The sequence below is a fragment of the Triplophysa dalaica genome, chromosome 20, assembly GCF_015846415.1.
Source record: "Triplophysa dalaica isolate WHDGS20190420 chromosome 20, ASM1584641v1, whole genome shotgun sequence".
NCBI lineage: Eukaryota > Metazoa > Chordata > Actinopteri > Cypriniformes > Nemacheilidae > Triplophysa > Triplophysa dalaica.
Window position 1 is genome coordinate 6,969,523 of NC_079561.1, and position 1,047,978 is coordinate 8,017,500.

Consider the following 1,047,978-nt stretch of genomic DNA (forward strand, 5'->3'; position numbering starts at 1 on the left):
GTATATTTGGATGCATTTCAAATGTAATGCTTTTAACTCATAAACCTCTGAGAGAAACTGAACCCACAAGGCGGAGTCTGTCCTTTAATAAAACATAATGGACAGGGATATACATTTAGCATGTAATGGAATAAGTGGGCAAGGTGTACTTAAAGTTTAGCCACAGTCACTGAAACCCAGATTCACCTTTTTTCACATGCTCCGAGGAAGCAATGTTCAAAAAAAAGTTTTGAAACAGAAAGGAGAATTTTCAAAACGTATACGGTAGTTGCTAAAGTATTACATCCTAAAGTAATCACAATATCTAACTCAATACAGTACATCACAACCCCATGACCGCAGTAACACAATCACAGCACAGAGTTTGAACCAAAGCCAAACTGTTGGAAAGTAAAAAGTTATCACCCATAAGAAACTGGATATCCTACATGTGACTGATTCATAGCATACAAATACACATGAAATACATCTTCCTCAGGCATTATCTCACATTGCCAACATGGTTTCCCACAAAACAGGATACGATTTTAACACCTGTAGCATCGTAGAAGGCAAGGGTTCATAAAAGACATCAGAGAAGAATTTCTGCCTTCTGTAGGTATTTTGCTTAAAACATGAAAAAAAAGACACAACAGACGAATGGTCTCTAGATGTAGAAAACAGTATTTAAGAACACATGCAGTTCTGCACTCACCGGTGTCTTGCTGTCCGATAACTCCAGCTTGGCTTTCACTGTAGAATGCAGAATCCTCTGTGAAAGGTGTACGATAGAGAAAGGAAGAGTAAGACAGGGAACGGAAAGAAAGGGAGGAGTGTGCTCAGGATGTTGCCGCTGCTTTGGCTAGCAGTAATGTATTCCTCTCCAAACTCAGCAGTCTGCTACCCTGGCTATGCAGATCATCAACTCTGTGTGTGTGCTTGTGTGAAGATGTACTTGAGGGTGAAATACACAAAAACAAAAAAACAATGCTGATTTTCTTGTCTAAGTGTAAACTAAACATTGAACCCATGAAGCTAGTGCACTGATATTGGAGAGAGTTATTCTACAAACCATTGTCATCTTTGTCTCTTTTATACCCTGACAAAAAACTCTATCCAAAATTTTCTTGCCATATATGCGATTACATATTTTGTGTTGGAAAGAAAATAAAGTCTAGGATTCTGTCTTTATTCTCCTTTATTATTGTTCAAATTGGAAATATTAATAATGATAAAATATTAATTTAGCACAATGTAATTAATTCAAATGTAAAGTAAGACTAACTGAATGTTTAAAAAAGTTAAATTATAAAATGTAATCTAAAAATGTATTTAATTTTAATTAGTCATTTATGACAGCTGCAAATAAAGTAAAGTAAATAAATAAATAAAATACATTTATAACTAGGCAGATAAATAATGAAATAAAAGAAAATATTGCTTGAAAGTAATAATAAAACACAAATGTATCTTTTTTTTTTTTGCTGTAAAACAACTCTCATCAATTACATTTATACTGATGAAAGTGTTAAGAGCTCTAGTCTGGTAACCTAGCAAAGTTTAAACACAACCCAGGGCATAAAACATAATAACATATATTCAAAAGTTACCTTAAACAGAGCTTTTAACTGCATTTCACAGAAAAGATATATGGTGTGTGCACAAACATGAATCATCTTACAGGTTCCACCAGGCTAAACTATCACTTTGCTGCAGGGACACAGAGGTGAAGGAACACTTTCTATAGATAAGCTCTGGTTTCTGTCTGCACGGTCTAAAGTGACGCAGCATCACAGGATTTGTTTCATCCAACTAAACATTCAACACTTCACTGAAACTCTCACCCAAGACTCAAAGAGCATCACTTGAAATAGATGTGATAGCTGCTGAAGGTGATGACAGGCTCAGCTGAAGGCCCTGTCCTTGAAGTAGAGAGATAGGAACGTTTCAGTTCTCTCTGTCAATTCGACTCGCACCGATCTGTTGTGATAGACTTGCTGGAAGCAGCCGAAGTCTGTCATGTCATTGCACTTACGTCACGCAAAAGGGAGAATGTGATAACAACAATTCTTTGGAGCTGTAAAAAGTTAAACTAAATATGTATGCTGATCCAACTGTAAAACACCGATCTATTCTAAACTCTTCTGCCAACAGTCAAAAGACCTGGACATATAAGACAGCCTTGCATTCTGTATTTTGTTCCCAAGGGGCATGTGCAAAAACATTGTACAAGGTTTTTAAGAGTGGTTCTGCATAATCTGCTTTAGCTTGGGCATTACATGAGGTGCAGAATGGACAGCTGCTTTCATCGAGCTTCTCAGGACCGTGTTTAAAACAAGTGTATGTCAACCAAAGTCAATAGTGTTGAGCTAAAAAACCATGACTGGTGGAGATATATTTTGAAGTGCTGCCTGTCATTGCAGATTGAATTCAGTTGGAGGTCTAATGCTGATATTTTAAAATGGCTCTGAAATCTGAAAACAGAAATCTGATGCCTATTTTACAGCATACACTATTAAATCCATTATTACATTAAAAGTAGAAATATCCTTTTTTTTTTGCAAGTATCCATTTCTAAAATTGCAATACACATAGCACAAAACTGACAAAAGTTCAACCAACACACGTGCCAGAGCAATTACTTGTTCTGTTGTATATTATAATGTAAAATTGCAATAAAAACTTTTTTAACAGTTTTGCGTTAAGGGAGACCAAGACAACATAAAAGATATAGCATCAATTTAACCAATGAAATATGACAACCTAGGGAACCAATGACCAAAGAGTTTAAAAAGGTATGATGTTCAACTTCAGCTCTTATGTACTGTATAACTTCACTTCACACAGGTTAGGACAGGGAAATGCTTCCAGAAATTATCATGGTTTAGCAATTAGATGAGCTATACATTACATTGCATGTAAATGGCGCTAAAGCTCCCATACAGTAAAACGTTTGGGCTATTTGCATATTTGGCTATGCATAGTTAAAATACACAATCACTGCAATTATGACGAATCTGCTAAAAGTCCATTAACGTTACTTAAGGAAAGTTTCAAGAGCATTTATCACCATGGCTCGTTTTTTGTAAACATCCTGGATCGTACGGAGAGGAATTCAGGTGGCCCCTTTAAGCCAAACGTTATATGCTTACGTAACACATTTTACACCTGACTGCAGTTTCTCACCGACACAGTCTATCTGTGAACATGCTCGCATCCTCGTGCACGAGCAATTCTTACCTCAAACTGCTGAGACGTATGCGAGTTCTCGTCTGCGCGCCGATTTCGGGGAAGTCCTCATGCAAAACAACAAAAGCGGCATTGAAAACATATCGTTCCGCTGTCATCTCGACAACAAGACAACCCTACATCGCTAAGTGTAGCCTCTAGCTGCTGGACGTCAGAAATAAAATGCAAGCGTGCCGTTGTAAATGACACCATTGGGCAGAAATGGCTGTCTATGTAATACGCATAATGATATGACGTCACCGCGGGGTTTCTACGGATTGGATATGCTTAATAAAATGTTTTAAATAGTACAAATAAAAATAGTGTAATCAATTGATTTATGTAATTAACAAGAAAGCGTTAGAAATACAGTGCGTAGAGTAGTAAAATAAATTTGGTTTTGCATTTAGTGTAGATTAGTCAACTTTATGGCGTCAGATTTATATCAAAAGTACTTGATTTTAAAAAAGCTCCGGAATTTATGACCTCAAATTGTACTCTTCTTAATTTTATTACTTTAAAATATTTTTGTTTTAAATCATCGTCCTAAAACAATCGGGTTGTCAAATTCAGGTTTTCATTCAAGTTCACGCTTTCACAAATCGCTGCACAGGTTTTTAAACGGAAACGGTGGTGCGGTTGAACACTGCTGTGATGACAAGAGTTGAATATGGCAGCTGAGAAGATTATTTGTGTTCTTAATGAAGTATTTTCGGGGCCTGATGAAACCGGTATGAACATCCTACGTGTTGAATACAGCGGACATATTTGTAAACGACTTTACTTGGACCCATTGCACGAGCTGTCACTTTAATTCCGCGTGGGTTATATACATGTTACTGCTGATTGGGCTGACATTCTTGACACCTAACAAACAAGAGAAAGCGTATCTCAAACCATAGACATATATATATATATATATATGTCTAGTCTCAAACCCTGTTGCACACCGTTTCCCGGAAAACCGTAGGATAACGTTGTGCACCGGTTTGAGTTTGAACGTGCCCCTAGTGATATAATCTGACGCCACACAACTTCATTATTTTTGATTGGAACACGATCTTTGAACTCATTCGAATCAGAAAGCATGGGGCATTATACTTTTTTATTAATACATTTTCCACACACAAAAAAAGATTTTTTTCCTAACTCATCCACTAGATGGTACCATATGCTTGTTCAATAGTGAACGTGGATCAGACAATGTTTTTTATTTGTGTAATGGCCAGACTATAAATGTATACATGTATTACATTAGTATAATATAATATAATTTATCAAAGAAAATAATGTGTATAAAACCAAGGTCAAATCTGTTTATTTTAGGTCAGAAAGTTAAGTCTGAATTGAGTCACCCTGTATATAATACAGTTCAGTGCCATTTTGTTACATTGCATGATCACAGATTTTAGGAGATTTTATAGCCAAGTGTTTATGATACTGTAAATATGAAAAAGTATCCTGTAATGCAATAATGAATAAACAAATCATTATGATGAACACTGCAAAATGCATCAGGGCTGTATATTTTCCTGAGCTTATGATTTGCATATAATCAAGCATTTATTAAACTTGCTTGTAATGCAGGTAACCTCATAAGAATGCGGATTAGATTCAGAAACATAACGATGCAAATACCCTCACTGTGCTATCTGTATAACGCTGCAAACTTAAATCAGCCATAGCATGGCATTCATCTAAACATTCAACTTTCTTTTCTAGCCTTCTTTGTTGTCGTAAAGCAGGGAAAAGCCGCTCCAGACACAAAGAGGGAAGAAACAAAAAGCCTTTTGTCAACTAATTACACTCTAAGCTATTCATTTCCCTAGCAAATAAAAACATCTTTTTTGTGATTAATTCAGATTTGTTCTCAATGAATCTGACTTTACCTACACAGCAGAAATTAACAATTTATTGCATTATGGATCATGCAGCAAGCCCCAAAACTTTCTTGTTTGTCTTTATTTGAGAATACAGATTTTATTTATTTTTTGAAGTTTGGAGTTTTCTATTGACTACAAAAATGTCACACCAACACTCATAAAAAAACTGTAAATGACCCACATAAGTTAGACTACTTTGAAATCTGAATATTTTATATAATTTAGGTTTTGGCTGGGTTGCGGTAACTGTTTGGCCAGCCAAGGGAAGACATGTTCAGAAAACCAGTTAGACTATTATAAATTTGGCACACACTTTAATATTTTACACTTCTAACAAACTGAAATGAATATCAAAATGTACATTTATTAACACACATAAGTCCTGTAACATAATTTACTGCAAAAAATTCATTGAGAACCAGCAATATAAAGCACTGTGTAAATGCACATAGCTGGGTGTTTTCATAAAGCATTCAACAGTTATATAAAATATTCGTGACATTTACGCCTTCAGAGGTTTTCTAGTTTCTTCACACAACAGCCCCATGTGCCTTGTATCACTATCACCTAACATCAAATCAGCACCTTCAGCTAGCTGCCCTCGGCCTCCATTACAGCACCGCGTGGAGAAGATAACTCATCCCGTTGCAGCGCACAGCTGTAGGAAATGCTGCTGTACGATGTAATAAAGACACAGGGATTAAAGCAATGACTCACATCCTTGCTGCTCATAGTGTCCCTCCTTCTTCTCGCCATCATGGGAGAGACTGATGTCTTTATGAGGTGATGGTGATGAAATGTTGCATAGCGCAATTCTTACGAATGGAGAAACAAGTTGGCTATTGAGTAGGAATCTGAGGAGGGCTGGATAAACCATGATTAGATTTACAGGGACAGAATAAATCAATTGGAATTACTCTAAGCAATAGGACACAACGTAATATAGAGCTGACCCTCATACGGCCTCATCTAGACATTTTTATACTTCTGAAGCCATCTTGTGAAAATATTTTTGTGGTCCATACAAGTATAGAGCTGATTACAGAATTTACAGATGACAGGTTAGCAAAAAGTTAAACATCATTACAGGTTTGTCATCCGATAGACAGACATTGATGTATTAATGTTTTGTCATGTCATGACATGGCATTTCTGACTCTAGTCTTTGTGCAGGCCGCATTTGCCGTCATCTGGTTGCTGGCTCAAGTTTTGTAATGCCACTTATAGAAGATCCTGACCGCCATCAACATATGGACTCCATCGATTTACCATCCCCTCCTCTGAAAACCTCAAAATCCTCTTACACACGGGAGATTTACACCCAAAACATCATGGTGTAATGTTTCTCTCTCTCTCTCTCTCTCTCTCTCTCTCTCTCTCTCTCTCTCTCTCTCTCTCTCTCTCTCTCTCTCTCTCTCTCTTGTTGTAGTCTTCCTGACTTGCATTTGGGCTGTTGGTCATGGTACTGTGGATTCACATAGCCCTGGAAATGGAGAACAGAGGCTTCTCCGTTAAAACTTGGCTTGGTTTACATGTTTATTCACACCTCATTAGCCAACAGTGAGAGGTCCTGCTCTTAACACCATTCATACAGTATGTTCAAAGACCAACACACATTTATACAGTAGCACAGTTTTTTTGTGAACAGATAATTTATGTAACATAATTAAATTGAACTCTTTCATTATTGCAACCTTTTTGTGAATTTGTGCTATATTAATCTTAATACATTAATATCAAAGATCTCAAATATTATTATTGTATTACAAAAAAGTCAAATAGTTACTATTTTTATGCTTTTTATATAAATGTTCTTATAAGACATTTTGTTCAAATTAATATGATTTGAATTACAAACTCATAAAATGACTAAGTGAGAAATTGTAGTAGTGAATTGCTTAATAAAATAAATTTACGAATATTTAAATATTGAATTAAAATCACTTCATAAAATCAGATGATACTTTTTAATGTGAAAATGCAAACAGATGTAAGGTTAATCCTGATATTGGGTATTAACACTTACTAACGATTTGTTTAATTCAATTTATTAATTTAGTCACATTTCTGTTTATTTAAAAGTAAACTAACATGTCAGTTTTAGATTTTGCATCTAATATCGCTTCTATTCTGAAATGTTACAATAATAACAAGCTTCCAACTGCTTCTGCTATCACTTATTTCAACAAAACATCCAACCTTAACAAAATCAAGAGATCACACTCAGCCCAGGTCCCAGCCTTTCTTCCTGTGAAAAAAATAATTTCTCCCTTCCTTCACTGAAGACCAGTGGATTAAAAACAAATGTGCGCTGAGAACAGTTTTTCCACAAGTGAAAGAACAGTCAAAGAACATGGCAGATGTTTAGTATCTTCATCCTTCTCTTTTCATTAGACAAGTTAGCTCCGTCAAATCTGCGTCTCCAGTGAGTCATTCAAGATTATTAGATGAGCACAAACATTCATCTTTTGCTCTCTGGCTGCCCAATGTTTTGCATCATAGAGATTGATGTCAGTGGGTTGATCCAGATAATATCATTTTCAAAATGTCCAAACATACTTTGTTGAAAGACCCACGCTGTGTATGGTGGTGGCTTATCCCAACCATACTTCTCAATTATTCTAACCACTGTTTCTGTTATTTAGCTGGTAGAGCATTGTGTTGGCTGTGCAAAGATGTGGGTTTGATTCCTCATTCAATACTGATGCATTGTATATTACTTTGGACTTCACTAGCAAAAATGTAAATATAACCAGCAAGCCATATACTATAGTCCAAAATTGTTTGGACAGACTTTATTGCTAATTGTCCTATAACTGAATTTATTTTAGACCAAACTAAATTAGAACATTCAGGAAAACATCAGATGTACAGTGGCCACACTCAATGTCTCCCTCATATTAACCACTAAAAACATCCCATAATGTTTGTTCTTATCCTACTGTAGTTGGAAAGGCTTCCAAAAACATTCCACACTGATTTAGTTTAAATTTTGAATGGCTGTTCGTCCCACTTAAAAGGGTGAATAATTGATGTTTCAGCCAATTGACCAATAAAGACATTTGGAGTGCGTATGTGTCGTGGCTGCATAGGCTGGATGTGATGTTTTAATGCAGGCCAGTGGAGCTGGTGTCCAACAGGCCTCTTTCACAAAACAGATGGACTATCATGTGTGCTTTGTGGGACACACTGGAAATAATTCATCTGATATTTGCTGAAATTGAAGCTTCTGTATGGCCACTTTTACTCATACAGTCGGTTAATGATGTTTTTGTGCAACTGTTCGTTATTTCACCATTAAACTGTTGTGATGTTTAATGTGATCAGCTTGTTGTGAGAACAATTTCTTTAAAAGCTTAAGTTGACTTCATGGCCATGGACTTTAACTACATAAGTAAATATTGGAATATTTAACTGCTCAGATTTAATAATAAATGTGTATTTCAACTGATGGTCATCATGACAACATAAACGTTACAGTATATGTGGCCCAAACGTATCTTTCAATAAACCTCTATAAAACTATTGAGTAATTTTAATGTAATTTACTACAATTAATTAATATACAATATAATTATCAATACAAAGTGATATAAATAGAAATTTCACATAAAATAAATTGTTCAATTAAAAGCAAACGCAGACCGGAAGTTAACTTAGGGCCATCCGCGTGCCTTCGATTAAACCGTCTATAAGCATGTAGGCGTACATGTAAATTATGTCAACGACACTTTCGATTCTCTTTGGTGTTGCATTGAAACAGTTGCAATACAACATCATGTCAACAGAGGGCAGCCTTATCAATTATAGGGTACTCCAAAGATGTAAGTAGAGGATGTGACCCAAATATGATCAGGCAGGACTTTTCAGCCTAAACAGTGCTCACAAAATCCTCTCCAAAAGATATACTCGCTTGTTTAAGGAGGTATGTACCACGTTCATGTTTTTTCCAGCAATAAAATGCTGGGGGCTAATTCACCGCTCACCTCAAAACTACAGCTGGACACCGAATCGTCCTTTCTGCGTTCTTCACAAAATATGTGTGTGGTGGACATTTTCCCGACATAAAATATGTAATCTGGCGATCACAAGGATCACAATGCTAGGACTGGTTGAAACAGCTGCACATCAAGCAGGTGTTTGGACGAATCACACAGTACATTTTGTTGATATTGTACCATGAGAATATATTTCACACCCTCACCAACAAAACATAGTCACAAACCCAGTCCTCAGCGTTTATGTGACATAGAAATGGATACCCAGCGCAAAATACCCAACTAGGCTTTGGCGCGGACGTGAGGAGAGCTATCGACATGCCGGTTGTCTATCTTTATTAGCCAAATCCAAGGCAGAAATCCTCTGCTTATCAGCCTGGTGCTCAGTGCTCACTGTGGCTGTTCGCGAGCCAGAGGTCAGAGACATGACACCATATTATGGGCACTGTATACTTATTATATTGATGGAGAAGATGAAGGAGAGAGAGACGGGGCAGAGGGAGGTTGTATAAGAGGATACTGAAGATTAGGAAGGGAATTGCCGCAGGACACTGGCTGCTTTTGTGAGCCCTGCACTGTCTGAGGGGAAAATATCTCTTGGGGCAAAAGCAGTCTGCCACAAAGCACTAGTCCTATTATAGATACAACAACTTGTTTTCAGACTCGAGACATGTTTGAGTGGTAGTTTGGAGAGACGGGCATGTGAGCAAGGTCATGTAAAATCATTTTGGGACACAAATAGATGGGGGGTATGCGTTTACAGACAAACTGTCAAAAACATTAGCTGAAGGGAGATTGCAAGCGCTGCATCTACTGTATGTGGTCAAGACAGCCAGTCAGTTGTTTGATCAAATATGAAGTGTATGAGTATGCGATGGTTGTAGTTAAACCAAAAATTAATACAATTTCTGACATTATACATTTAAAGTAGGATTTTATTTTTGTGTGCAAATATAAGAAGTATATAATGACAGTTATTTCATAGTGAATCAGGAAGTGTTGTGATGCTTACCTCCTCAGGCAAACACGTCAGTTTGGCAACAGGTGAAAATAAGCACTCTGACTCACTTTTAATCCGACTTTAGTGTTTTTCTGACATGTTTGAAGTCTCTATAGAGGACAAACGTACAACTTGTTGTAAATTTGTCTAACTGAAAGACTTGTTATGACTTGTATACAGATACGCAATGCAAAGGCTTATATTACTGATCATCACATTCAAAAACAAACAATAAGTCCATAGACGGTTTCAGGTGCAACAACATAAATAAACATTATGTGGCCCAAACTGAACTTCCAGTAGACCTCTTTGAATAATCAATAACAGTTTGAGTAGTTTAAATAAATGAATTACAACTAATAAACTATAAAATATTCATATAAATGAATAATAAAATGAATTAAATATAAAATAAATTGTTGTATTACCAGCCAGACCGAGAAGTTAACTGCATGAGAGATGTGTATACGTCCAATGAAACCGTCCGTTACTGTATATCAATGTTTATTGAAGGTGAAGTGTCTCGTATGATTACAATGAAACCTTTTTAAGATAGAAAGGTAGTTTATAGTCTCTGGAGGCTACTTTGAAATGCTCCACTTATTAAAAAGCAGCACTGGGGTCCCTGAAGTGAAGCAGTATGGTCTATACACACAGGCACAGAAAAAGATATGTTTGCTTTACGTGGTTCATATTAGCTTTGGCGGTGAGCTAAGCTCCATAACGAACATCACAGTGTGGTCCTATCAGACCTATTCATCTCCTCAGAAATATATGATATAGATCTGTGAGCTTTCTCCGTATGCATTCTCTACATGAGAAAGTTTAACGTTGAAGGTAAAGTTGCTCTTTACTTGAATTCCTCAATTTCCTGAATAAGCTTTAAAGCACCTGCTTTTTTATAGGGAACTAGTATGATCATTAGGTGCACATACTGTATCTGCGCTTGAATAACATCTAAAACACTGCATGCACTGGATTTTACAGTGTACATAGTACAAGTGAGATTTAGATACCTGAACTGTCACACACATTTATGTGAGCAAACAAAGATTTCTAGTATTCAAAACCTAGTGTGCTTCTTAAAGGGAAAAAAAATAAAAATCTCTAATCATTTACTCTCTCTTATGTAATTTATAAGCTGTATGACCTTTTATATTCTGCAGAACATATATAAATATAAATATATAAATATATATATTGAGGAACGTTGGTAACCAAGTAACATTTCCATTGTTGATTTCCATCGTATGGACACAAAACCATTCAGACATTTTTCAATATATCTTCTTTTGTGTTTCACATAAGAAAGACTTTACAAGTTTATACCACATGAGGGTGAATATATAATGACACAAGTTTTACTTGAACAATCTGAACAATCTGTTCATTTCTGATATCGTTAATATAATATCTGTAAATCAGGTAGCAGTAATGAAACAAAACCAACCCACCTCAACTTACCTATGTAACTATCAACTCTCTCTCCTGCTCTCACGCTCGTACACTCTCGCTGTGTTGTCTACTGGGGGCCAGCTGCCCTCTGATGACATCACACACCCTTCCAGCTGCATTACGGCTGGTGATATGAGCAGATGTTGGCTTTTGGGGGGCCTGGCAAGCACAACTTTCTCTGCCCACCTCCTGTTGCGGAGCCAAGAAAACTGTTGACATCTGCTCTTAGCATTTTACTCATAATAGAGTTAGCGGCCAGGACTGAATACGCTGGAAACCACCCTCCAGCTTGCCCCGTCCCATAATTTTAATTTTTTTATGGCGCTTTAAAGTTAAGTTTGTTCTCATGATGACTCCCAAAATGCATTTAAAAAGCTTAGGTGTTTAAATTCCTGAGTGTCACATGGTCATATTTTTGGAAACTGATCATATGAATACTATTGTCCATATTAAGAAAATTGAAGAGCAGGAATTGGGTTTTCTTTATTATTCTAGTGTGACGTAATACAGTAAAAATACAATTATTTGATAAGCATGCTTTCTGTATGTTGAAAAAGGCAAACCGCGTTTTTTTTCTTCTGCTTATAATGCTCCTTAAACTTTTGTCTTTATTTATTCACCTCATATTGCTTCAAACTCCCATGGCACAGGAAAAGAAGCAGTTGTTAAAATTTCGAAGCTCTTTGCTCTTCCAAACACCAAAAACAAATAGTGACAATGGCTGCCAGGTTGCAATTTTGCATTGATTATTATTATTAGATTAAATCAGGTGCTCTGAAAAAAGGAACTTTGCTCCTTGTCCAATTGACTTATTTTATACAAGTTAGTACAACATGAATTTCATGTTTAATCATCAAACTTAATCAATTTAAGTTGTTACTACTTGAATGATGTGTGCTGTGTTAAAATAGAATTGTTGAAACTGGACAGAGGATGTCCAGTTCCCAGCATGCTTTATGCAAGACTACATTAGGAAAGCAAATTTTTCATGTGCTTACAAGTGAAATGTTGTTAATTTTCACTTTAAAATTTAGAAGTTTGTTCTCTTATTATTTCTCCAACATATTGGAAAAGACTGGCAAATATTTTGGTCACATTAACTTATAAAGATTTGAGTTCAGAATTTAAATCAAAATCTGAAAGTTCTACATACAAAAATCATGTTCTGCTAATAAACAAATTTGGCAACATTAACATGGACATATTTCAATACTAATTAAAAAACTTTTAATGTGCAATCCATTTTCTAAATTAATTATATATTTATGTTAATCCAACATATTTGTTTTCTAAAGATAGACATCGCCAGCTAGCTACCACATTTTGGTAAAGAACCATCAAATCATTTTTTATCATCTTATCTCACCTACGCACCAAATAAGTTAAAATAGCCATTGGTGCCCCCTCCAAAAAAACAACCCAGTGGCATTCACCCATGTCTGCTGCCAACACAGGGTGTCCAAGAGTGAAATGATTTTGACATGTAATCAAAAGTCAATCATTCCCCTTACACAGAAAACAACAAGAACCATTAGCATATCAATCAAAACGGAAATCTATATACACTGACAGTGAAGATGGACCGATGAGCTAGTCAGTCACCAGGAGAACCAAAGGTGCAGCCTCCCTCAAGCCTTGAGGTTTGGGTACCCACACCAACGTGCGGAAGGAGACGCAGCTGTTTGTCCGATCTCTCTTTATGCATGTGGGAGAAAAAACATTAGGCAGAAATGGGCAATCTCCCCACTTTTCTCATTACACAACTTTCCCCGTTCTGGCACAACATCACAACCTTCTCTCCCTCACACACATCTGCGGGCACAATGAGCTGTCTCTGACCTAAAGGATGGGGGGAGGAAAGAATCTCAGCTGTTCTAGTTGTCAGAACCCTGGGAAAGTGTTCTCTCCTCTTTCTTTCCTCTGTTCTTCTCCCTCTTTATTTTCTCCCTCTCTATTTCTCTTTCCCTCCCCTTCCCCCTGGTCTTTTTTGATGCCCCTGTAACCTGAGGCCTTGCCTCTGATCAGGATTTTAAGTAATACTCAGTGAGGGAGTGACGGAACAGAGAGAGGTACCGAAGAGCTTAGAGAAACATTTATATCAAGGCACGAGATCCCTTTAAATGTGATTGATTGCAAGTTCTGCTTTGAGTTGTGATATTGATCCCACCTCGATCTGAACAGGCAGATCTGTTTGATGGCCAGTACAGCTGTACACATTTTGTCAGCACTATGTCTTATGTAGCCTACACATAAGAATGTACTGTACAAAACCAGCCAAGGGGGAGAAGTATTTCATGTTGGTTTTAAGAAAATAAGATATTGTTTTAGTCCTATCATAAAAAGTCTACATCCCTCAAACAAACAACAAAGCAAGGAAATATTGAAATATATTGGAAAACATAATTAAATATATAAAAAACATGTACGTATCATTGTTGTCCTTCCATAACCATGAATGTCCAAATTAGCTGTTTTTTTGAGGAAAAGTAAAAAGACTGTACTTTAATAAATATAAATTATATTGTATTATTATACAAATATATATTAAATACTTTAATAATAAAATTATTTAATATTGTGTTGTCAAAGTTCACAAGCACTTTTTATTGGTTAGATGTTTGCAAAACCCAATGACAAACATAAAGGGTGACTAATAATAATGATTTGTAAAAAATAAAAATCACGAAATATGGAGGATGAAAAATTGTCAATACATTCGATAAATATTATTTTGTATATTTAAATTAACGTATATTCTGTAATCTGTATATATATTATATGATTTAATGTATTAACAGTTTATATATAGAAACTTGTCTTTTCTTTGTGTTAGGGATAGCTTGATAACTATACTAGAAGAAAATATGCTGGAGAATGTTTGCGGTTTGATTCTTATGATCCGCAGAACACAAAAGAAAATATTTTGAAGAATCATGTTAATTCGCACCCATTCACTTGCATTGGTTTTGTGTCCATACAATAGAAGTTATGGGTGACGGTGCTGTTTGGTTACGAACATTCTTCAAAATATATATTTTTGTTCTGCGTAATAAAAGAAAGTTATAAAAGGTTTAAAAGGCTGCATGATAAATCGTTAATAAACAGCATCCTATTAAGCGACTTACTACGATTTAGTTGCACAGTTCTTCGGTGAAGTATGGTTAAATACTGCTGCATCTGAAATCCAGAGGGCACTCTCGCAAAGAAACTCCAAATAAGCACTGCAGGCCTGCAGAAGATGTACACCACCACATGTAGTTCCAGAAAATTGTTTTTGGGATCTATTTAACAGTAGCTGCGTCCCAATTTGCATACTATCCCTCCAAAATAGTTTTCGAAAATAGAATTTATAGCCTATGTCCCAAATCATAGTATGCTGAAATAAGTATTGTCAAATTACTCGGATTGTCTACAGTTTCCGGTGAAAAGTCGAAGTATGAATCCATGGACACTTCATGGCTGATATAACCCACAACTCACTGTGAGTGGGCGGAGTTTAGAGATGCTACACTGCATTAAAAAAAGATATATATATATATATATGCTTACAGTAAACATTTAATATGAAATAATCAATGAATATATACTTAAACGCACGGAAGAGCTGTATTTTTATGTTTGTGACAGTTAAGGATCACAGTGTCATGTAGGCAAAACGGCCGCTTCCGTTTCATGTTAGTATGCATTAGTGCGTGCATACAGTTTTGCTATGCACTAAATTGTATATACTTTTCCGTAACAAAAGCATACTTTAAGGGAATAATATAAGTAATCGAATTGGGGCACAGCATCATTTTTCAAGCCTTCTCAGGTAAAGTATATTTATATGGATGATGTTTGACGGATCCAAACACCAATAAGAACCGCTGAATAATTTGTAATATATCGTTCTTCCTAAATGCAACATTTTCAGGTTTGATCCTACACCAATTTTAAAATGAGCGCGCACATTTTAATAATCCAATTGTGTTTGGAAACCTTTGACAGCATCATGTACAATCTGGCTGATCTCTGTGGCTCTAATCCTTCAAATTAAAATGTTCTCCCCTACTCTGCTTTTCTCAGATCAGTACCAAATTGCCCATGTGTGCGATTGTAATGAGGGTGGAGAATTCTATAACTGATATAAGGCCTTGTAATCCCGCTCTCGTCGAGATGTTAAATTCATTTGTAATTGCCCTTTCTCAAAAATACGTCTGCTTCAGATGTTCAATATTCCCCTGACTGCATGAAGGCACAATGAGAGGCGGATTTCTTATTTTCATCCCAATGAGACTCCAGAGAGCATAATAGATTTAATACAGGTGTTAAGCATAGGAGACAGACTGCAGCCGATTTCGCGTCTCAAGGATTATCATATTCTTAAACGGTGAGGGATAGTCCCACTAGCCATTTTGAATATGTTTTCATAATGAAACAGTGACATAATGCAGACAGAAGAGGGAACATTGGTTCGCTCATAAACCGCAAACTACTATTCGAGTGTTTCTTTGTCTATTACTCAAATCATACACAATAAATACTAGGCACTTAACTTATGAACAAGAAAAGCTTCTGTTATTATTCATGTGTGCATGATTTTCTGTTATTAATATGACTTGTAAGCCTCAATATTTGCACTATCAACGCTTACAAGGAACTCAGAACAATGTGGCTCAGCAAAAAAATTGGGACAAGAAAAGATCTACACTGAATAAAAACATACTTAAAACTCTTCATCTCTCAACACTTGAGGCTTTACAAGACATATGGGACCCTCATCACAAATACTCTTCCTTCCATTCAAACTTGCACTCCTCGAAAGAAAAAACACTCATGTAGCCTGGAGAACTAGCGCTGCTTATGTCTCCACACATTGTAAATTGCACGAAGACTCGGCCCCAATGTCCAAGAGTCTGTTGGTGCTATACACAATGCATTCCCTCCAGCTTGAACGCTAATAAAAACAAGCCCCCGAGCAAAGACGCAGAGAAAGATTCCTTGCACTGGCAGAGGCTTACTGGCACAAAACAAGCACCTTTTATTACCGTCATAATTAATGACCCGCAGTGTCGCGGATCTGAAAGGAGGCCTGTCTTCCTATAAGGGAATTAAAAAGAGCCAAATGACGGCCAAAAAGAGCTCAATTAATAACAAAGTGAGCACGGCTCTGGAATCACATAACAAACAAGGCAGAACATCAGTCAAATGCGCAGACATGTTGGATAAACAAATGCTCGATTCATTTCTTTAGGCCGATGGGGATGCTGTTGAAATTCGAAAGCTCAAGAAGCGACAGTCATGCTGGAGGATAAACAATACTTACTGGTGTATGTGCTACTGGGGGGAAACAGAAACAGAGAAACATTCAATGATGTTTAATACAGTTCCTAAGCCTCATTTGGGTCAAAGCTAAAAATATTACATAAAGAGTACGATATTTGAAAACAGGGGAAATGTTTACTTAGATAGACATTAGTGAAATAGTATTTTCTTCACAATCATTGTCCAAACACGATGATCATTTTGATAATAAGTGTAATTATTGGGGCAATTTGCAATCCAAACATGTTAATTAGAAAAGTATTAAATGTTCCTTAAAGGCGTCATGAATGTCAGACTAAATGATCAAGTTCAATCGGAAATGTATTGCACTGTAAACAAAACAAAACACAATATGCTTTACATTTAGGTTACATTCAATTTACTTTAATTCATTGATAATCAAAAGGTTAATCAACAAGAATATTGCATTGTGGTAACTTTTACATGTATAATGTGGTAACAGCGTTTTTTCACCAACTAAAGTTTTTTTTTATATGATTAAACCTTAAAAAATTCCAAAAAGGATTTAAAGCCTTTCTTTCATCGGCAGAAAACAACGAAGATATTTTGAAGAATGTTGTCAACTGGGACCCATTCACTTGCATTGGTTTTGTGAATGTGTTCCGGCACTGTTTGGTTTTGGTTACCATCATCCTTTAAAATATCTTTGTTTATGTTCTTTAGAACACAGTCATGCAGGTTTGGAATGACAAGAGGGTGAGTAAATGTATGAATTCATTCATTTGGGTGGACTACTACCATTACTTTAATGGTATATTGAAATGAACAAATGATCACAATCGGTAGGTAAAAGTTAATTGAGATAAAATGCAATTCTTATTTTTATTTATTTCTTTTATTTTGCCTTTGATACATTGCTGAAAACATTCCAGCTGTTTTATGCAGATGTTTGTCTTTCATGAAAAACAAAAACGTTTGATGTTGATTTCTGCAGACCTCATGCTGGGCTTTTCATTTTGTAGGGTTGATAAGCAATTTTGCCCAATCACGGCCTCTTGTGTCAAGTTTGCTGATTTTCAGATAATAGGAAGGTCATGACTGAATCTACATTGGTTTTGGTAGGACATTAGGGGAACAGAACTGTAAATGGTTTTGGGAAAGGGGGTTGAAATAGAGGAAAATTCTCTTTGAGCACTAGTAACACTGAAGAATGAAATACATTTTTCATCTTGATGTGTCACATTAGATTTTCAGAAGTGCTCAGTTGCAAGTACATGTTATTATTGGAGTAACAGTTTTGATGAAATTAAATGTTTAAGTCAAAAATATCTGATTCCATGCCTGTGTAATGTGAAAGAGGATAATTTTAGGTTAAGGACATTTAGGTTTTTGAATATGAAGGAATTATCATTATAATAAAAACATGTTTTATGTTTTCCATATAAAACCTAAACTGTATATTCAATTTATATTTAATAGTGCAGAATTTTCAATCTTTCTATCTTTTTGTTGCGTCAATTTGTTTTCTTCTATTGTGCCCGAGCATATTCAAAGCACACATCTATAAGTTTGAAAATAAAACCATCAAAAACATGACTGTTGAAAACAGAAGGTCACAGAGTCTCACCCCGTTTTTAATACCTTGTTTCAGATATGCCGCAGAGCCGTGTTCTCCTCCGGTTTCTTTAGCCTTCTGGTCCTTGAGTTGAGGTGGTCAGGGGCTTAAGCTTTCAGCGGGAGAACGTCTACATTCCTCCAGTTTCCAGCAGCCCTGTTCTTGGTTCGCCCCCTTTGTAGCTCACAGTGTGGTGGGGATAGAAGACTGCCGCCTGAGCTGGCCGGAGCCCAGAGCTTCGGCCTCAAACAACTCCACTGTTAATTTCCCTTTCATCTTGTGTGTGAAATTGCTGCTGGTGTGGTGCTGACCCCTAGCATTATGAGGTCAAGTGCTGAAATCTGATGTGCGCCTTTCAGGCGGACGGCGCATGGAGATAGATAGAGGAGTGGGTGGGGAGGTACGGGTCGGGAAAGGGAAAGTCTTCACGAGTTCTCTCCTGGCATTGTTATGAAGAAGAGAGGGAACAAATCCATCACATCCTCCATCATTTCAGACAGACAAGTGCTGCTATGAGCCTTCTGTGATATTCAGAAGTGCAAAAGATAGGCTGTCGAAACTATGAAGGAGAAGATGTAAGGTCAGGAGGGCCATAATTTGCATGCGAGGTGGTGTTGTGATATATGTTTCAATTTGTTCAGAGAACAGATTTGTCTCCGTTGAAGCAGTTACTTTCAATATGTCTTTGCAGATACATTTTTTATTATCATTTATTATTTTTGCATCAGATATAAGGAGTGTTGCCGGAGTCTGTATTTGCATTTAGATGCCACCCGATCGTCTATCCCATCATGCTCAGCGGCCTTGCACACCTCAGAATTACACGCCTTTTCCTTTGTGCTGCCTTCACCCAAACTTCTCGAACGAAATGCACAAGTAAACATCTTTTCTTCTAAAGGTATTCATAATCATAAATAAATGCAGAGAGGCAGTGAAACATCTGAGCCGATAACCATTAGATATGATTTTCACGATAAGACTCTGTAATTTGCCTTTAAGAGATAACTCCAGGGGCTGTCAGGCTGAACGGCAGCGATTTACTGTTTGTTTTATTCTCCCCCGTCCTTTTTTTACACATTTTTATCTTTCCCGTCAAAGGGCTTTTTATCATCGATGATTTTCCTTTTTTTCTGGCTCCAGAAGGTGAGATCAGAAAACTGGCGTGTTTTAAAGTGATGGACGAAATACAAATATTTGGGAATGTATTTCATGGTAATTATATCAGGTTTTATGGCCTGGGCTGTGCACTGAGGCGCCGCCTGAATGCCTTGATTTGTATAGAAATTGTAATCATTTGTTCATTTCAAGGTGAAAATTGCATTTTTTAATTTAAATTGTATCCTGCGTGATAGGCTATTATCTAGAAAAATTGTCTTTGTGTATTAGACTCTATACCCAGGCGTCACGCTTGTTATAAGCTGACTGGTTTTCAAAAAGAAGGTTTATGTATGTATCTCCACACAGAACGCGCCTCATTCACGTTTTGTACTGTTTCAGCTCGATTGCATTTCCGACCATTAATATGAATCGGGAAGCTGACGTTATGTCTCGAGAAACCTGTAAACAGGTCTCCACTTATCTCTTGGATTTACAGCTACATGTTCACCTTAAAATCCCTCATATTTCTTCTCACTGAGGTAGGAGTGGATAGAGGAAAACAGACGCCTGGGGGACATTAAAGGGAGATACGTGTGGTTTGAAAAAAAAAAGTGTTGACTGCTCCAAGATTCCAAGAATAGAGTGTATTGAGAGCCTTTGAGAGCGAGCGAGGTTAAAACTCCCAGCTCCCTCACAGCTTAATTTTGCAGTGATGCTGGAGTGTAGAGATTAGAGTCTGGGGGCAAGGAGGGGCACACAGAGGCTTGGTTGAGGGATGCCAGGGTTACTATGGGGGACTATAATCTTGTATTAGGTGCCTAGAGACGGCAAATGAAAGGCTGGCTTTAAAATGGGAAACTTCGTATGATATAGAGGGAGAAATAAAATTGTCTTAGCCTATTGACATCTGTACTGAAGAAATCCATTTTATTAGCGCACAACGCTTTAGAGAAACAGAATATGGCGAACAATGGAGTCTGTCAAAGGGATACTATAAGAATCTTCTGCTAAGCAGTCTACCAATCCAGGTTATTAGGCAATCATGCGATCTGTCTGTGTAAGCTGATTGTAGGAATGTGGAATCCCTTCAGTGAAGATCAGACACCCGGGCTCAGGTACATAATGTATCCTGGAATAATTATGGGATTTAAGGAGATGTTAGGCTTTGTAAGTGCTTTCTTTGTTACATTTTCCAGAGGTTTACACTGCAGAGTTTCTTAAACATAATAATAACAGCTGAAGTGATGGGGTGGGGGTGACAGGTAAAATTCTTTAGACATGTTAAAATCAGTCTGTACATCGTGGCATGTTGCTTTTTTGAAAACTACAGCGTGAGTGACCTGAATTACCCATTTATCAAGAAGGTACACTTTAAACCTTCAAAATGCTTGCACTGGACTTTTTGATCCATTGACTTTCATTTATATGCATGTGAAAGTATGCTCATGCGAAAAATGCAGGTTTGTGACTCATAGAAGACTGATGTGAAACAGCGTGACCTTTTCAGGTAAATAGGAAACACTGAATTTAACAGTATCAAAAAATCCCGTTTTGTAAAATACAACTTTAAGTTGACAACCATAGAAGTGCAAATATGTAAAAAACCTCATAAGAAACCCCAAGGTTGTTTTTTACCAGTTGCATAGGAGACATCTGCATAGAAATGTCACATTCTGAAACTCCCGTTTGACCGGGGCACAACTTGTATTCTTCATAATTTAATCCTTTCGATTGAGTCACAACTTGCAGAATTTTGAAGTCTGCAGTATATGTTTTCTTATAATTACTTTTGATTTCTCAGTTTCATACAATCACTACAATCTCCTCTTTTTATTGTGTATGAGGCTGTCACGATAGGCGATTTTTTGGCTGGAAGAATTCACAATATTAACACGGTATCTGTTGCTTTCATCTTTAACTTTGTTTATTTTGTGTTTTTTTCTCTTTTTTGGCCAATGATCTGCTCTCAAAATACGAGTGTAGTAAGGCGGACAGAAAAATAGTTTTCAACAAGTGTGGCTCCTAAGGCAAACGTTTAAACAAGTTCTAAATTATTTACAATAGTATCATGTGTAAAATGAACATGGTAACGATATTTATGATTTTTTATATCATGGTTATTGTCAATACCGGTATATTCTGACACCTCTATTGTGTATCTGATAAATACTCAAAAAGATCAAAACATGTAATTTCATAACATTTTAAAACAAATAACTCTTTTCAAATCATACAAAAAGTAAGTTTGACTATTTTCAAATCAGTCAAAGCAGCTGTTCCCCTAATAGTAATATTGCAAATATCTGAAATGTTATTTGATGACATCATACTCCAATGAAGACAGCTGAATCATAAAGAGGGATTCCTGAGAGCAAAATCACATTCCAGAAACGTTTCCTAACTGTGTGCATCTGTTAAACAGACCCAGATGGTCAGACTCTTGTTTGCATTAATAGTCCTATGAAGTTCTTACTGTAATTAACAGGAAAACTACAGACTGAGGGTTTGTAATCCATCATCAGAGAGGTGCCCGTTCTGAATAGAGCAGCGCCACACGCCCGCATCTTCTTCATCACGGGGAATATTTAATACCATTATACATTGGATGGTATTCAGTGCCCAGACTGTGCCCCCATAGAGAGAAGTGCAGTAAATGGCCCCGGGGCCCTGCGGATCACACAAGCCTTCTGTGAACGCAGTGCTCTGAGGGTCTCTGTTGTGGCACTGCCTGTCTGTAACTCATCACTATTCAATTCCAGTGCAACTCAATTACTGGAAACTGATATTTTTAGTATCTTAAATCACCACAACTGTCATGATGTTCTTGACTTCAAAGGGGCTATAAAAATACTGCATTGTTAAGACGGGGATTAAATCATGATTATAGTTGACAGCGACATCAAAGGAATGAAAAGACTGTATGTGGTAAATGTCAATAGATTTTTATGTTTTAAGCAGTATTGAATATGAATATTTAAGATTAAAAGGCTTGTAACGGAGCTGTGTGAATTTAAAACTATACTGTAGGTGGTAAAGAAAGACAACATGATACTTCGGGGCATATTTCATCACGGAGTGATCTATTAAATGCTTGCATGTTTATAAATAAAAAGCCATGCTTTTAACATATGCCTTGAAAAAAACAAAATAATCGTCATGGGATTATAGGATGATCCACATGGTGACATGGTTTCGTTTAACTTTCAAATGAACATAATTGAGAGTGTTGAGAGAGAAAGAAGGCATCTTTGTTTATTTCTCCAGTTTTTGAGCTTTAATCCATAACAGATATGCCAGTGCTACAGAAAAGACACCAACAGGCTGAAGGTAGTAAATGCCAAATACAAGTTCCCACTACGCTAGTAGTTCATAGAGTTGAATAAATTATGCCATGATAATATACACACATGCTGAACGAAAATATATCAAAGGAAATTACATATGCAAAAAAGGTAAACAATGAAAGAATAAAGAGCAACTGAGGTTGGCAAGATATTTGGAAAAGGTGTTTTAACCCGTCAGATAGTGCTTTAAATATCCCAAAGGTAGATTATTAGAAATGAGTGCTAAACACTAAAAACATACTCTTTTACATTTTTTATACATTTTTTTACATTGTCTTTTTACCCACTACAAAATGTCGGAAGTGTTAAAATGGAGATGTCCTCAGTCTTTAGTTGGCACAGGGATGCGTTTCGTTTTAGAAATTGTCCTTAATGTATATGGCATCACGGGGCATATCCAGTGTCGATAGAGCATTTGGTTCAATCACAGTTTAATCTCAGTTCATCTTGGTCACAGAAATGGTTAAGAACAATAGAGGAGATAAAGGAGACAGGGTGGCAAACAATAAACAAGAAGAGAATGAATGTGCTCATTCTGTGTATTCATCTACATCCCTCAATTTTACATTTTTGAATAACTTTACATTTTTTATGGTCTCACACAAATTTGATAAAGGTGCCACAAATAAATCTTCTTTAAGACAACATTAGGGAATATCAAACTCTTTGAAATGTAATACGGCAATGGGGAATACCTTAATAAATTGAGTCCCACGATTCCATGGTCATTACAAACTGCTGGTCCTAAAACACACGATTCTCATTTTACATTTGAATTCACTTTCTTATTTTACAGTGACAAATTAAATTCCTTATACACAAAACGTGCTACCAATTTATACTTTAAAAAAGTTTGTGTTTTGTGTTTGTGATAGCTTTTCGGTGGCTGATATTCGAATGTTTGTTGAAGTTTTTCAATTCTACACTTGCTATAATGGCACAAAAGCATACTGGAAATCCCTAGAATTCCATTACAGGCTAAAAATGTAATTTGCCTGTTGGGGCTCTTGACGTTTTAATTTCATTATAGAGATGAATGGCAATTATATTGTGGCCACAGAGAATAATTTGTCTGTGTGCATATGTACGTTTTCATTTCAAAATTACAAGAATGTGAATGATTGCGATTTGGTCATCATACTTCAGGATAATGTATCTTTTTCGGAAAACTTAGATCATTTTATCCGCCTGCCCCAGTGACACAAGTCTTTCGGAATGTGAGGTTTAGGATTATGATGAACAAATTATGAGCACTGTGTCTCTGGGCATCTCCATCAGAAGTGTAATGTTACAAAGCAAGGCCTTGTAATTAAAATTAAAACATGAACTAAGCAAAATTGAAATGAAACATGTAAACAAAGAGTAATTACAATAGTAAATGTAACTGCAAAAGAAACAACCACATTATAATAACAAATATAATACCATCATTTTGAGTCTTATAAACAACATGGTCCAAACAGTTTGGAATGGGCAAGTGGCTATGTAACTGTTGCTTATGTTTGCAAAGATTGGATGAAGACGGTCACGGCTCTTTCCCTTGGCGTTGTCCTCAAAGGGCCCTCAAAGGGTCTCTTTGTTGTGAAAGAGAGCGAAAACAGGGCGTATAAGCAGATGCGGCACATTAGCGTCCGTCTTTTGTATTCACGCAGACATAGTATATTATGCCTATGCCCGTCAAATCGGCCTCACGTGGGCAGTGCGGAAAATGGCGGGATGCTGGTGAAATCAATGGATGTCCAGATTCATCAATATGCCTGTCCCGTCTCCACCTGTAGCAGTCCGAGCACAGCCGAGTGCTCCCCCAGCTTCATCCTTCTCTGCGTGGACAAGCTCACATTTTTTGCCAGATAATCCACCGCAGCTGCACACAGAAACAAAAGCAAATTAATCTCTCATAGATATAAAACTGATGTATAAAAAAACTCATTTGGGTTTAGACGTGATGAGATCTGTGATGAGAACATGCGACAGCGCTAAAAATAGATCACCTGTTCCCCACGGTCAGTTATACTGGACATACAGTAGTTGGTCTACCTTCACACAAGCTTAATTCTGTTTGTCAACCTTATTGATTCCATGCATGTCATTCCCGTCATAAACAACACAAGTTCCGTTCAAAATCATCTTTTGCAGTTAAAAAACTGTTCATCTGAAACTTTTCCAGCTGTACCGAGTAGATTTTGATAATGAGTCCACTCCATTTTCTACGCTTTTGAAAAACTGTTACTATCGATCGAGATATGCATCTGTTTGGCTGCACAAGATGCAATAGAAGGAGAGGGATGGTGGAAGAAGTGGAGAGATTCCCACCAGATCGGTGTAGCGCACAAAACGGTGTGACTAACACAGCACCTGAGGGCACAGCTCTCCTTGCATTGATCTGGAGTCTGGCTTTGCTGGGAGATCTTTATCAGGAGCACGTGTCGGCTCTATCCTGCGGGCTAATCCAGGGTCAGAGGGCGCCCCGAGTCTCGCCCGCAACCCGGGACCTCTTCATTGATCCGCCTCGCATCTCACACGGTTTCAATTTAAATACATAAGCGAAAGACATTAGAGACGTTCGATTGGTGGAAAAAGACGAGTGAATTGTGAGGACAAACCAAGGACAGGATGGAAGCGGTGCGGGGCAGGGGCGAAAACCGGGGAAGTTCCAATTAACCCCTCAAGCCACTTTCCTTTTTGAAACAGAAAAGCAACCCGGGCCTCCCTTGCTGTTTGTCCTTGAGTCAAACTGGAATTGGGTAACTTATTAAGTTAGCAGCGGGCTAGTTGTAACCTTCAGGTAATTATTTGCATAAAAATATCCCACCCCCATTCTCAAACCAAAAATGAAGAAATGAAAGAGGGAAACAGCCAAGCGGGAGGTTAAACCTGAGGGCTTTGCATTTCAAACTGACAGGATTGAGTTTTCGTTGCTTGAGCGTTTTTTGCCTTAGCGGCATACCTATCGCCGCTCCTTTTCCGACAAGCGGTAAACATAATGATCATTCGATCAAAACGTCAACAATAATGACAAAACGTATCATTTGAAGCTCTCGACACAGACGTCTGTGATTAATGGATATAAAAAAGGCTTCTGAACGAGAGCATTAGCGTGCTGGCATTAGCTGTTGGCATGACGTGAGTCTCTGATGTTTTTTGGTCTGGGGCCCTTTGATTATTTCGACTGAGGAGGTGTTATTTGAACCTCTCCTTCCTTTATTCATCATTAGCAGAAGTGTTGAGGCGGAGCAGAGCGAGGGTTTGCGGACGGTGCCAGACATCTGTCAGTGTGACAGTAAGCGCCGCGCTTTAGCGTCTGTAAGCAACAGTAGAAAGGAAGCTGTCAGGGACCGATGCCGTGTACGGTAGCAGCCGCGCACCTGTGGGTGGGCTAGCTGTCTGTATAGAAGACGTTAGCGCTGACAGCTAGCAGAGAGAGTAAATCACAGCTCATTTAACCTCTCTCCTGTCAGACACGTTTGCTTCTTAAATCCCACTTAGACTGACTCTTTTCCTTTTCTTTACCAGAGGAATCTGCTCTCTGACACTCACAGTCTCTGACACTCACAGACACTCAAACGTACGCACAAAGCGCGCCCGTAAGCCGAATTTCAAATAAATAGTAGACAGGTAGGGTATATAATGATATGTTAAGCCATTTAGTTTATAGTGGGGAGACACTTACTCTGGCCGTATTGACTGTATTGGTAGCCCGCAGTGACGGGGTCCACGCTGTAGCTGGTGGTGCTGTACGTTGGGTGGCAGTAGGACTGGGAGGAGGAGAGGCTGTCGGCAGACTTGATCGGATCGCTGCGCTGGCTGCAGCTTGCCGAGATGGGGTTGGAGGCCTCCAGGCTGCCGTGCAGGGGGGAGATGGAGAACTCATGCTGGTGTTGGGGGGCCACGGCACTTGGGTTGCTGAGGATGCTCATCACCTGGTGGATAAAGAAATGGTGTGAGTCAAGACATCGAAAATACTTCAGCAGGCTTTTTACCCTCATGTTAGCTGTAAATCAGTCATGATACAACTCATGGTGATGCAAACAGTTCAAGGCCTCAACCTTGATAGGGGTTAAGCATCTTCACAACCCTTTCCCACTTCCCAAGGGAACGTTTAGCAGTCTATAAACAACGTCAGACTAAATAACAAATAGAGCAAGAGGGGAGAACATGGGGCCTGGTGGTGGTGGCAGGTGGGCGGGGGTGTTGTCCTGAGGCTCTTCTCATAACAAGCTCCCAGGGAGAATTTAATCTGGAGCCTTCAGCCATCCCAGTCTCAGGCCTCATGAATGATTTAAATAATAAACGTTCGTATTAGATACCCCCAGAGATCGGGAGATCAGGCTCTCAACAAGGTATGTCCTTGCTTCATGCTGTATTTCATATTAAGCGTCGACCCAACACATTATAAAACTTGTTTATAGTATAATAATAAATCAATTTGTATTGGTGTAACAGTATATTTTGATTCTAAAAATGTATCATATCTTAAGAAAGTTATCGATTGACCTGCAGCAACATACTGTATATAATTGTTTACTATCTAGTGCTTTAAAGAGTTATTTTTATTCTTTAGCTTTCTTAATTCCTTTTTGTTTACTAAATTTTGATTACCATCGTAATTTTTTCAACTATGGTAGTCAATGGTGGCTAAGAACTGTTTGGTTACAAGCATTCTTCCAAATATCTTTCTCTGTGTTTGTCCGAACAAATACGTTTTTATAGATTTGGTACAACTCGAGGGTGATTAAATGATGACAGAATTTTTGAGTGTATCATGACACCCCTTCAAAATTACCAAAATAACTACATAGTATTGGTACGTACTACAGTATTTCCAAAATATTTCCATAAATATTGACTAAATTAGAAAACTGGTAATTTTGCAAATGCATGAGCAATATTAGGAGTGACACTGAGTAACAGAAATTCTAGGCCAAACTTTTTCATTAGTTTAAGCTATATAACTTAGTGACAAATGAATTTGTGCCAAAATACCAATAGTCCTTTAATTTTCTCTTTAAAATGGTATTACTTCGCTATCCTGACGAAACAATGTTCAAATTTGTTGCATTTTATTATTATTACTCAGCCATATTTTTCCATGCACTTTTGAGCTCAAGAGATTTCAGTTAAAATGGCAATAACTAAAACAATGCTGCGGTAAAAGTAATATTTACAAAACTATTGACAACAAACACCGACCTCTGGCAAGAAAATACAAGTTGAACCATTGTTTGTGTGTGATAGGTTAACATTAGGGTCATTCAAAACCATTTGAAGCTGATTTAAAGACACCGAACAGGATGTACAGATGTACAGAGACGCTGCCGGTAGATGTTGCTCTGCCTGCCACATGCTGTCCATAAGCAGACAGAAACAAAGCATCCTTCTGAACATCAGGTTCATGTTGTGGCTCGCTACGCCCCGCTGCCCTTTGGCCGTCTCAGGACCCAACCTGCTAAACCAATTAGTCCATCACAGAGCTGCTGTGAGCAAAATCAAGCCCACATGCATCATTCAAACCACATCCATGGTCTATTTGTTGAAGTCTGATACAAGCCCGCAGTCAACAGAAGACTTCAGAATGGTCAACAGGGTGTCGTGAAATAAATCACTCTCCACTCTGATTCGTGGGCTAAACAGCTAAGTGAATTTAGACTAATAACCTCTTCCTGATGTTTCCAGGAAAATGCACAGCACTTGAAACATATTAAATACATAAAAGGGCACTTGAAACCAAGCATGTTGAACTATACGAGTGCGGAAAGTCCCTCTTTTTCATGTGATATTTGATATAAACAGTGGAAACAGACTTCCTGTGATGAATGTGGTGGAGAGAGAGAGAAATGTGTTAATTAATGGGCCAGCGCACGTCGGGCTGTCACGCTGCTGAGCGCTAGTGTATGACCCTGGACACGGGGCACTGGGTCAGGGGCAAACCGCCCGCCCGACAGGGGGCTGAATGGGCAGCTGGAGGAGAGACGGTCTTAACAGGCGCTTAATCGAGGTCTGATTAAATTCAGCTCTTGCGGTTAAATTAAACGCCTCTCTTAGCATACAGCACTATTGGGTGGAGTGTGTTATATACAGAATAATCTTGGTTTGTTGTATTTTAAATTGTTTAAAGCAGGATCTTTTGACAGAAATGCAATATAATATACATAACTATGTCTTCAGAGGTGTATAAAGACCTTACGTAATGAAGATGTTAATATAACCTTAAAATTAGCTATTTCTATTAACATACACCGCAAGTCCCCTTACATGGAATTCACCATGTTGTTTCTGAAGTAGCCCTAAGCAGACAAACTGCTCTACAGAGCGCATTTCGTAAATACGTTATCTCCTTCAGCAAAGAAGCGAAAACGTGATGACATCTTAGCTGCCGTACTCTATGGAAAAGGGAGAGGGAAGCGGTGGAATGAGCCGTTGGTTGCAATTCACAACCTCACTGCTAGATGCCACTAAATTTCACACACTGGACTCTAAGAGAAGAAGATGTTTGTCATTTTTACACACGTTCCAAACATGTACATTGTTTTTTTTCTTTATTAAGCTCCAAAAGGGGAAAAAATCTGTCATAACTATGCAACAAATCTAGTCTTTGTGCTGAACAGAAAATATTGTGAGGTCACTCCAATAAAAACTGAATTTTTATATTTTTCACAACCTTACCCTTTAAAGTTTTATTTCAGTCCCTTTTAACTATATATAGAATTGCAATGAAGTCATACCATTGCATAATCCTCCATATTCCTCAAATACTGATGTTTCACTGTAATATGTAATAATTTGAGTTAATACTGAAGCTTGAGCCTATGTAAGTTCAGCATCTCTGCAGGAGTGGGCTTTTAATCAGATGAGCGGGGAAAGCAGACACAAGGGGTGTCAGTCCAGAATATGGGCAAAGAGGTGGGCGAGTGCCGGGTGCCTGACACCTCCATTCAGCCCCACGTTTAAGCAGCCTGTAGCCCGGGTGATACCATTATTGTGCCAGAGTGCAAATTATTCAAATCTTCAAATTTAGCATAACCTTATTGACATCAATTAAAGTGGCAAACGGAGAATATTCCTGCTCGGCGAGAGGAACAGCCTGGCTTTTATCGAGAGAGGCGACACGTGGTGAAGCTATTGTCAGCTCAATCCTCTTGCCGTAAAGCACACCGTGTAGAGAGGTCTGCCTTAAACACCAGCTCCCAGCCAGCTGTAATTGGGACATTTAACTTAAAGCGCACATAGAGCCACAACACAAACAATAACAAACAGCAGGGCTGCCTGTGAACTCTTTACATGGGCTACTGCACTCACAGTGGGACAACCACCAAAACAGAGGGGCCAAAATCTGGATCTGTTTAAGAGAGGACTTCATTGATAGCCCCTTTTAATCTAGAAATTCATATTTCTTTGTAAATTAAAGGGACAGCTCCCTCAAAAAATGAAAGTTCTGTCATCATTTACACTCACCCTCATGTCATTTCAAACCTGACATATGACAAAGATATTTTTAAGAATGTTGGTAACCAAACAACTTTGCCTCCCATTGACTTTTATTGTATGAACTCGAACCACTATAACATTTCTCCAAATATATTCTTTTGTGTTTCATATTAACAACATAAACAAACTTTACTGTGCAAGCACACTTTGTTGGCACCAACTGAACTTCCGGTACACATTTACAAAAAATAGAAAGCCTGTAGATTTTTTTCTGATAACAATCAAAAGAAACCAAGAAGAACCCTTACTTGGCTAAACTTGTCTCTCCAATATTTTGAATTTAGACTCCGATACAAAGCTCAACCGCTAGATGTCAATGTACCCTACGTTTTGTTTAAATGTGACCAAACTACAGGACCCATTCAACAAACTTTTTCTTTAATAAAATGAACATACAACAAAATTCAACAAATCGTTTAATTTATCCAATTATGATACAGTAAAATAAAAATGCAAATTAATATCAACATAAATTTAATTAAATATAAACAGATATTATATTATTAGACACTAGCCAAACACAAACCGGAAGTTAACTGGGGGTCAGCAGCGCACGTGTGTCCGAATAAACGTCTATATAGGTTTTCAGATTCAAGAGTAAAAATGATAACAAGGAACTTATTTAACCTTGCCTGAGGTAACAACTGAGCCATGAAGACATAAGAGTGAGTGGATCGACAACCCAAGCCAGAAAATTGTAATCTATTATTTCCCTCCATACTACCATTGCTAAGTAAAAATCAATATTCTTTCCACATGTCTAACCTTTTTGTATCTGATACGGCTGGTGGGAAGAAACCAGAATGTTTGCCAATCATCCAGTCTGACAAACAACATCCCCGGGCAATACGACCCTCCAGGTCCAGGAACACCAGAGGACAAATCATCCCCCAACACACACCCCAGCTGAGACACACTTAACTTTCTTGAGCCCTTTCAAAGTCCCCCCCACACACACCATTTCCTCTTTCTGTCTTGCTCACTCCGTTTCTCTAACGCTCTCGTTCTGTGAAGCTTCCCCCCAGTAGCTAGGCTTTCATTTGGTGTCGGTCTGTGTGCGAGCTGCTAGAGCAGATAATGCCAGGCAGGATCCAGTTTAAAGGACATAGCTCCAGGCAATTCTCTACTCTCGCCTTTTCTCTTGCTCTCTCCTTTTCACTTTCTGTCTCTCGACTGATAGATAACTTTATAAATAAGAATATAAAGTAATTAATTCCCTCAACTTCAGAGGCCTCCAGCCCGCAGCGGTGTGAATGTAAAACTGGAAATTGATACAATGTGCATCCTTTCAGATAAACAAACAGCGCGCAGGCATTGAAAAGAGAAGGCTTTCACACCGCCGTAATTTCCTGAACTGTCAAATTATATTTTTTGTCTGCGTGAACGTTTGACGCGACTTGGGTCTTTGTTGGGATTTTTTGCCGATATGGAACCAGGCTCATGCTTAGCTGGAACAAAACTAAAATGTAATGACAATGATCTCTCTCCTTGTCTCTCTTTAAATGGGAGAGGCTTAAATATTGTTTGAACTGTAACTAAACTGATCCATAGAAGAAGACTTAATAACGCTCAGTTTTAATGTCAATGTGATATGTCAATGCAAATGACAATACACATCTATAGAGAAAATTAGGGTGGGGGTTATACAAACAAAATGAGATATCACTTATTTTACATGCAAAAGATTGATAACTGAACCGATGAAATGAAGCTGATTTGACTAACATGAGTTTTACTGTGTGGTAAGGTGAGTCCCTGGCAGATATATATATATATATATATAAAGAGAGAGAGAGAGAGAGAGAGAGAGAGAGAGCGCAGTATAATAAATGTTACACAAACACATGCACAATCTCTCTCTCTCTCTCTTTCTCAAACAAACACATAAACACACACAGCTTAATCTGTCCAAGTCCGGATTTGCCAGAGTGTAGGACACCAGCAGCTCTTATTTCACTGAAACATAGACAAACAGATGCCTGAATGGTGTGAAAATGTCCCCTGCGCAGGGAATGACAAGGGTTGATGTCATGAGGTTACACCACATAATGTAAGATTTCCAGAATTCATCTCAAACTTGCATACAGTAAATCAGCTAAAGTAAACAAGCTGGGATACGGGGGGTGGATGCAGTATGAATAAATTACAAACATAAAAAAGACACATAATATTGGATTCAAGGATTAGGAAACGGAGCACAGTGTTCTCTTGAGTGACATGAGTATAAAACCAGTCACAGACTTTGGCATCACATTTCAAGGCCAAAATCTGATGCAACGCGGCTGTAATTAAAGAAACGCTGACATTCTTTGTCAGGAAGTTGCTTTTCAATGATCCATAATCCTCAAAATCCTCAAAAAACACCCCCAATCCCAGAATCAGACAGCAAACAATGTCAATGCACAACATTGTGAACATAAATGACAATTTGGTGCTTTCGGAACGCCATGATGTTTGTGATGCAATTCCACCTGGATTTGGGCAATACAACAACATCATGACTCAAAGCTGACTAGATCAGAAATGAAAGATGAATTTCTATGCCATCTATGCCATTCTATGCCATTGAAAGTCAATTTGTGAATATTTGTTTTTAAGTACTCAGTTACTGCATCGGTCAAACCATCAGATTGAAAAATAAATATTTATAATTATCATAATTTAGCTGAATTTTTGAAAACACCAAACACACATGACCTCACATTGCAGCATCACCCTATAATGACATCATAACCTTTGGGTCAAGGTAAGAAGACGAAAATACCATCCAACAGATAAAAAGGCAATTTTTTAAAATAAACGCTATTGCATAAAATCAATTACAGCCGGAACTAAAGGTGGATAATTACAAGTCCCATCTATTTAAAGCAATGATCTCTCTCTCTTTCTCTCTCTTGCCCTCCTCCCCTAGTGGCAGAGAGCAGATGACAAAGATGATTTCCTCCGCTGGCTCTGTGTCACTGCGTTAATTGGCCACAGCACATTAATTGAAAGTGAAAAGAAGAGGCCGCCAAAAATGAGGAGGATGTGTTGGCGAGCGGGGAGGGGATGGCTGTGAGAAGGAATGGCAAAGTCTGTCTGTTCAGGGAGTCTTTAATTGTTTCAAATTAGGCATGTGATTGACAGTGACAGAAAGTGGGCATTGACAAGCTGGGGCCAGATGAGAACGATTAGCGTGCAACCAAACAAGCTGTCGCTTCCCGCAACATGTTCGCTGTAGGAAATATCGTGCATATGGCGCTTATAACCCTGTGTAGCAACCCAGGGCTTTGACAGCAAACTCTGATCTGCGAATGATGGGAAGCAACATGCTAATATTAAAGATGACACATTAAGTACAGCAGCTAGAACACAGGAAACACATAGGCTACTTAATATTAATGTCAGTTAACAGATGTCAGTATCGAGGTGCCTTCAAGATGCCACACATTTGCACATTGAACACTTAACGTATAAATCGATCATGCGATTTAGTTATAAATATCAATATTAATAATATATTATTAACAATTGGCTTTCTGAATTTTTGCTGTTACACCATAGGACAAATTCAGCTACCCATATATTTAAGGCCGTTAAATGTTTAATGCCGATTAATCGCATCCAAAATAATGGTTTGTGTGTACATAATATATGTGTGTTTACTGTGTATATTCATTTTATTTATAAACACATACACATACATGTATATTTTAAGAAAAATATAAAATATAAAACTCTAAAATGTTTATACTTCATTTAAATAATATATGCATATAAATATATACAAGCAGATATTTCCTAAATACGTACATGTAAGTGTATGTGTTCATAAATACAAAATAAATATGCCCAGTACACAGAGACATATAGCCTACCATGGAAACACAGACTTTTAAACTGGATGTGATTCATCTTAACGCGATTAATCGTTTAACAGCCCTAAATTTAAGTGACCTATGGTATGGGGAAATATTATTTACGTTACTATAAGTTACTTTATTACGACGGCGTTTAGTGCCACGTTAAAAAGAAACATTTCGACTTTATTCTCGTAACATTTCGACTTTATTCTCGTTACATTTCGACTTTATTCTCGAAACATTTCGACTTTAATCTTGTAACATTGCGACTTCTCGTAACATTTCGACTTTAATCTCGAAATCTTTTTTTTTTTTAACGTGGCACTAAAACGCCGTCGTACTTTACAATAGGTAACTTTAAGTGACAATAATTTATATATTTGAATTAGCATAAAATAAATCGAGTCATCTACCCAAAATGTTTACGAAAAACCTTTCTCTAGGATTTTCTTACATAATACATTTGTTAGCGGCAGCGAAAAACAAGCAGCGTTAAAAAGTCTGTTCATGAACGCTAAATGTGCCAAAGTGTTACAAGGCCTCGAGCTAACCAAAGGTTAATGCTTCCTATCAGTCTCACAGAGGAACAAACTGTGAGGTGCAATCTGATTATTTTATTCAATGTTTGCGGATGTGTGAGATGGATTCAGTCACATCGCAAAAACATCCCCCTCTGACCTCTCATCCCACCAGCAGCTCTTTTCACGCCTCGCGCTAACGCCGCTTTCTCTTCAGCCAAATTAAACGTCTGCTTTGAATGATTTCACGAGGAGCGGCTCGGCATCAGCCGTCGCATCCAAAAATAATGCAAGGTGGATGTGAGAGTTGGCGGAGGCGGCGGTTGGAGGGGAAGCGGGGGTGTCTGTTTGCTTAAAACAGTGGGATGCGGGTCTGGTGAAGAATGTCAAGTCAAATTGTTCTCGACACTGTTAATATCTGCACCTCATAGGGATAATTACATGTAAATAAATAGCGAAATAGCTCTCAGCTGGAGTCTGAGAGGAAAGTGTGCGCCAGCTGGGGACACCAGCGCCACGGTCGGTACGTACCTAAGTGTGGGGATGGGGGTGGGGAAGAGACAGAGGCAAAATACGAAGCAGTAGCCTCCAAGATGCTCAAAAAAGCATCACAGCAAGTGTTCAAGTTTTGTAGCTTTACATACAAAATCAAAACATCCAGACTTGTGATAACTGCAGAGAGTGGAGGCTGTAGTATTAATCATAACTTCACACCTGTCAGAATGGCATCTGGAACTAACAGGAAGCATGTGCATGAGGCCGACCCCCCAATTCTTCCTGTTTTAGGCAGGTTCATAATTGTTGGAAGATCTTTTCTCTGTTTCATACTCTCTCACTGCATACTAAAGCTTACTGTCACAGCCGGGTGGCAATGTGTACAACAATCCATTCTTCAAATATGCAAGATTGCAGCAAATTACAGGATGTGACCTCCACCTGTTCACTCATCCTTTGTGGATGTAGTAGTTTATATAAATGAAACTTTGTTTATATGTGAGGTATATAAGTAATTTTATTTACAAATGCCCAGTGCTGATTTGTGTGTAACGGAAATGCAACAAACCAAATATCAGACTACATTAATGTTTTAAGAAAATAATACTGTATAAAATGTACATTAACTTACAGTATGGACTTTATATAGTAAGAAGACATTTGAGAATTTCACTATTCACAAGCAAATGAGATTAAAGAATTATTAAATCCATTTTATGGATTTTTTTCAAGAACACATTGCTCAAGCACTGCCTTGAACCCACATTGCAACGTGTGTATCAGTCTCAGCCCATCCTTACTATAAATCCCCATCTAGCGGGATTTACTGAAATGTATATTGGCTGCCTCTGTGAGATAAATGTAAATCACGTTCCCTTATATTTTTTATTTATCTACAGTAAATGCATCAGTGCCACAATGCATTTACAAAAAATGTATAACAATGCCTCGCGCGCACACACAAATACCCAAAATTTGAATATCACTTTTATAATATTTTGTCTATGTAAGTGAATAAGGATCCTGCTCTGTGTAGAAAGAGAAAAAAGTTGGAATAGTTTAAATGAGATCAGAGATGATGTTAATGAAGAACAGCCGTATATTTAATAAACATACGCCCTTGATAAAATTAGATTCATGACTTACTGAAATACTGTATATACTATTAATTTAAGAATAATTAAATCTTTCAACTAAAATTTACAGCTGCGGCATGCCAGCAGGAGCCACTACATGTTAATTTTACACATATTTGAGTTTCCTCAACACACACATACACTCAAGACTCCAATTCACTCAGTCTGCACTAAAGAAAAAAAGATACGAAGAGAAACTAAATAAGTGAATGCAGGAAACATTCTGCCAGTGGATATGATTTAAATTCCCCTGATTTTCTAGGCAGCTTCGGAGCAGGTCTTTTTTTAAAGCCTCTTACTTTTCAACTCTTGCCAAATTGAAACAGCATCTGTATTTAAGACGGGTTCTAATTAACAAGTATTTCTCCTCTGCACTCGGAGTACGGGGGTGATGTAAATACGCATTTATTTAGTCTTTTGATTGGTAGATGGAGACTCGTGCCAGCTGACATCGTGCCCAGCGAGCAGCTTAATACCGCAGTCTTAATAATAGCAGAGACGACACACAGATTCATTGATATTCAGGTGCACAATGTCTTCCTGCAGAAAATAAGGGAAAAGGAGTGAACTAAAATTCAATCTTTTTCCCCCAACCTATCTCTCTCCCCCTCACTCTCTTTCTCATATAAATTTGTCTTTTTTGGCAACCCCTGTGCAGGCGTCTTAAATATAATTCATCCAGTTTAAAGTGGCTGTTGTGGTAATGGAAGAGAGGAGAGAGGTTGGAGTCCCCCTCCCTTATCTCTAGCAGACAGTTGTCAGGAATCACTGGTGAGGACTGAGTTGTGCGCGTGGCTCAGGCAGGGAGGCCTGGGGATACGGATCAAAGGAAGTGTTGGTGAGCGCCACTCTGCCTCTGATCCCCCAGTGCTGAAACCCAGCCTATTCGCTCTCCCTTCCTAACATCAAATGCTAGCCAGAGTCCTTCATTCCAAAACACAAATCTTCCAGGTGCATTGAAGGAGGCAAAAAAATTATGGTTAATATTACAAAATATTATTACTTTTTCCTTTTCAGCTCTGTTACAAGTTTATGGTTGTGTTTGTACAAGTATGTTATATTACATTATTTCGGCGGGGGGGGGGGGGGTTGCAATAAAACAGAACAAAACAGAAAAAACGTGTAAACCAGGTATGACTGTTTTAAATACTCATTTAAATATAAAAAAAATATTTTACATATTAAATTATGAATATAAATTAATATTGCATATTTATATTAATTAATTAATTCTTTATTTTATTATAAAAGTTATAAATAATATATATGTATTGTATAATAGAAAAATATATAAAAATAATTATAAGTATTTTTAATAATATTTTTTTTTCAATATTAATCTCGGGAAAAGCAGCAGAATATAAAAAACGATTTTTTTATATAATATGAAAATATCTAAAAATCAGTGGACTAGTGTAATAACAACAACATTATTTTAAGGTACTCATAAAATTTCAGTCATTTTATATTTAGAAGGACACCCATTTAATGTCATCAAAATCATTTTCTGTCTAAAAGAATAAAGATAAATTACTCAAATAGCATGTCAAGTTAATCATTTGTTAATATTGTTAACAATGTGTGGGCAATACTGTGCCCCAGTTATCACCTGACACAGACTAATGCAATAATACTGCAGAGAGAATGGATGTAATGCTCATTAATACTGGCACACTTATTTTTTTTTTGCTAGCTGACTCCAGTGCCTTCAGGCCTGGTGTTGTTGCTAAGGGGCCCAAAACAAAAAGTATATTGATTCTACTGAATAGTTGGTTTCAGTAAAACCTGTTCATTAAAAACGGCTGTGGATTGTTTTCCTCTCTGGTTACGACTACTAACAACAAAAATGCAAACGTCAGACACAAAGCATCTGCTGCACACACAGAGAGTGATTGTAGCAGCCTACAGCTTTATTAACCCCCTCCATTCTTTCTACATATGTCCAATGTTTGGACCGGTCTTAATGTCCACCAGAAGATGAAACATAGAAAAGACATGCAGTCAAGGCCATAGAAATCCATTCATGGCTCTGACCCTCTCCAAAAGTGGGTTTATTGGAGATTAGGTCTGGCATTGCGTAATTTTTAGCCTCACTGAGCTGCAATGCAGTTTAATGTGTTTTCCAGAGGTGCAGTGAGAAAGCGCTCTGCTTGTAAAGGGTGTGCACCTGTTGGTGTTGTGAACCCAGCAGGGTTGGATTTCATTCTGGCGAGCTGCCATTGCAGCACATTTACTAAAACCCACAGGTCTTTCTAGTCTCGGTAATGGCCATAAAGCAGTCCATCGACACAATGAATGATTTTAAAAGTGCATCTGAATATCAGCATTCTAGATGTCATGCCATGAAAATGCTGCTCATATTTTCTCAACTAAACACAGCAGGGTCATTTATAATATAAAGTATACTTTTTATGTCATACGTCTGAATAACAGATCAAATATAAGTCCCAATTTATAAAGAAGTTAATCATAATAGGTTTTTAGCCCATTTAACAAAAAAGTGAACATGGGGTACATTTTAAAATAACAAACAAAAAAGGACATTCCAGTCCTGTCCAGTTGTTAAATCTTTTTCTGATTAAAATTTTTCAAGCAAAACAGATATTTAGTAATATTTTTACTAAATATATAAATAAGTAATATTTTATAATTTACCTTTTTAAGTTTTTATGTCCAACTTGACACTAGTATGTAAATAAGCAACTTTTAATTATTATTTAATTATTAATTTAAAATATGATTTTTAGTCAATTTTAGAAATATAAAGCATATTCATTTATTTTTGCCTATTTCTCAGTAAAAGAATAACAATGGTTTACACACGCATGAGAAAGTCGAAAGCTGGGCGGATACTAAATGTTAAATGGCTGAAAATAAAAGTACTGAAGGAAATTAAAGTGAACACAAATGTTTCGTACAGAAAATCCTAAAAAAAGATTATGCTAAAACTGTCAGTTAAATGTGTCACAAAAATCCGAAAAATGTATTAAAAACAGTGTCAAAGGAGTTTTTGTCAAGACACATAAGAGCGAGCTTTAACACTAACAACTTTAGGCTATAAAGCTTTTTAAAATGGCTGATGGGTTTTCCCGAGCAAATAAACCAAACAAAAGCTCTCTTTGCATTCTGCCGCACAGCCCTCTAATATCGGAGAAATAGGAAAAACAAAAGGAAAGGAAACCGTTCTGCTACATTGTTCAACAAACTCTGAACCACACAGATGTTTATATAAGCGATGAATTAATTAAATTCTACATATCCATACAGAATAATTTAGCACACACACAACATTTGCATTCATTTGAATGAATTGTCGTCATTGAAGATTAAATTAATGTGCTGAAATAAATTACCGGAGGGGGCGATTATAACTAAAAGAAAGCGAGTAGATCAGACAAATGATGGCGAAAATCATGATTTACAAAAACAAGCTTGTAAGATCTGCCATGTGGGCTGCCTGTAGAATGATGGGGGGGGTGCCTTGCGGAGCACTGGCGGCCCTTTCATGGACATTGAGGCACAGTGTGATGCTGGGGTTGAACTATGATACTCCTGTCAAAGAGAACATTAATTTTTCCTACAATAAGGGCCTGATGGAATAGCCACATGTGACATGTGGAACCGGCAGAGTGAGGCTGGACTGGGGAGGAGAGGTTAGGGGGCTCAGGAGGGGTCGGATGAACCATCTTAATTTCAAAACCCACCCAAAAAAATAATTGCCGTTAAAGAAATTTATAATTTCTATAAAATCATTGTTTAAAATTTTTTGTTTTAACACTATTACTGTGAATAGGAAGCAAAATACTGCAGCATATATATATATATATATATATATATATATATATGCAATTAAAATAAACTGAAATTGTAAACGTGCACAATAATATAAAACAAGAAAAGTAGTTATTGTACATTTGACCCTTTTTATAGCAGGATATGAAAAGACACTTTAACCCAATAAACGACAACCATGTTCTATGTTATTTATGCAGGTTTGCAGCGAGAGCATTAGTACTTAAAGCCCCTCCACTACGATTAACAATCAAACATGCTGAGAAACGCTTGTGTTATCCCCAACTCTGCGCTACAAGAGAAAATCTCTTTTTTTGTCATCAAATCCCTAATTCTTTCCTCTCTTTGGAAAAAAAACGAGAAAGAGAGTAATACCAGTTCCCAATCTGCTTTGAGAAATATTTGGCGAGGGGGGAGAAAGTAGCCATAAAACGTGTGAACAAGAGGGTAATTGTGGACAAATGCAGTATTGAATTTCATTTTCAACAACTTACGCACCATTTCAATCTTATTTTCTGCCTGTTAGTCAGATCTTCTTGGTTGTGGTGGGCAGAACTGCCCACTGTTGGTGAATAATTGCTTGTAATTGACTCTTTACCAATGATGTAAATCAATGGCAGTCATTTTTCTATTTAGAATTAAGGAATCATCCCTGAGCGGAGTCTTTTCTTTGCTTTCATTGCTCAATAGCAGGCATGGAACGGATTTTTAACAATCTTGTCGTACACATAAACCAATATTCTCTATGAGAAATCCCTCCAGGAAACACATAAATGAAACCTGTTAACATAATTTAAAAGAAAAAAAGAAAATAAATGTGTTAAAAAATTAAATTAACAATAGCTGAAAATATGGCAGTTCGTACTTATTGAACTGAATGGCTTATGTCTATTTAACTCTAAAACATACAGATCTAATAGTTTTGTGCGATTACTTCCTCCTTTCTCATTGACACACAGGACTCAGATCTTCACTACGTCTTCAAAAAGCCATTATTCTCTTGAGGCTATCCTCTATTGTTTTAAACTCAAGCTGTTATTTTCTCTGAATCAAAGTATTAAAACATTATTTTAATTAGGAGCGTGGATGAAACAAAGGACTATTCATTACAACGCATTATCTTACGAACACTTCACCAACACAAGGGAACACAATTTCTCCCGTCTGCTCGGTACACATGAGACGCATCTAATCACAAAACGTACACAGTAGCAAACAAAGAATATGCAGCTTCATCTTCAGAGAGATCTCGTAATTCCACTTGAAAGACTACTTGACATCAGGCTATAGAGAAGAGCTTTTAAGCACTGTGGCCAGTGACCCTTACTGACCTGTGGAGATAGCCCATTGCTCACTTGGTTCATGTGATTGCTGGATGCTGATTGGCTCATGAAGGAATCGGTGTAGCTAGAGAAACCGTGCCGGTTGGACGAGAGGCCGTAGGCGGAGCTGCTGTCGCTGGTGAGCCCGCCCTGATGCATGGTGGAGGGGGGCAAGGGCTGTGGACGATGCAATGTGCCGCTAACATCTGGCATGAACAACACATTTAATTCCATTACTAAATGTCTCTTATAGTCATCACAGGAGCTCTAAATTAGCCATGTTCTTGGAGCTGATTAGAAATCTTCTCAAATAAAACACATCAGTGATGAAGTTACTGGTTAACTTACCTTGCGGTAATGTTGTTGATGGGTAGGTGGACTCTGGAAGCTGGTATGATTGTAAAGTTGGCATGCCCGTGGGAGGGAATCCTCCTGGCAACAAGTGGTTAAACGCTGCCAGTTGATTCGCTCCTGCTTGTTTACGCCACCTGGCTCGTCGATTGCTGAACCAAACCTGGAATTCATAAACATGTAAAATGTTTAGACAGATTATAAAAAAGTATTATATTATTTTGTATTATTAAAATACAAAAGAAAGAAATGAAGATGAACCATTTTTTGTATTTCATTTATTTTTAAAAGAATTAATAAAATGTTTAGACAGATAATAAAAAGTATTTGAAAGGATTATAAAGAAGATAGTAATACAAAATACAAATTTGAGATGAAGCATTTTATTTATTTTTAAAGAATTCTTTATTTTTTAAAGATTAAACAATCATTTTTGGAGAAAATATGATTAAAAAAGATTAAAAACTAAGAGATGAAGAATTTTTATTTTTTCAGGAATGTTCCTATTTAATTTATAAGAATTTGTTTTCGATTGATAACCCTTTTAATTTATTGTAATGTATTTTGCAAAAAAGAAGCAAAGCGCCTGCCACATTAAGACACGTTTTCAAAGTTTTATTCTAATGTGACTGGCTGAAAGGGAGAGCATGGCCAATAACCTGCACCTCTCAGGGGCCGAGGCGCTGGCCCTGTGTATGCAAAGGACTGAATGACATTGATCTATGCCTCAGAGGGGCCATTCTTCAGACTTTAATACACTGGCAGTGCAGTTAATCTACTGTTGTTTTTCAAATGGTCTCCACCATTGTGAGTGGAAGTGAAAGAGGCTGACAATGGTCCTTCAATGAATCAGAGCACAAAGAGAGGGCGTCCCTTTTTAAACAGCTCCTCAAGAATGAGGCTTTCAGCCAGGGCATTGATCAAGGGGCTGGCATAGACATACTGTATGAGTACACGCTCTTTCCCTCTTTATCCTCCCAGGCTCCCCTTTAACCTTTGTATACAAGAGGAGCTGAATTAAAGATAAAAAGTGTCATTCAACATAAATTCTCAAGCATATTTATGTAGTATCTTATAAATGGGCGACAGAGACCAGTCAAAATATTTTGATAAATGCATTACAGTCAATTGTTTCTTTCTTAAATAGGCTGTCCAATGGTAGTGCCGTGACTTATTAAAGTTTTAAGTCAAAAATATGTAGTTCATTGAAATGGTAATTCCCAAATTGATAAAAACAGTTCCCGTGGAACCAACGCAACAATTTTGAGATTCCTTAAACACCATTCCCATCAGTCTAATAAAGATTAGGAAACACCTTTAAGACCTTCATAATTATCCTTATTAACACACCAGGAGACTAATTACTGCTTTGAAAATGATTAGCGGCAATTTTCTACTTGCATACGCATACCATAAAACACCCAACCTGACAATCTCAAAGATCACACGAATCAAAAATCATAGAATTACTTTATCGTAGCGAACTGAGATTTCAGATTTTTCTCTTGGGAGACATGTCCAAGTAATCATGAATGTTTCCCCATACAGGCTTTCAGATTTTTTCTATGGTTGATCTCAACAGAACCTCACATCACGAATTGTGCTCAGATGTGTCAATGGAAAAAGGTTTGCTATCAAAAGTATGCAGATCTCAACATGAGCTCAAACCAAGAAAAACGAAATTTTCCAAAAACTGTGCCCTCAGTTTTAATGCATTACATTGTTATGCCAGTTAATCTCACTTATTACCAATTTTTTTCCCTAAAGCGTTTGAAAGAATGCTTCTATAGACCACTTCTGAAAATGTAAGCAACGCTAATTCAACGCTGGTCCAGAAGAACTACCCGTTTGAGGTTTTTTACACAAACATTTAAACAAAATACAACAACCAGAACATTTAAACAGAATTCAAATATCTTTAAGATTTCATGATGTATGTAAGATTTAAAAAGAAAAGAAATGAAACCGTAAGTGTTTCTGGACCAGTGTTTACCTCTTGCTCAGTGGTCTATAGACCATAGGATGACAATTAATCACTTCCTGTTCTAGTTTTATTTATTTTACTTAACATATATAATTAGGCTTTAAAGAAGTTTGTTTAACGTTTTTGTTATAAAAGTTTTGTTGGTTGTATTTTGCTCCAAGGTTAGTGTAGCGTTAAAATCAGAAACCGGAAGTGCTTCCATACCAGTGTTATGTACGTCTTTTTTGTCTTTAATGTCTTTTTTATTAATTAACAAATCATTGCGGTGTCACACTACCCCCCTTTATCTTCTCTTCTAACAATTTTGCAACTTATCATTGACCCTTCACATAAACCCCAAGTCGAGCTGACACAAGCCCCATTACTTCTCGTGTCTTAGGGTAGGGTGGCTTCTGGTATTAGCGAGAAGTAGACACACACGAGGCATTAGAAGCGCATATCTCAGTGTTAGAGGCTAGAGTGTTTGCCGCCCCACTCAATGGATCCCCATAAAAGGCTTGCTGTGAGCAGGGGCTCCTGAATGCTCCATTCTGGGACTCGATGGCAAAGGCACCTTGAGCATGGATTTTCTCTCTGCTGTTCTTTTTAATTCCCCACTCTTCTCATTCCCAGCTGTAGAATAGACACAAAGCATACTGCCCGGCCGAGATGGCCGACTCGTTTCGTATTTCCAAAAGAGTTTGAATAATTTGAATGTAGCCACTAGGCAAAACATTTAAGAGAGGAGATATCTTTGAGCTGTTGTCTGATTGCGTTCGGTTCGAAGGGAATGGAAGTCAAAAAATTCAATATACTTCCAATCTCCCAGCGATGCCCAATACAGGGAGAGAGAAAGACAGAAGGAAAGTGGTAAATGTAAGACAAATCTGATTGTGGACTGTGTCGTGATTTGACAATCCCACTTGAGAGATTCGAGCCGAGACGGAATCTCGCGTGCTCATCCGATATCAATCATCCGGCCACCCTATCAGTTCCTCTCCCCATCTGTATCTCTGATAGTGACAGTCATACGTCTTTCTTGAATTTCCATTGCCATGCACGGATTCGTTGGTGAGGAAGACAACAGTAAAACCTGGATGTGATTGAATTTCACAGCAAAAAAGTAGAACATAACAGTGGTTGAGAGGCGTAAAAAAGGCCAACATCGTGCAGAGGGTTGCTGGACAGGGAGCGTGGATGGGCAGTGGCACGGGATGAACTGGGCGGGGTCAGGGCCCTGAAGGTAACACTGCGGCCAGACCCTGTGAAACAGGGCCTCCCTGCAGGAACATCTGCAAAATTCAACTTTTACTGCTCCCAGATGTTTATGGTAAAGACACACACTCTCTTTGTTTAAAAAATCATGCATGTAGACGTACATATGTGTATCCATAAATATAAAACACACAATCTCATATATTTATTTATCCCTGTTTATTGAAGCTCTTCTTTTATAGTAGGACAGGAGTGCAAGCTAGCACGGAATTATTGGCTCCAGATTTTGCCGGGACCGTTCGCATGTGATACGACTTACAACAGTCAACTGTGGGCCGACACTTGTGGCCTGGAAGTCTTGTTTCCAGATTGGATCAAAGGGCGCTAGATTAGAGGGGGGAAGTGGAGACATCTTCACGTCTCCTTGTGAGGAACATGTGGAGGACTAACAGTCCTTAGTTACTCAATATATAAAATAAGTCATGTTTCAGATGGTCATGTTTAGTGGATGACAATTGTTTACATAAGAATAAAAATATATGCTATAAACTTAGGTCATAGTATTATATTTATTTTAGTATTTCATTTTTCATGATACAAAAAGCCACATATACACCCAGAAGGAAAACGTTTTGGCAATAGCGCTGTCTTTGAGTAACTTTCTTCTGTAGAACACAAAAGAAGATATTTTGAAGAGCGTTGGCACCCATTAACTTTTGTAGGAACACAAAACAAGTGAATGGGTACCGTTTAACCACATTCTTCAAAATATCTTCTTTTGTGCTCTGCAGAAAATAGAAAGTCATACAGGTTTAAAATGACAAGAAGGAGAGTAAATGATGACAGAAATTTTATAAATAGCCCAGCACATTTTAGTGTGTGGAGTTTTTTAATGATGGGGAGAGCACATCCCACAGAATATGCATTAGTAGATGATACTAAATTCACTAATCTTACTCTTTCATTTCATGTTGTCACACCATCAAATATGATATTTTAGCACACCACCACTAACTGCCACTACTTAAGAAATTCATTGCAAATCATCATTAATTCATCTTATGGTCCTGTCTTTCTCTAGTCTTACAAAGCGCAGTGATCCAGAAACACAGCAGCAGTGCTGTAAGACCTGGAACCACTTAACCCAGAGCTTACTCAGATATGGATCACTTCCCGTGAGGTGTCACAGACAGCAGTAAAACAGTGGAAGCAAGAGTGAAGTGTCTGTGGTTAAAAATAACCACACAGTGACTTGCTCAATAAAGACAGATCACAGATCTTAGTAAAACCTCACAAATATAAATGTGAAAAATGCCTCGACATCCTCACTGATCCACGTCTGACTTCCCTCTCTAACATTCTCCCTCTCTCTCTATCTCTTTCAGACATCTGGATGCCGTGTCGGTGCAGCTGCATTCAAGTGGGTTGACACTGGGGCCGCGGGGTCTGCCAAAAGCCAACAGGGTCAAACACCTTCCCCTCCACAAAAGCAATGATCCCAGAGCCCTGGCATCTCCATCTGAGCCATCTCCAGCCAAAGAGCTGACACACACGCAAATGTTCATCTGCTCGGCCTCTCAACAACCAACTGCTGGTCTGTGACAGCGCTGAGAAAACCAAACGTAAGTCCTCGAGCCAAGACATTGAGGTTGTGGCGGTCTCAAATGACTTTTACTATAACTTTATTTCGTATGATCTTTGAAATCATTTCTCTCTCCAATCCGATTTTCTTTACATGTTATTAGATCTTCATTTTTTCAAATAATAATTCAGTCCCGACACACGAATTTCTAGCAAAAGGCCACTTCAAAACTGATGTCGCTTTTCAGTATTGTTTATTCACTTGTCTAATTAGCATCTGTTGCCATAAACACACAAAAGGACCTAATGTCCCATGGGGCTGCTTACAGCTCAGGGGCCAAATCCCTGACAGCAGGGTCTCTGACTCTGGCAATAAGAGAGAAAATTTCTTTACTAAAAAGCGTTTACAAGGTCACTGTGAGCCAACTATTTGTAAATGGAGCCATTGCTAAAAGTTTTACATTTATCATCAAATTTTGAGCACCAGCATCTTTTGACGTTTTCCAACCAAATGTATAGGTTGTTATAAAAAAGCTGAAAATAATTGTAAAACTGCTTATTTTATAGAAAATGAGCTACTTTCAATCATGAGATATCATCTGACATACAACTACTGAAAAAGTCAAGAAACCATTCCACATTTTCATGTAATCATCATTTCTAGATGTATTGTGGCCATTCCAAGTCCAATGTCTGTTTAATTTCCACAAAATTCGTTTTCTACAAATATGTGCTAATAGAAAAAATATTTTTATTTGAAATTCGGATAAAAATATTGTAAGTAGCTTTCCTGTGGCTCAATTGTTAGAGCATTGCGCTAGCAACGCCTAGGTCATGGGTTCGATCCCAGGGGATTGCACGTAGTCACAAACAAATGTTTAGTACAATGTAAGTCACTTTGGACAAAATTGTCTGCCAATCCTTAAATGTAAATGTAGTTCACAGTATGAAACAGAAACATATAATTTTACCTAAAAACATACTTACAAAAACTGAAATAATTTTGAAATGGTCTATTTTTCTTTCACGGCTGTATAGAGTAGCTATTTACTTTAAATACAATTAACCTTATCACACAACTGAACAACAAACACACATTGGTTTTAAAGGATTTCCCCATAATTTACAATACACATTACAAGCCCCACAGCATTTTTTTACTGACAAATGTAACTGGTGAAGAGGGATATCCATGAGTGAGTGTGGGCTGCTCTTAGTATAGCGCAAATTTTACGAGAAGCGGTGGTGGGCTTGCAAGTGGTGGGAAGAAAAGATCTCGGCCAAAAGCTGAAGTGAGAAATCCACAAGGAATGTGCTCTCGATCTTTTTATCCCCCTCCCTCGGCTCCCAACAGCTGCTGCCATAACTCTACTGTATTTTCCCTCCTCATTGTTTCAAATATCCACATGGTTGAAGAGCTGTCAGTTGAATCCAGTTGAGCCAGTACCCACACTACTACAATATTTGTGTTTGTTTCGCGCAAACAAATGATTTTATTTAGAATAATGAAATAAGCATTAATTTAGAGGTATAATTTTCTATTCACATGCATGTTAACAGAAGAAGTGCCATGTAGGCCACATGATCGTGTTTCTGTCTTCATGGGCGTCCACTAGGACACAGCTGACAGGAAGGGGCCTACTGTGCTGTTCACGAGCTCTCTTTAAAATGAGCAGTCGCATTGTTACACGCATCATCAATCAGAGGACCTCAGTCCAACGGTTTTAGTGACATATCAGAGCTCTATAGACCTCTAAGCTGAACTCCGACTGAGCTCTCATTGTGAAATAGCATCTACGTCCCATCTACAAACTAAGATCATCAGTCTTACAAACCTTTGACATCCCTAATAACCTTCATACAGGAGCCTTTATTTACAGAATAATGTTGGCAATGACTCTTGATGCAAATTGCATCACATCCAAACCATGTGCATTGCAGGGAGCATTGCTGCGTAGCGTCCTACCTGCACTCTGGCCTCGGTGAGTTTGGTTCTCTGGGCTAGTTCCTCTCTGGTGTAAATGTCCGGGTAATGTGTCCTCTCGAAAGCCTTTTCCAGCTCTTCTAGCTGCTCGGCTGTAAAAGTCGTCCGACTTCGTCTCTGCTTCCTTTTCAGGGGCAGATCTGGTTCTGACTCTATATCCGAGCCTTCATCCATTCGACCTGCCGCAGAGGACAACAAAACTGAGTGTGTTGTTCACGCTAACAAAATTATAGACAACTATAAAAAAATTAGCTTATCAGAAAGCTCACTGCTCACAAACACTGTCATTATATTCATTTTGTTGCTTTGGAGCGAATAGGTGCCAGTGAGTTGAGATGATGTGTATTTATGTGGCTTTTAAGCAAATATTATTTCAATGCACAGCTATTTATATAAGTGAGGCTCTGAACACAATCCCACATTGGCACATCCTATCTGGCCCTGAGGCCATGGAGGAAAAATAAGAGTTAATCTCTGCCGACCACCTTAGCGTTTTAACATCATTCTCGAGAATTAAAACTGGCACTGGTGTTTATTCCATTAAATTGCATCTGCGGTATTCTCAAAACACCAGCAGAGGATTATCATGCAGTCAAGTGCAAATAACTATTGCATTGCTGTTTACTGGTTAGTTGGATAGCTAAGGAAGAATGAATTGGTGCCCATCTGATCTCATGCAAACCAGAGATCTGTGACTATGGGTGGCATAGAAATGGCACAGAGCCATACGTGCTTGCTATACAGCCTATACAGTTGTACTTGCAAAAAGCATTCACATTTTCCTGTTAAAGCATTTAATTAAGAAGGATTGACAAGTACAGCATCAAATAACGTTTAAAAAGATCTACCTTCCTCCCTTTTTATTCAGAGCCCTTTTTGTCATTTGATTTTAGTTAGCTATTTCCACATTGCCTGGAACTGGGCTGAGCCGCATAAATCCCTTCGGCGGTGATGGGGGTCTTGCTCCGCATACACTGGCCCTAATCCAGGCCACGACTTTCTTCTAAATTGATGCGATTTTATATCAGTAATGGCTGAACCCTGACTTGGTATATGGACTCGATCGCTGCCATGGTGGAAGCACTGTATCGTTTCCGATGCCGTGGGCTCAACCCAAAACCCTGTACACCCCATTCTTTAAGAATCACAATTATTTTACCACTCATTGCGTTAATGTTGCGCACAGTCAGATCCAGCAACAGAAGAGTTCAGGTCTAGCCGTGGGTTTAAAAGAGCCGTCTGCCCATAAGCCGCAAGGAGAATGATTGTTCCAAGTGATACGATTTAATTCATCTGAAAAAAGATGATGGACATGACTGCATGTGACATTTCATGCTCATTCAGTTAACCCTTCTTCGATGCCAGACATAGACAGTTCTAGTTTAACAAGCCCAAGGCATGAGAGGCACAAGAAGGAGAGCTGAGCTATTTTTCCTCTATGAACAAATCATGATTCAACTTTAAAATTTCACATCCTAAACACTTGGTTTGTCCATTGAAAAGGTGTACACTAAAGTAAGAACAGTTTTTTTCAGGCCAGGTGAAAAACAAGATTGAATTGAGAGGTATTAAAAAAGCAATAGAACTCATACAGACGACAGCAGATTCTGTTCAAGTTCATTCTGAGTCCACACTACTACCATGAGGACAGCAGTCAGGTGAGTCGAAACAAAATAAGATTGTATAATATGTTTAAAAAGAATTAGATGCAAGAGAATGTTAATGTTTTTAAATGAATATACTGTATTTTTAAAACGAGTTATGTAAATGGTTGTAACCTTCATTTTAAATTGAAACAATTTGTCTATTTTAAATATTTATACATATTGTTTTGAATGTCATTTAAAGGAACAGTTTACCCAAAAATAAAGTTGTTTCAAATCTGTATAAATTTCTTCTTTCTGATCAACACAGAGAAAGACATTTGGAAGAATGCTTGTAACCAAACAGTTCTTGGTCAACAACAACAAAAAACACAGGATTGGAACAACTCGAGTCAATATTAATTTTTGGGTGACCTGTCGTTTGTAATTCTTAATAAAATATAACTTGAGTACCTGACATTGGCTTGATCACAACAGTAAATCCAAACAAAGCCAACACCAGACTACCAAAAGTGTGTCTGCTTGTCTCTTCAGCGTTTGTTTACATGTTTTTGTTTGCCTGAACAAAGGCTGGACATAAAGAATCCAAAAGCAGCCTCCAAACAGAAACAAAACAACGTAAGAGCTATTAAAGGGTCTCAGACTTCAGGCCAGCTCTGTCTTTTAATTAAACAAGGAATTATGGGATTACAGAGAGGTTCCCATTACAGGGCACTTGAGGAGTCTTCTGGTTGATGTCTTTTTGTTTCCCGGTGCTCACGCTCAGGAATTCTCAACGGATTACATGTGGCCGTAGGACATGAGGCCGCATTAATTAAATCAATTCCTTTGCTATTTCTTTGGGCCGAAAACTCTCCGTCCGCCGCAACACTGTGGCAGGAACCTCAAGTATACATATATATTAGAGCTCATCTTTAAATCCTGGTTTTGAAGAGATCGGGACAAAGTGATTTGCTTTTGACTTGCCATGAAGACACTTGAGACAGCAGCATCACTTTCATTTCAGAGACAGCATGGAATTTATTTGCTATCCTCAACATGCTGCCAGATTTTAAAGGCAGGTTCAGCTTTGCCTTCTCACATTGCTCATGTTTTTCTTTCAAACAGAAAAATACTAAATCAGGAGAACAAATTTACCAAAACTCAATTTGACATGTTCAAGTCGGGACACAGATGCTACGGCATGACTGATGAGTATGTATTCTGCCACATCCCATTCTGCCCACGTCACAACAATTACAACCCACAAGCTGCTCCTCAGCACAGACAGAGAAATACTGAATAAGTTTGACAGCACTCTCCTGCTAAAGGTCAGCATAATGGAGACAGGATTATGGAAATGAAACAGACGCTGGCGAAGATACGTGTCTAAACCTGGACCTCATCTTTGTCTCCGTGAGATCCCACGATTGACATGCTGAGTCGCATCATACGAACGCGACCATGGCGAGTACCCAGACGTGTCGAATGTGCTGCAGCATAAACATTATCGAGTAAGACACATTTTGTCTGAGTGAGATCTTTTGAATAAAGGTGAAGGAATCGAAACTTATTATTTCAAATGTTTTAAAAAGAGAGAGCACTTCGCCAAACCTCGTTTTAGAATTTCAATTACAATATATGACGTCACTCAAATATATATAAAAAGATCAAGGGATGTTGATTAAAAATGTTTAATTAAGATTTACGGTGAATAAATTATTCCTCTATTAAATGTGTTTCTCCAGGGATCGTGCAATGTTTCCGACAAAAGGAACAGGATGTGAAACACAGACATCATTTCATAATTGAACTGCATAATCTGACAGTAAATGAGTGTTTTCTTTCTCACAAGCTTCGACAAGTTATGCATACTCAAATCCTACAGTCATCCAAACTTCAAATTGTCTCCCTGCATCCAATCTGTTATTAACATTAACTGCGCCCCATGGGATCAACCTGATTTGTACTGTAGCACTTACACTTCAAAGGCACCTAAACAAGTGAGATTTGCTCTAATGTATCTCAAATATGTATTGAATTGTAAGCCGTTGGGTAAAACTGAAGCCATAAGAATAGCCGACAATCTGAACTGATTCACTTTATTCAGCCAAACTGACTGATCTTGAGTTGACAGCTGAGGGGTAAAACTCTACATCCAGGACAGTGATTAAACACTACGGGTGAGGAGTGACTAAGGCCACAGAAAAGTCATGACCACCCTACATAAGATCTTCTCTCAACATAAGATCCCCCAGACCACTTCCATCAACGATGATCCAGTGAGCAGATGGGATATTCATCATCACGGCCACACTCAGACCTTCTTCCCCCTCTGTTGCCTTTTTCCCCTGTACTCTCTTTCTTGTTCCCTCTCTCGCTAACCTTTCCTGTCACAATCTGTATAAAGAACGAACAGGCCTGGGGTAAAGTGGCCCTCCACAGCTGCACATTCCACCAAGCTTAGCATTGTAGAAAACATTTAGGCATTTGTCTTCATCAGAACTGGCTCTCAAAACAACATTATACCCGAGTAGAGTATTGGAGGAGGCACACAATTGGGTACTTCATTTTTTGACAGTCTGACACAAGAACAGTCAACAAAACTTTCATCAATTTAGCTTCACTAAGCAGTGTAGCAGAGTGTCCTATTTTACTAAAACCGATATCATTTTAAAATAGTATAATAATTTTATTAGAACTATTAGTTGGTACTACTTGTTTTGCTTAATAGTCTATTCAAGCCATGAACAAATTCACACACGTTAACAATCTCAGGCCAATCTCAGGAAAAGGTAATGTATGTATATAATTTTTGTCTTTGTATATCAAATATATCATTTTGGCTTTCCTGTAGCTCAGTGGTAAGAGCATTGCGTTAACAACGCAAGGTTGTGGGTTCGATCCCAGGGGATTGTATATGCCTAAGTATAAATGTATAGGATAATGCAATGTAAGTCGCTTTGGGTAAAAGCGTCTGCCAAATGCATAAATGTAATGTAAATGTATTCTCATATGTTACATATGCACCTGCTTTTGCACCATCTCTGTGGTTTCAGAGTCTCTCTTGACGTTATTTCCTTCATAATGCAAAAGTAACTACATATCCCTGCTGCCCCTTTGAAACCTCCAACTTCTATGTTTCGTGATTTAATTTTTTATTGTTAGTCACCCTTTATGTTTGTCACTGGGTTTGGAAAATATCTATCCAATAAAAAGTATTAAAAAGTGCTTGTTTACTTTGGCAACACAGTATGCAATCATTAAAAAGTTCTGTGTTTTTTCCTTCCTTAAAAACAGTGAATTTGGATATAAATGGGTTCTGAAAAACAGTGCCGATATTATGTATTACCTTTTTGCCGACCTGCTACGCTTAACTAAAAGAAAATTCGCAATTTAAAAACATATTTTTATTAGAGATGCACCGAAACCAATTTCCTCCATTGATATCAATTTATTCATAATGTCTGTCGATACCGATTCTGAAAATGCAATTAATATTTCTTAACTTTCTGAATGTTATTTATTCATATATACTATTAATATTGAAACGATAGCATCCGATAGTGTGAAATGTTATTTGTTATTGGACGATACATCGGTGCATCTCTAATTTTTATTCAAACTTTTTCAAATTACACAATCACATAACATCTAAACCCAACAGACCTGTGCACACACAAGTTTCATTCACTTTCCACTATATCTTCATATTTCTCATTCACTGAATAAAAGGATAGTGTCTCTAAAAGAAGCGGCAACAGTTGCAAACAGAGACAGATTAAGTAAAAACGGAGGGAACGCTTCATAATTTTGGCTCCCACAACAAACAATTAGCCCTCCTTTCTTTTTTGCGGCATTGAAAAACATTTGAGAGAAAAAGCGAGAAGATGTGAGGGAGAAGTGATGGGTGATGCTCTTTTGTACATCTCATCATGTGCATGAAGGCTCAGTGGGCTTTTTGTCCGCCGTGTCTGTGTGAGAGTGTGCTCACCTTAAACAACAGAGAGACTCGGGGGCCTCCATGCCCTTTCAGGCCCCATAGAAGACGCACCTTAGGGGGCCATTTAAGCCTGAAAAGAGGCCTGACAACCCTGTGCAGCTCTGTGGGGCATCAATAAATGCTGACATATTGACTCTCTGTGCCCAAGCGCCAGTGGAAAATGCTGCCTGAATATGAATCCATTTAAGGGCAGGAGAGGGGGTAGCTGCCCTGAGAGATGGGGAGCTAAGGATGGCTTGTGTCTCTTAGGTTTGGAATGTTCTGGAATGTGGAAACTTAGAGTTTTGATAGGGAATCTTCTGATAAAAGGCTAAACAACAGGGGAAAATATGAACGGAGAATGTGTTTGGATAATAAATGTACTTAAGGGGCAATTGCACGAAAGAAATCTAATTTTGCTGAAGTTATCAGATTGAAACATGAATGTGAATGTCAAATCTGTTCTGCTGTATTAGCTGAATTCCACTTTTTCCCTATTATAGAATGAATCTGAAATGGTTCTTAAAATATCTTTAGGCAGTAAGGGGGAAAATAATTTTAATCAGTTTGCCAGAAAGTGCTGACTTGGTCAACAGAAGCTGGATGGAGTTCTAATTCTGTTTCGAGCTGTGAGAAACCGAATAGCAGGTGTCCATTTACATCAAGTTTCATTATTTTCTTTTTCAAGGTTGAGTTTTACATTACACGGTCTTGAGATCTTGCTAATTGAGGTCAAAAGCAATCGGAACCGTGCAACTTAATCAAACATCTAAAAGGTGAGAAAGACGGCAAGATCAGCCACTTAAACTAGAATGGCTATAGCTTATTAAACTTTAATGTGTGTCAGAGAACACCAAGAGGCATGAACATACTTCAACCTTCAGCAAATTTTAGTCAAACGTGTTAGACACGGACGGCTCTACTTTTGATAAAATGTCATTGTGTCTAGTTAAAGGAGCAATTCAAATAACTACGGTGGCTCTCAAAGGCGTTTTTGCTGAAGAAGATAACATACTATGCAAACACGCTCTGTAGAGAAGTTTGTCCGTTGAGGGCTACTGTACAAACAACATGGTGAATTCCATGTTAGGGGACCCGTGTTGTATTAAGATAGAAATATCTCATTCCAAGGTAATAAAAGCCTAACACATCATTATGTAAGGTCTATATACACCTATGAAAACATAGTTATGTTTATTGCATTTCTGACAATAAATCTTCCAAAACATTACACATAGCACCTTTAATAAACACAATACGGGGACATGCCAAATGCAAGCGTATGCCAACCATTAATTAAAAAAAACTAGCAAAGTTCTGGAAAGCAATACTAGGGAACTTTAGGATACTTCATGTGAGGCCTTACTGTAAATACTAAGAGTAAGACTACAGCTGAACTAAATTCCATCCTCACAAAGATGTTTGCGTTATCATGACTTTGTGTCTTAGCAAACTACCATTTATTCAATGCAAAGCTTTTATCCCCTTTAGGCACAGTGGTGGCGTGTGTCTCTTCTTGAGATAAAACAGTTGCATAAACAAAAAATGCTGAGTGTCAATTTCACCACTGATTTAGCTTATGGGAAATAAATCTTAATATAAGTGGACAGCCTAAGGCTTAAATACAAACGCCGAAAGAGAAAATAAATAAATAATAGCAAAGGGCATAATCTTATTTAAAAAAAAGAATGAAGCATTGCGCTGATAAATAATCAAAGATGAAGAAAAAGTGATTTAAAATGAATCCACACAGTGCTACTTAAGGAATGGGTAAGCCGTTCTTCAGAAGTCTGTCAAAATGTGGGTATAAGAAGTAACCCTTTAACATAAATTAGATGCTGTAAACAGTTTAATGGGGTCCATGATAACCGAGCACCGAGACCAGAACAAAACACAAATCCAGTTCGGCTGTTTTTAATGACAAATCTCAAACCAACAGATCCAAAAATATAAGGAAAGAACAGTCAGCAGTGCTTTTGTATAATGAAGGGAAGAAGGAAAAAAGTCAGTGTGAAAAAGTGTAGCCTGAAGAGAAAGCAACAAAGGCCGCAAAAATAAGCCCATTAGTTAAAAATGTACGACAAGTGCCCTGTTTGATGCCTGTGTGGGGAGAGGGACGCGGGCAGACTCCCTCACAGCTGCCTGGCCCCTCTTCAGCTCTCACACTGCCCGCCACATTCAACACTTAAGTTGGTGGAAAATATCTGAGCAAATTTCTGATTTGCAACACTCTAGGAACATGTTTATTGTCTTTGTGCGAGTGCAAAACACACATATAAATAAAGCTAATGAAGAATCTTGGGGTGAGGCCGCTGAAGAGCATAAAATGGGAAATTTTATGGCCATAAGTAGCGTGGGCTGATGGTGATTTCTAAGCTATTGGGCCATGTTGTGTAGCCCTAATTATAGGACTGATGCGGTACAATTTCCCTCGCCACTTAATTACTGTTACCTATTACATGGGCCATGCTTTTATTGTCATATAAATTGGTCTTAACTTTTGTGAGGCCATTCAATTCGTAAGGCTTATTTTGGAATATGCTACTTATAAGCAGTTAGGGTCTTTATAGAATTAAAATCTAAGGTCCATCATTTCTATACATTTAAAACTGTCCTTAAACTTTTATTAATTTAGACATTTTAACTTTTTAGTATATGTCTACACTGTGGGTCAGAGGTAAATTAGACTTTTTCTGCCAAAATTATAGCGGCGTTTGCACTAGCCTTCTTGTGTTGCCCTTAACATCAACTTATTTTAGACATGGACACAAAACATATGGCAAAGTTGTTAAGCGTTCTTGTAAATAACTCCAGGAAGGCAAACAAACAGCAACAACCTTCTGGTTATCTGGTTCCTTCTTTGATACCCATCTCTAACTGCCTCCATTGCTCTGATAAATCTGCCAGGTGGAAGGTCTAATACAGCACTTGCCAAATCTGCCAAGCTGGTGGACATCCCTGTCACTCCCGGTTCATAAATACTTTAGCTGCTAAATCTTTCTTTCATCTTGTTACTTGGTACATTTGTTCTTAACACTATATACTGCAGCTAAATGTGCTTCTGATTCTATGATGAAACGTATTTACCTCTAAATTAAAATTATGATTTAAAATAAGATATGATTAAAAATCACAGAAGAGTGCCAAGAAGTATAACAAAAATGTTCTAAACCAGTTAATAAATAATTGTTTGTAATTTTTGTATTTTTAAATATCATAGTATTTACATTTTAAGTGGGCATTTGAAAATAAATATAAATGTTATTGAATTTGATTTTAAATATGTATTTATGTTATCCATGCAGTGTGCAGTAAAATGTGTAATAATAAATCAATATAAATCTCTTGTCCACATTTTTGAAAAATGTTAACCTTTCCATGGAAGCCCTGTAAATCCTTTTCCAGCATTAAGACAAACTCCAAACCCTACAAACAGGCAATTTCAAGTCATTCACTTGGAAAATGCTCTGTTTAAAATGTCAAAAGGAGGGTGACTCTTTTCTTTTGCGCTTAGATTACCATATTTCTCGCAGCCTTGTGACACCTGCAACCCACCGAGGGCGTGCAGAACATAGGACTTTACTTCAAACAGCCTAAAAGGCTGTGGGTTCGGGTATTGACTGGGACTGAGCCCGTCCAGCTTGGACCCCTCCTACCGCAGATGTACATTAATGCAGAAAATACAAATCTGTGAGGCAAAAAGAAAGGCCGTTCCTTTTAACATGCTGTTGTCTAGCTTGATCGTGTCAGTTTGAAGGAACCCATTCAAAGGTATTCATGCATCTGGCTTTGAGGGACAATAGCAGCTAGTTTATAAACTGTCTCTTTGGGCTGCCTAAAGCCTTTAGACTCCATTGTTTTGCTCTTCTTAATAAACTTTTGGAGGAGTTCATCAACTTGCCTGAATAGCCGACGCAGAGAGGCCAAAGACACAAAATAACAGACGGTCCTTTTTCCCTTTTCTTTCTCTCTTTAGAAGTGACTGTCTTTAAATCAGGAAAGAGGGCTGTCAGACACCAGAATAATTTTTGCTCAAACAATAAAAGGAACCCCTAAAGGAACAAAAGTTAATTCACGCAAGAATGGGGGACTTGACTTTTTAAATAAAACTGATAAAGCTGCACCTGAAACACATTTTAGATTCTCTCAAATCTCCCCAACACCACATGGTGGATTTGTTCTTACAATAATTAATGAGCTGAATGATAATTAATGGCCTTCATTAGGCTAATCTTGATGGGATTTTTGTTGCTTGAATTTAAGTAAGCTCTTTACATGTGTTGAAAAGCAATGTTCGCTGTATGGTGAATAAATATTGGCCTGTTTCCTGCAAGTCTGTTAAAAACATTTTCAAATTTCGTGAAAAAATGATAAAACACATTTTAAAAAACTATAGAAATAAGTTATAAAAAGCACTGTTTTATAATAATTTGTAACCTATATTTTAAATCCATATTTCAGTTAAAATATTATTAAAACACCAGATTAGATTTCTTTATATCATTTAAAGTGACATAATCTGGCGCAGATTGTTTTTTGGGCCATGACAGTGGAGATATTTTTTTATTTTAAATTTTTAGGTACAGGAACATCTTCAGTGTAGGCTATACCACAGCTTGGGCAGGTTCTCAATTGCACAAGCGCATAGGTGTGCCTATGTTTGGACATTTGTGTTCAAAATGTTAGATCTATGAGCAAAAGGTTCATTTTCCTTTGGTCTGTTTATGAGTTCCCTGAACCACGATTGGCAGTCCTGCTTTGTGGATGGATTCCCTTTTGTTAGCTGATCAGTCTCCCATTGGGTCTCCAGACAGGATTCTTGGCATTTGTCGGCAAAAATGAAAGCAGGATTAAGGAATGGCTACTGAACACTCCATGGTAAAGGAGTGGGCAGCAATTGCCCAAATTCACCCCCCTCCACTTTGGTAACTCCTCTTTTCATATATTTGTATTCCCAAAGAGGCCATTAAAGCTGGTTTGAAAGCGATACGAACAATAAGATCAAAATCAACAAGTCAAGTAATATGTTGAAGGTTTGTTTGTTTGTTTCCTTAAATTGCACATTACCTTGTGTTGAATATACAAACTATTTTATATTATTTGGGTTTTTTTATTCGTTATTTTTATATTTGTTTATGAAATTATGATTTATTTTGTCCGATAAAATGTGACTTCATTGTATAATTTAATACGCCATTTCGAACTTTTACGCATCTATTTACAAAAAAATTACGCAATATTACTAAAAAATGTATTACGTTGTTTTTAGATAGAAAACGTATATTTATATATATTAATACCTACATCCAAGTCTTCGTTTGGGGTCACCAAGAGTTCCGTTGACATTCAACTTTAAAGGGACAGAGTTCAGCACTAAAGAGATGGCGAGTCTAGGGCATCAAAAACACTTTTGTGACATCACATAGCCCGGAGGCAAATCTTTTATTAGTGTCAGCGGGAGTTTTTCCTTGTCGTTTGCTCGTTTTGTTCTTTTGGTCCAACAGGATGCCCCCACCCTACAACACAGTGCCCATCTTCTCAAATGACATGTATTTTTGACCACCTAATTGCTCAATTTACACGAAATATCGTATTTTTGTTAGGGCTTGTTTACAAACTTTTGGGGGCCTCTTTATTTTGGACAAATAAATGGGATATTAAAGTGGATCTTTAAAATGAATTTTTTCATTACGAACATGTTAATAGTATATTTAGTATTTTACTACAGGCCAAAATGGGAGATCGAGTCCTTCAAACTAGCGCGCACACACCGGCGCACCAGAGATCCGAAAAGCCATTCAAATAGCAATATGTGCACGCCGGAGATAGTCCTTGTCCCACATGGCCATACTTTAATTAATAGACAGGCAGTCTTGAAAGCAGCACTGCCAGTCTGTAATATGATGAACTCCTATTGTCGTGGTGTCACCACAAATGTTTCTGATAAGGAAAAGCACCCAAGGATCAAAGACTATAAGCCTCTCAATTTCCTCCAGACGCCTCTACTTTTCTGAACCTACTTTTTTCCTCTCTCCCTTAAACATCTGAAACACACAAGAAAATCCTCTTCATAGCATAGGATACGCCCCAAGTTAACAGGTCAGCAAAGCTGTTGAAAATAATTGCTTATGCATATTCTCTGCAAGAGGACATGCGCATGTTTACGCAATTTCAATGTCACTCTTGAATTGTGAACTGTAATGACACGCTACTCTGACACATAGTCCATTCGTTTATATTATTTTAAAGGTATACTGCTTTTGTTGTTTTTTTGTAGTTATAGCTACTTTTACTATATTACATTGCTTTTTTTTCTTACAGTCTATAGAATAAATATGTATCATCCATTAGGAATTAGGGAACCTTTACATCATTTAACCAAAGCGGAACCAAGAGAGTAACATACCACGCTGTCAAAGAAGGAAAAATAAGTGGACAGGATATGGCGTTTTCCCACATTCGATTCGTTCCACGAATTAAGGATCTTGGTTGGGTGCAGGCCTATATTTGTATACAATTTATCTTGAGGGAACGTTTAAAAAACAATTTACACGACAAAGTTAACTACCATGTAATTCAGTAACAGTGCAAATGTTTCACAAGGGAATGTAGCCGAAATTACTGTCGTGATTTTCGGATTAGCAAAATTCACACACAGTAAAAAGCGTATGGTGATTATGATGACCTTGCAACGAGATGTTCTATTACTTCACACCATTGTTACTGCCCATCATACCCCAGCAATCTGTTGTGGGTAGCTACTACTACTACTAAATAATAATTATAAATAATAATAATATGTAATTAATATTACTTTTTTTACAAAAACGGTTTATTTGCACCAAATTGCAACGAAATGTGTTGGGTGGCAGTGCAGGGGAAAGGGGAGGTTAATCCGAGTTTAATACATTGATACAGAGCGCAGGACCGCGCCTGTGATGATTGTGTTATCTCTTCCCAACATTTGGGTCTCCCTCAATTTCAGCCCAGCCAAATAGCTGCAAGAAAGTGTAGATGGAGTGACTCTGGATGCCCGAGGAAAAAATATTAATAGCTAAATAACTTCCTCATACTTTCACTAAATCTCTCTCTCTCCACTCCAGATGGATTTGTTTGAAGTGGTCTCCCGAATCATCCTATGGTCCCCTTTCTTCAAACGAGGCTTATTTCAGAGTCTCTGATATAACTTCATTTTCTCCATACGAAATAAACGGAAACTGCCCACGTTTAATTCGATCTTTTGCAACCTTCTGGAAACTGCGTGTGTTCATTAAACTCGCTGCTAAAGGCACGAGGCAAAATTATGTTTTAATTTGTTCGATTTTATTCTATGTGTCCCGTTTTCATGATTTTCTAAATATTGTGACTGCCATGACTGAAATCTGTTCCATATACACTTTCAGCAAGGTCACTTAACATGTTAATTGGTTAGCGCCAACCTAAAAAATCGTTGACAAAGCATCCACTAGTTTATTAAACGCCCTTTGGTTTACGAAACTGAAGTCAAATAAAGATGCTGGGTTGTTTTGGACCCATCTTTCGGTAAAATATGTACAAAACTAACCGTAGGGTTGTAAATTGCCTTATTTTAGCAGCATATATTATTTTCCGAATCAGTAAATGTTATTAATTGACTAAAGAGTTTTTCATTTGGTTAACTGGGTAGTTTATTGGTCGAGTAAAGCACATGTGGTCCATGCGCCTCAGATGGTGCGTAAAATAGCTGTCCTTAAACGGAGAGTTTAGGATATTCCAGAAAAGGGAAAAAAAAAGCACAACATCAGCACAGGGAGAAAAAAATCCTTAAATGCATCATGACAGGTACGCTTTGGGAACAAACCCTATTTCAGCTAATTTAAAATTGCCCATGTGTCAACCCATACATGATTATGGACAAACAGTTAGTGAGGGTTTTGTTCAACAATGTCATCCTCCCAGTAATACAAAAATGCCCCATTTGTTCAAATAGTGTGCTTGGAGTCTTATTCCGTTTCCATTACAGTTTGCGCGTCGAATCAACTGAAAATAATCCAAGATACAACGAAACAATATTATCAAATAAATATATGAATCCCTAACAAGTGTGTGCAAAACGTAAAATCTCATGAATTTGTGCCGAAGGCTAACCAGCGAGGGCCGTTTAAAGATGAAAGAGAAGAGAAAGAAAAGGCTCAATTTAATCTGCTTTAAAACCCTTCAAAATAACGTAGTGCTTGAAACTCAGCGAGTGAGAGCTGATTGGGGATAAATAAGTTTCTTACTATGCCTGTGAGCTATTACACCCGTCTCCAACACATGCGCATTTTAAAAAGACACGTTTTCATTACAAACTCTAATAAGTCTTAACATTGTTAAATGCCTGTCGAATGATCAGCGAGACAAGCACCGAGAAATGTCCTGAAAAAGATAGCATTTTGGTTCCATCTCGTTGGAATGACCGTGTGAAAAGACACTCGACAAATTGTAAAACAAATGTGGAATGAGATATAGGTAAACATTATTGACATTTACGCAGATGTGAAGATGGTTGTTCGTGGTTCTTGACCAAAATACATGCATGCATCAGTTTTAGGATATGAAGCTTTCATATTCCTAATACACTCGGTGTTTGAAACTAATCTAAGGCAGTGGATAAAATTTCTAATAGTGGATTGTCACTTCGTATATCCGTAATCCAATAGCTGTGACTCTTTCTGCGCTCAACGCCAGGTTATGAATGCGCTGTGTTTAAACGCGCACGCATACACAAACACAAATGGGGTTTAGACAAAGGCAATTCTTTTTTAACTTTATAAAGTTAAACACACGTAAATTGTGCATAATTGAGAGACAACACAATCGCAGTTAAATAAAAGAAAAGCCCTAGTGCAACATGAAACTGCAGTTGCTCGTCATTGTAACACATCAAAATGAAAATCATCTGTCGTTTTTATTGAGTGCGATGACACGAGGGCTCGTTAAAACTGACCTATTCCCTATACGAACTGATGTTGAAATAGCATAAGCATAACTACAAACTGAGCACCCCCTACCTCTTAACCACCTATCCAAACGTCAGCTAAGAAACACAATAGTGATTTCCAAAAAAAGAGCAGTGGGCATTTCCAAACAAGAATAAAACATTTTGCACCCTCCAAATCTCATTCTATTCCAACAGACGATTCGATAATATTACAAAACTATCTACCAGCGGGGTGTATTGAATAATTCATCTCTCTATAGTTCCCCTCTTGGCCTTTTGTGACAAAGTTTTTCCCCCCTTTTACGGAGTTTTGAATGTGAAAAGACGGGTTCATTCCTCCATCTAAAGCCTTGCTTTTAGGCTTTACTTTGTAGCACAGATTATTTTCATTCGCTCAAAAGAGCTTCAATGAAGCAGAGATCTTTAAACCGAAGTTCATCTTCAAGTTTAAGAAAAAACGGTCACAAAATAACGTTTTATAAGTAATTTTTTGTTATATTAGTTTAAATAGCTAAGCAAACAATACGATCGCTGGGGTTTTGTATAATTTGAACAATAAAATTGTCTGACTGCGACGGTCGACATTGGTAAATATTTATTACGTTACCGATTTAGCTTACTTTATAAATGTAGGGGAAATTCTATAGCATTACAAAATTTGTAAAAAATTTAAAAACGGGTTGAAATCTTTACGTGCGAATAAAAGGTCTGTATTATTCCGTGAATCATAGGGCAATGCCGAACCTACGGTCTGTAATTGAAATTGATTGCCACATCGGTCATCTGTCAGTTACCATTTTCAAGGGACCGTTTACTCGGCGTCAAATGAGTGTGTTGTACAAACAGATCAAGGCCTAAATACCATCCGTCAGGGCCAGTATAAATACACAGTAAATCGAATGACTAAATGGTCATTTAACAGGTAGTGTTTTGGAAGACGCGGAATACAGACACAAAAAACGATTTAATGTGTAAACCTCCAAATAATCTCCAAATAAAAATGATCTGAAAGCAGCAATTCGGTAAGATTTTCTGCATTGTAAACTCAGAAGAATGTTTAATTTATTTACCTTTATCTCCCAGTATACCGTCAATGCTGTGCTTAGTTTTTTTCTCCCCACTTTCATCTTTTTTGTCGAAATCGTCATCATCGTCTTTCTTGCCGAACCGCGCGCGCAGAACGCGGCTAATAGAACTTACTGATGGAACAAAAAACTAAAATGAACAACCACGTTGAACATAATAACAACAATAATAATAAGAGTTCAAAATATAAAAAAATATAACCTATAAAATAAAATTGGGGGTAAGTTAATAATAATTAGTGTTATTATCCATAAAGGACATAACATAAATGTGATGGAAACTGCGCTTAAGATCTGAGCTGAATGTGATGTTTGCATGATAGAAAAGGGGCTGCTTACCAGATGAGGCCTCACCTGAGGGAACTGTACTTCTGTCACAGAGACCGTCCTTCAAAAGTTTGTCCCGAATCTCCCAACTGAACATTCCGGGATTTTCGCGCTTATATTCTTCGATTCGCTTTTCCACGTCAGGTGTTGCCACTTGCTTTATATATAATACAGCAAGAATAAAACGTAGATGCGAATAGAAAAAAAGAGAATAAGTGAGCACAATAAATTAATCTACAAAATGTAATACATTAGTGTGCCCAATAAATATACATTTCCTTGCTTTATTTTTGTATTTGTCCTCGACAATTGTCTGTGCAAAATATATATATAATATAATAATAGTATTTAAATACTCACTCTGGGTTTACTTCCCCCTATTGCTCCTGGGCGGATTGAGCCAGTTTCTTGATACCGGCAAAGGATTTTGGACACGCAGCCGTGGGAAACGCGAAGTTGTCGGGAGATCACACAGGGACGGATGCCGTGGTGAGCCATCTCAACTATTTTGTGGCGGATATGATTTGGCAAAGGCCTGCCGTTGATGAAAACTCCGCCAAGCTGATTCACCCGACCTTGACCCAGAGGAGTTGAAACTGTCCGGTAAAGAAATATGAATTAAATCTAACTTTGCCAGCATATTCTCCAGATTTCGTTCATTATTATCGTTTCAAACACATATACAACTTTCTCAAAAGAAAGGTTGATATCATTAAAAATCAAATTCGTTTGTTACAAAGTAACAAGTTAATTTTTATTCCAAAAATACTTTTACTGAAAGAACGAAAATGTTAAAGAACAATCTTATCATTTATATAAAATATTACATTCAATTTGATATTTTAAAATATACATTTGTGTTAACATTTTCCATTTAGAAGTTGTTCAATATCCTCACGCGCGTCGTGTATTTATGCAAAGAAAAATTACGGCTGATTTAAAAAAAAAAAAGATTTCTCTTGAGTGGCGCATTGGGCCTCTAGAAGCAGGACGCGTCCTGCATTATTATTCGCGTTCATGCTGTTCAAATATTAGTATAATCCTTTGATATGCATAGTTCATTTGCGCCAGTAGACCACTTCACTAAATCCTGGACTGACGAGAGGCTTAGAGTTTGAAAGTTTTATTTGAGCCACTTAAACACGAACCTTGGCTGTAAAAGATGCCTTGAAAAAATGCACGCGAAATCTATTACTTAAAAGCATTATGTAGTTTAATAAAGTAAAAGAAAATAATCATTAAACCATTTTGGTAATATATTTTAACCTGTATGAAACGAATTTGGCTATTGCGAACACCACAGTCTAAACAGGCGCTTGCGTAAGAGTACAACAAATTTTAACATATTTGTCAAAAATAAACCAGTAAAGTATAGGCCTACCTGACTTGCAATATTAATTACAACTTAACAAGATGCATCCTACATCTGTCCAACAAACCTTCCAGGGGGAATCCAGTGCGAGGATAGTTCTGTCCTGGAGCCGGTCGCATCATTCTCGGTACTGCTCCCGGTATAGATGACATACTGCTTTTAATAAATGACGAGGCACAATAAGGCTGACGTTTAAACTGAGAAAACGCGTCCAGATTTGATGAGTGTTTCCCTGATGACTAAAATGCATTCAAGTCCTCTCTTTTAAAAAGAGAAAATATAAAAAATATCCAACCAGATTACTGCGGAGATAAGAGACCTCCAAAAATCTAACAAAGATAAACACTTCTGTCGTCTCGTGCGGAGGGGGGCATGAGCAAAATAACTACTGCTGGAACAAGATGCAGCGCGCGCCAGGGAGGGGGTACACTCCAAACGCTCTCCACTGAACAAAGGTTACTTAATTCTTTGCAGTGTTTTCTTAAAAGGTCTGATAGTTTTGGATGACAAAGTCTGCTTAGGGGTTGGGAGTAGCTGAAGTGGACAACTTTAGCGTGCGGTGTAGGAGGGGTGTCGCGCGCGCCGATAGGCTCTTGCAGTCCTCTTTTATTCATGTGGGCATGGAGGGGAACGAGCAAGTTTTTTTGACCAATCACAAAAACCAGAGAATAAGACAAACACACACGCAGTGCCCTGCATTTCATCCACTTTACCTTTAAGCAGAAAACAATTGATTGATACCTATACTGACAAGGTCAAAAAGGAAAAAGAAGTCTTGTTTGCTACTTTTCTTACGTTTTTTTATTATAAAATGTACGCGTCTATATGTTAAAAAAACATAGCCTGTAATGTATTGTAAAACATTAATTCAAGTCAAAGTGATGACAGAGGTTAGTATACACGACCGATTTAAAAATATATATGTATGCAGAGGTTTGTGCTATCGAATTGTTCTGCCAAATTATACAAAAACATAAAAGGATAGATAATCTACATTTGTACATTGGAAACCTAGAATTGTTTAGCACAGTTATGTTTTTGGACGTATTAGCTATTCGTGCGTAAAAGTCGTTTTACGCATTAAAAGTAGGCTATAACACAAATTTAACGCCAACCTTCTTCAGAAACGAAAGTTCGTTGTATCCTTTAATTCAGATTGACTAACAAAAAAACGATTAGAAAATAAATTCCAGGTTCATTCAGATAGTGGAAAGCTCAAAATCATTCGACGAAGGAACATGACATTTATAATAACGTGGAAAAAAATACAGGGTGAAAATGGTCTTGTTGCATACACGTGTCCAGAATAAATACTAATTGAACAATTGAATCAACTTTGCATGTAAACTATAACACCTCATCATGGACTTCATAATAACTTAAAAGATCAGTAATTTATGTACATTCAAACACCTAATATAAAAACACAAACATTTTGTGACAGTTATAGGCCAATCTGTTCAGCATATGTTAGTAAGGGATAGAATACATTGTTGTCATACTGTTACTATAAATAGCCAATATTAAGTTATTTTAATGTGTAACCAAACATTGATTCAGGACCCCGCATCAGGTTATGATACTATCCAAACGTTACCATAACCCTGTTGGTGTAGTTTTATTTTAAGTGTAAGGAAGAATCTTGTTGAATTATAAAATATACGGTTCATCTGATTAACTGCCGGCAAAACTACGATTAGTAGCCTAATTTACAAGAACAAAGGAGTGTTTAGGCGTGCCTGTGTGTGCCAAAATTGTTTAAAAACATCAAACATGGCCATTCAACTTAAAGAACAGACAGGCAGCAATGACTTGAAAGCTGCGCTTTGTTGTTAACAAAGCCATCGTTAATTTGTGTGCATTGCTGGTTAATATATAGGCTACTTCCACATGACTACGCATGTCTCATCCCAAGGGACCAACAACTTGAATGGCTTTGTGGTCTCTTTAATAGAAAAAAGAGTAATGCAAGTGCGGATCTCGAAAACTGTTGTTGTCACAAGTTGGGCAAAGAGTTCATATTTTCAAAAAATCAGTATGCATAACTTATTTGGTTTAGATAACGCACGATGTGCCAAATTTAATGTAGACTGTTATATTGAGTTGTTGAAATGACGACTGGGCCTTTTCAGTGTAACGTTTTACCCTATGTCTATTTTAGCCAATTTTGTTCTCATTTGTCTGATTTGGGGGATAATCAATGAAATAATGAATGAATCGGTTTTACCCCATTGCTCAGGTAGGCCTACTCCTAAATGCTTTACAACTTTTCTGTATACGATAGATAAACAAAAAGGTTGTTTCTTTTTGGACTTGAGCTGAATTAAAAAACATTAAAAACCTTTTGTCAAGGTTTTGCGTGGTTTTGTGACTAAGATAACATAGCCTACTATGAAACACAGTGCACCCCGAAACAATAACCTGAAACAAAAAATTGAAAAACACTTCTTGGTTCTCAAGAATCATACAATATTATAGAGTACAAATAATACAGGTTATGTATTGTTTAAAACTTCTCAATGGAAAATGACGGCCATATTACTTACCACAAGATGGCAATAAAGTACCAAATATTACAATTCGGATAGAGATAAGGTTTTATCTTTTCTGGACTGGTTTGAAATTAGCTGGTTTGCAATATTATAATTTGTTTGTGAAGGAAACATGGTGTCGTTACTGTGGTAAAGGGCAAAATATATTTGAGAAACGACTATTTACATGTTAGAACTGATTGATCAAATCTTAAAACCCAGCAACTCCTCACAACCTTTTAGTTCCTATACGGATATTGTAAATCATGTTTGATCTAATGACCAGATGTTGCAAAAAAAACGAAGATCCCTATTCTAAAGGGTTCTGCGTAACAAACGGAGAAAAAAAATCAGAATCCCTCATTCACAAACATTCCACATTTTTCAATTGGTGTCATGTTGAAAGGCTAAGATATAAAGTATTTAGACTATATTAAGGTAACAACAGACCATATATCTATAATATCCAGAATACACCGTCAACCACACTAAAACCACATAAATTTGCAAATCTTCAAATGTTCAAACTTCAAATGTTATTTACCCTTTAAGGATAAATGCCTATGCGTGGATAGAACTTGATGCAAAGATGTAATTTTAAGTAAGCTAAACTTATTTTTTTGTTTCTTTCATTATACATATTTCTTAATCTTTTATGAATAAATCAAACACCTTGACTTATCCATCATAAAATGAGCAAGAAGAGACTGGTCGAAGAACTGGTATTACCACAGTTATTGCTCATTGGTGAAACAACGCATGTTACAGATTACATTTGGCCTTGCACTGATCAATGTTAACCACCAAACTGAAAAAACTTGATCGAACTCTTCTGCATTTAAGATTAATGAATATCAAACACTACAAGTCTTTAACTTTAACTTGCAAAGCAAGGGGAGCCGGTTAGCAGGTGCACTAGATCACACAAAGCCCACCAGACTGATGTTGAATTCCATATGACACTTTTACCATAGAGGCAGACTAACATTCCAGATGGAAGTATTTAAGGGCATTAAATCACTTGCTTGGTAATGACATTTTGTCCCCATACACCAATGAGGTCAAGGAAAGGAATTTCTGTAAGGTAGATTTCTTGTAAGCATTCCTATCTATTTCTAGCATAGTATCTTAGTGAACTTCCACTATTTAGGTTAAGATGTAATAATATTTTAATAATTCAATTCAATCAAATACGCAAATACTATTATTATAAAAATAAGAAACAAATATACCCATAGGTGTTTAGAGTTATTTGTCATTCAGGCCCCAGAAAATTAACATTCTAGACATCCAAATAAACAAACATATTTATCCACTGAAGGAAATATTTCAGAATTACTGTTACTTCTATGTTATATGGTAGACTAAAAAAAATAAGTACACGCTAATGAGAAAAAAGACTATTCAGTCAGACGGTCAGTTATTATGATTTGATGGCAAGAAGCTATAGTGCATCAAAAGTGAGTCAGAAATGACCTCAAAAACAAAAAGCAAATTTTGTTACGATCTGCAAACCAAAACATAGGGAACGAAATGTCTGGTAATATCCTCTCGAATGCAAAGAAGCTAGCTTTAACAATAAAATAAATAAAATTTCAATTCAAGTACAATGACAGATATATTATTCTCTTCTCCCCCATCTTTTATTCACACATAAAATTCACCATGAAGGCTCTCGGGATGCACCCATATGCCAAGCATGTGATTTCGTCAAACAACACCAAACCACTGCACCATGAACTCGTGTCTGTTCCACTCACACGATACCTCCTCTTTTGTTCAAAGTCTTTCATGTGCTGGTGTGTGCTGTGAAGTCTGATGGTGAGACATGTGCGAGCGTGAATAGGTCATGACCGGGAAGGTCATGCTGCGTGGGGTGCTGTTCTCTGTCCCTAGCATTCTCACTTAACCCCGTATACGCAGGGGCTGTTAACTCATCACGGCATACAAACCAGAGGTCATGTTCAGACATTAAAGTAACCCGAGCTGATTCACAATCACTCTGTGCCACTCAGAACCTGATGCATAATATCATGTAGCTGATAGTACTGGCCCTAGAGAGCAACACACTGACTTAGTCCAGTTTTGTGAGGGAATTAAAAATGAACACAAAGTCATAAATACATGAAAAAAGATACAATTGATTTAATTTAAAGTGCGAGCTGTTGACAATTATTACGTGAACCACATACATATTAACCCTTAAACCCTTAAACAACAGTGTCCAAAAGTGTTCGACCCAATTCTGTATTTTTGCATATTTTTATATAGAATACGATTTATCATATGTTTAATCAATCCTGTAAATGCATTATAATGACTCCTCATAAACAAAACACAGAGATTCGTTATTCATACATTATCTATCTTCAATTAATTTGTTCTCAAAGTGAATAAATCAAAATTGGACCTTTTTGGTTGACACTGGACACCACTGGGTTTGCCAAAAATTCAACATTCAAATTATTCTTGTGTGTTTCGTTCATGAAGAATCATGTTTTCAAAGGTTTTGAGATGGAGGCTCTTCTGACACAAAATACAGAAAACCAGACATTGTTCAGTCATCACAACTGTATGACAGCATCAAATATGCTATGTTTAATAAATACGGTCGTATAGTCTGTATGAAATATTTATCTATTCCTAAATAAAAAACGTGAAAGCACAATTGAAATTCAATCCAATATTCTGAAAAACATCAATGTTAATCTTTTTACTGTTTATCGGTATGGTAAGCTTCATGCAGATCTGAATAGATGGCTCAGTAGCATGCGAGTGGAGGTCACACCCCTAACAAGATGTTTCTCAAGGTTTATCAGCATGTGATAGACTGGACGTTCTTGTGGCGTAATCGGTTTGTCCGGACCTTTCTAGAAAATGTCATAGAAGAAAGAAGTCTGTTTCATGTGGATGAAAGTAACCTCACCAATTTTACATGCTTCCCCAATTGGTTTCACTAAATCAATCTGAAAGACTAACGCATGAAGAGGATCATTTGATGCCCCTTGTGGCTCTCCCTAGCTCTGACTTTTGCCCCTTGTGTGTATTTGCTCCTATAAAATAAAATGGCTTTAACTTAAAACGTCAGTCTCAAAGGTTATGAAAAATCATCACACAAGATACCTATAGCTGCCTGACAACAACAGAACAAAAAGTTCTCTGTCAACTTACATTTTTATCAGTTTCAAGAATTTTGCCACATTACAACAATTGAAGAAATCGATTGTTAAATTACATCAAATGTGATCTGTCTAGAAAACCTAAACATTGATTTAATCCCCTTTTTATCCAAATTAGTCTGAGTTAGCTGGCAAGCATTAGACAGGGCATCAGCATTGAATCAAATCAAATTACTCTGTAACATTTGTCTCCGTTTAGTTACAGCAAACGCTGAAACACAAATGTTGGTTTAAATGATAATCTAATTGAAATAGAGGAAATGTTTCTCCATACCGCTCAAGAAGGCCTCGGTTCATATATTAGAGAGGAAAATTATGGGAGGTTCTAACCTTGTCCATTTTTTTAACAACACTCCTCAAAACATGCTTCACGATGCCAAAGAACAACCATTTTCGGCTGAATGATTTAATTAGGAGCCTTTAACATCCAAAGAGCCAATAATGCGTTTTAGGATGATAAAAAGGGATTGTTCTGAGAAGAACCTTTAAGGTTTTTTGTCTTTGGGGAACCAAATTAGTTCTTATATGCCATTATATATATATATATATATATATATATATATATATATATATATATATATATATGCATTAGAGTACACCTTGTCTGAATTGTTGAATTGTGAGATATGATGTTCCAAAAATGCCCATCATTAAATGCAAAGGGTTTACATTAGGAAAGTGTGTAAACCTTTCACAGAAATTTCACCAAAAGTTTACCACCAATTTGTTTTACACATGGGGCCATATAAGCAAGTAAAATCAACCCTTCTCTTTCAAACATGCAAATTCACTTACTGTTTTAAATGATATTATGCATATTTATTGGGTCCAAAAACTAAATTTTCAAGTTTTAGCATTTTTTTACTTTCATAAATAGACATAGTGTATATAGCAATCAGGCCAGCCTAATGAATAATAAAACATTTTCTATATAGCTTATAAAACACACAGCCTTGTGTTCGCAAAGGGTTGTAAACATAGCTAATTTAGTATGGTGGGTTATTTTATGCGCTTGATGAAGTTTTATCAGGTCATCCCAGCATCTCTAACTTGTTTTTTCATACATGATTATGACTGGAACAGACAGCTTTGGAATCCAGAAGAGCATGAGACCTTCATGCGGGGATGAGCCACCTCCGAGATCAATGTCTGCATTTTGTTGATCAAGGACTGCAGATCCACCATGCAAGATGCATTTTGTTTGCTAAATAATTATCTGAAGTCTCTATTCATTTGCTGATTTTTCACACAAAAACAGAACGCATGATAATGACGTTGTATGGTTGAATAACATTTCTAGTCTTTATTTGGCACAATAGGTGATTAATGGAGCGAAATCGCTTCTGGTAATTTTTCCCTTTACCGCATGCATTGACTTTTAAGATCATTTACGACTGAACAGAATGCAGAAGCTACTTTTAAAATCGTTCAATCTGGTTTAAAGGATGTCAACTACTGTATAAGATAACGAAACTCGCCTTAATATCCTAAATGTATTTCCTTACCATGGGTTAACTTACTTTATATTTATCAGTTATTGTGCAAACAGCATTCTTATTACTCTTAAGAGTTTTGTGTGGCTTCAGCTTCAATACAAACAATATCCTAAGAAATGCAAAGCCTGTATGGTTCTCAAAGTAATAGCCTACTTCTGAGTTTGTATATACTGTCCATTTATTATTACCACATTCTGGACTAGCAATTTACATGTTTATACAATATTTATTTAGACTTTATTCATTTTTCATTCAACAAATCCAATAAATGGTCTAACACTGAAAAAAATTAACAAAATATTAAAAAACTTCAGTAGCAGTTTCTAAAAAATTTGTAAATAGTTATCTATTACTACAAATATGTATTAATTATAATGTTTATAGTTGCCCGTCATTGTTTCGTGTTGCAAAACACAACACGGAGAAAGTAAAAAATAAAGTATTTTACTGCCATCTGCTGGAAAAATCAAGAGCTACATTTACCTTAATTCAACAAGTTGCTTTGATGCATTCAAGCAAAACGCTCGGACGTTTCCAAATGAATAGTGGATCGAACTGTAGAGCTGAATTACCTTTACAGTTTAATTAAAGAGGCCCAAGAAGACAATAATCTTTTATTGGCTACACAGTACCAAATATCTATAGGATAAATACGAGCATATTAATATTATTATTAAATTAAGTTAACGCGAATTTAAAGACATTTAATGTAGGGAAATTGAGAAGCTCCATGTCTCCCTTGTAATTCTAGTTGAGTTTAACGTTATTTTATGTGTCTAATAAGAATGAGAATATAAAAAGAAATATTACCTCATCCGAGATTAAAAATGATTCAAATGTTGACTTTCGGAATTCGGACACAGAGGATCCCATCGACGTTGCAGGGAGCAGGGTGGGGTGCAGGGTGCAGGTGCAGAGCAAGGCTAGCACAACTGCAACACGAAGTCGAGCGTTAACTGCCCTATGTATTTAACACAAAAGAACAGATTAGTCAAAATAAAATGGATTATATCCTAACACAAGATGCACCGGTTACAGAGAAATCCATCGACGTCTCGGTGTATGCAGAGACGCCAGATAGCTGTTAGTTCAACACCAGGTCAAGTAAAACAGGCCTATGGGTTTAATCCAAAAAACAGAAGAAGGGCCTCAATAAGATCTCTGTATTCAAGATGTCTTGTTTGTTAACAACGTTATCAAAATTTGTTAGATTTTGCAAATCAAACTTATGTTCCCTGCTCACCTAACGTTATACGACTAGTTTTGAAAGTTGCATGGCAACATGGTTCACACAGACAGGGTGTGGAAGAACCCAAGACATTTCCTGTTACTTTTAGATTACAAAAAAATACATAAATTATTGTCTACAGCAAACAGTTGGAGATTACACTGCCAAGCTGGGCAATTCCGTGAAAATGTCACCTTAGCCAACCACGAAAAAAAATACGTTTTTACCAGCGGGTTTTACTATGGTAACAGCACAGATTTTAACATTTGGTGGTTCAAATACCCATATGAGATCTCTCTTCAACTTTGTTAAGCATTTGTTTTATTTTAGTGCATGATTTTTCATAGTCAGGTGCCATTTTCAGGATTGTCACATCCATAACGGTGCATATTCCTCATGAATGGACACATGAAAATTAATATAAAGTAACTATTTTATGGTCTATAAAGAGTCATCCCTTCCCCTGATAGCACACATACAGCTGTCTTACGTCTATTGGACGTCAGCATTTACATCTGCAAGACATCTACAATACATAGTTTGCTCATCTGCATTACGTCTCGGAGATGCCTGCTGTGAGACGTCATGTAGACATCTAGAAGACGTCTGTAAGATGTTTATGATTTAGAATGGATGTAAAGCTGCTCTTTCTAAGATATTTAGTAGATGTTTTTACGCAGCAGATCTCCAAATCTTTAGCAGACGAATAACAGACGTTCTGACGTCTCCGAGACGTATTGCAGATGAGCAAACTATGTTTTGTAGATGTCTTGCAGATGTAAATTCAGACGTCAAATAGACGTAAGCCCGATGGATTGTGCTATCTGGGTCTCCATTCATTGGGTATATCGCTTCAGGATTGTGTATTTAATTTAAATCCTACAAAGTTTATCGTCTGCCAAAAACCGCGTCCTTGTTTTGTCTAATCCATAACGCGTGTTAATTTATTTCCCTTTTTTTAATATATATTTTTTTCATAGACTGACATTTTTTATGTTTAGACTCTATCGAAGAGGGTTCAGTAAAATATAAACAGATGGTTCAATGTAATCGAAACAAATTCACTCTCTGAGCATTTTTATGTCACGTCCATAACGCAAAATGTCACGTCCATAACGCTGGAATTGCCCTGCTGGCATATGATAAAATGGATAATGTACTGTAGCCTACTACAAGATTTGCTGATCTGATTTTAGATAGCCGTTATGAGCATTGAGTACTTGGTTAGTAGGGCTGGGTTAAAAATATCGATTCTTCGATATTAATCGATTTTCAAGCACGGTAGCCAATGGACCCCAGCGCTCAGCGACCCCAAGTCTGATGTGTGGAAGCACTTTATGTTTAAAGGCAATGAAGGCGAAGGTGAGGACGAAAAAACAACTGTGCCCGCAAGAGCTACGATTTTGCAACAACACAACAGACCTACGAAAACGCCTGTCGAGTCTTCACCATGACTATCTGGTTTATGCGATTCAGGACTGCAACGGCTAGACATTGATTTGGCCTGCAAATTACAGTCAGATTACCTCGCGCTAAAAAAATAACTGATGCTATAGTAATGATGATTTGCAAGGATTTACGCGATAGTTGAGAACGAGGGATTTCACAATCACAATGTTTTGGAGCCGAGATACGTAATGGTGACACGCAAGTACCTCAGTGAAAAGGCATAACAAGTCACTATATCCTGGGCAGTGTTGGGTGTAACTAGATACTAAGTAATTAGTTACTGTATTTTAATTACTTTTCCCTTGAAAAAGTAAAGTAAGGGATAACTTATATGTTTTCTGTAATTTAATTACAGTTACTTTTGATGTACTTAAACTAAATACTTTGTGAAATATATGCGTGTGCAATAGTGTAATTGACATCAAAATTCAAAGTCGTACTTTAAAATCTGTGCTCACATTTGTAATACTTTGGTCAGTTAATAATAATATTTATTTGAATGAATTAAATAAGCCGTTTCATGTCTATCCTTGAATCACTTAACTAATCAAGGTCGATGTAGGATATAGAAAGTAATTAGTAATGAGTAACTAAATACTTTTTGGACAGAGTAATTTGGACAGTAATCTAATTACAATATTGAATATGTAATGAGTAACTAGTAATTCATTACTTTTTCAGAGTAACTTACCCGACACTGATCCTGGGATGCACATAAGTGGTGCGCATGCGCTACCAAAATTAAAAATGCGCTCTCTAAATAAGTTTATGAGTTAATTCCCTCTGTGAATGTCAGGATCTGCACTGCGCTGCACGTCGATGTGCGGTCTGAAGTGCAGTTCCCAGCAACCTGCCAAAAACCAAAACGGTTGTCGTTTTAGGTTTCAAATTTGGTGTTGAAAAGCAAGCATATCCTTAAATGTGGATTTAATGCATGCAATATTAGCATTTGATTGAAGTAAGAATAACTAATCGATATCGAATCTAAATTGAATCGAATCGAATCGAAACCATAAAAACAAGAATCGAATCGAATCGCCACTTTGGTCGCAAAACCCAGCCCTATTGCTTAGGCATGACTGTGGACTATTTGTGTGCACTGTGAAGGGGATTGATTTGCTGAATAAGAGCCCAACGCTCAAGGTTTTAAAGGATATAAACACTAGGTCAGTGTTTTTGACTCATCAATGGTGCACACATCATCTGTTGATCAAGATGATTGAGTAAGGAAATGCATGCAGGTATGCACGAAATTTTAACTTAACTGCAATTTTGTTGTGCTTTAGGTTATATGGCATTGCGGTTTGTGCTGTAAGTCATTCATAATCAGAAATCATGTCTAATAGTTTTGTCACCCTGTTCTAGATCATTTGTGGAGACGTCTGCCAACCTCACGAATTCAAGATCTCATTGAGGAATTGGCACACCACATTGTGTCATGTTCTGAGTTCATACAGAACATCCAGTTTTCATGAGTTCATCATTTCCTAATTACTCCTCATTATTTTTGCATGGTTCACTATTTATAATGTATTCTTAATTTATTTATTTCATAAATCTTCTCTTTGTTTATAGCTCTGTGTTTTCTGTATTAGTTTGTTGGTTATTGTCTTGCCCTTTATGCTGTAAAGCTGTTGCATTTGCATTGGAATACATGTTCATTATCTTTAATTGAAAAGAGCTGCATCCTGGGGCCCATTTCAGAAAGGAGGCTGAGTGAAAAGTCTATTAAGTATATTAACCTTGAAATGAGGGAAACTCTGGGTTTTCCGTTTCAGAATGTGAGGTATGTCAAACCCGAGAAAACGGGGTAACTTAAGCCCATTTCTAAGAGAGAGGTCACTTATACTCAAGAGTCAGTAACCATAGTGACTTACTCTGTGAACCTAACCTGGTCAGAGCAGGCTTTCTTTGTTAAACCCGGAGCTTCTTTCCATCTCCTCCCCCTTTTTAAAGCACAAGTGGTGTAACTCATTTTTTTAATGAATTAATTCATACAGTCATTCATGGAACACATTTTGATCACACAGAGACCATCTCTAGACCAGGATCTGTGAAGAGGCTGCATTCATTTATAGGGATGTTCTTCGATTTCAGGAGAGCAATTTAGAACCAGAGTGGAATTTTGTCATTATCCTGTGCATTTTTATTAAAACTTAATTTTTCATTACAGTGAATTAGACATATCAAAATATATCTCATCCATACTTACATCACATCAACCATCGTGGCCGTGTATTACTTCATAGCAGACTCTTTCCCTTACATGTTCTCACAAATGTTAGTTTTCTATGGAGGTTATGAAATGACTTAATAAAGAGTGTAAATAAAGTGCATGAATAAGGAATTTAATAAATACAGACAAATGCAGAAATGAAGTGATAAAGGTATTAAAGAATTAATTTAGACGAGGAGCCATTCCTACTCAAACTGTTTCTCTAATTCATGCTTTTTAATTTAAAGTCTGCATTGTAGTACATAATCCTGGATGCCCCGTTTGACTACTTTTTATTAACATAATGTGAATTGTACTCCACCAAAATTTTAATATAGGGTTAAATTTCGCCCTTTTACTCTTACATATTACTATGACTTTTATGATAGGCCTACAATTATTCTGATAACATGACACGTTTCAGAGTTTAGACAGGAGGTGGTGCTGTTAGACTGTTTAAATCTGACTCTCAAATCTCTCACAGAAACACTCATGCAAAATATATTATTGAAATACAAAGTATAACCTTCCTGAATTTTAACTTGATTGTTAGATCATTTAAGTCCTGTCTATATTGCCTAAGTCTATAATACATATTTTCCCATTAGTTAGGTGGTCACATGCATAGTAGCCAAATGATTCTCAGTTTAATGTAAACAAAAAAAACATGCAACAGTGGTGACTCAATGTGAGCAAATCTCTTTAGAAATATTCCACATCTCTGTTACATCTGATATATTGATTTGTTGGTTCTTTAAAGGAAGTGACTCAGGCTAAAGTTTCGAAAGATTAACTTTCTACTTATCACTGTTTCTAAGAAACAGCACAGAGATATGACACACAGCATCCACAATAAAGCTGATACCACTAGTGTGAACACGTCCTCCATTCTGTTAAGGGAGTGTAGTGCGATACCTAAATATCCAAAAGTAACTGTATAATAAGAGTCCTTTCTTTAAAGATCCAATACGTAATTTTTAGGAGGATCTATTGACAGAAATGCGATATAATATACATACGTAACTGTCTTTAGAGGTGTATAAAGATCTTACATAATGAAGCTTTATGTTTTCATTACCTGAAATTAGCCATCTCTATTTCCTTAGAATGAGCTATTTCTATCTACGTACACCGAGGGTCCCCTGGAATTCGCTGTGTTTTTTCTACAGTAGCCCTAAACAGACAAACTGTTCTATAGAGCGAGTTTCATAAATACGTTATTTCTTTCACCAAAAGAAGCAAAATCGTGATGACATTTTAGTTCTGTGTCAGCCACCTTAGAAGGGTGGGGTGGAGTGAGCCGTTCAGGCGCGGATTAACATACAGGCTTGCCCAGGCTGCAGCGTAGGGCCCCATCGGTTTAGGGGCCTCTGATTGGCCAGATTCTTTATTTTAAATTTACTTCAACTCGAACAAAAAATAGACCCTCAGTGACCCATAAGAAATATAACAAAAAAATAAGCCAGTTAATGGATAGATGTGACATTTGGGTCACATCTGTCCAATCAGCTGCTGGTGAAACCATATCAATAGTTTTCATTTACGTCACTGCTATTGCTAAACGGTATAGCGGCAATATGTCTGAAGAAGGTACAAAAGTGGAGCACAAAAATGTAAAATACAAAGGTTAAAAGAACAACGTGACTATGACAGCAACAGGAGGATTAGTAGCTTGCATTGGCTAACATCGGGGCTGCGGTTATAACAACTGCAGTGGGATCCAAACCAATAGTAATGATAGGTAGACCCACCTAACTTGCATATACATTTGGGCGGTCTTTGTCAAATCATACCACAAACTGACATAGATTTGTGGGGGTGTGGTTGCACGAGGCGTTTCAGGCAGGTCTGGGTGAGCATTTGCTTTTAGATAGATTGCATCTTTTTTTTTCGACGTTTAAATTGTAGAAATTTTTCGTACATACATGTGCCATTCATTTGCCGCTCTGATTCCACTCGAAAAACCGTCAGGCTCACTCTTGCTCAAATCCAAGGTAAATAACAATTGTATCTTCTCTTACATGTGTTTTATTGAAGTAAATGCATTGTAATCAGCTGAAGCACTGCTTTACAGCTTTTACATTAGCCATTTTTCATGCAAACCGTGCCCCGTTCCGAACTAAACTGCAAGCATGAAAGGCACCGGAAAGCCACCTAAGGGGGGCCTCACCCAAAGAGCAGACTAGGAGCCCCTGACCACCTTATCCACCCCTGGAGCCGTTGGTTGTAACCTCACCTGCTAGATGCTGCTAAATTTCATACAATGGCCCTTATTTGAACGCTTGCCATAATCAAAAAACTTAAAATACATTGCACATGTGAATTCACCATGCCTTAAGAAGGAAACAATGCATGTATAAATAAGTTACTTTATTTATTTAAATAGATAGATGGTGTCAAAAACTACACCAATACTGTACATTTTAGAAATGTTTCCTCTGTGTTCGAGACAAAGGTCAGTTAACAATAAGCATCACAGAAAACAAATGTAAATCTGTTGGACAATAATAATAATAATAATAATGATAATAATAATAAAATGTAAACAGTTATTGGTTTGATAATTGTAAGATCCTAAAAAGGTCAAAAGACTAAAAGGACATTTGGTGAGAAACAAAAAAACACAAGGTCAGGAACAACATGGCCTTTCTAACCTCCTTTCATAATCTCTTCTTCAGTAAAACAACTTCATGGTGAACAAGTATAAATATACAGTAAAATACCATTCATCAACTCATTTATGTCCAGCGTTCTGGACTCCAGATGGAGCAGTGGCTATACTGCCCCTGTAACAGACGCAACTTCGAAAATTATATTGCTCTTAGCAAACATAAAGTATCACTTCTGTTCAATTAAAATTATATTTTGTCACATCTGAGAGGTCAAAAAAAGCAGCAAAGGACAAAGATATCAAAGACAAGATGTGATTAACAAACCTCACTAAAAACGTCTAAAAATCAAAATCTATCCAATCTTGTCTAGTGCGCTTTTTTATGTTTGATCAATGCTATTGCTACAACTTTTTCAAGAATCATGTCATTTGTGTGCATAGTCTTAATAGGGACAGCTTTTTAATTCACAATAAGACCAGCTTATACTCAGGGTACCCAACAGTGTTAAGAGTGTAACGGAGTATCCCATTCCTTCATAAATGGATACTGCACACTCAAATGTAATAAAAACACACACACACACAAAGTGCCAAATCCTCCATAAATGACACATCCAACAGAGCTGCCCTGCAGTGGTAAACTATCAATCCTTTGTAGTTTTTTTGTGTGTGTGTGTGTGTGTGTCGAGTCCAAGAACACACTGTTCAATTGCCAAAAAGGCCAGTTAAGTGAAACACTGCAAGAATTCATTCAAAAGTCCAACAATATTTTAATCTAGCTTCTATATCCTTCTTTTTCAATTCTAACTGTTCCACTTTGGCTTATATCCATTACGAGCGGAGTCGGACTCCTTTCCAACCTTTCCAACTTGTCCAAGTATCCGGGTCGATGGGGAAGGAGGAAGTAATGGGTATTGCTAACTTTTTTCCCATCCTCAATGATAGGCAGTATGCAGGGGGTACGGGGAGCTGTCAGACCCTCACAGCTCGGCTTTGGTTGAGCCTTGCTGACGTACTCGGGATATGGAGCGAAGCTCTGAGTCGGAGGCATTACACCATTGACATAAATGGGGAGACATTTTGGACTGATGGCACGTGGTATGACTTGAGGGATGGGCTCCCTGGGTGGAACTTCAGGGGGTTTGTCTGCATCATCGTCATCAGCTGATGGTTGTCCGCCACCCGTGCGCTCCCCAGGGCGAGGACGGATCGGAATGCGAGGCGGGACTTCGGGTTTCTCATGTGGGTGGTTCTGGGGCGTGTGGTGCCTGAAGTTGCCAGCCTTAAAGGATCTAGCAGGTCCAGAATGGGAGCGGTGAAGCCTGCACGGAGGTCTTTCATGCGGTCCGTCTCGGTCTTCCGTTACTGTCTGCTCCACTTTCTGTTGTTCTTGTATCCCTTCGTAATAAGCAAAGTTAACCTGACCGTTTCCCCGGAAACTTCGCCTGCCCGGGAAGCCGTACTGGAAGGATGAGGTTTTAGAGTAGCGCGCGGGCACCAGACACTGGTTTTCAGAGGTGCTGGAGAAAAACTCTACCTCGCTGTCGTCTGCTTCATCAGTGGACAGGTCATCCATGTCTGGGAGGGGAGGGAGGGGTTTGGTGTTTCTCCTGAGTGAACAAGGGGGTATGTGCTCGTAAACAGAAAGTTTCTCTAATGATGGAACAACCTGGTCTCGCGCAGGTGGGTGGGAGCGGGAGGAAAACAAGAGCTGTGTAGGATTTGATGTCTTGGGAGACAAACACGGAGGAGAGCACGAGCCAGACATCCTTCCTATCAAAATACAGAGAGAGAACATAAATGAGAATTCAGGCCATTGTATATTGACGCATTTGGCAGACACTTATATTTGAAGACTACATTCATCTATGAGCTTGTGCATTCGCTGCTAGGTATCAAACCCATGACATATGGTGTCTATAGTGCCACGATCTACCAGTTGAGCTACAGTAACAGTATACTGTTCTGTAATGCCCACGTAAACCAACCGAGCCATAAACATCATTCCAGCTGCACCCTAATGGGAGTAATTTTGCAACGGCTTTATCTCCCAAGATAGTGTCAGCCACAACAAGGGGTTTATCAAAGGACTTGTTTATCAGCAGAGCAAATAACAATCTTACAACTTCCTATAACCTTCTCCGCTTCCTGGGATACATGCGTACACATGCTCCAAGAGCAGAGGGTAACTAGACTGTGATACGCAATATTAAGGCGCTGATAGGATTGAACATCAAGTAGCAACTTACTTTCAAAGCCCACGGCAGTAGAGCCTTGCTGATACATTCTCAAGCTGTGATCCATGGACTCAAAACACAGTCTGCAAAACACAACATAGGAAGGCTGTTCAAATCTTGCGGTGACTAGATAGGTTCATAGAGACTCATTGTCATAACACAAAATTCACACTTACCGGTCCATGGTGTCATGGTGTTGATCCCAGTATGTTTGGGCAGAGGCCATACCATTGAAGAGAGTGGAGGACAGTTCTCAAATCGGCAGAACTCATAATTTTCCCATCAGTAAGCAAAACAGGCCTTATATACTCTATTACAGCAGTTACAGTATCTGTAGGGAGAGAACAGAGTTACATTCAGGTAAAGGTAAAAGTTATCCTTAATTGAACTGACAAAACCTGTCCATTCAGTTCAACACTGGATCTTTCTCTACTTTAAAGAGACAAGTTACCCAAAAATAGGGCTGTCAAACAATCACATCCATAATAAAAGTTTGCATTTACATTATGAACACACAAGTAAAATGTATATATTTTTTAATATAAATATTAATATATACGTGCATGTCTTTCCTTTTATAAATACAACATAAATATGCAGTGCACAGTACACAGACATATTTACATGTCGGTTTATTTATTTGGCAGATGCTTTTATCCAAAGCGATTAACATTGCATTATACTATACATTGTTTCTGAGTATGTGCAATCCCCTGGGATCAAACCCATGACTTTGGCGTTGCTAGCACCAAGCTCGAACCACTGAGCCACAGGTAAGCACATTAAGGATATATTATGTAAACAAAAACGTGTATTCTTGATGTGATTAATCGCGATTAATCTTAATCAGCCCTACCCAAAATCATATTTTTTCAATTATTCACCCTCGAGCCATTCAAAACCTGTAAATAATTATTGCATCTGTGAAACACAAAAGATATTATGAGAAATTTCTCAGTGTTTTTCTGTCCGTACAATGAAGGTTAATGGGGTTAATTGTATATCGATGCATATTTCCCCTTATAAATTATTCTAGCACTTGTCATGACTAGAAAAATGTATATTCGTTCTAAAACATAGAAATAGTTTGATTTTTTTGTTTGTAATTCTTGTTTTGTCTCATAAATAGCCAATAAATATTGAAAACCCCTTAGACGTTTAAGGCTAACTAAAAATCATGCTTCCAAAAATATTTGTATTAAAAGTAACATGTGTACATCTTTAAATAATTTTAAAAGTATATATGTACGGTTGTATACATTGTAAAATATGGGCAAGCTGATATAACAAACAGCTGAGCTGAGGCTTCGGTGATGCAACTTCAGTTCTATTACACCCAAACACAATAGGGCATCTGTGTTAGAAAACAAAACCATTCAGTGAGAAATGTGCTGGAATGCTGGGCACAAGTCAAAATATAATCAATGAAATACCCATGCAGCCTCCATTATGCAACACATCACATGTTGTGCCTCAGTCAGAACCGTGAAAGGCAGAAAGTAACAATCGTCAATTCTCCAAGTAAGAACCTACATGCAGATGCTGCGTTAAAGCATAAATAGTCGCTTGTGCTTTTGCTTTACAGCATCGGGAAGCTCTTATCCGTGAGGTTAAAGCCCTGCCATAAGGCATGAAAGAGGTGTAAGGTAAAACGTCATCCAGCGGCTGGGAGAAGAGCTAAAATGGACACACACCCACTGTTGAGTTGAACTGCGCCTACACTATGCCAAATGATAGGACGTTGTAGTCACGTTAATTAAATCCTTCCCTTTATTAAATACGTAATGCTATACAAATTAATCCTATAAACACGCATCCGGAGCACATGACCGTCCCAAATCCAGCAAAATTACACAAATGCAATCCCGTCTGAAAATACACACTGACGGACTATGAGAATTCATTTTAAATGTAAGTCCTTTCCTTTAGCAACATTACTAATGGTTTCATTAAAGTGAAAGCGCGTACGGTACGTGACGGATCGATTAGCATTTTATTGCCGCAGTTTTGCTACAAACACATACTAAATTATCAATGTGTGATATAGTTAATAGCATCGTTGTAAATCATGGTGATTTCATAAGATCTATACACAACACACATATATTTATCTCGGTTTATGTGTAACGCCAATTACGATATGATTTTCGTGTGTGACAATGAAGCTATTTTCTTTATATTTCTACGTAATCTGCTGCTGTAGGAAATAAAGATAAATCGTATAAACGTATGCAGAAAATCGGTTGTTAGCTAAATCATGTTTGACAAACTGAAGCTAATTCACTGTATAATACGTGCATGTCGTCAGACATCTGGTGGTAAATGATAAACTAGACTACTACAAAAGAACTGGTCGTACTCATTCACGCTGTCGGTGGTGTTGTAAACAGATCCCAGGAGTGACGTGGGACGTGTACGAAAAGCACAAGATCGCTCCGATATGCGGACAGGTTGTCAACATCTACTCCGACACACACCCACTGACAAACCCTTTATGCTGCGTCTGACTCGGGTGCGACTCGTCTCAACTTTATTCCAGTCCAAAGAACAAGCTCGTCTGAACAAGCTAAAATTGTTCTTCACAATATGTTGACAAACGTCTCTGAACGCGCCAAAACTCATACACAACATTGAAGTGTACTTACTAGTGAGGTAATTCTTAAGTGGTCTGTTTCTTGTGTCTTTCTTATATCCAGTGTACAAGGGGACGAGTAATCCCACCGTATCGCTCCCAAAATCAAACAAAACACACGTGTGAGAGACGATTCTGCCGCGCAACTTGCCGCTTTCATCATGGAAAGCTGCGCGAGCTGGAAACTATTTATGTGAGCCTCTACGTCATCCTGCAAGCCCCGCCTACCGCCTTAAAGGTACCGTTTAGTGGGACTTTACGGCATCGTTTGTTATAGAAATAAATCGCGCTTTGCTATCGGAAGTGTGAAATTGTTCTTCAAACCAAACAACTGTGAAGACGTTTCTTTGAATAACCTATTTCAAACGTTTCAAGGGAATCGGTTAAGGTACACGCAGATCTGTCAAAGCATGTGGGCGTGGAGAGTGGGCGTGCGAGGGTGGTTCCGTGGAAGTTGCGCGTTTCCGCTGGTTGCGTCTGTCTTCCACATGAAGTGTGTGGTCTTGAATCACTGCTCTAGAACGCAGGCGAGGCTAAATTACAGTTATATTAAAACATCTCCGTGATTACTGTCATAAAAAGTCTTTACATAACCTAATGATAAGCATGAAACATTAGACATGCATTTGAATCATGAGAATCTTTAAAGGTCTACGTGCACCATGACAAATATTGCATGGAGAACATAATTACATCACATTGCTAAGAAATACTTCAATCTAACGTAGCAGAAGAATGTTTGAAGTATAAATCATGTTGGAAAACAACCCCCTTTATCATGAACTTGATGTGCTGTACTGCTTGTGTCCATAAAGCCTGTGATGATTGTTGAAAGAGGTTGAAAGCCACAGTGGGACTGAACTCCCTAAGAGAGGGTCAATTCATTTCCTGTCCCTGGTCCCACACAGCTGCTGGTACCATGCGTCCCAAGTGAACAGCCTCCACGGATATATTATATCAAAGCAGACCTATATCAGCTTCAGTCAGAGAAACAAGTGGTTACAGTTCCTTTTTCTTATGCTTGATATAACATCACTGGTTAATCTTTGCCTTAAAATTTTAAAATATATTTAGCTACAGAAATAATGATAAAACAATAAATAAAACAAATGAAAAAGCATGTTTGAAATAGAAGTTTTAAAGAGCAAAGGTTCTTTTACATTTTCATCACTTTCATCCGCAAAGAAATGTTGCAAGTGTGAAAAATAGGCCATGATTACTTATGCTACATTTTTTTTAACCAAAAAAGAATAAAAAACATAATAGTTAAAATAGTTTAGCGTATTTGTAGCCCAACACTATCACAGCCTTTAATGGGTAACAAATATGCAACAGTAAGAAAACTAACACTAAGAAACGAAAGCAATTATTTTACTGTGCATTCAATGTGGGTTTTTTTTAGGTGAATCACAAGATATGGAAATAAACTTGAATATCATTGAACTTTATCTTGAAAATGTTTGACAGGTGTGATCGTAAAATTGCTTACATTCCTAATCAGGAAATAAAATTGTTTTATTGATGAGGAAGGACTGAACTGTACAATCAATGATCGAAGTAAATGGGTTATGAGTCATGATCTGAACATACAGTAACTGAAAATCGACCTACAGTAACCTACAATCTTGTGGTAGTACATATAAAGACCATATAATGTAACTCCAGTCTCATATAACTCTTCTAGCAGTATCCCACGTGAACCTCTTGGTCTTTGTGACTTAACCAACTTCCTGTGAAAACCATGAACAATAGGCACCCCGTGGGCCTCATATCAACCCTAAAATCAGCCTTCAGAAACACCATATCTTGAATATCGGTCCTTTCGGAGAATCAGCTGTGGGTGTGTGGTCAAAACGAAGTGCTCCCAGGTAGGCGAGCACAGTGCATGACTTTATCTAAAAACCACTAATGATTTCTCCAGGAAAGAAATATTTAAATATTATGTCTTGATGTACAAAATTGATCCAAATTAACCTGTTATGTTGTCTGAAGCGGAGCATAAACATTTAATCATAAATAAAATGTACAGGTCTATCAGAGGCAATGGAGGAATTACGTGCAATAAACTTCAAGGCGAAAGTTTAACAAGGACTGCTCTCCATGCATGTTTTGTCAATTCACAGAGTGTTCCCCTCAACATACATGCTTCTTTTTAGTTTATGTTCCAGATGTTCTGGCTGAGTTCTCTGATGCATGAGTGATGGCAGCTGGAGAATATTTTGCATGGCAAAGGGGAAAAGAACATCCAGGTGACCATAAGCATTTCCTACAGCCGGATTTTGTGCTCTGGAGACATTCTTTATCTCTGGGGCAAAGCTGGATCAACAGAAAACAACTGAATGGAAATGACATTATTGAACAGTATGCATGTGTTCAAAAACGTTCACTTATGCAACATATGTTTTTCTAAATTTCCTGTGCATAAAAATCATATTTAAATAAACAAATGAATCGGATTGAAAGTAAACATCAGGTGTTTTAATTTAACCCCTTACCTGCATATACACTTTAGTTTGATTTGCCGGGTATTAGAAATGCAACTTCTTTTTTATTCATTAATTTATAAGATTATAAATTACATTGTTTGCTTGCCAGGATGTCACCATCTATCTGTTTCAAAAGAAAGAAAGAAAGAAAGAAAGAAAGAAGGTAAGCATATTTTTCCCTTTTTTACTTGATAGACCTGAGTTAGTATAGGTGGCTGAACCTGAATGGGCTGTTGAGTAGCTTTTTGTCTTGTTGTTTTAATAGGCCGCAGCGGCTCAGATCACCCACTGCATTTTTTCTTATGAGTAAGACTCTTTGTAACCGAGCACACCAATAAGCTTCAGGAAGGCGGAGTCATGCAAAGACACTGGATGCCCGTCACTCCATGGCACCACTGTACTACTAAATATCTGCTCACGTACACACACACACGTGTAAAGAATCTATAAAAAAGACCTAAAATGGATAAGAAATTCGAGAATGCCATTTAAAGAATATGGTTATTGTAAAGACTCCTTACTCAACTCATATACTAATGTATATAAAAAGAATAGTAATATATAGGGATTTCAAAGTTCTTTGTGTTGTTTTTATTCTTACATGGCAAATAATTAAAGTATTACATAAAATTGTATATATTTTAAATCGTTTTTGAAGGTTTGCTTCTGGTATCTTTAGCATAAAAGGTTCTTGGCGCACTGTCAGCACTGTAGAGGAGATCAATTCAAAGGCTCTGTTTAACTCTAAAGACAATCTGAAACTCACATGCTTTAAAATAAAATCAGGACAGGTCAAATTAGTTTGCCCTTATGTGCTTTTAGTAAATCAAAACAGCACCACACTCAAATGTGTTGTAAGACAAACAACCCAAAAGCTCAAAGTCCTGTTTGCATTTCTGTGAAAGAAGGTTGAGATGTTCTAGAAACAAATCAATTTTTGACCAGAATAAAAAACTAAATAATATATAAATCTGTCCAGTCACATTAAACAAACTGTTTTTAATGACATTGTGGGTTGCATGTAGGTTGATAATGATTTGCTTTCATGAATAAGCAGTTTTATTAGGGGAGGATTCATTTCCGACGTATCTGAGTCACTCAGATGTGACCTTGAGTAGGGAGGCAGCTGCAGTGATAGTAAATGCTACAATATCAATCATGACAAGCAGGACCAAAGAGCGAATGGAAGTATAGATGTTTATTTTTATACCAAGCAGCTGTTATATAGATAACAAAAAGGCACTTATTGGTTTCCTCCGTTCATTCAAATATTTTACGCTATAAAATCACAATGGCCATGTAAAAGCAACACTCCAAAGGAGTTTGGGACACACACACACACACACACCCACACACATACCCACACACAAACACTGAGCTCCAGTCACACAAATACAAGGCCATCCATTCTCAAGTCACGCACACTTTCCCAGGATGCTGACGGAACTGAGACAAAGAGAGTCATTTAATTGAATAAGTGTGCTAGGAAGGAGCAAATGATTTGAGGACAAAAAACTAATGATTTCATTTATAACAGAAACTATGAAAGAGCATTTAGGCTGAAACGTCGAAAAGAAAGAGGTAATTACTTTTGTTTGCCTGGGATAAGGCAGGACGGGTCACTCAATTGCCCATGGATCCAGGCAACAGAAGGGGCATGAGGTTTACTCACCCAGAGGGGTGCCTTCCGCAGTGCATTGTGAAGAAAAGGCCAGCACATTAATCTTCTCAAAAAGTGCTTTTTTCTTTAGGCTGAGCTCCAGAGAATCAGATCTCCAGAGAGGAATACAAAAGAGGCAGATATAGAGGAATAAGAAAGCAAAAGATAACTAGGATCATTTAAAGTAATTCATTTACTTGCATGTGTTGTGTTTACAGAAAAGGACACGTTTTTTAAACATTATAATTAATAAGTTTTAATTACAATAGTGTCACAGTAAGATTTTTAATCGCGAAATGTGATGATTTAGAGGGCATTAAATGACCATCCTTTATATTTGTATCCTTTATAGTTTCACAGCTTTAGCAGGTAAGCTTTAATGCTCCTGAGCATGCAAAATGAGAAACAAAGGAAACTAAAAATCAATGTTCTGAAAGAATTTTTAAACATTTTGTGAAATGATAATAATTTTCACTGACTTTATCACAAACAAAAATCAACAACATTGATGTCACGGAAGCACTTTTCCTCTGTATGACTTTAAGATGACAAAAATTATCGGAATAATTTTAATCACATTTATTTTCTAAGTATGTTTATGCTTTTTAAGGCCAGAAGAGATAAGAGGTAAGGGAGTGAATACTCATGTGTGGAACTGACTGTATCCGCCTATAAATACGGAAGCAGTCTTTCTGTTTAGTCCAACTAGTTTCCTCTGAGGTCCCAGCCAGGAACTTGTTTTGGGATCCGGGGAGGCGACTGCCTCCACTCACCTCACAAGCTACATCCTGTGACTCACCAAATCAGAGTCATGTTTAACAGTAACTCGAATTCCTGGCCCTGCTTTTTGCTGATTCCATCCTCTCGACGCACATAAACAATTGAATGAACATAGTTTCACAAACCTTCCAGATTTTTTTTAATATCTGTAAAACTGCCATAATAAACGGCAAGATAATAAAACGACCTGCAACAAAACTATGCTTTGATTTTGCAATGTCACATAACTCAATACAAACGATGCATGCATGTATAACCAACTCATCAAGAATCCGATCTAAAAAAATCTGCTTTTCCAAAAATTCTTCTTTTGTATGAGTCAACAGCTGTGTTTGATGAACCACAAGGTTCTCTAGCTGAGCTCACGATGATACATCCTGATTTTGGAAACCATTTGGTCTTGGCCATTCAGATTGGTTTCTGTGGGCTCTTTGGCAATTATACAAATAATCAAATCCATCTTTATAATGCTCATGATAAAGGTGGGAGCTAAGCCGTCATCTGATTCATTACTCATTCAGTGAGTTCATGTGTGTACCCACCTTCAAAGTCATAACAAAACTATGCAAGTTGTAAAGTGGCCAGTGAACAGAGTGGCACAATGTGGCTAATCCTGTATTATAAACGTTACGTCAAGAAGACAGCGTTAATTTAACATGTGAGTCAATTAATTGATCAAAATGCTTGCAGAGGTGTCATGGCTCTCAAGAAACATAAAAGGACTGTAACAGAAGAAAAGCCATAAAAAAACAAGTACACCAATCTCCAAACAAAACACATATCGTGAAACTTTGTTTAAAAAAATCTGTGTGTATAGATATTATTTTATGATTCTAAACAAAATATATGAAACAGACAGTTATACAATTTTTTTGTATAGTAAGTGGAATTTCTTACCCATGGATGTCTGATGTGTGTTATGTGTAATTGTTTTGTAATCTGTTCCACTGAGATAACCAGCCCACAGAGGCTGTAAACAGACAGTTGGGAACTGTGTGGACAGACTGCAATGTTGTGACTTCAATATGACGTCATGACTGTGACACTAAACTCACAGTCCTGTCAAAAATCCCTTTTCTGTTGACTTCTTTCATCTGTATCTTTGGGGAAATTGTTTGAAAAGCTTTCAATGATCTCTACAGCAAACAGACTTTGTTGTTTTTGGTGCTAACTCTGCCATCTACAGGACGTTAACAAAATTACAGTTACAATGGATTTCATAACCGGCAGGACAGAAGGAGTTTAATTTTCTCCCTTTAGTCCTTTTATTTAGACATTTTTATTTCCTATGCAAATGAAGAGAAACATTTAGATAATTTTTGTTCATCAAAATGTATTTTACTTTTCTATTATTCTGTAAAGTGCATCTTTACATCAACATTTGAACGCCAGCTAAAAACTATTAAAATGTGATGATAACATCTATTGTAACTATATAAGCTTCCTTCATTTTTATCAGTGCTCTCATGATTAATAGCCTTGTAACTGAAATATGAAACAGGCTTTGTTATTGCTTTTATAGGCCACATCAAGGATGTTCATGGTTCAAAACAGGAAATGTTATTAAAAACGTATTAACTGATTTAGTTTACATTTGGTCCATTTTTCAAATCACTGAAAAACTGACAAGAGATTACAAGTCACATACAGTACGTTAACAAAATAATGTTTGCAACAAAGTGAGTGTGATTTAGGAGTGAAGTGTAAACATCTTATCCATTCATTAGCTCTTCTGCTCATCACAGAACACAACTCTGTTCTCCAGTCGAGCACGTTCAGCCGCAAACACAAGTTTATGACTTGCTAATGTCTCCTCAGGACCGGATCGAATCAGAGCCGGGTCTTTATTCTATATTGATGAATTAAACATTAATATTTAAACATTAGGAGTTAACAAATTACAAAAATTATGAAGAATAGAAAATGAAATGGCAAATGAAATGACTTTGAAATGTATGCAATAAGGTAGAAACTACATATATGTGTATTTGAAGAGTTTGGTTCCAAATTAAGACTCTGTTTTCAATTTCTTTCCAAAATCATGTTTTTTTTATTAAGTTATCATGCTTTATTGTGTTTTATTGTGATATTAGCTGTATTTTTCTGGTTATTTTGACTTATATCAAAACAAACCATCTGCAGTTTGATTGATATTATTTTGGAAATGCACAATAAAAAACATGATTTAAAAAATAAATAGAGTAATCTCATTTTAGAACCAAACATTTAATTTATCTTAATATAAAGATGAATCACATTGCCATAGATCTGTGTTCTGATACTGAGAATAAAGTATTTTTAACTATGACAATTAAAACAGTTAAATGACAACATGCTGAAATGATTTATGAAATTAAAAAGGACACTGACTTAAAAGAAAATGTGGGTAAATCTTACCATCACAGCTGCAATAAAGGAATCGATCAGGTGATAATCTGCAGACCCATGACCCCCTTTGCTAAAGTTGCCTGGAACATTCATATCCGCTGTTTGCTTTGTTGTCTTAGATGTGAGGAAGTCAAACACTTTGATCTCATGTCCATCATATGTCAGTTCCCCCTTGTGTGAGGATCAAAAAATACCACAGATGTTTAGCATGATTATACTCATAATGAAGTGCTGACATTTTAAAAAATGATACTCACCTTACTACCATGAATGCTGGTTCTGCGTTTACAAATTTCTTCTGTAAATGCAACCATAGTTAAAGCAGCAGTCAGGCCTCCTTCAAATTCCATGTTTACCACCTGGAATAAAGGGCCATTAATACTTACTTTGCACCTTATATTCTTTGTTTATGATACACACGTCTACATTTATAGGTCTAAACCAAAGGAAACATTTTATTTATATAAAACATTTTATTTTATAATAAACATTAAATTATCTGAAAATAAGCAGAGAAAGAGGATGATATTCCAACCTGATTTGAGCAGACATCATTATCACATTCATAGACACAGCGCCCATAAGGTCCAGTTCTGAGGGCTTCAGTGACAGATTCAATATCAGGAACTGAGTTGGAACAGATCACCGATACTGGCCATCCATTATGCCCCTAATTTATGATTAAAATAACACTTGATGAACTTCTCTACAAAACCATGTCATACGTGATCCTGCTAGCAAAACCCCAGCTTGTTTGGTTTGTGGTTTCATTTTTGTGGTTTATTGTTTTGTTCATAAAAGCATCTAACATAATGTAAGTAATATCAAATATTAAAATCATAGTGAATTATTGGTTGAAATCAAACTTTGATGCTATTATCTCATAATTAGATTATGAGACTTTAGTTGAGTTTTCACAGAGAGGGTCACGTATACATTGTGATGATGACATTTAAAAAAGCAGAGAAAAATAACTCATGCATAATTACTGTTATAAAAGATATATTTTTACTTTTTTCACTCGATCCAAATAGATTTTCTTTGCAGAGTATGCACAATCACCCTCTACATGGCAGTCTAAACATCGATTTCCTGCTCCTGCTGGCTAAAACAGCAGAATAAATGTTAACAAAAAGCTCACATTACAAGCAGAATTTTATATTTAATACTTCTTGGCATAAAGCCCAACCTTGTTCTCTTTTCTGAAGTGGCTAAGGGATCCAAAAGACGAAACTTTGATGCACCTGTAGAAAATACATTTCAATATTAAAACAATTCTAAAGATTCCTGATGATCATTTGTGGCGGAAGAAACATATTGTTAAAAGCAGAATAAGCCTACGCTAAACTCAAAATTATTCCAGTCCAGATATTGTGAAAAAATAACAATCCGTCACACAAAAAGTATCAAAATATTATCTAAATAGGTTAGGTAAGATCAGCACAGTACAAAAGCACACTCTTTTTTCAGCTCAACATCACTAAACATGCAAACGTCATGTTAAGCACACCTTCGTCCACCAGCCCAATGATGAATGAGGTCCAAATCATGGCAGGACTTGGCTAACAGAGCAAAAGAGCTTTCGGCTTCATTTCTCCAGTTCCCTCTAACAAATGAGTGAGCAAAATGATAAAACCCCACCTGTTAGAGAAAGCAGACTTAACATAAAACAACACTGCAAGAAGCTCACACACTTACAACACATCTGTAGTTAAGTACATCCTACCGGTTCCAAATGCTGAATGTGGATAACATCTCCAATCACACCTCTGTCAATTAACACCTGAATACATGGCGGAAACCATAAGTATGTCACATTTTTTTTTGAAAAAATTATGCTCATTCATTCAAATTTAAAGGAAAATGTTTTACTTTAATTTTGTGAATCACAGGGTCGTATCTGAGGACATGGCACACTGTCAGCATGACTTTACTCTGAATGCAAGTCTCTACGATCTCTGAGCAGTCGTCCTCAGTAACCTATAAACACGTTATGAACAAATGTTTATTAATGTGTTCATAGAGCTTCATGGTCACAGATGCATATGGAAACTTACAGCCATTGGTTTCTCCAGCAGTATATGATAGCCTTTCTTGGCTAAAGCAACAGCAGGATCCTGAAGAACAATAACATAGTTGGGCAGTGAGTCCAAAACAGACAACTTGTCGTGCAAGATATTTCATTACCAAGTTAAGGAAAGAGCTTTGCATACAATGTTGTTCTGCCTGACTCCTATCATGTGAACACTGACCCAATGAATGAGTTCCCACACACGTCAATGAGTTCAATGTCTAAAAATGATGTCAGTTTTGCTCTCGACACACATACCTTATGGAGGCGATCAGGAGTGCAGATCAAAACAGCATCTGCAAACTTTTCTCTCTCCACTATACAACGCCAATCTGCAAAAACCAAACAAGCACTTTAAAAAGATACAGATGCAAAACTTTTATGTAAAAGCACAAATCTGGGCAGCAAGGATTGGACATACCATCAAACGTGTTTTCACTGGCAACTTTGTGACGCTCCTGGATTTTCTTTCTAGCAAAATCCCTTGGGTCGGCAATTCCTACTAACTTTAAAAAATTCAAAATAAAATGTTTTTATTCTAGTGATGATGAAATGACACTTAAAATGTTTCTCCTGATATGAGATGAAAACCGTAGAAGTCATACCCGCATGCGGTCAGGATAAATCATAGCATAGTCGGAATAGTTTTCTCCTCTGTTTCCAACTCCAACCACTATAACGTTAACAGGTGATGACATCTCTGCAGAATGCTGCAGATTTACAACACACATCAACATCTTACACATTACAAATATTACTGTATAAATCAGAGCATGTTAAGGCTTACCATGCGAAACGCCTTTTTCGAATGCAGGCTGTCAGATCGGGACTTAGCTTTATAGGTTTTGGCTTTCTATTAACTTTACATGAATATAAAGGTCAGTGTGAATCATGTCATGATGGTGTGAACACTAGTTAACAGAGTAAATCATTAAGTGAAACGTGAAAGCAGCTTAAAACGTTTAAAACGAATCTTTGCAAAACAAAAACAGACTTAAGAATAACAGTAATATACAACTATGGTCAACTTGTCATTGTGATAGTGTCTACAAATGGAAAGGACCGAAGCTTTAGCAGAAGCAATTACATCAATCTTGTTGATCATTCATCTGGTAAAGTAAATGATCCAGTGAACGCATTATTACAGAAATGCCATACGTTGCGATATTTATGTACAGGAAGAGTACAAAAGACGGTTTAGACGGGAGCGCTCAGCTACTCATCAGTTACTTCCTTGTTTACGTTTGCGCGATGACGTTCGGATGACGCAGTAGCAAAACTGGAACATTAAGATCATTTGACCTCCAGTCAGTTCAGACGCACATTCTGCACCAACACTTAAAATAATCCGTTTTGTTGGCAAGATGCATGACGTGCCAGACACAGAGCTTTTTTATTATACGTTTTTTCCCCAGAACAGAGAGTATGAGTCAGTCTACAGAATTCGTGCAAAAAAACACATTTAAAAAGCATTCAAGTATTAAGTTGTTTACTAAGATCCTTCTATAATCTATCGAAACCCACAATAATATTTATAATAGGCCTATCAGTAAGCTTAAAATGCTGTATTTAAAATCATCATTTATTGGGTACTTTCAATTGGGAGACGGGTGTCCCGAAACCCAAACCCCCAGATTTCAATTTATGAAAATTGTAACAGCATTTTTTCCATTGTTGTTTCTAAATATATATATATATATATATATATATATATATATTATTTTTAAATTATTAAACTTTATGTCAAAATTGTGTCCTTGATTTTCACCGAAAACAGGGTATGTTTTAGTCTATTGGTTGAGACTGATTTTAGCCACACCCATACATTTTTGATCAAGAAACATGTCCCTCTCTCTAATAGCTACATGGTTAATTGATCGGTCTCATTATGTTGAAGCAAACGTTTCCAAAAATCTCAAAATCTGTGTGTACTTTATGGAACGCTACTACCAAACATCTTTGTTCTGCAATTAAGCAAACTTTTTGGGGCGTTATTCATAAAATTGTGTTTTTATGTGTGTACATCTGTTCAGAACTGTGCACTTGATGAATAGCATCTTTGAGATAGGCTCAAAAGTATTCAAAAATTGTCATGACCTAAACATATAACTGGGTATAATTGTTTCGGTAGTGACAAAATTGTATCTAGTGAGAAAAAGGTAAACTTAATTTTTTATTTGGGGAAATAAACAAAACTCTGTACAGTTATGCAAATCACAAGTATTTAGTTTGAGAATTGATATTATATGTGAGTTGTAGGTTTTCTAATAGAAATTTACTGCCAGATGCGTCTCTGCTACATGTGCTGGCTGGGTATGTCCAACATGCCTAGTTAAAATTGTATTAACATAAAATGTCTGATTTTCAAACTTTAATATTGTGATCACTGCCAAAACATTAATATCACTACTGAAAATGTGTGTTTCACGACCGCAACATGGGGCGTTTTGTCAAAAATAAAGTATATTAAATTATCAACGAAGATGTAATGATAGTATTTGGTTCAATGTACAGTATATATTAAACTTATGAATCCTTAACATAGAAATCGGTATGATCAATTTTATGCCTTTTACAAAAGAAAGATTGGATTCGAAATAAAACAAATCTCATAAATAACACTTGAAATATTGTTTAAATTGTAACTGTTATTGATTAACATGTGGAAAAAAAATGCAAACAGCAAAAAAATACTTAAACAGTAGATTTAAACAAAATCTTAATATGTAAATGGCAGCATGTAATAACACATTCTGTTATGCATTTTAAAACTAATTTTTTATCCATTGTTACTCAGTGTTGGGTGCAAATAGTTACTAAGTAATTAGTTACTGTAATTTAATTACTTTCCCCTTGAAAAATAAAGTAAGGGATTACTTTTTCCCTGTAATTTAATTACAGTAACATCCGATGTAATTAAACTAAATGCTGTGTGTAATATATGTGTGTGCAGAAGTGGAATTGACATCAAAATTCAAAGTCTAACTTTAAAATCCGTGCTTAAATATAATCCTCACGTTTGTAATCCTTTGGTCAGTTAATAATACTACTTTATGTCGTTTTACATTATTTATTTGAATGAATTAAAAGAGACGTTTCATGTCTATCCTTGAATCACTTAACTAATCAAGGTTGATATAGGATATAGAAAGTAATTAGTAATAAGTAATAAAATACTTTTTGAAGAGAGTAATTTGTACAGTAATCTAATTACATTATCGAATATGTATGAGTAACAAGTAATTAATTACTTTTTCAGAGTAATTTACCCAACACTGTTGTTACTTTAATAAAAAAAAGTATGTTCAATGGAATTTCATAAATGTGTTTTTGATTGTTATCAGTATTACTTGACAGCCAAGTGAATGACAGAAATGTTAAACAAACAGGTTAAGGTTTATTGGTAATATTAAAGACTCACATTACATATATTGCTTACAATTGTGTGCAAATCTATTATGTGTACTTTATTTGTCTACAATGTACTGTGTCTGTAAATGTTAAAAAAAGATAGCAATATCGAAAGATTTGGTTGAAGACAGCAATACAGGGGCACTCGACTATTTGCAGGATCTGTGTTATTAATTATATAAGTCACGGTTCCTGATATCTTTAGTGAGATTTTTTCGGTATCGTATGTATACTTGTTTTACTTCTGTTTCTCCAGTATGATGATTTAATTGGTCTTTACTGTACCGCTCTGTATACTTTCAGTTCACAGCTCAATATCAGTGATAACTCCAAAATGGGGCCCCGGTGACGTGAATAAACCCATGTGTCTTACAAAAGCCGATTCAATCATCATACATTTTCATGACCATAACCCAAAGCTGCAATTCTCATCATCATCAAGGGACTTTCCATTAGCTGTCATAATGAATCATCTCAGTATGTGTAATCTCTAGTGGACTGTACATGGACCTGAGACCTCTCGTTTGATTCTAGCCTTCAGCCTACGCAATTCTGCATGATCGCCCTCTACTTTAAGTCCGTTCTCTGTCAGAAGCCAAGCCTTGTCAAGCTGCTGCTCTCCAAAGTGCTGCAGGGCAAAGCGCAGAAACAGTTCAGCCAGCCGTTGTCTTCCGGGGCCAGCCTCCACACACAGCAAAGCCTGTTCCTCATGCAGGTCCAGGGCTTGAGAAAAGTCTTGTAAGCTGGACTCTTCGCGGCGGCACAGCAGGAGACTGCGGCCTCTGCGGCACAGGTCCTCTGTCCTGATCGCATGTTCCTCGCCATTGTCATAGCTGTGACCTTCGATGACCTTGTTGAGATCATACACAGCCCTTTCATGAAGGCCAAGGTGCGACAGACAGGCTGCACGCTGCCTAAGATAGCGAAGCTTCTTATCGTTGACCGCTCGTCCTGCCAACGTCAGCAGGGCTAAAGCGTGTTCCCACTTGCCGCTTTGGGAAACACTGCTGGCCTGCTGAGATGCTACCTGGAAGTCCGCAAAAACAATCCTTGGCATTCAAATGGTCCGTATCCAAATCATCAAATAAATGTATGTGTAATACATATTTGTTTGCGCTTGTGATTACCTCTGCCACTCGTTTCCTTTGAGACATCTGCATAAGACCGATCAGAAAGTCCAGTGTTGCTGGTTCTTTCTCAGCTACCTCACTCAGATAGTCGGCTGCCATTGTGTAGTCCTGGTCCCAGGCCTTTACCACACCCCACCTGGCTTTAGCTGTGGCCTCCCTAGGCTCCTGACCAAACACTTGCTTAAGATGTCCACCTGCTGCATTCACCTCCCCTTTGTAAAGGACAATACATTTTATATCAAGTTACATGATTTGTTTTCTACACGAGTGACATTTATATCTTCTGCACCACTTACCTTTGGCAAGTAGTGTGTCTATGTACAGGAGGTGCCACCTAGGTTCCCTGCAGTCAGTGTTCATTAGTGCTCCACCAATCAAAAAGGCCTCACGAAGATGCTCCTCCCTGCAGGGTACAGGGTTGGCCAATAGGATCTCTGCTAGGCTGCTTTGACAGTGTTGGCCCAACCATTCACTAATGAGTTTTCGGGCTTTGTCTTTAAGGGACAGCATGCTCCGAGTGACCTCTTCAGCATCGGACTGTAGGGCAACCAGTATGTCTTGAGTGCATTCCTAGAAAATTACAATGAGAGTTGACTATGAGTTTATTACACGAAAATGCATCAAGCTGTGCACTTTATTTGTGATTGTATGCCCTGGGATCAAACCCATACGCTTGGCATTGGCACGGTCTGCCAGATGAGATACAAGAAACCTCATGATAATAATACCTTTTGCTGGTTTAGCATAAGATAAGTGAATCCTCTGCCACACAAAGCCTGCACATGATCTGTGTGCTCCTTTAGGATGGTAGTATAGTCAAAGATTGCCGTCTTCCATTGGCCCAGTAAAGCATAACATCTTGCTCTCTCCAGCAGTGAATCTACTGCTCCACCACCTAAGGAATAGACAGTATATTCAATTGACATGCAGCTTCAAAACAAGTTATATTTTCTTAGTTTACTGTATTCTTTCTGTTTCATGAAACTTGCATGAAGTGATTCACAGTATGAAAAAAAGGTCTGAGGTTGATTTGGTTGAAATTCAACAGACAATGAACTGGTAATAAAAATTTGTAATGGTCTCTTAATTTTTTCCACGGTTGTATGTTTCATCCACTTCAAATCTAAGTCTATGTACTGATGAGTTTAAAAAAAGTCCTTAGAATCAATTCCAGGAGACGAATATTTACAACAACAAATATTTATCCGACAAATATTAGAGCTCAAGAGGAGGCTTTGTTTTAAGAGAAAAAATGTCATTTAGATAAAATCAGTAGTGTGAATTCCTGTAAGCACAAAACTGCTCTTTTTTTCTGTGCTGGAATACATGAAGTCCTACACAGATTCATGTAATCTAATTATCTAACGATATTTGTTTCCTGCAAAATCATATAATTATAAATAACATATTTCTAACATATACCTGAGGCCATAATGGCGATGGACAAATAGGCCACAGCTTCCCTAATGGCAGTTTCTGCTTGTTGGCCACACAGAATACGTTTTGAGGCATTGTGACAATGGTTTTCCAAAAGGACTCGGTCTTGCGTAGATGTTACGGAGAGAAGTGGGCGCAGACAGCTAGTGTCTCCAGAATTAATAAATTTTTTCAAAAGCTGTAGGGCGAGAGACAGTTCATTATAAAGAGGACAAACCGATAAATTGTTGTTGTGGAAGCATTTTATTTGTTTAAATTTGTGTTGCTTCTTAAGAAAAACAATACGCAACCTGATAGGCATCGTAAAGGAAGCCGCGATGCAGCTGCAGTATCGCTAGGCGGGCGAGAACAGGAGGCCGTGGAGCTGTGCGCTCAATGTTAAGGAGAAGCCGGTAAGCCTCCTCAACCCGACCCAGCTTGTACAAAGCATCTGCTGTAAGAATCTGAGGTCCATCTGCACCAGGTTGCAGCTCGGTTAGTAGAAGGGCGAGAGCGTGCACACCAACTGCAATCCTAAAGCATGCACAGGAAACCAAATAAGAGATAAGACAACAAAGATAGCGAGACGTTGAGAACCTCATGTACCTTTGACTGTTGTTGCTGTGCTCGTGTTCCTGTACTTGTTGTGTTCTGGGATCTGAGTCAGCTTTCTGCTCGCCGGTTCCCTCAAGCATAGCTCTCCCCTGTTCCAGCAACACGGTGCACAGCAAACCACGGTAATTCCACGGTACCAGGCACCTCACGGTTAAAGCCGTGTCCTGCAGCTGTAACCGGCTCGCTGTGATATAATCCAGAGCCGTCAGGTAATGTGAGCCGTCCATCATACGGAGGATACCCCTACCACATAGTGCACGCACGCAGCTGGGGGGATGAGGAGCATTGTGCTCAATTACGGCCTGGAAATCCTCAAGAGCGCTTTTTTGGTCGTCGGTAAAGAGATGGGAAAACCCTCTTAGGACTTGCACCGTGTTCTGATAGCTTTGTTGGGCCGGGGCTGCGGTGGCTAGCTGGCTGCTTATGGAAAGGGCTTCTCTATGTTCCCCACGCATAAGGAGACAATCTGCCAAACGTACGCGCAGTTCCCTACCTCCTCCACCTGACTCTAAGTGACAGAGAGTTCGTAACTGTGCAATGACGGGATCCAACAACTCCACTCCTTTGTTCAAGCGCAGGTCGGGCCTCGTAAGAATAGCTTCTCTGAATTCTGTCACACCTTTCTCTGCCTGTTGACGTAGTCGGATGCAAGCTGCCACCCCTATGTCACTGTCTGAGAAAAGGCGTTGGAACTGCTGTCTCGCGGCCGCTGGGTGAAGTCCAAAAGCATCACTGAGGTCTTTGCAGACTTCATCTGCTCTCCCGCCTGCTGAGAAAAGGGCGGCTGCCCGGCCCACCATTAAACTAGCTCTTTTCTGTGGTGACATCGGATGCTCCAGATAGCCATTACATGTGTTCGTCTTGGTTTGGGGTTGAAGAGTCAGGGTCAAAGCATCCACACTTTCCACAAACCTTTCTGATGAAAACAAAACTGCTGCTTGAAGCTCTCTTATTTGGATGTCATCTGGTGAAACGGCAAGCAAAAATTCAACCGCTTCATAGGGATCAATACGTTCACTTTCCAGTGAACTTTCCAATTGGTGCTTATCACTGAAAATACAATATCTCTGCGACATTTGCTGGTAAAAAGCTTTAATTATTACAGGCACATGCTGCTTTTGCCTTTCTTTGACAAGTCTAATGGTTTCCGATTTATTTCCATGAAAGGCCTGCAGATAGAGCTGAGGACCTTCGGGATTTCGCAGGTCTGAAAGCAAGCAGGCCAGTGCTCTTGTGAGCTCTAGAACTAACCGTGTTTGGCCTCCTGGTCTGGACATTTTTTTTCCCTCTAAAAGAGTGGAGCACCGCGCAAAGATCTCATCCGAACCATGACCTGCTCCCTGCAGGACAGACTCCATTTTAAAAACAGAAGCAGAAATATTATTGGGGCATAACGTGGACAGGAATACAGCCACAAGACCTTTGCTAAGCCCCTCAATTGAGTTAGGGGAAACTACATTAAGCCAGGCTTCCAGCATCGAGATCACCTCCTCCAAACGGCACGGGTGGAGACCGCGCATGTGTGCCACAGCCGATCCGGCATGGTTTTGGAAAGCATGGGTGTACAGAGCTGCAGCTTTTCCAGGATCACCAGAAAACAATATTTTGTCGCCCTCTCTGCACAGTTTAGCAGCTTCTTGATGGATGCCATTCATGTCTTTTCTCTATTCACATTTGTATTTCCTCCACAAGGGTCCTCGAACAACTTTAATTAAAAGTATATAATTAAAAAGCATTCCTTTTTTATTAACACCAATGATGAGACAGTTAAATGTTAAAATAGCATTCAAATAATATGATATAAACTGAGATGCACACAATTCAACACACGTTTATAAACTAGGACAGAATCGGTCATAATTATTTCTATTACTCACCAATGGGGAGAGAGAAAACAGTACACGGTGACTTAAATTAGTGAAACATTTTCTGTGACGTCAGAAATATACTGTCCTTGTCGAATAATAGTGTGGCATTATTTTAAATAATAGTGTGGCTGTTTGGTTAAAGAAATGCCTCAATCTGACCAGATGACGAGCTTACTGAAACTCTATATGCTGACCCCATGAGTGAACGACGATAAGACACAACACAAAACACGATTACATGGAGAAAACAAAGTTAAACTCTTAAAGATGGGATATTTTTACCGCGTTCGTAGCGTATAAACAACGCCTCAATGACGGAATTCAAAGTTTTCTGTAAATGCTCGTTCACTCCCATATAAAAATAATAGTAACCAAACTCGAGACAATAACAGTAGCCTATAGTAGCAATCTACATGACAAAACTTTATGGAGAAGTTCGCTATTATTAGCTATAATTAGCTATTATCGCTATTATTAGTCACCTGTTTAGTACTTTGTAACATCCAAATTCCAAAAGCCTTGACTACATGACGCACGCGCCGCGGACAGCATGTGTTCACTGGTTGCTATGGACACAACAAACTAACGCTTCCCTTTTCCTGCTGATGTCACTTGTTTGACAAAATAATGGCTCTTTACATTTCCAACAGAAAATTCGTTTCCAAGAATCTGGCTATAATCATAGATGATTTTACCATTGTGCTGTTGTACGCATGGAAATGTAGAAAGAACGAAACTGAAAAAAAAGAAAACAAACAAACAAAAACCTAGTCAAAATGCGTTTGATGTACATTGTGGTTTAAACTGAAGTTAGATGAACCTCAAAAGGAGGGGAATTTCCTTTTCAATAGTTCAGAGGCCTCAGTAATTGAGTGCTGACATTCAGCAAACGTAATGTCAGTACTTTTCTTTGTGTGTAGAACTGCCAAACACTTTTCCTGTCACACTTTCCACAGAACTATGTGTAATCTCTTTACTGTCAAGATCTGAGCCATACTTATTCCACAGATTCATCAAGTGTATAGATTTATTTCAAAAAGGGAAAATTAACACAACTGTGTTGGTGAGTATGCGATACTTACATAAGAAATTCATGGATACGTTCAATATGAATGATAACATTTAAGCACCTGTGTTATCCTCAAAGCCATTAGTCTATTAGTATAAAAACACAAACATTTATTTCTTACAATGTTTTGAACCATTCAGTTACTCTTGAAATATTCACATCTGTACAGTTCTGTGATATTAACTGAGACAAAGATTATTATCACTTTATACAAAGAACTGATGAAACAACACATTAGAGCCAAATAACTTAGAATTGTTAGTTATGAGTGACATGTCAATAGCACAACGTCTAATGGATGTGCTAACATTTATGTGAAAAAAACGCTCTCACACATGAGGAGATGAGGTCAAGATTTCACACTTTGAAAGCTGCAATTGCTCCAACTTCTCTTGCAGTTTCTGAGCGCAGCCTGACAGGTTCATGTAGTGTAACGTTGCATAAATGTTCTCTAGCTTTGCGTCGCCGCTCTGGCTCCACAGACGAAGCATCATGTACTGCTTTTCTAAATAGGACGGGCCTGCCTCCAGTTCAACTCGTTCTATCTGATCATCGGACACAGAAAGCAGTCGTAAAAACTCCTTCCAACGCTGCACAGGGATCTCTCTTATGACGGTGTAAAGCACCGGTGCTGGCCACAACTCCTTCTGCAGTATCTGCATCACTGTGAAAAACATATAGATTTGGTCTTTAGATAAAGATATGGTGTAACTTAAATGTTGTATGAAAGGTTACGAAACGTGATGTGTCAACAGTGTCAGGGCTTATGTTCCTATGCCTCCTACGAAATAAGTTTAGGCATTTAAATGACTGAAATTACACAAAAACTACAATAAAACTAGAAATGAAAGAAATAAAAGAGATTTTGTTATATTAAAGCTTACTAGGCACAAAACTGTTGAAATATAACTAGTAAAAAGACCAAATGTAAAAAATTTAGAAATTCAGAACATTATTTAAACTACAATAAAAGCCATAACTCTGCTCATATCTGATCGAAACTTGGTAAAAACATGAAAAACAGAACTGTTGGGCCCTTTTTGATGCCTAGTCATAATAAATAAGAACCTTTCTAAGAAATTTCATATAACCTTATACGATAAACCCACATAGTTTTTTTCCCATAATTTGAAAATTATCAGTGTTATTTAATCTGCAAGCTTTAATGTTGTCCTGTAAACGTGACGCTGTAGCCTATTCTGGGACACTACCTAACACGTGAGACTTATTAGAAGCTTGAACGCTCTGCCCTATCTGATCAGACAATTCTCAGAAATCCTTTGACTTTGATAACCTAGCACGAAAACTTTAACCCGCCTACATGTCTGACAAATGGATAAGAGTTAGAGTTGACAAGAAAGACTTGTCTTTACTATTAACTGGGAACAAATTGGCAATTACAGTGTAATGTTAGGTTTTGCTTATATAGATTTTTTATTACATTTTGGGTCTCCTTTTGCAATCAAGGGGGTCATGATACTCTGCAGATCTCCATTAAAGAGCCTGTGTGGGTGTCTGGTCGCTGGATCTCTAGAGGAGGGTTTCAGGTGGGGTTCTCTGCAGGCTGAGTCATCTTTCACCTTTATGTGCAAACAAGTGAATATCATCAAACAACGCTTTATTCATCAAAAAGTCAGAAAACATAGACATTCTACAACAAAGAAAAACAGCGTTGCTGAAAATACAAACCATTGTTGAAGGAACATTGAACAAGTCATTAGGTTGATCTGAATAAACAAAGAAAGATAACATTCACTACATTATTAGAATGGGAAATCTCCAAAATGGCCGATAAGAAAAGCACCTCACTCATTTAAATAAACTGCATGTGAGTGTATTCATACCTGGTTGAACCTCAATGCCAACAAGCCAGTTTTTCGCTTGCCAGCAAAACCTTCTCCGTCTGCAGCACCATATGGGGAGAAGACACAGAACAACGCCCAACATGACCAGTATTATCAAAGACAGCAGCAGGAGCGGGACAGGATGAGATGGCTCATCTAAAAAACACAACATTGCACCATTGGTACTCAAAAAATGTGCTTGCTACATAATCAAATAATATTTCTACTTAAAGGGATACTCCCCCCAAAAATGACAATTCTGCCGTGAATTACTCAAGTTATTCCAAACGTTTATACATTTCTTAGTTCTATTGAAATTGGAAGTCAACGGTGCACCAGAGCTGTTTGCTTCCAACATTCCTCAAAATATCTTCTTATACAATCATTTATCCTACTTTGGTCAATGGTGCCTCAGAACTGTTGCTCAGATTCTTACAAATAACTTTTTTGTGTTCAACAGAACAAAGAAATGTGCAGGTTTGGACTTGAGGGTGAGTAATTCATGAAACAATTTTGAATTTTTGAGTCTATTCTTTAGGATGTTATAGTTGTTACCTTGTTTAATACAAAATGATTTACATGCCTCGCTCTTACAGCCAGATCTGAAACATCAAAGAATAATACATGAACAAAGACAACTGATTGTAGTTTCAGCTCAATACACTGTTCGATGTGCTGGTGAAAGTTATATCATAACAGAATGAATATTTTTAGGTGTGCTGGATATTGTCATATTCGGTTGCTATATCTTGGGTGAATAGCAAGGAGGATTATCAAAAATACAGGAAATTCTGATGCTTATTACGCTAACCTTTGCACAGGAAAGCCACAACCCAATAACCTAAATATTTGTAAGCCTTAAATAATTAAACCAAAACTTTTGAAGATCATTGTTGTTGATATATTCCATTATACTTATGAATTCAGTACGTATACCGTATTTAGATTTCTACAATATACATATAAAAGTAGCTTGAATTGTAAAACAGCATACTTTGTACACTCCTGGCACTGTCCGTCAACCAGAAAATAGCCAACCTTACAACTGGTTGTTGTGGTTGTAAATCTGTTTTGTTGATTGCATTTATCTCCACAGCTAATACCTGAGGGATATAAAAGAAATCACATACAGTATTTAGTTTCATGTCCACAAAAGGTTAAGCTCGGCATATTGTATATTTACAATACAAATTATTTTATTTTATATACATTAAATGATACTTACATTCTGTGCAGTTCTGACACTTTTCACAGGATTCGCAATAAAATGTAGATAAAGTTTTCTGGGTTATATAATATCCAGGATGACATCCACACTCTCTGTTTTGTGTTAATGTACAGGGTAGAACTTCTATTTGATCAGCTGTAAACCAGGACACTCCTTATATCTTACATCCAGATAATTTTGTCCGTTTTGATTATTTTATATTAAAAAGCAAAAACTACATAAATTGCATTTATGCAACTGTAGAAAAATACTTAAAAATGTTCAGGCATTAACTGAGTCTTCTGTGATGTTCAACCTACCGCCAATGTTGTCACATGATGTGCAATCCAAACAATAAGGCAATTTATTTCTGAACTTTGTATAAGTACCATTCCTACACAAATGACATTTATTTCCGGAAACGTAAGATCCTGTTAAAAATGAAGATAAAAGCTTTAGCACTTGTTATGATAGTGAAATGTTAAAGACGCTATAAAAATGTATATGCCAAGGAGGTGGAGGTCAATCTTTTAGGAGTGTTTTCCTGTGGTTTTGTTATTATTTTAATGAGTTCTTGAAGACTCACCTGCTGGACACTCAAGGATGTTTTTACTCTGGCATTGAGAGTTTACAGATAGTATAAATATCTGCAATGAAAAAATAATAAGTGGCCTTGAAACAACACAATGAAAACATGACTTTAATATGTAAAGAGACATTATATATATTTTTGAGAGAAAACATGTTTCGAGCTGTTGCTTTTAAATTGTGTTTTTAAAAGCTGACAACGGCAATTTTTTATACAAAATATTTAATATCCTGATCACATTTTATTTAATTGTATGCTTTTCTAACACTTGACAACTTCATTGACAAAAAAATCAATTTTGGGACACCAAAGTTCAATTTTGACAACTGATTTGTGAAATCAACTTACTATACATAGACAACACATTATTTTACTGAAATTACAAGATCCAGTAAACCAAAACAATGAAAAAAATCCACAAAACCAATTCAGAATTTTGCTATAAAAGCCTACATAAAACAAATGACCTATACATAGCACACATTACCTGTGGCATTTGCAAAGGATAGTTTAAATTCATCACATTTGGCAGTTCAAAGACTTTCAGCTGTACAAAACTTACACAGGGTTGGACAAAATAACATAAACAACCATTGCTTTAGGAATAAATATAATTTTGTACTGTGAAAAAAAAACATTGCAGTTAGTTTTGTTGCTATACATGTTGTATGGGATGTATGCCCTAAAGAAGTGTTAAACAAGTTGTGTTTAGCAGTGGTAAGTAGCTACTAGAAATTGATGAAATTGGTGACTATCATGTGGGAGAACTGTGGTTGCCAGTTAAACAAGAGCATCTGCAACATTTAATATTATTTAGTCCAACAACCAAACAATAGCCAAGTTAAATCCTAAAAAATTCAGCTTGTATGAGGAGTAGTGTTTAAGAGGGAGGATGTTTTAGAGAAAAGTAACAGGTCATTCAGACCAATTTAAAGCCTAAAATACTTTCAATCAAGTTAGCCAGCATAAATTCCTAAAAATAGTGAAAATGCCCAACAAGTAAAATTCCTTAAAATCTTAATTTTCAAATCTAAGTTCTCTATAAATCCCTCTTTCTCATCCTTAAGATTCAATGTTTGTTTATTTTATTTACACATTAATTCCGTTTCAGCTAAACACTACAGATGACGATTTCACACACAAAAACTAAGTAACTAAATAATATTACAAAAACATAATTTACCCTTGGTATATATGGCATCTGCCAAATGCATACATATAAATGTATATAATATGCTTACATAAGAATATGTCCAAAGATATGATTATGTTTCTTGATTCATAATGTACGAAAGATATAAACATTAATAAATTAGAGATTACTTATATATAATATTTTATTATTAAATAATAGATGTACTTGAAACTGTACTTTCCAAATCAGACATAAAATGTGTATAATGATAAAAACAGAAATTATTGTAGCATTTCTCAGCAATGGTAATCTCAACAAAGCTGTTAAAAACTGGTACTTACCAATTTAAGACACAATGTAGACACAGTCATGATAAAATAGTGGTTTAGATTCAGCTCAGGATTTAATGATGATAATTACGATATAAAAAAAAAACAGCATTGGATTTTACAGAATGGAATGATCCAAATCTACTACATGTCAGCATCTGTGGCATTCACCTTCTATCTCACTCTCACACAGCATCTGTTTAGACAGGAAGTTAAGTTAGCAAACCAGAAAGCTTTACGGTGAAGATACAAGGAAATGTGAGTGATGAGAAACAGGAAAACACGTCACAATAATAACCTCAACATGCTATGATTGTGTACAGGTTTCATTTACATTATACTCTATTTCATATAAAGTAAATACAATTAATCTTACTTATGTGCATTATATATTACATTTGCATTGACAATATAGTGTAACAACAATATTAAAACAACATATTGATTAAACATCGAAAGAACACACTACACAAGTTGAAACAGTGACATCCAGTAGAGAACAAGAACCATCTTCACTTTTTATTCTGTTGCATATTTAGGTGAGACATTCATATTAAAATGAAATGCAACCACATGCATGTTTAATGTTCTACTGTAGCAAAGCAAAAAGGATAGATTGACATGGCCACAAGACAACTTATGGTCATCTTGATCTAGCTAGCTAGATGCATATAGACCGAAATGGTCTCTGTATTGGTCAGCATCCGTAATTTTACTTTCACACTGAGTAAACCACTCGGAAACGAAGAATGATAACCACATGGTGACTAAAACACTGCCATGTATTAAGAGAGCAGTTTTAAATCTTACCCAAAATAAACCATTTTAGTTGCTGCCTATCAGGGGACCCCATTTATCCTACATGGTAACACAAGTGTCCATTAAAATCGATGTTTACACTTTATTGTACAGTGCCCGTGTTGCAGTATTATACTGTATTTAACTTTTGAGTAATAAAAACTACATGTATTTATAGGATTAGGGTTTGGTTCAGGGTAAATTACATGTAATTGTGCATAATTTATAGTAAATACTATAGTAAATACATGTAACGTGTGTAACAAAGGCAAGGCAAAGTGTAAAGTGTTGTCATATAGATGATTTGTTTGATGCGTTACAATGAATATAAAATCTAACCTTAAAAGAAAATCACATATTACTGTGCAGTATGGTAGAATGAGAGTATCATACTGTTTAAAATGTGTATTTACAGTAAGAACTGTACTTATTGTGATGTACTTTAATATACCACTGTAACTTTTTACAAGAGAAAATTCCCAAATGTCTGCGTATGTACAGTATATGTGACAAAAGGAGCACGAGTAAGTGCACAACGAAAAGAAATGGAGAAACCCCACAAATCAAATAAATCTCAAAGCAAAGCACCACATAGTCACACGCATTACCAGCCCCAGATCTCTGCTAAAACGGGAGATTTTGGTGTACAGTACCCAGAAGTGAACAGGCTGACCCGGAAGCTGTGCTATCTGGAGGCGCATAGAGAACATCCAGCCTCTTTTCTGCTCTATTAAAGCATCTCCTGCAAAGAAAAACACACTGCGACCGCTACGAAAGGTTTGTGCCCATATGTCGTCTTTTCTTTCTTTTGCCCACACGGAGTCGTCATGTACATTCTGCATGATACAACAAGTGACTGTCTGACGGGCGGCAATTTATCGCCTTTGATCACCACAGGTTGCGAACAGCGGAATATATGCGTGTACATTTCATTTCGTGAACGCATTGTGCATCCATATACGTGTATGTTGTGTAGAGATCTGTTATAAAGCAGTCGGAATAGTGGACGTGGTGAAATCACACAGACGATCGCCGCTTGTAAGACGTTTTGCACGGCATGATTGTCGGAAGTGTCATTTTTTTCAGAGGGGGGCCGGGCAATTCAAAGGTGCAAGCCTTCATAAACAAACACACACATAACCACAAACATCTCGTTCGGCGATCGTTTACGATCCTATAAAAAACCGACCGAGTGTGAATTTTAGGGTCTGCAGAATATGGCGCCCTTATGAAAATATAACAGGCTGCCATTTTTGTTTTTCTTTTGTCTGAAATGTTTTTGCTTTAACTGCAGGAATCGCATCGGTGTTTGTCAAAGAGCAACACTGACTGTGCGGATGCAGAAGAGGGACATTAGAAAGTTTCTCAATTGCTGTTTTCTTCTAAATAAGCGAAAGTCTTTTGTCGTTTTTGTGCGATCTCGCGTGTGGTTTACTTATAAAACAATTGCTTATGGTTAAATGTGACGCTAACGTTAGAAAGTTTTGAGAAATGATAACTAAAATTTAATTTATTTGGTGCTGTGATTTCAACTCAAGAGAACTTAAAGACATTTACCACAACTTTTAAGTTTGACTTTATACCTCGAAACATTTGGGCAACGATTTACAATATAAATATATATATTATATTGTAAATCTATTATATTGTAAATCGTTGCCAAATGTTTCGAGGTATAAGGTCAAACTTAAATATATATATAATATATATAAAGTTTTAGCTAAATATACTTAGTGCAGTTTTTGCTACTACAGATACAGTAAAACTGTTTAACTTGATAATATCCACTGTCATGAAAAAAAACTTTTCACAGTATTTAAAGGGACAGTTGACCCAAAAGCGAAAATTCTTTAATGAACGACACACACTCAAGTTGTTCCAAACCTGTGTATGTATTTGTTTGGTTGAACACAAAGAAAGATATTTAGAATAATGTTAGCAACTGACTGACAGATCTGGGGCACCATTGACTACCAAAGTAGAAATGATTATTGAATTATTGTTACTGTTGAATACAAATAAACTATTTTGAAGAAGGAAAACAAATAGTTCTGGAGCATCTTTGACAACCATTTTAATGGTCTCAGTGGCTAAAATTCTTCCAAATATTTTTCTTTGTGTTCAACAGAACAATGAAATGTATACAGGTTTGGAACAACTTGAGGTTGAGTCATTCATGACAGAATTTGCATTGTTGGGTGAACTATCCCTTTAAATTAAAATCCTGAATATGTTTTATGTTTTGTCTTTTCTTAAATCAGCTTATTCAGCGTTTTAAACACATTCCAATAACTGTGACTACTAACTGTACAATGAAACTGTAAAATTAAGATTTTTATATTATATTATATGATTTACAAACACTACAGTTGTGTATTTATCCATTAAACCGTGGTACTAAAGATGCAAAACTAAACTATAGAGTGCTGGTCAAAAGTCCTAAGCATGTTAGTATTTTTACCCCAAAAATTATTTTAAGACAGCTATTTGTACAAAATATGAATGTGACTTGCACAGTACTGTACATGATTATTTACATAAAAATGTATTTATTTTAGTTAGAGCTAGGGCTGTCAAAAGATTATTCGCGATGAATCGCACCCAGAATAAAAGTTTGTGTTTACATCATATATGTCTATGTACTGTGCATAGTCATTTTGTATTTATAAATACAAATACATACACATGTATACATATTTAAGAAATATTTACATGTTTTTATTTATATTTACCAATAATTGAAATCTTAAATATGTGCATGGATGTGTGTGTTAATAAATACAATAGTATTATGCACAGTACACAGATATCTATTATGTAAACACAAACTTTTATTCTGGATGCGATTAATCGCGATTAATCTTTTGACAGCCCTAGTTAGAACTAATGTATGTATTCGGGTTGTTGATGTTAGATATGCCTTATGGTGTACTAATTGACACTTATTCTGTTTTTATTAGAAAGATGGCAGAGCCTCGATTCAATAATCCGTATTTCTGGCCACCTCCTCCCTCTATGCCTGGTCAAGTGAGTATTTTGTTTGAAGTAGCAAAATTAAAAATGAATTCCAGACCTTTACTTTTTTTCTTCATAGAGAAAAAAATAATTGTAATAGTTCCTTGAAGCAAATAGTATGTCAGAAATTTCATAACACACATAAAATCATAGTAAACAGAGATGATTCTTATATGTTTCTTATTAGTCGTGATAGAATGCATGATAGAAAGTGAAGTCGCAGGCATGTTTGCAGGTTTACATTGTACCTACCAGTGCGGTTTACCAAAGTGCATATCGAAAGTTCCCCTCCAAATTTTCCCCCATGTTCTGCCTGGTACAGTGTCGTGACACGATGCCCTTTCAAATGTAACCCTTGACTTTTACAGCTGGACAACCTGATTCTGATCGACAAGATCAAAGAGCAGCTGATGGCAGAGAAGATAAGACCTCAGCATTTGCCACCCACCACTCTACCCTCTCAGCAGTCCCTCTTGGTGGCTTCAACAAATTCAGACGGGGGGCAACATGTGATGTCCATCCCCAAGCTGCAGCAGATGCCGGGTCTTCAGGCCCACAATTCCTCTCAGCCTGACATCGCCCTGCACGCCCGCCCAGCATCCAGCATAGTTTCAGGTATTGATATCAGGTTCACGTAAAAGTCTATATAGAAGTATTATGAATGCATTCACTGACTGTTTTTACTTCATACATTTAGATCTGAACATTGATGACAAGTCAAATGTAAAGACGAAGGGATTATGGGAAGACTGGCACATGCGTCAAGCAGTGGATCAAGCCACCCGAATACACCATCGCTCAGGTGGACCAAAACAAAAACACAAATATGTTTTTAGTATGCAGCAGACGAAATGTTATAAACTTATTTTCTATACAGGTCTTACTTTGTCATCCCGCACAGAGAGCCACAACACTTCCGAGGCCATAACGCCCACCACCCCGACATCAAGCAGTCAGAACCGCTTGGGCGGAGCACCATCCCTAAACACTATCGCCGGCCTGGCCTGCGGTCCTGGAATGGAGCATGTTAAAAGCGGAAGCCTGGTGGGGATGCTGGGACCACAGCCCAAAGCTCCACGGGGTCGCAAGAAGATTAAAGCAGAAAACAACACGGGACCCCTGCTGGTGTTACCTTACCCGCTTCTGGCCTCAGGTCCCGACCAGGCAGTCACCATTGCTAAAGAAGGAAAAACATACAGGTTTGAACTCATTTTATTGAATGAATGTCATCATCAGCAGAAGGTGGATTGAGGGTCAATGTAATTCTGTTTTACGTGTCATGCAGGTGTAAAGTTTGTCCGCTCACTTTCTTCAACAAGTCAGAGATGCAGATCCATTCCAAGTCCCACACGGAGGCCAAACCCCATAAGTGCCCTCACTGTTCCAAGTCTTTCGCCAACGCCTCGTACCTCGCACAGCACTTACGCATTCACTTAGGCATTAAGCCTTATCACTGCTCTTACTGTGAGAACTCCTTCCGCCAGTTATCACACCTCCAACAACACACCAGGTAAACAGATCTGAAGTGATCAAAACATCTGAAAACTAGAGCTGTTTTAGATTTGGAGTGATGATCAATTTCTTTTTAAGGATTCACACTGGTGACAGACCGTATAAATGTGCCCAACCTGGATGTGAAAAGGCATTCACACAACTCTCAAACCTACAGGTGAGCACTTCATAAAACTTAGTTTTGAATTCCAGGTTGTTTGGTTTTGAGGCTCTTATAGACAGTTTCATCTTAACAACATAAACAAACGTTACTGCGCATGTGCACTTAACTTCCGGTACAAATTCACAAACAATAGAGTTCCTGTAGATTATTTCTGAATTTTAATTCTTTTTTTTAATGTGACCGAACTACAGGACCCATTCAACAAATTGTTTACTTAATAAAAAAAATGATATATAACAAATATTAAATACAATTATTATGCAGTAAAGTAATAATACAAATAAATATTAACAAAAATAAAAAATATTGTAAATAGTTGTATTATTAGACACTAGCCAAACACAAACCGGAAGCTAACTGGGGGTCAGGTGCACGCGCACGTACGATAAAACAGTCTATATTATTTGTTCTCCGTTTAGTCTCACCAGAGACAACACAACAAAGACAAGCCATACAAATGTCCGAACTGCTACCGGGCCTACACAGACTCCGCCTCCTTACAGATCCATCTCTCAGCACACGCTGTCAAAAATGCTAAATCTTACTGCTGCAGCATGTGCGGCCGTGCATACACCTCTGTGAGTACTGTTATATCAGAACTTCAACTATTGTCTTGTTGTTTTTATCATGCATTCATATAACGCTGTGTTCTATTTTTAGGAGACGTACCTTATGAAGCACATGTCTAAACATACGGTGGTAGAGCATCTTGTAAGTCATCATTCCCCACAGAGAACAGAATCTCCTGGCATCCCCATCCGCATCTCACTCATCTGAGCTTCCCTGCACTTCCTTGCTCGCTTTTTTCTTCCATTAAGAGGTATTTTATTCACGCGCCGGTCTTCCGATGAGAAAAAAGAAGGCCATGTTAGGTTGGTGCACAGCACCCTAGACCTCGAGAGGAGACATCGAGTCTTCTGTTGTTACTGCCCGTCTAACTGTTTGATGTTATTATCAGTCACAGCAACGTCTGGATTGAACTGTTCATGGCAACAAGAAATTGACTTTTCCAAAACAAATAGTTTCCAAGTTTTATCGTTTTATTTTAAATGTGTGTAAGGGAGATTTCCAAAGATACTCTTGAAGCACTTTGCGGTTTTTGGGAGCGTTTTTTAAAAATGGGAGCAACTTTCTCGCTTTGGGCAGCTATGAGAGCTCCGACTTTGTTCTAGAAAGCGAGACGGCTGTTTATTCGCCTCCACCTCACATTTTCTTTAACATTTTTATTTTACAGTGGATGGGCTTCCACTGTAAGTTTCTTTTCTATCCTTTATAATGGATATTAGGTCATGATTGAATAATGAAAATGAATGTTTGCTGTAATGTGGCATCTGTTAAATGATTTTAAAGCCGAACGTGCGTAATGATTTGACAAGCACGGTCATTGCCCCTTTATTTTTATATTGGCAAAGCAGACTCCAATTTGAGAAATTCTGAGAATGTTTTGCTTTGATAAAAGAGCGTCAGTGAGACACGGCGCTCTCTAAAATAATTAGTGGTGTTTTTTGCATCATAGACGTTTTACTTGTTCGTTTCATTTTTATGTGTCGAGATTTTTGTGCAATGCCATAGGAATCTTCTAGATTATTCCTCCCCATCCCACATTTTGAGAAAAAAAGTGTCCCTTTGTCATTATTATTATTAAATATAACATAATGGCATAAATGCATCATGATAATGTCCATTAAATGGGTGTTTGTCATGATGTTACAGCAAAAGTGTGTCAAAAAGTGAATCACACGTACGTGACCTCACATCAAGTGCTGATTACCTCTATTCCTCCACTAACACGATGCAAAAGCACCTTGAGACATGATCATTACTTTTTAGATTATGACCCAATCTGTACCCCATAATCTAATAGCAGTGGTCTCATTCGTGGCCGAATCGTCTTTGTCAAATTAGAAATCTTTTACACTCAAAATATTGTATTTAAATTAGAGTGAAGTCTAATTATTGTATTTTACAATCAGAATTGAGAATTGAATGTAGTCGAGTTCAGAGCTCATCCAAAACTAATAACTCTTACATGTTCAACAGATATCTTTGTTTATATCAGCACGCATGCTGATAAAGATAATATAGCAGTTTAACATTTTTCACCGAATGAAAGCAACCATGGTCTATTGAATTATTCTTGCCAAATTTGATCATACGTGATCATGTACCTACTGTCCTTGTGTGACATCGACAGGCCACAACCCTGCAACTGTAGAGCATTAATTTACTGCATACCAGTCATTTGTTAAGCTTCTCCTTTCATTTATTTGTGGGAAAACTGCCTGAGGTTTTTTTTTGCAAAGGACCAAGTTGTTGCTTTGAAATGCTTTTATATATGTTGCCGATTTGTTACATCATAATGGTTTACTTAATCAAACAGGATTTTAAAAATAAGCATTTGGTAATGTGACCAATATGTATCACAACTTTAGGTGACTTTCCTTCTTGGTGCTTTTATGAGGAGGACTACAAAACCTCATTGCCAGAAATAGATTACAGAATAATCCTGGTTTATTCAGCCTTAAACGTTCCCCAAATCAGTAAAATGTGTACATTTACTATAAAATATACCCTGTATTCATGAATAGTGAAAACTGCAAGGTTTAGATACTGTATATTGTTCATTTTTGTATCCGTTTAGTATTTCAGCTTATTAATATTTGTTTTTTCTGTAAGTACTGATCATTGTTTTTCTAGACATCCTCGTCTTTTTTACATGTACACCTTCATTTGAAAGACTGGTTTATTTTTCTCCATGTCAGTGTTTTTCAGTATTCAGTTTACTTAAGCCTTTTTTCCACATGGAACACAGTAATCATTAATTATTATTATTAACTGTTAACGTGTATTACAAATGACATTGTTATATATGTCCTGAAATAATTCACTTTTTTTTCTTCGTCTTGCATTGTGGTTCCATATACAGATTTTGTTTTTTATGCACAGACAAGACTGATAGATAAACTAAGAAAATATCAATGTCAAGAACACTTTGTATCTCTATCTTGTTTATTAAATTCAGACTGTTATACCTGAGACTGTGTTTTTTATTGACGGAGTATATCAAGATCATGTATTGGCGATAGTGTTAACACCGAGAATACAAAAACATCTGAGGGTTGTCTCTGGAGTATTTTAAAGTAGTATTGTAAAATTAATTCATAAATATAAAGAAAAGACACGAGGAAAATGTAACAGTTTATTAAGAAAATACATGCTCTTTCAAAGTGTACAATGTACAGAAATGTCTTTTTCTCACATAAGCCCTATATGTAAATTTTATGAACGTTGCATCCTAATATTATATAGCAGCAGGACACAATAACGTACAGGCACAACTGCAGGAATTTCATCCTTATGCCACAGTTCAGAGTGGTATTACAATATTTCTCCTTAGAATTATTCTGCTACCAGATCACAGGTCAATTCAGTCTATGAAGACTACATACAAATAAATAAAAACACGAAATAAAAACTTAATTCAAAAAACATATTCACCTTCCTCAAAATAGCATATGGCTGGTAATGCTACCGGTTTTATGATGACAAGACAAGCTGTGTGTCTGCTTTGATCAGTAGCCAAACAAAACCCAAAGACTGGCTTGTTTAATAACTCATTATCATACGCATACACTACACCTAAGCAAAAGTAACATTAACTATGTAGCAAACGTGAACTTGTCACACTTAAGTACCTCAAAAACATGATTTTATCAACTCCCAAATAGAAAACAAGGAAGCTTCTGTCTTTACACAGTGAACTAAACCGTTATGGCCATCTCAGACACTGGACCAACATAAGGTTTCTGACTTCATTGATCTGTAACATTTGTAACCTGCTGGCATTTCTACCAGATCTCATTAAGACAAACACTCTTCGTTTCAAATACTTGTGCTTATCCAAAGCAATAGTGCATTTCAGTTGTAAACACTTGCAGATAGTTCCATCTAAACAGGTTAATAGTGCTTTAAGTGCATCACTTGTTCCTTATGAAAGTAAATCTGTACAAAAATTATGGCATCATAGATGTGCCACAGGAAATGATTTTCCTTTCCGCTGGCAATGGCCAAACATAATAATCTAGATTATATAAAATCTCAGGCATTCCACTTCGATGAAGTACCAAATACAAAGTATCATGATCACGGGTTCGATCCCAGGGGATTACACATAGTCAGAAACATATGTATAATACAATGCAATGAAAGTCGCTTTGGATAAAAGCGTCTGCCAAATGCATTATTTACATTTATGCGTTTGACTGACGCTTTTATCCAATGTAAATGTAATCATGGTTTAACCATCACTGTTAAAATACATGCATCAATACATGGTGGGGCCACACAGCCCAAGTCAATCAAACTAGTATATTACAGTTTTGAAGCCTTTTCAGATGTACCTTTTCTCTGTCAGACACTGTAGTCTCTTAGGTCTCATCGCTGGTGGCACCGAGACTCCCTCCTTGCTCTGATCTGGGGTTGGGAGTCACAGGCGAGGTCACGTTTAGATAACCCACGTCAGTGGATTGTGAGATGGGCACAGGTGAGATCTCCAGGCTCTTCGCTCCAGGCTCGCCCACTTTGCGAATGGCATCTAATATTCCCCACGAGTCACAGAGCCCATGTATTGGACTACAGTAAGATATTGCAATGTAAGACATTAATGTGTCAGTGTTCAAACTGGGCTGGTGCTTTTAAACACTGTGTAAACTGGTATAATAAAAATGATGGGATCATACCTTGGAGTGGACGTCCGCAACAGACCATCGGCTCCAGAAGGAAACAATTTCTTCACCTCCTAAAACAGACGTGCACACAACACTGTGTCACCATTGAATGCTAAATAATTAAGAATATTCCCATAAATCCGAATCTTTTTACCACATAAATCAGTACCTCAGCAGTACACACAGACTGAAGCTTTCTCAAAGCACGGTCTAAAATTCCTATGTGATTGGCCAGTGTTAGTGTTTTATCTTGCAGCTGTTTATTCTCCATCTCCAGGAATTTTACCCTTCAGAGAAAACAGAAAGAGAAGAGGTTTAGAAATCTTCTCTGGTTGCTCGTCGAGTGCTGAGAAGTGCATGAGATGTTTACCTCTGCTGGATGGTAGAGGCTGTTCTCAGTCCATTGTTTCCCATCTCTTCTGCCTCACTTATACGCTGCAGAAGTTCTCGTCTTTCCAGGAGAAGCTGGTCGTTTTCGTCCGTCGCAGTCCTAATCCAGTCCTTCTCCTGTTCATAGTGTAACACGCACTCTCGAGGTGAAATAAATGTAAAGGCGATGCACAGTATTGCATTTCAAATAAAATGATGTATTAAATGTGCTATTTTAAACCTGTATTTAAGGTCCAGTGTGTAACTTTTAAGGAGGACCAAGTTACAGAAATGCCATATAATATACATAAGGGCGTGTTCTGAGGTGTATAGAGACCATACAAAATGAAGCTCCATGTATTTATTATCTTATTATTTATATTTCTATATACATACACCGCGGGTCCCCTTGCATGGCATTCCCCATTTTGTTTCTACAGTAGCCCTTTACGGACAAACTGCTCTACATAAGGTTTTTCGTAACCACTAGGGATGTAATTATTGACTAGAAGAAGGTAGAAAATCAATTATAATATATGACGATTGGAGTCAGTTGGGATGTAAAATGAATCGCAATAAACGTTTTGAACAGCAGGGGCTGCTGTGTTACCTGCAAACTTGGAAATCATGAATATGCTGATATTTCTTAAATGTAAAATGTCCAAGAAAATCACAGGCAATGGCTGTGTCCGAAATCGTCTACTTCCATACTATATTGTAGGCGAAAATGAATAGTATGTCCGAAACCTCAGTATGCAAAAAACAGATGGCGAGAAATACCCGGATGGTCCACTACTTCTGCCGAGATTTCACGAGTGTGGATCGGATGGACACTTATATTTTGTAATATATAATATATATATAAAAAATTTGGGTGAATTGTACCTTTAAGTTCTGAATCTCATAAATAAGATCTCACCTTTTCTGAGAGGCTTGTTGCTAGAGCCAGATCATTCTCCAGCTGCTGGATCCTGTGTTCATGTTGAGTTACTGTCTTCATGAAGATCTGTTTAGCTCTGCGTAACTTGGTTTTATGCTGCGACTGTTTCTCATTGTGTCTCCTGCCGAATAGTAACAAAACAGTCTAGTTAATCTGTCAGTATACAAAAGAGCATCTTGTGTCCTTTTAACCCAATCTCTGACCCAATCACCCAGAAATTGCACAAAACATTAAATAATTCTTCATTCTGCATCAAAACCTGCTAAAAATGCGTATTTCTTTTCCAAATGTTTATTCCCTACATTCCCTACTCATCAGCTCAACAGTAGAGTGAATTTATTTATTTACCTGATGTTAATGTCAAGTTGCTGGACGACCAGTTTGAGTTCCTCTTGCAGTCTCTCAGACTCGTGCTGAGAGGAGAGAAGTTGCTCTTCGAGCCTATGGCAGCTCTTCTGACTGAGTTTATGCTGCGGAACACATGGGGATCCGGTCAGAAGCTTCACTGATCATATTAACCCTGCTACAAATGCATTCTGGGATTGCGCTACATTCAGTGATGCAGTTCAATAAAGTTTTTTGAAAGACATCATAATGTTGCCTTTAGTCTGTGCTTTAAAATCTAAAGCGTTTGCTCACTGGGTTTTAAAACATAATACATTATAATTATAACATTTTACTTTTGACATATTACACTACAAACCTCATCTCTGGTCGTGTTGAGTTCGCTCTCCAGCACCTGCAGCCGAGTCTCCAGCTCATGTACCCGATGAGACAGTTCAGAGTTGGCACGCGTCATATTCGCCTCCTTCGCACGCCACGAACGCACCTGCTGCTCGAGTTCCTCATCTTTCTGCTCAAGCAATTTCCTGTTTGAAAACACAAGCAGCAGAGAAACCGTAAAGTCATTATGACCTCAGGCGTGATGTCACGATACTTCAACTGGTGATGTGAGCTGACCTCTGCAGCTGTTCCTCTTGCATTCTGGCTCTGAGGGCAGAAAGGTTATCAGACATATCTCGGGTGTCTCTTTCCAGTTTGCTGGTCTCTCCTGCTCGGGCCTCCTCCAGACGCAGCTGGTGCAGAGTGTTCTTCAGCTGCTGCTGAAGATCTACAACCTGCAGAAGAGTTCACAAAACTATGAACCGATGAGCCACGCTTGCACGAACATATCTATGATCGCGCTGGGAACGAACCTTCTTGTCGGCAGCGATCACGCGTGCCCTCTCTGCATTCAGTTCCTCCATCAAGCTGCTGTTAGTCTGTCTGCTCTGAGAACTTCTGGCCATCTCCAGCTCCAGATCTCTGGCCCTCTGCTGCAGTTTCTCCAGCTCTGCCAGCTGCTCTAATGTACTTCCTTCCATCTGGGACGCTTTGGCCTGGGCCTGCTTCAGCTCTGCACATAGCTAGAGAACACAGGAGGTACGAGTTTACATAATTTATCTACTTTAAAGGACACTCAAAACCCGGGATTTAAAAGCCCATTTCAACCTAGAAACAACCATTTCAAAACATTTAAAAAAGCAGAACATCACGTGGGAGTTCTACCTTGAGCTTCTCTTGCTCCAGCAGTGCATTGTGTCTCTTGAGGTCTAGATTTTTCTCTCTCTCGTAGCGTAGCTCTCGTTCAGCAGAGGTGAAAAGGTGCTGGATTCTTTGCAAGTCTTGTTTAAGCTGTTTGTTCTCCTCCCCTTTCTGCTGCAGGAGCGAGTCTTGAGCCTGTGGCGACCACATCATGTTCACATTAATAGTCACGTTGAATAAAAGAATAAAATACATTTAACATTAGATATAGGTTATAGGAACGTTATAACAACGTTCAGTGCATGCATTTTTTACATGTAATAAAGGTGTCATGAATTAAGACATCAATTTTAACCCAAGCTTTTGTTACATAAGAGGTAATAGTATTCAAGCGAACATCCTCTAAGTGTCAGAATTGAAAATGCCCTTGTTACTGAAATGGCAACTTTTATTATATCAACGACTACTTCTCTAGCGCATGACAAAACTGAAGTAATACAAGTCGCGCGGAACCAGATTGTGCGAGCAAGCATAAACATGCCATTATTGTGCGAGCAAGCATAAACATGCCATTAAAGATCGCAAAATAGTGTGGATTCCTCACTGTTGCTTTGTTAGAGATCGCTTGATATGTCCTGATAAGTGGAACCTAACGTAACGTGTCTAACTAATTTCGCAGAAGGCTCCAACTAAATTTACTACGAAAACTGATATCCAATCAAAGCAGTGGCTGTTTACTTAGTCTTCAATGCGGCTCGCCCATTAAACACGGAGCGTTTGTCGAGCCGGCCTCAATACCAGGATAGAAAATATTACTTATTGATTTTGATGTCTTTGAATGTAAAAACCATGCGGACGTCAGAAGTAGACTTAAAGAAACAGTATAAAACAATAAAAAGGTCCAGTTCGTGACACCTTTAGAGGGGTCATATGATGTAATGCAATGTGTATACACGATTTAAGGTAAAAAACGCTGCATTTCCCACATATCGTGCATGTTTGTAGCTCCTCTTTGCCCAGCCTGTCTGAAACGGCACATTTTTTACAATGCTCATAACTCTGAAAAGCGAGGTGTGCTATGATTGGCCAGTTAATCAGTGCATAGTGATTGGTCGAATACTGCAAGCGTGTGACAGAAATGTAACGCCTCTTAACATATTTGGAACATCACGTTCCAAAGCAATTATTGTGCTAACAGGTACACCCACCTAACTTGCGTATACATTTAGGCGGTCTTAGTCAACTCATATCACTGACATAGATTTGTTGGGGTGTGGTTACACGAGGCGTTTCAGGCAGGTCTGGGTAAGCATTCGCTTTTAGATATAATGCATCATTTGATCCTAGTCTCCGACACTTACATTTTTGCAATTTTACTTGTCTAATACATGCATGGCAACATATAACACACCAAAGATACCACAAAACACATATTAGCGCAATATGACCCCTTTAAGTGATTGTATGGACATTGGTGGCAGATCTGACCTTAGCCCGGGCCTGAGCTTCACTGATCTGGGCCTGCAGGGCCAGCAGGTGTTGGCCGGCCAGCTGTCTCTCTTCCTCCAGCGTGGAGTTGAGTTTACTCATCTCTGACTTCACACAGGCCAACTAGAGGAACAGCAAAATGACACAAAACAGTTTAACTTCAGCTAAAACCCCGAGCACTCCACATACAAGTCACCACGTCAGGCAAGTATTGGAGAATTGATATTGTCTCACCTGACACAGCCCCTCATTTTCTGCGATGGGTATAAGGTTGGTTGTGTGCTCTTGTGAAGGTCTGGCTATCTGCTGGAGCTTCTGTTTAACATGCTGGAGCTCCAGAAGGAGTCTTTCCCTCTCTCCATCGGTCTGAAGCCTGACCTGGGCTTTCTCACTTAGCTCCTTCTGTAGCTGCATCACATGACCACGCTTCTCCATCAGCTCGTCCCTAACCCACACACAGCACATCTCATTAGGTGCTTTTCTCTATAGACTATAAAGTATGACAACTATTTATGGGTTCTGGAAACCCACAGACTGTAAATAAGCCGTGTTACTTATTTCACAGAAGAGAATCCATTTACGTATAAAAATCTTAAAGGTACAGTAGCATAAAAAAAGGTTAAATATTAGTGTCATAGAGATGGTGTAAGAATCAGGTAAACCACACATTAAATATCATTATTCTGATTAATAAAAAAGTGCGTTACCTTAGTCTGTTGTGTTCCTTCTCCAGTTGGGTCAATTCTGTTCTCAGCTTTTCCACCACTGACTTCAGCTCTGCCACCTGCGCCCTGCTCTCTCTCAGGTCCTCTTCGGTCCGACTGTTCTCCGTATGAAGTGTCAGGTTGTCTTGAAGTCGCGACTGAGCGCGTTCCAACTGGGCCACCTGCAGAGTGACAAACATGACGTCAGTGAGGAAATTTGCAGGCAATATTTATTCACACGAACACAAAGTCTACAGTTCCAATAAAATACATGACCTTGTCTTCCAAGATTCCCTTTTCTCCTTTAATCTGCGTGAGGTTTTTGTTAAGCGTCTTGCCCTGTCGACATTCTGCCTCCAGTCTCTGAACCTCCACACGCAACCTCTTCAGCTCCTCGTGGTCTCTTTGCATGACCTGTTTTAGAAATAATGTAGCAATTGCGTTTTGTTTTCATTTTGCCTCGTCAGTTCAAAGTCAAAGATCATTCGATTACAAAACTTCCAAACATCTGCATAATGCGAAATGATTTCAATGACCTCTTTCTCCTTTCTAAGAGCAGACTGAGCTACGGACAGGTCCATCTCAAGCTGTTTCCTCCAACCTTTCTCCTCAGCAAGCCGACCATCAAGAAACTGAAGTCTTTCTTGAACGCTCTCTTTAAGCTATTATATGAACGAACAATGAAAGTGACACGTAACTACACAATCAGAAAGTGCACAGAAGGATGGTGTTACAACTTGTCCTGACCAGGCAGGATGGAAGCTTGTCACGGCATGTCTGAGATTTGTTTTGCTATTACCTCTACACCAGATTCTTTAACCTGATCTTCACTGTTCTTCTCAGGTTTCTTAATGTTCCTCCTATTCATCTCGTGTTCTATACTTTTAATCTAGGGTAAATACAGGTCCCATATTAATGTTCAAGCTGTCATTCAATCAATCGAATCCATCCCAGTGTGCAAAGACCGACCAAACGCAAACTCACGTTTCTCTGTAAGCCCTCCATCTCACACTCATGTCGCTCTCGCTCGGCCTTTGCCGCATTCTGCGCCTCCCCCAGCAGCGCCTCCAACTCCTCGTTTCTCTCCACCAGCTCCTCGTGCTCCCGCTGCTGTTTCTGTAACCTCCTCTCCAGCTCGCGAAGACGGCTGTCCTTATCTTCAGACGCCCTCCGACACCTGCCAACACATCACGGTCCCATCAGAATCCTTACAAAGGAATTGCATGCCGTAAAATGATGTGTGGCTGTAAAAATAAAGTGGGGTGAGGGTTTACTTTTTATGAAGTATCTCATCCTGTGTAGCTGGAGAGGGATCTGGATCGACATTTTTCCCTTGATTCAAGTTCATCTTTGATTGTTCAACCTGTGTCATATATGACTTATTATAAATGTGCAAAGTTGTATATTTTCTGAGCTTGCATTGACGGTGAATATACACATGTGAAATATATTTATCCTTGCCAGTTCAATAAGAGTCTTCCTCTCTGTGTCCAAGGAGCGAACTCTATCCCGCAATACTCGAATCTCCACATCCAGTCTTTCATTGCGTTCCTTGGCCTTCTGCAGCTCCACCATATCTACCAAACATTTGTGTTTATAACCAGAACACATTTTATTTGCAAACGCAAATGTGAAGAGGTGGAACCCAGGATATATCGATGCAATGACAAATGATCTCACCACAATGTTTAAGCTTGTCCACTTCCTGTTTTAACTGCTCCACTTCTTCTCCAGTCCTCTGCAGGTCTGGTGCTGTGGATATGATGTTAATAGAGCTCATGAGGTCTATGTTGATAGAGCTCAAAGACACAGAACACATGTTCTGTGTCTTTGGTGTCTTATAAGTTGCCCATGCATGTATTAGACAAGTGTCGGAACAAAAAAAGCATTCTATCTAAAAGCGAATGCTTACCCAGACCTGCCTGAAACGCCTCGTGTAACCACACCCCCACAAATCTACGTCAGATCGTGGTATGATATGACTAAGACCGCCCAAATGTTTATTCAAGTAATGTGGGCGCATCTGTCAGTACAATTGCTTTGGAACCTGATGTTCCAAATATGGTAAGAGGCGTCACATTTCTGTCACACGCTTGCAGTATTCGACCAATCACTACCCAGTGGTTAACTGGGCAATCATATCACACCTCGCTTTTCAGAGGCGGGGCAAAGAGGAGATACAAACATGCACAGTATATTAAAAATACAGCGTTTTTAAACCTTAAATCTCGTATATACATTGCATAACATCTAAAACAAACGATAATATCCGTTTTATCTGCATCATATGACCCCTTTAAAGAAACAACAGTAAACAAATAAAACCTACCATCCAAATTCTGGACCATACGAGCCACATCCAGCTCATCTGTTAGGTGGCGAATCTCTTTATGTGCCATAGCAAGACGACTTGATGCCTCTTCCAGATCCCTCTCCAACCTCTGACGCTCTGTGCGCTCTCTATTGAGCTCATCATTGTGGGTCTACAAGAAAACAGTGGAAAATAAATCCATCTGGACTTAGTAGAAAGTGTGTCAGGATCCATGAGTGGTTTACATGCAAGTCCCATAGACGTGAAGCCAAATGTCAAACAAGTTCAAGACGTTTAATATGTTTTCTTACAACCATCAGAACTCTCAGAAGACAAAGACCCTCTGGTTAGTAACCCCCCTTAAGCAAATGTGGAGCTGTTAATGTGTTCATTCCAGACTCAGCATGTGAAAGCCATTTTCAAATTGAATGAACCATGATGCAAGACATGCATTATTTCATGAGGTGAACAACAAAAAGACGTCATAATGTGCATCAAATGGATCATCCAGTCTAGAAACTCTCTGCAGATTCACATTTCTCTTTAGATCATGCTTTATTTGCGCATCAGCCCAAGAGGGAGCACGGATATGACGGGAACATACAGGAACAAGGTTCTGTGCTCTAAGTGTAGCCTTTCGCACACCAAAGAACTTCCTCCAAGGACTTTGAACTGATGATTCCTGTCCATTTAAGGAGGAACGCAGAATTGGCACAAACTATGATGTAGAAAACACACGGAAGTGACACAAAAAAAGTGGAGTGAGACACTGTCGGGACGACACATTCTTTATTGCAGCTTATGGAAGATCTTCTGGAAGATCCCCTCACCTTGTTTACATTTTCCTTCGCATGCTGCATGGTTTGCCTTAGTTCCTCTTCCGTTGTCTGACGGATACGATCCAGCTCCTCCTGATTTCCATAAGTGGGAGATATCAAAATTACCATAAAACCTGTATGCCACCTCTGTTGTATAAAACGCATTTATTTCACTATGATTTTAATCTTTGACATGGCCTTACTCAGTCAATATTAAAGATATTAATGTTATACTTTCTCTAAATGACTTAAAGCGACACTATGAAACTTGAGGCTAGGAGGCTGCTCAGGAGAAGAATTCATAAAGTTAAAAGAGTTGTTCTACCACATTATTTTAAGGTAACAAAACTACAAAGTGTTGCTTTAAGCTGGGATTTCACAGACTGGGTCACACATTTCTTAACTATATACATGTATGTTTGTGTATTTATATGTACATATACATGCCACAGGCGTACATTAAATAAACACAAACACTGCATTTGGAAGCGATTAATCGTGACCGCACTAATTCTTTTACTTTAACAAGCATTTGGCATTATGCATTCAAGATGACTAATAGCATGTACCAGTTAGAGTTCACAACATCACTACCATACCCAAAAGAATTCATAGTAACGACATTATCGTGATATCCTTAACTTCAACTTGATTTTCCATTTTGTGTGTCTCTTTTTGTCAATGAATCACACTGCAGAGGCATTGAGAGAGAGTTTGCAACCATTGTGACTCTTATGGCAAAATGTTTAGCGTGTACAAAACTGCCACCTGCTGCTTCAACCAGATCCCGCAGCTGAATTTTTACAATATTATTATGTGTAGTATTACCACAATGTCAATAATCACGTTTATTATTATCATGATTCTTATCAAATACCATTATATTGTCACCACGCTAATTCCTGGTATACATGTATTAGTTATGCGTGTTCCCTGGGTATCAAACCCATGACCTTTCTGTCACAAGCGCCATGATCTACCTGCAGATGCACCTCTCTGAGGTTGCCGGTGAGTGTCTGAGTGTCCAGCTTTCTCTCAGCAGCCTCCAGTCTCTCCAGCAGTGTAACTCTCTCGACCAGCAGGTAAGCCACCTGCTCGCTGGCGCTGCTCTGGCTGATCTCTGCCAGACCCTCCTGCTCCAGCATCTCCACCACCTCCTTACACTGAGAGTCTGAAACACACCAGCACACCTAGATCAGAATATTCTCGTCGGGAAACATACCGGACACAAGAGCTGTTCCAACCCAAAAGTCAACCTCACCCTGCTGGTGTTTCATCTGAGCGAGCTCAGCACGAAGCTGTTCGTTCTCACGCTCGTACTCGGCCGTAAGAGATTCACGCTCCTCCAGCATTCTTCGAATATGCTCCACGTAATTTTCAACCTTTTACAAAATCAATAAGACAGTCATACACCACAACAAAGCTACAAAGCTAGTTTGTGAACACAGTGATCATGTTACAATGTTGATAAGGTAGACCATCATTAGCTATTCTTCGGGGTATCAGCCCGCGTGCCATATGCTGGCTCACCTCTCGCATCTCGGCGGCCTGCTGTGTGCGTAAAGTTTGCAGGTCCTCTGTAGCTGAGGTCAAACTGCTCTCACTGGACTGGAACATATGCCACAGGTGGCGCTCACGCTCCTCCAAGGGAGCTTCGGGGGACAGACCATCCCTGCGCAAGCGGAGGCTGATCTCCTCCAGCTCCTTTTCCTTAGAAGGAAACAATTTGTGTTCTGAATGCCTGAGCTGTTATCGGACACCGTCTTGAACACACGATCACCTTGTCAAAAGTGCGTCTAGCCTCATTGCTCGGTTGCTCTCATTGCTTGAGAAAATGTGTTCTTGTTTATTGTATCTTGCTATTACTGCATCACAAAGGTATTTTATTATGTCTTAAAGGGACGGTTCATCCAAAAATAAAAATGATGTCATCATTTATTCACCCTGTAAATGAGAAACACAAAAGACATTTTGAGAGTGGTTTTGTGTCCGTACAATTGAAGTCAGTGGGGGCCGATGTTATCTGGTTACCAACATTCTTCAAAATATCTTCTTTTGTGTTCTACAGAAAAAAGTCATGCAGGTTTAGAATGACATGAGTGCGTAAACGATGAAAGATTTGTAACTAAGTGCAAATTATCGTTTAATGAAAACAAAGGAAAAGAAAGAGTTTTCATTATTTTCAACATGAACAACACATATTGTTATTGCAGGCACATCACATAAAGTATTTTTATTTACTTTATATTTAAGAGATGATTGACACATACCTCTCTTTGCTCCATGGCCAGTTACAGCACAACTGAAGTTCGTGCATCACTTGCAAATCAGCCAAAGTGTTTATGAGAACAAAGTTCAGATTGTGGTTTCCAATATTTGCCAGCCAAAGCGCCCATGGCAGCGTCCGACCCAACTATCACTTTGGAATAAAACGCATCCAACACTAGATAACTGTGTTACGAGTTATTCAAGTGCGCATGAATTAAGACGAACACAACTACATACTGTGTGTTCAAACCCCTTTAATGTATTATGAAGAACGCCAACAAATGGCTCTGCATAATGTCCACAGCAACAAACACGCCCTCAATACCGTCAATCAAATGTTGTCTTTTTATCCAGACTAATGTTGCTTTGGTTATAAAATTAAAAGAATTCCGTTCTCGTGTTATGATTAATAAAACAAAAAGTTTTCGGACTTAAGTGTTCGTCCGCTAACTTTGGCTAACGGGCTAGTTGCGCACGCGTCACGCTACAAATCCTCCAGACGACTCTTAAAAATAAAATAAAACCTGATTGTTCCTGTGCTTTAAGATCGATTAATGATGACTATTGGCCTGCGAATACCGAAGAAGCATCAGTGTGATCGTGTCCACAAAGGCCTACCAAGTATTTTGTTGCTGCGGCAGCAGTAGCTTGGCTCGAGCACCTTGGCAACGGGTTAAACCATTGCGACAGCGAGGGGGAGGCTCATGGAGGGGGGTTGAGCTATCATAATATTCCAGCAGATAGCGGTGTTTAAACGATGCCTCAATATACAAGCGAAAGACTGCTGCGACTACTCAAAAAAGTACATATAATTATTTTATACTTTTATCATATCTGCTTTTTAAAAGGATGTATTCGATTATATTATATATGTCTGTCGGAATTTGGCCCTCACAAACTCAGGTCTGCTAAAATAATTTACATCTACAGCTGTTATTTTATTAATTACATTATTTTGTAGTTTCATTAGTATCTTAAATTAGCGTTATTTTCATGTTAATTTTATTTTATAGTTTTTGTGCTTTTGTCATATTACATATTACTATTACGTATATTTTAATATTTAATATTTATTTCCAGTTCCATAACTTTTGTGCCTCTACTTAAACTTATTTCAGTTTGTAATAGTTTTATCAAAGAACACCTATTTAGGCCTACATTTCAGGCTTATTTGAATTCAATTAACAGAAATTAGTTTTGATAGATTTAGTTTTTTGTTTTAGTAATAACCTTTGACTATAACTTGAGTCAGTTGTTTAAAGTATTAATTTATTTAAACATTTTTACACAGTAATGCGGTTTTCTGAAGAAAATACAGAATATTACTTATGGCCTCTCAATACATTTGTAAGCGAAGAAACTTAAAAAAGCTTTTGTTTTAAATACAGATTTAATTGACACATTTTGTACATTATTTCCCCGTTTTTCTCAATTAAATCAGATCGATAAAATCCACATAATCACAAAAATAATATTGGTTCCATTACATGTCTATAGATTTTTTACAACATATACTATCACATCAGGTTTAGTAAAAAAATATTCAGAAACATGATGAAAGTGATCACAACAATTAAGATAAAAAAGTCATTTTTATCTCAAAATCGTAGTGGTTTAGTTGCATCTGAAGCTTTGCCTGATAATCATTGAAGTCTCCTGTAACAACAGATTTCTATGATGACATTTCTCTTCTTATTCTGCCGACACTGCAGCTCTTAAGTTCATAGAAGAGAACATAAGCCTGATTGGACTGAAGTTTCTCCTCCTGTATTGTACTTACACTGTGAGTAAAAACAACCTGTTAATGTTTAAACATTATCATTTACTGTGAGAATTATCCTTAATTATGACAGACATGAGGTCAGAGTAAAAGCTTACCCACCATGAGTCATTGTAGCAGCGCCAGCCCTCCTCCTCTCGACATACAGCTGTGTAGTGACCCATATTTACAGTTCCTGAATGATTGCACACTGCATACAGATCATACAGCACTGGACCTAAAAGAAAACATCAAAGCATGTTGCATAAACCTCCAAACAGAACATTTATTACTGGTATGTGTCTTATATATCGTTAAAGTAACGCAGCTCACCGCTGTCAAATGGTCCAAATGGTCCCAAATCCAACCCAGTCAAAGGGAAGGAGACGGTCACTGAGCTTTTACAGATTGAATATCTTGACATGGTGAATCGATTTAAGTCTGTGATATCAAACAAAGTCAAGGGTAATAAATATAAACCTTCAGTAAAGTATGTGTAGTTACTTGGCCAATGTCACATGCAGCATACTAAGTACAGAAACAGCCGGAGACCTGTCAAAAATGCAACACACCATAAATAATCACCAATAACTATTTATAAAGGATACGTATCACAAGTATTCTAGGGAACCTTTGAATGGTCAGTCTTTTTGTGCTCTCAGTACGACGATTACAACACTCGCACATCTAAGACACAGATTTTTACATAAATGTCCATGTCACATGCAAGCATGATACAACAAACGGGAACATTTTGTTACATTTCTTTACTTACTGGTGAATTTTCCTTATCGAGTTTTTCCTCCTGTGAGAAGAGATCTAAACACTCCTTCAGGGTGACAATTCGGCCATATTCACTCTTCTTTAGCAACGAACAACATAATTATCTAACTTTGCTCTGTATTTATACAGTATGTGTGTGACGCACATATACATAGACACATAATCTGCACACACCATAAAGGACGTGAAGAACGTTACCTTTGGGACGGGAAGTGACAAGTCGCAAAACACGTCAAAAGTGTTGGAGTAATGAGAGCAGATGGAACAGTGCAGGGAACTGTGCAACTGACCTGAGAACAAATCTGCGGCAGTGAAAATGTGTGAAAATGTGACTTTGATTGACAGGTGTTGAGAAAAGAGTTTACAGGTTTGCAAACACAACACAAAGTGTAACAGCTCTTCATACCGACAATCTTACTGTCATCCCTGTTGAGATGTTTCTGCCACATGGACAAAGCCTCCTCTGATATCCTGCAGGAGAAAACAGAAGAAGTGATTCTTAGCTGGTATGTCGCGACCCCAAAAATGTATTCAGAGATACAGTACAGTGCACATACGGTACAACCGGAGAAAAACGATGGTTTAGGCTAAACACAAACCAGACTTTGCATCTCATGTAGACTACCTGAATCGTGAGTATGTTGATTCTTTATTTGGAATAACTGCAGGACGTTGGGAAGGACGACGGTTGATTTCTGTGTGTAGTCTGTCTAGAAGGAACCGTAAGAACTCCTGGGCATCTTGTTGGCTGTGTGAGAGTATAAAACACATTATGTAAGGATTGTAACATTTCAGGGACATACAACCATTATACATTATTTTAAAGGGATAGTTCACCCAAAAATGAAAATTCTGCTCTCATTTACTCAACCTCATTTTATTCCAAATCTGTATCAATTTCTTAGTTCTGATAAATATTTTTGAAAGAATGCTTGTAACCAAACATTTTATGGCCACCATAGTAGCAAAAAATGCTTTATAAAAGCAATTTATATATATATATATATATATATATATATATATATTGTTCTGTTGAACACAAAATAAAATATTTGAAGAATGAATCTGGGACACTTTTGACTATCATTGTAATTTTTTCTACTATGAGAGTCAATGGTGGCCAAGAACTGTTTTGTTATAACCATTCTTTCAAATACATTTCTCTGTGTTCATCAGAACAAAGATGTATACACATTTGTAACAACTTGACGGTGAGTAGGCCTAAATTATGACAGAATTTTTATATTTGGGAGAACTATTCCTTTAATAAATGTTAATACATTTACATACACTGTATTTCCATTAATCCAATTTGCAGAAGCTTTTATAAAAAGGACGAAAAGTGCTTTAAAAAGTATTTATTTGATTAGCTTGTGTGTTCCATATTAGATCAAATTCATGACATAAACTTGTGCATGGGAAGTACAACAATAAAACGCATTAAACTGTACACACCTGTAGCCACTGAAGTGAGGAACTGCCTCCTTAAAAAAGCGATAAAACTTCCCAGGGTTCACTGTGGTATCTCCACTATTACATTCCCACAGAGCAGCCAAGACTTTGGAGAATTCTACATTTCAGTCACCCACAAAATAAACAAAGATATAAATAAATGATAACAATAGAAAATAGCTAAGACACCGGCATGCTTATATTAGTTTTAAAAAATGAGTACATTTAAATCTAAGCTATGGCAAAACTGAGCCATGTCAGCAAAGTTATATTATAATATTGGGCGGATCACCATTCATGAGCACAGGCTCTCGGTTGGAATGCTTGTCCTGAAGATACGCTTTCATCAGACAATAGTCACGAAGACCACGAGTATGAGAGAGACACTGCACAATTGCATTGAGGAAACACTGTAAATCAATAATGATATACATAAGAGAGAGATACTGACAAATAAATATAGAATTTAAAAAAATATCAAGTTTCTTTTGTGATAGAGAAAGGAACAAAACCATATTTTGTGAACTGAGACATACAGTGTTTCCAACGTTGCACAGTCCAACTTGTCCACTCCCCAGCTGAAGCTCTCTCTGAAGAAATACAGTAGTTAGTATCACATGTTTAATTACATCACACCCCTAACAGGTATGTCCCAACATAATGTGATCTAATGTTTATTTATAGGGCTTTGATCCAATTACAGCACTGCAGCGAGGAAAGATACTATCATCCAGGTTAAGACCAGATATACTTAACTCACCGGAGAACGGTTGAGTCTGATAGAAATATACACTATAACACAAATCTTACTGTATGTATCAAACCAAACATGGAGTAAAATCATCATTTCAATAATGCACTCTCTTACCTCCTTTTCCGTCACCAGTAGAAGTCCCATAATGGAAGTGTATAGAACAGACTGTGATATGTCCACGTGTTCTGGCTGAAGGCCATTTTGAGTTACTAAAGTGCGGCACAAGGCCTGACACGAGTTGTCCATGGGAGTTGATTCGACTCTTGGCGTAAGCAAACCTGTGCACCAAGTGACTCTGCATGTGAATGGGACATGTGAATGAAATTATATCTGTAATAGAAAATTATAGGCCATGTGTTAATAAGCAGCTACAAAATAAATCCAAAAATATTAAAAAAAATGCATTTTAAGGTAAAGATCAAGAGGATCATTGAGCCTCTTATTATAAAGAGGAAAACATCATTCAATTTAAATAAAAATGTAAATAATACATTTACCTAAATGTTAACCCATTTTTACCAATCATAAAACATTGTTTACTCACCCTTACATGCCCACTATTGTCCACCAATTTTCCGTGATAACCATGTTTTTGTTGATCCAAAAATTACCTCAATTGTACGATTTCAATGCGTTTAGTTCCCTCTCAATACACCTGTTGTACTCCTGGCTGTCCTGTTTGCGAAGCTGCTTTAACCATCCCTAATCTTTCCTTTCTCCTTTCACAGCTTTCTATTTATAGCCATGTCTTTGTGTTTGATTAAGAACAGCTTTGGCACTAACAGACTGTGTCTATCCACTTACTGTCATTATATTAAACAGCAGTTAGTACATATATACAATAATTGGAAAACATGTTATGTTGATTAAATACGGGTCTTAAATAAGCAACCCATTTTTCGACTTTCTTTCTTCTGCCGAACAAAAAAGACAATATTTCGAAAAGTTTTAACAACAGAAAACTGTTAATTCTCATTGACTTGCAATTGTTTTGTGTCCATACAATAGAAGTCAATGGGGACCAATGGTTCTTGGTTACCAACATTCTTCAAAATATCTTATTTAGTGTTATGGCAGAAGAACGAAAATCACACAGGTTTAAAATGAAAACAGGGTGAGTAAATGACGACAGGATTTTCATTTTTGAAGATGAACTATTCCTTTAATCACAGTTTATTAATATTGACAAACACAAATCAATTATTCACCATACAAAGACATGCACATAGATGAAAGTCTCAAGTTTATGGTGCAACAAAACTACACTGGTTTTATCTAAGTTGTCAGTTTATTGAAAACCAAATGGTAACCAATATGTATAACAGGGGGAAATGAACCAAGTACCTTTGGAAAACATCTCAGAGGACCTTTGAGTTCAAATGATAACAATGGCAAAAACCGGCACATCTGAGCTACATTCAGGTTGTGTCTACAAAAAACTACAGTCAAAATGATTATCTCTCATACTGCCAAAGTGCAATGATGACAAGCATACATATATATAACATCAGATACCATTCAGACTGAATGAACTGTTTATTAACCAGATCAGATGGAAAAGGAGGCTCAATTTAAATAAATAAGAAATTGAGAGCTGGTTATTATGTCTAACAATTCATATATTCATTCTCATATCATTCACAACCGAAATTATACAAAAGCTAGAAGCACAAATCTAATACACAATATGTCCTCAATGTGACATCAGGCACCAGCAAACATTTACATATGTGAAACATGAATACATATTGCTACACATTCTCTAAATAAGGTTAAGACATCGGCTGTGGTGATGTCTTTTGTCCTGAGGAAGTTTGTTGTCACTGTCACAACAAAATGTGTTCACTGACACAATGAACAAAGAGACCATTTTAAGCCTCGGCCTATGTGTCTTGCATCTCCACATCAGAGTTTAAGTTCATTTCAGCAATGTTGTTATAGAATGCAGGATCGGGGCTCAAACGGTCAGAGGGGTTGTATTGGCTGGCTTGAGCCTGTCTGTCTCGTGATTGGACCATTGCTTGGCGCAGACAGGAAATCCATTGCTGCTTATTGAAGGAATCGTTGGCCTGCAGGCTGTGAGACTGAGACTTGGAGCGTCCTGTGGTGCTTACACGGAAACAATTCTTCACTGAAGAAGTCAGAAGCAGAAGCGGGAGGTGTGGAGGATGGAGAGAAATTGGCATAAAATGAAACAATTAGAAAATGGCCATTTAATATCAAATGAAGAGGAAAGTACATGAAGTATGTTTGATTTCATTTTCTATAATAAAAACATTTATTTATAAAATACAGCGATTCCTTTTATGTATGTGTAATAACAAAGAATTATATAGTTAATATAGTTTAACTATATAATTATATAGTCAATATATATTTATTTAAAACATTAAAAAAATATAATAAATATAATATATTGTTTAAATTCATTTGACTTCATTTTTAAGAAAATACAATATCTCTAAAAAGATGAGAAATAAAATAATAGCAGTAAATTCTACACATATGCGAAACAGATATCCTAAAGATGGTGCACAACAACAGATCTTTTTTTATCAATGAACACTAGTATACGTATTAGATCCGTTTTAGAACAGTCTATTTACGGTACAATGTGGCATTCCCTTCTATTTTTATAACTTGGTTAGAGACCTACTTAATTTTTTAACCATTTGATTGTGTTTACCTTTGGAAGTGTTTATTTGAGCTTCAGAATCCACTGACTATCCCTCTGAAATGCTTATCATTCATTCATTGATTTGTTTTATTTTTTATTACATATTTTTATATTATATTATTGTTTTTTTTCTTTCATTTTATCATGTACTGTTTCTGCATAGCATTCAACTGTTTTAATGTGCTTCATAAATAAAGATGGCTTGCCTATTAATCATCACCTTGTTCTTGGTGCTCTCTATTTGCATTAAATACTTACACAGTGCTACCCTGAGGCAACATCACGCAATAGATGGTTAAGATAAATATAACCCACAACGTCACTATAGTCTGCAGTATTGCTAAACATCAGAAACAGTGCTATTACCCTTATCATTTCCAGTAAAGGCTCCACGAAAGGATCCAGAACTGCTGGGTTCTCCATCGGGTAGGTCCTCCAGATGGAGGTGAACGGCGGGGAGGGGCTGACGATACACCTGAAACTGGACCGGTCCTTCCCTGTCCTGTGCCACCAGTCGAGTCAAAACCAACACCAGCTCAAAGAGGAACACATGCAGCTTCTAATGAGAAAAAAAAACAGAAAACAATAAATGATTCCTAAATATGTGCTTCAAAGGGAGCATACTTTATGCATTTACTGGGAATTAAAATAAAAGAATATAAATATATATTAGGAAAAAATATTTTTATTTCAAAAGAAATCTAATTACATGTCCTTTAGTGCTCTTCAGTTCACCATGACAGTATAGAAAACGAGAGGCCTGAATTTCCGGAACCCTCTGACTGTCTTCTGAGTAACACAGCCCACGTCGGTAAAACTGACACTCCGCCTCTCCAGTCTTAAGATTCACTTCTGTAATGATCCTTTGGATAAGATCCATCTGAGGGAACAACACATGATGTACAAGTAGTCATGAAGATATTCTACATATCTTGGTGAAATTACATTATATTATTATATTACATATTCATATATGGAATATGTATAAATATGAATATATGCAGTGTTTGTTAAAACATAGGCTATAAGTGTGTGTCATTCACTTTCTACAATTCATGTGTCCTCATAATCTTGAATCAAAATCTGAAAATGCACTTCTGCCCTCTAGTGGCTATCCGTCTCAGATGAAGTCAGTTAGACGGCTTGGGCAGGGCAGAGCCAGTAACTCCTCCCCTTCAACTGTCAGTCTGCTGCTAGTTTCCTTCTAAAATGCATTTCCTGTTTTTATATATCCAATAGCAATGGAAAACACAAGCCACGCTCACTATTTTTCTCCGTCGATATTCCATTGCACTAGGGAATGCGTCAGAATACGAAAGTTAACTCACAGCCAGTGGCAAAACTTCTTCATCCGGATGATCAGGTGGAGTGGTCTTCTGAATTTCCTTTAACAGCAGAGGATATTTTACCAGCCTGCTACGAGGCAAGTCCAGAAAGTTCCAAAGATCCAGTTTTCTGCTAAATGACGACTCCTGACACAGCCGTAAGAAATGCTCTACACGACGGTCCTGCTTTTTCTGATCCAGCAGAGCTTTTGCCCCAACCTGATTACAGCAATATGTGATATACGCCTCCAAACAAGGAAACTATTAAGAGGGCGCAAAGAAGAAAAGTTTAAAGTTGCCACCTTATAATAATAATTATAAATAATAATAAATACATTTTATTTTATAACACTGACCCAATCCATCATTGTCGGGCCGACCTCCTGCACAGTCTTCTCCGCTCCACGAAGACTTTCAAGACGGGCTAAAAGATCTGAAAGGACCAGGAAAATAGCGCTGAATACATCAGTCCACGGAAACATCCATAGTTTGGGTTACAAGATCAAATTTACCTTCATGTAGAGGTATTAAAGAATCAAGGGTTCCAAAAATCTGTCCAAGTTCACTTTCTGTCAAAATGTCTAATTTTAACATAGGCTCATAGTATACCTGTAAAAAACAGTACAGATTAAAATCGTGTCTGTAAAAACACCATTGAGTACAATTCCACTGACTGAAGGACAAACCTTTTTCACTAGACTCAGATCTTCAATGAGCTGTTTCTCTCCCTGGGTCAACTCATATATGATCTGCAAAGATATCATCAACAAGTGAAGCTAAATACAAGACCCCAATGGTTACGTGATCATTTTTGCAAGCACAACATTTCAGACCGAGGTGGATATTGTGGTTAACATATTTGTCTGGTTTACGAAACTATTACGATTTTTGATTCCAAATACTTCTGCATATCAGCTTAATAAAGTTCTGCCATTGAGTTGAGTCAGGTATCTCATGCAAACTCTTTTGGCATTTCAGTCGTACTCAAAAGTAAGAAAACACGCAGGTAGAGCCACAGAGGAAATTCTGCGACTGAAATAGAGAACATGGCCTCACATGCCAGCTCACTTCCTGTTTCACAACTAAGGTAGTGAAGACAGAGTTGGGCAGCCGAAACTCTTGTGAAAAGGTGCAAAGTAAGCCAACACTCCAACGCTTCACATTAAATGGTACTAGTAAATAATTAACAGGCTTTTTTAATTGCAACGTACAAAAATAATCTTCAAAGGTTGTGAGTTCAAGTTCAAGCAGTTTATCTCACCTCCTGTCTCTTGATCTCTTTGGTGGTGAGCACCTGACTCTGACTGCCCACTGTATCGCTCCACAGCTGGCTGCTCCGCCGCCGCGGAAACGACGAGGCCTTCTGGCGTGTTCTTATTGGCATTGGGGGCAAAGGTCGAGCCTCTGTTCGGAAACTGATGGAACGCTAAGGGTGGGGGGGTTAAAAATAAGACATTGCTCATTTTCAATGTTAGTCAATTAAAATGCCTTATGATACTTAGGGTTAAAATTGGGGGTTCACGTCACACAATCTGAGCGGTGAACATACGTGATGTCTCAAATCAATTGGAGAAATCAGCTTTTAAACCTAGAAATCTTTACCCTGCTGACAATAAAAGTGCTAACCTACAAAATCCCATTGATGTACAATAATGTAGGGACCCAAGCCCTATTAAGGGACCAGGAGGTGGGATTTTGTGACCCGCGCAAACACCTTGCAACACACTCAGCCATACAGTAACACACTTTTAACAACTGTGTATTAGCATAACTCACCTGTATTGACTGACCCAAGCGCTTCAGAGCAGGGGTCTTTACTGGTGTTATGATACCAGTAACGGAAGAACTTTTGTCAACAGGTTTGACTCGTTTGTTACAGGGACCCTGTAGGCCAACAGCAGAGAAGCAAAGCTGAAATTAACTTTCTGACAAAGATATCAACTGAAACTGAGAAAATTAACTGACAGCTCACCACAGACATTTGAACTTTCAATTTCATATAACGAAAAATCATTAGGCAAGGATCACAGTTATTTGACTTTCATCATGAGGTTTTGGAAAATATTATAAAGGTTTATAAGATAAAAATAGCTACCTTCAATAGATAAATATATTATAAATGAACAAACAGTGAAGGATATACCTCAGAATCCTGTATGAGGTCATCGATGGGAAAGTCGTCATCTTCCTGTAAGAGACGTGTATTTTAGTACAGAGTTCAACATCGGCACATCACCACAGGCAATAAAAAAAATTAACGAAATAGGTCAACATGTAAGGAGTTCAATCTATTCTAATATACACATCAGAATCAGTTGACAAATAATACAAAACAGCATGTCTGTTTTAAGAACAATAACAACACACACAGATACAATCACACATAATATTTGTTCGACCAATTTTAGCCATTGCTCTTAAGTTTAACCAAAAGTCTGGACGCTTTATCTGTGCAGTATCGTCTAACAAATAAAGAATCAGTATCTTAACAATTTTCATGATAAAATATGAAACATGATATGTGAAGGAAGCACAAAACCATATTTAACTGTAAGTATTTACTTGTTAAATGGATGGGTGTTTAGGATACATAAAAAAATTGAATTAAAGTAAACCGTAGCATGACATAAACATAATTTTTTTTTTTAATACGTAAAAATTTGACTAGTGAAAAACTAAAGAAAATTAAAAAGGCCTGCTGTCTTTCTGAAACCTTGTATCAACATATTTCGTGATTTAAATTTTTGCAATAAATCATTATTATTAGTAAACCTTTATGTTTGTCACTAGGTTTTGCAAATATCTAACCAATAAAGAGGATTAAAAGTGCTTGTCAATCAATCATTTCCTGTCAAACAAAGAATTCTGACACAAGGTTTCAGCAGGACAGGGACGATATATAAACGGTACATGAAAGAATCATGTATATCCACTGTTATCCCACACATCAAATAACGCAATGACAGGTGAAGCACGATCACTTAATGGGGCAAAGTGGATGTGTTCTGTGAGAATATGTACGCATGTGAAGCCTTCTTTCCGGATAGATACAGGAAACCGAGTTGTGAATGTCAGCTTTTTACACACAGCTGAGCACTTCATTCTTTAACTCATGTCTGTAACCGTCCGTATGAATATAATTCTCTTGATTGTCTTTTGCATAACAGATATGTCCAATGACAATGAAAGCTACAGATTGGATGGAGTCAACAAGTCTCAAGTTTCTTTTAAAGACCACATACAGTTAAATAACAAAGTGCCAAAGTGTAAACCCGCTTCCACCTTTATCAAACATTTAACAAAATCAAAGATAGAAGATTGAGGAATTTAATATTCAACATCAACAACACCATAAACAATTTTTACGATATAATACACTCGTTTGATAGACTTTGACATAAACTACAACTTACACAGTCCTCCAAGATTCGGGATGAAATTTCAGCATCATCTGGGTCTTGTTTTCTTTTCTTCTGCTCAAAAAAAACAACCGATGAACACTTCAGTGTCCCTCAAAAGAGGTCTACAGGTTAATGAAATAGAATTAGCTGCAATTTAGTACTACATATGAAATCTTACCCCTGCAATATCTGGAAGGTTGGCACAGGTAAGGAGTCTTTCTCTAGGTTTAGGAGACCTGAGCGAGACACATATCAAATAAAACTGTCATGAATAAACAGTATAAACTTCAGCATAAATAATCTCGAATAAAGCAACTTCAAACTATTATAAATGAATAACGGTTTGTTGTATGCCAAGAGACTCTGAAATAAAGGGTGTGTACATATATAGACTCTTAACAGTTGATCGGAATGACATCAAAACAAAGATATGTCTTCAATCTTTAGGTTTGTGCAAATAGTGCTCAAAAAAGTCATACCAGGAAGGTATTGAATCAACCTCCGTGTCCTTAGGCTCCATCTTGGCCTCTCTCATTGCATCTTCAAACACATTTATAAAATAAACTCCGGCAAAAAATGAGAATTATATAAAAAATCAGATCATAAATCTTAGAAGCACCTGCTCCAACTTTTAAAAAGAACAAGATAGCAAGACAAAAAATTGATGTGCACCCTCTCCTAGCCCTCCCCTCTTCCTCTTACACTCGCATGTCTAAAAACCACATCCTGTGCAGAAAAAAAGGTTGTGCTTCCTGTTGTCAGGCAGAGCGAAGCCAAACAACCTCTGTTAACAGTATAGATCTCCACAAATGACTTCTCTGTAATAACACCATCCGGTATATAAAAGCATGACTGAAAGGAAAAGGACGGTTTACCGGACCTACTGTCCCCGTTCTGTGAAGTCTACAGTTCAACTGATCTGATCGTGACTGGATCAGTGACATAGACAGGAGAAAGATACCCATGACTCATATATTTGGCGAAATCATTTTTAGATGTTTTGTTAAAACAGAAACATGCTTTCACAACCACTTGAAAGAGAAGTAGGAAGAATATTCTTCGATGAAAAAACATATTTGTGGGCCAAATACTGTGAAACACATCACATGACGCAAAGCACAAAAGTGGCAGCATCACTCTTTGAAGATGGTTCCCCGTGGTAGGGATGAGATCAAAAAAAGTCAAATGTGGTACAATGTGTAACAAACAAAATTATGGTTAGATGAGCCAAAATGAAATAGATTTAAATTAGAAAGTTCAACGCCCTGAGGCCTCATTTATACAACTTTGCATAAAGTTCATAATTTTTTGTTTAAATATGTCTCATAGATCCAAAATATTCATGGGGCTCTTTTGTAAGATTTACAAAAAATTTTTTTAAAACCCTGTTCTATACTATAAAAAAAAAATGGGCTAATATATTAGTTCTTATTTGTGGTCTATGAAAGTAGGCATTTCCTCCAAAGCAGTAATTCCTGTACATTGTCTAAGCCCTCCCCGCATGTATAACTTCAGACTTGTTCTCAACATAGAAATAATAGCGACGAGCATTTAACTGCAGAATTTATTTATTAGACTTATTAACGTCATAGACACATTTTCAAAACAACTGTAGTAAAGAAAAGACAATAAAAGCAACAACGTTTCCCATTACAGAGTAAAATCACGTTTCGTACTGTAATGTTTGTTTTGGAGTTTAACAAAGTAGAAAGAATACAGAGTTTATGTTCTACAAGGTGTACACCAAAGTCTGCCAAAACATAAAAAAGGAAAATAAAATAAAAAGTTATGTGCAAGTTCCTGAACCCCAACCAAACAGAAGCCAGAGCGGCAAAGGGATATTCCCACCGGAAGAGCAGGAGTTCAATAAACCAACTCGCTTTGAGACCTCAGCCAAGAGCTTTTTAATATTACAAAATCCACCAAGAGCACGGTGACAACATACCAATGCAGTGAATCTGTAAAAAAACAATCTGTTTATTTTGTATGTTTTCCCCATCATTCAATATTTTATTCAATTCAGTGTTTTCAGAATACAAAGCAAGATGGTGTCCACAAAATATATCATGAGGGCAGGAACAGAGAGCAGTGTGTTTATAAGATGATTGACGATCAGTTTACAGATAAATTCATTCACTGAAGTTGTGTGTTAGAACGACCGGTTTAAATAAGTTATAGCCAAAACTTCACATGCTCCCCGTGAACATTTCATATTCCTTCTTAAAGCTATCCAGCCTAAGATTGAACCATACCCAAGAGAGCTCGACCAATAAGAAAGAGGGGTGTTTGAGATATAATACTTGTATTATCCAGTAACTGATTAAAAAAATAGTACCACCCCTCTGTTGATTTTTCTTTGGGTTCTCCAAATTCTCCGATGCTCTCCAATTGGCTCCACATCCCCAATGGGCCCCCTCTCACTCCTCCAACCCGTCCCTCCCTACCCCTAGAACCTTCTCAGCGGATGGTGTATCTGACATAGGGCACCTCCACGTCCTCTTCTGTGTCGTCATTGCAGCAGAGCTCAAAAACTAGTGCTTTAACATGCTTGCCCAGTTTCTTCTTGGACACCTTGGTCACTATTTCAGTCATCCTATGAAAAACAGAGGACGAATAATATTAGCATTGCTACTGATGCTGCATATTACTTCTGATAAGTCATTCTGTCTCCTCGAACATAAAATGACGCAGACTTACGGCAGCTCCAGCCTTTCTTTCAGCTTGGCTGCAGGCATGAAGAACGAGTAGAGCATTGAAACTCCCTGAGACAGCATCGTGATCTCCAGTTTGTGTTCATTCTAAGGACAGAGGAGAGTACACAAGGTCAGCCATAAATAATTATTCAATAATAAGTATATTGAGCACCTTAACACATGATTTACATCAAACATAACTTGCCTTGAAATAGTCCAAGAACTGTCGCAGTGTCATTTCCTCCCCGTTGGGCTGAATGCCCTTCACTTCAAACCGATCCCAAAGTGTCCAATCAATATCATAGTACTGTCAAAGAAGGTTAAATGTTAAAATAATTCAGAGAACATAGAAGATCACGATTAAGAATGCTAATTCTACTACGTACCTTGTGCTTGGGGGCAGCTATGGGCTCAGAAAAGGCGAAGAAAGGCAGAGCAAGGTTCATGAAGCCGTTCTTGTACGACTCGAGCTTCTTGTGGTTCTGAATGATCTTCAGCAGCTCTAGACACACAAGACCCACCACGGCAGCTGTCGTCGTGGCGATGGCTGGAATGATTTTTCCAGCAATAAGTTTGCTCTGAAACGAAAAAAGGAACGGGAAGGTTAAGAATGGGTGGATTTAAAGCAACACTAGAGAACTTTTGCTTTTGGTTCCTTCATGTGGTGGAAAAACCTAATTGTCTGTTATCAGTACCGTAAATACTGTCGCTGTATCAGCGTCCCCTTGGACAGCGCAACACACGTGAATTTGTTGACTAAGCAGAAACCGGCGTTACATCATGTCACTATATAAACTGTGCATGAACTAAAGCACACTGTTGGCTCCAACAGGGTGCAGCTGCTTGTATGCCGTAAGCGCATATCGTTTTAGCTACATAGCAGCTAATGTGCTAACTTAGCACATTTGCAGTCACCCAACACATGGACGTCAATGTGTTCAGTAACCAACGAAAATCATTTTCTGGAGTTCGGGAAAAAACACACGCGACCAGAGGTTGTGCTTTGTGTATCAGGTGCAATCAATAATTTACACTCAACTTGTTGCCATAACTATAGATACCGATGACATTAGTCTACGTGCGTGATTTAAGGAATCATTGATTGTGGTTTGGTAGTCGTCGTTTAAAACAGGGGTCATCAACTACTTTTCTTTGAGGGCCAGGTTTCGGAAAGTTTTTTTTGAACAAATAAAACTGTTTTGTAACAATTTTTCTTAGTCCCTTATTGGACAATTCTCCATGAAAAGCAAGCAGCACACTATGCAATACTACTCTATAGGTACTCGAGAGAATATGAGATTGGCAGAAACCCTGCGCTTTAAAATATGCACACAAATATTGCATCCAGTATATACCTTTTCATGACATTTAATTAAAAGGGATATTGTCTTTCTAATTAATACGTTAGTTTACCCAAAAATGAATTTGCTGTTAATTTACACACCCCCAGTACTTCCAAGATGTTTTTTTAAGATATTTATGAAGATATTGATTTATGAAGATTATTTTTTATGAAATAAAAAAACGCTTTTCAGCACAAAAGTAATCCCTGCCCCTTGACGTTAAAATGGTGTCTTATAAAGCGAATCAATCGCTCTGTGCAAGAAATTGAATGCTATTATCAAACTTTCAGGGGAATTCCAATCGCATTCATGTGTCCCACGCACTTGTATGAATGACCCTTCAAAGTACATGTTCTGGAGGGAGCAGCTGTATTGGTAAATACTGCTGTTTAAATCGTACATAATGAATGAAAGTATCTAACTGAAAGTAGCTCCAAAGTACAGTACAGAAAGAAATTTTAAAACTTTCAAATCCAGTAGCAGGAAAGCTAGGTCTCCATCCGTTTTGCAACATGTTGCCTCTTGCAGCTCGCACCACCGAGTGCAAGTCTGTATGAATTTTTTTTGTGTCCGGCCTCCTGTCTGATCGCTCTCTCTCTTTTCCTCTAATGTTTTTGCTGGCTCTGATGATTACCCAGAGTACGAGGAAAACGTGACATATGCAGTTAAGGTGATGGGCGGGACTTGTGTACCTACCTACACACCAAATTGAGTTATTTCAGCCGATAGAGGGCTGCTATGTTAGAAGCGGCAGTAAAATTCCAGTTATGAGTTGTCCTACAACTTAAATACTTTTAGAGTGATTATTTTAAGGTAAAAAAACTCCCCAGTGTTGCTCCAACATTCAGATAGCATTAAAAAATTGATAAACGCACCTTGTGTTTATCTGCAGGTGGAATGTCGTAGTTCTCTGCTCTCAGATTGGAAGCCGCTACAATGAAGTCCATGTGGAAGTTTGTGTCATCGTCCTGATGGAGAAAATTTTATCGGCATTACTAAAGAGTTCAAGAAAGCTCTACAGGCCTGGAAATTTGGGAAAGCAATAAGTCGTACCTTCTCAAATTCAATAGGACAGAGTTTGAACTGAGAGGTCACTTCTGGGGTAGGCAACTGCGTCTTCAGTTCTTCAAGTCTAGAGTCATCTAGAAATAGATCAATTGACATTAGATCACCAAAATGTAACGTTATCAATGCTGTGTAATGGATACAAGCAATGCAAAGAGGGTAAAAACTTGCAATTTAAAAGCTCTGCAGTTTTACAAACAAAAAACAACTTTGCAACTATTCCAGAACAAAATCTGCCAACCAGATGTTCTGCAACCGCTCTCAACCTACCAACAGATGCATTGGCACTATGCAGCTCCTGATCGGACACGTGGATCTTCACTCCTGACCTTGGGGTGAACTCAGGCACTTTAATATCCTGCAGAAGCTTGGCCAGAGCCACCCTGTCTTTGCTGCCGGGCAGGCCGTATGATTTGGCATACAAGTTAGCCCCAGACAAAACGTAGTCAATGTGAAGATCCTGTGAGTGAAACACAAATTCAAGATGCATGTTTATTTTGCCTTGTTTTTCAGGTTAGCCCATCCAATTCATTTATTTTCAGTCTTTCATGGTGAACACCTACATTGCTAGTGCTGAATTCTAATGGATGAGGACATCTTTTTGGACCAGACCAGAATGGTGCCCCGGAGCTGGTAAGCTGTCAAGAAAAAGAAAGCCATTGAGATTTTTAAAAAGAAATGAAAGATTTCAGATAAACGCGCATCTCCAACTGAACTTAATGCTCAATATCATGTTACGTCCACTGAGAGCTGATCTAAAGAAAACCCACAGACTGGTCTCACCTGATTCGGAGGGAAGTTGTGCAGCAGCTGACGGATATTGTTGTTATATTGACACTGCCAGTGGTTGCGGGCCCAGGTTACGCAGTCCTCCCACTTGCGCGGGTAGTCTGTCACCAGGCATTTGTACACGGCCTCCACCACTTCCAGTGGCTGAGCTCCAGGAAGCTTCAGTGTGCGCTCCATAAATTTCGCGTCTCTGGAGAGGGATGACAACATCGCATATTAACCTCCAACGTTCCAGCTTTCTGGAAAGTCCTTGGGGGTTGTTTAGAGTGACTGTAACTTACGTCAGATACTGCAAGGCGTTTTCGGCAGGCTGTTTGAAAAGTCCCTCAAACTCATCACGTGCCCACTGAGAAAGAGAAGGCAACAATAAAGCAACAGCTTTCTACAGTATCTAAAGGTGTAAGAGATGTTAACATTGTGTATTCATCAGAATATTGGTTGTTACCTGCAGGGTGTGTTCAATCGCATTGGGGAAGTTCTTGAGAGTGCAGATAGGAATGGACTTCTCTGGAGGATCCTGACTGGAGCTGTATGACTCGGTGACGAAAGGAATGACCACCTGTACATTTCCCTTAGTGCCTAGAGTACCAGACTCCAGCAATGGCTTACAGTAGTACACACACCTCCGATCCATATACATACCTGGAAGAATATGTCAATAAGTTTTCATTTTACAAGTTCAAGTTTGACCAATGATTTCTGGATTCTGAACACTCAAGTCATACAACTACTTAACCTAATAAAGACTACACTATATGTAACAATTATGATAAAAGGTTTAAGCAGGGTTCTTACACCTTTTAAAAAGTCAAAATCCTGCAATTGTTCAGTAATTTCAATGTTTGCTTTCATCATACACCATGCCCGATTAGCAAAGACTGAACGCTTCTTCAAGGTTAAAGCGCTCAAGCAGACCATTTACAGAACTAGCTGGATGTGTTATCGTTATGCAGACAACTATAATCTTTTATATTGTAATCCATTTATTTTCAATAGTTGGCATGTTTGTGTGCTGCTGCACGTTCCTCTGTGTGTAATAAGCAGAATGTACACATGCCTAGTCATATAACTAGCGTGGTCTTTAAATAACACAAAAAAATAATCGCACACTTGACTTAAGACCAGGTTTCAGTTGGTAATAGCAATGCGCCAACAATGCAACTGAACACACCTCGTTGGGCGCACAAATGGGCATAAATGCATTTCCTATTAAACAACATGGGGCAGGACATGAAAACCGCATCGGGCTGAATGTACACAGTACACATACATTCTGCTTATTACACGCAGATGAAAAAAAGCAGCACACAATAATCCCAAATAAAAGGATTACAGTGTAAAAGATTATTTTGTACATATAAAAACTTGTCTACTTGTCCTCTGGTCTCCTCACACGTATTAACTTCACGCTTGAGCAAACGTGTTTCCTCTTTGGAAAAGCATTCAGTTGCTCTTGCAAATTCCGCCATGTAAATAGCGAATCCACATTTTTTATCAGGTTCACCCATTTAACTTTACTTCCAGAAAAAACAGATATTTCAGACCAGGAAGTATGTGGTATTTTGGGGTTTTGAAGCTAAGATATTTGAGTAACGTATACAATGTGTTTGGTGGAGAGCGTTCACTTAACATCATAATCTCATTGTTGACGGAGGTTGGTTTAAGAGGGTTTTGCATGTGAACTCTTCGACACGTGCAGAATCAGAGCAGCAAGAGCAGTTCGAGCAGAATGTTTTTAATGCAAACAGCAAACGCAATAAGAACTTTTCAATTATTTGATCCAAGAAGTGAACTGCACATACTGATTTGATATGAAATCAAGCAATTAAAATGTCAAGGAGCTTCAAGCCCTTTATCCCAAATACAAGCATTTTTTAACCTTGAAAACACAGCATTAAAAATCAATCATTTTTCAGGATTTCCAGCACCTGTACAAACCCGGTTTAAGTCAAACTACTCATTTTGACTCCCAAGTATGGGTACCGAGAACTGGTACTATTTTGGACCGGTACATAATTGGTAAGCTTCATTAAAAACGATACTGTTATCAATACTTGCATTGTTTTATATCCGTGTTTTCGAGTGTTAAACAGCAAATTAGATGCTGCTGCCTCTCATTTTCCATCCTTGAATGATGTTTACTCAACATATGTGTGATATCTAGGGCCATACGATTTACGCCATGTATTTGTAATCTGCTTGTTTTGCGTGTTTATGAGTTAGAGTGGCATGGTTGGGCTTGTGGAGCTTTCAGCATCCGCGTTTCACTATGAGAAAGCTTCTGTCAAACACCCCTCTGCGGCAACGCTTCAAAATAAAAGTTGTTTATTTGAGAACAAGTTATAACATTGTTTTAAATCATTTCGGCACGGAGTATATTTACTTACTTTAGTTAATTTAAGTAAATGTGCTGGTCAAATTATTAAAAATATTTAGATTTATGTAGACCAAAAACCTAAAAGAAAATACTACCCGCCAAATAACCACAGTGATGTAAAGTAAACATGTTGAATTACATAATGATATGCGCCTATGCACATGCAAAGTGCCATTAGTGGTATGCGAAGGAACACACACAGGTTTTGTTATGAGTCATTTGTGTCAAACTGCCGTTCTAAAGCTCACGTGTAATAAAGAAACTTAAAATGTTTAACATCTTTTCACATCCTGTGTTTTTGCATAAAATTATAGAGCGCGGTATCGATAACAGTATTGGTAAGTACCGATATCGATAAGCAGTATTAATATACGGTACCCTCCTCCAAAGTACTCCGAGCTACTCATTTTTCCTGACCAAACACTTGGTGATGTTCTGCAATCTAACTTACGGGCATCTACATTGTCAAGAGCATTTGCCACCCCATCCAGGTTATCGAAGAAGTCATCATCATAGACCTTCTCCGTGTCAGGTCCTACACGGTTTTGATGGCTCGTCACGCGGACTGACGGGTTCATCTGTTTCACAGCTGCGGCAGCTGTATCACTCTTCATCTTCTGCTCAGACAAGAGACATTGGAGTCAGCAACAACTCAAGATCACAAACACTCTTGACAATCAGAGGGAATCAACAAAGCATCAATTCAAACTAGATGTTTGTATTCACAATAAAAACACTCACTGAAACGTCCCACGGCCTGAAGAGAAACTGACGATTGAGATTTGACTTCTCTATGGTGTCCATGTCTGTCACTATGATCTCTCCTTCACCACCGGCCAGGCCCATCACAGCAAAGTTCTTCAGAAGCTCACAGCCAATGGCACCAGCGCCAACCTTAACACAAAAAAAGACTCTAAAATTCCACATCTACAAAATCTAAAGGCAAACTATGCCAAGTGACAGGACAGTGGTATTGCAACAGTTAACAGCGTGAACATGGACCCAATACATGTTGTATGCATCACTCATTTTGATACCCAGCCAACCTTAGTTCCTTACCAGAAAATATCGCTGTTTGGCTAACAGGTCCTGCAGCTTAGATCCAAAGACAGCAATCTGAGAATCATACCGGCAGTTCCTCTGCAGAAAACAGACATTAATAAATGAGATCGTTCTTTGCATCAAGCTGTAAGCATTTTGCGAGAGCCACAGTTTCAAAGTAGCTTCAGTGGAAAAGCCCTTAAAATGAATTTAAGTATTACTATTATCATTATAATCCTTTTTTATGTCCAACCACTGGTATGTTAAGACACAAAAATGTTTTGCACTAGTATGAGTATGGGGTAATTTGTGAACAATATAAAAATCGGTATATTTATTGTATGATTATATAGATATGTTCCCACCTCAAAATGCTTATGTATTTAGTTATTATTTTTTACATTTATGGGTATTTAAATACATAATTTTTTTCTAATTGTTAAACACCTATACTCTGGATGTTGGATGCTCTTGTTTTTTATGAAAAGAAAAAAAAAAATAGGAAAAAATCTATATTCATTTTAAGGCTGATAAAATAACCATGTAGGTTGGATGGACTCACAGGTGCACACTCCTCCTCTGTGAGAGCAACGTCATTCTCAGGTAAACACTCCAATGCATCAAAATACAGCCACTGTTTGATGGGCATAAATTTCCCAGTGCAAGCCTGTGCATATACAAGACAAGCAATAAATAATATGCCATGACAGAACAAAAGTATCAAAATCTTAAATCATAAATAACGGTAAGTTTAATGCAATAACAGGACACGGCATTACCTTCATAACCTCCTGGGCAGCAAGCCCACCAATGAAAGCATTGATAGGTGCCAGGTCTCCAGCAGCCACACAGGACAGCTTTTTGATGACTGCCTGATCCAACTGCTCCTGCTTGGCAGATCCAGTCTGTGCAGCATTCAACTCTTCGGCCAGAGACAGAAGCTCATCTGCATCTGCCTGCAATACAGATAGAGTGAGAGAGAGAGATTAGACTGCTGAGTCACTCACTTTGATGTCCAAAGCTCAGCTCTCAAATGTAATTAAATGTAACACACGATCAATCTTTTAGGACCACAACCTTGTATTTGGGAAGACTGTCGGATTTCTAAAGATTAATGTCTACAATTGATGAGTTTAGGAAGTACAAGCCTATTAAATGTCTGAAGCATATTACACATTTAGAGGGTTTTCACACTTGGTCCTTTCAGGGGTCTGTGCACGGTTCACTGCATTTTTGGCCCATATGCGAACACTGCAAATGATCTCTCTTCGATTCTCTCTCTCTCTCCTGATAAATACCCTATTTGTTGGGCCCAGGCAGGAATGCGGGGCTCTATGGTTATTCATTGCACGTATTTGTCTGTTTTTAATACACATGATCTTCAATATAGCACTGTAGTTTTAGTTAATTCTCCATTTAGTCCCTTTTTACAGTGCACAAACTCTTACTATATTTTAATTTATACTATATTTACTATAATTAAACCATCATAAATTTTCCTACAGATTAGTTCCCCCAAATAAATTTGAATATGGACAAAGAGGTTTTGGTCCCCTTTATTACTTAAGTGGACCAAAAAGTATCAGAGTCCTCTTTCAGTGACAGAGACAGTGTGAACATAAAAACAACTCTGTCCTTTTTTTATTTGGTTCACTTAAAGAGGTCTGAGTGCGGCTCTTTTAAAGAGGACCCAAGTGTGAAAACAACCTAAAACAACCTTTCAGAAAATCACAAGCCCCATTCTAACTGGCTGCCTGATGGATAAATGTTGTTACCGGGTTGCTAAAACAACACAAATTCACCTAATCCAAAGTTAACCAACCTTTTATATAATAGATAGAAGGCCCTTTTGTAGTCTAAATTTGGCTTAATGAGACCTACAATTGGCCATGGCCATTTATCCATTATGAAATGTCTTAAAGCAGTCAGGCATAGTTTCTACAATGCACGGTGCTCACCTGATTCCAAGGCTTCGGAAGACGGCTGTGTTTCTTCTCAAAAGCATGCAATGCCTGAAAGCCTATGTGCAGATGTCCTGGCCGATCAAACTTGGCAAAATCGGTCAGCAAGAACTCTGGATCAGCCATTGAAGAGGAAAGGGATTTCTGGGAGATGAAACAAGCAAATGAATCTAACAAAATATTCACTTTCAATATATTTTGGGATATTTGTGTCAGCGAAGGAATCAACTTACAAATTGGACCTTCTTGGGCATCTTGACCTGTTTGACAATACCACCTCTCACGTAGTCTGTAAAGGAGCTAGTGTCACAGATGCTGAAGGTGTAAGGACCTGATGACAGAAGACATTACAGCTTTCAACACTTGATCTACCAACACTTGACTTTAGGTCGACTTAGCTTAAAGGCATACTTCATAAAAATGAGCGATAATTCGTGCAAAACCTGATAATTCATGTTATTCTCACTATGATCTGAAAATGTTCCAGAGAGCATCTTGTGTCTAAATTGCACCCTGATTTTGATAATCTGACCAGAATTTAATCTAAGCTTTTTTTAAATAGTTCCTTTTTCACATTCAACACCCTACTGGCTTCTATGGCTAGTTATTAAAAAATATATATATTTCTAAAAACCTCCTTTGAATTTATCAATAGAAAAAGTTCTTCTTGTGAGTCTAGAGGGACACTCCAGCATTGTGTACGATCTGATCGATATGCCATTTAACACTTGCATAACTAAAACATACACTTATGTTGTAACTTAAATACGGACTAATTATTTTTTAGCCCTCTTGTGAAGAGAAGGTGACTGATGATGCGATCGGTATTCAAACTAGTGATTGTTGGCTGTCTTACATAGATCACAGAACAAATATTTTTAAAAAGTAAGCCTGCATTAACTGTGGCAAATGCTTGAAAGCTGCCAAATAAATAGTCAAGAGGTCCAGACGTCTGGAGCTGTTGCACACTTGCCAAGATGATGACACGCACGCATCTTAACACAACTAGAAAGATGAAATAAAAAAACATCCAAGCAACATCCTCTAACTCTGCACTGAAAATAACCAAATATCTTTCAATTAATCACCAAAAAATCTAGATGACACTGTAGGTTTCGTGAAGAGGTCACTCCAAAAAAAAAAAGACTATTAGAGATCTTTGACGCTTTTACAAAAAGAGGTTAACATTCCTGCAAAAGTGTGATCTAGTCACAATTGACCTTGACGCATATCTGAAGCCCGATATTTCTACATTAGTCTCTGTGTTGTCTAGATATTGTCAGAATAACTTAACTCACCCAGTGTCTTGATCTCTACTGGATCACAGTTATTGAGGTCTGTCATGCCCTGCACTTCTGTGAACGTGACATAGTCCCCACTCTCGAACCCATGGCGTGCTTCATCCAGACACGTGACCACACCAGCACTGTCCTTTACACATGCAAAAAAAAAAACAGCAAAAGGTTCAGGTGAGCAGGGCCAGTATTCATGAAAAATCTTAGCTCAAAGAGTTGCTCCTAGTGACAAAATTCTAAGGAAATTCTTAATAAAATGTGGCCGTTTTCATTTCCCCTTAAAATTACAGAAAAGTAAAATGTAATTCATAAACCATATAAACCCTTAAACGAGCTCTTTAAACATGAAAAGTGAGAAGAAATGTGTAACAATGCATTACAATTAACATATTACCTTTAAGGTTGATCAGATTTTTTTTTGTGTCTCTTCAACTTTAGTTTTTCTTGGTTTATGTTTTCTTGTATAGCTGCTTTAATGCATTGCAAATTGTGAAAGTTCTATAAAATAAACTAAAATTAAACTAAATGACAGTGAGTGAATAGGACAACACATTAGATCATGTAGGGTTTATGTTTGTGACCGATCCTATTAGAGACACGTCAACATCTCCAACATCGAACAAATGCCATAGTGACAGAAATAGAAATAATAAAAAATGTATATTTAGCAACAGGAGAAATGCAGCTATAAAGCAAAGATGATTTGGTTCGGTCACAACCTTCTATAGTGATCACACAAACAATTACAGCACTTACAGAAACTTATTGTGTCACTGTTCATTTTCTATCAAATACGTTGACATTAACAGCATGTAAAATAAAAAAATATATAACGTGCATGTGTGGTAAATATGGTAAAACAGGAAAAAATACATCTGCAATTTCAAAGTAACAACCCTATACTTAAAAGCGCTCTTTTTTCTTCTTGGCCAACAAACCAATCAGTCTGTAAAAGATTGTGTCATATATAGCAACGGTGTCAGCCCCACCTCCTCCCTTAGATAAAAGATTAGTCTTTTCCTTGTTCAGAGTTGCTCATTGGTCCTGAATCGCTTTTAAGCCAAGACCACTAAGTAGACGTTTTTAAGCTAAATTTTGAGCTTTCTTAGAAGCTTTAAGTATAAAGCCCAGATGTTCCAATGTCTTATAAGTAGTTTCTGGATATCTTCAAGCTTTCTTTGTGGCTCAAGCTGACACAGTTCTTACCTTTGTGATCATTGAGATCATGGCGCTCAGAGGCTGCTCTCCATTGGTGTCCAACACAACCATATCATCTCCAAAATCGCAGAACAGTTGCCTACGGAATACATGTAGAAAAACATCTTTTGTAAATAAAATAAAAACCAGGCACCAGAAATGCTACATCTAGCCAACACTTACTTAAGTACTCCACAAATACAGTTGATTTTGAAAAATATGCTTCATACTTCCGATGCTAAAATTAAAATAGTTGGACAACTTAATGTTGTTTGTTCGAGTTTTTATTCTTTAACTAAAATTTTATTTTCAGTAAAAAACAGATTACATTTTTTGTTAACTTACATACTGCTTAACATGTTCTTGTTCATGAAATACATTTTAATGATTCTATTGTATCGCAAAACCGAGTTTATTGTTAGACCCTTTCTGGAAGCTTTTCTTACCCAAACAGCCCGCGTGTGTCAGCCACTATCAACTTTATGTTGTCACTGTGGCAAAACTCCCCAAAGCGCGTCTGTTCTTCCAGACTGCAGCTGGTGAGCACCACAACCTGGCAAATCACAAACGCTAATTAAATCAAACCCTGTTCATCATTAATCACTGCAATGTTATTTATGCATGTGGGAAAAGTATCAGTGAGCCCATTTGTTCAACTGCGTGAACACTGCAGTACCTGAAACTGGGTCAGGTATTCATTGGTGAGGGTGCCAGTGTAGGCAGTTACGGGCACATAGCTGTTCAGTTCTGCCAGTCGAGTCTGGCTGACCTCTGCACGGTTCTTCCCGAGATCCTCCTCACGCAAGTAAAACTAAAACACAAACACCATGTTAGTCACACACCATGAACAGAATACTGTAATTTGGTAAAGTTTTTGATTACTTAGCCTATAGCTTAAATACAAGTGGTGTAACAGATCACGGTTGATCTGTGATCCATGGGGATCGTGCTCTATGGTTCAGAACGCTTGTGAACCGTGGATGATGAAGTTTATTCATCATTGAGTAAAAGATAGTTTAGCGCACACTCTCTCCCCCTGTCTTCAGTATATGGAAAAGTAAAATTTTAAAACGCATTCTCGCATATAACTTTTTTTGCTTGCATACTGTATAACATAGCCTAGAAGATAAATTATAATGTTAAATAAATCTGTTGATATCATCTAGGTACTTTAACCCCTTATGCAATCGCCCCTATTTTGGAGCATTTTATTTGTTGCAAAAACAAGTTATTATAGTTATTATTATAATAAGAGATGCACCGATTGCAATTTTCTTGAGCGATTCCGGTTTCCGATTTTGTGAACCATGTCGATTCTGATTTTTGCAGATTCCAATTTTCTATCCACAAACTATAATTGACTGTACAATTATAAAACCTTATTTACTAATCAGAAAATCACATATATAGGTAGATATTTTATAAGTCGTGTTTTTCAATATGATTTTATCTAAGTGAAAATACCGTAGTTTTAATGAAAGACAAGCAATCAGGTTGAATGGAATTTACATTTGTTTTATACAGAGTGAACGACTTCAACATGAGTTTGGTATCACTGTTAGCATACATACCCCAGTAGACAGAGCAAACGAGAGATGAATTAAAATGCACCTTTTTGTCTGTACAGTTCATGATGCACGTGTACGCATGCAGTCAGCAGATATGAGAGATGCGTGTCGGTCAGCGTGTCAGAGACTCGCGATACGGTGGACCCACATGAGAGCATAAACGAGCCATGAAAGACAGGCTGAGCATACGCACATTCACATGTTTACTTGCGGGTTTGAATGTAATGATGGCAGTGATGTTATTGACTGTGCTTGCGAGCAGCAGAAGATCGTCTCGGTCTCTGGTCGGTCAATCGGTGCACCCCTTATTATAATAATAAAACTATGATAAGCATTTACATGAGATGATATGAAAAATGATCCGACCAGTGACCCAAAATCCGTAAAATGATGCGAACCGTTAGTTTTGTGATCTGTTGCACCACTACAAATATCAATTCATAGTATAGTCATAGAATAGTCATTGTCGTATAAATAAAAAGTTGTAATGCAGTCATTTCGTTGCATTACCACCTTGTGTCATTCATTAAACGTACTTGGGTTTTCAAAATTAACAATGATGCATCTGATTCACATTCACGCATTTATGCTCGACTCATGACCAATTACTGACCTGTGAAGAAAGGTCCTTCCACTCGGCCACGCCTTGGTCGTGCACAGTTACACTCTTGACTCCAGCCAGAATTACATTCTTTGCGATTTCTACACCCAAACCTCGCATCCCTGAGATCAGGACATTGGAGTTTTGCATGCGCTTCATAGCCGCATGGCCCAGCACATACCTAAGAGACAAATGTTAAAATTAGCAACCGCTCATGAACGGGTCTCTCATCTTTATTTAAAAAGAATACTGATACATTAAAACAAGACAGTGAAACCCACAGTTGTCTGGAATACAGGCCCTCATCAATCTCAGCATCATTTCCATTCTTAGCCATGCCCTACAGAGACGAAAATAACAGTTAGTGCACTATATTTAAACATGAGCATTCCCAATTACAGACGGATGTTCAACAAGTCAAATCTGATGGTCTGATCGTGAGGTGAAAAATATTTAATGTATGACAGGAGTTATTTAATTAAAGTGAGCATACGTTAGCTGGTGTGTGTGACTGTTCGGTTCTGACAGAGTTAGAGGAGGAGCAGTGGGATCCCGTCTTCGTCTCTGATCCTGACACGCGACGTTTCTTGGACAGCGGCGAGCTGGACATCTAAAGAGAAAAACTGAAAACTCAGCTTCAGTATTTTCCAAATTGATAGAATGAGCATGTAATATCTGATTATTGCACAATGCACAAAGACGCTGCATATCACATGAAACCTGCAGATCTAATATAAAGCAGACTGTCTTGCCGCACGTTTCATTTAATCAGTACTGGTGTTTAAAGAAAGAAACAATTAAATGAATATTTAAGCAAATTTACATTTAAGCATAAGCTTAACAGCCGTTTCAGTTTGCTCTAGGACTTGGCAATAGCTTTCGTGCCACCAAAATAGCAACTCTCGGGTGGTTTAAATAAATAATTTAAGGTGCACACATCTGGATAAAAATAGCTCTACAAACATCTCTATATTATGGCCGAAACTGAATTAATACAAGGTACATATTTTATGATCTTGCAATACAATTTTGAAGGGCATAAAAATTCTAGTAACATTTTAAGAGACTGAATTATTTTTAAAGCACAAGCTTCCATAGTCAGGTAAGTGCCATTTTCACAATGTGAAGAGTAAATTTTCCTTAAAAAAGGCACATAAAAATTAAAACAATGACTATTACATTCTATGAAGAGCCATCTCTTCTCCATTTGTTGGGTATTACTGTATCTAGTTTGTGCATTTTAATTCAACGAAATCCTAGAAAATACAGCACTCAAAAGCATGTGCCCTTTTTTGACATATCCATAACACATGTTTATTTCCCTCATCTTAAATAGAAAACGTGTATGACTATCTTCTTCCTGATGTCTGAACTACCAACAGGGATTTAGGAAAAAATAAACAAAGTGGTTAATATAACGGTTATAAATATGTTTACATTTCTCATTTTGACAGCAAACGTCACACTGATAATGCTGGAATTACCCTAATAAACATCTACTGGACTGTTAAAATGTTTATACTAATAGTTTTAAATTTGATGTTTCAGCACTGGACAGTTCCTTTACAATAAAGAATACAAAATCAATAGTATCACAATCCAGTTTAGTCAGACACAAAGTCACAGTCACACAAAGTCTATACACAAAAGCAAAAATTGGTAGAAATGAATGTTCTTACATCGCTTTTAAACCAGCAGGGCTTATGTCCCTGAGAGAATCCAGCGAAGAAAAACTGACCATGAAAACCTCAAGCCAACTTCAAATAACTTCACGTTTGACATTAATTTGAAAGATCTTGCATTATTATTTTACCAATAATGTATTTGAAATAAGGCGATTTGCCTTTACACAACACATAGTCAGATTTCTGCCGCAAGATGAAGCACCTTGGCTATAAATAGCTCACGGACCGAAGCATTGTGTTTATTGTGGAAAGCTCGTGAATCCACTGACTCGCCCATTCAGCCTTTAACAAAACCGCTGATTCATTAAAACACAACTGCAGTGTGGCTTTTCCACAAACACAAGCTTCATTATGCTTGTCATTCATATTACGGATTTAAAAAGCATTCACAAACCGTGATGCGATTAAACGCACGTTTAATAAAAACATTAACCAAATTCACAAAATGATGGGTGGGCGGAACAATAGGAGAAGCGCTATGGTTTAAATCACAGACACGAAACTTACAAAACAGTGTATTGCTTTATCGTTCAACTCTACGCGATGCATACAGTTCATTCTAGAAACATTACAACCGAGAAGCTGCCCTAAAGCGGAAACTACGCATGCCGATGCAATCGTGCAGTACAATCATGCTACAAGATAATGCACATTGAAGAACAACGTCTAGAAACAATTACTTTACGTAAAGGGTAGTTAATACTGACGTAATCATTTACAGGAAGGACTTTATTACTTCTCTAGTAGTCCTTTGTGAGTACAGGTACGGATTTTTTAATGTGTAAATGAACCCTCAGAATGAAAAGTAAATGTAAATGATTTTTAAAGTTCAAGGTTAAGTTCAACTAAACGTAACTATTCTTAAAAGAAACGAAAATGTCTTTTAAATGTTGATTTAAATGTATCGAACAAAAGTCATGTTTCAATGGCGTGATTTTCAGCGAGTGAGCGTTCAGTTGCCCACCCTCACCATAGCGAAATCGAAACAGGAATAATCCGACTGCATGACATAAGCAAAAATATAACGTCTTACGTTACGAGAATTATTAGCTCGACATGACCTGTAGCAACTGCTCTGTCAAACTCAGTTCTTCACTTTCATTTCACGGGAAAACAGCATAGGCTGTATGTCAAAGCATTTAACATTCAAATCAAACCGAACATCAAATGATTAGTCGATTATAAATTAACGTGACCAGGGAGATCATCTAGCAACTAGCAAGGATCGCGATGTGATTTCTTGGACACCTACGGTTATGTTAGCTAGCCTGCTATATGCTTTGTATTAGTTGCTGCATGCAGTTTACACAGCCAGGTCTGCGGCCTAAGTTAGCTGTCACAAGTTCGCATGCTAATGACTGAATGAAAGAACTCTGCGCTTTTACAAACGAGAAGATCCGATCCGTGAGAATTATAAATGACATCACAACGCCGACTATTCATAAGTGCTGTCGATTAAATAAACCATAAACACACGTTTAAGTAACGTTAGGCAGCTGCTCGCACTGAGTTAGCATGTTGAGAGGAATGATTCGGCTCTTACCAATAATCCTTCTCAGTCCACGCTCAGTGTCAGCAAACCGCTCCTCGTGTGAAACTAACTCGCGGATTGCAGACTGATTTAGATGAGAGGGAGGATACGACGACAGCACGAACAGCGCTGGGCGAGATGCTGTGACTGAATCCCCTTCACTATCCTGCCGAGTCACTGTCGTCCGGTCTGCACCCTGACTGTCTCGCGTTTCTGGTTTTGTCTCTGCGAACGGAACAAAACCAAAATGGCAGCTGTGGCAGAGGGGCGGAGCCGCTCGGATAAAAAGGAAGAGGAAAAGGCGGCCTCGCAGAGTGTGCTGCAATCCTCTGCGGTCCCTCATTGGCTACCCTACCTATGACATTACGGAAAACCCCGCCCACTTTTTGAAGTCATCGCTTAATGTGCTGGGACACTATGGCCCGGTTTCACAGGCGAGGTTTAAGGCTAGTCCCAGACTAAAATGAACGTGCTACCATCTTAACTGAATATAACTTTACCAGACTTAAAATTGATCAGTGCAATCGTTTTGACTCAAGATGCACAACGGTAGATTTACCTTCTTAGGTATTTTTATTAAAGCGACATAAGTATCTTAATTCAACTAAAGCATAGTCCTGGCCTAGAATTGACACTTTGTTGCGTATTGAACTGAACCACGCTAGCAATTGTCATAAAGCTACAAACAAAAACACACAGCCCCTGCTTTATGGAGTCATTTGGCTGTATTGAACAGATATTGCGTTTGTGTACAATATTTTAAAGAATAATATAGTTTAAAGACTAAAGACAATAATGAGCTCATTTTACTAATTTAAGAACGGCACCCTTGACAAAAACACATGGTCACATCACCTGCAGGACTTTAAAAATAAGATTTATTTGATGGTTACAATAAATAGACTAAACTAACAGTCCTGTGTTCTTAACTCTATATTTTACCAACTTGTAAAAAATAACCATCTAACTAAGCTGAAGACCAGCAGGTTGGTGGCAGAGAAATCAGAACTGCGTTTTTGAGGTTCGACAGCATTAACACTAAGGAGGTTTAAAGCCTGATTGATTGTTAACATTACCAAAACCAGGCTTGTTGATAGGTGACTCTGTTAAGTAGGTCACAATTGTTTACCAAGTATGTACGGACATACTGGACAGGCTACGAGGAAAACCATTTCACTAATGCTGGTGGTGAGAGAAAACGATTGGAATTACAGAGTGAAAGATGACAATTCAACAATCGTCTGTTAAAATTATCCAAAGTTTTTGTTTATTTACCACCTCACTGTAATGATGCTTTAATAACTTCTGAAGAGCTCTCTTAAAGCCACACGTGCAAGGTTTATACATGCATCAACAATCTGTAAAAACTGTATCTTGACAGGGGCTGCTAAATTAAGGGTTAGGCATGGGCTTTCTCTTGTTAATGAGAGGAATAACCGTTGGGGGATGGGATGTTACCTTGTGACAAAGGCCCAAGTGGGCCTCTTATTCTCGCATTAGATGCATTAAAACGACAAACCCTGCCAGAGTTCACTGTTAAGCAGGTACAAATAATGTAAACAACACACAGTATCTTCCATCAAGGCCCCTGCACTTGAGAGTGAAAATCCCTCACTCTGTAGTGTGAGCCATTTAGCTCCATGTTAAACACCTTAATGAGATGAAACTATCAGATTTGCACGCTTTCAACAAAAAGAGCATCGTGTGACCTCATAAAGCGTCCTTTATGAAATGACGTGTTTGCAAGTCGTTTTTCAGCACAGACTATTAATGCACAAGGCCACACAAACTGAATGAGGTTTGATCACTGATCCAAGCATGAGAAACAACGCAGTGAGTACCCCATATTCAGACAGTTTATTCTTTTGATTGTAAAGCTTGAAATACTTTTAAAAGACTGTCTTTCTAAGTCCCCTAAAGATCTGAGACCAGCTTGCCAACTAGGTGTCAGATTATCTGGCTATCTTTCAAAGCTGCTGCTAGCTCTGGGAAACGATGCGAGGAAGCAACACTGGCATGCCGTAGACGTTGTGCACGGCTCCACTGATAACATTAGCCTGTGAAAAATGAAGCTCGTTAGCTTAGCACACTCTTCCAATGCATGAAGGGTTTCTGAAAAACAAGCCAAACCATATGACGTGAGAACTTTTCGCAAACATGAGGATGTCTTTTAGCCCTGGCTCATAATGCACGCATGGAGCGCATTGTCTTGCGCATGTGGTAAACTGGCTCTGCCTAAAGTAGCCAGCGCAGATTTAAAGCCACATTTTTGCGTATGGTTAGCTCACCGTAACGGTAAAAACTTGTCTGTCGCTGGCAGCAATAGTTTTCTTATGGACACGTTAGCGATTTAGCATTAGCTAGGTACATAAGTATGCAGAACTCACCACATCCGATATTACTTGGCCTCTCCACGGTACTGAATACAGAGATACCTCGCAGGCAAAAGATAAACAACAGAAAATGTCAAATCAAACCGTTTCTGTAACTTTATCCCTGGAAGCGGCGTGAGCTCCGTGACTTTCCAGTCGGAGGGGAGGCTGGACGGTTGCCTAACCGGCTATTCCATGTACCGTTAACAGTACTCTCTCAGTTCAGCAAGTGTTCTTCAGTTCACGAAGGTAGTACCAACATGTGCAGAGTTTGAGTTGAGAATGTGCTATTATTTAAGATACATGGATGCAACACAAAAGCGTTTTCGTCGTTGACGGTCAAATACATTCACTCGGCAGCATATCACTTGCTAAAAGTTTCACGTTTTAGTTAAAATAAGCGAAATCGTGTAATTCTTATGAACGTGAATCTAGTTTGTGGAAGATCTTAATCGTATCTTTGAAATCTCCCCATTTAGGAACACAATGGACTCGCCCGGAGCGTGGCTTACGCTGTGGACTATGGGAAAAGAAGTTTTTAGACTTCTACTGCTAGTAAGAAATCATATTATACGCTATACTTTTATTGTTTTCATCAAAGCGTTGTTACGAGCACGAAGTTTGGCTTTTCTAGTCGTTTACGACGTTTAAGTGATTTTGAGAACATCGTAACTCAGTGAATGTAAAGCAAATAACAAGTGTCTTTGTGTTAGCCCTGTGCACGGTGTCCTAAGCAAATGTAGCACACTTGCTGAAGAATGATGTAAGTTGAACTTGAAGATTTTTGTTACAATTGTTATGCTTTTATCCAGAGTTTTCAAGTAGTGTCAAATAAACAGTCTATAAAACAATATGGTTTGATTTGAGTTTTATTGAAATTTTCACATGAGAGTGCAAAAATAGCTTGAAAGAATATTCACATCACCAAAACTATAATATTTAGGAAAGTGGAAGCAACAGGTACATTTCACATACATTTGCAGCATATACAGAAGACATTAGATATTTTAAGATATATTAGCAAAATTACTATTATTCATCATCATTTGAGAAAAGAGAGCAGGGGGGTTAGATATAAACACACCGATGGATACGTGAATGCCAGAATAAATCAATTAAAATTAAATAAAAGAGCAAATGCTAGTCTCCTGTATTCCTTTTCTGTTAGATTTTGTATTTCCTATCAATAAAGATTATGCATGTCAGATTCTTACAGAAAGATCTGTACAATTTGAGAGTATATAGATTGAATAGACTGATTGTTTTAAATATACTACTGAATGTAGAAAGTACGCACATGCACTGCTTGGACTTCTACCATCTAAGAGCAAAAATCCAAGACCGATGATGTGAGAAAATAAAAATATCCCCCAAAGTCACTGCTTGGCGAAGAGCAAATGTTTGCTGTTTAATTAAAGGTGATGTTTTTACGCAAATTGATCTTGCATCCAAGTAAACCATATCAAGCTTGCATTCTCAACAGGACATAACAACTATGCTATCATCAATGATAGTGCTGATTTATTTACAACCAGTCAAAGTAGTCTTAACTGTTGGATTTTATACTACAAAATATTGTTCCGCCTCAAACCTCTAAGACACGTTCTTCTTTAAACATAAAAAAGCCGCTTATCAATTAAATACAATCTCTTAATATTTCAGCTTGAACCCCAAAACATTGTACAGCCCCCAAAGGTATGCTCTAATTTCATGTCAGAAACCCTCAGGCAAAAGATTTTATTTTAGTTGGTTGACCTACTTCACTGTTTAGCACACACATTCTTATAACATATTTACAACCCTTTTCCTCACACACTTCCTTTTGGTGACTGGCCAGACCGCATTGTATCCCTTTGGCCATCACTGTTATCTTCATCAGCGGTTGGATGGCTGTGACCCTGGACTTGACTGGGTGGAGAGGGTGGTGGGTAAGCAGGAGGGGGGATAGTTAGATGTGGCAGAGAGGGCATCGTTGGACGTGGTGTGGTAGGAAGAGGCGGAGGGGTCGAATGATGTTGTGTTCGAGGTCGTGGTGAAGGTGAAGAACTGGCGCTCTTGGCTCTCGGCAGGGTCTCGGGATGATCGCTGATCTGCTCTAGCAATGAAGGCATTTCTCCCTCAATCTTCTCCAACACGGCAGCCATTTGCTTTTCTATTTGTTCAATTACGCTGTCCATTTGCCAATCAGCACTGGCTCCTCCCCCTGGTTCGAGACCACCGTACACAGCCCCGCCGCTAACAGAATAGGCAGGACAGTATGGATTCCCATATCTAGACGCACCGTGGATCTCTTGTACATCTTGCATGAATGCTTTTTTGTCACGGCCGAGGCTTGTTGACCCGAATCCTTCGTATGAACACTGGATGTTTTTCACTGACTGGCTTCCCTTGTCTGTTTTTGCTTTCTTTCCATCCTTGCTCTTGGGCTTAACCTCTCCGACAGCCCCAACTTCTACTGGCCTCTCTGCTACTGCCTCTGGAAGTTGTGTTTGACACCAGCTGCTCGGTTGTACATCCGGCACCGCTTCTGTCTTCTTCTCTTTTTTAACAGACTGTTCCTTTCTGGTTGATACCGTCTCAGTTTTCGCATCAGAACATAAGCAATGATCCATCGAGAGATTGGCAGCCATTTTACGCGGTTTTGGCGTCTCAGTGAAAGATGACGATTTCTTCTCAACATTGTTCTCTCTGCTTGAGGTTTTCATGGACTCGGTAGGTGCTGATTTCTGGCTCACTTCTACTGATGCCTTCTCCTGGCCTGCAACAACGTCCTTTTCGTGAGTTCCTTCCGTAGACTCTTTCTTTTCATCTTTCTTCTGCTCCTCTCCTTGTTTTAAAGAGCTGTTTGATTTGGCAAGTGGCTCTGCAAGTTCTGAAGTCTCCTTCTCTGCTTTTCTGTGTCCTGATTTCTCTTCTTGATTCTCCCCGGGTCTGCTTTCAACGGTCACCTCATGTGACATGTTCACTGCCGAGTCAGTTTGTGGTCCCTTACCGTCCAACCCTTCTGCTCTGACCCGTTCACAGCGGCCCTCTACAGCTCCATCAGATGATCCTAATTCTGAAGCTCTGAGACGCTGCATAAATGTAGTCACACGAATTGCTTTCTGTGAATGAAATGAAGAAACCAGACATTTAGTATTCAATGGATTAATTAAGTAATTTGAAGTCTTCTGCTATTGAGTTGAAATTCGTTGTCAACTTTTTAGAAGTCTTTGGTACTCTTGAAGACAAAAATAATTTACTCAAGGGACAGTTCACTCAAAAATAAATTATTCTGTCATCATTTATTCGCCCTCAAATTGTCTAAATTTCTTTGTTCTAATGAACACAGAGAAAGATATTTGGAAGAATGCTTGTAACCAAACAGTTTACCATTGACTACCATAGTAGGAACATTTTCAATGGTAGTCAAAAGTGCCCCAGAACTGTTTGCTTTCCTACATTCTTCAAAATGTCTTCTTTTGTGTTTCAACAGAACAAAAAAATGTTCCTCCTAATGGTGGACAAGACAAATATATTCAAATATCTTTCTCTGTGTCTATCAGAACAAAGATATATATATACAGGTTTAGAACAACATGAGGGTGAGTAAATGTAGACAGAATTAAAATGTTTGGGTGAACTGTTACTTTAATAAGCATATTTTTCTTGTGCAAATATGTAAAATTCACAAATTAAGGTATACTTACTTGACAAAGAAAGTTACCTAAGACCCGGTTTCATAGACAAGGCTTAGCCTAAACCAGGACTGTGCCTATTTAAGTCGCTTTTATTGAAATCCCGTAGAAAGCAGCACAACTGTTATCCATCTTGAAAGAAAACAATGGCACTGACATATTTTAAGATAGGTCAGGGCATATTATTTTCAGTTAAGACAGCTCAAAATTAATTTTGGTCTGGGACTAATCTGAAGCCTTATCTGTGAAACCGGGGCTAAGATATCTAGTCTTGTTTTATGAAAGAAATATCAGAATTAAGTGAGGTTTTTTTTCAAACAGGCCAAAAATCTACGAATCGTGTAAGAAAAATAAACTTGAATTTAGTTTCTTTCAGATTTTTGACCGGTTTTTAACATAAACTTACTTAAATATCTTAGGTCACTTTTCTTATCAAGTAGATGTATCTTCATTTAAGATATTTGTAGGTCTACTATAAGACCGGACAAAAATGCTTACAAAAATGTAAGAAATATCTGTTTGCAGTGTAGCAATTTTCACTCGCTGTATCCCTTATAAAATATTTGATACTGGTTGGGTGGTTCCTCGACCTTAACTAGCATGAGTTAGATTCCCAAGAACGCACACATACTGATAAAATGTACTGTATATCTTAATTGCACGGTAGGATTATATAAGCATATGCCAAATGCATAAATGTAAATGTATTTTTGCTGTTGCATCGCATATAGTTAAGCAAATAGCGTTATGAGCGTTGGATTTTTAAGACAACATGTCAAGGTAAAACTTGACTTTTAAAATCCTGTCTCAAGGCCCTCAGTTGTTTTTGAATAAAAATAAATGACCCTCCAATCCAAAGTAATATCCATCTGATCTTAAGGTATCAATAAAAATGACTAAATTAAATATGAGAGAACTTCCTTACACACAAACACAGGGACAACTCCTCATACACACACACATGACACAACAATGAATATTAAATTTGGAGATTTGTTTGAGTGAATGAAGGACTGACTGGAGCTCGAGCTGGAATATTGAGGACACTGTGAGTAAAAGCCAGACGGCGTATGATTGAATGCACATGGGACCAGCTGGGCAGTGATAAATTTGTTAGTTACTGGTGTGCAGGAAGGCTTTTAAGTACAGGGAGAGTCTTTCCAACAATCAGACTTGAACAACATATTTCCAACGTGTTGTTTGAAGAAACAGGTCAGGCCATGAGACACTAAAGCCATGATGCTAGAGGAAATATGAGTGCCCAAGTGAAAGATTGTACTGTATGCGAAAAGAATCTCTGCCTCTAGGCTGACCCGAGAATAACAGTACCTTCAAATCCTGGGTATCACATGCAAGGAAAAAGCAAACATGAATATAATAATAATCAGAAACATTTTTGTGAAATTAAACAACTGATTCATTGGCAAAACCATCTTTACAGTTAAAGTCCTTATCCAGTGGACTACAACTAATTGCCCTGTTTGCAAGAAAAGTAACTAATGCAATCCTTCAAGGAAAATGGCAAACTGCAAATTACTGTTGTATGATATTAGATTTGTCTTACCCTCCACTTGGCCTTTGCAAAGTTTTTCTCAAATTGAGCACAAACGCCTTCCTTCAAATTCTTTTCCGAAGCCCCATTTCCAGCGATCCTGTATATAATACATGCAAAAAACAACATTTAAATCAATAATTTCTAAGTACACTGCAAAAAAAGAATTTATATGTAAAAAGGATGTTTTCTGGGTGTTCAAATGCTATAGGCCCTTAGTGTTAAGTATTTTTGGCCTTACCATTCATGCGATAACGCATTTTGGGCACTAATTCTCAGCATCTGGTCGACGTCCATCAATCTGCACACCAGCTCTTTTGCTGTGCCACATGACAAAGAAGAGATTCATTTTAAAGCACCAAGAATCATTTGAAGTATTCACAAAATTAGGAACTTCTCATTTCCCGATCTTAATACCAGCGGGTGAAATGTCGTCCCAATACGGCGAATCAAATTCAAATTCTCCTCCAACAATACGGCAGAAGATGATCCTGTTGTGCATGTCTGTGTTCTCCTCCTCTGTTTCATCATAGAAGGGGGGGTTTCCAGACAACCTAAAAATCAGTTGTCTGTGATTTGTATTGCGTCCTGTTGTTTTGCATTACACATTCTCACAGGCATCATTAAGTGTTTATTTATGTGTAAAGACGTGCTGTGGAATTTGCACATTAACTTAATTGAAAATGTTTCAAAAGGCAAAATAACGGAGAATCCAATTTACAGTAATACAACTTACAGTATGAACATAATGACCCCCACAGCCCAACAATCCACCGGCCTTCCATACCGATGACGAGCCACCACTTCAGGGGCTGAAAGGTTAAGAAGGAATTAAGTAAACCTGATTTCACCATATATACAAATAATTAGCGAAATAACAACATGAGATACCAAGGTACTCAGGTGTCCCACACGGCTCTGTGATCGAACCGTTCTCAAACCTGGACAGGTAGAAATCCCGCAACACAACTTTGTTGTGGTTACTCTCTCTATAGTACATAAGGTTCTCCAGCTAAAAGGAAGAAAAGACAAGGTATAAAAAATGTTTATAAAAAGAATCTATACTTTCATATGCAAGTGATGATAAAAGGGCATTAGGGGAAAGTATGATTGAATAAAAGATCACTTTGCGTATTGTTTACTTTTTTAGACGGTCAGTACAGAGAAGGAACGCATCCTCAACGTGCTTTCAGTGTAAAGAATGAGCTCTATTATAACAATATCCATTTCTGAAAACACAACCATTTGTAATAAAGCCTTGCTTATGACATTTCAGGGTTACAAACCCTGTTGTTGCACTAAGACAAAAATTCTCCACTTTTTTTTGTATCCTGTACCCATAAAACCCTGTAAAGCTCAAGTGCCGATAAACTCACACCAAAACGTGTTTCATTAAACTCATATAATACTGTATTTAAATTCAAAGTAACCAGATGTTTATTGGACTACTGAAGAAATACTTAATAAATTAAGATTAATATAACAATCTTTTGACTGCCGTTTAAGCGCCCGCTTTAACCTTCTGATGTACCCCCTATGGTACACATACAAGCGATGCTCTTAAACAGAGCAACACAGCAACAACATGCATTACTTACAAGAGAAAATATTTTTTATTAAACCAATGCTAGGCTTCTGACTACACCATACATCAGTCTCATAATTCATCTGCTCTCATTGGAGAACCTTTTTTAAATAATCAGATGCAGGCATACAGTATTAACAGAGAATGTCAAAAAGTGATTTTCAACACAGCCTGATGCAATAGATTCAGGAACGATTGCTCCATTTATGTGCACTAGAGGGCACTACAAACACATGTTATCTCATGGCAAACAGCCGTATAACCTTAATGACTTTAGCATGAGGGATAAGAACCACAGAGGAATGCAATACTGTTTATTTCTTTCATATTTGTTTTGCACATTAAGGACGCCCACAGGGAGAATCTGCAATATTACAGTCATACAGTGTTATGAGTGAAAGAGGACTAGGCGTTTGATTAATAAAAACTGATTTCATTTAATCGTCTGCAGATCGGCACAAACATGTACACACAAAATACACACTAACATGGGTAAATGGATTACTGTGAGATGCAATCGGCGAGTGCCTCACATTCAAATATCTTTGCATTAAATGTGCATAAAATGAAAACAAGGAAATGCATTGTTGCAAATCTTTTTTGTTTTATTTATGCACCCAGTTGAAGTTCAGTGGATATCTCATACATAAGTATAAACAACATAACTGCAAACCCACCTTTAGGTTTCTGTGGACTATGTTGAGGGAGTGAAGATAGGCCACAGCTTCCAAGACTTGACGGATTACATTGGCCGCATCTCTCTCTGTGTAGTTCCCCTGATCTAATATCCAATCAAACACATCTCCACCTGTGGCCCTGTCAAAAAACAAAGAAGCATTGCAAAATTTCCTTTAATGCTTCAGTACTTATTATTTTAAATCCAAGAAATATATCACACATAATCACAATTCAATGTAACAAAGAGTTCAAGCATCCAGGTTCATGTATCACTTTCTGTTCAGGACCAGGGTATTACGTTTAGCGGCATCTAGCGGTGAGGTTGCAAATTGCAACTAACGGCTCACTCCCCCCTCTATTTCAAAGCACAATGGTGCCTGATACAGGACTAAGATGATGTCACATTTTCACTTGTTTGTTTATGGAGATAAGTATTTACAAAACATTTGTCCGTTTAGGGGTATTGTGGGAACAACATTGTGAATTCCATGTAAAGGGACCTGCGGTGTATGTAGATTGAAATGTAGATTTTTACACCTCGGAAGGTATATAATTAAGCATATCTGTCAATAGATCCTCCAAAAAAATTCACACATTATCTTTAAGGGTTAAATAAAAAAATGTAATTCTTCAATTCACATCAAATTTCTCAACTAACTGTATTATACATGTCAATCCGGAGCTGAATATTTTGGCAGAGATGTACACAAGTGAAAGTGTAAAATCTGCATGTGAGAAGCAAACGCACCAACGTAACAACTGACAGAACTGTGATAATGCTCTTAAACTGTCAAGGTTTTTCGTTCTCAACAAAACATCAATCCTCCCCAAAGAATACAAGATTAAAACAGATCTTTAATATGTAACCTCAGCTTTACAAGTACAAGCCAAGTAGTTCTCAATCCTGCTCCAAAAGAATGTGTATCACCAAGACACCGTTCCAAATTATTATTCGTTCGGTATTCTTTTAGTAAGGTTTGTTTTATTTACTGGAATGGAATAGCTACAATACATATTCTTATTAAATGCAAAACTAGAGTGGTCTTTTCCACAGCTGTATATTCAGTATGCCTTTATTAAAACTCATTATCGTAATCCTACGTATAATAGCATGTTATTCATGCAAACCCAGATGACAGAGTTTTAATGGACTTCTAGCTTTGGTTTGATGTGTCTATTTGCATTATGAGCAGAGACAGGGGGAGATGAATTTTCAGGAGTGATGTTCTGAGAGAGAGAGAGAGAGAGAGAGAGTCCTTGGCCTCCTGAATGACACACAGTAGAAACATGACTGATCACAGCAAACAGAGGTCAGACTCACAGCTCTTGTATGATGAAGAACTCTTTCCTGGTCTCAAATGCATCAATCAGCTGGAGAATGTTTGGATGTTTGACCCTGAAATAAAAACATCATGACAGAGAGTTGAATAGACTCGTTCTCTCGAATTTAATACAGAAAAGCGCTTCCAAAACAGTGAGAGAGGACATAGACAAAAATCACACCAAGGGCAATGCATTCATACCTTCTCCATATTTCACACTGTCTTCCTACACCCTTTCTTAACCATTATGTTATTTTCCGATGGATTTGATATTAGGGGTCCCAGAAACCTCAATGGTGTGTGTGTGTGTGTAAAAATAATAATAGCAGTTACATTTTTTGTGACTTAATCAAAACCCAGCAGTTACATATTATTAAAGCATTTCCTCACTGTTGTACCACAAATCATATTTATGAAAAATATAATTCATTTTAACATGATTCATTTTTGATTCAATTGTTTTTTACTGATCTAATAGATATCTGATCATGAAAAGACCAAATGTCCCTCCAAGACGCCTCAGATGATTGCCACAGGAGGCGCATACAAGATGTGACTCGCCCAAGTGTAAATGCATCTGGTTGTTCAGGCAGGAACAGTAGATTTGTTTTCCTTTTGCCGAATCACATTTATGCGTCCGAGCGTTGACAGAATACCAATCCGATCAATCAACATGCATGAAGTGACTTGTGCAAAATGTGCAATTTTACCGTAATAAAGAAACAATGTATAAACAGAAAAGGAAATCTAAATAAACAATAGTTAATGGAGGAGTGTTCTTTGTAAACACCACTCACAGAAGTCATGACATTTATTCATATCCATCGTCTCTGAGACCCCAAACAGATTAGGAAAACTCATTAGGTATCATCCAGACACCTCAATGTTAAAGATATTAAAATGGCCTTGAGGTCCGTTGGACCCCAAACACAACATGAGGATTGAAATCTCCCAGCTGGTGTCTCGGATCAGCCTCACAAAACTCTACATCATCTGCCGATGCTTCCAGTCCCCCACGTACATTTTCAAGATCATGATCTCGTTCTTGGCAGCCTTGCGCACTTTTCTGCCATCCTTCTTGAGGAATTTCTTGCACACGTAGACCTTCTCCGTCTGCCGTTCCTTTACTAGACACAGCTCGCAAAATTCTTTCCTGCAGAGAGAGAAAAGATGCGAGTGACGCATTTTGCGCTACAGTTAATGCCAGATAATTCATACTAATGTAAATCATTTAAGTCCAATGTTGTGACAAACACGTTCAAAGTCAATTTTTAATAGGGTCATTTGTCTGTAATTGATGGATTGGCTTTTTTAAGGACATGATGACAGATCTATGCACACTCACGCCTTGAGGACCTGTCCAATCTCGTATTTGTCGGTGATGTCAGACAGGCTGTTGTACGTCCGCCCATCCCGCAGAGCAAGGCACCCAAATGGCATGACAGCATCCACCTGTCCAGAAGCAAAAACACACACATACAGATCACTCTCAATAAAACTAATGTCAGTCTAGAGGCGGATAGCCAGGCCTTGCGGAGACGGATCCCAAACAAAAATAGTGAAATGCTATTAAATGCTATTTAAGTGATATGGTGCTATAACAGATATGGTTAGTGAAATTTGGTCTGTCTGAATACAATAAAATGCATCATGATCCTATTTTTTTAATTTATAATTTGCTTGAATTTTGTTTACTTGAATGTTATATTGTTGCAGTCTAGACGTACACTGTGGCATTTATGATCCTTAAAATATACTTAAAATAAAACTTATATAAGACATGTTCTTTCTTAAATAGTTTTCCTAGCATAGCTAGACAATTCTCGAATATTATGTCATTCCAAACCTGTATGACTTTCTTTGTTCTGCAAAAGAAGATATTTTGAAGAATGTTGGTTTCCAAACAACAGTAAACGTCATGTCTTTCATTGTATGGACACAAAACCACTGAGACATTTCTCAAGATATGGTCTTTTGTGTTTAACAGAAGAACGTTTAAAATGACATGAGAGTGAATAAATTATGATGTTTTTTTTGTCTGGACAGCCCCCTTTACGTACTATATTTGTAAAAAACAACAACAGCCAACTCATATTTGTATCATATTCTCCAGAATTGATCTGATGTTTTTCAATAATACAAGATCACAACGGTCAAGTGAAAATTGTTGGGAGCGATGTGACAGATGGTTGCTTAGATATATATCTCTGTGCAGGGCAGCTAAAGATCTTTAAGATGGAAATGCTGATGGTTATCAGTGAGAAAGAGGCCAATAGGAGTGATGACCGGCACCGAGAGCGCTGGACTGCTGGCTGTGTAATCCAGATCCTGCCTCTAATCCCTAATCCCCCACATGGATCTATGCAAAGGAAAGGACAGAATACAGTAGAAAAGGTTGGGAACTAGTAAAAAATTACATAACCCCAACACTGGAAAAATACAGAATTGATCTGATATGAAGCACTGAGATGTAAATGTTTCGTTCTGTCAAAATGGAAAACGTAAAGGCAAATTACAGAGACACTTCTGAAGTTTAGGTAGCCAGCTGTTCATCCTGAAGCAATAACAACGAGGCTTTCTCATAAAAACTTCTTAGTTGTTTTTGCATAGCTATTTATGTTACCTGCCTTCTGGTAGCACAAAAACAACCTGATAACGGTCAATTAAAATGATGCTGTAGTGATTTGAACGTGACAGGCGTGTAAAATGAACATTTTAACAAATTAGACATGACAGACAAAAAGCATGATGTCCTGACAATGATGTCTTATTGAAGACCACATTATCATTTATATTACATTAATATTATTTATTTGACAACTACTTCAATTTATACAACGGATAAATTTGATCAAACCCCTGCCTATGCTGCTAACATCTGTAGCGGTAGCAACAATTGATCTTGAACCACACAAGAAAATATAATAAACTGCTATGGGCTTAACTTTGAAATGGGAAAGGCATAAAAAATATATTTTTAAAACCGCCAGGTGTCTTATTTTCCATCTATAGGCACATTTAAACATTCTCTCCATATGTCATTGAGGCTGACAAGAGTCCCAGGCTTCCCTTCGTATTGCATGCAAATACTAGAGGTGACATTCTTTCACATTAGGGTTTTGATGGGTGCCCATGTTTTGATGGTTGCGTTGGATTGGAAGGATGGATCACATGTGACAGCCCTTGCCCATTCAAAGAGTGTTTTGGGACTCGAGAACACAATAAAGACGGGTGAGATCAACCGACCTCATTCCCTCAAGTGAACCTTTGATGGCAAAACTTAATTAATGCTTCATTACAAATATGCACAAACCTGACAAGGGAATGAAGAATAATGAGCGATCAAAACTTCTCAGATCAGTTACGGCAAAACTAAATGTAGTTTTAATTGAGGCCCATACATATTCATTATGGCTATTTTTACACATCTACCCCAATACTCACATACACACACATACACATGTGCACACACCCGTATTTCAACCCGAAATTCGCATTAAAACATTGACTATAGCCTGAGTCAATGAAAGTGACAAAGATGCCCCAGATATTTGAACGACGGAAGTAGCGCTGGGTGCTATGAAGGTATATATCCAATTATCCATATTATCCATAAATGATGTATACCACGGTATGTAAATAAGTGGGCGTGGCTAAATCACATCCTGCACTCCACCCAAAAATATTCACTCAGGTTTATGGTTTAAGATGTTTAATCGGACCTACGCGCCTGGCCCAAAGTTAACTTCCGGTCTGTGTTTGTTGATCGGTCTGGTTAGCGGCTAATAATATAACAATTTATATTTCATTTAATTATTAATTTATATCAATATTTTATTGTATAACAATTGTATTAAATAAACAATTTGTGGAACGGTTCGTGTAACTTTGTCGCATTTAAATTTAGCCAAGTATCGGTTCTCCTACAGGTAACCCAAAATAATACTGGATAGACATACTTTTAACTTGCTAGCTAATGTAATTTACTTTATACTTTTGCTTGTTTTCAGAAATAAACGGTAGGGACGTGTACCAGACGTCATGCGCTGGCGCAGTAACGTTTGTTTATGTTGTTGCTTTGAAACCATCTATATCATCCCAGTCATTGAAGTTGCTCTTAGTGGGAAGCAATAAAGATTTTTTTTTAACATTATGATATTTTATGGACCTAGAGTTTCAATTGACTTTATGGACAACATGCTGTGTATTACTGTACATCCTAACCGAGTTTCAACAACAAACCGAGTCATTTTTACCAATTCTTTAGTCATCACAGTCGCAGCTGGTTACGTTTTATATATATACATTATTAAATGTTGGAAAAACATGCCCTCATAACAGTAAAAATGCACCTTAAACCCATTTCCACCAGGCAAATACTTAATGAAAGCTGTAGTTTCATAGTCTGAAAGGCAACGCATCCACCAGAGACCGAGTTCAAAAAAGAGATGGAGACAAAGAAAGTGTCAGAAGGCTCTGGGGATGGGGGGTGGCTCTTCTACAAAGACCAGCTCACAACAGATGCCTCCCTCCATCATTAAAGACCATAAGAGCGGAGAAAGGCATCCTCACCATCACACTTCCCCAGGATGCTTCTCTGTAATGGTGCTTTCTTCTCTCTCCTGTCGGCTCTGCTCTTATTAACGCAATGAATCTTCATCTCCAGAGACACACACATTTAACACCAGAACCAATCCCACAGGATAGATGAGAAGAGCCCCGCTGGTCTGAAAACACATCGGAACCCAACAACACACAAACATCCACACAAACCAGTAAGGCAACAAACCTGAAGTTCAAAAGTCATAGCGTGAAGAGAAGTTCTTCCTAGTGCTTAATCTGGTGTTAAATTACAGCATGCGTTCCTGCTTTTTTCCACCTCTCAGAGACAAACATCGTAATCATTATCATCCTGCTGGCTTTATTATGCATTTGGTGTTCTGAAACAGAATTTTGGCACCCCTCGATGAAATACTTGCCAGAGCTTTGGAAAACGCTTTAGATGTACTGAAAATATTGCGAAATGACTCATAAGCAGATATTCTGCATTCAGATTCTTTTACTGTGGCACATGTACAACGTGAAAATCTGCAATCTGAGGGTGTAAAAAAATCTAAATATTGAGAAAACCGCCTTTAAAGTTGTCCACCAGAGACGCTTTAGCAGGCATTTGCTAAGAAGGTTTGTTTTATGCTCTCAATTGGCTTACCGCTGTAATGACGTTGTGGAGAGTAGATGAACCCGAAAGTGGAAACTTTATATAGATGTAAAACTAGAGTGGTAATTCTCAAAGAGCAGGCCGCAGTGAGTGAAGTTTGTAGGTGTGCTTCCGGCCTTTTTTGTTTGCGATTCTGCTGCATCCATTCACAAAAATAAAGTTGTGATATATTTCTGTGTGATATTTACAAATGTCTTCATGGAACATGATCTTCACTTAAAATCCTTCAGATTTTTTGCATATTTAAACATAATGTTGACCCATACAATGATTTGTTTGCTATTGCTACAAATATACCCATCGTATACTTATGACTGGTTTTGTGGTAGGCTACAGTATCACATATGGGGGCAATTCCAGCGTTATGGATGTGGCATTTTGGTTATGGACGTGACATAAAATGCTCAGAGAATGAATTTGTTACGATAATATTGAACCATCTGTTTATATTTTACTGAACCATTGTTGAGTCTAAACATAAAAATGTCAGTTTAGAAAAAAATATATATTTATAAAAAGGGAAATAAACTTAAAGTTACTTTATATTCCTTTTCATGTGTCCATTTATGAGGAATATGTAGCGTTATGGATGTGACAATCCTGCAAATGGCACTTACCTTACTGTGAAAAATCATGCAGTAAAAATAAAACAAATGCTTCACAAATTTGAAGCGAGATCTCACATGGGTATTTGAACCACCAAATGTTAAAATCTGTTCTGTTAACATAGAAAATATCGCTGGTAAAAACTTAAATTTTTTGTGGTAAGGTTGACATTTTCATGGAATTGGCCATGGGCATTCCAGAGTTATGGATGTGACATTTTCAATCAATCTCGAAAAATGTATTTGTCACAAATAGACTGAATCATTTTTTATATTTTAGTAAACCTTTGATGATTGAGTTAATCCAACAGAAAAATATCAGTCGATGTACAAGTTTTTCAATTTAAAAGAGAGAAACATTTATGTGTTATGGATGTTACAAAAAAGTATGCAGGTTTTTGAGAGAATCATTGCTGGATTTCTGTGGATTAAAATGGAGAAGGGATGCACTTCCAAGATCACAAAATAGTTACTATATTTAAATGTGTATGTGTCAATTTATAAGGAATATGGACCATTATGGATGTGACAATTCACTTAAATTTAAGAAAGAGACAAATTCTGAATCTGAACCACCAAATATTGACATCTGACCTATCAGTATGGTGAATACCTTTAGTAAAAACTTGGTTGGCATTTGCATGTAATTTCCGACAAACATTTGTTCCTCTTCTATATGCATAAATAGGACCCTAAACATAATTTGGGTATTTCGTTTACAAGTGGTCAACATTCTAACACCACCTCCGAAGACAATGAGAAAAGCATGTGACCAAATTTCCTTCGTAGTGTAAACGCAACACTGAACAGCATCAAGGACAAACTATTCAATTACCAACCATCCATTTTCTTAAAACCAGGATTTTTAACTCTGCTTGTTACATGGAAAGTCAATACATATGCATGCACGATCAATAACGCATCCAACGGCATGGCCAGTTTCTTGGAATTAGCCGTAGCGTGTGTGTACAGTAAAAGGGGCAGTCTGAAACCCACCCAGACTGAGACAGTCCAGCTGGTCTAATGCTATAAGAGCAGCTGGATGCTCCTCACATCAGGGACGGGAGGGGAAAAGGGATCTCATTCACAGACAAGATGCTCATCCAAACTGTCTGCTCCTCAGGAGGGAGGCTCAGAAATCTGGAGCTGATGCAAAAGGACAGCCTCCACACGGGGCACCGAAGGCCTGCATTAAATCAATCTTTCACCCTTCAGGTAGAATGCTACCAATTGAAGAAAACTGATGGCACATTCATGATGTGTGTGACTGGAATGTTACAATGTATGCTGCTGAAGACTTCCTGAAAGAAGCACAAAAAGAATAACAGGAGAACTTCTAAAATGACCATTACGTTGAAAGAAAGCTAAATAACTTAAGACGTACTTTAATATTTTTTTATGGAACGTGGATTATATATTTTTGATGTTTTTTAAGGAAAGTTATTAAAATACTGTCGGTACAAATACAAATTTCATTCACCGATGACAGAAGCCATCAACGCTTTCATTCATCTCTCACACTGGGAATTCTCAGTCTCATTACCTTTAGTTACCAGTGATGACACAAACCCATTTTGTGCTTTGGCACAATTTATAATAAAGCACTCCTGTGGTCCTGTCCTCAATGCAAATGTGTCTTTTTAAGCTATTTATCTACTCTCCGCATGAGAATGTGCCCTGCCCATTTATAATCACGATCTCCACACAGTTCATAGATCCATCACCACCACCGACCCGTCTGTGAGCAGAAAATAACTTGCACTCGCTTTTTTAATAAGCAAACTTTGCTCACTGTAGGAACGCCGGTGCTATATTTTTGTCTGAATTATGGACGTATCTTGAATCCTAGCTGCGAAAATATGCAAATGAAGCACGTAAATGGATGGCAAACTAAAAAATGATAAAACTAAGCTCGAAGACCCCGAGCTGTGAATGAGCCCATGTTTTTTTGCAATGAAAAACATTTCTTTATTCACATTAAACCCATTAGTGCAAATCAAATGTAAGCGAACCCATTTAAAGCTAGAAGATGGTTTTAACCACACACTAGTACAGCAGGAGACACGACTACTGCACCCGTTTGCCGTACGTTTTTAAAGCATGCTGACAGTAAAAGAGCCTTCATGAGACCCTTCTTTCAGCAATTCTGCCTGTGTCCCGGCTAGCAGAATCTAAATGAGGTCCCTGGGGTCCTGCTCATCCAGGGCTACATACAAGACATCCGCATCATTACTTTTCCCTGTTCCTCCACAGTTATAGATACTCTATATCTCCCAGTGGGGAGACAGCGGAGCTAAAACAGGAGTCTGAGCGTGTAACCTTTGGTCAATAGACACCTGAGGATAAAAGCGGCCTCTGACTGAGAGCAGGGAGCGGAAATCAATTTGACTAGTGAAGAACAGCTACAGCACAAGACAAAGATATTGGAGGAGGAAGGATACGGCAATGATATAATGCGTTGAGGTGAACGTTTTACAATCGTCGGAATCGTTCATTTTAGTTTGATGATTAACTGGAGTATTTAGTTTTGATGGATTGTGAAAAAGGACTAAAATAGGTTTGATGGAGTGTTGGTGGGGTAAATGTGCGTTTGCTTGCAATTGTGTATGATTCATGCATCAGTATTAAGTTGATTATGGCTGTAAGGCCATAACTCATGCTTGCGTGTTGTTGTGAATAAATTAATGAGATAATTTATAGTTATGCACAAACCTTAGGGTTGCTCTGTGTTTTTTTTGTTTTTCGTTCACCCAAATTCTTTTATTGTCATTTATTCACCCTCATTCAAAACCTGTATGCATTTTTTTGTTCTGTGAAACACAAACAATATATTTTATCTTATTTATTTAGATATTTATTTGAGGTCAATGGGGGCCAATGTTGTTTTGTTAATAACATTTTTCAAAATATCTTCTTTAGTGTTCTGCAGTAAAAAGAACGTCATACAGGTTTGGGTGGTATGATGGTCAGCAAAATTAACGATGACAGTCCCTTTAAATCTTATTTAATTGAAAATGTTTCCAACACAGCCATGCACATAGTATATACATTCAGACACATGGTTACTGATAATTTTGAGGTCTGGTTTTGGTGTATTGTATGACAAAAAAATGTTAACCCACCCACAAACTTTTCAAAATGTATCGTTTTACATGTTTATTGTTTTTCCCTGTGGATCACTTACTGTATGTCCTTTATTTTTTTATTTTCATTCCACAGTGTATGACCGAATCGGAGTCGAAAACTTTATAAACTGTATTTGACCCATAATATTATTTTAACAGGCCATTTTGGCTGCTTGTGACTTAAAGGACATGAGTAACAACGCTAACATATGGGTTGTGGGTTTGCTGTCAGGTCCAATATATTCGGTGCTCCCACATCTTTCAATTACAGCCTCTTTGTAAAGCCTACTTTGTGACAGGTTCACAAAACAATTATCAATGTGATATGTTATGAAAACTGTAAAGTTTATCTTCAGGCATCTTGGTAAAAGAATGGTTGTAGGTTCAATGCAAGTTAAAGGGATAATTCACCCAAAAGTGAATTTTCTGTAATTATTTACTCACGTTGTTCCAGATCTGTATACATTTATAGATATTTGGAAGAATGCTTGTAAACAAACAGTTCTTTGCCACCATTGACTTCAATAGTAGGAATATTTTTATTCAAAATTTGTATTCTATTGAAGATATTTTGAAGAATGTAGGAAAGCAAACAGGGCTTTTGACTACCGTTGTAACGGTTTGGAAAATTCTTTGAAATATATTTCTTTGTGTTTTATCAGATGAGAGAAATATATACAGATTTGGAAGAACTCGAGGGTGAGTGAATGAAGCATTTTATTTTTGGGTGAACTGTCCCTTTAAGGGGTCATATTAAAATAAAAAATAAAATAAAAAACTGTCTGTCTGTTGTAATGGACAGCAGTCATAAATATTTTAGATAGTGCTTACCTTGTTTTAAAGCTGGAATATTCTGTTTTGTATAACCTTATTCTAGTATATAATGAAAAAAAATTGCCTACAGAATGGAATGACTGGCCAGTCAGAATCGAGTATTCCAGAAAGCACTGTAATAAGAGATAATGACTTTAGCTTGCACAAAGTGTCGATATTCCCTCAGAAAACACCTTATGGAGTAATGCATCTGCTTACAAAGGCATTCATGTGAACAAAGCCCCTTCGGCTCTGCTCGTCTTAGTTTATTGGTCATTTCAGAAACTATAATTGGCCTGTCTACTGATATATTTAATGGCAGATTAAAAAACTAGTGGTGTAATAATTATTGATTGTCTCTGGGATTTATAAGTACTTTCTCCGAAACGTAATACTGAGGCTCATTGAACAACTATTGCATATGTGCATGTAAAATACTCAGAATACCTACAGGCATTGATTCACATGCACACACGCATGCACACATACACATACACCCTTCTGGCACTCTCTTTCACCAGCTGTGATACTAAACTAACATTGGAGACTGTTCAAGATTCTGTTTGAAAATCGCTCGAGCTATTCCGCTTTCTACTACTTTATTATTTTTATGGAAATTTCCCTATTAAAGAAGTGGCGAAACAAATCGAAGCCCAATTAATGAATGCATTATAAACAGTTTGTCTACATACTGTATATCTCTCTGTTTTCCTCAAGCTTTGATCCATTACACTATTGTTCATTTCCCCAGCTCGCCCTCTCCTCTGTTTTCAATTGTGAGAGTGGAAAGAACACACATAATGCTAGAGAATAAAACACAAAACCGGGGACTCTACAATATTCAATTTTAAATCAGCCCCGGACAAAGGCTTTATGTTGAACAAATCTTACACAAGGCGAATCTGGCAACAGAATCGGAGAGCATCTGTTATGCACAGCCAATTAAAAATTGTTATGTCATTCATTGTTTGCCACAATCACACAAATGCTAAATGAAACAGTCACAGATAGCTTACACCACACCCATAAAGCAGTTTACAGGGCAAATACTACAATTATTAAAGGGATAGTTTAGGCAAACATGAAAATTATTTTGTCATTTACTCACCTTCATGTCATTCCAAACCTGTTTGACTTTCTTTCTTCTGCAGAACACCATAGAAGATATTTTGAAGAATGTTGGTAACCAAACAACATTGGCCCCCATTGACTTCCATATGAAAATGAGGCATTTCTCGAATTATCTTCTTTTGTGTTTTACAGAGGAACGAGTCACATACAGGTTTTGATTGACATGAGGATACATAGATGATGAAAGAAATGTTATGTTTGGTTGAACTGTCCCTTTAAAATCCAACCAACATGGCATTATATATCACCGCTGTCCATGATTCCTTCAGAACAGACCCCATTTCTGAGCTGGAACCCAGCAAAAGAAAAGCAGTGCTCTAAATAACCCTTCATCTTCACGATCCAACCTTCCTATCCAACAGGATCTTACAAAGAAAGCCAATGACGAACCTGCCAACAAACCAGAGCATCTGATCCAATAAGAAATCAAATTCGCACCCGAAAAAACTTTTCACCGTTTCCGACACTTGGCTGCAGCTGCAGTGAATTCAAAAATAGCTTTATGGTCATTTAATGAGGCCAGTCGTACGGACCTACAACAGATGATAAATAAACTACATAAGTTGAGGTGTATCTGGGATACGAAAGCTCTTATTATGCGAGTTTGAGAAACAACGTCGGTGTGTGTGTGCCCATTTGAGAACAGCCATGTCTTCTGAGGAGAATTAGGTCAGTCAGACTCCTGGGAGAATCAGAGGGAAAAAAGAGAGAGAGCGAACAAGAACAAGCAAGTCAAAAGAAGACAGCAGGGACAAGGGACGGAGGGAACAATGTAGAAGGTTATAAGTGAAGGATAAATGAGAGAGAGAGACCTGGAATGATCAGTGGAGGGTACCGAGGGAACAACACATCAGTTGCGATGCTTCATAAATGCTATGAGCTTTAATCTATTTACAACACTGAACTTTAAAAAACCATGTGACTGTGGAAGTGTTGTGTTTAAAATGGTGTAGACAGAGTCCAAAATAAATTTTGTTGGCCACATTCCACTATGGGTGGGTGAATTGAAAATCCTTTAGCATTTTTTCCTGCAAATAAAACAGTTTTTGTGTTATTGCCTTAAAATAGTTTTGTCACCATCTCTTTGGAATTATTTATCTGTTAGACATAGCTGAAGGTCATTATTGTAATGTGACTGGCAGCATCATATTCAAGTCAGTCTTAAAAGTGAAATGGTGCCTGTTCCGAAACCACTGAGACGCATCTTGATTTTGTTCCTGGTTTTTTCTTTTCAGTGGTTTAATGCCAGGAATATGTCTCCACATGGCATGACAATAGTTGCTAATGCACTTCCTAACTAAACAACAAATTTGATGTGGTGCACCATCTGTATGTTTTTTATTTTGTTGGGTCACATTGAGTATTAGATTACTATTTAAGCCATACGTTATTTTACGATTTATACAAACGTTATTGCCAACTGGCCATTGAGTCGTTTAATTAAGCCTACGTGCCAAATCCTGTTTGTACTTACATTTGGAAAGTGTTCATTTTGGACCTTGGGTGTAGAGATGGGAAAGATTCAAAAGATAAAAGTTTTAAAATCAGACAAAATGATAGCTGTGTTACAAAAGATTAGACACCAGGAAGACCAGACACACAACGCAATTCGGAAAACAGTGATGTTTTGATATACCAAAGTTTTACAAAAGGTTTTCACTGTACTGATAGGTCAATGTTTGGTGGTTTAAATACCCGCTTGAAGTTTTTTTAAAGCATGATTTAACATAGTCAGGTGAGTGAATTGTCACATCGATAACGATAAATATTCCTCATAAATGGGCACATTAAAATTTTTAATAAAATAACTATTTAATGGTCAACGAAGTGCCATCCCTTCTCCATTCGTTGGGTATTATTGCTTTGGGTTTGCACATTTCAATTCACAGTAATTCTCCTAAATATGCTGTCTCAAAAATGTTCGTCCTTTTCGTCACATTCTCTCTTTTAAAATAGAAAACTTGTGCAAACACTAATAATTTTCTGATGTCTGGACTCTATAATTAGGGCTTTGGTAAAATATAAACAGATGGTTCAATATATTGGCAACAAATGCATCTCTGAGAATACATACTGTATATCAAGTTTTGACTCAAAATGTCACATCCATAACGCTGGAATTGCCCACCTATCAAAATTATAAAAACAATTTCAGTTTTTCCACTATACTGTAGGCCTTGGTGTTATTAGTCAGTGGCTGGAAAAGATGTATGAAATATTTAGTGCCCTCCAACGGGACTGAACGTCAAATGAAAATCTCGTTGACCTTCTGAAAATGTGCCAAGTAGTAAAATGTATTAATATGCATATTAATTAGCCCCAACCTTATTTCAGTGCTTGGCCACAACAACCAATAGAAGATAGACACTGTAAAAATGACCATCGATTCTCCCTTGTTTCCTGAGCTGAGGTTTTACTGTGATTCTGTCACTCAAATGACAGTCAAATCAAGCAACGTATGAATATTTATTATGATCCAAATGACTTTGCAAAACAAAACCCTTAAAATATAAACGCCGGTCAATCTGAAGACACAAAATCGCTGTGTTTAGTGAATGTGAATGTTTTTCTGAGGAAGGACATGTTGGTAAGGTCCCCAGCATGAGCTTCGGAGATTGAGGACCAGGGAGGCCTTGAGAAAAGCAGCAGAGCGGGGGAAATGAAAGGGAAGAGAGCAAAAAGGCGAGTGTGAAATATTAAACACTGAAATCCGCTCCCTGAAGAAAGAGATAATGACAGAAATGAAGATAATGCGGCCACGTTACGAAAACGTCATTTATGGTCTTCATGCCCACCGAGCGAAATAAGCCAATTGTGCCGAACACTTTCCCACACCGTCTTAAAGCATACTTAACAAGTCATTAACTTCTTGTAATACAGATTCTGATGTTTGCCCCCTGATGTTTGCGTTATGAAATGCTTGCCTCTACAGTCCTTCTTTATGCACATCCCATACGCAAATTAGCATTTCAAAGATAGGAAAACACAGCGACTGTAAGTCACAAGTGCGGACCGAAGAGGAAAATGAATCAGCAGGCGCAGACGAATGGCCAAAGTCATCTTTGCCTTCACTGGAAAGTGCCCATCTGGAGAGTTTGGCTGCCTGCTCTCACTGTAAACTGATGGAGCCAAAACTGCATCTGTCACATCAACACACAAAAACTCCCCTATCAGATGATCCATCACCGGCGAAGGCACATTGGTAATAAAGCGGCCAAATATAGGATCTATGGGCGATGATTCAGAGTTCTAAGTAGGTGGATTATCAGAAATCAGGTCAGTCAAAGGCATCGCAGTCTAATTTCTCTCGACTTTCTGTTGCATTCACTCGATAGTCTCATAATCTGTTGCGCAATACATCCCCTCTTTGTTAGAACATTGCAACTGGAGTCGTTCGTCTCTGCCTTCTCCATAACTAGACCGTCAGATTAGACATCAAAGGTAGAGCACCCGGAGAGGGACAGAACGCAGGAGTGTGTGTGCGTCGAAGGGTGAATGGGTTTTAAACAGAATACATTAACAACAGAGCGTGTGCTTGAGGATACCACCATGCAACAGTCGACTATCATGGATTTATGCTTACGTCCCAACTGCGCTTCTTTGGAGCGAAGGTGGTAAGGAACCACGGCAGAAACGAGGACAGAAGAAGGAGGGAGAACAAAGTGATAAAAAAACAAGGAGACGCGAGGCCGAAGATCTGTAGGAGGGCTGAAAACATGAGTCAGATTCTGAAAACGATGAGACGGTACATTGTTTGACCATACACAGATATATTAAAATCATCAATCATTTCTTTCTACAGTTGATAGGAAATCGTTGCATAGTCATTTTCTTAGATTTTTTGGCCTCTGTATTAGATCATTGAGTCAATAAAATTGGTAAAGAACATAAAGTCAGGTGCACTGCTGTTTCATGATTTAGATCGCAATGGAGAGCTGACATGTCACTGAATTCGCTATTTTTAAAGCAGGAACTTTAAAACTTAAAGTTCAATAACTTCACACAGTGTTAACACATTCATGTTCCAAGTGATGTCTTAAAGGGACAGTTCACCCAAAAATCTGTCATGTATCCAGCATCACGTTGTTTTAAAACTGTATATAAAAAAAACTTTTTTTTTCTGGAACACAAGAAGATATTTTGAGAAAAGTGGTTTTGTGTACAATGGAAGTCAATGTTGTTTGAATTCCAATATTCTTTCAAATTTTTTATTCTGTGTTCCAAAGAAGTCAGAAAGTCATACAGGTTTGAAATGACATTATGGTGTGAAAATGATGAAAGAATTCAACTGCGTTAACTCCCTTCAATGACATTTATTTTCCACATAAAGGCGATGCTGAACAAGGGAAACATATCATATACCATATGTCTTGTGCAGTCACTGAACCTTCTAGGTGTACTTCGGATTAAACTCGCAAAAATGAGTAAACACCACAAAACACAACATTATTTATTCTGTTATTAACATCATTTCTGTAGATTGTCAATTTGTATGCCAGTAATCTTAAATTATTGTCACTGAGAAAATATATACAGACGGAGATGAGTATTATAGCCTTCGGAGACTTGCCCATAAACTTTAATGGATTAACAAAACCACAGAGACTTATCATTGTCTTTCTTGTGAATCATAAATAGGATTAGACTTGGAGACATTCATATTATAAAGAGAAAAAAAAACAGGAGTAATTTCATTTCAAATATTGCACTGTTTTGATTTGCTCCACAGATAAATAAACAGGAAACTGGAAGATTATTGTTGAACGATGCTTAAACAACAAGCATATTGAAAGCAACACTGTCATAATGTAATAAGGATGAAGTATCCAACGGCGAAATCTTCATCGCACTCCATTTCCCATCTCATTCTGTATTCTCTTTTATTCTGCCTCTCTTTATCCCAAGTTGAGAGTTACGGCGGACAAAACAGGGCTACCGGGAAGAGTCCTCATTCCTGATTTATGTTTGGTTCTCCGTCCCCTATGTATTTATTATTACACCGTGAATGCAACAACAAGCATCACAAAAGCGCCCAGCGTTGTCTTAAACCTCAACGTATCTTGCGTACAAAGCCTTGTTTCCAGCTTCCCTCCACCGTATCGCTTTCTCTTTATTGTTTTGTTTTGCCATGACTGGTGAAGTGGATGCTGCTTCTATTGTCACATGCAATCGGAAAACAAAATTACGCAGAAGAAGGTGGTCAAACGCGGTCCAGACGGCAGAGAGGTTCTCAGATCTTTTTTAACGAGTCGTCAGAAATTATATAATGTGGCTTATTAAAAGTAATTTGATGGAGAGAAAGAGAATGCGCACGTATCACGATTAAACTGTAATTGCTAGTCTGTCCTAATGGTAATTTCTGTTGAACGGCAGTCGTAACAGTACCTTGCCACGTGCTTGAGGGACAGCGACTCATAATCTGGAGCTTGTGACTGCATATTAGCGAGAAATAATTAAATTTTGTATAATATGTTTTTCAGGAGTGCTACAGGGGGTGGAGTGATTATCAACACTGTTACAGTAGACTTATGGCATCTGAGCCATGAAGTCATCTAAAAAAAAATGTTGTGCCCCCTGGAGAGAGTTCACAGTAAGGCTGTGGAGATAAGCCTCAGCTGTTATGAAAAAGGACAAGCTGGGATCAACAAGCAACATTTTCACTAATAAATTCTGGACACATTCTTAATCTACCAAAATTCCTAATCGATCAATATTCCTAAATCTTTCTTTATTTCTCATACATACACGTAACAGCTATAAGTGTTCACACAGGCTACACGAAAATCTATGGGAATATGTTTCACAAACATTTTATAAATCCTTTTCCATTTATCATTATAGACGACTGTTTGCGCAGATCACACAAATCCATCTTCAAGGAGAGATCATTAGTTACGGGCGAATTCGATTAACATGTGTTTTCCTCATTTGCCTCAACAGCACATAAGAGATCGAAAGTAATATTGGACGAGAGGCTTGGACACCTGAAGTACAGTACACCCAAACCCATCTGTGGGAGGTCTGTACTGTAGCGTGTAGGCAAACTGTAAGAATCTAACTTGAAAGTGCGTTCTATATGTAGTGCAGAATCATGATGTTTCAGAGTTGTTTAAATATTTATTTACAAAAATAAACAGAAACTGAGAAAATTCTGCGTGACCACATTGTGAACTGTGTATATGAGGGGTTGATATCAAATACTTTTGTTAAGTAACACAGTAAAATGCTGGGTTATTTTAAACCCATAACAGAATGGACCCCAACTATATGGTTATGAATAAACCTATGCTGGGTTGTTTTTACCCATTTTTTGCTAAAATATGAACAAAAGACCCTTTTTGACCAAATGATGAAACAACCCAGAATTTTAAGGGTGTATCGTCCCTGCTGAATTTTCTTTTGAAACCCAATAGAAACCATCTGATGATTTCCTTTAAAACAGCATTATGAACCATTTGATTTTCCATTAAAGGTCCTAGGTTTGGAGGATCTCTCGACAGAAATGCAATATATACATAACTATGTCTTCAGAGCTGTATAAAGATATTACAAAATGAAGCGTTATGTTTTTATTATTTTAGAATGAGCTTGGCATTCGCAACCTCACCCCTAGATGCCACTGAATGTCCTTCACTTGACCTTTAAAACCATTGCAAAATTCCTGTTTTGTTGTGTGTTTTGGGCATTAAGATATGTACATCCCGCCAATAGAATCCATCACATACCAGTAGCCACCATTATAGTTTCCTTTTAAACCAATTCCATTCCCATTACAACCATGATATCCATTACATTTTTACATCCATTACATTTTACATATTGTGCATTGGGCAGGGTTTAACACGGATGTTTACACGGGCATGTTATCAACTACCCATGTGTGCGTCATTTTCGCTGAATATATTACAAAATTAAATAACTTCATTGGCACCATCCTAGAAGTGACAACAATGTTGAGCGACACGGTGCTAATGGGCATTAACATGTCTATAAATAACCAATTCCATATAGACTAAATATGACTCATTGATTGTGATCTCCCTCCACTACTGTTACAGAAATGCCATACGCGTGCCATTTAAAAAGTGTTTTTCCACACCGTGATAACAAGCCTTTCCAGAAATGTGAATGTGGTGGCATTGCTCTCGCTGAGGTTACCCACTGTCTCTGCACTTACTCTCATAAGTGCTCTAATTTGTTGAGTATACGGGATGATAGAATAAGAGGGTTTGAAAGCTATTGATTTAGAGTTTCTTCCAGTAGGAAAACAGATAATGATGCTGACATTCAGCTCTGGGTGCCGTCTTCTGCGCACATTAGTTACTTATACAATGACAAGGACGATGCATTTCTTTTGATCAAGCCAAATGTCATCTTTTATGAAGTAAAAGCTAAAAGAGAATTTCATCGGCACTGTCCCTCAGCTGGAGTTTCAATCCTGTGTGGGTAAGTAATAATCATGACAAGGTATGAAAAACCTGCATAAATCTAAAAATTACAGGGAAGAAATTTTGAATGAAGGGATTTATTGCTACTCCTGTATAAGACCCTCCAATCTTACAACAGTCAAACTCTCAAATAGTTGATTTATTTTAAACTAATAATATTATTGCTGCATTGTTATCTATTTTTGCATTTCATAAGAATACTTTTCTCTTTAAATCTGTTGTATTCTTGTAACAAAATTCCATTGCAATCGAGCTAATCCAATATCCATACAGTAGCAACATTTATTGGATTTGTTCATATATTATTTGCTAATCCCCTGTGTTCCATTTCCTCTCCCGCTCAACCCCATTTTAGCACATTTCGAATTGGAGTCCATCACAGCCATTAACTATTATAACAGCATTTGTGAAATGCTGTAAATGAGTGTTAGCTGGGAAATCCTGCATCATGCCGCAATGTGTTAAGAGGATGTGCAATATTTCAGTCGGGTTCACAGCTCACCTGTGGGTGCGTCTGTCACATTCACAAACACCTCTCTGGCTGCAAAGACTCTCTAAGTGTCGCACAGGGTTTAAACAATCCCTGTTTCACGAGCTACGACCTGCAGCCGCGAGATCTAGAAGATTCTCAAGAAATCTTTTCGTTCAGATAATCTGTGCTCATCCTTATATAAGAAAGCGAAGCAAACAAAAATACTATCCAATTTTGACATAGAAATGCATTTTATGGTTTCATATGGGTGTATGAAAATCTCACTCACATTTTTCTGTCTGTCTACAAATGAATCATTTAAAATAATTTCAGTATGCCTGACAGTCAACAGATTAGATAAATACAGAACCAGATGTGCAACAGCATGCATGTTTGCAATGGGGCCAACGCATTAGAATTAATGTTAAGTGTTCAAAACCTCACAATGATAAATGGTAAAGAGAACAACTTGAAAGGTTGACAAACACACATACATGTTTGATCCGAGTGTTACAAAACAGAATATTCTACAAACAGAATACCATAAAAATGTCAATGTGACTCTGTGGCCATATGCAAAACCCACAGTCACAACACTCACACATAACACCAACCTTGCTGTAAGGTTCATTGACCCTGGATTTCTCTTTACCCCAAAACATGTTCCCTCCAGTTAAGCCTACTTGTACGACAAATTGCTGAACGCTTGAGTAATGAGAAGGACAACATGACAAAAGAAAATGATGCGACAAGTGGCCACTCCTGATAACTTAGTTGAGTTTATTAATAAGCTAGAAATAAATATTAAAAAATATTTCATAAATAAAACTAAATTTAAAAATTAAACAACATTAATAAACCACTAGAAATAATTTAAACAAAATTAATAAACTCACATGCATCTCTCTATATTCTTTGAGGTTATTGCAATAATCGCAGAGCATTTGCTTTCTAGACATTTTTCAAAATATTTGTTCCAAACCAAGCGATGCAATGTCGCAAATCTGAAATGATTTTCTTCTAAGTATCTGATTTTTTAAAGAATTTAAAGAGCCCGTTAAACGACTTTTAGCTGTAAATGCGGCAAGAGATCTCATCAGCCTACTCCTGGAAACATAATAAAAAAACATGCAATCGCTCCCAGACAGTATCTCTCTACATCATATGCTCACGATCGACAGGTTGGATGCTGAACTTAAATGCATAAAGACATTATGTTCCCGTCCCACCTGGCTATATCCCGTCATATTTTCAGTTCTGTGGAAAACCATACACATATAAGACGCCATACCGGAATGTCTAAACTTGGTTTACCTGCTCGGGTTGGCACAAAGTACGCGCGGGCTGTGTGAGAAAATCCAAACTTTGAAGGAGCCCTCGATCGGGTGTTAACGTCTCGCGAATGACAGACGCATCAGATCGGCGCGCATCTGACAAGACTGTCGGCGTTGAATGCTGCTGCCTGTCCTTCCCTCCCTCTTTCTACCCCAGAGAAATAAATAATCTCTGCTTTCATCTGGATCTCTCTCTCTCTTTCTCTCTCTCGCTTCTCTCACACTCACTCGCGCGCGCACAACAGGAATGAATTGATCGCATTGCCTAAAACGGCACAGGTAAGCAGGTGTGTAGTAATATACGACGCTCTTACCTCCCGTTTCGGAGGAGCGTTGCGCGCGATGATTTCAGCGCGTTAACAGGTTTGTTGCACTTTAATATTTAACCGTTGCATTGCATAGGCCTACGTTTTCCAGTAAACCAACAGGACGCTATGCTTTTGCAAGTATTTAATACTTTCTAAAGGCGGTGAATAGATTACATCGGATTAAACCGCAACAACCATCATTTCATTATATCTGCGCATGGCGCAGTGATGAAAACATGGCAGTGATTTTTTTTATAAACATGGACACTTTTTATCACCCCCTTAGTGGTCCACAGTGGAATTCAATATGTGAATTAATAAATGGTCAATGAATCACTTTCTTAATGACCCGTTGTAGTTCTGTGGAGTTTATGATGTCATTAAAGCTTTAGACACCAATAGTCTCGCGCAAATGAAATAATACTGGCTTCTCAGCATGTAAAGGCTATCTGCCTGGTTCCACACCATTATGAAGTTCTTCAGTCAGTAAGATGGAGAAGTTGAGCTGCTGGTGTCATCTTAATGGGATGAAGCATTGAACCACACAGAGATCAGGGCAGCGATGCTGTACGGGGTCTTTAGTGTGCCAACGGGATACGGACAGATGGCTGTGTAATTACTCAGGAACTAACCCCATGTGCGCGCGCGTCGCTTCCGCTTTTGATAGTGAATATGGCCATTCTTGTTTTTGAAGTTGTTTACATATTCTTATAGCCCCAGGAGTTGTAAAAATGGACCCATTTACCAAAGAGACTGAACTTGATACTGTAATCTGAAGAAACTAGTTTTAATGCATTGACTATAAGCATGGATGAGATTTCTGCATACTAAAAAGTGTTCTCATAAAAATACCAAAAATAAAATATAACAAAGCTTAGTTAAAACAGTCTCGTCTTTGACCCGCAGTCCATAAAATCAAAAGCTCTATAATTGGGTTTTAAGAAGGGAGAAAATGGCCCCAATGGCAGGGCTGTATGAGACAACCTATAATTGGACAGTAGGCACACCCATCGAGTCCGCTACACAGTGTCCCTGTATCATGCCTTACCATTTAATTGTAATAATTAAATTGCCCAAATGAAGTTGCAATACAATCCGAGTAAGAGATCACAATTTAAATGACATTATGTTTATAAGATAGATAAATTATAGATAAATAAGAATGAAAGCCATCAGTATGTTGAATGATTTGCATACATCCCCAGTTGTGTTTGTGTTTCTCTGTAGGCAGTGTTTTCAAGTATTCGTCACACGTTTATTTGCTGTGCTGGATTTAACACGGATTTGTCTTTTCTCAGATCGCCTTTCAGGGTGAAATTTGACATTCGCCTACACAAGTTGATACCGTGGCCTTGGATTTGTGTGACAAAGTCTTCTTCTCAGAAAAAATACATCCTTTAGAAATAATACAATTCTACAGTAGCTGTGAATATACGGTTGGTTAAAGGCATAATAGGTTACATTTACATTACATTTGCCAGACGCTTCCAAAGCGAATTACATTGCAGTGACCTATACATTTATACTTAGGTATGTGCAATCCCCTGGGCACGAACCCACAACCTTGCGTTGTTAAAACAATGCTCTTACCACTGAGCTACAGGAAATCAGAATGGTTGAAAGTTCCATCTTTTTCTTCCAGACAAAAAAGGGAAAGAGCTCCAATATTACTCCAATAAATCCAACTCAAAATAATGAATGAACATAGAATCCTATTTCTTACAGTTTTATAAAGTTTTCTGATTGAACATTATGGTTAAATGGAATCACTCCTGGCTAATGGGTTATTGGTCACATGTTCTAGATGACCTTAATTATAAAGCTATATTTGAGTGGGGATGTAGGGCAGGGATTACTCTTACATTAATGGAGGACAGAGGTAAATCATAAAATGATACATCCAGTGTCACTGTAGTGTTAAGATCTGTCCTGCAAGATCAACCCTGATCCAATAACCGAGCTCATTCACAGTGTCGTCTTTGTGTAACTTTAAAGTTCTTAATTGGCTGTTCGGTGAGCGTGTCAAACCCAGCAGCACGTATTGATTGAAGTGAGCTGTGTGGGCTCATTAATCTCACAGAACGCTGAGAAGTTCTTAGAAATATGGGACGGTCTGTGAAGGCTGATTTTTGGGAAAAGGTGACATTTATTTTGAAAACTCAATATTTTGTCTTTATTGGGATTTCTAAGGCTAATTCATATATACAGGCTATTTTCAGACTTTCATGTGCAAAGCTGTCTTATCTGCAGACAGGGGTCTCCAATTAGCCTGCTCTCTCCTCACAAAGGCCTTAGAAATCTACAGTCTTACTCTACACATTATAGTGCGTGTGTACACTGTTTTTGTGTCTTGCACAAAAATAAAATGTGTGCTAATACGGGTTCAAATGCATTAATTTTTTTCATTTCTGTTTTGTAGCATAGAAAAAATGCAGGTGACTGTAGACAGAGCATTAAAGTTTTAACTTAAATCCACATTGGGTCTATGACTAGCTACTCTATTGGTTTATTTTTTACTTTTATTGTAATACAATTGTTTATTAAAATATTTAAAAAGGTAATTCATATATAAAATATGTATAAATATCATTTATTTATTACAAAATATGATGTATGTATTTATTTTACCACAATATATCTAATACTCTTTTATTTACTTATTTTTATTTATAATGTTTTTTTTTTTTTATGGGCACTTCTTAAATGTGATCGTTCACTCCAAAATGAAAATTCTTTAATCATTTATTCACCCTCTTGTCATTCCAAACCTGTATGAATTTTCTTCTTCGGACCACAAAAGATAAGTGAAACAGTGAAAAGATATTTTGAAGAATGTTGGTGACCGAACCAAAACCAGAGGAAGTCAATGGGAATCGATGTTGTTTGGTTACCAACATTCTTCAAAATATCTTCTTTTATGTAGAAGAAAGAAAGTCATACATGTTTGAAATGACACAAGGGTGAGTAAATGATGAGAGAATTTTTGAATTTGGTGGAACTTTAAATTGTAACAGCTGGAACCTGTTCCTGTTAAATTTCCCCACGAAGTTCTGCAAAGAAAGCCAGAAGTAAGAGACTGTAAATGAATGTATTTATAAAATGAATGAATCCATACCCAGAGCAGTCTCTCCTCTAGATTTAAGAGGTCACTAATAAAAAGAGGTTTACCCTGAAGAGAGAACACCCAAACTGGGTCAGAGAGGAGTTGTTTTAACTCCGTAGGTGCTCTTACGAAGACTGCCTTAAAAAAGGGAGTTAAATAAAGTAGGTGCATTCAGAAACACGATCGAAAACACATACATTCTAACGCTGACATGTTAAAAATACAACAGGGAGCTTTCATACCCTTGTCTCTCTCTTCAAATAGAAATACATTAAATACACCTTCCATACTGTAAAAATATATAAAACAATAGAAATGGAATGATGATATGAACATCATGCATTCAAATACAGGCTATAATAAACAAACATTATATTAAAGTGATTGTTGCTTGCAGGCATCAGCTTCATTTATTACACCTCATATCAATTTGTCAGTAACAGGTTTCTGTACAAAAACATTTCCTTCACACGCGTCCCACTCAAGGTTCTTGTTTTGTCTCCAGTCTGGCTCATCAAATTTTTTAGCGAGAAATGTCAGCGCTAACCTTTCACTTGCACACCATCAGCACCTTCTTTAGTCTTGACTGAGGCTACGGCGTACGCTTTTGTATGTTGTCTCTCTCAAACTATTCCGCTGACCTTGAGCTTGTATTATCAGGGGAATAAAAGCTGTTCTGAAGATGCTCGGAGTCATGGTAAGGCATGAGATCGACTAATTGAAAGCGGTTTCTATCAAGCACCGTGCTTTAACTAGTTCTGACATCAGGCACAAGAAACCTATGAACTAGTGAGAGAAAGTCTAATCTATATATTGTAAGTATTCTTTGGACTGAGGCCTTGGATACGGTTGCTGAAATGAATGTGCTGCAAGTCACCAGTTAAAAGCAAATGCAAAAAGATCTGAAGGTGAAAATCTATCATCAGGTCCAAGTTACAGCCAGAAATTTTGCATTATGAGCAGAAGCGGTGAAGACTTGAAATAAGACGCAAAATTAATTCATGACTCAAAGGCCCAGGGAAAATAAATACATTTCTTATTGCGTATAGAACAAGTTCTTCTAATGCAAAAAATCAATAAAACAATCTAGTGACTAGAGAGGATCAGATATTACAAACGGGTATAAATCCTACAAATCCATTTCAATCCTTTGCTCTCTTAGGATTGATGTGCAATCAATAATCAATAGATTATAATCAAATGAACCAAATTATTGATAAACAATAAACAAATTGATTTTCAGTATTCATATTGAGATGTTATTTTTGAGTAGTTAAAGTGATAAACCGACCATGTTTATAGTTCCGGCCATTGGGACAGATCAGGGCACAGATTGCTCTTGTGGCCATGGACCAAACAGAAGCAGAGTGAAGAATGTTCCAACTGTGAACATGTATGGTCCACTGAGATGCCCCCTTACATAAGCTTTCAGAAATCTCTTACCTGCAGTATATTACACCACTAATTGAACCTATTACATCACCCTCAGGCCACGTAATCCGGCTTTGGCATGTTACGGTTGAAAAGTTGAAATTTTCTTAAGATATATCTATACTGTATCTATCACATATGGGTTGCTAAATTCAACAACGGCACGAAATCCCCTAAAGAATGCACCTTTCGGTTCCTGTCTCATGGATTTCTTGGGAGTGACGGACAAGCAACATTTGTGTGTGTTCAGAGAGAGGCCAGCCTTTACATGGCTTTATAAAGCCAAATGCTACAAAACTGCAGTTTTGAGTTGATCTCATGTGTGAACAGCAGATGTTTTTAATGAGGAGGCTACCGGCACGTATTTCAACACCAGCTCTTTCGTTCAGTGGTATTTTCACTCTGTGTTATTTTTGGCTTTAGTTTTCAGGCCAAACTCTTATTGCAGAAGCATTTTGTCATCGGGTGCACAACACCCTTTTTATAACACTGCCATCTAGTGATGATAGACAACTAGCTCATCCTGAACCTAAAGTTTTAAAATCTCCTAGCAACCCTATTCAGTTCCATTATATTCATGGAATTCATAGAAAATTCAATTTGCGCTTTTCCTTGATATGTTGCTTTATTATGATTAACTTCACTGTCCTTCTGAAATCTTGGATGTCCAAATTTGCTCTTTTTTAGGAAATGGAAACAACTATACTTTTTAAATAATGTAATTCTGTGTTGTCAGAGTTGACAAGCACTTTTTTAATGCTTTGTATTGGTTGGATGTTTGCAAAATCCAGTGACAACATAAAAATGGCGACCTATGGAAATATAAGGTTTTAAAACGATAGCAGCGATATGTTTAGCCATTAGACCAACCATCACAGTATTCTGCAGAAAATGCAAATATTTTATTTAAATCTGAGAATTTTGATGAAAACATCAAAAGAGACTAACTTTGTTAACACGGTAACTAATTAATAAATTCTTAATTTGAACATTCAAGCAAAACAACTACCTAAATTTATTTTTCAGTCTAAAATACAAAGCCTGTCTGACTTTTACTCCACATTAAGAGACTCGAATGTTCTGAGATTCAAACATATCTGATCCCAAACACATAAAAGCTTCTTTCAGCAGAAAAAGCTTTTGAGAGATTTTATAAAATAGTACGGCAGCTACAACCTTTGGTTTCATGCAAGGCCTTGAATGTTTTGTGAAGTCAAAAAACCTCTTTGCATTCAGCAGGCTTTGCGCTGTGTGCTGACTCTCTTGTGTACAACATTAGCTCTGCCCTGACCATGACCACAGGACTCCACGGTTTATGTTTTTATCTAATAAACATCTTTCTTAAGCTAAGGTTAATGTTTTTAAGACCACCAAGCTGCCAAAGCGAGACTGCAAAACAGTCATATTGTTATATGGTCAGAGTGACATCAATAATTCTTTAAGCACCTCATAGGTCTGTTCCCTGAAGATTATAAATAAAAACAATGCAACTGGAAATTAAAATATATTCACATCTTATTTATAGGCTGAGTAATAAACTATCTTAACATGAAATAGTGTGTGGATAAAGGATTCTTGTCAAGGCATCTAGTCAAGTCTAGTCAAACACCAATCACCTGGATGGATAACTGATGGTACTTCTCAGTATGCACTGGATGGACACTGTTCAACCACAGGACCCGAGGACCTGCCAAATTCATAAAGGCAATAGATTAAAAAAAAGTGCAAATCTGAGCTGGGAAGATTTTTCATGTGTATGTCAAAGAGGTACCAAGAAATGTATTATTTGGGGTTTGTTGCACTTGCACCATACTCCATAAGCAGCATCTGCAGGGGCAAAGCTCCTCTCCGCCTGCTGGGGGCACTATAGAGACAACTCAATCTGTCTCATATGTCCTCATATAGTCAAACTCATTCTCCCTCCCCCATTTTGATACCGCTCTGAAGAGAGGAGCGCAGGCCTCCATCAGCCTCTCATTGTTCTTTGTGGGTGATATCTTCTTTCATCCACATATAAGTCTAGTAATAACAGAGGCAAAATGGGCTGCTATTGATCTTTTCAATTAACACTATTGAGAAAAGCTACACTGGATGTTTATATATAAAATCCATGCTTCTTAATTAAAATCTCCAAAATATGACATGCGATTGTACACACGCCTATTCTCTTTTTCCATCCGGTAAATGTGGACAGTCTAAGGAAATCGGTGATGCTTTATCGACTTGGTGGAGACAAAGAGTGCATTTGATGGTGTCTTTGGAGGCTGCATCAAGGCATCTCCAAAGTCCAAACACAACATTTCTTTGTTGTCTGCTAGGATGTCGTCTGGTACGGAGATGCTGATCAATACATAAAGACACGCATCTTTCAATGAAAATTTCAATAGTGTCTGAGAAAGTGGTTCAAGAGAGAAATTTAAAGAGATAGTACTCATAATATTCTTTAATTATTCACTCGCCCTCATATCATTCCAAATCTGTTTAAATTTTGCAGAACATAGAAGATATTTTGAAGAATGTCTGTGCCTCTAAAACATTGTATCTTTTGATGTTGTATGGGCACAACGAATGACATGATGATGAATAAATGCTTACAATATTTTCATTTTTGAGTGATCTACAATCTTCTACAACGTTTTGATTGTTATTCTACATAGAGATAATGCCCAATTATTGCCAACTAGCTCTTTAATTTGATTTCTAAAATAATTTCACAAGGACTGTTAAGCTGCCTATGAAGTCTGCACAACATGATTTCCATAAGTGCACAGGGCATTACGGCTACAAGTCAGCTTCATAAGCTTTCAAACGTTACCAATGTAGCCATTAACCTCGACTTTTGTCCACCAACAGTTTAAGTCGCATTCTATGGTTTGTAACAATATAGCATATGAAACTAGTAGGCCACCACAAAGTATACTTCAAAAATAAGAAATCAACCCAGCAAAAAGGAGAGAGAAAAAGACAAATACAGTCCAGGGTTAGAAGCATTGTGAAAAGCACAATACGGCACTTTATTCAGAAATGCTTGCAGTGACAAAAATGTAGTAAATGTGGGAAAACAAAACAAGCTGGAGGTCACATATTTTAACATACAGAAATTTAGACTGAACACTTCAACAACTCAAAAAAATCCTTCATCAGATGCTGAACCAAACACAATTCACTCTACTTAACCCAATGCTGCAGAGATCAAATAAAATAGCAATCTCTCTGTGGTGAGGGCTGACATGGATGTGTGAAAAGCAGCTCGGAACGTAAAACACAACTTACAAGATTGTAAATATATTTATTAAAAAAGACACTTTAAATAGAAACAGGCAAAATAAAAGCAAGAGATTATACTCTCTTCAAATAGCATTTTTATACTTGTGTATATATTTTTAACAAAATTCTCTACTTTAAATAAAAGTAAAATAAAATCAGCCACCAAAGCCACATCCATTGTCTCTGTAACCCAACAAAACATCTGACGATTAAGCGTGAGCACCCAAAAAATTTTTTTTCAGTGAGTACACCTACACATCTCTTTAGAAGACTGTACAAATATACACTACCTGTTCTACATGGTAACATGAAATTCAAGAATACCTGTGGTTCCAATAAACACTCCGTGTTTAAAAAAACTGCTTATGTTAAAGAAACTAAAGGCAGATCAGTATTTTCCTTCCCTATGCTGAAAGAAGACAGACCCCCAGCTTCACAATCTTTGCATTCATAACTGCAAAATATGACTTTTTTGCCTTTTAAATGGCTTTGAGGAAGGAGCATATACTTATATAAACCGTCTGCAACCGAACGTTCAATGAGGCAGCATTGTTGGTGTTCATGAAAGACAATGTGCATTTAACAACCCTGTCCTGAAAATAAAACACCAGTCGCTTGGTCTGATTGTTCAAGCTCATTTGTGATCCGTGTCTGGCATTCGCCTTTTTGATGCTGTCTTTCGCTTAACATGTCAATTGTCCCATAACCATTTTCGTTGTGGATTTCCTCCTTGATGTCGGGGTCACTCCCATGCACTTTATTATTTATCTCTGATTCTTCGCTTTTAACCAACTGTGTAATTATCCTAGAATTTTCTAACTGTTGAACAACATTATCACTATCCGAGTCTGTTGGTTCTGACTTGATGAGTGCATCCGATTTGAAGGTGCTTATAACTGAATCATTGCAGTTATACTCAACGATGGCCTTTTGACCATTCGAGTAGAGCGAAGCTTTGGCAGACAACCTTTTCAACGCCCCTTGTTTCTGTTGTGGGTCACCGTTGGCTGTCGCCATCTGCTTCAAGCGAATGGAATTGGCAGATCGGCCGATACGAGTTCTAGAAGTTCGTCTTATCTGTTCATGCTTGTGTCCCTCAAAATGCCACTTTGAGTCAAAGTTCATTGGATGACTGAAATGTACGACATCTTCCATTTTAAATCCGAGTAAGACACGAGCATTTAACGTTTCGCAATTAAGCGTACAATTCCTCCGACGATTTGAGAAGTGGCTCGCGATGTCAGACTTCCAAAGCCAGAGGCTAGACGCAAGCTTCTCCACCTCTCGTCGAGTAGGGTATGGCTGCCTGTTGAAGTACTGGGTGAGGAAGACTTTACGGGCTTCATACGACTCATTCTCATGACCCTTTGGGTCCAAGGCGAAGACCACAGTGTCTTCTTCTTTGTCTGTTGAGGACGATGGGGTTTGCTCAGCTTGGTCATCTGTCCCAACTTTTTTTTTCTTTGGCTCAGTTTGGTCAAAGTTAGCTAAACCTGCCCTTTTAAGGCCAGCCCCCTGGGCCTGCGTGACTCTTGGAGAGGGAGCGGGTCGGCCATTCTGAGCTTTGCTGACACCGCGGCAATGCACTAGATGCAAGGTGATGGTGGAAGCCGTCATGTTACTAGTATACACCCCGAGGCAGTGGATACACTTGTACGTCAATTTCTTCTCCACAGGATGAACTGTTTGTATAACTTGATGCCTTTCACGCAAATGGTGAGCTAGAGAATCTGTGATGGGTCCCTTGAGAATCGAGAAGCAAAGCGGACAAAGTGTTTTGCCGATATCTTTCTTGTAAGGTACAGCCGTTTGAGGGGTAGCTTTAGGTGGCACAGCATCTGTTGAGGCATCTTGAGGTATCTTTGGGACTTGTGGCGTAACATGTTTACTCACATGAGATGATGGCAAGGTGTTATTTTGCGCATGGAATGCCACCGACTCCTCAGGAGCATCGCGCATGTTATACGTGGTGACGATCAGCTGGACGTTCTTCGGATTACCCTGCTGGAGCGTGAGGTCAAAAGTAAGCGGAGAGTCCATGCGTGGCTCGACTGATTCGTTGGGGTGCACCCCTCGCATGTGTGTCACCATTTTTTCGACATCGTTGAACGTGGCTCTGCAGTGTGGGCAGGAAAGGCCATGAATCAGCATGTGGTTAAGAAGCGTGTCACTAGGCAAGTACCGGTTGCAGTATAAGCATTTGCTAGTGAAATTGTGAATTTTCATGATGTAGTTGGCAACTGCCGGCACCTTTTCCGCTTTGTGCTCCTTTTCGAAATGCGAGCTGTACACATTTTCCGGGAAGAGCTCATTGCAGATGGTACAGATCTTCCATTTCTGAGTATACGATGTGCCAATGATTGAGTTGACTTTCTTAGGGGTAACAGATGATACGGTAGTGGCCGCTGCCTGAACACGTGAGGTCAGCTGAGGGATCTTCAGTATGGTGGTGGACGCTGATGCAGAGCTGCGCAGACTGCCAGCAGGGATCTGAGGTTTGCTTGTTTGAGACTGCTGTGGTATTGAGAGTTGCACTGGTTGTCCTCCAATAGTCAAGGATTGGGTAATCCCAGGCTTTAGACCAAACACACCCGGTTTCAGATGAACACCTGACAGTAGACCGGTTGAGTTCAAACTTCCTTTTGGAATGACAATTCGACTGAGCTGTTGAGCGGATAAAGGTCGAACCCCAGCAGTCACTATGGCACCCTTTGGCATTATATTTATGACACCCTTATCCCCTTGAACTTTAGGGGACACCATAATTACAGGCTTGGCTCGGGGTACCACTACATTTGTATGTCCAATCATGGCAGTCACCTGATAACCAATACGTTCATGGTCTTCAATGACATGTTGCACAAGTGCTTCATAGGTGCGTGGAACAAACAGGCATCGTTTGCAATGGATAGTGGTGCTTGTATTGTTGGGACCACCAGCACTGCTATTGGAATCAGCATTGCTCGATGTCCCATTGGTTGGGGTGGTCTTCTCACCTGGTCTTACCAAGTACGGCGCCGCTACATGTTGGAAATGTTCTCGGTAGATATGCTTGCGCACTACATTATATAGTGGGTCTCTGTAGGTGCACTTTTTACAGTAGTACACCGCCTGTTCTATATTATCCCGTGTCTTGTCCTGGCGAGCACCATCCTTCAAGCCAGCCCCTGTACCTCCAGCAGTCTGGCGCACAACATTAGGCATGTGAAACAACCTAATGTGTGTCTCCAATGTCTTTTTGTTTCCATTGTAAGTGCAATAGGGGCAGTTCAGGAGAATGCGATTTTCAAAGTCCTCGCTGTGCACATTGCGAAAGTGACTCTTGTAGGCAGAGAAAAACTTAGAGGAGAATGTGCATCCTGAACAACAGAAAGGCTTTGAGCGGTAATCCTGGGAAGACAAAAAAAACCAATAAGTCATTACAATTGGGAATTGCCGATGATCAGAAATCTGACAAAAGACTATGAAAATATTCAGCTTTATAAGACTTACTTGGGATTTGGTCAGTGAGGGATCCCACATGCAAACATCGTCCCATGTTGTGTTCTTAATGTAAAACTCAGTGGGAACATAGTCTTTGTAGTCCTTAAGAGGGGAAAAAAAGGAGCGTCAAGTGAGAAAGAATGTAGAATGTTGTCTCATTACAATAAGATCAAGGCTTCATAAAAGACATATTTTGTGCATGTAAACAGTGTAGTACAGTAATTAAAAAGAAAAAATATATAGGATGTTGCAACATTGCATTGTATGTTTATAAATTAGTCCAGCTCTATATAGGATAGGGAAATTTTATATTTTCTGTTAATAGTTGCATATATTGAATAATTGCTTACAAAGCTTATGCCGATGTTGCAAAATTTAGATGCAAGAATTAAAGGAATGAAATAGTAAAAAGCAAATATGTTTTCCCTCGGACTGATATTTATACATTTTTCCATATGCAACAACATATTCAATTAACTTGAAAACAATTTGTATTATTTTAAAATAAATTTGGGATATTCCAATATTCCATAAAAAACAATTCATGGGGATTACAGAGAGATGACAAAAGTGAATTTTGGAACTGTGCTTTGAACTGATTAACTGACTAACTTTTTCTACTAAGGTTTGAAACAGATGTGTTGTAAATCAGAAAATTGCCCTTATCAAAACAAAACAATAATTTGTAAATAATAACAAAACATGCTCGAAATTTTATGAGTAATAAAAATCAATGCCAGTTTTATTACAACATAAAATTGATTTCACCTTAAATAACATAAAAATGAGTTATAAAATGAACCAAAAAACAACACTACAGAACTACATAATGGCCATGGTCTTTAGAAAACTTGATGAACCAATGATAAGAATAGTAAATGCCATTTTCATTTTTTAGGGGTAGATCTTCAATATAAAACCACACAGCTCACAAAGACATTCCTTCACTGTGGCGCAAACAAGATATTTTTAAAGACAGCAGAAACAGTCAATTTTCTTACACACAACTTTGAAACTGACAAGATCAGAACAACATAGTAACATTTAAAAATGTGCTTGATCTCACACATTCCACCTATTGTTAGACTGGATAGAGCATAAAACCATTTATAAAGGCGAGACTGATGGTTCATGATTGTATGGATTTAGATACGTGCCAAAATAGACATTTAACTTGTGCGTCTTAAAAATCAGATAGACTTACATCAATATGCTCCTTGCAAAAGTCCAAGCCAATGTCGCTAAGCACTTTTTTCACATTTTTCCTCGCTTTCCTTAGACTGCTGATGTTGTTGACTGGGAGTTGAAACATTCTGCCCACCTGGACACAAATGAATGAATTCATTAATTTGGGCACTTAAACATGCTTCAAATGAAATTATCATAAATTATCATAATGATCATGTTCAAGCCATAAATGTTCAGCATAATATCGAATAATACCAATTTTGTATGACGATCTTGATACACAATCATGGTGATGGTTATTTAAGGGATCTGTGATCTGGTCATTTCAGTAATCCAGTAAACACTAAATGTTCAGTCTGCTATTGCATGAAGATCATACAGATCATAGTCCACAGTTCATCAGAAGTTCAAAATGGTTACTAAGATGAAATGAAAACACGAAGGTCTTAAGCAAAATAAACATGTCATTACCTTCCAATTAGACCTTATTACAGCTTGTGTGAATGAGCTGTATACCAATACAGAACACAAATGCTAGCTTACTATTGACACCACACCGTATCACTTCCATTTTTATGACGGCACACAAAACCCACCCAATGAAGTCGTGCCCACAGAAATGGGGTCAAAGATCGACAAGGGTCAAAGGTCACGATCAGAAAAACCCGACTTAGCTGTTGGCCATACACATGACAAGCATCACCATCTCCACTGCATGAAGAAGCAGTGGCAGCAGTTTTACTTCAGAACTGAATGGGGGCTCTCTCACTGTGGGTTGTGTTCCTTATCTCCCTGACTTTGTAGATGGCGCTAGAGAACAGTCCTTCCTCCATGTTATATAAGCCTCTCCCTGTTGTGCCTGCCCTTTTTCCGCTCTCTTTTTTTATGCACTCTTCTGCATTATACTCCTGGAATGGCGCCTCCTGTTGAGGCAGCAGCAGAGGCCAGACTGTGGTATCCTAGATTTGCATTTTGCTTTAGGAGTTGGTTATGTTTTGATGTGAACAATCGAATATATACGAATACACAATCTAAAAAGCATTTATAACAAATATTATAAAGGTATCATCTCTTACATTTTTATATTAAACATAACTGAAGGTCTCTACTGACATACTCGTGGACCCCTTGAATCCAAATGGTAACGCATAAACCAATGTCAACGTAGAGAAACAAAACATCTCAATGAAACCTATGGCATAACAAACAGCTTGCAAAGTAACATACGTGTGATGAAAAAAACACGACATGCTTATCATTAAACATCTGACACGAGCATTGCAATTTTGCTGGGTTTACTCCGACTTTAAATGAAGCTGCAAATATAATTCACTCTGAATGTCATCAACTGTCATATCTAAGAGAAAATCTTACAATCTAAAGTAAATACACTTTATCACGTGGACCGTTTACAGTTGCATACACGCAATGCATCCTAGACCACACAGAGCAACAACAAACAAAGTGAGAATGACAACACACCGACGAGCAGAGCAACGCAGCATCAGTCGACTCATTTCAGAGCAATAAGAGTTGGTTTGTTTAGTTTGTTGACTTGCCAATGTGACAAGACATGTAAAGTGGCGACTTACATTCACTACTTAAACACAACATATGCTGAGCTGACAGTACTGCTTGGTTACCGCATCATTCTACATGTCAGCAAGCGCCCGAACCGCCAGCTATTCGCTTCGTGTGTACCTGTCAAAGCAATGAGAGATGTAACAGCAAACTCGTGTCTAATGATAAAGACCACCGGCAAAGTACCCCGTTAACAGTTAACGGTCCAGATAACTTACATCACCAAAAACTTTAAATCCGCGACCTGGTGCACCGTCCATCCTTCATCCCTTTAACTTGAGCAACTGCATGACACGCGACTAGCTACATTTCATTAGGTTTCACACAGGCTTTCGTGGTTAATTCGGAGTGGGTTTCTCTCGAACGGCTCTCCGCTGTTTAACTGTATCCAATACGCGTGTCTGAAAGAGACTTTACCTGACTAGCACAAAGCAGACGCCCGCAATCTTTCCCTCTTCTCGACCCGAGCGCCTCGTTCGCCGCCTCACGAGCGGACACACCACGCCGAAAGAGGGAGCCCGACTACTGTCACGGGCCGACCCGGAGCTGTCTGTCCGCCGGGGATGAGCCGCTGCATATAGCAGCTCCTGGAGTGCCTGTGGTTGTCTGAGGGTCTCCTGGAGGAAGGGGGAGTGTGAGCCGCCGAGCGCCCGCTGCGTTGTCGATGATACACGGTCCACTCAGACGCGCAATGACGATGTAATTGAGAGCAATTAACGTTATCCGCCATCCACTTACAACAATACGACCTGGTCCAGTACCTATACGATCCAAAATGGCGTGTGAAAAAGGGCGGAAGTGACATGTGTGTTTGATTTGCATAAAAAGCCCATTGTGAGCGTTGGGTCTGGGAATCTGTAGTGAAAGGTACCGGGCGACCGTCAATCAAACCCGTACAGTAATACAATTACTTACCTGAATTTCCCAAGGACTCCGACAAGAGTGTCTATGATGTTTTTTTCAATGCTTCCAATACTGGTGTAAACAGCCCGAGTGCAGTTTCACGAAAATAACCTATAGGGGGCGCCACTAAGCGGGAGTTGATTGGACAGAGGCGTATGCGTCAATTCTGCATCTGTTATCTACCCCCGCATAGAGTCGGATGTATACAGTGCCTCAGTACCCACCGAGCATCGGACTCAGTGCTCAGGTGGTGGCGCTGTAGCGCTCGTACACGCAACTCACCGGGTCTACTTGTGAATGTGAAGTGCTGGGGTTGCAGACGGTGATTTCCCGACCCACTGGGCCTTCAGCACTGGAAATAGTCCCCCACCCCCTATCCCCTGGCCCTTGAGCTATTCCTCCTCCCTCCGGGTCCTCTCACCTTGATGCTGGCATCACCAAACTCATTCCAAGTAGTTTTCACATTATGATACATTCATTGAGTGGCGTGTGAGTCTGCACATTGTAAACCCATGGAGAAGAGAGGAATGAGTTTCTTTTGTAAATATCATGGTAGGGTCACTCACTTTGAAATGACTGGAAGGATGTTGCATGTGATATTGCAGTGTCAACTCTATTAACTGGGTCTACTCATCTATTGCACTCTTCAATAAGTGCATTAACTGATCTACTGCAATGTAATCTTAATAACCGCATTAACTCATGTACTGCACCGTACCTTTAATAACTGCATTAACTCATCTATTGCACTGCAACTTTAAAAGCTAATGTCTATAATTAATGCACACTTAAGTCACTTGCACTATTGTATAGTCTAAATTGTTATCTGTTCATGACCACTTGTACATTAATGTCCACAGTATATAGCCTTCTGTATATATTGTTCATAATACATACCGACTGTCATATTTTCATAGTACAAGCCTATTGTATAGTATTTTTCCTAATATTGTATTCTGTATTTATTCACACTGTATATCCTGCACTTGCTAATTGCACTTCTGCTTAGACCTAAACTACATTTCGTTACACTGTATTTGTATATCTGTAATGACAATCAAATTGAATCTAATCTAATCTATGGCACAAGTCAAAAATCTTTCACATCATTACATATTTAAATATACTGCATTAACCGAAGGATTTTGCAAGACGTTTTTATTTCAGGGCATACATCTCAAAGATACAAAAATGTTCATTGGGGGAAAAAGTCATAGATAACTTTGTAAATGTGAGGGAAATAACTCAATAGATATGAAATGAGAGTTAAAAATGTTTTCAGCAGTCTCAATTTGGTCCTGTTGGTTAAAATAACTGACATTTTTGATGTAATTAACAAAGAAAATTGCTTATTAAGTCCCGTTCTGAACATTCCGCCATGTATGCAGTCACATCTGTGGGTTTTATGGCACAGACCCATAACATAGAACTGCGATTTAAAAAATATGGAGCATCATTGATTAAACAACTACTTCTTGTTAAACATGCATGTCAGTTGCATTGCAACGATGATAAGCACCGATCTAAACAAAAGCAAATGAGGTCAAAAGTCATGTGGTGGCAAATAGAGTGAGCAATCCTTTTAAAAAGGAGACGATTTCATTTCCACCCAACTTGGACTCCCCATAAACACGGTCCACAAATGAAATGGGAACCTACGTAATAAACAAAACCACTTTCAGTAATACGTATCAAAAACACTTGCTACTTTAAAAAAGTGTACAGTCATATATATAATAAAAACAATAAATGTATATAAATAAGTAATTATGAAATAATAGCTTTACTATAGTGTAGTTAAATATGTATATACAAAATAAAAAAAAGACCTATATATGACTTTATTATTTATTAAAACAAGCAATCTGACCTCTCCAATTGTACAGTCCAATTGTCTAGCACGGACAATCATCTCCATTTGAAAAACATAGCCTTTTGACACACATCGCTCTACCAGTTTTTCAAGCACCTCTTTCTTATACAGCCTGAAACACACAATATTAATATTATACAATAATGAAATACATGAATATTGTGTTTTTAATATTACCAAAACAATGATTCCGTTAACATACCTAAAACTTCCTGTAAGATCCGATGCTCCTGGTCTGAGCAGCACTTGCGTGACGAAGTTTGCTCCTCGACTAAAAATAAAAGTCACTATGATTTAATTTATTCAAACAAAACTAATAAAATGTCACAAAGACATAGCTGATAGACACCACCCATACAGCCAGTACTGAACGATTAATCTAGTGGCCCCCTTCATCCCCGACTACGTCCATGCATAAATCATTACTGTGATTATAAATGTTATTTAACCATGCACCTGTCAAAATCACAATAGCTGTATTATTGGACTTGGGGCTCAAATTGTAAGCATAAAGATTTCAAAGCCAAGATCATGACTGTGTTAGAGAATGTTCGGACATTATAACCACACCCCTTTAAAGGTGACGTGTGTAAATTTTTGAAGGATTTATACAATGTAATATACATTAATATGTATTCAGAGGTGTTTAATACATATTAATAATACAAAAAAAGTGTGATGTTTTTATAACCTTAGAATGAGCTATTTCTATTCACATACACCGTGCATATCTAACATCCCCTTACATGAAATTCACCGTGTTGTTTCTAGAGGTCGACTGATATGCGTTTTTCAGGGCCGATGTCGAAATCAATTATTACAGGCCAAGTAGACGAATAACCGATATTTTGAACCGATATATATGCCAGGTGTAAAAATGTAAAAAATTCATAATTCCGACAAAAACTTTGCCCAAAAACAATGGTTACAACACGTTTACTATAGTAACACCATGGTAAACTGTAAGACACAAAAAAAAAAAAAAACAGTTGTTTAATCAACATATTTAACGAAGAGTCTTGCTGTTTAGTTGTGCCATTTTTTGGGGCTTGGGCAGATCATGTGAAAGAGAGCGCTCTGGCAAGGATGTGATCACAAAACAAGCTGATGCGGGCGAAACTGCACCTGTCTTTACTTTCATACAGTATATAATCCGAAAATATAAATTGGATCATTTAAAAGTACACACTTCAAGCTTTCTTTAGACATATGCTTAACGTTTCTATGATGAGTATTCTCAGAGTTTTCAATCTGTTTTAATGACGCGTTTCAGAAAGATGCACGCGGAGAGAGACGGCTGAAAGCACAGCCTGTATATAGTCATTGTTTTACAAAAGCAAAACATTCTATAGATAATGAGTACACACAAATCACATTTTCGTACCATGTATTAGTCTTATTTGTATGACCCCTAGTTGTTTCTACAATAGCACTAAACGGACAAACTGCTCTACAGAGCACGTTTCGAAAATAAATTATCTCTTTCGGCAAAGAAGAAACAACATATTTGTCCTGTAAGAGCAACCATAGTGCTTCGAAAGGGAGGGGTGGAGTGAGCCATTGGTTGCAATTTGCAACCTCAACACTAGATGCAGCTAAAATCTCCAAACTTCTCCTTTAAATGACATTTTCCCACTTCCAAGATATCCAGATGTAATTAATGCAGGCACGAATTGTCACCTTAAATTTATAATCACATACCTGATTAGTTTCCTTCGCAGATCCCAACCATAGACGCCCCCATCTCCGCTGTACCTTGTGCCAGACACCAGGTCATATCCACCTTCCTTCTGTTTTCTGAACATTTAACAGATGCATATACAATTCTTACAGCTATGGCATGAGGCAATAGAAAGAAAGTTACTTACGCAATGAATTGTGGGATAAATTTTGGCTGCAGGAACAAAGAACAAATATTGCACAAATTACCCACAATGTTTTGCTTACCAAAACTTCACATAGAAATTCATTTTTATTCCCCCAAAAAGGAACCTACATGATGTGAGAGGTCTGCATCCATAATGATGACAAAGTTTCCAGTAGCATGTTTAACGCCGTGGATGTAAGCCGTTCCTGAAAATAAAGTAGCTCGAGTTAACATGACTCCTTTGCCCTCATTAAGGATTAAATAAACACACACATTTACCTAATCCCAGTTTTTGTGCACGCGGTCTCAGGATCTGGAGAGAACAAAGTTTTAATGATTTAACTGCACACGCAATGAGATGGAAACAAAGCGTCACAATCGACTCACAATCTTGTCAGATCCGTAAATCTTCTGCAACTGTTCTGCGATCTGTAAGGTTCCGTCTGGACTGCCATCATCAATCACTATAATCTCGTAGTTGTAGCCACTGCATTACAACATACAGGTGATAAGACATTTTATGTCGATGTAAATCGATGAAAAACATTAATATCTTAAACACCAAACAAATATCTTAATACTCTTAATTTCGCATAGCGAAGTTTGGCGTAATCAGGTTGTTGTTATGATGTTTACACTGACAGCTCATCAAAGCAACAGCTGTATTCTAACTCATTCTCCTTTAGACAACACCTTACAACACAATTACCTCTCGCCGAAGTATTTCACCAACAACCATACAATCAATGGTAGGTTTTCTCGTTCGTTGTAGGTTGGCAGCAGAACAGAATATTTGTCAGACTGCAGGTGGGTCTTCGCATTGCCTCTCCGGGTCGCCATGTTGGCGTTTTCAACGTCACATAAACACCGGAAGTGTGGCATAGAATGTTGTCCTTGAAAACCACCAACTGGATCCTTTGGTTCCAGGGATATTTATAGAATTTTATAAGCAATACAAGCAGTGTGGGCGAAATATAAAATGTAAAGTAATACTACTACTACAAATAATAATAATAATTAAATGTCATTCTATTCTATTTATAAGATTATTAGATACACTTTAGGGTTGAGCTTTGACTTGTTATTTTTTATAATTTTTATCATGTTAAATAATTTGGGATTATTATTGTGCATATTATCTATCTTTGTCATTTTGCACGTATCTAGTAAAATATTAAACATGTACATTTTATTAATACTTTTATTATATTTTTCAGTAAATCAGAATAGTTATTGCTTTTACTGGCACAATATCAACAGAAACGACCACATGTTTTCTTGAACAGTTCCATTTCATACAATCTGTACATAAACACTAAACAAAAAAAGAAAATCAAAAGAACAATTCTCTCTGTATGATCATAGAAAATAGTATGAACAGCATATGTAGAAAAGTCAAATAATACAATATCACAGTGTATTTCATTTTGACAAATTGCTCTGGCAAAATATTGCTTATTTAATATTACAATAGTACTTTATATAAAAATCAGGAAATAAGAGATAAAAACTGGAATGGAAAGTATTTAAACCAATATGCCTTCAACAAAATACATTTAAAACACATACGGTGAATTAAATACAATAAAATACAAAAAGTACATTTTAGGACATTCTTAGTGCGGATTGTAGTTATTATAAGGTAACACGCTAGTTACTCAACACTAGTTAACCAACACGTCACGTTTCCCTCTATAAAACAGAGTCTGGGTGTGTTGTGACGTCATCAGCTTCAAGCAGAACATCGGTGCAGCACAAATGAAGTTCTACACGAGAATCTGCTTTTGTCTTGTAGCAGCGGATCAAACCGAATAGTGAGTAACATAAACAGGAGTTAAGAATGATCAGTGCTTTGGTGATCTCAGTATGAATGTATGATCAGTTTGGAGAGTCTAGTATACAGGCTCATTAAAAGTCATCCTCTGGCAGATTCGGTTCATAAGTTACTTCCCACAATTCCTTTCCAAAGTCTGGGGGCAGAGATGATACTAAAAACTTGGAAATACCACCAAGTCTACACTGATTTCTCAACTCAAGGTTGGTATCCAAGGTACGGGTCCTCTGTATAATGAAATAAAAACATCAGAAGAAATTATACATACATGAGCTAAATATCTGCATGGTGTACAGGTTTTACACTTACATTTAGTCATTTAGCAGACACTTTTATCCAAAGCGACTTACAAATTAGGTAAACGATGGAAGCAATTGGAACAACATAAGGACAACAAAAAGCAGAAATGCAATAAAACTGGTCTCATATAGCCTACCACAGTATACAGAGCAAAGTTTTTTTTTTATATATAGAAAGAGTAGAAAAGAGGTAAAACTGATCGGTCAGGTGCTGACGGAACAGATGTCTTTCCAGCCGATTCTTAAAGAATCTGCCGATCTTGTGGGCAGATCATTACACAAATGTGGAACCGATCCAGAGAAGCTACGTGAGAGCCATTTACCTGGAACAGGTCCACCCTGATAACATCCACTGCTGTCACACACACCAGGGGGGCCAATTTCTCCTTGCTGTCCCGGGGCACCTGGAATACCCTGAGGTCCAGCTTTACCATCCTCTCCTTTGGGGCCTGGTTCACCTGTTTTGGTTTCTCCTGGAGGTCCTGGTAAATTAAAAACAAACAGTGCTGCTAACAAACACACTTTACTATTAAAAGACTTTTAATGAGATTGTAAGTGTGTGATCGGATTACAATACCTGCGAATCCTTTAGTTCCTTGCGGTCCCAAGACATTGTCGCCTTGATAGCCCTTCTCACCGGGAATACCCCTGCGTCCTAGAAGTTAGAACAATGCAGAATTGTAGAAAAGTGACCATACATCAGATGTGGAGTTTGCCAAACAGATCTAAAAGCATCTAGACTTACCCTGCTCACCAGGATACCCAGGTTTCCCAGACTCCCCTCTGTTTCCTTGTCTTCCCTGAGGGCCTCGTGGTCCAGGTGGACCCCTTCCCCCTGGTATGCCAGGCTCTCCTGGTGGCGCCACCGGTTCCTGGATGGGCACTGGCTTCCGATTGATCTCATTCAGGAAGACATCCAACTTCAGCACCTCACCTAGAACATGATGAGCAATTATAAACTGCGTCTGACTGTAGGAAACGAATAATAAATGGATGCAGTTTCCTACATACTGTGCACAAGCTTTTCACAAGCTTGGGTAACAAGCTGGTAGATCATGGCAAGAGACTGTGGCTCTCCCTTATAAAAGAAAAAATGATAAAAACCACAAAAATAACCACTGTTCATTTACAAATAACATGTAAATGAATAAAAAAACATTAACTTACCTTCTCTCCTCTCTCCCCTTTGCTTCCAGACAGGCCCTGCGAAAATAATATCACTGTGTATTAAACAATCCGTAAGATTGAATACACATCACATTGTCAAAAAAAATTTGTAGTGTGTGGGGGCTGTACTCACTGTGGGCCCTACAGGACCTAATGGGCCTCTGTTTCCCATTGGCCCAGGATGGCCAGGCATACCCTGAAAACCCTACGAAAGGCAGATACAGAAATATAAAAACAAAGTTGTAAAGCATGCAACAGATATTCCTTAAATGTGTGTAAGTAGGGCTAGCTTACCCTTGCTCCAGTAATTCCTGGGGGTCCTATGTTACCTTCTGGTCCTCTGACACCCTGTGAAAAAAAATATATAAAAGATAAATGACAGTCTGAACATTCTGAAAATCAGAACATGGTACTAGAAACACCAAAGCCATGGGGTTGAATCCTAAAGAAGACACACTAAATAAAAGCTTGAATGCAATACATAAAATGCATGTAAATTGTTACCTTAGGACCAGGGTTGCCCTCTTTACCCTCTGGGCCAGGAGGCCCTGGTAACCCCTTCAGATGCAAAATGAAGAAACAGTAAGTAATAATATGAAAATAAAATCTGCTAGAAATATGTGCTGGGTAAGGAAAAGCAGAGAAGGTGGATGTTAAATCTCACTTGATTTCCAGGCCTTCCAATGTCTCCTTTTTCACCTCTTACTCCAGGAGGACCCTGGTGTACAGATGAAAAGAGAGGATTTCAATCTACTCTGCATGATCTATAGATTATATACTTAAGACTGGGTACACATAACACTTGTGAACATACCACTTTTCCCATTACAGTCATTCCCCGTGGACCAGCGGCTCCAATAGCACCAAAGTTTCCCTCAAGACCCGGTTTGCCTGGTGGGCCCATCTCACCCTAAAAATAGGCAGATAAAAGGAAGAAATTCAAGGATGAGACTTTATACTGTATATGAAATTAACCCCTGATGCCTTTCTAGCTTATCATACTGTGGTTATTTTATATTTAATAGTATTTTTCATCAAATAATAACGATAAGGATACACGACAGTGGAAGCGTCAATGTACCTTCTGTCCCAGCTCCCCTTTCTCTCCCTTCTCCCCACGAGGACCAGGTTTTCCCTAAAGAACAAGCATTGGCCTCAGTTTATATCATTGTCAATTCCAGCAGCTTTTCATAAGCTGTTTTGTCACACATGCACTGTGTCGTTGACTCACAGGAGGGCCTGCATCTCCAGGTGCTCCGGGCACATTGGTGCTACAGGTGCACGCATAAGCAGGTTCTGGACAGCTCTCCTCGTCCCTCTAGAGGATAGATTGTGATACTCAAAAAAACAGCAGGTATATGTATGTGCACCCTTAAAGCTAAATGAACAAGTGAATCTCTTATACCTGTGAGGGCAGATCACAGCATCCGTCTTCTGATGGCCATGTGGTGTTGCACACTATCTCAAAAGACTGCAGCTGGAACTAGGGTAAAAACAGTATCACAAGCGTTGAGATTTCAAATTGGCCATATGTATGGCCCCAGTACAGTATGTGTCTTTATATAATGTTTCTATGATGTTTATGACTCACAGCTGCAGATCCGCTTTGAGGTCCTCGTGTCCTAACTAGCTTGCCCAGCATCTCAAAGCCATCAGTAGGCACAGTTCCTAAGGGACGAGCAGGTCTCTCACCTACCTGCTGACAATCTACATACAGCGATACGCTCACCTGATTGATAGACAAATGGATCTGCCAAAAACATCGAAGAAAAAGATTAGAGATTATCGTGTGTTATTAGGTGACTTTGCATCTGGTTAAGACATGGTATTAGGATTTTAAACTTTTCTTATAGTTTCATATAGTTTTGAAAGAAAAAACTTGTCTGAACTAGAAATATACGCACAGAATATCTGTGGTTTGCCTGACATCAACATGTAATGATACACGAATCACACACACTTGCACACAAACCTTATGAAAGCTGCCGTAAAAGAGAGAATGGACTTGTGATTGGTCAAAGTTCAGTTCTTGTATCTCTCCTCTGTAGTCCAGACTGAAATACAGCAGCATCTTCTTTTTAGCTGACAAACAGAACAGAGAAAAATGAATCTCATGAACCTGACTATAGATACACTAATAGAATCAAATAAGGATGCATTCATTTCTTTTGGAATTAGTTTGCCCAGAAATGTATAATTTTTATCACTAATTCATTATAAATTCATTATAAATACAGTGTGTATACACACACACACGCATGTTTTATTAATTAATTTAATTAATTATTAGGAGTAATACACTAATGTAACCCCAACACTCCAAATTTAAACAATTGTCTAGCATTAACATGAGTCTAATTTGACAATTTGACCTCCACTCACGGTCTAGCACAACCCCCATCTTAGGCTGGAAGTCATTGTCTGTGAGCTGCCAGAGGGCAAAGGGTTCCTTCGGTGAATCCTGCAGGAGCCTGAAGGCTATGCTGATGGTGTGTTCTGGAGCAAAGCCAGCCGGGTGGATGAAGCTGAGACACAGATGTACACAGAGAGCTGAAGCTGTTTATATTAATGTGCTCATGTTAAACTCTTTCCCGTGAGCCTATTATATAAAAAGTTGCCAGTCAGCACCAGCTTTTTCGAAAATTTTCACTACAATGTGATGGCTGATATTTTTTTAAATAAAATATCAAAATGAAATAGACTAACATAGTCTATGCTTTTAAACAAAAGAAACCGTATTCTTGCATCTTCATTTGTTCTTTTTTTTAACAGTTGAGATAATTAGATTTTTTTTGTCATGGACTCCTCACAGATTATATTAAAGATTATTATTAAAAACTGCTAAAATATTTAACCCCAAAACAGATAAAAAAATATACGTTCTTTCCAAAGATGTGTAACAGCGCAACCTGCTGTACAAAAGTACAAACAACGATTGCCATAATAACTCTTTGGCGGGGAACTCATCACTTGCAGGGAAAGAGTTAAGCATGTATGTGCTTGTGTTTCTCACCCTGTGCTCTGGGTCAGTTGTACGTCTCTATAGAGGGTGTAACTGGGTAAGGTGCTGAAGATGAACGGTTCGGCCGCCACACCCTCAACAGTCGAGTGAGCTCTCTGAGTCAGACCAAATGCCTCCATCATGTTGAAACCTGGAATACACACAGAAGTGTTTTAAAAAAGCTAACTTGCTACAGTCTTTTATGTTGCCACATGTGTCCAAGAAATTAAAACTACGACTCACTGGCAATCTTACCTTTAACTACATGATTTCTGACTGCCATCTCAGGACACACTGAAAGACAGAGAGAGAGAGAATCTTGCTAACTCTTTATATTCATAATAAACATATGCGTCTGGTTTGAATAGGCCTTAAAGTGGTAGTTCACCCAAAAATGAAAATTCTGTCATCATTTATTCACCCTCTTGTCATTTCAAACCTCTATTGCTTTCTTTTTTCTTAATAACACAATTTTTTTCTTTTTTAAAGAACTTTGGCAACCAAACAGTGTCAGCACCCGTTCACTTCTATTGTATTGACACAAAACCAATGCAAGTGAATAGGTGACGGTTAACAACATTTTTCAAAATATCTTCATTTGTGTTCTGCGGAAGAAGGAAAGTCATAAAGGTTTGAAATGACAAGAGATTTTTTATTTTTGGGTGAGCTATCCCTTTAACCTTTTTATATCTTACCCTCCTTCTGTATGGGATGCAGTCCAGGGGGAACCTGAATTCTCACTGGAGCCGTTGCTATATAACAAATTACATGCAATTACAACTAAGCAAAAAATAACAATTGTACTTTTGAATGAGGTATGCCGTTAGCAGGATTCTAACCTGTGGGGTGAAGAATGGTGACAGCGGCGCCATCTACTGTTCCCAGACGAGAATGAACACTGATACGGTATACTGTCTCAGGCTGTAGCTCAGAGAAACAGTGACTGCTGCTGGAGGCGTCCACTATGTCCTCTTTAGTCTGTTTATCTTAAATTATACATACAGAGAAAGTGAAGATAAAGCTTTGGAGGTCCAAAAGACCACAGAGGGAAATATAGGAATAAAATCTAGAAGTAAAACTTTGGACGTAAAATAAGCAAGAAATAAATCCAGGAATATTTTGAGGTATTTGTGACATTGTTGGTGCTTTTGAGTCCCAGTTTCAACTGTACATGTTAATGATTAACAACAATTTGTGGTGTGTTTGGGCAACTGTGGTACCTCTGAGAGCCTGGATGACTATACGATAACCGCTGACTGCAGCTACAGGCCTCCAGGACACACAGATGCTGAAGTGATCAGACCGCACAACACTAACGCTGCTCACCCTCAGACTAGCTGCATGTGCAGATATGAAAATACATTCAACTGTAGTTAAAATACATTTACAAAACATTGTCAAGAAGAGGGCAGTACAGTCTATACTGGCCAGGCATGGATTAAGTTTATTGAATAGTTGTGTGACGTACTGGTCTTCCCCTGAGCTGTGGCACTCCCTCCCTCTCGGTTGCGGTACTCGGCAGTGACCAGAACACTGTACCGAGCGTCAGGCTGCAGATTCTGAAGCAGGACCCGCTTCTCACTGCCTTGCAACGACACCTATAAACAGATAAACAACAAGACTACATTACACTCTACCAGTACAGTTCTACCAGTTGAGTTTTGTTGTGGCTTAAAGTGATAGTTCAACCAAAAAAAAAAAAAAAGCATTTATTCAAAAAACAGTATGATTTTATTTATGATGCAGAACACAAAAGACGACATTTTGAAAAATATTAGTACCAAACAACATTAACTTCCATTGATAGGGCTCAAAAACACACATATAGATGGTTTCAAAGTGACAACATAAATAAATGTTACTGCTCATGCGCACGTCTGTGGGCTTCGGTTAACTTCCGGTACACATTCACAAACTACAGAGTGCATGTAGATTATTTCTGATAACAATCAAAGGAACCGTTACTTGGCTAAACTTGTCTCTCCAATATTTCGAATTTAGACTCCAATACCAAAGCTTATGTAAATGTTCCATGTTTTTGATAATGCGACCAAACTACAGAACCCATTCAACAAATGGTTTATTTAATACATTTATTACACAGTAAAATAAAAATACAACTGAATATGAACACAAATTAAATGAAATATAAATAGTTATATTATTAGACACTAGCCCAAAACAAAACGGAAGTTAACGTGGGGTCACGCGCTCACGTCCGATGAAACGGACTAAAGAAGCCCCGCTATTAAAGTACTCACTGTGTTCTCTCTTGCATCTCCAGTGAGGGGTGTGTATGAAACACGGTACTGCAGCACATGGGCGTTAGGTGGAACCCAGGTGACCAGCATACTGACTGGAGTTTCCTCTGAGATGGATAAACTGCTGGGACCGCCTCCTGATACTAACACACCAAACATACCAAATCTTTGTGTTTCAACGCTTTAAAGTTTGCTGGTTTACCTTTAACATGTGTAAATGTGTGTGTATACTCACAAGTGCTGTATCGTATTGCCACTGCCTCGCTCTGAGCCCCATCAGCATATAGTGCAGACAGTGAGACCTGATATTCATTATCCTCCTCGACTCCCTCCAAAATGGCTCCCTCACTCTTCCCATCTACTGTTAGCTGGAATACAAAATTGCTTCTAATCATACTAACCACACACTCTTTGAGAAATGAACACAGGAAGTGCTAGGACCAGGAGCTGACCTGCCTCAGGTCTCCTCCACTGAGGGAGATCCATTTGATCAGGTACGAGACCACGTCGTCCGCCGCGGCTTCCCAACGCACGGTGATGTCACTGCCAGAGAAGTTAGTGACTCTTAGATCTGAGGGAGCCGGTACCTTCACTGCGAGACGAATAGGTATGTAAAGCTTTACATAAATGGTCAAATGGAATCTCAAGGGTGTCATGGGTTTGCATGTAACTTACATGTCGTGACATTGGCTGTGATAGGAGTTGACAAGCCTTTCTCATAGAGCGACTGGACTGACACCAGATACCTGGATAAGGAAGAGAGATTCTGCAACAACGCCGTGTTCACACCTCTGACTTCCACCTGAGAAAGACAAAGAGACGACATGTACAGAGAGATAAGAAACAAGCGCTTTAAGGCAGAACAATTTGGAATAGAGAGACTTGATCACCTGTTTCACATCACTGCCGTGATTGGTGCTGTAGATGATACGGTGGGCGGGAACATCCACAGCCCCAGGGACCCATGTGACCTTCAGAGCGCTGTGACTGACCATGGGAAACTGCAAACTGACAGGAGACGGCAATGGAACTAGAGAATTTTTTTTGAGAGAATAGAGATAATGAGCTGAGAATATAGCGGCACTGCACTGTAGTTCACAGACTTGATTTTTTATATATTTATTTTACATGCAAGTGTTGATAATGAGTTTGAATTTACAGGTGGTGCCGAGGGCAGTGACGGGATCACTGGGGTCCTCGTCATATAAAGCATAAAGAGTGACTGAATAATCTGTGGACGGCATCAGATCCACCAACTCCACATCCGTCTGAGCAGGTCCAAACTTCACCTGGCACAAATAAAAACAGGAAAGATATAACGTGATTCGAAACTGTGAATCTAACTATCGACACATCTTACCTCTTTGGCATCATCAGGTTCTCCATCAGTAAGCGCTGAATACAGCGCCATGTACTGTGTGGCTCCTACGGCCGGCTCCCAGCGCACACGCAGACTGCTGGGTGAGGATGCCGTGACCTCCAGAGCCTCAGGCGTGGCTAACGGCACTGGAGGAAAGGATTTATATGATATACGGGAACAGTTATGACCCTTTTACCTGCCCCTGGTACTGGGGTCCAATAGTCTAATAAAACTCCACTATTGAATATGCATTAAAAAAAATGATGTTAATCTAACCAGAGACTCACATGTAGTAAAGGTTCCTCTGAGAGCAGAACCCACATTGTTCTCGTAGACAGGAAAGATGGACAGATGGTACTGTGTCTGCGAGGCCAGTCCTGTCAGTAGTGTTGTTGAATGTGTTCCATTCACCACAACCTGACCATCAAAAATATAATCAAATGCATTGCATATGAATTAATAAATATTAACACTGTATTCACTGATCATAAATCAGTCTTGATAAGTTTCAAACAGCAAAACGAATCAGCTGTTTGCAAATCCATGACATGCAACATTAACGTCAGTTTAAAAAGTGTCCTGTAGGAGGCGCCAAAAAACATTTAATCTCCTTCAGCGTTTTGCTTAAGTGACTTCATGGTTGAAGAGTTCAAGGATAGTTCAACCAAAAATAACATCTATGTATTAACTTATTTTTAGGATGTCTCAAACCTGTATGAGTTTCTTTTTTTCTATAAATATAACAATGCAGTGCATGCGGATAGTCAAAGCTGCGTCACAATTTCAAGTCCTCCGGCAAGTCTTCATTGTTTTCCAATTATATTATATTATTGTTTTCCAAATGGGTGCTTTAGTCCTTAGTCTTCTGAAGAAAATGAGTGAATTTGGCTTGGGTCCTGTCTATTTATTCTATTTTTACCCAATGATAAAACCTTGTACAAAATATTCAAGTTTTTTTTTAATTCATTGGAATAATATATCAAAAACATTAAACTTACGTCTGATATCTGTTTTCTGTCATAAAAAGATTTCCATATCCACCCAAATTTTTTTTAATAAATGCAACAAAACAGCTAAATAATAGATTATTTTGCGTGCTTCGCATTTGTCGGGTGCACACATCACCAAGGTTTGTTATTCAGGTTTTATTTGTAAAAAGCAACTGTTATATTTCAAGGTAAGAATGACACTACGATGATTACGTTTAAGATAAATACATTTTAATTTTATAATGTTTTTTACTGAAATGAGATAACCTCGATGACGTATGCGGATGACAAATGCGACCTCCTGAGCCTAGGAATTGAGACGCATCTTATGAAAGTGAATGGTGACTGAAGCTGTCAACTGCTAACATCCAAACATCTCAATAAAAAGTCCTACTTCTTTTATAATGAACTATCCAATTAATGATAAATATTGGATATTCAAAAAGTGTTAAATCAGCCTTAATAAATCTGACAAAAGCCTTTAAAGCTTCAGAACACGTTTACAGTAAAACAGCCTTGCTCAATTAATAGAGTTTATTTAGCCTCAAAAGGAGTGCTAGCGACTTTGCGACCTGGCTCACCTCTTTTAGACTTTGTCCTTCAGACGTGTGATAAACCACTCTGTACTGCTGGAGACTTTTGCTTGGAGGGGTCCAACGCAAACGCACCTCCCTCGAACCAAGTGCCACGTACAGCAGATCAGTTGGGCTGGGGTAGGACAGAACTGGGTCCTGAGTGGGACGCTCCATTCCTTCTCAACAGAAGACACACACCTCCATTATATTTTGAGTACATATGATATTTCTACAATTTAGGATGACAATATTTATTGGAGGTCTGTTCATTACACCAGTTTTCACATGTGTGATTGACTCACTCTTGGCTTTAATGCGATCTTCGATCTTGCCACAGAGGATGCGAGCTAGTCTTCCCACCAATTTGCTAAGAAGAGGAAAATCATTCACATTATAGACATTCAGCTCTAGAGGCTCAGACGCCACCTGTCTCAATTCTGCCTCATCTGCATTCTTTACACCTGGATGTGGGAAACAGAGAAAATATTACATATATATAGATACAATGTAAATATGAGTGCATAATATTTAATATATAAACATTATGGGTGTAAATATATATATATATATATATATATATACATATATATATATATATATATACATATATATATACATATATATATATGTGTGTATGTATGTATATATTACTGTTTAAAGGCTTAGGGTCACTTATTAATTCTTGTAACTTATTTTTCAACATTTTATGTTAATACTAAACTCATGAAAACTATGAAATACCACAAATGTGACAATGGGAAATTCCCAAAATCTTAAAAAACCTCAATCAAAAGTTAATCTTCAATGTAGTCTCTCATTGACAACAGTTTGTATCAATACTCTCCACCAGTGCTTTAAAAGTACTAAAGTAGTTCCCATCATTATTCAATAAAGGTCAATCAATAAAAATCGAGTAACTTAAATTAGATAAATCTCTTTAAATTGTCTACAAAACCAATTTCAAGCATTTGTGAGTATGCTTTAGTTCAAAAGGTTTGTTAGGGTCAAAAGAAACTCACTTAAGTAACCCTTAACTTTGACTCACATTTTAAGATATGTTTCGAAAATTGACTAGAATTAAGTTGCATTGCCAAAACTAACACTCCACACATCCATTAAACTGATGTAGTAATGAGGATCTCACCTATAGCAATGATCTCCACGCCAGCATTCTTCAACCTGTTGGCTGCAGCGATGGCATCATCTTGAGATTTGCCATCGGTCAGCAGCAGGAGGAACTGTGGTGTGTTGGGACGTGCTCCAGCCTCCTCCTTTAGATTGTTCTCAAGAGCATGAATGAGTGCTTGACCTAAAGTTCACACATGATGATGTTAAAAATAAGAGGTCTGGTGTTCACAGGTGCTCTTGAAATTGTCCTTCATATAATACAAACAATTCGTGTGACATCTACACTTACCTGTGAAGGTGTTGCCTCCCTTATACCTGAAGTTCCTGATGGCCTCCAGGAGTGGCTCTCTGGAGGTGAAGTTATTAAGGTTCCACTCTGTGCGTGGATCTCCGCTGTACTGCGACAATGCTGAGACCACAATAAAAACGAATAACATTTACAGTACATCACACCATAATGTGTATGGCATTATTTCAAGTTCATAAGTCTTTGACATGACAATATAAATACCCATTAAATAGCTCACCTATCTGCACGCCCTCCGGGCCGATGTGAAAGGGAACAGCCAGGCCCTCCAAGAAGTCACGCACCTTTCTGAAGTTGGTGCGGCCGATGCTCCATGATCCGTCCACGAGAAGAATTAAATCTGCCCGTGCGGCGGCACTGCATTCAAATGGCTTCCGGGTGGATATGGCTGAGACCCATTCATGAGAACCAAATGGACAGGTTAACAAACGATAAAGCATTTAAGGATAGAAAAGATAAAGATCTTTCAGTCTGTGCATGTTTTTAAGTATATATTGCTGTAAGCGATACCTGCTAACATTTTGCAATCTTCTCTGCTTCTATGCCAAGCTATTGTTACACCCATTTATTTCAATCATGTGTGTCGACATGTACAGTATATGTGTGTGTTCTTACAAAGTGCATTCGTGACTCCATGTGTTTTTTGTTGGAAGGAAGTGTGGGACCAGTTTCAGGCCTGAGTGCCCACAGGGTCTATGATAACAACCTGAACAGTGTCATTAACTCTATTTAGTACCTAATACTGCTATTAAGCCTCTGCTATACAGACACGGTGCATTAGCTCGGTCAAGCTCTGAGGGAATTTAAGCTTTTTCACTTCACTGATGGAAGGTTTGGGAGCCTTGCAGTGCACTTGTGATGATGTTTGATGTGTTGTATGAGTATTACCTGTGACAGGTTGGGTAGGGGTTGTTTTCCTTGTTTTGTCAGTATTGGTGATCTCTTCTCTTACGGTCTTTAGTTTGTTATCCTCTGGATCATTTTTATCTTCCGTCTTGGATCGGTTCTTGTCTTTCTTCTTCTTCTTGTTTTTAGGATTCGTGTCAGTTTCTGGCTCAAGCTCAGGAGGAGCTGGAGGTTCTAAAACAGCACGAATGACAATCAACATGCACTTTATTGCACAAATAATATCACTTTTATACAAATTCTGTCTTGCGTTTCAAAAAGAAGACTAAACATCCTTTATCCTATTTGCTTATAGGTAAACAAATTTAATTCAGGATTAAGGACGAACTAATAGGAATGGTTTGGTTTGATACCGATTTTAAAAGACAAACTTGTCAATTCCGATACTGATATTTGTCATTGGCTTACTTAGGGTCCTTAAATGGATCACTGTTTTGATCCCAAATAAGCAAAAACACATAAGGTACACTAGCCAGTTTATTGTTCATCAAATCATTCTTAACTCATTCCCCGCCAGTCTTTTTAAAAAAAGTTGCCAGCCTACGCCAGCGTTTTTGAATATTTTCATCCAACTTTAATGGCTCACAGTAACTTTTCTTTAAAGAATTATGGACAAACAATATGTCAAATGAAAGAACAGTGAAAAGAACAGCTTTTAAACTAAATAAACCGTATTCTTCTATATTCATTTGTTCGTTTTTTATCACTCCGTAGATGTGGGTAGGTTTCTTAAAAAATGCATCATAATAATAATAATTAACGTTTTTTGTCAAAGATTCCGACCCAGATTACACTCAGAACAATCATTAAAAACCGCTAAAACATATACGTTCTAGGTTCTGGGATTCTGTACTTTTTCTCAAAGGTGTGTAATAGCGCCATCTGCTGTAAAACAGTACACACACTGATTGCCGTAATAACTCGTCTTTGGCGGGGAAGCTTTATTTTTTTAAATGAGTAGATAACTCGTCAGTGGCGGTGATAGAGTTAAGACTCAACAGACCAACATTGCAAAAAAAATACTTGATCTGCTATCAAGTATTTCAATTACATTTTGGTTTGGCAAGTATTTCCTTATTTTGCCCAATAAAAACGTTGGATTATGAAACAGAAATAACTCATGCAGTTCATTTCATAAAAAAAATAAATTTTTAATGCTATAGCTGTTTGCCAATGGTTTCGAACTCAAAATCGTATGCCGATATATTTGTGCAGTATTACGCCCAAAACTTAACGAAAGCATTGAATTGCTTACACTTACATAATTTGGCTACAGAGAGTAACAAAGGCTAGCGATTCTGTCTGTGTTCCCATACCCCACCTTGTTGTAAATAAACACTCAGCACCGATCTATAGCATCCCCATCATGTCCTTTTCTGCCCCCTGTCCTATTACTGAACCTTTGATGACAGGGTTGGGGTAAATGGACTCTTATTAATAGGTTAAGTCAAAGAGCTGGCGCCATTCCAACCATCTAACCCTCCACCAGTAAAACATCTATAATAACAGGGAGACAACAGGACAGAAGGCTTGGAGATGTTCTGGCGGTCTGAGTTTGCAGGTTCTCTACCTGTTGTTGTTGGTTCTCTGTAGAGCACCGTGGGCAGGGCAGCTAGAGCCTCTGTGATGTCATCCACCTCCCCAGAACCGGAGCCAATGGTGTGTGTTTTCTTCTTATCCTCTCTGTTCCCGCTACGAATCAGCTCCTCCTCACGCAACCCATCAACTGAGACATGGACGGATGGAGGGGGAAGAGGAGGAAATGATGTAGAAGTCATCATAATTATCATCATAAATGGATAATAGGATAGACCCAAAGTTTTTACCCAACTTGGGTTTATATAATTTATTATTTTATGTATTTATTTCAATTGAATTATTTATTTCTAATATCATCTAGTTATTCTGTTAAATTCTACACAAAGAGCTAAATAAATGGCAAATATTATGTGAAAAAATGGTGGATGCTTTAGTTAACAATGGAATAATCCGACAAGCGAGCAAGGCCCTCAGGCCAAACCCTAAAACCGGCCTGTCCAGACCTGCCCGGCTCGACATAGTAACCACTCTCTCACCCTACACGCAACGTTTTATCCCACGGCATCACAGATATTTGGGATTATCTGCATCTTTTGAGTTTGGACGATGAGATCACCCTCCCATCACAAATCTCTGTTTAGGATGAAGCCTGATCTCCCATAATGCAATGCTTCAATCTCTGTTGCAACTACTACTATTCTTATTTTAGAGCATTAACAGATGTATTGTAGAAGGCTCGTACAGCTTCTCCATTAAAACATTTCATCATCTGATATCAAGTTTCTTTCAGGCTGGGTGACCAGCTGCTCAGTTTCAAGGGAATTCCACCAGTGTCTCGTGCTTGTAAAGACACAAGTATCATTCCAGAGTTTTCCTCACTGTGTTAGTCACAGCCTGTAATCCGTCAGGAATCTACCATTAGACATTGTCAATTACAGACAGCGAGCCCTTAAACACTGTGTGTGAAAAGAGTTTCATTGGCATACCCAAAGGATTCTAGTTTGGGACTGTGTGTTGACAGCTCATGACTGGTGGAACTACTTCAACTGACGTACAGATTTCTGTTTCTGCCACAAATACGGCACTTAACTGTGAGAAAATCACAACCACATCCAACAAAATCTACAAAGAGTCAAAAGGGATTTAAAAAAAAAACTAATATAAAAAGTTTAAAACTCTACCATTTTTGGTACGATACCTTGAATCTTGCAAACAACCCACAATACCCTCACATCCCAAAACATACATACAGTCAAGCACCACATCTTCTGGTTAAATCCTTAGATGTGTCTCTTACTGTTGAAGCGTCTCTTCGCGATGAGTTTCTCCTGCGTTCCATTGAGCACCAGGACTTGCAGGAGGTATTCCTGTCTGGAGTCCAGGCCTGCCACCGTGGCTCGGCCGCGTGTGGTCGTCAGCATCAGCTCTGGCTGAGGAACCTCTGGAAAAGACAGAGTAAAAACGATTCATATTTTGAGCTTATTTAGTCACGTGTGGACGGGAACATAATACATCACTGGACAAACGCAAAATAGCTGCACATAGGCTCTGTGAATCTCATCGGGTGTTGCGTGTCCTGTGAGATTTATGGAGCCTGGAAGGACGGCATATGCGCTTGGAAGGACGTCATATACAAATTGGATGTGTAAACTATGAGCCAAATTTTATTTTTCATTGAAAAATTCCTTTAAATTGAAAAATAAACAAAGCAACTCCCAATAAAACATGGTGGGATATATTGAAATTTTGTGTTAAACAATTTTGTGTGTTTTGTGTTTTGTGTGTTCTATGAAATGCTCACAACCACCACAAGTGCTTTAAACACTTGTAGTCTTTATTAGTCAAATTGTACCACTTTACAATAAGGTTGTATTTTTAAACATTAGTAAATCCATTAACTAACATTGTTACACAGCGTTCTGGAATACTTGATTCTGATTGGCCAATTCCAATAGATGTATGGTTTGTTAAGATAGGACGATATTGGAAGGCCGAGATACAATTACTTGAAAATCTGGAATCTGAGGTGCAAAAAAATCTAAATATTGAGAAAATCGCCTTTAAAGTTGACAAAAATAGGGTTTTGAAATATAAAAATATATAAAATATCAAAAAACATATATATTTGCAAGTGCTGAAATGCTCCGCCCTAGACGTCTAACATATGTCCTTTAAGATGGGTTGTCATAAAAGGAAGGAAGTACATTTTCAGATTTTAACTAAAGATTATGAGGGCACACAAATTTAAAAAAAGAGAATGACCCACATTGACAATTGTCGATTTACAATAAACGCTACAATATTTCATGAAAAAATAAGCATTGAAATTTTTAAATTCACTGGGATTTTAACAAATACAACCTTATTGTAAAGTGTTAGATAATTCCATATAAAAAAACTAAATTTGACATTTAAACGTATTCAAACATTATATGACTTCAAACCAAATTTTAAAAGACCAATGTCCCAGAAAATCCAGAGCCTGGAATTGTGTTTTTGAACACAATTTTCCATGATTACAACCTAGTATAATAACAGAAAATACATGTGTTTAATAACATCTCAAAGCAGACAGTACAGTCTGAGAGTTTATTATCACACATGATAGCTGTCAAATATGCTGTTAAATTTCTGTTCTGTCAACACTGTGGGGATGTGCGGGGTTTGTTTAACTGTGTGAACTTTTTCAAAACTAAAGAAGACCTGTCTGGACTCACCTAGCCAAGAACAGGGGCGGAAAAGCAGATAAGAAAGACAAAGATAAAGGTTAAAAAAGAGAAACCCACACATAAGAGAAGGGCTTTAAGGGAAAGATAGAGACTGAAAGAGGTTGAAAACAAAATAGGTTTGCCATGTCAGACAGAATTGATATGGATTCATAACATGGGTGACTGCAGGCCTCATTCCATCATTGCTGAAAAATCCTTCTTTTCCATTCCTTACCTGTTCTGAAACACTTACTCAGTGACACAGGAATGTACTAGAAAGAACGACAGACAGAAAGAAAGATAGACAAAAAGAAAGACAAAGTCTCTTCGGGAGTGGCTTGTGGGTGTCGGAAGGAATAGATTTTTATTAGTCCTGGTTACAAGGTCTGTGAGCAAGAACGATTCACTAAATTACAGTTAGGCCTCTTCAAACACTTAACCTTTAAACTGTGTACGTTCGGTGTTCTAGGTTCAATTATGTATTTAACATCCTCATGAAAACTAGTCTATTGTAAAAAAGTTTTTTCAAGTAACCAAAAATGTTTCATGTGGTTTGTCTAAATTAGCTGCTTTTATCCAAACAATAATATTTTACATATAACTAACGCAACCAGACTACATTATAGTCCAGGTGAAATCAAAATGTTACTCTTAAAGTGACCGTGAACTTGAAATGGACAACTCAAATTTTATATGGAAAATTGTAGTGTTTTTCTATAAATTACTTTCCTGCACACTTTATTATTATTTTAATACATGTGCCCTCAATATCTTTAATCAAAAACATGAACATCCTCACAAGCAATGGTTCATTTCTGCCCAGCAAAAGATTAGGTGATTACCAATTGACAACTCGATGTACCAAATCAAGTCCCACCCTAAAAATGAATTTTAATTTCAGAAGCCGTTCACTCGGATATAAATCACAATATGGAAAAGAAGACAATCGCTACTTCAGTTTCATCCCAAGTTTGGTTATCTATAAGCTAGTTTGCTTCAAAACATGACAAAAATCACATTTATATAACACATACAACTCTCACTTCCATAAATAAAAAAATCGTACAATTTTGATGTCATCATTCTTCACTCCCCTCACCCCAACATGATAAAAGACCCTGAAGCTATTTTTAAAAAAAAAACACGCTGTCCATTGTGACAAATGAGTATCCAACCCATTTAAAATCCACACAAAAAGTTTAAAGTCTGTAGAGGAGATCAAACATCGCAAAGGGTTCCAACGCTGCAGAGTGCACGTAGCCATGATTTGAAGAGTTTATTTCCAAAATGAGATAACTTTTAAAATCATGTTTTTTATTATGTTATCGTGTTTTTGATGTGTTTTATTGTGTTAGTTAGCTGTATTTTTTTAGTTATTATGGCTCAAATCAAAACAAACCAACTGCAGTTTGATTAATATTACTTCTTTTTTATCTCATTTTGGAAGCAAACTCTACATTTGTTCAACCTTTGGTTGCCTACTTGAAACTCTTGAGGCATTAAAGCATGACTCACTGTAAAGCTGCTGTAAACAACATGAATTACAAAAAATGTAAAGAGTTGAAAAGGATTCACCTGTGAGGGGCCGTACTCGGACCTTGTAGCCTTGAACTGGACCTTCTGCCTCCTTCCATTTAATCTGCAGCCGATCTTCAGACAGAACGGTCAGCTTCAGTCGACCTGGAAATTTATACATAGACTTCATGGAACAAGTTTTTTGGAAACGTAAGTTCCCAACATATAAATAGTAAAGAAAATAGCCTGAACACTTTGTAACCCCTACCGGATGGACACACAATGGGTTTGAATAGCCTTCGATGAAGGACAAAACAAGCTTGTAACTGCCAGAGAGAATCATGGGAAAAGTCTGTATGTGAGACTTTAGGGGTGACGCTCAGAGACAAACGTCTTTAAAGATCAAAGTCTTCCTCTACAAGCTTCTAAATGCCTTTTTTCCCAACTTCCCCTCTGAGAAGACGTAATATTTGAATATTCAGTCTTGCTTTCCCTTCATAACTGTTCTCTTGCTCAACTCTCCCCTTGTGCTCGGCCTATCTGCATAATTTCCACATGCCAACTTGGTACAATATCCTTCTTTCATGTCCCACGCCGCGTCCTTCCCTCTTCCCAGCTGTCTGTGAACGCTCAAAGCACCCTGTGATTCCCTTCAGGGTAACAGGGGGTTGAGGACCACAGGAAATCTGCTTTTCGGTGGGGTTGAAGGTCAGCCTGAAGGGGTTGCTTGCATGTAATGTCATGCTCCAGAAGAGTGCAACAATGGGGATGACCCCGAAACGCACAAAGATCTTTGTAGTATCTTTATGAATTATGCTATCGGGGACAAAAAAAATGTGCTTCATGCGGTAACATCCAAAAATACTATTATTTGGTATGAATACATTAAGCTGCCTGCATTACAGTTGGTTACAACAAGGAAAGTCACTTTTAAGGATAGACTTAAGGATAGGACACTTTCACTTTTTATAGTGATGCAAAAGAGAAATATCAACGCTCTGCATTAGCTGGCAGCGGATCTAAGAGAAGCTTTCCAGCTGACACCACAGCACCACCAACCCAGAAGTCAACAAATGCGCAGCCAATAGTGGGAGAAAAAACACACTTGCAGCGTGTTTCCTCCAGGGAGGACAGAGATAACATGAGGACACATAAATTCTTACAAGAATTTTTGAGGCAAATTTCTTTCCCAAATGTGGCAACGTCTACTAGGGGCTGTGTGCAGTTGTCTAGGGAATTTGCAATGTTGCACAATGGCCTTAAGCAGTAAGTCTATTCTTTTGTGGTTTTCTTCTTGCCAAGAATTTTCTTCCCTTGGGGAAAGCTGGTACTTAGAATGTGCAATTGCGGGAGACGGAATGAAAATGTTTCACTAAAATTTCAACACGCCACTTAGAACCTAAAATATTAGTTAGTCTGCAGCAGAATATTTTTTGTTGCATGGTGGTTACAATACATATTTCTAGCATACGCATTGGTGCAATCGAATGGACTTAGAAGAATGCAGATGACATTTCTCAAACAGAACAAAAGCTACGTGTTTGCTGTCAATATTTTAGGATGATCACAAATCACAAAGCTGACACAATAATGGAGAGATGTTAATCAATTCAAGATACTATCTTAAAATATATACTTTTTTAACAGTAGAGACTGCACATAAAATTGCGATAGATAAAATATTTAATTACATATATATATTATATACTGTATAAGAGTAAAAACTGACAGGCGTTGCATTTGGTTTAACAAAAAGAAAATCTAATAATCAAATCAGCATTTTTTAGACGTAATCTGGCCAATTCAGTCCATTGTCAACCTCAGGAGGGATATAAAGTCATCCAACAGCAATGTAAAAGACTGACTGACATCATGACAAGACACATAACATTTGACTGATAGTGTATGTTAAGTATGAATGTTTTACATTCATTTGGCAGATGCTTTAAAGTCCCATTGAAATAAAAAATTACAATTCTTATTATTTTCAGGAAATATTGCAGCGTTTATAGTAAATAGCGCATCAAGGTGGGTCATATTCTTTTTGAAATTAATGTACCCTCATAATCTTCAGTTAAAATATGAAATTGTCTATCTTCAGGACAGCTTGGGCGGAGCATCCGTTAACCCCTCCCCTTCAACTATCAGTCTGCTGCCAGTTTCATTTCAAAATGCGACGGTTGTTTTTAATACATCCAATCAATTCGCTATGAAAAGCGAAAGCCACGCCCACTAATTTTCTCCTTTGAAATCCTTATTCACTCGGAAATGTGTCAGAATTCGGAAGTAAAAACGATCCCAACTTCCGGTTCACGGGGACTTCGAGTGTGTGTTCCCTGGTACGGATGAACTCATAAAATGTGTTGTTTATCATGTATGTGGGAAATAAAACCCACAACCGTTGCAAGTGAAATACATGAATCCTCACCTTGTGTATGAACTTCTGAAACCACCATCAGAAGAACCGTTACCAGGATGAGAGACATCTGGTCTGACAAAAAAGGAAGACTGTGTGCCGTCAAGACTGTTCTGGAGTCTGTTAAAAACCTGTGGGAAAAATGTCAATGTGAGCAAGCTATAAAACAGAACATGACTACTTGACATCACAAGCAGTGGTGCTCAAAATAACAGCAGTGATAAATGATCATCCAGAGACAAGCTGTATGCTGATTTTTCAGATGATCCCAAATCCTTTAATGCCTTTACACTACGCTTTAAGTACAGCCTCTTATACAATAAACACTTATAGAAAAGGTTACAGCTTCAATGGTCATTAAGGGCCCACTAAAGATAATAATACGACAAATTGAGGGCAAACCAAACACCTGTTATAACAACCCATTAACCAGAAGAATGTGTTACCTGCAAAATCTGAATGGAGTTTCTGTAAATGACTATAATTTAAAATCATATACTGGATTATCGGTAGTGAGTTGACCCGCATACTTTAATAACAATCCCCAACAAAAATTATGGAACTAACAAAACAAGCATATTAATATTTGTATGGGGCTTAACGTTACATGAAAACAAACTTGACTGTAAGTGTAAACCTGTAAAATCAAAATCATTAGATGAGCAATTACTTGACACCTTTTTTTAATTGAACACAACCCTCCATGCTTTAGGGCAGCAATAAGAGGGAATTCACATGCATTGGCTTGTTCTATAAACACACTGGATGATTCGGGACATTTAATTCAGCGTTGAATCTTTTCTGATACCACACCTACAGTTATTAAAGCATGCACGCGAATTATGAAACCAAAAATTAGAAGTGCGCATTCGCACAGGTGAGACTTCACACTATATCTCAATACTCATTGAAATAAAGAGACAACGGCTTACACACTATACATTAAACAGCAAGACATGTAAGTCAGTCAGGTATGTAAACCATCACTGTCAGCTACCAACAGCGATTAAAAGAGACCATGTACAAACTTAGTTTCCAAAGAAGAGAAGGCGAGGGTTTTGCCTTCTGCATTGCTATGTGGGAAAAACACAGATATTTGGAGTAAGTAAGGGTCGGTCGGAAAAAGGGATTTACCTGAAGCTGTGCTCTGATGTCCTCGCGCATTCCACACAGGTAAGAGATGTTAACACATTGAGTCCCGTTCACTGACTTCCCATTTGTAGCCGTCTATTGTGGAAGGTTAGGTGTGAAACTTGATACGGGGTTTCTTTGCCCTCCTCTTGGGATACAGAGGCGGGGAATATATTCAGGGTTTTGAAAAACTCTGGTGCAGTCAAGTGAGTGTAGCCTACTCTGAAGTGTCAACTTTTTGCTCCTAGTGCATGTGTTGGTCTTTATTAGTCTAAAAAAAGCACATCCCATGTGAAATTGCACATAAAAAGTTTGTAATCGCTTACCTTTATTTAGTTGTTTTTTAATGCATAAGAGCTGGTCAGGTACGTTTCTGGCTGCACAGAATTAAGAGGAAATGTTGCTGCACTTCGCGTTTGACTCGTAAGGAGCAGCATCGTACCACGACAAAGTGGTTCAGCTTTAAGATTTAATAAAATCTTGAAATCGCTGTCTATCAAAATTTAACGAGCTGACCATTATATAATTCACTATACAGACTAAACAAAGCTAACAATTTTCCCCCAGAAAGCAAAGATACTTGATTAATTGATGAATCAATGTTAGATGTTTCAAGTCTGCTAAATCCGTTTTCCTACCAAAAGAATGGTTAAAATAGGCTAAATGAAAAATATTAAGGTATAATTCACCCAGAAATGGAAAATCTTTTATGATTTAATAACACTCATGTCATTTTAAACCGGTGGGACTTGCTTTCTTCTGTAGAACACAAAAGATATTTTGAGAAATGTCGGTTATCAAACAAAATTGGACTCTACTGACTTCCATTGTATGGACACACGATCACTGAAATATTTCTCGAAATATTTTCTTTTGTGCTCCACAGAAGAAAGAAAGTCAAGGAGGACGACATAAGAGTAAATCAATTACAACAAAACATTTATTTGAATAAAGTATCCCTTTAAAGGGGTCATATGACACGGCTGAAACTAATAATCGTTTGTTTTAGATGTTATACATATGTACACACGATTTAAGGATAAAAAGCTGGATTTCCACATACTGTGCATGTTTGCATTTCCTCTTTGCTCTTCCTCTCTGATGATTGTTTACAAAGCTCATCGCTTTGAAATGCGAGGTGTGCCATGATTGGCCAGTTGACAAGCGGTTAGTGTTTGGTCAAATACTGCAAGCGTGTGACGAAAATGTAACAACTCTTACCATCTTTGGAACACTGCCTTACTTACGTATACATTTGCGTGGTATAATACCACGAACTGACGTAGATTTGTGGGGTGTGATTTCACGAGGCATTTCAGGCAGGTCTGGGTGAGCCTTCGCTTTTAGATAGAATGCATCTTTTGTTCCTTTACTTTAATGTTTGGAAGTTTACTTGTCTAAAATATGCATGGGCAACTTATATCACACCAAAGACACGTATTCGCGCCTTTAAGTACAAGAAGTCGAAGCTCCATCAATGTGTATAGTGCACAAAAACATGAAATGATTAAATAATTTCAATCATTTTATTAAAAACACAAGTAACCATGTCCCATTGTATGGTTTTTAATTAAATAATTATTTCTCAAAAACTGAAATATAAATTATCAAGTAAACAGAAATTTCAAAGGTCACTTGGGTATTGGTCCAGTGCTGAGACTGTGGAGTTGTACCCACTCACATATTTAGAGTAATCCTACCAAAGAGTGAAGAATTTCTCTCAAACGAGTCAAGCTATATCTATATAGTCTGTTGATTAGATCCTATGTTCATCCATCTCATAGATGAGGCCTATTTTTTATCTGTGGTCAATGTGACCAACAAGTACTCCCTCAAAGAGAATAATTCATGGCTCTATTCAGTCCTCTTTACTGTAGGGATAGGACTTCATATATTTAAGTCTAATAAAGAATCTCATGTTCCTCCTCATCATTTGTCTCTTCATTATAGTCCTCTTTAGTCTGCAGAAGTGGAAGCTCAATGTCTGGGTTGTCTCTTCCTGGTAGCTGTCTTACCATCGAGTTAGTTCCTAAAACAAAATACACACATACTAAGGACATAGCTTGGATTTAGGTTTCTGTTATGTCATACAAGAACAAATCGCAACAGTTCTCTGTTCAAATTCTGAATAGACACAACTAGAATATGTCATACCTTTATTAGTGTACGTTTTGAGGCCAATATGCAGTGATATCCCAGACAGACAGACAGTAAAGCCAATCCAGTTTACCATGCTCATTTTATCTCCCATGAACTCAACCGCCAGCAGCAGAGTGCAGATTTCCTATAGAGAGAGGGAGAATAAGTTGGATTTTTATCACCTTAAAATAGAAAGAGACAGGGCAGGGATGTCTTATTAAATAATCACAATTTCTTACCAAGAAAAGATTTGAAACGGCTGAGAAAAGTTTAAAAATAAGAAGCTATGAACAAAAACACGATACAAAGGTAACTAGAAGTGAACGCAACTCGTACTTATATTCTTACCTTAAAAATGCCTGCAATGGAAAGTGTGAGGCTGGAGGTGCGGGACACAAGCAGGAACTCAGAGAAACCCAGCCCAAAGGCCAGCATCCCACCCACAGACAGTGTCAGCAGACTGTAGAGCAGGTGAGAAAGTTCAGTGACCCGGAAGAGTTTCTCTGTGGTGCTCACACTGAGCCCTGCATATGCAGAACACAGAATGTTTAAATTGAGTGATTGAATACATTTCCTTGTGTGACTCAACTTAAACTGCACTGTGAAAAGAGTACGAGTTATCACCAAAATAAAATGGCTTATTTAAGCAAAATACAATTCTTCATTACAGAAAAAAGCTACAAGCTACAATTTAATAACCTGCAAATGAAAACGTAATGGGATGCTCTTTCTTACTTATATGCAGGTTTTCTGCCTGAGTGTGAAAACACATTCAAACATAACCAAACCGAAGTTAAACAAAACTGAAACACAGGCGTAGAAAAATAATTCCAGTTGTCGGACTGACCCTCATTGAACAGGAACAGAGGAAAGAGGCCAATGAACATGAGCGGCTGCAGGTGATACATGGTGTCAATGGGGTTCTGGAGGCCTGTGTGTGCCAGAGATAGAGGCTATTGTTAATCATAGAGGATTAACACAGGTAATGACCAAATGTGACAAGGTTTAGTGAGCGGAACAAAAAATCTAGTCATTTCCTTCTTAATTTTTGACCACAACATACCAAGTTCAGCTTTCTGCATGAGGATCTGGGTCAGAGTCCAGCGGATCCCACCAATGAAAGAGGCCAACACGACCATTAGGAAACCCTCCAGATTAAACTGGGTGGACTTCAGTGTGAACATGAACAGACCGCTGGCTATCAGTAACACCACCGGGATCAGGAATGGATTCTGTTGCATTAAAAGGACAGAAGACTTAGGGGCTGTTTACACGAGACCGTTTTAAACTAAAAACGGAAAAGTTTCCATGCGTTTTGGCTGTTTATTTACATGAAAACAGCGTTTTGGGGGACTGAAAAGGCAAACAAATGGGTCTCAACGTGCAAGTTTTTAAAAACAATTAAATTATGATTTATGTCGCTGGTACTTTGTTCAAATGTCCTAGAGAATGCCCACGAATAAAGATTTTCCTAGTCGACTAGTAGTCCTTCATTTCAGCAATTAGTCGAGTAATCGCACATTTATTATATTATATTCGTATGTATACACAAGGAAAAGAATAATCTAAGTTTACCGGCTGAGAAAATTTATTTATAACACTTCCATATTACAGAGAAATGCTAAAACATAATAATAAAACATTTAAAATATAAATTAAGCATAAATCACATAAATGAGCCGCAGCAACACCGGAAAACGTTATAATTATCATGTGTTGGAAAAACAGACTGTCTGTACATTTCAACAAATTACTAACAAAAATACAAACTATATCATCAGTTACATGCCAAAGGAACTTGCCAACAAAATAACCATTAACATAAGAAAAAGTCAAACAACTTTGTGCAAAGCAAGGCAAACAACATAAATAAATGGCAAAAGTTGAAGTTTCCAAACAGAATAAAAATAACCTCTATATTATATCAAGTCGAATAAATAAAAACAGATAGCAAACAGAAACACGACAAAAAGGGGAAATTAAGCTACCGTCACTATTTTTTATTCATATCCTGAATGTAATCCTTTACTCAAAGATACATTTAGTATATCATCAACTTACCGGCTCCTCTAGTTTGAAGACAAGGGAGAAAAAGAGAATGAACAGTACAGCTGACGACTTGGTCATGGTGTACCTACAGAAAAAACATTCACATTTACATGGATTTATTTAGCAGACGCTTTTATCCAAAGCGACTTACAGCGGAGAAAAACAACAAGCAATTAATCTTAAAAAGAGAATAGTCACGACACGTGCCAGGATTACAAAATTTAAGATATATCAAATGGATTGTATAAACCTGCATACAGAAATTGAGAAAAAATAGATGAAGTCAAAATATGAAATCAAACGTAATAAAATAATCACAAGTAAACGGGTACTAAATGTAAGAGTAAATAATATTGATTCAAAGTAAATAATTATATTATTATACACATAGGTCATAATATAAATTTTTGTTTAATCTATTTAAGTATTTGCTGAATCCAAATTAAGAGAAGGTGGATTTAGATCTCGCTTGTTCTGGCACAACTACCCATTGTCATTTTAAACCTGTATGTTTTTTTTTCTGCAGAAGACAAAAGAATTTATTTTAAAGAAAGTGGGTAACAGAACAACAGCGGATTTGTGTCCATACAATAGATGTGAATGGGTACCGCTGTTTTTCTGTAACCAAACATTCTTCAAATTATCCTCTCTTGTGTTTTGCGGAAGAAATCTCATACAGCTTTGAAATGACAAGAGGGTGAGTAATTCATGAAATAATTTTATTTTCTGGGTGAACTATTCCTTTAAACCTGCACATCTACAGGCAGTGTTTTGGAACGGAGTCTGTATTTGCTTGACATAGTGTGCAAATTCTGCAGCAAATCCAAAATATTTTTATGAAGCGACATAAAACAGCAAAACTTTTTCTTTAAAGTAAATCTGACATCTGACAAAAACATGTTTATACAAAACCTACTGCTGCGTTTGTGCCAATGCTCTGCTAGTACATTCTTAATATTTGCAAAAATTAAAATGCTGCATCAGATCAGTGTTGCTGTTGTTTTGACAACTATAATGGTTGAGGAACATCAAAACATTGATGACTTGCAAACATGGTTAAAAAACATGCTTACAAACTGATTGTGATGAAAAGGAAGCTCCAGTTGGATAGTCCAATATCCAGCGCTGATGCCAGTGCTGAAAACGACAATAGCATTGGTTGAACTACAAAGCTTTTTTTGACAATAACAAATTATCATTCACAATGTACAGACTCAATGTATAGACTTTGTGATCAATCTTTTTTGGAATCAAAATATATACGATGTATAAAAACCGACAAGTGGTATTCAAGCTGAATAAAACTAGATTCTCATTTTATCCACATTGAATGAGTGTGGACTTTTATAAATTACTCTAGCCCAACTGTGATCAAGTCTGTTATTAGTTCCCTCTCTTCAGCCCACCTGTTGGAGCCACTTTTGAGAGGTAAACTTTCCAGGATAGGGTTACTCGAAGCTTTCCGCTCCAGCACTGCATGGCACAGCGTATCAGCGTAGAGAAACAGAATATTATGATGAGGTGGACCAGGGTCATGAACAAAGGAAAATGGAAGTCCTAAAGTAAACGAAAATGACAAAACGGTCAAAAACCTTCTGGATAAATGCATGCAAATGTTTGAAATGTAGAGTAGCAAGCACATTTTCATATAGTGAATAAGTTACCCTCATCAGCCATTTGTTGTAGAACGTTATCCCAATGGAAAACACATAATAGAAAAGCACAAGGCCAACCGTGCGCAACGCCTTGAGGATGAACTGCATCGGGCACGCCATCATGGACAATCCGGATGTGAAAAGTGCGGCTTTCTCGAGACAGTTCTGTCTATATGACCAGAGGTATAAAAGAATCAGAGCCCGTCTAACAGTGTTCAAACTGGCGACCACTGTATGGTAACATATGGAGAGCTAAACTTTGAGTGTTTAGATAAGAACAACAGTTGATCAGCTAGAGACGTAACGTTATTGATCAGAGAAGCAACACGTTAACACATGACAACATAGAATACTGTGTTTTAACTGTTAGAACTATGCACAGTTGGCGTCCTTACGCACGACATTTACGCAACGCAATAAGCTTTAAACGTTACGTTAAACATTTTCCTAAGCACTGGGAATCGCGATCATTGATGCACGTGACAGGTTACCTATGCGGACTATGCCATAGAAAGCTAATAGTTAACTACTAACAGGTCAACGATCACATATTTTCTTACCTCACTGTTTACATAGTTTGTGCACTCGCATCTTCACAGACAGTCTGTGGCGTGGCATGGCTCTGCCATTGACTTCCGCTATTCAAATCAAACAGCTGTTTATTTTTGTGATCCACCATGCACCCCTGTTTACGTACTGTGACGTGACGTGGCTCTGGTTGACGCATGCAGTTCATCCCGGGAAAATCTGAATTATATCAGGTCAGAAATCTTTTCAATTAAATGTTTGCTTTTCTAACCTCGAGAAATCCTCTTATTATTTATCCGATCTTTTATGAACTGTGCAAGATTTTTTAAATATATATTTTGATCTTGGAGTAAAAGTTGTTTTTTTATTATTTGATTCATCCTCAACGCTAGGTGGCGCAGGCGGTTTTAATGCCATTTTACTGTGGCGCGTAAAATGTGAGTGAATAAGAAATTTACTTCCCCTCTCTGCTGTGTGGATTATTTGGATGTTTTGATCGTATTTCGTTTTAACGCGTAAGTTACACACATTATTGTAAGTATTTAACTTTTGAAATAGCTGCAGGGATTTGTTTGCGTTGACGTTTAACATTACATTTGTTTCTTTCTTTGTTCCTAATTGTTGAATTGGCGGGGGTCTGTGTTTGGTTCATAGAATGGCTGAAGAGGAAGAGGATCCTGGCTTCGAGGAGGATACTGAGGACGGTGGTAACGGCATAGACTCTGGACATGGCAAAAGAAAGCGACTTTTTTCGAAAGAGTTGCGCTGCATGATGTATGGGTTTGGTGACGACCAGAATCCGTACACGGAATCCGTGGATATACTGGAGGATTTGGTCATCGAGTTTATCACGGAGATGACCCACAAGGCGATGTCTATAGGACGACAGGGCCGTGTTCAAGTGGAGGACATCGTCTTTCTAATCCGTAAGGACCCTAGAAAGTTTGCAAGAGTGAAAGATCTACTTACAATGAACGAGGAACTGAAGAAAGCCCGCAAAGCTTTTGACGAGGCTAATTATGGGTCCTAAAATATTTGTTAAGCTGTCACGTTTTATAAATGTAGTTTTGCTTAATTGTGTTGTACATGTTTGTATGCTAGGGCGACATTTATTTTGGTCTGTGAAATTAGGCATAAGAATTCGCAGGTGACTGTAGGCCTTAAACTGTGGAACATTTTTCAGTTTTGTCTGAAATATTATATGTTTTTAATGAACAATAAAGACACGTGGTTAAATGTTGTATAGGAGAAAAGTGGATTTTGACATACTTCAAGTCATTTGCACACATTGATGGCGTAAAAGTTGAATGTCATTTTTCCATATGCTTAAACTATGACAGTTTTCTGAAAGTTTAAAATAATTTGTTCAGTTAATAGTTTCCAATGCTGAGTATTCACAATGTTTGCAAACATCAAAATTTGACAAAATAAAGAATGTTGTGTAAATTCAAGACACATTTGTGTTTTGTCAAAGCATTGAAGCTGCATTAAAATACTTTAATCTTGTGGTGGTTGAAGATGTAAACATAAAAGTGGGAAGTTAACTATTTCATTTTCAATGACATTTAATTTATATCTTTTGCATGCATGGGTTGTTTAAAAGTAATATTGGCTAATAGGCTGGAAGATGTAACACATTTTCTTAAGATGTTACCATGTGCCATTTTTAGTAAACATAACTTTTCACCAAAATCAATTATTTGCAATTAATTAGTTGCAAAAACCTATAAATTAAAATAATACTCAACAGCCACTGACCTTATAAACAAGACCACATTTACTGTTTACAAACTTTGATGCACAGAGAATGTCATCCTAAAAAAATATGTAATATGTGCAAACAAAAATAGAGCGGTTTCCTATGAATAATGAATCTAATTGCTTATTCAATTCAGGTTGATATTATGAATGGTTTTGCTTGTAATAAAAAAGCAATAGTTATGTTTTTATGGTACTATAAACAGAAAACTATCTGGGAAACTAAGAGAACATACCAGAAACTTCTCAGAAAAAAATAAATGTTTAATTGATAGATTGCTCAAAACAATACCATACAAATCAAAATGTCAGACCAACTAAATATGAGTGTGTTTTATTTTTTATTCTGTTTCAAGCGTTTGTTCTTTAATACAGTGTTTGTAGCTTTAGCATTGGTCTATACAGCGATAACAAGCTGCTGATCTAGATTAAATCTAGACTAAACACCCACTAAGATGAGGTCTACCATGGCATGTGCTTCTAGTGAACTGAGTACCATCATATATGATGAAGTTAAGAACCACATCACACCCTTCGGTCTTGAGGTATGAGGGTCAGTGGGAGCCCAAAATAAAGAGCATTGCAGGCTGAACCTTGGTAAACCACACACAGGTGTTTTTCTGTCTGTCTGCTGAAGAGGTGAGATGGAGGCAGTAAGGCAAATGAGGACAAAAGGGGAAGGAGAGTTTGAGTGGCATTAAAGGGTAAGAGGTGAGAGGGGAAAGATATGTCCATGAGTTTCTGTTTTACTGCACATTCTCCATCATCTTGAGGAATTCTGTGGAAAAAAGCGGAGATGTTATTTCCTTGGTCACCACTCATACATACTTTAAAATTGAGGGAATGATTTAAGGTCATACCATCAAAGTCCAGCATGCCGTCATTGTTCTTGTCTCCGTCTTTAAGCAGCTCATCAATCTCTTCATCTGAGATGGATTCACCAGTACTACGGATGATCTCAGCAAACTCATCTCTGTCGATGTAACCGTCACCATTCCTGCAGAATAAATATAGTAAATAAAGTAAGCCTGATGTCTGATTCAAACACACACAAATAAAAAGAAAAACATCAAATGACATACTTGTCCAGCACACGGAAGCATTCAGCCAACTCTTCCTCACTCTTGCCAGCCTGGTCCTCCTTTAGGAGTCTCACCATCATGACCAAGAACTCTTCAAAGTCAATGGATCCGCTGCCTACAAGTTTACAGTATGAAACACATGAGCTGTTGTACGCTACATTTTTGTTTTTTATGTTTAATTGGTAAACACATTATTATGTTCTGTCAAAAACTGTTTACCGTCTTCATCGACCTCCTCAATGATTTCTTCCAACTCTTCTCTTGTTGGATTCTGACCCAACATCCTCATCACGGTACCCAACTCTTTGGTGCTGATATCACCGCCACCGTCGGTGTCGAACATGTCGAAGGCAGCCTTGAACTCTTTAAAAGCGACAAAAACGCAATGGAACAAATTGACGTATTTAATAACATATAAGCCTCTGTAAGAACCAGAGTTAAAAAATAGAATTGTTCTGGCCACCCACCGGCAAGCATCTCCTCGCTCAAGTATGAGCGGGCCTCCTGTTGCGCGTCAGTCTGTAAAACGACAATGGTTACAATGTGAGCGGTTAACACGATCATTTTGATCTTGGACATATTGTCAATATATTTTCATTCACAAACAACAATGTTTTTTTAAACCATGTCTGCAATTTATTTATAGTAGGCTTATAACGAAAATACCAGATTGCTGTTGCGTTATGTTCTTTTCAAGATCTGATTTACATGTTATAATATACTATTTTAATTTGATTTGATACCAATTTTAATTCACTTCTTATACAATAGTTGTTGCATCATATTTTACATTTTTAATGTGTGTATTTAGGCCTATATTCTTTGATTAAAATGTTCGTTTATAATCCAAAACTCATAATGCATTAATTTGAATAAACGAGATAAAAGGCTCATTCTAAAAAGAGTATTTATTTCAGCTAGTTGCCCATCTGGTGCGTTAGGTGGTGGGCCTTGCGAGGAGCATTTGGTGTCCAAACCCCTGCTATGCAATTTTGTTACTAGGCCTATTTTAAGACTCAACATATTACCCCCCCCCCAGTCAAATTACTGTAAATGGTCATTCCGAAATGGAAACCAAGGAATGTGTCGCCCAAGCTTTTAGTTAACTTACTGACCCGCTGACTATTTCCATATCAAATAACAGTAATCAATATCAACATCTTCACTTTTATTTTTAACACTAGCACGCTAATAGCTCTCAGATAGAGTTTTACGAACAAATACGCACAAAAGTAAAAAGAAAATATATGCTATATATAAATATATTAAATTATGTAGGCTATTATGATAAAACTTCGGGGATAAACTATTTGAACACAAATAAACAAAATGTTAATGATAATTTGCGGGGCAGGAAAAAATAACATAAGTCAAATTTTTAAAATACAATTTCAAAGGTTTTTAAAATGCACTTTGCATGGGACCTTATAATCATATTTGTATTAATAACGAACAAACCGATACATGCAATTTCAATTGAATAATTATTTTTATTTTTCACATTATTCACACTATTAGCAAAGATGACGATTTGAATGTTTAATGTCTTACCATGGTTGTGGATTAGTTTCCTTTATATCCACGAGACAAGAAGTGGTCAACGCACTTACACCCCGACAGAAAGACTAAACGTCAAGTGACAGTTCAGACACACTTTAAACAGGCCACCCAAGACACGCCCACAGCCGGTAACAGGCCTCCGGATTTAGAACCCTGAACTTTTAGGGCTCGGTGGGTCCCGTAAGCCAATCGCAATGTGAAATGAGTACATTTAGCATATATTCTTTCTTTATAAACAGTATACAAGAACACGTGAAATATACAACTGCTTCATTCTGCTGTATTTATACTATATAAAAAGAAAACACATTGGTACTGAGAGAATTTTAAACTGTGATTTTTTGTGGATATTTCAGCATATTTGACAAGCTTTTCTGAGGCTACCAGTCCCTGTAGTTGTGGAGAGCTTTTTTGCACTTTTCTTAGTTCACCCCAAAACATCTGTGTGATTCAGTCTTGTATGAAACACACAATAATGTTGTATAATATTAAGCAACTTTTCAGTCTTATAAGCGAGGGAATAATATTGAGCCTTTTCTTAAGTGTACAGACAGGAGTTCGTTTTTAAAATGGTTACAGCGGATAGCGTTCCGTACCACAGCCCCCTTTCAGTGAAGCAGAGAAACCCTAAACCTCTTGGGAAAGTGCTGTGCTGCAAAACTTTTGTGTGCTCTGAATAGCAAACGATTCTGATCTTCACCCCACCCAAAACCTAAAAACACAGGTACCCCATACCCTGAAGAGCCTTGTATGGCATATGCTTCCTGACTGAGGAATATTAAGACGTGGATTGGAGAAAGATCTACTGTAGGGGGAACGAGGAGGGTGTTGTCAACTATATACCTTGCGGAAGAAATGAAGTGATTTAAAATGAGAGTTTAAGGGGATGATCTGACAGCGGAAAGGTTCTGTTATGAAGTCTGTTGCCTGAATCATCTCAAGGTACCTCCTGAAGGATAATTATGATCTAAGCCTATGGCACCTTTCCATTGCAGTTCTGGAAAATGTATTCACAGCATCAACATGAGAAAATACTTTCACAACCTGAAGAAAGAGGTGTCAAGAGGATCACAGCGCTCTACCACATGAAGAATTATTTGACAACAGCTTTTCTGAAGAAAAAATGGACATTTTTTTTACCGTGAGAATATTATATATCTCTACAGTATATGTGGGCATGCTTTTGTTGCAGTAGTTTGCAAGGTTAGGATTTACAATGTACCTGTTGCTTGGCAATGTGAAGTCCAGTTTGTTTACATCAGTAGGCAGGGTAAGTATGATAATTTTGAAATGATTGGAATATTCCAATAAGAATTGAAAGACCAACCGAAAAACATAACTGTAGCCTGATTCACTGAATGGCCAAATGTTTTGTATTTTGGACATGCGTACTGAGATGAGGTAGTACTAAGCACGTTTTGTCTTAAAAATAGATGTTGATGAAAGGATAACACCACATGAATATCATTACTGCTTTTAGATAGTTTTAGATACATATCCTTGTGAAATGAAAGTTGAAAATAGATGTTAAAACAATAGGAAAGAATGGCAATTAGCTGTATTGTTCATGGAGATGACTTTAGTAACATTTCTTGTTTTATTTGCACTAATAAAAGACATAAGGGCCAAAACAAGTAATGTGTTTCTATTTGTGTGACAATTTTAACCCGAGGTTCCTTATTGCCATGACAACAAAACGTTCTAAGGTTTCTTTGAAACACATTTTATTACAGAAGAAAATGGAAGGGGGTCTTGGGAAGAAGTTGGTGTAATGAGACAGCTGGCGGCTTATGATTTAGGTGGGTAGGAGGTTGTCTCCTAAAAGGTCTGGATGGTTATTTATAGACACCTTCACAACCCAGTCCTTGAGAGACATTTCCAAGAAGACAGTACTGATCCGCCATCTTCACTCTCAAAGCAAATGCCACTCCATTGTTCTGTTAACAATTAAAACCCGGGGACTGAATTTCCTTGAGCATGTTTTCCTTTAAAGATTGCAGAATGGCTTATCCTGGTACATCATTTGGGTTGGGAGGGGACGGAATGTTATATTGATTTTATTGGACATTCTCCATCATTTTCAGAAACTCTGGAATGACAAGAAAAAAATCTAAATGTCATATATTTCACTGAAATATAATACATTACATCCAAGTACAATTCAGTAACGTTGACCCGTAAAAATACACTTTTTGTCTAAATGTATTTATTTATATATTGGGATAAACAATACACTTCATCTCCAAATCATCTTTTTCTGCAAGTAGAAATGCAGAAATGCCTTTTGTCTTATTTTGTCATGTCTGTAAATACTTTCTTCCCGCGTTAATACCTCATTAAAGAGTTTTAATAAAATAAAATAAGATTTACATTACCATCAAAATCGATCTTTCCATCTTTATTTGTGTCTGAATCTGCCATGAGTTCATCAATTTCTTCTTCTGTTAATGTCTCTCCAGTGGCGTGCACAATATCTCCAAACTCCTCACGATCAATGAAACCATCTTGGTTCCTGTTTATTACAATAATAATGAAAACAAATCAGTAACCTGACATCAGTAAAATCAGCTTCATATCACCAACAAACAACTCTTGTACCAAATTTCCCGCTCTAGGAATTACCCACTCAAGTTTGGTAGTTTAGAATTTCCTCTTTCAGATTCATCTACTCTTCACAACATCATTATAGCGGTAAGCCAATAGAGAACATTAAAACAAACCTGTTTATTCTTTGTAACCGCTGCTAAAGCACCTCTAATTAATAACTTAAACTTTCTTTAATTTTCTCAATATTTCTCTAATATTATCTCTTATAATTATATCTCGATCAAATATTGTCCTATTCTAACAAGCCATATATAATATGATGTATGAATCTCAATTTTCAATCTCAAGTTTATTTGTATTGGGTCACAAAAGTATTTGTTTAGCCTGGACAAGTAAAGAGAAATGACTAAAATCTTTATAAGATAAACTATTTGTAAGAACATTGCAGTGCATACTCAGTTAGCCATAAGCTAAAATGTTAAACAAAAATCGTATGAAATCTTCAACTAATAATAACAACAACCTTAGCTTTTTTTTTGCTAAAGTAAATTATCTGAACAGTGTTTTTGTGAATAATGAGCCAGATTTCATTTCTAACAGATAGAAATGTCTAATATGCATCTCATATCTTCTGTTCTTTACATATTATTAGAGTTATTAGAGTTATGTTTTATGGAAACATTTGATATTTTAATGTGGACATGCCAGAAAATCAGGTGGCCATCCAAGGACATTTTCCAGTGTTTCTGCATTTTTGTTGAGGGGCATTAGGCTTTGTGACATACTTGTCAAAGATGCGGAAGCATTCAGATAGCTCTTCTTCAGACTTCCCAGCCTGGTCTTCTTTTAGCTGATGTACCATCATGACCAAGAACTCCTCAAAGTCGATAGTGCCACTGCCTGAGGATAAAAAACAAGAATTGATTTAACGATTTTACTGAACTGTGTCTGTTTGTGTAGTTTAACTGGTAGAGCATATCAGCATTGCCACTGTGACATACAGGGGAATTCAAATAGTCAGATAAATTTGATATGTAAAAAAAATAACTTACCATCTTCATCAACTTCTTCAATGATGGCATCTAACTCTTCTCTGGATGGATTCTGACCCAACATCCTCATCACGGTACCCAACTCTTTGGTGCTGATATCACCGCCGCCGTCCGTGTCGAACATGTCGAAGGCAGCCTTGAACTCTTACATGTAATTTTTTTTAAGATAGAATATTCAAAAGCTGGATGATAGGACAATTTACCCCAAAAAATTCAATTGCAGGACATTTGTTTCATGTGGGCAATAATACGAGCACTTGGTTTGTACTCCTGAAGCTCATTGTGATGTATAAAAATAGTATCACTACTGTATTTACACACTCACCAGAAATCATTTCTTCGCTCAGAAAAGAGCGGGCGTCGGCTTGGGCATCAGTGGGCTAATAAAATGAAATAGAGTTAAAAAAAGAAATTACAAAAACTACCATTTACAACATGCATTAAAAATATGCAAACACAAACAATGTACAAACAATGTATATATAGTATATATTTAAAAAGGTATATTGCTGCTATCCTCCAATGTCCAAATTATCGTGTTCAGTGTTTTTCATGAAATGGAAAAAACACTGTTCTTTTTAAATTATTAAATGTTAAACTATCAAATCAAATAAAAAGCACGAATGAATGCTTGAAATCTTTTTAGGCCTACATTTAAATACATATTTGCATTTGTGGTCAATTTAAGAGAATAAATAAAACCAGTCCAAACTTTAACATACAAAGTCTGTCTGTGATATATTTGCATGAAAAAATTCACTAATATTTAACCATACAAAAACAATATGCAGAATTTCTTAAAACAAACTCTTTTGGGAATTGTGGGATTGTTTCAGACAAATTTCTTTCAAACCATGTTTAAGCAATTACTCCTCAACTAAACTACAAGAGCTCTGCCAAAACAACATGACTTCACATATTCCTGTAGTGCACACATTGGCTTAAGACACTACACAGACAAAAGTATGTGGACGCTTCTAATGAAACATGTTTATATATCCTAGTACAAATATTAATTCTATAAAACCATATATGATTTTTTTTTCCATTTTTGTTGCAACTGTTTTGTAAGGGCCTTTTTCTGTTCTGAAATGACTGTACCCCTGTGTACCCAGTCATTGATGAGTTTAGCTCTCTCATCCCTGCTTAAAAAAAACATCAATGTCCATGATGGTCCAGCCTGATGTTCACTGTAAACAAACTCAATAAAAATTGGGCACATTGTACTCTATTCATTTTACAGAATTTTCCGTATAGATTTTTTTCACAGCTGTTTCTCCTGTATTAAGACTTTTGCACTTCACTGAGCTTAAAATTAATTAAAACGTCTGTCAAAAGAATGTACACCATATTGCAGGTACATTTTCAGTTTTTTACAGTAAATGCTGGATATTGTTGGTCTGGACCAACACAGCAAACATGAAGCTGCAGGTTAGGAAAGTCAGAATACCTAGAAAACTGCCTCCTGCTGATGTCTGCCTATCAAATCTTGAAGACCTACAATCTCACTTATTCTATGTCTGTGCTCTGTGGTCATTAAAAATCCCTGTGGTCCTTATATCCTTTGAATTAGAGAAGGGGTGTAATCCTGGCCAAATTAGCCCATTGACCTCTACACATCATGGCCTCCTAATGATCCCCACATGTACTAATTGGCTTGGCAACTCTGTCTCCTCTCCACATCATCCAGGTGGATGCTGCAAGTTTCCATGTAAAACGCTTTGAGTGTCCAGAAAAGCGCTATATAAATGTAACAAAGGATAATTATTAATTATAACTAACAGGAATATATATGGAACACTGTTCCTTTGATGCTTTTAAATGTCAAAGTACCAAGATAGGCTCAGGACTGTAATTAACTCTTATGTTTTCTCTCTCTCTCTTCTTTGATGATGGGGGTTACATACCCCTTATCTCCAGAGACCATAAACAAGACAAAACACTTTCAAGCATGCATAACATCACGTAGTAGATATAGCTGACAGCACGCCTTCCAATCATTTGTAGCAAGCACACTAAATATTTAGTATTCTATTACTTGTATTACTGGCCTGCTGACTTGACCGCTGTGGATATTACTTGAAGGGCAAAGAGTTTGCAAACAAAACAAACACGCAAAACCATGTTTACATTTAGTGTGCATATACACCCGATATAACACATGAATCATACAAGTAAATTCAATTATAATGCAAGTTCATTATTCAATGCACATTCTGAATTTGACATTCAACTATTAACCCCCAGTTACAGTGTGAAATGTATTTAAAATCCTCAACCAGGCATTTGGAAAAATCCATGTTGTGCGCTCATGCTAAAAACATCAAACACAGCATGACGCTTCTGATCCATATCCATTAAAGAAATCTTACCATACTGACAGCTGGTTAGTGAGACCTGTTTAAAAACACAAGTAATATGTGGTCTTCCAAAAAATAAAATGATCTTCTGTGCACCAAAGACCTCCAAAGTGCTCCAGGTACCCAAACGGCTCCAGACTCCTCTAATAAGACCTCATTTTGCTTCACCTTCCGAAAAATGTCCAGGATTGGACAAGAAACTTCAGACATGGAACTTGTTGACCAATGTCTGCACAGCCCTGAAAAAGGCTCCACCCCTCTCCTTCATCCCTTTCTAATCCATCCCCACCTCTATGTGCCCTCTATTGCCCCATATTTAGCTAAAGGATGATCTCAATGGCATTTCTACCCTCAACAAATAGAAAGGGAAAGCAATGAGACGTTGTTTAGGCATTGGATAAATAGAGAATCTAGAAACAGATGTAGGCTGCACACGCAAAGACGCAACCACTCGACAAGCGTCGGGGTGAGATGTATGTGCTTGAATCACTCACATGCCTGCATTTCTATCAGTCCTTAAGGTTTTATATTTGTTGATGAATAAGAAGATATTTTGAGAATTCTCTTTGTGGTTTGTGTCCAAATAATGGAAGTCAATGTGGTTCAGTGTTGTCTGAAAACATCATCTTTTGTGTTCTGCAAAACGAAGAAAGTCATCCAGGTTTGAACTGACATGAGCATGTGTATTTTTATTTTGGGAATGAACTATCACTGTATTATGTGGATTTTTATAACAATAATAGTGTTTTGTGTCACCAGATGAAGAGAAATATTGTACTGGCAATGTTATTCGGGGGTTGGCATGAATGCTACAGCACAAGGAGTGACCTTGTCACACTCCTGAGGATTCACATCCCTAGCCCTCCAGGCGTTCTCCAGTTTCTCATAGTAATCCTTTGACTGCTAGAGTTTCTTTGGCTTTGGAAATGTATCTACTCTGAGGCTGTGTCTTGAAGTTAAACATGGTACAGATGCTTAACACTCACACAGACTAACACACACTTTAGTCACAAATAACAATCAAGGTCATGACATGTTGAGATGACACAGCCATATGATGTCACAGCCACAATTATAGGTTGATGTGATTTAAAGTGCATTTCTGGACAGGTAGCAAGTCATTACATGTGATAGGGAGTGCGAGTAGAGTAAAGGCACCTACAAACTCATTAGAGGGAAGATCGTGGGACCTTTTATGTAAATAAATTGAGTCGCTAGTTCCTTACTGAGCGAGTAGGTTGTAACGCCGACACAGATATTCTTTTGTTAATGAAATTTACTACCTAACCCAACCCACTCCACTTCACTCAAAATGATAAACGTATAACAATGTCATAATTCAATCTTTTTCATCCAACTCATTTATTTCAAGTAAATATTTCTCACGCACAACATGCACACAAACCTATATGATTTGAAAAGTAATGCATTTACTTATAGTTCAATCTTAAGTGATTTTTTACTGTATATTACCATAAACAGAAATAATTCATGATAATTGGAATAATTAATAGAAAGCGCTCTTCAAATCCTAGATACTATGTCTCTTATTTTTACTGATGTGGCCTTCATTATCTTACTAAATTCATAAAAGGGTTATTATGCTTTGTTGCTAGGTAACACACCGGAGCACGAAAATTATGAATGCCTTTATTTCCAAGCGCACTTATCCTTGGTATGTTGTTCCTCTGAAAAAACATTTTCTATAGGTTCACTGTAAAAAAAAACATATTTACAAAAGATTGTTTTATTCCACAACTTATTTATAGATTTTTGTAATACGGTAATGTATAACAGAAATGGATGGCAAATAAACAAGATGGTTAAAAATCACATGAAAAACATGTAATTTAACTTGACAAAAACTGTGATTTTACAGTATTACTGGCACCCCAGGTGCCATAAATTTTGTTCTTTGAACAAAATTTTGAACTCAGTAACAACATTTTCAGAATAGCAACAGGTGTGTGACGCCGAACCGAATGACATCAGGAACAAACAACAGCTCATACTGTAAATATTTAATGATTTTCTACCTCTTATTAGTTCATTAAACTCATGTATACACTAAAAGTATAGAGGTTTTCATTGTAGTACACGTTAGTGAATTTGTTCATCAAACTAGAAGTTATAGATTTAAGTAAATTAAATCACAAATCACTCAGTGAAGAATTGAGTGTCCTGTCATCACAGTTTTTAATCCTAGTGTAAGCACAGTCTCCAATGCTCGGCCCTCCCTTTATATCCTTAACACAGATTGTGACGGTAGTGCAGCAGTAGCCTATAGATGATCACTAGGGGCTCGGTTATAAAAAGCATTATTTTCATGAATGACTAATGTCACCCCAAGCTCTCCAAGAGGCTAAGCGGAGCTAAATGACAGCACCAACTGCAAACTCTGTCTTTTCCTCCCCCCCACACTATTCTCGGACATTCTTAAGAACAGCAGCTGAATCTTGGAGAACAACTAGACATGTAGCAAGCTAAATAAGGAAGGAGCAGTGAAACACTCTACGACCTCCAGTACTAAAACCAATTGCAGATATTAAAGTGGCCAAGTATTGTGGTCATCTATTACAGTCCACTTTTGCTAGTGTTTGTGAATCTGCGTATGTGATGGTGATGGTTGATATAAACCTGCACAAAATGTTATCAAATGGTAAAAAAATGCAAAAGTACAAGACAACCGGTCAATGTTTATTTGTGATGATTTCTAAAGCTTCCTCCTGCCAGTCACTTCATGAAAGTATGTAAAACACTGCGATATAGAAAAAAAGACACGTATTAATGAATAATACTGTAAGAAGTATAAAATATTTAAAACAATTATAATATAAAGTGACCTTTGCTATGGATCTATATAGGACTGGATATAGATTTGATTTACCCATGCCATTTTATAAAGGCTTTTCTTACATTCTCTCTCTCTCTCTCTCTCTCTCTCTCTCTCTCACACACACACACACAAACACACGCACGCACGTTAAAACTCAAACTATAAAATAAACTTTGTCAGTTGTTTGTGTAAACAACAAATAGCAGGAAGCAAATCTGCTAGAATCCTTTAAAATACTAATTTCCAACGTACACGCTAAACAGTTGAACTAAATTCTGTTACGATAACTAGGCCAATTGCAAAAAAATGTCAACATATAAAAGGCCACTTACTAACGAAATTCTACTTAAATATAAATGACAGCATAAAAACATTCGCAATACTGCCAACATCACAAAAGCAGCTCAGTCTTTTCCATCAAGTCTCTGTACCCCTTGTGTTTGTGAGACATTTGACCTAATAATAGGCCTATAAGCCCCACCTTCCCTGAAGTCACTTACCTGCCAGCATCTGTCTCGACGCACCCATCTGTGGGCACTCAATAAATTCAAGGATATCACTGAGGGAGTCTTTGAAAATCCCAAGCTCAGTCTAAACAACGCACATAAGCTATTACCATTACCGTCGGCTAGATGCATTTTAAACACTTCATACCTTTCTTCACGCTATGGACTGCTGTTTCTGCATGCGCTAAACAGCTGGATGACAATACCACCATTGAGACTCTCGAGCTGTTAGAACAGGGACGTTGCCTCTTCAAATCCATCCTACCCTCAAACTCAGCAGTGCAGGTACTGGTTTGTGTTATTGTGATAATGACCATCCTCTCGCTTCTTGTTAACAGTTGCACACTGCTCATTCTTGAAAATTCTAAAGACTTATCCTGGGAGCCACGCTTTGCTTTGCTAAAAAATCTTATTATGAGCGATGTTATGCTCATTGTTACCCAAGGTCCAACAGTGATGCACTGTCTGCTGCAGAAAACCACGCTGCCGTACGGGGCTTGGTGTCTCACCCAGTTTTTCATTAACACGATGTGTGTTTTCTGCACCGTGTTAACTATCAGCTGCATGGCTTTGGAGCGTTACTTGTACGTGTGCCAGGCCATCTACTACCTGAGTATTCTGACCACTAAACGCGTAAACCTCATAGTTGGGCTCACGTGGTTTATTTCAGTGTGTCTGTCTGCAACAATAACAGGACTTCTCACTTTAGGACACAAGCCCTCATTGGTAGGAAAACCAACTACAGGACTCCTTTGTGAACCAGATACCATCGAGACCCACTTGGGGTTCCCACGAGCTCCAGCAGTCTTTCGTAAAGTGGTAGGGCTCGTATTGACTCTATTTTGCATCTTTTCATATTTTTTCTCCTATCTGCGGATGTATCAAGATGCACGCAATGCCATACAGCCATTCCAGCAGGTTAACAGAAGGGCGCGCAGGACTGTGGTCTTTTACTGCTCCATGTTTCTTCTTCAACTGCTCCCCATCTTTCTTAAAATAGTGTCAGATGCTTTGTGGGAACTTGAAGGCACCGTGGCAATGATCCGCTCGTTGAATTTCCCTCCAGGCTGGACGTCTGCAGGGACCCTGCACATCTTATTGGTGGTCCTGCTTCAGGTGCCACCTTGTATAAATCCACTCATCTACGGTCTGCGTAACAGGGAGGTAAGGGAGGCTCTGCGTAGACTATTGTGGTGGAAATATTCTTAAAAGGTATAAAGACCACCAGATCTGACCACCTCTTTTGAGAAGTTAAGGGGATTTTTCGGCATTAAACTAAAATGTTTATCGCTGGGCCGTTTTATTTTACATGTGCTGGTATTTTTAGTTTATTGTAACAGTTATTTAGATACATGCTTTGTCTTAAAAGATGCAACCGAAAATATGTACAGTGTATTGACCTTAATATAACTGTAAATTGTTATAATTATAAAATGTACAATACTTTTTGCAGGATACTTTAAATCCTAAATTGTGACCATGCCTGTATACCTTCATTTCATGATAATAAAAAAAATTGACCTTACTTTATATTTAGGATATGAGGGTTACATTTTCATAAAATGTTTTTGTGATGTTAGGTTAAAAAATATTAGTAAACATAAACTCAGATGTAGCATATGTATTTATAAGTATTGTTATGTACATATTAACAAGTTGCTTTTTAATAGTTTTGCAGTGATGTATAAAGCACCTAAAAGCAATCTTGTCAGAAAATTATTTTGGTAGAAGTAAAAGTAACCTTTCAAGAATATGACTTGAATATAAAAGTCTTAAAGAAATACAGATAAATAATGTACTTTCTACTAAAGTATCAAAAGTACTTTTCATATGTAAAACTACTTAAGTGAACTATTTAAAGCAAACTTTGTTAATACAACTTTTTTTTCAAAAATGGTGCTTACACATAAACTTTTGAATCCATTCCCGTCCCTACTGAAGGAGACTGTTTAGATTAAACAACTACAGACATTCCAACACGTTTTTATTAAATGTTTGGGTCACTGTGTAGTCATTTAACCGTCGTCAAAAAAAATTTGACAAATGTAATAACATCAATGCAAGTAAATGACGTAATAATAGGGATCGTTATACAGTGTACACACATTTAGTTTGTTAAAGCATATTAAACAAAGAAAAAATATATGTAATTCACATACATCTGAATATGCATACACACGTGCTTTAGTTCCGCATACCCCTCCCCCCGCATTGGTCGTATGTTTTCGTAAATAATCATACAGCTGCATCTGTCTTTTATCAATGTGATCACACTAAAGACTCTACTGATATTTCAAGTGTACGAGACTATTCTGTAAGTACTCAAGGTTAACATAAGATATGCAGAAAGTGTCTGAGTTATAGTCACTTTAAATGTGTCCTCCATTGCAGCGTGCCTGGTAAATAATTCTTCTATGCTTCCTGGTGTGTTTGAAGAACTGAATTATCTAGATGACGATTAGCGGGATGAGGTCATCTCGGATGTTTAATTTGATTTTGAATTTAGCATGCGATGTACCGAGAACGGGCCCATGTCTCGACTGTGGTTAAATGCTTATTATTATAATATATATAAATTCTATTATGTCTTAGTTTGTCAAAGATTAAATGTGTGACACTTTAATGAAGTGCACTATAATAAACATATTACTTAAAGGTCTCTTTTTTCACGCATTAGTTTTGTACTTAATGGCAAACATTTTTAGTAGTAGTTATTAACATAAACATAAGTTTATGTGTACTGAACTGAGCTATTTTGAGACATCATGACTCTTTTTGTGGTACCCTTACAAAAGAGATCTTTGGAATGCTAAGGTGTAGTATAAAATTAATGTGTGACAATATACAGTAGTACTCTAAGTCCATTATGGAACTGTATTTTAGTGCACTTTTACCGGGGTTCTTCCTCTCAGGTGCCATCAGACAAAAGAATGAGGAAGTGATGAGCCATTGTGCAATGAGTATCTTAACATTCACATATTACGGAAAGGGAAATTAAACAGACAGATTATTTTACGCACAAGCCACTGAGACCAAAGACAAGCACACAGGTAAGAGTTATGAATGCAGTTATGTCATATAAATGAATAAATATAATTCTGCTGCTGTAATATAAAAATCTTGAAATAGAAAAACTTGACCTGTTGACCTTGACCTGTTGGCTTTTTGGTAATAAACTTTATTAGCACTTTATGTCATTATAAAAAGTTGTACGGAAGTCAAATGCAAAATGTGTGTATTTATAATCCTTTTTGTGAGCACTAGTCTTTCAGAAGACTGTACATAGCCTCTTGGCATGTTTGCTAAGTAAGGCACAGCTTAAGAAGACTGATGCGTTCTACAATAGTTCGAACCAGATTTGTTGTGAAATAATGTTCTTAAACCTAAATTGGGATTTGAAAACCATTTTTGACCGGTAAAAATATATATAATCATGCGTAGTGATTTGACAAGTTATAAAATCACTTGGAAATTAAAGCAACTTCTGGTTTCAAGAATTTGTCACAAAGATGGTCTTTAGGCTCTAAGTCTTCTAACAACTAAATTTTGGAAACTGTTTTGTAGTTTGATAGTTGGTCCTTGCATTATGAATGGTTACACTCTATATAACAAATAATTAGTAATTAGGAGTTTGTTAGCAATTGTACTCGCGATCAACCAGAGGCATAAAGAGACCATTGTGACTGGAAATCCCAGTTTAGGGTGAATTTATTGTGCAAATCCAGACAGATTTTGAATCCTCATTGACTACCATAGTAGGAAAAATACAATTGTAGTAATATAAGTAATTTTCCTACTATGGGAGTCAATTGGGGGCAAGATCTGTTTGGTTATAAGCATTCTTCCAAATATCTTTCTCTATGTTCATCAGAAGAAAGAAATTCATAAAGATTTGGAACACCTCGAAGGTGAGTAAATGATGACAGAATTTTCATTTTTAAGTGAAGTATCCCTTTAATAGTGAGAATTGGACCCTTTTCTAAAATGTTATCGTTTTTTTTGGTATCTTAGTATATCTTCATATTCTAGTATGGAGAACAAAACAGAAGCATTTCAGCAACAAGAACCTCTCCTCAAAAGAAATCCTGAACGCCTGCTTTGCTCTGATCACAGTCTGGTATTCATTTGCAAGTCACCTCCTAGTGAAGGTGGTTTACAATCAGTAGACAGCCAGCAGCCTCTTCAGGTCAAACTGCCATCGCAGTGTAACGTCCACCAGCTTCGTGTACGCCTGTGCATGTTAGCGCAGGAGACGAACCGATATCCTGATCCATTTGCGCTTCTGGACCCAGAGCGATACAGCTTGTTGTACCTTAAGGATGAAGAGTGCTATGAAATCTATGATGACTTTCAGGTATTGCGAACTTTGGATGCACCCTGGTCTCAGAGTGCCGATGGTCTACAGACCCTCAGTGTCACTGTGCTGGCTCATAAGGCTGCATCTGAGGAGAGAATGAGCTTCCAGTGCATTCTGAATGAGCTGATTGGATATGATTTAGATTCAGATATTAATCGTTTAAGTGAACCTTGCTTTGCCAGAAGAAAGTTTGCGACACCGAGAAGGGAAGAGCTAAAAAAACGGGATCCTGTAGCATATGCCACTGAACCGTGGACGACTTCTGCGGCACTTCCTATGGACCACCAAGATCAATGCAAACTGTCTGTGAGTGTTTATCATAAAAAATCAAGCTTTTCTGTTCAAGTTAGCATAAGACATACTCCCAGTGATCTCCTTAAGATCGCATGGAAATCATTGGCCGTGATAGACCATTCATTTGAAAGATGGTCTATGGAACATGTTCTTAAGGTGTGTGGTAGAGAAGAGTACTTAAGTGGAGATTTCCCGCTTTCAGACTTCCTGTGGGTCAGACACTGCCTGAAAAACACATTGGACCTACATCTCTCAGTGGTTCCTGTCTCATTTCTTCCGGACGACACAGTAGGACAAGAGTACTGGCCGCTGGTGGACGCTCTTACTGGTCTGTCAGATTCCCATGAGGAACTTTCTGTGACCGGAAAGGAAGTAGAAGAAATTGTAACGATTTCTCTGTGGGACTGCGAGAGAAAATTTAGAGTGAAACTCGTGGGGTTTGACATTGCAGAGCTGCCAAGTAAAGTACCGCAGTTTGTTCATGTGGAGGCCACTATAATCTACGGCAGCAAGATTGTGTCGTTAGTTCGTTCGGCTTCCAAAGAGTTCACAGATGAAGTGCTCTGGAACACCTGGCTGGACTTTGATATTCTCATTAGAGATATCCCTCACGGAGCAAAATTAGGCTTCACGATTAATGCCGGTGCCGTGGATAGCTCCTCAACCAAGGCAACGAAGACAAATTCTTCGAAACTTCCAGAGTACCGGAAGGAAAAGGGGAAAGTGTTATATTTTGTAAACCTCCAATTAATTGACCACAGATCTCTTCTTAGCCAGGGCATTCACACGTTGCATATGTGGCCATTCCCTGAAGTAGACGAGGAGGCGTTTACTTATAAGGCTGAGAAGCTTTCGACTGCCACCAACCCTGATATGGCCAAATCTATGGCAATTACTTTCATGTTGGATCGCTACAGCTTTCCTTTGGTACTGCCCAATAGTGGTACTTTTGCACATGGTAGTGGTACCTCTACTGTATCTGATTCCTCAGAATCTGGAAAACATTCCCTCAAGTGGGTCAAAGAGGAGAGCGTTCACTATGCCTCAAATTTACCCCAGTTTCTTCGCAAAGTGGATTGGATGCAGCCGGGTGCTGTCCAGGATGTCCATTGGCTCCTGAGTCACTGGGAGCCAGAGGACATAGAGCTATCTGTGGCCCTTGAGCTTCTTAATGTAGATTACGCAGATATTAAGGTCAGAAGGTTGGCTGTCCAAAGGTTAGAGATGCTTTCCAATGAAGATGTGCTTAAGTACCTGCTTCAGCTGGTTCAGGTAAAGCCATAAAGTGTAAGTGTATAGGTTTAGTAATATAGTATAAAAGTAGTCTATTGATGTTGTCAGTACAAATAAGACCAACGTTTAGGATTTCACTTGGAGATGAAACAGTATGTTTTCCCATTTAGACCCTTAAAGTCGAACCGTATCACAACAGCTGTCTGGCACAATTCCTCCTCAGTAGAGCTCTAAGGGTAAGTCATTTCCTTCCATTTATGACTTTCAAATAGAGGATTTAATGATTTATCGTATCGTACCGGCTACTCACTGTTTCTCTGCTATACACAGAGCAAAAGAATCGGACATTTCTTTTTCTGGTACTTGCGGAGTGAGGTGGCAGGATGCCCGTTTTTTCGTCAGCGCATGGCTGTCATACTGGAGGCCTACCTGTTAGGCTGTGGAAAGGCCATGTTGGAAGAGTTTCAGCTTCAGGTACAAGCTGTCAAGTGCTTGCATGATGTAGCCTTAACAGTGAAAAGCCTCTATCCGGACAAGACAGATCTTCCACCAACAGGTACGATTCAAACACCTTTGCACTGAATATTATTTGTTAGTGGCTGTATCACTATGTGATCATGTGTTTGTATCAGCTCCTCGCAAGCTCCAGGATCTATTGGAGGCGTGCGGTTTACCTTCTGACTTCCAGGTACCTTTTGATCCTCGTGTCAGAGCTGGAAGCATAATAGTAAGCTTTTGGTTTGAAGTATATACTTAAATATTAAAACTTTAACCTTTGAACTGTAAATGTTCTTGAAGTTGATCTTTCTCGTCACCCAAACCTTCCAGAGTGATAGTTTACCTGTATGTGACTCTTTCTTCTGTGCGACACTAAAGAAGATTTTTTGAGAAATTTAAGTAATTGGGGGGTAGCAGTGTTGTTTGGTTACCAACGTTCTTCAAAATATCTTCTTTTGTGTTCTGCTGAAAGAAAGTCAAACAGGTATAGAATGACATGAGTTTGAAAACGATCAAATCTTCATTTTTGGGTGAACAATTTATTTAACTATTTAACCTATAAAACCTAACCTATTTAACTCTGACCCAACATTACCTCTCTAAAATGACTCCCTGACCCAAACCCTTCCACACACAGCTCAGAGATTGTAAAGTGTTGGCATCAAAGAAGAAGCCGCTTTGGCTTGAGTTCTCCTGCATACATTCAGAAGCTCCAGCAATCCCTCCGGTAGGCATCATCTTTAAACACGGAGATGACCTCCGACAGGACATGCTCATCATCCAGGTAAATAATGAACCCCAGTCTAAGCATTCTGATTACAGTGATGACTGCAAACTTCCTTTTGTAGTTCAGAGATGAACATTTTGTATATTTTCTTTTTCAGACACTCATGGTGATGGACTCCATTTGGCAGGAAAAGGGTTTAAACTTGAATCTAGTGCCTTATGGATGCATTTCAACAGGATATAACATAGGTACATGACGTGAGAAGTATATAGGAATTCATTAAGAGAGCTCTTCAGAGAACTGACAATTGCTGCTTTTAATGGTCATATATTTTTTAAATTCTCCACGTAGCTGTGCCATTCGAGTAATGAATCGTATTCGAGTAAAGAATTTTTTTAAAGCTTACGTGTCATATACATTATGTTGACATGTCAATTTCAAAAAGCATTACAATAAATCTCTTTACTTTTATTTGCATGTCTGTCTTTATCTGTCTTTGCACAGGTATGATTGAGATTGTAAGAAATGCAGTCACTATCGCTTCTGTCCAGAGGAGTCAGGGGGGCATGGCGGGGGCATTCAAAAACAATGCCCTGTATGACTGGCTTGAGAGGAAATGCTCATTACAGGAAAATGTAAGCAGACTTGTGAAAACTCCCCCGATGTGAGCCGTCATTTCCCACTCTGCTGCAATCCACCAGATTTTTTATCACACTTAGCATCATGTGAAGCAAATGGACCAATTAGAATTTGATCATTCTTTTTTTTACTTGTTTTAAACTTCAATGCAACAGCACTTTCAGGCTATGGAGAAGTTTGTGAACTCGTGTGCTGGGTACTGTGTGGCCACATATGTGCTGGGTATTGGCGACCGCCACAATGACAACATCATGATCACTGATCAAGGTAAAACCAAGGGAAGCTTTTATCCTGTGACTTGAAAAATGGAATCATTCACTTCCAGAAAGCATGATTTTAAGTAAACTTGTGAACTAAAGGAACAAAATTCAATTTTTTGGAGGATCTATTGACAGAAATGCAATATAATATGCATAACTATGTCTTCAAAGGTTTGTAAAGACCTTACATAATTAAGCGTTCTTTTTATTACCTCAGAATGAGTTATTTCCATGTACAAACACAGTGGATTCTCTGACATGGAATTCGGAATGTTATTTCTAAAGTATCTCTAAAAAGACAAACTGCTGATTCATAAATTTGTTATCTTCTTCTGCAAAGAAGTGGAAACATAATGACACGTTTGTCCTCTTTCATTTGCTGTAATGCTTCGAAAGGAAGAGGGAATGGGTAGAATGATCCGTTGGTTGCAATTCGCAACCTCACAGCTAGATGCCACTGAAATCTCCCATGTTGCTCCTTAAAATTATTATGTTATAGCTGGATATATTTAATCATTTCACATATTTGTCATACTTTAGTTCTGAGTATTATTATTGATTACATTAGAAAGGATTTATTATACAATAATCAAAACAAATATGTATTACAGAACATGGGAATGAATAAATGTACCAGAACTTAAATTATATATCAATTTATTACACGGCTCGTTGGAATGCTAAATTCTGATTGGCCTGTCACAACATATTCGTTATTCCCAGATAACAACCTCTCAAAACTAATAACACATGTTAACCCGGATACAGCAAATCGTCTTGACAGGCTTTTCTGGCATATTAAATACTTAAATATATATATGACATTATTTTTACAAATGATTAAACCAAATTGCCTGTTCCTGACATTTGAATGTCATTTATTACCTTAAAACCAAAAGTAAACAGCTTTCCCTCACGAAAGGTCTCCATTCCATAAAAAATTAGATAATAAAATAATTAACATTTCATGTCCAGGTTTTATCTCATGTGGCAAGTAGCCGTGTAATATGCAGGATAATTTACAAGCAGCAGGCTGTTACTATGGGAAAAAAAACTTCAGTGTGATAAAAGTTCCTTTGCGTTGGGTCCTGTTCACACTGTTGGGGCTTGTTTCTGCGATAATAACTGGCTGCCTGTACATTATCCCTTACTTAGAATCTGACTAGTATGCTGTTTTTCTCAGGGAATTTGATCCACATTGATTTTGGACACATCTTGGGACATACCAAGAGCTTCATGGGGGTAAACAGAGAAAGAGTCCCCTTTGTTCTTACCCCTGACTTCCTCTACGTTATGGGCAGGGTAAAAGGTCGTCCTAGCCTCTACTTCCAGAGATTCAGGGTATGTTCTGCTTCACCGTTTCTCTTCAAAACCTTCAAGGTAGCTCCTGTTAAAGGTCCACAATAAAACATTGAATTTAGGAAGCTAGACCTACCATTTAGCCACACAAACACAACCGTCTTAAAGAGGCCAAAAAAGTATTCGCACCTGAGTTTAAAGCGCCTTACAGCAGATCAGAACCACTGTAAACCTTACTATTTGTTCTTTCTTTTAGGACACCTGTATCAATGCTTATCTTTCCCTGCGCTCTCAGTCTCGCCTGCTTGTCACGCTCTTTTCGCTCATGCTGCTCACTGGAATTCCTGAGCTTAGCACGTCGCAGGACATGCGTTACCTGACTACAGCGCTGCAGCAGGATCAAGTGGAGGATGAGGCTCGGAAACACTTCCTACAGCAGATTGCCCTCTGTGAGCAAAAAGGTTGGACTGTGCAAGCGAACTGGTGGTTTCACATGATGGCTGGAATTAAATAAAATGTAATTAGCATATAAAACCTGAAAATGTAAAAAAGATCACAAAAAATGTATTGTGTAAAAAAGATGACGCATTCAAATCTATACAATTTTAGTCAATTACACAAAATATTGTTATTTCTATTGTACCCACTTTTTATTTAAGCCTATAAGATCCCCTTTGAAACATTTGTATGGATCTTATGGGTTTGTACAAAATCCAAACTTTTTGGTTTTATTAAAAACAGCTTTTATCTTGTTTGTCACTGCTTTGTGCAAATTTTTATCCATTTAACAATAATCGAAAAACATGTGTCACAAATAACAGAGAGAAAAACGTCTTGGTTACGTATGTAACCTCAGTTCCCTGATGGAGGGAACGAGACGTTGTGTCGAGAACGACAGATGGGGTTCGCCCTTGAGAACCAATCAACTCTGACTACTATAGAAAAGGCCAATGAAATTTGGCGAATGCAATTTGCATGCCGGGCTCCGCCCCCGGAAATCCGGTATAAAAGGAGGCCGGCGTGCAGCATTCACTTACCTTTGTTCTGAAGAGCCTGAGACCTCTCAAACTGCAGCAGAATACGATACGTGTTCGTGGCATAAGGGACACAACGTCTCGTTCCCTCCATCAGGGAACTGAGGTTACATACGTAACCAAGACGTTCCCTTTCTGTCGGTCTCTCGACGTTGTGTCGAGAACGACAGATGGGGTTGCCTATGGAAAACGCCACAACGCTGTATCGCGTCACAATCTCTAGCGAAGCGACGGTAACAAGCCTGGGCGTGTCATCTCGAAGCTTTCGTGAGACTGTAACCTTCCAGTGTGGTGGTCGGGGGGTTCCAGAGCTTTCTTGGAGAAAGATGGGTACAGCCCTGACCGGTAACTTTCACGGACGGGGCCTTAGCTCTCTATAGGCGAGAGGCCGTCCAGATCAGTTTACACCGGGTAAGCGCGACTCTTAATCAGAGAAGCGCTACAGAGGCCACCTCCTACCCGTGGGGAGGAATATGGTGGATATAGGTATGGTCTCGTCCTTGGAGGAGAACGCATGGAACGTGCGGACTGAGTAGTTAACCGCGAGGTGGAGGCCCACCTGGGGAAGCTCATGGGTTACCAGGAGTGGGAACCATTCTCATGAGGATACATCAGACGGAACAGCCCACGGAGGGGGTGTTACAGACGTCCGGTAGCACTAGGTCCGGTTAGAGCTATCTGTGATAGCTCACATGGTATCCCGGCCTAAGGGGGAAGGCTGCTCTGCCCAGCCAGCCCCCAGGGGGTGCTTGTTTGGTGATGGATGGAATGCCTATTCTTAACCAGTGTCTGGGTAAGAAGGGAGGCTGGTGAGGTACCAGTTTCTTAGCGATGTGTTCGGGTAAGAAGAAAAGGTAAATAGCACACTGACCCAACCTGTTAGAGGGTGGAAAGGTGCTTTCGCAGGCATACGCCCCCCCGGATGCCAGTCCTACATGTCGCCACGCAGGACGTGGGCTGACACCGGGTTTACGCGAAGGTTGTTAACCCTTGCGAAGGTGTTTGGGCATAGCCCAACCCGCAGCTCTACAGATGTCTGCTAGAGAGGCGCTTCTGCCAGTGTCCAGGAGGTGGCTAAACTCCGTGTGGAGTGAGCCCTCACTGCCAATGGGCATGGGAGATTCTGAGATCGGGATGCCGTCGTAACGGCGTCCACGACCCAGTGCGCCAGCCTCTGTTTGGAGACAGCCTTCCCCTTCTGCTGTCCTCCAACAGACACGGAGCTGGTCAGAGCTTCAGAGCTCTGCGTGCGGTCCAGTACGTACTGGACACAACACTAATCGGGTTGGGTCTTCCTCCCCTATGGGGAGCGCCTGCAAGTTCACCACTTGGCCCCGGAGGGAGTAATGGGAACTTCTTGGGCACGCATCCGGGCCTGGGTCTCAAGATAACGTGAGAGTTTCCAGGGCCGAGTTTAAGGCAATCCAGGGACACGGAGGATGCTCGGTGGTCCCCTACCCTCTTGAAGGAAGTGAGCGCCGTCAGGAGGGCCGTCTTACTCTATGAGGAAGATCGGAACCTCCGAGGGGCTCTTTGGGGGGGCCCTGAGGCTCCCCAGGACCACTTAGGGTCCCAAGAGGGTATGGAGCGGAGATGAGGCGGATTCCGCCCTCTCGCTGCTTAGGAACCTGGTGACCAGGTCGTGTTGCCCTAGAAACTTTCCACCGACTGAGTCGTGATGAGTGGCAATAGCGACTACATACACTTTCAGTGTGGAAGGGAGATGTTAGTCTCCAGTCTCGTGAGGAGGGGAACACAATCCTGATCAAGCACCTCAGTGGGTCTTTCTCGTTGAGAAAGACACCAGGACGAGAAGAGGCACCGTCTAGAGGCGTGTAACCGCCTAGTAGATGGGGCCCTAGCCTGGGTGATGGTCTCAGCCGTATAGGGGGAGTAGCCATCTTAGGATCTTCTCGTCCCGTCTAGAGACCAGACATGGGTGTTCCAGAGGTCTGATCTGGGATGCCAGAACGTGTCCTTCCCCTGAGAGAGCAGGTCCTCTGTCAGGGGAATGGTTCAGGGGGAGTCGCTGTCCAGAGCATCGGCTCTGAGGCCAAGTGCGGTTAGACCGGTGTGGTGTAACCAATAACACTTGGTGCTCCTGCTCCCTGACCTTGCACAGAGTCTGTACAAGAAGGCTCCTGGGGGGGGGAAGGTGTGCTTCCGCCCATCCCGCGGCCAGCTGTGCGCAAGGATATCCGTGCCGAGGGCAGGGACTATCAAGCGGGCAAATGGTGGTGTTACGGGAGGTGAACAGGTTTTACCTGGGCCTATCCGAACAGCCTCCAAATGAGCTGGACTGCACGGGGGTGGAGTCGCCACTCTCCACGAGGCATAAACTGGCGAGAAAGCACGTCGGCTGTCTAGTTCAGTTTGCCCGGGGTGTGTGGCCTGCAGGGGACGAGTCACCTGTTGACTCCACCGGAGGAGGCGTCGAGCAAGTTGTGTTTAGCTGCTGTGTGCGAACGCCACCCTGACGATCTGTATTCGCTACAGCTATAGTGCTGTCCTCGGAACAGCACGTGCATGTCTCGCACGAGAGGCCGTAGCCTGCTCAGTGCAAGTAGCATAGCCCACGACTCTTGGCAATTGATATGCCAGCGCAGGCAGGGGTTCGTCCAACACCCCACCTGCGTGCCCGTTGCACACTACACCGCACCCCTGCAGGGAGACTTCAGTCGTCACCACGACCTGCCTCATAACCTGCTCAAATGGACCTGAGTCCGTCGAAAAAGTCATAAAGACTAGGGGTTATGGTGCGTCGGCAGCAGGGCGGCATCACCATGCGCCTGCTGCCGGTGTGCCACGCTCTCCTCGGGACTCGACTCTGAAACCAGTGTTGGAGCGGTGTCATGTGCATCAACTCGAGGGGTATTAACCCGCAAGGACGCCATGTGTCCCAGGAGCCTCTGAATTGTTTCAGGGGGACCGCTGTCTGCCTAAAATGTTCATTTCAGACAGTTCAACACTGGTTGGGCACAACTGCGGACAGGTGTGCCGACATGGTGACAGAGCTGAGTTCCATACCGAGAAAGAGGATGCTCTGCACTGGGGAGAGCTTGCCCCTCTCTTGGTTGACCTGGAGTCCCAATCGACCTAGGTGCCGGAGCACCAGGTCCCTTTGTGTACATAACAGATCTCGCGAGTGTGCCAAGATAGGCCAGTCGCTGAGATAGTTTAGTACCCGCTCGCCTTCCTCCTCTCAGGGAGAAAGGGCGGTCAGGGACAGACCGAAAGGGAGGACTCTGTACTGATATGCCCGCCTCTCGCACGCGAACCGTGGGAACGGCCGGTGTCGAGGAGGATCGAGACATGAAAGTAAGCGTCCTTCAGGTCGATTGCCACGAACCAATCCTGACACCTCATAGATGTCAGGACGCGCCTCTGTGTGAGCACCCTTAATGGCAGCTTGTGAAGGTGCTCTGTTCAGGGTACGCAGCCTTTGGGGGCAACCCGCCGTCTTTCTTGGGAACGATGAAGTGCGGGTGGTGACCCACTGAACATCTTGGTTTTGAGGGACGAACTCGATGCCTGTTTTGCCAGAAGGGTGGTGACCTCTACCCGAAGTACGGAGGCGTCCCTGCCTCTGACAGAGGGAGAGATGATGCCCCGAAACTTGGGTGAGTCTCTGGCGAACTGGATCGAGTAACCAAGACGGACCGCCCTCATTAGCCAGCGAGACCGTGTGGGCAGCTCTCGAGCTCCCAGGGACTGTGACAGGGTGACCAAGGGGACGGTCTGCTTCATCATTCCCACGGGGGGTGGTTCGTCGGCTGGCGGAGCTAACCATGTCGCGGGGAGTCCCCGGAGGGAAGGTTTTTGCTCCGCCTGCTTACCTGCCTGGCGGGACAACGGCACGCACTGTCGGTTTGAGAGTGGTGACGGCTGTCATATGTGTACGACCTCACGCCTCGCCAGGGTGTGAGGTCGGTTCGCCGAGCACAGTCCAGTGGAGTGTGCGATCGGCTGCAAGTAAACCCGGGGAGAACAGAAAACTCAGTGAGTAAGTGGGCGCCAAGCCCTAACAAGGGCCCGGCTTTGGTGACGAGGCAGGATTCGTCCCGTACCGACCGATCAGAGCCGTGGCTGTGAAGGTTCGGGCCCGATGTTGTTCTCCCTGGGGTCTTCCCGTCAGTGTCCCTTCTCGCGAGGAGGTTGCTGACGGGGTGGAGGTTTCCCCCTCGACCTCTGCTTCCGGGGTGCCGCCTGTGGGGGCACAGGAACCGGAGCCGATGTCGAAAGGGTCCTGGGTTGCAGGGAAGCAGACGTCACGTGAGATCTCGGAGGCCTGTAGGCGGCCGAGTCGCGGCGTGAAAAAAATGTGGTTAATTGCCACTGTCTGCTTCGCCGTCAAAAAACTGCTGAGCGCAGTCCTCGATGGTGTTACCAACAACCCACCCTGCGAGATGAGTGCATCAAGAAAGCGGACTTCCTTGCTGTCACTCTTCTGCACAAGGTATAGCCGGGGGTGTCTCTCCTGGACCACTACCGTGGACATCGTCCGACCCAGGGCCCGTGCCGCCGCCTTAGTCGCCCGTAGAGCGCTGTCAGCGGTGGCACGGAGATCCTGCATTATACCCGGGTCGGCCTTACCCTCGTGGAGCCCTCTCAACGCCCTGGCCTGGCGGACCTGCAGGATGGCCAAGGCATAGAGAGAGGAGGCAGCCTGGCCCGCAACATCGCAAGCTTTCGACACCAGTGATGCCGAAGTCTTACGTGCTTTGGACGGTAGGAGTGGTCGATCCCCCCCCAGGTGGTAGCCGTCCGCGGCACAGGTGCACCGCAGGCGGACGTTCCACCCGGGGGATCTCGACGCAGTCCTTGGCTGCCTCACCATCGAGGGAAGTAAGGGAGCCGGAGCTGGTTTCACTGGAACGGTCCGTGAGTGGAGCGTTCCAAGTTTTACACAGCTCCTCATGCACCTCCGGGAAAAACATGGCACCCGGGGTGGGCGCGGTTTGCACCGCGCACCGACCTCGGGAACCACGTATCCCCGGGTTAGCACGGATGACATCACTTCTGCTTCCTCCTGAACTCGACCGCTGGGGGTGGAGTTTGGATTCGGCAGAGTCGGATGCCAGTCTCCCTCCGATGCTGCGAGCGACATCTCATCTACGTCACACATCGTTTCCGAGTGTGTGCGTGAGGATCCGGACGGTATGCCACCGCCGGTTGGGGAACGTTCAGAAGAGCGAATCGGGGTGCGATCGGCCCGTGAGCACTTGGCTGGCGGGTTTACGTTCGCAGAGTTCCCCGTATCACTAACGCTGCTAACGTGGGTGGTCATCGGGGCCGTAGCCACAGATGTCACAGCCCGGGTAGCAGACGAAATGGTGGCTGGTTCCCGTAGGAAGACAGCCACCCGTGACCGCAACTTCTGAATGACAATCTGCCCGCAGTGCAGGCAGATGTGTCAACAAACGCTGCTTCAGTGTGCTGGACGCCCAGACACCTAATGCAGCGATCGTGTCCATCCCCCTCCTCGATGAGGGTGCCGCACCCAAGAGAACAGCGGGACATGCCACGCTGGAGAATGCTCAGTTAGTCCTGAAAAGGACTTTTAGAAAAAATCTCTAACACCTCCGGAACCGCCGAGACGCCCAGGGGAAGGTCGCTGCAGGAAGGGACGATCCGCTGTAACACGTCGTAGCACCAGCGTGTAGTTGTAGAGGATTGAATCCTGAGTTGTACTCATGAGCGATGGCTCTGAAGAACAAAAGGTAAGTGAATGCTGCACGCCGGCCTCCTTTTATACCGGATTTCCGGGGGCGGAGCCCGGCATGCAAATTGCATTCGCCAAATTTCATTGGCCTTTTCTATAGTAGTCAGAGTTGATTGGTTCTCAAGGGCGAACCCCATCTGTCGTTCTCGACACAACGTCGAGAGACCGACAGAAAGGGAACGAATGACTGATTCAGATGGTGAGAAAGACCCTCAGTTGGTCAGGAAATGAGACAAGAGTGTATTTATGGTCATTGCCTTTAGAGGGCACCCATCTCCATATTCCCTCCACATGGGTCAAGATAAAGAGATAATTGCTTGAAATTACAAAAGACTATGAGATTTAAGGTTTGTTACTAGTACTACTGTATTAAAAGTGTCCGTCAACACCTCTCCCCGGCCCAGCAAATACTGTGCTTGGTGGGTATTCTGCTTCTTTTAGGATTGGTGGGCAGAGAGGGGAGGGCGTGTAGGGGTGTTGTCACAGCCAGCAGTTTGGGGGGTATGGGCGGGGGGCTGTCAAGTCTGTCTGAGAGACTGTTGCCAGACAGGCGAGTCTCCATCCTGCATCTCATCTACTGCATCCTCTTCGGTTTCTTACAATCTTTAATAATGCATTTTTTTTCATTGTGATTTTTTTATCTTTTATCTTTTACATTTTATCCTTCTTTCTCTCTCTCTCTCTCTCTCTCTCTCTCTCTTTCTTTCTCTCTTTCTATCTTTCTTGCACACGCACACACAAATACACGCACATGCCCAGACTGCATTAATATGAGCACATGGTTAGACCACTGGCTGTCTACATTGGGATGGGAAGGTCCATTATGTACAAAAAGAATACCCTTCAAAGGTAAGACTATTAGACTAAAACATGCTTATCTTTGTAAATATTGTATATACAATACAGCGCTATTTTTAGTTTATTTTTTAAATCATACATTGACATGTCCAATATCTTCCCCCAGGCCAGAGTAGATGTTACACAGATGGATTTTTAAGGTAATCATTTATTTTATGTAATGTAATACAGATGTGTGTAGTGTTTACTTGCAATTAAATTTACTTACAAATGTGTATAGCAGGGATTAAAAAAATAAATGTGGTCCTTAACCTTTTAGCTAATGTTCATAGAGGTACATATGCATCAGAGTCAAACATCTTATGCCCTGATTTAAACCCGCATGGATGTGTGATGTAAAATCATCATGTGCTCTATATGGGGTCACACCCTCAAAGAACCTCCCTTCTACAAATCAAAGTAGATGTTTGGTCGAGCCCCATTTTTATAATTGAGGATATTTGAAAGCTTCAGTCATTACTGCTGAGGGTTTGTTAGAGGGCAAGTCAGGTCATATATGTGCATTGTCTGTGTGAACCTTGGTTACTGAGTGTACATGGAGGACCGATTCAAGCAATAATGGTTTCCTGTGCTGAAAAGATCACTGACCTATTTAAGCATCCCCCTAATTCCCCAACACACTGCGTTCGTATGTTCTGCTAATATTTAATCTTTTTTTATGATTGCTTTTTGAACCATAGTTTTATAATGATCAGCCTTTTGCATTTAATGTTCATGCATCTTAATGACTTTTATGCTGAAGTCAGTAGCACGGGTCATGTTTTTCTGTTACCCTTGTTTCTAATCTGCCCTAGTATACTAGAAAACAAGCTTTCCTGTAGCTCAGTGGTGAGAGCAAGGTTGTGGGTTCGATCCCAGGGGTTTGCAGATACCTAAGTATAAATGTATAGGATAATGAAATGCAAGTCGCCTTTGATAAAAGCGTCTGCCAAATGCATAAATGTAAATGTAAAACAAGACATAAGGCTTACTTAAGCGAGAAAATAATGCCTGTTGACTTCAATATCGTCACTGCAAAAAGAACTGACATAAAATTACCAATACATTTTCCTTTATTTTAAGGACATTTCCAGTAATGCTAAAATAATTTAATGCTGTGCAAAATGTAAAAAATAGTTAAAACAACAGTAAAACAGAAATACGGAAAATTATATGAATACAGTATATTGTGCCCTATTTTTACGGATTATTTTAGAGGGCTGATAACATGTAGAGAACTTGATTAAGAATATAACACAATGAAAAAAGCAGCCTCATCTGAAATAACTCTTTGTACTCTTTCTGTGATACTGTGACAAATGTGACATTAATATTAGTCCTACTGGGGATTTGAAAATGTGTTACACTTGTGTGTAATGTGCTCAAACTTTTGTTAGATCCGTTTCTAATTCTGAAAAGTACATTTGAAATAATTTGCATGTCTGTTGCTTTCTGTTGAAAACACGTGATTTAGGAGGATTGTTAAAATGGCTTGAAATAATTTTCTGTCAACTTTCTTACTACATGTTAATGGTGATAATGAAAATCATAAAGAAAATTGGGTAACACTTTACAATCAGGTAGTTTTTGTTAACTTTTTTAAGCATTAGCTAACATAAACAAACATTACTTACAGCATTTTCTAATATTAATTTCCTCATTTGCGTATACATTTCTAAATTAACCGTTGTAACTGTAAACATTAGTTAATGCACTATAACATGAACATGAACATGAACAATTGTACTGACATTAACTAACATTGATAAAGATGAATAAATGCTGAAAAACTACACAGTATCCGTTGACGTTAATGAATGCATTTACTATTTAAAAAAAAAAAACTTATTGTAAAATGTTAGCTGAAATTGTAAGAAAAACTTCACACTGTACATCAGAAAAATGCACAATAGAATAATTTTAACTGGTGGTCTAGTTCACCTACTCTACACAACTAATCAATTTTATGATTTAAATTTTAAAATATCTTCCTTTGTTACTCTCATACAGAGCGCCACCATGCTGGGATAAGGTCTCTCTTTTCTGCACTGATGGTCCGTGGCTAAACTGCTACGACACACTGCAGCGTCCTTTACAGAGGCCCTCCAATTATAACAGAGACACACCAACTACCATCAACAATGTAGATGCTGTATGGAAAAGTCCTCAGGAAGCAATCCATAAATCAGTATGAGCAAATGAGACTGCCACAGGTCAGGATGTTCATCAGAATCTGTCTTGGCATTTGATTTGATTTGCCTTTTAAATGCATGAGCTATTTATTTAAGCTACTGTGATGCCCCATGGATATAATCAAATCTTTTGCTGTGATTCTGCCTCTTGCAGCGTGACTGATTTCCTCTGGTGTTCAGAGTGGACTGGAGTTTTCTAGCACCATTTGAAATCGGTCGTGCTGAAAGGCATCACATCCACTTCATAATGACATTCCAAACTGCAGGTCACTGTTGAGAAAAAGGGAAATTAAGTGGTGCGAAAGGTGTTCAGTTAATCCACTCTTAATAAAAGTGAAAGAGCCTAAATAACTTTCAAAAACAAACTTTTCACTTTAATAAAAAATAAAAGTTTGTCCTAAAATCTTTTTTAAACCTTTGTTTACTGGAGCACTGAAATACGGGTGTCGGTACTGATGTTTTTAGTTAATACTAAACTAAACAACTGATGTTTTCTGTTAAAAAACAAATACAAAATATATTTTTTTTTCATTTTATTTAGATAAAATACAATATCATTAAAAAAAATTGTTGCTTGTTGTTATTAACTTTTTCAAGTCTTTGAAAAAATGTTAAGGTCTACGGACTTGTTTCTCAAGTCCAGCTTTGGGTTTGACTTTAGAAGAATGTTGAATCTGTGTAAATCACTTTAAAGATTCTGCTTTTGATTCTTTATGTTATTTTGAAAGTGTTAAAAGTCTACTTCTTGAAAAACTATTATATAAAATAACAGCTGTATAAAATGAATGAACTGTTTCTTTACTTTCTGAAATCTGTTAGTTGACCGTGAACATCTGTTTTCAATATTGGTATCTCTAAACCATGATATTTGGGGTTTTTTCGAAGTCTTTCTTTTTGTGAGTTTTAGAATTAACAGAGCATGTTTGGACCTGCAGCTCTGGAGTCAATTATTAAACGCACACGGACACATCACTTCTAGTCCGACACGTACTACCCCACATTCCCTGGGAAAAGTGTCAGAAGGGATGGGACTGTGTTTATCTTCATTCCTCTGAGGAATCAGGTGCTTTCTGTCACCTGGGAAACTGAATCTCCATGGATGTCACAACCAACCCGCTGCCTGAACCGAGTGACACGGCCCCACCGAGATCTGTAACATCAGTATCAGGCAGCTGGATAACATTCACAATGCTTTGCGAACTGGCAGCAAGAAAGGCATACGCAGGTAAGATTGCTAGTCCCGCTGTTTTTATATTGTGACAGCTAAAAGTTCCAATTTTGTTCAGACATTGTCTTGATAAATAATTTTAGGTCATGTCGGATTAAGAGGGGACAGTACTTATTAAATCTTTGATTCATTTGATGGCTTTTGAATTTTGTCTGCTCACAGTTGTGTTGACCAAAAGCCTTTAGAACGATGGAAGAAAATGTGAAGAACGTCCAGATGGAAAATAAACCGAGCGAGGATGACTGTGATCTAAAGTGCAAGCAATATCTTATCAGGTCTGGTGTCTTAAATCACAGCATAAGAATGTTCTTTTTTTGGTAGTTGTATATCAAAGTTGCATTTGATTGACGTGACCCTTGTAGTTATTTGATCAGCTGGAAATCTGTCTTTCAGTTTGTTTGGTGAATCAACAGCTGAGTATTTTCTCAGCCCTTTTTTTCGCTCAAAGGATGTACCTCATTGGTTTTCCCAGCTACAAGATGACATGAGAGGTACAGTACGACAATATGCCTATACTGCAGAACTACAGAAAATGTAATCTGTCTGTGCACAATGTAATAAATCTGTTTGAGAGAGATCTAAGAGTATTGCACTCTTAAAGCTGAAAACATAAAAAATACTTAAAATGCAAAGGAATCATAAGAGTTTGCATGCATTCATCCTGTATATAATGTCTTATCATTAGATGACATGAGTGCAGGAGCCCTGTGGGACGCTCTGACACAACGCTCTACACAGATATCACCAGAATTAAATACAGACCTATCAATGGTGATTATGAAGTTCAGTTTCTCATACACCAACTATTATCTTTATTGAACACTATGAGTCATGTTTTGGTTTTGTTCATCAGATTGCGAGAAGGGTTGTAGATTGGAAGATGCTGAAGGAACAGGACCATTTGATGCACCTGTCAGGGGTCAGACACATGTTCCGCACTGCTCAGCGTAACCAGGCCATCACAGCCCTTATTTTCCAACATAACCCTCGTTTTAACAGTGAGATGAATATTGATAAATAATGAAGCTGAGATAAAGAAGAATGGTTGAATGCATTTATTTTGACATTTGTTTGACTGGCATATGCATATATTGGGATAAAAATGGTAAAGAGTGTTGAGTTGTTGTGAAGAAGTGTAAGTGAACTGAGTATAAAGAACTTGCAGAAATTGGTTTGTGTATGAGTTTTTATACATACTTCTAAGAGTATTTTTCTTTAAAAATATTATATTAATTGTCAGGCCAATATATAAAGCTATTGAAAAAATTAGGAGACCATTACAAAAAAAGTGACAAAGATGCAATGGTTGCATATATAGAAAACAAGTTTGTTCATTTTTGAACAACACAATACTAATGTTTCACATGTATTTTAGGATCAGTTCAAAATTTTCTCAATCTTTAACATTGCTGAGGTATGTTTCTGTCGGAATTCCTCAGACACTGGAATGGGTTAGGGACACTGATGAAAGGCAAAACTAGAGTGGTCTTTTAGTACAGGAGTAGGAATTGCCATCATCCACCAAAAGGGGGCAGTAAATACTAAGTTATCAGAAGTAGTTAATAAATAAAAATCCCCCAAAAGCTATTTAGTTACCTTTTATTACCTTACTATTAAGCTTACCAACAAAACAGGTTGTGTATGTATATCAGAGAAATATTACTGGTTTAAAGCCTCGATTTCCATTTACTTTTGACATGGAGGAAAGTCAACATCAAAAGACAGAATAACACAAACTAAACCAAGGAAATTCACCTTGTTGAAAAATGTTGTATCTAAGCATCTGCAAAGTAGCCACCTGTTATGTTTCAGAACTACAAAGCTAGATTTGGAGTCACAATGTTGTTTGATTTATGCAACTGAATGAGAGGGAAGAAACACTTCCGACTGGGCTCAATGACTGTTGGCAGCTTTCAATCTCACCTGTCTGTGCATATTGATTTATTTATCCATGCTTCCTGAAGACATTAAATCAAAGCGTGCACTGTTCTTCATGAGGCTTATTTTATTACAAACCACACTGTCGTCTTACAAACACTGTTGCCTGTTTATAACGCGAAGTTCATGTTCAGACGTACTGAGTTGACTCCTCCCTCTGTACTAGCGCTGTGTGTAGTATAGTGAGCGCATTTAAACAGGTGGACGCGCAGCTCGCGGGAGGGCTGAACCTTACAGGTAAGAACACATGTAGTTGTTTTGTGTACTTTATTCTGTTTCATTTTCCCTTTATAGTAAATGCTCCAGTAAATGCGTTTAGAGCTTGTTGTGAAATTATTATCGTGCATCGAGATCATTTACTGATGCTACGAGCTTTAAAGTTCTGTTTTGTTGCGTTACAGATGTATTTGCCTAAATACTTTTTTTTTCATTTGACCTTTTCTATAGAGTTGATGTTGGTCAACAATCCATAGCCTATTCTAATAGGAATATCTATGCATCTATGCATATCTATGCATTTCTGAGACTTCTCTTGCTTTCAATCAAACTTTTTTTTTCAACTGTGTTTAAAAAACTAAATCATTCCAAGAGCAAGACATGTAAATAATTTACCATGCATGTATTTGTTATCGGTTTAATTGGACAGGGGGAAAGTCTGATTTATTAAAAATATATTTAACTGTAAAGTGTCTGGGAAGATGTTTTATTTTCATCATCATTCTCGGAGGCCTATGTTTCTAAACATTTCTTCCAGACCTGCTCATAAAGGGAACAGCTTCTCTCAAACTGTTTTTCCTGACTTAACTGTTCTTTCCATTCTTCATTCCGTCATTCAATACACAATTTGATTATCTATTTCGATCTCACAATCAAAAGCATGTTTACATTTTTAATTCTAACTATTATTTAAAAACAGCGTTACATTCATGGCGACATCTGGAGCCTCGACCTTGTAGCTCTTTAGGTGTTGTCTTTGTCCTTTTTAAAAGCATTGGACTTAAAAGTGACTTTGTAGCTACTCTCGTCATTGGTCAGCTCTGTGTCAGTTGTAATAAAACCTTGCATTCCATACAGATTGTACTTTTGTACTTTCACTCTCCAATGCACGTAGACGTGATCTAGACTGTCATTTACCAGTGCTGTAAAAAGTGCATGCATATTCTGATTAGGTGTTTTAAAAACGGCATATAGACCGATATATTGTATTCTTATACAATAATACACTATTTGGTATAATATTATAAGGTTCATGACATTAAAAGAATTCTCAGATGTATGTCACATGAAAACTTGTTGCAGAGCCGAGTCATGAAGCATGGGAAACTATTCCTGTTCCTGAGTATAGCTTTGATCAGCTTTATGATGACCTTTAGCCCCATTGCTGCGGATTGTAGCGAAGTTTAAGTCCTTCTCCTCAGGCTCAGGTCACACCGAGACCAAAATCACTTGTAATGTTGTAATATTTGTATTATTATTATTTGGGACGTGTGCATTTGGCAACACTCATTTGAGATTAGTTTAAACGTTTCGTTAAATGTTTGATTGCATTGATGGATTTGTAATTATTACTCCCAGCTGCAGGAAAGCTGTCAAAACATATAATGTGTCTCTTATGATCGATCTGTTGGCTGTTCATTCTTTCTGGAGCTTTATTTAACATGTCAGTCGTCTGATTGAAGCAAATGATGTCATGATTTTAGAAGCGATCAGGGGATAGAGGAATGATGAGCACATCTTTGTCAGAGAGGAAGGATGAAATTATGATATTGAATGTGAAAGTGTGCTTATCTGGTTATGAATTGCCTCAGAATAGATTCACAACAGTTCAGTACTTTAAGGCGGTGTAGTACTTGTATTGTTTAACCAATAGCTGTTTTCGTCATTGGGAATATTTGAAAAAAGCACATTTTGTATCCCCATCTTCTGCATACTGTAGTTTAATGCAAAAATGTTTTGTTGTATAATCTTAAAGCGTATCGACAACTGTTCTTACAGCTATAACATGATAATGTTTACTTCTAAGGTCTTGATGTGGAAATATCTTGATCCACCATATCAGACTGGGTGAATTGTTTTATGGCACGTGTTGAATAATGTCCCTTTCTGGCAGTCTCAAAGGAATGCAGAGAATGATACAGTTCCGGAATATCACTCATCACTTTACTGAACATTCTGGAATGATGCTCTCAGAAAGACCCGGGCTGTCTCTCAATCAGCTCCCGAGGTCATGAATCTGTATATGGTGTACAAGGGTTCGGACACTGGTAAGAATCCTGGCTCGCTTCAAATCGGGACACTGTTCACTTATTTTCATTTGACGTGACTGTGTAAGCGCATTTATTTATTAACCGGCAAAACCAACATCCCCTGACTTTTTTTTTAAATACTGCGCTCAAAATGTGTCAATTATTAAGTAGATTGGGTTCCGTGGCCGCCTAGCTGTGTGTGTTGACACATCAACGCATGTCTTTTCAAAAGTTCTATCGCGTTTCATTGTGTTTATTGAGTAAACTTGTTCGATTTTAGTTAAACGGCTTCCAAACATGTCACATGATTTCCGGTAAGGGAACATAGGGAGCATGGATGCTCCATTTTTGCGTTGCATTGTTGTGGGAATTGTTAGAGAAAAGTTTGCAAATGGCTGATCAGTGCCCTGACTACTGAACAAGGGAGCTGAGTGAGACACACCCCTGGTCATCTCATTCTTAAATTTTGTTGAAGTTCAAAAGTGTTTTACAAGAAAAAAAGAGGAGTTCTTTAACATGTAATCGAATCTTTGATCAAACACGTACTGTATCCCCCAAGAACCCCTAGGGCAGGAAACTTTCTGATATATTGTTACATGAAGACATCAGTTTGCGTGTGTGGGTGTTACTCTATAGATGTTCAGAAATGTCCTCTGTCTGTTCTATTGTCATTCTTTTTTTTAAGATATTTCATTTTTTTGGTCATTATTTCAGTGTTTGCCATTGCCTGGTCACTGTAGACTCACCGTGTCTCTGAAGGTTAGACTGAGCACTGAGTCGGGGTTTAAGTTGACTCTTGGCTTCTGTTTGGTCCTGTGCTCCGAAAAGGCCGTAGGGTGTGAATGAGCTCGTGTGAGCACGTTCAGGTTGTGTGGTTAGAGATTAACCCTGCTGTTAGAAGGCATTACTTAAGTGAGCCAGCCAGATTCTCTTGTCCTTCATTGAAAGTCACTATCCCTATGCATTGTACTGTAAGCGAGTACAATGCAAGACACTTTATGACGAATGTAATTACCCAAATGTACATTTTCATGTGGTCTTAGATTAGGAAGTTCATGGGACAATATGTCTTCGACCAAGAGAGTATCGTGGCTAATTCAAGGTCATGCACCACCAGCTTCAAGGTCTTCTAGAGAATGTAAACATTGATTTTCAGTGTTTTTGTAATACAATGTGCAGGTCATTCTGACATTGTGCTCAATGTTTACTCATTCTACTGTATACAAGCTGAGCCTAATCAGAAAGAATACTGGTCCAATCTTGTACAGTGTAATGGGAGGGAATGAAGGCTTTGGTCTGTACATGTCTTTTTCCTTTACAGTACCTCCAGTTGCGTTCATCCGTACAAGCTCTATGTCACTCGCAAGCTTTGCTTCACTATTATTAGATATTTTTGTTGTGTTATGTTTAAAAACACTAGTGTCAACAATCTGCATCTACATGAGTTAACAGAAGTAAAATTTGGCTTTTAAAATGAGTCTCTCGAAAATAATAATAATCAAATAATCTCAAAACTTTTTCAAATAATTGTCACATTATTTGCAGAAGTTTTGTGCGTTGATATTTTTATCAAAGTACTGTATGTGTAGGATGAATGGTTTAATGTTTGTGAATTCGCAAAACATTTTGGTTTTTTTATTTAATCTCTTTAATCTAGGCAAAGGAATGTACAGTACAATACTGTAAGTAATACCACTATGGTTTCACAAAGCCATGAGTTAACAGATCGTATAGATGCGATCTATCGTTTTCTCAGACAGTTTGTATGTGTTTTTCTGTAGGATAAAAAAGCAAGTTAGGACAGGGAAATGTAAATATAATGTGTGTGCTTCACCTTTGCCTGATATATATAAGATCTCGGCGCCTTAGTCACATGGGTGGAAGATGTAGATAGCACGTACAGGAATTAGCTATCATACTGAATCATACTTAGTATTATTGAACAAAATAAACATGAGATTCCATCAATCCCAGAATTACAGGGTTGACTGTTGTGTTTCATATCATGAGGTATGTTGTATTTATAGTTCACAACATAAATTGCGAACTTTTTAAAGTTTGGGATCAGATAAGGGGTCTTTTGGGAGCATATGCAGTATGTATTTTTCTAAAGGAGCAACGGAAATGGTAGAATGCCAAAAACCTGTCAGTCAATGCTTGCTTTGAATGATTTACTTTATTACAAAATGAACATTTTAGACATTTCCTTATTCATTCAAATGTTATCAGTGATATAATAGTACAACAAGTTGGTACAATATGGCAGCGTTCAGTTTTGACCTAAACCAAAATAAATCTCTTACCGCTTTTACCACATCGCTCACATCCATCAAAGGTTTTTCAGTGACCCAGTATAGATTTGTAGTCTTCAATTTGGCCTCCAGCCCTGCATAAAGTCATTTAGCTGTCATTTTATGCTACAATATAACTAAAAATGCCAAGTATTGTTACAGTCAATTGAATATAAGACGTCCCTTTAACTGTGAATGTGTAAAGGGAGTTTGAAAGGACAGTTCACCCGGAAGTTAAAAAAATTGTATGTGTCCATACAATGGAAGTCAATAAGGGCCAATTTTGTTTGTTACTAAAATTCTTCAAAATATCTTTGTGTTCTGCAAAGAAAGTCATACAGGTTTGAAATGACACGAGGGTCAGTTAATGATAAAATCATTTTATTTTCCTGTGGACTATCCCTTTAATATGTTATGCATTAATATTGAGCTCTCTTTCATCTGCGATAGACATTAATACTTTAAATTCCATTCTCATTTAAATGTTTTTTGTAAGACTGGTTTGTTTACTTTATTGAGCAGTACAGACCGATGATGTGTATCCTATTTTACAATTCTATCAGCAACATCTGAAAAAACACACAAGGTTGGGAAGTTCATGATTGACTTGCTGGTTAACAATAATTTGATTTTCAACTCTATCACAGAGAGATGCTGTTGTTAGACGTCTCCAGTTAAGCATCTCATTCAGGTTCTTACCCGCGAGTTCAGAGGGTTGTATTGGAAAAGAGGGGTTGTGTGTGTGGTCAGAAAGAAGCGAAAGCAAAGTCTGCCCCCCACTATACTTCTTAACCAGTTCAACGCCCCCCTAAAGAATGGTTCAGCGCATTCCCTCAGCCTGGAGACGGGCTGCCCCCTTTCACGCACTGGCTTTTAAGAGTGACAGCTGAATTTAAATGAGAATCGGTCTCCATTCAGCCCATTGCTGTGGGGACGGGGCGGGGGAACGTTACCCTGTTCTCTGTGATTGGCTTATACCGTTCATTCCGAAAGGCCAGTTGTGCTTGTGAAGTTTTCTCTGTGCTCAACTTTGCACACTCAGGCTCATTTTTATACACACTGGGTCTCACACAGGGTCTTCCCTGCACAGAGATTTTATCAACTTGGTTGCGTAAGTACTATATCTCATCTATTCTAAATAAATTCATTTTGATAAAGACTCAGAGACCCTGTCAGGTAGTATATACAGATGTAGACGGTGCACTGGCTTTATTTCCACTTTGCCAGGCAGCTTTGACTCTGTATCTGTAATTCTTATGACTTCATAGTTATACCTTTTATCTGTATCTGTTTTCATCTTCTTTGATTTGAAAGTGTTGTGTTGTGTGTCTATGAGGCATGATCACTGAATGCCCTGTGACGTCCTATCAAGGCTTTCCTGTAGCTCTGTGGTAAGAGCATTGCGTTAACAACGCAAGTTTGTGGGTTCGATCTCAGGGGATTGCAGATACCTAAGTATAAGTGTATAGGATAATGAAATCTAAGTCGCTTTAGATAAATGTAAGGCAGATTTTAGAGACAGAATTACATTTACTGTTGCATGATACAGAAACTTTTTCGTTGCATTGTAGAATACCGTGAGTCAAGTGATTCAAAGTGATTTCAAAAGATTATATAATAAATGTAACAAAGCAAATGCAAATGCAAATTTTAACTGCTTCACAGCCATATAATTGTGAAAATCACAGTTGGCATGAACTTACTTTATTAAAAATGCTGTTTTTATGATAAGCCATTATCGATGGTTTGAAGTAATTGTTCTCTGTTGCATATATAAGTGAAATAAGCTGCTCTTTGTTGTAGTGAAGTGAGTACAAGAGGATTTTGTGGCAGTGAAATGTTGAGTGGTGTTGGGACTGAAGTATGGAGGGTGTGTGGGAAACTGGGGCTTATGGTATTGTGTGCTATAGCTGACCTGCCAGTCCTCTCACCAGCAGCCTGGGGCCCAGTGCTCCTCTCGTGAGCTCACACGCTCAGCATCCCCTCAGATAAAAGATGCCAACAACACACATCCTCATGTCTTATGTGAAATGTATTGAATAATCCAGTTAATTCTCTTTTTATTGATTGCCTTTTATCTCTTAGAGGATCAAATTGTGTATTTTGTATTTGATTCGAGTTGACTATACAGTGAAGGAGGAATGATGTGTACAAATTTGTTTACAGTCAGAATAGCACCGCATTTGAAATGGTTTTAGTCACGCATGTTTGTCACTGAGCAAATATCTAATGAATGAAAAGTATTAAAATGTGCTTGTCAACTTTGACACGCAGTATTTATTCATTTTAAAAGTACAGCGCTTTTTCCTGAAAAACAACAAATTTGGACATCCGTGGTTTGGAAGAACAGCCACGAAACATTTGTTGTTTGCAGATCTTGCTGTTTTTCCTTATATTAGCTTTATAATGTAACACTGTTTGTGCATTAATAACTGGAGCACAGATAAACTTGTATAATAGAGCAGTGCATTCTGGTTAAGCACAACATGAGCATGATTCACTGAATGATGACTTTCAATAGACAGAGTTTAATGGAGTCACTACATTGACCTTGAATATTAAATGCTGTTTTTTATTGATTGTGTCTTAAATCCACAGTGCTGTGTAAATGCTCACTCAAGAATTATTGGAAATTTGGGAGTTATTAAAAGCTAAACCAATTTCATTTAGGATATAAGAAATACTTTGTGGTTGTTGATAGATACAGCTAGTCCTGTATGCAGCTACAACTTGTGACAGTCTGTAATCCCTTACGTATAGTTTTAGATGTTTTCTCCAAACATTTTTTGTTGTATTTCAGGTCTCTGGATATCAGCTGCTAATGTGATAACCAGTGAAGATGACCAGATATTTCAGTATCCTCATTCTAGGTAAGCCACAGATTACATCATCACATTTTATCAAACATGGTTGTCATTTCCACTCTGCCTTCCAGACATCAGACAGACAGTCTGGATCATAAAACGACTGATGACAAATCGGATAATCCAATGTGATTATCAAAATCAGAATCTCCAGTGAGCTGAACACGCAGGGTAAAAGCCTCTTAAAGAGACTGAAGTTGAAAACACACAGACCCCCACCTGTTCCCTCATGCGGGAGGTCTTTCATGGTAGCTCCAACGGGAGTCCTTTTCAACACGGAACAATCTAGAGTTAAACAACAAAAACATGACCAGCCTGTTACCCCTTTCTCTTCTGTAGCATCTGGACATATCCTTTCTCTTATTTAACTCACTCAAGAGCAATAATCAGAGGTATTGTGTGTCATTATGAAACCGTACACCTGGACCAAACGCCGCTCAACAAGCGAGGAAAGGTTCCTTCAGCATTTGCACAACGCTTGGGGATGACAAATAGCTGTGACGGCCACCCTTAACAAGCACGCACGGACAAGTCGCACAATATTTAGCCATGTTAGTGATTCAATAAGAATTGCATATTTGTTTTAGTGAAATGAGTGCCAAACAATGCAAATAAACAACACATTCATCAAACTCAATGAATTTTGTGTTAGGGCATATCAGAAATGTGAGTTTTACCCACTCTGTCTCGTGACATGTCACTTATTGTTTACTTTCACATTGCTTTCACTCCCAGCCATAATGTGATAATCTGCAATTTCCCAAACACATCATAAGTATTTAATCTCTCCCAAGTTGGCTGTGTAAAGGTGAACAGAGACAGCTGAAAGAAGATTCTTTATTCTTTCACTCTTATGATTTACGGTACATACGTTTTTGCAAGTCTTTTGGACACCTATAGCCCCTGAGCTCTTGCAGGTGATGCAGGTTAAATTCTAGTCTGACACATTTTTAGATAAAAACCTCAATTTTTTCAAAATAAATTGTTATGCCGCGGTCACAATATACTTTCAGAATGCAAAATTTATACAAAACCCTGTGTAATCTTCTATTGGTCACATGTCCTAATGTGATGTATTCGGAGCTCAGAGTTCACCAGACGTGAACTCGGTAACGTTTCTGATCTGCCACATGATTGTATGAACGGACGTTAGTGGAGTTAAAAATGTATTTTGTGACTGTGCTGTGGCATCATAACTCTTGCTCATTAACAGTAACAAATAAAAGCTACACAAAAATATTTTAATTATTAATGTAAAATAGCAAATTCAAACAACGATGAAACTAAATGTTCTTAAATATTACAGAATTTATTGTTTGTTGATGGTAAGAACGAAATGTTGTTCCTTTAACATAGAATTTGGGTAAACTTTGAATGTAAGTGGCGGTGCACTTTTCTACATGTCTACATTTAAAAAAGCGAACTTGCGCGTCCAAAAGACGCCAAATGTGAATCGCGCCGAACAAATTTGAATACAAATCAATTTGTATTCAACCAAATCCAGATCATTTTGTGTGTATGTTTGTTTTGGTTGACCTGACGCAGAAAGTAAAAATGTTCATGCACATCTCTGCTGGGACTCTAAGTATGTGCGCTTCACAAAGATTGGAATGAAAACAGTGCTGTGGAAGACCATTAGTTGTGACATGAGAACAGGTTCAGTCTGGTCTTTTATTCTTATTATAGCTCAATGCTTTATTTTATTATTTCACCAGGATCCTTTGTACTCAATCATCACTCGTTTGTTCAGACGAATAACTGAGTTAAATAACTACACTTAAAAGATTAAATTAATGGAAAAATTGAATGGAAATCAGCAAATCCTGTTGAGCTGTCTGGGCATCATACTGTAGGTGCACTGCTGTTCTATACAACAAAAATATGCTTCCTTTTCATTAAAGATGTTAGGGTTGTAAGGATTTTAAAATCTGAACATTTCAGTACAGTGACTCGTGATATTGGGATGAGGAGGGTGTCACCGATGTTTTTGGAATAACAGAGCAGAGGTTTCTGGATGGATCATGTATAGCCTAGTCCCAGACACACCTGCTCTGATATTGAATCCCTTAAGAATGTGAAATGGGCAATTCCATTCAAATGTCAACCTTAAGTTGAAGTTTATAATCAAATGCTTTCACCATAGGTCAGATGTTTATATTTAATGCTTTAATGTGAATTCTCTCATAAAGATTTTTTATCTTTTTTTTGTTGTTGTTTTAAACCATAGTTTTCCAAAGTCTGGTAAGTTAATTGTCAGATTACAGAATTGTCATATTCATAACGGTAAATATTCCTCAAAATAAATGTTCTGTAAGCAGCCATCCCTTCTCAGTTTGTTAGGTATTATTACTTGTGGTTTGTACATTTTAACCCTAGAAAGTATGTTGTCTCTCAAAAACGTCATTTTCATCCCATCCACAATGCATGAATTTTTCTCTCTTTTAAAACAGAAAACTCGTGCATAAACTGATATTTTTCTGGTGTCTGGACTTTATCATAAGGGCTTTAGTAAAATATAAACAGATGATTTGGTATATTGGACATAGGTATGGGTTAGTATGATATTTTGACTGTATGATAACCTTTCGCAAAAGTGTCACGGCTTCACAGTATTGCAATTAAAATACTTAAATGTGTCGTTTTCAAATGTCTGCGTATTCAAACAACAACTTTTCAACTGGACACAAATACATCTTATTTTTAACCATCATTCATAGAACATATATGTCTGGTAAAAATAAAGCCTGAAAATTGTAATACTCTTTCAAAAAATATATTTTTGTCAAAGCCCATATATTAGGCTTAAACATCAAACATTGCATCATTTGACTTAATTACGTATTTTTGTGTAAACACAGCTCATAACTTAGAAACGTTTTTTTTGTGGTTTTTGTGGTTTTGAAACCTTGACTCTTACAAACCTCGGTATATCTTGAAACCGGTATTCGGCACATGCCTAATTGGTAATAAATACATTCTCTGACAATGTGAATTTTTAATTTTGACTCAAAATGTCACCTACATAAAGCTGGAATTGCACTAATCTGAATATGTTTCATTTATCTGAAGTGTGACCGTGTGTGATATTCTACATACTATTTGTCTTTTGACACCTTTTTTCTGTCAGTCCGAAAGCAGTGTTTAACATTTACTGTAGAAGAATTCAGAGCATGAGTGGAATGTTGTGGAAATGATAACAGCCTCAGGTGTGTGATTTCCATAAGTGACTTTTAAAAAACACATTTAAGTAGTGACTTGGAAAACCTTTTTTTTTTTATTTTAAGGCCCCAGTAAAAAACATGCAAAAAACACTCAAAGGACACATTTTAAGGGTTTGGAATAACATGAGGGTACGTAAATTCAAACAGAATTCGATTGCTAATTCTGAAAGAGAATACATGTTGTTATTGGCACAAAAATGGTCTTTGACGCAACGTTTTATCTGGATCTGTAAGCTTATGACTCAATGTGGGTCAGAGAGACTATTTGTTAATGATTGGACAAGGAATATGATCAAGGTGTGTGTGTTTACATTGCATATAATGAGATGTCACACTCTGGCCTACATTGCATATAGAAACATCTATAGGTCTACAAGCTTTAAGATGCAATGTTTAGACCTTCTGGGGCCACGGACACAAGCACAGTATTCTACCATTATCGGCTGGATCTATATAGAGAAATGATCTAGCGATAGTGATTTTGTTTAATTTCAAACAAAAATCTCTACCATGCTTTGTCTGCGCCTGCATGTTCAATATCTGATTTTAAATCACATTCCAGTGAAGGGTTTCACAATTTGACTGAAGTTTTTCTTGATGCATTATTTCTCCTTAATATAACATGGCTCTCTGGAATACTTGATTCTGATTGGTCAGTTGGGACTTTGGATGTATTTTTGTCTACGGTAAAGGCCGGTAAGTTGTGTATTTGACTGTATCTCATCGTCCCGCTGGGTCTGACGTTGTAAATAACGCTGTTTGGAGTTGATGGGAGGAAACAGCAGCTTCTTCTGCAGCAGTCTCAGCTCCTTTGTGACGGCAGTGCGGCTTGTGGTGGCTTGTCCTTGACTTGAGGAATGCCATTCCTTAGCTACAGATGAACATTTTGTAAGAGCACGTGTCAGATGCTTTTACACCTGGAATTTTTCTCTTAATGAATGACATTTTCCTGGCATGCCATACCTGTGCTTCTGTTGCCCATCTGTCAGTGGAGTCAGATACACTGTTGTTAGTGTGCAGGTTCAGACAACCTAACTGAGCAGATGTTTATTCTTGTTCTTGTTTACAGTTTGTTCTATATTTAGTTATTTACATTTTGAATTACAGCACTTTCTGCACTGTCTTCAAATGTTTTTAATTGCATCTCAAGACTTTCTAAACTAAAGGGAATCCACCAGCCCACTGCATTTGATTTCCATCGCTTTATTTTATTGAACGTTTAGTCTGTCTCCCCGTCTATCTCCATTTCGCTCTTTTTTTCCAGGTTTGTTTTGACAAATTTCGAGAACACACAGTCTCATTTAAGTCTTGCCAGTCAGAACACGGGAAGTCATGAGGATAATGTGTTCAACACATCCATGACCTTAGGGAAGCTGTTACGAGGGATACATCAGTGTCTGGTCTCATAAGGTAGAAAACTGTTCGTGTAGACAAGGGATTTACTGGTGTGTGTGGGGCCTGTAAAGAAGAACCACAGTCTGTCTTATGAAAGTTCTTCAGACTCCCGTCCTGTAATTATAAACATAACAGATGAAGATGACAAGTGAACGAAAGGGATGCCTGGGAATCCCCATTGCAAGGTTATTGCAAAGTGCTTGCTATTTCAAAGCTCAACAGCAATTTATTGCAATGTCTTGGGATCTTCTCCTGAGGTTCCTTGGAAGAAATAAACATAGCCACATATGAGACAATTATTGACGCATAGTTATAGAGTATAGTACAGACAGTGTGAACTCGCCTAAAAGCACATTATAACTTTTAACTGTATTATTCTTACCAGTTACTCATTGTCAGATTCTCACGTTTAGATAGTCACGCCAGTCTAATCACCCTGTTCACAGCCTATAGCATAAATGTTTACTCAGGGTGAGTCGGATGTATGCCGACCCACATTCCAAAGATCACGGCTTTTATTATGTTAAGTGGAGTTTTACTTTACAAGAGTTTTAACCATACTGTCAAAGCACGTACTGTACGTTAATGCTAGCCAATGGAATTTATGGCATCTGTTTATTCATATCATTGATATGAGATGTGTTCTGATACAGTCATAAGCTTACCTGCACGCTCATACGAGAACAAGACTGACATATGTGACCCTGGACGACAAAACCAGTCTTAAGGTTAATTTTTTTTTCATTGAGATTTTTACAATATCTGAAAGATGAAGAAATAAGCTTTCCATTGATATATGGTTTGTTAGGATAGGAAACTATCTGGCGGAACAACAACTGTTTACAAAGCTGGAATCTGAGGGTGCAAAAAGCACAATATTGAGAAAATCGCCTTTGAAATTGTTAATCTGAGGCAGGCCATCCACTCACAAAGATATTTTTTTATATATTTACGGTAGAAAAGGTTTAAAATATCTTCATGGTACATGATCTTAACTTAATATCCTAAGATTATTTGACAAAAAGAAAAATCGGAAATCTTTACCCCTACTATGTATATTTTGCGATTACTAAAGAGGTTCCCGTGCTACTTAAGACTGGTTTTGTTGGCCAGGGTCACATATTTGACATACTGTACTTTTGAACATCTATTTTCTTTACTCAATAGATCTAAGGCAGGGCAATGTAGCAAAATACATCTCTTTGTTTTTGCTTTTTAACAAAAAGTGTGATTTATATACATATTCACATGTTTAGAAAATCACCAGAGTAATGTTATAAATAAATATCTTCAGTATCATGATCAAGCAGAAGCACATCTTGCTTAATTTTATACAGTAACCGGATTCATCAGCATTATTTATATTGTGACTATTCAACATATTCTCTCTTATAACATATGGTCATTATGTTTACATTTTCGTGATTTTTATTAAAAAAAAAATTAAATCATTACTATTACTCATACTTTATGTTTGTCACTGGGTTATGCAAATCGATAAAAGGTTTTGAAAATGCTTACTATTTAATAATTTCAAAAGTAAAGTGTTTTTTGCATTTCCTGAAAAACAGAGAATTTGGTCATACAAGGTTTCGGAAGGACAGAGACTATATATCCTTTGGCCTTAGTGCCAGTTGACATATAAGAATATTCCAAATCCATGAAGACCCCCCTACACACACACACCTGTACCTAACAATATCTGTTACCCATAATGATCTGTGTGGGTTTTGAAAGCCAGTAGCAGTGCATTTTGAGCCCTGCAAAGTTAACCATGAGGAACAAAGCCAGTTATTTTCCAACTCAATGGGAAACCAAACACTCTCACTTTGATTGTGCCGCCCGGATGGGACACGTGAGGTCATCAAACATAAAAAGCTGCCGGCGGGTGTGCCTGTGCCAGACCTTGACTGTGATGTGTGGTGTTTAAATACATGTATTTGTTTGGCTTTTGTACTGTATAATCTTAAAGAGGATAAAGTTCAATTGCATTCAGCTGGAAGACACAATAACTTATTTCATCAACTTCCTGTCTGTGCTCTTTTAAGTTCTTCCAGTGATGGCTCAGGAACTCCCCTCAGCCCCGCACGGCTGCATGGACGGTAGCTGTTACCCGGCAACCGGGGACCTTCTGATTGGCCGAGCTATTAACCTGACTGCGACCTCCACCTGTGGTCTGGATGGACCTGACCAATACTGCATTGTCAGTCATCTGCAGGTAACTTTATCCAGTTTGTCCTCAAAATCCAAATCTTTTCTGCGCCCCCTGTAGTCTTTGTCCTTCATATAGACACACAAATCCGTGTAATTGATGTTGTGATCTCATGCAGTGTACACAGCCTTGGTTCTTATGTCTGCCTCTGCATGCATGGCCTTGCCTTGCATTCAGTGCTAATGGAAATTATATGTCATGATGATGGATGTACACGTACCTGGCACAATTGAATCACACGTTTTTTTAAATGAGAAATACAATTTAAATTATTTGATAGTGATCATATATTATATAACATAAAGATGTTTTTACCATCATTAGGCGAACAATGTTGGTACAACTGAATACACCCTTCTCTCTTGCACGTGTCTCATTTACTTTGCCACACCTTTTTTACTGCTCGCTACATGGGTGAGCTCACAAATCTCACAGTCATCCCTTACATCTACCTGTTTGCTTTTCTCTTTCATCCTGAAACACCCCTCCCTTTTCCCTTGTTTTCTCCTCATAAAATGCACATGACTGACCTCTGTGTATGTGTGATGTTTTGGGTCTATAAATACCTGTTCAAAAGTCTTAGTTAAAAACATATCATACCCATCATTTAAGCATTTTAGAAGCATAAAACTGACTAAGAGATGATTTAACTGCCTGGAGCCATCGCACATCCTAAACATTGAGTTACACCCATTTTGTCCTCAGCGCAGATGTTACCTGTCAGCATCTGTCAATTTATTTGTCGGAAGAGTGTCTGCAGAGCACCCTGGCTTTCCGTTTGTATTGTGACGCATTCATCACGGACTGTTTGGTTAAATAAACAGCTTGTTTGTTGTTTAGTGACACATGGTGAGGCAATTATTACTGCTGGTGAATTTCAGGGGGGGGCAAAGAGTTCCAGTTCAGAATACAGAATAGCCGATGAAAAGAAGAGGAGACCATTTCAAAATCAGTTTTGCTGAATTTACTATTTATAGGTATGTGTTTAGATAAAATGATAATTTTTGTTTAATTCTTTGAACTATTTACAATATTTCTCCCAAATTTCAAACAATAATATTGTAATCGCATTTATTTGCTGGAAAACAGGTCAAAATAACAGAAAATATGCTCTGTATTTTTTCAGACCTCAAACACTGCAAAGAAAATAAGTTTGTGTTCAATTTTATGCAATTCACCAGCAATATTTGTATTTAAGAAAAGTAAAAAGAAATGTTTTATGTGATAACCTTGATTTTTATCACAGTTTCATGTGTCTTGTCACGCTGTCAGTCTTTCACATTGCTGTTAGATGACTTTATGTCACTCCTGAAGCTTACACTGGACTGGAATGGCCACGATACATCTAGAAATGCTGAGTAAATTAACATTTGGAAAGGTTGTCGAAAATTTTCTAGATTTTCTGGATCTTTGACGTCTGATTTATTTGTTTGCTTATATAAAACAAAATACATTGTTTGGGATTAAATGTTGTATTTAGTCCCATTCACACCAACAAAAGAGATAATTATAAATCTTCTTCTTAAATTTAAGAGAATAGTAGACTTCACATCACAGCTATAATGACAATGATACAGAAGAACTTCATCATTGAAATTTTTTTAGAGCAACGAAACAATGACAGCCAATAGAAATTCATTTGAATTTAAAGTGCTTGGACATTTAAAATGTAAAACTGCAGCAAGCAAACTAAGAATAGGCATAAATCATTGTTGTGGGTGCCAGATTTTGTTACGTACTTATCCCTGTAGTTCTTAGGGTGCGTTCGTATTTCAAGTTCGGTTCTGTTGGTTCTTTTGGTCCGGACCAAAAAGAAAAAAAAGATTTAGTCCTGGTTCGCTTGGCGTTCAGACTGGCATTTTAACAGCGAACCTAAAAATATTGAACCTAACAGCTTACATGCAAATTCGCAATGTGATTGATTGGACAGATTTTATGATTTGTATTTTAAAACGGAACTTACCGGACATCCAAAACAATGATGTGTGCTGGTTATACATGCTCAGCGCATATGAGAGTATTTTAGCCAGCCGGTAACTCGCGAAGATTTCATGAAGTGCTTAAAGCAGTCCAAACTTCACCAGGAAGACATCTGGGACATGAGCAAGCACATTTACATTTACGGATTTGGCAGACGCTTTTATCCAAAGCGACTCACATTGCATTTTCCTATACATTTATACATATATATAAAACATTGTATTTGCAATCCCCTGGGATCGAACCCACAACCTTGTGATGTTTCTTTTATGAAATTGTATTCTGTGTGAAACCACAGGATCTTGTCCAGTGGTCATAGGTAAAGGTATTAAAAATGTGTTTTTGCCGGACGAATTCCTGTAGTTCATAATCAGGTGGATCACTGCTAATCCTATTGTTGGCAGCTCACATTCAGACTTCAGCAGTAATACGTGTATAAAGTCAATCTGTGCACACATCCATCTCCTGCAGAACTTGTGAAGACTTTGCTTTGAATAATAGCATCTGCTGAATTAACACATGTAAAAGTTAAACTATCTGAAACAGGGTGGTGGTGTTTTGGTCTTTGCTGTGACCTTCCGAAACGTGCTCAGGGAACACACGTGTCTCTTTGTTTAAAGACGGGCCTTTGCCGAACTCTTTGTTGCCCTTGACAACAACCCAGTCTAGACAAAGTGTTCTGGATTTCCTCCTAGTTAACTCTCATGTTCTGACCTGAATCCAGGAGGCCCGTTAACTCCCCCCCCCTGCTCTTTTCTGTTGCCCCTTATTCTGCCTGAACATTTTGCCCAGCCTATGACCCAGATTTTTTTTGTATCTTTTGGCAGTTACCTGAGCCACCGACACCAACTGAGTTAGTCATTCTATCTTTTTGGCAAAACCGTGCATTATATTTCTTCTCTCTTTCTATTTGCAGGAGTCAGATAAATGCTTTGTATGTGACTCTATGGAGCCATACAACCCATATTATCGCAGAAACAGCCACCCGGTGGAGAACGTCATCTACCTGAGAGACAGCAGAGGAGATTTCACCTGGTGGCAGTCTGTGAATGGTGTGTTGTGAATGTTATTTATTATTTTTAACCAAAAGTTACAGATTCCATCGGAGCCCTTTTTGAGCCTACACATGAAAACGCATGTTGGAACTCAAATGATGGTAACTCATGAATTCTTTGGAATACAGACTAACGGTTGGTCTCGTTTGAAAAAAGAAAAGTAGCTGATTATTGCAACAAAAAAATCTTTATAAAAAAGAATCAATAACTCTCCCTACATAAATTATTTAAAAAAACACCAAAGAAATCTGTATTCTTGAGTCTTAGACCTTTCCAATGATATATAGTTTGTCATGATTCGATTAGAAATTACATGCACAATATTGACGCAAACTTAGGTGTCCCGTATACGGAACAGGTGACAGTTAACAGGCTACGAAGGTAAGAATTAAATGTTGTCTGTGGGGTGACTGTATACTTGTATATTGTGACAACGTTTGTGATGGCATGTTCCTTCATTTGTGTTCAGGTGAGGAGAAAGTCAGTATCAGACTGAATCTTGAGGCAGAGTTCCACTTTACTCATCTCATCATGAAGTTTAAGGTACAAATGAAAGTGCACGTCTGTATAACAGAAAGGAAGCTTCCTCACTGTCAACCAGATTACTCTGTCAAACTTTGTCTTCTTCTAACATCTCCACAGACGTTTAGGCCCGCTGCTATGTTGATAGAACGCTCTGCTGATTTTGGCCGCACGTGGAGGCCGTATCGCTACTTTGCCTACAATTGCACCAAGACTTTCCCCACAGTCCCTGCACACTCCCTTCTCTTTATTGATGAAGTCATCTGTGAGGAGCGTTATTCTGACATCGAGCCTTCTACTGAGGGAGAGGTGATGTGCATACACACATTTCTGCTTTCGTTGTTACTTTTGAATGCAGTGTTCACTTGTAGTCACACTAATACTGGAGATTTTTTGTTTTAGGTCATTTACAAAGTGCTTGATCCGGCAATCCATGTCAAAGATCCATACAGTCTTGAGATTCAAGGTTAGTGTGGTACTGCATCCTATCAACGCATTTTATAAAAGACATATATAACCAGAGTCCACAATTAAATATTTCTGGCCATAAAACTTGATTTTGCATTATTACTTTTTGCTCCTTTTTGTCGTGTGTATAGCAAACAGCACAGGTCACTGTCTGAATCATAGCATGTCAAATGAAACGCTTTCTGTGAACCAAAAAGTGACAGAACTGCTACCCCAGGGGTTAACATTTTTTTTGGGGGGGGGGCGGGGCGGGGAGACAATTTTCCAAGAGGACCCCCTCAAAATAATCACAGTTATTAAGCATACGTTTAACACAATTTTCACTCTTACTAAAGCATGTTTATTGTTTCTTAAACCACATACTCACACATTTCATGGTGATAAAAACATATTTTCATTTTGAATTATTTGAAAACCACGTATCCTTTCAAAACTATTTATTTAAAAAAGGTTTCTTTAGGTGACTTAAGTGTTCTAATAAAACAGCAACATATTGTTATGTATAGCAAATGTGACCCTCCAGGCAAATTGAGTCACAATGAGTAAAAAAAATGGTATGCTTGTTTAAATTATTTAGCGGACCCCCTAGCTATGGACTGCGGACCCCACTTTGAGAACCTCTGTGATACACATCAGTGATTTTGTTCCTAATATTTTGAATTTATTTACTTAATGTGTGAAATAATCCATAAATGTGTTCCAACACTGATGATGCATTTTCCAGTCTCAGAGTTCCATGAAAACCTTCCAGGCAGCTGTTGTTTTGTTTACTGTCAAAAAACATTTTTTATCCTGTGCACCAAGCAGCTTTCAAACAAAAGCCCACTGACAATCTACTCCTCAGATTTGTTGCGGATCACTAACCTTCGGATAAACTTCACTAAACTGCACACTTTGGGTGATAACCTGCTGGACAGACGGCCTGACGTGCTGCAGAAATATTACTACGCGCTGTATGAGTTGGTGGTGCGGGGGAGCTGCTTCTGCTACGGTCACGCATCAGAGTGTGCACCTGTACCTGGGGTCACCACCAGGGATGCCGGAATGGTAGGTGATCTCATACTTACACACAATCGAACTATTTAGTATCAGTGTTATCATTGATCAATTTGTCCTAGAATATTGAATCGTTTCCACTTAATAAATAGATTCACGGACGTTGCGTGTGTAAGCATAACACAGTGGGATTAAACTGTGAGCGTTGTCGAGATTTTTACAATGATGCACCTTGGAGACCAGCAGAGACTGATAATGCACATACCTGCAAGGGTAAGACACACACACACACAAATATTTAACAAATTAATCAACTATTATTTAAACCAAAATATGTATTTTTTTCCCCAGAATGCAACTGTAACGGTCACTCCAACAAGTGTCACTTCGACATGGCGGTATATCTGGCTACGGGTAACATCAGCGGAGGCGTGTGTGACAACTGTCTTCACAACACCATGGGCCGCAACTGTGAGACGTGTAAACCTTTCTACTACCAGGAACCGACTAGAGATATCAGAGATCCGGCAGCATGTATCCGTAAGCTATTCATGTTTTGCTTTTAAAAAATCCTAATACATCCGGATTTTAATTTTATGAAAGAGTACTCTATCACCTGTCACTCATGCTGTAATCTTGCATGTTGTGTTTCCTCTGTGTTCTCAGCCTGTGACTGTGACCCCGTGGGTTCTTTAGCGAGCGGAGTTTGTGACAGTCACACCGATCTGGATCTAGGGATGATTGGCGGTCAGTGTCGTTGCAAGCAGAATGTCAGGGGTCCGCGTTGTGACTACTGTAAAGAGGGACACTATGGACTCAGCATTGATGACCCACTGGGATGTCAGCGTAAGTATGCGTGTTAGTTCGCTTTGCGAGCATTTACTACTGTTTATGGGTGACGTTTAAACTGTCTTATCTCATTTGCAGAGTGTAACTGTGACCCCCGGGGTATCACAATGACGGGAGCCCCGTGTGATCAGATCAGTGGGGACTGTTCCTGCAAGAGATACGTGACTGGCCGCTACTGCAATCAGTGTCTGGTAATAGTTCATTGTCTCTTTAAACCAGTACTCTCCCATAAAATTAGATACATCCCAAAAGAGTTTCATATGTTCTCATTGAATTTGTAAGTTATAATATCGAAAATGCTAAATTTACACTAGTGTTGTCACAATGTCAGATTTCCACTACACTATAATTTTTTTTTTTTAAGTAGAAAATTGTATGATTCAAAATAATCATGAACACTGTTTATTATGTTTTTTCTCTTTTCTTTTTTTGACATTGAATTATGCTCAAAATATGAATGTTGTGAGGTGGAGAGAGAGGGTTCGTAACCAATCATATGTGTTTAAATTTAACACGTTATCTGTAATTGTGTTTTTTTTATATCACGGTTATTGACAATGCTGATTCATTGTGACACCCCTCATTCACATAAAGTTTACATCCAAGTTCAAAATTTTATAAAATGTCCAAAAAATCGTGTCCAATATATCTGTGCAATAATATGCATCATTTTTCTAATATTAAAATACGAAAAAAGGTAAAAGAAAATTCGAATTATTTCTTAAACATTAAGGATATTAGTGGACATATGGTTTTGGATCATTGTCTGCTCATCTCAGGTGCTCATGTGCTTGTGTTTGTGTACAGCCTGAATTCTGGGGACTGAGTAATGATCTGACGGGTTGCAGACCCTGTGACTGTGACTTTGGTGGAGCAACCAGCAACAGGTGAATCAAGTTTGTGTTTGTTGTGTCTGAGTTGAAATGCCTGGTTAGCAATAAGGAAGTGTCTGTTATCTGGGTGTAACTTTTATATGCCCTGTATTGATCTGGGGTATGAATACGTTTTGTGCATAAGTAATTCAGGACTGAAAACACAAGACTTTAATAAAAATAAAAGATTTAAGATTCCTTGATGTAAGCTTTTGTTTTGCACTTTCAGATGCATGATGGACAACGGTCAGTGTGACTGTCGGCCTCATTTGATTGGCCGACAGTGTGCCGAAGTGCAACCTGGGTATTTCTGTGCCCCTTTGGATTATTATAAATATGAGGCAGAAGGAGCCATCGGACGCGCCCCTGATGACATCACACTTCCAGTGCGTAAAGCTCAAATACAGCTCACTTCCTGAAATCTACTAACTAACACACTGATGCTGGCAAATGTTTATTGTTTTAACTGTTGGCAGTCTAAACTCTCAGGGGTCATGTTATATTATCAGGGCACTGCCATGAATCTTCCTCTGTTATGTGAGGAAGTGCTTATCTGCTGTTTAAAGTGATGCTGGTATGGGTCATGTGGAACAGAATCAGGCACAGCTCTAGAGAATAGAAGTGTGAACCCTATGATGATAAAGTTGAGCTGCTTCTTTTGGCCCATAACCTCCTATAAAGGTTCTTTGTGGGACATTTAGTCCCCACACTGTAGGGTTTACCAGGACAATTTTAAATGCTGACTGTGGCAAACCCTGTGCTTTATTTCTGGAGTTTATCATTCTGTTAGTCACGTTAAGGGTGTGAGGGTTTCGAACACTTTCAGGATACATTGGTGGCTTTCACAATGATGGTTGCACAGAATCCTGGTAGCGCACACACAAAAATGCAGAATTCTGCCTTGAGTCTATGGCTGAAGTGACCCAGAATGAGATCAGAGAGCAGCAGAGATGCCAACATGTCAGACAGTGTTATTAATGCCTGCCTCACATACATACACAAACACTAGCATTGTCTGCTTCACACAGTCTGAAGCTTAAGCAAACACACTGTCTGTGTGCCACTTGTTTCAGAATGGATGAAAATTGTATTCACACTGGGTACTTAAGTATAACATGTTTGGATTACTAGAAGTACTACTTACTGCATACTTGTAACTGCCCAGTACATGTTGTGGAATGCTTGCTATTTTAAATTGCATGTGACAGTATGCAACAGTACATTGTTGCCATCTAATTAATACAAAAAAATATTAATAACCTAAGAATGAATTTAGCCATTTTTATATAACGTGTGCTTTGTTGTTTAGGGCAAGGTGAGGCCTCAGGCTGAGACCGACTGCGTTCAGCATCTGAATAATCAGCTCAGAAGACATCGCCGCCACCGGCGCATCGCCACAACTCAGCAACAGAGGGCAGCACTGAGACGCATTCGACAGCTGCAACAAACTGTGAGGTTTAACAAAAATAACCACATTAGCCTTTAACTAAACACCTGTACTTAGTTTGATATCAATCTGTGTGGATTTTTAGCCCAGCGTGAGCACAGTCCACAGGGAGAGACAGCCCGGTCAAATGGTCACGTGGACAGGGCCGGGCTTCGCTCGGGTTAAAGATGGCGCTGGTCTTGAGTTTACCATCAGTAACATCCCTTACGCCATGGAGTATGACATCATGATCCGATACGAGCCAGAGGTGTGTGCCCACCCAAAATAAAAAAATATATATTTTTGGGTGAACTATCCCTTAAATAATCATAATGATCTACGTGTTTATATACAGTCTACAGAGGACTGGGAAGCAATTGTGAGCGTCACGTCTCTGAATCTGCCCACTAGTCTCCGCTGTGGAAACATGCTGCCCACAGAGCAGCTGTACACGGTCACATTGCCCCATCACAGGAGGTAATTCTGTTTTTGTGTTGTTTGTGTCTGTGCTTGCCTGTGTGTTCATCTGATACGTCTCTGAATGCTTTGTTTTTGGATGCCAGCTCACATCATGCATACTTTTACAAGTGTAGACTTTTGCAAGAGTGCACCGTTTTTTCTCTTGCCTTCATGAGAAACCGTAGTTGTTTGGATCATTTTCCTGCATGGCAGAGTTTTTAGGTGCCATTGTAATCGGACTCTAATCTCATTTCTGGCCTCTTCCCAAAGCTCAGGGAATGCAGGAGCTGGCTGGTGGCTAAACTAGTTTCAGATAAATTAGTCAGAATCTACATGTCCTCTTGTGCAAACACAGAGTATATTAAAAACTACAAGACTGATAGAGGACGTGAGAGAGGTGTATGAGAGGAAGAGAGAGAGAGAGAGTCAGGTGGGTTCAGTAAGTTCACCCTGGGTGAATAAGAAAACCTGTTAACAAACACCAGGAAGGAGAAGGTGCTTTTTTGGCACTGGCAAGAGTAGGTGAATGTTGCAACAGTGTCTACTGTACTTCATCACCATTACTCTGGAATGTTGTGATAGGATACAATATAGTCACATTATCAAGATGGGTGTGATCCTTAAAGTCCAAAGCCCATGTTTGACCACCAAACAGAATATTGTGTGCATACGCTGGTGGGCTACTTTCACTTGGTTACAATCACCTCAAGTGGCAACTCAGTAGTTGTAGTTGCAGAAATACATTGTGAAAAGTTTTCCTTCAAAACCATTCACCATAGCTGTGTGGTGGGTTGCCAGATCTCCACCAACACCAGCCCAATGGCAAAACAATCAAAACTAGCCCACTGCACGGCCCCCAGCCCAAACCCAAAATATTCCACTACTATACCTCAAATACATCAATTTACAGTCACTGTTATCCATGCAACACAATTTCTTCTCGAAAATCACTGTATTGTAGTAATCATAAGCAAAGTCTCTTTCCACAAAAAATCATCTTAACTTAGAAAAACAGAGGATTTGGCAACCCTGGTGATCTGACCAGCTTTGATTTGTTCAGCTCCATATCTGATTGGCTGATTTTGCTGCTTATGTTCTGCTGTGGATTGCCAGCTAGAGCTCAACCTGTACCACAAGACCAACAAAGTGACACCATATCTCTGTGTCTGAGATTCTTTGTGTATTTTGTGACGATCCATGTTTTGCATTCAATAACAGTAACTTTCAATCGTAAATTATCATAAATATGTGTTTGTGAAAGATTTCTATTTGAAAAGAAAAATGAAAGAATTCTATTACAATTGTTAATGTATCCTCGTTTATAACTTTTGACAGGTATATTCAGATGCCGAGGCCTTTCTGTTTTGAGCCTAACAACCGCTATGTGCTGTCCATCCGTTTCCAGCGTCATGGTGTCTCTCACCGACATCTCACAGCCTTTATACTCATAGATTCTGTAAGGTTTCTCTCCTTTTACCATTATCAGTCACTTTTCTGTAATGTTAAGAAAAGAAATCTGTTGTAAAAACAAACACTGCCCCCTTCTGGTGTAGTTATTATGAGGCGTTAACTTTTGGGTGATCCAATGATGTGTAAAATTGTAAGCACTTCTGTAATGACGTCAAATGCTTCATCTTCCTCTCTCTATCTTCACAGCTTGTGTTGGTACCCAAGTATGAAGAGCTCCAAGGTTTCACCGGAAACGACAGCCCGGACGAACGTCGGCGTACGGAGATGGAGCTATACATGTGTCTGGATTCCTTCATGACAGTGCCAATGCCTGTGCTGGCCGAGCCATGCACAAATCTCATCTGCAGCATCTCAGCTATAATTCACAATGGTGCCGTGGGTAAGTCACACAATGAAGAGAGTCACAGTGTCTTGTCCAAAACAAAATCCTTCTAATGAATATGAATATCTCATACTGCTTTTAGATTCTAGGTTCTTTATTGTTGTCAACATAATTTAAACTTCTCTGTCTCTGCAGCATGTGAGTGTGACCCTCAGGGTTCCCTGAGTACAGAATGTAAAAAAGTAGGAGGTCAATGCCACTGCAAACCCAACGTTATTGGCCGTAAATGTGATCAATGTGCACCAGGATCATTTGCATTTGGGCCAAATGGCTGCACTGGTAAGAAACATGTTATTGTCAGAAACTAAGCATTTTATAGATATTTCAAAATCATAGACTATAAGATTTTTAATGTATATACATACATTCTTATACTGCTTTGTAATGTCATTAAAATAGTTATTAGTAATGTGCAAAGTCAAATAATTTTATTTAGCTAAACTATAGATTCCATTTTATAGTTAAATGCAAATTCTCATCATTTTACTGCTTTTTCCTCTTTCTTCAACAGTATGTGACTGTCACTCACAAGGGTCTCTTGGACAGCAGTGTAACCCGGTGTCGGGCCAGTGTCCTTGTCAGCATGGAGCCGTTGGGCGTAAGTGTTCAGAGTGCCAGCCGGGTCAGTGGGGATTCCCCAACTGCAGGCCGTGTCAGTGTAATGGACATGCAGAGAGCTGTGATCTTGAAACAGGTGAATGCTACGACTGCAGAGACAACACATCAGGGGAGCTGTGTGACAGGTGAGGGACTGACTCTGGAAAAAAATTATAAAATAAATAAATCTGGACGTAAACCTAGAGCAAATTTTTCAATAATTTAATAGACAATTTACATGTTTAACTTCAAAAACATGTGTTTTTTATCTGCATTGAGTTTTTTTGTAACTGTTTTATTTGTAAACATTTCTTGGCCATACTTTTTTTTAAAAGTAAGGCATCAACTTGTATGTACTGGTAGACAATATACAGCTTACCTCACCAAACCCCCTGCAATTCCCTTGTGAACCACCAGGGGTTCGTGAATCTCCTACACGATCTCCTACAAAGGTATATTAACTATCCTCTCCTTTCAAACTATAGTTGTATGAATGGTTTCTATGGAAACCCATTAGTGGGTTCTGGCGAACACTGTCGACCCTGCCCATGTCCAGGCCCTCCCGACAGCGGACACTCAAATGGAGCATCGTGTCATGCAGATTATTCCTCCAACCAGATTCTCTGTCAGTGTAGCGAAGGATATGCAGGTAAATTAGTACCCGTATTTATATTATTTAAAAAGAACAAAAATTCTGTCATCATTTATTCACCCTCATGTGGTTCAACACCTGAATTGTTTTTCCTGTCAAACACAAAAGAAGATATTTTGAGAAATCTCCATGTAAGTCAATGGGGTCCAATCTTGTTTGGTTACCAACGCTATTCAAAATTTCTTCTTTTGTGTTCTGCAGAAGATAGAAATGAGGATAACTGAATGATGAAATACATTTTGGGTGAATCATCCCTTTAACTACGCTGTAACTATAACATTCTTATGAGGTAGGTGAATTACCTTTGACCTCTCTTAGGTCCACGCTGTGATCAGTGCGCCCCTGGTTACTACGGTAACCCAGAGCAGCCCAGCGGGTTGTGCCGTCGGTGCCAGTGCAGCGGGAATATTGATCCCCTGGACCCTGAGTCATGTGATCCACGCACCGGCCAATGCCTCAAATGTCTGTATAACACAGGAGGCCAGACCTGCTCTGAGTGTAAAACCGGTTACTATGGAAATGCACTTGCCCAGGACTGCAGGCGTGAGTACAGTAACTCTACAGCTTTATATGAACTAATCTTTCGAGCAATTTATCCAAAATTCTGAATTGTCGTCTTGTCATGCAGGCTGCACTTGTGTAACCGCGGGCACTTTAAAAGCACACTGCACTGATGGAGTGTGTCACTGTGATAGTCGCTCTGGCCAGTGTCCCTGCAAACCGAATATCATGGGCCACAACTGCGACCAGTGCGCCCCCAACCACTGGAACTTCGGCTCAGAGGGCGGCTGTGATCCCTGCGGATGCCTGCTTCCAAATGCCCTCAGCACCCACTGCAACATGGTACAGTATGATGTGTGATTTCATGTGACAGAGATTTCTCTCTGAATTTAGCATTTGATAACTGTCCTGTCGTCTTTATATTGATAGTTCAGCGGTCAGTGTCAATGTCAGACGGGTTTTGGAGGGACGCAGTGCAATGAGTGCGAGATGTTCCACTGGGGGGATCCCAGAGTGCGATGTGATGGTGAGTATTGCACACACACAGTGTTTTCTGCTTATAATTCTGTCTTTCTTCCTTTCCGTTTATAAGCCCTAACTTTACTTTGTCTTCCTCAGAGTGTAACTGCAACCCGCTGGGTTCAGAAATGGATCAGTGCAACCGCGTAACAGGAGCGTGTCAGTGTAAAGATGGAGTTGCCGGACGGAGCTGTGACACGTGTGCCCGTGGCTTTACCGGAACCTTCCCCAATTGTGTTCCCTGCCACCCCTGCTTCCACCTGTGGGATGATGCCGTGTGCATGCTTCGGCGGGATCTCACCCATATCAAGGATGTTATAGCCAAGATTGTGGAGAAGGGCGAGGTGCCCGGCATCAGCGACTCCCGCATTCGGGATTTGGAGAAGAAGCTGGAGCAGGTGCAGGATCTGATACGAGATGGAGACAGAGAGGGAACCTTTAACTTAATCAGCCAAACTATCGATGACTTGAGGTAAATGTCATTCAAATGAGGTGGAAGTCAGTATGTGGCGCTTTCACTTTAGGAAGATTTAAACTTTCTGGTCGTCTCCTCAGAGCTGAGATAGCGTTTACCGATGGCCGTTTGATGGGTGTGATTCGAGAGCTGAATGGGACGGCAGAACAGGACAATGCTTTGAAACGTAATCTAACAGCATTGGAGGGAGAATTGAAAGACTTGAATAATACACTTCAACAAATGCACAAACAACTGGAGAACTACCTCACAGCTGGGTTGGAAGGTACAGCGGATAAATATGAATTTGTATGCTTTTAAATATTAAATATTAAAATAAAAGAAAGTCCTACAGGTAAAGAATGACAAGAGAGTGAGTGATGACATCATTTTCATTTTTGGGTGAACTATCACTTTAAGTCTCTTAATTCTTAGATGTTACTCAAAAAACGGCAAAAACCTATTTTAATCGTATTGTTCAAATACACAAAGCATACAGTATGGAGGTGTATTGATATTGATATTTTATTGTTTCTTTGAATTCTTCCTGTTTCTTTGACTTTCAAATCAAGTTGATGTTTTTTGTCATTTCCTTCTATAGAGACATTTGAAAACGTACGCAAGTATTACCAGAGTTCACTGAATTCAGAACTCCGTTGTAATGCGTCTGTATATGGACCTGAGAGTCCAGTAGAACAGTCTCAGGACACACGCAATCGTACAGAAGACCTGCTGAAAGAGAACAAGGAAAGCTTTCTGCGTACACTCGCTGCCAAAAATAAGTCCCTATCTGAGCTGGACAGAAAAGCTCTTGAGATGGAGCAAAAGGTCAAGCGCCTAAGCAACAAGGTAGACACTTTGTCAAATGATGTGCAAAGTTAAATATGTGCTTAAATAGCAAAGACATCTTAAAAAATTGTCAACGAGTGCAGTATACTGTATGTACATTACATTTAGTTCATACAGTACTTGTGTTTGTTTTCTACAAAACAAGAACATATGTGAGATGTTTGTCTTTTCTTTAAGGTTTGTGGTGGTCACGCCAAGACTAGTGCAAACAGCAGCTGTCCAGGTAGTCCATGTGGCGGTGCTGGTTGCCGTGACGACGAAGGTGCGTTAAAGTGCGGAGGAAGAGGATGTAATGGCACTGTCGGTGCATCATTGGTGGCCCTGGGCCACGCCGATGATGTTCGGACGAACCTGACAGCTGCTAGTGAAGAATTACAAACAATGCTTAAAAAGGTAAAACTATGCTTTTGTAAACCTGTACAGTGCGCTCTTGTTTGTAAAAATAAATGTGAGTAATCTCTACCTTCCTCTTAGCTTCAAGACGTCACTGTACTCACCCAAAACGTGAAGAGGCAAGCAAAGAACACTCTTGATAAAGCTCAGAGCAAGAAGGAACTCTTTGAGAACTCCAACAAGAAACTGAAAGAATTCATTAAGAAGATCAGAGACTTTTTGATGGGTCAGACTCTTTATGCCATTGTGTTTTAATATAGTGGGATACATCGAATGAAAACATTTGGTGAGAATGATATTTTTTTTGCTAATTATAAAAAACTTCTATTGATATGTTCAGAGGAAGGTGCTGATCCAGAAAGCATAGAAAAGGTGGCCCAGCAGGTTTTGGCCATTACCCTTCCAGTCAACAGGACAGTGGTTATCAACATAGTCCAGCAGATCAAAGACAACATCGCCAACCTCACCAACGTTGAAGGCGTGTTCAACCAAACCTCAGAGCACCTGGCCAAAGTCAACGATTTGCTTAAAAGAGCACAAAACGCCAGGTAAGACATAGAGAGAGAAACGTTGTTTCCTTTTCACAGAAATCTGTATACAGCCAATGACTCTGTGTGTGTGTGTGTTTTTGCACAGTGCCCGAGCAGAAAAAGTGGGTGACAATATAAATATAACTAAAGAGGCGCTTGAAAGCTCTCAGGCAGCCATAAAAAAAGCTGAGGATGAAATGAACGGAGCGCTGGAGAACCTGAACACTGCCCAGAACATCACAACCACGGTACAAACAATCTGTGATCAAATTTTTTTTCCATCAAATGTATACCTTAAGCACACTGTATGTCACTTTGGATAATGAAATGCAAAAGTAATAAAAACTGAGGATGGAATCCATGAAATTATGTACTTTTGTGGTTTCTAAAATTCTGGATCTCATCTTTTACTTTCTACCACAAAATCCCATAAACAGGTTGACAACAAACTATTACATCTCAACAACACTCAGATGGATGTTACGATGCGATTGGCCGATTTATCCCGTGCAGTGGAGTTATTGAAGAATAAAACAGAGCAGAACAGAGATATGGCAAAAGATGCTAAGGCACAGTCGGTTAATGCTACTCTAGAAGCAGCTGGACTTCAAGAGGTACGTGTGTTTGTGTGTGTCCACCTCAAGTTGTACCTAATTCTGTTCACATAGCTGCTTAGTCATTAACTTTAAATGTTTATTTGTGTTTCTTAGGAACTTACCAATGCTGAGAATCTGTATAATGACCTAAAGAAGAAAATGGACTCTATGGGTGGAGCAGATGGAAATGTTAGCCAGAAAGCCACAGACATGAAAAAAGATGCAGAGGAACTACTCAAGAAAGCCACCAATGGCATGGAAACCCTTAAAAGTATGTGCACTACTGTATTAAACCTTGCTGAAAGTGACACCGTGTCTACACCGGACGCAATCTGCGCGAAGCACCACTACAACAACTTGTTCTTAATGGGCTTTTGGTGTTGGGCTTTTGGTGTCGCGTCCGGTGCAGACACAGTGTCACCATGAAACACAGGTAGTTTGCTATAGTGACAATAGTCAGTTATACACTTTATTAACAATTACACAAAAATATTTGACTCAGAATCAAGATTTATAGCTGTAAAGGGATTAGAAAAATTATTGAAACATCTTGACTTGCGCTGTTGTTTACTATTACATTCAACTTGCAAAGTGTTGCGAATATATCTGATCATACTTGTTAGTTTTTAAGTGCCTATGTACTTGGCTGTTTTCTCATCCGTTTATTTTTTTCTTTCTTTGAAGAACTGGAGAGAAAGTTACAGAAGAATGAACAGAGGATGCAGCAGCAACAGGACGAACTGGCAGATCTGGAGAAAAATGTTACAGAAATCAGAGAATCTATCCGCATTAAAGTCATGAGCTACAACAACTGTCAGTAGAGATACTGAACTACAGCAAATCTGAATTTACAAATAGGCAACCAAGAATAAGTAACAAGACTCCTGCAAAAATGTCAAGTTTAAAAATGACTTGCTGAAGGGATTTAGAATTTCCAAACTTGAATATAAAACACCCGTTTGTGTAATTGGGCTGATTGGGTAGGGTTCATATTGTTATCTGAAATGACGTATACTTTATTAAAGAGTACAAAACTAGGGAGTTTTAAGGTCCTACTTTGGTTTATGTAGTGTCCAACAACAAGCTAATGTACAGAGAAGGTGTAAAAACACTATTATTTCGTAATAATAGGTAATTTTTCTTACCTTACTTCTTGACTGACTCTCAAATGGTTCGTCTGTCTAATCCCCTCCTTTCCGCTAGTCTGATGTGATTGGTCAGATGGTCTAGTCTGCTGTGATTGGTCTCCCGCGAATGCTACATTGTTTGATGGAGAAGAGTGAAGTTTTCGCGGGCAGTCCTAGCAAAAGAAGGCGGGGACTATCGTGACATAAATCAGCGGCGGTTCGCGAATCGGACTAGGGACGACTCGTTTGCGTGATTCAGAGTCGACTCCCTTTTTTCCGAGCCAATAACTTTGTTTTTTTTTCATTCACCTTCGGATTTACAACTTGGAATTGGCACATTTCTTTCAAACACGTCAACATGACACACTGCATGAGATGAAATTTTCATGATCTCAAGTTATGTACTCTTTAAGAAATGTAAAAGAAGTTGTGGTAAACCGTTGCATGTTTTGTGGAAATATCTGTTTACTGCCAGTGACAAAATGTTTCTTTTCAGGACTAAAACATTTCAGCATTAAGTAATGAAAAATATCATATTGATGACAAATTTGGAATGAAGCACTAGGTCGTGTTTACCTACAGTAGCTATTGCACAAATGCATACGTTTACACATTGTGCCTATGCCCATATAATGTTGATCTATACTGAGTGAAAACATGGATGCATTAAACACCTATTATATGGAATCGAAAAGATGTTGTTTAAGTTATTACAAGACCATGTAGTATGTAGTAAATCGATACTACAGGTAGGGGGCGATAGAGAATGTCAAATAATGCAGATTCTAATAAAAGACTGGGACATATCAACAATGAAACTAGTGTTTACTATTTTAATCCTTATTCCGGAGTGTCAGGACATTTTACGATATTCCCTACTGAAGCTTCAACTTCTTGCCCGATCACCATGTCATCTGTGCCTCCCTGAACTTCCCGTCATGCATTTATTCATGGTCAGTAATCCTCTCTGTTTGCATCGGTGGTTTTGACTGAAGATTTGTACTTGTTGAATCACGTGTTACAGCTTTTTATTTACAGTACATTTCTCTTGACTGATCTGACTAGTCCTTTACTAACTCGAAAAAGGAATAAAATTGCGTCACATTCTACACACTTCCACACAAATAATCATTACGCTTTCCTAAACTCAAATCTATTTAAAACAATAAATGTGGTATTGTGTAACGTTTGATGAATTTTGTAAATGTAGAAGAGAATCGTTTAAATATGCGCGCATTGCTGTTCTCATACGCACATTCAGCGCAAAAGGCTTCAGGGAAAACGTGAAGTGGAATTTTACTGATGGCGTCACTGAAGATGTCCGAGGACTGTGGTGTAAGTCCGCTCCAGGATGAAATCCAGAACGTTGTTTCTATCAATCGTTCACACAGCTGTAACAAGACTTCAGAAAGTCCGTCTGTGTTTTTTGAAAGCTCTGAAAGTCTCTGGCGCTTCTCATCTCAATGGATTCATAGCATAGAGCAGACTGACCATTGAGAACAATCAAAACATACGTGTGAGTACTCGCTTGTATAAAAATATAATGCAATGTGAATAAACGCGGTGTTTTGTTGGCATTTTTATAGATTATTATTGATATTAAAGAGTGTTTAATGTGTAAGTACACTTTGTCCAGTAGTTACCCGTATGGTGATTTATGAAGATGTAAGACATATGAATGCTTATTTTCACGTAGAGGCGCGCGACAGTACAAGAAGGATAAAGGACCATGCGCGCATTTCTCCTGCTCTTCATCTGTGGTGAGTGTAACAGAATTGATCAACATTGTGTGATGTTGCTTTGGCTTACTACAGTACTATAATAGACTGTCAATATTTAACAAGAAGCTAATATCTTTCTATGTGGGTCAATGACAAATAAGAAAATGTCAGGTGGTGCGACCATATATTAATTTAAAATAATATACATTTAATGTATTTAGCACTGAGTATTTTTCCCCTCATATATAAGAAATTTAACATAAAATCATGCCAAAATATTTTATTAAGAATTTTATTGAGAAAATTAACATTTATTTCTCAGTTTTGTTCTCTGTTTATATGTTCGGAAGGTCGCACCACCTGACATTTTTGGTCTTTCAAACACCAAAACTCAAAAAATCTATTGAATTTCAATAAAATGAAAAGGGTTTCTTATAAAGGACATATTGTAGATCCATTTGATATATGACATGTATTTATTCAAATTCTTTTTAGGAAAATAATGAATTTGGACACAAAAAATACATGTCACGTCATTGATCCATATATCTTCATGCAAAAGTCTAATGTTTCACTTTCTTATATATAATGGTTTAGTGCAGTTATTTTTATTAAATCGTTTTTTCACTCTGCTTTGTTTCCTCTCTTTTGAATGATGGAACTTTAGAGGACATAATTTACACCATTTACACATCACTGTTTGGAAATGACAAATTTCTTTCATATTAATAAACTTTTATAAACATTGTTTATTTAGATCTCACTTAAGGAGTTGAATAGGATGTGTTCTGTCAGGATATGATAACCGCAGATCTTAAAACTCTACCATGTGCTAGTCACTCGTCTTAATGTACTGTATTCCCGAGTTGAATCATTCACAGAATGTTATTTTGGATAAACGGGACCCATGATGAATCTTTCTCACCTGTTTATACAATAGAAGTTATCAATTTCCCAGTACAGTTCAGCGGACCTGTCTGAAAGGTCTGCAGACCATGTTATTACCCCTTCCAGCACCCAATTAACTTATTTTGTTTTTTCTTGATGTCCAGTTAAGGCGAAAATACATTTACAGGCATACTGAAAGGTAAAGAAGAGGTCGACTGGTGGATGATGCGATATTGATTTAATGAGTGGCACTTTTAACTTAATTTGACCTTATTGAGTTAGCTGATATTCTCTCATCTTTATAATAGTGTTAAACGAAAACATTCTTCATTCTGTGTTCTTTGATGAATGAAAACATCCTATTTGGAAATCAGACATTTACCCGTCTTTAAAGAACTACTGGACGTTACAGAGCAGAGGTTACATCACCAGATGTTATTAGCGAATCTAATAAGCTTTATAATGTGACACCCACTTCGCAGTCTGTTTCTCTGTTTTTATCTTGTACACATGTTATAGTCTTGAAGTTGTCGGATATATGTGCCATATTTACTTGTTGGTTCTCTGGTTCTCCTGCTTTACTAGGCTAGCTCATTAAACCACTTTCTCCACTGTGGATTTACAGAGTGCCGTATTTCTTTCTGCATCATTTAGCGTTACTCTCCAGCTTTCCTCCGCTGTGAGTTTGTGTTGGTAATGGGCCGCAGGGTTCAGCAGGAGCCTCTCTGTCTGAGATGATTGATAAAGCTGACATGTGGAGCTGTGGAGAACGTAAAGGTGTCAGAGGAAGAGCGGTAATGAGACTTGTGGGAGTGTTATTTTTGGTAATGCTCTAATGAAAGGAGCAGCCGGGTGGTAGGCAGACAGCAGTTGAGATGCTCTGATTTAGTTCTAGTCACATTATACAGTGTCTACTGCCCGTCTGAGTTTAATCTGAATTTAAAAGCCTTTGAAGCCGTCGTACATGGATTGTGTGACTTGGATAACAAAGTGTTCACTAACACTGATGGTGGTGCACTGGAAAAAAGGACTTTCTTTCTTAGCATGTTATTCTTGTTTTCCGGTACAAATGTCTAAGAATCAATATGCATTTTCTTGATGAGAAAACGACCCATGAAAATAAGTCTTGTTTTTAGAACAAAATTCACTGAAATTTCATACTTTTTTCTATGTTTTGCGGCGTATAACAGGTCGTCAGTAACAGCGACGGTCACAAAAAGTGCATACACGTACATACCCAGGTTATGAAATGGATTTAATTTATTGTTACTTAATAAAAGTGTTGAGTTAATTCACCCCAGCATCATGGATTTGATGGAACTAACATGAAAAGCGAACAGAGTCTTTTTATATAATTTGCTCCTAAGGCAAAGCTTTGGTTCAGTGGGAGGCGAGAAAACTTCAAAAATCTCTTTCTTCTAATTTGCCTTTAAACTTCCTTTTATTCCATTGATGTGTGGTGAGATCATACATCCCCCAGTGTGCAGCTGTGTGATAGGGATGCAGGTCACTATCCACAGTGGTTGAACACCGTTTCCAGAACCCTGAACTCTATTACAAACAGGCATTAAGAAACTTAGATTGAGAATGGAGAAAATAGGACATGTTGAATAAATGGGGGTGGAGAGGTGCTTAAAGATCCAACGAATGAAATGTAGCGGCATCTAGTGTAGGGGTTGCGAATTGCATCTAAAGGCTCACTCCACCCCTCCCCCCTTTGAAGTACTATGGCGGAAGTTTGAAAGGTTTTTTAACCACAATCATAGGATCTGCGTAACATTAGTTGTCACGTTTCGTGCACTTCAATGCCCTTTATGTCCACTTCACAGGGCTCTTACGGGCAAATTGAACAAACCTCTGGCGCGGTATAAAAACGCATACAAAATATGCAGAGCGGCGCGTCTTGAGGACCACAGTAGCTCAGCGGCTTCCAGTCAACCATTGGGTTACCTCTACATGACAAGGCGGAGTGTTCGAGGGTGAGAAAATTTTCTGTTGAGAAAAGTCTTTTGACACTACAAGAAGTCAAATGCAGTGTAATCGTTATCTTTAGCAGTCTACTCATTTTCTTCTTGCTCATCTTTTCGTAATTTATAAAAAAAAAAACGAATATTGTTTGCAGCCCCCATTGCACCGCACAAATTAAACTCTTACATCTCCGCAAAAGATGCTACGCACAACATGTGACATGATTAAATTAATAACTTCGAAATCAGCGGGGAGCAATGATTGGTCGATCAACCAGAGTAACAAATCAACAATTCCTTATTTTTTATTTTAAGCAATTGAGTCCTAGGTCCCCTCCACCCCCTCGTGGCTACGTTACTGCTGTAGAGCAGTTTTTCCATAAGGGGGGTAAGGGGACCCGTGGTGTATGTAGATAGAATCACTCATTGTAATATAATTAAAACGCATCATTATGTTACGTTTTCATACATACATTTGTATACTTGTATATTATATTGCATTTCTGTAAAGAGCCTCCAAAAAATTACACACTGGAATCTGTAAATGAAAAGAAAAATATTTGGTTACAAGAGAGAGATTTCTCCCCTCTATTTGCGAAGAGCGAGAAATGCCAGACAATATAAACAACAGAATCAAATATACAATGTCAAGGAAAAGCCACGAGAGTTTCTGTTATTAACGGCTTGCATTCCCTCAGACATAACATCATATTTAAAAACTATTTCAGAAGGCCTGTCTGTGTTATGTTTGATAGTAACTGCCGTGTCAGTTTAACGTTTAAAAAAAGTCAGACCTGATTTCTCAGACAGAGATTTGGCTGTTCTTCTGTGTCATTAAAAAAGCAGTTGTTCGCGGTAAACCTGGCACCCCACACAACATAGACCACACATGGCTTTAGTCTCAACACACACTTTTTGACAAAGCGTATTATCAGTGCGTGTTGTGAACTGTAGTGGATGCGGGGTTGTATGAGGATGGGCATTTCATTTCATGATCAGAACTATGATGGTTTCTTTGTTCTATTCTGTATGTTTTCCATCTCTTGGCCTCTTGCTTATCTGGGGATGTGTATTACATCTGTGTATACAGTACCTCCATATGTACCCTTTCTGTGAGATAGTAAATTGAGTACTTTAACAGACTAATATCATGCAGGTCTGAAGAACGTTTGCAGCATATTATAAGGTCTGAAAGCATATATTTCAGGACTGTCTTCAACAGAACATCATTTTAAATTAGCTGGCACCGTCCCTCCGACCTCTTCGAAGGCCATTTCAATAGATAGTTTACTTCATATAATAATGATTCTCTTTACTTAATGTCATTTTAAGAGGGCTTTGTTTGTGTTTATACCATTTGCAGACCTTACAAGAAAAAAGATATATAGCTCTCAAAAGTATGTTTTAGCTTTATTTTGCTTGATGAGGTATACATTAATTTTATAATCTGTCGTATATTTAGTACTTGACATAAATGAACAACATGTATTAATTTATAGAGTACTATATGTATCATAGATGTGGAGCGTAGTAAAGTCGATTAATGGATCACTTTGGTCATTTAGGTCTGAAGGGTTAGGGCAGAGGGCATCATGATGGGTGGATGTGCGAGAGCTGGAAATAGCAGCCAGCTTTGAAGGAGAGAGCAGACTGAGAGACTGGGCTGTGGGCTGCAAATAGCAACAAATGCCTCTTGTCAGACAAACGTCCAAACTGCCAAAATAAACATGGTGAGAAAGGCAGCAAATAAGCAGCAGGTGTACTCGGCATCCGCATCTATTCTCTATATTTCACATTTGCCCACAAGGGTTCTGAATGCTGTATCATTATTATAGGGATGCTTTTGCCAAGACTGTGACAGTAGTCAGATCTGTGTGAAAGTTAGTAATGTCAGTTTTACTTTCACCTAGTGTAAAGTGTCCAAACATGCCCAATAACAAGCAGAGGACACCACCCACATCCCAAAACCAAGTGGCATTTATTTTTCATATAAAATAGTGTATGATTGTACAATCGCAATATATGCTGTTCAAAATTAAGACAAAAAAAATATGTTGAACACGTTTCAAACTCTGTTATAAAACCTCTTGGGGCGGTTTCCCGGATAGGGGTTAAATCTAGTCCTAGACATAAAAAACGTTAGAGCTGTCTAAACTGATAACAACTTGCACACAAGTAATTTTCTTTTGTAAGTTATGTTTGTAAAAACTGCTTAAATGTACTAACTTAATTTGTGTTGATTTGGCCTAGTCCAGATTTAAGATAATCCCTGTCCGGGAACTGTCCCTGATCTCCAAAACTGCCACTTTACAGGAGAGAAAAAAAAAAGTACTCACTATTTGAGATGACAGTTGGTTTAATATTTTATTAGCTAATGTAATGACATGTGATTTGAGTGTCCAAATAGTTTGGGGTTGTACAACTAGCAGATACCAAAATCGCTCATGCTTGTGGAGACACTGGGGATTATGTGCGCAGGCCTGGGATTTAATTTTTTGAAGCTGTATCACAGAATGGGTCACAGGGTCGGTACTGATGGCACACATTTAGGAGTTCTGGCTTCCATCCACCCCACACAGATCCCCTCCCTTCCCCTAGAGGATTTTTACCTCTGGATAAAATATTCTGCATTCCGACAGCAGGTGGATGAATGACGGAAATAAGTCTCTGGTTGAGCCGTAACAGGAAATAGAGGTTTAAAATGAATGGATTGATTCGAAATGAAAATGCTGTTGATATTTGACATGCCCAAGTAGTTTGTGTTGGTTGCGTTTGTTCTTTCGTGAGTATTTGTTTTTCTGTCCTCCTACTGTAAATGGCCTATTTAGGATGTGACCGGCTGCTTTCTGTCACTCAGCTGCTGAAGAATGTGCCAAGTTAGTGTGACTTTTTCTCCACCCGTCCAATGAACACTCCCCAAGATTAGAATTACACTCTGGGGATAGAAACAGACACAAGGAGATGATTCTCTGCCTTCCCCGGTTGAGAACAATCAACCTCTGAAAGCCGAGATTCAGAAAAATAAAAAGTGGAGCTGGCGTCAGCTTTGAACAAAGCAGATAGTCCCAGCTGTGATAATCTCTATCACACTCTGTGCCAAACCCAAACCAGGAGAAACGAAGACTGTAGATACAGTGAGAGAGGCAGAGAGGTAGGTTATATTATATTTATTGAAAAATGATTAAGGATAAAAACAATAAAAACATTGTGTGTGTGAGAGAGAGAGACAGACAGACAGACAGAGAGAGACTTTCATTTTGTCTCATCCTTTGGATCATGATGGGAGATTAACTCAGGCAGGACAAACAGGACACCACAAAGTATGATGGGAAATACCCCGTCTACGGTCATTGTGGATGTGTATTCAGAGATATAGATAACACACTCTGCCCTACTACATGCTTCACTGTAAACATTGTGTCTGTTCTCAGTGAAGTCAGTGAACCTTATCACGAGTTCCTATACCCCCCCCACTCATTCACAGAAAGAATTAAAAGACTCAACTGGACTTATTTGTATCTATGTGTCTGACACTTGGCTCATTTGAGAATTTACTGGAAAATATAATGCCATACATTAAGTAATACATTTTCATATATTGGAACCAAGTGTTTATGTTTTTCAATACTGTATATGAAAAGCAGCAAATTCAGTACATTGTTTTATTGTAATATATTAACAATGTGTTATTCTAAGATAGATATGAATTGATTTAACAGACATATATTGACAGCTGAATAGGATAATATATTTTGGCATAAAACTGAAAATTATTTTATACATTTACATTTGTCAGATGCTTCTATCCAAAGCAACTTACATTGATTTATTCTATACATTTTATCTGGGTATTTGTAATTCCCTGGGATCGAACCCACAACCTTGCGTTGTTAACACAATGCTCTTACCACTGAGCTACGGGAAAGCGTGTTCTAAACTAACTTCTATTTTTTACACTTATGTTTTTTGGCTGAAAACATAATCTTCACTTAATGTATGAATCATCTGTTTTATAATAGTCAATAAAATATGCACAACACAGGATTGGTAAATTGTTTCTTAAAGAACAAACTAAACTGATAGGTCTTGTGAGACCTCAGTCTGTAGAGTAAGGCAACAGCAAGTCTTTGTTAGCTCAGAGGTATTCTTGCCCTGCCAGCTGTCCACCCACATTCCTGAGAGCTTGTCCATGTAAGGCAGGAGCTGAGAGTGGCAGGCTGAAGGGCAGCTTTTCTTAACCAAACCTCCAGGCCCAGTTTAAAAGCTGGATATCTGAATAAGAGCCTATTAAAGCAGGCCAAATGGTAGCTACATGACAACTGTGTATTCTGCGAACACTCTGTTCTTGAAAATGAAGTGTGGGTAACTTTTATAAACTTGTTCTACCCTGGTCAATACCTTGCTGACCGCCCTCTAACTTTGACTGCTGTCTGTTTACACCATTCTGCTCTTAAACCAACGAAGAATGTTGGAAACCAAACATTGGCCCCCATTGACTTCTATTGTAAGGACACAAAGCCACTGAGACATTTCTCAAAATATATTCTCTTGTGGTTCACCAATGCAAAAATGAATTTGCAATTTTTTTCTGGCATCCATAACGTTATGTCCCTTCAGCCACCTGCTGCGTCAGTCCGTTTGTATTTAACAGAGGAAGCTGAAACAGACATTTCTCTGCCCCTCACACACACATTTAAGCCATTGCTTCCCATAATTAGCCTGTGTGTTCTTTCTCACCATATCTCGGGTCATCCCATTGCCAGAAAGATTAAATGTAATACCAGATTTGTCAGGGCCAGATTTTTTATTGCTCAATAACAGTATTTGGTGTATCTGGTACTGTCTCTGAGGAAGAGAGATGCTTTAATTACCATCGTGTCTAGAAATATATATTTTTTCTCAGAGATATTGCAACCCTCCTGCAGTTTGCTATGATGCCTTATTTAGGAGTTTGGTGCCAGGTCTGTGTAAGCTGCAGGTTGTGTGGCTGTATTTGTATGTGTAAGTTCGGGTGTGTGGTGGCAAAGTGGTGAGAGATGGAACAGTTCCAGACTCACAGCTGTCTGGTGTTAGAGAATCAGGTCAATGACGATAGTGTCTGTAAACTCTGTACAAAAGAGGTTCCCAGGCACTCAAGTTGGTTCATGTGACCACACTTCCTATTGCTGTTTGTACATTAGGTTTACATTGATAAAAAAAAATCAGACGTGTGTTCAGCTTTTGTGTTGCTGTCTATCTCCAATAAACTTTTGTAGATTTTTGTTGAATGAACTATTTCTATCTACATACACCACAGGTCCCGTGCCTGGAATTCAACATGTTGTTTATACCTTGGACAATGGACAAACTACTTACAGAGCGTGTTTTGTAAAAACTTTATCTCCTTCGGTAAGAAACAAAATTGTGACGTCATTGTCATCCTGTGTCAGCCACCGTAGTGCTTTGAAAGGGAGAGGTGGAGGTAGCCGTTGGTTGCAATTCACAACCTCACCACTAGATGCCGCTAAATCTTATGCACAGAAGTGATATTTTTGTAAAAACTGTTTCTTTGTTTTTGATATGTTATGAAATGTGATATTTGTATTCTATATTCTATTCTGATTCTGTCTCTTATATATCTGTCCTGTTAATAAAGACAAGCTTTACTGTTTTTGTCATCACTTCCGCGACTCGTAATGCAGTAAAAGCCTCAAAAACCCAAAACATGTCCATCAAACTGAGGCAGCAGTACTCCTCACAGAGCCACAGTTTAGGAGAAGAAATATGTGTGGAAACTTGGCCTTCACTAAATGTTAATGGAAAATTGTTGTAGCTCTATTTGACCAAGCTGGCAAAACATTAAGGTTGAAATATTTCTTCTTTCAGTAGAGACAAAAGGTTCTGTCCTGTTCTTTAACATAAAAAGATAAAATTCATACTTTCGCTGCTATTCTCTTTATTTAAAAGTCCTGGCGACGTCCAACGCACAGGAGCCTGACCATGCTCACGGCTGCACTTATGGAAGCTGTTATCCAGCAACCGGTGATCTCTTAGTGGGTCGGGAGAAGAACCTGAAGGCGTCGTCTACCTGCGGCCAGCGGAGGAGAGAACCCTATTGCATTGTTAGCCACCTACAGGTAGAGTCCTGTTTTTTCATTACAAACATCAAATAAAGAAGCTCTGACCCTTTCCATGTCCAAACTTTTATCTTTTGTAGGAGGAAAAAAAGTGTTTCCATTGTGATTCCCGACGGCCCTATGATCCTTCTTCCAACACCATGAGTCATGGTATTGAGAATGTCATAACAACCTTTAAAGAACATCGCAAGAAGTCCTGGTGGCAGTCTGAGAATGGTGAGAGCATGAGAGATACATTCATGTTCTGCATGTTGGATTCAAACCTGCAATTCTCACATAAGCACCAAAGCTGCATGAGTAAAAATCCATTGATGTTTTGATGGAAATACATATATCCATTTGGTCTCAGAGCGCTGTATCACTTATCAAATTTAAATGTGTGCCAGGAAATCTGATTGCTTCTCTGAGCCCTCCAAACCCAGCTGCTTGGCATAGACTGAAAACACTTCACATAATATTAATAGAAGCTTTATGTTTAAACTGCTCTATTAATAACAGACAGCGAGAGGTCAAAGTTTACACAAAGAATGAAGCCCAAATGGGACACGTTAGGTTTAAATGTAAAAGCTTGAGTGAATTTATAATAGAGATTCTAGAATTATATATTTAGAATTGTAGTAAGTAAATGATTATAAAAGAGCGGATAGGAGGAGGATGTTGGTTGGTTGACTTGGCTGTTTATCAAAGCTCACCCTGACACACTCCCCAAACCCTGCAGTATTAAAGATAATTACAGACGGGGTCTGCTGCTGGCATACCAACAAAGAGACGCACAGAGGCATGAAAGAGGCACCAAAACTCTGAAAAACATACAGACCTGTTGAAGCTAAGCTTGAAGTCTCCTGAACCTAATGCATTGACAGAATGTGGCCTCTGTATTGTTTAACTGGTTGGTTGCTTAACTTTAGTATGTATGAGTGCTGTACTTAACATTGTAAGCTGTTGTGTGAGTATATGGTAAACCAAATTAGCTTTTAATCATTCTCAGGATCTGAATTTTTTATATCAACAATTCAATGTTTACTTGTGAAAATTATAATTCTTGATATCAAGAATTTAATTTTTACTAGCAATAATTACTATTTTTGATATCACTTATTACATTTTCACTAGTAAAAATGTGAATTCTTGAAATCAAAAATGTTATTTCAACTAGTAAAAAAATTAATTCTTGATATCTGTAATTGCATTTTTACTAGTTAAATTTCACAAATGACTGCTATTCAAATTTTATTTCAGATATCAATAATTAATTACTTACATGTAATAAATCTTATTTCAGATATCAGAAATGCAATTTTTAACATCAACAATTAACTTGTTACTAGAATAATTGTAAATTCCGGATATCAAGAATTCAATTTTCAGTAGTTGAAAGGCTCATTCTTGATATCTATAAATTAATTTTAAATGCTGCATTTGGTTTTCTGATATGATGAAATAGATTTCAGATATCAATAAATCTGAGAGTAATTGTAGATATCTAAAAGTGTTTTCTTACAATAGTAACAGTCACATTATTGATATCAATAATTAATATTCTCACTAGTGAAACTGTAATTATTGATATTAGAAATTGACATTTTTACATGTACATATCAGAAAACATTTGCTGTTGTTAGTGTTTTTATAGATTAATTTAGAGGTATAATTTGCAAAAAAGTATTTCATATTTACTCACCCTCATTTAAGCACAACATAAAGTGTAATTCATGAATCTGCTTATGAAAATTTTTGTTCATTTTTCAAAAATATATTTGGATTGAAAGTCATTTTATACATTACTTTTATCTGATACAAACTGAACTGCCTAACACTGTGTCTACACCAGACGCGACATGACAACCTGCTTGTTTTTAATGGATTTCTCTCATCTCAGCGCACCGCATCCAGTGTGGACAATATTTGAATTTATAATGGTTTCTAATGTCTTTCTACTGTCATTTGTCATGTCGCGTCGCGACAGTCCCGTCCGGTGTAGACACAGTGTAAGTTCCATATGACTGATACGTTCCCTTAATAATGTGAAACGGGCCACTGTGTGACTTCTCTGTGAACACCGAAGTGAGAGAATTCAATATGGGTGTTAACAGGAAATGGTAACTATTTTTGGTCATGGTTGTCATAGCACTGGTGACTTTTCAGAACAATGTTGTATAATGAACAGTAATAAACAGTAGACCAGTTGTCTCCTAAGAGTGCACCCAAAAATGTCCCCTGTCACGGCCCCTGTGTTTGGGTTGTGCTGAAATGCGGTTAAGTGAGTTTTTTGTCTGATTATTATAAAGAATGTCTTGTGTGATGTTCTACATGAGAAAAGCAGGTGCTACACACTCATACATGAGAGCAGCTTTCATTATGGGTCTTTGCCATGTGCTCTGGATTGAGGCTTTACAACTTCCTCCTCCAGCCAAAACACAGCCATTGAATCCATTTCCTCCGCTTCACCTCTCCTCCTCATTCTCTTCGGCTGCGGTACAACCTCAACATCCCTTTCCTTCCTGTTTTTCTTGATTAGCTCTTTCGGGTAAATCCAGCAGCCACACTTCTGGCCCACTAGAACAATTATTGTATAACATGAGCTCTTTTCTGTTTAGGAAAATCTGATGTTTACCTTCAGCTGGACCTGGAGGCAGAGTTTCACTTTACTCATCTCATCATGGCTTTTAAGGTGAAACTCTTCACAAGATCGCTTCATGAGAAGTTTATGAGCAGTAAAAAAGAGTTTTTCAGCATAATTCACCTCAGGGCTGATGCTTTGCTCTGTTTTGTTTTTAGGTTAACTTTTTGACAATCTGTCTAGGGTCTACAGATAGAAAATAGCCATTTTGGTTAATTCTGGCACAGCAATGTTGATTAATAAACATACAAAATATCAGACTATTACTGTGCCACTATCATGAAGGGTTACATTTGATTTTATTGAGTATTTCAAATTAATACCATTTAGATGTATTCAAAAATGTCGATTATATATCAAAAGATGAATCATATACATAAACGGAACACGTACCATGCTGTATATATATGCATAAATGACATGAAGTCAAGTGAAAGGTGAACACTACACAGCTCCAGTCTCACTTGTTGTTTTTGAACACAGACGTTCCGTCCAGCCGGTATGTTGATTGAGCGATCGGCAGATTTTGGACGAACCTGGCAGGTGTACCGTTACTTTGCTCACGACTGTGACTCCATCTTTCCGGGAATTTCCCAAAGTCCTCTTCGCAAGATTGATGATGTCATCTGTGAATCACGATATTCCGACATTGAGCCGTCGACGGAAGGAGAGGTGAGGACATTGTGAAGAGGAGGTTGTTTATCAATAAGTTGCTAGATCTGCAGATCTGGTAAGGCATGATGCTGGCAACAGTGAGGTCATGGGTTTGATTCTTAGGGAAAACTTATAGTAATAACATATATACCATGTAAACACTGTGATCACTTTGGAACAAAGCATCTGCCAAATGCATAAGTGTCCAAAGTACTTATTTCATTTAAAATATACACCTTCCTGCATATTTCTTTTCTTAGGTGATTTATCGTGTCCTGGAACCTGCTATCCGAATCGATGACCCATACAGTCCCAGCATTCAGAGTAAGTGAACCCTAACCTCCCAATCAAGACACGACATGAACTATAATGAGACATACACTGCGTTAATGGAAGACACAGCTTGTGCACAGTTGGGACGTATAACCCTTCAGTCACCCACACACATAACTTAAAAACTCCATGTTTTTCCTCTCTCGGCACTATAACTTATAACTTTGCCTTATAAATCAAACAACCCCAAAGTTATTTGTGACCATGAAGCGTTCCAACAGTCCATCCGGAATGCTTCTCCTAAAGATTTCCACGCTTGACTTACCGCAAACCTCCCACTGAGTACTGTGACTATGGCTTGTAGGAGACAGGGTCAGAGGTCATTGGTTAACAGGTATTACAGAAGATTTTCAAAGGTTGAAGGAATTTTGGTGGAATGATTTAGGGCCAGCGCACACTTTATCAATATCTTGTTTTTTAGTGTGTTACTTGCATTATGGTTACTGTTATTCAACTGACCTCAATGTCTTTCTTCGGCACAGATCAGCTGAAGATCACCAACCTCCGTGTAAACTTCACCAAGCTGCACACTCTGGGTGATAATTTATTAGACTCACGGCCTGAGATCAAAGAGAAATACTACTATGCCATGTATGAGCTGGTTGTCAGGGGCAACTGTTTCTGCTATGGGCACGCCTCTGAATGTGCTCCAATTGAAGGGATTAGGGGTGACATAGAGGGCATGGTGAGTATGATGTGTATACTGAAACCGTCAAACAAATGTAAGAGACGAATGTCATAATTTAATTGTCAGCTTAGTGACTTTGGTTCTTACATCTCAGGTTCACGGGAGGTGTGTTTGCAAACACAACACAAATGGGCTGAACTGTGAGAAATGTGATGATTTTTATAATGACCTGCCCTGGAGACCGGCTGAGGGACGCAACACTAACGCCTGCAAGAGTAGGTATCCCTTTCTAAAAATATAGGCAGAACATACAGTATATGAATACCAATAAATATACACACAATGGATTAATTTTTCAATCCAACTTTTACTTTTCCCCAGAATGCAACTGTAACAGTCACTCCAATAAATGTCATTTTGACATGGCCGTATATCTGGCTATGGGTAATGTCAGCGGAGGTGTGTGTGACAACTGTCTTCACAACACCGTGGGCCGCAACTGTGAGACATGTAAACCGTTCTACTACCAGGATCCAACTAGAGATATTAGAGATCCTGGGGTCTGCGTGGGTATGTATTGAATGACTTACAATCCTCAGAAAAATAACTTAAATTTGATTGCATGACCATAAACTGTGTCTGTTTACCAGCCTGCGATTGCGACCCTGATGGTTCTCTGAATGGCGGTATTTGTGACGGACATGATGACCCCTCTCTGGGCATGATCGCGGGTCAGTGTCGCTGTAAAGATTACGTCGAAGGCCAACGCTGTGATAAATGCAAGCCTGGTTTCTATGGGCTCAGTGCCAATGACCCCCGGGGATGCCAACGTGAGTACGAGGCAGTAGGCCGAAGGATTTTAAGTTCAACCCCTTAGAGGAGAGTTTAACCAAAGGGCTAGTTTGCCCAAAATTGCAATTCTTTTATAATTTACTAACTCTCATGTCATTCCAAAATGGTATTCTTCTGCAGTACACGAAAAATATATTTTGAAGGATGATGATAACCAAACAACATTGGCTCCCTTTGATTTTCATTTTTATGAACTCGAAATTTCATCTTCTGTGTTCCACGGAAGACAAAGGCATGTACAGGATTTTAATGATTTGAGGGCGAATATATCATGAGAGACTTTTTATATTTGGGTCAACTTTCCCTTTAGGCCCTTAAGGTTAAATTAAAATGACGTTTGGAAAGAAATGTGACAAAAAATACTTTTCAGGCAGTCAGTCAGCTTTTGGCGGAGTAGTTTTTTAAATCTTTTTAGTTAAGGTTAGAAAAAAGTAGGACACCCAAGCACTGATCTATTTGTGGCAACATTTTTTGTGGTGTATTTTTACACTCGATAATTAATCATTCTCACTTCCTCTCACTGGTTGCTTTAGCGTGTAAATGTGAACCGAGGGGTACGGTGTCCGGAGGCCCCCAGTGCGACCCTGTGAGTGGAGACTGCTTCTGTAAACGCCTGGTTACTGGACACAGCTGTAACCAATGTCTAGTAAGTGTAGCTCTGACAAGTATATCCGCAACAAACACAATCTGCTTACCAAATAACATAAAGGGAAAATAAAGGTATAGATGACCTGAAATTCATTATTCATCATTTACTCTCACTGATGCTGTTCTGAAAAGAATTTGCTTTATAGTAAAACTTGCAGTGTCTTTATTTAGCTCAGAGGTTTATGGCTCCTGGTGTAAGTTTACACATCGCTTTTAATGGACTGAAAGGGAATAGCTGCATCCTGAATTTAGACAGGCAGTTAACAACCGTAGTATTAAAGTAATGTGACGTCATTTTCAAATATTTCACCATATCAACACAAGTATCTTGGAGGGTATAATGATACCATGGTATTATCATTTGATACCATCAGTGTGCCACAGTATAACAAATTCTTTAGATATTACATCTTTTTGTGTTTCATGTGCTCCTCCCACAGCCTGAACACTGGGCCCTGAGTCATGATGCAAGTGGTTGCAGAGGATGTGACTGCGATGTGGGCGGAGCCACAGACAACCAGTTAGTTTTGTCCAATTCATTGCATTTTCATGGGCAAATGTTAAATTAAACTAACTAGGGCTGTCAAACGATTAATCTTGATTAATCATATCCAGAAGAAAATTTTGTTTTAACATAATGTGTACTGTGCATATTAATTTGATATAAACACATACGTGTATATATTTAGGAAATATTTAGTTGTATTTATTTATATTTACCAATAATTGGCATTATATATAAACGTTTATTAAGGTTTATATATATATATATATATATATATATATATATATATATATATATATATATGCATGTATGTATATGTGTTTTTAAATAAAAAATAAATATGCACATACACAGACATTTATCATGTAATTAATAAAATAATTGGATAAACCTTTATATAATTAATAATGAATAAGAATTAAATAGAATTATTGGTAAATATAAATAAATACTTGTTAATACACTGAATATATATACATGTATGTGTTTATAAATACAAAATGAATATACACACTACACAGAGACATGTTATGTTAACACAAACTTTTATTATGGATGCGATTAATCACGATTAATCATTTGACAGCCCTAATGCTAACACAACAATCCCGTATCTTATTGTTATTGTCAACTGTCTCCAGGTGCTCGATGGAAACAGGGCAGTGTCCCTGTCGAAGCCACATGATTGGTCGGCAGTGTAACCAGGTGGAGCCTGGGTATTTCTTTATGGCCCTGGACCACTACATCTATGAGGCTGAAAAGTCCAAATTTGGTCAAGTGAGTACCTAAAAAAAGCTATCAAAACTATTACTGTAAATTACAGTAACAAAGATTTCGCTTGTAATATTAGCTTTTAACCCATTTACTTTGTCATACTACCACATCCATAGTACATTTATTTAATGATTAAATCCCAAAATGATTAAAAAAATAAATTAGTAGAAATACAAAATGTTTAAACTTGTCTCTCCAATAGGGTTCCACTTTTGAAGAGAGAGAGTACCAGCCAAACCGAGCAACCTCATGGACTGGCTCTGGGTTTGCACGAGTCCCTGAAGGTGGTACTCTGGAATTCGCCATTAACAACATTCCCTATTCTACGGAGTATGATGTCCTTATACGCTATGAGCTTCAGGTAAACACTACATTTTTACCCTATTCCATTTTTAGAAAGAATTCTGAGGTGTTTGCATGCAGTGTGTGTATTTCTGAATTTCTTTATGTGTTGTATAAAGATGCCACGGGATTGGGAGGAAGTGCGTGTATTGATGATTAGACCGGGCCCCATACCCACCAGCAGTCCATGTGGAAACACCATTCCTGCAGATGACCAGCTAACCGTTTCGCTCCCGACAGGTGCCAGGTGTGTAAAATATTGAAAATGATTAAGTACTGTAAATGCAAATCAGACATGTTTTTCCTTTCGCCTACAGTACTTCAGTGTTGCTCTGTTGCAGGTTTGTTGTTCTCCCTCACACTGTGTGTTTGGAGAAGGGAGTAAGTTACAAACTGCGTGTGGAGTTTATCCGTTACGCTGACAGAAACATTATCCTCAGCTCCTCTAATGCCTTTGTACTGGTTGACTCTGTAAGTAGTAAATCGCTGCATTTGTAATAGATGTTCGCACAATGATATACTTTCTTTTTATTGTTCAATTCTCCTTCCCAATGTAGATCGCCCTTCTTCCTCGCTACTCTTCTCTTGAGATGTTTACAGCGGGTGACGCCGCCTCTGTCACGCGGAAGCAAAACTTTGAACGGTACCGTTGCCATGAGACCGGCAAGAGTGTGTCCCGTCCTCAGATGAGTGAAGCGTGCGCTAAACTCATCACCAGCATGTCAGCGCTCATTAATGACGGTGCACTGCGTGAGTGTCAGTTGAACAGGGGGTTGTTTTTCCTTGTTGTGTTGGTGTTCAATAATTTTAGTTTTCTCCCGCAGCGTGTGAATGTGATTCTCAAGGTTCGCTCAGCTCTGAATGTGATATACGTGGAGGTCAGTGTCGCTGTAAGCCCAATGTATCAGGTCGGCGGTGTGATAAATGTGCACCAGGGGCTTATGGGTTTGGACCCTCTGGATGCAAACGTAAGAGCTGTATTTGAAAATATTTTTGTTGCACTGTTATTCTGGTACATCTGTAATAGTGTGTTCAAGTTTTTTATTTTTCTGTCTGTAGTTTGTGAATGTAGTTTGGAGGGCTCTCAGAGCCGTTTCTGTGACCAGCGCACAGGACAGTGTCCATGTCAGCCTGGTGCCTTTGGCCAGCGTTGCGATGGTTGCCAGGGTGGGCACTGGGGCTTTCCAAACTGCAGTCCATGTCAGTGTAATGGTCAAACAGAAGAGTGCCATCAGAGAACCGGAGCCTGCCTTAACTGCAGAGGCAACACGGCAGGAGACAAGTGTGAACGGTGGGAGCCAAAAAGCAGACATTCTACTGTTTATTTTTCTTTTTTTACAGGATGTTTTGCAACGTTTTTATAGTTTCCTGAATCTATTAAACACGTCTGTTAGTTTAAAAAAAATGCCTGAAAAAAGTAAAGTTTATATTTAAGTGGCACTAAAATTATTAATTTAAAACTAAATGAAAACAAGTTAAACTTATTAGATAATATGAAAAGTAAATTTATACAATTTGTTAATATAAAATGAAAAAAGCACGTAACATTGACAAAACAAAAATATAAAAATACACGCTGGTTCAAAATATGAATAAAAGCACATTGAAACTGAAAACAAAACTCTGATGTATTCATAATTAAAAAAAATGACAATTTTACTTATTTAAAGGAATAAGGTCACAAGATATTTTTAAATAATCTTCCAGTCAAACAGTGAATTATTTTTATTTTTGAGTGTTTAAACTCATTCTTAGCCCAAGCTAATGTAATAAATACCTCCTGTCACAGGTGCACTAATGGTTACCATGGAAACCCACTCCTCGGTTTAGGGAGTCAGTGTCGACCCTGTCCCTGTCCTGATGGCCCCAGTAGCGGACGGCACTTTGCCGCCACCTGTTACCAAGACAACCGCAACCAACAGGTGGTCTGCAACTGCAATCAGGGTTACACAGGTAATCTTACCCATCTGCTCTTTCTCTCTTCACAAGTACATTAGATAAAGTGAATAAAGATATGGTTTTATGCACACATGCACCAGAGGTTGATATGGGAAAAAAGGCTTTAAATGTGTGACATCCCGTAGTATCCTTGGTTGGTACTTCATATGACCATTTAACACCACATTTGCATCTGAAAATGATGCAAAGAATGACAATATTAAGCAACACCACATGAGCACTACTCTCTTATCCCAATCTGTTTTCTGCATTTAAACATCGGCTCTTCTCATCGATGAGGTTCCCGCTGTGAAGAATGTGCTCCTGGTTACTACGGCAACCCCTCACAACCCGGCGGGCGGTGCCAATCTTGTCGTTGCAGTAACAACATTGATCTATCAGACCGCGGTGCTTGTGACAGTCGCACTGGCCAGTGTCTCAAATGCCTGTACAACACTGAAGGACCAGACTGCGGCGTGTGCAAGAGTGGATACTATGGGGATGCTTCCCGTCGTAACTGTCGGAGTGAGTTGAAATGAGTTTTTAGTTTGTTTCCTACATTATACAACACTATTTTGAGCACAACAGCATGAATGTCAACACTTTTTTTATCACTGCCGTATGAATGAACTATTGCTTACCCAGAATGCACCTGCTACTTCTTGGGCACGGAGCGCAGTCAGTGTCAATCCCGAGATGAATGTGTGTGCCAGCGTACCACAGGGCAATGTCAGTGTCTGCCTCACGTTATTGGACAAACCTGTGACCACTGTGCACCAAACTATTGGAACCTAGCCAGTGGGCGGGGCGGTGAGCCCTGTGGGTGTGACCCCAACAATGCTTACACATCTGCCTGCAATGAGGTAATGTTATTAATATAAATAAGGCTTTTTCCGATAAGTTAACTTCATTTTGATTTATTTTTAAACCCAAATTCTCACAGTTCACAGGCCAGTGCCAATGCAGACCAGGTTTTGGAGGAAAGACATGTACAGACTGCCAGGAAAACCATTGGGGAAACCCCAAAGTCCTGTGCAGAGGTATCTTGATCTTTTATAGGGCGACTTTATGTCCATTTCAGAGAATAACTCACAAAATCATATTGATTTGATTTCATCCACAGCGTGTGACTGTGATCCGCGTGGCATCGAGACGTCTCAGTGCGATCGCGTGAGCGGTCATTGTGCGTGCCGGCAGGGCGTGTCCGGCGTTCGCTGCGATCAGTGTGCGCGCGGCTTCTCGGGCACTTTCCCAGATTGCAAGCCTTGCCACCAGTGCTTCGGGGACTGGGACCGCATCGTTCAGGATCTCGCAACCAGAACCAAAGCTCTCACGGACCGAGCGAAGGAACTGCAGACAACCGGCTTGACTCGAGCCTTTGAGAGAAAATTTAAGGATTTGGAGGGAAAGCTAGCACAGGCGAGAGAGATTGTAAATGCCCGAAATTCTACAGCTGAGGCTGTGACCATTCTAATGGGCATGATAGAGGAACTCAGGTACTCTTTATTTAAACTCTCCACATGTGAAGACTTACATGACAGCTATAACCGCTCTCGTGTTCTCTGATCTCAAGGCTTTGCTTTTCCCTCTTAGAGGTCAAATTGGTGAGACCACAGAGACACTGAACCAGCTGGAGGGAGACCTGACCGCAGTGCAAGATAGTAACTATGAAGCCAGCAATGCATTAAGTACACTGGAAAGAGAGGCGAAAGAGCTTAACCTGAACTCAGATAAGATGAACCGTCAGCTGGAAATCCTTAAGAATTCCAACTTCTTGGGTAAGTCATTACTTCTGTTTCTGATGCTTATTTAAGGGTACAGTGTATTCAATTTAGTGGCATTGAGTTTGCAGTGAGGTTGCAAATTGCAACCAACGGCTCACTCCGCCCTTCCCTTTCGAAGCTTTTTTGCTGAAGGAGATAATGTGTTTACGAAACGCGCTCTCTAGAAAAATTACACACTGGACCTTTAAACAAATACTGGACAAACAAACATTTAAGTAAAACATGTCGTAAATTTTTTTTTCAAAAAAATATTTTCCAATTATTTGGATACTTTGTTTATAAATGGTAATACTAATGATTTGTGTACATGTGTAGATATTGTGACAGCAGACCAATCAGTTAAACGAAATTGCAAAATGAGAAATTGAAAATTCATACATTTTTGTGAGATTTATTCGGCCACTGTACATACATTCACAAAAAAAATTGTATATAGTTTGTTTGTTCTGTTAGGATTTTGTATATTTCAGCAGTGCAACTAAAACGCAACACAAAGCATTTACTGTATTTACTCTATTTTATATCCTTCCTAAGGTGCATATGACAGCATTCGGACCTCCTACAACACATCTCGGGATGCAGAAAACCGCGCCAACAAATCCACCACTGACATCACCAGTACAGTGAGCAAATCATCAGACACCCGCAAGAAAACAGAGCGACTGATGTCCGAAAAAAGAGACAACTTCAACCGAAAGAACGCTGCAAACAAACGCACACTCACAGACTTAAATGCGAAAGCTCAGCTTCTGGACATGAAGAAAATAAATGAAAAGGTAAAACAGCTCAGTTCCATTTTAGCTTAAGTTTTCTAAACATTTTGCTTCATTGGCTCTTATTTCATGTTTTCTAGGTATGTGGAGCACCAGGTGATGCTCCCTGTGGAGACAGCCCTTGTGGCGGTGCTGGTTGCCGTGACGATGAGGGCAAGCGCCACTGTGGAGGCCTGAATTGCAACGGAGCTGCAGCAGTTGCCAGCAATGCCCTGGATAGATCCAAGCATGCAGAGAACGAGCTAAACAAAGCTATGGAAATAGTGGAAGATCTCTTCAAGCAGGTAGAATTTGATGTACCTGGTTATCAACATGATTTAGACCTTATTTGTTGAGGTTGTTTATCAATTATTGTCTTTTGTTTGATTCTGATGTTCACCGATTGGCCTTTAAAAGGTGGCAGATGCTAAGACCAAAGCTCAGGAAGCTAAAAGCAAAGCTCAGGCAGCTCTAGAAAAAGCTAGTGATGCCAAGAAAAAGGTGGATCATTCAAACAACGACCTGCGGGACCTCATCAAACAGATTCGTGAATTCCTCATGCGTGAGTCATCCTACCGATTTTAGGGGCGTTCTGTCTTATCTGACAGTTTTTAATGATCGATTGAAACTGGTTCATGTCACACTTTGATCATGTTACATATTCGCAGTGGAGGGGGCGGATCCCGACAGCATTGAGGCAGTGGCCAATCGTGTTCTTGAGCTGTCTATTCCTGCATCACCCAAGCAGATTCGACACCTTGCGGACGAGATTAAGGACCGGGTCAAGAGTCTGTCTAATGTGGATGCCATTCTAGAGCAGACTCAGAATGACGTCCGTAAAGCAGAACAGCTGCTGCTAGATGCCAAGAAAGCCAGGTATAAAGGATTTAGCGTATTCACTTTAGTTGTTTATTGATTTTGTGATTCATAACAAAGTCTCTGCATTCTCATATCATAGAAATAAGGCAGAGGGGGTGAAAGACACAGCAGTGAGTGTGAAGCAAGCACTGAACGATGCTGGCAAAGCCCAGGCAGCTGCGGAGAAGGCCATTGAAAAAGCTCGGAAAGACATTGGCTTAACCCAGAACCGGCTTGCACAGGTATAACTACTTTAATGTGAAAATACATTTATCATTTTTATACAAGAGCCCTTACAAGCTTTGTGTCGCTAAAGATCCAATCAGAGACAACAGCTCAGGAGAGAGATCTTGACAATGCTATGGACAGGCTAGGAGATCTTGGGCGACAGATCGAGGCCTTAAAAACCAAACGTGCCAACAACAGCCTGGATGCGGCACGGGCAGAGGAAACAGCCACCATGGCACGAGAAAAGGCCAATGAAGCTAAAGAGGTTTGTGTGTGGTCATGACTTGTAAAACACTTAATTTTGCTTTGTTAATCAGTAGTTTAATAACTTTCTTTTCCTGTTTTAGATTCTGGATGGCGAGCTGTCCGATAAGTATCGTTCTGTTCAGGGACTAATGGACAATAAAGCAAAGACAATGCAGGAAGCCAAGCAGAAAGCTGAGCTTCTGAGAGATGAAGCCAAGGAGTTGCTTAAGGATGCACAGGATAAACTCCAGAGGCTGGCAGGTGAGTGTGAGGGACAGTAGGGGTGTAGTTTTATGTAGAATCGATGTATCTTTACATTCTTTTTGTAAATTAATACAACAAAAAACTATGCGTGTTGTGGCATGCATGAAATACCATTTTTTTACCAATTCTCATTCAACATTTTACGTAAAAACATGGTTTCAAATACCTCTGATATTTTATGCCTTTTCTTGCTAAAACGTATATTTTGGGGTTTTAAAAATAAAATAACAGATTTTCATGATGGTTTCAGAACTTTACACCCAACTCTATTGTTATGAAGATTTTCTTTCAAATATCCAAAAACAAATCCCCCTCTTGTGGCAATAAGTAATAGTGATTTTTGAGGAAGGTGGTTATGTTAGGCTGGTTTCTTTTCCAGTACATTTGTCTAATAAATTTGTGTTGTGTATTCACAGAGCTTGAGAAAGACTATGAAGAAAACCAAAGGGTATTGGAGGGCAAAGCCAGGCAGCTGGATGGCCTCGAAGATAAAATGAAGGCAATCCTTAGTGCCATCAATAAGAAAATTCTGATCTACAACACCTGTCAGTAATCAGTTAAAGAAAGGAGTCCTGAAACTGCTGCTGCACTGTTTTAAAACATCTGCCATTTCAATCCTTTTATGCTGCTACATTTTTGACCACAGACTTACAAGATCCCAAACTCCCATAACAAACAATGTCTGGAAAAGTTTCAGTGAAAGGCTATTGTATAACATTCACATTAAAATATTAAAGGGATAGTTCACCCAAATATGAAAATTCTGTCAACTATTATCCACCCGCAGGTTGTTCCAAAACAGTATAAATGTCCTTGTTCTGCTAAACACAAAGGAAGATATTTGGAAGAATGTCAGTAACCAAACATATCTCATCCCCATTTACTGCCATTTTAGGGAAAATAAAGACTACGGTACTTAATGAGGAATATCTTCCTTTGTGTTAAGCAAAACAAAGGAATTTATTTTTGGGTGAACTATCTCTTTAATGTTGAATGGATTTCTGCAATAAAATACAGATATGCGCTTGTAAGGAAATATTCCACTTTCTTGCCATTTGCGACAACTTGCTTGTTAATGACTGTATACGGACAGTAAAATGAAGAAGTTTGCTTGAATGTAAAATACACTGAATCCAATCATGTCACAGAAGTCTGTGCACAGAATTCTGCTTGTCCTTCTGCAGCAACACCCTCTTACTTACTTTTTTTGAGTGATTGTGTTTTTAGATTACACATAACATTTGTCTAATAGTGCCACTGCCTACTAAAATAACTACTGTAACAATCGACAAATACATTGTGTGTGACAAAATTGAAGATTCTATAGAGGTAAGCTGTTTAAGTTTCATATCTATGACCATGGACGACAAAACCAGTCTTATAGATACATTTTTAGAAATTGAGATTTTTACATCATCTGAAAGAAACAAGCTTTCTGTTGATGTATGAGTTGTAAGAATATGACAATATCTGACTGAGATTACAATTGTTTACACCTCAGGAATCTGAGAGTGCCAAAAAATCTAAATATTGAGAAAATTGTCTTTGAAGTTGTTAATCAGGGACACTGTGGCAGGACATCCACTCACAAAAATAAAGTTTTGATATATTTAAGGTAGGAAATTTACAAAATATCTTCATAGAACATGTTCTTTACTTAATATCCTAATAATTTTTGGCATAAAAGAAAAATCTATCATTTTGACCCATACAACGTATTTTTGGCTTTACTAAAAATGTTCCTGTGCTACTTAAAGACTGGTTTTGTGATCCAGGGTCACATCTGTGTATAATGGCTGATCAATGTTGTCATATTATTGTATGTAATGTGTACATAAGGTCCATTTCCCAAAGACAAATTAACAATTTATTAAAAAATAAAACCATAAACCCCTTTGCTTTTTATCTGATTTCCTTTTATTGTACGTTATGTTGGACTGGACCATAAACCCACTCAATAACAAATAGGAACAAATTCAGCTACGGAGTGTGTATGAAAAGGGGAAATATATCAAATACCTTACACTGTAATTTCTATATTGTTGTTTTAAATGTATTTCAATGAATTGTATTCGTTTCCCTCTCGCCTCACAAACATTATTGATCATTTAGTATTTCAAATACATTTTGTGTATGAGCGCAAATAAACGCACTGAAGTGGCTCTAACGTTATATAACTACAGTGTTTCTTTCATTTGAGTCTAATAATAAACACTTTACAGACGTTTTAATTTCACAATGTTTAAAAAACGATTCACTTGCGACAGACCGCAAAGCACCCGGAAGTGGAGTGTATGTTTATGTGTGTGGGGCAGGTTGGCGTGATCTCCGTCTTTCCCCGGTTTGTTTTTGTTCTCCAGCAAAGTGCGAGACACTGAGCAGGGACCGGCTCGTCAAGTGGAAGAGTCCTTCCGTCTTCTTTGTTTCTCTACAGCACAGATCGGTTTCTGGTTCAACGTTGCAACATGGGCCCTGGTTAATACTCTTTTGGAAATAAAGACAAAATTGATTTTTAAGAGGAGCGCTGATGCGGCTCTTGGGCGGTCGGCGGCCCTTTGCCGTGTCTGAAGCCAGGGGCTGAATTTAGCCGCAGTCGCCGCTAACGGAGATTAGACGCACCGCCTCAACTCCTCGTGGCACAAAGCAACGTAAGATTTCTTCTAAACAACAGGTGTGAAACACAAGTATCATAAATTGCCTTTTAGTCTCGTATACGTAACGTTAAACATACTTTTGACTGCGCCGCACCACCCGACCTTGCGGTAAAGTATTCGACAGCGCGTGCTGTTATAAACTAAACGCGTGATTAGCTCTTGCCGGCGCGGGTTCGGAGGCCTCGCGCTTTGTGTATTTAATATAACACGGCTCTCTGGCTTTTAACAGCCCGGCAAAAGATGTTGAGGAAGGAGCTACCCTGGTTTACGAGATTTAGCACCATTAAGTTAACCAGTAACAAACGTTAGAGTGTTAGCTAGGTTAAGGTTAGCAACCACGTCATTAGCGATCGTTATAAGCTGACCGAGTTTCCACTGTTGACCTACTCGGTGACAACTGCAATACAGAACACGTTTTTAAATAGTTTATTGACAAAGTCTTGTCCTTATTTTATGATGTTCGCGATCTAGTTGGTCTTCGTGCTGGTAATGACAGCGAAATGTCAGCAAGGGAACAGCAACCAGTATCTTGCGGAAACACAGTGCTTTCTAATAAATGGCCATACAGGAATTAAGTGCAATATCTTTATGAAGCGGGTGTTTGGGGAAAATAAAATGTCCAATTGAATCCTTCATTAATAGTGAAGTCAGAACGCCTAAGTATATTCACATACGATTTTTATGAGCGTACACCCGTAATATTTCAGGTCTCTAGTAAAACTGACCATGGTTACGGTTTCTATGCTGTTTCACACTAGCGTTTTATTTTGTTTGTTCATTTCACATTGAACGCGTTAAGCCACATCAACTCTTCTTTTCCTCTTCACAGTCTCCCTCTGATTCTCTTCTGAGAGTACTCTCACTTCAAACGCCGCCAAGATAGCTGGACCGGGCAGGAAACGTCACAATTCAGATCCAGACCCCTGTGGAAGCAGCTCCGGAAGTGGGAGCGAGGTGGGCGACGACCGACCTGTCAGTGGAAAGTGGCTGAAGATGGCCAGCAGCAGTACAGGACCCAGCGAATCGGGCCGCAGACGTGGTCAGAGAGGAACAGATGACACGGCCGGTACCAGCAAGAAGCAAAAGGAGAGAGCAAACCAAGAGAGCAAGGAAGCCAAGAGGACCGTCTCGGCTACCAAAACGGAGAATAGGAAAGGTGAGTAGAGGGGAGTTTTACCATTGTTTGTAAACACTTATAATGAAGTAGCTGTCAACCACTTCTCTTACTTTGTCTCTTTGCTTCAACTGGATTTACTTTATAAATCTTTTTGTCTATATGGAATTGGTGTAACTTATTAGTTTCACTTTCTCTGTTTGAAACTAGTCGTGTTGCTTCAATGTCTTTTGCACTGCACAGTGGTGCAGTGTCCTTTTTGTCTGTTTATAAGAGGCATTCTGGACCTTGACTCGGTCAAAGACATTAAAGTTGTGTCCTACTTTTACGTGCAAAACTGGGATGGTTTCCAATCTGTTACGTAGTTTAGTGGACATGGAATCTTTAAATTAGGTGAACAAGGCAAGTGTATTTAGTCTTTATTAGTTATTGAGTATTTGCCGTGGTGTTAAGTCTGTAAAGGGCTTTTTACACTTGTAATAGTTTACCCCGGGTTATTCTAAACCCCAGGTAACAGAATCCTGGGTTATCTGTTTCACACTGCTTATAATTTACTAGGGGTTAAGAGATATCACTGGGTATTCATAACCTGATGTTTCACACTGTACATCACTAAACCCTGGGTTAACATTCTTATTTGCATATTTGCGGTGTTAACAGTCATGATTGGATAAATACTTCTGCGTCAAACTGATTAAAAATAAGTGTGTGGTCACTGTAAATTACTGAATAGCTCATTTACTTGCTCAAGTAAATAAAAAAACTCAAAGGATTGTTTAAACAGCGCACAGAGTTTCTGTGACTTTGGACAGCTTGTGAAGAAAGGCAAGTGCTGTTGTTAAGTTTTAGATTGGCTGGATGTCCATTGCTGAGCGTTAAGTCAAATTATTCTACCCCTGCTTCGTTTCACACATATTTGGCACCGTAATGCAGGGTTAACCCTGCAAAAGCGACGCTACCCCTGCTTCAGAGCAGGGTTTCATAACCCCGCTGTAAAATGCTGTAAATCCAGTTTGTTGTTTAGACTATCATTTCTGGTAACCATGAATTATATATAGCTTTGAACAAATAACAGAAGAGGGAATGAAAGTAAACTACAAATATGTGTGTCTTTAGCTGTGGCATTATCTCTCTATCTATAAAATTTGCCACCAGCCAGAAGTTTTTTGGGGGATTTGTGTTTGTAGTATTTTTCCTGTTCTGACAGAAGTGTTGTTGAAATTTTACAGTAATGATGTCTGTCTTTAAGCATTTCTAGTTGAATGTATTAAAAAATGATCAATGAAAGCAGACTTTTCAGTCAGACCTAGTTCAAAGATACTTGTTTTAAAGGGATAGTTAACTCAAAAAGGAAAATTCCGTCATCATTTATTCACCCTCATGCAATTCCAAACCGACTTGACCAATTTTCTTCAGCAGAACACCAAAGAAGATATTTTGAAGAAAGTTGGTTGCCAAACAACACTGAATCCCATTGACTTCCATTGTATGGACACAAAACCACCGAAACATTTCTCAAGATATTTTCATAAGATAAAAGCTATACAGGTTTTAAACAATGTAAGGGTGAATCAATGATGACAGATTGTTGTTGGACTCTATTTTGCTTTAAAATTTGACTTGGAAAATCCCCTTTTTCCTTCCTGATAATGTTTTTGTTAAAGAGTCCCTAATGAATGTTAACGCACGTGACTACCAGGCTGGCAAGTGTATCTGAATGTTTTGTTTGTTTATTCTGTGTGTGTGCCAGCCTGTGTCTGAGGCTGTGCCCCGTCTGCTGGGCGTGTTTTGCCTCTGCAGTGCTGTGCTGTTGTAATCTAACCCTGTGAGACTCTAGTTCAGTAAAGAAGGGCTTTGTCAAGGTCAGTGAAGTGGCTCTGCCTAGCACACGCATGGGAAGATTTCACTCAGCCTATCAACAACACTCGGCATTCCACAAGCCGTCCAAAGCATTCATCACACTTAATTTATTCTCTCGCCTCATTGGTGTCTCTCCATAGTGATGTGTGGATCTTCCTCATTTTATTTTCTGATCCAAGTGCTGTCCATGTTCTCCAGCTGAGAAAATGAAATAAAAATGTGCTGAGCCCTATGCAGCACTTGGTCTGTGTTTGTGTTGTTTCGGTTGTGCTGTGAATTCTCAAGGGATACAGGCAGAGCTGAGATTACATCACATGGAATAGGAGCTCGGCTGTAGGGTGTGGTGGCTTCTGGTTGACCTTTTAGAAGGTCAGCGTGAGAGAGGGGACGGGACTAGCTGTCACTTGACTCTAAAGCTTGAACCAGAGAGATAAACAGGCGCTCGTTCTCTCTCGACCTCTTCTTGCTCTTTCCTGCACTCGCACCTACTTACAAACATGCAAAAATCAGGAGCAGGGCTGGGGGATTCCTTGCTTTATACAAGTTTAAAATGAGCGGAGTTTAGCATTTGTCAGGTTGTGTAGTGTTACCATGATTTCAGGTAATGTACTTGAAGTTTATTATGGGGTTTAATGCATGTCATTTAGTGTGAAGTATTCTTTTTAAATGTGTTAAAATGATTTTATCGCTGCTTGATTGGTTTGGACAAACCTAGAATTTAAACTACGATTTCATACCCGAAGAAAGTCATACAGTTGCAGGTATTACACTTGTCTTCCCGAAAATATTTCATGAATATTCATTTTCCTGTAGATTTGTTGCTGGACTGGAAGCAGAGTGCATACGCGGTGATCATCAGACTAAACTGTGGAGATTCAGGGGTGCTGAGAGTGGAAGATATCGACTCTGCCTTCTCCGATACATCCTGCCACATCCGCCTGCCGGGTAAGAATAGTGCGTGTGTGCTTGTTTGTCTATATCACATTTTTCAGCATGAGTCTCGGGTTTATAATGTTTGCCTGTGCTGTATTCTTTGCGCTCTCAGATGGTCGGGAATGGAGCTGTCGTCTTTATGAGGAAATTGAGGCCTCCTGCACTAAATTGCTCTATAAGGAGAAAGCAAATGTTCTGCAGCTTGTCATGCACAAGAAGATCCCCCTCAACACCTGGCCCGCCCTTGCCGTAAGAACAACCACTGTGACTCTGCTGTCATGATAATAGACAGTGAATAGAAAACTATCAAGTTCAGTTTGTACTTTAGTAGTACTATGTTATTACAGAGGAAATAATCATAAAGATTTCATAAAAAAATCAACAGATGTTCATTTTTAGTTGGAACACTGGTTTTATTTTTGACACTTACTATTTGTCTCATGTCTGATCATATTATTTTGTATGTATGTTTTCCCCTACACAGAGCAAGAAAGAAACCGAGCCAGTGAACCTCCTTCAAGAGAACGGCAGCAACCAGCACCAGTTGACCACTGGCCAGTCAGAAAAATCTGCCGAAACGATTGAAACGGAGAGACCGCCTGCTGTGACCACTGCTGAGCAGAAACGGGGTAAACCTGACCGAGGGTTAAAGCGAGGGATGAAGGGCAAACAGGTGGACAGTGCAGGGGTGAAAGCAGCTGAGCCTAAAGGGAGCGATAAAGTGGACACGGTCAATGAACCTAGTGCTAAGCGCACCACACGCCCCTCCAAAAACACGACTCCGGTCGCCCCTTGTATGACAAAACCGGCAGTTAATGGAAAGACACAGGCATCAGCTAATAGCGGTCCTCACGCTTCATCTAGTAATGCGAAGGACAATAGAGCTCAGCCCCAGGGCAAAGGTCAAGGGAGTCAGACATCGCAGAAGGACAAGGGCCTGGATAGGAAGTCAAAAAGCAATGCTCAGGTGAGCGTTACTTCTCAATATGGAACATTTCACACAGAAATAGAAACGTTGTAAGGAGTCGTTCTGTTGTTTATAAATAACAAGTGGATCATAGATATAATGTTTAATGCAGTGGACATTCTTTGGCCCATTGTTTGTGTTTTACAGGTTGAGGAAGTAGAGAGCAAAACGGTTTCCTCAACATGTGACCTTAAGGTGTCACGGCAGGAGAGTTCCTCCCCTCCTGTAAGAACGCAAACTTCTGCTTACACAAGCGATGGAAGAACATCCTCAGATGAGGCTGAAGACAAAGCCGAGGTGATGAGGCCACAGACGAAGGCCCAGATTCCTGCAAAGCTTCCATCTCAGAATTCAGGATCTGGAGAGCCGGTCTCAGTGACTGCTTCAAAAAGTGTTGAATCGCCTCAGAAGAGCTGCGCAGAGGAAAAGAGAGACATGTCCAAAGAAGAGCCGCATGAAGGAAACAAAGAGGAGGATGCGGAAGGTCAGTTCACTGGGTGTCCATGTTTTTATGTCACTTAACTACTATTGCAGTGCACTCTGTTTTTTTCATACTGATGTGTGTTCAGGTCCTGAGCCCATGGTGAACTTGACATTCGTGAAGAATGACTCATATGAGAAAGGAACAGATCTGATGGTTGTGAACGTCTACATGAAAGAAATTTGCAGAGAGACTTCCAGGGTGCTGTTCAGGGAACAAGATTTCACACTTATCTTCCAGACCAGGTGAGAAAGTCAACGTTGTTTCAGAGGCAACAACATAAACAAACGTTATGTGGCCCAAACTTATGTTTTGGTAGACCTCTGCAAAGAATCAATAACTGTTGAATAGTTTCAATTAAATTAACTTAATATACATAACATGTACCTAATTTTTTAGATATTATAACCAAAAAAAGACTTGAAGTTAACTTTGGGCCTTGCATGTTCATTCGATGAAACCATCTTTTAGGAGTCAAGTAGTTTCAAATGTAGTTGACCACTAATTGTCGAAACGCTTTCCCCAGTGATCCCAATTTTTTGCGCCTTCATCCGGATTGTGGACCAAACACTGTCTTTAAATGGCAGGTTAAACTCAGGTAAGATTTCCGATGGCAATCTTAAGCGCAGGTTGTCCATGCTTTGTTCTGTCAGTCATATGGGTTTTTTCCATTTGCTGATGTTTCAGGAATCTAATCCAGCCGGATCTGTCCAGCTATGCCTTCACCCCGTCTCGTATTGACATCACCCTGAAGAAGAGACACAGTCAGCGCTGGGGGGGTCTGGAGGCCCCTGCCACACAAGGTCTGCTGCCAGGAGTGGATTCTATCTTGCTTCTGAGCAATCCTTTGCAAACAAACACATGTACATGATGTGTTTACATTTTCTGTTTGTTTACATCAATAAACTGTGGTACTTGTGTATATAGAGTTTCATCTTGGAAACATGTCTGTGACTAAGCATTGCTTGATCTCAGGGGCAGACTTTGTGTGAGGCGGCATTCTTGACAAATTGAAGTATTACTTAGTCGTGATATATTTGATTACATAATACATTGTGAGGATTATGAAATCCAATATTCCTCCTTTCTAGCTCGATTCTTAACTGCTAACCACAAGCTCTGTTGTCTTGTTTAAGGTGCAGTGGGGGGCGCCAAGGTTGCCGTGCCCTCCGGCCCTTCATCACTTGAAAAGAGTCAGCCAGGAAGCAGTCAACATGCACTTCCTGCTAAAGAAGAACCTCGGGCAGGGGAAGAGAAGGCCAAACCCTCTCGAGCACCAGAGGACACAGGTCTGGATGTTGTGTCCCCTCGCTTGGTCGCCGAACACATGCCCCTTAAACAGGAACCAACTGTTACCACGGTAATAAAAGAATCCGAAGTGCTGCATATTGTTTTTTAACATCATCGCTTGGGCCTCGGGTATGTAGGTTGTTATTACCTGTGTCCACATCTGTCTGTAGCCTAAGCCCACCTGCATGGTGCAGCCCATGACTCATACTCCTGCAAGCAGTGAGAGAGCTGAAGAAGTGGAGGAGAAGAAGGTGTGTCTCCCCGGATTCACTGGATTGGTTAATCTGGGAAACACATGCTTTATGAACAGTGTGATTCAGTCTTTGTCAAACACACGGGAGCTCAGGGATTATTTTCATGGTAAATGGCATTTTCGCTATAATTTTTCTGGTGTGAATGAATGGAAAATTATGTCAAATGTTATATAGCCATAGGAAATGTATTTGATGTTTAATTTGTGTGTGTTGTTTCAGATCGAGGGTTTGAATCTGAGATTAACTGTAGTAACCCACTGGGCACGGGTGGTCGACTGGCCATTGGCTTTGCTGTTCTGCTTCGAGCTCTTTGGAAGGGCACTCACCATGCTTTCAACCTTCCAAATTAAAGGTGTTTGTTTATCCAGCAACAAAATTATTATTATTTTGTTCCACAAGAAATTAGCTCATAACTGTTGTGCTGGTCTTCACAGGCTATAGTTGCCAGTAAGGCCAGTCAGTTTACAGGTTACGCGCAGCACGATGCTCAGGAGTTCATGGCTTTTCTTCTGGATGGACTACATGAGGACTTGAACCGCATCCAGAACAAACCTTACACAGAGACCGTCGATTCAGATGGCCGGCAGGATGAGGTGAGCTCATCGCTTCTGTCTCAATACAACATAGATCATATTTGAATTGAGCTTTGTGTAGTAGTACTTGATTCTTTTTCTGGATGCAAGAATTTTAACTTTTCAGTTTATGCAGATAAAATATTTTCACGGTGAAAAAATGACTATATAACATTCTTTTGGAATGTCCTGCTTGAAATGATACAAGGCTATATTTTTATTCAGAGAATACATTCATGGACATTTTCCTGGCAAGATCTTGGTTTTGTTTTAAGGATTAAAATAAAAAATAACTAGATTTATTTTTCACTTTTGTATGTTTTTCTTAAAAAAAAATTAAGAATAGTTCAGTTATTGTGTTTAATGATCTTTGCTTGTGATTTTTGTTTGTTGTTGCACATGCATATGGTGTGAAGTTATTGTATCATTAATGAGTGCGCCATAAATAGTCTTTAGTGCTTTTTTGATAGCACTGTTAAAGATGAGGTAACACATGCAGTTTCTGCAAATCTCATATTAATTTGAGTACCTATACCGTAGTATTGCATACTTTGTATCTTCGAAGAGTATTTAGTTTGATCAAATTTATAAAAGAGATATACAGCTAGACGATTATTTCCAGAAAAAGACGAGCTGCTGGAGGCAGGCAGGGGGACGTAACTACAGCACAAGCACACAATACATCATCACATTATCCCTTTGTGTTATGCACGTACGCGCCTAATGACAACCAAACACAGACTTATGACTTAGTTTGACTTAGAGGGTGCGTTTCATGTCCGGCTTCTTTTAGCGCTGGGACTGCGCCATCGATCAGTTTCAAACAATCTCCAAATCCACCGTCATATCCACCGTTTATAACATTCATCACCAAAATGCAGTTAGCAAACAAACACAGCTAAACTTCCGTCAGCCGAGTGAAGCGGCATTGATGGGCGTGCGTGTGCTCTTTCTCTAACGCTAGCATGAGGGCATCCTCTTTCGCTCGATGGATGATGAGTGAGTAAGCTTTTCCGGCATCCAGACTTATAAAAAACTTTCTAAAACTAGTTGGTGTTCTGGGGGAGTGTATCGAGCACAGAAATACTACGTCAATACTACGTCGACGATGTTAAGTGTGAGAATCTAGCACGCTTAACTGTGTTAAGAAGTCAGAATGCATGAAATAGCATGTTACCCTATCTTTAAATTCTTATGTACATTTTTTTTTATGTAAAGTTGTAACCGAGCACAGGTAACCTTTAACTATGACTTATAATTCCGCGGGACCTTGTTCTTGTTCATGGTTTAACAGGTTGTTGCAGAAGAGGCGTGGCAGAGGCATAAAATGAGGAACGATTCCTTCATTGTTGACCTCTTTCAGGGCCAGTACAAGTCAAAGCTGGTGTGCCCGGTGTGCTCGAAGGTAATACACATCTGTTCAAGTAATAACACCCAAGTAACGATTTCAGTTTGTATTTGCGTGTGCATGTATATGTTTTCGGTATGAAAACTTAAATAACATGCAGCTCTCTTTCATGTGTGATTTGGTTTGGATGGTAGAATAAGTCGGAATTATTAAGTATAAGATTGAATTGATCTGCTCTGTACATGTTCCTTAAAAATAAAGGGCTTTCTCATCGTTGATACGTTTTCGTAGATCCAGGATCATTTACCGGGAGTACCCAAACAAATTAGCTCCTTCTCCGGAGCAGGGTCTCACAACAGCCCTCTTTGTTCGTTCCAGTGTGATCGTAAATCTGATTTGTTTTGATCTTTTTTTAGGTTTCCATAACCTTCGATCCCTTCCTTTACTTGCCTGTTCCCCTACCTCAAAAACAGAAGGTGCTGACTGTTTTTTATTTTGCTAAAGAGCCTCACAAGAAACCAGTCAAGGTAAAAACAACACAACGTGCTTTAAAGTTTAAAGGAAGGTTTTTTATATTATATAACTAGTCCACTTGCTTGTGTAGTTTCTGGTCAGTGTGAGTAAGGAAAACTCACGCACGAGTGAAGTACTGGAGTCAATATCTTGCAGCGTGAGGATCAAACCAGAGAATCTGAGACTGACTGAGGTATGAATGTATTATTCTTATTAATCTATTATTCTGATTATTCTTAAAGTTCTTTATGCAGGTTATTAAGCAATTCCCCCTTTCTTCTCTCAGGTAGTGAAAAACAGATTCCACAGGATCTTCACACCGTCTCACTCCTTGGACACAGTCTCATCTAATGACCTGCTCTTCTGCTTTGAGGTGCTTTCTAAAGATCTCGCCAAAGAGAGGGTGGTGCTCCTGAAAGTCCAACAGGTACAATCTTTCATCTTGTGCTCCGATGGATAACACCCATTCTCACATTATGTATAATATTTACTTGTCATGCATTAATTGAGTACATCGTTTGACATTCAGAGACCTCAGGTTCCCAGCATCCCAATCACAAAGTGTGCCTGCTGCTCGAAGCCTCCTGCCTCTGACGACGAGAAGCTCAAGCGCTGTACACGCTGCTATCGTGTGGGCTACTGCAATCAGTGAGTCATCTCGATGTTCTCATTTATAACTTTAATACATGTGGAGCTGTCTGTGAGATTGTGTATTAGGCTTTAGTCTGTGTCTTTGACTTAAAGCTGTTTTTCGTGTTCCTACAGGGCCTGTCAGAAGAACCACTGGCCCAATCACAAGACCTTGTGCCGGCCCAACGTGGAGAATATTGGCCTGCCGTTTTTAATCAGTGTGCCGGAGTCCAGGCTTACTTACACTCGCCTTATGCAGCTTCTTGAAGGCTACTCCAGGTATTTACATCTCAGTTGTTATATTTGCATTTATGAAGTTTAAGGTCATTTTGGTGCCAAACATTCCTAAAATAAAAGTTGTAATTTTTTTCAAACCTAAAATCTAATATGCATCCTGTTTTCTCTAGGACTCGTGTTCCTTTGTTTTAATGTGTTTTCGTCCTCTTTGTTTTTGTATCTTCTAACTCCGTATTTCTGTCTGCAGGTACTCTGTCAATGTGTTCCAGCCACCTTTCCAGTCCGGTCGGACTTCCCCAGAGGCCAGCCTATCCCGTGTCGACCTGACCTCCACGGCCAGCAGCGTCTCAGAGGAGCTGGAGGAGACGCCATCCGCAGGAGAAACTGAGAACCGTGTAGAGCAGTGTGACTCTGTCGCAGCCCCGCACACAGAGACCACATCCACGCTCCCCACAGCAGATGGAGACGGCGCCTCAACATTAACGGGTGACTCCGGCTGTTGTGAGCTCGCCTCCAGCTCCCAAGATTCTTTGGTGGAAAAGGAAACATCATGCGAGAAAGCTGTTAAACCAGAAGGTAGCTTTGCTAAAGCATTGTAGACTACTAAGATATATTGTGCATATGTGTGTGTGTTTGTGGAGTAATAGTCTATTATGTTTGTTGATTGGTAGCTGTAGTAACAGGCTATCAACAGCCATCTGAGTCTGGAAGTGGAAGTGCCTCTCAATTCTACATCTCCATTTTGGATTCAAAGGAGGACAAAAAACTTGAGGACAAAGGTCAGTCGACATTCCGGCTATCCTTTGGGACAGTCACTATGTTAAAAGCAGCAACGCATTTGTGATTGTAAATGACTGGTGCCTTCTACAGAAGATGACGTTTTGGAGCTGCCCGATGACTGCACACTGGAGCTGGTGTGGAAGAACAACGAACGCTTAAAGGAATATGTGCTGGTGCGTTCTAAGGAGCTGGAGTACGATGAAGACCCAAGCTCTGTGTCAGAAACCGCCAGGGCAGGACACTTCACTTTGGAGCAATGCCTGAACCTCTTCACCAAACCTGAGGTGCTAGCCCCTGAGGAGGCCTGGTACGTCCAACTGCATCTAAACTCATTGCAGTGGACCATAGAGTTAGGCAGAACTGTTGGTCTGAGTTCAGAATAGATGTTTTATTAAATTATATTTTAAATGTGATGTTTTGATATTTTTATTTCTGTGTTGCAGGTATTGTCCCAAGTGTCAACAACACAGGGAGGCTTCCAAACAGCTGCTGTTGTGGCGTCTACCCAACGTGCTCATCATCCAACTCAAACGTTTCTCATTCAGGAGTTTTATCTGGAGAGACAAGATAAATGATATGGTCGATTTCCCAGTCAGGTACACCAAAACATTATGCTCGATTAATGTCAATTAACTTTGACCTTGATCATGTTGTGACTAAATCTTGAGCCGCTGCAAAAAAAATTGCGATAGTTCCGGGGTAGTTAAACAACATTGAATCCATGGCACTGCTTTGATGAATCTTTTCAAGTCCTATAATGTTTTGGCTTAGCCTAATTGCCAATATCACGCCTGCGTTTCACATAAATTCTCTATCCACATTAGAAACTTGGACCTGAGTAAGTTCTGCATCGGTCATAAAGAAGACATGCAGCAGCCTCCCGTCTACGATCTCTACGCTGTCATCAACCACTACGGTGGAATGATAGGAGGACACTACACGGCCTACGCTCGGCTCCCCAGCGACAAGAACAGCCAGCGCAGCGACGTCGGTACGTGTGAACTATAATCACTGGTCTCATGATTCAATTTGATTACGATTATCATGTCCGCAATTCGATTCGATATTACGGTGCATCGTTGTGTGATCAGTTTTCAATCTTACTGCACTGTTTACACCGCATTCGAGCAATGTGATGCAGCCTCACAAACGGCTTGTTCTTGATGGTTTCTAATGACTTGTCAAAAACAGCATTTTCAAATGAGACAGGACATGTAAAAATACTTACAATAAAACAGAAACCATTGGCCCATTTGATATTTAATAGCATAATCAGTTATTTGGATCATATGCATCAATGCAGAACTGCTTACATCGGCATCGTAAAAAAATATATTTAACAGCCCTAGTGTGAACCCCTCCAGCTCAAAAGCAGTTGGTTTAACATGCCGGCCTTTTTACTTTCGCAGGCTGGCGTTTGTTTGATGACAGCACAGTGACGACGGTGGAGGAGAGTCAGGTGGTGACGCGTTACGCGTACGTGCTGTTCTACAGACGCAGGAACTCTCCGGTAGAGAGGCCTTCTCGTCTGCTCAGGCCTCACGGTGCCGAATCTTCCGCTGCCACAGGCAGCGCTGCCAGTCAGGTGAGCTCAGAAGCTTCTCAAGTCACATTAGCTCAATGGAAAAAGGATTTGGCAGAGGTGCTTTGTAATTGTTCATTAAAGTTGCAGAGAATTGTGTGTAATGTTGCTGTTGGTGGTTTGAAAACATGTTTTGAAGTGTGTGCATCTGCTGGATATCATTTAAGGATTAGAGGATAGTTAACCCAAAAATATTTGTGTCATTGTTTATTCATTCGTGTTGATGAATACCTGTTTATGACTCTGTGGAACACCCCAAAAAATATATTTTGATTAATGTCCATACAATTATAGTCGAAAGGGGCCAATGTTGTTTGGTTACCAACATTCTTCAAAATATCTTCTTTTGTGTTCTGCAGAAGAAATAAGGTCATACAAGTTTGGAATGACAAAAAGGATTTTTTTTTTGGAAGGACTATCCTCTGGCTAAAATAAGTATTTCTGGTCGTCTGAGCTTTTATATTTAATGACACGAAGACCATTTTTATGGTCTACACAGATCTAAAATATTCTATTTCCTGTAATGTGATCAAAAACAATAGTTGAAGTCTCTGTGGCAGGAGAAATGGCTCTGTGGTCAGGAGAAATCTAATCTCTGATACCGTATTGGAGCCACTTTTTTGTGCTTGTGGGTAAACATTTTGCAACAGTGATGTGATCCAAACTTAAACGCATTCATATTGATGTAGGGAGGAAACAACATGCTTTGAGTAAATAGGCCTCATGAGAGAATGGACCTTCAATTCCAGCTTCTATTACAAGATGCTGTCCATCAGAGTATGATAATTAGCCTTTTATGGTCCTAGCACGCCAAAGCGATCCATTTGATCACTTTCATGTTAATCTGCCTGCCCATCTGCCTGAGTGGAGCATGAAATTGAAGCAGTCAGCTCAATTGTTTTGGGGATTTGCTGTTCTGATGGTGCTTTTTTGAGGCAAAGCCCTTTCCGAGAAGCTGACACAGGTTTCCGCCAATCGCAGGCGTCTCTGATATGGCAGGAACTGGAGGAGGACGAGGAGGGGCAGCGAGAAGCCTCTTTTAGAAGCTTGTTCCGTCCCGGTCTGCGTGGAAGAAGAGCCAGGACGAGGCCGAACGCAGAGGAGGAGGCCAGGGGAGGGCTGTCTCGCCGAAGACGAGATGCCGTCTCGGATAACACCGACAGTGACTGTCTAAGATATTTCATCCTGGGCACTATGGCAGCAGTCCTTGCATTGCTGTTCAACTTAATTTATCCCTTGTTATACAGGTCTAACAGGGGTTAACTCACTAAAGACAGTCACTAACTTGTAAATGCAATCGCAGCTGTAACAAAAGATTTGCACTTTACATCTTTAACGTAACTTCTCAGTGTATAATTTATTTACATATTGATTTTGCTGTTGGGCATCTTTGTTTCTAATGATGACGATAAACCTCTGTTTATTTTAGGAGTCTAATAGATCACCATTTGTAAACATCTAAGCTATCTCAGTTTTGTTTGTTGCAACATATCAAGTGGCAGGTTTTAGAGAATGTTGAAACTTAAAAAACACTCAGGAAATCTTTTTTTATGAAGGTGTGACTATAAGCAACATTAACGTACTTGATGTATACTTTTAATCGATGTTAACTATTATAAGAGAAGTTAGAAGGGCTTAATCTGCTTTTAGTCAGATGTTTGATTGTTATTTCGCCTGGCATCATGTATCTGTGTTCAGAACAGAATTTAATATTCCTTTAAAAGCGTAAAGGCCATGGCCATTTTTCCCATAAACTGTGTTTTATGTCAGGGGTCAGTTGAAGTAAAGCTAAGATCAGTGCATTTTATTTCAAAGGGAATATTCGTAGTTATCTGTCATGAAAATGTTATAACGTACTTCACCTTTGCAAGATTTGGCTGAGGTCACCTGGGTTTGTTTGGTGGAGAATACTAATGTTAACCAATAGCCATAAAGCTGTTTAGGTCATGTTTTATTCTATTGTGTTGTAGGGAAGAGCTCCTTTTCCCCCCCAATGGATGAAATGAAGTCTTTACTCATTGCATTTTGTTTTTCAGAATGTTACTTGGTATTTTGATCCAAAACTTTGCTACTTAAAGGGACAGTTCACCCAAAAGTGTATTCACCCTCATGTAATTTATTTATATGACTTGATTCTAAAGAATACAACAGAAGGTGGTTTTGTCTCCATACAGTGCAAGACTAGTGTTGTTTGGCTATAAACACTCTTCAGAATATATTCTTTTGTGTTCTGCAGAAGGAAGAAAGTCACACATGTTAGGAATGACATGAGGGTGAATGAATAATGAAATATTTTTTATTAAAATAATAACATTTTAAATGCATTGTGATTTTTTTTTTAAAGCATTGTGCAATGTAGGCATGCTCACACATTTTAACCACTTAAGTGCTTTTCTGAGTAATTGTCAAACTTGATCTGAGATGTTATCCTGGCATTTTAGATTACTGATTTTTTTCTGTCAGTGAGTGTGGTACTAGTGAGTTTTTCTCTGTTCTCTGATATTGATCCAGCGCTTAGTTGCACATGCTGTATAATGAGAGGAGATCCACACATTGTAAGATGAATGCTACTTTGTTGGGATGTGGCAGTTCCAACAGTGTCAAAGATGCTGGAGGTATATAAGGGTTGAAGCCTGAAAACATTTTGGCTTCTGTGAATGCCTCTGGTGATATTAAGCCACTTAATTGGACACCCTGACCAAAATAAAACCATATGATATACTATTATACCTTGTAAGGTCATACGTCCATTGTTGCTAATTATTATCAGGATGGTTGTTTCTTCAGGGAACTCGAGTAACTGTCGAATGAAATGTTACTGCTTGAATTGAAAATATTTGGTCTTTTTGCAGCTTTTGATCAAGGGCGCCAGCGCGATATAAAGACTGTGTTCATGTATGTATTCAAATACCATGGATAGGTTCATATTTAAGCAGTACTTGAAAAAGCTTGGGGTTAGTGTTTTCTTTTATTATTTAAATATATTGGATAAAATGACAAATTTATACCACAAATTCTCCCAGCAATAAATGAAACCAATTTTGTAGATAAAATTTGATATGCTGCTCAGTTGTAAAGGTGCCTGTACTACCGCCTTCAATAAAAATTTAACATCACGCTGCCTTGATATCAGTTATTAATAATTATGTCTATCAGGATTAATTAATTGAACCCTTTGTTTTGTCTTATGTGATGTGTTTAAAAGGTATCAACAGTTGGCGTTTTACTCCAACCATAAAGAAAATATCTCTGTTTGTAACAATGGTTTATTTTACAGGCCTCTAGCCAGACTCTATTTGGGACCAACCTGGACTCAGACGGCCCCCCTCCGTTGAGCACGGAAGTGACCTCTGACTTGTTTGCACACTCTGGAGAATGCTCCGGTCCGTCCTACAGCAGCATGGAGGAGGTGGATTAAAACTTGACCATAAGCCAATGATAGTGATCACCGATGGCAGGCATTCAGGGAGTCTTGCTCCCTCACAGAAAGACCTTTATGCTCACAGGTGGATCTAGCATGGCAGAGGTGCTCACTGCACTTTTTTTATTTGCGATTTGGACAAAGTTTTGTGCAGACGTTTCCAGCACTAAAATGGAGGAAACTGCACAATATTTGGGCTGTATTCTCAACTGGTGTATAATAAGGTTAATAATCTTAATGCTTAAAGATGAATAATCCTCAAACAAATACACAAGTCTATTTAAAGAGTGATCTCCAAGAACTCTTTATCATGCACAGATCTGTACGTTTTTTTTTAAGTATGTAAACATTTTAACACCTAAAAATTGTGCCATTCACAATTTCACAGGCTGGGTAGGTTTCTAATAACTAGCTTGTATTTACAGAAGGTAAAATACCTTGGTAAAACTGATAAATGAGCACGATCAACATGATTTGTGTGGATACACAGAAGAGCTTGTTTAAGTGTTTTTTTGTTGTTGTTCTGATATACTTTGAAGTGTTCCTTTGTTAGTGTCTTTAAGTGTTTTACAAAGTGGTTGCATTTGTAAAGTTGATGTAAGAATGGACAATTGTTTCGGGTTTCTCAGACACTCAGGCCATAAGACCGCTTGATGTCCCGTTCTTTCTCATAAAACAACCCAGAGATTGATTTTCTTGGTTTAACACCATGATAAAACCTGTGGAAATGCACACATGAAGTGCAAAACGGGCTGGATTAACTGACATGCATGTTGACATAAAATAATCTAGTACTGTGTATTATATCTTTGTTTTCCCTAAATTTTGAGTGAGTTGTCTTGTTCCCTCCAATCCTTGTGTTTTTGTACTGGACTGCATAGTAAATTGGAACCGGGGGGTTGATCGGAAGAATGCTGCTGTGAATAAAACCGAAATGTTAATATAAATAAAAGCTTTTTTGCGTAAAAACCTTAAAGGTTATAGCTGTATGTGTGTTTACTTCAAGGACATTCAAAGAGATATTTCACCTTTAAATCTGAAGCGAAGCATTTGTTGTTGAATTTATCATGCTAGTATTTGCTTGTATTATTTTTTCCTTTGACTATTTTAAAATGGTTCATGGTGCATTTTAAATAATTGATTCATTTTATTATCTTGATTTAATTGTAACATTATGACGATTAGATTCGTATTCTATGGAGTATTTTAGATTCACTTGTTCCGTAGTGCCAGTAGGTCGCGCTCTCACAACCTATGCTTATCCGTCGCCGACCAGGCAATCTCGCGATACTTCACACTAACAAGGAAGTGAAACCGTCATTGTAGAAGCCGGTCGGAGAACTCCGGGATTTGAACGCAAAAACGATCCCACATTCTTTTGCACAGAATTGCTCGACGAATGATTAAACCAAGAACTTTACAGGTAAATTCGGAAGGTCTACAAATAGCACCATGAATTACAACTATCTGTCTGTTGGTTGAGATGTGAGTCATCTGCCTAACCTACATGCAATCTGGATGAGCTGTCACTCATCCCCAATTTAAGATCCTTTAGTTCGTTTATATTATTGTATCGTTGTCTTTATTTAAATGGGCATAGCAGTAAGTCGTTTTTGAACATACAAGTATATCAACATTAAGCGCAATGTATAACTCGGAGATGACGCGTGGAACAAGTTTTGATGAACTCAACGGATGCAGAACGGATGTGAACTCTGACGGGACACGTGAGGATAAAGCATTGACTGACTCGCGAAGAACTGGCAAAAAACTTGTCCTTTACATTGATCTCAACAATACAATCCTTGTGTCTGATGCAGTCAAAAGACAAGGAACTGTAGCTGCTCTGGAATACTTCCTTTCCACTGTGACCTGGGGGCGTATGAAGAAAGGTAAGCTGTTTCCTTAAAACGTACTTTAAAAAGTAAACATTTGAAAATGACCTATATCATGTATAACGATATTTTAGTTTTTTTGTTTTACGTAGCATCGTGACGCACACATTATCAGCATAACACCTAGTTCTACTCTCTCTTCAGGTAAATGGGAGTGGATGTCTGATTCACCATCTTTACTCCAGCCTTGTACAGGTGCTGTCACATACTACTCCCAGTTTGGCAAGGTGGCAGGATTCACGACAGTAGGTCCAGGCCGACGGTTCCGGAAGGTCCTGGAGGAACATCTGGAGCTGCTTCGATGGCCACCCGACTTACCTGAGGATAAGGAGCTGTCTGTTAAAGGAGAAGATGGGAAACTGTACCACTGGATCCTACCTTCATTTTTCCAGATGCTGCACGATTTGACTTCAGAGGGTGTGGAGTTCTCCGTCGTCTTCCGTACCTTTGGCTCAGATCTGCCTCGGGTTTTGTCCACTGTCCGACGTGCTGTTGAGGATGGGTCACATCCGCTCTTTCCGGACCTACCGGCTCTGAAGGTATTTCACATTTGATGATGTAAGTCTTCTCGGAGTTATCCTAGATAAGCCTCATGAACTTTTAACCTCACAGTTGAGGGTGAATGTAACTGCCGGGCGGATCAGGTGCAGCAATAAGGGTGCAGTGCTGAGTCGTGGAGAGGAGCGTGTAGCCACAGGAGAAGGAGAGCGATGTGTATACCAGTATCTGAGTGCTGCCGAGGGTCTAAGTGGCTTTCAGGACCACTTTGACTGGTGAGGAGGAACTTGATAAGGGTGAGCAGTTCTATAGAGTGCTGAATTATTGTTGTTTATCAATGGCAGACTTTCCTTTACAAATAGGTGGGCACGGAACACATACTCCATTTTAGGAGGTAAACCAATCTGGATTGACCCTTTTGACTCCAAGGTTCAACATATCTTCATTGATGACAATATCAGGCAGAATGATGAGGACACTATTGTCCGTCCTACGGTATGTGATGTGCATTTCTAGAATTACCCACTTAAGCTTTATAAACATTCAATAAATTCTCTTACATGTGTCTGTAGGTGTTTTTGGACCCAGAGGGCTTGCAGACTCGAACAGCTTCAACATCAGAGCTGTATGATCTGTGCCTTGTTCAGAATGATCTGATGAAGGCTATTGCTGACCCTGGTTATTTTACCCAACGCATACTGATCTGTATGGAGAATTACGAGGGGAACATCCAAAAAGGATAGCTAGGTTAACCTAAGATCATACCAGAAACTATAAGCTAGAATAGACAAATGACCAGACTAATTTTGGATCAACACAATCACAGGCCAACACAACAAATATAATGAAGGATGTCACAATCCAAAGATCTATGTGAAGGCGTATTTTTACTACCTTGTTTTATTTTAGTTTTTGGTTAAATTATAAGATCACGGAGAGTTAATGGTTTCAGTTCTACAGGTGTGTGAATAGAGCAATTTTAATCTTTATGAAGCCAGATCATATTTGAACCTTTATGAAATGGGTTATATATTGAAGAGCACACGCACAGGTTTTTAGGAGTGTCATATAGGCTTAAACATTGGCAGCTGTTCCATAGATTTTTTGTTCTTGGCACATGAACAGAGGCATGAAGATGGTTCTTGCAGAGATGTATTGCCGACTTCAGTATTCTCAGGTTTTGAACATCAGGGGTATTTTTAAGATTTTTCTATTATTTTACAAAAATGTTGAATACTGACACACTTAAATAATTTTTTTTCATCTTCGTTTTTGCACTTGGATTGTCTATTAACGCTATTTTTGTTATGGCTTGTTCTAACCCCCTGCTTGAAGATGTGTATCTGAAACTAACCAGAACAGAATTTCAAGCATGTTTTATTGATTGTTTGAGTTATTTAAAATGTTCCTTTATAGTTACACAAGCACTTTTACATGTAGCCTACATATCTCATATTCTTCATTTTAACATAAGGTCGGATGTTTAGTAAGATGACTATACATACACTTGTTTCCATTATTTACATCACATGTTGCCAATAAATGAGAATGTGTCTGCTTCGCATAATTCATCATTTTACATTAACTTTAAAGAGATTTAAAGCACTTTCTAATTGTAGTAAATTGTTTAGACAATTGTTGCCTTTCGACTGTGAACGGTAATAGGATTTTCTTTCGCTATAAAAGTGATTATTTTTTCCTGAGATGGCTGCTCAGCTTCGGCTCTTATAATGGGGTTTTGTTTACTTGAAAATAGGGTATTTGTGTGCTTTTTTATTTATTGTGGATATTAAACATTGTTTTAAAAAGGAGCACGTTTGGTTTATGCCTCTTTTTATTTTAACATCAGGTGATTTCTCTGACTGATTTCCTCACATTAACAAACGCGGTAACACTTGATAAGAGCAGTAAATAATGGTGAGGTTTCATGTCATCTCTTAACGACAATATATCTACAAAACACAATGTCGCGTGCGCTTGAGTGTTACCATGGAAACGTGCGTAAACACGGTTCTGTTAGAGGCGTCATAAACCGAAAGCTTCGGCTCTGCAACTGGAATTAAATCGGTCGGACTTTCACATTACCAAAAATAAAGATTAATGACCTATAATGTCAGACTTTGATGAAGATGAGGTGCTAAAAGCGGACTCTGAGACCGAGTATGAGGAGCAAGAAAGTGAGGTTGGTCACGATGAAGAGGGGATACCAGAAGACGACCAGGTAACCTACATTTACAGATATTATCCAGCAACTACTTTTTGAAGAGAATTAATACCAGATGGGATTTGCCTTTTTTCTTGCTCTATTATCAGATCGAGCCCTGTCCACTTAACCAGGACATAGTAGCTAAATGCTTATCTTTATTGTGCCACACCGGAAACAGTCTGTCTCATGCCTATGTCAGACTTGACCTTAACAGCAAGTAAGTAATGTTTAAAATACAGAATAGATGCCAGTTATTTGACATTAATCTGTCCAAGGGTATAATTACAATATATTTTGTGCAAATCAAATAAATAAATCAGATGTCTTATTAATTGCTTTTGTGTGGTTTTTTTTCGTTTTGTTAGTTGCTTTCAATTAAATAGATAAAGGAACACACTTAAATGTCTGTTTCTGTGACATCTCAACAATAGGGGTCTGACGGATTTGGTCTTGCTCAGCTCTTTCATCCATCTGCGTTACTTAGACATTTCCTCCAATCATTTGTCAGACCTCTCTCCGTTGGCTGGCCTTACCCACCTGCTATGGGTAAAGGGAGATTCTAATCGGATTCAACAGTTTGAAAGCCAGTGGTTTGACCAGCTCGGTTTCCTACAGTGGCTCAGCCTAGCAAGCAACCGTCTGTGTGATGTGAAAGGCCTCAAAGCTACAGCACTGGAAACTCTCAATCTTATTGGTAAGTGACACTTTTTTGTTGTACTTTTAGTACCATTCCTTCTTTCACACTAGTACCAGTACTAGTTTGTCTCAATAAATGTAGAGTGTGGACATTTAGCTGTTTATTAAATCAATAAACATTATGTGATGGCATAATTTATGGCAACGCTATTGTAACCACGAAAAGCAAAATTCTTTATGATTTTAGGTAATGGCATTCAGACAATGCATGGCTTGGAATGTAATAATCTGACCAATCTGGTGACACTTGAATTAAGAGGAAATTGCTTGGAAACTACAGATGGCATTTGCCTCCCTAATTTACGTCACTTACACCTGGTATGGCTGGTAATTACTTTGTTTTACAAAAAGTTGCAAGTTATTTATCTCCAAGGATCTACAGTACCATATCTTATGTCATCTTATTTTACAGGCTAAGAACAACATCAAGCGACTGGAGGGTCTGGAGAGGTTAGAGCAACTAAACACTCTTCACCTCAGAGATAACCAACTAGAATCATTGGATGGAATCAACTCCAGTATGAAATGTCTCCAGTATCTTAACATCAGGTAGGTTACATACCTCAACTATGCCACTATATATTAATTTATATAAATTTTAGTTGTTGGTAATGTTATTTGGTAACATAAATACATATTTTTTCACTTCAAGGGGTAACCTTATATCTTCTCAGAGTGCTTTGCAAGCTCTATTTACTGTGGAGAAATCACTGAGGGTCCTTGTAGTCCTGGACAATCCATTAGCAAAGACGGATGATTATAGGCTGTATTTGATCTCACATCTCTCCCAGCTGGAGCGATTAGATAAAGACCCCGTAACTGCTGATGAGAAGTCTGAAGCCCTGGAGAAACTCAAGGTGCGCATGTGTTTTGTATGACATATTCTTTGAATTATTGTATGTGATTGGTTTAATATATACATAGTAATTTTGACCAATGTCCGTCATACAAATATAAAATAGATAAATAAATAATAGTTATTTTGTTGAGTTATAAATACTTTTAGATTGTTTTAATTTAAAAAAAAACATTTTTTTCCATAGGAATTTGAAGATGAATCTGCCCAAGATCAAGAGGACTGAATAGACTGCATGAAGCACTGAAGAAATCATAATTTTATATTCAATAAAGTATAATCACATTGTTAATCTGGTTTCTTAATTTACTGTTTTCCCTGCAAATATTGATTGCCACTTTTATATGTTGTAATTTAGGCTACCACGGTAGTGGTGCGTTCAAGACATCCCGGATTTGGGATACTTCCCACCATAAACCAGAAAGTAACGTCTGCATTTATTAACATTAAAAGTATTTAGTAACCCACAATGGTTCTAAAGATATTAGTGTAACTAATAATTAAGTACCAGAAAATCATGGGAAATATCCTAAATCCGAGCTGATCAGGAAACATCTTTTTAGATTTGTAGACTTGCACTGCACATGATGTCATTTACAAAACAAAATCAAATTGTGATTCTGAGTAAAAGTATTTGAAGAGATATTTCACAATAAACATATACATTTGAACATCATTTGCTAATAATGTTAGCATATTCTTTAAAAAAAAACGAAAGAATGTTTCTGCAATATAACACACAACTAGATAAAAATCAACTTCCCTGATTCTTTACACCACCCACATTAAAGGGGCAGAGCCTAGTTTCCAAATAGTTTACACACTCCCATCCGCATGACTGTCATCATGACTCGACGATTCAATTGATTTATCTTGATACTTCTTCATTGTTTAACAACATTCGCACCACCATTGAATCATTTCACCAGTCTGTGTGAATAGTGATTTTACTCAAGTATACGAAAGCTCAACACACCCCATAAATAATCATCTGTGAATTATGTGTATTAAAAAATAAATTTTCCCCGCGGGCTCTTATCTGGCAACCTCGCTGCTGCAGTCTGGCCCGAGCGGTTGCGAAAAGCGTTTCGTCCAATGGTTCGCCTCATAGGATGAGTTGACAGCTGACGTAAAGCGTCACATAAAAGCCACCGCCCACCACGTAAATTTTGTCCCACATCGTGCGCTGCTCCTGTGATAGCTGCGTTTATCGTTTACCCTGCAGATTAACGTAGGACCAGGAGACTTTTAAGTCAAAACGTTTGCATTTATTCAACGCATCTCCTGCACACCGGTGAAACATGAGTTACCACAAACCCGACGAGAAAACTCTTCAGGGCCTGAAAGACATCGCTAACAAGCTCAGGATCCTTTCCATCAAACAGACATGCGCCTCAAACTCCGGGTAAAACCTTATGCATTCATTCAAATCTATTTTCAACACATTTTCAGGTTGTTAAATACAATTGCAATCATGCATTAATCTTTTTGGTTGTGCAAATGTAACTTTTCATTCTTGTATTCCGTAAAGTTGGACGGGGGGCAGGGCACGCTGTGGTGATTTGCGATAATCAGATCAAATTTGGCTTAGGTATGGGGAACTGGTGCTGTTTCTGGGAAATGATAGTTTATCGACTTAAATTATTTGTTATAACGTTAAATGAACCAGCCAAAGCTTGTGCTTAAGTAGCACGAGTTGCGGTGCAGTTGAATGCACGTTTCTCCTTGGCTAACAGGTTGTCACGTGGAGGCGTGCGTATCTCGTGGAGTCTGTTGTACCTTGGGTTAAAACGTTGGCCTGCATGAAGCGATGGTCTGATCAAAATCAAATGCGCCTTTAATGAAGTTTCCATGGGCTTCAACAAAAGCTTTTAGGAAAGGGAAACTTTGCTTCACGATTGCTCAATATCGGTTTGTCAGTTCGCTGTTGCGAGACCGTCCAATGCGTTGCCACAGACGCTCGTTTCCCGACGTGCAATGAAATCAAAGTTGCCATTTTTAACCTGCGAAAGATGTTAAGTTGAGATCTTATTGAAGTTAATGCCCCAGAGGTACTTTGGCAACAACTACATCCATCAAACATGTTGGTTTTATATCGTATAATATGAGGAGGGCAGTCATATAGACCTGTAAAAATTGTTCATAGGTCACCAATTGTGTTTGCCTTTGGCCTTAATGGATTTGTGTACTGTAACAGACATCATGCCAATTTTTTTTAATTATTACTTACTTTTGTTTAGGGTTGAATTTGTTGCAGTAATCCTCACACACCCTTTCACAAAGGTTATTTTGCAATCTTCCATTCATTGAGAGTATTATAGGAATTTCCCTGAGCTTTGAAAACTTTTACCTGATATAATTTATTATGCGTTTATGACACTTCCTGATTTTCTGTTCCGTGTTATTTCTGAGATTTAAGATGATGCATACAAGGAAAGTTGCCAATATAAATGTTACTTCCTTAAAACATCTACAAGGAAGTATTGATTTTCACTCGACCTTTGGGATTCCTTTGCAGCCGTAGTCTAAATTGTGCAACTGCGCATTCAAGAAGTTTTTTTAAATCCCTTTTTCTATTTTATTTTTCAGCCTGTTTGAATCTCACTATAGGACAGATGGAATTTCTTGGTGGTTTGTTCATTTGAAAACAAAGAGTGTATTGAATAACACAATACCGCATGTATTTTAAGTGAATTCATAGCTGCTTTTTTTGTGCCCACTGACTTCTAGTAATTGCATGGATATCTTGGCACTGCAATACTTCGTAAACAGAACTAACAGTTCTACAATGTTTGAAGTTTGAAGAATAAACGTTTGTGCTGTGTTTTGTACCTCTGCAAGTTTGAACATGATGTGTTTATAACCAGTCCCTTGATTTTTATTTGGCTTAAAAATGTTTTGAGAATGTAAGCCCTCTTAACCTTTTACCTCATCAAATAAGCTAAAATGTGGATGTATTGCACAGTGGTCCCCATATTTGATCCATTAAAGCAATAGCCCTACTTATGGTACGGATCAATTGTTTTGTGTAGACACAACTGTCTGGGTTAGCAGTAGCTTGTTTGATGGTCATTGGTTCTTGATTCTGATAAGGTATATTACTACACCTCAAACTCCAGTGATGACAGTAGCAACTTCTGCCCTTTAGTACCATTTGGAATCAGCGTTCTACATTTTAAAGTGAAAGATAAGCCGCATGTTTGAGTGGTCTTCAACTCATCCAGCATGTTTAAACCTGATAGTTAATGGTTGATGAATTGATCTGTGATGCTGGTGTGTACTCGCAGACATCCCACCTCATGCTGCAGCGCTGCGGAGCTCATGTCTGTGCTGTTCTTCCACACCATGCGCTACAAAGCCAAAGACCCACGTAACCCCTGCAATGACCGATTCATTTTGTCTAAGGTGGGCTGTTGTACATTGTGCATTAATATTTTCTTCTGTCTGACCTTCCACCCCCTATGTATCCCTATATTAACTGTATTACACCTTTCATTTGACTGTTTTAGGGCCATGCTGCGCCCATTCTGTACGCTGCCTGGGCTGAGGCTGGGTATATCAAAGAGTCCGATCTGTTAAATCTGCGCAAGATCGACTCTGACCTGGAGGGTCACCCCACTCCTGTAAGTAACGCCACTTTGTGACCTCGCATAAAGTCAAATAAGACAAATGACTCAATGTTATGAGCTGCTTTAGCAAACTGCAACATTTATTTCAGAAACTGGCTTTTGTGGATGTGGCAACAGGGTCTCTTGGTCAAGGTCTTGGGGCTTCTTGCGGCATGGCTTACACAGGAAAATACTTAGACAAGTCCAGGTATACTAACTCATAAATAATGCATCTTTATTTTATTTTCTCCTCTAATTATTTGATTGAACTAAAGTGCCGTACATAAGCCCACTTCACTGCGTATTAACGGTAAAAAAAGATCCAGGTATGGCTCCTGTTATCTACCCTCTGTACACATTCAAAGATGCCTGTCATTTATTCTAATGTAGCACACGTAGAGCTCTGCGTCTGCTGCACATTTGATGATGATGTAACTGAATGCGTCTTCATCTATGGTTCATTAGCTACCGTGTGTACTGTATGCTGGGAGATGGCGAGTGCTCAGAAGGGTCGGTGTGGGAGGCCATGGCGTTTGCCTCCTATTACAAGCTTGACAATCTGGTGGCCATTCTTGATGTGAACCGGCTGGGCCAGAGTGAGCCAGCCCCACTGCAGCATAACATGAACACCTATAAGGAGCGTTGTGAGGCGTTTGGGTATGTAGATCTGATCTTGATTTTTACGCTGTTGCTATGTTTAAAATATCCTAATGGTATACAGCTGTTTGCATATTGTGAATTTTGTACCTGGAATACATAACCAGGACACATATTCCACTCAGCGAGCGCACTGTATCCCATAATGCAGTGCATCTTTAAGTTACCAGATAATAAATGTAAAGGAAGGAAAATAAGCATTTGCAGCATGTTTGTGTAAATATCTTAACTTCATTGAAAAAATTAATAACATCCTAAATTAAACCATGTTAATATTCATATGACAACTTGCATCCTTGTTACACACAGGTTACTGCTTTATATTCGATTCAGAACATCTCCTTCTTCGATCTCTTTTATGAAGTGTCTAATAACAGTAACTATTATTTTTGGTTGTTTATACAGTTTCAACACCTATGTGGTGGATGGCCATGATGTGGAGGAGCTGTGCAAGGCTCTGTGGCTGGCAGAGCAATTCAAAGGGAAGCCCACCGCCATCGTAGCTAAAACATTTAAGGGCAGAGGTCTTAAAGGTATGTCACTATAGAGCAACGGAATTGAGTTTCCATACTTGCGGCATTATTCTTGTTTAAAAAAGTTGTTTTTTGCTGATCTGTGCCTCTGTAAACAGGCATTGAAGATCAAGATAACTGGCATGGAAAGCCTATGCCTAAAGATCGTGCTGAAGAGCTTATTAAGGACCTCAAGAGCCAGATCCAGTCTCCCAATAAGCACATCCATCCTCAGGCACCCACTGAGGATGCTGCTGCGGTTGACGGCACCCCCGTCCACCTGCTCAAAGCTCCAGAATACAAGATTGGGGACAAGGTGATGAACCGGCAAATCATTCTCACATTAATCCGCCTCAATGGATTAAGGCCTCAATTGTTATAGGGATCTTTGACTGTTAAATAGTTCAGTATTTTTCATAAAACAGTATTAGGACGCATTGTGTACTCAGAAACAGATTTCACATCAGTAATATTTTGTTTGCCCATTCAGATCTCTACCAGGAAGGCGTACGGTGTTGCTCTGAAGAAAATGGGTGACGCAAGCACTCGTGTGGTGGCCCTGGATGGTGACACCAAGAACTCGACCTTCGCTGATATCTTCAAAAAGGCTCATCCTGATCGTTTCATTGAGTGCTTCATTGCGGAACAAAACATGGTGTGTAACTGGATGCAGGGTGGCCGCGGGTCCTTAAAGTCTTATACTAGGAAAACTTTATTTAAGACGTTAGAAGGCCATTAAAAGTCTTACAAATATTTAAATTCAGAGACTACCTATGGGAGGAAAATGCGTTTCCTAACGGCTTTGATCCAATGCGACATTCAAACTAGACGAACATTCAATTTGACTAAATAATTAGTAAATATAATCTAACCTCTTGTTGGTTTATAAAGAGCACTTACACATGTGTACTGTGAAATATAGCAACGGAAAAAATGTAGAGATCACACTAGTTTTGCCTTTAATTAGCATTTCAACATGTATTGCAAGCATTCTAGTCCATCTTGTATCTTGAATTTCACCAGAAACAAAGCTCAGGAGTGACATACAGTAAAGTGTTTAATGAATGAAAGATGTGATTTAAAAATCAGGCTTATTCTATCATATGTGACCCAGTCTGTGAAAACCCATCTAAACTTTTTTTTTTGTGTGTGATTTGGTGTTTTCTACATAAGATCATTGTACGCAAGGTAAAGAACATATACGAATATAACCTTAATATTGACCGAGTAAGGCCATGTCAAAGATTGAAATGATGAAATTAATGCTTGAAGTCAAATTTGATGCTTATCTTCTTATTAGATTCATAGACTTTAGCCTGCATTCTAAAACATCTTTAAAAGTAGGGCACAGTTTAGAGTGTTAATATGAAGGATCTTTCTGTTTTTCATTTTTACAGTTGGACCTATATTTTACATTTTGCACTGCATTAAATTGCGTTTAAGCATTAAGGTAAATGTCTGTAAAATAAAGGAAATTTTCACAGGTAATTTTCAGCCAGTACTTTTTCTCAGATTGGGTCACATATATTTATTTTTACAAACATGTTAATGCGTCTAAAAATACATCCAGGTGTTCTAAAAAAAGTTTTCCCTTTTAATTTTGTGCAAATATAAAGCAATATTTTTATTTTGAATTGGAGTGAAATTCTGTCAGTAGTAATTTCAGTGGTCTCTAAATTTCAGAGGATGTGTATATAAAATATATATGTATTCGAATGTGTATGTCCATCGCAGGTTTGGTCTTAAATTTCATATGGTAGCATTAAAATGGTTTTAAATTGAATTTGCTCATATCTGTAGACACCCTTTGGATGGTTTTCTCATTTATGCTGAAAGACAGCAATGTTTCTGTCGAGGTGACAAGACAAATAATAAATTCAAACTGTGTGCAGATTTGTACATGGTCACATTTAAGTTTAAGATGACGGGAGATGATGTTGAATTCTCTGTTTATACAAAAGGATCTGGTGCATTATTTGTAATCTGCTCAGAATTTAATCTGTCACTATTCATTTTCTGTCTCCCTCTTTCTCAAGCATTTGCACAATATGCATTACAAATAGACTTTAAAAACCTGCAATATTCAATGCATGCGTATCTATCCGTTTATGGTTAGTACAGTTAGAGACGAGGATCTAGAATGAAGTATTTCCAAGTAAGGCCTTGTTTTTACATTAATTGTTTTATGCAGGTAAGTGTGGCCATCGGTTGTGCCACCCGCGACCGCACCATTCCATTCGCCAGCACTTTTTCTGCCTTCTTTGCTCGTGCATATGACCACATCCGCATGGCAGCCATCTCTCAATCCAACGTCAATTTGGTCGGCTCGCACTGTGGCGTCTCCATCGGTAAGACATTGTGACGTGAGGTACAGGAATTCTGAATTTTTTTTTTCAGACTTTCAAACGACTTGTCATCTCTTATTGTTCCATGGAAAAATTGTGTGTTACGGTTATCATCTTTTTATTTCCAGGTGAAGATGGCCCCTCCCAGATGGCACTGGAGGATCTCGCAATGTTCCGCGCTATCCCAACATGCACGGTGTTTTATCCTAGTGATGGCGTATCCACTGAGAGAGCTGTGGAGCTTGCAGCCAATACAAAGGTGAGGTGCATTTGACCTTTATACTAGTAATTTAACTCTTACTGCAGCTTAAATTATTTATAGTATTAACCCAATATCTTTAACCAGCTATTGATCACACTGTTGTTGTCGAGACTGGTATATTGTGACACCCCTACTTTCAATTATTACTCTATCATTTGTTTCTTGTTTGTATTAATGCTGGTATCTGTTTTCAGGGTATCTGTTTCATCCGCACCAGCCGCCCTGACACTGCTGTTATCTACGATCCTAAAGAGAAATTTGAAGTTGGCAGAGCCAAGGTGAGAACAAAAGCAGTCCACAATACGTCTCTTACGAAATGACCCAAAACCTACTGTAGGGAAATAAGACTGTATTCAAATGTAACATAACTAAACGCATTGTATCCTTTAATGCAGTGAAGTTATTGCCCCCCCCTGTTGGTCAGCTGTAGAATTCAAATTTTGATAACAATTTCCTGTCTGTCCTGTAGGTGGTGCGCAAGTCTGACGATGATAAGGTGACTGTTATTGGAGCTGGAGTTACTCTGCATGAGGCACTTGCAGCACATGAACAATTGGCCAAAGAAGGTTTGTGAACCCCTACTGGTCATAATAGTGCATTACATCACATTTTGCTATTCTTAAACGGGTCCCTTTTTATAGATTTTATTTTTAAGGCATAAAGCTTGTGTCTTTAAGTGGTCACATTTGATCTGTGTTTTAGGTGTGAACATTCGGGTTATTGACCCATTTACTATCAAGCCACTGGATGCTGAAACAATTGTGGCAAGTGCTCGTGCTACAGGAGGAAGGGTGATCACTGTAGAGGACCACTACAAAGAGGGTGGGCTCAAGTTCTTTTTTTTATCTCAAATATAATTAAGATACCAAACTACTGTCGATATTTTCCCTTTTACATACCCATTATTTTCCCCTGTGCTTGAGGTTATTTACAGTAGTTACTTCGTATTCTCATGGTAGGTGGTCTGGGCGAGGCAGTCCTGGCTGCAGTTGGTGAAGAGCCCAGCATAGTGGTGCAGAGACTGGCTGTGAGCCACGTGCCCCGGAGCGGCCAACCACAGGAGCTTCTGGACATGTTTGGCATCAGTGCCAAATCTATCGTTGCTGCCGTCAAGCGCACGTTTGCTAACTAAACCCCCCCATCATTAAACAACCCTGAACTACACCCTCCTCCTAACCCAGTACTTTGAAACCAAGCTTACAACATCAGTGTCATTCCAGCTTTTTCACAGCAAACATGAAAGGATGGAGTAACCATCTTTAGTGTGTGGTTTTCTCACTTTTGTATTGTAGCGTGAAAGGCCCCATAGATTTGCTTTTCATTTTTGAACCAGTTTAGCCTGCTGTAAAAGCTTAACATGCTTTTAAATGTTGAATTTCAGGTTGGTCTTTTTCAACACCGTAAGACATTTAACGGATTTAAGCGTTTCATCACCTTCCTTTAGCTTTTGACTCTGTTTGTTTATAACTCACAAGTAAATATGTGGAAGATGATGCTTTCAGGTAGAAAAAAAATATGAATTTGTTGGTGAGTGTGCGCGCGTGTGATACAGAATAACCCAAGTGATTTGACTTGAGTAACTTGATGATGTGTCATATTGCAGAAAGGGTCTCTGTTAATACTGTAAGCTTAGTTTGCACTGGATTTGATGTAAGGTGTTAATAAAAGAAACTTCATTTCATTCAAAAGCCTGTATTAGCTTTTGGCTTGGCATATGTATTAAAGTGATAGTTTGCCCAAAAAGGACAATTTTGTCATTTACTCTGTCATTAATTTAAACCTTTATCAATTTCTTTGGTCTGCTGTACACACAAGATATTTGAAATAATGCTAGTAACCAAACTATTCTGGGGTACTATTAACTACCATACTAAGTAAAAAATACTGTACACATTGCAATGTTCTCTTTAACTCAAAATAATTTATTTTAAAGACTAAAGCAAACAGTTCTTGTACCAATACATTTATATTGTCATTTAGCAATCGCTTTTATCCAAGGCGACTTACAGATGAGGGAAAACAGAAGTTGCCGTACTTTCCCCACTTTGTGGTCAAAGGTGCCCCAGATCAGTTTAGTTACAATCATTCTTCCAAATATCTTCGTGTTTAGCAGATCAAAATGAATTACACAGGTTTTTGAATTTGAGGGTAAATGACCACAGAATTTTCGTTTTTCAAGGTCACTAAATAGACCTACTGTGAATAAAAATTACTACAGAAAATGTTTTTATTGTGCACAAATAATATTGTTGTTCTTGAAAGTAGGTTATGACACCATTTACAGCATAACAAACACATTTTAGAACATGAACTGATCACAAAATCCGAAGGTCCGTGTGGCGGCCGTTTAGTGACGTCACAGATTTGGGTCTGGGAATACATCGTAGGTTTTTCTTGCGGCCTGTTAAAACGGATTTTACTCCACACCCTTCATGAATTCCAAGAACTCTGTGTGTATAAAGTAATAACTTATGCGTTATATATTGAGGATCTGGTCAGTTTTCAGGTAATTGTTAAAAAAACGTTGCAAATTTACCGTCGTAATCGATCTTTCCGTCGTTGTTTTTATCTCCGTCCTTCATGAGTTCCTCGATGTCGTCCTCGGTAATGGCCTCGCCTGTTGACTCCAGCATGTTCTTCAGCTCGTCTAAATCAATGTAGCCATCTCCATTCCTTACAGAGATATTCATAAAACATGTCTTTAGAAATTAAACCCCGTATGACGGATAATGTGACATCCGTTGATATTATTATTAGGGTTCGTACTTATCAAACATGCGGAAGACTTCCGCTAACTCTTCTTCTGATTTCCCTTTGCTCTCCTCTTTCATACAGCGCACCATCATCACCAAGAACTCATCAAAGTCCACAGTCCCGCTTCCTACCAACACACAACTCGTATTTAAGACTGACACGTGACTATAAATGGTAACTTTCTTAAGATATTATTTCTTAATAAATCACTTTATTGTGTCTTGTTCATCATACCATCCTCATCTACTTCATCCACCATTTCCTGCAACTCTTCTTGGGTGGGGTTCTGGCCCAACATCCTCATGACCTTCCCCAGCTCTTTAGTGCTGATGCAGCCATCCTCAGCATCCTGCACGAAGATGTCAAACGCGGCGCGGAACTCTGCCAAATGCAGTTAGAAGATTGCAGCGTGTCAGCCAAATGTCACAAGTCAACAGCAGCGTTTCGAAAAGAGCTGCTGGGCTAATCTTGTATTGTGTCACAAGACTACTACAGCTGTACAGTTAAAACTAACAGACCAGTTACGGAAACTTACCATTTTTCTGTTCTTCCGTTAAATTCTCTACCTGTTAGGTGGAAGAGAGAAAAAAATAGTTGATATAGTTGACTGTGAAAACACAATATTCCAGAAGTTTATACATCTATTCTGTCCTGTTACTTTAACCTGAGTCTCGTAAAGGATCTCTCAACTCCCCACCCCTTAACATTTAAAAATAGAATAAAAGAACTAACTTTAAAGGTGAGTACTGTGCTGTTACGCAATACGCCCTTAATGGGCACCAAATGCCCTCTGTTCCATTTATTGATTTAACCTTGAGTGCCACTACTGCAACTTTAGTCCATACATTATTAGTTATAATGCAGAAATAAATAATAAGCGTAGTTTAATCTTACTTTCTGTATTATCTATCATATAGACAATGCTACATAATTTAGAACATACATTATGCCCCTGTTCAATAGTAAACAAAACATTATTCATTTATCATTTCTAACTTTTTCTAACTTCTGTGACTCTACTTACAGTGACAGTCGTACTTCAAGAACCTCGACCGAATGCACAAATCGTAAAAAATGACAAACTGCCGTTGCGTTCCCAACTTACCGCTGCTTTATATACATCATCCATGGCTGTCCTGGTTTTCTTTCAAAATTCCCTGTACACGTCTCACCGGTAATCCAGCACTAAAGTCTTATCACCCTGTGCTCTTCTTACCACGGCAGACACAGGACGAAGAGTTCCGGGGCCACCTGTCTTGGCCTTTAAGGCTGGAATGGATGGCTCAGAAAAGACAAAGCCTTTTGTCACTCCCCTTTTCCATCTGAGAGAGAAAGGAGGGATGGGGATAGGATTGAGAGTGGGCTTTAGGATGGTATGGACTATAAATAGGGGAGGAATGTCAGAGACAACAGGCAGGAGGACTCGAGTTATGACAATAAGTCCTTGGCACTGGTGTCCCTGGCAGCCTGAGTGACAGCCTCATATCAAAGCCTAAACTTATCTGCCGGTCACCTGCATTTGCCAATCATGTTGAACGGCTTCGTGGCTCCATTCTTGTGGTGGGCACTGGCCGTACTTTTATTGGTTTGTGTGGTTATTGGAATCCACGATGGTATTGTTAACGTTATTAGTAAAAAAATTGGGTTTGATTCACCTTCTTACAGTCATTCTTGACTCGCTTGCGCTAATTTACCTATTCTGTTAAAATGTGTGTTCATTCAGGTTGCAGGTTGTATTAGAATTGTATGTAATATTTACATATATAATATCTACAGTATATCAGACATACTATTAGTGTCACATTAGGGCAGTATCTCAAAGCAAAAAGTCTGATGCATGACATCACAACGACAAGCTTAGCTATTCTAGATCCCTCTGGCCTAAAAAAAGAACCTTCCCTTACAAGTAGTATCAGAGTTGGACATGGCAAACATTGAGCAAGGGTTCATAGTTTCCATGTTAAGATGAAGCTTCTTCCTGGCTTTCCTTGGGAAGTCTAGCCGATAATAAAATGTTACTTATTTCTATTTGCAATAGCATGTTCTCGCCAGCTCTGTACAGCAGCAGGCATCAACTTCAACAACCTCATTTTAAAAACACGTAACAGCTGAGACACTAAACAGACCGGGTGTAGGACAGTGAGAATGAAGTGTCAGTGGAGCAGACTGACACCAGTGACTCACTACAGACAGATATTTGGATATGGAGCAGGAATCTGGCAAAGTGGTTTTGCCAGATAGCATTAAATTACAGCTATTGTCTTGTTCTGTTTGTTTGGAGAGTAAAACAGGGTCATCCCTTTAAAGAGCTACTTGGTGAAGAAATTGTAAGAAATTTTAAACAGTCTGGTCTACTCACCCTCAGGTCATTCCAAACCTGTATGACTTTATTTCTTCTGCAGATCGCAAAGAAAATATTTTGAAAAACGTTGGTAACCCATCAACATTAGCCCCTTTTGACCTCCATTATAGAGACACAAAACCACTGAGACATTTCTCAGAATATCTTATGTTTTCCACATAAGAAAGAGTCAAACGGGTTTTAAAAAAATATTTTTGGGTGAACTATCCCTTTAAGGTACACGTCAAAGAATATGCTCCATATGTCAACATATTTTGTAGCTTATGCCGACTGAGTAAATTTGAACAGGCTCGCTCTGCAGTGATACTGTGTGGTGTTAATGTAAATGCAAACAACCTCTGCGTATACAATGTGACCCCGAGAGCTCTTCTGTTTGTATGTGTGTGAGACCGTGGCCCAACCTCAGGCTTTTTTTAAACACTCTGTCTTACTCTCCCACAGCCAACATGTCTGATTTCTCACTAATAAATGAAGTGAGGAGATCTTGGGCACTGAAAGAGTGGCTCTAAAAGGTCTTTGGACACTTGAACTACAGACAGATAGCAAAACTATTTTTAATCAAGACATTTACAGTAACTGAGTAATACATATGTTTGTAAATGAGACTTAAAGGGACAGTTCACTCAAAAAAGGAAATTCTGTCTTCATTTACTTTGTTCCAAACCTGTAGAAATTTCTTTGTTCTAGTGAACACAGAGAAAGATATTTGGAAGAATGTCAGTAACCAGATCTCATCCCCCATTGACTCCCATTGTATTTATTTTCCCTATTATGGCAGTCAATGGGGGATGAGATCTGTTTGGTTACTGACATTCTTCCAAATATCTTCCTTTGTTTAGTAGAACAAAGAAATTTATACAGATTTGGGATAATCTGAGGGTGAGTAAATGATGACGGAATTTTCATTTTTGGGGGAAATTTTCCTCAAAACGCTTGAGGATACACTGTAAAAAACTGTAATTATACAGAATTGTTAGGTTTTTATGTGATCTTTTAAAACCGTCAAAAGAAAATATAAAAATATACATTTTCAAATTTACAAGAAAAACCTGAAAACATTTAAATATATGGGACAAAGCTGTTATTTAACTGTAGATTTAACTTTTTACAGGATTTGTTTTACAGTGTTCTGTACAGTATATTAAGTTTTAACTTATATATTTTATTAATCAAGTAGAGTTTTTAGCTGTATGTTTAAGAGAGACATTTGTCAGAATGCCTGTCTGCCTCCATCTGTTTGTTTTATGAGTCAGCTAACCACGTCTCTCTGTTTTTGGCAATGTCTTTATCTTCTTACATACATGCTAATGGCAGTTTTCCAGCCAGAAATATGTTGCGGACGAGACTTGGAGCCAGAGAGAGTTGTGTACGGGTCAGTCGGACTGCTCGCTTCCTCCTCTCCTGTTTGGATAGCTCCCTCATTTGTCAATCTCAAGGGTTACAAGGTGTGAACACTGACAAACATGATGTGACTGACACAGGGCATCACTTTCCTCTGCCTCTCTCTCTCCAAACTCAAGTGTCTGTTGGCACAACCATTGACTATAAGAAGGGATTGATATTTTTGGAATGAACTTGAATCCTGGCAAAGAAGGTTCTCGTACACATCTAACCCCAAATCTGCAATCTCCTCCCTGTTTTTTTCCTCCTCCTACTTCCATGAGGGAATTTAAGAGAGCTAGAGGTGAGCCTTCAGGTGCACTGCAAGTGAACAGTAAGAAGGGATAAGTTCAGAACCATGCGGACTCTCGTGGTGCTTTGTGTCTGCTTGGGAAGTTTAAGTGTAAAAGCAGAAGCATTGAATGAACTGGGAAAGACGGCAGAGGGAAATGAAGTTATGGACTCAGATTCACTCATTGGTTTCTCGCCTGAGGCCGATGTTTCCTCCGTGCAGCAACAAATGGTGGATTCAAGTCCAGAATTAAGTGAGTACAGCAACAATTATAATTCAAAGTAGTATAGAAAAATATTTCTGGGAATGTCAGATGCAAAGCTATTTCTGTCTTTATGGCGCTTTACAAAGTGCTTTTAAAGAAAAATATTGTCGTCCCAAAAGATGTTAGACACCCTTAAAAAATAGAAATTTTATTACGCAACAAAATTACAAAAAGATGTATCTCTTCACAAAGGGTGCTCTCAACCTTTGTTTAGAATCATTTCTTATTTCAATTGCTTTTGAAGGGATAGTTCACCTAAAAACTTTCCTGTAGCTCAGTGGTAAGAGCATTACGTTAACAACGCAAGGTTGTGGGTTTGATCCCAGGGGATTGCAGATACCTAAGTAAAAATGTAAAGGTTAATGCAATGTAAGTTGCTTTGGATAAAAGCGTCTGCCAAATATGTAAATGTAAACATGAAAATTCTGTTATCATTTTATCACCCTCTGGTCATTTCAAACCTGTGTGACTTTCTTTCTTCTGCAGAAAGCAAAATATATTAATATTAATAAAAATTACATTCATATTTTAAATGATGTTGTTAAGCGCACCCATTCACTTGCATTGATTTTGTGTCATACAATAATAGGGGATTGGGTGCCAGTGCTGTGCGATTACCAACTTTCTTCAAAATATCTCTTTTTGTGATTTACAGGAGAAAGAAAGTCATACAGGTTTGAAATGACAAGAGGGAAAGCAGAATTTATATTTTTGGGTGAAATGCACTTTAAGGTTATTTTAATGAATTTGAATTGACAGGTTTTCCAACAGTTTCTTTTTCAATTGCAGTTTGTATATTTAACAAAATATTGTCGTTGTCATTCTGAAACCTTGGATGTCCAAATTAGCTGTTTTTCAGGAAATTGAAAATACACTACTTTTAAAATGATTACACATGGTGTTGTCGAAGATTATGCACTTTTTTCTACATTTTATTGACTAAATATTTGCAAAATCCAGTGACATACAAATGGGGACTAATAATAATGAATTATGGCAAAAAATTACAACAATATGGAGATATAAAGTTTCAGAAGGACAGCAGCGATATGTATTTTTATAATGTAATTTCAAATATCATATGATAGATAGTTTGCTTGACTGAAGTCTATTTTTCTCAAAATCTTTAAAATAAAGTCACTTGTTTTTACCTTTTGTAATCTAATGTAATACCATACACACAATCTGAAATGTGGCACAGTGTCCAAATACTTGTTGGTTCATATTTACAGCTCCTTTTACATACTGTCATATGTGTAGCTGTTTCTGTCTTCAGTGTTGTTGCATGTTTACACAGATCAGTCTTCAGATTCTGTTTAGCAATTTTGGTGTTATTGTGTTAAATCATGACTGTACTTTCAGGTGGAACAAACGAAACACAAAGAAAAAGGCACTTGAGGGCCACAGATAATACACAGGTGAGGGATGTTTTTCGGTGTACATTACAGCACCAGCCCAGCTTTATAACTGGAATCATTTATTTTCCATCAAATAACAAATTGGAAAAGTAAATATCGAAAACTTTGACATACTTGCACCCTATAGTTACATCTATTTCCTACACAAGCCACTGGTGTTGTCCGAGGGAGGCTATGTGTACTTTGGCAGTCTGAAATGGCACAACCATACGATAAATGCAAATTATAAGTCTAACTTTATTCCTTGTCCTAATGTTTAGCCTCTCATTTTCCACCTCCTTTATTTCTGTCTGTACTATTTGCCCACTATATTTAGTTGGATTAGTTTGTTTATGGTCATTCCTGTGTCACTAATGGGTTTGATGTTCCTGGCGTCCTCCGTGTGTGGATTGCTCTACCTTCAGTCAACTATGGGGAGAATCGAGGCTGTGTGGGTGGAGCTCAATGCTGTGTTTGAGAGATGGGCAGGAACATCAGGAAAACTCAATGCAATCTTGAGGGACCTTACGGCTGAGAAAAAACACCTGTTGGACCGAGATGAAGAGCAAAAAGTGAAGAAAGCTAAAGAGGAGGAGGAAGAAGAGGATGATGATGACGAAGAAGAGGAGGAGGAAGAAGAGGAGGAGGAGGAAGAAGAGGAGGAAGGAGGAGAGGAAGCGGAAAAAGAGGAAGGAGAAGAAGAAGCAGAAAAGGAAGAAGAAGAAAATGAGGCAACAAACAGCACCCTGATCAATAATTCCACAGACGTGTCACCAGACGGTTGCCTACTGGAAGGAACACGACTGTCCTGCAAGCTCATTGGCTTGTCTCACCTGCCCATCATAACAAACCTGGAAGTCACCATACTTGAAGTGTCTGGTAAGAACCAACATAATTATATACATCACTCAGTCACTACAATTAAAAAACCTTTCATACAAGAGTCAAGGATTGCTTGTTGTAGAACAGCTTGTAATTGTTAAACATCTAACTCATGTTCTGTTCAATAGGGAATAACTTAACAGAAATTCCTCCCGGTGGTTTTGACGGACTTCCAAATGTCGAAGAGCTCGACCTAAGTATGAATATACTGGAAGACTCGTCTTTTGGCCCGAGTCTGTTCATGGTACTGCCATTTCTTGGTTTTCCCTTTAATTACACCAATTATATACTTTTACAATCTTTAAACAGTATGTATAGGCCTCCACCCTAAAATCGTTGTTTTTTATGTCAACATACACAATTTAAAAAAAGATTGAAATTATAAGTGCTGTAACTCGTAACTGTTAAGTCTAGCCAAGATAAGTCCAGATTCCCCTTAAATAAACCTCTCTTAAGCCTTGAGAAGTGACCACATGCACCTCCCAAATCAAACACTGCTCCAAAAAATAAAGAACCACACTTTGACCAATGGAAACGTCTTCAAAGTGCCACTGTTCTGTAGTTTTGTGAAATTATCATGAAGAGAAAAGTTTTACAGGGCCCAGTATAGAGCTACATTTAAGGAGTTTAGATGGACAGCAGTGAATGAGGGCATGTTTTTACCTTTCCAGACTGAGGCTATTCATTAGGTGGTAGGCAGAGTGGAAACATCACTTTATTAGACTGGTACACCATTCAAACACATGTGCCCAAAAACAGACTCATAGTTTTTTTATTCTTACCAGAATCTGACAAATCTGAGACGTCTGAACTTGGATGGCAATGGACTTACAACAGTTCCACACTTGCCGTCTTCTCTGGTGGAGCTAAAGATACACAACAATAAAGTAAACCAGCTGGCCTCACACAGCTTCAAAGGTTTGTTCTGTTGTGTCAGCTGCACAGACATGATGAACTGAGTTTATTTATGCCTCGCTCTGCAGTTTAGTTCAGTGTGGGTTTAGATTATAATAAGAACATTTTCAAGGGGCACTTTCAAGCTGTCATTTTTATTTGTACGTGAGATGAAGACGCCAGTCAAATCGGTAGTGTAATAACAGTATTTTTACATGGACTCATGTTGGCTTGAATATTCATTGCATAATAAACTGAAGATTATTTATTTAACCTGGGTGACCCCACTTTTGCTGAGAAATAAATAAATAATAGCTGTCTAAGAATAGCAAATTTCCTACATCGGCACCCATGCCACTAGGTGTCAGTATACGTCCAAGATGAGGACCATATTAACCACTGGAACATAAAAGTAGATTTTTTGCAATAATACATTTCCCACATCTGCCAGCATTCACTAGGTGTCAGTATACGTCAAAGATGAGGACCATATTAACCATTGAAACATAAATTCTTTCGATTTTTAACATAGCATCACCCATTAGGGCCTGAGTGACTGGTGTTTTCATCCCAAGTTTATATCACATTAATCATATTTCTTGAAGGGATACGCTAATCACTTTTGTTTTAAAATGTTTTTAGTTAGTAAAACATTCTGTCAAGGAATTAATACCTTTTTTATTCATAGGCTTGACCAACCTACAAGTCTTAGAGCTGACAGGAAACATCCTCCATGAGGGCAGCGTTGCACCCTGGGCTTTCAGACCTCTTAAGGCACTAAAGTTCCTCCGATTGGATAAAAACCTATTCAGTTCCATCCCAGCAGGATTGCCCCCATCTTTAGAGGTCAGTTCTTCAATTCACAAGATGTCTCTCTGAAGCAGGTGTTTCTGTTTGTTGTATTTGTATGTATTTTATTCTTGGTGTATTTGCAGGAATTGTGGATGCGGGAAAATCAGATTGTGGAGGTGCAGGATAGGCTTTTACATAAATGTGTCAATTTAAGGGTGCTTGATCTCAGTCACAATCATCTGAGAGAGAACAATATCTACCCCAAGGCCTGGATCAACCTGCCGTGAGTCTTACTGCTTGCACATATTATTCTCCATTCATGCAAATTAAAATATACGACCTGCTTTAACAAAAACAGTTGTAGGCGATTTACAGTAAAAGGCCCGCAGACCAGTTATGAATGAATGAAGACAAGAAGTCAGGATTGAAATACATTGAACAGAATTTACTGAAGCTATATAGATTGTAGTTTTGCTAGCAGAAGTACTCTCAAGGAGTTCTGCATCCAAAATGCAGAAGTATTTAAGCTAACAGTCAACTAACTACATCATTGATTGGGTAAAAACAAGTTCACATGATTGGTTATCAATAGATAAAAAAGAACACAAAGCTCTCAAACACTACTTGAGTCATGAGAAAAGACATAAGGATTATCAAAGATGAAAGGGATTTTCTATAAAACGAATTAAACATGACGTAACGTCTGTCTCGTGATTTTCCACTCTTGAAACAATAAAATCACGCATACACAAACTCCTCAAGGGTAGAGTGTGTGCTAACAGAAGATGTTTTTAGTACAGGATGATAGGAAGTCCCTTTACACAGTAACACGTTCCTAGAGACTTAAACCATGAATTATTCTCTACTTTCCGTATCAGAACATTTTGGTGTTAATCATGCGTAAATCATCAATATAAAATAAGATAATGCTGAATAATAATTGATTCATATAAGTCAAAACCACATAAAAGTATTTCTATTTGAAGTAAGGCACCCGTCCCTTCCCATTTATATAATATGAAATAAAACATTCATTCTTTTTTCTTGACCATGCCAAATGTTGTATAACAAATAAATTGTTATACATCCCCTCCGCATTATTATTATTATCTCATCTATTTCTAAATTGTAATGCATTCCTCTAACTCGCCACTAAGTGGTGCACAAGCTACGCTGAGCGCAATCTGACCTCATTAAATGCACTGTGAGCATTCTCCATCATCAAAATCAGTTGGAGGACTAAGATCATTTATTCTGTCCCAGCTGTCAGCCTGCATCTGCCTCACATTTTCGATACTACCGGAGGAGATGTGCTTTTCCAAGGCCTCCCATTACTCATTCTCAAGAGAGTATTTTACAGGAGGCAGAAGCGACAGAGATCTCGCTCATCACTCTCTCTGCCCTCTCAAACACATTGAGTGATGACGTGAGTTTAGAAAAACAAGATTGAAAACACTCTAACCACATCCCGGCTGTTTGGGAACGAAAGCTTAATTTCATGAAGGATCACAGAAAGTATAGAGATTTTCTAATGTATGATTTGTTGTTGAGCATAAGCTCAGATGTCTTGGTTCTTGATCGGCTATTTATCCTTGTGAATTTTCAGTCTCCTTGTAACATTGTCATTTAAAATCCCTCACTTTATTACCTTCAACATCCGCTAACTGGACTGTCACCACGGTTGTTCTCAGTTTTCTTTTTACATTAACCTGTAATTAACTGTAGTGTGTGAAAGTGAGCTTTGATCAGCCACCAACTCAACTTTACAGGCTCTTTATGTCCAAGACTGGTGTTACATTGTCACCGAATCGCGCTGTTAATGGTTACTGTAAAGCTGTTCACGTGTGTGATCTTGTGATCTACCCAAACACGCTTCAGCACCATGCTATTATCTCAGCATAAATCTGTGAACCTCCCCGAGTTAAGGCAGGACTTTTACTGTCTGCTTTCATTCCTTCAGCCTTTATGAGTGCCTGTCAGCCCAAATGACATCCCGGATCCAGTCTAAGTAACAATTTCAACCCCAGCTCCATCAACACCTCCTTTGGGCTCCAAGCATTTCATATACTTTCACTCTTTAACTCTTGCAGACCAAACAGTTGAGGTACTGCCGTTATATATCAATATACTGTAGTGTATAAACTACAGCACCATTCAAAAGTTTAGGGTCTTCTGGAGTTGGGCTTTTTGTTGTTTCAGATTACTTTTGCAAACAAAATGTTTATTGTTCCAACATATTAATGTCTTTCATTAGAATAATGTCACATTTTTTATATGAAAAAAAAAGATTTTGAAATGGATGACTCGACTGAATAATGAACAAAAAAGCAGGGAAGAGATCCAAGGTAATTATAGTTTACTAATGCTATTGAAATATTTCTGTTCATTGAAGTAAATATCAATAGAATAATTGGATAAAATAAAACATCGGCCTAAGTATTATTGGAAAAAAATAACCTTAATAAAATTACAAATGTTGGAAATTGTGCTCCATGTAGCACATTGCGTACATGCAACCCGAGTTCGATCCTGGCTCGTGGTCCTATCCTGATCCTCCTGCCCCCTCTCCACCCCATCGCTTCCTGTCTGTCTCAACTGTCCTATCCAAAAGTGGAAAAGCCCCCCCACCCCAAAGTTTAAAATGAAAAATGTTGCCTCAGCAATAAATTATAAAAAATAAACAAGTAAATCATGCAATGATGAAACCACACAACATAATTGCTAAAAAAAGTAAATTAACAGGAAAACAAAAAATAAAAACAAATTTATGAAATATGAATAAAACTAATAAGAGCCAATAAGAATTTATTCAATACTGTTTAATAAACATCCCAAATTATATTTTTCATTTACAAAATCAAGAAGAAGTGTGATTACACCAAAAAAGCAAAAAAAATCTTGATAACTTATTATTATCACAGAATAATTTCCATTCGTCTTATTGCATGGTTTTGATGAGTTTTTTTGTCATAATAAAGTGCAGAAAAATCTATGTGATCTTACGGAAATTCTTAACTTTGTTGGCGAGGTGGCTAATTCAAATGAATTTGCGTGATTCGAATTGTACAAAAACGATTATTAGAAAACGCAATAATCAAGCCACTCCCCTAACCCCACCCCTTAACCTAACATAGTTTGACGAAAGCAAATCGTAGTACAATGTACGGATTATATAATTCGGATTCATCATATTACTCACCCCATAAAATAGTTAAAAATTCACTTGAGATATTAATAAAGAATAAGTGACGCTAAACTTCTGATATATAATAAATGAATTCTTTGGTGCTTTGTGTGGTTGACGAAGTGCTGTGTGTTTATATAGGTTCACAAATGCATGTTTGTTCATTTGTGTTTGTGTGAGAAGTGTCGGGGTCAAGAACTAGGGTGTGCTGTTATAGGGCTCCGCTGCAGGCCAATGACCTGAGACTCTGAGGAGATGGATGCATGCTAAGGACGGTGTTGATGTGTTGCTGGACTGAACTTACGAGAAACTTACAGGCGAGGGGGTGAACCAGAGGACATGCTCTGCTTGTTTTTCACCAAGTTGTCTTGCAGGGAGATAAAAACATGAATGCGCTGCTTGGTGCAGTTGTACTTCACTAGGAAGTCGACTGCACAATTTCATTTCATAATGAATTATGTAAAGTGTCCCTTCCTGAGAAGACAACCGAGAGCCAATGCTTGGGTAAATATGAGAATCTGAAATAATGAAATAATGAGAATTATGAAAAATGTCGTGTCAAGAAGAACAGTAATTGCAGAATCACAGCTGGAGATGGTTATCTCACTGCCTTATCTTGCTCGATCAAATCATGGTGCCCTTAATGAAGGGGCTGAATTTAGCCCATGAGCACAGGTCTCCCGCATGCGTGATATAACATGAGATCCAATGAAATCCGCCTTGTCGTGACAGTGGTCTTCCTGTTCTGCGTGCCATGTTACGTAAGCCTGGTTGTGCAACACTGGCATCAGCGTGCCATTGGACTTGTGGTGGCAGGGGCATTATCCATTCCTCATTACTAGTCTGCTCCCCAAAGATCACTTTTATCATTGATTTCATTTGGCTTGTTGATGGAGGGGGGACTTCGTGGAGAATTATTTATTTTTTTAAAGTGGCCAATGTCAAAAACTATTATATATCTCTTATTCAAGGCATTAAGGCTATCTTTTAGATCAGCTTAATAATATATAATAAAGAAGTGTAATATAAAAAATGAATAAGATAAATATAAAGTAACTACAAATAATAATAATTTGTATTTTTGTTTCATTGTGCAATGTAAATTACAAAAGTCAAAAGTGGATTTTGAATCCATTGTGTGCTTAAAAGGAGAAATGTGGAGAGTTTAGTGGCATCTAATGGTGAAGTTGTGAATTGCAACTGACGGCTCACTCCACCCCTCCCTTTTGAAGCACTATGATGGCAGACACAAAACCCAAGATGCTGTCACGTTTTTGCTTTTTGCAGAAAGAGATAAGGTATTATGAAACACGCTCTCAAAAGCAGTTTGTCCGTTTAGTGCTACTGTAGAAATAACATGGCCAATTCCATAGAAATAAAATAATAAAATAAAACATAAGGCTTCATCATGCAAGGTCTTTATACACCTCTGAAGACATAGTTATGTATATTATATTGCATTTCTGTCATTAGATACGCACTGGACCTATAAGCAACATATGGACTATAAGGGTTGTTTGATTTATTTAGCTTGTAAACTTGCATCCTTGTGGTTGTAATTTTTATGTAGTACTGTGTGTAGAGCAAAATGTCTCTTTCAGGAGTTAACCACAGACCTTATTTTCATCTTAATTGGAAGCCTCTATTTTAAAACCCAATTGAAATCTCCAGAGGGAGCCCATAGTAAACGAACCTTCTGGGTTGGCCTACAAATCCACGTCATGACTGAAAGCTATGATCTGTAAACTATTTGTTTCCACGTAGTTTAGTTCATTTGAAGGGCACACATGGATGATAAAACATTTATGGATTTATTCAACTTTAATAACAACCCAACTGTTGAAGAAAATCTCATAAAGAGAGAAATTAATTCTCACTGTTTATAAGCATTTACACTTAAAATGTAAACCGTGATTAGAAAAAAATGGTTTTAAACACATTTTCCGAAACCCCACAGTATTCCAAATATTACTAATATTAAGATTAAGCTGATACCAAAAATGATGACGTGTGAAACTACAACTAAAAAGTGGAATATGGAGTTAAAGTCGAAAGAACAGAATTTTCTGTGAAATTCAATGCTATCTTTCACCTTAACTTCCCGATTGATATTCTGTCGAAATGTCTCATCTCTCAGCTCATGGACAGTGAGAGATCTTGTTGGTAAAAAAAAACACATGGCGGTCATTGTAGTATTGATTTTTAATAAGAGTCTAAGAAAGCTGTGTTAACTCTCGTCTGAGGAACTATGTTCCTGACTCCAACATTGTAAACTTAAACCAGCAGAGCCCTCTCCCAAAGCCAAAAACTTCTCATGAACCTTATACCAGATCTTTTGTGCATGTGTCACATACAGTACATACAACACGTGTACACACACCGCCCCCACGTAACTGGAAACACATTTGTGCTCCTGTGCTTCCTGGTGTCGCACATTCTCGGACTTGACAATCTTTTTTGTAGACAGTGATTTTTGGCTCCAGCTGTGTTTTGCTGGCTTTATGACCTTCCATATGGCCCCGTCTCAATGTAAACACTGCAGAACATGTTTTTTGGACATGTTATGAGCAAAAGCCCCTCAGCACTTTAAAGAAACTCATTATGTACAGTATAATATGATTTGAACGTGTATGGCACAAACAATTTGTTGACATCATTTATAGATATACAGGCATAAACTTTTAAAGGGATAGTTTTCTTAAAAATACATGACTCTTTCTTCTGTGGAACACAGAATGTCTCAGCGGAAGTCAATGGGGGCCGGTGTTGTTTGGTTACCAACATTCTTCAAAATATCTTCTTTTGTCTTTTGCAGAAGTAAGAAAGTCATTTTGGGGTGAACTATCCCTTTAAACTACAGTCTGAATTTAGTATTTGTGTGGTTATTCTCTATCATTTGGTCATTGTTGCTTGCTATGATCACTGTAAAAAAATATATTCTAGATTACGTACCAATACAAAGTATTAAGTGTTCTGACACCTCACCCGATTGTGTGCTTTCTCAGGAAGCTTGAAGTTCTTGACTTGTCCCACAACCAGATGTCCGTAGTGCCCTCGCACCTGCCCAGGGCCTTGCGTCAACTCTCTCTCCAGCACAACCACATTCACGCCATTCCGCCGCTCGCACTGAGTCACCTCCGTCCAGGCTTAGAGATTCTGCGTCTATCCCACAATGTGTTGGAGGAGCAGAGGGTGTTGGGGAAGGCTTTCCGTGGTGTTTATCAAACACTGGTAGAGCTGCACTTGGACAACAACAGGTTTGAAATTGTGCCACGGAACATACGTCACTTCAGAAGACTCCAGCTACTGCATCTAGATCACAACCGTATAAGGTTTGTACACTTAAACTGTGTTCTGAAACACAACAAGTTGCCTTATTGCGATACTGCGTACATAGTCAGCATCCTATGTAGCATTCAGAAATATTCAAGCATACTTCTTTTAAACTAAAGATACTTGAGTTGACTTTTCATGTACTTGTCAGGAATTTACTTAAAATGACACTGACTGAAAAGCTTTTTTTGGTCAGTACTTGTACTGCTTTCACTGATATGTTACTAAGAGAACACTTCAAGGTGTAAACTAAAATGTGCTGAAAGTATTGAACTAGTAAACTATTGACATACCTGTAAATTAATTTGTGGTATAGATGCATTTCAAATCAGTGCAGTTGTACTTACTAATGTTACACTTAATGTATACTTAGAAGTACACTTTTATAAACTAAAAATATTGCACTTACAAGTGTACTACTAGTATATTGAAATGAGTATACTAACTACATACAGTCGGTTTAAAATATTCTTGAACTTTATAATTATACTTAATACAATTTACTTGAAGTTTATTTGTTTATTATAGAATATGGATACTTGTTTGTTTTAGATGTAATGCATGTTTATATAGGATTTAAGGTCCAAAAACACTGTATTTTCCACATACCGAACAAGTTTGTTTGTACTCTCTGCCCCGTCTCTTTGAAACGCACAGATTTCATACAAAGCTCATTCTTGAAAAGTGAGGTGTGCTATGATTGGCCAGTTAATCAGTGCGTAGTGATTGGTCGAATACTGCAAGTGTGTGATAGAAATGTAACACTTCTTACAATAATTGGAACATCAGGTTCCAAAGCAATCGTGTTGAGAGGTACGCCCACCTTACTTGCGTATGCATTTGGGCGGTCTTAGTCAAATCATACCACAAACTGACGTAGATTTGTGGGGGTGTGGTTACATGAGGCGTTTCAGGCAGGTCTGGGTGAGCATTCGCTTTTAGATAGAATGCATCTTTTGTTTCAGCACTTTAATTTTTGCAATTTTACATCTCTATTGCATGCATAGGCAACTTATAACACACCAAAGACACAGAAAAACACGTATTCGTGCCATATGACCACTTTAGTACTTATTTATTAGAAAGTCCTACAAGTAACTAATTTGAAATGATCAACAAAGGCAACACGATTCATAAGAGAGCACATTAGAATGTAACTAAACTAAAAACATATTAATTTAATTTAACAAGATACGAGTAGATCTGAAATATATCTCTTATTCACAATTTTACTTTGTTCATCGCAAAGCATTTTGGGTTGCATGATTTAAATAAACTTAAAATTAGGTGTCTAAGAATGCATCATAATTATACTAGACATTTAATGCAGTCAGGACGTCTGAAGCACACCTACAATGATGTTAAAATGGGTAGACAGCTCACTAGTATTATAGTTGTTAAGTTAAGGTTTCACCGAAGTCTATTTTATACAAAGTGTGAGAAACTCTTATAGCACTGTAAATCATTAATATTGTTTTGTCTTTTCAGCTCTGTTCCAGTGAGGTCCCTATGTAAGGTTAAAGGTACAGAGGAGTCTCACCTGTTGGATGTCCATTTAGAGTACAACTACATTAATGTAAAGAAAATAGCTCGTACTGCTATCTCATGCATCCAGGACCCTAATAGGATCTTTCTTGAGCCCCAGACCCCAATAGTGTTATATTAAACTCCTGCAGTGTCATTTCAGCCTTTAGTCGGCTGCTCCTTTCATCCACTCATATCCTGTTAGAATACTGTAAACACCATGTCCATTAGATCTTATAATCTGCTAATAGTATCTTCTTTTATCTTTGTATTTGGTAACTTCAGCAACACTCCATGGATTCATTAGGAAAGCTTTAATCTTTGTATTTTATGCAGGTTTACAAATGATATTTTATTGACATATTCTCTGACTACTGTTTTCATTGTTAATAATAGTATCAGTAGAATTTTTTATAATTCATAGTTTCTTGTAAGTGAAGCTCACATGATTTTTCATTATTTCACAATATCTATTACACTTGCATCTACAATAATATCATGTATCTTTACTATTCTCATATGTCACATTAAACCAGATTAATTTATAATACTTTAATTTTTAAAATCCTTGGCTTGTATTTATTTATGATTTCATTTAAATGCAATAAAATAAATGAATGCAATAGCAGCCATTATGTATGTAATGGTATTATTATATTATTATATCATCATATTATTTTTATTACAAAACAGAGCAGTTATCAGCATAACAATCTGTGTAAAAGGTGAAATTCATTTTCTTGAATTAAGAGAATTACTCATATTTGGAAAATGTATCTTTGTTGTTATCACGGTCAATGTCACAAAAGTATAGTAATGACTATAATAAATGTCTTTGTTCTTATTTTCAACCGTTGTGGTTTCTATAAGATTACTAGAGCCATATGTGCTTTTAGATCCTACTGTACTATGGGTGCTGTTAGACAGCATGTCTCGGACCATTTTTATGTGCTTTCTCTGTGAGGGATTTTGGATCATTATGATCCATGACCTCAAAAAAACACTGCAGGACTGCTCAGGTGAACAGCTGGAAGCTTCAGAGCAGATGTGATGTTTTCAATGAGCAGGTAATGAGACAGAACTTATGAGCTGTGATGTCTGCTGGGTTCTGGTATAATTGACGCCTGCAGGTTTCTTTGGGGCCTCTTAATGCACATTCAGCGGCATTGCTTCTGGGTACGACTACTCAGCTTCCATAAATACCATGATTTCTTGAATCCAGGAACTTAAGGTGCAGAGCCTAAGGATACGTTTGAACATCTATAGCCTGCCTGAATCCCATTTCTAGATTATTGACATCAAGCTCTGGATGACACCTTTGGCATTGCCTTGAAATTTAGAGGCAATACGATATGTTTAAAACAAGTCACTCTCCGGTCACCGTGACAACATCCCCCATCAGCTGTTACCAGTTAGGCAGTAGCTTGAGCTTCAGTGTTCTTGACAGACCAAAATCTTCAAAACGGTTTGGCAACCTTACATTTAATATAACATTTTAAGTTACCTATAACATCAATGCTATGTAAATTCTACACATTATTATATGTATAAAGAAGAGTTTGGTTCCAAAATCATGTTTTTATTGTGCATTTCAATTAATATCCATCAAACTGCAGTTGGTTTGTTAAGATTTTTAACTCTAGAAATACATTTAATCTCATGAAATGATTGCATGTTATCTCATTTGGAACCACACTCTAAAATAATCAAGAGATCATTCAAAATTGTCATTTTATTATCATTTCTAGATTTATTGTAGCCATTCTAATCCAGTTTCTGTTGAATATTGTCCAAACCTCGGGAGTGACGTAAAGTCATCCAACAGCAATGTGAAAGACTGACAGCATGAGAAGACACATGAAAACTCTTATAAAAAATGTGAACTTTTCCTAAATACATACAAATATTACTGTTGTATTGCTTAAAATTGAATATGTACTTGATTTGTTTGCAGTATTTGAATTCAGAAAAACTACAGATCATTTTTTGTGTTTCTTCAGATTTGATTTTCTGCAAATAAATGCAAATAGAAAAAATAGATTTATTTGAAATCTGGGAGGAATATTGTTCACAAAATAGAATTTTACCTAGACACATACATATAACAAGTAAATCCAGATAAACTGAAAATATTTTTAAAATGGTCACTTAATTTGTTCAGTGTCTGTATGTACAGTAGTTATTTTAAAGGATTTTGCATAAATGTAGCCTATGTGTACTATTGAATAAGAACAAGTCAAAACTTTGTTACAGTAAATTCTTGGATTTCTCACAGCTGCCACGTTGAGTGTTGTGAAGTATCCCTTTTAAGTTTATGTCTCTGCTGTATACTGTCCATAGCTTGCTTTAAGAGTTGCAATGTATACTCACATCTTGTAAACATTGACCCCATCCATATCCTGTAAGCATGAAAACAGCTGGACATTAAATACAGGAATGTCTGTGTTTGAAAAATGAACAACATATGAGATTTTAGATACACATCTCATACTTCTTCAATCTAACTGTTTTTGTCTGCACCTACAGTATGATAATAATAATATGATTTTAGGTGCAAAGCATGTGTTCTTTTAGCGTTCAACTTTTCTTAGAGCACGGGGCAACAGAGAAAAAATACTCATACAGAGTCAAGCACACAGACTGTAGTGTATGGTTGTTCCACTCCAGCACATACAGGCCCCTGAAGTTACCTGTGTCCTGGCATGACATTTAACACGAATGAAAAACATGCACATGATCAAACCAAAACACTTCATGCTTAAAACCTCCTTCATTTGGACCAAACATGCTCATAATCCCATTTTATTGTAGGATATACAGTAAATCCATTTTTTTTATATTTTCCTCTTCGATTATGATCTATTTTTACAATTTTCCTGGCAATGGCTCTCATAGTTCCAGACATCTGAGGGAGGTTTGAAAGATTCTGGTAATCCTACATGTCTCCTGTTTGGAGAACGTCATTCCTCTCCACTAACAACAAAAACACAAATAACAATGCATTGCTTCATAAATCAATTGCCCACACAGCTCATAAAAAAAATTCTTTGTAATATTAATTTTATATTTTCAGCATCTGTCTCCTAAGGCCTGTTTCACACCATTCGTAGGTAATAAAACATCTTACAGTATTTGCAGTGTGTATAGATGAAGTAAATGAAGCATATTTTTTGTCACTGAGCTATGAAGCAAATAAATTGTGAAAATAATTGAGTTCTTATTCGTTGTTTGCTGTGAAGGGCAAAATATGTAAGCAGTTAATTACAATTTAGGCAACGTTCCATGTAGATAAATAATGATCTCGCTCCTGTGAATTCAATTTCATGACAAACAAGTTTGTAATTGTTCTCAGAGGATCGTTCCTGAAAACATTTGATTATCGATGGTACTATTAAATATTGAATGAACACTTCATTTAAGCTGTCAGTGTGAAACAGGCACAATTGCATCAGATTATGCAAAACATACCAGTGATCAACTCTCTCATCATTTTCAGAGAAATGGATGCATCACTATTTCCGAAGAAGCTCTTTCCATCTCTCTCTTGAGTGTGGATTAAAAACAAGAGAGAGAGATGATAATGGTATTTCAAAACGCCAACAAAACCGCTGTCCCTGAACAAAAATAGATGCTGGAACAAATTATGCATTGCCACTCGCATATCTATTGTAACCAAAAGATTAAGAAAGCAACTATTTTTTTTTTTACTCCTAGCTGAGCGTGTAATCACACTTTACCTCCATAAGCACCATTGAGCTGGATGGCGCTGTTGGCTCTCTGTTTTGCACACAGAGTAACCTTCATTCACCATAATTGTACAGTCATTTTGAAACACTGCCTTACTGTCTTAGCATGAAGCTAAAAGTTCTTGCTCATCATGTTTCATCTGGGTTTCATGATAACATAGTATACGCTTATTTTATCTTCGAGAAGCATATTTAAATACAATTTAATAAGATGTGTTATTTTCAGGTCCATCAGAACATCTCTTCGTCAGTGTGACAATGTTGTGCGCCATGGTATCCTTGTTCTCACTCCAGAAGACCCTTCTACATGGTCTGTATGGAGATGGCACACCATTCTGATGGCATATGCTGACTGGCTCAGATTCCTTCGATTGAAAATTAGAGCTATGAGGATGTTTTTTTCTTTACCCAGAGGAGATCCATCTCATCCTTCATATCCTCTTTGGCCGTCTGACAAGCTCTGTTCTTTCTTCAATCAGAGTCAAGCTTTTTCACATGTAAAAACATGCTGCCCATTGAAAGCAAGACTGGCATTGAGCAGAAAAAGAAACGGGTAATTTCAGATACTTTGCATCTTATTTTCCTTCTGGTTATTTAGGTAGTTTTAATAAACATACTTTTTTACAAAAACATTACTTGTGGGCATTTTGAGACCAGACAATTGCACTAATAATTTTAAGATATGTCAGTGCAAGTTTGATACAGTGTATTAACACTTATTTTAGTCTAGGACTAGTCTTAAAGGGATAGTTCCCCAAAAATGAAAATGAAGTCTCAGATTCTTCCAAACCTGTATCCATTTCTTTGTTCTGCTGACCACAAAGGAAGATATTTGGAAGAATGTCTGTAAACAAACAGATCTCAACCCTTATTGATTCCCATAGTATTTACATTACCTACTATGGCAGTATATGGGGGAGCTGTTTGGTTACTGCCTACTTCCAAATATCTTCCTTTGTGTTTAGCAGAACAAAGAAATGTATACAAGTTTGTAACAATCTGAGGGTGAGTAAATAATGAAAGAAATTTCCTTTTTGGGTAGAGAAACCCTTTAAATGAAGCACGCACATGCACCAGCATTCTGATTAACATTGACCCATATTACAAAAGCTCATGACAAATACTGTATTTTAATTCATTGCTGGTCTGAATTAAAAAAAATGATTTGTTTAACAGTGAAGCATCTTGTACATGTGCTGTTCTTCTTCAGCCCTTATCAGTCGACAGCGGCTTCCTGTGTTTGTTATTAGAGGAGGAAGGGGGCATCGTCCCAAAAACCCACCCACTGGACAGTGAACCTACAACAAAGACAGCATGAGGCATTCCAAACTTACAGAGAGTAAGAAGACGATAAAACAAATGAAAGAGATGACAGAGATCAAACAGTGTTCGTGAGACAGAGGGTTTTCAAAGGCACGGATCTCAAAACATTTTTGCATTGTTTAGTAAGTTTGACTGGCCTTATAAGATGAAGTTAGAGGTGATAAACATGGGGAAGATGTGTAGAAAAGAGTAGTAAAGAGAGTGTTATGAAGGGTATGGTGTTTCATTGGTACAGCACTTTGTAGTTAAAGTATACCTTGCCTTTATGTTCAGGGCTGGGCAGAAATTCTCAGTATCACATCCACTAGCCCATTGATATGAGTAGATAAGGGATGCTATGGCAGAACAAATATGTCATATGTAATGATAGAAAAGATTGGATTGGGAACATGTACCAGTTTTCTGTTCTCCTGCCTCCAGCTGCTTTTAGTGAGTGAGCCCTGGCAACAGGATTAACCAAATGAATATGGCACAGGTTGCCATGCTAAATAGGAAACAGACCTTTCTGAGGATTTCTATGGTTTAGATGTTCATAAATCATGAGGTTGAAAATGATATTATTCAACTGGTACTATTAAAAAAGGAATTTATAAACATTTACCTCAAAATACTACAGTATAGTTACCATTTGGAATTAACAATTTAAACTCTCTTAAAATATATGAGCATGTTTTTAACATTTCTATAAACAACATGACGATTTTACATTGGCAGACACTGTGTTTTTTCGGAAATTTTCTCACGTAAATGTTGAAAAAAGTTACTTTTGTCATCAGTTTTTAATATAATATTAGTCACATGGTTTGCTCGATTATGTATGACATTATCAAAAATGCGCACAAAGTCATATGAATATTTTCCGACTGATGGGGGGCATTACTCGGTGCGCATTTTTTTGAGGGTGGTTGGCTTAAGTTCGGGGCACTCAACCCACCCCATCCCACATGAGTTCGCCCACTTCCTCTGTGTTTATTACCTCAGCAGCTCTCCGACTTACTGACAGACACAGACTTGATGATAGGAGAGGGAGTTAGTGACAAACTCAGAGACAAAGTCACATCAAAGAGAATATATGTCTGAAAGTGCGAAATTCAGAGACAAAATATCAAGCACTAAAGTATCGGGCGCAAAAGTATAGTGTGGAAATATTACAGCTGAGTTAAAAGGTTAGTAATATTTATTTCTCTTCATTTTCAAAAAAAACTAACTTTTGGTTAAAAGACTTCTTTACAAAAAAACGTCTCGGTCAAAAAGTCTAAAGTGCGAATTAATCTTGTTAATATGCGCTGAACATCCCACCTAATCTTTTTATTGCAAATTATGTAAATTAATTTATGTGCATTTATGACTATTAAAGGTTTTATGCTCTTCAAAGATGTTACAGTAAAGGCTATATGTAACTTGTTGCAGTGTTGCTTTTAGATGAATCGTTGTGATAGTAGAATGATAGGCTCTTAAAATAAAACGTTTGTAAATCGCTTCGGATAAAAGCGTCGGCTAAATGAAACTTAAATATTGCGTTATTAATATGATGATTAAGAGTTAATGTACATAGGAAATATTTTTTTTAAAGAACTTTGTATGCTTAGCCTACCTGAACCTTTTCATGTTAATTGTTAAATAACCAAATAAATGCCATACATCAAACTCTAAATGTAGTCACAATGAAGCTCTTGTTGTAATGTCAATAAAAGCAACAGAGACTTGTTACCTTTTTGCAATGCTTCTGTATAATATTCCCTGAATGCAGTTTTTAAATATGGACTCTGAGACTGACAATGGAGAGTGACTGCACTCATTCACTGTATGTATCTTTCCTTGTGATGTCTGTGACCTGTATGAGGTTGTGACTAATTTCAATAATTTTCAATTCATGTGAATTCAGCAGTTCTTGGAATTACTTTACATTTTCTATCATGATTTTCTTTTTACATGAATCCACTTTAGGTCTTTTACAAAAAAATGTATGGGACCTCATGCTGTCAAAACTTGTAAAAGACAACCAAGTTCAGATGTCAGAGAGAAAGCTTTCCTGTGAATCTTTCCCTCTACCAGAATATTAATAATTTTCAAGGTTTAAAGGTAAATCATCATAATGCTGACAATGGAAAATGATATCCTATGTAAAGCAAATTAAACTTATTTCTGGTTTGTCAGAAGGAATATTCCTGATGTGAGGGCAATAAGTCTGGACTCTGTGATCAGGTCTGACTTAATTGTTCCAGCCATATTCAAGTAAAGTGGTGACAGAGGTGACATTACAAAAGTATTTTTGGGGGGTTTACAAAAGTTAACAAATTACACACAAGCCAGCATTTAATACATGGCATAATTATTAAACCATGAACCACCCACTGCCTGTCAAGAGCGAGAGAGACAGAGAGAGAGAGAGAGAGAGAGAGAGAGAGCGACAGAGAGAGAGAGAGAGAGCGACAGAGAGAGAGAGAGAGAGAGAGAGAGAGCGACAGAGAGAGAGAGAGAGAGAGAGACAGAGAGACAGAGAGAGAGAGAGAGAGAGAGAGAGAGAGCGACAGAGAGAGAGAGAGACAGAGAGAGAGAGAGAAGTAGCAGGTATGCATGCTTACAGTATAACTTGTTTGGTGATATATCTGACTTTTACTGTTAAACACTGAACGCAAGTCTCACACTAAATTGAAGCGTTAAAGTTGTGGTTTTGAGAAAGGCTAATGTACAGAAGTACATCACAAATTTACCAGGGTCATGTGAGTTCATTGCAGTTAACCAAATGACCAACGTGGAGATGGTGGTCTAGTGGGTTAAACCACTGAACTGGTAAATCAAAGGTTGCTGGTTCGATCCCAGCAGCCACCACCAGTGTGTCCTTGAGCAAGACACTTTACTCCATGTTGCTCCAGGGGGATTGTCCCTGTAATAAGTGCACTGTAAGTTGCTTTGGATAAAAGTGTCTGCCAAATGACAAAAATGTAAAAATGTAAATAACTTGCAACTCCCATCTTTGTTGTGTCATCTAGAATTGTGCCCTAATTTTACTCCCTACATTGGGTTGATGCAGGAGACGGTTGTGTGTTAAACTGCATATAAGCTCCTGATAAGTGCTGACTCTGAGCTTTGGTTTCTCTACTGATGCTTTTGGCTCAGGCTGTGGGATAGGATTATGTTCATGTCTGCTTATGTTTATGTGTGTTTGTTTTCCTTCTCTTTGTCAGGATGAAAATGGAATCAGCTTAGTGCTGTATGTGCTGAAAACTCAACTTTGAATGACTTTGGTGATTGTAAATCTATTTCTTAACCTAAATGTGTGTGAACCAATGATCTATATGCATGTCTGGATTGCACCTAGAACGTCAAACCAACATCAGGAGTTGAAGCCACCGGAAGCGATCGCGCCGCCATCTTGGTATGCCCTAATAACAGAGAGCGCCATTGACTTAGTCAAAATGACGATCTAACACAACCCATTTTTCAGCTTATTAAACTTTATAAGACTTTAGATATTAAAACGGGACTGGTAAATTACTGTTTTATGAGTAATATGTGATAACGTCCTATTCATTTAAGAGAACATTTGGGCATGCCAACACGGCTGCGTGGTCGCTTCAGTGTAATGACGTCATTTACGTAGATCAGTGGTCAGATCCTTTTTATAGATCAGTGGTGTAAACACACTGTTTTTGGATTCCCAAACAGAATTTACAACCGCATTACCATTACTTTGTGAACACACCCATTGACACAGTGTGAAAGTGCTGAGAGCAACAGAATTCTGTTCTATAAAAACAAAACTTGCATATTATGGCGCTTTTCAAACTCCTTCATAGAGAGAAAGATGCTGGGACTTGTATATAATTGTGCCTCATCCTTTCTCTTGCATTCCTCTGTCATGTCCAAACCAGACCTTTTTTGAGGTGCACGGTATAATTTAGCCACTATTTTTACAAATGGGTACATTTTCTACCCCGTTTGCTTTTTCCAGGTCAACAGCATGACAAATGGCTGCTGCTTTCCCATGTGTTTGACTTTTAAGTGAAAGATGGGCAGACAATATGAGGAGACATAGTTGTTGATATGACAGGATAAAGAATGTGATTCCATTGGACGATGCTTCAGTCTGTAATTGCTTCCTGGAAATGCCATTGCACAATGGTATTTAACAAACGTTTGCATAAGCTGTGTATGGACCGTTTTGGGATCTGTCAGCCACTGGGATTTTTTTTCTCATGTATACGTCTCATTATGTGACTATTTCAAAGATCTTCGTATTGCTTCGGTTTAAATAACAAGGCTTAATGTTGTGAGAATGGTTGATGATTAAAGAGTAGCCATAGTGATCAGCAAAAGCATCCCATCACCTGCCATGTTCAGGGTGAGACTAGGACAGAGGACCCAGCTGCAGACAGTGGGTTAACAAGACTTTAATAAATAATAAAGACAAAACAAAAACCCATGAGGGGGTTAAAAAGCACAAGGGTTTAAACTAAAACAAAATCGGGAACATGGACTAACTAAACTAGACAGGGCTAAAAATAACATTCACCATATATCAGACCAGACCAGACCAGACCAGACTGACAAGACAAAAACTCACCCACAGGAATTCAAATGAACCGGCACAGGACAGAAAACACAGGGGCATTATAAAGGGATCAAACAAGAGGGGCACTGGTGCAGGGCATGAAATTATTAACAATCAATGATGAGGAAACGAGGGGACGGGGACAAAGACGAGACTGGAAAGAATGGGAGGCCATCAGGGCCAAAATTGCTTCTCTCCACATAAAACATGGCACAGAAGCTGTGTAATGCATGATGTTTTTTAAGGGGGAAAAGAAACACTCAGTATGCTCGTTTATTTGAATAATGTTTGTGTGGGATCCCAGTAAAATTTCACTGTGGGAATTTTCACTGAATATAAAAGTACACTGTAAAACAAATTCAGTAAAAAGACAGAAATATACAGTAAAATATTTTTTTTCCTGTAAAATTACAGTATGTAAATGTAAAAAATTCCCTGTGCTTATTTTAAATTTTAAAGTCTCTTTTGAAATTTTACAGTGTTTGACCGTATTTCAAAAATAAACTGTATAAAAGCTTGTTAAAAAAAGAACACATTTTCTGGCAGCTGGGGATATAAAATACCCTCTAAAATTGCGTGTTTTCCGCGTTTTTCTTATAAATTAGCAATTTTAAGTATAAAATAGAGTTCAATGAAGTTGAAATTATATTAAAAAACATATTTTACAAAATGCCAAAGAGATTTAATAAAGTAAATTGCATAAAGTCCTTTCTCTTTAAAAATGTCCCAGTCCAGATCATCTAAAGTGTTGATTTTCACAATTATTTTGAAGCTCCATACTCTTAATGCTTGTCAACATTATTAATTTGTGTCTGTTTTAAACATTTTAACATAAACATCTTACATGTCTGAAATGAGACATAACTGAGAACTCCACTGCCTCATTTAAATTCTAAAGGCGCAAGAGAATTTTATATACTTTTTATAGAGCCAGTTTACTTTCTCTCTTTGATTGAGTATCATTGAGCACTTGGGAGATTCATTCTGTTTCAAGCTTCAATGTTGGAATGTGAATCTAAAGAGTTCTTCTGAGTTATACCATTATGAAAATGTCAAGGGACATCTCAAACTAATCTTCTGACATCTCTTGGTCATTGTCATGTGTTTCTCCTCAGCATGTATAGGGAACAACTAGGATTACAATGTGGCAAATCATTAAAGAGTCACTTGAGGAACTCTTGTACAGAAAGTCATTTTGTTCTCCAGCTGAGATTTGTAAGGTTGCTTTATTCCAGAGTCGCTGTAGTTTCCTTATAGTTTTTGCCTTAATAATCAGATTTTATACAGTCTAGTCTGAGTTCAGGAGGAAGATTTGATTTAGGACAAACATTTTAGCTTGTGGTTAGATCAGGTTTATCTTGAGGGCTAAGGTTAAACCAGGAACCAACAGTTCAGCTGGATTTGAAGTTATACCATGTTGGTATCAGTGAGGTCTCCCTGCGTGTTCTGCAAACCCCAAATCCTTAACCACCAGCCCCACCTTATGACATCACAAGACTCAGCTGGAGCTTAGAAATGACATCATGTGCCTCCCCACCCATCCAGACACACACACGCACAAACAAACACACACACATACGCATGCATACATGCACATACACACACACACGCACACACACACACAGAGACACACACACACACACACACACACACATACTGCCTGAAATATTTCCTCCTTTCTCCTTCCTTCCTAATGAATGGCTTGTTTTAAAAAGGTCAGTGCGAGTTTTTCCACCACCACACACTGTCTGACCAGATCCGTCCTACAGACACACATTCACACAGACGCTGTCTGTTTATTTTCCACTGTTTATGACATTTTTGAAACATCATTGAAAGAGACCTCAAATTAAAATCTAATCAAATTATCAGAAGTCTATAAGGGGTGAAATAAAACTATGATGCTCAGTTAGCAAATGCAGCACAAACGACTGTTCATTCATACTGTAGGGTCCCTGTGTAACAACCACACAACAGACAGTCTCCATAATGATTGATTTTACATCCCTTGCCATGTTTTTCAACAGAATTTAAATTCACATGTGCTGTTAGGCATGAATCCAACAAACCACGTGATAATTTGTTAACTCAAAGGTCTTTTGGTAAGTTTTGTAATATCATGTCACATACTGCTCATTTTTTAATATATTTTTGGTCATATGTGAACTTATAATAGAATTAATCTGTATTTCTAAATAAATGAATAAGTCCTTTTAAATTCTACATTTAACGTCACTCCACTACATTTTAACTATTGTTAATACTGTGGAGATGGTGCTTTTGGTGTTTTTTCAGCTTTTGGGCAAATTTGTTGGGCACTGTTTGCACAGTGTTGTGCAGGAAGGGCATGTCCAGTGATGAATGATGTGCTTATATTTAGATGGCAATGTTACAATATCATCTCAGCAAACTCTCTATCCTTGTTTCATCCCTTTTCTCTCATGTACTTTGTCTAAATCTTCATAAAAAGAGCTTCTTTGTTTCAAAAAAGAGTTCCAAAATTAACTTAATTTTCACTCCTGCCAGTGGTGGGTGTGTATTTTTATCTGCCATAAAATTGTATTTTGCATATTATTTTGTTTAAAAAAACCTATTTTGTTGTTCCAATGACTTCAGAGTTATTGGTTTAACAATCATAAAGGAAAATAATGTAGACACCTAGCAAGTTTTAGGTAAGGCCTGTTACATTAGATTCACCATAAACACAGGTCGCATTGGTTGACCACATAGGCCATCGAGGTTGTTTCATTTTAGCAAAAAAACATTATTAAATGTTTTTATATATCTCTTAAGACAAACTCATTGTAGTTTCATTCTTACCTTGAAATATAATGGTTGACTTTCTTAAATAAAGCCTTAATTATAAGCCTGAATTTCGTATGCTTTCAACAAATGCGACCTACGGACAGGATGCTTTCTGGAAAAATTACAAATGTTCACCCTATATTACAGTAATTTTACAATAACATTATCAGCCAACCAGTTTTTTGTTTACTTGCCAACACCACACGTTGCGTTTCAAAATTTGAAACCTGGATTTTATGTTTAAAGCACGCCAGATTATTTCTCATCGTACAGTCGTATTCTTCAAACGCAGCACACATTGTTCTTATTATGAGGGATAACAGTACATAATAGAGACATTGTATGCTTATATGAGTCATTTGTTTTATAAGACTTACATAAGTCTCTTTCTCTCCCGCTTTTTTCTGTCCTCATCCTGTAGGTCATTGAGTGTAAGCCCCATTATCTCAGTCATGTTCTCCGGTCGCTCTCTTCTGCTGCTGTTGCATATCTGCAGCCTGACGGTTTCCTCACTGGCCCTGCCCTTTGAGCAGAGAGGATTCTGGGACTTTTCCATGGATGGTGATGGGGGAAATCCGACGTCGGTAATAATGAGAGATGAAGAAGGTTCAGGGACGGAGGAAGAGCTGCCACCAGACGTGCCCTTATGTCCTTTTGGATGTCACTGCCAGCTTCATGTGGTCCAATGCTCAGATCTCAGTGAGTATGTCACTGCGTGTGTGTTATTCTCAGATGTACACACCTGCTTTAAGCATGAATAAGCAGAGCAATGAACCAAGTCAAGGATAGTTCAACCCAAAATGTAGATATTTATATAATAAAATGATACTTTGAAGAATGTTGGTAACCGAACAAAGGCGATACCCATTGACTTCCATTGTTTGGACTCAGCCTAGTATTGCCTTTGTACGATTACCAACATTCTTCAAAATATCTTTGTGCTCTGTGGAAGAAAGAAAGTTAGGCACATTTAAAATGACAAGATGATGGATAAAGGATGACAATTTACATTTTTGGATGAACTATCCTTTTAAGTTTTATGATTTTGTCCTTGACGTTGAATAGTCTGAGGGGAATAGCAGACTTCTTTTATGAAGGAAACTTGCCTGATGTCCATGAGATTTGTGTTGTTATTGTGACGCACATCTTTCACAGGAAGAACGTGTGAGGAGATCATCTGAATGTCTTGTGTTGATTTCAAAATGGCTGAAAGAAAGCATAGGTCACTATCTATCAACAACAGAATCCATTAAGGGAATCTAAATATGACAGGCACTTCACTTCAGTCTGATTGTTTGTAGCTGCTTTGTTCCCCAAACAGAAAAAAAACAGACATACCGTTACAGAGAAAACATTACTGATTTGTTATGTAATATAAGGCATTTACATTGTGATTAGAATTAAAGGGAATGTTTAGTTGCTTTTCAGAGAGACAAAAAGAATAATCACAGTTCTTATTATAAATACACAAACTGTGGTCTGTCTGTCTTTCTGTCTCCCGCCAAGTCTGTGCAAATTATGCTCTTCAACTTCTACAACCATTGAACTGACAGTCAACAGGAGCTCAGGAATTTAAAGCTTATTATTTTAAATATATTCATTCATTTTTAGTTTATGGGTCTGGCTGAGTTTGTTCATTCACGTGAGTTTTATCATAGAGGATTTGTTTTTGTTTTCTTCTATTTTTCTAGTGTTTTCGCCTTTCACTTTTGTTTAGTGATGTGGATTTGATATAAAACTGAAAAATACAGTCTACGCTTATAAAAGGCCCTTTATATGGTTCCTTCTGCAGTTATGAATAATTCCTCTTAATACATCGATTGGTTGTGTTTTCTCTTTTTCCTCAGCGTCTGGAAGTTGTTGTGTCATGTAGGCTCTAATTGAAGTTGACTTTTATTCATAACATATGTATAGACTCATATATATTTGGTGGTTATCATGCCTCTATCATTGTACAATTTGTTTATATTTAGGAGTGTAGATAAGTGTAGAGAGTGTAACGCTGTGGTTGAAGTCTAACATGGTCTGGACCGCTGGTGGACGTCATCTTCAGTTTGGCTTAGTTTCTGTCACTGCTTGATGGTGTCATTCACAGAGCACTTGTTGGCTGGTGGCAGGTAAGGAAAACAGGAAATCATCTTTAATTTAAAAACCCACAAAGACTGGTAGACTTTTAAAGCTGTTTGTGATAGAAACCACCGGAAAAAATGTTTTGGCCATGTGATGATGAGGGGGGCTCTAAATGTGTCTTTATTGTAGGGGGCCTCATTATAAAAAAAATTCCTGGACCCTGTTCATTCAAATGACAGTCCTGGCTCTTGAAGATATCCCGTGGAGGTGTTCATTGTACAAACACGCAAACAACCAGAACTTCTCGTCTACTTAGATACAATTCAGGCAATTCAACTTGCTTAAAAACATATATAAGCATAATATTTATCATGCTCAAAAGGCTTGTATTATAAATTCCTTTTTTATTTTTACAAACCAAGGAAGGGAGGACTAAACATTAAAGGACCACTAGAAAAAATCATATTGATAGTCCAATAATCTGAATATTTTGGAAAAACAAATATCCCCCTGTGGTTATGGCTCTGTACCAGTGAAATGTATTTTGTGGTAATTGATAGCAGGCCGTGGATGCTGTTGAAAGAGTTTATGCTGTATAGAATCCAGAATGTCCCTTTAATGTGTTGAATACCTCTTCTAGTGATCCCCCCCCCACTGAGCAGAAAGTCGCCTTAGCAGTTGCGGTTTGCAAGAGCATTATAAATGGCTGGAGGGGAACAGAGGTCGAACCCAGCCTAGTATAAATTATTGGGCTCTGCTGGATATCATCATGAATCATTGCACTGATTTAGACTCTTGGACACTGGACTGGTAAAACAGACATGATTTTGGATTTATGCTTTTGATGTGGTTCTGATGTAATTTAGATCTAGTTTGTGATGTGGTCCGAGTGTGGCAGATTCAAAAGTGCTTGAGTGGACGTATAAAAAGATGATTTGAATGTCAGCTGTTGGGATGCTCAATAGACAATCATTTCGACACAATAACTAGTGGAGATATTCTGTTCAATTTTCTTTTGATGACACAAAGGAAGTCCTGTCTTGGAAGACTCACAGAAATCTAAACCAAGTGACGAGCTGTCCCTGTCTTTGTAAACAGATTTGTACACAGAGATGTACATTCAATAGTTTGGATGTCGTAAACTAGTGTATAAACATTTTGTCTTTTTGTTAAGGTCTGACTGTGGTCCCCAAGGAAATTCCCAAAGACACCAAACTCCTGGACCTACAGAATAACCGCATCACAGAACTTAAGGAAAATGACTTCAAGGGACTTCCAAACCTTTATGTAAGACACATTCCGTTCGGAGCAATAAAGGTGGACCAGTAAGAAAAGAAAAGGAATGAAAAATAAATTAATTCTTTATTTACAATGAATAATCGAGGAAATATAGACTGCTGTATGACAAAATGGTTTTTAAATCTAAGCAAATAATGTTGAAAATAACCGATATACTATAACAGATATACTAGCACTATATGGGATTAAATTAAGTCTGTTTTCGAAAACTTGTTTCTCAGAAAAAAACTCATTGGATGTTTGTTTTTTTGCTGTCTGTTGAGGCATTCAAGTCTCAATACTTAATTCTTTACTTGTTTGTTCACCATTGCCTAAAACTGCCAAAAAGTGTGTCAGCCAAATATTTAGCTCTTGCTGAGTGCTTTATGTAATTCTTTAATGCTGACATACACAATTTAGCAGTATTTCGTTTTAATATTTAGATTTTAAAGTTTATATTAAGGTTATTTCTCAAGAAAAGTTATTTCAAAACATTTTTAAAGCATATTTAGGCTAACTCTTGAGACATTTTACAGTCAGTTATGTCACCCATTCATTTGGCACTTTATACAAAAAGTCTGACAGGATGTTAAAGCTGTCTCTAAAGAAGAATGCTCCTGTAGTTCTGGAAACATGACTGTACCAAACTGAATGTTTAAGTTTCCTTCTTAATTCTTGGAATATCTATTCTAAATATTTATGCAGTCTATCCCAGACCAAACAAAATATTTAACATGCTAGAAGTACAAGAAATTAAGTTATTAATAATACAATTTCTTTTTGTGTGCATTTTTCATGGTCGTTCTGATGCTAATGATGTTTTTTAGAGTTGCCATAACCCAACCGAACCTCAAATAAAACCTCTCACTTTCTCTCATCAGGCCCTGTCGCTGGTCAACAACAAGATCTCCAAAGTCCACCCAAGAGCCTTCACACCCCTCCTACACTTAAAAAAGCTTTATTTTTCGAGAAACCTGCTGACGGTGGTGCCCAGGAACCTGCCTCCATCCCTGGTAGAGCTACGCATTCATGAGAACCGTATTAAGACGGTTCCAGGGGGGACGTTCTCTCGTCTGGGCAGCATGAACTGCATTGGTTTGTATGCACGCTTGCCATTATGTGGTATAGAGGTCATAGTCTGACCAAGCCATTTCCTTTTTTAGATGGAGCCTGCTGGTTTTTGTGATGGGATATTCTGTCTGATGTTGGTCTTCTTATAGAGATGGGCGGGAATCCTATTCAGAACAGCGGCTTTGAGCCCGGTGCTTTTAAAGGCCTGAAACTCAACTACCTGCGCATCTCTGAGGCCAAACTAACTGGAATACCAAAAGGTGATTAATTTTAATAAAAAAGTTATTAAACATGGATTGTCAAATGAAGGTGCATGTTAACTTTACAGAAGAACATTTGGATGGACCTTGATTTGATTGTCCTTTATGCAGTTTTAAACATAGATGAGCTTTGTCATAAATCACAATTTGCATGATTCAAATTTGGTGAATTTGGTGTCAGATTCAGATATATAATGATGGATTTTCATAGATCTTCCTGACAGTCTTCATGAGCTTCATCTGGACAACAACCAAATCCAAGCCATCGAACTAGAAGACCTGAAACTCTATAAACACTTGCACAGGTGGGTTACATGAGTCTGAATTTGCCTCATAATCCACTCCTTATAATGCATTTGACCCTGTCTGAGGGACCATTCTGAGGCAACGGCGCCCCCTTGTGTCTGAAATCTCAAGGACATATGCAATAAAACAGTCCCTAACCCTAATCCAAACAAAATACAGATTATAAATTACAAAGGCAAAATTAAAACATTGTAAAATAAATGTACCAAACACAGATAGTTTTAATCATATATTCAACCCTGAAAATGTACAATTAAAAAAATATTCACATGACCAGTCATTAAAAAGTTCATAAAACCAAGTCTATCACCATCTGTTATCTATTGTTTATTCATTGTTGTGCTTGTCCTCATTTCCTCAGGTTGGGTTTGGGTCACAATCACATTCGCTTGATTGAGAATGGCAGTCTATCGTACGTCCAAAATCTTAGGGAGCTCCATTTAGACAACAATCGCCTGACCCGTGTCCCGAAGGGTCTGCCGGAGATGAAGTACCTTCAGGTGATGAACAGCTGATCAGATACAATATCGAGCCCTTCACAAGCACACCATTCAATTTTGATTTTCTTCTTTCAGGTTGTCTACCTTCATTCAAACAACATTAGCCAGGTGGACGTCAGTGACTTCTGTCCTCGAGGTTTTGGCATAAAGAGAAGCTTTTACCATGGCATTAGTCTTTATGGTAACCCAGTTAACTACTGGGAGGTGCAGCCTGCTACTTTCCGCTGCGTCACTGACCGATTGGCCATTCAGTTCGGAAACTACAAGAAATAAAGGATGTGGGAGATATTTGGGAAAGAATAAAGCTGGAAATGAAACCAAACAGACAAAAATGGGCTGAAATGAGAAGGGTGTGTGGGGGCCAGTAGCATTTCGAAATCATTTCTTTTCTCCTCGAAATAGGGAGATAAGTAGAATATTGGGTCTAATTAGATTTTCTAAAACAAAAGGAGAGAATTGGCAAGGCTCTGGCTCGATTAAAAAAAAAACCAATAATGACCGAATGAATAATGACAGAATAATGTTTCTTACAGCAAGCGTTTAAAAGTATTACCATTATTTTATCAATTTAAGGGCTCTTTGTTTGATTTAATTATATTGACATGTATTGTTATAATGTTTATTATTTCATATTTGTTTTATTTTTATTGGTAAAGTTTGGAGGTACTGTTGAAACTCTAAGGTTGAATTCACTTTGCTTAATAATTGTACTTCTGTGTTGACAAGTTTCTTCATTTTGTGGCTTTGCCTTGCTTTGGGAGCCTTATAGTTGAAGAACTTTAAATCAACGGGGGAAATGTTTGCAGCACACTTTAAAAGGATAAGCACAGTTTTCATGTTCAGATTAATTCAACTAAAGGCCTCGTGTCCGTTCCCAGCACTTTTGGGTTTGAGGCTGCTTAAAAAAAAGGACTGTATTGTATTATTATTTTGCACAGTTTCTTTATTAGTTCAAAATCGTATCATTTTTTGCTGAATTTGGAAGTGATACTGGATGCATATACACTGCCTCAAATTGCAATAGAGAACCTATCGGCTTGACTACAGGTGCAGAAGTGGAGGTACATCATGCTGTGACTAATAAAACTTGAGTTAACATGAGTTTAATGTGTTCAGTGGAGTAAAACACTTGCAATGTTCTCTTTTGTTAACAAAAAGAACAGGTCTCTTATTTTATCAATAAAGCCGAATATTGATTGATTTGAGCAGCAACATTTATTTTTGTGATTGTTTTTTTTTCAATCACAGAATTCCCCACTTCAATTACTTCACTATCACTGACTTCTTTTATTATGAAGCTAGAAATTATTGCCTATCTAGGTTACAAAAAAAACGTAACCGGTAATAAATCACATAAATTTGTTTAACGTAACTGTGGGGTGTTAATTGATTAAATGTCCTTATATCTAAAATGTCCAAAAGCTAAAGTAATATGATAACCAAACACCATTGTCCTCCATTGACTTACATTGTATGGCACAAAACCACAGAGACATTTCTCAAAATATCTTATTTTGTGTTCCACAGAAGAATAAGTCAAATAGAAGTTCTGAACGGCATACGGGTGAATAAATGATGACAGAATTTGTATTTTGGGGTGAACTGTCGCTTTAATTCCCTACGCTGTCATCAGCGTAAAGTCTAAACTATAAGGACAGTGTCGGATAAAAAGCTACAGTACAAGTACAAACCTGTGGAGTTCCTTGAAAGCATTATTTCCTTTTCAAGAATCGCACACGTGTGAACTGAACAGTCTGGTAACACCAGGGGCTTTTATTTTACAGCTGTGAAAGCAGCGCGTCACGTCACCCCACCGGCCGCCGAACATGTCTTTCAGATCAGGCACGAGCGTCTTTCACCACTGCAGACCGCGACGCTAACAATGTGACAACAGGCTGATGTGTTACACGCTTTTTATGACGCGTTACAAAGCAAGGAATGTCGACTATCGTGTAATTAATATTGTAAAAAGATCTGGTTATTGACAGTCGCTGGCTTGATTCGATCTATCGTTGTGTTCCGGGTGAGTCAAACGCAACGTGTGACCTGCGCCTTTTTATTTTTTACGATTATTATTCAACTGTTTACAGGTTGCGTGTTCACCTATGTCGCTGTTTGCCATACAATTTTAATTCAATTTGAATGTTTATTTTTTTAAATAAATGTAAATCGCTGCTATACAAATGTGAGCACGCGCTCTCGTTGATCAGATCTGCTTGTCTTCAGCATCTTCTCACCATGTTTTGTTACGGACGAGAGGAAGAGGAGAACAGATATCTCTTTAACCAGTGTTTCCTGCTTTGGCCAAGCGCACAGGTACTGTGATACTTTTATAAATATTGTTCTGCTATTCAAAGGTAATAAAGTGTCCGGTCTGTGCTGATTTCATCTGAGACCCGACAATAATCCCGATGCTTACAAGTTCCGGTTTGTAGTTGGAAGTGATGGATCTGTCACTATTGATTTTGTGTTCCTCTGTTTCCAGTGACACCCACTCATGCCATAGATGTGCAACCCCTAGCTCACCGAGCTAACTGTACTTCACCAGATCACCCCTGGTGTTCCTCCACCTGATGCCTCCTGCTCCCTCTTCACATCATTCCCTTATCTCTCCCCTTGACTTTCCTCACCTTCCTTCCTCCCTCGCTGGCGCTGTCACTTCCTGTCAGATGTCATAATGGTGTGTTGTGGTCGAGCGCTGGATGCTCCCTGCACTCTGGCTCTGTTGGTGGGCTTCCAGTTCGCGTTTGTCCTCTACTTCTCCCTGGGAGGTTTTCGCGGCCTGTTGTCTGTTCTTGTCCATTCCTCCGAGCCTGAGTTTGACTACTCTCGACCACACGATGTCTACACCAACCTCAGCTCTCTGCTGCTCCACCATCCGGGACCCAGTGGACCAGAACAGCAGCTCAGAGACTGCACAGTGCCCTCTCCGTTACTGGGTATATAGAAATTACCATTCAACTATTTAACATCACTGGATGTCATTTTAGTATGAATGAAACAATGCGGTTTACATTTGTTTACATTTTAATCTAGAAGCGTCATGCCCAATTTTCCGTCAATTGTTGTAACTATTAATGCTTAAACTGTGGTAGGCAATACTTATTTAAATGTCTTATTTATTTACATGTCTAAATTTGTTCAGTGCAGTCAGGTCAAACCTACTGAAGGTGATTTGCATAAATGGACAACTCTGTCATCATCTCCTTGCCTCCATGTAGGCTCAAAATTCAGTGCAAAACTATATTGCTTTGGACAAAAGCGTCTGCCAAATGACTAAATTAAATTAAATTAAATTAAATATTGCTAGCAAATCTGACTCTTACTCAGAACGGCTACCAACTGAACGACATAATAATAAATGCATGACGCTGCTTCTTTTAAAAGTTAATTCTTATGTTTTGCAACACGCTTTTTACAAGTGCACCTGTCCTCTTCCCTGCTATCTGCAGTGGGTCCTATTTCTGTCCACATCTCCCCACTCCCCTCCCTGGAGGAGATTAAAGAGAAGAACCCCTTGGTGACCTTAGGGGGTCATTACCGCCCGCCAGACTGTAAGCCACGGCACCACACAGCCATCGTGGTCCCCTACCGGAACCGCCAGACCCACCTCCGCGCCCTTCTCTACCATCTGCACCCCTTTTTGCAGCGCCAAGAGGTCCACTACGGCATTTACATTGTGCACCAGGTCTCTTGTTTGTTGATACGCTGACTTGCCACATCTATTGTATGAAAATCCTAGCGGTGGATTTAGCCGTCGCAGAGTAAATATGCACTGTCTGGACAAAAGTATGTGAACACAGGAGCTCCACACCCTATTGTGAAAGCAGAACATTAATTAACTTTAAACTATACAAAGACACTAGCGGGAGGTGCACTTCATTCCAACAATGTTTAGTAGGCTTTTTATTCAGTGTGGAATAAAAAAAGTGGTGTCCACATACTTCTGGCTACTGTATGATATGTTAGACCAATTTTTTGTTTCAGAATGCATTTGATTAACTCATAGTTTGTATTATCAGTCTGGTAATTCCACATTTAACCGAGCAAAGCTGCTGAACGTCGGGGTGCGCGAGGCACTGAAAGAGGAAAACTGGAGCTGTATTTTCCTGCATGATGTGGATCTGCTGCCTGAAAATGACCACAATACGTACACCTGCCACCCGGAGTACCCAACACACCACTCGGTCGCTATGGACAAGTTCAGATACAGGTAATTTATCCACTATAACCATATTTCTGTGGTTTTAAAGTTTATATACATGTTTCTAACTTTAAGAATTTTTACAGATTTAATTTGTATGTTAGCTGTAACAAAAATGTGCGGTTTCCTAGACATGGGTTAGCTTATGCCAGGCCTAGGCCTTATTTTAAATAATGACATTTAGGTCGTTTTTACAAAAAACATTACAAAAAGACAAAACAATGACACTGATGTATTTTAAGATGGGACAGTTACCCCAAAAATTCAAAATATCTTATTTTTTGCAACAGAACAAAAAAAACTTATGGATCAATTTATTCTACTATGGTAGTCAATAGTGACGAGGAACTGTTTGGTTACAAGCATTCTTCCAAATATCTTTCTTTGTGTTTATCAGAACAGAGACATTTATACAGATTTGGATAACTTGAGGGAGAGTTAATGATAGCAGAACTTAGATTTTTGGGTGAACTATTTCTTTATATTCATTAAATATAACTATTAAATACTGAATATTAAACTGAATGCAAAGCATGTTGAACATTATATTGAATGAGAAGGTTATACACAGGTATTTGCAAAACATATTTTTTTACTGTTTCAAGTTTTACTGATTACCCTCCTGAATATGACATTAAAAACTTTTTATTTCATGCACATGATGATCTTCTATTCAATGTTTTCGATAAAAATAAATAAAAAATAGTTTATTTTGTCCATGGTACAATAGATGACAGTTCTTAAATGTCTCTTATTCATTATCAGTTCAGACAAAGGTGGGTTCATGGGTCTGGTCCTATAAACAAGTGGTTCTCAGACTGAGGGGGCCCAAGATGGGTCTAGGTTTGTGTGGCATTTTATGAAATATAGAAATTTATCCTAAATTTTGTGCAGTCAAACATCAGAAAAATAAGACCACCAACCCAAATAAGTTATGTTCCAGCAATGTATTATTAAATATTTCTTTGGTTTAATAAAAATTCTAAGTTTATGATCATACGTCTTTATTTGGTGGGACACAAAGCAATACGACCAACACATGGGGGGCCTTTCCACAAAAAAGTTTCAAAACCATGAGTTTGTTGTCTGCAGTCACATAGTCCACCTAGGTATAAACCTAGGAAATAGAAATTTCTTGGAAATAGAACATTGCAATGAAAACAACCTATATATTCAGTCCACCAAGGCTGACAGAATCGTCAGGTCCTCTCTATGATAAATCCACTGAGGGCTGTAAAGCATTTAGACACTGTGAGTTGGTCCTTGGTTAGATATACAGAGAGTTGAGGACCAAAGGTTAATGCTGCGTATCTGTCTTGACAAAATGTATTACATTACACAGAGTATAACTCGGGTGTTGACAATATGTACTGTAGCCTATGTCATGAACGCAACATAAAAAGTAAAAAAATTCAAACTTTTAATCAGTATTGCGTAAAATATGCTGCTTTTAAAATAGGAGGAACAGGTCTGCATCCACCTCTAGAAATGTCTGTAATGATGTAATGCAGAGGTACTAGCATTTAGTTGCAGCTGATGTTATGACACATCTGATGGAATTATTGATGATTGAAGGATATTTTCCCTGCACCTCTTCAACGCAGGCTTCCGTACTCTCAATACTTCGGAGGAGTATCTGCCGTAACACCAGAGCAGTACCTCAAAATGAACGGCTTCCCCAACCAATACTGGGGCTGGGGAGGAGAAGACGATGACATTGCAGCTCGGTGAGAACACATCAAAATTGCATTGTGTCATGCATTTGTGTCGCATGTCTGTTGGCTCTCCTTCATCTTTCTTTTTGCAGTTTACATTCGCATTTCTCTTGACTCATTTTCATTACATCCATCTATCCCTCATGCCCTCCCCCACGTAACCACAGGAGGGATCAGTAAGTACATGCATGAATCACCACTTTGGACTCAAGGCTTCAAACAGTATAGCTTTCAGTAAAACTTCAGTGAGTATTACCTTTTTGAAGTCTTGAGTCTAGAATGAGTCAGGTTTAGTGGTTTGTTTATAGTGTTGAGGATTTAAAACGCACTTTCTTCGTAGTGAGTTCATTTGCCCTGAACGAGCTTTACTCCCTTAAAGGAAAAATGTAAATTCTGTCAACATGAACTCACCCTCTAGTCACCTCAAACCTGTATGAATTTCTTCCTTCTGCAGAACACAATAGAAGATATTTTGAAGAATGTTTCAAACCGAACAACGGCGGTACCCATTGACTTGCATTGGTTTTGTGTCTCTACAATACAAATAAATGGGAACCGCCTTTTTGCGGTTTCCGGCATCCTTCAAAATATCTTCTTTTGTGTTCTGCACTTTCATTTTTAGGAGAACCAACCCTTTCACAAGGCCCAACCAGATTTTCTAATTTTACCTTAGTATATTTGGTCTTTCCAAACTATTGTTCATGTAGTTTAGTTGTACCTTTTTGTGGTTTTATGTTTTAAAGAGTAAATATTTTGTGATTTTTAAGGTCCTACTTTGGATTATGGAGTGTCCAACACCAAGTTTACTTGCATACAAGCCAAGGTGTAAAAACACTTTCATTTTCTAATAATAGGCTGTTATCATTACCTTACCTCTTGACTGACTCTCAATGATTTGTTCGGCGATTCATCTGTCTTATCCCCTCCTTTCCGTCAGCCTACTCTGATATGATTGGTCAGATGGTCTGTGATTGGTCTACCGCATACAGTGTTACAAATGGATCGTAGGCTGGCATCAAACCGAGTGACGCAAATCCGACCTGGAATGAAATTAGAACGACAGATGACTCGTTTGCGTGATACAGGGTCGACTCCTTTTTTCCATTTTTAACTTTGTTATTAATTCACTTAAGGCTTTATAACTTGGCAGACTTCTTGCATTCACACACACCAACATTACACACTGCATGAAATGTAATTTAAAGGACATAGCACTAGTTACTCTTTAAAAAGGTTCACAGACTCATGCAAATCCTCATCACTATTTTTAATCTTGTTAGTGTCCATCCATTTGGTCCACCATGCAGATGCTGTGAATGCTTTTCTGCTTTGCGTCATGCTGCACACTTTTTTCTGTGTTCCGTGTTGACTATTTATACTTCATACCATACTTCTGGATGTTTTTCTTCATTTTACTATTTCTACTTGGCCTGTGGTTTTTCTTTCAGAGTGCGTCTTTCTGGCATGAAGATAATGCGCCCCCCTTCGTCTATTGGTCATTATAAGATGATCAGACATAAAGGAGATCAGGGGAATGAGCAGAACCCTAGAAGGTAATGTCACATGACCTCTTCTGTTGCCTCATCAAAAATTCTTGATTCTTGTCTGTATCTGTTTTTTTATAGTCAACTGCTGTTGATTCTTCTAGGTTTGATTTGCTTAAGCGCACAAGGCTGAGCTGGCGATCGGACGGACTGAATTCGCTGACTTACAAGCTATTGTCCAAAGAGTTTGAGCCATTATACACTAATTTGTCGGTGGATATTGGGGATAATCCACACTTTCCCCCTGTAAAGACTTCAGCCCCAAACTCAAAGCGTCAACAACCTGCCCCAACCAATAAGGTTAAGACTTTAAAACGGGGTGTGGTCAACACTGATGCTACAAAGGTAGAACATACCCACTTAAAGGCCAACAATGAAAGTACAAATGCTGTTCAGAAAGCTGCTACGAAAGAAGATGTAGGATGACGTTGATGATCTTCGGGAAAGGCAACACAGGGTGATTAAATAATGGAGCTTGCTCTCTATTATCACATACATTTATATAGTAAACCATTGCTACTATAGAGAGATAAGTTCACGTTTGGAATAGTATCGAGCAAACTGTTCAGCCACTTCTGAATGTGTGACAAAATACTGATATTGGTGACATTTGCACAAGGCCGCAATCATTCGATTAATACCTCTCTCTTGGAGAAGTCGTATCTGAGAGGGGGCGGAGCTGCAAATGGCCTCAACAGTGACCTAGAAGCGTACAGTCCTGTTTTTTTTTAGCCAATCTGCTGCCAGCTGCTGTTCTTCACCCCACTGTGTGGGTCTGTTTTCTGTGCCTTTTCTTGCCCTTGAACCAGTCTCTTATCAATATGTCATAACTCAGTTAAAACATCACATCACTGTTATGAATACAATAATAATGCGAGAGTTTTATTTCCACATATTCATGTTTTTATTCTCTTTTTAATCAGGATATGTTTCTTTGTGATTTGGCACTTGAGCAGACTTGCATCACTGTCTTCTAATTTAGGTCGTACTGTATAATCCTTTAATTTCTATTTTAGTTAGGAAGGTTTGATCTTGAGTCGTAAGCACTGGTTTGTTTTCGTTTTGAGCTGCTTAGGTACTTATTTTATTATAGAGGACAATATTCTTTAGGTATTGTGCGGTGCCTTTGTTGGTATAAGTTTTGGTTGTAGACAATCACTGGGATAAGCATTTAATATGGAGTATATATTTATAAACCTTATAGCTTATTGTTCTTTTAGTTTAGGCATTACATATGATATATTTCTGTTAAATCGAATAGATTTGTTTAGGTTTAGTGTGACGTTAGTATAAGGTGGTAGTTGACATATTAAGGAGTCAATTGGTGCAGGCGAGTTTCATGTTCCCATTTGTTAGTCAAAACATTGTTGGATTGAATTGGATTTGATTGGATAAAATGAACCCCACAGTCCTATATAATCATTTGCATAAGCTATGTTGGAAAAACAAAGATATATGGCGAAAGACATTTTTTGTGTAAAATATTTTTTAGATAAATATTATGTTCCATATTATATTGTAATAATAGACCCCCTGATTCATTTTTTTAATGACACAATCACAAATTTAAAAGTTACGGTAAATAAGTCTAAACTGGCTTTACTACAATTTCTATAGAAATAAAATCCAGTCACAATATTTTTAAATTCACACAACCAGGGTGCATATTTAATCTAGATTTTAATGCATTGCTTTACATGTTCATACTGGTTATATTAAAATGCAGTGAGTTTTTGGTCCTCATGCCTTTTACTACATATGTTTAACTAAGTGATGGATATATTATTTGTCGCTATAGTTATTTAAATATTTCAAGATATGAAATGTTGCATGTGGCAAGGAAAACTATACTAATATTTCACCCATGTGTAGAGTATATACAGTATATATTTAATACATAGTTTTTTATCAGAAATTTGGTAGAAGTGTTAAACTACGTTAGTAAATAACAGTCTCTAGCTTGAAATCTACTCTGTGATGATCGACTCTGTTTTATGTTAAGGATTGTGTTTATTTTTGGACATTTCATGTTAGAAAATTATGTGATTGTGTATTTGGACTGGTGACTGTTGATTTTATAAAGTTTTAAAAATGTTGCTAATGGTTACTCATTACAGATCTCCAGTTTAAACCTGTACAAGTATCACAGTTGTGTAATAGTTTTAAATCTGACTTCTGTCAGGTACCGTGCAATTACCCCTGATTGTGAGTAAACACAGTATACAACATTGTGACCATGCAACTGTTTAATATTTATCAACAGAGTAGAACAAAGTTATACTTAGTACAAGCTTTGATTATGTTATTGACTTACAGGACTCACTCTCACTGTAAGTTCATCTTCAGTTCCTTAAGCTTACAGTTCTGCTTGTTTTAAAATCCCTCATTTGCTTTCAAGCACCAAAAGACAAACCGACAACTAGTGAATCAAGCTGATGCTGTGTTCTAGTGGGACTACAGGTGTGTCAGTGCATTAAATTATTTCAGCAAATAAAGGATATGAAAAATATCTCATGTTGTTCTCATCTCTTCAGAATATTATTGAAATGCAGATATTAAAGCATTATGAAAGTAAAATGGTTATATTTTCTTGGGTTACATATCAAGATTCCATTATAAAACCCATTTAGTAAAACTAATCTTCTTTGAAACAATTTAGTTGATGTGTTCAGACCCACACAAACATTGTAAAGCAAATGGAAAGCTAAGTAAAGCTGTAAATCAACAGAAACAAAAATATCCATAAAGAAACCCTGTTTTTTATATAAAATAGATAATAAAAAAATTATGAAGAAGAGGATATGTGATTATTCAGGTGATGTGTCTGCTGCAATGCTGGTCTGCTGTACTGGGTTTGTGGTCTTAATTTAACTTTGCTGAGTGGCCGGTCTGGACTGTGTCGGGTGGCTGTGTTGACTTGCAGGTCTAGATTGGGCCTGATTTTCCTGAACGTTTACCTCTTCGGGCTGGACTTTTTGACCAGACTGGCTTGTTGGTCTAGACTTGGCTTGGCTTTGCTGTGAATTGGGTCTGGGTTGCTCTGTGTGAATCTCTTGCCCATCTAGGCTCTCAAGTATTTGCGACTCTTTAGCAGGCTGGCTCACATTTTGGTTTTCCTATAAAAGTAATTATTTGTCAGCATTTATATATATAACATATGAACATCAGACAACAACAGGACTTAATGTCAACATGGGAGAAATTAATGATATTAAATACTTTCCATGTTTTGAGAGGCCTTTCGAGCCTGACTTGTGGAAGATTTCGTCTTTCCCCAGGTCCTGATGCGATCTAGGCCCTCTTGTGAGCGGGCAGTGGGGTTAACATAAACAGGTGAGAAATGATGTGGTAAATCCCATGTGCCCTGGACTGATGGCCATGCACTTCCCATCTGACAATGAAATAATGTACAATTACATTGACAATAAGATCTAAGGGCAAAAAGTGAATAAACCTTATTGTCATTTGGACACACCAGTAAAAAGGTCACTTAAAATATAAGTGAATTTAAATCCTATGCAACTCATACAAAAAATAATGCAAACCTTTGTTTTTACACCATGCAGAAGGTGGCCACGGTCTGTCACTATAAATGTGGTGTAGCCATCCGCTGCAGAAGGTCTCTTAAAAGGCAGTAAATAAACCAATTACATGTATACAGTACAGTAGGCATGTAGCATTTTGTCAAAAACATGCATCCTGAATAAAATATGTTGTTGAATATTTTCGATTTTCTAACATCTAACTATTTTCAAAATTTGAAGAGTTTGGCTCTAAAATGAGATAACTGTTTTAACCCTTTTGTTTTGTTTTTTATTGTTCATTCCAATTAATATCAATCAAACTGCAGTTGATTTGTCTTGATTTAAGCTATAATAACAAAAAAATACAGCTAACTAACACAATAAAACACAACAAAAACATGATACATAATAAAAACATGTTTTAGATTTTTTTAAACCGAGTTATCTCATTTTGGAACCAAACTCTTCATTTGTAGGTGATGAGGTTGAGATTGAGATACTAGCAATATGAACAAACACGATACTGTTACCTCTTTGAAATGTTTTGGAATTGTCCAGTTCTGGAGCTTTTGCGACTTAAAGGCGCTTTCATACTGCACACACAATTATATACATATTATTCAATAATAAAATACATATGTTACCACAGAATAAAGACAATTTACCGTAGTTACCTGGTTGGCTGAGTAACCAGTCGACATGTTGCAGCTCGAGTTAGTGGACAGTTGTCTCCTAGCAACCCTCTCAAAATCAGGGAAAATCACATTTACACATAGGAATTTACTTATTTTGTTTGAGTCTTCACATAAACAAAAATGTAAAGCCTTTTAAATTATCTGTAATATAAAAAAATCTAAATATTTTGCTTAATAAGCGTTTCATTTATTTTTTGTAATGAAGGTGTCTTCCAGTGGGTAGAGGGCGCTGTTGAACAATTGAGCGCTTAGTTGCACAGCAATGAAGAAGATCCGGAACAGAACATTTACAGCGTTGTTTTAGAACAGACGACTTCACTCAACAATAAAATTGTAAACATAAATACAACCTGTATACGTTGATTGACACCTTTGTAAATAAACAGTTTTTTAGGTAGTCTGCTGAACTAGCCGCCGTCTGTAGTTTAACTTTTCAATAGACGACGTAGTGTTTGCGTTTGGTCAGCTTTTTAACGCTGTTGTCACCGATTTTGTGAATGACATGCAGGCGTCAACATCTGGAGCTGAGAATGAGGCTAGAGCGAGCATGACTGAAGATGAATCAAAAAAACATTTTAGAGTCTGCCGGTTTATTGTCGAAACAGGTAAAGTAACTCGACAAATTGTCAGATTTGCAAGGATGTTCTTTCGTGTTTTATCAAATGACATTTTCATACTAAAAGTTTTTATACGGAGGCATCTATTGTGTTTTCATATGTACAGGTGTAAAATTAGGCATGAGACCCGTGCCAATGGCTACAGCATGTGTGCTGTATCACAAGTTCTTCCAGTCTGCAAGTTTGCAGGTCTATGAGCCTTACCTTGTGGCCATGTCTGCAATTTACCTCGCTGGCAAAGTAGAAGAACAACATCTCAGAACAAGAGATATCATCAATGTCTGTCACAGGTATAGGATATCAAGTGTCAATTGTGTTATTACAATACACTTTTCTGAGCTGACACATTGTAGCTCCCCCTTTCTTTTTTCTTATGTTTCAGGTATTTTCATCCAGAAAGTGATCCATTGGAACTGGATGGAAAGTTTTGGGAGTTGAGAGACAGTATAGTGCAATGTGAGCTCCTCATTCTCCGACAACTTAACTTTGAAGTGTGTTTTGAGCATCCACACAAGGTAATGACTGAATTGGATATCTTCTTTGACGTGTTTACTGCTTTTTGAATTTAGTTTGATAAGCAATGTTTTTGGTGTAGGGCAGTCTTGTATGAAGTAAAGTTTGTAAAACAACGCAGATTTGTGGTTATTTCTGCTTGTATATTATTCCTAAAATAATAATGTGTTAATTTTTTCTAACATTAGGAGTTTACCTACATATGTTCAATTGTTTCCAACCAAGATGTTTTATGTGCCTAGTAAGATTTTCTTTGATTTAAAGAAACCATAACAGCAAATTTGTATCTTTAAATCTTATCAAGCATCTTGATGGTTCATTTTACAAACATTTGTCTGGCAACTTCAGTATGCTTCTAAACTATACTTGTTTGTATTTTGCAACTTCTAATATACATTATTTTGTTTGTCACTTCAGTACCTGCTGCACTACCTTCTCTCTGTAAAGAGTCTGTTGAATCGCCACGCATGGTCTCGAACTCCAATTGCTGAAACAGCCTTGGCTGTGTTAAAAGACAGTTACCATGGTTCTATGTGTGTCCGACATAATCCTCAACACCTTGCTGTCACCTGCCTCTATCTCTCTCTTCAGACGTATGGCATGCAGCTTCCCAGGGGTGAACTAGAGTGGTGGCAGGTATGTTAAAAGGTTTCATAAAATCTTCAGGCAGCATTTCATGCCAGTTGTGTTGTGTCTGCACTGAGTCACTGAGAATAAATGTTCACTAGTTTGGTTCTAGGGCCAGATCAGATCAGATCAGGCATCGACAGAGCAACAATTGCAGTAACCTTTAGATTGCAGCAAGTTGTTCCCATGGCAATAGGGGCACCTGATGGTTTCTGCTTGGTCTGAGAGAAATAGCATTGTTCTCCAAGTTGTGTTCCCTTGGTGACACCCCCAAGTAATATTTGAAAAGAATTGAGAAGCATTTTATAGCTCAGGCATAGCTACATGCTTTGCTTTGGAATCTTAGGATTGTGTGTCTTTTTAAGAATTTATAAGATTTCTTTAGTTGCTGATGTATTACGTATTAAGTAAAGTAATAATTTTTGTAGTCCTACTTATTCAGACTTAAGACTTTAACATAAGGACCACAATGCAGCTTATTCAGGAAAATAACCGCCTGCCTAAAGGGGTCGTATGACACAGCTAAAACAAATATTATGGTTTGTTTTAGATGTAATGCAATGTGTATACACGATTTAAGGTTAAAAACGCTGTATTTTCCACATACAGTGCATGTTTGTATCTCCTCTTTGCCCTGCCTCTCTGAAACACGCAGATTTTTTACAATGCTCATCGCTCTGAACAGCGAGGTGTGCTATGATTGGCCAGTTAAAGAGTTCGTAGTTATTGGTCGAATACTGCAAGCGTACTGCCAGGTATGCTCACCTTACTTCCATATACATTTGGGTGGTTCATATCCACGAACTGACGTAGTTTTGTGGGGGTGTGGTTACACGAGGCGTTTCAGGCAGGTCTGGGTGAGCCTTCGCTTTAAGATAGAATGCATTTTATTCCGGCACTTTTTGTATTCGGTCTGGTACCCTGTAAACATTATGTGAATAATGAGAAGCCTGTGTGCCCTTATTGCTAGAATCTGCATCAAGCCCGCCAATCACATTCGAACTAGTTATTACAGACACTTTTATCATGTTTGGTATTAAATGTTCAGTCAGCGATTGAACTGTGAGCAGTCTGTGGGTGGGTAGTCTGAGACTAACCGGCTTTTAGTACTATTATAAAATTCATTAAACACTCTGTGCCCCACCATCTGCTTTAGACTCGCATCGCCTTTCTCACTCTTCTTAGGTTTTCTGTTAAAAATGATATATCACCGGAAATAGAAATTTGAAAATTAAAAATATAGAAATTTGATGATAGACTCTTTTGGATTACACTAAAAAGTGTAATATGACTAAATTGTTTAGTCTACGCCAATTGAATGAACTGCAAGAGTTTGTTCAAAAGTGTGGGATCTTCATCTAAGCTGTTTTCTTTCATTTTTCTGCAGGTTTTTTGTTCAGACATCACCAAGGCTGAGATTGAGACCATCATGAATGAATTGCTGCAGCTCTACGACATGGAGGCCAAGTGTACCTAAGAGAAAGTAAATAAACAGGTATTAAAACTGATGTGGCAGCCAACATTCCCCGGTGTCCGCATTCCAGAGAGACTGTCTAACTGCCTGAGATCTGATGATGGTTTAACACAAGCCGGATCCTGCATCACCTGATGTTGTGATGTGACCTAATGAGCTCTAATCTCTAATTACATCACAAAGCGTGGCAGTTTCAAAGGCCTCTCCAGGAATGACTGTGTTTGCTGAAGAATGATGAGGAGCATTTAGATTTGGTTTGGATGTAGAAGCGTGGCGGTGTGAAAAATAGAGTTTAGCCACATCGCATCAATCAATTACTAGGCACCGACCTACTTTCTTCTTCCTACCTTGCGCTATTTTTCCCCTAAAATGGAGGGAGATGAGTAACAAGAGATGGAGTTGCTGGTTGAAGGTAGAATGAGACAAAAGTAATGCCAGTCTGTCTCCGGAGCTGACTTATGACTAGATCTGGGCTGTTGCTGTTTAAAATTTTAATTACTTTCTCTCTTTCCCTACAGAACTTGTCCCAATAGGAAACAGAATTACTGTGGACATTTTTTTTAGAAGTCAGACTACATCATATCTTATTACTGTAAATTTATCGCAGACATAAGTCAGTCTTTCAAAACTGTTTTTTTACTGAAACCTTGTTTAAACGGCACCAATAAATGGCCTTTCTTTGCTTTTTTCTGATCTGTGATGTTCTGAAATTTCTGGTTTTAGTTATGTCAGGACATTGCTTTAGAGTGGTTCTTAATAAGTTACTATGGAAACTGCTATTGGAGAGGGAGCCTTTGAAACATACAAATGTAAAACTCCATTATAGTGCACCTGTCAACCTCAGCACGTAAGATAATAACAGTCGGAAAAAAATACAATTTAGTCATTATTTACTAAATTAGTCCTTGCTAACATGTTAACACATTGTTTCCCATATAGCGTACAACTAAAAATTGTGTTGAAATTCATGAAGCATTGCAACGTTTTGCTAATCTTTCGATTCTCGAATTGAACAAACTGATTAATGTTCTGTAGCCTATTTTCTATATTAAAGGGATCATATGGCGCAATTGTGTGTTTCTCTGTATCTTTGGTGTGTTATAAGTTGCCCATGCATGTTTTAGACACGTAAAATTGCAAAAATTAAAGTGTCGGAACAAAAGATGCATTATATCTAAAACCGAATGCTCACCCAGACCTGCCTGAACCGCCTCTTGTAACAACACCCCCACAAATCTACATCAGTTCGTAGTATGATTTGACTAAGACCGCCCAAATGTTGGGTAAGTAAGGTGGCCGCACCTGTCAGTACAATTGCTTTGGTGAATGCTGTTCCAAACATGGTAAAAGGCGTTACATTTCCGTCACAGGCTTGCAGACCAATCACTGCGCACTGGTTAACTGGCCAATCATAGCACACCTCGCTTTTCAGAGCGATGAGCTTTGTTAAAATTCTGCGCGTTTCAGAGAGGCGCGGGGAAAGAGGAGATACAAACATGCACGGTATTTTAAAAATACAAAGTTTTTTTACCTTAAATCGTGTATTCACATTAAATTACATATAAAACAAACGATAACATTTGTCATATCATCCCTTTAAATCACTACGGCCTGTTTTAATAGACAAGGCTGGGCTTAAGCCTTGACTATGACTTGGTTAAATTAGTATATTTAAGTCGCTTTTATTAAAATGCCATAGCCAAAAACATTACTGGTGTCCATCTTGAGACGAAACTGTGGCAATTACATATTTTAAGATATGTCAGGGCAATTTATTTTCAGTAAAGACAGCTCAAACTTTCATTTTAGTCTGGGACTAGTCTTAAGCCTTGTCTGTGAAACCGGCATACATCTCATAAAATATTACAATCATCACAACGTCTTTGTGTGAATTGTTTTAGTTACGACTATTCACACTATAATTGAATGCAATGCAGATGATTATGGAAGTCCTATCTAAACATTCCTGCTTCACTTTCCTTCTCCGCACACAACGCCCAAACACACATACACATCTCTCAGCAGGCAGGCCCTAATGCTGGGCATCATGAATAATGGAAAGGGTACATGTGCAGCCGGATTCTCTTCCATCAATAAAACATCAGCATGGCCCTCACTATGGGATACAGTGCTGGGAATAGGAAGGATAGGATTGATTGCGACTCTAACCATCCTCCTTTCTCATCTCTCTTGTCTCTTGACTTTAAATCTGTGTCCAACATTGCTAGATATTATCCGCACCATATCAAGTAACAGCAAGCTACCTTACATCATTGGAGTCCTCCTCTTCAAGTCTCATCTCTCAGGCACTTTACAGATCACACTCAGCTCTCTATTCTCCCATTCAAGGTTGTTCTACTGTAAATCAAAATCTCAACACTAAATACCTACTTTGGCTTGCTCTGTGTAAGACTTACAAAAATAATAGAAGTACAGCAAAAAGTGTTTTTGTAGTCTTGAAATCTGAACTTAAGTCAATGTTGGGACTGCAGCCAAATCAATCAGCTCTGAAGGAGACAAACTATTGATGTTCAATTGTGTGGGTGTTTAAGAAAAGCTAAATAAAAGTGTTCTAATGTGTACATGTGTAATTACAGAACAACAGCAAAGGAAAGGTAGGGATGTTAAACCCAGTTACCCCAAAAATGGGTAGGTGCGTGTCCATGAATGCTGCAAGCGAAATCTTTCTGGTGAAATAACTGTGAAATGGTGATTTCAGTTTTAATCTAATCTTTATCACTGAACACAGAGCCTTCAGATGCAACAGAAGCCAGGCTGCATCCTTGGAAAGGAACTATTTTTTAGAGATATGACTTGCTGTTTATAGACACTTGGGTATCGGGATGTAACATTTTATTGGGCGGATTGCGTTTTGACTGACAGCGAGACGCCATTTCTTGGCTAGGGCTTACAGAAGCTGCACTACCTGCAGGGCTAATGCATGGCAGCTCCCTGAGGAACAGCCATCTCCTAAACCCTCACCTCTGAATTATAGATACAACTACTCATCTGAAACTTTCCCTTTACTTTACAGGATGTGCCTAACAAATATTTCAGTGTGAGCAGCCAGTGTGTTGCAGTAGGAACAGATCCAGCGTTCAGATGAGAGTGCATGCATGTTCTTTTTCGTAAGAAAGGAAGGACAGGGAATATGGTTTGTTCATGTTGATTAAGTAAGTCTAAAAAATGTAGAAAAGATCTTTTAAAATCTTTAAAAAATATATATTTTCTACAAGCTCTCGTGTCTAAAAACATCTGGTGAAGAGCATTTAGCGCTTGTGTGTGTTTGCACATGAAGGCTACAGGAGAGGCTCACTTGAGCACTCGTCAGCACATAAAAGCTTTCTTTCGCTGGTCTGAAAGGCCTCCTGCATTAGGGCTATTAGATTTGAGCCCTGTATGCTTGGAGACAGGCAGAACATTACACCTGCGTGGGTGTGATGGGGCGTCTGAATTTATGAATTGAAAACAATGGGAAAGCCAGACCTATCAGGGACATGGAGAGGATTTCAGTACAGATTTTAATCAGATGCACAGTTGTCTTGGTGAAAAAAATACTATTTGGATCAGCGAGATCATTTATAATCCCAATTGTACAGTTGAACTGTTCTGCAGTATTTATCAATTTATTTGCGTATCAGTTGATGCTGTGGAGTTTGCATCTGGTGTTGAGCTCTCATGCATAATGTATGTATAACAACATGATTAATATCTATGCGTGCAAATTCTGCACGTACGCATGACCTTCAGAGTAAACATTGCAAGTCAGGGATGCTCTTGCGCCTCCTGCAACGTTTGCCCTCCTTGCCCTAAATTTCATTGTCGATCAGGCGCACACGACACAACGATAGCTATCTGTTCTGGGTATGTGTGCGTGAGCTGACGTGATCGCACTGTAACGGAGTGGGAGGGATTTGAGCGATGAAGCGGAGGCTGGGGTGGGGGGAGAGAGAGTGAATCTCCCCCCTCCACCCCCTCCTCCTCCCTTCCGTCCTCTCCATCCGCGCGCATAGCAGCCCGCGCGGATGCTGCGTCCACGGTCCTCAGCGCGCAGCTCAGCGAGGGGGCACTCATCACACATCGCATAGAAAATCCAAATATTGCATCGCCTCGCTTTTGATTTACACTCTGAAGAATAAGCGTAATAAAATATCCACGGGCGTGATACATTTTTACTGTGTTCGGGGCAGTCATCTCGGTGTCTCCATCTCAATTTTTTCCCTCTGCGGATCCTCCATCTAACCAGGCAACAACTGCACTATTATAGCCTATTTTCGTAATCTCCATCCGTAGTTAATACAAAACTGAACACCTGTGTGATAGAGGACGACTTGATAACAGCAAGTGAGTGAATTCAGTCGCTGTCGATGCGCTCATCTGTATTTCTCTGAAGCGCATCCAGGATTTTCCCTTTCCACAGCAAACCGCGGCAATGTCCTTGGAGCATGGCCTGGTGAGTGCCTCTTCACACCGATTTGTAATGTGCTTTCTATGGTAACAGTTTTCATTGCATATTTTTGGAGACCGATCTCTCTTACTGTTAAATTGTTCATGCATGATTTGCAAATGCCGATCATTTGCCATTTTCTTATGATTAGTGATAACTGTCATGCACTAAAACTACTGCATTGAAGCTCTGGCCGCAAAATATATTAGTTACACTGTCAAGCCACGTTATGAATATGATTCACAAAGACGTCGTCTATGTTTTTTTTATCGTGATGTGTTTATTAGTTATAATTTTTGAGTGCTCTCACATTTTCCTAAATAGAAAATTAACAATTCATTCTACTTATAAACAGCGATGCTGTGAGGATCAATTTATTGATATTTTTGATGTTATGTTTATACAGTGCACTGTTTGTCTATAGCATTTTTATTCGAGTATGGAGTTCTCAAACTGGTATCCACACTGGTCACCTTGCGCATGGGGGCATTGCGCTTGTTCCGGATGCGAGTGTCGCACCAACCTCTCACGAGCAGGACATCCGCGCTATTCATTCAATTAACATTTCGAGACTTACAAAACAAGAAGAAATGCGTTTCGTTCGTCGGTATTCTCTCGCGTTGGTTTTGCTTAACGACCATTCGCTCCCTGAAGGTGACCAGTAAAGGTCATTTTATTTTAGACACACCTGACCAGCATCTGATGAGGGACCACGGAGCGATGTGTGTGGAGTTGCCAGTCCGAGTTGCTCAAGGGTGCTCTCTCTGCCTAAAATTTCTTTGGGAACCCTTTTCTTCCTACCGCAAGGTGCACGAGTAATGCTGGGTGTGGGACGAGGAGAGGAGGGGTAGTTGTAGTCTCGCATGCCTCAGACAGCCCGGTGACCGTGTATTGAGTTCGTAAATCTATACTCGATTCTGATTGGCTGTTTACGTATGACCGTCAAACCAGGATCCCAGTCGTGTGGGTTTACATCATTTCGGCGCGATTAAGAATGCAACACTGCTCTGGGACCCATTTGAAACACCCACATTCACTAGACCTAAAAACCACTAACAATCTCTTATTTTAAACTGCTTTTCTCAGTATTTGTATCAAATTGAAGACATGGGAAATCATAGTACCAATATAGTGGTTGAACATTGAGGTGTTTTCAAAGAATGATCATTATAAATATGGTTTTCACAATTCTTTACAAATCTAGTTGCACATGTACAATATCTACAGGTCAGTATGCACAATTAATCATTTGCTAAGTAACCTAATAGTGCTATAAACCCATTTCAGTTACCATTTTCTATACTTCTTTGTCAATAGCTTTACAGTTTACTCTTAAAAACACTAAATAGACTTACCTTTGATATCTAGAATCAAGGTTACTGCTTTGATTTTGCTTTGCTCATGATGAACTTCATATTTGTTAACCATAGTTGCAGTGTTCGTGTGTTTTACAAAAAGTGGTTGTTTGTGCTCCAGTTCTTTGTCCGGGTTGCCCTAGTTTGAATGCTGTCGTTGCAAAGATGAGGAAAGTTGACCCACAAGATGTTTGGACAAAACATCTGCATTAACTTGGTGAATGGTTATGTATTTAAGCATTCTGTGGGAGTTTTTTTTAGGTGAATTGTATGTATCTTAATCTCACTACAATGTCTGTTGCCTTGGATTCAACAAACAGCGATTGTGATCAATACTTTGAGGGAAAATCACATACATTCAATTCTAATTCTGCCACAGAACCCTCTTAATACTCAAATAAATTTGGTGGTATATCATTGTCTGTGACATGACTGACAGATTGCAAATTAAATGTTGAGAAGCTGCAATCTTCAGATCGATATAAACCCAGAAGCCACTGAAGAACAATTGTGATATGCATGCTCATACTAGATATTTGTATTTATAAGACATGATAAAAAGAGAAGCTTGCTGTTTGGCACATAGTGTCAGAGATGATACTGCATTAGAAATTGACCAAGGCATGATGCATAAAAATGGCCGTGGTGTGGAGGTTACATCTCTGTCAAATAAAAATGTCTCCAGCTTCTTTAAATTGAGCCCACATAAATAGAACAAATATGTTATCCTCTTTCATTTAACTTCAAACACGGCAATGCAACTTCACACAATCGCCTGGGCCATGGACAGGTACTTGCATTCCAAGGCAATGAGTTTTTGTTATTGCCTACAGGCTCTTACGCCAATGCAGTCCATGTCTGGCTTTGAAACCCTGAAACCAGTGTAACGTATACAGGCCACTGCAGTGAAGGTGGAAGGGAGGAGGTAAATATGAAACGGCAAAGAACAGATGGACAAAGGTTGAGGATAATGGAATGCATGTGTTGGGGGGGACTTATGAACTTATAAAGAGAGGAGGTAATGCTCACTTAGCATGCGGTGAGTGGTTTTGTGCCAACAGGAGAAGACAAGGCATCATCGTAAATGAGAAGATTCGCGTTTCACTGTTGAGGAACGTGAATTTTATAGTTGAGCATACAAGGAAGGGATTCAAGGTGTGTTCATTTTCGTTTGAAACTGAACAAAAATTGAACAAATATTAAAATACTTGTGCACTCGGAGGAGATATTACCAGCCATAATGAATGGGTTTACTTCGAAACAAATTGAGATCATACTGTGTGACCAGTTGAATGCTTCATTCTTATATCGATAATCCCTCTGTTATTGGAACCTTTCCTTCATGTTATAATAGTAGCCTATTGGATTTCTGCATTGTAACTAAACGTTTGTGTTTGCATGACTCTACTTTCAATTCATTAAAAATAAAAAATCCATATTTGCATCACATTTGTATTCAAATCTATTGTCCTTAAGACAATGTTTTTTTATCTTTTGACTTGTTTTTGTTTGTTCATTTTGGACCCAGATCACATAGTACCAGCAGGTAGCTGCACAAGCGTGTTTATACAGTAAGTGTTGTAAGCAGACATCTGTGAAAGAATGAGTGTTGAAATTTTGTTTGATATTGCTTTTTATAAAATTATTATTTAATGCGGAATAAATGAAGCAGAAGCGTTTTCTCTTGCTTCTGTATGATTGACAGGGTCTGCAGACCTGTGCTGTATTTATCCTCAACACTGAGATTTGCTCATGAGAAAAACTGTTTATTTTTTGGTCTGAAAATAAATTTAAAAGAACTAAATGCCACTTGGCAACTTGATAAATAGTTCTGTAAAGTGTAGTTACATTTGCCTTTGCACAAAAATAACTCTAGTGATGTCTGTTTTTTCACATCAAAGCAACATGGAGATGAAATGACATTTTTTGTTCCCTCATTTCTCTTTATTCCGTTTTTAGAAATGGAACCGAAGAAATGTTTTTTCTGACTAAAGAAACTAGTGAATTAGCGTCAGGAATCTAATCTGTTAAGATGTGTGATGTCTGTTCATATTCAGTTTGTGTACGCTCTGAGGCTTCTTTCCTTCAGGGCTATTTCAATCAGCCTCAGCCACAAAAGCACCATCTAACTGGTGTTTTAATTTGGGAGTTAGTGATGTTTTGAGGCTAAATGTGCTTTCTTCCCATAAAAACTGTCACAACTAGTTAATCAAGTATTCACTTTACTGTCACGACACATGTGTACAATGTACACATGTATATATTAACAGTAACATACAGGATTAGTAAATTATAATGTACAGGCAGCCACAAAGCGGGGGTCTTGTATCACCGTGAAGGGGCTTATTTTGCGATAATAGCCGGCTGCTTGTACACTATCCTGCTTATTACACAGGTACTGGAGTTGCCACATGAGAAGGAATAGACATGAAATGTGAGTTAGAAATCTTTTTTAGCAAATTTTTACAGAGTGCAGACCTTTCGTGAGGAAAAGCTGTTTCGGTTTTTAAGGTAAGAAATGACATTCAAATGTCACAAACAGGCAATTTGGTTTAATCCTTTGTAAATATTTACATCTAGACATTTGGGAGTCGTTTAAAAGCAACTTTCATTGCATTATACTATACATGTGCAATCCCCTGGGATCGAACCCATGACCGTGGCTTTACGAACGCCATGCTCTAACCATTTAGCCACAGGAAAGCATAAACATAATTTATAAAAAAAACAATTATTTATTCTTTATGAGTGTTTTTATTTTTAAAAAATTGTTGCACCACATTATAATACATATATTATTATGTTTAAGCTTTCATAAATACGTTATAGTTTGGTTCAATACAATAAAATACATGCAATTCTACACTGATCAGGAAAAAGCAGGACTAGTATCGGACCGGGATCGGTATTGGCTGATACAATTCAGGTAGCCTATCGGAATCGGATCCTAAAGGAACAATTGGTATCGTCCCACCCCTACTTTTTACTACTGTTTTGGGGAAATTTTCATTGAATTAATTTAATTTAATAGATTAATTGGTCAGAAGATTTGAACTAACAATAGACAAAAAATGGAAAAAGATGCAATTGAATTGAATAGAAAAGATTAGAGGTGATTATGATCAGTGATGGTGGGATTTGGCAGAATATGTGGTACTAAACATTAAACACACTACATACAATATTGAGATTCGCATTAGTGAACAGAAGCATGTCTCATCTGCTTCCGACTCCGTGTTCTTCTGACTCTGTGTAGTCAGAACGAAGTGAACAGCACACTGACTCATCAACCCGTGCTTGCTTTCATCTCTTGCTTTCTTGTGCAGCAGACCTTTATGTTGTTATGTCATTTCCTGCATTGTTTCACAGCTCTTGTTGTGAATATGTTGCGGTCCTAATGTTTAAATATGGGTTTGAGTTTCCTCCAGCTTTAGAAGGGAGTATGCAGGGTGTGTGTGTGCGTGTGCGATTGCGCTCCTGTGAGTGGGTGTGAGCGGGTGTGAGCGCGAGCACTTTTCTGTTGGTTACTTAGACACATTACATAAGGTGCTGAACAATTTATGTAATGCTAAGGCCCGCTGTCTCTCCCTTTTAACTTTAGCAGATTGGGTTGGGTACCAGCAGTCAGGGCTGTCTGGGCTAGGGGACCTGGGAAGGATCAGTGCACTATCAACAGTGTCTTGCCGAATGGCACTGGGGCACGCTCGCTGAAAGATTCGCGAAAACATGGATCAATATGAATATTCAGCATACTCTCCAGACCATCTGCCTTCTTCGCACAGAACATAACGTCTTGGTTACGTATGTAACCTCAGTTCCCTGATGGAGGGAACGAGACGTTGTGTCGAGAACGACAGATGGGGTTCGCCCTTGAGAACCAATCAACTCCGACTACTATAGAAAAGGCCAATGAAATTTGGCGAATGAAATTTGCATGCCGGGCTCCGCCCCCGGATATCCGGTATAAAAGGAAGCCGGCGTGCAGCATTCATTTACCTCTTGTTCTGAAGAGCCTGAGATCCTCTCACGACTGCAGCAGAATACGATACGTGTTTGTGGCATAAGGGACACAACGTCTCGTTCCCTCCATCAGGGAACTGAGGTTACATACGTAACCAAGACGTTCCCTTTCTGTCGGTCTCTCGACGTTGTGTCGAGAACGACAGATGGGGTTATCTATGGAAAACGCCACAAACGCTGTATCGCGTCACAATCTCAGCGAAGCGACGGTAACAAGCCTGGGCGTGTCAGCTCGACGCTTTCGTGAAACTTGTAACCTTCCAGTTTGGTGGTCGGGGGGTTCCAGAGCTTTCTGGGAGAAAGATGGGTACAGCCCTGACCGGTAACCTTTCACGGACGGGGCCTTAGCTCTCTACAGGCGAGAGGCCGTCCGGCTCGGGTTTACACCGGGAAAAGCGCAACTCTTAATCAGAGAAGCGCTGCAGAGGCCACCTCCTACCCGTGGGGAGGAATATGGTGGAGATATGATATGGTCTCGTCCTTGGAGGAGAACGCATGGAACGGGCGGACTGGGTAGTACCGCGAGGTGGAGGTCCACCTGGGGAAGCTCATGGGTTACCATGTGTGGGAACCATTGTCATGAGGCTATAACATACGGAACAGCCCACGGTGGGGGTGTTACTGCGTCCGATAGCACAGGTCCGGTTAGAACTATCTGTGATAGGTCATAAGGTTTCCCGGCCTAAGGGGAAAGGCTGCTCTGCCCAGCCAACCCCCAGGAGGTGCTTGCTTAGTGATGGATGGAATGCCTGTTCTTAACCAGTGTCTGGGTAAGAAGGAAGGTTGGTGAGGTACCAATTTTCTTAGCCATGTGTTTGGGTAAGAAGAAAAGGGTAGATAGCACACTGACCCAACCTCTTGGAGGGTGGGGAGGTGCTTTCGCAGGCATACGCCCCCCCGGATGCCAGTCCTACATGCCGCCACGCAGGACGTGGGCTGACACCGGGTTTACGCAAAGGTTGTTAACCCTTGCGAAGGTGTTTGGGCGTAGCCCAACCCGTAGCTCTACAGATGTCTGCTAGAGAGGTGCTTCTGCCAGTGCCCAGGAGGTGGCTAAACTCCAGTGGAGTGAGCCCTCACTGCCAATGGGCATGGGAGATTCTGAGATCGAAATGCCGTCGTAACGGCATTCACGACGCAGTGCGCCAGACTCTGCTTGGAGATAGCCTTCCCCTTCTGCTGTCCTCCAACACAAACTAGGAGCTGGTCAGAGCTACTGAAGCTCTGCGTGCGGTCCAGGATACAACACGGATGGGGTTGGGTCTTCCTCCCCAGTGGGGAGCGCCTGCAAGTCCACCACTTGGTCCTCGAAGGGAGAAGTGGGAACTTTGGGCACGTATCCGGGCCTGGGTCTCAAGATAACGTGAGAATTACCGGGGCCGAATTTAAGGCAATACGGGGACACAGAGAATGCTTGGAGGTCCTCTACCCTCTTGACGGAAGCGAGCCCCAACAGGAGGGCTGTCTTACTCAGGTGAGGAAGATCGGAACCTCTGAGGGGCTCTCAAGAGGGTATGGAGCGGAGATGAGGCGGATTCCGCCCTCTCGCGCCCGTTAGGAACCTGGTGATCAGGTCGAGTTGCCCTAGAAACTTTCCATCAACTGAGTCGTGATGAGTGGCGATAGCGACTACATACACTTCAGTTTGGAGGGGAGATGTTAGTCTCCAGTCTCGTGAGAAGGGGAACACAATCCTGATCAAGCACCTCAGTGGGTCTTTTCTCGTTGAGAGAGAGAGACACCAGGACGAGAAGAGGCGCCGTCTAGAGGCGTGTGACCGCCTAGTAGATGGGGCCCTAGCCTGGGTGATGGTCTCAGCCATAGAGGGGGAGTAGCCATCTCAGGATTTTCTCGTCCTGTCTAGAGACCAGACATGGGTGTTCCAGAGGTCTGATCTGGGATGCCAGAACGTGTCCTTCCCCTGAGAGAGCAGGTCCTCTGTCAGGGGAATGGTTCAGGGGGAGTCGCTGTTCAGAGCATCAACTCTGAAGCCAAGTGCGGTTAGACAAGTGTGGTGTAACCAATACACTTGGTGCTCCTCTTCCCTGACCTTGCACAGTGTTTGTGCAAGGAGGCTCCTGGGGGGGGGAAGGTGTGCTTCCGCCCGTCCCGTGGTCAGCTGTGCGCCAGGGCATCCGTGCCGAGGGGGCCTCGGTCAGGGAGTACCAAAGCAGACAATGGGTGGTGTCATGGGAGGCAAAGAGGTCTATCTGTGCCTGTCCGAACAACACCCAAAATGAGCTGGACCGGGGGTGGAGTCGCCACTCTCCGCAAGGCGTATACTGACGAGAGAGCGTGTCGGCTGTCTGGTTCAGTCTGCCTGGGATGTGTGTGGCCCGCCGGGAGCGGATCACCTGCTAACTCCACAGGAGGAGGCGTCGGGCAAGTTGTGTTAGTTACCGTGAGCGTACACCACTCTAGGCAATTGCACAGCGCAGACGGGGGCCCGTCCAGCGCCCCGTCTGCGTGCCCGTTGCACACTGCACCCCACCCCTGCAGCGAGGCGACCGTCGTCACCACGACGTGCCTCGTGACATGCCCGAGGGGAACCCCCGCCCGGAGGAAGGTCATGGAAGACCAAGGGGTTAGGGTGCGTCGGCAGCAGGGCGTCATCACCATGCGCCTGCTGCCGGTGTGCCACGCTGTCCTCGGAACTTGACTCTGTGGCCAGTGTTGAAGCGGTCTCATGTGCATCAGCCCGAGGGGTCTTACCCCCGCGGAGGATGCCATGTGTCCCAGGAGCCTCCAGTTCCAACACTGACTGGGCACGTGCTGCGGACAGCTGTGCCGTCATGGTGACAGAGTTTGGTTCCATACCGAGAAAGAGGATGCTCTGCACTGGGGAGAGTTTGCTCTTTTCTCGGTTGACCTGAAATCCCAATCGATCTAGATGCCGGAGCACCAGGTCCCTCTGTGTACAGAACAGATCTCACGAGTGTTTGCCAGTCGGCGAGATAGTTCAGGGACAGACCGAAAGGGAGGACTCTGATATGCCCACCCCTCGAACTCGAACCATGGGAACGGGGCAGTGTCGAGGGGATCGAGACATTAGAGTAAGCGTCCTTCAGGTCGATTGCCACAAACCAATACTGACACCTGATAGATGTCAGGATGCGTCTCTGCGTGAGCATCTGAACAGCAACTCGTGAAGGTGCTTGTTCAGGGTACACAGACCTATGGCAACCCGCCGTCTTTCTTGGGAATGATGAAGTGCAGGTTGTGACCCACTGAACGTCTTGATTTTGGACGAACTCAATGCCTGTTTTGCCAGAAGTCTCTGGGAAACTGGATCGAGTAACCAAGACGGACCACCCGCATTAGCCAGCGAGACAGTGTGGGCAGCTCTTGAGCTCCCAGGGACTGTACAGGGTGACCAAGGGGGCAGTCTGCTTCATCATTTCCACGGGGGGTGGTTCGTCGGCTGGCGGAGCTAACCATCTGTCGCTGGGGGTCCCCGGAGGGAAGGATGGCTCCGCCTTTTTACCTGCCTGGCGGGACAATGGCACGCACTGTCGGTTTGAGAGTGGTGACAACTGTCGTATGTGTACGACCTCACGCCTCGCCAGGGCATGAGGTCGGTTCGCCGAGCACAGTCCAGTGGAGTGTGGGATCGGCTGCAAGTACACCCGGGGAGACCGAAAAACTCTGTGAGTAAGTGGGCGCCAGGCCCTGAAAAGGGCCCGGCTTTGGTGACGAGGCAGGAGTCGTCACATACCGACCGATCAGAGCCGTGGCTGTGATGGTTCGGTCCCGATGTTGTTCTCCCTGGAGTCTTCCCGTCAGGGTCCCTTCTCGTGAGAAGTTTGCTGACGGGGTGGAGGTTTCCCCCTCGACCTCTGCTTCCGGGGTGCCGCCTGTGGGGGCACAGGAACCGGAATCGATGTCGAAGGGGTCCTGGGTTGCAGGGAAGCAGACATCACGCGGGATCTCGGAGGCCTTCAGGCGGCCGAGTCGCGGTGAGAAAAATGTGGTTAATTGCCACTGTCTGCTTCACCGTCAAAAACTGCTGAGCGCAGTCCTCGACAGTCTTTACCAACAACCCACCCTGCGAGATGAGTGCATCAAGAAAGCGGACTTCCTTGGTATCACTCTTCTGCACAAGGTATAGCCGGGGGTGTCTCTCCTGGACCACTACCGTGGACATCGTCCGACCCAGGGCCCGTGCCGCCGCCTTAGTCGCCCGTAGAGCGCTGTCAGCGGCGGCACGGAGATCCTGCATTATACCCAGGTCGGCCTTACCCTCGCGGGGCTCTCTCAACGCCTTGGCCTGGCGGACCTGCAGGATGACCATGGCGAAGAGAGAGGGGGCAGCCTGGTCCGCGGCATCGCAAGCCCTCGACACCAGTGATGCCGAAGTCTTACGTGCCTTGGACCGTAGGCGTGGCCGATTCCCCCCAGGTGGTAGCCGTCCGCGGCACAGGTGCACCGCGGGCGGACGTTCCACCTGGGGGATCTCGACGCAGTCCTTGGCTGCCCCACCATCGAGGGAAGTAAGGGAGGTGGAGCTGGTTTTCACTGGAGCGGTCCGAGATTGGAGCGCTCCAAGTTTTACACAGCTCCTCATGCACCTCCGGAACCCCGGGTTAGCATGAATGACATTTCTGCTTCCTCCTAACTCGACCGGTGGGGGTGGAGCTCGGATTCGTCAGAGTCGGATGTCAGTCTCCCTCCGATGCTGCGAGCGACATCTCATCTACGTCACACATCGTTCCCGATGTGTGTGCGTGAGAATCCGGACGGTATGCCACCGCCGTTTGGGGAACGTTCAGAAGAGCGAATCGGGGTGCGATCGGCCCGTGAGCACTTAGCTGGCGGGTTTACGTTCGCAGAGTTCCCCATATCACTAACGCTGCTAACGTGGGTGGTCATCGGGGCCGTAGCCACAGATGTCACCGCCCGGGTAGCAGACGAAATGGTGGCTGGTTCCCGTAGGAAGACAGCCACCCGTGACCGCAACTTCTGAATGACAATCTGCCCGCAGTGCGCGCAGATGTGTCAACGAACGCTGCTTCAGTGTGCTGGACGCCCACACACCTAATGCAGCGATCGTGTCAGTCCCCTGCCGCACCCAAGAGAACAGCGGGACATGTCGTTCTCGATGTGTGTGCGTGAGAATCCGGACGGTATGCCACCGCCGGTTGGGGAACGTTCAGAAAAGCGAATCGGGGTGCGATCGGCCCGTGAGCACTTAGCTGGCGGGTTTACGTTCGCAGAGTTCCCCATGTCACTAACGCTGCTAACGTGGGTGGTCATCAGGGCCGTAGCCACAGATGTCACAGCCCTGGTAGCAGACGAAATGGTGGCTGGTTCCCGTAGGAAGACAGCCACCCGTGACCGCAACTTCTGAATGACAATCTACCCGCAGTGCGGGCAGATGTGTCAACGAACGCTGCTTCAGTGTGCTGGACGCCCACACACCTAATGCAGCGATCGTATCCATTCCTTTCCGCACCAAAGAGAACAGCCGCGCTGGAGAATGCTCAGTCAGTCCTGAAAAGGACTTTTAGATAAATCTCACACCCTCGGAACTGCCGAGACGCCCAGGGGAAGGTCGCTGCAGGTAGGGACGATCCGCTGCTTCACGTCGTAGATCCGGCAGTAGAAGAAGACGAAGAATTCATTGAATTCGTTCAGTTCGTAGTCATGAGCGAAGGCTCTGAAGAACAAAAGGTAAATGAATGCTGCACGCCGGCTTCCTTTTATACCGGATATCCGGGGGCGGAGCCCGGCATGCAAATTTCATTCGCCAAATTTCATTGGCCTTTTCTATAGTAGTCGGAGTTGATTGGTTCTCAAGGGCGAACCCCATCTGTCGTTCTCGACACAACGTCGAGAGACCGACAGAAAGGGAACTCCACGGTTAAGCAGTCTCTCAGTGAGGGAGATTTGGGGGCCGCATAGACCCAGTAGTGAATGTGTTTGTCTGTTTGCCAGAAACCCACATATTGGGACCACATTGAAATTGTATTCATTTAAACTTAAATATAAATAAAGTTTTACGATTTTTTAAATAATACAGAACTGTTTGCAGATCATTAGTCAAATTAGCAAATGTGTAAACTTATTTGTATAAAAAGGTCAGATTTCATTGCTTCCAAAGATTCTAATTAAAACATTCACAGATAATGCTGAGCCAAATGAGAAATGTTATTGAGCAACATTCCAATTAACCAATCAAATTTGAGTTTACAGTTACAATGATATTTACACTAACAGCCAGAATTATGTGCGTTTACACCATTGTTATTGACTCTTCATTTACCTATGATGTTAGGGAGTATTTTTTATGGTTTGTGTTTGGTGTGTCGATAGGGTCTTTCTACAAAAATGTTGTTTCAGGGTCAATAAAAGTATCTCTCATTTGACAAAATCAGTTTGACTGATCATGACATATCGCAATACAGAAACATTAAGATATATATCATAGAGCTATTAAGATATATTCCGTAATGCTATGGCAATATATCTTTTTATATTTTTATGTAAAATTCACTAAAACAATTCTGTGAGAGACCTCTCCAGTTTTTATAAGTTTACATAAAGATGGTTTAATGTTATCAATTCTATACCATTCTTTAAATGTTTTGTGGAAAATCTGTTTCTTGTGATGCATTCGCAATTGTACACCTGGTATTGTGTATCGTATCGAATTGTTGCTGAATGTATAGTTACACCCCTAGTCATGCAAATTGTTTATAAAATGATTGCATTTTAATTATTATTGTCATGACTTTCGCTTCACGCCATATACAGATACAAATCATAATTTCTGATCTCATTGATATACACAATGAACCATACGACTCGGCCCTGATGCGTTCAAATAATTTAATCACTAGTTTTGGACACGGGCCATTTCACCATGATTAAAGGCAAAATTAACCATAAATAAAAACAAAAGTAGTGTGAACCTTTTGTTTGACAATTCATTTGTATTCCATGGTAGAAACTAAAAATTAACAGAATTGCATTTTTGTAAATTAGTCATTCACTGTATGTCCATTCCAAAAAATAACCCCAAAACATGGAAAATCAAAAACAGTCCACACTTTCTGGCTGGGCCTGTATATGCCTTCTGATCATCTTGTATGCACGCAGTGCACCAGAGAAGAGGAGGGGGAAAGGGTGGTGCGCTTCAAAGAATGATTACACCCTGTATGTTACTTATGCAAGCTCTTGGTTGTCTTGTCTGCACACACAGGTTTTAAAGACATACTCACCAGCATACCCATCACTGGGATACTAATGTTCTAACCAATAGCCAAGAGAGGACAGCAGAGCCAAACTTATGAAGGGGAACTCTATGATAGTGTAAACGTGTTTGTAAAAGATTGTGCATATCCAAGTGTGTGTTCGCATGTGTGTTAGGGTATAGCGAGGCCAAAGCTTTGTAGGAGTTAGAGGCATCTGTGGGTTTCCATGGCAACTATGGGCTAATGCAGTGGTCTGGATCATTGAGAGATACAGTTTATGCTACACGCATGCATGCATCACCATCTGTGAGATCGCACGGTCTTCATACTGTATACCTCACCTTGTGTGTCCAAAGATTTTAGTCTTTCTGTGCCTGTCAGATTCGTGTTATATCACTTACTTGTGTGACACAGTTCTCATTAGTGAAGGTAAGAGTGTAATGCTAAATTAAAACAAGATCAAATCTTTGAATTAAGGTAAAAATGTGCCGACATGTTTAAATGCATCATCTTGCGGCTATCTGCTTAGTCTGTCTCCAAAGTAATGCCTACAGTACTCTTCTGCCCACACCGGCACTTTGAAGACTAATGTTTTTCGTCTGTCTGTGTCTGCAGGCTTCCTCACCAATGCCCACATCTTACACCCTTTGAATCCTAACGCATCAACGCGCCCGTTCTACAAAATATACCGCTCGATCTTCTCCATTTTCGTCATCTCCCGCTCTCATTCCTTGTGTCCTGATGGATTGGAAGCGTCCAGATCCGTTGTTCTGTTGACCCTCGGGGTGAAGGGGTAGAGACTGGATTTCTCAAAATAGTGTCCGGCCGCTGTTGCTCAACTTCGTTCCACCGATGGAGAGTTAGAAAAAGCACGTGCCACTACTGGGGTGGGAGAGGAGTGGAGGAGACTAGCCAAAACCAAAAACCCATTTAACAAACCGTTGAGACTGCATCGTGGAGATCTGAAGATCTGGAAGAGGGAGAGCTGTATAAACGCGGATCGATTTATTTAAGTATTGTGGACCAAACGCCTTAAAGACCCAAGATGTCTACTACAGCAACCATGGGTGAGATGGCTAACAGCGCAGTGGAGTTTTACCCCAAACGACGCGCAGGCAGTGCAGAGGCCAACCATGCTGGTGACTTCGGGGTGACGTTGGATGAGCTCCGGAACCTCATGGAGCTACGAGGACCAGAGGCCTTGCAGAAAATAGAGGAGAGCTTTGGAGATGTAGAAGGCCTTTGCCATAGACTCAAGTCTTCCACCAATGAAGGTAAGAAAAAAATTCTGCCATCTCTTTATGTAATTTGCATTTCATATTATATTCACCCCAAAATGAAAATTCTGTGAGCATTTATTCATCCTCTAGTCATTTCATACCTGTATGACTTTCTTCCGCAGAACACAAAAGAAGATATTTTGAAGAACTTTGGTAACCAAACCACGCCGCTACCCATTCACATGTATTGGACCCAAACCCAATGCAGGTGGATGGGGACCGCAGTGGTTCAGTTACCAACATACTTTAGAAAAAGAAAGTCATACAGGTTTTAAATGACAAGAGGGTGTGTAAATTATGGCAGGGTTTACATTTTTAGGTTGATTCTCTGTTTAATTTCTAATGGATCAATATCTCACGTAACCCCCAAACATCATCTTTTTTAGTCTCTCTCTCTCTCTCTCTCTCTCTCTCTCTCTCTCTCTCTCTCTCTTTCTCTCTCTCACTCTCACTCTCTCTTCTCCTCACACTACTTGTCCCCCACCTCTTTCTCTTTCTCTATCTCACTCGGCCAACTTCCCACTCTGGGTGCACGCGTCGTGTTGGGTTGCTAGGCGACGGCGCTGTCGGTGCTGAGGTGGGTGTAGAGAGAGGGGTTACTGGGTAAACAGTGTTGGAGAGACTCACTCACTAGAATCAGGGACTTTAAAGGTCCCCGTGGTCTGCATCCACCACAAATCTTGGCATATCTACCCATTCTCTTCGTGGACGTAATTGAATGCGTAGCTGTAATGACACAATGATGACTCTAGATTTCAATTCAGATAGTGGCGGAGATGAGGCTCAGTCCATAATGCTCAAATTGAATTGTGTTGATTTTGAGTAGTTTTGGATGTGGAGTCTAATGCAGTCAAGGAAAGTACTCAAATGCAGACGTGAATGGTGCATTGATGCTGTTGTACCAAAATAAACAGGCTTCGCTGTACAAATCTTTATTTACAAGTAACCTTCAAAATATATCATTAACAAGTTAAAGGTCCAGTGCATGAATTTTTGCGGCATCTAGTGGTGAGGTTGTGAATTGCACCCAAGGGCTTACTCACCCATCCCTTTCGAAGCACTAAAGTGGCTGACAGAGGACTAAGATGTTGTCACGTTTCCGCTTCTTTGCTGAAGGAGATAATGTATTGTAAGGTCTTTTTCACCTCTGAAGACAAAAATTACACATCAGGTGTAGATTGGATTTTTTTCTCAGTTATGACAGTAGTAAATGACAGTAAATTTCAGAATGCAGTGGTCGTCATATCAAGCCTGCCAAGCCAGGAGTGTTTAAACACTTGTGGAGAGTTTGTTTCAGGTCTAAAATGAAACTAGAAAGTGGCATATAAGTGGACATGGATGGATGCAAGCTTTCAACAGCTACTCAAAATATTATTTTCATTTTAGAATGCCCTGTTTAGTAGTTCTGTTTCATTTTTAGAAAGCAGATTAGTTTGTGTTTCACAGATGTGCTTTGCGACCTTTGTTTGATAATGTAACTAAAGCTAGTTTCTCATTGCGCTGCCTGATGCGGTGGTGGCATCCCATCTGACGCAACCCAACATTAACTCAATCCGAATCGGTACAATCACAGATGTCTAGAACATCCACTGTACTTACCGTGTCGGTTATATCACTTTTATTTCATTTCAAAATTTTATAATTGTATCACATTTTTTATCATATACAGTAATTCTGTGGAAAGCTAATGCCACCTGAAAGCTGCTTATTGTATGAGGCTAAAGGGATGGTTCATCAAAAAAATGAAAATTCTGTCATCATTTACTCACCTTCTTGTGATTTTAAACCTGTATGACTTTCTTTCCCCTGAAGAATACAAAATAAGTTATTTTGAAGAACGTTGGTTACCGAACCACAACGATACCTATTGATGTGCATTAGTTTGTGTCCATACAATAGATGTTAATGGACACCACCGTTGTTCGGTTGCCAACATTCTTCAAAATATTTTCTTTTGTGTTCTGAAGAAGAAATGAAGTCAAACAGGGTTAAAAAGACATGAGGGTGAGTAAATGATGACAGAATCGCAAACTTTCCATTTAAATGTTTCAATCAAATATCATCTGTAAAGCTCTTACAAGAATTACAACTAAAACAACTGATTAAAATAGCAATTTGAAACCTTTAACCCTCCACCAGTGTCACGATTCGGAAAACATGAAAGCTTTCTTATTGCCTTTATGCATGGAGATAATAGCTAACATCTGTCATCAGGAACAACGCCGCTGACAGGTGATTAAACCTGATGCTCCTGATGCTAATACTCTTACAATAAGTTTTCCTCCAAGCGCAAGTAGAAACCGAACTAATTTTGTTACATGGTCATGACAAAGCAGACACGAGGGAGAGGAGACCAGAGGGGGTGGAGAAGAGAAAGTGACAGTGAATAAGGCTGACACTGTGAAGATGAGGCCATGAAAATGGAGTTCTATTAGTGCATCTTATTCTTCAGCATGCGGACCAAACATTTCTCTCAGCGCTGCTGCTACAAACACTATTTTCAGAGTAGGGCGTGGATGTATCAATCTATCAGGCTGAACATACACAGATACCTGCTGCAGGACATCTCAAAGCAGTGGGGGTGGAGAGAGGGAGAATGAGAGAGAGAGGCTAGAAAAGAATGGGGAGAGAGAGTGGGAATTGTAGTGCAGCTTGCCGCATTGTCAAGGACACACCAAGGGGAGATGAAGACTGAGGGGGGGGGTGTTTGAAAAGCAAGAGAGTCTTTTAAGAGAGATGATGCGTATTGCTAGTCAGCAGTTTTACTTAACCCCTTCCTCAGGTGGCATGACCTTTTTACTTGTAGTACCTGTCATGTATTATGTTCATACAAGAAATTGAATTTTACCGTAGATTTTTTTCAAAGCAAAGTTTTAACAAATTTATGTTGAATTAACATAAGGGATACCGCATGACTGCAGTCTTATTGCATGTTTGATTCAGTGACTGCTGTTGAGTGATATTGAAAGCAAAACTGGTTATTTTGCATTTTTTATCCAACATCCTTAAAGGGATAGTTTACCAAAAAATAAATCCACCCTCATGCCGTTTAAAATGTGACTCTTTCTTCTGTGTATTCCAAAAGAAGATATTTTGATTAATGTCTCAGTGGTTTCGTGTTAATACAATGGAAGTCAATGTTGTTTGGTTACCAACGTTCTTCAAAATATCTTCTTTTGTGTTCTGCAGAAGAAAGAAAGTCATACAGGTTTGAAATGACTTGAGGGTGAATAAGTTATAAGTGAATAAATTGTAATAAGTGAATAAGAAAATGTTCTTTTTGAGGTAATCTATCACTTTAGCCTTAATCATATTTATCAAGAAAGCGAACAAACAAAAGGTATTTCCCTCACTGTTTCTTATTATTCACACTGGTCATTGAAGACAAAGAGCAGTGCATCATGGGATAAAGTCCTGCTTGCTTTCGGTCATATTTCCTCTCTCTCCCTTGTTCAGTTTCATTCACATATCCACTTCTCATCTAGAGTGTTGTATAATCGTGCACTCAGTAATGGTAATAGTAAGGTTTAGTTTTGCGTGCGGGGGTTAGGGAGTGAGTGTGTTCTGCGTAAGACCCTCAGGTGCCGGTCTGATGCTCTGACTCATTCAAGTCATACATGGCAGTCTATACATTCTTCCATGTCCACTTAAAGTATTTTCCGGTTGGTTTTTCATGTCCTTATTTGTCCCTGATGCACACTAACACGCGGGTTGACGTCAATAGTGCCTTATTCAGCTGAGCTGTAGCGCTGGGTCTCACTCGGAGTGACTCTTCAGACTTCAACACTGACTAGAAACATCATGAATTTTCTCTCGGGCTCTGAAAGAACTAGCTGGCTGCAAAAGCAGACCAATGAAAAATCTATTATGAGGCTCGCGCGGACAGCTCTGAATCAATGACATCATCTGTAGCTGGGCGAAAAGGTGCCTGAAGACAGGAAGTTGAAGAATGGCACCATTTGTGCTTGATGTCTTCATCGCCATGGAAACTGCACAAATCTATGAAAGAGTGGAAGAGAGAGTTAGAGAAAGACTCAACATTGAAAGACGTAGATGACTGTGGTGGGAGGGCGCTCATTAAAGCCAGTGTGTGTCATCGTGTCTTTATATCTTCATATCGGTTTCTTTTTGACCTCCCTGGCTTGCCTCGCTCTCTTATTTCATGTAGGAGGTCTTTGAAACAAGCAGAAACATGCAATTAATTATTTATGTTCTGTAAGTCAGATTTATGCCTCATATTACTTTGGACCCGTCTGCTTTAACTGAACTAAGCATTCAAAAAATATCATATAAGCAAAGATACTGTTGTGATTTATATTTAACTGACAGTCTTTACATTTGTTTAATATAAAAACAAGTTTATATTCAATAACTTCCATGCATAAATTAAGCCAGTTAATTTTAGATTGATCAGTGAAAACAGTTTTGTGTGTCACCAAGCAACAAACTGGAGTAAAGTGGGTCGACAAGAAAACAAATGCAACGTAGTCTTGTTCAGAAGAGTAAAATGGAGTAATACAGTGAAATGTTTCAGTGCTGTTATGCTAAATCTGCGGATTAGATTCTAGCTAACTGTTGTGTAATTACAGTAGTTTATTATTGCCAGTTGTCTATGGTGTAAAATGTGTTGTGTTCGTTTTCTTGTCGTGATCCTTGCTGTTGTTTTGAATATGTTTAGAATTGTAAGATTAATAAAATCTATTAAATTTATTAAGATATTGGGTGTTAATAAGAGGAAGGAGTGACTATTCAATGTTTCATTTTGTTCCATAGAGTATTTAAAGCTTACATGTGTGTGACATTGTGTGTTTTTTAGTGTTTTGATAGGAATCTATGAGCATCTCTTGCCAAAATACATTAGAGATGTATTTTAAAATCCGGATTACTTCATAAGCATTAACAATGTTTCACCTTAAATAGTTTTCAAAATACACCAAAGCGTGTTTCAGTTTTAAAAATGTGTTTAAGCAGGTACTTTAGAAAGTTTTGAGTGCAAAGAGGTCTCCGCAGAAGGACGCAATTTAAAATCTGCCAACTTCTGCAAACAGTTTCTTCAAAGGCAGTGTACAGTGAATAATCTCAATTTAATTTGTTGTTTGTTAAAACCCTTCATGTTATATTATGTTGAAACAAATATTTAAATACATTGGGCAAAAAGACAACTTTGAAAAATCTATCCAAATGTATTATTAAAAATGTTTTAAAGATTTAGTATTTATGTTGCAATTAGAAACTGAAGTTCAGTGTTGGAAAGAATTTAAGGAGGCTTGGCACGTAAATAATATAAAAGTCACTTTAAGGGCTAGGTCCCTAGGAGAAAAGCTATCAACAGATTTTTCACGTGAAATTTATGAATTTCAATACGGTAAGTAACTGTCAAATTACAGAAAAAGACTACAAATTTACAAGAAAAAACATGAAAAAGTAATTATTTTATTTGATTATTTTTAAATATATTTACGGAATTTTACTATCGTTGCAGCTACCAGAATTTCAGTGTTTACAAGATTTTCTACAGTGTACTTTGCCTTTTTGCTGAATAATTTTGTCCAATAAATTGAATTACCGTAAAAGTTTAGCGTTTAAATGACTTATGGGCCCCATTGTACTTTGCCTGTTAAAAATTGTATTAAGTTAATTAGCTAATTTTGAATGCCCGTCCATAAAGAATGTGTAGTTACAGTACGGCGTCTAACCCTTTGATGTCCATTTCAGGTTTGTCAGATAACCCAGCAGATCTGGAAAAGCGCAGACAGACATTTGGACAAAACTTCATACCACCGAAAAAGGCCAAAACCTTCCTTCAACTGGTATGGGAGGCATTACAAGACGTTACTCTCATCATTCTGGAGATTGCAGCCATCATCTCTCTCGGCCTGTCCTTCTATCAGCCACCCGGACACGACGGAGAGGGTAAGACGAGAGAGAGCTGTAGCAAAGAGGAAGAAATGAACTTTAACAACGTTACAGTGAGAAAATCGAGGAAGGGATTTAAAGGGATGGTGGAGGGAATAATGGTTGAAGAGTGGGAGGGCGGAGAGAGAGAACTGAATCAAGGGAGTGTGGGAGTGAAAGGTGAGAATGAAGGTGAGAAAATGGAGTGAGAAAAGAGGATGTCAAGCAGGAATGCAGGATAAGAGAAAAATTGGGGAGGAGTCTATTAGCGGTGAATTAAACAGAACAATTCTCTGAGTAGATTTAAATATATTTAAAGTGCTCAAAATGTTTTGTGTTTTTATTGTCATTATGTTAAAAAAACAATGTCTAGCCAGTCTTTATCCAATCAATAAAGTATTCCAGAGAGCTGTGTAATAATGACCTTTAACCCCACAGCCTGTGGAAACGTGTCGGGAGGAATCGAAGAAGAGGGGGAGGCGGAGGCCGGGTGGATCGAAGGAGCGGCCATCCTGCTGTCTGTCATATGTGTAGTGTTGGTGACCGCTTTCAATGACTGGAGTAAAGAGAAACAGTTCCGGGGGTTACAGAGCCGCATCGAGCTGGAACAGCGCTTCGCCGTAGTGCGCAATGGCAATGTCATCCAGATCCCCGTCGCTGAGATGGTGGTTGGGGACATGGCCCAAGTCAAATACGGTCAGTTCCTGTCGAGTTCCAATTTCATTTCAGAGAATCAAATGAATGCTGAGATTAGGCTCAACTCATCTAAAATGAGCAAATTGTGGATTAAAACAGGGATATTTTTGGATTATTGGTCACATTTGCCGAAATCAGGATCCAGACTCATTTGTTGATCATTTAGGCTTTGTATTATTGTTGCATTATTGGTAGAATAGAGTGAATGCTTTTTGGGATATTAATGATGCCTTATGAGATCATTCTGTTTGTGAGCTTGTCCAAATTTATATTTGTTCTCAGGTGACCTTCTACCAGCCGACGGGGTCCTGATTCAGGCAAATGACCTGAAGATAGACGAAAGCTCCTTGACCGGTGAATCAGACCAAGTTACAAAGTCAGCCGACAAGGACCCCATGCTTCTCTCTGGTAAGTGTGCATGGGAACTTTAGTGCACATACTTGAAAACTAAATTTGCAGCATCTTCCACAAACACTACAAACAATTGTAATTTTGTACCTCATTTTGTAGATGGGAAATAAAAAAATATGAAATGAAATAAAAAGGATTGAAAGGTTAAATAAAAGTTTTGAATGCATACAGAATGGATAGAAATACCGTTCATGTGTCGTTTGGTGTGAGACAAACATTTTTAAAAATATACTTACAGTATAAACTATCATAAAACAGATTTGTCTTTATTGTTTTTTTTCTTCATTTTGCTGTCACAGTAGGAAAATTTACAGTTTATTTGTCAACTACCCACACAAATAAACAATATCTTAGAGGATTCAGTAGATTTCTGAATCTCTTTTTGTTTATCTCATTTAAAAAAAGCTAGCGGTGTAAAAGTTATTCACCTTTATAGGTTCATTTTATAAAATCTCCCTTCTAGATTCTAGATCTTTATTGTGATCTGTACTTTGGTACAATACAATTTTATTTTGCCCATTCTTTTTAAGAAAGACAGGGTATAAGGTAATGAAGACATGTAAATAAACAATAAACAGTAAGAATAAGAAAAAAACTGTTATTATTTAAAACACTAACAAATAACTAACAGCTTTCCTGTAGCTCTGTGGCAAGAGCATTGCATTAACTACGCAAGGTTGTGGGTTCGATCCCAGGGGATTGCAAATGCCTATGTAAAATGTATAGGATAATGTAATGTAAGTCGCTTTGCATAAAAGCGTCTGCCAAATGCCTAAAAAAATAAAATCAACATATAAAGCGTGTGCTCTCGAGAGGAGCAAACAGAGACATCTTCCATGGGCGATGCCATTGTAAAGTTGGAAAGAGTTTCCTTTGTTGACAGAAATCAAGCCAAGTTGAATTGCTTTCCCACTGTCAATTACTTTGTACGAACATGAGGTGTCCTGACAGTTTGAGGGGTATGGTTTTAAAGTGCGATTGCTAAATGAAAGTTGGCGAATTGTTTTAAATCACCAACAAAAAAAAAGTGTTGAGGATTATGTACTGAATGCAATCAAAGTTGATAGGCTGACGGCCGCTGCTCTTCATTCTAGACAATGTTTTCAAAACCGTCAACCTTGTGACTGAAGATTTTGCATTCAGCCGTCAGTCAAATGCACATATCTCGCTCGGAGCAGACGCATTCTGTGTGTCAGAATAACTGAGATGCTGCAGTGGCATCCAGATGTTGTTAATTAGATCTGTGGATGTCTGTTTCCTGCTGTGAGCACTGGTGCATGCCCTCACCCTTCCTCTCTGCTATTCTTAGACACTTGGAATGATGACTCCATTCTCTTTATGAGACTGTCCTGCTCTACTGATGATATTATTGAATAATATCCCAATAATGCTGTTGTGAAGATGATGCATGGGGGCTACTGTTGTGTGTCGTTGTAAGTCATATGCTAATCGTGAACTGTAGCGGACCGGTTTGTCTGTGTTTGTGGATATTTATTGTTTGCCATAACTCATGTGCTCACGCTGTCTGTGTCTTTTGAATTTTTTATATTTTCTGATTTGGGGTTTAGAACGGATGAGGTTCAGTCAGCACGTTTATAAGTGTGTATTGCCTGAACAGTTAAATACAAAAAATATTTTTTTGATCAAAATATTTAAAGATCATTAAAAAAAGATAAATCAAATAAAAGTAATAAGTATTCTATGCATTTGTTTAAAGCATAAATGTTGAAGAAATTGTATTTGTAATGCATTCATGATTGATTTAATGGCGTTTAAATATTTGTATTAAAACCAAGATAAAAGTAGGTTATCGATAATGTTATTTTCTTTTGCTATGTCTAAATTCTATCTTTTTCATCTGTATCTCTCTGTCTTTCTCAGGTACCCATGTGATGGAGGGCTCAGGGAGGATGCTGGTAACAGCAGTTGGAGTCAACTCTCAGAGTGGCATCATATTCACTCTTTTGGGAGCTGGAGAAGGGGAGGAGGAGAAGAAAGAGAAGAAAGGTGAGTGAGCAAGAATGAAGAACATCAACAAGCAACCAACACACACACAAACACACACACACATACCACCATAGCAGAGTCTAGTGTAGGATGAGTCGTGAGAATACACTCACGCTGACACATTGGTAAAAAAGAGAGGGGGTGGGAGAACCTTACATAAGAGAAAGATGAGTTTGATATGAATGGAAGAGCCTGCGGGAATATTTATGAATGGTCAGACCAACGTACAGTAAGATACAAGCTTCATTCCTAGAAACTTTATGGACCGTGTCTAGGGTAATTAAACCTGCAGGGAGACGTCTGGAGAGAAAGGAATTGAGAAGGATTAGGAGTTATATTGGAGGAGGCTGATTAATTATTCAGAGAAAGGGAACGAAAGAGAGAAACAGAGAGAGAGTAAAGGTTGGATGTGGGTGGATGAAGGATGAAGTGGCGCCATGTTTTGTTACTGGCCGCTGAATCGCTTTGTATGTGTCATCATCAGCCACCGATGAGACTCGAACTGTCTCACAGTGAGGATTTCATCATTTCATGTCAATCAGATGTGGTTTGTTATAATTTGCGAAGCAAGTATTTGTAAAATTCCAATACATTAATATGTACTTTTATCAAATGCACTTGAGTAGTTGACAAATAAAAGGTCCATGAGTAGTTTTTCAGTATTTTTATCAAGACTTGAGGTGTAAATGTATATGAATATAATATGTTTATATTTTAAATTCTATCAGCTTTGCACTTCAATTAACATCTAATCTCACAAATTAATCTTTAAACAATTAATCATCTTTAATATTAAATAAATATTTTCTATCAAAGTCTTATCTATGTTTACATGTAGACTTAAAAATCTCTTTTGAATACTTGATTTAGTCACTGCATGCTATTTTTTTGTATAATAATACTAATGTTTAAGTGTCTCTCTAGCACTCCGCACTCTTTTTCTGTAATTTGTATTAGAAAAATGTAAAAAAGTTTGTTAAATGTTAAATAGCTGTCACACTGCTTTAAATTGTCAACTACTTACATGCAATCTCACAGTAACTTTTCACAAGGTGGTTAGTTTCGTACGAATTTGCATGATCTATTCAAACGTTTTAGTGAGATATGGTTTCAGTGAGTTTAGGTTTAGAAGTTGGGTTAGGAGAAGGGCTTCTATTTCTAATAATTGTACGATTTCATTCAACTCACATTGTACTTTACAAATTCATACGAATAAGCCACCTCGTAAAATAGATACGAATTCTTGTGAGTTCAGGTTGAACTTTTTTATTTCCCCTATAGTTAATATCATATAATTGGCATTGTTTCCGTTTCTCTTCTTCCCTACTTCAAAATCCACCTGATCCTAAAAATTCCCCTCTTTCGACCCATATTATCCCCTTGTTTCACTATCCAATCAGACGACCGTAGTTATTCACCCACTACTCTGGCCAAACACGGCAGCATCACCAATGGTATGTAATCTACAGCACTTTCTATCCACTGTAGTTCCACAAAACCCGCCCATGCTCTACAGTAGAAATGACTTCAGGCTGTTAAGACTGTAAAAAAGAAAGATTGGCCCAGTTTGCTTTTTATGGTGAATTGTATTGTGTGCATTTGTGTGTCATATGTTTGCGTTTGTGAGTCTATTTTCATAGATGTGTGCGCTCTCATTTCCCCCTTCAAAAACACGGTGTGCCCTGTCTCTCATTCTGTCACTATATGTTGCTTTTTGTTCCCTTGTTCTCTCTTGCTCTCTCTCTCTCTTGCTCTCTCACAGGCAAGCAGCCAGAGGCAGCTGTGGAGACCAATCAGAATAAAGGTACCACACGGATGGCAGAGTAGATGAATGAAGAACATGAAGGGTTAATTATTTTCCTGTGTGAAGAATTTCTATAGACAGCTTAACTACGCTGTTGCTATAGGAGGATAGCAACGGAAAATATAAGCTTTAATGTCATGTAGTATATGCACACACAGACAGCAACACGCGCACACATTCTAGTGTATCCACACTCGGTTGGTTGCTCAGCAGTGCACAGTACACAATAAATGAGGATTTAGCTGAGCTTCTTGTGTAGAAGTGGTCAAACAAATTTTGCTGAATAGTGCAAACGCTGTGGAACTTGAGAAGGATGACACTGTTGTGTTCTGACTCTAAATGGCGTTGTTGTTTGTGGTGCGTCTCCAGTGAATGTGCTATTGAGTGTGTCCACATTTGTCTTGCTTTACAGTGTTGTGTGTCCATTTGTGTATGTGCCACAGAATCTTCCCAGAAGAAACTTGGATTGCTTTTAGAGATTTAATAGAACTCTCAGATGTATTTCATTTAAGTGACAACTTATAGATGTTTTTCATGAAATTCCTTTGGAGAAGAAAATAACCAGACAGTATAGAGGTGTAGAAAACAATTACTGGGGAATAGGGCTTGAAAAATATTGATAGTTCAATTCAATTCAAGTTTATTTTATGTAGCGATTTTTACAATATTACATTGTTTTAAAGCAGCTTTGCATAAAAAAGAAACAGCAGAAAATACGAAAATCATTAGATTAATATATACAGTAATATACAATACGGTATACCCAACAATACAATATACATTGTGTGTCCTGCAAAGCTCCTTTGCAACAGCATAAACAAGCTATACAAATAAACTTGAATTAAATAGAAACTTTTCATTAAATACAGTACATATCATTGCAAAAAAATAGTTTACAGTGATTCTCAGATAACGTGATAAAGGATGTGAATCCTCTGTCATTCAAGAAATAAAAGCACAGTCATCATTTATTCACCCTTGTGTCATTCAAAATCTGTATGTGACTGTTTTGTTCTGCGAAACACAAAAGAAGATATTTCGAGAAATGTGGTTCTGTGTCCATAATGGAAGTCAATGGGAGCTAGTGTTATTTGGTTGTTTGCAACGTTCTTCAAAATATCTTCCTTTGTGTTCTGCAGAAGGAAGAAAGTCATACAAGTTTGAAATGGCATGAGAGTGAGTAAATAAAAAAATTGTCTTTTTTGGGTGAACTATTTCTTTCAGTTGCAGACATTGGGATACTTTAGGACATTCCTAGAGAAGGTGCATGCTAGATTATTAAGGTCTTTTTAGGAGACACATCTGAGAAAGAAGAGTATCCATGTTTGCTTCATTTAATCTATTTGTCTAAGAAACAAATGAGATATTGAAGAGATCTCTTTTGCAATTCTGTTCCTATGCATCCAGTCTAATATATAATATCTGTAATACTCAGTGTGTGACTTGAAGATATTTAGAGCTTGTTAATTGTGGAGAGGCCTTTCACGATGCCTCTGAGTTGTGACACGACAGATTTGTCGTCCATATGTAGTGACCCTAACTCATGTCCCGCCCACCAGCCAAAAAGCAGGATGGAGCCGTTGCCATGGAGATGCAGCCCCTGAAGAGTGCGGAGGGCGGAGAAGTAGAAGAGAAAGAGAAGAAGAAAACCAACGTGTCCAAGAAGGAGAAGTCTGTACTACAGGGCAAACTCACAAAACTGGCTGTACAGATTGGCAAAGCAGGTGCGAGATAATTGATGTGGCCGTATATGAGATGATGTCATATGGAGATATAAATCAGCTCACTCTGTCACAGTTGTACACCACTGCGATGATGCTATTCTTATTTCTTCCTCTTTCCTCATATGTAACATTTTGTTCGGCAAGCTACTTTCACACACAAGATAAAGAGAAAATGATATGTGAAAGATTTAAATGAGTGTGTTTTGTGTTTAGGTCTCGTCATGTCGGCCATCACAGTCATCATCTTGGTCTTGTACTTTGTTATTGAGACGTTTGTGGTGGAGGGGCGGACCTGGATGACCGAGTGCACACCCATTTACGTGCAGTACTTTGTCAAATTTTTCATCATCGGTGTGACTGTGCTGGTGGTAGCTGTGCCTGAGGGTCTCCCTCTCGCTGTAACCATCTCGCTGGCCTACTCAGTTAAGGTAAGACAGACCAGGTGCAGTTTGTGTGTAAACAGCTAATTAAATTTTAACGCATTCTTTTATTTTTTTTACATCATTTTTGTGTGAAATTTAATTTAAAATGAATAAATGATTAAAACTATATTGCTAATTTTTAGCTCATTATAGCTAATGTATATACTTACGTTATCAAATGCAACTCTATTGTAAAGTGTTACCAAACATGCTGTAGATATTGCAATATTCATAGCACAATGCTTTGCAATAACAGAATAATTTGAATTCTTCAAAAATATGTTATAGTCAAAGTTTAAAGTCGATTCAGAGGAGAGAAACTGCCAAGGCAGCAAGGGTGATGCTTTCTTTCCTAAGAAAGAATGTGAAATGTTTGTTGGTTTCCAGGGTTAAAATTGATTTTTAAATAATTGAAATAGATTTTACAAACTATCATAGCGTATATCAAGTTAAAAATTACATATTGCATTTTTCTTTAATATCGTGCAGCCCAGTCGACAATGTTAAGCCTGTTTCGTACAGTATCGTCCCAATAAACGCCAGTCATGCTTACATTGACTGTTGGATTTAAAATGTAAATAATTGGTATTTTCTTCCCCCAACAAACATCAACAGGGTTTACACACTGATCCAACAAAATCCATCAAGCATTGGAAGATAGTGTTAATTGGGCCAATGCAAACCAGACTTAATATCTAGCAGCTAAATACTGTAGACAAGGTACAATACACTGTTTTTCACCATTGAAACATTCTTTTACTTCTTATTCAGAAAATGATGAAGGACAACAACCTGGTGCGCCACTTAGATGCCTGCGAGACAATGGGCAACGCCACGGCCATCTGCTCCGACAAGACCGGCACCCTCACCACCAACCGTATGACCGTAGTGCAGGCCTATGTCAACGACCAGCACTTCCGTGAGATCCCTGACCCCAGCCAGATCAACTCCAACATCCTTGAGCTGCTTATCAACGCCATATCTATCAATTGCGCCTACACCTCCAAGATCTTGGTGAGAGACTGAATACCGCATACAGTATTAAAGGTCCAGTGTGAAATTTTTTGGAGGATCTATTGACAGAAATTCAATATAATATACAATACTATGTCTTCAGAGGTGTATGAAGACCTTACACAATGAAGCGTTATGTTTTTATAACCTTAGAATGAGTTATTTCTATCTACATAGTCCCCTTGCATAGAATTGGCCATGTTGTTTCTAGAGTAACCCTGAACGGACAAACCGCTACAGAGCACATTTCTTAAGTATTTTATCTCCTTCGACAGAGAAGCAAAAACGTGACAACATCTTAGTCCTGTGTTAGCCGCCGTAGTGCTTCGAAAGGGATGGGGGAGGGAGCCGTTGGCTGCAATTCACAACCTCACCTCTAGATCCCACTTAATTTCATACACCGGACCTTAAAGGGCCAATGTATAAACATTTCATTGGTGCAGTTTAACTGCCTTCTCTGTGTCCCTCACACACTTCCATCTTCCCTTTCAGCCACCAGATGTTGAAGGTGGTCTGCCTAAGCAGGTTGGTAATAAGACAGAGTGTGGTCTCCTGGGCTTCTTGCTGGACCTGAAGAGAGATTACGTTCCTGTGAGAGAGCAGATCCCAGAGGAGAAGCTCTATAAAGTGTACACGTTCAACTCTGTTCGCAAGTCCATGAGCACCGTGGTGCAGATGCCGAATGGAAGCTTTCGCCTCTACAGCAAAGGAGCATCTGAGATCCTTCTGAAAAAGTGAGTTAGCTGCGACAGAAACTTGGAATCTGTTGGAGGTGCTTTATATGATGTGATTGGTCAAATGCTCTAGTCTGATGTGATTGGTCAGATGGTCTAGTCTGCTGTGATTGGTCTACCGCGAATGAGGCTCACAAGCTAGAGTGTTTGGGGGAGAAGAGTGTAGTATTCACGGGCTGTCCTAGAAAAATGTGAGTGGGGACTATATTATAGTGACGTAAACCTGCGGCAATTCGCGAATCCAAGTAGGGCACGACTCATTTGTGTGATTCAGAGTCAACTCACTTATTTCTAAGACTTTTTGGAAGATTGCTTATATTCACACACGGCAACATAACACACTGCATGAAATGTAGTTTACATGATCTCTTAATATGTACTCTTTAAGGCTCTGTAAATTTGCACCGGACAAGCCTGAACAACTTTTTTCGATCTTCATATGACATTTTATGTTTATCTTATATTTTGCATAATCTCGTTGGGCTATCGTTAACCTTGCGTTATTGTGCCTATCTTGCTCTGCGTTTCTCAGAAAATACAAGTTTATATAAATACATTTGTTTTAAAACTGAACAATATATGCTACAGAATAATAACCATAAAAAGAGAAATTATTTAGGCCTATTTGCCATTAAATGAAGGAAGGAAGGAATAATAACAACAAATTGCGCCATTTAGCCTCCTATTAACACCACAAGGAAATATCCTTCACCGTGATCAGCCCAATTTTCACAACTAAAAAATGCACATAATATTACATGGCAGTATATTATGTCACTTGTCTTTACGGGATCTTCACGGGATGTGTGTGAAGGCACCCACAGGTTCCAGAAAACCACTGGCAGTGTGAATAAACAAGATCTAATGATCCCGGGACAAATTCCTGGACACATTTTCTGTGTATTTTCCAGTATCTCTGTGTGAAAAGGGCTAATGTCTCACACACATGCGAACAAAAAATCAAATACGGAGTTGTCATTCGTCATGTATGGCCATCATATCAGGAAGGCTGCGCTGTTGTTTTGTACCATGTTGTTCTCAGGTAACAGCATAGGCTCGGATAACTACAAAGCAAATTATGAATTTATGAAGTATTTTTGCCTTTTCCAGTACAAATGTCTAAACATTCTTAAGATAATATTTTTGTTTTATGAAAGAACATATCAAATTAAACAAGTTTATGCCTAAGAACAAGCAAAAATATTTGCCAATGGAGTATGAAAAATGTATTTACATATTTATAAAAAAAAGTGTTTTACCCCATCGGCAGATATTTTTTCTGTTTTTAAACAAAAAATTGTATTCTATGTTTTAGATTTTTTCTGAAAAAAAATGTGATTGATTATTTCGCTTCTGAAAAAATGTATCTTGATTCAAAAATATTTAAGATATCTCCATTCCAAAACTAGACAAAAATACTTTGAAATTTTATAAATTTTGTGCTGTGCAGCCAACAAACCAATATCCAAAACTGATGGATGCTGTTTTTTCTACAGGTAACTAGACATGAATTGTTACGGTTTTTCATCGTGGTTGGTTTTTCAGAGACGACCCCTTCTTTCTCTCCTTCAGGTGTTCCTCCATAATTGGTACCAATGGTGACGTGAGAAACTTCAGGCCACGGGACCGAGATGAGATGGTGAAGAAAGTGATCGAGCCCATGGCGTGTGAAGGCCTGCGGACCATCTGCATCGCTTATCGTGATCTCCCTGGTGACCCAGAACCCGAATGGGATAATGAAGCTGATATCGTCGCCGATCTGACCTGCATCGCTGTTGTTGGGATCGAGGATCCTGTTCGACCAGAGGTATGTGGTGAACTTCAGGGACGATTAAATGACCCCCAAAAACCTTAGAGATGTTCTCAGTGATATCATCACTCTGTGTTGTTGTGCAACAAATGAGTCAACAGCTTCTAGTCAATTTATTCCATCAGGAAGATTTTCAAATTGTGGTGGTCACATGCAGGGAAAATGGCAGCATGAGAATATATTCATATTAAAGAATAAAAATAAGAGAACATACACATCTTGAAATGAAAGTGAATCTTGCATCTACTTCACCTGCAGGTCCCCGATGCCATTCTGAAGTGTCAGAGGGCGGGCATCACTGTGCGCATGGTCACTGGTGACAATATCAACACAGCACGCGCTATTGCTGCCAAGTGTGGCATCATTCAACCTGGAGATGACTTTCTGTGCCTGGATGGCAAAGAATTTAACCGAAGAATCAGAAATGAGAAAGGAGAGGTGAGCCAGAGACCTTCTTGAATCTAACTCAGACCGTTATAAAATAAAGTAGACAGTCTGGTTTTTGTCTTTTACCGTTATTGGTCTAGATCAGGTCTAGGCAGCTCAAAGTGTATTTGTTTCTAGATTGAGCAGGAGAGGATTGATAAGATCTGGCCCAAGCTAAGAGTTCTGGCACGCTCCTCCCCCACCGACAAGCACACTCTTGTAAAAGGTGACACTATCCATCCTTTCACTATCCATCAACTCATCACACTAACACACCTGCCTCTGAACGTATGAATAGACCTCATGACAATCAATTAAAGTATCAGGCTGATGAATTCATACTCTGTGTTGACAGTATATACATTCATTTTCATCTGGTCAAGGTCTTGTGCTAACGTGTAATTGTTTGCTTTGTGATGATGTCATTGTGTAGGCATCATCGACAGCACTGTACTGGAGCAGAGACAGGTGGTGGCCGTAACCGGTGATGGGACCAATGACGGACCGGCTCTCAAGAAGGCAGATGTGGGCTTTGCGATGGTGAGTCTGACAAACACTTTCCCTCGGATATATTCATGCAGTGTTGCTTAAAATCTAATTTCTTTATCGCACTCTCTCTTTCTCTCTTGGCGTCTCCAGGGTATAGCAGGAACTGATGTCGCTAAAGAAGCATCTGACATCATCCTGACCGATGATAACTTCTCCAGCATTGTGAAGGCTGTCATGTGGGGGAGAAATGTGTATGACAGCATCTCCAAGTTCCTGCAGTTTCAGCTTACTGTCAATGTTGTGGCCGTCATCGTAGCTTTTACTGGGGCCTGCATTACACAGGTAACTCACACTCACATGGTCCGTGGTGTTTGTTTCTAGCAGTATGTTTTTGGGAGAGGTTGTGTATGGAGTGTGTGAAAGATGCTGCTATTGGCACAATGTCATTTGATGTCACTTGAGTGAAATGTTATCCCTGACCTTACAAACCTATTGATATATTCAAATAAAAAGATAATTGTGAAACTCATTCGTTTAGGTTATTAGGGAGTTTATTACATTTCCATTTTCTACCGCTTATCCGAACTACCTCGGGTCACGGGGAGCCTGCGCCTATCTCAGGAGTCTTTGGGCATCAAGGCAGGATACACCCTGGATGGAGTGCCAACCCATCGCAGGGCACACACACTCACTCATTCACTCACGCACTCACACCCTACGGACAATTTTTCCAGAGATGCCAATCAACCTACCATGCATGTCTTTGGACCAGGGGAGGAAACCGGAGTACCCGGAGGAAACCCCTGAGGCACGGGGAGAACATGCAAACTCCACACACACACAAGTCGGAAGCGGGAATCGAACCCCCAACCTTGGAGGTGTGAGGCGAACGTGCTAACCACTAAGCCACCGTGCCCCCAGTTTATTACATATTAATGTAATTTTTAAATGGATGACTTGAACTGAGTAACGAAGAAAAAGCAGCCAATAGGAAGAGCCCATTACAGATGGAAGCTTCTTTAATACTGTTTAAAAAAGCATTTTAGGGTGAGACCTTAAAGGGATAGTTCACCCTAAAATGAAAATTCTGTCATCATTTACTCATCCTCGGGTTGTTCCAAATCTGCATACATTTTTTTGTTCTGATGAATACAAAAGAAGATATTTTGAAGAATGTAGTAAAGCAAACAGTTCTGGGGCACTTTTGACTATCATTGTAATTTTTCCTACTATGGTAGTCAATGTTGGCCAAGAACTGTATGGTTAGAAGCATTCTTTCAAATATCTTTCTCGTGTTCAACCAAACCAAGACATTTTTACAGTTATCGAACAACTCGAGTGTGAGTAAATGTTGAAACGTTTTTGGGTTAACTATCTCTTCAACAACCCGGTTTATAAAAATCCTAAAGAACAAATTCTAGGCCAAGCGTGAATGTACTGAAGATGATAATTTGTAACAAGTGATTTTATTTTGGAATTGAATTTATATTTGAGTTACATTTGGGTTATTCTAATAGCTTTTATGAATTTACTACTATTGTAAAATGTGGAAAATATAAGTAAATGAGTGACCCTCAAATTTGACATAAAAATATTTATGCCTGGTATTTTGCTCAGATTGAATTATCTTCAGCAGGCAAAAGATGAAACTTGGACCCTGGCTTTATGTGTAGTAAAATAATATGAGCGGACATGTTATAAAACAGACCACATTATACACCGTGTTAGTTGTGTGTCATACAGGTTACAGGAACTGACTGCATTGCACCTCACAAGCTCATAGATAAAGTCTGTAAGCAATGAGCCCCCTGCTGGAGACTGGTGGTACTGTCATTTACTTGCATTAACTTTAAGAAACACTTCACCCAAAATGTTGTCATAAATGAAAATAAAAATGTATACATTATTTATTCACAGTTACACCCTTCCAACTTTTGTAACTTATTAATGGAACACAAAAGGAAAATAGTTGATGAATGCATAAAATATAAGTACATAAATAAAGTAAATAAACATAAGCGACAAAAAGAGAACGTTTAGATTTGGATTGACATGAGTAAATGAAGATAGAATTGACATTTTAGGTGAAGAAACATTAACTGTTTTTATTAAATGTTGTTTGATTATATGCTTTTCTATCATGTTTGTGTGTGTAGGACTCTCCGCTTAAAGCAGTACAGATGTTATGGGTCAATCTGATCATGGACACGTTTGCGTCTTTGGCTCTGGCCACTGAGCCGCCCACTGAAGCCCTGTTGCTTAGAAAACCCTACGGCCGCAACAACCCCCTGATCTCCCTCACTATGATGAAGAACATACTGGGTCATGGAGTGTATCAGCTCATCATCATCTTCACACTACTGTTTGTCGGTAAAACAAAGAGCTTGCCAATTGTTACATGTTTAAATGTTTTGTATATTTAGATAAAGACTAAAAGGATAGAACTGGTGCATCTGCATTCACACATTCAGTTATTTTGTGGAAGAAGGTTGCCAGATTGCTGTCCTATTGTTGGATGCCATAATGGTTTTGGTGGGCTGTGTAACCAGCGATAGATTTTCGAATCACAATTCAGCTTTTATGCCGATAAATTAAGATGTCATTCTGACTTGACAAGGAATACATTTTTCTTGCCACTTAACATAAACATTCCTGAGAGAAAATCATTTGTATTTAATTTGCGCCCATGCATGATGCATCATATCATTAACATGATGAACAATTATCGATGCATGAATTAGAGTCACCAGAATTTCTGACACATTCTCTCTCACTTCCTTCCTACCAAGGAGAGAAAATCTTCAACATCGACAGCGGCCGTAACGCCCCCCTACACTCGCCCCCATCTGAACACTACACCATCATCTTCAACATCTTTGTCCTAATGCAGCTTTTTAATGAGATCAATGCTCGGAAGATCCACGGCGAAAGGAACGTGTTTGACGGCATCTTCGGCAATCCTATCTTCTGCAGCATTGTTCTGGGAACGTTTGGAGTGCAGGTCAGAAATGCCACAATGTGCTTTGAGCACCATTTGTAACAACTTACATTAACAATGAGTCACCTTGTTTACAGAATATTTAGCTAATTTGATGCCTTTTGCTATAAATGAAAGCTTAGTTCTCTCAGCTTTGTCTAACTAACAATCCTTAAATCAATTCTACATAATTCTTTGAGTTTTCTGAAAAGAGCACAGAGGGAGCATGGATAAAATCAGCGAATTTTACCTGGGCCTGTCAATGAATTTGTAGTTACGGAATGAAGTATGAGAGATGTGCGATAGTGGTTGCAAACTTCAGCGTTTGGTTCTTGACTGTGAGACAGTGTTGATCTCTGTGCAGATTGTGATTGTGCAGTTTGGGGGGAAGCCCTTCAGCTGTTCCCCTCTAAATGTCGAGCAGTGGCTTTGGTGTCTCTTCGTGGGAGTCGGAGAACTGCTGTGGGGGCAGGTAGGACAGCAAAAGAGAGAGAGCAAAAAAACTATTTAGAAAAAAGCTACAGTATCTACTATGATCGTTGTACTGTTTTTAAAATTCCTCAGGATTTATTCTGGAATTACATCATTTTACAAAAAAAATTACTGTCATCATCAGCATTGATCGAGAGCAGTAATCATTTCATCTAGTCTGTTTTTCATTTCATTGTTTTTTTTTTCCTCGGATGTTTGTTTCGTGCTTTTCAAGTAGTGTTGTGAAAAATTGATTGATAAATGTAATTGTTTATCACTTGTGTTGTTTGTCAAATGAATTAATGACATGAATTAGTTTACAAAGTTTGATATTTGCATAGTTTGATTTGTCTACATTTGAAACAATATATGTATCTATGTTGTAATTGTTCAAATAATATTTGATGCTGTCATCAAACATTCAAGTATTTTTTATTCATTAGTTATTTAAAACAAGGACAAATAATTTATTCAAAATAGCTTACTTAAGATTCTATAAAAATATTATTAGGAAAAATGATTTATTTAGGCTGTATTGTCCTGTTTATTTGCAAAAACAAATTTGCAGGTTTTTTTAAGTTATTAAAACTTAATCAAAACAACCCAACAGCAGTTTGATATTAAATAGAATGTACAAATAACCATGATTATTGAAATATATGATCTGTGTTGATAATTTAAAAACCCACACCTGTAATCTGCCTCATCTGCTGTAAACCATCTTTGCCCTCTCGATCTCAGGTGATCGCCACAGTGCCCACGAGTCACCTGAAGTGTCTAAAGATGGCAAGCACCGGGCCGAGACAAGACGAGATGACTGAAGATGAGATGGCCGAAGACGAGGAAGAAATTGACCACGCCGAGAGAGAACTGCGCAGGGGCCAGATCCTCTGGTTCAGAGGCCTTAACCGTATCCAGACTCAGGTGCTGTGCATGAGTCCCCTCACCTCCGACCTTTCAGTCCCGATGGTAGAAGTAGAATTAGCGATAGTCAAAATATGGTTGTCACAGACAATACTTATGTCTCCTCAAAGATTTGCTTGTCCTTTTGTTTTCTTCTTCCTTTATAGAGTCATGTACATTAGCTCATCCTTTCCTCTTTCTTTCTCTTTCCTTCACCTCTCTCTACTGCCCACTGCTGGGACCCTTAAATGCGAATAGGTTTCCCTGACAAGAATTTATAACACTCCCATGCTCAGAGCTCTGTTTTGTCACTCTGTTATGTAACTCGAGTTATTTGAAGTCAACATTTTTGCTTAGGAACTAATTGGCAACACAAATCAGTCGCACCACCACCGGCTGCATGGGACTCGAGAATGATGTTCCTCAGACCCTACAGGAATATTTGATAACGATCTGAACAATGTTTGACACATCAAGGGTTTCAGTTTCGCAAGAGATCACACATTTTGTGAACTGTCAATACAGTTTAAAAGAATTTGATGAAAAATAGACTTTCCTGCTTGGAAACCCAGTTTGCTGGTAGCTGTGTTTGGGAACATGCGTTTCGTCAAGATATTAATTATCAAGTGCAAATATGTAGATCTTAAACCAGCTACTGACGGGCTAAAAACCAACAAAACATTTTCCAAAAATATCTTCTTGCTAAAGATGGATTTTCTAACAGGGTTGTTACTACTTGACTTGTCATTAATGAAATGTATTTGTGCGACATACAGAGATGTTATCTGATTACATATTTTTCCTGATTTTCTTAATTTCATTTGAGACTTTGATTAGAAATGCCTTCGCTGATCATCCTTTTTTTGATTTGATTTGTAATCTATCAAAAAAAGTTTATTATATTCCCTAACTCTTCTTTTCTTCCTTTCATCTCTACATATCTTTTTCATTGTTTTCTTTTTCTCTAAATTTCACTTTGTTGTTGTAAAACCAACAGGTTTTATTAAGTGAACTGTCTTGTTGTTCAGACAACCTGTTTTGTTTTGTAAGGCCTTGAAATGTGCCAAAATGTCCTTGATGCTCATTTTCTACACTCTTTAAAATAAAGATGCTACAAAATGTTCTTCACCGCGACCTCCCCAAAAACGATTAAGTTCCTAGAAGAACCATGTTCATAACTCTTTTTAGTCTAAAGAACCTTTTCCACAACAAAGGTTCTTTATGGAACCATATATTCACAAATGGTTCTTCTATAGCATTGTGAAGCAGCTTTATTTTGAAGACTGTACTAGTTCTCTCCATGACTTCAAGTGAGGGGTTGTTTCTTATTGTGTGTGTGCTATGAATTGTTGTTGTAGTTTGCTTGAGCACGCTGTCTTTGGCATGCTGATTCCTGATATGTAATAGTAAATGAAACCTGGTATAGTCTCAGTGGATGGATGGTTGAATTGTTCATTCAGTCCATTGGGTTAAGGTAAATAAGTGGAACTCCACACTGACAGTGATGTTGATTTTGGTTAGAGAAGGTGAGCTGTGATGCCTGTTGCTTTGTTGAACAATCAATAAAAGTTAATGTAACTTCAAGGTAAGCCTGTAAGAGAAAAGCTTTTAAAAGAACCACATGCACAAACACTTACATACTCGACAATATAACACGCTCTCGTTTGGCCGTGTTCTCGCTAATATACGCCATCAGTTAGCAGAAATGATGGGATGGTAGAGCATTATGAAGATATTTTTTAAAAATTGGAGTGCCAGGTATAGATTGCTGAAGTGCTTGTAACGGTCCTTACAAGGTTTCCATTGATTTCCTGAACGCTCAAAACTGAGTAAGCAAAACATGACACACATTATAGCAGCTAGCAACGTATCATCAGTCAGCCTAATTTAATCACGGCTTCCATCCAGAGAGCACCTCCATCTTTCAGTGTTATGTTTTTGACAGAGAGCATTTGCAGATTAATTATGGATGATGTGTTATGCAAGATAAGTGCATGTTTTTACAGAACTAGCCGGTTTGGTTTGGCTTGCTGAACTTTCTCTGAAGGGTTGAACAAGCAATAAAATAGATTTGGTGTAAGATGTGAGTTTCCGAGTTGTTAGGAAGTTTGGAGGGTGTGGTTGCAGGGGTGTGTGTGCTTTTATAACGATGTATTTGGATATTTAGCATTTTATTCGATAAATTACGGGACATCACAAGTAGTTCTATCAAATATACATCTAAGTGTGCAAAAGGGATATTCGTTAATTAACCGTTTATCTCCTAGATACAAGATGAAGGTGAAACATTTAATTTCCGTAACATCAGCAGCACCAAACAGAATTTATTTATTTTTTCTCAAGAATGCGTAATTTCTTATTATATCACGCTATCACACTTTGAGCATGGTTGCAGGTCTTAAAGAACCAGTTCTCCCAAAAATGTATATATGTAGTCACTATTATTTATACACCCTCATGCCATTCCAAACCTGTATGCTGTTCTTCTCTGGACCACTGAATGTAAACGAAATAATTCTACATCTTGACATGTATGTACTACAGCTGTGGACAAAGAGACAGTTTTTCTGAATTTACTATTTATATGTTACATGAGTTTAGGTTAAATGATAATTTGTATTGCGTTCTGTAAACTACTAACAATAGTTTCTGCATTTATTTGCAGAAAATAAAAACTGGAGAAACAGGTCAAAATAACATAAAGATGCTTAGTATATTTTAGACCTCAAAGAGTAGAAAGAAAACAACACTTTAAAGAACTTTTTACATAATTTGAACTTTTTTCTTTTAAAAATTTGACTATTTTTTATTTTAAAATATGCTAAATTACAGAAAAAGACTGCTTATTTATTTAATGTTATTTTAGGGTATTTTTCTGGCGCCCCAGCTGCAAGTTTTTTATTGGATCTTTTTTACAGTGAAATAAGGTAAAAAACACTAATTAGTGAAAAAAGAATGCAATTTTCAAGATTTTTTACGGGATTGTTAATGGTGAAGTTCATATTCACTTTTAAGCAGTAAGTATATAGCCAAAAAGGAAAACAGGAATATTTGTAAAAAAAATGTTTTATTTGATAACCTGGATTATTATTACAGTTTTCATGTGTCAGTCTTTCACATTGCCGTTGGGTGACTTTAAGTCACTCCCTAAGTTTGATTTAGTTGAAATTCAGCAAACACTGGACTGGAATGTCCATAATACAGTACTGATCAAAAGAAAATTTGCAGTGGTCTCTTATTTTTTTATGAACATTTTTTTTATGAACACTTATGAACACTTAGCAGTTGTTGCTGTGCACTTTTTCTTCAAAAAAATGTGCTCCAGTATAAAAAACAACGTATGAATTTGGAACAGTATTTGGGTGAGTAAAAAAATGACGGAAATTTATTTTATCGGATCAGCTGTTTCTTTATTGTTAAAAGCGAAACTCCCAATTATAATGGTGTTAGTGTTGTGTGTAAAGACAAGAGTCAAGATTCAAGTTCTTCTACCAGGTGAATTATAATCACAAGCTTATTTTCTTCTCGCTCTCCTCCCTCTTTGCTCCTTTTCTCTCTTTCTCTCTGAATGTGTATATGATGTGGTTCTCTCTCTCTCCTGCAGATGGAGGTAGTGAGTACATTCAAGAGAAGTGGTTCGTTTCAGGGGCAAGTGAGACGTCGCTCCTCTGTGCTCAGCCAGCTCCATGACGTAACCAATATTTCTACCCCCACTCATGTAGTTCTCTCCACTGCCAATACGAGCGGCGCTCCCGGGAGTGAGTTCTCCTGCTTTACCCTACCTGTGTCAGACACCACACTCACACAAACACACACGCAAGAGCACCAATGATTGCTTACAAACAAACACACACACACGTCATCTCTTCACATACATCCCTGCTGAGAAGACCCATCTTGAACTTCCTATACCAGCATGCAAAACACAACATTTGCTGGTCTTCTCAGCAGGGATCTCAAAACCTTCCTCCTCACATACATCAGAACATGAACAAACTTGAACAAACACACCCTGCCGTGTATGCTGTGGTACTTTCTATCTCTCTTTGTTTGAAACCTCCTCTGTAGTCGTATCTTTGTGATTGAGTGTCTCTTCGCAAGACACCCTGTCTGGCTTTGACTGATCCTCTGTAGGCCGCTGTTTGTGTTCCCCCTTCTCGCATCTTCCTCAATCTCTATGTGATGTCTTGCTGTGTCGGGCCTTTTCTCTTGCTGTTGGATTCTTCTTTGTTGTCTGATGGTGTTGGTTTTGTTTCCAATCCCTCTTTCTCAAAACGCCGTTCTCTCTGTTATCTCTTACGCCGTTAACTGATAGCTTCAGTGGTTTCGATTCTAACAAATGTGAATGTATGTGCCTCGGTAAGTGTGAAATACTCAAACTATAGTCAAACCCAAAAATGTACGGATTTGCTTAAGCCACTGTTGCTGGGTTGGGATGCTCAAACAAACACAGCGTTGTTTCGAAAATAGCTTATAACAGTGTTTTGCTGTGTCATCAGCTTGAAAATGTCTTTTGTAAGCGTACAGTTGTCTCTCCATATTAAGATTGGGTGGTCAAAGAAAGTATTTTATTAAATAATTGTTTAGTTAGTAAAATTCAACAACTTCTTGTCAAGAATGAACTTGTTCTGCTATTCAGGTAGTTTTTACTCCAAATGTCCTCTAAGAGAGTACAGAGAGAACATGGCACTCACTTTTGTTGTCAAGCGTGGTTTACTAAAAAACTGGTTATCCAATAAGCCGAGGTACTCATTGAGGTACTATGGCTTTTGTGTCCTAAACAGGGGTAAACCTTCGAGTATAAAGCCCTATAAAGATCTTCTCTCTCTCTCTGTCTCTCTCTCACTCTCTCAATCTTTCATTCTCTTCACATACTTATTTTCAGATGATGCATTTTGTACCTCATCATGAGATTCTGTAAAAAGCATCTTTTAATGTCTCTGTGCTACTGGCTCCCTTCCACAGATCTTCACAGTCTCTTTCTCTGTTCCATGGTTCACTGTCATGGCTTCAATCTATTGTTAATTGTGTCCTATTCTCTCCTATGTAGGCATCTTTTGTCTTTACAATTCTAACTAACAAATTAATCATGCCAATCATGTTATTTGTTAAAAAAAAGCACTTTCGCAAATGTATAGAAATATTTTGTGAAAGAAATGTTCTGAGTTAAAAATAGTCTCTTACGACAGGACAGTATGTGTGACCGGACATAATTGATTAATCAATCAATTGTGTAAAATCGATTCCAAAGCAAATGTTTGTGTAATATATGTATTGTTTGTATATTCAGATGTTTATATGAATGCAAACACATACATATGTATATATAACATATATGTACATAAATACATATAAATGTATATTTAAATATAATTTACATGATGTATGAATATGTTACTCATATTTCTTAAATATATACATGTATGTTTGTGCATTTATATATACATATTAATATACACACCACACACACATTAATCGATTTGACAGCGCTACCAAAAATTTAAGTTTCTGTCTCATGTTGCTTCAAACCATTATGACTTTCTGCCATATTCAAAAAGGAAAAGTTTTGAAGGATGTCCACACTGCTCTCTGACAAACAGTGAAATGAGAGAGATGGTCCTCACTGCAGAACACAAGATCCTGGATGCGAGGTTGGATCCAGATCCAACTCCTCTCACTTTATATACTAAGCCGCATTTTGGCAAGTAAGTTGCACCTCGTGGTCTCCAACGTTTGCTCTTATCGATGTCATAGTTTAGTGTACGCCTGTCAGTAATAATCATAGTTAAATATTTGTTAACCCAAACCCTTACCCTAAACCTAAATCTAAAACATATGTTATTAAAAATATGTTAATAGAAAAAGCTTGTCTTCAGCAAGTTTGTTTTCTGTCAGAAGAATAACTTTAGTTACGACTCAATGCGGAAATGGAAGAGCAACAACACGAGTATGACTTGAAGTCTGTCGACCAATCAAAACTCAGTGAAAAGAAACTGGATCCAGTGTTGACCAATCACAATACAATGGGGGGAGACCGGATCTGGATCCAACCTCGCCCCCTGGATTTTGCGTTCTGTGAAGCTACTGAAATTAGATGGGGAATGGAGCTATCCAGAAAAAAAAGAAAAACATAAACAGCATAAATATGACTTGTGCTATTTGAAATACTCATACAATATAGGCTATCTGTGTGAGGTGTTTACTGAAGTCTTGCTTGACAGCAATATCCACCATTAACTTTGACTGTAAGGAAAAGAGCAGCTTGGATATCTTGCTATAAATAATATGCGCATGTGTGTTTTGGACAACTAAGAATGTCATACAGGTTTGTATAACATGAGGCTATGAGCAAAATTGCAAAAACTTTTATACAACACATTGATAGAAGTTTTAAGAATGCATTGGTATCTTTTCTATTCCCCTGGGATAAATGCACCAACTGCTCCTTAATCACTGCTTATAGATTTGTGTTGCTGCTATTTCTCCATCTTTGTGTTTAGTTTTTTTCTAGAGTAAAGTGTTTAGATTTTGAACCATCGTATGTCATTTCCTTTGCGCTGACAGTTCCGTGACATGCTTCATGCATATCTGTGTACCTCTCATCTGTTTACATCCCTGTACACGCTTCAGTTTAACCTCATTCATTCATCATGTTAGAAGTTAGACCACAAAATATGTTTTTCCTACTGTTTGGTTAACAAATCACTTAGATGATGTTACTGTAATATACTGACATGATTAGATCAATATAATATTTTTTGTTAAAAATGTATTATGTGCCTTTTTGGGAAAAGGCTATTTTTAAAAAGATCACTTATTGAGCTTTCTTAAAATACTGTATGTTTGATATTTTTTCCCTTTACATCTGTCTCACACAAAACAATTTACAGATCAAGGTTGTTTTCACTGTAGGTTTTGTGAGATTTGTTGAAGTTGAGATGAAGCACAGCATTCCTGCTGATAGATATTCATGTTTATCTGTAGCCTGGTAGCTCAATTTGCCTTGTATGGTAATGGTTCACTGCTCAAGGGAGATGCTCACTATCAGTAAGCAAGCCAATGGAAAATATATTCTTGTAGTTGGAAGATTAAAAATACGTTCATTTATTCAGACGTTTTTATAAGCCTTGGAGCTTTGATGTATGCCATCTAAAAAACGAATCATTTTATGTCTGTAGCCTATAGTTTTTTGTGGCACAAAAAAACAGGACACATGGCTGGAGTTTGACACCGAAATCCAGTTGCAAAGTAGGAATAAGATTACATTTACCTCATTGGCCATAGTTACAAAATACCATATATATGCAATGCATATGAAATTCATTTTTCAACATTGCAAGTTGAAAGTATTGTCTCGCAAGATCAACATATACTGTCGATATATAATTCACTTTATAATTTAACACCTCTAGTATTTGCATTGTGTGAGTGTTCTGGCCACATTATGCATAAACCTCACAGAAAGAAAACCTAAAAGGTCAACATGATGTCATTATTTCACTGTTTCCATCACTGCTTTGTTAACTTCTTCCTCTCCTGTCCTGAATTCCTAAACACTTTGTCTGCTTCAAGTCTTTCTATGTAGCTCTATTTTGGGTTCAGACATCTTTGGGAAATATTTGTTGAGTAAAGATTTTTTTGTAATGATACAGCTTTTCCATCAAGCTTCTTTCTTTAAAGGACAGCGTGAAGACATTAATCTGGCTGATTGAGAGCAAACATCAATCACTTGTGAAAACACATGTTTCCCAAAAGTGGGCGCTATACTCGAACGTTTACCTGTATCCATGGCAAAACAAAAAGAAACTAAAACAAACAAAAATGAAAACAAACAACAAAACGATTTCACGATGCTGATTTGCATGACTTCTTTCTTAGAAACAAACAGGCTCTTTGGAAAAACAGATAAGCACTTAACCAACTGCTTGACCGTCCCTTCCTGTTTGTTTGTTTGTTTGTTTGCTTGTTTGTTTTGTCTCTTGTGAATTCTTTCTTGGTTATTTTAGCTACTTTTTTTTGCTGGTTGAGTGTTGGGATGGTTGGGGGGTCTGCACCGGCCTGTAGCCACAGCAAAGGATTGTACTCTCGAATCTCCTGCCTTCTAATTATATACACACGATAGTATATACCCGTGTGTATATTTGTCACAGCTGCATTTGTTTTTACAGCATGGGCTGACTGCTTACCATCATGCATTTCAATGTTTACTTTGAGCTTGTTTTCAATCGGGTCCTGTAACAGCAGACCGTGACCGCTGCACTGGAATGAGCATTGTGATTGGTTCCTGTGTTTTTTTCCACTTTTCTCCATATTACCAGACTGAAGCAGATCTCATCAACACGCCTCGGCTATCTTTTCTGTGTCATCTGCATGCCAAAATATGCTCCTTATCTCTCTCACTATTTCTCTTGGTCATTCACTTAATATGCTCTTTCACACATCTTTCACCATCCACGACTAAATCTGTATCTCTAAACTTTCATCCTGGGTAGTATCATTTACAGATAAAAAAAGTAAATTAAATTTCAGGCGTATGATACTGTACAAAGGTGTGATCCATTTGTGCTGATAATGTGATTTTTGTAGCTAAATAAGCAGAGACGCCGTGACCGTTATTGTGCCTGCTGGGCTCGTGTCAGTGTGATGGTGCTTGTGTCACATCAGTTGGTGTCATGTATTCAATGGCTGAGTGCCAGGAAGTAACTAGACTCACAGAAGTCGTCTTTATCCATATAGATGATGCAAATTTTCTGAAATTATAAAACTTTTCCTCCGGTAGTCAATGTGATATGAACCTGTGGATCAATTTATCATAAACTAAAACCATCACACAAATGCAGAATAGTCATGCTTTGGTGTTTCTTTAATTTTGGGTCCTTTAACAGTATGTCCCAGATTTTTGTTCTTTATATTAAGATCAAATGACATAAAAATTGATATTTATATATTCTGTGTATTGGCCATTTTGCAAGATGTGAACGACACCGATCCAGAAGCAATTCCTGTTTTAGTTTTTTTAGTTTATTTATATTTAACATATACAATTATGTTATTTAAAATGTTTAATTCCATTTCAAAAATGTTCTGTAAAAAACATAAATAGCAAGCGCTCAATGTGTGGAAATTTATTTATGTGTCCTTTTATTATATGTAATGCCCAAAACAGACTACAAAAATACATTTTTTAATTGTCTTAATGGGAAAAGCTAATGGTTCATCGTGGTATGAATGGAAACTATTAGAATTTCTGTAATGGTTTCTACTGGGTTTTCACAGAGTCACATGAACCACAGAGTCAGTCAGGAGATGAAAACATGGCACTTGATGTGCAAGAAAAAAACTAATTTAAATCTATGCAAATATCACTTTATGACTTTTCTTTTGAAATTGTGAAAAAATATTTTTATTATGAGTATTTAGAAGACATAAAATACTAAAACAGTAGCTCAAAAATTCACTTCAACTTTTTAATTAATTTTAATCACAGAATGCTATTACACATTATATTGTATGTAAATTGTCATATTAAAAAAGTAAAAGCTGAGAAAGTGAAAAATCCACAAAAAGTGCCCATAGTTGAAGAAACACCCCGTAAAAAAATATATATATATATTTTTATGACAGTATTATACAATACTTGAACAAAACTCAGTTTACTTATCATAAAGATAAAACCATAGATGAAATTTCAGATCATTTGATATTTACCACACCTCGGTAACAGTATCTCAACAATGCCTACAGCCGATATTTCACTCATTGACATTAATGGTCATCATCAGCCTCATTGCGCATGCCCATTGCTTCCGTTATGACATCACGATTACATGACTAGAGTGCCATTGCTTCATTAGCATACTTGTATTGTAAACACACCCCTGAATGCTGCTAGTACCAATGAGGAGTAATATCTCCTCTAAGGCTGACTTTACCATCTGTGCAGACTGTGGGTAACGGAGGGTCTTCCATCCATCCCAGAACTCCAGTCATGCATCTGTCTTTTTGTAATAGTCCCCATCTGATGTTTTGCTTTGCACTTTGTTGCAGATTCTAATCCACTGTTCCTTTCATTTGCTGTGTGTTCATGTGTGTATCAAGGTTTTGCTGTTTCTGTTTGTCTTTTTCCTTTAAGCTCTATTGATCAATATACACACATATGGTATGTTTTTTTCTTATGCCTTTTTGTTTGTTAATTTCTGCTTACACACAGTCTCTCTGTTTGAGGCCTAATGTGTTTTCTGCTACGAATTTATGAGAATGTCCATCATCTTTATTTTTTGAGTGATAACTGACAGCTTGTGTCCATTTCTTGTTTCTTACATATTTGTTTTTATTTGTTTGTCACTTTCTTTGAGAAACTCTTAAGATCCGGTTGCGCAGTGGTGATATTTTTTATGTTTGACAATCTAAATTATTGGGTAGTGTGTAATTTCTGAATCACTATCAATGTAAAATGAACCTGCAATGCTTTTTAAGAGGCCTCAACCAGTGACATTAGTCTACAGGTGTACAGTATATATCAATATAGCAAATTAACAGTAAGAGATAGAAAAGAGCTGCTTTGACATTTTATAAGATATATTTTGTTCCACAAGTAAAAGCCAATAAAGTTTGGAGTGATGCTTTCAGAATTTAAAATGTATATGCAGAAATCCCCAGACACTGTCATTCTGTTGTATTAACCAAATTATAATGCCTGCCTTTTGACCCAAAATTTTTGAAAAGTATTTTTAATCTATATTAAATATTAAAATATACAATAATGAATTAGTAGACAGGAAGTGTTTGAAAAAAACGGTTTGCTTATTTATGCATTTCCATTTGGTGCCACTTGTGTACAGAAATCACACACTGCACCAGTTCTCCTTAGGCAACTAAATAATTCAGTGATCGTACAGTTTTGCAGCAACCTGATCTTAAGCTGTCTGTGCATTGTAACGGCATGTTCAGAACAGGATCAACAGTGATTCAGATATATTCTGCTGCACGTGTACTAAAAATGTCTTTGCTCTACCTTTCTCTCCTTTTTTCCCTTCCTTATCTTGTTCTGCCCTCTTGTCCCTCATACCCTCAATTCACATGTAGATGCGGGTGGTGAAAGCGTTCCGTAGCTCCCTTTACAATGGCATTGAGAAACCCGCGTCCAGGAACTCCATCCACGACTTTATGGCGCACCCTGAGTTTCTCATCAACGACTACATTAACAACATACCGCTGATCGACGACACGGACATTGACGACGAATCCGAGTGGTCCAAGCACAACCAACACTTGCATCCGGCCTTCCGAAAGCCCCCTCCTCCTCCGGTTCAGCATCCGCAACGTTCCCACCCGCCCCGCCCCTATCGCCAGTACAGCCTTCCCACCACACCTAACCGCAACAACAACGCCATCGAGAGTGGCATCTACCAGCCCAACCTCCCCACAGGCCCCAATGGGCACAGGACATCTCCCACTCAAGAGCCCTACCCTCTTCTTACTCTGGAGACATCTCTGTGAGGGACTTTCCAGAGAAAAATAACTTTGATTACCTGCGAGTTAGAGTGACGGGGGAGGGCCTGGTGGACGTGTTATACTCACTGAGCAGAAAAAGACAGTGTCCATCACATTGTGTCACTCTCGACACTCCCACCACCACTTAAATACTCCTCATGTATCAACAACAACAGCTCCACAGGTATCTATCCTCTCACTGTGTGGAGAGGAGGCCAGTCTGCTGCGTGTCTGTGGTTCCTTTAGATGGATGGATGGATGGAAGTAGGTGAGGAATCCAGACCTGATGGACTTGATGGTTATTTAGTGCTGGTGACTCCGAATGCAAAGAAATATAAGTTCCCTACAGGTGGACTAGGGGTCCATTCACCTTACTGTCTATCGGTGTTACCTAAAGTCAATATTATTATGATAATGTTTTGACTTCGTACTATTTCCACCGTAATCGTGAGCAGACTATCATTGACACATCACAGTACAACTTTTATTACTGTGTTACTGATGCTTTATGGATTAGCTTTAAAACATTTTATTTACTTATATATTTATTGCCTGATCATGACATCTCTGTTTAGTTTCACTATCTCTCGCTCTCATCTATCGTATCTCTCTCTCTCTTTGTCTGTGTGTGTTGTGTCTGTACTAAAGCTTAAAAAAGCGACAAAAAAGTACTAACAAAGCAAAGATATAAATTTGAAGCTTGAAGCTTAGACTAATTCAATTAGAATGCGTCTGCTAACAACAAAGACAAAACCATTGCAGTACCGGTTTGATTTCTGCAGTCCGATTGTTGTTTTGAGGTCTGATGTTTAAGGCCAGTTTGTAGCTTTGTATTTTTTCATTGCTCATGGGTACTGATATTTTAAACATTTTGTGGAAACGTTCGTGTTTAAAATATGGACTGGGAAATCCCATTTCAACAACACAGGTTGGAGTTGCGAAATTTGGCCGTTTTGTTGGATTTCCATCATAGCAATGGCAATCCAGCCATTGTTATTGCATCTCACCTTGTTCAGATTTGCTACAACAGCAAACTCAAGACTGGAATGGGTTTGCCCAGACTCAACATTTAACGGTGTCTCTTTTCTTTCACATGGAAGCCATTCAAGTGCAAATGACACCAACAAATGCATCAACCCTTTAAACATTTTCAAGAGATTACATATGCGTTGTACAAACATACCTGCAGGCCCTTTAAATTCATTCACACATGCATTGCTTTTTTCCACTTTATGTATAGAATATTTATCAGATTGTGATAGATATCTGTGATGAACTCAAATACCTGCAGACTGTGGTCAGAGGGCATAAACCAGGGTAGGGACATCCATCTTATACTGCCACACCATAGTTGAATGAATATCAAAGATAGGAACAATGGACAATCTTTGAGGGTGTCAATATTTTTGCACAATATCAGGATTTGCTGCACTGGGCAAACGCTAAATCGGTGACACGTTCAGAACCTCGTGTTGATTGACACACTGTCTGACTATTGGTCTCATTTGCAGAACGTGTTGGCACACAACAATAATCCCTACGTGCATGAATCTCCATGACAGTATGTTTGATTCAATTACATTCCATCGACATGCCTCCGATCAGGGGTTACCTCCTTCTACACCCCATGGCCATCTTCTGGACTGGTACAGTTATGATCGTATAATCGATGCATTGCAACGTAATACAATCATTTGGGTAATGTGACCGGCACTTATGCAACAGACTGCCCTGTCCACAGCTGTGAATACGCTTCACGACATGTATATAGGAATCGCAAAAAAAAAAGAGAAAACCTTTATCTGTATAGAATTACTTTTCTAGATTGTCCAGTTTCAAGAAACTGGCATATATTGGAAGCGGACAATGCAAGCATGAGCGTCATTAGATCATGTCATTGCATTGGTCAGTTGTGTCTGTGCAGAGCATGTTTATATCATAGCACTCCTCACGGTCATTGTTTGACTTCACTTTTGTCTGTTGATGCTTATCTGTGGCTCAAGCAGTTGGTGGACATGTGTTTCTCTGCCCAGCTCATCTGTGCTGTCATTACGTGGTATTGTCCATGAAGTTCTCCTCCTGTTACCCAGCCCAGTTTTCCATAAAATATGTGGCGAGGAACTTGGAGGCGCAGCAGTGTTCCATTGCCAATCTGAGTACTTGTTGAATGCCAGTAGACACTCTGCTTAAAATGGGTCGACCCAATTTTGTTGCGTAGAGTTTGGATCTTTAAATGTGTGCTTCTCTGGTACACAGTATGCAAACGTTTGTAAGTCAAATGAATGGGATATTTTATACTACAGCGGGTGAACAATACCTATAATCTACGGCAAGTGTGCAATCGGTGGATGCTTTTCTATCCCATAAGCCCACTGGAGCTGTTGAGCCATCAAACTGGAAAACTGTGAGCCAGACTTTTTGAATGTCATAGCAGAAAGTTGTTTCTCATGGTTAGATTGTTCTTGTTTGACAACACCCGAGTAAACAGTTTTCCTGTTGGTTGTTAATACATCATAAGTTAAATTACAGACTGGTCAAGGACAATGGCAACATGGTGGTTGTAGCATGTCCAGGAATGTATTCATACACCTGTCTACTCTAAATCAATTTGTCTGTCTACCCATTTTAAGCAGGACGATGAAAACTGTCACTAACCTGTGTTATATCTGTATGAGTGTGTCCGGCCTTTTGGTTGGTTCTCAGGCTCAGGCAGTTCCAGTGGAGTCTCTTAAGACGAGAGCGCTGGCAGGTCTAAGAGGCTGAACCCGTTTAAAGGCACAGACACAGTCAACAGGCCAAAGTTGTGGTCACAGAGGACTAAGATAAATCACTTAATCTGCTAAACCATAATGAACATTTCCTTGCCTTATCCTCAGCCAAGCTTAACTACCAAAATAGGCCTCTAGCTATGCTCGTATCTGAATAATTTTAAGACTAAACTATATCTAAGTCGTATACCCCTATCACTCAACTCTCCAGACAGTGATGATATATATTACAGTGGCATATGTATGGTATTCCTCTTTTCCACCACAACAGTAAGCCACTTCATCAAGACTCAAAATCCTGATAGAGTGACAAGAACATATATATATATTTATATATATATATATATATATATATATACAACTGAAAAAATGATCATTCAAAATTCCATTGTCTGCCTTCATTTTGTTCCATTCTGTTGTAGAAAAATCACGCAAGGTAAGGTGAAAAAAATGTAATTTGAAAAAGAGTAAATAATATAATATATTTAATATAAAAGTTATAAATTATTGTACAACTTCACCATCACTGTACATTTTTTGCCAAAATGTGCACACGTGCATCTTTTGTTTATATTGAAGCACATTTTTTGTTTTACTCTTTATTGTCTCTTACTATCCTTTTGCTTTTTTGTAAAGAATTAAAATTGAACAGCTTGTACATTATTATTATTACTATGATTATTATGACTATTATGATTATTATTGTCTTTTTCCAGCAGTGCTCTTTTAACTGATGGAAAAAACAACTGCACATTCTCCTGAACATACACTTACTGCTTTACAATGGATAAAAGAGAAAAAAAGAGAAAAAAAATCAACTATTAAATATATTAATAATTACCTGCCTGTTACTTAAATGAAAAAAGTATATATCTATGATGAAAGAACACTGCTGTATACTGTAGACTAAACTGTATGGAAATCTAAGAATTTAATGGGAAAATAAGTCAACACTTTTTGTCTGTATAAAAAAATCTAATCAAAGTATTCTACAATAATAACTTTGACCAGTGTCAGTGGTTGTGTTTCATTGTGTTCCTGTGATTTCTTTTTCTTTGGCTGATCAAACTACTATCAAACTATGTTATTTTACATTTTAAGTAGATCATCACTGCATGTTTTAGATGGCTAATGCATGACTAAATGTAGAACTTATATAAATACACCCAGAACTCTACCCTGAACTGATGCACCTTTTAACTGAGAGGATCATTCTCATTCTTTCCATACAATTTAACATGTGGACCGCCCTAATATACACTTGACTGTAGTAGCGTACACACCTGTATGAACACTTTCAAAGAAATGTAGGCAAAAACAAATCCTCTCAAATACACAACTAATCACCATCTTGCTGTTCTTAGCTGAGCAAAGGCAGTAAAGGTTTACAAATGTAATGCTTGATTTTCATAGTAGGCCTATGAGGGCAAAATAATGTTTTGATATGAAGGCACACAGGTTTTCTGCCTTTTTCTCCCTTGCTCCTAGTTACAGCCCTTGATCTGAAAGATTCAGTGTGACTGAATGCGTCAAGAGTCACAGTTGATATTCAGAGCAACAACATCTCACTGCCAGAGTGTGATTGATTATATGAAAATTGTGATGAACAACCAAGATCCTATCGTGACTTAAGGTGAGGAAAATACGGTAAGTATCAGTGGGCTACAATAATGAATGAAAACACCAAACCATATATAATATATATCGAGCTCTTCCTGATATGATCTGGTGACTGTACATTATTACTTACATAACTATTTACCAACCAATGCATTACACCCTAAATTCTTTGTTAACAGAGTGGTAGGAGTGACACAAGAAAGACCAGAATGTTTGTTTTGAGATATAAAAGCACAGTCTTTGCTAACGTTTCAGTCAAAGCACTAACTTCTCAGGCAACGTTTATTTATTTCTGCTAAGTGAGCTTCTCGACTGATTGTAAATACTCCTGCTAAATGGTGGAATGGAGGAAGAGAAACAAGCTCTCAATGACTCCGGAAAAGAAGAGGTACGACAGGCTGTGTTTTTTTTTATTATGGAATATCACACCCACTCTTTAATTAACATTTTGAGTATTCTAATGAACGAATGCTTGTAACTGGTCTCTGTAGCAGCAGTTATTCATTTTAATAATGTTATGAAATAATATTTGATTCAGTTATGTGTATGGGATAAAACATTTGCTCAGTTATGTGTTTGAACAGAACAGTTGTGCTCTTTAAATATTGACTGGCAAATCCAGGTTTAGTGATTGCTGGAAAGACAAATAAACATATTTTACCATGAGACAGGAATAATCAAAACTCAAAGACTAACAAGTTCCATTGGTAACACTAAAAACAGCAAAGTAGGGAGTTCACCTTATCTCCTGCTGACATGCCCTGCTGAACCTTCAGAATTAAATCACTAGGGAACAGCCCCATCATCACCAACACCATGGTGCTGTGCTGAATGACAAATACTTACCTAATCCATAGACAATGTCACTGCTTGTACTATTTATAATTATTGCTGGTTTCCATTGTCATGTGTTTTCTGTTTATGTACTACCTTGTCTGTACATAACTATAGGCAGTTTTTATATTTTGGCTACAGGAGCAAAGTTCCTTAAACATAACTTGTAATTCATAAACTCTAAACTCACTTTGGGTAAAAATCGAAATGACTATCTAAGCATTTTATATTCTTTTCTTGGAGACTTAGTCTTGAAGGATATTTTATTTTTTCACTCAAATAACGTTTTTGATAAAACGATTTTTAATGCAGGTCACCTCAGGAAGCTGTCAAGTTGAGATCCCAGGATCATCCAAATATTACAATTCTTTTTATTTCTAATGCACTTTTCACAATTTTGCATTGTTTTACAGTAAATGCATAATAGTACAGATAGTCGAGATAAATTAACAAATGGGAAATTATGGAACGTATTGCTGTAATTTCTGATTTTTTATATTGCATAGTGCTATTCAAATACTACTGACTTTAACCATCTCATTAACAGTGTTGGGTAAGTTACTCTGAAAAAGTAATTAATTACTAGTTACTCATTACATATTCAATATTGTAATTAGATTACTGTCCAAATTACTCTGTCCAAAAAGTATTTAGTTACTCATTACAAATTACTTTCTATAACCTACATCGGCCTTGATTAGTTAAGTGATTCAAGGATAGACATGAAACTATTGAATACATTCAAATAAATAATATTACTAACTGACCAAAGTATTACAAATGTGAGAATTATACATTTTACAAAGTATTTAGTTTAATCACATCAAAAGAAACTGTAATTAAATTACAGAAAGCATATGAGTAATCCCTTACTTTACTTTTTCAAGGGAAAAGTAATTAAATTACTTAGTAACTAGTTACACCCAACACTGCTCATTAACTTCTTTTGAAGGGGTAATAGGAATCGGCTAAAACAAATATTAGCGTTTGTTTTAGATGTAATGCAGTGTGTTCACACGATTTAAGGTTTTAAAACCCTGTATTTTCCACATACCGTGCATGTTAGTATCTCCTATTGGCCCTGTCTCTCTAAAACGCGTAGATTTTTTACAAAGCTCATCGCACTGAAAAGCGAGGTGTGCTATGATTGGCCAGTTAACCAGTGCGTAGTGATTGGTCAAATACTGCAACATTTGACGGAAATGTGGCGCCTCTTACCATATTTGGAACATCAGGTTCCAAAGCAATTGTACTGACAGGGACGCCCACCTTACTTGCGTATATATTTGGGAGGTCCTAGTCAAATCATACAACGAAATGACGTAGATTTGTGGGGGTGTGGTTACACGAGGCGTTTCAGGGCAGGTCTGGGTGAGCATTCGCTTTTGTTCCGACACAATTTTTGCAGTTTTACGTGTCTAATACATGCATAGCCAACTTATAACACAAGAAAGTTGCGTATTGGCGCCACATGACCCCTTTAATTGACACATTTGCCTGCACAATAAATTAGCCATGGCTAACTGTGATTAATTGTGCTCTAAATCTTTAAAAGCACATAATATTAAACATCAACCCTTGTGTTCTGACCCAGAGTTTTCAAAACCTTAAACAAAAGTAATATTTTAGAAATTGTAATATCACGGTTGCTTCATGAACTTTTGTATCTGATATATTGGCCATGGAACATTTTCATTATTGTTTGGAAACATATACCACTTAAAGAACAGTGCTTTATTACTAAATTAAATGCAAATCTCAGGATGCTTTTTCTTTTATGTGTCTTTAATTAAATCCATTAATGCTGAAGCTTGCTACCTTACACATGGAAATTTGCCTCCCAATGATTATGAAAGAAATTCTAAATACTTGACTATTTATTCTCTGTCAGGTTCCTGAAACAGGAAAAGGACCTCGTCCCTTTAACATGAATCATTACGCTACTAAGAAGAGCGCAGCACAGAGCATGTTGGATGTGGCGCTGCTGATGGCGAACTCATCTCAACTAAAGACAGTACTGCATGCAGGGCCGCAGCATCGCTTTTATGTTGCTCTTTTTGTGCTTATCTCCTTTTCCATCTCACTGCAGGTCATTGTTGGCCTCTTATTAATATTCATTGGTTAGTTTACTTTTATTATGTCTGTTTCATTTGAGCAAATTTTGGTCTAATTACGTTGATGTATGTTTCTCTTGTTCCCTTCAGTAAAGTATGACCTGAATGATGTTAAGAAACAGCCAAGGCTAAACAAAATGAATGATGCGGCTACTATTTTTGTGTTCTGTACTGTTCTTATCAACATCTTCATCACAGCGTTGGGATTTGAGTCTGGACAGTAAGCAAATCTTGTTAGTTAATAAATGTAATCTTTTTTCAAAATATAAAATATCATCAATTTTTTGTGAGTTCAGTTAACTGAGGTAATGTTTGGATTAGTATTTTACTTTAAATAAACTTTTAAGTGAGCAGCCACTATTTTTTCTTCTAGAATATGTATGTCTATGTCCGTCATATTGCAACTCTTTATTCTTTAAATCAAATTAATGCCCAGACTGTAATTTTATTGCTAATTTTACATCCCTTCCCAATGATTCAGAAGCAGCGTAGTACCTGGTATTGCTCTCGCTCAGACCAGCTCTTATAACATCTCAGAAGATGTATAACTCACCCAAACTGCACACAAAGGACTGCTCAAATATGACCGGATTGACACACACTGTGCCCATCAGGATAATTAAATATAATCATATTATCAGTGTTGGGTGTAACTGGTTACTAAGTAATTAGTTACTGTAATTTAATTCCTTTTCCCTTGAAAAAGTAAAGTAAGGGATTACTCATATGTTTTCTGTAATTTAATTACAGTTACTTTTGATGTAATTTGTGAAATACTTTGTGAAATATATACGTGTGCAATAGCGTAATTGACATCAAAATTTAAAGTCTTACTTTGAAATCTGTGCTTTAATGTATAATTCTCACATTTGTAATACTTCAGTTAATAATATTATTTATTTGAATTAATTAAATACGCCGTTTCATGTCTATCCTTGAATCACTTAACTAATCAAGGTTGATGTAGGATATAAAAAGTAATTAGTAATGAGTAACTAAATACTTTTTGGACAGAGTAATTTGGACAGTAATCTAATTACACTATTGAATATGTAATGAGTAACTAGTAATTAATTACTTTTTCAGAGTAACTTACCCAACACTGCATATTATAAATATTAATAATTATATGCTTTATGTAAATATACACTGTAAACAATCAAAATGTGTCTTTTCTGCATTACTAGCCATTTCTGGTATTATCTTTGTCTTTGTGAGCATAGCAGAATGTCAGATTTGTATAGGTATCTTGATCAAGGGTATCTGACAGCTTTACAGTTATGAATAAACGTATTAATTGAATTATTAAATGCAAATTGTATGCTTTTGTTATGTTCATCTATTTTGTAAAACCAAGCTGTTTGTTTAGTTGTAAATAGATTCGCGACCGCTGGGAGTCGCTGTTAGTGTAACGCAGAGAATAAAATAAAAAACATTTGTCTGACTGACCAGCTGTGGTTTCGACTCGCTCTCGCGGTACTTTGATGTCATACGCCGGTCGGTCTACGCAGCCGCATGAAGTCGTACACGCCTACTGACTGCACATCATGGCGGGTAATTCAAAAGAGCAGCGACTGTCTCTGCAAGTTTATAACACCCTTCAGGTAGTTTTCCTTACATTTTATTCGTCATACCTTTAAAGAGAAATGAAATCGTTTGCCGATGTTTCGCGGTCGCTTCTGGTTACTGGCTGTTCGGTAGCGTCAGGGCACCACCAACGGCAGCGTTAGCTAACAGTTAGCTTACGTACATATTTGTAAAGCCCTAAAAAAGTAATTGTAAGTTATTAGTAATGCCAATGTGATCATATATGTGTGTTACCAAGTTACAATGACTCTTGCTAGCTATGTATCAAACGTTACAATCAGACTTTATGTATCACTTCTATGATGATCATCTATAAAGTCGGTGACGTTAACTTAACTGACGTTATCTGACGATATAACGTTACAAGAAACCGGACCAAAGATGAGATCGTTCAGATGCGAACTACGTGTTGATGGAGAAAACATGATTTGTTGTCAATCAGAGTCTGGGATGTCCTCTGGTGGATGGGCTTTACCTGAGGGAGGCAGAAAGCATCCAGGAGCTCCTCTGTTCACCATCATTACATCGCACTGATATTCTCAAGTGGATTTACGTGAGGTCTGCTATCTGAGGAATTGATTTGTCTCTACTTAATATGATGATTAAGAGTGACCAAGCACGATGATAATAATGACACATCTATTATAATCAGTTAAGCATTTTATACTAAAAACCTTTCTGTTGGTTCTTTTGTATGTGCAAAGAATCTGTCCTTCCCTACTGGAGAAGCTTTCAGCAATTAGAACAAGTCAGCTTGAAGAATTAGTTCAAGGTAATCTTTTAATTGTCATTATTTTATTATAATAAGAGCAGAATCTTTTTGATTTGGGTCAAAACGTGCAGCTGACACATTCTGCATCTGATTCATAATTGTTGTGTTTTAATCTCAAATGTAGAACTCACTCGGTTTGGGCATGAAATGATGCTATGTAAAGCAAATGACCAGGATTTAATAAAGGTGTGTAGTCAGATAATTTTATCAGGCTCATTTGGCCCAAATGAGTTAAGAAACGTTTAAAAAAGAAATGCCGGTTTTATTTGATCTGTCCTTTTGTGTCTCTTATAGGGCACTGCACCACCCTTACGGCAACTTGTCTTTCTGGAACAGCTTCTAATGATTGTTCAAGCAGACTCCTCTATGTCTTCAGGGTATGTGTGCCACTTTCCTTTTGATCACTTAGTCCTATAAGAACACATGAAATGAATTTGCATGGCCTTCAGAATTAATGTAGTATTAAAATGTTAATGCTTAATGTCTCTGATGGAATAGTGGTAGTTGGTCAGTGGTATTTTTAATACTTGCAAAGCAGACAATTGCTTTAACTGCGTTTTGCAATCAGTTATTGATTCATAAGCTTTGAACAAAGTCAAGTCTTGAAAAATGCATGCTTAACTCTTTGACATGCTTTTCACTTGTTGTTGATGGATATAGTCAGAACTCATCTTCTGGAGATGAAAGTGTGAAGAATGAGGATCTTCTAGGGCTGCTGATGTCACAGGATCAGTCTTCTGACCTGGATCTGGTCCTGAACCCAACCTGCAATCCCTGGTCCGCACACATCCGAGAACATTTGATACGAACACAGTCTGCACCCAACAAGATGAACGGAAACCAGAGCAAAGCCAGCGATTGCATAAACAGGTGTGTATGCATAGTGTAAACTTTTTTGGTTGTGTAAACAAATGTTGAAATCTAGTTGACTTACACTTGTTTACCCATCCAGTTCTATATACTACAATTGCGAGTACAATAACAGTTGTCATGCCATCTGTTGTAACAACTGTAGTGCAACATCCACCCAACTGTTATCTTCTCTTTATTGTTGCCATGTGCTGCCACTTAATGTTATGTACGATATGAAATTAAAACAGTTAGATTGTTATTTATATTACAAATGCAGGATTTTTGTATTCTTTTATTAAAGAGCTGATTCTGAACATTCTCGCCTTGGAAGTCATGGAGAAGAAGATCTTAAGGAGGCCATGGTACTTCTGCAGTCTACCCGGAATACATTAGAAAAGCTCCAGAAGGAGGTAGGACCCTTATACACATTACTCCACGTTGATTTGTCTTTGTTCTGTTACCAATACCATCTGTTAATGTGTTACTTTTTCTACATAATAATGTGCTATGTCTCTTTTGTAGTGTGAGTTCCTCCAGACGCATACATCGGGTTCTGCAGCTGCACTGTCACCCTGTGCACTGAAAGTGGCCATATCTGACATGTCTCAATTCATGACTGCCTTCGGTCACATCTACAACACAGACTTTAAGAGCTACTGTCAGAATGTTCCTCCCGCTCTCTGTTCCAGCACCAATGTGTTCCAGTCTGTACATCAGCTCCTGCACACCTGTAATATGGTAAATCCCCTTTTCTTCATTGGCTTGTGGTTTACTGGTTGCAGTCATATTAACTAATAAGATGTCTTATTTTCCTGTTATTTCAGAAAAATAGATTGAAAACCGATTTAAAGGTGCATGTAAATAATTCAGGTTTTTTTTATTCTGTAGGAGCTTGCGGCACTTAAGCAGCTGTCTGAAACGTCACTGTCACTTACAGAAACAGTAAGAGAGCTGCAGACCGACAGACGGTACTGGTCTCGAGGAGAGAAGCACACACTACGTGAGTTTTATACTGCGCATTTCTGCAAAGCTTTTTCTGAACTTTGAAAAGTAAAGAGCTCAACACTGTTCTATTACCTATGTCTATTCTTAAGTAATAATACAGCTTGCTCTTCAGCTCTTTTAAATAGGATCTAAAAGTGATTGTTTTATACAAATTTGTCTTTTTGTTTTTGGGAGATACTTTCTTACCAGAGCACTAGTGCAAATGTGGCTCAAGATATGAGAAAGTACTTAACGATACTATTTTGTATGAACACTAACTAAAGTCCAGAACTTTAATACAATTTAAAACATAGTAGTATTACTTTTTTTTACTGGTATTATTATTACTATTATAAATAATTATTTATTACTGTCGATTCTTCTTATTTACATAACAATATGTTTTTAGATGTTAACCTTCCAAGTTATTGCTGCTATCAGTTAAATAATAGATCTTATCTTTGGATCTTGCTTTAAAGAACATGTTTTTATGTATTTTAGCCAACCAGTTGGAGGAGCTGAAGAACAAATATGTGGCTTTTCTCTCACTTCACCAATCATAACTCTTGAGAAGTCTGTATGCTGCGTCTCTTACTGTCTCGTCAGTAATGTACTGCTCATATCTTGAATGTGTGATAAAGAAAACATGAATGCTGTTTGCATCTACTTTTTTGTATTTTAATGCTGCTGTTTGCATCAGCTGTTTTGTATTTTAATGTTGCTTTCTGCATCTACTGTTTTGTATTTTAATGTTGCACAAAATTAAAGCAAAGCTGTCATGTGAAACTCTTTACTCATGATGTACATTTTGTCATCTGTTATTGATGTTTATAAGATAATTGTATTAATTATAATTTCTCATGAGGTTTCATGTTGTCTTGAGTTATTGGTGATTTGACTTCCAAATATGCAGCTGTAGTTTATAACAATTATTTATTTCAGTACTTGTATGAAATATGCAGTCAGAAATAAGTGAAACACAGGGTGTTGGCCATTTAGAATTTAAATGTTCAAACTAAAGAAATATCTCCAATACGCCTCTTCACAGTCTGGTGGGAGGGACTTTATCTAAGTATTTAAGTAGAACAGTTATCATAAAGTCCCAGAAGTATTAGCCTACCCGACAAAATGGAGAATCAGACTCTCAATCAGTCATGGGAGGTAAGTAATAACATTTTTATTTGAAAGTTAATCAAATGCGCAATACTTGTAAATGTCATTTTTTCTTTCCTCTTAGTCTCCTGACACAGAAAAAGAACATCGTCCCTTTAACATGAATCATTACGCCATTAAGAAGAGCGCAGCACAGAGCATGTTGGATGTGGCACTGCTGATGGCGAACTCATCTCAACTAAAGACAGTACTGCATGCAGGACCTAATAAATCCTTTTATATTCCTCTCATTTTAATGATCTCATTGTCCATCATACTACAGATCATTGTTGGTGTCCTACTAGTCTTCATTGGTCAGTTAATATTCATACTTTTCATATTAATACTTTTTTTTACAATTATTAACTGATGATTTCTCTGCTGTCAGTGAAGAATGACTTGAACGATGTTGGGAAACAGTCGAGGCTTAACAGCATGAATAATGTGGCCACTGTTATTGTGTTCTTTATTGTGATCGTCAACATTTTCATCACAGCGCTGGGATTTGAGTCAGGAAGGTGAGGTATATTACATTATTGTATTGTCAGAGTTCAAGACAATTTGTAAAGCTTCAGGTCCAGAAGGTCGATATCACATAGTGAAATAATGGGTTGTCTCAGTATGCAGTAAACATTTTTATGAATATAACAACTTAAATCATACAATGAGTATTTTTATTTGGATATCTGTATTTTTTATTAATTTACATTAATGCCCTGTATTGTGATGGCTGATGTTGTATTTATTGTGTTACAGACCAGGCGTAATGACTCATGCTGCAGTCTCTCAGACACAAACTGCTGTCTCCTTCAAACCAAACAGCACATAAGAACTACTACTTTTGACTGACTTCACATACCCTGCCTTTTATTTAATTATTTAACTTATTTAACTGTATAATGTTTAGTCATCAGTACATAACATACTATGTGTCCAGTGTTTTATGGTCATTTGTGGACTTTAATCACTGTTTTAACCTGCTTTATTTTTATTGTAATGAAGTCATTCTCGAATAAAGCAAAATGTAATTTGTTGTTTTGTATTGTTCAGGCAATGAATTACAAATTTCTGAACTTGTCTACACAGACAAAAAAAAGGAAAATTTTGTTTTAAATATTAAAGCTGACTGACTGAAAAGTGTTTGATGCATGATCTTGATTACTACATGTTAAGTAAATTCTGTTGAAAAACGATAACGCTTTCTGTCAAAAGATTTATTCAAGCTGCTTCATACAAAATGTTTCAAACTTGTTCAGGGTACAAATGCATTGAGGCAATGTGCAAGATAAAATGCAGAATACCCTTTGACTGGAGCGAGACTCAATAATATGCATCATAGAATCTAACATTAGGAATTTACAGTAAACAAGGGGGAAGCATAAGAATGCTTAAAAATAATGTTTAAATTTGTATCATTTTTATTTACAAGTTTAATGAAAGCAATATTATAAATGTGGCCAAAGGAGTAGCAATGTTAAGCATGTAATGCTACACAACATAATACTATTTTGAACAAATTTAAATTTAAAACTCAGCTTTAAATTCATGGAAACATACTGAACCTCATCAAAAATAGTTTTAACAAAGAAATTAGTGAATAGAACTGACCTCGTACCACATTATGTTCTAAGAACATGTCGTGTAATATGCATATTGGCAAAAACATGTTATTTTCAGTTTATAATACAATTCAAAGTAGACTGGGAGTAACAAAGCTTCAGAGTAAAATGCCTTTTAAAACTTTTTAATAAAATTGAGAATGTGATTTTTTTTATTTAATCATATTTTACTTAGATGTGCAAAACATTTTTAATAAACTCTGGAATTACAAATTGAACAACCGGTATCAAATATAGCAACATAAAAATTAAAAAATACACAATCTGTTACTAAACAGAACATTTTTGGTTATTTTTAAACTCAATCAATTTCGGTAGATGATGAACACATCTAAAATAAAGCAACAATATTTTACTTAATTTTTTTAAAGGGACCTTCTTCTGCAGGCTCCATGGTCGAGTACACGTAATAAAGAAATACAGCAATGACGAGAAACACCAAGATACGAAGCCAACCCGGAACACCGCCAGATTTGTTTTCTGAACTGGCACTTAGCTGGGTGGTTTTGGAAACTGATGGGCCTGGCCGAGAAGTCTGATAGGTTGTTTGAGTTTGGCTGATACTGGGCCTTGAAAATAAATAGGAATGAGATTTTATTTTCCAATGTTGCTGCAGGATAAATCTGAATACAATGATTATAAAAGATACATCAAATAAAACTCACTTATGGGTGTAATCATCTCTAAAGTTAGTGTATTGAGATGACCTTGAACTGGGCAGAAACATAAATGCAGTTAACCAATGAAATCAGTAGGTGGATTCTTAATAATTTAATGGTCAAGTTAAAATGGAACAAAAACTATTTTGGTTAGACTTATCTAAAATAATTACTGTATACATTAACGCATAAAGGACACCAAGACTTGCTGTCACACTATTTACTCTACTGAATATTTCTCCGGAGCAATAGTTCCTTGAAGGATGGAATTGACTATTCTCTATCCTGTAGAATAGTGCTAATTTAAAACTAGGTGACAGAAACCAATACACACAACCACTGTTAAAGACAACATGTTTGTATAACTGGAAAAAAAACTGTTCTGACAACTTTCCTGTGAGACAATTCCCTACGCAATACGGGTATAAAAAGGAGATGAAAAATAAATCTCACTTTTGAGCAAAAGTTGAATCCGCAACTTTTGACCTTCTTATGCTGGAAAGAGATAAAACAAGAATATATTTACTACAGATATGCAACATTTGCATGATATAATTTGAGACAGCTGCAAGACATGTTATTGATATAAATAATAATTGTTATGTGTTTTAAGGATATTAAACAAAAAATAAAACAAGGTACTTACACATCCCCAGATCCATCATGCAAAGTAGATTGCTGCTGCTTTTCAAAACATGAAAAATGTCGCATTTATAAAATGCACAGAGCTAACGCACATCAACAATTCAGTTCATTCTTAAGGATACTTACAGGCTGAAAAGTAACATATTCCACTTCTTCCTCTATAAAAAAAGAAATTAAAGATTGTCAGTGTAACAATACACTCAAAACACAGATGATGACAAAGCCTGTTTTATCATTCTTAAGCCTTACGTTCTTCTCTGTAGAATGTCTTGTCAGATGGGGATGGCTTAGTGTTTTTGGTCATGGCTTCTTTCAGTTTCTTCTCATAGAGTTTCCGTGTGGAATCTGCAAAACACCAACATGTGATATACTGCCAAATCACACCTGGCGACTTTTCCCAATGATAAAATGAATCTGGTGCTGGATTACATACCTACTATGGGTCCATGTTTGATGCCATATTCATCAAGCAGCAGACCGATATCTTTATCAGACTTATCACTTAGAGAGGCCATGGCTGAAATAATCAAAGTATGATGTTTATCATGTTTAAGGTATAAATTTTAATTATTATAGACAAATATTTTTTATTTGATTTCATTTATATTTATTCAAAATATTTCTTATTTACAAAGCAAGTTATTTTAACAAAACAATTTGAAGGTAACTAATAACTCAGTATGGGCCTAATATACAGTTCAGGACAAGTCAAATCTTTTTATCTATTAAGTAATATTAGCTTTGACAAAAACAATAAAAACGTAGTGATAAAACAAAACGCACTAGATAAAAATACACACAAATTAATCGCAGTTTTAGAAAGCTAAAACATCTGGATCTTTCACACATTTGCAAAGTACAACACAACAGCTGTAAACTCGCCAGTCGCAGGTATCTTAACTTGTTAATGTGACCAAAATTCAGATTTCTTACGTAAAGGCCTAACGGAAGTACAATATGTTGTCAAATATAACCCCTTAAAGTAAAACATATTAAGAGAAAACAACTTTAATGGCTGCAGCGGAGTTTTTCAGTCGACCAAAACGTCAAGGGAGGCGTATTTCTGAAGCTAGCATTCGTCGCCACTTTAAGAACGCGTTTAGCAAGATTTAAGATAGAAAAGGAAACAACAGCTCTACGTTAGCAATAGTTTGGTGTGTGCTAACTCCTACACATAGCCAAACTTATGTAGATTAAATAACAATATTTCATAACTAATTTACCTCAAACGCTTCCAGGGACTGATTCAGGAGGAAAGGCGCTATCGTGCGCTGGGGCGTGTCGCGCTCATGAGGAGGAGTCATCACTTCCTGACGCCTATTCCTAACCAGGGGTGTATTCCAGAAAGCTGGTTATGTGACGTACCCAGGTGAATCTAAGGGTTAGTTAGCTGATAACCGCAACTTTTGGTTCCAAAAAATGCGACAACTTTCAGGGTATGTAATAAACCATAGCAACTCACTCTCTGAAGATAACCTGCTCCAGAGTAGGTTATGTTCCAGGGATAGTTCATTTTAAGGAAATGTTGCTAAGCTATAGGGGTTGTCTGCGCATGTGTGCGCTTTTGATGAGCGTCAAGCGGGCGTGGAAGCATAGATTACGTATAATATATTATCATTTTTCACCAATATTACAATAACTTTCCAATCTCTTAGCATTCACAACTATTTTTTGTATTCATTTATTATTTAACCTTTTAAAATGAAATAATCTTTACATAAAATAATGTAAGATGTTATTGTTAAACTTTATGTATTTATATTAAATACTGTATATGGGTCAATGACGTGACATGTATTTTTTGTGTCCAAATTCATTATTTTCCTAAAAAGAATTTGAATAAATACATGTCATATATCAAATGGATCTACAATATGTCCTTTATAAGAAACCCTTTTCATTTTATTGAAATTCAATAGATTTTTTGAGTTTTGGTGTTTGAAAGACCAAAAATGTCAGGTGGTGCGACCGTCCGAACATACAAACAGAGAACAAAACTGAGAAATAAATGTTAATTTTCTCTATAAAATTCTTAATAAAATATTTTGGCATGATTTTATGTTAAATTTCTTATATATGAGGGGAAAAATACTCAGTGCTAAATACATTAAATGTATATTATTTTAAATTAATATATGGTCTACTCTAATACCTGACATTTTCTGGGTGGTAAAATCAGAAATCTTGTTTAATAATGAATTAATGCTCCCTAAAATGCTGTAAAACCAATATAAATCAACACAATACATTTTTTGGACATAAAAATACATTTTCAAACTGCTTTGCTTAAAATATTTTTTTTTTCTTCTTGAAAATCTTATTTGTCATTGACCCATATACTTTGAATAAGGTTTATTAAAACATCTCCAAATATCACTGGATAAATATACACACCTTACAATTTCCAACAGTTAAAGGATGTTAATAGTGAAGTATTTTAACTCCCGAGCTATTGCATATCATCACTCATATTGTCCACTTATTATGCAATATTTGATGCATTGGATCAACGATTTTTGTGGCCTAATGGTTAGAGAGCCAGATGTAAAACTCAAAGGTTGCAAGTTCGATACCCAGGTTGGCTGGTTTCTGAGGCTTTATTAGGTGACCCCCAATGGGATAACCATGGCATACTGTTCACATATTTAAATGATAATTTAATAACCATTTACATAAAAAATACAGGTTCTTCATACTGACTGTATTCCTTAAAAATGTCTTTCTGATCTTCAGCCTCCTTCTAGAGTTTAGTATTGAAGGGCCTTTCTCCAAATAACAATTGACCTTTCAGGATAGGCCGTTTCCACCTCTTTTAACATTTGGAAAGCCATGGCCTTTAAGCAAACAACAATTTTTTTTACATGTATTTGAAAGGGATATATAAAGGCTACATGATTATCATATATGACTGGGCCTTACTCTACCTCTGTCACAGCAGACATTCATCCTCTGCTGCAAATTAATTATCATTCATAGTGTAGTGTAATTATGACCAATGTAGTAGTTTCTAGAATTAAAAGTGTCTCCATTAATATGACAACATCAGCAACAAAAATGTAAAGCTGAAACAATGCAAAGTCCTTTTTTTTCAAGGAACATACAGAGAAGGAACAAAAAAGAGGTTTAATACTGCCTTCAAAATGACCAATGTGATCAAATAAACATACATGCCACAATTTTGGTGAAAAACCATGGTAAACATGTTAAAATTACAGTTACAAACATCTCAACGAATCTACACTTTATGTAACAAAGATAGCCATGATGAGTAAATATTATAGTATAAAAATAGAGCATATACTTCAAATATCTATATATTTAAATAATGAATTATTTATAGCATTTATAGTTTTCTAAGTGAGAGATTAATTTTATAGCTTTTATCTGCACTGTTATTTTCAAAAGATTTTCAACATTACAAAATCATAGAAATTATGTTATTCTAGTTGTATATTTAACTATGTTCTTTGATTTAATCATTTTTTATCATATAATTTGTATACATTTGTACATTCTGTGCTAAGGGGCGGGGTTTAAAGTCACAGCTGTCATTTTGCCAAGGTGTGCTCTCACGTATTGCAACTGTTTTGCATGGCAGAACACCTTTGCAGAAACTTTTTGTCGGTATTTGCAGTTCAGAATCAGCATTGCAAATATAGTGTGTTTATACATTTTATTAACATTTCCTAACAATTTAATATAAATGACTTTTAGTCTGGGTTTGTAAAAGGTCTACTTTTGGTGGTGAAACTGAAACGCTTGAGTTTACATGTAATACACTTGCTTACCGAAGGGGGGCGAGAAAGTGTGCCACCACATTTGTTCTGGGCTTCTGGAGTTGGCAACATGTTTCGGTTGTATCATCCACTTTCTGCCATTAGTTTCACCTTCTCCTGTAGAATAAGCACTTTAACGTGTTACCCACCTTTATTTGACAAGTGAATGTAAAAGTCCGGGCGTTTACCTTCCTGCACTCTGCTATTTTGACTGAAGATTTGTGTGTAAATGAAAGACAAGTGTCAATTCAAAGATATTATCAGAAATCATTACTACTAATATAATAAAATGTGTTTTTATTAATGAATGACCCCATGTCATCAACATCGGTTGCATTGAGGGGCGTGTCTACCCAGAATCTTTTCATTGCAGTTAGCAGGTTTTTGTCTTTCATTGTGCACGACATGACGTCCGTTTTACAGCTGCAATCCGCAAGTAAGATTTTTACCTTAGCGATTTAAAGTTGAACCGTAAGATTTCGCGGTAAATATCAGTTTAACATCTAACTTCAACCCAGCTGAAGAGAAGTACATAGTTTTTAAATGAGGTTTAAATTCTTATGTAAAAACTTTTCAAACACAATTTTGAAAGATTCTTAACTTGAAATATTCACAAAAGAAACCAGATTTGGAATTATTTGGATAGTTTCACCATCACATAAGAACAGTGCAACCTTTGCAATATTCTTTTAATTTGCTTTGCCTGTTATATTATGTAAATGCCAGTGAATTACTCGAAGTTTAATATTACCGACATTTAAAAAAAATGTTAACAAAAAGGCAAGTTACACAGCAGTTTTCCCGAGAATCAAAACATGCAGTTAAACTTAAATGTAATGGCTCGCTTGAGTTTCTTAACAAAGGTTGCATGTCATTTAACGCTCCTTTAACACATGTACTGCAACAGTACGTTTCCTCTCAAGTTTAGTAGTGTTGCATTATACTCTTGGATCAAGGTCGCGTATTGCTTCGTATTCAGCAATGTCGAAAATAAAACAAGTTAAGACGATGAAATTGACAGAAAAAAAATAGTTAGGACATCTTTATTGTTTTATCAAAATACTTGAACAGTCACAACTTTTTTTTAGACAATTAAATTTTGTAAAGTTCTGGAATACTGATTACACGTTGACAACGGAGCACAAAGAACTAGAGAATTGACACGTGAGAGCAAATAAGTGAAGTTTTGCAACAAACAAAAAAAGTCAAGCTTCCAAGTGAATATTTTTTTTATGACCGACAAGGCGTAAGAAATCATGCGTCAATAACATTCCCTTCAATACACCTCCAACCAAATGGCACAGTATACGCCTTTATTCTGTCATGCAATCTCCCTTTGGTGTTTAGAAAACAGTCTAAAGCCCTCTATCAAAATGGCCTCCCAATTTTGACATTCAGAAAACGTCAGCATGGTCAAATTTTATGTAAAGGAAGTTTAAAACACAAAGAGAGAAGGTAAAACCCACAGTGCTTCGGCACCAGTGTTACATTGTGATGAGTACAAAGGTCACATAGCGATAAGCATCACTTCACCCAATTGAAGAGTCAAAGAAACAAATCCGTGCCGATCAAGCAAATGAATCACAGCCACTTTTCCTGCTTCTAGCAACAGCTTTTCTGTACAGCTATAGCTGAAACAGCAGTCTCCTAAACCAGGCAATAACATTGTAGCAGCTACACTGTGTTAGAGACAAGTAACTGGTGTAAACCTACACAGGGAGCAAAAGCCACTAGGATCCTTGAATAAAAAAAACAATGCAGCAACAGGATCCAAGTATGACTGGTATACAGTGAAAAGGTGCTTTTTAACCATCTCTAGCTTGGAAGCTGAATAGTGGTGTAGGAAGATACTGGATGAGATCATACAGAAGAGAATGACAGTGAGTTTTCAGTGTTTATGAATTTATGTTTAAGACACGGGCAGAGGCCTACAATGGTGTTGGAGGGCTGTTAGACAGTGATGTGGTATGGGCTGCCAGGGATGTGCTCATCTCCCCATTTGACCACCAGGATGTATTCTCCTTTCTCCTTCAGCTGGTAGGACACATTATAGAGACGGTTACCCAAGTGTTTCACCAAGATCTCCTCGCAGGGTACTTTGGGTCCATCCACTCCAACCAGGAGCATGTTTCTCCCTGTGGGGATTGATGTTAATTTATAGTTACATATTTAGCTAGTTCAGCCACGTTCAATACTTAATTCAAGATTAATGCAACACCGTGTGTTTCTGTCCCATACCTGCTTTACTACAGTCCACGCTGAAAGTGTTCTTCTGTCCTATAAAGCCCTTGTTGATCCCCAGGCCTTTAGCGACTACTCGGCTAGCATCTGAGCTTGCCCATCCTGGTGCCGCTTGCTGGCTGCTGGTTACACTGCGGGTAACCGGGTCAACCAGCACTGATGATGTCTCGTGCATGCTGTGGCTATTGACCAATCGAGACCCTGAAAAGACAAGTTTCAACGTTTAAAACTAATGAGGGACATAAGGCATCGTGGTGGATGGCAAGATTTTAACATGATCATAACTAGTCCAAAAATCTGGATGCGAAATGTGCGATGATTTTGGTAAAAAAGATTTTGGTAACAAACAATAATCACAATAAGTGGAAATAATCAGCAAAACAGCATGCATTTTAGAGACACATTGCATTGAGTGTTGTCATGACGTACTACAACTGTACTCAATTCACCCATTCCTATGGGGCGGTTTCCTGAACGGGGATCAAATCTAGTTCCAAACTAAAATCCATGTTTGAGTAGTCATAACTGAATACCGCTTGCAAGGACAACTGAGACAAAACAGTGGCACGGATTTATTTTAAAAGTGTGCATGTCACACGACTTTAAAGTCATAATTTAACTTAATTTTAACCTAATCCTTGTCCAAGAAACCAACCCCAATATCAATAAAACTTCAAAGATTTTTTTTACCTGTAATTTTAGCTTTGAAGGGACTTCCAACAATATGGTATGGTCCACCATATTTGATAGAAATTAGGTAGTTTCCAGGTGCCATTGGTGTATAGGTGACCTTGTATCCCTCTGGGCATTCCTGACAGTCCATCTTCACCTTGGAAGGCCCATCAATTGTCACTGCTAACGCACCTGGACCAGCTGAACTTGTGTTCACAGTGAATTCACAGGGAGATCCTGGAAAATACATCATTTTATAGAGTCATTTTACTAAAAGCCCCCGACCAATAGTTATCTTCTAATGAATACAGCAACACAAATAAAAGAATACCAGTAGTGCCTCCTTCCAAGCCAGTTCCATATGCAGAAACCATTCCTGGGTCTCCAGCCTGACCCGTCTCACCTACACGGATCTTGAAGGGACTTCCAGGGATGTGAGAACCGTTGAATTTCACATCTATTAGATAGAGGCCATTCTCTCTGGGAATGAACCTCACAGCATACTTATCTGTTATAAGAGAATGTGGGGGGTAAAGGTTTCACATCTAGCTCAAAAGAAAAACTGCTCAAATCTACCTTGGCCAAAAGGTTACCACTAAACTTGCACCTGCAAGGCTTAAGTTGGTGCAAATGTAAAACTAATAAACCGTTTCTAATAACAGTGCAAGCTGCCCCATGGTTACCTTCATCGATCTCCGTGACACAGCACTCTTCAAGGGCTCCGGACGGGCTGTGAACTTTGGCATCGATGACTCCCTTAGCCCCATTCAGGCTCACGGCAAAAGATGCTGGCTGGTTGACCTTTAACCCAGACTCCTGCATTCACATGAGACTTCCACACTCAACTTCAAGATCAAAAACTTTTTTTCCACAGGTGAAGATCTTGTCCTCTTAATCCAGTGTAAATCTATAATGGCTGTACATTTCTTACCTTCAGGCTAACAGGGTTAAAGAGAGAGGCCAAGAGACACCAAGAAACCCCCCAACCCAGCAATATACAGATACAGAAAGGTTCATAGTCAAGGTGCACAGACAAACAAGCCTCTTTTGTCCTCTTTAACCCTTTAGCCTATCGCCTTCAGTTCAATGAAGAACTGTTGGGAGCCTTTAGGACAAGGTACGAGAAATACAAACAGTCCTTTAGTATCCCACAAACCCCAGTATGGCCCTTAAACACAGCAGCAACAGTTAAATATGGCTCTATTTGTACAGAGTGTGTGCAAATCTGAGTTAAAAAAAAACAATCCATGTTGTAAAATATGCGGTATCAAACTTGCTTGTGTGTGTGAGCTTGTATATAGTAGGACTTTACGTCAAGTAACCTTACTGTATTTTCCTAATAATTTCATAATAAACAGTACCATGACATAAATGTTTCACCATTTCATTCATTGCAGCTGCTGCGTTTAAGGTGGTCTGAAAGTTATTTAGGGTCGGACAAATGTCTGTGTTTCTCGAAACCTCACCTGAAGACTGGCAACAGTGAGACGACGGGCATCATCAGAAGGTGAGGCCACAGGAACCACGAATGGACTGTCAGGGATGTGTTCATCATTGAATCTGATGGAAACTTCATAATCGCCTGTAACGGATGAGGAAGAGTCAGTTTACAACAAGTCAATTTTCTAAAAACTTGTTCATCCTCATGGTGAGAAGTTCTCTGGATCTCACCAGGCTCCTGAACAATGTAGGAGACACCACTGGATCCATCTTTACGATCTTCAAAAGCGATCTCAGCCTTGCTGGGTCCCTCCACTGCAATGGAAAGCCCACCAGCTCCTGCTTCACGGGTCCAAATGCTGAATTCAGCTGCACAAGGGAACATGATACGTAAGGTGGCAAAACTCCTTTCGACATGTACAAACATATAAATGAACAGAAACACTCCCTACCTGGTACTCCAGCCTCCGCTCTTTCTAGTCCAGGGCCTCCAGCACGGACCTTATGGGAACCTCCCTCTCCAAGAGGTCCGACTGTAAACTGGAAGGGGGATCCTGGGACATGCTGGCCCTGATACTTAACACTGACTGTGTGCACACCCATCTCAGTGGGAACAAAACGAATGCAGTACGTGTTGTTTTCTCCCTCCATGATCTCAGCTTTGTGTACCTTGCCGGATGGGCTGGTCACCTGGGCAGTCATGTCTGCGATGCTGATCTCTGAAGGTCAAGATTCAGATTGGGATTAGAGGACAAGCAGTGATAATGAATGTTAATCAAGTTATTTTTCTAACCTAACTCTTACCAGGGATTTTAAGACTTAAGTCACACTGGCTGCCAACATTGGCCACAGAGGCAGCTCTTCTTCTGCGGGTGATGCTCTCCTTCATCCTACCCTCTCCTGTCACTTTGACTGTAAAAGCACTTCCTGTAGTAGGAACATAATGGGGGAGTCAAGTTAAAACATTTTTTTACTAACCCAGCACACTTCTATTTCGAACACTAGTAAATACCTGGAACATGCTGGTCAGCAAATCTGATGTTAATGATGTAATTTCCTGGTTCTGTGGGGCAGTATGTGACTTTGCAGGTGCCATCTTCTTGATCTTCAGTGTTGATGTCTACCTTACTGGGTCCCTCAATGGACAAACTGAGTCCACCATATCCTAAATAAAAGTATTTCAATGAACACAATGCCCTATTTTCGCTTTTGAGATTTTCCTCTGAAGATGTACCCACTCACCTGCATCTCTGGTGTCGATGATGAATTCAGCTGGCTCAAATGTGCGAGCCTCACTCAGGCCCTGGCCTGTTACACGTACACGGCTGGCATCACCAATCTCTGACTGGTTGATCATGACCGAGATTGGGCTGCTGGGAATATGACGGCCATTCTTTTTAATGTTTACAAGGTGCTCGCCAATTTCTTTGGGCACAAAAGAGATGCCTGAAGAAAACACCAGAAATAAAAAATTAGGATGGGTCACTTAAGAATGCGGTTGCTTTCTACATACTGGCCTTCTTTCGTTGTCACACTTACCCACATGCCCGTTCCTTAGCATTTTCAGTAGGCATGGCTCTTCTCTGCCTGAAGGGGTGGTTAGAGATGCGGTCAGCTGGCTGAGGTCCAGCTCACCGATGTCCAGAGGGATATCAGCAGCTGAGCCCACCTTCAGATGAGACATGCGCATGGAATCATCACCTGTAGACAGACAGAAATGACATGATGCAGAACATTAGAGGAAAACATGCATTAGTTAGCTAAAATCTACAAGCAGAGGTTTAGGTCACCTGTTATTTTGGCCATAAAAGGACTGCCAGGAATGTGCTTGTCGTTGTATTTGACAATGATGTTGTAGTCTCCAGGAAGAACAGGCAGGTAAGACACAGTGCAGGTACCATTTTGATTATCAGTGCAGCTGATGTCCGCTTTCGACGGCCCCTCAATGGCCAGAGACAGTCCACCTATTGAACACACAAACCTCAATCAGACATTCTTCCCAGCATTAGGTGGAAAATGTAAATTAATATTCCCAACTCAATACCTTCTCCAGCATCTTTTGTGTTGACTGTAAATACTGCAGGCTTGTTGACCATGCCATGGATTAAACCAGGTCCATATGCAGTCACGTGCCCACTGTTGACATAATCCACGTAGAACTGCAGTGGGCTTCCTAAAGTGGCAAGAAAATAAATAAATTCTGTGGCTGAATTCTGTAGCCATTAAGGAAAACCACATCCTTTAAAACATAACTAGATGGTTGAAACCAGTCTCTTTTACCTGGGATGTGTATTCCATCGTATTTGATATCCATCTCATGCAGGCCAGCCTCGGTTGGGGCGTATTTCACTGTGACTGTGCCATCCTTGTTGTCTATAATATCTGGTTTGGCCACTTTTCCAGAAGGCATTTTAACATCCCCTGTAAAACATCAGGAGTGTATCAGCATCTTCCCTCTGGAGGTTTCTGTGGTTACTTATTAACGTATTTGAAGGTGATTACCTGTTATCTCTCCCTTTTGGATGGTGAAAGGAATGACCAAGTCAAAAGGTCTCAGTCCAGCTACGTCCAGTCCGTTCATGCCCATTGCCCGGTCTGTGGCCTATGAGAGAGAGCCAAAACCAACCAATGAGGTGGACATCAACCTGAAGATGGCAACCTCAACCTAAAATGAATGCTTAACACCTACAATAGCATGTCTGAGGTCTACATTGTATCTAAACCTTAACAACTATGTATTGCTGTCCTATTAATTTATGTATTTGACTAGCAACTTGAGTCTTAAATAGAGGCATGACAGAACGGTACACATTAAGGATTCCTTCAGTCATAACCTTGATTTCTGAGGAGGGTGTTAATGTACAAATAGATTTTAGTATCCAGATGTCACAACAGAGATTGGGGTAACAATGCCACTAAAAATAATTTACAATCCAAGTTGAGTAAAGATACAAGTCTGTATAGCATCGATATTTACAATCTCAGAAACAAGTGTTAAACAAATTTTATAAAACTGAAATCAGGTGTGTACACAATAGAGGTGAATAAATAATTCCTTGTCACTTAAGAATGTCAACTGTAAAATAACCGCAGAGAAAAATGTACCCCTAATAAGTCATTTAATTACAAACAAAAAGCATCATAGAATACAATTAAAGCAGATTAAAAGTGGAAACACAGCAGACATGACAACTCCCTAAAAAAGAAAAAGTGAAATGGAAAACACATTGGTAATGATTGATGAGGATGATGAATGACGACGCAGCGACCGACACTGTGAGAGAGAATGACATTCTAATGAGAATGCAGATTCAGTCTGTGATTGGCTAATCTTGAGAAGGGGGTGGAGTGAAAGCAAAGCCAACAAGACAATGTGACTAATGCCAACACGACACAAAAAGAAACGACAAACAATGTCCAACACAGCATAAGCACTACAACCATCCAGCCATTTTGTTAAAATGTTGAGACATTTATTGCTTTCAAAATGGCTGTCTTGACTCAAATGGAAGTGTATTTCACATAAGCTCAGAATTATGGGAAATAATCAAATTAATGGGTTATATTAATGGGGAATAATATACATGAAATGCATCGTAAACCTGCAGGAAGAGACAAATAGAAGGGCGAACAAGAGAAGGACAAGGACTGATTGGGACTCAAATGAGTAGCAGAGGAGGTAATGCAGACGGGGAGGAAAGAGGGGCGTGTCAGTACCCATGGCTGGCCCATGTTGGGCGCGTAGGCGTACTGCCGGTTCTGGGTCTGCTGCATTAGTTGGTCAGGGGAGTCACCTTCCAAAGCCTGAGACAGGGCAACAGAATCAAAGATGAAATCCCTCAGATATCAAACGCCTCTGGGTTAAAGCTGGTCAACCAGGAGGTACTTTTAAAAGAAAACTGCACCCAAACATGAAAATGTTATAATTAACTCGCCATCATATTGTTCCAAATACACAAAAGATGGTCAATTATTTCAATATTTAACAAATTTCAAAGCAAAACTGTAACTTTTTTTGGGGTGAACTATTCCTTTGAGATTTAAGGTAAAGTTCACCAAAAAATATATTTTGTATTCAACAGAACAAAGAAATTCCTACAGCTTGAGGGTGAGTAAATAATAAAAGTTTCATTTTTGGGTGAACTAGCATATTGATGCTTACCACAATGAGTACAAATTTCATTTAGTGCTCATTTTGAGGTGGATTAATTCTTGTAAATCAATAAATCTATTAATAAAACTGGTGTCATTGCCTTATGCAGGTATACAAGTATAAATACATTTTTCATCCTGGTAAGCACTAACACGCAACTGACCAACTTTTAATCCATCTTAAAACTGGTCACCCACAAAGGAGTTTAAGAACACCAAGTGCACAGAGTGCAAAACAACTTTTAACACCACACACTTGCCCAGAATACTACAGAACAAGTGACTACTGTATTTACATAAAGTAAAATATACAGAAGTTAACCATTTATATTTTATAATGCCCCATTGACATTCACTGTAAAGCTTATTCTATCAATCCACCTGAAAAATATTCCCTTACAAGCAAGGCTGCCTGTGTGAGTTTATGGAGACCGTGTGAAATGAATGATAAATGTTACCATTAATAAATGATCTATGTGGCATATATGTACCGTGACTTGGAAGGGGCTGTTGGGAATATGCTCTCCCCCGAAGCGCACACAGATGACATATTTCCCAGGCTGGGGTGCAGTGTAGAAGATATCAAACGTTCCATCTGCGTTCTCAACAACATCCACATCCACCTCTGCTCCATCTGGAGTGCAGACTGTGCAGGTGACTTTGCCCTTCCCAGCAGCCTTTGCGTCCACAGTAATGACAGTCTGCTCTCCGATCTGAATGGTTGGACCAACTCCAGCTCCTGCAGAGTTGCAAAGAACAGTTTAGTCAAATGTAAAAAGCAGGCAGATGTTTTGTTAGGTAGTTAAGTACCCATCCCTCAACGGTTACATTAAACCATGCACTAGATGCAAAATATCTGGAGCATCAAGGCAACAGATGAGTTGAGAGAACTGGGATCCATTTTAAGTTCTGAACCTTAATAAATTGGTAAAATTGTCGTCTATACTTTTCCTTCTCTGTGGCCGTAAAAAGGATCCACTGTCCTATAGGTCTGTTACCTCCATTTCCAGATCACTAAACTCCATTTAATTAATGGAAAAAGTAAAATATACAGGCATAGTATAATCAGTTAGTTATTAGTCCCCCCTGCAAATAAATAGCAGTTAGATCAAAGAATGTTAATATAAAGATGTAAAAAATACATTCTCCTTTTATGCAAGAAAACTTGGCTTTGTGCTACAAGTACACTTTAGTACATGTCCAGGACAGTCAAAGGATGGATGTATTAAGCTCAAGGTACAGTGCAATTCTGCATGCATAACCAAACAAAAACTATATCATTATTCAAAGCTCTTACCCAAACCATGACCTCCAATTGAGACTGAGATGGTGAAGCAGTGCGAAAAAGTGAAAAAGTAACAATCAGAGCAAAATACAACAAATGTGCACTAAAAATAAAAAACTAAAGTGAGGGATAAGGTGATTGTGATGGGAATGTGAGCAGAGCTACACAACAGTAGGTGCATCTGGTGGGAAATTAAGTTGGGAGCAAGTACACAATTTAAGACAACTTCACACAAGCAAAATAAATATTCCACGTTGCGACCAGAACACTGAGGTTAAGATAACAGTCAGCAATGGCTCAAAAAGTACTAGAGCCACCAAAACATTTTCACTGATTGCCAAACCATGGAATTATTCTGACCCCCTTCACTGTGTATTCTGACAGACTATTAGATTATAAAAAATATATATTTTGGCATAATTTTGTATTATACACCTCTAAACCACAGTCTGTTTGATATGGGTTTGGATGGTAAATGGTCATTGTTCATGATGGATCGGACCCAAGCAGTACATACCTGTGACTGTACATTTACTTGCATCTCCTGTGGGGAGAGCTCTGATGCGATATGGTGAGTATGGGATCTCATCACCACCATATTTGATGAGAATGGTGTAACGGCCGGTCATGTCAGGTACGTAGGACACAAGGTAGGTCCCATCCTGATTATCACGAATGTTTGCCTTCTTTGGCTTTCCTTCAGGGTCCTGAATGAAGAGAACAACGATAAGTGGCTCCTTATACGGATCCAGTCAACCCAAAAACTTTTATTTAACAAAGTTGCTTAAGTAGCAACACAGCGATTGATCGTAAAAAGGAGTAGCAATCTACTCACAGTGATTTGGACGGCCAAGAGTCCCTCTCCAGCATCTTTGGCATCAATGGTGAACTCCACAGGCAGACTGGCTGGCACGCCGGTAGTATTCAGACCAGGACCGCTGGCACGAACCTTACTGGCATCATGAGTTGGCAGAACCTTCACCTTATAAGGACTGAAGAAAAGGACATAAGAGTGTGTGATAGAGCAAGTAAACGAAGCAAGAAAGTTTAGGAATGCACTAGGGTGATCATGATGTCAACTTCGGTCAAATCCAATACTAATGAAATTTCATAATACTCTATACCATTTTAAAAAGCAAAAACAGATTTATTTGAAAAAGGTTCATGGCATGTTAAATATCCGTTCCTGAAAATCATAGTTAACCACTAACTTCAGATAACAATAACTTGTTACAAAGATGGTGAAAATTTTTTTTTATGAAAAGGCCAGATTTTATATGGTATCGAAGCCTGTAATATGTAAAATTTCACCATGTGATGGGTTTTCCCAGATTGCATTACTTTTAGCATTGTAGTAGGAGCGCTGCCCTGTTGGTGACTGTTACCTGTGTGGTATCTCCTCATCAGCATACAGAACATTGATAGAATAAGGTCCCTCACGAGTGGGAACATAAGTGACTGAGTGAGTCTGGTCACCATTATCCACCACCTCAGCAGGCTCCACAACACCTACATAACAGTACATGTTAAAAATCCTTCAAAACTCAATCAAGCACTTCCGCACATCTTTTAGACTGCACACTTACCTTTGGGTCCCTGCACTCTGACCTGCAAGGGAGCAACTCCTGCTTTGCTTGCATCCACAGTAAAGACCTGTGGGATATTGGCCCGCACGTTGTTTCCAAGCCCCTGACCGAGGCATTTTACTTTAGTCGCATCGACTGTATCATGAACAGGAACAGAGAATGGGCTTCCTATGGAAACACACAACAGCACATGACCAAACCATCGAAGCAACCCACAATCTTTTAGCATGATTTGCGGAAACACTGACCAGTGATTGGTTGACCTCCATAGGTGACATTGAGGTTGTATGTGCCTGGCTTATATGGGATGTACTCAACACAACAGCTGCCATCTTTGTTGTCAGTGCAGGACATTTTTGCTTCAGAAGGTCCCTCCATAGCCAGCCCCAGTCCACCTGTACCTGCCCCACTGCACAAAAACACATGGTCATCAGAGATACTGCATCCACTACAACTTGATTCTTTAGATTGTGATCTGACACAGAGTATTTTGATCCTCACCGAGTCTCCACTGTAAACTTGTTGGGTTTGTTAGTGATGCCTGACTGAAGTCCTGGACCGTGTACACGTACACGTGCTGGGTCACAACCCTCGGTCACAGGCACACGAAATGGGCTCTTGGGAACTGGGCTGCCATCGTAGGAGACATCAACGCTGTGCATGCCTGGTCAACACATTAGCGCCATCAATATATAGTAAAACTTACAAAGAAAAGGTAAATGATGCTTGCAAAACTCTCACCCTCTTCATAAGGAGTGTACTCCACTTTGTAGGTGCCATCTCCAAGATCATTGATAAGAGCTTCAGTGTGGTTGCCTGATGGGTTGTTTATGCTAGTCTTGATGTGATTACCTCCAGATTTGGTGAGAGCACGAGCGTCTACTGTGAAATCTGTCGTAGCCTCCCGGAAAACTCCTAGAGGCAAATAACACCAAATAAAGCAAGGATGCAAGGTATTGAAGGTGCATCACAATCCCAGAAAACAAGTCACATTACCTTTGCCTTCCACTCCAGGTCCAAAGACTTTAACACCACTGGTTTCCACAGCAGGCTCCACATTGAGCCTTGCTGGGAAGTTTGGCACATCTTGATCGCCATAGCGGATGGTTAGAGTGTAGGCTCCGGGGTAGAGAGGGATGTAGGTGATGGTGTAAGTCCCATCTCCATTGTCCTGAATATGGACCTCTGCCTCGGTCCCATTGTCAGAGATGATCTCAATAGTCAACTCAGCAGGACCGGCATTCGTGCAGTCAACCACAAACTGCCCTGTCTCACCAACCTTGGCACGCTCTAGACCTGGTCCAGAACATCTCACCTACACAAAAGAGCCATTGGGTTATGAGTGAAATAATACAGTTGTTCTAATTCTGAAGCCAATCGTCTGGAGCCTGGTTAACACCCAACAATTTGACCAATATTAACTACAGTTTATAGAATAATTGCCCCAATTTAAGAGTTTTTTTCCTGACGCCTTTCTGCAGTCTTGTTAAACTTGCAATAATTTTTAATTCTTTGAATAAGCAAACCAGCTCACCTTAGATGGGTCAGTGGGTGCAATGGCTTCCACAGGGAATGGACTGCCAGGTATAGGAGCTCCATCGTAAGTTAGTTCAACCTCATAGGGTCCTTTATCTCTCGGGATGAAACGGACCTGGCTGGACTCCGGGCTCAGGCCTGGCTCAACTTTACAAGGCACAGATTTACCAGACGGACCAGTGACCTTTGCGGCAACCTTGCCCAGACCACCCGCACCTTTGGACTTGACGGTGATATCTTGATCTTTTCCAACAGTCATTTCTAAACAAGGCGGCAGAGAACTGAATCTCAATGAAGGTGACCAGAACACGTGAGCTTGCCCGTCAAGTTCAATCAGTCACAAAATGGAAAACGAATGAGATGACTTACGGTCTCCAAGGCCAGCCACTTTAACTTTACTGAGGTCCAGAGAGGGAGAAACAGCTACAGCAAACGGGCTCTTAGGAATGGGATCACCACCATAGGTGACATTCAACCCCATATTACCCTTCAATTAAAAAAAAAAAATAGTTCTCATGGGAAAATGTGTAATATGGAAAAATAGGCAATGGTCTGTTTTCAAGCATTCTCACACAAGGACACAATTCAGAACACTCACCTGTTGGACAGGCGTGTATTTAACAGTGTGGGTGCCGTCATGATTGTTGATAATCTCAAAGTCATGGACCACCTCTCCCTTGCTGGGTCCTGTGAACTGAGCATCAAGCTTTGCTTTGCCCGCTGCCTTCGTGTTCACAGTAAAGTGAGTGGGTTTGTTCAGCTCAACACCTTTCATGAAAATATCAGAGAATTACTATGTGTATTTAGAGGACCACATCCTCATATCATGTGTTTGTAAATGAAACACAGTAGATTGGTGTTTCTCAACCTTGGTCTTATTTATGACTGAAACTAAAGCGGTACGTCTCCATCCCATCATCAGCACCAAATGAAATAAAATTGACACTGGAATTCTTTTAGCATTATTAACATGCTTATTAACATGATTACATAACCCTGTACGTACCAGAGCGGTTGAGCCCAGGTCCCTCCGCTTTAACCTTGCTGGCATCATGAGAGGGATCAACCTTGATTCTGATGGGTGTCATGGGAATGGTCTACAAAACAAGAGAGTTTGAACCGATGGAACCGTGCTGGACACATACCTTCATTAAAACATGCATCTGATTCCTGTTACCTGATCAGCGAACAGCACCATGATGGTGTAGCTGCCTGCTCCAGGGGGCATGTATTTAACCGTGAACGTGTCATTGTCATTTCTAATGATGTCAAAATCGATGTCTGCTTCAGCAGGTCCCACCACTCCGGGAGCACATTTGATGCCTATGCTGATGTCTCCTAGAAAGGATTAGTTTACAAAAAAGACCGAGTCTGAATATTTTTAAGCAATACAGTTCAAGATGCTTTATTTTAAATATGACTGAAAGGCTCTCAAGGCTGTGTTGTGAACAAAGTAAGTGCAAGATGTTTACATTAAATAGCAGGAAACAGTGCTTCACATAGAACATGTTTTTGCATTTCTTCTGCAGTCCATAAAGCTCTTACCCTGTCCGGCCTCAACACAATCCACAGTAAAGTATGTGGGTTCAAATGCCTTCAGGCCTGTCTTTGCCACTCCAGGTCCTGATACTTTCACCTTGTTGGGATGGCATCCTGCTCCGATATTCATCTACACAAACAGACAATACAACAACGTTTAGAATTTGCATACAAATTCTTACCAAGAGTGGATTTGAATTTCTACTGACCCTGAATGGGCTCTCTGGGATATTGACTCCGCCCCATGACACCATCACAGTGTGTTTGAGTGGCTTGCGAGGGGTGTAGCTGCATGTGTACGTCCCATTACCATTATCTTTCACCTGCACATCCACTGGATTACCATCACGGTCCTGAAAAGGTAAGAGATTATAAATTTGGGCCTTCAATTTGGAAATAAAGTCATGAGTCACAGATTCCAAGAGGATTCACACCTGTGCTTGAACCTTCAGTGGAGCCATGCCACCTAGTTTTGCATCCACCGTGAACTCAGCAGGTTTACCAACAGAAAGGCCACTGGCCTGCAGACCTGGACCATAAGCCTTCACCTGAATTACAATTAGGGGACATATGAATCACAACACCACTAACAAACAACCTACATTGTTTTAGATCTGTAAAATATGACGCAGTGGCTGTACCAAAATTTATCTATTCAACATCAGTACGAAGAGTCAGATCTTTTACCTTGTCAGGGAAGAAATCTTTTCCTGGAGCTTGCACGATCTCAGCCATGAACGGGCTGAGCTGGATGTCCTCGTTCTTACAGAGCACATGCACCGCATATTCGCCTGGTTCTGTGGGCCAGTACCGCACATCGCAGGAGCCATCTCCCTTATCATCACATTCAATCTTTGCTGGGGATGGGCCCTCCACTGAGAAACCTGATTGAACAGTTTCAAAATCAGAAGTTTTAAACACAAAAGGATATTTGATGCAACAATGCAGTACATCCTTCCCAAAGGACTATAAGCCAAAAATAGAACAGACTTACCCAAAGTTCCCACATCATCTCCAACAGCTTCTACCACAAAGTCAGCAGACTTGCCCACTACACCACTCTCCAGTCCCGGACCCCATGCCCTCACCTGCTGTGGACCTGCTTCAGTACCAAGCTTCACCTCAAACGGACTAAAAAAAAAAAAAAAACTTTTCATGTGTTTTACAGGACCTTAAGCAGATTAACACCAACTCTTATGCATAAGAAAACTCCAAATAATTGTTTTATTATTATTATAATACATTTATTTATTATAAAGGGTGGTCTTACCTGCGTGGGATGTGCTGTCCACCCCATGTGATTGTAATGATGTAATTTCCAGGTGTGGTGGGGTAATACTCAAAGCTGTACACTCCATCACCAAGATCCTTTTTCTTACAGGGCTCCTCAAGGCCCTCTGTGTAACGAACACAATTGTTGAGTTAATAGTTTATAAAAAGGGTACCGTTACACAACATACAAGAAAACACAAGGCAAAGTAAATGAGGTAATAACACTGGTGGGCTGTTCACTTACTCGGTCCTTTGATGGTCACTTTCAGGTCTCCAGTTCCAGCCCCTTTGGTGTAAACCTTGAACTCTGCAGTCTCCTTGATTCTCAAACCTTTAGGCTGTAGACCACGGCCCTTCGCTCTACACAGGCTTGGATTACAGGCTGGCGAGAAACAATAATAAGTTATTACAAACTACAAAACGCAAGTTGTACCATTACAAACAAAAATAACACTTACATTATTGCGCTAACAATACAGGTCTAAGTGCAAAGGCATTCAGAAGGTTGAAGGAAGATTATTTTGATAAAACTGAAGTTGTGTTTAAACCATGGATATTTCTGCTCTTTAAAAGCCAGACAGGAAACCCTTAACATGTTGAGAAAGAGATACTTAGCAATACTTGTATCGCTTTCTCAACAGGTTAAGTCTTCATCCAAACAGCCTTACAAGAGGAAGTGCATGTGCAAGAATGATTGTACATTACTGTACAGTACTGTTGGAAAGGGTTGGATAATAAAACGCTATTGTTAATGTTCGGTTTCTGGAATTTTGCTTGGCTTCCTTTGCCATGGATAACATTCCCTACACAGTCTACATCTCTTGGGAAAGCAACGTCTTTTTGAACTTATATGGGCAGTTAAAAATGACCATGTCTGTATTGACACTGAGCCAAGATGATGTGATTCAGTTGGATAGGCAATAAACCCTTATGCAGGGCAGAGAAACATGAAAACAAAAAGGACATAGACAGTAAAGCAGCTGGTCGGGTACCCAACACAAATCCAAGGAAACAGGAAATCACACCGAAAGCCAAAAGGAGGCAGCTCCAAAGAGGGAAGGAGAGATACCAGTGGATTTAGACGACAGCCATCCTTCAAAAGAGACAACTGCCAGTAAAGAAAAACAGTTGAGGAAAAGCAAGCAGGAAAAGCATTGCAGAAAAAACAAGTAGCAAGGATAGATAAAAAAACAAACGCTTATCTTATGTCATAGTGTATTCATAAATAATTACTGTAAATGGCCCTCCATGTCTCATTAAACTCTGTGTATAACCTCATTACCCACTTCCTTTTCCTGCCTATCACACTTAAAGTCCTCTTACCCTCTCCTACTTGAACCGTGTAAGGGCTCTTTGAGATCTGTCCTCCAGCAAAGGTGATGTAGATGATGTGCTGGCCCTCCTGGGTGGGCTTGTAGGTGCATCGGTAGCTGCTGTTGCCCTTATCCTCAACAGTGCATTCAACTGTTTCTTTCTTTCCACTGGGGTCAACAATGACCACCTCAACCTCTCCTACTCCCGCACCTAAGAGAGAACGTGAGAATTGTTTGGGTAAGACTTTCCTACAGTACATTTGTTATGCTCAAGACCCCCCAGTTTGATTATGGGTTTAACATTGGGAGATATCTCAAGCAAAGTAAGCAAAATACTTCATATTACTATTTAAGGCAAGTACCAGCTGTGTAGACATCAAAGTATGTGGTCTTGTTGGCAATGTTGCCTGCAGGCTCAAGGCCTGGACCCTGGGCAGTGACCTTGCTGGAGTCTCCCTGAGCCATTCCCACATCAACTTCAAATGGGCTTTTGGAAATGTGTTGTCCTGCGAACAACACTGTTACCTAGGAGACCAGAAACGGGCAAGATGTCAGTCCCTTAAGTGACCATCAAAAAGCAGAAAACGCCATATTTTTCTTTTTAAGAAAGTTTGAGGTACCTTGTGTTGTCCAGTGACTTTTGGTACATAGAATACTGAGTAGGTACGGTTCTTGTCATTATTGGCAGTGACTTTTGCCTCTTCGCGGTGGCCAGCAGGGTCCTCCACATAAACCAGCACCTCACCCTGGCCAGCACTGATGGTCTCCACAGTGAACACAGCTTTCTTCATCACAACATTACCTGTGGGCTCAATACCTGCATGCCACAAAACAAATACCCATAAGAGTTTAATTTCAACAACCAGTCTCAATTTCAATGACAGACAGTCGTCACCAAAAGCAATGTCCAGTGGTATATTTGCTGAGCCTCAGTTAATAATCCAATCATAACAATGCAGCATGCAAATGTTATGCATCTTTGACTAAATATTATATATCATGTCAGACATCACTGTTGGCTACTATATTTCTATGCATCATAATTGAGACTCCCCCCCAAAATGTAAATCTGTCATTTACTTGCCCCCGTGTCATATCAAACCTGTATGACTTTCTTCTAATTACATCTTTTGTGTTCTGCGGAACATAGAAAGTTGGTAACAGAACAGCAACGGGACCCTTTCACTTGCTTTGGTTTTGAGTCTATACAACAGAAGCCAATGGGTGCCACTGTTCGGTTACCAACTCTCTTCGAAAAAATATATTTTGCATTCTGTGGAAGAAAAACTGAATTTTCATTTTTCGGATAACTATCCCTTACACATTTCAAGCAACTGTTGGCAGTTTACCTGGTCCATAGGCCCGGGCCTTTTTGGGGTTGAGTTTGGGCCTCAGTGGGGCACCTGGCTTTAGTTTGGCTTTGGGGAATTGAGACAGGTAAGTCATAACGGAATGCTCATCCACATTGGGATCAACGATTTCTTCTGGTGTGATGACCTGGTGAAGAAACAATTCATGCGATTTTACAAGGCTGTGACGATCAAGGAAGATATTGACACCCCGTTGTAGACTGCCCAATTTCATAGTTCCACATGTTTAGTTTGATCAGTGGATTTAAAGCAATTGTTCACCCAAAAATGAAAATTCTGTCATCCTTTACTCACCCTCAGGTTATTTCAAAGCTGTTTGTTCTGCTAAACACAAAGGAAGATAATTGAATGAATGTCAGTAACAAACAGATCTCATCCCCCGTTGACTCCCATAGCATTTATTTACTGTGATAGTCAATAAGGGATGAGATCTGTTTGGTTACTGACATTCTTCCAATAATCTGTCTCTGTGTTCAGCAGAACAAAGATATTTATACAGGTTTGGAACATTTTGAGGGTGAGTAAATGAAGAACGGATTTTCGTTTTTGGGTAAAGTACCCCTTTAACTCAACCAAACTGTAAATGTTAAAATAGTAAAACAGTACATTTTCAATGCACAACGTACAGTCAACGTACATGCTAGAAGCTGCCTGGCAACGAGATGTTGAGTGGCAAACATACAAGAAAAGCTCTCGTTTCATAGTGAGTCGTACCCTGAGGACGGAAACACACCTAACCACACACGCTACTGATGGCACGCAACATGCCACGTCTGGCACACCATCAGCACATGCAGTGATAAAGAAACCTTGTGGGTAGTTTCGGGTACATCGCTGGTGTAAACCTTAAAGCCGTTTGACTCTTACTTCCTTATTTGGTTTGTCTTTCAAAAAGAAGAAAATAAATGATGAATGCCATTTCAGTAACAGGTGATGAGAGATCACATAAAATCTAAACTGTGCCGGTGTGTCCAAGCTGAAGTAGCGCAACAGAGTGGAGTGACCCATTTTACTTGATCATTGTAGGTTTCATAAATTTAAACATTCTGGTGTATGATTTTCCTGGTTTTTCCCTCAAAATGGGGTTATGATGAAACCACAATAATCTACTGTTGTTATTGCATTGAATGAGAAACATGCTCATGTACCAGGTATGGGACCAGGAACAAATTCAGTCCGTGATGCGTTTTCTGACTAGTAGCTCAAAACCATTACTCATTACACAAGGAAAAAACTGAAAAGATAAAAATGAGTAAACCATAAAAGTACCTGAGGAACACCAAGCCAGTCATCAGCCTGCTGCATGGCCTCCCTGGCATTATCCACAGGCTTTGTCTGGTCCCATGAATCCCAGTCAGGACACAGACCTGCGAGCCGAAAACCAAAAGTTATCTCAGATTCACCATAGCGGGAGTGAATTTACCAAAAGCGTTTAAATTGCTCAAGTGTTAAATCCCTCAGACCCATCGCTCACCTGGAGCACAACTGTCGACCAGTGCACCAAGAGCTTTCCCTGACTGCCAGTCCCGGCTGAAGTTGGTAATGGGCAGCTCGGGCAGCTTGTTCTGGATCCATCCGAGAAGCCTCTGCTTGGGTGTCTTATGCTTGCTTTCTTCAGTCTCCTCTTCCTCATCCCACATGGGCATGGAGATGGAATAATGCAGGATAAGTGTCCATATCAGACCAAGGATCAGCTTCAGGTTTCCATCCACTATGGCCTTACTGTCTGTAGCAGAGAAAAGACAGGACGGGGTTAAACCGAGATCGCTCAAAGAAGCATTGTGGCACAGGGCAGGTAAATGGAGAACACAAAAATCTAATTTTGTTTTATCCACTCAATCAGTGGAGATGTTTACAGTCCGAACGGCAAACAACATTATGAAATATGATCTTTACACACTTAAAACTTTCCCAACCATATCCGCATCGAGCTTGAAATCAGATTTAAATTGGATTTTTGAAAATGCATTTGCTCTAAAGGTCTAATGCTCAGATCGATAACACTTTTTAATCATTCAGGGTAACAATGAGTCTACAACATCATGCATAAAGCAGTATCTAAATTTATTCATGCATGCACATGCAGCTTCCAAAACTATGACCTGAGCAACATGGCATATGCATAAATAAAGCTTACAATTTCTTATTCCGCATCGAGATGTCATAAATAGACAAATCTATGTGCAACGTTTCCTTCCATAATGACATGCATATATTTTTGGAATTGTGGTGATGATGTTTGAGTCATTCCTAATCATTACTATGATAACAAATGAACACTGGATATTTTTTTAAACCAAATGAATGGATCAGATGTGGGACAGTCAACCCTACAGTTTAAAACTGAAAAATACCACACTGGTCACAAACAAAGCTTCATGATTTAGTGAACAAAATCTTTAAAATGAGAGCCCTAATGTGTTCTTTATCATTTGCGCATTTCACAAGATTGTGGATCATGTTGCAATTCTGAAAGTGGTCTGCAATATCGGGAAAGCCTGCATCAGCAATAAATATCTAAAATGCACAATCCTATAGCTGGCACGACATCAGATTCTGAATTAAGATATTAATAAGCATCAGTGTATTGAACAGTCGAATGCATTTGGCAAGGTCCCATCTGAGAATTCTTTCTGAACAAACCCATTTTTTGCGGGATGTCTGACAGCAAACCAGTTCCTAAAAACTATCAAAATGCGGGAAAGTCTGACAGCAGTAGCTATAAAAGACTATCAAAAAGAGGAAAATATATGACCAGTTTCCTCCTACAATTACTCCACCCTGTATTGAGAATGAGATCAAGATCTGAACACATTTCTCCACACTCAAATACAACTCTTTCACACTTCCCCGCTCATGCTATTTCTCGCTCTAACAAAAGCATACGCCCATTCAGCATGTGGTAATATGTGAGAAGTCTTGAGCCACAAAAGACAAATTAGAAAATTCATTCAAGGCCTTCACATAATAATCTCTGTATCCATCATACAAGAGGTCACCTTTGCTATACACAAAGTGTGTACTCGGCTTACAGTATAAAGGCCAAAACAAAACAGGAAGAAAGAAATTGAAGTTCTGAGATGTTGATTTTAAAATCAAGAGGATCAAGATAACGTAGATAACCGTTCAATGAGAGCACTCTTGTGCCCCTGGGGCAGGGTGGGGCAGCTCAACTTCCTGTTTTAACCAAAATGTTCTCCACAAAGTATGCACTTAACTTCGCAGGGGACAAACAAAAAAAAAACGTTTCCTATGCGTTTACCAAAATAAACTAGTCCACATCAATGGTGAGTCTCTCGCCGTATGCAAGGTGCAATAAAATGACGTTTCTTGTTGCCTGTTAATATTGACAGCCAATCAAAATCCATTTTTATTTAAAGGCCGCACGCATTTAAACTTGTAAAACTGCACCGTGCTAACATGGCATTCACACCAGTTATTTACACTCCACAATGAGTCAGGGTGTCAATCCACGAGTTGCTTTTCAACATTTGACACAGATTCTCCTATGGGCTTCTTTGAAAGTATTGTCATTGGCAGAGGAAAAATAAGCATGTTACTTCTATACAGCTGCAGTTACAGCTTTTGTGCAAAATATAAACACATGCAAGTCACGTTTCATTTCAACACCTCAGTCTAGCTGCCTTAGCAAGACATTTCGTTTCAGATAAAAGAAAAACACCTCAAACGAATGCACTGTAGATTATGAGATCTCACATTTTATCCTATTCCTGACCTACTCGCGCTTGTTTTGCCATTTAAAATAATAAATATTATAACTTTCTTCCAGCTCTGGTCTCACAGTGCGGTTTACAAACCCCCAACCCCCAGAGTCTAGTGGAATTCAGCTTGGCTTCTGGTGAATTTGCTTTTAAATCTTTCATTTCTCTTACACACAGACCAAAACACTAGATGTGTTCTTGGGGAACAAGACAATAATATGGAGGTTTATAAACCCATTGAGATATGCGATTATGGTGAACGGTGGAAGAAAAAGGGAAGCGTTGTTTTAGCATTTCCAAACTCCTCAAGTCAGCTCAAGGAGGAGTCAAGTGGAACATCCTTTAGATTCAACTAAACCCTTCATGAAACATCCTGCTGCATCCCTTTATAACAAGAGGGCAGAGGGAGAAGTGAAAATTGTGTACCAAGAGTTGTCGGAACTCAATAGCTCAAGATGAGTGGCTATTACAGTGTAGCTCAATGTTATGGCCACGAAGAGAAGACAGAGAATAACAGGTCTTGTTATTTGAGCACGTTAGAGCTTGTTTATGGAATTAGAGGCAGACATTACAACGAATGGGAGGCAGGGCAGGGCTCATGCAGACAAACCCAGACATCATGTTGGCAGCATGAATCAAAAGTGTTATTTTCTTTGTATATGCATGTTTTCTTGGCCTTCAGGGGTTTATCTGCTTTCAACATTGCACAAATTGGCAGTGTTAGGGTGGTCATCTGTTTAAAGTCACAGGGTGAACTTTGATTTGGTCAATGTGTGGCCAAAGAATTAGCATGTTGGGTGCATATAACACAAATAAAGCGAAATTTTAGCGACATGTAGCAGTGAGTGAAACTGAATTGCAACCAATGGCTTGCAACCACCCCTCCCTTTCAAAGCACAACGGTGGCTGACACAGGACCAAGATGTCGCCATGTTTTTGCATCTTTGTAGTTTGTCCATTAAGGGTTACTGTTTGGGGGACCGGCAGCATATGTAGATGCAAATAACCAAGTATAAGCTAAAAGATACGCGCCATTATGAAAGTAAACCTATAAAGAAATTGTTATGTATATTATATTTCATTGCATTTCTGTTAATAGATCATCAAAAAAAAAATCACATTAAACCTTTAATGTTTTAATGTTACTATATACTTTATGCTTTTAAATCCATATATCATTTCTGGGTTTGAGGTGGAAAATATCCTAAATCTGAGATGTCCGGAATGCAGTATTAGCTTTTTGTTCTACACTACAGCAAAAGTATTTTTGAGTATTTTTGCTGGACAAAAACATCATGTTAATGTAGACAGAAGGCTAAAATATAAAGGGGGAAGAGATCAGCTGTCAAATTTATGCAGACTATGTGGACAGACTCCGGAAATGTTTTTGGGGTACAGTCAGGGTGGGTGCAGGAGGGGGGCTTCACAGACCTGGTGACGCACTTCACACAATGGCAAACATATGAAACATGACAGGAATGTTGTGTTGCAGAAGCATTCCCACCACACTCCGCAGGAAACATATACACAGAACACTCAAGCCTTTTATGGACATTATTGCTTTTCATTAAATTCCCAAAACATGAATCTTACATCAAACAAAAAAAACAAGACGAGTTATAAATCAAAGAACAGTGAGATAGCTAGAAGAGATAGAAAAACTGTACAACTACGATAAAAGCACAAGTAGAACAAAACCACACAAGATTAACTAAGATAGGGAGGGACAGAGATGGGCACAGTGAGTCGTGCACTTCCTGTTTGAGATGTGTCACCCACAGTGGAAAAGGGCAGAGAAATTCCCCAAACACATTCCCATGACTCACCTCTGTCTGGACATGCCAAATAACCTCAGCTGCTCTGACATCAGCTCTCACCCTTGACCTTACACCCCATCCTCCAACATAACAGACTGCAGATGTTTCAAGGCACACCAAAAGTGAAGTGTGAAATTTTCTGTTTACTAATAAACCGAGTAATTTATCATTAATGGTGGTTTCACGCTTGCTCCATAAAGGAGGATTTAGAGGAAATTGCACAACTTCAAAAATCTCTTATCATAGAGCATGGTGAGGTGACCCGTGGTTGACACGCCTCTTTACAAATGCAACTTGAGACAAACTCAACACCACTGACCCCCTCAAAGCTGAATAAAAGGGATTTTAATTTTCGAAGCATTAAATTCATTAAACATGTTTTCCCTACAAATGACAGTGAATGTCAAGCATAAATCTTTGACATGTTATTACGCGTTGTGCATTCATGTAAACGTTTAGCAAATAATAATGTCACTGTTCTTAGATGGTGCTTACAAGACATCAAATCCAAAGAAAATTTGAAATCCACGGCAGTCAAGAATATAAAAAAAACATTTTTGACTCTTCAGCCTGTTGTTATGATTCAATGTCACTGTATAAAAGAATAGCAACTCCGTTTGCAACTACAGAAGAAAGTCACATTTGACTACCTTCATTATTTTCTGAACAGTCTCTTTAAATCTTGATACATCTTATAGACATGCACACTGTCTTTGTGGGAGATAAAATGTGGTCAGTGAATCTTTATCTCAAAGCAGATATAGTATGACAAACCTACAAAAGCATGAAACGACTGTTGTGTTGCAAGTTAATCAAAACCACGTGCCAGAGGAAGGCGGAAACCCGCACAAAAAGTCCATCCTGGCTTTTACATTCAATATATGGAACATCCAATGTGTGATTTTAGGTGGGTGAACACAGAAAGTAAAATAGGAAGTTTGCTTGCAATGACTTCCAAATGTCCCTCCCTTCCTCCCTCCCTCCCTCCCTCATTCGTGCTTTCTCTCTCTCCCTGGAAATGTTCCCCTTGGTTTTTTAGCCTTAAAAGGGCAGAAGCAAACTAGATCCTGGCAGGCCACCCATTCCTCTACACAGGGGTTTCTGATTACAGAAAAGAGGGAGGGAGCAGGAGGAGGATGGAATGAGTGGGTGAGCGAGAGAGAAGAGAGAGAGAAAATGACTAGAAGAGTAAAAACTGCTGCAGTAGTACTTTTGTAAAACCCCATATTGACAGAACTGGAGTGTAATTTGGCCTGGTTGTTCTGTGGTTGAACAGATCCCAGTTGCATTAGCTTCTCCTAAAAAAAAAGACAGCAAGCACACACACATATCACGAAAGTATTCATCCATATGAAACATGATTTTCATAACATCTGAGACCACTGAGAGGCTGAGTGTTTGAGTCTATTTTGAGATGAATTTATTTAATATATTTATATTATGCAGCAATACAGTATTGTGTTTCTCAACGGAGGAGGTCTGTCTGTATTTAAATTGGATTGCAGAAAATCTGGCACTGTTTAGTCATCTTTTCATTCATCAGAATTTCTGCCAGCATGACTGTGCACAAAATTCTCTATTTAACCAAGTGGAGATTTAAAAGCCCAACTACAATCTGATAAGAGAGTTTGAACTGGATTATTTTGAAAAAACATTTAAAACTTAATCTCTACCATCTCAAGGGCCTTCGAGGAATACTGTGTCTCATTCAGGCCATAGATTGTAGAGATGCATTCTTCACTCGCTTGACGGGCATGCAATTACATCTATTAGGAAGCCCCTACCACACCCTTTCTTAATCATACTTGCACTTCCCTCTTATTTGCTGTCCAAACGCTCTTACCCACCCCCTTTCTTCCGAGCTATAAAAAGGAAGTCCTCCAGTTCTTTTCCAAAAAGATAAAAAACCGACCATTCCTCTGCATTAACCATGCAACCATTCTGTCCACCTACCATCCCTTTCTCTGTTTGTCCATGTTGAGGTTTAAGGTTCTTTCACAAGGCTTTTTGGAAAACATTGAGCACATGGCAGATGTCTTCATGTGGTTTCAAGCAGCTGCAGTCTAGCAGGATCACAATGACATTAAAAAACCCTTAAAAAGGTTTTACAGCAAAATGTTACTCCTACTTCTGAGTCACAATGGAGACTTTCAAGTGCAAAATCACCTCGTTCTTTTGTTTGCACAGATATTTGGAGGCTCAAGTGTGACCAATTCAAAAGGCAAAGAGCATACAAACAAGAGGGCAAAACCACCTTGAGGTTGGGTTTCGAGACGTGCCATGGGGTGCTTTCCAGTGTGGGATAGGGTGTGAACGTACAAATCACGCATATGAGCACTTCAGCGCATCATGTTCTCTGCTTAAAGCAAGCCAAAATGTTTTTTTTAAACCATTTTAAATTAAATGCGTTATTTTAAGCATAATTCAAGTCGAAGTCCTGCTAAGGATCATAACTACCACAGAACTGTTGCCTCGAGACAAGCCTGGAAGTGGTCAGGAAATCCTGGCATTGGCAGAAAAACATAAGAACCTCAGGAAGCCCCAATGAACTGATAAGCATACACTCAAAGCACACATGCCATACATGCCAAACCATGGCCCCATGCCGAAATGCATCAGAATTTTTATCAGACTCCAGACTTCCACTTTTTTGGGAAATATGCTAATTTTCCAACTGCCCAAGAGTTAATAAATTGAGTTTTACTGTTTTGAAATGTATTCTGCCAACCTCCAGGTTTTATGATAGCACTTTTAGCATAGCATGGCCTAGATCATTGAATCCAATTAAACCAGTAGCATCCCGTTCATAGTAAGCTATGCCAAAAGTGCTATCGCCAGACCTGGAGATCGAAAGAATACATAGCAAAACGATAAGTTAACAACTAGTGGTGGGCCGTTAAAGGCATTAACGTGCTGCGTTAACGTGAGACTTATCGCGCGATAAAAAATGTTGCCGTTAATCTATTCTCAAAGTTGGGTTGGGAGCTGGGTCTATACAACGCAAGCTATGATGACTTTCACCTTGATATTTTAGCGCGGATGTATACCTAGCTGAATTGCACTGTACCGGGCGAGAACGAGATTTTTCAACTCGAGTGATTCGCTCAATTCGCATCATTCGCACCGCCTCATCTCATGACCAGGGCTCCAATCGCGTCGCAAGTGGTCTATCGCGTCATTGCATTGACTTAACATGTAAATCACTCGCGCTTGACGCGCCATTCGCGTTTGGTCTGAACACAACATAACGTTACTGTGAAATTACCACATCAAACGTGACGTGTTAACATGGATGCAGCTTTGAAGCCGCCGGGTTGCTTCAGGGAAAATTTATTTTTAAGAAGCTCCCAATGGAAACATCGACAAGACTAAGGTTGTTTGCACCTTGTGCAATGCGGAATTGGTTTAAAAAAAAGCTTTAGTTGAAACCAGCAAATTTGTATTGGCACCTAATGTATTATGGCTCCTGTATGACATATCGCTTGTTGCTCCCTAACTCTTTGTAAATTGCTTTGGATAAAAGCGACTGCTAAATGACTAAATGTAAATGTACTTTAGGAGCTCTTCCAGTCTGAAGTACCACGTAAACGCAAAGCATCCCTTAGCTAATGTGGAAGTAAACACAATTACATATTATTGAACAATTATTTTTATAACCAATTATAGTAGAACAGCATTCTCAAGCAGTTTGTGATGCATTTTGGAAACAGGAGATGAGCCCTTGGTCTTGTGCGCCACCTGGCTTGGGACACCCGTTCTCAAAGACTTACTTTTGGTCATTATTTGGGTAGCACACATATTCTGCATGCCTTCGGCAGAATTCAAATGATATATATATATAAATATATTTTGAAGAATGTTGGCAACTTGTGTGTATGTACAATACAAGTGAATGGGTACCGCCATTGTTCGCTTACCAACATTCTTCATAAGATCTTTTGTGTTCAGCAGTCATCAAAAGGGTAAAATATTCATTTTTGGGTAACCTAACACTTTAACATGGTATCAATAATCATGTATTTTAATATTACAGTAAGTCAATGTTAGCAAGACTGAAATGTTTACAATAATCAACGGTATACTGAAAACATGGAAATGTTATAAACATGGATGCACTTGAACTTGCAATCATATTAAAGGGATAAATAACAATTCCAAAATATTTTTTGTCATCTGAAGCCCACAGCACTATGGAGTCCATGAATCATTAAAGTTTCAACATGCAGCTGACTTTGACAAGTCTTCATTCTGTCTGAATCATTGCATTGCAAAGCATCTCACATTAAGGTATGGTATTTTGCAATTTATCTGTAGACCAGCATCAAATATTTATAAGTGTCAAAAAACATAACTAAAGGGCTGTACAATGGAAGTACAAATTCTGTCCGGACCTCTGCCAGGTATATCAACATGTCATCAGATGAAGAAACAGATTAGCGTCGCAAGGCTTCACACACCAAGGCCCTTCTATGAGCCCCACCCAGATGAAGAAACCGATTAGGGTCACAGGGTCTTACCTTAAACGGCACCAGGCAGCCGTATATCAGTAAAGACGCGTAAAAAAATGGGGCCTGTCATGACAAGAGAAATACATTCTTGAAACACACATACCAGGGTCCACAGGTAAATATTTCAGAAGTTTGTTTTTCAGTTAACAATACACGTTTCAAATGTTCTTAGTGGAAAGAACATGAGCATAGATACACACAGTTCCAGTCACTAAACATGCAAGAGATGGCAAGCACAGAACTTCCTACCAATAAACGCATTACATCTCTACCGGATGCAACTGAGTCATATGCATGGAGACAAGAATTCCTCACAGATTGCTGTAAAATAGCAGACATCAATCTGTATGAGTAATCCCAACATCTCTAGAAAAGTCTTCGTATATACAGTGACTGTTAGAAATTTTTAAACAACAATTAATGGTTAGCAACAGCCAAAATGTTTATCCATACCCTCTGGGCCCAATTAGGAAACTCTACCTTGAAACTGATAGTTCACCCGAAAATTCTGTCATCATTTCTCACCCTCTTGTCATTTCAAACCTTTATGACTTTCAAAAGATGATATGTTGAAGAATGTTGGTAACTGAAAAAAGGCGGTACCCATTCACTTCTATTGTAATGGACACAAAAACAATAATACTCAGTGGGTACCGCTGTAATTCGTTTACCTAAATTCTTCAAATCAAAATATATTGTTCTGCAGAAGAAAGCAAGAGGATGACAATATTCACTTATTTTCACTAAGAGCAAATACTCAAGGTTATTGTTGAGGGATATCTGATTCTAGCCTTGGGCACCTAGAATATGCAAAATAATATAGTTATAAAACATTTCCATAAAAATAATACCTCTAGATTTATAGTGAACTTGATATAGACAATTTTTTTTAGGAAAAAGTCATTGTCTGATAACTAAAAACAACACCGTGACAAAATGAAATGTTATACTATGTTGTCAACAAAAATATTTAATATTAAATTAATGATTACAGTAGAAACTGTGAAATACATTTCTAATATTGTTTTAACAGGATTTGTTAATACAACTCCGCGAGAGTAAACTTGAAAATGAGGGCCAAACTTAGGGACACTAACCTCACCTAAAAGCAAAAGTTTCACAAAAAGCAGCCAATTCAAGTCCTCACTTAAATTTAAAGGGTTCATATGGCACAAATATGCATTTGTTTCTGTGTCTTTGGAGTGTTATAAGTTGCCCATGGGCGTGTTACAAGTTGTCCATGCATGTTTTAGTCACATAAAATGACGAAAATTAAAGTGTCAGAACAAAAGATGCATTCTATCTAGCGAATGCTCACCCAGCCCTGCCTGAAACGCCTCATGTAACCACATCCCCACAAATCTACGTCAGTTCGTTGTATGATTTGACGAAGACCGCCCAAATGCTTACGCAAGCAAGGTGGGCTTACCAGTCACCACAATTGCTTTGGAACCTGATTTGTTCCAAATATGGTAAGAGGCATCACATGCCCGCACACGCTTGCAGTATTCGACCAATCACTACGTACTGGTTAACCAGCAAATAATCGCACATCTCGCATTTCAGAAAGATGAGCTTTGTAAAAAAATCTAAGTGATTTAGAGAGGCGGGGCAAAGGAGATACAAAAATGCACGGATTGTGGAATAAACAGCGTTTTTGAACCTTAAATCGTATATACACACACCGCATTACATCTTAAACATTCTTTTCAGCCGTGTCATATGACCCCCTTTAATATCAGATGGCACAGACTCAATGAAGCACTCATCCAAAGACACTGCTCGGTCTACAAAGTGAGCTATAAATTGTTGGGCGTGTGACTGTAAATCAATCAACGAAAACCAACTTTGAATCAAGAAACAAACAACGTTAAGTAACATCTGATGTCTCTCCCTTTTAAACAAATATCCCAACAACAGACATTTTAACTCAAAGACAACTCAACTGTTGTCCTCACAAGAGTTAAAGAGGAGGCATGAGGAAGGCGTGTCCTTATAGATCGACATTAACGTGGTACAATACAGTCCGAATGTTCTGATGAACACCCCAACACTGATAAAATGACAATAAACGCCGATAAAACATGTCAGGGATAAGAAAACAACCCCTTTGAAATCTCTTTTGGAGTAGGCGAAAGTTATCCCAGTGAGAGACAAAAGTTCCCCACCCTCTGTGTCCTGCAGCAGTGTTACTGCAACAAGTTTGCAACAAGGTGCTTTATCAGGAAAGTTTGGTTTCGGATCATTAATCGCAATATAGCCTTAAATCGGTGCATAAACTTCCCCAAAACTGTCCGCCACGATGCCAGCAGCTTATGGGGCTGTACTTAACAACAAAGTTGCATGGAGGGAGTGTGGTTACTCACTTTGTCTGATTATCAAACACAAATGGCAACTAACGCAATATATTTTCAACACCGTCCTCAGCAAAAGGTGACAAACGTCCATAAAACAGACGCTGAAATCGTTAAGCAACGATATACAACCGTAGACAATGCGGTGCGTGTCCTGCAAGGCCTTCATTTACATACTTTCCCGTTATTTTATGGCCTGCCCAAAAATTTCGTGCCCCGTTTATTGGTCATGCTAATGTGGGAGCACAATGAATACAGCAAACAGAGGAAAACAAACAAACCCACATATTATATTCATTAGTTATATTAGGGATCATGCATAAATCAGTGACTTTCCAAAAAGACGAAAAGTTAAGTTTAAGAGTCTGGGGTCCACTTAGGTAATGAAATCCTAAAGTACACTTACCTATGGACACCAGTTTGATATTCTCCCGGTCAAGGAACTCCAAAGCCACAGAGACGTTTTCCAGCTGCATTTGTCTGAACGTGGGGCGCTGGTTGTACTTGCGGAACATCTTCTTCTGACTGAGCACCTCCAGAAGCGCGATGAGCCGGAGCCCATCGCTCAGGTCCGTCTGCAGGTTCGCTATGCGCTTATTGACACATTTCAGATGCTCGTTGGACCAACGCGTGAATGTGTTTTGCTGGATCTTCTTCCATGGCGCGTCCTCGGCGAGATCTTTCTCTGTAGCGGGCATTTCTGCGTCCTTGTCCTGGGCAAGTGAAGCGTTGGATAGGGGAGCGGCGGCGGCGCTCGACTGGCTGTGGCGTGGGTGTTGACTCATTTTTATCGACTCGGGTCTCCCGCACTAATTCGCTGTCTCGGTTTTTGGGTGGAGTCTGGAGGAATCGTACAATTTCTGTACTCTTCTTTCCAATGTTCTGTTTCTAAAAAGTACAATAAAGAGGGGTAGATATTTTATTAACTAAATCAGACTATAATACTTTGCTGTACTGTTATGTAATTATTTTTTTACGTGTAAATCACCACCTGACTGAAGTACCTAAACAATTCCCACAAAAATGCTCTTAGGCACGAAATATAAATACGAAATATAAAAAAGTTTTAATAAGTTGCTGAAACCTTCATTGTGTCGTTCGTTCATTTTTATCTGCATATCTAATCTGTCTGAGAACAAAAGGTTTGTTGATATATTATGCAATATTTGAGAACATGTGTCATATGAAACAATATTTGGCTCTGGTGATTACAGAATCAAATACTGGTGTGGTGTTTGAATGCATCCCATCACTAATATTGTGCTGTCTCTTCATGTACTATCAAGGAATCTTTGTCAGTGATCATAATCTATTATAATTTGAGTTATTTACTAAAATAAAAATTGTGTATGAAGTTAAACATATACAAAGCTAGCACATGCTAAATCTAAGTAGTTAACAATGCTTAATGTCATAATTATGTTGATCTATTACCAACGATTATCAACATTTTTACATGTTAGTCAAGGTGTTTAGATAACTTTTTGCCTAAACAGTTGTCGTACTTAAAAGTATCTTTGTCATCCTTATTGTACCAAATTAGAAGGAAAAAGTAACAAAACAGAACAATTTGTAGGGCAGGTTTCTAATCAGCATTTTACTAAATAAGGCAACTGGGCCAAAACAGTGAACGAGGACACAATCCAAAAAGAATGTTTCCCTTTGGATTTTTTTTTCATTTGACTCTGCAGGAGAATCTGTGGAATGCCCGTCTTGTAATGAACCGCTGATGGCCCCTGGCTCTCCTCTCGAGCTACCCCCCCCCCACCACCACCTCCACCAAAGCATCTACATAACCACACATTCTAGCATGTCAAAGTTCATGCTCCTATTCTCCTTTTACTCATGTAAAGCCTCATATATGTATCAGGAAAATGAGATGAACAGAAAACAGACTCAGTTGCACAGTTCACCATAGATTTTTTAACATACAATCCATTGAGCTACATGTCAGGATGCTTATAAAGAGTTGTTTATATTTCCTGTAATATAAGCCCCTTTTGTTTTAGGTTCCAGATTATAAGTAAATTATTTTTCATCCCACAATGCAGTCTAACTTTAAACAGGCCAGTCACTCAGAACACAAAAGATGAACAAACAAGTCGGGTGTGCTAGTCGAGGTCTAGCCCATATTGTCGTTCGGCGTCACCTGCAGGAAAAACGAAGTATTGCAGATTCCTATCTAACGGACCGACAGAGGTGTTAAGAGTTGGTACAATATTAAATAGTACAATATTAAATAGATTGAATTCACTTTTTGATTTTGCTGTAAAACGTAATAAGTAAGGTAAATGACCAAATACCAATTATCTGAATGGGGGGGAAAAATTAGATCATCTGTTTCTGTAATATCTTTGTTTACTGAGTTAAAGGGTTCGTCTGAGGACGGAGATAGTTTCAAAACAGAAGTGAAGATGGCATGCGATTCAGAGTGTTTAGAAAACCCCCATTCTGACCGTAAACCGCAAATGCTGATATGCATCCTCTTTGCACAAGTGAATGGCACAGATTAGGTTTTACTTCTAGGGGAGAATGGCATTGTGGGTATTTTTGCGAAGGTTCTTATGTCAACAGGATGTGGCCTTGTCAATGTGCTATAAACACCACAGAAACTGAACAAAATTGTATTTTTAAATGTAAATCAGTCACATAGACAAAATAAATATCAAATAATGAAAACCAAATGTTTTCACAACCCACTGGAGGTTCTAATCTCACTCGCGCAGGTGAGGTCGCGATGTTCTGTGCACGATTCTCCTCGAGCGTGGGGGGGCGCTTGCAACCCTCACATCAAAGGATGAACGCGCGCAGCGGACGTTTTCCATATTTTCCCTTATTTGGTGAGGAGGCCTTAATTAGATTACAGGAGTGATGCGCCAATATCTCTAAGCATCGGATTAATACACTTTACAGAGCATCCCGGAAACAGAAACATAATGTATAGTAAATGTCATTATGATACATATATTTTATTGGATGTAGTAGCCCAGGCTAATTACTTTTTAATTCACTTTGTTGTTTCAAATTCCAAAATCTGATTACAGTTTACAAAGCTTTGTAATATGCACGCCCTCACATGTCGATGCGCATATACAATGCACTTATATGTAGCCTACGCAATTGAATATATGGATATTCAGTCATTTAAGACAATTTGGCTTTGCATAGTAAAATACAACAAGGCGCTACACCCTTTCCGCTACGTTGTTGCACTCAATGAATGTGTACATTAATCATACAGGAACTGAACTCTTTGCTAATTTAGAGAGCGCACACTTAGAATACAAGTTTTCTGTTCGTGGCAACAACGTGCGCTTTAACAACCCAAAATAGCTCAACAGCTCCAAATACAAGGAAAAAACATTCCCCGCGGCATTGTAATACTGAATCGAAACAATTTATAACTTACTGTAAGTGCTGAATGTCTTGAAATAATTCTTCTGTATCCTTTAAGAGTTTGCGTGTGGCACGAGCAGCAGAGAGTGAACTTTACTGTACCACTCTGCAGAGATCTAACTGTACCACCCTCCCGGACCGGACGAGTCTTCCTGGAGGGAATGCTTGTTCGCTGAACTCCAGAAGACACACTGGTGACACCCCTTGTTCTTCTCCGTCTGTGTCTGTCCTCCCTGCTTTGAATGCAAGAACCTTAATTGGTAAAGTATCAAAGAGGGGGGTAACTCGTCTGTTCGAGCGAGTGCGTCTCCGGCTGACGTTATACCGGCGGCCGCGCCTTCAGATTTTAAAGGTATGATGTCACCCTGTTCAGTGCCTGTATCTGCTCTATCTGACTGTGCTGGATGCCTGAACGCTGTTTTTTTTTCTTAACAAAGAGCTTAAACTAGCTGTTCATATGCGAAAATATGCGCAGAAAGATCTGGAATGCACGCAAAGAAGCAAAACAAATATTTTCAGGCACACTGCACTTCCAATGCACTGTAAAAAATGTGTCATCCTGATGAGATCATTTATCCCTTAAGTGTGTGTCAGAGAGAGAGAAATAATGAATTACTGAACTCCTGACAGTTTTTCAGTTCTTTTCGGAGCAGTACAGCTCATTTGATAAAATGATGATTGACACCTCAAGACATCCAAACCTGCAGAGATGAATTTTGCTGTTTAACATTAGTTTTACAAATTGTGCTGGATTTTGTCATTGTTCATGGCCCTATATCTGCGTCTAACCCTCTTGGTACCAATAAAACCTGCTGTAGACAGCCAGTCTCCCTAGGGTAACAGTCTTTTACTGCAAACATTCCCAGTACTTCATTCCTTAGAGGGAGGCAGAAGAGATCAGCCGTAACAGCCCAATTTATCAGAGAACCTTGGGGCAGGATGACATCATGGTGGCCCCACCACACCTTTAACTAACTCCAGCAGCCACAGCACTCGGAGACCAGGTATCATTTGTCCCATATGGGGTAGTGGTATACTGCTGGTAGTTTTTTCTCATTTCTCTTTCTTTTACACAAGCGGATACAAAAATACTAAATGCAAAGATATTTTGTTAAATATAGTTTTGTTACTGCTGTCTATGTTTCATTGGTTGTGAACGCGACCATGTGGTTTGAACCTTCTTATCTAATCTCTTATGCAGTTATTCAAACACTTCATTGTGCAGCTTTAACACAATTCATGATGGGTAGACTGAATGTTTGATAACCATGAAGTTCTTAGGTAAGTTTACATTTTATGACATATTCTTACATACAAACAGTATAGGTATAAATGTTTTGTGTATTTATTAGAAATCTCAAAATTTGTCTGTTTTTTCTTGCTTACATTTCTCTTGAGTGTGATTAAGTCCACCCAGATCAAGACAAGACAGGCAGAGATCTTTTGGCTGCAATCCGGCTGTAGACGTCTAGCTTGTGAGTGGTAAGATATACAAAGGGAAGAACTGTATTTGTTTTTTAGCCATATACAAAGTCACGGTGACAACAAAGCCAGAAATCAACTACAGTTGTAATGAAAAGTGAGCAGTCTGAGTCTTGCATAGGGTTCCTTATAGCCCAACAAAACATCAGGTTTAACATGCTTGACATTGTTTGGTACTGTATAAAATGGAAAAACCTGGAAGATATTTTTTTGAGGTATTAATGTGAAGGCCCGGATACACACATTTAAGTTATTACGATATATGCACCTTGTTGTAATAAAATTTACACAAACAAATATTTATGCACTTTTATTAATACACAACACAACATATGTTTATTTCATGAAAAATGTTGTCATGGCTAGATGGTCTACATTTGTACTAATAAAATATTATGCTCTTTTTTACAGACAGTAAACACGCAAATACATCAAGCAGAAGGAATGAAAATAAGCAATAAATATAGGAAATCAATAGAGTGCAATAGTGCACAATTTTCATTATAATCCACAACAAAATGTCTTCTCTTTTTTTGTTTTAAAAAAAGGGAAATTTATTTTCAAAGATAATTTTATACAAAAAAGAATGACACAGGAAAACACATAATCAGAGAATGTGTTTTACATTACGTCTAATGTTTTAGTTTATTGAATAGCTGATTGTACATGAAGCAACATAATAGTAGCATAATACTGCACATCAAGGTCAGGACTAGACAAGCCATAAGAGCAGATTTGTATTCTTTAAAGCAGAGGTAACCTGCTATTTCATGCATTCTGACTTCTTTACACTGTTAGCTTGCTGGCTTCTCTAGCTTAACATGGTCAACTTGTCAAAAACGAGTTGAGTGTGATGTAGTATTTGTGTCCTTGATTCACTCCGCCAGGGTTCGTACAGGTTTCGGAAAGTGGATTCCTGTTTCGATAAAAACAGGAATTCTTAGTTCTTAGTTCTAGAGTTCTTAGTCCCTTATTGGACAATTATCCCGGAAAAGCATACTCAGGGATCATCCAGCGAGCGAAAGAGCACGCCACACATGCGAGCGTGAGAGAAAGAGCATACATAGGTGTAAAGTTATACTTAAGTGTTATTTTGGGGGATCTGTACTCGAGTACAATTAAAAATCTATTCTTGTACTTTTACTTATTTACATTTAAAAGAAAAAAGTACTTTTTACTCCTTAGAAAATCATTTTTAAAAGGACAAATTTTTGGAGTCTCACTTTCCTCTATCTTCCCTTACTACTAATGATCCAGCTGAATTGCGCTGATAGTTTCATTTAAATGTTATTTATTAAGCCAATGAGATTTGTTTTAACATTCAATGAAATTGGCCGGACATGTTCATTGGTCCTTTTGAAGTGACGTCATGTCCACAATTAACACAATGCACGGCACCTTTCTTGACTGGACCTGATGGAAATAATCAGTGGAAGAAAATGGATGAACACGATTTAGCTGCTAATACAGTTCAAAACCCGTCACAGGATCAAGAGCACCCGTGGCCTTCTTGTAGTGGAATGAATAAGGATTCGTATAAGATGAAGTGTGTTCTTTGTCTCCCGCGCACCAAGGAAATATATGCCTATCTTGACTCTAACAATTTTGAAAATTAGCTTCTGCTGAAGTTAACCTAGAGGTTATGCAACCTTGAGTAGCATGCTGCATTTAGATTAGGCATGTCTTGTAGCTTGATAAATCTGCATGATAAAACATTGCATGTGGTTCTTTCACTTCATATTGTGAAAGATTACATGCTTGAAATAGAATCTCTATAGTTTTACAGTTACATTTACTTGTACTCAAGTAAAATATTAATGTGGTACTTTTTTAATTTTACTTAAGTATGATTCTGTCCATCTCTGGAAAAATTGTCTGTAGGGTGTGAGTACGTGAGTGAATGAGTGAGTATGTGTGCCCTGCAATGGGTTGGCACTCCATCCAGGGTGTATCCTGCCTTGATGCTCGATGACTCCTGAGATAGGCACAGGCTCCCCGTGACCCGAGGTAGTTCGGATAAGCGGTAGAAAATGGAATGGAATGATTCTGTCCAGATACTTGTACTTTTACTTGAGGAAAATTTTCACTTAGTACTTTTACTTTCACTTGAGTAACATTTTTGAGGCGTTTTTACACCTCTGAGTGCACACCCACACGTGGGCGTGAGTGTAAGAGCACGCCCACGTGTCAATCTGCCAGCGATAGAAAGAGCACGCCCATCAATGCCGCTTCTCTCGACTGACAGAAGTTAGCTGTGTTTGTTTGCTCACTGCATTTGGGTGATGAATGTTATACGGTGGATAGAACGCTGGATTTGGATATCGTTTGAAACTGATTGATGGCTCATTCCCAGCGCTAAAAGATGCCTGACACGAACCGCACGATGTGCGTCTAAGTCATATTTTTGTGTTTTGTTGGCAATCTGCATGTATGTGCATAATGTGAACAACACTAATGTATAGTGAATCAACAGTTATGCAGGGATAATGCGATGATGTATTGTGTGCTCGTGCTGTAGTTCTGCTCCCCTTGCATGCCTACAGGAGCTCGACTTTTTCCGGAAATGCTTGTACAGCTGTATCTCTCTTTTATAAATTTGATCAAACTAAATACTCATCGAAGATACAAAGTATGCAATACTACTCTACTGTACTTAAGATTAATATAAGAGTGGAAGACACTGTGTGTGTTACCTCATCTTTAACATATAACACTAAGAGGCCAAAAAAGAGCCAGAATGATAGAGACAGGCCTGTTGTGACTCATCTGCTTTTGGGTGTAATTCTTTAGCACAGGATGCTGTGGTGAAAGATATGGCATGTTTTCCACACAAACGTATATATCTGTGAAAGGATAGATACAGTCTGTGGGGCAGAGGATCCTGTTGTTAATCTGTTATGTGTGGAAAAAGGATGATAGCTGAGATTTGGTTTACGACCAGCGTGGCACAATCTAAGGCAGAATGAAGACACACACGTCAACAAAAAAACATAATTAGGCTACATACAAAAGTTGGGTGTCCCAAAGTGTGAGCTGCTATTATTAGACTACACTATTATTACAAAGCAACCAAAAGGGGTAAACTGTTTGTGTTTGCAATGTGTGTTGTGCCACAGCTAAACTATTTATTTAGCCAGATCTGAAATTCCCATCCTCAGGGGCATTCTTGTAAATGTCAGCATTGCACTGGGGTAAAATTTGAATGCTGATGCACATGTAAAGTGTTCCATGCTTTTCGTGCATTTCATCTTGTTGTTCCATATTATATCTTGTGTAATTCCAATTTACATTTGAACTGATCAAAGAATGGTAATGACGGGGGTTGGTGGACTATCGATTAATCCTCAGGTGCTATTTATTTCTTAAATTCGGCAACCCCTGATGGAGGGAAACACACACCAAACATCAAACATGACTGAAGGCATAGAAAGAGTTGGTATCATCTGTTACAGTTTGAGAGGATATTACAGCAGAGTGAGTCAGAGTCTAAAGCTCTATAGTGTATAATGTGTGTCATCAACTCCAGCTCTGCCTCTTTTTGTTCTCCACTGCATGTCACATATAGCAGAGCAGCTCTCGGGTTTATTGAGTGGCATGGAGAGTCATTCAGATCCACCGGACACACTATGGTCCAAGTGCACACACAAATACCAGAGCACTACAGTGAAAAGGCAAGAAAATAAATATTAAATGAAGCTGGTCTTATTCTTGGCCCTGGCAACCCATAAGTGTTTTCAGTGGTCATATAGGAGAAGCAGTATACTGTTACCCAGTTTACATCAGTTAGATCTGGCTTTTGTGATTGCATTTGGATAGGAGTGTGTATGGTTTCATGTGCATCAATCACTGTATTTGTATTTTTTTCAGTGTTTAAAAAACAAGATTGGTTTACTGTTACTTCATTTTGAGCATTTTGTCACCTAAACTTTGGGATAAAAAGTCAGTAATTTTGAAAACTATTCAGGATGCGTTCCCTCTTCTATATTGGACAAACTAAATTGAAGAATACAAAAACAAAGGCCTGGGCAAAGACAACTAAAATGGTTGTTCGTGCCTTGTAGGTCCAGCCCTGCATGCTTATTTTCACCCTATAAGACATACCTGTCAGTGACATCCTCAGCTGTCAGCATTATATGACCCTTAATTTGATGAAAACTTACTTGTTGTGGGACTCATCACCTGTATTTGATTCTTTACACGATTTGTTTCAATCCCGTAAATCATGGGGACACCGTCCAGCTGACATGCTCTGAAATCTGCAACTCCACGTCTCATCTTGATATAAGGCTGTCTTGTCTGGAACTGAAAGAGAAAGGAAAATTGCAGGGATTTTTTTTCTCAAATCGAGAATGGATGATAAAGGCGACCGTAGATATTGTTTGAGTTTCAGGGATGTAGCTGCATAACTGGACCCTTCAATTATGGCTTAACGTTGGAATTTTTCAAATGCAGTGTAAACTGCATTAATGCAACAATTGGAAACAGTAAACATTTGGTTAACTTTCCCTAAATTACATGAATGGTGTGATTTTCTTCTGTTTAAGAAAAATTATAATTTCTTGGGCATAACACAGATATTTTGAAGAATGTTGGTAATCAAACCCAATGACTTGTTTTATGAGGACAAAGCCATTGAGACATTTCTTAAAATAAAAGAGTGATGAATGATAAGATTATTTTTTTTAAGAAAAATGCATGATATGACTTTATAGTAAAACCGTAACTGGGATCAGGATTTAGTAGGTTATTTGTTATCTATGCTTTAATATGGCTTTTTTTGTCCACCAGCCAGACTAGCACAACACTGGCATAAACAAACTCGGACTAGCGTTGTATCATGCTGGTCCAAGCTGGTATTCTCTCTCTCTCTCTCTCTCTCTCTCTCTCTCTCTCTCTCTCTCTCTCTCCTCTCGCTATCCCTCTCTCTCTCTCTCTCTCTCTCTCACTCTCTCTCTCTCTAACCACTGCCTGATGGTGACTCTGGGACTGGACCAGATGTGGTAATCACATTGTCTTCCCCTAAGGTTCCTGAAAAAAATTACTTTGAATTTGGTCAATTTACTCCATCCGGGGTCTGTTTTTGGCAGGAACGTTTAATTCGCCTACAACCCTGTACAAAAAAATGATCTATAAAATATGAGGGATTGACACAATTGACACGTAATTGATAAACTGTAACATTTGCACAGTAGTCCGGTTGGAGGAGAAATGAATGAGCAGGGTACTGCATACTTTGCATACTTCTGAAATGTGATGGGGGCACACTCAATAGACCTCATGCATCAAACACAAGCAGAACAATTTTCAGTGCAATGTGTATTAATTGTTTACACAGATGTCTGTTTTGCTTGTCCTTCATGCATGAGGTCTATACAGTGTCCAATGGCTCATTAATGCGGATGTCGTGGTCCTATTCGCGAAGTCATCACTGCAAAGGAATGGAGATTCCCTTCTATGCCACTTGGAGGGTTTAGTCATCTGCCGATGGGCTTCTTCTGGGGTTTATTTTGTGACTGCAGTTGCTGTCGCATGTTCATCATAATGGTCACAGGAACTCAACCGAAACACAAGAATCCCCTTTAAACTGTTTATATTTATCCACTGTGAGATAAATAAATAAAAAATTCACTGTAAATAATTACCCCTGAGGGAAATATATGGTTGAAGAAGATGTTAGCGGGGCCTACTTTATTCTTGTCCTACAATAGTGTAGACAGAAAATGTCTTAAAAGAATGATGCACCTTTTGTTCTCTCTGTTGATGGCAATGTGCATCATCTGCTCGTGATCATTCATAGCCTGCTCACGGGCATGTGCTGTTTGTTTAGTTGCCAAGGGAGATGTTGAGACATGCTCACAGTGCTTGTATGCACATGGGTCAGTGTGATACAATAATCTACATAGGACTGGTGATGACGTTTGAGAATCCCAAAAGAAAGATAAAACACTGTTATATTAAATAAATGAGGGTGTGTTTACAAAACACCATGAATGAAAATAAATAAAAATGATGTCTTTTCAAGGTGGGCTTGCTTTGGGAGCACACCTTTTCTTTCTTGTGCTTTTCTGTCGCTCGCTCACAATCTCTCCCACTCTGACTCACTTATCCATTCCAAGTGGGAAGTCTGACCATATTAAGAATGTTGTCAGATACAGGCATGGACAAGTACGTTTGTCAAATCACACATTACGTCACAGCCAGCCTTCCAGGCCATTTCAAATCACAATTCATGCAGATGTGTGCCTATAAAACAGAATAAACTGGCATTACTTGATCAACCTCATTTCACATTTGGTTCACTTCACAACTTCAGACGTTTATGAGGTTTGTACATTTGAGTGTATATGCGGATATGAGTATTGAGTCACACAACGTAGGAGTATTGTCAAGTGTCTGGGGTGGAAAAAGGAAAGTGTGGAGCAGTTTTCTGCTTAGGTTGTGATATGTGAGATCCTGATTCTTTTTATCAATCCCTTGGTTGATTCATGATGTCTTTAAAAGGTAAGCCAACTAAGTGAACAATGAACCTGTGCCAAAGAATTTCTTGTCAATTGTCTGACATAACTTCCCAGCAAAATAATGTTATCATCCTTTGGTCTGAATCAAAAATTGTATTTGAATGACTTAATACACCTACACCCACAAACGCAATGAAACACAGATTGACTCATATGTAAAGTCACAGAACAATGTCATACGGTTGTGCAGTTACAACTGGACACAGAGACACACTCTTGCTATTTCTCTATGCACAAACACAGCCATATATGGTTGTAAGAGAGAGAGAGAGAGAGAGAGAGAGAGAGGGAGAGAGAGAGAGAGAGAGAGAGAGAGAAGCTTTCACTATGAACTAAACAAATCTCCATCAAGAAAAACTCTTGTTCATAGATTACACAATCCACGCCTCAGAAGCCCCAAAATCATGTAACTGTGTAAAAGCTGTATAAACATTATGACCAGTAGCTGTAACCTTTCCCTTGGTGGACTGGGAGACTGCAAGTTGTATCACTTGTTTGCGCTAAGATAAAGAGTAAAGATGCCTGCAAAGTGAAGCTTGGTGGGCCCAGAATAAGGAAGGAGGCCTAATGTTTGCTGGCCTGATGTGCATCTTTAACTTTTAGTTTAACACAGGATTAAATATTTATTTTATCTGTCTATGTTGTGAACACTACAGTATTTTTGACAATGGCTTGTAAAGGTATGAAAGTTAAATATTGATAACCAAACTACTTTACAAAAATTAAAGGGATCGTTCACCCTAAAATAAAAAATCTGTCACCATTTACACTCAAGTTGTTCGAAAACTGTATAAAAAATGTTTGTTCTGTTGAACATGAAAGAAGATATTTAGAAGAATACTGGAAACTAAACAGTTCTGGGGCAACATTACCCTAACCACCACAGTAGTTTTTAAGGGTGCTCCAGAACTGCTTGCCCACAAACATTCTTTCTAAATATACATTTTTGTCTTCAGCAGAGCTACAAAATTTTAACTGTTTTGGAACAACTAGGTGGTTAGTAAATGATGACAGAATTTTCATTTTTGGGGGAACTATCCCTTTAATGAACGCACAAGTTTTCTTTCCCACCATACACACATCAAATTTAGGCAGGGGCTCAGCAAACTGTGTAACCCTGCAAATCCGGTGTTAGGACCTCTAAAGCCCATATTCACTGCTTCTTCACAACATGCTCAACTACGTATCCAACCCTCAAAGGAATAACAAAAATAACCTTCTTGTGCTGCCTCGCTGCACACACGCTCCCATAATCAGAAACAGCATCAACACAAAATCAGCTGCAGCCACTACACAAAAATACATGATCAAGCATGCACATCGTTTTCAAATAGATCAATATACTGGTTAAGCATTCACTTAAAGACATATTACAGAAATTTAGTCAGCTAATTCATTAAAATCTCTTCTACTTTTTTGTTCTGTTGAACACAAAAGAAGATATTTTGATTATACTATGGCAGTCAAGGGTGCCCAAGAACTGCTTATAAGCACTCTTCCAAATATCTTTCTCTGTGTTCATCAAAACAACGAAATTTATACAGATTTGGAACAACTTGGGTGAGAAAAAGTTAAAATTTTTGGGTGAACTGTCCCTTCAACATGACAATTTTTTCTCGTTAGATAAACAATTATTGGGTTGATGTTACCTCAACAGGTGGCCACCAGACCCATGAAGTTTTGTATTACTTAAAAGACTTTCTAAGCATCAGCTAGTGCGTTTGAGAAAATTATGTCCCCAATATTGAAGAAAGTAGAGTGACAAGAGGGAAAAAGAAGAAGAAAGAAAAGGGCATAGAGAGAGTGTGTCAGCAACCTTATCCTTATTTGGGAGGAGGAATGTGGAGGAGGCTGAGCACACAGTGGCTATGAATGATGGATCTCATTCTCTCTCTGAGCAAAGAGACTCATGATATGATACCCATTATTTTCACAAAGCCCCCGAGAAGAAAGGAATATGAATGCTAATGTACACAGGTTGAAAATGACCTGACATCTGGATGTATCGTGAAGGATAGATTGTGTTCAAGTGTGTCTTGTTTACAATGTCATTTACAAAGTCATGTCATCATCAGTGAATCACGATCACAACTGCAGGCAACAATTACATAATGTGTTATAGAATGCATGTACACACACTCACTGTAATGAGCTGCATGAAGCAGGGACACCCTTTTTATACATACATCTGGGCTAAATAAGAAAAGCAGATGTTTGAAGCAGATAAATAAATGAAGTCACCCCCGAATCAAAGATGGCAGTCCTGGCAGTATTTGTTTATCCCGTTCTCCACATGTGGGGCCCAGAAGAAATGACCGTCTGCCCTCCATCAGCAGAGGCCATCTGTGTGTGTGTGTGTGTGTGTGTGTGTGTCTGTCTGTCTGTGTGTGTATTTGTGTGCATCTGGTAAACCCTACGGTATGGGGACATGTGCTTGCGTGTGTTTGGATCAGGTCTGGCCTACATTGTGGGGATAGCCAACAATACCCATTTACATATTACATTAATTTAGGCTGTAAAGGGGATACAATAAGGTCAATGAAAACAGACATGAGAGGAGAGACAGACTATAAATGAGACATTAAATCTTCCAACAAAAACTATACAGGCCTAGTCTGAAAACTATTAAGCACAGTTTACTCGTGCTTAATACTAAGACCTGTGTACTTCTCACTAAACAGGAATGTAAAGCTGCTAAGGGAATATTGACGGTAGGGAGTTTCATAGAAGACATGTGAAGCCATTGTGCAACTGGAATCAGTGCTCCAAATTTCACAATTTCCTTATTATCTCAAACTAAACTAACAAAATTACCAGACTCTGTTCAAGAGGCCATTTGCGTAAATCTTCCATTCTCTTTAGGACAACCAACCAACACACTTAAAAACCTCTGCATACAAAAAATACATTCAACACCTTGATTTGAAGATTTACATACACAAGTACTCTGTATCCCTTACATGCGTGCTTTTAGATGACACTGTATGATCTCATGACTATGGCAGTCGACAGTCTAAACTTGTACTAACAAGTTTCACAGTGCACCCCTTCAAACATCAGCATACTTAGAGAAAACTGAGGGGGGGGGCAGGTTGGGTGCAGAGAAATCTTCAGTGTTTGGTGATTTCTACAGAATATTGGAAATACATGTTTTTATGAGTCACATTGTATCTGTGGGCTTTCCTGGTTTTGTTGTATTCAAACGTGTGGTCATCCCCATAGCAACGGATTCTGTTTTCACTTCCTGTTTAAGGTGATGCCATGGTGCTGTATGCCAGCTCATCAAATTTCCCTGTCTTCAAGAGAAAATGGATAGATGGTCACGCCCTCAAAGAAGTTTAAATATAGAATGTTTTATTTTGGTAACTTAAAATCTCAAGACACATGGACTTTTGAGCATTTGTACACTCACTCCCCTACAAAAATGCTTTCACAATGGTTGACATTGATTTTTAGAGTTAATGTTTGATCTCATATGCCTGGAAATCAAAGATTTTGTCGGATATTTAAAGTCAGAATCAGCCAAAATGCAGACTTTGAGTCTCTGAGTTGTATCTTTCTCAAAGCTCAGACTGACCCTGTCTCAGCAAAAACGCATTCAACAAGTGTTTTAAAAGTGTTTTGGACCTTGAATCCTTGAAACGGAGATAACCTTATCTCAAACATATGAAGACAATACACCAATGCTCTACAGGATTTAGTTAATGGAGTGTTATACAATATTCTTTTCATATAAAATTATGCATAAAATTATATGTTTAGTATATATTATATTGAAACTAAAGTGGACTTTTATTTTTTTCTGACAACATATTATATTTAAAGATATAATGACTAATACCCAAACCATTTTTAATACCATTTCATTCCCTTTTCTGAAAAATTGAAATAGTTTGTAATTCCTCTTTAATTTTTAACATTTTGAGCACATCATACTGAAGTTACACCATGGATCTGCCCACCTGACAGTGCAGACACAAAAATCACACTTCAACCCATTGAAATGCATGCATTCACACAAGCACTGTTGCATAACTGTACATGCAAACTGCGCAGAACTTGTGCGAAGCCAAATCGCAATGGCATGTGAAAACCCATTCTCGTGTTCTTTTGAGTAATCACTTGAGCCTTGCGCAAAGTCAGCCCGTGCATCTCTTCAATACTGATGTGTGAAGGATTTGGGTGTGGTGAACAAAGCCCAGCACCCAGTTTGTGGTTCTGTGACAAGAATACAAGACCCTTATAGTATGTGGGAGATAACCATAGCTAAAGATACTCATCATAACAAGACAAGTGGTGAAATGTGTGGGTGGAAAATATGTAGACCAGCGTTGGATGTAACTAGTTACTAAGTAATTCATTACTGTTATGTATTACTTTTCCCTTGAAAATGTAAAGTGAGGTATTAATTTAATTTATCTAAATACTGTGTTATATATTCAATTGTGGAAATGACATCAAAAGTATAAGTCTAACTTTAAAATGAATGCTTTAATGTATCCTTCTCACATTTGAATACCTTGATCAGTTAATAAGAATAATTTATGTAGATATCTATTATTTATTTGAATGAATGAAATAAGGCGTGTCATGTCTATCCTTGAATCAATTCTTATCAAGGTTGATATAGGATATGGAAAGTAATTAGTAATAAGTAATTAAATACTTTTTGGAGAGAGTAATTTGTACAATAATCTAATTACACTATTAAATATGTAATTACTAACTAGTAATTAATTACCTTTTCATAATAACTTACCCAACTCTGCATACAAGCTACAGTTTCATTGGTTTGAAAGATGGAGTGGGATCTTGTATTTTATTGTTATACAGTGAATTCTTGGAGTGTCTCCAGGATGTGGGAGTAGACTAATTTAGACTGACTTTAAAACAGGTGTTATGAGATAAAATAAATAATTGCGTAAGAATTTAGCCTGACCTGTGCACAACCCCATCTAAGGTAAGAATGCTTGCCTGCCCCAGTTAGTTGAGGAAATGCAGAAGGGAACATGTTAAGGAGAATAGTTAAGTTTGTTTATACTGCTTTGGCTTCAGCTTTTGACAGACTGAATGTTTCCTTATATTGTAAGTTAAATATGTGTTAAGGGCTGAAATGAAAACTCAGTTTAATAGATCTCTTGATCTCTCATACATAATGGCACACTGTAAAGTAAAGGCTATAGCCTATGCATCCAATGGTGCCTACTACATCCCACCAAATGATAGGGCAGTAACAAGATTTTTGTATGACATTAACTAACAGCAAACATTTGTGTTTCTATGGCTTGCAATGACCAGCCCCAGCATTTGGTCCTCATTATCCACAGTTCAGAGATATGAGGTCATCCCCTCCAAAAATGAAGAGGGTTGAGAGAGGGAATTTCGATACCACATCAGGGCTTTATGGTCACAATGCAACAGCGCTTTCCTTTGGAAGAGAGTGGAAGGGTTATCTTTAAATGTTGTATAGGTCTTTGTCGCCCTCTTGTGCATTTGAAGGAGATTAATCGTCCGGGATTTGGGTGTTTCCTGCATGTGGACATGTGTTTCCTTTAAACTTTTTTGCAAAACTATATATTTTTTGCTAAGCCTTTATTCATAGCAAGCGTTTTGTGCATTTTGTTTATGTATTTTGTTTTCCTTTTTTGCATTATTAATTAATAGGCCTATTCACAGAAGCATTCAATCGAAGCATTCAAACACAATTCATTCATTTGGTTTATAATTTTACTCTTTATTAAGAATATGATAGTATAAATATAATAGTTTTAATAAAACATTTTAAATTCAATCTGTATTTTAAGATCGAAAGTCTGTGTATGGAAAAAGAGTCCAAATTAAACCCACACACAAAAAGTATTTTTTAAGGATAGTAAGAAGGCAACATGAAGGCAAGCAAAGCAACATCTCAATAGTGGAATTATTTTGTCATTATTCGCGTGTCATACTGCATATTACAAACAAATACGTCTGTACTCATTTGGACTACAAGTCTCAGCCGTGTAAGGGAGCTAAAAACTACACTTCAGTCTTTAGCGTTAAGCTCCAGAGAGAGACAGACTACAATCTGTAAACTCATATACGAATATGAATTAATTTATAAATGACTTTATGAAATGTTGTTAAACATGTTATTACAGCAGAAATAATAAAATATTATATCAAACATGCATATGGCGACCGGATGTAGTCACACTCGTTGCGTTATTACGCAGCGGAAATGCATTTTTCTTCCTTTCCTCCATTAGGTGAGTGCGTGGTGAAAGCGCGCTGCTTCGCTCTCTACTTATTGCTCGAAAAACACAATGTTTGCTCATTTATATACACGTATATCACCATTTGAAAGTATGTTTTATTGTGTATATTACAGATCGCAACCATGGGCCGCCGTCCAGCCCGTTGGTAAGTTGTGAATTTGACGTTTGAAAAACTGACCATAGTTAAAATGGCAGGGCCCGCTAACCATGTGTGCGACAGTGTACGTTACTGGTAATCCTCGAGTATCGAGTCATTCTCAATACAAACTCCTGTAAAACACAATTTAGTTATTTACTTTTATTTGACATGAATTTTACAACATGCTTAAATAAAATGTGTGTGGAACAAACTAGCGTCCAAGTCAACGGTGACGTTAAAACGTTGACGGCATTACGCTTCTTATTTCTAATTATATGTTCCCTACAATAATCGTATATTTCCACTGACATAATGGTTTACCATCATTATTATTGTGATAAATTTGAGTCTTACCGAATGTCAATCATCTCTTGCAGCTACAGATACTGTAAGAACAAGCCTTACCCCAAGTCCCGTTTCTGTCGAGGTGTTCCCGGTAAGTAGTCAAGTTAAATGAATATGGAGACATCGATTTGAATATTTGTTTTACTGCAGTTTATTAAGCCGACCAGTCTTGTTTTCTGTACTTCTCTGGTGTGCAAAGGCTGCAGACAGTAATTCTTTGGTTGTGTATGAGCCTGGCTGGGAGGTGCTGGGCCCTTTAAGGGACCATGGAGACAGATCTCATTGTGAAAATCGTTACAAAGTTAAATTTGTTGATACTGGGATTGTATTGGACATAATTAAGTATATGTAGTTAAGACTAGTTGTAATGTGACCATTCTCAAAGGAATTTTTTACAAATTTGTTTAGATTTAAGTGTGCCTCTTCTAAACAGATCCCAAGATCAGGATCTTCGACTTGGGCAGGAAGAAGGCTAAGGTGGATGAGTTCCCAATGTGCGGTCACATGGTGTCTGATGAATATGAGCAGCTGTCCAGTGAAGGTAAGAAGGGTTTTTTATACTCTAAATTATCAGTTTTTCTGAGCACAGTGTTAAAAAATGAAGACTGCAATGTGTAGATATTCCATACAATTTTCTGATACATTTACATATTTCTTCAATTGAATTTTTCCTCTAGCTCTTGAGGCTGCCCGTATCTGTGCTAACAAGTACATGGTGAAGACCTGCGGTAAGGATGGATTTCACATCCGTGTGCGCCTGCACCCCTTCCATGTTATCCGCATCAACAAAATGTTATCCTGTGCTGGAGCTGATAGGTGAGCACGTGTTCTTGTCTGTGATGTTTACCTGCAGTTTATTAAGCCGACCAGTTATGTTGTCTATACTACTCTGGTGTGCAAAGGCTGCAGACAGTAATTCATTGGTTGTGTATGAGCCTGGCTGGGAAGTGCTTGGCCCTTTAAGGGACCATTGAGACAGATCTTGCAGCTTTTTTAAAAAAATAAAGTTTTTTTGTCAATTAACATGTGGTCATTTCTTCAGGCTCCAGACTGGAATGCGTGGTGCCTTCGGAAAGCCCCAGGGCACAGTGGCTCGTGTGCGTATCGGACAGGTGATCATGTCTGTGCGCACAAAGCCCCAGAACAAGGAACATGTCATCGAGGCTCTGAGGAGAGCCAAGTTCAAGTTCCCTGGCCGTCAGAAAGTATGTAACATGTCAGTATTTGTTTTCAAAAATATCAAAGCACGGCCGTCTTACTTAAGCTTGATGTACCTCCCTATTAGATCCACATCTCCAAGAAATATGGATTCACAAAGTTCAATGCCACGGAGTTTGAAGACATGCTGGCAGAGAAGCGTGTGATTCCTGATGGTTGTGGGGTGAAGTACATCCCCAGCCATGGACCTCTGAGCCGCTGGAAGGCAGTCCACTCCAAATAAGGACCACATCCATATGTGAACCACGGCTCCAGTGATCTCAAATAAAGTCCATTTGTCTGATTTACTTTCTTGGTGTTTTTAATTGTCTTTCGAAGCATAACAAGTGTCTGTGGCTGAAAGAATAGCTTGTTTAATTGTATAGAAATATAAATGTATCCATGAAAACTATAAACTGGATTTTACTAGTCATTTTCAAAACAAGGGTAATTGGAAAGGGGCTGAAGTATAAGTGCTGGATTTGAAAAAGATGTCTATACTTATGGGTTGATTGCAAGCTTATAAAAGAGACGACAGCAACTGTTGTACCTCCTTTTTTAGTAAGCTGAGATTTACTTTTTCCCCAAACAAGAGTGGTACCACAGACTAAGGTTGCTGCTTCATTTTTGAGATTCTGTCGAAAGGTTTTCTTGTATTTTTAGCATGCGTTTTGTCTACTCTATGGTGCCCTAATCATTCTCATTCCTCCAGCCGAAATGTTGCTTGTCATAACTTGTTAACTAGATATCAACATAGACATTGTGTTGTGCGGTTAATATCAAACGTTGCCTTCAGCGGAAAGTGCTGAACTACAGTCTTATCAAACCACAAGGTTCCTGCTTTTGTCACATGTCTCTAGATACGTATTTCAGTTTTATGAAATTGTGCAAACAATTCAAACATTGTGGACATGTGCTATTTGAAAAGCTCATCAGGTTCAGTTTGATATAATTTGATTTAGACAACAGAGGTGATTAAATAAGTCATCAGGGTATTGCTGGTGATATAGCTCAACGTTATTTCATATGGATTGGATCCTATTATTTTTTAAATGTTACAAATTTTCTTGCCCTGCATAAAATATGAATACATAAATTTCATATAAAAGATGAAGGATAAAACAAACATAAACTTACAAAAGTTTATTACAAAAAAATACATTTCTGTCTGAAGTTGTCATAATGTAGCCACTTGCAATATAAAGGAAAAAGCAAATACACTATATTAATTAAATGTGATGCATACTTCAGACACAAGAAAATGAAATGTTCAATGATTGTCATAATTTCCAGACTATGAACCTTGGGCCTTGTTGATGTAGTCACAACCACTATCCATGACATTCTTTAAATGCAGCTGTGGCCCGCTTCAAGTTCAAATCCAACAACAGGTCTGTAACAGCAACTTATAGTCTTTGCTTAACCTAGATGAGATGAATTCTAATTTTCAGACTTATTTCCACTCATTGCAGTAGCAGTAAGACGTTGAGAACAAATGCTGTGGGCAGAAGACATGATGCTTTGCTGTTTCTTAAGTGAAATCCAGACTTTGCGGTCTTCAGGGTGACTTCAATGGGGTAGTGATCACTCACTTCAAGAGCCTGAGAGACAATCGACATGTTCAGTTTTGTGACTGTGACTAAAGCAAAAAACAGCAAAAGCTACAGTTCTAGTTTAGGCTTAACTTTTGGTTACCGAGTGAAGTTGGCCTGCCTGTTAAAAGCTACTGATTTTTCAAAGGACTCTTTTGTTTAAAAAGAGAACATGCTGCTATGCACCACAATATAAAATAGTTAAAAAAAATTTTTTTACCTGAGCCTCTGTAAGACGGTATTCTTTGGAAAACTTGAATGGTTGTGCTGAAAATGGCTCAATTGTTTTCAAAAATGCCTCTCCATACACAACAAATCTGTGGATTCAGCCATAAGTATTTTGATTTAGAAATACATTTAACAAATATTTCTTCATTTGTGAATTGCTTTAGATAGAAGTCCCTGCTAAATGACAAAAATGTTAAAATATATTAAATTGAATGTTCATTTGCATTTTCAATTCGATAATAATATATTTTTCTGTTGTTACTATACCTGTCATATGCACAATCAGTCGACTCTTTTACTGTAGTGTCCACATCATCTTTAATCAGCCAGATAAAAGACGAGTCTGAGAAGAGTCTGATGTTCTTACGGTTCTTCTTAGCCACGTATCCACAAGCTGCATTGAAGTCCCCAAGAAACATGATGTTCTATCAAGAGCAGAAGGTTATAAAAGCTGGATTTAGATGTTAAATACTGTTAAATGGCATTTGCAAATAGGCAAATTCGCCAGCACACCTTGACTTTCCATCGCTTTTGAATATCCTCAAAAACATCATACAGCTCATCAATCTCTTTGGTGGCATTTGATGGAGTGGTGTGCTGAGGGATCAGAACAATCTCCTTGGCCACTGTTAACAGAGACATCATGAGATCCGACAGACTAAACTGAGATGTCTGCAATGTTCTGCATAGGATCAGATTCAATGGCTACGTTTCTATTTGTACCTGTTTCGGGGGCTTGAAAATGTACCACAAAGGGTTCTCTGGAGAAAGCATCTTCATCTCCTATCTGTGAATCTGGATACTGATATTGATTTTTTAGCTTGGCTGTGCTTTTCCTGTGTGAGGAATACATTACTTTGTACAGTTTGAAATTCACAAAACAAGACTGATGTGTTTATATAAATAAATATTTAAGTAACATCTGTCACATTAATATTTATTATTATCACCCCACTCCATTCACATATTGTCATAATGCATACTTAGTACTTAAATACCTGTAAATAAAAACATACTGCTCCTGATAGGTTTTTGTTCTCCCGAGACGGACACTTGCGACGTAGTCATACTCAATATTCCTGTCAAGTCTAAAAACATGACATGTAAACTGACTCATCTCTTAAATCTGATGTTACATTAAATCTGATGGGATTTTCAGTATTTGCATAATGTTCACCTGTTGACAGCAGCAAGCAAGCGTGGGATAGCTTTATTTTTCTGATCTCTGACTTCCTGGAGCAAGCATATGTCACAACGAGCTACAATCTGCACAAAATAAATGTTAAAAGATTCATTCTTTTTAGTTTTTAAGAAAGTAAAATACTAAATGTGTGCCCTTACCCGTGCTAAAGAAAGCATGATTTGGGAATTGGCTGATTTAGCATCTCCAAAACTCTTGACATTGAAGGCACATATTCTGAAACCACAGCAGCTCAGCGGACCAGACAGAATTGATATGGAGAGAAGCAGAAGTCTGAGATCTGTTGTCATTCTGAGGCTGAATAGTGAAAGGCTGAAAGATGTATGGGTTTAGAGCTTCATGAATCTTTGAGACAACTCGGGCGATTTGTGTAGAAACCTACAGACACATCAGGTGACATGAAAAATTTCAATAGAAACCACATGTCAGTGTTAGTACAGTTTCATGCGCAAAAGTGATCTGAAAAATATCAAAGTGAGACTTATTGGGTAACCACACTGGGTTTGTGCCGCTGAATGAACAACTTCTCATTTTTAAAGAATCTAATTTTTGCGCTTTTGATTTTATTTTACAATCTACCTTCACATTTGTGTCCCAAACGTTTTAACGTCTTTAGCTTAGTTGAATAAAAAAAAAAAATCGTTAGACACAACCTTGATCAACAAAACAGTTAATCTTGTTTTGATCAAAGCTTAGCTGCTTTTCAGTATTTCATGTGTAACTTTAATAAGATCTGATCAATAAAAAACAATTATCACCAAATGATAAGAAGATCTAACCTCAGCAATCAACATTAAGTGTGACCCTGGACAATATGGTCTTATGGGTCAATTTTTCGGAATTGAGATTCTATTGATATATGAGTTGTTAGAATATGACAATATCTGGCTGAAATACTACCATTTAAAACTCTAAGAGTGCAAAAAAAAACATTGTTATAACAATATTGAGAAAATCGCCTTTGAAGTTGTTAATAAGAAGCACTGTGCAGGCAATTCACTCACAAAAATAAAGTTTTTATATATTCAAGGTAGGAAATTTACAAAATATCTTCATGGAATTACCTTTACTTAATGTACTAATGATTTTTGGCATTAAAGAAAAATCGATCATTTTGACCCATACAATGTATTTTTGTCTTTTAATAAAAATGTTCCCGTGCTACTTAAGACTGGTTTTGTGAACTTATGTGAAGTAAATAGCATGTTATTCAGACATAATCAGTATGTAACGTTAGGTAGAAACAGAGTTTGTAAGAGTTAGAGATTGTTACATTTCCCTTTTTTCCAGAAAGAACTTCACCATGTTTAACATTTGTTTTTACAGTGGCTAAACTGTAGGCAACCCGGTACTCAGTATACAGCAGGCTGACACAATCTGTCAGATACTAAACATACTAAACAGAATAGATTTACTTACTTCATTGAAATGTGTTGAGTTAAACTTCAAACAACGACCTCCGTTTTCTTCTTGTTACCGACTCAGAGGAGTTACCCTCTGTGTCGTACTTTTCATGAAAATATACGACACGCCCTCTGCTGTGCAATAATGTGAGAAAAGGCGGAGCTTATTTTCCAAACGTACGAAAAACAGGCATTCTTATGCAAAATAATGGAATAATACAGAGAATCAAATCTTTGCACGGCACCATCTATCAGGTTTTTCTAGTTCAAGACAGGTTTAAGTAAACAACGCCCAGAAGTCTGCAAGTCTGCAACAAGGACTAAAAGTGTGTATATGGGTCAATGACAAATAAGAAAATGTCAGGTGGTGCGACCATATATTACTTTAAAATAATATACATTTAATGTATTAAGCACTGAGTATTTTTCCCCTCCTATATAAGAAATTTAACATAAAATCATGCCAAAATATTTTATTAAGAATTTTATTGAGAAAATAAACATTTATTTCTCAGTTTTGTTCTCTGTTTGTATGTTCGGACGGTCGCACCACCTGACATTTTTGGTCTTTCAAACACCAAAACTCAAAAAATCTATTGAATTTCAACAAAATGAAAAGGGTTTCTTATAAAGGACATATTGTAGATCCATTTGATATATGACATGTATTTATTCAAATTCTTTTTAGGAAAATAATGAATTTGGACACAAAACACGTCATTGACCCTTATACAGAAATACTGGAGTTTTACCTTTTAGTTTGAACTCATTGACTAGTAGTTTTAACAGCATTTTAAAGTAAAAATAAATAAACTATAGGCTATAGGCCAACCATAACTAGCCTTCATAAAAAATCTTACCACTATTTATTCTTATAAATATAAAAAAAAATGTTGTAATTGCGTTCAATCTTTTTCATTTATTTATTAATTTCGGTCCTCACCGACAACTTTATACAATTAATATAATAATAATGTTCTGTCTTAATAGTGAATCGTTCAGATGTGGTCAAAGACAAATTTTGTATCGATGTCACTTCACACACAAAAAAAGGAGAGAATTGATTCTGAATAAAAATTCCGTTTCTGCAGGAAATATTATACAGACATTGAGATATTAAGTGCAGTAAACGTGTTTATTTTTGAATTGTTCAAAATATATTAATGATCTGTAGCTACACGTGATATTTGTTTTGTTTCAAAATATACCAAACATGAAATGCTTGTAACATACCAACAATTTAACATGATATCACATTTGTTAATATCCTTATCTAAATTTACATTTTATATCTAGCGCTATACGCGCTTTATTTCCATCGATTACGTCATCGTCTATTCACTAAAAAGTTAAGTTTGTGACGTTCGTCATTGCTAATCTAACCTGGAACGCGGCTGGATTTTCCACAACTTTTTTGTTTCTTAGCTACAGAATTTAGCTATTGCAAGCAGTTCGTGTTTGAGAAAATCGCATGTCAAGCTCTCCATTTAGCCTAGCTGGTTTAAGATAGTAAATATCTCCACTTGCAGGGTATTCATGGTTTCAACCGGCTTTTGTTTATAACATCCCTATTTAGCCTTTGATTTGATCTGTTGATCTCTGTGATGAATGGAGCACCTTGAGGTGAGATGATAACATAGGTGTCAACGGCTGCTTCATTCATCAGCAGTTTACGACGAATGAATGCTCTTTCTATGAAGATGAGTTGCATCTCTTCACCCAAATACGCACTAACTGAGATGAGATAAATAGGCCTTCTTGAAGATGACTTTCATATGTGGGCTTTCAAGTTAGGGTATTGTGTGTGAACTGAGCGGTCCTTGTGTTTTTCACTCAGACATGGGCGTAAATCCCGGGGGGGTCGGAGGGGACATGTCCCCCTCTATCCTAGGGTTGTCCCCCCCCTCGATAAATTAAATTAGCTATTGTCATAAATATATTTGTGTTTATCTAATCTTATTTAGTTATAAGTAGAAAGTAAAAAAGCAAAAATGCGTTTTATATTCAGAAACTGTTGAGTTCCCCCTCCCCTGCCTCTCACAATGGTTTGGCCCAATGCTGCTCTCCACGTTCATGTCACCTGCGCATTGCGCAACACATTCAATCAGGTATGCGGGCTCAGTTCATTAGTGGTTGTTGAACTCCAGTAAGAAGTCTATTTTATTCACTCTAAATGAAGTGATTCTCTTTAATGTAGTTGATGCTGATTCATTAATAAATAAGTTATTTAAAAAAAAGTGTAATTTTGAATGTATTATTTGTGTCCCCTTCAAAAATTGCTCTTGAGAAATTTTATATGTATTGTCCCCCCCTACTGTTAAATGAGATTTGCGCCCATGCACTCAGATCACTTTCAGCGTCATTGGTATCATCGTGTTCCCTTCAGAAGCTCCGGCTTCATATGTTTACGAATTAACCATGACATGCACCCACCCATTGGCAAAGCAGGAACTGTCATTGGGATTTCTCCAGTGCAGCTTTTCATGGGCCGTTACAGTGTGTCCTATCGAATCGGGGAGGATGGATCCACTTGCGTTCTCCTTAGGTCACTGCACCAGCCTAAAATTGCCACCTCAGCAAATATATCAGCCAGCTGCTGTGAGAAACTGAAAACCAGGCCCTCTTTTTCAGTGGGACTCAACATATATACTTGTACTGAGATTCACACTTTAATGTGAAGGAAAGTGAGCTTGTTGAATAGTGAATATATTACTCGTATTTCTGATGTAGCAGAGTGTTGATGACACGTAATATTGTCAAGTAATATGTTTCCCATTCTGTTTTTGTGAAATGTTATGCATGAGTTACAATCGTCCAATTAAAAATAAATTATTATGCATAAAATTCTATCAAAATTAAACATATATTAGAAACATAATTTATTGAATATTTAAAATTATATTTAAAAAACACTAAAGGTAAATTAATTAAAATTGTACTTTTAATGTTTTCAATTTTCGGTCATGTCACGTACCACCAGGGGGCGCTGTAATAGACTATTAGAATAGATGCAGATCACATTTGATATTGAAGTCCCGTCACGATGAAATGAAAGCTTGTCAACTCCTCGTGCACAGAATCACTCACATCTGTTGAGACGGTCACGCGCGCCTTCATGCATATCCTATCGAAAGCCAACAGTATCACAATTCGCGTGCTTTGGATCGCCGTATTTAATAAAAAAAAAAAATTCTAAATGTCTCAATTGCTCACGACACCGTCCAGACAGCCTCGCCAACAGCCTTTCAATAATCACCTTAACGCACATCACCTGCCCACTTACATTTCATTAGCACCCGACCATGAGGACGCTCACATTATCTACATATTTCCCATTACCTCCGTGAAAAGATTGACGCTATACCGTATGTGGAACTGTCTTTCAGCCGAGTATTTAGATATAATTAATTTTACTCGACAAAGCATATGAAACAATATCATTGAAGCTGATTATTGAAAGGCTGTTGGCGAGGCTGTCTGGACGGTGTCGGGATCGATTGAGAAATTTAGAATATACTGTAAGTTTGTTGTGGAAAATGAGCTCTTATTCCTATCTTTCTTTATGTATTAACCACGAAATAAATGCTAAAATATCAATAAAAAATCTCTGTGACACAGATAAACATAACAAGACAAACTACATAAATTCCGCTACTGGTCTAAGCAGGACTCGAACTTCTCAAAGACACAGCATGCAGTTGCAAGCCAACCGAGCTGACCTCTAAACAAGCAATGCTTAAATTGTTAGTTGCATAGGCATAGTGAGAATTCTGTAATCACCCTCTTTACTTTTCAAACCTGTTTGACTGTATAATGTGTAAACCGTATAAACACAAAAGAAGATATTTGAAAGAAAGTTAGTAACAGAAAACCGTTCGTCCACATTGACTTTTCTTCATACAATAGAAGTCAATCGGGACCATTGGTAAATGATGACATACATTTCATTTTGGGGGGGAACTACGGTACCTTTAATCCTGACTTGACTTAATTTGACATAATACACATTTTACACATAGCTAACTGGAATATACTGCATTAGTAATGTGATTTTCTTTCAGCAGGTTTTGTTTTATTTCTTTCCATTTTTGTTTTTCCACAAGGTTAAAATGGATGTGGATTTGAGATTACACGGGCCTCCGATTTGCCGTAGAGTGCGCAGACCCAGCAGAGGAGGGGCTATGTATATTAGCTAATACGTTTGCATTTTGAGTGACGTGTGACGTTAACTTAACGTCGATCGGCGCCCTGGCGCAACTTAAACTTGTGGCGGCGTATGACGTTAATTTAGCACCAGACGGCGCTTATTTAACGCCTGGCGGCGTTAAGAAATCGGCGTTTTAATATTAATACAGTGATCCAAAGCACGCGAATTGTGATACTGTTGGCTTTCGATATTATATTGGGACTTTGCCAAAAATATGTCTTCCTCAATAATAATGATTTCCTCTTACTTTTCTCTTATTAGCCTATGTGTAATCTTGACTTTGTGTACAATTTTAAAAAAAAATTCATCAGGTCAAGTAACAGGTTTGGATGGAATTCTTGGAATACATTTGTTATTCCTTGAAGGCTTGAACCAAGTTATGGAAATGAGATCTCGAGATGTCATAACAAGCAGTTCTCCAAAAGTGCTCTGACGTGGAACTAAATGTAACGATGCTTCCTCTGTTAAAGCCATCAGAACTTTCTGAGGGGGTGAAGATATAACAAGTCAAATGATGTTTGTCAGTTAGGTGTTTGACATCAGACTTTTCTTTCACGGTGCTTTGTCATGAATTTTCCATTTAAAGATTATTGTAGGCTCTAGACTTAATCAGAAACAGGACAGAAATCTATTTTTTTGTCTCTCTCTCTCTCTGTCCTCGTCTTCTTCCCCTGATACCAAACAAATTCAGATGCAATGCCAACAAAAGAGCTTTTGGACACATACTGAGATACAAATGACACTGTTTTTCATAGAACTTGACTTCTGTGAATTACTTTTTTGCAAGTATATAATGCTCCATGTCCAAGATTCCTGAGCTAATAATAATTTCCTGTTGAACTGGCCAGCGCCGTTCATTCTTCAATATTTTTGTCACAAAAACATCAGTAGAGAAAAACAAGTTAGTTGTTGTTGGCAGGTAACGCTTAATTAACAGACAAAAAATGTATCTATTTCTTTTAGTATGCGATGAACTTTAACAGCACACAGTGGGTTAAGACCAATTTCATGACTTGTTTTTCAGTGGTTCAGTCCAAAGAAGCGCTTTAAAGGTCTCAGATTCTCAGCACTTGCACACTGCACTGCCTCTCTCGCCACTTCACACTGTGGTCAAGGGCAACAACTATTTCTCCTCTCAAGATGTCGAATCTGAGGATCCTGCTCATTTTCTTTACTGTACCATGGATGTTTTGTGGAACGGCAAAAAATGATAAACTGGTGCCTAGAACCAGAGGGATATTGAAAATCATAGATCATGAAGAATTAATCTCAGAGACGAGCCCTTTCATGGAGCAAAGGAAACCAAAGGTATTGTGATCGTGCAGTATCTTACTTATATGGAATTAATTGCAAGTCTCACTTTGGAGATTGATACTATACTTACCATATTAATGTTTTTGTTTTGTGATCGGTTTGTAAAATCCGACTGCCAGGTCATAAATATTGTTCCAAGAAAGGTATGCAATGGAAAACCTGTTAAATCCATAATGGGATTATATCCAAAAGAAAGCAGCATCATCAGTTTATGCAAGTTATCTGAAAAAGTCCTATGAGGTTTTGGTCCAAACGTTTTCGAAAAGAAAAGATGCATTAGAGAAAACTAATGTGATGTCATTTTTCTGCTTACAATTCTGTTATACTGCAGAAAAAGGTCGTTCCTACTCCAGATTATGAAAGTCTAGATAGCACAGTTGACCAGCCGAAAGCCGAAAGTCCAGGAGCAGACAATAAAGATGATAAGGGTATTTCATTTTGCATAAAATCTTTACTTTGTGATTTACTTTTATTCGCAGTCATTTGACCTCATTTAATCCCATTTTCAGAACTTCCAACTTGTTTGACGTGTGTTTGTCTCACTGGATCGGTATACTGCGAGGACGTGTTCCCAGACATGACAACAGTTCCACCTCTTCCAAAGGAAACAACTTACCTCTATGCACGCTTCAACAAAATCACTAAAATAACCGGCAAAGACTTTGGTGATATTGGTGAGGAATGCTAGAAAAGTTGTTTTAGGTGTGGCCACAGAAAATACAACGTGTAATGTTTGGAACTAGAACTGGAATTATTGAAAGCAATCTTTAGTTAAATTTTCCAAAAGACTGAAAAGAAGAAAAAAAACAGCTAAAGTATAAAATTCAACTATAATACTTAATCCTATTTTAGATGAATGTCTAAAGACATCTGATAGCTGTCTGCACACCGATTTCAGTGGAATGTGTGAAAGCTGTGGCGCTATTAAACACTGCTGTGAGCAACAAGGATAGAAAAATAAATGTTAAGATCTCTTAGATTTTTACATTTTCATATTTTCTTTTTAGTGACACTGAGAAGAATCGACCTGTCTGGCAACCTAATCTCAGAAATCGAGGACGGAGCCTTTTCAAAACTCACTCAGCTTGAGGAACTATCACTAGCTGAGAACAAACTGGTGAAGCTGCCAATGTTGCCAGCCAAACTTATGTCTCTCAATGTCAATCACAATCAACTTAAAACAAAGGGAGTAAAGGCAAATGCTTTCAAGGTAACTTAAAAGAAAGATATGTTTTTCGAAAAAAGATTGTTTTGTTTATGACGACTGACAGCCATGTTTGGATTTAGAAACTCAGCAAGTTGGCTTACCTCTACCTTGGAGATAATGAGCTGGAAGCTGTTCCAACCCTGCCTGAAAGCCTACGTGTAGTTCATCTACATGTGTGTTAAGGACTGCTGACTGTAGTCTCAAATTATTTATGCAATACCATATGGTTCTATACTGTACTATTCACTGTGTCCATTTATCTTTTTCAGAACAACAATATAACAACGATCACAGATGAAACTTTCTGCAAAGGAAACAACACGCATTATATCAGGTACAACATGCTGGAGGTTCGATTTGATGGAAACCCACTAATGCTAGCCCAATATCCCAACAGCTTCATCTGTCTGAGGTCTCTACCGATTGGACACTACAAGTGATCTGCTGAGGCACGTTGACATGTTCAATGATGAATATTTTCAATGATCTTTGAGCCATTGCCTAACTGGCAACCACTGTTATGAAGTTGTATTATAGTATACATTTCCAAAAATGTCACAGCTTAATACTGAGTTTTGACTAGTAATTTTTGGTGCATTTAGAGCATTTTACAGTTGTGCAAGAAAGCTATATAGGCTATGAAAACAGTTTGCTTGACTTTTGTAAAGTGTAATCATTTTGTTATATTAAAGTATTACTACAATGTGCAGAGAATGTCTGCAATAGTACCGCATGACAGAAAATGTCTACCAATCTTCAAAGAGTGTTACTGAAATCCTTGGTGGTAAATAAATACACATGGATCATCTGTCTTGTCTATAATCTATTTTCTATACTTTTTTGGTAACTTTATCATATACCAAACAAAGCATATAATTAAGACTTTAAAAGTATAGGTTCTGCACAAATTTTAAGTAAGCATTTCTGTATTTTCCATTTCTGAAGATTAAGCTGTATTATTTATAAATAACAGGCATGTTTATTCTGCCTGTATCCTCCATTTATTTACACAAAAGTACACATTCAGTCTTTAGATGATATGTTTTTGATTCCGTCTCTTCATATTGAGCTCATGTGGTCCTTCCATTGTGTTCTGAAGTTAAAGATTCTCATTTGGCTTCAGATTCACTGAGAACTATTAAGCCCTCCTCAATTTTCTGTTGGTATTCCCTCTCTGATCTCTTTCTTCTGTAGACATCATCTGTAGAGCAAGATAAAAATAATATAAACATCACAAATAATGAATCTTTTATACACATACATTTATTTTAAGTAACATCTCTCTGTATAACGTTACTGTATTTCAAGTGAAGTAGTCCTCTTTAACTTAAATGCATTATGTATTACATCATTGAATTATCCACTCTGTTCACATTATGCAAACAATGTTTTTTTATATTCAACCAAGTAAATTATAGGTCAACAAATAACATTTGTGTTTGGATAAAAAACACAAGCGATTGTTAGTCACAGTAAATATTTGAATGCGCAATGTGAACGCAGAATGAACGCACAAAACGTTTGAATGAGATGGGCGTGAATATTCTCCAAATACTTATATTTTAGTTATTATACTTACAAAATGTTTCTCTTCCTATTCTGACGTTAATCATGATCCACTCCATGACACCCCCGATACAAAAGAACAAGGGCAAAAATCTGTATGTCCCAAATCGTCTTTTCCCCGGTACAAGACTCAATAAATATTTTAGGTTCGGACTTTTTTTAAGCATTTTTACTTCCAAATGTCACGTAGACATGCGCTAACGACAACCTGCCCTGATAAAAATATGATGTTGAATGCTTCAATGTGGGAGATACCCCAGTATAAGAACACCAATGCCCTTCAACACTGACCTAGCGCATAAACAACGCATGTTACTACTGCACACAGTGCACACTTACAAAACAGGAAAAAATGGCGGCGCAAACGTCATCTCCCCTGTGCTCCAATAGGTCCGATCTCGAAGAAGAGGTGTGTTTGATCCAACAGTGCACAACATTCAAGTTAAGGAACACATAACAAAAATGTTTCTCATGATCTTAAAAATCGGTGTGTGTTACAATGTTTAAAAATACCTATGTTGTGCCAACATAATTTCTTTCCTTAAAAAAATAAATTTCTAATATTTTTAAATGGATTACTTGGAATGAATAATGAATAAACGCAGCCAACAAGAGTCCATGGATAGAAATACCTTTAACCTTCCCATGCAGGATGTTGAGACCTCAATCAGCTGGATGAAAATGACATGTATACCATTTGTAAAATTATATAGGCAAAGGGTGACGACTTTGAAGATGATAGAACATAACAGAGTTAAGTTATGTGTGTTACAATTGGTTTATTCCATGGTTTGATGGGATGACTATCATCCTAAAATGTGAAAAATATAAATACAGAATAAATCATCCTTAACTTTTGACATATCTATGCCATGTGCATCCACTCGTCGCTTCCTGCGAAGATGAACACACCTTATATCAAAAAAAGGTGAGAGCAAAATGTACAACTATAGATTTAAATTTCTCATCTGATGACCAGGGCAACTATGGAATAGGGCACAATCCAGATGTCAACTGTAGTGAATGCTTTCTTTGACATTTATGTCCTTTCTTGAGGCTGAAGTGGGGCAAGAAATTGGTTAAATACATTTCCACGTGCAACATGTTGACATTTAATACTTTGACAATTTGTTACAAATGCATGCACATTATTATTAATTTTCAGATGAAAGTAATCTGTGTTAAATAATTTTACTCCCTTTTTATTTACCATCAGTGAACAGTTTGGTCTCAACAGACAGTGAATTTCATTCGAATTAAAAGAGCATTGGAAACAGCAGAAACCACATTCAAATGGCACTATAGCTCACAATGATTTGGTCATTCCTCTACTTTGTAAGCTAGCCGGCAAAATGTCCAGTGGTGCTCCACTGTGTTTTCATTGGCACGCTCACTCATGTGGTGCACTCGTGTATTTCGAATAGTGAATCCCTGTTTAGCGATGTAGTCCATGAGGTGGACCCTTAAAGACACCTCTTGATGGTGGTCACATGGTCCAAAGGTGAAGGACACCTGGCAGTCTCTGGTGTCCATCATGTGTTTGTTCCACTTTGTGAAGTTGTTGGATATTCCCTCGAGTAGCGAGTGGACCCTTGTGGTTATGGTTAGTTGGGTGATGATAACCGCGACAGGGTTCGAGTACTTGGAGAGTTTGCGAGTGCTTGACAACTCCACCACCTGTTCAAAGGTGTCCAGTGGGTACAGTGGCTTTGGGTCATTGAGGCATTGAATTAAAGGCTCAATCTGATAGAAATCAGCTTCTTTACGCAAAAGGTCCAACTCCGTAAAGTCGAGAGGGAGCGTGAGCTCAGACGAGCGTAGGAAGTTTAATATGTAGCGGAAAAGCGTCCCATCCCGGTCGATGAAGTAGTTTCCCTGAGCGTCCCGCGTAGTGGGGAAGTCACCACGGAACATGGCACCCAGCATGGAATCTGGGTAACGCTGAAGCGTGGAGATAGAGGTGGTGTAGAGGTGACCTCCAATATTTAAGGTGACTGGGCGAGTCAACTTTAAAGAAGATGGACAAAAGCAGAGAAAACATTGACTAAGCAAACATTTAATTGAGTTTGTTTTAGGGTACAGTCCTAGCATACCATGGCATACATTCAGGTGGCTCAGCAATAAGCATTGTTTGTGGCCTGGGTTGATTTGTTGTCCTCTTACGTTTGTTGATCATGTATATTATGTTTTAGACGCATTAAAGAATTAAAATAGGCTTATATGACACTTGTGATGAGATAAAAAAAACGAGTGCATTAACTAAAAATATCTAAATCCCTTTTAATGAGTCCTGCCAACATGTAATCGACCTGTTATCTTAAAAACATAATAATGAATCAATATAAACAGTAAAAAATAAACAACGACAGTTAGCTTTATTTATACAGTACATTATTCCATGTACATACCCTATGCCCCCAGTCCCCATTATCCATTTGATGAGGATTGATAGGCAGCTCTGACCCACAGAATTAGTTCGGATATTATATTTGATAAGACCTGCAACGTATACAACGTTAGATACATAATATTTAATACACAAACATGTAACTTCAATGCAAGCAAACACACAAACTGAAACCAAAAATACAAGCAGATCATGAGATGAACAAGACAGAAAAATCTAAAACACAATTCTAGCTCACGGCAGGTGAATCAATACTTTTCAAAATATCCCCTAAAATCACGTTTTCCTGTTTTTCTACCCGATCGTCTAATATTTTAAACATGCTAATGCTGTTCTCTGGAAACCGCTGCTAGCCAGCTAACGTTACCACAAAGCTATAACATATAGCTAACGTTAGCTCCCTCCCGACTATTAATGTAATGGCTATGCTATGAAAAAGGTAGATTGTAAGCAGTCTGGATGTTTGAAACAGTTGCATATTTACCAACGTCCAAAGCTAAGTGTCTGTGTGAAAGGAAAAAAACAGATCGGTCGGGGTTGGAGGATGCTGTACTGCAGACTTATAGCTGGTCAAAGACGAGAGGCTTATTCGACTTGATGCGGCGCCGCAAGATCCGACAGGTGGATGACATCAAAGTACCGCGAGAGCTCTTCGACAGTAAACTTTTTATGGTTTTTGGAATCGCTCTCGCGGTACTTTGACGTCATCCACCTGTCGGATCTTGCTGCACCGCATCACGTCGAACAAGCCTGAGAATACAGCCGCCGACTGCATCACGTGATGTACGCCACAAAACATATACGGCAGTAATGGTTTCAACACATCTGTTTAGGGAACAGCGCAGCTTTGTGTTGATACTTGTGCAAATGTCAAAGTACTCAAAGGAATTGCTAATAAATAATGATTTTATGGAAATAGAGATGCGTTCTACACGTGGGTAATACAAATGTCCCTCCATAAATATCACATTACTATAAATAAAAGTGACATGATACTGCGCAAAAGTTTATGTACTCGTATTTTGTGACATGTTAACCATTCTAACGAGTTTTCTTTTTGTCACATATACAAAAGTAACATGGACTAGTTGGCTTAATTTAAACTGGTCTTCCCTCCTGGTCAAACTGGTGTTTAGATATTTTTCAAGCCTAACCACCTAAGACTAGCTAGACCAGCAAACCAAACAAACAAATAAGTAATCTGCTGAGTTAAGCAGCACAATTATGATTGGCATTATTCCACATTAGTTTAACTATATTGCAGCAATGTTTAATATTTAATTGTTTACTTAGAAATATTGTGTTTGTTTGGAATATTGCATTATAAAAACTGGGACACACAATGTGGATTTGATTTGTAATGTCAACTATCACACAATTCACACAAGTAGGGCTACTTCTTTGTTCAGCTCTTGAAGACGAAGATTGTTATTTGTTGAAATACCTTTCTCTTATTCAATCTGAATATGCAGAGACAAGCTATTTTAGCTTGATGCTAGGGGCACAGACTACACACTCTAAGGATTCAGAAATATACAGCTGATGGCGGACATCTCAGGATTTTTTCTTTGCGCTGGCATTTTCTGTGCCTTGCTGAGAGATGATAAAATCGAAAATGAGTTTGGCTGTTTGACGTGGCCGCTCCATCACTACAGAATGGCCACAGTTATCCAGCAGATCAACACGGGAGCCCGGAAGAGCCTCTTTGAGCGAAGCTGCCCCAGACACATCCACAACCTGAAAATAATCACAGGAATGAATTTAAACTCTGTGCATGTGCATGGGGGGTGTATTTTCAATAAAGGCCATGATTATATTTTCTGCACGTACCTGGTCTTGTTTGCCCCAGATAATCTGCAAAGGGGTGGTTATTTGTTGTACATGGTCATGCAAGGCATATTTAGATCTTTCACCCATAATTTCCATGAAAACTGTTAACAGAGTTGAAAATACTTATAATTCTGCAAAATAACAAGAAACATTAACTTTTTTGCATATTATAATATTTTATAATGTAGAACATCATTTCTGTAAATATATTTACAGTACTTACGCTCATGATAAAAGTCATTGTGCGGTATCCGTACATCTACCAGGCCTTGAAGAATCTAGAAACATGGGGCATCATCACACACAGTACATGTGGATGTATGTTGAATTGAGATAAAGAGTGTGTTTGTCACCTGTTCAGGCACTCTGAATCGCACATGAGAGCAGAGTTTCAGCATCTCCTCCATCTCCTCTGGACTGGAGGGAATAAGTGGAATGTTCAGTGTGTACTGGCTCTGCTCCACATCATCCATTTGAATGTCAAACTTGCTTTTATTTTGGTTCTTTAGTCCTTAGGAGAGAATGTGGGTACGCGGGAGTGATATTAGGGAGTAAAAATACATTATTATGTCAAAGATATTATTATCTTTGTGTTGATAGTTTGCCCATATATGAAGACTCAGTCACTGTTTATTCAACCTTATGTGGATCCAACTTAAACTGTTTATTGTATCAAAATTGAGTAGATTCTTCAAAATACTGTATATAATTTATAGAGTTTTTAATTTTGTGTTGTTTTTTGATTTAGCAATTTTTTGTGCATCAAAGAAGCAATATGCTTACTAACCAGCTGGGCAGATGAGGGTCATACTGCACAGATCTGAGGGATAACAGGCTGCATAAACTCCCGCCACAGTCCCACCCATTGAAATGCCCACCAGGTGGAAGGGTTTCCTGTTCAGTCGAACTGCCTCTACAAACTTTCAAGATTTCAATATTATTTCACAAATCATACAGATACTAAATTATGACATGTTGATTTGTGATCTCAAAAGATTTCAATACATTTTAGAGTCTAAGAAACAGGCTTCCACAAAAACAATATGCCTACTCATCTAACCAATACCTGTCGTATTCTTTTGACTTGACTATGGATTGAATAGTCCTCCGTGTCAGTACGTGTTGTTCCCTCGTGGCCTGGCATATCGACACACAGCAGATGGAGATGTTTAGGGAGATACTGTTTAGATGAAGACACAAGTTATTGCTCTTATAGTCGTATTATAGTCAATTACATCAAAGATATTTTATGCATCATCCCCGAGACCTGTAAACAAATAATACCTTCACCATCTGAAGCCATGTGTCTTTATGAGCAGAGAAGTCATGAAGCATCAGCATAGAGGGCCTGAGGCCTGGTTTCCCTCTGCATGAGTAAGAGAAGCGATAACCTCCACAGTCTGCATAGCGTACGTGCATGCCTAATGTTCTCCTCCAGTACCTCCACAAACACAAGCACAAAGGGTCTTAAAGGGACAGTTTAACCCAAAATAAAAATTCTGTCATCATTTACTCAAGCTCGAGCTGTTCCAAATCTGTGTACGTTTCTTTGTTTTGATGAACACAGAGAAAGATATTTTGAAGAATGCTTGTAACCAAACAGTTCTTTGCCACCATGCAATTGTAGAAAAAGTTTACAATGGTAGTCACAAGTGTCCCACAACAGTTTGCTTTTCTCCATTCTTCAAAATATATTATTTTGTCTGTAACAGAACAAATGAATTTATAAAGCAATTTTTCTTCCTATGGTGAGTATGCAATATTTATGCAGATCATTAAACCTTTACTACATCAGAAATATAAACTTATAATACTGTATTTTTAGATTATTTGTATAGCCTTTTCGGTCTATTGTGAAGTAAATAAATATAAAAGAAAATGTGTTGACATAAATATATAATTTATATGTACACTTTATGGTATGTACACTGAGGTCAAAAGGTCTGAGACTATGATTGCATTTATTATAACTGTAAAAATTTAAGAAAAAAGTTACAAATTTTGTTTATAACATAAATATGCTTATGATTAGTGATATAGAACTAGTTTAGATTTTTTTTCCACACTTAGGCATTTGAAACTTACTGTTATTGTAAACACATAATTACATATTACGTTTTTCATGATCTAGAGTATGTGATACTGTATTTACCAGTAGTAGACTTTGATGAGTGATGATGGCCACAGCAAAAATGAGGCCATGAATAAAAGCAGAGGGATTGCAAGAGTCCCTGCAGCAATGGCAAACATGTTCACCATATCCCGATCCATGATAATGGTCAGTTGTTATCTTGTGAAAAGCCTAGGACAACACAAAATTTCAACAAATGTTGAAGAAAAGATAGCATGCAGTTATACATTTAAAGAGATTTTATGTCAAACTTTAAAATACATTCTCCGAATTGGTCAGATTATAGAGAATGAAGGTGGGGGAGGGTTTGTCAGTATCTGTTGTATTCAATCAATACATGTAACCCAGATATCTGACCATGGCAGAGTTTTATTATTAAATCCATTTGTTTAATGGTCATTACATAAACGGTTCTATTTGTTTCATATTTACAGAATCACTGTACAATTCTGAACATCTAAAATTCTTATCTCTTATCACTATGAGAAAAAAATAAACATTAACCTCCATATTTGGATCAAATGATTAAAATATTTTAGTATATTCCTTGTCAAACATATTTGTAACAGTACAAGAGCAATACACGTACTTTTTCCAAGGTTTTTCCAGCATGGATGTCATTCAGCAAAGTCCATCAAAAGCAGCAGTATCAAGAAAGATACTAAACATCCCATTCAGGTGTCACGGCAGGTTTGCGTCATTTTAATCCTTTATATGTGTAAAAGTCATTGACAGATGTCTGCTTAGTCCTAAACAGAGCGATGCTATCCAGTAGAAACAGTGTGTGTACTGATCCGTGACTTTAATAAATCAATGAGGTGGAATACCAGTCATATTTCTCTTGAGCAAATAAAATAATATATGTACTGTATATACATGCATTAAAACAAAAGTGCATGATTTTGTTTTTAATGAACTGATCATTTTTATTTGAGTATTTTTTCCAGATACATTCTAACATTTAAAGCCACATTATGTTGTTATTTAATTGCATTTTAGTTGCACCAAAGGTTTTGTGTACATAAAACGGAAGCCATTGGTCCCAATGTTGTATGGATACCAACGTTCTTCAAAGTATCTTCTTTTGTGTTCTCCAGAAGTCATACAGGTTTTGAATGACATGAGGTTGACTAAATGATAGAAGAATATATATTTTAGGGTGAACTATTCAAATAAGTGAACTGTGTTTTAAAAGCTCGAGCTTCTGTTTTTTTTTTACAAATTTTGGATTCTGACAGGATTTCAGAATTCTTATAATTTACAGATACCTCATTTAGGAAAACATATGCACAACAAATATCACTCAAACATACTTGTTAAACTTGTTGTTAAACTAGTACATAAGTTTTTACTTTATAAAGGGGCGGTGTGAACCTCATTTCAGCCTGCACTGACACGCTTTGCTGCAGTCTATGTAAAATTAGTTTTTCTTTCCTAGGAAGCCCTTACTCAGACCAGGACCATGACTGGTGACTTCACTAGTGTAGAACAGAATAACTTGCTCAGCAGTGTTGTCAGATGTTGTGTTTATCTTCCTCTCTGGCTCAGATGACTCCTTGTGGCCATTACCTTTGTGATTATGATCTATGGGCTGAACACACAAATCACAAACAAACAAATCAGACCTTATGCTTTCTGTTCCTCCCAGCATGTTAGAAATCTATTGATCAATTCAAACCAGATGCATTCAGTTGTACAGGTTCTTATCTGTGCCAGTGCCAGATGCAGGAAAGTGGCAGAATATCAATGGAAGAAATTGAAATGGCCTGAAATAGAACAGAATAGAAATAGAAAATAAAACAGCTAATAGAGTATTTCGTTTCATCTCCTGAGATTTAGGTCCTGTTTTATATTCTGCACATGGGAAAACCCTTTAATCAATATAAGGTGTTATCTTACCAGGCTTTTGAGCAGTGTAGGTTACAATACAATGGATTCAGCTGCATTCATAAGATAAACCAGAATGTGTTTCCTATTTTCGTGGCATTTCAAGTGGCATTTTATTTTAAACAGCAATGTATTTAACAATGTATGTTTTAAGGGTGGTCCCCCATTCATTCTATGGTCACAAAACATCATAAATGCAACACAGTCTCACTGGAATTCGTGAAATTTACTGACACAAATTTCCCCTTTTTTCGTGTCGGTCAGAACAACTTTTTTCGTGTCACCCAGCACGACTATTAATCTATTGTATTTTAATACACAGTATCTTTCATATGTTTAAATAAATATCAAGGCAATCTGATGGGAATTCATACCTATTTTACAATGTGGCTCATTCGTTTGAATTTCTTTTTCCTCATTGGTGTGTTTTGTTCCCCTGTGACGTTATGTAGTGGCGGGGTTAAAATTCGCGTTTTTAGCTAAATTTGCTTTTGCATATTGCATAATTTGCAAATTTGGAACAATAGAAAGGGTGAGTATGATGACAGAATTTCTTTTTTTAGGGGTGATATGTCCCTTTAAGAATGATGTTGTGTTTTCAATCCTCGCAGGCTGTGCTGGCTTTCCAGGTGGTTTGATCACCTCAACTATGAATGCCACTGAAATAAAGATGTGAGGTTGAGATCGTAAAAATGAGCAAGTGAATCGATGACAAAAGCTCACCTGTAATTTCACCTTCATTTTAATGTGACGGCGCGGTTATATCACAGTAAATAAACCTTGCTTGATTAATAGCACCATAAGAAATTAAATCGCTGCCTGCAGTCTAATGAGAAATAATGAAGATGCTGAAAAGACGTTCAAGGTACGAAAGGCATCAAGGTCTTTAAAAAAAAGAAAGTTTTAACAATTAAAATTAACCTTGAATAAACTACACAAGTTTACCTTTAAAATGAAAATTCTGACATCTTTGACACACCTTCTTGTCATTTCAAACCTCTATGACTTTCTTTCTTCTGCAGAACACACAGGGAGATATTTTGAAAAATACTGGTAGCAGAACAGCACAGCCCCTCATTCACTTCTTTTGTTACCATTGCAAGTGGGGCTTTTAACAACATTCTTCAAAATATCTTCTTGTGTGTCCTGCGGAAGAAAATAAGTCACACATGTTTGAAATGACAAGAGGGTGAGTAAATGATGAGAGAATTTTCATTTTAAAGGTGAACTACTCCTTTAAAACCGCTGGAGTTTTGTGTGGGTTATATTTATATTAGATTTTTAAACAACCAGCAAAAGAACATAAGAAATAATAGTAAATTATAGAATATTTAAAGAACAAGATTTGTGAAAAAGATTTGGATAAAACACTACATTTATCTTCAATGCATCAGCTGGCTTGTGTAACGGACGACATTCATAACAAGAGCTTGAGAAAAATATTTCCAATTCAATTGAATTAACTGAAAGGTATTACATTAATGATACAGAGATCGGAGAGTTGAATGAAGCTGAAAATTAAAGCGATATGTTTAAAGCGATTTGTTTATAATGTTTCTCATATGTGATTTCAATAAGCACCCTTGCACAGAGAAACCAGCGGTACAAATACTCTAATATTCCTCACATTACATTCCCCAGAGCGACTAGTGCTACGCTGAGCAGCACTACATCATCACCAGACGGGTTTAAAGCCTCAGCGAGATTAAATGGAATTTCAATAAGGAAACGCAGGAAGATGGAGAAACTGGAACATAATGGAAACCAAATAGGATAAGATGATGTTTCTCTAACTTTGTTAGACCATTTAAATGAAGTGCACAAGGGTTATTATTGTCCATCACAATTCTTTTAGCTTTGAATTTGCTCCAAACTATCCCCATCCATTGGATAACAGGGATCATTTTACCAGTGTTTTCTCTGGATCAATGTTCCAGACTTTCACCTTGAAAGGACTGCCAGGATCCATAATCCCCAGAAATGAGATGTATGGAGAACTGATGGGATGCAATAAAAGAAAAGCACAGATTGCTCATTCCATCAGGTGATCGGCAAACAACTTAGTGTTCCATGAGATCTCAGAGAGGTGGCAACTCACTTGACTTGATATTTTTTTCACACTCCAAAAACTCGAGACCCATAAACATGCCGACTTGAGCTATTAAAGCGGTCGAACACACCGGGTTTCTGGCAATCTCATATTAATCTTGAGTACCTATAGAGTAGTATTGCATACTTCGAATCTTCGAAATAGTATTTAGTTTGATCACATTTATAAAAGATAGTTACAGCTTTACGATTGTTTCCGAAAACATACAGGGCGTGCAGGGGGTAGGCTGAACCAAAGCACGTGCGCACCCGTTGTCAAGAAAACACAGATATCAATCACCACATGTCCGGCATCATTCAGAGCTGGGACGGCTCCATATATCAGTTTCAAACGATCTCCAAATCCACCGTTATATCCACAGTTTATATAACATTCATCACTCAAATGAAGTGAACAAACAAACACCTGAACTTCACGAACGTATGCTCTCTCTGTCTCTCCTGCTTACAAGTGAAAGTGACGTCTGCGCATCCTCCTTCTCATGCTCTCCATGCTGCCGTGCCGATTAATTTTCTGGGAGAATTGTCCAATAAGGGACTAAGAAAGGTTGTTACAAAACAGTTTTATATGTTTGTAAAAAAACTTTCCGAAACCGGCACGATCGCTGGGGGAGTGTATCGAGCTCAGAAATACTACGTAATACGCCCAACTCGGTGTTTGACAAGTTGACCATGTTAAGCATGATAAGACCGCATGTTTAAAATTGTTAAGAAGTCAGAATGAGTGAAACACCATTGCACAGCCGCTTTAAGGTGGGTGATACTTTCTTATAATTTTATGGCTTGGGACCTCTCGAAGAAAAATCAGGACGAGGTCATCACTCACATCAAATTTGAAGGAGTCAAATGACCGACTAAAGCGTGGAAGACTGCAAGCGTTTGACAGAAATGTAATGTTTCTTAACATTTGGAACATCAGGTACAGTCCAATTGTATAGACAGGTACGCCCACCTTACTTTCATATACATTTGGGCGGTCTTAGTCAAATCATACCACGAAGTGATGTAGATTTGTGGGGGTGGGGTTACACGAGGCATTTCATTCAGGTCTGGTTGAGCATTCGCTTTTAGATGAAATGCATCTTTTGCTTGACACGATTTTTACGTGTCTAATACATGCATGGGCAACTTATTACACACCAAAGACACAGAAAAACACGTATTCACCCATTTAAGATCATCCACTTTCAGCGTGTGAAAGTGATTCTCCATGTGTTATACCACATAAAACAGACTATTCCTACAAAACTAGAGCAAATTTTATAGGCCCGAAGCAGCCCTGATCCATCATTTCTACAAGAAGAACAGAAACAGGATCCTCATGCCTGGGGAGTTCATCTAATTCCCACCAGTCAGATGAAGGTATGACATCATTGTTGCTGATAACCTTCTCTCTCATTCTTTGTTTAAGAATAAACCAAGCATGTCTGATCTTTAACAGTTCAGGTCCTCATATTTCCCATGAGGTGCAGTGAAGGGATGACTCAGGGTGGACTGCATTACACTATAAATGTGTGTATTTAGCTCTAGGTTTCAGACAAGCTCAGTCATCATGTCCCTTGTGTCCACTTGAATGCTTTTTAATTCCCCTCGGTAATTTTTTTAAAAGATAAAAAATACAATTTATACATTTAGTACTTCAGGTTTATTTATTGGAATTGGCAAATAATTGTTAAATCGGGTAGACTTTAAATCTCTGTACACATAATAAACCATAAACACTCTATTATAGATTCATTTCAGGACATATTAGTGCTCCAATGTCCTAAGTGAACAATATTATCATCATCATTATTAATACAGTAAGTCAGATCCTTACCACAGCAAAGTACAGTGCATAGACATTTCTAATCACTAATGGCTTTCTATAAAGTGAACTCCTGCAATGACATCTACACACTATATGGTGTAGGATTTGGGCCCTAAAGCCTCAGAATCGATGTTGAAGTTAAAACTTAAAGGAACGTTGAATGCATTATTGCAACACTCTGGTTTGGACACATGGGAGTTTTTTCAGGGTGGTATAAACATAAAACACGTTCATGTTTTACAATATAAGGCGATTCACTAAGTGTTCCTTCCTCAAAGCAACAGTTTTCAATAAAATACCTGTACTGTAGTTAAGCAGATACTTCAAAAACGCTACGCATACACAGTCTATCATTTTAAAATAAGACATAAGGTGCACATTGGGAAAGTTGTGAACATGATTATTATTTCAAGGCCTTTGATATTTGAGTATCAAGTTGCGTTTGATACTTAAACTAACACCACAGAAGCTACAAGGGTGCAATGTCTACACGTGTGCAAGTATACCACAAAGGGTGCTTGTTACTGCTTCCTCATTTTGAGGTCTTTAAAAGCATAAATGTCGTCACGCCAACAGTTACACCGGCAGCGACAGGCATCCACCTGATCCATTTACCCTGCAAGAACAAACACAAGGGTGACATTATCCGTCCACACGGTGTAGCCAATCAGAACATGTTAACAATTATGGATGCACATGATTCGAGACTGGGTCGAAAGCCAAAAGCACGGAGAAACGGGTCAAGAGCACACAGATGACAGATGACAAACACAGAGAGCTGAGATGCCTCAGTGATTATTGTTAGTGCATTTGCAACAAGATTGGTGTCTTAGAATACACAGCGGACCTGTTGTAAGGAAACAGAAGTATTTTGCTAATTACTCTATTTTGAAGCTTAAGCGGACAGAATATTTTAGTGGGCGTGCACACTGCTGAGGACAATGGATGCTTAAGCGGAGGGATGAGATGGGACAGGAGCACTGTGTACCTTTCTACCACAATGGGCCCAAGCACCAATACAGCAAAGCCAGGACAAGGCCGATGGCTACGGCTAGGATGGGCTGCAATAAAGACAGCTAAAGGAGGGAAGGGAGGGATATTACTGAGATCAATATCTGGGACGGTGAATGAGTGCCTTGTGTTTGTGTGGGCTATTATCAGACTGGTGAATGTCACTATCATCATCAAAAAGAAATTAAAAGGTGAAGCGTGTAATTCTCCAATATTTAAAATAGTTTCAGCTGTAGGGAGAGGAATTGTAAAGAATGCATTTAGATTTTTATTCTCAACAATTGGAGTCTTAAAAAACCTGTTTGGAAAAAGTTGGAATATTAGATATTGGTCCAAAAATTACACACTTCATCTCCACGCTACACAAAATGTCTACACAATTTGACAAAATCTAAACAAAAAAGTGCAAGGACAAAAAACCAATGCAATATGTGTCCCTATTGTCAGTGCCCCTGTTGTTTAGCGTGAGCGTCAAGTGGACATAACACTCACGTTGTTCTCTTTGTCCTGCAGGAGCCTCAGGCGCTCTTGGCTCTGCTGTAGCTCCAGACTGATGGAAAGTTTCTCCTCCTCTGCATTCTCGTGCTTCTCCCTAAAGCCAGACAGCTCTGCCTGGATCGCCTCGTACTGGGAGAGAAAAAAGGCTTTCAACAAAAGCACCGAACCTAGTCAATAACACAAACACACACTGTGTTCTTTTTTTTCAACTGCAAAGCTTTTTGGTGACGTGACTGCTATTGAGTGTCGGCTCTCTTTCTTAACCACTGTGGTAATAACCTCTCTCTGCAGTTCTTTGATCCTGCTGTTGCTTTGCTCCAGCTGGCTGTTGAACTGGCTGGTGTCACTCTGGTGTTCCTCCTGCAGGGTTCTTAGACGTTTCTCAAGGTCTGCCTGCGTCTTCTCCAGGGTCTTGACGTTGTTGCTCAGAGTAGTGTTTTGTTTTTTTGAGCTACGAGGAGTCACAATGCAGGTGCAGATTCCAAGAGATTACATCATCATTACATCATACATTTGCCAAGACAGCTTGTGTCTTATTTAAAAGAGAACGGTATCATTTGTTGATGCATAAATATTTCCAAATATAAATAAGCATTTCTTCACGGAAAACAAAAAGAAACTTTGGAAGGAGGTTTGATCACAAGCCACAATTTGCTTGGCATTAATGACATCAAACTTGCTTCTGTTTTTCGGTTTAGCATTGGTCGAGGGGCCAAACCTAATTTTTGATTTGTAACTCAAAGCTAACATATAGCTAGATTATGTTTTCTTATTTGGAGCTTGACAGAAAATATTACCATGAACTTTCTTTAAATTTCAATTTATACTTTTATCATTAAGTAATCTAGCGAAATGGTATGGACTGATACGAGATGACAGAAGTTTGCCCAGTGTTCGGTAGTTTTGAAACTGCCACTACTTTTGTAATAGAGAAATGACACCCTTCGCCTTTAGTGTAACTAGTTCCAATAATGAAGGACAGACCTATCAAGCTCTTTCTCCAGCTGCTGCTGTTTCTTCAAGAGCTGCTCTTTCTCCGAGCGTAGGCTGCTGTTCTCACCCTGCAGGCTGATCTTCTCTTTCTGTTGTTTATCAGCCAGCTGCTCTCTCTCAGATTTTAGAGAGCCGCACTCCCTCCGCAGGTTCTCGCAGTCCTTCTGCAGACGCTCCAGCTCAGTCGCTGCGTCACACACAGACACAATTAAAAACATATCCACAGATGCAGCACATGCGCACTGACTCACAACACTACTGAGTTACATAACAGTGGAAGTGATGTGAGAAAAGTGAGTCATCTTTAGAATGGCTGTCAAAATAATGTGAATATTGCTGTGCCTGCAGTTTGATGAACCCGGGGCTTGACTTGAAACCTACAGGACCACAAATCCATTAGGCTCTTTATCACAAGCATAAATTAAAAGACTGTATGCATGCAGGGTGATGACGCATGTCCGCTAAAATCGTAGCCGGCTAAGCAACTTCCGCTCTCATGGGGCTAAGGTAATTTGTCACCAAGTTATAAGGATATGTTTACTAAAAAAAACTTTAGCGAACTGACAGCACTACAGCTCAGCATTGTTGAGTGCCATGGTGATCAAGTCTCAAATAAGTGAAAAAGTTTATTATATTTGTGGATGTGGCCTGAATACTTCCCCTTTTTTGGTTGTCGATGTATGATGTAGTGTTTGGGAAATTTGACGCACATCGTTGACTGCGGGAAAAACACGGAAACTATTGTGCATAGAGTATTTTTCTACATGAGTCTTTAGGATCTATGCTTGAAATACTGTAGACATGGCCAGTCAACAGTAAGGCGGGGGGTTGTGGGGATCATGGGTACCTTGTTGTTTGGCAGCTCGGTCTCTCTGCTGGTTCTGCTGTAGGTGACTAGCCTGTACACTATCAAGCTCATGCTCATACTTGTTTGCAGCCAGCTGCCATTTATCCAACTCTGAAGTTAGCGTGGCGAGATTCCCCTTCAACGCGCTGACCTCGTGCTCTCGCTCGGCTGCAGTTTTCTCCATAGCGCGGCGCAACACCTGCACTTCCTCCTGAGCTGAGTGCGCTTCCTGTCGCATGCTAAACACTGCGCTGTCCTTCTGATCCCTCAGTTTGCCCATGTCTTCCTGCAGCTTTTGGAGCTGATCTGCAAACCCACATTCAGATCTCCAATCATCATACAATTGTTACAAACTTTACATTGACAGATACACCCGCCTTCACTTACTTTGTAGCACCTGCATCTGTTTGGCAGACTCCTCTGCTTGCTGCTTTTTGGCTTTCTTCTCCTCTTCTAAGAGACCTGCCATACACATCACAGGCCCACAGGGGGCGCATTTGGGCATTACTACCTCTCTAAATCATTTCAAGCAGCCTATATACAACATGTCATACATGCAGATACACTAAAATGCACGGATAGTAAGGGAATTATGTTGACATTAACACCTGTTGCTTATTTATATTTCAAGCAAAGTTGAAAGGGAACGTACAGGATTAGTTTCAGTCTTTCATAAGATATCCATAGTCTTAATTCTAAATCCAACTTTAAAAATTATGACAAATGATCACACCCTCTTTTACCTTGGAGCTCGACACACTTGTGTTGGCCAGAGTTGGCCTGTTCATGGGCCTCCCGCAGTTCCTGGTTCAGCCGCTGAATGACCTTTTCAGACTCGCTGGCCTCCACAGTACTTCTGCTCAGCTCATCTGGAGAAAAGATTACACGCTCACAAGTCACAACTGATGACATCCGATGATGAGAACTATTACACGCATAATTAGACACCATTATGATGCTGTGCAATCAGAGAATCACTCTTTCGTCAGCAGTTAATGGGCGATCTGCTAGTAGCATTTTAACTTCACCGCATTGTTCTGTCCTCCACCAAGTACAGCCCCTGTCTCCAAAGGTTAATTAAATCAGAATGAATCGCATGCTAATTTCCCTCGAGGTCAGAAAATGGGCCCATTCCATGAATTAATAACTCGACTTAGAATAGATCTATCCTAAAAACATAATATCATCATTATAGCTTAAATTAGGATCCTCAACTGCAAAAAGGATGGCCAGGCTTTTATTAAAGCAGGCATAGAGTATGATTAAATGACATAAAGGGATAGTTCACCCTAAAAATAAAATTCACCTTCCTGTCATTCAGTGAATGACTTATTCACTTCCCTTTTCTGTGTAACACACAAAAATATTTTTTATATATTGTGGAAAAGTGTCAGTGGGAAGTCAGTGTTGTTCAGTTACCAACATTCAGCTGAAAAAAGAAAGTCATGCAGGTTTGGTTGCAATTCAAGTTTGCCTAAACTTAGAGACAAATGTGCCACTTTACCTCTAAATATGGGTTGAAGAAATCCAGGGCATTTTATCAACTGCTCCAAAAAATATGACCTCATCTTATCGTAAATGGCCTTTAAAGGCTACATCAACCCCAATCTGTGACACATTTCCAGAAAATTGAACCAGGAATGCCTTGCATGACTAAGCTAAAACACAACAGTCCAGACTTTTGTAGCCAAACACGCACTTGCACTGAGGATGAAGGCATTAAGGTTTCATGAGGTCTTTCAGTGGGTTACGCTTATTGGTGCCACGCTGCATCAAGACCTCAATCTCTCTGCAAAGCACAGGGACACATAGGAACGCTCTGGCCTAATTCATATTTGAGTGTGTATGTGTGTGTGTGAAGAAGAGAAACTGTAAAAGAGAGGAAGACAGATAAGAAGACAGGAAAATGAGTAAAATAAAGAGCTAATGCTAGAGTTTATGAATGTATTGGGCGCAATGCTCTGATGCTATAAATGATGGCAAAACCCTGTTGTACAAATGATGCCTACTAAAATATTTTTAATGGCTCAGGGCAAAGAAGTATACACCAAATAACTGCTGATCAGTAGCAATGTCATTTAAGTTATAGACACATTTTACAAAACAAATATAAACAAGTAAACATAAAACGTATTTTTCTATTTTGCATAAACAGTTAAACTAACAATCATTACGATGCTATCAAAGTATTCTAGTTTTAATGTCCACTTTAACTGATGCCGGCTAAGTTAACTCACAAGAGATCGGTGCAAAACTACAACAAACTTCCAAAAACCTAAACAATGTGATGTTTACCTTTGATCAGCGACACTTTATTAAGAGGATCTTTCAGCTTCTGTTCCTCCATTTCTCCACACTGTGACAGTCAACAAAATAAATTATGTTACGCTTACCGCAAAATATAACTTTAATTTAACATTATAGTATTGTGTTAGATATTCTCAACGGCACGTCAAACAGTAAACAATACAAAATAAATGATTTTAAAGATATTAAAGATGCGTCCTCCTTCAGCTGATGTCAATTATGACCTAGCTTTCTAATCAGGCGGACATGTTTGAGCTTCACAATTTCCCGAGACGACAGCATTGATTTAAAATAAAAAGTCACATTATTTTCTCGTTTAAACGTCAAATTATAGCTCATGTAAACATAACGTAATCTGTTATGCAATATAGCTCACTGCATCTATTAAGAAGACCCCTTGTCGTGTTAACCTCAGTGTTAGCATTGAAAACAAACGATGTTACCTGAAGACTCGTGATGTCACTTCAGTTGGTGCTGAAACAGTGAGCCGCAATATTTCGTCTTTAACTATCGATTCGCTCCGGTGATGAGAACTGGAATAAACCATTCTGAAGCGAGGGGGATCCTCAACGTATCTAAAGGGCTAGTCTAAACGTTGCATTTGGAGAACAATACAGACAACGGTAGCGTGTACAAGAAAACGATATTCTATACATGTCGATGAATATTAGACTGGAAGGGTGGATTTAATTTTGGAAATCTGTTTGCAATCGTCTCTTATACCACCCCCCGCAGGATATGGTTTGAAGGTCTCGGTTTGCTCACATGGGCACGCGAGAGTCCTGAGGCATCGAAAAGAGGCTGCAGCTGCATGTCAGAATACACTCAGGCCCATTGTTTCATTCGTTAGGGCGTCTCTTGTGTAAAAACAGTTAACAATAGTGTTCATTTGTGCTTGTACCAATGCCAACCAAAGCACTGTAATTTTGATAAATTATATTATTAGCCTAGTTGAATGTCAAGATGACAATCACTTGAAAATGAAAGTACTTAGATTGCTTTGGAGTTTGTTTATTCGGATGTGATTGACAGTAAAGAACAAAACAAATACAGTTATGCATGTTGCGATGGTTGATACAGTCTTAGATATTTACTTTAATGAAGTTAAATGCAGAACACACGTTTCCGCAAGCACAACAGTACTTTTTCACCATAAGGTATCACTCAAAAATAGCAATTCTGTCACCCTAAATGTCATTTAAAACCTGTATATATACATCGAGGAGATATTTTGAGAAATGTCTCAGTGGTTTAGTGTCCGTACAAAAGAAGTAATTGGGGATCAATGTTGTTTGCTTACCAGCTTTAAAAATATATATATATTTTGTGTTGTGTCCGCACAAGAAAGAAAGGCATACCGGTTTGGAATGAAATAAGGACGAGTAAATGATGAAAGAATTAAAATTTCAGTCTTTCATATAAACGTGTGCTCCGTTGTTTACCCAACTTTATTTGAATCTAATAACTTGATTATAGAAGTCTATGCTGCAGTTTGCATAATTGTGGATTCTTTGCTAATATAAAGTCAGATATGAACATTTTTTATCTTCAAAAAATCATATTAATCTGAAGAAATTAATATTGTGTTACGAAGGCTGAGTTGTGCTGGGTACTGCCGACTGATGAGGAATGTATGCATCTGAGAGTTTGCTTTGCTCAGAGGAAGACTGTAATGGTCTGTACAGATCTTTCTTTTGTTGTCATGGTGACAACAGGGCAAACCTCTCTCATTCACAGTTCCCGCCCACATAAAGGCTGACCAAGATAGACAGTGGCTTGCATGCCAAAATATTAGAACCAATAACCACAGCCGAGGATCACTTAGCTTAATATGAACATGTTTTCTGGAATCCTTGAATGGGATGAGTCATGCTCATAAATCCATGTAACCGAATCATCTGGAGCTTCAATTCAGTGACAACAAAAACAAAGCGTTGTTGTAGATCTAAATATAGGTGTTAAAGGGAAAGACTAGTTTGCCTAAAAAATAAACAATATTTTATAATTTTATTTTTAACTCACAGCAAACCTGTATGACTTTTGTTCTTCTGCAGAACACAAAGGAAGATATTTTGAAGAACGTTGGTATTCAAAAACCTCTAAACTCCACAGACTTCCATTTTATTAACACAAAACCACCAAGACACTTCTCAAAATATCTTCTTAGTGTTTCACAGATAAAGAATCATATGCAGGTTTTGTGGGTTTATAAATAATTTTAGATTTTTGGGTGAACTATCCCTTAAACTGCCTAATTATTCTGTGTTTTAAAAGATTACAACGGTTCCTCTCTCACTCCATGTTTTTCTTAATATCTTCTTCATAAGTTTAGTTTTTTTAAATTGTTGACTGTTATATAATGCAATTATAGATCCCATGAAACCCAGATTAAAGAATTTTGGAGTCTTCTTTTTGACCATTTAAGATCAGAAGAAATTGTAAAACTCATGCTTGCATTGAAATAACCACAATCAATAAACATAAAAAACTTGTTTAAATAAGTTAAATAAAAAAAAAAAACATGATATTGTTTGTATCTGAATCACAAAGCCAGACTAAAGCCAGCTGTGAGGCTGTTTGAGGCCAGGAAAACTGGTCGCTGTGAGAGTCAGAGACACACAGAATACTGTAGGTGTGAGTAAAGTTCGAAAGCAGACAGGTAAACTGTCCCGGAAAGAGGGCCGCGCCGCAGGCTCCCGCTGAGAAGTGTGAGAGGAGAGCAGATGGCAGAAAGGGCAGCAACAAAAAATCAAAGGCACGATGAGTTAGCTGCTTTTTCCCTTAAAAGCCCAGACCATAGCAGACAGTCTGAGATGGGTAGAAAAGACAGTAGTGTCCCCTACAGAACAGGTGTTGTTACGTTGTCACATTTCTGAGAAAAAACAGCATGCACTGGACTTGATTGCTGGAATTAGCTGGTTTAGGATGAGCTCTGAATGGTGTCCCAGTTTGGGCAAGCTAGTCTTTACTGCTGATTTCCCAGTTTGACCACCTGAGAAGTGCCCAAATCCCTCTAAAACAGCAAGCAGACCAGGTTGACCAACCTTTGTTTTATCAGCAGGTTGAATGTGGTCAATCTTTAAATGACATTGTAACAAATCTCAATAAAATGGAAGGAAGGAGGCGGGAACCGGCAAACATTTAATAAAGTAATATAACAGCCGGCGGCCCCTCACGGACGACCGCCGGCGAACAAAACATAATATAAATACAAACATAACATAAGTTCGGGCCCGGTCCTCTCTCTTCGACGGTCCGGTCGCTCGTTCCTTTTATGCTCCCATCTCCTACGTGATTCGAGCCCGGTGTGCGCACAGCTGGCGCTAATTCACAATTACTCACCGGACTCGAACCACGGTCTCGCCCCGCCTACTCTACTACATACCCCCATCACCCCTCACAGGCCGGGGGGTACCCCCGCGACTGTGCAAGCTCCCTCCCCCTCCCTCGGGGGGGGTGGGGTGGGGGGTATGCAGCGACGAGACGAGACAACGGAGACGGGAGCCCTCGGAGCGACCGGAAAGAGAGAGGGGAGAGAGGAAAAAAAAAATCCGGTTCCCCGACATGCTGCCGCTCGTTCCTCAGCCAGCCGGAGTACTCTCCTTCGCGGTGCCTTGCGGTGGCCCTGGGGCTTCGGTGGACGGCTCGACCGTCCGCCCCCTGGCGGCCGGCGGTGGCTCCTTTATCCGGGAGTCGGGGCGGGTTCCCCGTCCCCTGTTCCTCCCCCTTGGGCGGACGGACGCAGGCTCCGGCCTCTGGCAGGCGGTGGCTCACCCGCACTTCCGCCCCCTGCTCCTCCCCCTCGGGGGACGGACACAGGCTCCGGCCTCTGGCGGACGGCGGCAACCCCCCCGCTCCCACTTGGACGAAAGCCACCCCACCTCGACCCAGGGGCGCGGCAGCAAAGGTCGCCGTTCCACCGAAGTTTTGACGGTGGCCGCACCGTGCACTTCCGTTTCCCCAGAGCCACCGCTTCGGGCAGCCACTGGCGGACGCCCTTCGTCCGCGCTGCCCGAACTCTCCGGCACCGCGAGGCCACTCGGCGGCGAGGACTCTCCGACAGCATGTCTCTCCTTCCTCCCGGGTTTCGGCACCAGTGTAACAAAGTTCAAGTTCAAGGGAAGAAAGGAGGCAAGGGTCGGCGTGGCTGAGAAACGTAAGAATCTTTATTTTTACTTCCGGGTTTCACTTCCGGGATCAAACATTCACACAGTCTCTTTAACTCTTCGTTGAGTAAGATTCTTTGTCTTTCTAATCCTCTTCGTCGAGGGAGATTCCTTCTCTTTAGTCCTGGACACAACGTCACGAGGCTTCCTTTCGAACACGTTTCTCAGCCGTCTCTCTCTCCCCGTTTGCTTCCTCCGTTGAGCCTTAAAAGCGTCTCCTCGCCAATTACTAGAACAAGAAGCAGGTGTTTTCACTATAGCGTTGATCTGCTTGCTTACCGTCGTTCTCCCGACACGCCTCTCTGCCGCAGACCGTGTCAGACCACGCCCCCCTTGCCACATACCCCCACCGCCCGACTCAGGCCGAGGCTCCATCCGGCCTGTAGCCTCGTCCCCCCCCCTCCGGGAGAGAAAGTCGGCCACCGCCATCTGAGTCCCCGGCCTGTGGATCACCTGGAATTTAAATGGTTGCAAAGCAAGGTACCAACGAGTGATCCGCGCGTTGGTGTCCTTCATGCGGTGGAGCCATTGGAGTGGTGCGTGGTCCGAACAAAGCGTGAATTCCCGCCCCAGGAGGTAATAACGGAGGGTGAGAACCGCCCATCGAATCGCCAAACACTCCTTCTCGATGGTGCTGTACTTCATCTCAGCCCGAGACAGCTTGCGGCTGATGTACAGCACCGGACGATCCTCCCCCTCTATCTCCTGGGACAGGACCGCGCCCACGCCCCTATCGGAGGCATCAGTCTGCAACAGAAAAGGGAGTGAAAAATCGGGAGAGTGCAATAACGGCCCGCCACATAGAGCAGCCTTTACCTGGGTAAACCCCTGCTGGCACTGCTCTGACCATTGGACGGTATCTGGTGCCCCCTTTTTAGTGAGGTCAGTCAGCGGGCTGGTGAGGTCCGAATAATTTGGTACAAACCGTCTATAATATCCCGCCAGCCCCAGGAACTGCCGCACCTCCTTTTTGGTCTTGGGTCTCGGGGCGGTTGCAATTGCTGCCGTCTTATCAATTTGGGGACGCACTTCCCCGTGACCCAAGTGGAAACCCAGATACCTTACCTCTACTCGCCCAACCGCACACTTCTTCGGGTTAGCCGTCAGCCCCGCCCTCCTCAGCGAACTCAGAACCGCTCTCAAGTGCTGCATATGCCGCGGCCAGTCGTTACTATATATGATGATATCATCGAGGTAAGCGGCGGCATACGCTGCGTGGGGTCTGAGTATACGGTCCATGAGACGCTGAAAAGTAGCAGGGGCCCCGAATAACCCGAACGGAAGTGTGACGAATTGGTGTAACCCGAACGGCGTCGTAAAGGCTGTCTTTTCCTTGGATAAGGGAGATAGAGGGATCTGCCAATATCCTTTCGTCAAATCCAATGTCGAATAAAAACGAGTAAAAACTATCTGTGCGATAGTCCACACAGAACCGGACAGAGCCGTCGGTCTTCGGTACTAATACTATCGGGCTCGCCCAGTCACTATGGGACTCTTCTATTACCCCCATGTCCAGCATAACTTCCAATTCCTTCTGAACCACAATTTTTTTGTGTTCAGGTAACCTATATGGTCGACTGCGCACTACCGCACCCGGTTTTGTCTCAATGTGGTGCTCTATGAGGTTCGTACGGCCGGGCAGGGGTGAGAACACATCTGCAAATTCTGCCTGTACCTTTATCACATCCGTAAGCTGGGACGGCGAGAGATGATCTCCCCCTGGAGTCAGAGCGAGAGATTGCAATTTTGTGTTCGCTTCTGGCCCAAGATCATCTACTCTACTCACTGTCGTCGCCAGCATTACGGAGTTCAACTCAGTCCACTTTTTGAGGAGGTTGATATGATAAATCTGATGTGCCCCACTCCTGTCCGATCGTACTACCTCATAATTGAGATCTCCTATTCGCCGTGTGACCTCAAATGGTCCTTGCCACTTGGCGAGTAATTTAGATGTTGACGTTGGGAGTAATACAAGCACTTTCTCTCCCGGTGAAAATTTCCGCAGTCTGGCGCCTCTGTTATAATGTCGGCTCTGTCTGTCTTGTGCCTGTAACAAATTCTCCATAGAGAGCCGCCCCAGTGTATGGAGTTTTGTTCGCAGGTCCAGGACATACTGAATTTCATTTTTACTCGCGGAAGGTCCGTCCTCCCAAGCTTCTCTTAGGACGTCTAAAACCCCGCGAGGTTGACGGCCGTAGAGAAGCTCGAAGGGGGAAAACCCCGTAGAGGCTTGGGGGATCTCGCGGACCGCAAATAACAGAGGTTCCAACCACTTATCCCAATTTTTGGCGTCTTCGTGTACGAATTTCCGGATCATGGTTTTTAACGTACGATTAAACCGTTCGACCAGTCCGTCTGTTTGTGGGTGATAGACGCTGGTCCGAATCGTTTTAATCCCCAATAATCCATACAATTCGCGAAGCGTTCGTGACATAAACGCCGTGCCTTGATCTGTGAGAATCTCCTTAGGGATTCCCACACGGGAGATTAATCGAAACAGTGCGTCCGCAACACTCGTTGCCGAGATATTGCGCAGCGCCACTGCCTCCGGATATCGGGTTGCATAGTCCACAATGACTAGTGCAAATCGATGTCCCCGTGCGGATCGCTCTAACGGCCCGATCAGGTCCATACCAATTCGCTCGAAGGGGACCTGAATAAGCGGAAGCGGGCATAACGGTGCCCTTGGGGTGGCCGGTGGGTTTACCAGCTGGCATTCAGGACAAGACGCGCACCACCTGCGCACGTTCTCATGAATGCCCGGCCAAAAAAACCGGGCCGTTAGGCGATTTAAAGTTGAGGAATGTCCCAGGTGCCCCGCCATTGGATTACAATGAGCCGCCTGGAAAAGCATTTCCCGACGGCTCTTCGGTATAACTAACTGGGTTGTATCCTGCTTTGACTGAGTGTCCTGGGTCACTCTATACAACCGGTCTTTTAAAATAGCAAAATATGGATAGGTCAACGGTTGCGCAGGATGGAGAAGTTGTCCGTCGATCTTACGGACCTGATCGAACGCATGTTTGAGCGTCTCGTCCTGAGACTGCTCCAGAGGAAAATCATCGCTCTGGGAGAGATTTCTTCTCACCACAGAGCTCCGTTCCTCTGGGGCCGTCGTCAGCGGTCCCGGCTCCACCTCTCCCAACTGCGCGACCGCCCCCCCCCCCATCGCTCTTGGTTTCGCCCAGAAACATCCGCACATAAGTGTCCCAACAATGTCGAAAATGACGGCCAATTCGTTCCCAAAATTAGCGGATGCCGGAGGTGCTTGTTAACAGCCACCTCTACACTATGCTTTTGTCCCCTGAATTGGATGGTCAAAGGCACCACAGGGTAGTTCACCACGTCCCCGTGCACACACCTTACCTTAACCGCGCGGCTCGTATCCATTGCCTCGAATTGCATCAGGCTTTGATGAATTGAGGTTTGGTTACACCCTGAATCCACCAACGCCTGATATATACCCCCCCTAATACTCACAGGTATTTGGTACAGTCCGTCCTGACCGAGGGCAGCCTGAGGATTGTCGGGAACCCGGATCATCATGCCGACCTCCATCATCGGACATCGGTCGACAAAATGCCCGGGGTCCCCACAACGCCAACAGGCCGGCCCAGGAGTCCCCGCCGCCCCAGCGGCAGGAAGCAGACCCCCGAATTGGCGAGGAGAGGCTGATGAAGGGTAAGAATTTTGGGAACCACTGCCGGTCCGTTGGGGTTGTCCCTCTTGGGACCTGAAAGCTCCATATGGCCCTGCCTCTGGTGGGAACCGGGTTCGCGGCGCCGGCCGCGGATAGAAGCCCCCCCTGGACCTGGGTAGGGGCACCGGTCTCGTCACTGTCGTAGACCTAGAGGGAGAGAGAGAAAGAGATGTTGGGGTTGTGCCGACCCCTGGGCACGCCACCAATTGGTCCTCCGCCAGCTGGATGGCCTGGGCCAATGTCGTCGGGCGGTGACACTGGACCCATTGCGCGGTTTTCTTGGGCAACCGCGCCACGAACTGCTCCAGCGTCACCAGGTCGACGATGGTGTCGACGGTAGTGGCCCCGGCCATCAGCCATCTGCGGCAGGCATCCCGGAGCTGGTGAGCGAAGGCAAAAGGTTGGGAACGTTCCCCGAACTCCAGGGATCGGAACCGCTGCCGATGCTGCTCAGGACTCCGGCCTACCCGTTGGAGGATGGCTTTCTTGAGGTCCGCATATACCAGGAGATTCGCCACCGGAAGTTGTTGGGCCGCCATCTGGGCTTCTCAAGACAGGAGTGGGATAAGGCGGGATGCCCAAGCGTCCGGCGGCCATCCGGATAGCTCCGCGGACCTCTCGAATAAGTCCAAGAAGGCTTCCGGCTCGTCCTGGGTTCCCATCTTATGCAGCGGTACCGTCCCAAAAAGCGTAGATGGTGATGCGCCTCTCTCCTGGCTCAACCAGCTCCGGAATGACTCGCGGTCCTCCTGCTGAGTCAGGACTAGAGCCTGGAATCGTGCCTCTTGGTCCTCTCGAAGCCTCAGCAGGGCCTGATGGTGTTCCTGGTGGAGACCGGCGAGTGAAGATATTACCTCCGCAAATGGCGATCCTGGCGGAGTCTGCATGGCGGCGGCTCTCTCCTTTCCTCCCGGGTTTCGGCACCAGTGTAACAAATCTCAATAAAATGGAAGGAAGGAGGCGGGAACCGGCAAACATTTAATAAAGTAATATAACAGCCGGCGGCCCCTCACGGACGACCGCCGGCGAACAAAACATAATATAAATACAAACATAACATAAGTTCGGGCCCGGTCCTCTCTCTTCGACGGTCCGGTCGCTCGTTCCTTTTATGCTCCCATCTCCTACGTGATTCGAGCCCGGTGTGCGCACAGCTGGCGCTAATTCACAATTACTCACCGGACTCGAACCACGGTCTCGCCCCGCCTACTCTACTACAGACATACATTAAAACAACACTGCAAGCGCATGCAATTGATCAATACTAATAATATAAAAGTATAGACACATGTTTTGATCTGATTTAGTTTATTGTTCAGACAACTGAATCGACTCAGAAACCCTTCTTGTGCACTTCAGCATGAACACCAGCATCATTCAGTCCAAATGAACACACGTCTGTCTCCAGTATGAAGCGTGCCACGGTAGAGGATTATCTCTAGTCATTGTCATGCTGCAGGTTATTGTGATAATGAGTTACTGATGTTATTATTGTAGATACAGAGGTATACCGATTATGATACTGAGGGTATTAAACACTTATATGAATAGTTGTACAGCATTCTTTCAGCATCGCTATAGTTATACTGTCTGTACTATAAATTCTCAAGTGGTGCTAAATTCAGCTATTAGTCCTAATATGTTCCACCTTCATATAAAAAGTTCTGTGCAATATATCACATACTCCTGAAGCTTATAAAATCGCTAAATATTTTACGCACTTTTTAATATTTCAAGCTTTCAAAGGTGCTTTATATTAGAGGTTTGTTCATTACTAAAATAGCGGTTATGAATAGAGATCTATATGGATATCTAGCTGATCATTTCAAGCCAATGAGTATATTTATGGAGGTCCTTGATCCTACTATGTTGGAATATTTAAATTAATAAAGCAGAATATTGAGCACTGTACACATATTACGGTTTGTTTAGTTCTTTTCATATTCACATTATTACTGTCAGTTATTCAACAAGGCTCACAAACAGTTTTGCACCACTTTGGCAGTCATAAAACAATTGGCAGATCCGCAAACCTCGAAAAGATTACAGACTCCGTTACAGATGAATGATAAGGTGATTTCTGAAGTACTGTAAAAAAAAGACTTTCATATTCAGATCACAGTCATTACAGTTGTTTTCTTTCTGACATCCATTAGTCACTTCATGTATGTCTAACCACAGTACTTGTTTCCAGTCAGTGAAGTGCTTTGTAAAATCCTCCAGAATGGAATTTAAAGGCAATCTCACAATTTTTTGTCCCCACTCCACAGGTTTCCCAGTCCTGGTCCTGGAGAGCCGTGATGTGCCCAGGTTTTAGCTCCGGCCTAGGTTTAAAAAACCTGATCCATTCACATCCTATCCACCGTAACAAGTTATGTTAAGACAGCGATCGGTGTGATGAGGATTGAGCGACCAGGAAGACATTTCGGCCATCCAGAATCAGAAAAAGCAATCCTTCTGCCCCTCTGTCTTCTGCAAGACTGGCCCACAGCTGGTTTTACAGCGTTTTACATTGCTGCCTACACACTGTTCTTGTCCGGGAGCTCAGCTTCGGGGGTGCGGGGGAAGTATACGGTGGTCTTGTGCTCTTCGTAACGGTCGATGTGCTTGAGGTGGACGACCATGTGCAGGGCGTAGGCCAACACCAGCAGCAGAATCAGAGATGTGATCAGGCCCATCAAGATGGCTGGAGTGAAGAAGGTCGCGCAGTCGCTAGCTGAAGCAAATTTGTTGGATTGGACATTAAAGGCCTGGATCTGAAAAGAAACAATACGGTGAATGTGATGAGAAATTATTCATATATTTTTTGTCACAATGCACTGTTTTGGTGAGCAGGTGCCTTAAATTAATCTTCAGAAATAACACAGCTACCTGAAAATCCGTGAAAGTGATGTGCCAGTTCGCCGAGCTGTCAGAGTGCGAGCTGGGCACAAGTAGGGTGTCATATTTCTGTAAGCTGCTGACATGCTGGCAGTGGTAAGAATAGGTGGCGGGGGCATAGACCTCCGTGGCATTGAACGTTGCCTCATGAGTCCAGTTGTAGTGGATGTGAACGCTGTCCAGAGTGAACCAGTTTTGACCTACTGATTCATAAAATGTGTTGGACATCTGAAGCCTTTAGGGCAGAAGATAGACAAAAAGAAGCAATTTATCAACATTAATAAGATTTTGCACAAGCTTCTGTCATGAGGAGCGTAGGAGCGAATAAAAAAAGTGTTTACCTGATTACAAGTCCTCTTATGTCTTCCACATCACCCAAGCGCAAAGACAACCTAGAAGAATATCAGCGATTTACACAATTGAAATACAACATCTACTATACCTACAGTAATAATATTTATTAAATGCAAATGCAAATAAATGCAAATTCCCCTCAAATTCATAAAGGTGTCCTATATATAGATACATATTTTATATATTTATATATATATATATAAAATGGGCTGTAAGATAAATCAAAATAATCAAAATATCGTAAATGTGCACACTGCAGTATGCATATCGCAATGGTTTGCAATAAAAATGTTTTTTTAATTAAATGTTTTTATTTAGGTTATGTAAAGTCAAAGGTTTGGGTTTTGCGAATTGCGAATTGCGAATTGCAACCAATGGCTGAGTCCACCTGTCCTTTTCGAAGCACTACGGTGGCTGTCACTGGATAGAGATGACGTCATGTTTTCGCTTCTTTGCCAAAGAAGATAACAAATTAACGCAACATGCTCTGCAGAGCAGTTTGTTCATTTAGAGATACTGTAGAAACATGGTGGCGCTACACGGCGGATTCCATGTAAGGGACCGCAGCGTATTTAGATAGAAATTACTCATTCTAAGCTAATAAAAACATAATTCATCATGTAACATCTTTATACACCTGTGAAGATTTATTTATGTATATTATAATGCATTTCTGTAAATTGTTCCTCCTTTATCTCGTACATTGCATCTTTTAAGTCCCAGTGAAAATAAAAAAAATCATGAAATATTGCAGCGTCTATATTAAACTGCTTATCAATGTGGGTAATTTTCCTTTGAAAATTCATGTACCCTCATAAACTTCAAAATCTGAAAATGCGTTTCTGCCCTGAAATGACTATCCATCTCAAATGACATAAATTAGACGGGTTGGTCGGAGCATCAGTTAACTCCCATTCAACTGTCAGTCTGTTGCCCATTTCGTTTCAAAATCAAGGCAACAGCTGTTTTTACACATCCAATCAATTTACAGTGAAAAACCCAAGCCACGCCCACTAATTTTCTAATTTGAAATTCCTTTACACTCGGAAATATCAGAATATAGAAGTAAAAACGATCGCTACTTCCGGCTCACAGGGACTTTAAAGCATTATTGTTATTGCATGTTGTACATTGTATTATTTAGCAAGTTGTCACGTATCACATTTTCCTTCAATATCATGCAGCCCTAATATAAAACTTAAATATACTTGAAATTTGACAGTTATTTAAAGAAGAAAATAATTTTAAGAACACATACGTTGCCTTCTCCTTGGTACAAACAGAGCCTTTGGTGTCCACTAGTGCGCTGGCTCCAAACACCCTCTCTGTGAGGTCCAGGAAAGTGTTGTTCCTATATCGAATAGCCAGTCTCTTAGCTTTGAAAAGGATGCATATATTTCCATTGTAAGCCACAGTTAGTGGGGAATAGGGACCAGAGCTGGTAGACTGAAGTAACTTCCGCTTGGTTCTGGGCTGGGCATGCAGATGCCAACCGTAAGGCTGTTCAAAAACAGGACAAAACGGAAAACGTGCATTATGTATGTGCTGCGTTTATCTCCAGTGTAGCAAACTCATATAGGCTCACACATGCTCTTCTCCTGTAAATCTGTCACTGTGTTATGAGTCTTGTAGGATGCTGGCTGAATTAAGGCAGAGATGTTGCTTATGAAAGCCAAGGTCACATTGACTATCAGAGAAAATGCAATACCTGCAGTATTCTTCTGAGTGGATTTTCAGCTGCAGGCGAATAACTCTCCTCGTGTGAGGCACTTGGACTCTCGACTTGTTCTCTTTCTGCATCACAAAATGTTGAAATAGGACAATAGGGGAGATGGCATGATGAGTTCTTCCAGTACAGTGACTCACTGTTTTATTTTTAGGAAACTTTAACAGTGACCATGCAAGACAAATAGCTTGTTTTTTGCTGTGTTAGGAATAGAAAAGATACAATGTCACTACAATAGAATATGCCATGTAGACATCAAAATATTCATGTTTGAATCAACTGTATTTGAGAATAAAATTAAATTCCATTTGAATCGGTAACAGTTACATTCTCTTTAATTATGCTGCATGATGGTAAATAAATACATAAAAAAGAAACAAACGATTAATCACGATTAATCGCATCCAGAATAAAAGTTTGAGTTTAAATAATATGTCTGTGTACTATGCATATTCATTTTGTATTTATAAACGCATAAATATATACATATTTATGAAATATTTGCATGTATTTATTACATGTAACTACCAGTAATTACAATGTAATATAAATGTTTATATATGCGTGAATGTTTTTGTAAATACGAAATTAATTTGGACAGACATTATGTAAACACAAACTTTAATTCTGGATGCAATTAATCATCTGACAGCACTTTAAACAACACAAAACGTTTCTTATCCAATTCTTTTATGCACAGTTGTCAAAAACTGAATGACCAGTAGAAAACTACATTAAACATAAGCCAGAGTGAATATAAAACAGAAACAGAAGTAATGCAAGCCAAACCAAAACCAGTACACTGACCTGTTCTAATTCTCACAGCTTGATATGCTTGGACCTCCGAGCTGTGTTTGAAAAACAAAAAGAGAAAAACAAAAGAGAGGGTTGATCTCTTTATGTCACACTGTGGCCTACTTATCAATGTCTTAGACAGATTTCCCATAGATCTGCGAGCCTGATGCAGCACTGATGCATGACCATATGTCTGACATCTTCAGTTCAGATTAGTGTCTCAGAAGCCAAGACATTTAGTCAAATGCTGTGATTCTTGAAACGTGCTTAGCACCTCAAGTCTACCAACAATGGCTTAACAGCACTTTGTGTGTGGACAAGTGTGTTTTTCTCTGACGCCACCTTGTCCCTTGATGATTGGCTTGTAACTTGCTGGATTATCCTGAGATGAACCGTTTAATGTCTCATCAGAGAGATAATAGCCTTGGAAGACGATCCCTTTAAAAAAAGAAAGTATTGCCCTATCTGGCAATGTTGTTTAGGTAAGAAGCCTTTGTACATTGACTGTATAGTGCCGGTATAAGGACAGATCTACAATTTGTGCATAAAGCTTTATGATCAAGAGATTAAAGATTCCAGCACATTAGACTCGCAGAAAAATAAACAGATTACCGCATGGAGCTTTTCATTTAGTTCCTATATGAACGTTGTATTACCAGCTGTGAGACATATTGACACATAAAACACTATAATCCAATCGAGGTGGCGGATCTTAGCAAATGTAGGCATGGAAACAAGACAGACAATACATGTAAAGTTCTTTACAACTACTTTTATAAACATCCAGTTTTCGCTGTCGCTTTCAGGTAGCTCTGCTTAGAAAAATCTTGTCTTTGGAGCGCTGTTGGGAAGCGTATGTGTCTGTGTGCACGAGGAAGAACTCGTCTTTGTTCTAATGCCAGTTTACCGAGGTCAGCAGCTGAGGACTGCGCTGCTGTCATTGGTTATGGCTGGGAACAGTAGACTAAGTGCTGAATTGAGCATTTATGTAATGAAAAGCAGATCTCACACTATGTATACAGACTTAGAATTTTGCATAAGGATGAAATGTTTGGATGTGATACACTAAAACTACTCTAAAAAAAAAAAAAAAACTCTTAAAAATAGATTTGCTCAATGGTGGGTAATAAGATTTTTGCCTTTGGTTTAATTCCGCTTGCTCCCTTTCTGAAGCGTCTGTTTTTGCACTGACCCTGAGAAACTTGAGAAGGGTTGTAAACCACTGAACCCTTTTTACTCCTAAGATACATTTCTGGACAAGCAAGAGCCTTAATGTTTCAACAGCCTGCAATGCCGCACTTATCCCTTACAGAATGAATCCTAAGATTTAGATCCGTTTAGGGAGGGTTAGTTGGAAGGGTTGAATACCATAACTGCAGTTTACAGAAAAAAACAACCACATGCTTCTCTTAAAATTTGTTGAACATTTTAAATGAAATTAAATGGAAAGTTCACCCAAAAATGAAAATTCTGTCATCATTTACTCTCCCTCACCTTTTCTCAAATCTGTGTAAATTTCTTTGTTTTGTTGAACACAAAAGAAGATATTTAGAATAATTTAGGAAACCTAACAGTTCTTGGGCACCATTGACTGTAACATAGTTTCATTTCCTACTATAGAAGTCAATGGTGCCCCAGAATTGTTCGGTTACAAACATTCTTCCAAATATTTTTGTGTTCAGTGGAACAATAAAATGTATTCATCCAGGTTTAAACAACTTGAAGGTGAGTAAATGATGAAAGCTTTTTGGGGTGAACGATCCCAAAAAAGAAAACCAATTTGAATAAAAATGACTGTAAATCTGTATAACTTCTTGGACCATACAAACAGAGAAAACTTTGTTATATATTTGTTCAGTTTAAACTTAATAACTTATATGCTCACTCATATACAGTAAATACAGAGATGTCATCACAGCGACAATCAAATTAAAAAACATTTGTTAAATAAGTAAATAAATGCAACTAAACTAACATATTTATGATGTTCCAGGTGTGGTCAGAGCAAAGGAATTCAGGCACTGGAAAAGTGAACAATAGGCTTCCTATAGATATTCACTATATTCGAAGATGCCCTAGCAATCTCACTTCTCATTCTTACAGTGGAGTTGCATCTGTAAACTGACTCCTACAGACAAAACACTGGATGGGTTCTGCCTGCTGTCCCATTGTCACAGCCATGTTTAAATGTCTCACAAACAAACTGCACCAAAACAACACCATACTCAAAATCTACACCTCACGCTCAGAAAATTTACAGCCCGTTTCAACATTTGTCCATTAAAGCGCATTTTCTTAGTGTCTCCTGTAATAGACTAAGACATCAGTGCATCAGCTGCACACCATCACTGCCCCATTCCCCCTCCCCATAGTGGAGCAGAAAAGGCAGCTCTTACCTCCTGTCCAGGATCGCAGGCACTTGATCGAAGGGCAAACACAGAGAGACAAACACACACAGCAACAAAGAAAAAAACAGGAAAAGCTTGTGTTTAGCCATTGAGACAATCTGACGAGACTGCCAGAGATGAGGTCTGCTTCATAATCTGCTCTGAAAGCACATCCCTAAACCTGAGCTCTCTGACGGGCAGCCCATGCAGCCAATCGGCACACAGGGGGAAGATAGTCGTGCGTCACTCGCCTCACAGGCTTCATTCTTGCAGCCTTTCTCTCCCCCACACCCTCGCTCTCTTTCTCGCTCAAACACGCACTCCTCTACCCCTCCCCATTCTTTTTTTCTCTCCTGCACCCTCACTCTCGCATACAAACATACAGTAGCTGCTTGCCAACCCGAAGTGAAGGGATTTATGTGTTTAAACTCCTGTCCCAGGGACCCAGTTGTATAAGCACTTCAAATCCGGCAAGGTTGAAATTTAGTTGAGCTTAACTTGAGTTGAACTTGGGTTTTTAAAGCAGAATAAGAGGTGACGACAACGTGACCTAGATTTACACAGGGTGACGTTGATAAATGAGATGTATCAAACACAAGAACATACCGCAACCATACACCGTAGTGCAATACATACCATAACACATTTAAGGGATAGTTCATCTTTCACGATTTACTCACCATTATTCCAAACCTATGTGACTTTCTTCTGCAGAACACAAAAGAAGATATTTTGAAGAATGTTGTAAACCAAACAACACAATTGACTTCCATTATATGGACACAAACCACTAGACATTACTCAAGATATCTTCTTTCGTGTTCCACAAGAAGAATCATGCAGGTTTTGAATGAAATGAGGCTAAATAAATGATCACTCTCTCACCGTATTTGATTATGTAGGACTGATGTGTTGCTTAACAGTCATCTAGTTGAGTCGTTCGGCAGTCTAGCACACTTTAAAGCAGCATGAATTAATGATTAGTGCATTTATAAAGACATGCTGAAGCAAAACTGTCAAGTTTATAACTAAAGTCTTGTAAATCAAGATTTACATTCTGTAAATCAATGCCAGCAGTGAATTTCGTAAACCAAGTGGGTAATCTACTCTAGTGCTTGTCTAAAATGTGCTTCCTGTGAAAGTAAAGAGCAGAGTGGCAGCTGTCAATCATCCTCATTAGATAAGACAGGCCTAGCTTAAAATGGCCTTCAAACTGGTCTGTGATTTTCAAAGCATAAATAGAGAAAAATGCTGAGGCTGGCTGTCCTAAATGTGCTTTGTTACTTTCACTCATAATGGTTGACCCATACGGATGAAAATCATGAAATGTGTTACCTGTCACTATTTAGATCATACATTTTGTAACGTAAAGATGTTTATACAGGTACGTCACAACCTGATGTAATATACAACCTTTAATATGATTTGGACTATAAGAGGTGCAAATGAATCTATGTGTTAGAGAGACATAAGACATTTTAACTGATGTCTTGGATATAATGGGAATTGTATTCATTAGAATGGAGTTGATAATAGTCAATTTGGGTCTCCGCAAATTTATTGGGTTCTATTGGTGGATTGTTATCTGGCAGATTAAATTCTACATGACTAACTCCCAAAGCACACTACATAAAGGAATGTCATCATGGTTTCTATAGCAGCCAATAGTAATTAGTTATTTGTAATGGAAACCATTAGTTTTTATTATTTATTTTCAGTAGGGTATTGGCTCTCGAACTCCCAAAATAGCAACGCTGGCGCAATGTTGCCCCCTTGTGGTAACGTTCGAGTTACTGTCAGATGAGATGGTCACATCTAGACATCTAAACATGTCTGTAAGATGTTTATTGTGTGTAAAACAATTTCGAAAATACTTATCAAATGTCAAACCATTTCGCAGTAGGCTGCCTATACAGGGCTATATCATTAGCATTTACAAATATTGGACATCCCTTTCATTTATATTCACTCTCAAAAGACACAAAATCACAAATTTTCGTGCATTAGACCCAAGTTACCCAAGAACGTGAGACACCCGCGGGACATCCTCATTTGGACAGGTGCCCACCCTTCTGAGCGACTTTACCTGTATCTGGTGCGCACCTCGTGACTGTTTTAACATCATCCGGCACTTATTACTTAATGCTTGATGTCAACATTGCGGCAAAAATGCCGAACTGATTTTATTCGAAAAACATTGTCATCAAAATTAAGCCGTCGTTCACGCCGATGGCACGTGATGACCGATTAGTCCTCTTCCGGTTGTGTTTCTATGGAAACCGCATTGTTTGAGGAAGAACTGCAAACTTCGTCGTAGCCTATACTGCAAAATAACAGATACGAGAGAAGGTAAAATTGCATATATATCAAAATGGCTCGGTGTTTGCTTCCCACACTCGTGTGGCAACACAAACGCTGAACCTTAGTGATCTAAATGACTTCATTTTGAAGCACATCAATGCAATATATTTATTCCAGTATTTTTTTCAGTGGTTAAAGAAAATGCCTACCTCGTCGGGGGCCTTTAAACCTCATGGGGCCGATGCTTTGCAGAGGTACAATGCTTTACCTCCTATACCAACCATAAAGGTCGAGGGGGGGAGGACAGGGTTCGACCTCCCAGAGCACCGACAGACTCTGAGGAGAAGATTTCTCCAACATAGTAGAAGTAAAGTACAGCAGCAACAGATCCAAAGCATGATGTAAGTCATTTTAATCTTCAGTGCTGATGTCATTTCTGTTCACTGTAACTCCGACGCCTTACGTTTTTTGCCACTTTGAATCACTTCATTGATTCGATCTTATTTGCTCTCTTTTTTACATTTTAAAAATAAAGATATTTGTTTTACTAGGTCAATTGTTTGTAATGGTTCTTGCTCGTTTGATGTTGCTTTGAACACTGTGGTGCTTTAAATATCAATAACAGCTTTATATTATAATAAGAACACATTCTAATGTTGATATGTGGAATTAGAGCTGACAGGGCAATGCAAACTTACCAAAGGATCCAGAGAGCCGGACCAGTGGCTCCTCGACCCCCTGAACCAGAGCTTCCCTCAACCGTATGAAACCTTTACTTGATCATACATTTTACGTAATGCAACACCATTATATATCATTTCAATTTTTGAATTGTGATTGTTAATGAACCTTATATTTTTTCTAGATGATGAGTGAAAAGAGGAAGGAATATGTATGTTTTTTTCCCTTTTTTATCTCAGCTTTTATTATTATTTCATTTCATTTTCTCTTACAAATTGTTTTGTCTTTTCCTCCACTTTTCTCCTGTAGGAGAACTTCTTGCGTCTTAAAGAATGCGTCGAACTCAGTCCAGTCGCACCCTTTCAGCCACAGTGGCTAGAAGGCATGCTGGCTCGAGTATCCCCTCAGCTCCGTCAGGGGCCCGGAAGACAGAAGTTGCTGGAGCAAATATGCGAAGAGGTCAAAGAGAACTATCAAAAAGTGATAATACAGTACAAAGGTGTGTTAAAATCACTCAGGCTCTGCTCATTTTCCTTTAAAAAATGAAGATAAAATATTAGTTAACTTAATTTGCTCTTAATGTTTTTCATAGTAAATAGCACATTAAGAGACCCAAGGTTAACAGACACAGATCTTCCTCAAGAGTCTGGTGTATTTCCAGAGTAAGTGTGCAGGTTCCTACTAACGAAATCTATTTATTTGCTTGTTTACATTTCTGTAAATGAAGTGTTGTCAACACAACTACCAGTAGTCAAATTACAATTAGGAAAATAACATACACACACAGAAATACATAGATTGACAAACATGTAAAGAATTGGGTTGATAAAGTACAACAGGACAATTTTAATGATGAACAAAAATTACCCTTTGTCAGGATTCCAGATTATTCCTGTCCGTGGCATGACAGTTTTGTGCAGAGCCGAAAAGAGATACAAAAAAATCTACACATATTACATCCAGCCATGAAAAGCATCTTGGATATTTGTCACAACACATTCTCCCATCTGCTCCTCATTGATCTCTCAGACTGCAGGTACTGTATGCTTTCTACATCTATGCATTTAAAAAGACAATCCTTTATAATCCATGCTGTATAAGAAAAGCAATTTTTAATGTTCACCTGTTGAAATCTCATCTTGGAACTTGTCATAAAGGTCGACAGGGCCTATAGACTGTCAAAGCCTGAAGAACAAAGTGGCTGTGGAGTGTCAGAGAGTCGAGGAGAGGCTTATGAAATCTTGGTTCCCCCAAGTTATTCACCTTCTTACCAGCAAAGCCATCCTTCAGGGAGTTAAACCCAGAAAGCTTGACTCCTTTTATAACTGTGCTTCAACACTAATATCCAATAAGGTAAACTGAGGTTTTTTGAGACACTTTCAGATCTTGGAATGAAAATTCTGTTATTATTTACTCACCCTTAAGTCGTTTTAATTCTGTATTCATTTATTTGTTCTGTTGAACACAAAAGAAGATGTTTTAAAGAACATGGAATTCTGGGGAACCATTGACTACCATTGTAGTTTTTCACCTACTATGAAAGTCAATAGTGCTCTAGAACCGTTTGGTTCCACACATGCATCCAAATATCTTTCTTTGTGTTTAGCAGAAGAACAAACTTTATAAGGGTTTGAAACCACTTGAGGGTGCAGCGTAAATGATGACAGACTTGTTATTTTTGGATCAACTATCCCTTTAATTTTCTGGTATTCTTTCTGACTACTTATTGTATAATTGATAAGAAACAAACGGTCTGTTTTACTATTAGCTGAAGATCCTAGTTGAGAGGAGTGTGGTGGCATTTGTCGGCCTCTTTGATCCATTCAACATCAGCAAGCTCCCTCTTTTCAAAATGGACTTGATTTTCGATGATGAAAAGATGGATTTCTACCCCAGCTTTCATGATCTAGAGGAGACTGTACTAGAAATGTTGAACCTCATCACCAATACCATGCAGGTCAGGAAATATGAATTATTGTGTTTTTCAGGAAATGTGTTGTCTAAGTGTATTCCGACTCCATTGATCAGATTTGATCTACATGCACATGTTTGATGTAAAGTTCTTCCTGTTTCACAGAAAGTACAGACGATCCAGTCGTGGTTAGCGGAGACAGACATCTCTATGGTGGATGCCAGGCTTCCAGATCATGTTAAGATGTGGGCACAAGACGCTGTTAGGAACGCTGTGAGGAGAAACTTAGATGGACCTGCCAAACACTTTCAGAGCTATGGTAAGTATCTCAGCTTCACTCTCACTTTACAATTGCTCATACGCTTTCTGATAAGAACAAGATTGTCACCCTATAATAAAATGTGGCTTGTAACTTGTTCCTGTGCATGTTCTGCAGTTAACACCTATGACTGGTTAGTCAATGGAACCGCGCAGGCACAAGTACAAGCATTAATGGAAGAAGAGCATTCCTTTGAAGAGTACACTAAGGTCAGTCTGTAAATATATTGATACATTCCTATATATTCCAACGGATTTGTGTTGTTTAATCTGTCTGTTTTTTCTTCTGCTGTGTTCCAGCAAGTGGAGTGTTTCAGGGCATTGTCACAGGAGATATCTGGACTTCCCTCTCTAATACATTTTGACATGGTACGGCTTGACTGTGAGGAGCTCAAGCAAGGCCTCGCAAAAAAAGCAGATGCATTTTCCAAAGCTCTTGTCGGAAAGCTTGTTACCTCACACCATCAATCCAGTCTTCAGTGAGATATGCTTCGTCAATGTTAATCACGTTCTCTGGTTTACATTTCTCAAAGCAAGTGAGGGTAAAGCATGATTTTGTTTTTTTCTAGGATCTGTAATGAGTTTGAGATCATTAGAGACACGGCTTTCAAAGTCCCTGAGTCAACAGAGGAAATGACAGAGATGATTACTTACATCGAACATGTGAAAACTAAGGGAATACGGGAGCTCAACAACAGGATAAAAGTGAGTATTTCAAGATGACGTGCACCTATTTACTTGTACATATACACACTGTGAATAACAATTGAAATGACAACGAACTGTTTTTTCTTTTTCTAGGAAATACAACACAGCTTGAATTATTTGTTGGCTGTTCATATTTTTGATTCAGAGCATCTTGAAATAAATGCCGCAGTGCTGCTCTGGCCAGAAAACATTTCCCCGATCTTTAACCAAAGTGACAAGGTGATATTTTAAGATATCTGGTGATTTTAATATGCTTGTTTTTAATGTATCTAATATTGTCTGTTTAATAGACAAAATTACCTTTTCTTATTGCAAGTAGATGTACTGTACACAATCTGATTTTGCAGGTGATGGAAGAGGCCAAGTGTAAAGGTCAGCAGGAACTTGTGGGACGGAGAGAGAAGCTGTTGCTTGAGTTGAAGAAAGTAGGCCGCAGAATGGAGGAATTTGCAGAGTGCTCTGAACTCGATATGATGCAACAGGTATATTGCAAATTGAAATGCTAGGCCTTATTTATCTCTCCAGTTCTTCAAACTGTTCATCCACAATGAAAATCAAAGCAAATGTCTGTCAGTAGAATCTGTGGCGTTTGGGTCAGTGACGTCATGCCTTCTGTTTTGGGGTAAAACAGATGCAAGAATTACATTTATGAGCTCTCTATGATATTATAATTTTTTTATCCTATTTGGACGTTGGGAAGAAAAATAACCATCTACTTTTGTTATATGTGCAACATAAATGGACGATGTGCCTAAGATCTCCTTTTGTGTTTCACAAGAAAATACGGTCATGGAACGACATTGGGACTTGAGATTTATTTCGCTTCTTTGTGTTCCATTTCCTTTTTCATTTACAGTATGCTACTGATGTCAGAACAGTGCAGAAAAGAATTCAGGATATTGAGGATTCAATTGTCTTCATCAACAAAGAGGAAGCACTTTACAAATGGGACCAAACCTTTTACCCAGAGCTAGAAGTAATGAAAGAAACTGTCGAGCCCTATCAGAAGCTCTTCAATGTGGTTCTCAAATGGCAGCGCACAAAGAAGAGGTTTGAGAAATCACTAGTTGTGAGAATCATGTTCCAAGGTTATTTAAGTTGACTAAAATTTAAACTTTGAAAAGGTTCCTGTTCATTGAAATCAAATAAAACATTGACCTAAAAATGGTTTGAATACTTAACTGAAAGAAAAATGTCAATGTTGCCTAATGTTTTTTAAATCTTATATAGCAACATAAAGAATAAACTAATACATTATAAAATGATAAAAGCATAAACCAAAATTGCTAAAACTTTAACAAAAATAACACAAAGACTAAAAATCCAAAAATAAAAGCTAATTTGAAAATAAAACTAATTCAAACTAAACTCCAAACTACAGTAACTCTGTCATGTCCCTGACATGGTAGACATGGTGCTATTTTGTGTCTGGACTACACCTTTAGCTATCACTAATGTCAAACAGAGTCAACTATTTTCTCCAAGAATTGCCTTAAAAGAAGCTTACTCAGTTTTGTCCTGTGAGTTTAGATGGATGCATGGATCGTTCTTGGATTTGAATGGTGACAGTATTGAACAGGAGGTTGAGGAGTTACTCAGAGAGATATACAAGATGCTGAAGTCCTTCCAGCAGAAACAAAAGAAGGCTGAGCAGGATAGAGAGAAAATCAAATGCGTAAAGAGGAGGTCCAAAGAAGAAGAGGAAGAAAAGCAAGAAAACAACACTATTCTCATTTGCTCCAGTGTTCTGGATCAAGTCAAAGAGTTCAAGGTAGGTTTCAAACTAATTTTATTTTATTGTGCTAAAGAGATTTTCTCTGATCAGATTTCTCCATTTTCATCAAACATTGCTTTACAGGAGTGTATTCCATTAGTTTCCATTCTGTGTAACCCCGGCATAAGACCTCGACACTGGGAGCAGATGTCAGAAGTCGTGGGCTACGACTTGACGCCCGACTCAGGCACCACTCTGCAAAAGGTCCTCAAACAGAACCTCTCCTCTTACTTGGAGCTGTTTGAGAGTATCAGTGTAGGAGCCAGTAAAGTAAGAACGCTGTGGTTTTAAACATATCTCAGTTCTCTGCCATAAAGAGCCAACTTATCTTTTTAAAATATGAAACCTAACGTGTCTAACCCTCATTTAGGAGTTTGCTTTGGAGAGGGCAATGCAAAACATGGTGGAGGTCTGGGATTCAGTGTCATTTCAACATTTTCCATACAGAGATACTGGGGTGTCCATCCTCTCATCTGTGGACGAGATCCAAACCATGCTGGACGACCAGATTGTGAAAACTCAAACCATGAGGAGTTCTCCGTTCATCAAGCCTTTTCAGAAAGAAATCAAGGTCAGTGATTCTTCAATTTACAGAAGGTTTGTGCTAAACATGTCAAATGAAACATATTAAAGATCTTGTGATCTTCCTAGTCAGAGGAGTAAAAGAAATCTTTGTTTTCTCTATCATGGATAAGAAATATTCAGATGTTACTGAAAGCACAACTGTGTTTCTTCACATCAGGCCTGGGAAGAGCGTTTGATACGTATCCAAGACACAATAGATGAGTGGCTGAAGGTACAACGTCAGTGGCTTTACCTGGAGCCCATCTTCAGCTCAGAGGACATCATGAAGCAAATGCCTGAGGAGGGCCGTCTCTTTCAGATTGTAAACAAGCACTGGAGGGAGGTCATGAAACACTGTGTGAATGACCCAAAGGTGCCACAGATACCACATACAACTCACAATTCTTTTAAATTGCAAATGTTCCACGGTTACAGGGTTTGGATGGGTATGGTAGCATAAAGTGAATTGACTTGCCTACAGTACTAACATTAACGTCCCATTTTGCTTAGGTTTTGCCTGCAACCTGTCTTCCTGGCTTGTATGAAAAACTACAAGAGTGTTATGTCCTTCTTGAAAACATATTGAAAGGCCTGAATGCATACCTTGAGAAGAAAAGATTGTTTTTTCCAAGGTAATTTAACTGGATTTTCAAATTTGCATGTTTGAAGGTGAAGTGTGTCACTTGGAGCTAAAATAAATACTTTCATTCCCAGGATAGTAAAATGTTAAAGTAAATGTAATTTATTTAATTTAGCTGTCAAAGCATTTTGCTTTTTTAATTTAAGAATTCCAATGAGACCTACACAGCAACATCGGCTCGACAAATTGGATGCATTTGGCCCGGAACGGGCGGGCCTATCTGTTTTTGTTAGACCAATTTCAAAGTGATTTGAAACAAAAGTGCAATTTCATTTAGTAACATAAGTGGCAGAGAAATAAAATGCTAAACTTTTTAGTTCCTTAATCACTTCATTGCAAACTGCAGTGCCATCTTATTTGTAAACTTGTAATTTTTTGTTTCTAATATTTCTACACTTGAAAGATTCTTCTTCCTGTCAAATGATGAAATGCTGGAGATCCTCTCTGAAACCAAGGACCCTTTGCGAGTACAGCCCCACCTGAAGAAATGTTTTGAGGGCATTGCCAAACTGGACTTCCTGCCTAACCTGGACATCCAGGCCATGTACAGCAGTGAGGGCGAGCGTGTGGAGTTCATCCAGCGGATCTCCACCTCTGAAGCACGAGGAGCTGTGGAGAAGTGGTTGTTGCAGGTGGAAGACATCATGTTGAAGAGTGTCAGAGACGTGATCAATCGCTCCAGGCTGGTAAGACTGGTTTTCCCTACAACAATTCCAAATTCAAATTCTTGGATTTCTCTGAAATGTAAGTCTTTAAAACGTTTTATGCATAATATAACTTTTTGTTCAGGCTTATCCAGAGACTAAGAGGAGTCAGTGGGTACGCCAGTGGCCTGGTCAGGTGGTTCTCTGTACTTCTCAGATGTATTGGACGCTGGAGGTCCATGAGGCCATACGAAGTGGAGCTAATGTAAGGAACTACTCTGTGGATCAGTGGATTGTGGGCTTAATCTGTATGTGTTTGACATGTTAATCTTGTATGATTTAAAGGGTCTGAAGAAGTACTATGAGCAGCTTCAGAATCAACTGAATGATATCGTGGAGCTGGTGAGGGGAAAGCTGCCCAAGCAGACACGCACCACTCTGGGAGCTCTGGTGACAATTGATGTGCATGCCAGAGATGTTGTCATGGAAATGATTGAGAAAGGTTTGCTCGCTTGGATAAATCTTTATTGTTGCATATTCACCCTTAAAACAGCTATATGTGTATAGAAAATATTTTGAGAAATGTCTCAATACAATGGTTTTAAATGGAGGCCAATGTTGTTAGATTGCCAATGTTTCTTCAAAGTATCTTCCTTTGTGTTTTGCAGAAGAAAGAAAGTCATAAATGTTTAGAACGAAATGAATAAATCTTGAAAGAATTTTTATTCTGTAATTGTGCTTCTTCTTTATCAATTGTTTCAGGTGTTTCTAGTGAGACAGATTTTCAGTGGCTCGCACAGCTACGTTACTACTGGGCCAATGACAATGTTCGTGTACGCATCATAAATTGTGATGTGAAGTACGCTTATGAATACCTGGGGAACTCTCCTCGACTGGTCATCACACCCCTAACAGACAGATGCTACCGAACTCTGGTGTGTTAAAGCACTGACTCACATTATACAATTTATTATGCTGGTGCAGTGCAGAAGATGCTGAGCTACAAAATTAACCAACAACATTAAAATTACCTCTTATAAATAAATGCTGTATATACCTTTTTTGGTCACAGATTCATTTTTGATATTGTGGTGTATTACTTTTTCACAGATCGGGGCATTTTACTTGAATTTGGGCGGAGCTCCTGAGGGCCCTGCAGGCACAGGCAAAACCGAAACCACCAAAGATCTGGCCAAAGCCCTCGCTGTGCAGTGTGTGGTGTTCAATTGCTCTGATGGGCTGGACTATCTAGCCATGGGAAAGGTAAGAGGACCTTATTTATACAGTAAATGTATCCTATTTGTTGGATCACGAACTCTTTAAAGTAGTGGCTCTAGAAACCAAACTGGTTTGCTAGTTTAATCTGGTTAAATTGGTGTCCCAGTCCAACCAGATGAGTACTTTCATCTTAAATGTACACAGTTATTTTAAACTCCCAAGTCATACGTTTTTTTCACTGATCTCGCAGTTCTTTAAGGGATTGGCATCTTCGGGAGCCTGGGCATGCTTTGATGAATTTAACCGGATCGAGTTGGAAGTTCTGTCGGTGGTCGCTCAGCAGATCTTGTGTATTCAGAGAGCCATTGAGATGAAGCTTGAGTATTTTGACTTTGAAGGCACAGAGTTACGGCTCAACCCCAACTGTTTTGTGGCCATCACTATGAACCCTGGATACGCCGGGCGTTCTGAACTTCCGGATAACCTCAAGGTGCTGCTGACTCCTCCCCTTTTGTTTTTATTTAATTAGCACAAAAGTGTTTAATATGGCTATAATTGTTCTGCTTTTGCATTGTTCAGGTCTTATTTAGAACAGTGGCAATGATGGTGCCCAACTATGCACTGATAGCTGAGATCTCCTTGTACTCATTTGGCTTTATCAATGCTAAGCCTCTCTCAGTGAAGATTGTGATGACATACAGACTGTGCTCTGAGCAGCTCTCTTCTCAATTTCACTATGACTACGGCATGAGAGCAGTTAAAGCAGTGCTGGTGGCGGCTGGGAACCTCAAACTCAAATTTCCAGATGAAAACGAGGATATACTTGTAAGGACATGGTAGACCATCAGCACATTTTTTACTATATTACAAACTGGATGAAGTTTAATCGGTTATTTTTACTCTGTTGTTAGCTTCTCCGGTCAATTAAGGATGTTAATGAGCCCAAGTTTCTCTCTCATGATATTCCTCTTTTCAATGGAATCACCAGTGACCTGTTCCCAGGAATTTCTTTGCCCGTGGCTGATTATAAGGTATTTATACAAATACAATTTGCTCCATTTTTTATTTAAATTAATTTTGAAGAATTTCATTGCAATCTTTGTTTGTATCCACTAGCTGTTCCTGGAATGTGCTCATGAGTGCTGCAGAACTCACAATGTGCAGCCTGTCAAGGTTTTCATAGACAAAATTATTCAAACGTATGAGATGATGATTGTTCGTCACGGGTAAGCTTATGACCTCACAGCTTCTGTTAAATCGTGGTGAAATAACAGCTCTCTAACTAACTGTGAACTACAGCTATAGATTATATCAATAAAAGAACTGTCATCCATTCATCCAGTCCAGTGTATGTTGAATTTCAACAGAAATAAATCTAGGAATGACAGCCAACAGCAATGTGAAAGACTGAAAGAATGCAAAGATTTGGAAAAAATCCTAAAATCCATGTAAAAACATTAGCATTGTTTTGTTTAAAACATAAATATGAACCTGTTTGCTTTGCAGTATTCAATACCGTCAAACATTGCATGTTTTTTTTACCCGTTTTGCATTTTCTGCAAATATGCAAATAAAAACATAATTTTCATTTGGAATTTGGGAGAAATGTTATGATTCATAGAATAAAACAATTATGATAATTTGATTTAATCATGTTCCTATGGTAAATTCTGAAAAACTGAAAATAACTTTGGAATGGTCTGTCAATATGTGCCCATTTCACACATAACGTATTTCACATAACATATGTTTCATAGGTTCATGCTTGTCGGCGAACCGTTTGCTGGAAAAACCAAAGTTCTTCATGTTCTCGCAGACACTTTAACTCTAATGAACGAAAGGGGCTATAATGAAGAAGAAAAAGTTGTGTTTCAAACTGTCAACCCTAAATCTATTACGATGGGTCAACTGTTCGGTCAGTTCGACCCTGTATCACACGAGGTCAGATCTCATCTTCTACAATATATGAGATTTAAATCCTGTCTGCTCATTAAATGTTTATTTACCTCGTTTCTTCAGTGGACTGATGGAATTGTAGCAAACACCTTTCGAGAATTCGCATCAGGTGAGACCCCCGACAGGAAGTGGGTGGTGTTTGATGGACCTATAGACACATTGTGGATTGAGAGCATGAACACTGTGCTGGATGACAATAAAAAGGCAAGTGTCGCTTATAAACGAGGAATGTTTTTTTTGGCCTATAGGTATTCGAAATTTAAATCAGTTTTCATGATATTTTGTCATTTTCCCTTCATTTTAAAATGTTTTAACACGTGAAGCAAAAAATAAAATGTATTTATTTTTAGTTGTGCCTCATGAGTGGGGAGATAATCCAAATGTCCAGTCAGATGAGTCTGATTTTCGAAGCCATGGATCTGTCACAAGCTTCTGTGAGTCAGTCACTCTTAGAATTTAATACTAAACTTTAGTGCTCTCTAGAGCCACTTATGCTTTTATTTACTATATCATAATAAAAATGTAACCCATTTGCCCACGTAGCCAGCCACAGTGAGTCGCTGTGGAATGATCTATTTGGAGCCGTCTCAGTTAGGATGGACTCCTCTGGTTCAGTCATGGATGAAAATGCTTCCTGAGCCCCTTCAGACACCAGACAATTCTACATTACTGCAACAGCTCTTTGACTGGCTGCTTCCTCCAGCACTCAACCTGTTACGAAAACACTGTCGGGTACATTTCTTTCCTTTGATAAATGAATTGATCTTGGCCATTTCTGCCGTGTATCATATAAACACATTAGATTATCTTTGATCTGGCCTGCTTGACATTTTGTCTGCTCTCATGTGACCTACAATAAACACATTAGTGTGAGGTTATTGGATAACTCTTCTTTGTTTTCCAGGAGGTTATTCCCACCAGCAACAGTAACACGGTCGTTTCTCTCACACGGCTCTTTGAGATACTCCTGTCTGAGCCTTTAAAAGAAGATCCAGGGAATAAAAACATACGCACATGGATCATGGTACAGTAAATATTCGTACAAAAGAGCCTTTCGCCAGGGGCAGTTCTAAGCTATAGTGGATTTCGGTGGCGTAGCCCAGAGACCATACTAGTGGTGAAGCAAGTCAGGTCCGGGCCCATATGCAAAAACTTTTAACGGACCGCCTCTTTCTGTTCGCGTCCGCTTTCCGCATTACTGGACATTGATTGTTTAATTAACCCTCCTTTTTTAAATGTTAATTTGGGTCAATCACGCTCAAATAGTAACGGCAGACCCCAAGGGAGTGCAAACTCCCAAGCGCTAGAAAGAGGGAGAAAGCGTTGGCACCATTAGAAATGTGGTTAGTGCACTGACATATCGTGTCAATCCACAGCCTGATCCGAGTTGGTATCCCCTTTTTTTTTATAGCACCTTTTGCCGGTCCCAGTCCCCTGTCTCTAACCAGACCTACCCTGTCTTTTCTCCACTGTCTTGTCAAATAAAGGCAAAAATCCTCCCAAAAATAACTAACTATAATTGGGTTTCGACACAGTAAGGTAAACAAGTGATGTTGTACATTATACAATGATAGTGTCAATTATTATATGTATTTAAATTTGTAAATAAATGACAACTAATTGGGACAATGAAGTCCTCTCTACTACCCTTAACCTCACCATACACTTTATTATAAAACACCTGTTCAAATATTTTCTTCACTTTGTTTAAAATAAATGCCTCTATGATCTGATGTGTGATGTGAATGTAGATCGGCAAAAGGTGGATTGGATCTTGCATGTGTAACGTCAGCTCTACTTGTCACGTGCCACAGAAGCTGCTTGGAGAGTGACGTTGTTTTTATACTGTACTGTTTACATATTGTTTTATACTATATTTTATTTTACGATGAAGGACCCACACGCACTTGCCCATAGGTAGACGCACAAAAGACGCAAAATGTAAACGGCCACTAAGTGATTCGTAAACGGCACTGTAATAAAACAATCAGGGCTTTACTGAAAACATTCAGGGCTTCAGCCCCCTTAGCCAACCCCTAGCGCCGCCCCTGGTTTTCGGTACCTGGTTCAATCGGTAACATTGATTATTTTGCACTACTCAGGCTGCTTTTGCCTTCGCTTTGGTGTGGTCTGTTGGTGGTTGCTGCGATACGGACAGCCAAAGTCGATTCGATCAGTTTCTGAAGGAAATTGTGTCCGGAAAAGCAGAAAAACATCCCATACCTGTGTCGAGATGGGAATGTCCGTTTGATGAGAAAGGTCTCGTGTACGACTATAGTTATGAGGTTAGTATATAGCAGCAGTTCAATTATTTGAAATAGAAAGTGATTATTTCTAAAAAATTATACATTTTCTATTCACATTAAGTTTAAAGGGAAAGGTCGATGGGTCCATTGGAACGAGTCAATAAAGAATGAAGCATTAGGGGACAAGAATACAAAAGTACAAGATATCATCGTCCCCACAATTGACACAGTGCGATACACTTATCTAATGGATCTCTGCGTTCAGTATGGGATGTAAGTATGTTTGACAAACATTTCACCATTTAGACTTATAGATGTAGTTTAAAACTGATACTCGTAAATCTTTGGTTAAAAAAAAACCAAAATCAGTTATTGAGCAAATAGAAAATCTGTGTTCAAAACTGTCTCTTTACCTTCTCCCTCATTCACAATGATAAATGTATTATTATTTTTATTTATATTTTTTAATATATATATAAACATTTATATAAACATATACTGTTTACTGTATATACAAATGTTTAAATGTTTTTTGTCATGTGAACAGGCCTCTTCTCCTTGTTGGCCCCACCGGCACTGGGAAATCTGTTTATGTAAAAGAAAAACTAATGAACAATCTGGACAAAGATCTCTTCCTTCCCTTCTTCATCAACTTCTCAGCTCGCACCAGTGCCAATCAGACCCAGGTAACCTATCCCATCACTGACCACTCTGCAGTAAGTTAGTGTAACAGATACTGTAAAAATAAATAAGCAGTAACCTTATTAATAAAGCTTTCTTTTTATCTTGTAGAACATTATCATGTCCAGACTAGACAAAAGGCGGAAGGGAGTATATGGACCTCCTATGGGAAAGAAATGCATAATTTTTGTGGACGATATGAATATGCCTGCAAAGGAGGCGTTTGGTGCACAACCTCCAATTGAGCTGCTTCGTCAGTATTTTGACCATGGAAACTGGTAAAGAACACAGTAAACGTTTTAATACGCAAGCATTAACAATCCTTTTGACGTCTAACTTTGCAACTATCATGCTTTGTTCCAGGTATGACCTGAAGGAAACTTCGAAAATCACATTGATGGACATACAGCTGATTGCCGCGATGGGTCCCCCTGGTGGTGGGAGGAATGCGGTGACCCCTCGGTTCCTTCGCCATTTTAACATCTGCAGCATCAATTCATTCAGCGATGAAACCATGGTTCGAATTTTCTCGAATGTTGTGGCGTTTTACCTCCGGACCAATGATTTCCCACCTGACTGCTTTACGCTTGGGAATCAGATAGTCAGCGCCACACTTGAAGTGAGTTGTATATTTTAGAGAAAAATAAGTTCTATTTTTCTACTTTGATTTCTCTAATCTTGTTCTGTGTTTACTGTGTGAAACAGGTTTATAAAAAGGCCATAGAAAATCTCCTTCCCACCCCGGCCAAGTCTCATTACACTTTCAACCTGCGAGACTTTTCACGTGTGGTGCAGGGCTGCCTGCTGCTGAAGAAAGAATCGCTTTCAAACAAGCGAACAATGATTCGTCTTTTTGTACATGAACTGTACCGTGTCTTCTACGACCGGCTTGTGGACGACAAAGACAGAGCATGGCTTTTCACTCTTACAGGAGAAATCGTAAAGCAGCACTTTAAGGAGAGCTTTGACACGGTCTTTGAACCTCTTAGGGAGGATAACAAGCCTGTACGTAAAAAGGTTAAATAAATAAAGTGTATACGTTTTTGAAGATACTGTAGATGAGTTTTCGGTTTTGTTTCTCCTCAGCTTTGTGAAGAGAACATGCGGAACCTGTTATTTGGTGATTATATGACACCTGACGTGGATGAAAGCGAGCGGCTCTATGCTGAGGTTCCCTCCATGGTGCGCTTTGGCGAGGTCGTGGAAGCTTGTCTGGAGGAGTACAACCAAACCCACAAGAACTGCATGAACTTGGTCATATTCCGGTAACCCTGCTGTTCAAACTTCTAATATGACACCGAGCACGAGAGAGAAAGCAAGAGCAGAAATCCCCCATTGTGTATCTTCTCCCTTGTTCATGTAGTTATGTGCTGGAGCATCTGTCCAGGATCAGCCGTGTGTTAAAACAGCCCGGGGGAAACGCCCTGTTGGTTGGGGTCGGAGGCAGTGGACGTCAATCCATCACCAGGCTTGCCACTTTTATGGCTAATATGACCCTGTTCCAACCTGAGATCTCCAAAAGCTATGGCATGAATGAATGGAGAGATGATCTCAAGGTATTGTACAGTATAGTTAAAGTTACACCCAATCTGTGATTTCTCAACCTGTTGTCATGTATCGTTGTGTTGTCCAGCGGCTAATGAAGAATGCTGGGGTTAAGGGCCAGAAAATGGTGTTCCTCCTCACTGACGCTCAGATAAAGGACGAAGCCTTTTTGGAGGATGTGGACAGCATTTTAAACACGGGAGAGGTGCCTAACATCTTCGCTGTGGACGAGAAGCAAGAAATCATGGAGGTACTTGCAAATTAAATTTATGGGTTACGTTGGAAATGTATGACATTTTAATAATATTTTTCTCTCTGTGTCAGGCTGTGCGGCCCATTGCTCAAGCTGGGAATAAAAATGTGGAGTTCAGTCCTTTGGCTCTGTTTGCTTATTTTGTGAATCGCTGCAGAGAGAACTTGCATATAGTGGTAGCCTTCAGTCCAATAGGAGATGCCTTCAGAAACCGACTGAGACAGTTTCCCTCTCTCATTAACTGCTGCACCATAGACTGGTTTCAGGTGAGACTGGCAAGGTCATGGAGGGGATGGTTGTGTTTCTAAATACAATATATTTTGTACTGTTAGAATGTAAAATTGTGGTAAAGAGTACATAGACTTTTGCTTGATAGATTGATGGTGATTTGTTAGAAGTTGAAGCATCATCTAAATGGCTAAATGTTCTTTGATCAGTCTTGAATATAAACTGTACGCCTATCTGAAAGTGAATCTAAAGCTCACATTCTGATCTTTACAGCCATGGCCTGAGGAGGCTTTGGAGCGAGTGGCTAATAAGTTCTTGGAGACATTGGAGCTAAGCGATCTTGAGCGACAGGAAATTGTGCCAATCTGCAAGACCTTCCACACTTCTGCCATTGACTTGTCGCAAAAGTATAATGTTTATATAAAACCTTATAAACTGTTAACTAGTTGCTAAATTACATGTACTTTCTGATGTTAAAGAGACAGTTCACCCTCAAGTTGTTTCAAATCTTTTTACATTTCTCAGTTCTGATGAACACAGTGAAAGATATTCGGAAGAATGCGAAACAGTTCTTGGTCACCATAGACTACCATAATAGGAAAAATGACAATGGGAGGCAAAAGTGCTCAGAACTGTATGCTTTCCTACACTCTTCAAAATGTGTTCTTTAGTGTTCAAAACAAAGAAATTTATAAAGCAATTTTTCAATGGTGGCCAATAACTGTTTGGTTACAAGCATTCTTTCTCTGTGTTTAAAAAAAAATATTTATACAGATTTGAAACAATTTGAGACTAAATGAAGACAGAATTTTCAGTTTTGGGTGAACTTTTCCTTTAAGCACGGTTTGTTCTAACTTTACTTTATTTCTGCAGGTTTTTGTCAGAGCTGGGTCGCCATAACTACGTGACTCCTACCTCTTACCTGGAGCTCATCGCTGCCTTCAGACTTCTTCTCACTCAAAAACGTGACACAGTCATGAATGCTAAAAATAGATATACAAATGGACTGGACAAACTAGCTTTCGCAGAGTCTCAGGTAATATAAAGATAGTAGATAAATGTGAACTGTCCTCTCAATTTACACAATATTGACCATTCTCATGTATTGTCTCTAAAAAATGTGAACTCTTTGTTACTATGTATAATACTTCTCATATTAAGACAAATCACTTTAATGTTTTCCTAACTATTATAAGTTGCTTTTGAGAAAAGTGTCTGCTAACTGCCTAATTGTAAATGTAAGACTCATAGCTTTTCGGGTTAAACCGAGGACATATTTTCATTCATTAATGCTGGTCTAGGTAGGTGAAATGAAGGGGGAGCTTGTCGATCTTCAACCTAAACTGGAGCAAGCTAAGATTGACAACACCAAAATAATGAAAGTAAGAAACAGAAACATCTATCTCACAATTATTTTAGGTTTTTTGTTTTTGATTAAAAAAAGGTTGACTTGCATGTATTTTACCTCTGCAGGTGATAGAGGTCGAGTCAGTGGAGGTTGAGGCTAAAAGCAAACTCGTCCGTGTGGATGAGGAAACAGCTACTCTTAAAGCCAATGAAGGCCAGGCTCTGAAGAATGAATGCGAAAGTGATTTGGCAGAGGCCATTCCCGCACTGGAGGCGGCACTCTCTGCCCTCGACACACTCAAGGTCCGATAGTGTGCTTATCAATGAAAGTCCAAGTTCAAAGTTTATTCGTCACATACAAAACCTAGTACGACATGCAGTGAAATGCTTTTCCAACTGTCCGAAAAGACTAGTAAAAGAGATAGGAAAGGAAGAAAGATTTAACTACATATAAACAATATATAAATATATATATATATATATATATATATATAAATAGTTAAGGGGAGTGGGGAAGTGTCCATGTAGGGTACAGGTTCTGTGCGATAAACATTATGTATATATATATATATATATATATATATATATATATATATCTGTATATATAGTATTATATGTAGTATACATGAAACGATTGATACGGAAAGCGTTACAAAATCATAATAAAATCATGATAGTAATGAATCCTAATTTAAATGCCATGGTAATTGGATTGTGTTGTAATATTATTTTGACAATGGACATTTAAAGTCATCATAAAAACAAAACTTCCTTTTTTTTACTTTTCATTCAGATATAGCTATATATTACCTTGCATATCTTGTTCACCTCACAGAAATGTCCATATGTATTTCCATTGGTGCCAAGGCTTGACCCCGTAATGGCCGCTTGCAGCTATATTTGTTCTGTTTGTATTTAAATACAAATGTAAAAATATTTATTGAACATTTATTTATTTTTCCTTTTGATTTCGGGGTGAAATGATTAAGACGCCTAATAGGACACAGTTAGAAAACATACAATTTGTGTGTGATTAAATGTTACCCAAAGCTTATAAAAAGTCAGTCAAAGATTTAATGCTTGTTTTTTCTTGGGTTGATGTGTGATTTCAGCCGGCTGATGTGGCGATTATTAAAACGATGAAGAACCCTCCATCAGGAGTGAAGTTGGTTATGGCAGCAGTGTGTGTGATGAAGGACATCAAACCAGAGAAAATCAATGATCCTGCTGGAACCGGACAGAAGGTCATCACAAGTACAGAAAAGTCACATCCAGTGATTTATCAGTCTTGATATTTTCTGACAGCATTTTATCTGTATATATAGATTCTTGACTACTGGGGTCCAAGCAAGAAGCTACTGGGCGACATGAATTTCCTCAAGGACCTGAAGGAATATGACAAAGACAACATTCCTGTGAGTCTGTATTGGAAATCAGGGTTTGGAGTCTTGTAAAAGTAGCTGATGTATTTTAACAGTGTTGTTTTGCGACAGGCCCAAGTGATGGCTAAAATCCGTAGTGAGTACATGACCAACCCCGACTTTGACCCCGGCAAAGTGGCGAAGGCCTCATCTGCTGCTGAGGGGCTTTGCAGATGGATTACAGCTATGGAGGTTTATGACAGAGTTGCCAAGGTGGGCAGACTCACATGACTTTAACATATCTCATGCCAAATTACTTTATCACTCGATCACTACTTGAAAATGCGAAATTTGTCCGACTGTATGTCAGGTGGTGGCTCCTAAGAAGGCTAACCTTATCGTGGCCCAGCAATCCCTGGCTACCACCATGTCCCTGCTGAACCAAAAGAGGGCGGAGCTAAAGGAAGTGGAGGATCGCTTGGCCTCTCTGAAGAAGACTCTTGAGGACAAGACTGAAGAGAAAGCTCAACTGGAGTACCAAGTGGACCTCTGTGCTCGAAAGCTGGACAGAGCCGAGAAGCTTATCGGAGGTTTAGGAGGAGAAAAGACAAGGTTTGAGCCAAAAAACGTATTTAGTTGATATTTGTGCTGAAAGAACATAAACTGAAGATCTGTATTTCTACACAGATGGTCGCACGCCGCCGACAGCCTTCAGCACACATATGATAACTTGACAGGCGATGTGCTAATATCTTCTGGAGTTATTGCTTACCTGGGAGCTTTTACTGCCAGCTTCCGCCACGAGTGTTCCAGAACCTGGGTCAAGCTCTGCAAGGTATCGACCTTCTCTGTGAATAATCGTGTATCCACATATTCAGTGTTTTTAGTTCTTCAATGTTCTTGTTCTGCTCAGTCTAAGAAGATCCCGTCATCTGATGACTTCTCTCTGAGTAAGACACTCGGCGATCCGATTCAGATAAGGACCTGGAATATTTCCGGCCTGCCCACAGACAGCTTCTCCGTTGACAATGGTGTTATAGTGAGCAACTCCAGAAGATGGTATGACTCAACCAAAGTTTTTGAAGCAAGTCTGTTGTTTTTAAAATCCTTTAAAATGATCCTCTATGTTCTCTTCGCCAGGCCTTTGATGATTGATCCACAGGGTCAGGCCAACAAATGGGTGAAAAACTCTGAACGGGAGAATAACCTGAACGTGATTAAGCTAACCGATGGAGATTTCATGAGAACGCTTGAGAACTGCATCCAGTTTGGTACTCCACTATTGCTGGAGAACGTAGGGGAAGAGTTGGACCCGTCCTTAGAGCCACTTCTGCTCAAACAAGTTTTCAAACAAGGTATTTCACTTACAACCTTGTAATATAAATGGCTGTTTTTAAGTTTGTTTGGATTGCATGATAAATTCGACAGTCAATAAGAGGTTGAAAATCAGGTTGGAAAAGAGGTTGAAAACCCGTCTTCCTCACTGTAGGTGGGATGGACTGTATTAGATTGGGAGAGAGTGTGATCGAGTACTCCTCTGACTTCCGCTTTTACATCACCACGAAGCTGAGGAACCCTCATTATTTGCCTGAGTTGGCCACCAAAGTGTGCCTGCTTAACTTCATGATCACCCCGGAGGGTCTTGAAGACCAGCTGCTTGGCATTGTGGTGGCAAAAGAAAGGTGAACTCTCCCTTTAAATTTTGAGCACAGACCATACATAGGTTGTGGAATTCATTGTTCAATGCATTTAAATCTTTTCAAAGATTTTATTTTTAAATCATTTATTATTATATTTTAACCACAACCTATTAAACCCCCTTTTTAAAGCCACACAGCACACAGTATTAGGTGTCATTTTGACACACAACACAGAAAAAATGTGTTTTGTGAGAAAATGGATGTGTGTCGTGAATATATCACAAAAAAATATGCAACTTCATGTGCACTTGGGGGCCTTCTCGTGGCGGCGAGGCCCTAAGCAGCCGCTTAGTTAGCTTATAGGGAGGGTTGGCTCTGCTTGTATGCCATTTCTGCTCTGTTTTCTTCAGACCTGAACTAGAGAATGAAAGGAATGCCCTGATCCTTCAGTCTGCAGCCAATAAGAAACAGCTTAAGGAGATTGAGGATCAAATCCTTGAGACTCTGTCTTCAGAGGGCAACATCCTGGAGGACGAGAGGGCCATCCAGATCCTAGATGCTGCCAAGATCATGTCTAATGAGATTACTAAGAAACAGCAGGTTCTTAGCAGAGCTAGTCTAGATGACATTTTATTAACATCACAGAAGTTTGTAGATTGACCACTTTGCCCTTTTGTGAAATTTCAGATCGCAGAGAAGACTGAGATGGAGATAGCCGAGTCGAGAGAAGGTTACAGACCCATTGCAACTCACTCGTCCATCCTCTTCTTCAGTATCGCAGATCTGGCCAACATCGACCCTATGTATCAATACTCTCTCAACTGGTTTGTCAACCTCTATGTCAACTCCATACAAGACAGGTGAGGAATAAATAATGCAGGTGTGTAAAAGAACCCTGATTTTACTGTTATTTATTTGTATAACGATTTGTGTTTTCCAGCTACAAATCAAAGATTCTAGAGAAGAGGCTCAAAAACCTGAATAGTCACTTCACCTATAATCTGTACTGCAATGTGTGCCGGTCGCTTTTTGAGAAGGACAAACTTCTCTTTTCTTTCTTGCTTTGCTGTAACCTTCTGCTGTAAGTTGAAAACTCAGAATTCTAATACGGGATAAATTGAGAGCAGACTTGAACAACATTGTGTATTATAATGTGGTTTCTCATTTAATAAGGGCTAAAAAGGAGATAAATTACTCTGAATTTATGTTCCTGCTCACGGGGGGTGTGGGGCTACAGACCAAAGTCCCCAATCCTGACCCAACCTGGCTCCCAGACAAGAGCTGGGATGAGATCTGTAGAGCCAGTGATCTTCCAGCACTACAGGGCCTTAAGTATAAACTCTATCCTTGCCACTCAAATATTTGCATGATAGATCCTGTGTAATTTTTAAAATTTGATTTTATTTTATTTAAAGGGAGAGTTTCATAAAGAGTCCTGAGAGTTTCCTGGCCATTTATAACAGCAAAGAGCCATACAGCACAGCTCTGCCAAATCCCTGGTGTGATCAACTGAATGAGCTTCAGAAAATGATCATTTACCGATGCCTTCGACCTGATAAGGTGAGTTGCCTCAGGTCTAATATTGACATTTCCTTATCATTGTCTTTTATGATGGAGTATAATAGAGTCCCTGTGTGTGAGTGCTGTTTATTAAATGTTTTTGTATTGTTTTAATAGATTTTTATTGTTTGCAGATTGAGCCAACAATCTGCAAGTTTGTAACTTATAAACTGGGAAAGAAATTTGTTGAACCTCCTCCGTTTGACCTCAGTAAGAGCTACGTTGACTCCAACTGCACTATTCCACTGATTTTTGTGCTGTCTCCCGGTGCGGACCCTATGGCTAGTAAGTGTTATTAAGCACTTTTAACTTAAAAGCTTTTACAGGGTTTCTTGTTTTCAGTGTTTTATGGTATGAGGTGCTGTTATATAGACAGTTTCAGCTGTAACGACATAAAAAAACGTTATGTGGCCCAAACATAACTTCTGGTAGACCTCTGCAAAGAATCAATAACTGTTGATTTTTTTTTTATTTCATTCATATTAATAAAAAGTATATATAAATTAAAATGTAATGTTGTAACCAATTAAAGACCAGAAGTTAACTTTGGGCCAGGCCCGGTGCCTCCGATGAAACCGTCTATATCTGAAAGAATACAACATGCAAGCAAACACTCCTTCCATTATGTTTATTTTTCCATCAGAACACGCAAAAAAATATTTTCCTACTTTTATAGAAATATTAAAATATACCCATTCCTCAATAAATAAGAGTCTGTAAAGTTTGGATTTTAAATACAATAAGAAAATATTTATAATTATAAATGTTATTTTGATTGAAAGCAGAAACTGTTCTTTCATTTAATTTTTGTAAAATATTCTTCATTATTAGTATTCTGTAGATATTTAAAAAACAAATATTGTTTATGACAACAGTGTTTTTTTATACTACATTAATGCCTACATCACGATTTCATCTCATGTGATATTTCTAAGAGCTTCCTCATTCAAGCCTTCTTCCCCTCTCCCTATTGACACAGTTTGGTCCAGCACACCTAATTAAAATACTTTTACATTCATTTTATAGGTCTGCTGAAATTCGCCAATGATAAGAACATGGCTGGCTCCCAGTTTAAATCCATCTCTCTTGGACAAGGTCAGGGTCCCATAGCTGTGAAGATGATCCGCTCGGCCATGAAAGAGGGCACCTGGGTGTGCTTACAGAACTGTCACCTGGCAGTGTCCTGGATGTCCACTCTAGAAAAGATCTGTGAAGACCTCAGTCCAGATTCCTGCCATCCAGAGTTCCGTCTGTGGCTGACCAGCTATCCATCACCCATGGTACTTTGTTATTTTGTGTTTATGGCCCTAAAAAGATTAAAGCGTAATAGCCGATATCATTGGATTGATGGTGAGTCTTGCTCTCAGTTTCCAGTGACCATCCTGCAAAATGGAGTGAAGATGACTAATGAGCCTCCCACTGGCTTGAGGTTAAACCTGTTACAGTCCTATCTTTCTGATCCTGTCTCTGACCCGGAGTTCTTCAGTGCTTGTCCTAACAAAGAGCAAGTAAGTCAAATCCTTCTGTCCGGTCGTATTGCATCTCCCTCATGTTTTGGATGTAATAGTAAATACCACTGACTTGTGTTGTGTAGGTCTGGGAAAAGCTGCTGTACGGAGTTTGCTTTTTCCATGCTCTTGTCCAGGAAAGGAAAAAGTTTGGCCCATTGGGATGGAACATTCCTTATGGATTTAACGAGTCAGATCTGCGCATTAGCATCAGACAGCTGCAGGTAATGGACTGTGTATAGATTCAATTCGCCATATAGAACTTTAGAGACAACACAGTCAGCTCTTGAAAAAAAAAATACACCAATAATGCAGTTCTGAAAAACAGTTGTTTTTTTACACTTGTCTTTGTGCATTTTTATTAAAAGTGATTTGTAAAACACAATTATTAGTAAAGCAAAGTCCATTGATTTAATCTTTTTCTGTGCCGCAGCTCTTTGTGAACGAATACGAGGAGGTTCCTTTTGAGGCCATCACGTATCTGACAGGAGAGTGTAACTACGGAGGGCGCGTGACAGATGACTGGGATCGTCGGCTGCTTATGACCATCCTGGCTGACTTTTACAATAAAGACATCATCGATAACCCACGCTACTCCTTTTCCCCCAGCAGCAATTATTTCGCTCCTCCAAAGTCCATATATGAAGACTATGTCGAGTTTATTAAGGTATAGCTTTATGCTTTATGAGAACTCTGATGACACTAACACTGGTAAACATGATTTAATCCATCGCACGTTCGACAGAACCTGCCTTCTGCTCAGCATCCTGAGGTGTTTGGTATGCACGAGAACGTGGACATCTCCAAAGACCTTCAACAAACTAAACTGCTGTTTGATTCGCTGATCTTGACTCAGGGCGGTGGATCAAAGGGAGGAGGCAGTTCTGGAGGGGATAGTACACTACTTGGCATTGCTAATGACATACTGTCTAAAGTAAGTAAACAATCATTCATCGTATTATAAATGGTTTTAGGAAAAACAATAGTTTGTCAAATGTGAGAAAATACGCTTTTTCAGAGGAGCAAATGATTTATTGAAACTTATTGAAGCTGTTGGTCATGTGCCGTAGCTTCCAGGTAACTTTGACATTGAATCAGCTCTCATCAAATTTCCTGTGCGGTATGAGGAGAGCATGAACACAGTGCTTGTGCAGGAGATGCAGCGATACAACAAGTGAGTTCAGATTTTGAAGTATATTTCTGTGGGTTCCAAAAATCTTGGGTTTAAAACAAAATTAAGGAAATAATCATGAAAAATTATGCAAATAAAAATTTCGCTGCGTTCCTTCTGAAACCTCTTATCTCCCTTATTTCATGATTTTCACTTTTGTTATAAATCATTATTATTAGTCACCCTTTATGTTTTTCACTAGGTCTTGAAAATATCTAGCCAACGAACAGTATTACAAAGTGCTTGTCAAAGTTGACAACACACTATTTAATCATTTAAAAATAACAGTGTTTTTCCATTTCCTGTAAAACAGCAAATTTGTACTTCCAAGGTTTCAGAAGGACAGCACCTATATTAAAGATTCTGCATTATTTTTTGGCATTAATGAAATATAAGAAAATCTGTGACACTTGGCAGTGAACTAAAGGATATTTCCAACTACATTAAAATGTTTTTAGGAAAGCAAATATATCAGTCACACTTTTCCTTCTGCTAATAATATAATTTGTAACAAAAAACATTTAAAACAATAAAACCTTTTCACTTTCGGTCTTGGTTTTAAAGCCCACTTTAGATACAATCCACATATCACTGCGGTCCTTCTGAAACCATATGTAGTTTATGCAATAAATCATTATTATACTCACCCTCTATGTTTGTCACTGGGTTTTGTAAATATCTAACCAATAAAAAGTGTTAAAAGTGCCTGTCATCTTTGACAACAGAAGGACAGCGACGATATGTAAATAGGTGTCTGAAACAGCATGATTATATTCTAACATTGTTCTCTGTGTTCTCTTCCATCAGTCTGAGTGGCACTATACGTGTGAGTCTGCAGAACCTAATAAAGGCCATTAAGGGGCTGGTAGTGATGGATGCAGAGCTGGAGGCTGTAGCTGGGAGTCTGCTGGTGGGAAAAGTGCCAGAGAAATGGGCCAAATGCTCCTATCTCAGTCTCAAGCCACTGGGCAGCTATGTCACTGACTTCCTAGCCCGTCTCAAATTTCTGCAGGTTAGTGACCTCACCTGTATAAAGAATACATTAAACCATTGTGTATTTTTTTTGGAAGATCTATTGACAGAAAAGCAATATAATATACATAACTATGTCTTCAGAGGTGTATAAAGACCTAACATATCAAAGTGTTATGTTTTTATACCTTAGAATGAGTTATTTCTATCTACATACACCGCAGGTCCCCTCACACGGAATGCTCCATGTTGTTTCTACAGTAGCCCTAAACGTCTGTCTGTTGTTTATTTTTTTTACAGGATTGGTATGACTCACAAAAGCCCCACGTGTTCTGGCTGTCTGGGTTTTTCTTTACTCAGGCATTCATTACTGGTGGCTTACAGAATTATGCCAGGAAATACTCCATCCCTATTGACCTTCTAAGCTTTAATTATGAGGTATTCTTTGCAGAAACGGCATTCTTAATACAAGATGAAATTGAGGGCTGATTGGCGCTTTTTATTGCCTCAGGTTTTGCCTATTGACAATGCAAACTCTTCTCCTGAAGATGGGGTTTACATTCATGGCCTTTTCCTCGATGGAGCTCGTTGGGATAGAAAAAGGCAAGACACATCGGAATATAAAAATTGTAATTTCACCTGAAATGAATTGTGAAAAATGTAAGCCATTTATTATTTGTGTTTTCCTTTCAGTGGAGTTTTGGCTGAACAGTATCCCAAAGTTCTATTTGACGCAGTTCCTATCATATGGATCAAACCAGGTTTGTGAATAAATCAATGTCATAGGAGGATTATTGATTAAATTCACTCGGTTTTCCAATTCCATTATTCAGTGACGTTTCCTAACCTGTTTTTAGTTGACAAGAGGGTTATGGAACAGCCCCACAACATCTATGTGTGTCCCCTCTACAAGACCAGTGAACGGAAAGGGACACTGTCCACCACCGGCCATTCCACAAACTTTGTCATCAGCATGATGCTCCCTACCAGCAAGCGCCCTCAGCACTGGATCAAAAGAGGCGTGGCCTTACTCTGTCAACTGGATGATTGACACTTAACCTTTTGCCTTCTAAACCAGCACTTTATCATTATATTGTTCTCTCATGTGATTTTGTAGTATTCCACTTTTTAACCACTTCCATTCAAATCTGCAATATAAAATGTTTTGAAAAAACTAAATGCAAAATAAAGTTTGTTTACGAAAAGCCAGAACCCTCCCCCAATCTGGAAACTCACGTGATTGGTTGAGCCAGTGTTGCTATGTAGCACTGTGCAGAAGCTCAGATAAATAGAGCAATGTTTTGAATCGCCACAGTGTTTACACTTGTCAGGGAAATGAACCTGCAGATGGCTTCCTAATAGCTTTCTAAGCATATTAAGTGCTGCATAGTAGAAAACACATTACCGTGAAAAACATCACACACTTAAGATGTAATGTGTGTCTCAGTGCACAGCTTCCTATTTCTCTGAAGTCACAGGTGTTTTGTACTATTCACTGTGACATAATATATCAAATAAGCACTGTGGACTGCAACAAAAAATTTTTTTCTAGGACCATGGAATGGGAAGATCATTTATTCCCATGTCAGCTGTCTGGTTGGGTAGTATTGCCAGATTGAGTGACATGCTGTGGGTCAAAGCCAGGTGTTAGTTGGCTGGCCGGGTCCTGTGAGTGTATATTTTTAACTGTGAGTATATAAATAGATGTGAGGGAGTAAAGCGTATGAAAACACGGCACAACCGCCACGAAAACGACAGCATTTCCTGTTGCAACAAGGTAGTGAATTTGTCTATGAATTTAAGCATATCCTATGTAAATCAATTCCTAGAATGTGTTTTTCCTAGAGCTCTGGAATTGTGCATGAGATGAAGGGCTGCATGTTTTAAAGACTTCAGTTGTCATCAAAAGACTTTTTGATTTCATTGCATTGCCGGAGTTTTTATAAATTATGCTGTGATATTTTGGCTTTTCTTTTAATATTAACCTGAGCAATCTATTGGATCGGCCCACATGGATTTTATTGCAACATTTCTTGTAATCCAAACCAGTACGATAGAAACTAGAGAAGATATTTTCAGCTTTAACACATGGCTAATGCAAACAACCTGTGGCATGTGTGTAAAGGAAAGCAAGTATTAGGAACTTAAAAGGGATAGTTTACCCAAAACTATAATTTAGTTAATTTTTAAAACATGTTTGTGACGTTCTTTTGTCGTACAGAAAAGATATTTTGAGAAATGTCTCAGTGGTTTTGTGTCTAATGGGGTCCAGTGTTATTTGGTTACCAACATTCTTCAAAATGTCTTCATTTGTGTCAAAAAATAATCACATGAGGTTCAGTAAATCATAAAATAATTTAGGTGAACTATCCCTATAATAATAATAATGTATTAGCCTAACAAGGATGCAATGTGTTTTCATAAGACCAGTCTATACAATAACTGGAAAATCCTTAACTACAAAATATAAATTAACTGGAAAATCCTTCACTACAAAATATAAATGGAGATTTTATTTAGAAAAAATAAATAATTATAACCAAAAATCACATATTGTAAAGACAGGACTCTGTCCTCACAATACACTTCTTCTAGAAAACGATTTGCTTTTGTGTCTGCTGTTTTGGTTATCAAATAAGAGTGTTTTCCAGAAACATGGAGGAGGTGTATAAGGCGGAGGATGACTGGGATGAAGACGAGGCCACTCAATACATGATTGAACAAAGTCTATTGGACTACAGCAAACATGCTGATTCAACCGCCAGGTACAGCTGAACCCATTCTGTGCACTGATTTCAGGTTAAGTTGCGGGTAATCATGATCACACACTTTGTTTTGACCTCCCTTAGTGATCTATTAGACTGCATAGACCACGAGGAAATATTCACAGCTATACAAGCTGGTAAGAAATCCTCTCTGCAGTACAGTGCCTGATCTTATATTAGCTATCAAGAGAAGAAATACATATTTTCACCAGGTAATGAGGATGCTCTAAAGATCCTGGTCCAGTGTAAAGAGGCTCTGTCCAATGCAGACAGCAGGGGCTGGATTCCTTTACATGAGGCTGCGGTACAACCAAAGAAGAGCGTTCTGGAGATCACTTATGCAGGTCCAGGAAATGTCTTGTGTTTTATTTACCTCATTTAACCAAAGACAATGAAGTTCATTGGAATTCAAGTTAATTACAATTCAATGTTCAGCATCTCCTCAGGGTTCAGGCCAATGCCGGACTCTGAGAGGGGAGACTCCATTGTTTCTCTCTGTGGTCCACGGTCACAGAGACAATGGCACATTTCTGCTGCAGAATGGCTGTGACCCTGACTGCAAAAATGAGGATGGTGATTCTGCATTGATTGCAGGTGTGGAACAAAGGGCAATTTTGAGCGTACCGTTTGCTTAGCAAGCATTAAAGTCCCAGTGAAATCAAATATGACATTCTTATTTTTTCATGAAATATTGCAGCGTTTATATTAAATAGCTGTCAATGTGGGTCATTTTCTCTTTAAAATTCACGTACCCTCATAATCTTCCGGAAAAACCTGAAAATGCACCTCGCCCTGAAATAATTATCCATCTCAAATGATGAAAATTAGATGGCTTGGCATCAGTTTACTCTTCCCCTTCAACTGTCAGTCTGCTGTCCATTTAATTTCAAAATCAATGCAACAGCTGCTTTTACACATCCAATATATTCGCAGAAAAAAACACAAGCCACGCCCACACATTTTTGCCTTTTTAAAACAAATTCACTCGGAAATGTGTCCAAATACGTAAGTAAAAAACAATAGTAACTTCCGGTTCACAGGGACTTTAAAACTGCAACTCAGAGACACATAAACTGGCATTCTTATTTTGATTTGTGTTGTTTTGCAAACAGCAATAAAGAATGACCAGTATGACCTGGCTCTTCTCCTGATACGCTACAATGCCAAAGTGGACCAAATAGGAAGACTTCAGAGAACTGCTCTGCATGAAGCATCTGTGCTTGGCTTGGATCACTTTGCATACCTGCTTCTACAATCTGGAGCTGATCCAAATGCGATTGATGCATGTGAACATACTCCTTTAGGACTTGCTGCGCAAGCTGGACATTTTAACGTTGTTGAGGTTCTGCTTCAGAAAGGTGATTTAACACGTGTGCTTATGGTTAGAAATTCTGCATCTTATCATCTTCAGCATTATACTGAAATTAATGATTCTATAAAAATAAAAAAAAATGCACAAGAAATACAAAATAAGTTGGCTTCCGAACCTGTGATCTTTGTCAAGCCCTCTGTCTATATTAAAGGGGTCATATGGCACGAATACATGTTTTTCTGTGTCTTTGGCGTGTTATAAATTGCCCATGTATTAGACACGCAAAAATTAAAGTGTCGGAACAAAAGATGCATTCTATCTAAATGCGAATGCTTACCCAGTCCTGCCTGAAATGCTTTGTGTAACCACACCCCCACAAATCTTCGTCAGCTGGTGGTATGATTTGACTAAGACCGCCCCAAATTTATTTACAAGTAAGGTGGGGACACCTGTCAGTACAATTGTTTTGGAACCTCAAGTTCCAAATATGGTAAGGAACGTATTCAACCAATCACTACGCACTGGTTAACTGGCAAATCATAGCTCTTCTCGCTTTTCAGAGCGATGAGCTTAGAAACAATTTGCACATTTCAGAGAGGCGGGGCACAGCGGAGATACAAACATGCACGGTATGTGGTAAATAAAGTGTTTTTAAACCTTAAATCATGTATACATATTGCATTACATTTAAAACAAACTTTAATACTTGTTTTAACAGTGTCATATGGCCCCTTTAAAGATATCAAGGTTATATAATTACAGAATGTTCATTACGTTATGATTTGTAGAAATCATGGCAATTAAGACGCATACAAAAACAATTTTGGGAATTCACAGATCCTCTGTTAGAAAAAAGAAACAGTGTGGATAATTGACTTCATTGAAATTTGACAGAATTTGACCGTTTTTTCATAATTTTGAAATACAGTTTAAACAGACTAGAAAAAGAATGCAATTTTACAAGAAAGACATATAGTTTAACGTCACTGTTATTTTACAGTATTTTTCTGGCAACCCAGCTGGCAGAAATTTTATAGGATTTTTTACAGTGAAATACAGAAAAAACATCTACTAGAAAAGCATGTCTAAGTAAAAAAATGTTTTTTACATTGTAGGTAACTTTTTTAATTATTAATAAATATAAATGTCATTGTAATATAATCATTCAGAACATAAAAAATTGGTCCCTCAGACCCCAACACCTTGCAAGGGTTAAACATGAATTATTATGTTCTTGTACGTAGATTTAAACTTTCAGCCTGATTTCAAATTGCACAATGTGTTCTCTCACCATTGGACTCTGCTATACTGTATATGATTATAAATCATTTAACCTATTTTCTAGAGGCCAGCGTGTGGTCCAAGCCCCACTCTTCGAATTCAGCCTCGGTTTTGTTTGACGCAGCGGCCTCCGGAAACCCTGACATCATTTCACTGCTACTGGAATATGGAGCCGACCCCAACGTGCCAAACCACACGGGTCATCTCCCAATCCACCGCGCGGCCTACCGCGGGCACCTACTGTAAGTACCCAACCTATGATGCTTTTGATGCAGCGTTGATACAACCACAAGTCTTTATGTGTTCTTCATAGAGCACTGGAGCAACTCATCCCAGTGACTAAAAAGGAAGTGATCAGGGAGAGTGGAATGAGCCCATTACACTCCGCTGCTGCTGGTGGTCACCCGCAGTGCCTGGAGCTGCTCCTGAGCTCTGGGTTTGACCCTAACTTCATGCTGCACCCTAAAGTACGCAGGAACTACGACGATGAACGCAGGTCGGCAATGTTTTTTGCCGTGTCTAATAATGACGTCCAGTCGGCACGGCTGCTCCTGGAGGCTGGGGCCATGGCTAATCAAGACCCTGTTAAGTGCCTGCAAGTGGCCATGCGACTCGGCAACTACGAACTTATAAACACTCTGCTACGCTACGGCGCCAACGTAAATTACTACTCCCGTGTCAACACCACCCATTTCCCTTCTGGCCTGCAGTATGCACTAAAGGATGAGGTGATGCTGCGTATGCTGCTTAATAACGGCTATGATGTGCAGCGATGCTTCGACTGTCCGTATGGACAGGCCTCACACGTGCCAGTGGACTACGAGGGCTGGAGCACCTCTGTCATAAATGATGTAGTGGTAAGACTAGTTATGAAGTATAGTTTTTCATTTTTCTGCCACACAAATGCAGTTCTGATGATAAAAATGAACGTTGATTTGATAGTTTTGTGAGGTGATCACAGTGTACTGGCTCAGGCACATCTCAGCCCAAGTGGTGAGAATTATGATGGACTACGTCGATCATGTGACGCTCTGCTCCAAACTGAAAAGTGTTCTTGTTGAACAACCACAGTGGGCTGAAATATGTCAAATACAAGGTAAGTCTGTCTGTCTCATCTAAGAGATCATATTCAGAAACTGACGCACTACCTGAGCTACAAGAACAATTCATTTTGTTAAACCAGTTTTCTCTGCTCTCTTCAGAAAATCCTAGAAGACTAAAGCACCTCAGCAGACTGAAGATCCGTGAATGTTTGGGCCGCTTGCGTCTAAGGGCTCCAGTTTTTATCAGTTTCCTGCCTTTACCTGCTAGTCTCAAAGACTATATCCGCTTCAAAGAGTACGATATTTACAGTAGAGGAAGTTTTTCAGAAAAATAATAAAAACTTGTGAATAATTCTGTACATAAGCAGCTGCTCATATAAATTAACTTCATGGATATTTTGTTTTGATTTTATTTCTGTGTTTGTTTAAAAAAGCCCAAACATGTGTTGTACCATATTCATTCTTGTTAGATAAATTATTTTGATTATTATGTTTAGACACAGCGGCTTGGAAAAGTTTACAATTCGGGGATTAGAATTATATTGTAAATGTGGAAAAAACAAAAAAAGTCAAAATAAATGTTAATCAAATGTTGGAAATAAATAGGTGTCTTGTAAGATCCTGCTCTGCATTTGAAGGTCACTATTGAATGTTTATTGGCTATGTGACAAACTTTTGTTGAATGTTTTTTTGTGTGTACAAAAAGTAGTTCATGGTTGAATATTTACATTAACATTTAGCCATTTGGCAAACGCTTTTATCCAAAGCGACATTGCTTTCTCCTATACATTTTACATAGGCATTTGCAATCACCTGGGATCGAACCCACAACCTTTCATTGTTAAAACAAGGCTCTTAGCTACGAGAAAGAATATCATGCCACAACCACATGATTTTCATGAAATATGTGAAACTGACAATGCCAAAGCTAGAATATTCTTGTCTGTCCCAATTATACCTCATTTCTAAAAAAAGGGGCAAAAGTCCAATTCACCTGGAGATGTTTGCTCCTCAAACCTTGCCATGACATCAATGCTCTTGCTTTGAGTTTTTCGCCAAACCGTCTAAGCGGCGTCTTGTTTTTTTTAAAGGTGAGGAATAATCAAATATTTGCTTTAAGCTTATTTCAAGTAAAAGTGCACTTTTATGTCATTTTTAAAATGTGAAAATTTGAGTTTCTTCTGTCAGAGACCACTGATCAAAGCTAATGACGTCCAGGCGCAATGCACTGCACAGTAGTGCCGTTAGGGGGCGATGGCGCGCCTGAATGTAAACACAGTGACGCCAGAGATTTGCAGCGGTGGGGAAGGCATACGTCACAGGCATAATGGCGGATGCTGGTTGAGAAGGAGAATTACTCCATGAAGCGGCACTGAAACCAACTTCATCGCCAGCCGACGAGGTGATCGCTGGTCCAAACATGGCCTGCAATTCAAGCCAGGAGAGAAAAATCGACAAGGATAGCGCCCAGGCCGAAGACCTGACCTCGGAGGATTGCGATAGCAAGAAACAATTGTTGTCAGCCTCTAGCACGGCCACATCCAAGCAAAATGGCGATCAAGCTGGATGCGAAGACGAGCAAATGTCTGAACAAGATGCTTCTGAGCGTCGGAGGGCCGGCGTGTTGGACCTCAAAATCAACAGCAGTTCGCCTTCGACGTTACCGAAGTCGACCGACGAGCTGCCAAGGAGGAATTTTCAGATTCCAAGGAAGATCAAGGAGCGGAAAGGTTGTTTATCTGCTTGCTACTACTAATGCCATTCCTAAAATGGTCAATTTGTGTTTAATAACCCGGCCTTCGGGCATGCGCGCTGAAACGGCATTCTTTAGTTCATAAGCACAAATTAATAGACATGTCTTGATATACGAATAGTGGATATATATATTGCACCACGTGATTCCTCGCTGAGAGTAATGTTAGTCGGAAATATGGATTTGTGATTGCGCCCCGCTGAAGATAAGTTAGACCCTCTTAATGCATGCACGTGAGGATCTGATTTGTTTCACGCGCCCTCCTTACCGGAGTGCGGTGTCATTACATTGCCTTTGCGTGCGGTTGCCAGCCTGGCTAACGTACTGTCCACCACACCTCCCTCAGCGTAAAGTGTACCCAAACCACACGTCACATTTCGGACCCCCTCATCTGTAGAGCTTATGAATGGCACCAGTGTGATACACTTGATCACCACATTTCACATTTCCGTCTTTATGCACCACGTTTGGACCTTCTACAAATAACACTTGGGTCTTATTCCCGTACTGTTGCCTACATAGCCGAAAATAATTCAATTTGTTACATGTAAATGATTTACTTGTCAACATTTGGATACAGTTGTCTTGAATGAAAGCGAAACAGGTGCAGGGTGAGGGAGGGGTTGCGTGTTGGAGTAATGCGTGACGGGTTGTACTATTGCTGTTGCTCGTGGAAGTAACGTTACTTGTGGAATTTCGTATTTCTGATGTTAAAAAATATTTTTCTGTTGTAGTTTGTTTATCATTTTCTCCACGAACCTTTGAACAGGGGAGGTTCAAGTTTTGATTTTTTGTGCTGCTTTCTGGAAAATTATTTAATTGTAAAAAAAAACGATAATTTTTTCACCATTATGATACAAAATGTGGTTGAACTGTAGTTATATGTGAGACCACAGTAAAGTTGTGGTTACTATGGTAAAACCTTTGTTTGTATAACTTTGTTTGTTGTTGTTGTGATTACTTTGCATTCCAATTAAGGTGTCTTTTGTAGTCACTTGTGTGTGTGTGTGTGTTTGTATAAGGGAATTTGCATATTTTATGTGATGGGCATTACTTCCTTTAAACATCTTTCAGTCTTGAGTGATTCATAATGAATAGTCCAATAGTGTGACTAAGTCCAAAGTTATTGTTGTTTTTCATGTAGTTTGTTAGCTACATTTGTGCCAAAAGTCACTATAAAGCTTTTATTTATTTTACTTAGTTGTTTGTTACTAAAACTGTGTCTCGATGTGTTTTGTCCTCCAGGTCTTCTCCAGCACTTGTCTCCAGATTCAAGAGAGTTTGAAGAGATTGTGAAGCTTCTCTCCACATTCTATCTGGATTCCTCCTCTCGTGGGACTTTCACCTACACCAAAGCTTCTCTCATTCACAATGAGCTCTTAGAGAAAGAGGTGAGCATTGAATACACTTCATTTGACACGGATTATCATGAGATATGCGCAATAATGTATTTTTAAGGAATTTATGATTGTATAACGTAAACCATGTCATGTTTTTTTGTAGTTCATCGAAAAGAAAAGGGAGTTGAAGCAGAATGGAAGGACAGAGGCAGAACTCGCCGAATCTTATGCTTTTCTGCTGCCAGAGAAAAATAAGGTGAGCGGGTCAATTATTGAGTTGCATCTACAACGACTGGAATGATATGTCAATTGGCAGCTCTTTAAATGTGCCACAACTGCAACACAGTTCAACACAATTAAAACTAAAACTGTGAAAACCGAAAATGCTTGCATACTCGAATTTGTTTGTAATTTGTTCTTGTGGCTAAATTGTGCTATCAACAAATTGGTTACTGGTACATCTGTTGAAGTTATATCTGGTTGTCTTTTTCAGGTTCACTGGATCTGTGAAAAGGGGCTGTCTGTAGGACATTCACGGATCAGCAATCTAGGAAGCCCTGGCAAAGGTAAATGCTCTGTCTCCGAGTCTATCTGTTTACATCTGTTTGCATAGAGTCCTAGTAGGTTTGGTATTACTCTGATCACTTGTGACTGATATAAAGCAGTTAAATTGGCAAGGGTCTGTATTTGTTAAATAAAAGTTGATGAATCTTAACTTACCACACACATTCGTCCTTGCCTTCCGAGACTTCATAATTTATTGTACGGGTTAAATAATATTGTTTTTGCAAACATTTCAACAACGCATACATAGGATGCTGGATTCCAAAAGAGCCTTGGGATCATTCCAAGACATTTTGTGGCTCAATGTTATCTCAAGTAACAGTACTCTAAGATAACATCTGCTTTTTTGGTTTGTAGGGATTTACCTCTCAAAATGCTCAGATTTGTTACAAATGAATCCATTTGAAGTGGGTGCTACTGGAGACATAATACTATTTAAAGTCATGAAGGTACATGTACAGTCTGTTTTATGTATTTGCACTATACTTTTGTTTCAAAATAGCTTTACAGAAGACCATGCTTTACTAAGATGTGCCCTTTTACACTCTGCAGGGTAAAGTGAAGACAATATTTGAGAATATGCCTAAAAGTAATCTTGAGCCCATTCCTAAATATGACTGCCATGTGTACAAGAATGCCAGCAAAGTGACTTCATTGTTGTCCTATAGGGCCTTTGAACACACTCAGGTTAGTCATTCACACGTTTTTTCAATGTCATTTTATAAATATTAACTGGACAGATGAAGTCACACGTCTTCTGTATTTTATTTCAGCAATACTTGTATGAATTTGCATTTGAGGAGTTACGATCAAGGCCCCGGCACGTGTTACCATATGCGGTTGTGTCTTTTCAATATAAAGGCAAAGAGTCGGTCACGGCTGCACACAGGTATGAAATGAAACATTGATCATGTGCTTGCAATATTAGAAAGTGTTAACATTTTTACATTTCAACAAAAAACAACTTTGACAATTGCAAACACATGGACCAGAATGAAGCAGTTATAAAGTCAAATTGATTTCAGTTCATTAAAATAAACATTAATGGTGTAAAACGTAATAAGTAATCACAATTTATCGCAAACTTTGACCAGCAAAGTTTTATGTGAATTTAAAGAATTTTCCTTTTGTATTTTAGTAGGTTAAACAGCACTGTGTATGAAGCTTCAAGAGGTAAGATTTGTATACATTTCTCTATCTAATAAGTGATTACATTATACACATTCATGTATGGTTACATGTTCATATCCTAGACACATGAACTAGATATGAGTTAACCGCCAAACTCTTTCTTTTGTGTTTGATATTTAGTCCGGAGGAGATATACAGTTTGGAGTGGCTCACTTGTGAATAAAGGAGAAGAGCTCTATCAAGTGTACATCCGGTCCACAAGTCTCCCTCTTCTCCCCCTTAAACTGTGAGTCACTCTTAACCCCGTCTCAGTTTTGTCTTATAAGCTATTTGCAATTGTTTTAAGATTTTTTATATTTTGTAATTTTCAGGCCGGACAAGCTTGATGTCAGTGTGGCAATGCATCTGGATCAATTAAAGCGAAAGATCCCGTCTGTTCTGTTATCGTGGGACACGTACACTGGATCGCGTGAGGGTAAGACAAGTGTATAAATGTTGTCCTAAGCAGACACAATGTTAAGAGGTTTATTTACAATGAAACCATACAGTCAACAAACTGCTTGTTATTGTGTCCGGGTATCAAGTTATCCAAACGCTTTAAGTGTATCGTGTTGTGTTGCAGTGTTGAAGTGTGGGATGTACTGCAGTCTTTATGAAGTCATAGGAAAGAGTAAACAGGAAAATAGTCTCTCCGGATTGGTACAGCGGCTTGAGAAAGACCGAATGGTGAGATCATTCACAACCCACTTTAATACACCTTTGATTGAATACATTTTTCAAGCAGGCTTTCAGTCATGCGAGTGAGGTCCCTGCCTACCTCTGTACGTTTTTTAAAGTCTGAAGATAAAAATCTGTGTCAGTAAGCTGTTATGTGTGTGGGTGCTTTAATAGTGGTTATTAATATATCTTATAGTTACGCTATAATTAAACTCTTTGCACTGTAGGTACTGGTAAAGCCGTTGATAGACAAAGGATTTCTCTTTCTCCTCTCGTCCTCTCACTTGCAAACTTCCAGCGGTATGTTAACACTACATCTTGCAAAGATCAATAGCATTAACAGTGTGGATCATAAAATGGAATATTAAGGCTTGTTTTATTCTGTGTTGAAGAGAGGCGAGGCAGAAATGACAAGGGCTTACACGCGCTTTATATCTTTCAAGAACAAAGAAACATGTCCAGGTTAAGTGAGTGATCCCCTTCATTGTTGTCGTCTAGTTATTTTGTCTGTATTTGCTTCCATCACTGACCTATCTTATCTGTTTTTGCTTTACTAGTTTCGAAGAACTCTGAAGTAAATGGAGACCCTCTGGTTTCATTAGAGCCTAAACACCCAATCACCCATCAACTCGATAACTTTGTACCTGCCCTGCACCACGGACTCTTCAAGCTACGTGCCAGTCCTCCCAAAGACCTTTCCGGGGGGCTAAAACGTCAGGCACTGGACTACCTGAGGCAGCAGGAACAAGGCGCCATACGACCCTTTCATGTGGTGGAGTACCGCCACACTTTGGACGATCGGACGAATCTACACCCAGCACCTCGTCCTAAGAACATGGACATAGCGCTAAGTTCTTACATGAAGGGGCCGGCACAGTTTCAACTGTCGGTGGAAGCGCTGGTAATAGACAGTAGACCTGTGATGGGGTCTCCACCAGCAGGTGCTGAAGAGTACAGCCCCGTGTCAGATTGGGGAGGGTCAGACAGACAAGCGGCAAGCAGCAGTACGCCTGGAGTCTCTCAGTCCAACGGTGGAGCTCAGAGAACACAGGGAGAGTATGACAAAGACAAGATGGAGAAATTGCTTAAATTGATACATCTACATAAGAGGAATTTAGGGAAGGAAGAAGGGAGTGGGCCTGAGAGAGAAGAGGAGTGGGATGCCGCCAGCCTTAAGAGAAGGCTGGAAAGGGAAGGTCCTGGAGGCGTTAACAAGTACCTGAGGACCAGTCTGCTGAACGGGGAACCAGGAAGAGGTGAGTGTCATGTTAGGAGGATGGTTTAGAGTGGAATTTGTGTGATATTTGTGACCAAGTCTGTGAAATCCACGCTTTTTCTTTCTGTCAGTGGCTGTGGACAGCATGGCACTGTGCGACACGGACCTGCGTGAGCGTGAGTCCCCGACCACCAGTCTTAGGGACACACACACCCTGCTCAAACTCTTCCTCGGTACACTCAAGAAGATGGCCCAGCACGCTAACAATGCTAGCAGCATGGACCCAAACAGCATGGAGCAGAGTCTCGAACCCGCCGACCTGGCCGCCTGCAGTGACCTTGATCTGCGTGCCAGGCGTTCGGAGGAAGAGCAGGTTAACCAGGATTCCTCAGAGGTTTGGACTTTTCTTGTTATATCATCAAGGTTATGTATCATGATTCACCTAAACTCATCTTGGTTGTTGATGTTTTAGTTAACCTATAGAATCTTGTGTGCAGGAACAGATAACTGGAAGCAGGAGCAGCATGGATGTGCACAGTCCTTCCTCTAGTATGGAGCAGAAGCCATCCTGTCCGGCAGAGACCTTGAACCAGAGCCACAATCTGTGGAGAACGTCTAGCACTGGTATCTTCTAGCACTGGTCTTATCTAATTAGCTTGTAATAAACTTGTTGCACATTTTATAGAAAATAAACATTTCTTTATTTGGGTTATTCTCACAAAACCATCATGGCAGTTAAGATTATGCTGAAGGTTATGCTTTTAAACACAACATACCTTGTTTTCATTTATAAAAAGGAAAGTTGTTGATGCAAGTGTTTTAGGAATATCATGTTTGATATCTTGAAATCAAGATTTTGTAAGGTTCACCCATTTTGAAATCAGTTGGTAAAATCTAAATTGAAAGTAAATCAAAACTTTCTGTATTATTCTTTAGCGGAAGTAAGTGAGGCTTGTGTGATTGGAATAGAGAAGCAAGTCCAGACTTTGGGGAGATCAGTGGACACCATCGTCGACAGCGAGTTCCAAAACTTCTGCACAGGCATCCAAGAACTGATGGATGCACAGCATTTAGTGTACATCCCCCCTCCTCCTCTGCCTCGACTCGAGGAGCATGCCATCTGGTCAAGCTCGGCCTTTTCTCCTTTCGTTTCGAAATACGTCTCCTCACTGCCTGTACACGGGTACGTCAGCAGTCTCTGTGAGAAGATGAGCTGCTTGATTAGATCTCCCAACATGTCTTCAGAACCTTTTGCCGTCACAATACCAGTCGTTGCTGCTCCACTGCCCACCCCCTTACCATCTGCCCTGCCCCCTTCTGCCATGCCGCCTCCTACCCCACCCATCCTACCCTCGCCGCCTGCCACTTTTCACACTAAAACATCATCTCCAGTGCCTAAATCTCAGGCTTCGTTGAGCAAGCCTCAAGCTCCTGCACCTACCCCTAAGCAACCTCAGGCTTCAGATATCCCTCGTCTCGGCACGGTCAAAGAGGCCCATTTGGTTTCGGTAGGAAAATCGACTGAACCAAATGTTTTGGAAAGTCCTATGTGCTCACCATCAAAAGCAAGTGCCGGTCAGCCTCCGGCACCTTCAGTTCCAGAGATGCCGTCAGACACTGCACCTGCGGGATCATCGAGCGCTGTGGGGAGCAACATCATGGAACAAATCCAACCGGATATGTTGTGCACGCTGGTGGAGATCATGCAGAAGAATGCAGTGAGGTTTTTCATTCAAAGAGGAGATGTGGAGAGTGAACTCTGTTCCGAGATCAAGGTGTGACTTATTGCAAATAAATGTGTCCATATGTGTTTACTGGCCTTTATTATAAAATAGTAATTCCTCTCTCTTTTTTTGCAGGACTATTTGCAAAGTCTTGGCAACATTGATTGCAACCCACAGAGTTACCTGGAGATGAAAAGTCAACAAAAGTTCATGATAATCATTCAGAATGAGGATATCGCAACTCATGTACATAAGGTACATGACCTTAGAAACTAATAATAGAACTTTTCCTAAATGTTGTGCAAAAAAATGGCTGTAATAAGCAACCTAGAAAGCATTCAGCATTCAGTAAATTCCCCTTCTATTCTCCTTTTAGATCCCAGCGCTGGTGTCTCTGAAGAAGATGTCCACAGTTTACTTTGCCGGAGTTGACAGTCTGGATGATGTGAAAAATCGAACCTACAATGAGCTTTTTGTGTCAGGAGGTCTCATTGTGACAGATGAGCTCATTCTAAACCCTGACAATATAACTCTAGGTAAGAGTTGATAACAAAACGGCTTGGACAAGTAAAATGACCTTCTATTACCATGTTTTGTATCTTGTTTCATCTTTAGCTGTGAGCGCATAATACCAAAATCTCTTTAGAGACTCAAATTTGTATTGTGCTTTCAGAAAAGCTCAAGGCATTTCTAAAGTTTCTGGAGAATCAGGGCTCACCCTGGAAGTGGAAGGTGCACTGTAAGACTCAGAAGAAGCTTAAGGAGCTCAGCAGGTTAGACACAACGATTCTAGACTGTTAAGCCAATCCTGAGAAACCTACAGTCCAGAAACATCTTACTGTCCTCTCACAGGTTAAACACTGAGGCCCTGGATTTGTTAAACCTGCTGACAGCCTACCAGAAGAAACACCTGGTGGAGTTCCTGCCTTACCATGAATGTGACGCTCCATCTAGGCAGGCTCCTGATTTGGAGTGTTTGGTGAAGTTGCAAGCTCAACACACACAGCTCAGACATATCATCTTCCTGACAGGTAGACAAAAAATTAATATCATGGGTTGTAAAGTTTAAAGGTATTAATGATGTGTCTTACTTTTCATGATGTAATAGTTTTGCCTGTTTTTCATGTTTTTATACAGAAAAGCGTGACGACTCATTCTCGCAGTTCTCTGGCAGTGGAGTCATTGTTGCGGGTATGAATGACATCATGAACAACTTCCAGAGTTTGCTCAGTGTTCCAGAAGAATTTACTCTACCTGATCCAGGTACTGTCATTTGCTGAAATTTGGATTCCTTTGCAGAAATGTTTTTTTAACAGTTTTATGGTTACATGCGGTCTTCTTTCATTGTGCAGTGGAGCCCGATGCAGTTGTGGATGAGGAGGACATGTCCATCGACTCTGAAGATGACATGCTGGTTATCTCTGAGACTTCCATACAGACCGAAAATCCCCCTGAAGAGCCGACGGCACCTCTGCCCCCTCCACCTCAGACTGATGGTTTCCGCCCTCCTCTCCCTGATCTGCCAGCTTTGGACCCCATTATGAATCCCCTTACAGTTCCAAATCCACCTCCCTTTCCCAGCCATAGCTCTTACCCGGCTGATTACGCTGCTCTCAAATCTGCCATCGCTCAGTATAAAGTCGCCAATAAGGAGGCTCATCCTGGGCCTGAGGTGGAGGACCCCCTGTCCAATTTTGGGGTAAACACCCATCAGAGCTACCTGTGTCCCAATTCAGCACAGTGGAGCCCTTACTCTGGGTCTCCTGCATACCACATGTCCTCTGCGTATTCATCCCCTGTCAGGGTGGCCTCCAAAGGAGACTATAGTCTCACTGCTCCTCCACACACCTCCACCCTGCCCATCACCATTCCCCCACTCCATCTCCCCTCCTTCCCTCAGCTCCCCACCTTCCCTCAGCTCCCTGTCAGCTCAGTGGAGGTGCCACCTGTTCCAGAATCAGCTCCCTCAATACAGATTCCTGCTCCACCCCTGCTTGTTTCTGACGGTGTGGCGGCTGGGGCACCAACAGCAAGCAATGCCAGTCAACCGGGATCTCAGGATGCTAAGATAGGTGTAGAAGCTTCTTCGTCCTGTTCCTCTCTCCAACCTACTTTTCCGTCCTACGCTGATGGTACTCACTTTCCGGCCCTCACTCCTGTTCCTCCTATTCCTCCTCTTTATAACTGGCGGCCCACAGCGGAGTCTCAGCACAGTTTTACAGCTGGACAGAGTTTGGGAGGATTCTGTGCTCTTCCTTCCACCCAAACCGAAGCCACAGGAGCTACAGATGGTTCTAGGGTGGGAGCAGGTGAGACCGGAAATTCCAGTAGTCAAGAAGAAAGCACACCTGCTCCAGCCACCTCCACAGGAGGTCCTGTACAGCAGGATGTAGATGGAGAGAAAGGAGCTGCGCCAGGTAGTGGTCTGCCAGGTAGTGGTGCGCCAGGTAGTGGTGCGCCAGGTAGTAGTGCACCAGGTATTGCTGCGCCAGTTAGTTTGATGTCGTGCAGCCAAGGCAGCAGAACTCCGGTGAGCTCTTTCTCAGATAGTCATGGAGGTAGTCAGCCCCCTCCCACCCGGGGTGGCACAGCTGGCAGAGGACTCCTGCCCATCCCAGGAGCTACCCTGGGGGCTCTGTGCCGGGGTGGGTCAGCTAGACTGAGCTCACACCACAACAACATGTACGGCCACAGAGGAGGCTTTCCCGGACCCGTTGATATGATGCGCGGTGGTTTCAGGGGTAGAGGATTACCACCACCACCCATGCCCATGAGATCAAGACCAGGTCGGGGTCACATCAGAGGAGGTTGTAACTGGGGATATCCTCCTGGGAGGGGAGGGGGTGGCCGCCCGGACTACTATTCAGACTACACCTACAACTAAATGCCAATGGGAACGTCACAGGCTCCCCTATAGACTACTGGCATTAAGAATGTACATATTTAACTGTTAGAGCACATCAAATCAAAATGTCATGAAATGAAAAAATAAACAGAAATCTGGTTTTGTACAAATGAGATTTGTGACTCAGACAGTGGCCAGAGATTCACTGTTTCAAGTAATGCTCTTCCTAAAATGAGATGTTTGAGAAACCTTGTTCATACCACTATATTTATATTGCCAAGAAATGTAATTGCCTTTCAATGTTTCATTTTTGTCAATAGTTTTTGTTGGGATTTTCAAAACAATTTGTGAACAAGGAGCAAATTGCAGACGATATTTTTTTAAAGAGAAAAGTTGAGTCATTCTTCATTTTAGCTGTTATGGTTTTTTTTACATTCTTGGTTGTACAGATGTTCTATTAAAACAAGGTTGTATCAAACATTGTGATATTGTTTTCAGTATTCACAAACAGTTGGGAATGTGTGAACTCTTTGTATATGTACATAATTATTTATGATGCTTTGTAAAAAATCTTGTTTCAGATTTTCTTTTACAGTGAGGTGAATCAATGCCAAAGTTGTTTTTTATGTGATCACTGGCACGGTTTTGAACTCACTGTTTTACAGCCGGCCAGCAGAGGGCATCATCTTGTTGATTTAACTGGTGTGATGCTACTGCAATTTTCTAAACGGATTATGTATCTTGACAAACACGAAACACTACAATGTTTAAATATATAAATAAGTCAGGATTATGCATATTTATTTCACAAGTGACTGATTTTTCCCAAGCATGAATATGGTTGGCTAAAGTTCTGTAGAAAATACAACCTCAGGCCTGTCGACATGATGTTAATGACCAGATAAACAGCTGTGTCTGAAAACAAAGAGTAATATATTTTCTGATCATGTCAATTTGTAAGATAGGCTGCGGGAATCGTTGTTTAATGTTTGATTATTATTATGCGTAAATGGATCTCTGTTCTGATCAACATAAAGATATTTGGGAAAATGTCAACAATTGACTTTTCTGGGACATCAATGACTTCCATAGTAAGAACAAATATTGAATGTTTTTGTGTTCTGTTGAGCAATTTAGGAAAGCAAACATTTCTTGGGCACCTTTTACTAACATTTTAAGTTTTCTTGTGGTAGTCAATGGTTTCCTAGAAATGTCAGTTGCTCACATTTTTCAAAATATCTTAATGTTAAACAGAACAAAGGCTTTTATATAGGTTTGGAATATATAGGTCGAGTATCCCTTTAAGATGAGAATTTAGGCCATCATTTGCAATATGAATTCGACATTACTGTCATACACTACATATAGATTTATTCATATAAATCCTGAATAGTATTTTATAGCATACACTGACTTTAAACACACTTGCAGATATTATAACAGTTATATTAATACTGTAGTATTTCACTATAGTTCAATTTGACCTAAATATTTTAGACATTACTAAATAGATTTTGCACATGAACTCTTCATTTTGATCTCCACAAGAGGTCAAAGCAGAAATAAGACCATCCGGCTCTGCTGTAGTGCTTCACTCACTGCAGAGGAAAAAGAAAGTTTAAGAGATTAATAAAAGGCTGAAATGTAGGAGTACCTAGATTTTATCCAAAGAGTAATCCGCTAAAACCTGACCTTCGGTAATGCAATCACATAGTCATCTCTGAAAACAATGCTGGTATTACACGTGAAACTGAGGGAAGGCCGTTCTGGGGCAGTCATGGTTATATAACTAATACTGCGTGTACTGATTGTTCAACTGTTTCTTTCTTCCATTTTGCAAAGAGATTTGTTGAGATTTGTCAATAACTACATAAACTAAACTGATAAAAAATAGAAAGTCAGTTTATTACTATTCCTTATTGGTATTCCTTAACCCACGATTATATCCACTACAGTGGACAGATCTTCAAAGGGACTTTTTGTCCATTCAGAGTTGTGATTTTATATCCACACTCTAATTTGTGACCATAATTATATATGATTGTCCATATATGTAATGAAAATAGTATTTCATATATATATATATATATATATAAGAAATAGTTGTACAATAATTATTAATATAATTATTGTGGTGTGTTTTCTACAGTTTAGTTGACGTTATGGATTTCAATGAAATTTTCCAAATAATATTTTAAAATAAAAACAGGAGCATATTACCAGACAAGAAAATCTACGAATAACACAAGAAAATGACAATTTAATCCAATAATTATGAATGTAATTGTAGTGTAATATGAAAAATTAAAACAATGCAACATTACCTTGCATATAGACATTTTATACGAATATGTTACAATGTTTTGTCCCTTGTGATTTAATACACTTTACATTACATTTAGTCATTTAGCAGACACTTTTATTCAAAGCGACTTACAGAGAGTTCAGGGAGCAATACGCAATATGCATAAAGGAGCATTAATACAGGTGCTAATACAAAGTTACTAGTTTCAACCAATATCTGTTTTTTTTGTAGGTCATCCAATATAGGTTTTTTGTAGGTTAAACAATTCCTAACTGTTGTGCAATTGTTTGCTACAGGGCTTTATAAACTGCACAACACTCAACGAGCAACCAGCAGACACATGATGCGGTATTATGTGAAAGTGGATTGCTGCAGATAAATCTGATCAAATCTGGAAACGGGCTGCGTGGATTAACTCTGTACCTTTGCCTTGCTGCTTTTTCATTTTCATATTTTGCCTTTAGTTTGCATATTGTGTGCATAGTGTGGGAGGAAAAATTGTGGCAGGGGTGTTTAATCTCTTCCATAGCACACTCTGATAATGAAATAGCAATTTGCTTAATGCAAAATGTTGAGATGAATAATATCGCACAAAAACAGACATCACTCCATTGCTTTTACATGTGTTTTAAATCTTTTCATTCCTCAACCGTGGATTTATATGTTTACCTTGGATCTAAACATTGTGAGCAGAAGACATTTTTTACATATGTTTTACAAATATTTGTATACATTTGGTAGCAATATTTAAGGTACAAATGTGTACTCTAAAGGTGCAAAAGTGTACTTTTTGGAATAGTACACCCCAGGAACAGCTTTTGTATGATGATATACATTTTATTCACTTCACCGGTACAGCAATAGCAACTTAATGAACTTTTTTGTGGTGAATAATATCACACAAAAACAGACATCGCTACATTTCCGCACTTTATGTTGTATCTTTATCATAAGGGATTAGATGTATCCAATGGTAATAATGCATTTGAAAGGATTAAGCCTCAGTCTTAAACTGATCTGGAAGGAATTCTGTTCATGATTTCGATCAAGACAGACTGGTGTTTCTTTCATTTAGACCATTCTCTGCATTTAATATCACATTTGTCATCACCCATTATGCCAGTGTGTGTGCATGGTCCATGTAAATACATTGAAAAACACCCTTGCAAATTAAGAGGTTGTTGTCACCTTATCTTGTCAAATTTAAATATTTTTTCCGACCATGTGCATCAACATTTGCCTGAAGATGGGTGCCGAATACATATTTGCTTTGACAAGACCTTTCTTACCACCCCACAACTACTCAGGGCACCATAGATTTAAGAGGCGATTAAATCAATGCGTTCTGTAAAAGATTTACATGACAGATTACTTCTTGCTATTCAGGGGTTGTGTCAGAAATGTCATACTGTTTTTAAATATCAGAAAAAAAGATATCCACAGCCACATGAAACACCACAAGAGAAATTGATGTTTCATTCTTGTGTTCTCTGTACACAATGTGTGTTTTATTACCAAGTTATAGCAGCTTCGATCTGCAGCCCTATAGCTTTTGTTTTGTTCAGATAGAATGCTGCGCCAGCGCCAACATAAACTTTGCTATTGTAACGACAATCCCTTTGTCTCCGTATAGACAATTCTTTTTCCTTTAACCTTCAATTGTAAAATCGATTAAATATTCAGTCATTTAATTTAAATGTTAGTTATAAAGTTTTATGTAAGTTTCATAATGTAATAATTTTGGCCTTAATGCTTGTCAATGCATTACTCTTAGTACAGTCAAATACCCCCAACCCCCGTGACTGCATATGCAATCTTTATACATCTCTTTAAACTGACAAGATACTATGAGGCGAGACATACTAGGATCAATATAATTTATTTTTGGAATTATGACAGATTAATTTAAGAAGCTGCCCTTCGAATCCAACAAGCTTATGAGAATCCTGGAAGAAGTTGATTTTAAAGTCAATCATCTGCTACTAAGACTCATTTCTGTCTCTAACAATGGTGTAGTTCTCCGGGTCCCATTCAATTGTGGGATGTTCGTCAAGAAACGCAGGTTTTGGTTGGCCATTTTTCCCTGCCAAGATTGGCTCAAGGAACACTACGTGCCTGTCCAGCTGAGACTTTGCCTTGTGCCGTTCTGCATTTGGGGGAGATGTAAAGATGGACGCGAGAGGGTCTTCCCTGAATGAGGGGGCTTCTGGTGAGGGAGGAGGGGGTCTGCAGCAATCACATCGACATGGCGTTAAATACAAGTATATCAGTATTAGCACAAGGCTCACGATGCAGCCCAACAAAGTGGTGTAGCCGGTGTTGAACGGCTCGTCGATGGAGCGCTGGGCTAGCACGGTTAAATTCACCTCTCTTGTTTCATTGATCATCTTGCTGTTATCCACAGCGGTACATTGGTAAATTCCTGAATCTGTGGGCTGGGCTGCGAGTATATCCAGGCTTCCATCTTGATTGAGATGGAGGCTTCCATTTTGGACCAGCCAACTGATCGACTCTTGGTGAGGGATGGTCCAACTGTAGGACAGCTCTTCTCCATTCAGAGTTCCAGTACAGTCCAGTTTCACTTGTTCTCCCTTGTACACAACTTTATCAGCCTTTGGAGAAATAAGAGATATCAACTTTCCCACCGTACAGTTCTCAAAGAAATAAGAGCTGCGAAGGAATGTGATGGAAACGGGAGGATCGCCGTACATTAAACACTTATAGTCCTCCTTATAGTCTTCAACCGCCCCATATCCTTTTTGCTCCCAATTCCAAAACAAGCGATACACGGAACAATCACATTCGAGGCTGTTGTTGTGCAAGAACAAGCCTCTTTGGACGGCTGCGGGCAACAACACAATGTCATCCATGGGCAAACGAAACAAGCGGTTGGAGGACAGATCCAGGGTAACTAGGTTGGGGTGGATGTGTTTGCGCACGGTGAAAAAGGGAAAGTCGGTCAGCTGGTTGAAGCTGAGATAAACCTTCCTCAAATTGCTGAGACCCATAAATGTGTTGCTCTCCACACGGCTAATGCGGTTGTTATACAGCAACAACACCTCCAACGACATCAGGTCCTGGAAGTGGTGCTTTCCCACCACCTGCAGTTTGTTAGAGGAGAGATCCAGGTACCAAAGACTGCTGATGTTATGGAAAACCCCTGGACTGAGCATAGATATGCGGTTATGGGACATATATAAAGTGTGCAGCCGTGGGAGCCCGTAAAATGTGCCTGCTGCTAGCCATGTCATTCTGTTATGACTGAGGTCCAAGACAGACGTTGTGAATGGTAGAGGAGTCGGAAATCTATCCAGACCCACCGAGCCACAGTTCAGGATGTCAGCTGTGCACAGGCATCCCTGAGGACAACTGGACCCAGAGAAACGAACCAAGAGTGAGATCAAAACCACGTAAGATGCTGAGGTCATTCTTTTGATAGCGAAAAGGTCGATTACAGCAGCGGCACGGCTGGAGAACCACGGATACACTTAAATCCAATGAAGTTGTTTTACATCTGTCATGTCTTACAATACACAGATGGGCATCTGATTTATCCTGGCCAGTATCAGAGAAAAGGATGATCTAAGATTAAAAAATCAGCAGCCACTATTTGTATTAAAAAAGCATTTCATTTTCATCGGTTAAATCGTACGCAATGCCTACCAGAAATTGTCGCCAGAATATCACTTCTTAAGTCTCACTTCACTCAAAAGTTGTTCAAGCCCGTCAGGTCAGAAAACATCCATCTCGTTTTCAAGATAGGTTTATATATTCCTGAAGTTGCACTTGGATTTTGTTTGAGTTCTCCTGATGTGGAGTGTGCTTGTTGTTTGCCGAGCATCCTTTCACAGATGAGCCCACAGAGTGCAGTACTAATCTCTTCCCATCCTTCCCTCTTCAGAGCACCGCCTCACAACTCTCTCTTTCTCTCTCTCTGCAATTACACCTGATACGACTCTCTCTCTCTGTTTTCCTCTCTCTCTGATTCTTTGATTCCCTTAATCCTCTCTGGATTTGTCCTTTTCTGTTCCATTTTTTTCCATTACGGCTAATGTTTTAACAGGATTTCAGATGCTTTAGCATTTTAGATTTCATGAAAACCGTGAATACACTTGGACCTGGATGAGAGAAATTGTTTGTATAGTGTGAGATGGCAGTCCGCATACAGACTTTTGACTCATCTCTCCTGACAGGCAGTGTTTGGCAGCTCATGTTGGTTGTCTTGGTCATGGTCGTCCTAAGGGAGCTAATTGCTGTCACACTGCATTGGTCTCGGTTTGTTTGTCTTTCTCCAGGGGCCGTTGGCACAGTGTATCACCTACGCTATCATCCTCTTGTACTTTGATTTCTGAAATGCCGTATTGATTTTTTGATTCAGACTTTTGAGTCTGTCTATCGTAGCCTGTTTTCAGTGCAACTGTACAACTTTTCTAAAAGGATCTAGGAGTATGAGAAAACTTTCTGGTAGAAAATGTTCCTGTGTCTTGTTAAAAAAATTATGTAATGACACCTACCTTCGATTTCTATGCCCAAGAAATTAAGTAAAACCAGATGGTTGCATAAATTAGAGAAGGATAATACAATATTTTTGAATTATGGATCTTAGAGATAAGTCACATTGATCATACATAGCATCTGCGCACGATTTCCAATGGTAAAACAGAATTTGAATGTTTGTTTTTATACAGTATCATGCTGAAACCCTTACACATGGCATAGATATCTGCCAGCAGTCACACTGACAGAAGAGCACAGTACTCCCACACACCGAGCCCAAACACAGTCTTTCAACACTCCAGAAAATGACTGGAGACAGTTTTGCACAGATCTGCTCTACACTCACATGATTTGGGCACGTATAAAATACTGAAGGTGTCGAAATTGTGAGGTTAATTGAAAGACCTAAATCATTGGTTTCAGTGATGACAAACAAAAATATGAAATCAACACATTCAGATTTTAATAACCATAGGCTTTACAGCAAACAGCAACATGATAAGCACACAAATAGACAATAGCCAAATATAAATTAAATAAAAAATAAAAAAAATAAGTTGCAAATAAGGGGGGCACGGTGGCTTAGTGGTTAGCACGTTCGCCTCACACCTCCAGGGTTGGGGGTTCGATTCCCACTTCCGACTTGTGTGTGTGGAGTTTGCATGTTCTCCCCGTGCCTCGGGGGTTTCCTCCGGGTATTCCGGTTTCCTCCCCTGGTCCAAAGACATGCATGGTAGGTTGATTGGCATCTCTGGAAAAAATTGTCCGTAGGGTGTGAGTGCGTGAGTGAATGAGTGAGTGTGTGTGTGCCCTGCGATGGGTTGGCACTCCATCCAGGGTGTATCCTGCCTTGATGCCCGATGACTCCTGAGATAGGCGCAGGCTCCCCGTGACCCGAGGTAGTTCGGATAAGCGGTAGAAAATGGAATGGAATGGAATGGAAAGTTGCAAATAAAGCAGTGCATTATATATGCCATTTTACACTTTTCTTAAATAGTAAAATATAGACCTCTTCGAATGACTAAATGCTGGTCCAGGAAAAACTCCATGTATCAGTTCTTTAACACTAACGTTTGAACAAAATACAACCAACCAAAAATATTTATAAGCGTAATGAAATGTTAAATTACCATCTTAAAGATATAAATCTATATGTAAGATTAAAAAATACTTATAATAAATAAATACAACATGAAACCGGAAATGCTTCTGGACCCGTGTTTACATCTTGCAAAGTGCACTATATAATTGAATCAAATGATTAAGAGTTCATACAAAAAAATCGAAAGGTAGGTAGGTAATCATAAGTAACACAACTGTATGCATAGCTTACATACACTAAAGAAATTTCCAAGATGGCTACGTCCATTGTTACGGAAAGTTCACAAAAGTAACACTTACTGTTACTGAACTGAAGTGTTACCGACTGGATTTCTTGCGGTTTCTTCAAAGTCCCGCGTCACGAAACGCTCTGATTGGTAGAGCTGACCAGTTCTGTTGTGATTGGTTATCCGCTTAGTGTGTGTCTGGAGATGTCCCACCCATACCATATCAACTAGTTCCGCTCATCAAGCTATTGTGATTGGTCGGTCCCCCTCTCAGTGCACGTGAATTCATAAGCTTTGGCTTTCAGTGAATTTTTTAGACGCCGAAAATAAGTAATTGTGTCCTATGCAGTTTGGGTTTCGTAAACAGTACACAACAGAATTGGCTGTGTGTTACTTTAACGAGAAAGTGCGGTCAAAATTGGATAGGGGAGGGGTGGTATAGGTGCTATATTCCTTGATTTACAAAAGGCTTTTGACACAATACATCATAATATTCTTTTAAATAAATTATTACATTTTAACCTTTCTGAAGACACAATGAAATGGATTGAGTCTTATTTAACATCAAGAAATCAGTGCACTCGGTTTGAAGCACAAATGTCATCCTCAAGAGACTGTCCCACTGGAGCTCCCCAGGGATCGATCCTTGGACCTCTACTTTTTAGTTTGTATTTAAATGACCTGCCACAGGTATGTCCTGATGTACATATTCAAATGTACGCTGATGACACTATGATTTACGTACAGGACAGAACGAAAGAACAGGTAGCCCTTAAACTGACTTCTGCTATGTCTAAAATTTCTGACTGGCTTTTCAGTGTTGTTTAACACATAATGTCCAGAAAACGTCTTGCATGTATTGTAAAATTAAAAAGGTGGAGATTGTACCAGATATTTTATTAAATACAAATGACAAACTACAAATTGTGCAGCATTTTACATATCTTGGAGTTATCATAGACTTTTAACATTTAAAATTTGAAAAGCATATTAATAGAGTAAAAGGTATAGTCACTCGGAACCAATTAACTACAATTACAAAACCATTACTCAAACCGTTGCGTAGTCTGCATAAACGGGGTCTTATAGTGTTTGGTAAGAAACCAAATAGATATCATACTTGTTTTGTAATTAAAAAAAAGTTTTACCCTTGTAAATTTTATTTTGATTCACAACTGTTGTTTAATTGATCAAATGGTTAATAATCTCGAACCCTCTTTTTTGCATGTATTTGTCTCTCAATGGGATGTAAATGACACCGGACCGGTTGGATTAGACCGGTTATATTATCACTAACAACAGAAGCGTTAGTGTGGCCTTTTTATATTGGACATAAGTTGGATAATAACTCAAGCAGATTGACTATGAGACATTTGCAAGCAGGACTTCATAGGACGTTTCATAGAACTGTTTTAGACAGAGGTTTGCGCGCACACACACAATATCAGTGTATTACACAGACAGCTTTCACAGCCGTTGTTAAAGTCACGGAAGCTGTTATTTGACCGTTGTTTGCAGGTATTATTTACAATAAAATATAACACACTCAGTAAAGTTTGAAAAGTGCGAACACGGGAATGGTGCTTTTAAGGCTTCGGATGACTCGCAGCTGTTACATCCGTACAGTGAGTTGACGTTACCAGTATCCCATATCAAAACACGCACCACACTGCACATGTGGGGGGCATTCTTTGTTTTGTAATTTAAGTTTGTACCACTAGAGGGGGCTAATGCTTTAAAGTTGCGCACATGTTACAAAGGCAGGGGCGAGTAAGGTCAAACTAAATTTTGACCGCAGCAAACACATAGGCAATGTGCTTTGCAGGTGTATAATTTACTACACTTCGTTTTATGAGTTAATGTTTGAGTTGGACAAGGGACAATAAATGACATAAACGGAATGTGGTATAGGTTCTTTATTTATCTGCTCAGGAAGCGCGTCAAAAAGAGACCAACACAACAGAAACCAGCAAATAGCGCCCACAGCACACTTGTGGCCGTCGTATTGTTGTTAGATTTAATTATAGTTTATTTATATAATAGCAAACCAGGTTTAAGGTGAGACTTTTCCAAGTTCCTGAATTCTGCGAGATATTTTGACATTTAGTAAACTCTTGGCTTGTCAGTGACTTAAGACTTGAAGTTTCATGTGTGGGTCATTTCACAAATCTTATTACATAAACGCAGAGAAGGAATCAATTATAGAAACTGACTGAGAAGGTCCGTTTGAGATCAATTTACATTGGGATAGTGTTAGTGCGCTCTCTAGAGGTCAAGTGGTTACAGCACAGTATGCGAATGTGATGTGTACCTCTCATGTGAATTTGTTATACACAACCAGCAGGTGGAAGCATCCATACATTGTCATTTTATACAATTTGTTAATTGCAACCTCTGATGGGCAAAACAGTGATTTGATGTTTTTCCATTGCTAATCTGGTTTTGGGTAGTTTACGAATGGGGTGAGATAGGTCAATTTAGAAAACAAACAGTTAATCTTACATATTTGTTGTATATGTATATTATTAGACTAATATGTATATTTATCACATGTAATAGCATGAGAGAGATTATACTTCATTAGTATTTTTACAAAATGTTCATGTCGCACCGAATGACAAATTTGCATACCCTATTAGTCTGCCCTTTTCCACAGTGTTTGTATGCAATAATTCTTACAATTATGGAATTATAATCTTTTTTATACAGGCAACTTGTTTTTAGATACATCAATGTTTTTTTTATCATTTTTTATCATATACCATTGTTTGTTTTTGTTAATTCCTCTACACACTTCTTCTAAAGAATTATTTTCAGATTGTTGGATGGTGTAGTTAAAGTGTTTGTTCCTGCCTTCAACAGTGCTTACTCAACACAGACTCTGCAGAGGCGATCGATTGGGTACAACAAGCAGTAATTCCTCCTGGACTGGAGAATGTGCAGATGGGATCAATTAATCCAGAGTTCACCCAGGATACATCTAGGAGAGTCATGATTAGTAATATTGTGAGTGTGATGTCTGTGTTTGTTTCTCTATATCTGTGACTTCATTTGCAGGACATATCCTTTGCATTAATGTAGGAAAAATAAGACTTTTTATGCGTAAAGGTTTGTGTGAATTTTAGCAAAAAAATAAATAACATGTTCCTCTCTTTTATGCAAACGTACAAACAAAAATATGCATTTTAACCCTGTACCCAAATTAATGTTTTGTTTGTTAATTGTCTTTGTAGTATTCAGAGATTTCTCATGCAGGCTAAATGATGTGTTGCATACATATGACTGATCTATTTGCTTTGTTCCTTATTATTGTAGGTCATGCTTCGCTTGTGGTACACTGGATTATTTATAAGAATCAATTTATAGTTTTTTTCACTACTAGTATGGGCTGGGAACTAGGACATTAAGTAATATAAATATACAGCCATGGAAAAAAAGAGACCATTCCAAAAGTTCTTTAAACGAATGTAGTATCGCCGTTCCAGTCCGGTGTCTGTGAATTTCAACAACATTAAACCTCAGGAGTGACAAAGTGACCCAACATCAATGAGAAAGACTGACGGACAAGACACATGAAAACTGATAAAAAATGGTGGTTATCACAAAATAATATTTCTTAGAACTTTTCCTAAATACATGTACAAATAGTAGGCCCTACTGTTGTGTCACCTAAACCTGAACATGAACTAGATGTATTGCCGTATTTAAGGTCTGAAAAATGCAAAGCATCTTTTTTGTTATTTTGACCCGACGTTCTCATTTTCTGCAAATTAATGCTAATAAAAATTTAATTTGAAATTTGACAGAAATATTGTTAGTAATAAACAGAATGAAACAAAAACGATCTTTTTACCTAAAATGAAAATCATTTTGAGATGGTCCCAGCCTGCCCGTCAATACCGCGACAATATTAATAACTACCGCTAGGGAGCAGTAATGTCACATTATTACACACTTCACTTGTTCGCTTCATTAGCGATGCTGTCAGAGTGATGCACCCATAACCCGTGTCATTGTTATAATTGCTGGAGCACGCGAGGCGCAGGAGGGTTCGAGGGAGGATCACAAATTCTTCATTTCTAAGGTGAAACTGAAAGCTATTTTTATTCATTAAATTGGAAACTACAGTGAACGACTTGTTATGAAAAGCAAACAAGTATTTATTTAACAGCCGTTTAAATCAACTCAACAATCTCATTTTACTCGCTTTAAATACTCTATAGTATAAGTATCCTATGGCCACTGCTAAAAAAGATTTGTATCGATTAATTGATCCCTTTAGCCTCTTTTCCTGGTATGATGTTAAATATGTTTTTTCGTGTCACGGTCAAAGAAAAACGTTTTCTGTCAAAGTAACCAGGAATAGAACATATACAGCATGCAGGTAGCGCGTTTGAAGCATTCAGGGGAGGGCGAAATAAGCAACGCAGAGCCAATGGAGATCGTGCGAGGAGCGTCTGTCCGAAAGCTGAACTAAAGAGCGAAATCACTGGCAGAACGCGAGTGTCACAGTCGTGAGAAGTGCGGCGAGATGTTTATCTGACTGAAGTTTGGAAGAAGGTCACTCTTATTCACGGACTTTGGGACAGACGCGTGTGTTGGACACAATTAAAAGGTAATTTACATTGGAAAGGAATATTGAAAGTTGTGTTGGCCGTTTGTGCATGCTTTGCGACGAGCCACCTCTGTAATGCAACCTATTTTTAGATGAAGAAATAGCATTTACATGATAAAAGGTTTTTGAGCGTTGGTAGCAATTTGTGATAAAGAATTGTATAGGATTAAATACAGTAGATTCCGGATGAAATAGAAAGCGTTGCTGAAATCGTGATTTTTAAATTCATTTTGGATAGTGCTTAAAATTATTGCTTTAAAGTCGTAATGATTTATCATTTTGATGTTAGGAGCAGCATGGTTGATCATAACCTTAAACGTTACTACTGCCAAATGCGTTTTTAAGTTTCAAGGATGGTCTGAGCGATGCAGGTTCTCCGTTGTGCTTGCCTTTCACGGGTTTTGGAGATGGTGTTCCGCATTAGATCTCAGCATTGCCACAACCCATGTCTGTTTTCCTGCTCACGTGAATGAATGAGTACTGCATACATCGCAGGGGGTAGTTAAGAGAACGAGCACTTCTATCATAGCGAATAGTCGTTTAGCTGAGTATGTTTCTCTTGCCTGAGAAGCAGCTAACTTTATTATTCGCTTGATTGAACAAATCCAATAACAAGAGCTTTCATAGTTACTGTACACACTGGACTCATAATCTCGAGAAATTCCAACACCTGTTGCCTGGCGTTTCAGATGTGGGATTAACATTTGAAATAAACCATTTATATCGAGACCTGAGTAATGAAACCTTTAAACTGCCCCATCTTCTGTTTATGTTTATTTAATGTCTGTCAATGCTTATTATAACGCGTCCTCAGATGACATGTATTTAATTTTTCACTTGACTTAATTCTTTTTGGGGTGTAGGCCTACAATGCGTTTTCATTTATTTATCAAAAGTGAGGGGAGCACACAAATAATAAAAATAGAGCCAACAAAAGAGTCATTTGTGAAATAGAACTTAAGCCCTGGGGTCTTTTTATTTCATAGGGGCTCTGCTTACAATCAGCTCAATATATAAGTTAGATGTTTATTATTTGCTGTATGTATCCAAATCTTTGTTGACTGGCTATTTTAGTGTTTTAATGAAAGAAAACACCAAAATTGTCATTAAACAGTATATAATCCTATTTTGCAATTTCGCTGGCACATTGAGACACGCGACATAGATGAACCAGAAGATCGCGTGATGTGCGCACTCTCGCGTTTATGTCACTGTCAGTTGGCTACAGGGAGGGGTAAAATCTAATATAACGAATAGCCACAAACTGCTGACAAACTGCTTGCACAAGGAGCGTGATATCACTGCCTTTCCGGCGTTATAATCAGGGAAGTTTGGCTCTGTAACATGGCCGCAAACCTCCATGATTATGAAGCCGCAATGGGAGAATAGTTCGCTAATCATATCGGCCTAGAAAATCATAATATACAAGTACAGAAGAGTCACGTTTTAAATAGGAAAAATATCGAAACTCTGATCATTTTTGAACGCGATGCTACTGGTCTAATTGGATTCAATGAGCTATGCTAAGCTATTTTAAAAGTGCTATCGCAAGACCCGGAGATCGGCTGAATAGTTTCCAAAACGGTAAAACTCAACTTCTCCAACTCTCCAAAAAGTGGAATGTTCCTTTAAAGTGACACTAGAACGTTTGCTCACGATTGCCCCATGTGGTTGATAAGCGCAAATGTCTGTTACCAGTGTTGTAAAGAATGTCGCTGTATATCCTTCCCACTGGGCAGCGCAATACACGTTGATTTGTTAACTAAGCTGATGGAACTGGCGAATGATGAAATGGGGGTTTGAAACCACCTTGATATAACCCAAATTGTTAACTAATATAAACGAACCTCACACAGCTTTGTGCAGCTGCTGTTAAAATGGTAAGAGAATATAGCCTACATAAGAGATTTTATCCCAATTTTCAAAACATTTGCAATCACAGTTAATCTTGTGTTCTATATGTTTCCCTTGTACAGGTCACACTTCTACGTATATTTAATTTGTGTGCAAATTACAAATAAATTTATAATTGCCACATTTTCTAGTCTGACCTCTTAGTTCTGTTTGTTGAGGTCATGTTCTGAAAACAGTTCTGCCTCACGCTCGACTCTTTAATGATTACGTCTAGTGCTCGTAACCCTACAGGCGGTAATTGCGTGGATGTGATAACCTTCGTCTGCTTGGCGTTCATTTGAATAATCATTAGAAAAATGAACGCATGCTTTCTCACATTTACAGCACGAGCTGATATGCTGCTTAGTCATGTGATAATTAATGAGCAGTGTAATGAGTTGTGTGTGCTCCCAATAAACACTAATGTTCACGCCTCTCAGTGGTTTCAGAATTTAGGGAAATTGCCACTTCTCTCTCATAAAAACCTGACACCAATTCTAGTTAATACCAAAGAAGTCCTGAGAAACATGAATGGTTTAACCCAGACAGACGTCATAAGGACGGCTGATTCATAGAGAGCACAGAGTCATATTATCAAGAATCTGCAGCCCGTGCCCAGACTAAAAAGAAAGAGGGACAAAATGACCGGATGTATAAAGTAAAGCTCCATCAGTCCAGTTGCTTTGTTTTGACTAGATGTCAATTTATGTACCAACGCTTAGCAATTAACCACATAATGCAGTCATTTGGTTTTAATTAATTTGCATTAAGCTGCTGCTGCTGCTTGGGTGAAGTGGAATCATTCACAGTCTCCAGTATTTTAGCTTTTCATAGAGCTGTCAAACATTTGATTTGAGGCCTCAAGTGAGTCCATCAAGTTGCAATGCTTGAGTGTAAGGTCAAAAGCTCTCAAGAGGTTTAAAATAAGGTGCAAATGTGAAAAAGGAAAATATTTATTTTTAATTATTCAGGTTGTGTTTACTTTTTAAGACAATTTAGATCTGGTGGATTAATTTGATTGGACAAGCAGTTGCTGACATTTAAGACAACAGAACTGAACAACTTTTGTGTTACTTTGCTTTGTTGCTTGGCAACACACAATATATTTCTACATTTCAAAACGTTTTTTGTTGGCAGACATAAACTACAAACTAACAGGATAAATTAACATCTAACCCCCATATATTACCAAGCTGTGACTATTTGGCCAAATCACAACATTGCTCTTGCTCCTGAGTTATGAGATATAACTTAAATGCACATTCTATAGGTTAGTTAAAAGTCACTGTCCATTAATCCTCAAATGCATACGCAGAGGAAACGCAACACAGTCATGGCCTGTGATGATTTTATTCTAATTTGTTATTGTAGTGTAAGACCGGGCACTTCCTGTGGCATTCTCTTCTTGTCTTGTATGAGAAATGATGCGGTCACAGGTGATGGATGGCCTCTTGGCACCATCACTTAGCCAGCGGCCCTTGGGTCCCCTTCACCATCTATGCATCCCACAGAGTGTACAACATTAATTATAGAGTTGTTAATAGCCAGCCGGAGAACATGCACACATTAATATGTTCAGAATTTCACACCACCCACTCAAACAAACCAACAAATATACCTATGCACACATACTGTTTGTTGAAAGGTTGGCTATTTGGCAATGGCGAATTTCAAATGCTTAAAATAAAAAGAGAAAGCAGGCATTCTGTCATGCATTTACGAATTGAAACATTTCTATATTTCTCTTGTGCTTTTGGGAGGTACAAAGACCAAAATTTGGTAGACAATGTTTTGTTGCAGTGAGAATCGTAAAAAGAGCAATATTTCCAAACCATCTGCTTTTGAGAAGAAATATAAGTCCACTGCCTTCACAAGATTTTCTGTTCTTGAGGATGAGCATGAATGTGTCTGAGAGAGGAATGTCTTGAGGGGGATATGGAGATAATGTTTTACAGGGAAGCTGGCTTTAATGTTACGCCTCAAGTGGTGCTGATCATTTCCACTAGAATGCAGATTATTGCAGTGGCAATCCTTTTCTCATTGCTTGCCCTTCTCATGACTAATATGATTTCTTAAAACTTTAATAAAATTTGTGAGTAGGGCTGTTGCGATTATGAAATTTGGCTGATGATTAATTGTCTAATAAATCATTGCGTTTATGGCAATTAATTGTCTATTTTAGGACTTTGACGATGAATTGTCTGCGTTTTAGAGCTTTGACATTGAATTCTCATAATTTTTTATCAAGCTTTGAAACGACCATATTGTTCCGAATAAAAGACTATGTTTTTTCTTGGAAATACAACGGAAAAAATTGGGTCATCATATATTTATGGTTTAGGCTTTCACCTGTCAATAATACAAAACTGCCAAATGCTTGTAAATTAAGTACATTGATCAGGAGTGAATTGAAGCCACCATTAAAATGCTATCAGTCATAGAAATGCTTCTAGACGTTTTTTTCTCACTTGGAAGACTACAATAAAATTGTACTTCTGTTAATTAAATTTTGGTAGACTTGTTTTCACACTGAGAGTAGCTTAAATCGATTATTTAATAATCATGACAGCCATTTTAATGAACGAAGAATAAACACGCCCATCTACCCCTCCTCGATTTCTTTTGTTCACTCTTTAATTCACACACAGCTTCAAATACAATTCAGCCCTTCTGAATTAAAAACATGTTTGCGTCGGGTTTATAAAGAAATGGGATTCATGAGTAATGTTATAGGAATCATTCACCCAAATGCTGTTATTATTTTCTCTCCCTCATGTATTTTCAAACTGGTCTAAAGAACATATAAGCATATAATGGCCAAGGCACTGTAAGCTTAAATCAGAACAAAAGCACACCATTAAAGTACCTTTAAAGGAGACCTTGTGACCTGTGTGCAATATGCTGTTATCCAAAGCCATAATGTAGCTTTGTGTGAGAAAGGAGACAAGTCATTATTTCCTGTATTTTTTTATTGTTATCCGTAACTCTCGAATTGATTCATTCTTGTTAACTTTTAAAATCAGAAGGATTGGTTACCAGACGGGTAAAGCCTGGTGGTTACTGCAAGAAAGGGAATGCGCATGCCTAACCTGCCGTACTTTATACACAAAGTAACAAAATTCTGGAGGGTCACGTACTATTCAGATGATGAAATTTGCGCCACGCGCACTGTACGCTGTCCCATGTGTACCCTTAAAAAGGGAACTCCGGGCTTAAGGGGCAGCATTGTTTAGCATAAAATCATTTATATTTCTTTTAATGCCAAATTCAAGAGCTGGAATGGATGTTCTGGATGAAACACCCTTAAAAAACCTGTACAGTGGTTTTTGTGTGAGTTACAGTGTCTCAATTGGTTCTTTTAATTAAAGAAACTATTACTGTCTCTTCAGTCCCTGCACTTCAGAATATTTAATTCCCATGTGTTGTAGAAGAACAGTGTTTAAAAAAACAAAAAAATGTCATCCTGAACTTTCAGTAAAAAAAGCCAGAAAAGAACTCAAAAGAGGAGCTGAAATGGGCCATTTACTCTGTCTTTTGACAAGTTTCCTAGCTCGAAAGTTTATCACAGATGGCCATACAGACCTGTCACATTTTATTTCCACTCATTGCCTTTCTCATTTTACCCCCAAACATTTGAAGAGCCCTAATGATGATGTTTCTCTGGGAGAGAACTCTTACATGCTTAGTTAAAGCAATAGATTTTGAATTAAAATGATGATATTCAGCCAATTCTAACGTTCTGAGCGTTACATTTTCAGTCAAAACTTGAAATACAGATTCTCAGAGAATGTAGTTATTACCAATATACTGAATCATCTGTTTATATTGGACTAAAGCCCGGATGATAGAGTCCAGACATCAGAAAGATATCAGTCCTTGCAAGAGGTTTCAAAGAAATAAACATTAATGCGTTTTGGATGTGATAAAAAAAGGACAGTAATTATCATGTTATGTACTCTTTAAAAAACAAAAAAGTGCTTTGAAAACATCTATTGACATCCGACCTATCAGTAAGGTGAAAACCTTTGCTTCATCTTAAGGTTGACATGTGCATGGAATTGCCCATTCCAAAACACAGAAGATCACAGACAAAACACAAACAGTCTTTTTGCTTTATGAACTGCGTAAACTCTTGAGTTATTTTGCTCTTTTTGTTTGGCCCATTTCTCTTATTTTATGAGTTAGACTGTGGGGTAGGAGGGCATCTGGTGATGTAAGAGAGATAATGGGGCATATTTCTGTGTGTTGGGACAGTAAGATGAATGTGTTACCTGAACCCAGAGGGCAGGCATTGGAATAACCTCTTCTGTCTTGTCGTCGAGACAGTGTGTTTTCTTTGCATAAATTTCCTGGGTAATCATTACTTACTGTTGTAGTGAAATCCATAAAGCAGTTAAGAGATTATGAAAGGTTATGCAGGCTGGTAAGAGAAACTGTCTTGGAATTGACTCTGAAGCGAGATTGTTGCGTTTGTGAAACGTTTTGAGTGCCACATTATTGGGTGTATTTAGGGTAATGCATTTGAGTTTGAAAATGTGTGTATGGGTCAAACCTCACAGACAAAAGGTTTGTGTGATATTTTGGAGATAATAGACCCGATAGTTAATGGAAAGTAAACATGGATTTGTGTTTGTGTGTTTACACTGATGTTATCTATTTGGCGGTGATAAGATGTTGTGCCATGAGGCGGTAAATCGTTTGAGTTGTCGATTCATGGGAATCTTAGAATAAATGCTGTCAATCGATCAAAGAATTTATCGGATTAATCACAATTTTTTTCTATGATTAATCTATCATAACATTAATGTTTTTAAATATACTTTTACATTCTAAACATTTCACATTTAATCTCCAAATAAATGTAGAAACAACTGATTTCTTTAACAACAACATTTTATGAATGAAAGCCAACATTGTGATATTAGTACTGCAACTAATGTCTCCATTAAATTGATTATTTTTTCTTTATTTTAACATTAACTTTAGCCGTACAACGTTGAAATGCAGTACAATTGAGAGCTATCGTTTCGAACAGGTAGGAAATATACAGAGATTGAATCACACTTCACAGTCTTGAATGCTAAACTCTACATTAAATACAGAATTAAAGCTACAAAACACATTGAATTCCTCTTTTCTTTCGTTCTTTGATTAACATCAGTGACGGGAGTCACAGCAGCAGGTTTAAAAGATACTGCTCTATGCAAATGTAACGCCCATTCCGATTTTCACAACTCTTTGCATTCATTTAGGATTTTATTTAACATGTTGAAATCTGTGCTTAATCTTGTGTTTTTGTTCATTCAAGCACAAAAGAGAACTTGATAGTCTACTGGTGCGCTGTCTGACAGAGATTCATTGATGCAGCCTTTAGCCTGTGACTGTCTGTGTACACCAATCGGGACCGCTGTCATGTTGCGTTGTGCCGCATCCCACAGATAGAAGCTGTCTATCTACACTGAACACGTAAAAGTTAAAAATTCTACTTAAATGGTTTAAAGGCCTTTACATGAATAAGAGCGTCACTATATAATGTAGAGCTAGACAAAGGACGACAAAATAAACAGATGGTGCATTAATTGCGATAAATAATTTAAAGCATTAATCTCTAAAACAAATATATTTATATTATTACACACAAACAAACTCATATTCTGTAATATGATCCAAATCTCTGCCAATACACACTGAATATTTATCTCCAGGCTGTTATATATACATTTCCGTGCATAAATATCCCAGGCTGTTATATCCACATCTTGTTTATTTTGTGCTGTTTTTCTTATTTCCCCCTGGTGCCTACACCTCTGTTGCCTTCCAGTTTACTTTTTCATGGTGGATAAATTAATATAAAAGAATCGCTGGAGTGGATTGTATACCGTAGGAAGATATTAAGCACTTATTGCTTAATTTATTCACATTAATTACGTCTTAAAGATGTTCATCTTAACGATTCATATGACACGGCTAAAACTAGTATTATCGTTTGTTTAAGATGTTATGCAATGTGTATACACGATTTAAGGTTCAATATCACTTTATTTTCCACATGCCGTGCATGTTTGTATCTCCTCTTTTCCCCGCCTTTCCGAAACGCACAGATTGTTTGTGAGTTTCTAGTAACTTTGATTCTCTTTTGAACACACCCTGTACGGTCTCCAGTGCCCCCGCCAGCTCAGCTCCCATATCCAGGGAAGCTCTTAGGCAGAAGTAATCAGGTTTTTGTGCCGTAGGCCAAACGCCAGAGAAGCGCGGGGGCTCTTGTGATAGACGACTGTCAATAGGAGGAAAAAGAAAGATCTTGACTTGATAGGCTGGTGAAGAATGGAAATGAGGGAAGGGAACCGTACAATGTGTGATTGGACCGACTGTAAATGATGGCAGGCACGAAACATTCAGATTGAGGAGGGATGATGGGAACAGATTAAACAGACACGATTTGGATCAAGTTTAAAATGGCAGGATTAAGGCTGATCTGCACGTTAAATGTTATCTAGAGCTCCGGCACAAATCAAACTGCCATGGCTGATGACTGTAAACCATCTTTAAGAGGGACTTGTGCCTCGGTGACTTACTACAACTGAACCAGAAGCTTTACGAACTAGCCGTCTGTCTTTTCAGTAAGTATTATGTTGATCAGGGATTTGGATGTTGTTTCAGTTGTTTTAGTCTTAGGTTTTGACTCTTGTGCTGCTTAGCAATTCAAATTCATCTAATTAATTAAGCATCATAATGAATTCAACTGCTTCCATTGGATTTCCCACAGGTACACATTCTCCAGTGCATAACAGGTGTCAATCATTCCTCTGTCTGTCTGTCCGTTAGTCTGTCTGTTGTGACCGCAGTAACAGATTGGGCACTTAAAGGGATAGTTCAACCCAAAATTAAAATTCTTTCATCATTTACTCACCTTAATGTCATTTCAAACCTGTATGACTTTCTACTGCAAAACACAAAAGAAGATATTTTTAAGAATGTCAGTAACAAAACAACTTTAGAACCTATTGATTTCTGTTGTATGGACACAAAACCATGAGAAATTTCTCAAAGAATCTGCTTTTACACAGCTAAATTTTTTTGAATGACATGAAGGTGAATAATGATGAAAGAATGTTTGTTTGAATCTCATTGAGTCTAAAAGCACACTTATCCAAAAATACAAAGTTAGGTTTTAAACGATGTATCATTTATTATGATGAATTTGTGGTTCCTTTGGTAGGATATGTGTGTTAACTGGTGAGTAACGGACTTAATACATCAAAGTGCAGTAATTCTAGGGGAAAGGTCCAGCTGCTTTTTTAATATTTGATGCGTTTGATTAAATATTAAAATAACAATATTACTTTTTTATTTATTTTTTCTTTGTAATTCATATTTCATTGAAGTATGCCTTGCAGTCCATTTCAATCTTCTATGACTTCCTTCCTTCTACAGAACACAAACAGAACACTTCCATAGATATTTTGAAGAATGTGGGTAGCTGGCCCCCATTGACTTGCATTGGTTTTGTGTACATACAATAGAAGTGAATGGGGGCCAGTGCTGTTCAGTTACCAACTTCTTTCAGAATGTCTTATTTTGAGTTCTGCGGAAGAAAGAAAGTCATACAGGTTTGAAATGACAAGCAGGCGAGTAAATGCAGATAGAATTTTCTATCACTTTAAGATCTCTGGTTTTATCAAGTGCGTAGTATGTAAATCTATATTGTGCTTATTCATTAAAAAATCTAAACATACATATCTTAAACTAAATGGTAGATTTTGTGTTCTTGCTGAAAAAAATTATCTTAAAAGTGGTTTGGTCAGACACGAGACCAATTAAATCAGCTAAGACTAGAAAACCACCTACATTCCTGCTTACCTCAGCCAAGATGTTACAACACTCAAGAAGTCTAGATATTATAGAATTCAGACGTAGTAAAACAGGCTATTCAGCACACAAACTGCGTTTACCTTCCTGTGTTTTTTTCTGTGAGATCAATCCTTTTAGGGCTGTATGCGTGAATACAGTTAGTGTGAAGAGGGCACTGTCGAGTTTTCTCCCTGTGAGCAGACACTTTGTAGAAAATCAATTTCTTAGGTTAGGACACCATTACCACCGGGTTCAGAATGCTTTTTTAAAACATAACAGGTGAAATCGTTCACTGAGGATGAAAAAGATTCTGAGGCTTGACAATTTCTGTATTTTTATCATGACAGTTTTATTACGTGTTACATTTTTACACTTATGGTTTAGTTGTCATCTGGATTTTAGCCTCAGCAAGAATCTTTATGCAAAACAGGATTTTATGCATAATTGGGCAGATAGTCAGTCCAAAAACACGACATAAACATCTGTCTTCTCCTCTCCCTGGCTCTCTCTGTATCTCTATTTTCAGCTGTCTTCATCATTCTTTATAGTATCTAGATTAATAATTTTCACTTCCTCTGTCTTTTTCTAGGCATTGCAAACAGGAACCGTTTATTTCTCTGTTCCTTTGGAAAACATATCCCAGTGACATCATTTTGAAGTAACCACATTTCTCCCCCTTTTCTATGTGGAATAAGACATGCTGATGGTTTCAGATGATCAGGACTGTATCAGAAATCTAATATCAGACACACCTGAATGTTTTTTCTAGTTTATCGGAGGCTGGGTTTTATAGCAAGTGGCTTGGATTCAACATCAACTGCATTTAATTATACAGTCGAAGCTTTTTAGACAGAGCAAAAACCATGTCTTCATCTGAAGAAACGCAGATTCTCAAACTCTTTTAAGCTCTAATCTTTTCTCAATTCTTCCAGACTGCTTTTTTGTTCTTATTTTATTCAAATTAACTAGACTGATACTTTTTGCTAATGAACCAAAATGAGCCAAACGTTTGGTAGCTAAACCTTTTTTTTTAGCATAGAACTGTCGGTTACATTATTGGAATGAGAACAGAAGCCGTTCATCGCAAATGAACAAGATGAGTTAATTCTTATAAGTTGATTCATTAGTTGATCAAATTTTATTTATTAAGATCTTTTTTTGATAACCAGCTAGTTAACTCCGACCACTCCTGAACCGAGACAGTGATATACAAAGTCATGATCCAATCTGTAGCCGTTCAAGTCTCTCTTTTCCTCTCATTTTATCCTTTCTACCCGTGCTTTCGCCCCTGAGGAGCCCCTTTCTTTCTCACTCGAGCATGTTTTTGTCTGTAACCTCTTGAACCTTGCTTTTTTTCCTCTCTCTTTCCCAGTATGATGACCCAATCGTACACTCCATTATAATGAAGCCTTTAATTAATGATGCGCAGGTCCAAATGAAACTGCTTCAGTGACTGTACGGGACTCTGGGTCCCTGCAGATGCACTGACCTTTGGAGAGGGCCAGACTACTGCTCTGTGAACCGGCCTGCCACCTTTACAAACACACAGACACATTAAATCCATGTTAACCGTGAGATCCCGGCAGCAATAGTGATTGGTAAATGTCAGCGCTCTGCCCATTGAATCGTATGGTTTGTCTGAATTAGTGTTTGGGATCTTCGTCTATCAGAAAGCATCAGATCAGGTCGGAGCTAACTTCAGCAAACGCTTATTTTGGATCTGTGGGATTATAATGTGTTTTATTTCTTTCTTCCTCTCTGTATCAGGTTTGAGGGTCATACTGACACATTCGGCAGGACTACACAGAATCCAGAATCTTGGCACAATTTAAGGAGATTTTTGTGTGTTGAAGTTGCATTGCCTGAGTTCTTTTACAACAACGGAAAGTGGAAGACGATGAAAGACATTTAAAGAGCAGGATGCACCTTTCAAAACAAGCTACAAATATAAATAAATCATCAAGAGGGAGTGAGGGCTAGTTCTTCACGCCAAAGGAAACGCTTTATCCCACCCCCACCCGCTGTCTCAGAGTGAACGAGAGCTAGAGCCGACTGTGGCAGACTGACAGTTGCAGACTCTCTGGCTCTCAAGCTTGGCGGTTTGTTTATGTATTTGCCTTGTTTTTTGCGTTCCTCGCCCCCTTGTGCCCGTGTCATGCTCTGTTGCCGGCGTGCCATCCTGGAGCCATGCCCATCCCAGAGATGGCTTTGAGCCCGGTGAAGTCGCTGTACTGGGAGGTTTTCCCCCCCATGGCCACGCACAGGGTGTACTGCACGCCCGTGCTATGGGCCGGACGTCTTTATGTGCTGGGGGGCTGCAGCGAGAATGGCCTGCCTCTGGACTCGGCTGAGGTGCTGGATCTGGAGAGCCAGAGATGGTGCGAGCTGCCCCCTCTGCCCACTGCCCGGGCGGGGGCGTCTGCAGTTGCGGTGGGAGATCAGCTGATGGTCATGGGGGGCATGGATGCACAACAGAGCCCACTGGCTTCGGTAGAAGTGTATCACCCTGATGAAGGCAAATGGGAGAGGAAGACAGGACTGGGGCAGGCCTCCATGGGCATCACCACATTGGAGAAAGGTAAGAATAGCGGTGTTCTTTGTTTTGATTAGTGTGAATGAATTTCCACTGCGCTTTGAATTTGTCTGGTTCTCAGAGCAACAGTGTGGACGGGCACGAACTGTGGTTGGACTGTAATTGGGGGAAACAGCGGTCAGTTCATCTCTCTACTGCTTCCTGTCAGAGCACAATTAGCCATGTAATCTGGGAAGCTGTTATCTTTGCTACAATCGCCGCGGTCGTATTGAATTACTCTTGTACTCTGTCCCTTTGTAACGCTCTGGATATAGCAGCATTAAATCAAGGCATCAGTCATGCCTTACTGTCACACAAAGAAAGAGAAAACTCTGTTGTCTGGTGTAGGTATGTGCAGGTGACAGTTTTGAGACTGTGTATTCAAAGAGTCTATCCTCCGTCAAGCCGCGTTTCACCAGCTGAGACTGATTCAGACCCAGATTCGTCAGGCCAGCTGAAACAGAAGCCATATTTGGATTCATTGTACACCAGAGAGCTCAGCTGCCTGTGGCTCTTTCACAGAATTATGATATTATCTGTCTGCTCGGGGAGCTGGATCAGCGGGGAGTTTGTCATTAGAATGTGAGTTGATGTAGACCTTTGGTGTAAAATAATAATATTGAGACAGGGTGCCTGGGAGAGGTTTTTCGAAATTGATTCATTTATCACATTCACTTTGTTGATTTTGCATACAAATTTGTTAGAGCATTTACATTTGAACCTATTCTGGATATAGAGTGTGTATGACTTTCTTTTGCAGAACACAAAAGAAGATATTTTGAAGAATGTTGGTAACCAAACAACAATGGCACCCATTGACTTCCATTGTGTGGACATAAAACTCCTAGGGCATTTCTCAAAATATCGTCTTATGTGTTCCACAGTGACATATTACAGATGTCCTTCTGAAACATGGTATCTCCACATTTCAAGATTTTTAAATAATGTTGATCACTAGATTTAGCAAGCATGTAACCTATAAATAGCATTAAAATGGTCAACTATGTTAACTACGTTTTTATTATGTTCTCATGTTTTTATTTTATTGTATTGTGTTAGTTGTTATTATTAATTAATAAAAAAAACTTATTACATTTTGATTGATATTACTTGGAATAATCAATAAAAACATATTTTTTTAAATGTTTAAAAGCAGAAATATCTGTTTATCCAAATTAACTCTTAATTTAATCATGTAAAAATGCATTTCCTAAAAAACTGTGAATTTGGACATATACAAGGTTTTGGAAGGACAGCTAAAATATACAGGTTTTGAATAAATTATGACAGAATTTTTATTTTTGGGAAAACTATCCATTTAAATATTATAAGACTGGAGATTTGTGTTGCAACAAAACTTGGTGCCTTTTTTCATCTCTCTGATACATTTAGACAATTTTGGTACTGTTTCTTTAAGACTCGTTGTAAATCCTTTCTGCTATGGAGAAAGCTGGTTCCCTCGACCAAAAGCCTATGCATTTTTTCCAAAGACTTTTGGAAGATTGCAAAAGACCTCTGTGATTAAAAAAGGTTTATGATGTTAACAAGTTTTGTTTATCAAGATAATCTTTACAAATGAACACAACTTTTGTTAATTTTAAAGCAGAAATACAATCGGCAGAACTAAATACAGTTGAAAGAAAAAGTATGTGAACCCTTTGGGCTTACTTGGATTTCTTCATAAATTGGTCATAAAATGTGTTCTGATCTTCATCTAAGTCACAACTTTAGAGAAACACAGTCTGCTTAAACTAATACCGCACAAACATTATGCGTTTTATGTTTTTATTGAACACAACATGTAAACATTCATAGTGCAGGGTGGAAAAAGTGTGTGAAACCCTAGGCTAATGACTTCTCCAAGAGCTAATTGGAGCCAGGAGTCAGCCAACCTGGGGTCCAATCAATGTGATGAGATTGGATGTGTTGATTAAAGCTGGCCTGTCCAATAAAAAACACACACCAGTTTTGAGTTTTCTGTTCTGAAGAAGCGTTGTCTGATGTGAACCATGCCTCGCACAAAAGAGCTCTCAGAAGACCTACGATCAAGAATTGTTGACTTACATAAAGCTGGAAAGGGCTACAAAAGTATATCTAAAAGCCTTGATGTCCATGTGTCCACGGTAAGACAGATTGTCTACAAATGGAGAAAGTTCAGCACTGTTGCTACACTCCCTAGGCGTGGTCGTCCTGTAAAGATGTCTGCAAGAGCACAGCGCAAAATGCTCAACGAGGTGAAAAAGAATCCTAGAGTGTCAGCTAAACACTTACAGAAATCTCTGGCACATGCTAATATTTTTGTTGACAAATGTACAATAAGGACAACATTAAACAAGAATGGACTTCATGGGAGGACACCACGGAGGAAGCCACTGCTGTCCAAAAAAAAACATTGCAGCACGTTTGAAGTTTGCAAAAGAGCACCTGGATGTTCCACAGCACTACTGGCAAAACATTCTGTGGACAGATGAAACCAAAATTGAGTTGTTTGGAAAGAACACACAACGCTATGTGTGGAGAACAAAAGGCACAGCACACCAACATCAAAACCTCATCCCAACTGTGAGATATGGTGGAGGGGGCATCATGGTTTGGGGCTGCTTTGCTGCCTCAGGCCCTGGACGGATTACTGTCCTCGATGGAAAAATGAATTCCAAAGTTTATCAAGACATTTTGCAGGAAAACTTAAGACCAACTGTCCGCCAACTGAAGCTTAACAGAGGATGGACGATGCAACAGGACAACGACCCAAAGCTAGAAGTAAATCAACAACAGAATGGCTTCAATAGAAGAAAATACGCCTTCTGGAGTGCCCCAGTCAGAGTCCTGACCTCAACCCGATTGAGATGCTGTGGCATGACCTCAAGAGAGCGATTCACACCAGACATCCCAAGAATATTGCTGAACTGAAACACTTTTGTAAAGAGGAATGGTCCAAAAATTCTCCTGACCGTTGTGCAGGTCTGATCTGCAACTTTAGGAAACGTTTGGTTGAGGTTATTGCTGCCAAAGGAGGGTCAACCAGTTATTAAACCCAAAGGTTCACATACTTTTTCCACCCTGCACTATGAATGTTTACATGTTGTGTTCAATAAAAACATGAAAACGTATAATGTTTGTGCGGTATTAGTTTAAGCAGATTGTGTTTCTCTATTGTTGTGACTTAGATGAAGATCAGAACACATTTTATGACCAATTTATGAAGAAATCCAAGTAAGCCCAAAGGGTTCACATACTTTTTCTTTCAACTGTAGCTAACATGATCCTACAAACATACTCCACTTAAGGTCACTCGATGGGACACTACCAAGCCTTGGACAACTCTTTCAAACTTTATTAAAAATGTGTTCCCTGGTAAGTAATTACTCCGTGAATAAATCTGCATCTACATTTTAAGAGATTTGTGCTCATGTTGGACTATTTGTGAGCTTTATGTGCTTGATGAAGTCCCCCTTTTAGCAACTTGTTAGCAACAACCGTTTTTAAGACTCAATAAGGCTATAAAAAATCACAAGTAGGTTATTATTGGTGTGTTTTATGTCATATAATAAAACGTGAAAATATTTTAAGGTTTTGTTAACCACAGACCTTATTCTGGGCGATTTACCAAAAACCCATTAAAAAGACCCATAAATTTTGGTGGGATGGAACCGGAAGTCATAAAATGCTAACTCACTTCCGGGTTCTCCATACAAAAAACATGTCATATCTGAGTCTCCCTATTATGGGCTAGTTGCACAAGATGGCACGGTTGAGCTTTTGCGACGCCAGGTTCGGCAATCTATTTTACGGTCCTATAACACAATCAAGTTTTGGCTTAGCAATGTAAAGGGGATCAGTCACATCGCTGTTATATTACTTTCTACTTTTTAATTAAAAAAACACCCATATTTGCGGGCCAAAATCCTCCTTTTGCCTTACAGAGTTATACGACCAGAAATTAGTCTGCCGACTTTGGCGTCCCAAAAGCTCACCAGTGCCATCTTGTGCAGCTAGCCAATTGCCTTACCTCTCCTGATGTGAAAACACATAACGCTTAGAGGAACTTTTCGTTCATTCATAATAACGTCCTTCACTATTAATATCATTGTTATCAGGCTCAGTTGAGGGTCATAATTCTGTTTTAGGTCATACATGTCTTTCAGACTTGGATACCAAACCTTCACACTTTGCTCATTGTACATACAGCAGGTCTTGTTCTCTTTGATATCCTTCACATCTCTGGGACAAATTGCTTTGAGGGTCCAATCTGTATTTGTATGGCTTTGAAATCCCATTTTCCGTTTTACCCCTCTGGCTTATCGGACACATTCTGTATCATAATATCAATGGTTGAGCCAAGCCAGCTGGATCTTGTGAATAGCACATCCAGAATACAAGATTTTATCCTAAGAAGGGAATGGATTTTTTGGTCACTGATGCTATTTTTGATAATGGCAATAATAGAGACTTAAGCCTTATAACTGGAGCTGTGCTTAGATAAAACCTCAGAAGTCGTATCCCATGTTTTGTTTTGTTTTTTTGCTTGGAAAAGAAACAAAGGGAGTCATTTGAGTGGGTGCAGCGGTGTCAGAATGATGATGTCCTGTTTGTCATTGGGATGGTGTTTGTTGTGGAGGGGTGTTTAGGCAGACGAGCTCTTTTTGATTTCCAAGTTGTAATTTGAGGGAACAGCTTGTCTAACCAACACACTGAAATCAAGGTGACTGACAGCCGGCCTATGGGCCCGTGACACGGGACTCTCTCTCTCTATTGCTTTCGTTTCTTTCCATATTCCATTCCTTTTACATCCCCACCATCATTTGATCAAGAGAGCATTCCTGTTGCCAGGCAACAGGTGTGTAAATTTGTGTGAGTTTGCGTTGATGTGTGTTTGACCCGAAGACATTTTTAGAACGGAACAGACTGAGTTGCAGTGCCAATCCATGATTCACTCACTGCTTGCCTGTTTCTATCTCTTCTTCATAAGAGAGGTGGAGAGATGTGCTATTGCCCTCTCCGCCCCTTTAATACCTATAATGCCCTATGTATTCATCAGATTCTCAACTCACCAGGCAGTAGTATGATGTTCAGACTGGACTTTAATCTCTTAATTTTATTTAATGTCCTGCAAAAATGCCTCAACTGTTCACACCTGTCTTTGCTTACGTCACTTTTTTGAACTCCTTTAAAAATTCTTACATTAAAATAAGTGAAAACTGTCCCAATATTTACTAACAATCATGTCTTTTCTAAATCTGTATTACCTAAAGGTTTTGGTTTGTATATACTGTAGGCCCCTGGTGTACATTTTAAAGTACATTTTAATCCTGGCGGACCCATTTGGTCCACTTTTCCTGAAAGTGTTTGGTTCCAGGCTAAGTGAGCCTTCCCTTAGTAAATTATGCAAAGACAGGGTGAGATTGCTTCTTCTCTCAAAGACTTCTACTACTGTGTAAAGTGGGAAAAATTAGATTAATATTTACAATTGTCCTCATTATTTAGCACTTACACTAATGTATGAAAAACTTTTGTCATAAGATTGTGTCAGTAGTACAAAACAAGTGTACAGAAAATCTAAGTTTTGCTGGAAAGGGCTTACTGAAATGTCTCTACAGTTTTGAGAGGAAAATACATGGACTAAATGCAAGTTTTTTTTAATAATCCACTTGAAAGAACTCAGACAAAACAGTTTAACAGTTTAATCCAGTCTATGGTTTGCTGAACTCATAGCATGTCTGGTTTTCAAGTGGTTTTGGGCACTTGTCAGACCAGATTGGCCATGCTAGGATTCAAGCTTTAATCGGATGTAACTAATAGTCAAAACACATAGTTTTGCTCCATCACAAACACCCCAGTTGTTGTTTACACTGCACAATAAATCAATATTGACACACGCATACACCAGAGCATGTGATCGGAGCATGAAAAAAATTGCCGGAGCATTATGTCTTGCTCCGGTTACGCACCGATACCGCTCACACCACGAGTCAAGGGCAAGAACAAATCCACCCAGAATTTGCTGTTGTGTTTGTTTGAAATAAATATATGTTCTAATTTGAATGATGTTGATGTGAGTTCTTTATAGGCTGCGTGGTGGACGCGTAGAGGAGTGGGTTTGCTGTGCGTTGATTTTCCTTTCCGCGCCTATGTAATAAAAAGGAATAATATCCCTGTTATGAAACAGGGATCCAGATTTATAAAATAACTTGCTGTGCTAGGGGTGTGTATCGAGCACAGAAATACAACGTCATACATCCAACTCGTTTTTAACAAGTTCACCATGTTAAGCATGAGATGCCACCACGTTTAAAAGTGTAAAGAAGTCAGAATGCATGAAACAGCATGTCACCCCATCTTTAATAATTTGAGCACATGGTCTAAAGCGCAGGGTGCAAGTCTGAATCCACTTTTGCTAGTTTAAGGTTGAGAAAAATAGGTGCACGTTACTTTTACGCTCTCTTTATACCAAAATAAAATATTGGGCCGTTTACTTCAGACCTGTTTTCAGTTGGTCAGTGGCGCAGTCTATTGCCTATATGCCTCAAAATAGCAATGCACCAACAATGCACCTGAACACCCCTCGTTTTCAGACAAGCACGCCCATGGGCGTACAAATGGGCGCAAATGCATTGTCTATTTAATAGTGCTGTCAATCGATAAAGAAAAGAATCTGATACATAATTTCTTTTCTGTGATTAATCACGATCGCAAATAACATAAATGTTTTAAAATATACTTTGACATTCTAATAATTTCAATTTAATCTTCAAATAAATGTAGAAACAACAGATTTCTTTAACACCATTTTATGAAAGCCAACATTCTGATATTAGTACTGTAACTGATGTCTCTATGAATTTTTTTCCCGAAATTTCCCTAAATGATCTAAATTTCAGTAGATCGCTGCACTGTTGACTACATATTCACCGATGTCTCTGTGATTGGCTACAACATCGACAATAAATAGACTCAGAGGAATCCTTGCTACATTTAGTCATTTAGCAGACGCTTTTATCCAAAGCGACTTACAATTGGGGTAGGTAATGGAAGCAATTAGGACAGCATAAGTACAACAAAAGCATAAGTGCAATCAAAAGAAGACTGGTCTCATATAGCCTAACACAGTATACATAATCATTCATAACTTTTTTTTTTTTAGAGTAGAGAAGAAAATAGAGTCAGAACAGATTAGTAAGATGTTGGCGGAAGAGATGTGTTTTCAGGTGTTTCTTAAAGATGGCTACAGAATCTGCAGATCTTGTAGCAGCGGGCAGATCATTCCAAACAGATCCTACCAAACAGACTTTGGATAAGTAGAATGCCTCACATAGGTGGAACAGATCCGGAGAAGGTGTGCGAGAGAGATTTTTTACCTTTATGGGATGGCACCACAAGACGCCGTTCGTTTGCAGAGCGTAGGGATCTGGCGGGTACATATGTCTGAATTAGGGAGTGAAGATAAGTTGGTGCCGAACCAGTGGTGGTCTTGTAGGCCAGGAGCAGAGTCTTGATTGGTCTTGTAGGCCAGGAGCAGAGTATTGCTGCAATAATTACTTTTTTCACAATCATTTAATTGTATAAACCATTTTTGGGACAATTAATTTTTCAACCGTTCAGTCTTTGGGTGACAAATGTAGAATTTTAATAATGTTGTGTGAAAACAAGATGGGGGTGCAGTATGTTTGATTTTGGCCTTGTTAGCATGTGTCTTAATGCAGCCCATGTTGTGTGTAGGTGTGCAAGCTGCTGATAAAATGTCCACGCAGACTAACATGTGTTTGTTATGTGGTTATCATCACAACTGTGAAGACGATGTTGTGTACATGTGTGCTTGTGTGTGAGATCTCATTACATACATTTGTCAGGGGAGTGAGCAGGGATACAGATCTCTATGGTAACACATTCATCTCAGCTTCAAGCAGAAATTAGACAGCTGTGCAAACAAACACACCTTAACCTCTAAAAATGCAGAAAAAATTGAAAGTTTCACCTACTAATGCTTTCGATATTAGATTCGGTAACTTGGGTGCAGGCGTGTTCGTGTGTGATGCAGAGTGTGCTCAAAAATCCATCTGTTCCAAAACCCAATGAGCTACCTAGGGAGAATTTTTAGGAGGCATTCTCCTTATCCAAAGTCTGTTTGGTAGGGTGGGTAACATAATAATTTTATCTGAAATTTCTTATTTAACCAAGTTTGAAGGCATTTTTCATCAAAGCAATCGCAGAATGCATTACAGTAAATATTGTTAATTAGTAATAAAAATGTATTTAATTTGATACAGAGAAGTATCAATTATAATCTTTAATCAAGCGAATGGCGTTTATCATATTTTGTTATTAATATTGAGTCAAGTTTTTATTTGTACTGCAGTTTATATAGTTCAATGACATGTCCAGTGCTGCTTAAGAAGACAGCTGCCTATTGCACGTACACCAACCATGAGCCTTCATTACATGGACACGTAGGCACAATCTGAAACAAAAGAAGCTGGAACCATTAGTCCCTTCCTCTGTTCTATTGTGTAAGGGTTGTTTGATGTTGCTTTGCGACCCCTGCACGCGGCAGTGTGTTTTGATCAAGCTGTGGTGTGAGGCGCACTATCTTCTGAGAGAGTCGCATGAAGAATATGAAAGAATACACATCACTCCACGATTTTCCGTCATCTTTTTTGTCTCATCTCTCTTTCGTCGTGACACCTGTGTTGCTTTACAGAGCGGTTTTTTATGCTTTTCTAATTGAGCTAATCTAAATACATCCTCAATCACTGAAGAGCTCATTAATCTTAAACCAGTCAACCTTTGTGTGCGTGACTGTGTGTGTGTGTGTGTGTGTGTGTGTGTACGTGTGTGTATACAGCTAATCTCAGCAATAGAGTACCTCAGAGATTATGTATTTTTGTAGAGTAACCCAGAAGTTAGCGCCACACTGGTTCCCTCGACCAAAAGTCTATGCATTTTTAGCATAGACTTTTGGAAGATCGCAAAAAAGAGATATGTGATTAACAGTATGATTTATATGTTTTGAAAATCAAGATAATCTTCACAAATTAACTCTACATTTGTTACCCCAGACGTAAATACACGAGGCTATAACCAGACTACATACAGTCGCTCGATGTCAATGTCACCACCTCCAAGCCTCCGTCAAGTTTTTCAAACTTTCTTAAAAACGTGTTCCCTGGTAAGTAATTACTTGGTGAATAAATCACATTATTCGTGAGATTATCTCGCGTAAAGTTGTCAGTTTGGCGGGAACAAAATTGTTAACAACCGCAGTTTTTAAGACATAATAAAGCATTAAAGACTTTACGATTAAAGCGTAATTAAAACGTTAAAATATTAAGAGCTTTTGTTTAACCTCAGATCTTATTTCAGGCCATTTACCAAAAAACCCATAGACCAGGGTCTTTAACTACTTTTCTTTGAAGTATAAATAGGATGCGGGCCAGTTTTTCCCATATCATTATGTCTTGTTATTATGTGTTTCCGTTTATTATTATTTTTTCCCTTTTATACTGTTTTTGTTGCTGTTACTTACAGGTCATATATTAAAGCATGCACACATATATGGCATCCAGTATAAACCTATTCATGATAATTCATTATAAGGGATATTGCCTTTTTAATTGTATTCCATATTCCCTAATACGCTAAATGAAATTGCTGTTAATCTTCTCACGACCAGTCCCCCAGTAGCCCTACATCCAAAATGTGGGTGGTATTGTTTTCTTGAATTAATGAAAGTCAAATAAAAAAAAGTAAAAAACGCTAATACATTCAGCATAAAAGTAATCCCTGCCCGTTGACGTTAAACTATAAAGCGAATCAATTATCTTATATTATTAACTATTATCTTCACGTGAATGCCAATCGCATTCATATACCTTACAAACTTATAAGGGGAGATCCTTTGAAGTAAAAGTTCTGGAGAGAGATGATTAAGAGCTGTTTTCGTGAATAAAGCTGTTTAAATCATACATAATAAATTTCGTAATATAAAACAACATCATTTTTTTTACTTATCTAAGAGAACAGTTCAAGTGGTGTAGTACTCTTCCTGTAGTTGCTTTCTAGGGCAAAAGACACGTTTTGGAACGCGACCTATCGTGTGCGCAAACTGACTACTGATTATAACATTGCAAATAACATTACGTTTTTTTGGACAGACCGATCAAATCGTTTTATAAGAAATCAATTGAGCTGCGGGAATTACTTTCTTATTGAATATAGCAGCGTTTTGGACTTTCAAAGCCATGGCGTCTCAGGATGCGCATTTCTTAATGCACACCACTTATTTGAAATGTTAAGGCGGGCCAGGTAAAGATGATTGGCAGGCCGCATTTGGCCTGGGTGCCGCCAGTTGACTAGCCCTGTCATAGACTTTGCGGCGATAGGACCGGAAGTGCTAAAATGCTAACTCGCTTGCAGGGTTTGTTTACAAAAACACGTCATCTCTACGATACTCTTATATTCCCCCTCTATATTCAATTGTCAGTTTCTCTTTGTGCTTTTCAATGTTTCTTTATCCCCCTTTTCGTTTACAACCTTCACACGGTTAGCTTTTGAGAAATCCCCCCATATATTTGAGCTCCGGCTACAATTTAACGCTCTGAAAGGAAGACGATTAAAGAGAATCAGAGTTTTCTCCCACATGAAGTAATTGTCTCAGAGCTGGCGGCTTGTAACTTTCTTCACCCCACTCAAAGCGTATTTTCTTTCCTCAGGGGAGCTTTGGGGCAGATTGTGCTTTTCTAACAGTCTCTGCTTTCGCTGTTGCCTGAGGTGCAGTTTCAGTCCGCAGCTAAAGCGCTAGCTCACTTTCACTAAATCCACCAGCCACGTTCACTCCACTAAATCTCAAGGTTATCGTTCACTTACATTGTGCCAATCCAGTGTCTCTGTGTTAAACACATTCAGTAAATCATGCCTGTATGGAAATGTAATGAAAGTAAAGGGGAAGTGTGCCCTTTTTACACCAAACTCCTTAACTGTTGTTTGGACAAACAGGCCTGTCTCAAGCTTATGCCACATTTTTTTAAACAGGAAGTTGCACATTTATGGACCATGATTTATGTCTTGTGCTTATAAAGTTATAAGACAAAATGTTAAAGCAGCAGTGTGCCTTGTTTGCGTTTCTTTCACTCTTTGTGATATTTAAACTTGTCTTGCATCACTCCACAGACGCATGAATTATTCAGTTTGACTAAAGAAAAACATCTGTATTTGGAAATGAAAAATGTAACTTCAGATACTGTTTTCATGTATCAACTAAATTTGCCGTCTCCAGGGCGTGCATTTTAGTGCAAGTTGTGAAATCTCTTTCTCATATCTGCGTTGTTTAAAGGTAAATAGGAAGTGATGGAGAAAGCTGGTTGGTCTTCATTTCTACATCAGAACAAACTTCAAAGTCATTTCGCACTGTTTGTGCGCCCTGGGCGTCAGTTGTCTGGCTCATGATCTCCTGCTGAGACGTGCGTACCTGAGCCTACGGAAGATCCGCAGGTCAGGCAGCTTCTCTCCACCTGTTCTCTGTGTTGACTCACCTGGCGGCTGTTTTTTAGAAGCTTTCAGAAGAGATTCATAGGAGGGATGAAGGTCAGAGCTTATTTTGAAAAATATGTAACTTCCCCTGAGCACTTGATGGACAATTAAGGATTGTCTAGAGGATTTGCTTTGTGCCAGCTGTTAAATTTATGTAGTCTTTTTGAACAGTGGTGTGGCCCAATAGGGATCAGTGGTGTATGATCTCAAGTGCTCGAGCTTGTTGACCATTCATCATCACACTCAATACTGGCACCCAGCAGGTGCTCTCTACACCTGAGCCTGAGTACTTCAGTACGTAGCATGACCATGAGCTTTCATCCAATGAAACAGATCTCTGAGACAACGCAAAGTTTTTTGGACTACTTTTATGGGGCTATAAGTTCTATTTTATTCCTTTATATTTTATTCTGTTTGTGCTATTCCCAATTCATGACATTACATACACAGTGCTTTGGAAAACTTGATTCAAATTGGTCAGTTGAGACTTTACAAGGTTATCAAAGGTTACATGCCAGGGTCAATACTAGAATTAAGACAATATTAACATGAATTATTAAAAATATTGACAACTGAGTGCTGGATACTACATGCACGTGCGGCGTTGCCAAGGTAGCATTTACACAGTAATTTCCTTCTCAAAGGGAGTTTCAAATCCATACACAGTCATACCCAACACCCTTCAAAGAGCTCACTTCAAGGGCTCATCCCTTTGAAGGGAGTAGGGCATAGGGATACTCACTTCCATTTGTGACCCTGGACCACAAAACCAAAAAAAAAGAGTCAGTTTTTAATTCAGATTTATACATCATCTGATAGCCAAGCTTTCAATTGATCTATAGTTTGTTAGGATTGGAAGAGATTTGGCCGTGAAACAACTATTAGAATATATAGAATCTGTGGGTACAGAAAAATATATATTGAGAAAATCGCCTAAGAAGTTGTCCATCAGAAACAGGTGTATTTTAACACTCTCTATTGGCTTACAGGTGTAATGACGTTGTGGAGAGCAGAAATGTTGTGCTTTACCTAGATACCAATTGAAGTTTGCAGGGTTTTTTCTGGCAACTTTTGTTCATGATTTTATGCATCCAGTCACAAAAATTAAGTTTTAATATAATTGCCGTAAGAAATTTCCAAAATATCTTCATGAAACATGACCTTTACTTAATATCCTAATGATATCCTAACGATTTTTGTGATAAAAGAAAATGTAATAAACCAGCTAGATGTACATTATTCCTCACTTGTGAAAAATGATATTGTTCTATATTGCCCCAAAGGGCAACTAGGCCACCCTCACATTATACATCATAGTGATTCTTTATCTCCAGATACACTACAACAGCCAGATGAAAAATAGCTCTACTTCTACAGTTTTTCCCCCTAAAGCCACAGGACTGAACATAAGGCATGTTAACCAATAAATATCACAGTGTACTTCCAGAAAAATCATTGGCCCTCATTCATGGAACATTTGTACATTTATTTATACATATTTTAATACATTTTGAGTAATTCACATGTAAAACGGACCTTTCCAAACACTTACCTCCAGATTCACAAATACTTCGTAAACATCAGATTTGATAGTGAAATGTGTATGTTAATGAATTCCAATCACTAGTTAACAGGTCGGCTTGCACGCTCATTCATAATTAGCATAATCTCAGCATTTGGACTACAGCTACGCAAATTACATATCTAGGATTGCTGGAATCCTCTGGACTTCATTCTCTGGTTTGGCAACACTATTGCATAAATGCATAATAGGCTTTAATAAATTGATGAATTAAACTGTGTCCACCAAAGTGTTTTTAGCCAGCTGAAATAATGCTGCTCTTCTGAAAATGACTAGCTGGTGGCGCTTGAGAGCGTTTTGGAAGCACTGCACGTTTTCTGGAGACGCTGTGATTTGGAATATCCATGACAGCTACATGTTACTAGTAACTTATATTAACTTGTATCATGGTTGGTCAATGTAGTGTTTGTCCTGCCTCTTCTCCACTGTTGTTGGACAGCTGTGCCAAAAAGGACAGTGACGAGGTCTGCGTTTTACCCAAAGTTAAAGAGTAAAAAAAGAAAAAAGACAGTGCAAAAGAAATATCATTATGATACATAGTGCATCAAAATTCAGTTTCATCAGTTTTTCTAAAAGAATACAGAATGTTTGAATATTTCACACACCATTTACACGTGGTAGGGAGCATGTGTACATTTCTTTCGTACCAACTAACATTTAGAAAATACGAAAATTTTCATGAATCCGATGATTTACGTCAAAACGACTTTACGAACGATTTACACAAAAAATCTTTCTGCTCGTGTTTCATGAATGAGGCCCATTGCACTTTTCAGTCAGATGTGTTTTCTGTGAGGTGAAGCAAGACGCTTAAGTTATTTGCTTCAGCCTTTGTCTCTCCAACACATAAGCACATATGACTGGAGGTTGGTTGTCAGATGTCATTGATTTAGAAGATGGTGAGACATCACGCCAAACCTTGACCTCAAGTACACTGTGTGCATGCAGAGAACCTGTTTGAGTAAAGGAGAGACTGAGCTTCTTTATGGCAGGTGTGACAGGGCATGATAAGCATCAGGTATGCCTCATCTCACGACGGCAATTGAACTCCAATGTTGCACTCCTCCTCGCAGCCGCCCGCTCACGCTGGGAGGATGAAGCCGAGCAAGAGTAATGTAAAGGGAGGCAGATGCTCCATCACAGCAGGGGAATGTTTGTAAAAGAGCAAACATGACAAAACACATATTTTGATCGTGTGCCTTTCTTTGATTAACTAATGATTTTCATGGCGAAGTTTTGGATTTGTTTAATTACATGAGATACTATTTGCTTTGTCATGACTATAAATTAAACATGTCTACTTGCATAGTTAATAGATAAAAATGTGATCAACATCGACAACACAGAACTTCCTGAGATTTCCGCTTCAGTGATTTCTCTTGCATATTTATGTTCAAACTGTTCCCCCCTTTTAGCCTTGTCCTATTATGAATTCTTTTGTATCCAGTCATCCGCGGTGTGTTGCTGAAATTTTTGCCCCTACCTTTAATCCATTAGATTTGGTAATTTAGGTGCAGACTTGTTTGTGTGTGACAGAGCTTGGGAATTTAAAAGCCAGTAAGCATTTTAAGGCATCACAGGCACCCTCTTGATGTAAAGTCTTTTCCAAAAGGTAATCAGTTTAATGATGTTTCCTCCCAGAATACCATGTTGCAAAGAAGCAATCCCAGAATGCATTGTGATGATGAGATTAGTGCAGAAATAATTAAGAGCAGGGGCGGCGCCAGGACGTTTTTCTTGGGGGTGCTGAGGGGGTGCTTAAAGCGGCCTGCAACGATGTGTCATGCATTCTGACTTCTTTACAATGTTAAACGTGCTGTCTTCTCATGCTCAACACGGCAGACGTCACTTTCACTTATAAAGAGGAGACAGAGAGAGCAGATGTTCGCGAAGTTCAGGTGTTTGTTTGTTCACTGCATCTGTGTGATGAATGTTATATAAACTGTGGATATAACGCTGGATTTAGAGATCGTTTGAAACTGATATATGGAGCCGTCCCAGCTCTAAAAGATGCAGGACGTGAATCACATGCAGTGAGTGAAACTGATGTCTGTGTTTTGTTGACAATGTGTGCGCATGTACTTTGGTTCAGCCTACCCCTCCCCCCCATGCACGCTCAGTATGTTTTCAGAAACAATCGTAAAGCTGTATCTATCTTTTATAAATGTGATCAAACTAAATACTCTTTGAAGATACGAAGAATGCAATACTACTCTATAGGTACTCAAGATTAATATGAGATTGGCAGAAACCCTTTGTGTTACGCCCGCTTTAACAGTTTAGAGGGTGGGCTAATAAAATTATTAAATTAATGAATTCCTTAGCTAGATAACATGCGATTTTATTTTTAAATAAAGAACAATATCTTAAATATATGTTGTAGCCCATTTGCCTACACTTCTCCCATGGGTGAACTATTAATAGTTATTCTTAATTAATTAAGTTTTTTTACATTTTAGAAGAAGCCTGCATTATATGCTGTGCGTTTTTATAAAAAACATTATGCAATGTGTAAAACAGCCTTCCCACGAAACAAACGTATTTATGAACTAAAAAAACAAAAAAACAAATGAAGCAGAATACAGCAATGAACCTACACGTAGGCTACTGTAGCGTCCATTCGGCGTATGGTTTTGTTATTACTTCACAAGTTTCTGTTAAGAAAAAATTGCATATCCACAAGCAAAAGGTTCGACTCCTTTCACTATGGGTCCTTCACGAGCCTAATTATTCCTTCTAAGGTTATAACCAAAAACAAACCAATCAATGCAATGTTCTTCTGTTTTTTGTATTGAAATAGAATTTGCAATAAAATGCACTTATTTCAGACCACAACGTGTTCCCAGACTAATCAGAACGTAGAATATATTCGTTATTGGCCCGAACTCCATATAGCCTACTTTGTTGTAGTTTAAAATTCTGTAACTATAACGTAAACTTAGATTGCACCCGCGCTTCACGTATAAAAATAACACAACATCTGATTTGCCACAGCAGGCATAACAATCCGCTTTACCTGCACTTAAGATGCTCTTCTCTTAGCCGTAAGATGGAGTGCTTCTCTTCCAGGTAAATGCAATTTATTTTAAGTTATGTTTTATTGAGTTCACTGCTATCTGAAAGTCACATTTTCTTGCAATGAAGAACCGGAGAAGTTCGACTGAGCAGCAAACCATCCACTCACAGGCTTAGTCTCGATATCAGATGCCAATATATGACATCCAAAAATACGTATTTCTTTTTTTATTGATTTAGGATGATATCAGCTTGGTTGCATTTATATTAAAAATAATAAAGTAATAATATTTTAAGAAATAAAATATTTATATAAAATATCAGTGGGACTATTTATCATTAGTTGGACATTATGCACATCGGGTCTATTTAGTAACGTTGCCAGTTGTTCACCCTAACTTGACTCCTCAACTTCATTATTAAACACTTGTTAGCCACTTTTCAATCTTTTTTAAATTTTATTAAGAATAAATGGTTTTATGATCTGATAAGCGATGCGAAAAAAGTAGTCAGGAGACGGATTCGAACCTGTGATGATCAGAAGTTAACAATCGCTTTACTCTCAGCAATCAGACGTCATTTTTAGATCTCTAATCCAATCAGTAACTGGTGAATAGCCTCTGCAAGACAGGCTATTTGCGATCAGTGTAAATAGATACGTAAAATATATTAGGAAATCCTTGGGGGTGCTTTGCCGGGGCTAAGGAGTTTTCTGACGGGCCACTGATTCAGAGATGTGCTACGTCTCACTATACTATAACTAAATGTATGCACTTTTTTGTTATGGAAAAGTATATAAATTTTTTGTGTATAAAACAATATGCACGCACTGGGGCATACTACAAGGAAACGGAAGTGGGCTTTGTTGCTTAGACAACATTGTGGCCATTAACTGTCACACACATCAAAAAACAGCTGTTCTTTCCATTTAAGTATTTATTCATTGTTTCATATGTAATGTTAACTCTTTAGTTATTTGTATTATCTTAGTGACGCATCAGTTATTTAATTTTATTAATGCAGTGGAGGGTCACTAAACTCCGCCTAAATTACTCATGACGTAATTACACTGAAGCTACCGCGCCACAATGTTTGTATGCAAAACTTTCTATTAAATTAATAAGGAGTTATCACATATTATTGATAAAACAGTAACTCACCAGTCCCCGTTTTCATATTTAAAGTCACACAGTACGTTCTAATGATGCAAATGTAATATTAACGTTACAGTGTGCATCATTCGGCAGTTCGAATTTCTACAGGAAGTAGTAGACCATCATGGAATCTTTGGAATACTCTTTTCAACAGACTACGATTTGGGACATTACATTTTCTGTCGATTTTTCAGGCCCTGTTTTGTTTGTTTTAAAAAAGACATCATACGTTATCATAAAATATTTGACATCTAAGTAAACTAGCAAACTACACTCTTCTTTTTGTGGATGAACCTCCATAGGAATAAAAAGAGTTTTACAAGCAATTGGGCTAATGCTTTTGTTGGCACTGTCCTTACTCTGCATTTAACCAATAAGTAATGAAGGGCAATCGAGGCCAGTGGGACTGAATTTAATCCACGTTCTCTGTTTCCACCCATCATCTTTTTAATCGTGTTGATCTCACAGATTTTCCATTTTCTTTCATCCTTGCATTAAAAGGCATTCCCTTTCCACCCTCTGTCTATCTCTCTTTAAAGCTTCTTCCACAAGCTCTTGATTTATCCTTCAATGCTTTTAATCCAGTCTAAAATCTTTCCGCTTTCTGACTGCTGACACACTTATTCCCCGCTTCCCACTTTATTTTCTCCTGAAACAATAATAGTAAAACAAACCATAAAATCAGGAGCAGTTCAGCTTCACTTCTGTTTCTATGGCAATGGGTCCTTCTGCGAAAAAGTCCGACCACTGGTGGATAATTAACACTCGGTGTGTTTTCCTTTGACATGGCAGCAGTAAAGGCTTGATGAGCTGTAATATGGAGTCTAAAGAAATTCATCATTCATCAGTTTAGGTTTAATCTAGAAGATACTAAAAGTGTACCACAATGTGTTGGGTATAGTATCTGCCCAGGCTTTCATTTTTAATTTAGTTACAAATAAAACAAAGCCTTTAAGCACTACAAGTTGTAGAAAAGCTTGGGAAATGTCACTTTTTATGTTAAATAAGTTTTGAGCTTTATTTTTCTATCGGGGGTAAGTGTTGTGGTGCTTCATATAACAACATATAATACACACACACGGGTTGTTGAAAAAAGGTGTTAATGTGATGTCACAGCAAAAATAAAATAACAATACAGATAAATCTCTCTTATGCTATTTTAGGTTATAAATATAAAATATTAATATTAGAAAATAATATATTTTAAACAGTTTTTTGCTGTCACACCTTAGGACAACTTACTGTAGGACACGTGTACGGTATATTTTTTAACTTCCCAGATACAAATACACAAAAGACTCATAAATAGAGAGAGGAAAATAATAACAGTCTGCTGAATTTGTTACATTAACACATTGCTTCAGGCAAGAGAGTAAATTTGTAGCGATTAGTAGAGCATCTAATTGTCAAATACATCGCCCAAGGGCCATCCACTCAAAGCAGAAGTGAAACAGTTGTGAGCCATCTTCTTTTATTTTATATAGTGTGTGCCCTCCTAAACACTTGCACTACACTCAAATAAAGGTGCTTAAAAGGTTTGGTTCCACAAAGAACAATTCAGTCAAAGGTTCTTTAAAGAACCATCTTTTTCTTAATTTTTTCAATCTGAAGAACCTTTTTTAAGATCGTATATAATATGTGATACTTCATAAGGGAACGCCCTTATTTATATTTATTTATGATATTTATTTATTTTTCAGTGGTACAAACAAATTCTTACAGCAATTCGTAACTATTTTACAAGGCTGCTTATTCTTATGAATTTGTTTTTTTACCAATCGTAATAGTTACGTATGTTAGTGAGATCAGGATGGCCATGCGGTGCTTTAGCAGTTTGAGCGTTTGCACATTAAAAACTTCCTAATGGGTGATTCACATTTCGGGTCTAAAACTCGATCCGCGCTACTTTTTTTCAAAATTCCTAGGAGTTTGTGCTCTCCCGGTGTCTGTCGTTGCTAAACAACCATGGGTCACAAAAGCCGTTAAGATGAGGAGGTATATATGAATTATATGCGCTGATAATACCATGCAATAAGTCTGCTACAAGTTTTTTAATGCTTTGATCATCTGTGTCTTCACTGAATTTAACTATATTGGTTGGTTGGTTCTTGTAACATGACCTGCGGTGCTTGCAGAGTATATATATATTTTCATCTCGATTCGGTGCCACGACGCTGCCTAGGTGAGCACACTTGCTGAGCGTCTACATTTAAAATAACAAATAAGTACGCGCAAAAGACGCGAAATGTGAAACTCCCCTAAAGCCCTATTCACAGCGGCTGGCATGGCCCATGGATGCTTAGCAACGACAGACGCCAGGAGAGCGCAAATTCCTAGGCGCTTTGGAAAAAGGAGAAAGCAGTGTGGCTCGCGTTTTCCGACGGGGTTTTGGACACGAAATGTGAATCGCCCCTTATGTTGTGTATGTCACGATAGGCTGAATAACTTTGACACGTTTGTAATCTTGTTCTGTTAAAATGACAGTGCTGCATTATAGAACTGTGTATATCACTAAAGAAATGTTGCTTTCTGTTTTTATTCAGGCTGAAAAAAGATCACTATACTGAAGAAACACACACTTACAGTAGCTCATGCCAAACACACGCACTGTGATCACGACACAGTTCAATTTAGCTTGACTGAGATTATTGCCATAGTAACCAGGTCTGAGATCCTTCAGGTTTTTAGCTCTGGATTATGGATTTGTAATGAGTTTGGTCCAACAATTTGATATGATGTTTATCTAAAAGCATCAATATTTGTGGTATTAATGTTTACTTATTTCAATTAAGTGAATTAATAATTCAGATTACGGCAGATATTTGAATGCCTGGAATTTCCTAATCCACACCTCTAAATGAGCTTCAAACTCCTGGAGCTATATGTCAGTATGTCACCCCACATGCTCTCTGCCAGCGAATAGCCCAAAGCGGAAATCTGCTTCTGGTGTCACTGCAGAAAAGAGTCACACACGAGGTTGCCACCCACACACACCATCCTCATCACAGTCTGTTTCGCTTTGACCAGACACCCAGACGCTTGCTGCTGTGAGCTGATTATTCTACCAAACTATAAGTCTTCTGCAACTCAGCTGTATTTACTTTTTAAGTATAAGCCGAGCGTTTGGTGTTCTTACACGGCCTTTGCAGAAAGTATGAGCGGTTGATAATGTTTCTGTGTGGCACTGTTTTGGCGCATTACAATGTTCTGCTCTGGACAAGACAAGCTGAAAAGGCGGCACAGCTCAAAGACACTGTCTCATTTCCATCTCATGGCGCTTATCAGGGATGTGCATATCTCAAAACTGTCTTGAATGACAGGTCAAAAAAAATCTGTATTAAAGGCAGATTAAAGATTACCCAATACAAAAAACCTGGAACTAGTCATGTATTCTCCATTCTGAGGATCCTCCATCCTTGTGTGTGTGTGTGTGTTGCTGTTTATACTTTTATATCACTTTCTGTTATCTCCTCCCTCTGGTGGACTCTCTCTCTCTTCTCTCCACATGTTTTCCTCACTTCTCTCTGTGACTCTCTGTACTGAGACAGATAACCCAGCAGACCTGAATCCCCCTGAATACATTTCCCATAGCACCAATTTACACTCCCCCGTATGACCGTAAAGAGTACAGTTATTGTTGCGCCCACCCATTCTGTCTCAACCCGACGGTATGGCCTTTTTTCATTACCCTCACACATAAACAGGAGAACATTACCCATGATTCCCTGGGTGCCCGCACTTGATTTTCAAGGGATGGTTATAATGTACATACTGTATTTATCTGTTTATATACAGTATGCACAGTCCTAGGACCTCTGTTCATTCATAATATAAAGTGATACAATAATTATTTTTTCAATTTTGTTGTACATTTACCAAATTTATATTTTTCAACTTTTATAACTTTTAAAACTTAAAACTTGATCTTTAGACATTTAAAACCAGCCATCCATTATTTTTTTGTGTAATGCATGGGCATAACTACATATTATATATATTATTTTAAAGGGACAGTTGACCCAAATAAATCATCATATTTTTTACCCTCATGTTGTTTAAAACTGATATATGATTTTCTTCTTTGGAACACAAAAAACAATTTTTTTGAGAAATGTCTCAATGTTTTTGTGTCCATACAGTGGAGTTCAATGGGGTTCCGTGTTGTTTTGTGACCAACATTACTCAAAATATATTCTTTTGTGTTCTGCAGAAGAAAGTCATACAGGTTTGCAAAGACATGACAATGACAAGGTTGTCAGACATGAGGGTGATTAAATAAGAATTTTCATTTTTAGATGAAGTACTGTATCCCTTTATATTTTATAAAGAGTATATTAAGAGTTGTTGGCTGTTGAGTTGTTGCCATTTACAGGCTCTACAAAATGAGCATCATTAGCATGTTTATTAGAGATGAATATGATGATATTTATGTGGAATTTAATTTATTCTTCCAAATGTTGATTTAATTGTAAAAAACAATAAATCTACACAAAGATGCATTTGTAGGTAAAATGATTGTCATTTAAACAACATAAACATTGCTTTTAACAAGTAAGAACTGTTATTATTTTGATGTTGTGTACCAGTAAGCTCTTTATCTCCCTCTCACACACATATGCACCAAATGAACCATTTGATGAGAGCACCCTGTTAGCTCTGCCAGCGTGTTTCCAAATATACCTGCAGCCCATAACGCTGTGTACTGCCAGAGATGTGCTCTATTGTTGCACGACCGTGACGTAAATGACGTAAAGATGTTGAGATCACAGTGTATTCCTGTCTTATTCGGACTAACCTGCCAGCACTCTAACACAATTAAACACACACCCATGCCACACAGATACAGACTGAGTCACCAACCGATGCAAGTGGGAGGCAGGAGCCATATATGAGGTCTGTCTCTAAGCACTCAAAGCTTGCGTATCTTTGACACGAAGAAACGTGCATGATGCCTCAGCTCTTTAAACATAGATGTATGGTGTTCTTGAACTTGTTGTTTTGAAACTCATCAGAATGAACATCCACAGCACTAGCTTTGCTTCAGGATCCAGGTATTATATTATGCATTTGTACCAAAATCAACATAACAGTTATTTGATGAAATTAAATTTATAATTATATTATCACCCTGTGTAGAAATTTTAGATAAAAGAAAGATTAGGATAAATAAGACTTAAACTATAGCAAGTTGTATGGACACTTTTATGGCGCTTTTGTCATTGTGCGTATGAAATTTAGCGGTATCTAGCAGTGATGTTGCGAATTGCAACCAACGTCTCACTCCACCCCCCCTTTCAAAGCCGTACAGTGGCTGACACAGAACTAAGATGACGTTAATTTGCTGAAAGAGATAACGTATTTACGAAATGTATTCTGTAGACCAGTTTGTCTGTTTAGGGCCACTGCAGAAACAACATGGTGAATTCCATGTTAGGGGACTCACGGTGTATGTAGATAGAAATAGCTCATTCTAAGCTAAGAAAAACATAACGCTGTTATATAAGGTCTTTATACACCTCTTAGGACATATATATATTATATTGCATTACTGTCAATATATTTTCCAAAGACCTTCACACAGCATCTTTAAAATTAGTTGGTCAACGATTTCTTTAAAACATTGGTTCAGTACAAATGTATTCATTTAAAATGCGTTCTAAAACAATGACAAAAGGTTTTGCAAACAGCTTTGCACACTAGACAGAATAGAAGACACATGACATGTATGCGGATGTTGAACAGAAGTTGGGATTTATTGCTGTCACTCTATGGTCTTCTGTTGTGTGGGACACAACATCAGATTCCACTTCATTCAACTCTTCTCCAATTTTTTATTGCTTTGTTCCAGACGTCATTTGACAGCACTCAGCACGACTACAGTTTTCAACAGACTGCTAAGAGATTCTTTAAATACCCCCATCTCTCTCTCTCACTGTCTCTCTCTCTACGGGTTTATTCGCTCCATAAAGTGTTACTCCATATGATTCCCACAAGAGATCGAGAAGTGCTGTCCTGGGTCTTATGTAACAGCCTTATTTTTTTCTTTAAGAGGGCAATTTCCTCTACTTTGTGCATGGGATGAGATTCATTAGCTTTTTTCATTTCGGCTTAAAGGTCTGTGTTCACATGTGCATAGTCTAACGCAAAGACTAACCATATTTTTCAGGAGCTTATTCTAGATTCAAACTGCTTGCCTGCGAAGAGATCATCTAACTAAAATGTAAATTGTTTTTAACAAATAAAACCGATGGCCAGAAAGTTAGGAATGTTTGGAGCTATTTATTTATATATCCTCAAACACACTCAGAATATCTGAAAACCTGTATGGTCCTCAGGAAGCCAGGTTGAGAAATTGGTCTCTCGTTGTGGTGCAATATGCAGTAGTTAATGAATGGAAAATGGGCATCTGAAAAAATCTCATTTGAAAGATTTGTGTGCCCCTGGTAACACCTCCACCGCTAACTTCCACACCCCCCTCATCAGCACCTTCTCCCAGCCATTCCTGTTACCTATCGCCTGACCTTTGAACTCACGGACTACACTCCCCATAATCCTTTGCACGCTATAATTGAACCCGCACCTGATCCTCACTCCCCTCGGACTCTATTTATACCCTGTGTTTTGGCTTGTGCTTTGTCAGGGGAACTCTGAGTTGTTAAAAGAGTACATAACATTAGATCATAAAAAATTCATTTCATGCAGTGTTTTATGTTGCCATGTATGAAAGTAAGTCCGAAGGTGAATGAATAACAAAGTTTTTGACTTGTAAAAAAGGGAGTCGATTCTGAATCACGCAAACGAGACGTGACCTCTTCCGAGTCTCTAACCGCCGCGTATCTACTTCACTAGAAATGGTCCCCGCCTACGTTTTGGTGGGAGTGCCGCGAAATCTTTACTCTCCTCTCCCGAACACTGTCGCTCATTCGTGATGCGTCTGCATCATGTCTAGAACCTGTGTTTTATGTTGTGAAACTAAGTCCGTCTTATTTAAACTACCAAAGGAAGAACTTATGAGGAAACAATGGTTACAATTTTTTTTTTTAAACGACACCAAAGGAGTATAATAAAGTGAGCCTTGTGAGACGTCATGGTGTATGGGACACTTGTTAGTGTGTCACTCTCTCGTGTCAAATTCAGAGTGATGCATTTGTCTGTATTCATTAATTTCTTTGTTCATGCACTTTATTTGCACACTTTATTAAGTAATTTCTAATCTTCCAAAAAAACTAACATTTGTGAGAACATGTAAGGGAAAGAATCTGCTCTGATATAATACACTGCCACGATTGCTGATAGATATATTTTGATACATCTACATCACTGTAAAGAAAAATGTTACATTTTTAATAAAAATGAACAGGGAAATGACAAAATTCCACTCAGGTCCTTAATTGCTCTCCTGAAATCAAAGAACTTCCATATGAATTAATGCAGCCTCTTCACATACAGAATCCTCTATAAAAGCACGTAGACATTTTAGTCACTGAGATGGTCTCTGTTTGATCAAAAGGTGTGCCATGAATGACTGTATTAATGAATGAATGAATGAGGTACACCACTTGTGCTTTAAAAGGGGGGAGGAGATTGAAAGAAACTCTATGTTTACCAAAGAAAACCTGCTCCCGAGTTACTACGGCTACTGACTCTGAGAATAAGTTTCCTCTCTTTTAGAAATGGGCTTAAGTTACTCGGGTTTGATAGATCTGGATAGAAACAAAGCCATATCTCATAGTTGGATCTATCAGGTTTGACAAACCTCACATTCTGAAACGGAAAACCCAGAGTTTCCCTCATTTCAGGGTTAATATACTTAGAGTTTTCACTTAACAATCCTTTCTGAAACAGGCCCATGGTCTAGTTGGAAATTATCAGTTTTTCTTGATGTTTTGCTTGTGCCGACCCTCTGTTACCTTTTTCCGTGGATGTTATCAGTGTTTACCTGTTGATTTGATCCGTCATTTATTGTTTATTTACCCGTGGATGGATGTTATATGTGGATCGTAACCTGTCATTTGTTCATCTGTTTAAACCTACATTAAATCACCAGTTCACTTTACCCCTGAGTGGCATCGTCCTTCAGTCCCGAAATGTAACACCCCTCATCTTTAATTAACTTTTCATAGGTCTCCATGTTAAAGTGTGGTTTGAGAAGATTATTGAGATTATTGAGAAAGATGATCATGATTTTTCACAGCGACTGAAATTGGACTGGCATTACTCATGTTTATCTGGAGTTTGTGTTCAGTCTCCGTCTCTGCATTGCAGCTCTGCTGTTGTGCGATACTTGAACTCTAATGTATATTTTATGTACTTACTTCCTCTGCTTCACTGAATTGAATGCTGCCTGAGTGGTGAATCTGTTTCATAGAGTACCACATTGCTCACATCGCACATCGCACAAAGCAAACTGCATGAAGATCATTGCATACTGTGAAATGATGGTATTTAGCTCAATGTGAGCTAGTATGAGATGTCCAACATAGGAACACACCCCACACACTGTTTCTCACATGCCCACACATGCAGAAACACAGCTGTGGATGCGGTAGGAGGGGCACTTATGTCTCCGCTGCAAGCTTCCTATATTTAGAAAGGGCTGTAATTGGTACATAGGCTAGTTCAACTGTTGACTTAGTCACCAAGGGGACATGGGTAGGTATAAAAAGATTTGTTGGTACAATTCTGTAACTTACTCACCAGTTATTTTTATTTAATTATAGTTAGAAATCAAAAAGGTAAAGTTCACCCAAAAATAAATATTTGGTAGTCATGTCTGTTTTGGTTAACTTGATTTTAAAATCTTTTTTTTTTCAGGGAACATAGCTGACCCTATACCTTATATTTCAATAAAAAATAGCCCTACAAAATCCTGCATTTCTTGAAGAGTAAGTAGCATATGATTTTTAAGGTCCTACTTTGGTTTATGGAGTGTCCAAAAACAAGTTTATGTACATAGAAGGTGTAAAAACACTATTATGTCGTAATAATAGGTAATTATTCTTACCTTACTTCTTGACTGATTCTCAAATGATTCGATCCGCGATTCATCCGTCTAATCCCCTCCTATCCCCTAGCCTAGTGTTATATGATTGGTCAGGTGGTATAGTCTGCTGTGATTGGTCAAACGCCTTTGTAGCGAGCAAGGCGGGACGAGTGATGATAATGAGTGTGAGCTGCGCGTTGCACGGTTATCGCATCTCTTTGGAGGAGATCGGAAGCATAAAAGGATGAGCGACCGGAGAGAGGACCAGGCCTTGATTTTATGTTATGTTTATGTGGCCGGCAGTCGACCATTGGGAGCTGGCGGTATTAATTATTTATGGTTTGTTTATTTTTGATTAAAAGTTGTTGAACGTTCGCCAGTTTCCGTCTCCTTCTTCCAATTCCTTGAATTTGTTACAGCGATCATCATGTGTCCCAAATGGAATGCCTACCATCATTGCTGGATTTCGGTTTACAGGTTATATATTATGTACAGTGTATAGATAGAGATGGCGGGGATTTCACCTAACCAATTTGAGCCCGTGTCTGACGAACAAACATCCGAAGACGGTAGTATATAATAGATAGACGATAATAGATTGAACACTTAAATTAGACGGGTTCATAGATAGATAAACAAACTGTAATACCCCAGAAATAACGGTACATGTTAACGTTAACGTTAAATGCATTAGCTAAACACAGACATTAGGCACACAACTATTTCTTGAAGTTAAGACAAAAATACATAGTCACACTTGAGTCACAGTGATTTGGCGGAGCTAACAGGTCCAAATAAGGTTGGTATTTCCCCCTTTCAAGGATAGTCTTATAACATATCCTGAAGTGAACGTGGCAAGACTATTGAAGCAATCTTCGGTGAAATGACGCCCGCACAATAAAACCCTGGTGTTAAAATCCTCTGGTGTCGTTTGAAAATGAATTGAAACCATTGTTTCCTCAGAAGTTCTTCCTTTGGTAGTTTAAATAAGACGCACTTAGTTATACAACGTAGAACACAGGTTTTAGACAGCACACGTATCACGAACGAGCGACAGTGTTTTGGGTGAGAAGGGAGTGAAATTTTACAGCAGTCCCAGCAAAACGTAGGCGGGGACTATGTCTAGTGACGTGGATACGCTGCGGTTAGAGACACGTCTCATTTGCATGATTCAGAGTCGACTCCCTTTTTTACAAGCCAATAACTAAGTTATTTATTCACCTTAGGACTTACAACTGGGCAGACTGCTTACTTTCAAACATGGCAACATAACACACTGCATGAAATGTGATTTTTATGATCTAATGCTACTTACTCTTTAAAGCAGCAATGGGGAGAATTTAGCGGCATCTAGCGGTGAGGTTGCAAATTGCAACCAACGGCTCACTCCACTTTCAAAAGCACTACAGCGGCTCCCACAGGACAAATATGTTGTCTCGTTTTTGCTACTTTGCCGAAGGAGATAACGTATGCGCACTGTAGAGGAGTTTTTCTGGCTCATTCCAAGGTAATAAAAAAAAAGGCCTTGTTATGTAAGGTCTTTATACACCTCTGAAGACATAGTTATGTATTTTATATTGCATTTCTTTCAATAGATCCTCCAAAAAATTACACTAGACTTTCACGAAATGTTTGTGCAACATTATGCTTGTACTGCGGTATCTCACGCTGGGAGTCAATAAACATCAGGCCTAGCATCCTGGATGTTAATCCATCCAGTTCTAAGCAGGTGCCAAATTTTGCTGATTGATTTTTTTTGTCCTTTGCAGCACTGGGATCAAGCCAGGCGTAACTAGACAGGCTCCTTTAAGCCCCATTAGCACCCAACCCCATTGAGACAACAGCCTGAGCAAGACCGCTCCTCCCTGTTCCTTTTTCAGTGCTGTTAAAGCTTTGGTCACAACACAGCAGTACACGTTTTTTGTAGTATTAGCTCCCGATCGCCCATGCAGGGAGAGCCTCTGCGTGTGGACTTTGTTTTTTTTTGTTTTTGTTTTGTTCTCATTATTCAGATTTGAATTCCTGCTGTATTTCTGAATTCAAATTCTCTTAAGAGAGCTTCTGTTTTTACCAAATGAGCGATATATTTGACAGTCCATTTAACATCTTACCTTCTGTTGTTCATTGCTTTATTGCGTTGCCAGGTAAATCAAAGGGGATTGTTTGGGCTTTCATCAGCACAATGCTGACGCATTCTATCGAAGGGCATGCGTGAGTCAGCCTCCATTGTTGCTTTTCTCATCCGGATGCTCTTAGTCACTGGCAGGCCTTGGTGTGGTACTATTCATCTCACTGGCCTCCATTTAGCACTCTGATTGACCGGTGTCTCAAAGCCAAGAGTTTCAATTAGTGCTTGTGTTTGGATGCGTCCGGATGGAACAGCAGCGGCTCAGCGTGTCCTGACTCATTACAGATGGGAAACTTTTGGCCAGACTGAAGTTTCTTATCAGAGATTACCTGTGTCTGTTTGTTAAAACTATTAAATTCGAACAAATCCACACTGACAGATAATTGCATGTTTTCTTGGAAAATCGCTAATCCTTTCGCTAGACAACTCCCTTATTCAGCTGGTGTCGTGTTGAGCCTTTTGAAGCTGCTATGAAACTGAAATTTGGACCTTACCCAACAGCCCCCCATTGAAGTCCATTATATGGACAAGAACCCTGGAAAGCTTTTCCCATAAGCCTCAATTTGTTTTCGACAGAAAAAATAAACACACAAACTGTATGATGTGTGGGTGAGTGATTTATCGTGAAATTTAAATGTTATTGCATGCTTTTTATTTGAAGGCAGCTCAGAGAAACAGATTCAGACAGTCTTCACAGGCAGCGCATAGGAAGGCTTTTTGAATAAGAAACAGGGATCATCTTTGCAATAACGAATCACATATTTAAGGACGACAATACTAATTTTTTGTTAGAAATGATTTTAAAAGTTATTGAAAGTGAAAATTAAACTTTAATTTATACAAAACTGTGCTCCAATCGTCGCTTCGGCTGTCATTTTATTTTTCAGAGCATGATCTTGCCCGACCCATACACCTTCCTCGCACGTTGTTATGGAAATGACTAGGGGTGTGTAACGACACTTCATATTATGATATTTCACGATGCGCATTGTAGAGAGATGGGGATATTTTACGATATGTTTCATTTTATTCGTTCAGCAGTCAAGACGCTACCTACTCTGCGCCAGCGCGTCACGTGTGCTTATCTCACATATGCTGTAGAGAGAGAAGTCTCTGGGCGAAGGGGAAGCACAAGACACAATCTGTCTCCAAGTAGTTTACAAAGAGTCATATTTTCCTTCACAATCGGTATTAAAACACAACACCTTGAAGAGTGACTGCAGGCGATTCATCCCGAAACTCATTACAAAGGCAGCACAATCGTTTTTAAATGCCAATGCTAATTTATCCACTAACGTGAGCTGCTGCATAACGTGATATGCAACTTAAAGAGACCAGCACTGTTCTGAAAAGAGAAGCAATGAATGACATGCAAAAAAACAAGTGTGTGATTTGCATGATTGAAGAAATGTAATACAGTTTATGTAATATGTCTTTTTGAAAGATTTTTCTCATTCATTACTGTCTCAAGCAAAGATATCGCAGCTTCAAAGAGACACGAGCCAATAGCGCTTGAGCTTGAGCTCTGTCAAAGCATTTCTTTGTTTGAATGAACACGCCCTTCGCTGAACGAATTAATTCAATTGAGTCAAAATGAGAATGAATGAACTGCTACATGTCGTTCATGGTCTAATATTCTCTGTGTTACAACAATGCATATCCAGTAGTTTTGAAATATAAAGGTAGTGACCTGGTTAAATTTAATTATGTCGAAACAGTTAAATCTTTGTATGGAACATTTAGTTACATGAGTTAATCCAGATAGATTTTAGTAGACTAATGTAATGCGGATTTTGTCAAGAATAATAGACGAAAACTATGATAAATTGGTATGACTTAAACTAAATTGCATTTTAGTCAGAAGGCTATGACTAAAACTAAATCAAAATTTGCTGTCAAAATTGACACTGATCTTAATTTTAATTTCAGTTAAGCCTTTTAAAATGTAAAAATTCTTGTATGTGCAACAAAATAAGTTACTTAAATTGTTAATATTTTGACAATAAATGTTATTAGAATTTTTTAGTTTGTTCAGAATATTGAGATACTGTTTGTACAGAATCGTGAGCTGAGTGGTTCAGTACACCCCTAGAAATGACAGGTGTATCTACCCACTTGTCATAGGTTGGCTGTGAAAAAGGTGCTTGTCGCAGGATGTCTTTTTCAGAAAATTCAAATATTTCAACTTCAAGAGATGCTCTGAGCTCCTCGAAAAGACTCTGGCACTGGTGTTAAATAAAACGCTGTTTACTCCATAGGGTAACCATGTAAAACAGACGCTGAAAGCTTCAAAAAAGAAGTAAAAAGTGAAGATAGCGTAATACTGTAGATTTCACTTTCAGATTAAACAACATTATTCCCTCTTTAATTCAGGTGCGGAAGCAGTCAAGCATTTACACTAATCCCCAACATGCATCGAATATACTTGTCTGCTGTAAATTCTAATGGAATTTGAGAAATGCATTACTTTTCCTCCTCACGTTGAGTGTAAGAGGTAATAAAATTGTCGGTTATGCTGTGAGATTTCTAACCATCTGTCTGTTTCTGCTCTACTGGTTGGACACTCTCTCTTGTATGCCACTGGAAAACATCTTAATGATGTAATCAAACGATTAACCCACTTTCTTGAAGGAAATCTCACGCAGTTGGTTCAGAATTAAGCCTGTGGGAAAGTTATCCAGTTAAAGGGCAATTTCAAAAGATAAGGTGTGTGAAGGAGACACTTGGCAGAATTTTTAAGATATTTACACCGCACTTTACATGTGAAAGAAAAGTCAATAATGACAGTTCATTTTTGGGTGAGATTTTCCTTTTAGTTAGCAATTTAAGACTGACACACATATAGATAAACCCATTTTTTTAGCTATTTATTTGATTTTCTTCTTGGATTTACTATTTTCGCCCTTTCCAAAGTCAATACTCTCTCATAATAGGAGCAACAAAGCATTAGTCTTCGAACAAATTAGAAATCACAAAGGTGAACAATTGTCTTATTTACTCATCTCATTCCTGCATACAAAACATAAACATTTAGAATCCAAGTCACTTCAAATATATATATTTTTTTTTATATATATATTTTTATTTTCATCACACAAGTAAAACATAACTTACATGTACAGTGCCTTTTGCTGTTACAAACATAAAATAATATTACACTTTAACGCCTGTTCCTGGTTAACAAACAATGATATTAACATTTTACCGTATAACATTACATTCCCGTCCCCCCACCCACATTCCTACAATTTTGGTAAAAGGTCTATTCAGCTCACGTAATAGAGTACATTAACAAGCAATAAGGTAAGAGTACAGAATAATCACCTTTCCTGGTGAGCGGCCGCAGATTTTAATTGAAATGAAGAAATAGGGAGAAAACAAACAACAAACAAACTCTGCGCATCATTTCAGTCTTCTTGTAAGTGCACTTTAAATTGTTCCCATATCTTATTGTAGGTTGATCTTTTGTTGCTTAAAGTAAATCTCAGCTCCTCTAAATGCAACATATTTCCCAAATCTCTTATCCACATCTCAAAAGTGGGAACAGAATCTAATTTCCACATCAGTAGTAGAAGTCTCTTTGCAAGCAACATACAAAACGATATGGCCTGTGATTGGTACTTCAAATATTTCTAACAAAAATATTACTCTCTTTATCACAATTCAACAAAGACGGACTCTTTCTAAGTGTAACATTTTTAATTTATAAGAACATGAAACAGTGTTCCAGTGTTGTACGTTTGGAGGAAAACTAAGCTCTCTTTTGTTGAAGTTAACACTGTTCTGCTCCACATCATTTTAGAGTAAATCCAGACATCCTGTGCTGGTAGTGAGATCTCAGCAGTAGAACTGTCCTGACTGATTGTCCCTTCAGTATTCAGCTTGTGTTTGTGTCCTTTTATAACACTGATGATTTGATTGTCCTGTGACTTCTTGTTTGTCTCACTGCTTATTTCCAAAGCGGTGGAATGGTTGTGTGTAAAAGATGGATGTTTGCGATGAGACGCGACACAAGTGTGTGTTTGTGAGGTCTAGAAGCTTCTCTGTGATTAATCAGACTTGTCACGACCGAGCAGCCGTGCCATCAGTACAAGCAGCTTCTTCCAGCTCACGATTGTCTACATGATCCAGGAGACAGAACAGACTTCTCTCCCTCTCTTTCTCTATATTTTGAGCTTGTTCCAACCTAATGACTTGCCCATAGTGGAAACATTTAAAGGCACAATATACTGGCAACCAATGTTATGATGCTTCTCAGGATACCTTATTCTAGCAAAATTCTTTGCATGTATTCCTTTGGAGAATATAGACATTGTGTCAAAAATGAAAAATAAAACAATGGTAGTCAAAAGTGACCCAACAGAACAAGAAAATAAATATTTTACCACCCCCCTAAACCTAACTTCACTGGCATGTGAGCAAATAGCAGTAAAATGTACGAATGAGATTCTACAAATTCAAACGTACATTTTAGTGCAATTTGCTCACATGCCAGTGAAGTTTGGTTTGTTAACAAAATAAGCCACGTCGTAAAATAGTCACGTTTATGCTGTGAGATTGTGTTGAATATATATATATTTGTCTTTATAAATATATTTCCTCCCAAAGATTAGTAAAAAAACATTAATTGGTCGAACTCAATTTAATTGAGTGCAGGATTTCCAGCCAATAAATATATGTTGGTCCTACTCCTTAAAAACTGACTTGTTCAATAAACTTTCATTGAATTTGTCCAGCTCAATTTTAATAAATACAGTTTTGATTACATTTACAGATTTATATAATGAAATGTTATTGGGTTGACCCAACTTGATTTGGTCAAATATAGTTAAAATGAAATGTACTTTTATGTGTGATCTTTATGCTTGCCAAACTCGAAGGGTGGGTTACTTTGTTTTTAAAATCATACTTATCATAAAAACATTACTTGTGTGCATCTTGACACAAAACTGAAAATATCACACTGATATATTTTAACAGATGTCAGTTTAAGTTGTTTTCAATCAACCCACCTCTAACATTTTAGTTACTGGAAAGGCTCAAGAACTGTCTGGGAAACCACCCCAAAATAAACCACTGGAAATGTTCAAATAATTGTGTGGATTTTGTTTTCCTCTTTAGAGACAATGATTTTAAGAAACAGCTTAAACTATCTACAGTATAAACGTACACATTTTAACAATTTTTGAAATGCATGAAACAGGTGTGCATGTTAAACTGTACAATGTTTTAAACAAAGTAGCTTTGAAAGAACACATATTAATTTTTTTCTAAATTCATGTCTGCAAATGTCATAAAAGAGGTGTGGAAAACAGTTAAACTGTACACTTATTTAATCAAATAAGATACACTATGTACCAGTCAAAGTACACATTTAATTTTAGTAACATTTTAATCACCTCTCTGTAAATGTGCAGGTGCCAAACATTAACAAAATAGTTAAACCTGACTATAATAAAGTCTAAATAACATTGACCCTCACTAATAAAAGTAACATATCCGGAGCCTAATGACTTCTTAGACTAGAATGACCAACTATAAATACCTGTATTGTCTTTACTTTAGTGTATCAGTATGTAAAGTACTTTAAGTCAGATATATGAAAAACATCAAAATTAACATCATAAATCATCCGTCGGCTATTTGATGGAACAGTTGTTTCTGCATTGATAAAGAAATCCTCATCAATCCTCAATTCATGCAAATGTCCCCAAAAAGTGCATGTCATGCAAACAGCTTAATTTTAAGCTGCAGGATCTTTGTGGTCAGTTTATGTCCCTCCAAGTTCCTTATGATTCCCTGGATAAACTCAATGGAGTTCTTGAGGTTGTCAGGAAAGCTTAGGTCAAGAGGATAAATTAGACCGCACTGCATGATGAATGCCAAAATCACACAGTCTAGGATACTCAAAATCTACGTTCAACGTTATTGTTTAACCCTAAACACCACACGCAAATTAATATATTTGTGGCGTCATTGCATAATGTTTCAGTTGCAACCTCAGACCCACCCCTTTTGCCTCTTGCACGATAAAGCTGTTCTTACATATTTTCCGTTTCTGTTGTCCGTACTGATATATAACAGTGACTTTGTAAGACAAAATCTTCTTCCGATCAAATGTTGCTAAAGGGGTCGAAAAAGTAGCTTAAAAGAGTTATACACTTGCTAACACTGGCGGGACAAAATAATAAATTGGAAACACAGTGATACCGTAAAAGCTGCAGCCGTGGCAGGGAGGTTTTTCGCGGAAACTGTGTATTTTACAACATCTGACTTTATCAAATAGTTGGTCATGTGTTTAGACGAAAAGCGCTGCATTCACATGTAAGTTAACTTACAGCACATTGACGTGCACATGCTGAAAAACAACTGAAGCAAGAAAGGCCAATTTTAACTCATTGTTTTTTATAAAACATCAGGTCAATGGATCAAGTATTGACTTGTTTTAGTTTTGTGCCATTGATAAGGCCTGTTAACACAAAATAATTATAACACGTGTCACATTTTTAATGCACAAGCCCTTTAAAATAAAATGGATTTTGATTGGATATCAACATTATATCGTTTGTTTTATTTTTCAGCTGAAGATCTTTTAAATTTGTAAGATTTTACATCTACTAATCATCCTCTATTTGAGCTGGCTTTATAGGAGACAGCTACCCATGCAGAAAGTTATCAGCTAGCCAGCTTGGAGCATTTTGGAACACTTGCCCTGTCCTCCCTCACGCACGCTTGTAAACACCCGAATTCTGCGCTCCAACTACTTTGCAAATTTTCCTTATTGGTGTTTGCCTAATCCGTCAGGTGTGTTCTCTGTGGTGTATGTTTGCGAGGACACGATTATGTGTTTTTACACTCTTAGTCTCTAGCTGCTGTTGTTTATCATCAGTCTGTCACCCGGGTTCACGTCTCTGCTTAGTGCCTGACAAATGGTACATACCATATTGTGTGCGTGTGAGCATTTTACCGTGTGCGTTTCCTGAGCATCAGACTCATTGCGTTCACCGCACAGCTTGTGTTTGGTATCTCCGCATGATGTGAGAGGGCCATCGCGGTCTGTTTGGTGCTGCTGTACTGTATTTAGGAAGAAGTCATGTTAAGTCAGTTCTGCATATAAATAACAGACTCTAATGAGAAACTAATCATCAGTAAATATTGTTACTGCTCCTCATGCTCTGGCTCTCAGGAAATGGGATTGTGTGGCCACTTGGTTAAGATCTTGGGGATAAACATGCACTGTTTGCTTGAGGATTTGTTTGGTTTTTATTTGTTTACCATAGTTTAATGAGCTTTTTGGCTGTTTGAGGATTTTTAAATTAGAGTCTCAGTAAATTTGTCCAAGTCTATTTACAATTTGATTACACATACTGTATTATTGTCACGGTTTCCCTCTGTCTCTCCCTGTGTTTTCCCCTTAGACCTTCACCAGTCCCTTGTTAGCAATCGCCGCATCTGCGAGTTATTCCATCATTACCCGGGCTCTTATACCCAGTCTTCTTATGCAGTCATTGAGTGCTTTACGTGCACAAAATAAACGGATATCTATCAATAATCAGCAAAAAAAGAAACCTGTTTTCACATGTTTACATTTTTACGATACGAGATGTCTACTACTAATATAAATACATACCATCATCGTCTAGGGGTTACCTGTCTAACTATCTCTCTTAACACCATTCAACTTTCCCTACGTGATGTAAAATAACGTGGGAGTCAATCCTCACTAAAATGTGCGGATGAATATGTGTGTGAGTGTCAGCTAATTTAAACACCTAGAGAGACGCCACTCACCTTCCGCTGCTCATCCAAGCGTAGTTCCATCTGGAGATTCCGGTTCTCGGTCCAGCCCAAGCTTTTGCTCAAGTATTTATTATTAATGATAATCTCAAAACAAAATACTTTGTTGGCAAGGAGGACATATAAGGGAATTCGACGCCGGAGACATATGATCTGCCATTTTCTTCCTCCTCCAGCCCTGCCTACTTAGCAACTTTATGCGTCCCAGGTGGGTGACGTCTTCTGAGCTCTTTCTTAAATATGTCGGTCAGCACTATCCCTATACTACCAATACTACATCCCTAACAACATGCATAATAAACCAGTGCAGTGACGTCACCGTCGATAATCGGCTTAGTAATTAAAAATGCAGCGGGAAAACGGTAAGAAGCTGTATTTTTATATCTCATCTCATGTCTGCAGTACCTGCAAACGGAACAATAGTTCTTCTTTTTGTCATTACTACATCGACTGCATGATTCGAGAGCGGACTTTTATGCATTATTTTACTATAACTTCCGTTTGGGACTTTTACTATTAGGCACTTAAACAAAACCGAGAGAGAGAAAACAGGTAAAGGTGTTGACAATGCCCCAAAGATTGCTTTCAGGTCCCTGCTCCCGTCCGGCGCTTCCCTAGACATTTGTCTGGAGGGGTCCCTCTGGCCGAAACCAGGCCCCCCGAACTGCCGGCACCCTCCAGGCCTCCCGAGTGTCCGTCATGTCCAGGCCTCCGAGCTCCCTTCTGATCCCCGATGCCGGGAGTATCGTCCAGGAGGCCCCCTCCTCCTCCCATAGTTGTTACGATATATGCGCGAAGACGCACCTCCTGGAGCGGGGGGTAAAGTCACGTTTCTCTCTGTCTCTCCCCGTGTTTTCCCCTTGGACTTGATCCTCCAAATTCCCTCACCAGTCCCTGGTTAGTAATCACTGCACCTTCCAGCTATTCCATCATTACCCGGACTCTTTATATACCCAGTCTTCATATGCACTCATTGTTTGTTCTCTGTAGTGTTTGCTTCCAAGTTTGTAAACCTGTCAGTTTTCTTTATTTAAGACGTATCTTAGTTGGATCCTTGTCTGCTCTTGTCTGTGGGGCTATGTGACAATTATAGTTAATAGAGGTATAATGGCATTTGTGTTTTGTATTTTAATCAATTTCTACTAATATTCCAAATATGCCTGTAGAGTAACGTAAATACAGACCTTATATATTGTGCTATTTCAGTTTGCTTTGTCAGCAATGTGAATTCCTTGTTTTTCCAGTGTGGATGAATAAAAAACATTACAGACGTGCAGTAACCTTTAGTTTCCAGCTGGGTTTTTAAACGGGCCACTGCTCAGTAGAATTTAATCAAACACATTTAAAAAAAAAAATAAGGGTCTTTAGGGTTAGTTATAAATAACAGGCAGGTGTGTTTCGTCAGTCTTGGAGCTAAACCAGATTTTTTATATTAGGAAAATAGCATACTCTACCTCAGTCATTAAAGAAACAGTTCACCTGTTCTGTATAGATTTATTTGTTCTGTTGAACACAAAATAATATATTTTGATAAGTGTATGAAAACAGTTCTGGGGCACTTTTGACTTACATGATAATACTTAATTTCTACTTTAATGGTGGCCAAGAACTGTTTGGTTACAAACATTCCTCCGAATATCTTGCATCTTCAAAGTTGTAACCCTTTGCCTAGAATTTGCAAAATCGTAGACTTGGCATTAGGGTCAGGCCTTATCTACCAAATTGCCATCGGACGATGGCTACAGTGAAACATCCCAATGGACGATGACATCTGGGGGGGGGACGAGGCGGGGGTTGGGGTATATCAATGTGCTATGCACTGTAAAACAAAATGCTCAAAATAATCAAACAAACAGATTAAGCAATGTAAACTTTATTTCATTAAAGTTATACTGACTTAAATATTTTAAGTTGATGAAACACAATTTTACTTTTAAGTAAAGTATAATGATTATTTTTGATTAACTTTGAGTTTTGACTACAACTTGACTACAAAATATGATTTGCTTCTTGTTCTATTTACTTAATTTAAAAATGTAAATTCAACACAATTGGTCGAGAAGGATTTTCAATTCCCAGCATCCTTAGTGTTAGATTGCCTTAGGAGAGTACATTTGAAAGAATATGAATATTTAATGTGTTTTGCAGTGAAGTTAAAGAGTTTAATGTTCACTTATCTCAGATATTTAGAAGAGGTTGACATATTTGTGGTTACCATTCTTCAGAAGAGTGGTGCATGTGCTTAGACTCTGGGAGGTTTTATGAATCCTGTACCATGTGTTATGTTACAAGTGACTGTAACTGTGCTAATGCCAGTTATGAAATCAGTCTCTTCTTGCTCATGTTGCGTTTAGTTACCGTACAATTACAGGCAGAATTTGGTTATTTCAACTTAATTAATTTAAGTAAATGATTTCACTTATTGTAGTTAGTTAAACGTCATTTATTTAATACAGTTTAAATGAATCGAGGCAAGGAGTTTGCACAATTGCATTAAGTAAAGTAAACAAATTAGTTTTTACAGTGTAGATGGCCATCTGCCATACATTAAAAACAATTATTTCAGCACTCCAGACTGCGACCAAAACACATTTTGTGACCAGTGTTCAAGACGGCATAATTTTTTTCACAAATACTATACTCGCACATGTACGACCAGCAAATTTGGAATCTCTTCCGGTAGTTATTTCATGCGGAAGACGAGTTGATCGTGAGCCCACCAGTGTAGGCTGTGTGTGTGTGATAAGTCAACTGTGCGGGTCACGCAGCACTGATGTTTCCCGCTGCCATTGCGGACACGCACAGTTCAGGTCGTGATTGACAAGTTTACACACACAGAAAGTTAGCGCATAACTGCGATTCAATGTTTGCGTTCACTTTCTACATCATTCTCCGTCTCGAGCAAATATGCGTCACGCAGATTCCAACTCATACTCAACTGCTGATTAGTGACGAAAATTGCGTCATGCAGGGAAATCACGATGCCGGCCCAACATCGTGATGGCATAGGAGATGGACGATGTCGTCTATCGGCCCAACCCCTGCGTGGCATTATTCGAGCTTCTTGAGGTCTCAACATCCTGGTAAGCTTTTCAAACAATACTGAAGGGTTTGCATTTATGCTGGACTCTTATTGGGTGCTTTTTATTCAGTATTTGGTCCAATTAATCCATTTCAAAGTTTTTAATAAAAATGTAGCTTTCTAATAGAATAAATTATATTGGCACACTGAAACATACGCCTTGAGATAAAAAGATTTTTAGGATCATGATAAATATGTTTTGTCAAGTGATCCTAACTTTTATCTTGTATAATGTTGTAGTAATCTTTGTTCTATATTTGTATACAAATACATTTTAGTGATTAAGATTGCATAAAATCTTTTTTTATATATTACATTCTTTATAGTTATTTATTTAATCTTAATTATTTATCCCTGTTTACTAAACTATCATCATGATTCATGCCATTTAAAACATTTTTTTCTGCTGAAACCCAAAAGCCATACATTTTATTTTTATTAAAAAGTACAGAATATGATTAAAATGTTTTTAAATACAACAGTCCTTTTCATTCCTGTCATAACAATTCTAAAGTCTCATTTTAATTAGTGAAACCGTAAAACCAAAGGAGAAGACATTGTTTTTCATTGTTCTTTTGATTTTCTTTAGAAAATATAAAATATAACAGAATATCACACATGATATGATGATGCTGTAAATGACTCTTACCTGTCACAACATTCCCTACTCTGCCTTATCTTATAAAATAGCATTTTGAGCCTAGTTAAACCTATAAAAAGTATTGTTTAGTGTAAAACATGTTGAAGATTAGCAGACATGCTGTCGATTCATTAGATGATAAGCTGTTTTCACTCAAACACAAAGCCACTCCTATGTTGATATCCATTAAAAAACGGCCTGTTGTCTTCCTCCCTGCGTACCCAGTTATGCTTTTTTTAGCCTTTAGTGTCTTTGGATAGATGCTGCAAGAGCGAGATAATAATGCTCATGGGCAATTCCGTGAGAATGTCAATCTATACCACGAAAAAAAAATTTTTTACTATGGTAACAGCACAGCTTTTTACATTTGGTGGTTCATATACCCATGTGAGATCTCTCTTCAAATTTGTAAAGAATTTGTTTTATTTTAGTGCATGAATTTTTATATCAAGATAAGTGCCATTTTCAGGATAGTCACATCCATAACACTACAAATGCCTCATAAATGGACACATGAAAATGTATATAAAGTAACTATTTAATGTTCATTCAAGAGGCATCCCTTCTCCATTTATTGGGTATTATTGCTTCAGGATTGTGCATTTTGTTTTACAGAAATCCTACAAAGTTTATCGTCTCCCAAAAACCGCATCCTTTTTTTTGTCACATCCATAACGCATGTTTATTTCCCTTATTGAAAAGAATATTTTTCATGGACTGACATTTTTTGATGCGTAGACTCTATCAACAAGGGTTCAGTAAAATATTAACAGATGGTTCAATAGAATTGTAACAAATTCATACTTCAAGCATTTTTATTTCACATCCATAACACTGGACTTGCCCGCATGCTGTACAGTATATATAGTAAAACCAGTTTGAAAGCTGGAAATTTCTGTTGAATGCAATTGTTGAATTTTCCTTTGCATTGTTTTATGTATTTTCAAAAAGTTCACTTTATGATGAGAATGTCATGCCGTGATTCAGACTCTAATATTGATATTTTGCATCATTTTCATTTTCCTCTTCAGAAGAACAGCTCATCAGACAAAATGTACATTAGTGTTGTCTCAAACAGCCACTTGTGTCTAATGGAAGCTTGTTATCAGTTGATTATTCTGTTGCATTGTGGGTGCTGCGCGTGTACGCTGGTCACAGAGATCAAACTAAAGGTCAATGTGAAATAATACTGCCACTTCAGCAGCTCATTTTAATCATTGGTCTGAAGAGGGAAAGATCGTTATAGAAAAGATAGGTGGAGAAATCTGTCATTACAAACTTGTTTTGCTGCATGCTTTTAGTTTGTGCTGTGAATACTAAAGACAGTTTATGAAAGAGCACTGATGATGGAGTAATAAACAGAGAAAGATTAAAGAGACTGACAGAGAGGGAGTCAAACTGGTATACAAAAGAACAGAAGAATTTCAGATTTGTCATATTTAAAGACAAATATTTTCAGTTGTTTTTTGGAATAAAAAGAATAAGATTTGAAGATAGTTAGTAACCAAACAGTGCCGGCACCCATTTACTTCTATTGTACAGACACAAAACCATTGCAAGTGAATGGGTGCCAGTTAAAAACATTAATCAAAATATCTTCTTTTGTGTTCTGTGGAAGAAAGAAAGTTATACAGGTTTTTAATGACATGAGGGTGAGTAAATGATGAGAAGATTTTTATTTTGGGTGAACACTCCCTTTAAACTTGATATGCCATTTTTAACGTCGCCATATTTAGTTGTAGCTTTCAACCAACAGGTGACATTCTCTCCCCTTCCAGACTCGACAGAGAAACTTCCTGCTGTTATCGCATCCACATTCTGAGAGCTTTTAATGATTTTGAATATCGATCATGCTTTCTGAAGGGCAGAAATGAGTGGCCTTTAAATGGCATTATGAAAGACGACACTCACGCTATCAGCAAACAGAGCTTTTGCTGGGGCGACTCGAGTCTTACAGCTCTCTTTTTAAAATATCAGAGCCATTTCCAGCCATGCTGCCTGAAATTCTGTCTGTAAATATCTGTCATTTAACTCTGCTGTCACATTGGGTGTGTGACGCTGCTGCTCACGGGGTCTGTTTAACTTGGAGGTTTTAAAACTTTATATACTTGCTTCAAACATGTACATATTTGAAACATGCAATCAACATGTTTTAGGGTTTTTTGATTTATATATTTGCAAAACAATCTGAATACACAGTTGGAATGGTCCTCAATCTAGCAATATGGAGATCCAGATGGTGTGGTTATGGCATCTCCCAGCAGAGAGATGATTGGGAAAATGCTAACCAGCCAAATCTTGACCCCTGGAGCAAAACACCAACATCACATATCTGGCCTGATGATGTGTTCTTGTTTCTCCTCTGCAGTGGTGACTACACTGGGATATTTTGAAGAGCGCTTTGATCATGAGGGTAAAGATGAGCAACAGGCATGACCGTTTGCTATTGCTTGAGGCAAAGTTTTCACTTTTAGATGGATATACTAAGGTTTTCCAGTTTTTTTCAGTCAGAAAGAGATGTGGTGACCATGGCTTCACAGAACATTCTTACCATTCCTGCAGTAGGTGTTGTGCGAACTGTAAAAAAAAACATTCTGTTCACAATGCAATGACTTGACCTTCCATGTGATACAATTATAGTATTAACAGCTGTAATAGTTTTTTTGGGGGAATGATTTTAATCAGACTGCAAAAAAAACAACATTTTATTTTTATCATATTTACTGTTTGACGGTTCAAGCTGTCATCCACAGCGTACCGTCACATATTTGCAATGGTATCTGTCTATCTGTTTGTCTGTCTACCTATCAAAACTCACCGATAAAAGAGTTAAAAAGGTTAAAAACACCAACAGCCTTGTTGGGAACAACTAGATACCGCTCATAACCCTGCTAAAAAAAAAAGAATCCTGCCCCAAACACAATTGTATTGTTTTCAGTGGAAACTATAATGGTGTCTATTGTGGTATACATACTGTGATGTATTGAGTTGGTGGGATGATATCTGGCAGATGGGAACCAAAAGGACATCATTAAAAGGATAGTTCACCCAAAAATGAAAATTCTGTCATCACTTACTAACCTTCGAGATGTTCCACATCTGTGTAAATGTCTTTTTTCAGATGAACACAGAGAAAGATATTTGGAACAACGCTTATAACCATATAGATTTTACCCGCCATTGACAACCGTAGTAGGAAAAAAGTACAACTGTAATCAAAAGTGCCCCAGATCTGTTTGCTGTCCTAAATTCTTCATAATGTCTTCTTTTGTGTTAAACAGAATAAAAAAAAATGATAAAGTAAATTTACTTACTATGGGAGTCAATGGGGGGCAACATCTGTTTGGTTTTAAGCATTCTTCCAAATATCTTTCTCTGTGTTCATCAGAACAAAGACATTTATACAGACTTGGAACAACTCGAAGGTGAGTAAATGATGACATCATTTTAATTTTTGGGTGAAGTATTCCGGTCCAAAATGTCCCAAATACCCTACAGAAGGGAATTTTGTAAATGTTGTTGTTGAAAAGCTAATGGTTCATAAGGATATTCTTATGGAATCCATTAGAATTTCTATGAGGGTTTCTATTGCGATTCTATTGTTTTTTTTCCAGCAAGGAAACAAAATAATAATGTCATGTGACTACAGTGTGAATAAAGATTTTGCTGAACAGTATTCTGTTAAGTAAGCAATTCTGTTCCAAACAGGGTCTGTATTACCTGCTTAAAGTCATGAAAATGATGGAGGAGGAAATGCAGCAGTTGTTGTTTCAGTAAGGGTCTCTCTGTCATATGGGTAGATTTAAAACAGCTGTGTGTGGCTGTGCACATATACAGTTGTGGACAACACTGTGTTTGTACAATATATTTGTAAGCTCATGCATGATCAGTTCTTAAGTTTCTTCAGTTATGTGCTTTGGTTTAATCTAAGCATGCATGTGCGTTTTCGAGGACAGTTGATGTTTTTCTTTTGTAAGGACTACTTCCTAATGGTCTCTGAGTGCGTGTTTGGTTGCTATGGGGTCTCCCAGGGTGATGAACAGAGATCAGAACGCAGAGCTTTAATTAGAAGTGACTGTGTGTGATTGGGCAGCACAGTCTGCAGGGGGTGAAAGACTGCTTGCAGAGGGTCAGAATGGATGGATTTAAGACGGTTGGGCTGAGCTTTTGATTGAGTGATTGATTTAAGAAAACAGTTGGTGGATGGAGGTTTGAGTGGAGGGGATTCGTATAGACCCATGATTGCAAATCCCGATACTGTTGAGTTGTTTTCTTATTTAAATGGTGAGAAGGAGCCTTATGTACAGTAGCATCCTCGCATCATAGCCCGAATATTTGGCAACAATGCTGTTGAAGGGAAACTACAAAAAGAAATAAAAATTCTGTAATTATTTACTCACCCTTGTGGCATTTCAAACCTGTAAGACTTCTTGTGCAGAACACAAAAAATATATTTTGAAGAATTATCTTTCAAATACATTAACATATTCTTTTGGCTTCTGCGAATTGTTTATTTTTGGGTGAACTTTATGTACCATTAACATGGCATTTATACATCACATAAGAATAGACCTCAAAATACTGATGTTAAAACAAGTGGGCGCTTAAAGCTGTTAAATGCATCATTCGAAGATCTACAGTTTGACCAATCTACGGTTCCGATATTTAGCATGAAACATAACGTGACATTAAATCATATGCTAAGTGTTCAACGTGTCACACTCAGTGATACAGTAGATCTGTCACTCTGTATATCGAGATCCTATTTAAAATGTATAACTATACAAACCATTGAACTAGTTTAACAATGCAGTCATTATCCACATGATCAATATTTTTTGAGAATTGTACTTTGCTGGTAGTCTTGCTTCTTGTACTTTTAATAAAGCAGCTATATAATAACATCTTTCAGTGTGAAAGACTGTAAAGTTGTCAAGTACTTGAAACGACTAAGTGCTATTCTGGCAAGAGGCTGTATACTCTCTGAGCTATTAAAAAATAATTTTAAAGAATAGGTGGCAAATTCTGCTTCTGGAGGTTCAGGGTGTTTTGTTCTTCATGAGTGGTTAAGTGTGAGTGGTTGACATTATTAATGAGAACGTTTACATTTACATTTAGGCATTTGGCAGACGCTTTTATCCAAAGCAACTTGCATTGCTTTATCCTATACATTTTACATAGGTATTTGCAATCCAAAATGGGATCGAACCCACAACCTTGCATTGTTAACGCAATGCGCTTACCACTGAGCTGTAGCAGTTTTTTTGCTGCTGTTCTATGTTTTGGTGTCAATATTTCTTGTTTTGTTTGTTTTAATCAAAATCATATTCCTTAATTGTCACTCAACCATATACACAGGTGCAACAGTAGGTGAAAAACTTGGGTGCAGTTCCGACAACATGGCAGTACGACAGATTACAAGTATCAAAGAATTACAGTACTTTGCTGTAGACATTTCTTGTACACATTTACACAGTAAACATTGCTGTGTTCGACCATAATATAACAAATGTTACATAATTTACATGTAACTACACAGCAGCAAATGTACACAATGTGCATAGTGTACACATGATAATGACACATAATTTACATATAACTACACAGCAGCAAATGATTTGCATCAAATTGAACTGCACAAATCATCGAATCATTGAAAGTGAAGATTGTCGGTCATGATCTTTGACTGTGGCTTTCTGCTGTCACACCCCAGCATTGCATATTTTTTCATATTCCAACAAGTCCTGAAAGACCTCTCACTTTATCACCCTCCTGCTTACTGTCTCTTTGTTGGTGGCTGTTGTGTGAAATGGGGGCTTCTTGGATATTCTGATTTGAAGGTGGTATGACATCAAGACAATATTTGGAGGGTTTGATTTGTACAAAAATACTTGTTCAGTTTTCTTTAAGGTCTTTCATTTACTATTTTAGGAAGATTTTTTGTCTTTTAAAAGACTGAAAATTTGAGGTGTGGGAGCCATTGTTGTTAAGCACCAGTGCTGCGTCCCCTCTAAAAGCACATTAGGAATGAATGTGATGTCCCAGAGCTCTGTGGAGATCATAAAGTGTAACTTTCAGTCCAAAACTGTGTCTGCAAGAGAATGTTCTCTATTTCCCCTTTCAAGGGAAAGCAAAGCCCATACCTACAGCTGCACTGTCTCCATCCTGAGTCCGAGCAAAGTGACAATAAAATATGTGTTCTGAGTTTGTCACACAACAGAAAAATGTGTTATTTACCACCCAGCCTAATTTGAATGGAGAAAAAACATCCAAGTGAATAAAAGAATCATCAAAATCTTGAAACAATAAGCAGGACTCTCCACTCAAACGCTGGGGGAGTTTCCGCTGTTGGCACTGAAGCCACACCCACTTGCTTCGCTCAACCAACGTTGAATCCCCAGCCCAGTAGGCTATATGTGAATCATGTGAATATGTTTTATGGGAGGATTTGAATTCAAACACGTGCGATATTCATCAATCGATAATTCACAAGTTCGTCAAACCAGATAATAATGGAGGTTAAAAGGTATGCGTATTTGGCATGTTGTCCGGGGAGAGGGCTCCGAGCCCGGCAGTTTCTTCCAAACTTGGAGTACTCTTCCACAGTCCGGTGAGATGGCTCCGGGCCCGGTATTAGCCCGAACCCAGATCGCTCCCATGTTGTCCTGTGGGAGATAACAGTCTCAAGGTGAGGAGCCGGGGTGGTGGAGGGATGCCTGAAGACTGTATAGAGAATGCAGGTAAGACAGCTTTGTCTATTTGTAGTGGTTCTCTTGAGCTGATAAGAGAGATGCTGAGATTGCTGATAGCGAACCAGCCGGGTGGATTAACTGCTCGTTCTCGTCTCGTAATTTGTTAATTAGACGTCATTCACTGAAGCTCCTGCCGTTCGCGTTGTTCTCCTCCATCCGTCCGCGTATGCTTTACCGTTTGCTTGTTATTTGGCGTGAGATTTGTTTAGTTGGGCTGAGTGAGAGCCTGAAAGCGTGTGCGTGAGAGCTTATAACCCTGAGCTCGTGACTGAGCAGACAACTGATGCTAGGCGCTCTAGTGATAGGGGAGGGGGCATGCATGCTCGGGCATCCATGGCATTAATCACTCAATTTAGCCCCACCCACAAAATCCTGAACAGACAATTGGTGAACATTTTTTAACTGTTTCCCTTCACAATTCATGACTTCACCCTTCTGAGTCTTTGTAATGTGTTTCAGCAATACATTTCTAACATCTATAATCTGTTTGGAAACAATTCTCAGAATTCTCATACCCGGACTTTAAAATCCCAATGGCCAACTCTAGTGCAATGGTATTGTATTATAGAGTCTAATCATTGAAGCCTTGGTGTGATTTTTAGTACTGGAACATGAATTAGCACACCATCCCTAATGTGAAACACAAAAGATATTTTGAGAAATGTCTCAGTGGTTTTGTGTCCATATGATGGAAGTCAAAAGGGTTCAATGTTGTTTGGTTTCCAACATTCTTTAAAATATCTTCTTTTGTGTTCTGCAGAAGAAAGAAAGTCATACTGGTTTGGTAGACATGTGGGTAAGTGAATGATGAAATAATCTTCATTACCCTAAAACGATAGCTAATTTGACCGTTGTACTTGGACCGTAAGAGTTTTCAATAATCTCCATATGGGTTTAAACTGCAGCCATGAAAGCGCCACCTGTTGTAACAGAAACTAACAAGCCAATATGAATCACTTCTGTGGAGTGCCTATTTACTGACAGTGATTAGATAGAGATTTCTTCTATGGCTGTCTCCAAAATGAGCAATTCCTGGGAAAATACATGATCCTGTTACATTCATAAAAGTTTGTCAGACAGTCTTTCTTTCACAAAAATCATATGTTTTATGTGGGGGATTCAGGTGTGATGTTATTCAGACAGAGAGGTATTTGTAGTGATCTTGGAAATGAAAGATGTCTGCCCTTGGGAACAGATGTGAGTCTGGTTATCCTTCTAAAATGAAAGGTTTCGCCCCCTTAAATAACACAGCATGCACTTTTCTCATATTACCAGTTTTTTGATGTAAAAGCATCACCATGAAGGTTGTGATTATGTTTTTTTCAGTATTGTGACAGTATTGAAGAATTATGGAGCCTCACACGATAAGAAAGGAATCATGTGAGGACTTGACTCCCGAGGACCAATACTGGTGAAAATGTAGAGATTATTGTGGCACGTTTCATATAGATGAACTAACAAATAGTTATCAGACAAATTGAGTCTCAATGCTTAGAGCAGATTTGTAAAATTCTTGCTGAGGAAATTTCTTTTATTTTCCCTGTTGCTGTGTTTGTAATATCCGAAAACATGAAAGAGTTGCACAATAACAGTAGAAAAAAGCCCTATGAAACCTGATGGATTGCCAATGGCATTTCCATCGTAGGTGCTTCTAGATGTGAGCAAAATGAAGAGAGCTTGTAAAGTGGATGAGGTCTGTGATTCAGTAACACGGTGCTTCAGATGAGTTGTTGGCAGTCGTGCGGTGATTTCACGGCCTCTCCATCTTAAGCTCTGTGCTGCCACCTAGTTTACCGCCCCCATGTGTATCTCTTTCTCTCTTCATCTGCTCATTTGTTCCGCACTTAACTACATCACAGGTTGCTGTTTCCACGTTCTGCAGATGTCTGAGTCAGCAGCTACTGCAATCAAGCTGAGACAGAATGAAAGAGATTCAAAGACTGAGATACACCGTGGCATGTGTTAAGAACGCTGTTTAAAAGACAGCATCTGTCGAATGAGCTTGGCTTGTGTTGAACCCATCATGTTGTTTGGGATAACAGAAATACATCCATGCTGACAGGCTTGAGAACTCCATATGGGGACTGTTAAAACTGATTATGGGGACTGTCCTGTTGTGATTTGTGTTTTTTGTTGGTTTAAAATCCCTTTGCATCGATGACATCCTAATCTATTTCTGTTTGTCACTAGATTTTTTTGCGTTTATTATTCCGCTTTCATTTCTTACATGCTCTCGCATGAGCTAAGAGCTAATGCAATGGTGACATTTTGTCACCTTGACACTTCTGGAAAAAGTCCTGACTGCCATTAGCATCAGGCATGCTTTCTTCTCCTGTCATTGGATGTACATTACTCATCTCTCTCTCTCTCTCTCTCTCTCTCTCTCACTCTCTCTCTTTGCAGTTGGCTAAGCAGCAGTAAAGTTATTCTCTGTGCTGAGGCGGCATTTCTCTCTGTCTTCACATTATAATTTCACTGCTGTGCTGCATTTCAGGATTTCCCATGTGAACTTCATGAAGGTCAATGTGAAGTTAAGCCTTTACTAAACTATCAGCAGTGTTTACACTGTACATGCATTTGTGTGGGTGTTTAATATAATGTCTCTGGTGTTATATGAATATACTGTGATATAATATAATGCAAATATACAGTATATATTTGTTGATAACAAAATAGGAAGAAAGGAAGGCTTGTTTATCAAAAGAAACAGAATAAATGCTAAGCCTTTTCTCAAGTAAACACAGAGAAAAAACTATGTTTTGCTGAAAATCCTCACACCCTAACCCTAAACCCTGAAATTAAAACCGCACGGTGTATTTTTACACACAGAACATGTAACAATTTACATGTCACTGCAACAGATTTTGTCCTGCCCTTGGGATGTGACCGTAAAATGCATGCATGACAGCTGATTCTGGTTCTCAGAGCAGTAGTGGCTGTGACATGCCTCTGATGTGGTGTCATTACAAGATCTGTGGATTGTTTCAGGATTTTGATGTGGTTTCAAATCATACATTTTCATTTGCCAGGGGACTGGTGATAGGCAATACACTATGGGACTACTGTATGTGCCATATTACAAGTGTTTTCGCGGTGTCAAATCATACATTTACATTTATTCTTTGGCAGTTAATACCCAGTTAATCCAAATCAGTTTACCTGAATTCATTCATGTGTTTCCTGGGAGTTGAACCCACGACCTTAGCGTTGTTAGCAACGTGCTCAGTATAATTCCATCATCATCCATCTTGATGTAATTTCAACCTAAATTCAGCATAGACAAAATTCTCATTTGGGGTGTACATTATAAACAATGTGAAGTCATAAATTAAACAGACAATTTATATTCAGATAAATGAGGGAAAGTGGAGAGGACACAACCAATGTGATCGTTTATCACTGAAACCTGAGCTATTGTAGTTAAACCATGTGAGCACGAAACACTTCACCAGTCAATGATGGTATTATGGGAAAAACTATTTCATTCTGGAAAACTATGTGAAAGCTACTTGACCAAACCAACATTAACACTAACAGTGATTCAGTACATTTTTTTAATAAAAAATGTAAACATTTTTTTTCTGACTGTGGTTAAATGCAACATTGAATATTTTAATTTAAAAAATGTATACTTTGATTTTGTTCTTTGAAGTTTCAGGAATTGCAGCATTTGGAAGAATTGCTTTATATTTTATACCGAGCAAGTTTTTGGAAAAGTTCACAAAGTTTGGGGCAGTTATGGGAACAAATTCATATTTAATGTTCAGTTCCCACTGGGAAACAGAACAAATGTGCAGTTCAAGTTTAGGGCTGGAATTTAAGCAGACTTTAAAATAGCTAGAGCTCAGGAAAAAAAGAGCAGGTCTCTGGAGATTCTCCACTCCTGCTCACCAACAAAATATTCTTTAATCAGATCGCTTGTGTGTCACTTCCACTCCTCTGTCTTGTGTGCTTTCTGTTTTTGCAGTTATAAGTTTCTTTAAAAAAGAAATTGGAGAAATGGAAGCTCATTTATTATCTAAATTAACTAATTATCTCTCTCTCTCTCTCTCTCTCTCTCTCTCTCTCTCAGATGGTAAAGTGTATGCCTTAGGCGGGATGGGGGCAGACACAACCCCTCAGGCCTACATAAGACTGTACGAGCCGGGAAAGGACCAGTGGTTGAATCTCACCTCCATGCCCACTCCCCGCTATGGAGCTTTCTCGTTCCTGCGTGATAACAAGATCTATGTTCTTGGTAAGCCCATTTGTTCTCTTTTTCTAATTAGAGGAAAGAAAAAAGCCTGTCTAGTATTCATTTTATAAATCTGCTTAATCCTGTTGAGGAACAAATATATTCCATTCAAAATTTGTAATCATATATTCTTCTAAGTATACCGTGGGTCTTAAAGTCTCAGACCTCTTTTCTATTTGAAAAGTTTAACCTAGAAATAAATCTTGATCTTATGTTAATTCACTCTGATCTGAAGCTGTTTGTTGGTGTCGGTTGGATCCTTATTTGGTATGTCCATCCTTTCCTCAAAATTATGCTTTATTAGCAAAGTCCGGGAGGAGCACGTGCAGATAATTTACCCGGGTCGCTACAATCACATATCCGGCTGGCTTTCAGTCACAGTTGCCAGCACTATAAATACCAAAGCAGTCATACCTTCAGTCTCTCGATTATCTCTCAACATCCCTCCTCCACCCCGACTCCTCTCCTTTACTCCTTTTTCCAACCCAGCCTCGGGTTCGGGCCCCCTCCGGAACTGGGGCCCTCTCCCCGGTCAAGGGGCGGGTCCTCCGAGCTTGAGAGTGACACATAGATTGAAGCTCCCTCCACAGGAGGGCATGCCAAATACACTTACCAGCCGTCCCACTTTATCATCAGCTGAGGGGATCTAGTGAATGACAGCATGTTCTGAAGATAGCAAAGACTATAAGATCCGTGTTATGTCAGCCTGATTTGAGAATGCTATCCTCTTGTCATCTTTAATAGAAGCAAGCAAATCTGATCTTTTGTGAGTCGACGATCATGATTCATGATTCTAAAGCTTAATTTCAAGGTTCAAATTTTTCAGCTTGAGTTTTAATGTGATTTCACACTTTCAGTCATTCATTTTAAGGCTAAATGTTCCAGAGACAGGGGTTGAGCGGCGTGATGCACGTGTACACGTGGAGAAGTGGTCTTCTCTCTGGAGGCATTTGGCAGATGGTGTACAAGACTAGCCAATAATTATAATGTATCTTATTTCGTGTTTCAGACTGTGTCACAATATTCTCAAGGAGTAGCAGATGCGGTAATAACACATGATAATTTTACTGTGACTGATAAGAGCTGTGGAGTCATTTCTCAGTAGGTGGAGTTCAGAAGAGATCTCAGCAATGACACAAACTACTTAGAATGACCAATCTTGCAACCGTTATTGAAACTGTAGCATGAAAACAAACTACATTATTTTAGCTAACAATCTATATTCATTTGATTGCTTTTTAACGTATTTCAAAAGTTTAAGAAACAACTGACCACTCCATCAGTTAGCTATGAAAACAATTTCATAGCAAGAACCTTTTTCTGGGTCACACAAAGTACACATTGATCCATAATAATATCAAAACTGGATCAATATTGATTGAATTGCAACAAATGCATAAAAGTGTCTGCTGGTTCAGTTTCATCTCTCACATCTGGGAGGATCTGGTTATAAAGCAAACCAACCACAACACATACAGGGACAGAAAAATAATAAAGATTCCTTTTTAAAATTATTTTCAATTATTCTGAATTTAATATTTAGTTATATGTTTCGGTAAAATTTATATTTTTGTTTCATTCTGTGAACTACTACCAGCTTTGCTCCCAAATTTTAAAGGAATAAAATATATAAAAATATACAAATGTAAATAAAAATATTGTTTCAATACTGCATTTATTTGCAGAAAATAAAAAATGGATGTAACGTGTAGCCGTGTATAGTAACGCTCATGAAAAGGAGTAACATCCAAACAGGTATTTAATGACAAATCCAGGAGAACAACGATACAGAAACACAAGCACACATAACCATAAACAATAACCTACAAAGAACTGAGGATAACACTGGGTTTAAATACAGATGGCAAACAAAGCGAACTAGAAGGAATGAACAGACACGAAAACCAGAACTAAAACATAACAGAACTGTGTCAACAGAAAAGACGTTCTCAAATACTGTTTTTGAAGAATTGGGAATCAGACTTTACAGTATGTTAGTATGTGAGTGTTTCTGAGATATATGTGTGAGTAATCAAAGTATGGGTTTGGCTCATGGGTTTATGAGCATGTGGAGTAGTCTGTATGAGGTCATGTTTTGGCAGATTTGTCTTGTTCATGTTGGAGAGAAAGATCATATGCCCTCATTTTCTTTGAAAAGTCATTTAAACACCCTTCTACCAAACCATTTACACACATATGTGGTCTTGGCTATCTAAATGATGACATAGCTGAGACTTGTATTGTTTTTTGATAAAGCTATAACCAAAATTATTTTAATATTAAACAATGTAAAGTATAAGAAGTGTTTTATATCTAAATAAACACACATACCTACATAAGTATTCCTCTCAAGCAAAATAGAAATGAGTGGTGTTGACCAAAGATGTGTCATGATGAACAGCCCAGACTTCCATACAACGTTCAGCAGACGTTAAATAAATTATCAGAAAGTGAAACACAATGTGGTGAACAGTGAAAAAAGTGTTATGATGCTAAGATTTCCCCTCAGGACTTCTCCTGCACGTTACAATTTTGTCTCAACAGTTAAACTCACACTCGTGCATTTGACATCATAGAGAATAATTCATGCACATCTTCTTCTTATGCAATCCATGCTTTGGCTTATATCTCTCCAAAAAAGTCTTCATCTTTCTCTCTCACGCTCTCTTTCTCTCTCCGTCAATATAACTCAAAGGGCTACTCGCCTTTGTGTTGCTTTTCATGCTTTAGGCATGAGACTTAAAGTTTGGTGGGACTCTCGGGAGGATCTTTCACCTGGCGACAGCGGTTGGAGTTAAGAAACGTAATTTTGTTATTTGTCGGTGGGTGCTGTCAGGCCACAAATAGAGCCGCACCGGAATCACATTAGCGCCACGTATGAAGAATGAGTCCTTATCACGAGACGCTCATTTACCTCAGACTCTGTTTGGGATGCGCCCCGCAAGGTCTATCATCCAGCCCAGACGCTCGATCACAAATCACCCAGATGCACCATGCTGTCTCCCCAAAATAAGATCCCTACTGTGCGTGCTAATACTGTTACCCCTGGTGCAGACATGAGGTATATGTGACCTCAATCAAAAAGTGAACCAAAATAAACATTCTCTAAGAGTGTTGTTTTCATTAAATGAAATAAAATGTTCCTCTCCCCTCAAGAGCCTGATCTAAATCTCAGCTTGTTGCATTTGATTTTCCTATTGGCGTAAACATGAAAGTGCTTCTTTTATTGTTAGCTATAAACATTACTACCGTGGCTGACTATGAACTAAGATATTGCATGTTTTTGCTTCTTTGCTGATGGAGATTTATTAAAACTTTATTGCAGTTTGTCCGTTTAGGGCTACTGTAGAAACAACATTTCCTCATTGTAGGTGGCCACTTAAAGAGATAGTTCACCCACAAATAAAAGTTCTGTCATTAATTATGGTGTACAAACCTGTAAATGACTGAGGATGTTTAGAGAAATGTTTCTGTAGTTGTGTCCATACAATGAAAGTCAATGAGGTCCAATGTTGTTTGATTATGCGTACATATTTAATGTGTTTGTGTGCATAAGTTTGACTAAACACCGCCTGTCTGTTATGAAATCTGTCTTTTCTGAGCCCATAGCAGCCACATTATAGCATGTGGGCATGTGCCATCACTCATCTCAGTATCTCCTCTCTACACACGTCTGCTTTGAATTCACTCGTGTATATGCCCTGTTCCCCTCAACTAATTTTTCATAATTTTGACCACGGAGGCTTTAGTGATTGACAGCAAGAAGCTGCGAGAGTTGAAGGAAGGTAATTGGTGGAGTCCAGGAAAGGTCAAACGAACAAGCTCACTTTAAATGGGCTGCGGTAACCTCATTGGCACACTTCTTAATTATGAACGCTTTTCCTTCCGTCCACTTTTTCTCTCATTCTTTCCCACATTGTTCCCCAGACAGGTTTATATTCTCTTTCTTTTGTTGTCTCCTGTGTGTGTTTTTTCTGGCTCTCTGTTCTTATGTCCCAGAGGTCCTTCAGTAATGCCAAAGCTGGGAGGAGATCAGTCACATTGTGAATTCATAGAGGCGGCAAGAGAGAATGTGAAAATATTTCAGGCGGGTATGGAAACGTGACAGCATTTGTTGGTTTCTGGGCTTATGTAAACATATACGCATGACCAAACAACATTGGACCCCATTGACATTCATTGTATGGACACAAAACCACAGAGACATTTCTCTAAATATCATCTTTTGTGTTTAACAAAAAAAGTAATATGCAGGTTTGAACACCATGATAATGATGGAATTATTATTTGTGGGGTCTCTTTAAGTGGCGTCCTAAAATGTGGAAATGTATGTTTGGATATGCACGTAGATAATAGTGTATGCGTGCTGTTATACTGTATGCATACAGTATACGTTCCAATGTAAACGTGTGGGTTGCGTGTGTGTCATTGACCCAAGAATGGAACGGCTGTCAGCCTGTCTGAAGAGACCAATGCGTCGTCAGTGAGCCGTGACATGTTGTAATCGCACACACACTGTCTCCCAGCAGGGACAGACGTGACATACCGACTGAATCCTATCTCAGAGATACACACACCCACCCTCTCACTCCATCTCAGTCTTTCCTGAGATGCCTCATACCCTCTTCTCACTTTCTTGACCTCTAACAGGTGGGCGACAGGGAAAGCTGCCAGTGACGGCATTCGAGTCCTTCGACCTGGAGATGAAGAGCTGGACGCGGTACCCGTGCATCCCCAGCCGCAGAGCTTTCTGCTCTTGCGCCGCTACCGACGGGGCCTTCTTCAGCCTGGGGGGACTTCAGCAGCCTGGACCTCACAACTTTTACTCCAGACCTCACTTCGTTTCCACTGTGGAAGAATTCGATTGTGAACAGGGTGAGCAAACTTCGCTTGCAAATATCTCTGTCATTTTTCCTAAACCAAAACTAAGCTTTATTGACAGAATGATACGCAAAAGAAATGAAAGTGTTGGAATGTCAAGATAAATACATTTAATCAGTTTGAGTAATACATGCAACGGGTAATAGTGCTGTGAAAATATGTTTGTATATTGTACAATGCCAATTTTATTTAGCTGACATTTTCATTCTTTGTGAAATAATAGTTCTCACACATTAAACTATTTTTTTTTAGTTTTTAGCTAAGTTAGTTTGCTAATGTCAGTGGTTCTCAAACTTTTGATGACTGCCAATCGTCGCCTTTCCCTTATTGTGTCATCTCATTTTTTGACAATATTTGGACATATTTCAATAATGAATAAGGATAATAGGTGCTGAACGTCTTTACGTGAAATAAATGTCTCTCTTTCTCTGTCTCTCAGTTTATGGTCTGGTTGAAAGCAAAATGTGCTCTCTCTTGACAGCTTCGCTTTAATCTCTTCATCCTCGCCCTCTGACAGGCGTGAGAAAGATTGATGTGTTGTTGTGTTCACTGTACATACAGGTCTGCAGGGCATTTCACTGCTGCATTATAGGAAGGAGTTTAACATTTACTCATAATTGACAACAGTAAGATATGTCAGTCTTGTAAAATATATGTTGTTTATGTTATGGGTACTCAACATAGCTATTTTATTTACCTCCTGTGGAGCACAGGAATAATAGTAGATGCGAGTCTGCACAGAATTCAGAAATCCGCTTTAAGATCGACTGGTCAATCCAGAGTTTATGAGACGTGAAATTTTGTGTTCAGGCTCTGCTGTAGACATAAAAGTACATTAATCCTGAAGACACATTTAAACAGGATCTACAACACATAGGAAAAACAAATTCATTTATCTCATTTTAAAACACTTGGGTCCAAATTCAAACTGGCGCAACATACAATGAGATTTAAAAAAACATTGAAATGTAATTAAAATAACAACAAAGAAGTAAAATTTATAAATATAATAAAATTCACTATTTTATCTCACTAATCGAAAGCAAATTTCTTGCTTCTTTATTTTGCTATTTATGTTTCAGTCAAATTGTCATGCTGCAAATACTGTTTATTTTGTAATGAACAAAATTAGAAAAATGCAAAATAGAAGCATTTTCTCTAGTGGTCTTAGACTTTACGTTCCACTGTCTGTGTTCATCTGTGTTGGTTTTCCTCTTGCTCTCCAATCCGCTTGGCATTCAATTAAACTGTAATTCTCCTTTGTTTGAGCAATTTTTTTCTGGTCCCAAGAGTAGAAGTCAAGTAGCTTTTAATTGCTCTAACAATAAAAAGAGCATTCTCTCATCTCCACATAAATAGCAAAAGGCTCCAGGCTCTTATCACGGAGATTCGTGTTGTTAGCTTTTTCGTCTTCTGTCACTTTCCTCTCTTTCTGTTTGCCAGCTATACAGTATGTGTGTGTTCTCTTGGGCAGACTTAAACGCAGTATGAAGTCTCATCTTTTTTCTTATGTGAGTGTCACTTTCACTTGTACCTTTACTGTCAGAGCCCTTTTGAGCCTACACATAAAAACGCACTGTTGGAACCAAAATGGCTGTCACACATGAAATCTTTGGATAACAGACCTACTTTTGGTCTCAGTTGAAAGAAGAAAATTAGCAGATTATTGGAAAAAAAATTTAAAGGGATTTTGTTATGTTTATTGCTAATTTCATAAGTCAAAGTCCCAAGGGTCACCAAGTGTTGTATTAAGTTTGGTCATGATACACCAAATTTTGAGGGGTCTTCGAGTTTTTTAACAGCCCTACCACCAAAATCAACTAGGGGGCCCATAGGCTATAACAGACATTGAGATGCTTTTTGTTTATTATTTTTACAATTAACAGACACAATGAAAGAATACAAAAGCACAGAAACTATATAAAAACAAAAAAATTCTATGAAACTCTACTTTTGATGCGCACAAATTTATGAATCAACTATCATGTATGTATCAATTTCTCTTCCTAAATAGATTGTTCTTCGAAACTTTGATCAAATGTGTATTCTAGAGTCTTAGTCTTTTCCAACGATATAGTGTTTGTCATGATAAGATAAGAATTTACATCCAAAGTATTGAAGTAAATGTAGGTGTTCCGCAGGATGTATTTATTTTTGATACAAACTTTTGTTTGAATAAATTACACTTCCTACAAACTTTATTTTATAAAACACTGTTGAAAAATGTATTTAAGACTCACAGACCTTTCCAACGATATATAGTTTGTCATGATTAGATCTGAATTTTCATAAAAATATGGATGCAAACGTGGGTGTCCCGAATATGTGATGGTGACAAGTGAAAGGACATCTAAGCAAACTCTTCATAAAAAGAAACAATAACTCTTCCTACATAAATTATTTGAAAAAACACAAAATAAATCTGTATTCTAGAGTCTTAGACCTTTTCAATTATATATAGTTTGTCCTGATTCGATTAGAAATTACATGCACAATATTGATGCAAACTTAGGTGTCCCGCATACGGTACGGTGACAGTTAAAGCCATTTGCCAGCCTGCATATATATTAAATGTTTCCTACACATCTTTTCCGTTCATTATACAGAGCCGAAGGGACCAGTGGAAAATAATAATATGTGAAAAATCAATCAAAAGGTTCCTGAATATTTAAACACATTATTTGGCTAGTCCCGGTTTGTGGATTCTGTAAATACAGATTGCACCTCTCTCCAGCACAGTCCATTCACACTGAACAAAGTCAAGTGTGGGTCTGTGTGTTGTAAGCGTGTGTGGATGCATGTGTGTACGGGTAATGGAGGCCAACATGAACCCTTCTTGTGTAAGTGGCAATCACTAATTCCATTATCACTTTACCTATTACTGCAGAGGCCGAGGAGAAAGCAGCCCGTTGTAATTACCAGCCCACGTTTACGGGCTGTTTCCTCAATTACACATGACTGCTCTCTAATCTCCGTATTCAACACATGCAGGATCACACGCGATTGTTTGTATTTATGAGTAGCCCTGGATTAGTCTTTTAAAACAGACAAAGCTTCTGCATTACAGATTGAGAATTATAGCTGTGATGGCTGTGTAATTCGGCGCAAAGATGCCCCTATATAAAGGTTCATGTGTAATGTCCAATGATCTGTTTCTAAAGAAAAACAAGATGAGAAGAATTTACCTGCAGTATGAGACATGAAGCTAATGCAACTGTAGAATACTGCTTGCCTGCGACAATGGTGAATAAACAGTTCAGGGGTCATTATAGGTTTATGTGACAGTACAATGAAATATTTACCAGTCAGATACAGTAGGTTTGCTACTATTAACTCTTTTTCACCTGCACATTTCCAAATCCAAGTCTTTTTTTGTTTTAATTATAAGGTAAATTTAAGGTAATATTTTTTTATAATATAATTTATTTTAGAAAATGAAAAATGCACACAGTTGTCTACACACAATATAGTAAACTCCTCCCCTTCAACTGTAAATCTGCTGCCAGTTCCATTTCAAAATGCTACGGCTGTTTTTATACATTCAATCAAATTGCAGAGAAAGACGAAAGCCACGCTCAGAATTTTTCTGATTAGAAATTAAATTTCTCTTGGAAATGTGTCAAAATACCGAAGTGTAAACAATCGCAACTTCTGGTTCACTGGGACTTCAATTCATAATTAATAGATGTATAATTTTGAGAAGATGTATATTGATTTAAGATTTGCACTGCAAAAAGAATTTGCAGTGTTATTATTATTATTATATATTTTTTTGATGCCCAAGTTGCTGTTTTTCCATACATTACAAATTAAATTAGGACCACTGTTCAAAATGTTCAAGAAAATTACTTTCAGAAAATAAAAACTTAAATTTAGTACACAAAATGTAGTGCATAGGTCACATAGAAAATCAAAAAAATGTATACAAGTTTGGAACAACTTGAGTAAATAATGATAGAATAAAATTTCTTGGGTAGAGTATCCGTTTGATCCCTACACAGCCAACATGTATTGTACGAAAGAGAGCAGTTTTCAATGTACCCTTCCTTTATTCTAAAGTCAGTCAGATAATAATAAACTGACGTTTAGAAAATTATGACAAAATGTTCATTTTGGTGTGAACTATGCCTGTAAAAGTTCCCTCGATCCTTTATTGACTGATTTCAGATTTCATCATCGTTAGCCGCAAAAGAGAAAATGCTTTATTTACTGAACATGTCTTTACAATTTGCTCTCTCCTCTTCCATATGCTTTACAAATCTCCTCAAAGTCATCTTCAATCCCATAAGTCTCTTTGAGGATAGAAGTCGATCCCCACAGCTTGGCACTGTTTTAGCTCCAGGCGATTGTGACTCAATAAAGGACAGACATTATACACTTTTCAGGACTGTACACATCTACTCACAGCTTTGGACAGTCAAACATTAACCATATAGGCTACTTACAGACATGATTTGACTGGCATCTTTTAATCTGGAATCCAATGAACTAGGATACATGCAGAATATTTTAATATTAGGACAGTTAGTGCATGTATATAAAGGTTTGTCATGCTGCATTATGAGTTTTTATCAAACCAACTCTTTGTAATTGACTTAGTTTTGCTGAGCTTTGAGGTTTCTTCATGACATTTTCCCTTAAAATGGTCTTTAGATATTTGTGTGACAATAAATCAATTACATTTAGACCAGTACTATAATACATCATGCTTATGAATGTTAGGACTGTCAACTTCACATGTTGGATTGGTGTGATTTATTCTAAATATATTACATTTTCTGATCTTCGACAAATAAATATACAGCATATTGACATCCAAAGCCACCTTTCATTATGTTTTCAGTGCTTCATTGATCTAATGTCTTTGAATTACATTTAGAGGCGTTCAGTGCAAATATTGATAAAGGCTATATTGCAGTTCATTTAAATTATTCATATGTCATATCATATCAAACAGTTGGCTGCCCTTAGTTTAACAATTACAGACAAATGTTTATATGTCAAATCAGTCAAGGATAGTTTTGAAGTGGATTAAAATGAAAGTGCTCTATTGAGTATTAGCTGTACAGAACTTCTGCTTGTTCTTTGTTCTCCATCCAGCATCCATCTGCCAGCATTTATAACCAGACCTCTCTCTCTCTCTTTCTCTCTTTCTCTCTCTCTCTCTCTCTCTCTCTCTCTCTCTCTCTCTCAAGATTCAAGATTTAAAGGAGCTTTATTGGCATGATAAAAAAAATTACATTGCCAAAGCACAAGATTAAATATAAACATGCAAAAATACAGATTAAGATAAAAATAAGATAGAATAAAAATAACTATCTCTCTCTCTCCCTTTCTCTCAAAGTCTGTCAGAGATGACTCTCTCTCTGTCTTTTTCTCTCTTTCTCTCTCTTTCTCTCTCTCTCTCTCTCTATCTATCTCTCTCTCTCTCTCTCTCTCTCTCTCTCTCTCTCTCTCAAGATTCAAGATTTAAAGGAGCTTTAGTGGCATGATAAAAAAAATTACATTGCCAAAGCACAAGATTAAATATAAACATGCAAAAATACAGATTAAGATAAAAATAAGATAGAATAAAAATAACTATCTCTCTCTCTCTCTCTCTCTCTCTCTCTCCCTTTCTCTCAAAGTCTGTCAGAGATGACTCTCTCTCTGTCTTTTTCTCTCTTTCTCTCTCTCTCTCTCTCTCTCTCTATCTCTCTCTCTCTCTCTCTCACTCTCTCTTTCTCAAAGTCTGTCAGAGACGACTCTCTCTGCTCTCTCTATCTCTCTCTCTCTCTCTCTCTCTCTCTCTCTCTCTCTCTTTCTCAAAGTCTGTCAGAGATGAGAGACTGTGGGACAAAGCCTCTGACATTTGGGACATTCGCTCATGATAAAGCATAATCAAACACCTTTCTCCAACTGCTTTTTTTGCACGCTTTTTTACAGTCATTCCTTTTCTGTCACAATCAGTTTTCTTTTGTTCTTGCACTGTCAGTATGCATGCTTTCATGTCTCTTTCTTTTTCGGCACTCTTTTTCTTATGTGTTACGTTTATTATGCTTCTTCATTTTTTTCTGATGTTTTAGTGGTTTCTTGTTTCTGTCTTCACAACATCATACTATTATGACAAAACTTTAACACACTATACTGCGCTCTGTTGACACATGTATTAGAGGAATCGTCTACCCAAAGATCGTAATGAACCATTATTTATTCACCAAAATATATATGTAATTTCAAAGCCTCATTGAGGTTTGGAAGAACATGACTGTAAATTGATTGTTTGAGAACTATTACTATAGAAACAGTTTTTTGTATAAGTTGTATAACTAATGCTCAGGGTGGCTTAACACTTACACAAATGCAATTCAATTGATGCATAAAAGCTTGGTATGAATTTTCAGTATACATTATTTTGAGAGGCTTATACGTGGCGCTCCATGTACCGTAGCTCTCGGCTGCAGTTATACATAAATATGCATATGCATATTTGCATATGAGAGTTTTTGCTAAAGCATGCACTCATGCTGAAGAGAAAGCACTTTTGCGTATACATTTGTATCTCAGAGATCGAGAGTGTAGATGCGAATGCAGTTTATACACGAACGCATGAAACTGGTATAAAAGGCAATGAAACAAGGAACTAAGGCTACCTGCATTACAGAAGGCTGATCTGACACAGAACAAAAGAAAAATTATCCTGTAAATACAAGAACTTTAACGGGCTTACAAGAGACAGCTGGAGACTATTAGGATGCTTAAGAAGGAACAGAAACACATGGTTCTGTAGTTCGGGTACTATAAGTTTTATAATATAACAAAAGCACAAGGTCAAACAGAATGTGATAGTATTCACCCGGGGCTGCCATAGGAAATGGGCAAGATTGTTTCTAAGATGACAAATGAAAGCAGAAAATGCACAATGATTGGCAGAAGTACCCTTCCAATATTTCCAAATTAAGCGAAAAATGTAGTAAATCATACTGCCAGGAAAAGAAAGCAAAGCACATGGAGGGCCAGTAATTGATTTATAGATCTCTGTGTGTCCCATCAGCGACTGACTCTGGGTTTACCATTGCTACTATTGCTCTATGATATTACCGGACAACATAGTCACATCCTTTCCAACTTTTCTAAATATGATGCCGTAATGCTGTGTGGGTGCTGTAATGGAGCTCATCTCTTTGACATTCATAGTTTGACTGTGGAAATGGAGGAGAGAAGATCCACTGTGTCAAATGAAAGCCTTTCAGTTTTTCTTTGATATAGCCAGCATAAAATAACTCCATTTCTATTCTTAGATGGTTTCTTAACGGTCACCATAACCTTTATGCATGTGCATGTTGTTTTGTGTGCACGTGCACATATTTTTGGTCCAGTAAGACGAAATACGGAAATATAAACGATCACGTACAATTCCATTTCAACAATAAATGTATGAATGTAAGTTGTTCATAAATGTCACAGTTGTGTTAATATATGAAGGATAGATTCGGCTACTCTTAAATGCCAAACTAGCATGAAATATGAGTAAAATATGTTCTGCATCAAGGAAGCCAGCATTAGAAACGAGTGACTGTTTCTGTTATTACTCCCTGATCATTGCAGTCTAACTTTATATGAAAACGTTTTCGTCATTTTTGTATGTGTAAATTTATCTGAATGTAATGCAGTTTTTGCTGGATAGGGAAGTTAAAAAAACATTTATACAACTGCTTTTTCGTGTCTGAAGAGAGCTTTTTCTGTCACAGCAGCCAAAAAAAAGTAAATGGGAAGAGGTCAAGAAAAACTACACTACACTGACTAACATCCCTATGGAAAAAAACAATTGAAACCATTAAAGAACCGGTTTTGTTTAAAGGTTTAAAGGTATTGATTTTAATGGAAACCGTAATGGTGTCTACTGGAATGTTATGGAATCTATTGGTGGGATGTTAATTCCTACTAGAATGATGCCCAAAACACACTACAATAAAGAAAAATATTGGGTTTTAATGGTATTCTAATGGAAACCATTAGAATTTTTGTGATGGTTTCTAACATTTTTTTAGCGGTGAAATCAGGTTAAGAAAAGTTTGGTCTTGGCCAAAAGAAAGAAACAGTATCAGCAACAGACCTTGAGTGCTTCCACACAATACGTTTGGAGTGCTGCCCACAGGATTATGGTTTTAAGTACAATATGGCTACTTTAATGAAAGTGTTAGCATACAGATGCCTCTTTGATAAGACAGGGAGATTTAGATTTACATGCTGTAATGTGTAATGGACGGTGTGTAGTACATACTGTACTCAAAACTGATCTGAGGACACAGGCTCATTACCGCAGTGCGTGTGACAAACCGGCAGTGTTTGCTCACTCATTAGATGAGAACCCTGCTGTTGTCAGCTTGTATTCTCAGGGATTTTGTACATGAAATGAGTCTGTTTGTATCAATGCTGGAGTCCTCATCCTTATTCACAACAAAAAGGGTTTGTGTGCACCATCAATGCAAAAAGGATATAATGAAAACTTCCTGGTTATAAAGGTAACCACATATTTTGGGAACTGGATTTTTTTACTGTTTTGTCACTTTATAGAAGTATTTTATCAAAATGAATCTTGTTACTATTTTAACATTAGAAGCACAATTTTGTGTTGACGGAACTGTTAGTTCTCGAAAAAGAGAAACCATTACAGGCATTCTAATGGTTTTCATTACAATACCACTATGAACCGTTCGATTTTTCAATCAAAACCATTACATAATTTCTTTCTGTATTTACTTTCTGTGTTTTTTGTCCATTATTCAACAGGATTTAATTGTGTTCTATTGGTTCCCATGCGCCAGATATGCCACAAACAGAATACATCAAATACCAGTAGACACCATTATAGTTTCCATTAAATCCAATGAAATTCCCATTGTATCCATTACATTCTCTGTGCACTTCAAGTACCCGGATAATGCACTCATTTAACTGAATAAATGAAGTGTGAATTGTTGGACTATCATGAACTCAACAGTCGCTGTTTTGTTCACATATAGATTTAAAGCAAGCAACGTTCACCTACTCTTCAGTTTGACAATGGCTGAGGTCATGCTGGGCAAAGCGGGTCACACTGACATCAAAACTACAATGTACAAAATGATTTTCATTGCGTTTTGTTATGTGTTTGACGTCATTTACCCTTATCTGAGAAACCTCTTGAAACTTTTCATATTTATTTTAGCGTATATATCAATGTATATTTCACATACATAAAATATACTCTTTCTGTGTATAGTAGAGTACACAGTGTATCGTGAAGTACCTCATTTGGGACCCAACGCTTTTGTTTTATCACCATTATTTTTATATGAAATTTTTATAAGCATCAGGCCTTCTTTTATACCTTCTCAATAGAGACTGCTGCTTGCATAGTAAATATTAGTTTTCATTTTCACGCATATTGTCTACACATTCTGTCTCCTTTCCTTATTTCAACTCTCGTCTCCAAGGGTCTTCTGGACCGCCGGCGTTGCCTGGAAAGAAATATACAGACTCTGCTCTTGGCTCTGCAGCACACTGTTTGATATATGGAGATGATATATAAACACTGACCGATATAGTGATCGGCGCTTGTTGATTAACCCATTGATCTGCTCTAATCAATCCCAGAATGATAAGCACCTGTGCTCCTAAAAATGTGCATTTGTGATTCAGGATGACATTGTTCAGAAACACATGCCACCTTAATCCGGCATTTTTTGTGTCCGTCAGTGGAAAACTCTTTAGGTGTTAAAAATACAATAAAGGTATATAGATATCTATATATAGCCTCACAGTATTGTGTATGTTTTTCGGAATTAGATGAGTGTTTGCGTGTGGCCATGTGCGCGTGTAATAGAGAGAGGGGTGATGATTGATTCATGAGCTTTAAATAAACACAGCTTCTCATCTCCAGCTGGGTCGTTGTTCTGAGTCTACAGAACTGTCAATCACTCAACGCCTTCTGCTCTTTAGCTGCAGAGAGAAGCGCAGCTGTGTGCGTGTCTGGTTCAATAGTAAGCGACAGGTCGACAGACAGACATAGAGACAGACCGCTGGCAAACAGAGACAGGTAATCCTGAGCAACAGTTCAAAGAGAAAGTGCAGAGCGTTTTTGGACTTTGCTATGATATAACACTCTAGAATGAGCTCTTTCATAATTCGGCCGCTGTAAATTAAAAATTATGTTCTAGATTTTCTACATCTTTGGCATTTGCATCGTGTTGCATCTGACATAAGCATCATAAACTGTGTAACTTGTGGCTCCATCACTGTATATTCTGTTGCATTTTATCCAGCTGATTTAGAGCTCGAGAAAACATCCTGCACCGCTTATTTGTTCTCATTCTCAACAAACAGAAAACAAGAGGCTGACAAGCGCAAAACGTAATCATGATTTAACACTCACCAATTTCGTTTTGTCCTAAAGTTCTCTTTATCAAACTAAACCAGGCACATTGTTCAAACTCAAAAGCTCATTATTGTAATGCTTAGAATTTAAGAATCTGTTTTACAAAATATGTTATTTGCTTTTAAGTTTTTTCATAAAGGTAATTTAACTATTTACTTACTATGGTTTTACTTTTAAAACATACAGTTTAATATCTGCCAGCCATGTAACACACAACGAATTTCCACAGACGAAACCATGTACATAGAGAATCTATCATCACAGTGCACATGTGCTAAATAAACCGTGAGATTCAAGTGTGTGTCTCTGTGTTGTTATTACCCATGACCTCTCGCATCCATTCTCCCCTCGCCACACATTATACATGTCAAGAAAAAGCGACTAACACTTAAACCCCTGTCAGCGTTGAATCATTGCCGATTTCAACCAATTTATCACCCAATTTCAGAAGGGGCAGCGGGAGGTGGAGATTGTACCTGCGCCTTTCTTCCAGCCCTCCATCTTTGTGCGTGTCTCTCCTTTCTCTTTGTACTGTGCTCGAGTCTGTCACAATGAGCTGGCCTGAACCTAGAGAGATGCTGAATGGCTTTCTCTCTTCTAAAAAACAGTTTGACTGGTCACACAGAGGTCACTACTCTTCATTAACCACCAGCATGCTTTCCCTTACTGTTTGTGGGGGATGGCAGAGAAAAGAGAGAGAGAGCCATTACCTTTATCTTTGATACTTCGCTTGCTCTTTATTTTTATCATAAAATTCACAACATTGTATTTATCATATTTTTTTATCATTGCTTACGTAAAGTTTGTTAGAGGGAATGTGCATACACGACAGAGATTCATTATCAGAGAAGACAAATAAATACATGAATGTCTGATTTTGACTGCTGTCAGGAAGCAGTGTTTTAAATATTTGTGTTTCAATATATAAATAATATTATTATAACTAATAATTGCACAATAATAATAATAATCATAAATAATATAAAATAATCATTAATATTAGGGATGCATCGATAAAGAGACCGTTATTGGGCCCGATACTAAACTCATGTACTCGTACTTGTACTCGTAAAAATGTACCGATACTAAAGAATGATACCTTATGTGACATAACTGACAGAAATTTGTTGTGAAGTTTGCTTTGAAAGTTTGTGAAAATAAATAAAATTATTTATGTGTTTAAAATGTGTTTAAGGTGGTGTTGTTTTTAACAATGAAGCTATTTTCATTAGTCTCAGTGTGTTTGAAAAGGTAAAGGAATCGGTATCTGTACTTTAACTCGGTCTTAAAAAAATATTATCGGTGCATCCCTAATAAATTTAAATTACAAAATAAATACTACTACTACTACTACTACAACTACTACTGCTACTAATAATAATACATAGTTAAATAGCTTATAAAATGATAATTACATCATTGCTACTACTACTTATAATAATAATTAAATTACTAATAAAATAATAATTGAATGGCTATTACTAATAATAATAATAATAATAAATAACTAATAATAATAACTAGTATATATAAATGCTTCACTCACTAAATATTTTTAAGTCCATCTAATTGTGGATGGCATTAGTCAGGGATTGTAAATTTGCTCATCATTTCAGTAAATTGGAGACATCTTGGGCTCTAAAACGTACAATACTGAATGTTTTTATAGTACAACGCTCAAGATCAAGTTAAATTGTCTTGATATTCCCCCTTTATAGCGTTCACATTTTCAGAGACAGGGACGAACGTGGTCAAAGACTCCGAAAGATCTTCCCTCTAGAAAGATCTCAGCAGTAACTTGACTCTGTCCTGAACAATCTGTGAAGCCGCTCACAGTATTTCTCATCCACATGAGGAGCATCACCGTGTTCCCTTTAAGAAGAGGACTATTAGTCAGGATGAGGTTAGGGCCGGGTGGGCGGCTGAAGGCAAGGTGGCCTACAGAGTGTGTTTCAATAGGCTGCGTTTGTAAAAGCTGTGGAGCTGACAGAAGGAAAAAATATGGGAGGAGATAAAAGACAGTGTAGAGCATGGAGATGACTGTGGCTGAATGAGATAGCAGGTGGATGTAGGTTACAATGCAAAAAAGGAAATGGATATTAAAGTGGACACAAAAAGTCAAGTAAGTGAGCGAAGCAGGCGTTTATCAGAACGTTTTATGGAAGTCGAGGGCATACATTTGCTCACGGGAAGATGGTGTCATGAGCAGAGATGGCTTTCCGGATACTGAGTGGCCATGGCGTGTAAGGGCAGGGAATAACAGAGGGAGAAAGAGAGATAATGATGCGGTTTAGACCACATGTTTGTCGGCATGAGACTGGTAAAGCAGGCGACTCAGAGAGCTAATGCAGCGTACGCCTTTGCCAGCTGTTTGATCACTGAAGTCATTTATCAGTCCATCCCCATAGCTCAAAGCAGACGGACACTATTTGTGTGTGTCTGAACTCTCTCTGACTTCTTCCATTGCTGCTTGTTTTGTTTTATTGCAGTCATTATGGTACATTATGGTCTCCATGTCAGTATTGGCTAGTCCCCACATGCTGTCAAACCCAAATGGCCGCGAGCAACACGCCCCATCTGGCTGAACTCGAGTGAATCAGAGGCATATTGTGGGTGTTTTACATGGGTCTGTGGAGGCAAGTTATTCTGTTCGCCCTCTGCCCAGAGGAGGTCTGTAATACCTGAGAATGGGAATGTTAGTATTTGCAGTTGGTGCAGGTCCCCATGGGAAATATGTGTTTTAAAATCCGCCATCTTCCTTTATTTCACTTGTTTGGAAGCATTCCAGAAAAACTTGGCACTGGTAGAACATCTTTAATGCTATATCATTTATATGGAAAATACAATGTAATGTGAATCATTTGTTTGGGGCATCCCATAAGTTAAGAAAATCATAGATGAGATATCTTTAATATCTCAATTATTTCTCTTAGACATAAGTGAGATTAAAAGGAGACCAAATGGAAACTTTTGCTTAAGTCTCCTGCATCTCAGATATTCCTCCTGAGAAAATGATGCAGAAATGTCACAAATATCTCATTTAGAGTTTCAAAAGAGATCTCAACAATGTCACAAACTGAGCTCAAATTTGCCAAGACTACAATCAAAAGTTGTGATCTCTACATAAACACATTTACCCAAATCCTGTTTATTTTACCTAAACAATCTACACTCATTTTACACCTCCAGACTCTTAATGTATTATGTATTGTATTTAGAATGTATTTTAACTAGAGTTGCACATATATTACATTTCTCCACTGATACCTACAGCCGATTATTCAGAGTGACCGACACAGATTCTACATTTAAATGAACGCATTTGGCAGGCGCTTTTATCCAAAGTAACTTACATTGCATTATACTATACATTTTGTTTATAATAATGTGCAATCCCTGGGATCGAACTTATGACCTTGGCGTTCTTTACGCAATGCTCTAACCACTGAGCTACAGGAAAGCTCAGATATATTACAATTTTGTAACTTTCGAAATGTTATTAATTCATATAATCATTATTAAAGGAGTAGTTCACTTTCAAAATAAATGTTCATGATAATTTACTCACCCCCATGTGATCTAAGATGTTTATGTATTTGTTTCTTTATTCGAAAAGAAATGCAGGTTTTTGATGAAACATTCCACGATTTTTCACCATATAGTGGATTTCAATGGACTCCAAACGGTTGAAGGTCAACTTCAATTTCATCAATACATAATTACGTTGAAAAGGTTAAACTTGACATAGGTGGAAGTAGTACCAAGTCAGTGTTGACAAGTTGAACGTACAAGTTTCGACGTAACTACCTATTACGTGAAGTCCTTAACGCGCATCGCAGAACAGAGCAAGGCTAGCATTTGTGTTTATAAAGCTTATAAAAAAAATCTTTTTTTTTGAAAATGACAGATCGTTTGCTAGATAAGACTCTTATTTATCATCTGGTATCGTTTAAAGCCCTATGAAGCTGCACTGAAACTGTTATTTCGACCTTCAACTGTTTGGAGTCCATTGAAGTCCATTAAATGGAGAAAAATCCATGATTTTTTTCATCAAAAACCTTAATTTCTTTTCGACTAAAGAAAAAAATACATAAACATCTCGGACGACATGTGGGTGAGTAAATTACCATCAATATTTATTTTGAAAATGAACTACTCCTTTAATATTGAACTGGTGATGTTTCTTAACATTTTATAAACACAGAGCACAAATTCATTGCATTTTCCTGTCCTCTTTTGATTGAAAGGATATATCGGCCCTGATCATCGGCTGGTTTTAAACTATTGGCTGACAGTGTATAAAATTGCTTTCATCGAACGATACTGATTAGTGGCTGATATAACAGTACATCTCTAACTTTAACAATTGTCTTATTTTTATATTTAACAATGTGTTTCAATTTTATTTCTCATAAGCAATTTTAGCAGAAACATCTGCCACCGAGTTGATTCTTAAATCACAAACACAACCTATAACTCTATCTCCTGAGCTATGAATAAGCAACTTGCAAACAAAGAAAATTCCTGGAGGATGCTGGACATTCGAACCCTGACCCCTTGCTCGGTCCCCCATTATCGATCATGTGATCTTGACCTCTCGTTGACCTCCTGTGTGACTTATAGGTGTGTGGCTGAAGGGTACGCGGAGCTGTCGCATGAGAGAAAAGCGTGCCGACTTCGTAGCCGGCTGTCTCGGGGGACGGGTCATCGCTGCAGGAGGACTCGGTGAGTAACTACCTCCAAGAAAACATCACATAGATTATGCAAATAAGATCAAGTGAACTTAGAAAACGAGGAAAAACATCTACAAAAAACAACGCAGTGATTGTCATTTTACAAAACAACCTGCAGCAGAAACTGTCTTGTAATGAAATGCAATAGAAAGCGAATGGTTTCATTATGTCAGGTTGCTAAGTGTAGTCATGATTAAGTACTGTGCGTTAACATCACCTAGCAACAAGAATCGAGCTTGCAGTAAAGCAGCTGCAACAATTACAAGCTCCTCATAAGAACTTTGTGAACTCTGTGACTTTCCCTTAGGACACACTTGGTTTAATTGCTATTGATCCTCACCGTTGCCGTGTATAGTTAGTCAACATTTCCTCAGTCTAGGCCACTCTTTCGTTCATTTTAATCGGAAAGCCATAATTTAGCTTCATTATGTAAGGAATAATTGATGAAGGACTTTTGAATTATTGAAAATTACTTTTCAATATTTAACTGGTCTGAAATCAAATATTCTGCATATATTGTGGTTACCACATCACCACATACCAAACAATACATTTAAAAAAAAAATGCAGAAATCATTTAGATTTTCGTCATTTAAACAATTTTGTATATTCTAATGGCAATGTTCAGCTTCCAAAATACCTCAGCACCAAAGTATCCCAAAGTATCCCAATAACTCACTTATTCACTTTTCGGGTCACATATTTTGTGTGGATGTACGATATAATTTTAAAGAGAGATGATATCCCCAGATCTGAGCAGTATTGTTTTTTTCACAGTTGTAAGGTGATACTGTAACATGACTAATTTTGAAGATTTCGTTGTTTTATTAGCAAAGCTTTGATTCTTTATGCAGTGAAAATAGCTATTTTTTTCCAAAGTTATTTAAAATAAGTAAAAATTCCTCTTTTTTTATGTACAGTTTGCTTGACCTATACATTGTGTTTTTTTATGGCTCTTTTTTCTGTGTTAGGCTGCATGTCTTTTTGAAATGATATATGGAAACATACAGTCAATAGAGACCTGGAACTGCTTCATATGAATTTGGGTTGTTAAATTAATTATTTTTTGTGTTTTCCATCTATAAATTGGCCATAGCCTTTAAAAATGTAATGTAATGTGGTACCACTGTGATTTATCTTAAAATTGATTAATTTCTTGGACATGCTTAAATTTTTTTATTACAAATCTTCAGTATTTAAAGTGTTCAGAAACAAAGTATTTGCATTTATTACATTTTTTGGTAAGGAATCATCTCATATTCTTAAATTAGCAAAATGAACAAACGTATTTTTTTACAACTGATTTAAATGTTTTAAAAGTACCATGTTCAGCTATTCATATTTCGAGCACAAACACTTGATAAATTTCCCTTTTAATTAAATAAAATTATTGATATTATATGTCCCACCACATGATAAGTGGCCGTTATACATAATTGACACATTTATTATCTTTCAACCAATCAGAATCAAACATTCAACAGCACAAAAATTGACTCTTTAGAATTACTTATTGACAGCCTGTTTTACACAATGTGTCTTTTAACTAAATGATTGTTTCATTTCAATCTTTAAACTCAAATGAACAGATTATTAGTTCAACCTCTGAATATCTGGCTGCAAACCTTCCTGCGTTTTTTCCTCTGTCTGCGTTTGCATTACGAGAGGCAGATATTTCTTTAATATGTGTCAGCTGAAAGAGTGGGCGAGAAATTTCTTCATCTACCCGAAAAATGATATTTAGGGCACAGCCTTACAGATTAAACATGGCACATTTTTTATTTCATCTTTTCCCGTGTCTAGAAATAGAAGGATTTCAGGCATCAATGAAGCCAATGGAGGATTAAGATGTGTGTCTGTGTGTTGTTCTCAGTATCTACATTATTGTGTAGTGTGAGTGTGTGAGAACTGAGGGCAGGTTTCTTTCAGTATGTCACGTTTAAGCGCAACATTACGTCCACCTTTCACCCGCTCGATCAATTCTCTCTTATATCTCTTGTTTGTCTCTCTCTCTGTATAAGCTCATTTAGTTGTGTGTTTGTCGTGTTGCTGCTGTTGCTGCGTCTCTGTGTGTGCTGCTCTTGTGAGCACAACTGACATATCTGTGTCTCTTCAGCTTTTCTCCTGTTTCTCTTTTAAACTTAATTCTCATGTCACGCAGACTTTACTAACACACACTGTTTTAATATCAGACTAATGATATTTTTATCTACTAATCCTCAAGCTAAGTACTTGTCTTGACATTATTTATGATTTAATTATACCATTCATTTAATGTGATTTGGCAGTTTTTTTTACTAGTAAGTGTCAGCCAATTTGTCCTTTACAGTTGGTTTTTAACATTTTTATTAGATTCTGACATTTAAAATTCTGGTCCAAGTATAGTGAAACGTGCACACACACACACACACACACACTGACAGGAGGAGATGGTTAATTCCCTCAAGCTACTCATGTCTTTCCAGAATTAATAGCGGCTATTAGGTCGACTTTGGAGATGATGTTGGGAAAATTGCTCTTCACATGATTTGTCCCTGAATTATATGTGTACTCATTCAGATTTTCTTGTACTCAACTCTGTTTATAGATAATCACGGGTTTAGTATCAATGACAGCGTCAAAGTCAAGAAAGCATTGAATGAAGACATAGTGAGAGAAATATATAAGGATACTTAGCGTTCGATTACAGCTACTTTAGTTGTCATATTTAAAGTCGTGATGAAACTAAAGTAAGGATCGTATTTTTTTCTGTGTCGTGACGTATACCTGAGTGAAATCGTTTCTAAAATAAGAGAAATTGTTGGGCGGGACTTGATTTCCCAGATCGAGAGCTGATTGGATCGTTGGAAGATGTTGCCAACAAAATGGAAGCAGATTTGAATGCGAGTTTGCTGTCAATCGTGAAGGATTATTCCCTATTTCTCCCAAGAAAAGAGCTGTGCCCATGCGCAATTACTCATGACAGGAAGTGATGAAGTGTAATTTCGAGGGGGGTCAGCGTTTTTGATGAAAGATTATGAGGGTGCATGAATAAAAAAAAGTTCACAGATAAGTCATATATAAAAAAACACTACAATATTGAATAAAAATATGATTTTTCAATTTTGATTTAATGCCGTCTTTAATGTATCACTGCTATCCATGATTCTTTTGTATTAGTTAGCTCTAAAAAACAATGAGAATCTTAAAGATGTAGAAAACACCAGGCATGGCAAGACAGTTTCATCTGCTTTTACAAATATGTATTTGCGTGAACATACAAGCGCCCGAGGATGCGTAGCAACACGCAGGAGATCTTCCAGCGGGCGACGAAGCTCCGCTCGACGTGACACTTTTGATTACCGCAAGTGGATTCACCCGAGTGTTTGTTCTGCCAGGAAATTATGATAACAGTAGTCGTGGCACCAGCCCGTTCATGTCATCTGCACTTCAATTTGAGTAACCATGGAAACTTAGCGACAGGTACAGCGTGATCATTTACTGTAGGCCTCGATGCCAAACACGAGAGAATGAGAAACACTCTGCCCAGTCGCACTGACCCCGAGGGAAATGAGAAAATGTTCCTGTCCTGCGACTTTCTTGCATTTCCGCCAAGACTTTTATTTGGCTTGCCAAGAATTTATTTATTTATTTTTTTTGCAACATCAGAGGAAAAGTTTCCTGCGAGACAGAAGCCGCAGAATCTATACGAGTTACATAATTTGAAGAAATCTGCATGGCACCACCTGTTCAAACCTGCTTTAGTCCCAAAACCCACCAGGTGGCATATGCTTCATCTGCATGAAACAGCCGCGGTCTGTGTCTGTCTGTGTTGTGAGAGCTGTGTGCTAGTGTTGAGAGGATGTCTATGACTGAATGGCTGGAGAGGATGTGAAGAATTGTGGGATTGTTTTCTGTACACTTGACAGTGAATCCAGCTCATGTGTTTGCACTGTCAAACTCACTTACATCAAATAATTTTTTTGATGATAGAAATGCCTTGTGTACTTTGAGATGTGTAGACCGGGAGTTTGTTTGTGAAAAATATCTAGATTTGATGTATGCAAGGAACAGTTTTTTGAGTAATTATAATCCAAATCCTGTTTTTTTCCCAGTCACCCACTCCTAAAAGCGCATATATCCATCATAATAGTTGTAACAAATGCATTTTTGTCACAAAGTAATCCACACAGCTCCAGGGATACATGTTCAGGGTCTCATGACACAAAACGATTCATATTTTCACGTAAACAAGATTATCACTGTTCTAACTCAAAATTTCTGCACGCTTTACACTGTTGTTTTATGTTTGTCAGGTAACCAACCAACACCGCTGGCATCAGTGGAGAGTTATAACCAGCTGAAGAGGAGATGGGAAGCCGTGGCCCCCTTACCTAGCCCTCGCTGCTCATGTGCCTCCATACAGACCTCCGACATGCTGTTCCTCATTGGAGGGGTGTCCCAAGGTCCCAGCAACGCCGTGGAAGCCCTCTGTTTAAAAGAGGCCGTCTGACACACACACACACTTGAACAAATCCTCACATGCTGTACTGTCCCGAGTGTATACACTCTGGAAACACAAAAGCGTAGAAGCCAAGCAGACGTGTATGTCTCTGACAAACATTCAGGGTTTTCCTGCAGAGAATGCATCAGCTTTATACTTCAAAGAGTGGAGACAATCTTCTGGAGCTTGGACGGTGTGCTGGACAGAAGACGTTTGGACTGGAAGTCTTTGACAAGCAAAGAATACATTTAAGTTTGATCTAACTATAGAAAAATATATTTAGTATAACGTTGTATTAAAGAACATATATGTATTATTATAAATATATATATATATATATATATATACGATTGCGCATATACTAAAATATATAAATCGATAGACCTACACAGACAGACACACTCCAGGCGCCTTTGAGCTGTACAGCATTTTTCAGTATCAAAGCAGGGTCATTTTCTGGCAAACTAAAGAGGAACTTAGGGCCATATCCACCGAGCTGCCACAGCACCTGTCTAAGGTAGCATGTTTAGCACTTTTTGTATTATTACTGACGGAGGATGTGCCGTGCAAGGACCGAAGGCGGATGCGTGCGTGTGTGTTTTTGTATCCTCACACCCATGCACATGTGGAATTTAGCGATGTTCTGAGTGCAGAAAGCATATGATTCACACATGCACACACTGTAGCAAAAGACAGTAGAGATGACACAGAACATAAATCTTGCGTAAAGGAATGTGCAGGTTCAAAACAAGCTAAGCTTTATTGATTACCACGCATAGTCGTTTGTTAAACAAGCAAATGTTGTGTATTTATAGTAATGCACTTGAAAGTCCAGGCAGTATAATGATTTTTTTGTTTGCTTTTTGTCAGTATAATGTTATTTATTCAGTAACACTTTACTATAAGGTTGTATTTGTAAACACAAGTTTATGCATAAGCTAACACAAACTAACAATAAGATATGTTAGTATTAGTAAATGCTAATTTTAACATAAACTAATATAAATACATTCTGCAGAAGTATTGTTTATTGTTAGTTCACTGTAAACATCTGCAAAAAAGCGGTATAGCTGGGACGGCAGAAAACAACGTAACATGTAAAGTTACATAATGTTACATAGATATAAGTAAAGTAATGTTAAGTAAAATAACATGAAAACATTTAAATTAACTTAACAATACTTTTCACCAAACTTGTAAATTTGCAGTTTGTTTCTGTAAAAAAAATTGTCAAGTTAGGAAATTTCAACAATATCAGAAAAATCTGTAAAATTACAGTTTTTACCAACTAGTTAATGGGATGCATTTACTAATGTTAACAAATACAACCTTATTGGAAAGCGTTGCCAAATATTCTAATTCAAATTACTAGCTAATATAAATACATTAAGTTGCACCAGCAAAAGTGATAATCTGTAGTGTCAAACCAGGTAACAATAACAGTTTCGGTTTCCGCAGTGAAGCAGAGATATTCATTTATTCTTATTTTGAGTCGTTAAGTGAATCAGCCTTTCAGCCCTGAGACTATTGTTGCGGTTACCATTAAAGACAGCATTCCTGTGAACGATTCACTGTAAGTGCATTACTGTTAAATGCTTTCTATTTAATAGTCTATTTAAAACCTTTTACTGAGATACATACAGTAACAGAAAACAGCAGTGCTTAACTTCTACTGATCCCAGAACATTGTTTCATTGCCCTCGAGGTTTCAAAAGGCCTGGTTGCAAAATTGACACTACCATTTGTGAACCTAGGATTACAAAACCAGCTTTAAGTAGCACGGGAACATTTTTAGTAAAAGAAAAAAATACATTGTATGGGTCAAAATTATACATTTTTCTTTAATGCCAAAAAGCTTTAAGACATGAGGTAAAGATCATGTTCCATGAAGATATTTTGTACAATTCCTGACGTAAATATATAAAAACTCTCAGATTATTTTCAGCGAGATATTGTCCTTTTCTTACAACATCAATAGAAATTGTATTTATTCATCTTTCAGATTATGTAAAAATCTCAATTTTGAAAAATTTACCCATAAGACTGGTTTTGTTGTCCGGGGTCACATTTTGTAAATTGTTAAAAAAATTACCTAAGCAAAATGTCAACATTGTTAAACCTGTAAAACACACTGAAAAGTTCAGATGATGGTTTCCTTATTTTAATAGAAACTAGATCCTTAAGGTAAGAGCTTATTGGATTTAGTTGTGATAGTAGGCTGGCACACAAACGATAACTGTTTCTGAATGACCCATTTACTGAAGGATAAATGAATGCTCTCAAGGGACATGCAAGAAGACAATGAGCTCACTTCCTGTTGATCAGCTAAAACATTTGATGCAGACCTCACATGTCTCATTTTCAGTTCACTGGTACCCTGCTAGGGTCCTGTATTCCCATCACCGACGATCTGACAAGCGCATCAGGTCACTGGGCATATTTGCGATGCCGAAGACAGAAGGCATACATGTCAGGAATTGGCAATGCTTACTGAGAGGTTTACTGAGAGGTTTGGGCACAGTAAATTCAGGTGTTTCTCTGTGGTGACAGTCAATATGGGTTTGATGGTTTTGATCAGGTCTGTGTGTATGTGTGTGTGTGTATAACTTTCTGTTTACATCACATTGTGGTGTCAGATGTGTGATGAGCTGTCTTTATTGGTGATACGGTGCCTGAGGGTGGACTAAGACGTTCATACATATTCATATTGAATCATTGAGAGCTTTGTGTGTGTGAATATGGCTGCTTGTGTACAGTATATGTGTGTGTGTGTTTGTATTTGGTCAGATTGTTGAGTAAGGAAATTGTTTTGAATGGGTTTGTGTATGAAAAAGTGGTGGTTTACATCCAGCATCAAAATGACACATCTGCTCACAAACATAAGGATAAAAAGCAACAAACATACAATCCGCATTTAGATTTATTTAGATTCACGCCTCCCTAATGACTGTGATATTGTGCTAGCTGCCGGCGGTCTTGTGCAACATGTCACAGCGGAAATACAAACCGGTGATGGATGGATATTTCTGTCTGTATTGAGTCATGCCAGTTTATCAATAACAACAGAACTGAACACAATGAAATATGTAACACCAGGAGATAGCAATTTATTTCTTTAGTTTCTTTTTTTTACTATTATTGTATGAATGTGGGCTCTGATGCAGATTACCTCATTTTTATTTTGACTTAGGTAAAATGTCACACAAATCCTTGCCCTGCAAGAACTGACGATGTGAGAAAAAGATGCAGACGGAAATACACATCTTTTTTGTTCAATATACAAATTCACACGGCAAAGTCTTTTTGCTTACATCTCATTTCGCTGCCTCTATTAAATGGAAACACTAGAGTTCTTTTGTTGTTATTCGTAAAACACTCAAAAGAGAATTAGCATTTTCAACCCATGTGTTCCCTTGGGAATTCTAATAGGTTTTTAGAAAAGCGTTTTTTGATGAATAAAATAAGGTCGCGGTCACTGTGCTGGAAAAGACTATCCTGTTTTCTTCTGAAAAACAGAAATGACACACAGTCATGCCTATGAGGTGAATGCAAGTTGCCTTAGCCTTATGTCTTTATTTGTACCCACAAAAGAAGATATTTTGAAGAAGGTTGGTAACTGACAAAACCGACCCCAATTAAATTTGATTGGATGAACAAAAAATCAGAAATTTCCCAAAATATCTTGTTTTGTGTTCAACAGATTTTGAAGACAAGAGGATGAATAAATGATGACAGATAACTTTATTTGACTCATAACTCTAAAACTATTCAAAACACACAATAGAAACTCATAAGCTTTTTAAGTTGGCACACAATTTGACATCATGGCTGAACATCTTCTTTTTCATTTTTACTTGTATAAAATTTCCCTTGTTTTTAATTGATTTGACCAAAGACAGAGAGCTGGTGAATGAGGAGTTTCACTGAATGGAGAAATCTCATATTTTTATATCTAGAGGTGCAAAATGTTTACTCTGAGTTGTTCATTTCAGAGGTGCAGCGAATATAATTCAGACATCCCCACAGTGCTTTAAATCACTTTAAGGGATACAAATGATTTGACTCTGGGCTGTTTCATTATACAATGTTCAAATGCATTTCATCCTTTACCCTTATTTGTATGTAAATCACTTGAGAGTAAACGCAGTGTATTGATCCCCTAAACTCTAGTAGCGGTTGTTTTGCAGTGATTTTTCATGTTTCTCCATGTTCTGAATATTCTCTGTGGTGATTTTCCAATTCGAGTCAGTGAACTAATGCGGTTTCTCCAGTGTTTCGTGGGTTTACCTGTTTGTTTTGTTCACTTGTGAGGTAACAGGTCATCATGTTGACCTCGTGGTACCAGGAGCTGTAGAGATGATCTGATGTTTATTAATGATGTTGTGATGTCATATAGTGATGTAATAGTGGTAGCTGACGGCCCCTGACAGTCTTCAACGTACAGCGCAGACACTCCGGGCACAACTCAATCTCCATAATAAATCAATCAAAACACACATTATCGCATCGCATAATCTCTAATCTGAAGACGGATATGTCTTGGTTTTAGCCCTGAGCAGGAAATACAATTTTAGTTCATGTTTTCCAGATATAAAATATTGCCGTGAAAGATTGTTTCACACTGAGGTAGATGAGCGGAGACACACAGCCGGCCCAAGGGAACTAACAGTGTCCTATGAGATTACCCGCACCCATCCACACAGCGAAAGCTCTTTTACCCTCTAGCGTACTGTTGTCGACCATGCACTGAATCAACCTCTGTTGTTACACTTTGAAACTGTTATTCACATTTTTTATTCTGTGAAGAATTATGGGACTATAGATGTGTTGGTGTATGAGCACTGTAGTCATGAATTTTGTAAAATGGCTATATCAATGCTGTTGATGGCTGTGGTTTATAACTTTGTTTCAAGTAGATAAAATGTAAAACATTAAATTTGTAAAATAGATCCGTTTTATCAAAAAATGCTGTGTACCTTTTTAGCAAAAATCTTACTGATATCTTAAAGGTGCTGTAAATTCAGATCATTTTAACCAGGCACCCTCTTTCCAAACCCCGCCCTCAAGATATGTCAGCCAACCCAAACACACAATACGATTCAGTGGTAGGGAGCGTTTCTCATTGGCTGGTTTTCAGATTGACCAAAAAGCGCAGACCTGCTCCTTTTTGTTGTTCCCAGAGTCTAGAGCTGTCACAGGTGTGTTTTCTCTGGATGCCTGTTTTCTATGATCTCTGTGAGGATGTAGTGACTTTTAATGTGTGGTGTTCCGAAAGCAAAAGTGAAGAAATGCTTACAGCACCTTTAAAATTGTCATCAGGATGAAAGACGGAAAGCAATATATGAAACTACATGAAAATGACAGTGGAGTGAAATCTTTGACATCATTATATCCCCCATTGTATGTGAATAGAGATTGAAGCAGCATATCACATGGAGAACTGAAAACTGGCTAGAAGGGTTAACATGGTCTGGATTTCAATCTAAATTGTGTTGAAACGTGTTGACACACAAGTCCACTTCAGTAGTTCAGTGCCTATATATGTGAGGTAGTGCCTCTACTACAATTTCTGTAATAAAGTCTTTGAACATTTTTATGTGATCCTATGTGACTCTGTTTTTTGCACACAATTTTTTACAGAACAAAAGAAAAAATATGTCACTTTTTTGATAATGGATGATGTAGACACCGACGTCTTTTGATGCCTAACTTGCTGTAGCTTGATATATGACTAAATGATTTGACATTTGTCAAAATGATTTTATGTTTCTCTTCACCTCTTATTCATAACACTGAAAATAAATGAAGCTGTTTTGTTCAAATAATTGGATGAAGGACAAGACAAAATAATGAGTTCATTTGCATACAAATTAATTAAAAGCTCATGTAACCGTCTATGCTTTAATTAAACAGTAGCACCTTGTACTTATCCTAATTTCTTTTGTTTGATATCTTTTTTATTCCCCTGCAGTGTATCTATATGTGATGGGGATGATTATAAGGCTACTTAACTAGATTAAAGAAGCTAGATGTAGCTTCAGAAATATTGCTTTTGCTGCCCTGCTGTGTGTATGGGGTGAGCTGTATTTGCAGGGGAGAGAGACAATTAATTTGCTGCTCACTGGTGCATACACGACGATTTTAAAACTGTTTATGACATAATGACAATAATTATGACACCTGGGGTCAGTACAACTATTATTGCCAGGATGTACGGTATTCAATTTCTTTAATAACATTATTCATATTTCATATCCTCTCAAATCAGAGCTTTTGCACTGTAGACTTGTTAGTTAGTAATGTGCACAGTTCTGTATTTCTTGGAGCTATTATTGTTAAAAGAACAAAAGAATACGAAAAACATAGCGTCATATAAAGTTTAGCCTCTGTAACACTGTCACCTAGCGGCGCTTTTAAGTATTGCACCATTTTTTGTAAAACAAGTGGGTTAGAACCTCAGCTATTTTTTCGCTTCAATTTAATTGAATTTAAACGTTCACTTGTAATGATCACATCCTGGCAGCTTATATTTGTATTATCACAAATGATTTTTAATTATAATGATTATACAAACTGTAATTAGGCTTGAGAGAAAACAAAAGCTACTGCATTAAATCTCAAGATATTTAAATCCACTTATGAGCAGGAATTATTAATTAGGCGCCATGATAGGGAACATAACATAAGTTTGCTTATTTCTCAATCAGTATGTCCTGATTACTGATTTGCTTGCAGGTATTATGAGTCATTTTCAGAGCTTATTGATTTTTAAGGTATAATTAAAACTCGGGCAGGATTTGTTTGTTCATGTCATACATTTTGTGCCCAATATAGAAGCTAAATGCATCTGAATTATCCTACAATTATTACTGCTAGGCTTCTACTTATAATAATTATAATGTTTTGTAGCTCAAATTATTAAGGATTTCAATATAAACCACAATAATCATGTTTGTTATTGTATAGGGTTTTAATCCAATAAGATCATTAATTCGTTGTGCAATAAGTGTCCTCGATACCTCTTGGCCCAAAGAGCTTATCCACATGAAGTATGTCGTCAGCACATTAGAAAAGGTATTTGAAAATCATGGATGGACAAAACACCGACCCTGTGTAGCCTATGACCAACTGGAAAACACTCAAACATAACACATCTAAGTGTCTTTGACCTGTAGCATTTGAAGGTCCTATATTTGCCATATACTTCTAAAATCAAGCACATTCAGCTATACTATATTGATTGTTTAAATGTAATCAAAGTATCAGGTGGACTGCTTTGCCTCTTTATACTTATTATGTGTTATCCTTTTTCATTGAGGCTGAAGGCAGACGGTTTCTCATTATACAACTATCAATATCATTGCCTTCAATGTATATTGTCATACAGTCTTTCAATACTTCAATGTATTTTAACATATCCTCTTCATAACCGTGCCCAGAAACCATTAGACGTATAGAATAGTGATGTTTTAATCCTTTGAAATACATTTTGGATTTTCTATGCTGTCCAGACCCAACACATCACCCTCATGAATTAGGCCAGACTTTTCTAGATCCTAGTTTTGAACTATAAATAGTATGTGCAGAGGGCAGAGAGGATTATGACTCAGATTGTCTAAATGATTCACAGGACAGAGCAATATCTGTTTTTTTAAGGTTTACATTAGGACAACCTTTACCTATAAACCTCAACCCCCCATCCAGACCCTAAAACAAACAACGGACCTATTGTTATAAAAATCTACTCAGTAACAATTTACATTGAGTTTCATCCATAATTTCCGAAAAACATTATTTTATTTTATGATGCAAAACATTACAACACTAAAACATTCATATATGTGTGTGTGTCCCATGAACCCCTGCAGGTCCTTCATGGACAGTTCTGGTTTCTGGCACTTAGAGAATAATTTGAGGTCTTAGTAAACAAGAGGGTAAAGACGTCCTTGTGTGTTTTGTGGCCATAACCTAGACAAAAGTTTTTTCAACACTTTGATATCCACAAAGGAGCCCTGAAACCTCAAGTCAGGAGTGGTACACTCTCCGAAATGATAAATAATAGCGAAGCTTTTCTTGATCTTGTTTCAAGCTAATTGAATCAGACATGGATTGTTATGAATAATCCCTTGCAGTCATCTGATTCATTCTGTGATTCGATCTGTGCTGAATCCAAAGCCAGTCGAGCATCTTCGTTGAAAGGCTGCATTGAAAACTCTGATCAATACAAAACCATTTTCTGCTTCTTTTTGCAAGGGATAAACATTTATGTGATTGCATCTATACAGTATTGTATCATTTAGTATTGTATCCGTTTAGATGGGTAAGACACCCATGGAAATGAGGCTGCCAGATGCGATCATAATCATTTTTGGTTGAAAAGGAGAGCTTTGGTTTTGGTTTGTTGTCTGCTTTCGTGATGGGTCAGCGACTCAGTGAGGACTCTGATGATACAGAGATTGATGTTGCTGAACTGCAGGAGTGGTATAAAAAGTTTGTGGTAGAATGTCCGAGCGGGACCCTGTTCATGCACGAGTTCAAGAGCTTCTTTGGGGTAACTGATAACCCGGAAGCAGCAGATTACATAGAAAACATGTTCCGTGCATTTGACAAAAATGGGGTAAGTGAATCACAAATACTGCTCAACATTTTTCTCCACAATTCTATTTCAAAATATTAATATTAGGATGCACACGTATAATATTTTTATTAGGCCTAATATTTATTTAATACCTGTGAACCTGATTATACAATTTTGGATTAGAAGAGAAAGTGGGCCGTTTCTGTTTGTTTATTCTCAGATTTCCTTCCCTTTTATTTTTTCATAGGACAACACTATTGATTTTTTGGAATACGTTGCAGCCTTGAATCTTGTGCTTCGAGGAAAGCTGGAGCACAAATTAAAATGGACTTTTAAAATGTATGACAAGGATGGTAGTGGCTGCATTGACAAAACCGAGCTAAAGGAGATTGTCGAGGTAATCATCCCTTGTGTCCAATTCAAAAACTACAGGGAGTGTAATGCCTCAATGGTTTTCAAAGTAAAAAAAGGTTGTGTAACATAATGTTGTGTTAAATATGATAATATAACTGGTTTAAATAACTTTGACCTTGATATGAAACTTTATAGTGAGATGTTTACAAGGGACTAATAAATATGACATGTATGATTGCAGAATTTATGTAATAAGAACACTGTTACCGCAGTTAGGTTATATTTATACTTAAGTGCATTCTTAAATTTACTTTTATTCATACTTAATCAAATTCTTGGAAACAACATGGGCATGAATAATCTGAAAATCAGGCTGTTCTGTCATAAAAATAAGATTATTTCATGCTGTTGATTTGTTAGTCCAATGTGACATCCTGTGTAATGTTTACTTTTACAGTCAATCTATAGACTAAAGAAAGCCTGTCACGGTGAACTTGATGACGAATGCAACCTACTGACCCCAGATCAGGTGGTGGACCGAATATTTGAGCTAGTGGACGAGAATGGAGATGGTAAAACTTCTGATTTTACTTTTTGTTTGTTTGCTTTGTTGGTGATTAATTACAAGTAATTGTTAAAACAGTTCTCGTAATACTTTCATTTATAAATTCACTTTAAATTGTGTAATTCATAATTCTTTGTTGAAATGTACTGAGCTGATGTAGTTTGTGTCTGCAGGGGAGTTGTCTCTGGATGAGTTCATTGACGGGGCACGACGTGACAAGTGGGTCATGAAGATGCTGCAGATGGATGTTAACCCTGGAGAGTGGATCAATGAACAACGACGCAGGAGCGACAACTTTTGAATAAGCCCTTAAACCTTTACCATAAGCCTGTCCCTTAAACCTAGCACACATAGCACAGATAATATATAGCTTCTCAATTAGAAATGTTAGCACCGCGAACATTAATGTTAGTTCTCATCATCTTTTTTTATGAAATAAGGTGTGAAGTGTGATTTCCGGATTCTCCACTAGTTCCTGCGAAACGCGAGATCCAGGGGGCCAGGTTGTCTCTAGATCCAGTCTACTCCCATTGCATTGTGATTGGTCGACACTGGATCTAGTCTCCTCCTACTTCGTCTTGATTTGTCGATTGGTGGACACGTCATACACCTGTTGTTCCTCTACCATTTCCGGATTAAGTTTTAACTAAAGTTTTTAATTTGACAGAAAAACATGGTTTGCTTGTTGAAACTTGCTGAAGACAAAAATTATTTACTATCGTGTTTTAAATAACATATTTTATACGTTTTAGGGTAAGGGTTTGGGTTAGAGTACTTTTAATAACGTATTTTTTACATATAGGTTCAGGGTAAGGCTAAGTGTATTTTGATTACATTAATAAGATATAAAAACTTTGGCGACCACGGTTTGCAACTTAACTCTCCAAATCACGCTATAAGTATATAAAGTGGGAGGAGTCAGATCCAACCACACGCCCCCTGGATGTCGTGTTCTTCAGTGAGGACCGTCTTGCATAATGATTCGTGTCTCTGTTAATTCCTCTTCGTTTCTTATACTCACAGTCTATTTCTCATCCTTCATTGCTGTGTATATATATATTGATGTTTTCTTTATGTATTGCTGTCGAACATTTGTCAAAAGCTGTCAAACTCTGTGGATGTAATGCATTTGGATTTAATTTCAGATATTACACAATCACATAGGATACTGTAATAACACGTATCGACAATATGTTGTCATATCTGAGGTTTGTAAATATATGAATAATATGAAGACTGGGTCACACTAAAAAAGTGATCATTTCTCAAACATTATAATCTTTCCGTATGTACTGTGCTTTATTATTAATAAAAGTATCTTCATTATGATTTGCATACAATGCCACAACAATTTAAGACTTCAAAAATAAATGAAATATAATGTTATTAAAATCATGTTTTTGTTCATTTTGTTGCATAGAATTAATGATAATGGCCACCAGTTTTGCTAGTAACATTATTTTCATAAATGTGTATTTTCAAATTAAAGGAATGTATTATAAAAACTGAAATGTCTGCGTAATTTGCCATATCAAGCCTATTAAATGATAATTTATTAAAACAATGTTATAAACCATTCAAGTATATGTGGACCCTGTGATATGTTGCACACTTTGTTGACAAAATCCTGGTGTATGAAACTAAATAAAAAAGTTTCATTGTTTATACACAAACAGTAAGGTTACAGAAGTCTGTTTGCCATTTAATGATTGTCTATAGTTGGGTTTATTCATCCTATAAGCTTGTATTTACTTAATCATTAACTTTCATGGTTTATCTCCCTACCACTAGATGGCAGTCAATGCATTTTTATACGACGAAGCTAAACTTTAAAGGTACTAAATGTGAAACAGAAAGCTCTGGGTTCTCCTGCTGCTTTATTTATAATCATTCAAACTAGTTCGATCTTTTTTGATCGTTTGTAAAGCACACATTTATCTTCGTTACTGTGGTAAGTTATCAGAGCACCTAAACTAACATTAGTGACATTTAGCAAAAAACATGATTGCTATAAACTAAGGGCACTCCATTGCCATTTCATATCAAATGTTGGGTCAAAAGTGTTTATTCAGTTTAGTTTCAAACACCTAGTTTAAAATTGTTCAAAACCTGTTGTCTTACAAACTGCGATTTTAAAATGTTGGTATTTTATAATGCTGCCAGGAAATATCAATTGAATACAGCTACCAAGCTCGTACATTCGTGTATGGAAAATTTAAAGGAGCTAATGTTACGTATGTTGCACATATAGTGTGATAACCTTGTGGTATTTCTTTTACAACCTTACCATGGTCCAGTCTGTTCCTAAATGTCTGAGGGCTCTAAAGGCAGAGTTAACACCGATGAAGATACACAAGATGTAAGCATGTCTAAAATATTTTTTGTGTTATTTCTTAAAGTAATTCCGTTTTATTACTGTTCTCTGTGGTTTGGGGATTCAGATGCTGGTTTAATAGAAGCTCATACCCATGCCAGGGGGTTGTCTCAGTATGGAAAGATTTGTTGTCTTGTGTATTTCAGCGCCCATGCAGCTCGGGATGGAAGCTGGAGTACATGAGTGGAGATTTGTTCACCTGTTCTGTCACAGACGCCCTGGCACACTGTATCAGTGAAGACTGTCGTATGGGAAAAGGTATAGCTGTGCTCTTCAAGAGGAAATTCGGTGGAGTTGAAGAGCTTCTAGCTCAGGGTGAGTGCTCTCTTTGTTACTAGTGCTAAGAAATACCATGTACTTCAAGTTACCTTTTCACCTCCTGTTTAATTATATCCTTTTAACAGGTAAGCATCCAGGACAGTGTGCTGTTCTCAAAAGATCCGGTCGGTTTGTGTATTACCTGGTAATGCTTTTAGGATTTATTAACATTAACTTGTTGTTTCTACTTGTCATGTAAAATGAAATTGTCTTAACTGAAATGCTTTATCTATTTTCTGTTAGATTACAAAGCAAAAGTACAACCAGAAGCCCACATATGACACTCTCAAAAATAGCCTTGCGACAATGAGAGAACACTGCTTGGCCAACAGGGTTAAGAAAATATGCATGCCTCGGTAAACTGACAGAATTACGAGAAATATATATACAGCTTGGATTGATGTTTGAAAAAATGTATTATTTCGGTTTAATTGTTGTACTGTATACACATGACTGATGTCATTTTATCTTGCTAGGATTGGCTGTGGACTCGATAAACTGGAATGGTCAAAAGTTTCTTCCATTATTACTGAAGTCTTCCAGAACACAGATGTTTCCATCACTGTCTATTCAATAGACCAAAGCAAGTCTAAAACTCGTGTTCTTAAAAAATGATACCCGTGGAATTTAAAAATTTCCCTCTAGTTTTCACTATTTTATTTGTCCCTTTGTTATTTTGGGTGGGACGGTTGTAGGTATCTAAGAATAAACACTAATGTATAATGGGTTTTGGGATCTGTTGTTTTTACTTGTTCATCCTGTTGGATATCTAATGTGTTTGTCTGTTCTGTTCACCACCAGAGGGCATGTGTTTTTGTTTTGAATGAAGATATTTAAAACAGTTTTGCTGTCAGTTTTGTTATGATCAGAGCCATCTCTATTTGTTTTTGCAAAGTTAATTCAAGGCCAGTTCTGAAGGTTGGCAAACAATATATAATAAAATAAGGTTATCCTATACATTTAAGAAGCCTCCAAATACACAAGGGTGTTTTGAATTTGATTCCGAAGTTTAAACTCCCAACCAGAAACTTGAAGGGATAGTTCACCCAAAAACTAAACTCCTGTCACCGTTTACTCACCCTCAAGTACATCATAGTAGAACAAATAATTGTGTCATTTATTTAAGAATGTAGGAAAACTGTTCTGCTGCACCTTTGACATTAAAATTTGTCCTTTTATGGTAGTCAATGATGTCCCAGAACTGAAAATTCCTAACATTCTTCCACCTATCTTCCTTTGTGATCAGCAAAAAAAGTTATTTATACAGGTTTGAAACTACTTGTGGGTTAGTAAATGATGACAGCATTTTTAATTGTGGGTGAACTATACCTTAAACAATGTTATTTAATCAAATCTCTATGGCTAACATATTTTTCTACTTTAAAATATCACACAGCTTTTCATCATAATATTGATAGCTATCTTGACAGTCCTCCCAGGGTGTAAAGTTATCTTCCTCGTTCTCTACAAAGGTAGACCAAACGTATACAAAATCCAATGGTCTCATCATGCGTATCTTACACCCCGCACTAACTAGTGCCTGAAGTCCGGCTTGTATTTCTGGCTCCTCCCACAGAAAGAGACGGGAGCAGTGGATGATGAGGCGGAGCGTCTTGCGGGCTTGCAAGATCTCCACAAGCTTAGCAGCACAAACTGCGCAGGGGCTCGAGGACGTGTACCAGGTTACTGTGTAGTGAAGCGTATTGTCGTAATAGGCCAGCACTTGCCGGAAGAAAGCTTCTTCAGCGTGTGAACACGAATGCTCATCCTCCAGAAAACCACGAAGCCCGTCTGGTTCTTCAGTGGCCCCTTGTATGTCCACCTGGTAGCACAGGAAGGTCTTGTTTCGCCCTGAGGAATATTCCACATTTCTAAATTGGAATTTAAAGAAGGTGGGGTTCATTCTGTCACTGTGGGAGAAAACAGATTATTAGGACATTTTAAAGGACGCTGAAAAAAGCCCTATGCTTGTTGAACAGAGTTGGTGTCCAATGGTATTCGGGTCTTGTATTGTTTTACAAGATTGCAAGCTAAAAAATTAATATGAATATTATTTGAAAACACCAAAAATGCTCAAATCCTGGAATGGTTCTGTCTGGTACAGTCCACTATTTCTCTTTTGTTTATTTTATACAAATTTCACCACTGTGTTAGGCTAAATATTAAGATAGGTCACACTGTAAAAATGAAAGTGAGTCCCAAAAGAAAGGAACACATAATGATAGCATGCACTTTAATGATTTAGCAAGAAATTGTTGACCTACCCAACAATGATCTCAAACGGAGGAAGCTCTATAGGCTCCAGTTGATACTCCTCATCTTTGGCTGGTCCCTGAGCTCCTTCTGCGCCTTCTGCTACCTCTCCATTTCCCTGAGGCGTATCCTCATTTTGGGGCAGATTTTCTGGGGCCTTCTCTGACTTTTTCTTCATCTTTCCATCTTTATCTTTGACCTTTTCTTTCTCCTTCTCGGGTTTACTCTCCACTTTCTTCTCTTTCTTCTTCATCAGACCCTTGCTGGGGATCTTGCTGTCCTTTCTCTCCGCCATGACTGAGTTGTGCGATGAGTCAGTGAGTGTTTGAGGGGTGCTGTTGATTTAGAAGCCTATGTGAGTCATAGAGATGACAGCTTGAATATGTTCCTAAGTCTGAGAGCTAGAAACGAAGATAAAGATAACGTGTCACAAACAGGAGCAGGTCAGAGAACGCACAAGGGAGGCAAAGTAAAAGGGCAGCTGCTCTCTCTTGTTTCCATGCTATAAAAAGGCCCAAGGATAATGAGGAAGAGGGGAATTTTCATACGCTCAGTACTTCGGCATTGTTTTAATGTCACCGCCCTATTGTGTTTAACATGTGCATCAACAACTACATTTCTTGCTCAATTTCTGATTAAGATAGCTGAATCAAATTGCATAAAAATGACTTGCTCATAAGTATTTTTCCTTCTCTGTTGATGGGGATATAACCAACAACAGGGAGTTTATTAATAACTGAAATCTGGCAGAAAGCTCGGAGTGATTTGGTCTCTTCACATAGTTGGATCATGTATCAGTTTAGGGACTCACTGCTTTCACATGAAGGTCATCTAAAGAGCAGCATAATAGTGACCTGACCTCTCTGAAGAAATAAAACTCAAGCTTTTTCTTGAACTCATTGACCTGTGAGCAGTCTGTGAGGTCCCTGTTTACAAATACAAAGCAGAAACTTGTTTTTATTTTAGAGGTTGAGGAATAGAGACATTTTCTAGATTAGTCTTGTGTAGAAAATAGTCTGCATTAAATGTGTGACTTTCTGTCAAATGTGGGTTTCCAAAGACAGTATATCAGAACACTGGAAAAATGCAGGGTTATTTTCAAACCATAGCTGGGTTAAAAAGGGAGAAACCATTGGGTTAAATGAACGCAGATTTTACCCAGCATATCGTCGCCATCCTTCCGAAACCTCAGATGTCCAAACTCCATGTTTATGGCATAAAAATGAAATCATGGAAAATGGAGATATGAGGTGTATGGAAAGGACACCAGGGAAGTAAATGTATAGCCCATGGGTTGGGTTTTATCCATTTTTGACCCAACTATGGTTTTGAAAGAACCTAGAATCTTTCAGAATTTATGAGCATAAAAATGGAAAAAACAACCAGAAATTTCATTTTAAGACACATGTAAGAGCTATTGATATTGCTAAAAGCAATTGCTTGTATACAGAACAAAGCTATCAGCTATGGTTTATAATACATCAGTGACAAACGGTTTAAATATAGATCTGTGGGTGTGCGAGCAGCTGGAATGTTTGGTCACGTGTGGCTCATTTATTGTAAAAGTTGACATATGTAAAACTGTAGCTGACCTCCCAATAATGATAATGGACTTCCTGCACCTTATAGCCAGCTGGTCTGTCTCATAAATTAATTAGTTGTATGAAAGCATATTATTGATCAAAAGAATGTTAAGCTGATTGAAAAACTGTCAGATTTACATGTTCTTTTTTTATTGTTATCTCAAATATAACTGGCTCATTGCCCATACAAACCCTACCCAACATATACACATATTGATTCTCTGGCATCTGTTTACGAAGAAATGAAATTGAGGCTCTGCTATCGCTTCCAATATGGTCGGGTCGTTCTGTGAAATGAAATGTCAAATAGACTTTGCTTTTCTATTTGAATGTTGGCTGTTGTCTCGTATTGCGTGTACACAAAAAGAAAATGCAATGTTACCATATGCATATGAATGAAGTAATATGAAATTGTAGTTTTACTGAACTAAATGGGAACAGACGGTTGTTCATTACAGCTACGGTGCAGCAGTGTTGCTCCACCTTACACATAAATCTTTTCGAGATAGAGTTTATTGATTGCATGTCCTGTTTGCAATTTTTACTTTACAGAATACAGGGACATACAGACTGCTAGGATGCACAACTTGAAACAAGTGCACATAACCTATAAATGTAAATGCATACACACTGAGACGGTTAGAAATTGTAAAGTAGAGACAGAAAAATTGACCATTCGGATACAGGTTGAGATAGATACAGGTTAATGACACAATGTAGGGTTTGGTGTCAAATACTTCTTATTGAAATTTTATTGTCCCTACTGCACACCAGCTGCCAGATCCATATCTTGATTTCCCAAAGACTTTACTGCTCTCTATTCACCCAGCTTTTTCCAATTCCCCAAGGTATAGAAATGTAATTATTTTCAATTACAGAGACTGCCTGCAGCTTTCTAGGGGGTGGGTTTTGCACACAAAGAACTCGTACAAAAGGCTTGTCCGGCATATTCTATCTCCATTTGACTAATTATTATTCTTAACGAGTACAAAGCTTAAACCCCAATGTTTAATAAGGACAATTTAGCTTTTATATGAAAACAGTTGGTACCTTTTTCTAGGGTTAAATCGCATGCTGATAGTGAAGGAGAACTTAGTAAATGTTCACAATTATTCAAGTATGTGCAGCTGTGTGCTTTTTTAATCCTGTTACATTTGAAGAACCATTGTATTGGGTTGAAAAATAAAATAAAAAGCTAGAAAGCTTAAACAAAGCCACATTAAGGCAACACTTTCATTAACTAATAACTTTCAATAAATATGGATTAATAGCTCATTGTAAATGTAGACAACATAATCTATTTAACAGTGAACTAACATGAACTACTATCAAACAGTGCTTGTGTTAAAGGGATAGTTCACCCAAAAACAAACATCTTTATGTTGCTCAAGCCTCTTTACTGTGGTACACAAAGATATTTTGAAAAATGTCTCAATAGTTTGTGGCTATACATTGGATGTCAATGTTGTTCTGTCATCAACATTCTTCAAAAAATATTCTTTTGTGTTCTGCAGAAGAAAGAAAGTCATACATGTTTGGAATGTCCCGAGGATGAGTATGTGATGCCAGAATTGTACATTTTAGGTGAACCATGCCTTAAACCATAACGGTTACATCAATAACATCCAGTTTGCTAAAATGGGGATAGAATCAAATTGTCTATAGAAACAATCTACAGCATTTCTATGGACAGATACATCTCAGGCACGATCCCCTTCTAGATTTGAGGTGTTTGGTTTGATATCAGTATAAAGGAAATCCATTAAAGCTTTCTTTGCACTTAAGACCAAAGTATTCTATAGTTAGCTTTTAAGTAAATCAGAGTGTCCAAGTTTTTGGGCAGAAATCTACATTGCTGTGGTTTAAATGTTTTGCTGACCAGGTCAAATATCTGATCCACCGATGTGGTTGTTGCTGGCACGGTGAAAACTTTCTTGGCTACTTGCGAGAGCAAGGGGAAATCGATGGACTTGCGCTTCCAGTATTGCAATGGATCCTCATCCGTTGGTTCTTCGTGGAGATACGTAGACAACTCCTGCTCCACAGTCTTGGCCTGAGCGGTCGGCCTCTGCTTGATAAAAGAGAAGAGCTTGCACCGTTTAGATGGTGATGGCTGGGCCTCTGAATGATGTTCTAGTGGACTTAATGGCTGTGAATGCTTTCCGATCTCCTCTAGCAATACTTGCTTGTGCCAGTCACCGTCACTGCTCCAAGACAGTTTGAATTGCGGATCCAGGGTAGTTGCTGTCACATAGAGAGGGTCTTCAAGAATCCCAGCGAGCCTGCGGTCCAGAGCTTGAGATAATCCCATCACAATCCCTGAACACTGTTGACTATTGACTTCTGCCAGATGCTTGCGAAGACCTAGTACACATGGCAGGGCTAAACTGATGGACACATGCTTGTCACCAGATACCATGTCTGAGGCCTCTTCGAAAGGTTCCAATACCTCCAACAGCTCCCGTACCACAGCTTTTTCTAAACTACCGAGGACTAGATCACTTCTATCCACGATGTCTTCAAGAAAATCCATTGACTCCACCATTTGACGCATTATTTTTAACTGTGCGTTCCAGTACTTGGATGAGGGTCCCTGGTCAACTGAAGAGCCGAAAACTTGAAGCAGTTTTTCAGGGGCTACAGTAGCAATAATATAGTTGTAAAGATTGGCTGCTTTGCTTAAAGGAACAGATATCTGAGAGGAAGCGCACACTCCTTCCTTGACACACTGAGCCAATAATCGAGCAAAGCAGTCTATCCTACTTCGACCAAGACACTGGTCTAAAGACTTGTGGTTCTCCTTAATACCCATGGCCTTCTTATTTTCTCCTGTAACAGCTTCTTCATCGCTACAATCGTCCTCCCCTTCCACTTCATCGCTTCCAATAATATGGAAGCCAGGCAAACGAAAAGCTGATCTTTTTTCAGAAGGCGACGAGTCGGCAACAACTCTGAACACTTTTCCGGAGATGCCGTGGGAGTCGGAAATCTCATCGAACTCGGTGATCATCTGCTGAGTGTTGCTATGGCCTGGAAGAGGTAAACATGCCAAAAGGGCAGATCTGATATTCCAGTCTGTATTTATGAAATGACAAGTCACTCCAAGATACCCACAGTTGACACCCAGAGTGTCAAGAGACATACTGCAGGATTCTGCCCCTTTAAGAGCCTGTTTGGCAGCTTGCTGCACCTGAGAGACATAGGCAGGCAAAAGCTGCTGTTGTATATAATGACATGGTACCGGCATGTAACGGGGCTCCAGAAGCTGAAGCAGCTCACGAAATCCTTCGTATTCCACTATCTGTGCTGGCTGCAAGTCTCGGATGATCATCTTGGCAATGGCTTCAGAGATGAGGGATTGCCGCGGGTCACTGTAGTCAAATTTGTTCATCCCGGTGCCACTTTGAGAGATGACTCGACCACCTGGAGGGCCAGCACACGTCTGCATTGTCTCTCTTTTCACATCTTTCTTCCTTACAAACTCATCATACATAGCTTGATGTTTGCGCTGTGAACATGAACAGTGTTGGGTTAAGTTACTTAAAAAAGGTAATCTGCTACAAACTTTTAACCCTGTATTCAGATAATTTATTAGTTTCTTTTTAATCACTTTTTATGAAGTAATTGCATTTTTATTTCTGAAAATTGGTATGAACATTGACCACATAGACATTAAGCTTTTTAAATCTTCTTAGACTTTTTCCAAGTTATGTGTAATTAACAAACATGTCACGCTTTAGCAAACAAAGAAAACACTCCACAAAATATACTTTCAAATAATGTATGTGCAGTTTTAACAAAATACATATTTCTATTGCGTTGTAACGGATTTTTTACCTACATTAAGATTTTTATATAATGTTTTAAATCAAATATCGCTTTATACAGAATTGTTGAAAGTATATCATACAGTAGTTACATGAAATGATTAAATGATACATAAATTACTTAAAATAGAACAATAATCTCGCAATTTTGTCATTAGTAATATGGCTACCTAACATCTAACAATGAATGTGTCTGTATAGTGTTTCTGACTATTCATACAGATAAACTGCTTATGGAACATGTCACAAAAAGCAACAACAACAAAAAGGACATCATATTAAGTGATCACGCAGAAATACATTATAAATATTCTAAACATTTCCTTATTATGACAAGTGTATAAATGTCTTTTATATTTGTATTGGCTTTCTCTGAGATAGAAGTTAACCTTTACCTTTAAATGTGTAACGAAGTTAGAAGTTACTGTCCTTTTCGCCTGAATCCTTGTGCCACAAGCTTTGCAGTTCGATTCAATTTTGCCATTTTCCCCCTCACAGACGATATTGAAATAATCCAGAATGGAGACCCTAGATTTTGACGCCATTTATGATTTTTTAACCTTCCACAATGGATATAATACATTTAAAAACGAATCAAACTGACCATCTATTCCTTTACACATCAAAAAAAATCTGTCTTCATTTTCCTATTCATATTAGCAGCCTTGTCTGGATGTAGAGATATAATCTGACCGAGATAACGCGTTCACCTTTGCTGACACTGATCATAGTAAATTATATTTTTAAATTGCGGTAAAACACAAAGAGCATAAATCCATCAAACCTGCTAAAGTCTACAAACGTTATATTGTTTGCCGCATCAGTCGTGATGTAAATATTCCCCTATCCGCTAGCAGCTCTTTTGCGATGAACAGCACCAGGAAGTAGATCGCTCGTGGACTGCGGTTGCCAGATTGGGTGGACAATTTCCAGCCAAAAGACTCTCTAAAACCCGTCCACTCCGACGAAAACCTTCCCAAATATTAACTGCCAAAATAAAGTGATAGAAATGTGTTGCATTATCAATCAACGATTATAATGACCATTTTATCTCTTTAAAAGTAGGTCAATATGACAAAATATAATAGAAACCAGGAAAACAGATTAAACGGATCAAACATAGCAAATGCATCGAAAGTTAGAAATTATGACTAAAATGTCCAGAAACCACTTCGAAGCGGCAATCAAGAAATGAACCAATGACATTAACCCTTAAAAAACACATGCTATGCGAATTCTTGTGCAAAAAGTGTCCGCTATAATATATCGGAAAGCAACGTGAATGGGCATTTTACACTCGTTCATGAACTTCATGCACACACCACGACGATCACCAAAATGTGCAATCCATTGATACATACATATTTATCCCTATTGATAAAACTACTGTATGTATGACTGAGTGCTTAGCAGTGGTGTAGTCCTACCAAAAAGAGTGGTACACTATTACCGCCGACCCCAACTGATCAAAATAAGACAGAAGTCAGTGTTTGTTTTTCTAGTTATTTTACATTTATTACAGTTAATTATGCCATTTATTCATAATAATGCATAATTATTCACTTATGCTTTAATTATGAAGTTATGGCACTGGTAATTAAGTTGGAAAAGGTTAATAAAAAACAGGTCACACCAGTAGGCTACTGTTGACCACAATACCATCTTTTTACAAAGTTTATATTTTTAACACACCCCATAGCCTACACAAAATTACGTTAAAAAAATGCAGGATTTCACTTGGTACATGAAAAGAGATTGGTTCCAAAAGGAGATATTTTAACGTTTAATCTTTTTTTCAAAATTCATGGTTTTTATTATGTTATACATTTTTCTGGGTTGTGTTAGCTGGATTTTTTAGTTAATGTGGCTTAAATCAAATCAAACCAACTGCAGTTGGGTTGATATTAATTGGAATGCACAATCTAAATGCACACGTTCTCACTTTGGAACCAAACTCTTCATATACAGACTGCGAACACTTACATTTCTGTGGGGAAAAAACTTGATTTAAAATGTACCTTATTTAAAATGTAGAATAAACGCAACAAGGATGTTTGAAACAACTGTAAAGAGAATGATGATACAGAGAAGATTCTGACTTGTAACCGTATTGCTATGGAAGTGCTTTGTTTCATATTCGTCGCGTGTCATTTAGATATTAAACACTTATGATGATGAGGCGGGGCCGCGTGAAATATTGTGTATATTATTTTATGTATTTTATGAAATGTACAAAATTGTAAGAAAGAATCGCGAGTTTAAAAATAAAACAGGAAAAGGGCAATCCAGTTAAAGGGAAACTACCACATGCTACCACGAATGCAGCTTGGAGATATTTTAAGCAGGAAAACAAGTTGGTATAGGGAGTGTATAAGCTAATATAAATCTTTAGAAGTCGTTATACTCAAACAGCCCTGTTGTCAAAGTAAGCAACTACCACTGCTTAATAGACATCTATAACAGTGCACAACAAATGATATAATCATGTTTTGTAAGCCTTATCACATGTGACCCTGCCTTTCCACCTTGGCTACAGTTTGCCAATAAAATGGCCACCTAATAAAATGACACAATTTGTGGTGCATGCATAGGATCGGAACAATATCAGGGGTCTTCAACTACTTTTCCTTGAGGGCCAGATTCCAAAAGTACACTGTAAAAAAATGCCTGTAGAAATTACAGTATTAGTGGCAGCAGTTTGCTTGTAACTTACTGTAGATTTACATTTATGTAATTTACTGGCAACAGTTTGTTCAAAGATAAAGGATCATTAAAGCGGCCGTGCAACTATGTGTCATGCATATCGACTTCTTCACAATGTTAAACGTGCTGTCTTCTCATGCTTAACATGGTCAACTTGTCAAAAAGAAGAAAAAACGAGATGGGCGTATTGCGAACATATAAAACTGTTTCATAACAACTATTCTTAGTCACTTATTTGGGCAAAACTCCCGGAAAAGTACGAACTAGAAGAAACTAGAAGATGTAATCAGAAAGTATTGTTGGTTGCATTGGTTTTTCTGCAACTTTTGCAGTTTGTAAAAGAGTAGCAAATCACTTTCTTCTCATATGCCAAGTTTACAACCTGAACATTCACTATGATGCCAGGTTCGTCGCACAAAACCCGCACCAAACACATTTTGTTGCAATAGAGACGTTCAACAAAGTTTGAGGAGTCACCAGGTTGGACAGAGAACATTGGTTTTAAATATGGTAGTGCCGGAAGTGCACCCCTGTTCTAATGGAAATGCAATCCAATGAATCCATTTGACATTGAATTGTTATGATCATTAATGACACATTCAGTATTCATTATCAGCAAGAACACAATTTTTGTTGCCATCATTCACCATTTTACTTCCTAAGAGTAAAACCATTTCGTACATAGCCGTATGAAGCATATTTGCATTTAATAGACCACAATTATTTTTACAAATCATTTACATCATTTTTTGAAGTATACTTATTAAATGAGCTTTACCCGTAAAAACAATGCATTATTCGTCATGCTTTACTACAGCTAACATTAACAATGGCTCAAGAGGTCCCATCAGTAAACATTTTATAAATAAAAACAGTTGTCAAACACACCGTGGGGATGTGTCTTTTTAAAGGGATAGTTCACCCAAAAATACAAATTCTGTCATTTTTACCCTCAAGTTTTTGCAAATCTGTTTAAATTTCTTTGTTCTGATGGACACAGAGAAAGATTTTTTGGAAGACCCAAACAGTTCCTTGACCCCATCGACTACTGATTTTTATACTGTTGAACACAAAAGAAGATATTTTGAGGAATGTATGACAGCAAACCGTTTAAGGGCACTTTTGACTACCTTTTGACTAGTGGGGTCCAATAACTTTTTGGTTACAAGTATTCTTCCAAATATCTTTCCCTGTGTTCAAACAAACAAAAATATTTATACCGGTTTGGAACCACTAGAAAGTAAATCATGACAGAATTTTCATTTTTGGCTGAACTATCCCTTCAATGTTCATACAATTGTTAATAAATTAAAGTTATAGAATTAAAGTAAGAAAAAGTAACTGTTAATCTTTTATTATTTCTGGTTTGCTCTTTCCTGATTTCTCTTGCATTTCTTTCATCTGGGCCTGCATTTCTTTCCTTGTAGCCAATATTGTACTCTGTACGGACGCAATCTCTGCTGAGAGAGTGATCACTAGTGAAAAGAGGGGAAATGCATAATTGGTGACGCACAATAAACCAACATGAAAACACAATATACTTTATATGACAAAAAAACAAATTGATGGGAAGTCTTCAAATTGATACTGTCAATCTCTATTGTGTGTGTTTAATAGAAGTGTAACATTTCCGGCGGTGAATTGACAGTAAAGGTATTCTATTCACATTACTTTGATTTGTTTGAGCGGACAGTTGTACAGGACCACAAGAGTTGCGGGAAAAGTAATAAAACATTAAATGACGTGCTTTATTACTTTTCTGTGACTCTTGTGGTCCTCTATAATACTGAGAGGTAAAACACTTCAAACATATTAGCAAATATAATATCATTAAAACATAAAAACAAGCAGTAAAAACAACGAGCATAACATTAAAAACAAGCTCACCTTCCCTAAAAGCAGCTTGAGCTTGTTTCAGATTCTGTGGTACAAGAATTCCAAACCATTTTAAAGGATCTCTGTTTTCTGGTGTGGTTGACTCAGTCTTAGTTTTTCCTTGATGGTCAGTCTCCTGTTGCTCAGAAGCACCTTCCTCTTTATTTTCCTTTTGTTTGGTATTTATTCTCCTTCTAAGAACTGAAATTTAAATAATAATATGTTGAAAAACAAAACACTGCGTTTATTAAACAACTTTAGACACCATGGTAAAGCACCCCTGTGGATTTTATCGAGTCAGTCATACCTCCCTCCTTTGCTCCAATGTCTTCTATCGAGTTATTTTTTGTCAATTCATCCGTTTTGTTTTCTGTTCTGTTACATTTAAACTCAACTGTTCCACTTTCCATCAAGCTGTTAAAACACAAAAAACATACATTTAAATAATTTAATACTTTTTCACAAATGAATGTTATGTCGTTTTATAAAAATTATGGACCTGTCCTCCACATGAACAAGCGGTTCCATCTCACTTGCATACTGTAAAGAGGAGACTTGCTTATTTCCCATTGAATAACGTGCCTTGGCTATAGAAAACCATCCCTGTGTAACAACATTAAAGAGCAGTGTATTAAGAATTCTCCAAATCAAATGTTCAGTGTATATGTAATTATGAAACAAACTGGTTGTAATTTAATCAGGGATTCGTTTTTGTTCGCTTACCCCTTCTATAAGTGAATTCAGTTTGTGCCTTTTCTCTTCCAAAGCCTCGAGCTGGTCCATGAACAGTAATAACTGCTCATCCAAACAAATGTGTTGATCACGCATTTCTACAGTTTTGTCTGAATAAACAAATAAGCAATATTTCGCTGAAGGAAAGTTAATGACCTGACAACAGAATATAAATATGAAATGTTTTGATGAAACGCTAGCAGTAGCACTAGCTGAGTGAGGTCGTCGAAGCTTTACCGGTCACGTGACAAACAAGTCATATGATATAAAATGGTACCGGTTACGAATTCTGTTAACTGTTTTTTTGTGTGCTTGTATGCTCTTTTTGATTTCTGAACCACTGAATAAGAATAATTTTAACGATGGTTTAAAAGGCATGGATTTATAATGTGCTATTATGTGTAAAAATGTATGAATATTCTGAACTCAATAATTACCTGACTTGCGCAAATGAAGAGTGCTTCAAGATTTTGCCCTGTTATGTGTCGTTTTTAGCAAATTATTTTTTTGTACACGATAAACTCTATCGTCTTTTCTGTTAAAAAAGCAAAAATTCACTTCCCATACCGGGAGTCGAACCCGGGCCGCCTGGGTGAAAACCAGGAATCCTAACCGCTAGACCATATGGGAGATATGTGAAGACATAGAAGTAAGACTTTTTAAAATGATTGGAAACAATGCGTGTACTCTCTACAAGGTGAATTGTTTCTTATTTTCGCTTTAAACGGCTTTTCTGTATTGTATATAATACTGTATGATTATTGTTTTTAAACACAACCGAGTAGCTTCAGTTTGTTAACTTTGCCACAAGCTACCTTACGCAAACGATCATATGATGCTGTATGAGAATGACTTTTGAAACAACATTGAATGAGTATGAAACCATCCTTTACAGTTAAATTAGTTAATAGCGTGCAAGGTTAGGTTTTATGCATTCAAAGATCGGTATTATGCATTCCAAACATTACATCATTTATAACAGAACATGAACAGAACTACACTGACGTGTTGATGCAAGTACAAATTCGCAATCGCATCTGTCTCTTCCACCACCTCTGGTAGCTCGCCGTGATCGTATAGTGGTTAGTACTCTGCGTTGTGGCCGCAGCAACCCCGGTTCGAATCCGGGTCACGGCAGGGTTAAGTCCCTATCACGGCACATGAGGTAAATTTTTCATCTTTTGAAATTCTAATTTGTAGCTCATCCTTACAAGTGATAACCGTAATGGTAGTCAAATCGTATTTATCGATTATTCTGTAATAAGTAATGTGATTCACTCATTCACACCTTCCGCAATTGTGACGCCATTCATGTTCCGAGACGATCGTCCAACTGTAAGCTGAGTAGAGGGACGTTCCACACGCAGAGCATAAAAATGATTGGGTCGCGTTTCACACGTGGCCTCAGAGAAGGCTGTGACTCGATGGCGCGATGTTTCAGCAGTCAAAGTGCAGTTCGTAACGTTGCTCGTTGTTGTAAATACCAAGATACATCGCAAGCTGCACATAGAAAATCATCACAGTTCAAGGATATTTCACACTTCATCACAAAGCAGCTGTGTCCTGAAAAACACTGGTCGGTGAAATTGGCTTGATTTCTGTTATCTCGTGCAAGGTAAAGCATTATGCAACCCCATTGATAATTTGAACTACTATTATACTTCTATTAAAAATAAACTCGTTCTTTCATTTGCCTTTACAGATGTTTAAGGAAGCAGACGCTATAAATCATCCCTATTGGCCGCGTAACCTGTCCATTCCAAACTATGTAGCTAATGACCGTTCAATGTCAGAAATCCTTATATTCCTGTTCTCCGTGTCTGGGATACTGCTGGTTGCCACCTGGTCACTAACTGGGTGTAAGGTATCTGGGAGCAGGCTCAGTGGAGGGAGAAGGTTAGCTCTGTGCTGGTTCGCAGTGTGTGGCTTCATCCATGGTGTAATTGAGGGATGGTTCTCTTTATACTACACCATTATTCCTGAAGACCAGAGTTTTCTTTCACAGCTCTGTGAGTCAAGTTTAAATTTATAAACGGCACATGTGTTACTAACACCGTGTCTGCACCGGACGCGACCGGCGCGATGCGACAAGAGAAAAGACATTAGAAATGCATCAGAACCCATTATGGAATAATATTCCGGACATTATTAAAATGGAATTTCAAATTGTATTTGCAATTGCGTTTTCACCTTTTGACGTCACTCACAGTCGACGGTCAAAAGGTGATGCCCTCAACTACAGAGACGCCGAATTCGTTTAAACAACAATTCAGTTGGTGAAATTGTGGAGGAACTTATGATGCTCGCGCAGCAAGTTGAGGACAGTACATCCTCTATAGATTTCCTATTAATGAGAAGCCATTTAGTTGTGGATAAGATAAATGAGTTCCTGCCCTTGACCAACAGAAACATCAGTAATGTTGTCTTCGCCAACCTCAGTGAAGTAGTTAACAGGCTTTTTGTGAAGGACAGGACAACTAAAGGACCAGGACGTCCTTTACTGGACATACCACAAGAGCTGATCGAGTACTACGTGAAACACTCCCCATAGCATAATCCCACCCTTGACACTGATTGACAGGTTTCCGTGTAAGGCATCGGAAATGGAAATACTAAGGGAATTGCGATTCCATTTGAGTTTTGGCTGGCTACACACGAGACGCTGAGAAAGTGAAAAAAACAGACGTGTTAATTGAAATTACCATTTAAATATGACAGGGTCGAAACTCGTAAAATATGGGAAACACAGTTGCAAACGGACTTGCTTTTCCATTTGAAATGTGGCAGTCAGTGTGCGTTTGCTTAAACGAAAATGCAAACGGTAATGCGCGATTTGCAATTCCTTTTTAATAATGTCCGGTATATCATTCCATACGAAACCCTTTAAGAACAAGCAGGTTGTCATGTCGCGTCGCGTCCGGTGTAGGCACGGTGTCAGTGATATTAAGGTAATAGTAAATACTATACTATATATAAATGTTTAAGCACTAAAGTACTATCTTATATCCGGCACAGGGAAAGAATATTGCAAAGGAGACAGCAGATACGCAATGTAAGTTATGCACATACTTGTCACACTTTTAGCTTCATCTTTGATTGTCCCAAACCCCGTTAATTTTTTTTCAGAGGGGATAACTTCACAGTAAGCATGGAGACGATAACAGCTTGTCTCTGGGGTCCCTTCAGTATTTGGATCGTTATAGCCTTCCTATATAACCGTCCTTACAGATTTGTTCTGCAGCTCATCGTATCCCTTGGTGAGTTATTTTGGTTTCACCGCATACAGTATATACTTTTATTATTAAAACTAGTAGTTTTATTATCTTGTCAATTTAGTAGTAATTGAAAGATTTCATCTCATCCTTTGGCCAATTTTAATTGCCCTTTTATTAGGAAATATAATTCTGTCCTTTCTACATGACTTACAGGTCAGCTGTATGGTGCAGTGCTTTACTTTTTCACTGAGCACAGAGAGGGATACATTCACAGCGAGTACGGTCATCCCATATACTTCTGGTTCTACTTTGTGTTCATGAATGCTTTATGGGTTGTCATTCCTTTTATCCTTATATTGGATTCATGGTGTCAGTTATCAACCAGTCAATCCATGTTTGATAAAGCGGCCCTGAAAGAAAAGTCTAAAAGAAGCTAGTCCAATAGTAATGTTTAACTTAAAAAAGAATTAAACTTCTAAACTTGATTTCTATCATCATAATATGTGAAGAGATACAGTACTGTTGATGGATACAAATAAGGGCGGAAAGTAATGTTTATGTTTAATATTCATTACAGTAATTAAAATTTGGTCTTGTCCAACATCGAATGTTCGTAATACTGTTGCAACAGGGATGTTTCAAATTTGTTTTTGTAAATATGAAGCTTGAATGTTTTTTTAGAACACACTATCTGATCTACACACTAACTGATTTATTGCTGGCTCTTCTATTGTAATCAAACTGACTATCCTGTTATCAGATTATTACAACTGAGATATTATGAATTGAACATATGGTGGAGGATTGAATCCATTCAATCCTGTCATTCTTTAATAATAAAACATACAACAAGAATGGGTAGAGGCACAAGATGAAAATATTTGCTTGACAGTGCATGATGAATTTCTCTGGTGCCTAGAAGTAAATACTGTACGTAAATATTAGTTTAATAGTTAATCAGGAGAATCCACTAGATGGCACCATGTCTAGGGATGAGAATAAAACAGAAATGTTGAGATTGTTTTACTGTAATCCTCGAACAAAACACTCAGGGTAAAATAATTCAATTTACATGCAATCTAAAAAATAAAGATTTTTTTACTGCGGAAATGGCTTTTTCCTGTCATCATTTTATACCATTTAAAGATAAAGGATGTTCTTTAATAAATCTGGTAAAACGATTACAGCAGTAAAACATGTATGTGATATAGTAAAACAAACAACACAGCCGTGCAACTCTAACCATATTTAACGGGAGCCATAACGTGTCTGTACCTAAGTAATAGTGTTGAGAAATGAAAACGTTATTGTGTTTATACGCAGAAAACCGCAGCCCCACCATTCTCTTTTGCATTGACCAATATAGTGGCGGCGTTGGGGTACAATCCAGCAGATAACACGTCTAGGTATTTTATATGGTCAAAAGTGCCCGGAGTTGTTTGCTGTCCTACCTTTTTAAAATATAATATTTGGTGTTCAACAGAACACAGAAATAAAACTTTTCCTACTTTGTGATAGCTAGTGGGGTCCAATGGTGAATGGTGAGTAAATGACAGAATTTTTTTTTAGGGAGGACTTCCACTTTAATGGTAAATGTCAGAAAGCATCTGACTTTAATAAAAATGCTTTTTACTGATGCGGTGTTTGTTGTAAAAATACATATAATAAAGACAAGCAGTAGTATACATAGTTATAACATAAAACATCAAAATGCCGAAACCCGGGATCGAACCAGGGACCTTTAGATCTTCAGTCTAACGCTCTCCCAACTGAGCTATTTCGGCTATGCATGTACCCTTCGTTGACAATAAGATCAATCTTACAATATAACAGATAAATAATCGTAATATAGTTTTAATGAATATGAAATAGGATTTCATCCAACTTAATACTCTTAAGGATGGCACGATTATAGGTGGGGCCTTACCGGTGGACTAACTGTAAATAAAATTTGGCTTTTAAACCTTCCACTCAAAAGCTTGCTGAGAAAGGATTTAAACTTAACGTTAAACCAGTCATATATGGAGCAAGCACTGCATTAGCGCCAATATTGTGGTTTAGGTTCGAACCCTTCTGACTCCACTGACAAAATGTTCTTGTAGTGGCATTCTAGAATATGTAATTTACCTATTGTGTGCCAGCAATTAACTTTAACTTTATGTGTACTAACAATTAACTGTATGCCACCTTAGAAACATGCTGCTGAAACTATGCTCTATTCGAGTATGCAATTAGCTTGTTACATACATAACGTTTATTAGATAAACATCTACAGTTACAACATGAGCAAGCGAGTTGTAAAAAATGTTCTTAAGAAAAAAATTGAGAACGTTTAAAGAAATGTTTGAGAATCGTTCTCACGAACATTAAACTCTTTTTTGTCCACAAAGGAGATGGTCATTCATGTACATCACTTTGTTCAGATAGCGCTTTTTAAATCGTGCTCTAGAAATAAATTTAGCTTTGCCTTCATATTGAGCAAAGAAATCTCCCAACGTAAGTGTTCTACCGCCCTCTACATGACCAGCTGTGGATAATGTTAATGTTATAGTTTTTTTTCTAAGATTAACACAAGGGGTCGCTCTTTCATTCTTTTTTATTTTGTGTGTTTAGTGTTTCCATCTTTCCATACTACTTATTTCTGATCAATAAAACCTTAAATTTAACACCCAAGTAATTAATTACATTTTAAGCTTAATTCCATCTGGTTGTAAGAAGTGTTTAAATAACTGTAAAAAAAAGTATTTAATTCTAATTGCACAATTGTTTTTATACACACCACACACTACCCGCTTTGAAATATCTGGAATTGCTGAACGTAAATAAGAGCCATAGGGCCGGTTGCACCAGTTGTGCATAAATTACTACTTAGCCTAGTTTTGACTTAAAAGGGCACTATGTTACAACTTATCCACTACTAAATATTTTTGAGTTGCACCATTCAACTTAGTTTTTACATAACGTTACGCTTCAATTAAGTATTTACAGAAGCGTCCCATAAGGAGTAACTGTAGGAATAAAAAAAACTTTAGTTTCACTCGAAATTCTTCAATACTTTAAACATATATGAAAATACTGACATTTACAGTCACGTACCTTTTAAAACAGAGAACATAATGTGATGAAATTACATTATAAGCGGCTCAAACAAGAACCAGTGTTGTGCATATCACAATAAAATCAACTTTTCTATTTCATTGGCAGTTGACATTAAAATTATCATTAATTATGGTTTCAAATTTTGTATTTTTATTCAGCATTTATTTTTAATGTAAAATATTAATTAAATACATATTATGCTATTCATAATTAGATATTAATGAAAAAAGTATTTTACCGTTATTATGGGAGGTAAAATGAGTTAACATAAAGAATGTTTTGAAATTCACAACAATTCAATTCAACTTTTTCTCACAAATTTAAAGGCTGCTATTGGACTATTGAAGGCAAAATGTCATATGCGACTACGCATTACTTTACGGAGTGCTTACGAACTACTAGCCACGTTCTGCCTTATGAGCAAAAAGAGCAGACGAATAACGTACAGAGTGAGTTATAAACTAACTTGTAGCTACTAAGACTTTAGTGTGAACTTTACTTTCTCGTTTAGGAGGGAACTTACGAATGGCTGGTGTAACCAACTGTACACAGATGAAAAATCCTCATTTAAACGAAAAGTCATCTGACGGATTTCTGATCTCTTCAAATTTAGAATGATGTTTTTGTCAATTCTATCACTACACAGTGAAAGATACTTTAAGGGAAAGTTCATCCAAAAATGTAATTTTGTCATTATTTACTCTCATTTCAGTTGTTCCAAATTTGTATACATTTTGTTGTTCTGATGAACACAGACAAAAATGTTTGGAAGAATGCTTGTAACCAACAGTTATTTGCCACCACTGACTATCATATAAAAAATTATAGTCAAAGGTGCCCCAGAACTGTTTAATCTCCAACCTTCTTTATAAATGTCTTTGATCTGTTGAACACAAAGAAAATATTTGAAAGCATTTTTTCCTATTCTGGTAGTCAATGGTGGGATTTGGAAAAATGTTATTTCACATAACTATACAAGTAAAAAGTATGGTTATTTTTCGGTGCTACAATAAAATAAAGATTTTTATAATATATTATTATAATTACTAGTCCTTACTGTTTATATTTAGTGCATTTCATGCCCACAATCTATTTTTTTTTATTTAAACATACTTTTAGGTAGTGTATTTCGTACCCACGATCTATTGTTTTTTTTAAAACATACTTCTACCTGGCAAGATAACCTAAATTTGAAAATTTCAGTTTGCACAACAAACAACTTGAATATCACTCAAGTCTTTAATGTATTTTGTGTCATATCCCATTAAAATTCTTTTGTCAAAATAATATTCACATAGATTTCTGACAAGAATGCAAAAAACAAACATATCCGTCCCTGGGTGGGCTTGAACCACCAACCTTTCGGTTAACAGCCGAACGCGCTAACCGATTGCGCCACAGAGACTACTGATTTCACTGGCTGAAACAATTCTTTCAAAAACATAGACAAAGGGTCTCTGGAACAACGCACAAATAGTACACATGAAGGAGAAACCCCTCTTGTTCCAAACGAAATTATTCTTAATGTCTTTTACAGCCCCCTAGAGGAGTTGCACAGAATGTAAATGTTGAAGGTTGATATCAGTTGCGCTTGAGTGGAGATTCTTGTCTACTTATCTGTGGGGCCAAGTTACTCCTCTACAAAAAGTGCTGCATTTTAATGTGAATTCTTTACGGAGTAGCTTTTTGTAGTTTGCCAATCCTTGCCCAAGATCTAAAAATTATGACCAACTTGCAAAGACACAAAGATACCTAGTTTCAACACAAAACTGTGCGTTGAGTAAAATGTGTTTATTTAGGTAAAGTGTAACTCTGTTTTAGGCCCTGAATCCAATAAGTGGCCATTTGTTTCGGTGGGCAATTTGCGTACCGAATAAAGTCAATTGTATAAGCAATCTGAAATGTCCAAGTCTATTCAAAATTACGATTACTAATTCAATTGCACAAAACGCAATATGCACAAATATCACATTTGAATGCATTACACCAAATAAGGCATTTGGCCGTATTGCAATGCTTCGGCCTTTTTGCAATGCTTCACTGACAGTCTCAAACAATCATTATTTATTTTATTTTACATAAAAATGTAAAACTCACCGTCCCTGGGTGGGCTTGAACCACCAACCTTTCGGTTAACAGCCGAACGCGCTAACCGATTGCGCCACAGAGACAGATGCCTTTATATTCGGGAATGTAAGCGTGATTATGTTATACATCCTGTACTTAATAACGGTTTATTTCAACATCTTTAAAAATTAACTCCTGCTAAAATAAAGACATCCATGTGCTATGCTGTTTCAGTCTTGTTTATGTTGCATACGTAATACGGATTTATACCCACTATAAAAATGACCAATATTTAAACACTAAAACTGTTATCACAAATTGTGTAAAATGTATGTATATCTTATATCATTACATATCTTGTTATAAATCGTATTTCTTATGCATCTTGTTCAGTTTATTTACCATAAGAGTTTATACATTCTATGACGAGTTCACATTTCAAGGGGGTGTGTATTTTTTCATGTAAAGCTGCTTTGAAACAATGCAACATTGTAAAAAGCGCTGTTGTATAAGTACATTTGAAATAAAATGAATTAAACAAAAATATACTAATTAAGACGCACATTAATGCAGCACTTTTTTAGTCAAATATTTTGTTAAAGCAAAAGATAATAATCTCTAAATAGATAGTAGTTCAAAAAATTTATTATATATTAGATGCATATAACTGTTTCGCAGGCTCCGCGTGACCCGAGGTAGTTCGGATAAGCGGTAGAAAATGGAATGGAATAACTGTTTTTGCCAAAATACTTTTCACATCCAATGTAAAGGGCCAGCCTTGGGGGAATGGGGGCCTTTTAGGCTAGAGTAATTTTTTGGGTTTACCATGTATCATAGCCTTGAAGCAGTTAAAGGTCCAGTCAGTGAATATAGTGGCAAGGTTGCGAATTGCAACCAACCGCTCACTCCACCCCTCCCGTTCGAAACACAACTATGGCTGACAGAACATGGCGAATTATATGCAAGGGGGCCCGTGGGTGGCTGCACAATAAAGGCCCATTACAATGCCTTGGAACACGCAGCAGTATTTGATATGTTGACGTAATTTTAACTAAAAAATAACCAACAGCGTTCGTTAACGGCACAAAGTCAGTCCGGCATAGATGCATTTCACAGCGTGATGGCCACAGTGGTGTTAAACTTAAAGTCTATCGAAAAGAATAGGAAGATCACTGTTACCACTGATGTTTATTTTGAAGCATGTTATTTATGTTGGTGAGTGACACTGGCGGTTGTCTTCTACTTTACTCATCAAAGCTGAGATGTCCGATCTCTTCCATATAGCATATTCTAAATTGTAATTTTGTCACCGCTTATGAGCATATAAGTTTATTGACGTCCTTAAGGCTAACTTTTTTTTAATAAAAGGAAAAAACTTTAAATTTGATTCCACTGGGCTTATAAGGTTTGCCATCTAATTTTGTTGCATTGCGTGCAATCGACAAATGACGAATAAACAGTGAAATTACAATGTGGCCGTTTAAAATGCGCTATATTTAAAGATTTTTACATTACATTGCATTACATTACATACGTGAACGTTGTTCACATTATTCCCCTATGGGCCCCGCTCGTGGTGCGCGGCCTACAGTACGAAAAAACCTGTTTTAGATAATATTCTATAAAATAACGTGGAAAATGTTGGATTATATAAGTGCCACGTTAAAAAGTAAACTTTCATAACTAGCATGTAAAACTATTAAAACTGAATCATAAATATTTGAGCAGTAAGTAGTAACGTTAGGCCTATACTTATGTCTCAGCTCCAGCGGATTCCTCCGCCAGGTTGATGTCTTCTGGATTTTCTTCCTAAACATGAGGCTGTGGTGCAAGAGGATAAAAAAATCTGTCTATTGTTTGCAATTTTTTCTTTTCTATCGCGTTTCTGTCGGTCACGTTTAAGTTTTCTTTTTAGCAAGTCACGATATGTCCTCTTTGCCATTTCTAACAGCGTCATATGCAAACAGGTTTCAACATTGGCCATCACGACCTCTAATAACCAATCAGCAAACACCCACATGATTGACAGTCAATTTAGCTTATTAAATGACATAATGGCTTGGGCAGGGCTATTTAATCCTTCTAGACCAATAAACAAACTTTGAATGAAATATCTGATGACTGACATAGGACTGGACTTATCAAATGAAAGAGAACGGGGCAGTCAAGCCCGTAACTCCGGCCTTGCTTGTGAAAAATAAGTCTAAGCAAGTTATACGTAGTATTAAGGCATCAAAATTTACAAACGTTGTCTTAGTTTGTAAAAATTATATTGATAGACAAAACGTACAAGTATCGTACCTATGTTGATCACAGAGATTGTTTTTTGCGATCTTCCAAGTTTATGACCTTCAAAACTACGTCATCCAATCAGCACTTGTGCTTCGATTACTGCTTACAGCGAAAAACGCGACACTATTGGTCACACAATGCAGTTTGTTTGAGTTAATGCATATACTTAAGATTTACGTCATTTTATCATAGGGTATTCCACTAAACGCGATAAGGCTGTTGAAACTGTTGTTCATCTTTTTTTGGCATTGTCTTTCTACTAAAATGTTTTGGAAAGATGTTTTAGGATTTATTATGAATGAAATATATATTGATTGTGTGTTAGGTTGGAAGGATGTGGTACTAGGTTTTATTGACTACGATCAGTCCAAGAAAGGTGAATTTTATGTTATTAACTTGGTTTTGTTACTTGCTAAGTTCCACTTTCAATTCTCTCTTTTTTTGTTTTCAATCAAGAATTTGATTCAAGACCCTGGTCCTTTGTTTTGTATTGTTATTTTTTGTGTAAATTGCATTGTATGTTTGTTCAAGCATCAATAAAATATAAACGCAATAAGGCTTTACTTAAAATACAATTGTTTACCTATTTACTTTTTAACAGCTTTGTAGACTGTATGCATGCACCCTCCTTTACATCTCACCTGGATAAAGGTGTCAGCTGAATAAATGATAATAATCTTGTTTATTTTAAGTTTCCAGAATGTCAGTAATGCTTGCATCTTGACTGTAATATACAGAATAGAAATGTTTACAACAAATAGTATATCAGTATAGTATATCCTTATAAAACATACAACTTAATTCAGTAAATGTTCTAAAAAAACATTTTTACTTAACACAACTTATAAGTGAATGGGAATTTGAACACTGAAAATTAGAAAGTATATATATATATATACATATATACACTATACACTATTTACACTGAAATTACAGTATAAGAAAAGCCCAGAAGTAAAATTTATAGACATTACAGTGTAAGATAGTCAAAAATTATACAACACAGAGCAGCAGTGACATTTTAATATACTATTTACTTAACAGTCAACATTTTCCACAGTATAATTTCCAGAGCCATTTAGAAAGAGGAAGAGATTTGCATCAACAGTTTTTTTCACCACAATTGCAGTTCATGGAGGCTCTGAATAGTTCCCGAAAGTTACTAGTAACGCATAGAGCTGCAGCTAAACAGACCGATTGTGACAAAGTTTTAACCCATTTTTTGAACCTGACACAAGCTGTTTAATTAGTAAAAAATGAAAGAAATAAAACATTTAAAGAGAAAACATAACTTCCTGGAACTATCTGAAGTCTCCATGAATAACTTGACACGCAAAATTCCGTTGTTGCGAATTTTTATCCAATATTGACATACATGTTATGTTCTCAGCTTTTCATGATTCCGAAATCATGATTCCCTTTATATTCTTTATTTCCTAGATAAACATCTTGCTTAGCCTTTGACCGAGTTTATTATTCAAGTCTTTAAATCTGGAGTTGACTTGTTTTAAAGCTGTGCGAGCTGATACAGAATCAGGTTGCAGTTCCAGTATCTTTCCAAAGGCCTCACGGGCATCCTCTAATTCCCCAAGCTGCATGCAAGCTTGCCCAAGCCGGTACCAAGCCTTAGTGCTCGCTGGGTTCAGCTCAGTCGCTTTCATACCGCTGTCTCTGGCTTTTTCAAGCTGGCCTAGCTTAAACTGGCACAAAGATAGATTGGAGTGAAGTTCTGCTTTTACAGTTTTATACTCCTCGTCAGCAGGTGTGTTGGAGACACCAGAATTTTTTCCCTGCTCCATTTCTGCACCATTGGGTGATGCCAAAGCAGTTTCATTATCTTCATCCAAACCTTCTTTAGACTTTTCTGCCTCTGTATTTCTCTGTGTCTGGACCAGTAAAGTTATTGTCAGTTTTACAGCTCTGCAGTAGCAGTCTGCTGCCCCCCAGATATCTCCATTCCCGAACCGCTGACCACCCCTTTGCTTGTGAGACTGCACCCAAGCCCATTTCTCTCCCGGTGTCATCTGCCATGACTCTTGCCCAGAGGTTAATGAGTGTAGCTGAAGCGTAAAGCAGAGAAACTGCTGAGACAATCCCTCTACTGTTGTACTTCTAGTTTGGGGACCATTAGCATCACTGCCTGTTGCATTGGAAGTCTTGGCATTCCAGGCACGTATTGTGAACTGCAAGAAGAAGAGCAACATATTACTGAATATTACACATACATATTACAATTTGCACATACTGTGTTCAATAAACCAGCATTAGCCTTACCACACACATCTCTCCAGCTTTCATCCCTTCCAGGCAACTCTCTATAATGTCACACTGTCCCTCTCCCATACGCATCAAAAACCACTCATCCAATGGGATCTGAAGTACAGAATCCTGAGAGCGAGGATATGAGGTAGTCTGCTCACTCGAATCAACTACGGCTGTTGATTCATGCCCATTGGAATAGGTTTGTAGTGTGTTTTCCTCTGCCACACTCTTTCTTCGCACTTTTACTTTACAGAGGGACCCCATTGTGGGCGTAACGTCCCCTTTTAGTCTTGGTCCAAGCCAGCTTCGGTACACCTGCCACAGACCACCAGGACACGAGGAGATCCATGAGGACTCAGCTGGCACATGATCAACTTGTTTTTCAGGCACTTGGACTGTAGTCATGACAAAAACTTCTAACAAATCTTCAGTATTACCTTTAAAATAGAAGGATGCATATTACTGTCAGTAAAAACAATAGCATGATTAAGCAAAGAAACGAGTATTAGGCAAAGCCTGATTTAACAAAACGGAGTGAAAATTATTGCTGATGAAACATTTACATTGTGTTTCTATGAATATTTTCGAGCAAGGTCTCATCAGCACATGTGTTGACTATCACGACACCGGTCATTACTGTGCTGCAATCTCAATTTTAAAACATGTTACACAATATATACGCAATACATATACATTTCTACTGGACAAAGTTGTAAACCATCACTAAAACCTAATAAACGCGTATACATACTGTATTTCTTTGCTATTGACAGACTCTCTTCCTCCACCACAGTAGAAATCGCACGACGAAAGCCGTTTATCGCCCTCTACAGGTACGGCATAGCATAAACATCAACTTCTTGACACCAGATGTCACTATTTGATGCTGCATGTTTTAATGCGGTTTCTTTTATTTAACATAAAATATCAGCTGCTGAAAATTATGATAAACCGACTAGATACATATTATAAGCAGAGTTGGGTAAGTTACTCTGAAAAAGTAATTAATTACTAGTTACTCATTACATATTCAATAGTGTAATTAGATTACTGTCCAAATTACTCTGTCCAAAAAGTATTTAGTTACTCATTACTTATTAATTTCTATATCCTACATCGACCTTGATTAGTTAAGTGATTCAAGGAAAGACATGAAACGGCTTATTAAATTCATTCAAATAAATAATATTATTAACTGACCAAAGTATTACAAATGTGAGCACAGATTTTAAAGTAAGACTTTGAATTTTGATGTCAATTACACTACTGCACATGCATATATTTCACAAACTATTTAGTTTAAGTACATCAAAGGGGAAAAGTGAATTAAAATACAGTAACTAATTACTTAGTAACTGGTTACACCCAACACTGATTATGATACACAATGAGATGTTATTAGTAGTGTTTATTGAGTTGCATTTGTCTTTCACATATGCATTTAAATTTCATTTTTCAAGATTCATTATTTTGCTGATCTTCCAAAAGCAAAGAGTTCAATGTAAAAACACGATGTATGACTGAACTAATACAGAACAATGTTTTACAGTTTATGAGTTAAGAGGAGTAAAATGTCAGTATATAGTTGATAAAGATGTCATTGGCAGAGTGGAAGAATTAGCTTTTTCTATTTCTACCAAAACAAAAATCCAATATACTATAATACAGTAATTGTATCACACACACACTGTTACATGGACATTTGATAGTTTATTTTACATGTTACTACATAATTACCGTGTTTACGTGTATTCCAGAATATTTCAAAGTATTACGCTATTTCATTTTTTCTAATTAAAGGACAAGGCCTGGTAATGTACGTCCCGCTACTTACAACAACGAGTCTCCTTCGTGTCCAGAGGGGGCGGGCTTGACAGGAGCGTCTTTTTACGTTGTGTTTCCTGGGTGCATGCAGCGTCACAGACAGGCCATCCAGTACAGTGTGGCAGAGCGTGGGTGAGTGCGTTTGTGTGCTTGTGAGAGGCAGGGTCAGGGCAGAGTTTCGGAGCACGTTCAGTTGACAGGCGTCGCCGTTGCTACTCGACTCGGATAACAATACAGGCGAAGCCACGGAGTTGTCGCGACTCGCGAGATACGCGCCTTTAACCGGATTAACCCTAGGAAAGCCGTTTTGGAGGGATCCGAGCTGAAGGCGGATGAGCGCAGCCCGCGGGAGGGCAAGTGTGTTTCTGTGGAGGAGTCCAGGTTGGGAAAGATGAACAAAAACCACCGAGCGCCGAGCAACCGAACTCTGAACGCCGTGGAGGTGAAGAGCAAGGTGCGTGTACCCTACGGGCCAATTACTTTCTTTAGTTTGTACAGAACGGACGAATGTTAGAGTTTTAATGTGAACTTTAGACGTTGAGGTTCGCTTATATGGCCCTGGTCCTTTTTGTCAACCTCGAACTTACTCTACAGGATTGCGAGAACACAATTGCTGATGTGACGTTGTGTGAGTTTGTGTTGTTGGATCGATTGTCTGTTTTGACAGTCACTTATTTTATGGGAGTAGCTAAAATATGTATTTTCAAGGTATTATATAAGTGTTACTTAACGAGTGATGCATGAATAGTAACTGAATTGAAAGTTTTGCTGATCAAGTTCATTTTACCTAGCCTTTTACTATTTGCTAATAAACAAACTGCTGATCATTTCGATCGGAAATGTTTTCCAAACTTGTCCTCCAAAACAAAACACGAGCACGAGATCAAGTTTGTGGAAATTAAATATTGACTGTTCTCGAGGAAGTTAAATCAAACATCAAACCGCACGTCAGCTCCGAATAATGTATGCGAATGTAAGTCTATGTAAATCGACCTGTATTTCAAAACACCTTTTCATCACATGTAGCGTGAGAGCACATTACAGGTGTATTTTTTGTATAAATTCTGTCTAAATCGTTCAGAATTTCAATTACAAGCTCTTGTTTGGTTAGTCCTGTGGTCTTATAAGTAGGAACAACTTTTTAGACCACGATTTTGTTCTTATTTTGTTTATATATTTCTCCAACAAAGTCAAACAACAAAGTCCTAGTCACACTTCCACCAACACAAAATACAGGACTGCTTTATCATTGACATACCATAATAATCTAGACCTGACATGCGTCACATTACAAATATCTTTATAACTTATTACAAGTCATGAAACAATCTAATCTGACCAGTTACCTCTCATTACATTTTTGCAACACAATTCTTGCCTGTTTTTGTCCTGTGACAATAGGAATTTGGTGTTTTAAATGCAGCTAGTCTAAAATTAGTTGTAATGAATCAGCTATAGACCATTTAGTTTCACAGTTTATTTTCAAAATAAACCTAGTATTTGCTAAACTATTATGTCTGTGTCAGACATTACAGACAAAATCATGCATCGGAAGCATATGACTCACTATTGATAAACGATAACAATATTTGCGTAATTAGCATTTATTCATTACATTTACATTTAGTCATTTAGCAGACGCTTTTATACAAAGCGACTTACAGGTGGGGTAAGCCAAGGAAGCAATTGGGACCGCATAAGGACAACAAAAGCATAAGTGCAATCAAAAAAGAAGACTGGTCTCATATAGCCTAACACAGTATACAAAGCTAAATTAGAGTTTTTTTAAATTTATTTTTATATAAAGAGTAGAGAAGAAATAGAAGTCAGGTGTTGACGGAAGAGTTGTGTTTTCTGACGTATTCACTTTAATATGTCTTGCTGTTTTTTCATATGTATTGTGTATTGATGTCTGTTCCAGTTTGGAGCTGAATTCAGGCGATTCTCTTTGGACCGGTCAAAGCCGGGACGCTTCGATGAGTTCTACGGTTTGCTCCAGCACGTGCACCGGATCCCTAACGTGGACCTGCTCGTGGGTTACGCCGACATCCATGGGGACCTGCTGCCAATCAACAATGATGACAATTACCACAAAGCCATATCCATGGCAGCGCCCCTGCTCCGCCTCTTTCTGCAGCGGAAAGGTGAGGGTTGTGTTTGAAGTGGGTCACTGGTCCCTCACGACTGGTCAAACTTCAACTCCATATACCTCTCGCACAGCAAAACTCTGCTTTAATTTTGTTTATATCTTTAGTTATATGGTCACAGCTTGGTGGTCAATGAGAATAGGTAGAACTCTTAAATAGTTGATGATGTGCAAAAAGCTGTTTTAACTCATAACATACGTGGGGGGAGATGACTGTGATCCAGGAAGTTGTTAGACCAGAAGTGGTGGTTTTGTTGATATGTCAATGCTATCAGATATTAATGCGACAGTGCCTCCAGTCTCAAGGTACATGTCAGAAAAGTCAGTTTAATGTACGGTTATAACTTATCTTTCAGCTAGCAGGCAAAACTCTACAGAATAAAAGCACTGTTGCCTTTTGATTAGACGCATTTATGTTTGTATCTTGATGTCGTGTGCTACAGTTTTAAGTCCAATGTGTTTTGGAAGTTTGATATTACATAGTTTTAGTTTGTTGCAAAATCTCCCTAAAGCTCCTGTTGCCATGTGTTTCTTAATTTGGGTTGAACATATTTTGACATTTACCCCTCACCTAAAATCACTTAAATTAGCAGTATAGATTTGTCTGCTGACACATGGGCGTTGATCACCGTTGTGTGTCTTTTTGGCGTGTTTTGGCCCAGTTGGGCGTCCCGTCTGTGGGGTGCCCCATTCTAGCTGTTTTAGTGTGCCATATGACCTATAGATAGTAAGCCACTTTGTTGGTGGAGATTAGAGGGGTCACTGTGTAACGCTGTGTGTCCTGTGTTTCAATTACACGGTCGACGCTGGCGCCACGCTGTGACCTGTTGCCATGGCAGGGCTTGTGACACGGAAGCACACATTAAGATCAGCCCACTTTTAAACCTCATGTACACAGAGGCTATGCTGTGTAGGCTAAACGGTACATAGATAAAGTTATATATATATAGACAGACAGACAAGTTTTTTTACAGAAGCCTTCCTTCTGTCTACAACCTAAGACAGTGTCCAGACTGAAACTTGACGCTCTAAGTGACGGATTTAGACTGATTAGCACACTAGCAATGAATAGTGCTCCTCATTTGAAGCATGCTAGAAATATAATCAAAAACTGATTTCAACAGAGTTTGACATATTCATAATGTAACACCGCAAATTGCGTTAGTGAAATATATTTATAGACATTGATTCACTTGTCTCCATCTGCCATCTTGGATGAATTTTTTCCCCAGTGCATTCTGGTATTGCTTTTTCCATATGGATACAGTACATGTGATATTACCCTAACAAGGTATCTGAGTAGAGAGTATAATGTGATCAAGTATCCTATTCACATTTAATGTTATGTGAATAACAATCTATGATGTTAGTTGAATTCAGGGCTTTAAATCACATATATGTGCCCTATATTAGGACCGAAAGTAAAGCAAATGATGTTTTAATGGAACGGGACACATGCAATGATCAGGGTTAAAGTAGCCGTTACTGTGGTAGGAGCTCACATGGGGGTTGGGGGTCGGTCTGAGACATTCTTGAGTGGTGCGCTGTGTCTGTGTTTGGAATTCTGGGTTTTGTTCTGTCCTGGTCTGTTTTGCATTTTCAAGTGGCTTGACTTGAGCTCATCATGCCGGACCTGGCTGTTTGAGTGTAAATGGCATGTGCACATCAAAACGATATTTTAAGTTTGTTTCTGTAGGTGGCCCGTCCCACGTTACACGCTCGCTTTTCAGGTTAGCCACAATACGTCAGTCCCATGCTTGTTTACCTGTTGCCATGGCATCGGTGAAGAGGCCATAGCTGGTTGGAATTAATGACATAGGATTCTTGAGAGGGGATTGGAGCATGCTGGGATAGCTACATTCAAAACACACAGAACATTAGCATAGCCGACTGTTGCGTGAGGTGTTTCCTGGCTTAAAGGGTGTTGGCACCTGCGTGCCTATTTGCATCATGTGTCTTCCTGATCAGACATCCTGCTTGCTCGCTGATGGGGAGTCACTTTGCTTTGTATTTCGTCTCGTTCTCTCCTCCTCATTCTTTAGTTCAATAGCGACCTATTCCTCACCTTCATCCCCCCCTCGTCTCCTGGTATTCTGCTCAATTGGTAGAATAGTGAAACTCAGCAAAATACCGATAGCTGATTATTCAGACTGGTATCTGCCGTTACGATTCCAAAGATTAAATTAATATTTTCTGAATGTTTGATTCAACGACATTCCAAGGGTTGTTCTTTTCAAATAACAACCACTCAAAAAATTATAATAACACCCTGGAACTCGGATACTGCAAATCATTTTGAGGCAGGCAGTTTAATATTACACAAAAATATTTATAAATATGTCTTTTAATAACATATATGATCTTATATTTACGCAAGATTAAACCAATTTGCCTGTTCGTGAAGATTGACGACTTTTCCTCGTGGAAGGTCTACATTTGGGAAAAATGAGCTAATAGAATATTTCAAATTCACATTTCATGTCCAGTTTATTTCTCATGTGGCAAGTAGCCGTGTAATAAGCGGGATATTGTACAAGCAGCGGGCTGTTATCGCGATGTCTGGGCTTCTTTCTGTTATAACAACCGACTGCTTTTACATAATCCCATACATATGATCTCTATTAATATTGAACATCCAACTGGTGATGTTTCTTAGCATTTTCTACAGAGTGCAAATTTTCCTGTCCACTTTTAATTGACACAATATATCGTCCCTGATGCTGTTATCGACCGATACCGATTATCGGCCGATGCATCTTTAATAATTATGCAACAAAATGATGAAAATTGTAAAACTAATATTATAAAAAAACCTAGATTAGACTGTTAATCCCAAACAATCTATCCGTCGCTAAACAAAATTTGAGCCTTTTCAAATATATCAAACTTGGTCCCACACACAAATTAGAATTTTCTTTATTAATGTGTCAATTCTTTATATAAAACACTCCAATATACATTCTGAAGTAACTTCATCTTGCTCATCAATTACTCATTACTCCCTGTTTCTTGCTTGCTTTCATGTGTAAATGAAATAATTGTTACTTGTAAACAAGTAATCAATTACGTGTCTTAAGAGTCCGACCCTGTGCACTTTTTTTAGTTTTACATGTTTAACTGATGAGTCACTAAATACTTTTAGTCCTTCTAGTACAATTACACCTGCTGTCTCGGACTGTTACTATTATTAGCTCCCTCATTACATTTTATTGGATCATTCATTACACGTTATTTTTATTTATTTTTACATTAATTTCATAGTTTCTTCCGCATGTGACTTACAGAGGTGTGGTTCGTGAAAGAATTTCTATGCAGGTGCATAGTTTCATGCCGTGACACATGTTTCTCTTCGCTTCTCCTCTGCCTCTTTATTTCCTGATACCACAAATTTGTTTACTTTTCCATTCATTGAACCAGTGGGCTGAATCAGGGCACAGGGGTGGGTTCGTGTTTTTACTGACACCAGTGACGTCTGCAGCTTTTATTGCGGTTTCAGTTTTAGGAGGAGCCGGTTTAATAAGGGAGAGGAATTCCAGGGTCAGGGAATGTCGCGTTGTGACAGAAACACTGTCATGTCATTGTGCTGGGGTAGCAGAGTGGAAGCAGGATGGTTTAAGCTACCTGAAAACAAGGCGTTTTTTTGAAAGTCACAGAGTTGGTGTAACCGGAATTCTGCGGTCATACTAGACTTTTTGAATGCAAACTTTCTCAGCAGAGCAATGTGTTTATGGGCAACAAAATGTGATAGTTATTGAAGCTGTATTATACAAAATTGGAAATTAATATTATTCTCACTTCCTCTAAGATCACACCTGTACAAGTAACACACCATCACATTATGTCAATTCAGATCACCACACGGATAAATTGAAGTTCACCACACTTGACCTTTTAAAGACTGAAATGTGATTGTTTTTTTCGGGTCAACCGTATCATTTCAATGCTGGCGACTTCCAACAAAAAATCTACTATGACCTCAGTATAACATGTTAATGTTCTGTCATATGCTGAATACACCACATCATTGTAAAGCATGTTTCATTATATTTAATAATGGCACTCAACAATATGATTTGTATTTGTTTAACTTCATTTATTACGTCTAAACTTCGTCATATTCAAATGATTGCAATTTATTTAATAGTGGAGTTATAAATTTACATTTTAGCGCTGTTGATGGAAAGCAGGTCTTTGTTCACCTATAAGCAACAGGTGGGAGATGGAAAGTCTGGTGTGGAGTCGAATGCTTTGAGTGTGGAGGGGTATTTGCTGGCCACTTCACTCTCTCTGTTGGGTAAAGAGGGCAAATGCGATCAGTTCAGTGTTGTCAGTGAAGCGGAGAGGGAATGAACTAACAGAGATGAAAGAGGGGTGAAGGGTATGCTGTGTGGTGGATGAGGCTGTGTTTTTGGGGGGAAGGGGCAGTTAGCTGCAGGATTGGGGAGGGCTCACACTGCACATTGTGTGGAATGTGGTCAGACTGTGATCACTTCTGCTGGTTAGATTAGAGAAGACAGCATAGCTACAGATGGGTGTGAGGAATGAAGCCATTTATAAACATGTAGAAGTGAGGGACCATAGAGCAAAAGAGCATGGAAGTGTTATTAAGTGTTATTAAGAAAGTATACTTTCTGTTATTTTCCTATTGTTGGGCGGAAATGGACCTGGGGCCGGATTCACAAAACATTCTTAAGAAGAAAATTCTTCTTAACTGACATGTTGAAAAAAGTTAGGCATGTCACGTATTCCCCCAAAAAAACTTGCTTCAAGATTGATTTTAGGAAAAAAATTAGAAGAATCCAAATTCTCTAAACAAAATGCGGTCGTAAATATCATCTTAAAATTACAACAGCCTCAAGGTTGTCTTTGATCTCAAAAGGTAAGATGTTTAATAGATATATTTGGTTGTTTCAGATGTGACGTGTATTGTTCTGAGCCAGAATCATAATTTTGACGTTTACTGGCATTAAGGAATATTTATTTTGATATAATAATGATAAGGTCTAGTGCCCTCACTTTAGCTTTCATTATTAAACACAGGGTGCTTTTTACATTGTTCTGGGACAAAGTGACAAGAAGCGTAGAGGGTCACAAGTATTATGCCGTAGTCAAACACAAAAAGTATTATAATAAGTATATGTTTTATATAACTATGTTATAACTAACATATTAGCTAACGTGCGATCATAAATGACGTTTAAAGCAAAAATATATACTATATAAGAATGCGACGTGCTTGTTGTGACACAAGTAAAGTTTATTAGATAAACATCTACAGTTACCACCTGAGCAAGCCAGTGTAATCATATTATTTTATTCTTACGACAAAAATTAAGATATTCTTATGAATAGTTTTGTGAATCCGGCACCTGGTCACTAGTTTATCCTGTTTTACATGAAAGGAGAAGTTGCTAACAAATAATGTACAATGTTTTCTATTCAACACGTGTTTAGGGCTGTGCTGCTGAATTTTAGCAGTTTTTAAATAATTTATTATATAGTTATGTGATGTTTCAATAAATCCTATACCATTGTGTGACATTTTTGGATTCTCATGATATTTTACTGATAATTTACCGTTGTGATTGGTCATATAGAAGTAGTGGGCAAAAATTATGTCTAACTTGGGACATTTAATTGACATCTTCACTTCTTTACAAATATTTTATTAAAGTTAAATTAAAAAAAAGTGTATGCATGTTTTGTATGTTTGGAGTGTTATATATATTATTACCAGTTACCACATGAGAGGGTCAATGAAAAACTGTGTATGCTTTCTTGTGTATAATATTTTTTTCTATGTATTTTTTCAAATATTCTAATCAAACCGATTTCCATTGATATGCTGTCTAATAGATATCTTAAACGTTTAATGCCTGCTACACATACTCCGTTTGCAGTGCATATTCAGTACGTATTGGAGTACATATGCGGTGTGAATGCGGCACACGTTTGCCATGCTGTGCCGAAACGTGGCTTCTGTGACCCACAAATTCAACAGTTGCACATAGTTTCACTTTCAGCAGAGAAGCCCCTGCATTTTAACAAACTGTGTAGTGTAGATTATTCTGGCCATGAACCGCCTAACTTTAAAGAGTGTCATGATGTGTAGTTTCGTTGTTGGCCTAACCCAACCTAAATATATAACAGAATAATTTTTTATTACCTCTGTCATAAGTTAGGAATGCTGATGACTGTGTCTTTAGTGCGGCTTTAGTGCTTTATGATGAAGCTATGTATGATTAACCTCAGAGCAGTAAAACGAACCATGACCATGTGACCTTTACCTGTGCACATTCTTGATAGTATCAGAGGCGGACAGAGAGAAGGTGTGGGTTTCCTGTAGAAACTTGAGAAAAGGGGGTCCCAGCTAGGATTAATGCGCAAAACGTTCAGTGTCGGCCTGTGTTCAGAGATTTAGACTAGGGACCAGGCCAAACAAACCCTGCAGAAACAAGCTCACATCCTGGTTAGCGAAACAGTCATGAAAGCCCCTGAGAGACAGTGACTGTGTCAGAAAGGGAGAGAGAGATAAAGATGAGGTGGGAGAGAGAACAATGAGCATCGTCAGCATGAATAAAACGGATGAATGCGGCAGTAGTGATTTGACAGGAGGAGTCATTCCACCCACACACACTTATTAAACACGCACACTGCACACCCTTTATTTATTACAGTTTTTTCCTTGACTGTAAATATATCAGAACAACCTTTAGCATTATAAAGGTAATGACCCTTATCAAAGCATTGATGTGCTCTGCATCACTGAAGAATATTCCAGGTTAAACAAGCTTGAGTAAATAGTTTTCTTTGGTTTTAAGCAGCAGCTGTGACAGACATTAATGGTTGCCTGTAAGAGTAAAATGGGATGCCAGTTATACTCTTATAATAAAGTTGTATTTGGAAAAGCATAGTCTCAGACTAAGGTGGCTTGATCATAGCTAACATATTTCTTCTTTGCTGGTCTATGCTGTTGTTATTATTTAAGTGAGAGGCTTCAAACTTAAAGGGATAGTTCACCCAAAAACTCCAATTTGCTGAATATTTACTCACCCCCAGGTCATCCGACATGAAGGTGACATTTTTTTCTTGAGTAGAACCATAAAGAAGATAGTTTGGTAAATCCGCAGCTCTCTTTGCTTCATATAATGGGAGTCTATGGGGTCCACCTGTATCAGAGTTCCTAAAGCAAATAATTCCAAAAAAAAAGCGACAGTCGCTCAACACTCCATTTCTGCAGGTGGCGCAAAACGCACCAGACGCTGGCAGGCCATCTGCCACAAAATACTACAAGAAGATCAACAGTAAAAATGGGACGTGTGCAGAGGCAGCACAGTATGACTAATATTATTAAAAATTATGAAAATATCGAACAATTCGCTTCACTAGACGTCATTGTGTCGCCAGGAGGCGCTCTTTTTGAATTATCTGCTTTAGGAACTCTTAAGACAGGTGGACCCCATAGACTCCCATTATATGAAACATAGAGACCTGAAGATTTACCAAACAATCTTCTTGATTGTATAAATGTATAACTTCTTTAAGAATAGTTGCCATCTTTACTTAATGCCAGCTTTCTAGAGCAACCGGCATTTTCATGATTTCATAAGCTTCATTCACTTCCCCTCTCATCCTCTTGTTCTTATCCTTCTTTTTCTTTAAGCGTGACTTATTCTCAAAGGCTTTTCCCATGTTTCGCAGCTTCAGGCTTTGCTCGTGCTCTCTGTTATCAGTAGAGGTTTTACTCAATCTCAGTACTGCTGCTGAAGTAAACACACAGTGAGCCCAAAATAGCAGCACCACTAACATTTATTTTTTTTTTTCCCATAAACCTTTAGTCTTTCAATCTGGTTCTCTCCTCTTTCGTAACCTCCCTCTCCACCCCCTCCGGTATTGCACCGTGACTGGAACGGAATGCACACACTCACCATGTGGGAGATGTCCAGATTTAAACTAAAAGCAGCAGAAATGTTGCATGCATGCTGTCATACTGTCAGCAGCTACTGGTCTGAATTACCAAGATGCATTTCTCTGTGAGGTGCTGTGTGGAGTCAGACAGTAAACAGAAAGTTGCACAGTAGCCACACGCAAAGAAAAACCCCTGAATGAGACATTCACAAATGTGAAACATGAGCCAGCGCAGCGCGGCTTTCATAAAGTCTTCCACAGAGCTTCTGAATATTGGATGAGATGAACCCGTCTCTTAATTTGTGTTGAGCAGAGGCACGGTGTGCCATCTCTATTGTTTTCACACCCCTCGTGGGATTCTGATCACGAACGCCCTTGTGTACTTCTCAACCAAGTGTGAATGTACAATCATTTTGGTATATAAACCAACCAGGTGACATGTAGAAGGATACCGATAAGTCTTATGCCTCGTTTTATTTGTTTATTTGGAATGTCTAGAGGTTTAGTAAACAATTTAGAATTACACATATTAAAGTGATATTTTTTTTGTGTTCTGCAGAATAAAGTAAGTCATAAAGGTTCGAAAAGACAAGAGGGTTAGTACATGATGATAGAATTAAAATTTTTCTTTAAAGGAGTCTTGCATACCTATATATAGGGGTGGCATGTGTGTGTGTTTTTGTGTGTCATTAGAACACAGGTCTGTCTCTTTCATGTTTATAATGGGTCATTATGACCGGACTGGTTTCCATAGTGACGGCATCAGGTTTCACAAAGAGCCGGTGATCTTCCATTAAAGAAGTAAAATGAAAGAGGTTTGTGTGGAACTACATGTATAACATGTATATCACAGGTTGGGTTTCTTCAATATATACTTCCAATATATACTAGAAAAGCTAGTTTGTGCCTGTTTGAGTGGCCCTTGGGAACTTCCCATGATGCCCTTCAACATGTCTATGAAGCCATTGTTAAGCTTTAATGTGGATGAGTGGAGCAGATAAGGCAAGTAGAAGAGGGACGCTGGAGGAGATGAAAAAGATCTGCATACATGCTTGATTGCTCCAGCAAATCGCATAGCTTATACTTGTGTGTTTGAGAGCGAGAGAGAGCGAGAGAGAGAGAAAGAGAAAGAGACAGAAAGTGTTATGCCTGATTTGATCTAAATTTAAATATGTTCACATGAATCACATGCTACTCAAAGTCTCTTTTTTTTTTTTAAACATGGTCCAACAAACACCACAAAGAACAAGGGCTGAGCATATGGATTAGTTTTTTTCGGTCAGGTTAGGTCAATATTGTAGATTTTCACAACTGATGTCAACACATAATTATATAAACAACTTATTGAATACTACTGTACATATATATAAACAAACTTACAAAAACCTTATGTCTGCATTGGATTAAAAACACTTAAACTTGATGGCGGAGCAGCATTGAACCAATAAAACAACCAAAGGTTCTGTTAACAGCTAGTCTTGGTCACACTTGACTTTATTTTGACAAGAAGTCAAAGTTGACAATGGCGCTTTTTTGGTAAAGAAATGCTTGCAGCATTACAAATAGCACCCAGCAAAGTTCAAAGATAGCATTTGTGCACAAAGCCAGCTTAGAGAGGCAGCGTTATGTAATTCTATTTGAATTATAAATAGAGAGCGTCTTTGCAAAAAACAATCACATATTTAAAAACTACAATACTAATTTCACGCTAGAAATGCAATCAGAGGTTATTGAAAGTAAGCATTAAACTAACTTTGGTTACACAGGTCTCTGTCATTGGTTAGCTGTGAAAAAGGTCCTTGACGTAGGGCGTTTTTTCCAGAAAAGATCTGCAGCTCAAAAGCACTCTATCGTCGTCGATAGTCAGTTTAGTAATAAAAAATGTCAGAAGCTGTATTATTATGTCTATTCTCATATCCGTAGTAACCTCATATGAATAGTTCTTAATTTTTACGTGTTATTTTACTTTAACTTCCGTTTGGAACCTTTACTATTGCACTGTCAGACATGCGCACTGAAGCAAAATGAAAACCGGTAAAGGCGTTTACATGCAGCGCGAAATTGGAGTAATGGTCAAGAAAAATACCTCTGCCGAGCAGGTTTTGCTTACACCGTTTATGAGAAAAAAGAAAACGCACTCAGTGTAAAACAGACGCTAGCATCTTAAAAAATTAAGTAAAGTGTGAACACAGGTTTATTAAGCACTGGGGAACATTTGCATTTAAAATACATTAAAACTAACATACATGAGAAAATTCATGAAATCACATCACTGAAGTACAAAACTTGTCTGACCCAGATAAGAAAGGTCAATAAATAACATAATTGCAATGTTAGTTATAATCTCATAACATGGGTGGTTTAAGTTAATGATTACAACTCTCAGGTTAACCATTGTTCTCTTTCGGTTAATAGGAGACCTGATGTGTTTTTTTGTAAACATGGAATTGCGTTACACTTTCAGGTTCCTAGCCTTTTTCCAGCCATTCACATGATCCAGATATATCTTTCACTGTCTTTCTACTGTATTTTTTATTTTGAGTATGAATGTCTTGCAGGTAAGAGTCCAGGATGTGAGTAAACTCCTGTGGAATTCATAAATGGCGTAAAGTTAGAGAGAGAGAGAGAGAGAGAGAGAGAGAGAGAGAGAGGCTTGGGTTTACAGTAGATTACACATTAGCTGAGGGGCAGAGGGAAACTAACAAGTAGGCATTCACTGCTATGGTATCTTCTGTTAGTCTCTCTTTACAAGGCTGTGGGAATATTTCAACAAGAGCAGAGAAACACATTTGATTATGTGTACAGATTTAAATTTAATCCAATGATATTTTAAAAGAATCAGTGTGTGATGTGTTGGAATTTCCTAAGGAAGTACAGTAATTTCTAATAGTCAATTTCAATTAAAATTCTGATTTAAATATAAAAATAAGGATTATATAAAGGAATAGTCTGGGTTTAGTTTGAACGAAACTCTACCATAGGAAGTAGTTTCAGCTCATACCTCGGCTTGCAAAAACAAATAAAAGACGTGTTGACCGGTAAACATTTACAGTGGAAGAGATTTTCATTGGTAATGTATTATTGTAAACAAAAATAGAAAACATTCTGTGGTAGTTGACATTTTGACATGGGAGAGATTCAAAATGAATTATGCGCAATATATTGAAATGATTCTAATATTGCAAATGTGCGCATTGCACTATGGCAATGTTTTTAGTTTTTATCTTCTGCAACAGAAAAACAACGATGTTCAGAAGTTATAATTATCCTTTATTTTCCAAGATTTTTTTTTTTACAATACAATTTAATATAATTTAAATGTATATTTTTATATAACTGACTTTGTCACTTTACAAACAGCATTATAGCATCACATATTGTATATTGCATTATTTAGCAAGTTATTCCATATCGCATTTTTCTTCAGTGTTGTGCAGCCCTATTTAATATTTACACTCCAGTTATGACACAGCCATGAAACATGATTTTGATGCTTGTTTGTAAGTTGAGTTAGGGAAATGGATATTCTCATTCCATACATTATAAAAGTGTATGTCTGCTAAAAGCAAATTTTGTCAACTTGCATAAAAAAGTGTTAAAGGTAGCAGACATAAAAAACTTGATTTTAACTTGATTTCATGGGAATTCATTAATAAGCGTTTTCGTCACATGCCTTACATAACATTCCCTCTCTTTTTCCTGTGCAGAGGAGGCCGACTACTCTGCATTCGGCACGGACAGTGTGACCCGTAAGAAGACCCCCGCAGCTCTCGCTGCAGTACTTCTTCGCCCGGACGCCAACAAAAAGAAGCCTCCATTCATCATCAGCCTGCCCAAAGACTTCCGCCCAGTTTCGTCCATCATCGATGTGGACATCCTACCAGAAACACACCGTCGTGTTCGTCTCTACAAACACGGCCAGGAGAAACCGCTGGGCTTCTACATACGCGATGGTTCCAGTGTACGTGTCACTCCCCAAGGCCTGGAGAAGGTTCCGGGCATCTTCATCTCCCGCATGGTCCCCGGAGGCCTGGCAGAGAGCACGGGCCTGCTGGCCGTCAATGATGAAGTGCTGGAGGTCAATGGCATTGAGGTGGCTGCAAAGTCCCTGGACCAAGTAACGGACATGATGATCGCTAATAGCCACAACCTCATTATAACGGTCAAACCGGCCAATCAGCGCAATAACGTAGTACGCCATATCAACAGCGGAGGTGGGGCCACATCCGGCAGCTCGGGACGATCCTCGGACAGCAGTACGTGTTTCTACAATTACTCCACGCCGGTCTCCATGGGAATGACTCCATCTCATATTATTCAGAACTATGAACCGGATGAGGAGAGCGATGAGGATGAAGATCTGGTGATTGAGGGTAACGGCGAGACTAAACTCATTCCACAGGCAGTTGCACAGGCGACAGCCAGCTCCAGCATGCCCGCTCTGCCCAGATATGAACCCCACCTCAATCTCAGACCCTCCAATGGTACCATGGCAACGAGTGTCAGTACGGGGTCTCTGAATGCCCGCGAGAGGGGCCTGGAGAGATGTAATCTAGAGGAAGAAGGCACAGTTATTACACTATAAAGACAGTGATCCAACACAAACCTTGTGAAACACATGCCAATACGCACTTTTGTGTGCCATAAGACTAGTATAGCATGGCTATATATTCAGCAACCAGAGAGTGTGGGAACGAGAGAGGAGACCACAGCACCTTATAGGACCTCTTTATAACCACATCACCACTGAGAGCAGCACAGTACCAAAATAGCTGCTGTATAAGTAATAATGAACTGCCTGTGTCAGACTGTTTGAAAAATGCAGATATCTGCAGGGTGATCTCAACAACTTGACACCATATGAATCATGACAATCTTTGACTTTGACAACCCCTCCCTTACGAGTGCTTTAGCATTATGACAGAGATCAAAGTAGGGTGGCTTACCCAGCGTCTGTGTTGCCATGGTAACCCGCTCAGAGTTACTACTGTCAAGTTAAGAAGGAATGCTGAATTGTGCTTTTCATCATTTCCTGTCTACAGCACTAAGGTTATCATGAATGTTTCCGGAGGCTAGGTGGATATTGTTAGAACATCATTATTTTTAAAGCTTAGTTGGACATTTCAAAGTTTTAGACTGCTGCCTCGGTTAAGATAGTGTGTACATTTTCAATTTTTTAATCATAGCAAAAATACAGATTATTGTCATATTTTGTCATATAATGGTATTTTTTATTTTTTACCAATTTGTTTGACAAGGGCTATCTTCCTGCTCTGTGTTTTTTTTACCCATGTGACCCTGTGGGATTGGAATACATTGTGATGTTATTGTGCACTCTGAAGTGGACACAAGGATGTTTCATGTATGAAGAGTGTCTGTAAGCCTCAAGTGTTGCAAGCGAATTAGAGAGAAGAAAAAACTGATTGGCATTGAATATTCACAGGGATGTTTTTTTAGATGATGTGTGAACTGTACGTATCTTTGGGGGTCCACACATTGCACCAGGCAAGCATACAGTTACATCAGAGATTCTGAAATTTAGGCGCAGAACAAATGCGATTTAGTAAATGTGGTCTAAAGGGATGGTTTGCCTATATGTCAGCATTTGTTCACCCTCATCTGGTTTAAAACTTGTATAGGACTCTTTCTTCTGTAGAACATAAATTAAGATATTTCATGAAATGTTTTTTATCCATACAGTCGGGTCAGTGTTGTTTGGTAACAAACATTCTTCATTATACCTTATTTCGTGCTTTGAAGAAGAAAGTCATACAGGTTTGGAATCACATGAGGGCGTATAAATGATGAAAGAATTTATTTTTTGATGGATACCTTCCCTTTAATCTTAATCTTTTTTAAGATATGCTCTGCGAACTTGCCTGGCTGAAATCTTGGCCCCGGAACATTACGTCTCTGAAAATTCACATTTAATGGTGTTAACACTTTCTCTCCGTATCTAACTTCCACACCTTTACAAACACTCCACGCTTTGTGTAAGGCAAGGGTGGACCTTCCAACTTGATATATAATTGTTATATTTGAATGATAAACATCCATCTTTATGAACAAACGGTAAAGTCCCAGTGAAATTAAAAAGGACAATGCCTATTTTTCCTGAAATATTGCAGCGTTTATTGTAAATAGTTTATCAATGTTTGTGATTCTCTTTAATCTGTGCGCCTTCATAAACTTCAGTTAAACTCTAAAAATGCACTTCCGTCCTGTAATGACTATCCATCTTAAATGATGTATGTTAGACGCCTTTGACAGCATATGTTAACTCCTCCCCTTCAACTGTAGGTTTGCTTTTATACATCCAATGAAACAGCAGAGAAAGACAAAAGCCACGGCCACATTTTTCCTCATTTAAAATTTAGTTTCACTCGGAAATGCATCAAAATACGCAAGTAAAAACGATTGCAACTTCTTGTTCACAGGGACTTTAAGCTCTTTTGTCAAAGCATTCCTTCAAGAGGCTATTACCATAGGTACACATATCCCTCTTTTGTCCTTACACATGGGTATCATAGAGACATGCTTGATTTTGTAAGCTTAAGTATAAGATCACAATTTGTGTCAACATGCACTGAGGGAAAGATGTGCCTCACTGTAAACCCATACGGTTCAGATCTGCTGTCTGAGATTTAGCCGAGATAGCCTTTCATTTCTAAATACTGCTGTCTCACCTGCATAAAAGCTGATGAGAAATCTAAACACTGGATGCTATGAGCATGTCGCTCATTTCACACAAAGCTTTTCATGGCACTTACACTTTACAATACATCATGTACATTACCAAAACCTGCTCGTAGTAGCACACGCACTGTAGCTATAATTATACATTATTCTTACAGATCATTCATATTCAAGGTGTAAGCAACATATTGAATGGAGTTTTTCGCTGTGTTAATTTATTTTTATAATAACCACTACACATGATTTGGGATTGTAACCACAAAAGTTTTATTTATTTTCAAACAGATATATGTATTTTGACATACAAACCTCATTATTTTTTTATCTCGCGTTTTATTTTTTGTCCACTAGCATCTTTGGTGAAACTTCATTCTGAAACCTTTTTGGAACTAGAAATATGAAGAATATAACCTGTTATTTTCCAAACTGTGAATATCTTTACATTTCTAATGGAGACCATATATCTATGACCACCTATAGGGGATTTAGAAATGGGCTTTTAAGCGTTATCATGTGTCAATTTCACTTTTTTGATAATGAGCTTGCCAGATAAATCCTTTAGATTTGTACTGAAAGTTGTCAGTATTTTCTTATTAGTACTACATAATGTAAATTTGTTTCGCAATATGAAACTTTTAAAAGATTAATGCTATATATTGAGACATAGATGCACATGTATTATAGCAAATCTCGGATTAAATAAACTAATATGTAGAAAAACACTGATGTTGTTTCTTAACTGTTTGGCTGTATAATAAAAGAATGTTAATTTCATCTGTTATAAATGTTGTGTGCGAGATGCTTACATTTATATTAAAAGGCCACCATTCGTATATAATGTATTTATTAGTGTAAATGGAGTAAAGGAATTCTGAAACTACATTTAACTTTTATTGAAATATTTTAATTAGACACTAAAGTTAAAGCGCAACCAAAGTTAAATCTTTAAAAAAAAAAAAATTGAAGTCTTGGCCAATCACCAAGCAAAAATAGGCTGGAGTTATTTGTGTTTTATGAAACCCTTGCAAGTGTTCAGTTTCATGTCAATGCATGATTATTACAGTCAGTGGTACTATTTAAAGCACAGAATAAAAGTGGTCTGGTTAACAGTAATACTGTTTTAGTGTTGCTAACTCAACTCTCCAAACCTGCCTCAGCCTTTTGTTGAATTTAACAATTTGAGAGAGGTCAAGTTACTGTTCTGTAATAAACCAAGTTCACAAAATGTCAATCCACAAACTCTGAAAGCATGATGCCACCATGTGGTGTAGGCAACATCCTACACCACATCAACTATTAAAAAGTTATAATTTGTATTTAATTATTTACATTTTTATTGGTTAAAATGCCCATGACTGTGTTTGTATTTTTTAATAAGCACAGTGTGTGTCAAAGTGCAAATGTCTTGTCCAGAGGTCTATGACAAGTAGCTACATTTTCAATTCAGTTAAAATAGCCTATAAAATGCAGTTCTGCTCAAGTTAAAGTAAATAGTTTTGCTTCTTCGGAGTTGCCTGACATTGTAAACAATTACTGGATATTATCATTTTTTTCATCCAATAAATATATACAAAAAAAATCTATGTTCTGGACACAAAAAAGTGGAGACATGTAAACGTAGAAATATATACATATACATTTATGTTGAAATACATAAATTATGTCATGCAAACACATATAAAAGTGAAAATACAATAAACAAAAATGTTAAGAAATGAAAGTGTGAGTAATACTTATTTTTTATTTATTGTACACATTTCTTTGTAGATGTAGATTTGTTTTGTTTTTATTTATGTCTAACAAATTGGCATAATTTCATACAAGTTTGATGGGGCTGTGCAATTCTGAAAAATAAAGTTGACCTTAACATTCTATTATGACAAATGTATGTCTAAAAATATTACATAATATAATAACATTTGGAAACAGTTAAGTCCAATATTCATTCAATGACGGATTCTTCTCAGTTTTATTTTTATTTTTTGCTTCTGTATAGGATGCTTCATGCTCGCCGTTTCCTTTATTTTATGTTTGGATTCCATGAATGTTCCTCTAATGTTGAACCTGTACGTTTTTCCTGACCTATGCCAAAGCATACCTGCCCTGACCAAACTGCCCAGACTAACATACGTGCCCCACTTCCATATCACCCGAGCTCCATGCATGTACACATCATTGTAAGCGTCTTGGGTCACGTGACATGACGTGCGGCCAACATGGCGACGCAGTGCTGAGAGAGCAGCAGCGTCCAACTGCCTCCGTGTCTTAACTAGCGACAACGGCGGCCCGTTCCTGGTTGACACCCCACACACCTGCCAAACCGCAGGGACCGGGCCAGAAATGACGGCCTGAGTGACTTCTTTAACGTCGACCGAGAGATGAAAGAACAAGAACAGCTGGAAATCCATCGACGGCATACGCAGACAGAAACACTGAGCACCAAAAGCATGTTTCTGTCTCGAGCGCTTGAGAAAATCCTGTCGGATAAGGAGGTGAAGCGGAGCCAGCACAGCCAGCTACGCAAAGCCTGTCAAGTGGCGCTAGGTGAGTACTTTTTATTTTGGTCCTCGTGAAGACAGCTTAGGCCTCAATCACATATTAAGATCCCATAAGTTAGCCTCCCGCTGCCTGCTTACATTTTACATACATTTGCGGGTAGCGCGCTAACGTCATCCTAGCAGCCGCCAGTGACAGGTCTGACAGTATTGTGTGATATTTTTCTTTAGTTTAGATTGTCATGCCTATTTTCAGCGGAAATTAAATCACATGTTGATGCAGAGGTCTAAATGACATATCGGCGTGTTCAGCCTGTCTTGTTTTGGTTGATCACGAGCTGTTAGCATGTGTTAGCTGCTATCTGACAAGATGCTAGCTGCTGTGGTGACTTCAACTGTCAGACGTGTTATCTGTGTCACTTATCGATTAAAGATCAGTTACAGATCTACAAATCGGTATCGATCTGCATTGTGCGTGATGCAGATAAGCACTGGGCCTATTTCGAATACTTTTTTGTACTTTAGCAGTTTGAACTCGTATGAAATATAGCGTTAAGCATGTTTTAACGTGTCATATGGTGTCATGTTTGATCGCTATTAGCTGGGAACTCATGTTTTTTGGGAGAATAACTAACGTTAACTTACCGCAGCGGTTATTTATCTGTTTCAATGTGAGCATGTGTGTGTGCATGTCAAACTCATTCGGCTCGTCCCGCCTGTGCTCCATTACTTATTTACTAACTGAACGAGTACTTGTTGAAACAGGAGGATCTAGTTTCTTGGTGAGCTTTTCCACCGTTAAACCTTTGTTCCGGAGGTTTCCACATATCAGTCATGAATAAAGAGAGCTTCATTTTAACAGAATGGTCAAACTCAATATTTTGACTTTTCTTCATGTATACGTGCTGTGTTATCTTAAAAAACAATTGATAACTACAGTGTTAAGGTCTTTCGCGTGTGATGTAATTCTTTCCTGGGTTTGTTTAACTGTATCCACTTTAAAAAAGTGCGTGCCTTCAAACAGACACTCCCCTTATTCCCTCATGTAATTGAATGAGGTAGACCGCCATAGAGTTATATTTACACACTCCATGAGACATCCGGATTCACTGCTAGGTAATGGCTTGTATACATAGTTTCTCAATTCAGCAGTGATAATAAATGCAGCCTTGTCTCAGGTTGCCAGGTTAAGGATTTTTTAAGAAATTATTTAGAATATGTTGCAATGTGTGCGTCTTATGAAATATGATGTTGACTAAGCTGTTTCCTGTAACTTTTGTTAAGAAGATGGCTGCCTGATAATGAATAATAATTTAAAGGCACTTGTAAGTGATGAAACAGAAATAAATAAACTAGAAAACATGTTTATTCGTGGACCTTAGATTTAATTTATTAATAGGAAACGTTTTGTCTAGAGGCAATTGCAGTAAATTGTATAGATTATTTTTTACCATGTCATTACAATGAATGGGTACTTGAGCTTTTAAGTTGCTTATATTTTTTTAAATGTGAATGTTAAAATCATTTCTACATCTTGCTGAGTAGGCACCAATATACAGTAGGCGTTGCTTGTGTATTTAATTGCTTTGGCACGGTTATAGTATGTGTATATGTTATTTCTACACAGATATGCTACGGTACTCAAGACTGCGTTACTCAAATATTCTTATTATGCATCAACTAAAAAACAGTAAGCTTTTTGTGCCTGATTGATTGATTGACTTCCGCTTCAGGTCTGTTTGCTTTGAAGGAGGGTGTCATTATAGATGATTCTCTGTGATGTAACAGTATCTTCGTGTGTTCATTTGTTTTTCTTTTTTCATAGATGAAATCAAGCTTGAGCTGGAAAAACAGAAGTAAGTTTACAACTGAGCTCCTTGCACCTCATCTCATTCCCTGTACACCATCCATTAAAGGCATAGTTAGTTTGCCCAAAAATAAAAATTCTTAAAAGATTTATTCACTCATGTCATTCAAAACCTGTATAAGACTTTTGTGTGAAATACCTTATTTTGAGAAATATCTTTGTGGTTTTGTGTCCGTACAACGAAAGTAAATGGGAGCCAGTGTTGTTTGGTTACCAACTTTAATCAAAATATCTTGTTTTCTGTACTGCCGATAAAGAAGAGTCCTACGGGTTTTGAATGACAGGAGGTTGAGTAAATGATGACCAAATATTTTTTATGGGTGAAATATCCCTTTAATCTGTCTCTTTTAAGGTTCACTGAAACGTTGAAATAACACGGGGAGAACATTTTAATAGCATTTCTGAAAAGGATCACTGTAGTTTAATGCATCTTTATTCTGAACCATCCTTGATATGTAATAACATCAAACACTGGTCACACTCATTCACTGCTGTTGCTGTTTGCATCCATGCTGTCATGATAAACCGGGGTAATATAAAAAACTGTGGTGTATTGCAATACTGTATCATAAAATTTTTGTACTCATCTCTGCTGTGAAATCTGTGTGTACCAGGGATGGCACTATTGTTCCACCCCGAGCTAACTACATTGAAGCGGACAAGTACGTCCTCCCGTTCGAGTTGGCGTGTCAGTCGAAGTCCCCCCGCATTGTCAGCACATCTCTCGACTGCCTGCAGGTACGTCTGGTGTTCTCGATGTCCTGTGTTCTGTGCTCCTGGCATTCAGACTGTAGCGTTGCGTCATCCTGTTCAACCCTGACATTTCAACCCTGTCATTATTGAATTAAAACACGTGAAAGGTTTTCAATTCAAGTTTTTCAGTCTTGTGATTTGATCTACAGGGAACTAACCACAAAGGTTATTTAAGATCGTTAGCTTAATGAGACAGACTTTACATTGGACATCAAGTGGTGACCGGTTTAGTTCAGAAATTCAACACTCACTTGTTTTAAAGCGGCCTTAACACTTGGGGTTTCTGCCAATCTTATATTAATCTTGAGTACCTATAGTGTAGTATTGCATACGTCGTATCTTTGAAGAGTATTTAGTTTGATCACATTTATAAAAGATAGATACAGCAGTTTGATTACTTTCGAAATCATATGTCATGTGGGGGGGAGGGGTAGGCTGAACTAAAGCACATTGTCAACAAAACACAGAAAACACCTGAACTTCGCAAATGTATTTACTCTCTCTCTCTCTCTCTCTCTCTCCTGCAAAAAGTGAAAGTGACGTCTGCTCATGCTCCTTACCTGCTCTCCATGCTGCCTTGTGGGCGTGACACTTTTTTTTCTGGGAGAATTGTCCAAAACGGGACTTAGAAAAATTGTAACAAAACAGTTTTATATGTTCGGGGAAAAAAATCCGAAACCTGTAAGATTGCTTGGGGAGTGTATTGAGCACAGAAATACTATGTGATACCCCCAACTCGTTTTTTGACATATTGACCATGTTAAGCATGAGAAGACAGCACGTTTAACATGGTAAAGAGGTCAGAATGGATGACACATCGTTGCAGCACCCCTTTAACATATCCTTGTCTCACAACAGAAGCTCATTGCATACGGCCACATCACAGGAAATGCCCCTGACAGCGGGGCTCCAGGGAAACGACTGATTGATCGGCTCTTAGAGACCATCTGCAACTGCTTTCAGGGTCCACAGACAGATGAAGGGGTGCAGCTACAGATCATTAAGGTGACACAACCCTCCATCATGCCAACTTGTTTTTCTAAACAAGCACCCCAGCTTATGACCGAATGAGAGATGGGCGATATAATGGCAATATATTTTGAGAGCAGACTGAAATTCTGTGATTCTGGAATTAAAGTTTGAGCTATTTAAATTGAAATATTTATGATTCATTTTATTTTGTAATTGTCAAAGCCCCCCCACCAAAAATGTAATTATTTACTAGGCAAATGTCATAATTGTGCCAGGCCTGGTTCAAAGTCTTTGATTCAAGCCAAACTGTTTTCACTGTAGATAAGCATGCTGTATTTCAGCTCCTCAGCGACATAGAGAAATGAGGCTGTTTACATAAAGAGAGGAACGGTTTGCATAATAGGGTAGGGCACCAACTTGTGTAAATTGTTACATGTGTATTAGTTTTAGTTTGCTGTAAGATTAAAGGGATACTTCACCCAAAATGAAAATCTGTCACCATTTACTCGCCTTCGAGTTGTTCCAAATCTGTATACATTTATTTTATGCTTTATTACTGATCAACACCGAGAAAGATATCTGGAAGAAGCTTATGACCAAACAGATCTTGCCCCCCATTGACTCTCATAGCAGAAAAATTGGTTCTGTTGAAACTCAAAAGACATTTTGAAGAATGTAGGACAGTTCTGAGGCACTTTTGAATAGCATTGTGTTTTCTCCTACTATGGGTGTCAAAGGGGGGCAAAATCTGTTTGGTTATAAGCATTCTTCCAAATATCTTTCTCTGTGTTCATCAGAACAAAGAAATTTATACAGATGTGGAACAATTCGAAGGTGAGTAAATGACGATAGAATTTTCATTTTTGGGTGAAGTATCCCTTTAACGTTTATCACTAAAATGTGTAAATAAATATATGCTCACATGATGATCTGAGAAGACCACCTATTAAATGTCTTAAATACGCATTTATCTTGATCAGTTTTCGTTAGTGTCAGACTTGACCTGTAGCCATAAACTTACTAAATCATGTTTGTTCTCATATACAACTAGTCTAAGGTTCTATTGCTGAGACCAATCATAGTATAATTTTGCGTTCTTTTTTTAAATCTGCAATTGTAACATGACAATGTTAGTGAAAATTTAATTGAGAAATTAACACTATTTTTGTATTGATGGCTTAATATCTCCCAGTTTGTTTTTGTTTATTATTTCATTTAGTCCTGCAACTTTATTTCCGGGTATAAATAAGAGAATAAATCACAGACATCCAATGTTTTTTTTTTAAACCTTTGGACCCTACAATATCTAAGTAAATCAGTAATTAATTTTTTATTTGTTTGTGAAGTATATCATTGTCATGCTCTGCAGGCTCTTCTGACAGCTGTGACATCACCGCACATAGAGATCCACGAGGGAACGATTCTTCTCACTGTACGGACATGCTACAACATCTACCTGGCCAGCCGCAACCTGATCAACCAAACCACGGCCAAAGCCACTCTCACACAAATGCTTAATGTCATCTTCACCCGTATGGAGAGTCAGGCGGTTAGTGTAATTTTTAAGGACATAGTTCACTCCGAAAAGTAGAAAAGAAAGCGATAGTAATTCTCAAAGGAGAAACTCTATGGTCACTTCATAACCCGGCTATGCACAGTTAGACCATTCAGAATATTCCGGGCCAAGGTTTGTAATCGTGCTGTACTGTATTCAAGTGGAAATTTAACTGTAACTATTCCTTACTGTTATCAGAACTGTTTGGCCCGATTGTGGCAGTATGAGTTGGTAAATTTAGGTGGCATTTGACTTTCTCTTGATTCTCTTACAGGCTCTGGAAGCTCAGGAGTTGGAAAAGGAAAGACAACATTTACAACTGCACAATCCCTCACCAGTATCCAGTAACCCTTCACCTGTGACCCAGAACCCTTCCCCCACCCCCGGCCGAGGGTCCGGATCTCCGTGGCTCGATCGAGCCCTCTCGGAACCGAACGGTTCCCCTTCGTTTTCACTCAGCCCCCCAGCGGACCCCTCTACCCCTTCCACCCCTCAAGACTCATCCTCTATCAATGGCCAGACAGAAGAGTCAAAGTCAGAAGAGGAGTTTGCTTCAGATAAAGAGAGCTCAAAGGAACCTCCACATCCAGGTATCAATGGTGTATGAGGCTACAATGACGTATGAGGCCAAACACATCAAAGTTCTGGCTACTGTTACTTTCAGTAGTATATTTTAGTGGCATGGCTTAAGTGTCCTCTGGAAGGTTTTATTTTATCTTTTACTCTTAATGAATTAGACACTCAAGAGTCAGGCCCAACACTTAAATTGGAGGCAGAGGAGGGTCATCTACATCCTGAAACTGAAGCAGCTACTGAGGTTTTGGAAGAGGCCGAGCCAGACAGCGGTCTGGGAGATAGCTCTGTTGAAGGAGGTGAGTCACACTTGAACCTGATATGCTCTCGTTCCTGCTTGAATGCAAATTTGCCTAACCTTTGGCCTTCGTCCGACAGGCTTGGATCAGCATTCTGACTCTGAAACCAGAATGCCGACCCCTGCTGTCCATTTGGACTCACAGCAGATGAACGGAATGGTGGACAATCGTGCCTCTGAGTCCTCAACAGATATTCTGGTGGGTTTTTAATATGCTTTCAGTTTGAACTATGGGGGTCGAATGAGCAAGTCCATTTCATATGAGAGACATTCAGTTATTATCTGTAAAGACACGCTTTCATTGTGGTCAGACTGGTCTTTTATTATTTGTATGAGCAGGATGCAGAAACCATGCATGGCTGCCAGACAGCTGCTCGCTTCTCCCACATCCTGCAGAAGGACGCCTTCCTCGTGTTCCGTTCGCTCTGCAAACTCTCCATGAAGCCCCTAGCTGATGGACCACCAGACCCAAAGTAAGAACCAGAGGACAAAATAAAGCAGAGGAAAAAATGAAGAAACCGCTCCGAATTTTCATTTCAAATTAGTATTACTAGGTGCATTGTGGTTATTCCAGTCAAGTGTTTGTTGAATTTCAACAAAATCAAACCTCAGGAGTGACAAAGTCATCCAACAGCAATGTGAAACACTGAGAGCATGAAAAGACACATGAAAACTGTGCTAAAAAATTAGGTTACCATATAAAAAAATATTTATTGGACTTTTCCTAAATACATTATTAATACAATATTACTGTTGGATTGCTTCAAAGTAATGCGTTATTTTGCAGTATTTGAGTTCTGAATAAATACACAGCATATTTTCTGTTAGTTTGACCTGTTTCAAATTTTCTGCAAATAAATCCAAATAGAAACAATATTTTTATTTGAAAATTGAAAGAAATATTGTTAAAATAGCAAAAACACATGTATTAGTTCACAGAATTAAACAATATGATAACCTTACCTAAGCACAGACATTTAACTTTTACGGCTATATTTGTAGACTTGGGTTTAAATACATCTTTACAGACAAATAAACTGGTGTTTTATTGGACTTCTATTTACTATTCCAAGCACTTGTCAGATAAGTAGACTGTGACTAGTGTGTGGTTGTGATTTTCTAAAACAATGTGTGTAACATTGAAATTACTGTAACTCAGTACTTGTGTACTATTTCTGAATTCTCTTTCTCCCTCACAGATCTCATGAGTTGCGTTCTAAGGTGGTTTCGCTACAACTGTTGCTGTCAGTGCTCCAAGGTGCCGGTCCTGTATTCAGAACCCATGAGATGTTCGTGAATGCTATCAAGCAGTACCTGTGTGTGGCACTGTCAAAAAACGGTGTCTCGTCTGTGCCTGAAGTCTTTGAACTTTCTCTTGCTATCTTCCTGACCCTGCTCTCTCACTTCAAAGTGCATCTTAAGATGCAGATCGAGGTAAAGAAATGATGAAGCAAGATTTGCATTGTATAACTTTGAATTGCTTACTTTATTTCTAAAACTACGCTGGATTATTCTCAGGTGTTCTTCAGAGAGATCTTTCTGACCATCCTGGAGACATCATCTAGCTCTTTTGAGCACAAGTGGATGGTCATCCAGACTCTCACTCGAATCTGTGCAGGTCAGAGGAAATGCACGATTTACATTAAAATGCACTTGTCGAGATTCTAATATGAAATTCAGTACTGAGTAAGTCTCTGTCCTCTTCTAGATGCTCAGTGTGTGGTGGATATTTACGTGAACTATGACTGTGATCTCAATGCTGCCAACATATTTGAGCGGCTTGTTAATGATCTGTCTAAAATCGCCCAGGGAAGGAGTGGACAAGAGCTCGGCATGACTCCGTTACAGGTATTTAAAAGGAATCCAAACATACTGAATACGATACAGATTCGTTTCCAGAACATATTGAAATTATGTACCATTTGAATCAATTACCCCAGCATTTCATTTCAAATCGCACCTTAAAAAATCGGGTAATAATAAATTTCAGGAGTTGAGCTTGAGAAAGAAAGGACTGGAATGTCTGGTGTCCATTTTGAAGTGCATGGTGGAATGGAGCAAAGATCTGTACGTTAACCCCAATCTACAGGCCAACCTCGGTAAGACAATTGTGTATCTTCTTGCTTGCATTGCAGTAAGTTCCTGTATAATTCGTTTTTAGGTTCTGCTCTAGTGGTAAAAGCCTGGAACCTTTGTTCAAAAAAGAGTTTTGATACACGTTCACTGTAATTTCTGGTATTGTTTTAGGCTTTGGTTCTTTTACGAGGCTGTGATTCGTATTGTGTTGTGATGTAGGTCAGGAGCGTCCAGCAGAGGGTGACAGTGCAGATGGAAAGCTCCCTGATCACCTGTCCTCTCGCAGAGATAGTGTGAGCTCTCTGGACTCCACCGTATCTTCCAGTGTTCAGCAGTCCCATCCAGATCACCCTGAACAATATGAGGTCATCAAACAGCAGAAAGAAATTATCGAGCATGGTATTGATCTGTGAGTCTTCAATTTCATATCAGTCTTTGATTTTTAGTTTTTTCCATTGCTTGTTTTTTCTTTTTTCACTCTGACCATTTTCTGTCTGTCGTAAAGGTTTAACAAGAAACCAAAAAGGGGATTGCAGTACCTACAGGAGCAAGGCATGCTGGGAACATCGCAGGAGGACATAGCCCAGTTCTTGCACCAGGAGGAGCGATTGGACACAGTGAGCACATTTACAAACCAGAAACTAGAATATTTTGTACCACATTGACTACTCAATTGCTGATTTGAGTTCTGTCTCCGCTGTATTCAGACTCAGGTTGGAGAGTTTCTGGGAGAGAATGTGAAGTTTAATAAGGAGGTGATGTACAGTTACGTGGACCAGCTGGACTTTTGCGGTAAAGACTTTGTGTCAGCACTCCGTGTCTTTCTGGAAGGCTTCAGGCTTCCGGGTGAAGCGCAGAAAATCGATAGGCTCATGGAGAAGTTCGCCGCTCGCTACCTGGAGTGCGATCAGGGGTGAATAATGCAATCTGATCGTATTTCCAATTGTTTATGGGGTTTCTGTTTGTGCTGACACGATTGGTCGGTTGCTTTGTAGGCAGACTCTGTTCGCCAGTGCAGATACAGCTTATGTACTTGCGTACTCCATCATCATGTTAACCACAGACCTGCACAGCCCACAGGTAAAACTGATCCTTTTTCCTGATTATTAATAGCGTTCCTATAGACAGAGGTTAAAGTTGGCCCAACTGTACCTTTTGGTTTTTCTCTTTAGGTGAAGAACAAGATGACAAAGGAGCAGTACATAAAAATGAACCGCGGCATTAATGACAGCAAGGACCTGCCTGAGGAATATCTGTCTTCCATCTATGACGAGATCGCAGGCAAGAAGATCGCCATGAAAGAGAGTAAAGAATACTCCATCACTCCCAAGTCCAGCAAACAGAGTAAGAGCATCTTCCCTTAGTCCTGCGAGATTTAAAAAAAAAAAATTCCATATTGATGTTTGAGGTTTCTTTTCCTGCTTCAGGTTTGATTAAAGTCCAGTTTTTCTTTCTTTAAGATGTACCCAATGAGAAGCAGAGGAGGCTCCTGTATAACATGGAGATGGAGCAGATGGCCAAGACGGCTAAAGCTCTAATGGAGGCTGTAAGTCATGCTCAGGCACCTTTCTTCAGCGCTACTCATCTGGAGCATGTCCGGCCCATGTTCAAGGTAACAGAAACAGATTTTTTGCTTTCAAGACAGCAGGTAAACGCACATATTGAGTCTTGGATGAAAGGTCACTATTGGGTCATGGGCAAATGATGTAACAGGAAGTGGTTTCACCCATTAGTCTAGTAACATATATTGAAAGGCTAGAAAGTTAGAATTATTTGAAACCAAATTATGTTAGTTTATGCTTTAATTTTTGTGTGATTTCGTCATGTGTGTATTGATCTTTGTGTAACAGCTGGCCTGGACTCCTCTGTTGGCGGCCTTTAGCGTCGGACTACAGGACTGTGATGATCAGGAAGTGGCGTCCCTGTGTCTGGAGGGGATCCGCTGCGCTATCAGAATCGCATGCATCTTCAACTTGCAGGTTTGTGATTGGCTCTTAACAGCATTTTTAATGCACAAATGTCAAGCATATCTTTACTTCCTTCTTACAAAGCTTGGTCTAAATATTATGGAATGTATTTTCCTGTACATGCAGCTGGAGAGGGATGCATACATTCAGGCACTGGCCAGGTTTACACTGCTGACCGCCAGCTCAAGCATCACAGAAATGAAGCAGAAGAACATCGACACCATAAAGACTCTCATCATGGTCGCACACACCGATGGAAATTACCTGGGCAACTCCTGGCATGAGGTGAGCAACAGAAACATGTTTTTCTAAACTAAAAAAATATTATTGATGTAACCACAAAACATACTGGTATTAACAGTAACTGGAATATGAATAACTTCGTTAATAACCAGGAAGTAACACATTACCCATATTTGAAATGTCTATAAAGGGGTATCTTTATCGTCATTTACTCAACCTCATGTAATTCCAAACCTGTATGACTTTATTTCTTCTGCAGAACAAAATAGAAGATATTTTGAAAAACATTGGTAAACAAATAAAAATTGCCCCCATTGACTTCCATTATATGGACACAAAACCACAAATGTCTCAAAATATCTTCTATTGTGCTCTACAGTGGAAAGACTCATATAGGTTTTTGAATGACAGGAAGATGAATAAATGATTTTTATTTTTGGATGATGTATCACTTGTATATCAAAAACTGTAAATCTTGGGAGTGATTGGCATATTTTCTCTCAGGCAAAATGGTTGCCATTAACCCCTGCTCTCTTCTGTAACTCCCTATATGTCCTTTTTTGCTTTATTGATAACACTTCTTGCCTGTCTCTTTATATCCGACTGGTTTTTGTCCTCGTGTAGATTCTGAGGTGTATCAGTCAGCTGGAGTTGGCTCAGTTGATTGGAACAGGGGTGAAGACGCGCTACATCTCTGGTGTTGTCCGAGACCAGGGAGGCAGTATAAAAGGCTTTCCATCAGGGGGAGATGAATTCATGCCTCTAGGCTTAGGTAAGCCATTGTTTGACTGCTCTCTGAAGAGGCCGAAGCGTTCAGTCTGGTGGGTTTATTGCTGTGTGTGCCAACTGAGTTCCATATGGAACAAAACAATATTATTGGTCTCCCACAGGTACTCTGGTTGGAGGTCCAGACAAGCGTCAGATGGCTCATATCCAGGAGTCCGTGGGGGAGACCAGCTCCCAGAGTGTAGTGGTGGCTGTGGACAGGTGCACTGCAGTTACACAACAACACAAACATATACAGCGTTATTGTTTATGCTGTTTAGACTGACCTTCCTTTTCCTCTTTTGTTTCTTTTAGAATCTTTACTGGATCTACCAGACTCGATGGAAATGCCATAGGTATGATTTTGCTTTAAAGCACACAAAAGTAATATACATTATATATTGTGTTTTCTATGTGCAAGTAGGCGTTTTTATAGCGACCCTGTTTTCCATGAGATATTCTAATAGTCTCAAGACATATTCATGCATTTCATCAATTACATCACAAGGAAGTCCCTAACAGTGCGTAGGGGTTTTTCAGCCTCAATTGCTTCCTCTTTGGAATTGTGCATCCTTGTGCTGATAATTTCCCCATTAATTTGTATATGACTTAAAATTTACCTCTTAATTTAAATTTCCAATATATGCCACAGTTCATAACATTTTTAAACCGATTCAGGAATTCTTCCATCTTATACTTTTTTCCACTTCTGGCATACAAGATTCATAAATTCCACCAAAAATTCTCTTAATGTACATAATAAAACTATACTAAGGCCAAATTGTGACCAAGCTCCATACCATAATGTAAGGTTTGTGCTCTCATCTCCAGTGGACTTTGTGCGTTGGCTATGCGCAGTGTCCATGGACGAACTGGCTTCAGCGCACCAACCGCGCATGTTCAGTCTGCAGAAAATAGTGGAGATTTCCTACTACAACATGAACCGCATCCGTTTGCAGTGGTCACGCATCTGGCAGGTCATCGGTGATCATTTCAACAAGGTTAGTTTACCTTACCAGAGATGACACCAGAGCAATATGTTATTTGATAAGTAAGTGTATAGGATTTTTGTTGTGTTGTTGGTATGGTAGGTGGGTTGTAATCCCAATGAGGATGTGGCTATCTTTGCTGTGGACTCCCTGAGACAGCTTTCTATGAAGTTTCTGGAGAAAGGAGAACTGGCCAACTTCCGTTTCCAGAAGGACTTTTTAAGGCCATTTGAACACATCGTGAAAAAGAACAGGTGAGGCATGCGAGTTAGACAAAAATATAGCATTTTGTACAACCATGCGGTGATGCTACACACGTGCATGTTTACTTTGTTGTTGCTTGTACATTCATCTTCCTCATCCATTCTTAAGATCACCCACTATTCGGGACATGGTGATACGTTGTGTGGCCCAGATGGTGAACTCTCAGGCTGCTAATATTCGTTCTGGTTGGAAAAACATCTTCTCTGTGTTCCACCATGCAGCATCAGATCATGATGAGAACATAGTAAATCTTGCGTTTCAAACTACAGGTCATATTGTCAGTAAGTACCAGTTATTGGCTTCATTATTAAAATGTTTTTGTTTGTTTGTTTTTTCTCTACAAAAACATCCTCTTATCATCTTCCCCACAGTGAAAACATTTCAGCAGCACTTTGCGGCAGCCATTGACTCTTTCCAAGACGCTGTAAAATGTTTATCAGAGTTTGTTTGCAACGCTGCCTTTCCTGACACCAGTATGGAAGCCATTCGGCTAATCCGCCACTGTGCTAGATACGTGTCTGAGCGGCCGCAGGTTAGTGATGTACCCTCAGTTTTACTGTTACCCATAATCTCAGAGTTTCAGAGATTTTAAATCACTTTCTTCCTTACCAGGCACTAAGAGAGTACACTAGCGATGATATGAATGTCGCCCCTGGTGACCGTGTCTGGGTGCGAGGCTGGTTCCCCATCCTGTTTGAGCTCTCCTGCATCATCAACCGATGTAAACTGGATGTCAGGACAAGGTGGGCCCTCTCGTGTGCCCAGGCTCTCTTTATCTTCGTACGTAAAATGTGAAGTGGCTATCATTGAGAGTTTGCCTTGTGTTACAGGGGACTGACAGTCATGTTTGAGATTATGAAGAGTTACGGACACACCTTTGAGAAGCACTGGTGGCATGACCTCTTCAGGATCATCTTTCGCATTTTTGACAACATGAAGCTTCCAGAGCAGCAAACTGAGGTGAGTGAAATGAGTGAAATATGTTGTGACATTGATGTTTTTGATCATAACAACAAGCAGGCTGAGCAATTACCAAGCATGCACAAAACTAATTAATCTTTGCGTTTATTTTTGTGTAGAAAACCGAATGGATGACAACAACATGTAACCACGCCCTGTATGCGATCTGCGACGTGTTCACGCAGTTCTACGAGCCCCTCAGCGAGGTGTTGCTGGTGGATATATTTGCACAGCTTCAGTGGTGTGTGAAACAAGGTAGGGATTATGCACTCATCATGAAGCGAGAGTTTGGGAATTTTTGGAGTTCTCCATCTGCTGCGTAATACGATTAGCAGGACTTTAAAACGTGACACCTACAAATGTCACCTCATTTGTGGAAACATGTTTGTGCAGCAGGTGGTGATGTTTTAAATCATCTGGGTGTGGTAATACTGAGTTTCACTGTATTACACGCTTATAACTCCGCTTCTGTTGTCAGATAATGAGCACTTGGCGCGGTCAGGCACAAACTGTCTGGAGAACCTGGTGATCCTGAACGGGGAGAAGTTCAGTCCGGAGGTGTGGGACATCACCTGTGCCTGCATGCTGGACATTTTCCAGACCACCAGCCCTCACGCGTATGACAATCTTGCATATACCATCTGTTTCAGTGACACATGAAAGTGTTTTGTCTGGATTTGTTTTGATGAGGCCTATTATATAATAGATTCATTCATAAATTAATTAATATACAGATTAATAAAAAAGGGAGATTCTGTATATAACATTTTTTGTTTTCATCACGCATCAAGTTTTTTGTCTATCTGATGTCCAAACATATTTTCAATAATCCTGTCAGGTGTTGACATGAAAAAGCCTGTTAAAATCTGAATGTGTTCTGGCAGTCTGTTTGTAAGCTGCTTTATTTCTCCGCTCATTAAATGCTCTCACAGTTTGATTCTGACTTTGCTCTTAACAGCTTGTTGACATGGCGACCAGCTGGACAGGAAGAGGAGGTGGGAGAAGGGAAACACATGGTGAGATGACAAGAGCTTAAATAAATATTGCCAATGAACACACAGATAATTGTCCACAAATGAGCACCTCGAAGATCTTAATCTGTTATACATAGTAGTTTTCCATGTTCTGTTAGCACTAAGACACACCCAGCAGTAGACTTTGCTTGTTATTTATAGTGGACATTTGCATTTTAGGCAGTGGTTAAATAAATGCATTTGTGTTTGTTTGTTTAGGATGTTGAGGTGGATTCTCAGTCTCAGAGTAGCTATGAAAGGACCCTGTCAGAAAGAGGACACAGTCAGATGTCCACAGCCAGCGATGAAACCTGGAAGGGGAAGTCCCAAGGTAGTATGTATTATCACTTTAAAATCCATGGATTGTAATATACAACTTTGAAGTCATTGAATCGCTGTATGTTTAACAGTAGATTACTAGTGTTTGATGAGAATGTTACAGTCTAAAGATCATATTTTTATGCATATTTTAAGGCAAGCATTGTTTCCTGACAAATTCTGTTTGACTTAAATTAACTCTTTCTCTTACACTTTATTACTGATGCGTTCAAAATGATTCTCTCCCTTACCACATCTACCCCACTATTCCTTTACTGTTGTAGCGAAGTCTCTCTCTATAGGTGTACTTTAACATGATCATTCTCTGGTTTGTTCTAGGGGTCTCGGACCACAGGTTGTTTGCAGGGCTGCTAATGAAGTGTGTCGTACAGCTGGAGTTGATTCAGACCATAGACAATATTGTATTTTACCCAGCTACCAGCAAGAGGGAAGATGCTGAGAACATGGCCGCCGCTCAGGTTTGTTGAGATCAATAATACAATTACACCCAATCACAGCATACTCCATCCAAGTTGTAAATGGAGTTCTGTTGCTTTTTTATCTACATTCAAGCAAGCAAGCAAAGTTCATAGATGCGACATAACTAAAGCCTTTTGGAGTCCTTATCATTTTATCTTTTTTTTAACATTCGAATTTACTTCATAAACAAAAAAGGTTTTCAGAAGAAATTTTACAAAAATTCAGACTATGACATATGAGTCTTAGTTTTGACTTTGTGAGTTTTTCCACAGAGAGATGCACTTGAGGAGGCAGAAGATGGGGAAACGGAGCCCGATCCGGGCATGTACAAACACCTGTCTTCACAGCACCTCTTCAAACTGCTTGACTGCCTCCTTGAGTCCCATCAGTTTGCCAAGGACTTCAACTCCAACAATGAGCAAAGAACATCGCTATGGAGAGCAGGTCTGCACTGCCATCTTCACGAAAAGCTTTAATCTGCTGATGTCATGGTCACAAATGTCAATCTTTTATTTCCTTGTCTGGGTTGTGGTTAATGCTGTCATTTAAGGAGACTGTCTTTTTATTGTTCTTTGTATGTGTGGGCTTGTGTAGGCTTCAAGGGGAAGTCAAAACCAAATCTTCTAAAGCAGGAGACCAGTAGTCTGGCCTGCAGTTTGAGGATCCTTTTTCGCATGTACTCTGACACGCAGCTGCAAAACTCCCGGTCAGACATCCAGACCCGTCTGCTGCAGTGAGTGCGGTCGTCTGCTTTCTTTATGCATTACACCTAGTGACCAGCCATGATCTAATCTTGTGTCATATGCCTAATACACCTTGTGTTTTAATTAATTGTTGTAATTTGATTTATTATTATATTACGTGAGGGTGTGATATTGTTAACATGTCTGCAGTTATGATGATAAAGTTATGATTTAATACTTTATAATTGAAATCATTAAATTTAGTGGCTACACTCATCACTAAAATTTGCACCAGAAAGTGCTTTGCTATTACAGAGGGATTATCTTTATGACTAATAAAATGGTAAGAACAGATTTGTGTAAAACTCACAGATAAGTCGAATGTGTAAGTTCTCTGATTTACATCCTCTGTACAGGAAGGTTTGGGACAGATGAGATTAAACGTGTTTGTGTGTGTGTTTTGATGTAGAGTTTGTAGTGAAGCTCTGGCATACTTCATCAGTCTTACCTCAGAGAGCCATCGGGAAGCCTGGACGAGTCTCCTATTGCTGCTTCTTACTCGGACACTCAGACTGCCTGATGAGAAAGTAATAACATACATAAACATTATCTCAGTGCACTAGAGGACTAGATGCAGGGTCCAATATTCAACTTGTGGCTAGTTGAACATCTATAATTGACACAATAATTAACTGTTTCCCTGAATGTTTATGACAAACAGCATTATTTATCTGAGATTTTGCACCCGTATTTTCGTTGGTTATTGCAGTAGTTCATCAAAAAATGTAAATTTTGTAGTTTGATGGTCTAGATTGCATGGCACAAGAAGAGAAATTTCTAGAAAATCTCAAAATATTCAAAAATATTTTTAAATGTATGGGGGAGTCCAATGGAGCTAATGGGAATGGTATTTCCTGGAGGATACCCCGTTTTGAATATCTGTTATCATTCAGGCGTCAATGTTAAGGCTATCATTATGGAAAGCACCCTGCTGATACGCCAGGTTTTGAGTGTGATGACCTTTATATGTAAATAAGACTTTTACGCAGACAGACCTCTGACAGCCCTGAGGATCTTTCTTGTCTGTTACTAAAACAGATTTTCCATTCATCACTGTTCTGATAACATCAGGTGTTCCCAGAGGTAGATTGAACCTGGGTTAAATAATATTTTTTTTTATGTATAACTCACTGTAACATTCTCTGTCCCTGCAGTTCAAGCCTCATGCCTCCTGCTACTACCACCATCTGTGCGAGATGATGCAGTTTGACCTCATTCCAGAGCTCCGCGCAGTTTTGCGGCGATTTTTCCTCCGTATTGGTTCTGTCTTCCACATCGCTGCTACCCAATTGGGCCAAGCGCATCCTTTATCATCCTAAATGACGAACGAACAGGGATCACAGCTCTGAACTTTGGGGGGAAGAGAGAGGCTGAAAATGCGATGGATGGTCAAGGAGAATAAGCAATTCTCCTGTTGTTTTTTTGGACTGCACAGGAATGCTTTGACTAATGCAGAAACTAATTACTCTGGGCTGTGTGTGACTGCCTCATGTTAATTCTGCCAGTCCTGACTCATCCACCACTCCCCAATGAGAAAACAGCACTGTGACCCAGCAGGGCTTCTCGAAGCTGACACCTCCTTTGTGTCATCCGTCTGTGTCCATGAGTCATAGCTGTTTATTTTTATTTTACTTTCTTTTGGATGGCTGCAACAATAATTTATTACCAATACTACTGTATAGCTGGTTTCTGATTGTCTATTAATTTCAGTCTGTTGGCTTTTGTCTTGTTAAATATTTTGTCTGTTTTAAAGGCTAAAATGTTGACATCTCAGAATGGAAAAAAACAGAGGTCCATTTATAAGAGTAAATACAGAAATGTGATCAACCCCTGTTAAGACTTTGTAGATGACAGACAATGTGCACTTAGCGTTTCCCAGCTGGCTGTGGGATATCTGTAAAGGATTGGTCCAGAAATGTGCATTGTCATGTCCTTTTACTGAAACCATTATAAAAAATTTACATTCATACCCATTAAAAATGTAAGGGCTAGTTTCACATTCAGGCTAGCCTCTTTTCTGGCATTAAAATGCTTTTTATTTTGGGGTAAACGACCCTGTTTGAGATTCAGTCTGTTCACGCTGACGTCTAAATTGTTCTATGAATGTTACAGTTGCTTTCGAAAAGAGTTGTTGTTTATTTTACAGGTGTCAATACGTGCACTTGTTAATCTAGCCGAGCAGACGCAACCATTCCTTAAATGTCACACATCATGCTCATTTGGTTTCCATTGCCTAGTCTCTTTGAAGGGTTCTTTCAGTTTGCATTCCAATTTATCTGTATTTATCATTGAATCCCTAAGACATTAAATGAACATTACATTTAAGTACACTAAGGTTTGCTCAGACTTTAACTTTTATTTGTGCATTGTGCTGTTAGCTCTTTTTGAGTCTGACTGAATCTTCTCTAAAGTTTACATCATGAATGCCATTATCATGGTATCATTATCAAAAAAGTAAAATGGAAGTAATAAGAATATACTGTATAATCCAGGTATACCTTCATCAAACCCCCACAACATATGGTTACTAATGTATTACCAATACCCCTAATTCATTTCATTAAGGATGTATTTCATACATCTTGAAGTGCATTTAAATCTTTTCTGGAAAAGCATTCCTTCCCTTGCAACTATGGATGTCTACTTTGCCTCACTTGAGACTGGGAAATATAAATATATACAGTCCAAGAAATAAAGTGTAAAGTTTTGATGTAAAATATGCAGAATAATGTTCAACTCTATACATATTGTGATGTAATCTCCCGAGCATTTGGTGCAGTTATCAATAAAGTTGAGAAAAGGTGAAATTCCTAAGATGTTTTTTTACTTTAATACTTGTTGTTTAATTGACAACGCCATTTAAAATGCGTTTTAATGACGCAATTATGACTTATTTGAATGCGCCACGGGGTGTCGCTAGAATAGTTGCGAACCAAGAGCGTTTGGGGGGTAACAAAGGTTACCATAGTAATTCTGCGACTCTTTGTTTAGAGCTCATAATACCCACACTCACATATTTCATCGATTTTCCATAATGTCATGATAATAATGGGTAAATGAATTGTGTTTATTTAGTTTTTGATATCACGCATAATGTGTAAAAGTTGCCAAGGAAACGAGTTTATGTATATTTAGTTTTCTGTCAGCAGCAGCGTATTTGAGTGTTAAACCTTAGTGATTAGAGCGCAAAATGCGATTGAAACATGTCTGCTCATCGGTGTTCCTTTTCAAATTTGTATTAGGGGTTTACCAACGCACTTTATAGATTATTCCACAGACTTCCACGCACATAGGATGCATGTGCAGTAATAAATGAATAGGCCTTTGGTTTTGAGAGGAGTTGTAAGGGGCGGAACTCAGCGCTTAGCCTGCGCTGCTGAATGCACACTGCTGACAGCGGCTCCACATAGTGACTACAGCCTGGTAGAGGAGAAACGCGTCGAAATCGATCATGCGGGAGATCAGGACTTTGCCTTCTCAACTGTCTGAGTAAGTAACGTTACCGAAGGTCCGCGAGGACGCTTTATTGGAAACGTTATCTTTTCATCCGCATTTTGCTTACAATTGATTTCGTCGTTCCCTGAACAGCCAGTCCATCTCCCATGACGCTAGCTACACTGCTAGCTAACTTAGCCGAATGGAGGAAAATTTGACGTAGTTGGTCTGGATTTTACGGGAGACGTAATGATGGCTAGAAAGAACCATAAATTGTATGGAGCTTGTTATTAATTTGCGCTTTACGAGTGTTGGCTGATCTTGCGACTGCAGTACTTTTATAAAGCGCAAATGCATTCAATGTGTTGCGTTTATTCGTAATAAATACACGCATTCAGCGTACATTAGTAACGTTAAAGCATGCATTGTATGCGAATCAGCACAGACATTGAGAAATTAGCGTTGCATATAATATTAAACCGATAACATATGTCAAAACGATAATCTGCCAGGGTTTTCCGTACGCTAGTAACGTTATCCCGCAAGCCGACATTTGGAAAGCTCTCTTTACCTTCAAGTTCGAGTAATGGAGAGTTTGGCGAATAATATTAGTATGCTCAATGTTTTGGTGTCTCCGTGTATGGTTTTCACTGACTGACGTGGTTGAGCGTAATCGTGTCTCTCCGGTGTGCGTCGGCTGCGGTCACTTTCCAGAAGTGACTGCCTGTTTCCGCTCGGCCACTGCGTTGGGGCCCTTACAGAATGGAGGCTTTTATTACGTAATGGCGTGGGTAGACAGCGGGCGTCGTGCCATATAGGAGTGTGAATGTCCTATCACAGGGAGGGGAGGTCTGCTTTAAAGAGAAATAAATAGACCTTGCTGATTTGTTCTGTATACACACAGTATTACTTTTGATCTACCGCGGTGTCTGTCTGATTTTGTGGCACGACCTTTGCACTATAACCAGCATTTACACACGTAGTTTATGCGCATTCGGACATATTTGCTTGGTTGACTTAATCTACGACAAGAGTACGCAGATTGCGTTATGGTAAGATGAAAGCTATTTTACTCCTCGTTTTGTCACAAACACGATAATGCCAGATAAAGTAAAGATTTACTATTGATAGACTTTGTTTTGGTCTAACGTGTCGGTTGATTAAAGGTTGAATACTGTTTAAAGGCAAGTCGAAAGCTATCTAGAGTTTGTTGATTGGTTTGAAATGTTTCTTAACCTTACTCAGATAAACACGTTGGATAGCTTTGTCTATATTACACCCCTAGCGGTTGTGTTTGCGGGAACGTAACGTTGTGTGTGCATTATGCTTTGACGTTATGTTCGTAAACAAGTTTCGTTCTAGAAATTTCATGAATTCGGAAATTGTGTGAAGTCAATGTTTCCACATTAAAGCCTGTCTGTTAGCATAGCAACGTATGACGTTAAGAACGAAATCAATATGTCTTGTAATTTAGAGAAAGACAAAATGCGTCATACCAGAACATTTTATAAATGATTTCATAAAACCAATCAGACTGATTATACCAATAGTTAAAGTTCAAAAATGTACATTTTATGTGTTATACCTCATTCGTTACGTTCAGAGCAGCTTTGCAATATCCATGTGTTTTGCACAGTGCTTCGTTGTTGTTAGCACGTGTTTGTCTGAGCCAGTGTTTCCTGGGAACTCGCGTGTCCCCAACGTGCGCGCGCCCTTCCCACGAGGTATCACATAATGTAACGCGTAAACGATTTAGTCTAAAACGTCCGATGATTTAATATTAAAGAGAAAATGTATAATATAAGTTTGTTAAGCATGTTGTTTAACAGAGTTTAGATTTGAACATATTAAAATGATTTATCCTTATATAATAATCCGAAATCAAAGACTAATTCCGCATGAATTCGAAAAACATTCAACAATATGTCGGTTTAAATAGAGATGTATTTACAATATTTGCTGTCTGTTTGACCGAATCTGTGAAAATAAATATTTATTAAGAAGTAAACAGGTGATGCAAGAGTTCTAAACTAATTAAATGGGTTCAGGATGAATAATGCCATGAATCACTATGGCATGTTTTGTCTGTGACTGGTTCTTCTGCCATCATAATAATTACAGTCCGTTATATCCAGATTTGTTTAAATGAGGGAATCATTATTCCAGCCACGCTGGCTGTTCATCACCCCTGCTGTTTAAAATTCACTCATGTCAAGGTTAAAGTATACATTGCCTTTCCCCACCGTCTCTCGGACAAGGGAAGAAGCGAAATTGTCTGTGTTTTTCATAGGAGGTAGGTGATGAGAGGCTACCATCTGTTCCTTTGATCAAGGCACTCGATTAAGAAAGAGGTCTTTAGAGAGTGAAAAAGCTGTTTATTTTTGTGCCCCTTAACCCCTTCCAAAGTTTCACCCTGACCCCCTCCTCTCCCTGTTTGTGAAAATGATTGCGTGTTTACGGATCAATTCATCGCACTGTTGTCTTACTACAGGGCATGAGCCATTGCACCATCCCTGAGCGTCGGCAGAAGCCTGAGAGGGACGCGAGGGTGTGCACTGTGTTCTAAGAACGAGCAAGTAGAAGCTATAACCAGACGTCGGAAAACAACGAGCGACAACGTGAAATATGTCTTACTATAACAGAGAACTGGTGGTATTTTTTATCAAACACAAACTCTCACAGAGGAACTACCCCTGCAACCACATTGGACTCACAGAAGACACAAATCGGACTGAAGGAGGGCAGGCGGCTGAAGAAAACAGGGATGGGGCGTCAGGAACGACGACCCTGGTTAATGGCTCCCTGAATGGAACGAGTGCTAGTACCACTGGGACCCCACCGAGATCCCCCACAGCATCCCCCCAACATCAGACAAATGGAACTAGGAGCCTGAACGCTGTGAAGGAGGCGCTCCGGGATTCTGCCAACGAGTTCGAACTGCGTTATTCCAGAGCATTCAGTGATCTCTCCACGCAGCTTCACATCACGCCCGCCACGGCGTACCAGAGCTTCGAGAGCGTGATGGATGAGGTGTTCCGCGACGGAGTGAACTGGGGCCGCATCGTGGGTCTGTTTGCCTTCGGAGGGGCTCTGTGTGTCGAGTGCGTGGAGAAGGAGATGAGCCCGTTAGTGGGACGCATCGCAGAATGGATGACAGTCTACATAGACAACCACATTCAGCCCTGGATCCAGAGTCAAGGAGGATGGGTGAGTGCAAAGACACATATGTCTTTTCTTTTCCCTCATCCAGTCTATTCTTAAAAATATGTATTCTGTTAAACAGAGCTTTGAATTGCGAAACAATGCCGTATTGATTCAACGCATGTGGGGTGGAGCTACACAGATTTTCTCCAACAGTTCCTGTTTGTAAAATTAAGGGTGTTTTTAAACATGGCAAATTTACTAAGGTTTCAGGAAAAGTTCTAAGTGGATTTTATTAAGTTCTGTTGCAATTTATTGTGTGTGTGTTTTTTGCATGGGCAAATCCGCTGGATCTCATGGGTCCAGATGCGGGCTGTTTTTAGAATACACCTTCTCTTGGGCTTGGGTGGAGATGCTCTAACTCTTTGGAAGGAAAGAATTGAGAGATAAGATAACAGAGCCACAACGGCTGGTCAGCTGATTATTGATCTTCATAGCTTTTTAGAAAATCTAAACTCTATAGACTAAAATAGAGCACACTTGGTTGGGAAAAGAGTGGACTGTTCAGTTTGCTTTCCTTTCCTCTGTCTTTTTTTATTGTTTTCCATTAGTTTTTTCCCTTGATCAGCCGTCCAGCAGATGAAAGGCAAGCGTGGGTAAAGTCATGTGAGAAACCTTTGTGATGGTTTTCTGCTTTTTGTAAGCGGCAGTAATGGAAGTGTCCTGTCCAAGTCAGCTCTTTTCCTTTGTGAACAGGGCTACGATCTGATTGGCTGGTCAGTGAGGGTGAGATATGGATGTCATTGTCTAAGGTCATTGTTAGCACTGCTGTTTTTTGACAGTGGAGGAAAAAAATACTGTCTCTGATCTGTCTTTGTTAATGTTGTCCATGTTTACTAAACCACATCATTTTGCACAATTTCTTGTTTTGTTCTAGTCAACACTTTTTTTTTACAAACCTTGATGTTCCTTTCTTGTGTCTTGTGACATCTTGATTGGGAAGCAAAACTGAACACGGTGCAATAACCTGACCTATGAAGCTTAGTAATAGTTCACCCTGAAATAAAAATTCTGTCATCATTTACTCACCCTATTGTCATTTCAAACCTGTATGACTTTTTCTTCTGCAAGAAACATAAGAGGTATTTTGAATAATGCTCGTAAATGAAAAGCGATGGCATTCATCCACTTGGATTGGTTTTTTGCCCATACAATTAAAGTAAATTAGGTAAACTATCCCTTTAAAAGTGCAACTTCTGTACCACTGGCATCGCCGAATAGAATGAACTTAACAAAATTACAGGAAGTAACAGGATTTCTACAGAGTAGTAGGGAAAGAAGGACATGCCGGTCAGTGTATTACGATACTTTTAAAGTGCTGAATGGCACTACACAGACAAGCAATGAATGAAAGCTTGCGGCTTTACATCCTGAAGTATTACACTCAGCTGCGTATTTGGTTCGCAGAAGTTGCAGGATGCGCTCTTGATGTCACTTCCTCAATAGGGAAGGAAAATGAGGTCTGTGTGTCTGACATACAAAGGCAGATATGCATGGGTTACATGCTCTCAATGAATGTAGGCCGCCTTTCTGCACACACCTACTCAACCCTCTTCATCCCACTCGCATTCAGCAGCACTCGAAGTCTGCCAACCAAACTTCAGCAGTGGTTCACTTACGGATGCTCAACCTCAAACAGGCCAGTGCAGCTTATCTCAGAGAAGGAGAAACGCATATGCACACGTGCATTCTCAATATTTAGTCACACAGAATAAGGGTTTCTCTAGTGCGGGTTTCCATGCATTGAAGCAGAACGACAGGGGGAGTTCACACACTGATTCATGTGGGGGATTTTAAGGGACATTTTACAAATCCGTCACTATTTGCTCTCACTTGTGTCATTCTAAACCTTAATTACTTTTTTTAAGTGGAATAGAAAAAAAATCCACTTAATAAGTAAGTATACCCACTTACTCTCGCTCACGTCCTGCACTCATTTTGGGACTTTTGTGTGCGTGTGTGTCTGCTTTCCCCTCCCACAGGCACACTTTTCGACCACGCTTTTGTCTCGTTCCCGTTCTGAGCGCACAATTATGCAGTGAAAGTCGTTGGCACCTGCACGTCGCAGGTGTATGGCAATACCTGCAAATCTCTCGCTCCGGGCAAGATCTGTACTGGAGATAGTGTAAACAGATACACTGATACTATAAAATTGCCCAAAATTCAATGTTTATACATCGCAAAGTAATGGATTGAGAATAAATCGAGTCAAGGTGACCGAAATTGAAAGGACTTGGAGATACAGGGAAAGAATAACAGATGTGAAAGTGTATGTGTGTGATAGTATTTTCAGTGTTGAATTCGCCATTGCACTAGAGGAGTCCATTGCTGGAGGGGGTTGGGATATTACCAATTATGGTTGAATTATATGTGAATGTGCTCTGGGTAACTGCCTTTGTTCATTTAGGCTAGTATGAGATCAATTATTTTAGGTCGATGAGAGTTTAGGGGCAAAAACTGGTAGGAGGGCAAAATAGAGATGCAAGCGAGCGTCGGGTGGGGACTGCACTCCTTACTACACCTGCTTTGTTCACGGTAACTGCTTTAGTATGTTTCTGTACGAGTTGCTCCTTAGAAACCCTCATTAACATTGTGTCAAGTCCAGTTCTTTTAGGAAAGCATTTACTCTGCTCCTAAAAAGAACATTGACTTCTTAACACCCCGGTCCATTAGTCAACACTCAGATGCAGTAATGCACCCATGCATGCACGCTTATAAACAAAGTCTCGCCTTTGTCACGTTTTAATCACTGTCACACATTTACCTTAGTTATTGCATTATGTTTATAGCTGTCATGATGCAGTTTCATCAAACGTATTCAAAAACATATACAAAACGCACGCGTTTGTCATGCATCGTACGCTTCTCATTGTCTATCGTGTTTGCACAGGAAATACCCACGGGACCCCCCCTCCTCTCCATTACCCTTCCTTCATCGCTTTTACTTTCTGTTCATCCATCCTTTTATCGTCTCTTCCCTTTCTTTCGATTTTAATTTTTCCTTTCTTTCAGTCTCCCCCCGCCTTTCCCGCAGTCTCACGTGGATGGATGTGTTGCAGATCAGATATGCAACAACATGCCTGCGTCACCACGTTATTGCCCCCGTTCACCCCTTCATGCCGGCGCATCCGTTCTGCGTTCGCTATCCATCCATCATCCCTTCACTGTACTGGTCATCTGTCTCTCCAATCGACCCCCCCCAGTCGTGATGGCCACGCGTGCTGGCCAGAAGTGTTTGCGACACGCTTCTTCACAACACCTCCCGCAACCATTCGTCAAGCTCCGATACGTCGGCACCGCCCTCTCTGCGAGCGTGTGTGTCGCATGACAGACTATACGGCTGCTTTTGTGCTCCTGGTCAATTGTGTCTGCATTGGAGTCGCGTATGTTTGCCAGCGTTCATCAGCGTGGAATCTCCAATTAGTGTGTGTGGATGCATGTCGCATTCCAAAATGCGGTGTGCATTAATGTTCTATTTCATGCATTTTTACACACGCCTTTAATTTTAGATACTTTATGAGATTATAGCACACGCAGAGCATGTGATTACCTTTAACAAAGAACCTGCGGGTACACACACACACACACACACGCTTACAGCGTGCAGTATCCAGGTGAGGCACTTCATAACAGAAGTGCCTACAATCCAGATGTGATGCTTTCGAGCACAAAATGTGCCACTCCATCCATCGCACACGAAGAAAGATGTAATTCTTTACGTTGTGATACATCAGTCAGTAATGGTTATTTGTCACAGTTGTGAGTGGCGCCGCACATGGTCTCCCATTATTATTCTCAAGGTCATAGTTCATCCTGACCTCTGCCCTCATAACAGATGAGATATGGGGAAGCCAGAGCTTAACATAATTTCATTAAGATTTTAAATAGTCTACTATTTTTTTTTTTGGTTCGTTGAGCTCTGTATTTTTGACTATACGCTTGCATTTATTGTGTGTGTGTGTTAATTTGGTGTTTGTTTGTTGCTGACAAGAGTGAAATTGGCAGTAAACAGATGGTGTGATCTCTCTTCCAGGCACCTCCAGCATCTTCCTTTCCAGCAAGAGAGAGAAAAGGAGTGGGGGGTGGTGGGTGGGGGAAGGTGGGATTTGAAGGACTAATACTATGGCCGTGCACTGTTCTTATGTCACAGACAGGGGGAGAGATGAAGGGGGACTTGCCTTCTAGAAAGCTTGGTCTGATCCATTCTGCCAGATCACAGGAGGAACTGGAAGATTCCGTAAAAGGGCCGGAGCGGTGGGGCTGTAAAGAGCGGAGCACAACAATATGATGACGCTTTAAATTGAACCAATTTTAAGTAATTCAAGTGTATTTTAAAGCTGGAGCTCATATGGAAGAGGATGGTGTTGGCAGCACAAAGGTTGTAGATACAGATCAAATGTATGATTTGAATGCACTGTCAGTCACTTTAGAGAAATAAACATAAATAATGTAAGCATGATAGCTACATTGTGTAACCACCAACATACATGTTTTACATTCTGATCATTGTTTATCTAGCACACGTTTAAGCACGCCCTGCTAGCACACATACATATGGGAGATGTCTACTTGATGTCTGCATTTGCATCTGCAAGACATATTTGTTTGCATTGTTTGGTGATACGTTTCTGAGGTCTCTTCTGTCAGATGTCGTATAGAAATCTAGAAGATGTCTGTAAGAGGTTTTTGATTTAGAGTACGTGTAAAACTGCCATTTCTAAGCTGTTTATCAGATGATTTTACACAGCAGATGTTTTCCAGTTCTACAGATCTTAAGAAGACATCTTTCTTATGTACACAGCAACAGCCCATTTAGAAATTTGTTTGCATATTCTTGTGATTGTTTTCATTATGTTTCTATATCTTAAAGTTCGCAAATTAATATCCTCCACAGTCATTTGTGTGGAAGAGCAACACACACCTGTAAGCTTGGTTTTCCTAATGTACTTTAGCCAAGATTAGCCAGAATCATAAAATCACGCTCCAATTAGCTTCCAATAACAAAGATCACTGGCCCACTGAAAACACTTGCTATCTGTCAGAGGCATTGTTATTGTCTCAGAGCAGTGGATAACATTAAGCTCATTGTTCATCTGACCGAAGTGTGGCTTAAAAGTGTGCTTTGTGCTCTCACACAGCTGCGTTTGCATAACAATTGCACTTCAGAACAAAATCTACAGAACTAACAGCTTTAAACTATGAACAGCGATCACAACAAGCAGTAAGGTGCGATTATATTGGGAAGTCCTGCTTTTCAGAAAAACTTCAAATAAGAGCCAAATAACTTTTTTTGATACAGATATCGACTATGGGTTTGTTGCCAAGATGGCACCAATTATATTCTGAGTCAGATGCTAATAAACTGACTTTAAAGATCGAGTATCATGCTATGTCATGCATTCTGACTTCTTACACTGTTAAACATGCTGGCTTCTCATGCTTACAGGGCAGTCATGGTTAATGGTTTGAGACTCCGACTTGGAACCCCTATCTTGATGGTTAGAGCCTCAGTATCTGCAGGGATTGTAGGTGGGGGGAGTGAATGATCTCCTCAACGTTCAATTCCACGGCTGAGGTGAGACCCTTGAGCAAGGCACGGATCCCCCAACTGCTCCGCTGCAATGGCTGCTCACTGCTCTGGGTGTGTGTTCTGGTGTGTGTGTTACTCACTGCTGTGTCTGTGCACTTGGATGGGATATAAGCAGAATACAAATCACGAGTATGGAACACCAAATACCATACCCTTTTATAAATAAAGTAGACTTGAGACAAGACTTGAGATCATACTTGGCCTCACATCACTTTCACTTTTTTATCACTTAACATGGTCAACTTGTTTAAAAACAAGTTGGATGTAAAACCTGGTATTTTTGTACTTGATGCACTCCAACTTGTTTCAGACTTTTTTTGTAATTCTGAATCCCTGTGTAGTCACAGTGATCCTATCCCTTTGATTTTGCCAAAAGTACAGTGAAGGCGAAAGAGCCCGCCCACGAGCCAACATCAAGGTTATCTGCGCTGCTTCAATATGGGTTGGCTGCGCTGCATCTTGTTCCTCTTGCAAAGTTTAGGTGTGTCTGTTTGTTCACGGCATTTCATTGATGGATGTTATATAAACTGTGGATATTACGCTGGATTTGAAGATCGTTTGAAACTGATAGATGGTGCGGTTCCAGCGCTAAAAGATGCGGACATAAACTGCACGCGGTAAGTCAAACCAAGTCATACGTCTTTGTTTTCTTGGCAATCGGCTACTTGTGTACCTGTGATACGCAATCTTTAATATCCAATGCTAATTTTCAAATGCTGCCCCCTCTTGTCTTGCTTTGATGCCACACTTTGTCAACGTTGTGGCGCATGGATTGCTTGGTAGAATTTCAATGTGCTTTAAAGGTGCATTGTGACCACAAAGGCGACATTCGTAAGCACCCTTTTAAATCCTATAATGACAAATGGAACAACTACAGTTTTCTGAACATGTACTCTATAGTCATTACAAGACTGCAAGTACACATAACGTGCAATTTTGGACAGGCCCTTATTGTGACAGTTTTTGAGTAAACATGTCTGTACTTTTGAGATGAAGTCATAGCGTCATTCGAGAGCAAAGCTCCCCGCAGTGTTTCAGGTGTGACTATCTAAGGTTTATCTGACTCCGAATAAAAACTCAATCTGACTTTATGATGCCAAGGTCATGCCAGATTAAGAGTGGTGGGGAGCTGTGAGATCAGATTGTTTTTTGAATGCATATTGAATCCACTGCTGTGATCAGACAGAGCGGGCTTACACTGGAATTCAGGTCATGAGCAATTCTAATTCTCTCCCTCCCTCTCTCCCTCTCTCTCTCTCTCTCTCCCTCTCTCTCTCTCTGTCCATTCTGTTCATCCCTTTTCCTCTATGTTCTGTAAATCCCCTCCATCACTTTTAGTTGATATCAGATTATGGAGAGAAGGTCTATTGACAGTCATGCACAAAGAGAGCCATTGCTTCTGACTAGGTCTGCACAGTTTATTGAAAAATATCGCAAATATGCACATCGCAATGGTTCGTCATGTTTTTTTGTAAATTATGTGTAGTCAAACTTTCAGTTTGATGCAAAGTTTGGTATCATCAATTTCACTGGATTTCTTCATTGGTCATAATTTGATCTGATCTTACTGTATACTGTATATTATTATAAATAACTGATCTAACACAATCTGTTTAAGCAGTGTTGACTCTGTAATGTGTACTCATTGTGGTCAGTGCGTTAACAATTTAAAGTTCTTAAGAAATAATGATTTATAAAAAAAAATAACCAAGCACCAACCCGCTGTAGCTCAATTATAGCTATCTTGGCACCATACCATGTCTGGACTTGCATGTTGGCATGGCAAGTGTTCTGATACACTTTAGTTCTTCCAATATGCATGTCATGCAGTCTGTTTCCTGACAAGTATCACTAGATACTGACTGTATGAGTGTGATTTAAGACAGTGTCTGATAAATCTGGCTCGATTTGTGTTTATGCATCTTCATGATGGCTTTGGTCTACGTGTCTATCTATAATCTGTGCCGGGTCTGTGTGTGTGGGATACCCAGCTGTGTGCTCACTGGGATTTGTCTGACAGAATGAGAGCTGATGGTGACGCCTCCCCAGTGAGATATGGAACAGATTGGAGTTGGAGCCCCTCTCTACTGACTCATTAATCTCCTCTTTAATTCATTTACAGTACACACAAAAACGTCCGCATAGCCAAAGTGAGCACAAAGCACACCTCTAGCAGACTGATCCTCCAGATATGGCCTAAAATAAAACAAGGAGATGTGCCTATCGGATTACTTCGCAGGCCGTAATCTGATTGGTGGCTAGGTGGTCTAAATTTCATTTGGGCCAAGGGTTTATTGGAGCCTCTTTCACAGCAGTTGCGGTAATTGTGAGCAAAATTTGCGTAGTTTATGACGTTTTGGTGTTTGGACATGTCATCACCTTCCTTTAAAGGATTGCATAACTAAACAATAATGATATTTTAGGGAAAAGTCAAATTTGATCTAATCTGGAAAATTGGATGCTGGGGATTTAAGCAATGCGTTTTCGAGCAAGAACGCTGCTGCGCTCAATATCGGTACTTGTTGATCTGTAAAGATGGAACATTATAATAGTATGTCCCAGCTCTGTGTAGCTGAATTTCAACACTCTTTCTTTCGTCAGTTACGGTCATCTAATCTGATTGACCAAGCAATGTCAATATGTAAAAACAGTTGGTGCAAATTAAGCAACAAGGTTGCTGTCCATGCCCCTATTACTCTGGTTTCAAGGTAAATGTACTTTATGTGCTGGATAAATAGATGCTGTCATTAAAGCAACATACGTCCCATATTTGGAAACACGTAAAGTATGTGTTCCAACATTATTGACTTGACCAGAGAAAGAGACTTATTTAAGGAGTGGAAGACTGGCTTTGTTGTGAGTTGATGTCATTGACTTGACATCTAAATGGTGAATACCAGGGTGACATCAGATTTACTCAGAAGCATCTGCCTTCACAGGATCACACCCTTGGAGTAAGCGAGATGACACACTCTGTTGACCTAAACGTGATAAAATGACCAGTGCAGTTTGATCAGAGATGCGGTAAACAGTCTTTGATTTCTTGTTGTTTATTTTTCCCCTTAAAAGGTGTATTACATTTCTAAAATATAGAGTATAAAGTATATCTCAAACATTACATTACCAAACCAAAAGACTTGTTGAAGCAAGTGTTAACAACAGTATGAACAAACAGTTATTCATTTTTGAGATAATTGGCTAATCTATTATTTTTTTAATGAATGGTTCGTTCTGATCCTTGATTATGATTGGTTATAATGTGTCATGATTGAAGCTGTTGTAAAATTCCCAGAAATATACAGCTAACCACATTACATAAGTAGGTATAACTGCACCACCGCATATGTTGCTGCATCGGTGTTGCTTGGTTGCTTGTTGTTTCTGTTTATGGGAAACTACATTGTGTGGTAGAGAGATTTTATTTATTTATTATCATTACCTTTTATTAGCCATGTTTTATTTTAGGAAACCTTTCCTTGTATGGTAGTTTGATTAAGCTCATCTTTGGGATCTTTGTAAAGGCATTTTGAGTAAAACAGCTACAAAGACCCGAACCTGCAGTGAGACCGGTTTTCCAGTTTCTGCGTATTTAAAATAAAGCCTTTTATTAAACTGTCAGTTCTGGTCCTTGATTCTGATTGGCTGAGTCAAGCTCTAAGCCGTTATTACATTTCCTGGTATATAACTGCTGACTGCATTATGTAGCCTAAATATAATTTTATTTACTTTATTTTGTGAAACCTTGCTACGCATATGTAATAACCGTTTTATAAAAGCAATAAGCCCCGGGAAGCAGTGGGTTAAAAGTACATTTTATAACAGTTCAGGAGATTTTAGGCGCTTTGCGTAGTGTCATAATGCCCTTAGCTGTTATAAAATGCACCGTAACCCACTGCTTCCTGGGGCTTATTGCTTTGACAACCAGTTTGTTCTGCAACATTCATGTGATTCTAGAACAACCGTGTCGGTCACATGTCTTGTCTTGTGATGATTCACTGGAATTATTAAGCTTCAGTGTTTTGCCTCTTTTCTTTCCCCTCTCAGTTTCCACTATCTTGACCATCACAGATCAGAAATTTCATGTTTCAGTCGGAAGCCGAGTGACTCAGCAGAGATTATTGAGCGAGAAAACATTAGGCCTGTTCTTGTCTTGATGCGGGATACAGTTGAAATTTAGCTTTTTTCTCTATCACTTTCTGAAAGCTGCTCCATATCAGCTGATTTCCACACAGGCATGACAGTGTCCACATTCCTGGATTGTGAGGAAACCCTGCCCTTCTGGAGTGGTTAAAATTGTTCTGCTGTGAGCCGGTGAAGTTCACTGAAGAATATCACCGGTTTCCTCTTTACTCACCACTCAGGCTCAATGTGTTTTATAGAGGCCACAGGGCCTATTCTGTTGTTGTAAGACATCTCCTTAACATTCCACTGCTCTCATCTGATGGGAACTCGACTGCTTTGTTTGGTTGCCAGCCTCAGGCTGTCCATATCTTTTTGGTCTCTAGGTTTAGAGCTTTTATTTGTAGTATATTTGGGTAGTTGAGAATTAAAGGTGACCATGTATCCTATGGTGTGACAGCAAAAAATGTACAAAACTAAATGTTAATGATACTGTATATGAATTACATTATTAATAGTTATTTTATAATATAAAATAAGAATCAAAATGACATTTTTGCCTTAACACATGGTCACATTTATTTGTCAACTACCCAGTTGCTAAGAATCGGTTTTACTATTGTTTATACTTTGAGTTAAGGATTTGATTTAAATAATAATTATTAAACATTTGGTTAATTAAATTATATTTAAAAGCTGCAATCAGTAACATTTCTGTATATTCCTATCTCTAAAAAAAACTAAAATACAGGTTACAAAATATGAAATACTAATATTTACATAGTTTTAAGTCAAATTAGATCAGCCTGGCATTTTACATTGAATTGTACACAACAACTAATTAATACATTTATATATCAAATTATTATTTATTTATAAATCATTATTATAAGCTTACTGCTGCAAATTATGGGATGGTGAAGTGACTCCAAACCGTTTTTATGTATATGCGTAATAGCTACTTTATTTATTTTTACCAATATAAGTTATACTGCTTTAAGTAAACTAAAGTATTTTGTTAACTATGCTTTACAGTACTTAATAGCAAATGTTTATTTGTAGTCAACATTTTGTTTGCGACCACTGTCTGAGTTTTATTTTCTCCATGGGATTTCTTGTTTACGTGAATCCAAATGCGCATATCTCTAGTGCTAGCTAACATGAAAAAGATACCTTTAATAATGTGTCTGGTTAGGACACGGTGTTGGGCAGCATAATTAAAATGCTTATCAGTAGAAACAGCCTTCGCATTGTAAGCTCTCCTACGATGACTTAAAATGCCTTTGTAGGCAGCTCACTAGGTTTTAGAAAAGCAATTGTCTCACAGAGAATATTCATTGGTCAGCCAAACAAGAAAAGGCAGTTTCACAGGTATAAGTATGAAAGGTGATGGACAGCGAAACCCATCTTTGACTTTTTTTAGTTGCTGGCGTATGTTCAGACATACCAGTTCTCCGGTATTGGTACAGAAGAATGGCCATCCACGGTTTTGAATGAAACGCATTATGTTCTAAGTGACTGCATCATCCATCATGTGGATGTAAACAGAACAAGCCATTCCGGAAAGCATGTCATTGGCTTAGGAAACACCAGGGTGAGGGTAAGGGGTCAAGATGGTGTAACAGAGGAAAAACCAGGACTCTGTGTGACACTTTCACAACATCAGAATCTCTTTTTTCTTTCTTTCTCTCCGTCTTACATCAAGCTCTTCTTGATGTAATACACTGATGTGAACCAAGTAGCTCAGTAGCTGTATTGTAACCGCAGCAACGTGATGAAGATGACTTTGCAATTTTGCCCCCCTCTATCATCTCTGCCAGTTTTAATACCCCTTCAGTGCCTCTCCTGCTCTATACCTCTTTCAGAAACCAAATCGGTCCCTATACTGGCCTCTATTTGGATATTAGCCTGTGGTAACTAACAAAACGCAGACACCTTGCACCTGGTTTCACTCTCCAGGTCTGTATGTGCTCTTTGTTCTGATAGGGCTGTGGAAAACGCCTGGCAGTCGCCGCTGCCTAGCAGCCAGTATCTCTTGGGAGATTTCGTACAACCTCGGCGGTGTTTGGGGCCAGTAAAATCAGATTTTCATGACAGATAGCGCTTATGTTCACATGCTTTCTTATTCACTTTGTCACACCTAGTGTGGATCATAAGTTCTGTCGGTGTAGATCTTAAGGCGTAGTTGTAAAATATAATCACGTGGGGCTGAGAGCTGTTAAGAACACTAGTCATGAATATAGTCAGGCATGATGAAGTGTGTTTGGCCGTATTGTCGGACATGTCAGGGCAAGTGTGCTCTACCTGTGAGGTGGGTATATGATCGATAAGCTTATATACTGTATGCTAAGTTAAAGGCCGTTTCTCAGTTTCTGCATATGCCTTATTAATCTTGAATACGTTTTTAAGAACACATTTTTAAAAGATACATATATACATCCTCCTGCACACTTGCAGAGGGGATGCTGAACTAAAGGACGTGCTGGACTACCGCTCCTTCTATCAGTTTCAACTGATCTCCAAATCCAGCGTTGTATCCACTAGTATCCATCAGTTGTTTATATATCATCCTCACTGAAATGCAATGGAAACATCAAGTAAATGATTAAGGTCAAAGGTTTGATATCATATTTGTAGTTTTAACACGATATCGATAAACACGGCTGTAGCAGCCTAAAAGCCTTTCCGAAGCTGCAGGAGCTGAGTGCGGAATAACTTGTGACGCGTCAGTCATCTGTTACCATTGCATATTGAGATTTATTCTTGATTCACCAAAATCGTACAACAAAAATACTTCTTGACATTATTGGAAGACCATTTCAAATCAAGGTAGTTGATGATTCTACAGTAAAAAAAAAAATGTGTGTTCCCACACTCCTTCCTTCCTCCTTTCCTCTCCCCTAACAGGTGCTTTATTCTCACTTAATTAGTGACACGCCTACATTTTCCCATGGTCATATGACATCACACATGAATGTTTACATGGCTCCTATAACGGCTTTAATACCACGGTTAATGCCAATACTGGTATATTGTGAGACCCTTAAAACAAAACCGTTTCACCTTGAGGAATACGCCTATTTCACAATATGGCGACAGTGACCGGACGTAGGAAAAAACTTTTTCCTGTCACTCTGCTACCATAGCCATTCATTATTATTGTGGAGCGGTAGCAGCTTGTTTTCTCTCAATCTTTAATTTATTTACCAAAAGTGACACTAGCGAATGTTGTCGGTTTTGTTCATGGTTTTCTGGAGATGTAAAAATAGGAAATACAATTACAAAATCGTAACACGTTCTTTTGAGCAGTTTATTCATTATCATCAAGGTTTGATGTATGGTGGACAAATCATACACCCTTCTGGTTTATGGTGGATTTAATGCACATTTCGAATAGAATAAAATTGTATTTTTTGGATGTGCAAGATTTACATTTCAGTGCTAGTATGTTTATATAACTATGTGTGTTACAAATAAAATATTGAATTACTTGACACGTACATATATTCTTTTGCATATGGTCTCGTTTATTTGTGATCACAGGGACACTGTGACAACAATCGAACTAAGAAATAAAACTATAGAAAACATAAGAAAACAAATCATGAAAACAAGAAAATAATTAAATACACTGTATTGGAAAAATCGTTAATTTGCAATAATATTCATACTCTATAATATGAATAATATGAAAACAATAAGAATAATTGTCTGTAGGAGTTTGTTCAGACTGTTATGTTAATAACACAAGAGGTTTATGTGATTTATAAGCGGACTCTTGATACGAAATGCTTAGATCTCACAGTAGATGGCGCCCCTCTTCTCTTGGTATGGCCTTAATTCATCGCTTTTTTTAATTACTGCTGTGGAAAATCTATGAAATTATAAATATGTTTTCGTTTCTTTTAAATTCCATAGAGGGAGCCCAACTTGCCTAACTGCTTTTAGTCTCCGCATCTGTTCTGTGCTGTGAACGAAGCTAGAGCATTGAGCAGAAATAGCTTTTCCCTACATCCGGTGTCTGTCGCCATATTGTGAAGGGGCTTATACAATTCTGAGTAGCCTACTTATGTCACTTACGCTCGAAAAGAGCTGCCTGACTCAAATGTCCAGTATTTTTTATTTAATAATTTGTTACTTTATCACGTGACGACTCTTCAACTCTTGTGTGATCAAAGTGTCTATCCCATGCAAACTGAGAAAAAACTGTGAGAGCAGTACACCTTCCAGGTATTTCTACCTACTTTTTTGCATACTTACTTCTTTCATTATGCATACTGGTTTTCGCCTGCTATAAAGTATAGTAAAGAGGTGATTTATGAGGACGCAGGGCTACATTTCTATCTACAGGAGGTGGAACAATTGTTGGTGAAAGACTATTGCAAAATTCACATAGATGTCAGATAGTGTCATATTGTAATCGTAATTGAAATTTTCAGAAGAAAACGTGAGTGATGCTTGACTGTGTAGAAGTTGTAGATATGTCGGAGTAATTTCAGTACAAGTCTGTGTTTATTGTCAAAAATAAGGCTTGACGGTTTCAGCAGTTTAGCGAATAGACGTTTTTCTGCTTAATCATTCTAGAACAAATGTATGCTCAAATTTAAGCCAAACCTATTTAAATGGATCCACCGATCACATGGTCTGACTTTTCTCAAACTACATAAAGCATTACTGAGCACTCCTTGTTACACGATCTCCATACCTTTTACGGCATGTCTTAACATGTTTACGATTTACGGCTGACTAAGAAACATTGCTGTCATACCAATGAACATTCCACCCACCTTTTTCTCAGAGGTGTTCTTTAAGAAAGCATGCAAGTATAAGGGAGGATTCAGGTATCAAAAAAATTTGCAATCCTTCAGAGGTTATATAAATTTCACCCTCCCTGTTCTCCGTTCACAATGAGGTCAGCGCTGGCCTTGTTTAAACAACCTGACATTGACGTACATTTGACCGAGGAAGTGAAAGAGTGAAGTTATATTTACTTTCAGATCTACGCAATATGAGTTTTGCCAAGTGGCAACAAAATGCTTGGAAAAAAGTGTCACATTTAAAAGGCTAGTTCACCCAAAAATGTTCTGTTAAACACAAAGAAAGATATTTGTAAGAAAGTTAGCAATTTCTCTAGGAGATCATCTACTACCAATATTGTGTTTTTTTTGTTCTGTTGAACACAAAATGAGATATTTTGAAGAATTTAAGAAAACAAACAGTTCTGGGGCACCTTTGACTACCATTTAATGTTTCCTACTATGGTAGTCATAATGTACCAAAACTGAAAATTGCGAAAATTCTTCAGAATATTTTTCTCTGTGTTCGTCAGAACAAATGTATTTATACTGGTATGAAATGACATGAGGTTGAGTAAATGGTGACCGAATTTTCATTTTGGGATGAACTATTACTTTAAGGGAGATTTAGCCATGTTTTCAACCCATAATAACACCGTCGCACTCGCTTGTATTTCCTCCTAGCAAATCAGTCCTAACATGAATAATAACTGAATGTACTATATTTGTGTACATATGTTTTTTCACTCATAGTAGAGTTGAGCATTTATGAGCACATCTGTTTGCACATGGAGTGTTCAGTGTCATACTGTGAATGACAGCGAGTTAAAATCTTGGCTTGTGATGTCACATGCTGCGTCATTGCTCATGATAACCACTCTGCTCTGGAACTGCATGTCTTTTATCAGCCAGTGCCACTCCCATCTCCCCTCCTCAGACTCGCAAATTCATTTCCTGTGAATTAGCTCTCGTTTGCATCAGTAATGTGTATGTGGGGCAGGAGTTGCCGTGGTTACACCTGTGACACATTCCTATGATCTTACTCTTAACGTCCAACTAGTGCCATATCTCACGTTACTTCACCTTTGTTAGTCTTTGTTTCCTCATCCACCTACATCTCAGGTGAGGCGTCTTTGTGCCTGAGAACAAATTTACAACTGTTCATTTTGACATCAATTTTAATTTAGCATGTTATTTGACTTCTCTGTCACATTAGTTATTCCACCCCAGACTTGTATTTGTGTCATATTTGTGTGATTTAGATAAATTTTATTTTTACCCAATTCGATTTGCGAAGTTATGTGTACAACAGTTTTTGGGACGGTATATAATAGGCTTACTGTAGGGGAAGCTTGCATAAACACAGGGAGTCATGGCCTAGTCATTGCATTGAAAGTTCTTGCTTTCAGTGAAGATGCCGAGGCACGTTTCGTTTCATTCTGCCTTCAAGTGACTGGTAATTGTTGCGACTGTGGACATGTTAAATTCATCAGATGTTTTTTTCTGTCCTTCACATACTTCCCCGTGTTTTCAAGGTTTTATAGATAACTAGGGCTATGGGAAGGACTAAAGTATGACATCAGTGTTCTTTAGTGGAAAACAGGGGTGGGCGTCTGAGGCTTGTTTCTGTGTGACTGTGTGTGTCCCAAGACTTTTAGTCTGTTTTGTAATCGCCTGCATAAACAGAATATTTTTGGCATGTTTGTTGCATTGCTGTAATGCCTGGACCAAAATTGTGATGTCAGTAATTGCATTAACTCCACATCTGTAGTCAGTAGCCAACAGAAAATCGCTTGTATCCAAATGAACGTGTTTTAGCCATATTTGTTATCAGGCACTGCTCTTATTTCGCTTTTCATTGGTAATTGGTGTGCTCCACTTAATGTGTGCTCCCCGAGGAAACGGGTTACATTATAAAGCCTGAAATCCCCTTTCAAATAAAACGGGGGTGAAAGCCTGCTGAGAAATGAGGTTAGGGGAGTATTTGAAACACAAAAGGTAAATCTCGCCACCTTGTGGTTATAGAATGAATAAATAAATGTTTGTTATAGCTCTAGAATCTTCCACATACTTTACTTGGAGCATGTCTTAGTCAAATTTCAGCTCCAAATCTTTAGATTTCATGCTTTACGGTAAATCTAGTGTCACAATAAGCAGAATCAATGCATAATGGAAGATAAAATGTCTGTATTACAGTAATGAGATTCACTATTGTCAAAATTACATGTTGTTTTGTCATAAAAAAAATTCTCATTATAAGGAGACTTAATGGTCCTAGAACAGGGGTTCCCAACCGTTCTGAGTCCAAGGCCCCCACTGTATAAATATTTAAAGACCCCCCTCTCACTCACAATTTCTATCCAATAAAATATTTTCGAGCTTAACATTAACTGGAAAACTTTTTTTTCATTATAAAAATGGCCAAATAAGAATTATCTTCATTTTCTTAATGTGTTATAATGATAATTTTGTTTCATTTTAAAATAATAGTCATTTTGACCCCACTCAAAGGTCAACTTGGGTCCCCCGTAGGCCACGCCACCTCTAAATCCCCACCTCCCCGTTGAGAACCACTATCCTAAAAAGACTTGCATTTTCCCTGTTGATTTGGCGTGAAACTTGCAATTGACTGTCATATGTTGTTTGTGTGTTTATTTGCAGGAACGCTTTGCAGAGATCTTTGGGAAAGATGCAGCGGCAGACAGCAGAAGGTCACAGGAAAACTTCAAGAAGTGGATCCTGGCGGGAGTGACCTTGCTCACTGGTGTCGTGGTGGGGTCACTGATTGCAAAGAAACGCCTGTGAGGAAAAAGTATAACTGAAGATCCAAAATCACCCTGCTTTATTAAGACCTCCAAGTAATATGAAGGAACTTTAAAATTCAGTTTTAAAAATTAAAAAATTCAACGAAACCTTTCGGATTATTTTGTTTCCCTATTGATTGCCAAGAAATTTCATGTTTACACCCCGCATCTCACTGTTTCCTGTTGACCATGTGAAGTTCACCTGTGATGTCATGTCACGTCACATGACCCAGACTTCAGGAGGATGCTGGGCTGCAAAAAGGCAAAGCCACTTCCCTCCACCCTGTTTAACAAAATGAGAAAAATGACTAAGTTTGACCAAACATTTGTTCTGTGTGTATCTCTGTAATTATTATTTTTAATAAATAATTATTTTCAGCTTTATTGTCAGACTTTCAAGTATGCTAATTATTCTCTCATTTTTAAAGAGATTGGCAACTAACAAGGAAACAGACATTTACTATAATTGTGTTTTAAGCTTATTGTTGATTCTTGAATTACCCAATGAAAGCTGGAAGTTGAATCTGAACTGAAGTATTCAGTCATTAAATCAACACTGACATCTATGTGAAACGTTACCTTTCTGATGTACAAGAGATAAACAGAGAGGCATGTTTGGGCCCTGCACTGCACGCCATTTCTTGCTTCCTCTGTGAAGAAGGATTTAATTTTATGTTCTCTACCATTAGAAGGCACAACAGATATAACATTTAAGTCCTTCCCCTTTTATTTCATTACTCTGTTACTTTTCACATCCAAGTTGAGCATCAATTGTGTGTGTACCTGCATAAACAGAAGGACCAACAGCTTGATTTTCTGTTTTGATTTGATTTGAGAAAAAGTTCTGTATGCTTGTTGCCCTTTAATGATGGATTATTAAACCTAAATTTCTGTTTCAACTGTGGTATCACACATAACTCATTTATATATTTGGGATTGTAGTAACTAGATGAGGATATGGATATGCAACTAATGGTTGCCATTTCACTGCGTTATGCACACAGTAGGTGTAACGTATTAAGCAGAAAGAAATTGAAGTAAACCATGTTGCCACACGAACACCTGGTGTCTTGTATGGTCTTGAGAATTGAGGAGTAACAAATGGGTAAACTTGTGCTGGGAATACTGATCTAGTGTTTATAGCTTACATTGTTAATAGATAAGCGAGGTTTGATACGTTTTTGTGTGTAGCACATTGGACTTTTTATAGCCAAGCCATAATCCCTCTCAATTTATGGTATCCTAAAATTCACTTATCCTAGTGTGAAAGTTTTTTTACACACATTGGAATTGACCTTTTGTGTTCAACGGTGTTTGGAACACCCGCCCATAGACAAATCTTTGATCAGATGACATGGTTTTGCTGCGTATTTTAGTATTTAATACCTTCCTTTTTGCACCATTAAGTGATAATATTTAACATTGATTTGTTGATTGAAATGGTAAAATTATTTTTTTCCCCCACAAATAGAGTGCAAATACTTGATGACTTCTAAACTCACTTGTTGGTTTCTCCTTTCTATCATTTTATATCTCCTCACTGCTCCTGTCAATTTTCTGTCAAGAGCACCTGCAGCTCCATTTTCAGAGATCAGGAGAAACGATCTGTAGGCTTCAACCCATTATTAATTCAAATAGGACGTCAAGTCGGATATTCCTCGCTTGTTGCAGTTAATAATGATTGACAAGCAGGTTAATTCAAACTGATATGATGAAGGGAAAGGTGGTACAGGTGTATTTTCAGCCTTCAACTTGCCTGGTGGTCCCATGGGGGAGCTGATATCTTTTGGTGTGTCAGTCAAAAGATTTTGATCCTTTGCGTGACGTCCTTTGAGACCTAACCTAGAAAAGACATGTCTGTCGTATGGCTCTGTGGTTTGTAAGCATTAGACAGTTCTGAGATACTTTGAGGATAGATGAATAGACCCTGATACTAGCGTGAAATTCCCCAAACTGGAGCGTTTTGTTGTAAAGTCAACATGGAATCAAAATCACACATTCTACGTTAAATGTGTTATTTCCTTTTTAGTGCAGATTTATTGGTGCACTTCATAACAAACGGAATGTTTGTTTTAAATTAATTTCTGACATGTTCCAACCCTGAATTTTATCGAACATCCTGTTTAGTTAGGAATGAAATGGGTTGCGATTTCATGTTGATTTTACGCTTAAATTGTAAAGCGTGGAAAATCCTGTGAGGTTTGTCTGTTTTTATTTCCTAAATTGCAAGTGAAGTGTTTGGATGACAATGTAAAAATTATAGTTGAGTCTCAGCGAGTTCAAATAGTCGACATTTACACTTTTGCTGCTCTGTAGACACTGATTTCACAGAATACATTCCGTGTTATAAACCTTTGCTGCTTGCATGATTAGTCTGTGTCTGTCGAGTTGCAGTGTCTGTGTGTGTGTGTTTATGTGTTTATGTGTGTGTGTGTGTGTGTGCGTGTGTGTGTGAGAGAGAGAGAGTTTAATGTACGAGTTTGACAATATGCTTAAGAGTGAAATGTACCAGCATCGGCAAGACACTATGTAAACTAGTTAACTTAAATGACAAATAGACTAGGTCATAATAGCTTGGTAAAATATTTAAGGCATTTGATTTCAATTTTTTATTTATGACATTTGATGTAAATGCATATTGTTCCTATGGCCTTAAACTCATCATAATTTCCTGGGAAGTGTATTTTTTGTTGTTCATTGTGTTTGTACTTAGCCATCTTAACCTAAAATTCAAAGAGGAGAAAGAAACTATTTTTTTAAGGTTTTGGGTTTATTTAAATTGCTTCACCCCTTAATTGTTTGTCTTAGGAGTTTTTTTAAATTGTCTGATATCATTTAAATAAAGACCAATTTGAAATCACAGAGCTTTTAATCTTGTGATCATTGTGTTTTCTTTTCTTAGTAAATGAAAAATACACATTTATAAGGCTACCTTGTAACAGTCGTTTCTCTGGTAACATACATTTTTATTTACATGGTTTCCTAATGGGTAACATTCAAATAAACAAATTTAAAGGGCATACATCATATGAAGACTAAGTTGATTGTTAGATAAAACATACAGCTTTGACGTATGAAGCTTAGAGCTACATTGAGTTCATCTATTTCCACTGGCCCTTCTCATAGTCCCATTGAGCTGAGAAACCTTCCACAGGGTTCATCCGCATATCCAGCATCCTCTTCACCTGCATGGACTGCCACTCATCATCAAGGGTACGTGGACGTGGGGGATATACTAAGAAAGATTAAAAAGTAGAAACTGACTGTAGAGAACATTTATGGTACCATGTAAAAAGAGTTTCACCTATTTCAACTTCAGAATCTGCCATGAATTTTAAAACTGAATCAAATTGGCTTTACAAGTCACTTTAATTTGAATTAACTCAACCGACTTCAAAATGTAGTTGCATTTCATATAACATAAAATGAGGTTGAAATTGGTCAAATTATTTTTAATGGAAAAAAAATATTTTTCATGAGATATTGCAGTGTTTATTGTAAATTGTTTATCATTCTCTTTTTAAAATTCGTGTGCCCTCATAATCTTTGTTTAAAATTTGAAAATGCACTTCCGTCCTGTAATGACTATCCATCTCACATGACGTAAGTTAGACGACTTGGGCAGAGCATCCGTTAACTCCTCCCCTTCAATACTGAAGGTCTGGAATTTATCGCCGCCTTCTTTGGCCAAGGACCCCCAAATAGGCCATATGACTGACCGGTAAAGCCGCCAATCACGTTTCGGCTTGAGCCGCGTTAATGTTTAGAGGCGTGGAAATGTCCCCGCAGTAACAGACTGGTGTAAATTCACGAACGTTTCAAAAGTTGACAGCAACAAAATTATTATAAATTTATGCCGTGAACCTCGACACTTTTAAGAATTAATCGTTTAGTCGATCGTCATGAATTCTTAAAGCAACCGCAATACCACATCTTCATTCCAGATCAGATGGCTTCGTGTTGTTTCCAGGCGGTCCGTTAAAGAACGCGACACGCACCTCTACCGGAAATCTTGTGAAATTCAACCAATCAGATGACGACTTCGAACGTGATGAAGAGTGTCCAAAAAAGTGTGCCATATGCATCAGATGTTCATCCCACGGATCGTGGACTTGGCGTCTGAGGTTGAGACTAGTCTGCTGCCAGTTCCATTTTCAAAACTGTTTCTATACATCCAATCAAATCGAGAGAAAGACGAAAGCCGCGCCCACTTTTTTCTCATTAGAAATTCCATTTCAGTCCGAAATGCGTAAACATACGGAAGTAAAAACGATCGCAACTTCCGGTTCACGGGGACTTTACCATGACTTACTGGGAACATAATTTTTTTAGGGTAAGTAAGGTACAAATTTTGTGCATAGTCCTACTTTTAGGCCCTAAAACTTTATTCCGGCCAAAGAATGTGCTTAATCTTTAAAATATGTTAACAAAAACTACACTACATGTATAAAAAGTTAAAAATAATGATTTGTGTGGTTCAAAAAGGCTATTTAAATTAAACAAAAATCTCTTTTTGTTTAATCAATAAGTGAACTGTTAATAATCTAGTTTAATGGTATGTATATTATTTCTTACCATAAAATCGCTGCCAGAGGACAACCAGACCAGTGAGCCCAATAAAGAAGAAAATTCCACCTAACACAGTTTTCCACTCACTGGATGGTCTCTTCATCTCTGCGTATGTCATGTTAAACGTCATCCTGTACACTGCAAATAAATGTCACAATGACTGAATTTTTTTTCAAAATGTCTGAATTATCATTCAGCTCTTTGCCAGAATTTTCATCCCAATCAAATATAAACTATATTTTGAAGTGTAGAGAACTGATAAAAACCCTGACACAAAACAAAGAAAAAACACCAACAGGCAAGTTTCTCTTCTTTCGAGAGGTTGTTCCACGGTCCTTTCTCCTTCTGCTTCAGGCTCGTGTCTGCAGCACAGAGGGTCTCGCGGTATGGTCTGTCTGGCAGAGGAGTGTCCAGACGGTCACAGTACATCGGCAGAGACATATCAGCCTTCTCAGCCACATCTGAAAGAGAAGTCAGAAACATGGTCAAGCTTTAAACACACTTTGAAACTACATTTAATATACTTTTGAGGTATTTTACTGATGCACAATATAATTTGATTATGCAAAATGAAGCATACACGTTTGCATGATATTTCATATTACCATGACCATGGGTGGCCATCCCTGCACTTCCAGAGCTGAATGCAGCCACTGTCCATTTGGACACGAGCCCTCCAACACGACCAGCAGTCAAACGTAGCATCTAAATCACAAGACAAGACAAGAGCACCTGTCTGGTAGATTAAGTATCTGCAAAACATGTTATACTTGCATTCTACAGCTACTACATCATATTAAAGCTCTGTGACCTTGAGGGCGACATTATTAGGTGACATTCATTTTAAATGTTTAAAATAACTTAAGATCTAAAGTACTTGTAGTGTATTTTGCATGGCATTTCTTCTTATTAAGTTGGACAATGTAGTTTTTGTAAAATTATTATTTATCAGTGAAGTCCTTGATGCTTTACCAAATCAAAATCCCAGCTAGATAAGTCTGCTCATATAATTATCTTTTGCTGTTATTGGGTTATTGCTTTTGAGCAAGTCTCCATTCACACAGCTACTTTGGAGCCTCACAAACAGCATACGTTTATAATACAACAATCTAACAAATTGAATAGACATAAAGCAAAATACAAATGTGTTGTTGTGATGTTAATATTAAAGAAGAAGGTAACACTTTCCTTGAAGCATGTATTTATAGTGCATTATAAAAGTAGTTTTAAAGCATTGTAATGCACCTTTTGATGCATTGTAATGTCTTATAAATAATTGTTATTACAGTTAAAACATTATTACACTTAGCAATTCATTGTTACACTACACATTTTAAATTGGTTATACTTCTTTACAACTACATATCATGCATTACAACACACATTATGAAGAATTATAACACATTTTACACTATAATAACTCTTTATAATGCATTATAATGCATACAGACATGCTTCAAGGAAAGTGTTACCAAAAAGAATGTTGATTCATTTGTGCGTTGTTTAAACTCTACGCACTTTCTGTGTGAGGATGTGGAAAAAGATTTTGTAAATAAAATGGACGAAGCTGGCAAAAGGCCAATGTTCGCAATAACTTACAGTTTCATTAATCCTCAAAGAAATAAACAAACGATAACGTTCTAGTTAAAATATTTAATTGTTAATCTAAATTGAAATGTCTTTAGCTCCATACATTATAGAACAAGCTGTTTGTTTAGATAAGATTTGAAGAAGACTGTTGCATGTGTCCAAATATGGACACAATAAGCATTGTTTTATAACTATGGAAAAAGTTTTTAAATCTGATCTGTTGCTCATCAGGTCCTAAAGCTGTTAAAAGTTGCAATTGTTATGCAAAAATATTAGAAAATGATAATTACCATTTAGTTGTCTTTCATGCTGCATGTCTTTAAAACAAGCCATTTTTAAAAACACCCATGCACAGTTAAAATACTCTAAATGTGCACACATTCAGTTTTCTGCATTTCTGTTTCTTTTTTCAACCTGTTTGTGAGTCCTCTCATTCTTCTAGAAACTTTCCCTCAGCGTACTTACAGTTTTCCAGAGAAGAGACGATTAGGATGACAGAACTGCAAAAAAAGCTTGATTGAAACTCCAAACAAACCAAAGAATTGTGAGCACTCGCTTCGATTTATGTGAACGTCAATGCTTGGGCTGCTGGCACACACAGACAGCAAAACGGACTATAGGGACACAGGGGTGGGAGGAGAAATGAAGGAGAAGGATGGTTGGATTGTTGGGTTTAGAAAGGATCTAAACAGTGAGAGACTGTGCCGGTACAAGTAAACAATCTGAGAAAATCATGTGACCAGACTGGGGCACCAGTACTGAAGTTAAACTCACAACATTCTTTGTGCTTGCTTTTTCTGCATTTTGTCTTTCTCACATTTAGCTATTAATGCAATAAAAAACTTTTTCAATCAGTTTTCGGTGGATTGTTCATCTTTATTTGCATTCTAGGAAATATGGTCAGCTTTCAGAGAACACAGGAAGTGGAGACCCTGGAGGACAAAGCTCAGAAGAAAATATGGGAAAATAGGAGTGGAAAGAGAGAGAATGGGGAGTTGATCTGGATCACATCCAGTTCAGATCTGGTTTTGCCTAATGCAACCTGAACTGGTCTGCTTAATAATGTAACATTTAAATAAAGTTTAATCAAAATAAACAAACAATAACACGGTAGTAAAATGCAGGCAGCCACCTCACGGTCGACTGCCGGCCTCAAAAACATAAATACAAACGTAAGACATACGTCCGGTCCTCTCTCGTCAGCAGTCCTGTCGCTCGTCCTCTTATGCTCCCGATTTCCTCTGTGAGATGTGCGGGACCGCTTTCACTCACGCCACCGGCCCCGCCTCACGGCTCCCGTCCCGCCTTCCTCACCACATATATCTCAAGCAGTGAGCCTGTCTGCTTAACAGCCAGCCAACGGTCACCAATGTTATAAATAGAGATAATAAAGGATAGTGTCTACATAGTCAAATAAGAATAAAAGGGCTGTGAAACATTTCAGCCAAATGCCTTAAAATGTTGATGAATGGTATAGACTGTTGATTAACTGATATACAGTATCAATCAGCAAACAGGGGAAACATTAAGTTAACATCAAGTGGTTTCCTTGTTTTTCCTTGTAGACTTTTTAAAATAAAACTTATACAACCGTCGACAGTGTCTTAATAATAGCAGGTGTCATGACTTTTCACTTTATGAACCATATTTCATTGTCACACAGTTTAATGAGCCCACTGCCTTCAACATATTCCATGTTAAAAGAGATAAAATGAGAATTTTTATATTTTCACTTTTTAGATAAACCACAAGATTCCATCACTTTCAATAATGACATCTGAAATAAACTTGAAGTCTTGAACAGTCTTTCACAACTTCACAGCTTTTATCTTTGCATGAAAGAATAATGCGTTGTCAAAGTATATGAGCATTTTTACTATTTTAACATACAATTTTTATGATACCCAAATGGCTTCTATTATAAGTACAATGCACACAATTTTGCAATTCACACAGAAACTTTATTGTACCTGAAATTACCTGATCAAAGTTTATCTCTTCCCAAAGGCATTTGTATAAAACTGAATGTTATCAGACACAGAGCTGTCATGCACAAATGACAACACCCACAATATCACAGTCACTTCTTGCTTCTTTCAACAGCAAATATGCATAATAAGTTGGGACAGTTTTCTCTAGATGAGACACAAACAAAAACTGTCACGTATTTTGTGTATAGAAGTCCTTAAGTAAGGATTACAGGTTGCAAATCTGTGACCATGTTTAAAAAAAACATTACAAAGAGGGATTTAAATAGAATCGTGACAACACTTTTCACCTATGCTGTATGGTCAGTTTTGAAACCTACATGAGCCTGTAGATGACAGTATTGAACCTCACAGAGTGCCAGCTTCTGTAATGTCTACAGCTGACACAGGGGGCAGCAGCGGGTTGGATTGGACATGTGTCTAGTGGCTATAACAACTACTTCACGCTTCTAAACACACCGACTCAAACAAATGTATTGATAAGGTTGTCTTCAAACGTAGCTTTTAATGTTTGTTTTAAAGTAGGAATAACTCAGAATATAATGGTTAGCTTTGATGATAGGACAAAAAGTAAAATCTTGAAAAAGTATTTAATACTTATCAGTGTGGTGACTTTCATTTCAATGGTTTCACACACCAAAAAATTTAAAGGAAGATTTCTTTCATTTTTCCGGTTTAGTTTCATTCATAGATTCATTTACTTTTATTTTTTAATTGTAAATAACATAGATTTGATCCAATACCAAGACACATATTTCTTAAATATCCACATTAAATGTTTTAATGGAATTTCTGTCATAAAAGAAATTCACCAATTTCACTTGCCTTAAATTTTCCAGTTAAATTGTCTTACAAACAAAACAAAAAAATATTACACAAGATAAATTCCTATAAAGATTGATCCACAATAATTGTGATGTTAAATTATTAAATGAAACTATTGGTGTCCCAAAAACACTAATATTGTTTAATACTTATTATTAATACTTCTTCACAACATAAGCACTGATATTTCAAGATTAATTCACTCATCCCTAGTCAAGACTCTGGAGTATTGAGATTTGTGACTGTCATGTTGGGGTTTACTGATTCTGGGGTGTTGACCGTGACACCAACAGCTGGCAGAACAAAGCAGAAGGCCAACAGAGGCACGACTGGCTCGGTACCCCTAATTTCACTCGTTCCCCTCCCACCAAGAGTGGCACGTGTCTCAAAGCGAACATAGCAGTTTAAACCAAGAGTACACAACCCCCGCTTCTTCTGTGGTTACACCCATTGTTATCTATCAGTTCCCCATGGGCCTCTTCCTCCAACTAACTATCATATGCTCAGATTTAGCATTTTTTGCTCTCTAGAGGAAACTCACATGCCATTTGTCTTTCCGCCCCCCACCCCGAGCGTCTCGCATTGTCCTGTCCCATCACAGAACAATAAAAATGCTGAGATGAAGATTGAAGGAGAAACGACCCTCTTGACCGTTAGCTTGAAGTCACTCTAGTTCTTCATGTCATTTATCTGTGTCAGTACCCAAACAGACACAACTCACCACAAGTTTATCTGAAAATGATAAGGCGCCCACTGCAGCGCAAATGCTAGTGATTGTTATTTCATAAATCTAATGCAGATTCAAGAAATTTATGGACACTGCCATCTCATTAAATTTAGTCAAAATATTTTAAATTTGCTTGAAAAATTATTTGTGTGTGTGCAGAAAAACTGCATGGGTTAAAGAACAATTTAAAACCACAAAAAAAGGCAGGTTGATATTTGCACTAAGCGTAAATAGCAATAGAGGCTATTTACATTAAGTTTAAGTAGTAGTTAAGTAGTACACTAGCAGGATTTCTTAACAATATGCTATTTACACTAACCGAAAATATATGTATTTTCTTTGAATTAAGTAAAAAGAGTAATTAGATGCTATTTAGATAATGTTACTATTTGCGCCTCAGTATTGCTGTGCATGAAACATTATGCAATAATAACATATGAGTGAAAATCATTATATTTATAAAAAATATTAAAATGATGGTAACTAACTTATTGAGATATTAAAGCCCTATACCCCTTACCTTACCCTGGACCTAAACTTTATGAATTAAACTGAATTTTAAGTCTTAAATTAATTTTACTGAAAACAAATGCCTTTATGATCTGTAAGGTAATAGAAAAAGGTTAAAGAGCATTTACAGCAAGAGATAGATTAGAACCCCAGTCTCCCATGTCAAGCTATACATACTTTATACCTTACACTAGCTGCGAATGCAGTTTCAAAAGATGTCTTTGTTACGCTTTCGCTATTCCAATCACATATTGGTGGGCGGGGCTAGTGCAAATTATCTCTGCCAACATGGCGGGCTATTTGTACTCAGTGTAAATAGATACTCCGAAAAAAGGTGCTATATAGAACTAAATGGCGGATACGTTGGCTAGATTAGTTGAATGTGGCATCTATATATACAAATCTACGTTAACAAAAATGAATACATTTCATTTCTTAAATTAAAGATGTTTTATAACTTTCTGTGTCTATGTGGTTCATCCAGCTTCATAGCCATATGCTTTCTCATGCCAAAATCAGCAAGGACACTATTTTAGTCATAATATATCATAATTAATGCTCTTAACAACAACCATTGTGAGGCCATAAATCCTAGCGAGCCAAAGACCTCAAAAATACAGCTAAGTGCGAATGCCATACACATACTACCAGCTTTGACTTAGACCTTCTTCTGCCAGTCTCCTGGATTACTGGGACACCTCTCTCCCTGTTCCTCCATTCAAATTTAACCTACTTTGCATACTGGCACCATAAGACAATCTTTTCCATTCAGCGCCTCAGGGCATGCTGGGTAAATGGGTCATTCTCCCAATGCCCTACGTAGGAAGTGCGATTTCTTTTTGTTGCTCATTTCATGTGTGGTAACAGCTTTGTGTTTGAGGCAAACCCTCTCCTCCTCCTCTGGCTCTTGTTCAATAAAGTTACGCTTCCAAGCAGTGGCAGTATGCTGGATCTCAGATGATGTATTAGTGTAGTCAGTGCAGGCCTTGTTAGAAGATGCATGGGGCCTGCGTCGCACACCATTTATAGCTTCTTATGGTTTATTTTTCTGTGTTCTGACTGGATCTGTCAAACATTCAGTTATAATAATGACATTAAGTGTTCCAATTGTGACAAGATTATCAGGCTGACTTTCCTTGCTTGCAGTTTTTCATTTAATCTGTTGTCAGAAGATGAATTAAAGCAAATGAGGTCAAGCATTTGGCTTCAAGGCAAAATAGGGAATAATAACCGTATCATAGTATCATGGGCAACACGTTCAATACCATTCTGAAGAGCATTTACTTCTGCTTGTTTATTCAAATTTTCAGTTCCACATCAGCTCAAAACAACCCTGAGAGTTTGACTAAACATATTATTGAGGTGTCAACCTTTTAAATGCCACATGTTTGAATCAATAAAACACAGTTTGTGGTTGATCAACCTTCTTCTGAAAAACCGGACAGGTGGTAAGGCATTCTTCATTCGTTTGTCTCTGGTGCACCATACATGTTTGAACCAAAGAATGAATAATGAATTCAAGACTACACGCTCACTTAAATGCATTGGGAACCATCAGAAATTGTGAATTAGTCAAAGTTGAACATATGTAAATATTAAATTAAATTCTTTGTTACTTTACTGTGGAAGAAAACTTATGTGTGTTGTGAGTTCTGAAGAAATAAGGGAATTTGCCCTTTGTGAGTCATTGTTTCCTTCATTTTTAGTTTCCCTTGTAATTTTTAGTTTAGTGGAACTTCTATAGAATGGATACTACTCAATTCAGAAATGGTGTGGGTGTTATTTTTGGGTGGAGGAGGAAGTTTAAAGAAAATAGTTTCCATTTTCATAAGAGGTGTGTGTGAAGCCCTATACATGAAAACAGACCAATGCGTTTGCGTGTGTGTCTAAAAGAGAGAAATTTACCAGTTAGTCCCACAAGTCCACTGTGTCAAATCCATATTTGCATGTTTAAGTCCAATCTGTTAAAATGCTCTTGCAAACATACTGCATACACAGATACGCTGTAGAACAGAAATGTAAGCTTTCCAAACACGAATATAAAAACAAACATGCCCATGTGCACAACACAAAAAACACCCGGCATGCACATTATAATGCGAAAGGGGAAAATTAAGTGAAGAAATACAAGGAGTCAGAAACCTTTCAAAAGTCATTCTGTTGACAAACACATACGTGATAAAGCAGAGAATGTATTCTGACATATGAGAATCTTACTGTCACATAAGGTTCACCTGTGTTGAAGCGCAAAATCGACAGTACAGAAATGTATTGATGGGTGGAAAAATGAAACCATTTAAATTCAACCAACATTTGGAAACTTGCACTATTAAGTCTGTTTATCTTCTGCTTTCATTTATACCTTTTCATTTAAACCAAAGCCATTCCTTCAGCATGGTGTAGAGAAGTAATCTCCTGTTACTTCAACCATTTTAGAGGCATTGTTCTTCTGAATGTGGAAGGGAAGATCTTTTCCTCGGTGATGGCAACATGCATGACCAGTTACTTCTTAGCAAACAAATATATTGACCCCAGTTGACATTTATGTCTATATGGATGATGTCACCACACTCCTTCAGATGGTGACATGCACCAACTGGCTTCTGAAAAGGCTTGAAGACCCGTTAACATGGGCTAGGATGAAGATAAAATCATCCAAGTCATGCAGTCTCTCGATCCTGAAAGGAGCCAAGAGGGACAACATCTCCTTCTCAGTGAGTGGTGAGAAGATTCCACGCTTGATAGACCAACGAGTGAAAAGCCTGGGAAGGCACTAAACTTAGACTTAGAAAACACATGGCTTTCTCTGTAACCACACAACTTACCGATGGTCTAAGGAAGATTGATGAAAGTCTGCTTCCTGGCAAATTCAAGGTCTGGTATAACCAGTTCACCCAATTCCATCACCTGTTCTGGTCAATGAAGTTATGTGATGTCGCCTCATCGACTGTCCTGAAGATGGACACAAAGGCAAACAGCTATATCCGGATGTTGCTTGGCCTTCCCCGATGCCTGTCCACCTAAGCTCTATTTGGCAAGATCAAGCCAATTTTACATCATTCTTGATCGGCCCGCGTAATAATTCTGGGCCGGTGCGACCTATCGTGTCTAATCTCGTCTGCCATCTCGAAGACTGTCATCATGGCCGAATTAACTGTGCCATGGGAAGACGGGAGCGAGGCAGCGTTTTTAGAGGAAAATGGAGAAGTATGCAGATCTTGCATGCAAGCTGGGTGGAGAGCAAATACCTTTCCAGTGGAGGTTGGATGAGGAGGCCACAAGTTGCAGAAGGCCTAAGAAGACCTGAGGGGAATTTTTGGCTATGGCTATGCAGAAAAGATAAGGCTTGGGGGAGAGACGGATAGGGTATCTGCAGGGGGTGGCAGGAAGACATACCATTACCCCACCACCTAGAGATGTTCCTGGATTAAAGCAGCGACAAAAACATCATCCTGATCTCCTTATTCATTTTGATATTCATATTCATAATTCAGCGGAGTGCCTCGGGATGTGCACACTATAGCAATTACTGTGCTTGAGCATTTGTGTTTTAGTAGCTTAAAGGGATACTTCACCCAAAAATGAAAATTCTGAAATCACTTAATAGAGAGAGAGGGGAGGAATCGTGACGTGAAAGGAAGTGTGTTTAGGATGGAAGGGTGCCACAGAAAGAGAGATCCACTTCTTAAAGTCCTGGCTTTGTTGGTAAGATCAACTCCCCTGGGCATTGATCGTTGACACAGCAGTCAGCGTCTAATGAGTATGTGTGTGGGTGTGTGTTAGGAATTGAGAAAGGCTGATCTGGATTTTGGTGTTGTCATTGCATAATGTTTTACTGTCTGCGAAAACATGTGTCAGATGGTTTAATGCTTCGCATTAGCATTTGCTAACTGAAAAAGAAGCATAATTTAAAGAAAGTTAAATCTTTCTTATAAAATAGTTTTTTTTAGATATTACGTAGTAAATGGGTCATTTCAATGAATGAGTGCCATTTCCTGGTTGTGACTCTTAAAAATTATTATTTAAGCTGTGTATCGGACAAATGTAAAAAAAACAATTTGTAATTTGGAGTTATAGCTTAATGTGCAGGACATTGCTCCATAATAAAATGTAAGTTTCTATTCTTTTAAAGTTAATATTCATGCAATTTTAAACATACAGTTTAATACCCTGAGGACACAAATGGCACAGGTTTGGTAGAATGACGCAAATATATATATATATATTTATAGTACAGAAATAGTGTCTTATTGATTGTACGTGTATGATAATTGTAGATATATGTGCTCACTTACATAACTGATGTTCCATATGGAAAATTTGGCATATGCAGTATCGACCTCTGACCTGTAGCGTCTAGTCACACTCGTCCCTTGTCTCTCCTGGGTATCTCCTGTCATAGGGAGAAGGACAGCAGCTGTTTGTTGAGATGAGAAAAGGAAAGAGGATTTGATTTGGTGGGATGGGTTGTTTAGGAAAAGATGAAAGGAAATGAAGAAAGAATTTGATCTTTAAAGTAATATAAATTTGATATAATGAATGGGTTTCTTATTATATGCCAGAATACTTAAGTTTTAGCGGGCTGAAATTTAGGACATTTAGCGAAACAGCATTGCTATTCCCTGATTAAACATACTCCACTTTTCAGTTAAAATATGTTAATTGTGGCACTTAAATTCACGGAGCCACATGTCTCTTTAGTTATATTCAAATACTTTTTATATCCTACAGCGCAACATGGAGAGACATATAAGCATAGAGAATAATTAGAAAGTCATTTGTAGGCTGATTTCCTAAAACACCCTGTTTGTTTGACCTTCCCTGCCGACCAGACACGGCAACATCTGCTTCATAAATGCCATGCATTTGGGGCAGGACTCCCTGTTTGGCCGACCAATGAAAGATTTAAATTGATATTTTGTTTACCTTGCTCGTAATTTACTCCTATATTGTTCTTCTAGCCTAACTGGTGGTGTATGATGGTACCAACACCAAGGTCATGGCATCATGGAAAAGAAATTACATAAACATGGATAGCTCGAATTAACAGTAAGTCACTCTACCAAACGCATACATAAAAATAAACTCAAGCTCACAGTGAGTATCCTGTATCTCTCTACTTCCACTTGCATTCATTATAGTGTAAAGTTTGATAACACACAACATAATAGGTGTCATTCAAGTTTTCCCCCTAATTTTACAAACAACAATACATTTGGCACAATAGTGTTTCAGATTTGTATGCACGTGTGCTATAGCTAGTGTATGAGTAGGCAAAAAAGAACTATACAGATGAACATGAAGCAGCCTTGACTTTGTAGAGCCATTGTGTCTATTTCCAGATAAAGAGAAAGAGTAGGTGGTGTATGTGTGTGACAGTGAGTTGTTTTGTGTGTGTTGGGGGTTGGGGTGGCTGAACCTGTTTAATTCAGTTTTTCATCTTTGCCGTCTGGCATCTGCTGATCCCTCTGTTATGGTCCTGATGGGTGGGCCCACTCCATAGGGACAGGGCAGGAGAACACCAGAGACCGTGGAGAGGCGGTGTGTTAAGGACAGGCGGAAATCTTTATGGATTTATAAGTCATTAGTCTTAGTTATTTGACAAAACAGAGGTAACACATTTCTAAACAATATGATTATTTATGACTATTTAGTAAAAAAAAATCCCTGAATCTATGAAGCATCTCACACATACTAAGTGGCTTTCTGTTCTCTGTTTCTAAACTTATCTTAAATGTTTCATCTCGCCACTCCTCTCGGTCTCACCTTTTCTTCTTTGTTTCAAACGGTGAGATAAAGGCGAATAAGTGATAAGAAAACTTTCCTTATTTCCTATGCATGGGTTCTTTCCCATGGGTCTATCATCCAATCGGAATCAGACAGGGTGCTATGAATAGTTGTCTAGGAAAAGGGAAAATAGTTCTTGTTTTCTTGAGAATGTAATGGTGTGTGTGACAGAGAGAGACTGTCATTCGTGATTGAATAGCAGCATCCTGGGCTGGCGATGTGCCAGGTTCTGATTCAATGCAAGGAAGAGATGCTGAGCGACCAAAATTAGATGAGGTTTGGTAAGATAGAGGGATTTAGATAGGGTTAGTGTTCCATATATAGAAAAGCTATACCATTTTGACAATATCTTCAGCGACAAATGACAGACACTGCATCTGAAAAATCTTCACACCTCAATAATTCTCTAAGGGTAAAAGCTAAGAAAAACAGTGAAGGAAGCATTAACAGTGTGTTAGAGGTGTTCTTTTCCTCCCCTTTAATTGTGACCAATTATATACCCAGAAGAAGCAGAAGATGAAGTCCTTGCTCAGCTAGCTGGAAGTCATTGAAAACAGACAATACCTTGCCTCTTCACATGATTTAGTGTTGTGCTCCAGAGCGTCATGAGGCACGTGTTCTCAGAAGTGACGCAAACCTGTTAATGGGAAAAAGAAACAATTAAGCTTAACAATAAAGGTAAAAAGATTACATAACTCAAACCATTCACATTACTGTGGGCTCTTTTGTTGTCAACATTTAAGAGCCACACATTTCTGTTTGACAACTGCGACTACTGTTCCACTAGTTTATTTTATGTGGAGCGACAGATCTGCCTCGAGTTCAATGAGACATGTTTGTAATGGGAGACGATTGACGGTTGAGGTTCATGGCCCAGGGGAGCGTGTCTTTGTTTCACAGAGCAGGCATGACTAACAGTTAAATCAGGGATCGAACAATAGATGCAAACTGCATTTGGCCCTTCACAGCACCGAATGGGAGTGAGTAATAGGGGCTTAAAGATCAGGGCCCTGCCATTTTCATACGCCTCTCTTTTTTTTTCTGTTCCTACAGATAATTACATATTCAGTAACCACATCGTATATCAGCAGCAGTTGTAGTTTACTGTTGTAACATATTTCCTGTACAATGTGTATTTCTTTGTTTTATATAGCTTCCTTATTCAATTATGTTAGTCTTCATTGCTCAACATATTCTGAAATGTAAGAAAAATAATGAGCTTGATGACTTTTTCATTCAAAAAACAACAACAACAAACTATTACTCTTTCAGCATTTAAGATTGATTCCTACAAAAAAAGTTTTTAAACATAATTATAATTTAAATGGGTCTTGTAACTAGGTGTTTGAAACGAGGATAAAACACGTTGGAAGGCCCATAGAAAACTCATTTGTTTATCTGGACAAGAGTTATAAGTTATATATATTTCATTTTATTGAAAAGTTTTTTTTAAAACTAAATTGAACTTAATACATAACATAATTTTAGCTGAGTCATTCAGTAAGTCTATACGGCTGACAAAGGCTAATAAACAGGATATAAAAAGTGAAAGGCTCTAAACCAAATGAGTTAATTAAATCTCTTTCAATTTAACCCAGACTAGTTTATCAATAGCCCCATTGTATACATTCATTAAAATGTGAATCTGTGCTAGTTAATGAATTAACCCCATCCCCCATTACACTTCATCACACATGATGTATTCAATGTATTGCAATTTAGTAAGTCAGAAACATCGCTAACCACCCAGTGAATGTTATTGTACATGTTGTAAATCATATTTGTAGTGTTTTTAATGGGTCTAATGTGAATTTGAGCAGCAAAAAACTTTAGGGCCGCTGGCAGAATGCATCTTTAAACTCCTTCTGTTGTTTTGTATTCATTTTAAGTCATTTATCTCTATATAATTCTTCCCTCTTTGTATGCTTTAATGCTTTATACATGATGATATATGATTCAGACCTTCCAGAATGGTTAAAAACTTTGGAAACGACACACTATGAAGGTATGAAGGTATAAATGGTAAAAAAGCAAAAGTATTTAACATGAAAAACATTATTTTCCAAGATGTTTTGTTTATTTTCCATTTTACTGAATAAACCGCCTGCATTGGCAGAACTACGTACGTAATATGTTGGACTGGAGTGCTGTTACCCTGGAAACTGTCCTGCGTTTTCCAAACTGTGAAAGGACCAATAGCGTGATTCGGCTCATACCACATTTGCGAAATGAGGGGGTGTTCAAAACCCTCTGTAGACGCATGAACACTCTAAGCGTCCCAAAATATGTTTTTCTTTTTTATATTAACATACTCATTTAAAAAGTTTTATATTTGGGTGAGAAATGCAGACATATTTGAATGATTATATCCTACTTTTTCTCACAGTTGTTTTAAACCCTCAAATATAACGAACTCATTGTGGTATATTCCCCGCAGAAATTAAATTTGCCCACTGTGCTGCGTGTTCCATCAACTTCTATGAAAACGTACCTTCGCTCAGCGATAAGCAAATTAAATAAGGCTGTACGCCATAATACTACTACTAATAATAATAATAACAACTTAATTTAATGTTTGCCTTGGAAATGCTGCACGTTTGTGAAGGTGAGTGTATGAATTATTGCGACGTAAATCATGACAGCTTGAGTCATTAAAACAACGTGTATTCAAGTCTGTGGCTTTAAAACGGCAGTGCATATTTCTCAATGTTTAATAAGTACTGTTAATAACTATTAACGATATCAGATGTTACATTCAGTTTGTGGTTTAAATATATTTAATATAAAGAACGTTTAAGATGTGTAATTATGTCTCGAATGGGTGGGGCGGCAATATTATTAATGGAGGACGATGCAGTAAAGATCTTTGAACCTGAATGTGCGATATTGTTAAAAGTGTCGCCCAAGGGCGAGGCCTCGTTTGAAGGTCTTCAGCTCTGCACAAGTTCTCTGTTAAGTGTAGTGTCCTTGACTGAAGTTCTACTCCCTGAAGTAACAAATTGTCTAAACAAGTATGAAGTGACACAGGTGCTTCCTATCCATTTCAAGCTTGTGTCTTTTGCACTATTTTAAATATGGGACCGATGTGGGTGGGTAGAGCATGGTTTGTAAAGGTCACATAAACTTTCTCTATTAATATGCTTTGTGTTGTTTTTGACCTTTCATCTTGATTGCGGACACTATTCCATATTATGTTCTTTTGATATTTGATTTTAATTAGATCATTTTTGCTTATCAGTTTCTTTGAGAAAATGAATCATCAATCATTTTCTGTTTAGTTTTAATTTTACAAAAATATGTGTATATATACCTATGAATGGTTTTTGGTTGAGCTAATGTGTTTTAATTTGTCTTTTCTCTGACAGAAGTCTCTTTTGTGGCACTTTTGTGTAGAAATGCTGAAACACACTGAAGCATGTTTTTGTTATGGCTTTCATCATTTGGAGAGTGTGTATGAATGCCTGCACATATGGTCTATCTGTAGTATGCCATGTGAAACAGCTGTCACTCACAGAAAGATGTCCTCTGACCTGATTGCAGCATTTGTAAAATGATACATTAGGGCGCAGAATATGTTTTTCAGTTTACTGATATTTGGGATGAGCATGTTTTGTGTGCTGTCTGGGAGAAAATTGTTTCATATTACATTAATATCTAGTCATTTAGCATTTGACCTCAACAGCGGTATTATGTAAAACATTTTCTTGAACGTTTTTTTTACAACTGAGGTTTTACTTTGAATGTCATGTTTGTAATTGTTTTAAAGTTAAAGGCACAGTTTGTAGAGATCGGCGCTAGAGGGCGCACGATCAAAACAACAACAATCGCGTAGCTTGATGACGCTGTGTAGAAGCGTGGAACGATGGGATATGTTGTCTTCAACTCCACCGCTGATTGTACCGCTGATACATCAATCAGACAGGAACGATAAATCATGTTAGCGGAAGAGGTAAAATTATAAAGTTTTAAAATGTAGCATTTGATGAAATCATTTTATTTCATTATAATGAATTAGACCCGAGTATTGTAAGGTTTAAAACTAAATTGTTAGTCATAGATGTTACAGTAATTGTCCAATTCGATGGTGTGATAACGCTGCCCAGTTTTAAGTGTTCAAATCAATCATAGTTAAAGTTATTTTGAACGTACCCACATCATTTGCAATAATGCTAGAAGGACCAACGTTACAAACTACTTCCGCATCTGTCTACGACAGTGTCACGCGGCTGCTACGTCAGTAAAGGCGGTAACAAAGGGTAACGCGGATATGACGCCAATGACAGGCGACTAAACGGCCCCGCTCTACTGTTTAGAATGGCAATTTTCTCAGGTTTTAAAAGCAGTTGGAAAAATTAGAGATAATGTAAGTACTCAGCTGACAAAATATATAACAGTGGCTTAGTGGTTTTTGGATATTTTACCTATACTTTATAATTCTTACAAACTCTACCTTTAATATCTCCTGTTCTAGCCTAATAAACAGAGACTATCAGTAAGCCCTTGAGATGTTGATTCCCCTCAAAACTATCAACACTGTGTCCTTGTGGCAGTATGAAGTCATCAGGAGCTTTCTGACTCCCCCCATAAAATCATTCAAAGTGATGAATTTCGGTTATATCGCTGTGAGCTTAATTTGTGTTCTGAAGAAGAACGGAAGTCCTAGGGTTATTTTACGACTGTAGGGTGAGTAGTTCATGACAGAATTTTCATTAAATGGCAGTGTATCCTTTAAATGTACCTTTTAGATTCTTGCTCAGTGGGGAACATTACATAATGCACATAATACTTGTTCATAAGGGTTTACAAGGGTCTAAAAGTAACAGCATTGTAAAATAGCTGTCTAAGGCCCTATTCGCACGGGATTAATATTGCATGGGGATCTCTAGTCATTTGTAATATTTGCAGAGGTTGTCTTTGATATTAATCCAGTGCAAATTGGCCATGTCTGTAATTTTTAAAAAGTCCCCCAGTTTTTACCTACCATATTTTGACAAACACCAAGGTCATGTGATTAGTCTCATCTGTGTGATTTGGCGGGCTCATATCTTTTTCAAGGTTTTATCCACCATTTGCGAATAATGGATGCTGTGTTGAAGTGTTTTGATATTATTTCGGGTGCTGGGTCATATCCATACCTGCCAATACTGCCTTTTGGTCGGGAGTCTCCCGTTTTGTTGTTTCAAATTGGAAACTCAAACTCCCCTGTGAAACGGACAAAGGAAGATCCCCGAAGGCGGGTCTCAAATGCTGAAAGCTAGTCATATATCATATAGAATAGGGCTTAAAATAATGTTTTAGGGCGGAGTATTAGAAATTACCGTTATTTCGTTCTGCATGTGGTGGATATTACTTGTCCACTCTGTTGTTGTTGTTGTTGATGAGTATTACTGCTGAGGTCAGTGTTGTGGAAATCATCCTTACTCGCATAATGTTGTGAAATGTGGACTCTTTCTGGATGTCATAACAGTGTCTGATACTGGTCTCTCCTCATCAGCACGTTGCTGTGTTTTGTGGATTTCCATGATGACTGTTTATCATTGCTGAAGGCCAATTTTCCATTCGTAAGTGGAAATCTGTCAGTATGGGGGATTTTAAGATTAGTAAATAGTCTGCTGTGTTCTCCTGTTTTTCTCAAACTAACCATGCACTGCTGGTAAAAGCAAACCCTTTAGGACTAGCCACGTGAAGCCGTAAATGCCATAATCTTTCTCAGTAATAGTTGACGGTTGACTGCCTAAAGGCTCCGTGAGTGTTTTCTTAAACTTGCCTAAGGCAGGTGTCAACTTTTTTTGGCTATTATATCATGATAGCAACATTGTCAGTTGGTATCAAATTACAGAATATATAAGGTCTAAGGCATAGTTGTTTGTAAATAGCCGAGGGGTTATTAACAGGATGTATATATATGCAAACAGACCTCTCAGAATATGATGCTGACTGTTCCCTATGACCCACATAATTTGTAAATATTTTTTCATATAGTTTGTTCAATAGCTTCATATAGTTTGCTCAATCTGTGGCCTAACTGAGGGCAGAAAGAATTTCACCATATTGCAATTCTGCACTATAAATGCTATACACTTATGCGATATAAAAGTACATACTGTAAGATAGTAACTATATGACGATGTGAAATATCAAGCTCTAAATATTAATATAATTTAATATAAGCAGTGAAATTTTAGTGTACGCTGTTGTTTATTGCATGTACCGTAAAACCATACTAACATTTTTTTTTCCTTATGGAATATTTGATCTGTAAAAAGCAAGCCACATAAACCAACCGTATGCAATATGACTAAATACAGATTCCAGTGTAACTTCCAAACGTGACCAATCTTTTCCTTTCTCCTCACATGCTCATGTAGTGCTTTTCTAAATCTCTAGATTTTAAGGAATGTGAGTTGGCTCTTTCATGCCTCTCCCTTGAAATGCCCGCCCACAGCTCCTGTCCAGCCATCCCTCCACCCTTTCCAGAGGAGCTTCCCTCCTGCACGTGAGAAAGCTGCTGGCTGCCACCTCTGTATGGCAGGCCTGCATCCGCTCTGCTCTGAATGTCTATCCATTAACCCATGATTGGCCTCTCTTTACATACATGCTTTTATTTTCGTGTAAGCTTTCTGTTAATGTGACTCGGTTGAAGCAAGTGTTTTGTTTTATAAAATCCTATTTTTGTAATGTATTACTGCACCCTTGAAGTGAGCAGGAATAGGACGGATAGCTGTCTCTCTGTATTTCTCTGATGAGGTATGTGAACCATATGCAAATGAGCCCCGTTTATTCAAACACCAGCGTTAAATATGTAAACGACTTTCATTCTGATAAGTGACCTCACGATAGTTTGTTATTGACTCTTTGCCCCACTTTACCCCTTTGCATTAACATGTGATTGGATTGCCCTCCATTCCACTGTGTTTCCACTTTGATTTGCACTTACTGGCACAACATGGAAAATAAATGAAAACACAGTATAGTCACAATGCGTCTTGGGTGTGTTATGCGGTTGAGGGCTGCGCAGTTCCATATATTGTATATATGCCAAAGGAACATGTTTAAGGGACCTTTGAATGGTCAATTGATTAAGTATTTAAGTATACCACTGATATAGTGGTGTGAAAGCTTGTTTGGGCATGTCTGCATGTAATGCGAGTTGTAAAAGGAGATGTCCATATAGGAGTTTGGCTGTGTGTGAGTTTTTCTACAAAGCCTGCAGCGTGGTCTGTGATCTTCTGAATGAAAGATGGACTGCAGCCGTAATCCTGCACGCCTTCATAATCCTTTCTTTCAAAAGCACTGCCATTCTTCAGCAGCTCAGATGAACACCGTACAGATCCATGCTGACAGCTTTACCAATGTGCCAAACAGGGCAGTCAGGCTCTTTTACATTAGCGTTGATCTTGAGTTGTAAGCAGCTCCACCAGACATATCAAGAACTTGTTCAGAGATGAAGTTATGATACGAAGGTGAGAGATGAGAGGCCTTTGAGAGGATCCAGCTTAATGTCTACTTAATGCTATCGACAGAAATAGAAAAGAATGTGATGACAGCCTGTGATGATTGTAGAATTTAAGCGCCACATTCAGGTGTGTTATTTTAACACTAGAATGTGGTCTTTGTCGTCATTTTCAACATGTATCATACTTCCCAACCAACTTGTTGAAAATTGACAGCCCCTCCAAACAGGCAGAGTTACAGCCATTCCCATAGAGATCTGTTACTATATCCACAGGCGCTGATTTTGTGGGTATTGTGGTGACGCTATGACTCAGGTATGCCCCCTTGGCATGAGGGTGTGGGTTTCAAAGGCAGCCAAGTGTATGGATAAGAATCCACACCTGGACCTGACAGAATGAATAGAACCGGTGCTGTGAGGAGGAGAAGGTGTTTGGGTTAAGACCAATTTGTTTGTTGTGCATCTGCTTGGCAGATGTTATCTGTTTTGTGAAGGACACTTGCCCTTACTTCTTCCTATTTATACCACACAAAGGTACAGACTTCATTTTACCACTCCTTGAATAATCTGGTTGATCCTATTTTAATCCTGGTAAATGGAGAGGTGGAGTCTTGACAAATTGCGTGCAGGGCACTGTCGTTTTAAGGTCTCCGACAGCGTTTGGTCGGTAAAAATTCAAGGTAGTTTTATGACTTGTATTCTTTTCCTCTTCTGTGAGCTGGATCCAGTTCAATCCGTCTGGGAGTACTTTTTTCAATCTTGTGTCAGTGCTGTAAAACCCAGACTCATATTTTGAAAGCCAAGACATTACGAATACTCAATTGATTGCTTCCAAGAACAGAAACAGTCATACTGGATGATTCTTTGCAGGTAATTCCTTGGAGATCTCCCTGAAATTGTTTAGCCTAATGACAGGATATCCTTATGACCACCGTTGCTTGTCTTTTGTTTTCTGCAGCACTGTTTACACTTTGATAAAGCCAACCGATGCTTCACAATCACATCCTCTACAGTAATATAGACTTCAGGTTGCTTGTGGGAAAAGATTATTGAGATGCGTTTTGGGAAATGACTACCACAAATAGCTAGGAACTGAATCTGGAAGTCTTGGATTAGAAGCAATCGGATATGACTTATCGCCAAAAATATGTAAAGGAATATAAAGCTGGTCGTGTAAATAAAACAAAAGCAGAGACAGTGGCACTTGAATTAATCTGAATGAATGTTGATGTGTCTGTGGGGAAGTGTTGTTCTTCCTGCTACTCCAGCACAGCGCTTCCTGAAAGGGTGGTGTGGGAGGAGTTATGTTGGAAAGAGGGAGGAGGAGGAGTATTTGAGTTACTGTCTCGCTCGCACACAGACACACAGACTCTCACACATTTACTGAAGCACCGATTTTCAGCTGAGCTCTGTCCTTCAAGAGGCTCCACAGTTTAAAGCTGCTTTCACAAAACAAAGATTTCTTACATATCTGGTAAGTTAAGCATTGATTCGCTTCCATGTATCTGTAAAACTAGTTGCATTATCTCTAGAGTTACTTTGTGTTGACTGTGTGGGATAATGCTTAAGGCATGTAAGCTGTTGTAGCGTGTGTATTTGTGTTCTGTATAACTCTTGTTAAGATGCTTTATGGTAATGACAGTGTTTAAGTATTTTTCTGTCATTTCATCATTCATTTATAGGGGATGTGAGTCTCTAGTGAGTCTAATTTGAGCATGTTGAGGCTGGACTGATTATCCAGTTGAGCGTAATGAATGTTTATAAGAGATCACTGGGATGGGAACTGTGTGAATGTAGGATGTATACAATTTTTGTAATTGTCAGGTTTTGCTCAGTTAAATACATGTAAATTCCAGTTATTCCAAAGTCCTTTATTCTTGTATTGTATATGTTGCTTTGCATTTATAAATACATGCTTAGTTGTTATAGGCGGTGGTGTTAGATTTTGGCTCCTGTGTGCTGTTGTTTTGTGGGTCAACATTGTGTAAAAAAACAATGACTAAAAATTGAGGAACTGAGTCACAGTGTGTTCGTATAAAAACAACATTTGTGATGGCAGGTCGGCATATTCATACGGGAAAAAATTCCTCTCTCTATCTCTCTGAGATCCATTTACTCATTCCAGCTTAGTTACTGGTCAAACTGGGTTAATATGTGACCTCTGCTTGTGTGCTCTTGTTTTTGTTCAACTTTGTCACTTCATGTTTGTTGTCCTTTTGTTTTGTTTTGGTGCGCGTGTTGTGTGTTCCTGGTTGTGGGAAAGCGGAATTGGTAGTAACAGTGGAGTAGGGTTAAAACAACACGCTGGACAGCAGAGGCCGCGCTGACACTAAAACCACCTCATCTTTGTGATTATAAACTGTGTACACACGTGTGCTTTTACATCAGTTAGCACTCCTGTTTGTGTAGCATGTACCACACATAATATAATAATGAAATTGTATGCTGGTGTGCATCTCTGTGAGACTTCAGTGTACAGAACTTGAGTGACTATCCGTATTCTGTGGAAGACTAGCAGGGTCAGAATCCATTTAAAAGACTCAGGAGTCATGAATTCCTGAGATGAGCCTGACACAGAAAAGGGTTGCTGTGGTTGTAATTAAGGGATGATCGGGCCATTTGTCTGTCATTTTACTTGATCAATACGACAGTGAGCGTCTTTCTTTTTTACCAGTGACAAAACCGTGAGGATGTTGCCAAGGCGATTGAACTCTGATTCGAAGTGGGTGCCGTTTTAGGTTTAAATTGCCCTCTGCTCCTACAATGACCTCGCTCAAGTGTACAGCTGGTATTACATAGCTTCATTCAGGGGTGACGGTACATCACTAATAATCGTGTAAGTGACAGATCGCCCCTAGGGTCAGATACATCTGTCTAAATGCTATTGTTGTGAAAGAGTGTCCTGATCTACAGTGATATTTTAACCTGATCTGAAAACTCCAGGGATCTGATGGGTCTTATCTGGAGAGCACAAGGGAGTAAAATGTAGAGAATCGGAGGTCATAGTGTGTGGCCTGCCTGTGAAATACAGATGGACTGTTTTCCCTCATCTGATTAACTTATTAAAGTCAAAGTGAGAGATGAAGAACAGACCAATCACATTCTCTCATCTTTTCATCTCTAACACACCTCTATGAGGCTACATTTTCGAATGCTTGTTTTGGAAAAAAATTCGGAGGTAATCATTGCTTTTTAAAGATACATACATCCTATGTTTTAGACAGACTGTTTGCTCAGATCATACTGGCTTTGTTCCTGCCAAAACAGATGACAAACAAACTGAGAAGTGAGAACGGTCACATTGTTTTGTGTATGTGATAAATGCCAAAGATAGCTGTATTCACACCTCTTTAGCGATCCATTGTATTTACAAATGGCAGATGATAATATGTATAGCTGACAGTATCCTGGGGGTAAGCCAACCGTTCAGCGTTGTATTCAGATCTGGTCGTGTGGCGTACAAAACAATACCGACTCTGTCACACTTTAATGAAATTGTGTTGAGAGCTCATCCTGGCCTTCTGTGAACGGAGGGGAAACAGCTGTACTGTGCTTTGGCACACATTGAAAAGAGAATGCCGTTTATAACCCATATTAACCTGCTGTCTGTCACTGATAGAGCCGTGCAGGAGTTATGGATGGAGTTGGTGTAAGTGTTATCAGGCTATAGGGTTAAATCCCCAGGGGCATCTTTCTTGCAGTGGGTGAGCTAGGTGGAGTGAGAGGTGTGACTCTTGTCTGTCAATGCAATTAAAACCCTTGGGATCGATATTAGTTAGCTTCTTATGCCTAACACCACATACGGTGTAGTGCAAGAGGTCAAATCTTTCAGCTTGCGGTCAGGGAAATGGGTTTCCCCGTAGGGCACTGCTACTTTGATTTACTCTAAATACAGCTTAAGAAATCCATTATCAATGAATCAATTGAGAACCGTCTCAAAAAGTTAGTTATATGGAGCTTCTTGTTGCGAGACAGCAAGTAGTTCATGGAATGAGGCTGTTGCTGTGTAAATTGTGTATCATCTTATCACAAAATCCTTATCAGCTTTCCATATGTTGGCAGTTAAACTATCAGTTCAGAATAGGGTGGACAAACTGAAAAATCCCTCACCATATCTCTTCAAAAGGTCATAGTACCTTGGTCCTTGTTTTACTCATTTATTTGCATGATTTCAGCTTTGTCGGCAGAATGGCTCATATTGGGCGAGATTCCGAGATTTCCTCTTTGCTCATGATGACTTGAGACAGATCTTCTTTGCAAGGCCCTTGCTTAATACCTGACAAAGTTTACACAATCTTCCGAAATATAGACGTATGAGAAGATAACATTATTTAGCCTGAGGATGATAAGAGTAACTGTAACATGAGCACACAGGTGACTCACGGTGGATCTTTCCGTGCTGGTGGGATCAGGAACTGTGTTTATTTTCCCATCTCACGTGTATCAGTCTTGTCTGGCCTGTAGTCCCAGTAGTTATTGATAGATGGTCTAAAAGTAGCAGACGGCTTCCAGTCGCACACAACTCCCCTTTAATTACATTGCGGGATTTCTTTTAGCCAAAATTAGTGAAGTCATTTTTTACTTTCTTTCTTCAGCTTCAGACCAAACTCGTCGTTTTCTGATGCACTCGCTCTGTGGTTTTTAAGACTGCATCACATTTTCCACCTATCAAGCATAACTCAATTCATTAAATGCTAATTAAACGAATACTGCCACTTATAAAGGACACAAAAACATTACTGTTAGATGGCATGCTCACGCTGTTAACAAATATTTTCCGTTCACGTTTTTTATGGGTCGACCAACAGTTTACCACTAAACACTGTGGAACATTACATCAGTAGCTCCCAGAAATCAAGACCAGATCTTTATTTTGTGCTCAACAAGGTTTACGTTGGAGATGTCTGTGTGCTTCTGTGGTTGTGGCAGTCTAACGTGATGTGCGTGTATATTTCTGACTCGTTCTGGGTCCAGCTGGCTAAGCGTTGAAAGCCTTCTGTTATCTCAGTCCGTTGACACTCGTGCCCAAAGCTCAGTCTGTTTATGCCATGTACATTTCTGTGACCTTTAATTCCATTTATGTGTCTGCATGTGTTTTTAGGGGGTTTATCTTACATGACATATAAACAAACTAATGGTTTTGGGATCACTGTCTGTAAGGTGAGCGTGATTTTGACTTTTGCTTTAAAGTAAATCAGAGCTTGCATTAGACTTTTTTTTAATGCCAGATCAGGTTTTTTTGTAATGATTTCCACAGGCTTGTGTGAGGGTCTGGTTTAGGGGGTAGAAAATATCATTAGCCAGGTATGAAAATGTGATTATCTCACTGCTGCCCAAGGCAGTTAAATTCTTTTGAGAGAGGACTAAAAAATGTTCTGGATGTGGTCCTGATGACTCAACAGGAACAGAATTTCTGCTATTTCTCTGCAACCCGTATATGCTTGTAGCTTCGGTCCTCTGGAAGATGTTTACTCTGTGTTGATGCTTGGTAAAGGCCAGTGGAGAGCTAGGGAATACAAAGATGTTCAGGGGAAGGAATGATTTTTTGACCATTTTGGGTCTTGGACACTAGATCTGCCTCACCCCTAGCATCATGGCAGGATCCTGAACAACTGCGGCTTCTATTAAAAGACTGGCCATTGAGAGACAGCTGTGTGTGTGCATCATTTAAACGCATCAAAGAATTTGACCTGGATATGCATTTATTGCATTACTCGTCCATAAGCCTCTTAAAAGCCGACAGATCCATGACAAGCAAGTTTAAATGGTTCTCTTTTCACAGTATTGATTCAGTAACAAAATATATTTTTAATGCCACTCTTAACCTACTCTTAAATTACCTATTTCTCTGCTTATTGAGTCTCCTGAATCTGTCACATATTGTATATAGTTATATATGTTGTGAAAGAGCTGGTCATTCAGTCACTGCCCATATCATCAGCAAAAAGAATATCAAAATAATTATGCTTATAAAAACTCTCGTCATTTTTATGTTTAGTACAGTGTCTGCATACTGTGTAAAAGGGCTTGTTTACTCGAGAATAAACGTATCATTTTGACCTTGCCTTATATCATTACGAACCTATTCATTTCTTCTGCAGAACACAATAGAAGATATTTTGAAAAATGTTGGTAGCCGAACAACACTGCCCCCCATTGTATGGACACAAATCCACTCATACATTTCTGAAAATACCTTCTTTTGTGTTACACAGAAAAAAAGACATACAGTTTTTGAACAACATGACAACATCTTAAATTTTTGTAGCACAACAATCTGTTTTTCAATCCCTTTCACGTGATGTTATGAAATTTGTTTTACAGGCAGTTCTTTTCTTTAATGAGAGTTTGAGTCTATATTTAGGTTTTTACATAGTGTTGCTTGAAAATAGAAAACGTCTATCTTTACTTGCTTTTGAATCCCTTGCATTTTTGTGTAGTAAGAAATGGAGAGTGTCATTACACGGCCAAGGGCCCAGACACACTGAAAAAATTAAATTGGTATTTGATATATATGATTATAAGAGGCAAGGAACAAACCTTTCAGCACTTGATGATGTAATCCAAACTTGAAAACCGTAACAGAAGAAAATAAAGATAGAAATGAGAGAACTGCTATCACTCTCCTGACACTGAGGATCAAAAGAATATGAAAGCATTACAAGAGAATAAGAGAAGAGTCTATTAAAAGGCTGCAGTGATTTTTTGACAGCAATGCTTTCTTTTTTTTGAGGGTTTACGGCATTTTATGAAACCTGCTTGTCTGAGTCAAGAGGAGTGAATGCTCATGAGTGGTTTAGAAGCATTTAAATGAGCTTTGGTTTAGATCTAGTCTGGGACCAGAATATAAAACATGATAATCTCCCCATATTGTACTCTGTAAAGACAGTGCACAAGGCGCTTACACAGAACAAGTGGAACGGGCGAGAGGACATTTAAATATTTTCATACAACGGCACTGTTTGATGCAACTGAATGTACAAGATTGCAGCTGTTCTCTAGTGCAGCCTTTTCTTTTTTGTGCCTTTTGAAAGAAACGCATTTGAATGAAAATAAAGTAGGAGGATTTGTTGTGAGTGGGGGGGGAAGGGTGCAATTGGTCAAAATCACAGCCGTCGGCCAATAAGACCCCGGCTGCCGGCTTACTCCTTTCTCCTCCCCTCATGTTCAGAATTCGTTTCACCATTCTGATTGGTCGCTCGCACATGCAGCATCTGGAGCCTCTACGAGTGTAGTGGGAGGGGCCAGACAACGTTTTAAAACCAAATGTCTGCCCCCATTCGCTCTAGAGTGTTCCAGTATCTTTTATGTATGTGGAGCAGAGGGAGCTGTAGGAGGTTCTTTCTTTGCCTATCCATGTTTGACAGTATCTTTCTCTCTCTCTTGTTTCACCAGGAAACCTATCCAGGATTACAAGAACAAGATCCTCAGGTTTATAAGGAGTGTTTTTCAATTCTGAAACACCCAGAGAGTGAGAAGAAAAGACTGCACCAACATTGCTCTTTAAACCCTCTCGGCATCAGCGCTTGCTTCAGGATCTGCCCTGTCCTGGTGGGTCACTCCGTCGGACTGATGTGGAATGTGACCCTTTTTGACCCCTTCCCACAAGCCTCTTTTCAATCAGCTGGACTGGTGAGAGAACAGATAATAGAGGCAAGAGGCCGGCACACACAAAAAGAGTAAAAGCAACAGCAGCAGGAGTGTACGAACTGGTAAGAAAGTTAAAGGAGCCCTTGACGGTGGGGAAAAGAGCTTAAAACACAAAAGAGAAGGAATAAAGAAAAGTGTGAATACAAAAGACTTTTTGGGGATTCTTGAACGCAAGGAAAACTTCAACCCTTAGCCTTTATATCATCTTTAATCTCGGCCTCACCCATCATGCCTGTGGAGACCCTTCGTCCCACAGATGGCCGTCTTGCTGGGAGGCCCTTCACCTCCGCCATGCCTTTCCGCATCCTCAACAAGGGACCGGACTACTTCCGCAGGGCTCCCGAGCCGGGAGCACGAAAGTTAAGTGCAGTAGAACGTCTGGAAGCAGACAAGCCCAAGTACGTTAAGAGTCAGCAAGTAGCTCTCAATAAGCAAGAGCCTGTAAAACCGCCAATCATCCGCAAACCGCTGTTATCACCGAGCATGATTATGCAGTGTCGGATAAACACTCCACCAGCACGGAAAATAACTCGCCGGCTACTCGATGCAGAGAACGGAGGACCGGAACACGGCATGTGCAGAGGACCTCAACTTAATTTGGACATCCTAAATAACCTAATTAATGTTTGCGATGGGCCACTCTCTTCCTCCCCAACTGCTTCCTCGCTGTCTCCCTCTGCTTCCTCTCCCTCATCTGGGGGTCACAGTGTTGGAAGTGGACAGTCTGCGGAACCCCAGCAGTGCATCAACTTCAAAGCACACCTTCCCTCCTCTCGCACCTCCTCTCCTCTTAACAACCAGACAATATCTGCAGTACCCAATCAAAGACCACCTCCAGTTCCAGCCAGGGCTCCCAGACTCGTGCCACAAGCTAGTTACGGACCCCCGAACTCTGTAACAGTGAGACGGGTGGATGTGCGTCCCCAGGCAGAGATTAGAAAGCCGCGGTTGCCTCTACAACCTAAACCCAGACAGACCCAAAAGGCTCAACCACAGATAGCCCAGCCACAGGCACCCTCTCCTCCCACACATCCAGCTCAGCACCAGCCCGTGTCTGCTCACCCTCCATCCCCCTGCCTGCCCCCCAGCCCTCTGCTTCTGCGCTCTGGAGTTTTACACCCGGCCTCCCCCGCCTTCACCCGTCTCTCAGCCAGCTCACGAGGATCACGCCCCGGATCGACCCGGAAACACCCCACCCTCCACCGCTCCAAGTCTGATTTGAGTGACCGCTATTCTCGGGCCACAGCCGACCTGGAGCGCTTCTTCAATTACTGTGGCTTGGACCCCGTGGAGGTAGAAGGTATGGGTGGTGTGGAGCGTTTTGCACGAGCCAGTTCAGACATTGTTTCTGTTTCCAAGCTTCGAAGTGTTAGTACCCCAAGCTCAGAGTATGGAGATGGACGAAGAGGAGAGGAAGAGGAGGATGATGATGACGAAGATGACGGGGCTGTCAGGCCTAGTGAGCGTGTTCCTTATGGGATCTCTGTCATAGAGAGGAATGCCCGTGTTATTAAGTGGCTTTATGGAATCAGACAAGCACGGGATACCTCGCAAAACATCTCCAACGTCTAGCTCTATACATACAGTATAAGTACCAGACAGAGACCATTTAAATGAGACTTGCTGTAGCATTCTAGAAGTCGTTCACACACAGAATATTTATTAAACTTTTAAGATGTTTGAAGGCTCTTAAAAATATTTGTTTTGGTTGTATTTAGATAATGTTCATGATGTTTTTTACAAAGAATATTCATCTTTTGGATTGAACTGCAAGGATGATGTATCTCCATCAGAAAACTGACTTTTAGCACTGTGACATGGATACGTTTGGACATTAGCAATAATATGTTAAAAGCATTATAAGTGTGACTGAATGGACGATGATGATGGTGATAATGAAAGCAGCAGTCGATCTGTTGTGCTGGTGCTGTTCAGGTACAAAGTCTTTACTAAACAGCAGTGCTGTGGAACCCGTGGCCTAAGCTAATTTCTCTAGAAACCATAGTAATGGAACAAAGCAGGTACTTAAAGAAATAATGAATTTGTTGAAGATTGATTGACAGCTATTTAGAATGCTTGTGTAATGAGGTCATAGTGTCTGTGATAGGCCTCAGGGACGTGTTTTATAAGCCACAACAAGACCACAGATACAGCTTGCAAGTACCAATACACACTAACATAAAGCATGTGAACACACTCAAACCCCTGCACACACTTTTGCTTCATAGGTGTCAAATTCATACATTTTTTTGGCAGACGGTTGAGATGTTTATGAAGGCGAGACTGAGATACTGTGAAGAATTCAGAGCTTCCAGGCTGCAATGCTCCTCTAAAAACATGTCTGGTTGACTGTTTTTATTGAAAATTTGTTTAAAGTTTAAAAAGGCAGCATGTGAGAGCCTCTTGTCAGCGTGCACACATGGATTTACAGCTGTATTAAGTGGCACAAGCACAGTTCCACGATGTGCACTCTCAAACAATGCATTCCAAACATATGAGCATACATTCCATCCAGCATAATGCTTGCGTATGATTTGTGTGGGTTTGTTGTTTGTGACTGTTCCTTCTGCTTGTTTCTGTTGGTTAACGTTTTAAAGAGGATGTAATGTCATGGCAGGTAGGGAGTGACAGAGCAGAAAGAATTGAGCGACTGAATTCTGAGAGTTTGGCTCCATACTCTTGTGGTAATCAAAGCTGTTAAATCTATTTGCTGTGGAGTTTTCACAGTTGAAGTCAAAAGAACGGTAAAGGTTATTTTAACAGAAGTTGATTGAGTCGGTGCACAAAGACAAATTATAAGGCCGTAGGTCATGAGGCTTTGGCTTTTTTTAAGTTTTACATTGTTAATGTCGCAATAATCAAATTTTTTTGACTGTGCAATCCATCTATAGCCATAAATGCATATTTGCTCTGCCAGCACAGAAAGTATGAATACAAAGGTACAGACCGTTAAACAGTTCAGTAAAGTAGCTATTTGAAGTATAACTGGATGTTCTGCTTGTTCTCTGATGTTTACCATTGACACAATTGCAAAAGTAAAATGCAAAATTGTAAAAAATGCAAAAAATGTCAATAAACATATGTTTTTGAAAGTAACTTTCTCATTTTCGTTATTATCAATATGAACAAACTTATTTTACATTACTACAAATTAGGGCTCCACAATATACCGAAAATTACTAAATAATTAAATAAATGTATGTAATCAAATTTTCAAATTGATGCAAGTTGATTTCTTGATCCTGTGTCAGACGGGATGCTTTCACTCTGTGAATATCCCATGAGACATAGCATATTAAATAAAGGTAACAGTTACATCCCAGTTCAAGACAAGACCCAAACTTTAATTGAACAGATCCAAGACATATTGACTTGTCTTTTTATAAAGGGGTTGTTTAGTCTGAAAGTTATTTTATAAGGCTTATGAGAGTCTAAAAGGGTTTGTTTTTAATTTGTATGTTTTAATGTTATGCATTATTGAACATGTACAATTAACACAGATTAAGTAAGCAAATATTTTGCAATAAATGCTGTACTCCAAATAAGATCAAAAGATCAAATCTGTGTCTTGGATAATGCATTTTACAAACCTACCTTTAGAAACTGAACATTTACAATGCTATTCATCATGACCTTAAACAGTTTTTGTTGTTGTTGCTTTAACTTCCCTGTGATAGCCTGCTTGTGAATCTGTGCTAGACCAGTGACCTGTTGGCTTGTTTATATGTATCAGGACGGACTTCAAAGTGCTGTCTTTCCTGTGAGAGGTAATCAAGTAAATATGGTGCCCTGAGGACGAGGCTAAGACATGGTGTCGCACTGGCAGGCTGTTGCCCCAATCACCAGTGAATTATGACCAACCTTCAGCAGACAAACAGAGAATTATGGCTGGGGGGAGAGCTGTGTGACGGTGAAGAGAGAAATGAGATAGATATGCTGCAGCTCAGGGGAAGTGATTGCTGACAATCAAAAGAGGAAGATGAAGGGATGAGAGGTGTTATGAACTGCATGCCAATTAGCTCTAAAGCTCCCACTACAACCTACAAACTCCTACAAACCTGTGGATGAGTAAGAAAGGAGAGAGAGGTTGTAATTAAAGAAATATTTTAAAAAACAAATTAGACTTAAGTCCTATTAAAATTTTTTACAGAATTTGTATTTCTGGCTGAACTATATCTGTAATATGTGTCCTGGTCCCCAGAGATCTCCAGAGGGTTGAATTGAGGTGAGGCGTGTTTATAGTTTTCTCCTGTGTGCAGTGAACACATAAACAGAGAGAGAGGATGCTGTGGGAGTGACAAACGCTCATATTTGCTCGCACACCAGCTGCTTCATACAAAAGATACACAAAGTACAGTACAAACCTTATGCACCTCTGAGAATATATTTTAATTTTCATTCCTGAACAATGAGAAATTGTTTGGTTTCACATTCTAAATTGTATGGTGCAGCTGCATCATGCACTAGTATCTTCTCTTGTGTTTTTTAAGCTCCTTCCTTTCCCCAGATAAGCTGTTAGATTGTTTTGTGCAGTTTTTTTTGGAAGACACACCAGAGAGATACGGTGTAAAAAATTTATTACATTTTATCAAGGATTGAGGGGTTTTTAAATTGTACTTTAATTAACGAAAACTAAAAAGTATACAATGAGAATTCCCCAAATTTAATATTGAACAATGTTGCTGATTTGCAAACTCCCAGCATGCATTGCGACAAACTCAAATTACACATTATTAGTATGCTTATTGTTGTTGGTGACATAATTTTTCCTGCTGTCACCATTTTTTTATCACTGTTTTTTATTTTTGTCGAGAAATGTATCTTTGTACCTAATGGTGGTTGTTAAAGGGATGGTTAACCCCCTAAATTTTTTTTTATAATAATTTGTTCTCCCTCATGTCATTCAAAACCTGTATGTGATCTTTCGTTTTGTGTCCATATCAATGGGTTGCCGTCTTGTTTGGTTACCAACATACAAGAAATGGTTTTTCTTGTCTTCTGCAGAAGAAAGTCAAGGGTAAGTAAAAGATGAGAATTAAATGTTTGGGTACACTGTCCCTTTACTCACTCTGAAGTTGTTCCAAATCTCTTTGTTCTAAATTTGCATTTGCAGGTTTAAATTTTCTGTTCTTTTGAACACAAAATTTGATATTTTGAAGACTTAAGTAAAGCAAACTGTTTTGGGGCACTTTTGACTACCATTGTATTTTTTTCTACTATACGGTAGTCAATGATATCCAAGAAATCTCAGTTGCTAACATTTTCCAAACATCTTTCTTAGTGTTCAACAGAACAAATACATTTATAAAGGATTGAAACAATTTGGGAGGACTCGATTTTATTTATCTTAAATGCAGCAAACTGTGTGTTTGTGTTTATGTAAACCACAGAGCACAGCAGTTGCTAATGTAAGTCACTCGTTGAGCCGTCAGTGGATGTGTGAAGCCATAAGCTGATTAGATGCAAAGGACAGATGGGTCTGTGTATGTGTGTCAGACTGAATGTGATATCTTGCTGCATAAAGTGTTGGCTTGTCTGCTCTCATCAACCTCATTTTGAAATGGTCTTAAACCGCTTAACCCACATCACTCATCTGCTTAAAGATCAGACGGCAGCTGAGGAGATGAGCTTCACCAATCCATGACACTTTTGACCAATCGAAAGCATCACGATGTTTTGGGAGATGGAACGTGAGCTTTATCCTATTAAGTATCTAGCTGAAGCGATATAAGGAGGGAGCAGTTCATTCACTTAAAATGAATAGGGTAATCTGTAATGCTCTTTCAATATTCAACAAATGCCATTTCACTCATAAAATGCACAGCCTTTTATTGTTTTTACTCGAGAACTGGCATGCTCATTAGTTGGATCAGTTTAATAACACTGGTGGTGTTAATGAAGAAGACACACACACTAACTGAGACCTCCTCAATATTTGATCCCCCTCCGAGATCTGAGGAAGACACAATGAACAGTCTCGTCAATCATCAGCCGTGCATTCTGGGCTAAAAATATTTAAACATTCTCAGTCATCGCACGTTTCATATTCTCAATATAGAAGTGCAAACTTCAGACTACTTGGATGAGAAAAGTTGTTTATTTATTGTTAGAGAGAAATGGCCTGTGTTTGAGATATGTGTTTGTAGACTGCAACTGATTCTGGCTTGGGAAAGTCTCTCAGGAAATAATGATGTCTGTCTGGTTTGGGTTTAAACTCATGAGATAAAGGAGTTTAGCCAATGAGACGAAGGCTCTGTTTATCTGGACTTTGACCTAACTGCTTCGCTATTCCCTTGTAAAAATGTGCCTTGAAATGTACATTTCCACATGCACTCATTGTACTGCAAGAACCTTGACCCTGCAGTTATTTACTCTTATTTACTCTTATTACAGATTAACAAAATGAGAAGAGTGAGCTCATGCGGTCCTTAACCAGATAGATAAACCAACAGCATTTAACAATGTTTTGGCTCTTCTGTAAACAAAGCAGTGTTTTATCAAAGTCCCATAATGATGATTTACAGAAGCAAAACTGACAATCGCTAAATCGTTGTTGAATTAATCCATTTTGAATCCTAGCTGTCACGTAAGGTACTAGCTGTCACATATTATTAGCTGTAAGAAGGTCAGCTTTTAGTCAGTGAGTCCTTCAAACATCTCTTTAACAACCAGACTCAACAGATCAATGTCTGATGGCCTTGATGGAAGACTGGTGCTTGAGTGGGCATGAACTCTCAGTATTAAACCAGACCATGTGTGTCACTCTCTTCAAGGCCAGCTGTTCAGTTAGATTTGTCAGTGAGCACTGATGTGTTTGTGATCGAAAACATTATTATATGTGTATTGTTAAAGCAATGACATTTTTTTGCAAAGCAGCAATCAACAGTTTATGAAACAGATCATTCCTCTCTGACAGAAACCTCTTATCGTATCTCCATTTCTCATGGTCATTTGTTGGTCACCCCTCATGTTTGTCTGTGGGTTTTGCAAATATTTCACCAAAAGAAGTAATAAAAAAGAGCTTGTCAACTTTGACAACACAATGGGTTTTTTTTGCGTTTCCGGTAAAGGGGCAGTTCTGAGATACAAGGTTTTAGTGCGACTGCTACGAAATCGCTCTGATTTGAATGTTTTAGTAAAAAGCCTCACGATTCAACACAATAACTTTGTTCTTTGTTTTGCACAATCATCACCATCATGTAATTTTTTGTGGTTGGTTAATTTGTCTTTAGATATCAATTCCAGTTGTGTCTGCTGCATAAACTACACATATTTATTCAAACACACATATCTTCACACTTGGCCTTTCAGTCGTTTCCTTTACCCAACTGACAGCAGGTGTTATTTTAGATAAGGACCAGACTGTCTAGTTCCTGTTTGTCTTTAAGTCCCCAAGTGTCTAAAATCTTTTTTCACTTTGGATAGCAAACTTATTTTATTTGTCTCTTCATAAATGACATAAATCTTTAAAAGGAAGCAGCTTCCCCAGAGCAAGAAGTGCTGATACCTTATTGGAGTACGAGCCATTGGGTCAAGCACTTTTTTCAAGACCCTTAGATAAGGAAAGAAAGACTCCTAAACACATCTTTTCAAAAACACACTAATGTTTTTGGGCCTGTGGTCCTCTTTGTTGCTTCATCTAAAATGTATTAAACAGTCAAAAAGCTTATGTCATACAGTTCAATGCTGTGTCCTTTAGAACCATTGTCCAACTCCGTCCTTCACAACTGCTTTTTGAATGGTTAGACTATACTTTTAGTGATTGTAGTAGAGTAGGCGGGGCGAGACCATGGTTTGAGTCCGGTGAGTAATTGTGAATTAGCGCCAGCTGTGCGCACACCGGGCTCGAATCACGTAAGAGATGGGAGCATAAAAGGAACGAGCGACCGGACCGTCGAAGAGAGAGGACCGGGCCCGAACTTATGTTATGTTTGTATTTATATTATGTTTTGTTCGCCGGCGGTCGTCCGTGAGGGGCCGCCGGCTGTTATATTACTTTATTAAATGTTTAAATGTTTGCCGGTTCCCGCCTCCTTCCTTCCATTTTATTGAGATTTGTTACAGTGATGTTCAGTCTTGTGTTTCTGTTTTATGTTTTGTACTTTTTCAACAGTGTAGCACTGGCTACAGTTCACCTCGGGTTTCTGAAGTCTGACACCAACAGCTGTATGGTTCAGTATGTCCTTCCAGTTTAGAGCTTATCTGCTGTGTGGGAACCTTAGGAACGAGCCAAGGGCAGAACCCCTAAGTCATGTACGGCCTGTGAGATCAGGCAGCAGAAATGAGGAAACAGAGGAAGTAACTTTTTGGGGACACATCTAGAGATGAAGTATTCAGGGCACACAAACAACAGCATCATCAGCAAATCTTCTTTCTCTGGTTCTCTCATCTCTTGATCACTCGAGCGGAGGATTCTTACAGCTACAAGTAAATCCCTTCTCTAATTAAAAATGCAAAATCTAGCCCACTTTCCACTTTTGCTAAAGCGTGTAAAGAGCTGTGATGCGCCTGCCACAGCAACTTCCAGAATCTTCTTCTCCCTCTCCATCCCTCTCTGTTCAGATCTCAGTCATGTAAACCTCTCTCGCCCTCTCTCTCTCACTCACACATTTGAGCCTGAAGTGTGGGTGAAGATATTCAGAAAAGAAAAATCAAAATCTCTTCCTTCAAGTCAGGAAGCAGTGATTCATACGCAATGATTCACGTGTGAATGTTATGAAAAGCATGTGTATATGTACTGAAATATATAAGTTTCCTTTATTACATATTTACATATTTTCCATATGCAATGTTGCAGATGTTAAAACCATAACAGTTACATTATAGAATAATCTCAGAATGTACAGGCAGGTTAGGTTGTTTATTTACATTTTAAGCAACATCCCATACTGAACATTGAATTATCATTTTGTTTCTCTTTTTTATTATTTATCCGTCTTTTTCTTGCTCTAATGGGGATGTCATGCTGTGCAGCTCAAGCTGCCTTCAAAAGGAAACAGTAATGTCTCAAAGGCAATGTCTCCAAACTGGGTCGTTTGATTAGGCATGAGATCTTACAGACGCAAGAAAACTGCAGCTGATGCTGAGAACAATGCGCTCAGAGAAAGGCTGTTTTATGCTTTTACAGATTTCATCTGTGTGAACTGCAGGTGGGCTGTCCTCACTATTAATACCGCCTAATAACATATTCTATTTTCATTTCAATTGTATAACATTTTTGCTTTAATTTGCAGCTGTGGCAGCCATGGAGGCATATTATTGTTCTATGCCCTTCAACATAAATGCCACAGTTATACGGCTGCATAAAGATATGCCTAACATTTGTTTCTTTGTTCCTTACCCATCATGCACCAAACGTTCATGTGCAATAGTGTCAGTAAAATTCTGATCTATTTGTTTTTGACATTTTTAATACCTGTGAGTTTGTCTTAAGTCTTTGTTAAAGCTTAGCACAGTTCTTTTAAAAACTCTGTTTTAAAAACTTTGACCTGACAGTGGTTCCCCTTATAATTCTCCTCCGTCTCTCATTCACGTGCAGTACTTATGAAAAATGAAAAAGTCCTCGCACGATTACAAACTGAATCAGACTTTTACACACGCACACTGACTCCATTGGCAGTAGCGGAAGCATGTGAGCTGGACTAAAAGCTAAAAACGTGATAAGGACTCAAGAGAGATGATTAGGAGATGATTTCATTCTCTGTTGAAAAACACACTGAGCTAAATAGCCAGCAGTAATGAATACAGCCGTGGAAAAACCATGAAAAGTTCTAAATTCATGCAGCATTTCTAGATATATTGTGGTTATTCCAGTCCAGTGTCTGTTGAATTTTAACAAAATCAAACCTCAGTGACATAAATAGCAATGTAAAGGACTGACAAGAGATGACAAGAAAACTCTGATCAAATTCAGATAATCCGTATCACATACATTTTTCCTAAGTGTGTTCAAATATGAATGTTGCATTGCTTAAAAGTGAGTATGAACTGTTTTCTTTGCAGTATTTTAGGACTGAAAGAAATACCAGTTTTCGTTTTCGGCAAATATATATATATTTTTTTTGAAGTTTGGGAGAAATGTTGTTAGAATGTCAATGAATGAAATAAAGGATAATTTAAATTAAACACTAGAAATAATAACTCAGTAAAACTGAAAATAATTTTGAAATGGTCTCTAAATATTTACGCAGATGTATATACATTTTCTTAACATATTTTTGTCAATATTGAATTGCATTTTTTTATATTAGTATTTATTAGTGACATTCATTGAAGAAATTTCTGTCATCTCCTCCACCATCTTTGCATTTTTCCACTTTTGCAATGAGCCTGTGTCGGTTCTGGGATACATATGCATAGATGTGATGATGCGTCATGCTAAAGCTTTGACTCATTTTGGGATTTAACATAATTAAGATGACTTCTCTTTCCTAAGTGTGTCCTAAACTCAGATTTCATACAAGACAATTTAAAACTATTTAAAAACACATTCATTACATTTGAGTAAATTGAGTAAACTGAGTGTCTGTGTTGATCTGACAGTGTATTTGGGTGAGATAAGAGGAAACAAAGACCTTTCCTACAGCTGCCTGTTTGTCCTCCTGGTCACACTAGTTTGACCTCCACATGGTTAAAAGCCTCTTATTTTACCTGAACGAGACATAATCCTACAGCTGCCTTCTACAGGTCCGGACGATTCTCTTCCTGGTTCACAGAGGGCGGTAAGACTGACAAAAATCAGTGATACATTTCTCAAAATACAACATGGGTTTGAATGATGATGAGTTTTTTTTTCTGTCAACCATCCCTTTGCGAAAAGCATTATGGGTTGTCATGATCTCCAAAGCTGCACATGTCATCCGGGTATTTTTCCACTAAATATTACAAGAAAACTGTATAGCAGGGAAGTGCGCACATTTATACACATTCCTATGTTCACTAGACAGGTCGTAAGGAGTCAGAGGTCATGTGGGCGCAGTAACAGGAAGGGTCTGAAATAATAATAGTCGTGTGTTGTGGTTCAGGCCATCAGGTGTGCTAGTCTCTGAATGTGTGTGTTAAAGGTCTTGTCTTTCATTTGCTTTACTCCCTCCAACCCGGTTACTGACGTATGATCATACATATTATTGAGTCTGCAGCGTCTTAAGGTCACTTGCAGCTCCATACTAGTTTTTATCACTTATATCATTGGAGAAGGTTGGAGGATCTTATCTTTGGGTTTTTGCTTGTTTCTTCACTACAACTCTGACGTCCTGAAGCATATCTGTCAACAAGTATAATAATAGCGCTCCAAATAGTCTGACTCATGTCTGTTGCGAGATGCAGGCAGGTTTGCGTTGTGCCTGCTGCTGGTGTTGTTGTTGTTAGAAGTTTAACATGCAGAGAGCACGTATATGAAGCGGTGTAACCTGAGGCAGAAACGTTGAGAGGTGTGGAATTTCACCAGAGCAAACCGCTCTAATGCATTCTTGCTTGTCACATTACTCACCGTGTGCGTGCATTGCTGGGTAATATCACATGGGGTCTTTTTATACCTTTTTTGCGCCATCACTTTAATTACTCACCTCGGACAGCTGCGGGGTACTTTGCGCACATTCTACCCAATCTCGACGAAGGTGAACCAACCGTCCTCTGACTCACCTGAAGACCTGTGACGCAGGCTCCTTCAGTGAATGTCATCACCTCCAGATCAACTTACAGACCCGCTTTTTGTTTTGGAGCACCGAAGTTTGGCTCACGGCAACCTCTGCCCTCTCCACACCCCTGCCGCCCATGCTGCGTTCACCCCACTGTGGGTGCTGTGTTTCTGGGGTCCTGATAATGAAGCTCCCTCGCTCTTTTCTCTAACTGAACGAACACAGTTTCAATCTTGCTGTGAGCTTATCTTAGCCACCAAACACAAGTATGCAATAATGGTGCAACTGTTGTAATAGAGCCGTTTTGTTCAGTCAGCTCCTCGAGTTCAATCCTGTGTTTTTTTCATATGGTTCTGTCATGTCAGTTTGGCAGAGTTTATTGTTTTTTATTTGTGTGGATGGATATGTCGAAGCTAGATTTCCCTGCATGTTTTTGTCAAACATAATGACTGCTAGAAATCATACAAGGAATTTTGGTTTGGTAGAGCTTGTATGTATGCGGTCGGTCACAGCTGCATATCCGTCGTGCCAGTGACTGTCCCGCTCAGACAGAGATGTATTGGAGGAAAGAATGTGGCGATACAGGGAATTTAAATTACAAGATGCAGTTTCTTACACAAAGTAGCAGAGACGAGCGGAACAATGTATCTGCTGGGACTCCACAACAGCTTTCGTGAAACACTAGAAGTGCACATAGAAGTAAAGACCCATTAAACGTTATAAAAAATTGAAGGTGCGTTTTGTGGCGCACTGGCCGCTTCTGCTGAATATTTTATAAAAAGTTCTCTCCTTCTTTTCTTTCATTCTTGTATATAGGACAGGATGTCACTCACTGCAACTTCCTGTCTGATTACATTCACCAAAAGGGAGGGTAAGATTGAGAGATAGTGACATTGTAAGGGTGAATTTTATAGAATGAAATTAGGACACGGACATTGAATAGTTTTAGGCTGTACTCGATTTAAACTATATCATTCCAGAACACATGGAATTTTACTTTCAGAATAGTTTTGATATGCCCTGTAAAAAAACAACCTCTATATACATAACCAGAAGTTTCTCTGTTTTACTGCTCTGTGATTTGTCGAGCGAGGCTAATTGGATTCTGAGATGCAGACCTGCTTTTCCAATGGTCATTTGGATTGTTTTTGAGTTTCCCATTACAGCAGCTGGACAACAACAGCTGCATGTGTGCGCGTGTGTGTTATGTACGCACTGTTTAAAATCTTAAAATCTATAATTCCAACTTTCTCTCTCTCTTGTTTTCCAAGAAATCCTGAGGTCTGCAATGGAGCACTCACTGTTCCTTAACAGATGTGCAGCTATGTTTCTCTCTCTGTCTCTATACTGAGTGATTTCATCAAGACAAATTTCTTAAACACAGACACACATTTTTGACTCTTACTATTTAATCCATCGTAATAAAATACAGTGGCATATCATGACATATCATCTTAACCACACATTTATTGTAGGGAGTTTACAAAAAACATGTGTCATAATTTCCACATCACATCTTACTTCACACCAGTTTGTACATCAACAGGATTAGAAGTATATTGGATTTTTTGTGTTAGTCCTGATGTTACATTTTTTATGGAACTTTTTAGTTACAGAAAAAAAGCAGCCTGGCCTATGTGTACATTGAAACAACCTTTTGAATGTCCCTTTCAAAACAAATTATGTCAAATAAAATATCAATATGATGGAAATATAATGCAATTTATTAAATAATACTTTTCCATATTTGGGAAGCAAGTGCACATATTTTTCAATATATGAAAGCTGCAATTCCTGTTGTATTATAAAATATATTGTAATATATGAACTGTATTTTTTCAAATATATAGTTATATATATATGTTAAATGATTTAATGTATTGACAGGAATATTTATTTTCTTTCCATAAGGGAAGCGTAAACATAAGGCTTTATTAAGTTTGGAGATGCAGTATCTCATGCTTTATTTCAAACCAACAATACAGACACACTACAAATTAATCCCATCAGGGCCATTAAATACTCTACCCCACACCTCATTTGCCCTAAATGCACATGCATCCACAAGGGTCATAAAGCAAGCAAATGTTAGCTGACATCCTCGCCGTTTATTTACTGGCCCAGTCCAGACATCGAACCACATGAGGTTCTTCTTGGTTGCCAAGGTGACTCCCCTCCTCTGTATGTTACTGTACGAAAGAGGCTATTGTCTGGATGTCTGCAGGAGGAGCATTCTGGTCCAGGAGTCCTAGCGTCTGAGAGAGGGGCTTATGATGTGTCATAGGCAATAGAGAGACATAAAGACCTCTACCCACAAACGCTTTGGGTTTTCAGTGTCTTGTGTTGTGTGATACTAACACTTTCATTGTCTGACCACAAAGGTTCATTGCACTAATGATGTCATAAAAAACATTCACAGACACTGACTAATTGTTGATTGCCCAATCCAAAAATAAAGGTTGGTTGTTGTGTCACTTTTATACTCTAAAAGTGATGGGTGATGTCTGTCTGTCTTTCCCTTGATCTAAAATGAGACCCCTTAATAAAATATCAATTATTTTAGACAACACTGAATGCATTGAAGGCTTGCTTAAGTCTCCTGCTACTTAGATATTTCTCTGGGACAAATACCCAATCTCAAGAGTTTGATTTCATTTATTTAAAATTGCGTTTTTAATTGGAAATTCTCAGGCAGTTGGCGTAAAATTCTTTACAATTATTTATAGTTTTTAAATTATACGTGGGGAATCTGTAAAGAAATAACAGTCCAATTTTTAAAAGGACCGTTTTTTTACAATGAAATGCAGACCAAAGTGCTGTTAGAATAACCATACAAACACAATAAATGCGATTAAATGTAAAGGCAGGCCATACAGAAACTTCATTCTCTTAAAGCTCTGTATACATATACCTGTATTTCACATGAGATTTTATCAATAAAACTGTTATCTTTACTGATTTAAAGTATTTTTTTGTCTTTTATTTTAAGCATGTCAGGATACATATGTAATTTCGACGCACTTTAATTTTAGTTTAATTAAAATTTAGACAGTGGTGGGGGAAGGCTGTTAAAAGAAATGGCTTTGTGCAGTTTAGAGAGCACACTAAAATAGACCCACACTGCTCCTGTGCTCACTGTTGTTAATTTACTATACACTGTCAAGAAGGAGATCAATCTGCTCTCTCTGTTTTATAGCCTACGTGCCTTTCTGTACTCTGGTGCTGTTAAAAACTGTAGGTTTTCTGTAATAACTGTAGGTAAATTTCCATACAGGTCTGAGAAATGTCACCATTTCATGACTCATCATTTAGAATACTGGAGTAAAACCTGTTCTGGCTTTATTTCCTTGCCAAAAAACAGGTGGATTGACAGGTGACAGAGAGAAGGGTGATGATTAATAGAAGGAGGGAGGGACAATGTAGGATAAAGAAGAATTATGGAATAGACGGTGGGGTGGGGGAAGATCAGGAGAGATGAGCAGTGTGTAGTCGAACTCTCTGATTAAAGTGTCAAGAGTGAAAAATGATGGGTCATAGCGAGGGGCGTCAAAGACCGTACACACACGCACAGACACACACACACACACACACACACACACAGACAGACAGACAGACAGAAAGAAGCAACATAGAAAAGTTGATTAGATGGAAGCATAGACGGACATTTTAGGCATATCATCTTTTATTTACTTTATTTTTTGTATGATGTTTTGTTTAGAACATTGTATGATATTTTGTTTTAAACAACTTTTTTGTTGCATTGAGGATTTTGTTTTTTATTAATTAATCCATTTTAAGTATTTGACAATACAAATTGTATTTGACATGGTTAGTGGAAAAAAATGAAAGGTCCAAATGCCCCTAGTAATCATAGAGGCCGCATTGATTTTACTTTTAAAAAGCACAAGAAAACTTTCAAACTAACGTTTTAAATTTGAAATAGGTGGACATTTTTTTACAGTTTGGATTAAATGAGATTAGAGGAGTGACAAGCAGCGAGGACGTATAAGGACACAGCCTAACCCTAAATATTTTATTACAATCATTATGTATAAATATGTCAGAAATGAGCAATTCACAATAAAGAACATAGTAAAAGGCAAAATGACATGGAATAGGAAGCTAATCCCACACCACTCTGGTCTACGAGCAGCTCCCTTCCTGTTGAACCAAACTTTATCTCTACATCAACCCCCATGAAGAGCCAAAGAGCTCCACATAAACAGAGTTAATCCCATAAGAGGAAGGGAATGCACAGAAAAGTGGCTTTGCTAAACATCAACGTCCATAGATACAAATGATGACCGTTGAAGGTTCTTCATAATTTGTATAACAGGATCATTTCTTATCTTTGCAATTAGGGAACCATTTCCTCTTGTCTTTAGTTTCCAAACATTAAATTGTGAAATTGAGACTGTACTCCAGGTTTCATTCATGAAACAGATTGTGACTCTAGAAACTGATTATAAATGTGACCATCATTACAGAGGTAATGAAAGTGAGTTCTGATCGGATGTGATAAACTCTGATAGAGCCACTGGTCAAAGGTTAATCATGTAGCTTCGTGGAAAGTGACAGTGGCCTTGATGCTACGATGTTGCTATGGTAACGCCATCAATCATCACAAATGCAGGATTGACTCCTGTCGCACACATGGAATGATCATTTAGACCCACGTTAAAGTTGTCATTCCTGAAACTGCTGTACTTGACTCAAGAGATGCTATCTGCACAACTGGTGCAATTATTCCTTAAGATACTTTTAGGAAATTGTAAATAATCCAGGTTGCTTATTAAAACGGCACCCAAAAGAGAGATGTGTTATTGGCTTATCAGGAGAGAAATAGATGCAATTGCATTTAATGTTGCCCATTTGCTTCTGTTTGTCTTTCCGAATAGTTCTACCTTTCCGGTTTGGACCTGTGGGGACCTAGAAAATTACAAACTATATGGGCACTCGAAGGATATTCAAGACGGATATTTGTCTTAAGAAGAATGAGTCTCAATAACTAAATAAGGTCACAGAAAGAAAATTGCTCAAATTTAATTTGACAAATTAAATTTATATTTGTCCTTTGGAGTCTGCATTCAGAACATGTGTATTCAAGTGAAAATGTCATTGGAGTATGTACACCATGTTTATCTTTTATAGAAGGGTTTGGTCATTCACTCACAGGTGCAGCCTGTGACCCAGGACTTCCTGTTCCTCACCTCAGTCTTCCTCTCTGCTGTTCTTCCTGCTCTGTGTCAATGTGAGTTTGTGTTAATCCGAGCACAAATAATTGCATTTGATATGTTAAAGGTCTCCTCAGACGAGCACTTTCAACATGTTGGTATGATTTATTAGGGTCTTCATGAAATTTTTTCTGGGTTGCTAGATGTCCCGTGGACCCGATTATAGCACTTAATCACAGAAAAAGTCTGGTTTAGGGATTAAGATGTTTTTTTTTACATTCCGGCTTAGCTCTAAATGTTTAGTTTGCTTTATTTTGCAAGCACAACGTGGATTTTTTATATACAGACAATTCCCCTTTTTTAGACTAGAAGAATGACATCATTCAGTCTGATGCTCTTGATTACAAATAGCAATAGAAGCAGACAGTCCTTTGATGCTGCCAACTAATCTTTAAATCCATGTAGCAAATATGCATATAAAAACTGAAATTTGGTTAAATTCCCCTAAGGACCAGAGAGATGATTAAAAGAGGATGGCTCTAACATTTGAGGACATGCTGCATGATAGAAAAAGGAACCTCAGGGGCAAACAATGGCAGAAATGCTTGGGTGTTTAACCCTTATTCGGTCTTATTTAGGCGTGTACAATCATGGTCTTTGGGACCTCTAGAGACCCCAGGAAACAAAATGTAATTTTTGAGACATTGTTTTTTTCAACAATCGTAATTTTTCTCAGTTTATAAACGTTTTTACATTGCATTTGTACCGTTTTTGGAAGATTTGTGATCTTTTTTTTTTAATCAGAAAATATATATATTAAATTAAATTTATAAAAAGATCCACATTTCTAACTTTCATTTTTAAGGATAACATGGATAATTTGACATGGTTAAGTGTAAGAGTTTGCCCATCTTTTGGAAAATGCCGTTTTAAAAGTAAAATGTTATCACTCTTCCCAGTAGAGTGCTGCAGAGCTCCACTATTTGCTATGTGCTATCAGTTGCTCAACTTTATGTAGTTTTTGATGAGCGACTTTCGGGAGCGACTACTAATAGGAGTGCAGAGACGCTGGCGGTGTGTACGCACAGTGACGGGAGATGGATGACATGAGCTTTACTCCTATTGGTAATCGCTCCCAAAAGTCGCTCATCATTTGCAAGTTGAGCAACTCTCAACTTTGATACGTCGTTGGACACGCCCACTTCCTGTCGCTCGTGTCGAAAGAAGTCCCCAGCTCTCCATTGAAATGAATGACATCAAGTCGTTTTGTCGCTGCGGTGTGAGCACACAGTTAACGACTTTTATTTATGACGGCGTTATTCCTATCACTGACAATTATAACAATTACAACTAAAAAGTTTAGAATTTTAATCATTAATAATTTATTGCAGTTATCTATTTTCCATATAATTCTAATTCTATAATAGAATTTTGTACATTTTCAAAGCGGGGTCTCCAGAGACCCAGAAGACCATGAGTGTGATTTTTTTCTCACTAACATTAAATCAAGATATCATTCCATTTTATTTTTTATTAGTAGACTAGATCTAGAAAGTGTTGAACACCGTACAAAGTTTCATACCATTTGGACACAGATTAATTTTTATAAATTTAGCAAACGCCATTTGGGTGAATAATGTACCCCAACCGGATAACTGTAGTGATCCAACCACCCAGAGTGCCTAAAATCAAACAAAACATACTCACTCTGTTTTTAAAATTGGATGCTCACAAACGAATTTAGCATTTATTTGGACTCAGTAAAGAAAGCTTTGAATCAGAAACTGCTATTGAATGGAAAAAGTAAAGCCACACAATAAAATACAGTCATACTTTTATTATATAGTAAAAGCGTAGCAACCATGTTTTCTGACAGATTGATATAGCTTTACTACAAATAACACGGTAATAGTATACATGCAGTAAATACTGTTTTACTCAAAATAAAAAGCTAAAAATATATATGGTTACCATAGTTAAATGTAGATTAGTTATTGTAAGGCAATCTATTATCTGCTTGTGTGTGACACTGCTTCAAAAAAGTTTGTCACATGTACTGTAATACAGTACAGACATGCGTGTAATAATGCATGATTCGTGCCAGATAAAATGGTCCCGCCATCTGCTGGCTAATGCAAATATTGTATAAATAAAAACGTTTCTTTTAAACTTCAAAAATATCTGCAATTCATTTAAATGAATGAGCAACGGTGTCACGTCCCAACATCGGAATAAATATATCTATATAAAAAATATTTATATATGTTTTTTCTGAGTGGTTATTTAATCTTTACATTAAAATAAAAGCAATAAAAAACATTCATCAATATTAACAATTATGTAACAAAAACAAAAGAAAGAGAATTTGTTAACCGCTGGTTTGGAACTGCTAGTAAATGTTGGCTTCGTCTGTTTCCTGTCGGAACTCTCCTCAGTGCAACACTTCAAAATGGCGGAGCGGGAAGAAGCGGTGAGGGAGTTCGTTGCTGTTACTGATGTTGATGAAGAGAGGGCCCGTTTCTTTCTCGAGTCAGCCGGCTGGGACCTACAGGTCAGACATACTCTGAACATTTTATGACTTAAATATTCTGCCATACTACACAAACCACATTCAACTGATTTTATTGAGCCTCCACTGGCAGACATAATGTATAACCGGCTAACGAAATATGCAAGTCACTCTTCATTAAAACCACCAGGAGTGTCTTAAACTAGTGAAGCTGGTTAATCAAACTCTCTTGATATGATTCATACGGCTGGGTTTGCAATCTGCATTGCTCAGCAAGTGGATGCTCTTAACCTTTACTAGTATATTTTGTGTGTTATTCAGCACAAGTGCTAGTAGGTTTAGCTTGTTGGATTGAAACTCATGAGTACATTGTTTATTTTTAAAAAATGTTGTCTTGTCTTAAAGCAGTTGATATAATTATTCCAATTCCTTTCTAATTGTATATGACATTTGTCTCAGTAGATGAGACTGGTTGTCAGTTGCTTTTGAAGATACTTCACGTTGAGTTGACGTGCCTTGTGTACTTGTCTGTAATATAAAGTGACAGTTCTCTCTACTGTCCTCAGCTCGCTTTAGCTAATTTCTTTGAGGATGGAGGAGATGATGATATCGCCACTCTTCCTCAGCCAGAGTCTGTTTCTGTATCTCGATCCACAGGACCAAGGTAACACAAGTTGGTTTGTTTGGGAGTCTAACACACTTAATATGCCTTGAGGTTAATGTCATAACATGGTATTTTATTCTCTTTTAATTTAAGTGAACACAGAGTTACGTCGTTTAGAGATCTGATGCATGAAGATGAACATGAGAGCGACGAAGAGGAAGGAGAGAGGTCAGTATATTGTATTTGTCATTAAATCAGTGTAATGTTTAGGTAGTTGACACATACATAAAAAAAGACTAATCAAGTGGAACAACGTTAGGGTGATGAGTAAATAATAATCTTATTTTTAATATGTATTTTAGTACACTGTGAAATGGCCACGCTATGTGACAAAAAAACTATTAATAAACTACTAAAAAAAATATTTCAAGCTGAATAAAAGGATCTTGGAGAACTGTATGTAGGCCAGTTAAACTACCAAAATTAGGGAAATCATATTTACAATAATTAGATGTTTTGTCATATTACATAAATACAGGTAAAAACTTGACATGACACTGTTGTTGTTGTGTTACTGCAACAGAGCTAATTAAAAGCCTATTCATGTTTTACTCGCCCTCAAGGCATCCTAACTGAATATGGTTTCCTTCTTGAAGAATTATACAGTCGAAGTTATAAAACCACGTATCCTTTTCCATCCAAGCAGTAGAATGGGAGTGAATGGGCAGGCGACTTTTCCGATCAAATAATTCAATTGGATCAAACCTAAAAATGCTGTGTCGTCACCAGAATTTACGACAAGCCAACGTCATTTGCCTGGAGAAACAAGCTCAGGTTTACGTGAAGCCATGGGATAACAGAAAACCTTTTAATAAAAACAACGGAGCCGTGTCGAGCAGTTCTTTCATCAAAAATTTAGCATCATGCACTTTTAGGAGCTCACAAACCCAACGCCCATTCACTCCTATTCTACGGCTTGGAAGCAAAAGGATACTTGGTATTATAACTTGGACTGCATTATTCTTCAAGAAAAAAAACATATTTAGTTAGGATGCCTAGAGGGTGAGTAAAACATGAAGAAATTTTGATTTGCCGGTGAAATAGTCCTTTGACTCTTAAACAGTACAGCCGTGCAGTTAGTGATACAGAGGTAACATCGATCTTCTCCTGCAGGTTCTTTGCTGGTGGGTCAGAACGCAGTGGGCAGCAGATCGTTGGTCCTCCCAAAAAGAAGAGCCCAAATGAAATGGTTGAGGACCTCTTCAAAGGTGCTAAGGAGCATGGGGCAGTCCCTGTTGACAAACCAGGCAGAGGACCTGGAGAATCTAGCAGGTCTAAGGTAATTATATTGCATTATGTTCATTAAAATGGATAGGTTCACATTCAGATGTTCTGGTCATATTTTTGCTCCAGTGCATTCGCTGAATGTTATTTCTTTCAATATCGTAATTGCTTAATGCTACTATCTCACTACAGCCTTTTGGGGGCGGTGGCTATCGATTGGGTGCAGCACCAGAAGAACAATCTGCTTATGTGTCAGGAGAAAAAAGACAGTCAAGTAGTTCACAAGATGTAAGTCAAATCGATTGTGACTAATAAAGTCATTCTGACAGAATGAGATCTGTTATATTCATAACAAGTGATGTGCCAACAGGTACATGTGGTGCTGAAGCTGTGGAAGCATGGGTTTAGCCTTGATGATGGAGGGATTAGGAACTACACTGATCCTGCAAACGCCCTCTTCCTCGAGGCGATCCGCAGAGGGTGAGCTCTGAATTCTAACTGAGATTAATAGGTCTCAGTTTTGAGAATATCAATATTGGTTGATAACCGCCCATTTTGCTAGTTTATAGAGGTTACTGTTATAAATTAAATGATTATAAAATAATAATAAAACATTTTGTTTATTTGATTATTTCTTTGAATATTGGATTTGGGGAAAATGTTGTATAAGTTGGCCAAGTGTTAGAAATGTTGTATATGAGAGTTATCCTCAAACTAAACTAGCTGCACTACTAAACCTCTCATTCTTTCTCTGGCTTTTTCAGGGAAATTCCCCTGGAATTAAGACAACGTTCCCGAGGTGGTCAGGTAAACCTGGATATGGAGGATCATCGAGATGAAGACTTTTCCAAACCTAGACCTGCATTCAAAGCCTTTGGTGGAGAAGGACAGAAACTCGGCAGGTAGGAAAGCTTTTCCTTCCTTATTTCTGAGAACAAGTTGTTTAGTCAGTGATTCTAATTCTTGAGAAGTAGCTTAGACAGCAAAGTCATCACCTTTATAATTTGACATCATCATGTTTATCTTACATACCAAGCAAGCACATTATACATACTATGCTGGTGCAGTAAAATGTTAATATGCTAGTGTATAAATCTGACTAAACAATAATATTACATGTTTCATTATTCTTCTCTCCCTCAGTGCAACTCCAGAGTTGGTGTCACTCCAGAGAAACCCGCTGCACCAGGCTGCCAATGAAGCTGAGGCTAGTACTTCCATCAGTGTGGACAGCTCTCAACCTGTTACCAGTATCCAGATCAGACTGGCTGATGGAGGCCGACTGGTGCAGAAATTCAACCACACCCACAGGTAAAAGCTTACATTAGCTACATACCCATCCATCGATGAATCATTGCATTGGAGATCACACCCTTACATGTGTGAGCCTGCATCAAATAGAACAACCTCTCAGCTTATTGATCCTTCTTTAACCTTTACAGGGTGTCTGATGTGCGTGAGTTTGTGGCAAGCGCTCGCCCGGCTTTAGCCGCCAAAGAATTTGTTCTTATGACAACCTTCCCCAACAAGGAGCTGACAGATGAGAGCCAAACGCTGAAGGAAGCCAACCTGTTGAATGCCGTCATTGTGCAGCGACTGAAGTGATGCTGCCATCTGCTGTCTGAGCTTTATAAAAGCATGAGTGGAGATTGGACTGAAAGGACTTCTAATTACTTAATTTTGTTTTCTTTAGTGATCTGTTGCTCCTCTGAGGCGGTTTTGTGGGGCGGTGGTTGTTTTTGGTTGAACAAAATGGAGATAAGAGGGAAGCAATCACATTGTGATGCATTTAACGGAAAGAAGTTAGGAATGAAGGGGAGATCTAACACATTTTACGGTTTTAGAATAACTGATGCACATATTCTGAATGAAATAAAGAGCTTTCTGAAGAGTTTCGACATCCCTTTACCTCTGTGTCTATCTCGCAGCAATATGCTGCTTGTACTTTTCCTCCTCGGTTTTTGATGTCCTCATTCCTTTCCTCTGGTCCTTCTCTCAACATTTTATGTCTCACCAAAACTAAAGTAGCCTTATAAATTTGAGCTCCGTGCAGTGACACTGATCTCCAAGATCAACTGTTAATGACAAACTTTATTATATTTTTTTTACAATTGCATATTTTATAGGATTTAAAGATTTATTTTACTGTTTAGGCTGTCACACTTTTTTTTGGTTTGTTTAATTATACAGTGGTCAAATTATTACTTGGTTGGTTAGCAGCCATTTAACTTAGTACTGCTGGTGAACATATCAGTGGACATATTGTATTCTATGCAGCAACTGATTATAAAACTGGATGTATGGTGTGATTGTGTAGAGCTTTGGTCAACCTAATATTAAACCCATTTGTCTGGCATTGGAGTATTTTTTAAGGACTTTTAGTTGTGGCATATGGTCATTGAGATGCAAGTGTTCGAGGGATAGTTCAACCTAAAATAAAAAATTCTGTCATTATTTTTTCAACATGTCATGTCAAAACAAAAGAAGCTGTTTTGAAAAATATAATTTTGGTTTAGTGTCAAGCAGTGGAAGTCAATGGGAGCCATTGTTGGTTGGTTACCAGCATTCTTTCTAAAAATCTTCTGTGTTCTGCAGAAGAAGAAAAATCATACAAGTCTGACATGAGGATGAGTAAATTGTAAAACTACACATTTTTAATCGAACTATCCCTTTAAACTCTGTGAGTGTGAGACCATCGGGTATTTACCGTATGCTATACTTTGGGCCTGTTTCTTTTGCGTGTCAGGAAGCTGTTTTTTTAAAGCTGAGAGTCATAAGATGGTTCTAGACAGCATTATTGGAGCTATTAGTGTAGAAACAGGAGTCATGAGTTTGTCATGCACTCCCAAAGCCTGGAGAGTGTCGGTCCTCCTCCATTCATACCGCTGTTTGTTGTGGTTAAGTCCTCTAGAGTGTTCTGAAGTCAATATTTGCATGCATTTGTCTGACATAGGAGAACTTAGATTCAGACATTTATACAACATCAACATCTTAACAATTTTCCATATGAATGTCACTAATGTATTTGAGTGGGAGTTAAGTATAACAAGATTTTATGTGGCCCCTTTTATTACATTAAATTTAATTCAGATAATCCAATACATTAGTTATGGTTGCCTTTGATCAGCGCGTGATCTGTGTTGAGTTTATATTTCAGATGCATGTGCGTATTTATACACTGCTATTTACAGTCTAAATAAGAGAAAATTTAATATCTCATTCCTTACATGAGGCTATTACAAAGTTCATAATCACTCACTGGAGTATGTCAACAACAGGCATTCTTTTCATTACATTTTCTTCAGGGATCGTAAAGCAGGCAATCTATTCCCTTTTGCGCAAATGGATGTACACAATTCCACTGCACAGAAGCAGAGGTACACAAACCCAGGCCAGAACGAAGCAGAACCCAAAGTGTCCTGAGCTCAACTCCCTGGAGTCCTTCAGGATTTCTTTATAGTGCAGCGTGTAAATAAGTGAGGCAGTGAAGTCATTGAGGCCTGGAAGAGAAAACGGAAAGTGTCAGTAAAAGGAAAAAATGTTTCTTAGTAGCAAGTCAAATAAGCTTTAATGTATCTTGGCTTGAGCCGACAACATAAACAGACGTCACCTTTGAGCAATAAACTGAATAACACTGAAGACCATTAACACGCTGAAGAGAGCGTTTACCTGCAAACACCTGGCAGACACCAGTAAGGTAGAAGAGTCCTCCTTTAGACATAGTGAAGAGCTGCCCCAGGAATACAAGGAATGAAATACCGGAGAAGACCACAGACAGGACCATTAGAACCTGGACAGCCTGAAGCCATTCTGATGGAGAAAAACATTCACCCTGAAGCACTACTAGTACATTCAATTCCCAGATTACTTAAAGAGCAAACATTAATAGCAGGAGAGGAAGATGCTTAAAACCAAAAGCTATTGTTTTACCAGTCTCATCTGATGTTGCACAGAACCACCCCTCTGTTTCATTGTCAAATCTGCAGTTGTACCACAAGTCTGAACTCTCAGTATCATCCCAAACCCACCAAAACTGAATTAGAGTAGAGTAACCAGTCATTACAAATCATAAACAAAATGTGTCGATGTAACTCTTGGTATTAATTTGTCTTTAAAACTGACCTTCTCCATGGTAGCGATGAAGAGAACCGCCAATATGACGAGATGAAGTAGAGTTACAAAAATCAAAAGGGATGCCATAGTGACAGCACCTGTCAACCCACAAGATAACACAACTTCTGAAATATTCTGCTTTTGTAGCATTCTTTATTGTCCAAACTGCCTACTTTTATAAAATCTATTAAAATATCAAAACCAAGAGGGAGGAAAGTCTCTTTTATGCCATGGTCTTAAAACAGATTTTGCATTGCCTGGGGTCAAAAACGGCGGAGAAGATTCTTATTACTCATTTCTTTGAGTTCTATTATTCTCAAAATAGATGAAATCAACTCGAAACTCGATTCATTTTTTTTTAATCAAACACATTTATTAAAGTTTTTGACTTTAGATCAAATGATTTACAAAAGTTAAAGCACAAATTAATTCTCTAGTCACAACCTTTTAATAATAAAGTTTGCAACTTTATATGTTGCTGTATTGTATAAACTTTCATTTCATTTCATTTTTGAATTGGTTGCTTAATATAAATAATGGAAGGATGAAAGGTAAACTCACCAAAAGTACTCCAAGTTCAGAAAGCAAATGTTAACAACGATGCGGCTCTCCTCCTTTTTGTGGAGCCGACTCCAGAAACGCCCATTTCCTCAACATGCACTTCTTAGAAGTCCTGCAGTTCTCGAGGCTACAGAGATCACGGCTTGCTCGTATAAGATCCTCCGTGTGTGTTCAGGAAACGCATGAGCATGGACAGACGTCTCATTTTCCCTCGCCACTTCTATATCGATGTAGAGGGTGTGCGCTGACTTCCTATGCGACACTTATCCAAACTTCAATCTCCCGTTGGAGATGTAGATTATGTGAGAATGGCTTGTTTTATTCATCATCGCCCATGAGATGAATTTATTGTAATTAAGTAGGGAAAATCACAGTAATGGGAGGAAATGCAGGAACCTTGATGTTTATCGTAAGTGGACTAAATGTAAATCTATAGTATTTTAAAAACGATTTGACTGCAGTTAATCGTTTGCATTTACAGCACTTCTGTTTGTTCAGTTAAAAACTGTAGGTGTAGAAATATTTTATGTTTGTTGATTCTAGTTATACCTCTTTTATCCTCAAGTGTATTTAGTACTCCGGTCCACTAGGGGTCAGTAATTACTCTATTTTGTCCGCTAGTATCGATGAAGCCGCTGAACGTCACACGTCAGAGGAAAAGCAATGGCGACACGGGGCGCTGGGTTCGCACGGACCCAAACAAGCAAACGAAATTCACGCAAAAACATCCTTAGCAAAATCCGTCATGGTCAAATCACAGGTGTGGGATTGACTAGAGGGACTCAGGTAAGATTTCATAATAAAACGGCGACTGATCTGTCAATGAAGCGTTTATTTGCCAGTGTTTACATGCGGAGGCCCGAATATCCCACATTAAGAAGTTACTTAGAATGAAATATATGTGACTTAAATAACACGACCTAAAATAAAGAAAGCAATTTCCAAGAGTAGATGACAAATATAGTTGTATAGGGTTATATTTTAAGTTAAACAGTGTGTGGGCGTTCACCTTTCCTCTCAACCAAGCAAACGCAAATACTTTGTTTTCTTTGTTATTAATGTCATTTTTGTCAGTTTTGTCATTCTTGTAAATTTGGCAGGTGCTTTTATCCAAAGTGACTTACTGTACAGTGCATTACAGCAGTACAATTTATGATTCGATGTTATCCAGTGTAGAATAGCAATAAGTCAACTATAATAGACCAGTAACAGATTATCTACCAGGTCTGTCTTATTTCAAATGATATGATTGTGTTGTCAGGTTCCTGTGGCTCTGCTGGAGGAGAGAGATAAAAGAGTTAAATGGCAGGGAATACCAGCGTTACTAAGGAGACTTCATGAGAGCAGCCACCCTAACAGTGATCTCTCTGACATCCACAGCATGGTCATGGTATGTACGACCCCGCTGTTAGTTTGAGATGACCCTCATATAGCAATTTGTACATTTTGTGAGCAGATGTCAAGTCATTCTGTGGTTGTGCAGGAGCTGTCGTCATTGCTGTCTATGGAGGCCATGTCATTTGTCACAGAGGAGCGCAAAACACCACTGCAGTCTATTTCACCTAATACATATACATTTGACCTCTTTGGAGGAGTTGATGTGAGTTTTCTTTAAATAAGTTTAATGCCTGACTAATCTTAAGAGGAAAGATGAGGGGAGTTATCCAGTTTAGATGTAGTTTTTGGATATGAATGACTTTTTTATCAAATAGTTTTTAAATCCTACTTGAGCAAGGGTTTCAAATCAGGCAAGTAACTTAGAAGCCATTATATTCTTAATACAGAAATGTCAAATGATCAAATACTAATAGCTGGATTGTACAGATTTGTAGAAATAGCACTGATCAACATTTAGCTTATTTTGCCCAAAACGTAAAAATGTTTTGTATTTGCCCACAGTTGTTTGTAGAGATTCTAATGCGACCAACACTCACGGTGCAGGGAGCCCTACCCATACGTAAGCTCATTTCCAAGACTAGTATTCCATACTATTTGTAGTCATTTATTTATTTTTGCTTGTAGGTAATACTTAATGTTTTGCTTTCCAAGTTAATAAAAGTTTGCTTCAATTTTCAGTGAGTGATGATCTCATCAAGGACTGTCTGAGTGTTCTTTACAACTGCTGTATATGTGTAAGTATAATCATATGTGTATGGCTCTGAAAGGACAGGGATGATGATACAAAATTATCTGTCTTGTCCTCATTTCTTCATAGTCTCTCCTTTTTTTTTTGCAGACAGAAGGCGTTACAAAAAGCCTGTCAGTGAGGGATGATTTTGTCACGTTTCTTTTTACGCTTATGTCAAACAAAAAGGTTTTTCTACAAACTGCCACTCTTATCGAGGACATTCTAAGTGTCAGAAAGGTAATGAAAAGCGTTTATCTTGAAAATTGTATGATTTTTGTAAGATTTTTATTTTGATATGAGTTCTATCTGTGGCGCTTTGAGCACCAGATAAGTTCTTATTTATATTCCATAGTGATAAACTTGAATACTGTTTTACCTTTAGGAAATGGTCCAACTTGAAGAAATTCCTAACCTCCCCAGTTTGGTCCAGAGCTTCAATCAGCAACAGCTGGCCAATTTCTGTCGTATCCTTTCGGTCACCATATCAGAGCCAGATGTGGGTGTGGATGACAAACACACCCTCCTCGCCCGCAGTACCCAGCAAAAGACCAGCACCTGCCCATCACGATCTGAGACCAACCAGGGTTAGAAAACAGTACTTAAGACATAATGTGATAGCCTGAATATACATTTTCTAAAATAATTGCACAAATAACAACGGATTAGATTGGATTTCATCCAGTCCAGGTATTGTCTCAACAATATCTTGTGACAAACACTCAAACGTGTATTTTTTTATAGTAACTCTGCTGAATATCCCCGGCTTTATTGAGCGCCTTTGTAAACTGGCCACGCGGAAAGTGACGGAGGTAGAAGGAGCCTCTGCCCGCTTGGAACTTGAAGACTGGCACAGTTGGCTTGACAACGCACTGGTGCTGGATGCTCTCATGCAGTTAGCAATTGAGGAAGCAGAGCAGAGCAGTACAGGTAAAACAAAGGAAACAAGGTTCTTCGGTTAAGGAATATGACCGTTCTCATCTATAACTTGATCTGCTTACCTTTTATTTGTGATCTTATGTCTCACGGTATGTCTTTCAGAGTCATCTGATGAGAGTTCCCTGTCCTCCACTCCGCTTAGACACAGATTGCCTCAGTCCATGAAGATAGTACATGAGATCATGTATAAAGTGGAGGTTCTTTATGTGTTATGTGTTTTACTTATGGGCAGACAGAGAAATCAGGTAAAGTGACTCTTTAAAAAACTTCTGTATAAGCTGATGTGCAATAATGCATCACAGTTTAATATCTTGTGTCTGCTTTACTGTGTTTCATAGGTTCACCGAATGCTTGCTGAGTTCAAGTTAATCCCAGGACTCAATAACCTTTTTGATAAACTGATCTGGAGAAGACAGCCAGCTGGCCATGTCTTACATCGACAGAACCAGAATTGTGACTGCAGTCCAGTAAGATTTTTATTTGTATTACTCAGACCTAACCAGAACTGAATCATTCTTGACTTTTACATACTACACATCTGATGATAACACGCATCTGTTCCTTAACATCAGGAGATCTCATTCAAGATTCAGTTCCTCAGACTGTTGCAGAGTTTCAGTGATCACCATGAGTGAGTATCAAACAGAAGTTAAAGGACCAACTGAATGAACATTTGTACCAAATGTCTTAGTCTCATTTTCATCCCGGCCGCAGGAATAAGTACCTCCTCCTAAGTGGACAAGAACTGAATGAACTGAGTGACATCTACCTGAATGCCAATATCTTTGAAATGGAGGCTCTGAATAACACAGACAGGTATTTTACTTATGTCACATTAATTGTTTTAATATAATTCTGTTATTTCTCATTGGTTAATAAGTTTCTGTGGTTTCAACAGGAACCTTGTGTGTGATGGTAAAAAAGGTCTTCTTACACGGCTAATCTCGGTCATGAAGAAAGAGCCGATTGATTCATCTTTCAGGTGATACCTTCAATAATGTGTGTATATAGTTAGTGTTCTCACATCATGAAATTATATAGTTCTTAAACATATTTCCCATTTATTGGCTCTTTAAAAATTAAAAAAATATTGAATTGAACTCTGATAATTTTGCATTGAAAATCTAATGCAAACCAAATACTAAGAATTTTAAAGCTATATATGTATAATTAACCAAAAAAGTGTCATTATTTACTCACCATCAAAGTGTTCCAAACCTGTATACATTTTTTTGTTCTGCTTTCCACAAAGGAAGATATTTGGAAGAATGTCAGTAACCAACAGATCTCATCCCCCATTGACTCCCATAGTATTTATTTTTTCTACTATGGCAGTAAATAGGGGAGGAGATCTTTTTGGTTACGGACATTCTTATCTCTGTTCATCAGAACAGTTTATACAGGTTAGGAAGAATCTGAGTGAAGAAATGATGAGAGAATTTAAATTTTTAGGTTGAGTATCCTTCCCTAGGTCTCATGTATTTATCACAAATCATATCACTTCAGGTTCTGGCAGGCGAGAGCAGTTGAGAGTTTTCTTAGAGGAACACCATCATATGCCGACCAAGTGTTTCTGCTCAGAAGAGGTTTGTTAGAGGTGAGTGGACTCGACTGTGAGTGACTGGCTGTGTCGTGTGTCCAACAACTGTGTAGTCTCATCCATTCTTTCCTCCTTTCATCTGGCAGCACATTCTGAATTGCATCATCGACAGCGGGTGCACGTCCCATGATGTCCTTCAGAGCTACTTTGATCTACTTGGTGAGCTCATGAAGTTCAACATCGACGCCTTCAAAAGATTCAACAAATATGTTAACAATGAGGAAAAGGTTTGGATTTGAGTCTGGCGTCCTTTGATCTTAATTCAGACATACTGGTACACCAGTAGATATAAAATCTCACATCTGTCTCTCGCTTGTCTCAGTTTCAGAGGTTCCTTACCCAGATCAACAGCTCTCTGGTGGACTCAAACATGCTGGTGCGATGTATCGTCCTGTCTCTGGACCGCTTTGAGAGTCAGACTAAAGACATGAAAGGTGTGAATGAGTACAGTTTTCTAATATACTCGTATACGGACGAGACGAGAAAGAACATTTTTTGTTTCTCTGTTGCTCAGTGATTGAAGTGTTTTCAGAGTGCCGTCTCCTGTCCTACATGGCTCAACTGGAGAACAGGTGGACTTTCCTGTTTAGACTGATCAACATCATCAATGTGCAGACTCTTACACAGGTAAGATATATACACTTTTTTGTTCTGGTGTTGACTGCATTAGATGGATCATGTTAAACTGACACTGTTTTCGACAAATCACAGGAGAACGTGAGCTGTCTGAACACCAGCCTGGTGATTCTGATGCTGGCGAGGAGGCGGGGAAAACTGCCTTTATATCTGAACGCTCTGAGAGAGAAAGAGTATGCCGAGAAATATCCAGGCTGCCTGCTCAACAACTTCCACAACCTGCTGCGCTTCTGGCAGCACCACTACCTCAACAAGGACAAGGACAGCACTTGCCTTGAGAATGTGAGCTCACTGCGATTGGCCAATCTCAGACGTTTCATTACGGTGGTTGAGTTGAGGAGCTAACGTCTGTGTGTCTCCTGCTTTTTTACAGAGTTCATGTATTCCCTTCGCCTACTGGAAGGAGACTGTATCGGTACTGCTGGGTAATGCAGATTCCGGAAGAAGCTCACGGTGTGCTATTTCCACCTACATTGATGAAGCTTACAGGGACCTGAACAGAGATTTCATGGAGTTGTGACTCTAGAGACTGTGTGTGTGATGTTTCGAGCTACTTAAAGGACTTGCTTCACACCAAAACTGAATCACAGTGTGCAATTTCACAAGATTCAGTTGCATTACAGAATTCATGTTTGTGTGACTGGAGATCTGAGCATGTGTTTCGTGGATGTTGATCTGCTTGTGTTTAATAGTGTGATTGTGTATTGGCTGTAGCGATATTATGGCTGTGCATTGAATGTGTGCTTGGGAATATTAAAAAGTGGAGGGGTTTGTGTGTTTGGAATGGTTCTAGTGCAAGGAATGAAACTTCACTGCCGACCGTCCCTCACTGCAAAAAAAGACTGCGGTATAAGACATCCTGCTGTCTTATGTTGGTGGTTCACTTAGTTTACATACTACCTGTATATTTATGTATGTTATGTATGTAGTTTTCACTTGATCTCAAAATTTTACTTTTGTGAACTTACAGAGTGACGACACAGTCAACAAAAGAAAATAAATTGTTTTATCAATATCTTGCCTTTTCTTGTCTGTTTGGTTACAATATTCTAAATGGATGGTTCACCCAAAATTAAAAGTTATTTCATTAAATCCCCCCCATGTCATTCCAAACCTGAATGACTTTCTTCTGTAAAACACAAAAGAAGATATTTTGAAGAAGGTTGGTAACCTATTTACTTCAATTTTATTAGACACAAAACAGACATTTCTGAAAATATCCCCTTTTGTGTTCCACAGAAGAGAGTCATACAGGTTTTGAATAACAGGAGGATGAATAGAATAGAATGTATATTTTAGATGAACTACCGACAAACATTGGTGATGATCTAAAGATGTATTTTTCTAAACATTTAACCTTTTTATTTGTAACATTGTATTTCAAAAACACAAGTCTGTGTGGTCCATTTTGTGTTTTACATCTCTCGTTTACGTTCCCCTTTAAGGACGAATGAGTCTGAGTTCTTACGATTTAATCTGATATTATTACATTTAAAAATTCTGCTGGCAAAACACTTGAGGGGATTATGATGAAAATCGGCATCTTTTGTTGAAATTCATTTGCATGTATAAACACAGCCCACACAGTATTGGCATTTTTATTTTAAATGAACTTATGTGCAACATGACAGGATCATGCAAACGTTTGAATCACTGAAGATGATTTTTAGTGATAAATAGAACATCTTAAGAAAAACTCAATCCAAAGACTGTCAAAACAACAGAGGGGTGCAGACAGGGAAATATATCCCTTTGAAATGTCCTTGTTCTTCACCCATACTGTAATAACACTGACACGATTTCCAAAACACTCCAAAGCTGTAGCCTAAAACCCTTCAAAGTCGCAGAGGGCCCTTGACAGAAAGCTGGACATAAAATTAAACATTTCTAAATATTTATTTGACCTTTAAAAATGTATTTTTCATTTATCGATCACGACAAGTTCATTTGCATTAACCCTCAGTTAGCATCAGTCAGACTTGTGCCTTGCTCATTTTCTGAAGACTATAAAAGGTTTTCACACGTTACATCAATCTAATACACATCCTTATTCGGGCTTCATTCCGTGATCTGTGAACACAAAAGGTTAATGTATGATTTGTTCATATTCAAGCATGTTGTATCTAAAGTTCACAGAAAGGTGTTTATTGATATCTTTTACCTTAACAACGTGAGTCTCTCGGGTACGAACCCGTAGCTTGTTGACTTGAGATTCGGCAATATCCGCTCTCTCTTCAGCTTCATCCAGGTCGTGCTGGATCTTCCTGAAGCGGGTCAGATTGCTGTTGGCGCCCTCCTCCTGTCACACACCAACCAAATGCGTACCTTATAACTTACCTTCATCACAACTAAAACATTTCAGCCTTATTATAAGCTGAATGGATATATGATTGAGTTCGAACACTAGAAAACACATTATGTGATTTAATACATACTACATCCTCGGCATGCCTCTTGTAGCTCTTCACTTTAGCCTGTAGTTTTTCAATCATGACTTGCATCCTCAAAAGAGTTTTTTTGTCCTCCTCTGTCTACAAAGAGAACACAAAGTCTTCTGTAATCTGTAACAGAACAATTTTTATAACAGATCACCCTGTGTAATACCTGGTACGTGAGCTCTTTAATTCTTCTCTCATATTTGCGTATTCCCTTCTGGAACTCTCCACTTTTCTTCAGTTCACACTCCAGCTCTCCCTCGAGTTCCCTCACCTGAGGTACAGATACATCCACACAATACCTCATACTCATATCTGAGGCAAAACTGGAAGAAATTGACTTTTTGCGGAGGTGCTCGGTTAGACTTACCCGATTTTCCATTTTCTGAATCTGTTTCTTTCCTCCTTTCAGAGCGATCTGTTCGGCTTCATCCAAGCGCATCTGCAGATCTTTAATAGTTTGCTCCATGTTTCTCTTCATCCTCTCTAGGTGACTGCTAGTGTCCTGTTCTTTCTTCAGTTCTTCTGCCATCATGGCTGCCTATGGATGGATTTGGTTTTAAAGGTTACCCAAAAACAAAGTTTCAGTTTGGGTGACAATAAGTGCCATTTTTCCCGGACACATCCTTGGAGATGTTTTCAGGTACTTTCGCATTTCACTACATCGAGGTTTATTATTTCAGGTTTTAATTTAAAAAAGCAACCATTATATTTCAAGCTCATAATGAAACTACAGTGATTATAAAACTTAAGAGCAATAAATGTTTTAAAAAAAAACTGAAATATTAAACCATGATGGCACCCGACATATGCATTCCATTCCATTCTCTACCGCTTATCCGAACTACGTCGGGTCACGGGGAGCCTGCGCCTATCTCAGGAGTCATCGGGCATCAAGGCAGGATACACCCTGGATGGAGTGCCAACCCATCGCAGGGCACACACACTCACTCATTCACTCACGCACTCACACCCTACGGACAATTTTTCCGACATATGCATATTTCAACAAAATAATAAAGTATAGTTTCAGTCTACTTTTGTACTTCTCAGGAAATACATATATTGACAACTATATATTCTGTTTATTGACAGAAAAGTCTAAGTATATTTGGGCTTAACTTGTAATCAATCTTTTGACAGATATATTTTAAAGTAAAATTATGTAATCCAAGTAAATTTAGTTGTGTTTACTCTGAGAGTACACTCCTAAGTGTACTTTGACAAAAAAAAATGTTACAAGTATTGAATTTGTAAACTATCAGTAAGTTCACTTATAGTTATAGTTGTATTTCAAACCAAAACAAATAAATAGCTGTGTATTCCAAGTTAACTACTAAAAGAGAACTTAAAAAATAAAAAATAATACACTTATAACTAAGCTTAAAAGTGCCAATTTAGTCCCAAGCAGTATTGAAATAGTACACTTACTTCTAAAGTACTACATTTTCATATTAGTATACATACTAGATGGAGTATGCTTACTTGAAATTTACTTAAGTATGCTAAATAAAATGAACTTGAAGTATACTTATTGTTTGGGGGTAGTTGTAACGGCTGGGTGAACATTGTGTCTATCCTTTATCAGTTTAACAAAACATTAACTGTTGTGACAAGAATTTTACAATTCCTTGCTTGGATTTTCTAAGTGGTTGGTTTCTTACTAGACCAAATAAAAACAACCCATTCCTATGAATAGTGACATTTTGGTCCTTAATATGCTTAGGTCCTTCATTCATAAGCTGTTTGGAAAAGTAATAGCACACATCTCCTCAATAAGCAAAATGATTTGAAATAATTATTACTTTTCGTAGCACAAGCAGTACAGCAGAAATGACATTTGAGATGTTTGTTTACTTTACTTGAACGCTTCATTGTTTGCTATGAATGGTAAACTAGTCCTTATAGCATTTTTTCCGTGCCAACTCACATCAGTTATGGCCTTCTTCGCCTTCTCCTCAGCATTGCGGCACTCCTGAAGAGAATCATCGACCTCCCCAGACAACACGGACAGATCGCTCTCTAACTTCTTTTTGTGGTTCAACACTACTGTGTTCTGTTAGGATTATTAGAAGTTCATGAAATCTGACTATCATTATATTATCAAAGATCATTATATTAATCCAAACACACGCAGATGTGACTCTAACCTGAGTATGCAGCAGATTCACTCTCTCACTGGATTCCAGAAGCTCATGCTCAGCGACTTTGCGCATGCGGTCTGTCTGCTCCACCACTTCACGCAATTCCTCCACCTCTGCTGTGAGCAGATTGTTTCTGCGTTCTGTGATCACCACCTGCTCCTTCAGATCTCCACACTGATGCCTAGACTCGTCAAACTCCACTTGCAGATCCTGAGAAGAGCAAGAAATATGAGAAGACCAACAAAGATGACAAAAGAGCAGAGAAGAAATTGTATTTTTCCCCTCACCTTCATTTGAAGCTGTAGGTTGCGAACTAGTTTCTGAGACTCCACAGCTTGTCTGTTCGCATGGTTCAACTGGATCTCCATCTCATTCAGATCTCCCTCCATCTTTTTCTTTACCCTGATGGCCTCATTCCGGGCCCTGGTCTCAGCCTCCAGCGTGGTCTGCATGGTGTCCAAGGCCCGCTGGTGGTTTCGACTTTATTGATAAAAAATGGATGAAGGGTTTTTGGAGGAAGCGTCCGGAGGAAAAAAAAAATTTCTTATGTCATAAAAATATATATTTTACCGGAGATTGTCAATCTCTTCATCCCTTTCTGCAAGCTTCCTTTCAACTTCAGTTCTGATCTGGCTGAGCTCCAGCTGGATACGAAAGGTCTTACTCTCCTCGTGCTCCAGAGTGCCCTGCATTGAGTGCACAGTAGTTAACAGCACATTCGCTTCAAAGCATTCTTTTTATTATCTACGTTTTCCTTTTGCACATAGACATTATTATATTACCTCCGCCTCCTCCAGTGCTGCGTGAATGTCACTCTTCTCATGGTCCAGTGTCTTCTTTACCTTCTCAAGCTCATGTATAGCCTTATTATCTTGACCAATCTGTTCTGTCAAGTCAGTAATTTCCTCTACAAAAAAATACATGCTGGTTTGTCTCATTTTCGGTCTCCAAAATACAATTTAAGACCACCGAGCACTTTGCTCTCCTTAATAGTTTTTACCTTGAAGGTTTTTGTTCTCTCTTTTGATCGTCTCCAGCTGATCAAGTGCTTCTTCATAAGAGTTTTTCAGCTTGAAGAGTTCTGTGCTAAGACTGCGGGACTCTTTTTGAGAGCTGTCCAGCTCTGACTGTGTCTCCTCAAACTTCTGCCTCCATTCAGAAAGGACCTGGGCAACAATCAGCAAAGAAATGTAAGCACATTTTTACTTTCTACCTGTGGTTTAAAAGAATATATTGGAGTGATTCAAATGAAATTTGTGCTGACCTTATCAAAATTGCGTTGCTTTTTGTCCAAAGCAGCAGCCACGGCATTAGATCTCTCAAGGTCAACCATCAAATCCTCAATCTCCGTCTGCAGTCGGTGTTTGGTCTTCTCCAGGGAGGCACACTTGGCATTAGAAGCTTCTATAGTTTCCTCTGATGTCTGAAGACGAGCAGCCAGCTTCTTCCTGAAAACCAAAAGCGCAATTTTGGTATCTGCTGTTCTGTTTATTCAGAAGCCAATTTTTTTAATCTTATTTTTAATCTTATGAAGACTATTTCACCCCCCAAAAATGGGGCCATTGAAACAACCAGATATTTATTGAATCTCCTTGTATGTTTTGCTTATGAAATTAAAAGAAAAGAGGGTGAGTCAAGCGTGACAGAATTATGTGGCACAATAGACCATCCCCTTACTTGGCCTCCTCTAGCTCCTCGGTTCTCTGAACGGCATCAGTCTCATACTTTGTCCTCCACTGAGCAATCTCCGCATTTGCTTTAGATAAAGCACGCTGTAACTCGGATTTGGCCTCCTGCTCTTCCTCAAACTGCTCTCTCAAGAGGTCACAGTCATGCCTGGAGGACTGTACAGCATGAGCTAAACTGCCCTTTGCCTGGCAAAGACACAAAGTCAAACAAATACAATATTGAATAGGTTGCATACAGTGTGAGATTTCTTTCTCCAGAATTATTCATTGATACTTCTGGGTGAGGTCAAGTACAGTAGTATACGTGCAACAATACATCCAGTGTTTTCAAACACAGACTCACTTTGCATTCCTCTTCCAAGTGTTTCTTGAGCTCTTCCAAAGTCTGACTGAGAGAAGTCTTTGTTCGCTGCAGCTGCATGACCAGAACTTCTCTCTCTTCCAGTCTGCGACCAACCTCGCCTGTTAGCAGAAAGAGAGATTCCATTTACATTTACACATCTGGCAGATGTTACTCAAGTTCATTTCAAGTTTTTTTCTTCAGTATCACATTATAAAGCAATGCTCAAGCAACAGAGCTACAGGAATAGATGTAGAAAACTGACCACTCTCTGTCTGGGCTCGTGCTTTTTGAGAGGTCACGTCCATTAGCTGCCTCTGGAGTTCCTCCACTTTGGTTTTAGACTCGTTTAATTGGTCCTCGTACATCCTGCACATTTTCTCGGTTGTGGCCTGCAAACAAAAGTTCTCTACATTAAGACAAATTGTCTAACAGGTTTTGGTGGAAGACAAAATTAGTCATTTTGAAGAATGCTGGTAATCAAACAATATTGGACTCCGTTAACTTTCATTGTGTGGACACTGAGACGTTTCTGCAAATATCTGTTTTGAATAACATGGGGTTAAATAAATATTGACATAATTTTCATTTCTAGGTGAACTATGCCCTTCAGAGCAAAAGTTTATTTTCAGTAGTCAATCACAATACACACTGAACACATTGAGACGTCTCACCTTGGCTCTAGAGAGATGCTCAAGGTTAGACGCCAGATCCTCAGACTCCATTCTGGCTTCTGCCTTTTCCTTCTCCAGTTTTTGTTTGACCCTCTGCAGGTTATCAAGCTGTTCGCCCATTTCAGCCACAGTATCTGCATGTTTTCTCCTCAGCATGGCCATGGTGGTTTCATGATGCAGCGAGGCCTCTTCTAAATCCCTCCGCAGCTTCAGAAAGTCTGACTCCCGCTTCTTATTCATCTCGATCTGGACCGCAGTGGCACCTCCTGCTTCCTCTAGACATTCGCTCAGTTCCTCCAGTTCCCGCGACACATCGGCACGTTGCTTGTCTGCCTTCGATCGAGCTGATCTTTCAGCCTCTAGTTCCTCCTCCAGCTCTTCAATACGGGTCTATCAAGAGTTTACCATAATATTACATCAATACACTGTAAAAAATGCTAGGATATACCCAACCGTTGGGTTGTAAATTAACCAATGCTGGGTTGTTTCAATTTAAAATGCTGGGTTGTTTTAACCCGTTACTGGGTCTAATATAAATACTGTATTTCCAGGGTTTGTCACTTTTTGACCCAAAGCTGGCTCAGTGCATTTTTTGCTCCCAATATCTATTTACATAAAACATTTTATGGTGACATTTTTATTAGACAGCCAATGTTCACAAGTCTAGTGGACCACAGCATTATATTGTTTTTACTACAATACTATATATATAATATAGTTATTATATTTAATATATTCACCTGTAATTCTTTTATTCTCTTTTGCAGTAGAATCACCAAAGCTTGCTCTTCATCAATCTTTGCACTAATCTGAGCCATTTCATGGTCCTTCCTACACAAAATTCCAAGTACATTAAAACCTGAACTGCAATACTAGAGCAAATTTGTAGCACAGCATTTCCATGTGATACATTACAGATACGAAGACTTATTTAGCCAAATCTCACTTTTTCAATCTGTCCTCCAGATGCTGTTTGCTATTTTCCAAATCCATGGCTGACTCAACAGAGAGTTTCAGGTCTCCTTCCAGTTTCCGCTTCACTCGCTCCAGATCCATACGCAATTTCTTCTCCTGCTCTAGAGAGCCCTCCAACTGTTCCAGTAAATACAACAAAAATAAATGTAAGAATTTGTCTATTACGATATAATCTTTTAAGACCCTTAGGCCTGTCCTATAGAATTTAACTGTGCTCGCTCCATACTCACGTCATCCACCTGCTGCTCCAGTTTGATTTTCGCCTTTGACAGCATGTTCACTTTGTTCTCCTCAGCCTGCAGGTCTTCCAGGGCTTGCTGATGTGCATCCTGGAGGGCTTTCTTCTCTTTAGTCAGCTTGGAGATGCTCTCATCCAATGTGGCCATTTCCTCCACCAAGTTTTTAACCTGAGAGGATGAAAGAATGAGGTGACCGCTTGAACAGAAAATAAGAAGATAAAGTAGAGAGCTAAGGCAAATACCTTGTTCTCAGTGGCATGTTTTTCCTTCTCCACTTTGGCCAGAGTAATTTCCAGATCATCTAGATCTTTCTTTAGCTCAACGCACTCATCTTCCAGTTTTCGTTTCGTGGCTGTGAGGGTGGCATTGAGCTCCTCCTCATCCTCCAGACGCTCCATCAGCTCCTTAATCCTTCCCTCCATTTGGATCTTAGCTTTGATCAACAGGTTACAGCGCTCCTCAGCGTCTGCCAGGTTATCTTGCTCCTGGAGATAAAATGTTCAAGGGATGAGGACACCTTCCTTGCATTTTACACAGACATTAATAAATAAAGGACATCAAGTATAATGATTCACTTACAGCTTGAAGCTGAAGAGAGAGATCATTCTTCTCCTGTACCAAAGAAACCTGTCTCTCCTCTAACTCCTTTCTCTTCACCTCCGATCTCTCTAAAGCCTCCTTTATCTTCTGGAACTCCTCCTTCAGTGCCACCAGTTCCTTCTCCGTGGCTGCACTCCTCAGCAGGGGTTTGATCTTGAAGAACAGACACATCCATGGCCAGTTCTTTACAGCGTAAAAGGCACGAATGTTCCACTGGATCACCATCAAAGCTTCCCTGTGTGAAGATATTCACAAGAGGCAGCATTGCTAAATGAACATTTTAGGGAACTAGATCAAGACTTTAGGACTCTTTTGAAAAACTTTATGTCCATGTAGGAAATAAGTGGAAGCCATATTGATGACTAATAAAATCTACCATCGTTTGTTCAAAATTAGCTCAGTATGTTTAGCACCAAATAGGGCCAGGCTGCCACACACCATTGTGTTGCGGTTTCTATATCAGTTGTCCCACTGTGACACTAAACATACCCAAAGGGTAAATCAATTCTCCATCGCTGAATCTGGGACAGTCAAAGGTTGAACAGTAGTCATTGACTATGTGAACACATTTGGCGAAACAAGAGGACTTAATCCCCTGTCACCTGGACTGGCATCTAAAGAATTTGCTTGCTCCCAGACAAAAGAGGGTTATTTATAATAAAGAAGTGAAGGAGACACTGGTTAGGAACCGGGACACATGACCCTCCTCTGCACCTGCTATTGCAGATGCCATTTGTGGTGGAGGGGCTTTAACTGGCTTTTTATGTAGAGTGCACACGCACAAAACACGCAGACACACGCCACAACATAGTTCACATACACTCTAGACATTCCCATCATATATAAAACTATTTGCGTTCGGTTATTTAGACACTTAATGTCCAACGTCAAGGTTTAAGAACAGGCTCCGAGTGGTATCTTCTCCTTACGTACTTTTCTATCATCATCTTCTTTCGCTCCATCCTCATCAGTTTACCCCTGCAGAAAGCCTGCAGCAAGGTAAGGATCTCAGACAGCCGTTCATCTCTCATGTCCTCCAGCTGACCAAGAAGTCCTGCCTTGAAGAATACCTGATGGAGGACACATTCAGTGTTTGTCAGGAGGACTAGCTTTGGGTCACTGAAAATAGGCGATATAAAAGGAAAGAAATGTTTTTGAACCTTGCTGTGGCCAAACTTATACTGCGTGTGGTCAATGTCCAACGAACCCAGAAGCTTTTCAACAGCTTTCCTGCTGTCCACATACGTGTCCTCTGGGATGGCCACAGGATTGAGGATCCGGTAGCTGGAAAATCCCAAAGGCCTACTTTAATCTATTCTTCTCCATAGTTTTGTATAATCTAGAGTCTCCTAAGAGATTACGAATGTGACCTATGAGGGAGAACTCACCGTTGTTTGAACTCTGCATAGAGAATGCGATTGGGGAATCCCTTTCTGCAAATGCGAATCCCTTCCAGAACGCCATTGCACCGAAGCTGGTGCAAAACAAGGAACGGATCCATCATCCCTATCAGATACAAGCACATTTTTTGTATAAGATGATGCAGCAGGTAACAAAATTCCTTTTGTACGAAAAAAACCAAATCCAAATATGACTGATGTACCTGAAGTCTTGGTCTCATTGGGGATAATGCATCGCACAAAATGAGGCTGAGTGCTTCTCAGATTTTTCATCAACTTGTTTAGATTCTCCTAGAGAAAGACAAGACGAATGATCAATCACCTTGCTGTCCGTCAACTGAGTCAAGATTTTGAAAGAGTCTGACAGTAGCATTCCTGTAGCTCAACTGGTGACACGCAACTCTTACCTGTGTCGTGTTTGGCATCTGTAGCTGATGAAAGCAGAGCCAGCACAGACTTAAAGTGATGTTCATGGGTCAGATAACCTAAACATCACTGCAAGTCTTAACTGGCTCACTCTCCATTTCCAAAACTTATATTTTATTTCTAGATTCTATTTGTATTTTCGTTTAAAGTAGTAAAATGTGTGTGGCATTTCTGGGGCATTTAAGGATTTGGTATGGTAACACATCCTATAAAAAATGTATACAGTTTTCTCTTGATCTTTATCAATGTTCTCTCCTCATTCACCAACCTTGTGCAGCTGTGACACGGTTTGGAATGATGCACCTTTCTTTCTCTTCTCTTTGCTTCCTGGCTTTCCTTCTGTACCTGTAACATGCAGTACGTGCTTAATACACTTTAAACCTGGTCCACATTAGTACTAACTGTAAAGAAGTTGCTTAAAAATGCACCTGAATTAATGCAGATGAAGTCCTCAAAGAGGCTTGCCATTAACTTGTTGGAGGACCTTTGGAAGACTCCAACTACTGTCTCATTCAGAGGATCCCTGTTTTTATCAAGCCAACCACTGATGTTATACGGCACCTGGAAACATACATGCACACATCAAAATTACAATTCACATGTGGCGCAGCCTAGTGGATGATGATCCAAGTTTTTAACCAAACCTTATGAATTGAAACCCTTAAACTATCACCATTGTGCCTTTTGGCAGGACACTTAACCCTGGATTCCTCTAGATTATCCCTATTACTTATATATTGCTTTTGATGGAGACGCTCCATACTGTAAATCGGTCCCTAATTCCATCGGTCCCAGTTGTGTAGCTAATAAAGGCTCTATTGTATTCTCTGATAAAAATTGCCATATGAAATATCTATGTAAATGTGACAGGATTTCCACTCACCACACCAGCATAGTGCACCAGCTCGAAATGGGTGTCATATTTGCGTTTTTTGTCAGGCCTCGGTCTCTGGAAGTTGGGAGACTTGCCAAGGTGATTATCATAGAGTTTAGCTTTGAAGCTAATCTCCGTGGCTTTAGGAAACATGCACTCCTCCTCTAGAATAGACAGGATGCCCATAGGCTGCATGAAAATGCAAGAGGGATGCAATAGCATTAGTCTGGTATACTTGTACTATTTTGTGCATGATTTCATGTTTAAATATCAACCTTTTCTATTAGGTCAATGCAGGTCTGTAGATCTAATCCAAAGTCTATGAAGGTCCACTCGATGCCCTCTGTTTTATACTCCTCCTGCTCCAAGATGAACATGTGATGGTTGAAAAACTGTTGCAGTTTTTCATTTGTGAAGTTGATGCAAAGCTGCTCAAAGTTGTTGAACTGTTAGGAGCACAAAATGACATTTTTTTTACTCAGTTACAGTGAGTAATGAATAATGTCTTGCTCCTTTAAGAGGACCCATGTGTGATTTTTAAGGACGTGCCTCAAAGATCTCAAAGCCTGCGATGTCGAGCACTCCTATAAAGAACTGACGTGGGAGGGCTGTGTACAGGGTTCTATTGATTCTGCTAACCAGCCATTTAAACATACGGTCATAGGTGGATTTGGCCAGAGCACCAACTGCATAGGCGACCTATAATTACAGAAAAACACTAAAAATCATCAGATATTTTTGTGCATTTATCTCTCTAACATCCACAGAATGAAGTACATGCACAGTATTGTGCCGACCTGTTCGACAGTCTGTCCCCTGACTATGTACTCATGGCCCACTTTAACCCTCGGGTGGAGCAGCCCCTTAATGAGGTCAGCTGAGCTGATCCCCATAAGATAGGAGGCTTTGTCTGCACCTGTGGACAAAATCACAGAGCTTAATTCAACCCAGACACTGACCAAACCAACTAAACTTGGAAATCTGTTTACCCAGAAAATCCCTCTTACTTTCAGTGCCATCCGCCTCTGCTTGCTCCTCTCTCTGCCGTACTTTGAACTTCATGTTTCCAAAGTGCATAATGGCACCAACTATCTTGTAGCAGCCGTATTTTTCTTCAGGAGTGAAACCAAGGGTGTCCATTGCATGCTAGAAAGAACAAAGGGATATGTGCTCCATGGGTGGTCATTAAGATTTAAGATTGAATGTAAAAGGATTGTTGGAGGAAAATAGCGCATCCAAAAACTGCAGGAATCTCCATAATACAAGCGACACTTACATCGGTTGCAAGCAGCTCATCTCCATCGTCCATGTGGTCCACAGTTGTAACACCCTGCGAGCAGAAGTGGTAGTCAAAGGGATTTGATGAAACCAGCAGCATGTCTGTAAAACAGATGAAAGATGTTTGGTTTTTAGGAGCATAGCAGAAATACAGATGTCAATACTTCAGTCTTGGTTCTTTGGTGTAAATATTGGCTTTGCCCGAATACCTTGAAGTTCTGGTTTCCTATGCGAGAGGATCTGGTAGTAGATGTGATAACTTCTTTCACCACATTGCTGAAATATCACTCTGGATTTTTCCAGAAGATCTAAACAATGAAATGAAGAACATGAAACAACAACAAATATATTTCATTTATTAACACAAAAGGACATTTTTCGAAAAATCAACTTACAGATTTCAAAATCAGCAGATGCTAGTTTCCCGGTAGGACCAAAATGGATTCTTATAAATTTTCCCTGTGTTGATGAGAGACAAAACAGTAAAACGCTGTACAGTATTAAAAGAACATGAGATATTATGCATTTCTTATAATATTCACTCACAAAGCGGGATGAGTTGTCATTCCTCAAGGTTTTAGCATTGCCGAAAGCTTCCATAGCTGGGTTTGCTTCAATGACCTGATCCTCTAATGTACCCTGTGTGTGTTTGAAAACAGAAGAATTTGTTAGTTTACCAGACACAACTCATGAACTCAACACACAAAATGAAATCTATGAGTAGACAGAACAAACTGGAAAATGGAAAATGAAAAATATTATCTTTGATGATTGGGAGGGAATAAATGACATCTTGGTTGAATTTCGAAAGGAGAAGATCAAAATGTTAAAAAACAAGAGACAATAAGAAAGACTTGCAAAAAGGGAATTGGCAATGTAGAATGGTATAAAAAGGGTTTATGAAACATAATGGAATGGGAATAAGACAACAAAACTCTTAGGGTCACTCCTTATCTGTTAAAAGGTAGTCTGGGAATCCAGATATAAAAGTATCATAATCCCCAAAAACAAGATGTAGATGGAAAAAGAATCGCAGGGACACAAAAACGAGGGTGGGTGATGACAAAAAAAGAACAGATATGAAGTTTCGGCCCTTACTCCTTTTTTGATAGCTGTTTCACCGAGAGCAGCTATAATGGCAAAATACTGAATTACACGTTTCGTGTTGACGGTTTTGCCAGCACCGGATTCTCCGCTAAGCATGAGGAAAATTCATGTGAAATATGCATGAAACATTATTAAATCCAAGATGATGTAAAAAATAAAATAAAAACCTGGCAAAACCCTCTTTTATACCGTTTCAAGATTAAGTTATGCAAAAAATGCACAAATGTATTCCACATCATTCTGGTTTGTTTTAGAAAAGATGTGTAATGGGGTGGTAAAGGAGTACTTACGTGATAAGCATTGACTGGTTTTCACGATCTATAGGAAAAATAGCCCAGAATACTTATTGAGAACTTAATGTTAAATAACACCAAAAAAACTGTATTGTGTCATGATCAAGCAGGTGCTATTTAGTATTTGAAAAAGAAAAGATGTATCAAATAAAAATAATTGATGGCAAAACTGAAATAAGTTGAAGACAGTACTTTTTAGCATGTCATTGTAGGCATTGTCTGCTATGGAATAGATGTGTGGGGGAACATCTGAGCGACGCTTCCCCTTATATGCAGCAACCACTTCAGCAGAGTACACGGGAAGCCATTTGTACGGGTTAACTGTCACACAAAAAAGCCCTGAATATGTCTGCGGAGGGACAGAGAACAATAAAGTCGATCAGACAAACGTGAAATTCAGGTGACAGATTGCTTGATGCATGAATAATTATTTAACCACTGTGAGATACAGACTACAAAATGTGTTCTTACATAGATCATCCAGAAACTGTAACGACGGCTGAGGTTGAAGAGAACCGAGGCCTCATTGAGGTGTGTGAGCATGGCCATGTCTTCAATCATGTCAAACTTAGGGGGGTTCATCTGCTGAATATCATTCTCTCTCACCGTTAACATCTGTTTGAATGAAATTATTTATTCACCATAAGTTTTTTTTTCCATCGCCAAATAAAGTGTTGTTGCTTGACAACTGGAGCAAAGTTGTTTGTCTTTTTTCACTCAATCATATTTCCTAAACATATATCATTCAGAAAAACATTCCCATGATTTCATCAAACATCAACATTGTTGTTTGCGTAAACGTAAAACTAAATAAAAGTCACGTGGCTCAAAAGAACAATGGAGACTATTTAAGATTCACTGACCTGTCCATATTTGGTCTCCACCATTACTTTGTCTCCATCTGTATCTTTAACCTCCACCTCAATGTAGGCTTCTTTCTCATCTGGAATCCAAACACGTTTCTTCCCTACACACAGAAACATAAACAAAGTAGGCTATATGTCATGTAACACATTGTAATTCATATATTTTTATTAATATTTACTGTATGATTATTATTATAATTGAAATATCAAAATGTTATTTGAATATATATTGTACTGGTCATAAAACAGCAAAAATTGAGAATGGTAAGTATTAGGACATTGCCAATGTGTCCAAGCAATATACAATACATGCTCAGTATACTGTGTGATACATTCAGCAAATGGACATGATTTAAAATATTTTAATATGATTTTAATTAAAAGTAAAAAAATAAAATCTAAACCTAAAAATTAAATCGAACCAGTTAACACAACTTGGAGACAGTACCATCAAACGCATGGGCTTGCGCAGCGAGCTGCTCCAGGTTGGTTTTACGCAGGAACGTCGCTGCGTTGCCAAACTCCCTCAATTCCATAAAGCGTGACATGATAAACGCTTCGGGTCCCCAGTTTGCACTCAAACGCCTGGAATTTGAGAAAATTGGTTAGGGTAAAAAAAATCAAGATTGTAATGCTTCTCGTAGGCATTGAATACATTGCAATTTAAGCGTAAAAAGAGTATTAGGGTTCGTTTTGAAACTGTAACATGCAAAACCATGCGCTTCATTCAAACGCATGCATATGAGTACTAACCTCAGGAAAGTTTAAACGGGTTGGCCTCTCAACAAGTGGCACGCTCTCCTTTTATTGTCTCTCTCAAGGTCAGAGTTGGGGAGATATGTCAGACATCCCCATGTGTGCGTGTGTATTCAGTTGCTCATTGGTCCCGTGTCAGCGCTGTCCGACCCTGCGCGATCACAAAAGGCAACCAGGTGACGGAACCCTACTGTAAGCGGGTTATTTTTAAAACGACATTGTTGTTGATCGTGATTTAACCTTTGATGTCCAAAGGTTAAATGCCTGACCTCTTTCTGCGCATACTTTAAGGACTAAACATTACAGTGCATAAAAATATAAACTACAGATCTCAGCTAATGTATATTATGTACATCACAAAGTTATTTTCCGCCATGTACCACAAGCACAAAATAGAAAAAAATGTTAAAGAGAGGTTTACAGGTTCAGACCATACATATAAAATTGTGTTATGCAAAAAAAATGTTTTGAATTCTGATCTGAAGGGTTTTGTAATAAAAAATTCATTGGATTAGATCTGTTCTATTCTTGCTATGTCCCACCATCCGTAAAATGTATTTATCTCTGTGATCCAGAAAGTTTAAAAGTCTTTCTCTGTAAGAGAAGACAAGCTTTGTGAGTGCACGACAAATGCACTCCTCTGCAGATTGTTCTTTAGCTAAAACAGTTTAGATAACTATTTGTGGGTTTTTATGAGAGTTGTATAATGACAGCTGGAAATTAGGATTTTGTAAATAAGGCGTTATATGTGGGAATGGTGGGAGTCTCAACAAAACAGTCTCTTTACAACATGGGGCTGTCCATTTTAATGTGACTGAATTGTAATTTGTATTGAAAAGAACATTTCCGACTGTGTCTGCCTCATGTGACAGACTATTTGAGAAAACCAGTGATATGTTTAAATTAACACATGATCTGGATAACGTTAATGCTTGGTTACTGATAAAGGCCGATCCTCCGCAGCAAATTGGCGCCTCAGAAGCTGTCGACCTTGAGAGGTAAAGCTGAGATAAGTGTCCTTTAGCAGAATCCAGAGCCCACTCTGTAGTCCGAAAATAGAAGAGAATACAACTCCCGTTTCCAATAGCCAGCATTCCATGCTCAGATAGCCATGTTGTCTGTCAAGAGTTTGTGGTTAAAGAGGCGGTCCTGTGGTTGTTTCCCTTAGAAATTACTGAGAGTGATCAGCCAGTGATCAAACACTAAACAAGTTTTCTGTCTGAACTATAAATACTATTAAAGATGAACAGGTGTCACCAGTGGCCTTAACAAGAGTAAATATATGATTTCTATTTGTTTATACTGGGAGTACAATTAAATCTTCTTAACAGTAAATCAGTTAAACAGTAAATGTTAATTCTTCTATGTAAATTCTTCTATCATTTCACTCCAAATCTGATGCAGGACATGAGTTGTTTAGACATCTTTTTTAATACTTAAGGATTTTTGTTTTATCAGCTTAAGCCCTTATATTTCTTTCATTCTATTTCACAGCGTAGACTAGACTTTTTAAAAACAGAAAACCACCCTACACTATACCTGCAATATGTAGGCTTATAAATATAAACAATATGTGTTATTATAAACAATATGGACGAAAATCATATTTATATTTATAGATTTGGCAGATGCTTCTATCCAAAGTGACTTACAAGCAGGAGAGCATATAAACATTTTGTCAGCACGCTTAACAGTACTGTTAGTTCACAATGCCATGCTACTAGGAGGATTAAAGCTGGAGTAAGCAAGGGAGAGAATGAACAACAGTTTTTTCTAGACACAAGACATAGACAGTTATTGGTAAATCAGATCAATGAGGAACAGGTATGTTTTAAACTTTTTTTTTTAATTGTGAAGGATGGTGCTGTTCGGGTGGAGGCTGGCAGTTCATTCCACCTCAGGGGGACTGAATGAGTAAAGGTTTTTATAAGCGATTTGGTGCCTCGCTGTGATGGAACAACCAGGCATCACTCATTTTCAGACCGAAGATGATGGGAGGGGATGTAGACATGGATCAGTGAGTTAAGGTAAAGGGGGGAATTTGCCGTTAACGTTCTGAAGGCCAGTGTCAGCGATTTAAACTTTATGCGGGCAGCGACTGGCAGCCAGTGAATTGAAATCAGGAGGGGTGTTTCATGGCTTCTTTTAGGCTGATTGAAAACTAGACGTGCAGCTGCATTACAGATCATTTGCAAGGGCTTGACTGCATTGGTTGGAAGGCCGTCCAGTAGAGAGTTGCAGTAGTCCAGTCTTGATATGACCAGAGCTTGGACTAGCGGCTGAGAGGCATGCTCCGACAGGAACGACCTGATATTCCTGATGTTGTAGAGCACATACGTGCAAGTTCGAGTGGTTACTGCGATGTGAGAGGTGAATTTCAGCTGGTCGTCGAACATCACCCCAGGCTCCTTGCAGACTTGGTATGCGATATAGTTGAGGATCCGAGCTGAATGATAAGGTTATGTTCAATTGATGGGTGGGCCGGTATAACCAGCAGTTCTGTCTTGGAAAGGTTGAGTTGTGGGTGATGCTCTTTCATCCAAGAAGACATGTCCAGAAGCCAGGTAGAGACAAGGGCAGAAATGGTGGGGTCATCTGGTTGAAAAGAGAAATAAAGCAGCGTATCATCTACATAAAAATGGTCTGAGAACCCATGAGCCTTAATAATTGGACCCAGGGAGGTGGTATATATAGAAAAGAGGAGAGGAGCAAGAACTGATCCTTGAGGAACTCCAGTTGTCAGCTGGTGAGATCTGGATGTCTAGCCTCTCCACGATACCTTAAAGGATCTGCCTACGAGATAAAAGTCAAACCAGTTGAGTTACAGAGATGCCTAGTTTGGAGAGAGTGGCCAGAAGGATCTGGTGGTTTACAGTGTCAAATGCAGCATAGAGATCAACCAAAATAAGGACAGATGACAAGGATTAGCCCTTGCCTGCGGTAGGTTTTGGACGACAGACTACGAGAGAGAGACGACAGACAGGAGGGAGAGCATATGAATATATACTAAGAAAAGAACTACAGCTTGTGCAGCTGTGCAATGACAATAAATTATATTCTATTAGATTTGATTCTACTTTATGGTGTAAACTTGTAACTTTTTTCATGGCTTCAGGAAATACATACTTATGAATTACATTAAATCATATGGCTATTCATTAGAATGCAACCTGAATCAAAGCTTCCTTGAACCTGTCTGAGGTCTGAAGCCTTACACATGGTGAGCAGTTGTCATAGATTATCAAACTCTCACAGGGCACAAGGTTATACCACACAGGCTAAAAGGTCAGGAGTGGAAGAGGTAGCATTGCATTCTGTATAACCACACTTAATATTGTCTGGGAAAATATACCTAAACTGCCTGCTAATAAATGTTTTCCTACTGCCAACCAAAATACAAACCTCCTGGCCTTCTTAACCCAGTGTGATCTACCATCCAGCCATACGTTCCAGATCGTAGATGAGCAGTGTGAGCTACAGCACCTGTCTATGTAAATTCATCATCCTACTTTCTTTTTTCTATACTGTTCTACCTCTGACTGTTGGGTTAGACCCTTGCACTTCAGTGACCCTGCACCTGTGTGTGCACAAATGGGAATGAGAGTGAAGGAAACATTGGTAAACGCTTGATATTCTAATCCCCAAATCACTAGCCAGCCCAGAAATAATGTGATCTAATCAGTCTTTTAGTAAGTGACACTAGTTTAATTTTCTCCTGTCCATCTCACACACAACACCTGCATTGTGTCTGCATTGTGTTGCCACTCTATCAGTCTTGCACAAATACACACTCAAAACACAGCCTAGATATGAGCACCCACAGCTGTCTGCCTATTTTAGACTGGATTTTGACAGCAGTATATCTCCCCCGCCCTAGATCCCATATAACAATCCCTGACGCCTTCACCAGAACAATAGCCAGCAGCTCACATAAACCTTTTAAACTTAGAAAGCACTTGGGCTTAAGAATAGCCCAGCCACTTTGGCGCAATCCATTGGCTTACAAAGAGTGGATGGACAGAGTTAAAATGCATTTACTCAAAACTCTTAAATGCCTGATTTCTCAAATGGAAGCACAATCCCAGTTTGTAAAGTGGATAGTATGTTAAGTAGATAGTTCAGACTTTTAATTTTGTTAGAGCTGTGTTCAACGTTATAAAACAGCTGACGTAATGCACAGCTATGACTGCACATCAATAGAATTCTATATTAATGAGCTAGGTTCTTTGTTGCTTGACAAACGCAAAAAGATTAAAGTTAAATGTTGAGCGAATAAACGCTATTACTTTAATTATGATTTACATATACAGTTAACATAAGCGTCACATATTTCTTCAAACTTTAAATTGCTTTAGACACAGCAATACAAATGAGTAACAAAAACTAGTGACATGCATGTCCCTCATAACATCTCCGTCTCATTCTCTCGTAACATTCTCAACACACACATCTATTATATTTCCAATTTTAATAGTACATATAACTTATAATTGAAATTTTAGTCCTTGACAATCTAATACACTTGAACAAATATACTCAGTTTTGAATTGTGTTAGATAATGGGAACTTGACAACTACATTTCGGCAAGTCTACTCGGGTTAATTTGGTCTCTGGAACTCTCCCATATATTTCGCAATATAAAATGCCTCTTAACAATGAGCCACATTTCATTTACATTTAGTCATTTCACAAAGGCATGGCTTCAAAGACCCGAGGATTGATGGAAACCTCTACATGAGTCACTCCGAAAGCCACAGCCAACACATTGACAACTGCTGGAGAAAACACACAAATGCACACAGACGCACTCTAGAACGTTGTTTACAAACAGATTTAGTGCATATTGTTTGTAATCTGTAGCTAATTTTAGACTATAACTACACAAATGACCAGTGATGCTGATTAGGCACAGATAATGTTTACACAAAATATAAAAATATTTCTCCATGGATGAACTTCACTGTTTTCCGATATATTAGTTAACTTTGTCCATCTTGTTGAGAACAACATCTCAAAATCCCATCTCTTAAAACAAAATCTTTAATTAATTTAATGTATTATCTACATTATTCACACATAATGTCAGATCTTTTAAAATATAAACATAACATGTATCATGTGGCAGCAAATTATTATTTATATTCCACTAAGTGAGCTGAGAGGCCAAAGTGGTAGCCTATTTATTCCTTTTTTAAGGGACTGGTTGTGAAACCAATATTTTCAATTGTGAAAAATATTTCCTCCAGTCAACACTTGAGCTGAAATCTTCATGGTTTAACTTGTGAAGCTCCTGTAAAAATGTAGATAATCCAGTCAAGTGCTTTGCGACATGAGACCAGTCCACTGAATGGCTAACTGACACCCCCTGTAGGCTCCTATAACACTCCACACACATTTGGTCACTAGATTATAGAATAAGAACTAATGACTAATAAACACAGCCCTGTTAGGATCTCCCTGATGGTAAAGTACAATAATTCACTACTTTGCAAACTAATCCTGCAATATGAGACAACAGTTAGTGCATGTGTGAGGAATTAACAGCTATGGCTTTGCTATTGAAACCACAATGGTTCTGGATAAAAGCAGTTATTTCCAGTGATACACACAGGTGACATAGATTCTGTTTATTTCCTTTTTTATTTAACGTTTTTGCAATTGCTCTCTGTATTCTTAGCCAGCCGATGCAGTATATCACATATTGCATCAACATTATTCTCAAAGCAATAATTTCCACGGGACAACAGACTCATTTAATGCATATGGTACTATGAAAATAAAAATCCTGAAAAATATGCAATTATTACTGTAACTATTTATACAACGTTCTTATTTTGTAAGAGCATGAACTTTAGGGACTATTATTTTGAAAAATGTGTCACACGTACGTAGACACGCAGAGAACACTCCTATATTATAATGGGTGCCCCACAGTTTATTAATTTGTTCATAATTTAATTAGTTTACATCGCTCGTCGTGTAATGGAGGGACAGATAACTAGAGAAGATGCCTTGTCACGGGAAGGTTACAGACATGCATGTCACATTATGCTGTACGGGGACTGTAGCGCCAAACTCTTCGGGAAAATCCCCATCAAACACATAGTGCTGGTAAGAAAGAGTTGTCATTCTGGAAGCGTCATACCTTAACAGTTTTATTTAAAGATTGCGACTAACACAGGTGCTCTGGTTAACGTGGCATGAAGGTTAAACAAAAACTATGCTAATGAATGCCCGGGCAACATAAACCTGAATCCAAGAATCCTGTCATTCAGATGCAGATGCGCTTTGATGGGTTGCTAGGTTTCCCAGGGGGGTAAGTTCATTCTTCTGGACCAACAAACAAAACAAAAAATGTAAATAATGGTTCTGTAGTTGTTTAAAAATCTGCAGTTGTGTAGCTGCCATTGCCAAGCAAGCACATGTGTGGAGTCTGTCATTATGATGTCACCTGTAGATTGGTGAACCCCTCGAAAGAGACTTTGGAGGCAGGGCTAACCAGAGAGCTTCTTGAAGAGGTGGGCGAGGCTATACCAGTGGGCGTGGAAAATCATGTATCCTCCTGCCTTGCTACATCCTGCCCGTGGCTAATCACACACTTCTACATCAAGAAAATGACAGAGGCAGAGCTAAGAGAAATAGAGAGAGCAGCAGTAGCTACGGCCACAGATCACGGTTTGGAGGTAGAACCATGTGCTGCTCACTTTGTCTCTCTTCACATACATACATACACACCTGACAAATATGCACGCTGATTTTCTTGCTATGTGTTTGTCTCAGGTGTTGGGTATGGTCAGAGTACCGCTCTACTTCCTGAAAAACGGAGGTGGTCTTCCTTATTTCCTGTCTCATTCGTTCATCAGTAACTCCCGGGCTCAGCTGCTCTCTGCCCTGCAGCGCTGTGGTTTGCTGTCCCAGGGGGAGCTGGAGAAGGCAGTGAGACAGGCTGAGCAGATGAGACGCACACACAGTGCTGATCCGCACTGACACGAGTTTACACAGCAGTGCCTTTTCACCTCAGGCCCATGATGCTCACACAGTAGCCCAGCCCCCAATGCCAGAAGGACTACCCCATTTATTTAACCTCAACCTGGTGAACATTATAGCATAAATAAATAGCTTTTTTATTTATTATATGAATTGATGTCATTTAACCATGTAACATTAATTTATTACTTATGCATTATATGTTGCATGAGTAAATTGTTATATGATCACTTTTTGTTTCCATGCCAATGCTACTATTTAATTCTGTTAATAGTATAGAAGTATTAACAAGAGTTCACCAAGTTACACAAATAAACAGCTGACGGGTTATAGAAATTGTTCATGAGTTTTCATTTTACTGAATTTGTTGTCATTTTCATTATGGAGAAGAGCCACAGGGGTGTGCTATCATCCTGCACTACTTGGCTTGTGCAAGCAAGTGGCTGGTAAAACTGCAGTATTTAATTTAAGTTAAATTAGCCTACAAATGGCTTACTTATAGTTGTCAGTGTGTATTAAGCCGGGATAGGAGAAGGAAAAACAAATGACAAAAGTCTGTATTCTCCAAAATAGTGCAATTATTCAGAATGCTTTGTAGATTAATCCTTTAGTTCACTGGAATAACAGTTCACTTTGACCCTCATTTTAGCTTCCGCATTTTTGAAATAGAACAGTTTCACAGAATTTAACACTTTCAGAATTTACATTACTAATTGTATTATGAAACTTAAGGAGCACTGACTGTGAGCTAAGCCACATGACTCAACATCATTGCCTGACTTCACTGATGCTCGTATGTCTCACAGGGATCAATCCTGTCTGCCATTGCCCAGCGCCTATTAGAAACTACCAAATGAATGTAAATTATTACACAAGGACAAAAAGGTGTTGAATTCTGGTATCTTACTATTTACAGTATATGGATAAATTCTGCAAACCATCAGCATATCTCTAATGTGTTTACAGCAAAAGACAACACCTTTGTTTTAAACATTTGACGTGCAGTGCAGTTTAAAGTGTGAATGCACATGTATGTTTCGGGGCCAAAGAGATGAAGTAGGTCAGAGCTGTGAGGATTGACTGACCAAGTGGAAGCTGAACTGTCCCTAGGGATGCTCGGATGGAAGGGATTGATGCAGGCGTTGGGCAAGCAGAGAACCAATGATAGAGTTGGCGTATTGGATCCAGCGCCATCGATGTTAAACTGTGTTTGCTGTTGCTACCCGCCGGGTCTTACACATCAATCGTATTGCGTAATTCTGACAACCTGTTATGGTGTAAGTCACATTGATCTCAAAATCACATCATGGGTTCCCCTCAGCCACCTTCACAGTGGAGTCGCCTTTACAAGAACTCATGGGTGGGGTGGTTATGGTTCCCGTAGACCATTTATTTTCACAAGGGAATTGAAGCATGTGCTATGATCATTGTTTTCCAAGTTGTTAAATCTATCACTTTTAAAGTCCTTAGTGACCAACTGTCTTCTATCAATTGTTCAATTGTTTATCCTCACTGTATACACATACATGCGTATCTTTGGTTGTGTTGCTTCTGCACTGAATATATCTTTAGGGATCAATAATAATCAACCACGTTATCTATGAAGATTGGTACTGTGTATGCGTTACTCTGGTTTTGTGTGTAAATAAAGTGCATGGCCATGTGCGGCACATTATAGGATTTTTGAAAGCCAGTGATTTAATTTCCCTTTTTTTATTCGTAATCACACCATGAGAATGTTAAGAGCACACGACGAAAGAGGAAGGAACCAGAAAAACTGGGGAGGCTGAGCTTGAACTTGCTGCACCTTATTAAACTCAAGGGAGACCCAACCAAGTTACAATCCACCATAAATATTTAAACACATAATGAAAATGAATGTTAATCTTGTATGTCATCTTGCATGTTAATGTCATTAACTTTCATTTAGGAATCCAAATTTATTCTCCTTCATAAATGTGCAAACGGAGCGGCCTTCAAGCTTATTTTTACCGAAAGATGAGAACATGACACCTTCAGAAACAATTAGTCAGTCGTATTTGTGTTTCCAAAACAAACAAGAAAGTCACACTCCGAAGAAACAAACGCATTTTACGACCAACACACGGACACTTTCAACACACGTCTGTTGCTGTTACGCGAGTAAACCGGCGGTTATGTGGGCATCTTGAGCCTCATTTCCTGTGAGGCGCGAGTTCATCCGTTTCACAACGCCATAAAGAGGACGGCGCTTCTGTCTTGACCTGCTCTTTGTCTGCGTAATAATGCATCTAATAGGCTACATAACTAGAGCGTTTAGATAAATGCGACAGTTCAGTGATCAGCTCATGACGACGCTCGTTGCGGTTACAATTCTGCGCAATATCGCAGTCAGTCAGTCGCAGCGGCAGCAGGTGCATCGTGCAGCCATTGTTGTTGCACTGTTTTCTCACCCGCTTTTGTTAATGCTGCTTCCTTAATCACTTTTGAATGGCCGGTGTTGGTTTTACAGCCCATCAAATGCGAGTGCTATTGCATTTAATAGACCCATGACTGTACAATAGTCCTGTGTGGATAGAGGGGGGGCGTCTGTGAACACAAAGCAAGGTCATAAGAGAGGCATTTCATGGCCAGAGAGAGAGAGAATATTAGGAACGAGAGCTCTGGATGGGGAAAGTCTAAGAGAGGAAGACAGCATATTCATATCCATCCCTGTATTTATAGTAGTCTAAGCCTGCGGGGAGAGGGGCGAGGGGGTGTGGTTTGGGTTATGACATTCTCTCTGATTGCCTGAGAGCAGCCCAGACACACACACTCACACAGAGAGAGAGAGAGAGAGAGAGAGAGAGAGAGAGAGAGAGAGAGAGAGAGAGAGAGAGAGAGAGGGAGGTGCTTATATTCAGCATGCGCGTGTGCTGTATGCATGTGTGTGTGAAGAGAAGAAGAGCTGTTTTCTAGCATGCGTGTGTGAGCTTGTGCGCGCGTGCATAAGGAAGAGACGCACTGGTTTATTTTGAATGCATGCCTGAGAGAGAGAGAGAGAGAGAGAGAGAGAGAGAGAGTCATTTGTGTAGAATGTGTCAGAGGAAGGGAAATCAAACTGGCTGCATGAAATCTATGTGACTTAAACACAGCCTTCTCTGTGTCCGAGAGTGAGAGGAGGTGAAGAAACGACAGAGAGAACTACGGAGCATGAGGTAAGATTGAGCTTCTTTATTGAAAATGTATTTCACATATTTTCTTTTACTGTTTCTCACAGCATGACTGGTTGTATAATCATGTGTAGAGCATTACTGCCTCCCCCACCTCTTCAAACATGCAGTGGACACTCATTGCCATGTTTGTGTGTGTATGACAGAGAGCCATTTTCAGCATGCATGATCACTTCAGTGTTCATGCCTAAGAGTGCATGTTTTTGTGTCTGTGCATGCATATACCGTTATGCATCTCTCATTTCCATGCACAGGCTGCATGCTCAAGCATACGTGACAGATTTGTCTGTGTTACGTGTGAGTGGCACACGCACACAGAGAAAACCACTAACAGCACACGGACTGGCTTCTTCCTCTTTCACTGTGTCTTAGCATTGATCCTTATCACCTAGTCCGGCCCACATCAGTGGTTAGATCTCCCACCTCATCACCTCCTGAACATCTGTGGCGCTGTCATTTCACTCAGGGTTTTCTTGCTTATGTCTCTGATTCATTTTCTCATGCATCTCTTTCCCTTTATTATTATGGTCTAATGCCTTTTTTTTCCTTTTTGTTATACCCTTATCACGCTCTTTAATCAGTACCCTTTGACCTCAACTTTTAAAAAATGTATATACGTGGCTTTCAATTAAAGGAACTGGCATTTGTTAATATAAGACTAACAGGATGTGATATTGTGGACAAAAGCAAAATCTTGGTTAGCACATGGGGACATAAAAGAAAACGATCTAAAAGGATTTCCGTGTAAACAAACTGAGAGTCAAATATTTTAAGACATACTTTATATGATTAGGAGATGAAATTGCACTGGCCACGAAGATGTGGCACGAGGTATATAAGCATTCTTAAAAAATGATTTAAAAAATGGTTCAAAGGGGAAACTGGACAGACAAGGCGAGACGAAACGCTGTGGTGGAACAAACTTAAGGCTCAGAGCAGAGAGGAAAGATCTGTTCCCTGTACCCACAGAGAGCATCACAATGTCAGACTTTAGGGGAAGTGTAGGAAACACTGGGGGCATTCAAGCTGCTTAATATGGGATTAGAGTGTGTGTGTGTTCTCATCGTCTACACGCTACGAAACTGGGCAGACAGTGCAGTAAAATGTATGGTGTTTGTCAGATTAGCAGCCTCATTTCAGCATGACCTCAACTCAGTTCTCACATTTACCTCTCTGAGCTATCGCTCACATCTCAGTGGCTCCATTACAAATGCCTCTTTATCCCATCTCAGTCATGAGATAAAGATTATTTATTTATTCTCCGAATTGTGCTTATATCATTAGTGTCCCAATATTACCCCCATGTATAAGTTTGGAGACTGTAGAATCATGGCAATTGGGCAAAACAGATTCCGCCTCAAAATGACCTCCATGCCTAAGTTTGGAGGGGTAGTATCATGGTAGTTGGGCAAAACAGGTCTTGTCCCAATATTATCCCAAGCATAAGTTTGGAAAACTTGAAATAGTGTCCTGTCATGTTTAACATTAAGTGTGTGTATGCCCTTGAAATTTTAGCATGTCTATGTAAATATGAAGAAACAATTCATGAGACATACAGTGTTGCTTGTGTGAATGAATAAAACGAATTGTGCATCCATGCATAAGTTTAAAGGGGGTAGAATACTGGCAGTTGAGCAAAACAGTTCCTGCCCCAATGTTACCACCTAGAAATATTATCCTGTCATGTGTAACCTTTGTAACAGTTATAATTATATTTTACTGTTGTGTGAATGGATGTTAATGGAAGAAGCAGCTAAACTTAGATGTGTACTTTAAAACATGTTTAACAGATGCCTCAATGAACTTTTTTCTAGGTTTGCCTAGTTTATCGATATGTTGTGCATTGTGATGTCATTTACTAATTGTTGATCTGAACTGTAATATTGAACAGACACACACATCTGAAAGCCTCATGGCAATAGGGGAAAGTGTGAGGGGCTGTTTGCGTCATGGATGTGGTGTGAGAGTAGTAATGCATTATCACATTACATGGTTTGTGTGCTGTTGTGCAGTGGGAGGATAACTGTTGTGGGTTAAAATGTTATATTAGCAAGAGTGTTGCTTGGTGTATGATTTAGAGGATAGAAGATTTTCACAACCTAGTTAGCTCTTTTCTTTGTGTTTTGTATTTTTGTGTGAAAATATATTTGGTGGAAAAAGTAGGGCGGGGCATGATTTTGTTGCAATAGATTGTATAAGTAAAAATTATCTCTTTATGGAAACGGTATTTTAAAGGTGGCAAATTATTGCAGTACTTTTATGTTGAATAAAGTGCACAAGTAATTAATTCAGGAACTCGCAAAGAAACTAAGGAGGATAAATTCTCCTTTCATGTTGCCTGTAAAGTGTGACATAGGTAGTATGGCTGTGGAATTAACCGAAAATTAATCCTAATTGCCAATTTTTTTCTATCAACAATAACAAAAACAAAACAACCAATGTAAAATGTTTATTGTGCCGCATTTCATTTGGCAAGGATCCTCTCTTTTCATGTGGTATAAATCCACAGCGCATCCCTTTATAGTGGTTCAGCTGTGCCATTTCTTTACATTATTTTGCAGTTGAATGCACAATTTCAAAGCAAAGTTGTTTATTTGTCGTTGTTTTAAAAGTTAATGAGTAATCGTGTTAAATAATCAGGATCTCAATGTTGGCCAAAATAATTGTGATTATGATTTTTGGCATAATCGAGCAGTGCCTGGCATTCTAGCAGGGAAGAGTACGCAGGAGTTAACAAAGAATTTCTGTTTGTCTGTACAGAATCTGCTATGCCAAAGCTTTCCATAGTGGTTTTATGTTAGTTGGACCTTTAATGTTTAATGTTGTGGTTCTGTATGTGGTATGGTCGAATCACTGTATTTCACTGAGACTGTACAGCAGAGGTCTCAGCAGTGGATGCTTTAAATGTGTGTGTGAGAGGGTCCTGTGGTCTTCTGCTTTGAGAGAGATAAGACCAGAGCTCAGCCTCTTTCCAGCTACCACTGGGAGCGTAAAACAGGATTGATCTCATGGATCTCCAATTCCCCTCGGTTTCTTTAACTCAATACAGCAGCCAGATCAAGTTTAAACAAGCACATTCACTCGCTCAGGACACTGGACTGGCCTCTCACACAGGCATTCCATTGCTGGATCAATATGTGCCTGCTTATATGTCTGTGTAACATAAAAAATCCCTCCCCTCCCCTTAATATGTGGATTTGTGAATTCTGTATACTGCATGCCATGCTGTCAAATGGGTCGACATCACTGATTTTATAAGAAGTAGAATGCAAGGTTGCATTTTTTTTCTTCTGAAAAAAATCATATTAGAGTTAACTATTTAAAAGATAGAGTCCGAAAGTTGCATCCGAAATTTACGCATGTTAAAAAATAAATACGACCTCACGTTGTGTCAATAACAATTACACACTGCCTCCGGTATTTTCATCCGTCATAAAAGAATCGGACCGAGTTCGATTTTCGCATCCGTAGCAAGCATTTTGAGTGGCTTTTAATAACAATTCAGTACAAACGGGAGCCAAATATAAAAAAAAACAATACGAAAATTTCGGACCTTTACTCAGAGACAACTGCCAAGAGTTTTAAAAACATTGACTTCCAGCAGCACTGGCATACACTAATGCAATATAATTCAACCCCATTTTACACAAATCCGATTCACGCTTGTGAATCAATAATTGCATTATCATAATGAAGTCTCAGCTGGGTTTTGATTGGCTGACTGTGGCTCCTGACCTCTAAACACTGGAGAAAGAGAGCTGAAGTCTACTATGGCAACTCAATGAAGTGGACAGTGTGCTTTTTATACACAAAGAATAATAAAAAATTCCCATTCCCTAAAAATATTTTTATATAGGTAATACAAATGTGTATTAGTAGTACCTTTTTATCATTGTTGTGTTTTAATTAAAATAATGAATTTTCAATGCAAGCTGATTTCGGTCAAACCACAGATTGACCTAATTTCAGCAGAAACATTGTGTTACGTTACTTTGTATGGCTTGGTTTTTAATAAAATTGTGTTTATTAACATAAATGAGCTAAGGCACATACAAACCTACTTACAAGAAAATGCATCCCCAACGCATGAGCACACTGTACATACATTTCTCAAAAACAATAATTTATTCTCCCTCATGCTGTTCAAAAGAAGATCTTTTGAGAAATATCTAAGAGGTTTTGTGTCGATATAATGGAAGTCAATAGTGTTCAATGTTGTTTGATTACCAACATTCTTCAAAATATCTTCATTTGTGTTCGGCAGAAGAAAGTCATACAGGTTTGGAATGACATGAGGGGCAGTAATCGATCAAAGAATAATTTTTTTTGGACGAACTAGTCCTTTAATGTTATGTCACATTGTGCTGCCTTAGATTTTTGCAGTGTGCTAGAGCAGCACTCTTGACTTTAGAGAGTAATGATGAGTCAGATCCCTCCACCCTCTCATAAGACCAACGGCCATTACTGACGCAACTCACATCAACTCTAGGGCACTTCAGACAGCCATCTCACAACAGTCACATACTTCTGTAATAAACCATTTTTTCTCTGTAAAGTTATTAAAGCTTGTTACACAAAATAATATCCTTCCCTCTACAGCAGACCTAATCCTTTTGACACTCAGCGCTTCCCCCAAAACTTGTGACCTCTAGCGCTTAAAGCAAGAACTATAAGCAGCATCATCGGCTCAATAAGCACCTCTCACAATAAAATCCTAGAATCACCCATGATTGACATGATGTTTTCTTGTGAGAATCTTTCTGAATCACTCACAAGAGAAGACAAACAGGATGTGGGCAGGTGTGCTCTGTTCAAACCGTTTTTTTGTTTCATCTGGAAGTGCCCAAAACTCATCACGCCGAAGCGACGACTTTGTCTATTCTCTCTCTCACTGTCTCACTTATCTTGTGTTTACTTCAACGTTTAATTTAATGTGCCTGTCTTCATCGTTTGTCACATTGATAACACATATTATGTCTCTCTTCTTCAGGCGAAGACAATCACAGATACGTTCTCAGGAAACGTCAAAAGACAATTATCAAGCTCCAAAGCTCCCATATTCTCTGCTGTGAACATACTTTTAAACGCACACACACACAGGACTTTAAGAAGTGTTTCTATTGGAACTCGCTCTCCACACACACACACATGCTCACAGAGACTTCCCTGTTCTGCTTTTGCTGAGGGCACAAATCGAAAGACGCTTTTCCTCATGTGCCCGTTATGAATTCCTGGCAGAACATGTTACATCATTTCAGCAAAATAATGGAAATATAATTAATTTAGCCAAACACACACAGCAGGAACAGGAATTAGAAAAGGTCCTTTAAACAGAGGACGAAAACTGTGTGTTATACAGTATAGACATTTTGGGCCTGAGCACACTGAGGGAAGCGCTACTACGGCAAAGGCATCATGACATCACATGGAAAACTGAGAAAGGAGAAAGGGTGTCTGGCGGAGTATGAGACACAAATTAAAGGTAAAGGCAATTCAATGTAACTCAATATCTGTATACTTTTTTGTGTAAAACAAGATTTTTTTGCAGTACGGCTAAACTTCTCCACATTAAAAGTAATATTATTTCAAAGATCTTTGTCATTTATTCACCCTTGTGTCTTTTGAAAGCTCTAGTCTATGACTTTCTTCTTTGCAAAACATAACACGTTATAGAATGTGTAATCGTGGTTGTTAAGCCTCAAAACATCTTATACAGCATAGCAGTTCTTTTCCATATAGTGAACGTAAAAAGTGACCAACTAGATTATTTTAGTAATCCTAATTTTCTGTGTTTACCCTGTGCATATATTCTGTAATTTGAGGATATGCAGTATTTATAGCCAGTATTGGTTATGCTTTCACATCCAATCAGGCCCGAGACAAAGTTCACACTGCTTATGTGCTGAAATCCATCCGGACATGATCCCTTTCCCTCTTTTGCTCAGAGGTTCGCGGTCAGCTGTCAGAGCAGCTAAAAATCCTGGATGCGCAGGTGGAGGTGAAGACGCAGCAGCTGCAGGATCTCAGCGAGTACCTGCGCAGACGGGGTGAGATTGAGGCAGAGTATGCTCGCTCTTTGGAGAAACTCAGTGAGAAGTTCACCATCAAGACCAAGAGGTAACCGCCACGATAATTTTTATATCTGATATAAAAATGACCCTATGATGTAGATGTGTGGTGCTGTGGTTCTTAAAGGGATAGTTCGCCCTGAAATTGTCATTTCAAACCTGTATGACTTTCTTTCTTCTGCAGATGCAAAAGAAGATATTTTGAAGAATGCTGGTAAACAAAAAACGTTGGTCCCCATTAACTTCTATTGTATGGACACAAAACTAATGCAAGTCAATGGTGACCAACAGTTTTCTGTCACCAGCATTCTTTAAAACATCTTCTTTTGCGTCTGCAGTAGAAAGAAAGTCACACAGGTTTGAAATGACAAGAGTAAATGATGAATTAATTTTAATTTCAGGGTGAACTATCCCTTTAAGCAGGATACAGGTTAAATTCTGGCATATTCATGATGTATTTAGATGTATTTATGTATGTGTGTTATGTTTATGTAATATCTCAGCCTACGTCTTTCTTTAGGAAGGAGCAGTTGGACATGTCGGTGGCTCAGTGCTGGTCAGTTCTGCTGACCCAAACCAGGCAGGAGAGTCGAGATCACAGCTCACTGAGTGAACTCTGTAGCAACACCCTCACACAGAGACTCTCACACTGCATTGACGACACACAACGCCTGGCAAAGCGGGTAAAGATATTTATCTTGCTTTCTGTTATGAGCTCCGACTTCCACCCCCTTTCTCTTCCTCTCATATTTACTGACATAACATACTCCCACACACAACAGCACCATCTTCCTCATTTCACAATGAGTCTTTACTCTCTGTGTTTCAGAGCAAAGAGGTGGGGCTACAAATGCAGGACGAGCTCTTGAAAGTCACCACAGAGCTGCAGACGGTGGGTTTGAGACTAAATTTGTGTGTTTGTGTTCTAAAGACAGTTGTAAAGACCATGTCTCATTACAATTTAGCACATCCTGAACCATTTTTAGCTCCCCTGTCCTCTGGGTTTTTTTACAGACAAACAGTTTTTTAGTTCCTAGCTGTGCCTGGGTCAGAACTGCATAATCAGGCGCAGTGACCCTGGCTGGCAGCAGCTGTGTGTTCTCTCTTCAGTAAGCACAAAATAGCTTCCATAACACAAGTATCTGGACTCGAAGCTCAAGGCTCAGTGCTTTTGTGGGTGCTTGTTCATATTTGTGCAGACCTGTACACATTTTAAGTCTGTGTTATTACATACATTTAGATGGAGCATAAAAAGTGAATTGTCATTGAGCACACTTTAATACAGTGCAAAAAATATTTTGCTAACACTTTCCTTGAAGCATGTATGTCTAACGCATTATAAAGAGTTATTAAAGGGTAAAATTTATTGTAATTCTTCATAATGTGTGTTGGAATTCATTATATGTAGTTGTGAAGAAGTGTAACCAATTTAAAATGTGTAGTGTAACAATGAATTGCTTAGTGTTATAATGTATTAACTGTAATAATTATTATTTATATGACATTACAATGCTTTTAAACTACTTTTTTAATGCATTATACATTCATGCTTCAAGGAAAGTGTTCTTAAACAGTTTGTTGTCCAATAAAAGATCACTAAATTAAATGAGGAAATGAGGAGATGTCTCATAAAATGCATTTCAGTACAACATTCATTGGCAATTCTTTGCACACAATTTTTAACATAGTTTTTTGAAAAAGGTTGCACTGATATGATACTTGAGTATTTTTGCGAACAAGATTTAAAAAATATATATATTTCTGGAATTTCAATTTAAGCGTAGATTTCTGAAAAACGATAATGTTACACTGTTGGGATACTGCTGTTTTTTTGCGTGAAACAAGACAATTTGTTTGCAGTTCATGTTGTAAATAAGGGCTTTCACAATCTTAGATTTTCACTACATGGTTATCGTGGCAAAAAAAATCACAGTAATAATATTATCACACTATGAATGTTTTTTTTAGTGGTGGGCATAGATTAATTTTTTAATCTAGATTAATCTAGATTAATTCCAAAATTAATCTAGATTAATCTAGATTAAAATGGCTCATTTGAATTCTGCCGAAGGCATTCAGAATATGTGTGCTACCCAAATAATGACTAAAAGTAAGTCTTTGAGAACGGGTTTCTCAAGCCAGGTGGCGCATTAGACCAGGGGCTCATCTCCGGTTTCCAAAATGCATCACAAACTGCTTGAGAAAGCTGTTCTACTATGATAATTGGTGATGAAAATTAAATTATGTTCAATAAGATGAACTTGCGTTGACTTCCGCATTAGCTAAGGGATGATTTCCGTTTAGGTGGTACTTGAGACTGGAAGAGCTCCTACAGTACATTTACATTTAGTCATTTAGCAGACGCTTTTATCCAAAGCGATTTACAAAGAGTGAGGGAGCAACAAGCGATATGTCATACAGGAGCCATAATACATTAGATCTCAATACAAAGTTACTGGTTTCAACTAAAGTTAGACCACTACCTGTTGAGAGAAAGTGTTTTTTTTTAAACCAATTCCGCATTGCACAAGGTGCAAACAACGTTAGTCTTGTCGATGTTCCTATTGGGAAGCTTCTTAAAAATTAATATTCCCTGAAGCAAACCCGGCGGCTTCATAGCTGCACTCATGTTAGCACGTCACGTTTGATGCGGTAATTTCACAGTAACGTTATGTTGTGTTCAGACCAAACGCGAATGGCGCCTCAAGCGCGAGTGATTTATATGTTAATGAAAAGAGCCAATAGACCTACTTGCTGCGCGAATCGCGCGAATGAAGCCCTGATTATGAGATGATGAGGCGGCGAGAATGAAGCCCTGGTTATAAGATGATGAGGCTGCTTCCGCGAATGACGCGAATCACGCGAGTTGAAAAATCTCGTTCTCGCCCCGTGCAGTGCAGTTAAGCTGGTATACATCCGCGCTAAAATATCAAGGTGAAAGTCATCATAGCTTGCGTAGTATAGACCCAGCTCCCAACCCAACTTTGAGAATAGATTAACGGCGACATTTTTTTTAACGCGCGATAATAGTCTCACTGCGTTAACGGCGTTAACGCCGTTAACGGCCCACCACTAGTTTTTTTTAAAAGGAAGGTTTTTTGCTATCAGTCTAATTCATCTTTCAAAAAATATTTTGATTAATATTTTGTGTTTTCACTGTTTTGGACAATGAATCGCACATAAATTAAGTAAGCGAGAGAGAGAGTTTGGAACCATTGTGTCTCTAAAGAAGGCAAAACTTTGAAATAATTATTTACGATATGTGTAGAACTTACACGGTATTGATAACCCGTTCTTTTTAATATCATGATTATTGTCAATAACGATATATATGGTGACACCCCTAACTCTATCAGCTCATGTGACTTTGGTTGCTGATCATTCACAGGCTTTAAAAACGTATCATCAGTACCACACCGACTGTCTGGCTGCTGAAGGGAAGCTCAAAGAGGCCACACGACTGGAGGAGAAACAAACGGGCAAGTCAGCTGATCTTGGGCTCAGCCAATCAGGAGGGCAGAGACGCAGTTCGGTGAAAAAAATTGAGCGACTGATGGAGAAGGTAGTGATGGTGGTTTGAGAGAATGGAACGTGTTAACATCCGGTGCTTTGCTCTGTGAAGATGGTACAGGAAGAGCAAGATCTCACTTTATCTCTAAACCCACCGTATATGTGTGTGTGTTTCAGAGACAAGGGAAAGCACAGGAAACTCAGCTGAAGTGCACTAAAGCTCGTAATGACTACTTGCTCAACTTGTCAGCAGCTAATGTCACCATGAATAAGTACTATCTGGAAGATATTTGCACTCTGATTGATGTGAGTCTAATTCAGTTCTGTCCCAGCACCGTTTGTCTAGACACTCATCAGGATGTGGTAGTTTTTAAGTTCCTTTTTTTGTTTTGAAATGACCCATAACCAAAAAGTAGCATGGACCCTTTGTCTTTTTTTGCTTTATAATGAGTTTAATTAAGGAAAGTCTAGGCTAAATTGTAGCAGACATGTTTATTTGGTATCAAACCTTGAGACACAGTACTAAGTTACAGACTTTGAAACGGCAGTAAATGTCTTATAGCACCTCCTGCTCTCACCTACATCTTCTAAATCATTGATCTCAGCTCCCAGGTGTGGGCCTGTTTGTAATTCATACTGCCTCCAGGCACATTGTAAAACATGTCAAGTCAGAAACGTTACAGCAAAACATTCATATCTGCTCCAGCGATGACTTTATCTCAGCTGTTCTGTTTCTGTCTGTTTTTTGTATGTCTCTGTCATCTGGTTGATTTTGAATGCAGTGCACAGATCTGGGGTTCCACCTGTCTGTGTCTCGGGTTGTACGTGGATACCTCTCCAACAAAAACCGACTGCTCCAGAACACGAAGAACGGCCTTCAGCAGCTGGACACTGCTGTGACTGCACTGAACCAGGGCCAGGACAGAGATGCTCTTCTGCAGGCTCACAACACAGCGTTCTGCCTGCCCTTCCGTTTCCAGTACCAGCCCCATGAGGGAGACCAGGTAACAAATCAAACTAGCATTATAGCTGTCCAATAATTTAATTTTATTTATATAACACTTTTATACTAACACAGTTTTGCATTATTGCAAAGGAGCTTTAAACACATTTAGGCAGTAGTTACTGTAGACGTAATTATGAATAATAAATAAAGGAGACATGTCTATTGTTTTATAGCAGTTTTTCTCAATACAATCTACATTGATGACAATTAAAGTTTCATAATTTTATAGTCTGACATTTCAATAGTAGTAAGTGCTGACTATGTAAATGTGTTGATCAAAAATGGTGGAGGGCCAGCAAGGTAAAATAAGAAGGATTCAGATTGGCATGTGATTTTAAGTATACTTTATTTAGTTTGTGTAATAATATCAGTGTACTTGTAGTATACTTGTATTTAGGTATTTCTTGGAGCTGGCTCACTTTTAGTTTATGAATGTATAAGTGTAAAAACTACCGCAACTGTAGTACAAGTGAACTAATATACTTACTGATAGTTTACTTGTTTAATACTTGTAACAAAAGTTACTTTTAATTACACTTTTAAGTATACTGTCAGTGAACTACTTGTTTTTTATATTTATTAGGTATTTAAAAGGCCACTCAGAGTAACTCAACTACAAGCCAAGTATACTTCATACTCCATTATACTTTTAGAGTATGTTGAATACAAGGCATAGGCCAAATATACTTTGGACTTTTCTGTCCGAATAAGTATACTTGGGTATAAAAGTACATACAAATTAGACTGGATGTTTTTTTTTTTTGCTATATGAGGTATACCAATAGTACACATATTAATCTTTTTTGTTGTAAAGGTACATGCATGTGTTTGTTTTGTGTGTGGTACAGGTATGTGAAGTGAGCGCAGAAGGTCAGGTGAGGTATGAGCTTGAGACCAGATTCCAGCAGCTTCAGTCCAGACTCTCCTCTGTTACCCTGGAAACAGAAGAGGTAAAATCCTGTGTCATGCTCCTTATTGACCACATCACAGTTGCTCTACGTATCTCTGTGATACAGTTATATAGACATTTGTCAGACCTCCGAAAGACACAATCTCACTTGTGAACTTCCTTTAGATCAGTAAGACACTTAAGGCAACATACTCTAACCTGCTGGAAAGCATCTGCGATGATGACTGCAACCCCACCCCTGACACCTCAACCACCCAATCAGCAGAGAGCACAGGTGACGGCACAGGAGTTAAACCCACCCTGGCAAAACGCAGAGCCAATCTACAGGACACCGAGAGTTTCTACTTTACAGTGAGCTCTAAGCCTACACATATACACTCACAGCAAAGTTCTTCTGCGGTAACAGAAAGTAACAATCTTAATAATCATTTATTTGATTTTGTTTTAGAAAGTAAAGGAGCATATAAGTGGCAGTTCTCTGATCTCAAAACTCCAGGCCAAGCATGACCTACTTAAAGAAGGCATACAGAAAGGTAACTAACCACAATTGGTTATTTCTTGGAACTAAAAGAAGAAAAAATGTGGGTGCTTTTCAAGTTAATAAGAGCGACTGAAGCAAAACAGTGCATGTGCAAAAGCTGGATGAATAAGCATTCATAAGCATTTTTTGTTTCATTTATTCAGACAGCATCAATATTAAAGCAATATTTACGCCTAAAACTACAAATTCTGTCATCATTTATTTATACTCACATGATTCAAAATATTTATATGACTCTTTCTTTTGTGGAGCACAAAATATATTTAAAAAAATGTAACAGTAGTTTTGTGTCCATACAACGAAAGTCAATGGGGTCCAATGCTGTTCGGTTTCCAGCCATTCTTCAAAATATCTTCTTTTCGGTTCTGCAGTAGAAAGAAAGTCATACAAGTTTGGAATGACATGACGGTGGTTAAATGATGAAATATTTTTTTTAGGTGATTTCCTACCTTTTAAAAGATAAATATTAAAATGAAGTTAAAGGGATACTTAACCAAAAAATTGAATTTCTCTCATCATTTACTCACCTTCAAGTGGTTCCAAATCTATATACATTTCTTTGTTCTGAAGAACACAGAGAAGAATGCTTATTACCAAACAGATTTTGCCCCCCATTGACTCCCATGTAGAAAAATTACTTATCAATTTTTTGTTGTTTTCATTTTGAAGAATGTAGGACAGCAAACAGTTCTATTTTTTCCTACTATGGTAGCCAATGGGGGGCTAAATCTGTCCGGTTAAAGTATCTGTCATATGAAGTATCCCTTTAAAAATTTTGTTTTTCTGTATATGACTTTATTGCCAACTCCATGTAATTATCTGTCTGTGATCATTTTCCTTGCATGTCTCTCCTGCAGCCGAGGCCTTCGACAGCGATTCCTCCAGGTGCGTCTCAAATCCCATCTGTGTCTCTGTCACTATAGTCTGTTCACACTTTAATGTGCTGACAACGCTGGCTACGACCCAGCAAACATGTGCTGACGGTCTTTGCATGTTCAGCAAAAATGAAGACAGATCCAATATGACACAGCATAACAAGATGTTCAGTTTGCTAATGAGGCTTAAATATCTGTACATTTTTCCATTGTGCAAAATTGACCCAAAAATGTGTGCACGCTAAAGAGTATGTTTATGTTGTGAGTGTTGTTGTTATCTGTTGTGCGTGAGTAATGATGTGTTAGCATGTTTGCATGAGTACACTGATGCCATAGTGTCACAGTGGAGTGCTGGTGTATATATTTCCCAGAATGCAGCCTGGTAGGGCAGTGCGTGTGCGGAAAGCCAGGCCCTTCTCCCAGTACAACCACAAACTCTTCTCTGGAGACATGCTCTCCTTCATCCAGGTATAGCCCTGTGGCCGACAGCCCTCTGCTCTGAGACAGATTTCCGTAATGTTCCTGCTGTGTCCCTCTAACATTTCTGCGTGGCTTTCATAACACTGGTGCTACATTCTCATTGTGTTTCTTTAACTAGTCACATGTCTTGCTTTCTTGCATTTGTACGGTTCTGGTTTGGCTTTGAGCATGAGCACACCCCTGTGTCTGATGATCATTGCGCTTTTAATGCGATAATGCATTCGCAATGAATATTTGTGATCCTTTTGGTTTGACCACTCGGTGTATTCAAAGCGATGTCGGATAATGAGAACATATGCGAAGATAATGCGGTCACTTCGTGACATTTCTGTTCATTAAGTGACTGACTTTGCATAATTGTGTTATTGCGTACGGATTCATATTTCATTTGACATGCTACATTATTTCCATAAATGACACGGCTGCTTATAAAATCAGGTGACAGACGCTCGCGTCTGCAGGCTTATAAAAACCTGTGCCGGCCAAGAAAAATGTGTCACCTTTGGGTTTGTGGGTTTACTTAGCTATACTTTGACGACAGTTTAATAGTCAAGAAGATAACGCTTTACTTAAAGCATATATTTATAATGCATTATAAGAGTAGTTTTAATGTAATAATTATGCCTTGTAATGCACATTATAAAGCATTGTCATGTCTTATGAATAATTGTAACCAGTTAATACATTATAACACTAATTAATTCATTGTTACATTTAGCATTTGAATATGGTTATAATTCTTTACAACAACATTTAATGTATTACAAGACAGATTATTAACAATTATAATGCATCATATTCTTCAATAACCCTTTATAATGCATTATACATGAAAGCTTTAAGTAACGTGTTACCTTGAAGATGTTCGCATTTGGAACCTAAACCTTTCCTCATTTAGAAAGCTAAAGTGTGTGCAGGCGTGCGTATGTCTGTGCATGCGTGTGCTATTAAAAGTGGAAATCTTTTCTTACTGACAAACCCTGTCTGTGTTGTGTTCCAAAAATATTTCAATAATTATGCAAGTGCCTTGAAACACTCATGCTCAATGTCTCTCCTATGTTTCTAGTGAAATGTTGCATCCTGCTCATCCAGCTTTTACACGCAAATAATAGCATCATACAATGCTTTGGTAGTTTCATTCACTTTGTTAGTATTGTGCAAATTCAGATCAAATCAAAAGTGGCTGCAGGATGTGGCCCTCTGATAGCATTGGGGAACTCCAAACTAGAAAACTATCAGTTTAACATAGAGCTCTTGACATCTACTGTGCATTAACCACAAAGTCTGGCTTCATCTACAAACTGTCACTCTGTATGTGCATGAGATGTTGAAAAGACTGGCTTGGACCAGCATAAAAGTTGGTTTAGACTGGTTTATATAATGGCAGACCCGCAAAGCCAATGTGTTAACTATCTAATATTAACTGGGAAGCTGGTTAACCAGCAAAGTTGTTCTGCTGATGCTGGTTGACCTTCATGGTGAATTTACTTAATAAAATTGATGGGACACAAGCATAGTAGAATCCAGCACAGATGGGACAATTCCAGCATTATGGATGTGACATTTTTAGTCATAACTTGAAATATAAATTCTCAGAGACTGTATCTATTCCCATTATAGTGTACCATCTGTTTATACTTCACTATACCCCTGATGATGGTCAGGGAAAAGCAGTCTATGCAGGGGTTTTCTTTTTTAAAAGAAGGAAAAATCTGTGTTATGGATGTGACAAAAAGGACAATTGCTTTTGATGGAACAACATGCATTGTAAGATTTCTGTGAATTAAAATGTGTGAACCAGATGTAATAATACCCCCCCAAAATGGTGTAGAGATGGCTCTTTATATATATTTTTTTCATATGCTCATTTATGAGAAATATGGACTATTATGGATGTGACAGTTCTGTTATAGATGTGACAATTCACTTACCCGACTATAGAAAACATTACTTTAAAAACACATCAAATGCATTTAGAACTTTAAGAGAGCTTTCTCACGCGTATTTCAACAACCAAATATATTGACATCTGAGCCATCAGTGAAGTAAAAACAGTTGGTGAAACTTAATTTGTTAAGTTTTTAAGATCTTAAGGTTGACATTTGCATGGAATTACCCTGTTTGGAATTGTTTGGTATATGCTGGTTAGTTCTGCTCTGGTTCTAGCTTCACCAGGATGACTAGATTGAATGACAATCTTTATTATCTATGGTTTAAAATCCCGTTTGGGCACAAACACGCAACATATGCCAGTGGTCTATCCAGGTTGTTTCAGCAGGGTGCACAATATTTTCTCAGAGATTACCTCTGTGTTCTCCACTATTCCTGGGAGCTCAGGCCTACAGAGCACTGCTCCGCCATCTGGCTCTCTCCTCTCACCCTTTTGTTGTGTTGTGAATTGTATAGTGTCTTAACAGTCTTCTACACCCTGCATTAGTATTGGCTGGTGTATCTCTTCATCTAAAGTGGACAGTAAATCTATGAGAAATGCACTCTCGCTACGCCGCTAATAATTGGATAATGCAGCCAGGGCCACAGAACTGCTTTGCCAACAACAGATTTCTGACTTAAATGTTTGATCAATGGGCGCAGCTCCTTACGATTGTAAAACAGTCATTTTTCTGACAAAGTGCATGCAAATACGATTTAGAAAAAGGGAACAAAGCCCCTAGCTTTGCTAACATGCAGTTTCTGACACTTAAGTGCATTATCCGTGTCTATATAAATCTAAATGAAAACAGGAATGCTGTCCTGGCGTGTTGCTTGTCATCTAAACTCCTTCTTCTCTACTTTTGTCTCTCTCCTTTGCCCCCAATCTTTTTAATCTCTCCTGCTTTTGCATTTGCTCTCCTGTCATTTCTACTTGTTTTCAATGTGTTATATTCCTCCTGGTCATGCCACACAATCTACACCACCTTTTTACTTTCCTCCTGTTCTTCTCTGTGTCTGCTTTGGCGGCTGTGACTGTAGAAGAAGGAGGCGGATGTCGAGGACTCAGGTACAGCTGTTTGCCCGTCACGCGTGCATCTGTTTGTTCTCTGCAGCTGCTTTCTATGCATTTATATTGTACTTGATATGAAAACCCACAAAAGATATAAGGACACTTAAGCCAACATGGATATTGATATTGTAAAATGTCAAAGTGTCATTCATTTTGAAACCAATATGGGACACACACACTTTTTTCAGGAACATGTTTCATAAAGAAAATGTATTAGGTCTTAAACTTTAAAATATAAGATTGCTTTAAATTAGGAAGTATACAGACACATTCTTGTATTACATCTATACCTGTGGTTCCTCTTCTTGGGTGCAGGATTTGACTTCATACTAAAACTGACTTTGGGAAGCAGCTGATTTCAAGTAATTGCAAAAAAAGCAAAGAAATTTGACTTAAGTGTCCAAAAATATCAAAATATTTTAAAATAAATTTCCTATAATGAATTTACACAGTCGCACTCCAATGCAAATGCATAATTTTGCCAATTCCCCTTCATTTCTGTCTCTCAGAGCTCTGGGCAACAGATCCCCCTGGTGGTGGAGAGTTGCATTCGCTTCATCAACCTGCACGGTAAACCTGTCCATCAAAATAAACTCATTAAGTATTATAGACAATAATAAAGTAAGTCCTGTAAATGTTAATGTGATGTGTTTTGGTCAGGTCTGCATCATGAAGGCATTTTTAGAGTGCCTGGATCACAGACTGAGGTTAATAATATCAGAGATGACTTTGAACGAGGTGAGATAGTGTTTAAATTGATGAACACACTCCAAAACATTTACACCGTGTCTAAACTGGACACTGCTGCATCCGGTGTGGACAAATAAAAAATGTATATGGGTCTAATGTCTTTTGTTGTGTCGCGTCTGGTGTAGACACGGTGTTATAGTTCGTGTTGTATGTTTATTTGATATAACATGATTACTTATTTCATGGTAACAAATAATTTCTAGAAATAATTATTTCTCAAAGTCTCTTCTGTGTTGTTCTGGTTTGTCAGGAGAAGATCCCCTCACTGATAATGAGAGTGACATTGATTCAGTGGCAGGAGTTCTGAAGCTTTATTTCAGAGGTCTGGAAAAGCCTTTGTTTCCTGATGAGAGCTTTAGCCAGCTCATGGAGTGTGTCCGTAAGTTTGCTTGTGTGAACAGAGGTCCTAAAAACTCTTTGGGTTCTCAGATACCCTTTACTTAAAATGTATGAAAAAATAGGTCAGTGCAAAATTTGTTCAAAACAACTTGTCTTGTGTTCCATTAAATGCTTGTCATATGTGATCCTTTCTGTGAAATCCAGGCTGAAGTCTCATAATCAAATTACTCAATTTGATTTGAGATTTTGAGCATTAAAGTAGCTATAACCCAAAAATCGGTTTTGTATGTTTATCATATATTAATAATAGGATCGATTATACGATAGATTTCAAGATACACTACTCAAATTTTCATTTATTAAACAAAATTATAAATTGAATATTTTAAATACTGATATAAATGATTTTATTGACATTATGTTTATTTTGCACACACAAAAAAAAAACACTGGAGGTAAGCTTCCTGAACATTTATTTTGGACTTTGATATGACCTAACTGATTTTATTTTTTGGCATTGCTTGGTCAATAATAATAATTTCAAAAATATTGCTGCTGTCCTTCTGAAACCCTGTAAACCTTGTTTTGACCATAAATCAATATTCTTAGTCACCCTTTATATCTGTCACTGGGTTATATCTAACCAATAAAAAGTATTAAAAGGGCTTGACAAGTTTGACAACACAGTATTTAATCATTTTAAAAGTACAGTGTTTTTTCCATTTCCCCCAAAACTGTGAATTTGCACATTCATGGTCTCTTCAGGACGGCACATAACATATTCACAGAATTGTAGATTAAATTAATGAAAGAAACAAAAAACGACTAGCTGGGTTTTGACAAGCAACGTCACATAAGAAGTGTCTTTAATTGATTCACACTTCTTCTTGACTAAGTTCCAGTGTCTCTTTTCATTTGTGGCGTTTTGTTACAGAGATTGAGAATACGACAGAGAGGATAGCTCAGATAAAGACCGTGGTCTCGTCCTTCCCCAGACCGGTCGTCATAGTGATGCGTTATCTATTCGCATTCCTTCATCAGTAAGTCCTGCTCTCTTTACCTTGAAGACCCTTGTGATCATTCCAAACCTGATTAGGGTGATAACTTGGTGATAACTTGTGTTTGGTTTGTGCATTTAGTGTCTCGCAGTACAGTGATGAAAACATGATGCAGCCCTATAACCTGGCCGTGTGCTTCGGACCCAGTCTGCTCAGAGGGGGTGATGAAGTGACCCTGGCACCTCAGATTAATGACCTAGTCAAGAACATGATTCTCCATTGTGAAAACATCTTCCCCGGGGTATCCGAACTCCCAGGCCCGGTATATGAGAAATGCATGACTCTGGAGCAGGAATATTGGTGAGTCTAAAAGCTTATGTCTTATGTTAAATTTAGTCTTTTTGTAGCTTATATTTTAAAAAAAATCTGTAACATTTATTTTTAGTGAACCAATCACAGAGGAGAGCGAAGGAGATGCTGATCATCTTCCCAGCGAAGATGGTAAAAAAATGAAACATACATACTTTTATTCTAATGCTTTTCTAGGTTCTGAATAATTGTTTATTATGTCAATGTGTCCATGTGTGTTATGTGTTGGGTTCTTGCGTCCTCACGTTGCATTGTGGGCATTTCACATTGGGTGTGCTATATTTTGCCATATGTGCTATTTGTGTGTTGCCATGCTGTGTGCTGTGTTTGCGCTTTATGTGGCGTATGTTCAGAGTGGGAGGCAGTGGCTTTGTTTGATTATGTTGCACGCTCCGCAGCCGAGCTGTCATTCAAGCAGGGTGACCACCTCCTACTACACACCAAAGCCTCTCCTGATTGGTGGAGAGGGGAAATAGGAGGAGTGAGAGGCCTGATTCCTCATAAGTACATCAATGTGCTGGAGGGGTAAGACCATATTCTCCATAAATATCAAATATTTAATTTCTGTCATTTGTGGATCTTCATGACAATAGATTGAATAAAACAATGCATATTAATAACTTAAAAAGCAATTTCAGAGGCGCTAAAAATGACCATCAGTGACGTTTTCTTAACTTTACTCACTAGTGTTAGTAACTCATCCAGTCCTCTGATCCTCAGGGCAGAGCGTAAGGAACGAGGGAAGAAAGAAGATAGTCGAGGGGGCAGCACTGGAAATCTAACAGAAGATCAACAGCTTGCTGAACACAGCTCCCGGTACATTCATTCACTCCTCTGATAATATTGCACTATGAATACTCTGCACAGGACAACTGAGATTTTACCTGTACTGTGTGTTTGCTGTCATTGCCCAGCATGAGGGTGAACAGTGACAGCGCGTCTCTGCCAGGCCGGCAGAGGACAGGCAGTGGAGGCAACAGTGTAGGCGTGGGTGGCTGCGGCAGCGGAAGCCCCATACGAAAGCTCACCCTTCATGTGCCCGAGGGACGAATTGTTCTTCCTCCACAGTCAGTTGCAGTTGCACGTCAAATCTCAGGGTGAGACCACTTAATCTTATCACATATAAAAACTGATGTTTAAAAAATTATTGTGTGACCTCTGTAAAAACGGTTTGTTTTTAAGGTACACTGGAAGTTTACCTTATTTTCAGAAGGTAAAAAGTCAGAATAGAGATGGCGATAATTGTGACACTGGGGAGAAAAAAAACTTTGCATGCAGCTGCCAGTAGCATAAGCCATGCAAGATAAAGAGATTGTATCTTATTGCAGCTGCCTCTTGCTTTTGACCAATCAGAAATTATTTTATTCACAAGCACCTAAATGGCATTTAGTGAAACTTTGAACACTAAAAAATGTACCAGAATCTCTGTGCAACATTTACAATAAGACTGAATTCTGTTTGTAGTAAGCCTATTTTATCTACATTTCTAAAATACATTTTGTTACATTTACTGTATACCGGTCAGAAGTTTAGGATAATCCTTAAGATCTTTTAGTCTAAAGCTGTATGTTTGTGTAATTGTGCTAATATAATGGTTACTTTCATTAGAAAACTTTTTTTAAAGAATGAATTACTTGGACCAAATAAGAAATAAAAGGCATACATTAACAATAAGATCTCAACATAGATTAAAATTCCTTCCATATTGTTTAAAATGCTTCCCAGGTGGTTAAGACCTTAAGAAGCTGGATGAGAAAATGCCAAGTGTATGATTTTTGCTAATTCTAGTCAAAGGCTAACTACTTTGAAGATGCTAAAATATCACAGAGTTAATTATCACAATATATATCCATGGTTTTGACGACTACACTATTATTCTAAATCTGGAAAAATCTAAATAGAGTAAGTGATCCTAAACTTTCAAGTGCTGAACAGGGACACACAACCGATCTTCAGAACTTCAGATTTTAAGAGTACATCTGAGTGCCCCCTGCTGGCCTTATTAGCACCCTGCGGAAGTCTCTCATCATAACCATGTTCGACCCTGCTTAGCATTCATGTTACATTATCTAAAATGAAGCATTTCAAAGGTTATATTCATTACTAATATCTCTTTTTCTTTTAGTCATCAGGAGCGCAGGCACACTTTAGACACTCTGAGGCCAACAGGAGGAGCCACAGATAGACAGACAGTACATATCGACAAGGTATGATTCTGTCTAATGAACTTTCACTTAATTCCGGGCATTATTTCCTACACCAATACGAGCGTTCAAATGACTTGCTTGTTTCAAACATACTGATCAACCCTTGCTGTCATATTCCTTTTTTCCTCATTCATTTCTTTTCACTTTTCCCTTCGTTCTTCATCTCTCTCACTCTCTCAGGAGGTCAGTCGCCAGATGAACTCGGTCTTCAAGGAGCTGTTGTCCCGTCATCCTCCTCAAGAAGTCTTGAATGCTCCTCCCTCCTCTCCCCCCGCATCCACTCCTGCAGTATCTTCCATTGGTTCTCGGCATTCAATGAAAAAAGGATTCAGAGGTCTCTTCAAAGCCCAAGACCAACAGGACTGACAGAGAACGATAAACGAGTGATTTTGAGTATTGAGTGAGTCTGAGTGGTGGGGCAACAGTGAATTCATCACAAATATGAATATATTTTTCCAGACGTACAGTATGGTAGTCTTTATGCCTTATTAACTCAAGTGTATTAGAAAATATTTCTGGTTAAGTCTAAGCAATCACTTAACCAGTGACTGATTATGATTTTATTTTTGTGTGAGTCATTGCTCCTGTTAATGGTTGTATTTGTGTTTAAGCTTTGACGGCAGTTAATCATAATCGTCTGTCGCTGTGTTGTTCAATCTGTCTGGGGTTTTATATTGTAGTGTTAGGCTGTGTCGTTATGGAGAAATGTTCATATCTGCTGGTAATGTTTTCATGGAGTACCAGACATTGGTTTCAAAAGTCTAACAAGCCACATAGATACTAAAAGCCAAGTAAGTGTGTTGTGGGATTGACATCAATAACAGACAGAGCCCATATTGTTTATTTTAGATAAACACAGTCTGAGGGTTTGGAAATGTTTAAAAAGAAATTATGGCCAGCGTGAAAGTTAGTAAGATATTTTGGAGAGAATGTCATTTTGTTTTCATTTTTGAGCTTTGTTGATTTTCTTGATTTGCTTTTTTTATAGACTCCAAGTACAAAATTGTGATATTAAAATGTTTTTGCATTCAAGAAGAAACGTTGTTTAGGTTAAATAACAATTGCAGATTTTTTTTCAAGATTTCTTGGTCATTTGCTATTTAAAATGCATTTGAGCCTTTTGTTCATTTCGTTGTACAATGCATTACTATAATTTTTAACATAATTATATTGAAAACTGGCCAACACACGCACTTGCGTAAAAACAGGTGAAGCGGCCAAAATAAGCACAGCTGAGCAGCCACCCTTTACCCTCTGACTCCATTTTCTCTCGGTCACGTATGAAAACTAAAAAGATAACTGTGAAGACGAGTTCCTTCAAACACTCAGAGCAGCTCAGGAAATGTCAAACATCAAACACGTCAGAAAAAGAGAGAAAGGAGACCTGACTTCCGAGATGATCAAACTGTGAAAGAGCAAGTGCAGTCACAGGAAGCACAATGGCACTCACTTCCTGTCCTCTGCACTGGTGCACATTACTGCCCCGGGTCACTGTCTCCCTCACAGTTGCATTCCCCTTAGCAGTGTGTTTCTCTGTTAAATGATGTCTTCATTGCTGTATGAGATACAATATTATCAGAATAAATTATATAGATTGGGAAATACTGTGAGTTTGTCATTAGTGTGATCTATCGTTTTGTGATCTGTTTGCATTCTGGAGACAAATTATTTTCATAGATGTATTAAATTCCTTTATTTAAAGTATGCCATAAACTTCAACAAGTCAATATATAAGATGCTATGTGAGAAAGCTGGCTGTATGCAGAGAAGGTTAGGCAGTCCAGTAACATGATCAGTGGTGCGGTGCCCCTCTCCATTCCTCTACCCAAAATAACTCTACACTGACCTAACTAATTCTTCTTCGAATATAGACGCATTTACAAGCCAGATTGAGGTACAGAAGACGGGCCAGAAAGAGTGAGGTCACACCTCCATACTAAGACAGTTCCTGTTATGCTTTCCCAGTGATAGTACACTAGGCCACACTGGGTAACATCCAATTCATAAGTTAGATGCGGAGCGAGGCACGATTCATGCAGGAAAGGACGAAGTTTTTAGCCTGCCTAGCTGATAGATCTTAACCTTTGCTTAAGTTACATAATACTTTGCTTACTGGCACAGGAATATTGTTTATTTTTGGACCAGGACTATTGAAGGGGGTAAGTTAGAATATTCATTGTTGCTAAAGAATATACATTACATTCATGAGTATACTTAAGGATACTGTATACTTCATATTGTTGATGAAATGTGTTCATTCTAATTAATCATCATTTGTATATTTAGTTGTTTGTAAATATAAGATTTCTTTGATTTGTAAAATGTAATGAAAATCTACATAGTACTGATGGGTTCATCTTTTGTTACTTGAATCTAGTCAAGCAAGCATGCAGTTCTCCTGTAGCAAGTGTAAATACAGTCGCAAGAATACAGTTGTCAGTGTGTGTCTTGTCTGTCTCTGACACAAAGCCTGTAATTGCCAATTAATAATAATAATAATAATAATAATAATATGAGCAATTTAACTTCAAGATTTTCGTAACCAAAGACTCCTTTAACCTCACTGCTGATGATTTACTGATTAAAAGTTCAGTGTGTGGCTTCGCAGTCAATATGATGTCAGATGAGTATTTGGTGGAGTGTAAGATTGATGACGATGATGATGACGATGACTACGGGGTGCAGAAAATCCAGCCTTCTCCTCCTCCACCACCACAGTTTAGCTCAAGCCCCTCCATCACTCCAAAGCCCACGCTCATTCACGTCGACATCAGAGACCCATTAGGTGTCAACAAACATTTGAAGGTGAGTGCACTTTATTGGTGTGCAGTACTGTATGCAATAGAAAGTTCACAGGAGAATGGACCTGTGACTAACAGGTGTTTTATGAATTAAAATGACAAGCACAACAAGAAATTAAAGTGTAGCTCAACTGGTAGAGAATGGTGATAGCTGTAACAAGACCAACATTGAAACCATCCTCATTTTTATGGACTCAAGACCAAGACTTCAACTCTGATACTAACTAAATATACGTTTTCTATACTGTATGTAATTGTCCCTCCTTTGTGACACCAGGTAGAGTTCAGCGATGTATTAGCAGAGCCTGCCTCCACACACAGCTATGATCGTGTGTGGATTTACAGCGGGATCGCCTTCGAGGCAATGAGGCTGTGGGGCTACCGCTGTCTGACGGCCCTGTGTGCTGTTCCCGTCTCTTGTCTCTGTGGCTGTCTCTTTGCCCTTCTGGCGTGCATGCATATCTGGTAAGTTTATTTTGTTGCCATAAAAAATCGGTTATAGAAAATAAAATAACAGGCATACAACAAATCACTTACCAAACTTATTCTTACTGGTCCATGCCATCAGGTGTGTGATGCCATGTATCCAGGTGTGCCATACATGCTTGCCCTGTGTAAGGTCACTGTGGATGAGTGTGGTGAATATCTTCATCGCTCCATTCTGCACGTCTGCGGCTCGCTGTTGCAGTGGCATACATGTGCTGTTCTCAAAGGAGTGATGAAAGAGTCTGAGGAAGCTGGTCAAGCTGCTTTTCAAAGTTCACACTGAAAAACAAAAACAACTAGAGCAAAAACATGAACCTCTGGAATCTCTGAATGGGATCTCGTCATGCCACCATAAGACTTTTAAAGAAAAATATGACATGTTATTCTCTTTGTTATAAATCTTTATTTGTTACGTAAACAACGCTGGTTCAATGCTGGTCCAGAAGCACTTCCTGTTTTACTTTCAGTTAGCTAACGTTTTAACAAAATACAACAAACATAACATTTATAACCTCCTCAAAATGTTAAACGTATATAGTTAAGATTTAATTATGTATGATTTAAGATTTAAAAATGAAATAAATAATTATTCAACCGGAAGCGCCTCTGGACCAGTGTTTACATCTTGCAAAGTGGTCTTTATTATTATTTCGAATAACAACAGTAATATTACATTTTTGGTTTTCTATGTTTATATTGTTGTCTTTTTGCTTATTACAAGCAACTGTCATGTTTATATAATAATAACAACCCATGGTTACCTTTTCATTATGTGATTTACACTGTGATCTTTATTTGAATAAACAAATAAATAAAAAACACACCTCTTTGTAAGAAGTTATAAGTGCAACAACTCCGACGCAGCCAGACACGCCCCCCGCATCAGCGACCAGCTTCACCCGCTCCCATTCACAGACTACACTTCCCATAATCCCTTACACCCGATTATAAGCATGAAAACACCCTCACCTGATCGTCATTCCCAGCACACTTCATAAACCATGTGTTCTATACTATCTAGGGTCAGGTCTAGTTGTGTTATGTTCTGTGTACGAGTTGGACCAATCTTTATTACCCGTGAATGTTACCTGTTATTTGGATGATATTTACCCGTGAATGTTACCTGTTATTTGGATTATATTTACCCGTGAATGTTACCTGTTATTTGGATTATATTACCCGTGGATGGTACCTGTTATTTGTACTCACCTGTGGATGTTACGTTACCTGTTACCTGGATTGTTTCACCCGTCTTCAATTCACCTTACCCGGCAATAAACCCGAGTCAACTTCAGCTCTCTGTGTGGCATCGTCCCTCAGCCTGTAATTGTTACAATAAGCACTTTATTATTTTGACCTTTAGTGATGTCATGAGTATATGTAAGTATATTAATACAACTGGACATGTATAAATTGACCGATCAAAGAACAACTGTATGTACACTGCAGCCAAATATTGGCAAAAAAATGTTTTCACATCATTGTCATTCTTTGAGTTCAAAAATGATTATTTTAATTTAAAAGACACCGTTTGTAAAATAAACAAAAGCACCTCTTTTCAAGAAGTTGTCCGACACTTTGCAGTCGTGTGTGTTCCCATAATTCCACTACCCGGAAGAAGCAGTTCGCAGTGTGATGAAGCGCGGAAGTAGCGCGGGGGAATTCCTCGACAATCTGCACCTGTCTGATCTTCTGTGGACACTTTTTACCTGATTTACTTTGTCAACATCGTTTGTGTATTTCCTTGCCGGTGAGGCTGAAGATGTTGCCCGAGCTGAGCGCCTGCGGTTGACTCTAAACGGGGCGTGTTTGCTTATACAAGTCACTCGGCTCACAGCGGATCTGTTTAGCCTGAGACGTGTAACGTTACGTGTTAACGTCTTAAAAAAGGTAATATTCACTTTACAGTAACGTAACATCCTAAGATATGTTTATCACATCGTTGATGTGCATGTGAACAATTTGAAGCGTGTTATTACGTGATTTTTTTATGTTATGCCGTTTAAAAAACACTGATGCTAGTTGTGTCGTTAGCTGAACCCTGTCAGTAACCTGTAAACAAAACACGTAGCGAGTTAAACCATCTCCCGTGAATAAAGGACGTACGTTTTTAAAGGAAATTAGATCATAAAGTCTAAAATCACATTTTAAACAATAAATGCTTAACCGCTATTCGTCCTGACACTTTGTTAAAGTGAAACCTATTTGTCTGGAGCGTAAACGCCGCATAAAAACGTAATCATAAATTTGTAAGCAAACGGGTTATTTATTGTATAAACGTGTTTTTATTAACACGAATAAGGGACAGAAGTGTCCGCGAAAAGCCTCGTGTACACTTAAAGAGAAACCGGAATTCATCCATCATACTTTGCTAAAGGGCATCAGACTTTACTCTGTAAACGTGTTGTGTTAACATAACCATCGCAAAAAGGATCTGTATTGAAAAAGAGCTCCATATGTTTATTGCCAGAATCATGGTCCAGCCGCAGCCGTCCGGGGGTTGCACTCTGAAGTGTGAGTTGACTGGGGAGGAGGCTGTGGGGGCTGGAGGTCAAGGGTCACTGATGGCCAGTTCACAGGGGTCTCTGAAGGTCCCTCCTGAATTAGCGGGAAATGAAGTTGTCCTTCGACTCCTGACAGAAAATCAACAGCTACGAGGTGAGATAAGAGAGTGATGTTATGTGTAAGAGAAATTTGGACACGCATAACAAAAGTACTAAATGTGTAATAATACACATAGTGTTACAATTACATTTATTCATTTGGCAGATGATTTTATCCAAAGCGACTTACAAGTAGGAGAGCAATAAACATTTTGTCAACACAATAAACAGTACTGTTAGTTTACAAGGCCATGCTACTAGGAGGATTAAAGCTGGAGTAAGCAAGGGAGAGAATGAACAACAAGATTTTCAGACACAATAAATAGACAGTTATTGGTTATATATACTATGGAACACTATATATGTGTATATGTGTGTGTGTGTGTTTTTATATATATATATATATATATTATATATATATATATGTTGTTCCTTCAACTTGTAAACAGATGCGACTGATGGTCACACTCTTGAACTTTTGTATATTTAAACAATTTGAATTGTTCCACAGAGGCACTGAAGCGAAGCAACGATGCCCTCAAAGAAAGATGTGAAGAGATGGAAGGATGGCAGAGGAGGTCAAGAGAAGAACGAGAGTTTCTGAGCTGTAGGTTTCGTGAGGCCAGATCCTTAGTGCAGCGACTGGCGGAGGAAAACCAGAGCTTGTTGGGCCAGCTCAACCACAGCATCACTCACACGGGAAGTCTGAACATTGACCAACCTAAGGAGTCTAGAAGTCAAGGTCAGGACCAAGGCCAAAAGGACACCAATACAGAGAAGAATGTCCTCATGGACACAACTGAAGTAGGTTTCCTCTCGTGACCATTAATTTAGAGTTTTCATAGTTTGTGAAAGTTATTATTCAATTTAAATGAATGTTAATGGTCCTGTCTGCTGTTATAACACAGGTATTACATCAAGCTGCTCTGATGGAACAAGCTGAAGGAGTCACTGACAGGCACCTAATGCCTCAAAGTTTGGTAATGTATCATCATATTTAACATTTATAATGAAACAATGTGTGCCAGATACTTGGGTAAACATAATTCATTTATCATTTATACAATATTCTGTGCATTTTATCCATTTAATCCATTGTATTTGGAGTAAAATCCAAGATCTTAGTTCCCTAAACTAATATTTAGTTTTCTTCCATCATTCTACCTTTCAGCCTGCTGTGGGTTCTAATGACTTTCTGAAACTGCTGAAAAGCCACAAAGAGAAGCTAGAGGAAGGAATGAAAGTGTTGAGAAGAAGAAACGAAGAGCTGGAGAAGGAGAAAACAGTGAATGAGAAAGAGAGAGAAAACCTCCTTGCAACAGTGGAGCAGTTACGCTCCAAACTCACTCAGGTAAAACATTTGTTTACTGCAGTAGATACATATATAAAGGCTGTTCTGTATATATACATTTAAAAGGGTTCATCGTCTTCCCCTGAACTTATTGAACACTGAGATATTGTGAAATGTTCCGAATGCTCCTACTTTATAGGGACTGGGCAACAAAAAATATTTTCTAAGTGATATCCAGCCATGCAATAATTTACAATAGTCAAAATGTGATGCAGCATATACAATGATCTACATGGTATCGTTTTTAGTTCAATTTAGGTAATTGTGTTATCCTTTTTCTTTCTCAGAATGGTGGTGTGACTGAAGAATCAGTACAGCAGACATGTTCTCTCACTGTTCCTGCAGAACGGTACTTTAACATATTTAATCGACTCTGGTCTTCCTCTTCCTCGGTTTTAAATGGCGTGATAATGTGGTGCATAACCCAGTTACATGCACTCAACTCTGCTTGCTTGGATTGTACTGTAATTAAATCTCAAGGGTTTTGGTGCTTTGCTTCGGTTTGATGTGAATAGTTTGCTCTTTTTCTGTCTTAATACCTTAACCCATGTGTCTGCTTAGTTCTCACTTGGCTAAACTAACTGAGCAGCTTCAAGCTACGCAAGGCAGGTGAGGGGAACTGTGTATGTGTGCATGAACGTCCATCCCCTCATTGATGTTGAAAGAGCATAATCAAAAGGAATATTTAGATGTAAAGTGAGATTGAGCTATCCGGTTAATAGTGTTTGTGTTTTTGGTGCGGCGTAGGTACAGGGAGCTTCAGGAGAAACTGGACTGTCTTCAGAAGAACTCTGTGCAGAGAGACAGAACCGAGGCACTTCTCAAACAGAAAGAGAAGGACTTTGCTCAGGTGAGCAAGCACAGAGACGGTCTTTTTTAAAACTGAGCCGTCAAGTGTTTACAAAAGTTAAACCACAGATTCCTAAAAATAACACTGACTCTTTGTTTTTAGCTGACAAAGGACAGTGAAGCTCTAAGAGCTCAAGTCACATCCCTACTCGGGGAGCTGAATGAACGACAAAACTGGCTGGAGAAGAGCGAAGCAGAAAAACGACTTTTAGAGGATAAGTGAGTAAATCTGTTAATCCCTACATGCGTATATGTGTGTTGATGTAAGTGTTGTGCATGATCTGTGTGCTCAAGGGCTGTTACTGTGCTCCTCCAGGCTGACTAAGAAGACCGAACGGTTGCAGGTCTTAGAGAGAGAAATGGAACAGCAGAAGAAACAGCACAGTGTGACTGTGGACAATCTTTTACTGAAGACTCAGAATCTTGAAGCTGCATTGAAGACTGAGAGGCTCGTCATAGTAGAGGAGAGGTTAGCCTCATTGTACAGACACATCCTGATAAAACACAACTTCCTTTTTTTATTGTTACAATGGCAATAGTGACCAGCAATTTCTGTAATCTTCCTCATGCAGGAGGAAGTTGGCACAGCTCCAGCACGCATACACCTGTCTTTTCCAAGACTACGACAACAAACTGAAAAGTGAAAAGCAGGCTAATCACCGGGTAGGTAGCTGTTATTTTTTCAGTGCCTGTTGATGAAGAATTACATTTTAATTCTCATTTACAAGAACATCTAAAAAAATCTGAATATCACGAAAAAGGTCAATATTTTGTGTCACTCGTTTTAGAAAGTGAAACCAATATATTATATAAATTCATTACACTAAGTGTAATATTTCAAGGCAGTTTATTAACCCAAAATTCAGTGTTTTAGAAAACTAGAATATTACATAAGATCGATAAGAAAAAGGATATTTTAAACAGAAATGCCTGACTTCTGAAAAGTATGTTCTTTTCTATGCACTCAATATTTGATTGGCCCTCCTTTTGTATGAATTACTGCATAAATGTGGCATGGCATGGAGGCAACCAGCCTGTGGCACTGCTGTGGAACAAAGTCCTCTTTTTAGATGAAAGTAAATTTAGCATTTCATTTGGAAATCAAGGTCCCAGAGTCTGGAGGAAGTGTGGAGAGCCAAAGAATCCATGTTGCTTTTAAGGTCCAGTGTGAAGTTTCCACAGTCAGTGATGATTTGGGCTGTCATCTCATCTGCTGGTGTTGGTCCACTGTGTCAACATATAACTTACAAAATATTTCACTCTATGTGTAATGAATCTATATAATATATGGGTTTCACTTACTGAAATGAATGACAAAAATATTGACCTTTTTCACGAATTCAATTTTTTTAGATGTACCTGTATGTGTATCAAAAATAAAATAACTTGATAACTATCATGGTTTCATGTTTGTGGTAAGCTTGTTTATGTGTACGTCAAAGATTGTTCGTGAATATACAAATGTAAACGGAAAGTGTGCGTATGTGGTGTTTCCATTGCAGAGCGAAGAGGCGGATACACTTGCAAACAGGTTAGCAGAAGCTGAGAAAGCTCTGGCCCTGAAACAGGATCTCATCGATAAACTCAAGGAAGATACTGAGCAGTTGAGAGCTACTTTAGAGACTATACCAGTACTGACTGCTCAGGTGAACACACGCATACAAACTCCCCTTTATTTATGTTACCATTATAGCTTTTTGTTCAATCTGCTTATACTGTAAAAGAGTGCTTTTCACAAATAGGGCATGCACAAAATAGGACTTGCTGTTCTTTAATATTTACTTTATTTTCAGTTATAAAGTTCAATGGAAGTTTGTGGTTAACCTTTAGAAAATGTTAATTTCTGGGTTTTTAGTTTATATGAGGTTTGGAGCCCTGTTTACAAACTTTGACATAGTTTTACAAACTTTGACATAGTTTTACAAACTTTGACATAGTTTTACAAACTTTGACATAGTTTTACAAACTTTGACATAGTTTAAAATCCTGAGTTATGCGAGGAACAAATAAAAGAAAAAGTTTGTAACAATTTTGCAGTAAAATATCCAAAAACCACTAGGTCAGTGTTATATATTTTGTTCAGCCGAGTACTTACAATTTCTCGAATGTTTCCAACTACTCGTAAATTCTAAACATTCTAAACAGTTACACGAGGCTGTGCAGTCGCCTGTCAATGCCGTCATATCCGCTTTACCTTTTGTTACGCCTTTACTGACGTGGAAACCGCTTGACAACAGTGTCATGGACAAATGCGGAAGTAGTTTCTAGCGTCTAGCAAGCCACTTTTTTTTTATCACAATTGAACGCAACATGTATAAAACTGTTTTACTTTACCTTATCTGCTAACAAGATTTCTCGTTCCCATATGTCTGTAACCAAACAGTACTTGGCCCCTATTGACCACCATAGTAGGAAAAATTACAATTGTAGTCAAAAGTGCCCAAGAACTGTTTGCTTTCCTACATTCATCAAAATATCTTCTTTTGTGTTAAACAGAACAAAGAAATGTATAAAGCATTTTTTCCCTAATGTGGTAGTCAATCCTAACTCTATTGGTTGGGTGAACTATTCCTTTAAGGGTAATTTTGCTTAACTGGTCAATGATAATGTGCAACAGCAAGGAAATAGGTTTGATTCCTGTAAAATGTGCTTTAAATGCATAATGCCCAAATGTGAATTTTGTATCCCCCTCATACAAAGTGTCAATCACTTATCATTTACCTCATTCAAAAAACATGATGATGTTACACACTCAAACACTATCCTGATGGGATGTAACAATATCAAAATCTCACTGTACGATAATACCTCGGTATACCGTGCACAGTGCGATAACTAAAATGGGAAATGATGACTTAAGCCATAAGCAGTCTTTTTTCTTAATCCTCTTATCAAAACTTGGTTAAACGTATGAGATGGGTCAAATGACCTAAAAATCCTTCTTATAAAATAAAATATTTTCACCAGATGGACCTTGATAAAGGTAACATCTATTATTTTTTCTTACATTCTCTACGGTAGGCCTGGAAGACCTATCATTTCATACGGTCACGTGACCACAATACTATTGAGACAATTTTGCTATTGCGATAACATGACATCGATAATATTGTTACATCCCTACTATCATGCCCATATATTTTTTATGCAGGCAGAAATCTTTAAGATGGACTTCTTGGCCGAGAGGGAGGCCAGAGAGAAACTGAATCAGAGGAAAGAGGAGCTGCAGGAGGAACTGAGTAAAGCACTGGCTGAGATAGATAGACTCAAGCAAGAGGGAACCTCACGGTATGAATATGGGAGAAGAAATCGTGAACAAAATTACAACATAATTCTATCAGTCAAGTCATGCCTGTTTGAAACCAAATCCCCTGTAAAACTGCTCGTAACCTTACAAGACACACCTAGCCTTACAAGACGTATGACAGAAATTATTTAAGAGCAATTTTTACAGCTTTGTAGGTATTTCCACTTATTCAGAGGATCTGGTAGTAATTTTCATATGATGTCTTTCAACATTCATGAGTGGTTAACATCACCTGCTTGTGGTTTGGTCACAGAGCCCGTATAGAGGAGATGCAACAGAGACACTTGGAGGTCTTCAGGCCTCGACCACTTCATCCACCTTCAGTTGGTAAGTCTGCATGGTTTTAAACCACCAAATTATTCAATAAATAAATTGTTTATTCATAATGCATTATAATATTACTTTAATTTACCATGTTTGTTTTAAAAATCTGTTTCTCTTCTAAAGCACCATTCCCAGGAGCAGGCATGTTTAATGCGGCCCAGCCTCCATCTGCACGCAGGCGAGAAGATGCTCAAGATGAGCAGCCCGATTATCGCTGCCCCAAATGTATGTACAAGGCACCAGACATGGACACCCTGCAAATTCACGTCATGGAGTGTATCCAGTGAAGTGTTCACGTGCTCTCTTAACATCTGAACTCTAAAAACAATAGAAACAAGAAGAAAAATCGAGAACATGGTAAATATACCATGACATGAACCATCCGAGGACTTTGGACATTTAGTCGACTTGTTAATGTAGACAGATGTTTAGCAAATATTTTTATCTTGTGGTTCTGGAGTTGCCACTATGTTCCAGTACACTTAGTGTATGTATCTCTTTAAAGAAAAATCTCATCTGTGCTTTAAAGAAATCTCATCTGTACTGCCTTTCTGTGACAGCATAGTGTAATGTAATGCACGTGTGAATGTTTGCTTTACGTCCGCACACATCTGACAGTGACTGTGTTTCCTTTATATCTGTGGTAATTGTTTCTCTGGATATATGCACTCTTGAAGAGTCATGCCAGCCTGTATTAATATTGTGTATTATCAGCCAAAGTGATGATGAAAAAACAATTTGTACATACTATTGTTATGAAGAGATTTAAAACAATAAAAGTGTGAATATTATATTATTTTGTTTTTATTTTAAAACACACACAGTATTTCAAAAATATTTCTCATGTTCAATTTGAACTTGTCTGTGTCATAAACTGGAATGTTTACAATTGAAAACAAAAAAGATAAATGTACTGTTTTACTGCTGTCAGAAGTAAATACTGCCGTTATATTTTCTAGTTGTCAAAATATGTCAGTGGCTACTGTGATGAGCGACACGTGATGTAATACATACATTTACATTGCCTCAGAAAGAAAGGGTCTAGTATATTTAATTTTTATTTGCAGATGGCTTGGTTTATTATTTTATATTTGTCCTAATGGTTACTGTGTTAAACGTGTCCACAGGAATCATAGGCAGTTTGAAAACCTACTATGCCAAAACCACCATAATATGTTCCACCCAATTTTCCTTTGTTACTATTCGTACGCCGTGGCCATGTCTTTATGTCTGCAGTACCGGAGGCCATCGACAGAGGGCGCCTGGAGAAAATACACGTCATTCTTTAGTAGAGGTGACGTGTCTGTCTGTCTTTCATTGGGTGGACGCTCGTGTTTGGTCTTTTTCTCTCAGGTTTGAGTAAGCTGTAGATTTCAAAGTCAAGGGATCAACATGATGCGAGTTATTACAGCTATTTTGGCTCTATGTCTGGGTCTTTGCGCAGGTAACTTCGTATTTTAATCAATTTATCATATTACGTTACAATACTGCTCGTTGATCGTTCAGAGAGGGTAACAGGGAAATGTCTCGTACCACTGAAACCTACTGGTTAAGATTTTGTCACACGTTTATAAATTGTTCATCTTTATGCTTTTATTCAAGCACTTTATGCTTAAGTTTATTCATTCGGTCTATAACCAACATCTCGGGTTATTCATTATAAGGATGACGATGGCTAACTCAACGTTACATTGTTAAACGGTGTTATTTGAACGGATTGTAGTGTAACTAACTTACTGTGTTCTTTCTCCAGCTGATACTTGCACAGATCCTGTTATTTCCCCATCTTCGTACACGACGACAGACGCGCTCATCTCTTCCGAGACCGTGTTCATAGTCGAGTTGAGTCTCGCGTGTGCAAACGGAGCACAGGTGAGTAGATGATCAACCTATTTACGAAGTACATATGCGTACAGTTATTAGTACAGAAGTGTGGACTTAAAAAAACCTTCTCTCTTTGTCTTCTAGAGTGTTGCCTTGTATGCAGATGTCAACGGGAAACAGTTTCCTGTGACCAGAGGCCAAGATGTTGGTAAATACCAGGTCTCGTGGAGTGTTCCCCACAAGCAGGCCAGTTCAGGCACATATCCGGTTAAATTCTTCGATGAGGAGTCTTACAGTACTCTACGAAAGGTATGCAGAATTATTTTCTTGATCAAAGCTGCAAATCCATCCAAAAGTTCAATCGGCAGTGCTAATAACAAACAATGGTTTCAGGCTCAAAGAAATAATGAAGATGTTGATGCCATCAAGCCATTGTTCTCCGTCAATGTGGATCACAGGGTGAGTAGACATACTGATCTGCATTGTAAATAAAGACTTTATATGTGGATTTAAGTGCTTTGATTATATCCAAAATTATTTTTCAAAAGTATATAACCACAAAGCATTGTATTGTTACTTTTTTTATAAGTCACATGATATGAAAATGGAAGTTATTTGGTTTAGTATGAATATGTTTCCTTGAGGAAATCTATAAACAAGTGTGATTCAAAAATACAATTTACAGTTTCAAAAATGATATAGAATAAGCATTCTGAACTCAAATTCTCTCACTTCCACCAAAACGAATTACATTTTTTTTGCCATCATTCTGCACTTCAGCTTTTCATAAAATTTTCTGACCAATCAAAAGCTGTACAATATACTATCTGTCCCCGCTATTGGTTATTTTAAAAGGATTCAATATGTCCATCCCTAATTTCATGTTTCCATAGAGAATGAACTCACATTTAACAAAGATTTAAAAGATTTAAAGGCACTTCCGTGTTTCTGCAAGAAGAGCATTTAGTATTTTCTGTTTACCTTCTGTGCTTTTGTTCTTTTTATTTATGAATTATAAAATTGCAGGGTGCATGGAATGGTCCCTGGGTGTCTACAGATGTCTTGGCTGCGCTCATTGGTATTTTGGTGTACTACCTGGCCTACAGCACCAAAAGTGCCATCCAAGCTTGAAGTCCACTAATACAGCAGTGAAGATGACATGAGTCCATGATCCACCATTGCAGTTTTTGTTACGTTCCCAGTCAGGCGTTATTGCATTCTGTTGTGATGTGCAAATAAATCACAGAACTGTTTCAATGTAAGGTTAAAGGATCAGATGATGACAATAATCAAAACGTTAAAAGTTGGTGGTGTTTTTATTTTCTAACAAAGTGTCAAGAATTTGAAATTGTATGTCTGTGATATTAATATTAAACCTCAAAAGAACAAAGACTGGGCTGAATAATGTGTGACATCACCGTGGTCCAGTTATGTATTTTGAAATGTTCCAAATATCAATGAAATTCATTGAATATGGGAATAAATAATTTTTTTGAAAGCCTTCCCGACTCATTTTTGGGGTTTTAGGTTAGATGTATTGATGTCATTATTGTGCTAATTTTATTACTTTTCTGTGTATTTTAGTCAAGAGCACATTTTCAGAAATTTCACACTTCGCTTTAAATGCAAAGTGTGGTTTACATGGATAATCATCGATGGTCGGATCAAACTATGGCGGACGAGGTTAGGTTCACATTCAAATTGGTTGTTGTTAATATAATTGGCCGACACATATATATATATATATATAATTTAATTAACTATGAAATTCTTTTTAATTTCCATATGTATGTATAAAAGCAGTATTTCAATAAGGTGTACATACGCGATAAACATCTGCAACTCGTGTCCTAAAGTAAAACCTGGCTCCCCCCTACGCTAGGTGAAATGGTTCAGTCTGTAAGCCCGCCTCATCCACATTCGTCGCTTTGACCGAGTGTCAAACACGTTTTCAGCCAAATCAACGTTCTTCGATTTATATCCCAACAAAGGCGCTCGTCTTTTCACGCAAATCCCATTCTTTCTCATCCTGAATGAGGAATAAATAAACATCGAATTATTCATGTCTGAACCACCTTCAGGGGATTCTGCCGGAGCGGGAGGTTATGGAGCCTTTTACCCGGCGGGATACCAGACGTTTCAACCGGAGGAGCACGGCCTAGACCGCGGCTTCCGACTGACGGCCTTCTCTGATCTGAAAGGATGAGGCTGCAAAGTCCCGCAGGAGGCTCTGCTCAAACTCCTGCAGGGACTGGAGCCCGACCGCCCGCCCGGAGAGGATGGCGGCTCGGGCTCGGGGGCTGGAGACGAGACCGCTGAATTCGGCCAACTTGTTTCAGCATCACAGGGTCCGAGACTAGGTAAAGCATGCACGTGACATGTTTACTGTCAAACTTGGCTAATAAAGCGTGCAGAAGCTCGTTAGTAGCTGTTTGATAGGTTTATAAAGAGGGAAATGCTTTTTGTTTGATCAGTTCACATCAAAAAGTGAAACAGTAAACCAAAATGTAACATATGTTTAAATGAAGTATATACTGATGGAGGTATGTACGTAGTATAAGTGTGTGCATTCACACGCATCCTACATGGGAAACAACACGTGCAGCATTTTGTCAAAAAACGACACAATTTCCCTCAATTTTGTAGATGTAGGATTTAATGTATTTTATAGCGTTTTTTATGTATAGGGTTTCAATACAGCTACGTCAGCAATGCTCATTCACATTGGCTTAGATGGTGTTGCTAAACTCATGGCAAGTATAATAGAATCATCTGAACTTTGGACCCACCCATTTATTGCTTAACACTTTAAAACAGGCCATAAGTAATCCAGCAAAAATGCCCCTACTATTGAAAGCTTGGCGAGTTAATAAATATATGAAGCAGAGACTTCATCATAACTAAATGTGGATGAATACATAAAGCTTGAAAGTGTGAGAACTATTATGATTTAACTATTCCTTGACTGCAGGTATAGGAATGGACTCGTGTGTCATCCCTCTGAGACATGGAGGTTTGTCCCTGGTTCAAACCACAGATTTCTTCTATCCTTTAGTGGAGGATCCCTATATGATGGTGGGTGGCTGACATTTAAATAGATAATTTGTTAAATACAAGAAATGCAGAACTCAAGCATGTTGTCTTTACAGGGCCGAATTGCCTGTGCGAATGTGTTGAGTGATCTTTATGCCATGGGCATCACAGAGTGCGATAACATGCTTATGCTTCTTAGCGTCAGTCAGAAGATGAATGAGAAGGTGAGATTTCCTTTTCTCTACGTCTGATACATTCTGTTCATCGTTTTCCTTATTCTTTGATTTGACATTTTTAAAGAGCATAAGGGAGTTTTAATTCGTGGATCTGCTCGTTTTTCTCTTCACGTTTATGTGAGGTTTTTGGTGGTTTGGTAAGCTGTAGACGACATGGTTTATTAATGTGATATGTACCTATGCACTCTCAGGAGAGAGAGCAGGTGATGCCTTTGATGATGAAGGGCTTCCGGGATGCGGCAGAGGAGGGTGGGACCTCAGTAACTGGAGGACAAACAGTCATAAATCCCTGGATCATAATCGGAGGGGTGGCCTCTGTTGTGTGCCAGCCCGGTGAATTCATCATGTGAGTTTCTTCCTGTCCATTCACAAGAAGCAGTCATCTAATATTAGTTAATCACTTACCTGCATTAAATGGGAAAGACATCATATAAATACGCATTATGTAACCCATCTAATGTTTTATTTGTGCATTGATTTGTGATCAGGCCTGACAGTGCTGTACCTGGAGATGTGTTGGTTCTTACAAAGCCTCTGGGAACTCAAGTTGCAGTGAATGCACATCAGTGGATGGATATAGTGAGTCCTGCCTTATCTCACTCAATGATATCACTAGTACGATTGTTTGCGATTCCTTGCATCACATCTTTTGATCTTTCACCCCTGTCTTTCTCCAGCCAGAGAAATGGAATAAGGTAAAGCTGGTGATCACCAAAGAAGAGGTGGAGCATGCTTATCAGGAGGCCATGCTCAACATGGCCACCCTCAATCGCACAGGTACCACATTGCACGAGTATTCTTTGCATGGATTCATTTTAACAATGGTGTCAATATTTAGCACATGCCACCTAGTTTTACAACCTTGTAATAATTCATATGCCCCATATCTGTTTGAAATGAGAACACTAGAAAAAGATTTATTAACTTTATATTCCAACATAAAATCCTGTATATTGGTTACAAATAGTTCTCATTCTGTCTCTCTCTAGCTGCTGCTTTAATGCACAAATTTAATGCACACGCTGCCACAGACATCACAGGCTTTGGGATCATTGGACATGCAAGTAATCTCGCCCAGCAGCAGCGAAATGATGTTGCCTTTGTCATTCACAACCTTCCTATTATTGCTAAAATGGCCGCAGTGAGCAAAGCTTGCGGCAACTTGTTTGGGCTTTTGCAAGGAACCTCATCTGAAACATCAGGTAAGATCCACAGCGAGGCTCGATCGATAAACACAGTTTCTTTAAAGCGGGTGTAACACACAGGGTTTCTGCCAATCTCATATTAATCTTGAGTACTTCTAGAGTAGTATTGCATCCTTGTATCTTCGAAGAGTATTTAGTTTGATTACATTTATAAAAGATAGATACAGCTTTACGATTGTTTCCGAAAACATACGGCTAGTGCATGGGTGAGGGGTAGGCTGAACCAAAGCATGTGCGCACCCATTGTCAACCCATTGTTTTTTGGCCTTTTGCATCTTTATGTGGATAGGACAGTGGAGAGTGAGACAGGAAATTATAGGATAAGAGAGAGGGATAAGGAAGCCAGGAATGGACCACGAGCCGGGATTCAAACTCAGGTCGCTGGAAGTGGTGCTGCACAACATGTCGGAGCAAAGTCCACTGGACCACTTGGCACCAACATGTCCGGCATCTTTTATCGCTCCATATATAAGATTAAAACGATCCCCAAATCCAGCGTTATATCCACAGTTTATATAACATTCATCACCCAAATGCAGTGAACAAACAAACACCTGAACTTCACGAACATATGCTCTCTCTCTTGCTTACAAGTGAAAGTGATGTCTGCGCATGCTCCTTCTCCTGCTCTCATGTGGCTGTGCCATGTGCATTTCCGGGAGAATTGTCCAATAAGGGACTAAGAAAAGTTGTTGCGAAACTGTTTTATGTGTTCGAATCTGTACCTGTACGATCGCTGGGGGATTGTATAGAGCACAGAATACTAAGTAATGTGCCCGACTCATTTTTTGAAAAGTTGACCATGTTAAGCATGAGAAGACTGCACGTTTAACATTGTAAAGTAGTCAGAATGCATGACACATCGTTGCAGGGCCGCTTTAAGATGAACTAATGATCATTTTAACAATTGCTGTTACACTTTTTTTTCAATTCATGTACAATTAAGAACATCGATGTAATAACATGAAATAACAATTACAGTTGTTACTTCTCTATTTAACTGACAAATTGAAAACCTCTCTTCCCCATGTTGGAAGAAATATGGGTATATTTAAGGTGTACGACTTTCTTGTTAAACAGAAACCATAAAGATGTATACACACTTAACAATAAATCATCTTCATTTCTTTCTTGCAGGTGGTTTGTTGATCTGCCTGCCAAGGGAGCAGGCGGCTCGATTCTGCGCCGAGATGAAGTCCAGTCGTTTGGGTTTTTCAGGAGCACTTGGGCAGGATGGCGGACCAGGCGATGGGCAACAGGCATGGATCATTGGCATAGTGGAGAAGGGTAATCGCTGTGCTCGCATTATCGACAAACCTCGAATCATAGAGGTGCCGTACCGCGGGTCAGTGATTGGCACACAGGAGAGCAGCAACAACAATGCGAGTCCTCATGAGGTGCAGTTGACATAACTCTGCACAACTGTGAAGGGACTATAATCTGTCATAAATCATCATTTAGTTCTTTTATTTTCTCCTGTCTTATTGGTGGGCTTGATAGATTTTTGTGTGTGTATGGTCATGTCATAGACATAGTGTTTGTGAGTCAATGATAGGACATACAAAAGACAAAAAGAATAGGTGAATAGGTCATTTTGATGTCCATTTCCTCCCCCTGTTCAACCGAAGGGTTGAGAGCGACAGACCAAAAATGTTTTAATTTACCTGGTGGGAGATGGAATGGACAACAAACTTCATTCTCATTCTTACACACGCACGCCCAACTCTGTCATCTGAAGCCTTAGATCTTTAATTTTTGATTTATGTATACAAGTTTTTTTTTTTTACTGTTGTTCTAATTTCGATTTCCTCTTGGAGAATTTTGACCAAAACCATATTTTTTCTCCAAAAATGAGTCTTACATTTATAACATCTGGGTCTTTCAAAAAAATTAGGTGGCAGTTCCCAAGAACCGGTACAATAAAACAGCCTCTATTTGTCAACATTAGTTAACTATTAGTTAACATGAACAATTGTTTATAGTTTAGCTTCAACAAAGAGGAATAAGTGCTGTTAAAAGCATTAACTAATGTAACAAATGGAACTTTATTGTATATTGTTAAAGGAGTAGTTCACCTTAAAAATGAGAATCCTGTCATCATTTAAATGCCCTCTTGTCATTTCAAACCTGTATGACTTTCTATTTTTTACCGAACACAAAATAAGATATTTGAAAAAAATGTTCGTAACAGAATAGCACAGCCCCCCCCCCCAATTCACTTCTATTATAACCAATGCAAGTGAATGGAGGGTTGTTAACAACCTTCTTCAAAATATCTTCTGAAATAAGAAAGTCATACAGGTTTGAAATGACCAGGAGGTGAGTAAATGATGACATAATTTTCATTTTGATTTTTTCTTTTGACAAACTTTCCCAACAAGTCAGAAAGACAAAAATTGTAAAATGACAATCAAAGCTAAAGTGTTTAGCTATTTGTCTATTCAGCTATCTGAGAAATTGAGGACTGAATGATCAGAAATATTGATTTCATTGTGATATTTAATGGTACAATCAATTATTATTTTTTTGTGAAAGATTCAGATATCCAAATTGTGATGGTGTTTATTTTGTATTGTCCACTTAAATCGTATTCATAACACTGTAATAAGTTTACTGTAGAAAAACACAAGTCACATGCCTAGTGAAATAAGATTAAAGTTCGTTCTTTGGTCATTTTCCTATCTAGAATAACCTTATATGAAGTGCTGGTTAGATTGGGGTTTAGCAGTAGCTTAATCATTTGATTCACTATGGACGACCTTTGTCATGGTTTTAGGAAGGTTTTCCGAGAAGTCATTTTGAACAATTTGCAGAGTGTGTTCATAATATATGAATGATGTGCATCACTCATTTGATCCATATCTAAAAAATAGGTACTCTGGTTTTGCACCGCGTAACTGATAAAGGATTGAGCAGCTTTCATCAGTTCAGTGGGTGATCCCAGAATCCCTATTCTTGCATTTGAATGGCTGCAGCAGAGCACCAGTGTCTGATGTCCTTTTTTATGATGCCTCGCTTTTTAACCCCAGCTAATGGGACAGGTGAGGTTGATGTAAGCAGAAAGGAAAGGATAAGCTGATCTACCAAGTCCATTCACCTGCAGTGATTGTCATTGCAATTTCAATCATGAAATGTTGTTCAATAAAATTGTAATTTTGTCTAAGACTGATTTTGTTGAATATTTGTTTTTAATGGAATAGTTCACCCACGTTTACTGTTAATTTAGTAAATTCCAATCCATCCCAAGATGTAGGAGACACACAAGAGTGTTTTGCATTTAATATACGCTCTTAAGAATAAAGGTGCTTAAAAGCTTCTTCACAGCGATGCTATAAAGAACCATTTTTGGTTCCACAAAGAACCATTCAGTCAAAGGTTCTTTAAAGTCCATCTTTTTCTTTCTTTTTTAAAATCTTAAGAGAAACGGTAAAACAGAAAGTTTCTTTGGCATCGAAGAATCTTTTGAAGCACCTTTTTAATAGTGTAGCTAAGAGTCACCACAAAAATTTGAAATGAAAGTAGTTTTAAATTAAATGTTTGCAAATGTTGTGTGATGATTTGGGGTTCTGTGTATATAGTTTAGATCAAATGAGCTGTCATTAAGAAATCAATAAATTCAGGAAAAAGGGTTTGCTACAGTTTCGCTTGACTATCTTGAACTATATTTAATAAATCTGTGGAATGTTCATAGACATTTTAATGCTTAAAATGCTTTTATTAATGCTTTTATTAAAACTATAGGAAATTACCAATGCAAATTATTTCATTGAAATATCATTTTTTATATGCTACTCATGTTGCATGTATGTTTTAAAAAGTATGCATAAATGCATCGTCATTTTACATATTGCATTACCATACTGCATTCTAAATTAAATATTGTTACCGATATGCTTCCACACGCCACAAGGTGTCAGTAGAGTCATCTCAGTGCTCCCTTTCCCTTACTGACGATACAAATATCATATTATATATATTTTTTATTGTCAATGTTTATCACAATTTTGTGTAATTTTTCAATTTATAGTGAATGAATGTTGTACTAATGTTGGCTGTCTGTATGTTAGTTTTATGATACCTGCCTGAAAAGTAGTTATTGTTACTAATTCTGGTATATTTACATGGTGTATTTTTATACAACAATTTATTCATGAAAATGCATAGTCCCTATTAAATAAACCAATAAAATAAAAATAAATAAAATAAAAATATTTACACAAAGTTTACCTCTAACGTCTGTAGGAACTGACAGCTAAATTGAAAGTTTTGTAAGCAATGTTTTTTTGAGCATGTGGAAGTTGGTTAGTTTTTTTTCCTGGGGGAGTTGATACCAACAAAGAATGACTCTATTGTGCCAAAGAAATGTCAAGATGATCAGAAACAGATTTTTCTATAAAGCTTCTGCCAACAGATAGATTTAAGTTCATGGGGGACCTAAATTATATGATTTTCAAAAGTCTTAACCACAAAGTTGCTTAAAAGGTTTCAATTATGAAAATGAATGAAGTTATATGATCTTAAATCATTTGGAAAGAAAGGTCAAAGTTAAAGGGAAAATTAAAAATATATATTCTCAAGACATGGAAATTTTTGTCCACTTTGTACATAAGAGTCAGGCTATTTTAAAAACTGAAACTGCTCAAAAAGTAATAATACATCAAAATAAGTGTTGTCAAAAATATATTCACATAACTGCTTCACATTTAGTGTATGGAAAATAATTTGCCCTCTAGATCCCTGCGATCTGCTAACAAACAACGTCTTGTGGTGCCATCGAAAGAGAAAAAAAACCTCTCGCGTACCTTCTGGATCTGTTCCACGATTATGGAATGATCTGCATGTTGCTACAAGATCAGTAGATTCTGCAGCCATCTTCAAGAATCGTCTGAAAACACATCTCTCCTGCCAACACCTGCCCCATTAATACAGACATCTATTTCTTTTCTACATTTTTCTCTTTATATAGTAAGAAGAGTATTGTTTTCACAAAATATTTAGTTCCTGCTCAGCTGCTCTATGTAAAATGCCTATTTTGTCTGGGTCATCTGTGGATAATTACTGCTTAGCACTACTGGTGTTGATATTTTATTTTAATGTTTCATTTGGTTTTGGTGGACACTTGTTTAAAAAGTTAAAATTATATTTCACCCAAAAAATGAAAATTCTGTCCTCATTAACTCACCCTCTTGCCATTTCAGAATTGCAGGACTTTCTTTCGCATAACACAAAAGAAGATATTTAGAAGAATGTTGGTATATGGCCCCTTTCACTTGCATTGGTTTTTTGCCCATATAATAGAAGTGAACAGGGGCGAGTGCTGTTCCATCACCAACTTTCCTTAAAATATCTTCTTTTGTATTCTACGGAAGAAAGAAAGCCATAAAGGATTGAAATGACAAGAGGGTGAGTAAACCATGACAGAATTTTGCTTTTTGGGTGAACCATCACTTTAAGAAGATGCAAACATGCCAAAAACACATTTAAAATGTTACTTCTCATGCACATATGGATACAAATCTATATCTAAATCTCTGAAATCTATCCAAATATTTGCCCAGCTAAAAATTTCCGAAGCAAGAAGAGAAAAGTCTTGTTTTTTCATTTGTCATGTTTCCCCAGCCAAAAAAAGCCTGTTCTGATGGTATCTGTACTTCAGCTCAGTATGAGAGATTTCTGAGTGGACCATTCCACCCCCTCTTTAACTCATCATTGTTTTAAGTTCTTTCTCATGTTTACTGTTCTACAGAAACTGCTACTAAATCATAATGGATCAACTTCTGTCTTTTTATAACCAAAAACATTCAGCATTGTCTTGCATAATGTACTTTTTGGTGAAAGGTCTGATCTCAGCAGAGAAACAGTTTAACAGCTCACATTCTCTGTTTATTGACCCTGACATCATGTCCAACCTAACCTGATGAACTTTTAGTGGATCCATTTTGGCACTATGGCAGCTGTCACAGAGCACAGTGACATATGATGTACAGAGGGTCATTGAAATCATTGATTATAACATCTTTATATGATATAATGTTTGCATTAATATTTTTAAAGCTGACCATATTCTCATTTCTTACAGCCTTGAGGACATCTTAACTAAAAAGTGGCAGCGTTCCCTGCTTTGAACTTGCTATTCTTAATTCCTGTTAACCTTGTGACTTGTGGTGTGTTTTGTTGTGCTGGTAGTAAACATGGCATGTGATATGACTGCAAGCACAGTTGGCCGACAGACCTTTGTTAATGAGTTTCATATGAATGGCATGAGCCCCAAAGGGTCTGTATGGGCATGATGACTATCTTGGGTATAAAACTTTTTTCCATGCAGTCTCCATAAATACTTGTTTTAGCTGTTCACAGGTCATTAATTTGAGACACTGCGAGTGGTGTAGCAGTCATAAAGAGTTTTCTTTAAATGGGGCTTTTCATCTTTCAGAGTTGCATAGAGTGTGTTAGAGAGAAGCCAGGCTCTTTACAGTCTCTTGCTATGTTTAGAATAACAAACTGTGATACTCTTTATACATTTGCCGCATAGATGGTTTCATCGGACACACACGCTGGCCCAGAGTTAACTTCTGGTCTGTTTGGTTATGATAACAATTTATTTTAGATTTAATTCAGATTCATATTTGATTGTATATTATTGTATAAAATAAAAATACTAACAGTTATTAATTCTTTGCTGAGGTCTACCGGAAATTAAGCTTGGTCCACATAACGTTTGTTTATGTTGTTGAAACCGTCAGTCCGCTGAAAGCGTCTATAATATGATCTGCTTCTGCTGCACAGAAGGTTGTTTCCCACAATGATGTACTAAGTTGGCCTTTTATTATCAGCGTAACAAATAAAGGGTGAAATGTGTTGAAACTATTTCACATTATTTGATTAGACAAGTGGTACAACATTTTTTATTAACTTTAATATTCAAGATGATTTTTAAGATGATATCTAGACAATATTCATATCCATCATGATACGGCGAGGTCATGGTTATTACATTTTATTATTACATTTTAACTATTTCTATTGAAACTGAAACTTTAAATTTAAACAAAGCACTCTGCAAAGCATAGGTAGTGAATGCTTTGCGGTGTTTATTCCCCTAAAAAAGTACAAAATGATCCTTTCTGCATTACCTTCCTTTAAAGATTTGAAGATTTTAAGGATGTGGTTGCATAATCATGAGTCATATCCTTCTTAACTCTTAATTTATTGAAATTACACTATAGTGTAAGAATCTCCTTATGCTCCCAGGAATGTCAGATGGAAAAAGCTGGTGATTTTTTTCAATAAAACACAGCAGGATTTATATATCACCTTTAACAGTCATGTGTGTGTGTTTTTTGCTTGATTTAAAAAAGATGGGAGGTTTCATCACATAAGAAACGACAGGTACACAGTGCCACCTTTTTACCCCAGATGTGGCACCCGTCTTCCTGATGCTCCGGTGAGATAAAATGTTCTAGTCAGCATAGACAGTGCAGACACTTCCTTTAGTCCTTTAGATACTTCCTTTTGTCCACTGGAAATGAATATCTAATGCATTTTATTGAGCGCAATATGATCTGATGCTTTTTTTGGCCTTTGAGATAAATGCATGCAGTGCTCATGTTACTCAGGAAAGAACAACAAAATGAGCTAAAAATAAAATATAATTTATTATCAATTGTATTTTTGAGCTAAATAATCAGAGTTTTTCATGTATTTGGATGAAAGTTGCTAAAATGATAAAAAGCAGTTAAGTGCTCTCAGAATTATTCCATTGTTTAATCTATACTTACTAGTATTTACTTAGTAGTTTACAGTTAAATGAACAGATCATCCGGCCGACAATCAATAAATAAATGTTACTAAGAACAAAAATGTCAGTTGACCAAATTGTACAGGAACAACACCGTGCATTGTCACATTTCTAATAATAATTTAAAGAGGTGGATTAGAAAATGAAAGTAAAATTGAAATGAACCTTTGATGAGCTTTGGCATACACAAATGCTGAATTCATATATGCACTGACCCAAGTTATGAACATAAATGTTTGTTAGATTTAATTTAATAAGGCACTTAAAAGTTGAGGTTTTCTGTACAAATAATTTACTGAAGCATGTAAAAGTTCCTGAACTGCAAAGCAATAAAATCTGTTTTAACACAAATCAAACAAACATCAGAGGTAGAGATAGAAGAGTGACACGCCTGTGGTTTCGAGTGAAGTGAATTTGGTAAGTGTATACAGAGATATATTTAAGCACTATTTCTTCATCATGTTTTTGAAATGGATATATACACAATGTACAAATATCGTCTCTCTTGGAATGTCGCCTCCTTTACAATTTTATATATACGTGTTTTAATTCATCTGTAGTAAATGATTCTCCCCCAAACATACAAAAAGAAAAAATCTGTTCATCTGGTTTTTCTAAGAGATGTTTAAACAAGACTGTCAGGATACATATGTGTTATTGGCTTCTATTCACACACAACACAGTAGAAAAAGAATCACAAATTTGAGCAGCCTTAAATTTAAAAGCTAAATCAAAGAAACTTAAAGGTCCAGTGTGTAATTTTTGGGATGATCTATAGACAGAAATGCAATATAATATAGCTATGCCTTGAGAGATGTATAAAGAGCATACACAGTGAAGCGTTATGTTTTTATCATCTTAGAATGAGCTATTTTAGCTACATACACCGCGGGTCCCCTCGCATGTAGTTCGCCATGTTCTATCAGCCATCGCAGTGTTTCGAAAGGGAGGGGTGGAGTGAGCGGATGGTTGTAATTCGCAACATTGCCACTAGATTTCACTGACTGGACCTTTAAATTATACTGAACGGACTGCAGTTGTAAAATACAACAAGATTTAAAAAAACCAGTTCAATATAATTAAGTTCAACTAACTAATAAAGTTTATTTGATTTAATGTAAACATTAAATGAAGCTTTTTAATTTATGTTTTAAGTTGATTTTTTACAGTGTAGTGTATTCTTTGGAAAATTAAATCAGTTTAAAGTGACATGTTTAATAAAACAGACGATGGGATTCATTGACAACTGTGCAATGTGGTTGTTAAACATACAGTAGATTTACTCCCGTTGTACCACCTTCCTTTTGAAACTGTCAGCACTTCTAATGTTTTAATATCCTGTGTTCAAATAATCCGTAGTCTAAACTAATCACCATCTATTTATAATTTATCTATGTGTACCAGAAAAACAGAACGCACTGTTTCATAAATCACAGCATCTAAAGCTGCCTCTTCTCATAATGTATGACCTTGCCACTGGTCTTCTGCAAATGTTCGAAGTACAGCAAGATAACCTTTCGTCCATTTATTGATCGCATTTTGTTTTCTGTCCCAGCCACAGCATTTTGCACTTTTCCTTTGTGCTATAACGTCTGATATAATCCCTTGACCCAAATCTTTGAGACCATTCAGCTGAGATATAAAAGGAATGTAGGGATGAATCTCGGATCCTTTGCTTCCTTCCTCTTCCTCAGTCTTGATAAGCTGGGCTTCACAAGGTGTTCATCAGCATTCACACATCACTCCAGTCTGATAACATGTGAAATGTGGATGAATATCACTGTGTCTACAAGCCACACAATTCAGTCTAAGTACCTGACTGCTATCTTTACGTTGCAGCACTTGAAGTTCAGATTGTGTTTTCGGCAGGTACCTGAATCTGATTTTTGAGTTTGCTGTGTTTTTAACCAGCATGTCAGTTGCTCTCATGGTCCTCAGCTGAGTGTCGGCATGTATGCATTTGTTCCAGAGTAGGTGGAGGTCAGAAGTTGGAGTCCTTTGTGGTGGTGGACGTGTGCGTGGTGGTGGAGTCGTCCGGCAGGGAACCTCGGCGTGGAGATAGCGTGGTGTTGCAGCGCAGCAGGCCGAGCAGCTCACGTGATACGCTGCTGGAGAAGGCTGTGTAGATCCACGGGTTAGTGCAGGAATTCAGACTGGCCAGTAGCATCAGGATAGTGAAGACAGCACCTGCTTGAGAAATGAAGGTAAATCTAAACCTTGAGACCCCAGTACATTTGCATTCAATACTGTTTTTTGTATAACTTACTTTCTGTGTGCATATCATGGATTAGTTATATGCTGTATAAAAGAAAGGCTTTGTTCTATTTATGGAACGTACATTGTATATAGACGGTTGACATGAGATACTTTAGTTAGGGACAATTACATAGATTTTGTTAATGAAAACTATGAAAAAAACTCTCATACTCATACTTTTAACAGTATGAACTACTTTTGACACTTTTGATACTGAATGATGAAATGTGCTTACAAAATGCAATATGATAACAATGATGACTCAGCGGTTAGAGCATGGCGCTACCAACGCAAAGGTCATGGGTTCGATCCCAGGGACTACACATACTTAGAAACAAATGTGTAGTATGATGCAACGTAAGTCGGTTTGGATAAAAGCGTATGAATGTAATGTAATGTTTTTCTAAGGGTGATATTTGAAATACCACAGCACAGTTTAAGTCTTTTTAATTGTTTGCTATTCACAACAAGGATGTATTCAATAACTAGTTTACAACAAGACGTTTTTGAGTGTGTATAGTTCTTTTAAACAAAAAATTAGGAGGTCTATTTTTTACTTATAGTATGCGTGAACAGTAAGTTGCGATCGTTTTTACTTTACGTAATCAGACACATTTCGTAATAAATAGAAATTTCAAAGGAGAAAATTAGGCTTGCGTTTTTCACTACGAATTTATTGGATTTGTAAAAACAGCTCTTTCATCTATTTTGAAATGAAGCTGGCAACAGACTGACAGTTGAAGGGGAGGAGTTAACGGATGCTCCGACCAACCTGTCTAATTTACATCATTTGAGATGGATAGTCATTTTAGGGCGGATGTGCATTTTCAGATTTTAACAGAAGATTATGAGCGATCATGAATTTTAAAAAGAAAATGACTCACATTGATAAGCTATTTACAATAAACGCAGCAATATTTGATGAAAAATTTTCATTTTTTATTTCACTGGGACTTTATTATGTAATTCTCAGAAAAACTTAGTTGCAAACTCTGTACTTTTAAGTATACTTTAGTGATAGTAAACTTCAGTTTAAGAAACAAAAAAGTTGGCCAATTTAGCCCCAAGGATTAAAAATAGTACAAGTATACTAGTACTTAAAATAAATGCAACAATGCAGAGGTGTTTATGTGAATGATAAAATTAACAATATTGTTCATCTACCAAAATTGATCTAATGATTTTATGAAGTTTGATTGCATCTGGAAGAAAAATTCACTTTAATACTGATTCGCATTATTAGAGGTTGAGTATCATTTCCCCACACACAGCACTGTGCTGGTTTCTGACATGCTGCTCTACTCAATAACTGGTCAAACTGTGCAGAAAGTCCAGGCTAATATAGAGGTGTAAATACCAATGAGATACCCAACAGTCAGGTGTAAAAAAGAAAGAACACATGAGCTCTAACACACCTGCCTGCAATCTTTAAACATACCAGAAGAACTTAAACGGCTTCATGTGTTCTTCATTAGAGTTGGACTTGCTGAATGTTTGAATTCTGAGAACAGGCACCTCTGTCTAGAAAATATTCCTGAGGAATGTATTGCTTGTTTAGTTTTTTCCAGTAGCATGCTAGAAAGTGATAGTGTGAGTGATTGAAAATGAAGTGTTGCCTTTTTATGAAGAACTTGGACTAAAACAAGCAGCTGGAATCTACCGGACAGTGACTGACTACTTATGTTCAATGCTATTTCCGGCATTTGAGAACGCATCAGAGATGACTGTACCATAAAAACCTTTCAAGCTAGAGCCATTCATTAAATATTAAAAAAATAAAAGGTCAATATAAGTCATATGATAATATGTTGTAGGATGTTTACATGTTATCAACCTTTTTCCATTTTTCTTCCCAACCAAACTGCTGTGTTCTATTTAAAGAGGTTTAAAACGTCAAATTGATTCTTGCTTTAGCTCTCGGCTAAACAGAATACAAAGTAAACACAATTGAACCACAAGTGCACACATTCAGAGGTCAACTTAATAAGAATTGTGTGTACTTGTGTCACATCACGGCAAGTTGTCATGCAAGTTGTCACGACAGCTTCTAGCTGTTTTCTTAGCAAATAGCGCACATTTTCCTCTGGCAATCAACACTTAAAAAAGCAACACATCGAAATATTCACGAGAGCAGTGGTTCTCAAACTGTGGTTCCCGTACCACTAGTGATAAACGACTTGAAGAGACCCCGATGGTACGTGACACAACAGGAAGTTAAAAAGCTCTTTATGATAATTTACATTTTGTGTTTTAAATACAATTTCAAATATACATGATCGATAAATACGAAATATATCTCAGCCTATGTGCAGTTTTAATATAGTTGTATGAATTATTGTTCATTTGTCGTTGGTTGATGTAACTCAGATGCATGACGGGCAGCTCAAACACAGAGCGAAGCAGACCGGTGCTTGTGAAGCACTTGAACCGCTGTTTAAATCAACGAATATAGCGTTGCGATTCGTTTTGACCTGCCGCTTTGACAAAAGCCGCTGCAGTAAAGTGTGAGTCTCTGTTTGTTATATAAAGCGGTTATCTTGATGCTTAAATTTACGTATATTTATTTATCTTCTGTGTTAAATAGGTCTCTTTTTTCCATATTGTTTGTCTTTAATATAGGTTTGTAGCCTTTCTACAAGTCCCCACAAAATTAATAAATCCCGCATAATAGTCATTCAGAGTCCTGTTTACAGTACAGAAAAGTGTTTTGTGTCCCCTATTACTGCTGACTAACTTGAAAAACTTGGGGAAAAATGTTCTTTAGTAAATAAAAAAGGGTTTGTATTATTAATTATACATTAGAATTGGACAACAAGGTGTAAAGATAAAGAGTCACAGCTTTATCCGTGTGTTTTCTATGGCTACATTTTTTTAAAGGTGGTACTTGATCTGAAAAGTTTGAGAACCACTGCACTAGAGGAAACCATGTGACAACCGGCTCCTATATAAATATTATGTTTGTTTTAAATCTGACCTTGATCAGGTGGGTTGGGGTCCCATGCTGCCCATAACTGAACAATAAAGAAAGGAGACCAGCAGATGGTGTAGACCAGTACGATGACAAGAGTCATCCTGACCGTCTTGGACATGGCTTTAGTCACACCCGGTAGAGGTGGCGGATGCGAGTACTCAGCATGAAGAGGAATAGCCGTAGCATCTGGAAGCACATCCGGAAGCATCATCTCAGAAGCCCCAGACATGTTCAATTGTCCAGCCAATGAAAAATTAGCACTAGATATTGTGCCCACGCTATTGGCAGCCAACGATTGAGAATGGACGGTTTCAGGGATGTGGTTGGCATTGTTGGCAGGAGAGTCTTGCAGGTGGGGTGTGATGGAAGGGGAGGGGCTATCGGAAGAGGGGAGTGGTCCTAAGCAGGGCTCGCAGATAGAGTTCCTCCAGGCTGGGGTCTGAGTGTAGTTACTGTGCAAGTTTTGGAGGTCTTCTGGAGGGGAAGAGGAATGAGATGGGCTGCATCGTGCTTGGCTGACACCGCTGTCAATGTGATGGCTGTGTCTGCTTTGTCTGGTTCTATCTCTGACCCTTCCCCTGCAACCCTCCCGATGAGCAAAGCTGAAGAATACGGAGCTCTTCTTAAATTCCGCTGTCACCAACCGCTCCGACTTCAGGTAGATATTGTCATGGATCTCCCTGAAAATGCGCACCTAGAATATAAAACGGATGATAAGTCTTCACCGAATGCCAAAATCTAAGAATGGTCATCCTTTATGAAAACGTATAATTGCGAGACAGTCGTCTATCCCTCTGGCTAAATTAGTATGGCTTATTAAGTGCTGTTTTTGACTATATGCTGTCAAAAATATTTGGGCCTGTTTAAATCCACAAAGAAAGATGCTGAGTCACAGAAATGTAAAAGAAAGCCTGTGGTAAAAGGCTGTTCAGGTAATTGCTGAAGCCGGAAGCATCAGCCGGAAAGGCCTTGGTTAAATATTTGAAAAGCAGACAAAGTGGTTTCGATGTTCTGCCGCAGGGAAGCCAATGTTTTAGCAAATGGGGTGAGTCAATAAAATTTTGTTGGTCTAGGTGTAAATATTTTACTCAAGTGTGAAAGATTGCACATTCAAATCTTTTAGTTAATTTACCTCCATTTAGAGAAATTGCAACACAACCTCACAGGAAAAATTTTTTTTCAAACTATTTTACAATGTGGCTATTTTAGACTAAATTGCACAAATTATGAACTCATTCATACATTTATCATTCATACGATTTACAGCGTATGAATTCATAAGATTAAGGCACTTCGTAAAACAGTTAAGAATTCCTGTGCCTACTATGGTGAGGGAAATGACAACGAACAAATTGGGTCAGACCGGTTATATCAATTAACACTAATAATAGAAGCGTTAGTTTTGCCTTTCTATATTGGAACTAAATTGGATAATAAAACAAGCAGATTGACTAGAAGACATTTGCAAGCAGGAGTTCATAGGACGTTTCATAGAAGTGTTTTAGAGGTATGCGCACGCACTCAGGCACACAATATCAGTTTATTACACAGAACAGCTTTAACAGCCGATGTTAAAGTCATGGAAGCTGTTATTTGACGGTTTGTTATCTTAGTCCTACAGCTGGTAATAAGATTTCCGCTACACACATTCTGTGATGAAAGTTAAAGTAATTAATTGCGAAGCTTTGTCAAATGTTTACAATATCTGACAACCAAACACTACTTCAGTGGCGCTTCCTCTTCTATAAGGAAAGCCTCGCCCTTTTATTGGTGTATTCCTTTGGACGGAGGTTCTTAAAAAACTCGGAATAGTGACATCATTTACCCGGGAAGTAAAGGGCTGTAGTCCGATTCCAGCCGTTCTCTGTAGTCCTTGAAAAGCGAATTCTTATAAAGACAATATCTCGCTTGGCAAAAAACTTGGAGCTTTATCATTTTGCAGAAATTGTTTATGATCTAACAGCAACATAACACACTAACTAAAGTTTGAAAATTGGCCGCTTTAAGGAATAGCAGAACATATTTCCTTCAGCTGGACAGTACACTGTAAAAATTATTTGTTGTTTTAACTTTAAAAATGAAGTTACCCAGTTACCCTACTTATCTTATTGTGACAAACATTATATAGTTGGAAAGACTCTAGAAAACATATTTCATCACCGTTTTATAGAATAATGTGTGTAGGAAGAGTAATTGTTTCTTTTTTTAAAGAGTGCCTTAAAATGTTTATGTCCTTTCCCTTCTCACTGAATAGTTTTATACAAATTGATTGTTTTTATTTCTGTGCTTGATTTTTTTTCATTGTGTCTGTTAATTGGAAAAGTTAAAAAAAGCATCTCAATGTCTGCTGTGGTCAAATTTCAGACCAAGTGTTAAAACCAATGGAAAGCATATGGACCCCTAGTGGATTTCTGCAATATCGCAGTTAAAAATATCACAGACGCATTAAAATTTGATGTGTCAAGACTTAACTTGATACAACAATTGGTGATCCTTGAGACTTTGATTTATGAAATTTTGGGTCTAATCCGTAATTATTTTAAATGTGTTTTTATAAAAGAAAAATAAAGCTTTTATATATTTTTTATTAAAATAGACATAGCAAAATCACTTTTTCTTGCAATAATCTGCTAATTTTAGAATTCTTTAGAAGAATTCATGAGTTACAGCCATTTTAGTGCCAGCAGTGGGTTTCCACGTGTAGGCTCAAAAAGGGCTGTGCCAGAGGTTCGATTTTATTCCATTTTGCAGGAATGATGGTATTCAATGCTAGTCTTTAAACGTTTAGTGTTCTCAAATTACTTTACCTTAGCTTTACAAAGTTTGCATATTGCATACGACTTGTCAATCCTTCTTACCATAGAGTTGATAAAATCCGAAGCATTTCCAAAACTTGCTCTCGCTAAAAATGGGACCGGGTGTTTCTTTAAGCCCCACCATCGCTGTTGTTTAGCTTAAGCTGTGTGGTCTATCGACTGTCCGGGTGCCACACCGCTCTCGACAACATCAACAATTGTTATTTTAACTAGAAAATCGATTTTTGGAAATCTGTGAATCGACAAGAATCGCTAGAGGACTGAATCGCGATTCATATGTAAATCTTGTTTTTCACCCACCCCTATTGGTTTTGTATACATACAATAGAAGTGAATGAGTACCGTCATTGTTTAGATACTAACATTCTTCAAAATAAGTCTTACAGGTTTAAAATGACAAGAGAGGGATTTATTGAGGACAGCATTTTTACGTTTGGCTGAACTATCCCTTTAAATCTACAGTATATATTTAATAAGAAAAGTGTGTTGGGAGTGAGAAAAGGCACTAGATATACCTGACAGACAGTGATGATTAAAGCTGGTAATATGAATACAGAAACAGTCATCCAGGTAACGTATGCTTTAAGTCCCCATGGCTCAGCAAAATGACCCCAGCATTCAAACACCCCAGGGGCCACCTCTGACCGTGAGAAGATGAAAACCTTGGAATTGGAGTTGAAATTAAATTGGAGTTAACATGTGAAAACCCTTGAAATAAAAATACCAGCTAAGAACCGGTTAGCTGTTTACATATGAAACAAAAGTAAACCAGTCAGGGCTGTTCTAAAACAATTTGTTGCTCACCTGTGGTAAACTTAGAACCAGAGCCAAGCCCCATGCGACCACAATGGATGTGTTCCAGCGAGAGGGCGCGCCTCCCCGATATGCCTGCAAGGGGCAGCAGATGGCATAGTGCCTATCCACAGTCATAGCAACAATCATGTAGGAGGACGCAAACATCCCGACAATCTGTAAGTACTTCACAGAGCGACACAGAGCGTCGGGGCCCTGAAAGCGTTCGGTAATGTCCCACACCAACTGTGGCAAAACCTGCGGGCAAAATAAAGAGGTTGTATTTCACTCTCACATGCAATTTTGGTAGTTTCGGGAAATTTATGACTCCATGATCTAAATTGCTGATTGAGTTCAATGTAGATTTCGAGCGCAAGCACATAACGTGCAACGCCTTGCTGACACACCAGTTTCCCACATCCAAGGTTTAAATCACATAATAAATGTATAGTCATATAATGAACAAATGTCCATGCAGGACAATTATCACTTAACCAGCCTCATTTTTTGCAGCACACATCATTTTGTAATTACTTTAGGAAGAAATTACCTGAAATAAAGCCACCACGAGGTCGGCCACACAAAGATTGATCATGAAAAGGTGCATGGGTGCATGATGTTTCTTCCTGCGCAGCAGTACCCACAACACAAACCCGTTACCCAGAGCTGTGAGGGCCAGCACCAGTCCCAGCACGCTAATCTCAGCTCGGGCCAAGGCCTGGTCCCGCACTCGTGGAGGGGCCACAGGCTGCATCGTCGGCCTTGTGGTGGTCCATGTTACGTTCTCTGATGGAAAGAGCCAGAGAAAAGCCCCTGTGCCCCCATAACTGCTGCTGAGATTGAAGAGGGAACTGGATATGTCTGATGGCCCTTCAAGCCCCAACACGGAACGATTCGACTGACCCAAATTCTCTTCCCAGGAGCCCATGATCATGCCTGTGACCTATAAAAAGAAGGACAGACGGAATGAGATGTAAACAGAATAAGACTGATCGCTCACTGATTCGAACTGGTATGACAAATAATCTAAATCAATTTAATGAAATCGATTGAAGATTCAGATCGAATTTATTTCATTTTGTTGGCTATTTTTATAGCTCATTTACAAGAGTGCTTCAGTAAAAGATGATTTGATTGAAAATTGATTTGATCAAATAAGGTTGTTAGAAGTGTGTCTCCAGTATAATTGCCAATGAAATTGCAGTCTCGGTTTAAAGGGATGGACCATCCAAATCTGACAATTCTATTCAAATGTTCTTCTTTTTGTAATACACAGAAACAATGACATCATACAGGTTTTAATTGACAAGGAGGTGAGTTAATACTTACAAAATGTTTATTTATTTGGATTAACTATCCCTTTACACATTGTTTTGTGAAATCCACATTTTTTAAAGTAAAGTCTTTGTAATAAAAACAGTCCCTTTAGCTTGCCCTCACCAAAACCATATTGTTTCTTTCCTCTCATCGTCTAAGTCTCTTTTCATCCCCCCATATCTAATTTTTCCATAATCAAAAGCACATCTGTCGCCTCCCTAAGACAATGCACTGCAATCTCCATGTAAAACATTTTAAAATCCCCCAAACTTTCCCATCTCCTTGTATCACCAGTTATTTTCCTCATCAAAATGGTGTTTAGATTATTATCCCCAGCTGCTACAACAGATCTTAGAGTAATGAAAGATCATTTATTTTAACAAATATCTAAAGGGCAAAATCGAGATGCAGTCTCCTGGGATTGACTCATCATTTGTCTTCTTAACAAAACTTAACAAGATTGTGGAACAATTATGGCGCTTAAATTTTGAATGAGGCAAGGTTGACTGCTTTCAAGGGCCAAATGCAGAATACAAAGAAAGCACTTTAAAGTAGGTGTCCATAATTATTTGTACCGACAACTGAATACAAGCTTTTACTTATTATATTGGCAACAAAGAGTGTATTTTATTGGCTGTGCTCATGTATATACTTCCAGATTGAAATGTACCTTGCACAAATATTATATTTAAACGAAATGAAAATGAAACGTGAAAGTGCAAAAGCGTTTATTAAAATAGCACATAGGATAACAAAGATAAGAGCAATGCTGGTTGCTGCAAAGTGTGTCGCCATTATGCAGCAAATATACTGAAAGCGTCCGTCACATTTCATATTAATGCAGACTCATATTTCATATTCCATATGACTATACCGTATTAAATCTAATTAATGTGAATATGAAACAGTTCAGCTTTAAAGGTTTAAGAGCATCTGAATGATATTGTATATTACATTTTTGTGGCTACCTTTTTATATTTTCCATGACTTCTAGTGTTTATGAATAGAAGCGTCTGTGAGGAAAGAAACACCACAAACAATATGTCTTTACTCAATTTCTTTGACAGCAGTGAGATTAAGCAGAGAGCAAATGGAGACTTTTGCTTAAGTGTTATGTTTGCCAAATTTGCTAATGTAAAAAAAGTATGTCATTAAAAGTCAGAGATTTTAAATCCACATTTTTAAAGCTGTTTTCTTTTACTATAGAACAACCAACACTTGTCTCATTTCTGTCTTGTTGACGTTTATACTTAAAGGAGCAATGTGGAGATTTTACCAGCATCTAGCGGTAAGGTTGCGGATTGCAACCAACAGCTCAATTCACCCCTCCCTTTCAAAGCACTACGGTGACTGACACAGAACTATGATGTCATAATATTTTCACTCCCTTGCCGAAAGAGATAACGTATTTACGAAATGTGCAGAGCAGTTGATCCATTTTAGCCTACTGTAGAAACAACATACAAGGGGACTTGCAGTGTATTTTGATAGAAATGACCTCATTCAAAATTAATAAAACCTAACACTTCATTAAGTAATGTCTTTATACACGTCTGAAGACGGTTGTGAATATTATATTGCATTTGTGTCAGTAGATCCTCCTAAATATTACACACTGGACCATTAAATTATACGTAAATTTCAAAGTCTCTTGAGGTTTAAAAGAGAAATATCATTTTTTCATTCGGGATGTTGCATTCACTCATTCGTGTTCATCTGCTCTGCATCACTCTTCCTCCTTTGGAGCCTCATAATAAGTGCGCGGTTTCATCTTATATTTACATAATTAAATCACAAAAGAAATTAGATGTGCTGTTTACAAAGTCATAACTAATTAAATCCTGACATAACACAAAGACGGCTTGTGTCTTTCCTTTGACGTTCCTATTGGAAAACATGTCGAGCACTCTTGCCGTCCAGCTTGTGGTCTGTTCTTTCTCTGTGCATGTCCCAACTGCTTTCTATTACCTACTTTGTTACCTCCTGGGAAATTACCGTAAGAGCCTCCTCTTATATTCTTTGCCTTTAGATCTGCTGTTGCCCATACGGCCACACTGGCTATTCATCAGAAGGCTGTGATGTGTGCCCCTGCTGGGTATATGTGCCCACTTTACCTATGACGCGGCACAAATAAATTTGTTTCTCCAAAAATGACCCTAGCGGTCTCACATGTATCTCCTCTAGAGCTTCATATGAGCTCATGCCACATCAGGCTGTACTCACATTTTTCAAAAACATCTGTTATCTTAAATCATATCAGGTGTCCATAGATCCTTCATAGAAAAACCCTGTGAATAAATGAGCATTTGTATTAGCAGTCTTATCTAAATCTCACCAAAGCTAATAAAGATGTGTCGTCAATCCCTCAAACCTCCATCTGCTGATGATCAGGCAGACACTAAAAATATTTCAAGTTTCCCGTAGTGCTTTGCTTGGAGGTCAAAGGGGGCAGATGGATAAAGGAGGAGACTGGAGTGAAGCATCTGAGAACCTACTGCGGTGAGCAGCAGTGCTCTCATCTGTTCTTTCTCCTTTTCTCCTCCACGGTTTGTACCAAGCGTTCAGCCCGCTGCCTGCATTTCTGACTTTTATCTAGATCTTTATTGCCAAGACTTTTGTGTTGGTATTATTGAACCTGGATTGGGGTTTCAAAAGCAACTTTCAGATCTCAACAGCTGAATGGCTCTCATGGATAAATACAAATGATCTGTGCCAACAAGCGGTCAAGCCGTAGGAGCCGAAAAATGACTCCTGCCAAATTATGACTCCCCCATTCCCCACTAACATTAGGTGTTAGGATTATGTGTGAGGGAGGGGAGGGGTTAGGATTAGCTAATCCTCTATCAAAATCAACGAGGGGAGTCGTAATCTGGCGGGGAGTCCAAATTCGGCACAACAGAGGCAAAGACAGTCAGGTAACAACGGTGCTGTAGGCAGAGGAGGGTCAGTCAATGCCCCTTTCATTTCACAGTATGAATCAATAAATAAATAAACAAGAGGTGAATGAAAGCGAGATGAGAAAGTAAATACAAGAACTCAAGAGACAAGAAGGAGGAGCGAATGTGACTACAAAGAGGAGTATTGGTGATGATGGAGAAAATAGGACAATGAAAATGTTATTAGGGTCCTTATGTTAATACAATATAAAAAGAATAACTGCTTGAGTAATAGCACACTGTAAAATAGTAGTAGTAATAAATATAGTATTAATAAATATAAACATGTGATAGTGCACTTTTTTAAATATATATGCTACAAACTAAATATGTATATTTACTTATAATAATTAGTTACTCATACATATATAAACAGTATATATGTATTAGTTTTTTATAAATATATTAATGATAGTTTTAATGAATATATTTAAATAAATTATCTTTAAGCGGATGCGTTGCCTTATTAAATATATAGAATTATTTCACAGTGATATTATTTTTACTTTAAGTAAAAATAAAAGTGTACTTGTATAACTCTTTTGAGTGCTCTCTCGTATGCGATTGATACAGGGTACATGTAATGACCAGTTTCAAGAGGACTTAGTGAGCAGTGATGAAGGATTTATTGATATACGTCAGTATATCGGAGGTACAGTGCATTACTCTGTGGCTACAGTCTGTGTGTGTGTGTGGTGGACTAGGTGCAGAAGTGTACGGAAAGCAATCCCTATCTTTAGAACGGTTTATAGGAATGAAACAGCAGGAAGAAGCTACTGTACAGCACAACGGCCCTGACAGGAATTGATAAGTGCAATAGATAGAAAAGATGAGAGGTTTATGTGAAGAAAGAGCCGCTGTTAAGCACAGTGTCTCACTTGTGCGTCTCCTTTTTAATATACGTAACTATCCACCAGTCATAAACAGTGGGGTCAAAAGTCTGAGGCCACATTGAAAATCTGGAATTTACTTAATTGAAATCAGGAAATAATAGCAAAAACATGCTTCCAAAAAAAAGGAACACTTCAGTGATGAGCTGTGGCCAACCACACAATAGTCACTTCCTTTGCGTCTGGAGGATTACTGAGTGATCCACCTATTTTCATTTGCTGGCTCTTTTGTCTGGCATGACGGTCTTTTTTATCTTTTAATGTTCAGTATCCTGCACTCACCTCAGATCCTGTTCCTCTACCCTATAAAGACTGTTTTATAGTATGTTTTAGTTTAGTATAGAATTGTGAAGTGTGTAGTATGATATGGTTGGTACAGTACAGTAAAGTAAAGTATAGTTCTATACTTAAGGTTGGATTAATCCGTCCCTGCAAATATTGAATTATACCTTTTACACTGCTAAGAATATGCAATGAATTGATAAAATGTTTAAGTGGAAAATATACACTGAAAGATACTTAAATGTAAAGGTGTCTAGGCTTGTGAAAATAAGGACTTCACAAAAAAGCACAAATACGTACTGACTGCTTTACTCATTAACTTACCACATGTATCTCTGTAAAGAGTGTATAGTCACTTTAAATTCAGACAGAAACCTTCTTAGAGACAAAACTATTCAAATTCTATAGTAAATATACAAAAAGCAAATGATTCATACCCTATATTTGTGGTTTTATTGCATGGTCCCGAGGCACAGGAAACCATCACTAAAAGTGCAGCAATTGATTTTAAATCCTCTCAATTTCCTCGTGAGAAATTGTGTTTGTTACTCAAAATGGGACTCTCACCATAACTTCAAAGTTTTAAAGACACATTACTTCTAAGACAAATGTAACCTATTCAAGCGCAACACTGTTAAACATCACTTACTTTTCCTACAAGCTTGAAAAATCTTCACACATTATGTTTAAAACATTTTTAAAACATGAGCCCAGAAGTTATATCTCAGATAAGTAATTGGCATTTAGGAAAAAACCTTTAAAAAGAGTACTGGACATGCAAGTGCTTTCTAAAAAGATATGCACAGGTTCAACTCAAACAGGTCATCTGTGTTGACTCAAGATGTGGAGAGTACATCTGCAGAGTTAAAGGGATAGTGATCTGTCATCATTTACTCACCTTCGAGTTGTTCCAAATTTGTATCAATTTCTTTGCTCTGATGAACACAGAGAAAGATATTTGGTTATAAGCATTATTCCAAATATCTTTCTCTGTGTTCATCAGAACAACTCGAAGGTGAGTAAATGATGACAGAATTTTCATTTTTGGGTGAAGTCACTTTAACACGTCCTACAGCATTACTTCTGTTCAAGTAATGAACAATTAAAACCCATTTAACATTCTGTATCATTTATTTTAAGTACAATTGATCGTTTACTGTCTATTAAAAGAAAACTTAAAATATTTGCAGATTATGTATTTGCCACACATTGATGGAGTAAATTTGTAGGGAAATAATCAAGAGCCACAGTGTCAATCTCATACACACGGGCCTCTATATCGTCAGAACAAGATTTCAATATCTGCTCAAATATAAACTAGTGTGCAGGTGCGTTTAAATTAATCCGGTGAAGCGCATAATTATATAATATATGAGCTTTTAACTTTGCTGTCAACAAATAAATTATTTTAACCATTTACTTTATGACTCCTGAAACAACTGATTTTAACTTAAAACGCATTTGAGTAATTATGATAATTTCAAATATTTTGCCCATTATAGCGCCAGCTATAGTAGGACCTACAGCTCGTTAATTTTCATAAGGCGAACTATAAACTACATTTATCGCTGGAGTAGATCAGGTTTGATGATTCCCACGATTTCTGTTCAAAGGATTTACTACAAGATTTAATCACAATGAAAAGTAGCCTTCGCATTAAGCATAAAAGATATTTAAAACCAATTCCCAACGTAACAGCACAGTTATTGCACAATGCTGTCTACATCTCTGCATGCATTAAAAGTTAAAAGCATGTATCTTATACCCCGAACAGCACGTGAGCGTGACAGGTTTATGGAAATCAACACGGAATGAAAGCGTTGCATTTTATGAACGATCAAGAACAAGCCAAGCACTTACCGTGCGTCCGTCAGGTCCGTATTTTCACTTCAAGTATTTCACTTTGCGATATATAATCCAGCTTTCTTCAAGCACTAAGCCATAGACTGCTCTGTCCACGCTACGTCCACTCATTCTGTCTTGACGGTGAATATATTTGTCCGCTGTCCACCACTGTAACTTTGTTTAGGTATTATCTGAAATACATGGGAAAAATGGAAAAGCATTCTGCGAAATAAACGGGCTTGTCAGTCAAAATGATTAATTTTCATCTTTTTTTCGGACATAAAACGAATGTTTACACGTCATTGATATTCTGTCTGTCTGTTGTGTATTTCGGTATAGGCTTCTCTGATCTGGCCAGCTAAACATAATTTAGCTGCGCTTACTTGTGTTCTTCCTTCAGTTTCCCTCCCTCTCCAAGAACTCCTCCCCTGTATCTTTATCCTTCATGCCATATCCAAACCTTTTGATCAAGGTGCTTTAACCAACCTTACAACGCTTAATTCGTACTATATACTATAAAATATTGTATTTATACAATAATGTATATGTATTTAATATATATATATTTTAGCATAGACGTTCAAAACGAACATTTTCATTTTTACGCATTCTTATTTGTTGAATGATAAAGTTGATTCTTAAAGGATTAGTTCCCCTTCAAAATGAAAACAATGTCATTATTTTACACGATCTCTTGTCCTGACAACCTCTCGTCATTCAAACCTGTATGACTTTCTTTCTTCTGCGGAACACAAACGAAAATATCTTGAAATATGTTGGTAACAGAATAGCATTGTAATGAAAGTGAATGGGGGGCTGTTCATAACATTCTTCAAAATATCTTATTTTTGTGTATGACAGGAAGGTGAGTAAAGTATTACAGAATTTTCATTTTGAAGGTGAACTACTCCTTTAATCCAAAAGACTTAAAATAAAAGGAACTGAACCTATTATTTTTAACATTTCTACTTTACAGCATTTGTTCACATCAAATGTCTACCTTTTTACAGTAGGCCTGCTGTAGTTTCCAAGTTTCAGTCATCTTGTTCCCACTGTTCTTGTGAATTCAGGCCGTCACACTTTTTTTCTCTGGATGACCTGCTCATGTTGTCAAGTGCTGTCAGATGCTGTCTATAACCAGTTTGGATCTTGAGTAATACGGGGGTGGGGGTGGGTTACTAAGTCTGTACTATTCTAGCATTACAGTAGTGATTTACGACTGTGATATTCATCCATCTTCATTACATAGAGGTTGAAAATAGCACAGAGTAAGTAATCCTGTGTTTTTATTTTCGCAGAAGGAGGACGAAATAAAACCTGACAACCTCATTATACAATGAAAAGTCACATTAAGAGGATGATTAAAACATGGAAGAAATTAATACTTACAAAGAATGCATAAACATGACCACGCTCACATGTCTGAAACACCTGATGAAATAAATTACAGTTAGCATTTATATTAAACGGGGAAGGCTGGGAAATCAGCTCCATTCCCTGCCATGTCTTTTGTTAGCAAATATGACAAAGACTGTTTTGCATTAGTTCTGCCAAATCATCGACAGAACCATAATATGTTGATTATACTGATGGCTGGAGAAATACAACTGGTCTTGATTTAAAACTGGAAGCCTTTGGTTTTATTGGTTAGAGATGATGTGCTGTCTTACAGAAAGTCAGTGACCCGGTTTTAAATCGGCTGTTTATTCACACTACAGAGGCGAAGTGGTTGTTTGTTTATACAGTTGCAGAAGTGCTAGACACACTCTCCACATTCTCCAATACAGATTATCCAGGCACATTTTTGCTGGAATTAAAAACTTTTTTTATTTTTATTTCTTTTCTTGTGTCATATTCAGTCTTAAAAATAAAGGTCCTAAAAGGTTCTTCACAGCGATGCCATAGAAGAAGAATTTTTGGTTCCACAAAAAACCATTCAGTCAAAGGTTCTTTTAAGAACTATCTTTAACACATCTTTTTATAACCTGAAGAACCTTTGTCACCACAAAGAAATGATTGTGAAACAGAAAGATTATTCGTTATTCCTTTTTTTGTCTAAATGGTTCCATGAAGAACCTTTAACATCCAAATCAATCAAATCCTTTATGTTTACATGGTTGAGTGACAATAAAGGGGTTTGATTGATTTGGATGTTAAAGGTTCTCTATGGAACCATTTAGTCAAAAAAGGTTTTTCTATGTCTCACAAACTCATATCGGTCTTGTCGCGCAGTCTCCCATGTGATCAGAATCATAAGAGCGTATGGTCAGAGGTGAGGCTGAGGTATAACACTTCCCCTTGATGACTTGGCTCACAAACCGCTGCTCTCTGCGAATAAGACAGCGCATATTATGACACTTTGAGTGGAGTGTTTACTATTAGGGAGCATGTGGTGCACACATGGACTGATTATGAATGAATGAAGTGATTCTTCCCAGCCAAAGGATTAAGCTGCCAATGTTGACTCCTCTATAGGAGAGGTCTTGTCTGTTTTCCAATGGATCCAAATCAAATTCGCAAAACCTCCTCGTTATTATTTCTCCCAAATTCCCTTTGGTTCTTGTAGACACCGCAGGGGGCTCTCCTTAAATTTCCAGATTTCCATCTTGATGTCAACATGTGTTTTAATATAAAACACAAGAGGGGTTTTGAGAATATCTTTTATGATCTTCTGGGTCTTGTGGTTGAGGGACTCATGTGATATGTGAAAGTCCAGAGGGCTCATCAAGGGCGCAAGCGGACTGAGTAAATCTGTTCCGTGGTTTTGGGGTCTCTGAGAATCTACTGAGAGGGTAAAAAAATGTGTGGCACACCAGAAAACCTCTGTTTGTTATTCATAACTCTTCTTCCTTCATCCCTCTTTTTCATTTCGGAATGTTTTTGATAAAACAATGCCTTTCAGCCAATATATTGACATCCATTTTTCATCACTGTAGTTTTTCACCACTGACCAAAATACAGAAGGAAATAGCCAACTTTATGGACTGTCAAGATATCCATGTGTAAGTGAAGATAGGCATTATAATAATAATAAGAAAAATAAAGGCTACTGACAAAAGGCTAACAATTATTATAATATAAATAAATCATTAGCCTATATTTAGTACCATTATTAGCTAATGATAATAATAACATAGGCTAATAACAACAGGCTTATAATAATACTAATGTTTATTATAACATTATTGGCCTATAATAATAATTTACTATTATTATTATTTTCTCAAGAGACTATGAAGTATCCTGATCTAGAGCAACCTCTGAGCAAAAATAAATCTTTCTGGGTTAAATACAGACACAATGAACCACGCCTGACTACGCTGTAGTGACTGTATGCGTATTCTGTGTTGTTATATGCTTTTGATCGTGAACTACTTCACATGACAGAGGGGCATTCCATAACCACCAATTACTGAAATGAACCAAAGGAATCCTTATAGTTAGCTTTCATTAGGACTAATGATCCCTACACAGATGCCCTTCAAGAGACACAAACAGCTATCCTAATCATGAGGGCCCCCTCAAACAGACAGAAACGGCTATTTCATCATAACAGCAATGTTAGCTGTGCGTGATAGGCTTGTATTAATACAATATATAGGGCAAAAGGTTTACTTCTGCTGGTACATAAAGTATGTTTTCCCTCAGCACTGAGGATTGCATGAATATCTATCACAAATCCAGCTGCTAGCTACAGTTATCCAAGACTTTTATTAGACAGCTCATTTAAAACAAACTGCTTGTTTAGCACACATCAATGCACACTATCAAAAGCATGGAAACGCCTGCTTACGAAGATTGACAGGTGCATGTATTATTTGTATGATATTGCTTTGCGATTTCATATTTTTAATGTCTCTTTTTTCGTGCATGCTCGCTTCATCACAGTTCCCGTGTTGTCAATACCGACAGGAAGGATCTCATTTTTTAGCACACAGACCGCTGTCCTCTCTGTCCTCCAGCTTCCCTCCCTTCCTCTCCAACCTTGTCCATTTCACACACTATTTGCACACAACCCTCATTCACTTTCTCTTGTCTTTAATGAAAGACGGATGTGGTCATCCCAGATCGTCTCCCAGTATGATGCATTAGTTGTGCTTTGATTAATTGCTATAATACAGCTTAATTAAAAGGAGCAGAGTGTAAGTGAGCAATTACATCCAACTATTCTTTCTCATATCCTCCGTATCATTCTCTCAACGCTTCATAATAGTCTCTTTAAGCTGAGACCACGTTTGCCCATTTTTCTTCCGTCCCTGGATAGCTTATTCTGTTTTCATATGGGAATCACAGAGGCGGCTGATACCAGGGCTTATCTAAAAGTACATCAGAGCACGCTGTTGGGTCGAATGTGAATAAAACCCGGATCATTCCTCCAGACGCACGGGAGAAGGTTGCTTGTTTTATGTTGCAACATGAGACATACAAGCAAACAAAAGTCATAAAAATGCCAAATAGAGATAAATGAATGCAATATCACGGTCGCAATCATGCCGTTATACTGAATAACAGCATGGATCTGTTTATCGTGACACTACGAGCTTAGGTCTGTCCAATGGGGCACAAGCATCACAGTGGACACGGGTGACAAGGTGTTTCATTAACACCAACACTTTAGATGGATTATGGCAGATGTTGTCATGTCACATTACCAGGACGCATATGGCCATTAAAAACAGGTATTTGGGCAGGAAATAGAACAAGAGGTCCCAGTAAATACCAGGGTTTAATTACGCCGGTTTCACATGAGGAAAGTGGAATGATGAGTGGAAAGCGGTTCTCCTTAAGGACTTGAGTGGAATTGGTGGGATGGTGAAGCAAGCAGATGGCTCACGCTGCAGGTTTGTGAACCGTGGAAAACATAGAGAAGGGTGACAGAGAGAGAGAGAGAGAGAGAGGGAGAGAGAGAGAGAGAGAGAGGTGATTATGATGAATGGACAGAGATAGTGCAGGAAAATTCATTCTGATGCATCTCAGGTAAGAAGCAGTTTTCGCACAAACTGTGAGGAATTGAAAAATGCTGAGAAGGCCCAACATTTACAATCAAGGCACACAGCCTCAGGCTTCGATAAGACGGTTTTGGAAAGAGTGTGATAAAGACATTTCCCCTCAGCTTTCAGGCTGTGCGAAGTGAAGCTAATATCAGCTGATAGGGCTAATGAATTGGCATTCAGTTAACATCATTAACATGCGTGCGGGGGAGGACCAATGCTAATTCCTCAGTTCCTTGCATATCTCGGCGGACTTAACCAAATGACTCTCCATGAGGAGTTTTGTTTTCGTCTAGTTATTTGTGACTGGGTCGTCACAAGAATAAAAAGCGCCTCATTAGGACGGTTCCGGTTTTGTCTATTATATCACCTCCAATTTCGTTCCATCTGTGGTGTCCTAGTTGCGGTCAGTTTAAACCGCAGATATTTCTATTTGTACTTATAGGAGCCCCTACGCAGGGCTGACATCATTGTGGAGGTCCTGATGTATTTGCTCAAGTAGATAGTAAAAGCTTTATGAAGGACTCCACTCCTCATAATCTTCAATTACGTTGTCAGGGAAACCGCTGTAGTAAAGTGCCACGGTGGAGGATGCATGTGGATCGGTCATTTCTAACAGGCCGGTTACAAGGGAGAAAATCACGGTAGACCTGGGAAGCCAATAGATGCAAGGGAGATCAAATTAAAATGGATGGACGGATGGACAAAGGTTTCCTGTAATTTGTTTTCAGAGGAAGTATTAACGCAAAGCAGAAAGAGACTTCCTTAAATGGATGAGCCTCTTTTTAATATGTGATTGAAAAAAAAATCATTCCTTTTAAGCAAACTCAACCCTGGAGTTTCATGAAAAGAATGAACTAATTGATCAGTGCTGTTTTTCTACCCCGAAGTCATAACATCATATATTAGTTCTCAGCTTATAATAAAAGGATTGCTTATTTCTCTGTTCTGTACGATTAGAAAATCACCCAAGCAGTATCTCATGATCTTGATTGCAAATACAAATCGAGACAAGCGGATGGAGCCGTCGATATGCTGTTTGCCTGAATAGAGAGGCTGTGTAGGCTCAAGCTAGGTTGTTTGAGGTCAGGTGTCCTGAGAATGGAAAAAAACATCCTTGCGTGATACTCAGAGCATGCACAGGATGGCAGGATAAAAGTGCGTATGAGCTACAGATGAGAGTAGACGATCACACGGTCAGAGAAGGGATGAAAGATTTCATTTTTTCTTTTTGTTTCAGAAGACAAAAAGTACGAGAGAGAGAGAGAGAGAGAACAGGATTTGAAACTGGGTGCATCTAAGCCAACAGCATTTAGATATGTCATGGGTAAGAAAACAGAGAGTGAAATAATTTGTGGTCATGTCTTTCCTCTTTTCTAGAACATTTGCCTACTTAGAGGAATCACCTAAAAATGAAAATACTGTCTACATTTACTCACCCTCAAGTTTTTCCATCTGTATAAATGTATTTGTTCTGGTAAACACAGAAAGATACTGTATTTGGAAGAATGCTTGTAACCAAACAGTTATTGACTGCCAGGACAAACTGCTTTATAATTTTCTTTATTCTGTTGAAAACAAACAAAAAAATTATATTTTGAAGAATGTAGAAAGGCAAACAGTTCTGGGGGGGAAAAAGTTCAGCCTACTTTGGGTGAACTGTCCCTTTAATGATTATCTTCACAACTTTTAAGACAATAACGCATTTACTTTAATATTTAAAAAAAATGTGTTTAGTATCTAAATTCTAGTTTAAGAACAACAACCATAATTCTGAAGTTTGCTTAAACAATCATTGAAGTCTGTTACCATAAACATACATTAGAGTAAAAAATTCCTGAAATACACATCTAAACAATTTGGAATAAATGTATATTCATACTACCAGACTTAACTTATCAACATTATAAAATAAAACAAAGGGAACTATAGGAACTATGTTATAAATAAAAAAATTACTTTGTATATTTTAGTATCTTCAAGTCACCTTTTGGCTAAAATTAGCGGAGATGTTTTCTTGTCATTTTATCAAGCAGGCTCTTGAGGTCTCTCCTTTAGAATCAAAGCCATACATTTTATTTATTTATTTAACTATTTGTATATTTGTTATAAAAAGAATGTTTGCAAAATTACATTTTTATCTATTAATCAGACATTTAAGCATACTTTTCAGACACCTTCAGATCAAAAGTTTTCTAAGAAAATGAGAAACATTTTACTCAAGTTTTCTAAAACTTTTAACCAGCAATGTATTATTGCTTATTAAAAGGCTATAAAGAAAAGGAATCGAAGAAGATTCAGCTTAGCCTTCACAGTGACATAACAGTGACACACGGGTGTTTGCCAGAGATATGTCTTCAGAGATGATAATTTCTTCTGTTTGTCTTTGTGTTTTCCTCTCTCTGTTATGCTGCCTCACAGCTCGACAGGTGTCAATACCCAGCTACCGATATCTGCGGCTAATGAGACAGGCAGATCTAAAACACACATTTACGGTTCCCACCTTTAACACAGCTCACCAATGCAAGCGAAGGAAGGATTTTGAATAACTATCAAACACTATGCTATGCATAAAACAAGAGCTCTCTCAATTAAAAAATGCTAAATAGGAGCCCTGTCGAGATGAGGCAGTCATCAATGAGAACATGAGTGATTGAGTCACAGATGAGAGCACTCTGCAAGTTCAATGAGGTCTAAACCTGTTTCTGACTGTAGGATTATAAGAGCAGTGCACCTGGTGAGGCTGATGAGGGGGACAGAAGTACGCGGTGGAAAAACGCACAGATGGTGGCAGACATTCTTAGAGTGAGTAGAAAAGATAGGAACCCCAAGTAGGGATGGGTTATTGGAAAAACATCAGTTCGTAAAAAGTAAAAATCGATAATTAAAAAAAGAAAAAAGATGAGTTGTGCTTGTGGCGTAAACCTTTCTTTTCAGTGAGATTGGCACGTTTGAACTCGCTCCCTAATGCTGCCACTGAAATAAGCAGTGACCCTTGTACATTTGTGCTGGTGAATTGTGCACCTCCTGGTGCTGCTGAATCTATTGTGCAAGATCGCTGATGCTGATTTGGAATGACTTCAGGTCCGCAAGAGGGCAGTGACTGTCTACATTAATTACTAGAGCCTGGGACAACCAGCACTAAGCAGCGTGACGTAGAGGGTTAGAAAGGAACAGCGAGGGATTGAGAAAATGACAGAAGATTACAGTACGAGAGGAAGGAAGGAGGAATGGAGAGATGATTTGTTAGATTGCAATTGAAATGCAAAAATCGGAGTGCTTTGGTGGGCAGCTGTAGACAGCATGGTCACTGGGCTCACTGGCTCCATCGAGCTTTCAGCTGCCAACATTTAGAGACATAGAAGACATTTTTGATGACATTAAATAGTTTTTTTTGGTTCAATCAAAAAAAAGTAAAAACATAACCTGGTTTCCTTACAATTTGAGTAAATTCAACTTAAAAGTATGTCAATTCAACAAGAACTTAATTCAGTTAACTAATATTTTTAAGTAGAAGTGACTTAATTAACCCTCGCTTTTTTGGGGGTAAACCAAAATTGTTTTACAGTGCTGCACAAACTGGAGAGAAGGAGAGGGAATTTGAAGGAGATAATGGCAATGTAGGAAAAGACAAACACCACAGTCTTCCTGGAGAAATGGTTTGAACAGGTCCCACCACCATCTTATTGAGAGAGTTTGCCCAAAAATGAAAATTCGTTTTTGCACACCCTCATGTCATGTGTGACTTTCTACTGAAGGCCCAATATATATGTATTTAAATTTTTGGTAACCGAACAATACTAGACACACATTGACTTCCATTGAATAGACAAATTGCAAGTAAGTTTTAAATAGAGTATGTGACCCATGTTCAAACAATGCACTTTATTAAAACACAATCATTGTGTGGCTCAGAGGAATGCTGTTTATGTTCAGGGTCCAGATAGATGGACGGTGCCTAATCTAAGGCATCTCCTCTAGGAAATAAAATCAAACTGCCATAGCAACTCATTCTCGAAACACATTTCCCCAAAGTATGTTATGACAAACTCAAGGGACTTAAAATTTTTGAGCTTAGTTTTCAAATTGAATGTTTTTGAAGGAACAGTTACAGACTGCAAAATTACTTTTGGTACTCAGGTATCTTGTAAAAGATTGTCTTTAGTTCCTGTCATTCACAAGCTGGTTTTCTCATCTTTTCTCTGTTCGCTGATGGTTCAGGGGCCCTTCAGTACAGCACATTGAACTGGGAACGCAGTTGTAACAATTCCCCCAAACCCCCAGAGCACATTCCCTGGAAAATTAGCATATTTAGGCGTATAATTTAAATCATATGAGAGAAAATCATATGCATGTATGAGATCAACAGAAGAATGTGTATCGATATTACTCTGCTTTCATTCCTCTTGGACACTGGAACTTTCACAGAAGGGCAAACTGTAATTCTTTTCCGCTCCTTTGCTTTCTCATAAACAGAGAAATCCAACACACATTTAATAACCACAGAGTTCTTATTCCAGTCTTTTTCATCCCAATTCTTCATTTCCCCTTTTTGCAATTCAAGTCATAGTAAAAGTAATAAGACCCAAAAATGGAAATTCTGTCATCGTTTGCCCTGCCCTTCTGTCATTTTACACCTGCATGACTTTCTTTCGCAAAACACAAAAGATATTTTGAAGAATGTTGGTAATCAGCACCCATTCACTTGCACTGGATGAGCGGTGCTGGCACTGTTCATTTACCAACTTCCTTCAAAATATCTTCTATTGTGTTTTGCAGAATAAAGTCACACAGGTGTGAAATGATAAGAGGAGGAGAAAATTATGACAGAATTTCCCTTTTTGGGTGAACGATAACTTTAAGACTCCTTCAGGTCACAAATAAGTGTTGCTTTTTGGTACAGCTCAGTTCATTTAAAATATAAATGCTATCAATATGCTGTATGGAGATACATGCATTATTTACAAAAACACACTTAAAACTAAATTTAACAAAATTGACCTTAAAGCATTTGTATTGTTCTTAATTCCACCACATAGACTAAATGTCTTTGTCTACAAAAAAACTAATAAGTATGTGGTCTTTTTATCTTTAAATTAATGACAACCCGACACACAGTCAGCAAGATTCCAAATACAACAAACATTTATATACTGTACAATTAATAATGCAAATGATTACCACTAAAGTTTCAATGACTCTTAAATTCCACATGTATACATCAAAATTAAATACATTAAAGCTATAATTTATTTAAATTCATTTATTAGAATTTTAAAGAGATTTTTCAGATTCAGACTTCAATTTCTCTGATTACTGCACAACAACTACTTACATGTTGTGGATACTGAAATGCCATTTCCATATTTCCAAACTGATTTAAGTCCTCGCAAACGCAGTTTATTTTCCTTGCAGTGCAGCACTTTAGCGCCACCTCATGGAAAATCGTTTAATCCACAAAACAAATTTTTGAGAAAATACTTTTTGCTAAAGACGAAAGACTTTAATTTACTAAAGACACCAACAATCTCAGAAAACAGTCTGGAAAGGTAAGAAGAGTTTATTAATAAAAGTGCTTAAAGTATCATCAGATAACGCTACAACAGATGAAAACTCTCTACAGTGCAATTGCATACTCTCTCTGCGGCAAAGAGACAGAGGCACAAATCTCATCAGATAAGGGCTGCTAACTGAACCAAAAACATGTTTTATAGATAACATAGAAAACATTAATGTTTAAGAATGTTTAAGAATAGTTTTTGCATTATTTCTTGTAGAATTTTATCATTTATTCTTTGTTAAGGCTGTCTTCATTGTGTACTACATCCCTGGCTCCTTTTTACATTGAACATTTTCTTGTGTGTGTGGGTTTGTCTTCATCTAAACCGATATAAAAAGACTCAAGTTTAGTACATTTTTGGATTGAAGAATTTACCCTAAAAATATTTTAGACTATTTATTTACCTTATTTTTCAAAACAAATGAACATATTTTTCTGTCAAATTGATTCTGTAAAGTTGATTCGGAGTATAGAAGCTGCTGACATGAAGTTCAGATATGTAGTGATGTGCGGGGTCCCCCTCTCTGAATCTCCTGCATAATGGAATGGACCACCTCAGAGGTCGTGGCCTGACCTCCCAAGTCAGATGTGTGCAACTGCAAGAGTATAGGGACTTATTTAAATGAATGCATATAATGCTATACAAGCTATATAACAAAAAGAGCAAATATGCAACTTTGAGATGGGATAAGACAGTAAAGTATCATTAAAAGTAATAGTACTAGTGATATATTTCAGATTATTTGGCTCATTTTAGAATAACCTGTATTATACATCTGATTGAAATGTGTGTGCATCATACCCGGGTTTCAGACAAAGTTTTCAGAACTGCATTCCGAATCATACTGGCATATGCATGAAGTCTAAGAAATAAGAGAAACAGCCAAGACAAACATGGATTCAGCCATTTGGAGAGTCGGAAAGTTTCAATCCATTTAGAATTAAAAATGTTTGTTTGTGTTACAATGATTTTTTTTCTTGTGCCCATATTATGTGTTGTGCATAGAATTTCGTAAAGTGAAATTCCAGAGAAGAGTACTATAGAAATATTAGTATTTCTACACGTTACCTCAAGTGATCCAGCATCAGGCAGCTCGCCAGCAATATGGCAGTGGGGTTTGCAATATTCTTGTTCGCAATGCTTTTTCCAGTGTTCCTAGTGGCCTATAAAACAGCCAAGAGACCACGGGACATGTGATCACTTTAACAGCCATAATGTTGAATTTGTGTGTTCTGCTTTTTCTTACGGTCTCAAAAACAGAATAGTCCTTGCCATAGTTGACTCCTGGTACCAGCCCCGGACCTCCAACAAGTCCAGCACACACGTTACTCACCACGTTTCCATAAAGGTTAGGCATTACCATCACATCAAATTGTTGGGGCTTGGAGACCAGCTACACAAACAGAAATGTAGATTTGACATGTCATTGTGCACTCAAACTGGATCTTACACTTACACAAACATCATTAAGTGTAGATACCTGCATGGTTGTGTTATCCACGATCATGTTATCAAATGTGATCTCTGGATATCCAGCTGCCACCTCTTTACAGCACTGCAGAAAAAGGCCATCCCCCAACTTCCTATTAAGCATTAGAGCAAACCATTCCACATGTAATCAAGCAATATCTGAGTCAGATATGTCATAATATTGTGCTTAAATAGTAACATTAGTTAACAGTGTAGGTATAAATGTACTCTCACATGATGTTAGCTTTGTGTACCGCCGTGACCTTACGGCGCCCTTGTTCCCTAGCCAGGTTAAAAGCATATTCAGCAATCCGCAACGAATTTGTGCGTGTTATTATCTTTAAACACTCCACCACTCCGGGAACGTTCTGGAAGATATAGTTTACATGTTAACATCACCCAAAAATGACAACTAAATGTCACAGATATGACTTGTGACTTAGGGATAGTACACCCCAAAATAAAACTTCTGTCATCAGTTACTTACCCTTGAAATCTGAATAGATTTCTTTGCAACAGATCTAAGCCACCATTGACTACCACTATTGATTTTTTTCCTACTATGGTAGTCAATGATGGCCAAGAACTGTTTGATAACAAGCGATCTTCCAAAATATCTTTCTCTTTGTACATCAGAACATACTAGTTTGGAACAAGATAAGGTTGATTAAATGATGACAAACATTTTTGGATGAACAATTCTTAAAATTTGAGAAATGAAAGCAATTGTCCTTATGTTGCCAGTCAACAACTGAATCATATTCATAAAACTTTGATGGCCCTTAGACTATTTTATTCAATATGAACATAACAAATATCAAATGCACCCCTGCTGTATATTGGAAATATGGAAAGACTGAAAAAATGTCAATGGTCGGGTGAGAAGAGAACCAAAAATAGGCACAGACCTCATGCTCCAGGCTGCTATACTCTCCTTCAGTATTCTCCCTTATGATGATGATGTCAATGCCTTTGTGGCGTGTCGGGACTCCAGGAAGTGACTGGCAGTGCATTATATTAGCATACAGGTCCAAAGATGTCCTGTAGGAGTTCAAATGAGTGCCATAATTTGCATTTACAATCTATATAAAAGAGATATCCTACCGAAGCAAATAGTTCCTGGATTTATGAGATGGAGGAAAGTTGTGGTTGGTCTCTATGTTACCTATGAAAGACAGAGTCCTTATTGATAATGTATATGGCTCACATTTTCAAGGATTACAATGAGAAATGCATGTTCTTACCCACCCTTAAGCGCGACTCCATTCCGTTTAATTGCAGTAATAGCGTTGTTGATATCATTCTCAGAAGTAGCGCCTGAATCCACCTTGACAATCTCAAAATCCACTGGTGCACAGCAAAATCTGGGAATAGCATAACATGGCAAACATAAGAAAGCTTTACTTAGTGTGTGCTGATGAAGCCAGTTAACAGAAATCTGTATCATCTGACCTGAAGAGATCTCTGACGTGGTTCAGGAGTTCCGGCCCAATACCATCCCCAGGGATCAAAGTCACAGTGTGTCTGCCGCCATATTTAGCAGGAGGAGGCTGAAGAGAGATGAAAATCGAATAACTGACCAACATAGTCCGAAAGCTTAAAGGTAAAGTTTACCCAAAAATGAAAATTATTTCGTAATTTATTTACTCTCATGTGATTCCGAAGCAACATGACATTTTGAAGAACAAGGGTAACCAAACAAGAAAATGGCAAGAGAACGTGTGTGTTTTTAATATCAATATAAAATACAAACTTTTGCTCTACAGAAAAAAGTAGTCATATAGAGGTGTTGAATGACATGAGGGTGAATAAATGATGTCAGAAATGTTATTCCTTTTGGAGGACATCATCACAATATGAAGTCAAGTATTTTTATGGCTGAGTGATTCAAAAGGTTAGCAATTCTGTGAAGTTTTAAGAGCTAGGTAAATAAATGTATGCTTCTAACACGAAATGATTTTACAAAAAAAATACCTTTAGTAGTACTCATGGTCTGTTTTTCTAGATAAGATTCTTTCACGAAAGGACATACTGTCGACTGGTAAAATCCTAGACACCCATGCGAATGTGTTTTCTATAACTTTGTTTTATCAAACCTGTTGATAACTCCAGTGTCTTATTGTGATCAGTACTAGTTACGCATAATTCTACCGCACACCATAGACAAATGTGTGTAATAACCAGTACTCACAATAGTCTGGTGGTGGTGGTTGGTTGATTAGGTGTGGGACAATCACAGAAGAGAACAGGAATGGTTAGTCAAAGGAATCAGTGGGAACCCATTTTGCTTGGATTTTGCTTAAACAAATTAGCTTTCGTTTCAAACAAGCAAGGAGAGATTTAGGAGATGTTAATACAAAGCTCATACAGAGGCATTATATTGCAATGCTTGATTAAAAAAAATATCTTCCAATGGCGATATCTGTTAAACCAATACAACGATAATAAGAGCGATTAAACTGTGACAGTGAAAAAATATTATTTGCTCCAAAGAAACAGAAATGACTGTAAATGGTACCAAGAAAGTCATGCTTTAGTATAAAGTAAGTGAATGTAGAAATGGAAATAAATCAGGAGAAGTTGCTCTTACAGTATATGTGGACTTCTTTCTTTGGCAGCAAACAGTCAGTTTCAGCTGAAAAAAGCACAAACACCCAAATAAATGAGTAAAAAAATGGCTGTGTCTGTACAAATTTATTAAGTACATCAATGCAAAAGCTACAATGACACCTGCACGTAGCATGTGTATAGGCAGAAAGTAGCATTTGCGTTGCTAAGGACACTCTGCCCTGACCTGGTCGAAATGCATTTCAATGCCCCGTATATCAAATTATAAAGGTAAAACTGAATTTTTTAAGCGTTTAAAAAAACTCTTACGCTGTTAGTGGTCCATGCTTGCAAACGCTTGGCAACAGAAAATGCTGACATTGCAGCTGTTGACATTTTTTGAGGATATCGCGCTGCCGCTCCAGCACCGCACACCGCGCTATATACCGCCGTGAATTCAGTTTGAGGCAGCGGTGCTGTTTACAATCAGCTGACGCACAAAAACTCAAGACTTGACTTTAATCACAAAAAGCTTGACTGTGGCACCCCCTTGTGTGCCCTTTACGTACATCTCTATATTGACAGAATTATGAACTAGTCATAAATGTAGTTAAAGTAACCATATACGGTACTCTACTAACCATGTAGAAACATTAAAAAATAATACACTAATGTTTATATCTCACTCCAAACAAACCATAATTTCGTAACTGTGTTTATATAATGGTGGATCAAGATAAGACGTTACTTTAAAAATAAGTATGCGTTAGTACATATGTACATTAAATATGTCCGTAAAATTGCAAAAACAAAAGTAGTAGCCTGCACAATGCAATGCACTTGTTGCATCTAATGTTAGTTTATAGGGGGGACATATTCAGAAGCAGGTCATCGTTCTACATTATTTCCTTTATTATGTTTAAAAAGGGAAGCAGGTCCTGTAATAATAATTATAATATATATTTCGATACTCAGTATAAACTGCAGAGACAACTATTTCAGTTCAGCTTTTCAAACTAAACCAAATTTTCCTATAAACTTCTGAATGAATCGTTCCTTTTGGATTTGACATGCATCAAGGTCTGTCGCCGGGGTGTACCGGTAGTTGTAGTCTGCTAATCAAACGTCTACAAACAAAAGCCTGACATGTCGAGACAGAAAAACTACATCCCCCTAAACGCGGCTAATTGCTCCTCCCACTTTTCCACCGCTTGCCTTACCTCCCACTTGCTGTCGGTCCGCGGGGAAGTCGCAAGATGGCCGACGTCGCATGAAAGTATGGTCCTCTCCTCAACATGAAGTCGTGAGTGAGACAGATAGCGAGGGAGCTTACGTCGGGCGTTTGTTTTTGTTTTATTTTAGTTGTTTTACTTTATTTTTCCCTTAATTATTCATCTCATTCCGAATCGTGGCTTCCCTCGATTTGTCTCGACTAGTTGACGCGTCAATCACGCCGGGATCTTGGCTAACTGGCTAATTGCGCGAGCTAGTTTGTTAGCCGCAAACTGTAGCTCTTATAACTTCACCAGTACAAGAAAACCGTACTGTAACCAGTGTCAGTTAGGTACAGTTTTAATAACAGCGAGCGTGTTGTATAGCTACTGCGTAGTCATTGTTTAAATTGTATTGGATGGGGTGCATATAGGATTTATTTTGATGTTATCAACATGGTCGACATTATAACTGTAGCGTGCGCGCCGTTATCCTCCATCGTTACATTGTAGACAGTGGTTATGGTTTTTACGGTGCAATATTGTATTTAATAAAATCGGATACGTCGTACTTTGAACTATAACACTGGCACGTCACTGTACCACGTTAAGGAATGGACACACATTATACCTACACGACCAAATGTAAAAAATAGCCACACATATCTGTAATTTCACAGGGGTTTTGGCTGGCATTTGCATTTGTCGGGACATTAACCGGACACACCACATAGGACACATTTCAGTTTTTAGTTAACCAACTACTACAGAACAAAACAAGCCACACACTTTGACTGAGTAATCTTCTCAATATACGGTTCAGACTTCTCGCGTTTTTAGACAGTCGTGCAAATAACACACGATATGGGGGTTCAAGGCTTTCAAGAGTATTTGGAGAAACGTTGCCCCGGGGCGGCAGTTCCAGTAGACCTACTCAAGCTCGCACGAACAGCAGGCCGTCAGCCCCCACATTATCACCACCACCACCACCATCCAAACTCGCTGCCTCCGCCTCCCCCGCCAGCTCGCATTCTCGTTGACGCAGACTCTGGCCTTCAGCGGCTTTATGGGGGCTACCAGACCGACTGGGTTTGTGGAGGCGAATGGAACGCAATGCTCGGCTATCTGGCGGCGCTCTCCCAGGCCTGCTTGTATCAGGGCGGACTGGAGCTGGTGGTGATTTTTAACGGCACACTTGGGAAGGATCGCTGGCCGGAGTGGGCGCGGCGGGCGCAGGGGCAGAGGCAAACAGCGCAGCTTATCGTCAACCACGTCGGCAGCAAAGCCACGCCCCCTCCGCGGGCCTGGTTTCTGCCCCCTGCCTGCCTGAGCCACTGTGTCCGCCTCGCTATGTTTCGATTCCGCGTGCGGGTGAGTGCAGAGGATATACTCAACAACTTGACTATTTTGGGTTTTGTTTGGACAGAAGGCATAATTGATCCTTCATACTTTTTTAAAATATATATTATTCAATTGATTGGTTGTGCATGTTCTGCCCCTCATCCAGCATATTTATTTCTACTGATATTTGTGTCTCTGCAAGTTGCTTGAAAAGTTTATTTAGTGGTCGTATATTAAATGCTTAACAGATTATCTAGATAAACCGGACTTTGTGTAGGTCAGAAATTCAGACCAATTGGTACTTTACATCTGTACATAACAAGAATACATGGTCTCCTTCCATCCTGCTCATGTTTTAGGTGGTACAGACCCTTGAGGACCATCACCAGGAGGTGCTATCCCTCTACAGAGACTACGGTTTTCAGGGTCTGATCGCACAGGACTCCGAGTTTGCGCTATGCAACGTCCCAGCCTATTTCAGCTCACATGCTCTCAAGCTCTCCTGGAATGGCAAGAATCTTACCACTCACCAGTACCTGCTGACAGAGGCTGCTCGCCAACTTGGCCTCAAGACCCAGCACCTGCCCATCTTTGCTGCTCTACTCGGTAAGCGACACTCACTGTTCACAAGCACATATAATATTAGTCATTCAGCATATAGGTTTGGTGCTGAAGGTGTGTTTTTGAAACAGGTAACCACATTCTGCCAGATGAAGACTTGGCTGCCTTTCATTGGAGTCTTCTGGGGCCAGAACACCCTCTAGCCTCACTCAAGGTGCACGATTTTTCATTTGAAACAATGTCTGATATTAGTCTTTCTTATTTATGGCTGACAATTAAGTTCATTAATCCAAAGCATCCTTGAGCGTCAGGCTTTATTTTAATTTAAACTTTAATTTAAACTGTTTTTAAGTAACCCATTTTAACTTCATTTTCAGCACACTTATTTTTTTTGTTTCTCTCTGCTCAGGTAAGGGCTCATCAGTTAGTTCTCCCACCCTGTGAGGTTGTCATCAAGGCTGTATCTGAGTATGTGGCGTCTATCAAAGATCTTGGGAATTTGGATTTGGTGGCCAAGGATGTTTTTAAGCAGTCACAGGTGAACCATGCATTTACTACTTTTACTGTTGTGAATTCGCTTATTTCATGATGTTGTCAGTCGTTGTTCAACAAGCTTCATCTTAACTTGAAAGACTTTTTGTCATCTCCAGTCTCGAACTGAAGACAAAGTTGAAAGATTTAAGAAGGCAGTGGATTATTTTTCAGTGGCCAGTAAACCAAGACCTCTTTCCATGGGACCTTCTCCTTACCTCTGTAGGTATAATGTGGTGTTTGCTGAGCTTGCCAAGTATACATAATATACATCTTTCGTTGTTTTCTTTTTACAAGACTATCATAGACCTAAACAGCAGGCCACAGATTAATTGTAGATGTATTTTGGTCGCTTGTATTCATGTTTACTTATTTGCTTTCCTTTGACTCGTCTCGCAGTTCCAGGTTTTGGGCCTAGTCAGTTTAGTGGACCTCCAGGCCACATGGGGGCAATGCCGCCTGGCAAAGCTCAGGTAATTTTCAGAGAAATTGAGCGTGTTGCTTACTTTGAGAGTAAATTGTAGAGATTACCCTTTTTCCTTTTACTGTTCTCAACAGTTTGGTCCACCCCAGGTGTCAGGTGTTAAGGTGCCTTATCCAGGTGGGCTATTTGGATCCAGCCCTGCCATTGGTCCTGCCCTTTTATGCCAGAACCCCACACAGCCTCTACAGGACTGTAATGATTCACTAGTTGGGAAAATGGGCTTTGCTGATTGGTCTGCACCGTATGATTCCTCTCAAGGTGGCAACCGACAGCCCAATCATCACTCAGCTGCTCCAACAGGCCCATCCCCTTCATCGTCATCATCTTCAGATGGGGAAGAGCAAAATGACACCAGCTCTAAGTGAGTCCACATCAGGCATCTCCATGCACTTGTAGACCCACCTTTGCACATAATCTCTGTTAATTATGTCTTATACTGTGTTTGTTAGTCATCTGATATTGAGGATTGTGTGAATATTCATTTTCTGTCACAGTCATTTGGCTGACAAGTCTTTGAGATGGGAAGATCCCAGTGGACGGGGAGGCGGGGCCTCTGGGGACAGTCACCACGGTATTGGAAGTGGCCCTGCTATCCCGTCATTGCTGTCCATGCCAACACGGAGTCACATGGACATCACAACGCCACCCCTTCCACAGGTCAGTGCTGAGGTGCTGAGAGTGGCAGAACACAGACACAGAAGAGGACTCATGTACCCACAGATCTACCACATCCTGACCAAGGTAGTACAATCTCACAGCATGTGCTTGTACCACTCCAACATTAACTTAAACATGAGTAATAATTGCAAAAATATCAGAGACTGTACTTGTAATTTGTGAATTTCACTATTGTGACATTCTTGCTGGCAGCAGTATTGTAGTCTTTTAACTGTTTGTAGTGATGAAAATAAATATCACCCCCTAAATTTGATTTATAAGCAATTCATTTGAATAAATCATTTGAGGCTACTTCCAGCCCTAGTTTACATTATGTTTAAAGTGCAAAATTTCCTGTAATCGAGTTAACTGCATGTAGGCAGCTAATAATACCTATGATGTTTCAGGGGGAGATGAAGATGCCCGTGTGTATAGAGGATGAGTGCAACCCAGACCTGCCACCTGCCTCGCTACTTTTCCGTTCTGCCCGCCAATATGCCTACGGGGTGCTGTTCAGCTTGGCTGAGACCCAGCGGAGGTTGGAGAGACTGGCCATGCGCAGACGCAGTCCAGTTGACGGTGAGCCAGACTGTAGAGTAGTGTAATTTGATTACAGGAATTTCAGTGTTCTAATAGAAATACCCTTAAAATTTCATAATTCTTTGATCAATTTTGATACGGTAGTAAAAACAAAAATAATATTGTCAAAAAGACATTTAATTTAAGGAAAGGCATGTAGCATTTAGTATTTCTAATAGTAAGGATCTTCATGGTATGACCTACTTGTATGGCCCACTTTTGATGTTTTGTAGAGATGAAGAACACGCTACAGATATGTTTTCAGTTTTCTGATCAGAATGTAGCTGTAATCATACTTGTGCTGGTTTGGACCCTTTTGAGTTATCTCTGACTGTTAGGAACAAAATATCTAACCTGAAGTTATTTATTTTTGGACTTCACAGTGCCCCCAGTGATTGTAAAGGAGTGGTGTGCCAGTAAAGCTAAATCTGCCCTGACTCCAGAGCTCGTCCCAGCCCTGTGTTTCCGTGAGTGGACATGTCCCAACCTGAGGCGGTTGTGGCTGGGCAGAGCCTCAGAGGACCGTAGCCGCCGCACTAGAGCGTTCCTGGCATGCATGCGCTCAGACTGCCCTGCCCTTCTCAACCCGGCTTGTGTGCCGTCTCACCTGCTGCTCATGTGCTGTGTGCTCAGGTAGCCACACTCTTTTAAGCAATGTCGTCACTGTAGGCAATTTTGATTGACTTCAGAATGTTTTTAAATGGGCTGTGTGTTAAAAGATCAGTACTTAATCTCAGTAGCTTTTGGTGTATTGGACGGTAAAGATTTTGTGTGTTTGCAGGTATATGATGCAGTGGCCGGGAGGCCGCATTCTTCAGCGCCATGAGCTTGATGCCTTTTTGGCTCAAGCTGTGTCCAACCAGCTCTATGAGCCCGACCAACTTCAGGAACTCAAGGCAAGTCATGTGTCTAGTTAAGTGTGTATAACATCACATAATATCTACATTTCAAGCAAAAATCAAGTGTATCTTTAAAGTTCAAGCTCTCTTTGCGCTGTCAGTATTCTGTTAGTCATTCTAAACAAGCTTTGAAATGACACATGACATTTATCAGGCTGATTGCAGGACTGCCTCTCTACCTTTTCATCCTTTTCTTTTTGACAATGATACCAGGTGGAGAAGGTGGATAACCGTGGGGTACAGCTGGCCTCTCTGTTCATGAGCGGTGTGGACACTGCCTTGTTTGTGAATGATGTATGCGGACAGCCCCTGCCATGGGACCACTGCTGCCCTTGGGGCTTCTTTGATGGAAAGTTGTTCCAGAGCAAGCTAGCTAAAGCCACCAGAGACAGAGCCTCCTTACTTGACATGTGTGAAGGCCAGGTAACCAATAAAAAAATGCAGATTGAGCTCTTTTTATGTTTGATCATAATTTATTTTTAACAATGAATGTTTCCTCACTCCCTGCAGGAGGAACTGGTTTCAAGGGTGGAGAAGATGCGCCAGGCCATTCTAGAAAGCATCAACCTCTCCCGACCGCCTCCCCCTCCTCCACCACTGCCACCCCCTGCATTCCTCCCCCCTGCCATGGTGCCTCCTTTCCACCCCATGCATCATCTGTACCCTCCTCGACCCCTGGGCTCCATGCCACCACCATATCATCACCCCCAGCACCGGCCCAGGGCCTTCCCAGGTTAGACTCATCTGCATCTACATCTACAAAATATTAAAAGGATTCTTCAAGTTTAACCCTGTGATTTCTTTTCAGGAATCCAGTCTATACCTCCCCAGGGTGGCAAGCTGGAAATTGCTGGCATGGTTGTTGGTCAGTGGGCTGGAAACAAGCCACTACGTGGCAGAGGGGGATTTAATATGCAGGTGGTGTCAGTAGGAGGAAGAGGGTGAGTCAGTTCTGTGTTATTAAATAATGATGCTCTAATGGGATATCAGTGTTTCCCATAGAATTTTGACAGACTTGTGGCGCTGGTGACGTCAGAAACTAATTAGCATATTTGTGACGTCATTATGTCGTGTTAGTGCTAGCACTTTTCTATTCTCGCTTATCTGGCAAATTATACTGTTTTTTACAACTGGATGCCACCACCAGCAGTCACTTTAACCGCTGCTAAAATTCTAAATTGCTAGTCTTTAAATAGCACACACATCTAATGGCTGCATCATACCACTAGACAACACATTTACCGACTCTTAAGTCATGACTGGATATTCTGCTGAACCATCAAGTCTGTCAATCTATTTACTGATAAAGATGGGCAAGCTTGGAGTTATATTCCTGTTTCAGCAAACACAAGGCAACCAAGGTTCACATTTCCTTGTTTTTCAAGGTTATACACTTTTTGTTCATGCAATAAAGGTTAAATATTTTGGTAATGAAAATAAGAAATAAGAGTTAAATGAGTGATTATTTTAATATTTGTAAATTATTCCAGAAGAAATAAACTATTTATCTTTATACTAATGCACACTTTAAGAATGAGAGCTCTGTTAGGAGCACTTAAAGAACTACATCACTATAAACAGTGTTTCCCCTAGGTTTACAGCTTTGGGGGGGGGGTTTGTTTGGGTGAAAATTGACGAGAAATCATTTCCTTTTCATTCTTTATGTGCTATCTATCTATCTATCTAGTCACATACATTGATTGTCTGGGAGGGTAATGCTTTGTAAAATTTAAAAAATGTTACATATAAATATAAATAAATGTATTTAAATCTTTTTAAAATTTACTTGGCAAATAACCTTTGTTAAATGTATAGAAGTATTTGTTAATATTAATGGGCCAGAGCTTAAAAAAGTAAAGAACTAAAAAAAGATTTATAAATACTAACAAATATATTGCTCATTCATTGTTCGTTAATGTTAGTTAATACCTTTATATGATAAACTAATTTTAAATGGGCCCTCTTTTGTGACACGGTTTAATTTCTATGATGCATTTATTGTAGAATAATCGTGTCAGACGCGGACGCTGTTCTGAACGTCATCACGTGACATTCCCATACAACACGGAGCCATCTGCATAGCGTATTAAATATCTCTTGTCTTATTTAATCAGCAGCTTTACAATGTCCTGAATAAAAACATTTTAAACACACATATGTAAATAGTAAGCGGCATGTAATTCATTAATATACATTTTAACCGCCATCCGGTGATGAATGGACTTTTGATGCTTGTCAGGGGCAGGATGCGCAACACTTAGACTTGGAGCAGGAGAGCTACTCCGGCTGCTACTCGCAGTGGAGTGAGTTTTGCCATCTTCAGTTCCCTGTGAGCGCTTAAAAAACGCAAATATTTTCATTTGGTTTTCATCTGATTGAAGCGACATATTTCCCGCTGCGCGCTCTCTGTCCGCTAATGTTTGTTTGTGTGTGAGTGAGCGCGTGTGCGCACTCATTGGGATAATTGTAAACGCGCAAACACAGACAGAAAAGACATGCCATCGTGGAAATAAGATAAATAACATATTACTTAAGGGTTATTTAGTTTGTTTAATAAAATAACAAATTGTAATCTGGCGCTATAAAGAAAATCAAATCAAACTTACTTGACGTCCAAGGGTGGCGGGGCGAGCCGTTAGGAGGGCGGGGCGCCCCCCTTATATAATGGTAGGGGAAACACTGATAAAGAAGAGTAAGCTTTATCCTGAAGAAAACCGCAAGTTAGTAAGTAGTGAAGCAAGTTTTCCATCTCACGTATAAAAAAAAATTGCTGTTGATTACACAGGACGATCGTGAAATGTGGCCAATTTATTTCACCTTTGCCGGCATACCCTAAACATCAACTTGGCACTATACGTCGTTATTTTTCAGCAATAAACAAGCACATTTTGCCAAGATGTTTTCAGACATGACAGAATTTTTATTTTTGGATATTCCTTCCTGTGCGACATCCGACAGGTTTTCCCATGATCGCATCACCTTGACTTTCTTCTGCACTCTTATATATGATTGAATTTGACTCTACAAAGCATGTGGAAAACAATACATATGATGATCATATGCCAACTCGAGTGTTCATGTATGTTCTCTACATCAGGTATTCTGGCCAGTCTGCTTTATTATAGGTTTTCGTTCTCTTTGCTTGGGCTTTTAATGGTTTTTGTTCTGTACCCTTTTACTCAAATGCATATTTTCGATTTAGAAACTCAGGATATAACGTAGAATTGTTGTGAATACCTGTTATAAGTAATAGGACCATGTCGACTAGTAATTAATTTCTGAAAATGCCCTATTTTAGCCTAATACATACTGATTTTTGTTGCATTTGTTTTGCAGTTCCAGCATGCACAAATATACGGGTTAATTATATTTCATTTAGACGAATATTTAATTTAGGCTTTGTTTATTTGCACTAAGGAGCCTAAACAGTTTACATTTTATTATCTTCTTTTTACTTTTTATATTAAGCCTAAAATGGCTGTTGTCCTTTTTTTTATTAAAAAAATCATGGCTGTAAATAAATCATGGCATTTTTCAATAAACAACAAAAGTACATATTTTTATTTAAAACAGCTATTTAAATGTCAAATTTCATAATGAAAAATTATTCATTTTAGAATAATCAATTATTTGATAAATTAGTCGATAGATTAGTCGATATAAAAATAGTCATTAGTGGTAACCCCTTGTCAACAAATAAATCTTTATAAGAAACATGTTTAGGCTAAACCCTGCTCTTTATTTCAGTATATGCAAAACAATAATTCTCCTTTAACTAAACATTTTATGCTTAAGATTCTTATCTATCTGTGTAGGGAGAACATTTTGCAAGTTGGATTTTTTTACAGAGTAGAAATAATAATAAGGAATTGTAAATAAAGTCTCAAAAATGTCCATCAAAATATTGGGAAATCCCTAACACATACTATTGTTTTTTTTCTCCAAGAAGGGGTAAAGAGCTAGCATCAAGAGGAAGAGGAGGGAAGAAAATGACCACAAACAAAACACAGGTAAATCCAACAAATTGCTTTCACTACAAAATACACAGTCTTCAGAAACTGATAACAAAGGAGATTGATCCCCAATATTTTTGTAGACACTTTCGTCATCACCTCCCTCCTCAAGCCCCCCAAAGCTCAGCGAGGATCCAAAAGCGGTGGGGCGGCCTGCTGGACCCCAGGAGGGAACAGAGACTGTATCGCAGCAGCTGAACGGCAGCTCTTCAGGAAGCGCCACTGGTCAAGACCTTGACCTGCCACCACTGGCCCAGCCAATCCAGTGTGCCTTAGCCAGCAGAGACAACCAGTCAGAAGATGACGTGGAGGTAGAGGCCCCTTGTTGCCTTGACGACTGCCCGTCAGATGGTGCACTACAGAAAGAGGAGTAATTACATCCCATAACCTAACGAGAGCGTGAAAGGGAATGATCTAAGGTTGACTGCCTTTTCCTTGCTAAATTAAATATGTAGGGCACAGTAGCCACTTTGTGTTATCATGATATAATGTAAGATGCAACACATGCTGGAAACAACAGGTGGACAGTGACAGGAATTTGGTCCGTGTCACCTTACGAGGCGGTTCTGGTTTCAAACTTAGCAAGTTTAAATCACAACCCTCGACTGCACATCGCCCTGAATCTTCAGATTCTGGACCATTTTTTTCCACTGGCCAATCGGTGTTGTAGCATAGTGAAAAGCTCTTTTATTTCAGTGTCATTTTATTTTTTAGAGCCATGGTATATTAGTGGTGTCGCTGATATATCTATGATTGCCAAATATGGCTACGAAAGGCCCTTATTGCCCAAATTATATTTTAAAATATCTACTAAAAACACTGTTGCACCGTGTTATACAGCACAGCATCACCCTGCTCTAAAGTTTCTACCACACAGCAAAGAATTACACTATAACCCTTACTGCAGTGCACCACAGACAACACTGCCCTGAATACAGTAGAAGAATGGAAACTTATGGAAAACACGGGTTGTTATTTGTATGTCACAGTGTGAAATCACACACACATGGTAGTCCCTTTTTTTTGCCATTTCTGACAAAGTTGCCATTGTCTTGCAGGCAGTGAAAGGTTTCTAAAGACGCGTTTCTTAGAGGCATCTTTAAGTGAGAATGAGGAAGAACAATTTAACATCTGAGACGTACAGGTTGCACTTAGCATTGCGTTGCTCAACTCTTGATTTATTTCACATATATTTGTGATGATCTTGTCGGCTTCTTGTGAGCCCACATCCCCTTTAGGAATAGTAAACACAGCACTTCAACTTGATCCTAACTAAAGACCTATAAATAAAATATTTAAAGCACCTTAAGGTTATGATATGCAAGCTCCTCTCAATAATGAGGAAGAAATGCCCCTTAAAATGGATTGTATTCTAACATAGAGCACTTAAAATATTATTTATCAAAAGACAGTACTGCCCTATATAGTAGCTTGATCTATTTTACAGAGCTTTTGACAGTTTAACTGTCCATATGAGCTTTTACCTTGCGTGTTGTTTACCAGTATGACGTATAAATTGGCACCAACCCATCTGAGTGTGAGAAGTGAGTGTGTTGTACCTGCATCTTGTTTAAAAAATGAAAACACACTGGGTTGTCCTCGAACCAGGATAAAGAAAAATCGAGGCCTCTGCTAGAGTTAGGGAGGAAGCGAAACAGTGTGTTCAGAGTGAACCATGATACTGTTCGACATCCCAGCTGATTGTATATAGACCCAAATGTACATGATCCTGTTAATCAATGATGTGATTTAGAAGAGTGATTTTATCAGTGGTCGAGAATGCACACAGTCCCTCAGACAGTCCTTAAAAATCTGCCGTTTGACACCTTCACTATGCTTTCTTATGAAACGTTTGATTTCAATTTGAGTTCTCTTCTCAGCGGTTCGGCTCTTCTGGCCCTCCTGTCGATCACGTCTTCTCTCTGCCTTGTGCATGTGTACCATGTGGATGTTTCGTGTGCATGTGCATTCTTCCACCATCGCTAAAATCGTCAAATTCGGAATAATGAAAGTAATTATTACTGAACGGAACCGTAGGATCACCTTCTATTGTGACAGTCATTTAAAAAAGTCAGTGCTTCTCCAGACCGTTTGTGACAACAATCTCTCCGTCTCGTTCTTGTGACTATCCTATAAACTTATATTGTGACTGTCCTAACACATTTCTGTGTTACAGAAGGATATTCTAATGAAATAGGCTTTTTAAAATCAAAGCAGATTGAAGCATCCTGAAGGTTAAAGCCCCACTTGCTATTAGATTTACCATTTTGCATCAGATGGTTTGGAAAGTTTTTAAACTTGCATTTAAAGTTTGAATTCATGTTTCAGTCATTTGTTGGAATGAACTTTAAATGAGTAGGAGTAACTAATACACTTGAGAGGTTATTACATATTGTCGTCATAGTTTTAAAACTGTACAATTGACAATGTCAAGATCACATCACAGCTTACTATGAAGTCATAAGATGCACCTTATTTTGTTAAGATTAGAAGTTAATAAATATAATTATATTTAGTGCCACTAAAATATATTGAAAGCTCTTTAAATCAGATTATGAAAGACCCATTATAGCTTATGTCTTTATGTATATTCTGCAAATTTTCACTTTTGGAAACCTAGACAATGCGCTTTCAAACCACAGATCATCAGAAATATTGCATGGAGCGTGCAATATTGAATTGCATGAATGTGTGACACAAAATGAGTTTAAAATTCATATTTCCAAAAGGACAGTGAGATGTCGATGTCAGAATATGTGGACATACCGGACGGATTTAGAATAATCTTGACGGTAAAACCACAGGTAGTGTTCTTGAACTTAAATGGTACACCGTCACGCACATTAGAACACCTTAAATTTAGGTTGTCACCTATTATTACAAGTATAGTACAATAGTGCTAGTTTTCAAGAGAGGATCTCCTGCATGTAATGGTGTTAATCCACATGCATACAGAAACATACCCATTAATGTTAACACATTAAAGTTTCAAGATAGATTCTTTAAAAAAACATTCAGTCCTCTACTGTCTGTGATTTTAAAACAGTTTCAGTTTTTTCAGTGTGTTTATTGTCATTATCAATAGCTCCTTCACATTTAGTTTTAAGTATAATCCAATAAACAGCATAAACCGAAATATACAGACACACCAAATAAGATATAATCTCTCTCTCTCTCTCCTGCACAATATCTCTGTTATTTCTGTAGGGAGACATCAGTTAGTTTTGAGGGAGTATCTATAGTATACTCAGATTATGTATTGTCCAGAGTGTTAATTTTTTGTCTTGAATTATTTGGATACTTAATTTGTCGGTCGCTTGGTTCCAAAGTTACCCTCTTCAAAGTTTCATTGCTTTATTCTAGATTGCTGCTTAAACTGTCATTCATTCGTCATTTATAAAGAATCTTCTGTAAGAGTAAAAATAAACCGGCAACAGATAAATGTGGGTAACATTTATGTTAAATGAGAGAAAGATCTGGAGATCTTGTAAGGCTGTTTAGAGGGCCATTGATCTGCTTCCGATGTTGGGCCCTGTCTTGATACATTTTTATTTCCCATTTTTATCTCACTTTTCCACTGTTGTCCTGGACTACGGACATTTATTAAATTGTAATGTTGAAACATTTCTGTAGTCTTGATTTAGTAATATCTCCCTCTTCACACCTGACCTGTCTGTTTATTCTTATATTCTTATATACTTTTGGTCTTGTTACCCCTGCAGCAGTTCCCCTTACCTCCTCATCTGAACAGTGAGAGATTTTAACTTGTATAATTAGTCTAATATTCTGTCTGTTAGTAATCTTAGACAAGAGTTGGTAACATTCTCAACAGTGAACCAAGAAATGTACTTACCATCTTTGGTATCATTCAGTTGTGAAATTTTTACTTTTTAATGTTATTACAACTGCTACTCCTTTGACCGTTGCTACATTTAGTATTAAAATTTGCTTAGCAGAACTAGATATTTTTTAACTGTAATGATTGCGATTTTCCTCACCTGTATTTTGTATGGTATTGTTTCAAGCCACTTCACCATTATGATGTAATTTTCACTACTTCACCGCTGCGTTTTTTCCATACTTATTTGAAATTCGAATGCCAAGTAATTTTAAGCAAATGTTTCTCTGTTTTCCTGTACAGTCTACATTTGTTTGTGCAACTGATTAATTTTGTGGTGAAGTAAATTTTTGGAACCATTTCCAATTCAATCTCTCTGTTGATCTCGCATACATAATATGCATTTACGCGCTTTCAGTAAAGTGATTTTTTAAATTACATATAATGTCCGTCATTGGATAAAATTAAAGAAAATGTGATGTTCACATCATCTTGGTGAATTGCTGCTAAATCTTGTATTGTCCAGTTTCACTGCTAAATTGAAGTTTTGTTTTGTCCTCTCAAGCTTGGACACAGCTTTTGATATTGATTAACCCTAGAACACTTCATTAACTCCCATGTACATGTATTGTCTCTCTGAAATATGTAGCTTCAATGGTAGTCATCGATAGGTTAAGTGTGAACACATACTGTAACCATATACACAAACGCTATTTGGTAAAGAGTCTTGCCTGTGCATTCCTGTAGATTTGTGTCTGGACCTCAGATCTGACTCTTGCTTTATAACTGTTACCCCGTATCCTGGCTGTGTAACCCTTCACTCCACAGGACCACATGTGTGCTCTTAAATGATGCTGACCGGTTTCAATCCTAGTCTGAGAACAGCAATGTGTTGTGTACAGTGGCCCAGTGACATCCTACACTTCGAATATCTTTTTATTTTCTCTGGTTCCCCACTGCTCTGTAGCATGTGGCCTCCCTTAGCCCTACGACAGTCAAGTCACCCAGTCCATTTGTAGGCAACACATTCTGCCGTCTATTCTTGGGAAAGTGATCCGTTCATCAACACCAAACGCATTGATGCATGCATCAAGATCCCCGAAAAACTTGTGAAGTGAAGGGTAAAGTTCATTATTATTATTGCTGTTATGGTTATGATCGTTATTAACAATTTCTCATTTTTAGTATAAAGAAAGCACCTGATTGTTTGGAAAGAAATTTTCTTTTTAATTTGTCTTGCTGTTGTGGTCTGATTTCACAATGGATTGGGGGAAAGCCAAAAGGCTCGAGAGAGAGAGTTAAAGTCGGCAGTCATGTTTGTATGGTTGGGAAATGACTTCAGTGCTGAAATAAAATTTATTCTTTTAGTAAAACAGTGTTTTGGTTTTATTTCTATGTCATTTTCTAGCAATCAAGGTATTTAAATGAAAGTCTATTTGTTTGGTTAATATAAATTATTATTATGGCAGCAAAAAAATGTTTTACAACAGACATTTTAGTGCCCTACTAGAACATTGTTTAGTGCACCCTTTGTTCTGTGCCACTGCCAAATAAATGTGTTGGCATACACTTATGACATACCATAAGGAATCTGCCGGTCTACTTATGCTTATACAAATGAATTAAGTGTGCATTTTAGAGTCTTTTTAGAGTCAGCTCCAATCAAAAGGAGATCATTTTTGCAGTGCTATTTTTTTACATTGCACGTGTTCAATTCATATAGACTTTTAGTCAATAAAATCTCGACAATGCTAGTTATTGTGACATCTGGCAGCAAGTTAACTGCACACTTCAGAGTCAAGTAAATGATCAAATCGACAGCTGAATAAAAGGAGGATCGGATCACTCAAGGGGCAGGTCATCCGAGGAGCATATCTGCACGTCTGCAGCTCGTGTATCTAGTTCTTGCTGGTGATGTAAGATGGCGGGATCATGTATTGTACAGTCACGGTCTCAGGTGAGCGAACCACCACGTTTCCTTTTCGTCGGTAATAGCCGCAGAGCCGTTCTTTTTTATTCCGATATAACGTGCATAGACGTTTCATTTGAATCTGGTGAGTTAGTTCGTTTTGCCATGCATTTTTCATCATCATATCGGGTGCATTATCGAGGCCGCCATTTTTCGTATTTGATAGCATAACTTTAATAGTAGCTATTAAGAGTAATGTCATGAGAGAATTAAGTAATTTAAGCAAGCATGTGTACGCATTTGTTTAAACGGTCTGACGACTAACGTTAATGCCTTTAAAGTGTTACGTCTAAGTTAGGTTTGCGATCTAATATGCAAACTGAAATTTCAAGGGGAAAAGACTGTGTGAACATACGCCTGCTGGTATAAACTTAATCTGACTGCCAGACAGTCTATAGTTCACCCGAAACCCATCCGCGTTTTAAACACATGAATATGACATGCATTCTGACGTCAGTGCTGTCTGTAAAGGGACAGCTGTTGATTCCTGATACATGTATAGTAAATTAGTAGTAAAAATAAAGAACGTGTGGATCGTCACATAGGATTATTATGGTGTACAGTGCACATGTTTAAGTGTGGGAATGACACGGCCATTATGTTTACTGTAACCCCAGGAGCTAACGTTACTATAGATACAGTTGTGTATACATTATTGTGTAGTGTGTTTGTGGGACCGTCTAATACAAATGGATAAATTCATGTTATTTTTATTCAAAGAACAGTCTGAAAGACAGCCTTGACAGGTCTGTTTCATGTCTTGCATCTTCATCATCATCATCACAAACAAAACACTGCATAATGGATATAACCAAGGCTGTATTGTTTCAATTCATATTTTCTCTGCTATTTCTAAATGGTTGTTCAGTAAGGTACATGGTCTGTTTTTGGAGTCCAGACTTTTTTCAAGATCAGTAATTAAAAATATATATATGAACAGCATTATAAACACTTACAGCATTTGATTCTAATTCAAACTGGGTTCTGCAGAGCAGCAGCGGCAGATTAGAAGCGTTCGTTTAAACTCTCTGTTGTTCATCATGACTCATATTGCAAAAGATGAATTGCATTGACAGAAATCTGCCTACAGTTCGTGGTATGCTGGTTTGATAAGGTTAATAGTGAGTTAAGGAATGACGACAACAATCTCTCGCTCTAGGGTTTATGAAAATCAAATTAGCAATTGCAAAGGTGGTTCATTAAATTCAAACTAAAAGTAGAACAAAAAAAAATGTATTTACTGATATGTCTTTCTGCCTCTTCTCTTTCCCCCCCAGGGCACCAGATAGAGGACGGCTGTATTGAGGGCTGTGGAATGAGGTAGTAGTTTGTATAGTTTGGGATCACACCAGATCTAGGAGATAACTATACAGCCTACTGTCTTTCTCACAGCTACTTCCTCACATCAGATACAACATACCTTCAGTAAACAAGATTTGTGGATGGTAGCATTTATGTTGTGCAGTATACTGTGTTGTGTTTTTTAATGTGTACACTTAAACTTATTGAGGATTCAGTAGAAATATCGCTATATACAACTGCCTTACCACAATGACTTTAACTCCTTAATCCACTGTTTTAAATAACATTACTGTATTCATAACTGTACTGTGTGTTCTGGCTTTATTACTCATTGTCAGTCTATAGTTAGTGTATTTTATGACAGTGACAATATATAAAATAAATAAATGCTGTTCTTTATTAAATAATCAATAGATTCATTTGCCTCCTCTTGTTCCTCAAACCTCACTAATATCAGCTCAGATAAGTAAAATGATTTCTGAACAAATAAAAGTCCCAACGATGCGAAATTACGTGCCAATTTTAGTAGACCACATTGGCTAAAAGTCCCTGTGAGCCCGGAAGTTGCGATCGTTTACCTTTCCGTATCTTGACGTTTTTCCGAGATGAAAAATTACTGTGGGCGTGGCTTTAGTCTTTCCCTGCGATTTGATTGGGTGTATAAAACAGCCGTTGCATTTTGAAATGGAACTGGCAGCTGACTGACAGTTGAAGGGGAGGAATTAACGGATGCTCCACCCAAACCGTCTTACCTACGTCATTTAAAATGGATAGTCATTACTGGACGGAAGTGTGTGTTCAGATTTTAAATGAAGATTATGAGGACACACACATTTAAAATGAGAATGTCCCAGATTGATAGACTATTTACAATAAACGCTAAAATATTTCATGTAAAAATCGGCTCTGTCATTTGTAATTTAGCTGGAACTTTAAAGACTATTTTAAAATGCGTTAAGCACCGTAAAATATGAATGATAACTTCTCATTTTACGAATGACGAGCTCAGATATTTTTAACGAAGTGTAACTATTGGCCGAGCACATCCTATGAAGTTGTCGATCAGATTAATTGTAGCCAATCGCTGTTACGGGTTTTGTCGCGTCCGTATATCCGATTGGCCCGAGTCGCGCTGACGCCTTGCGTGACGTCATCACTGGCATCCAAGCAACTGCAGCTTGTGAGAGTAATATGGCGAACATCAGAAGTGTCAAGGTGAGAGAACGATTGAATGAATGAATTCATTAAAATCTTATGGTTGGGCTTCTTCTATAACATTTTATCTATACACGTTGCTTCGAACCGCACATTCGTAGTTTCCGTCTTTATATGTTTGTATTCTGCAGTTGTGGTCATGTTTTGAAGTTATAGCATCAATGCTAACAAGTTGAATAAACTTTAAGCAGGTGTGAGCTAAGCTTAGACAGGCAAACAATGGTGAATAACCTGCTTTGCTTTTAATAATAAAGTAATCGCAGACACTGGTGCTTTATGCTCCAGAGTCCAGCCTCACTGTTTTGCATATCTTAAACATAAAGTTTTACAGTTAAACAACGAATGCCTGTATTGTTTTATATTGAAACATCACTGGCATTGTGCACGTTGAGTCCACAGTAAACTGACCTCTTTAAGATAATCTCATTTTATATGTGTAGTAGATCGTCCATGCATTATAACATCACACTAAAGCCTAATATATATGTAATGTACAGTACCCGTGACCTGCTCTTACTGACCCTGTGTAACAGGGTATGGTAGGTCTGGTGACAGGAGGAGCTTCTGGTTTGGGGAGAGCCACTGTGGAGCGACTTATAAGTCAGGGGGCCAGCGCTGTGATCCTAGACCTGCCCAGCTCAGATGGTCACAAACTCGCTGCTTCACTTGGGGAGCGTTGTGCGTTTGCCCCAACTGATGTGAGTGATACTTTTTACATACTTTTTAAAACCTTTTTCCATTTACATCCTGCGTTAACGTATAATGAACCATTCACCTTAGTTTTTAACATAAAGTCATTGAAATATTGCGAATATATAGGCTCTAATATGAACTTTATTTGTGATCAAGGTCACATCTGAGTCAGATGTGAAATCGGCCGTTGATTTGGCCAAGGAGAAATATGGAAAGGTGGACTTGGCGGTGAACTGTGCTGGAATAGCTGTGGCTGTAAAAACCTACAACTTCAAAAAGGATCTTCCTCACAGTCTGGAGGATTTCACCCGTGTTATCACTGTAAGCCAACTTGAATAAAGTCTTAAAAGTCCTGGTAAAGAGAACTCTGAGAATTGTTTCTAAACATATTATAGATGTTACAAATGTATTGCTGAAACACATTACAAAGACTCAGTAGGATGTAGAACTGAAATATGGAGGTTAACCATTAACAGTTTTTCACCAATTCTCTGTTCTGGATTTTTTGGGCGGGGCTAAAATGGATGATTGATGACGCAATGGAGCGTCCAAGCATGCATGGCCCCACCCTATGACTAGATCGCCTAACCCTAACGCCAAATAACAAGCAAATGGTAACATATACGCGAATGGATGGAGGAGAATGAGGCGAACTGGAGGAGGATCATTGCGCGTGATCGCTACATGGTTCAGTGAATGGCGTTTAATTAACAAATGAAGAGACGAGCACAAGCAGTTAATCCTACCGGCTGTTTCGCTATCTCAGCATCTACCTTATCAGCTAAAGACAACCACTTCAAATAGACAAAGCAGTCTTGCCTGCGCCCCCAGCGTTTGAGAGTGGAGAGTCCAGCTTATTTTTCCAAGATTTTGATGACTTGTTTTATTTACTTGGATATTTTTTTTCTCCTTTCAAATTTGGCTGGTTTAACACTTTTCTGTCGTGTGACAAACTCAGAACACATTTTAATGTCACTTTACTCTGACTTTAATAGTTTATTGGTTATGCTTAATGAATCATTAAGTTTATTTGAATTATGTGCATTAAAGGTAAACATTGCTGGGACGTTTAATGTGATCAGACTGGCTGTAGGGGAGATGGGGAAAAATGAGCCCGATGCTGATGGGCACAGGGGTTGTATCATCAACACAGCCAGTGTTGCTGCTTTTGATGGGCAGGTATGCCAAACACAATTTCTTAATCATTGAGCAGAGCTTTCTAATCTGCAGCATAACATAATTTTGAATGTGAGTTGTTTACCCATTGTCTGTTTTCATTAGGTGGGCCAAGCTGCATACTCTGCTTCTAAGGGTGGGATTGTGGGAATGACTCTTCCCATTGCCCGGGACCTTGCACCAATGGGGATTCGTGTTGTCACCATTGCCCCAGGTCAGTGATCATGAGACCCATCTTTACATTTAACGTTGTTTTTTTAAAGTATGTTGTTTATATTTGTCTACTTTTATGCATACAGGCCTGTTCTCCACGCCCCTGCTTGCAGGATTACCCGAGAAAGTTCAGAACTTCCTGGCAAGGCAGGTGCCTTTCCCCTCACGTCTGGGAGATCCAGCTGAGTTTGCACACCTTGTGACTGCGATAGCAGAAAACCCCATGATTAATGGTGAAGTGATTCGCTTGGATGGGGCCATTCGCATGCAGCCTTGAAGGAAATGCTGGGAAAAAAGAAATCGTGGAGAGACTAAGTATGGTAACATTTGGAAAACCACATTGGGAAGTGCTCTATAGTTGAATTTTCAACAAAATACATAGTAAAAATGTCAGGATTCGTTGTGTGCAAGTGAATCTCTGTATAACTGACATGCCATTTCTTACCAGATTTTTACACCTTTTAGTCTGCGTATTAATTTACTGACTGTATTTATGAAACACCTGCCACTGTGATGCAATAGTGACTGTTCACATACATTTAGATGATAATGTGTCCCTGTGGTAAAAACTGGATTTGAAGACCGATCACATCTTTTGACTAGCCATCTTTTGATTAATGTTTGAAAATGCCTAAAGTGTAATAATACATTCATAAGGAGAGTTATGATAAATAGCAGCTATGTATTTGCTGAATGTCTTTTTGTGTGTAAAATAAATATATGTAAAGCATAACTGCGTTATAATAAATATTTTAGTTGCAAATCACTTCAGGGATGACTTGAATTGAAAATATCGCAAGATGGTTCTTGTTGGTCAGTTTTGGCCATGTTTTTGGTCAGTTACTGGACCAAAAGAGGGCAGAATCAAGCAGGACCAGAAGCTCACAGGGCATTCTTTTTTGCCTTTGGCCTTTCTTGTACAGTGGTGTGAAAAAGTATTTGTCCCTTCCTGATTTTTTTTTGTGCATATTTGTCATGCTTAATGATCCAGATCATCAAAGAAGTTCTAATATTACACAAACAATAAAGTAGAGTAAATACAAATGCAGTTTTTAAGTGATGGTTTTATTTATTAAGGGAAAAAAACTATCCAAACATTTCTGACCCTATGTGAAAAAGTAATTGCCCCCTAAACCTAATAACGAAGTGTGCCACCCTTGGCGGCAAACAAGTGCAATTAAGCGTCCGCGATAGATGGCAATGAATCTTTCACATCGCTGTGGAGGAATTTTGACACACTCTTCCTTGCAGGATTATTTAATTCGACCACATTGAAGGGTCTACGAACATGCACAGCCTTTTTCAGGTCATAATACATCATTTCAATCAGATTCAAGTCCGTACTTTGACCAGGCCACTCTTAAACCTTTATTTCGATTTTTTTTTTTGTCATTCAGAGGTGAACTTGCTGGTGTGTTTTGGATCATTGTCCTGCTGCATAACCCAAGTGCGTTAAGCTTGAGGTCACAAACCGATGGCCAGACATTCTCTTTTAGGATTTTCTGGTAGAGTGCAGAATTCATGGTTTCATCAATTATGGCCAGTCGTCCAGGTCCTGAAGCTGCAGAGCAGCCCGAGATCATCACACTACCTCCACCATGTTTGACTGTTGGTATGATGTTCTTTTTATGAATACTGTGTTAGTTTTACGCCAGATGGAACTTGACGTACACCTTACAAAAAGTTCAACCTTCGTCTCATCAGTCCATAGAATATTTGCCCAAAAGTTTTGGGATCATCAAAATGTTTTTTTTAGCAATTTTGTGTTCTTTTCGGTCAGCAGTGGTTTTCGCCTTGGAACTCTCCCATAGATGCCATTGTTGCACAGTCTCTTTCTTATTGTAGAATCATGAACACTGACCTCAACTGAGCAAGAGAGGCCTTCAGTTCTTTAGATGTTGTTCTGGGATCTTTTATGACCTCCTGGACGAGTCGTCGTTGTGCTCTTGGAGTAATTTTAGTAGGCCACCCACTCCTGGGACGGTTTACCACTCTACGATTCTACGTTTGTGGATAATGGCTCTCACTGTGGTTCACTGGAGTCCCAAAGCCTTAGAAATGGCTTTGTAACCCTTTCTAGAATGATACATTTCAATTACTTTGTTACTGAGAGAGCGGCATGATGTGTTGCTATTAGAGATCCTTTAGACTATTCAGTTTGTCAGACAGGTTCTACTTAAGTGATTTCTTGATTCAATATGTCTTGCAGTAATTAGGCTTGAGTGTGGCTTGTGAAATTTAACTGTTATTCATCACAGTTAATTCATGATTTACCACGGGGGGGCAATTACTATTTCATATAGGGTCCGAAATGTTTGGATTGTTTTTTCCCTTAAAAAATAAAACCATCATTTAAAAACTGCATTTTTTATTTACTCTGGTTTTCTTTGTGTAATATTAAAATGTGTTTGATGATCTGAGTCATTAAAGCATGACAAATATGCTGGAAGGGGGCAAATACTTTTTCACACGACTGTATATTGTGCATTAAACAAGACTATGATTAATATAAAACAGGCTTATAATTTATTACAATGTTATTAGAAATGTGCTTTTTTTTAATCAAGCAACATATTCTTAAAACCAGTATATAACACTTTCACAACTTTTATTTCATCAGTAAGCTGTGTAAATAATAATTTTCGGGTGTAGTGGGTCTAGAAACACCATTACAAGACTTACCAGAACCGATAAAGATAAGTTAAACTTGAATAGGCAAAATACTGGCAGCTTGGTCCAAAGGTCCTTCTAAATCCTTTGCAGAACAGATTGACCGTAATTAAACAAAGTAGACCCAGATTGATGTTAGTAAATCTGCTTTAAGCACAAACATAGCAGATTGATTCTTGTCCATTGAGAGATTTTACATGTTAAAACGTGGATTATCTCAGACGACAATAAATTCAAAAATATATTTTGCTGTGGTTTTTGACATACATCAATGCACAGATTGTTGCATCGATGAGATGTATCAAAGCACACCAATATAATATGGGTCAAAAACACATTGCAGTCACTGCTTGATCAATCTCTAGTGTGTGTTGAAACAGATCAGGCCTCTGAGGAACAACATACATGACAAATGGTTTAATCACCCAGTGATTGTTATTGAGTGTCACAGTGTTGAATCATTTTACTTTGATGTGTTGTTACATCAGGTCATGGATTATTTGGGGGAGGCTTTGATGGACAATTGCTGTCATCCCGTTCGTGGTTGCATTGTTAGGAAAATTACTTCATTAACAATAGGCAAACACAGCAGACTTTGCAAGGTCAAATACATTGAGCGATCACAGGAAAGACAACCATATGGTTTGGATAAAACAGTCAGTTGTTTCAAGAGCAAACTAAAAGACAGAGTTAGTTGTTACAAGAGCAAATTAACGTTAACGGATTATTCATCTTTTTTTATATGTAGGCCTAGTTTTTCTGTAAATTATTGAATCCCCATGATTTTCCTATGACAGCAGAAAAAAAAACAATAGTCAACTTCATCTTTATCCTCTAGGGGGCAGGCTACACAAGCAGTCCACAAGCAGATTGGTTTTTGGAAAGGCATTCATTGACAGCTTGTACATGCTTCTTTTAATAAACTGCTTCTAAAATTCTCCCATGATATCAAAAACACACCAATGCTTCATGTTTGTGCTATCAGTGTGTATCCCCATCTAGTCATATCTCTGCTCAATGTTGGAACGGTACAAAACACGACACAAGGAGCCTGACTCTTTTGGAAAGATGGGGAACAGATGCAGAAAAGAGACAGTGAGCTGGTTGTCATTTATCTGGGTCAGCACCACCGACCTCTTTTCTTCGGTGAAACATAAACATGCACATATATAAATCAGTTAAAGGGACAGTTCACCTAAAAATGAAAATTCTGTCATCATTTACTTTTACAACCTGTATCATTTTCTGTGTTCTTCTAAACTCAAAGGAGGATATTTGAAAGAATGTCAGTAACCAAACAGATCTCATCCCCCATTTACTGCCATAGTAGGGAAAATAAATACTATGGGAGTCAATGAGGGATGAGATCTGTCTGGCTACTACTGACATTATTCCAAATATCTTGCTTTGTGTTTAGCAAAACAAAGAAATTCAAACAGGTTTGGGACAATCAGAATTGTCCCCTTTTGGGTGAACTATCCCTTAAAAGGCAGGGTGGGTGATCCTGTCCAGAAACATTTTTTGTCATGTTGGTTGTTAATCTCTTTTATATCCTGAAAGCAATCAAGAAGTATAGTGGTCAAATAATATTTTTATAATTATATATCATCTGCGAAAGGAAGAGGGCCAAAAATCGTTCGCCCAATCGAAACGTTCTGGCCGAATGCTGTCACTGGTCATTTGTACATTTTCAGCCAACATATTTTGCATACCACTGTGGAGAATGGTGGACAATCAGCAACCATAAAACTTTCCTGCGGAACCGACAACAAGTAAATCTACAAAACAAAAGTCAGGTTTTTGAAAAAGCAGTGACGAAAAAACGTCTTGATCACGAAAGAGGAAAAACTTGAATTAATATCGGTTCAGTTTTTACACGATGGAGACAGCTACAGCAGGCAAAGGGTCTGACAGCTGATGCCATGGTTGCTCTGGTACAGGTATGTAAGTGCTTTGATGGATTTAGTTTGTAATTCGATTTGTGGATTTATGAAATACATTCATGTGTTTAGGGGAGGCGTGGCTTTGAACGGCAAATCGTACAGAGGGTCGGATTATAATTTCATTGCTAGCAGGCTAAAATTAGCACCTTTCCAAATCAACCACCCCACCTTTAAGAGACACCAGTGAGAACTGTATCTTTTAAAAAGAGAAAAGAGTCATTGCTGTTGCTATAAGAAATTCTTTAATGTTTGCATGTTTACCACACATGCAGACGGGAAACAGGAGCCATTGTGAGGTTCTCCCTCATAAATATGTGTTAACAACATTATATATGTCATAGTGACCAAACAAAAAATTACCTCAACCCAGGTAAAATGTGTCCTGGACATGCTTTGTGAGATTTGCTCTTACAGGTGAGCTGTATTTGATGAAGTGCCAAGTCAATCACAGAAATAAAAGAGAGATATTCTGAAAGACTTAAGCTTTTTGAATTGGCTGTTTGTTTCTAAACACGGCACAACGACATCCCACTGATACGTTCCATCTGTAAACTCCAGAGATTGCTGCTAACAGTAGCCTTCCTCCTTATGAAAGAAACTCTTGAAATAATAAAACATTCAAGGGCTGAATATATCCACAGAAGAACCAGAAAAAGTAGGATGATTCAAATGAAAAGAGTCCCAAGTGTCCAGGGCCATTGGTGGGTTTGAATATGAGCATTATCATTCGATCCCACATTTACAATGCTTTCCACATCTGACAATACTATAACCAAGCCAGAGAATGCGCATCTACTTCTTATCCTTCATGGAAACAAATACATTGGTCTGAAACATTGGATATGGTGTCTTTCCGGGCCCTATTAGTGGTATTGTGTTGGTTTATCTGTTGAGCGCAGGCTACAGTAACAGTCTTTGTGTTGAGGGAGGGTAATCCTCTATCTGTGTGTGTGTTTGTGCCCGCTTGAGGGTTTGTTTGAGAAAGAGGAGGGAATCCACTAATGCTGCCAGAGCTGGAGAAACAAATAAACACTGTGTGCCTCCAAACCAGGCATGACAGCGTAAATATTCCCACAACATTGGGTCTTTACAAGCGTAGACACAAATAGAGCTATTATTCATGTCTGTTATGGTGCTTTGAAAACTTGGGACGCTTGCGGATTTGAACATAACGATTTGGACATGTACACCCTAATGTAGGTATGGGATTTATTTTAATATTTAAAGGATGTTCAATTCAAGGACCATTTCTCTTGGTGGGAGGTTTGTGTTGTTTTCATGGTGGGGATTGAAATAGCATGTGATCACAGCTTTGAGAGAACGATGATCCGGCGCTCCTTTAGAAACACACACATTTTTTTACTTCATCCACCACTTTATTGAAGCATGACCATAAAGCTGATAGAGGTGATTTGATTTAATCAGATGCAACACTTTCAGGCTAACAGTCTCTCATGATTTTCAGACTCAGGTGTCAACACAACGCTGTTGCTGAAAAAGCTTTCCGTCAGAAGTGTCTCTCACCATGACAGAATTATCTTACTGGAGATCACTGTCGCCACGGTGAGTGTTAAAGGGATAGTTCACCCAAAAATGAAATACTCAACCACAATTTGTTCTGTTGAACACAAAGAAAGATATTTTGAAGAATGTTAGAAACTGACAGTTCTGGGGCACCTTTGAGACAGTTCTGGGGCACCGTTTTTTTCTACTATGGAAGTCAATGATGCCCCAGAATTGTAAAAACGTTTAAAAAGCCTTTAACATAAATCCATGTCATTTTTTCAAATCAAAAATTCATTCCAAAGGGAACTTATCGTCAGTATCCTTTCAAAACCTTGCATGTCCAAATTTGCTGTTTTTCAAGAAATGAAACAAACACTGAACTTTGTCAAAGTTACAAGGCATTTTTAAATACTTTTTGTGTGTTGTATATTTACAGAACCCACTGACAATCAAAAAACAAAACATAATGATTAATGGCAAATAAAAATAACGAAATATGTAAATGTGACGTTTCAGAAGGACATCAGTGACATCGAATTTGTGTTAAGCTCAAAGTTGTATAGCGCAGTGACCAGCCAGCCACCAGGTAGTGACAAGTTCACCCAAACATGAAAAATGTCTCTTTCGTCTGTAGAACACAGAGGAAGATTCTGAGAAATCTCAGTGGTTATGTGTTCATACACTGATAAAAGGTACAAAAGTTGTCACTCTTTAATAAAGTCCTAATGTACATACATACAGATATGTATAAAGTATACACAAGTATGTACTAATATGCAATCTTTAGGTACAGCTTTTTGACTGAAAGCTTACAGTGGAAGTCAATGTGGGCCAATGTTATTTTGATAATAACATTCTTCAAAATATCTTTTTGTTCTGAAGAAGAAAGATATTTTGGTTTGGAATGATATTAAGAATAAAAACGACTGTTTTCTCCCAAAGTGGGTTTGTTTGTTTATGTTGTCAAAACACTTACAACTTTATAATAGGTGCCACCTACACTACATAAAATATATTATTATTATACAGTCATCTGATTTGGAATGCTGTTCAAATGGGACATTCCATTCATCCATAAAGCCTTTTACACACACAGCCAAGCAAAAGCAATATCCTGTTAGTCTGCAAAATAGCTTGTACATTTAATTACCAGCCACATCTGGAGCGTGAACACGGAAACGTTGTTAACAAGAACATATCGACACAAAGTGTCTAGATCCACAGCTACATTTTAAGTTCAGGGTGTAGTGAAGTTTTTCTCCTTTTGGTCAACTAAGCTAGATCACAGAGTTAAGAAACCCTTATCCCCAGCAGAGAGTAGGAAGAGCTTCGGACCATGAACCGTCTTCCATTCATAGCAGCTTCTGCTCAATTTCTTTGTATTACATAGACATCATTATCAAAGCATGTATGATTGTCTGAGACGCAGTCAGCGAGACTTCATTAGCAAGCAGTTTTGTCTAGAGTGAGTTACCCAAAGGAGCCTGAGCCGCAGCCAAATTCAGTCTATCCGTTAATTCCTTCAGCTGGGTGCAGTTCTCACAAATTTCCCCTTGAGAGTGTGAATCTCAGTAAGAGCATCTATTAAATGCATTACGGCTGCTCTGTTAGACGAAGCTCGTCTGGAATTCCAAAAATTCAAAAGTTCAGGATAAATTATTCATAGGATTCATGTCATGACCGAAGTACAGCTTGCACAGGCATCAATCCTGTCTTTGTGATTCATAGCAAATGTATATTGTACACTGCGCATAACTACTTTATGCCAAATGTGACTTTGGTGTGGCACCCTTAGAGATCGATGAAATTATCTATGCGCAAGTCTTGCACCTTTTTTCTCGAGCATCTCATTTCACAAGCGCTCACACATCACCTCCGCACATCTCAAATGTAATAAAACTCGTAATAATATTGGATGGCATTGATAATCACCTCGGAGAGCAATGTGAAAACCTGCAGCTGAATATAAAACACTTTTGCTCTAGTTTGTAACACTTGTGTGTCCAATCAATTTTAATATATTGAAATCTATTCAAACAGAGGCTCAATTATGCAAAAGAGTCAGAGTCAGATAAATCTCATACAGGACGCACCAGTGAGCCTCAAAACAGCCATCAGCATATTAAGGGCAAACATGACAGCCAACAAACACACTTACATAATGACTAAATTTGATTGTGTCTATGCAGATACAATGGAATGCACAGTTAGATATACTTTATGGCCATGTGTTCTTCATTTTGCATATGTTGTAAATTACGTCAGTCTCACTTTGTATTTTTGTTTTAAGCTTCACTGGTGTCATCCAGGGAACTGTTTTTGGGTTTGACAATAACAACAAAGCAATAATGTGGTCATATAAGGGGTGTTGAAATCTTGTTTTCTGACAATACTTCATGACTTGCTTTCTGTTTTTCCTCATTTAAATCGAGTAAGAAATCTGAGTGAAATTCTTACAAATGTTACACCCTTACTTTTTAAATAGTGATTTCAGTCAAATCCATCTTTAGTTTTGTTTTCTTTTTTGGCCGATGAATCAAATACAAGTTTATAACCATTGGGGCTCTTAAAGGTGGTGTGCGTAATTTTTTTGGAGGATCTACTGGCAGTGATGCAATGTAATATACATAACTATGTTTTCAGAAGTGTATAAAGACCTTATATAAAGAAGCGTTATGTTTTTTACTACTTTAGAATATGCTATTTCTATCCACGGGTCCCCTTGCTTGGAATTCACCATGATAACAGCATCCCTAACTGACAAAGTGCTCTACAGAATGTGTTTACTTAAATACATCATCTCCTTATTGAAAGAAGCATAACGCGATCTTTGTTCTGTGTTAGCCACTGTAGTTTTTTGAAAGGGAGGGGTGAGGTGTGGAGTGAGCCGTTTTCACAGAACTGCTAGAAGCCCCTAAACTGCATACACTGGAGCTTTAAAGCAAAAATTTCTACAGGTGACGAACAATTTATATTATCATTGTCACAATATAACAGTTATTGTACTGGTCTAATTTAAAACATACCGGCATGTAAAAATTAACTGGAGAGGAGCTGTTTTCAGGGTAGGTTTATTTTTGATAAATTCTATAGAAGCACATTTCCTTAATGCCCCGTTCACATTACAGTTGTCAAAGCAATATGATCTCATTCATTTCAATGGAGAGCTAGCGACTTCCGGCGATACGAGCAGTAACAACTGTTGGCAACCGGATGGGGGTGTCTATCGACAGGACAAAGTTGAGAATTCTTTCCCTTTATGCAAATGAGAAGCGACTTTTGGGAGCGACAGCTAATAGGAGTGAAGATGGAAGCTGACATGATTCTTCTCCTCTCAGAGATCACCAGTAGTGGGAACACCCAGTAGTGACCTAACCGCCAACCCATGTCGACTTGCAGTGACAAAGTCGCTTGTAATATTGCTTGTAAAGTCTTTGGCTACAAAATGTTAAACTACATACAGTTAAAACGATCATGATGATATTGTAGTGCACAGAAATGTGTCATTCATGATGAAGTGCTGTTTTGTTTTTCTGCACCTAGTTATAGAGAGCTGAAGGTAGTTTTGAGAGCCCTGGAAAGACGACGGGCAGATAGAGTTAGTTCAGACTAGTGCGGCTGTGTTATTCACTATTCTGAGTTCTGAGTAAACAAATGTGTGCCTAGAAGCTCTTTGTCATTTTTCAGAGGCTTCAGATTTTTCATTTTTAATTTAAAACATATTGTGGATGTAATAGATGAACACGTAATTGTGCAGAGGATTGACAGCTCTCGTGCTAATCAGAATGAATGGCAGGGAAACATAATATCCTTCTAGTAGCAGTTGATTGTTACATTTATTATATGGATTTCTTGCTGTTGATGTCACTTTGAATTATAAATGTTGCAGATCGATCGATAAATGTAATATTAATTTTAATAACAGGGTCATTTTCAAGATAGTGTCATGTTAAAAGCTTCCAAATGAAAAATCCACACGATTAAGACCTTAATTCGCACCTCAACACCTGTTTTATAATGTATAAAAGTCTTTTAGTTTTGTAAATTTTTTTATTAATTTGAATTTCAAATCACGTCCCCTGCCTATGCTTAACTCTTTTGTATAGTGTACAAACATTTCCTTTTCTATTTTTAATAAGTATAGGGCCTAATAAATGCATAAAAATGCAAATCAAAACAAGTATTTAATAATACAAATAATTTATCTGTCTTTAGATTTTGTGTCAATGGTGTTATTGGTGACACAAACTTTTATTTTGAAAGAATGAAAATATGCAAGTTAGTACTCACAAGGTCAAAGGTCAACAAAGAATACGTTCTGTTTAAGCACACACATGGTGAGTGTCCCTTTCCTTAATATAAATTAGAAATTCAATTTAAAATGTCGGTTTTTGGTGTCGCGTCATTGGTGTTGCTTTGGTTTGTGTCAGCATGAAGGAAAAATTTATTGGAAATAAATTGAAGGAAGCATTTATTGGAAAAAAACATGTTTATCTGTATAATGTATAGATGTTAGTGTGCCTCATCATGTTTGTTTTGAAATTAGCCTTTGATGGGAATTCGTCACTGGTGTTATTGTCACTGGTGTTACACCAACAGTGACAGAAATATCTATGCAAATAATAAGTAAAATAAAATAATTAATTAAGGAACAAGATTCAAGCTGGCCATTATTATTGGTAATAATGTAATCATGGAGTGTGTGGTGCTATATACTGTATATATATACATCCTTATTGGACGCTGAGCCCCACTAATATTGAAAACCTAGAATCGCCCATGAAAATAACACAACGCCTCTTTAGTGTGTAGACTCTAATCCTTACAGTTACTGAAATATAGACCATCCCCCATATAACAAGTCCTACATTTCTCCTCTATGGATGGATGAATAGATATTAAAATCAACCCTTCATAATGTGTCATTATGGTTGACAATATTTCTTTTTCTATATGTGGCAATGTACCACATCACTAAAACAGAGCAAATTACACAAAACCGAACACCTAGTTCAGTGGAAACAAGGTGATTGTTACACATTTCAAGTGTTCTTCTCTGAATGAATCATTTCGAGGAGAGGGAACAGATTAGCTCTCCTATCTCAGAGAGTTAGCTTGTGAATTACTTCTTTGTCAAATTGCCTCTCCTTGTTGGAAATCATGCACAACCTAAAATTACCTCATTTATCATACAATGTTGCATTGTTCTATAATCAGATCACAGGTACGGCAAAAAGTTTGTTTGTCAAACTTTGTAAAAGTGCGGCATGACTCTACGACAAATTATTTCATTACGTTATTAGGAAAATTGTATTTCCACAAAACTAAATAGAAATTGCAGGTCTCTTTGTCATGACTGCGAGGTATGTATAGCCTACCCTAATAGAACATACATGCACCAGTGCATTCAGGCATTCAGGTTCTGTCCCAACAGACTAAGAGATAATAAGGCTGTGTAATTCGGTATTTAAAGAGACGGTTCATCCAAAAATAAATATTCTGTCATCATTACTTAGTCTCATGTCGCTCCAAGTCTTTGTGGCTTTCTTTTTTCCACAGAGCACAAAATGGGATAATTTAATGAATTTCCACTTGGGTGAATTCAATACAAAGGCAGTACATTATAGGCTTATTATGATTTCATTGCCTAATAAAGCAACCAAGAATGTCAGCAAAAATGTATAAGAAAGGGTTGATTATACGAGGGCGTATACATCATCAAAATTAGAATTTTTTGTTAACAATTCCTTTAAGAGTGTTAATAGAACATTAGACCACGTTACAAGATGTTCTGAATACATAACGGTGAAGACAATGTTCAGACAGGAACAACCAGAGAGCCATCACCCCATCACAGAGCACTGAACTATGAAATAAATGCCTGTCGTCTTGTGCTTTGAAAGACAGGTTCACTGCAGGCCGGACAAAAGCAAATGTAATGATGTTTGAATGAGGAAGAACATGCCCTTGTTTTGTAAAACAGAACTGAAAAAGTAACTTGGATGCAGTTATCAGATAATGATCCCAGGTCGGTAGGTGATGCAGATCCATTTTTGCGCTAATGTCTTGGCCAAGATCCTAATCGTGCCCTGAACAATCTGGCCAATGGAATTATCCGCTCAACTAAAGGCCTAATTAAAGATAAAGGGCTCCCATCTTTCTAGTCAGTGTTAATGTAAGTCTGATGGTCTAAACAAGGGACACTTCCAGAAGGTCATTGACTGTTGCCAATGTTCTTTGAAAACTTGTGTTGTGACATTTTTATTAGTATCATTCAAAGGATTTCCTTTGTCAAAAAAACAATACATTTATTTAGTAGGGAAACGTTTCAAATAACTGTTGACAGATATGCTGACTTGCAACAATCTATTTTTGAAATAAATAATAATTGAAAATGGCAATCTACCGGTTAAAGAAGATGGTCACATAATGGAAACATAATAAATAACGCGAGCGCTTTGGCCCTTCAACCAGTGTTAGGCCACGTCTCGTCGTGACTCAACAAAGACAATGAATTCCCATTATAAACACGACATTTGTTGCCTCTAGTTGGAACATTATTACTGATTATTAGGACTTATGTTGTCTTTATTCACGTTGCGCGCGTGTCTGCATTTGCATATCACAAATGCACGACAAACTCAACCCGGAAAGTCTTTTGAGAATGAAGATATACTTACAGACTGTGAATCTGAAGCGCCAGACTGTCATTGCTAAGTTTTAATGGTTGTAATGGCCCCACTTTTTAACAAAACCTTTCATGCATAGCCGGTCTTGATCTCTCCCAGGTTTTTGAAGCAATCAGCGGTGAAATGCGCTGCACAAAACTTGAAAATTCGGATTGTAGTTTTCTTGAACAGTGTAGTAAATAAAATGTAACCATTCGTTTTTGGTTTTCTCATCTGTTGGCATGGCAAAGGAGTCTTTCTATTCGCAACGAAACACACAGCGTCTCCGCGACATGGTTGCGGCAGTGACGATACAATGAGATTTACAAGTAGGCCTACACCCACCTTACTTGTGTTTAGATTTGGGCGGTCTTAGTCAAGTCATGTTACGAAGTACATTCGCCGGGGTGTGGTTACACAAGGCGTTCCAGGCAGGTCTGGGTGAACATTTGCTTTTAGATAGAATGCATCTTCAGTCCCGGCACTTACATTTTTGCAATTTTACGTGTCTAATACATGCACGCATGGGGAACTTATAACACACCAGAGACACAGAAAAACATGTACACGCACCATATGACCCCTTTAACATAACATTAACCAACATGAACACAGATTTTAGCTCATTTTTGGCATATTGCGCATTCTTAGTTTATCTCAGCATTTTAAAAATGTTTACAAATACAACTTCATTGTGTGATCTGAAATCAAAATCCTGGTTATTGTTTTTATATGTACGAATGGAACAAAAAACAAACATTTTGTTATGAAAGTATCTTCTATTACAAGAAACACACTTAGTGTTTCTTATATCTAAAGTTGAAAATAATGCAAACTCCAAAATCAGTTCTTAACATCAGTTGTAATAGAAAAAGGGTTTCCAAGAAGATAAAAATGCATTAGAATTGAGTGTTTGGTTATAAAAAGAGAGATTGTTTTTGAAGAGGCAATTGCAAGTAGTTGCAGGTAGTTTTCTGAACCAACTAAATGAATAAGATTCTGCCTTGGGGTTCAATAGACCTTTTCCAGAACTTCAGGAACACAGCTTTCACTTTGAACATGAAGGCTGCATTGTTCTAACTCATTACTCAAGCAAACACACGAGCGCACACACACACACACACACACACACACCAGGAACAAAAGAGAGAAACGTCTCTCAAAAGACCTCTGCTGTACAGCCCCCTCTGAAAAATTGCAGACGTATCAACAGAACGATGATGGCACGTATCTATCAACGGGGCATTACAGGGGCAGGGGACCGGCAGGCACTCCGCGATCTGCTGCTACAGCAATGCGCTGTAAATTTACAGGCCAATAATTATGAGTCTTTTCAGGAAGATAAAGGCAAGACCCTGTTTCCCAAAAGTAATAAACCTGACTTACGCACCCCTAGTTGAGGATGAAAAATGTTCCCCTGGCAACTACGTCTGTCTTGCATGCTGGTTTTCTTCAACTGGCATGCTAGGCAAGCAATCTCCTTTCATCACAGCGAGAGAATGCAATTTCAGAGCTCATATCCACCAATTTTGTTTAACCCACAAAAGGGAGAAAGAAATGTAAGCTGAAAACAGGTGGAAAAAATGCACACTAGACACATTTACTCTTTGGACTGCGAATGCTTTTTGGATCAAATCTGAAACAAAAATTTGAGGGATTTTGCACGGGTCATAGGTGAGCATCAGGAAACATGAGAGGTGGACTGTTTTTCCTTAGCAAATGATACATCTTTATTTTATCATTCCCTGATAATCTAATCTGATTCCCCTAATATCTGGGTTACTTGATATTAGCTTCTATTTCATTTAAACTGTATATCAACAACATCACAAGAGATAAAGATCTATGAACCTGAATACAGAAGGGCTTAATCCCAGTCATGTATTATCAGGTCTATAGGCGGAAAACTTTCCAATGAAGCAAAAACTGTTGTGCAACTTTTTATTGGCGTTCCAGACTCTGAGCTATGCAATGGGACTGATTTAAAAGTCATCTTCTGCGGTCTAATCTGTGCCACTCTAGTTTGTGTTAGGAGATTGAGATTTCTCTCCCCAAAATGGAGTTTGGCAAATTGATGTGTGTTAAAGGAAAGTGGAGCCATTTTATATCAGTGTGAGCCTGCAGGCATATTCTACTGACAGTCCTTGTGCGAGATCTGTCCATCACTGTGATTCTGCTCCTTTCCCCGCTTCTCAACGAAATGTCCTTCCAAGCTCATTTCAGAAGTTCACACAGAAAAACACACATGCACACCCAACACCTGTTTTACACTAAAAAAGGAATATTACAGCATGGCTCAGCGATTGGATTTAAGCGGTCTAAATGTAATTATGGGAAAAATTGTTTCAAACCCTGAATATGAAAATACACGGTGGGCAATCATAGATGTTGGGGTTAATGGAGAAATTTTACTAACGTGGTTATGCTGTCTGGTCTTGGTAGGCACTTTGCATTGGGAATCAAAGACCCAGACACCAACCAAAGAACTGCAGAGCCATTTCTACATGTCTTGTCAAAGAGCTGACTAAAGCTTTATTTTGCAGCCGTGTGACCTTGACATTTTCAGCTAGAATGCAGCTGTGCTGTTTTCATAGAATGAAGTATGTTAAAATTAATCAGCTAACTTAGAGTTTATGCAACATTGAAAAGTATTTATACAACCCTCAGCACAGACTTTATAGCAATCCAAATAACCTGCAGTGATTAGACTAATATGAAGTGACCGTTTGAGTAGAGTATTTCACCTATAATAAGACAGAGGTTTGAAAAGACATAATTTAGACTACTGAAAAGTAGTTTGTTTATGTGCCACGTCTGAATCTGTTTGCAACATTTGGTGAATAGTTTCCCCAACAAAATGGTCCCCTTTGACGTTCCATATGAACTGTATTTACTGAACATACAGTGGGTACGGAAAGTACCCACTTACATTTTTCACTCTGTTATATGGCAGTCATTTGCTAAAATCATTTAAGTTCAATTTTTTCCTCAATGTACACAGCACCCCATATTGACAGAAAAACACAGAATTGTTGACATTTTTGCAGATTTATTAAAATAGAAAAACCGAAATATCACATGTTCCTAAGTATTCTGACCCTTTGCTCAGTATTTAGTAGAAGCACCCTTTTGATTTAATACAGCCATGAGTCTTGGTGGAGGGCTGCAGTGATGGTTGACTTTCTACAACTTTCTCCCATCTCCCGAATGCATCTCTGGAGCTGAGCCACAGTGATCTTTGAGTTCTTCTTAAACTCTCTCACCAAGGCTCCTCTCCCCCGATAGCTCAGTTTGGCCGGACGGCCAGCTCTAGGAAGGGTTCTGGTCGTCTCAAAAGTCTTCCATTTAACGATTATGGAGGCCACTGTGCTCTTAGGAACCTTAAGTGCTCCAGAATTTTTTTTGTAACCTTGGCCAGATCTGTGCCTTGCCACAATTCTGGCTCTGAGCTCTTCAGGCAGTTCCTTTGACCTCATGATTCTCATTCGCTCTGACATGCACTGTGAGCTGTAAGGTCTTATATGGACAGGTGTGTGGCTTTATCAAGTCTAACCAGTATAATCAAACACAGCTGGAATTAAAATGTAGGCGTAGAACCATCTCAAGGATGATCAGAAGAAATGGACAGCACATGAGTTAAATATATGAGTGTAACAGCAAAGGGTCTGAATACCTAGGACCATGTGATATTTCAGTTTTTCTTTTTTAATAAATCTGCAAAAATGTCAACAATTCTGTGTTTTTCTGTCAATATGGGGTGCTGTGCGTACATTAATGAGGGAAAAAAATGTACCTAAATGATTTAAGGGAAATGGCTGCAATATAACAAAGAGTAAAATTTTTAAGGGGGACTGAATACTTTCCGTATATATACAGTATATGTATTGTTATTGTCAAATCAATGGGGACCACTTTTGGGTGTAATATTCCTTTAGGCCAAGTCTACTTCCTGTGTTTCTTGTCTCCACTCTCAATGTCTCGACAAAAAAACGACAAAAGCTAGAATTATATTGTAATAGTATATCAATAGTAAGCTGCTATACATACAATTTACAGAAGTTAAAAAAATTCCGAAACCATTCCAAATTTTTATTTAATCTCTAGATGAAGTTCTGGTCATTCCACTCCAGTGTCTGTTGCATTTAATAAAACCTCAGCAGAGACATTAAGTCATCCAACAGGAATGTGAAAGACTGACAGCATGACAAGACATGAAAACTGTTACAAAAATGTCAAAAAAGATATTGCATAAATTAATTATTGAACTCTTCCTTAATACATGTATTGAATCACTGTTGTATCGCTTAAAAGTGAATATGAACTTGTTATTTTGCAGTATTTGAGGTCTGAAAAAATACAGAGCATCTTTTCTGTTAATTTCGGTTTCTCCTGTTTTTTTCTGCAAACCATTGCACATAGAAACCATATTTTTATTTGAAATTTGGGGGAAATATTGTGAGCAAAGAACGAAACACAAATTATTATTTTACCCTTTTTTTTAAATGGTCTCTTAATTTTTTCAGTAGGTGTGTATAACAATATCAATATAATTGTTTCAATGTTGGTTCAATGAATTGGTCATTCTTAACCTTTATTCAACATTAAATCAATCATCTTTGCTTTCTGGATTAGGCCCTAAATATATGTACACAAACACTATATGTACAAAAGTATTCGGACGCCCTTGTAAGGAGCGAGTTTGAGTAGAATACGTAAGTCTTTCCATTAGGACAAAGCTTAATGTTACAGCATATCATAATATTCCAGAAAATTGAGATCTAGCAACAGTTTGGGTTTTCCAGCATGACAATGCCAAAGCAGGAGTAAAAAAGAAATGATTGATTCAGTCTAGTGTGGAAGAACTTGACTGGTCAGCATCAAACCCAGTTCTAAACCCACCTGAACACCTATGAAAAAAACACTTATCACAAAAACCCATCAATGACTTGAAAACAGGGGTTCAGTCACTTCAGAACAAAAAGCTTGCAAAGGTCCAGAACTGTTAACAAACATATTTAATATGGTAGCGTATGGTATAGCATTAATATTTGTTTTGCATTACTAGAATAGATAAACATATTTACTAGAAGGGGGATCTTTTGTCCATATAGTGTATATATTGCGAGATAAATGCTGTCTTCTTTAAAACAATATATATTTTTTTGTGAAAAAGAGAGAAAGGTTTAATAAGCATCCTTAGTTGAATAACAAAGATGCTGTTCATCATTGGGAAAGCATCACTTCCAGTCTTCTGATATCATCATCAAAACATCTATGCCTACAGCATACAGTATGTCCCTGTCCACTCTATGAGATCTTAAAATGTCGTTTAGACACTGGACACTCAAAATCACTTTGCGACTTTCTCTTTCACAGGCCCCTCAAAATCCATTTGGATAGAAGTCTAGACGAGAGGGCAAAACTCATGACTCAACTTCAAAGGACGGCGAATGGTGAAACAAACAAGCCCACATCACATCATTCTCAAAGCTACACTCAATGCGTCTCAACTTGTAAAAAGGAAGCACTGAGACCAGCAGAGCATCTTTGTTTGCAACTCACTGTTCAGCACCTGCACAACAATAAACATAAAATTACCCATAAACAGGACTCATAAACATATGCCACCCACGAAAGCTGAAATTCCACAGAAGAAAAAATGCCTGACGTCTGATTTAAAGATTATTAGAGGAGAGTGAGGGCCAGAAGCAGGAGCAGCTGCTCTCTCTGGAGATGTTCATCAGCATTCTAGAGCGGATGCCTCTACAGTCATATTTGATTCCATATGGCCGCTCTTTCAGTGAAGTACCTTGGTCCATTAATTCCCAAATATCTGCTCAGCGCATTCGAATGCTTCGAGAAAGGACGTACGCTAAAGAGCGGCCATTAAAGCATATAATCTGGCCAGTCAAAAGTGACACCAATGCAAGGACTTGATTCCAAGGATGAAGCAGTGTGGTGTGATATGAGGTGGAAAAAATATTTTTATTACAGGACAGGATGAGACAAAGTGTGATATACAGCAGCTTTTATTTACACCTTTTTATACAAATCTTTTTATTTTATCAGTATGTGCATTCCCCGATCCATTGACCTTGGTGTTCCTTGAGCTACAGGAAAGGCAATTTAAATACAAAGCCCATGGTATTGTTTAGGATTCAGTTTGCCATAATTCTTCACAACCCCTTTTATATTAATTGCCTGTGGGAAAACCAGCAAAGGGCAAAGTGAATGGTGTTATTAGCTTAACACATGTGCTCACACTTGCTATCTTCCCTTCTGTCAGACTTAACCAATTAGAAGTAATAGTCTTCTGTTGTTGTTTCTCACAGGTGTATATATATTGTAGCTGTCCACTTAACTGTGGTGCTGAATTCAATGAGGGGAAACTGTCGCTGTCCATGGTCCTGAAGATACTGTGTGTAGTCAGAACCAGTTAAAATAGCCATTGACAATCACTTCAAGAAAAACCCAAATGCCATCCATCATATATTTGCCCTTGGCTTATCACCCCGTCTCAAGTCTTCACACCCCACAGCTCCTCCATCCTTCTTCCATCTTCTCTATATCTCTCTTCGTCAAGTCCCTCTTGTCCTCTCTCAGACGATACTTGTCAGTGAGATGTGCTGTGTTGTAAGATGAGTGTGTGTGTGGAGGGGGGTGCATCTTTTTCTTGCTCAGACCCACAGGGTTTCTATCTCTCTATTGAAATATCAGAGCAGGTGCCAGATGCCTGGAGCTCATAAAAAAGGACATCATGCTTTCGGCTCACCTTCAGCCGCTCTGTGCCCACACGTCTACGGTTAACTCGCTTAGTGCCGACTTTTCCTTCACATTCCACCACTTTTCCTTGTGGAGTTACACAGTTATTTTCTGTCGTGTGCTATTCTCTCAGGACTGCTTTATGTCTTCCACAAAGTCGCTCGTCAGAGGTCCTTAGTTCATGAACGCTTTTGCAGCAAAAATGTACACGTGTGAATAGAATAAACGGGGGAGATTTGATAAATGACAATTTATCAATTGTCACCGAGTACAGAGACGAGTTGCTGGCAAAGGAAGCTTTAATAAACAGGACACGAGCCACGTCTCTCTTATACGAGATATTAAAAAGTGTTAAATTATTAAACCGTGTCCTCTTGACCTAAACATGCTCAGTCAGACAGGTCGTGCGGGTTTGAAATGTTTAATCAGATTTTTCATAATACCCGACTGGCTTTGGTGACTCTGCTTAGAATCATATCTGAGACGGCGAAAGAGCCTATTTAAATGCACCTGTCATCTGCCGGCTTTCCTAATGAATATAAAAATGTGAGTTCAGTCGGAGGGGGCTCAGATTCAGATGGATGTCGTTAATGTTGACGAAATACAAATGCACACGTAATGCAAATCCCTGGCATGACATTAAAAATAAATATACGCTCTTAATTGAGTGTATGCACCGTAAGGGCATTTAGAGGGAAGAAAGAGGCTGCTTTATGTGTTCTCTGTTGTCATTAGTAATCTCTTCAGGGTAGGTAGAGAAATTCTGTAAAGGGGGGAGGAGGGATGGGGGGTACTGAGGGACAGACGGTATTAGGTTAAGACAGTGAAGCTGGAAGAGATGCTGTGCAATGTAACTGTCAGACATTAGAAAGAAACGGGTAAGAGAGACAACAAGATTCTAGCTTCATTCTCTTACATGTCTTTATTGACATACACATTTACTTTGATTTCTCTTTGTTATAATCCACATAAATATTCAGATTAAAGGGTGTAAATATTTAAACCAAAAGTTTCACTAGACTCATTATGAAGATTCAGCCTCTTTGGCACAAAGCAAAAGCAGTCTGAGAATTTACCAGAGATTAAAATAATGTTTTCCTCCAGGCCTCCTGAAACTCTAAAGGAAGAGCTCTGTTTTTCAAAAAAATATGTTTCTAGGATTTGTTTAACATGGTCTGCTGGTTTTGTGGAAATGTCTCTATTCAGTGTAACACTTAGAATAGCATCTACATTTTTTGTTTCCTCTGTTAATCCTGGTGCTGCTTCTCTCCTTACATAACATACATTGAGTGCAATAATGAAAACAGGACAGATGCAGATGATATATTTATTTACTTATAATTATTTTTTACTTTATCAGAGCAAGTCACAAGTTGCAAATAAAACTTTTTAAATTTTAAATTAAAATTCTGTTATTACTTTTATACTTTTCTGACATTCCAACCTGATCTCATGAGAATTTGTGTTTATTTTACAAGGTTATTAGCCAAAATTAGCCACCTCGTAAAATAGTTTTTTTGCTGTGAGATTGTGTCGGAAATTCCAAATCCATGTGACTTTTTAATTTATAGAACACAAAAGGTTAATTTCTGAATAGTATACTGGCCAGTGGAATGTACTGAATGTATGTAATGAACATAATTAAGAACAGTCAAAATGTTCAAACTGGAAATGAAAAGAAACACCAGAAAAGTCAGTCAAGTGACTGCTATATACATACTGTACTAAACATGTATTTACATTTACAGTATATTTGTATACCTGTACTATACAGTTAGGAACCAATATAATTTTAGTCTATTCCCAATTCAAAGCTTTTATATAATTTGAGAACACTTGTAATATAATGTGTTATTTGCATAACGTTTAAAGGGTAGATTTTTGCCACAGTTCTTATTTTTTGAAACAATAGGGATACAACCGATGAAAGAATTTTTATTTACACTCAGCACCACATATTTGACAACATAATTTTGAAGTTTTCAAAGAAGAAAATCTCACTTTATCTCAATCCATTAAATAATCATCTCAGTCCATTGAATAATCACAGCCGCAATTGCTGTTTTATTTCTGCATGGTAAGGTGCATTTCCTCCTAAACGCTGATCTCACCTCACAACCAATGTGTCGATAACAACTTCAAGCCAAACACACCTTTGGTGAGCCATGAAAGTAAAGCTGAGTATGAGTGATTCATGATCAAAAATAGGGCAAACATTGACTGGCTTAAAACTCACTATTCTCAGAAGCAAGATCCTGTGTGAATGCTAGAAAATATTCACAGTCAGAATGTAATGTTCTCTCCGATTCCTATCAGATCTCTTAGCGGGAAGCAGAAATAAGACAAGAACTGTATTACACCCTTGTTATTATAAGAGTTTGATTCTATTTAATGTGTTCTTTCAAAACATCTCAAACACTACAGTAAGGAACTCACAATAAATCAGCAAAATCCTCTTCAGAGATATTTTCATCTTTGCCTGTAAATCGTGGTGAATAGGTAAGATGATTTTTAAATTGAGGGTATATCCATTTGCTCATCAAAGGACATCAAAATCACAAATGTTCAGGAGTAGAGATGTCAAAGAGGAGCAAATAAATCTGTGTATGCCCGTGAGCTTTGCCTTATCACACACAACAGTATTGCAGGCTTGAAAACTTCTCAGCGGCAAAATGGATATCAATAGGAAGCAATTTGATATTTTGATCAAAGACAAAAGAAGATACTTGGATTTCAAAAAAGTACTGCCATCCTCTGTATACATTTAAAAAAATTGAAGCCTTTTTTAATAATAACATTTTAATGAAAATGGTGGTGGGGGCTTGAATTGGACAGCACAAAAGAACCATTTTATTCAGACTACAGAGCAGAGCTGAATGCTGTTTGATGATAAACATCAAAAAATATCAGAGAGGAAGCTCTTAAACCCACTTCCCAATTACTTCTTGGTTAAGTTTAACACACACTTGAAAGCATGTTTTTCCAAAAGAATTTATGCTTGTGCTTTGTGGTTTCTCCGAAAAACATTAGCTAAATTCAGACATTTAAGAAAAAGGCAAACAAACTCCCTAAAGGGTCTCAGCTGATTAAAAATGGCTGAAGTTAGACGATTCATTCAGGAGTAAGAGGGCGTCGACTGTAGGCTCTCTTGGAAAGAAAATGAACATTTTCCACTCAAGGAAACAAGAATACCTGTTTTTCTTAGAAGCATCATGTGAGCAGAACTGCAGTGGATGTATTTTAGTGGGAGAAATGTCACGTTTGCTGCAGCCACCAGGTGAACGTGAGCTGCCCAGTAAGAGAAGCAGTAGGGAGCTTGAGTGGTAGCTTCAATATCTGTGCTAATGCAAGTTTCCAACATTACGACATCTGTATTTCATGAGGCTTCCGTTAGAAGAAATAAACATTTTAGATTCAAGCCCTTTCGCAACACATGGGAAAGATTTAAAGATCTGCTTTAAATACCCAGAAAGGAGTGTCAAATCCCATTACAGGCAGTCTAGCGTGGATGAAGCATCAGATTCACCCTATAAGGCTTCCTGGTGCTCAGCAGGTTGGAAAATCAAAACAAGATGGAATTTCAATACCCTAAAAATACGGGCTTATCTGTGGTTGAATTTCCCCCTGAACCGGAAGTCACAATTGGGTTTAGTGATACGGTATATTTTACAGTGGAATAAAATATGAATGAGAAAAAAGGTGTGGCTTGTTTCTTCCATTGTTAATTGATTGGATGTATAAAAGTGGCTTTTCATTCAGAAATGGAACTGATTTAAAATGCCAAAACTGACATCATCAGATGGATCGCCACTCCAGAGTATATAAGTACATTTTTAGATTTTGATAAAAAATTCTGAATTAAAGAAATAATGACCCACACATTCACAAACCTCAACAAACTTCAATAAATCCATAGAAAATTCAATTAAAATTGTAATTCAATAGAAAAAAGTAAGAATAGTTCTGATTTCATAGTGACATAATGTTGACACATTTGAGGCAAAAAAGTAATTTGTTGACTTTCACAAATGTGGAATTCAAAATCAATGTCATATTATGGTTTGAAATAAATAAGAAGCATTTAAGTTTCTGCACTATTTTTAGAAATGTGTGACATGTTAACCACTCAGTATATCAAAACTAAATAAAGATGAACGGCTCCTCCAACTCATTGAGATCTTACTAATCCCATCAAACACCAAGACTATCGTCCGTGGTCAATGGTAAAAAAAAAAGAGGAAGAGGAGTGTCCGTCTTATAAAATAGGACAGCCTGAGCAATTTGCAAGTGACAACTAAGTGACTACCGGTTATGTCAAGCTTTGGGGCTCAATTACAAGCTGAGGATAGAGGGATGGAAAACCAGGAGAACCACTGAGATCACAACCACGATCTATAATCATTGAAATGCAATAATTGCACAAGCGCAAATATTGACTCCTCGGCTGCTCCAGGGGGATTTGTGTTGCTCTGGATTAACAAAAAGTTTTGATAAATGTCAGCTGGCAGTCATCCGTGGGAATGTTACATTAGGATACAAATGCACAACATCATTCCCGCAGTTTCCAGGCAGGTTTTAGATGAGAGATCACACATAGCTTAAAGCCATACGGACTCTCTCATATTGAAAGAACATCTTGCTTGTGACTGAGAGAGAGAGAGAGAGAGAGAGAGCAAAAGAGAGAGAGTGGAGGGAGGGAGAGCGAGCAAGAGTCCCGCCCTTCAGTTGTGTTTAAATGTGAAGCGGAAAATCATCTCCGCGGCTCAAGGGAGTGAAGAGGCGATTCTAGTGTTAGATGAACAGCTTGGCAATGCGTTAAATCATAGTCGAAGCTCTCTCTCTCTGTCGCACGCTTTTTGTTTGTTATATAGTGTCTCTGACTTCGGCTACAAAGTGAAAAATCTGAGAGTTTCTTAAGGAAAACGCTACCTGGATGCAGGGATATCTGGACACCTCACAATGGATGGATTGAGGACAAAGTGTTGAATTTTTTTCAGCATTTCACCCTGAATGAAACAGGTACAGAACAATTTCATTTATTTCACTTTATTGTTTTATTTTTTATTTGGTATCAGAATTACAGGTGTTTAAATATCCAGGTTAACTTGGAATGGAGACGATAAAGGTTGGAAAGCAAATAGAAAACAAGTTGAATAGATGAAAAATCTCACCTCGGCTAAAACGCAGAGCTCATCTGGTTTTGCAATCCATGAATTTCATGCATATGAAACGTCACAAAGCTGAAAGGTTTGCTCTTTAGATAAGTTCTGCAGAAATGTTTATAGCTTAATAGTCTGACGTACAATTTCAGCTCCCGTTGTCTGCAAGAAAATCTGACTGCATAGTGTGGCCTAATATGTTTAAAGCAAGGCAATCTCCATAAAGAACAAGCCTATGAGAGGAAGTTCAGACCAACTCCCAACTCACGTTCTCTCATAAGCTGAAATATATGATTTCCATAAAGATTTAATTAAAATGTCAGGTTTGAATGCATCTCACAGCACAGTGCTTATGCAGAGGTGGTGTGTACATGTGAATGCAAGGACGATAAAGACCAGCGATAGATGATTTACCTTGGGTGGGCAAAGGTGAGCTCCACTGTACAAGAGACAAAGGTGTGAAAAGTGCTAGAGTGAATAAAACTCAGTTTGGCTATGCTTTTTCAGAGGAGTGTTGGGATGTCGTGGCTGTTGTTGATGTGGGTCAGTCTTACAGTCCTGCTCATGAGTGAGGGCACATTTTATGAGACCATACAGCAGCACCTGGCCCCACCCGGAACCAACATACAGATCCTCGGTGAGTCTTTCGTTTCATTCACACCTAGCAAGGGAAAAAGGGGGCTGCAACAAATAGCAGGCCCTGTTTTAAGGGGTGTTTTAGGGTGCTGATATAATCTGATAAAATTATTAATAGTGAGATCCTGCTACGCATAGAATATTAGAGAGCAACTTCACTATTTTCAAAAGCACCCCTTTGGGATACTCCACCCGAAAATTTAAACTGTATACATTTCTTTGTTCTTTCGAACACACAAAATAAAATAATTATATTTACATTTAGGCATTTGGCAGACGCTTTTATCCAAAGCGACTTACATTGCTTTATCCTATAAATTTTACATAGGCATTTGCAATCCCCTGGGAACGAATTTACAAGCTTGCGTTGTTAACGCAATCCTCTTACCACTGAGGTACAGGAAAGCTAATAATAATTAGAAAAAATTAGCAATTGACATGTCTAGGATATTTTTAATTTTCCTGTGGTCCTCAATGATGTCCGAGAAATGTCTGTTACAATTTTTTTTACAAATATCTTGATTGTGTTAAAAAAACAAAGAAATGGATACAGGTTTGGAACAACTTGGGGTGGAGCAATTCATGATAGAATCTTTGGGTGGAGTATCCCTTATATTGTTTGGTTCTGGAAACTGGTCTGCTAATAAGGGCTGTGTTTAAACTTAAATGAAGACATGTTTATTCAGTCAGAGATAATCATACTTGAACTTGTTAAAAAAAAAATCAGGGCTATATTTATGCCATCATTCTCCATTACTTTAAAATTAAAATGTTAGTTAAGAATTAACTTTAAATTAGAAGGTTTAAATGCAGCATATTAAATGTCAACATATGGAAGCTGGAAGGAGGATAACAACAATCCTGTAAAGTTTTTAGAAAAATATGAATTTTCATGATTCAATCAAGAATATTTGACGAGATGAAAAAAAAATATATAAAAAATTATACAATATTAATCAATCAATGCTTGCATATAAGTAAGGGATAATGTACAGTGAGACAGTTGTTATCACAGAATAAACCCTGATAGTGTGATCACAGTCAAGTGGTTTTATTTAGCCCACCTATTACACAGCTAAGTAATTTATAAATTACTGAACAATAAATATTGATTAAATATTTGATTTGCTGATTTGTAATGAATGTAGACCTTCCACGAGGAAAACAGGTTTACTTTTGTTTTTAAGGCAGCTCAAACGAGACAAGCAATTTTGTTTAAAGGGGTCATATGGCGCAAATACATGTTTTTCTGTGTCTTTAGTTTGTTATAAGTTGCTCAAGCATTAGACACGCAAAATTGTACAAATTAAATTGACGGAACAAAATATTCAGACCTGTCTGAAATGCCTGGTGTAACCACCCCCCGACAAACATCTACGTCAGTTCATAATATGATTGGACTAAGACCGCCCAAATGTATATGCAAGTAAGGTGGGCGTACCTGTTAGTACAATTGCTTTGGAAACCTGATGTTCCAAATTCGTCATAGGCTTACACGCTCGCTTCCACCGATCACTACACACTGGTTAACTGGCCAATCATAGCACACTTTGCTTTTCAGAGCGATGAGCGAGGCAAAGAGGAGATACAAACATGCACAGCATGTGGTATTTTAACTTTAAATCATTTTTACACATTGCGTTACATCTAAAACAAACGATAATTTTTGTTTTAGGCGTGTCGTATGATCCCTTTAATCATTTGTAAATATACGTTTATTTATTTTGTCAAAAAGCCATGTTTATAGTAATTTCTGTGTATTTCTAAGGTGCACCTGTCAAAGTGACACGCAGTTCCCAGATGAGCGTACATTATTATCTATAAGCGGTCATTATCGGTGAATATCTGTCATTGGAATATCGTGAATTGCTAATCAGAGTTTTGTAAACAAATGATATATTTTATGCATAAAAATAGATGTAATATACATGTATCTTAGGCAATTTTGTGATGAATGTTCTATTCTATTCTTCAGATTTGTTTATGCCATATGAAATCTGAAATGCTCACAGACATTTTCCCATGATCTGGTTGGCTAATATAGACTCCTCTTCGCTCATTTAATCTTTTTTTGGTCTGGTGTTTTCCTGCTGTTGATTTACATAGGTAAATCAATCATGGCCGACAAACAAATAGAATTGCAGGTGAAGGTTTTAATTACTGATTTGTTAAGCAGTGTATTATTAAGTGGTGCGACAAACCTGAATGTAAATGAAAGCCCAGATCAACACAGCAGCGATTAGCTCTAAATGTTGCTTCATTTCATTCGTATTGGTGCAACCTGGTTTCAGGATTAGAGAGACTCACAAGATTTATTGCTGCATGGCTAGGCTGTTGTAGCATGAGCTCTCGGTTTACCGTGCAGTCTAAGAGGAGTTTTTAAAATGAATCATTAACAATTAGTTGAAAATATGACCAATAATACAGCATTCAGCTTTCCAGACAGTACTAAAAAACATCTAGACTGATTATAGACAGATTTATGTCAAACAAATTAAGTTTGACAAACAAGATTTGTTAATCTCATACTTATTATAATTATATTATTGCGCATAGAGAAATGTAGTACGGAACGATATCATTGGACTTAAGAATGGATACATTGTTCATTGGAGACCCTGTAGCAGTAAGATTATGGAATAACAAAATAGGATGCTTCCTCACTGAAGTTCATGTGAATTTGGTGTTGTTGACAGAAGGTGTAGTTGCATGAGTCATATGGACTTATATGATACTCTTATGGTGCTTTACTGTCATGTTGGAGCTTGGCAAACCCAGTTTCCAATCACTGTCATTATATGTTCTTTGAAAAATGACTTTGTGTTTTCCAATCAAGATATAAAGTCTGGAAGCATGTAAGAGCGAGCGCGTAAATGATGACGACTTTCATTTTTGGGTGAACTATTCCTTTTAAAGCAGATCAGGTCAAGAAGAGGCCAGACGTTTTATCAGCATCTAAATCTATTATGAGAGATGCCGTCCTGTTTATCTAATATCTGTAAGGTGCGGGATGGTTTTAAGGATTGCCTCATTTGCAGCAGAGCACAAATGCTTCTTGTAACCTCACACCTCTAAATGAGAGGGCTAAAAGCAATTGGAGACCATACCGCTTACTTTAACTAATCTTGCTAGAGGCACTTTACCGGGATTGGATCCTGAATTGGAATTGATTTTATTGTACAGACTATAGAACAATTATAGAGGTACATGCCACTTCTGATACAAAGAGGTATGTCTCTCATTTCTCTTAGGTCGGTGAAATTTTGGCTCCATTCTAACTGACAAAAAACGCTTTGACTATTCAGATTCGAATGATTTGCCTTTACTTCCAACTGGAATGTAGATGGTGAGACGTTAGTAACGCAAGACCTGATTACACAATTGGGCTTTAACTGAAAGTCTTATCAGCAAAAGATCTTTCAATCACGTTCTCACTAAATGGAGTTAACAGACTGAGTGCTTTTAGAATTCAACTTCTCTAAATCTGAACATCAAAGCAAATAAACAAAGTTCACAGATTGAGTTTATATGAGCTTTGTGATGTTAGATTAAATTTGTATTTTGGTGCATGAGGGAATGAATGGAGATAACATTTAAGGGTCCATATGTCTCAAAATTTTTCTGTCTCAAATATTTCTGAGCATAAATTTTTTTCATGTTTTGTTTTTCATAATTACAGCTTCTGTTTGACTCCAAGAAGAGACCAATGAAAAAATATGTGATAAAACATTGATTAGGGTTCTGCCAAAATATAGATACAGTTAAGTGTCGCAATAGTTTTTTACAAAAGTGTATCGACATTCAGACCTCTAGCATTTGAACATCACACAGCAAGTGGTATTTTTCAGCCCTTTTTTAAATGTTAGATGAAATAAAGTATTGCAATATATCGAAATATGTATCGAAATTTCACAATATTATCACAATATTTCCCCCAGTAGTGTACATACATACGTCACACAGTAAGTTGTATTTTTGCAGTTTTGCAGTTCTGATTAAGTAAAGTATTGTAATGTATTGGAATATGCATTACAATATTCTTGCAATAATTTTCACAATATGTATTCCCGACCTTAAGTATCAACACATTGCATAATATATGGGAAATGTATATATGTGACCCTGGACAACAAAACCAGTCTTATGGGTAAATTTTTCGAAATTTAGATTTTTTTATAATCTGAAAGATGAATAAATAATCATTCTGTTTATGTATGATTTGATAGAAAATGGCTGAGATACAGCCGTTTAAAACTCAGGAATCTGAGAGTGAAAAAAATCAAAATATTGAGAAAATGGCCTTTGAAGTTGTAAATCAGAGGTGCTGTAGCAGTTCATCCATCCACAAAAATAAAGTTAGGGGGTAGGAAATGTACAAAATATCTTCATGGAACATGATCAGTACTTAATATACTAATGATTTTTGGCATAAAAGAAAAAACAATAATTTCGACCCATACAATGTATTTTTGTCTTTTACTAAAAATGTTCCCGTGCTACTTAAGACTGGTTGTGTGATCAAGGGTTACATATCACGATATATCGCAATATATTGTGCATGAACTCATCTATTGAATCGTGAGGCCCTTGCATATAGCCCTCACATTGATAACATTCTCTAAAATGCTTTATTTTTTAATATCAAACTTGAGATATTACTGTTTAAGATATTATCAATCCATTTGCCTGTTGCAAGATTTTTAATGTTGCTACAACTGTGTGCTTTACCTTCAATGCTTTAAAACCCACAAGTCAGGGTAGGATTGCAGCTTTAGTGAAGGTGGGAGTGTGTACATGTGTGTGCGTTGTGTTACAATGAGATATTTGTTTAAGTATTGAGTGCTTTGAGGCTGGTAGATTGCCCTTAACATCAGGGTTGACAGATCATGAATTGTAGGGCCACCACTGTTTTCATTGAAACCATCAATGTGACTAGTGACCAAGATCACTTTAGGAAATTGAGGTTACGAAACGTACGAAAGAGTGTTGTTGTAAAACCGCAGAATTGAGCTGCATCCATTAAAAAGCTCTTTGATACAGGATATTTTCCTTCTTGAGAATTTGAATTTCAAAGTCAGGTTTACTAGAGCATGTTTTATTTTGGCAATAATGACTTCAAAGACACATTAAAAGGAACGCAAATATAAAAGGCACAACAGAGATACAACAGGTCTATTTAATGAATAACTGACTTCCACAGAATGACCATTATTTAAAAACTCATGGCCTAAATACACAATCAGAATTTTCAATAACTGTAGCTATACTGTTCATTGTACAGAACAGTAATGGAATGTTATTCAACACATCCATCGCTTTTTGAGTCACATCATGTATATCTATAGGCATGTGAATTACTTTGAATCTATATAAAAAACAACAGACCAGCAGGGTTTCTCCAAAATGTTTCTCCAAAAAAGCTTGAACAATGTTGCCAATTTTCTGTATCCCAGCATGCATTGCGACATGAATTAATTATGTAGATGGAGTAATGCGATCAATGGTTTGGGTTTTTGTTTATATGGTTTATTTATGTTGTCCCTGTTTTGACATCAATGTTACACTGATACTGTTATAATGTGGTGATTTTAAGATTTTTTGATACAATATTTTGTTTAACCATGCAAACCATGCATGCACACAACAGACGAAAAAAAATACATTTCCAATCCACCTGCAGTTTCTGAGCACACATTTTCAATTTGTTTACAGTTTCTAGCCCAAATCTGAGAACAGTTGGATCATGTTTCTTTGAATTCTCATAAATTTCTTTTTTACTGTGCATTGATGAAAAGATGACTCACAACCTTCACTCATAAACACTCTACAGTGCAAGATGGGAATGCATCAGTTTTGGTTTCACTACACGCTGTGATATTGGCAGCTCTTTGAGCTTTGAGTTCTGGTTTTACCTGAGTCTTGAATCAAAGATTGTATTTGAATGCAGAAGTGAGTTGCGGAAGTAGAGATAAAGAAACGCAGACAGAAAACCAGCCAGCCAGACAACTAGATGGAGAAATATGTAACTTTTCTCACAGATGTGCTGCCGGCTGTTCTTGCTCTTCGGTTAAGACGAACAGATGAGGAGCGATGATTCATGAGACCAGGTCTTTATTCAGCGCTGACAGCCGCAACGGCACTGAGCAAATTGTGTTTGTCATGCGTGCATGGCTTCCATGTTGCACTGTTACAAGAGGGAACTCTCCAGATGTAGAAAATAAGCCATCTTTAATCAAAACCTGACCTGAACAACCCTTTACAAACTCATTTAAAGACACACAAACCATGCAAACAAATGTGCAGACGGTCTCTCGGGCCCCCAGGAGACCTTCACTTAGTCCAAGGACAAGTAGGCTGTTACAAAACCAACCACATAGAATCAACCTAGCTAGATCAATTATTTGAAAGTTGAAGCAGTTTTTTTACTGCCTGCCTGTTGAATTAAATACAGTTGAAAGGCTTAAAAAGTAAAATTCAGAGTTGGACTATGATAATCACACAACCTGGCGTATGAGAACAATTTATCTGCTGCAGAGCAGCAACAACCGCAGCCCCATAGCAAGATTGCAAGTTCTGCCGCCCACCCATCTCATTGAAATTATGTGTGTCCACTCCAAACAGGTCATTTTTACCAAGCGGCCCCTATGTTATATTTGGCTCCCTGCAACTGGTTGTTCCATCCCACGTGACATACATGAAATCACACCCTCACATGCTAAAGGAGGAATGGATAGCATCGAACAAACTTAGGGACGAATAAAGCAAAACTACACAATCACCTTGGACTTAAAAAAGTACAGCATTTAAGTGCAAGAATTTAAAGAGTTAACCGTAGACTGTAGGCTAACTGTATTACATTGAAAATTACAGTGGGCTAATCTGATAACTGCGGTTCGTCTGCCTCTTCACTCCAGCAGCAACACAAGCGTGACTTATGAGTCTCTCACTGTGGTTTTAGAGGGCAGATATCATATCAATCAGTGAGGGATTCTGGGAAATATGGATCGTCTGTCAGGTTCGCTTTTACTTGTTAGTTAGTTGATCAATGCGACACTTCCTGGACATGAAGTTGATACACATTATGCAACAACACCGGGATGTGGTCGTATAAAATGTCAGTTGTAACTCACGGCACATCTCTATTCATCTGAGGTTTTACCAAGAAGTGCTGATGTAAAAAATGGATTGTCATTTCTGTAGAATGTTTTATTTGGTCAATGTCTTAGAAAAGGCTTTTTTCTATTTCACCAGCTTTAGTTTGTATTGAGTGAATGTATATTCTCATACCAGTCTACCGCTCTGCAGTGTGAGAATGTCACAATGTCGCCTCAATAATTTTTTTAGATTGAAAGACAATCTTATGTCAAAAGCTAACCCTAACCCTGTTACACATTTTTTTTATTATATGATTTGTCCCAATATAAATTGAGATAAAAAAATGTATTAGGATTATAATATATGAAATAAAAGAAGATATATAATTGTGATGATTTAAAAGCAAACAAATGCTTATTCGTTTAAAGAGATAGTTCAACACAAAATTAAAATTCTGTCACAATTTACTTATGTATATATAAAAAAGAGCGACTGTGTTTATACTTTTTCCTCCCTGCACAT

The 1,047,978-nt window shown here is 38.4% G+C and overlaps 79 protein-coding genes, 2 long non-coding RNA genes and 7 other non-coding genes across 150 annotated transcripts in view; 47 read left to right on the top strand and 41 right to left on the bottom strand.

The window, feature by feature from the left end:
- Positions 1 to 22,838: 22,838 nt before the first annotated feature.
- Positions 22,839 to 66,412, bottom strand: pax7b (paired box 7b). 2 transcript variants are annotated; one of them, XM_056733693.1, is made up of 9 exons: positions 65,928 to 66,412; positions 64,849 to 65,084; positions 64,516 to 64,645; positions 64,147 to 64,275; positions 48,532 to 48,728; positions 41,804 to 41,969; positions 41,465 to 41,661; positions 26,536 to 26,785; positions 22,839 to 24,729 (listed from the first exon to the last, which is right to left on the bottom strand). In XM_056733693.1, the coding sequence occupies exons 1-9, from the start codon at positions 66,010 to 66,012 to the stop codon at positions 24,614 to 24,616; spliced, it is 1,506 nt and encodes a 501-aa protein (XP_056589671.1). In that variant the 5' UTR covers positions 66,013 to 66,412; the 3' UTR covers positions 22,839 to 24,613. The 2 variants fall into 2 exon arrangements, with proteins under 2 accessions (XP_056589671.1, XP_056589670.1); XM_056733692.1 differs by having other exon boundaries at positions 64,501 to 64,645.
- A 13,901-nt stretch (positions 66,413 to 80,313) lies between these two features.
- Positions 80,314 to 85,759, bottom strand: LOC130409101 (ERBB receptor feedback inhibitor 1). Its single transcript, XM_056732750.1, has 4 exons — positions 85,452 to 85,759; positions 82,983 to 83,137; positions 82,819 to 82,889; positions 80,314 to 82,342 (listed from the first exon to the last, which is right to left on the bottom strand). The coding sequence occupies exons 2-4, from the start codon at positions 83,030 to 83,032 to the stop codon at positions 81,345 to 81,347; spliced, it is 1,119 nt and encodes a 372-aa protein (XP_056588728.1). The 5' UTR covers positions 83,033 to 83,137; positions 85,452 to 85,759; the 3' UTR covers positions 80,314 to 81,344.
- A 973-nt stretch (positions 85,760 to 86,732) lies between these two features.
- On the bottom strand, positions 86,733 to 96,054 carry zgc:154075 (uncharacterized protein LOC556929 homolog). Of its 10 annotated transcripts, none has more exons than XM_056732747.1 (17): positions 95,911 to 96,054; positions 95,611 to 95,683; positions 95,429 to 95,533; positions 95,245 to 95,329; positions 95,082 to 95,155; positions 94,810 to 94,869; positions 94,625 to 94,732; positions 94,479 to 94,535; positions 94,263 to 94,393; positions 93,942 to 93,996; positions 93,765 to 93,857; positions 93,288 to 93,422; positions 93,010 to 93,111; positions 92,762 to 92,923; positions 89,514 to 92,213; positions 87,934 to 88,048; positions 86,733 to 87,754 (listed from the first exon to the last, which is right to left on the bottom strand). In XM_056732747.1, the coding sequence occupies exons 2-15, from the start codon at positions 95,611 to 95,613 to the stop codon at positions 92,088 to 92,090; spliced, it is 1,296 nt and encodes a 431-aa protein (XP_056588725.1). In that variant the 5' UTR covers positions 95,614 to 95,683; positions 95,911 to 96,054; the 3' UTR covers positions 86,733 to 87,754; positions 87,934 to 88,048; positions 89,514 to 92,087. The 10 variants fall into 10 exon arrangements, with proteins under 10 accessions (XP_056588725.1, XP_056588726.1, XP_056588724.1 ...); XM_056732748.1 differs by having other exon boundaries at positions 89,597 to 89,697; positions 91,262 to 92,213; positions 95,611 to 96,054; XM_056732746.1 differs by having other exon boundaries at positions 89,514 to 89,697; positions 91,262 to 92,213; positions 95,611 to 96,054.
- Positions 96,055 to 98,295: 2,241 nt separating this feature from the next.
- Positions 98,296 to 103,822, bottom strand: ttc34 (tetratricopeptide repeat domain 34). Of its 5 annotated transcripts, XM_056734002.1 has the most exons (9): positions 102,816 to 102,849; positions 102,647 to 102,735; positions 101,387 to 102,359; positions 101,092 to 101,314; positions 100,787 to 100,979; positions 100,093 to 100,259; positions 99,661 to 99,934; positions 99,362 to 99,576; positions 98,296 to 99,261 (listed from the first exon to the last, which is right to left on the bottom strand). In XM_056734002.1, the coding sequence occupies exons 3-9, from the start codon at positions 102,220 to 102,222 to the stop codon at positions 98,725 to 98,727; spliced, it is 2,445 nt and encodes an 814-aa protein (XP_056589980.1). In that variant the 5' UTR covers positions 102,223 to 102,359; positions 102,647 to 102,735; positions 102,816 to 102,849; the 3' UTR covers positions 98,296 to 98,724. The 5 variants fall into 5 exon arrangements, with proteins under 5 accessions (XP_056589980.1, XP_056589977.1, XP_056589978.1 ...); XM_056733999.1 differs by adding an exon at positions 103,746 to 103,822 and having other exon boundaries at positions 101,387 to 103,100; XM_056734000.1 differs by adding an exon at positions 103,746 to 103,778 and having other exon boundaries at positions 101,387 to 103,091.
- Positions 103,407 to 109,619, bottom strand: si:ch211-112c15.8 (tumor necrosis factor receptor superfamily member 1A). Of its 2 annotated transcripts, XM_056734004.1 has the most exons (10): positions 109,449 to 109,619; positions 107,970 to 108,030; positions 107,704 to 107,814; positions 107,402 to 107,539; positions 107,171 to 107,279; positions 106,732 to 106,778; positions 106,177 to 106,332; positions 106,022 to 106,059; positions 105,774 to 105,912; positions 103,407 to 104,996 (listed from the first exon to the last, which is right to left on the bottom strand). In XM_056734004.1, exons 1-10 carry the CDS (start codon positions 109,476 to 109,478, stop codon positions 104,662 to 104,664), a joined length of 1,164 nt encoding a protein of 387 aa, XP_056589982.1. In that variant the 5' UTR covers positions 109,479 to 109,619; the 3' UTR covers positions 103,407 to 104,661. The 2 variants fall into 2 exon arrangements, with proteins under 2 accessions (XP_056589982.1, XP_056589981.1); XM_056734003.1 differs by lacking the exon at positions 109,449 to 109,619 and having other exon boundaries at positions 107,970 to 109,134.
- Positions 109,620 to 110,455: 836 nt separating this feature from the next.
- znf362b (zinc finger protein 362b) lies at positions 110,456 to 117,960 on the top strand. 3 transcript variants are annotated; one of them, XM_056733917.1, is made up of 9 exons: positions 110,457 to 111,011; positions 113,195 to 113,261; positions 113,618 to 113,864; positions 113,947 to 114,051; positions 114,151 to 114,448; positions 114,535 to 114,759; positions 114,840 to 114,918; positions 115,344 to 115,502; positions 115,585 to 117,960. In XM_056733917.1, exons 2-9 carry the CDS (start codon positions 113,199 to 113,201, stop codon positions 115,699 to 115,701), a joined length of 1,293 nt encoding a protein of 430 aa, XP_056589895.1. In that variant the 5' UTR covers positions 110,457 to 111,011; positions 113,195 to 113,198; the 3' UTR covers positions 115,702 to 117,960. The 3 variants fall into 3 exon arrangements, with proteins under 3 accessions (XP_056589893.1, XP_056589895.1, XP_056589894.1); XM_056733916.1 differs by having other exon boundaries at positions 110,458 to 111,011; positions 114,127 to 114,448; XM_056733915.1 differs by having other exon boundaries at positions 110,456 to 111,011; positions 113,947 to 114,448.
- Positions 117,961 to 118,110: 150 nt separating this feature from the next.
- ccdc30 (coiled-coil domain containing 30) lies at positions 118,111 to 130,725 on the bottom strand. Of its 5 annotated transcripts, none has more exons than XM_056733946.1 (27): positions 130,076 to 130,725; positions 129,336 to 129,515; positions 129,067 to 129,187; positions 128,786 to 128,976; positions 127,818 to 127,898; positions 127,592 to 127,705; positions 127,006 to 127,159; positions 126,357 to 126,428; positions 126,138 to 126,253; positions 125,951 to 126,039; positions 125,661 to 125,853; positions 125,476 to 125,565; positions 125,213 to 125,338; positions 124,953 to 125,090; positions 124,680 to 124,858; positions 124,207 to 124,417; positions 123,973 to 124,095; positions 122,509 to 122,679; positions 122,157 to 122,366; positions 121,921 to 122,078; positions 121,664 to 121,829; positions 121,309 to 121,430; positions 120,940 to 121,081; positions 120,022 to 120,158; positions 119,821 to 119,938; positions 119,664 to 119,722; positions 118,111 to 119,556 (listed from the first exon to the last, which is right to left on the bottom strand). In XM_056733946.1, the coding sequence occupies exons 1-27, from the start codon at positions 130,088 to 130,090 to the stop codon at positions 119,352 to 119,354; spliced, it is 3,681 nt and encodes a 1,226-aa protein (XP_056589924.1). In that variant the 5' UTR covers positions 130,091 to 130,725; the 3' UTR covers positions 118,111 to 119,351. The 5 variants fall into 5 exon arrangements, with proteins under 5 accessions (XP_056589924.1, XP_056589925.1, XP_056589926.1 ...); XM_056733947.1 differs by having other exon boundaries at positions 129,336 to 129,749; XM_056733948.1 differs by lacking the exon at positions 127,592 to 127,705.
- A 993-nt stretch (positions 130,726 to 131,718) lies between these two features.
- On the bottom strand, positions 131,719 to 135,409 carry usp21 (ubiquitin specific peptidase 21). The gene is made up of 13 exons (XM_056733565.1): positions 135,372 to 135,409; positions 134,936 to 135,116; positions 134,604 to 134,657; positions 134,360 to 134,477; positions 134,071 to 134,185; positions 133,241 to 133,363; positions 133,022 to 133,086; positions 132,814 to 132,917; positions 132,608 to 132,694; positions 132,441 to 132,519; positions 132,166 to 132,273; positions 131,956 to 132,070; positions 131,719 to 131,854 (listed from the first exon to the last, which is right to left on the bottom strand). Exons 1-13 carry the CDS (start codon positions 135,407 to 135,409, stop codon positions 131,746 to 131,748), a joined length of 1,296 nt encoding a protein of 431 aa, XP_056589543.1. The 3' UTR covers positions 131,719 to 131,745.
- Positions 135,410 to 136,338: 929 nt separating this feature from the next.
- On the bottom strand, positions 136,339 to 142,924 carry arhgef3l (Rho guanine nucleotide exchange factor (GEF) 3, like). The gene is made up of 13 exons (XM_056733956.1): positions 142,704 to 142,924; positions 142,403 to 142,460; positions 142,237 to 142,296; positions 140,967 to 141,011; positions 140,600 to 140,707; positions 140,085 to 140,249; positions 139,510 to 139,572; positions 139,336 to 139,432; positions 139,180 to 139,256; positions 138,827 to 139,084; positions 138,208 to 138,378; positions 137,865 to 138,057; positions 136,339 to 136,952 (listed from the first exon to the last, which is right to left on the bottom strand). The coding sequence occupies exons 1-13, from the start codon at positions 142,757 to 142,759 to the stop codon at positions 136,705 to 136,707; spliced, it is 1,599 nt and encodes a 532-aa protein (XP_056589934.1). The 5' UTR covers positions 142,760 to 142,924; the 3' UTR covers positions 136,339 to 136,704.
- An 850-nt stretch (positions 142,925 to 143,774) lies between these two features.
- uba1 (ubiquitin-like modifier activating enzyme 1) lies at positions 143,775 to 163,996 on the bottom strand. Of its 4 annotated transcripts, none has more exons than XM_056733953.1 (26): positions 163,758 to 163,996; positions 158,648 to 158,764; positions 158,436 to 158,494; positions 158,167 to 158,335; positions 156,662 to 156,796; positions 156,432 to 156,538; positions 155,995 to 156,085; positions 154,792 to 154,924; positions 153,727 to 153,824; positions 153,491 to 153,637; positions 152,312 to 152,488; positions 152,095 to 152,199; positions 151,551 to 151,631; positions 151,233 to 151,385; positions 150,943 to 151,108; positions 148,560 to 148,756; positions 148,396 to 148,460; positions 148,109 to 148,304; positions 147,889 to 147,963; positions 147,596 to 147,785; positions 147,314 to 147,402; positions 147,136 to 147,228; positions 145,304 to 145,495; positions 145,123 to 145,224; positions 144,922 to 145,022; positions 143,775 to 144,817 (listed from the first exon to the last, which is right to left on the bottom strand). In XM_056733953.1, the coding sequence occupies exons 2-26, from the start codon at positions 158,762 to 158,764 to the stop codon at positions 144,682 to 144,684; spliced, it is 3,174 nt and encodes a 1,057-aa protein (XP_056589931.1). In that variant the 5' UTR covers positions 163,758 to 163,996; the 3' UTR covers positions 143,775 to 144,681. The 4 variants fall into 4 exon arrangements, with proteins under 4 accessions (XP_056589931.1, XP_056589933.1, XP_056589932.1 ...); XM_056733955.1 differs by having other exon boundaries at positions 163,848 to 163,984; XM_056733954.1 differs by lacking the exon at positions 163,758 to 163,996 and adding an exon at positions 161,383 to 161,659 and having other exon boundaries at positions 158,648 to 158,777.
- Positions 163,997 to 164,595: 599 nt separating this feature from the next.
- On the bottom strand, positions 164,596 to 192,908 carry camkvl (CaM kinase-like vesicle-associated, like). Its single transcript, XM_056733869.1, has 11 exons — positions 192,683 to 192,908; positions 173,902 to 174,008; positions 173,578 to 173,709; positions 172,556 to 172,630; positions 171,234 to 171,372; positions 169,863 to 169,983; positions 169,708 to 169,783; positions 169,389 to 169,525; positions 169,213 to 169,291; positions 168,984 to 169,071; positions 164,596 to 166,846 (listed from the first exon to the last, which is right to left on the bottom strand). The coding sequence occupies exons 2-11, from the start codon at positions 173,994 to 173,996 to the stop codon at positions 165,551 to 165,553; spliced, it is 2,238 nt and encodes a 745-aa protein (XP_056589847.1). The 5' UTR covers positions 173,997 to 174,008; positions 192,683 to 192,908; the 3' UTR covers positions 164,596 to 165,550.
- A 7,619-nt stretch (positions 192,909 to 200,527) lies between these two features.
- Positions 200,528 to 208,286, bottom strand: adnpb (activity-dependent neuroprotector homeobox b). Of its 3 annotated transcripts, none has more exons than XM_056733761.1 (5): positions 207,979 to 208,286; positions 207,481 to 207,824; positions 205,499 to 205,615; positions 204,304 to 204,396; positions 200,528 to 204,201 (listed from the first exon to the last, which is right to left on the bottom strand). In XM_056733761.1, the coding sequence occupies exons 3-5, from the start codon at positions 205,604 to 205,606 to the stop codon at positions 201,391 to 201,393; spliced, it is 3,012 nt and encodes a 1,003-aa protein (XP_056589739.1). In that variant the 5' UTR covers positions 205,607 to 205,615; positions 207,481 to 207,824; positions 207,979 to 208,286; the 3' UTR covers positions 200,528 to 201,390. The 3 variants fall into 3 exon arrangements, with proteins under 3 accessions (XP_056589739.1, XP_056589741.1, XP_056589740.1); XM_056733763.1 differs by lacking the exons at positions 207,481 to 207,824; positions 207,979 to 208,286 and adding exons at positions 207,075 to 207,183; positions 207,282 to 207,468; XM_056733762.1 differs by lacking the exon at positions 207,481 to 207,824.
- An 821-nt stretch (positions 208,287 to 209,107) lies between these two features.
- Positions 209,108 to 212,580, bottom strand: dpm1 (dolichyl-phosphate mannosyltransferase subunit 1, catalytic). The gene is made up of 9 exons (XM_056733284.1): positions 212,416 to 212,580; positions 212,094 to 212,193; positions 211,986 to 212,019; positions 211,836 to 211,912; positions 211,708 to 211,733; positions 211,541 to 211,636; positions 210,042 to 210,110; positions 209,837 to 209,951; positions 209,108 to 209,621 (listed from the first exon to the last, which is right to left on the bottom strand). Exons 1-9 carry the CDS (start codon positions 212,544 to 212,546, stop codon positions 209,517 to 209,519), a joined length of 753 nt encoding a protein of 250 aa, XP_056589262.1. The 5' UTR covers positions 212,547 to 212,580; the 3' UTR covers positions 209,108 to 209,516.
- A 370-nt stretch (positions 212,581 to 212,950) lies between these two features.
- Positions 212,951 to 235,254, bottom strand: LOC130409377 (collagen alpha-1(XX) chain). The gene is made up of 43 exons (XM_056733320.1): positions 235,169 to 235,254; positions 234,846 to 234,990; positions 233,724 to 233,842; positions 231,356 to 231,460; positions 228,370 to 228,513; positions 227,104 to 227,259; positions 225,516 to 225,707; positions 224,848 to 225,015; positions 224,610 to 224,729; positions 224,337 to 224,501; positions 223,495 to 223,653; positions 223,199 to 223,368; positions 221,916 to 222,045; positions 221,629 to 221,774; positions 221,428 to 221,557; positions 221,159 to 221,298; positions 220,944 to 221,070; positions 220,721 to 220,860; positions 220,504 to 220,636; positions 220,269 to 220,411; positions 219,476 to 219,605; positions 219,228 to 219,344; positions 218,847 to 218,993; positions 218,703 to 218,759; positions 218,263 to 218,301; positions 218,020 to 218,158; positions 217,389 to 217,531; positions 216,979 to 217,088; positions 216,598 to 216,756; positions 216,412 to 216,489; positions 216,238 to 216,324; positions 216,088 to 216,141; positions 215,821 to 215,916; positions 215,671 to 215,724; positions 215,511 to 215,564; positions 215,301 to 215,354; positions 215,140 to 215,211; positions 215,007 to 215,042; positions 214,851 to 214,917; positions 214,585 to 214,773; positions 214,417 to 214,494; positions 214,163 to 214,321; positions 212,951 to 213,767 (listed from the first exon to the last, which is right to left on the bottom strand). Exons 3-43 carry the CDS (start codon positions 233,779 to 233,781, stop codon positions 213,739 to 213,741), a joined length of 4,674 nt encoding a protein of 1,557 aa, XP_056589298.1. The 5' UTR covers positions 233,782 to 233,842; positions 234,846 to 234,990; positions 235,169 to 235,254; the 3' UTR covers positions 212,951 to 213,738.
- Positions 235,255 to 236,354: 1,100 nt separating this feature from the next.
- slc35c2 (solute carrier family 35 member C2) lies at positions 236,355 to 241,378 on the bottom strand. Its single transcript, XM_056733321.1, has 10 exons — positions 241,246 to 241,378; positions 240,695 to 240,854; positions 240,437 to 240,587; positions 240,104 to 240,167; positions 239,043 to 239,115; positions 238,045 to 238,213; positions 237,829 to 237,912; positions 237,330 to 237,505; positions 236,997 to 237,126; positions 236,355 to 236,871 (listed from the first exon to the last, which is right to left on the bottom strand). Exons 2-10 carry the CDS (start codon positions 240,806 to 240,808, stop codon positions 236,744 to 236,746), a joined length of 1,089 nt encoding a protein of 362 aa, XP_056589299.1. The 5' UTR covers positions 240,809 to 240,854; positions 241,246 to 241,378; the 3' UTR covers positions 236,355 to 236,743.
- On the top strand, positions 241,307 to 242,664 carry taf13 (TATA-box binding protein associated factor 13). Its single transcript, XM_056733322.1, has 3 exons — positions 241,307 to 241,446; positions 241,606 to 241,728; positions 241,868 to 242,664. Exon 3 carries the CDS (start codon positions 241,869 to 241,871, stop codon positions 242,241 to 242,243), a length of 375 nt encoding a protein of 124 aa, XP_056589300.1. The 5' UTR covers positions 241,307 to 241,446; positions 241,606 to 241,728; position 241,868; the 3' UTR covers positions 242,244 to 242,664.
- A 625-nt stretch (positions 242,665 to 243,289) lies between these two features.
- On the bottom strand, positions 243,290 to 245,710 carry tnnc2.2 (troponin C2, fast skeletal type, tandem duplicate 2). The gene is made up of 6 exons (XM_056733337.1): positions 245,605 to 245,710; positions 244,521 to 244,572; positions 244,273 to 244,416; positions 244,054 to 244,168; positions 243,832 to 243,968; positions 243,290 to 243,749 (listed from the first exon to the last, which is right to left on the bottom strand). The coding sequence occupies exons 1-6, from the start codon at positions 245,605 to 245,607 to the stop codon at positions 243,718 to 243,720; spliced, it is 483 nt and encodes a 160-aa protein (XP_056589315.1). The 5' UTR covers positions 245,608 to 245,710; the 3' UTR covers positions 243,290 to 243,717.
- Positions 245,711 to 247,243: 1,533 nt separating this feature from the next.
- Positions 247,244 to 251,729, bottom strand: tnnc2.1 (troponin C2, fast skeletal type, tandem duplicate 1). The gene is made up of 6 exons (XM_056732455.1): positions 251,585 to 251,729; positions 249,538 to 249,592; positions 249,213 to 249,356; positions 248,946 to 249,060; positions 247,989 to 248,125; positions 247,244 to 247,702 (listed from the first exon to the last, which is right to left on the bottom strand). The coding sequence occupies exons 1-6, from the start codon at positions 251,585 to 251,587 to the stop codon at positions 247,671 to 247,673; spliced, it is 486 nt and encodes a 161-aa protein (XP_056588433.1). The 5' UTR covers positions 251,588 to 251,729; the 3' UTR covers positions 247,244 to 247,670.
- A 3,311-nt stretch (positions 251,730 to 255,040) lies between these two features.
- LOC130409534 (olfactory receptor 2AG1) lies at positions 255,041 to 256,123 on the top strand. The gene has a single exon (XM_056733566.1). It carries the CDS (start codon positions 255,041 to 255,043, stop codon positions 256,121 to 256,123), a length of 1,083 nt encoding a protein of 360 aa, XP_056589544.1.
- A 1,817-nt stretch (positions 256,124 to 257,940) lies between these two features.
- Positions 257,941 to 264,975, top strand: si:rp71-17i16.5 (phosphatidylinositol 4,5-bisphosphate 3-kinase catalytic subunit gamma isoform). 3 transcript variants are annotated; one of them, XM_056732446.1, is made up of 12 exons: positions 257,941 to 257,964; positions 258,786 to 258,822; positions 258,926 to 260,837; positions 260,969 to 261,034; positions 261,129 to 261,354; positions 261,431 to 261,525; positions 261,934 to 262,080; positions 262,181 to 262,271; positions 262,528 to 262,658; positions 262,818 to 262,929; positions 264,106 to 264,263; positions 264,478 to 264,975. In XM_056732446.1, the coding sequence occupies exons 3-12, from the start codon at positions 258,945 to 258,947 to the stop codon at positions 264,733 to 264,735; spliced, it is 3,177 nt and encodes a 1,058-aa protein (XP_056588424.1). In that variant the 5' UTR covers positions 257,941 to 257,964; positions 258,786 to 258,822; positions 258,926 to 258,944; the 3' UTR covers positions 264,736 to 264,975. The 3 variants fall into 3 exon arrangements, 2 of the variants coding, with proteins under 2 accessions (XP_056588424.1, XP_056588425.1); XM_056732447.1 differs by having other exon boundaries at positions 261,431 to 261,486; XR_008904802.1 differs by lacking the exon at positions 264,478 to 264,975 and having other exon boundaries at positions 262,528 to 262,687; positions 264,106 to 264,244.
- A 9,704-nt stretch (positions 264,976 to 274,679) lies between these two features.
- si:rp71-17i16.6 (uncharacterized protein LOC100148415 homolog) lies at positions 274,680 to 276,406 on the top strand. Its single transcript, XM_056732456.1, has 5 exons — positions 274,680 to 275,231; positions 275,397 to 275,509; positions 275,628 to 275,725; positions 275,920 to 276,005; positions 276,088 to 276,406. The coding sequence occupies exons 2-5, from the start codon at positions 275,424 to 275,426 to the stop codon at positions 276,253 to 276,255; spliced, it is 438 nt and encodes a 145-aa protein (XP_056588434.1). The 5' UTR covers positions 274,680 to 275,231; positions 275,397 to 275,423; the 3' UTR covers positions 276,256 to 276,406.
- A 953-nt stretch (positions 276,407 to 277,359) lies between these two features.
- Positions 277,360 to 308,785, top strand: lamb2l (laminin, beta 2-like). Of its 2 annotated transcripts, none has more exons than XM_056732443.1 (35): positions 277,360 to 277,409; positions 284,510 to 284,579; positions 291,238 to 291,407; positions 294,298 to 294,433; positions 294,906 to 294,979; positions 295,079 to 295,267; positions 295,361 to 295,424; positions 296,271 to 296,473; positions 296,575 to 296,695; positions 296,774 to 296,962; positions 297,089 to 297,268; positions 297,350 to 297,462; positions 298,079 to 298,158; positions 298,373 to 298,529; positions 299,453 to 299,593; positions 299,676 to 299,837; positions 299,925 to 300,046; positions 301,364 to 301,484; positions 301,685 to 301,877; positions 302,016 to 302,159; positions 302,392 to 302,623; positions 302,963 to 303,126; positions 303,448 to 303,672; positions 303,758 to 303,972; positions 304,060 to 304,156; positions 304,249 to 304,621; positions 304,705 to 304,889; positions 305,205 to 305,452; positions 305,630 to 305,845; positions 305,927 to 306,071; positions 306,186 to 306,393; positions 306,482 to 306,623; positions 306,813 to 306,989; positions 307,086 to 307,242; positions 307,656 to 308,785. In XM_056732443.1, the coding sequence occupies exons 2-35, from the start codon at positions 284,549 to 284,551 to the stop codon at positions 307,790 to 307,792; spliced, it is 5,511 nt and encodes a 1,836-aa protein (XP_056588421.1). In that variant the 5' UTR covers positions 277,360 to 277,409; positions 284,510 to 284,548; the 3' UTR covers positions 307,793 to 308,785. The 2 variants fall into 2 exon arrangements, with proteins under 2 accessions (XP_056588421.1, XP_056588420.1); XM_056732442.1 differs by lacking the exon at positions 277,360 to 277,409 and adding an exon at positions 282,713 to 282,820.
- Positions 308,786 to 309,509: 724 nt separating this feature from the next.
- lamb2 (laminin, beta 2 (laminin S)) lies at positions 309,510 to 334,363 on the top strand. The gene is made up of 34 exons (XM_056732444.1): positions 309,510 to 309,614; positions 309,795 to 309,858; positions 318,621 to 318,790; positions 318,871 to 319,006; positions 321,388 to 321,461; positions 321,894 to 322,082; positions 322,325 to 322,388; positions 322,880 to 323,082; positions 323,180 to 323,300; positions 323,407 to 323,595; positions 323,676 to 323,855; positions 324,411 to 324,523; positions 324,966 to 325,045; positions 325,672 to 325,807; positions 326,007 to 326,165; positions 326,266 to 326,393; positions 326,488 to 326,617; positions 326,704 to 326,896; positions 326,971 to 327,114; positions 327,206 to 327,437; positions 327,936 to 328,099; positions 328,385 to 328,609; positions 328,730 to 328,947; positions 329,028 to 329,124; positions 329,208 to 329,580; positions 329,678 to 329,862; positions 330,403 to 330,644; positions 330,722 to 330,925; positions 331,038 to 331,182; positions 331,289 to 331,496; positions 331,579 to 331,720; positions 331,795 to 331,971; positions 332,054 to 332,213; positions 332,633 to 334,363. Exons 2-34 carry the CDS (start codon positions 309,828 to 309,830, stop codon positions 332,767 to 332,769), a joined length of 5,349 nt encoding a protein of 1,782 aa, XP_056588422.1. The 5' UTR covers positions 309,510 to 309,614; positions 309,795 to 309,827; the 3' UTR covers positions 332,770 to 334,363.
- Positions 334,364 to 334,536: 173 nt separating this feature from the next.
- Positions 334,537 to 351,828, top strand: usp19 (ubiquitin specific peptidase 19). The gene is given in 27 exon segments (XM_056732445.1): positions 334,537 to 334,864; positions 335,700 to 336,026; positions 338,658 to 338,789; positions 338,890 to 339,026; positions 339,262 to 339,744; positions 339,892 to 340,228; positions 340,314 to 340,470; positions 340,752 to 340,823; positions 340,913 to 341,028; positions 341,362 to 341,585; positions 341,686 to 341,875; positions 341,989 to 342,096; positions 342,099 to 342,121; positions 342,204 to 342,362; positions 343,636 to 343,746; positions 344,106 to 344,216; positions 344,294 to 344,395; positions 344,489 to 344,629; positions 344,732 to 344,850; positions 344,968 to 345,111; positions 345,317 to 345,645; positions 345,741 to 345,848; positions 345,940 to 346,156; positions 346,293 to 346,445; positions 346,674 to 346,840; positions 347,259 to 347,434; positions 350,709 to 351,828. Coding segments are annotated over 26 exon segments (4,320 nt in total). The 5' UTR covers positions 334,537 to 334,864; positions 335,700 to 335,863; the 3' UTR covers positions 350,850 to 351,828.
- Positions 351,829 to 352,160: 332 nt separating this feature from the next.
- si:dkey-32e6.3 (uncharacterized) lies at positions 352,161 to 355,060 on the top strand. 2 transcript variants are annotated; one of them, XM_056732450.1, is made up of 6 exons: positions 352,161 to 352,275; positions 352,673 to 352,744; positions 352,892 to 353,286; positions 353,360 to 353,520; positions 353,608 to 353,740; positions 353,818 to 355,060. In XM_056732450.1, exons 2-6 carry the CDS (start codon positions 352,735 to 352,737, stop codon positions 353,986 to 353,988), a joined length of 870 nt encoding a protein of 289 aa, XP_056588428.1. In that variant the 5' UTR covers positions 352,161 to 352,275; positions 352,673 to 352,734; the 3' UTR covers positions 353,989 to 355,060. The 2 variants fall into 2 exon arrangements, with proteins under 2 accessions (XP_056588428.1, XP_056588427.1); XM_056732449.1 differs by having other exon boundaries at positions 352,167 to 352,744.
- A 70-nt stretch (positions 355,061 to 355,130) lies between these two features.
- On the top strand, positions 355,131 to 357,295 carry lrrc23 (leucine rich repeat containing 23). 3 transcript variants are annotated; one of them, XM_056732451.1, is made up of 7 exons: positions 355,131 to 355,466; positions 355,559 to 355,668; positions 355,883 to 356,145; positions 356,335 to 356,474; positions 356,560 to 356,696; positions 356,800 to 357,004; positions 357,191 to 357,295. In XM_056732451.1, exons 1-7 carry the CDS (start codon positions 355,356 to 355,358, stop codon positions 357,227 to 357,229), a joined length of 1,005 nt encoding a protein of 334 aa, XP_056588429.1. In that variant the 5' UTR covers positions 355,131 to 355,355; the 3' UTR covers positions 357,230 to 357,295. The 3 variants fall into 3 exon arrangements, with proteins under 3 accessions (XP_056588429.1, XP_056588431.1, XP_056588430.1); XM_056732452.1 differs by having other exon boundaries at positions 355,138 to 355,466; positions 356,335 to 356,465; XM_056732453.1 differs by lacking the exon at positions 357,191 to 357,295 and having other exon boundaries at positions 356,822 to 356,995.
- An 855-nt stretch (positions 357,296 to 358,150) lies between these two features.
- Positions 358,151 to 366,078, top strand: tktb (transketolase b). Its single transcript, XM_056732448.1, has 14 exons — positions 358,151 to 358,408; positions 360,291 to 360,408; positions 360,513 to 360,626; positions 360,722 to 360,819; positions 361,077 to 361,268; positions 361,674 to 361,801; positions 361,900 to 362,096; positions 362,271 to 362,435; positions 363,972 to 364,128; positions 364,254 to 364,384; positions 364,582 to 364,665; positions 364,857 to 364,953; positions 365,090 to 365,209; positions 365,347 to 366,078. Exons 1-14 carry the CDS (start codon positions 358,305 to 358,307, stop codon positions 365,517 to 365,519), a joined length of 1,878 nt encoding a protein of 625 aa, XP_056588426.1. The 5' UTR covers positions 358,151 to 358,304; the 3' UTR covers positions 365,520 to 366,078.
- Positions 366,079 to 366,288: 210 nt separating this feature from the next.
- Positions 366,289 to 368,450, bottom strand: tnnc1b (troponin C type 1b (slow)). Its single transcript, XM_056732454.1, has 6 exons — positions 368,247 to 368,450; positions 367,677 to 367,707; positions 367,376 to 367,522; positions 367,154 to 367,268; positions 366,924 to 367,060; positions 366,289 to 366,835 (listed from the first exon to the last, which is right to left on the bottom strand). Exons 1-6 carry the CDS (start codon positions 368,268 to 368,270, stop codon positions 366,804 to 366,806), a joined length of 486 nt encoding a protein of 161 aa, XP_056588432.1. The 5' UTR covers positions 368,271 to 368,450; the 3' UTR covers positions 366,289 to 366,803.
- A 2,749-nt stretch (positions 368,451 to 371,199) lies between these two features.
- si:dkey-32e6.6 (extracellular matrix protein 2) lies at positions 371,200 to 384,026 on the top strand. Its single transcript, XM_056732503.1, has 9 exons — positions 371,200 to 371,428; positions 372,803 to 372,858; positions 373,263 to 373,716; positions 373,848 to 373,963; positions 374,505 to 374,637; positions 375,302 to 375,459; positions 375,549 to 375,688; positions 381,595 to 381,921; positions 383,411 to 384,026. Exons 1-9 carry the CDS (start codon positions 371,242 to 371,244, stop codon positions 383,586 to 383,588), a joined length of 1,749 nt encoding a protein of 582 aa, XP_056588481.1. The 5' UTR covers positions 371,200 to 371,241; the 3' UTR covers positions 383,589 to 384,026.
- Positions 384,027 to 389,483: 5,457 nt separating this feature from the next.
- bgnb (biglycan b) lies at positions 389,484 to 402,574 on the top strand. The gene is made up of 8 exons (XM_056732507.1): positions 389,484 to 389,681; positions 396,297 to 396,574; positions 399,120 to 399,232; positions 400,105 to 400,318; positions 400,444 to 400,554; positions 400,766 to 400,859; positions 401,222 to 401,360; positions 401,436 to 402,574. The coding sequence occupies exons 2-8, from the start codon at positions 396,328 to 396,330 to the stop codon at positions 401,631 to 401,633; spliced, it is 1,116 nt and encodes a 371-aa protein (XP_056588485.1). The 5' UTR covers positions 389,484 to 389,681; positions 396,297 to 396,327; the 3' UTR covers positions 401,634 to 402,574.
- A 111-nt stretch (positions 402,575 to 402,685) lies between these two features.
- Positions 402,686 to 411,332, top strand: b4galt3 (UDP-Gal:betaGlcNAc beta 1,4- galactosyltransferase, polypeptide 3). Its single transcript, XM_056732506.1, has 8 exons — positions 402,686 to 403,383; positions 403,587 to 403,676; positions 403,846 to 404,299; positions 404,813 to 405,048; positions 405,383 to 405,573; positions 407,169 to 407,291; positions 408,728 to 408,832; positions 408,928 to 411,332. Exons 3-8 carry the CDS (start codon positions 404,038 to 404,040, stop codon positions 409,247 to 409,249), a joined length of 1,239 nt encoding a protein of 412 aa, XP_056588484.1. The 5' UTR covers positions 402,686 to 403,383; positions 403,587 to 403,676; positions 403,846 to 404,037; the 3' UTR covers positions 409,250 to 411,332.
- On the bottom strand, positions 411,052 to 413,158 carry cfap126 (cilia and flagella associated protein 126). Of its 2 annotated transcripts, none has more exons than XM_056732511.1 (5): positions 413,022 to 413,158; positions 412,878 to 412,940; positions 412,369 to 412,446; positions 412,043 to 412,214; positions 411,052 to 411,935 (listed from the first exon to the last, which is right to left on the bottom strand). In XM_056732511.1, exons 1-5 carry the CDS (start codon positions 413,046 to 413,048, stop codon positions 411,691 to 411,693), a joined length of 585 nt encoding a protein of 194 aa, XP_056588489.1. In that variant the 5' UTR covers positions 413,049 to 413,158; the 3' UTR covers positions 411,052 to 411,690. The 2 variants fall into 2 exon arrangements, with proteins under 2 accessions (XP_056588489.1, XP_056588490.1); XM_056732512.1 differs by having other exon boundaries at positions 411,766 to 411,939.
- An 86-nt stretch (positions 413,159 to 413,244) lies between these two features.
- Positions 413,245 to 416,966, top strand: ccnq (cyclin Q). Of its 3 annotated transcripts, none has more exons than XM_056732510.1 (6): positions 413,245 to 413,375; positions 413,551 to 413,647; positions 413,766 to 413,949; positions 414,042 to 414,174; positions 414,590 to 414,808; positions 416,187 to 416,966. In XM_056732510.1, the coding sequence occupies exons 2-6, from the start codon at positions 413,590 to 413,592 to the stop codon at positions 416,274 to 416,276; spliced, it is 684 nt and encodes a 227-aa protein (XP_056588488.1). In that variant the 5' UTR covers positions 413,245 to 413,375; positions 413,551 to 413,589; the 3' UTR covers positions 416,277 to 416,966. The 3 variants fall into 3 exon arrangements, with proteins under 3 accessions (XP_056588488.1, XP_056588487.1, XP_056588486.1); XM_056732509.1 differs by having other exon boundaries at positions 413,303 to 413,647; positions 416,187 to 416,294; positions 416,792 to 416,966; XM_056732508.1 differs by having other exon boundaries at positions 413,303 to 413,647.
- A 3,315-nt stretch (positions 416,967 to 420,281) lies between these two features.
- On the top strand, positions 420,282 to 471,628 carry atp2b3b (ATPase plasma membrane Ca2+ transporting 3b). 4 transcript variants are annotated; one of them, XM_056732699.1, is made up of 22 exons: positions 420,282 to 420,726; positions 433,904 to 434,562; positions 440,284 to 440,481; positions 440,902 to 441,159; positions 441,442 to 441,567; positions 443,452 to 443,577; positions 445,340 to 445,381; positions 446,941 to 447,105; positions 447,319 to 447,533; positions 448,299 to 448,541; positions 449,034 to 449,275; positions 450,848 to 451,082; positions 451,344 to 451,523; positions 451,650 to 451,737; positions 451,945 to 452,051; positions 452,151 to 452,342; positions 454,157 to 454,370; positions 454,790 to 455,001; positions 455,342 to 455,449; positions 456,190 to 456,372; positions 459,956 to 460,109; positions 467,437 to 467,602. In XM_056732699.1, the coding sequence occupies exons 2-22, from the start codon at positions 434,334 to 434,336 to the stop codon at positions 467,460 to 467,462; spliced, it is 3,543 nt and encodes a 1,180-aa protein (XP_056588677.1). In that variant the 5' UTR covers positions 420,282 to 420,726; positions 433,904 to 434,333; the 3' UTR covers positions 467,463 to 467,602. The 4 variants fall into 4 exon arrangements, with proteins under 4 accessions (XP_056588677.1, XP_056588675.1, XP_056588678.1 ...); XM_056732697.1 differs by lacking the exon at positions 459,956 to 460,109 and having other exon boundaries at positions 467,437 to 471,628; XM_056732700.1 differs by lacking the exon at positions 445,340 to 445,381.
- An 874-nt stretch (positions 471,629 to 472,502) lies between these two features.
- LOC130409606 (ninjurin-2-like) lies at positions 472,503 to 476,266 on the top strand. Its single transcript, XM_056733645.1, has 4 exons — positions 472,503 to 472,620; positions 474,958 to 475,186; positions 475,271 to 475,400; positions 475,662 to 476,266. The coding sequence occupies exons 1-4, from the start codon at positions 472,576 to 472,578 to the stop codon at positions 475,726 to 475,728; spliced, it is 471 nt and encodes a 156-aa protein (XP_056589623.1). The 5' UTR covers positions 472,503 to 472,575; the 3' UTR covers positions 475,729 to 476,266.
- Positions 476,267 to 476,672: 406 nt separating this feature from the next.
- Positions 476,673 to 480,241, top strand: haus7 (HAUS augmin-like complex, subunit 7). Its single transcript, XM_056733400.1, has 10 exons — positions 476,673 to 476,784; positions 477,210 to 477,325; positions 477,472 to 477,539; positions 477,664 to 477,725; positions 477,834 to 477,916; positions 478,200 to 478,409; positions 478,693 to 478,801; positions 478,914 to 479,129; positions 479,280 to 479,391; positions 479,877 to 480,241. The coding sequence occupies exons 1-10, from the start codon at positions 476,728 to 476,730 to the stop codon at positions 479,936 to 479,938; spliced, it is 1,095 nt and encodes a 364-aa protein (XP_056589378.1). The 5' UTR covers positions 476,673 to 476,727; the 3' UTR covers positions 479,939 to 480,241.
- A 113-nt stretch (positions 480,242 to 480,354) lies between these two features.
- On the top strand, positions 480,355 to 481,565 carry LOC130409427 (ninjurin-1-like). Of its 2 annotated transcripts, XM_056733402.1 has the most exons (5): positions 480,355 to 480,536; positions 480,613 to 480,841; positions 480,916 to 481,045; positions 481,284 to 481,303; positions 481,347 to 481,565. In XM_056733402.1, exons 1-5 carry the CDS (start codon positions 480,504 to 480,506, stop codon positions 481,370 to 481,372), a joined length of 438 nt encoding a protein of 145 aa, XP_056589380.1. In that variant the 5' UTR covers positions 480,355 to 480,503; the 3' UTR covers positions 481,373 to 481,565. The 2 variants fall into 2 exon arrangements, with proteins under 2 accessions (XP_056589380.1, XP_056589379.1); XM_056733401.1 differs by having other exon boundaries at positions 481,284 to 481,565.
- A 690-nt stretch (positions 481,566 to 482,255) lies between these two features.
- On the bottom strand, positions 482,256 to 484,901 carry emd (emerin). 2 transcript variants are annotated; one of them, XM_056733317.1, is made up of 8 exons: positions 484,674 to 484,901; positions 483,884 to 483,967; positions 483,700 to 483,795; positions 483,577 to 483,608; positions 483,452 to 483,486; positions 483,259 to 483,300; positions 482,812 to 482,859; positions 482,256 to 482,715 (listed from the first exon to the last, which is right to left on the bottom strand). In XM_056733317.1, exons 2-8 carry the CDS (start codon positions 483,963 to 483,965, stop codon positions 482,499 to 482,501), a joined length of 552 nt encoding a protein of 183 aa, XP_056589295.1. In that variant the 5' UTR covers positions 483,966 to 483,967; positions 484,674 to 484,901; the 3' UTR covers positions 482,256 to 482,498. The 2 variants fall into 2 exon arrangements, with proteins under 2 accessions (XP_056589295.1, XP_056589294.1); XM_056733316.1 differs by having other exon boundaries at positions 483,452 to 483,489; positions 484,674 to 484,897.
- A 3,352-nt stretch (positions 484,902 to 488,253) lies between these two features.
- Positions 488,254 to 521,703, bottom strand: flna (filamin A, alpha (actin binding protein 280)). The gene is made up of 47 exons (XM_056732561.1): positions 521,443 to 521,703; positions 518,440 to 518,921; positions 507,107 to 507,358; positions 506,902 to 506,999; positions 505,612 to 505,759; positions 504,883 to 505,079; positions 504,625 to 504,787; positions 504,273 to 504,473; positions 503,194 to 503,331; positions 502,948 to 503,074; positions 502,672 to 502,808; positions 502,365 to 502,561; positions 502,112 to 502,225; positions 501,887 to 502,030; positions 501,684 to 501,807; positions 501,316 to 501,476; positions 501,145 to 501,235; positions 500,737 to 500,906; positions 500,508 to 500,625; positions 500,137 to 500,399; positions 499,599 to 499,917; positions 499,344 to 499,517; positions 499,104 to 499,266; positions 498,851 to 499,011; positions 498,603 to 498,770; positions 498,402 to 498,525; positions 497,852 to 498,008; positions 497,534 to 497,723; positions 497,029 to 497,052; positions 496,223 to 496,470; positions 495,297 to 495,383; positions 494,082 to 494,181; positions 493,860 to 494,000; positions 493,624 to 493,752; positions 493,370 to 493,543; positions 493,119 to 493,280; positions 492,822 to 493,025; positions 492,592 to 492,744; positions 492,384 to 492,506; positions 492,032 to 492,298; positions 491,811 to 491,948; positions 491,606 to 491,721; positions 490,823 to 490,955; positions 490,471 to 490,647; positions 490,158 to 490,376; positions 489,465 to 489,668; positions 488,254 to 489,361 (listed from the first exon to the last, which is right to left on the bottom strand). The coding sequence occupies exons 2-47, from the start codon at positions 518,816 to 518,818 to the stop codon at positions 489,177 to 489,179; spliced, it is 7,662 nt and encodes a 2,553-aa protein (XP_056588539.1). The 5' UTR covers positions 518,819 to 518,921; positions 521,443 to 521,703; the 3' UTR covers positions 488,254 to 489,176.
- A 14,039-nt stretch (positions 521,704 to 535,742) lies between these two features.
- Positions 535,743 to 537,675, top strand: rpl10 (ribosomal protein L10). Its single transcript, XM_056733132.1, has 6 exons — positions 535,743 to 535,831; positions 536,203 to 536,261; positions 536,604 to 536,711; positions 536,848 to 536,986; positions 537,213 to 537,375; positions 537,456 to 537,675. Exons 1-6 carry the CDS (start codon positions 535,809 to 535,811, stop codon positions 537,609 to 537,611), a joined length of 648 nt encoding a protein of 215 aa, XP_056589110.1. The 5' UTR covers positions 535,743 to 535,808; the 3' UTR covers positions 537,612 to 537,675.
- Positions 536,315 to 536,448, top strand: LOC130409866 (small nucleolar RNA SNORA70). Its single transcript, XR_008904931.1, has one exon. It is a non-coding gene; the product is annotated as a small nucleolar RNA SNORA70 (small nucleolar RNA).
- LOC130409867 (small nucleolar RNA SNORA70) lies at positions 537,018 to 537,151 on the top strand. The gene has a single exon (XR_008904932.1). It is a non-coding gene; the product is annotated as a small nucleolar RNA SNORA70 (small nucleolar RNA).
- Positions 537,676 to 538,495: 820 nt separating the features above from the next.
- dnase1l1 (deoxyribonuclease I-like 1) lies at positions 538,496 to 541,928 on the bottom strand. Of its 2 annotated transcripts, none has more exons than XM_056733188.1 (9): positions 541,808 to 541,928; positions 540,529 to 540,766; positions 540,365 to 540,453; positions 540,186 to 540,275; positions 539,911 to 540,023; positions 539,701 to 539,813; positions 539,455 to 539,612; positions 539,180 to 539,276; positions 538,496 to 538,968 (listed from the first exon to the last, which is right to left on the bottom strand). In XM_056733188.1, the coding sequence occupies exons 2-9, from the start codon at positions 540,676 to 540,678 to the stop codon at positions 538,831 to 538,833; spliced, it is 948 nt and encodes a 315-aa protein (XP_056589166.1). In that variant the 5' UTR covers positions 540,679 to 540,766; positions 541,808 to 541,928; the 3' UTR covers positions 538,496 to 538,830. The 2 variants fall into 2 exon arrangements, with proteins under 2 accessions (XP_056589166.1, XP_056589165.1); XM_056733187.1 differs by having other exon boundaries at positions 540,529 to 540,700; positions 541,808 to 541,908.
- A 5,155-nt stretch (positions 541,929 to 547,083) lies between these two features.
- On the top strand, positions 547,084 to 549,327 carry ognb (osteoglycin, paralog b). The gene is made up of 6 exons (XM_056733289.1): positions 547,084 to 547,306; positions 547,644 to 547,740; positions 547,822 to 547,986; positions 548,320 to 548,522; positions 548,600 to 548,692; positions 548,789 to 549,327. The coding sequence occupies exons 1-6, from the start codon at positions 547,139 to 547,141 to the stop codon at positions 548,957 to 548,959; spliced, it is 897 nt and encodes a 298-aa protein (XP_056589267.1). The 5' UTR covers positions 547,084 to 547,138; the 3' UTR covers positions 548,960 to 549,327.
- A 2-nt stretch (positions 549,328 to 549,329) lies between these two features.
- On the bottom strand, positions 549,330 to 550,419 carry LOC130409357 (ubiquinol-cytochrome-c reductase complex assembly factor 5). The gene is made up of 2 exons (XM_056733290.1): positions 550,099 to 550,419; positions 549,330 to 549,720 (listed from the first exon to the last, which is right to left on the bottom strand). The coding sequence occupies exons 1-2, from the start codon at positions 550,250 to 550,252 to the stop codon at positions 549,629 to 549,631; spliced, it is 246 nt and encodes an 81-aa protein (XP_056589268.1). The 5' UTR covers positions 550,253 to 550,419; the 3' UTR covers positions 549,330 to 549,628.
- Positions 550,420 to 551,271: 852 nt separating this feature from the next.
- kctd6b (potassium channel tetramerization domain containing 6b) lies at positions 551,272 to 553,143 on the bottom strand. Its single transcript, XM_056733412.1, has 3 exons — positions 552,977 to 553,143; positions 552,494 to 552,584; positions 551,272 to 552,092 (listed from the first exon to the last, which is right to left on the bottom strand). Exons 2-3 carry the CDS (start codon positions 552,518 to 552,520, stop codon positions 551,406 to 551,408), a joined length of 714 nt encoding a protein of 237 aa, XP_056589390.1. The 5' UTR covers positions 552,521 to 552,584; positions 552,977 to 553,143; the 3' UTR covers positions 551,272 to 551,405.
- Positions 553,144 to 554,046: 903 nt separating this feature from the next.
- On the bottom strand, positions 554,047 to 556,593 carry abhd6b (abhydrolase domain containing 6, acylglycerol lipase b). Its single transcript, XM_056733646.1, has 8 exons — positions 556,475 to 556,593; positions 555,607 to 555,763; positions 555,389 to 555,502; positions 555,110 to 555,242; positions 554,676 to 554,833; positions 554,546 to 554,600; positions 554,323 to 554,423; positions 554,047 to 554,229 (listed from the first exon to the last, which is right to left on the bottom strand). The coding sequence occupies exons 1-8, from the start codon at positions 556,591 to 556,593 to the stop codon at positions 554,047 to 554,049; spliced, it is 1,020 nt and encodes a 339-aa protein (XP_056589624.1).
- Positions 556,594 to 562,071: 5,478 nt separating this feature from the next.
- On the bottom strand, positions 562,072 to 568,474 carry slmapb (sarcolemma associated protein b). Of its 2 annotated transcripts, XM_056733958.1 has the most exons (10): positions 568,359 to 568,473; positions 567,904 to 567,964; positions 566,352 to 566,477; positions 565,996 to 566,070; positions 565,609 to 565,914; positions 564,753 to 564,948; positions 564,048 to 564,219; positions 563,763 to 563,897; positions 563,248 to 563,335; positions 562,072 to 562,875 (listed from the first exon to the last, which is right to left on the bottom strand). In XM_056733958.1, the coding sequence occupies exons 2-9, from the start codon at positions 567,953 to 567,955 to the stop codon at positions 563,252 to 563,254; spliced, it is 1,146 nt and encodes a 381-aa protein (XP_056589936.1). In that variant the 5' UTR covers positions 567,956 to 567,964; positions 568,359 to 568,473; the 3' UTR covers positions 562,072 to 562,875; positions 563,248 to 563,251. The 2 variants fall into 2 exon arrangements, with proteins under 2 accessions (XP_056589936.1, XP_056589935.1); XM_056733957.1 differs by lacking the exon at positions 563,248 to 563,335 and having other exon boundaries at positions 568,359 to 568,474.
- An 8,590-nt stretch (positions 568,475 to 577,064) lies between these two features.
- Positions 577,065 to 584,126, bottom strand: atp6ap1lb (ATPase H+ transporting accessory protein 1 like b). The gene is made up of 7 exons (XM_056732312.1): positions 583,933 to 584,126; positions 581,549 to 581,589; positions 580,724 to 580,809; positions 580,274 to 580,515; positions 579,003 to 579,053; positions 578,653 to 578,896; positions 577,065 to 578,537 (listed from the first exon to the last, which is right to left on the bottom strand). The coding sequence occupies exons 1-7, from the start codon at positions 584,031 to 584,033 to the stop codon at positions 578,301 to 578,303; spliced, it is 1,002 nt and encodes a 333-aa protein (XP_056588290.1). The 5' UTR covers positions 584,034 to 584,126; the 3' UTR covers positions 577,065 to 578,300.
- Positions 584,127 to 585,918: 1,792 nt separating this feature from the next.
- On the top strand, positions 585,919 to 612,347 carry dnah12 (dynein, axonemal, heavy chain 12). Its single transcript, XM_056733296.1, has 74 exons — positions 585,919 to 586,272; positions 586,414 to 586,625; positions 586,898 to 586,985; positions 587,090 to 587,116; positions 587,215 to 587,404; positions 587,498 to 587,567; positions 587,783 to 587,941; positions 588,063 to 588,258; positions 588,674 to 588,862; positions 588,983 to 589,136; positions 589,254 to 589,345; positions 589,436 to 589,614; positions 589,705 to 589,840; positions 589,937 to 590,062; positions 590,191 to 590,325; positions 590,700 to 590,893; positions 591,374 to 591,614; positions 591,702 to 591,887; positions 591,988 to 592,188; positions 592,360 to 592,554; positions 592,692 to 592,813; positions 593,225 to 593,507; positions 593,611 to 593,730; positions 593,811 to 593,967; positions 594,228 to 594,400; positions 594,576 to 594,728; positions 594,934 to 595,173; positions 595,263 to 595,508; positions 595,595 to 595,714; positions 595,800 to 595,909; positions 596,441 to 596,624; positions 596,703 to 596,843; positions 596,990 to 597,073; positions 597,183 to 597,371; positions 597,544 to 597,663; positions 598,742 to 598,924; positions 599,007 to 599,158; positions 599,433 to 599,571; positions 599,678 to 599,844; positions 599,930 to 600,185; positions 600,272 to 600,571; positions 600,653 to 600,831; positions 600,930 to 601,122; positions 601,200 to 601,361; positions 601,436 to 601,630; positions 601,866 to 601,999; positions 602,466 to 602,628; positions 602,894 to 602,974; positions 603,066 to 603,242; positions 604,052 to 604,183; positions 604,265 to 604,354; positions 604,433 to 604,573; positions 604,671 to 604,912; positions 604,988 to 605,135; positions 605,214 to 605,359; positions 605,441 to 605,655; positions 605,790 to 605,982; positions 606,351 to 606,540; positions 606,628 to 606,800; positions 606,881 to 607,021; positions 607,114 to 607,272; positions 607,356 to 607,500; positions 607,635 to 607,785; positions 608,527 to 608,780; positions 608,868 to 609,008; positions 609,095 to 609,232; positions 609,442 to 609,675; positions 609,754 to 609,942; positions 610,079 to 610,182; positions 610,987 to 611,191; positions 611,452 to 611,589; positions 611,663 to 611,754; positions 611,845 to 611,912; positions 612,009 to 612,347. The coding sequence occupies exons 2-74, from the start codon at positions 586,426 to 586,428 to the stop codon at positions 612,200 to 612,202; spliced, it is 11,904 nt and encodes a 3,967-aa protein (XP_056589274.1). The 5' UTR covers positions 585,919 to 586,272; positions 586,414 to 586,425; the 3' UTR covers positions 612,203 to 612,347.
- A 534-nt stretch (positions 612,348 to 612,881) lies between these two features.
- Positions 612,882 to 618,096, top strand: asb14b (ankyrin repeat and SOCS box containing 14b). The gene is made up of 10 exons (XM_056733297.1): positions 612,882 to 612,928; positions 613,803 to 613,916; positions 614,001 to 614,053; positions 614,129 to 614,260; positions 614,352 to 614,510; positions 615,029 to 615,274; positions 616,574 to 616,751; positions 616,823 to 617,366; positions 617,452 to 617,605; positions 617,712 to 618,096. Exons 2-10 carry the CDS (start codon positions 613,807 to 613,809, stop codon positions 617,885 to 617,887), a joined length of 1,752 nt encoding a protein of 583 aa, XP_056589275.1. The 5' UTR covers positions 612,882 to 612,928; positions 613,803 to 613,806; the 3' UTR covers positions 617,888 to 618,096.
- A 741-nt stretch (positions 618,097 to 618,837) lies between these two features.
- Positions 618,838 to 629,320, top strand: tasorb (transcription activation suppressor b). Its single transcript, XM_056733390.1, has 23 exons — positions 618,838 to 619,282; positions 620,551 to 620,696; positions 620,809 to 620,901; positions 621,139 to 621,211; positions 621,567 to 621,658; positions 621,762 to 621,896; positions 621,983 to 622,098; positions 622,348 to 622,382; positions 622,521 to 622,626; positions 622,712 to 622,815; positions 622,963 to 623,066; positions 623,285 to 623,357; positions 623,450 to 623,524; positions 623,615 to 624,313; positions 624,405 to 624,667; positions 624,771 to 624,897; positions 625,210 to 626,048; positions 626,133 to 626,252; positions 626,374 to 626,533; positions 626,671 to 626,770; positions 626,850 to 627,028; positions 627,135 to 627,260; positions 627,350 to 629,320. The coding sequence occupies exons 1-23, from the start codon at positions 618,973 to 618,975 to the stop codon at positions 628,879 to 628,881; spliced, it is 5,607 nt and encodes a 1,868-aa protein (XP_056589368.1). The 5' UTR covers positions 618,838 to 618,972; the 3' UTR covers positions 628,882 to 629,320.
- Positions 629,321 to 633,007: 3,687 nt separating this feature from the next.
- Positions 633,008 to 635,358, bottom strand: LOC130409448 (amphoterin-induced protein 3). 2 transcript variants are annotated; one of them, XM_056733435.1, is made up of 2 exons: positions 634,811 to 635,358; positions 633,008 to 634,702 (listed from the first exon to the last, which is right to left on the bottom strand). In XM_056733435.1, the coding sequence occupies exon 2, from the start codon at positions 634,573 to 634,575 to the stop codon at positions 633,130 to 633,132; it is 1,446 nt and encodes a 481-aa protein (XP_056589413.1). In that variant the 5' UTR covers positions 634,576 to 634,702; positions 634,811 to 635,358; the 3' UTR covers positions 633,008 to 633,129. The 2 variants fall into 2 exon arrangements, with proteins under 2 accessions (XP_056589413.1, XP_056589410.1); XM_056733432.1 differs by having other exon boundaries at positions 633,008 to 634,729.
- Positions 635,359 to 641,006: 5,648 nt separating this feature from the next.
- LOC130409773 (kelch domain-containing protein 8B-like) lies at positions 641,007 to 734,998 on the top strand. Of its 2 annotated transcripts, none has more exons than XM_056733964.1 (6): positions 641,007 to 641,056; positions 653,099 to 653,909; positions 704,632 to 704,796; positions 709,444 to 709,668; positions 724,697 to 724,798; positions 729,102 to 734,998. In XM_056733964.1, the coding sequence occupies exons 2-6, from the start codon at positions 653,519 to 653,521 to the stop codon at positions 729,296 to 729,298; spliced, it is 1,080 nt and encodes a 359-aa protein (XP_056589942.1). In that variant the 5' UTR covers positions 641,007 to 641,056; positions 653,099 to 653,518; the 3' UTR covers positions 729,299 to 734,998. The 2 variants fall into 2 exon arrangements, with proteins under 2 accessions (XP_056589942.1, XP_056589940.1); XM_056733962.1 differs by lacking the exon at positions 641,007 to 641,056 and adding an exon at positions 641,466 to 641,587.
- Positions 734,999 to 737,691: 2,693 nt separating this feature from the next.
- guca1b (guanylate cyclase activator 1B) lies at positions 737,692 to 739,991 on the top strand. The gene is made up of 4 exons (XM_056733423.1): positions 737,692 to 737,906; positions 738,115 to 738,264; positions 738,679 to 738,793; positions 738,960 to 739,991. The coding sequence occupies exons 1-4, from the start codon at positions 737,706 to 737,708 to the stop codon at positions 739,085 to 739,087; spliced, it is 594 nt and encodes a 197-aa protein (XP_056589401.1). The 5' UTR covers positions 737,692 to 737,705; the 3' UTR covers positions 739,088 to 739,991.
- Positions 739,992 to 740,603: 612 nt separating this feature from the next.
- oard1 (O-acyl-ADP-ribose deacylase 1) lies at positions 740,604 to 742,205 on the top strand. Its single transcript, XM_056733237.1, has 6 exons — positions 740,604 to 740,737; positions 741,084 to 741,145; positions 741,307 to 741,475; positions 741,565 to 741,623; positions 741,722 to 741,834; positions 741,955 to 742,205. The coding sequence occupies exons 2-6, from the start codon at positions 741,095 to 741,097 to the stop codon at positions 742,091 to 742,093; spliced, it is 531 nt and encodes a 176-aa protein (XP_056589215.1). The 5' UTR covers positions 740,604 to 740,737; positions 741,084 to 741,094; the 3' UTR covers positions 742,094 to 742,205.
- Positions 742,206 to 742,344: 139 nt separating this feature from the next.
- Positions 742,345 to 744,175, bottom strand: apobec2b (apolipoprotein B mRNA editing enzyme, catalytic polypeptide-like 2b). Its single transcript, XM_056733235.1, has 2 exons — positions 743,743 to 744,175; positions 742,345 to 743,388 (listed from the first exon to the last, which is right to left on the bottom strand). The coding sequence occupies exons 1-2, from the start codon at positions 744,024 to 744,026 to the stop codon at positions 742,854 to 742,856; spliced, it is 819 nt and encodes a 272-aa protein (XP_056589213.1). The 5' UTR covers positions 744,027 to 744,175; the 3' UTR covers positions 742,345 to 742,853.
- A 2,252-nt stretch (positions 744,176 to 746,427) lies between these two features.
- Positions 746,428 to 750,030, bottom strand: si:dkey-109j17.5 (zinc finger BED domain-containing protein 4). The gene is made up of 2 exons (XM_056733254.1): positions 749,537 to 750,030; positions 746,428 to 748,822 (listed from the first exon to the last, which is right to left on the bottom strand). The coding sequence occupies exons 1-2, from the start codon at positions 749,684 to 749,686 to the stop codon at positions 747,095 to 747,097; spliced, it is 1,878 nt and encodes a 625-aa protein (XP_056589232.1). The 5' UTR covers positions 749,687 to 750,030; the 3' UTR covers positions 746,428 to 747,094.
- A 2,502-nt stretch (positions 750,031 to 752,532) lies between these two features.
- ccdc115 (coiled-coil domain containing 115) lies at positions 752,533 to 754,682 on the bottom strand. The gene is made up of 5 exons (XM_056733299.1): positions 754,443 to 754,682; positions 754,219 to 754,322; positions 754,027 to 754,133; positions 753,732 to 753,920; positions 752,533 to 753,319 (listed from the first exon to the last, which is right to left on the bottom strand). The coding sequence occupies exons 1-5, from the start codon at positions 754,545 to 754,547 to the stop codon at positions 753,189 to 753,191; spliced, it is 636 nt and encodes a 211-aa protein (XP_056589277.1). The 5' UTR covers positions 754,548 to 754,682; the 3' UTR covers positions 752,533 to 753,188.
- A 327-nt stretch (positions 754,683 to 755,009) lies between these two features.
- On the bottom strand, positions 755,010 to 755,081 carry trnae-uuc (transfer RNA glutamic acid (anticodon UUC)). The gene has a single exon. It is a non-coding gene; the product is annotated as a tRNA-Glu (tRNA).
- A 435-nt stretch (positions 755,082 to 755,516) lies between these two features.
- Positions 755,517 to 755,588, top strand: trnah-gug (transfer RNA histidin (anticodon GUG)). Its single transcript has one exon. It is a non-coding gene; the product is annotated as a tRNA-His (tRNA).
- A 284-nt stretch (positions 755,589 to 755,872) lies between these two features.
- Positions 755,873 to 758,776, top strand: ebp (EBP cholestenol delta-isomerase). The gene is made up of 5 exons (XM_056733458.1): positions 755,873 to 756,066; positions 756,154 to 756,460; positions 757,467 to 757,503; positions 757,578 to 757,708; positions 757,880 to 758,776. Exons 2-5 carry the CDS (start codon positions 756,154 to 756,156, stop codon positions 758,101 to 758,103), a joined length of 699 nt encoding a protein of 232 aa, XP_056589436.1. The 5' UTR covers positions 755,873 to 756,066; the 3' UTR covers positions 758,104 to 758,776.
- A 601-nt stretch (positions 758,777 to 759,377) lies between these two features.
- Positions 759,378 to 759,450, bottom strand: trnaf-gaa (transfer RNA phenylalanine (anticodon GAA)). The gene has a single exon. It is a non-coding gene; the product is annotated as a tRNA-Phe (tRNA).
- Positions 759,451 to 762,096: 2,646 nt separating this feature from the next.
- trnan-guu (transfer RNA asparagine (anticodon GUU)) lies at positions 762,097 to 762,170 on the bottom strand. Its single transcript has one exon. It is a non-coding gene; the product is annotated as a tRNA-Asn (tRNA).
- Positions 762,171 to 762,862: 692 nt separating this feature from the next.
- Positions 762,863 to 762,936, bottom strand: trnan-guu (transfer RNA asparagine (anticodon GUU)). Its single transcript has one exon. It is a non-coding gene; the product is annotated as a tRNA-Asn (tRNA).
- A 3,141-nt stretch (positions 762,937 to 766,077) lies between these two features.
- fkbpl (FKBP prolyl isomerase like) lies at positions 766,078 to 768,169 on the bottom strand. The gene is made up of 3 exons (XM_056733064.1): positions 768,138 to 768,169; positions 767,399 to 767,823; positions 766,078 to 767,307 (listed from the first exon to the last, which is right to left on the bottom strand). The coding sequence occupies exons 2-3, from the start codon at positions 767,789 to 767,791 to the stop codon at positions 766,561 to 766,563; spliced, it is 1,140 nt and encodes a 379-aa protein (XP_056589042.1). The 5' UTR covers positions 767,792 to 767,823; positions 768,138 to 768,169; the 3' UTR covers positions 766,078 to 766,560.
- A 1,119-nt stretch (positions 768,170 to 769,288) lies between these two features.
- On the top strand, positions 769,289 to 786,682 carry pard6b (par-6 partitioning defective 6 homolog beta (C. elegans)). The gene is made up of 3 exons (XM_056733063.1): positions 769,289 to 769,664; positions 771,132 to 771,354; positions 782,972 to 786,682. Exons 1-3 carry the CDS (start codon positions 769,602 to 769,604, stop codon positions 783,847 to 783,849), a joined length of 1,164 nt encoding a protein of 387 aa, XP_056589041.1. The 5' UTR covers positions 769,289 to 769,601; the 3' UTR covers positions 783,850 to 786,682.
- A 1,477-nt stretch (positions 786,683 to 788,159) lies between these two features.
- Positions 788,160 to 807,105, top strand: arfgef2 (ADP-ribosylation factor guanine nucleotide-exchange factor 2 (brefeldin A-inhibited)). Of its 2 annotated transcripts, none has more exons than XM_056732721.1 (39): positions 788,160 to 788,504; positions 790,281 to 790,311; positions 790,937 to 791,060; positions 791,934 to 792,080; positions 793,417 to 793,596; positions 793,877 to 794,192; positions 794,340 to 794,474; positions 794,554 to 794,672; positions 794,813 to 794,946; positions 795,673 to 795,907; positions 795,992 to 796,091; positions 796,182 to 796,321; positions 796,464 to 796,572; positions 796,769 to 796,958; positions 797,055 to 797,166; positions 797,257 to 797,462; positions 797,545 to 797,629; positions 797,722 to 797,893; positions 798,010 to 798,161; positions 798,400 to 798,528; positions 798,643 to 798,801; positions 799,384 to 799,531; positions 799,650 to 799,746; positions 799,840 to 799,880; positions 800,356 to 800,525; positions 800,616 to 800,767; positions 800,886 to 801,058; positions 801,149 to 801,309; positions 801,390 to 801,520; positions 801,608 to 801,737; positions 801,857 to 801,992; positions 802,216 to 802,354; positions 802,696 to 802,753; positions 802,970 to 803,084; positions 803,408 to 803,547; positions 803,821 to 803,992; positions 804,143 to 804,281; positions 804,701 to 804,818; positions 805,446 to 807,105. In XM_056732721.1, the coding sequence occupies exons 1-39, from the start codon at positions 788,339 to 788,341 to the stop codon at positions 805,608 to 805,610; spliced, it is 5,526 nt and encodes a 1,841-aa protein (XP_056588699.1). In that variant the 5' UTR covers positions 788,160 to 788,338; the 3' UTR covers positions 805,611 to 807,105. The 2 variants fall into 2 exon arrangements, with proteins under 2 accessions (XP_056588699.1, XP_056588700.1); XM_056732722.1 differs by having other exon boundaries at positions 802,970 to 803,081.
- Positions 807,106 to 808,484: 1,379 nt separating this feature from the next.
- bcl2l1 (BCL2 like 1) lies at positions 808,485 to 828,620 on the top strand. Its single transcript, XM_056732723.1, has 3 exons — positions 808,485 to 808,778; positions 810,218 to 810,933; positions 828,094 to 828,620. The coding sequence occupies exons 2-3, from the start codon at positions 810,352 to 810,354 to the stop codon at positions 828,235 to 828,237; spliced, it is 726 nt and encodes a 241-aa protein (XP_056588701.1). The 5' UTR covers positions 808,485 to 808,778; positions 810,218 to 810,351; the 3' UTR covers positions 828,238 to 828,620.
- Positions 828,621 to 830,985: 2,365 nt separating this feature from the next.
- Positions 830,986 to 835,093, bottom strand: LOC130409091 (cytochrome c oxidase subunit 4 isoform 2, mitochondrial). Of its 2 annotated transcripts, none has more exons than XM_056732726.1 (5): positions 834,861 to 835,093; positions 833,411 to 833,537; positions 833,102 to 833,266; positions 832,812 to 832,943; positions 830,986 to 831,471 (listed from the first exon to the last, which is right to left on the bottom strand). In XM_056732726.1, exons 2-5 carry the CDS (start codon positions 833,508 to 833,510, stop codon positions 831,338 to 831,340), a joined length of 531 nt encoding a protein of 176 aa, XP_056588704.1. In that variant the 5' UTR covers positions 833,511 to 833,537; positions 834,861 to 835,093; the 3' UTR covers positions 830,986 to 831,337. The 2 variants fall into 2 exon arrangements, with proteins under 2 accessions (XP_056588704.1, XP_056588703.1); XM_056732725.1 differs by having other exon boundaries at positions 833,411 to 833,510; positions 834,861 to 835,090.
- Positions 835,094 to 846,697: 11,604 nt separating this feature from the next.
- wu:fa11c10 (protein FAM110A) lies at positions 846,698 to 862,431 on the top strand. 2 transcript variants are annotated; one of them, XM_056733919.1, is made up of 2 exons: positions 846,698 to 846,837; positions 859,081 to 862,431. In XM_056733919.1, exon 2 carries the CDS (start codon positions 859,564 to 859,566, stop codon positions 860,905 to 860,907), a length of 1,344 nt encoding a protein of 447 aa, XP_056589897.1. In that variant the 5' UTR covers positions 846,698 to 846,837; positions 859,081 to 859,563; the 3' UTR covers positions 860,908 to 862,431. The 2 variants fall into 2 exon arrangements, with proteins under 2 accessions (XP_056589897.1, XP_056589896.1); XM_056733918.1 differs by lacking the exon at positions 846,698 to 846,837 and adding an exon at positions 853,043 to 853,159.
- Positions 862,432 to 878,581: 16,150 nt separating this feature from the next.
- On the top strand, positions 878,582 to 882,433 carry nsfl1c (NSFL1 (p97) cofactor (p47)). Its single transcript, XM_056733482.1, has 9 exons — positions 878,582 to 878,696; positions 879,221 to 879,318; positions 879,412 to 879,486; positions 880,432 to 880,597; positions 880,735 to 880,830; positions 880,913 to 881,022; positions 881,307 to 881,444; positions 881,686 to 881,853; positions 881,985 to 882,433. The coding sequence occupies exons 1-9, from the start codon at positions 878,595 to 878,597 to the stop codon at positions 882,145 to 882,147; spliced, it is 1,116 nt and encodes a 371-aa protein (XP_056589460.1). The 5' UTR covers positions 878,582 to 878,594; the 3' UTR covers positions 882,148 to 882,433.
- A 575-nt stretch (positions 882,434 to 883,008) lies between these two features.
- emp3b (epithelial membrane protein 3b) lies at positions 883,009 to 885,339 on the bottom strand. Its single transcript, XM_056733483.1, has 5 exons — positions 885,217 to 885,339; positions 884,665 to 884,753; positions 884,473 to 884,575; positions 884,212 to 884,352; positions 883,009 to 884,042 (listed from the first exon to the last, which is right to left on the bottom strand). Exons 2-5 carry the CDS (start codon positions 884,740 to 884,742, stop codon positions 883,867 to 883,869), a joined length of 498 nt encoding a protein of 165 aa, XP_056589461.1. The 5' UTR covers positions 884,743 to 884,753; positions 885,217 to 885,339; the 3' UTR covers positions 883,009 to 883,866.
- Positions 885,340 to 885,513: 174 nt separating this feature from the next.
- Positions 885,514 to 891,531, top strand: trpc4apb (transient receptor potential cation channel, subfamily C, member 4 associated protein b). 2 transcript variants are annotated; one of them, XM_056733480.1, is made up of 20 exons: positions 885,514 to 885,625; positions 885,838 to 886,002; positions 886,478 to 886,606; positions 886,700 to 886,816; positions 887,116 to 887,173; positions 887,293 to 887,348; positions 887,453 to 887,581; positions 887,727 to 887,928; positions 888,086 to 888,271; positions 888,383 to 888,525; positions 888,619 to 888,747; positions 888,853 to 888,911; positions 888,995 to 889,096; positions 889,179 to 889,262; positions 889,787 to 889,877; positions 889,967 to 890,107; positions 890,203 to 890,314; positions 890,395 to 890,507; positions 890,592 to 890,798; positions 890,890 to 891,531. In XM_056733480.1, the coding sequence occupies exons 2-20, from the start codon at positions 885,880 to 885,882 to the stop codon at positions 891,034 to 891,036; spliced, it is 2,328 nt and encodes a 775-aa protein (XP_056589458.1). In that variant the 5' UTR covers positions 885,514 to 885,625; positions 885,838 to 885,879; the 3' UTR covers positions 891,037 to 891,531. The 2 variants fall into 2 exon arrangements, with proteins under 2 accessions (XP_056589458.1, XP_056589459.1); XM_056733481.1 differs by having other exon boundaries at positions 890,413 to 890,507.
- A 567-nt stretch (positions 891,532 to 892,098) lies between these two features.
- On the bottom strand, positions 892,099 to 906,634 carry myh7bb (myosin, heavy chain 7B, cardiac muscle, beta b). 3 transcript variants are annotated; one of them, XM_056733362.1, is made up of 43 exons: positions 906,609 to 906,634; positions 906,304 to 906,440; positions 905,853 to 905,956; positions 905,461 to 905,604; positions 905,182 to 905,338; positions 904,987 to 905,014; positions 904,688 to 904,784; positions 904,136 to 904,228; positions 903,985 to 904,048; positions 903,799 to 903,897; positions 903,588 to 903,691; positions 903,319 to 903,457; positions 903,109 to 903,227; positions 902,861 to 903,010; positions 902,587 to 902,757; positions 902,321 to 902,500; positions 901,866 to 901,998; positions 901,706 to 901,782; positions 901,215 to 901,302; positions 901,000 to 901,117; positions 900,772 to 900,895; positions 900,545 to 900,681; positions 899,591 to 899,846; positions 899,254 to 899,496; positions 899,003 to 899,179; positions 898,744 to 898,889; positions 898,538 to 898,628; positions 897,798 to 898,187; positions 897,389 to 897,515; positions 897,127 to 897,245; positions 896,773 to 896,969; positions 896,360 to 896,543; positions 896,096 to 896,261; positions 895,878 to 896,002; positions 895,666 to 895,781; positions 895,383 to 895,575; positions 895,102 to 895,305; positions 894,882 to 895,007; positions 893,322 to 893,492; positions 893,121 to 893,225; positions 892,952 to 893,047; positions 892,678 to 892,815; positions 892,099 to 892,586 (listed from the first exon to the last, which is right to left on the bottom strand). In XM_056733362.1, the coding sequence occupies exons 2-43, from the start codon at positions 906,401 to 906,403 to the stop codon at positions 892,575 to 892,577; spliced, it is 5,808 nt and encodes a 1,935-aa protein (XP_056589340.1). In that variant the 5' UTR covers positions 906,404 to 906,440; positions 906,609 to 906,634; the 3' UTR covers positions 892,099 to 892,574. The 3 variants fall into 3 exon arrangements, with proteins under 3 accessions (XP_056589340.1, XP_056589338.1, XP_056589339.1); XM_056733360.1 differs by lacking the exons at positions 904,688 to 904,784; positions 905,461 to 905,604; positions 905,853 to 905,956; positions 906,304 to 906,440; positions 906,609 to 906,634 and having other exon boundaries at positions 905,182 to 905,226; XM_056733361.1 differs by lacking the exons at positions 904,688 to 904,784; positions 905,182 to 905,338; positions 905,461 to 905,604; ... (1 more) ...; positions 906,304 to 906,440; positions 906,609 to 906,634 and having other exon boundaries at positions 904,987 to 905,034.
- Positions 906,635 to 912,509: 5,875 nt separating this feature from the next.
- zgc:103759 (U8 snoRNA-decapping enzyme) lies at positions 912,510 to 913,918 on the top strand. Of its 3 annotated transcripts, none has more exons than XM_056733611.1 (4): positions 912,510 to 912,723; positions 912,888 to 912,928; positions 913,070 to 913,295; positions 913,393 to 913,918. In XM_056733611.1, exons 1-4 carry the CDS (start codon positions 912,595 to 912,597, stop codon positions 913,597 to 913,599), a joined length of 603 nt encoding a protein of 200 aa, XP_056589589.1. In that variant the 5' UTR covers positions 912,510 to 912,594; the 3' UTR covers positions 913,600 to 913,918. The 3 variants fall into 3 exon arrangements, with proteins under 3 accessions (XP_056589589.1, XP_056589591.1, XP_056589590.1); XM_056733613.1 differs by having other exon boundaries at positions 912,600 to 912,723; positions 912,819 to 912,928; XM_056733612.1 differs by having other exon boundaries at positions 912,613 to 912,723; positions 912,794 to 912,928.
- A 2,562-nt stretch (positions 913,919 to 916,480) lies between these two features.
- On the top strand, positions 916,481 to 939,446 carry arhgap4b (Rho GTPase activating protein 4b). Of its 3 annotated transcripts, none has more exons than XM_056734033.1 (24): positions 916,481 to 916,775; positions 921,781 to 922,272; positions 922,736 to 922,907; positions 923,379 to 923,541; positions 923,688 to 923,750; positions 926,247 to 926,420; positions 926,546 to 926,674; positions 927,151 to 927,372; positions 928,223 to 928,324; positions 928,450 to 928,635; positions 928,733 to 928,817; positions 929,683 to 929,710; positions 930,072 to 930,168; positions 933,691 to 933,751; positions 933,842 to 933,919; positions 934,182 to 934,310; positions 935,205 to 935,310; positions 935,410 to 935,628; positions 935,714 to 935,769; positions 935,991 to 936,162; positions 936,358 to 936,453; positions 936,552 to 936,734; positions 937,763 to 937,844; positions 938,025 to 939,446. In XM_056734033.1, exons 2-24 carry the CDS (start codon positions 922,206 to 922,208, stop codon positions 938,208 to 938,210), a joined length of 2,856 nt encoding a protein of 951 aa, XP_056590011.1. In that variant the 5' UTR covers positions 916,481 to 916,775; positions 921,781 to 922,205; the 3' UTR covers positions 938,211 to 939,446. The 3 variants fall into 3 exon arrangements, with proteins under 3 accessions (XP_056590011.1, XP_056590012.1, XP_056590013.1); XM_056734034.1 differs by having other exon boundaries at positions 936,036 to 936,162; XM_056734035.1 differs by lacking the exon at positions 930,072 to 930,168 and adding an exon at positions 933,151 to 933,178.
- Positions 939,447 to 940,457: 1,011 nt separating this feature from the next.
- cav4b (caveolin 4b) lies at positions 940,458 to 941,364 on the top strand. Its single transcript, XM_056734038.1, has 3 exons — positions 940,458 to 940,649; positions 940,923 to 941,110; positions 941,214 to 941,364. The coding sequence occupies exons 1-3, from the start codon at positions 940,458 to 940,460 to the stop codon at positions 941,362 to 941,364; spliced, it is 531 nt and encodes a 176-aa protein (XP_056590016.1).
- On the bottom strand, positions 940,973 to 942,784 carry LOC130409814 (uncharacterized). Of its 2 annotated transcripts, none has more exons than XR_008904903.1 (3): positions 942,684 to 942,784; positions 941,183 to 942,452; positions 940,973 to 941,107 (listed from the first exon to the last, which is right to left on the bottom strand). It is a non-coding gene; the product is annotated as an uncharacterized LOC130409814 (long non-coding RNA). The 2 variants fall into 2 exon arrangements; XR_008904904.1 differs by having other exon boundaries at positions 940,975 to 941,090.
- On the top strand, positions 942,750 to 950,356 carry ikbkg (inhibitor of nuclear factor kappa B kinase regulatory subunit gamma). 2 transcript variants are annotated; one of them, XM_056734036.1, is made up of 15 exons: positions 942,750 to 943,021; positions 943,602 to 943,789; positions 944,246 to 944,538; positions 944,643 to 944,714; positions 944,906 to 945,085; positions 945,373 to 945,434; positions 945,647 to 945,694; positions 945,833 to 945,935; positions 946,038 to 946,153; positions 946,251 to 946,403; positions 946,507 to 946,597; positions 947,437 to 947,580; positions 949,086 to 949,222; positions 949,495 to 949,568; positions 949,689 to 950,356. In XM_056734036.1, the coding sequence occupies exons 2-15, from the start codon at positions 943,606 to 943,608 to the stop codon at positions 949,850 to 949,852; spliced, it is 1,821 nt and encodes a 606-aa protein (XP_056590014.1). In that variant the 5' UTR covers positions 942,750 to 943,021; positions 943,602 to 943,605; the 3' UTR covers positions 949,853 to 950,356. The 2 variants fall into 2 exon arrangements, with proteins under 2 accessions (XP_056590014.1, XP_056590015.1); XM_056734037.1 differs by lacking the exon at positions 945,647 to 945,694 and having other exon boundaries at positions 942,752 to 943,021.
- A 493-nt stretch (positions 950,357 to 950,849) lies between these two features.
- ssr4 (signal sequence receptor, delta) lies at positions 950,850 to 952,890 on the top strand. Its single transcript, XM_056733383.1, has 5 exons — positions 950,850 to 951,009; positions 951,319 to 951,437; positions 951,534 to 951,698; positions 951,783 to 951,848; positions 952,416 to 952,890. Exons 1-5 carry the CDS (start codon positions 950,958 to 950,960, stop codon positions 952,518 to 952,520), a joined length of 507 nt encoding a protein of 168 aa, XP_056589361.1. The 5' UTR covers positions 950,850 to 950,957; the 3' UTR covers positions 952,521 to 952,890.
- Positions 952,891 to 953,302: 412 nt separating this feature from the next.
- On the top strand, positions 953,303 to 959,026 carry sephs3 (selenophosphate synthetase 3). The gene is made up of 8 exons (XM_056733775.1): positions 953,303 to 953,749; positions 954,361 to 954,464; positions 954,539 to 954,646; positions 954,850 to 955,004; positions 955,147 to 955,237; positions 955,336 to 955,435; positions 955,648 to 955,860; positions 957,001 to 959,026. Exons 1-8 carry the CDS (start codon positions 953,452 to 953,454, stop codon positions 957,273 to 957,275), a joined length of 1,344 nt encoding a protein of 447 aa, XP_056589753.1. The 5' UTR covers positions 953,303 to 953,451; the 3' UTR covers positions 957,276 to 959,026.
- A 4,596-nt stretch (positions 959,027 to 963,622) lies between these two features.
- avpr2ab (arginine vasopressin receptor 2a, duplicate b) lies at positions 963,623 to 980,837 on the bottom strand. Of its 2 annotated transcripts, XM_056733860.1 has the most exons (7): positions 980,767 to 980,837; positions 979,782 to 979,957; positions 973,047 to 973,439; positions 972,509 to 972,754; positions 972,220 to 972,366; positions 968,892 to 969,582; positions 963,623 to 965,848 (listed from the first exon to the last, which is right to left on the bottom strand). In XM_056733860.1, the coding sequence occupies exons 3-7, from the start codon at positions 973,428 to 973,430 to the stop codon at positions 965,643 to 965,645; spliced, it is 1,674 nt and encodes a 557-aa protein (XP_056589838.1). In that variant the 5' UTR covers positions 973,431 to 973,439; positions 979,782 to 979,957; positions 980,767 to 980,837; the 3' UTR covers positions 963,623 to 965,642. The 2 variants fall into 2 exon arrangements, with proteins under 2 accessions (XP_056589838.1, XP_056589837.1); XM_056733859.1 differs by lacking the exon at positions 980,767 to 980,837 and having other exon boundaries at positions 979,782 to 980,092.
- A 9,462-nt stretch (positions 980,838 to 990,299) lies between these two features.
- LOC130409535 (isocitrate dehydrogenase [NAD] subunit gamma, mitochondrial-like) lies at positions 990,300 to 995,687 on the bottom strand (the record flags this gene model as incomplete). Its single annotated transcript, XM_056733567.1, has 12 exons — positions 990,300 to 990,913; positions 991,120 to 991,180; positions 991,387 to 991,481; positions 991,565 to 991,711; positions 991,799 to 991,901; positions 992,023 to 992,156; positions 992,697 to 992,829; positions 992,893 to 992,953; positions 993,037 to 993,152; positions 993,241 to 993,338; positions 994,379 to 994,423; positions 995,556 to 995,687. Coding segments are annotated over 12 exons (1,230 nt in total), but the record flags the coding sequence as incomplete, so codon positions are not given.
- On the top strand, positions 995,582 to 1,009,824 carry fam120c (family with sequence similarity 120C). 3 transcript variants are annotated; one of them, XM_056732552.1, is made up of 16 exons: positions 995,582 to 996,917; positions 997,247 to 997,493; positions 997,580 to 997,662; positions 997,858 to 997,986; positions 998,099 to 998,201; positions 998,379 to 998,452; positions 998,538 to 998,824; positions 998,958 to 999,204; positions 999,528 to 999,699; positions 1,000,083 to 1,000,332; positions 1,000,481 to 1,000,595; positions 1,000,812 to 1,001,021; positions 1,001,109 to 1,001,331; positions 1,001,407 to 1,001,539; positions 1,004,548 to 1,004,608; positions 1,004,695 to 1,009,824. In XM_056732552.1, exons 1-16 carry the CDS (start codon positions 996,411 to 996,413, stop codon positions 1,004,983 to 1,004,985), a joined length of 3,132 nt encoding a protein of 1,043 aa, XP_056588530.1. In that variant the 5' UTR covers positions 995,582 to 996,410; the 3' UTR covers positions 1,004,986 to 1,009,824. The 3 variants fall into 3 exon arrangements, with proteins under 3 accessions (XP_056588530.1, XP_056588531.1, XP_056588529.1); XM_056732553.1 differs by having other exon boundaries at positions 998,553 to 998,824; positions 1,004,545 to 1,004,608; XM_056732551.1 differs by having other exon boundaries at positions 995,583 to 996,917; positions 1,004,545 to 1,004,608.
- A 2,636-nt stretch (positions 1,009,825 to 1,012,460) lies between these two features.
- Positions 1,012,461 to 1,015,783, top strand: hsd17b10 (hydroxysteroid (17-beta) dehydrogenase 10). Of its 2 annotated transcripts, none has more exons than XM_056733206.1 (6): positions 1,012,461 to 1,012,935; positions 1,013,469 to 1,013,633; positions 1,013,785 to 1,013,949; positions 1,014,679 to 1,014,807; positions 1,014,910 to 1,015,018; positions 1,015,104 to 1,015,783. In XM_056733206.1, exons 1-6 carry the CDS (start codon positions 1,012,912 to 1,012,914, stop codon positions 1,015,292 to 1,015,294), a joined length of 783 nt encoding a protein of 260 aa, XP_056589184.1. In that variant the 5' UTR covers positions 1,012,461 to 1,012,911; the 3' UTR covers positions 1,015,295 to 1,015,783. The 2 variants fall into 2 exon arrangements, with proteins under 2 accessions (XP_056589184.1, XP_056589185.1); XM_056733207.1 differs by having other exon boundaries at positions 1,012,889 to 1,012,935; positions 1,013,433 to 1,013,633.
- A 4,909-nt stretch (positions 1,015,784 to 1,020,692) lies between these two features.
- LOC130409808 (uncharacterized) lies at positions 1,020,693 to 1,033,368 on the top strand. The gene is made up of 3 exons (XR_008904902.1): positions 1,020,693 to 1,020,830; positions 1,021,096 to 1,021,193; positions 1,033,181 to 1,033,368. It is a non-coding gene; the product is annotated as an uncharacterized LOC130409808 (long non-coding RNA).
- A 5,961-nt stretch (positions 1,033,369 to 1,039,329) lies between these two features.
- Positions 1,039,330 to 1,047,978, top strand: part of tafa1a (TAFA chemokine like family member 1a) — a 31,824-nt gene continuing 23,175 nt past the window's right edge. For 2 of the 3 annotated variants that reach the window (XM_056733463.1, XM_056733464.1), the window contains exons 1-2: positions 1,040,027 to 1,040,154; positions 1,040,233 to 1,040,362. In XM_056733463.1, coding sequence (XP_056589441.1) covers positions 1,040,131 to 1,040,154; positions 1,040,233 to 1,040,362 — 154 coding nt within the window. In that variant the 5' untranslated portion in view covers positions 1,040,027 to 1,040,130. Of the gene's footprint in view, positions 1,039,586 to 1,040,026; positions 1,040,155 to 1,040,232; positions 1,040,363 to 1,047,978 lie in introns of those variants that run through there. The other variant, XM_056733465.1, reaches the window with a different exon arrangement.

Excerpts from the sequence above, each read along its gene's own strand:
- LOC130409448 (XM_056733435.1), bottom strand. The coding sequence starts at position 634,575 with ATGACCTCAGCATCTTACGTGGTTTTGATCTCACTCTTGGTTCGTTTC.
- LOC130409606 (XM_056733645.1), top strand. The coding sequence starts at position 472,576 with ATGGAGGAAGAGAAACAAGCTCTCAATGACTCCGGAAAAGAAGAG. Across the intron at positions 472,621-474,957 it reads ATGACTCCGGAAAAGAAGAG|GTTCCTGAAACAGGAAAAGG; the intron begins GTACGACAGGCT and ends ATTCTCTGTCAG. Across the intron at positions 475,401-475,661 it reads TTGGGATTTGAGTCTGGACA|AAGCAGCGTAGTACCTGGTA; the intron begins GTAAGCAAATCT and ends CCAATGATTCAG.
- kctd6b (XM_056733412.1), bottom strand. The coding sequence starts at position 552,520 with ATGGATAATGGGGACTGGGGGCATAGG. Across the intron at positions 552,093-552,493 it reads ATGGGGACTGGGGGCATAGG|TTGACTCGCCCAGTCACCTT; the intron begins GTATGTACATGG and ends TCTTCTTTAAAG.
- guca1b (XM_056733423.1), top strand. The coding sequence starts at position 737,706 with ATGGGTCAGCGACTCAGTGAGGACTCTGATGATACAGAGATTGATGTT. Across the intron at positions 737,907-738,114 it reads GTGCATTTGACAAAAATGGG|GACAACACTATTGATTTTTT; the intron begins GTAAGTGAATCA and ends ATTTTTTCATAG. Across the intron at positions 738,265-738,678 it reads AGCTAAAGGAGATTGTCGAG|TCAATCTATAGACTAAAGAA; the intron begins GTAATCATCCCT and ends TTACTTTTACAG.
- dnah12 (XM_056733296.1), top strand. The coding sequence starts at position 586,426 with ATGCCTACCTCGTCGGGGGCCTTTAAACCTCATGGGGCCGATGCTTTG. Across the intron at positions 600,186-600,271 it reads TAGTCAGCGCCACACTTGAA|GTTTATAAAAAGGCCATAGA; the intron begins GTGAGTTGTATA and ends TGTGTGAAACAG. Across the intron at positions 601,362-601,435 it reads AGAAGCAAGAAATCATGGAG|GCTGTGCGGCCCATTGCTCA; the intron begins GTACTTGCAAAT and ends TCTCTGTGTCAG.
- taf13 (XM_056733322.1), top strand. The coding sequence starts at position 241,869 with ATGGCTGAAGAGGAAGAGGATCCTGGCTTCGAGGAGGATACTGAGGAC.
- arhgef3l (XM_056733956.1), bottom strand. The coding sequence starts at position 142,759 with ATGAGAGAGGCCAAGATGGAGCCTAAGGACACGGAGGTTGATTCAATA. Across the intron at positions 142,297-142,402 it reads ACCTTCCAGATATTGCAGGG|AAGAAAAGAAAACAAGACCC; the intron begins GTAAGATTTCAT and ends TTTTTTGAGCAG. Across the intron at positions 141,012-142,236 it reads CCCGAATCTTGGAGGACTGT|GAAGATGACGACTTTCCCAT; the intron begins GTAAGTTGTAGT and ends CGTCTCTTACAG.
- ognb (XM_056733289.1), top strand. The coding sequence starts at position 547,139 with ATGTCGAATCTGAGGATCCTGCTCATTTTCTTTACTGTACCATGGATG. Across the intron at positions 547,741-547,821 it reads AGACAATAAAGATGATAAGG|AACTTCCAACTTGTTTGACG; the intron begins GTATTTCATTTT and ends TCCCATTTTCAG. Across the intron at positions 547,987-548,319 it reads CAAAGACTTTGGTGATATTG|TGACACTGAGAAGAATCGAC; the intron begins GTGAGGAATGCT and ends TTTTCTTTTTAG.
- emp3b (XM_056733483.1), bottom strand. The coding sequence starts at position 884,742 with ATGGCATCCCTTTTGATTTTTGTAACTCTACTTCATCTCGTCATATTG. Across the intron at positions 884,576-884,664 it reads TCATCGCTACCATGGAGAAG|TTTTGGTGGGTTTGGGATGA; the intron begins GTCAGTTTTAAA and ends ACTCTAATTCAG. Across the intron at positions 884,353-884,472 it reads TGCAACATCAGATGAGACTG|AATGGCTTCAGGCTGTCCAG; the intron begins GTAAAACAATAG and ends TTTCTCCATCAG.
- si:dkey-32e6.3 (XM_056732449.1), top strand. The coding sequence starts at position 352,498 with ATGTATAACTCGGAGATGACGCGTGGAACAAGTTTTGATGAACTCAAC. Across the intron at positions 353,287-353,359 it reads CGGACCTACCGGCTCTGAAG|TTGAGGGTGAATGTAACTGC; the intron begins GTATTTCACATT and ends TTAACCTCACAG. Across the intron at positions 353,741-353,817 it reads ACACTATTGTCCGTCCTACG|GTGTTTTTGGACCCAGAGGG; the intron begins GTATGTGATGTG and ends ATGTGTCTGTAG.
- si:rp71-17i16.5 (XM_056732446.1), top strand. The coding sequence starts at position 258,945 with ATGGAGAACAAAACAGAAGCATTTCAGCAACAAGAACCTCTCCTCAAA. Across the intron at positions 261,526-261,933 it reads TCAGAGCTGGAAGCATAATA|CTCAGAGATTGTAAAGTGTT; the intron begins GTAAGCTTTTGG and ends TTCCACACACAG. Across the intron at positions 262,930-264,105 it reads CATCATGATCACTGATCAAG|GGAATTTGATCCACATTGAT; the intron begins GTAAAACCAAGG and ends TGTTTTTCTCAG.
- rpl10 (XM_056733132.1), top strand. The coding sequence starts at position 535,809 with ATGGGCCGCCGTCCAGCCCGTTG. Across the intron at positions 536,712-536,847 it reads TGAGCAGCTGTCCAGTGAAG|CTCTTGAGGCTGCCCGTATC; the intron begins GTAAGAAGGGTT and ends TTTTTCCTCTAG. Across the intron at positions 537,376-537,455 it reads AGTTCCCTGGCCGTCAGAAA|ATCCACATCTCCAAGAAATA; the intron begins GTATGTAACATG and ends CCTCCCTATTAG.
- adnpb (XM_056733762.1), bottom strand. The coding sequence starts at position 205,606 with ATGTTTCAACTCCCAGTCAACAACATCAGCAGTCTAAGGAAAGCGAGG. Across the intron at positions 204,397-205,498 it reads TTTGCAAGGAGCATATTGAT|GACTACAAAGACTATGTTCC; the intron begins GTAAGTCTATCT and ends TCCCCTCTTAAG. Across the intron at positions 204,202-204,303 it reads CCTCACTGACCAAATCCCAA|GATTACCGCTCAAAGCCTTT; the intron begins GTAAGTCTTATA and ends TTGTCTTCCCAG.
- emd (XM_056733316.1), bottom strand. The coding sequence starts at position 483,965 with ATGGCCTCTCTAAGTGATAAGTCTGATAAAGATATCGGTCTGCTGCTT. Across the intron at positions 482,860-483,258 it reads GATTCAACTTTTGCTCAAAA|TTCAAGGTCATCTCAATACA; the intron begins GTGAGATTTATT and ends GTTTCTGCCCAG. Across the intron at positions 482,716-482,811 it reads AGAGATGATTACACCCATAA|GCCCAGTATCAGCCAAACTC; the intron begins GTGAGTTTTATT and ends TTTATTTTCAAG.
- si:ch211-112c15.8 (XM_056734003.1), bottom strand. The coding sequence starts at position 108,102 with ATGTCTCTTTACATATTAAAGTCATGTTTTCATTGTGTTGTTTCAAGG. Across the intron at positions 107,815-107,969 it reads CATCCTTGAGTGTCCAGCAG|GATCTTACGTTTCCGGAAAT; the intron begins GTGAGTCTTCAA and ends CATTTTTAACAG. Across the intron at positions 107,280-107,401 it reads GTGTCAGAACTGCACAGAAT|GTATTAGCTGTGGAGATAAA; the intron begins GTAAGTATCATT and ends TATATCCCTCAG.
- tnnc2.1 (XM_056732455.1), bottom strand. Across the intron at positions 249,357-249,537 it reads GAGCGAAGAAATGATTTCTG|AGTTCAAGGCTGCCTTCGAC; the intron begins GTGAGTGTGTAA and ends ATTACATGTAAG. Across the intron at positions 247,703-247,988 it reads TGGAAAGATCGATTTTGATG|AGTTTCTGAAAATGATGGAG; the intron begins GTAATGTAAATC and ends TTGTCATTCCAG.
- pard6b (XM_056733063.1), top strand. The coding sequence starts at position 769,602 with ATGAACAAAAACCACCGAGCGCCGAGCAACCGAACTCTGAACGCCGTG. Across the intron at positions 769,665-771,131 it reads CCGTGGAGGTGAAGAGCAAG|TTTGGAGCTGAATTCAGGCG; the intron begins GTGCGTGTACCC and ends TGTCTGTTCCAG. Across the intron at positions 771,355-782,971 it reads CCTCTTTCTGCAGCGGAAAG|AGGAGGCCGACTACTCTGCA; the intron begins GTGAGGGTTGTG and ends TTTCCTGTGCAG.
- atp6ap1lb (XM_056732312.1), bottom strand. The coding sequence starts at position 584,033 with ATGGCTAAACACAAGCTTTTCCTGTTTTTTTCTTTGTTGCTGTGTGTG. Across the intron at positions 581,590-583,932 it reads CCTGCGATCCTGGACAGGAG|CTCGGAGGTCCAAGCATATC; the intron begins GTAAGAGCTGCC and ends TTTCAAACACAG. Across the intron at positions 580,516-580,723 it reads CACTCAGAAGAATACTGCAG|CCTTACGGTTGGCATCTGCA; the intron begins GTATTGCATTTT and ends GTTTTTGAACAG.
- tasorb (XM_056733390.1), top strand. The coding sequence starts at position 618,973 with ATGGCCTGCAATTCAAGCCAGGAGAGAAAAATCGACAAGGATAGCGCC. Across the intron at positions 624,898-625,209 it reads GTGGAGAACGTCTAGCACTG|CGGAAGTAAGTGAGGCTTGT; the intron begins GTATCTTCTAGC and ends ATTATTCTTTAG. Across the intron at positions 626,253-626,373 it reads TCGCAACTCATGTACATAAG|ATCCCAGCGCTGGTGTCTCT; the intron begins GTACATGACCTT and ends TTCTCCTTTTAG.
- nsfl1c (XM_056733482.1), top strand. The coding sequence starts at position 878,595 with ATGGCGGAGCGGGAAGAAGCGGTGAGGGAGTTCGTTGCTGTTACTGAT. Across the intron at positions 879,487-880,431 it reads GACGAAGAGGAAGGAGAGAG|GTTCTTTGCTGGTGGGTCAG; the intron begins GTCAGTATATTG and ends CTTCTCCTGCAG. Across the intron at positions 881,023-881,306 it reads CTCGAGGCGATCCGCAGAGG|GGAAATTCCCCTGGAATTAA; the intron begins GTGAGCTCTGAA and ends TGGCTTTTTCAG.
- zgc:103759 (XM_056733611.1), top strand. The coding sequence starts at position 912,595 with ATGGAGGGACAGATAACTAGAGAAGATGCCTTGTCACGGGAAGGTTAC. Across the intron at positions 912,724-912,887 it reads CCATCAAACACATAGTGCTG|ATGCAGATGCGCTTTGATGG; the intron begins GTAAGAAAGAGT and ends CCTGTCATTCAG. Across the intron at positions 912,929-913,069 it reads TTGCTAGGTTTCCCAGGGGG|ATTGGTGAACCCCTCGAAAG; the intron begins GTAAGTTCATTC and ends TGTCACCTGTAG.
- arfgef2 (XM_056732721.1), top strand. The coding sequence starts at position 788,339 with ATGAAAGAACAAGAACAGCTGGAAATCCATCGACGGCATACGCAGACA. Across the intron at positions 794,193-794,339 it reads AAAGGAACCTCCACATCCAG|ACACTCAAGAGTCAGGCCCA; the intron begins GTATCAATGGTG and ends TTAATGAATTAG. Across the intron at positions 798,529-798,642 it reads CATGCATCTTCAACTTGCAG|CTGGAGAGGGATGCATACAT; the intron begins GTTTGTGATTGG and ends CTGTACATGCAG.
- oard1 (XM_056733237.1), top strand. The coding sequence starts at position 741,095 with ATGTCTGAGGGCTCTAAAGGCAGAGTTAACACCGATGAAGATACACAA. Across the intron at positions 741,624-741,721 it reads GTCGGTTTGTGTATTACCTG|ATTACAAAGCAAAAGTACAA; the intron begins GTAATGCTTTTA and ends ATTTTCTGTTAG. Across the intron at positions 741,835-741,954 it reads AAGAAAATATGCATGCCTCG|GATTGGCTGTGGACTCGATA; the intron begins GTAAACTGACAG and ends TTATCTTGCTAG.
- apobec2b (XM_056733235.1), bottom strand. The coding sequence starts at position 744,026 with ATGGCGGAGAGAAAGGACAGCAAGATCCCCAGCAAGGGTCTGATGAAG. Across the intron at positions 743,389-743,742 it reads CCGTTTGAGATCATTGTTGG|TGACAGAATGAACCCCACCT; the intron begins GTAGGTCAACAA and ends TTTCTCCCACAG.
- cav4b (XM_056734038.1), top strand. The coding sequence starts at position 940,458 with ATGATGTCAGATGAGTATTTGGTGGAGTGTAAGATTGATGACGATGAT. Across the intron at positions 940,650-940,922 it reads GTGTCAACAAACATTTGAAG|GTAGAGTTCAGCGATGTATT; the intron begins GTGAGTGCACTT and ends TTGTGACACCAG. Across the intron at positions 941,111-941,213 it reads CTGGCGTGCATGCATATCTG|GTGTGTGATGCCATGTATCC; the intron begins GTAAGTTTATTT and ends CCATGCCATCAG.
- lrrc23 (XM_056732451.1), top strand. The coding sequence starts at position 355,356 with ATGTCAGACTTTGATGAAGATGAGGTGCTAAAAGCGGACTCTGAGACC. Across the intron at positions 355,467-355,558 it reads GGATACCAGAAGACGACCAG|ATCGAGCCCTGTCCACTTAA; the intron begins GTAACCTACATT and ends CTCTATTATCAG. Across the intron at positions 356,146-356,334 it reads GGAAACTCTCAATCTTATTG|GTAATGGCATTCAGACAATG; the intron begins GTAAGTGACACT and ends TTATGATTTTAG.
- LOC130409101 (XM_056732750.1), bottom strand. The coding sequence starts at position 83,032 with ATGGCCTCTGCCCAAACATACTGGGATCAACACCATGACACCATGGAC. Across the intron at positions 82,890-82,982 it reads CACCATGACACCATGGACCG|ACTGTGTTTTGAGTCCATGG; the intron begins GTAAGTGTGAAT and ends TGTGTTTTGCAG. Across the intron at positions 82,343-82,818 it reads TACTGCCGTGGGCTTTGAAA|GAAGGATGTCTGGCTCGTGC; the intron begins GTAAGTTGCTAC and ends GTATTTTGATAG.
- ccdc115 (XM_056733299.1), bottom strand. The coding sequence starts at position 754,547 with ATGCGTGATCAACACATTTGTTTGGATGAGCAGTTATTACTGTTCATG. Across the intron at positions 754,323-754,442 it reads TGAATTCACTTATAGAAGGG|GGATGGTTTTCTATAGCCAA; the intron begins GTAAGCGAACAA and ends GTTGTTACACAG. Across the intron at positions 753,320-753,731 it reads TCAAGCTGCTTTTAGGGAAG|TGATCACTCTCTCAGCAGAG; the intron begins GTGAGCTTGTTT and ends TCTTTTCACTAG.
- slmapb (XM_056733957.1), bottom strand. The coding sequence starts at position 567,955 with ATGGAGGAACAGAAGCTGAAAGATCCTCTTAATAAAGTGTCGCTGATC. Across the intron at positions 566,478-567,903 it reads TAAAGTGTCGCTGATCAAAG|ATGAGCTGAGCAGAAGTACT; the intron begins GTAAACATCACA and ends TCTTTTCTCCAG. Across the intron at positions 564,220-564,752 it reads CTGGAGAAAGAGCTTGATAG|CTCAAAAAAACAAAACACTA; the intron begins GTCTGTCCTTCA and ends GACTCCTCGTAG.
- slc35c2 (XM_056733321.1), bottom strand. The coding sequence starts at position 240,808 with ATGATGGCGTGCCCGATGCAGTTCATCCTCAAGGCGTTGCGCACGGTT. Across the intron at positions 240,588-240,694 it reads ACAACAAATGGCTGATGAGG|GACTTCCATTTTCCTTTGTT; the intron begins GTAACTTATTCA and ends CGTTTACTTTAG. Across the intron at positions 236,872-236,996 it reads CAAAACGTACACTAATAAAG|GAACTAACTCGATGGTAAGA; the intron begins GTATGACATATT and ends ATTTTGTTTTAG.
- LOC130409427 (XM_056733401.1), top strand. The coding sequence starts at position 480,504 with ATGGAGAATCAGACTCTCAATCAGTCATGGGAG. Across the intron at positions 480,537-480,612 it reads CTCTCAATCAGTCATGGGAG|TCTCCTGACACAGAAAAAGA; the intron begins GTAAGTAATAAC and ends CTTTCCTCTTAG. Across the intron at positions 480,842-480,915 it reads TGTCCTACTAGTCTTCATTG|TGAAGAATGACTTGAACGAT; the intron begins GTCAGTTAATAT and ends CTCTGCTGTCAG.
- znf362b (XM_056733915.1), top strand. The coding sequence starts at position 113,199 with ATGGCAGAGCCTCGATTCAATAATCCGTATTTCTGGCCACCTCCTCCC. Across the intron at positions 113,865-113,946 it reads AGCATCCAGCATAGTTTCAG|ATCTGAACATTGATGACAAG; the intron begins GTATTGATATCA and ends TCATACATTTAG. Across the intron at positions 114,449-114,534 it reads AAAGAAGGAAAAACATACAG|GTGTAAAGTTTGTCCGCTCA; the intron begins GTTTGAACTCAT and ends CGTGTCATGCAG.
- fkbpl (XM_056733064.1), bottom strand. The coding sequence starts at position 767,791 with ATGACTACAGTCCAAGTGCCTGAAAAACAAGTTGATCATGTGCCAGCT. Across the intron at positions 767,308-767,398 it reads AAGCTGGAGAGATGTGTGTG|TTCACAATACGTGCCTGGAA; the intron begins GTAAGGCTAATG and ends TTCTTCTTGCAG.
- tnnc2.2 (XM_056733337.1), bottom strand. Across the intron at positions 244,169-244,272 it reads TGAGGAGGTCGATGAAGACG|GCAGCGGATCCATTGACTTT; the intron begins GTAAACAGTTTT and ends GTAAACTTGTAG. Across the intron at positions 243,750-243,831 it reads CGGCATGCTGGACTTTGATG|AATTCCTCAAGATGATGGAG; the intron begins GTATGACCTTAA and ends TTTTTTCCACAG.
- hsd17b10 (XM_056733206.1), top strand. The coding sequence starts at position 1,012,912 with ATGGCGAACATCAGAAGTGTCAAG. Across the intron at positions 1,013,634-1,013,784 it reads GTGCGTTTGCCCCAACTGAT|GTCACATCTGAGTCAGATGT; the intron begins GTGAGTGATACT and ends TTTGTGATCAAG. Across the intron at positions 1,015,019-1,015,103 it reads TGTTGTCACCATTGCCCCAG|GCCTGTTCTCCACGCCCCTG; the intron begins GTCAGTGATCAT and ends TTATGCATACAG.
- fam120c (XM_056732551.1), top strand. The coding sequence starts at position 996,411 with ATGGGGGTTCAAGGCTTTCAAGAGTATTTGGAGAAACGTTGCCCCGGG. Across the intron at positions 997,987-998,098 it reads ATGTTTTTAAGCAGTCACAG|TCTCGAACTGAAGACAAAGT; the intron begins GTGAACCATGCA and ends TGTCATCTCCAG. Across the intron at positions 998,825-998,957 it reads CAAAATGACACCAGCTCTAA|TCATTTGGCTGACAAGTCTT; the intron begins GTGAGTCCACAT and ends TTTCTGTCACAG.
- uba1 (XM_056733953.1), bottom strand. The coding sequence starts at position 158,764 with ATGTCCAGCTCGCCGCTGTCCAAGAAACGTCGCGTGTCAGGATCAGAG. Across the intron at positions 152,489-153,490 it reads TTCCGAAGCCTTGGAATCAG|GCAGATGCAGATGAGCTTCT; the intron begins GTGAGCACCGTG and ends TCTGTATTGCAG. Across the intron at positions 147,964-148,108 it reads ACAACTTCCCTCCGAATCAG|CTTACCAGCTCCGGGGCACC; the intron begins GTGAGACCAGTC and ends TTTTCTTGACAG.
- lamb2l (XM_056732443.1), top strand. The coding sequence starts at position 284,549 with ATGACCAGATATTTCAGTATCCTCATTCTAG. Across the intron at positions 298,530-299,452 it reads CTGATGACATCACACTTCCA|GGCAAGGTGAGGCCTCAGGC; the intron begins GTGCGTAAAGCT and ends TTTGTTGTTTAG. Across the intron at positions 303,673-303,757 it reads ACTTGCCCAGGACTGCAGGC|GCTGCACTTGTGTAACCGCG; the intron begins GTGAGTACAGTA and ends CTTGTCATGCAG.
- wu:fa11c10 (XM_056733919.1), top strand. The coding sequence starts at position 859,564 with ATGCCTGTGGAGACCCTTCGTCCCACAGATGGCCGTCTTGCTGGGAGG.
- si:rp71-17i16.6 (XM_056732456.1), top strand. The coding sequence starts at position 275,424 with ATGGAAGAAAATGTGAAGAACGTCCAGATGGAAAATAAACCGAGCGAG. Across the intron at positions 275,510-275,627 it reads TGCAAGCAATATCTTATCAG|TTTGTTTGGTGAATCAACAG; the intron begins GTCTGGTGTCTT and ends TCTGTCTTTCAG. Across the intron at positions 275,726-275,919 it reads GCTACAAGATGACATGAGAG|ATGACATGAGTGCAGGAGCC; the intron begins GTACAGTACGAC and ends TCTTATCATTAG.
- pax7b (XM_056733692.1), bottom strand. The coding sequence starts at position 66,012 with ATGTCATCTATACCGGGAGCAGTACCGAGAATGATGCGACCGGCTCCA. Across the intron at positions 64,646-64,848 it reads TAGGGGGAAGTAAACCCAGA|CAAGTGGCAACACCTGACGT; the intron begins GTGAGTATTTAA and ends TTATATATAAAG. Across the intron at positions 41,662-41,803 it reads ATCAACAACATTACCGCAAG|ATGTTAGCGGCACATTGCAT; the intron begins GTAAGTTAACCA and ends TGTTCATGCCAG.
- LOC130409357 (XM_056733290.1), bottom strand. The coding sequence starts at position 550,252 with ATGCTTAAAAAAAGTCCGAACCTAAAATATTTATTGAGTCTTGTACCG. Across the intron at positions 549,721-550,098 it reads AATAGGAAGAGAAACATTTT|ATGATGTCTACAGAAGAAAG; the intron begins GTAAGTATAATA and ends CTTGCTCTACAG.
- camkvl (XM_056733869.1), bottom strand. The coding sequence starts at position 173,996 with ATGCCATTTGGGTGCCTTGCTCTGCGGGATGGGCGGACGTACAACAGC. Across the intron at positions 173,710-173,901 it reads ATTGGACAGGTCCTCAAGGC|GAAAGAATTTTGCGAGCTGT; the intron begins GTGAGTGTGCAT and ends CTCTCTCTGCAG. Across the intron at positions 169,072-169,212 it reads AATGCGTTATCGCATGAATG|GATCGCTGGAAATGGGGCTT; the intron begins GTAAGGCCAAAA and ends TATTATATACAG.
- atp2b3b (XM_056732697.1), top strand. The coding sequence starts at position 434,334 with ATGTCTACTACAGCAACCATGGGTGAGATGGCTAACAGCGCAGTGGAG. Across the intron at positions 441,568-443,451 it reads GGACCCCATGCTTCTCTCTG|GTACCCATGTGATGGAGGGC; the intron begins GTAAGTGTGCAT and ends TGTCTTTCTCAG. Across the intron at positions 448,542-449,033 it reads CCTACACCTCCAAGATCTTG|CCACCAGATGTTGAAGGTGG; the intron begins GTGAGAGACTGA and ends CTTCCCTTTCAG.
- zgc:154075 (XM_056732747.1), bottom strand. Across the intron at positions 93,858-93,941 it reads ACTTCAGAAAAGAGAACAAG|CCAGCAGGAGCAGGAAATCG; the intron begins GTTGGGCTTTAT and ends CTGCTGTTTTAG. Across the intron at positions 93,423-93,764 it reads ATTTGGATCGAGTGAAAAAA|GGGCATAATGGATGGCCAGT; the intron begins GTAAAAATATAT and ends ATCATAAATTAG.
- arhgap4b (XM_056734033.1), top strand. The coding sequence starts at position 922,206 with ATGACATCACATGGAAAACTGAGAAAGGAGAAAGGGTGTCTGGCGGAG. Across the intron at positions 923,751-926,246 it reads TCACCACAGAGCTGCAGACG|GCTTTAAAAACGTATCATCA; the intron begins GTGGGTTTGAGA and ends GATCATTCACAG. Across the intron at positions 926,421-926,545 it reads TTGAGCGACTGATGGAGAAG|AGACAAGGGAAAGCACAGGA; the intron begins GTAGTGATGGTG and ends TGTGTGTTTCAG.
- lamb2 (XM_056732444.1), top strand. The coding sequence starts at position 309,828 with ATGCGCGCATTTCTCCTGCTCTTCATCTGTG. Across the intron at positions 321,462-321,893 it reads ATCTCATCATGGCTTTTAAG|ACGTTCCGTCCAGCCGGTAT; the intron begins GTGAAACTCTTC and ends TTTTGAACACAG. Across the intron at positions 327,438-327,935 it reads GCAGGAGACAAGTGTGAACG|GTGCACTAATGGTTACCATG; the intron begins GTGGGAGCCAAA and ends CTCCTGTCACAG.
- trpc4apb (XM_056733480.1), top strand. The coding sequence starts at position 885,880 with ATGGCGACACGGGGCGCTGGGTTCGCACGGACCCAAACAAGCAAACGA. Across the intron at positions 888,526-888,618 it reads TGGGCAGACAGAGAAATCAG|GTTCACCGAATGCTTGCTGA; the intron begins GTAAAGTGACTC and ends TGTGTTTCATAG. Across the intron at positions 890,799-890,889 it reads ACAGCACTTGCCTTGAGAAT|AGTTCATGTATTCCCTTCGC; the intron begins GTGAGCTCACTG and ends GCTTTTTTACAG.
- dpm1 (XM_056733284.1), bottom strand. The coding sequence starts at position 212,546 with ATGGCGACCCGGAGAGGCAATGCGAAGACCCACCTGCAGTCTGACAAA. Across the intron at positions 212,194-212,415 it reads GTGAAATACTTCGGCGAGAG|TGGCTACAACTACGAGATTA; the intron begins GTAATTGTGTTG and ends GTTGTAATGCAG. Across the intron at positions 211,913-211,985 it reads TGCACAAAAACTGGGATTAG|GAACGGCTTACATCCACGGC; the intron begins GTAAATGTGTGT and ends CTTTATTTTCAG.
- LOC130409773 (XM_056733964.1), top strand. The coding sequence starts at position 653,519 with ATGCCCATCCCAGAGATGGCTTTGAGCCCGGTGAAGTCGCTGTACTGG. Across the intron at positions 653,910-704,631 it reads CATCACCACATTGGAGAAAG|ATGGTAAAGTGTATGCCTTA; the intron begins GTAAGAATAGCG and ends TCTCTCTCTCAG. Across the intron at positions 724,799-729,101 it reads CATCGCTGCAGGAGGACTCG|GTAACCAACCAACACCGCTG; the intron begins GTGAGTAACTAC and ends TATGTTTGTCAG.
- LOC130409377 (XM_056733320.1), bottom strand. The coding sequence starts at position 233,781 with ATGTCTCTCATCCTGGTAACGGTTCTTCTGATGGTGGTTTCAGAAGTT. Across the intron at positions 215,355-215,510 it reads AGGGCAACCCTGGTCCTAAG|GGTGTCAGAGGACCAGAAGG; the intron begins GTAACAATTTAC and ends TTTTTTTCACAG. Across the intron at positions 215,212-215,300 it reads CAGGAATTACTGGAGCAAGG|GGTTTTCAGGGTATGCCTGG; the intron begins GTAAGCTAGCCC and ends TGCCTTTCGTAG.
- LOC130409091 (XM_056732726.1), bottom strand. The coding sequence starts at position 833,510 with ATGCTACGTTTGACTGCTGGTCGTGTTGGAGGGCTCGTGTCCAAATGG. Across the intron at positions 833,267-833,410 it reads GATGGCCACCCATGGTCATG|ATGTGGCTGAGAAGGCTGAT; the intron begins GTAATATGAAAT and ends CTTCTCTTTCAG. Across the intron at positions 831,472-832,811 it reads CCTCTGGCAGCGATTTTATG|TATATCCCCCACGTCCACGT; the intron begins GTAAGAAATAAT and ends AATCTTTCTTAG.
- ccdc30 (XM_056733946.1), bottom strand. Across the intron at positions 119,939-120,021 it reads GCCTCTACCATCCAGCAGAG|GGTAAAATTCCTGGAGATGG; the intron begins GTAAACATCTCA and ends TTTTCTCTGAAG. Across the intron at positions 119,557-119,663 it reads TTGCGGACGTCCACTCCAAG|TCCAATACATGGGCTCTGTG; the intron begins GTATGATCCCAT and ends ATCTTACTGTAG.
- bcl2l1 (XM_056732723.1), top strand. The coding sequence starts at position 810,352 with ATGTCTTACTATAACAGAGAACTGGTGGTATTTTTTATCAAACACAAA. Across the intron at positions 810,934-828,093 it reads TCCAGAGTCAAGGAGGATGG|GAACGCTTTGCAGAGATCTT; the intron begins GTGAGTGCAAAG and ends GTTTATTTGCAG.
- myh7bb (XM_056733362.1), bottom strand. The coding sequence starts at position 906,403 with ATGTCACGCTTTATGGAATTGAGGGAGTTTGGCAACGCAGCGACGTTC. Across the intron at positions 895,306-895,382 it reads ACCTACAGCTTCAAATGAAG|GATCTGCAAGTGGAGTTTGA; the intron begins GTGAGGGGAAAA and ends TGCTCTTCTCAG. Across the intron at positions 893,226-893,321 it reads TTCAGAAAATGGAAAATCGG|GTGAGGGAACTCGAGGGAGA; the intron begins GTAAGTCTAACC and ends TCTGTACCTCAG.
- avpr2ab (XM_056733860.1), bottom strand. The coding sequence starts at position 973,430 with ATGATCATGGGCTCCTGGGAAGAGAATTTGGGTCAGTCGAATCGTTCC. Across the intron at positions 972,367-972,508 it reads TGGTTCTAAGTTTACCACAG|GTTTTCATCTTCTCACGGTC; the intron begins GTGAGCAACAAA and ends TCCAATTCCAAG. Across the intron at positions 969,583-972,219 it reads TAATCATCACTGTCTGTCAG|GTGCGCATTTTCAGGGAGAT; the intron begins GTATATCTAGTG and ends TTTATATTCTAG.
- asb14b (XM_056733297.1), top strand. The coding sequence starts at position 613,807 with ATGGAGGAGGTGTATAAGGCGGAGGATGACTGGGATGAAGACGAGGCC. Across the intron at positions 614,511-615,028 it reads TGATTCTGCATTGATTGCAG|CAATAAAGAATGACCAGTAT; the intron begins GTGTGGAACAAA and ends TTTTGCAAACAG. Across the intron at positions 617,606-617,711 it reads TGAAATATGTCAAATACAAG|AAAATCCTAGAAGACTAAAG; the intron begins GTAAGTCTGTCT and ends TGCTCTCTTCAG.
- ttc34 (XM_056733999.1), bottom strand. The coding sequence starts at position 103,050 with ATGAATGGCATCCATCAAGAAGCTGCTAAACTGTGCAGAGAGGGCGAC. Across the intron at positions 100,980-101,091 it reads TCCTTTACGATGCCTATCAG|CTTTTGAAAAAATTTATTAA; the intron begins GTTGCGTATTGT and ends CTCGCCCTACAG. Across the intron at positions 99,935-100,092 it reads TTATGCTAAACCAGCAAAAG|GAATGCACTCAAGACATACT; the intron begins GTATTATTATCA and ends GTAATTTTCTAG.
- ebp (XM_056733458.1), top strand. The coding sequence starts at position 756,154 with ATGTTTAAGGAAGCAGACGCTATAAATCATCCCTATTGGCCGCGTAAC. Across the intron at positions 756,461-757,466 it reads GAGTTTTCTTTCACAGCTCT|GGAAAGAATATTGCAAAGGA; the intron begins GTGAGTCAAGTT and ends TATCCGGCACAG. Across the intron at positions 757,504-757,577 it reads GGAGACAGCAGATACGCAAT|AGGGGATAACTTCACAGTAA; the intron begins GTAAGTTATGCA and ends ATTTTTTTTCAG.
- cfap126 (XM_056732511.1), bottom strand. The coding sequence starts at position 413,048 with ATGTCGACTGGTTACTCAGCCAACCAG. Across the intron at positions 412,941-413,021 it reads CTGGTTACTCAGCCAACCAG|TATGAAAGCGCCTTTAAGTC; the intron begins GTAACTACGGTA and ends TTGTGTGTGCAG. Across the intron at positions 412,215-412,368 it reads TGCATGGTGTAAAAACAAAG|ATGGGAAGTGCATGGCCATC; the intron begins GTTTGCATTATT and ends TTTCATTGTCAG.
- tnnc1b (XM_056732454.1), bottom strand. The coding sequence starts at position 368,270 with ATGGATGATGTATATAAAGCAGCG. Across the intron at positions 367,523-367,676 it reads AACGGAAGAACAGAAAAATG|AGTTCCGCGCCGCGTTTGAC; the intron begins GTAAGTTTCCGT and ends TGCATTTGGCAG. Across the intron at positions 367,269-367,375 it reads GGATGAAGTAGATGAGGATG|GAAGCGGGACTGTGGACTTT; the intron begins GTATGATGAACA and ends GTGTGTTGGTAG.
- abhd6b (XM_056733646.1), bottom strand. The coding sequence starts at position 556,593 with ATGGATCGGGATATGGTGAACATGTTTGCCATTGCTGCAGGGACTCTT. Across the intron at positions 555,764-556,474 it reads CTCATCAAAGTCTACTACTG|GTACTGGAGGAGAACATTAG; the intron begins GTAAATACAGTA and ends GTGTTTGTGGAG. Across the intron at positions 554,601-554,675 it reads GATTCAGAGTGCCTGAACAG|ATTCTTCAAGGCCTGGTAGA; the intron begins GTGACAAACACA and ends CCATGTTTCTAG.
- dnase1l1 (XM_056733187.1), bottom strand. Across the intron at positions 540,024-540,185 it reads CAGTATGTTTTTATTTACAG|GAAAAGCACAGCCAAGCTAA; the intron begins GTATTTAAGTAC and ends TTCCTCACACAG. Across the intron at positions 539,613-539,700 it reads AAAAGCGATGGAAAGTCAAG|AACATCATGTTTCTTGGGGA; the intron begins GTGTGCTGGCGA and ends TGCTCTTGATAG.
- ccnq (XM_056732508.1), top strand. The coding sequence starts at position 413,545 with ATGCAGGCGTCAACATCTGGAGCTGAGAATGAGGCTAGAGCGAGCATG. Across the intron at positions 413,648-413,765 it reads CCGGTTTATTGTCGAAACAG|GTGTAAAATTAGGCATGAGA; the intron begins GTAAAGTAACTC and ends TCATATGTACAG. Across the intron at positions 414,809-416,186 it reads GTGAACTAGAGTGGTGGCAG|GTTTTTTGTTCAGACATCAC; the intron begins GTATGTTAAAAG and ends ATTTTTCTGCAG.
- tktb (XM_056732448.1), top strand. The coding sequence starts at position 358,305 with ATGAGTTACCACAAACCCGACGAGAAAACTCTTCAGGGCCTGAAAGAC. Across the intron at positions 361,269-361,673 it reads GAGCGTTGTGAGGCGTTTGG|TTTCAACACCTATGTGGTGG; the intron begins GTATGTAGATCT and ends TTGTTTATACAG. Across the intron at positions 365,210-365,346 it reads AGAGGACCACTACAAAGAGG|GTGGTCTGGGCGAGGCAGTC; the intron begins GTGGGCTCAAGT and ends TTCTCATGGTAG.
- haus7 (XM_056733400.1), top strand. The coding sequence starts at position 476,728 with ATGGCGGGTAATTCAAAAGAGCAGCGACTGTCTCTGCAAGTTTATAAC. Across the intron at positions 477,326-477,471 it reads CTCAAGTGGATTTACGTGAG|AATCTGTCCTTCCCTACTGG; the intron begins GTCTGCTATCTG and ends GTATGTGCAAAG. Across the intron at positions 478,802-478,913 it reads TAGAAAAGCTCCAGAAGGAG|TGTGAGTTCCTCCAGACGCA; the intron begins GTAGGACCCTTA and ends TCTCTTTTGTAG.
- ssr4 (XM_056733383.1), top strand. The coding sequence starts at position 950,958 with ATGATGCGAGTTATTACAGCTATTTTGGCTCTATGTCTGGGTCTTTGC. Across the intron at positions 951,438-951,533 it reads CGTGTGCAAACGGAGCACAG|AGTGTTGCCTTGTATGCAGA; the intron begins GTGAGTAGATGA and ends TTTGTCTTCTAG. Across the intron at positions 951,699-951,782 it reads CTTACAGTACTCTACGAAAG|GCTCAAAGAAATAATGAAGA; the intron begins GTATGCAGAATT and ends CAATGGTTTCAG.
- si:dkey-109j17.5 (XM_056733254.1), bottom strand. The coding sequence starts at position 749,686 with ATGGCGTCAAAATCTAGGGTCTCCATTCTGGATTATTTCAATATCGTC. Across the intron at positions 748,823-749,536 it reads ACTTCGTTACACATTTAAAG|CGCAAACATCAAGCTATGTA; the intron begins GTAAAGGTTAAC and ends TCATGTTCACAG.
- usp21 (XM_056733565.1), bottom strand. The coding sequence starts at position 135,409 with ATGGTTATCACGGAAAATTGGTGGACAATAGTGGGCAT. Across the intron at positions 134,658-134,935 it reads TACTGGTGACGGAAAAGGAG|AGAGAGCTTCAGCTGGGGAG; the intron begins GTAAGAGAGTGC and ends GTATTTCTTCAG. Across the intron at positions 132,520-132,607 it reads TCGATAAGGAAAATTCACCA|ATGTGCGAGTGTTGTAATCG; the intron begins GTAAGTAAAGAA and ends TCTGTGTCTTAG.
- bgnb (XM_056732507.1), top strand. The coding sequence starts at position 396,328 with ATGTTCTCCGGTCGCTCTCTTCTGCTGCTGTTGCATATCTGCAGCCTG. Across the intron at positions 396,575-399,119 it reads GGTCCAATGCTCAGATCTCA|GTCTGACTGTGGTCCCCAAG; the intron begins GTGAGTATGTCA and ends CTTTTTGTTAAG. Across the intron at positions 400,860-401,221 it reads CTCTATAAACACTTGCACAG|GTTGGGTTTGGGTCACAATC; the intron begins GTGGGTTACATG and ends TCATTTCCTCAG.
- si:dkey-32e6.6 (XM_056732503.1), top strand. The coding sequence starts at position 371,242 with ATGCGGACTCTCGTGGTGCTTTGTGTCTGCTTGGGAAGTTTAAGTGTA. Across the intron at positions 371,429-372,802 it reads GGATTCAAGTCCAGAATTAA|GTGGAACAAACGAAACACAA; the intron begins GTGAGTACAGCA and ends CTGTACTTTCAG. Across the intron at positions 373,717-373,847 it reads CACCATACTTGAAGTGTCTG|GGAATAACTTAACAGAAATT; the intron begins GTAAGAACCAAC and ends TCTGTTCAATAG.
- b4galt3 (XM_056732506.1), top strand. The coding sequence starts at position 404,038 with ATGGTGTGTTGTGGTCGAGCGCTGGATGCTCCCTGCACTCTGGCTCTG. Across the intron at positions 404,300-404,812 it reads AGTGCCCTCTCCGTTACTGG|TGGGTCCTATTTCTGTCCAC; the intron begins GTATATAGAAAT and ends TGCTATCTGCAG. Across the intron at positions 407,292-408,727 it reads GACGATGACATTGCAGCTCG|AGTGCGTCTTTCTGGCATGA; the intron begins GTGAGAACACAT and ends TTTTTCTTTCAG.
- ikbkg (XM_056734036.1), top strand. The coding sequence starts at position 943,606 with ATGGTCCAGCCGCAGCCGTCCGGGGGTTGCACTCTGAAGTGTGAGTTG. Across the intron at positions 943,790-944,245 it reads AGAAAATCAACAGCTACGAG|AGGCACTGAAGCGAAGCAAC; the intron begins GTGAGATAAGAG and ends ATTGTTCCACAG. Across the intron at positions 945,936-946,037 it reads AAGAGAAGGACTTTGCTCAG|CTGACAAAGGACAGTGAAGC; the intron begins GTGAGCAAGCAC and ends CTTTGTTTTTAG.
- flna (XM_056732561.1), bottom strand. The coding sequence starts at position 518,818 with ATGAGTCAACACCCACGCCACAGCCAGTCGAGCGCCGCCGCCGCTCCC. Across the intron at positions 505,080-505,611 it reads GGCCCGGGCCTATGGACCAG|GTATTGAGCCCACAGGTAAT; the intron begins GTAAACTGCCAA and ends TGTGGCATGCAG. Across the intron at positions 494,001-494,081 it reads CCAAAAGGGAGAGATAACAG|GGGATGTTAAAATGCCTTCT; the intron begins GTAATCACCTTC and ends GATGTTTTACAG.
- LOC130409534 (XM_056733566.1), top strand. The coding sequence starts at position 255,041 with ATGCATTTTAAACACTTCATACCTTTCTTCACGCTATGGACTGCTGTT.